At 36.5% G+C, this 926731-nt stretch overlaps 1 long non-coding RNA gene and 1 other non-coding gene across 2 annotated transcripts; one reads left to right on the plus strand and one right to left on the minus strand.

Moving 5' to 3' along the window:
• Nucleotides 1-112230: 112230 nt before the first annotated feature.
• Nucleotides 112231-599156, plus strand: LOC123568777 (uncharacterized). Its single transcript, XR_010581240.2, has 7 exons — nucleotides 112231-112327; nucleotides 283651-283702; nucleotides 397857-397981; nucleotides 524454-524595; nucleotides 573622-573692; nucleotides 597237-597278; nucleotides 598669-599156. It is a non-coding gene; the product is annotated as an uncharacterized lncRNA (long non-coding RNA).
• A 230555-nt stretch (nucleotides 599157-829711) lies between these two features.
• LOC123568896 (U6 spliceosomal RNA) lies at nucleotides 829712-829814 on the minus strand. Its single transcript, XR_006692453.2, has one exon. It is a non-coding gene; the product is annotated as a U6 spliceosomal RNA (small nuclear RNA).
• Nucleotides 829815-926731: the final 96917 nt, after the last annotated feature.

Raw genomic sequence — 926731 nt, forward strand, 5'->3', positions numbered from 1 at the left:
TCTCTCGAATCCCTAAATTATATGTCCCTTTTAATTATAAATTTCATCTTTACTTCATCTTTAAATCATCTTTTTCTCCTCTCATTTTACTGTGTGTAGTTAAAAGAAGTACAAACCACCCAGAAGGCCTTGCTGCTTAGCTATTTCCTCTATCAGATATCCTCATTCATCACTCTTAAATTCTGCCTTCCACAAAGCCATCAGACGTGGACAGAATTCAGCCAAATTCTTCACCATTTTATAACAAGGATGTCCTTCACTCAAGTTTCCAATACCTTGTTCCTCATCTGCGGCTCAGACCTTATCAGAATTGCCTTTACTGTCCATATTTTAATAAATATTTTGATTACAACCACTTAAGTAATCTCTAAGAAGTTTCAGACTTTCCCTACAGCTTTTCTCTTCTTCTAAGCCCTACCAGAATCTCCCATAATCCTACATTTGTGGTAATCTTGGCCTTTCCTAGCTTGCTTTTCTAAATTTTTCTGTCCTCTGCCCATTACCCAATTCCAAAGCTGCTCCCACATTTTCAGTTATTTGTTATAGGACAGCCCCACTTTTCAGTACCAGTTTTCTCCTTTCTCTATTTTGTGCTGCTGTACCTGAGACTGGGAGTTTATAAAGAGCAGAAATTTATTGGCTCACAGTTCTGGAGACTGAGAAGTCTAAGATAGTGGTACCAGCATCTGGCAAGAGCTTTCTTGCTTTGTCATTGAGTGTTGGAAGGGCAGACAGGATGAGAGATAGAAAGGCAAAGAGGGCCAAACTCATCCTTTCATAAGAAACCTACTCCTAAAATAATGGCATAAATTCATTTATTTTGCCCTCATGCCTAATCACCTCTCATTAGGCCCCATCTCCCAAAGATGTTGCATTGAAGATTGAATTTTCAACACAGTTTTGTGGGAGACATATCCAAACTAGAGCAGTGGTCATCAGAAATGTTTATCAAATATGTTTTATTTTGCTTTTGGCATGTGGTGGACTTGCATTTTTCCTGCACCCATGGCCCTGTTGTTTGCTTTGGCCAATGATGTGTTAGAAAAGATGTTTTGTATTATTCCTTGAAGGAAGATTTCTTACTCTCTGCCAAAGAGATGGTAGTTACTAAATCAACCTGAGTCTCTAAGAGCAGGAAACATGAAAAGAGCTGATCTGCAACAGTCATATAAGATGGGTAAGAAATTAATCCTTGATGTTTTATACCTCTGAAGCTTGGTGGGTAGATTGTTACTGTATCATGGCCTTAGTTCTGCAAGATGAATCAATTTTTAGCCTGTGGAGCAGTTTTCTCCCCAACAAAGGGAAGAAAAATATTGATGGAAGTTCCAATTTTATGGAACACTAAGGACTTTTCAAGAAAAAAGTTTTCCCCACAAGAAAATAATAATACATAATAATAATGTTAACATCACTGGCAGCTAACATCTATAAAGTGTCTATTATGTATCAGTAATTCAGACACATATGCATTATCTCTTTTAATTACCTCAAGAATGTTATGAGGTATTGTTATTTATCCATTTCATGAATGAATAACTGAAGATTAATGGTGTCAGTTCTTTCACCCGTGGACTCTGATAATAAGAGGTCAATCCTGAATTTAAATCCAGTTCTATCTGACTGCACTGCCTAAGTTTTTATCCAGTATGCTATACATTTGAAAATATATATAGGTTTGGAGTGAAACATATGTGGTATTAATATCTGGGTATTTAATTTTTGTTTAAAAATATCTTTAAAAATTATAACTGATATGGTTTGGCTGTTTCCCCACCCAAATCTCATCTTGAATTGTAGTTCCCATAATCTTCATGTGTCATGGGACGGACCTAGTGTGAGGTAACTGAATCATGGAGGCGATTTCCTCCATGCTATTCTCGTGATAGTGAGTACTCATGAGATCTGATGGTTTTATAAAGGGCTTCCCCTGTTTTGCTCAGCACTTCTCCTTCCTGCCACCATGTAAAGAGGGGCATGTTTGCTTCCTATTCCACCATGATTGTAAGTTTCTTGAGGCCTCCCAGCCATGCTGAACTATGAGTCAATTAAACCTCTTTGCTTTATAAATTACCCAGTCTTGGGGTATGTCTTCATTAGCAGCGTGAGAACGGACTAATACAGTAACCAACAAATATTATCTAGCAAAATACATTGTAATTTTTTTGTCAAAAATAGGATTTAAAAAATATTATAATATGGTATGTTCAGAAATCAGATTATCTCCCTTTTTCTGGGTTTTGGTTGCTACTTGTTGTGGCTTGTAGTTTGTTTTATAAGCTTATTTTGTAAAGACTGTCTTTTTTGGTGCATTTCCATTGAAATGACTGTTCCATTAGCTTAGCAGTGACTTGCAGAGATTTCCTTATGCCTTTGCTCCTCCCCCTCCCCACACTCCTCCCAAATCAATGTCCCATTCTTCTAAAACTAAAAATAATAATAAAATAAAAACAAAAGTAAGAAAAAACATCTTAAAATAGTAATTTCCTATGATTTTTTTTTTTTTTTTTTTTTTGTTTGTTTGTTTTTTGTTTGTTTGAGACGGAGTCTCGCTCTGTCGCCCAGGCTGGAGTGGCCAGATCTCAGCTCACTGCAAGCTCCGCCTCCCGGGTTCCCGCCATTCTCCTGCCTCAGCCTCCGGAGTAGCTGGGACTACAGGCGCCCGCCACCTCGCCCGGCTAGTTTTTTGTATTTTTAGTAGAGACGGGGTTTCACCATGTTAGCCAGGATGGTCTCGATCTCCTGACCTTGTGATCCGCCCGTCTCGGCCTCCCAAAGTGCTGGGATTACAGGCTTGAGCCACCGCGCCCGGCTGATGTTGTTTTTTTAAAACATTAAGTAGTGTACTATTTTTGTTATTGTTGGTGGGCTGCTGTAACAGATTACCACAAACTGGGTGGCTTAAAACACGAGGAATTTGCTCTTTTACATTTCTGGAGCCTGGAAGTCTAAAATCAAGCTGTCTGCAGCATGTTGCCTGAGGGTCCTAGGGAATCATCTTTCTTTGATTCTTCCTAGTTCCTGCTGGTTTCTGGCAATCCTTGGCATTCCTTGGTTTATACTTGCATTTCTTCAATCTCTGCCTCCATTACATGACCTCCTTTTTTCTGTGTGCTTTGGTGTGCCTTCTGTTTTTCTTATAAACATACCAACCATTGGATTTAAAGCCCACCGAAAACAATATTAACAGCTTCACTATTCCTGTTTCTGCATTTGAGATACTCTTGCCAAGCATCTATCAGAGGCTAATTTAGGAAAAAGTAGCCCATGGAAAAAAAAAAATTATATTACTTGTCATGACTTCAATAGTTTCTCCTAAATCTTAGGTCCACCCAGAATTTCAGAATGTGACTTTAATTGGAAATAAAATTTTTTCAGGCGTAAAAGAGATATTATAGAATTTTCTTCTCTCAGAAAGAGTCCATGTTTGTAGATTTTAGATGTTTGAATGAAGTAGATTGCTTTGTAATATTTCATTTTGTATTTTATTTATTTTTCTTTGAGACGGAGTCTTGCTCAGTCATCCAGGGTGGAGTACAGTGGGATGATCTCGGCTCACTGCAACCTCTGCCTCACAAGTTAAAGCGATTATCCTGCCTCAACCTCCCGAGTAGCTGGGATTACAGGTGCCTACCAGCATGACCAGCTACTTTTTGTATTTTTAATAGAGACAGGGTTTCACCATGTTGTCCAGGCTGATCTCGAACTCCTGACCTCAGGTGATCCACTCACCTTGGCCTTTCAAAGTGCTAGGATTACAGGCATGAGCCACCGTGCCTGGCCTCTTTTATTTTATATCTTGAGATGGTGTCTCGCTCTGTCACCCAGGCTGGAGTGCAGTTGTGCGATCTTGGCTCACTGCAACCTCCACTGCCTGGTCTCAAGTGATTCCCCTGCCTCAGCTTCCTGAGTAGCTGGAATTACAGGTGCCTGCCACCATGCCCAGTTAGTGTGGTCTCTCAAACTCCTGACTTCAAGTGATCTGCCTGCCTTGGCCTCCCAAAGTGCTGGGATTACGAGCGTGAGCCACCATGCCTGGTCTGCTTTGTGATATTTTAGAGTGACTCAGGAGGACTTGGAAGTTATTGAAAACAATGTTAATATCCTTTAAAATATTTTATAAAATTTGCTTTAAAACAACTATGTTATATGCAAATGCTATAACAGAGATGCAACTGCAGTATTAGGTGATTGAGAAGATAAAGCTTCTGGTTAAAAGATCTAAGATCGAAAGTTCTCAAAAATAGAGAAAGGGGTTCATGAACTTGGATGGAAAGTTTATATCCTTATTTTCATTAACTTCTAACTGAAACTTAGTATTTAATATTTTTTGGTTGTCAGTGGAAGTCACAAACCTACTGTTTATAATCTATAAATGTAGGTGACAAATTACAACAGTATTAGAAGAACCTGTATTTGTCAATGGTATAACTAACAGATATTTCCATTCCCACTACTGTAGTTACAGATATCTCACCATCACCTTTATACTTATCACCATTTCAAACTTACAGCCATTAATAGATACATAGCTAGATCTTGTTATTTAATGTGTTCATAAACTCATTTAATTGTTTTCTGTGTCACAAATTTGTTTTGCTATTCAACTAATTTTAATAATTTCAGCCTTCTTTGTTACATATATATATATTTTACAGAATTCTCAGAATGGTGTTAAACAGATACTGAAAACAAAATTTTAAAAGACTGTAAACCACAAATAACTGACTTTTAGAAGCTGTTAGTAATATCCTCGCTTACATTTCTGGTTTTAGCTTACTTGTTTCCATATGCATGTAACAAGTGCTTACTATATATGGTTCACTGTGTAAGGTACAAGAAACAAAAATGGTTGAAGCATAGTCCTTATCCTGATTTGGAAAAAGGCAAGAATATAAGACAAACAGGAAGGAAGAACAAAGAATGTTTAGCACAAGTAGGATGCAACATTTTAAGGAAAATAGAAATGTGTTAACAAAGAGATTCACCTGTGAGATTAATGGATAGGTAAGGGGATTTTGGCCACAGTTGGACTCTTCTTGGCAGCACCTTGTAGATACTGTTGGGAAGGTAGTTCAATAATATCTTGGAATCCTTGAATATAAACACAAGAAATTCATCCCTAATTTGGTAGATATTGAAGAGCTGGTAAGTGTGTGAGCAGGTTATTGTCAGAGCTATAATTTAGGAAGATTAATCTGGTTGCAGGATGTTGCCTTGGAGAGAAAGAAAGCAGTAGACCAGTGAGAAGGCTATTACAATGACAAAGTAGAAGTGTTCTAAAGACCTGTATTAGGGTAATGTGGGCGAGAATGAACAACATGTGAAGGGCACAGAGAATATAGAATCTATGTGATTTGGGTAACTGATTTAGATAAGGTAAGTGAAGAATGAATTAAATCTGTGAGACTGGTGTTATTAGCAGTCATTTTAAAAGACATGTGACAAATACTATTTTGGATATGTCGGGTTTATGGTATTAGTGGCCTTTGGGCAAGATATCCGGATGGAGAAATCAAGCGGTCAGAAATGCAGGACTGAGATTTCCAAAAAGAGCTAATATCAAGAAAGAGAGATTCGAAAGTCTGGAGGAGCATACTTTGAATTAATAAATAGCTCACATTCAAGTAATCAGGCTTTCAATTTTATTGAAAGCTTGGTTTCTTTCAATTGGCTGTGATTTCTAGTTATATCTTTGTGGTCTCTTCACAGCTTGTATCTGATTTAATAAAGACCAGCATTTCATTATTTGCAGTTTGACCAGGGTAGGATATATATATTTAGCAGAAAACCTGTTCTTGGGCAATTTCCCAGTCCAATTTGCAAACCCAAGAAGTTCTGATCTGCTTTCTAAACTTTAGGTGCTCATCCTAGCAAACAGGAATAGATATACTGCCCGTTAATCTTCATACTCAACTCAGCTGTTCTTTCTTCCTTAGAGCAAAATGATTTAGGGTAGTAATATGAAAGGAAATGAACTAACATGATATAAAAAATGGTGCATAACTTGGAACCTTAACTAAGTTCGGAGTTGCTGCTGATTACTTTCCGATCTCATTCTTTATTTGCAAATGCCACTGCCTCATGGCCACTGAGTTCTTATTATATTATTGCATCATTAATCATTATAGGAATCCCAGTACAGCTCTAGGATAAACACAAGCATGCTTTATCTTTCACTCGTGTCTTGCAATGTCTCTCCTTTTCTTTATTATCATATTGGAGCTTGCATTTAAATAGCCACTTGTTTTCTGAAGTATTTTCAAAGTGCTTTATGACCACTGATGTGCAAGTCTCTGGGGAGAAAAGCAACAGAAATTTGGAACTGCACTGGAAGGTGGGTTTAGAGATATAAATATACAACCTTATCTCCCTTAGAGTGGAAGACAATTCATTAGGTTAATCAAAATGATGTTTTTGTTGAACAAGGAACTAAAAGTGCAATACCTCAATGAAAAATGAAATTTAATACTAAGCAAAGTCTTCTGGTCACTTTTGCACTTTAAGTGTAAGTAAATTAATGCTTTATAATTTGGGCCTAATGAAAAATAAGATACCATGGGCAATATTTAGTCAACAAGTATTTATTGACAATGTGCTATGTACCAGGTATGATATTAGGGATCTGTGATATATTAGCAAACAAAATAGTCAAAAATCATTTTTTATTAGGGAAAGATAGGCATTAAATTATAGGTAAAATAAATAAACATGCTATATTTCATAAGGTAATAGCTAGGGAGAAAAAATTAGAGCAGTGTAAAGGGGATTGGTCAGGCAATGATGGTGGAAAAGTAATTTTAAGTGAGTGGATAAGGGCAGATCTCATTCAGAAGACTTGATAGAAGGTAAGAAGAGCAGGAAATTTGCTGTGTAGATATAAGAATTGGAGTAAGCATTTTAAGAAGGGACTAGCCAATAAAAAATCACTAGTATAAAAACCACAATTCTTTATGAATTATACCTTCCAGGAATAGTCTTTGCCTATGCACAGGAGATTACCTTCATTCAGCTAAAGAATTTCACAGAAGAATTCTCTACATTTAAGCTCTTTTCTCCTAGAGAAGTAGTTGATAAGCTATGCCCATCAGCTAATTCTGGCCTACCACCTATTCTTCTCAATAAAATTTTATTGGAAAATAGCCATCCTCTTTGATTTACATAGCTTCTCCAGCTGCTTTCATGTTATGACAAAATTGAGTGCTGCAACACAGAACATTTGGCCTAGAAAGCCTCAAATATTCACTGTTACTACTTTTAGAAAAGTTTGCCAACTCCAACATAATATTCAAAAAATGATAAAATTAATAACTCAGGCTTCCCACGGTGGCTCTATAATCCCAGCACTTTGGGAGGCCGAGGCAGGTGGAACACTTCAGACCAGGAGTTTGAGACCAGCCTGGCCAATATGGTGAAACCCTGTCTCTACTAAAAAAAGAAAAAGCCAGGTGTGGTAGTGGGCATCTTTAGTTCCAGCTACTCAGGAGGCTGAGGTGTGAGGATTGCTTGAACCCAGGAGGCAGAGGTTGCAGTGAGCTGAGATCGTGCCACTGCACTCCACCCTGGGCAACAGAGTAAGACTCTATCTCAAAAAAAAAAATAAAATAAGTTAGAATCCACTAACATCCTTGAAGACAAGGACTAGGTTTTAAATAGTTAACCGTAGACTTTTACACAATATTTGTATATTTTCTCCACCAATTTGTGACATATAGCAAGTTACTTCCTTAATCCTGGGTTTTCTTCAATACCCACTTCATAGAGTCAAGAGAATTAAATGAGATGGGGTATTTAGTGTGCTAGCACAGAGATGATTTGAATTGTATAGCAAATACTTGAATCTATAATTAATATAATTGAATATAAAATTATATTAATTTCCTATTTCTGCTATAACAAATTAGCACAAACGTAGTGATTTAAAACAGTACACATTTATTTCCCTACGGTTCTGGAGTTTAGAAGTTCAAAAGGTGTCTCACTGGGCTAAAATCAAGGTGTTGGCAGAGCTGCTTTGCTTTCTGGAGGCTCTAGAGGAGAACATGCTTCCTTGCATTTTTCAGCTCTTAGAGGTCTCCTGCATTTCTTGGCTTGTGGTCCCTTCCTCTGTCTTCAAAGCCAGCAGTGTAGCATCTTCATCGTCTTTTTGACTCTGAGTCTTCTGCTTTCCTTTTTCTCTTGTAAGGATGCCTGTGACTACATTAGGCTCACCTAACAATACAATATAATCTCACCATCTCATGGTCAGCCTGAATTCCATCTGCAGCCTTAAGTGGTCTTTGCCGTATAACCTAACATATTCACACGTTCTGGTGATTAAGACCTAATATATTCAGAAGGTCTTTATTCAACCTACAACACTAAGGCCCACAAACTATCTTGCTAAAGCCCATGACTATGTAGCTAGTTATTTGTAGAGTCAAGAGTTCCCTAATATTTGTTGAATGTTGAATGCCCTTTCAATTTTTTTTATTTTTTATTTTATTTATTTATTTATTTTGCTGCTTTCAATAGTAAAATACATTTGCTTAATTTCACAGAAGGCATTGAAGCAATACTAGATCAATATGACATATCTTTCTAAAAAAATCTGATGATTTTTTTAAGCCTCTCATCTATCAGGACTTCATTAGCATCTGGAGAGATGACACAAAGAAGAAATGTTGGCCAATGCTTTTGGATTTGTATTCTAAGCTTTGACTTGAATAGGTTTTCTTTCTGAAATTCTAACTAGAGATTAGATAGGTCAAGTGTTAGCATGAAGGTGGAAACAAATTGATCTGTATCAATTCTGAATACAATAAATATTTACCATCAAAACGATGGGGATCTTCAAGATGGTGGCAGAGGCTGAAAATTGCCTCCCCTGTCATAGCCACTCCATTCTTATATATAAGTCCTAGCCTAGCACGTGGCTGCATATCCAGGTTCATATTGCACAATCTCCCATGTACCTAGATGTGGCTATGCGACTAGGTTCTATTCATTGGTATATGAGCAAAAATGATGTAAGCAACTTGTGGGTCATGGCCTTAAAAAAGAGAGGTGCACACCCTTTTTCTTTTGACATTGGCCTGTCTGCAAGTCTCGGTAAGCAGAATCCTTAAACCATAATCTGCACACTGAATGTCAAGGAAGGTAAAGACCAAAAGTTAGAAGGAGCTAAGGAGATTCTTGATCTCTTTAGCCCTCTGTAATAGGTCTGAAGGGCCAAGTAAGCTGTGAATAAACCTCTGTATTGTATAAGCCACTTCATTTTTGAGTCTCTCGTTACAGAAGCCTGATCAGTATCTTTATGAACATAAGGCTAATTAATCCCCTTGGTGACTATAACTAATCTCTCAAATATTATTCCAAGTTCATATCATCTCCAGACCTGTGTTTATCTCTGGTGAGTCAGTTAAAATGGAAGCCAGTAAATCAAGATTGAAAAGCAGTACTTGGAAGCATTGGATTCTTATGGTGATAAGTAGCTTTCTAGATGGAAAGGGGCCTTTACTGTTTTATGTCTAAATATCAGACAAACAAAAAGATGCAAAGGTTTTGTGAACATTTCATTGTTTTTAACGTTTTGTAGCTGTGTAATGTGTATGTAATTTTTAAAGCTAGAAATATGTTGGCACTATAAATAGAACAGAAAGAGGAATTATAAGGAATCTACCCATCGTTTCAGATGGATTTGCAGTTTGGAGCGTATTTCTACCTATTGCTCAAAATACAAAGAAGATGTACTCAAATGACTTTAGTTGTTATGGGACTACTGAATTCCACAGCCAATAAATTAGAAGAGTTTATTCACAGTATTTTTAAAGGGGCTGTATATTGTACTGGTTAAGATTGCTGGACTAGATTAGGAGTCAAGGAGACCTGGAGTTCAGTACTAACTACCACCACTCACTCTTGTCAGTTTGGATGAGTTGCTTCATTTTGTGCCAGTGTTTCTCAATCTGTCAAATGGGATTGATCTTTCTTTCTAAAATGGTGAAATGGTTTGCCTGTGTCCTCACCCAAATCTCATCTGGAATTATAGCTCCCATAATTGCCATGTGTTGTGGGAGGGACCCGGTGGAAGATAATTAAATCATGTGGGTGGTTTTCCCCATACTGTTCTCCTGGTAGTGAATAAGTCTGATGAGATCTGGTGGTTTTATGAGAGGTTTCCCCTTTTGCTTGGCTCTCATTCTGTCTTGCCTGCCACCATGTAATATGGCCTTTCGCCTTCCACCATGATTGTGAGGCCTCCCCAGACAGGTGGAACTGTGAGTTCGTTAAACCTCTTTCCTTTATAAATCACCCAGTCTCAGGTATGTCTTTATCAGGAGCATGAAAACGAACTAATACAAATGGTTAACATTTTTTCTTTCTAAAATAGCATTAATCTTTCTTTCTAAGGTTTTTATGAGACTATGGCATATGTTGTGCCTAGTAAATTGCCAGACACACTATAAACAAAGTAAAAAATCGTGATTAAAATTGGTTTTGATATCAGCAGGTTCTTTCTTTTAAAAAAAAATTAGGTTCAAGGGGTACGTGTGCGGGTTTGTTATAGGGTAAATTGCATGTTGCTAAGATTTCGTATACATGATCTTGTCACTCAGGTAGTGCACATAGTACCCAATAGGTAGTTTTTTAGTTCACACCCCCTTCCTGCCCTCCCCTCTCTACTAGTCCTCAGTGTCTATTGTTGCTATCTTTAAGTCCATGATTACTCAGTGTTTATCTCCCACTTATAAGTGAGAATACGCAGTATTTGATTTTCTTTTCCTGCATTAATTTGCTTAGAGTAATGGCCTCCAGTTCCATCCATCTTGCTGCAAAGGACATGATTTTGTTCTTTTTATGGCTGTGTAGTATTCCACAGTGTATATGTACCATATTTTCTCTATTCGGTCCACCTTTGATGGGCATCTAGGTTAATTCCATGTCTTTACTATTGTGAATAGTGCTGTGATGAACATATGAGTGCATACGATTTTTATATAATGATTTTTTTCTTTGAGTTTATACTCAGGTGGTGGAATTGCTGGGTCTGATGGTAGCTCAGTTGTTTAAAATTCTTTGAAAATTCTCTATGCTGCTTTCCACTGTGGCTGAACTAATTTACATTCCTACCAGTAGTAGTTGTGTTCTCTTGTCTTCATAACCTTGTCAACATCTGTTATTTTTTGAATTTTTAGTAATAGCCATTCTGACTGGTGTGAGATGGTATCTCACTTGGTTTTGATTTGCATTTCTCTAATGATTCGTGATGCTGAGCATTTTTTTCATATATTTGTTGACCACATGTATGTCTTCATTTAAGAAATATCTGTTCATGTCTTTGCCCATTTTATAATGGGGTTGTTTGGTTATTGCTGGTTGAATTATTTACGTTCCTTCTAAATTCTGGATATTAGACCTTTGTTGGATGCACAGTTTGCAAGTATTTTCTCCCATTCTATAGGTTGTCTTCTTATTCCATTGATAGTTTCTTTCACTGTGCAGAAGCTCTTTAATTAGGTGCCACTTGTCTGTTTCTTTTGTTTGCTGCAATTGCTTTTGGGCACTTGGTCATAAATTCTTTACCAAAGCCAATGTCCAGAATGACGTTTCCTATGTTTTATTCTAGGTTTTATTTGTTTGTTTTTGTTTTTCTTTGTTTGTTTTTGTAGTTTGAGGTCTTTCATTTAAGTCTCTAATGCATCTTGAGTTAATTTTTGTATACAGTGAAAGGAAGGGGTCTAGTTTCAATCCTCTGCACATGGCTAGCCAGTTATTCCAGCATTATTTATTTAATAGGGAGTCCTTTCTTCATTGCTTATTATTGGTTACTTTGTCAAAGATCAGATGGTTGTAGGTGTATGGTTTTACTTCTGTGTTCTCTATTCTGTTCCATTGGCCTGTGTGTCTTTTTTTGTGCCAATACCATACTGTTTTGGTTAGTGTGGTCTTGTAGTATAGTTTAAAGTCTGGTGATGCCTCTGGCTTTGTTCTTTTTGCTTAGGATTGCTTTGACTATCTGGGCTCTTTTTTGGTTCCATATGGATTTAGAATAGATTTTCTAATTGTATGATGAATGCCATTGGCAGTTTGATAGGAATAACACTGAATCTGTAAACTACTTTGGGTAGTATGGCCATTTTAAAAATATTGATTCTTCCTATCCACAAACATAATATTTTTTCACTTGTTTGTATTGACTTTTATTTCTTTCAGCAGTGTTTTGTAATTATTGTTATAAGAATCTTTCACCTCCTTCCTGAGCTGTATTTCTAGGCATTTTATTATTTTCATAACTATTGGAAATTGAATCGTGTCCTTGATTTGACTCTCAGTTTGGACATTATTGGTGTATAGAAATGCTACTAATTTTTGTACACTGACGTTGTATCCTGAAATGTTATTGAAGTAATTTATCATTTCCAAGAACCTTTTGGTGATGTCCATGGGGTTTTCTAGGTATAGAATCATATCAGTGAAGAGAGGTAATTTGACTTCTTCTCTTCCTATTTGGATGTTTTTTATTTCTTTCTCTTGCCTGAATATCAGCAATTTTAATGCTTTTATTCACCAAAATCCAAATTTGGCTATCTATCAGAATTGCCTGAATCACTTTAAAATAAATTCAGATTCTCAGGTGTTCTCCACAGAAGTTTTAATTCAGTAGGTCTGGGTTAGGTCTGGGTTCAGTAAGTCTGAATTTATATTTTTCTACATTAAATAATTGAATTTTCTACAGCTATCCTGAGTCCATCTAACATTCAGTAGTCTCTTGTTTAAACACCAACCCAGAGAGAGCTTCATATTAGTTTGCATTGCATTTTACGCAACACGTAAGGTTAAAAACATTTTTAACCTTCTCACCCACACTTTGAAATAAGTTAATGTCATATTCATTCATTTTACAGATAAGATAATTGGAAGTATTGTTTATTCGTATAGCTTATAAACTGTATCTTTTGTATTTACTACCATTCTGACAGATACTTATAATATCTCATATAGCTCTAAATAAGGAGAACTAAGCCAATTTAAGAACTTTTAATACCTCTTTTTTTCAAATTCTTCTTTACACTGGTACAAATCTTGAGCTTTTAGGAAACTAAATATTGTGTTTACTACTCATCAGGAATCCTCAATTCAGTATAAATTTCCTTCTAATATCCAAGCTGAGCATGAAAAAATGAAGATGAAAGCAAGCAATCAGTGTGACTTAGAAATGTGGAGGCAACCAGAGATCTTTCTGAACCCAGATCAGGAAAGAAGCAGAGGATTGGCTGTGCCACAGCGAGTCTGTTTTGGGGAATTCTTACCATTTCTATTTTGAAGGGAGAGTCAAATTCTAAAGAGGCATTTACAAGAAACGGAATGAGAAAGCCTTTTCAGGCTAATTTGGAAGTTTGTGGGTTGAATCAGAGAAGAGCAGCATCTTGTTCTTAAGGTTTCAGGACCAGAGAATATATATTCCAAGTGGAAAACATCTTTTTAGAAAAATTGCCATAGATTTTGCAATATATATAGTGATGAAAACCCTATTATTGCACGTCAAAAAGTGAAAATTATTAATAATTATTTTAAATGGTGTACCATAAATCACTGTGGTATTACATATTAAACCCAATCATGACTACCCACAGCCTTTAATCTAGCTTAGCCTAGGACCTGTAGTGGTCAGCCCATTAGTTTTCTTGTTTATTGCTGCCAGGAACAGCCTGGGGCATCTAGTACTTTAAAAGACTGAGACCTAGTGGTCATTCTAACACTTCTAAAGCCCCCTGCCCCAGCCAGAATACCTCAGGGCTCCTTCACTCTAGGACAAACTTTCCCAAGCTTGGTAGCCCTAGCCAATTAATACATGTTTGGATGCTACTGCCCTGCCTCTCTTGACTTCTCTGAAGAAGTTCTTCCTTCTTTAGCCACTAACCCCATCCTCACCGTACCCTCCCCCATGTTCTAATGTGTACTTCTCAGTTTATATTTGGCCTTGACTATACACTTGATTAATCTGATCTGGGATCTCTAAGTCATCTGACTCTCTTAAGAAGTCAATACTGAATATGGCTTGACCAGGGAGAAAACTTATGCATCCTGCTTGCTTCTGCCCTGTGGTTTTGCTGGACTCTGTAGTCAGTATAGTTAAGACTTTAGCCCCTATCTTTGTCTATCTCTTCTCCTGCCTAATTTTGATCAAATTAGGTAATATGATCTTTTCTCCTTCTGCCTCCCTTCTTTATTAAGTTGCAAGGTTTTAATGCAAAATCTTGGAAAATGTGTTTGACTAAAGGAAAGCTCAAATCTAGCTTTACACTGCGTGAATTTTTCCTGAACACTTGGAATGACGGTATCTGATTGAAGGTCATTTTAAAACCATTTATGTAGAGTTAAAGCCATGGAGAAAAATTCGCTACTACCCAAGGCAGTAAGACACAAAGAAAATCCACATTGTTATGAATTCTTTGGGTCATATAACTTTAGACTTACCTTAAAAACCAATTTAGCTAGCACATTAAATTGCAAGGCTGCTGGTTCCACCTTCAGTTTTCTTCTGAAAATTAAATAACTCTAACCTAGCCAACCCTAAGTTTAATTTTTCTTCAATGTATGGAACAGGTTTAATCTGACACTGAATGGGCCCAAGGGTAAAATTAAATGAACAGTAAAGGGGAGATACAATTACGTGTTCTTCCTTGACACTTAGCAACTTGTGTTCTTGACTAAGTCCTCTCAGTTGCTTCTTCTATTCAATGAGCACATTGAAATTTTAAATGTTTCTTAGGTTAAAAAAAAGGGATATTTTCATTAGGAAAATTAACATGTGAAAAGATAAACCTGAAAAAATTTAAAAAACTATCTCTAGAAATGTGTTTTTAAAGTATCTCACTTTGCAATAAGGGACATGTCACTGAAACATAAATAGCATAAAATCCAACTAAACAATGATAACAGGCCGGGCGCGGTGGCTCAAGCCTGTAATCCCAGCACTTTGGGAGGCCGAGGCGGGTGGATCACGAGGTCAGGAGATTGAGACTATCCTGGCTAACATGGTGAAACCCCGTCTCTACTAAAAATACAAAAAAACTAGCCGGGCGTGGTGGCGGGCGCCTGTAGTCTCAGCTACTTGGGAGGCTGAGGCGGGAGAATGGCGTGAACCTGGGAGGCGGAGCTTGCAGTGAGCCGAGATCACGCCACTGCACTCCAGCCTGGGAGACACAGCGAGACTCCGTCTCAAAAAAAAAAAAAAGACAATGATAACAAAGGGAGCTAGATGATTCTCCAAGAGTCAAAGTCATTGGTAATTATAATCTTATATTCAGAATTAGAATTTATGATTGTCCCTGTAGTTGGTGCCAATGAAGTGGTCTTCTTGGACCACATGAACTGCTTTTTAAGGTATTTTTTTTTGATCCCCCTTAATATACATATTCTGTAAAATATAAACGAGTCTTTTGGTGAGTTTTAGTTACTGAAGTGGTATCTGATATATACTGAATCAGATTTCCCTTCCTACTACAAAAAGATTAATTGCTCTGTGAGTTGCTGAATATATAACATTAAATGGAGAACTTACTAGGGAACACGCTTTCTACCATATATAGGCAAAATGGAGAACAGTTTCTAGAGATGAAGAGAGAAATGCACATACTTAGAAAACTGAGAGACTGGAAAAAAATACCTTGACAACATTCAAATTACTGTTTTGTTTATTCTGGAAGCCCAGCGAAATACCCCATACAGAGTTTCAGGAGGCCCCAGGTGTGCTGAGGAGTAGAAAATAAAAGAAAACCTGTAAAACTGTAAAAGTTTGCAAACTTTCCGCTTTTTATCCCTCTATTGAGATAGATTTCTCTCTTTTTTCCTCTTTTTGTTCCCTTTCTAAAATGTATTCTCTTTTTGGTACGTTAGTTCCTTGGTTTTGTGCTCCTGATTTTAGCTTATGGGTAGATAGAGCTAAACATTAGGAAGAAGAGACTTTTACATTACATTGGAAGAAAGGTTTTAACCTCTTTTTAAAGAGACAAAATTATGAGCATGTTAAAAAGAGAAGGAGGGGAAAAATAAGGAGGATCAGCATAGGGTGGGTTTTGGGATACTGTTTGGTTATGAGTTGACACTAAAGGAGTTGAAAGAAGGGCTATAAGATGGTTTCAGTATATAAGAACTCTTGAGAATAGAAAGATTGAAATGGAGAATTTTATGAACCACTTCTATTGCTTATATTGTGACCTCTTTGAATTTGTTTGAGAGACTTCAGTAAAGATTTGAATTGTTTTTATTAATAATTAAATTTAATTGCAAGGCTGTTTCTTTGTGCTTGATGGACCTACCTGATATTTCAGATTTTACTCAGGTCACACTTATGAAAGAACTAATTTAAGACATATTTTGTTGTCTCCAACCAGAAGAATACAAATTAATACAAGTTCTGTCAATGCTCGGGTTATATACTTGCCTAGGTAAACAAATAACATTCTATACAGGTAAAATAAAGGGAGAATATTACATTTATTTGTTTATGTATTTATGAGACAGGGTCTAGCACTGTCACCCAGGGCTGCAGTGCAGTAGCACGATCACACCTCACTATAGCCTTGACCTCCCAGACTCAAAAGATCCTCCCACCTCAGCCTCCTGAGAAACTGAAACTATAGGCACATGCCACCAACACTGGCTAATTTTTAAAAAATTTTTTGTAAAGACAGAGTTTCACTATGTTGCCCAGGTTGGTCTTGAATTCCTAGGCTCAAGTGATTCTCCTGCCTTGACCTCCCAAAGTGTTGGTGATACAGGCATCAGCCAACATGCCTGGGCCTGCAGGGCCTACATTCATTAACAATATCTTGTTATGATGGTAATGGTCAGGACAGAATAGAGGGATATGCAGCCTCCTCTTATTCTGTAATACTAGAATGGGTAAAGCTGAGGGAGCCTATAAACATTATAGATCAGTCCCAGAGACGTAGAGACTTATTTCAACGTTGTTTAATAGCTTGGATTAGAAACCAAGGTGATGAGTGCCTACCCTATGTCTTTTTCCAATATGCCATACTGAAACGTTAAACTTTGGTTTCCTTGGTTTTCGGAAAAAACATTTGCTTAGGAATGTTGGAAAGATACAGTTACCCTTTTGAGAAACATTCCAGGAATTTTTCAGAAGTATATTCATGCCATTATATCACGGAGGAAATTTCACTTGCTACCTGGCAGTAGGATGTGGCATTATTTTCAGAAATCACCACTAAGTATGGCTACTTCATGCCTTCCAAGAGCCCTAAGTTTGCTACCGGCTAGGTACTATTGATTACAGTTCTGAAAACTTCCAAGAAAATTTAGAAATTGTGATAAATATAAACATTGAAACCTTTTACACAATTGGTTAATTATGTTCCCAGTAATTATTTTGTTAGTTAATAACTTAAAGGTGAAAAGTGCACTACTTTTTCAGAATAGTAAAAAAAAAAAAAAAAAAATCTTTGAACTTTCTATGGCTAGGTTGAAATCTTGGAGCCTATACAGTGAATTCTAAGCTGAAATGAGTAAGGCATAAAAAGTGTCATGTCTTTGGCCACTATTCCAGATTTTTCAACAGTCTCAATTGCAAATATTAGCTCAGCAGACCACTTCAAGATTTTTGGACTTTACAGTCATTGTCAGTGTATCCTTCCTTCATTTCAAACCAGTAAATCCTTTGGTTTTGAAGGAGAGAATAAGTGATGTAACTTTTAGAAATGTGTTCTCCCTCATTTCATTTCTCCCCAAACCTGAAATAGTTTCTTGCCCAAAGATCCTCACTGGAAATGTTGAATATAAAAAGCACGTACTTTTTCTCACTTTAGAAAGGTTTGTAGTGAGTACAAAATATGGGTTTTGAATTCTTCCCAGATTCATTACACTCAGCAACCATTATAAAAATACTCAGTTTCTGAACAAACTATATGTGGCTACAATACTGGCTGAGTCAAATGTCTTTGTGTGACAAATATGAAATCTCTGGTAAATACATTAGGCATAATGACTCAGGCTTGAAAGGAAATATTTAGCACATTCTGTGCATAAAACACTACATTTTGCCCTAGGTGGGCTGCAAAGGAAGCTTCTTCAAGACTATTTGATCTACTTGGGGAGCATCAAACTACATCAAGATTTTAAAATATTGTTGGATGATATAATCTGGTGTTTCTGACTGGGGAGGTAATCAGTATAGAATTGGGTTCATCTGTGAAGGCTTTGTGAAGGTGGCCAGCTAGAAGGGTGTGTGGACAAAGCCTTTGCACACAAGAGTATCTTGATATGATTACTGACTTCATCAGGTGGTCTTCAACACATTTGGCCAGAACAACACAGAAACTTTGTTTTTTTCCTGCCTTGTTTAATCAAGGTATTAGTAGATTATGTCCTCTCAGTTTATACTCTTTTTTTTTTTTTAAATTACAATATGAGTAAAGATTTGGCAGGCGTAAAATTTAGGGAGACACTTGAAATGTTGTTTTTAATCTTTCCCTTTCAATATGTTTACAATAGCATGGTAAACTGAACCTCTTTCCTTTAGAAATGCTGATATCCTGAGGGCTTAGTCAGTTTCAAGGCTCTTGCAGGGAATTGCATTACTCGGGTTTCTTTGAAATGAATGCAGTTATTAAAATAGCAATGACTGTAGCTCCGTGGTATATGGGCATTAAAAACTGGCACAACTTGGGAGCTTGTTTTTAAAACAAGCTCATATAAACATCTCTATGTAAAGATGTCAATAAGTTGGGGTTGCAACAGATGAAAGTTGCTCAGTTTACTCAATTCTAATGTAGCTTTAACTTGGTTTGATATTGTCTTTTAAAACATACATACATACACACATGCACACATACACACACACACACACAAATAACAAGCTGCTTTTGCAGTAGTGCTTGTCAAAATTGTCAAAGTAATAATGAAGTTCTCAAAATGTAATATCGCTTCTGAATTTAGGGCAAAAAACATAAATTTTATAAGAACAGGGTGCTTTATGATGATTCCAATTCTTTGTTTCTTCAGGGTAGGATTTTAACTCTGAATAAAGATTGTTATCTTACACTGGAAATGATACTTCTTCCATAGAAAGCCAGGGAGTGGTATCTTAAGAATAATCTTATTATTTCCAACACTTCCTACACACCAGGACAAAAATATGATTAGAATAGAGTTCCAAACTCAATTCTCATCCTTCTACTTTTGGCTGCAGCTACAAAAGTGGGTGGGAGGAAGACAACAGAAAGTGTTCACATCCAGCCCATTTGTCTGTTTAGATAATTGTGAATCCCTCATGCAGGGGTCTTCATGCTTATGAGCTACATATCCTCAGCTAACTACCTCTCCACGGGTACATAGTTTTAGTGTTGATCCTTTTGCTCTCTTTTTCTACTTCTGATTCTGTCACTTCCTATCTCTAGTTTCTTTTTTTGTTCTCACTTTTCTCCGTGTCTCAATCTACATTTTCCCTTCTGGTCAATGTTTCTGCCTTATGGCTTCCCAAATGTGGTTTTCTCTTTTTTCTTAAACTTTTACTAAACTGTTGGTTATATTCTTCAAGTTCCTTTTCTTTTTCTTTGTAATAAAACACTATTAATATACCTAAGAAGAATTCAGAGCATGCTTTCTTTTAGAAAATTTTCCCACTATCAACAATAGTCCCACGTTGTCAGCATAATACTCCCACACTCTCAGCATAACCTGTCTACTTGGTTTTGCTCTCATCAGATCGTAATCATATTTTTATGGTATACGTATCATTTGTCTTGACCAACATATTATAAGGCAAGGATTCTATCTCTTTCAGTTATATGCTAAGTTTCCAATTCATTACTTTATACCCAATAGACACTCATTAATACTAATAGTCCATAAGTGGTCAATTAATTTTGTGAAATATGAAAATAAGAGGTATGCACTGTGAATACAGAAGAGTTTGATCTTTATGTGACATGTACGGACTATCCGCTTGTATCTGTTCATATATTTGATTATAATACTTCCATTACATGATATTATACTTTTAGTGTTTGAAATTAATATTTCTAAATATTTTACTTCTCAAAAATTTTATCTAGATCCATGCTTCTCAATCTTGAATCAGGCTACAAATCACCTGGAAACCTTGTTTAAAAAAAACAGATGCCTGGGCCTAACCCTTATATATTCTGATTTTATGTATCTGCATGGGATCCATGATTTTATGTTTTAAACCAGGTCCCAGTAATGGCAATGCTTTTGGTCTGAGGGCTATGCTCTGAACAGAGCAGACATACACAATTATACAACATGCATAACTACCTTTTCTTGAGCCATGAACTAGTTTTATTTGCTAGGTATGGTACTACATGCATCAGTAGTGAATAAAACAGCCTCAGTCCCTGATTTTGTGAAGCTCAGATCAGCAGTGCATAAACATTGTTGATGGAGGACTGTGACTATGAGTTTAGCATACGATTAAGGAAATGTGACTTCATAACGTGCAGGGCTATAAACAGAATGTGTGAGGAGACAGAAAGCCCTGGCATTCCTGGAAAACATACCATTTTCTAGTTTTTGGTCTGATCAGAAACCTACAGCAATATGAACAGATAGAACTGCACATGTTAACACCTAATGAAACCAAAGGAGGTTACATTTTCTTTTGAAGATCAAAGAAAGAAATTCATTGAAAAGCCAAAAAAAAAAAAAAAAAAAAAAAAAAAGTCACCCTTTGCCAAAAGTTCATGATAAAATGAAAACTGCTGTAACTTCTGTCTCTTCCTGATTACCTTGAGTATAAGAGTGAGTCCTTCATTACTAGTAACAAGGGAGTAAGCTTTTGAGCTGCCAGACACTAAATACGAATGAATATCCTAATGAAAAAGCAATCATTTTGAGACCATAAATGTTGATCAGGTATTCTGTGTCAGTGATACTTTATATCAGCTAATTTTTTTGGACCTTGTGATGATTTCTACTTAAATAACACAACTCTATGAAGTTTATGGGAATATATCCATTGTTGTTACTTTATATATAGACACAGCAACTGAACTTAAGAAAGTTTAATTGAATTGCTAAATGTCACAATGGCAATAATTGAGAGATTGTTTTAAGTTAGAAAGGCTAACTCTTCAACCACTTCAACACTTTCCACTTCATACCAAGCCTCCCATAGGATTGGCATGTAGATAAAAGCCAAGACCGTGGACTCCACCTTACATTCTTCACTTCTAAAAAAAATCAGCATTTAAATATGCTAAACAACAAAATAGATTATGTACTATTGCTGCTTTAATGCTTATACAGTAAAGTAGAATTACTGGGACTCCCCTTTAATCGTGATGTGTGGCATTCTTATACGTATGCTCCCATTAAGCATACAAAAAGCTGGATTTGCTTTGGGTTAATTAGTATAAATTGGGTTAATCTTTTTGAGCAGAGATTATGTGGCTCTCAGGCAATGGAGGACTTAATTAATTTTGTGAAGCAAGACGGCATTCTGTCATTAAGGTTATTTCTTTATTTTTCTCATCTTTGTTTCCAGCCTTACTCCCAATTTTGCTGTTGTGCTGCGCCCAAGTGTAACAGAGAGCATGTGTTTTCAAACATATTTCTCTATTGTATGATGCTAAAATCAGTGAATTTTTGTATTAATTTTCAGTAAGGTGCTTTATATTTTACCTGATTGCCTGTTTTACCCCTTTGGAGAATTCAGTCAAAAAACTAGTCTTGTCTCCACTATTTATTGCAGAGAAGAATCACTGACCGCTTGCGGTCAAAGAAACTGTTTCAGAGTTAGGGTATGGCTCAAGCCTCAGGATGTATATGTTCTGCCCTGACCCTCTCATTCAACATAGTAATATGATTCTGACAGTTACATATATATGCTCTTCTCCCTAGAGGAATGGGAGGGGAGCCTGGTCAAGATGCTTTAATTTAAATGGCTTAGGTAGTGATTTCTTAAGAGTTCCATCATGTAATATCAAGCCTTAATATCCCAAAGACCTTGACTTTGGTATACATTCTTTGCAGAGCCTTGACTTGGTTCATACGTTCACTTCTTTCTTCATGACTCATAAGAGCTAATTTACCTTTAGTCTCAGATGACAATCCTGATTTATTTAAGACAATGAGCGTTCCCAATCTCTTTGCCATTGATGGTTTAGGGATAGGTATATGTATTCAGTTCCGTCAAATGAGACAAGTGGAAAGATGGTGGAGGTATTCGAGGGAAATGAGATGACCATGATGTGAAATGTGTTTCTGTCACACCTATCAGATGAATATAAGGGGGAACCAGCATGAAGGTGAAGCTGAAACGCTGAGGAACAAGAAGAAGAGACATCTAAGAAAAGATACCCTTTGGTCACATCATTGATCTACATAACTAACCAGTCGTGAAACCTGTCCAACCTTTGCTCTTCCTGTTATGTGAGATGATGCATTTCCATATTGTTGAGCCCAGTCTGACTCTGGGTTTTCTCATACTGCTCACAGCAACCCAACTGATGCAGGGTATTAGCACGGGAATGCTAGGCTATGCTGCAGTGAGAAATTAACTCCTATATCTCAGTCTCTGAACATAATAAAGAATAAATTCTTGCTTACTCTGGTTTCATATAGGTCTGACATCCTTTCTTTATCATGTTTGTATGCCACCTAGAATACATGACTTTCAAGGCTGCTTTGTAACAGAGAGTTGAAGGGTTTGGCAAGATGCTTTTAAGGGCTAGGCTTGAAAGTAACTTGTGTTACGTCCGCTGTTGCTTTTCCAGTGGCCAGAATCCAGTCACATAGGTCCAACATAACTGTAAGAGAGGTTAGAAGATGGGGTCCTCCTGTGTTCCCAGGAAAAGGGTATGGTATGACGAGCCTACAGCATTGTATCTTCCATATATAGGGATAAGAGAGAATTGGTAAATAGCTTGAAACATGGCCGAACACAAAACATGATGCATTAGTCAGGGATTTGAAAGAGATAAAGATTTTTTAAAATTAGCTCACAGTTGTAGAGACTGTCAAGTCTGAATTTGCAGGACAAGCTGGCAGGCTGAATACCCAGGGAAGAGCTGACATTGCACTGGAGTCTGAAGAGGATCCTCAGTCTTTTTGTCCTAACGCCTTCAACTGATTGGATGAAGCCACCCACATTTGGAGGGTAATCTGCTTTACTCCAGGTCTACTGACACAAATATTCGTCTCATTAAAAAACAAACAAACAAACAAAAACCTCTTTACAGTGACAAACTGACATTTGATCAAATATCTAGCCAAGCTAATACATAAAATTAACCATCACACACAATAACATTTGAAATCAGCTACACACACTTTGAAACAGAAATCACCAATTCATTTATTTTCAGGAAAGTTACCACTAGCATATCCAGTCATAACCATCTGACTCTTATCTCTCACCTTATGAAGTGGTAGAGAGACAGTCCTCTGATATACATTAATACTGATATGTTACTGATTCAGGTTCTCAGTTTCCCAGGTGTGGAAACTCAGTGGCTAGGTTCTGCAGCACAGAACAGAGTATCTTCCTAGTAAAACTCAGAAGAGACAGCTTTATAAGTTAATGCCAGTGTCATCATCTTAACGATTATCAGACCTAAACAAAACATGATCATTCACTAGTCTGTGACTTACACTATTTTTTCACTGATAAATTTTAATCATATCTATTTCAGGGGTATAGAATGATGTTGTAACGTGTATATAGTGTGGAATGATTGAATCAAATTATCATATCCATCACTGCAAATACTGATTGTTTTTCCTAACTGAAACTTTGTATCCCTTGACAAACATCTTCTCATTACCCCCATCCGCCAGTCTCTGGTAACCATCATTCTGCTTCTGTGAGCTAGATTATTTTACATTCCACACATGGCAGTTTTCTTTATTTGCTTTTCTTATTTTACTTAGAATTAATGTCCTCCAGGTTATTCCATGTTATAGCAAATGACAGATTTTTAAGGTTAAATAGTATGTCATTATCTATTCATCTGTATAAAGATACCACATTTTCTTTACCATTTCATCCAGTGATGGACACTCAGGTTGATTCTGTAACTTAACTCTTCTAAATACTTTGAATAAACGTGAGAGTACAAATATCTCTTCAATATACTGACTTCAGATCTTTAAGATATATACCCAGAAGTGAGCTTGCTAGATTATATGGTAGTTCTCTTATTCATTTTTTAAGGAACTTCCCTACTGTTTTTCATAATGGCTATATTAATTTACACTCCCACCAACAGCGCGCAAGTTTTCCCTTTTCTCCACAGGCTTACTCTGCTTTAAACGTGGAAGCCTGCTTTGTGAACTCAGCTAAGTTTAGTAATGTGATTGGTAGAGTATGAATCAGGCAAAAGAATGCAATAATAATAAAAAGTTACAGTAGTCTGGTAAACCATGCTGATCCAAACATCTGGACATTTTGGTATTTGGTGTTCCTGCACCCCTTTCCCTTGGCTCTGCTGACAGATGTTCTAGACACATTTCATCATTACTTCCTCTTTTCCATAATTTCCAGTAATCAAATGCCAGTAGCTTTTCTTGGATTCTATCCTTATGTCAACTTTTCTAATTTCAAAACATTTTCACAGCACAATATGGTTTCCAAGTTTGTGCCCTTAAATTCTTTTTCCTGTGTGGGTATCATAGAAATACACATATGCTGGAATTTTATGCAAAGGCAGCACATGATTGGGGAGCAATTACTGTGCATATGCATAGGAAAAAATGAAAAATAGATTATTTGAATACATAAAAATTTAAAATGTTTGCACAAACACAATTTTATACATATTCTAACAAAGCTTTTTCATTATTTTTTCAATAAATAGATTTTTTGTTCATTGTAATCATAAAAATGTATACCCTGCAATATATTCTAAATATTTTCATAAATATTTTCCATTTTATCATTTTTATATATTAAAAATAACTTTGGTAAAGAAAGAAAAGAAAATATCAATTGAGAGTTTTGGAAAGAGTTTGAAAAGGTTGAAGGATCTATCACTAAAAAAAATCTGCCAATGTATACAAATAATTATAACAGAAAGGTTTTATATTTTTATCCACTTTTAATTAAAAATGAATGTTAATTTGCACTTATATTTCTATATGTGTGTCTGTAAACTTCATAACCAGGAGTTCAAGACAAGCCTGGCCAGCATGGTGAAACCCCATCTCTACTGAAAAATACAAAAGTTAGGCAGGCGTGGTGGCGGGTGCCTGTAATCTCAGCTACTTGGGAGGCTGAGACAGGGATAATTGTTTGGACCACGGAGGCAGAGGTTGCAGTGAGCCAAGATTATGCCATTGCACTCCAGCCTGGGTGACAGAGCAAAACCCTGTCTCAAAAACAAAAACAAATAACAACAAAAACAAAAACTGCCTGATATGCTAAAGTTGATGCTGTCAATGAGATTAACCAGTTTTGTATTGTTGATCATTCGGTCACTTGACTTTTAACAAAAAAATACCACAATCAATTGTGAGATGACAAAATTTTCACTTATTTTCACATATTGTACGTGTTATTATATTATTTATTTGATTATAGTCATAGAAAATGTATCAGTTGATCAATGACTATAGCATTTTAAAGATTGTTAACCCATTTTTGTCAAGTTATGGGTTATCCAGTGGACTTTTCAAGTGTATGCTCTCATCAAAATATATGTCAGTGTTGGTGGTAGGCTGATTTCAGAAAAGGTGCCAATTCTCCACAATCCCCTTGCAATGTGACTTTGCAGAGTAGAGTTTGTATTGCCATTCCTTGAAACTGGGCTGGTCTTGTGACTTCCATGGCCAATAGAATGTTGAAAAAATGAAAGTATGTTTGTTCTAAAACTGGGCTTCAAGAGGTCCTTGTCACCTCTGCTCTTTCTCTTAAAGTCTTATCTCCACCATGATAATAAGCTTGGGATTGGCTGAGGGAGGCTGAGAGACGAAGTAGACTGAATTTTCCCCACTGAGTTAATCATAGACCAGTGCAGAGCCAGCCCAGCCTAGCCCTGCAGAACTGCCCATCTGACTCACAGTTCAATCAAAGAGCTAAGCTCTTGTCAGAGGAACTGCTCAGATAGCCCGTAGAGTGTGAGCAAAAAAAAAAAAAAAAAATGATTCTTTTTGCATTCCACTGAAGTTTTGTGGGTGTTTTCTTTGGCAGCATTATTGCAGCATTAGATAGTGTCCAATTTACTACATTCTCACCAGTATCAGATATTTTATATATTAAATTGTTAGGCAAAAATAGAACCTTATTCTTTAAAAATGTAAGTGTCTAATAGGTCAAATTTCTGGTAATTCAAGTCCTCAGATGTGATTACGTGTTTGGAACAACTGAACAAAGACATAGACTATAGAGGCTAGCATTGGTATGTTTAAAAATTTTTATTGCATGGGACCCATATCAGACTTTCATATATCATTAATCTAAAAAATATAAGTATAACCAACCATTAATTTTTCGCTTAGATTTAAAAAAAAAAATGTTATTTCAGATAAGATTGTGACAAAATATTAAAACACATACACATTAGCTAACATTTGACAAAATCTCAATTTAACATGTTTTGGATGATTCTGGATTTGGGTAAGATTTTGATACTTCCATTTCAAAACATTTGTATGGTAGAATAGCAAATAGATTTTGAGTTTTAAAAAATGAAGTTATGTATTAAAACAAGATAAAAAATAGAGAATTTTTTCTTCTGAATTTTTGTGTTATGAGAATGCAGAATGCTGCAGCACCAAATGTGAACACAAGATGTGTCACTGTCTATGCTCAGGGAAGCAACTAAAATAATGCCTTATGTTTATTAATAGAATGCCAGCTGTGTTTAAAACAGAGAGGTAGAGGTAGCAGAGTACAAGCCCATTTTTGTCAGGATGTATATTTTAAATGTATCTTCCATTTTAGCACTGGGGAATGAAAATTGAGTCAGGTTTGTGCTACATGTAAGTTAGGTCGGTATATTGGAAAACCAGTGAGAAAAGAAGAAAAAATAGTCATGGAAGGTGACTAGCCATTAATTAAGAGCAATGATGGGAGGATTGCAAAAACCAGGGCATGAATAGTAAGTAATATCCAGAAGAGGGTTCCAAAAATAACTGTTAGAAAAATAGAAGTCCATAAATATGTAGACTTTAGAGAAAAGGAGATAAGAAATGAGAGTTTAGCTCATGTGCCAAACACACCATTAGAGTTCCCAACCTATTTCCAGCATAATCTCCTTTATTTATTCCACTGACCCCCACCATTCCCTGTATTGTTAGAGTACTCCTCACATGACTCTATCATACCACTGTCACACTACCTTACGTAGTGTAATAATCCCCTTTATTTATTCCACCGACCCCCACCATTCCCTGTATTGCTAGAGTACTCCTCACATGACTCTATCATACCACTGTCACACTACCTTACGTAGTGTAAACTAATTGCATACTAATGTGACTGTCTCCTTCACTAGATTATGAAAATCTCTGGGGGGCAATAATCTTCTATGAACCAATGCTATATTCTCAATTACTTACAAGGTGCTTTACACATGACAAGGTACTCAAAACTGTGTTTTTGAATAGATGAAGGAATGTCTAGGCAGAAAAACAGAAGTACTACAATCTAGGATCTAAGATGCCACAATACAACAGTGAGAAAGGAAGTCAAGACAGTGTTTGAGATGACTCTTGTTACTGAAGTTTGAGATAAGGTGGGTTAGGTATCCAGGCATGGCAGGAAAAAAAATATGAGACAGCAGCCTCCAGGAAATACTAAGTCCCAATTTTGACATAGTCATTAATTCCTGGTTAAGAAGTGCATGGCCCTAAAGCATTAACCATCTGGAAGTCAGAAAGTAGATGGGGTAAATGACTGCATGTGATTCTGCAATATAGTCAAACAGTTTAATACTTTGATGTATTGATCTCCCTCTGTCCAATTAAAAGTTTCATAAGGACTATCACTTTTTTTTAGTAAAGGCATTTTAGTAATCATCATTGCAATCATATTCCTTTGATAAGAATATAAAACTGCATGCCAATTTAGCTTCTTAAGCTTAGAACAATGCCACATTCCCCATAGAGCTTATTTTGACTCCATGTAGGATGACAATGAGTCATTAGAAACACAATCTCCCATCTAGTTCTGAGGTCTCCTTCTGTTATTAGCAAAACAACTTGGACGTGTAGCATAGAGATCTGCAGTCATCAGAAGGATGCTGGGCACCTTCTCTGAGCACCTTCAGATAAACTGCTTTCTCTGGCCCAATCTTCCTACTTACCCTGGGATTTAGTTATAAAAATGAGTTTGGCTTCAACTTCAAGTCCTGTTAGAGGGGAAGTTTGAGCTTGAGAGAAGAAGACAGCCTTCAAAGGCTGGGGATAGAGTTTGCCCATCCCTGCTAAGATGCTGTAGAGTCTATGCTGTCCTAAAAGCATAGGAGAGCGAAGTGTGAAGAACCTTAGGGTAAGGCCATCCGGGTAGAGAGTAACTTCACAGTTGTAGATTTCTAAGAATCAGTCTGCATTGGTTTATGCTGAGTTGGTAATGAAACCTAGCATATGGTCACAATGAATTGCTTCAGCAAAGGGCTGTTTTACATTTTTGTTTTAAACCATGTTTCTGTAGTGCCATTGCTTTGGATCTCCCATTGTTCAGGAGTTTGGGGAACATATAAATAGTAATTTCCTTGAAGAACAGAGAGAAAATGCATTTAAGGAAATTAGAAAACAGTATATGAAATTATGTAATTTAGAGCTTGAGTAGTGCTGGGGTAGGCTAAAAGTAATCAGGACAGGCTTCCCAGTGGGGTGGTATTTTATCTCTTTCAAACAATGAGACATGTGTTTAAGCAAGAAGAAAAAAATAATTTCTGAGGATATAGGCACAGAAATAAGCAGAACAAAAAACAAAACCCAAAAAACCCTAGAAAAATGTTGACATATTTGAAAAAAATATATAATATTCTTACTATATAAAGAATGCTTAGATATTAGTAGGCAAAAGATTAATAAATCAATAGAAAAATCAACTAAGATCATATATAGCAAATTGTCAGACGAAGTAATATAAATAACTCTTTTTTTGTTTTGTTTTTGAGACAGAGTCTCACTCTGTCGCCCAGGCTGGAGTGCAGTGGCGTGATCTCGGCTCACTGCAAGCTCCGCCTCCCGGGTTCACGCCATTCTCCTGCCTCAGCTCCCTGAGTAGCTGGGACTACAGGCACCCGCCACCACACCCAGCAAATTTTTTGTATTTTTAGTAGAGACGGGGTTTCACTGTGTTAGCCAGGATGGTCTCCATCTCCTGACCTCGTGGTTCGCCCATCTCCGCCTCCCAAAGTGATGGGATTACAGGCGTGAGCCACTGCATCCGGCATACTCTTAAATGTATAAAAGATGCTCATTGAATTTTAAAAATTGACATTTAAAAGTGAGTAGGGTATCGATGTTTTACATATAATATTGAAAAGATTGGTAACACCCCATATTGACAAATACTTGAAGATATAGACACTCTTATCCTATATGTGAATTGATAGAATTGTTCAAGTATTTGCTAATGACAATTTCTCAGTCCTACCCTGACTATCCTGTTTAAAATTGCACCCAGTCAACACCCCATCAACTTTCAACTTGGGGCTATTTAGTTTTGTCAATTCACTATTATTAAATATGTAGTATATTTATTTATTTATTATAGTTGTTTTTCTCCCCTCATTATAATAATGTGCTCCATGAGCACAGACAGATTTTAAGGTGTTTGGTTCACTAATCTATCTGAAGCATCTAAAATCATGCCTGGTACACAGAACTTAACAATGTTTGCTGAATGCATAAAAAGTGAATGAATAGAAGAATGGATTAATGTGTACAAGATCTATAAATGTTCATTTTTTTAATTTTTAATTTTTTGAGACAGTCTCGCTCTGTCACCCAGGCTGGAGGGCAGTGATCCTATCTTGGTTCACTGAAACCTCCACCTCCCGGGTTCAAGTGATTCTCACGCCTCAGACTCCCGAGCAGCTGGGATTGCAGGCCCCTGCTACCACATCTGGTTAATTTTCTTATTTTTAGTAGAGAATAAGGTTTCACTACATTTGCCAGGCTAGTCTCAAACTCCTGATCTCAAGTGATCTGCCTGCCTCAGCCCTCCAAAGTGCTGGGATTATAGGCTTGAGCCACAGTTCCAGGCCAAATGTTCTTATGTTTTGACCCACTAATCTTAGCAAGCTGTGCATAGAAAAGATAAGATAAATGGGCAAGAGTATTCACAGGAATGTTTATTACAGTGTTACTTATAATAACAAAAAACAAAATCTTAAATGTCCATTAATACAGAATTAGTTTAATAAATTGGCATTTCATGCTAAGAATCAAAATATGGCTGTGAATAACACCTACATATACTAAAACAGAAAGACATAACTAATAAATTGTTAAAATTTATTAAAAGTAAATGACAAATTAACAGGCACAATATACAAATAGCTGTTAAAAGGTCTAGAATAATATGAATATGGCTGTTAAAAGTGACTATATTTTTTGTAAATATGGATGTAATTTACATTTTTCTAGCCGGGTGCAGTGGCTCACCCTATAATCCCAGCACTTTGGGAGGCCAGGGTGGGCAGATCACCTGAGATCCGGAGTTTGAGACCAGCCTGACCAACATGGAGAAACCCCATCTCCACTAAAAATACAACATTAGTTGGGCGTGGTGGCACATGCCTGTAATCCCAGCTACTTGGGAGGCTGAGGCAGGAGAATATCTTGAACTCAGGATATGGAGGTTGTGGTGAGCTGAAATCATACCGTTGTACTCCAGTCTGGGCAACAAGAGCAAAACTCCAACTCAAGAAAAAAAAAAAAAAAAAAAAAAAAGAGAGATAAAAAATTTATGTTTTTCTTTATCCAACTTTGTATATTTTTTTTTTAATTAAGCCTGAATAATATTAAGGAAAACTATGTGAAGGCATAACATTTTGACACATCTTAAAATACAAAAAAAAAAAATATTAACATTTTATAATGAAGAAAATGTTCTTTTTGGTGTTTTAGACATAAAAGTACATTGCTCCTACAGGCGTAACTTACCTTTCATTTAATTTTGCAAATATCTAATCACACCAGTTTTAGAATTACAAAACAAGCCAACAAAACTCTTTAGGATAACATTTTTATGAGTTAGCAAAACAGTAAATTTTGGCCACTCTGAACTATAAATCAGTCGTTTATAAAATGAAAATAATCTTCTATTAGAGGTTATGAGAATAAAAGGAAAGCTTATTAAGAAAGATTACAAAGTACCTGCTGTGTGGTATGCACTAGGGAAGATCAGTTCCCTTTCCACATGCATTCCCTTCCTTCTCTGTACAGTCTTCCGGCTGAAGGGAAAAAAAGGTTAGTGTTGAAATTGTTACCTGAAAAACTCTCCTACACAACAACTGATCATATTAGGTGGCTAAGAAAAGCATCCTGGTTCACTATACAGTCAAGTTGTGACTCTGTTAATAAGCATTTATGCATCCTCGTATGTGTCATTGGTGTGTGACGTCATCAGGAATCATAATATCTGACTACTCTAAACGTTGATAGTGAGGATAAACTTTAAAAGACATTCAATGTGAAACATAGAAAAATATTTAATAGCATGATGCTGCTCTTGAAATAATTAAGTAGAAGTCAGTTAGCAAGTGAAACCTGAAAACAGAGCAGGAATCATGAAGTTAGCTTGCAGGAACCCTGAATCCATTGGCATACACTTGCTGCTTTTATCCACTGTCAGCTCAATACACTCTCACACCGACTGCAGGGAGGTAAAAGGCTGAATATCTTATTACCAACTCCCTTGAGCCCCATGGCCAAATCTTTTTGTGATTTGAGCTTAATTACCTTGAAAAAGGTGCATCAGTTTTATGAAGTTACAACTAAAACTATTTAAATCTTCCCTTGTATGAAACGTGCCGAGACCAGCTCGTTTGTGGAGACCCTAACCCAGCTCAGTGGCACTAGAGGAATTAAAGACACACACACAGAAATATAGATTGTGGAGTGGGAAATCAGGAGTCTCAGAGCCTTCAGAGCTGAGAGCCTCAAACAGAGATTTACTCACATATTTATTGACAGCAAGCCAGTCATAAGATTTACTAACAGTATTCCTTATGAGAAACAAAGGGATGGGCAGAAATAAAGGGATGGGCTCTGGCTAGTTATCTGCAGCATGAACATGTCCTTAAGGCACAGATCGCTCATGCTATTGTTTGTGATTTAAGAACACCTTAAGCAGTTGTCTGCCCTGGGTAGGCCAGGTGTTCCTTGCCCTCATTCTGGTAAACCCACAACCTTCCAGCATGGGCGTCAAGGCCATCATGAGCATGTCACAGTGGTGTAGAGATTTTGTTTATGGCCAGTTTTGGGGTCAGTTTATGATCAGATTTGGGGGCCTGTTCCCAACAAAATGGGTCTATAGGTTGAATTCTAAACCATTATTATTGCTCCAGCTTTGTAAAAATCAAGTGGTTCATTTCTTTAAGGAAACACAAAATGCCGAGCAAAATTGTCATTCCCAAGCCCATATTTGGTGTCTAATAATAATAATAATAATAATAATAATAAAAGAAAAATAATTGCATTTTTTATTGATGGAACCCTAAAGAGAAACTGCTTAGCAGGGCATGTGATTCCTAAGGTCCTTAAAACTTCTATTAAGTAGAAAATCTTTTTGTTCATATTGACCTCAGTGATTTTAACAGATGAAGCCACTAAAATTTTAGTTTTAAATTGTAGTAATATTATATTTCAACATGAAATTTGACCATAGTGCTTAAATATTTTTAGGACATTGAGTGTACTATAGTTCTTGAGATCAATGCTACTCTCTCTAGAGCAAATGTAAGAGTTAGAAAATACATCGTATTCAGTGTGTTTAACTGTGAATTACAGTGGAGTAATGGATGTTATCCTCCTAGCCTTAGGCCACCAACTGGGTGAATTGCCTGTGTAGACGAGGGGTTTTCTTAACACTCTTTTCACCTCCACAAAAAGCAATTACAATTTCCCTTTTCTCATTACAAAAGCAGTCAAATGAATTGCCTGATTATTAGGTTTACATGAATGACTCTTTAAGATATTTAGCAGTTAACTGTCCCTCAAAAAATGGAAATGATTTACTAGAGAGATGTGAGAGTTTGCCATTTGAGTTAGGAGAATAATGGCATTAGTAATACTGTGCACAGAATCTCTCTGTTGATTTCTGTGTTGTCTAAAACAGGTGACCCATAGACCAAAATTTGATTCTGCACTGAACTAGCTACTGAAGCAAAATAAACTTCTTTCTACAATAATATTTCGGTTACATAAATGTTGTAAAATAAGAAGATTAATAGGATTTTCTCTGTATTCCGTTAACTCACCTATGCTGTGGGACTGCTGAGACAAAGAGGATCTTGTAAAGAACAGACATATGGAGCTTTTCATCTTAACTGAATTCTTTGCTTGCAGGTCTGTTTTTGATCCTACGTATCCTTGTAACATTTTTTTCCAGCTGATTTTATAAGTATCTGTCATAAAATTTGGCACTTTATTGTGTATGCTTTTTCTCTATAATATTTTAGGAACTCATATATGTATCCTTTTTAAAAAGCATATTCCTCATCCTTACAATGTGAAAAGTAAAAAATATAGAAACAAATATAGAAAAATATTCCAAAAACATATTAATAATCTAGATTCATTAAATTTTATCAAAATTCAAATAATTTGAATTTTGATTTGATTCATTTCAAATTAAATTTGATTCATTAAATTCAAATATCCCTCTGAAATCACATGACCCTGTCCTTCAACACAAAATACAGTATAGTATCTCTCACTTTTTATTAAGGTTCTGTTAAACATACGTGAGTTCATCCCCCACAAGCTTATCAGTTTTTTGAAAAGAGGGATATTAGACATAGGCATACCTCATGTGATTGAGCTTTACTCTGTTGTGCTTCACAGATATTGTAATTTTTGGTGCATTTTTGTTTGTTTACAAATTGAAGGTTATGGCAACCCTTCACTGAGCAAGTCTATCAGTGCCATTTTTCTAAAAGCACGTGCTTACTACTTGTCTCTGTATCACATTTTGGTAATTCTCACCATATTTCCATTTTTAAAAATTGTATCTGTGTTTAGAATGATCTGTGATCATTTGATGTTACTAATGTAATTGTTTTGGGGCATCATGAACTATGTCCATATAAGACTGAAAACTTGGCTGGGCACATTGGCTCACGCCTGTAATCCCAGCACCTTGGGACACTGTGGTGGGCAGATCACCTGAGGTCAGGAGTTTGAGACCAGCCTCGCCAACATGGTGAAATCCTGTCTCTACTAAAAGTACAAAAAAATTAGCTGGATATGGTGGTGTGTGCCTGTAATCCCAGCTACTCAGGAGGCTGAGGCAGGAGAATCACTTGAACCTGGGAGGTGGAGGTTGCATTGATCCGAGATCGTGCCACTGCACTCCAGCCTGGGAGACAGAGCGGGACTCCAACTCAAAACCAAACCAAACCAACAAACAAACAAAACTGCAAACTTAATAAATATGGTGTGTTTACTGCACCAGCCAGCTCTTCCCCCATCTCTCTTCCTCTCTTAGGGCCTCCCTATTCCTTGAGACACAACAAAATGGAAATTATGGCAATTAATAACCCTACAATGGCCTCTAAATGTTCACATGAAAGGAAGAGTCACAATTATCTCATTTTAAGTCAAAAGCTAGGAATGAGGTCGGGCGCAGTGGTTCATGCCTATAATCCCAGCACTTTGGAAGGCCGAGACAGGAGGATCACGTGAGGCCAGGAGTTTGAGAACATCCTGGCCAACATGGTGTAACCCCATCTCTACTGGAAAAAAAAAATAATAATACCTGGGCATGGTGGTGCACTTCTGTAGTCCTAGCTACTCGGGAAGCTGAGGCATGAGAATTGCTTGAAACTGGGAGGTGGAGGTTGCAGCGAGTGAAGATTGTGCCACTGCATGTCAGCCTGGATGACAGTGTGAGAGTCTCTCTCTCTCAAAAAAAAAAAAAAAAAAAAAAAAAGCTAGAAATGATTAAGCTTGGCGAGGAAGTCATGCTAAAATTTGCGATAGACTGAAAGCTAGATTTCTTATGCCAAACAGCCAAGTACTGAATGCAAAGGAAAAGTTTTCTAAGGGAATTAAAAGTGCTATTCCAATGAACACATGGATGGTAAGAAAGTTAAACAGCTTATTGCTGATGAGGAGAAAGTTCGAGTGTTCTGGATCAAACCTGCCACAACACTCCCTTAAGCCAGTGCCTAATCCGGAGTAAGGCCCAATTCTCTTCAATTTTATGAAGGCTGTGAGAGGTGAGGAAGCTGCAGAAGAAAAGTTGTAAGCTAGCAGAGGTTGATACAGAGATTTAAGGACATAAAAATTCAAGGTAAAGCAATAAGCGCTAATGTAGAAGCTGCAGAAAGTTATCTAAAAGATCTAGTTAAGATAACTGATAAAGATGGCTACACTGAAAGAAAATTTCAATGTAGGTGAAATAGCATTTTATTGGAAGAAGATGCCATCTAGGACTTTCATAGGTAGAGAGGAGAAGTCAATGCCTGGTTTCAAAGCTTCTAAGAAGAGTCTGACTCTCTTGTTACGGGTTAATACAGTTGGTGACCTTAAGTAGCAGCCCAAACTCATTTACCATTCTGAAAATTTTAGGGCCCTTAAAAATTATGGTAAATCTACTCTGTTTTATAAGGGGAATGATAAAACTTGGATGACAGCGCATCTGTTTACAGCATAGTTTACTATTTTAAGGCCACTATTGAGAACTGGCACTTAGAAAAAATTTCTTTCAAAATATTACTGCTTATGGAAACTGCACCTAGTTACTGAAGAGCTCTGATGGAAATGTAAAAGGAGATTAATGTTATTTTCATGACTGCTAAAACAACATCCATTCTGCAACTCATGACTCAAGGAGTCATTTTGACTTTAAATCTTCCTATTTAAGTTATGCATTTCATAAAGCTACAGCTGCCATCGATAGTGATTCCTCTAATGGATCTGAGCAAAAAAAATTGAAAACCGTCTGGAAGAATTCTCTATTCTAGATGCCATTCAGAACATCTGTGACTGATGGGAGGAGGTCAAAATATCAACCTTAACAGGAGTTTGGAAGAAGTTGATTCCAACCTTCATGCATGATTTTAGAGTTAAGATTTCAGTGGAGGAAGTCACTGCAGATTTGGTGAAAATAGCAAGAGAACTAAAACTAAAGTGAAACCCGAAGATTTGACTGAATTGTTAGAATCTCATGATACAACTGAACAGATGAAGAGTTCCTTCTTCGGGATGACCAAAGAAAGTGATTTCTTGAGATGGAATCTACTCCTGGTAAAGATGCTACGAGTATTGTTGAAATGACAACCAAGGCTTTAGAATATTATGTAAACTTAGTTGAAAAAAATAGTGGCAGGGTTTGAGAGGGTTGAGTGAAAATTTGAAAAAAGGCTCTGTGTGTAAAATGCTATCAAACAGCAAATGCTACAGAGAAATCTTTTGTGAAAGGAAGAGTCATCAACACAGCAAATTTCATTGCTGTCTTAGTTTAAGAAATTGTCATACCTACTTCAGACTTTAGTAACCACTGCACTGATCAGTCCGCAGCCATCAACAGTGAGATGAGACCGTCCACCAGCAAACAGTTATGACTTGTTGAAGGCCCAGATTATAGTATTTATTTAACAATAAAGTATTTTAAATGTGGTATGTACTTTATACTTTTTTAAAACACAATGCTATTGCACACTTAATAGTCTAATGGCAAACATAACTTCTAAGTGCACTAGGAAACCAAATAATTGACATGACTTACTTTATTGCAGAATTCACTTTCTTGTGGTGATCTAGAACTAAACCCACAGTATCTCCAAGGTATGACTGTACATTATCAAAAAATTTAGAATGAAGTTCTTTAATATTTTTACATTTACTAGAATAACATAGGAGAGAAACCTAAATCTGTGCCCTTCCAATCAAATTCAGAGCAGTGCCTGAAAAACATGACAGTGTCCTTAGAATAAACCTAACTAACAAAAGAAGCTGTGAAAACCAATGAAGAATATGTATGTGTATATATATATATATTTTTATTATTCTTTAAACTCTAGGGTATGTGTGCACAACGTGCAGGTTTGTTACATATGTATACATGTGCCATGTTGGTGTGCTGCACCCATTAACTCATTTACATTAGGTATATCTCCTAATGCTATCCCTCCCCCCACCCCCTACCCCACAACAGGCCCCAGTGTGTGATATTCTCCTTCCTGTGTCCAAGTGTTCTCATTGTTCATTTCCCACCTATGAGTGAGAACATGCGGTGTTTGGTTTTCTGTCCTTGCGGTAGTTTGCTCAGAATGATGGTTTCTAGCTTCATCCATGTCCCCACAAAGGACATGAACTCATCCTTTTTTATGGCTGCATAGTATTCCATGGTGTATATGTGCCACATTTTCTTAATCCAGTCTATCACTGATGGACATTTGGGTTGGTTCCAAGTCTTTCCTATTGGAAATAGTGTCGCAATAAACATACGTGTGCATGTGTCTTTATAGCAGCATGATTTAAAATTCTTTGGATATATACCCAGTAATGGGATGGCTGGGTCAAATGATATTTCTAGTTCTAGATCCTTGAGGAATCGCCACACTGTCTTCCACAATGGTTGAATAGTTTACGGTCCCACCAATAGTGTAAAAGTGTTCATATTTCTCCACGTCCTCTCCAGCATCTGTTGTTTCCTGACTTTTTAATGATTGCCATTCTAACTGGTGTGAGATGGTATCTCATTGTGGTTTTGATTTGCATTTCTCTGATAGCCAGTGATGATGAGCATTTTTTCATGTGTCTGTTGGATGCAAAAATGTTTTCTTTTGAGAAGTATCTGTTCATATCCTTAGCCCACTTTTTGATAGGGTTGTTTGATTTTTTTTCTGGTAAATTTAAGTTCTTTGTAGATTCTGGATATTAGCCCTTTGTCAGATGAGTAGACTGTAAAAATTTTCTCCCATTCTGTAGGTTAGCTGTTCACTCTGATGGTAGTTTCTTTTGCTGTGCAGAAGATCTTTAGTTAAATTAGATCTCATTTGTCAATTTTGACTTTTGTTGTCATTGCTTTTGGTGTTTTAGTCATGAAGTCCTTGCCCATGCCTATGGCCTGAATGGTATTGCCTAGGTTTTCTTCTAGGGTTTTTATGGTTTTTAGGTCTAACATTTAAGTCTTTAATCCATCTTGAATTAATTTTTGTATAAGCTGTAAGGAAGGGATCCAGTTTCAGCTTTCTACATATGGCTAGCCAATTTTCCCAGCACCATTTATTAAGTAGGGAATCCTTTCCCCATTTCTTGTTTTTTGTCAAGTTTGTCAAAGATCAGATGGTTGTAGACGTGTGGTATTTCTGAGGGCTCTGTTCTGTTCCGTTGACCTGTATCTCTGTTTTGGTACCAGTACCATGCTGTTTTGGTTATTGTAGCCGTGTAGTATAGTTTGAAGTCAGGTAGCGTGATGCCTGCAACTTTGTTCTTTTGACTTAGGATTGTCTTGGCAATGCAGGCTCTTTTTTGGTTCCATGTTAAGTTTAAAGTAGTTTTTTTCCAATTCTGTGAAGGAAGTCATTGGTAGCTTGACGGGGATGGCATTGAATCTATAAATTATCTTGGGCAGCATGGCCATTTTCAAGATACAGATTCTTCCTATTCATGAACATGGAATGTTTTTTGATTTGTTTGTGTCCTCTTTTATTTCATTGAGCAGTGGTTTGTAGTTCTCCTTGAAGAGGTCCTTCACATCCCTTGTAAGTTGGATTCCTTGGTATTTTATTCTCTTTGAAGCAATTGTGAATGGGAGTTCACTCATGATTTGGCTCTCTGTTTTTCTGTTATTGGTGTATAGGAATGCTTGTGATTTTTGCACATTGATTTTGTATCCTGAGACTTTGCTGAAGTTGTTTATCAGCTTAAGGAGATTTTGGGCTGAGATGATGGAGTTTTCTAAATATACAATCTTATCATCTGCAAACAGGGGCAATTTGACTTCCTCTTTTCCTAATTAAATACCCTTTATTTCTTTCTCTTGCCTGATTGCCCTGGCCAGAACTTTCAACACCGTGTTGAATAGGAGTGGTGAGAGAGGGCATCCCTGTCTTGTGCCAGTTTTCAAAGGGAATGCTTCCAGTTTTTGCCCGTTCATTATGATATTGACTGTGGGTTTGTCATAAACAGCTCTTATTACTTTGATATACGTTCCATCAATACCTAGTTTATTGAGAGTTTTTAGCATGAAGGGCTGTTGAATTTTTTGAAGGCCTTTTCTGCATCTTTTGAGATAATCGTGTGGTTTTTGTCTTTGGTTCCATTTATATGATGGATTATGTTTATTGATTTGCATACATTGAAGCAACCTTGCATCCCAGGGATGAAGCGAACTTGATCATGGTGGTGGATTTGGTTTCCCAGTATTTTATTGAGAATTTTTGCATCGATGTTCACCAGGGATATTGATATAAAATTCTCTTTTTTTTTTGTTGTGTCTCTGCCAGGCTTTAGTATCAGGATAATGTTCACCTCGTAAAATGAGTTAGGGAGGATTCCTTCTTTTTGTATTGATTGGAATAGTTTCAGAAGGAATGATACCAGTTCCTCTTTGTACCTCTGGTAGAATTCAGCTGTGAATCCGTCTGGTCCTCCGTTGGTAGGCTATTAATTATTGCCTCAATTTCAGAGCCCATTATTGGTCTATTCAGGGATTCAACTTCTTCCTGGTTTAGTCTTGAGAGGGTGAGCGTGTCTAGGAATTTATCCCTTTCTTCTAGATTTTCTAGTTTATTTGCGTAGAGGTGTTTATAGTATTTTTTGATGGTAGTTTGTATTTCTGTGGGGTCGGTGGTATCCCCTTTATCATTTTTTATTGCATCTATCTGATTCTTCTCTCTTTTCTTCTTTATTAGTCTTGCTAGTGGTCTATCAATTTTGTTGATCTTTTCAAAAAACCAACTCCTGGATTCATTGATTTTTTGAATTTTTTTTATGTCTCTATCTCCTTCAGTTCTCCTCTGAGCTTACTTATTTCTTGCCTTCTCTTAGCTTTTGAATGCATTTGCTCTTGCTTCTCTAGTTCTTTTAGTTGTGATGTTAGGGTGTCAATTTTAGATCTTTTCTGCTTTCTCTTGTGGGCATTTAGTGCTATAAATTTCCCTGTACACATGGCTTTAAATATGTCCCAGAGATTCTGGTATGTTGTGTCTTTGTTCTCATTGATTTCAAAGAAAATCTTTATTTCTGCCTTCGTTTTGTTAGGTACCCAGTAGTCATTCAAGAGCAGGTTGTTCAGTTTCCATGTAGTTGAGCAGTTTTGATTGAGTTTCTTAATCCTGAGGTCTAGTTTGATTGCACTGTGGTCTGAGAGACAGTTTATCATTTCTATTATTTTACATTTGTTAAGGAGTGCTTTACTTTCAACTGTGTGGTCAGTTTTGGAATAAGTGCAATGTGGTGCTGAGAAGAATGTATGTTCTGTTGCTTTGGGGTGGAGAGTTCTGTAGATGTCTGTTAGGCCGGCTTGGTGCAGAACTGAGTTCAGTTCCTGGATATCCTTGTTAACTTTCTGTCTGCTTGATCTGTCTAATGTTGACAGTGGGGTGTTAAAGTCTGCCATTATTATTGTGTGAGAGTCTAAGTCTCTTTGTATGTCTCTAAGGACTTGCTTTATGAATCTAGGTGCTCCTGTATTGGGTGCATATATCTTTATGATAGCTCTTCTTGTTGAATTGATCCTTTTACCATTATGTAATGACCTTCTTTGTCTCTTTTGATCTTTGTTGGTTTAAAGTCTGTTTTACAAATTTACAAGAAAAGACCCCATCAAAATGTGGGCAAAGCACATGAACAGACATTTCTCAAAAGACGATATTGTCACAGCCAACGGACACATCAAAAAATGCTCATCATCACTGGCTATCAGAGAAATGCAAATGAAAACCACAATAAGATACCATCTCACACCAGTTAGAGTGGCAATCATTAAAAAGTTAGAAAACAACAGATGCTGGAGAGGATGTGGAGAAACAGGAACACTTTTACACTGTTGGTGGGACTGTAAACTAGGTCAACCATTTTAGAAGACAGTGTGGTGATTCCTCAAGGATCTAGAACTAGAAATACCATTTGACCCAGCCATCCCATTACTGGGTATATACCCAAATAATTATAAATCATGCTGCTATAAAGACATATGGACACGTATGTTTATTGCGACACTATTTCCAATAGGAAAGACTTGGAACCAACCCAAATGTCCATCAGTGATAGACTGGATTAAGAAAATGTGGCACATATACACCATGGAATACTATGCAGCCATAAAAAAGGATGAGTTCATGTCCTTTGTGGGGATATGGATGTAGCTGGAAACCATCATTCTGAGCAAACTATCATAAGGACAGAAAACCAAACACCGCATGTTTTCACTCATAGGTGGGAAATGAACAATGAGAACACTTGGACACAGGGTGGGGAACATCATACACTGGGATCTGTCATGGGGTTGGGGGAGTGGGGAGAGATAGCATTAGGAAGTATACCTAATGTAAATAATGAGTTAATGGGTGCAGCACACCAACATGGCACATGTATACATGTGTAAGAAACCCGCATGTTGTGCACATGTACCCTAGAACTTAAAGTATAATTTTAAAAAGGGAAAAATAAATAAATAAGTAAAATAAAGTCTGTTTTATCAGAGACTAGGATTGCAACCCATACGTTTTTTTGTTTTCCATTTGCTTGATTGATCTTCTTCCATCCCTTTATTTTGAGCCTATGTGTGTCTGGGTGCATGTGAGATGGGTCTCCTGAATACAGCACACTGATAGATCTTGACTCTTTATCCAATTTGCCAGTCTGTGTCTTTTAATTGGAGCTTTTAGCCCATTTACATTTAAGATTAGTATTGTTATGTGTGGATTTGATCCTGTCATTATAATGTTAACTGGTTATTTTGCTCGTTATTGATGCAGTTTCTTCCTGGCATCGATGGTCTTTACAATTTGGCATGTTTTTGCAATGGCTGGTACTGGTTATTCCTTTCCCTGTTTAATGCTTCCTTCAGGAGCTCTTGTAAGGCAGTCTTGGTGGTGACAAAATCTCTTAGCATTTGCTTATCTGTAAAGGATTTTATTTCTCCTTGAATTGTGAAGTTTACTTTGGCTGTATATCAAATTCTGGCTGAAAATTCGTTTCTTTAAGAATGTTGAATATCGGCCCCCACTCTCTTCTGGCTTGTATAGTTTCTGCCGAGAGATCTGCTGTTAGTCTGATGGAATTCCCTTTGTGGGTAACCCAATGTTTGTCTCTGCCTGCCCTTAATATTTTTTCCTTCATTTCAACTTTGGTTAATGTGACAATTGTGTGTTTTGGAGTTGTTCTTCTCGAGGAGTATCTTTGTGGTGTTCTATTTCCTAAATTTGAATGTTGGCATGCCTTGCTAGGTTGGGGAAGTTCTCCTGGATAATATCCTGAAAATTGTTTTCCAACATGGATCCATTCTCCCCGTCAGTTTCAGGTATACCAGTCAGATGTAGATTTGGTCTTTTCACGTAGTCTCATATTTTCAGAGGCTTTGTTCATTTCTTTTTGCTCTTTTTCCTCTAAACTTCTCAGTTTATTTCACTCATTTGATCTTCAGTCAGTGATACCCTTTCTTCCACTTGATTGAACTGGCTACTGAAGCTTGTGCATACGTCACGTAGCTCTCATGCCATGGTTTTCAGTTCCATCAGGTCATTTAAGGTCTCTACGCTGTTTATTCTAGTTAGCCATTCATCTAATCTTTTTTCAAGGTTTTTAGCTCTTTGCGATGGGTTCGAACATCCTCCTTTGGCTCGGAGAGGTTTGTTATTAGGATTGTCTGAAGCCTTCTTCTCTCAACTCGTCAAAGTCATTCTCCATTCAGCTTTGTTCTGTTGCTGATGAGGAGCTGCCTTCCTTTGGAGGTGAAGAGGCACTCTGATTTTTAGAATTTTCAGCTTTTCTGCTCTGGTTTCTCCCCATCTTTGTGGTTTTATCTACCTTTGGTCTTTGATGAAAATGACATACAGATGAGGTTTTGGTATGGATGTCTTTTCTGTTTGTTAGTTTTCCTTCTAACATTCAGGACCCTCAGTTGCAGGTCTGTTGGAGTTTGCTGGAGGTCCACTCCAGACCATGTTCGCCTGGGTATCACCAGTGGAAGCTGCAGAACAGCAAATATTGCAGAACGGCAAATGTTGCTGCCTGATCCTTCTTTCGTAAGCTTCATCTCAGAGGGGCATCCGGCCACATGTGGTGTCAGTCAGCCCCTACTGGGAGGTGTCTCCCAGTTAGACTACTTGAGGGTCAGGGACCCACTTGAGGAGGCAGTTTGTCCGTTCTCAGATCTGAAACTCTGTCCTGGGAGAATCACTACTATCCTCAAAGGTCTCAGACAGGTACGTTTAAGTCTGCACAATTTTCTGCTGCCTTTTGTTCAGCTATGCCCTATCCCCAGAGGTGGAGTCTACAGAGGCAGGCAGGCCTCCTTGAGTTTTGGTGGGCTCCACCCAGTTTGAGATTCCTGGCCACTTTGTTTACCTACTCAAGCCTCAGCAATGGTGGATGCCCCTCCCCCAGCCTTGCTGCCTTCTTGCAGTTTGATCTCAGTCAGCTGTGCTTGCAGAGAGGGAGGCTCCGTGGGTGTGGGACCCTCCGAGTCAGTTGTGGGATATAATCTCCTGGTGTGACGTTTGCTAAGACCATTAGAAAAGCACAGTATTAGTGTGGGAGTGAACCGAGTTTCCAGGTGCTATCTGTCATGGCTTCCCTTGGATAGGAAATGGAATTCCCTGACCCCTTGCACTTTCCAGGTGAGACAGTGCCCCACCCTGCTTTGGCTCACACTCTGTGGGCTCCACCCACTGTCCTACAAGCCCCAGTGAGATGAATCTGGTACCTCAGTCGGAAATGCAGAAATCACCCATCTTCTGCGCCACTCACACTGGGAACTGCAGACTGGAGCTGTTCCTATTTGGCCATCTTGGAACCAGAAGCTATGTATATATTTTTAAAAATCCCAGTTAAGGTAATCAGTGATGAAAAAGTAAGACTCACATTATTTCTCATTTAACAGTGTAAATATTAAAGGAAGAGAGGTGGAATTTCAGTGAAGAATGCCCCAGCAGACAGTTTCTGATTTTGCCAGTTTATCAAAATGCAGAAACTAGAAAGTGAAGGTTTGGCCAGATGTGTTGGCTTATGCCTGTAATCCCAGCACTTTGGGAGGCTGAGGCTGTGGATTATGGGGTCAGGAGTTCAACACCAACCTGGCCAAGATGGTGAAACCCTGTCTGTACTAAAAATACAAAAATTAGCTGGGCATGGTGGCAGGCGCATATAATCCCAGCTACTTGGGAGACTGAGGCAGAGAATTGCTTGAAGTTGGGAGGTGGAGGTTGCAGTGAAGTGACATCACACCACTGCACTGCAGCCTGGGCAACAGAGCAAGACTCCATATATAAAAAAAGTAGAGGTTATGACAAGTTTATTTCTTTATTTAACAAATATTTATGGAGTATCTCTTTAGGTGCAGAAGATAAAGCACTGAGTAAAATAAATATGATCCTGTTTATATTATGGAGTAAAAAATGCAGTAGGAAGACAAACATTAGAAAGATAGAACTACAGAAATAATTGTGTAATTACAATTCTCATAAAGTAAAAGTTCAGAAAGCTAAGCATGACTATAAGGTAGTGAGCTAGTTTAGAATTCCTCTTTGGTCAGAAAGTACCTTTCATGCTAGGTAACTTTTGAAAGCTCATACATGATGTGGCAAAGAAAGTACTACCTGGGGAGAGCACATGCTGATGTAGAAGTAAGCCAGCTATGTTTGAGGAATAGGAAAGAAAGGACAATTTAATCTAGGTGCCGAAAATAATTGGTATGACACTGATGTAAGAAGTAAACCAAGCTCATATCATATAAAGCCTTAAAATATATTATATATTTAAATATCTGTATTATAATTTGACAGGGAGCCAATGAAGATTTTTTTCTGGGTAATTGATATCCAACTTATTTTAAAATAATTACTTCAGTTGCTGTGTATATAATGTATTAGAGAGGGACAAGAGTTAGAGATTCCAGTTAGAAAAGCATTACGATCGCTCAGTCAAGAGACAACTCTAGCTTGGACCAATGGCATTGCTAGTGTAGAGGAAGTGTTGAATTTAAACCTTTTTTCCAAAAGGTAGAATTGATATGACTTGCTGGTATATTGAACTTGGATTTGGGGAAAAGTAAAGAATGTAGCACACATGCCAGGTTTTTGCCCTACTAACAGGGTTTTTATAATTATCATTCTGTAAGCCTTAGGAGATTGACCATTAATTTAGTTGGAGACAGAGGCAATCCCAAACCCAGTCTAAAAATTTTGAGAGAAGCCTGTGAGAACACCAAAGTCAGTGGGTTTGATACTCAGAAGAAGTGTCTGGGATAAAAATAGGAATTTAGGACCCATAGGTGTATAGATAGCATTTAACCTCGTTGGAACTAATAATATCTAGGAGGCCTGTGTAAAACAGTCTATTTCAAAAATTTGAATCCATGGACAGCAAAATGGGTATTCACTGAACATGCAGACAACTAATATTTGGTAAAACTTTATGAAAAAATTATCAGTTTAAAATAATGAAACAATATTATGAAATAGACTAATAATGTAAAATAATTGTATTTGTGGTAGTAACAATATTTCATTTTTTTAAAAGAGAGATTGTATTGTTTACAATTACTGTAGAATCTACAACATTAGTTAAGAGTTGCTTAACTGTTCAAGCAATCAGTGATGGATTGCTTGAGTCATACAACTGATTTTACAGCCAGATTTTTTTTTTTTTTTTTTTTTGGAGACAGAGTCTCGCTCTGTTGCCCAGGCTGTAGTGCAGTAGCATGATCTTGGCTCACTGCAACCTTCACCTTCTGGGTTCAAGCAGTTCTCCTGCCTCAGCCTCCTAAGTAGTTGGGATTACAGGTGTGAACCACCACACCTGGCTAATTTTTGTATTTTTAGTAGAGACAGGGTTTCACCATGTTGGCCAGGCTGACCTTGAACTCCTGACCTCAAGTGATCAGCCCACCTCAGTTGGTCTCCCAAAGTGCTGGAATTACAGGTGTGAGCCACTGCACCAGACCCAGATTTTTTTTTTTCTTGGTTTTTAGTTCTGATTAGAATATTCAATTTCAGAATAACAAATCATGAGAAATAACCAGATGGCTCTGCTAGGTCGTTCTGGAAAGTTATGTCAACATAGACTAAGAAATTATGAAGAGAGTCCTCCTGAAGTCTAATGATATCATTCTTTCAGTTACTCCATCAGCTACTATATATCACTTAAAAATCTGGAAATGTACCTCTTTCATCTGATGAAATAGAAGTGAATGAACTCCTAATATTCTCTAGTTGGATTAAGCTCTAAAGGTTGTATATTCAGTGTTTAATTAATACAAAAGTCAGTATAACTTTATGTTAGACACCTTCCATTTTCGTACCACAGACCTTATCATTATCAATCACTTCAATCTTACTATATTCTCAGTCTAAATTTTATGCATTCTCTGACCACACCTTTTAGCTTTCCAACTCACTAATATAGCCTAAGTCCTAGGATCCTTTTCACTACTCTTCAATCATTTATCTATTGAATCAATAACGTCAACTTCTTACCCAATTGATGTTCCTTTTTTTCTCCTTACTTGTTTAATATTCCATGGTCAAGAACTATGTTCTTTCCCTTGCCTACACACTCAATGCCCTTGTTCCTCTCTTGTTTTTGTAATTTTTACTTAACAGAGCTACAGCCGTAGTTAAGTTCACATCTCTTATTACTGCACCTGTTCATCTGATTTTGTTGAGGAAAAACACATAATCATGATATTTGGCCTCATTTTACGTTGATGTCCTCAAACTTCACTTGATCCATTAATTCTATCAGATAATTGTATTGTATTTCCCTAGACCAGCCATTCTTTCATTGTCCTATATATCTTTCACACTTTCTCCTCAAACTCCCAACAACTTCCCTCCCATCCTCATTCTAAGCTGAAAACCATACTTCCTAATTCTAGAAGAAGGAAAAGGAGAAGAAGAAAAACAGCAACAACAGCAAGAACAAGCAGCAGCAGCAATACTAAGAGAACTTGCACAGCCTCACACCATCTAGTATACCATCAGTATCTGTGGATTCATACTCTGCCTGTCAAACTGTTATGGTAAATGAATGACCTATACTTCTAAGTAAAACCATCCCTTTCTACCACATACATATCCCATTCTCTCTCTCTGTTACTCAAGGATATAGTTCCATCAACTTTCCCTTTTCCCTTCTAGATCATTCCAGTCAGCAGGCAAACATGCTGTAATTCTCCTTACCGAAAGTAAATAATGAATGTTGGTCAATGAATAAATAAAGAACATATTAATGATCCCACTTGATTTGCTAGCTGTTACCTTTTTTGTTTTTTTCCTTTTCTGCAGCAAAACATCTCAGAGGAATTTATTCAGCTTGCTGTCTCCAATTCTCTAGTTCATTTTCTCTTAAATCCACTTCAGTAAGGGTTTTGCATAACCAAAATGGGTCTTATAGATGTCTTTAGTAATCTCTAACTGGTTAAATCCAATGGTCAGCACCCAGTTTCCATCTTGTCTGAGCAGCTTTGCACACAGTTGATGACTAAGCTCCTCTTCATTCTCTTTCTTCAGTTGACTTCTATGATGCTACTCTACCTTCCTGGTTTTCCTTCTGGTCATATCCTTTACTCTTGATTGTTTCGTATCAGAAACATTTGCGAAATCCTCCTTTATTCTTGTGATCTTAGTGTTGGGGGTTCTATGATCACTTCTTGGCTTCTTTTCTACACTCATTTCTTTGTTGATTTCATCCAGTGTCATGGTTATAAATTTATTAAACTTGTATCTTCAAATTGCTCTAGCAAACTCCAGGCTCATATATCAACTGTAAACTATTATCTCCACTGAGATAATTCATAGTGATCTTAAGCTTATCATATCTAAACCCAGACTCTTATTTGTCCCCTCACTTAGGGTTGCCACATAAAATACATATTACCCAGTTAAATGTGAATTTCAAAAAAAAATTTATTGAAGTACAAGTATGTTACACATATTATCCGAAATTAAAATTTACCAAGTGCCTTCTATTTGTATTTGCTAAATATAACAGTCCTAAAAATCTGTGCCGCTCACAGCCTTTCACAACTGAACTCGTGACTTGATCCTTCCACTTGATTAGACCAAAAATCTTGGTGTGACATTTTACTTCTGCTTTTGTCACCCCACACCCAATCTAGTAGGAATGACCAAATGTATTCAGTATGACTGCTTTTCACCATCGATTTACCACCATCCTTGTCCAAGTTCCAAGTTACCATCATTGCTCACTGAATTATTACAATAAGGTCCTAATTGGCATTCCCCCTTTGACATCTCTTCCTATACCATTCCAAATAATTATCAACATAGAGCCAAAGTAACTATTTTAAGATGTAAGGCTAATCATATTTCTTTGTACAAAACTCTGTAATAGCTCCCTATTTCATGCAGAGTAAAAGCCTAAGTAATCACCCACAAGTCCTATATGATCCATCACCAGCATGTCACCTCTCCTTTCTTAATCATCTACTCTTCCTTTACTTCCTATGCTTTGTCCTTCTTGGTCATTCTTAAACATAATAGAAAAGTCACCTTAGAGCCTTTGTCTTTGCTGTTCCTTCATCCTGGAGTATTCTTCCCCAGATAGCTACGTGGCTAAATCTTTTATGTAATTGTTGTTTCTCAAATGTCAACTTTTCAACAAGTCTGCTCTGACAAATTTATTTAAAATTGCACATATTTCCAATCCCTTATATTAAATCACTATCAACTTTCTTTACCTTTTCTTCTCTCAGCTCTTATCTTTTTAATTGGGCATGTATATTTTTATTGTATTTATTCCAAACATTAGAGCAGTTATGGCATATAACAAGTCCTCAAGTAATATTTGTGGAATAAATAAAACAAGTTTTGTAGAGCCTTGATTATTATCTTAACCCCAAAAGCATTTTCTATTATATACTTTTAGGAAACATTAGGGTGAAGCTTTCGAATGTAGGTATATTTTTTAAACAAAACATAGTGCACATTGATCAAGATTTTATACAAAACTTAAAAATACGTACATTTTTTAAACATTTTTTTAAACAACCAAGAGGTTGTGTTATATTAACAATGAAGATAAAAGACCAACCATTCAATTTATAACGCTCATGAAAAACAAAATATTGAATCCACATTTGATGTGAATTAGTGCTGTGATCGAAGAGACCAAAATAAACACCCCTTTATCAACTAAGGCCTTATGGAAACAAAAAATTGCCTACAGGTCTAGGGTTCTGGGCCTGCTGGCAGGGCAAATTTCTAAATTCCTATGACTATAAGAAAATACTCCCTAACAATAGAAGCTATCAGGCTGACTCACAACCCAGACCACTACAACTCTGATTGGACAGAGGACCAGACTTGCAAATATGCTTTCCTGATAAGCAATTGCAGACCTTAAGCCAGTTTCATCTAGCTTGTAGAGGTTGTGCACAAACTGTCTTTGTTCACCTTTTCATGTAAAGAGCCCAATTCTAACGCATTTTAATGCTAATACCCTGCCCCAAAGTGAACATGGGATTTATGTTACATACGTGTTTACCCATGCTGCATGCATTTGGCTCCCCTCATAAATATGTATAGCTTTCCCCCAAAACCTGCTGGATTGGATAATACCAGCCCTGTGTAGCAAAACACACAAACTGTCTGATATGGTTTGGTTCTGTGTTCCTTCTGAAATCTCATGTTGAATTGTAATCCCCTGTGTTGAAGGAAGAGCCTGGTGGGGATGATTGAATTCTAGGGATGGGCTTCCCCCTTGCTATTCTTGTGATAAGAGTTCTCAGGAGAGCTGGTGGTTTGAAAGTGTGTAGCATTTCCTCCTTCACGATCTTTCTCTCCTGCTATGCCACAGTAAGGTATGTTTGCTTCCCCTTCTCCTTCCGCCATGATTGTAAGTTCCCGAGGCCTCCCAACCATGCTTCCTGTACAGCCTAAGGAACAGTGAATTGAATTGAACAGTTGAATTGAACAGTCAATTAAACCTCTTTTTTTTTTTTTTTTTTTCATAAATTGCCCAGTCTCAGGTAGTTCTTTGTAGCACTGCGCAAGAATGAAATAATACACTGTCATTTTCCCTCTTCGAAGAGAGGGGGCCTTTGGATCATACTGGAGACTTTCTTTTCCTGGCTTGCAAACTGATATCACCAATAAAACTCTCCTTTCTACTGTGTAGCCATTCTGGTGGTCTTTTGTATGATAGTGCAGAGAGATATGTAAAGTAAATTGAAATATGAAGGAAAAGATGAGGTAAAAATTTATTAACACAGTTTATACTCTTTTAAATTCATCTCAGGTAAGATGACCTAACTAGTACAGTGTTTTATATAAATAGCATTTAAAAGCTTAACAGTCATGAAAATGGGAATGAGACTTCTGAGAAAAATCATTTTAAAAATCTTGCATTTCATATGTGTGAAATTATTGGAAAATTATGAATCTAGTATGCAAATAAAATTGTATATAATGTAATACATGTACATACATATGTATGTAATGTAAGATAATGTATATAATGTAATACATGTACATACATGTGTATACACATATATATACACACACACACGAAGTATGTAATAGTAGTCTGCAAGTTATTTGGTATATATGTCAACAAAAGGAGTCAAACTCTGTAAAATATTTAAAGAGATTTTTTCTGAGCCAAGTATGAGTAACCATGGCCCATGACACAGCCCTCAAGAGGTCCTGAGAACATGTGCCCAAAGTGGTCGGGGTGAAGCTTGGTTTTATGTATTTTAAGGAGGCATGAGACATCAATCAAATACATTTAAGAAATACATTGGTTTGGTCCAGAAAGGCAGGGCAACTCAAAGCAGGAGGAGGGGAAGAAGGAGGCTTTCAGGCTATAGGTAAATTCAGACATTTTCTGGTTGACAATTGGTTGAGTTTGTCTAAAGACCTGGGCATTATAGAAAGAAAAAGTTCAGATTACGATAAAAGATTGTGGAGACTGAGGTTCCTTTAAAGTCTTACAGTGGCTGCCCTTAGAGAAAATAGATGAAAATTGTTTCCTATTCAGATATTTAAAAGGAGCTAGACTTTTAGTTAATCTCTTTAGGATTGGGAGGCACTTGGAAGGAAAAGGTCTAGCTATGTTAATAGGGATTATTTACCGATGTGAGTTTTCCCCCACAAAGGACGGCTTGCAGAGCCATTTCAAAATGTGACAAAAATATGTTTTGGGGGTAAAATAGTTTGATTTTCTTCCTTGTCTCATACTGTTATGTCAGAGTCATGTCGGAAAATAAGTCATGATATATAGGATTAAATAGAACTCATTTGATGAGAATGTATGGTTTGTAGGGCATGGCTCCACAGACTCCTTAGAAAGGAATTTGGGCAAGATAAAAAGATAAGAAAATCAGAATTTAGTATCTCTCTCTCTATATAGAGGGCTATCTACATTCTGCAGCTCACTTTATGACCCTTCAAGAACCATGAGTGTTTTATAAACTACACCCTAAGGAACACTTTTTTTCTCACTAGAACCCAGGGCAGACAGCTTAGGAACATTCCACAGGTAGAAGCTTAGATTTGGTCTTTGCTATGAGCACCCGAAAAAGGGGCCTGAACCTTCCCGTTACTTGGTTTTAAACTCAGAAATGGGAAAGGATGGTTAATGCAATCTCACATAAATTTGGGACAGCCAGAACAGGAGAAAAGTACATGCCACTTTCTGACTGGAAACTTGTGACGGACACAGCAACCAGAGGCGAGAGAGGGGCTATAGGCTTCAGCAGTACACATACTCCTAACCTCGGTGTACGTAGCACGTAGCAAGGCCTCACCTTGGTGAGCACATCTTAATAGATGCCAGGAAAGGGTGTTTCTGAAGCAAACACACCTCATCCTTCAATTTCTGGACTGTGTGTAAAAATCCCTTTTGTAAATTGTGTTTTATCCAATATGTACATTGGAGTAAAATGCAGTGGAAATAAACAGACCAAACTTAAGAAAATTTGACCATGCTTTGCTACATATTAGAACCATGTTATGTATCCACGTCAATTTTACATCTAAATTTTAGGTAATATTTGCATTTAGCCTCTCTCTGCTTTTTTTCCTCACCACCACAAAATCCATAAAAAATGTTACCAATTTAAGGACCATCTGCAAAAGAAAACCAGACTAGAAACAGAATGTTTGATGCATAAACTATCCTTTAGATCACCTTTAAGACAATATTCCATCAGGCAATACAAACTTCCAGTTCAATTTCCTTTAATAGAACTAAGATTTCCCCTGAATAAAATTCTCTTTGTTTGCTGATTGGGAAAGACAGCTAATTTTAATAGCGATTGTCCCTCCAAGATTATCCTATGTTTTCAGGTTGCTTAGGAAATATGAATTTCAGGATGAAAAAAGTCATTAGCAATAGAGGTATTTAGAAGCCATAAAAGGGTAAAATGTACATTTAGCACAAAGCAGCAATCTCTTTACTCATAGCTCCAGGGTTATCAGGATGTCATTAACGGCTTTTTACTATGTAAATGTTTTCAAACAAAATAAGCTAAATGAGTAGCAAGGTGAATGTGGTTCATTCCAAAACACTTATTTAGAGTTGCTTGAAAATTGAAGATGAAAAAATGGTAAAATGTCAACTTCTTTCCAAACAAAGTAAACGCCAAATCTTTCCATTGCTCCAAATCAATTTGTGTTGTAATGTAATTTAGTTTCATAGTATTTAGGTCAAACACTCTTTCTAGAACCCTGCAGAGTAACAAATGTTGTCACATATTTCTGTTTTATTTTATTTCTTACTAGCATGCTACAGAGGTGTACCTGTGAATTTTTACTTTGATGTAGCCTAAAAGTCTCCCTTTTCACACCTAAAGAGATGAGCTGTTTCCCTCCACCACCCCCATCCCCCACAAAAAAAAGGTAAAAAATTTGATGACAAAGTACCTAGGAATCAGGCAAGATGAATCTTTCTTATTTCAAAAGAGTAACAAGAACGTTTTCAATATATGTGCCCACTTCTATAATGCACATTTACTAAGCACCTGTCAGAGGTAGATTCTCAAGGAGATTTTTGAATAAGACTTAAATGCTGTCTTTAAAATGCTCCTACTCTAGTAGGTAGAACTGCAATTTAACAGTGAGTTCACCCTGCTGATTTAGAAAATAAATTTTAGCAAACACCAATTACCTATAACACATATGCACTTAATGTCAATATGCTTATGTATATTTTTCCATAATATTTCTATGCAAGTATATAGATATATTTTCTCCAAATGGGAATATACTCTCCACAATTCTTTATTTTAAACTTACAATTCATGTATTAAATAGGGTATTTCCAGGGTTACAGTTTTAATGGCACTCACATATATGGTTGTATTAAATGTATTTGACTATTCTTGAAGTGTTGAATGATTTTATGCTACCAAAGTTTTGCTATTATAAAAATAAAAATGCTGGGCAGAGTATGACTATAGACAGGTTTTTGCGTGGTACTCAAATAGCGTTTGCAAAAATTATGACAGTGATAAAAATCTGACATAGGAACATTTTAACAGTAAAGAAATCTGACCTAACCAACTCCATCTTGCTTCTAACTCCCAAGCTGCCCTTGTTCATTCCTGGATATAGGCCAAGCTAATTATGGGAAGAATTTAGTCTATAGTTTAACTTTGACACAAAGATAACAACAGCCCCTTCCCCAAACGAACTCCCTCTTAGGGATCAGATCACCTTTGTAAAATGAACAAATTAGTTACAATTTTAGAAATTATGCCTCAAGAGTTATGCTGCCACAAACTACAAGACTCCCAACTTATCCAATTGTTTCTGTAGATAACATCACTACTGTAAAATCTAAGATTGATGATTCAGGTATTTTTTGGACTCTCCATTCTGATGGCCCAGCTAGCACCATCCAGACCAATAAACTGGCTCATCTGGTCTTGCAGCCCCACCCACGAACTGATTCAGCACAATAAGATAAGCTTCCTATGGTTTCTTCCGGGAGGCAACCAATCAGCATTCCTCATTTCCTAGTTCCCTTGTCCTCCAGACTATCCTTAAAAACACCCTAGCCTCTGAACTTTGGGGAATGCTGATTTGAATGAAAAAGAACTCCTGTACTTAACCAGCTCTGCATTTTTAAAACTCTGTTGCAAAAACCTGCTGTTCTCAATACCTCGGCTTTCCTGGGCAGTGGGCAATTACAATATTTAACCATTTTCTTAGGATAAGTAACTACAGATAACATTTCTGGAGCAAATGTGAGGCGCAATTTTAAGACCTAAGAAATATACAGCCAAATCAATCTTTTATGTGGTCTTTTGTTGATACAAAAACAAATTACGCTGTTTTCTTTTTCTTTCTTCTTATTAATAAATCCTAAGATATTTTTCCTATTTATAGTTTTTTTAAGTTTTTAATTTGTGAATACTTTTCTATTGGGCATGCGTTTTAGTTTATTGTGTGTAAGAGTTTTTTTTATAATAAAAATATACCCCCGGGCCGGGAATGGTGGCTCAAGCCTGTAATCCCAGCACTTTGGGAGGCCGAGATGGGTGGATCACGAGGTGAGGAGATCGAGACCATCCTGACTAACATGGTGAAACCCCGTCTCTACTAAGAAATACAAAAAACTAGCCGGGCGTGGTGGTGGTGGGCGCCTGTAGTCCCAGCTACTCAGGAGGCTGAGGCAGGAGAATGGCGTAAACCCGGGAGGCGGAGCTTGCAGTGAGCCGAGATCCGGCCACTGCACTCCAGCCTGGGCGACAGAGCCAGACTCCTTCTCAAAAAAAAAAAAAAAAAAAAAAAAAAAAAAATACCCCCACACATGCAAGGGGCAGAGAACATCCCTTTGTTGACATCTAGTAAGGAGCTAGGGATCTCAGTCCTACAACCTCAAGGAACTGAAGGCTGCTCATTATCTAAATAAATTTGGAAGCAGGATCTTTTCTAAACTCTTCAGATAATAACCAGTCATGTTGACACCTTGAGTTTAATCTTGTGAGACTTTAATCAGAGAAGCTAGTCAAACCACCCAGATTTAACCTTATTATATTCAGAAATTCTCCATTGTTCCTAGATTAGTTAGGGCTCTTAATTTAAATATATATGTATTACTATATATATATATTTAAGCATCTTTTATAAAGTTTTATTTTCTTGTGATTATCTATGCAGTGAATTAAATAAAATATTTTCCAATTTGGCATTTATAAAATGAAACTTTCTTGAGCCTCATACATTTTTCTTTTCAGTTATGTTATTTAAGATTGTATATATTTAGACTTATGTGCATATATACAGACATATAGGGAGCATAGATATGTAATATGTTCCTTTCTTTTATTTTCTGCTATAATTTTTTTTTAAATTTAACTTTTAGGATTATGCCAGAGTCATGAGTTGAAAAACTTTCCATCATTGTTACGTATCATGTAAATTATTTGTTCTTAAATATTTGAAAAAAATAATGTGCCTGTAAAATCATTTTGGACAGAAAACAGGCAGTTGTGGGCTCAGAAAATGATACCCCAAAGTATGGAACTTTGACATACTAAATACTTTGAACTAAAAAAGCAATCTCAGAACCAAGATCTCTCTGACCTTCCCCTGCTCCTCGGTCTCTCCATTTTCTTTCTCTACTGAAGCACAGGGAGGGGCTTTCTCTGAAGTTTCCCTTGTCTGACTTAGGGAAGTTCCCCAGGAAGATTCCCATTGTCATGAACCCTGCTCCCTGGAGTTAACATTAACCAGAGAAGATTAAGTCCTATTGTAGGGGAAGGGGAGGAAACTGAAGGTCTCCATGCCTAGGAGTTTATGCCCAGACAGACTTTTCACTCAGTCTTCTGAGGGCTGCTACCTGAGAGACTTTATCTGCATAATAAGACAATCTTTGTTTCCAGTGTATTTCCTCTCCTCACATTCCCATAGCTTGTAAAATGTCACAACTGTAAAGATAGCCAAGAGGGTTGAAAATACATGTGAACAGAACTGATTTTGTTGATTCACATCTTCTGTATTATAATAATATTGATTGTTATAGGATATTAACTCCATTAGATTTATATTGATACTTCTATTTGTTAAGAAATTTCATAATATTTTTTACTCAATTGTCTCAATAAATATGTGAGCTAATTAACTTTATTCCTACTCTCTATGTAAATAAACTAAGGAACATAGTGACCAAGATGGACTTAACATTACCTTCAGCCTGACTAAACTTTATATAGGCTTCTTCCTGACTATAGGGTCCCAACCTCTCTTTTCTTTGAGTACTTTAGAAAATGTGAAATTGTAAATTCTTTCTCTGACTCTTTGAGATGTCAGTCTTCTACAACTCAGGAATGTCTTTCTCAAGGACCTAGTAATCATTCCTTTGAATCGTAATAATCGAGAAAGATAGGTCTCTTGTCTCTCAGGCTCTATGAGATTGTAGGATCGTAACTTCCAGAAGGGACAATTTGCAAACACAGAGATGGCCTGATTGCATTGACCAAGCTTCTCCTTACCATTCTCCAAGACTTTTCCCTTGACTCATCCCAGAATTTAAAAATTCTCTCTTCTTTTTTTCCTGTGTAATTGAGTTCAATTTCTCTCTCTCTCTCTCCCCCTCCCCCTTCCCTCCCTCCCTCTCCCTCTCTCTTTCTCCCCGCTTCCCCTATCACATAGTCTTAAATAGAATCTTCCTTCTCATTTTTAACAAGTATCCAGAGCAATATTTATTTTTTAATAGCTGTTAAATAATTTGCCTTGGTTCAGGTAGTTATTTAGTAGCTCAGCTGAGATTATAACTTTTCTACTACATCAAAATTGCTTGGAATGCTTATGTGTAGGCATTGTATCACATTTAAAATACTTAAGTAGAGACACATAAATAGAATAATTGGGTTTCCTTTTTTTTTTTTTTTTTTTTTTTTTGAGACTGAGTCTCGTTTTGTCGCCCAGGCTGGAGTGCAGTGGCCGGATCTCAGCTCACTGCAAGCTCCGCCTCCCGGGTTTACGCCATTCTCCTGCCTCAGCCTCCCGAATAGCTGGGACTACAGGCGCCCACCACCTCGCCCGGCTAGTTTTTTGTATTTTTTTTAGTAGAGACGGGGTTTCACCATATTAGCCAGGATGGTCTCGATCTCCTGACCTCGTGATCCGCCCGTCTCAGCCTCCCAAAGTGCTAGGATTACAGGCTTGAGCCACCGCGCCCGGCCGAGTTTCCTTTTATTTCAAAATGTAGTTCTATTCAGCAAGCATTGATAACTTGAAATGACTTGTGTACCAGTTTTTCAGCTTTGGTTAAAATGCACAACAGGTGATATGAATGACAGGTAATCTGAGCCTCAATATATATCATTCGAAGGTTTTTTTTTTTTTTTTTTTTTTTTTTTTTTTTTTTTTTTTGAGACGGAGTTTCGCTCTTCTTTCCCAAGCAGGAGAGCAATGGCGTGATCTGGGCTTACGCAACTTCGACCTCCCAGTGTAATACCTAAGATTCTTGCCTAGCCCGCCAAAGAATTGGTGCGGCTCCTGAACATGGCAAGTGATAGAGACACAGACCAAGAGAGAGAAAAAGTTGTAGGCTTTACTGGGCAGAGTGAAAGTACAAAGCTTCCACAGCATGCCTAGCCAGAGTTAGAGTATATGATTGCCTTTTAAACTCTTTAAGGCGGAAAATACGTGCAGTGTGCAGCGGGAAGATGTTACCAAAGCCAGAAACAAAGACAATTAACCATTTGTGACATGTCTTAGATCTTGAGGAAAACTGGAATTGCAACTTAGGTTTTATCTACTTTAAGACTTTGCAGCGGCATGGCAAAGGAGACGGGATCTTACAGGACTTTACAAAGTATGTTTACAAGGAATTGGAATTGGGAGTGTAGATAAGGTCCACTGGTCACAGAAAAATGGGCAGTTAACATTCCTTTTACTTTACTTTCAGAGGAGGGGGAAAGGAGAGAAGGAGAGAAGACACAGGGAAACTTATAGCAAAATTTTCTCTGTTTATAGCTTTCTTGTGGAAGAAAACACTTGTACAAATCCTGGTGTCAGGAATATTTTAAGCATATATCTGCAATATTATTCATCCAGGACCCAAGTAAGTCCTGATGCAGGAAATGAGTGAGTGTCGCAGCTTTCTGAGCCCCTACTTGACCCAGGAAGCCCATCTGGCACCTCCGCTCACCGGGTTCAAGCGATTCTCCTGCCTCAGCCTCCCGAGTAGCTGGGATTACAAGCATGCGCCACCAGGCACAGCTAATTTTGTATTTTTAGTAGAGAAGGGGTTTTGCCATGTTGGTCAGCCTGGTCTCGAACTCCCAACCTCAGGTGATCCGCCCGCCTCAGCCTCCCAAAGTGCTGGGATTACAGGCATGAGCCACTGCGCCTGGCCTTCAAATCTTTTATACCTGTCAGTGCAGTTGCTTTGAGTACTCTAGCTGGTTAGCATCTACATAACAAGTGACCCTTTATATTCCATACTTCGGGACAATTGTGGTGAACGCTCAACTTTGAAATATAGACCTGCGTGTTATATTTTGCACAGCCACTTATCGGCTTTATGTCCTTGCACAAGTCTGTTCTCAGTATAGTAAAAATTGCAATGGTGATATATGCTTCCTGGCCTTTTGGTGAAGCTAAACAAATTATATTTTAAAGCACTTTGATATAACATTGCTACATAAAAGGAAGTGTCTATAATTACTTGGTCAGTGGAAATCTGTAGGATTTTGCAATTGCCCCCATAGTAGCTTAGGTCAAATTTGAAGTCAGAGTTCCAAGAGGGTATTGATGTTTCATGTCAAAAATAATACATTTAACTTTCTTAAACAAGAATAACCTTATCGTCACAGATCCATTTAACACCATAGCTTCAAACAATTTATTTCAAGTTCCAGCTATTTTTTGTCTTCTATTCCATGAAGATTACTTGTCTTAGGTTTTTTGTGGAACTGATATTTAAGAGATTGGACAATGGGAAAGTTTGCACAACTACATTCTACCACAGGCTTAGAAAAGTCAATGAAAACAGCGTTTTTTGAAACAAAGACTGTTGAACATGCAAATTTTGTAAATTTATAATAGCTTTGGGATATACATGTAATGTGTTAGGACTCATTCTGAGCCAAGTTACAGAGAACTAGTTCAATTAGCTAAAAGTGGAAAGGGTACATGAAGCAAACTTCAAAAAGAGATGAGGTGGAAGTGGTTTCGTAATGACTGGATGCAAGAATGCCAAAGTCATCAGGCCGCTTGTTTTCACATTGGATCGGGTCTCATTCTATTTTCTCTTTCGTTGTCTTTCATCTCCACTTCTCTGTTATGACTTCATTCTCTTAGACCAGCTGTACCAACAAAGCTAAGATCATAACCAAATGCTGTTTCTGGCTTTTATACAATATAGCCTCATGAGCGGAAAGAGAGTATTTTTCCGCCAGTTTCCATTATATAAAATCCAAGGGAAGAACTCTGATTGATCTAGTTTGGGTCACATGTCTATCTATCTCTGGAAAAGGAAAGAGAGCAGAGGGAAGTGTCATTTTGACCATCGCCTCCAATATGAAGGGAATAGGAGGAATGTACTGGGGCTTCCGCCACAGCAGAATGGGAAGGAAGAGTTGGACAGACCAACCACTGTTATGAACTACAGATTATCAATAATGCATTTGTTAATTTGAAATAATCAGGCCATGTACAGTGGCTCACACCTGTGATCCTGGCATGTTGGGAGACCGAGGTAAGAGGATCACTTGAGGCCAGGAGTTAAAGACCAGCCTAGGCAACAAAGAGATACCTCTCTGCAAAGAGAGATCTCATCTCTACAAAAATTAAAAAGAAAAAGAAAAAGAAAATTAGCCAGCCCCGGCGGTGCAAGCCTGTAGTTCCAGCTATTCAGGAGCCTGAGGTGGGAGGATAGCTTGAGCCCGAGAGGTCAAGGCTGCAGTAAGCCATGATTGTACCACTACACTCCAGCTTGGGTAACAGAGTGAAATCCTGTCTCAAAAAAAAAAAAAAAGAGAGAAAGAAAGAATCATATATCAATAAGCCAGAAACAATTCTGTAAATGTGGATTTTCTAGGTTTATGGTAACATTTTCAGACTAGATTTATTTTATTGTATAATTACCTAAGGAGTGTGTTCCCTTGGAAGAGCAGTAACTGAGTGTGGATCATAAAAATGGATTATTCAAACCAAATACACATTCTATTTTCAGACCTGCCATTTGCTTTATATTAGTATAATTCAAGACAGGAATCTATAGCACCAGACATATGTGTATGTGCTTATTTCCTATTGGTAAATTTCTTATTCTGCTATGAAATGAAAACTCTTGTGTCCGGGAATACTTTTGAAATAACGATTAGTATTCATTTTTGTTTATGCTAAAATTTTTTTTAAGTGCCATAGACATTTTTAGCATAGTCTATTCATTAAATGTTTGAGAAGTCCTAGCAGTGTGTATACCTGACAACACCATGAGCTTATTAAAAATCAGGGCCAATGTCTTATTCATCTTTGTTTTCTAGTCCCTGTCAGAGTACTTCACACAATAGCAGGCTTTCTATCCATGTTTGTGGAAATGAATTAGCCGTTGAGCATCAATACGTTGTTTGGTGATAAATACATACACAGGTTCTCAACTCAGAGAAATCACCGAAGACCTGATGTTCGGAGAACTTTGTTTTCTAAAAATACAAGTGGTGAATAGCCATATACAACTAAAGATATGTTCCTGTGTGCTTTTCTTTTTTTCTTTTTCCCTCATTCTTGCCCTCATTTTCTTTCTTTTTTTTTTTTTTTTTAAACATAGTCCATGTTTTGCTGTTTCTTGACACCAGTGGCTATTGTGGGAAACCCATGCCCTGCCAACAACGTCTCAGTTATTTTGGGAAGCCAATATATGTATCTCATGTATCCTCAAGAATAAGTTCAGGCAGCCATCCTCATTTTCTTCCTCCTCTGGCTACTTCCCTGCCTACAGACAGTCCTGTGAAGCTCGCTGCTGTTACCTTGATTGGAGCAAGTAAATTGCTTCCATAGCTGAATTTTATTTGGCATGGCTTCTTCCCAGGTATCCCCACAGCTTTTACTCATTATGCATTATCTAGTTGCCATGGCTGATCTGGTACAGTGCTGACTGCCACACTTGTTCTGAAGTCCTCCCAGTCCCAGAGTAGCACTGTGTCATGTGAAGCCTATTTTGCTGAAGGGTTTGTGCGTTTCAGGCAAATGTAAAAGATACCTCCTTCCTTGCCCTTTGTAGTACTGTATTATCTAGCATCAACATTGCTTTGTTCCCAGGTTCTTACAATATTTCTAGTGAAACTGTTAAGATTTTTTAAAAATTGGGATGGACTCTCCCTATATTCCCTAGGCTAGTCTCGAGCTCTTGCGTTCAAGTGATCCTCCCACCTCAGCCTCCCAATGTGCTGGGATGACAGGTGTGAGCCAATATACCTGGCCTGTGTCAGATTTGAATTTAGCACTCACATACTCCAAGCCAATTTAGATGACTCACTGTGAACTCAAAGTTTGAAAATCAGAAAAATAAGGATAAGGACAATATCATGGTCAGAGTTGCTAAGGGTTCTGGACTTTCTGCTGTGCAAACCTGAGTATTTCTTTAGTCATAAGAATATAATCAAAGCCATACTAATCTGTCATTTTTGTCTACATTTTGATAATTCTTGCAATAGTAAGTGACTTCTCTTCTACCACACTGACTCCTGATTATCTTCCTTCCTCCCACATTGAAGCCTTCTCTGGTTTCCTTCTATTTCGTCTTAAAATGTTGGTTTGGGGAATGTTATGGACTGAATTTTGTGTCCTCAAAATTCATAAGATGAAGGCCTCACTCCTAGTACTCAGAATGGAACTCTATTTGGATATAGAGTCTTTAAACTGGTAATTAAGTTACCATGATGTCATTTTGGTGAGTCCTAATTCAATGTGACTGGTGTCCTTATAATAAGAAGAAATTAGGACACAGACATGTATAGAAAGAAGATCATGTGAAAAGAAAATACCCATCTACAAGCGAAGGGAAGAAACCCCCGAGGAAATCAACCCTATTGACACCTTGATCTTAAACTTCTAGCCTGTGAAATTGTAAGAAAATAAATGTCTGTTGTTTAAGTGACCTACTCTGTAAGACTTTGGTATGGCAAGACTTGCAAGCTAATACAGGGGTCCTCTCTCTTCTCTAATTAATCTCTCATTAGGGGAATTTATCTAATCCTATGGCTTTAATATTATTTCTGGGATAAAATAAAATATATTTTTTATAATTTATTTGAAGAGTTAAGTATAGTTTGAAAAATCTAATAGAGAATGATTGTTGTTCGCATGGAAATAACAAAATATTAAAGCAGCTAAATAAAGTAATCTTGTCATATTTATTAGTGTAGTCTCCCAGCCACCAGCAGTAGCATCACAATTCAACTTTGTAGAAATATGAAATCTGGGATCCTACCCCAGGCCTACAAAATCAGAAACTCCGAAAATGAGGCCCAACATTCCGTGTTTTAACAAGCTTTCTAGGAGCTCCTGATGTGTGCTCAAGTTTGAGGAGCATGGATTATTATGAGCTAGAAATGGAAAACAGCATAAATATGCCCTCCTGTTGAGGATATAAAATGGCATCCTGGTAAAGTTAGTAATTTTCCCAAAAGTCCCTAATCTCCATGTTCTGATTCTTCTCTCTTTGCTCTGTACTTTTATGACTTTTCAAGTTAGTTCAGGATAATCCAGCACTTGGTACAATTGTGATTTGCATTGCTCTTTATTTCATTTGAGAATTCTTTCTCCAATAGATCGACAAATCCTATGCCATCTCTTCTCCTCCCATTATTCCCACATTACCAAGTGCATACTTCATAATGACCTTTTTAAAAAAACCAAAAAAACAAAAACAACTTCTATACAGAAATATTTCAAAACTAGCTTTTGTCCTTGTGTCTTGATATGCTACTAAAATTGAATTCAACTGAATAGTTCCACTGATTTGATACAGACTAAAATATACTCAGGATCTTATATATGAGTTACTGAGGGGGATAGTAATGGTTTGATGCTATTAAATATGTTTAATTTTTTTGATGAAATTAAAAACAACAATTGGGTTATTGGCTATAACATATCAGTGCCTTATAATTTTTCCCAAATTCTACCAACAAATTCTTCAGAATTTGTAGTATTTTACGTATGTGTATATACTTCTTTTTTTTTTTTTTTTTTTTTTTTTTTGAGACGGAGTCTCGCTCTGTCGCCCAGCCCAGGCTGGAGTGCAGTGGCGCGATCTCGGCTCACTGCAAGCTCCGCCTCCCGGGTTCACGCCATTCTCCTGCCTCAGCCTCCCGAGTAGCTGGGACTACAGGCGCCCACAACCGCGCCCGGCTAATTTTTTGTAATTTTTAGTAGAGACGGGGTTTCACCGTGGTCTCGATCTCCTGACCTTGTGATCCGCCCGCCTCGGCCTCCCAAAGTGCTGGGATTACAGGCGTGAGCCACCGCGCCCGGCCAATATGTGTATATACTTCTATTTGCCTTCTGAAGCTTGACTAATCTTTAAAACACTCGAGCAACTTGATACATACACATTTTTGTGTGTGTGCACTCCCAAATAGTTCGTACGCAGGTTAAGTGGCTTACTCAATGAAATATCCACATGTGCCTATTTATAAACCCTAAGTTGTCATAGGTACAATGAACCTAACAGTCACTTTTTGATTTAAATTAAATTGACATTTTGAGTTGAGACTACAGCGTGTCTCAGTTTGTTTCTTTATGACTCCCTAAGCAGGGCAGTGTCTTCTGCACGTGGTGGGGTTATCAACTGCAGACTGGGCTATTTGGATCAGTGATGCCCTTAATTAACACACAGAAGGTCATGTGAGTGCCCAGGAGCTGCCCATGGCAGATGCTTTAGCTAATCATTGTTGGATCCAATCACTATTAATTACTAAAGTTTCATTGGGGTTTGCAAGTGGTGAGAGGAAACAGCAGGTTTTTCTACACAGCCCATTGAAGTCATTCTTCTTGTCCATTAACTCTTATGAGGTCATGATGCTAATGCTTTCCCACGAGGACCATGTATCTTTCTTCCCACGCACTGTGTGCTTCTGGAGTTTGCAGAGTCTAGTCTGGATCACAGCCACGTTGGTATATCGCATTCTTAACTAACAGAGACATTTCCATTTAGTGTGGCAGAAAATACCTGGCAATCTCAGGAACAGGGAGATTAGTATTGAGTTCCATTTGATCACCACGACCAAAAGACGTTATTATAAAGAGCTCTTTTGTATGTGACCCAGGACTAAGCTGTCTGCTTGTCTTTACAGTAAAACTTTAAAAAATTATTGCCATAATTTTTGAATTTGGATCGAGGTTTAAAGATTTTCTCCCTTGCTCTTCTATAAACTTGACAAAAGAGCTATTTAAAACCATGCCTATAATTTTGATATTACTTAAGATTATTAATTTATTCCCATAAAATACATAAGAAAGAATCTGTAATCAGAGGTTGGAGAATTGTGGCCATTTTCCCTACTGGCCCAGATCCAAAAATGGTGCATGATTGAAGAGAAGCAACGTGTGAGTCTCAATTTGTCTTTGCTGGATATTGAATAAGATGAATGTCACCAAACAATTATACAATAACTGTACTGACCTCATTTTTCCTTTGTATGTACATCCTAAGCAAGCTAATAGTCAATAGATTATTACTTTGCTACCAACTTCCAAACCAACATTTTTATTCTTTTTATTTTCTACTTTGACTGTGCAGGTCAATTCAATTGAGCAAATATTTTATGACCTCCACTAAGTGAAATGCCCATACTGAGGCTAGAGATGATACAAAATAAACAGAAGGAAATTCAAATATTTTGCTTTTGAGAATATTGAAAATAATAGAGTAGATAAAACTTGAATACTAACAAATATTGGCAAAATACAGTAATATGGTAAGGTGAGTTACAAGCAAATTGATTAGAAGTGTGAGGCAGTCCCTTTGCACATCGAACAGAAGCCTAACTCTTTAGCTGACCATTTGAGGCCACGGTCATATGCAACTCAGCACACTTGGGCTTGAGCTTACTTTTCAATTTTTCTTTCTGTTTCTTTTTACCTGACACCCTGCACTTTGGGAGGCTGAAGCAGGTGGACCACCTGAGGTCAGGAGTTCGAGACCAGCCTGGCCAACATGGTGAAACCCCCGTCTCTACTAAAAATACAAAACTGGGTGCGGTGGCACGCGCCTGTAATCCCAGATACTTGGGAGGCTGAAGCAGGAGAATCACTTGAACCTGGAAGGTAGAAGTTTGCCATGAGCTGAGATCATGCCACAGCACTGCAGCCTGGGTGACAGAGACTCCATCTCAAAAAAAAAAAAAAAAAAAAAAAGAAAAAGAGAATACATCTTTGAAGATCAGTTAGAATGACAACATACTGATGGAATTTTGGGAGAGGAGTGTCGACTATCACTTTAATGATATCATTAATAAAAAATGATAAGACAAAACTAGGAGAGGATGAGAATATTAGTCCAATGAGTTGGGGGATAGGAAAGGTAATAAAAGTACTTATTTGATACTTTTTTTTTTTGAGATGGAGTTTCACTCTTGTTGCCCAGGCTGGAGTGCAATGGCATGATCTCGATTCACTGCAAACTCTGCCTCCCGGGTTCAAGCGATTCTCCTGCCTCAGCCTCTGAGTAGCTGGGATTACAGGCATGCGCCACCACGCCCAGCTAATTTTGTATTTTTAGAAGAGATGGGGTTTCTCCATGTTGGTCAAGCTGGTCGAACTCTTGACTTCAGGTGATCCTCCCGACTTCAGGTGATCCATCCACTCATAATATGTTAACATTGAGCTATTATCTTGTCATCACGTAAAAATATTGAGGTGCAAATTGAAAAGGTATATCTGGGGCCAAAAACAAAATATTAGTCCTGAAGAATTAGATTTAAAAGCCATCACTGCAGAAATTCTATTTGAAATCAAAAGTAATGGAGGCATACAAGGAGAAGCACAGGAAGATGTGCTCGAGCTTAGGTGTTCCTACAATTAATTGGCAACTGGAAGAATAGAAAGGTGTGGAGAACCCAAACAAGCTCTCATCTGGACACCTTGAGAAAGAAGGAGAGTAATGTAAGAGAGACTTTAAAGAAGCAAGGGCTTTTTACTGCCATCCACAGCTGGAGAAAACTCAAAGAGCTGATTTTCATTCAAACTGAAAAAAAATGGCTTTGAATGGACAGTGAAACTGGTCAGCACCCTTTATAAAAGAGTTTCAATAGAAAGTGCGAGCAAAAATTTCCAAGGCGTTGGTATTAAGTGGCTGGCAAAATAAGGTAGAATTTTTTTTAAGAGAATCAACATAAAATTGGAGAAATTTGTCAATAACAAGTCATTTACCCTAAATTTCTTATCTGTAAACGGAGGTTATTGTAACATACATTTAAAAATCATTGCAAAGATAGAGATTCTAGTACCATACTAACAACATAAGCATTTGCTAAGCATTATTATCTATTACGATTTTAAGTGCTATACAATTCAAGCTCTCTTTTATATATTTGGTCACCAACAATTCCTTTTTTTTTTTTTTTTCCTTACTCAGCTTCCCTTTTTCTAGCTAAGTGCCACCTTAGCTAGTTTCTACTGAGTCTGCTAGACCAGGAGGCTTCAGCTGGCCTCCCCCATTCCTGCTAGTGACAATTTGTATTTGAAACCCTGGTTCCTCAGATGGATGCTACTGGCATGACTAATGGGTACATCTGCATCTTTCAAGAAATTTATTTTGGCTGAGTACTGGCACTCCTTTCTGCCACATTTTTATACCGGCCTACTTCTTCTTGAGTACTGTTAACTGAATTCTTTTGTTGTTGTTTTTTGGAGATGGAGTTTTGCTCTTGTTGCCCAGGCTGGAGTGCAATGGTGCAATCTTGGCTCACTGCAACCTCCACCTCCCGGGTTCAAGCGAATCTCCTGCCTCAGCCTCCTGAGTAACTGGGATTACAGGCACCCGCCACCATGCCCGGCTAATTTTTTGTATTTTTAGTAGAGATGGGGTTTCTCCATGTTGGTCAGGCTGGTCTTGAGCTCCCAACCTCGGGTGATCCGCCCACCTTGGCCTCACAAAGTGCTGGGATTACAGGCGTGAGCCACTGTGCCCCACCTGAGTTCATTAACTATCAAAGCTAAGCCATGATTTATGGTGAGGTTGCAGAAAGAAGGCCTCCTTATATTTTCATGGACCACTTTGTTAGGAATAAAAGCAGAACTGCCTTGAAAACTAATATTCAAATCCGGAGGTTTTCATTCCAGTTCATGAGTTCCTGGGAGGTAGACCAGTGACACTTCTGGGTGACACCTTACTGTGCTCAGAATGATATGCCTTTTTTCCTTTATGATGGACTTTTAAAAAAAGTTGGAGGTTGCTCACTCCCTCAGGTGAACTGGATAAAGTAGGCCTTCCATGCCAGCTTATCAGAAATGGTCAAATAATCTGAATTTCAGGCAAACTTAGAACCAAATTGTACCCCTCTCCTACGTAAGTAAAGCTCTGTTGCCTGCTGTTAGAAGATTGTTCTTCGTGGTGGTTTTTTTGTTTGTTTGTTTTTGTTTTTTGATTATGTACATGATTCTATAACAAATGTGGGAAAAATCATATAATTTATTTTCTGAACATCATTAATCACCTACACTCTTTTATTATCTAAGCAGTATGATGGTGAGAAACCATTAGATGATCCATTTCCCCTGTAGTAACCGTATGGCGTTTGTCATCCAAGTGTAGGTTGAAAAGAATGGGGAGGAAAAAATGTTACTTTTTTCATCTAACCTACACAGAAGCTGATAAAATATTTCTCTCCTTTACTGTGCTAGTCTGCCTTGGATGTCTCTAATGCATGGTGATCTTGAACAATACTTAAAGTTGCAGCAGTATAGCTAATGATGTGATATAGAAAAAGTGGCAACAAGATTGCCTTCTATTTCAGTTATCACTGTGTTTGCTAGGGCCAGAGATTTATTATAAGCAAGGTGGAGGGATAAAATTGTTCAGTGAGCTGAACTGAAGCAAGCTCTTCAAATTACTTTAATCTCTTTTCCTGAGGAATATGTACATTTTAACATGTGATGAAAGAAACTTTTTTATTATCTTCTATCAACAATCACCGAAGATTAGAAATAAGAAAAAATAAATCCTTTTATCTGCATCTCACCTGCATCTTTGACATGCATTATGTATTTTCAAAACTATAAATTATCATTGTTAGTATCTGTGCTATTATTTATAAATCAGAGAAAAATGGAAGCAGTAGAAGTGATGGTAAATTGGATAATAAAAATAAATTTTGTAAGTTAGTGCAGAATTTCTGAAACTTAGCACTATTGATATCCGAACCAGATTAATTCTTTGTTGTGAGGAGCTATGTTGTTCATTATAGGATTTTAGTAACATCCTTGTCTATTCACCAGATGTCAGTAGAAACCTCTTCTACTAGTGGTGACTATCAAAAATAAAAACTATCAGCCTCTAAACAAACGATTCTCAGCTGTAGGGATTTTACTCTCCAAAGAACATGTAGTATTTCCCTATGCTTTATTTCTTTCTAATGTCACATGAACCATATATAATAGGTAATGTATTTTGCAAATGGAGAAAATGTGTCTTAGGAAAGTGAAGTAAATTTCTCAAAGTAACACAGCTGTTTAGTGGCACAATGAAGATTGAAATTTTATATTTTATCTTCAAAATAGTGCTTTTGACTAGGGTTTTTCTTTTTCACCAGTGGTTTTCAAACTTTGGTGTGAAGTAGATCCAACACAAATTGTTAGGCTCCATCCCCAGAGTATCTAGATTAGAACCAACAATCTGCATTTTTAACAAGCTCCCAAAGGACGCCGATGCTGCTGTTCCGAGGAAAACACTTTGAGACTTACGGGCCTAGACTCTATTGAAATGTAGCTTGCTTCACATTTTGCAGTGTGTTCAACGACTTCAAAACAGCACAACCTTTCCCCTGGTCATGAATAATTTGTGTAATTGTAGTTCCTCTAAAGGTTGAGGATTGTGACAATAAACAATGAATTTGTGACAATAGGTGTTGAGACTGACTCTGTAAGGTATTACTGTTCATGCTCCATTAGAATGCCTTCCTTGAGATATCTTTTTACAAAATAAAGTTGAATCAGATCATATATTACTTCATTTTCATGCTCCTGATAAAGACATACCCCAGACTGGGCAATTTACAAAAGAAAGAGGTTTATCGGACTTATTTTTCAACGTGACTGAGGAGACTTCACAATCATGGTGAAAGGTGAAAGGCACGTCTCACATGGCAGCAGAGGAGACACGAGAGCTTGTGCAGGGAAACCCCTCCTTAAAAACGTCAGATCTCTTGAGACTCATTCACTGTCACAAGAACAGGACGGGAAAGACCTGCCCCCATGATTCAATCACCTCCTGCCAGGTCCCTCCCACAACACGTGGGAATTCAAGATAAGATTTGGGTGGGGATACAGTCAAACCATATCAGATCACTACTGGTTCTGTAGCTCATTCATGGTATAACTTTGGGAAAGTTTCAGCTCCCTTATTGCATTTTTAACTACCTTATCTATAACATAAGGGTTCTTAAAAATAGATGATCAGCTCCAGCAGCTCTATATTCCATTATTGCTGTAACATTATTAATGCATTTAAATTAAGATGAAAAAGTCAAAGACATTTCTTATAATGCTCTTCAGGGATACCTGGGTAGCCATGAATTTATACAATATACTCTCATTAGTAAACTTTGGGTGCTGCCAATAGGATCTCAAGCTCTTGTTTTTCCTCAGTGTCCAGCTGATAAATGTTATTGCTCATTACCTTGAGAATAATCTGTGTTATTGTTATATCCCCACTACCCTCTTCTTCGGTAAAAAGTGTCTTCAAATCCTGTTTTCAAGTTCTTAATACTATATTTCAGAACTTACACTGCTTTTCATATTTATGTGTCAATCCAAAAATCTAAATTTTAATTCTGTAGTAATTTGATAAAGTCAGGAGATTTTTCTTTCTTTCCTCAGTTGATATAAATGTGCAGTCTGGCTGAAGAAAATCGGTTCATCCTTTGGCAACATAAAAACATTATTCCCTCTCTGATCAGCTGGAGAACTTTTCTGTCGCCTGTGTATAACATTAGAAACAATCCTATTGGTCATGTGAATTCCTATCAGCTTTTGTGAGTCACTTACCTGTAGCAAGAAGAGATCAAATCCTTTAGATACAGAATTACACAATGGCAACAAAAGGAAGAGATACTTACGGCTTTGTGTTTGCTTTTTCTGTGATTCTTAGTTTGTATATTTTTTGTTCAGCAAAGACTGTGTCTGTGTCTAAACAAGGGGGTCTCGAGCGACGAGGTGACGGAAACCTCATGGAGACCATTGCTATAAGTTTCCCAAACATAAATGCAAATTGTAAGCAACTTGTCTAAATCATCTGGAATCTCTTTAATGCAGAGACTGCTACTGTTAGCCACAACACATCTCAATTTCAGAAAAAAACATTACCCAGGAAATGGCAGATTGTAGAAGTGAGAAAATAGAAAATTATGACGAATTCTCCATTGTAATTTCTATACTCATTGGAACTGTTTTCCAGAAAAAGTTGTTCATATTAGTGCTGAAATAAAAACAATATAATAACATTAGAGAAGGGTAGAAATGTAGTACTAATTACAAGAATGACCCTAGATTAGAGCCCTGGCTTTGTCACCCACAAGTTTCATAACCATTAAATGTTATTTGACTTCTTAGTCCTTTAATTTTCTCAACCGCAAAATGTAGGTAAGAGTAGCCCCTATATTATAACAATTGTGTTATATCTGAGGAAGCTTTAAGGTAGCTTGTACAACACATCAATATTCTCAATACATGTTATTGCTGAAACATCAGTCTTTGTCAAATTTGTCTTATCCTGTATCCTGTTTGTACAGGATTCATAAAACATTAAGGGTAAAAATAATTTGGATTAAAAAATATATCACCCTTTCAGAAATATTTTTCTTTACTTTGATTAAATTGATTTCAACATGTCGTTTCTTGATGTATGTTATTTTCCTATCACAAGTGATAAGGGTTAGAAAAAAAAAAAGATGAGACCATGATGTCAAAATCATTAAATGTGTTTAGGTTTAAAGAAATATTCTCATCCATACAGTGGTAATCATAAAACTTGCTTTATCTATACTTACAGTCATATTGTGGACAACAATAAAAGGTTTTTGCCCTATTCATTCAAGGTCGGATTTCCAGTGACTAAATAATGGATACTAATATACATAATCATATAATTTAAAGAACAGAACCAAAGACTCAAAAGAATAGGTTTGAACGTGAAATTATCTCAAAACCTACTCAGAAAAAGATGTTTAATTTTGTGACATAATATTTGGATATGACTTCAAGCTTAGCCAAAGTTGAGCAACACTTTTCAATAAAAGACTGGAAGCTTTGAACATGTATGCCATAAGGTATTTTGATGGCAGGTACTATTAATAATTGACAAGAGGTATTGGAAAGAAATAAATCATAGTAAGAATGTGCCAATAGGTCTGCAGTATCACTCAGGGACATGAGATTCTGATTTTAGTAACCGAAGTCGATTTTCTAACAGGGGTCTCAAATTCAAGTGCTTTCATTAGTCACTTTTGTGGAGTTAAAGAGAAACTGTAAAAAGTAAATGAGATTAGAATTGAGAAAGAGATTAATTTCCTCTCTCTAAGTATTCACATTTAAAATCCTCCATACCATGTGGGACCAAACAAAATGTTTTCAATGGCCAGATTATATCCCTGAGTGAAAAAGATTATAGGCAGAAAGATTAAAATCCCAGACATTCCTAGAGTAGGGAAGGACATAAACATTTAGACCCACAGGTCACATAAGATCCTAATGAATTTCTTGTCTGTTGTCACTACTGATGGCTTACAAACAAAAACTAAATTATGTAGATTTCATATACTAAAGAGGGAAAATGTGCAATTTCACTTTTTCTATTCTGTAGCTAATTACAAAGTGGTTGAAACTAGCCAAAGCCACTAAGGGATCACCATCTCAAGAAGTAGATAAATGCTGAATATGTATAAAATCTTTGCTATCATTAAAAATATAAATGAAAAGAACAAATGAGAAAATAATACACTTTGGCCAGGTGCAGTGGCTCATGCCTATCATCCCAGCACTTTGGGAGGCCAAGGTTGGGGGATCACCTGAGGTCAGGAGCTCAAGACCAGCCTGGCCAACATGGTAAAACTCTGTCTCAACTAAAAATGCAAAAGTTAGCTGGATGTGGTGGCAGGTGCCTGTAATCCCAGCTACTCAGGAGGCTGAAGCAGAGAATTGCTTGAACCCGGTGGGAGGTGGAGGTTGCAGTGAGCTGAGATCACGTCATTGCACTCCTGCCTGGGTGACAGGAGCAAAACTCCATCTCAAAAAAAAAAAAAAAAAAAAAAAAAGAATACACTTACAGAAATCTTTCCAGCTAATACACATCACTCTAACTGATTCGCTTTTTAAATTCTCCCCAATGATTTTGCAAAAACAAGTAACCTAACCAAAACTATTAACGACCTGCCTACTTATTTGGCACTGTCCATTAATTTTGGATTTCAGCTTCTAGTTTTAGATGCAAATAAATGTATTTACTTAGTTCCCCAAAAAACCTGTAATTTGATATCTTGCTACAAATTCTCATAGTATATCAAAGTCTGAATGTCAAGGCATACTCTATTAGTAAAAATGATAATAGTAATTATGATTTATTGAGCACTTAACTATATGCCTAACATTTATATATATATTATTTCATTTTATTCTTCCACCAAGTTTGTGACATAGATTCTATTTTACAGAAGACAAAACAGACTGAAATATTTTGATTTGGGTACCAAAGGAAATAAGAACCAATATTAAAATACAGGTATGACTGACTCCAAAACCTGTATTTCCTGGAGACACAGGGACTATGTAGAGGTGACTCAGCATCCCCTACAATGGGATAGGTAGAGAAAAGGGGAGGCCAACAGCTGGGCCTCCTATCTCAGCTTCTACCAGAGCCGCTAATTTATTATTGGTTTATATATTGAATTGTATATTGTTTGAATAAGTATTTGGCTGCTAGAATATTTTTAAAACCACTTTTTTTGTTTGTTTGTTTTTTTGAGATGGAGTCTCGCTCTGTCGCCCAGGCTGGAGTGCAGTAGTGTGATCTTGGCTCACTGCAACCTCCGCCTCCTGGGTTCAAGCAGTTCTCCTGCCTCAGCCTCCCAAGTAGCTGGGACTACAGGCGTGTGCCATTATGACTGGCTAATTTTTGTATTTTTAGTAGAGACAGGGTTTCACCATGTTGGTTAGGCTGGTCTTGAACTCCTGACCTCATGATCTGCCCACCTCAGCCTCCCAAAGTGCTGGGATTACAGGCGTGAAAAGCAAACGTGTTTTAGGATAAAAATGGGTATCATTATTCTTTTATTACTCCTTTAATAGACTCACTTTTTTTTTTCTTTAACAGATTAAATGCTACTTTAAGAAGTAATCTGAAAATTACCTTGCTATAAAAAACTTTCCCTCACCTTCTCCTGACTGCTCTTATCTTTAGGCTAGGTTATGATCAAAGGCCTTCCTCCAAGTTCACTTAGGGCACATTATTCAAGGTCATTATTTCTGTGATTGCCATTTTAATAGCTTGATTCTGAAGTATTTAAATTCTTCCCATCTATTTAATACAGAACTTTCTTTTATGTTTTAGAAAAGGAACATGTAAGAGAAGACAAACTATGTTTCCTGAGATTATAGGTCCATCCCAGTCACCTATTTTTTTTTTTTTTTTTCTGGAGAATGGGACTTAGGGACAGAGTGTGAGGAATGGAACTGTTACGGTCATTTGCTGGGCTGATGCTGCTACCTTAGACTAATATATGATTCATTCCCTGTCATGGTTTATTCCCATTAATACTTTTAGATACAAACTCCTTCAAAGTTTCTACTATAGATAAGTCAACGTTCTGAGACACTTGTAAGTTCCCTGAAGTAACAGACTTTGCTTCATTTTTGCATTGCCTTCTCTTCTCCCTGTTACCTAAGACTTTCAAAATTAAGACATTCATCAAGTATTTAGTGGAGAGAATGCAGAAAAAAGAGTATAATAGAAGGATCAAACAATATTAGATTTATTCAAATTTATTTGTGATTACAAATAATATAATAGAAATTACTTTGTATTGGCCAGGCGCAGTGGCTCACACCTGTAATCCCGGCACTTTGGGAGGCTGAGGTGGGCGGATCACGAGGTTCGGAGATCGAGACCATCCGTGCTAACACGGTGAAACCCCGTCTCTACTAAAAATACAAAAAATTAGCCGGGCGTGGTGGCGGGTGCCTGTAGTCCCAGCTACTCGGGAGGTTGAGGCAGGAGAATGGCGTGAACCTGGGAGGCGGAGCTTGCAGTGAGCCAAGATTGCCCCACTGTACTCCAGCCTGGAAGACAGAGCGAGACTCCGTCTCAAAAAACAAACAAACAAAAAGAAGTTACTTTGTATTTATGTGTAGTGTATGTGTGTATGTATATGATTTTTAAATAATGCCTTCTGTTTACACATCTGCAGATATACATGCATATACATACTACATAAGGGCAAAGTAATCTTTCTTACCACGGTGGTCTCTGCATTTGGGGTGAATGCTGTAAGTTCTAAATATTTATATGTTAAATGAATAAACTAATTTAAACTACTTTCAATTTTTGTATTAGAATATGTATAAGGTTATAAGGCAGTAACTGTGTCTACTACAAAGTAACTCATCTACTTTTACTGTACTGCACACTTGTAGTTATTTGACTATAAACTAAATTTGACACTAAATTTCTGTACATATTTATGAATTAAGACATGAGAGAAGTTCAGAGTGGGGGCAGAAAAGGGCACTTACGATTTGGGACTCATAAAATAATGTTTTTATGAAGACAACAATACCTTGAATGGGTTTTGTACAAATGTATCACATTATCTTCATGGAAGAGCTTAATGTAAGAGTTGTAAAAGAAGCCCAAATGTAGGACCATCACTCATTTGAGGAAAGAAGATTGAATGGACAAATAAAATGGTCAGTCATTTGTTTTATGTCTATAGTAGCTTAACCACAACCTTTATAATATATCAAGACAAATATATTTATGAAGAGTCATTAATATCTCAGCACATACTTCTATGGCAATGCTGAAATGTCTGTAATATTTTCAAGGTATTTTTATTTGGTAGTAAAACAATTATTGGGTAACATTTGTAGCCAAATCTACTGCATCTTGAAATAAAAACGAGTTTTAAGATAATATTATCAACTTTGATTAAGAAACATATTTTTAAATGACTGTCATTGATGATAACTATATTCACAAATTGTTAAACCCTAAGAAACAAGGAAACATCATTGTTCTCCCAGATGACTAACTAGTTCAGTTTTTTTTTTTTTTTTTTTGAGACGGAGTTTTGCTCTTGTTGCCTGGGCTGCAGTGCAATGGCGTGATCTACGCTCGCCGCAATCTCCGCCTCCCAGGTTCAAGCGATTCTCCTCCCTCAACCTCCCTAGTAGCTGGGATTACAGGCATGTGCCACCACACCCGGCTAATTTTGTATTTTTTTAGTAGAGACGGGGTTTCTCCATGTTGGTCAGGCTGGTCTCTAACTCCCAACCTTAGATGATCCGCCCGCCTCGGCCTCCCAAAGTGCTGGGATTACAGGCATGAGCCACTGCGCCTGGCCACTAGTTCAGTTTTTTTAAAAAAAACATAATTGAAATGCAGCCGTTATAATACTTAGGGGTCATGACTGCTTAAATTGTAACTGATTCCATTTAATTTCTCAGCTGATCTAAGTTTTAGAAACATTTAGTTTCATGAAATGCTTTTTATAGTGCCTTGTAGGGAGTCCTGGCATATGTTATTTTTGCATATGTCACCAAACAACTGGGTTATCGGTTTTATTTTTTTCGTATTTCCTTTTAACACCATTTAAAAATATACACAACAGCAGATAGAGACTATGTTTTACATTGCATAATTTGAGATTTTTTTTTTCAGTAGTGATAAAATTTCTCTAATACTGTCTTGAAAAAAATCCTTCACTTTTCTCTAAAACAGCTACATGAAGAGAAATGAACTTAACCCTGTTTTCTTTCTTATGCTGTTATGTCTGATGTCAAAGTCAAAAAACGATGCTAAGGAAGTTGTGCTATGTGAAATTTCTAATATACTTTGTGACTATATTATTGAACACTAAAGAAACTTAAGCAACTCTACTTACCACCAAGGTGACTGGGAATGGAAAATCAGATACTATTATTGAATAGTTGAATCATATAGCTATTACTTTGTCTTTATTTTGTTCATCTCTTTATTTTCCCTGTCCTATATAGGTAGACATCAAAATAAGCCTTTATAGGTGAATGAGTTGTTAGCACTATGTAAATACTATAATTATTCTAGGAAAATAGGATAATTGTATATAAAGAGTAGTTAACATGTTTATGACATTTGCCAAAATATCTGTTTTTCTAATGCCTTATTAGATGAGGAACATTTTCTTTAATCATCATAAAAAAATTCTTTCTTGCCATGGTTTTATGAGTCTGCTAGCACAGTCCCCATTTGAAAGATAATAAAATAAGTGGCATGCGATCTAGCTTTTTCCTCAAGGATATGTGACTTAAAAAGCCTTGACTTCAATTTAGTTTTCCTGATGCTCCCTGATGCCTATTATTCTAAATTATGGTTGACAAAGTGATAAAGAAATTCCTTGTACTTAGCAACACATTTATTATAATATTTCCAAGCAATGTATATAATTATACTACTGCTATATTGTCTGATAAGGAAAGTAAAGCAGTTTCTATCTTATTCTGGAATCCATCACAAACTCAAAAGATCTGAAACCAGTCATGAATTTAAAATGGTACTCACATTAAGCTGCATTATTATTATTGTTTAATTGTCTGTTTCCTTTAGAATATTAGCTACATGAAGGTAAGAGCTTTGCCTGGTTTATTCACAATTATATTCTAAATGTTTCACTAGAATAAGCACATGGTAAATGCTCAATAAGAATTTGTTAATCAGATGAATAAAGACATTAACTCTAGGGGAGAAGAATATACTCCACACAGAATTTTATTAAACCAAGGTGTTTCAGAAGGTAAGAAGAAATCAAGGGGGAAAATAATCTGATTGTCCCCAAATGGTCCTTGTTTGACTTCATTCATTAGTTATTTTTGTTATTTTGGCAATGTTCTAAAGATTCCTGTAAAATGAAACAACTCAGTAATTGAACTCAGTGAACTGTTGGGCAAAATGAAATTGGCAAATATATGAACAGACTCATTTTGGCATAGAACATTGTAATAACAAAGTTGCTCTGCTCATTTGAGCATTTGGTTATTAATAAAGTTCTCCAAGCAATTATGCAGTTCTCTTACTGTGCATTTCTACTAAAGTACAAATTCTAATTTTATGTCTGGAATCAAGATCCTACAGCTTAACTTTTAAGATCTGTTCCCTGTCTCCGTTAATATAGGTGATAACTGATAAATATGAGTCATTGACAAGTGCATACTGCTATTGTATCTCACTAAATGTGCAAGATCCAAATCTCTTGGCTATTAAATTTAGTACAGACATCAGCAGATAATTAGAATTTAGAAGCCAACTCTTTGAAAGGAATTGGAGTGGCCTAGAGCTAATATCCTGTAGTTTATCAATCGTACAGGATAATTTATCTCCAAATTTTTGCATTGTAATTCAAATTTAAAAGCTTACATGACTCGGAGTATCAACAAATTGGTGAAATAGTTCTCCAGCCTACATTTTCCAGTCTCATTTAACTTCAGGTGGATTTAAACTTTTAACTTTATATAATATATAAATATTACTTTATATATTTTCTATCACAACTGTACAGCTGTAATTTAAACATTAACTGGTGAGAAAGTAACTTGAAATCTTGCATATTTTTAAATTATTTAGAATTTGTTTGTAGTTGTAAAGGCTTAAACAGTGTTCCATAAAATAATACTGGAAATATTTTATTTACATCTCTCTTAACATGAGTTTTAGAAATTTATCTTGAAAGTCGAGGTACAGCTGATGATGCAGTCTGAGGCCTATGATAGCTGAAGAATTTGGATGATCACCTAAGGGTCCCCATAGATGAGGTTTATTAGACACTTTCCTCAAAAATTTTGAGAGCTCTCTTGGCTGCCTTATTGGAGAATTAACTCAGTGTCTTAGGCCTCTTACGTCGTATAAATTGAGGTAGATAAGCCCATTTCCTCCTTAACAGAGGAACATGTACATTCTGATTTTCATTTTGAGATAGATAACTCAGTTTTTAAGCATTTTTGTGTGTGTGCCTGCACGTGTGCCTGTGTGTGTTGTATGCTGTCAGCCTAAGACCACTTGACTACTTTTTATAAAGTTGTTTCCTATTTGTTGAACAAATTCAATTTGTACCATGGCTCAAATGCAGTACATATTTATTTCTTGCTGTGTAATATCCAAGATGTATGATCCTGGCAGGCTGACTGGTATCATTTCAAGGGTGATTCAAGATCCTCAGTTATCTTCTGTCTTGTAGTGTTGCAGCTTTAGCTGGTGGCTTCCATAGTTATTGTGCTTATTTTTCTCAAGATGGTAGAAAAACGTAAGAGCCTGGACGTTTACACCTACATCAGGAAGGTTTTTAATGGGCCAGATGTAAAGATCATTTATACAACTTCTCTCTCCCTATAATTCATTATCCAGACTTCATTCACTTGATATTATAAGTTGAATTCTCTGCCACCACCTACCCCAAACTCCATAATTTATATGTCGAAATCTGAGCTCCTAGTATCTCAGAATGTGACTTTCATGCAGGTAATCAAAGTGAGGTCATTAGGGTGGGCTCTAACCCAATATAACTGGTGTTCTTATTAAAAAAAAAAAAAAAAAAAAAACAATTTGAACACAGAGACACATATAGAAGGAAGACAATGTGAAGAGACAGAGAGAAGATGGCCCTCCATGAGCCAAGTAAGAGAAGCTTGGAATAGATCCTACCCTACAAGCCCTTGGGAGGAACCAACTGTGCCAGCACCTTGATTTTGAACTTCTAGCCTTTAGAACTGTGTCAATATATTTCTGTTAAGTCACCCAGTTTGTGGTACTTTCTTGTGGCTGCCCTAGCAGCCAAATACACCTAAAAAAAAACTAACTGCAAAAAAGAAGTTTGGAAATATAGTCTAAAATATAAGTTCTTTTAAAAACCCAGCATGGCTGGGCGTGGTGGCTCATGCTTGAAATGCCAGCACTTTGGGAGGCTGAGGCGGGTGGATCACGAGGTCAGGAGATCGAGACCATCCTGGCTAACACAGTGAAACCCCGTCTCTACCAAAAATACAAAAAATTAGCCGAGCGTGGTGGCAGGCACCTGTAGTCCCAGCTACTTGGGAAGCTGGGGCAGGAGAATGGTGTGAACCCAGAAGGTGGAGCTTGCAGTGAGCCAAGATGCACCACTGCACTCCAGCCTGGGCGACAAAGCAAGACTCCATCTCAATAAATAAATAAATGAATAAATAAATAAATAAATAAATAAAAATCCAGCCACAATTTACTAGGTTCTTGTTTTCTACCTTGAATTCTGTAATTCATAAAGGCTGGAATTTTTCTTCTCTAAATACCCTTCTTCTTGCCTTTGCATTAGTTATTCTTTCTAAGGCATTTCCTAAAATGATCTTGAGGGTTCGTCCTATTCATCAGTCAAGATTTAGCTCAAATGCAATTAGGTATTGTGGGCAGAGTCATAAATCTTTTTTCTCGGGGCTTATACATTGTCTTTACCTGTCTTCGGTACTGAATATGCTTTTTCCCTTTAGACTATGCCTTGGCTGAGGTCAGGGACTAGATTGAGTCCTCTCTCATTCCCAAGTGCCTAGCACATTGACTGATGTGCAGTTGGCATTCAATAACTATTTGTTGAACGGATGTTGAGTGAATACAAGATGATGTCAACCCCCCAAAATCTGGAGGGGATGTTAGGAATGAGTAAAGAAATTGCTTGTAAACTTTGGATATTTTTTTCCTGGGTTATTCAAGGTTCTTTGTTTCTTCCACAGTAACTAACCAGATTATGTATTTTAATTAACTATCAGCCCTCCCAACCCCCGTGGTTATTCAGAAGTGAGCAATTACTTTAGTAAATACCATCAATATGAAGCGTCGGTTCCCTAGGGTTTAAGTCCCACATTTAATTCCTATGTGGTTGTTCAGTCTAGACACAGGCAATGTAAAGGGAGATTTGGTCTCAAGAATGCCTCCTGTTGCTTTGCATTTGCATGCCCGCCCAGACAGAGGCCTTTCATTAGACTTTAAATAACACTCCTCAAATCCACCTGAACAGTCCTGGACAGTGTGTCCTTGCTATTACCTGTTTTCTTGGTCGTCCCATTAGAATACTTGGTGCCTGCAGACAGCTGAGACTACTTCTTGAAACAGGAGCAAGAATATGAAGAATCCAGTGTCATTCAGTAGTATTTACTGTCCCAGAAAAGCCCAGAAATCATCAAAGGTTAGAACCAAAGCTGACAGCGATAACAGATTATCCTGCCTGGAGAGGTAAAGGCACCAAGGTCATAAAGAAAACGAGAGGCGAAAATATTTTTATTTGAGATAAAATAGAGCTGGAAATGTGGTGGAGAGGAATGAAGATATGAATCTTCATATCTTCATGAATGAGGAATTATATATATGTAATTTTTTTTTTTTTCAAGACTGCAGTAGGGTTGTATGAGATATTAATGTCCCTCAACCGTACAAGATTCTTGAGTAGCTCTGGGAATTGGGAAGTCTGCAATTTAACAACCTCTCTTCTCTGTTCTTATTAGCATTTTAACCAAGCCCCTGTTAGCAAGAGACAGTAAAGCAACAAAAATCCTAGAGGAGATTTTTAAGCCCATAGTAAAGATAACACAATTCTCCTGCATAAAAACAAAGGATTATTAATGCTGTGCTGTTGGTAAAGTCTAATTTTATAACTGATGTAACTTTCTGTATTAAACCAGCCCTACCAACACTGGAATGAGCCAAGCTCGGGCATCGTTTATCACTAACCATTGTGGGTGCACCAACCATAGAGCCAGCCCTCAGTTTGACCCTTTCAAAGGTTTGCCCCCTGTGTGAGTGGAGGTTTGTATCTGTAGACATTCCCATCTTTTTCAGGCTTTAAATTTATTTTCTTCACATGGTTTATGGCTCCTGTCTCTAGGTCCTTGTTCTCTGAAGTAAGAGCCTGCCCCTGCTATGCACCTCCCGTAGCAGATCCTATCCCTTTGACTGTTTGTAGCACCGGCTCCTTTACAACTCTTAAATCTCAGTTTATGACCCATTGACCTGAAAAAGTCATAATTACTTGAATTGTTAATTTTGCCTTTCGCTGACTCACCCAGGGAGGTGTGTCATGAGAAGATGGTATTGCATTGCCGAATGATCCATTGATTGATACATTTTTGTTTTGGGTTTTTATTTTGTTTTGTTTTGTTTTTATAGGTTGCTTTTACAGATTTGAAGACACAACACCACTCTTTTCCTTTTCAAGATAAAAGCCTACATTGAAATGGGCAACATTATTTTTTTCTTTTTTCCTTTTTCTTTCTCTCCTATCCTCCCCATTTTTTTTTCTTTTTAAAAAATAAATCAGCTTGTAGAAAGCAGTGGAATCATGATTTCAGAGAAGCAAGTTCTTCCCTCACATCCAGAATGAATGGTTAATCAGAGTTTTCTCCCACAGTTGTAGTTCTCTATTCTTGAGGTACGAGATCAGTGGTAGATTACAGTCATATATATGAGTCCATGTCAATGCAGCTGTAAATGCCAGCTTAGATTTATTAAATTCCTTTATTCCTTCAACAAATATTTATTGAGTGCCTACTATGTCCTTGTAGACACCTACTTGGAGGTGTGAGAATACAGAGTAAAAGAGAAAGACTATCTCTGCTCATCTTAAGCTTGCTTTTTATATTCCTTGAACTCCATTATGGTAGGATAGAGTCACTGAAAGTTTGCAGACTTTAAAATCAATAAAACTGAACTTAAGTTTTGCCAGATATTAGCAGCATGATCTTACAACATAGTTGGAAAAATAATAACATAGTAGTTTTTATGTGTCTTTTGGAATCAGATCAGCTTTTATTTATGGCTTTGTGACCTTAGCCAAATTAGTTAACCTCTCTTAGTCTCAGGTTTTCTCACTTGTATAGAGGTGACATTAATATCTCATCCCATTCCAGACAATTGCTGGCCAAAATCAAGAACATACATGAAGTAGATCATACCATATGTCTCAATATATAAAAGGTATAAGGCAAGCTAACATACTGTTCAATAAAATATGTTTTTTTATTCTTAATATCTTCATAATGACCTGAAAGTTCAATTTAAGATTTAAAAATCTTGAACTCCTTAAAGTTCTGAACAAGCAGAGGTAGCTGGTTCCTAGTCTGCTGCCTTTGGCCCATAGGCGTTTCTTTCCACTGCCAGCCCATTTGGTTAGCACAAGAGACCTCAGATATACACGGGTGAAAATCAGAGTCCATGCATACTCCATCTATAACCCCAAAACAACTGTTCCCTGACTACTTCCTGGCTAAAGGGTTCATCCAGCAAGGAAATAATCTACCCTTGGGAGATGAACCTCAGGAAGATGCACTTGCATGCTCTGAAAGTGGGTAATAAAAAATCCTTAGCTCTGTGCTGGAATCATAGTAAATAACTATATGAGTGGGGACTCATTTATATCAATCATAGAATAATAATTTTGTCTAATGCAAAAGTGTAATAACGTATTTATAGCTGCTACCTTGGTGCCTGAGATTTAGAATTTTTTTTTTTTTTTTTTTTTTTTTTTTTGAGACGGAGTTTCGCTCTTGTTGCCCAAGCTGGACTGCAATGGAGCAATGTTGGCTCACTGCAACCCCTGCCTCCCGGGTTCAAGCGATTCTCCTGCCTCAGCCTCCTGAGTAGCTGGGATTACAGGCATATGCCACCACACCTACCTAATTTTGAATGTTTAGAAGAGGCAGGGTTTCTCCATGTTGGTCAGGCTGGTCTTGAACTCCCGACCTCAGGTGATCTGCCCACCTTGGCCTCCCAAAGTGTTGGGATTACAGGGGTGAGCTACCATGCCTGGCTGAGATTTAGAAATGTTTTTAAAGATGTTTTGGTTCACAGTTGATGCCAATGCCAGAAGAACCAGTGGACTTAGCCTCAAGGATATATCCTTCAGCTCTGGGACCATGCCAAGGTCTACAGACATTTGAAGGCAGTTTTTCATTTTTGCAATATATTTTGGGGATGGGGACAGAGAACTTTGCCCTGAGAACAAGGAGGAAACCATCACTGTATTTATATCAAATACCAAGTTTCCATGAAATTGCTCATCCTTTAATTTTAATTTATGCCCTCACAGGGGTACACTCATAGGAAAGCTAGCTTATTCCACTTATCAAAATGAGATGAATGGGTGAGATTTAACAGCAGTCTGATGAATGAATGAACATATTTTTGTGACTTTAACGTAGTTAAAATTCACTATTTCTCCCCACAAACACCCACATTTCCTGATAGCTTGTGGTATATTAAGAGGCACACTTCAATCCTTAGAACAACCATGCCAAAAAGTAAATACATTTAAAGTGTATACTGTATACTATCTATTTAACAAGCATACACAACAAGTAAAAGAGGAAAACAAAAAAAAGCATGAGATATGTAGAAAACAAATAGAAAAATGCTAAACATATGGTGAATGACTGAATGAATCTCCTCTAAAATCAGGACAAATCAAAGGGGTCTGTTTGTGTCATTACTGTTTACTATTGTGCTGCTAGTGAAGTAAGGGAAAGAGGAAAAAAGTCATCAGATTGACAAAAAGAAGCAACACTGTCTTTAATCTCCAAGAATATAATGCTCTATGTCTAAAATCCTAAGAACTACCATAGAAAACACACACGCGCGCGCACACACACACACACACACACACACACACACACACACACACACACCCCTAGTTCAAATGTAATAAAGAAGTCCAGCAAAGTCACAGGATGAAAATCCAGTGTTTCTGTATATTAACAACACACACATCAAACATGAAATTATGAAAATTATTCCAATCATAATAGTTAAAAATAGATGCTTTACAATAATTTTTAAAAAATTCCAAGAACTGCACTGAAACCTACACAACATTGCTAAAGGAAATGAAATATATAAATTAGTAAAGAGGCATTCTATCTTGATGGAGTTGAATATTCAATATTATTAAAGTGGTATTTCTCTCCAAATTGATACACAGATTCAATGTAATTCCTATAAAAATTTCAGCAGATTTTTTCTTTGCAGGAATCAACAAACAGATCTAAAAATTTACATATAAAGGATTGAGAGTAGTCAAAAGAATTTTGAGGAAAAAACAAAAGTTGGATGACCTATACCTCCTAATGTCAGAACTTAGTATAAAGTACAGTGTTGTCTTAGTTAACAAAACAACATTGTACTGAGAATAGTCATATATGTAGAAATGGAACAGAATTAAAAATAAAAAATGGACCAGGCGCAGTGGCTCATACCTATAATCCCAGCACTTTGGGAGGCTGAGGTGGGCAGATCATGAGGTCAGGAGTTTAAGACCAGCCTAACCAGAATGGTGAAACACTGTATCTACTAAAAAAATTTTAAAAAATTGGCTGGGCATGGTGGCACGTGCCTGTAATCCCAGCTACTTGGGAGGCTGAGACAGGAGAATTGCTTAAACCCAGGAGGCGGAGGTTGCAGTGGCTGAGATCTCAGTACTGCACTCCAGCCTGGGTGACAGAGTGAGACTCCGTCTCAAAAAAAAATAATAATAAAAATAAATAAATAAATAAATAATTAAATAATGAAGCCTCATGCTTAAGGTCAATTGATTTTTGATGACAGTGACAGATCAACTTAATCGGAAAAGTACATACTTTTTAACAAATTGTGCGGAGGAAATTGGATATAAAAAATAAATTTAGAGCTACTGCACACTATTCACAAATATTAATTAAAATGAAGTACATATGTAAATCTAAGTGTTAAAACTGTAAGTCTTGTGGAATAAAACAGGAAATCTCCATGATCTTGTATTAAGAAAAAAGTTTGCACATATGACATCAAAAGCATGATCCATAAAATGTACACAGTAAATATTTGGACTTCCATCAACTTCAAAAACCTTTGGCACTGGAAAACTAAATATTAAAACAACAAAAAGACAAGCCACAGGCTGGTAGGAAATATTTGTGTTATATCTCTGATAAATGACTTGTATCCTGAATGTATAAACACCTCTTACAGCCCAATAATGAGAAAACAAACCAGTAAAAAATAAACAAAGATTTTTGTCTTAGTTTAGGAAACTGTAACAAAGTAACCATAGGCTGGGGGGTTTATACACAACAGAAATGTATTTCTTGCAATACCGAAGTTTAGAAGTCTGAGATTAGGGTGCCAACATGGTTGAGTTCTTGTGAGGGTCCTTCTTCCAAACTCACTGGTTGCTGAAATATTTAATTACCTTGCAGCTGATAGTCACTTTCTTGCTGGCTGTTGGTAGGGACTGCTCTTGGCTTCTGTAGGCTGCCCCTTGAAATTTTAGAACATGTTTATTTGATTTCTTCCACAAAGACAATGGATATGCATATCTCTCTGGCTTTTTCTGCCTTCAGCAAAAGAAAATTCTGCGTGTAAAGATGTCACTTCATTGCATCAGTGTCTTAGTCCATTTTTTTTTGCCCCTATAACAGAGTACCTGAGGCTGGTTAATTCATAAACAATAGATGTTTATTTGACTCAGTTTTGGAGTCTGAGAAGCCTAAGAACATGGTAGCGGTGTCTGGCGTGGTCCTTTGTGCTTTATTATGCCATGGAGGAAGGTGGAAGGGCAAGGGAGGGCAAGAGTGAGAGACAGAGAGAGCTGAACTTGTTTTTATAACATTCCACTTCCATGACAACCACATTAATTCATTCATGAGGATGGGATCTTGCTTAATCACCTCTTAATAGTCCCACTTTCTAATACAATCATAATGGCAATTAAATTTCAATGTAAGTTTTGGAGGGAACATTCAAACCGTAGCAGCCAGCCATATTCAAATAAAGTTTGAATGTTCAGAGATGTTCTGCTAAGATTTGAATGTTCAGAGAGACATGGACTTCCACTGTCCTTGAGGAAGAAATCAAATCTGTTCTGAACTTCCAAAGGCACTCCTCTTATTGAAATTATATACATCCTTGTATATGTGTACATATGTGTATATATATATATATCATTGTATATAGTTTTTTAAAGAAAATATTTATCAATATGTCTTAATGTGTTTATATGTTTGTGGGTGTATATGACACCCTCCAACTACATACCCACAAGTACAAGCACACATATACACAGGTACTCACTTAATTTTTATTTTAATATCACTGAATGTATAAAACAACTTTGTTCAATGTCGTGTTGTTTTTCTTTTGTTTGTTTGTTTTTTGTTGTTGTTGTTTTTGAGATGAGTCTCACTCTGTTGCTCAGGCTAGAGTGCAGTAGCACAATCTTGGCTCACTGCAGCCTCCGCCTCCCAGGTTCAAGTGATTCTTCGGCCTCAGCTTCCCAAGTAGCTGGGACTACAGGCACACACCACCACGCCCAGCTAATTTTTGTATTTTTAATAGAGACAGAGTTTCACCATGTTGGCCAGGGTGGTCTCGATATCCTGACCTCATGATCCGCCTGCCTCAGCCTCCCAAAGTGCTGCGATTACAGTTGTGAGTCACCACACCCAGCTGTTCCAAAGTCTTTTTTGCATAAAACATATGCTGTGACAATTATATGTTAATCATCTTGTTAGGAATAATTCACAGTGTATATAATATTGTTAGACTTAAAGGAAACTGTGCTAACCTTTTCTTGAGATGGAAAAGGATATCTGAACTACTACTTAGGCTGAAAGTTCATTGTAATTTGCCCTAATCCACAAACAACAGAATTTAGAGAAGCCCCATTATAGGATGCTAATGAAGCTAAATTGTGAACTAAGTTGGATTGCAGACAAGCAGGCAGCACTTTCCAATGATCTTCCTCCCAATATTGCCGGAGAATTTTAGTGTAAATCAAGAAGCATTTTACTTAGTAAGCACACCTTCAGAGAATGTGCATTTAAGAAATTATCTTCTGAAGAAGTTGAGAGGTCGGTCCCATGCTCATTTTTACTTATCCTTCAATTAGACTGGAAGGCTAGTGCATGTACAAATTATTTCCTCATTTTGGAGGGGATAACACTTAGGATAAAAAAAATCAATAGAGAATTCTATTTCTGTATTTTGGAGCAGTGAAATATATCAGCTACTTGTTATGCCCATATCAGTAGAATATTGAAGCTGAAACAAATTTCCTTTCAGAGTGAAGGCAAACATATTTTCTTTTCTTTCTTTCTTTTTTTGTTGTTTTTTGAGACCAAGTCTCACTCTTGTTACGCAGGCTGGAGTGCAATGGTGCAATCTCAGCTCATTGCAACCTGTGCCTCCTGGGTTAAAGCAATTCTTCTGCCTCAGCCTCCTGAGTAGCTGGGATTACGGGCACCCACCACCACGCCCGGGTAATTTTTGTTGTTGCTGTTTTTTTAGTAAAGATGGGGTTTTACCATGTTGGCCAGGCTGGTCTCGAACTCCTGACTTCAGGTGATCCACCCACCTTGGTCCTCCAAAGTGCTGGGATTACTGGCATGAGCCACCATGCCCGGCCAGCAAACATATTTTCTAAGACTGTCAATGGATTGCATAATGACAACAACTAAGATTTAATGTTAGATGGAGAATATGTTTTTATACGTGGGTATTATTAACCATACACTTACACAAGTTTCCAAATATTTAAACAATGTTCTGATTTTTTTCTTTAAGAAGACCAAATTATTTCATTGCAGCTCTGCTTACGATGGCATAATTTCTGGCATTAAACTGCATATATTAAAGTAAATGGTAATGAATTAAAAGCACAGTAGAATTTTTGGTGGGTGTGAACTGATGAGTAATCTTAATTAGAGGTAAATGTACCCATTATTTTGTGCTATAAATGGACTTTCATCCTATGAATTACAGAGATAAAGATGTGAAATACAGTGACACATTAGTCAAAAACTTAGTATAAGTGAACTACATAGAGTTTTTTTTTTGGGGGGGGAAGGACAGCCCAAATTGTTAGCATTTGATTTACATCAATTTTCCTAAGTATTATTTATATATTTATTAGATAATTACATTCTATAGTTCATGACCTGTATTTGTACTGTGGTTTTGCTGTAGCTAAAATTCAATTATAAATTACTATTTACTTTGCTATTCAATTTAAGTTAAAGTATCAGGAAACTGTACATACTAGCCCAATAATAGTTCAAAAGTAAATCAGGAACACTGGTAGCTTCTCCACTGAGTGTTGCATATTAGCCAATTATTGGAAAATAAATTCACCAAATATCTTGGGGTTAAGCAGCTATTAGTTTAATGAGGTAGATGTAGGAAGATAAGTCTTGATAATTTGTTATACCATATGTGAATGGTTCATTCTCGGGATATATTTTACTTTATGTATGATTCCATTTTATATTGCTATAAGAAATATCTGAGACTGGTGATTTATAAGAGAGGAGGTTTAATTGGCTCATGTTTCTGTACACTTTTCAGGAAGCACAGTGGCATCTGCTTCTGGGGAGGCCTAAGGAAGTTTCTAGTCACGGCAGGGGGCAAGGGAAAAGCAGGCACTTCACATGGTAAAAGCAGGAACAAGAATGAGAGATTGCAGGGGCAGATGCCGTATATTCTTAAATGACCAGATTTCATGTAAACTCAGAACGAGAGCTCACTTATCACCAAGGGGATGGCCCAAGCCGTTCATGGGGGATCTGCTCCCATGATTTAAACCCTTCCCACCAGGACCCACCTCCAACATTGGGAGTTACATTTCAATATGACATTTGAGACAAATATTCAAATTATGTCATTCTGCCCCGGTCCCTCCCAAATCTCATTTCCTTCTCACATGGCAAAATACAGTCCTGTCTTCCCAATACTCTCCAAAGTCTTAACTCATTCTAGTGTTAACTCAAAAGTCCAAAGTCTAAAGTCTCATCTGAGACAAGGCAAGTCCTTTCTACCTATGCCCCGTTAAAATCAAAAACAAGTTGGTTACTTACAAGATACAATGGAAGGTATAGGTAGCAGGTAAGCATTCCCATTTCAAAAGGGAGAGGTTGGCCAAAGAAAGGGGTTACAGGCCCCATTCACTAACAGGGCAGTCATTGAATATTAAAGCTCAAAACCAGTCTCATTTGACTCTCTTTCCCACATCCAGGGCACACTGGTATGAGGGTTGGCCTCCCTAGACCTTGGGTAGAACTGTCTTTGTGGCTTTGCAGGGTTCAGCTCCCAAGGCTGATCTCACAGGTTGTTGAGTGTCTGCTGCTTTTCCAGGCACTGGGTGCAAGCTGCTGGTGAATGCACCATTCTCAGATCTGGAAGGTGGTGACCCCCTTCTTACAGCTCCACTAGGCAGTGCCCCAATGAATTCTCTGTGTGGGGACTCCAACGCCACATTTCCCCTTGGCAGTGCCCTGGTTGGGGTTCTCTGTGGTGGCTCCGTCCCTGAAGCAGGTTTCTGTCTGGGCATCCAGCCTTTTGCAAACATCTTCTGAAATCTAGGCAGTGGCCAAGGTTCCTAACTTTTGCACTCTGTACCCACAGGCTTTGCACCATGTAGAGACCACCAAGGCTTATGGCTTGTATTCTCCAAAGTGGCAGCTCAAGCTGTACCTGGGCCCCATTTGAGCCCTAGCTGGAGCTGGAGTGACCGGAATATGGGAAGCCCTGCCCTGAGGCTGCACAGGGCAGCAGGACCCTAGGCCTGGCCTCAAGATCATTCTTTTCTCTGGGTCTGTGATAGGAGGGGCTGCCACAAAGTTCTCTGAAATGCCTTGAAGGCCTTTTCCCCAGTGTCTTTGATATTTAGCACTTAGTTCTCTTTTAGCCATGCAAATATCTCTGGGAAGTGGTTGCACTACAATCTACTTTAATTCCTCTCCCAAAAAAGCTTTTTCTTTCTTTCTTCACATGGCTAGGCTAGAAATTTTTCAAACTTTCATATTCTGTTTCCCTTTTCTATTTTATTTTTGAGATGGAGTCTTGCTCTGGTGCCCAGGCTGGAGTGCAGTGGTGTGATCTCAGCTCACTGCAACCCCCATCTCCTGGGTTCAAGGAATCCTCCTGCCTCAGCCGTCCAAGTAGCTGGAATGACAGACATGTACCACCACACTGGCTAATTTTTGTATTTTTAGTAGAGATGGGGTTTCACCATGTTGACCAGGCTGATCTCGAACTCCTGACTTCAGGCGATCCACCCGCCTCAGAGTTCCAAAATGGTAGGATTACAGGTGTGAACCACTGCGCCCAGCCATTCTGTTTCCCTTAAGTCCCAACTAGTTTCTTTTCTCCTGCATCCGAGTGTGGGCTGTTAGAAGCAGCCATGTTACTTCTTGAACACTTTATTGCTCAGACATTTTTTTCTGCCAGATACCTAAATAAACACTCTCAAGTTCAAACTTCCACAGATCCTTAGGGCATGGACACAATGCATCCAAGTTCTTTGTTAAGGCATGATAGGTCTATCCTTTACACCAGTTCCCAATAAGTTCCTCATTTCTATCTGAGACCTCAGCAGTCTGGACTTCATTGTTCATATAACTATCAACATTTTGGTCACAACCATTTCAAAGGTGATTTTTGAAACCCTGGTGAATTTTTGTGATTTTTGAATTCTTAGAATTTGTGACTTTTGAATTTCTTAGAAATTACAAACTTTCCCTCATCTGCCTGTTTGCTTCTGAGTCCTTCAAACTCTTCCAATTTCTGCCCATTATTCAGTTCCAAGCTTGGTTCTATAACGCCTAGCATTCTTGCCTAGCTACGCCAAAGAATTGGTGTGGCAGCTGACCACACCAATAGTGTGAGTGATAGAGACATGGACCGAGAGAGAGAAAAAATTGTAGGCTTTATTGAGTAGAGTGAAAGTACAAAGCTTCCATAGCATGGAAGGGGTCCCGAATGGGTAGCCAGAGTTAGATTATACGATTGTCTTTTAAACTCTTTAAGGCTGGAAATATGTGTCGCAGGAAGACGTTACCAGAGTGAGAAACAAAGGCAGTAAATTATTTTGTGACATGTCCCAGATTTTGAGGAAAACCGGAATTGCAACTTAGGTCTTATCTACTTTATGACCTTGCAGCGGCATGGCAAAGGAGACAGGATCTTACAGGACTTTACAAAGTATGTTTACAAGGAGTTAGAATTGGAAGTATAGACAAGGTCCGCTGGTCACAGAAAAATGGGCAGTTAACATTCCTTTTACTTTAGTTTCAGGGGAGGGGGAAAGGAGAGAGGGAGAGAAGACACAGGGAAACTTAAGCCAAATTTTTGCTGTTTATAGCTTTCTTGGGGAAGAAAACACATGCACAAATCCTGATGTTAGGAATATTTTAAGCATATATCTTCAATATTATTCATCCAGGACCAAAGTAAGTCCTGATGCCGGAAATGAGTGCGTTTCACAGCTTTCTGAGCCCCTACTTGACACAGGAAGCCCATTGGCACCTCCTCTCAGTTCCACATTTGCAGGTATCTTTATGGCATTACTCCATTCGGGGGACTATTTTTTTTTGTTAGGCCATTCTTACGCTGCTTTGAAGAAATGCCTGATAGCGGGCACGGTGGCTCATGCCTGTAATCCCAGCACTTTGGTAGGCTGAGGCGGGCAGATTATGAGGTCAGGAGTTCAAGACTGGCCTGGTCAACACAGTGCGACCCCTTCTCTACTAAAAATAGAAAAATTAGCTGGGCATGGTGGCAGGTGCCTGTAATTCCAGCTACTCAGGAGGCTAAGGCGGGAGAATTGTTTGAACTCAGGAGGTGGAGGTTGCAGTGAGCTGAGATCATGCCACTGCACTCCAGCATGGGTGACAGAACTAGACTTCATCTCAAAACTAAAGAAAAAGAAAAATACCTGAGATTGGGTAATTTTTAAGGAACCTGGTTCTGAAGTTTTACAGGAAGCATGGCACCAGAATCTACTTCTGGGAAGCCCTCAGGAAGATTTTACTTATGGCAGAAGGTGAAGCATGAGCAGGCACTTCACATGGCAAAAGCAGGAGTGAGAGAGAGTGAGGAGAGAGGTGGGAAGGTGCTACACACTTTTAAATGACCAGATTTCATGTGAACTCACTATCATTAAGATAGCATCAACCCATGAGGGATCCACCCATGATCCAAACACCTTCCACCAGGCCTCACCTCCAGGATTAGGGATTACAATTCAACATGAGATTTGGGCGAAGACAGCCAAACTACATCACTGTATAACTGATTGTTTGACATAAAGTACCTGCTTGACAACTGAGTCAGCATAGGACGTGAAGACATAGTTTAGGGGGAAAAAAGAGGCCATTTATAATAAGTTCTGTCTGACTTGAACATCCTGTGGAAAGAGCATGCTCATTAGGTACTCTGTATTCATACAAGTATGGAATATATTATACTGAAAAATTAAAAAATGTAGCATCAACAACTTGGATTACCTAGGAGAAATAGATACATTTATTGATAAGATTAAATTATGAAGAAAAAGAAAACCTGAACAGGCCAATAATTAGTGAGGAGATTGAATCAGTAATTAAATCTCCCATCGAAGAAAAATGCAAGGCCAGATAGCTTCACTGCTGAGTTTTACCAAACATTTCAGGAAGATCTAATACCAATTCTTCTAAAAAACTTTCACAAAATTGAGGAGGACAGATTAATCCCAACCTCATTTTATGAGGCCAGTATTATACTTACATCAAAGCCAGAAAAGAACAGTACCACACACACAAAAATGAAGTAAAAACACAAAAATCTACAGACCAATATGCCTGATGAGCAGAGGTGTAAAAATCTTCAACAAAATGTAGCAGATCAAATTAAACAGCACATTAAAAAAAGATCATTCACCACGATAAAGTGAGATTCATATCACGAATGTGTAAAGATGGTACAACATATGTAGATCAATAATTGAGATACATCACAATTACAGAGTGAAGGAAAAAATCTATATGATCATCTCAAGACATTCAGGAAAGATCATTCAGTAAGATCTAACATTCTTTCATGATAAAAACTCTCTACAAATTTGGTAGATGAATATCCCTCAACAACATAAAAGCCATATATATGACAAACCCACCGCTAATATCATATTCAAGAAGAAAAAGTTGAAAAACTTCCCTGTAAATTCAGAACAAGCAAAGATGCATACTCCTGCCATTTCTATTCAACATAGTACTGAAAGTTCTAGCCGAAGCAATCAGGCAAGAGAAAGAAAATTGGAAAGGAAGAAGTTAAATTGCTTGTTTGCAGACAATATGGCCTTATATGTAGAAAACCCCAAAGACTCTATCAAAAATCAGAACTACTGAACAAATTCAGTAAAGTTGCAAAATACAAAATCAGCATACAAAAGTCGATAGCATTTCCATACACTAACAGTGAACTATCTAAAAAAAAAAAAAAAAAAAAAAAAAAAAATCAAGAAAATAATACTATTTAAAATTGCTACAAAACAAATAAAATACTTCAGAATAAATTTAACCACTAAGGTAAAAGATCTCTACACTGGAATCTATAAATCATTGATGAAATAAATTGAAGAAGGCACAAATAAATGGAAAGGCATCTCACACTAGTGAATTGGAAGAACTAGTATTGTTACAATATCCATACTACTCAAAATAACCTACAGATTTAATAGCAACCATATAAAAATACCAATGACATTCTTCACAGCAATGGAAAAACAAAAACTCCCCAAATTTGTGTGGTACCACAAAAGATCCCAAATATTCAAAGTAATCTTGACCAAAATGAACAAAGCTCACATAAATATATAAACCTACCCACAAAAATTTTTAAAAAAGCTTGAAGAATTTCACTGCCTGACCAGAATATACTACAAAGTTATAATAATCAAAACTACATGACACTGGTATAAATATAGACACATAACACAATGTAAGAGAAGAGAGAGAGCAGAAATAAATTCAAGCATTGATTCCCAAGTAATTTTCAACAAAGGTGACAACAACAAGCAAAGGAGAATGAATACTCTCTTCAATAGATAGTTCTGGGCTATCCACAATAGCAAAGACATGAAATCAACCTAGATGCTTATCAACAGTGGATTGGATAAAGAAACTGTGGTACATATACCCCATGGAATACTATGCAGCCATGAAAAACAAATTGTGTTCTTTGTGGCAACATGAATGGACCTGGAAGCCATTACCCTAAGTAAACTAACGTAGGAACAGAAAACCAAATACCAAATGTTCTCAGTTGTAAGTGGGAGCTGAACATTAGTACACAAGGATATAAAGAAGGGAACAATGGACATAGAGGCCAACCTGAGGTTGGAGTCTGGAGGAGAGTGAGGATTGAAAAACTACCTATTCGGTACTATTCTGATTACCTGAATGATAAAATTACCTGTATGTCAAATCCCCACAACACACAATGTGCTCATGTAACAAACCTACATATATACCCACTGAACCTAAAATAAAGTTGGAAAGAAGAAAAAAAAAATAAGTAAATAGTGCTAAGAAACCTGAATATCCACATGTGGAAGAATGAAATTAGGCCCTTATCTTTCATCATATACAAAAAAAAAAAAAAAAAAAAAAAACTGAAAATGGATTTAAAGCTTAAATATAAAATCCAAAACTATAAAACCACTAGAAGAAAACAGTGGGGAAAAGCCATTAAATTGGTCTGGATAATGATTTTGGATATGATCTCAAAAGTACAGGTAACACATGAAAAAGTAGGCAAATGGGATTATATCAAACAAAAAAGCTTCCGTACAGCAAAGTAAACAGTGAAGAGACAGCCTACAGAAAGGGAATAAATAAATGTACACTATCCATCTGATAAAAGGTTAGTATCTAAAGTCTATAAAACAATGGCACAAAAACCAAATAACTGGATTAAAAATGGACAAATAACCTGAATAAACATTTCTCAAAAGAAGATACACAGATGCCCAACAGATAAATGGAAAAATGCCTAACATCACTAAATATCAGGGAAGTTAAAATTGAAATCACAGTGAGATAACTGCTCATACCTGTTAGAATGGCCATTATAAATATAAAGAAAAAGATAAGTGTTGGTATAGATGTGGAGAAAAGGGAACTCTTGTACACTGTTTGTGGCAATGTGAGTTAGTTCAGTCATTATGGAAAACAGTATAGAGGTGTCTTAAGATCTTAAAAATAAAACTATCATATTTCCCAGCAATCCCACATTTATCTCTCTCTCTATATATATATCTCCAGATATATATATATATATATATATATATCTCCAAAGGAAACAAAATCAGTATGTTGAGACATATGCACGCTCATTGTTATTGCTGTATTATTTACAAAAATTAGGATATGGAATCAACATAAGTGTCCATCAGTATCAATGGATGAATGGATAAAGAAAACATATATATACACACAGACAAAGAATACTATTCAGACATAAAAGGAATGAAGTCTTTCTTTCGTGATAACGTAAGTGAACCTGTAGAACAGTATGTGAAGTGGAATAAGCCAGACACAAAAAGACAAATATCGCATGATCTCACTCATAGGTGGAATCTAAAAATGTTGATCTCATAAAAGAAGAGAGTAGAATGGTGGTTACCAGACTAGAATGGTTGGAGTTTTGGGTTAAGGAGATGTTCAAAGGATTAAAATTTCAGTTATACAAGAGGAATAAGTTCAGGAGATCTATTGTACAATATGGAGGCTGTTGTCAATGGCAGTATGTTGTATTCTTGAAAAATGCTGAGAATGGATATTAAGTATCTCACCACAAAAATTATAGCTATGTGAAATAATATTTTAAATAGCTAGATTTAGTCATTCTACAATGTATATATACTTCAAAGCATCATGTTATATAGTACAAATGCATATTTTATGTCATATTAAAAAAATTTTAATATAACAAGTTTTGCTTCAAGTATTACATTTACCAACGCATGTAATGCTTCCAACAGAGCCAACACAATTTGACAAAGAAGAAAGCAAAACTCAATTAAGAACTTAAATCTGCAAATACTAAATAGGTAATAAAAGGCTCATTCTAGTCCTTAGATTCCAAAAAGCTCTTCCTTTTCAACATGTCATTAAGGAGACTTTAAAAAAAGATGAGGAGCATCTTCCCATTTTGAAGCTTCAGTTATGCAAGGTGAATAAATTCTAGAGATTTGCTGTTCAGCATTGTGTCTATAGTTAACAATACTCCATTGTAGACTTAAAATCTGTTAAGAGGATAGGTAGCAAGTTAAGCGTTCTCACCACTAAGTAAATAAATGAACACGCGAATCTGATGATAAACCATGGAGATGCTTGGCTTCCTCTTTTACATTCTTGGTAAACTAAGAAAATAGTATTTTTAATCAAAGGACTTCATTTTCTTTGGTACCTAAATTAACTTTGAGGCACCTGAAACACTTTTTTAGGATAATTCCTGGAGACATTGGTAACTGCACACATTTGGGGAAACAAAATTATCTGTATCAAAATTTCATGGTATACACTCTTTTAACTGATCTTTATATACGACAGCAGGTCACATTTCTAATAACTAACTTGTATTGGGCCTCCCACTAGTAGAAGTAGTCTTTGCTTAGCACGCAGAGGTATTTCTGAAGATTTTTAAAATTACACTTGGAAAAGAAAAAAGAGTCTGGCTATGCAATCATGAAAGAAAATTATGAAAAAAATTTTCCCTGTGTGGTCATTAGAGCTGTTGCCTCTCCTAAGGTAATGGTGAGCTTGTCATTCTTTGACCAAAGTGTATACCTTTATGTCACTGATATATACCTCAAGCCTTTCTTGAATTGGATATTTTGCCTAATATATGACAAATTGTAGTTCTCAACATGGGCTATGAATGACTCAGACGGCACAGTTTGACAGAAATCTGGAGATGGACATTTTTAGTTGTAACCAGATGCTAAATTATTTTTAGGTAGATTACATTATTACTTTGGGATTTTCTTTTAATATATTCTGGAAAGAGTGTCCTCAGGAAATGAATATCTCTAATATCTACTGAATTTAACATCCCAAAATCTTGTTTATCTTAAGCAGTTTTGTTTAAACAGAGACAAGTGTATCAAAGATAAGAAAATGTTCCTACAACATTAAGAACTTTATTAAGTTCATATTAAGAACTTGACTCATAATAAGCTGCCTCGTTATTTCTTTTCTTTCAGTTTAGAGAAACAGCACCTCAGGTTAAACATACTAAGAGAATCGAAAGACAAATATGTAAATAGAATATAAATAACAATCATTTTAGCAACTATTTTAAGATAAGTCAAAAACAGCATGGAATTTGAAATTAAACAAACTATTTCTAATTACTGTGTGAATTTGTAAAAATTTACTAATTTTTCTTGGCATCAATTTCTTTGTCAATAAAATATAATTCACAATATCTAAGTCACCTCATTATTATAAGTAATAAATGAATATATGTATATGTTTATTTAGAACTGTATATAGCATTTATTAGGTATTCAGTAAATGATGCCTTAATTTTTCTTAGTATAAATATGGAACGTTATAACTTACAAATATTACCTTTATATACATTAACATTTTTCCACACTTCATTGCCCAGAACTTGAGGCTCTGAGAGGTTAGATGACTTTCTCAAGTTTTTGCATGTAGCAACTTTCTAATTTATGGCTTCATGTATTTGTTCTACAAATGCTCTGTGATTTTCATGTGTTATTTAGTTTTCATGACAAGTAAAGAAACAAGCACAGAGAGATTAAATCATTTACTCAGTATCACACAGCTAAAGAGTAATGGGACAGAATTCCTAACCTCAGCCAAATCTCATGCTCTTTATATTACCCCACACTGAGCCCCCATATTCTTAAAGATACCGTGCTACATGACCAATTTAATCTCGATTCCCTAGTTCACTGTATATACATACATATAAATATGCTTAATTCTCTAGCTGTACCAGACCACATAGTGTTCCTCAAGCATATTGTGTACTTTACATGATATACATTGTTATATTCACTTCCTGAAATAATATCTTCACTTTTAACTAATTTCTTCCAATCTTCTGTATCTTTTACCTTTCCTTTGAATTCCTTTGGTAAACTACCAGGTGAAATTAATCACATTATCTTTTGTGTTCTTATACTTCTTTGCATATCTCTTCTTATAATATTTATAACTGTATTATAGCTAATAATAAAAATACCTAACCCTTTTTTAGAACTATGGATCTGACCTAAGCATTTAAAATGTTTACTCATTTTAGTTTCCCCACAGCCTATGGGTTAGATATTATTATTATTATCCCAATTTTATAGTCACAAAAAAAGGCATAGGTTAGCTAAGACACCTTGTCTAATTTCAGCCAGCTCATTCTTTGCATATTTTGCATGAGTATCTTTTCCACCCATTTACTTTCAACATCTTTGTGTTTTGTCTTTAATGTTTCTCACTTGTAGACAGTTATGCTGAGTTTTGCTTATTGATCCATTCTATCTCTTTTAATTGAAATTGTCATTAAAAAAAATGTTCTTGCTGTGATAGTTGTGTTTTATGGAACAAACTGAGGTCAGCACAGAAACTAGAGAATCAGGGAGGGCTTAACAGGGGGAGAGGACACGTGATTTCACCTTTAACGTATGAATTTAAAAAGGTTATAAGTACGTAATGGGAGTAGCAACCCTGACAAAGAATGCACAGAAACACAAAGGCTAGACAATATCAAAGGTGAAGTGTAGAAGAGATCTTGCCACACTTACCTTTTATACACTCTTCTTTAGAAATACTTTACCCCTTCAAGTGAGGGACTAAGCAAAGTTGCCATGTCAGACTAAATTAGTTTCATGTACCATATGTCTCCTGGCAGAGCCATCATTAATTGGGCCAGCTCTGAACATGTTAGTTAAGGTAGATTTATTTGTCTCCCTTTTGAAGATTTCAACTAGGAAACATGGGCATCAGTACTGGAAAATTGTGACATGCCAAAATACATAGCGTTGATGAGAAAAAAGAAGTACAGGTTTATGTAGTCATTTTCTCTTTGTTTACAGAGAACAGTATATTCCTTTCAATATCATCTCGATTTAGTAACATGGCACTATTTATTCCAGCCATATAGATCTATTAGGTTCACTGCAGAGATGTTTTCAAGATTCTTATGGCGCCTCTTTTGGCTACCCTAGGAGAACAGTGAAAATTACAGCTTATACAATCATGGCAAAAATAGTGTGTGTGAATAATAATAATAAAAAGGCAACTCAGTCCTTTCTATTTTCTGTGCACTATCTTAGTGTCATGCCATGAATGTATAATGCCTCACCCATATAGGGAAAGAGCAGGGTGATATAAGCTGAGATGGAAATGGATACTAACATGATGTCAGATGGATTATGTTTTTATGTGTTCTATAAAGTACCATATACAGTTATGAAATTCCATAAACAATGTCAATACCAGCTTAATATATTCAGTAGCTGCTGTTCGATTTAAGGTTGGGATTGACCATATTTTTGTATTACAGAGAAATAATACTAATCCAAAACAGTTTATCAGGAATAAAACACCCTACAAATCAAAGTAGTGAAGAAATGATAGGCAATTTTCCTTATATTAAGAAAAAATGTAAAAAGTGTTGAATTGTGGCAGAGACTTGAATGGACCATAACGAATCTCAGTGGCTGAAAGCTGATTCAAAATAAATCGAGGTAATTAACAGATTGGAGATCTGCAAGCAACAGGTAATTGGATTATCAATGGATAATTTGTTTCCATGGATTTTTTTTTTTTTTTTTTTACTATCCGTACATCTGCAGTATTTCATTCTTGTCATTTTGTTCTCTAAAAGAATGTCCTCAAAACTCAGTTAATCCCCCATGTGATCTCCATAATTAAGTTATTTTGAAAAGATAGGTACTGCTTTTTTATCCTCAAACAACAGCCAAAGCCCTCATTTTAATTACAAATGACACTTTATTTCTGCTGCTTTCATACTGGCTCTTTGAGAAGAAAACAGTTTTTTCATCCTCCAGGTAGCAACAACCCAAGTCTAATAACTTTAATATTTAAAATATTGACCACTTATTTGTATCTTTTTGCTAGTAATAGCAATTAGACATTACAAATTTCAAATATCTTTTCATCAGATTTCTAACTTTGCTGTGACTTTGAAAGTTGCAATTGTGAAATGAGAGCCTACATTTACCTGTTTTGCTTTCTTTGTAGTCATCTCAGAGTCACATTTCTCCACCTCTAAGGGATATGGAAAACCACTTCCCTTTGTTGGTGGGAAGAAAAGTTGGCAGTTTTCAAGGCGGTTGTAAAAACTTTGACCAGTCCATCTAAAATATGCATCAAAATTTCAAACACAGAAAAAGCGTATAATGAAATCAATAACCCCACAGAAATGGAAAAGAATTTTGTGAGGCGGCTGTTAGATAGAGCACTGTTTTAGGCTCACGAAATTTGCTTTCAAAAGCGTTCAAAATGTTATTTTTCATAATAGCTCCTTAGACAATTGAAATACTTAAAAAGAAAATTGAATATACTAAACTTACTTAAAAACTTGAGTCATTTAAAATCTTTAAGAATATTTAACTAATTAAGTAGAAAAAGTTTCCTCAAATGTAGTTGTCAAAATTTTCTATGCTGTTATAAAATAAGATTGGTAAACTAAAATAAGAACCAGTTTTAAAATTGTATAAAAAGAGTTGTAATACTTAAAACTAAAGAGACTTCTGGATAATCTTTTTGAAGGGAAAAATCTTCAAGGGAATTATTTTGTGTGTGTGTGTATTTAACAATCATTTTTATCAATAATTTGAATCATTTATTATCACTGGTTTCTTTCTATTATTTTATTTAAACTGCTGATTTTTTCTAAAAATTTAAATTCTTGTGAAGATCCTTTGGGGTTAATTGCACTATATTTGGAAATTATGAATTGCATGATTAAAAAGTTCAGTTTGAGGACGTTTTGGGAAAGAGATAATATAAACACTTGGAGTACCTTCTGCAGTGTAAGAAGATAAGTATTATAGTTGAGGTCAAGAGTATCACTGATGACTGGAACCTTCTTGCCTGGGCAGAGACCTTGGCATACAGGAAGCCAGATGAGGATAAAGTATACTACGTATGTAGGGGAAAAATTGTTCCATAAGAATGAGGAAATTTGGATCCTGCTAAACTTTCTACTGTATTTCTTAAGCTTTTCAGTATGAAAGGCATTTCCTTTTTTTTTTTTTTTTTTTTTTTTTTTTTTTTTTTTTTGAGATGGGGTCTTGCTCTGTCACCCAGGCTGGAGTGCAATGGTGCCATCTTGGCTCACTGCAACCTCTGCCTCCCGAGTTCAAGTAGTTATCCTGCCTCAGCCTCCTGTGTAGCTAAGATTACAGGCATGTGCCACCACGCCCGGCTAATTCTTGTATTTTTAGTAGAGATGGGGTTTCACCATGTTGGTCAGGCTGGTCTTGAACTCCTGACCTCGTGATCCGCCTGCCTTGGCCTCCCAAAGTGCTAGGATTACAGACATGAGCCACCTCGCCTGGCCCGAAAGGCATTTCTTAAGGAAATGGGGCGTTTCTACATTATATATACTTTGGTCATTATTTCATCTTTGTTCTCTGGACTGTAGTAAAGTGGCTTTGTAATCGGGATTTTAAGGACTTCTGGCCTCTTATTACCAAAGGTGAGATGTGTTTGCATATTGGGAATAATTTGTAGGTGGTTAGTGACTCCAGGAAATGAGAAGAGGAGAAAAGGGAAGAGGCAGGGAGCTAATGTTTACTGAGCATATAGCAGGTGCTTTTCTTTCATCATTTTGTGATTCCTCAGTAGTTTATCTTGTTATAATTATCCCTGTCTTGCAGATTAAAAATTAAACAACTAAGAATCAGAGATTGTAACTGAGGTCACACAGTTGGTAAGTAGCAGGCAGTGTGGGTAACCTAGGTCTGATGCCAAAGTGAGGCAAGAGAATAGGGCATGGAGGTAGGAAACCCAAGGACTTCCTAGAATGGAAACACTTCAAGTAGGACAGGAAATACCCTCTTTATTTACGTAGAGTTTATACGAAGTAAATGACTTTGTAACTTTACTTCATCCTCTTCATTTACGTAGGGTGTACCCAAGTAAATAACCATGTAACTTCACTTTAGTCTCTTCCTTTACATAGGGCGTAGGCCAAGTAACCAATGGAAACCTCTAGAGGGTATTTGAACCCCTGTGGAGTGTGCTTCCATTTTCAATAAATCTCTGCTTTTGTTGCTTCATTCTTTCTTTGCTTTGTTTGTGCATTTTGTCCAATTATTTGTCCAAAATGCCAAGAACCTGAACACCCTGCACCGGTAACGGAAGTCCTTGTTCTTTCTAAAAACAGCAAAGGGAAATGAAACCTGGTGATAAAAAAAGATTGTTTCTCACCAAAAGACTTATTTCAAACTTCTTTGATCCATTCTTTTTAAAGGAATATCTTTATATGATCTTTATAATTGAATCTATCATAAGAAATCTGTTTGCTTATCTTTGAAATGTATACTATTATGTTCTGTGTTTATGAGATTGAATATCTCATTTACATAAGCCATTTTTATTCTTATGCGTGCATGTTATTTTCCATGTCGTTTTTGCCATGTGGTATTACATAGTATAAGAAACTTTGTTGCCGAGTCCAAGCTTGTACAGCTCACTGCACAACAGTCGGTAAGTCAAGAGATGGGATGCTGGGGAGAAGGAAAGCAACTATTTGTAGAGCCAGCAAACTGACAAGATGGCAGACCAGTGTCCTAAAAAACCCCTTGAATTGATAGGGATTTTACAATCTGTTACAAGATGTATGTATACGTATGTTAATTGCGGCACTATTCACAATAGCAAAGGCATGGAATCAACCCAAATGCCCATAAATGAGAGACTGGATAAAGAAAATATGGTACATATACACCATGGAATGCTATGAAGCCATAAAAATGAACAAGACCGTGTCCTTTGCAGGGACATGGATGGAGCTGGAAGCCATTATCCTCAGCGAACTAATGCAGGAACAGAAAACCTAACACCACATGTTCTCACTTATAAGTGGCAGCTGAACTATGAGAAAACATGGACACAGGGAAGGGGACAACACACACTGAGGCTGTGGGGAGACTGGGTGGGGCAGGGAGAGCATTAAGCAAAATAGCGAATGCATGCTGGGCTTAATACCTTGGTGATGGGTTGATAGGTACAGGACACCACCATGGCACACGTTTACCTATGTAATAAACCTGCACATCTTGAACATGTACCCCAGAACTTGAAAAAAAAATACGGATTGTAGGCTCCTTTCGTGTTAGGAGAGGGGAAAGATGGAAAGGATTGAAGTCAAGAGGTGGCTGAGGACCACAGACCTCTAGGTGTAAGCAAGAGCTTGAGGAGGTTGTGAAACTTCTTTGTCCTTGGTGAGGCCACAAGGCACCCATAAATCTTTAACATAACGTTGTTTTTTTGTATACCTTCGTTAACTCATCAGGAGTTACTTATGGGAAGGAACTATTGTCATTCTTGCTTTAAACTATGAACTAAATTCCTGCCATAGTTAGCTTGGCCTACATGAAGAGAAAAGCAAAAGCAGTCAACCTACAAGATATCACCAAGGAGTAGGGAGTTAGGTGTAAAGTAGAGTTTGTCATGCTAGGCCTCCTTTTATGTTACACCTTCCCTAATATAATAATTTTCAGAAATAAATAGAATCAATGCTCATGGACAAATTTATTTGCTTTCACTGACAGAGTAATTGTTAGTATCATGTATATGTGTTCTTCCCATTAGGATCTCTTTTAATGACCCCATCTTTAGGTAATCCATGACTTTTGAATGCAAACCAAAAGGAATTGCTTTTCCCCCACCATTGTAACAATCTATTCAGCAAAAGAGGCCAACAGGAAACCCTAAATTAATGATGTTTGTATTGATTGTATGTGAGTCTAATTATTATAATGGAAATGTCTCGACTTTCTCAGATACTTTTCCTAGTGGCATTTAAGAAGTAACATAACTGTTTTTTCAATATATCACCAATTGATTTGGGGAGGAGAAGTGGTAATAGCTACCTGTTTCCATTGCTTACTTGGAACCACACATTTTACTAAATATATTACATTCATTTTGCTCAATGAGATATGTGTTTTAATTAGTTTTTGGATATTTGTTTGCTTATTTGTGTTTCTTTTTAAGAAAAACTTTTACCCTAAGGCTAGTAAGGAGTTTCTTAAAGCAAAAAAGAGGGGTGGAATGTTGGTTCTCTTAAAAAAGCCATGTTATTCCCACTATTACTGCTTCTGTAAGGTTCCTGAGAATAAATGGAGATGAAATTAGAGAGGTAGTAGGGGCTTTCGCTAAGAGGAAGACTTGAGTAGTCCTTGTGTCTTTCAGGTAAAACTTTCTGATTGAAAAATTTCCAGTGGAGTTGCCACTTCTTGGAGGTCACTTTCTTGAAAGACTTTTATGGGTGTAGGAAGAGATCTGAGGGTGGTTCAAGTTTTGCTGCAAGGGTGGAATGCTAAAAACCTTGACAGGGAACAACTATTAATTGAACACAAAGTTGACCAAGGACCTCTTAGGGTAACTAGACAATTTGTATAATCTTTCCTCTCCTTCTTAGCCTTGGTTGTGGTTATGATGTGGAGCACCATGCCACGTAATGCAGTTGATTCTCCTCAAGCTGTATGGACCTACTCTACTTGCTATTTCTGCATTCTGACTCTCCCTCTGGCATTTATGAAATAAAGGAGTGAAGATGTTCCTGGAAAGAGGCCCCGATCCAGGCCCCATGAGAGGGTTCTTGAATCTTGCCTAAGTAAGAATTTGGGGCAAGTTCATAAAGTGAAAGCAAGTTTATTAGGGAAGAAACACAGGAATGGCTACTCCATAGATGAAGCAGCCCCAAAGGCTGCTTGCTGGCTATTTTTATGGTTATTTCTTGATCATTTGCTGAACAAGGGGTGGATTATTCTTGAGTTTTATGGGAAAGGGGTGAGGCATTCCCAGAACTGAGGATTCCTCCCCTTTTTAGATTACATATGGTAGATTTTGGATGTTGCCATGGCATTTGTAAACTGCCATGGCACTGTTGGGGGTGTCTTTTGGCAGCCTAATGTATTATTATTAGTGTATAATGAGCAGCGGGAATGACTAGAGGTCAATTTCATCACCATCTTGGTTTTGGTGGGTTTGGTGGGCTTCTTTACTATATCCTGTTTTACCAGTAGGGTCATTATGACCTGTTTCTTGTGCCAACCTCCCGTCTCATCCTGTGACTAAGAATGCCTAACCTACAGGGAATGCAGCTCAGTACATCTCGGCCTTATTTTACCCAGCCCCTATTGAAGAGAGAGTTTACCCCGGTTTGGATGCCTCCGACACAGAGAATTTCACACCAGATTATGGCTTCCAGTTATAATGAGTATTTTGACTTAAAAACACTTAGAGATTAATAGGCCTTAGAAGAGACTTATCCCCATCTACATAAAGACTGGAGAGATCCGCCAAGAAGAACAATTGTTCTTCCTTCTGTTTCCTGTTATCTCATTATCTATTGCAGGAAAGCAGAGGAACAATGTTACCAGACCTGGCCCAGCTCTTTTACCAAAAAATGCCTGCCTCTCAGGTTCATTCAGCTTTTAAGGAGAACCATTTACAAGTCACTCTCTGTTCCCCCATCCATTCATTCTCTTGAGTATCCATTTATTCTCTTCAGCAATCATTTAATGCCCATTCATAGAATTATGTATACTTTCCATCTGCTCCCTACACTCTGAAAAGAGCTTATATAAGTGCTTGGGCCCCTTGGGATATTAGGTAATCACTCTATGATTCTCCCCATGCACATGTTTAAATAATTTTTTTGACTTTTATTTATCTGCCTTGTTGAAAATTGATTTTTCAGTGAGCGTCCTGAAAGCAAGGGGGAAGCCTTCTCTTCACCCCAACATAAACAATTAACTTATTCACTACTATATCTTGAGCCCACTAACACCTTCATAGACAGTTTTCATCTTACTATCGATAATTTCTTCATATGTTACTGAGATTGGATTGTTCCCTTGACCTTGATCCCCTTCTTGGGCAGGAGCTGGAGTGGTTCTTTTCAATCAGCCCACTGCTGGCCACTCCTCACAAGAGGGAGCCAGGTGAGCAAGCTAGTGTGGGAACCGGAAGAAACGAACATTGGAACCAGCTGATCACACCTCTCTGGTGGGAGCATGCTCTGTGTGGGCCCCACAGCAGCATCCAAGCCCCTACTCTCTCAGCACCCAGGTTCTTGTCCAGGTTCCAAGGACCAATCAGTTCATGGGAATGGATTGAAGGGTAGTATATGCAGAGGATTTTATGGCCGATAAAAGTGATTCTTACTGGGATGGGGAATTGGAAAGGGGACGTGTGGGAAGAAGGTGATCTTTCCTTGAAGCCACACTGTCTGACGTTAGCTGCATCTATCCATAGTCTCCAACGCTCAGTTGCTGCTTCTCTGTTCACTACTCAGCAGCTTATATGCCCAACACTCAGCTTGTATCCCCGATGCTCAGCCATTTGTGTTGCTCTGCCAGCTGAAGTCCTTTTATGGGCACAGGATAAGGGGTGGCAGGCCAAAAAGGCAACATTTGGGCAGGAAAAACAGAGTCATCTGTTTTCACTTCAGGCTGTGGTTCCAGGCTTAAAAGTTGCGGGGGAGGGGCGCGGTATTCGGGAGCCCAGCTGTTCTGTATTATTTCCCCCTCTGAAGAGGCACATCTAACTGCCATTAGAATATAGATGATGACTGGTCTTAGCTCCTTGCTGCTAAAAGGGGATGTTGTTTGGGGAAAGTTGCAGTCAGATTCCTCCAAGAGGTCTACCCAAGGGTCCCTGGCAAAAGGGAGCCATCGTCCGAGCCTCTCTCTGGCTGCCTGCACATTTGAAGTCTTGATGGCCTCTAGGCAAGAGAAAAAACAAGCTTTACAAGATTAAGTATGTACGGATCAAACATGTGTATTATACAAGGAAATAATCTAGTGACAAAAATTACAGAAATAAGAAGTGAAATATACTGATAACATTGTATTCTGAGTTGTCTCACCCTCGGGGAAAAATTAAGCCTTGTATGGGAGTGGTTAAACGTTATGAGAGAGAAAACTGTTCTTGCCACATCTGTAGCAGTTAACAGGTGAACCTTAGGAATTCTGGGGTTTGTGGGCTTAGGCTATTAAAGCTTCTGCATCTTTATTGTGTCTAAAAGACTAAGGTGGTCACATTCAGGAGGTCCTCTAAAGTACTATCTTGTTCTAAGGTCCATTTCTCAGTATAAATTGGAGGTGGTAAAGTTTGTTGGTTGTCCATTCTGAAAGACAGGGAATTCGACATTCCTCATTTCCTTCCTTCCTTCAGCAAAAACTCAGGGTGTGAGGGAGAAAGTGGGCATCCCCCCTTTCTCTTCTGCCTTTTCTTTTCTTTTCTTTTCTTTCTTTTTTTTTTTTTGAGACAGAGTCTCGTTCTGTCGCCCAGGCTGGAGTGCAGCGGTGTGATCTTGGCTCACTGCAAGCTCCGCCTCCCAGGTTCATGCCATTCTCCTACCTCAGCCTCTGGAGTAGCTGGGATTACAGGCACCCACCACCACGCCCAGCTAATTTTTTGCATTTTTAGTAGAGACGGGGTTTCACCGTGTTAGCCAGGATGGAGTCAATCTTCTGACCTCATGATCCACCTGCCTCGGCCTCCCAAAGTGCTGGGATTACAGGCGTGAGCCACCGTACCCAGCCTCTCTCCTGTCTTTTCATCCCTGAGTCCTGGTGACCTTGGCAGGTGTCACCCATTGGTACTAATGCGGTTTTTCACCCGTGATGCACGGAGGACCTAGAGAATAGGAATTATCCACACTCACCTTTGCCTCTACTTCTCCCATAGTTGACAACCTTTGAGTTCCCTGGGCCTCTTTTATGCCATAGAGCATGGCCTCCTTCTATGAAGTGGGGGTTTAATTGGCAAGAATTTGTCCTGCCCATTTACACTGTGCCTGTTGCCTGGCTTTGGATCCCTTAGATCTGGTTTTCCTTTCTAGGGCCTCAACCTGAAGCTTGAAATTGAGTTTGAGACAAAAAGGCGTTTCATGGGATACATAGATTCATTTAGATTATGTCCCAAATGGGCTTTGCCAAGTTTACACCTAACAGCCAGCTTGGGTCGCTCCTCTGACGTTTCCCTATCACAAGCAGAATGCTGAGGTAGGAAGAGAACTCTCTTGCTTACAAGAGAAGAAAAACAACTTAAAGTGCATAAGATGGAGGGGTCTTGGGGAAGAACCTCTTGCTCTGTGGAAATGGGTTCCTTTAATCACCTATCCCTCCCCTGGTTCAGACTGGCTAGACCTCCTTGAAGGGAAACAGAGCCAACATTCCATTTACCTGAAGGAAAGAGAGAGGTGGCAGGGTCTTGGAAAAGAGATCTGACAGTTCCACATTTTTAAGTCACCCTGTTTCGTATCCTGGATGGGCCCCCAGATAACATGGGATTGTTCCCTTGACATCGACCCTCATAGTGGGCGGAAACTGGAGTAGCTAATTTCAGTCAGGCCACTGGTGGCCACTTCTCATGAGAGGGAGTGTGCAAGCGAGTGTGGGAACCAGAGAGAACGAATGCTGGAACCAGCAGGTTCCAGCACCTATGATGCAGGGAAGGCCTAGAGAATGGGAATTATCCATATTCCTCTCTGCCAGAGCACACTCTGTATGGGCTCTGCAGCAGTGTCTAAGCCCTTACCCTTTTGGCACCCGGGTTCTTGTCCAGCATCCAGGAAGAATCAGGTCACACGAATGAATTGATGGGTAGTGTATGTGAAGGATTTTATTGAGCAGTAAAAGTGGCTCTCAGTGGGATGGGGACTTGGAAAGGGGCTAGTGTGGGAAGAAGGTGATTTTTCTCTGAAGCCACACTGTCTGAAGTTAGCTGTGTCTACCTGTAGTCTTTGATGCTCATTTGCTGTTTCTCTACTCACTGCACAGCCACTTGTGTCCGTGATGTTCAGCCACTTGTGTTGCTCTGACAGCTGAAGTCTTCTTAAGGGCACAGGATAGGGTGGTGGCAGGTCAAAAAGGCAACATTTGGGCCAAAAAATGGGGTGAGCTGTTTTCACTTAAGGCTGCAGGTCCTGGCTTAAGAGTGGGGTTTAGCCAGGAGCCCAGCTGTTCTGTATCATTACTGTTGTCAACTGAAGAATGATGAAGTCTGTAAATTTGGAAAGGGGACCTTTATTTCTCATGAAGTGTTGTAGCCTGCAGAGTGGCCATTCTGACAGGCTGGGAAGCATAGCCTTCTGCCAGAAGCCAAAAACAGACACTTTGAGAGAGGGGCAAAGGGAATAGGAATTTACGCTGGGCAGGGGGGCTAAATAGACATGTTGAGTAAGCTGTAGGAAAAACAGCATATTCATGAAAGGAGAAATTTGCACATGCGCAGTTGTGCTTCATGACCCTATATGGGTCTTATGTACAAAAAAATGACTGTGTTAGCATAATCCAAGGGTGGAGTTTTTGGCCCTCTGATTTCAAAAGGTAAAGCAAAGGACAAAAAAACCCTTACCATGCACCCTCCATAGACAAGCCAGAACCACTCCACGGTCTTGGTCTCTTATCAGGAAGAAATGCTGGTCAGTTGTTTTATTGAAACTGCGAAAGGGAGGAGCAGCGTCAGGTGGTTGGTTAAAATCAGAGGGGCAGTGAGTCTTTTGAAAGGGATGATTTCTGTTTAGCTCTTAGGGAAGAAAGCCTAATGGCCCTTAGCACAGTTAGCAGTAGAGCAGGTATAATGAGGTGTGGCCCATCGTGGCCAAGGACTTGGTTTTCAAGGTTACTCTGGGGTTCCCTTGGCCAACAGGTGGTCCATTCAATCAGTTTCAGGGGCTTAGGATTTCATTTTTATTTCTCACCATAGACACAAATGTCAAATTTAAAACTTTTACTTCTAAGTCTGTGCTGTGGAGGCAGAATGTTTTGTTAGGATTCTTTCTTTCTTTTTTCTCTTTTTTTGAGACAGAGTCTTGCTCTGTCACCCAGGCTGGAATGCCGTGGCGCGATCTCAGCTCACTGCAACCTCTGCCTCCTAGGTTCAAGCCATTCTTCTGCCTCAGTCTCCCTAGTAGCTGAGAGTACAGGCGCCCACCACCATGCCTGGCTAATTTTTGTGTTTTTAGTTGAGATGGGATTTTGCCATGTTGGCCAGGCTGGTCTCGAACCCTTGACCTCAAGTGATCCACCTGCCTCGACCTCCCAAAGTGCTGGGATTACAGGCATGAGCCACTGCACCTGGCCTTGTTAGGATTATTTCTAAGAGCAGTTTCTGTTTAAAAATGCAAATTTAAAAACGTTTAAGAAGTTAACCTAGATTTTGAATGGAGACGGGGCTCAGTGAATAGAAATGTACTCTTTTATAGATGAAGAAATTGATATGGTGAGTTAAAGGTCTTTCCTGAGATGATACCACAGCTAAGTGTTAGGGATGAAAAGAGATGTCAGGCCTATCAGATATCCGGTCTCTTAATAACTATGATATTAAAGTTCAGAGAGAGAGAGAGAGATAATGCAAATGATTTGATTTCTAAGATGATTTCAGTTTTTCTAGGCTTTAAGCCCTATGAACGCTGATGTCTTAAGGTTTTGGAGATTTCTATTATTTTCAGTGGCTTACATACAGTTTTTAATGAGGGTTGCTAAACTCATTGATACAAAGTATTATTCTGGTAGTAAGAGATATAATTTTTTTCTCAAGGGACACAATTTTCAACACCCAAATGACTTTTCTTTGGGCTAACTCAAGCTTTTCCTCTCACATGGGTAACAGATATTCTTTAGCAAATGAGTAATAAAACAATGGAATAACTATTTATATCCTTTACAGTGTGTCTGTGTGTTTTTGTGACATATACCAAACCATAGTTTGTAAGCTGGTAAAGATTAAGCTTAAAATACATTATGAATGTATTTATATCCATCTTTATATATATAGTTTACTGATTTGTTAGAAAATGAGTCATTTCAATTTACAGAGTAGCCAATTGGTTGAACGAGAAAAACACCTAGATTGTGAGAATCAGTTGAACTATTTATATACACAGAAAAAGGTAACCAATTGATAATTTCAGTCTTGATTTGCCAAAGGAATGAGTATATGATGACACAAAGGGGGTGATCTGCTGTTTCCTTGATACTCTTGCTCAGTATTTTCTACACAACTCCAGGAAGCCCCATTTACATAGACTGCACTTATTTTTCCTCTCCCTCTTTTACTGTGTGTTCTTTGCTTGCTCAGTTGCTTTGATTTAGGCCTTCCAGAAGCATCTGCTAGAATGTTTAATGATTTTTGATGGCACTAACAAGTTACTTGAGTTCCTGCATAGGGTTAAGATGTCAACTTGAAAGTTTAAAGAATGTCCTCAAACTCCTAAATAATAACTCAAGGTTTGATAGACAGAGAGATTTTGTAAGAGGAAAATAAACCAATTTGTTGTAATTTTCTGTATCACAGGATATTGTTTCTGCAGGAAGAAAGGAATGAAAATACTGCTAGAGGTATTGGAAACAGTTATTAAATAGATGAGTACTAAAAAGAAAAATTTCCTTCCTCTGTCAAAGCCCTCTGGTGTTGCCAAGTCATTTTGTATCTGACGTTCAAGAGAGACAGGGCTGCTCTCTTCAAAGGCTCATGAGAAAAAAATCAACGTGGCAACATCTAAAGAACAGAGAGAGAAGGTAATGATGAGAAAAATATTTGTGTTATTTCTTAAAGAGAAATTTGAAACTATTAATAAAAAGTCTCCCTGGGAAACTAAATCTTGTTAATACTAACAAATTGACAGTATGAATTAGTGTTCTTATTTCATTTTATTTGAAAATGTGGAAGGATAATATCTTAATAGTTAAAGTGATGCAGTTTATGCTTCTGTAATCGTGTGTGTGTGTGTGTGTGTGTGTGTGTGTGTGTGTGTGTGTGTGTGTTTTCAAATCCAACTCATGAAAGAGATGTGAGATGTATCAGTTCTCTTCTCACTGATATATATTTGCAGACCATTAGAATATGTGTAGCCTGACTGAATGAGTCATGGGGAGAGATGACTGATGCATTTGTTTACAGAAAAGCATGTCTTTTATCTTCATAATATAGTTTTAAAAATTGAGTCTGCAAGCGTATATATATATATATATATATATATATATATATAGCCATCTCTCTTCTACAAAACCAGAGAAAATAATTTGTCCCTTTGTAATCTCTTGAAACCAGGCTAGAATGTTTATATTACATTCGTTGAAGGATAATTTTAAGAAAAAGGTATAATCAAATCATACATCTTATATAGAAATAAAATAAGCATATGATAAAAATAGAATGAACTCATTATTAATGAATAAACTGTTAAGATGTTACAACTAGTTCAAAAGACAATGCCAGGCATGGTTACATTTTTAAATCAGAAATATTATGGTGAATGTGCAAGTGGAGGGAAACTGGCTTCTTACACAGTGAGGGAGAGAGGTCAGTTAAAACTGTACCAGAAAAAATTCTTTTCACATCTATACAAAATAATCATTTTGTTTTACCATGATCCATGCCTTCAAGAGTTTTTTGTAACTTGTGAACAGTTCAAAGTCAGTGAAATACTAGAATCAGATAATCAGGAAGAATATGTGCTAAAAAAAAAATACATGATTTAACACATACTTGGGATACCCAGTAATATTTTTATTTATTTCAACTTTCCTTACACATTGTACTGCTCTGGTTGACATATTTCCTACGTCTTTGATTATCTCTGCATATTTGTATATCTGCTTTGCCTAGTGAGGTGCTGAGCTTCTCTGGGGCAAGAACTGTGCCTTGAATTATTATTATCTCTCCATTATTCCAAATATAGTAATGGATTTTAAAAAACCCTACTTATTAAATAGTTGGTGAAATGAAATGATCAATATTGAGTATTATTGGTCAGCCTCAATGAATATTTGATCTTTAGGGCATATTGTCTAATAATACCCAAAAATATCATTGGAGGCCTAGGGAAAAGTGGTGCTTGTTTTGTTAGGCTAAATCACTTGGTTAACATCTACACTCATGTCCTTAGGTGATGTTCTTATAGGATTTTATTAGTGAGCAGATAGATCTTTTGGCCCCAGCTTGCCCTAACAATCTAAACAACATGGGTGGAACTCTTCAGACAGACAAACCTAGATTTAAATACTACTCCATTACCTTGCCCCTCAGGGACTGTGTGACCATAGGTAAAAAATATTTAACTTTTCTGAAATTTAGTTTTCCTCAATTCTCAGTTCTTTAAATTCAGATACTACTATAACCCAGTATTGTTACAAAGATTATATAACATACATAAAAATTTAGTCTAGCGAGGATTGCAACAAATACTATTTTTCTTCTTTTTCTTCGTATTTAAAACAAACAGAAAATCAATATGAAGTCTCAACCTCTGCTGAATACAATTTTGGATTAAGATTAGCATGAATACTCATAAAATATTTTTTTTTAAAGTTTGAATACTTTTAGTTTATAAGATTACTATGTAATGCCACTTTTAAAAGCTAAAAATGTTTTAAAGTTAGGACAACTTATAAAACATTTACTTTGCTCCCTCATAATTAGAAAAATTCTAGTTTCTTAAAGGTCTTTCTCCATTTCCACCTGTTAGAAAACAAACATGTCAGGATGTTTCTAGAATACACATATTTAGTATCTGATCTCTGTGTTTTTCTTTTTTTTTTTTTTTTAATTAAGGGAATTTCAGTCATCCAATTCAGAAAACAGATTATCCATTGTATTCATATTCTAGAACAGAAAATATCAGCATTCAGGCAGAACGCTCAGTATACACACAGAGTTGGTCTAACAGACTCATATTGCTTTCATGAAAATAGAATCCAAAAATCAGCCTCTTGAAAGGTCTAACTGCATGGAAAGAGATGGTATATGATATTTTCATGGCCAATCCAAAACGGGTACATTTTCTTCTTTTATATGCTGTTTCTTAATTTACAGTTTAGAGCAGGCTTTTCAGCTAAACCAGCAAAAAGACAGCATGGGAGCTGCCTACTTTAATGTGATTTTAAGCCATACTTACTCTTCCAGAAACACAGAAAAACAGAAATGAAGTTTACCCTCTTTGTTTGCTGATATTTTTATGGCAATTCCACAATTATTTTTATTCCTCGAAAAATTACATCTGTTGAGGAGTAAGAGCATTTGGAACAACTTAAATTAATGTTTCATTTATTTGTCAATTATTTGTCAGAACAGTTTTGTCAATGTATTGTCTCTTAAACATTGCCTACTATTTAAAAACAAAAACAACATAAACAAAATAAATGGGTATGTCATGTCCTCTGGAAAGCATCTGGGTAATAAGAAATTAAATGCTGATATCCCCGTCGATATGTTTAGAGATTCCTGGGCTTCCATGGAGATTTTAAGACACATGTGAGGTCACTGTCCATGCAATTCTTCCGTAGATAATTTTTCAGAGACTCAAAAATTCCCTCTAAGATCATTTACAGGAGGGAAAAAAAATCTTCCAATTTTACCGCAGCCAATTCTAATCTTTTGGGATTTGGAGCTCAGAATTTAGTAGACTGTATCACGAGCACTTGAGCATTTAGAAACCTCTCTGAAAAAAGCTGAAATAACAACTAGATTGAGGTTTCATACTGGAGAGAGCTGGCTGGCATTCACATGACCAGCATTCCGCATGATTTTGATTTACGAGCTGATCAGATATAAAGCAAATCCTACTTCCCTTTCATTAGTGATAATTAACAATTAATAGAGCAGTAGAGAAGTCAATCTACAAGATTCTTTTCTTTTCTCGTAGATCTGATTATAGGTCATGTTTTCCCTTCAGAAAATTTACCCACACTAAAATTATGTTTCAAGTAGAAAAAAAGTGACTACATTTCCAAATTGGTTGTATCACAAATCAGTAAAACCTCAGAAATACTGAGAATAATTTCAGCGAAAGGACTATTTAGAATGGAGAAAGCTTTGCCTTAGCCACTTTTTAAAGAAAGAAATGTAGTCTAGACATGTAATGATAAAGAACAAAAAGTCCTGGCAAGAGATGATCATGTATTTGAACTTGGAGTCCAGCTGTGGGCTCTAACTTGTCCAAAATTGAATTCTTCACGCTGCCTCCTACTTGGTGCCTACTCCAATGTTATTAATACTAAAGGTTATTACCATAATCACCCCCAGTTGCTTAAGCCAGCTATTTTGAAGTTTTTCTTAATATCTTCTTCATTACATGCCACCAAACAACCACTTGGGCTATTGGTCCTACTGCCTAATTGTCTTATTTTTTTTTTAATTTATTTTATTTTATTTTATTTTTTGAGACGGAGTCTCGCTCTGCCGCCCAGGCTGGAGCGCTGTGGCCGTATCTCAGCTCACTGCAAGCTCCGCCTCCCGGGTTCACGCCATTCTCCTGCCTCAGCCTCCCGAGTAGCTGGGACTGCAGGCGCCCGCCACCACGCCCGGCTAGGTTTTTGTATTTTTTAGTAGAGACGGGGTTTCACTGTGTTAGCCAGGATGGTCTTGATCTCCTGACCTCGTGATCCACCCATCTCGGCCTCCCAAAGTGCTGGGATTGCAGGCTTGAGCCACCGTGCCCGGCCTCCTCATTGTCTAGAATTTATTCATTTCTTTTTTTCCCTCCTGCCTCTTTGCTTTGGTCTAATCTGGAAGCATCTCTAGTATGCCCTACAGAAACAGCTGGTAACTGGTCCCTCTGCCTCAGGGCTTTGTTGTTCTTTTAATTAATACTCAATCATATAGCCAGAGTGTTCCTCAAAATTTGACCAGGTTAATCCAGCTTACTGCCCTACCCTGCCACATGCACAACACAAGAACAGGCACGTGTACTTCAACTTTTTTTTTTTGAGACGGAGTCTTGCTCTATTGCCCAGGCTAGAGTGCTTTGGTGCAATCCTAGCTCACTGCAACCTCCACCTCCCAGGTTCAAGTGATTCTCCTGTCTCAGCCTCCTGAGTAGCTGGGATTACAGGCGCTTGCCACCATGCCTGGCTAATTTTTTTTGCATTTTTAGTAGAGATGAGGATTTCACTATGCTGGTCAGGCTGGTATCGAACTCCTGACCTCAGGTGATCCACCTGTTTCATCCTCCCAAAGTTCTGAGATTACAGACATGAGCCACCGTGATTGGCCTACTTACTCACTCTTAAAACAGATTCCTCTTAGGATAAATTCTCAAAAGTCTACAATGGCTTATTGTTCTCCAAAGAATATGACTTCTCTCTATTTCTCCCACCACTGGAATCACCATATCTAAGCCCACATATCCATCTTTTAACCAACTGGCCCAGAAGGTATCGAATTTTCATATGAAAAATTCCCAGAAAAATTCCAGAGGCTCACTATGATGTAATGTATGGACAAGTTTCGTGGGTATCGTGTAGTTAGAAATGGATTTACGTCTGCTGGAACTGTATAGCTTTCTATGACAAAATTATGAACATTCTGAGAAAGGATGAAATGAATGCTAAGAAGGCAACCCGCCAGTGTGTACTACAGTAGTATTAATTACATTTTAATGTGATAAAAATTACCTGGGATGCAGAGACTCATTCATCCAATACTGGGTGAAATCTGAAATTTGGTGTTTCTAGCAAGTTTCCAGGTGATACTGATGCTGCAAGCCCACAGATCTCTGAGTAATAAGGCGTTAGAACGCCTTATTTGTATGTAATACAAAGTAGAGTACAGCCATTAGAGCCTGAATTTTGGGGACATAGAATCTGGGATTCAATTTCTGAATATTATTCTTAAGTTTTGGGTGACTTTGGGAAGCTAATTAAATACTTTAAACCTCAGCTTTCACATCTGTTAAATAGCATTACCCATCTCATAAGGGTCTTGTGAGTATTAAAGGAGATTATATATGCACAGTGTTTTATATAGACTTTAAAGTCATTAATATGACTTTCACATTCTAAGTGTTCAATATTATTAGAATAACATTGACCTATGAAATAAAATATAACAACACAATGGTAAAAATCACTACTCTTAAAGAAATTACTGTTTTTAGAGAAAGAACAAACAGCTGTACAAATATCTGTGAGATTTCATTCAACTCAAAAGTTTTATTACCAATGACATGAAAATATAATTATTAGTAAAATCAATAAAAATATAATTCATAGTAGTAGGGACTGAATTAATGAAGTTTTCTCTAGGATACTTTTTAAAGTCTATTAAGAGAAGAAAATTTGAAATAAAATTCCAATTCTTTCCTAAAGATCAAAAAATATTGAGTCCCAATTTATTTATCTGCTTACAGAATTTACATTTAATTTGAGGAGAAAACTAAAATTTAGATATTGGCCAGCTGAAAGAAGTATTTTTATTTCGGCCGGGCGCGGTGGCTCACGCCTGTAATCCCAGCACTTTGGGAGGCTGAGATGGGTGAATCATGAGGTCAGGAGATCGAGATCATCCTGGCTAACACGGTGAAACCCCGTATCTACTAAAAATACAAAAAAATTAGTGAGGCATGGTGGCGGGTGCCTGTAGTCCCGGCAACTGGGGAGGCTGAGGTAGGAGAATGGCCTGAACCCGGGAGGCGGAGCTTGCGGTGAGCTGAGATCGTGCCACTGCACTCCAGCCTGGGCTACTGAGCCAGACTGCGTCTCACCAAAAAAAAAAAAAAAAAAAAAAGTCTTTTTTTTTCAAATATGATTAGAATTCACTGAAATAAGGTACATGTACATAACTATAAATTGTACTTTGATTACAAATTATAACTACTTTGGGAAAGTATTTCTTTTTTGAATTTCATAAGAGAAACTGGCTAGGTTAGCTTTGCCTCATTCATCCAGATAAAGGAGATACTGACAAAAAGATTAGAATGCAAATGTTTTCTTATTTCCTACAATTACTATTTCTGCTTGAAAGAAAAGGATGTGTGTATTCACTATGAAATCATTTGCATTTGGCTGCAAATTGACAATGAAATCTGGGGGCAGGAAGGAGAGTGCTTCTTGCCAAATTTTAGATGAGTTGGAGAAAGAGAGTGGCTGTAGCTTTATAGATGATGTCAGGAGACTTTCTGTTTTCTTTGCAGTTAAATTAGAGGCATATGCTTCAATATTAAAGTCATTGAAAATGATAATATTTTTCATTTAAGTCCTTGTGCAACATGAAATAAAGTCCGTGTTTATATTAAAATGTAGTGCTAAATTCACAAAACATACAAAGCAGTGGGAGACATAAATAGATCATAAATTGTTATAAATATTATTAAAATAAACTGTCTGGAACAGTATTTTTTAATTTTCCCTGAAAGATTAATACTTTATGCAAAGTGAATATAGTAAACCTGACTTGAAATTCAACCCCACTCTTAGTTTAAAAAAAAAACAAAAAACAAAAACAGTATGTACTTACTGACAGTCTGATGGTCTTTGCCACTAGAATTTTATTTAAGTTTGATTTTCATAAAGTTTAATTTGGGGAGAATGTAGGAGAATACTTGAAGACAGCAAGATGTTTCTGGACCAATCCTGTTGCTCTCACTTGGTGCCATCAACTGAATAGACAGAGAGATTCAAAAACAAAAATAGAACTCCAGCCTGGGCGACAAGAGCGAAACTCCATCTCAAAAACAAAACAAAACAAAACAAAATGGTATCAAAAATAGAAATATTGGGTTGGAATTGCAGATGAGGGATGAGAGGAAGAGTAGTGTGTGTGTCGTGTGGAGTGGGGGAATCATTTTGTGTCATAGGAGAAACAAAGATACATGAGATCTACAGTTGTATCTCCAAGAACAGCTATTTAAAATCAGATATCCTGTTTCAAACATTGCTTCTTTATTATGTTGCTTATCTATATAGCATATGTGAAATGTTTTTATAAAGAAAACTATGATAAGGTAAGGTCAGATTGCTTTTCTTTAGGACAGCGACTTTACCCCCAGGGGACACTTGGCAATGTCCTAGAGATGCTTTTGCTTGTCATAACTGGGAGGGAGAGTGCCAGCGGCATCTAATGAGTAGAGGCCAGGGATGCTGCTAGACATCCTACAATGCACAGGGCAGTCGCCTACAACAAGGAAGTATTCCACCCAAAATGTTAATAGTGCTGAGGTTGAGAAATCCTGCTTTAGGATTGGGAAGCACACTGCTTCTTTGTTCTTATTCATTTTTTTAAACAAGACTAAATGGTAACCTTACAAACTGTAGGTATTCCACTCATGTTTGGATGTCTTTTTAATTCCCAACATTCAGGACCCTTTTTTTTTTTTAACCTTTTAATTGTCTTTTAAAAGGTCCATTTGCTCATTATAAATAGCACAAATTGAGAAAATAAGTTGAATTTTCCTACAAACTATTTGAAACAGGTGTTTGATTTGATGTTTTGTAGCGAAAATAGATATATCATTGGCTCTAGGGTTAGAATGCCTGAGTGTTAAACCTGGCTTTAAATTTCTCATCTGTGAGTTGGGCTTGTACTTGGAACTACAGTTGGCCCTGGAATAGGTTCCAGGACCCCCGTGGATACCAAAATTCACGTATAATCATGTTTAGTTGTCATCCTGGTGCAACCCAAGGAAAAAGTCCAGTGTTCTGTATATGGGGGTTTCACATCAGGAGAATACTGTATTATCAATCCCTGTTTGGTTTCAGATGTGGGGGTTGCGGAGCCTGACCATATTTACTGAAAAATATAAATATAGTCTATAAGTGGACTCACATAGTTTAAACCCAAGTTCTTCAAGTTTCAATTCTACTTCATAGGGTTACTATAAAGATTAATTAAACTAATTCATGTAAAGCAGTTAGAATAGAACCTAGCAGAAGCAAGTGCTAAATAAGTAAGTGTTAGCTCTTTCTATAAAACAAACAAAAATCAACCAACCTTCCTAGCCTTAATCCTGGGTTCTATTTGTGTTCATCCTCCCTGGCATCTGTTATTATATGCATGTAAGTGCCAGTAAGATGAAATCTTTTAGCCTCTCCTAGGGGAGACAATTGGGGATCATACAGCAATTGTAGATTTTGTTAGTATGAATACAATAAACAACTTTGCTAGATTAGATGGAATTTTATGTAACTGGGTATTATTGGAAATTCTTTGCCAGATTATAATAGACATTAGAATATGTTCTACGTAATTTCCCGTACTGGACTAGCTTTTTTTGGTGCTATTGTGAAATACGTTTAATTCTTCAACTGCTTAGAGGTCTTTTTAGATATTTTGCTGGGTGCAATAGCATACTTTATATCTATATTGTAGAGTACTTAAATACATTAAAATACAAATCAATGCTGCTTGTATACGAAGATCGTCATTTATCCAACTACAAATGGCATTGTGCTAGGTGCTGGGAATATAAAGCCGAGTAAGAAAAGTTTGACCTTTAGGCATACATACTCTAATTTGGGAGACAGACACATATAGAGAAGTTGTAGTACAGTATGTTAAGGAGTGTGCTAGACACGTGGACAGAGTGCTGCTGTTGAAATGCACAATTTGTAAACGATATTAAAGGAAATGGATATAACAGGAAATAATTTTTTCTTTTTCTTCTTCTTTTTTCCAGAAACAGGGTCTTGCTCTGTCACTCAGGTTGGGTGAGGGGAGTGATTCAGTCATACAACCTGGAACCCCTGAATTCAAGGGATCCTCCCATCTCAGTCTCCCAAGTTGCCTGGACTACAGGCACAGGCCTCCAGGCTCTGCTAACTTTTAAAAATTTCTTTGTAGAGATGGGGTCTCGCTATGTTGACAAGGCTGGTCTCAAACTACTTGTCTAAAGTAATCCTTTCACCTTGGCCTCCCAAAGTGTTGATTACAGGCATGAGTCACCACACCTAGCCAGGATAAAATTTTAAGCCTTAAAAAAGTTACAGAGGAAGGAGAAACTCCTGCAGCACTTCTGTTTAATTATCTGAAAAATTAGACAATTGTGGTCAGAGGCAGTAGAGGTGGAAGTTGATTTACTTAAGTCTATACATTTTATATTTTAATTTCCATATTGGAAGTATCAAAGACTAAAGTAAAAAGTGTTCAGTTATAGAAATTTCTGTAACATCACCCAAAATTGGATTTTTAAAAAGCCATTTATCTTGCATATAAGAAAGTATAAACACCTACATCAGAAGAGTGAATCTCTGTTTTTTGTTTTGTTTTGTTTTTGAAATGGAGTCTTGCTCTGTGGCCCAGGCTGGAGTGCAGTGGCACAATCTCAGCTTACTGCAAGCTCCACCTCCTGGGTGAATGCCATTCTCCTGCCTCAGCCCCCCGAGTAGCTGGGACTACAGGCGCCCACCACCACATCCGGCTAATTTCTTTTTGTATTTTTAGTAGAGATGGAGTTTCACTGTGTTAGCCAGGATGGTGTCGATCTCCTGACCTCGTGATCTGCCCACCTTGACCTCCCAAAGTGCTGGGATTACAGGTGTGAGCCACCATGCCCGGCCAAATCTCTGTGTGTTTCTCTGCCAAGTAGACACAATGCTGAAGATATTACATTCAGTTCTTGGTGTCTCACCTTAAGGACTATAGACACGTTGAAGGAAAAAGGAGTAGTCAAGATAATAGAGTGAACACAAATAATGCAATAGGGAAATTGGTTGAGAAAACTGAGCATCAATAGCCCAGATACAAGCAGGTAATAAAGGGTTGAAAGGGGGCCCAATTTTATAAGGGGTATTAGGCCACAGATTGTAATATATGGTAGAAGTGATAGAATTGTTGTACCATAGTGTTCGTTTCAGCCTACAAAGTAATGATAAAGTTAAAAAAAAAAACAAACATGAAATGAGCCATCTTAGGAAACAGAGTGTTCTTACCCTTTGGAGATGTCAGTGTACAGGACTGAACACATTTGGTGGGGTTATTGTTAAGGGATTTAAACGTCCTGTGGGTAATGAAGAAACAATGTTTTTTTCCAACAGTGAGAAATTTTGACATTAAAAAGAAAAACTGGATTAATTTGTACTTGAATAAAGATACTAATAAAAGTTAAGAAAGGATTCAATGTTGAATGCTATTCTGGGCTGCATTCAAGTATAGAGAAATAAAATTATACCACTGGTGACCCTCGGTTCTGTAACAGAAACGAGATGTCTATCTCATGAGGCTATTACAGTCAGCAAAAAATTTAAATAATGACAATTAAAGGGCGGCTGACTTCCCAAACTAATGAAAGTTCAATATCTTGTAATTATATTGGTGGCACGGAATGGTTGCAAAATATGACTTCGTAGCTCTAATGCAATACTGTAATGAGTGTTTCATTTCAGCTCTATGCTGTATGCTTTCAGATCTCTTGGGTATATGAAATATGCCATTTCCAAAGGAAAAGGAAGTCACTGTTTTTGACATAGTAAAGGAAAGTGGCTGCTAAGGGAACAAAACAATTTAAAATTTCAATTTATTTCAGTAATCATTTATTACTCTTGACTTTATACCATTTTCTGTCCTAGATACTGGAAATAATACTATGATTAATAAGGTATAAAACTTGCCCTCAGGGTGCATAGTGTCTAGTAGAAGAGTACGACACATTAAAATTATCAGTTACATGCTTGTGCACTGTTGGTGGGGATGTAGATTCATGTAGCCTTTATGGGAAACAGTGTGAAGATTTCTCAAAAACTAAAAATAGAGCTACCATTCAACCAGCAATTCCACTAGTGACTGTCTACCCAAAGGAAAATAAATAATTTCATAAAAATGACACTTGCACTTATATGTTTATCATAGCACTATTTGCTATCACAAAATCGTGGAATCAACCTAAGTGCCCCAAATGGATGATTGGAAAAAGAAAATGTGTTACATATACAACATGGACTACTGTGCGTCCACAAAAAATAATGAAATTGTGTTTGTTTTTTTTTGTTGTTTGTTTTTTGTTTTTTGTTTTTTATTTTGAGATGGAGTCTCACTCTCTCTGTTGCCCAGGCTGCAGTGCAGTGGCGCAATCTTGGCTCACTGCAAGCTCCGCCTCCCTGGTTCCTACCATTCTCCTGTCTCAGCCTCCCAAGCAGCTGGGACTACAGGTGCCAGCCACCACGCCTGGCTAATTTTTGGTATTTTTAGTAGAGACGGGGTTTCACCGTGTTAGCCAGGATGCTCTCGATCTCCTGACCTTGTGATCCATCTGCCTTGGCCTCCCAAAGTGCTGGGATTACAGGTGTCAGCCACCTTGCCCAGCCGAAATTATGCCTTTTATATCGACGTAGATGGAGCTGGAAGCCATTATCCTAGGTGAAATAACTCAGAAAATCACTTACAAGTGGGAGTTAAACACTAGGTATGTATGGACAAAAAGATAACAATAGACACTGGGAACTCCAAAAGTGGGGAGGGTAAGAGAGGGGTGAGTGTTGAAAAATTATCTATTGGGTACAGTGTTCACTATTTGGGTGATGGGCACACTATAACCTTACCCAAATCTTACCATTACACCATTTACGCATGTAACAAACATGCATATATAAGTAAAAACATATTCTAATTAAAAAAAATGTTACAAAATGGAGAAAGTATACTAATGAAACTATGCCCAAAATGCCATGAGAATGCATGGAAGATAACTATCAGATTTGCTGGTGGATGGTGATGATAGTGAAGAGAATGAGAAATATGAGAAGAGTAAGAGTAAGTTTAGGAACCCTTTCACAGCTGGGTTCTAAAATCATATATAATTTTTCAGGTAGAGACTTATGAACACCATAGAGTAAGCATTACCAAACCATACCTAACTATGAGTGAAAGCATATAAAAAACTGATACTGTTGGTGTGATTAAGCATTGGTTATTTTTGTAGTCTAAGTGTTTCTGTCCCTCTCTCCCAAATTTATATGTTGAAACATAATTTGCAAATGTGGTATTATTAAGAGGTAGGGTTTTGGGGATGTGATTAGATTATGAAGGCTCCACCCTCTGAATGGAATTATGCCCTTATAAGAGAGGCCTGAGGGAGATGTTCACTCATTCCACCATGCAAGAACACAGTGAACAGGCCTAGCATCTATAACCAGAGAGCAAGCTCACACCAGATACCAAATCTGCTGGTGCTTTGATCTTGGAATTCCCAGCCTCCAAAACTGTGAGCAATAAATTTTGTTATTTATGAATTACCCAGTCTAAAGTATTTTGTGTTTTGTTATCGCAGGCCAAACAGACTAAGACAGATGTCTATGTTGGTAAAGACTTTGATGTGAAGATGTAAAGTTGGGTGGAACAGCCACCAAAGGAAACTGACTCCATCAAAGATTTTAAATTTAAAACATTTAAATTTAAATTCTTTTTTTCTTAATATGCTTTTCCCGAGAGATTACCTACTTTTCAGTAAATTATGATTTTCTACTACTGTTGCTTCTGAGCTGTTAATGCTCTACCCAGATATATATATATATATTTTATACTTTAAGTTCTAGGGTACATGTGCAAAACATGCAGGTTTGTTACATATGTATATATGTGCCATGTTGGTGTGCTGCACCCATTAACTCATCATTTACATTAGGTATATCTCCTAATGCTATCCCTCCCCTCTCCCCCCTCCCCACAATAGGACCCAGTGTGATGTTCCCCTTCCTGTGTCCAAGTGATCTCATCGTTCAATTCCCACCTATGAGTGAGAACATGCGGTATTTGGTTTTCTGTTCTTGTGATAGTTTGCTGAGAATGATGGTTTCCAGCTGCATCCATGTCCCTACAAAGGACACGAACTCATCCTTTTTTATGGCTGCATAGTATTCCATGGTTCTACCTAGATATATTAACAACAAATGTACTCCTTTCAGATGGTTGCCATTCTGTAACATTTAATTCTCTACCATCGCTGTTTGGTTATACTCACCTTCTGTTTTCTAGAACTTAATCTCCATAATTTATCAGGAAGTTTATCAATTGCTTATGGTTTTCTATTAAAGCACATGTCATTTTGATTAGTTTTATGTTTATAAACATAATCCTCCTGACATTTGGCCAGTTAGTTTTCTTTATGACCCCAAAGATTTACTCTCTTCACTCACTCATCTTCAACATTTAATTTGTTCCCCATTTTAAATTTTACTCCCCCAAACATATTACTTCATGCATTCTAAACTCTGACTACAAATTTCTCTTTTCCCAGACTGAAAATATGGTTATGCCCAATAAAACCCTTCATTACCTCCTTTCCACCAGTAGGTCCTTTTGATTTCTTCTTTCAACTCTGTCAAATTGTTTCCTTTCTCAGTCTATCCAGTACGTATTTTTTTGTCCATCATTTAAAAAACATAACTGATAATTCTCTCACATTTTTCTACACAGACTCTGACAGTCACTGTAACTGAATTAATTAAAGCAACTGAATATTTGAATTATCCAGTCTTTTCTCACTGTCAGAATATGCCAGCCTGTTGTCTACCATTACTTTGAGAAGATGGAATGTATTAGTGCTTTCTTGCACTGTTATAAAAGAATACCTGTAACTGGGTAATTTATAAAGAAAAGAGCTTTAATCTGCTCACTGTTCTCTGGGTTATATAGGCTTCTGCTTCTGGGGAGGCCTCAGGAAACTTACGATCTTGGTAGAAGATTGTACTACAAAGGGGAAGCAAGCATGTTCTCACATGGCCAGCAGGAGAGAGAGAGAGAGCAAAGGGGGAAGTGCTACACACTTTCAAATAACCAGATTTTGTGAGAATTCACAAACTTTGAGGAGAACAGCAAGGGGGAAGTCTGCCCCCATGATCCAATCACTGCCCACCAGGTACCTCTTCCAACACTTGGGATCACAATTCAACATGAAGTTTGGGTAGGGACACAGGGGCCAACCATTTTATAGAGATTTTTATAAACCCTTTTATAAAAAGTATTGTCCAGAGGCTCAAGCCTGTAATCCCAGCACTTTGGGAGGCTGAGACAGGCGGATCACGAGGTCAGGAGATCGAGACCATCCTGGCTAACACGGTGAAACCCCATCTCTACTAAAAAATACAAAAAAACTAGCCGGGCAAGGTGGCAGGCGCCTGTAGTTCCAGCTACTCGGGAGGCTGAGGCAGGAGAATGGCATAAACCCCGGAGGCAGAGCTTGCAGTGAGCCGAGATCACGCCACTGCACTCCAGCCTGGGCGACAGAGCAAGACTCCGTCTCAAAAAAAAAAGTATTGTCTGTACTATAAGCTAGTACAGTGAACTGACCTGAAATTATTATAGTAGATTGGGTACTTATATTTCAATATAGTCTATTAGAAGAATAAAGGTGAACTGAAACTTGTGAGGGTCATGTTTGAATATGAAAACTTAAAGATTTATTTTTATACACAGATGGACTTTATAAATAATATATACTATAGAACTTAAAGGGTAACTTGTTTCTAGCTATGTCTTGATAAATTTCTGGCTATTATTTTTACTATATAAACTCACATATTATAAATTGTATCTTTAATTATCTTTCAAATTCAAATATTTCTATCTCCACTGCAACCATTCTAAACCAAATTGTCATTTTGATGAGATTACTGGGCTCCTGTCTAATCTCCCTGCTTCTACCATTTCCACCTTTCTCTCTTACAACTTATGTAAAAAAATATAACTGAAGATAAATTTCCTGAATGTAAATCTTTCTGTTTTATCATGTAAATACTCTGCTTACCAATTACTCTCCATGCCCTGGTCTCTAACTTTCTTTTTATCTTCAACTCCTTAATACCCTTCTTTACTCTCTCTAATCCTTCTCTAGACCCTTTCCCAGACTTAGAATGCATCATTTTCTCTTCTGTCACCTTCACATTTTCTGTTTTGCTCCAGAAGGGCCAGAAAATGATCACATTTTACTTCTGACTACGTGTCCTTTGTTTATCACAGTGCTTGGCACATAACAATAGTTCAATAAACATTAATTTATTTAATTGAAGACCAAAGAAACTCTGTCAACAAAATATATATATATATATATGTGTGTGTGTGTGTATATATATATATATTTCACAAACTGTTTACATCAGTTTCAGTATTTCTGTTCTTGTGAATCTGTAGATAATGTTCATAGCCCAGTCACATAAAGACGTGTGGTTTCATCTTTATTTTCCCCTATTTTTGTGGTTTCTGATGATGTTCTCTCTTTTGTTTTACTTTTATTTTAAGTTCAGAGGTACAAGTGCAGATTTGTTACATAGGTAAACATGTGTCATGGTGGTTTGCCGTAAATTTTTTTTTTTATTACCCAGGTATTAAGACTAGTACCCATTAGCTGTTTTTCCTGATCCTCTCTCTCCTCACATCCTCCACCCCTTGAAAGTCCCCAGTGTGCATTCTTCCCCTCTATGTGTTCATGAGTTCTCATCATGTAGTTTATAAGTGAGAACATGCAGTACTTAGTTTTCTGTTCCTGTGTTAGTTTGCTAGGGACAGTGGCCTCTAGTTCCATTCATGTCCCTGAAAAAAGCATAATCTTGATCCTTTGTGTGACTACATAGTATTCTATGGGGTTTATGTACGACACTTTATTTATCCAGCGTATTATTGATGGGCATTTAGGTTGATTCCGTGTCTTTACTATTGTGAATAGTGCAGCAATGAACACACATATGCATGTATGTTTATAATAGAATGATTTCTATTCCTTTGGGTATATACCCAGTAATGGGATTTCTGGGTCAAATGGCATTTCTGGTTCTAAATCTTGGAGGAATCACTACACCATCTGCCACAATGATTGAACTAATTTACATTCCCACCCACAGTGTAAAATGTTCATATTGCTCTGCAACCTCTCTAGCATCTGTTGTTTCTTCATTTTTTTTTTTATAATTGCCATTCTGACTGGAGTGAGATGGTATCTCACTGTGGTTTTGATTATCATTTCTCTAATCATCAGTGATGTTGCATCTTTGTTCTCATTAGGTTCAAATAACTTCTTGATTCCTGGCTTAATTTCATTATTTACCCCAAAGTCATTCAGGAGCAGGTTGTTCAATGTTTATGTAGTCATATGGTTTTGAGTGAATTTGTTAGTCTTGAGTTCTAATTTGATTGTGCTGTGGTCTGAGAGACTGTTGTTATTTCAATTCTTTTGCATTCGCTGAGGAGTGTTTCACTTCTGATTATGTGATCAATTTTAGGGTAAGTGCCATGCGGCAATGAGAAGAATGTATATCCTGTTGTTTTGGGGTGGGAAGTTCTGTAGATATGTATTAGGTTTATTGGATTCAGGGCTGACTTTAGGTCCTGAATATCTTTATTCTTAATTTTCTGTCTTGATATCTGTCAAATATTGTCAGTGGGGTGTTAAAGTCTCCCACTATTATTGTGTGGGAGTCTAAGTCTCTTGGACGGTCTCTAAGAACTTGCTTTATGAATCTGGGTGCTCCTTTGTTGGTTGCACATGTATTTAGGGTAGTTAGCTCTTCTTGTTGAAATGAACTCTTTACCATTATGTAATGCCATTCTTTGTCTTTTTTGATCTTTATTAGTTTAAAGTCGTTTTGTGAGAAGCTAGTATTACAACTCCTGCTTTTTCTGTTTTGCATTTATTTGGTAGATTTCTTTCCATCCTTTTATTTTGAGCCTGTGTGTCATGTGAGATGGGTGTCATGCAGACATCATACCAATGGGTCTTGGTTCTTTATCCAGCTTGTCACTCTGTGTCTTTTAACTGGAGCATTTAGCCAATTTACATTTAAGGTTACTACTGATTGTTTGAATTTGATCCTGTCTTGATCTTAGCTGGTTATTTTGTAGACCTGTTTATGTGGTTGCTTTATAGAATTACTGGTTTGTGTATTTCAATGTATTTTTGTAGTAGTTGGGAACAGTCTTTCCTTTCCATATTTAGTGCTTCCTTCAGGAGCTCTTGTAAGGCAGGTCTGCTGGTAATGAATTCCCTTAGCATTTGCTTCTCTGAAAAGGGTCTAATTTCTCCTTTGCTTATGAAGCTTAACTTGGCCAGGTATGAAATTCTGGGTTGGAAATTCTTTTCTTTAAGAATGTTGAATATTGCCCCCAATCTCTTCTGGCTTGTAGGGTTTCCACTGAGAGGTCCACTGTTAGTCTAATGAGCTTCCGTTTTTAGGTGACCTGGCATTTCTCTGTAGCTGCTCTTAACATTTTTTTTTTTTTCATTTCAACTTTAGAGAATCTGATGATTATGCATCTTGAGGATGATCTACTCATAGAGTATCTTACTGGGGTTCTCTGCATTTCCTGCACTTGAATGTTGGCCCACCTACCTGGTTCTCATGGATGATATCCTGAAATATGTTTTCCAAATTGGTTCCATCCTCCCCATCTCTTTCAGGTGCACCAATCAGTCATAGATTCAAGCTTTTAATATAATCTCATATTTCTTGAAGATTTCCTTCATCCTTTTTTTTCCTTTTATCTCTCTTCTTGTTTGCCTGTCTTATTTCTCAGTCTTTAAGCTCAGATTCTTTCCTCCACTTGTTCTATGCTCCTATTAATACTTGTGATTGCATTATGAAACTTTTGAATTGGTTTTTCAGCTCTATTAAGTTTGCTATGTTCTTCTCTATACTGACTGTTTTGTTTGTCAGCTCCTGCAATGTTTTATGATGATTTTTAGCTTCATTGCATTGGGCTAGAATGTGCTCCTTTAGCTCAGTGAACTCTGTTCCTATTCATATTCTGAATTCCACTTCTGTCATTTCAGCCATCTCAGCCTCAGCCCAGTTCTGAACCTCTGATGAGGAGGTGATGTGATCATTTGGAGGAAAGAGGGTACTCTGGCTTTTGAGTTTTCAGCATTCTTGTGCTGATTCTTTCTCATCTTTGTTTGTGGGCTTATCTACCTTCATTCTTTGAGGTTGCTGACCTTTAGATTTTTTTTTTTTTTTTCTTTTAACAGACTTGTCAGTATTCCATAGGGTTGCTGAGATTTGCTGGTGGTCTGCTCCAGACCTTTGTCACCTCAGATTTTTCAGTACCTGGAGGTGTCACCAGTGAAGGCTGTGAAACAGCAGATATGCCAGCCTGCCTCTTCCTTTAGGAGCTTTATTCCATGGGGCTATGGACCTGTTGCTGGCCTCAACACACCTATAGGATGTGGCCAGAGATCCTGGTTGGGAGGTCTCATCCATTCAGGAGGAATGGGATTATGACTCACTTAAAGAAAGAGTCTGGCCATGCTTTTGTAGAGCACCTGTTGCTGTGCAGGAGTACTGCTTCCGACCCTGGTCAGCTTGGGCTCTTCAAAGCCTGGAAGCTGGAATGGCTAAGTTGCCCAAACAGCAAAGATGGTGACCCACTTCTCCCCCTGGAAACTCTGTCCCAGGTAGGCGGATCATTATCGTGAATACCTGGCTGGAATTCCAAGCCAGTGGGCTTTATCCAGTGAGGTGTTGTAGAAGTGGGGCCAGCAGATTATTGCTGCTCAGCCCCATAGATTCATTCTCTTTCTTAGGAGTATGTAAAGAGCTCTAACCTCCCGCTTTGCCAAAGTTGTAGTTACTTTTGTGGGGAAGCCCAGAGCCAGAGTATGTAAAGCTCCTGGGTCTCCATGCATGCCTGAGTGGCTGCTCTGCTGATCTACATAGCTCTGTGTGTCAGACTAAAGTCCTTAGTGGAGTGGGTTCATGAAGGTATCTCCTGAACTGAGGGTTGCAAAGATCCTTGGGAGAAGTGTAGTTTCCTAGGTCACACATTTACTCATTGCTTCCCTGGGTTGGGGAAGTTCTCTTAGCTCCATGTTGTTCCCAGTTGAGCTGTTGTTTTGCCTTTTGTTTTTCTCCATTCTCCATGGGTCAAGTTGTTTCCTTGGTTAGTCCCAGTGTGAATACCTGGATGTTTCAGTTGAAGGTGCTGTATTTACTGGCCTGTTTTCTTTCTCTCTGTGAGTGCCACATACCCTAGCTGCTTCTAGTTAGCCATCTTGACCACACATCCCCTGAAACTAATAGTTATTGTATTATATATTATATTTCATTGTTCCAAGATGCCTTCCCACACATTTTAATATGTTATAAATCATATGTATCTTACAATTGATTATGTCATATAGTCACTTTCTATAAGGTGGCTTTCATATCATAGCTGTCAAGTCAAGCACTGTATAAAATTGTTTTTGCAGATTGTATGACAGTACAACTGTAATCACTTGATTATTCAGTTAACAAACACTTCATGGGCCATTTGAAGAAGGAATAGATGTCCTGGTTCTTGTCTCAAAACTTTCTTTTGAAAGCATCTGTACTAAAGTTACAGTATGTACATCAATGGCTTGAGAAGACTTCTAAGAGATAAGACTGGAGCACTCTTTAAGAAATGCCACATTATGCCAAGCGCAGTAGCTCACGCCTGTAATTCCAGAACTTTGGGAGGTCGAGGTGGGTGGATCACAAGGTCAGGAGATCAAGACCATCCTGGCTAACCCAGTGAAACCCTGTCTCTACTAAAAAATACAAAAAAATTTAGCTGGGCGTGGTGGTGGGCACCTGTAGTCTCAGCTACTCAGGGAGCTGAGGCAGGAGCATGGTGTGAACCTGGGAGGTGGAGCTTGCAGTGAGCTGAGATCGCACCACTGTACTCCAGCCTGGGTGACAGAGCGAGACTCCGTCTCAAAAACAAACAAACAAACAACAAAACAAAACAAAACAAAAACACACAAGAAATGCCACATTATTAAAGCTTTTCTTAGCACAAAAGAGGTTGCCATTTGTAATAGCATGAACCACAACAGTTCTGAGTTGAAAATTGATTCAAGTGTAGATCTCAGAGAGGCAGAGCAAGGTAGTGGGGGTAGGACTCTCCAGCCATCATCTCACCCATAGAAATACCAATTTGAATAACTATTCACACATGTAAACACCTTCCTAAAAGCTAATTAAAGTAGGTGAAAGATCTCAATACCAGGATGTATCATTGAACGGGGTAGGAAGATGTATTGAATAGGATAGGAAGGGCAGTTTTACCTTACCCACACTCACCCTATACCAACGCTACAAAATATAGTACTGGAAGAGATACCATCTGCTTGGGAGAAAGAGAAATGTGAGTACAGGACTTTCAGACTTGATCTCTAAACAGCACAACCACTGGGTCAACTTAAGCAGCCCCAGGTTCTGGACAATTGGCAGCAGCAGGTGATCCTCAGTGGTCATGGGCTTCTGGTATGCCACGTTTTTAAAGTTTTTTCAAATATTCAAAGCTTTACTTTTAAAAATAGCATTCACTACAATTTAAAAGCCTAGAGAAGCTCCATTTTACCCCACCCAAAGAGTTGATAAACATATAAAGCAAAGCTAGTTCGTTTTTAAAACAACATTATTTAAAAGGTGAAAGATAACATCCATAGGTCTTAGTCCAACTTCTGAAAGGTAGTGCAGTTCTCAGATAATCAGGCTTCTGGCATGCATCAGCACTGCACCTCTTACAGCAAGCCCTGAATTTCTGTTAGTTCCATGATAGCTACAGCTGCCTCAGGCTTCTGGCCTGCCCCAGGACTGTGGCTGCTGCAGGGCTTTCTCAGACAAAACTAGTCTGCAAAGACTGTAATAAGTATCTATTAATATTTCTTCCAATGAACAGACATTGACACACCGCTACAAGGATCAAGAGCAAGCAAAGAAACATGACAGCACCAAATAAACAAAAGTGCCAGTGATTGACTCTAAAGGATTATAGCTGTATTAATTGCCTGACAGAGAATTCATAATAACTGTTTTAAAGAAGCTCAATAAACTTCAAGAAAATATGGAAAAATAATTCAATGAAACAAGAAAAACAATGTGTCAAGAAGAAATTTAACAGGAATTGAAACAATTTAAAAAATTCAACCGAAATCCTGAGGATGAAAAATTGACAAATAAAAAAATAAAATTTAAAAATACAACGTTAACAAGAGAATTGACCAAGTATAAAAAAGCTATCAATTCAGACAAGTTATTTGAAAATACACAAAGCAGAAAAAAGAAAAAAAACAAGGTAAAAGAAATCGTAAAACTTATAGGATTTTTGGGACAGCACCAAAGTCACAGGAGTCATAGAAGTTAAAGAAGGAAAAGAGAAAGATAAAGGAGTAAAAAGCACATTAAAGAAATGGTAGCAGGAAACTTCCCAATTCTGGAGGAATATGTAAATATCCAGGCACAGGAAGGGTCAAAGTTCTCCAATCAGATTCAATCCAAGTAAGATTACCCCAAGAAATATAATCAAATGGTCAAAAATCAAAGACAGAGAAGATCATGAAAGCACCAAAGAAGCAGATGTCACATAAGTGAGTTCCAATAAAACTAGCAGCAGACTTTCAGCAGAAGCCTTACAAGACAGGAGACATTGGGATGATATAGTCAAAGTGCTTAAGGAAAAACATTTTAAACCAAGAATACTGTAACCAGAAAAGTTGTTTTTTAAAAAATGAATGGGAGGGCTGGGAGCGGTGGCTCACACCTGTAATCCCAGCACTTTGGGAGGCTGAGGCCAGCAGATCATGAGGTCAGGAGATCAGGACCATCCTGGCTAACACAGTGAAACTCTACTAAAAGTCCAAAAATAGCCGGGTGTGGTGGCACGCACCTGTAGTTCCAGCTACTTGGGAGGCTGAAGCACGAGAATTGCTTGAACCCAGGAGGCAGAGGTTGCAGTGAGGTGAGATAGCACCACTGCACTCCAGCCAGGGTGACAGAGAGAAACTCCGTCTCAAAAAAAAAAAAGGTGGAAGACTTTCCTAGACAAACAAAAGTTCATCACAACCAGACTTACCTTACAAGAAATGCTATAGAGAGTTCTTTAAATTTAAAGAGTTACTAATGAGTAACACAAAACCTCTGAAAATATAAAACTCACTGGTAATAGTAAGTACACAGTCAAATTCAGAATACTCTAATACTGTAATGGCAATGTGTAAATTACTTATATCTTTAGCATAAAGGTTAAAAGAAAAAACTAGATATAATAACTATAATAATTTGTTAAAAGGGATATGCAATATATGAGATACAAATCATGACAGAAAAATCAACATACAGAGTGGAGAGAGTAAAAGAGTAGTTTTTTTTCTTTTTTGGGGGGATAAAATTTTTTATTAGCTTAAAATAATCTGTTATGACTACAAGGTTTTTTTTGGGGTTTTTTTTGGTTTTTTTTTTTGTTTTTTTGTTTTTTGTTTTTTGTTTTTTTGTAGGCATCATGGTAACTGCAAAGCAAAAACCTAGAGTAGATACAAAAATAAAAATCAAGGAGTCAGCACATACTATTCAAGAGAATAACAGCCACAAAGGAAGACAAGCAAGAGAGAAAGAAAGGAACAAAAGCTCTATAAAACAACCAGAAAACAGTTAACAAAATGACAGCAGTAAGTCCTTGAATTTAAATGGATTAATATCCAATCAAAAGACATAGAGTGTCTGAATGGATTTAAAAAAGCAAAAAGACCCAATTATATGCTGCCTGTAACAGACTCATTTCACCTAAAAAGGACACACATAGATTGAAAGTAAAAAGATCAAAAAACTTAGTCTATGCAAATGGAAGCCAAAAGAAAGCAGGAGTAGCTGTACTTGCATCTGATGAAATAGACTTTAAGATAAAAATTATGAAAAAATAGACAGCAAAATTCATTATATAATGATAAATGAGTCAAATCATCAAGAGAATGTAATAGTTGTAAATATATATGTACCTAATATTGGAGCACATAAAGATAGAAAGCAAATATAACAATATCTGAAGGGAGATATAGACTGCAACACAATAATAACAGGAGATATCAATATCCAACTATTAGCTGTGGACAGATCATACAGACAGAAAATCAATAAAGAAACATTGGACTTAAACTACACTAAATTAAATGGACATAACAGACATATGCAGAACATTCTATCCAACAGCTACAGAATGCTTACTCTTTTCAACTACACATGGGACATTTTCCAATATGGAGCATATGTTAGGCCACAAACAAGTCTTAACACATTTAAGAAGATAGAAATTATATCAAGCATCTTTCTGACCACAATGATGTAGCTAGAAATCAACAACAGAAGAAACTTGAGAATATTTACAAATACATGGAAATTAAACAACATGCTCCTAAACAACCAATGGGTTAATAAAACAATTAAAAATAATATTTAAAAATGTCTTGAAACTAACAAAAATGGACAAACGACATATCAAACCCTGTGAAATACAGCAAAAGCAGCCCTAAGAGGGATGTTCATAGCAATAAATGCTTTCATCAAAAAATGAGAAAAATTTCAAATAACCTAATGTTTCACCTCAAAAAACTAAGAAAACAATAATAAAGTATCTCAAAGTTAGTGAAAAGTAGGAAATAATAAATATCAAAGCAAAGATAAACAAAACAAAGTATAGAAAGACCATAGAAAAGATCCACAAAACTGAATTGCTTTTCAAAAGGTAAACAAAATCAGCAAAACTTTAAGTACATTATCTAAGAAAAGAATATTTTTTAAAAATCAGAAATGAAAGAGGATACCTTACAACTGATGCTACAGAAATACAAAGGATCATAAGAGACTACTACAAATAATTATGCATCAATAAATTGGACAATCAAGAAAAAATGAAATTCCTTGAGACACAAAGCCAGCTAAGACTAAATTATGAAGAAATAGAAAATGCTAACAGACCAACCATGAATAAGTAGATCAAATCATTAACAAAAAGTCTTCCATCAAAGAAAAGCTCAGGACTTAATAGCTTCATACTAAATTCTACCAAACATTTAAACAAAATCTAATACCAATTCTTCTCAAACTCTTACAAAAAAATTAAAGAGGAAAGAATACCTCCAAACAACTTTTACAAAGCCAGCATCCTGATACCAAAGCCAAACAGGAGTTACAATAAAGGAAAATTATAGGCCAATATCCCTGAAGAACATAGATGCATAAATCCTCAGCAAAATACTTATAAACCAAATTCAATAGCATGATGAAAAGATTATCTACCACGATAAAGTGAGATTCATCACAGAGATGCAAGGATGACTCAATAAATATAAATCAATATATGTGTTAAAACCCATTAACAAGCATGAAGGATAAAAACAATGTGACCATTTCAATAGATGCACAAAAACCATTTAACGAAGTTCAACATTCTTTTGTGATAAAAACACTCACGAAATTAGGTATACAAGGAATGTACTGCAATGAAATAAAGGCCATACATGATAAACCCAAAACCAATATTATATCCAGTGGCGAAAATTTTGAAAGGTTTTTCTCTAAGATCCAGGATAAGACAAGGTAACCCATTCTTGCCACTTCTATTCAATATTGTACTGGAGGCCACAGCCATAGCAATTAGAAAAAAATAAAGAAATAAAACGTACCTTGATTGGAAAAGAAGAAATTAAAATGACTGTGTTTGCAGGTTGCGTGATTTTATATATACAACCCTAAAAATTCCACCTAAAAATGTTAGAATTGCTAAACTAATTTAGTAAAGTTGCAGGCTACAAAATTAGCATAAAAAGTTAGTAGTGAGACTGGGCACGATGGCTGACACCTGTAATCCTAGCACTTGGGAGGCTGAGGTGGAGGGAATCATTTGAGGCCAGGAGTTCAAGACCAACCTGGGAAGTTTAGCAATACCTCACCTCTGAAGAAAAAAAAAAAAAAAAAAAAATTAGTAACATTTCTATACATTGACAGCAAACAATCTGAAAAAGAAACTAAAAAGATAATCTCATTTATAATTGTTACAAAAATAAATGCTTATGAATAAATTTAAAGAGATGAAAGATCTCTACATGGAAAAGTATAAAATTATTGATGCAATTATGTGAAGAAGAACACAAATAAATGGTGGAACTATATCTTGGGTACATGGAATGGGAAAATTAAGATTGTTAAAATATCCATACTGCCCAAAGTGATCTTCTGACTCAACACCATCCCTTCAGAATACCAATAACATTCTTCACAGAACTAGAAAACAAATTCTAATATCTTATGGGCCTCCATAAAGGTCCTGAATGGCCAAAGGAATCTTGAGCAAAAAGAACAAAGCTGGAGGAAATCACACTATGTGCCTTCAAAATATACTACAAAGCTATAGTAACCAAAGCATCATGGCATTGGCATAAGAACAGACACATAGACCAAGAGAGCAGAATAGGGAGCCCAGAAATAAATCCAAGTATTTACAGCCAGCTGATATTTGACAAAGGTACCAAGAACGTACAGTAGGGAAAGAGTACTGTCTTCAATGAATGATGTTGGGAATACTGGATATCCACATGCAAAAGAATGACATTAGACCCTTACTCATATCATAGACAAAAATCAACTTGAAATGAATTAAAAACATACGTGAGACCCCAATTTATGAAACTACTAAAAAAAGGTGAAAAGCTGTGTGACTTTGGTTTAGGTAATGCATTTGTATATGACCCATAAAGCACAGGCAACATATGCAAAAGTAGTCATACAGGATTACATCAAACTAAAAAGCTTCTGGACAGTAAACAAAACTAATAAAAAGAGTGAAGAGACAACCTAGGGAAGAGGAGAAAATATTCACAAACTGTACATCTGATAAGAGGTTAATATTTAAAATATACAAGGAACTTAACCAACAAAACCAAATAATTGAATTTAAAAATGAGCAAATGATCTGAATAGGCATTTCTCAAAAGAAGACATGCAAATCATCAACAGGTATATAAAAAATCATCACTAATCTCTAATCATAAGGGAGATATAAATTAAACCATGATGAGACATCTCCTCACACCTGTTAAAAATGGGTTTTATCAAAAAGACAATAGATAACAAATATTGGCAAACATGTAGAGAAAAGGGAACTCTAACACACTGTTGGTGGGAATGCAAGTAGTACAGCCATTAGAGAAAACAGTATATGAAGTTTTCTCAATTTATTAAAAATAGAACTACCATATAATCCCACAATTCCACTCCTAGATATGTATCCAGAGAAGATAAAATCAGTAAGTCAAAGATATATCAGCACTCCCTCTTTACTGCATCATTATTCACGATAGCCAAAATACAGACTCAACCTAAGTATCTATCAATGGATGAATGAATAAAGAAAATATGGTACATATACACAATGGAATACTATTCCAGTATAAAAGTGGAAGGACACCCTGTCGTTGGTGACAACATGGATGAACCTGAAGGGCATTATAAGTGGAACAAGCCAGGCACAGAAAGACAAATACAACATGATCTCACTCATAAGTAGAATCTGAAAAATTTGATCTCATAGAAGTAGAGAGTAAAATAGTGGTTACCAGGGAATGAGGTATTTGGTAGTAGGGGTGTTAGGAAGATGTTGGTCAAAGGATAGAAAATTTTAGTTTAATAAGAGAAATAGTTTAAAGAAATCTAGTGTACAATATGGTGACTATACTTAACAATATACTATACTAAAAAATGCTGAGACTCTGGATATAAAGTCATCTCACCACAAAAATAATAACTATGGCAGAAATCTATATGTGAATTAGCAAGATTTATTTGTTATAAATGTATGTGTACATCAAAATAATATCTTGTACATTTTAAGTCTGTACTTTTTTTCTGCCAATTAAAAAAAAATTAGTAAGACCTTGAATGAGGTAATTTTTCAGAAAAATCATATTCATTTTTTTTCTGTTTCTAAGTTTCTTTTTATGTTCATATGAGAGGAATATATAACAAGATTTATTTTAAAAGTTTAAATTGAAAAGCCTAAGTGATAAAATCTTATGGTTTATGTGACAGCATTTAGATTTCCTTAATGATTAATAAAATATTGACATATTTGACAAACAGAATCTTATATTTAATGAAACATATAAAAATTCACTCTTTTATAAAATCCTGGGTCGTTTCATAAATTTTTTAAGTAAAATAATAGAATCATAATTAAAAATAGGGCATTAGAAATCATGTACTCTAATTTTCTCACATTAAATATACAAATATTATAATATAAATAAAGTTACCTATTTTCAAGGATATAGTTACTGATCTGACATATTCAGTATGTCAGAATGTTTTTTTCTTGTCTGTTGGATCCATGTTGAGTAATTCATTTCTCTCTTGATATTACATGGAAGAACTGTATTGCCGCAATCTCGTTTTATACTAGAAAGAGCTGGCGTCATAAACATAAGGTTCTAAAAGTGTTTCAAGATGCTAAGAAATTCCTGAAGCCTATTTTATCCTTTGTTCCTGATAACTTGCCTTCCTGCCATGTGCTATGAGGCCTATGATTCAAATGAGCTTTCTGCAAAATATGGATAACAAAAATATGCCTTGCTTCTGAAAAACCTCCCTACCCACCCCCCACCACCAACAGAAGGAAAACATAGTCATGATTAACAGCCTTCCTACAAGGAATATGTTATACTTTATATTAATTCACTCTTAGCTTCTCATAAATAATAGGAACCACCAATGCACTAAGGTTTTGATTTTCCAGCATTAAATTTAGAGTCAACTTTTAGCAAGTGAGACAAACCTATTAACTTAGCTGTATTATAGTCATTTAACAGAAATTTAAATTTAGGTTGGCAAGTTGAGAAGTATTCAGGGAAACGTACAGGCATACATTAGAGGTATTGCTGTTTTAGTACCAGTCAGTTGAAATAAATATCTCAATAAAGAAAAACAAGTTTTTTGGCTTCCTAGAACATATAAAAGTTATGTTTATACTACACCACACTCTATTAAGTGTAAGATAGCTTTGTGTCTAAAAAACCAAACTATATACCTTAATTTAAATATACTTTCTTGCTAAAATATATTAACAATTATCCCAGTCTTCAGTAGATTGTAAATTTTGTTGATGGACGGTTTTGCCTTGATGTTGATGGCTGTTCATTGAACGGGGTGGTATTTGTTGAAGACTGGGGTGACTGTGGCAATTTCTGAAAATAAGACAACAATGAAATTTGCCACATCAGTTGACTATCCTTTTACAAAAGATTTCTCTGTAGCATGTGATGCCCTTTTACAGCATTTTACCCACAGTAGAACTTCTTTCAGAATTTAAAGTCAACCTTTTCACATGCTGTTGCTGCCTTATCAACTAAGTTTATATAATATTCTAAAGCCCTAGATGTCATTTCAACAATGTTCACAGCATCTTCACCAGGAGTAGATTTCATCTCAAGAAACCACTTCTGTTGCTTATCCCTAGCAAGGAATTCCTCATCTGTTCAAATTTTATCATGAGATTGCCACAATTCAGTCACATCTTTAGGCTTCACTTCTAAATCTGGTTCTCCAGCTGTTTCCACCACACCTGCCATGACTTCCTCCACTGATATCTTGAACTCCTCAAAGTCATCCAAGAAGGTCAAAATCAACTTCTAAATTCCTGTTAATGTTGGTATTTTTACTTCTTTTTATGCATCACAGATGTTCTTAATGACATTTAGAATGGCAATCCTTTCCAGAAGGATTTCGATTACTTTGCCCAGATCTGTTAGAGCAGTGTTTCCCAACTCCTGTGAGGAACTGGGCTGTATCGCAGGAGGTGTGTGGTGGGTGAGTGAGCAAAGCTTCATCTGTGTTTACAGCCGCTCCTCATTGCTTACATTATCTCCTGAGCTCCACCTTCTGTCAGATCAGTGACAGCATTAGATTATCCTAGCTGCACAAGCCCTGTTGTGAGCTGTTCATGTGAGGGATCTAGGTTGCATTCTCCTTATGAGAATCTAATGCCTGGTGATCTGTCACTGTCTCCCATCACCCCCAGATAGGAACATCTAGTTGCAGGAAAACAAACTCAGGGCTCCTACTGATTCTACATTATGGTGAGTTTGTATTTGTTTTGTTATATATTATAATGATAATAATAATAATATAAAGTGCACAATAAATGAATATAATGTGCTTGAATCATCTCAAAACCGTCCCTCCCACCTTGTCCATGGAAAAATTGCCTTCCATGAAACTAGTCTCTGGTGCCAAAAAGGTTAAGGACTGCTGCGTTAGAGGAATTACTATTTATGGGAGCTATGGCCTTATGAAGTGTATCTACTTAAATAATATTTAAAAGTAAAAATGACTCTGATCCATGGGCTGAAGAATGGATGCTGTGTTAGCAGCCATGAAAACAACATTAATCTCTTTGTTCGTCTCTATCAGAGCTCTTCAGTGACTACGTACATTGTCAACGAGCAGTAAAATTTTGAAGAGAATCTTGTTTTCTGAGCAGTAGGTCTCAATAGTGGTATAAAAATATTCTATAAGCCATGCTATAAACAGATGTATCATCATACAGGCTTTGTTGTTTTTTTAATAGAGCCCAGGCAGAGTAGGTTTAGCAGAATTCTAAAGTGCCCTAAGATTTTGGAAATGGCTGCTGAGTCCTGGCTTTAACTTAATGTCACCAGCTACATAAGTCTCTAATAAGAGAGTCAACCTTTCTTTCCAATATTTTAAGCCAGACATTGACTTCTCCTCATTATCTATAAAAGTCTTAGATGACGTGCTTCAATAGAAAGCTATTTTGTGTACATCAGAAATCTGTTGTGTAATAGAACAGCCTTTATCAATGATCTTAGCTAGATTTTCTGGATAACTTGCTGCAGCTTTTACATCAGCACCTGCTGCTTCACCTTGCATTTTTATGTATGTAAATGGCTTCTTTTCTTAAATATCATGAACCAACCTCTACTAGCTTCAAACTTGTTTCCTGCAGCTTCCTCACCTGTCTCAGCCTTCACAGAGTTAAAGAGAGCTAGCAACTTGCTCTGGATTATGTTTTGGCTTAAGAAAATGTCATGGTTAGGTTGATTTCCTATTCAGACAACTTAGCTAATGGATGCAGGAGAGCTAGCTGTTGGTCTGTCTCAACTCTTGACTTGCCTTCCTCATGAGCCTTAATCATGTCTAACTTTTCTTTTAAAACGGTAGGTGGCCTTTCACTTCAACACTTGGAGGACATTGTAGCATTATTAATCAGGCCAATTTCAATATTTTTGAAAAATCAATATTGTTTTATTTCAGGGAATAGGAAGCCTGAAAAGAAGGAGAGATAGTGGCCAGTCAGTGGAGCAGTCAAAACATAAACATTTATTAATGAAGTCTATGGTCACAATTTGTGGCATTCCAAAACAATGACAATAAAAATATCAAATATCACTGATCTCAGATCACCATGACAGGCAAAATAATAATGAAAAAATTTGAAATATTGTGACACAGAGACACAAAGTGAACACATACTGTTGGAAAACTTTTGTTGATAAACTTGCTCAACAGGGATTTCACATTCCTTCAATTTTTAGAAAACACAATATCTGCAAAGCACCATAAAGGAAAGCACAGTAAAATGAGATATGCCTATACTATTTTTCTATTCTCTATTGGCTCCATCTTTAGAATTAAATCATAAAGTTGGCAAGCCTGTTGCCTGGTTAATAGTGAACAAATGTCTGCTAAAATGAAAATAAAATGAAAAAAAAAAATGCCAGGGTTATATCCTTTGGTTCTAAGACTGAAAGTAAGTGTATAGTCCTTGCAGAGCCAAACATTAGCACCAAAGTGGGTTTTTGCAAAAGGTCTTTGCTGGGGACACTGTTTCTGCTGGTCGATTTCTTTAATAGCACTACTCTGCCTCATCCACCACTGACTCAGTAGGTGTGACAGGAGAAAAAACTCACTGTGGCAAGGAGCTAAGAAAGGTTGACTTCTGCACCTGCATTTTCTCATAAAAAACAAATATGGACAGTAACACAGAGCCATTTCTATGGTCCCATTTTTGTCTCTCCTTTTTTTTTTTCTTCATACAAAAAATATCAAGTAAAATATCTCAGTTTAAATTTGCATTTCTATTTCAAATAACACTAGAACTCCTGCTATGAGTTTCAAAATAAAATTAAATGCCTTTCTTTATTATTGTGATTGTGTATAGCTAACCTAGCACATCTGGCTATGGTAGAAAAGTGATAGCCTTGGGACCTATAAATGGTCTGAAAAGGAGGGTATAGAGATTCAGAGTGTGAACGGACTCACAGTATCTTAAATCACCCCCTTAATAGAATTAACTTTGCCCTGGAGTCTTGTTCTCAGTGATACAAATTATTCAAGAAAAATCTGATGCTTTATCTTAAAGTAGAGAAACAACTCAATTTTTTTTTTTTTTCTTTTTTTTTTGAGATGGAGTCTCACTCTGTCACACAGACTGGAGTGGAGTGGCGTGATCTTGGCTCACTGCAACTTCTGCCTCCCGGGTTCAGGCAATTCTCCCTTCTTGGCCTCCCTAGTAGCTGGGATTACAGTTGTGAGCCACTACATTCAGCTAATTTTTTATAATTTTGGTAGAGATAAGGTTTCACCATGTTGGCCAGGCTGGGCTCGAACTCCTGACCTCAAGTGATCTGCCCACCTTGACCTCCCAATGTGCTCGACTTACAGGCGTGAGCCACAGCACCTGGCCAAGAACAGCTCAACCTTAATTTGGATGGAGGAAATATAGGCAAGAACCCAAAAGGAAGAGAGTTGTTAGATTTTATTTTTAGTCTTTCAGGCTGTAGTATAATGAAAACACCTGGAAAGTTGAGTGCTGAACACACAGTCATTTTTTTGATGAGTCAATCAGTCTAAGGTGGGTTTATTAGAATGAAGCAATATGTTGTCAATTGCTAATAATCACATGACCTGTGTTTCAGAATTGTTTTGTGAAAGTGTAATCAGCACAACCACTATCCTTCATCCAATATTGTTTGTGGAATAGAATGATATTTGTTATGTTCCGCTACTGACCTGCTTGTTTGTTTTTGTTTGTTTGCTTGCTTTGTGAGACGGAGTGTCACTCCGTCACCCTGGCTGAAGTGCAGTGGAGTGATCTCGGCTCACTGCAAGCTCCGCCTCCCGGGTTCACGCCATTCTCCTGCCTCAGCCTCCCGAGTAGCTGGGACTGCAGGCGCCCACCACCACGCTTGGCTAATTTTTTGTATTTTTTAGTAGAGACAGGGTTTCATCATGTTAGCCAGGATGGTCTCAATCTCCAGACCTCGTGATCTGCCTGCCTCGGCCTCGCAAAGTGCTTGGATTACAGGTGTGAGCCACCGCGCCCAGCCTGCTTGGTTGTTAAACAGACATTATGTTTTACATTCCAGTTTCAACTTCTTCTTCTTTTGGCTATAACTTCGCTTTTCTTCAGATGTCCACATCTCCACTGACTAGTCTCTATGCTTTAAGAAAAGTGATTTCCCCTTTGGCTTACTGTGTGAATCGTGTGGATGAGGAATGGCTAGTCACTGAAATGCATATTCAGTATTATTGGTTCAAAGATAGTCAGGTACTTTAGTAGAGACTAATGGGATACAAGACATTTGCTGAAAGATTTCTTAGAAGAAATATTCCCCACTCTTCAATCTCTGCCTCTTCCTATGCATGTAGAGAAGGATCCAGGATCCAGGGGTTATCGATAGTCATCTTGTGACCCAAGGGAATGCTTTTCTAAGAATGACACTCACACCCTAGATGGCAGAGTAAAAGGGTTGAAATATTTTAGAAAATGAATACTGGTTCAATGAATCAAACATGTCCTGACATCTGACCCTGGTTCTGGCCGTTGAAATTATAGGGGACAATAAATCCTCTTTATTAAGCAGGCTTGAGTTGAGTTTTCTGTTATGTGCATCATAAAGTCCTAACTGCTAGAATATATATTTAACATATGTGACATGACTAAATACAAATGAGGCTTTTTAACAGAGCATTCTTCCAAAGGTATTGCTGAGCTGTTTTCATGAATTTCAGAATCGTAATCTGAGCTTCATTGTTCAGTTTACATCTTCCAAATCTATACATCTATTTAGAATAAACAAAAAACTTCTTCAACTTTAGAAAAATATTCATCAAGAGTGATGATCCACAATAAAGAATAAAGCACCTACACATTGTACTGTATCCTTAGGCATCATATACTGATATGAGTATTAATCAAATTTATAGTATACAACTTCAAAACTCAACAAATAAGAAATTGGCCCCTTGGCTTTCAAGCATCAATCCAGGTGCAGTGGCTCACACCTGTAATCCCAGATATTCAGGAGGCTGAGGCAGAAATATCCCTTGAGGCCAGGAGTTCAAGGCTGCAGCAAGCTATGATCATGTCACTGCACTCCAGCCTGGGTGACAGAGTGAGACCCCCATCTCTAAAACAAAAATCAAACAAAACATGAAGACACCAGCCACTTTTTGATTGTTATGACAGAGAAGGGTTCTCTTTTTCATGATGTAACTGATTTTTATCTCTTCTTATTCTCTGCTGTAATGTTGTGACATAGAAGCCTCCCAAACCGTTTTTTTTTTTTTTTTTTTTTTTTAAATACAGGATGTTGCTCTGTTGGCCAGGCTGGAGGGCAGTGGTATAATTACAGCTCACTGCAACTTCAGACTTCTAGACTCAAATAGTCCGTTCACCTCAGCCTCTCGAGTAGCTGAGACCACAGGAGCATGCCACCACACCCAGCTAATTAAAAAAACAAAAAACAAAAAACAAAAAACTGTAGAGGTGGGGTCTCACTGTGGTACCTAGGCAGGTCTCGAACTCCTAGTTTCAAGCTATCCTCCTGCCTCGGCCTTGCAAAGTGATAGGATTACAGATGTCAGCCAATGCACTTGGCCTCAAACTTCTTTTAGCAGGAAGATAACTCAAATTAGGATTTGAGTTATTTTCATAAGAACATGATGCAGACTTGGCCTTCCCATGGCGTGGGTCCTAATGGAAGGACAGTAGCAGGCACTGCTTAGAGACAGCTTGTCCTGTATGTGCTACAGATGTACTTTCAATATCCCTAGATAGCCTGCTTAAGGATGCTCTCCAGAGTGACACCTGTGATAGATGCCAGCTAATCCATTTGTTCCAAAATGAAAACCAACCAAGATTCATCGTTCCCAGATTACCCGAACTTTCCCCATCCCTTCTCTACCTTCTCTTTCATCAATCCTGCTTCTTCTTTTGCTCCATAAAATAGTTCATGGAACAAAAGGTGGCAGGGCACAGTGGCTCATGCCTGTAATTCCAGTACTTCGGAAGGCTGAGGCGGGTAGATCGACTGAGGTCAGGATTTCAAGGCCAGCCTGGCCAACATGGTGAAACCCCGTCTCTACTAAAAATACAAAAATTAGCCAGGCACAGTTAGCGGGTGCCTGTAATCCCAGCTACCAGGGAGGCTGAAGCAGGAGAATCACTTCAACCCAGGAGATGGAGACTGCAGTGAGCCGAGATCATGCCATCACACTCCGTTGGGTGACAGAGCAAGGCTGTGTCTCAAAGAAAGAAAGAAGGAAGAAGGAAGGGAGGGAGGGAGGGAGGGAGCGAGGAAGGAAGGAAGGAAGGAAGGAAGGAAGGAAGGAAGGAAGGAAAGAAAGAAGGAAGGCAATTTGGAGAAAGTTCAAAGGCAATTTGGAAGGAAGGAGGGAGGGAAGGAAAGGAAAGGGAAGGGGAAGGAAAGGAAGAAGGAAGGAAGGGAAATAGTTCAAAGGCAATTTCCCACATACGGATATAAACTTTCTGAAACGTTCAAATGATATATCTGATGAATATATCTAAGTTATTCTTTTTTTGTTGTTGTTGAGATGGGGTCTCACGCTGTCACCCAGGCTGGGGTGCAGTGGCATGATCATTGCTCACTGGAATCTTAACCTCCTGGGCTGAAGTGATCCTCCCACTTCAGTTTTTGGAGTAGCTGTGACTACAAATGCTCACCACGATGCTTGGCTAATTTTTGTATTTTTTGTAAAGATACAGTTTCACCATGTTGCCCAGACAGGTCTTGAGCTCCTAGGCTCAAGTGATCTGCCCACCTTGGCCTTCCAAAGTGCTAGAATTACAAGTGTGACCCACCTTACCCAGCCGAGTTATTCTTTAATGACTGAATAGTTCTGAGTTATTCTCTGACAGGTCCAAGCTCCATTTCTTTGCTGACTTTGCTCACAAATATAAATTACTATGGGACTTCTATATACCATTAGACTTCAGTATTGAGGACTCTTGTTTAAAATAATTGTCCACCTCCTTATTTCCAAGAAATAAGGAAATTTTCATGCCTCATATTGCTGCGTCTCACTCCCTTATAGAAGGTCGGTCCTTTTAGGCTATATAATACCATGGAGAATTTCATGTTCATGCTGCTCTGTCTAGGCCATATGCTACTTTGATTCAGGCCTGCACACTGCACCCCTCTGCCACAATGATTCTTCCAAACCCTTTTCTGTGCCCATGAGAAATCTTTTAAGAGTTCCTTTTCTTTGTGTTTAAAAAAAAATCTCTTTTTTTTTTTTTTGAGATGGAGTCTCTCCCAGGCTGGAGTGCAGTGGCGCAATCTCAGCTCACCGCAAGCTCCGCCTCCCAGGTTCACGCCATTCTCCCGCCTCAGCCTCCGGGAGTAGCTGGGACTAGAGGCGCCTGCCACCAAGCCCGGCTAATTTTTTGAATTTTTTAATAAAGACGGGGTTTCACCGTGTTAGCCAGGATGGTCTCAATCTTCCGACCTAGTGATCCACCCGCCTCGGCCTCCCAAAGTGCTGGGATTATAGGCGTGAGCCCCCGCGCCCAGCCAAATATCTCTGTTTCTGAACTGAAACCTTGCTATTTACCAAACACACCATCTTCCTGAAGTCCTCTCAAGTGGAAGGGGGTTTTCCTCCCTCTTTCCAACTTCTATAAGGTGAATTGTGGCAAATATCCCACTGCTTGTTATTGAAGACTCCTGTCTTAGTCCTTTCTGGCTGCCACAACAAAGGATCATAAACGGAGTGACTTCTAAACAACACAGTCTTATTTCAGACAATACTAGAGGCTGAGTGACAGCATGGTTGGGTTACGTTGAGGACTCTTTTCTGAGTTTCAGACTGCAGTGTTTTCCTTGTATCCTCACATGATAAAAGAGTGAGAATGTTATCTGCAGTCCCATTTTAAAGGTACTAATCTCATTTATGAGGGCTCTTATAAAGATATCTCCTAATTATCTCCCAAAGGACCCACCTTCTAATTCCATCATATTGGGGGTCAGGAATTCAACATATGAATTTGGGGTGGACATTCATTCATTTCCCAGTTCATTTCATTTTTCAATCATTTCTTTTCCTTCCTTCTTAAAAAAAACAATAAACAAAATACGAACTCCTGTGAATTTCATGACATCCTGTGTCACTTCATTTGTGAGCTAACATCTGCAGAATTATCAGTCCCTCTTTTTCATTTGCTATAGGATTTAGCTTTTGGCTAACATAACTCTGCATAAAATTCTGGCATTTTCTCCTAGAAATTTAATATATTGAACATATTTATATTCATTACCTCTAATACACTGACTTCTTAATATTTCAGCTTTCTAACCTCTTATGATCTTTACTCATACTACTTCAACTACCCACTTAGTCACCTCTAGGCTGTGATATCACATGGAACGTTCATCTTTCAAAATCTTAGCTGCAAACCACTACTTCCTATTCCTCTGGCTTAGTTTTTCTAGTGTCCAAACTACAATAATTTTTGACTTTTATGAGACCCTCAATTATTGGCACCTCAATTTTGTAGGACTTTTTTGCTTTTTTTTTTTTTTTTCCCACAATCATGATATGGTACCATCCTCTCATCTCTCTTCTATTTTAAACCATTTTTGATTCTATGATCTTGATTGTTATCCTAGGGGTCCTCTTGGCTCTTGTCTTTCTCTTACATTTCCTGTGAATTCTATTAGGATATGCTTTCAATTTTATTTTCAGAATATTTCTAAAATATTACTACTTCTCACCACCTCCTCTGCTATAGTCCTATTCCAAGACTGCCTCATTTTATACCTGAGTTATTTTAATGGCCTCTAAAATGACATTTCCATTTCCACTCTTTTGTTATCCTCCCCCAAAAGTCAATTCTACACATAACCACCTGTGTGTGTTTTAATTAAAAAATACCATCTAATTGTTTCCTTCTCACTCTCGGTAAATTTCAGTCCCATCTATGGCCTACAAATCTTTACATGATTTGATGTGTAGTTGCTTCTTGGCTGTTATGGTACTACTCTCCTCTCCAACCATACTTTTTTTTTTATTTTTTTCTGTTTCCAATTTCTCCAGACAGACTTGCTCCTCGGGGCATTTGCACTTCCTGTTCCCTGTACTGGGTCTGTTCCTCTTCCAGACAGTGTCTAAAGTTTCTTGCATGCCTCTTTTGGGTTTTGGCTGAAAGTTCACTGGTACAATGAGATTTATCTTTAAATTGGTAGTTTCTTCCCAAAGGCACAATTCTGTCTAGCCTGCTGTATTAGTCTGTTCTGGCTGCCATACCAAAAGACAACAGACTGGGTTTATCTTCTCACAGTTCTGGAGTCTGGAAGGCTAAGATTAAGATTCTTTCTGATTTGGTTTGTGACAAAGACTCGCCTGGCTCTCTTCACACAGCCTTTCCTCAGTGCCTGCAGGCCGAGAGAAAGAGAGAGAGCATGCTCTCCGTTGTCTTTTATTATAAGACGTCTCACTCAACCTATAGAAACAGAGTCTTATCTTTCTGACCGCATTTGACCTTATTTCCTTGCTTAGAGCCCCCATCTCCAAAAAACAAGACACATTAGGAGTTAGGAATTAAATGTGACTCTCAGAGGACAGAAACGTTCAGTCCATAATGTGTACTTTATTTCCCTCTACAGTACTCATCCATTTCTGGCCTACTTACATTTTTTCTCTGACTCCTTCCCTCTCATGACTCCTGTCACTGGAATATCAGCTCTGATTTTTGTTTTGTTCACTGATCAGTCTCCAGAGCCTATAGGCATGCTTGGCCTAAAGAAAACACTCAAAAATTTGCTCAATGAATAGATAAACTCTTCTTTTCAAACATCCTTACCTCTCTCTTCCTTTGGCATGCTTGCCTGTGGAAAAGCACCCTTGTTGAATATATTTTGAAAAAAAAAAAAAAGATTTTATTTAAAGAAGTCAAGATAAGCCAGTAGAAGGGAAGCTTTACGTGATCTTATTCTACTCAGATGTCCCATTTTAAAAAGGATCTTCTGGTTATCTTTGTCTAGTTTTTGTGTCTCTTGATGCTTCTAGAAAAACTTAACCAAGGAAAGAAAAGTAAAATAGACTTTAGATAAAGCCTAAAACCATGAATCATTACAGTGTTGCATGCTTTGACTTCTAAAAGACTTTCTGCAAAGTTTTTTGTATTTTTCAAAATAGAAGTTTTAAGCATTAATTGTAAGGAATAAATATGCCTAGCACTATTTTATTAAAGCAACTTAGGCATGATAACTTATGGAAATATTTTACTTGTTACTGATATGCATTTTATTTATTACAACAGAGATTTTACAAATTGATTTTCTGTTCAATATTTGAACAAGTTTGTTTTAATTATATTTGGAAGAAAACTAGTCTAATCAGTGTCATTTTGTTCTACTCATTTTCTTTCATTGTGCTATATATTTTCAGAGAAAAAATATTCTTACTCAGAAATTTAAGAATCAGAATTAACATTATTTATTTTGTACCTCATATGACTAAAATAAATTGGCATAAAAATAATTTGCAAAACCAAAGTATAGTTAGTTGGCTGTTTACTCAGTGGCTTTCTCAGGAAAGTATGACATGAATCTTTTGCGTGGGTAAAATGTGGTAAATATACATTGAGTTACTACAAGGTGATGTTGGATAGTAGGTTAAGGAAGATAATTTTGGAGGCAAATAGAATTGCATTCAAATCCAGGCTTTCACTAATGGCACTTGTGTGACCTGGTACTAATTCCTTAATATTATTCTAATTTTTTAATCTGTGAATTAAAGCTGTTATTAATGCCCAGCTCATGATGTTGCTTTCACTCAAAATTGTTTACTATAACAATATATTTCAGGCTCTTTTAGGAATTTGGATAGAGAAATGTTGTGAAGATTGAATGTTTGTGAAAAACTTGCATAGTGTTTCATAAATGTGAGCTATTCCATTTTTTACCCAAAAACTAGATGTGGGAAGTAATAATTTACAGAAACTTACGTTTATGTAATAATTTATTTTTCCTCTCATTAAAATATATTTTTCAAAAACTTACATTTGATCCTTTGCCATTTCTAACCTACTTCCATTTGTATTATTTATGTGGTCCATGGCCATTTTATAATTTAAGTAAACTGATGCTTTCTAGTTAGATGCTTAAAAATTTATAATGTACTGCAAAAGAAAAGTATCTTCTGAGTGACTGTTATGGAAAACATCTAAATTATAGGCGGTCATTCTATATTTGCTTAACATTTTCAGGACTATAAAAGTATAAAGACTGGCTTCATTTGAGAAAAAATAAAAAGTTATTTAGAAATATTATAATCAATATTGTAGAGAAGCCAATAGTTTTGTTTTCTTTTAGCTCCAAATACACATTTCAGACCATAATATCAATGTTTAGGCTACAGTACTAGAATTTCTGTTATTTTTCACTGTTAAACAAGCCTGAATATTAGACCAAGTTTATAACAGCATCATGTCAGGGTATTTTTTTGTTCTTTTTTTTTTTTTTTTTTTTTAAGATTTTGACTTAGGTCACACTGAAGAAAATGAAATAAGATTAGAAGATCACTAGGGATGGATAGTGCCTTGTCTAGAGAAAAATCTAATCAATGATCCCTGCCTCACAGGATAGACTTCATTATTCATTACCTGCTGTTAATAGATGGCTGCCATGGTTCTCAACTGGGAAATGGGGGATGTATCTCAGTTCACTACCCTGAGGCCGCAATATCTTCTCAGGCAAAACTATTGTTGTATTTGGCACCAATCCATCTTAGTGCAGGATCAGTGAAGATGGATATCTAGGGATCAGAATTTAGGAGCATTGTTAGTAAATCCAAAGAAAATGCATGTTTGGAGATCTGGAAGTAGCAGTTACAATTCTTCCTGCTTACAAAACCCAAAGGGAAAAATTAAGTTACTGAAAGTAAATCACTACACTGAGGATAATTTGTTAAGAATACTTTTTCAAAGGTAATTTTATAACTAACAGATACTACAGCAGTGTATTAGAAAAAAGAGACTTACAAAGAATACAGTTTGTATAAGAGCATGCAATATTATTAATTTCAATGAAAGGGTGATTTTCAAAAATATTTCTTGGTATTATTTAAGAATTGGCCTAGGTAATCCTGTTAAAATTAGGCTATGCATATACATATAGGCTTACAAATGTGAGAGGGTAGATAATATCTGGATTAACTTCATGCAACTAATCTTAGTAGAGGGATGAGAATGACAATGATGTACATTAACAGTAGAGTTTTCAGGGCATTTTTACAATAATTATTTCACTTAATCCTTAATCCTTAGGGCATCCTTTGTCATAGTTACTTCAATCCTCAATTTTTAGATGAGAGATAATACACTTTTTGTTTGTTTGTTTTTTGAGATGGAGTCTCACTCTGTCAGCAGGCTGGAGTGCAGTGGTGCAATCTTGGCTCACTGCAACCCGCACCATCTGGATTCAAGTGATTCTCCTGCCTCAGTCTTCTGAGTAGCTGGGACTACAGGTGCCCACCACGATGCCTGGCTAATTTTTGTATTTTTAGTAGGGGCGGGCTTTCACCATGTTGGCCAGGATGGTCTCAATCTCTTGACCTCAGGATCCAACTGCCTTGGCCTCCCAAAGTGCTGGGATTACAGGTGTGAGCCACCACGCTCGGCCAAGATTGTACAAATTTTTAAGGTCACAAATTGTGACTAAAACTTTCATCTTTGGTCACTTGAGCCCTGATCTCTTTTCACTAAATTTCAGAATCAAAATTTACTTTTTTTTCCCCACTGGAATGATATTTTACTTTTCCTTAGAAGAGTGCCTGTCATATTTGACTATCTCTTCCACAACTAAATTCAAGGGAATTTATTCTGAAAAAGGAGCAGTATAGAAATTCATGACAACCAGAGAGATTTTCTTATGATAAAAGAAATACATATTCTTTACACTGGAGATAAATCCTAAAAGGTTGTAGAAAAGGAAACCAGGGAAGCCACAAATAGCCTTTCCACAAGCATTTACCTGTTGAAATCCTTGCTTTTCCACTTTTACTTCTTTCACCTGTTTGAGGTTTTCTTGCTGTCTGAGGAGGAAAAACATCATTCGATTTCTGCAGTTAACACAAAGTTATTAGTGATCCAATAAATAATCCTGATGATGCGGAACATCTGTAAAGAAGAAAATAAAACTATATAAAATGCATTATATCTTTTAAAAAGAAAACCACAGAAAAGAAGCCAAATTTATACACTTGGGAAGGAGGGAGGGAATCTGAATTGAAAGAGAGTTAAAAGATAATACTGATAGATTTTTATTTTTTTTTTTCATTTGGAAGTTTGGCAATTGTATGATTAAACATGTAAATTATTTTATTCTTTTTCATTATTTAAGTTTGTTTTCCTGATGGGTTGGTCCATTTACTAAAGAAAACTAATAATCTCGCTCAAAAAGACTAGGTGGAAAGGGAATAACTTAGTTCTCCTTATGCCTGGGACATCATAGGGCACCCTAAGAAAAAAAAAATCTATTTTCATTTGCTTCTTTTGTATTAATACCTAGAAGTAAAAAAAAAAGTGATATTGATTTTTTTTTAAAGTTAAGAGTTATGCCTACTTGAATATTGCCAAAAGCCACCTATTTTTCATCATTTTCTCTTTTCTGAGCACAGAACACAAGTTTAAAATCAAATCATAAGACCTTACTACAGGAAACATAGGTTGACTTTATTTTTTAAAATATAAAGGAAGGTATTCTAACTTTGGAGGGCTTTTTCTCTGTAAACACTGCAAAGTAAGGTTTTAAAATACAAAATAATTATGCAAATAAGACTCAATGAGAAGAGTCATTTATAAAATGTGCTCAAACAGAATCAAATCAATATTACTGAATCTCCTGTGAACACCATTTTAAATAGTACTTTCTCTTCCTTCTAGGGTTGGGTTATTGATTATAAAAATTGCTCCCAAACCTGTATTCTGAATAACTGCACTCTTACTTGCTTGTCTTTTTCCCTCCAGTGCTATGAAAATTACAGCATTCTGATCAATAAGGATATAAAATCAGAGGAACAGAAACAGTGATTTCTGCCTTTTAGGCAATTCATATTTTTGTGAACACAAATACTTTGCTGTAATCACTTTTCTCTGAGGAGTATATGTTTTTGAAAGCTTTTTAAAATGAGAAACACTGAATACATTTTTATTTTGGTTTATTTTCCTTATCATGTCTCATTGGGTTGTTAGTGACATATGCTGGGTTTTCTCTTTCAGATGCCTTCCTGAAATAAGAAAGCAAATTTTTCCTATAGTTAGGAAATGCTAAGAAAACCCATTTGATTAAATTGCCATTTAAAGTCAAGACAAACACTTAAAATCAGTAAGCATTTATAGTATTGACTTCAAATTGGTTGAGTTTTGTTTTAATTTTATTATTGCAAATGTCCTAGATAGATCTTAATTGTTTTGGGTGGTAGAAGGCTAAAGATAAATTGAGCCACATTTTTAAGCTAAATGTAAAACTCACATCGTGTTATTAATCTTCAAAGACAACATAGAAGAAACTCAGCTCTACTTCCTCGATGTGGAGAGAGAGGCAGAACTGAATAGAAAACAGTTAAAATTTTGTTTCTGTTTGAGTTTCTTTAAATTTTTAAACAAAACAAAACAAAATAAGATGTATTAACTTGTCCCAGAATAGGTCCATTAAAAACAAAACCATCTACTAGAACTTTTTGTTGGTTAGAATACTATCAAGAACTGCTCAAGACTGGGTAATTTATAACAGAAAGAGTTTTAATTCACTCACAGTTCAGCATGACTGGAGAAGCCTCATGAAATGTACAATAATGGTGGAAGGGGAAGCAAACACATTCTTCACATGGTGGCAGGAAGGAGAAGTGTAGAGTGAATAGGAGGAAAAGCCACTTATAAAACCATCAGATCTTGTGAGAACTCACTCACTATCAGAAGAACAACATGGAGGTAATCGCCCCCATGATTCAATTATCTCCCATCAGCTCACTCCGATAAGACACGGGGATTATGGAAACTATAAGTGAAGATGAGATTTGGGTGGAGACACAGCCAAACCATATCAAATACCCTCCTTACTGTGCAACTTTTCTTTTTATTACAAAGGTGTAGTTTACTTTGAGGCAGAGATGAAGAATCTGGTATTTAGGAAATTCTAATAATTCAAGAAAGTAGCATATAGGCCGTACTATAACATTTCTTGTTCTATACCCTTGTCCCCTTTTTACCTTCAGGACATCTTTTATAAGTTTCTGACATAATTCAGTGATCTTTCAGTTGTTTTATTTTTGAATAACAAAGTTTTGTTTGGGAAAAATGTATTTATGGGAAATTACTTCAATCAATGTGTCAGAAAGCCACCTGATACAATCAAGGTAGCAACATTAAAAAAAAGGAAATAAAGGTATGTCACATTTAGTGATTATTCCCTGTGACTCTGTGATTGATCTCACAGTTGCAAGAATAGACAGAAATTTTAAGTAAGTGTTTTAAAGATACCTTATCAATAACAATAAAGTGGTTTCATTGTAGAACTCACAAGTGTAATCTCACATGATAAGAAAAAGATATACCTATTCTACCATGCGTACTTGTGGCTTGGAATAGAAGTTGAGGTGATGGAAACATGTAACATTCAAAATTTCTTTCTTTTTTTTTTTTTTGATGCGGAATCTCGCTCTGTCACTCAGGCTGGACTGCAGTGTGCAGTGGCGCGATCTCAGCTCACTGCAAGCTCCACCTCCTGGATGAATGCCATTCTCCTGCCTCAGCCTCCCGAGTAGCTGGGACTACAGGCGCCCGCTACCATGCCTGGCTAATTTTTTGTATTTTTAGTAGAGACGGGGTTTCACCGTGGTAGCCAGGATGGTCTTGATCTCCTGACCTCATGATTCGCCTGCCTCGGCCTCCCAAAGTAATATGCAAAATTTCATACAACTTTAATGAAAGTAAAAATGGTATGTTTTAAAAACCTAGGTTACTGAAAAAGTAGACCCAGTAATTACTCATGTGCTAATGTTGAAAAACTAGAAGGAGAGTTCCAATAAATTTTAGAAATAAAATTGTTTAAAAATGGTGATATTTGTAAACTACTCTCCTACTTTATATGATATATACTTTTGTGTATTATATATAATGAAACTATTTTAAATATAGTTTGTCATACTTTTCAAAAAGGTATTGTAACAAACATGTCAATCAATTAAAGATTAAATATTCTCACTAGTTATAGGGGGATATTGCATTATATCCAGGTTTACATTACATTCAGGTATGTAGAGAAATTCATTTTTATTATTAGCTGCATCTTTTAGCTTTCTGCAGAGTGGCCCAGTCTCTTTACTGTGTGTGTGTGTGTGTGTGTGTGTGTGTGTGTGTGTGTGTGTGTGTGTGTGTTTAGTGGGGAAAAATCTAGGGGTTGAGAGGATGTCAAAAATACCTATGACAAAAAAAGTGATCATATCTTTTCAGATAAATCATGGATTCCTTCCCATTTTTTTTTCTATTCCTTTCTTTGGTAGCTCACTTTACTCGAAATTGAAGCTCCAACCATGCCTTACCCAACAGAACTTATAATGCAGAAATAATTGTGTGTCTGTGTGTGTGTATTAGTCTATTTTCACATTGCTGATAAAGACATATCCAAGACCAGAAGAAAAAGAGATTTAATTGGACTTAGAGTTTCACATGGTTAGGGAGGCCTCGGCATCATGGCAGGAGGTGAAAGGCACTTCTTACAAGGCAGTGGCAAGAGAAAATCAGGAAGACACAAAAGTGGAAACCCCTGATAAAACCATCAGATCTTGTGAGACTTATTCACTGCCACAAGAACAGTATGGGAGAAACAGTCCCCATGATTCAAATTATCTCCCACTGGGTCCCTCCCACAACACATGGGAATTATGGGGGTATAATTCAAGATGAGATTTGGGTGGGGACACAGAACCAAACCATATCGTTCTGCCCCTGGCCCCTGCAAATCTTATGTCCTCACATTTCAAAGCCAATCATGCCTTCCTAACAGTCCCCCAAAGTCCCAACTCATTTTCATTAATCCAAAAGTCCACAGTCCAAAGCCTCATCTAAGACAAGACAAGCCCCTTCCACCTATGAGCCTGTAAATCAAAAGCAAGCTAATTACTTCCTAGATACAATGGGGGTACAGGTATTAGGTAAATACAGCCATTCCACATGAGAGAAATTAGCCAACACAAAGGGGTTACAGGGCCCATGTAAGTCTGAAATCTAGCTGGGCCATCATATTTTAAAGCTCCATAATGATCTCCTTTGACTCCAGGTCTCACATCCAGGTCACACCAGTGCAAGAGGTGGGTTCCCATGGTCTTGGGCAGTTCCATCCCTGTGGCTTTGCAGGGTACAGCCTCCCTGTTGGCTGCTTTCATGGGCTGGTGTTGAGTGTCTGTGGCTTTTGCAGGCATAACCATGCAAGCTGTCAGTGGATCTACCATTCTGGGGTCTAGAGGATGGATGGTGGCACTCCTCTCACAGCTCTACTAGGTGGTGCCCCAGTAGGGACTCTGTGTGAGGGCTCTGACCCTACATTTTCCTTCTGCGCTGTCCTAGCAGAGGTTCTCCATAAGGACCCACCTCCTGCAGCAAACTTCTGCCTGGGCATCCAGGGGTTTCTATACATATTCTGAAATCTAGGTGGAGGTTCCCAAACCCTAGTTCTTGACTTCTGTGCACTCACAGGCTCAACCCAATGTGGAAGCTTCCAAAGCTTGGGGCTTGCACCCTCTGAAGCCATGGTCCAAGCTCTACATTGGCCCCTTTCAGCCATGGCTGGAGCAACTGGGATGCACAGCACCAATTCCCTAGGCTGCATACGGCACGGGGACCCTGGACTCAGCCCATGAAAGCATTTTCTTGCTGGCCTTTGGGTCTGTGATGGGAAGGGCTGCCGTGAAGACCTCTAACATTCCCTGGAGATATGTTCCCTATTGTCTCAGGAATTAACATTCAGCTCCTGGTTACTTATGCAAATTATTGCAGCCAGCTTGGATTTTGCCTCAGAAAATGGGGTTTTCTTTTCTATCACATTGTCAGGCTGCAAATTTTCTAAACTTTTATGCTCTGCTTCTATTATAAAACTGAATGCCTTTACAGTACCCAAGTCACCTCTTCAATGCTTTGCTGCTTAGAAATTTATTCAACCAGATACCCTAAGTCATCTTTCTCAAGTTGAAAGTTATACAAATCCTCATGGCAGGGGCAAAATGCCACCAGTCTCTTCGCTAAAACATAACAAGAGTCACCTTTGCTCCAGTTCCCAACAAGTTCCTCATATTCATCTGATACCACCTCATCCTGGACTGTTTTGTCCATATCACTATCAGCATTTTGGTCAAAGCCATTGAGCAAGTCTCTAGGAAGTTTGAAGCTTTCCCACATTTTTCTGTCTTCTGAGCCCTCCAAACTGTTCCAACCTCTGCCTGTTACCCACTTCCAAAGTTGCTTCCACACTTTCAGGTATCTTTTCCACAACACCCCACTTCTGGTACCAATTTACTGTATTAGTCCATTTTCATGCTGCTGATAAAGACATACCCAAGACTGGGAAGAAAAAGAGGTTTAATTGGGCTTACAGTTCCACATGGCTGGGGGGGGCCTCAGTATCATGGCAGGAGGTGAAAGGCACTTTTTATCTGACAGTGGTAAGAGAAAATGAGGATACAAAAGTGGACAGCCTGATAAAACCATCAGATCTCATGACACTTATTCACTATGATAAGAACAGTGTGGGGGAAACTGTCCCCATGATTTGAATTATCTCCCACCAGGTCCCTCCCACAACATGCGGGAATTATGGGAGTACAATTCAAAATGATATTTGGGTGAGGAAACAGCCAAACTATATCAGTGTGCTTGTGAATTTTGGGGTGGCAGAAGACTGTAAATATCTAATAATCCATATCTATTTTTTTCTTGCTTTTATATATTTCAAGAAGGCAAGGAAAGTGTAAAATGAAGGAAATATAGTTGTTTCTGCAAATATAAAAATGAGATAAATAAATACCTTCTTTAAACAATAATCTAAATGTTCAGAACTAAAAAACAACTTCTGTGAACAGCTGTAAATTACTGCTCACTGGTGAAGGGCCATGGCAAATTTAGGTATTTAATGTAGTCTTCAGCAAGTCTTTTAAAATAAAATACTTTTATTTTTGGTTTTGAGGAAAAAAATGCTTTTGGAAAATTTTGCACCTGTCTAGGTCCTAAAGCTGCAATTCTGAACCATGTTTATTTTAATAATGAGAAAACTTCAGGAAGTGATTCATTACATTTTTAATGGATTAGTCAAATGGGATTTCTGGCACTGTATAGTCTCCATATATGAAAAAAATATTCTTAGTTATCTTTGAAATAATTGGTAATCATAAAGGATCATATTTGGATCCTGTCTGAATCAAAAGATAAAAGAATTGGCTCTACAAATAATCCAATTATACTTGAGCCATTTTGCGAACTTTGTTCTGACTCTCAACAGATGCCTGAATCAATAGCTGTTTACATTGGATATTAAAGTACAGAATTATTTCCATGGAATCTTCTTAATCATTATTTTAGACAGAAAAATAAAAAGTATGCTTCCAACCTCATTTTAATTATATTTCTGATGTGAAGAACTTTTAACATAGAATTCAATTTGCATGTGTGTGAAGTAGAAAGTGTGACTTTATTCTTTGTTCTTCTAAAACTCATTAAATCTTGAGTCCATTAATAAAGGGTATTTTTTTTTTGTAAAATCAGTTTGAAATTTAAAATGAAGTTGGCATTTTCAGTGTCTATCTTAGAAAGGAACATTGACAATTAGAATAGCAAATGAGTTAATTTTCGATAGCCTAAGTTTATAAAAATAAAATACATGATATATTCATAAGAGAATTTGGGACAGATAATCTAGATTGAATATTTCCATTCGGAGGAAAAAGTATATACTTTTACTTTAGGCATTTGGAAACAAAAGAAAATAATCAATGTACGATTCTAACATTCTAATACCATCTTTGATTATGTGTATTTGATTTTACATGCAGAAATTTTTATGTTATCACATAATGAAAAAGTTAGGAAGTAGGACATATAATTTTGAAAAAACAAGGTAATGATGGTAGATATAAATGTCTGAAGTATTTAATTGTTTGGAAAGTATAAATAATTTTACATTTACTTTGTTTACAATTTACTTTTAAATTGACGTACTTTCATCTTTGTTTTATCCTTCTGTACACCTTCCTTCTATTTATCATCCTATTAATCATTCTCTCACTCTTTTTTCTCTACAAACACATATTTACTATTCCTGATTGAGGAAAACCATGTCTGTTCATTTTATACTGTTTATGGATACTCACATAAAGGAATACATTCTAGTGAAGGGAGAGAGGAAATAAACCAGATAAATAAAACATATAGCAAGTGAGATAGCGACAGAGATTTATTATAAGGTATTGGCTCACATGATTTCAGAGGCCAAAAATGTCCTAATATCTGCAGTTGAGAAGCTGGAAACCCAGGAGAGCTGACGATATAGTTCTAATCCAAAGATCAGCACACTCAAGACTCAAGAAGAGCCAGTGTTTCACTTTGAGTTTGAAGGAAGAAAAAGTCTCACGTCTCAGTTTGAAGACAGGCAGGAGTTGCCTCTTATTTGGGGAAGGGTCAGTTTTATATTCTATTCAGGTTTTCCTGGGATTGGATGAGACTCACCGACTTTAGAAATAGCAATCTCTTTTACTCAGTCTGTAGATTTAAATGTTAAACTCATCCAAAAACATTCTTATACAAACACCCAGAATAATGCTTGACAAAATATTAGGGGAGCCCCTGTCCCTTTCAAGCTGACAGGTAAAATTATCCATCACAACCCTAGTGAGTATATTAAAGAACGCCACTTCTCCTATCCAAAATCAAAGACTTTGGGAAATTTTGGGGCCAGTAGTGATATATTTTACTGTCTCATTTCTGTGTTCAGAGTAGGCTGAAACAATACAAGGAAAGAGGCCAGTAAGAAGGAAGTAAATTTTATGGCAGATGATTGTGACTTAGACAAGTATGATACTAGTACAAGTGGTGAGAAGAGATCAAATTTAGATATTTTTTGACCATAGAACAGATAGGATGTGTTGATGACTTTGACGTGGAGCATAAAAGTAAAACTGTAGTCAAGTATTTCTTTAATATTTTTGCCTCAGAAATGCGAAAGATTTGAGATACTCTTAACTGAAATTGGGAAGAATGTGAAATGAGCTGAATTGAGCTCATTCTATGTTGGGCATATTAGAATCTTAGTTGTCAATATTTTGAGGCAAGGATGTCTATTAGACATCCAAGTGGAGAGGCTAAGTACGCAACTGAATTTATGAGTCAGCAGTTGGAATCCTCAGCAAATAAATGGTAATTATGTACGCTATCTTTCTCTGTCTGTTTTGCCTTTACTATGTTAAAGAACCAAAGATCAAGATTAGGGGGTAGGCATTAGCTTAGGGTGTAGCATGATGTCAACTTGGGCATAAAAGTTATGCTTTATTTAATCTGTAGATAGTGATCACATGTACAACCTCAGCCCATGTTCAAAGATTTGTTTTTCTTATTTTAATGAAAGATTGCAATATTGACAATTGTAAAATAAATATAACAACAGTTATGTATCTTTTCAACATTTCCTCTAAAGTTCTAGCAGTTAGCACTTACAGGTATGGAGCTTGGAGAAAACAATGACTAAGTAAGTTACCTGGTTTGATTTTCGTTGAGACTTTTAGCTAGAAATGTAACAGCAGATGTTCATTCACGGCAAGTTCACCAAGACATTATCCTGAAATTTGGATCAAGACTCTGGTTAGGAATAATTTTCTCCACACTTAATCTCTCTCAGGGGCAACTAATAGCAAGAACACGATTTAGACTTTCTAATCCTGTCTACATTCTGACACCATTAAATGTGGTTAGTAGGGTAATACTCAGCAGATTTATTTTCCCTCTTCTGTAAAACAGCTCATTCTATGAGAGTCACAAAGTCAGATACATGAGGCAATTATTTAAATTCTTTATACCCTAGGGATGGTTCCTGCCTACACTTGGCCTACATTTGGCACCAGAAGAATCATCATTTTCTCCTATGATGGAATTTTCTTGTTAATTGGCACAAGTGCTCTCCATGGGGATAGAAAAGTGTTGTGTTAGCATTATTTGAAATAATTATTACACTCCAATCTACTAGCTGTCAGTTCTATGAAAATTAAAAGATATATGAATATTATGCAAATAAATACTCTGGGGGATATTTAGATGTCATACACTTTAATTTTTAATTGGAAGGATTAGAGTGTGGGCAAAGTATGACCTAAAGTAGAGAGTGAGGACACACAACAAAATAATTTTTTTTTCCATCCCGGGTTATGCAACAGGCTTTGCAATCAGAATCTGTCATTTGTTGTGGCCAGGTTTCAAGGATTTAATCTCAGTAGCTCCAAACCTGGTGAGAAATGCTGCAGGAATGACCTTTTCAAGGTGATAGTTTGTTAATTGAGAATACTGGCAGTTTTGAATTCTTACGTTCTGTATAGATATTTCTTGTGCCTTTGCAGAGATGGTTCTGCTGAAAATATTTCTGTTTGCGAGAACAAGGACAACAGACCCTTGACATTGAGAAGGGAGTCTGAGCAGTTCTTATTGAGATGCAAATACTGGGTGGCCCCTGACTCACTGTCAAGCTACTTGATTCTGCCTGCTTAGGGGGCAGCGAATAGCATATGCAATTCAAAATCATGCTTGACATGTATTGTTTTATTTTTTCGTAACTACTATGAGATGTAGAAAGTGTATTTTCATCACAAATAACAACATGTCATGGGTGTTGATGTCTCCTTCAAAAGCGCAAACCCTCCGTTGCTAAGCATATAAATGTAAGTTGTTTATTGTGTGTGTGTATATTTGTATGACGAAGGCACAGGAGTTATGGTGTTTTACTTCGTTGTATATTTTTCGTAAGTTTTTTTGTTGTTGTTGTTGTTTTTTTTTTTTAAGGTATCTGTCTCTAGCTCTTTTTTTTTTTGGAAGACTCAGTGATACTTTGGAATTCTTCTATTCTTGATGGTTGCTGACCCATTTGTTCAAAGTGATAGATTTTGTCAAAAATTTCTACAGGGAACTCAGAGTGCTAGAATCTTCCTTGTTTTTATTGTTGAATTTTCCAAAGGATGAAATAAGTAGTTCTTTTTTTTTTTTTTGGCATTCTTAAGCCACATATTTATTCTGTAGCCATTTGGAAATTGAGAGCAGATCCTTGCCTGCTTGCTCAAATAGCTAGACTTAGACACTTTGCACTGAGCTTTTAATTCTGTAACATAAAATTTTTAATTTCTGAACATTGGCTAATACAGGTATACCAACATTCTTTTTAAAAAAGTAAAGTCATTCTTTAGTATTATTTGAGATTAGTTATAAAACCTCTTCAGTTTCTCTAGTGTTAGAGACCTTCTTGACTTGTAAATATTAGCTGAGAATACTTAGTTGTAACTGCAGATCAGATTTTAAAAAATACAATGTTTGTCAATATTAAAAATTGATAAAACACAAGTAAACTGAAAAAGGATAATATAGTAACATAAGTTCCTCTGCTCATCGTTTAGTAGTTTCATTCAATCTCTCATGGATTTCTTATATTGCTATTGCCTTAGAACATTTTGCCAATTATTTTATGAAAATGATTTCCAGAAATTTTGCAACTTCATTTAAGGGAAGAAAGAATTTGTTTGACATTCATTGACTCCAACTATTTTATTAATTTTTTTTTTTTTATTTTTCAAGGGTTTGATATGGCAAAAAAAAGAGAACTGTCAAGAACTATCAATGTTTTTAATTGTTTTTGCTGAAGATAAATAAGATTAAACTTAAATAGTTCTTATGTATTTTTGAAACATAAAGTTTTAAAAATTTACCAAAGCTAAAAACATTAATCTTCTCAATGTAAAGAAATTATCCAACTATTTAAAATGTTGTAAATCAGAGGAAGTCATATATCATATAAAAAATCATGAAATAAGGGAGTAAAATGAGTTTGTTTAAAAAAATGGTGGCCAGGCACCATGGCTCATGCATGTAATCCTAGCACTCTGGGAGGCCGAGGCTGGCAGATCACTTGAGTTTGGGAATTCAAGACCAGCCTGGCCAATGCGGTGAAACCCCGTAAAAATACAAAAATTATCCAGCGGTGGTGGCACTTGCCTGGAATCCCATCTACTTGGTAGGCGGAGGCAGGAGAATCGCTTCAACACAGGAGACAGAGGTTGCAGTGAGCCAAGATTGCACCACTGCTCTCCAGCCTGGGCGACAGAGCGAGACTACATCTCAAAAAAAAAAAAGTAAAATGAAAAGTGAATTCCGGTTGGTCCTAGGATAGATGACAGTGCGAGAATAACCTTTCTCAGTTTGATTTTTGCTTCTGCCAAGAGTAATACATTTAATAAAATTTATGAATACTCAAGCACTTAGAAGATGAACTCAATTAAGGCAATATGAGGTTTGTACATATTAATAGCTAAAAGCACTAAACAAATTTTCCTAAAAAATTTTTGAAGTTACTCTTTATATAGACATGTAGCCACCATCCTTCTTGACATGTTCTCTGGGGTGTCTAACAGATATTCTAAAGACATCTGTTGCTATGTTTGGAAAATATATTTCCAAAACTAAGCTTATAATTTTTCCCATCTCATGGCCCCCCCAAACTGAAGTATTTCCCAGTAGATGGTCAGTATTTTCTTCTAGTTCTTCAGGATAGAAACTTTGGCACTACCCTTGCCTTTTTGACTTTTCTTTATCCTATTATTATACCAATTCTTAAGCAAATCGTCTTGGTTTACTTTCAGATTCTACTCAAAATTCAAACATTTTCTTCCATATATACTGTGATCTGTTCAAGACACAATCATTCTTTGCCTGGCTTATTGCAATAGCTTCCTAAATAGTCTACCTTCTCCCATTATCATCCCACTTTTAGTCTATTCTTATTCAAATAATTAGAGTAATTCTGTTAAAACAGAAATCAGGTCATATTATCCCTTGGCTCAAAATCAACTACTGGTTTCTTATTTCAGAGTGGAAGCAGAAATTCTTGCTGCAATCTATGACTCTGTACCTGATGTTCATTGCCCATCGCTGTGCTGGTATTACCTTCCTCTGCTTGGATTCGCTCCACCCCAGTTACACTCACACCCTTGCTACTCCTGCACCACATTAGGCATCCTTGTGGAACATTTCCTGTGTGACCTTTTCCTTCTGTCTGAAGCACTCTTTCCCAAACTGATTGCACAGCCAGCTGCCTCATATATATACTGTGACTTTTTACCTAAATGTCTTACCTTCTTAGTGAGGATTTTCTTGCCAACTTAATTTTTTATTTTCCTTACCCCACCCATCACTACCATGTTAACAATCTCATATCTTCTTTCTCTGCTTTTTTTCCCCTAAGTACTCATCCTATTTATCTTTTTTTTTTTTTTTTGAGATGGAGTCTCACTCTGTTGCCCAGGCTGGAGTGCAGTGGCGATCTCGACTTACTGCAAGCTCCGCCTCCTGGGTTCATGCCATTCTCCTGCCTCAGCCTCCCAAGTAGCTGGGACTACAGGTGTCCGCCACCATGCCCACCTAATTTTTTTTTTTTATATATTTTTAGTAGAGATGGGGTTTCACCATGTTAGCCAGGATGGTCTCAATCACCTGACCTTGTGATCTGCCCACCTCGGCCTCCCAAAGTTCTGGGATTACAGTCTTGAGCCACTGCTCCCGGCCTCATGTTATTTATCTTTTGGATAATTTTGTTTGTAGTTTTTATTTATCAGGTTTATTGTTTGTTTCTCTAGACATAATTTAATCTCTGTGAACATAGGACTCTTTTTGGCTCTTTAATATTTCTCAGCAATAAGAACAATACTTAGAATGTAATGAGTATTCAATAAATGTTGAATAAATGGCAAATATCCATTGGTTATAAATTTATGACTTGTATAACAGCTAAAGTTATGTCTTGCTTTCAATATAAAAAACATTTTAAAGAAGGTTTGCTAGGGTTATTTTGTGGGCTTTTTAGATGTATTGTATAGCCTCACTTTCTCTTTAGATTGCCAAATTAGAACATATATTGGAAATGTGGAAAGTCTGATGACAATAGATGAGAAAAGTAAGAATTTCGTTTGTTTTTTCAGTGTAAGCATGCAGACGATAAACATATTTTTTGTTTCTTATAATATCTTTTGTGTGAGAGGGGAAAAAATATTACTTTCTGGGAACTGTGAGAATGGTATTTTCAAACGTTTAAAGTTGAATTTAATCTTATATTTGAATTTCTTAAAATACCCAGAAAAAAGCAGATGAACAAAGAGTAATAGACTAGATAAGGGAGGATCCTTATGTTTTTATTCCTGGACAGTTGATAGTGGCTCTCTTAGGCTAGATTACCTTATATCGGATCATGAGACAAAAGTTTTTGTGCAAATAATTTACTTGGGAACATAATCTGGGGGAGCAGGAATGAGCAACTGAATAGAATAATGGGAAGGAGGGAGACCGGTAGCCAATTTTCAGAAAACTGATTGCTCTGTTCTACAGGACCTTTAGAGAAGTCTTATTAAAGAGTGCTATGGTTTCAATGTGTCCCCTTAAAATTTGAAGTGTTTCCAATGTGACAGTAATAAGAGGTGGGATTTTGTTTTTGTTTTTGTTTGCTTTTTGAGACGCAATCTTGCTCTGTTGCCCAGGCTGGAGTGCGGTGGCATGATCTCGGCTCACTGCAAGCTCTGCCTCCTGGGTTCATGCCATTCTCCTGCCTCAACCTCCCAAGTAGTTGGGACTACAGGCGCCCATCACCACACCCAGCTAATTTTTTGTATTTTTAGTATAGATGAGGTTTCACTGTGTTCTGACCTCGTGATCTGCAAGAGGTGGGATTTTTAAGAGGTGGTGAGGCCATGATGGGTCCTCCTTCATGAATCAAATGAAGGCCTTTATAAAAGAGGCTTCATGCAGCATCCTTCTCTACCTCCTCTCTGCCTTACACCTTGTAAGGACACAGCATTCTTCCCCTCTAGAGGATGCAACATCAAAGTACCATCTTGGAAATGGAGAGCCGCCCTCGCCCGACAACCAAACCTACTGACCCCTTAGCATTGGACTTCCTGGCCTCCAAAACTGAGAAAATACATTTCTGATTTTTATAAGTTACCTCCTTTCTGGTATTCTGTTATAGCAGCACAAAGGAACTAAAACAAAGACATAGCTCAGGACCTTCTGCCTTGAAAAAAAGGAGTACTCATTTATCCCTGATTCCCCCACACCTTTTGGCTAGGCATTGCTCTACAGGGTGGTAACTCTCCTGTGCTTCCTGTGGTTAGGTGGGAAGTGAGGAGTGTGCAGTACTTTCAGAAAAGGCCATGTCAAAAGGCAGCTGTGTGAAACTGGTTGAAGTCTGCGTGCAGTTGGATACTGCATCAATGGCAGGATTAAAATATGAATCTAAGGGGATTTGAACTGTTAGCAATGAACAGACATTGCTAATATGACTTATTATATGTATACCTTGAACATGATAGTCATATGAAGGACATTTTTTTTTTCCTTCAGTTTCATTGCCTAGATACACAATTAGCTCTGTTTTGTATAAAACTATTGAGAATTATGTTGTCAACAGGCCTGACGTGGTGGCTCACACCTGTAATCCCAGCACTATGGGAGGCTGAGGCGGGCACATCACGAGGTCAGGAGATCGAGACCATCCTCGCTAACACAGTGAAACCCTGTCTCTACTAAAAATACAAAAAATTAGCTGGGCATGGTGGTGGGTACCTCTAGTCCCAGCTATTCAGGAGGCTGAGGCAGGAGAATGGCGTGAACCCGGGAGGCAGAGCTTGCAGTGAGCTGAGATCGTGCCACCGCACTACAGCCAGGGCGACAGAGTGAGATTCCCTCTCAAAAAAAAAAAAAAAAAAAAAAAAAAAAAAAAGAAGGGGAATAATGTGAGGAGAAAGAAAGAGAAAAAGAATGGAGAAGAATGAGAGAGGAAGAGATGAAAGATGAAAGATAAAAGGAAAAGAATAGGAAGTTGGAAAGTAGATGCAAAAGACTGAAAGGCATTGAATGAAAAGAAGAAAGGAAGAGCATGAAGGAAAATATGTAGGAAGGCAGGCAGTCCTCAAGTAAGTCTGCTATAGATGTATGTTCTGATTGTGCAGCTGCAATGACATGACAATATTTTGAGTATACCCAGATTAAGGATTTTCTTCCAGAATGTAAATCAACTTACTGCTTTCTTTACCGATCAAGTTTTGCAATGGAAAAAAAAGAAAAATCTGCAGATCTAACTCATGTACTTAGTAATATGTAAAATTTATGAATTATAAAAAGACTAATGTATTAAATAGTATTTTTTTTATTCTAAGAGATAAACCAATTAACAGAAACAAAAACTCAAGTAGTGCTTATTCATATGGTAATATAAATGCTGATTATTAAGAATTGCATTTATGTATGATGTTTACTGTGAGGAAATTTTCTGCCCTTAATGTTTGAACTGTGCAACAAATTCTTAATGTTTCTACATAAAAGAAAACAGATGAGACCCAACTTTCAATGTGAATAAATAGTGAACCTGCTTATTTTTCACATATTTTTGGTTTGTTTTCATTGATCTTAAAGCTGCAAGGTAAGGAAGCTAGGTCTTTTTTTTTCCCCAATTAAAGATGATGTCACAGGGGGAAAAAATCTTAATGTTTGGAAGATGAGAGGATGTACAAATCATTATGACTCATAATTTAAGAACAATAATCCAGTGAAGTAATGTCATTTATATCATGCATTTTAAAAAGATGTCACTGAATATTTTACACATTTGATAGAATGATTTGAATTTTATTTTTCACCAAAAGAAGATTGAAGCATAGAAAATTCATGGATCTGATACTTATTTCTATCATGAAAATGTAAGTTAAATTTGACTATGTCTTTATAGGATCAGTTGTTCAAATTGGCTATTTATGAATTACTAAATTTAAACTTTGAATGTGTAGTATTACTTCATTTTGGATTAAGTAAAATAAATGCCCTGAGATTGATAAAACTGCTTTAACATTTTTTCTTCCATTCCTGTCAATATGCCTCCTTTACTTGGTTTTTCTACTATGAGTGTTATTAAAACGAATCATTTAAACAGTTAAGATAGATGTTACATTGTCTGTATGTCGTTTTGAAAGGATATTTGGATGGTTTTGGAAGAGAATAGGCAAATTTTAATCAATTTCTTTTCTACGTTTTAGATTTTTTTTTATTTTTTTTATTTTTGAGGTGGGTCTTACTCTGTCTCCCAGTCTGCAGTGCAGTGTTGTGACCTTGGCTCACTGCAGCCTCAACCTCCCGGGCCCAGGTGATCCTCTTACCTCAGCTTCTCCAGTAGCTGGGACCACAGATGCATGTCACCATACCCAGCTAACTTTTTGTATTTTTAGTAGACATGGGGTTTCACTATGTTATCCAGGCTGGTCTGATACTCCTGGGTTCAAGAAATTCACCTTTCTCGGCCTCCGAAAGTATGGGGGTTACAAGCGCGAGTCAGCACGTCCGGTCTGATTACTTCTTAAATTCTATCCACATTTGGCTTTCCTGTACTTTCTGGTGGCTTTGCACAATAGTCTCATATCCCATGATAGTTATAAGAATAAAGCCTTAATTTAAGAACTTTCCAGATGATATCACCATAAGATTGTAGGAGCAGGGTGAAGCCCTGCCCTCAAATCTTTTTTTAACTGAGAACTGTAGTACTTTTCCTCTAATTTAAGCTTGATTAAACATTCCTGGGCTTCAGTTCTTACAAGGAAGTGAACATTTTCCAATATACTTAGGGGTAGTAAAATTGGATAATTATGTGCCATTTTCCACTCACTCCCAGTATCTATTTCCCTTTTTTGTGACTTCATATACTTCCTTTTGAGTGAGTGGATCATATTTTCCTCTCTCACTGATGTTGACTTGATCCATGATATTTGAATGATGGAAAAGATGTCAGTGGATATGATGTGACTAGAAGCTTGAAAGACACTCATATATTGTGAGTAGCTCACATTTACCCTTGTGATTTGTCACAAGAAGAACATGTTCCCATTAGCTGCTGATCCAAAGAGAATGTGGAGATATTTGGAGTATACCTGACCACAGCCCAAAGCCTGGAGCCAAGTTCAGCTGAACCCAGGAGAGTTATAGACAACACACAGAACAGTGTTTTGAAATCCACAGATACGTATAAAGTCACAAATACTTTGCTATGTATGCACATAATATTGTTGCAGCAATAGATAACTAATATAGTATGTTTCTGAATTTCTGGCATTTCTTGGTTTCCTATGATTATCATTATAAATATTTCTTTCAGAAGTCCTCTGTCAGCAGGGTAACATGCAGATATCATTATAGATCTTCCACATGAGTTCACATTACCGTGTTCTAATGCATTTGCTTCTTCAGGAACAGCAGTGGCTGGTTTTCTATCATTCAACACCCCTAGCATCAAAGATGAGAAGCAAAAGTTGCAATGGTGACTTTGTAGAAAGGTGTGTTTAGACGTTTTAGCAGTAGTAACTTAAGTATATTATTGGACATCATAGGCATTCTGTGGACCCTAATATCCCTTGCAAAGGCCTAGGCTGCTTAAAGTAGCCAGAGTAGATTCTATTGTTTATAGCTAACAACCCTGGCTGATCTCTCTCTCTCTCCCTCTTCTCTTCCTGTTCTCCTCCTCCTCCTCCTTCTCCTCTTACAGATTCTTCATGGGATAATATAGTCTTGCCTCATAATTGACCCTTCTAGGTAGCTATTATTTTGTCCAATTATCAGTGGGCTTGCTTCTCTTAACGCAAAGTGCCATCTGCGAATACATGTGACTTCTTCAATACCTACTATAACTTCAGGTTTTGACATCGGCACCACTTCCTATGTTTCACATGCCTCTTTCTCTTTGGTACACTGCCCTTATCATAAAATATTTTTGAAAGCCACAGTTATATTGGTCTGTAGGCCTAGAAGGCAGTTGAGGGATCGTTGAAAACATTTTTTCTACTTCAGTATGACGTTTTGCAAAATATGGTAAGAATGAATAGAAAAAATCTAATAAAAAGCACAGACATCAGAAGCGTATATATTTTTATTATTAGATTCAATAGAAATATAATTGGATTTCTGTATATATAAGAGCAAATTGGATCAAAGACAATAATTTAAAAACTGTATACATTGTATGTTGAAGGTGTGCGTTAAAGTGGGTAATTGAGTATTTTTAGTACATGTAAATCTGTATGTTATAGAATGTCAAGTAAATAAGTTAAAAGTAGAATAGGATTTTTTTTTTACATCAAATGCCTTCTGACATACTGCATGAACACTATGTTTATCAATATTTAAAATTTGCGACAAATGAGTTTGCTGCTTCTTGTTAATTTATACAGTCTCAGGTGGATCTGGATCATAAGTGATATGCTGCTTCTAGTAACCTATGGCATATCAGTTTATTAATCTGATAGTATAAGTGACTTCAGTGAGGCTTGGTGCCAGACTGTGGTTTGGTTTGAGGGTTTCCCCACATTCCCACATGTTCTCCTTAGACTTACTGGGGCATGCTCCTCTTACAGTGGGTCACAGGAGCACAGCAGAGAGATACAAATGAAACAAAATTTAAGCCTCTTCTTAAATTAGAGCCACTCATAATCATTGTTCTAAGCAAGTCACATGAGCAACCTCAATACCAATAAAATATGGAAGTATATTTCACTTAAGAGAAACAATTGCAAAATTAAGAGTTTTGATGCCAGAAGTCATAGAGAACAATTATCCTGATTACCACATCTACTTCCATAAGTATCCATTTCCCTCCATGTTAGTGCTGAAACATGATCATTGCTTAAATTAGCACAAATTAGTATATAAGCACAATGATTCTTGGTCCACATCATAGTCATGGTGGCAGGACTTCACATTCCAACTTCCCTCTGGTATCTATGTTGAAATTAAATGGAAATTTTCCATATTTTCATTCTGCTCTTATATATTCTGCAAAATGGATAGGATAATATAGACAAAGCCATTAGAAGGCATATAATAACAGAATATAAATAGAATTCAAGATGAAGTGAAGGTAACAGGTGGAAATAACCTTGGAGAAAAGTGATCAGTCTCCCTTAAGGTCATGATGGCATCACTGGCTGTGAAAAAAAATATATATACTAGCCCTCTTTATAAATCTCACAAGAGAAAAATGTGAGAGCACATTTTATTTTAAAAGGACACATTATTTTTGTCTATTTAAAAAAATGCATAATCACTTCCATACCACTGTTATCATGAGCTACAGTAGAACTAGTGCATTTTTATTTATAGTACCTGAACCTTTTTGTGGTAATGTATCAGTGTTACTTTCTTGAGTTTGATGATTATGTTTTTCTTGTATAGAATTTCCTAGTTTGTGGAAAATACATAACAATAAATTTGAGGATATGGGACATCATGTTGGCAACTTAGTCTCAACAAAGCTCAGGAAAAAATATTCTTGAACAGTTCTTGCAATCTTTCCATAAATTTGAGAATTGTTTAAAAAAAAAACAAAAAAGTTATACAAAAAACAAAATGTAATGTACTTAGGAATAAATGTAATGAAAATTATTAAGACTTTTTATGTACAAATAATAAAACTTTATTAATATACTTTCTTTAAAAATACTAAATAGATATACCATGTTCATGAATAGGAATTTATAATATTTAAAACTGTAAATTATCCTGATATTATTATATTTCTTAAATATATTCTAATATACATAGTAACTATATTTTAATTAAACTTGACATATTGATTCAAAACTTCACATGGAAAAGCAAAGGGTTGAAAATAGCCAAAATAAAAAAAAATTATAAGACTTTTTACATAGCAAATCGTATTGTAATACTTCAGTAATTATCCCAGTCATTTTTGTGTGTGTTTGTGGGGAGAGGGTATGTATTGTCGTTTGTTTTTGCCAACAATAGATAAATATATCAATGAAACAAAATTAAAACTTGAAAAATAAACTAATGCACATATGGAAACATAGGTTAAAGAAGATTTGTCTCTAAGTTCAATGAAGAAAAATACATTTTTTCAAAACAATATTTCGATAACTGGTTATGTAATTGGTTGTCTCACTGGAAGTTTTAATGTCTTTTCAAAGCCTTCATTTACATGAAAATTATGGTGATGTTTATTAATACCGATTTCATTCATTGCGCTGAAACCATGGTAAACATATTGTAGATTGAAAAAACAACACTTCATTCAGTCTAGACAAATTTCTTGAATTCATATATGTCAATTTCTTATAATTTTTTTCTGCCAGTCACTTCTACTTTTCAGATAATTGGTTCTTTTGTAGTGATCCGCTAATTTTCTTTTTTGTTTCTCCTTTTAATCTATTTTTCTTTTATTATATTTATTGGGAGATTTCCACAACTTTATTTTGCAGCCTTTGTATTGAGTTTTAATTTTTTCTACTATATATTTAAATTTCCAAGGGCTGCTTTTGTTCTCTAAATATTACGTTTTGCAGCGTGCCTATTTTCATACGTACAATGTGTTCTTTCTTTTATCTGTAAAAATTAATTATAGCTCCTTTTTGCACTTCGTCTCATTGCATTGTTCTCACTTACTCCAAAACTCTTTTAGAAATGTGTTTTGTTTTCTATTAGTCTTGATAGAAAATGTTCTTAAATATCTATTGGTATTTGTCATTTAATTATTAAATTCTAAAAAGCTGTGAGTGGAAGTTCCATAAGTTAGTGAGATCAGTTCACTCATGGGCTTTACTCTAGATTTATCTGGTTCGGAAATTGTATTTGGGGACCAAAACTGTCAGGAACTTTTTGTGTATGTATATTAAATATATAATTATGTATATATACATACGCATATTTTCCCCTCTGGGAAAAATCTCCCATCTCTGGCCATAGATTATATAAACTTCTCTGTCATTATTCTGTGACCCAAGTAGAATGTAAAAATAATAGTTAGCACATATATAGTGCTTATTTGCCAAGCACTGGAATATTTATTTTATATACATTTACTCATACATTCTTTACATTAATCAAATAATTATGATTATATTGGGTTTTTTAGATGAATAAATTGAGGCACAGAGAAGAAAACTAACTTGCCTAAGAGACTGTTGGGTATGAAGCTGAGATTCTAATTCAAGAGTATTCTTCCAAATGTGATACACCTGGTTTTTTTTTTTTTTCTAAGTATTCATGCTTTATTTGGATGACATTGCTCTCAGCTGTGCCTCATGTTTGACCGGTTCAAAGTACTTACTGATTATTGACTCTGTCTAGATAAAATACATTCATTTCTCTTTTCATCCAGCGAAAGGGCCATTATAGTTCTGAGTCAAGCGGGTGAAGATCAAAGTGCTAAACATTTTTAAACAGACTTTCAAACTATTCTGTAGGTTTTTGTCCCCTACACTCCCATTTGCGGAGGTCTGTAGTTCAGCAAATTCTTGCACATTTCTAGGATAATCCAATGCAGAGCAGGTGGTTGTTTGTCTTTCTCTCTGGCTATCTTAAGTTGCAGCCTTCTCTGGTCTTCTAAATTTGTTACCACTATCCATCTGTTTTACATTTCCATATTTTTTCCTTGCCACTTTATTTGTCCTGATATGATAATTCTTTTTTTTTTTTTTTTTTTTTTAAATCACTTTACTTTTATTTCTGTGAGATTTAGAAGGAAACTGCAGTGGACATGTGTGTTTATTCTCTCATCTTTAACAAGAACCCATCTTTATTTTTCTTGATAAAGATTATTTGTGACTCATATCATATTTGTAGATGGTGGATTCTGTAGCTGAGAACCATGTTGTGGATAAAGACAGTTCCCTTTTTTCAGCCTAAAATGTTCTGATCCCAATTTGTTGAGGAGCATAACATATCAGAGTCTGGATTTTAGAGATTACCTGGAAACAATGAATCTGTTACATCGTCAGTGAGTGGCTTTCTATTGTGCAGATGCGCAAGTCCTGAATCTAAGTTGAAGATAAAGATGACTCCTCTAGGTTCTACTGAAATGTCCAGGAACTAGAAGATGAGCATTGATACAATGTCTCTGTTTGCTTACTTAAAGCTCCTTCATCTTTAAGCTTCTGTTGTATTAAGGCTTCACATAGGAAGCCTTTGTTTCCTTCAATGAGCTTTTGAAAAGCTGTTTGAAAACCAGATAAAATAACTTTTTTTTTTTAATAAAAAAACTATCAAGAAATTTATGTAGTGCATTGGTTCTTAGCCTCTGTTGCACATAAAAATTAACCAGGGAGTTTTCAAAGTCCCAATTTAAAGACTTTCCTCAAGAATAATTAAATCTGAATCTCCAGGGATAGGACGTAAGTACAGTAATTTTTTTTTAAGGCTGGTCAAGAGATTTTCAATATGCAGCCTGGTGCATTGATCTTGTGCATTGTTTGAGCATTCCTCGACCAAACAGTGAATCTGCCAAACAGATCTAGTTATCAGGCTGTTTCCCAACATTTCTGGACATTTTGGTGTGAGACTAATTTAGTTATAGAGCAAAACTGAAGATAATTGTTCTGTGATTAAGTCTTTCGCAGTTCCTCTTGGTATGTGTCTCAGAACTCGTTCACTTCAAGCATTTCTTATCTGAGAAGATGCTTTTCTAAGACCTGCTATGGGCCTGTGAATATAGATGTATGTGTGTGTATGAATTTTTTCTTTCTAGCAAACTTTTAGCAATTGGAGACAACTCATATCAAGGTGACTTGGAAAGCTGAATTTAAATAACTAGATCCTGAGCTGCTGCATTAATTGGTAAAGTGGGGAAGTGAATTTCAGTCCTATTAGATTTTGTTATAAAGCAAACTCTCTCCCTAACAGACATCTTAATTTAATTATCACATTCTCCATTACTGGCTGAATTTGTGACAATGACAGCTTCATATCTCTCTCTCTCTCTCTCTTTCTGTCTGTCTATTATACTTTAAGTTCTGGGATACATGTGCAGAACGTGCAGGTTTGTTACATAGGTATACATGTGCCATGGCGGTTTGCTGCACCCATCAACTCATCATATACATTAGGTATTTCTCCTAATGCTCTCTATCCCCTAGCCCCCCACCTTCCGACAGGTCCCAGTGTGTGATGTTCTCCTCCCTGTGTCTATGTGTTCTCACTGTTGAAATCCCCCTTATGAGTGAGAACATATGGTGTTTGGTTTTCTGTTCCTGTGTTAGTTTGCTGAGAATGATGGTTTCCAGCTTCATCCATGTCCCTGCAAAGGACATGAACTCATCCTTTTTTATGGCAGCTTAATATTTCATGGTGTATACATGCCACATTTTCTTTATCCAGTCTATCATTGGTGGGAATTTGGGTTGGTTCCAAATCTTTACTATTGTGAACAGTGCCACAATAAATATACCTGTACATGTGTCTTCATCGTACAATGATCTATAATCCTTTGGGTATATACCCAGTAATGGGTTCGCTGGGTCAAATGATATTTCTGGTTCTAGATCCTTGAAGAATCGCCACACTGTCTTCCACAATGGTTGAAATAATTTACACTCCCACCAACAGTATAAAAACATTCCTATTTGTTCACATCCTCTCCAGCATCTGTTGTCTCCTGACTTTTTAATGATCGCCATTCTAAGTGGTGTGAGATGGTGTCTCATTGTGGTTTTGATTTGCATTTCTCTAATGACCAGTGATGATGAGCTTTTTTTCATGTTTCTTGGACACATAAATGTCTTCTTTTGAGAAGCGTCTCTTCTTATCCATCGCCCACTTTTTGATGGGGTTGTTTGTTATGTGCCTCTCTTAATAGGAACCGATTCGAGGTCCCTCTTGAAGCATTAGGGTCAGAAGAGCAGTGGCTGAAGTGGCTCAGTATATCACTTGACTGGAAGAGCTTTCCATTTAATATACTTATGGGAAGGATGAAGTGTTCCACTCCCTCCCCTCCACCTTTTTGAAACAGCATCCTGCTGGCTCATAACTATGTTGAGAAATACAAAAGCTCATTTAAGGAAGCACTTGGTAGGGTATATGAAAAAAGAGGAAGGGCATGGAGTTTTGAATATTTTGAAGAAGAGAACAAATGTTAAGCTTTTTGCAATACATAAGGCACCCATTCAATCAAAAATAGAAAAATAGTCATGAGGGGAATAAACACAATGAAAAGGATAATGTCTGTTTTGAAATAAATGGAAACACCACAGTGCAAGCACATGCTTATGTTCATTTTAGGTCTAGGGAAGTGGCCTAAGCGAGGAATATAAATGCCAAGAACTCTTCCTTATTTTTATCCCCTGTCATTACTACAGATTTACATGAGATTTATCTTCAGCCAGTGTGGGATCTGAAAGCAGTTTCAACAGAGCCGGTTCTACAGTCAAAAGACTCCTTTGACCATGTGGGGTCTTACCTGTTCTTCATTTCAACCCTAACTCGTGACCCTAAAATTCTTCCACAGGATAGCTAGAAAGAATCATATTTTTGTAATGCTCGCTTTTCATAAAATATAAGGACTTTTTCATTGATGCTTGAAATAAAACTACTGACGTGATTTAGCAATAAATAAAAACATGGCATGAATAGAACTACAGACCCGTAACAGATTCCAATTGGCCAGTCCAGGATATGAAGTAGAGTGAGTTATAGGGTGAAGAATTATGAAGAGAGACTAGGGTGCAGGAAACAAAAAGCAAACGTAATATAATTATGCTTGCAAAAGCTTTGTCAACCACATTCCCAAAACATTTAATGGAGTAGCTGATGTCATTATGAAATTATGTTTATTATGACAGTCAAAGAAAAAGAGCAGATGAAAGTATATTAAAATATATAACTGCACAATAATGTAGCTTGTTTTATTTTAGAGTAGTGGATGATCTCATTTTTTTGAACCTACGTATTAGTAACTTTGGAAACTAATATGTAAAAATTAGCATGGTGTCTACCACATCATAGTTACTTTTATTGGTCAGAATTTGTTTGGCTGTAATTGATATCCCAAGAAGTCTTAAGAAAAAAAGCAATAAATGTATTGCCTCATATAATTAGAAATTTCATCGTTGATCCATGAGCAATTTGGAATTACATACGTTGACTAGGAGAAATAAAAAGGTGCTTATTGGAGAGGTGTAATCTAGCACTCAGTAGTGAAAGAAGGAGGTGGGTCTAGGCCTTCAAATCACTATTTCGAAAATTTAAAAAGGGATGAATTTCCCAAAGGAATATCAAGATGGTGTCACCAACATAAGAGGAAATAGTAAACAGCCAAGGAGAAACATCTGTGGTTACCAGCAGCAAGTGAGAAATGCCAATTGAATGAATGACTGTGTTACTAATAGGATTAAGAGGGAATGGTGAAAACAAGCGCATGGACAATGTTCGGAACTTGTGGCAAAATTAGTACTGTGATGCATGAAAGGTGTATTACAGTGTCCCCTTTGTTTTTATTTCTTGGGTTATAAAGATTTTATATTTGCAATGTGAAATAACTTCTGACTTTATTTCATATAAAGATATAATATAATGTTCTCTGTGAACTATTCCTGCTTAGGTCTGGGACTCTCAAAATTAAACAGTTCTGAATCAAACCAGGGTCTTGTTTTGTTAGGTTGTTTGTTTGCTTTTATTTTGCTCTGTTAAAATATTGTTTTCCATGTAACCGAATCTCTGTATCTATACACATAATTTTTAATAGAGTAGAGCATTGGTGTAAAGAAATGACAAAATAAAATCAAATCTTGTACCAAGAATACTAAACACTGATATGGTGTTCTCTGTCATACCTTGGATGAGTAGGGGAACAGTGAAATCATCCAAGTTCAATGATAACCTGAGATTGTCATTTTTTACTAGACTTCATTTTTTACTAGATTCCCTTAGGGAGCAGCCATGTAGAATTTTAGTAACAGTTGTATTTCCATTATTTCCTAGGGCCACATAGAAAAATTATACTCATTCTGAGTGGATTTTGTAAAATCTAAATAAAACAAATTAAAATAAAATAATACCAAGAGCCTCTGAGAAAATGAAGTTATCTCAAAAAGAGGGTACTTACATGTATAGTTGATCCTCCATAGCCGCGGGTTCTACATGTACAGATTTAACTAACCTTGGATGAAAAATATTCATACCCAGATATGATAAAATAGTAAAAAAAATTAAAGTATAGTATAACAACTATTAGCATAAGATTTAGATTGTATGACATGTTTAGACATATTTAAGCAATCCAGAGATGATTTAAAGTATTTGAGAGGATGTGCATAGGCCATATTCAGATACCACACCATTTATATAAGATACTTGAGCATTTGCAGATCTTGGTAAGGAGCATAATCCTGGAACCAATTTCTGTTGAATACTGAGGGTAGACTATATGAACAATAATTCTCGATCCTAGAAAACTGATTTCATGAAACAAAGTATTTTAAAGATTTTAAACAAAGACAACCTGATATGTCCTAATGAAACATGGAGGCTTTAAAAACGTAATTGTGTATTTTAATTTCCTGTAGCACTGGCAAGAGAATCCAAACAGAGCATACAGGGAAACTACTCAAGGAATGGTGCAGTGAAAGTTAGGAATTTTGTTAATTATTTTATTCATTTACTTATATATTATATTGATATAACAATATAATACATATTTCTCTAGACTTTGAGCTTCTCATCTGCAGAGACCTTGCCTCTTTTGTTCATTTCTGTATTCTTAGCATCTGAGACGATAGTAGGCATATACAGAGCATTTCGAATAGTACTTGAAATGAATAAATAAATACTTGGGTAAAGACTTTTGAAAGAGGCCGGGCGCGGTGGCTCAAGCCTGTAATCCCAGCACTTTGGGAGGCTGAGGCGGGTGGATCACGAGGTCAGGAGATCGAGACCATCCTGGCTAACATGGTGAAACCCTGTCTCTACTAAAAATACAAAAAACTAGCTGGGCGTGGTGGCGGGCGCCTGTAGTCCCAGCTACTCGGAGGCTGAGGCAGGAGAATGGCGTGAACCCAGGAGGCGGAGCTTGCAATGAGCCGAGATCGCACCACTGCACTCCAGCCTGGGCAACACAGCAAGACTCCGTCTCAAAAAAAAAAAAAAAAGACTTTTGAAAGAGTGTGAAAACCAAATTGGAACACACAAAAAAATTATTGTAAATAATGTGATTTTTGTATTCTTCATTCAACCAGTTGATCTATCAGAAATGGAGACTGTAATAGGATGAATTTAAAAGCAAAAAGCAGAAATGACATGTAAACATTCAGGAGTCCAATCTGAATGATTTAATTGGATTGATAGCTTAATTTTGGAATGCAAGGACATTTCAGATTCTGCTACGTGCTCTGCTCTTCAACATTTAGGCTGAGATGGAAGGTATTGACAAGGTTTTGATGAGAACAATTTATCTTTATTAAGTTCATGCTGTGTTATACTTATCTAGAAACCAAACAAATGTCAACCATAGTCAGCTACTTTGGAATGGTACCTTAACTCTTAGGCTAAGAATTGCGTAAACTCTTTAGTAAAGAAAGCCTTTCTGGGGTTTGGGGAATGCACTAAATTCATCCTACCCTTGGAATAAGATTTAGGTTGCATACACACACATAATACATACATGCACAGGTATTTAGATACATATTCATACTTGCTTTTCCTTCATACAAGTCCAAGAGTGAGGTTTTGGAGTGCTGTAATTTCTAGATTCTTTCTTAGTAGGTAAAGAATGGACTCTATCAGGCAAACTTACAAGAATTTCATTAAATCCTCACTAAAGTCTTCTCCAGCTATAAAATATCATATGTATTTATGGCAGAGTAATGTTACCAAATATTTAATCCTCTTGAAGTTTGATAAGTTCATGTGCTTCATGTCTTATCTTTCTTTCTCTGCCTGTGCAACCCAAAAGACTGAATGTCCTGCAAGATGTGGCAAGACAGCAGAACTTCCATCACCCTGAATCCCACAATTGCCACATGAGCATTACTGGTTATTCAGTGTAAGTGGGCAACAAATTTTATTGGATTAATCCACTGAGATTTTTATGGTTTGTTTTATTATTACTTTAAATATTTGTCTTTTGTGGCTTTATAAATATAGTATGTAAAATCATAGGCTTTAGTATAATGACTACGAATACATCAAATGCATCTTGGATTGATTTTTTTTTTGCTTGGTTCTGTGATCTTTGTCTAAAACTTAGCTTACCACAATGTTATCATTTTTCTTTTTTGTTTGTTTTTTTGTTTACTGAGATGGAGTCTCACTCTGTTGCCCAGGCTGGAGTGCAGTGGCAGGATCTGGGCTCACTGCAACCTCTGCCTCCCGGGTTCAAGCAATTCCCTGTCTCAGCCTCCCAAGTAGCTGAGATTACAAGCACCCGCCACCACGCCTGGCTAATTTTTTTGTATTTTTAGTAGAGACGGGGTTTCACCATCTTGGCCAGGTTGGTTTTGAACTCCTGACCTCGTGATCCACCTGCCTCAGCCTCCCAAAGTGCTGGGATTACAGGTGTGAGCCACCATGCACGGCCCAATGTTGTCATTTTTCTGACTAATTCTAAGAAAAGTTTTGAGGATTAATCTAGAAAAAGCAATTAGCAATTTACATGGAACCTAATAGGTGCAAAAAAAACAAAGTTTCTTTGTCTTTTAGCTAACTTATCAACCAGTCTTAGATTTCTGGAACCTTATCAAATTGATCTGTTTTCTGGAATATGAATACTTTGCCATATAAAATAATGAGGTAAATAGTATTTCCTATTTAATTTTTTTTTAACAAAATGCAAGGTTCAGTTTAAATGTATCTTCATTGTAAACTTTTTTTTTTTTTTTTTAACAAATAAATGCATATTTACAATTGGGAAGTATCAATTTTTGAACCTGCAACATTTTGCCTAATACTTGCTTCAGAAGGAACTAATTTATATATGCTATTTTATCTAGAAAGTGAGCTAGACGTTTAATAGGGCATAATCTAAATCTCACTCTGACAAAGCTCAGGTTTCTATTTTTCCATCATTTTATTATAAATATTTCTAAACACAAAGCAAAGTTGTAGTATATCCACCATCAACCATCTTATATTTTGATGCATTTCTAAGTAAACCTTGGACATCAGTATACTTCCCTTCTAATCATTTAAGCATGTATATTATTAATTAGAAATCTATATGTGTTTACATTTTTTTATATGACTTTTATTATAAAAGTAGTATGTGTTCATTTTAGAAATTGGAAATTACAGATAAAAATATTAACAGATCTAACAGTTAGTATTTATTTGTATCAACCATCTCATTTAATCCATTATCACACCCTATGAAATAGTATTATCCCCATTTTACAGATGAAGAATCTATGAACAAGTTGCCCCAGTTCCCACAGTGGCAGAGTTAGGGAATGCACCCAAGTATGTTTCATAACCTTACTTTTTTTTTTTTATTGGTACATGTGATAGTTTAATACAAGCATGCCATGTGTAATGATCAAGTCTGGGTAATTGGGATATTCAACATCTCAAACTTTTATCATTTATTTGTGTTGGGAGCATTCCACATCTATTCGTCTAGTTATTTTGAAATATCCAATATTTATTGTTAACAATAGTCACCCTATTGTTACCAAACACTAGATCTTATTTCTTCTAACTGTATTTTTATACCCATAAATCAACCCCTCTTTCTCCTGCCTCTACTCTACTTTTCCCAGGCTCCAGTAGCCACCAATGTAAAACTCAGGTTTAGCAAAACAAGCATTTGCATACTTGAGAGAAAATGTTAACTTTAGGCAACAATAAGGAAAACTGAAGTAAAATATTTCAATGCTTTCAGTGTTCTGCAAGGAAAAACAGAAAAATTTAAACAAGTATGACCACAACACAGACCTAAATTATATATTTTTTTTCTGCTAGTAATTGTGACAGTCTCAAAAATGATGAAAGACTTCATCTTTCTGTTAAAATTCGTTTAATGATAGCATCTTAACTTGGATGAGTTATTGTTATTATTACACCTTTTTGAGGCTTTATTGTAAATTGTGTGGGTGTGTTGGGGTGGGGTAGTCAGAAAAAATATATTGCTACATACATTTTCTCTATATCTTTATGTGTAAAAATGGCAGTATTTTGCCCTTATTCATTGTTACATTATTTCTACAATATTTACTACACACTTATTTTAGTATTTATTATAATTTTCAGAGCATTGAATAATTTTAAATTTTATCTAAGAATTTTAACTTCTGGTATAGCTTTACCTATTAAAGGTTAAAAAATAATCATTTAATCTTTACTCATTAAATACTACTGAATTAAAGTGCAAAAGCTGGTATTAACAATGCAAGATATTTTTGGTGAGTACAGAAATATATTCTACAATACGTATTTGCTTGTTCAAGAAAATACAATTCTGATGCATAAGGATATACTTTCTTATAATCAGCATCTAAGATCCAACTCCAAAGCAGCATTTGCTGTGAATGAAAAATAGCTGTTACCCTATGACTCATTCACACTTTGCCCTTCTAATCAGAAACATCAGAAAAGATGGTAATTCATGTAAAAATATGACACTTCTCGGATATGTCAGGTTCTTCTTGGCTCCTTGAAAAAATGGAACCCATTGGTGGCTACAGTCAGTCGACAACTGACTTTCATACATACTTTGCATATATAAGTTACTTTTTAAGTGAGCACAATAACATCTTATAAAATATATGAAAACATTGATTCCTAGGGAGTTTACTGTCTAGCTCGAAATGCCACTGACATACACACAAAAAATTCTAGTAGTTATCTGGATTATATTTTAATTTATCTATATTGATCCTAAATACAAAGGGAAGAACTGAACTGGGTATGGGCTTTCATTCTGTCACGTACCAGTTTTATAATTTCTGAACCTAGGTTCCTTCATCTGCCTGGTTACATTAATAAAACATAGGGTTGCTGTGGATAAAAGTACACCTATACAGTATAACATAATTATCCATATCTGTTTCTCTCTTTCCTTTTTAAAAATCTTCCTTTGAATATGGCCTGGCACAGCCATGTGTGGTGGCTTAAGCCTATAATCTCAGAGACTTGGGAGGCCAAGGCAGGAGGATTGCTTGAGGCTAGGATTTCAAGACTAGCCTGGGCAAAGTAGGAAGACCTATCTCAAATAAAATATGATATAATATAAAATAAAATATTTAAATTATAAATAAAATAGAATACTTCCCGACATACAATAATTTCCATAAAAATGTTTTATTTATCTTAAACCACATACTTATTTTGTTTTTTTATTGGCTATTTTTATGATTGTTTCCTCTACTGAACTTTAAATTATTTGCATATACTTCCCTGGGTCATAGTCAAATTTATACCACTCCTACCTTACTGATACAAGTACCGAAAGTGTAAGCTTATGGATGTTGAATTGAATTGCTAGAAATCAGGTTGAGACTGAGAGAGGCAGGTTTCAGATACAGTTAGAAACTGAATGATGAATAAAGGATGAAATATAAGCAACTATAGATAATCTCCTTTAGAGTATTAACTTATATCCAAATTGCTTGAAGCCAGTGTCTTGACAACCATGTTGTTTATACATTCTTTGGGGCTTTTGTGTGTGTTTGTTTGTTTGGGGCTGGAGGACAAATTCTGTGTGTTATTTCATCTTTGGCAAAATATTCATTGTTTCTTAATAAAATACTTGTGATAACTTGTTAAGTAAAATTATTCTCAAATGTGAAACTATAGTTTTGATGTTGGTTGCAAAATAAATTTGTAAAGTAGTTTCTTCCCAAATCTGAAGAGTTATGAGGAGCAAAGTTCATTAAAAATGGTTAATTTCAGTTTTGAAAATCATAGCAAAATGACAACAGGATTCTTTCGGTGCTACTTTGCCAGCTGAAAATCTCTGCAGCTGGTGGAACCTCTGCCTGGGCTTCACTCAGGCTCGCTGGGCAGCTGTACCCCCTTGGCCTGTTGGCTGTGCTTGGCTCACACTACCAACCCGGATCAGATCCTGCACCTGCCATGTCTCCATGCTCAGATCGTGGCTGGTCTGGGCATGCGGCAACTGGCTTCCACCTTGGCCTCCAGCATCTAAACAACAGGAGGTGTAGTGGTGCCCAAAAGGTTGAAAATGCTGGCAACTCAGAGTCCCAAGGTGCATTGCAACTTTTGCTCAGGGATTACGCAGGTCTCATATCCCAGAAAGTGTAACTCTTGTTTGTTCCCATTGCCTGCATGCAGCTTTGGCAAGTGGGGGTATGTCACAACTTGTTCTGTTCCACTGCCTGCAGCTCAGCGAATGGGGTCATGTGGTGCCCAGCAGCTTTTTCTCCCATGTTATTTGGCAAATAGGAGGAAGGCTTACGGTGTTATCGCTCTTTTCACACCTACCGTTTGGCAGGTTCTGGGTTTTTGTCCTGTGACCAAGAAGAATGAGGTACTCAGATACTGGAGAGTTAGCAAGGCAGAGAAGAATTTTATTGAGTGACAGAAAGGTTCTTGACAATGAGAGGGGACCCAAAGTGGGTATCCTTCTGTGTGAGAGAGGGCCCAAGAGCAGGTAGCCACTTGTGTGACTGAGTCCAGGGTTTTTATGGGCTCAGAATCAGGGAATGCATGCTGATTGATCCATGGGTGGGCCTGGAAAAAGCACCATTCGATTGGCTAAAAGGCATAGAGGAAGTTCTCATTCCAGTCGTGGACTCTACCTAAAAGTGGCAGCTAAGTTTTCAAGCTTTAGGATGTCTTTGGCTTGAACATCGGGTTTCAATGGGGACCTGTCCCTGTCTGTCAAGGAATCTGCCTGCCTCCTTTCCCAATCACTACTATATTAAGAGTTAAAAGGCCTTCGTCGTGTGTGTGTGTCTGTGTGTATAATTAGAGCAATAAGATAATACCAGCAGTAGTTTAAACAAATAACCACAATTACCACTATTTCATTCAGTCATTTATAGTTTTTGCAACTATGGATCCTAGGTAAGCAATTTGCTTTCATGAAGTAGATCTGCCTCCAGGCAGTGAAGAGTCCTGGAAATACTGACTCAGTCAACTGATACTGTATGAATATTTTCTAAGCATTGTCAGCCTGGAACCTCTTCTAAATATCTATTCATTGAAGCGCCAATAATTTAGAATATCTGATGCAGTTTGTTCCACAGGCATTGTGATGGCTGTTTTTGGTGTGTACATGGCATAAATTCTAACTTGTACTTTGTAGCAAGTCTTTCTGGCAAACATCAGTGGAAAGCAGAAACCTATTTAGTTTGTTGTTAAATGATTAGCGTGGACTAGAATATTAGAAAGGGAGAAATCAGATTCTCTATTGTAATTCAGAATACAGCTATTTCAGGAGTTTGATCAGGGTTTCTCCTTAGGGTAAAATATATATAACAGTGAAAGGATTGAGAAATCCCCATTAAGTGTAAAATTTTGAAATATTTATTTTGATAATATTTTGCCTGTATAGTTTTCACTATAGAAAAACTGTTTCTTCTGCTTTGACAATTCTTCCCACATGGATTTTACAATAATGTTGGGCTGATGAACTATGAAACACAGCAAACAATCCTAACTGTTCCTCTCATCTTTTTCCACAAGGTGAAGTAACAAATTTTGGGGTTTGTCTAGGAAATCTATGGGTGGGGACAAGGCTCCTGAATATATTATTTAATTTTTTTCTAAATTTGGAATCTGCTACTTTAGGCAACCATCTCCCTCCCCTACAAAATAAAGCAGATTTTATGTTTCAAGATAGGCTCAAGCATCCTGAGAAAAAACACTTGGTTATTGTTTTAATCAAAATGATGGCATGCTTTAAATAAACATAAAAGATAGTAACAGTTTTGTAAGAAACTTTAGGTTTTTCATAAGTAAGGAATTTTTTAAAAAATTAGCTAGTTGCATAATAAAAGGAAAACTAAGCAAAGAAGGTTTTTCAAAGAGTTATAGACTCTTTACTATGTGGAAGATGTACCTAAAAGATTAAACAATGATATTTTATTAGCCCTTTAGAGTTTCTAAGGTTTACTTATCAACTGAACAGAAAAAGCCACATTTCGGTTTCATATTGATAAATATTTGGCATGACCACCCACCCGCACCGCCGACTCCCTTAAATTATCTGGTGAATAAATTCATCAAAACTCAATGAACTTTGCCAAAAATATAAATTATCTCAGCTTTTTTTCAGGCTTAGGTATTTTAAACCAAGCTAAACAAAATTAACATCCCTCATACCTTCTGCTACTTGCTACACACACTAAACTTTCCTCCTTTTATGCGTTTTGTTTTTCTTTTTTTGGATCAAAGTTATATTTCATTTTAAGATAAAACTACTCTCTTTTTTCCTTGAAAAACAAAACTTCAGATTTACATACACAGTGCTTTCCTCAATCATCATTGCTTTTCATATAGTCTCAATAACCCATGTTAGTTATAACTCTTAACTAAAATAACTATCTTTATTGCAAAGAAAACAACTGGAAAATAGTACTGAGAATTGTCTGTCATATATAATCATGGTTATAGAAGACAATCAAGCTCATAAATACACATAAGTATAGCCATATATATCCCTTTTTCATCCCATCAGAATGATAAGAATGAACAGGTTCATTAACATTACCCAAAGAGATGGGCACTTCATACCACATGCAAATAAGAGACAAACTGTAAAATTAAAGTTATGTTTATAAGCCATCTTTCACTCTTTAATATCACTTAGAAATTCACTAGGAATCCAAAGATTATCCATTAACATTTTAATATTAGTTCGTGAATTTTAGTTATCTAAAGATCTTAGAAATAATATTTATTATAATATACTACAAAACATTTATACTTTATAAGCTTGTCAGAATTATGATTCAATTTAATTAAATCTACATTTACATTTTTATGATCTTGAACATTATATAAGTCTTATATTGGTAATCCAGTACATGTTTAGAAATTTCAGATTAATTTACCTCTTAGTGAGAAAAGAAATCCAAATTTCACATAAAACAAAACTTTAGAAATCATGCAAATATATCTTGTATGTAATCTTATAAAATGTTTATATTTTACTCCATATTGAAATTCAAACAATAGACATATAGCTATCATTAATATTGTAAATACAAAATTATTGATAATATAATTTGCAAAATTCATCTTAATTCTGGATTCTTAAAATGCTTCTATAATATCAGTGTCTGCAATAAAGATTTGTCTCAGTAATTTTAACGTGTTGCGAGTCCATTCTACTTATTTTCTGGGAAGTTTTGAAATACTTAACTTTTTATCTATGCTTATTTATATTTATAAAATAATCAGAAGACAACTAATTTATTAAGAAATACTGTAATCAAACTTTTAACCTCTGAAGGTAGGAAGGTATTTCACACTTATAATGAAATGTAAAAGGCTTATTCAACTACAGATGCACAGGTACATACACAACTTATATTTTCTTTTTTTTTAAATTATACTTTAAGTTCTGGGATACATGTGCAGAATGTGCAGGTTTGTTACATAGGTATACATATGCCATGGTGGTTTGCTGCACCCATTAACCCATCATCTACGTTAGGTATTTCTCTTAATGCTATCCCTCCCATAGCCCCACATTCCTTGACAGGCCCCAGGGTGTGATGTTCCCCTCCCTGTGTCTATATGTTCTCATTGTTCAACTCCCACTAATGAGTAAGAATACGCGGTGTTTGGTTTTCTTTCCCAGTGTTACTTTGCTAAAAATGATGGTTTCCAGCTTCATCCATGTCCCTGCAAAGGACATAAACTCACCTTTTTTAATGGCTGCATAGTATTCCATGGTGTACATATGCCACATTTTCTTTATCCAGTCTATCATTGATGGGCATTTGGGTTGGTTCCAAGTCTTTGCTATTGTGAAAAGTGCTGCAATAAACATATGTGTGCATGTGTCTTTCTGGTAGAATGATTTATATTCCTTGGGGTATATTGCCAGTAATGGGATTACTGGGACAAATGGTATTTCTGGTTCTAGAGCTTTGAGGAATCACCACACTGTCTTCCACAATGGTTGAACTAATTTACACTCCCACCAACAGTGTAAAAGCGTTCCTATTTGTTCACATCCTCTCCAGCATCTGTTGTCTCCTGACTTTTTAATGATCGCCATTCTAACTGGCATGAGATGGTATCTCATTGTTGTTTTGATTTGCATTTCTCTAGGGACCAGTGATGATGAACTTTTTTCATATATTTGTTGGCTGCATAAATGTCTTCTTTTGAGAAGTATCTGTTCATATCCTTTGCCCACTTTTTGATGGGGTTGTTTTTTTCTTGTAAATTTCATAAAGTTCTTTGTAAATTCTAGATATTAGCCCTTTATCAGATGGATGGATTGCAAAAATTTTCTCCCATTCTGTAGGTTGCCTGTTCACTCTGATGGTAGTTTCTTTTGCTGTTTAGAAGCTCTTTAGTTTAATTAGACCCCACTTCTGAATTTTGGCTTTTGTTGCCATTGCTTTTGGTGTTTTAGTCATGAAGTCCTTGCCCATGCCTATGTCCTGAATGGTATTGCCTAGTTTGTCTTCTAGGGTTTTTATGGTTTTAGGTCTTACATTTAAGTCTTTAATCCATCTTGAGTTAATTTTTATATAAGGTTTAAGGAAGGGGTCCAGTTTCATTTTTCTGCATACGACTAGCCAGTTTTCCAACACCATTTGTTAAATAGGGAATCTTTTCCCCATTGCTTATTTTGGTCTGATTTTTCAAAGATCAGGTGGTTGTAGATGTGTGGCATTATTTCTGAGGCCTCTGTTCTGTTCCATTGGTCTATATATCTGTTTTGGTACCAGTACCATGACGTTTTGGTTACTGTAGCCTTCAGTCTGGTAGCATAATACCTCTAGCTTTGTTCTTTTTGCTTAGGATTATCTTGGCTATACGGGCTCTTTTTTGATACCATATGAAATTTAAAGTAGTTTTTTAAAAAATCTATGATAAAAGTCAATGGTAGCCTGATGGGGATAGCACTGAATCTATAAATTACTTTGGGCAATATGGCTGTTTTCATGATATGAATTCTTCCTATCCATGAGCATGGAATGTTTTTCCATTTGTTTGTGTCCTCTCTTATTTCCTTGAGCAGTGGTTTGTAGTTCTCCTTGAACAGATCCTTCACATCCCTTGTAAGTTGTATTCCTAGATATTTTATTCTCTTTGTAGCAATTGTGAATGGGAGTTCATTCATGATTTGGCTCTCTGTTTGTCTATTATTGGTGTGTAGAAATGCTTGTGATTTTTGCACACTGATTTTGTATCCTGAGACTTTGTGGAAGTTGCTTTTCAGCTTAAGGAGACTTTGGGCTGAGATGATGGGGTATTCTAAATAAACAATCACGTCATCTGCAAACAGAGAGAATTTTACTTTCACTTTTCTTATTTGAATACCCTTTATTTCTTTCTCTTGCCTGATTGTCCTGGCCAGAACTTCGAATACTATGTTGAATAGAAGTGATGAGAGAGGGCATCCTTGACTTGTGTTGGTTTTCTTTTTTTTTTTTTGAGACGAATTCTCACTCTGTCGCCCAGGCTGGAGTGCAGTGATGGGATCTCATCTCACTGCAAGCTCTGCCTCCCGGGTTTACACCATTCTCCTTCCTCAGCCTCCTGAGTAGCTGGGACTACAGGTGCCCGCCACCTCACTCGGCTAGTTTTTTGTATTTTTTAGTAAAGACGGGGTTTCACCGTGTTAGCCAGGATGGTCTCGATCTCCTGACCTCGTGATCTACCCGTCTCGGCCTCCCAAAGTTCTGGGATTACAGGCTTGAGCCACCGCTCCCGGCCTTGTGCTGGTTTTCAAAGGGAATGCTTCTAGCTTTTGCCCATTCAGTATGATATTGGCTGTGGGTTTGTCATAAATAGCTCTTATTACTTTGATATACATTCCATCAATACCTAGTTTATTGAGAGTTTTTGGCATGAAGAGATGTTGAATTATGATTGCAGGCCTTTTCTGCATCTATTGAGATCGTGTGGTTTTGTCATTGGTTCTGTTTATGTGATAGATTACACTTATTGATTTGCATATGTTGAACCAGCCTTACATCCCAGGGATGAAGCCAACTTCTTCGTGCGATATAAACTTTTTGACGTGTTGCTGAATTTGGTTTGCCAGTATTTTATTGAGGATTTTTGCATCGATGTTCATCAGGGATATTGTCCTGAAATTTTATTTTTTTGTTGTATCTCTGTCAGGTTTTGGTATCAGGATGATGCTGGCCTTATAAAATGAGTTAGGGAGGATTCCCTCTTTTTCTATTGTTTGGCATAGTTTCAGAAGGAATGGTAGGCACCAGCTCCTCTTTGTACCCCTAGTAGAATTCAGCTGTGAATCCGCCTGGTCCTGGGTTTTTTTGGTTGGTAGGCTATTAATTACTGCCTTCGTTTCTGAACTTGTTATTGGTCTATTCAGGAATTTGACTTCTTCTTGGTTTAGTCTTGGGGGGATATATGTTTCCAGGAAGTTATCGATTTCTTCTGGATTTTCCAGTTTATTCATTGGAGGTGTTTATAATACTCTCTGATGGTGGTTTGTATTTCTGTGGGATCAGTGGTGATATCCCCTTTATCATTTTCTATTGTGTCTATTTGATTTTCTCTCTTTTATCAGTCTTGCTAGTGGTCTATTTTGTCAATCTTTTCAAAAAAACCAGCTCTTGGATTCATTTAATTTTTAAAGAGTTTTTCATGTTTCTATCTCCTTCAGTTCTGCTCTGATCTTACTTATTTCTTGTCTTCTGCAAGCTTTTGAATTTGCTTGCTCTTACTTCTCTAGTTCTTTTAACTGTGATGGTAGGATGTCAATTTTAGATCTTTTTTGCTTTCTTCTGTGGGCATTTAGTGCTATAAATTTCCCTTTAAAGACTGCTTTAGCTATTTCCCAAAGATTCTGCTACATTGTAGACAACTTATATGTTCAGTTCTACAACTTATACCACAAGCCAAAAGTACACACAGTTTTTTTTTTTTTTTAATTACCTTTTTAGATTCCAAAGCGCTGTTCTCTTCTTAATGGGTATTCAATTCTTAATTGATGTAAACTGACAAATAAGCAAACAAGTTAAAAAACAAGCACTAATAGCTGGGCACTGTGGCTCATGCCTGTAATCCCAGCAATTTGGGAAGCCAAGACAGGTGGATCTTGAGGTCAGGAGTTCAAGACCAGCCTGGTCAAGATGGTGAAACCCCATCTCTACTAAAAATACAAAAATTAGCCGGGTGTGGTGGCAGGCACCTGTAATCCTAGCTACTCGGGAGGTTGAGGCAGGGAATTGCTTGAACCCGGAAGGCAGAGTTTGCAGTGAGCCAAGATCACACCACTGCACTCCAGCCTTGGCGACACAGCAAGACTCCATCTCAAAACAACAACAACAACAAAGCGCTAATAAAACTGTACATTCTTTTTTCCCTCAACTGAAAAATAATAGATCCCTATAATTTGTTTGATAGAGATTATCAAATGTTTTGACCATAAAATCAAATGTCTAATTTTTATTATTACCAAAGTAACATAACTTATCTGTGAACAAAGTAGAAAAAAAATCAAATCGTAAAATCAGTAGAAAAGAACAAACAAAAAATAGAATCAGCAATCATCTTAACTCTGTGGTAACTTGGAATTAACTGTTAGAACCAGAAAATATATATGTGGGCTTAAACATCCCACTGGATACCCTTCTCAGCCTTGCTAGTTTACTTGCTTGGCTTCAACAGGTGTGTCCACTGGCATCTATGATTGGCCTTCAATTTTATTTTTCCACTGACTTACACTTTTATTTTTCTGTGCCACAACAATACAGAGATTTAATATCGAACTTTTTTCTTATTTTACAAGAACATTACAAAAATAATTACAATGTAAATAATTGTGGACTACTGTCAATTTGTAAGTCATTAAGAAAATGAAAACAGCTGATATAATATTCCAGGGATAGTCAAGAGGAATGGAAAAGCAGCATCTATATATTCTTCATATTATAAGCATTATGTCACTTAATGCATAGACTAATTTAATGAGGTGAGGATCCTATTTCACAAATGAGAACCCTGAGCCCAAGGTGTCCTTAAAAAGGCATTGCATTTGAACTGTGTTTGGTCTTAACCCTAAAGCCAGAGTATGTTCTCCATGACTAACCACTCCAAGGTTTTTACTGAAAAAATGTTAAATTCATATGATTAGGAGTTATCCTTATTTTAGATTCCTTAAATGTCGATCTTTAATTTTCATCAAGCTCCAACACTACTTTCATGCACTCATTTGAATTTCAACCTTTCTATTAGTTATATACAACTTTTACTATTATTTACTATTTTATATGTATTCATTTTTAACTTAAATTTCTTGAAATAGGAAAATTTGTATCACTATTATAAATGTAAAAACGGTTTTTGCTAGAAATAGAAAAAGAGAAATAATTATTAAAAGATGTGAGTTTATACAGGTCTTAAGAGGCTCTCAGGCACCATCAACTGCTCATGGCGGGAAGGGGGCAGGAGGGAGAACCCTCCCGTGTGATAATGGGAAGTCAGGAAGCTCCTTGGGTGTCAGGAAGTGGTCTTCATCAGGAGTTTCTTGAGGGTTACATCAGGTCTCCTTGCTGTTACCACTTCCTTTACTCTTCTGCTTGTAGACATCAGAGATTCTTGGCATTGTGGCAGAGGCTCAGCCCATTGTATAATTCCTTCTCATTTAAATATTAGAAAATTGTAGTAAGGGTGGCCCATATGTTACTGGAGCGGGAGCTTTGAAATTCCAGATGTAATAATCCAAGTAAATTTAGTTTCTGGTGTGTACTTATTTTGGTGTTCCTGATATAAAAAACTTGAACTGAATGCGAATCTGCATAACACGCAATGATGTGTGATCCCAGGTCCTAAAATGAACCTTTAAATATGCTATACCTTCAATACAAAGCCAGTCCAGTGGCTGTTTCTCATGACTCTTGGCTCCAAAAGTTATAGTTCCAGAACAAGTAATTTCCATTGATTTGGAAACTTTTGGCTAATAATTTAGATCAGTAGCATCTTCTTTCACTATAGTTTGAGGTGAGTAAAACTAACTTTGCATTCCAAATGTGCAACTGGACTCTTTTTATTGTAACAAGTTACATGAACTTCACAGAAATCAAAATGCTTATGCTTCCATGAAGTTTTAAATAAATTTCTATTTTTAATTGTGCTTTTTACTTTTCCTTCCTTACAAACCTAATATTGGTGGGAAAAGGATCTGGGAAGTGTAGCATCATTAAGTTGAATGACTCTAAAGATGCAGTGAATGGGAATTTATAAGGTTCACTAACTGCAGAATCATCTACTGCATCAAGACAACTGGAAATCAAAATGGCATAGTTAGAAGTCACACAAAGATAAACCAGAATATCTTGAAGTCAGGATCCACTGGTAGGGAATGGCATTTTTAGTGCTTTTTTTCACTTACTTAAACATTTTGACTACATTTTCATGACAGGATAACAAGGGAACAGATCCTTAATCAAATCACTGTGACTCAGCCCTCACCCTCCAAACCTCCAAAAAGATTGGGATGATAAAAGGTGATAAGGATCCAAATAAAGACGAAGGGACTTTCTACCACCAAAGGACTAAGTGTGGAAACTCGAACTCTGTTAACATTAGAACCTAAATCCAGCTTTATGTTATGAACACAGCTGTAAGGAAGGGACAGATTGCCATAGCTACTTAGGAAGATGAAGGATGAATACTGAAGAACTGGAGGTAGGCAGTGACCCAGCTACAAATACTTGCTGGAGGAAGAGCTCATGCCCTGAAATGTGTTGCTGGTAAATTTGGTATCACCAGCTGAGCTGCTTGAGAACTTTCAATAATTAGCAGAGTGCAGGCAATGACCATTATGCAAAAGAGAAATAAGACTTTGGGTGATGATCAAGAATGAATTGGTTGCAGCTCCAATGCCAGTCAGCATAACAACTGCAGACAAAGGTGAAAAGCAATGGTGAGGGGTTAGGTTAGCAAAAAGGTAAGCACATCCACAAAATACCTGTCTTGGAACTCTCCAAGAGAAGAGCAGAATGAGAAGGGATTTTGGTCTTGCTGTTTGAAATATGTGAAAATGAGCCAGTGAACTCCAAGGTCTATTGGGAAAGCAAATTTCCATGGAGAGTGTAAGTAGGTGCTGACTGTGGGTTATTAAGATTATAAATAATACCATTTAAGGGGGGGGGTGAAAGCAATACATTCTAAAATGTAAAGTTACTAGATAGATAAATGATTTATATCATTTGTCATCAAATCGACAGAATAAATTTTTCCTGTACTTTAAAAAATTAATTTACTTTTCTTCAAGTGGGAAGCCCTGATTATCCTTCTAAACCTTTTGCAACATACCCGTAGCAGGTTAATCTAATTTGGAATACTCTGATTAAGAGAAACAAGGAATATGGAGCTTGGCATGAGGAAATTTTTGTGAGTAGAGGGGATTAGTGAAATAACAGAGGTCAGATCAATTTTTGGAGGAAGGAAAACTATGAAGGAAAGAAAATAGGTTTTTTCTATAAATTGACCTTCTCCCCACATCCCTCCTTCTCCTCACATACCTCCTTAAAACTTAACCACTTGAATGCATCCCCTCAGAAAATCATATGGTACATTTCTCTTTTCTACTCCTACAGTGTAATTACTTGTCATTTTCTCAAGCCTTTAATTAAGTCTTACATACCTGTCTATTTCATATAATGGGGTCATGGAAAACAAAAATATAAGACAATAAAATAAATAGCATCCTTCACTATAGTAACCTCTCCAGTGGCAGTGGTCAGAAGAGTTCTGAATCCTTGTGAAGACACAATAACCAGGAATTTCAGACAGCCCCTGATCCTAAGGGTACCCCAATTCAAGACTTTGGAAACAGTAGCAATAAGTAGAACACCTCAAAGAATACTGAAAAATAGACAATGCAAAAAGAAATTAAAGTGCAACTCACATTACCCTCTCTTTACGCTAGAGGACTGACTCTTGAGGTGAGTGGGGTAGAAGTTTGAAGACATTTTCTCAGAAATGAGGAAGTTGAACATTTTACTGTGTGTGACCATAGAAGCACTGCTAGTCAGTAGCAATGCCAGATAGGGCCTGAGAGCTTCCAAATCCAAGTACAATATTATTTTTACTGGACTTATTATCCTGGAAAAGACTTGACAAGGATAGAGCCCAGATAGATTTTATTTAAGCAGTTGTGAAGACTCACCGCCTTTCACAGTAGAGAACAAAAGATGATGCCCCAACCTGGGTACAAGGTCCCATTTGATCTCTAGGCTAGACAATTACCTATCTTAAGCCTCACTCATCTATGAAATGGTTATTTTAATATCTGTTTGGAACGTGGTTGCGGGGTAAGATAATGTTCTGTAAATCTAAGATACAATATGAGCAAAAGAAATAAACATCGATTATTTCCAAATCTTTTTTCACAAACCTGATTTTCTTCCCCTTCTCTCTTTGAATTTACAAGTTGGTACCCTTATTTATTCAGCAAAAACTTTCCTCATCACGGGATCTTCCCCTTTTCTTTTCCAGCACTCAATCTGGGAGCAAAGCTCACGCCACCCCATACCCTTCCCAGGCCTTTTCGCTGACAGGTTCCTTTGCCCTTTGTTCGACAGAGTCAGCTTTTCTGTTTCCAGCCCCTCTCCATGTCTTTAGCTCCTTCCATATGGCAAGCCTGAGGGGGGACTTGGGAATGGGTTTCAGTCCCCAAGAGGAGAGCCTTGAGTATTATCTATTTTTCTAGCAACTTGCCTTGTCATTTATCAGCTTTTGTCCTCTGCTTTGATGGCCTAGGTGAACTCATGTTCTTTGGAAAAAAGAAAGGTGGGTTGTGTTGCAGAAATAAAATGTCTATTTGCTTAAAAAAAAATGATTCCTTTCTCTGTATCTCCTCTCATTCCCCACATTCAGAAGGTTTGCCATAGGAGAATGTAATATTTGTTAAATGAATAAACTATGACACCAGTGACTGAATTATTTAGTGACCATGTTTCTCCTGGTTCTTTGCTTTATGCTTAGAATAAGATGAATAAGAAGTGGCCCTTGTCCCAGAAGACTTTATTTTTTGTCTTGATGATGGGAACTTTTACTCAACTATTTTGTCAAGGTTCTTTGAAGTGTTCTGTTCATCACCACTGTTTCCAAACTCCCCGTTTACCACCAAATGAGGTTATTTGAAAAGAGGAAATGCACTTACATGGAACAGTGTAGGTTTTATGTGCATTTAACCAGCCCAGTAAATAGTCATCTGTATTTATGTTCCTGCTACCTTGTGGCACCATGGTAGATGATGTCTTAGTCCCCTGCACACTATAAGGAAATACCACAGACGGTAACTTAAACAACAGAAATTTATGTCTCTTGCTTCTGGAAGCCGTGTCTGAGGTCCAAGATTAAGGGGCTGGCTGATTCAGTTCCATTGAGGGCCCTCTTTCTGATTTGCAAATGTCTGCCTTGTTGCTATCTCCTCACATTGCTGAGAGGGAGTTTGTCTCTTGTGTCTCTTCTTATGTTTAAGTGTACTATTGCCAATCATGAAGGCTCTACCCTCTTGACCTAATTACTCCCTAGAGGCTCCACCTGAAAATACCATCCCCTTGGGGATTAGGGCTTCAATATATAAACATTAGATAAGCACAGTCCATAGCAGATACTTACAACTTAGTGTGATTATCAAGCTTAGTGTCATTATCAAGCTCAGTTTTAAATAATGTATGTATTTTGGCTGGGCGTGGTGGCTCACGCCTGTAATCCTAGCACTTTGGGACGCCAAGGAGAGCAGATCACGAGGTCAGGAGATCAAGACCATCCTGGCTAACACGGTGAAAACCCCATCTCTACTAAAAAAATACAAAAAATTAGTCAGGTGTGGTGGCGGGCGCCTGTAGTCCCAGCTACTCGGGAGGCTGAGGCAGGAGAATGGTGTGAACCCGGGAAGCTGAGCTTGCAGTGAGCCAAGATTATGCCACTGTAACTCCAGCCTGGGTGACACAGTGAGACTCTGTGTAAAATAATAATAATAATAATAATAATAATAATAATAATGTATGTATTTAATCATAATTGAACTAGTCTTTGTTTTAAACGTGGCCACAGGCTGGGTATGGTGGCTCATGCCTGTAATCTCAGCACCTTGAGAGACTGAGGTGGGTGGGTCACGAAGTCAAGAGATCAAGACCATCCTGGCCAACATGGTGAAACCCCATCTATACTAAAAATACAAAAATTAGCCGGGTGTCATGGCATACACCTGTAGTCCCAGCTCCTCGGGAGGCTGAGGCAGGAGAATCACTCCGGCAGGTGGAGGTTGCAGTGAGCCAAGATTGCGCCACTGCACTCCAACCTGATGACAGAGTAAGACTCCGTCTCCAGAAAAAAAAAAAAAAAAAAAGTGACCACAGAAAAAAGAATGTTAGTAAATTTAAGTATATCTTTTTTCTGCTTCGACTCTGGTAATATTATAAAGCGATGTGAATTTAGTGATTGTCCTTCAGTGATCCTTCTATATCTGCCCACAGAGGACACATGGCTACTGCAAACCTTGCCCAGCATATTCACACTCCCACTACTACATGTGTGAGGGTGGTGAGGAGTGAAGGTAAAATAAGTAATAAAGAATAAAAAGTGCTTCTCATCTTCAGATGATGTCTTAAACTTCAATGGGTTTCTAAAGGCCACTCCTCTGAGAGCAAACGAGCCACAGTACAGCAAAAGCCTGAATTTTAAAAGTCTTTCTGAGGCTGGTTAAACCATGATTAATTTTACCTTCTCACCTCATTTCTCACAACCTCTCATTTTTTCTTTATCTCCTTACACACTTCCACTCACCTCGTGTTGCCTTTCTCCCCCTATCGTGCCCACCACTTCAAATGAAGATTTATTTTAAGAAGGCAACAATTTCTCTCTTTGGAATTTTGTGACTTTATTTTTGTTTCTGTATATAAAAATTAAATGCAAACTCTTTAATGTCAAAACTAAATATTAGTATCTATTTTTTCAATTTTATAGCAACTTTCTTAACATCTTCAAACTCATTTCGTCCCTCATAGATCAGTTTACTATTTGTTTGTTCATAGTTAGTTTTTCTTTTCTTCCCCCCCCCCCTTTTTTTTTTCTTTTTTGAGATAGGGTCTCTGTCACTGAAGCTAAAGTGCAGTGGCATGATCATGATTCACTACAACCTCACAACCTCGACCTCCCCAGGCTCAGGTAATCCTCCCACTTTGGCCGCCAGAGTAGCTGGGACTACAAGCACATGCCACCATGCCCAACTAACTTTTGTAGGTTTTTGTAGAGGTAAGGCTTCGCTGAGAAGATGGGAAGAGTCACTCTGTACCCTGGTCATAAAGAAAGGGTGTTGTTCCAAGAGAAGTGAGCCACAGTCCTTGCCGAAAACTCCTGAAAAGTGAACCATAGAGTTTGCCCTCAGGGAGAGGTAAGCCATAAGAAGAGAGTGCTCTGAGGCTCTTCCTACAGGAATAACTTTATTTGAGCCAGGATATGAAGGAAGTTCAAGACTAAAGATACTCTTTAAAATGACAATTTTGTTGTTAGCAATTAAGAGGAGACTGATAGTTTCTCGAGAGCGAAGTGGTAAACCATAAGTCAGTTAGTCTGCTAGAGAGAACGGAGAAAAGAGGCGGCGAGGAAAAATCTTCCAGATGTTCAGGAAAAACAAAACTCCTCAAGCTGCCCTCAAAAACTGCCCTCACAAAGGGGCTCGAACTTAATAGGCTCAAGCCCGTGGGGTAATTTATAACCCTAGCGATTGTTAAAAATATAGATCAATTGACTATCAATCAGTGGAGCCCCAAAATTGGGTGTGATAATAATAGAAGCAGACAGCTTAACTGAAATATTAGAAAAGAGACAAAGAGAGTACTATTCAAACTGCTGTTATCTCATGAGGACTCTGCACATGCCCATAATGCCCACTAAACAAGAAATCAAATGATGGCAAAAACAAACCAAGGGTAGGATCAGTATCAAGAGCTGCTATAATATAGTATCTAAAATGTACAATTTTCAACAAAAATATTAGATTGCATACAAAGAAAAAGGAGGACTTAGTTCATGCGTATTATTAAAAAGAGAGGCCGGGCGTGGTGGCTCACACCTGTAACCTCAGCACTTTGGGAGGTCGAGGTGGGCAGATCATGAGGTCAGGAGATCGAGATCCTCCTGACTAATGTGGTGAAACCTGGTCTGTACTAAAAATACAAAAAATTGGCCAGGTGTGGTGACAGGTGCCTGTAGTCCCAGCTACTTGGGAGGCTGAGGCAGGAGAATGGCGTGAACCTGGGAAGCAAAGTTTGCAGCGAGCTGAGATCATGCCATTGCACTCCAGCCTGGGCGACAAAGTGAGACTCCAGTCTCAAAAAAAAAAAAAAAAAAAGACAAAACTGCCAGTGAGAAGTCCAAGTATGGGATTTAAAACTACTTCAAAACTCCATTTAAAATATATTTAAAGAAAGGATGAAAAGAAGATATGATATTTCATTAAATAGAATATCAATAAAACCAAATTATTTTAAAATGAAAAGTCTGGAGTTGAAAGATATAATAACTGAAATTAAATATATGCTAGAGGGGGTCAACAGCAAATTTAAATTGACAGAATCAGGAAATTAGTAGACTGAAGCAATTTTGCAATCTGAAGAACAGAGAGAAATAAAGAATAAAGGTAAATGAACAGAGCTTCAGAGAAATATAAAAGTGTATCAAAAGATAGGTAATAGGAGTAACAAAAGGAGAGGAGAGAGGAAAAGGAACAGAAAGACTATTTTAATAAACAAATAATAGCGAAATATCCCAAATTTGATGAAAAACTTAATGTACACATGCAAGAAGCTCAAAAACTTTAAGTAGGATTAATGCGAAAGACTACATTATAATAAAAATTCTGAAAGCCAAATCAAAAGGAAAGTTGTATGCAGCAAGAGAAAAATGATACATAATATGCAAGGAAGTCTCAATGATATTAACAGCCAACTCCTCATGAGAAACAACAGAAGGCAAAAGATAGTAGGATACCATATTCAAAGTGAAGAAACAAGAATACAAAAAGACAAATAAGACATTAGTAAACAGAAAATCTATCTTTCAATAATAAACATAAAGACATTGCCAAACAAATAAAAAATGATGCTGATTTGTTGCTAACACACTGCTTTGGAAGAAATTTCAACTCAAGGGAAGTTCTTTATTAATAATTAATAATTACAACAATGCATTTTTAGTTTTTTAGCATGTATCAGTGTAATACAAATAACAATAGCATAAAATGCAAAAGAAGAAATAGAGATATACAGGTGTTACAGCTATTCTCACTAGCAGTATGTATATATATGAATTAGATAATGGTAAACTAAGATGTATTTGGTAAGTCCTAGAGCAACCAATATAAATATAAAAATAAAGTTTAAAAGCCATTTAAGTATGAAAATATTTTACTAGAAAATACTTTATGCTAAAGAAAAAAATAAGAAATAGAAAAACAAACAAGATATAAGACATACAGGACACTAAAATGCCAGACATAAATCCACCTATCTCGATAATTATATCAAAAGTATGTAGACTGAACAATCTAATCAAAAGGTATAGATTGCCATTCTGGATAAAAACAAAAAACATAAACATTAAACATACTCCAGTTCTACGCTGTCTACAGGAGGTACATCTTACTTTCAAATATATGAAAAGTTTCAGAATACATGAATGGAAAAAGCAAACAGTAAGCTTGTGTAGCTGTGTTAGTACCTGACAAAGTAGACTTTAAAATAAGAAATCTAACTAAGAGAAAGAGTAGATTTTATACTGATGAATGCATTAATCCATCAGAAGCATGTAACAATTACAAACATACATAAAAACAGACTGCAATACATGAAGGCATCTTTGACAGAACTGAAGGGAGAATAGAATTTGAACAACAGTAAAGACTTCCATATTCCTTTTTTAATAATGAGTATAACTAAGCAGAGAATAAAGAAAGAAATAGAAGACTTGAATAACACTATAAAGCAAATAATTCTAAGAGACAACCAGTAGAATGCATTATTCTATTTTTGCCTCCCTAACAACAGTGGGACACGTTATTCTCAAGGGCACGAAGAATTTTCCTTGATAGGCCAATGCTACTCACACAACAATCCTTGATAAACTTACAAGGGTTGAAATCTTATGTTTTCTGACTACAGTGAAATAGATTTAGAAGTTAATCGTGAAAGAAGTACTGGAAATTCACAAACCTATGGAAACTAAACAACATGCACCTAAATAACCAAAGGGTCAAATGACTAATCTAAAACAAATATGAAATAGGCTCTCCTGACAACTGGAGGGCAGATTTTAGACATCTGTCCTCCAGAACTGTGAGATAATAAATGTCTGCTGTTTTGAGCCACCAACTTTATGGTAATCTATTATGACAGCTTTAAGGAACAAATGAAAACTGTATGACAGCAAATTAGATATTTTGATGAAACAGACAAATTTGTAGAAAAACCCAATTGACTAAAAGTGACTCAAAAAGAAATAGAAAATCTGAAGTGGTCCATAACAAGTAAAACAATTGAAATAGTAATCAAAACACTATACACACACATAGAAAAAGGCCATATCTAGTCAACTTCACTGTTGAATTCTGCCAAACATTTAAATCAGAATTAATGCCATGTTTTCAAAATCTTGCAAAAATTAAAAGAGAAGGGAACACTTCTCAACTCATTCTATGAGGCCAATATTATCCTCCTATCAGAACCAGACAAAGATAAACATGGAAAGAAAACTAAAGACCAGTATCTTTATGATTATAGATGTTGGAATCTTCAATGAAATATTAGCAAATAAAATGCAGGAGCGTATGAGAGAAGTATACATCATGGTTAAATAGGACTAATTCTGGGAATGCAAGATTTGATGCAACATATGATAAGCAATGATGGTAATATGATATCAAAAGAATAAAGCCAAAAAGTACACGATAATCTCAGTATGTGCATACAAAAGTCAATACTTCTTCATGATAAAAACACTTAACAATGGGTAATAGAAGGAAGTTTCCTCAGCCTGATAAAAAGCATCAATTAAAAAGGAATAACAACATATTTAATAATAAAACCTGAAAGTATTCTCTAAAATCAGGAACAGAAGAAGGATGATCACTCTTATCAGCTCTCTTCAATATCATCCTATTTGTTCTATCTAAGATAATTAAGCAAGGAGAAGAAATACTGTGAAACTAGATAGAAAAGAGGAAGAGTAAAGCTATACTTTTAGATGATATAATCTTGTACATGAAAAAATCCAACAAAATCCATTAAAAAAGATGGGACTTATTGAGCAAGTTAAACACATTCTCGAGACATAGGAATAATAATAGATTAAAAGATTGTTTTCTATATTTTTTTATTATACTTTAAGTTCTAGGGTACATGTGCACAACGTGCAAGTTTGTTACATATGTATACATGTGCCATGTTGGTGTGCTGCACCCATTAACTCGTCATTTACATTAGGTATATCTCCTAATGCTATCCCTCCCCCCTACCCCCTCCCCACAATAGGACCCGGTGTGTGATGTTCCCCTTCCTGTGTCCAAGTGATGTCACTGTTCAATTCCCACCTATGAGTGAGAACATGCGGTATTTGGTTTTCTGTTCCTGTGATAGTTTGCTGAGAATGATGGTTTCCAGCTGCATCCATGTCCCTACAAAGGACAGGAACGCATCCTTTTTTATGGCTGCATAGTATTCCATGGTGTATATGTGCCACATTTTCTTAATCCAATCTGTCACTGATGGACATTTGGGTTGATTCCAAGTCTTTTCTATTGTGAATAGTGCCACAATAAACATATGTGTGCATGTGTCTTTATAGCAACATGACTTATAATCCTTTGAGTATATCCCAAGAAATGGGATGGTTGGGTCAAATGGTATTTCTAGTTCTAGATCCTTGAGGAATCGCCATACTGTTTTCCACAATGGTTGAACTAGTTTACAGTTCCACCAACAGTGTAAAAGTGTTCCTATTTCTCCACATCCTCTCCAGCACCTGTTGTTTCCTGATTTTTTAATGATTGCCATTTTAACTGGTGTGAGATGGTATCTCATTGTGGTTTTGATTTGCATTTCTCTGATGGCCAGTGATGATGAGCATTTTTTCATGTGTCTGTTGGCTGTATGAATGTCTTCTTTTGAGAACTGTCTGTTCATATCCTTTGCCCAATTTTTGATGGGGTTGTTTGTTTCTTTCTTGTCAATTTGTTTGAATTCTTTGTAGGTTCTGGATATTAGCCCTTTGTCAGATGAGTAGATTGCAAAATTTTTCTCCCATTCTGTAGGTTGCCTGTTCACTCTGATGGTAGTTTCCTTTGCTGTGCAGAAGCTCTTTAGTTTAATTAGATCCCATTGGTCAATTTTGGCTTTTGTTGCCGTTGCTTTTGGTGTTTTAGACATGAAGTCCTTGCCCATGCCTATGTCCTGAATGATATTACCTAGGTTTCTTCTAGGGGTTTTATGGTTTTAGGTCTAACATTTAAGTCTCTAATCCATCTTGAATTAATTTTCGTATACGGAGTAAGGAAAGGATCCAGTTGCAGCTTTCTACTTATGGCTAGCCAATTTTCCCAGCACCATTTATTAAATAGGAAATCCTTTCGCCATTTCTTGTTTTTGTCAGATTTGTCAAAGATCAGATGGCTGTATATACGTGGTATTATTTCTGAGGATTCTGTTCTGTTCCATTGGTCTATATCTCTGTTTTGGTACCAGTACCGTGCTGTTTTGGTTACTGTAGCCTTGTAGTATAGATTGAAGTCAGGTAGCATGATGCCTCCAGCTTTGTGCTTTTGACTTAGGATTGTCTTGGCAATGCAAGGTGTTTTTTGGTTCCATATGAACTTTAAAGCAGTTTTTTCCAATTCTGTGAAAAAGTCATTGGTAGCTTGAATATTATTTGGAATAAGTGTGATGGCATTGAATCTATAAATTACCTTGGGCAGTGTGGCCATTTTCACAATATTGATTCTTCCTATCCGTGAGCATGGTATATTCTTCCATTTGTTTGTGTCCTCTTTTATTTCCCTGAGCAGTGGTTTGTAGTTCTCCTTGAAGAGGTTCTTTACATCCCTTGTAAGTTGGATTCCTAGGAATTTTATTCTCTTTGAAGCTATTGTGAATGGGAGTTCATTCATGATTTGGCTCTCTGTTTGTCTGTTACTGGTGTATAAGAATGCTTGTGATTTTTGCACATTGATTTTGTGTCCTGAGACTTTGCTGAAGTTGCTTGTCAGCTTAAGGAGATTTTGGGCTGAGATGATAGAATTTTCTAAATATACAATCATGTCATCTGCAAACAAGGACAATTTGACTTCTTCTTTTCCTAACTGAATACCCTTGATTTCTTTCTCTTGCCTGATGGCCCTAGCCAGAACTTCCAACACCGTGTTGAATAGGAGTGGTGAGAGAGGGCATCCCTGTCTTGTGCCAGTTTTCAAAGGGAATGCTTCCAGTTTTTGCCCATTCAGTATGATATTGGCTGTGGGTTTGTCATAAATAGCTCTTATTACTTTGATATACGTTCCATCAATACCTAGTTTATTGAGACTTTTTAGCTAAAGGGCTGTTGAATTTTGTCAAAGGTCTTTTCTGCATCTATTGAGATAATCATGTGGTTTTTGTCTTTGGTTCTGTTTATATGTTGGATTATGTTTATTGATTTGCGTATATTGAACCAACCTTGCATCCCAGGGATGATGCCCAATTGATCATGGTGGATAAGATTTTGATGTGCTGCTGGATTTGGTTTGCCAGTATTTTATTGAGGATTTTGGCATCGATGTTCATCAGGGATATTGGTCTAAAATTCTCTTTTTTTGTTGTGTCTCTGCCAGGCTTTGGTATCAGGATGACGTTGACCTCGTGAAATGAGTAGGGAGGATTCCCTCTTTTTCTGTTGATTGGAAAAGTTTCAGAAGGAATGGTACCAACTCCTTGTACCTCTGGTAGAATTCGGCTGTGAATCTGTCTGGTCCTGGACTTTTTTTGGTTGGTAGGCTATTAATTATTGCCTCAGTTTCAGAGCTTGCTATTGGCCTATTCAGGGATTCAACTTCTTCCTGGTTTAGTCTTGGGAGAGTGTAAGTGTCCAGGAAATTATCCATTTCTTCTAGGTTTTCTAGTTTATTTGCATAGAGGTGTTTATAGTATTTTCTGATGGGAGTTTGTATTTCTGTGGGGTCGGTGGTGATATCCCCTTTATCATTTTTATTGTGTCTATTTGATTCTTCTCTCTTTTCTTCTTTATTAGTCTTGCTAGCGGTCTATCGATTTTGTTGATCTTTTCAAAAAACTTGACTCCTGGATTCGTTGATTTTTGGAGGGTTTTTTGTGTCTCTATCTCCTTCAGTTCTGCTCTGATCTTAGTTATTTTTTGCCTTCTGCTAGCTTTTGAATGTGTTTGCTCTTGCTTCTCTAATTCTTTTAATTGTGATGTTACGGTGTCAATTTTAAATCTTTCCTGCTTTCACTTGTGGGCATTTAGTGCTATAAATTTCCCTCACACACTGCTTTAAATGTGTCCCAGAGATTCTGGTATGTTGTATATTTGTTCTCATTGGTTTCAAAGAACATCTTTATTTCTGCCTTCATTTCATTATGTACCCAGTAGTCATTCAGAAGCAGGTTGTTCAGTTTCCATGTAGTTGAGTAGTTTTGATTGAGTTTCTTAGTCCTGAGTTCTAGTTTGATTGCACTGTGCTCTGAGAGACAGTTTGTTATAATTTCTGTTCTTGTATATTTACTGAGGAATGCTTTACTTCCAATGATGTCGTCAATTTTGGAATAAGTGTGATGTGGTGCTGAGAAGAATGTATATTCTGTTGATTTGGGGTGGAGAGTTCTATAGATGTCTATTAGGTCTGCTTGGTGCAGAGTAGGGTTCAGTTCCTGGATATCCTTGTTAACTTTCTGTGTCATTGATCTGTCTAATGTTGACAGTAGGGTGTTAAAGTCTCCCATTATTATTGTATGGGAGTCTACGTCTCTTTGTAAGTCTCTAGGGACATGTTTTATGAACATTGGGTGCATATATATTTAGGATAGTTAGCTCCTCCTGATGAATTGATCGCTTTACCATTATGTAATGGCCTTCTTTGTCTCTTTTGATCTTTGATGGTTTAAAGTCTGTTTTATCAGAGACTAGGATTGCAACCCCTGCTTTTGTTTTGTTTTCTATTTGCTTGGTAGATCTTCCTCTATCCCTTTATTTTGAGCCTGTGTGTGTCTCTGCATGTGAGATGGGTCTCCTGAATACAGCAAACTGATGGGTCTTGACTCTTTATCCAATTTGCCAGTCTATGTCTTTTAATTGGACAATTTAGTCCATTTACACTTAAGGTTAATATTGTTATGTGTGAACTTGATCCTGCCATTATTGATATTAACTGGTTATTTTGCTCGTTAGTTGATGCAGTTTCTTCCTATCCTCGATGGTCTTTACATTTTGGCATGTTTTTGCAATGGCTGGTATCGGTTGTTCCTTTCCATGTTTTGTGCTTCCTTCAGGATCTCTTGTTGGGCAGGCCTGGTGGTGACAAAATCTCTAAGCATTTGTATGTCTGTAAAGGATTTTATTTCTCCTTCACTTATGAAACTTAATTTGGCTGGATATGAAATTCTGGGTTTAAAATTATTTTCTTTAAGAGTGTTGAATATTGACCCCTACTCTCTTTTGGCTTGTAGAGTTTCTGCCGAGAGATCTGCTGTTAGTCTGATGGGCTTCCCTTTGTGGGTAACCCGACCTTTCTCTCTGGCTGCCCTTAACATTTTTTCCTCCATTTCAACTTTGATGAATCTGACAATTATGTGTCTTAGAGTTGCTCTTCTCGAGGAGTATCTTTGTGGTGGTCTCTGTATTTCCTGAATTTGAATGTTGGCCTGCCTTACTAGGTTGGGGAAGTTCTCCTGGATGATATCCTGCAGAGTGTTTTCCAACTTGGTACCATTTTTCCCATCACTTTCAGGCACACCAATCAGACATAAATTTGGTCTTTTAACATAATCCCATATTTCTTGGAGGCTTTGTTCATTTCTTTTTCCTCTTTTTTCTCTACACTTCTCTTCTCACTTCATTTCATTCATTTGATCTTCAATCGCTGATACTCTTTCTTCCAGTTATCGAGTCAGTTACTGAAGCTTCTGCATTTGTCATGTAGTTCTCATGTTATGGTTTTCATCTCTATCAGTTCTTTTAAGGACATCTCTACATTGGTTATTCTAGTTAGTCATTCGTCAAATCTTTTTTTTTTTAGTTTCTTTGCGTTAGTTACATAGTTCCTCCTTTAGCTCCGAGAAGTTTGATCAGCTGAAGACTCCTTCTCTCAACTCGTCAAAGTCATTCTCCGTCCAGCTTTTTTCCGTTGCTGGCGATGAGCTGTATTCCTTTGGAGGGAGAGATACAGTCTGATTTTTTGAATTTCAAGCTTTTCTGCCCTGCTTTTTCCCCATCTTTGTGGTTTTATCTGCCTTTGGTCTTTGATACTGGTGACATACTGATGGGGTTTTGGTGTGGGTGTCCTTTCTGTTTGTTAGTTTTCCTTCCAACAGTCAGGACCCTCAGCTTCAGGTCTGTTGGAGTTTGCTTAAGGTCCACTCCAGACCCTGTTTGCCTGGGTATCAGCAGCAGAGGCTGCAGAAGATAGAATATTGCTGAACAGCGAGCGTTGCTGTCTGATTCTTGCTCTGGAAGCTTCGTCTCAGGGGTGTACCCCTCCGTGTGAGGTATGAGATGTCGGTCTGCACCTAGTGGGAGATGTCTCCCAGTTAGGCTACTCAGGGGTCAGGGACCCACTTGAGCAGGCCGTCTGTCTGTTCTCAGATCTCAGCCTCCGTGCTGGGAGATCCACTGCTCTCTTCAAAGCTGTCAGACAGGGATATTTACCTCTGCCGAGTTTTCTGATGCTTTTTGTTTAGCTATGCCCTGTCCCCAGAGGTGGAGTCTACAGAGGCAGGTAGGCCTCCTTGATGTGTTGGGCTCCACCTAATTCAAGCTTCCTGGTGGCTTTGTTTAAGCCCCTGCAATGGCGGGTGCCTCTCCCTCAGCCTCGCTGCCACCTTGCAGTTAGATCTCAGACTGCTGTGCTAGCAATGAGGGAGGCTCTGTGGGCGTGGGACCCTCTGGGTCAGGTGTGGAATATAATCTCCTGGTGTGCCATTTGCTACGACCCTTGGTAAAGCGCAGTATTAGGGTGGGAGTTACCTGATTTTCCAGGTGTTGTGTGTCTCAATTTACTTTGGCTGGGAAAAGGAATTCCCTTCCCCTTTTTGCTTCCCAGGTGAGGCGATTCCTTGCCCTGCTTCAGCTCTCACTGGTCAGGCTTCACCCGCGGACCAGCACCAACTGTCCGACATGCCTCAGTGAGATGAACCTGGTACCTCAGTTGAAAATGCAGAAATCACCCATCTTCTGTGTCACTCACGCTGGGAGCTGGAGGCTGGAGCTGTTCCTATTCGGCCATCTTGGCCACGCCTAAGTGTGTTTCTTTTTAGGTGGCAGAGTATAGGATAGGAAATCTAATTTTAGATTGTATATCAATAAGTAAGTTGGCCAAATTCACATATTGTTTATATATGTTTTATTGCATGTCACCTCAGCTTCTGTGAGAATGTAGGGAAGCTCTTAATTACTAAATTTCATGTCATATTTCATAAAATGCTTCCATTTGGTAAGTTAATTTTTAAGTGAAAATATTGAGTGCATTTATGATAAGTTATTACTAATAGATGGATGAAAATCATATATTTTTTATCTAGAGTACATCGTTGGTGTGTCAGGAATTAATTTCTTAATCCCTCTACAACCTAAGACATTTTAGCATCTCTTTTTCTCACCATTAATTTCAGTATGCTTTGAGAATGCAAATGTTCTTATTCTTATGAACAAAACATAACATCAACAAAAATTGAAAAACATCTGTGCTGTTTTTTAAAATGACCTACAGAAGCCAAGCATGGTATTTTGGTGCCAAATATTATAATGTATAATTGTTACTTGATTGTATATTCATGTGCAGTGTTAGTGACCTAGATAGATAATTTGTTTCCTGTTATAAGTATCTTGTCAAGCTTCTTAAAAAATTTCATACTACTTGGTATACCATTTGTTTTATCAAAGTAGTAATTTAGTGCATTGTAATAATGCATTTGTACCTGTTCTTTGCCTCATTGTATGGAATCATTGATATATTCCCTTGGCTTACCCCTGTATTCTTGCCATATTGTGTTAGCCATAAACCTTATTAAACTAGAATCATGCTTTTTTATAACTAAGAGAGAAAAAGACATACAATTAGACCCTCTAATTTTGTAAATGAGGAAACTGAGGTCGAAATTACTGAAGTGGCTGTCCTAAGCTATATTGAATGTTAGCAGTGGGGACTATGAGGATTTCAGTTTCTTGACTGCCACCTTTTTCTGTGTCTATTTCAGTCTATAACAAATGTGAGAAATTGCTTAATCTTCGGATAAGACCACCATTATACACTGATGTAATCTGTTTCAGAAGCTATTTATTTACAAATTTTATCTCTGTCGGTTTCTACTTTTTAATAATATCACTTATTCTTTTTACTTAACAAAAATTCATGGTCTTTCATCTTAACCCTTTCTTCTCTTGTTCTGTTAGCTTATAAAAGTGACAAATTGATTGACTGTAATCCTTTTTCTTTGTGTAAGTTAAGTGATACTGATTTCTTTCAGTCTTATCTTGGAAACTTTGAAATGTGTCTATGCCTGCCCTTAAAAGTTTTTATTTCTTTCTAAATTGTGAGCCCAGAAATGTAAACTGTCTTCCAGTTTACATCTGGAACCTTCAAATCTGCAGCCCCTGTGGGAGTACCCAGGCCAACTGGGGACTGTAATCTTAGTGAGAGTAAAAATATTTAAACAGCTAATACAGCATGGACCCAAAGCAATTAAACGGATACTAGTTATACAGATCTCATTAACCCATATTGGTGTGTCTTAGCTGAATATTATCCATGGATAAAATGCTGTTTAAGATGTCTTGAATAATAGGTCTGTAATGCTGTGGTGAGCCTGCAACTCCCTCCCTTTCATAGTAAATAATTAGAATTACATGTCATGCTGCAAATATCCCGTCTTATCTTTTTATTCTGTTCCCTCAATAAATGAACAAAAGTGTCTGTTGAGAGAACAAACAGATCAGCTGCTGTGGATGAGGAACCTTCTCAAGAAAGTTAATGTATTTAAGTTGAAATTAATGGAAATTAATAAAAATTCTCATAATCTCAGGAATATGTCATCGTTCATATGAAATTTAATAATTTTAAAAGGCCAAAATTTGATAAACCCTGACACTAATTATATTGAGCCCCACTACACAGAATAAAATGTTTTATGAGTTTAACATCAGTGTTACTAGGTCCTAAGAGTATTCTTTTATTGCTTTATTCTTTAGCAAATAAGCATCAGCTTTTAAATGTTCATTTTAAAATGGCAAATTTAAGCCCAGCTGTGGTGGGCATTTTTTTCTGCATGTGGAGCTGGAGGCTGGAGCTGTTCCTATTTGGCCATCTTCTGTTTTCTATATGTTTGCTGTGAACAGTCTAAATAGAAAATTAAGAAAATATTTCACTGAAAATAGCATCAAAAATTAAATTGTCAAAAATAAATTTGACAAAGAAGTTGAAAGCTTATATTGTGAAGCTGTAAAACATTTTTCATGGATCAGAAGCATAATGTAGTTAAGATGTAAAGATTTTTTAAAATCAATGTGTAGGTTCAATGCAATCCCCAGCAAAGTTTCACTTGGTTTCTTGTAGAAATTGACAAGCTGATCCTAAAAGTAATATGGACCTTCTAGAGATCCAGAATACCCAAAACAATTTTGAAAACAAAGAAAGTTGGAGGACTTGCAAGTCCTGAATTCAAAGTACGGTACAAACCTACAGTAATTAAAACATGTTGTGCTGAAACAAGGGTAGACATGCAGATCAATGGAATGTAATTGACAAGTGTTCTAAGACCATTTTATGACAAAAGAGTAGTCTTTTCAACAGTGGTGCTGGGACAACTGGATATCCACAGGGTAAAAATGAAGTTGGACTCGTACCTAACACCATAAATAAAAAATAACTCAAAAAGTATCTAAGACCTAGATGTAAGGGCAAAATATAAAAACCTATTTGTAGAAAACATAAATGTTAATCTTCAGATTTTTGGACTTGACAAGGACTTATTAGATATAACACCAAAAGCTCAAGTAGCAAAAGTAAAAATACATACATTTGATGTCTAAATTCTAAATTTTATGTTCAAAGAACAGCACCAAGAAAGTGAAAAGATGAACCATATAATAGGAGAAAATATTTGCAAAATCATATATTTGATAAAGAACTTTTATCTGGAATATATAATTCACTCTTAACACTCAATAATAAAAAGGCACATAGCATTAAAAATGGGCAAATGATCTCAATAGATTGTTCAAAGAACATGTACAGATAGCCAATAAGCACATGGAAAGGAAAGAGAGACATAAAAATCAGGTCTGTAGTTGAATTGGGAAGAAATACAATGCTTAGTTCAAGGGAAAGGATGTTTACATGTGTACAAAATGGTATTAGGTTGGTGCAAAAAAAGAATTGCGATTTTGCCTTTAAAACTAATGGCAAAAACCACAATTCTTTTTGCACCAACCTAATAGCTTGTGAGGTGTTTTTTGTAAGATGAAATGTTTACTATGCAGAAATGAAGATAAAGGACTCAACAGAGGGAACATTTTGAAAAATACGCTAAAGGTCACATAGATAGAAATGACAATGCAGATAAGTGAGTCCAGCTGAGTATCTCTGCAAACTCCATTCAGGTTCTTCTGAGTTTACTTGCAGTAAGAAATGGAGTTGTTTGGAACGTTCTTAAACGATATACAGATTCTGACAATTATCTATGTGATAGAAGAGTTTTCAGGTTGACCCCTGATTTGAGGATCTAAGCAGATTCTGGAGATATTTTCGTCTGTTTCTTTTTTAGTGCTATTTACAGAAAGGAAACATTGGCAGAAATACTCGATCCTGGTGTACATCCAATTTTATTCCGTTTTGATTGGCTAGGCTTCAGGAAATGATTTTCACATAAACAAAGGATATTAAAAGGCTGATCTCGGATCCTGTGTCCTTTTCTGATGCTGATTTTGAAGACTAGATGGTAAAGTTCATGAAGCCAATATGCACAGAACCTACTGATTTATAGAAAAAAATGATGATTTGTTTAAAATCATTGGTTATGTTACAGTAAAATAGACTTTATTTTTGACTTGTAGGAAGAAACAAGAAAAGGGTCAGATTCCACTTAAATTTCTAGAATAAAAGTATGCTAAAAAGTTTCAATATGTATAATTTTCACAAGTTGTTAAAAATTACTTATTAGAGGTAATTTGTTCATGTGTGATAAATTTTGTCAGCTATTTGCAGATATATGAGGTCACGTGTAATTCAGTTCTGTTAGGTTTGAAGATCTTGGTAACAGAAATCTTCATAAAACCATTTATTGAGAAACATCAGTGACAGAGAGACTCGGAAAAAGTAAAGACTCTTTTGATGAACTTTCAGACATTTGAATAAATAAATATTTGTGGACTATAATTGAGGGATAGCCCCTACATAATCTAGAAAGTCGATTGATTGAATAACATAAAAATTGACCTTCATACGGTATTAATCTGTGCATTAATTCTAGGCTACATTGTACAAACACATACGAACAAATCTAACACGATTTTTTAAAAAGCAAAAGTGAAAAAAATTGAGGTTCAAGTTGGTTTGTTTTCATTATAATTATCTAACATTTGATTTCTGATTTTAAAGGAGATAAATGCCAAGATAAACACTGGACAATAAATGGGTATAAAAAGAAGATTAAATCACTAATAATTTCACCACCCAGAGATTAAGATTTTTATGTTGAAAACGTTTTCAGTAGACAAATGGAATAAATAGATAGATGCATAGATTATATGTAGATAGAAATAAAGATAAATGCCTTAATATCTCTTACATTTATTTATAAAATTGGCATAAACTTGTCCTCTGCAAATTCATTATTGTTGCATCTTTTATTGAAAATTACTTGCTTAAGCATTAGTCTACATTAAATACTCTTCAAAAGTATAGTGCAATTGATGGATAACATTCAATGACATATGGGCAACATAAACTACTGGATAATCTCTCCTATTATTTTATACATTGGGTCCTTTTTTATTCCTTAGCACAATTCTATAATGCCTATTCTCTACCTAAGTCACTATAACTCTGTTTTTAACTCAAAATGAATTTTTGAGAAGTTTAGTTCTAAGACAGAAGGTAGAATATATTTTGTTCTCTTTGCAAAGAGTCGCCAAATGATTTCCAGGCTTGCAGCAAAATTTCATCTTCCATCAGCAGTGAAAAGTTCCGATCTTGCTATATCTTCTATTGAAATGAGTATTACTGTTAATTTTTTTGGCAGAAACTAGTATTTCATTGCATTAAATTAAGTAACTAGATAAGTATTAAAGCAAAATATTTTTAAATGCTCATTTTCACATCTATTTTTGATTTATTACTGTACATTTTAATGATTTTAGTTTTATAACATTTTTATATTATTAAAAATTTAATTATTGGTCATATGTATTATATAATTTGTAGCTTAGTTTTTAATCTCTTAATGTATTTGTAACCATTCTGAAGTCTGAATTTTGTTTGTTTGTTTATTTATTTATTTATTTATTTATTTATTTATTTATTTTGAGACAGAGTCTCACTCTGTTTACAGGCTAAAGTGCAGTGTTTCTGCTTACTACAATTCAATCTCTGCTTACTACAACCTCCACTTCCCAGGTCCAAGCGATTCTCCTGCCTCAGCCTCCCAAGTAGCTGGGACTACAGGGATGCAACACCGTGCCCAGCTAATTTTTTTGATTTTAGTAGATACAGGGTTTCACCATGTTGGCCAGGATAGCCTTGATCTCCTGACCTTGCGATCCACCTACCTCGGCCTCCCAACGTGCTGAGATTACAGGTGTGAGCTACCACATCTGGCTGAGGTCTCAAGTTTTTAAAATTTCATTTAGTATTTTTGAGACAGGGACTCACACTGTCACCCAGGCTGGAGTGCATCTGTGTGATCATGGCTCACTGCAACCTCACCCTCCTCGGCTCCAGCAATCCTCCTGCCTAAGCCTCCCAAGTAACTGGGATTACAGGTGTGTACCATCATGCCTGGCTAATTATTTGTATTTTTTTGTGGAGACAAGGTTTCCCCATGTTTCCCAGGCTGGTTTTGACCTCCTAAACTCTATTGGGCTGCCTTGGTCTCCCAAACTGCTGGGATTACAGTTGTGAGCCACCACGCCAGGCCTAATATTTTGTAAGTGTGCACTTAAATATATGAGGCTATTCAGCTCTAATTTTCTTTCCTCATTGAGTTACATTTTGTTTATATTGGTTTTGGTGTTTTAAGGTTACTATTTTTTAAATTTAACTTTAAATTTAGTTGGAATAAATATAGCTTTATTGGTTTATAAAATAACTATCTGACTTTTTTCAGCTAATTTCTAAGAACTATATTTAAAAATATTTTGCCTTTAGTTTGTAATATTCCCTTTTAAATAAATTTAATTTTTATATATCAAATAATCTATGTCCCCTGGGTGGATTTTTCCTGGCTAGAGAGAGCATGGATATTCTGTGGGTTCCTCTTCAATGATAGATCAGGGAGCCGTGTTACGATGATAAAGGTAGTGTTGATAAATATGGGCATGTACAAGGGGCTCAGGTGTGCACTGCATTGCCCAATTATTTCCATCTTGTGTTAGTGAAAAACTAAAACCCCTTGAGCTTCTGTGAACTTTTTGTATTATCTTAATAATCAAGCATAAATGGTATTCTTTTTTTTTTGCAGTGGAGGGTATCACAGTAAGGAGACATGATATTACAATTATATCTCTGGATATAGTCTTTTAAAACCAAATAAAGCTAAGGAAGTTTAAAATTGTTTTGCATAATAATAATTTTTTAAAAAATTTTAAGGTATATGATATTTCTACAGGTTATTTTCTTTAGCAAAATAACCATTCTTTATTAATGTTATTTAGACATCAGGGAGTCTAGGCATAATTGTATTTCCTTAGAGGATGTATGTGAATGTGTGTGTGTGTGTGTGTGTGTGTGCATGTATGCTTGTCTGGCAATTAATATAAAAGAACCTGAAGTTTTAAGCAGGAGGTTATATAGTTTAACCTCAAACAGGCAAAGGACGTCTAAATCTGGTGGGGGTGGGGGGGGAGCATAGCCCAATCTGAATAAAGGATTTTGCTGAAATTAATCTCACCTGTCAACACACCAATCAGGAAATAGGGTTATTCCCAGATCAAATATTGCAATTTTAAGAAATGTGTTGTGGAAGATTTTTGAAAAATATTGAAGATTCTTTTTTCTCCATTTTGACATTTTTTTTGTTGAAGTGTACCATGTGTACAGAAAAGTACACAAATCCTAAATGCATAGATAGTTCAATTTCTTACACTTTTAACCAGCACTGCCATAAGGGACAGAACACCAGCAGCACCGCAGAAAACTCTATTGTGCGGCCATCCATTCATTTCTACCCAAGAGCAGTCTTTGTGATTTTTAACACTATAGACAAGTTTTGCCTGTTTTAAAAGCGTACTTAAATTTTAGGATCAACTTTTTATTTACATACACATCACAAACACACACACGTCTCCCACAAGCACACCTTTCCAGGATTGAACTAAAGCTATCTATCAACAGTTTAGGAAAGGACTGAAAGTTTTACAATTTTGAGTCTTTCAAATTGTAAACAGGAACATAAACTTTCTTTTACCAGGGAATGAAAAAATCTAGAGAGACAAAAGCAACAGAAGTCCGAAGGAAAATTTATTAGTTTAAATAATCAGTGTTATTTCTATTGCATAAGTAAAAATAGAAACTGGTCAATGAATTTAAGAAAATATAGGATAAAGATGAAGAAAGAACAAAGTATTTGTATTATTGTGACAAGCGGAAAAAAAATGAGCCAAAACATAGTAGAGATAACCAAAAGGAGTAGAAAGACTAGTTGAGAGGAAAAGACTAGTTGCCAAACAAGTGATCTCTGTAAACTCCGTTCTTATTTACCCAAATAATGAGGCTTTCTCTCATATCAATGACAACAATGTATTAAAATTTACTTAAAAATGGTATAATCATTAAATCATCAGAATTAGAACAAAATATGATGCAACTGATTTTCACTAGATGAAAAGACTAGACAGAATCTTTGGATGATTTTATTGAATATATAAAGGATTAAATCTTCAGGGATGAAATTTGGTTAAAAGCAGAAAGTATATTGATCTCTGAGCTCCGGACTCTCTTTAGTATGGCAGAGCACTTGTGCATTTCATTGATGTGGTCAGAGCCAGAATGAATGAACTGAACATTTGAGCAATAAACAGTTTTTCTCAAGTTGGTACTCATTTAAAAGTTTGATTCATAGGAAGTCTGTAAAATGCTGAAGTTTCTTATTTACCTGGTGTAACAGGTTTGGTAAATAGGCCTGGCTTGGGCGCGGTGGCTCAAGCCTGTAATCCCAGCACTTTGGGAGGCCGAGACGGGCAGATCACGAAGTCAGGAGATCGAGACCATCCTGGCCTACACGGTGAAACCCCGTCTCTACTAAAAAATACAAAAAACTAGCCAGGCGAAGTGGCGGGCGCCTATAGTCCCAGCTACTCAGGAGGCTGAGGCAGGAGAATGGCGTGAACCTGGGAGGCAGAGCTTGCAGTGAGTTGAGATCGGGCCACTGCACTCCAACCTGGGCGGCAGAGCGAGACTCCGTCTCAAAAAAAAAAAACAAAAAAACAAAAAAAACAAAAAAACTTGGCCTGGCTTATTAACAATGGTGACAAAGTAACGCTGTGATTGTTCCCCCAGCCAGGTACAATCACAAAGGCTTTGCTGTTGCGAAACCTAGCTTTACTCTAACCAATGTAATTTTGTTCTAGTTTATTCTGCAAATGGGAATGAGGGATGGGGAAAGGTTGATAGAAATTTTAGACCCAAACCAGACCTAAGAAGAGATTTTTTTTTTTTTTTCCCTAGAAGGGCTGGATATATACACTGTGGGTCTTTTAATAAAGTTCTGTTTCCTAAATCATAAAAGGAACACACTTCAAGTCAGTTGCAACTTTGGAATGGGCTGAGCATGTGATGAGCTTATTTAAACAGGTTTACTTTTTTCTTCTACCTTCAACATTGTTTTTCCGATTTCTAGACATAACTTCCTTTAGTTTTTCTCCAAATAATCTATAACGTTTGGTAAATACAATTTATGTCCTTGAGTTCAACTGAGGCCAATTTAGAGACAAGGCTGTGAAAGAAAGGTTGATTTTCTGCTGGTGTTCTGTGTTAAACTGCAATTGTACAGCTGCAAAGGAACTAGAGATAATTTTCTGCCGTCGAACTCAGAATAAGATGAAATAAGGAATTTAAGACAAAGGGCCAGCCTTTAAATCTGCAGGTTATACTCAGGATTTGAGGAATTACTGGTCAAATGTCTTATTGATTATTATAAAGTGACAAGATACTATAAGCTTGATTGCAGAATATTCCATGTTGAAATAATAGATGGAGCTCTCTGAAGGACTTTTATTTTAGCTTCAAAGCTGATTAAAACCAACATTAATTGTATTTATGGTGCTGGAATGGAATCACTTCAACATACTGACTTCATTTTCTTCTTATGTCAATAACTAAATTTTTCATTGCCTGGATTTATACCAATTACAAAAGAAAACTGGAACACTCATCATTTATCCTGAAACATTTATAATAAAACATTTGTCATAAATCATTTACCACTCAAACAAATACAGTTGGATATTTCTTTCTATAGCTGTGTTAAGCTTTAATTATTCATCCAATTGAATCTCGGGTTATAAATCCTTAAATTCCTCATTCTAATGATTTTTGAACTTCTGTGTATGACTTCAAGAAATGATAGAAAAATAGGTGCATTTTTATTACTTTAGTTTTAAGCTCTCTCATTTGGTACCCAGCATTTACAATATTATTCTATTTTTTTCAAAAGATTTTAAGATTTTTGTTTTGTTATTAAATCACAGGGGTAGTTGGTCTGAGCTCAATATTCCCACTAGTTCTGAGATGAAAACTGTACTTGAATCAGTTTTGTAAGGTCCAAAGGAAATAAAGATTGAGTATATTACAATTTAAACACTTTCCAGCCTAAAATGACCTAAAATATTAGGAAAACATTTTTCATTTCCTAGCAGTTGTTTGAGTGGGTACATAAATGATGTTTTAGACATGTTATTTTTATTTTTTAATCACAAAATATTTATTACAAATTGTAAAATATTATAAATTATTTAAATTTTAGAAATAAGATAAAGAGTGAGTAGCATGACTTTTAAATATCTCACTGAGTAATGGTTTAAATCATCCAAGAAATATTTAGTTTTTAGGACAATTTACCTTTGTTTGATTTTACTATTTGCTATTAACTAAGAGCTTATATTACTAAAATAACACGTTAACTTGCAGACCTTTGTAATAGGAATGCAAATAATCACTTTTATGCAGAAAATGTAGCCACAAAGATCAAACTTTTATAGCCCTGTGGGTTATTAAAGTGTTTTGTTCCTAACTCAGTCCATGCTTTTCAGAATGCTTTTTCAAGTAAGCTATCAAAACTTTGTTCCCCAAAATGTTCTTTGGACAGACTTAGTAGTTAATAAGTTTTGTAAGTTTGACTTAAATTTAATCACATGTTAAAGTGTTTGAAAATTGTGATTGACAGTTTTGGAGAGCCACCAAAAGTTCCATGGACTCACCTGCCCAGAATCAATTAAATTTTCTTCACCGAGAAGTGCACCTTATGGGCTGTTTAAGCCCGGGCAAATCTTTTCATAGCCTCTGAAATGATTCTCAAGCTACACAATAGCACTTTATTTTTGCTGAGTTTCTATTTGCCTACAGTTGTTTTCTGTCTTTTAATATTTGTGTTTTAATTTTTAAATCAAGTATATTATTATATTTGTGTGTTACGGCCATATCCCTTTCCATAACACAGCCCAGGGACCTGTGTTTCTCTCTACGTTATGTTGGAGAACTAGACTCTCACATGCATAACGGAGAGAGCACCCTGTACATACATAAAGCTGATTTACCAGATGATCGTTTATTTTATGTTGGTGGGAGCAGAGGTTGTAATCTAGTTTATGTGACCATTTGGTGTTCTCAGTCAGGGGGATGATAGAATCTATACTTTGTTGGGTAAGAGATGGCAAATAATCAAGTTTTTAGTCTATGTTATTTTAGCCTGTGATATTTGCCGTGCTTTAGAAAGGAGAACTGCTCCTTGAGATTTGAACCTGTGATTTTTTTGTGTTTCTGTCTACTTGAACTTTGCTTAAATCTCTAAGATCTCTATAGGTCTGTGATCGATAAATAGAATGGACTTCATGTCTTATTTTATGAGTGTAAAATATTTTTTTTACTTTCAGAAAGTATGAATAAATTACATTACAGTTTCACTTAAGAAAACTCTATTAATTCGGATATAGAGTTATACAAGAATATATATGTCACATATTCCCAATATTTCCAGAAATTAAACTAAATTTCTGATACTTTATTTGTCCTGATTCAGTATTTCTCAAAAATGTGGTTTATGTCAACTAGAGGTTCTTTTTATGTGTTTCTATGAGGTCGAAACTATTTTCATAGTAGTAAGAACTGATGCGATCTTTTTCACTCTCACTTTTTACGGGCATACAATAGATTTGCCTAGAGGATGCATGACACACGATGACAGGAATTTTTTTTTTTTGAGACGGAGTCTCACTCTGTCACCCAGGCTGGAGTGCGGTGGTGTGATCTTGGCTCACTGCAAGCTCCACCTCCCAGGTTCACGCCATTCTCCTGCCTCAGCCTCCTGAGTATCTGGGACTACAGGCGCCCACCACCAGGCCCAGCTAATTTTTTGTATTTTTAGTAGAGATGGGGTTTCACCGTGTTAGCCAGGATGGTCTTGGTCTCCTGACCTCCCGATCCTCCCGCCACGGCCTCCCAAAGTGCTGGGATTACAGGCGTGAGCCACCGCACCTGGCCCATGATCACAGTATTTCTTAGACAACCAATGGAAGGTGTTCTCATGTTTTCTAGGATTTTCTAAGGTAAATACGTTTTGTATATGAAGGTGTACCTATTCAGAGATTAACTCAGTGTATTTTCAGTAGTATCTTTATGCTCTTGCTAGCTATTTTGCATTCATCTCTATAACCTCACTATTGTCCATTTTTATTTGGCAGAATGACAAATAGCAAACTATGGTTATTCAGATAAATATTTACCAAATATTTTCTTTAAATGAATAAATGAGTCTATAAAATCAAGGAAAGACTGGCAGTGTTTTTTGCTGTTGATAGAATTTAAACTTTCAAGTGAAAAAAATATATTTTGGGCTGGGTGCCGTGGGCTGAGATCGCAACACTGCACTCCAGCCTGGTGACAGAGTGACACTCTATCTCAAAAAAAAAAGAAAAAAGAAAGAAAAATATAATTTTGGTTAACATGTACCTGTTACCATGATCCTAACTGCTTCCCAATAGCAAAAGACTTTCCTGATGCCATCACTGGTGATATTAACCAATAGGATTTTAAATATTTTGTCATGAATTATGTTTACATTTGAAGAGTTATAGAATTCCATGAATTAGTATTTTTGAATTGACTACTGAAAGATTTTATTAACAGCATGCATCTATAAAATATACATCCTAAAGATAGAATACATCAATGAATTTTAAAGAAACAGAAAAGTTTATTGATATGCTTTCATATTCTACATTGCAAATAACTTTTCAAAAATAATACATCATGTTTTGGTTGTCGTTTCAAGGAAGAAAATCTACAATGATATAAAAAGGCTATTGAAATACGCTTTGTTTTCCCCATTGCATATCTGTTGAGAGTAGATATTCTACATAAACTTCAACAATCAACAATTTGAGTGTGAAAGCAAATATTTTATTATGGAAGATAATGAGAGATATAAAAATATTACAGTGACAGAATTTTTCCAAATTTTTTTATTTTGAAAAAATAATTATTTTTTATAAAACATATACATGTTATAGGTTTAGTATTGCTTTATAAATTGAATTAATGAATAAATCTTAAAAATTATAATTTAAAAATGCCTAATAAAGTAAATTTTTAAAGATAACCCCCCACCATAAAAACCCTTTGGGGTGTTCACAAAATTTTAGTAGTGTAAAGAGCTCTTGAGACTTAAGTTTGAGAATTGTTGCTGTGTTAATCTTTATGGAAAGACAGAGAGAGAGAGAGACTCTCATAAACTGGTAGGTCAGAAACCTTTTCATATAAGGTTGCAATTTTATATTATTAAGGATAATCCTTGGACAAATTAGAGTAGTATGGTAATTTAAGTTGAAAACAGAAGAAAGGAATTCACTGAAGCTGAAAAGCACTATGGGAGAAATGAGTGAAGAGACCGTCATTGCTTGATTAGCCTCAAGATGGAGAATATAACAACACAGGCTTTTACAATATCAAATCTGAGGTTTTTAAAATAAAATTTGAAAGAGAAGTTAGCTTTTTGCTTTATAATGTGCTCAATACTGTATCCTCAAGGAAGTCTATATGGTTAATTAATAATTCTTGTAGCAGCTATATAAATAAGCCAAGCATGTTGGGGCTATCAATTTTGTGATCAAGATAAACTTTGGAGGTTATTTATTATCAAATTGGTAGGGTCATTAAGAAAAATTATTTATAGCTTGAAAATAATGCAAAGTGTCACCAGTATATTCTTTCTAATGTATACTGAAACCTCCACAATAGATGATTAAATGATCTGTAGAAATGTACCTGTTTTGATGTTACTATTAAATAAAAGCTCTTGCACTCATAAATTACAGGTTAATGTGTGGATTATATCCAAGAAAATTGCAAATAATTTCTATCTAGTGCAGAAATAAACACGAGTTTGAGTTTTTGCTCATCTAGGTAATTTTCCAGCAACATTTATTCAAAAGGCTGTTATTTCCCCATTATGCTGTAGGGAGACATTCAAGGGTCAATACATATGTCATTTTGTGGAATTCAACCTCTTAATTCAAAAATGAGGCAACTGATGCCCAGAAGTATGAGTTTACCAACAACAAAAAGTCTATGACTAATATTTTAAGAATATATTGAGCCTATTTATGATGCCTTGAAACTATTTCTAAAGGTCCAAAATATCAACATGTGGGCATGAGAAGAAGGAGATTCCAGGAAAAGAGGACAGTAATAACAAATGTTTGAAGGTAAAATATTACAGGAGCATATCTATAAGAAAATGGAATCATTCAGCTTGAATAGAATAAATGTAACATAGAAAAGTGGAGAAAATTAGTGTAGGTTGAACAGATCATGAAAAACCTTGAATACAAAGCTAAAGAATACTCACTGCACCTGGTAGTTTATTTTTGAAATAGAGCTTGTTTTCTATTAATAGGCAGTGGAGGGGGTAATGCAGCAATAAAAGAAATAGGTACTGACAAGGCACCTCCAATTAGATGAATAGAAAATAAGCTCAAATGGAAAATATCGGTTTTAACATGGAGGAGCCCTGAGAAAGTATGGGTTTAAAGAGCCTCAGTTTGAATGAGACCACTGTCTCTCTCATAAGCATGCAGTGGGTTTTGTTTTTATCTTTTTGCTCCAAAAACTTGACACCTAGTGTAGGCCAGTGACTTCCCTGGAGAGAATGATTCAAACAATTGAAAACTAGGGACAAGACTATTCAAATCCTGGCTCAGGAGCATCTATTATTCTCATATTCATAAGAAACATATCCAACTTCTGGAAGCATTAATTTCCTGTCTCCTTTCTAAGAGGATTCTGCTTCGAAACTCAAAAGGAAAACAAGAAGCTAAACTATTTGTTAAAAAGTCTGTAGATCCATTGGAGATGAGTGCAATCACAGGATGATATGCAAGAAAATGGCTTAGGAGGTATTGAGTATTCAAAGAGGACCTTGCAGTCCTATGAGATACAGTAAAGCTAAGATCTGAATAACATGAACGAGCCGCCATGAAATGATCTAGAGGCAGAACATTCCAGGAACAGGAAAGGTCTAATACGAAGACCACAGTATAGAAACAGGGTTGCTATGTTTGAGGCCCAGAATGAAGGACAATAAAGCTAGAATGTAAGGAACAAGTGAGATAGTGGTATAACATGGGGCCAGATTTTACAAAGCCTTGTAGGAAAGGGTTAGGGATTTGGGTTTTGTTCTAAGTTATATAGGACCCAATTGGAGATTATCAGCTAGCATCCTCGAATGTATTTTTTATAAAGATCACTCTCAATGCTGTTTTAGGACTGGCTTGTGGGGTAGTAAAATTAGAAGGAGAGTCTACTTACTATGCTGTTTTCAAAGTGTCCTTTGGAGGTTAAGTCAGTAGAACTTGAATGTGTATTGGATATGAGAAGTGATTTAAAAAAAGAATCAAGAAAAACTAACATAGTTTTCACTTAAGGAACTAGGTTGATTGGTATTTGCTCTTTACTCTTATTTTTAAGATGAGAAAGACTAGGAGTGAATGTTTTAAAGGAAATGTTTGAGTTACTTCTTGTACATGAAGCTTGTATAATGCATTAAAAAGAAGTTTTCAAGTAGCTTGAAGCTCAGATAAGTCTTGGCAAGATGTGAATTTGGAAGTTGTTGACGTATAGATGATATTTCAGTCCATGAACATGCATGATATTGCTGAAATTAAACATGATTTTCATCAGTCCATTCCTGCATTTCCTCACCTCATTGTCAGTATTTCTCCACAGTTAATGTACCTATCACTCACTAATACTCAACTCAGTTCATCTAGGTGCCTAATAGTTAATTACCACTGAATTTAATAAAATGGCTAGGGGACAGCTACAAAATAAGCTCAGTTAAAAGGTATTTGCTGAAATCTCTGAGCTGTAATAAACATTACATGCTTACTGGTATACAAATAAAGGTCTAGTTTTACTAAAATAATTTAATTTACTTTCCCAGAAAGAGTTTAATAAGCATTTGGATTAAATTGTTAGCTTAAAATACTCAATAAAATCAAGGCTGCAATAGGAAATGTAGTTGTGACTCCCAGTAGTGAAAGTGAATAGTGATCAGTGACCAGGAAGAACAGAGAATATGTATGCAGAACACAATCCCTGGTGTTGCATGAACAGCCCCCTTAAGGTCAGGAGTCAGTATTCTAAAAAAATCAAAATTTATAGCACTTTAGTGTCGAGGTCATTTTGCTTCTCTTACTTTGCTCAGATGCAGCGGTGAAATGAATAGAAAGCAAGCAAATGGTGCTGATGATTTTCTTCTCATTCTTTTGGGGGAAAAAATTTGTAAATGCCATTACTCAAATTCAATTCTGTGTTGAACTAAATTTTAACTGATACTGTATGAGTTTTTATAGACAACTGTTCTATTAGTGAATGATATATTCTGACACTAAAGATTTAGCACAATTAAGACACCTTAACGTGGACAATTGAAATATGGAGCTTTTGAATGAGTTTGTCAACTTATACATGCAGCTTGTTACAAGTAACATAGGCTGTGTACAGATGTGTAGGGTTGCATTTGACTTCTTACCATTCTTGAAACGTCCTGGAGATGGGCATTCATTGAAATACTTAAGGTATTTTTGTTATGTGTGATTCAGAACAGAAGGATTTTAAAGAGAGGAACAAGTTAACTGCAGGATCGGGTGGAACATACTAGTGGTTGCTGAATAAATACTGTTTATGTTTGCAAGACTCTAAGTCATGTGAGAATCATTTAGTGCCTTCTATATGTTAATTGTTGTATTAGTCGCCATGCTTTCTTTCACATAATCAATTCAACAACCTTATGATAGGTAATATCACTGCGCTCATTTTAGAGATAAAAAAAGAGGCCATAAAATCACACAATTAATAAACAATTGAGCTTGAACTTGAACCTAGGTCTAGTTGACCCGAAAGCTTAGATTTTTAACCCTCATATAGTCTAGTGAAATACATATTTGGACATCTCTAGGGTAGAAAGTGTGCAGAAAATTTGGTTGCACAATATCTGTCTAATGTTTTTTATCTATTGTCTTCTAAATTGGACAATAAATAATTCTATTATGTCTATTTATAAAATAGACGTAATTCTTAGCTTAAAATACTTTAGATATTTTGAGGATCTATATTAAATTATGGAGATTTGGGCAAAAATCATTCAATTTTTACAATTCAATATTCAGTATAGTTTGTCCCTAAATTGGAAAACTGCCCAGTTTTACTAATATGGCAAAAGGGAGATTATATAAGTGGATCTAATATAATCACACCATCCCTTAAAAACAAAATCAGAAGGGGAAATCAGGGAAATTTCAACTTGCTGTGCCATTGCTGGTTTTTAATATAATGACAGCAATGTTAGAAGAAATAGAGTTCGCCTTAAGGGGCAGAGCAGAGGCAATATCCTCTCCCTTCACATGCCAGCTGATACTGAGTAATAAATAGGGACTTTAGTCCAAGAGATGCAATGAACTGGATCTTGCCAACCACATAAAGTGGGAAGCAGATTCTTCCTCAGAGCCTCTGGAGAGGAATAGTTCTGCTGATTCTTTGATGTTGGCCTTGGGCCATCCTGAGCAGAGGTTTCTGTTGCTCCTGTCTGGATTTCAGACCTATAGAACCTGTGAGATAATAAATAAGTGTTGTCCTAAGCTGCTAAGTCTGTGATTATTTGTACTCAAGTATAGAAATACTAACGTAGTGAGAGAACAGTCAATGCACAGGACCCTTATTGTCTTGTTTCTGATTAGAAAGGCAATTGTAAGACCTTCTCTTTCCAGGAATAAGATGGGTTCTCAGGAGACTCTGGGTGCCCTATGAGAAATATGGGAACATAAAGTTCTATTTTTAGTGTTTTTCATGATTCTAAGTATCTACACCAAATAAAAATCCTGTTTTTAACGTCTAACCAAACCTCATTTGATTATTGTGACATTGTAATTGAATTAGGCCAGTGTTGTCAAAGGGGAGGGAGGGAACAAAGACAACACAATGAAACTCAATTTTAAAATCAATTGACAAGCTATAGACATGCCTGGAAAAATCGTAAGAAATCTCCCCCTTTGAACGTCATCACTGTGTATTAAACTAGACTCTCAGTATCAAGAGATATTGCCATGAAAGGAATACATTGAACAGTTTTCCAATTTAGGAACGAAGTATATGGAATACTGGATTTTAAAAATTGAATGATTTTTCCCCAAATCTTCATAATTTAATATAGATGTTTAAAAAAAAACCCCAAAAGTATTTTAAGATAACTATCCTTTTTATAAGTATGTATATGTTGTTCACCTTGATATGTTCTTAGTAAAGTACCAGTTTTTTAAAAAAAGTGATTTGCCTGAGTGGCTTACCTCAATAAAAATAAAAAGAATTTCATATTGATACTAGCATAGCCATTTTGTCCTCAACATCATTGTCACTACATCAGAGATGCTTCAGAAATAGGTAATGACAAGGGACCTCCAATTAGATGAGTAGAAAATAAGCTCACATGGAAAATACTGGTTTTAACATGCATGAGCCCTGAGAAACTATGGCTTTAAAAAGCTTCAGTTTTAATGAGATCACTGTCTCTCTCATAAGCATGCATTAGCAATGGGTTTTGTTTTTATCTTTTTTGCTCCAAAAACTTGACACCTAGTGTAGGCCAGTGACTTCCCTGGACAGAATGATTCAAGCAATTGAAAACTGGGGACAAGACAATTCAAATCCTAGCCCCAGAGCGTCTATTATTCTCATATTCATAAGAAACACATCCAACTTCTGGAAGCACTAATTTCCTCTGTCTCCTTTCTAAGAGGATTCTGTTTTGAAACTCAAAAGGAAAACAAGAAGATAAACTATTTGTTAAAAAAATCTGTAGATGTGGGAGAAAGCTGAGAACATTTTCAGCAAGTTAGTCTAAAAGTCTTTCACATTGACGTAGCCCTTACTCCCCTGGTTATCCACTAGGTATTAAGGACTACTTTGATCTCTGTGTCTTCAACACAAAACACATGGATGGTAAATAATAATAACCAATAACATTTTTAATTGTTAGTATATTTCAGGGCATAGATAGAACATTGCATTTAATCTTGACTATAGCTTTGTGTAATGGATGCTAGTTTTAAATGTAAGATGTTGAGTTTTAGAGAGGATAAGTATTTTGCCTAGGTTAGAAAGCATATTTCAGAGCCCAGAGCTTGATAACGTTTGATGAATAAATGAATGTTGGTTTGATCTCTGTAGGATTTCTCTACTCAACTTCATTATGACTAAAATATCACTAGAATTGGTGAAATATATATATATATATATATATATATATATATATATATTTTCTAAGTGACTTTTTTTGTTTTTTTTTTTTTTGAGATGGAGTCTTACTCTGTCACCTAAGCTGGAGTGCGGTGGTGTGATCTTGGCTCACTGCAACCTCCACCTCTCGGGTTCAAGTGATTTTCCTGCCTCAGCCTCCCGAGTAGCTGGGATTACAGGTGCCCACCACCACTCCCAGCTAATTTTTGTATTTTTAGTAGAGACGGGGTGTCATCATGTTGGCCAGGCTGGTCTTGAAATCCTGACCTCAGGTGATCCACCTGCCTCAGCCTCCCAAAGTCTAAGTGACATTTCTAAAAAATGTCACTAATTAAATTTTTGTTATATTTTGTTTTGTATGTTTATCCCATTTTTAAGGTCCAAGAGATTGTTTTATACACTTTTATATAGACTTCACAATTTTTTTATTATATTCAATTTTTGCTTGCTTAACACTTGACTAATGATTAAAATATGTTTGTACTACTTTTACCTATATTGCCATTCTGTTTTTCTGTATTTATAACTCCTCAATTCTGTGTATACTATGTGGAAATCTCATCTGATTTAAATTCTTTATCAAGTGGGAATAGAATGTAATTATCAAGATTATTTGTATGGTATGAGAAATATAACATATGGTCTCCAAAATGAGACAGTGTATATTTTATTCTAGGGTATTTTTATATTCCTAATTTCCTTTTATGTATATATTCATAATTTTGCAAATATTCAATATGATAGAACATTAAATTGTGAAATGCAAGAATTTCTTTTAATTCTTTCCATGAGTATTTAAAGCGATTGAAACTAATCTACCTGAGGAAACTTAATTGACATAACAAGGACTAGTTAATGCCAAGTTATTGCCTTAAATTATATATATCATGTTGAATAAAAATTACATATACTGTGCATGATCTACATGAGTATATTTCTATGTGTATAAATACAGTATATATCTATGGGTACATGTATGTGTGCATATATATATATAGTGTTTGTTTTGAAAATATGTATTTTGTCAAATAAATTTAAAATTTGGGGGCATGCACAGCATTAAATCATTATCCTTGTTAAACAATTTATCACAGTACTTAGTACATATTAGGAACTTATTACATAAAGGAACCATTAGATGTGCATATATATTACTGTAGAAGTTACCAATTTTTAGCTATATCTTTTTTATCAATATAATTTTTTGAAATATACAATTTGAAATTATTTACAAGTAGAATACATATTACAGGTCAACCCAAGGTTAAATATACACAGCTTTTCAGAAGGCAACCATGAGTGTGATTTTATATTTACTTACTTTGACAGCTTCTAAAAATATTATGGTTAATTCCAAAGTACTGCTGATATATAAATTATATGATTTAACTTAATTTTAGCTTGACACATCCAACTCACAGAAAATATCAGGAGCGTAACAATGTTCACCATAGGTTACCTCAATTTGTATTATTAGCAGTTTTGTATGAGATCGCTCTAGGGCCATTAAAAAATCTTTTTTATAAATGAAATTTTTGAAAGTAGAAATAATATAATAAGACACTCTTACACTGCATTCAGTTTCAACAAGTATCAGCTTTCTGTCAGTTTGTTTCACGTATTTTCCCTTCCTCTTTTTTTTCCAACTTTTATTTTTGGTTCAGGGGATACAAGTGCAGGTTTGATATGTGGTTAAATTATACGTCGCTGAGGTTTGCTGTATGAATGATCCCATCACCCAAGGAGTGGGCATAGTACCCAACAGGTAGTTTTTCAACCCTTATCCCCCTCCCAAGATTCCCTCTCTAGCAGTCCCAGTGTGAATTGTTCTCATTTTCATGTCTGTGTACTCAGTGACTCAATGTTTACCTCCCACCTGTAAGAGAAAACTTGCTGTATTTGGTTTTCTGTTCTTGCATGAATTCATTTAGAATAATGGCCTTCTGCTGCATCCATGTTGCTGCAAAGGACATGATTTCATTCTTTTTTATGGCTGTGTAGTATTCTATAGTGTTACATGTACTATGTTTTCTTTATCCAGTTCACTGTTGATAGCCATCTAGCTTGATTCTGTCTTTGCTATTCTGAATAGTGCTGTAATGAACATACAAGTGCCTGATATGTGTGTGTGTGTGTGTGTGTTTAATGATGGAGTATTTTCAAGCAATCCCAGATAGTATTTTATTTTATATTTTTAGACATGTTCTTCTTTCATAAAGACTCATATACTGATATGGAGCTCTTTCCTTTTCTTTAGTTAACCAACATGATATTATTGATCTTTAAAAACTAACACAAGTTCTTTAATATCAGCTGATACATAAGTTTCCCTAATTGACTCACAGAGTTTATTGTACACTTGTTTGGTTCAAATCAGTCTGCAAACAAGGTGAAAATATTACCTTTAATTATTATGTTTCGTAAGTCTCTTTTATTCTATCCTGTAATAGTGCTGTTCCTCCTATCTTTTAAGTTACTTGTTGAAGAAATACATTTATTTGTTGTTTAGAATCTCTCACGTTCTCTGTTTGAGTGATTGCTTCTTCATTACATGTCTTAGCTTGTTCTTCTATCCCATCAAATTCTGGTAGATTGACAGTTAGATCCAGAGGCTTGGATACATTCAAATTACGAGTTTTAGACTAGGTAAATTCATTTATGGCTTTTGCGTAACTCTCTTACCTCACTTTATGGAGCACATCCTCTCCAGTTATCCACATTTGTGATGCTGAGATTGAACTGTGTTGGAGAGGTGTCACCCTGCTCTACCCACACTGTAGCATTTCATGTAGGGTTCTAATGCCACTAAGGACAATCAATATGGCCATTCTAAGGCATCTTCTAAAGTCGTGAATTCTGGTTCTTAAAAATTGGGTAAGTTATTTCTATGTGCTTCACTTTTTTTTCTAGTGAAGAATGGAGATAAATATAGTCTTCCATCAGCTTTATAGGGCTGCTGTGTGGTGTTATATGCAAAACAGTGAGACAGTAATTGGCATATGGCACATGGAAAATATTTTTTTGAGACGAGGTCTTGCGCTGTCACCCATGCTAGAGCAGTGATGCCATGGAACACTGCATTCTCAAACTCCCGGGTTCAAATGATCCTCCTGCCTCGGCCTCCTGAGATGAAGGGGTTTCCAGGTACACACAACTGTGCCCAGCTAATTAGTGTATTATTTGTAGAGACAGGGTCTGGCTATGTTTCCCAGGATGGTCTCAAAGCTGGACTCAAGCTATCCTCCCATCTCGGCCTCCCAAAGTACTCGGATTACAGGTGTGAGCCACTGCACCTGGTAGAAAGCCTTTATAAATGTTTACCTTTCTTATTATCATCATTATTATAATCCAATGTTGAGTCATTTCCAATAACTCACATCTTTGTTGTTGTTTGTTTTTTGGAATTTTTTTTAACTTGTATTTTAAGTTCAGGGGTACACGTGCAGATTTGTTATAGAGGCAAACTCGTGTCAGTGGGTGTTTGTTGTACAGATTATTTCACCACCCAGGTATTAAGCCAAGTATCCATTAGTTATTTTTCCTGATCCTCTCCCTCCTCCAACCCTCCCCACTCCAATAGGCTCCAGTGTGTGTTGTTCCCCTCTCTCTATGTGTCCATGTGTTCTCATCATTCAGCTCCCACTTAAAAGTGAGAACATGTGGTATTTGGTTTTCTGTTCCTGTGTTAGTATACTAAGAATAATGGCCTTCCAGTTGCATCCATGTTCCTGCAAAGGACATAATCTCATTCTTTTTATGACTGCCTAGTATTCCATCATGTATACATACCGCATTTTCTCGATCCAGTCTTCCATTCATGGGCATTCAGGTTGATTTCATGTCCTGCTATTCACTATGTGAATAGTGCTGCATGATCACATGTATGCATATGTCTTTATGATAGAATAATTTATTTTCCTTTGGGGAGATACCCAGTAATGGAATTGCTGCATAACATGGTAGTTCTCTTTTTAGGTCTTTGAGGAATTGTCATACTGTTTTCCATAATGGCTGAACTGATTTATACTCCCACCAACAGTGTATAAGTGTTTCTGTTTCTCTGCAATGTTGCCAGCACCTGTTATTTTTTAGTAATACTCATCTGGCTGGTATGAGATGGTATCTCATTGTGGTTTTGATTTGCATTTCTCTAGTGATCAGTGATGTTCAGCTTTTGTATATATGCTTGTTGCTCATATGTGTGTCTTCTTTTGAAAACTGTTCATGTCCCTTGTATACTTTTTAATGGGTTTATTTTTCTTGTAGATTTATGTTCCTTATAGATGTTGGATACTAGATCTTTGTCAGTTGCATAGTTTGAGAATTTTTTCCCATTCTGTATGTTGTCTGTTTACTCTCTTGGTAGTTTCTTTTACTATGAAAAAGATCTTTAATTTAATTAGATCCCATTTGCAAATGTTTGCTTTGGTTGCAATTGCTTTTGGCACTTTCATCATGAAATATTTTCATGTTCCTATGTCCAGAATAATATTGCCTAGGTTATCTTCCAGGGTTTATAGTTTTGGGTTTTACATTTAAGTCTTTGATTCATCTTGAATTGATTTTTGTATATGGTGTAAGGAAGGGGTCCAGTTTCAGTCTTCTGCATGGGAGTCCACATTTTAATATGCATAATATTACTTTTCTCCAACTCATTCCTGCCAACTCTGTTATTAAGTACTATTTTGGTAAAGACTGCCAAAGTATATATTAGAGATCTTGGAATTTTGGGGAAGATTGGATTTAGATCAACGCCTGAGATGTGTGATTGCAGAAATGGATCAATACACATAAGAAACAAATGCAGAATGATTTCCTCAATGCAATAGAAGCAGAAAAGAAAAGCTAAAAATAATTAGGAGCTGTCTAAGACCCCAATAATTCCTATAAATACTGGGACCAACTGCACTCCCTATCACATATAGGGTTAGAGTTTGAATGGTTCAATCCTAAATCTGAAAAACAAGTTGTGTCTGGAGAAATCCAGCCACTAATGTGTGCACAGAAAAATTATTTTAAATGGTTGTTACCCAGTTAAACAGTGTGAATTTTTTTTAACAAGACAATTGGAATTTTTAAACTTAAAATTATGCAACATTTCTGATGAAAATAGTTTTATATTATTACACATAAACCAGAGTACAAGTGAAAATGCTTCAAAGGAACTATTTATACTTTCAGGAGTTCTCAGTTTTGCAAGAGGAAGAAAAGGATTTAGTGTTGGGTTTGTTTGAGGGTTTCTTCTTAAATTAGATCTACTGTTTGATAAAATATGTTACTCTTCTTCTGTTTAAACTTCAAAAGATTAGAGAGAATTAAACACTGGTAGAGTATGTATTTGTTGTAATACTGCTTTGTAAATGAGAATATATGGCTTTATGCAAATTTTCAGACATGTTTACATCCATTACTTCATTAAATCTTGAGAACAATATTGTGAGGCTAACAGAGGAAGTAACTGCTCAGTGGGGAGAAAAGTTTGCCAAGGTCTCAGTACATGATCTTGTTACCACAGAGCTGATTTTGAAACAAAGATACCTGACTTTCCAGTGCTTCCACTGTGAACTTTCACTGGGTACTGTGGAAAATAGTGGGAAATAACTTATCAGAAGAAATTGAAAGTGTTCATAATATAAGTAAAGAAGCAACAGATTAAAGCATAAAGTATTAAAATATGTGTTAAAATAACGTTACTTTAAAATATTTCTTACATGAATATAACTACTAACTATAATCTTCACATCTGTTAAAAAAATACAGGCTTGAAACCATAAATTAACTTCAATATTTTTAGTTATTGAGATTTTTCTTTTGTGCAAGTTGCAAAAAAGTGTTATAAAATATGCCATAATATTCCTTATATTTTACTAATAATTAAAATAATTTTTGTTAATTATATTTTTTAAATACTCCTTAAATAAATGACATACAAATTTTAAGAACCAGTTGAATCCCATGTAATATACTTATAATTCATAAAATGTAAGAAAGTGTCTATATCTTTGTTTTGATTGCATTTCCAAAAGTTTTCATCACTTCATGTGTAACTCTTTTGTATTATTAAGGAGCATCTGTCAATTGTAATCTAAGTTAAAGAAGTTGGAGTACATGTGGGCTGGGTGCTGTGGCTCACGCCTGTAATCCCAGCAAGTTGGGAGGCCAAGGCGGGTGGATCACCTGATGCCAGGAGTTCAAGACCAGCCTAACATGGAGAAACCCCGTCTCTACTAAAAATACAAAATTAGCCGGGTGTGGTGGCACATGCCTGTAATTTCAGTTACTTGGGAGGCTGAGGCAGGAGAATCACTTGAACCTGGGAGGCAGAGGTGGCGGTGAGCCGAGATCGCACCATTGCACTCCAGCCTGGGCAACAAGAGCGAAACTCTGTCTCAAAAAAAAAAAAAAAAAAATAGGTTGGAGTATATGGTACATGCTTTCTCTTTTGTTACATTCCAAAGAAGTAGACTTAATTGCATTTGAGTGATAATTTGAAACCAGGCCATGAATAACACTTTTTTTACTTACATTATAATTTTTCAAAAATTCAGCTAAAACTGTCCAAGAGAATAAATGATAAATTCTCTGGTTTGTCAATTTTAGATAGAATTAGTAAGAGGACTGTGGTAAATTATCAACAATCTTTCTACATACAACATGGTATTCTTAGTATTGTGAAAAGTTTAAAGAATGATAAGACAGAGTCCTTGGCCTTAAAAGTTTACATTTTATGGGAGAATATAGGTGTTTAATTATATACATTGATATACTAAATAAATATAATGTGAATTAAACTACAGCTCTCCTATAATGTGTGTCATGATGATTTGCCCAGTGGATGGAAGAAATAATAAAGCTTATATTCAGAGAAATATTGTGGTTTTTCCCATTACTTTCAATGGTAATTACTTTTGCACCAATCTAACACCTAAGGTGTAAAGCATCTTTTATTTAATATTACATTACTGCCCTCCAACAGAAAAAAAAAATAACTTTTTTTTATCCAGGTGAAACCTGAAAAACCACTTTCTAGTCCCTACTAGGGTGACTTGCAATTAGAAAGTATTTGATAAATATCTTATGAATCAAATAATAAATATAGACAAATGCACAACATGCACGTTGAAGAAACTAAACTGCTCCTACTGGCTGGAACCTGGGCTGTGCTTTAGATTTGCATCATATCATCAAGTCTTCACAACATCTCTGAAATTAGTGGTATTAACTCTAGTGCATTGATGGAATAATTAGAGGTGCAAAAACCTTGTTGTTTCTTCACATTTTCACAGACAAGCTAGAATGAGAACCCAGAGAATTCAGCCGTGAACGCTTATGCTCATTCTACTGAACTATTCAGTATTGTTATCACCTTTTTATTTAGATGTCATTTTTAATTCACATGTTATTCAGATATTTTCAAAACCTTTGATAACACCTATACTAAATGTCTTTTTATAGCTCTTGATAGAGATGTTTTAAAGAAAAGTAATTCAAGATTATTATCTCTCTGATTTTTAAGAAGGAAAGAGAGGAACTGTAGAGCCTAGGGAGCTTTTTTTTTTCTATTTGAGGTCAATCTTTTTTTTTCCTGTATTAAAACACTTCCTAGAGAAATGTGATTGTATTAGTGGGTTCTTACACTACTATGAAGAAATACCCAAGACTGAAAAATTTAGAAAAGAAAGAGGTTTAATTGATTCACAGTTCTGCATGGCTGGGGAGGACTCAGGAAACTCACAATCATGGTGGAAGGGGAAGCAAACATATCCTTCTTCACATGGCAGCAGGAGAGAGAAGTACCAGTAAGGGAAGTGTCCTGTGTTCATAAAACTATCTCAGATATGGTGAGAACTCATATCTGAGGGACCTCAGACTCATACTCATGAGGGACCTCCCACCAGGTCCCTCCCATGAATGTAGGGATTATGGGATTACAATTCAAGATGAGATTTGGGTGAGGACTCAGAGCCAGACCATATCAGATATGTAACTTAGTTTAATGTTTTCTGTGTGTGTGTGTGTGTGTGTTGTTTTTTTTTTTTTTTTGAGATAGGATCTTGCTTTGTTGCCCAGGCTACAGTGCAGTGGCACAATCATGACTCACTGCATCCTTGAAATCCTGAGTTCAAGCGATCTTCTCATCTCAGCCTCCCAAGTAGCTGGGACTACAGGCATGTGACACTACACCCAGTTATTTATTTATTTATTTATTTATTTATTTATTTATTCGTAGGGACAAAGAGTCTCACTATGTTGCCCAGGCTGGTGTGAAACTCCTGGCCTCGAGGAATCCTCAACCTCTCAAATTGCTGGGATTACAGGCATGAGCCACCACACCCAGCCTGATGTTTTTGCAATAAGAAATAGGCAAAAGATCTGAATATTGACATAGGTCTGACTTCTTTCTCTCTCTCCTGACTACCTGCCTTCCTTCATATTTTCCTGCATTCTCTTCCTTTCTTCTTTTCGGTCAATGTCTTTCAATCTTTTTCGTCTGCTTTCCAACTTCCTAGCTTATTCTTTTCTTTATTTTCTTTTTCATAAGAAAAAGAAATTATATCTTTCATCTCTTCATCTCTTCCCCTCTCATTCTTTATCCCTGTCTCCATTGTCTTCTTCATTCTTTTTCCCTTTCTTTCTCCTCACGTTATTCCCGTTCCCTTTTTTTTTTTTTTTTTTGGAGACAGAGTCTCGCTCTGTCGCCCAGGCTGGAGTGCAGTGGCGCGATCTCGGCTCACTGCAAGCTCTGCCTCCCGGGTTCACACCGTTCTCCTGCCTCAGCCTCCCCAGGTGCCCGCCACCACACCCGGCTAATTTTTTTTTTTTTTTCAGTAGAGACGGGGTTTCACCATGTTAGCCAGGATGGTCTCGATCTCCTGACCTCGTGATCCACCCATGTCAGCCTCCCAAAGTGCTGGGATTATAGGCGTGAGCCACCGCGTCCGGCCGTTATTCCCCTTCTTAAGTGAAAGCATCTTTTATTAAAAAAATTCTATATACTAAGAACTATTTTTCCCAAGCTATTTGCTCCTCTGTGATTCTTATTGTTGCTTGGGTCAATTTTCAAACGTGCCTGTGGTAGTTAATGGAAACAGCTGCATTCACGAGAGAAGTTTCTGATGAGACAGATATGAAAAAAACTTACCAGCAATCACTTTCTCAACTCTGGTTAAGCCAAAATTTGTTTTATGTTGCTGATTGTTCTATAGTAAAAACTGCCACCAAAGAACAATACTTTCCATTCTGAGCGCATTTAGAAATTATGTAAATTAAAAGAGGAGACAAGAATATTCTGATGCGCTTGAGTATATCTCTGTGTAATGACCACAGTTGTTCTATTTATCTCTTCGAACTGTCAGTATCAGAGGCTTCCAATGGAGAGCCCAGATTAAAAAGGCAAATGAATCATAAACTTGCTCATCCTTTCTGCAGATGACTGTCTAGCGTTGTGCTTCAGCTTTATTTAAAGTATGCACGTCTGGTGAAAGCTAATATGAGACTTGGAAGGGATAATGACTAGGGAATGCATCCATTCATAATGGTAAGAGAGGCTTTAAGTGTTGAGGCTTTTCAATTGTATTTGGGATCTGACACATAGGATTATCTATATTTGGATTTAGAGCTATCAAAATATCCATGAAAAAGGCACAGATAAAAGACAGTGACTTGAAATGTGAATACATTATTCAAGTCAAGAAGTAAATACTTTTTGTGTTGACATCAAATTTTATCTGTTGTAAATAAAGGTATATTTTCGATATTAGTTTAATCTTGCCAAATTCATATAATTAAATAGACACTAAACAGATAAATATGGTGAGAACTTCTGTGGCAGACAATATTGACTGCCTACACAACAGCTAATCCACTTCTCTAATATTTCTTTCTTCTTTCAATGTCTGCATGCAAAGCCTGAGATGCTGCAGCCATCTTGTGATCATGAGGAGTCATCAATGACATGTTTAAGGTGGCAGAGTGAAAAGACAGAAAGCTCTAGGAACCCTGATGAGTGTCTACATTAACTCTGGAACTGTTTAATCTCTGAATTTTAGTTTGACAAGATCACAGTCTGAAAGACCCTCATTAGAGATGATGATATTTTTTCTAGTTTACTATGAATCTATTGTATTCTGCGATCCCAGAGTATAATTTTATTTTTATACCCTTTGCAGCAGAAGAGTAATGTAAGTGGTTAGATTTTTACTTAACTAGTGTAATAATGACTTTTGATGACCCATGTCATATCTCCTTGAATAAATGTCTTAGTCCTTTGTTGTTGTGAAGAAAATCTTAGACCAATGCTAGCTTCTCTGAGTACTGGCAGAATCAAGACCCTTTAGCCTGCACCAGTGGCTTTCATAACACATTTTGTTTTCTTCTGAGACAGGATTTGGCTTTGTCACACAGGCCACAGTGCCGTGGTGCAATCTCAAATCACAGCCACCTTGGCCTCCTGGATTCAAGCCATCCTCCCACTTCAGCCTCCAAATAACTGGGACTACAGGCACATGCCACCATGTCTGACTAATTTTTGTGTTTTTTGTGAAGACAAGGTTTCACTATGTTGCCCAGGCCAGGCTCGAACTCCTGGGCTCAAGTGATTCTTCCCCCTCAGCCTCCCAAAGTGCTGAGACTTTAGGCATGGGCCACGATGCCTGGCCCCATAAAACATTTTAATATAAACTTTTCCTTTTTTTCTGGCTTGCCTTTACAGATTCTTCAATCCTAATTTCTAAGGGAACTTTTCAAACAATTTACCTGCACCAAGGTCCTTACATCAGGCTTTGTACTTCAGTAGACTCAAACTAATACACCTGCTGTCAAATATACCTAGTATCATAATTTCAGGAATTTCAATTGCATAATGTTCACAAAAACTAGAAACACCCACAAATAGTTAACCTAGAAAATAGGTTAAAACTGATTATGCTCAGTTAAACTAGTTGATTATAGATGAACTAATGTTAAGGTATACAAATTTCCACCCATCAGGTGATGGAGGGTAGATAAGAATAGCATGGAAACCAGTGATAAAAAGCTGATGCTTAGATAAAGATCACCATTAAAAGTAAAATTATATCTAAGATAAACAGATCTCCTTAAGTGTAGTTAATTGAAAACCTAAACTTCTTTGTAATGATTGGCTGGGTGCAGTGGCTCATGCCTGTAATCCCAGCCCTTTGGAAGACTTGAGATGGGAGGACCACTTGAGCCCAGGAGTTCGAGACCAGTCTGGGAAACATAATAAAACTTTGTCTCTACAAAACATGAATTATTAGCTGGGCACAGCAGCACGCACCTGTGGTTCCAGCTACTCAGGAGGCTGAGATGGGAGGATTGCTTGAGCATGGGCGGTTGAGCCTGCAATGAGCTGTGATTATGCTACTGCACTCCAGCCTGGGTGACAGAGCAGGATCCTGTCTCAAATAAATAAGTACATAAATAAAATAAAAGTTAAATTTAGTTTCAGTTTAAAAACTGTGATTTAGGAGTTTGAAAATGTTTCCTACACTCAACTCACTGTAGTCTCACCACCAACCTTCCCACTTACCAATGACCTCCCACACCATATAGACAATTTTCTGTGTAAAGTATGATATCCTGTTAGGTTAGTCTAATTAGCTGTCTTCAGAGAATATGTGTAATTACTATATAGTGACATTTAAAGATTCTCAAAAGCCAGAGACAAAATTTCAGTGTGAAAGAGTTTAAATGATTGTATATTTTAAATGTACTTTTCTAACCAATAATGGATGGACAAACAAGGTATGTTGTATAAAAACAAATGAATAGAAATTAAGTGAAAGTATTGCATATTTTAATGAACTCTTTTTTATGAATTTATTTCAGATACTGAACGTATAAGAGACATGTAAGCAATTCCAAAGAAATCCCTGTGGTCTTAATATACTCTTCTCCCTTTTCGTAACTTTTAGTAGAATCATCAGTGCTGTACTTTATGTACATTCTCCACTAAAGTTAAAGGCTTATTGGAGGCAGATATAATTTATCTTTGCTGCTCTCCTAGTACATTAACATAATATTTTACATACACAGTTTATATTTTACTGTGCTACATATACAATCTTCTCAATTTTAGATTCATATTTCCAACTGTCTATTTTACAACTGACTTACTTGGATGTCTACAGGCAAGTCAAGCTATCCATGCCCATATCCAAACTCTTGATTGTGCCCTAAATTAAATGTGTTCTTCCTGTTGTCTGCTCATCTTAGTAAATGCAAATGTCTCAGGTTGGTTGTTTAGGCTAAAGACTTGAGCCTTCATCCTTGACAACTCTGCTTTCTTCACAACATATACCTAATCCATTAAAAAAATGTAAAAATCTATTACCTTTACTTTCAAGATTAATCAAAAATTTGACCACGTCTAACCACCTCCACCCATAATATCTTATCCAAGACATCTTCGTATCTCATTGACTTACTGTAGTTGCCTCCTCATTGATCTCTTTCTTCCCACTCTTTCTCCTGTAATGGGCATTCTCAACTCAGGTGTCAGGACTTTCTGGCTCTCAGGGTCACCACTTGCATGGCTATTTATGATCTGGGCTTCATTACCTCTGTACCTTATCTGTTGATAGTTTCTCCTTGTTTACTCTGCTAAAGGGACATTGTGTTGGTACTGTTCCTTGAACCTGTCAAGGATACTCCTGCTTCAGGGCTGTTAGTTTACTTGCCATTTCTTTTACTTCATATAGTCTCACTTTAAATAACTCATGGTTTGTTCCCCATATTGTTATGCTAGGGGTGCTGTAACATAATACCACTGACTGGGTGGCTTAAGCAAGAGAAATTTATTTACTCACAATTCTGGAGGCTAAAGTCTAAGACCAAGATGTCAGCAGGATGGGTTTCTCTGAAGCCTCACTCCTCACTGTGTTCTCATAAGGCCTTTCCTCTGCTCATGCACACTCCTGGTATTTCTTCCTCTTCTTATAAGGACAACAGTCTTAGTGGATTAGGACCTCGCCCTTATGACCTCTTTTAACCTTAATTTTCTCTTTAAAATTCTCATTTTCACATAGTCACGTTGGGGTTAGTACATCAATCTGTGAATTTAGGGAGGACACATTCAGTTTATGACATTTCTTTATTCTTTTTATACTTTACTACTAGTCTTTGAAAACCGTACTCTCCTTAGGATCAAATTTTATGCCCCATCCCTTTTTTATTCTTTATATAAATTATTTCATGTAAGAATAATATATTTATTATTTATTGTCTGTCTTCCCTGTAAAATAGAAACTCCATGAGATAAAGAACTTTCTTTTTTTCTCAGTTTTTTTTTTTAATTATTTTTAAATTTTACATTCAGGCATCCATGTGCAGGTTAGTTGCATGGGTATATTGGATAATGCTGAGGTTTGGTCTTCTAATGATCTCATTGCCCAAGTTGCAAACATAGTTACTGATTAGTAGTTTTTTAACCCCTGCTCTCTCTGTCCCTCTCCTGTTTTGGAACCTTCAGTGTCTCTTTTCATCTTTGTGTTTGCATGTACCCAATGTTTAACTGCTGCTTATAAGTGAGAACATGTTGTATTTGGTTTTCTGTTTGTGTGTTAATTCACTTAGGATAATGGCTTCCAGCTGCATCCATTTTGTTGCAAAGGACATGATTTCATTCCTTTTTATGACTGCATGGTATTCCATGGTGTATAGGTACCACATTTTCTTTAGACACTCCACAGTTGGCAGGTACCTGTATTGATTCCAATTCCTTTGCTGTTGCAAACAGTGCTGTGATTTTGTCGGAGTGGGAAGAAACCCCGGAGGGGTTATTTAATCCTGTTTCATGGAGGAATAGCAGGTGTAGTGTTGTAAAGGCTGTAAAAATGAAGGGTAAGATAAAGTGAAGGGTGAAGAATCGTGTAAGAGTGGGACTGTCAATTGTGTACCCGCCTCAGACTCATTGAACAAGGTCAGTTACGATATATGGGATGGCTGATAGGAGGTTTGTGATTACTGTGGTGCCTCAGAATGACATTTGGCCTCATGGAAGTATGTAGCCTATGAAGGCTGTCGGTTGTGAGTAAGAGAATAATACCAATATTTCAGGTTTCTAGGAGGAGGAATGAGCCATAGTATAGGCCTCGGTCAATGTGTAGGAAAAGGCAGATGAAGAATATAGAGGTGCTGTTAGCATGGAGATAACAGATTATTCAGCCGTAGTTTAAGTCTTGAATGATGTGGGCAGTTGAGGAGAAGGGCATATTAAGGCAGGTATCTTTTTGGTAGAACAATTTATTTTCCTTTGGGTATATACCCAGTAATGGGATTGCTGGATTAAATGGTAATTCCACTTTTATTTTTTTGAGAAATTTCCAAACAGCTTTCCATAGTGACTGAACTAATTTTCCTTCTCACAAACACTGTATAAGCATTCGTTTTCTCTGCAACCTTGCCAGCATCTGTTACTTTTTGATTTGTTAATATAGCTATTCTGAATTGTGTAGGTTGGCATCTCATTGTGGTTTTGATTTGCATCTCTTTACTGATTCATGATGTCGAACATTTTTTCATGCTTGTTGGCCACATGTATATCTTCTTTTGAAAGTGTCTGTTCATGTCTTTTGCCCATTTTCTAATGGGGCTATTTGTTTTTCTCTTGTTGATTTCATTAAGTTCCTTATAGATTCTGGATATTAGTTCTTTGACAGATGCACAGTTTGCAAATATTTTCTCCCATTCTGAAGATTGTTTGTTTACTCTGTTGATAGTTTATTTTGCTGTGCAGAAGCTCTTTAGTTTAATTAGATCCCAATTGTCAACATTTGTTTTGTTAAATTTACTTTTGATTACTTAGTCATAAATTCTTTGCCAAGGCCAATGTCTAGAAGAGTATATCCTAGGTTTTTTTCTAGAATTCTTATAGGTGAGGTCTTACATTTAAGTCATAATCTATCATGAGTTAATTATTATATATGTGAGAAGCAGGGTTTCAGTTTCATCTATCTGCATATGGTTAGCCAGTTTTCTCAGCATCATTTATTGAATATGGTATTTTTTCATCATTTAAAATTTTTTTTGACTTTGTTGAAGATTGATTGGTTGTAGGCATGGAGTTTTATTTCATGGATTTCCATTCTGTCCTTTTGGTCTGTGTGTCTATTTTTGTACCAGTACTGATATAGTTTGGATGTTTGTCCCTCTACATCTCATGTTGAAATGTAATCCTCGTTGTTGGTATTTCCCATTGGCCTAAAGGAATCACATAGTGGAGAGCAAAAGAGCGTGAATGAAGCAGTCTGTGGAGGTCTGTCATCCGAGGCTGGCAAGTAGGGCAGCAAAGTAGAAAAAACGGATCTTCTTGGAGAGAGTAAGAGGAAAAGTGGAAATTAACCAACACAAGGGGGAATTTTTTTGTAGTTATTAATGTGTCTTTCTGTTTTTTATTTTGTCTACATGTCCTTCTCCTTAGTCATCTTGAGAAACCTTTCTACTACCAGGGGTGGTCCAGGTAGGGAAAGAGTGAGGAATGTTCAGAATTGTTACCGGTAAAATGCAGAGTAATAAAGGGCTGCTCTTCACTTATCAGAATTCACAGAAATAACTTTGCAACAAGACAGAAGAGTTTGTAATCCAGGATTTGCGAAGAGATTGAGAATTTTCTAAATTCTCTCAGTTCATCAAGAACCAATTCTGGATACAGGTCATAGGACTTACAAAATATAGAGAAGAAGCCTCCTCTGCCTATTACTCAGCCATGAGGCTAGCAACCTAAATGGTAACATGAAAGAGCAAGGGATTAGAATCCCATACCAGAGAAAATGATTTGTGCTTCTTAAGTGGAGGGAACATTGAAGGTGAGGAGTTTTTCTCTTTATCCAACAAAGAACTCGAGCAGATAATATCATTGCATCAAGGAGGCTAGTGGTGAGTCATCTTTTAATGTAAACTCATGGTTCAGCATTGTTAAGTCAAAAGAGAAACTGAGTTTACCTTGCCCCCATTCCTATATAATGTGGATATGTCTGTTTTCTTCTAGAAGTGTGATGTGGTTTGACTGTGTCTCCACCCCCAATCTCATGTAGTGGGAGAGATCTGGTGGGAGGTAATTGAATCATGGGAGCAAGTTTTTTCTGTGCTGTTCTCATGATAGTGAATAATCCTCAGAAGATCTGATGGTTTTGTAAAGGGCAGTTCCCCTGCACACGCCCTCTTGTCTTCCACCATATAAGACATGCCTTTGCTCCTCCTTTGCCTTCCGCCATGATTGTGAGGCCTCCCAAGCCATGTGGAACTGAGTCCATTAAACTTCTTTTTCTTTATAAATTACCCACTCTTGGGTATTTTTTTTAAAGCAGTATGAAAATGGACTAATACAGTAAATTGGTACTGGTAGAGTGAGGTACTGCTGTTAAAATACCCAAAAATGTTGAAGTAACTTTGGAACTGGGTAACAGGCAGAGGTTGGAATCCTTTGGACAGCCCAGAAGAAGACAGGAAAATGTGGGAAAGTTTGGAACTTGAACTTCCTGGAGTTGTGGAGGGCTCAGAGGACAGGAAGATGTGGGAAAGTTTGGAACTTCCTAGAGACTTGTTGAATGGCTTTGACCAAAATGCTGATGGTGATACGAACAATGGATTGCAGGCTCAGGTGGTTTCAGAAGATGGAGATGAAGAACTTGTTCGGAACTGGAGTAAAGGTTACTCTTGCTATGCAAAGTGACTGGAAGCATTTTTTCCCTGCCCTAGAGATCTGTGGAACATTGAACTTCAGAGAGATGATTTAGGGTATATGGTGGTAGAAATTTCTAAGCAGAAAATTGTTCAAGAAGTGACTTGGGTGCTATTAAAAACATTCAGTTTTGTTTATTCACAAAGATATGGTTTGGAATTGGAAATTATGTTTAAAAGGGAAGCAGAGCATAAAAGTTTGGAAAATTTGCAGCCTGATGATGTGATAGAAAAGAAAAACCCATTTTGTGAGGAGAAATTCAAGCTGGCTGTAGAAATTTGCATAAGTAATGAGGAGCCAAATGTTAATCATCAAGACAATGGGGAAAATGTCTCCAGGGCATATCAGAGACTTTCACAGCAGCTCCTCCCACCACAGGCCCAGAGGTCTGGTGGACCAGGGAATGGCCTTCTGAGCCTGGTCTAGGGTCTCACTGATATGTACAGCCTCGGGATGTGATGCCCTGCATCCTAGTTGCTTCAGCTGCAGCCATGTCTAAGAGGGGCCAAGGTATAGCTTGTGTCATTGCTTTAGAGGGTGCAAGCCCCAGCCTTGGCGGCTTACATGTGGTGTTGGGCCTGTGAGTACACTGAAGTCAAGAATTGAGGTTTGAGAACCTCCACTTAGATTTCAGAGGTTGTATGGAAATGCCTGTATGTCCAGGAAGAAGTTTACTGTAGAGGTGAGGCCCTCTTGGAGAACCTCTGCTAGGGCAATGTGAAAAGGAAATGTTGGGTTGGTGCCCCCACACAGAGTCCCCACTGGGGCACTTCCTCATGAAGCTATGAGAAGAGGGCCACCATCCTCCAGACCCCAGAATAGTGTATCAGGAAATTTTACCATCTGCCTGGAAAAGCCACAGGTACTCAACGCTAGCCTGTGAAACCAGCTGGGAGGGCTGTACCCTGCAAAGCCACAAAGGCAGAGCTGCCCAAGGCCTTGGGAATCCACCTCTTGCATCAGCATGACCAGGATGTGAAACATGGAGTCAAAGGAGATTATTTTGGAACTTTAAAGTTTAATGACTGTCCTTTTACATTTTGGACTTGCATGGGTCCTGAAGCCCTTTCGTTTTGGCCAATTTCTCCCATTTGAAATAGGTGTATTTATCCAACTCCTGTACCCCCATTGAATTTAGGCAGTAACTAACTTGCTTTTGATGTTACAGGTTCATAGGTGGAAGGGATTGGCCTTGTCTCAGATTAGACTTTGGACTGTAGACTTTTGAGTTAATGCTGAAATGAGATAAGACTTTAAGGGTACTGTTGGGAAGGCGTGATTGGTTTTGAAATGTGAGGACCTAAGATCTGGGAGGGGTCAGGGGTGGAATGATATGGTTTGGCTGTGTCACCACCAAAATCTCATTTTGAATTGTAGCTCTTATAATCCCTATATGTCATGGCAGGGACCCAGTGGGAGGCAATTAAATCATGGGGGGTGGGTTTTTCCTGTGCTTGGGAGAGTGAATAAGCTTCACAAGATCTGATGGTTTTATAAAAGGGAGTTCCCCTGCGCACACACACTCTTGACTGCCATGATGTAAGATGTGCCTCTGCTCCTCCTTTGCCTTCCACCATGAGTGTGAGGCCTCCTCAGCCATGTGGAACTGAGAGTCCATTAAATCTCTTTTTCTTTATAGTTTTCCAGTCTTGGGTATTTCTTCATAGCTGTGTGAAAATGGACTAATGCCACCAGGCACGGTGGTTCACACCTGTAATCCCAACACTTTGGGAGGCTGAGGTGGGTGGATCACGAGATCAGAAGTTCAAGACCAACCTGGCCAAGATGGTGAAACCCTGTCTATACTAAAAATACAAAAATTAGCCTGGTGTGGTGGTGGGTGCCTGTAATACCAGCTAATTGGGAGGCTGAGGCTGAGAATTGCTTGAACTTGGGAGGCAGAGGTTGCAGTGAGCCGAGATCACACCACTGCACTCCAGCCTGGGTGACAGAGTGAGACTTCATCTCAAAAAAAAAAAAAAAAAAAGAAAGAAAATGGACTAATACCGAGTGACAGTAGCATGGGAGTTAGCTGAATGTCTCTAGATTCAGACTTGGACAAAGAGTAGGATCACAAGAGATCACGGGAGGGCCAAAAGGCTTGAAGAATAGTCAGCCTGCACTGGAAGTATGCACACCACTGCCAGACCTAGAGCCAAGGGAGAGCAGTAGAAAGAGCTTATGTGAAGTCCTGTCAGCAGAGATGCCTACCCTGACCAAACTGATGGAAGCAAAATTACAAGTCACATCAGTAATGAATAGCAACAAGTACCCGGGGATCACCAGTCACACTCCAGGAGTTATTAGCCTACACAATGGCAAACCACACCTAAAGCAGTTTTGAGTCCCTCTTCATCTGATTGCATGTGCATAATAAGCCCCCTTATACTAGCACAAACTATCCTGAAGTGAAGAAGGGACAAAGAAAGAGATCTGAAAATTTGTATATTTATCCCAAAGAAACAAATCTCAAAGTGTTTGCTCAAAATATGAAATTTAACTGAAATAACTAGGTCCAACCGCCTCACAAATTAGCTTTCATATTTTTCCTTCTTCGTATCCAATACTGGCATGAGAGGCAGGAGTTACCTAGGAGGACAGTATATCATTTTTGGGGATTAAATAACTATTTTTCTGCAAACATCAATGTACCATGCATAATTTTGTAATTTCAGAACATCAGACATCTCATTTAAAGCTACATATCATATATTTACTTTAAAGTATATGCATATTTAAACTTGTCCAGACTCAGCCTTGTATTAAATTTACTCTTGGTTCTGTCAGCTTATAAACTTGACATTGATCTGATTTGATTATATTTAGATAGATGATATCAGCTCTAATATTGAGGAAGTAGACAATGCAAAGTAATTAGTCACAAAGCTCTTTTGTAAGCCTCCAATATAATGAACTCTGGGCAAATTAGCTTGTAAGCATAATATCTCCCATTTTAATTTGATTTCTGAGCTCCAGAATTAGGAAGGCCATCAGTAAGATCCGTTGTTATTCTGCCCAATATAATTAGAGGGTCAGCAATTTGATCTTGCCTTGATGACAAAACAGTTATCTATGGCATCCCCTTTCCCATTTAGGAAAAATGAAAGCCTGTGCTTACTTAGGTTTCTTTTCTAATTAAGTAGAGTGAGTCCTGGTTTCACAGGGATAGAACGAGCAAAGCATAAATGTGAGTACTGAAGCTCAGTGTGAGTATAAAGAATATCCAAGGCAGGAGGAATCACAACCATAGCAATCGAGATTCTCCTGCTCTCAAGTTATTACCCTTTGTTCTTTGTGTACACTGTCGGGCTTTTATCTCCAGCCGGTGTGGCTGCTGCTCTCTCCTCCCATGTGGCCTGTGTTTGCACTCTGAACTCCCCAGCTCTCTTGGTATCTGTCTGGCTATTTCACAATTTTCCAATCCCTCAGTTGCCCAAGTTGGGAGTTTCTCAATGGAACTTTTCTAGAAAAATCTGAAACAAAAACAAAATTAATGTAAAAGGTTATAGCAATTTATAAACAAACAGATTTTTGGAGCACAGAATTCTTAACCTAAAGCAGATTGAAGTTCAATCAAGCTCTGTTTCCATGGTACAATTTGCCAAGTACATGAATCGCTATTTTCTCTTTTGTTCTTAACCTTATGTGCCTCAGTTACAGGACAACCCCTTCTTCAAAATAAAGTCATCTTATGCCTTTTTTAGAACAGATGAATTTATCAGTTCTAACCAGTTCAAAACCAATTTATTAAAATCAGAGTGTTGGAAAAACAGAAGTGCAGATGTTTGTTGTGGCTTGTTGTGGCAAATTTAGCTGTGTGACTTTGAGCAAATTGCTTAACCTTGCTAATGTATTATAATCTATATAATGGGAATCACCATAACAACTTTATAAAATAGTTCTGAGGAATAGTAAAATAATAAAATAGGGTAAGCATTAGTATGGTGCCTAACAACTAATACAATTTCAACAAATGATAACTGTTTTGATTACTTTTAGTGTTATTCTTAATCTTCTGCACAATAAATTCTCTTCAGGATTTTGATTTTTTCTGAAGATCGTCTGATGCATATTTGCAGCTATAAATCAGGCCAGGCATGGTGGCTCATGTCTGTAATCCCAGCACTTTGGGAGGCCGAGGCGGGCGGATCACGAGGTCAAAAGATCGATACCATCCTGGCCACCACAGTGAAATCCCATCTCTACTAAAAATACAAAAATTAGCTGGGCATGTTGGCACACGCCTGTAGTCCCAGCTAACTCAGGAAACTGTGGCATGAGAATCACTTGAATCTGGGAGGCAGAGGTTGCAGTGAGCCCAAATTGTGCCACTGCACTCCAGCCTGGAGACAGAGTGAGACTCCATCTCCAAACGAACGAAACAAAACACCAGTTTCACTATTGTTTTAGATAAATATGTATGTCTAGTAAGCCCTCTAATGGTCGTGTGTCCTTCTGGGTCACTAGGTTACTAGAAAGACTCACTGGTCTTACCAACTGATCAATACATCTCTTATTTACACATTGCATTGGCCCTCCCATAAAGTTTCTTCTTTGAACGTTCAGAATGGAGTACAAAATGATTAGTCATCTTTTTATCTACTAAGTTTTCTGACCCTGAGATGATTTTTAAAGTAGTTGAAAATTATTTGACGCTCCTTTCATTGAGAGATAAGCTTTATGTCTTTTCCTTTTTAATCTGTACAGACTTGTTTTTGCTTCTATCCATAGAGTAAAACAAAAAAATTCTTTGTGACTTCTGAGGCTAGCAGATATAAAGCCATGCAGCTTTTGTTCTGTCTCATGGAGCCCTGAGCTTTCATAATGGAATTTCAACTACTGTGAGGCAGCCATGCTGTGGGGAAGCCTAAACCATATACAAAGACCATTTATAGATTTAGAAGACTGTCTTAGGTAAGCTCAGCCTAGGAATCATCCCAGCCTAGGTGTCAGATCTGTGAATGAGTCAGCCTCCAGATGAGTTAAGTGTCCAGCCATTCAGTCATATCCAGCTATTTGAGTCTTCTCAGCTGAGTCTCCAGTCAATGGAGAACAGAGTCAAGCCATAATCCTGTGCCTTGTCCAAACTCCTGAACTACAGAATCTGTGGATGTAATACAATGGTTGCTATTTTATGCCACTAAGTAATGAGTAGTTTGTTATGCAGTAATTTATATCTAGAACAGTCTTAGAATTTAAGCAGATTTCCTGGGGCAAGAGACATAGTTGAGCAGTTTTTAGGTAAGGATTTTTCAAGGAAATCTATTCAGATGGAGCAAAGGTGGGCTGGTAGTGAACAGTGAGGCCAAATGAACTGCTTCACAGGAACTTGATGTATTAGTCTGTTCTCACATTGCTATAAAGAACTACCTGATATTGGGTAATTTATGAAGAAAAGAGGTTTAATTGACTCACAGTTCTGCAGGTTGTGTAGTAAGCATGACTGGGGAGGTCTCAGGATATTTACAATCACGTTGAAAGTTGAAGGGGAAGCAAGCAAATATTCACATGGCCAGAAGGTGAGAGAGCAAATGAGGGAGTGCTACATGCTTTTAAACAACCAGATCTCATGAGAACTCAGTCACTGTCATGAGAATAGCAAGGGAGAAATCTTCCCCCCATGATCCAATCATCTCCCACCAGGTCCCTCCCCCAACATTGGGGATTATAATTCAACATGAGATTTGAATGGGGACACAGAGCCAAACAGTATTATTCCTCCCAGGACCCCTCCCAAATCTCATGTCCTTCTCACATTTCAAAGTCAATCATGCCTTTCCAACAGTTCCCCAAAGTCTACAGTCCCCCCAAAGTCTTAACTTATTCCAACATCAACTGAAAAATCTAAGTCCAAAGTGTCCTCTGAGGCAAGGCAAGTCCTTTCTTCCTATGAGACTGCAAAATAAAAAAAAAAAAAAGTTAGTTACTTCCAAGATACAATGAGGGTTCAGGCATTGGAATATGATCCTATTCCACAAGGGAGAAATTGGCCAAAAAGAAGGGGCTAAGCCCCATTTACATCTGAAACCCAACAGGGCAGTTATTAAATCTTAAAGCTCCAAAATAATGTTTTTTAACTCCATGTCTTACATGATATCATGCTGTTTCGGTTACTCTAGCCTTGTAGTATAGTTTGAAACCAGGGAGCGTGAAGCCTCCAGCTTTGTTCTTTTTGCTTAGGATTATCTTGGCTGTATGTGCTCTTTTTTGGTTCCATGTAAAATTTAAAGTAGTTTTTTTTTTTTTTTTTTTTTTTTTTTTTTTTAGGTCTATGAAGAAAGTGAATGGTAGTTTGATGGGAATAGCATTGAATCTATAAATTACTTTGGGCAGTATGGCCATTTTCACAAAATTGATTCTTCCTATCCATAAGCAAGGAGTGTTTTTCCATTTGTTTGTGTCTTCCCGTATTTCCTTGAGCAGTGGTTTGTGGTTCTCTTTGAAGAGATCCTTCACATCCCTTGTAAGCTGTATTTCTAGGTATTTTATTCTCCTTGTAGCAATTGTGAATGGGAGTTCATTCATGATTTGGCCCTCTCTTTGTCTATCGTTGGTTGGTAGAAATGCTTGGGATTGTTGCACATTGATTTTGTAAACTGAGACTTTGCTGAAGTTGCTTATCAGCTAAAGGAGTTTTGGGACTGAGACACTGGGGTTTTCTAAGGATAGAATAATGTCATCTGCAAACAAACAATTTGACTTCCACTCTTCCTGTTTGAATACCTTTCATTTCTCTCTCTTGCCTGATTGCCCTGGTCAGAACTAATACTATGTTGAATAGGAGTAGTGAGAGAGGGCATCCTTGTCTTGTGCCGGTTTTCAAAGGAAATGCTTCCAGCTTTTGCCCATTCAGTATGATATTGGCTGTGGGCTTGTCATAAATAGCTCTTATTATTTTGAGATACACTCCATCAGTACCTCATTTATTGAGTTTTTAGCATGAAGGGATGTTGAATTTTATTGAAGGCCTTTTCTGCACCTATTGAGATCATGTGGTTTTGTCATTGGTTCTGTTTATGTGATGGATTACACTTATTGATTTGCGTATGTTGAACCCACCTTGCATCCCAGGAATGAAACCGACTTGTTCGTGGGGGATAAGCTTTTTGATGTGCTGCTGGATTCAGTTTGCCAGTATTTTATTAAAGATTTTTGCATTGATGTCATCAGGGATATTGGCCTGAAGTTTTCTTTTTTGTTGTTGTTGTGTCTCTGCCAGGTTTTGGTATCAGGATGATGCTGGCCTCATAAAATGACTCAGGGAGGAGTCCCTCTTTTTCTGTTGTTTGGAATAGTTTCAGAAGAAATGGTACCACCTCCTCTTTGTACCTCTGGTAGAATTCAGCTGGGAATCATCCATCTGGTCCTGGGTTTTTTTTGTTGTTGTTTGGTAGGCTACTAATTACTGCCTCAATTTCAGAACTTGTTATTGATCTATTCAGGGATTCAGCTTCTTCCTGGTTTAGTCTTGGGAGGGTGTATGTGTCTAGGAATTCATCCGTTTTTTTCTAGATTTTCTAGTTTATTTGCATGGAGGTATTTACAGTATTCTCTGATAGTATTTTTATTTCTGTAGGATCAGTGGTGATATCCCCTTTATCATTTTTTTAATTGAGTCTATTTGATTCTTCTCTCTGTTTTTCTTTATTTGTCTAGCTAGTGGTCTATTTTGTTAATTTTTTCAAAGAACTAGCTCCTGAATTTATTGATTTTTGAAGGGTTCTTCAGACCTCTATCTCCTTCAGTTCTGCTCTGATCTCAGTTATTTCTTGTCTTCTGCTAGCTTTTGAATTTGTTTGCTCTTGCTTCTCTAGTTCTTTTAATTGTGATATCAGGGTGTTGATTTTAGATCTTTCCAGCTTTCTCATGGGCATTTAGTGCTATAAATTTCCCTCTTCACACTGCTTTAGCTGTGTCCTATAGATTCTGGTACATTGTCTACGTGTTCTCATTGGTTTCAAAGAATTTCTTGATTTCTGCCTTAATGTCATTATTTATGCAGGAGTCCTTCAGGACCAGGTTGTTTAATTTCCATATAGTTGTGTGGTTCTGAGTGAGTTTCTTAATCTTGAGTTCTAATTTGATTGTACTGTGGTCTGAGAGACAGTTTGTTATGATTTCTGTTCTTTTGCATTTGATGAATGTTTTATTTCCAATTATGTGGTCAATTTTTAAAAAGTGCCATGTGGCACTGAGAAGAATGTATATTCTATTGACTTGGGGTGGAGAGTTACGTAGATGTCTATTAGATCCACTTGATCCAGAGCTGAGTTCAAGTCCTGAATACACTTGTTGGTTTTCTGTCTCACTGATCTGTCAAATATTGACAATGGGGTGTTAAAATCTCCCACTATTATTGTGTGGGAGTCTAAGTATATTTGTAGGTCTCTGAGAACTTGTTTTATGAATCTGGGTGCTCCTGTATTGGGCAGATAAATATTTCAGATGGTTAGCTCTTCTTATTGTATTGATCCCTTTACCATTATGTAATGCCCTTCTTTGTCTTTTTTGATCTTCATTGGTTTAATGTCTGTTTTATCAGAGATTAGGATTTCAACCCCTGCTTTTTTATTTTTCTTTCTATTTGCTTGGTAAATATTCCTCTTTTCATTTGTTCCTTTATTTTGAGCCTATATGTGTCTTTGCACATGAGATGAGTCTCCTGAATACAGCACACTGATGGGTCTTGACTCTTTATCCTATTTGCCAGGCTGTGTTTTTTAATTGGGGCATTTAGTCCCTTTACATTTAAGGTTAATTGTTATGTGTGAATTTGATCCTGTCATCATGATGCTAGCTTGTTATTTTGCACATTAGTTGATGCAGTTTCTTCATAGCATCATTGGTCTTTATATTTTGGTGTATTTTTGCAGTGGCTGGTACCAATTTTTCCTTTCCATATGTAGTGCTTCCTTCAGGAGCTCTTGCAAGGGAGGCCTGGTGGTGACAAAATCCCTCAGCATTTGCTTGTCTGGAAAGGATTTTATTTCTCCTTCACTTATGAAGCTTAGTTTGGCTGGATATGACATTCTGGGTTGAAAATTCTTTTCTATAAGAATGTTGAGTATTGGCCCCCAGTCTCTTCTGGCTTGAAGGGTTTCTACCGAGATGTCTGCTGTTAGTGCAATGGGCTTCCCAGTGTAGGTGACTTGGCCTTTCTCTCTGGTTGCCCCTAACATTTTTTCCTTCATTTAAACCTTGGAAAATCTGATGTTTATGTGTGCTGGAGTTGCTTTTCTCATTGAGTATCTTAGTGACATTCTCTGTATTTTCTATATTTGAATGTTGTCCTGTCTTTCTGGGTTGGGAAAGTTCTCCTGGATAATATCCTGAAGTGTGTTTTCCAACTTGCTTCCAGTCTCCCTGTTACTGTCAGGTACACCAATCAATCATAGGTTTGTTTTTTTTACATATACATATTTATATATACATATGTACATTTACATATACATAATATGTACATTTACATATACAAAATATGCATACATATTTACATATACATAGTATATACATGTTTCTTGGAGGCTTTGTTCAATCCTTTTCATTTTTTTTCCCTAATCTTGTTTGAGAACCTTATTTCAGCAAGGTAGTCTTTAATTTCTGATATCCTTTCTTTTGTTTGATTGATTCAGCTATTGATACTTGTGTATGCTTCATGAAGTTCTTATGCTGTGTTTTTCAGCCCCATCAGGTCATTTATGTTCCTCTCTAAACTGATTATTCTACTTAGCAGTTCCTGTAACCTTTTATCAAGTTCTCAGTTTCCTTGCATTGGGTTAGAACATGCTCCTTTAGCTCAGAGGAGTTTGTTATTACCCACCTTCTGAGGCCTACTTCTGTCAATTCATCAACCTCATACTCCATTCAGTTTTGTGCCCTTGCTGGATAGGAGTTGTGATTATTTGGAGGAGAAGAGGCATTCTTGCTTTTGGAATTTTCAGCGTTTTCCCACTGTTTTTCCTCATCTTTGGGAATTTATCTACCTTTGAACTTTGAGGCTGATGGTATTTGTGGGGGATCTTTTTGTTGATGTTGTTGTTGCTTTCTGTTTGTTTGTTTTTCTTCTAACGCTCAGGTCCCTCTTCTGCAGGTCTGCTGCAGTTTGCTGGAGATCCAGTCCAGACCCTGTTCACCTGGGTATCACCAGTGTAGGCTGTAGAATAGCAAAGAGTGCTGCCTGCCCCTTCCTCTGGGAGCTTCATCCCAGAGGGGCACCAGCCTGATTCAAACTGGAGCTCTCCTGTATGAAGTGTCTGTCACTATCTGTTGGGAGGTCTCTCGCAGTCAAGAGGCACAGGGGTCTGGGGACCCACTTGAGGAGGCAGTCTGTCCCTTAGCAGACCTGGTGCACTGTGCTGGAAGAATCCCCCTTGTCAGGGTCTGCCACTGTCTTCAGAACCGGCAGGCAGGAAAGATTAAGTCTGCTGAAGCTGCGACTGTAGCTGCCCTTCTCACCAGGTGCTCTGTCCCAGGTTGATGAGAGTTTTATCTGTAAGCCCCTGACTAGGACTGCTGCATTTCCTGTATAAATGCCCTGCCAAGTAAGGAGGAATCTAGAGAAGCAATCTGGCCACAGACACTTTGCTGTGCTGTGGTGATTTCCACCCAGTTCAAACCTCCCAGTCTCCTTAGCATTATCAGGGGAAAACTGCCTACTAAAGCCTCAGTAATGGGGGATGCTCCTACTCTCACCAATCTCGATTGTCCCAGATCACCTCCAGACTGCTGTGCTGAGAGTGAGAATTTCAAGCCAGTGGTTCTTAGCTTGCTGGGGTCCATGGGAGTGAGACTCTCTGTGTGAAACTGCTGGCTCCCTGGCCCTTTTCCAGGTAAGCGGACAGTTCTCCTGTCTTGCTGGAGTTCCAGGCACCACTGGAGTCTGAGAAAACTCCTGCAGCTAGCTCCGTGCCTGCCCAAACAGCTGCCCAGTTTTGTGCTTGAAACCCAGAGCCCTGGTGGTGTGGACTCATGAGGGAATCTCCTTATCTGCAGATTGCAAAAATATGTGGGAACAGTGTAGTACGTAGGACAGGTAGCACAGTCCCTCACTGCTTGCCTTGCCTGGGGGAGGGAGGTCCCCTGGCTCCTTGCACTTCCCAGGTGAAGCGACGCCCCACCCTGCTTCTGCTTGTTCTCCGTGGGTTGCACCCACTGCCTAATGAGTCCCATTGAGATGAACCAGGCACCTCAGTTGGAAATGCAGAAATCACGCACCTTCTGCATTGGTCTCACTGGGAGCTGCAGAACGGAGCTGTTTCTATTCTCTTCTTTACTCCTGAAGAACAGCTTTGCCCAGTGTAGTATCTTGGGTGCAGCTTTTTTTTTTTTTTTCCATTCAGCCCTTTGAATATATCATTTTATTCTCTGCTGGCTTTCAAGGTTTCTGCTAATAAATACACTGATAACCGTATAAAGACTACCTTATATGTGATGAATCTCTTTTCTATTACTGCTTTCAAGATTTCCTCTTTGTCTTTGACTTTGGACAATTTGATTATGTGTCTCTGGGTATTCTGCTATTGCTTGATCTTCCTTGGAATTCTCTGAGCTTCTTGAATTCCTTCTAATATTTGGAAAGTTTTCAGCCAGTGTTTATTTAAATAAGCTTTCTGTTCCTTCTTCTCTCTTCTTTTACTAGAATACTCATAATGCCTGTATTTGCATGCATGATGGTGTTTCATATGTCCTCAATCCTTCCTTTACTCTTTTTCATCCTTTCCCTCTTTTTGTTCCTCGAATTATTTAGTTTCAAATGACCTGTCTTTGAGATCACTAATTCTTTCTTTTGTATATTTAAGGTTGTTCTTCAAGGTTTGTATTGAATTTTTTCATTTCTGCCATTTTCTTCTTCAGCTCCAGAATTTCTATTTGATTTTTTAAAATTATTTTTATTTACTTATTAAATTTTCATTTGGTTCATGCATTGTTTTCTTAATTTTTGTTAATTGTTCTCTTGAATCTCATTGAGCTTCAAGATGGTTATCTTGAATTTCTTTTCGAGAAATTCATAGATCTCTATCACTTAGGAGTTGATTGCTGGAGTATTAGTTTCCTTTGGTAGTATCAAGATGGCCTGATACTTTGTTATCGGTAAAACTCACATTGGTATTATTTGTGTATATGAAAGATATGACATATGTACATTTGCATATGTCTTTCTGCAAACATGTATCTGCAAACGTTTCTTCCCATCTTTATGGACTAGTTTTGGTTGGTAAAGACCTTCTTCTGTTAGGTACCCAAATTGTTATTGTGTTCGCAGTTGCAGTGGAGTGGGGTTGAAGCTGGGTCACATGGTTGCTGCCGGGTCCTCAGTGGGATCTGCTGGTGGCAGGCCTATTACCAAGGTCTCAAGTGAACATTGTTCCTGTCTAATCCCTAAGTAGATTGAATTACCTTCAGTAAGTTGGTCAGTAGGGCATTCAGTGGGTAAGTGTCAACTTCAGGGTCTTCAGGACTTCAGGGTCCGCAAATGACATTTCTATTACCAGGTGCATGAACAGGTACGGCTTCTTCTACATCCCTGAAAGAACTCCCATTGGGTTATTGTGTGGATTTCTGGGTGGGTATTACTAGTCCCAGACTGCAGATGAGAGGGGCTGGAACTGAGTCAAAAGCTGGCTTCAGTCACAGCTTATATTTGGATCTGCAGACTTCCTCTGGGGGCATGGACTAGCGTATTTCTCTCTAGGTGCCTGGGCCAGGAAAACTTGTCTCAGACCATAGATGAGAGGGGCTGGAGCTAAGTTATCCAACTGTTTCATGATCTACTGTGGGACTAAGGTTGTTGGGAATGTGTGCAGGGATACAGATTGACATATCTCCCTTCAGGTCCCTGATGTGTGGAACTATTCTCAGAGGGCAGCTGAGAAAGGCCATGGTTGAATAACAGAAATGTTTCACCATCTGCTGGGATCAAGGTCAGCAAATCTGTTTCAGCAGCACAGACAAGTGTATCTCTCAGAAGGTCCCTGTGTGTTCAGAACTACTAAGTGGGGCTAGAGCCAAGTTACTGAACCATTTCGGGGTTCTCCTCAGTCAGGACTGAGATAGGCAGGCATGACGTTTGAGGCACAAGTGGGCCTGACTTATTTTGGGTCTCTTAGTAGATAGTTCTGTTAGTAGGGCCAATGCCAAATGTGACTATAGCCAAATCCACAGGGGAACAGGATCATTTTTCGTTCTGGAGCCAGGACTGTGATTGGCATGCATGCCACCTGGGTAATGATATGCTCTATTAAAATGGCCATTCTAGACCTTGGGCTTCATCAGAGTTTCACCACCTTATACCTGAATCCCAAATCTCCTATAAAGATATTTTTTGTCACGGATGGCTGCAAATCATTGTTGCTGTGGAGAGATACGTGGAGAGATCTCCTATTCTGCCATCTAGCTGACATCACTGTCCCCAGAAAGACTTTTATTGAACTTCCTTGTTTAATTCATAGTCTTCTATAGATACTTTGGAAACCAGAATTCTGCATAAGGGCTTATAAACTTGCAAACTATTCACTTGTGTGTGTCTGTGCTCTCTGTTTAGCCTAAATTTGAAAACCTAGGGTTGGGAGTCAGTATGAGTGCTAGAATTATTATTAACATCTAAACAAAGGTCTGAGAACATTTCATAAACTGTTTGAAGAAGGTTTTTTCTCACATCCAAAATGAAGGAAAGATAAAAGCTAAAACTCATTGGATTATCAGGCCTTGAAGCTTTCTTGTCTCATAAAAGTAAGGAACTTGGTTCCTGATTCTGGCAGTTTTCAGAAGAAAGTTCATAGGTAACACTTTGAAGTATTGTTACAGGCAATATTTGTATTTGATGGTTGCGTCAAAACATAATTTCTGAGTACATATCTGACGTGCTACAGAACATCACCCCCATGGTGTTTTGGGTTCTTTTTGTTGCATAAGTGTATAAAAGAAGGCATAGAATTCCTCTTACTATATGCCTGTATTACTTTCTTAGATCTGGCATTACACAATTCTACAAACTAGGTGACATAAAACATCAGAAATTTATGGTTTCACAGTTGTGGAGGCTAGAAGTAAAGAAGTCAAGGTGTTGACAGGGAAGTGCTGTCACTAAAACAGATAAGAGGAAACAGTTTTTTGCTTATTCCTAGCTGCTGGTGGTTTTCCGGCAATTCTTGGCTTGGCTCACAGCTACCAGTCTCGGCCTCCATTGTCATATGACACCCTCTTGTGCGTCTGTGTCTCTGTGTCTCCTCTTCTCTTATTATAGAGACAATAGTTATATTGCATTGGAGACCTTCCTTACTCCCATATTACCTCATCTCAACATGACTTCAATAAACTGTTACTAAATAAGAGCACATTCTCCAGTACTAGATGTTAGGACTTCAAGAGAACTTTTCAGAGACACAATTGAACCAATAATAGTCCCCTAAACATAATTTTAAATTTCACCTTTAGCATTCAATTTTAGGTGATTTCCTTCACATTTCCCAAATTGAAATGGTTAGAAGAAATTATAGATATGTACATTTATGTACTGCCTAGTATTTCCAGCAGATAACAATGATTTTAACATCTAGGTATCTCAGAAGCTCTTTTCTAGCATCCCTCCTAATTTATATATATTTTTGTCTTTCTCTGTCCTTCATAAAAGGACAAACAATGCAAGAATACATTCCCAAATTATTGAATTTATCTGCAAATTGCTTCCAGGTGCTCCTATCACTTTCCATCTTCAAACTAAAGGAAAACAAAATTCAGTGTCACTGAAGAGCAAAATCATAAGGAACTCAAATGTTTTGTGTTTTTTCTCATTATCTGTCTGATGTGTTGCTTGTTTATAATTCTCCAGTTTGTATTTACTTATGCTTACCAGTTTATACGAATAGTTTAGTGTAAAACTCTTGTCCATTTTTAAATTTTCCAGTTGACAACATACTACCTGGATCACAATGTGCACTAAATAAGTGCTGATTAACTTCACCAAGAAATTACCAAGTATTTAAATTAACTTCAGGGTACCTAAAGTACCACATGACTGTCAGGATATATCAGTAAGGAACACATCAGAAGCATTTGTCATAAATACATAAAAGAAGCAGTTTAAAATCAGAGGGCTTCTGCTTATATTCTGTTTTCTTATTGTACATGTAGATGGTAATTCTAAGAAGTATGAAACTTACTTTTTTTGTAAAATCAATGTATGATGTTTAATTTACTTGACATTCCCTCACCTCATTCATTTTAAGAAATGCAAAGATAAATTTGACAGCAGCTAAAGCATCATCTAGACACATAAAGCAAATTGTTTCTTTTCCTGGTGTTCCACATTTCATGAGATCACAACAAGAACAAAGACAAAAATAAACTGGCTAGAAATAAATCCATATAACTCCAATGTCCTGTAATTTAAATATGGGCCATAAAATGTATTATAAATGGTATATCCATGCGTGGGTTTGTGTTGTCTATGTTTGGAGCCTCCAATAGTAGATAGTGTTACTTAGCTTTAGTGAAAATTAAAAAAAAATCAATTTAATGGGATCTGAATTAATAAAATTATATTATTACTTCCCTATTTTAATAAAGAGTTTTTCAGTTCATCGGATGAATATTTAGCATGTTGGATGAGGTAATGAAACTACATGAATAATATTCACTGCTTTCAATTGTGTGTTATGATTGTTTTTAGTTGTACATAATTGAAACTCAATTCAAGTAGCTTTTACCGAGAAAAGAATTTTCAGAAAACTGTACAATCAGGGAATGGCACTGGCCAATGGAATGGAGCAAAAAAAGGCCGAATAATGTCATTAGGCCTTGTTGTCTCTGTTTCTCTGTCTACCTGTATTTCTCAGGCTCGCTGGCTGTCTTTGTTTCTTGCTCTTTGTTCTTGTGATCTTCAGGAATATGGAAAATCAGCAAAATAAACAAAGTGATCTATGTGGCCCGATAATGCTTTAGCTGCTGTCAAATTCATCTTTACTTTCATTATAAGGAGCTTAATTGGCTATATTAAACATAGGTGTAATGTTAAACATTATATATTGAGTCTATAAAGAAGTAATATTTATTTCATACTCCTTAGAAGTACCATCCATATCTATAATAGGAACATGGAATAGAGGCAGAGGTCCTCTGAATTTAAACTGCTTTTTATAATATATTTATGATGAATGCTTTTGATTTGTTCTTTGCCACTATGTTTTTATATAGTTATGTGATACTTAAGGTATCCTTAAGTATTTTGGGAATCTAAAAGTGTTAATGAGATAATATCCAGAGAATGTATGTATCTTTACAAGATAGGAATGCTTGAGGAAAAAATATTATCTCAATCTGATGCTTCATATAAGATCTTAAAGAAGTACTCTGATTTGTTTAGCTTTATAGGCTTGTCACTTTACTGATCACTATGGTCTGTAGGAATATTGAATATAATGTCACTTGACCGATCACTATGGTCTGTAGGAATATTGAATATAACAGTTTTTCCATCTTGAATCAAGTGTGAACTCTTGTATCAGTGTATTTCAGAACTGTGATTGGTAATAAACCAGAACTTCATGGAGTAAAGGTTTCAGGAAGTGTCCTAAAGGGGGAAGTAGTAGGTAAAAGAAATAATGTGTCCAAAAATACAGCATATGTTCTTTACAGAGAACTAGTTAAACTGATGAATACATCACAGATCTAAAAACTTTAATTTAACTTTAAAATTACAAAGAATGAGAATTGTCGAAGTGCCGTCAGTTTGCATGTGATCAAATACTGTTGTGACAGCTGAGATACAGCTGAAGTAATTTTGCACTTCATATATTTATCTCTTCATTCAGGCATAGTTTATTTGCTTCTACAAGGTAGGTAAGAGTGGTCCTAATCTCAGCTTAGCTTATTTATTTTACACCAGTTTTTTATTTAAAAAACATTTGAACCTATAGAGTAGTGAAAAGAATGTTACAGCTAACACTTACTGATATGGTTTGACTGTGTCCCCACCCAAATCTCATGTTGAACTGTAATCCCCATAGTGCCCACATGGCTTATGGAGAGAAACCTGATGGGAAGTAATTGAATCTTGGGTGGGGGGGCGCAGTTTCCCCCATGCTGTTCTCATGATAGTGAGTCAATTTTCATGAGATCTGGTGGTTTTATAAGGGGGCTCCTCCCCCTTTGCTCAGCACTTCTCCTTCCTGCCACCTTGCGAAGAAGGTGCTTTGCTTCCCCTTTGCCTTCCACCATGATTGTAACTTTCCTGAAGCCTCCCCAGCCAGGCAGAAATGTGAGTCAATTAAACCTCTTTCCTTTGTAAATTACCCAGTCTCAGCCAGTTCTTTATAGCCGTATGAAAATGGACTGATACACCTACATACATGGGTAAACAACTGTTAACATTCACTCTCTTTTTCTCTCTCCTTAACCTTTCAAAAATAAACTGAGATATTATGATGTTTTATTGCAAAACACTTTAGTGAGAATTTCATAAGAATAAGGACATTTGTCTCTATGATCACAGCACCACTTTTTCATCTAGTAAAAAGTAACATTATATTCTCATAGAAGTAGAGAGTAGAATAGTGGTTACCAGATGCTGGGGAGAGGAGAGGAAGGAGGGATGGGCAGAAATTGGTCAATAGGCACAAAGTTATAGTTAGACTGGAGGAATACGTTATGGAGTTCTATAACACAGTAGAGTAACTATAACTAAAAACAATCTATTGTATATTTTAAGATATCTGGAAAATATGATCTTGAAACTTATCACAACAAGGAAATAAAAAAGGTTTGAGATGTTGGGCATGCTAACTACACTGATGTGAACATTATATACTGTATACCTGTATGGGAATATCACACTCTATGCGGTTAACATGTACAATTAATATATGTCTATTATAAGCAAAAAAGAAAAAAGGAACATTAACTCAATAATACAATTTAATACACAGTCTATATTATTTCCAAAACATTTACTTATTATTTTAAAATCTGAAATCCAATCAAAGTTAATGCATTTGATTTGTATGTTTTATTAGTTATTTTAAATCTGGATAGCTCCCTTATTTTTTTGGTTTTACTACCTGTAATTTTTTTTGGAGTTAATGCCAGTTATCTTGCAGGACATCCTACATTCTCTATTTATTAATTTGTTTCATTATTACTAGATTCAGCTAAAAACTTTTTTAAAAGAATATTACAAGAATGTTTTAGTCCATTCGTGATGCTACAACAAAAACCCACAGCTGAGCAGTGTATTTTAAAGAAGCAGACACTTATTTCTTAGAGTTCTGGAGGCTGGGAATTCCAAGATCAAGGCGTAGGCATTTGTTGTTTTGTGAAAACTCAGTCTCTGCTTCCAAGATGGTACCGTGTTGCTACATCCTCTGGAGGACAAAAATGCTGTGTTCTCACATGGTGGAAGGGATGGGATGGGAAAAAAAGGGACAAACTGTCTCTGAAACCTCTTTTATAAGGATATGAACCCATTCATAAGGGCAGAACCCTCATGATTTCATTGCTTCACAAAGAACCCAACTCTTAATGCAACCACAGCAGGGATTAAGTTTCAACATGAATTTTGGAGAGAGTATGTTCAAACCATAGCAGAGGGTAACGCTTGTATATTTTATTGCATCAATTCTGGACACATGTAATATCTAGCCTCCCAATATTCATGATGTCAAGTTTGATCACTTAATTAGGATGATGGCCAATAGATATTGTCAAAGTAGTCTTTTTTTTTTTCTCCTCCTTTTTGGAAAGTAGTTCTGTGAAGCTTGAGTTCTTCAATATGATTTTCTATTATGTCTTTTTTTTTCCTTTTTCTTTTCTTTCTTTCTTTTTTTTTTTTTTTTTTTGAGACACAGTCTCGCACCGTCACCTAGGCTAGAGTGCAGTGGTGCAATCTCGGCTCACTGTAACCTCTGCCTCCGAGATTCACATGATTCTCCTGCTTCAGCCTCTTGAGTTGCTGGGATTACAGGTGCACACCACCACACCTGGACATTTTTTTGTATTTTTAGTACAGATGGGGTTTCACTATGTTTACCAGACTGGTCTCGAACTCCTGACCTCATGATCCACCTACCTTGGCCTCCCAAAATGCTGGGAGTATAGGCGTGAGCCACCATGCCTGGCCAATTTTTTAAAAATTTCTTCTACATTTATTAGCTAAACTTTTTTGTAAATGAGATGTTTCTATTTTAATCTCTCTCTGTCCCTCTCTATTATTATTATTAATAATATTATCACTATTAATCTGTGGAATTTTTTATTTCCTGTGTTATGACTTATTTTCCTTATTTATTTTTATGCTCAAATTGTCTCATATTTGGTTTATAAAAGTTTCGTCTCATTAGCTGCTGGTTTCTTATTTTCAGGTACAAGGTATTCTAAACTCAATTTATATTTTCTCTGCCTAATCTAGAATTATCCACTTTGCCAAAGAGCTTGGTTTCTTTATTCTAATTTTTTTAATGAAACGATATTTAGAAATCACAATCTGGGGACTAGATATGTTTATTGATACTAAAGTGTGTCATTGTTTCCAAAACGTTTTAGTGAATAGATATAGAAAATACATTTTTACTAACTATAAACCCATATTGATATGTTGACGCACATTTGATTTTGCAGCATTTTTTCTTACCTCCATTCCACATTTGTGTTTACCTTCTTAATCAGTAAAAAGTGTTGTTTCCAAAAATATTAGTATATTTACTCATCGACTTTATTCTGCAAAACATAAAACATAATTTTGAATCACACCACAAATATTACAAATAAAAAAACTAGAAATCAATCTCAATATTTCTTTTAGACCTTTCTGAAGTTAGAACATATTTCTTGAGGTGTAAAGTGTTGAACAGTTATATAGAATAATAATTTGATCTTTGTTTTCATACTTTCAATTTGCTATAAAATTAAGTTTTATAATTTCTATTTGTAATCAATTTGGGGATTTCATTTTTCTTCCTACTTTTTTCATTTTCTACTTTGAATATACAAAGTATTTAAATTAATCAAAATTTAAAGCATTTAAAAAAGTATACCCAAAAAGTTACACTCTAATACCTATTCCCTCCATTCTATGTCCACCTACTCTCTCTAAGTAACATATTTCATTAATTTCTGGTTTATCTTTTCTATTTCTTTTTGCAAAAATAAGCATAAACATCACACATACACATACATGAATGTACTTATGTTATTTTCTCTTCTAGTTCACTAAAAAGTGCGCTGCTAAATGCATTCTTTCATTCGTTTCTTTTCTTATTTAACAATATACACTGAAAAACACTAATGTCAGTCTGTAGTGATCTTTATTTAGATTAAGTTTCACAGGACCCCTTTATGGGAATGCACCATACCTTTTTCAGCTCAATCTCTTACAAATGGCATGCCTGTGGTTTCCAATCATTTGCTTTTCCAAATAATTCCACAAGAAATAGTCTTGTGCATATATTGTTTCATATTTTTGGAAGTGTAGCTTCATAATAATTTCTTATAAGTACAATGTATTATAAGTTCTCGTAATTGCAATTCTTATAAGGTAAATACATTTGTAGTTTTGCTAGAAATCCATCAACTTCACTTAATAGTGGTTGTACTATTTTGCTCTCTAAAAAACAAAGATAGATTTTCAAAGATTTACATGTTTTCCAGAAATTTACCTAAAAATTTATTATTTAAAAATTTTTGCCAAACTGTTGCCAAAGGTAAAATAGCATCCATCTGAAGGTTTAATTTAAGTATCCTTCTATGAGTAAACTTGATTATCTTTTGACATATTTAAGTGGCATTTGCCTACTTTTTGCTGCAAAATCACATCCTTGGTAGATATTCTGGTCCTTTTTCCCCTTTATTTTTTTTCTGCAAAATCACATCCTTGGTAGATATTCTGGTCCTTTTTCCCCTTTATTTTTTTTCTTTTTAATTTTTATTAATTTTAGTATTACAGAAAAGTTATACAAATAACACAAAGTATTGCGGTATACCTTTCATCCACCTTTCCCCTAATATTAATGTCTCATATAACCATAGGACAACTGTTAAAACCAGTAAGAATGCTTTATCATACTATATATCATATTCGAATTTCATCAGTTTTTCCATTAATATCTTATTTTTGACAGGATTTTGTATGGATCACTTTGATTTTCAAAGCAGTTTAAATATCAGGGATCTTGATTGTTTTCCTGGAGTATGAATTTCCAATACATTCTCCCAATTTGTCATTTGTCTGTGACTTCTCTCTTTGGAACATAGTTCTTCCTTTAACTCCACTTTTCTTCTTTATGCCTGGCTCTGTGTCAGCTAGTTATGATGCTTTAATTCTCTATCATTGAACTCTCAGATGTTTTATTCGTAGCATTTATCAGCAGTTTGACTTTTACATTTACTTGCATTTTTGTTTTTTTGTTTCTTGCTGTCTTCCTCTCCCCTCAATTCTATAAGCCATGGATGGAGGAGCTGTGTTTATTTACCCCTATATAGCCAACTCCTGGAAGAGTACCTGCCACATTCTAAGTTTATCTATTCAGTTCATTGAATAGATAATCAAGAAACCATGTCAATGAAGGAAGCTTTGAAGAAGTAATAATATTGATTTAGAACAGAGAAAAGGAAACTGGAACATGCTAGGCATTTCCAAATATTAAAAAAGTGATCATGTAGAAAAATATAGATTTCCTGTATCTCACTCCAGAAACTAGCAAGGATAGAAAAATTCAGCTATTACTTTGAAAATTAAAAAAGGTTTTTCTAATTCCTTTTCTAAAATTAGAAAAAAGGCTATCTGACATTGGAAGTATCTTCTTAACCATGCAGTAGGTTCAAAGAGAGAATAGATTTTAGTCTGACAGAAAGGTTGAAGAAGAGTTTCATGCATAAAATTGGTTTGACTAAGTACATCCTACTAAGTTTATTTCCAGAGCTAGGATTGTATGAAATCATAAAAAGGAACTTTAAGAGTGAATGTCAATATAACCATTATTTTAGAACAAAGAAGTAATTCAGTATAAGCACAAATTAGTGAACTAATAATGGTGACATTTTAGCAACTTAACGGTTAAGTGGGACATATTTTGGGTAGAAAATATTTCTGGTTACCAAAAACTAACACTATATTTGTAATGTTTGTTTATTGCTACAGATGATGCTGAGTTGCATGAATCATACCCCAATCTAATGCACTTATTTAAAAGTTAAAGTATTTGCATCGGTCTTTTGTTTTTTGCAGATAAATCATATTCAATAAACATATTACTCTTGAATAGAGATTTTTATCTGTGAATTAATGAAATAAAGGTAAAGATTAAGTCCCAATGTCTAAAATGCACATTTCTACATTGAACATACCTCTAGGAACATGAGCAGGACCTGGAGTAAGTGAACTCACGTGCACTCTTAAAGAATGAGAAATTTATTTTAATGTTTAGTCTCAAGTTTCATGGAAGAGACTTTTAGGAAATAACATGGCTCACTAATTGTGCTGATTTTGCCACAGCATCCCAAGATATATTCCAAGATGTTTCATTCACGGACCAACCCATCCTGAACTCATATTTAACCATTAATCATGAGAAATCTAGCAACTATCTCTAATTAAGTGCTTATTTGAAGGATATAAGTACATTAAACCTAATATTAAAGTAAAGCACATATGGCGGGATGAACTGAAGTCTGGGGAGAGGCATGGAGGTGAATTATTAAATGGTCAAATATTGAAACCTAAAGGCTCTTTTGCATAAGGCTGGTTACCAGATTGGAAGGCCCAGACACACTTCAGGCTTTTTTAGAGCAGACATTCTGCATATCACCATATGCTCAAAGAAATTTTGCAGTTTTGTAATCTGTTCTACATTTCTTTCGTTCATTGTGTCTACAGCAGAGTGGGAGTTTTCAAATGCACCTGCACAGTTTGATGTTTACGAAAATGGCAATTACGATGATGTACCATTGAAATAAAGCTTTGCTGGATAGAAATTAAAAAGTGAAAACAATGATCTGGTAAAAACTATTATTTGTCAGGCATTCCATTCATCAAAATTGCAATTAATTTCTTCCTTTCCATCATCATTGTGGTTGAAACAAAGGCCGGTAATGTCACATCTGGTTACAGATTTAGAAAGAGAACACTTTCTTCTTTCACCAAGCTCTGTAAGTATGCTGTTTACATTGTTAGATGAGATAGTTAAAATTCCCTGGTGCTCAATGTTTTATATTTATTGTGATTAGACTCTAGAGAATTTGCAACCTAAGTATGGAAGGAGTGTTTGATTAAGAACGAATGCTTTAAAACAGCCTCTCTTGCTTTGAAATGTCTGTGTTATCACTATAACTTGAAAAAATAATGTCAGTGCATTGTTAGCATTCACGTTACACTTAATATGAAATCATGACTACCTTTTTGTACATGAACTGCAAAGTTTGCTAGGGTTAGTACTCGTCTCATCATCTTACTGGCCACTCAACATTTTGTTCAGCATGCATCACCTTCCTGTGTAAGTTCTTTCATGTTCCCTTCCCTTTCTTGCCTTTCTACCCTTTACTTTTTCCTCCTTCTTTTCCTCCAGACACTACCACTAGTGTCAGTTTACAAGGAATATGGCTTTAAATACGGTCCTTCTGTCCTAGCTTACTGTTAGATTTTATGTTCATGGTGACTCCTTCACTCTCTGTTTCCTCTTGATAATTTTTTCAAATAGGCAACTGTGTTTATTTGATAGGACTGCCATAAAAAAGTACCACAGACTGTGGGCTTATCAAGAGAACTTCATTTCCTTACAGTTCTGGAGGTTAGACATCTGAGATCTAGGTGTCAGCAGGATTGGTTTCCTCTGAGACTTTTCGCCCTGGTTTATAGATGGCCTTCTTCTCTTTGTGTCTTCACATGGTCTTCCCTCTGTGCAAGTCTGTGTCTTAATTCTTTCCTCTTGTAGGGACACTAGTCATAGTGGGTTAGGACCTGTCCGAATGGCCTTACTTTAACTTAATTACCTCTTTAAAGATTACATTTCCAAATGCAGTGTTATTCTGAAATACTGGGGGCTAGGACTTCAACACATGAATTTGGGGTGAAGAGAGGGTGACACAAATATCTGTTAGCAACACTATTCAGATGCCTCAGCATCATTCCACTTGATCCTCACCTTTCACTGTAGGATCTTTCTTTGAATTTACCATTCAGCATATTCTTGGTATGTTGCTTTCATTATTCCTCAAATACTGCTCAGCCAAGTCTTATGTCAAGTGTAGACCTCAGACCCAAAATACATGGTCTTGATTATTATGGATTTCAAGAACTTATTAAGTACATTTTGTCTACCAAGTTATGTTCTAGGTAATGGGGATGCAACAGTAAAGAGTGTTTACAGTGATCCCAGACAGACAGTGTTCCTACCGATATGAACTTATAGTCATTTCAGCAGGAGACAGAAACTAAAGGAATACATAAAAACAGTATTTGTCAAATTGTACAAAATAATTATGAAGGCAATAAATGGTATTTTATAAATATAACTTTGGTTAGGGAGAGGCGATGTGAAAACTTTAAATAGTTTCTTGGAAAGGCATTTCTGAAGATTGACCTTTGAGCTAAAATATGAAAGATGAAAGTGAGCTAGCAAAATTTTGGGAAAAGAAATTCACCAGAGGAGAGAGTAGCAAGAGCAAAGGTCCAAATGCACCAAAAGGTTGGTGTGTTCCAAGAACAGAAAGCAGGTCAGTGTGGCCAGAACGCACACAAAGGAGTAATGAATGAGATGTTGGAGAGAGGTAACAGTCCTGGATTCTGCAGAACCTTATAAGCTTTGATGAGGAGTGTGGCTTCTGATCAAAAGCCTCTCTACCACCTTGGTTTCTACACACAACTTTTAGCATCCTCCTAGGTTGATACTTTTCTTAGAATTACTTTCGTTCAGTCTCTCTTAGAAATGCATCATTGGAAATAATTCCACAACAAAAACAGAATGTGGTAACCCTTTTTTATTTCTGTATTGCTGATGAAACTCATGCTTTCAAGATTAATACCATCATTATATTAAACTTTCTCAGTTCACTATTTAGCTTTATCTGTCCATGTCACTTGCAACATCCCATACACTTCTCTGTATGGTGCTAGTTTTACATAACTGTCAAAAGCCTTTTTTTCATAAATGAATCAAGTAATCTCGACATTTACTAATTGCCCACAATATGTTAGACACATTTATAGGAAATTAGAATGCAAAGTTGGACATAAGATGATTTCTCCATCAAGGAGTTTACAGTAGCAAGGGAACAGCCAGACATTAAAGCAAAAACAAACACAAAAAATTTAAGGTGATAAGTGTGACAAAATATTCTATTACCACAGAGGATTACCCTAAACAGGCAAGGGGTTCAGAATAGCAGTCAAAGAGTGGAGGTAGAGATGCCCAAGGTTTTTAAAAATTATTATTAAAATACTGTTAATTAGCCAATTAAGAGAAAACACAATTTTGGGGGATAAAGCAGAATTGGCCACATAATGTGTCTGAGTTATTTTCTTTAGATAAATGTATGATTAAAAATACCAGATTTAGGGTGCCACATTGCATTGGCTGTCATTGGCTGTTAGATTGTTCACCTCAGTCAGTTTCATGAAACTACTGCACAGATCTCAACAATCTATTGCATCCTATTGTGTACCAAAAGGCAGTTTTGTTATTTATAACACAGACCTACATCTCCAAGAAAGATTAAAAATAGTGGTATAGGCTGGGCGCAGTGGCTTACACCTGTAATCCTAGCACTTTGGGAGGCCAAGGTGGGCAGATTACTTGAGGTCAGGAGTTTGAGACCAGCCTGGTCAACATGGTGAAACGCTGTCTCTACTAAAAATACAAAAAAAAATTAGCCAGGCGTGGTGGTGGGCACCGGAAATCTCAGCTACTCAGGTGGCTAAGGCAGAAAAATTGCTTTAACCCTGGGAGGTGGAGGTTGCAGTGAGCCAAGATCATACCACTGCACTCCAGCCTGGGCGACAGAACGAGACTGTGTCAAAAAAAAAAAAAAAAAAGGTGGTACAATAAGGCTGCGACATACTTTTCTCAAGTCCTGTGTTAAGCAATTTGGGTCTAATCTGGTGGCAATACAGGGTGGAGAACTAGACTCCCCTATCTTGTGGCTGGGTCATCACTAGAGTGCTGTCCAATCCACATTTTTCAACGTAGCTTGCCACCTTATCAGTATTCTGCCAGCTGGAAAGGGAAAAGGCGATAGAGTGTGTGTCTTCTCTGTCAGGTTAGTAAACAGAAGTTGCAAACCTCACTTCCACTCATTTCGCTGGCCAAATTTTAGTCCTATAACTAACTACAAATGCTAGGGAAGCTGTGAAATATAATCTCTATTCAGGCTGGCCAAGTGTTAAATGAAGTGGTTGAAGATGAGTATTGAAATTGAGCTGACTCTACCATTGTAGCAGAGTGTAAGGGTATTTTAGAAAGCTAGGTCTGAATTTCTGATCTTTTGACAATGGACAAGATGTTATTCATTTTAGGTCTTTGATATTGTATTAGTCTGTTCTCAGACTAATAAAGATATATCCGAGACTGGGTAATTGACAAAGAAAAAGAGGTTTCATGGATTCACAGTCCCACATGGCTGGGGAGGCATTACAATCATGGCAGAAGGTGAAAGGCACGTCTTACATGGCAGCAGGCAAGAGAAAGACTGAGAGTCCAGTGAAGGGTGTTTCCCCTTATAAAACCATCAGATCTCGTGAGACTTATTCACTCCCATGAGAATAGGATGGGGGAAACCACCCCCATGATTCAGTTATCTCTCACTGGGTCTCTCCCACGACACATGGGAATTATTGGAGCTACAATTCACAGTGAGATTTGGGTAGGGGCATAGAGCCAAACCATATCAGATATTATCTCCAAATTACATATTATAATATCACCTTTTATGATTGCTCTAAGACATCAAAAACATAACAGAGATTTTGTCACATGAAAAGCCCTCAGGAAATATTACTCTGATTTTTAAAAATTAAACTATTAATATTAATTCCACAGAGCATACATCCATCTTTTTTGGACTTGAATTCCCCTTCCTTATTGCATTGGCTGTCAATAGTTTACAAATATACACATATTAGAAAAATCACTTTATCCTTTTATGATTTTGTTTCTTCCTCTGTAAAAATAAAGGACCCATATTAGAATGTTAATAAATACCCTTTTAACTTCAAAAATCAATTGCTCTATCATACACTTATTTTAGAAGAGTAGCAAATATTTAATGGCTATTACAATTTCTTGTTACCTGACAAGCCCATTTTGAAGTGAATACTTAAATTTCTTCTATTAGGAAGTATAGTAAGCCTCCTTACTATATGTTATACACACAAGTTTCACTACAGCAAAATAATCCTACTATTTCTACTTTTTTATGTGTTTGCCACAGAGCACGTACAGTTGGTTATGCACACAGTGAATTCTCTGAGCTTCCAGAACGTGTAAAATTAATATTTTACATTTTGCAATAGTGGAAAGAGCAGTTTGGAGTCTAAAGAGCTTAGCTTGAGTCCCTCAAATATATTACTTGCATCCGTATGCTATTAAGAAAGTTATTTTGACTTTCTGTGTATTCATTTATGTAATTGGAATATGGATATAAAAATTTTGCCTGCCTGATTTTGAAATTTAAGGGAAATAATCTATGGGAATGACTGTAAATCATAGAGAACTGAAGAAAATAAGGGATAGTTATAATCTGAAATTTCAATGAGTAGTCAGCCTATGACAACTTTGCTTGAGATTTCTAGTGAGATTTGAGACACTGAATTGTCATGCCATCTCCCTTGCCTTTTTTCTTGCAGGGTAATAAGGATACTGCTGTATTAGTAATTGTTTTCTTCATATGTTCTTTTAAACACCTACATATTGGTACCTCTTTTTTCTACATATATGAGTTTTTCTCACAATTACTGAAACATATTTTCTCTAATCACTGAGGTTGTTTCCATAAACAATGACCAAAACATTGAAGTCCCAGTGAGATCAGGGAGTCTGGAATTCTATGGCTGTTACTGGTGCTGATGCTAGTCTGTGCTCTCCTTCCTGATGTGGAAAATGTTGTGCTTGTAGATGATGATGCTGGCTTACACTTCACGCAGCTTAAATCTAACTTAGGAGATGTAGCCTTAGTTGCAGAATTAAATTCATGTAATTAGGTCATAATTTAAGTCAGTTTGTTTCTCCTTTTCTGCTTCCTTGGTTGTAAACTTTGATTAAGAATCAATGCTGCCTGGCCAGGCACGGTGGCTCATGCCTGTAATCCAAGCACTTTGGGAGGCCGAGGCGGGTGGATCATGGGGTCAGGAGTCCAAGACTAACCTGGCCAAGATGGTGAAGCCCCATCTCTACTAAAAATACAAAAATTAGCTGGACATGGTGGTGGGTGCCTGTGATCCCAGCTACTAGGGAGGCTGAGGCAGAGAACTGGTTGAACCTGGAGGTGGAGGTTGCACAGTGAGCTGAGATCGCGCCACAGCACTCCAGTCTAGGCCACAAAGGGAGAATTGGTCTCACAAAAAAAAAAAAAAAAAAAAAAAGAATCACTGCTGCCTGTCTACAAAACTCTGAATCAATCCTGTGTTGCTTTAAGAAGGTAAGAGTGGTCTTTAGAAATAAATTACTGCTGGTAGATAATGCAATCATGAGTGTACATGGACTTTTAGAGTTCACTGATTCCCTAAACATAGAAAATTTGTATAAAGAAGCACAGATATAACATTTTTACTTTTTTTATTTATGCTTTTGCTGGTTCTATTTAATATCTCTTTTTTGCTTGTATTATATTGGATTTTAAAACTGAGCCATCACTCTCTAAAATTCAAATTTAAAAAATACATTTTTACAAGAGGAAAACTCACTTGAAATTTTATGTTATTAGCTAGGTTGAGAGACTTTGCCACGCGCCTTATTTAGGTATTTCTGAAGGTAGTGTTTCCCCACAAAAGAAATTCTTTAGGTATCAGTTGGAGCGTTTTAATCTCTCTTTTTCCCCATTAGAAGTAAGCCGATGACATATGTACAAGTGTAAGTTGACCCTTCTCCAAGGCTCATTATTTCTTTCTTAATGCTTGGAAATTATGATCTTAATGGCTTTCTTGCTGCACTTAAATGATTCTTCATATCCTACCTGCTTCTGTCCAATTCTTTATAAAGAGAAAAAGTATTTTAGGACATTCATAGATATGCACGCAGTGATTCTCCATTAGTAGAGACTGCTAGTGTGAAGAACTGTAGTTTAAGAATATTATGCCGATCAGCCAAAGAGCACCACTCAAGCTAATGGAGTCTTTATTTCCTGTAATCACTATTCTACCCTTTGCATATGAGCAAAGGACAAAGTGGCAAAGAACTACTTTAGAAAAAAAAAGAATAGGTAAGAAGAAACGAAAAGAAAAATAATTTTCTCAGAGATTTCTTGGTATGTGAGACTTCTGATATTGTGATATCCTGTCAAAATTTCCTCTTGCAGTAGTGTTGTTCTGTTTTACACTGGGATGCTTATACACTGAAGAAATTTAATGTCAGCATTAGAAGCTTTTTTTCATATAACCCCAAAAGTACACAAATAAAAAGAAGCCTCAATAAAATGGAATAAAAGTGTTTCTGTTTGTTTGTTTGTTTGCTCTGTTTCAGAAATCAGAAGGCTTCACAAAAATACATAAAAGTGGGCTGGGTACGGTGGCTCACGCCTGTAATCCCAGCACTTTGGGAGGCCGAGGCGGGCAGATCACGAGGTCAGGAGACCATCCTGGCTAACACGGTGAAACCCCGTCTCTACTAAAAATATAAAAAATTAGCCGGGCATGGTGGCAGGTGCCTGTAGTCCCAGCTACTTGGGAGGCTGAGGCAGGAGAATGGCGTGAACCCAGGAGGTGGAGCTGGCAGTGAGCTGAGACCGCGCCACTGCACTCCAGTATGGGCAACAGAGTGAGACTCCGTCTCAAAAAAAAAAAAAAAAAAAAAAAAACATACATATATATATATATGAATTTAGGAAAAGGAAACAATAATATACTAAACATATTTTTGCATGAGAGAAGTCTATTTTAAATGTAATAAAACTGCCAGTTAAGCAATTTCATAAGTCATTCAAAAACTTGCCTCAGAGAAATGCAACCAATTTTATGTATGTGTATATATGTAATTTTTAGTTTCATAATAGTTATGTTGCAATTATAGTTTATAAATAACCATCAAATATAGTATCAATTGATGTTAATTTAATCCATTTTACAACTGAGAAAATGCAGCTTTAGAAAAGTTCAATCTTTTTAAAGTTACATGCCAATAGGTATGGGCTGGGAGATCTGAATCTAATAACTTTCCTTTGCAAAACTTAATAATTTAAATATAGTTTAAAATTTTTCAAATATTTATCCTTGTTCATTAATAATCTTCCACATTAATTTAGAATTTTTGTTTCATTTTCCATGTAAAATATTTGTTCTATAAATACTTTTTGATTAAAAAATCTGTTCAGAAAATAGTTTTAGAATATTCTTTTGCCGAAGCAATTTTTTAAAAGTTGCAGCTTGGGCAAGGAGTCTTTACCAATCAAAGCTACCGATGGCAGTGGCAGCCCATCTAAAGTGGCTGCTGTTGTGGCGCCAGCTGCAGTGGGGTACAGCGGCAGGCCGTGGGTCCTCAGGTGCAGATGCCTAGGCAGGCAGGCCCTGGAACTTACCCCTGGGAGCCACCGCTATGGGGCCAGGGGGGCATCACAGTTGGGTGTGAGGGAGAGGATAGAGAGGGGCTCCGAGGCAGCGTAGGGCCCAGTGCTTTCACACAGAGTGCTAGGGCTGGGCAGAGATGTGGAGCTGAGGCTTTGCTTGAGGTGCCTGCAGGGAGAAGTAGGAGTGGCGCTTCGAGGACCTGACCAGCGATGCAGCCACCGCACCCACCCGGCTGATGGCACCAAGTTCCTGAGCCTTGAAAAGAGTCTCTCTGTGTGGCCATCTGAGGTCGTATCCTCAGGATCCACCCCGCATCACGGTGACCACCAAGTCTGACATTCTCAAGAGCTGGGCCTGGAGCCCACGATCGACGCCAGAGAGGTGCGTGAGCCAGGCCAGGGTGAGCCCTAGACCTCTCCTGAGTGCTGGGGCCACAGAAAAAACTTGCAGTGGCCTCACTCCTGCCCAGGGTGCCATCCAGGACCAGTGAAGACCTGGAGCACCTGCCCCATGCTACAAGGAGGCAGCAGCCAAGGCTGGTGCTCCACGGAGACAGCGGAAGCTGGAGACAAGCAAGAGCCCCGCCCCTTCCAAGCCGGCCAGGCAGGAGCTCCCACTCAGCTGCTGCTGTGGACCCAGACATCCCTGCACTCTCGGGGCCCAGGAAGGTGCCCCTTTCCCCTGCAGGTTTGAAAGTGCCTGCTCCTAATACCTGGCTTCTCCCCACTGTTGGTGCCTGCTCCGATCTTGAAGCAAAGTTAGGGCTGAGCCTGGGTGATGTTGCAGCCTGACTGTCTGTGCACATGCTAAGGGCAGCACTGACACACCAGCCCCCTGCCACTTCGGCCCCCTCTGGACTTGGGGACAAACAAGCACAGGAGGGAGGCCAAGGGGGTGCTGAGGACAGCCCAGTGCTGGCCTGCAGGTACCCTTTGGCATGAACAGCCTGTGCACCGTGAACAGCCACAGGAGGCAGATCAGCTCCTGGGCTGAAGAGAGTGGGTCCCCGGTGAAGTCCTGCCTTCGAGCTGGGAAAGGCCTGAAGCCTGGGTGCTGGGCCACTAGTCCAGCTGACCAGAGGGGGAACTTGTGGTGCTTTCCTTGGGCCTGCCCTTTGGCAGCCCATGGACCAATCAGCACACACTTCCTCCCCTCTGAGGCCCATAAAAATCCTGGAGTCAGCCAGATTGAGGAGAGGGTAGAGAGACAACAGGATCACCAGCTGCAGAGAGGAGCTACCCTCTTTGCTGAGAGCTGAACACTCATCCAGACAACCTGCCTAGCAGAAAGGAACTATACTCTCTGCTAAAAATTGAGCTACCCTCTCTGCTAAGAGCTGAACATTCACTGGGACACCCTGTCTAGGGAGAGGAGCTACCCACTGTGGGTCTCCTCTGAGCTCTTCTATCACTCAAGAAAACTCTTTGTCTTGCTCACCCTCCACTCATCTGTGTATGCATTCTCCCTGGATGTAGGACAAGAACTCAGGACCTGCAGAATAGCGAGGCTACATGTGCTGTAACACAGAGTTAAAACATGCCACTTGCTCACCACGTTGTGGATAAAGAGGAGAGAAGAGCTTCCACCTTTCTGGGAGGAGCCCAGACCTGGGAGCTCCATGAGCCAGGGCTGTGACTCCCTCTTTGGGGTTGTGTGGTTCCTGGAGTCCCCAAGTTTCCAGGCATCACCACACTCCCTGGTGCCAGCTGTGGAAGCTTCTTGCTTCCTGACTATGCCTGGTCCAGCTGTGGCCTCACAGGAGCTGGTGCCCATGCTGGCATCTGGAGCTGCCCCCCCAATGGCAGCAGCTGGCATGCCTGGCTTTGTTCAGTGGCCGGACCCCACACTCGCTCACACACTGCTCACCACTCCGCACCTGGCTCGCCCTTGGCAGTGTGAGATCCAGGCTGGTAGGGCAAGCCAACCAAAGCCTGCCAGGCAGAGTGGACAGAATGAGCCCAGCAGGCCAGGGCAAAACTTGGGCAAAGGCATCACTGGTCACAGAGGTTTCCAGCTGGTGAAGTGACACTCCAAGGATCCCATAACACTACTTGTGAAATTTTCCACGGGGATGAGGAAGAGAGGGTTGTTTGATTTTCTTTTGAATCAAGGGAATAGTTATTGGCTATTGGTTAGTTTTCATAGGAAGAAAAATTACTCCATATGCTTATTTTTTTTTTATCCTTTTTGCCTTGTTTTTCCCATAGCACACTAGGAAATAGAGATGATCTAAGATGGCTGATACAAAGTAAATTATTCAGCAGAAGAAACTACCCTCAAGGTCAGACAGAGGGTATTATCTTGTCAAACCTATACAATGAACAGTGAGAGAAAGAAACTTAGAAAGTTTGAATTACTGGCTGGGCAGCGGGAGCTCATGCCTGTAATCCCAGAACTGGGAGGCCGAGGCGGGTGGATCACAAGGTCAGTAGATAAGATCATCCTGTCTCTACTAAAAAAAATCCAAAAAAAAAAAAAAAACAACAATTAGCTGAGCGTGGTGGCGGGTACCTGTAGTCCCAGCTACTGGGGAGGCTGAAGCAGGGGAATGGCAGGAACCCGGGAGGCGGAGCTTGCAGTGAGCCGATCGTGCCACTGCACTCCACCCTGGGCGACAGAGTGAGACTCTGTCTAAAAAAAAAAAGGAAGTTTGAATTGCTTCCTTAATTCCCTAGTGACTCAACCCCAGCACTTTGCAGGCTACTTACATATAGAGTTGTAAGAAGGAGATTGCTCTTTTCACATATGTATACATGTATCTGTATGCATATAAATAGGCCTTCATTCATTTGTAACTCGATATCCTAAAGGTTGAGTATTGCTAGGAATTACATGACACTAAATTTTTGAAAGTCACTTATCCGTTTCAGAAGATATATAATAGAAGTCTGTTTTCAAGATGTATAAAAATATTTCACTGAAATTCTTCTGTATGGACAAATTGGTAGATACCAGAGCTCTGTTAAAAATATTAAAATTATACACATTGTACTTTAAAATATTTTCTGTAATTTTTTTTCAGTCATGTTATATGTTCAAGCAATTTAATTGCTCCTTTTTATAAACATTTGTGCTTTTTGTCTTTACAAAAAAGGAAAGCTCAGGAACAGCCATAGTTGAATGTCACATCCAATAATCATATTCCTTATAAATGAGACAATGAATCTTTGAGAACTGAGGTAACTACTCTCACTTATTGACAGATTTACTTAAATGCCGAGATTCCTAAGGAGAAATATCAAAGGGTGATCAGACTGGCCTTAGAAAACATTACCATGTGTTTTGTAGAAGAAATAGTTTTGTGGTTTTAATGAGTACCATACAGGCTAAGGGTAGATTTGCCTTATTCTTCTTCCTAAAATCTTAAGGGTGAGTTGAATTATAATGAATCACCTGCTGTATATCATAACTGGTGGCTGCTGATGTGTAATTTATACAGCCATACTTTTGGTTTAAGCTGCATTATTACCTTATTTGTCCTTGTCTAAATTTATATTTCAAGTATTTGATTGAAACTGAAGATGATATATATTGTGCCATTAAGTTCCATGCTTAGCTGACAAGTCATTTCACATAGCACTACAAGGCAAAGAAAATGTACTTTAGTAGAGATATCATTGGCTTTTTATGGAGACAAAACAGGTAAAAATTTAAGCTCTAATATTTCGTACATGTAAATTTGTGAGCAACTTATTTAACCTCTATAATCTCAGTTTTCTCATCTATACATATGAAAACAATATTTTCTTCACTCAGTACTAAATCAAATACTATATTAAAAATTTTTGATTCATACACTTTTAACCCAGAATAAGTAATATAAAGATTGGCTTTTATTTTCCTTCTATTATATTCCCTTCAGCTCCTCCTTTTGACTTATTTACGTGATGTGATTGTCATTTGTTCTTGGGAATACACTGTTCTTTTGGTTGTTTCTTGTATACATATATATGCAAAAGTCCAATCTCTCTTTGGTCTCTGCCATTGTCAAATAAATAAGAGAGTTTGTTCTTTCCTGCAATTGTGAACTGAGCAGATAGAAATTGACCATTTGGTAGATCCCAGTAATGTGACCCAAGGCACCTGAGGATCAGGGTCGGGCTCATATATATGACTGAATTTATGTTTCGCTTGGACAAATACAGTGGGAGGAGACAGGCAGCATTCAAATCACTTCCTAGCTCCAGTTTTAGGAAGAGTTACCTGAGTAAAATGTGCCTGACTCATTAAAACATGGCCATTCAACAATGGCCACATGATTTGAATAGAAATCCGAATAACAGGATTTCTTCTAACTCATAGGTGTTACAGTAATAGCATACACCACATGTCTGATTTCCTTATTTAATAATGGATATTATTCTCAGTTCATAGGAAAGCAAACTGGGACTCAAAGAGGTTTAACAGTGTTTTATTTAAAATCAAATGAATGGTAGAACTGAAATTTAAATGAGTAGCTGTCCACAACGCCTATTGTCTTAGTCCATCTGGGCTGTGATAGCACATTATCATGGACTAGATGGCTTATAAACAACAGAAATTTATTTTTCATAGTTGTGGAGCCTGAGGAGTCCAAGATCATGATGCTGTTAGATTCAGTGTCTGGTCAGGGCCCACGTTCTTGTTCATAGATGGCACCTTCTAGCTGTGTCCTCACGTGGTGGAAGGGTCAAGGCAGCACTTTGGGGCCTCTTTTACAAGCGCACTAATCCAATTCATGAGGACTCTCCCCTCATGACCTAGTCACTTCCCAAAGGCTCTACCTCCTAGTGCCATCGTACTAGTGATTAGGTTTCATCGATGATTTTGCAAGGCACAATCATTCAGACTGAAATACTTCTAGTAATCATCACAAGTTAGTGGTGACCACAGGTCTTTGAATGAAAGAATCTCTGTCACTTTTCACTGGCTTTAGAAGTAAAGAACATGGCAGATTTGAGAATTCCTTCAAAATTCGCAATTCCTAGAAGCTCTGTTGTTTTCCGAACTATCGAAATTATTTTCTGTCTTTTTTGCTTTAGTTCAAATACTATTTTTCACTGAATGATGTATGAATGTGTAGCAACTTAATCAAATTGCCTAGAATTGGAGAAGAAAAAATATCCCCATCATATTTTGTTCTTCTATGAATAACATTTGACAAGTAAAAATGCTATATAAACAATAGTTAATGGAGAGTGTTTGGCTTTCACACTTCATTCTCCTTCTGGAGATATAAATCCTCACAGGAGGAAACACGGCATTTTATTTATTATGATCCTGAAGAAAATGAAATAAATAAAAAATAGTATTGGGGCTGGGGGTAAGATTGATAGGAAATTACACTGAAATGTTAAATATTCTGTTAATGATGGATGGATTTGTCTTCTCTACTGTCAAAATTGTTGAAGCTGCAAGGCTTTTAGAGGCAAGAGGTAAAGAGGATATAAATGCATTAGAATTTAGAGTATGGCTTACTAGATGGATTTATGTGCAACACAGGTGAAGTCATATTTTCAGAAATAAAACTATATAGATATGCGATCAATGTAAATGGTATTATATCTTATTTTCTTTTCTATCACTACAAAGCTCTTTTGTCACTCGAGTTTGACATGTAGTTTTCAATAATTTAATTTCCAACCAGTATCCAGATTAATTAAAATGTAAGTTAGATGCTGTTACTTTATCGTTATCTCTTTACAGTCTCCTAAAATAAAGATTCTAAACCGCAATAATATTGACTTTTTAGTCCAGATAATTCTTTGTTGTGAAGAACGATCCCGTGTCTTGTAAAATATTTAGCAGCATCCCTGGCTTCTATTCACTAGATGCCAGTAACACCTTTCCCTCCTAGTTGTAGCAACTAAAAATGTGTCCGCACTGCCAAATTTCCCTGGGGAGGCAAAATTGTTACCCAGCTGAGAACCATTGCACCAAAGACACTATATTGAATTCAAAAGAACCTTCACACTCTTTATCTGAGTCTACAAAACCCCACAATAATCTACCCATATTCAACTTTCCATACATTGTATCAGATAATATTCTTCTATTCTTAATATTTTTCATGCATACTTACCTTCTTTCTGTGCTTCCAAATTTCCAAGTTTATTCCCAACTTACCAGCCTTTAAATAGGCTCTTCTCTTAACTTGCATGGCTCTTAAGATTTTCATGCAACTAGCTGTTCATGCTTGGTATCAGCTGCCACTTCCTCAGGACCTTCCTTATTTCCTCCACTTAAAATAGCCACTTTCTTTTTCTATTGCATCACCTTGTGTTATACTTTTCACAGAGCTTATTACTGTGTTTTGCAATTTATGTACTTTCAAAAAACTCCTCTTCCACTGGAATTTAAGGTATACAGTGATTTGATTTGTTCAACACATTTTTATTAAACAAAGTATTATTCTAAACATGAAGACTATAGTATGAAAATATCAGACACATGCATTTCAATGAATTCATGAGCTATAAAATCAATTACAATTTAATCAGAAAAAAGCTTGATTTGATTAGGACTGATATAAGAGGTAGGATAAAGATTTATCAACCTGTGTCAAAGGTGATGCTTATTAAAATTATTTAATTACTATTAAGATAATTAGCTTAAATGTTATCTATTGGAATAATATGACAATGAATGGAATAGGACTTGATAATAAAAGAGAATGAACCGTATGAAAACGAGTAAATAAAACACTCTCTACATTCTCCAGGTAGCTCTACGTAGCTCCTAACTTCTCCAGAGATAGCTGCTTTCCCCTCACTCTTTCCATTGCAGTACTACAGCTCTACTGTAAGAATTTACATGTTTACTCCACTTAGTTACATGTTTCTTGGGGAAAGAATCATGGTTTTTCATCGGAATATCTCCAGTATTTTTCACAGTCTTGGTACAAACAGGCCACCAACACATATTTCCCTGTTGACTCTCTGGTGAATGCATACTATATGTGCATTGATTGCTTTGTTTACAAATCTTAGTTTACTTATTTGACCATTATTTACAGGTTATTTGATAATCATCAAGCACTGTTCCAAGAATGAAGACTTCAGAATTAGGTATGTTTTGCCTTTCCTTTCTTCTGTCTTCTTTTTCATTTTCATGAAAAAAAAAAATGCTCAAAGAATTTTTTAAAAGATAAGAATACTTAACTGACTGGGCTTCACTGTTTAAGCTTTGCTTTTTTTAATTTCAAAGCCTGCTACTCAGTCAATGAAATTAATGATGAGGAAATTGAGAATCAATGAAAGGAAATACATTCTCTGCTTTATGTGTAGTCAGGCAATAGAGTACTCTGACACAGATGAGGTCAAGTCACATAATGTGGTTGGATATGAAAATAGAAGAGATAGCTTTATCTTCATTCATAGCACTTGTAGTTATTACTCTATTGATCAAACATAGGGAAAATTTATCTTTTGCTTCTAGGCATATTGATATGTTGATTGTCTGCAAAGATAAATGTGCCATATTTTGATCTTCTGGGAATTTATGTTTCATTGTGAAAACACAGGAGGGCTCATGTGTAGGATTTATTCTGGTGCTTCCAGAAAACGTTTAAATCAGACACTTAAACTGAACTTGTATGGCAAATAAAATTATTCAAATCTCATTCTCTGAGACTTTAAAAAATAAGCAATGAAACAATTATTAAAGTAAAAATGAACAGAGAGTTAAACTTATAGTAAATATCCCTTACATAAAATACCAATGGATTGATAGAAAAAGAGAGAAGAGTGCTTACTAAGTATTAATTCTGCATTAGACACAGTTTAAGGGGTCTTATCTAGTTATCCTAATGATTCTAGGAAATGATAAACAAAAATATTAATTGAAATAAAATTATGTGTTAACAAATACTACATGTTCTGTGTATTGGTATATAATTTGATATTCAAAATAATGCAAGAAATCATTATTTTTATTAAAGATTAATAATGGTGACTTGTATGAGACCAGTGAAAAACCTTATAGCTCTCTGATAACTAAGCATATGTTTAAGCCCCTTACCACCATATTGCCAAAGAGAAAATTGAAGCTCATAAAAGACAAACAATTTAGTTACGGTGTGTCACAGTAAAACAGGAGGAGAGAAAATTTTGCGAATCTCTGGAATATGCTCCTTAGAGTAAAATGACTATTGCTTTCTTATCTTTTATTTAGAAGCTGCCCTGGGCAATTGCTTTACCACAAAAATGATTTTATTTGAACATTTCAGGTGTGCTTTTAACAGAAAAAGGTTTACTTGGAAAAATGAAATAATTTGAGAGTAAATTTGAATTTAAATATTATCCTGCAAATACTCTAATATTTGCAGAATAATTAGAGCAGAATTCTGCAAAAAGATTCATCTGTATTTCATCTCTGTATTCATTCTAGTGTCCCAAAGGCTTTATTTAAGGTAGTCCTAAGCATCAGGAAACAGGATTGTGTATTGAGAAACAGTAGCATGTTGGGTAACAGGCACATGTACAGCATTGAATGGGAGAAGTATTTAATGGGAATTATCAGTAAATCACTTTTCTAATTTCAAGTTTACACAATGAATGGAAGCAAATTAGTAATATGCTCGAGAAAAATATCCAGACATAAGTAATTACATAGAATGTGAGGCTTAAATTTATTTATATAACTTGTTAACATGTATTTGTTCAGATAAATATTTATTGAACTTCTTCTAGGTGCGGAACACTGTTTCAAATGCTGAGTTTAAGACAGAATTCCTGCTCTCATATAGTTTACAGTGTAGTTGGAGAGACCAATATTTATCAAATAATTGAATAACTTAAAATATACAAATATAAATTGGGTTTAGTTTTAAGAAAATATAAGGAACAGGATGAAATATAACAGGAAAAAAACCCTAACCCAGAGGATCAGGAAGGGCTTTCCTGAGAAAGTGGGTTTTGACTTGAGTGGTGAAAAATCTGTATGGAAAGCGGATGTGGGATAAGAATATGGGCAGTACATTCAGGGAAGAAAGAAAACACATTCAAAGTGACTGAGAAGGAAAGAGATAAAATTTGAGAGGCTGGTGAAAGAATAGGGATTGGAGAGAGAAGTTGTAAATGAAACTCCCTTTCTGGCCACAAGCACCCGCAATCTCAATCTCTTACAATAATACATATTTACTTATCTATCTGACCTGAGTGCTACAGATTGGCTGTAGCTTTACTGGCTCTTGCTTGGTTCTCCTGGGCCATTCTAGGATTAAGCTTGCCTTCGGTTTGCTCTACTTGGCTTTTTTATTTTGGTACATAGTTACCCTGGCTGTTCTTATGGTCCAGGACAGAAGTTTAAAAAAGGACAGAGTCATGACATGCAAGAGCATTTAAGGGTTCTGCTAGGGAAAGGTGCGTCCCATTATTGATCAAATTCTTCTGGCCAAAACAAGTCCCATGACCAAATCCAGTCAAATAATCCGTGACCAAATAACAGCATGGTAAGGTGGAAAAATAAATAGATGATTATGAACAAATAATATACTCTACCCCTGGCTTCTTTTTTATCTCAAATATTTGTTTTCCTCCTGTGAACAAAATACACTTGTATCTTCTCCAAGAAACCCAGGAAGTTCAATCACATATTAGACTCAGAGTCCCAGATCTCATGATCATTCTGAGGTTGGTATTTAACACCTTTTGATCAAGGAATCTATCTACTGAAAATACAAGTTATCCACAGATAGGTAAGTTAAAAATACTCAAAATACAGACATACAGTAGTAGAAAGGGAGCAACATTACTCATGAATACCCACATTCAGAAAAGGGAAGAAGCAGGAGAGGGGAGAAGAGTCACTGGTCCTAATTGTTTCTGAAATCCTGTAGGAAAACGTTGTAATTTACCTTACTTTATAATAGGAAAATTTTCTCCCCCAAGTTGTTTGAGCTCCCTCAAAAAACTCAAACTACTTGATGCCAGTCAGTTCTATATGCCAATTGCAACACCAATTCTTTTTGCTATATGCCTCTGTCTAGACTTAATTAAGGGTACTTTGAGCTTATCAGACTTCCATCTAACCATATGCTGGATCTCTTTTTCTGAGCCATTTTGTCTAACAGATAGGATTTACTGTATTGGGGCCCAACTTAATGCAATGATACCATATTTGTTCTTTGCCCAGAGGCAGAGTCTTAACTCATGAGTCTTTTATAAACGAGAATGCAAAAAGTTGCCTCTTTCAACTCTGAAAACCATGGAATTTCTTATCTTTGTCTTCTCTTTCATCTCTGATTATGAAAAGACCAAATCATTTTCTAAACTTACTTAATTCAGAGCACCTAATAAACCACAATTCAACCTATCTAAATTCTGCTTTGAACCCTCTTCAGCCAAAGCCACAGACATATTAGGTACTTTTTCTTGCCTTCCATTTTGATATTTTTCACTTACATGAGAATTTTAAACTAAATATGTGTTTGGGATCTCAGAAAACTCCTGGCCAATCCCTTTCAGAGTTGGAAATGCTCAGTTACAGAAACAAGGCGACAGTCTCCGTGATCTACCCACAGAAAGAAAATGATCTCCAAAGCAGGAATTCATTTATTGAAAATAAATGAATCAGTGATTATATCTGCAAATATAGCTAAGATTTTAATTAAAAACCTAATACCAACCATCTTTAACATTAAAGCAAAAACAACAACAACAACAACTCATCAAATCAATGTCGGAGGATTCTTTTCACAATTCTGTAGGAAAATAATATTTGCTGGTTTAAAGATCTTAAATTTTAATTACAAATTCTATTTCCATAACACAACATTTACTGATTTATTGATTTATACAATTTGTTCCATTTACACACTGTATTAGTTATCTTCTGTGACACAAAGCTACGTAAGAAACAACAGCAGAATCTCTGTAAATTATAACCACAAGTTTTTTTTTTGTTTTTTTTTTTCTCACCTTACATTTTGATTTCAGGCTCCACTCTACTTCTTTTTATATCTAGTTTTGAGGATGGATTAGCAGAAGAGGGAAAAGGGAAGGTGGCCAACAATTCAATGACAATGAATCATTGTGCTTGGAGCTGGCGTAAGTCACATCCACTCACATTGCATTAAACACAGCAAGTGACATGTACTAGTCCCTTCTCACATTCTTATAAAGAAAGATATGAGACTAGATAATATATAAAAGAAAGAGGTTTAATTGACTCACAGTTCTGCATGGCTAGGAAGGCCTCAGGAAACTTACAATCATGGTAGAAGGGGAAGCAAACACTTTCTTCTTCACAAGGTGTCAGGAGAGAGAATGAGTGCCCAGCAAAGGGGGAAGACTCCAAACGATCAGATATCTGGAGAACGCACTTACTATCATAAGAACAGCATGGGGGAAACTGCCTCCATGATTCAATTATCTCCATCTGTTCCCTCCCATGACATGTGGGGATTATGGGAACTATTATTCAAGATGAGATTTGGGTGGGTACAGAGCCAAACCATATCATCATATAACCAACCCCAAAATGAAAGGAGTTGGGATGTAAAACCATCTCATCATATAACCAACCCAAAAATAAAAGGAGTACAGATATAAAATCCTTCTGATGTGGAGGGGGAGAGGAGTACATAATAAAGAGACCAAGTGAATTTTTTATAAATAATATAATTTTTCTGTGATTTTATATTTTTACTATATATTGCATATAATTGAGTGTATATTCATATGTGTTGACAAAGTGTTTTAGAGAAGAGGAAAATAAATATTTCAGTGAAAAGGTTAGAATGATTCAAGATGTCACCATGGTGTAATGTGATGTGAAACTATACTGACAGACTGACTGCTTTATGTTCTGTTTGTATTTAGAGAGAAATAAACCAATAAGCCTTCAGAGTCTTGTGATTTGGAGAACAAGTTTACATTAATTAGTGTTCCCCTCAGGCTCCAGTTGGCTAATATGTAATGAAGTGCAAAATGAGACATTTGACTGTGCCAGTGAGCCATTTAGCTGAAAGATACTACATAATTGGTTTGATGTGCTTCCACTCACTCATTTCATGTATGGGGGTCTGGAGTGGTATTATTATGGATTACAAGGTTATAGGATGGTGAACTAGACAAGAAAGCGTAGGCTCTGGCAATCCCTAAATATTTAACAGCTTTTTGGGAGCATCTCTCCAATTTTATTTTATGATCACAATAGCCTAAAGTAACACAGAAACCAAAGTAACCAAAAGGTCTACTCAGTTCCTGTTTGCCACAGTTGCCCATTTTATTATAAGATATCCTCACTCTGATCATCTTTGATATTTCAGAGCTTCTCTACTATATATTCCATTGTGTATTTATGTTAAAAATCTTATGAGGTTTTATTTGCCTATGGATTTATTAAACAATTTAAAATATTATTAGAAGCAGGTAATATAGCAACATTTGAGCATGCATTATTTCAACACATAGATTCTTACACATAAATTCAAACATAGGAAATTCTGTGTAGGTTATATGTTGTCTGTGGAAATATAAAAGAGTTAAAACCATGTTATAAAAAAAACCTGGCAAAACATTTTTGAGACAATACAAGCAACATCTTTGAATTGTAAAATTTTAAAGTAGGAAAGGCACTAAGAAATCTAATACCAAATGCCTTTATTTCTATAGGAGGAATCTTGAGAGAAATGAATCTTGAAAAATTTGTATGCTTGATATAAAAAGTTAGTGGCAAAAGTAAGATTATTTATTCATTCATAAATGTGTTCATTTATGTAAGCATTTACATATATTTAATAGTTAACATATATTGACTAAATATAATGTGCCTGGTACAGGTCTAGGTGGTAGGAATGCAACAGTGAAAAAGAGACAGGATTTCTGCTATTTGGAGATTAAAATCTAAACAGAAAAACAAATATCAAAAATTACCTAGACATTGGTTACCATGACAAAAGAAACGTAAAGAATATTATGGGGAAAAAAAGAAAGAATAAATTAGAACACAGAAATGATTATTCTAGGCCTAGTGCTTATAACACTCAGCATGTTTTGCAACTCATTGTTATGGCACTCAACCTGGTCTTCATCCAGTGAAAATATTTACTGATTCTAATTATATGTATGTGTATCTATCATCTCTTATTTAGCCAAACTCCTTTTAATGAACCTTTAAGCTAGTTTCATTTGTTTTTGTGTGTGTGCTATGAAATAATACTTCAGTGAATGTTCTACACATGACTCCTTCTCACGTGTGCAAATGCATCCATTGGTTATACCATGATATAGAATTGCTGGGTATAAGAAAATACACATTTAAAATTTTTTTTTAATTTTTTTATATTTTATTATTATTATACTTTAAGTTCTAGGGTACATGTGCATAACGTGCAGGTTTGTTACATATGTATACATGTGCCATGTTGGTGTGCTGCACCCATCAACTCGTCAGCACCCATCAACTCGTCATTTACATCAGGTATAACTTCCAATGCAATCCCTCCCCCCTCCCCCCTCCCCATGATAGGCCCCGGTGTGTGATGTTCCCCTTCCCGAGTCCAAGTGATCTCATTGTTCAGTTCCCACCTATGAGTGAGAATATGCGGTGTTTGGTTTTCTGTTCTTGTGATAGTTTGCTAAGAATGATGGTTTCCAGCTGCATCCATGTCCCTACAAAGGACACAAACTCCTCCTTTTTTATGGCTGCATAGTATTCCATGGTGTATATGTGCCACATTTTCTTAATCCAGTCTGTCACTGATGGACATTTGGGTTGATTCCAAGTCTTTGCTATTGTGAATAGTGCTGCAATAAACATACGTGTGCATGTGTCTTTATAGCAGCATGATTTATCATCCTTTGGGTATATACCCAGTAATGGGATTGCTGGGTCATATGGTATATCTAGTTCTAGATCCTTGAGGAATCGCCATACTGTTTTCCATAATGGTTGAACTAGTTTACAATCCCATCAACAGTGTAAAAGTGTTCCTATTTCTCCACATCCTCTCCAGCACCTGTTGTTTCCTGACTTTTTAATGATCGCCATTCTAACTGGTGTGAGATGGTATCTCATTGTGGTTTTGATTTGCATTTCTCTGATGGCCAGTGATGATGAGCATTTTTTCATGTGTCTGTTGGCTGTATGAATGTCTTCTTTTTGAGAAATGTCTGTTCATATCCTTTGCCCACTTTTTGATGGGGTTGTTTGTTTTTTTGTTGTCAATTTGTTTGAGTTCTTTGTAGGTTCTGGATATTAGCCCTTTGTCAGATGAGTAGATTGCAAAAATTTTTTCCCATTCTGTAGGTTGCCTGTTCACTCTGCTGGTAGTTTCTTTTGCTGTGCAGAAGCTCTTTAGTTTAATGAGATCCCATTTGTCAATTTTGACTTTTGCTGCCGTTGCTTTTGGTGTTTTAGACATGAAGTCTTTGCCCATGCCTATGTCCTGAATGGTACTACCTAGGTTTTCCTCTAGGGTTTTTATGGTATTAGGTCTAACATTTAAGTCTCTAATCCATCTTGAATTAATTTTCGTATAAGGAGTAAGGAAAGGATCCAGTTTCAGCTTTGTACTTAACACACATTTAAAATTTTAACTGATACTTTCAAATTGCTCTCTACATGCATGTGTACTGATTTATATTCTCACTCAGCATGTCAGATACTTGCCAATAGCTGATATTGAACATTTAATGTTTGCCAATCTTATATTTGAAAATGGTTTCTCATTATTTTAAAGTACATATCTCTTATTTCTAATTATTTAGAGCTTTTGATTGAATATTTTGTCTGTGATTCTTATTGTATTGTTTTGTGCTTTTGTTGATCTTAACAGTCAAATATCCTTCAGCTTTGCCTGGATCATTTTATCTCCCCCATTGTCATTCCAGAAAAGCGCCTGTGTTTTCTCACATGGATTACTGTAGTTTCCTAACTGGTTCTATGCTCACTCTACCTAACACACCCCTCAATCTATTTACCACATGCCCTGTTTCAAAATTCTAATCTGACTACATCGTACCTCTTCCTCAGCTTACATCATTTCTGTGGTTTCACACTGCTTTTAAGGTAAAGATCATCACCACCATGAACATGAACTGAAGACACTATATGAGCTTGTGCAGGAGGGCAGGTTTCCAAGATGACCTTGGCTGACCTGGCTCAGCCTCACTCCTACTTGTTTCTCAGAATAACTGTAGGATACTACATCATGAAATAAGGAGGAAATGTCTAAAACAACTCAGGCTGTGTCCTTATTTCTGCCAGAAGGGGATGTCTTGCAATGCTGTGTTCAGCAACCCATGTATAAAACTGAGAGTAGAATGCTTTCAGAGTCCCTCAGCTGCAGCGTGATGTGCAGTGTTACCAGATGGGACTTCCTCTTTCCTGGGGATCTTTCCTGAGCCTTGGGGGATCCACTCACCATGAATCCCAGGCTTCTGTTTGTCCTTGCTGCCTTTCTGTGAGTAATAAATTTGCTTTGCATGACTTGATGTGTCAGTGTTTGGTCTCATTGGATTAGACCTAAGAATGTAAATGATAGAGTTATATCTGATGTGGAAGCTGAGTCTTCTTGGATCCCCTGTCAGAGTCAAGAATCCTTGTAATTTGTCTTTAACTTTCTCTAAATCTTCTCCTTAGGCCATTTTGTCTTCTAGCAACACAGGCCTTCCTTTAGTTCCTGCAATGTGTCACATCGCTCCACAACCCAGCGCCTTTGGACTTACTCCTCCTTTCTTCCTGCGTTCCTGTCCTTTCAACTTCCCTTCGTTAACACCTACACGCGTTTCAGATGTTAGACTGGTCATATAGAAAAATCTTTCCTCTACTAAGTGAAACTCTCCCATGGCATGTTCTTTGTGATTATGTGTTTTGTTTTATTATTTATTTACTTGTTTATTTTTGTTTGTTACTTTAGTATCTGTTTTCCTTAATCAACTCTAAGCTGACTGAGGTCACAAATAGTATCTGGTTTTGGTAGCTGTTGTATTTTGCCAGTATTTTTTAGTGTCTGGCAGATGTTATATGTTCAATGGTTGAATGAGTTAAATAAATGAATATCCCATTTAATAGCATTCTTCTACATCTCTTGCTCTTATTCTGTGATCTTGACTGTATACATAATTTAAAGTCTTTCTATATCCTAATGTATGCATATAATTTTCCTAGGTGTTCTGATTTGGACACATTTCGTAGTTCTTATGCAGTGTTCTCATTTTAGCTTGTTTTAAAGTAGTTTTTAGTTACTGTTTACTTTCCTCTGATAAAGATAGTAATTTATGTACACATTCGAAGTTCTAAGTGTTTGGATATTTTGAGCTCTCTTTTAATTGTTCATTTCCTAATTAATTGCATTCTAGTCAGATAACATGGAATGTGTGACTCATGCAGTTGATATTTTCTGGTTCTAATTTGTGACATGGTGGTATTTGGGAAGTGATCCAAAAGTGTTGGAAAAAATGAACTCCCTATTTTTTGGATAGAAACGAATTGCCTAATAATTAACAAGAGTTAATTGGAATATTCAAACATCTTATACTCATTAAACTTGTTAATATTCCTCAGAAGATTTTACGTCCTTTCTTTGTTCTGAGAGGTCTTTTGGGGTTCAGTAGGACATTTTCCCTTCTGATAGTACTTGGAGATGAATGGTAGAATTTTTTTTTAACTTTTCTTTCTACATTCCATCCCTTTGTATTAATGTTACATATGTTCATTCAGTAAATATTTATATTTATTGAATAATTTACTAAGTGTCAGCTCTGGGATTACAAGTGAGCAAAACAATAAAAATAATTACTTTTATAGAATTTACATTCTAATGGGGAGCTTACATTTTAGAATAGATTGCATTTTGCATTCTTTCATAACCTTTGACTTGGACGTTTACATGGCTAGTTCAACATTAAGTGCTTTGTTCTATTAAACCTGCTTCTTCAGGTGTTATGTCTTCTGTTTGTTACACTGATCACCGAAATTCAATACCCATGTTTTCATACTATTTGTCCTAGTTATGTATTGCTAGGTCTTGACTACTTGATGTAGAGAGAGGCCAGGACAGATAAAGCAAGCCTATCATTTGTCTTCCGGGTATGCAACATCCTAACGGATTATGATAGAGAAATTGCCCAGTTTTTCTCACTCTAGTGTGTAACAATACTCTCAGCAAGAGACAAAGCAGCAGAATACAGTTGCATTAATTCTCAATGCAATTTTTCAAGTAATCGCCCTGACATTGACTCCAGGGACCTCTGCAACTCATTATACAACTATTAATTAACTTTAAGCTGAAGTATCTATGTCTTTGCCATTGACTTCTGCATTCTCTATTGCAAATAATTTAGGATATCATTTAATTATTTTTCCTCTAGAACTGATTCCTCTTTGATGATCTCTTCAATATTATGAGTCTTTCTTATTTTTTAGTACTATTATGTATTTATATATTTTAAAACATAATATTTTAAAGTAACACTGTGGGGAATGAATATGCTTAGCAAATGCTTAGTATACTATGTTGAGTTAATCTTTTATAATTGTTTTATGGAACAATTTGTCAAAATGTGTAAAGTTCAAAATTCCCACTACCTCTTACCAGATAGTGTTTTTAGGAATTAATCTAGATAGACAGATAGATAGATAGATAGATAGATAGATAGATAGATAGATGAGATATATACAGATGTATATAAAATATATATATATATGTATTTATCCCTTTATATATATAAAGATAGCTACAGATGATTTTGTACTTTAGTTGACTTGGTTGTAACTGTCTCATATATTGGTCCCAGGTAAGTTTTTGAAATGTTGAAAAAGGATTCTCCTTTATAATCTATCAATTATAGGAATTAAAAAGAAGGATGATCCTAATCTATCAAGTAAATCATTTTATGTTATATTATTGAATTGCAAAGTTCACTGTAGGTTATGCATTTAAACATTGTCCCAAATTAAATTAGCAAAACAATTTATTTCCTGTTATGTTTTTCAAGGAGAAGGGATGATAGTCTTTCCACTCTCTGTATCTGCAGTTACAGCTAACTCTGTCACATCCAACTGCCAATATTTACAGAGGTGTTCCAAATTAATTTAAAATAAAATTGAATGATTTATTTCAATCTGTTTATAAAGCAGAGTCATGCATACATCGATTTTTGATAACTGGATACTTTATCTGATTGTTAGCTAAGGAAAGTTCTATTCTTTTATATATTGCTTTCTTTGAGAATCTCTATAGATTTATGTAAAACAAACAAACAAACAAAAAAAACACAAGCTTTTTACTTTTACAATGTCCAGACGCAAAGTTTATAAGCTATCTCCTGTTTGCTGTGTTCCTGTAATACTCATGGTTGACTATAAGAATGATCTGACATATCAGCAACTAACTGATGTTGTAATAATGAGCTTGCATTCTCTCTCCTTTAAGTGAGTGTTTTATGAAGTTAAAATAGATGAAGAAAACCTTAATATTTTACTCTTGGTAGGACTGAGAAAAGAGAAGTCTTTCAAAAATCTGGCAATGTTAAACAAACAAGATGAGGCACACTGAGGAAAAGCCATTAAAATAATACTGTGAAAATAAACTCCAAAAATCAAAGACTCTGTTTAGTATTAGCATGTTTACAAATGTTATTGTTTGTTGTTGTACACATTGTACATAGAACTTTTTGTTTAAATAAAACAAGTTTTAAAACCCACACAATTCTATTAACATCTGAGTTAGATTTGGGATATCACACATGAATCTAAAGCTCTTACTCAGTGTAGCTTCAGTTTCACCTAAGTCATTGTTGTTGTAACATGAGGTGTTTTTGTCTTTCATTTAACCATATGATTGAAATATGATTTTTCCTTTGCTCTTTATTCACTTTTTGTTTATAATAATAGTTCTAATGATATTGGACATTTATAGGGTGAGTCTATTTAGAAAGCAATAGATGGAACCAAATATGTAAAAAACATCAGGACAACAAAATTGAATTCAAGACCTAATTTGTCTGTACCATCTTTTGAATCTGAGAAAATTCAGATGTTATATATTCATTTATTTTTATTTTATGAAAGAAAATATAATGTTTAAACTGTAAAATTGTTTGATCAATGTCATACTTACTAACCAACAGTGTGGATGAGGTCAATAAAGCTTCATTCTCAGGATTGAAGAGGCAATTATTTATTTAGGACAGTGTCCAACACATGCTAGAAACTTAATTACATAGTAAAGTTTTTTTTTCCATTTGTGATTCGACTCTCCTGAATGGAAAAGTGGAGCTCAAATAGTGAATCCCAAAAGGAATTATAAGTATAACATCATAGATTTCTCATATATTGTGAAGAGAAATATTCAGAGAATGTATCCAAAGCATAGCAAATAGATCTAAACTCACATATCAAAACAGAGTGATTGGTCTTTGCTGGTGGTGGTCTGGCTGATATTTGAACTCACAAGAAAAATTGCTAAAACTGGTGAATGATGAATAATATTTGGTTTGTGTATATAAGTGTTGGTTCATTACTATATCCATGCAGATTATTTTCTATTCTTTTTTTTTTTTTTTTTTGAGACAGAGTCTTGCTCTGTCGCCCAGGCTGGAGTGCAGTGGAGCCATCTCGACTCACTACAAGCTCTGCCTCCTGGGTTCATGCCGTTCTCCTGCCTCATCCTTCTGAGTAGCTGGGACTACAGGTGCATGCCACCACACCCGGCTAATTCTTTTGTATTTTTAGTAAAGACGGGGTTTCACCATGTTAGCCAGGATGGTCTTGATCTGCTGACCTTGTGATCCACCTGCTTTGGCCTCCCAAAGTGCTGGGATTACAAAGGCGAGCCACCGTGCCCGGCCTATTTTCTATTCTTATATTAACATTTTGTATAAGCAGGCTTGTTTCTTAACATATGCTCCTCTGAAATTGAAGCTGAACGTTTTATGACTGGTTCCTCTTTAATGAAGGTACCTTTAAGTCTGAAATGGCCAGATGGTTTTTTTAGGTTTAGCATGTTGAATATAAATACATAGAGATAGGATGAAGATGGTGGATAGGAGACATGGTGGATAGGAGGCAGGGCCAAAATGCAGCTCTCACATGGATGGACTGAACAGCATGTCGAGACTCACACCATGATCTTTTGCTCCAAGAACCACCCCAGGAACATACCAGGAAAACCTAGAGAATTCACAGGTACTTTGAAAAAAGTGGCACACCACTGCAAATTTTGTGAAACAGAAGAAAAACCATGAGGTCCCAAAGTATGAGAGGGGGAAAACCTACCTCCAAACACACATCCCCACTGGGGAATGTGAAAATCCACATCACATGACTGTATCTCAATTAAAATTGAGATAATTCGAGGTAAAATAGTTCAGAGAGTCTCGATTTCTTAGGCCTCTATGGTGCTAGTATGAGTTAATTTTGTTGTGAGTATTAGGGAAACAATGTATAGGACCAGGGAACTAATTAGGAAAATAATTATGAGAGCTTGGTCACGGAAAGTGAGTAGTTCTTCTATAATAGGGGATGTGGCGTCTTGAGGTCCTTATTTAACTGGATGAGCCATTAAGACATACAGGATTTAACCTATATATTAACTTTGACAAAGTCATGTAATAATTTTCCTAATATCTTATCGAGAGAGTCATAGAGGGTATGAGACTGGCTTGAAACCAGTGTCTGAAGGTTCGATTTCTTCCTTTCTTGTTTAGGTTTTCACGTAGGTTGGTTGTTTGAATGTGTGGTAAGGTGGTGAACAGCCATAAAGTCACTGTAAATTAGTAGATGGTTGTTCAATTGTTAACATTTTCATTTTGAAGCAAAGGCTTCTCAGATTATAAAGATTATTAGTATAATTGCTCTTAGTGAGATAAATGAGCCTACAGATGAGATAATATTTCATGCGGTTGTATGAATCAGGATAAGGAGTAACGTCAGGTCATACCGGATAGGCCAAGGAAGTGCTGTGGTAAAAAGTTTAAATTAACACCTTTGAATATAATGGTGAAGTGGATTTTAATATAGGTCTGATTAAGTGTATAACCTGAAAATAGGGAGAATCAGTGAACAAAGCCTCCTATAATGGCGAATACCACTCCTATTGATAGGACGTAGTGGAAATGGGCTACAACATAATATGTGTCATGCAGGACAATATCTAGTGATGAATTAGCTAGTACAATGCTGGTTAAGCCTCCTACCTTGGAAAGGAAAATGAATCCTAGGGCTCAGAATATTGCGGGAGATCATTTGATGTTACCACAGTACAGTGTAACTAATCAGCTAAAGACCTTGACGTCAGTAGGGATAGCAGTAATGATGGTAGCGGAGGTGAAGTATGCCACTGCTACCACATCATTAGACCAATTTCAGTTAAATTGGATTCCTGTGGTGGCAAGACTCCATTTAATGCATGTCTTTTGTATGCCAGAAACTATACTATGTTGTAGACTATATGCTTATTTAATTTTCACAAAAACGCTGTGAATGCAGATTTTAATATTACTGTTTAACACTTTCACTTTTTGTCAAAATGAAAAGACATGTTAAAAATCAGACTATTAGTAAAGTTTTAAAGTCATCTCAGTGTGGCTTTTTCTACCATGCAATGAAAGTCAGTAGGGAAGCTCATATGGAACACTGAGTGTTCCTTTTTACTTTGTTTCAAATATTTTCACTCACATTTTCTCTTGCCTGCATAAAGCTATAGAAAGCACTCAGTGATAACTTATCTTGCTGATGAGAGTAATATTAAAAATAGATTTTGCAGCATATTAATATAAATAATTCTTTAAATTAATCTTGGGTGATTTTCAAAACAAAAGTTAAGAGCAAAGAATTCTTCTAGGTAGAAGATATTGGCCTGAAATTAAAAATGCACTGAAAAATCTAAAGTGAATGTTACTGTTTTGAGGAAGTCACTCTAGCTTCTAAATAATTTTGATAAAAATGAATTAATGGTTGATTTTGATCTATGATTTGAGCTAAAATTCCCACACTCTATTCCCTTCTTCTAAGTGCTTTAAACTAATTTTATTAAACAAAAACCACTTTCTCAGATAAAAAGGTCAAAAATTTATTTCTCTGTAGAGATAAACTTTTCCATCAGCTATTCTTAATTACATGTAAAGACCTAAGTTTGCATCCTATAAAGTTTGAATTTTCTATATCTATGTAAAACTATGCCAAGTGTACATTTTTGTTTTTAACATTTTTATGTTTTAAAACATTCATGTATTTTAGATTATATTTTGTTATAACATGAAAATAAGCATTTTGACCCACAATTTTAATACATTTACTTCAAAAAGATACTTTCCTTTTAAAAATTTTGTCAAATTTTATCTGCTTTTGTACTTATTTACATGATTGTAATAACAGTACTATTTGTTATTCTACTTTTAAATTAATTTCATTTGCTGCATATTATATAATAGATTCACAATTATTGAGGATTTTACCATGTGACTCCCAGTTACCCTTTATATTAATTTTCTGTCATCACAATAAATGATTTTTACAATCTAGTGGATATGATAGCTAATAAAACAGACTTGAAAATTTTTTATCTACATAACACCGGTGCCTCCTCTTCACCATACACTAGATATTGGAAGTGGTACAGATATATTGTCAAAGGTGGAGAGGATGGAGAAGTGAGCAGTTGTAATTGCAAATAGTCTTTAAATTCAGCCATTCCCTAGTCAAGCTGCTACCTGACCACAGATCAGGAGAAAACCCTGCTGAGATCAGGCAGCCCCAGCTGAAATCAGCAGAATCCCTCAGCCAACCCATTGTCTAAGAGAAGAAATAACCGATTGTTGAATTTAGCCTAACATCTTTTGACCAGTAGAATTTTATTCATGATAGTATTGTGGAATTAAATCACAGGTGCTTCATACTACCTTAAACTTAATTGTTCTAAACTTGAACTTATCATTTACTCTATTGATCCTTCACCTTGTAAATCTGAAATTTTCTCCTGAGTTACTCATTTTGGTGAATAGCAGGAGAGCCTATGCAATTTCCCAAGTCCAAAACATGTGTGTGTTTGTTTCTTTCTTCCCTTTCATTAACCTCCAGCTTATACATTTTTACCAATTCTAGTTCGTTTTACCCTGTACTTATCTTCAAATTTTATTAACCTGTCTGTACTGAAAATTCCTTAGTGTGGTCCCTTTTTATATCTTGCATAAACTTTTTTTTTTTTTAATTAGGCTTAGACTCATCTTTACTTCATCAGTATGTTTTCTCTTCAAAAAAAAAAAAGTTACCTCACTTTGATACCACATTCATTTTTCTGAAATGCTAATTTGCTTAGGCTACTTTCCTGCTTTTGTCCCTTCATAAGATTTTGGAAAGAGAGTTGATGGCTTTGATGGTAGAAAAGGTCCTTTGATGTATGGCCCTCATCTTTCTATCTGTCCCCAGTCAGATCAGTTCTAGAAATCACGCTCTTGTGCTTTTGTATACGTCTGGCTTGACTTTTAAGCCATTATCTACAAAGCCAACTCTTTCTTATGCTTCAAGATATACACCAAGCCTCACTATCACTTAAAATGAGGTAGGTTTCTATAGCTTGTGTTACCTATAATGCTCTAAACGCACCTGCATTTTAGGATTTATTAATTGTTTCAACAAAGATTTAGCATATTTTAATTTGTGTTGTACTCTAGAAGGCAGGAGACATCGTATAGGACATAATCTGATTTACTCCATACATTATAAAATAATGTTTTTTTACTCTCTTGAGTTATTTACTTGGGAGATATTACTGAGTGGTGTTATAATGTTATGAATCAATTGTACATAAAAGTGACAATAACAAAAAAATTTAAAGTGTTTTTATTTAAAACTTTCTGCTTTTCTATTAATTACTAGAAAAACCTTATAAGTATTAAATGTTTTAATCTTTATAAATCTTAGAACTTTATTTAAAATAATTGGAAATGGGAATCTCTAAAGTTCCCCTAAGTTAAAATATACTGCAGAAGTTTACTTGCAGTAAAGAATGTCATACCTTATCTCTCTAAAGTCTGAGATTCATGAACTTGGGTATTTCTTGGAATATTTTTTGATAACAGTGTAATACAAGTCAAGAAGCCTACCGAAATACATAAAATTCTAGACGAATATTTCTAATAATTTATAGAAGTCATAAACTTTTGATTCGAATGAGTATTTATTGATGATCCATGTTCTAAGACATTGAGAATGTCTTAGTGTCAAAATTTTTCTCAATCTTTATTAGTAATATGGGCATATATGTATAAGATGAATATTATAGCATTGTATTCTTGCTGCGGGGACATTGGCTTTTTAGTTTATTTGTTTGATTGGTTTGCCTATATATTCCATAAAATTTTATTTGATGAGTAGAGCTGCATAAGAGAAGAAGCCAACAGTGTTTTAATGAACCTAAGGAATGATTAACAAATTGTTACTTACTGAAGAACACTAATATGTTGACAGAAACTTCAAAAAGATACTGAATTGCATTTATTTTTGGCCATTTACTATTTGAACTCACTTCACATTGATTTTTATTCTTTTGGGGTCTGATGAGTCTTTTTTACTTTTTTTCCCCTTTGTTTGCCGCTTTTTAAAAAAAGGTATCTTAGCAGCATTTTTTATGTATATTTTCAGATAATCTTATAAAGTCTCATATAACCATTATTTTGAATTTGTAAATATATATTTGTACTTGATCAGTCTAAGGTATAAACTCACTAAATGATTGTAATTTAAAAACTACTATGAGCTGTGTTTTATATTAGATATACTCAATAAGCACTTGTCATTACCCACTTTAATTTATTTATCCACTTAGCAGATACTAATTGAGTGGATATGAATGCAGGAATAATTATTTTATTGTACTTTGCTTTATTGTGCTTTGCAAAGGTTGCGTTTTACAAGTTGAAGGCTTGTGGCAACCCTGTGTCAAGCAAGTCTATCAGTGCCATTTTTCCAACAGCATGTGCACTCTTTGTGTCTTCATGCCACATTTTGGTAATTCTCACTACATTTCAAACATTAAAATTATTATTATATCTGTTATAGTGATCTGTGACCAGTGATCTTTGATGTTACTATTGTAATTGTTTGGGGCACGGCAAACAGAGCCCATATAAGACTTCAGACTTAATCAATCGATGTCAATGTGTTCAGACTACTCCAGTGACTGGCCTTTCCCTTATTTCCCTCCCTCTCTTTGATCCTCTCTTTTCCCTAAGACACAACAGTATGGAAATCAGGCCAATTAATAATCCTTTGAGGGCTTCTAAGGGTTCAGGTGAATGGGAGAGTTGCACATCTTTCGCTTTAAATCAAAAGCTAGAAATAATTAAGCTTGGTGAGGAGGACATATGGAAAGTTGAGATAGGTTGAAAAGTAGGCCTCTTGTGCCAAACAGTTTGCCAAGTTATGAATATATGTAAAAACAAAAAAAGGTTCTTGAAGAAACAAAAGTGCTACTCCAATGAACACACAAATGGTAAGAAAGTGAAACAGGCTTATTGTGATAGGGAGAAAACTTTAGTGGTCTGGATAAAAGATCAATCCAGCCACAATATTCCCTTAAGCCAATCCTAATCCAGAACAAGACTTAGCTGTTGTGTGAAACCATATGAAGGCTGAAAATGATGAGAAAGCTACAGAAGAAAAGTTTGAAACTACCAGAAGTTGGTTCATGAGGTTTCATGAAAAATATACAAGTTCAAGGTGAAGCAGCAAGTGCTGATGGAGAAGTTGCAGTGAGTTATTCAGATATAGCTAAGACAATTAATGAAGCTTGCTACATTGGATAACAGATTTTCAATTTAGATGAAAAAGTCTTTTATTGAAAGAAAATGACATTTAGGACCTTTATAACTAGGGAGGAGAAGTCAATGCTTGGCTCCAAATCTTCAAAAAATAGGCAGATTCTCTTTTTAGAGGCTAATGCAGCGGGTGACTTCAAGTTGAAACCAGTATTCATTTATCTTTCTAAAAATTCTTAGCCCTCAAGAGTTATGTTAAATCTACTCTGCCTGTGTTTTATTAATAAAAGAACAAAGCCTGGATGACAGCACATTGGTTTATAGTATAGTTTACTAAGTATTTTAAGCACACTGTTGAGACCTTCTGCTCAGAAAAAGAAAAAAAAAATGCTTTCAAAATATTGCTGCTCATTGATAATGCACTTGGTCTCCCAAGAACTCTGATGGAGATGTCTAAGATTAATGTTGTTGTCATGCCTACTAACACCATATCCATTCTGAAGCCCATAAATCAATGTCATTTTGTCTTTCAAGTCTTATCGTTTAAGAAATACATTTTGTAAGGCTTTCACTACCATAGATACAGTCCTCTGAGGAATCTGGGCACAGTAAATTGAATTCTGGAAAGAATTCACCGTTCTAGATGCCATTAGGAACATTCGTTATTCATGGGAGAAGGTCAAAATATCAATATTAACAAAAGTTTGGAAGACATTGATTCCAACCCTCATAAATGACTTTGAGAGGTTCAAGACTTCAGTGGAAGAAGTCACTGCACATGTGGGGAAAATAGCAAGAGACCTAGACTTAGAAGTGGATCCTGAAGATGTGAATGGATTGCTGCAGTCTCGTGATAGAACTGTAATGGATGAGGTGTTGCTTCTTAGAGATGAGCAAAGAAAGTGGTTTCTTGAGGTGGAATCTACTCCTGCTGAAGATGCTGTGTAAATTGTTGAAATTACAAAAAAAAGACTTTAGGATATTACATATACTTAGTTAATGAAGCAACAACAGAGTCTGCAAGGATTAACTCAACATTTTGAAAGAAGTTAATACCGAGGGTAAAATGCTATCAAATAGCATTGCATGCTACAGAGGCATCTTTCATGAAAGAAAGAATAAATCCATGCCACAATCTTCATTGTTATTTTAAGAAATTGCCACAGCCACAAAACCTTCAGTCACTACCACTCTGATCAGTCAGCAACTGTCAACATAGAGGCAAAACCCTCTACCCACAAAAAGATTACAACTCATCGAAGGCTCAGGTGACTGTTAGCATTTTTTTAGCAATAAAGTATCTTTCAATTAAGAGATGTACATTAAAAAATAACTATGGAACACTTAATAGACTATAGCATAAACATAGCTCTTGTATACACTGAGAAACCAAACAATTTGTGTGACTCCCTTTGTTGGATTGGTCTGGAACTGAACCTGCAATATCTCTGAGGGATGCCTGCACTAAGACAATGTGCTAGGTGTTCTTGTTATTATAAACAAAGAGACACAACAAGGTGTAACCTCTAGTATTGACATACGTATTTGAGGTTGGAAGATGGGCTCACTACATAAGTAAAACCCTATCCTATACGATTAGCATCTTTCAATGAATAACAGAAAAAGAAGCATAACAATAATAAGATATGAAAAGTAACATCTTCTGAAATAAGGCTTCATTATATTTTTCATACCATCTGTGGTGGAGAGAACAAAGCTAGTTTTTCTAACTACTTAAGGTTTTTACTGACTTTGCTTTTATTATATCAGTTCCCTCTGTGATGTGTTGTTTCTCTTACGGTCTGGCCAATGAAAGATGTTGCTTTCTTCTGAAGATGTCCTTTGTCTTTAATTAATTGACAACACAATTACAGCATGTAAAGGAAAATCTATCATCTAAAATGCATATATAAGGGACAAGAGAAATATTGTATGGCAATGAGAGCAACTGAATTTAGAATTTAAAATATAAAGGTTGTACTTAACATGAGACAGGCAACTGACTGCTGTCTGCTCTCCACTTCTCACCTACCATGATAAAATGGTAATAATCTTTTTTAAAATGATGAGTGCATAAATGGATCAAAATATGTTTTTTCATAGAAGTGTGAAATTTCTAATTTTCAATCTATAAATCAGAGAAACAATATAGCCTTTGTAGAAACTAATAATGCCTTAGTTTTCTTTTCATTTTATCTCAATAGAATTAAGTTCTGCTGTATCAGAAACTGAAGTAAAGCAAATTTCTTGTGGGGTCTTTCGAACGGGAAGAAAAAAATGTTATTTTCCTCAGTTTGATCAGATAGAGCTCCATAAAGGAAATTGGATTTATTTTGAAAGAGTGCAATGGGTTGACTTTTTAGGAAAGAGGCTTTTAGTCAAAGGTACCTTGTGAGAAGCAAAAAAGCTATAGGATTTAAAAAAAAAAAGAAAAGAAACGGAAAGAGAGAGAGAGAGAAGAGGATAAGCTATGAGCAGGTAAAAAGAGCATATGGCAAAACTTAAAACCCTCTATGGGAAAAGAGAAGAAAAGGATTCGTTGCATATGGTTTCGGGGTGAAAAAGACCAACTTTGATAAAGTCTGTTAGTCTAAGAGTTGCCTTTTTTCAATTAAATATAAAGTTTTCTTGGCAGGTACTATTTTGATTTTGTAATTATTTGCATCATAAGACTTAGTATCTTTTGGAAGCTAAGAGACTAAATGATATGTATTTAACCTCTGATATTTGAATTTGACATTTATGTGACTGTGTATTACATATACTAAATTTCATAAATTCTTAACAATATTATTCTTCAGTTATTCATATCATATCACAATTAATATGGTATACTTACAACCTCACATGGGCTGAGTAATCTTTTTCCATATCCATATTAATACCACACCAAAATAATAAGAAATTCACTTTTGCCACTAATTTAGATTTAACATTAGTAAAAATTACACATCGTTTATAGAGTCATGGACAATACAAAAAAAAAGGAAAAAACACTTAATTTTGATCGTCATGCTTAGAAATCAATATAGTTGTTTACTGTGAACTTGGTCTTTTATAGATAAATTGAAAAGTGCACAATAATTTTTGAATCACCAAAATGGAGTCATGAAAAAGTGAAAAAAACACCTGTTATAATGAATCAGTGGAGGTCCTGTTTTTATTTCATTTTGCCTTCTTATTGCATCCACTTACCATTTACAGTAATAAGGTATCAGCAGAGACATAAACTATCATGGTTGACATGAGAAATGAATTTTTAGAGATATTATGTTGGGACATGGTGCTCATGCTAGCCTTTCCACTCTTTCAGTAATTTTATGCGTTTCAAAGTTTGATGCGCTTACAAATGTCATATGACAGCCAGAAACCAAACACTTCCTCGTATCTTATTTTCCTTTTATTTTCACCAAAAATTTGTCAAACTTTTACTTAGTTCTAGCAGAAGACACAAAGATGAATAATGACTAATACTAGAGAATACTCCTTAAGGATCTAATCTTAATACTTTTGCACTTTATGTATTTTTATAGAAATATCTTTCAACTACAAGCAGTTCACATAGAGAATTTACATATTTAATGTTTTTTATCTCATTAAAACATATGACCCACTAATATTGATAATGGCAGGGGTGACTTGGTAGAGAAAAAATGTGTTAAAGTCTTGAAATAATTGAACCAGAAAGGAATCAATATAGCCTGTCCCAGTCATTTATAGATGAATACACCTTAGTATACAAAGGAGTGCTGTGAAAACAAGGTTAGCATTTTTTGAGGAAGACTTTTCCTTCCTACTTTGCAAATTACCTCAAAGTGGAATTTACCCTAACTACTCCAAGTCTCTGAGAATCTCACTGATTCCCACAGACATGGCGAGTCTATCTGACTGATGGATTGGAAATAAGGATCTGGGACTAAGGTTCACCATCCCTTACCCTTTTCCCAAGCTAGGTTGCTTGTACCACCAGAAATATTCGCAAAATAATTTTAGCCTTATGCATTTAGCACTAAACAAAAATCACACATTTTAGACATGTGCCTTAACATTGCCATGTAGAATAATCTCTGACTGATCAGGGCTGCTTATGATAGTTTTTGTAAATCTGAGGTTCCCTACTGAAAAAGTCACTATTGTTGTCCTACTAAACCACATTCCCCAGTGTCGGTTGTATCACTAATAAAGATGATATATTGTTGTCAATTGTTTATTTATGTCCAAATCATTTAGGCCTCAGGTCTTCTTCAACTACCAACCGGATTTATTTTATTAATATTGGGGTGGGTGTGTGTGTGTGTGTCTGTTTCTATTTAGGAGACTAAACGTATATCTGTATGAAAAAGAGTATACTGGCCAGGTGAGCACACTAAAAAGAGTAAAGAAGTACGCTTATTATGTTTGCAGCAATTTATAATTAAGTTTGCCAAATAAAATAAACATACTCAGTTAACTTTGAATTTTAGAAAATCAATAACAACATCCCAATGTGTTTATAAGTGTATTTCATTTGTTGTTTACCTGAAATTCAAACTTTTTTGCTAACTATGGCAGAACTACCTATCATAATTTTGTTTTCAATAATAATAAAATGCTATTAAAAATAATAACCAGTAAATAATATGTGGTGAGAATTCACTTCCTGGATATTAACCTTCATGTTTTTAAAAGACAACCTTATTTAAATTGGCTTTTTTGGAGCATGCAGAGGAGACAGAATACTAACTGATATCTTTAGATACATAATTGAGGAATTTATTTTACTGTAAAATTAACAGGCAAGAAATCCTTGAAAATAAGCATGGAAATCATTTCACTAAGAAACATCTATCACTCTCATCTTTGCTTCACTAAGGAGCAGAATCTTTGGTGAATTGATGATACCATCAAATTGTTCAAGAAAATTTCTTTCATTCCTGTCAGTCACTGTTTAATCTTAAATGTCAGAAAATCTCGGTTATCAAAAGCAAGTAATAAACAAGTTCTCTAAATGCACAAATACAAAATAAACTCAATATCGAGTGGCCCCACATTTCTTCAAAATGAAGTTGCAAACAAGAGGTTTCCTATTTTTACTAACTTGTAAATTTGGATGTTTAATAATGCACATGAGATAATCAAAACAAATACATGCTATATTCAATTAGTTATACATATGTGTTTAATTCAATATTTCATTACATATTAATTTAGGGATGGCTTTTTCCGAGTTACATTTAGTGAAAATAATTTTATTCAAACTCATATATCTATTAATGCTATCATTATCATTAGGGAACATTTCTAAACCACCCAACAGTATTTTTCAAAGGGGCTTTCTTCGTTTTGTTGTTTGAGATTTCCTGATACAAAACAGATTTCCCGATACAAAACAATTTCAAATGAGTTCTATTTGGTCATTAATTATTGCTAGAGTTTATCTGCTAATTCCAAAAATTTCCAGAGATTTTAGTTTTTTTTTAACTTTTTATAAATTTATTTCATAAATTTGTTCACAGTATTAGCTCTTTTTAAGGTCTGTTCCATTTGGTATTTATGTATACCTTTCCTCTTTAATAATATTTATCAGCATCTTTTATTCTCTTTTATCAACAAGCTTATCAGTCTTAGTCATTGGCTTTTTTGCTCCTTTTTTCTGTGTTTTGTTAGTTTGGTTACCTTTTTCTCTATTTTTCTTCACCTCTTTGGTTCTCATTCTGCTAATTTAAAACTGTAGATTATATCTCTATTCCTTAGGTGGCTCTCTCGCTGTCTTTTCACATGTACACACACACACTGTTATATTTTTACATATATAATGTATATTCAACACTATATATTATATATTTATATACATTTGTATTTAGTATTCATAATTGACCATATCTTATTTTAAAGGTCTAAAATTATTTTTATATATTTTTCTGTATATCACCACATTTTAAATAAAAAAATGAAAATTTTTCTGTTTTCATTTATTTATTTATTTATTTTGAGATGGAGTCTTGCTCTGTTGCTCAGGCTGCAGTTCAGTGGTGCAATCTCGGCTCACTGCAACCTTCTCCTCCTAGGTTCAAGCAATTCTCCTGTCTCAGCCTCCTGTGTGGCTGAGATTACAGGAGTTTGCCACCACACCCAGCTAATTTTATACTGTTTTTCGTAGAGGTAGGATTTCACTATGTTGGTCAGGCTTATCTCAGACTCCTGGCCTTAAATGATCCTCCCATCTCATCCTCCCAAAGTGCTGGGATTACTGGTGTGAGCCACCACATCCAGCCTATAAAAACAGGCTTTAGGAAAAAATAAAAATTTTTGTTTAAATTAAAAAAATAAAAACTTTTTTTAAAGTTTAGTTTTATTATTTTCTGGACACACAAAAAAATAGTTATTTTACAGTCTATAGTTAATTTACATTTGTCAGTATATTCTATGTTCACAATTTTTGTTGACATTTTTCCTCTTCTCTCTGTGTTCACATTTTCTGAAGAATTAGTTTTGGGTGTTCATTTAGTCGTTAAGTGTGAACTTTCTTAGCATTTGTATGTCTGAAAATATCTTCATTTTGCCCTCACACCTGGATAATTGTTTCAGTTGGTATCAAATACTAGATTCTAAGAGATATAAGCATTCTGAAGATATTTTCAGTAGCTTTTAAAATATATTATGGTTTAAAAAAGAGCCTAGTACCAGGCCAGTTGTCACAACTTCAGGTGCAATTTGATTTTTTCTCAAGTTGTTTTAAGATTTTATTTCGATCTTTGATGTACTGAAGTTTGTCTATGATACATATGAGTATAAATAAATATTTTTCAAGCTCAGTATTCAGTGTTCACTTTCAGTTTGAAGACTCATGGATAATTCTTTTGTTTATTTCTTCAAGATTATTTTAACAACACTTTTTTCATTTTATTAATCCATATACATGAGTCTGGTCCATCTTTCATTGATGTCTAATCTTCTTCTGTATTTTTTATTTTTCTCCATAACGCATTCTTGGTGAATCAGTGCTACAACAGCTTTACTATTTTTCTGTGAAATAGCATCTAAGGTGTATTCCTTTAATTTAAAGAAGTTTTTGTTACTATACTTTTTAACTCCAAAGAACTGTTTTCACCTGCACTTTTCTTGAATCATTTATGCCTATTTTGATTTCATAATTGCTTAGTCTTTTTGTTTTTCCAGTTGTGTGTAAGTAAATAGTCATGTAGCAACAGCAAAATAGTAAAACAGGTCTTTAATTGATTCTTAATGAGGAGATAAGTCTTCTCACTGGTTATAATATGGAATGAAATACTCATTTGGCAAATAACAGATGTCATTATAACTTTCTAGTATGAGTTCTGGATCAGGGATAAAATAAAGCACTGGGAAAACTTTCTCACCTTTACCTTTAGCATGAGCCCAAGTAGACTCATCTTCCTCCTTGCTCTTCATCTCTCTGAGAAGAGTAACCACTTTTCAAGCTGTTGCTGGACTTTGATGATGATAAACTGGGGGCCTGGAAAAGATGCAGGAATAAAATGGAATCGGGAAGAGAATGAGTTAAAGCACTAGAAAACGGAAAAAGCTTTCTCTAGAAATTAAAATTATGCATGAAACAAGAAACTTAGGCAAAGAAAGAAACCAAAAAGCTCCGAGGCTAGTTGTGTGAGGGAGTTTTGAGAGTTTTGTTTGTGAGATGCTCAGAACAGAATATTGAAGAGGAAAAGAATAAGGCTTTAAAGATGTTTGTTAAATCCTATTTAAACATTTTAAAATGTAGGTAATTAATGGAGTTATGATCCATTTACTGTTAGATTTTAAATGTACCCCACAGATAGAGGGCCACAGGAGTCCTGGATATTATTAGGGATGTATTTACTAAACACTATTTGTCACTATGGTAGTTTAGGGTATTATGGTTTAATTGTTTTTTGTTCAACATTATGCTAGTTTCTGGTGCTACAAGTGAAAATATAAAATACCAAAACTGCTGAAGATTTTCATCTGAGGTTATCTAAGCAGTATTCTCTCCTCCCCCAACTCATGTGTGTGTGTGTATACACACATACACACATATATACACATATATACATATGTACACACATATATACACTTATGTAAACATATATACACACAAGTACATATATGTTTTTATTTAAATTTACTTCAGACTTATAAAATTACAAAGAATTTATCCTGAGTGATACATAAACATTTGTGCCTTAAACAGAATTTGTTTAGCTTCAGTCAACTTCTCTACTCATGGTAAGTTCTTCCTTCATAATGGTTAAATTGGCAGGGTGGATATATGCAACTTACTTTGTTGGAATGTGTGTTAAAATTGTGACAAAATAGTGAAAGAAACAAAAGTAATAAAATGGTAGAGCATGAGAGACGGAGGAATCCACTGAGCTTGGATGGTCTAGACATAGCTTCTCTGAAGAGGTAACATTCAAACTATGAATGATGAGAGAGAGGCAACATTAAGACCCTGAGGAGAAATGTGTTTCAAAAACAAAGAGACAATATATTCAAAGAAAAGAGTTTGTCATATTTGAGGAATTAGAAGAGCCTAATGTATCTGGACCATAATAGTAATCATGTAGAGAGGCATGCAACAAATGTGAGGAAGTGGAAAGTGATTGATTATGCAGCAGCTCTGTGATTGAGAGTTTAAAAAAAAGGTATTTCTGGCCAGGCACAGTGGCTGACGCCTGTTAATCCCAGCACTTTAGGAGGCCGGGGCAGGGGGATCACCTGAGGTCAGGAGTTCCAGACCAGCCTGGCCAACATGGTGAAACACCATTTCTACTAAAAGTACAAAATTTAGCTGGGCGTGGTGGCAGGCGTCTGTAATCCCAGTTACTCGGGAGACCGAGGCTGAAGAATCACTTGAACCCGGGAGGCCGAGGTTGCAATGAGCCGAGATCCTGCCATTGCACTCCAGCCTGGGCGACAGGAGTGAGACTTCATCTCAAAAACAAAACAAAAGGAAACAAAATGTATTGCTATCATGATTTAATTTTAAGGATACCAAGAAGAGGTTAAAGAGTTTTTTATAGATAGAAGTTACCGTATAAAAATTCAAGGTAATTGATAAAGTCTTTCAGTGTGATTAAAAACACCAAATGATTTCAAATTCAAGATTTCAGGATAAAAATTCTGCCTTTACCTGAATGACTAAGTCACTCAAATGTGATATTACTTATTTTCTTTATTTTGAAAGTGAGGGGTTATATTATGTGGTACCTAATTTCTTTTGATAGGAGAGTATGGTAAAATCAGTCAGTAATTTGCTGTGTGGTGAAATGGTCAACTTTTGAATAATCTGAGCAGGTATGAAAGAATCACTTATTCTTTTTGAGGAGTCATTTCCTGGGGCTGCTCTTTGTGAAGCTGTCACTTCAAATGGTGCTTATTATTTATATTAACTTTTAAATAAGCAACTGCATACTTCATTTAAAACAAAATATTTACAGGGTTTAAAACAAAATATGTACACTGCTTTCTATAAAGTAAATATCTATTACAGATGAGGTAAGGGAAATCAAGGTGAGATTATATGGAGTGGTAGATTATTCTTAAGCTTTCTTTGAATTCTGAGTTTCTTTGTTATAAAGACATTTCTTCCAATCATTCTCTCTGCTATATCCAGATATGGTACCAACATTTGGATATTGCATCTTGTATTTAGCATCTTAAAAATGTTAATTGAAGTTTTAAATTAGCACAGGTGCTGGGGAAAGCAAGTGTCTGGTTATTTTCCAGCCGTGCCGGAATCTAATGAAAGCTATGAAGCCATACTGAGAAATATGCAAATATAGTTTTATAAAGTTTCAGGGGTTCATGAACTCTTTGAAGCCTTTCATAGGCCCTCCATATGCAACCCCTGTGGGGTGAATAAGAGCCCAGCATAAGTACACAGCAAGATACAATCTGTGATTCTCAAGACTAGCTTCTGCCCTAAATTTAATATTTTTAATTAAAAATACATTCTGTTAATTTTTTATTCCTACTGTAACTGAAAATATTAAAAGTGCTACTACAAGGAAATAAGAGTGAACCATTAATTGAGAATTCAAATAGAGGAGTTTTGTGAGAATCCAGAAGTGTTAGCAAAGCTCATTTTAAACATGAGTTCAATTGTTTTCTCTCACACCATATTGACTAAAAGAACCTTGTCTCGTATCTAGTTAAAATTGATTGAAATAGACATAAATTGACATAAATCTGTCTTTTTTTGACTTAGTGATGTTTTTATGCATTTCTTTAAAATTGATGTTATCAACATGCAAAACTCAAAAAGATGGCCACCATTTTTTCTCCCAAGGTCAATTACTGTATTTACAACTGTACTTGTTTTCCATATTTATCACTGCTATCTTTTATGTGCAAGTAAGTCAACATATTTTTAGGTTTATAATTATATTTGAAAGATACAGTGTTGAAGGTATTTAGATTTGCAGTGAAGCATGGTCACATAGCAATAGACTGTTGTCAGCCTTTCTAGTTTCTTCAGAAAAGGGAAGTAAAGGTACAAAGTACTGCAGTTTACACTTATAGATTTGTTAACATATTATAATTCTTTGAACAATCCACTGTGGTAGTCGTTGTTGTCCATTGGCCTTGAGTATGAAATGTAAACTCTCTGAGTTTCAGTATTCTCATTTGAAAATTGAGTACAATCACACCTCGGTGGGGTGTTCACAAGATTATAATGAGATAACACATCTGTTGCTGACTAACCAGTGCCTCTGTCCATTATTGCTTCTTGTGATTACCGTGCAGGCAGTAGCCACAGAGAAATTTGAACTATTGGACTGAAAGTTGGGTGACTCATCTGTGGAAAGCAAGCTGAGATTATTTGAGAGCATATGAATGATAGACCACATGTGAACAGCCAACAGAAGCAGGTGATAGTGAAGTCAAAGCAGACAGCATCACCCACTCTTATGGGCACCTGTCTAAAATGTTACCAGAGATTTATGGGCAGTCCGCAAGCAGTGCTCTCATGTTGACAGCTCTCATGCGTCTTCAGTGAATGAAATATAAATATAGAAGAAAATCAGGTTCGAAGTAAAAGCTCTGACAAAATAAACAGCAATCACTAAAATGGTCTACTAAACCATCTGAAATTGTCTAATTTAGAGTTAGAGGTCTGGATTGTCTAAACATCAGTTATTTAAGAGATTTCATTTAATTCATTAATCATATATAACTTACATCTTAGAATTTGGAGATTGTCAGCTATAGAGTAATATAGGGACATAATCTGCAAAGAGATCAGAGTATTTTCTTCCACAAATTTCAGATATATTTTTACGTCAAAATTATATTATTCTCTTTCACCATATTCCAAATATTAAAAAATATGTTTGGTGACTTTTCAGGAATTGAAATTAATGGTGAATGAATAAAAGACATCTTTTTTTTTTTTTTTTTTTTTTTTTTTGAGATGGAGTCTCACTCTGTCACCCAGGCTGGAATGCAGTAGTGCGATCTTGGCTCACTGCAACCTCCACCTCCCAGGTTCAAGCAATTCTCCTCCCTCAGCCTCCCGAGTAGCTGGGACTACAGGCACACCCCACTGCACCCACCTAATTTATTTTATTTTATTATTTTGTTTTGTTTTGTTTTGTTTTATTTTATTTTATTTTTTAGCAGAGACCAGGTTTAACCATGTTGATCAGGCTGGTCTCAAACTCCTGACTTCAGGTGATCCACCCACCTCGGCCTCCCAAAGTGCTGGGATTACAGGTGTCAGCCACTACCCCCGGCCCTGAGTAATGGACATCGTAATTATAAAATGGCATACTTATTGTATTAGTCCATTTCCACACTGCTCTAAAAATATGTCTGAGACTGGGTAATTTATAACGGAAGGAGGTTTAATTGATTCACAATTCTGCATGGCTGGGGAGGCCTCAGAAAACTTACAATGCTGGTAGAAGATAAAGGAGAGGCAAGTGTCTTCCTCACAAGGTGGCAGGAGTGAGAGAGAGCAGGGGGAAACTGCCACTGATAAAAACATCAGATCTTATGAGGGTTCACTCACTATCATGAGAACAACGTGGGGGAAAACCACCCACATAATCCAGTCACCTCCCATCAGGTTCCTCCATCAACACCTGGGGATTACAATTCAGATTACAATTCAAGATAAGATTTGGGTGAAGACAAGGAGCCAAACCATATTATTCCTCCCCTATTCTCAAATTTCATATACTCACATTTCAAAACCCAATCAGTCCTTCTCAACAGTCCCCAAAAGTCTTAACTCATTCCATCATTAACTAAAAAGTCCAAGTCTAAGGTGTCATCTGAGGCAAGTATCTTCCATCGATTAGTTCATAAAATCAAAAACAAGTTATTTACATTCAAGATGTGATGGAGATATAGGCATTGGGTAAATTCTCCCATCCCAAATAGAAGAAATTGCCCCAAACCAAAGGGGTCACAGGCCTCATGCAAGTCTAAAACCTGGTGGGACAGTCATTAAATCTTAAAGCTCTGAAATGATCTGCTTTGACTCCATGTCTCACATCCAGGGCATTATGATGCAAAACGTAGGCTCCCCTGGTCTTGGGCAGCTAAGCCTCTGTGGCTCTGCAGGGTACAGCCCCCATGGCTGCTTTCACAGGTTGGTGTTGAGTGCCTGTGGCTTTTCTGTGTGCATGGTGCAAGCTGTCGGTGGATCTAACGTTCTGGGGTCTGGAGGATGGTGGCCATCTTCTCACACCTCCAATAGGAAGTGCCTCAGTGGGGACTCAGTGTAGGGGCTCCAACACCATATTTCCCCTCTGCATTGCCCTAGTAGAGGTTCTGCATGAAGGGTCTGCCCCTGCAGCAGACTTCTGCCTGTACATCCTGGCATTTTTATACATCCTCTGAAATCTAGGCAGAGGTTCCTAAAGCTCAACTTTTGTCTTGTGCACACCTGCAGGCCCAACACCAAATCCAAGCTACCAAAGCTTGGCTCAAGCTGTACCTTGGCCCCTTTTAGCTACACCTGGAGCTGAAGCAGCTGGGATGCAGGGCACCAAGTCACTAAGTCCTGAGGCTGCATAGAACAGCACCCCCCACTGACCCCTGCTGCCACAAAATCATTTTTCCTTCCTAGGCCTCTGGACGTGTGATAGGAGGGGCTGCTGCCAAGATCTCTGATGTGCCCTGGAGACATTTTCCCCATTGTCTTGGTTATTAACATTTAGCTCCTCATTACATATGCAAATTTCTGCAGCCTACTTGAATTCCTCTCCGGAAAATGGGTTTTTCTTTTCTATAACATGGTCAGGCTGCAAATTTTTCAAATTTTTATGTTTCGCTTCCCTTTTAAAGATAAGTTCCAATATCAGATCGTTCTCTCAAGTTCAAAGTTCCATAGATGTCTAGGGTGAGGGAAAATGCCACCAGTCTCTTTGCTAAAGCATAGCAAGAGTGACCTCTACTTCAGCTCCCAATAAGTTCCTCATCTCCATCACAGACCACGTCAGCCTGGACGTCATCATTCATGTGGCTATCAGCATTTTCTTTAAAACCATTCACGAAGTCTCTAGGAAGCTCCAAACATTCGCACAGCTTCCTGTCTTCTTCTGAGCCCTCCAAAGTATTCCAACCTTTGCCTGTTACCTAGTTTCAAAGTCTCCTTCACATTTTCTGGTTATCTTTAGCAGTACCCCTCTCTACTGGTACCGATTCTCTGTATTATTTCATTTTTACACTGCTATAAAGAAATACCTGAGACTGGGTGATTTATAAAGGAAAAAGGCTTAATTGACTCACAATTTTACGTGGCTGGAGAGGCCTCAGGAAACTTACAATCATGGCAGAAAGCGAAGGAGAAGCAAGTACCTTCCTCACATTGTGGCAGAAGAGAGAGAGAGTGGAAACTGCCATTGATAAAACCATAAGATCTCATGAGAATTCACTCTCTATCACGAGAACACCATGGGGTAAACTGTCCCCATGATCTAATCACCTCTCTCCTGGGGTTACTTCCTTGACACCGGGTGTTACAATTCAGATTATATTTCAAGATGAGATTTGGGGAGCTGGTTGCAGTGGCTTATGCCTGTAATCCCAGCACATTGGGAGGCTGAGGTGGGCGGATCATTTGAGGTCAGGAGTTCGTGTCCAACCTGACCAACATGTTGAAACTCCATCTCTACTAAAAATAAAAAAAATAAAAAAAATAAAAAAAATTTTAAAAAAGCCAGGTATGGTGGTGCATGCCTGTGGTCTCAGTTACTTGGGAGGCTGAGGCAGGTGAATCGTTTGAACTCAGGAGGCAGAGGTTTCAGTGAGCTGAGATCGTGCCACTGCACTCCAGGCTGGTGACAGAGGGAGACTCTACCTCAAAAAAAAAAAAAATTTTTTTGGGATGGGAACACAGAGCCAAACATTATCACTTATGCTTTGCTAAAAGTAACAAAAACATACTAAGAAGAAAAATGTTTTTGTATACTTATGGCTCTAATCATGCAGCACACTCATTGAGACACTTCAGTTTCTCTTCCAGAGCATATGTACATGTTCACATCAAGGTACAGATCAAGAAATGCTAGTGCCACTGTATATAAGAGGCTTTGGATTCAGGATTAGATTCAGCTCAATCCTTTACTGCCTTTAACTTAGTGCAAGTAACTTGAACTCCATAAACCCCAGTTTACTCTGGGTTGAGTGTAAGAGGGAGGAAAATACCTCCTTTGAAGGGTTTTGATATAGATTTAAGGTAATGTAGGTAAAGTGATTAGCATAATCATCCAGTAAATCATCCCTATTATTGCTGATATTACTCTTTCTTATTGGTAGTACACAAAAATATCAATGAACTATCTCTCAACTAAGGATGAGAATTTGAAGTATATAAAGCATATCATGTAAATGCTAATTTATGAAGAGAGATGATATGTCTAGCTTAAAGCTGCAGCAGGAATAAATAAAATGTTTTATTTTAAAAAAGTGTATACACACAGAGGACAGAGAAAGCATTGACATTATCCTGGGGAACTTCAGTTCATTGGCATAGTCTGTGGTCCCTACTTCCTGTATTTAGAGTTCCTTCTCACCTCTTGAATGTTGGCTTTTATGAAGAAAGGAAGCCAAGTGACTTCTTTTCAACAATGGAAAGAAGCTAAGGGTACTTGCACAGAATCTTTTATAGTCATTTTATATTTCTGTTACCTTTTGCTTCTGCCACCTGCTTTAAGAATGGACATGCCTCATTTGATATTGCTCCTTCACGTTTTGGTCCCAAAATGCAAAGACATGGAACAAAGCTGCAGCCTATCCACAGCCTAGTACACAGCCACAGTTAGAATTTAATGGCGCTAAAACAAAGAGGCAGCCCATATATAATGTGAGGTAGAAATGATCTTTTGTTTTTAAAAACCACTATGTTTTCAGGGGTTGTTATTACAGCAAAGCTGATAAATGTACCTTCACAGTTATTAAGTCTACTGAGCCCACTTATCATACATTTACATATAAATGTAGTCTCCGCTTTCCTTGTAATCACCTTTCCATCATCTGTACCCAGTCAGCTTGATGGATGGATGGATTGATTGATTGATTGATTGATTGATTGATTGATTTAGAGACAGGTTCTTGCTCTGTCACCCAGATTGGAGTGCAGTGGCCCAATCATGGCTCACTGTGGTCTTGACCACCAAAGCTCAATCAATTCCCCTACCTCAGCCTTCTAAGTAGTCAGGTCCACAGGTGCATGTCACCATGTCTGGCTAATTTTTTTAATTATTGTTTTTGGAGATCAAGTTTTACTTTGTTGCCCAGGATGGTCTTAAACTCCTGGGCTCAATCAGTCCTCTTATCTTGTTCTCCCAAAATGTGGGGAATATGGATATGAGCCCATACTCCTACACAATACTTTTTATGTACTGTAGGTTTTTATGTACATTATCACATTATGTTTAATGCACATTAATTCATTAATTATCACATTGTTTAATGCACATTAATTCATTAATTAAATTAATTTAATGCACATTATCACATTATGTTTGTTCTCTTTGTAAATCCCTCCAATGGCTTCCAAGTACACTTAAAATAACAATATGTTTTATAACCCCCACACATACTCAAGAAGGGACTCCACAATCAAGTACTGTCTACCTCTCTAGATTCATTGCATGACTTCCTACACAATCATTATTTCGGTCCAGCTACACTAGCTTCTTTTTAATCCCTACAATATTATACTCTCAGCCTGGCATGGTGGCTCACTCTTGAATCCCATAACTTTGGGAGGTCAAAGCAGGAGGATCGCTTGAGCTCAGGAGTTTCAGACTGGCCTGGACAACATAGCAAGACCCTATCTCTACAAAAAATTTAAAAACTAGTCAGGCATAGTAGTGCAGGCCTATAGTCCCAGCTACTCAGGAGACCAAGGTGGGAGGATCACTTGAGCCCAGGAGGTCAGTGCTGTGGTGAGTTGTGATTGCACAACTGTACTCCAGCCTGGGCGATAGAGGGAGACCTTGCTTCCAAATAAACAAATAAATACATAATTACGCTCCCTTACTTTTTTAAAATATATAATCTCTTTGTCCCTGGAACATATTTCTCATTGTTTCAATGCTGCCTCCTCTCATCACTCATAATTTAAATATCACCTTTTCAGAGAAACAATTTCAGACCACCCTAGCCCAGTAGATTCACCCAACTCCCCTCTTCCCCTGCCATTATTCTCTAAAATTTCATTGCTATTCTTTCCCTCATCACTTTCATTACAATTTAATACTTTTAGCACTATAAGTAATAACAGTCAATATATATTGAATACTTACCATGTGCCAAACACCATTTTAAGTGAATGCCTTAGAGTAACCCATAATGTAGATATTATTATTAAGAAGAGGAAAATAGGGTATAATGTATATGTATTAATTTGTTTTCTTCTCTATATTATAAGACACATGAGGGCAGTGGCCATGACTATTTTACCACTTATGCTGACATCTATTTTAAAGTCTGGTATGGATAGGAACTCAAATGTATTTTTGAATCTTCTCAAATATTGAGTATCTCAGTTGTTATTCTCATAGAACTCTCCTTATACTCCTGTGCCTAAGATCCTTGGTAGTTTTATTTTGTATTTTAAATCAATGCATTAAAGCACTATTGTGAAGTCTCTAAACTTTTTAATAGGTCTTTATTTGATAACAAATATTTGGTGCTGTCCAATACAGTAGCCATTAGCCACGTGTGGGATAGCTTTCAGTACACGAAATGTGACTAGGGCAACTAACAAATTGATATTTAAATTTTACTTGATTGTACTTAATTAAAATATAAATTAAAATATAAAATATAATTAAAATATAAATAGTCATATGTAGCTAGTGGCTACCACATTAGGCAGCATCATTCTAGAAACTGTGTTTTGAAAGCTAGTTAATATAGTGAAGGGATTAGTCAATGTCAAGCTATAAGTGTCTTGAACTACAGTGAGGAATGTCTACCAAAAAGTTAATTGGGTTTTCTCCTAAATAACTACATCATATTGATGAAACATTGAATTATTCACTAATCAAATATTTACTATCTGTTCATACTATGCCAGGCCCTATAGTAGGCAATGATGATACAATAATGCATAAAAACAGACATATAATTTGTTCTCAAGAAATGTATAGCTGGGAGGAAAACGGAAACATTCAATATGTATAAAAGAAGAGCCGTACATGCAGTAAGTGTTATGAAGGAAACACACATGGGACTGGGCTAAAGAACATGGAGCCATTGGGTGGAACCTCTTTGTATACCTCGGATGCAGGCGAGAGATTCTTGATTGAGGTGACATAAAAAAGAGACTAGAGGGTGAAAGGAGCTACCCTGGTGCACGGATGCAAAGCAGAATTTCTCCAAAATGAAAGAATAGTATATGCAAAAAGTCCAGTGGTGGGAAAGAGAATGACAAGTGAAGAAAGATCAGCTAACCATCGCGGAATTTTAAGCAGGGTTGTGACACAATCTGTTTGTTTTTAGTAAATGACTCTCGTTTCTATTTGGAGAGAGAATCATAGGGTGGAATGATGAAAATGGGAGACCAATTAGGAGAGTGGAAATATGGCAGTAAAAGATGTTGGCAGCTTGGTTTTAAGTTGCAGTAGTAGAGATGAGATAATAGGTAGATTTAAAATTCACAACTGATACAACTTGTAGGGCCAAAGAAGGTTTATTTTTAAATTTCCGTTTAGAAATTGTTCTTAGAGGAAAATATAAATAAAGTAAAATATGTAAATAAATAAATGAACACATAAGCCATTTTGTATTAAGGGGTGGCAGAAATTTCCTTGGGTGCATTTACAAGTATCACTATGGGGAAACAGTACTTATTTATTTAACATTATTAGTCCAAAAAAATCTACTAACTTAAAATCACATTGAATTTTACAAATTATCCCTAAGATAGAATTTTATGTAAGGGCTACATTTTTAAGAATTGTTTCATTTTAAAACAAATCCAAATTTCTGACGATAAAAAAATAAACTCCCTGATTTCTTAGGGGTGAGTAATTTTCCACGGTCAAGGTATTTTTCTCCGAACCCTCTCTTACAGAGACTTTCGCAGTTTCAAAATCAATCAGTTCTATCTGGGCATCTGTTTTACGATATGAAAATGAAGATATTGGATTAGATAGTCTCCAAAATATTTTCTGTGTCACATCTCTATAAATGCTTCAAATAGCTCTATGTTAAACAGAACCCCAAAAGTTCTTGTCCAAATTTTACAAGAAAGGAAGCCATTTGTTTCTTTCTGGGGGTCGATCTTTAAATCTGACTAGAATAGTATATTAGTGCATAAGGCCAAGGTATTTGAATTAAAAAGCCCAACTTTGACACAAATACATCAAATATTAAAGAAAAAAAAATCCATCTATCATCCTGGGACACTGTGCTGCCCTGTCTGCTAAGGTAATTTATATAGGGAACAATAAATAGTATCACTGAATCAGTACTATGGAATTTTCATTTTACATTATCAGATATATCTTAGCATACATTTTTAAAAATTAAGAAGCATAGTTCTTATGAGCATGTCCAATGTCTTATAAGTATATACACATAATTTTATCGTGTTATGTATTTATACAGAAAAATTATTAGACACTATGTGCCAAGCACTGTTCTGAGAATGAAGTGGTAAGCAGGGCAGATTTAATCCCTAAATAGAGCAGAGCTTAGATTCTTAAAAATATCACTTAAATGTAAAATAAATATACCTTCATAAGAAAAGCTAAATGTTTTATGCTAGCCACTAATAATTACAAATAATTTAGGCATTCAGTTTTTAAAAAGTCATTTAATTTTTCAGAGAATAAATATGATACAGTGAAGGTAAGTGAGACTTAAAGTCAAAACTAGAAAATTACTCCCGACATTGGTATTATTTCTATTTATTTACTTTATTACGTCACTATAGCATACACATGTCATTACCTAATTAAAATTTCCCCTCTTTATTAGTAAAAATTAGTTGTGTTTCCTGACAACACACCAAAAGAAATCTATAAATTATTTATAATGTGATGAAAGAGTTCTAATATGATGCTGATGTGGAAACATTTGTCTGAAATTGCACAAGTGCAATAAAATACACTGATCTCATTGTAGAATATGCTCTTAAATCACTCTAAAGCTGACTATCTCTAAAAACCATATTTTCTAATGAGTAATAAAATATGATTAAATAATCAAATATGGTGTGTTTAAATAACCAGTGGATATATATTTTAAACCACTGTATCTAAAATGTGAATTCTTCATATCATTTTAGCAGGCCATTTTACTGAATGCTGTTTGCTTTATCTGGAACTTCTTACTGATCTTTGGTTACACTTAGGCTTACAAACCACCTCCATTCTTTAGAAACGCATGAGGGTTGACAACATAAGGACACTGCTCTTGGAGAACTGACAAATACCTGGTAGCACTTTGGGTAGGTGCCCTTAAGAGCAGTTGACACTGTCTGTTTTGACTTCACTATAATCTGCTTTTGTTGGCTGTCCACAAGTGACCCATTTACATGCTAGCTGTCCAAAGAAAAACGTAATTTTGAGTTCAATTGTCTAGCTTTCTCAATGGCCCAGTAGCTTTATGGTGATCACAAAGAATAATGGACAAAGACAACTGTTGGTCAACAAGTGGTTTGAAATTAGTTTTCATTAGTCATACTTTAATATTTTAGACACCATTTGTTAGGTTAGTGGCATGCTGTTTGGGTAAAATATAAGAAATATTTTGGGTAACTGGTTGTTATAAGATGAATGATATTGCTAACTCCCTTGGAAAGAATTGAAAATACAGCAAGCGATTAAGTTAAATATACTTGTGAACAGATGAATGACAAAACTACTGGCAAACAAACTAAGTGGTGTACTATGTACTAGCTGGAATATCTTTACCTACAGGATGCTTTAAAAAGATGTACTGGCCAGGCGCGGTGGCTCATGCCTGTAATCTCAGCACTTTGGGAGGCCAAGACGGGCAGATCATGAGGTCAGGAGATCGAGACCATCCTGGCCAACACGGTGAAACCCAGTATCTACTAAAAAAAATACAAAAAAAAAAATTAGCTGGACGTGGTGGCAGGTGCCTGTAGTCCCAGCTACTCGGGAGGCTGAGGCAGGAGAATGGCGTGAACCCAGGAGGTGGAGCTTGCAGTGAGCAGAGATCGTGCCACTGCACTCCAGCCTGGGCAACAGGGAGGGGGGGAGGGAGGGAGGGAGGGAAGGAAGGAAGGAAGGAAGGAAGGAAGGAAGGAAGGAAGGAAGGAAGGAAGGAAGGAACTGTGTCTAACTTTGTAAACAGAAAACAAATATAGAATCTATGAATTTATGGGACAAGGTTCCTTGGCAAATGTCCCCTAAATAATGTAACTATCTGGGGATACAAGAGAAGTTTTATGACCTAAATGGCTTTCTTCTTTGTAATTCATGTAATTGCAAACATTTCTTGGAGACCTCCCATGCTAATTTGACACAGAATGCATTTTGATATAGTAAAAAAGAGCCTGGGGTGTTACAGGTGCACTAGTTGATTGAATCTTCCCCCTGCTTTGTCTGTACCTCAAAATTACTTGTATCTTTGAAATTATTAGTAACTCTTGATAGAGGATAAGATATCTAATTCTTGTGAGTCTGATTTGAAAATGTGATTTATTGTGTTATCTCAGATGGGTTCTGTGTGCAAGAGTATCTTTCGATTTCACATGTCATGATGACTAAAGTGCTTTTGGGTAACAAAAAGAGGAGGATTGAAAAAAATCTCGGCTGTGCACGGTGGCTTATGCCTGTAATCCCAGCACTTTGGGAGGTCGAGGTGGGCAGATCACCTGAAGCTGAGAGTTTGAGACCAGCCTGACCAACATGGAGAAACCCCGTCTCTACTAAAAATACAAATTTAGCCAGGTGTGGTGGCACATGCCTGTAATCCCAGCTACTTGGGAAGCTGAGGCAGGAGAATCGCTTGAACCCAGGAGGTGGAGGTTGCAGTGAACCAAGATGGCGCCATTGCACTCCAGCCTGGGCAACAGGAGCGAAACTCTCGAAAAAAAAAAAAGAAAAAAATCTCATGAGGACTTGATGCCAGTTTACAGCCTATCCATTTGAGGTACTAGGTGGTGAAAAGTTAAAGCAAATATTGGAAGATATGTGTTACCATGAGAATTTGGAAGAAATAAACCGAGACTCATGAACTCAGCCTAAACGAATAGACAGAAAGTACAACTCAGATGAGAAATTATCAAGACAATCTGATTGCATGCCTATGGACATATTTTTTTTTTTTATTTTAGCAATTCAAAAAAGGGCATAAAAGGAAAGAATTGACATGTGAGGGGATGGGGAAACAACTAGCTCAACTGAGTGAAGGTTTTGTATGACTGCTTTGAAGTGTAGGGTCAGAAAGATGTGATCCCTTTCCTTACCCATCATAAGGGTCGTCACCAAAATTCCTATAACAAAGGACAGATTAACAGGTACAAATCATGAGGAATTGATTTAATCAAAGTTTTGTATGACATCAATGCTTTCAGAATGAAGATCCACGGCTACAGAAAACTGTCCATTTTTATGCTTAGGTTTTATGAAGCATGAGCAACCATGTGGAAATCTGATTGGACAAAAAGAGAGTGATCTAATACCAGTAGACTGTGGTGAGGAAACCCCACAAGGCTTGTCTGTTCAAATTCTTTTTGGCTTTTCTGTATAACATTTCTTCTTCCTGGGTATGGGCAGGACCCTTTTGAATTGAGGGTCTTATTGAGAGGGAAGCCAGCTAGACTTCTGGGTCCAGTGGGGACTTGGAAAATTTTCTGTCTGGCCAGAGGATTGTAAACACACTAATCAGTGCTCTGTGTCTAGCTAAAGGTTTGTAAACGCACCAATCAGCACTCTGTAAAAACAGACCAATCAGCACTTTGTAAAATGGACCAATCAGTGCTCTGTAAAATGGACCAATCATCAGGACATAGGCGGGGCCAAATAAGGGAATGAAAGCAGGCTGCCCCAGGGAGCAGTGGTGACCCGGGTCCCCATCCACGTTGTGGAAGCTTTGTACTTTCCTGCTTCACAGTAAATCTTGCTGCTGCTGACTCTTTGGGTCAGCACTGCCTTTATGAACCCTAACACTCACTGTGATCACTCCTGAAGTCAGCGAGACTGCGAACTCACCGGAAGGAAGAAACTCTGGACACATCTGAACATCTGAAGGAACAAACTCTGGACACACCATGTTTAAGAACTGTAACACTCACTATGAGGGTCCGTGGCTTCATTCTTGAAGTCAGCAAGACCAAGAACCCACCAGAAGGAACCAATTCAGGACACATTATAACATATCATCAGAAAAGATAGGGAAAATAATTTTTTAATGACCAGCGCCTATGGAGAAAAACAGGAAAGAAGGCTTAAAGTAATATTTCTAGGTTTTGTAGCTGGCTTTGGCGAAGAGAGATTCTAGTTTCTTTTTTTTTTTTTTTTTTTTTTGAGACTGAGTCTCGCTCTGTCGCCCAGGCTGGAGTGCTGTGGCTGGATCTCAGCTCACTGCAAGCTCCACCTCCCGGGTTCACGCCATTCTCCTGCCTCAGCCTCCCGAGTAGCTGGGACCACAGGCGCCCGCCACCTCACCCGGCTAGTTTTTTTTTTTTTGTATTTTTTTTTTTTTTAGTAGAGACGGGGTTTCACCGTGTTAGCCAGGATGGTCTCGATCTCCTGACCTTGTGATCCGCCCGTCTGGGCCTCCCAAAGTGCTGGGATTACAGGCTTGAGCCACCGCGCCCGGCCGATTCTAGTTTCTATTACTCATTTTGTGGAAGATGAACTGTAGTTTCTATGGCTTGGCTTGGAAAAGAAAGTGAAGCAGGAGAAAGGAGGGCAGGAAAAGACCCCAAAGACTTTGCTTCTGAGACTGCGTTCCTCCGGTTCAAAATACTCAGCATGCCCAAACACCAAATTTTGGGATGACATCTTCTGAGCCCCCATGGAAGAAATGTGTGAAAACACAGAAGTTGGTGGATTTTCACGAAGAAGTTGATAGCAGACAGTAACATTTTGAGTGAACTGAACCTGATTCACTCCCCACCCTGTTTTAAAAAATTGCTTTAGCAAGTTTGTTCTCTCTTCCATCAAGACCTACTTATGAGAGCTGCAATTTAGAATAGAAAGTGTATAAATAGAAAGATGAATGTGTTCTTTCCATTAAATAGTCTGTTTGTGAAACCCTTGGAAGGAGATCTTAGGTTATATGCAATGATTTGGCCCAAAGAAATGGCCCAAAGAAGATATACAAAACTTCTTAGTATCCATAGATATGGATGTTGAATGTGCTTTAATGCATATGAAAGGTATATCATGCTATCATAGACCAGAAGGCAAAACAGTGTAGATGTGGAGATATCATGGTAGAGGAAATAAAGGCAGGCGTGCGGTTAGGAATTAGAAAGTATGACTGAAGAGCTTATTCGGTTCTCTTCTTATGTGCACAGTTCTCATCTGGGTGCATAATTGAGATGGATATTATGCTGAAATAGGCATGTGGTCTTTATCCTTTCCATCAGGAATATAAGCCAACTCCACCCTTTGTACAGTTTAACTGGCTATGCTAAATGAGAAGTTTTGGAATTGCCCAAGCCATCTTTATATTAAACATAAGCAACAGAAAATTCCAGGGAAACACTAATGAATCATTGTTCTGATTGACAAAAAGGTTGAGCCTGAAGTTTATAATTCCACTAACTTCCTCTTTAAAACTCTTCTCTAAACACCAAAGGCAATTGCAACAAAAGCAAAAACTTCTGCACAGCAAAATAACCTATCAACAGCGTAAACAGACAGCCTACAATATGGAAGAAATTTTTTGCAAACTCAGCATCTAAGAAATGTCTAATTTCCAGCATCTATTGGGAATTTAAATCTACAAGAAAAAAAAACAAACAACTCACTTAAAAAGTGGGCAAAGGACATGCCCACTTTCTTTATTTGCAAAAGAAAACATATGTGTGGCCAGTGAGCACATGAAGAAAAGCTTAATATCACTGCTTATTAGAGAAATGCAAATCAAAGTCACAGTGTGATACAATCTCACAACAATCAGAATGGCTATTATTAAAAAGTCAGAAAATAACAGGTGCTGGCGAGGTTGTAGAGAAACAGAAATGTTTATCCACTGTTGATGGTAGTGTAAATTAGTTTAACCATTGTGGAAAACAGTGTGGTGATTCTTCAGAGACCTACAAACAGAACTGCCATGAGATCTAGGAATCCCACTACTAGGTATATAACCAAAGAAATATAAATCACTCTATCATAAATATTTGTTCATTGTGGCACTATTCACAGTAGCAAAGACATGGAATCAACCTAGATGCCCAACAATGATACACTAGATAGAGAAAATGTGGTACATATACACCATGGAATACTATGCAGCCATAAAAAAGAATGAGATTGTGTCTTTTCCAGGAACGTGGATGGAGCTGGAGGCCATTATCCCTAACAAACACAGGAACAGAAAACCAAATGCGACATGTTCTCACTTTTAAGTGGGAGCTAAATAATGAGAACCATGGACACATAGAAGGGAACAACAGACATGGGCACCTCCTGGAGGGTGGAGGGAGGGAGGAGGAACAGGATCAGGAAAAACAACTAATGAGTGTTAGGCTTAATACCTGGGTAATGATATAATCTGTACAACAAATCCCCATGACACAAATTTACATATATAACAAACCTGCACATGAAGCCTTGAACTTAAAAGTAAAAAAAAAAAAAAAAAGTCTTCTGTAGCCAACACATAAAACAAATTCTTTTTGGAGTCAATTAAAAATGATCAAGGATGAAACAAAGTGATTCCTCCAAATGTCTTAGCTGTATTTGAAATGTAAAAGAATAACAGTGCAGGAGACCAAGGGAGGTTTGTAGGGTAACTAATGTCTGCTTTCCAGTTCAAATCTGAGAGTCCAGCTAGGCACAATTTACATTTTTGTGGAATGAAACACAGTATGCCTTTATCATTTGCCACAGTGCTCTTTTCTTAAGGAAACTGCCTTATCTAGTGAGGTGGGACTTGAACTTTCTACACATTAAGTGCATGTTAGTGCACTACATAAATGAGAACATGATTTTTACTTTTTCAGAGGGAGGTAAGACTATAATTATCAACGTGGCTAATAGAGAGTAGTTGATAAGTCTATGCAAAATTTTGGAACTAGTCAGTTTATTGAAACTCACAGTCGGGAACAACCAAAAAGCATACCTCATCACTGTAAAAAAAAATAGCTAAAATTTCTTACAGAATCTGCTAATAAGCAAGTAACTTAGAGATGAAGAAGGCTGTTTGAGCTTTGGCAAAATGACACTTTAGGGGAGAGAAGTAACATGTTTTTGAGCTTTGGCAAAATGACACTTTAGGGGAGAGAAGTAACATGTTTTTCTTATCCATCATGAACGCTATGGCTGACACCCATATAACAAAAGACAGATTAACAAGAGAAAAGCCTAATAAGTGTATTTAGCAAAGTTTTATGTGACATGGAAGACTTCATAATTGAAGACCCAACATCACATGGAAAACTGTCTCTGTTTAGGCTTACGTTAGATGAATAGTGAACAGTCATGTAGAAGTTGTAGAAATTAATTGGACAACAAAGGGGGTATGACCTAATGGTAATAAACTGATGGTAACTCGGCAAGACCTGTTTGTTGGGATTTTTCTTATCCTCCCTATGTAGAATTCCTTCCTTGCAAGTATGGGGCAAAACCCCACTGGAATGAGGGTCTTATTTCCTGCATTCAGGTGAGGTATATCAGAGAAGGATTCTCTATGACTATGCTTCACACAGAAGAGTCAGGGAAGGTCAAAGTGGCCTTCCTGCTTCTGTAGCTTTTTCAATTGCTAACGTGCCATATTTTGTGTATTACAATCTGAGCCCTGACAATATTCTTAATGTAGGAATCCTGTTGAACCCTCTTCATCAAATATTGTTTTTTTTTTTACTTGTTTATTTTTATTTTTAAATTTTTTTGTGGGCACATAGCAGGTGTATATATTTGTGGGGTACATGAGATGTTTTGATACAGGCATGCAATGTGAAACAATCACATCATGAAGAATGGAGTATCCCTCACCTCATTTATCCTTTGCTTTAGAAACAATCCAATTCTACTAGTTTACTTATTTTTAAATGAACAATTAAGTTACTATATATATATATTTTTTGAGACAGAGTTTTGTTCTTGTTGCCCAGGCTGGAGTGCAATGACACAATCTTGGCTCACCGCAACCTCTGCCTTCTGAGTTCAAGCAGTACTCCTGCCTCAGCCTCCCGAGTAGCTAGGATTACAGGCATGTGCCACTGTGCCTGGCTTATTTTGTATTTTTAGTAGAGATGGGGTTTCACCATGTTGACCAGGCTGGTCTCGAACTCCCGACCTCATGTGATCCTCCTGCCTCGGCCTCACAAAGTGCTGGGATTACAGGTGTGAGCCACTGCGCCCAGCCAACAATTAAGTTATTAATGACTATAGTCTTCCTTTTGTGTGGATCAAATAGTATGTATTCTTCACTCTTTCTAATTTTTTTTTGTACCCGTTAATCATCCCCACCTTCCTGTCAGCCCCCTACTTCCCGTCCAGCCTCTGGTAACCATCCTTTTACACTCTATGTTCATGAGTTCAACTGTTTTGATTTTTAGATCCCACAAATAAGTGGGAACATGCAATGTTTGTCTTCCTATGTCTGGGTTATTTCATTTAACGTAATGATTTCCAGTTTCATTGGTGTTGTTGCAAATGACTGGATCTCATTCTCTTTTTTTATGGCTGAATAGTTCTGTATTGTTTATATGGACCAGATTTTCTTTATTCATTCATCTTCTGATGGACACTTAGGTTGCTTCCAAATCTTAGCGGTTGTAAACAGTGCCGAAACAAACATAGGAGTGCAGATATCTCTTTGATACACTGATTTCCTATCTACTGGATATATACCCAGCAGTGGGATCGTTATATTACATGGTAGCTTCATTTTTAGGTTTCTGAGAGGCCTCCAAAGTGTTCACCACAGTGATTGCACTAATTTCTATTCCCACCAACTGTGTATGAGGGTTTCCTTTTCTTCACATCCTCACCAGCATTGTCTTTCCTAATAAACAGAAAACATCTGAAGCTGGTAATAAGCAGCTTTCCAGTAAGATCTCAGGAGTTGGGCAAGTGGACTCAAGCACGCACACTAACAGGAAACAATGTGGAGTTTTAACTGGTATATGACCTTCCTCTAGGAATGTTTGACTCATAAGAGAAAAATGACTCAAATATGCATGCACACAACTTCAGTGAACACATTGTGCATGAGGCCCCTCCCAGGTGCTGGCAGGTCACTGTGCATGTGGATAGCCCTCCTCAAGAAAAAATCAAGGGAGGAGAGATGCAAGACCCCAGAAGCATGCCAACCAGTAAAACCCCAAGTCAAAGGTCAAACCAGGCATTTGAGTCTCTCCAGTTACCCACTTGTCCCTCTTCCAAATGTATTTTATTTCCTTTCATTTCTGCTCTAAAACTTTTGAATAAACCTTCACTACTGCTCTAAAACTTGCCTTGGTCTCTCTGCCTTATGCCCCTTGGATGAATTCCTTCCTCTGAGGAGGCAAGAATCAAGTTGCTGCAGACTTGTAAATATTTACCACTGCTAACAGACTTGTGGAGTGGCTTGAGCCTGTGTGCCTGTGCCTGTGTCTCTGACTACTGAGTGAATTGGAAGCACTAAGGAGACTTGCCTCTTTAAGAACTCCCTGTACCTTATGACTTTTTTGATTGAAATAGCATCAGTAAAAGCCTGACATTGTGGAAGTACACAAACATGTGTGGACCCAGTTATCTTTAATCTTGCACCACTCATGACAGTTTCATATGCAAAAAATTCCCTAATTACCACCCAGTCTCTCAGAATATGTGATACCTGCAAAGAGCCATTTCTGTTGGGAAGAAATGGAGAGTTTTACTGTAATTCTAATTGATATGCAGTAGAACAAACATTATTATCTCTACCACAGTTATGTAATGCAACAAAGGTCTTGTGTGTTTACCTTTGTGGCTACAAAATATTGTGAGTCTTAATTTCCCAATTAATATCATATCTAGGAAACCTGCTTTGCTTATGCCTCATGATTACTTGTATCCTGGTAATTATTAGTAAAGCCTGGGTAAGATCCCTGATTTGCATGAATCTCATTTGATGAACTAATCCTCCTTTTGTTTTAGTGCCAGACTTTGCATTGATCACTGTGGCCAACTTGTATCATGATTCCAGTGTAGATTCATATTTTACCTATAAATATAACTTAACAAATTGGTTAGGGTGATTCAAATACAAGTAAGTTATGAAAATGTCATTAGTTTTTTACTATTTTTTCACATATCTACATTCACGTGTGTCTGCATGCACAAACACACACACCATGGAGTATACTTTAAATCTTTTAAAGAATTGTGGGGGTCATGGCCATTGGCCCCCTAAATGTTCACTGAAAATTCACTGACATGAGGCAGATTGACTGATAGAACAAAAACCATACAAATTTATTTAATGTGTATACATGTATAATGTAACGTGTATACAGACTTTTTTTCAGCCTTTAGAATGAAGACCCAACTTAACAATGAGTTATACGGACTTAGACATCATTTTGTAGTTACAGAAAGAATGCGGGCTTGGATTCTGCTAAAACAGATTATGGGAGGGAGGAGAAGAAGAATTCTATTGAGGAGAAATAAATTATTGCTAGGTAGAATGATTGGATAGGGAACAGTGATTAACTTGTAAATGGTTTTCTTTGGAATTTAAGTGGTCCTTCCAGAAGGACATTATATTTGTAAAAGGTCTACTCAGGTATGGTCACATCTTGGTCTTTCTCTGCAATTGATATCAAAAAGGGGAAGAGAGAACAATTGTTTTCCTATGTGGGTCTAGATCTTAGGCAGATAAAAGAACTTTGGCCTCTTTGGGAGAGATGATGGATGTGGTAGAGGCGGGAGAAGTCAGAGAGATCTTGAGACTTCTTTAGATCAGCATGCCAGAATGCCATATTTTGGGGGTATTGGTTTTTGAGCCCCAACAGAGTAGTGCAGTTACTCTGTGTCCATTATAGTTCTCTTGTGTCCTTGCACTGAAACTTTCTCTAATCTTTAGACTGTAAGTAATAGTCTCACTTTATTCTGCCTCTCTTCCTTCCTGCATTTCTTCCTTTCTTTGGTTCATCTGTCCTTCTATCCTCACTGGCTGCCTGCATTTTTTTTCTTCCTTCCTCACTAGTCAACTTGTTTTCTTTCTTGCTTTCATTTAAATATTTATTGAGTTCTTCCTGCAGGCCATTCTCTTTGTCAGGTGCTTGTAATGTCGTATTTAACAAGACAAACAGGGGCCCTCTGGTCAGGAAACTTACATTCAGGCAGGAAGTGAAAGTCAATAAACATGTTTACAACTAAGTAAATAAGATGATTTCAAACAGTGATAAGTGTTGTATAGAAAGTAAAACAGGATGAGGTAAATTACATGTGAGCCTAGAGGTGGGCAGAGTCCTCTTAGATAGAGATAAAAAAATATGACTCTGTGGAGGAAATATTTCATATGATACTAAATCTCAGTTAAATTAATTCATTAATAAAACCAGCTGCTCCAGGAAAAATCTGGAGGCCAAATTAAATATATTACCACCATCAAAATCTGCTTTCAATCTCTACCTAAACAATATTATTTCCAAAATATTTCTCAAATCTATTAATCATCTTAATTTCACTACCACTACCCTAGACTTCGCCACTGTATTTGTTACAGGTAGTTAGACAGCATAAGTAGGGCAGGAGAGGGCTCTCCCCCATCCACTAGGAATGTTGTGTGATGGTTTGACCATTCCCTCATGGTCCACACCTGGTGCACTGAAGTGTTAATTGAATGCAGATGCCAGAGAGAGGGAACTTTCTGGGCATGCACATTAAGAGTCAAAATGGTAGAGTATGACCTTCTGGGGGCACACCACTGGAAAAGGGAAGAATGCTTTCGATGGGCATGTGTGCAATGTCCTAAACACACTGTTCGTGCTCACCTCTCAAGGGCAAGGAGGGCAATGTGCATGTGAACAGCCCACCCTAGGGGAAGGATCATGGGAAAGGGGCCAGCCTATAAAGTCCTAGGATCAAGGTTAAATACCGCACTTGACCTTCACATACGCCTTCTTTCAAGTGTACTTTCCTTTCTTCCCTGTTCTAAAGCCTTTCTAAATAAACTTCCACTCCTCCTCTGAAATTTGCCTTGGTTTCTTTTTCTACCTTATGCCCCTCAATGAAATCCTTTCTTCTGAGGAGGCAAGAATTGAGGTGGCTGCAGGCTTGTACTGATTCGCCACCAGTAACTCGAACACCTTCCGCCGGTCACATATTCACTCAGATATACTTTTTATTTCTAATATTATCATCCCCAAACCGTTCTCATGGCTACAGGAATGTTCTTGTATATATTTAAATTGTTTATTACGTATAATATATTACATACATTATATGCATATATGTGTGTGTATATATATGTATAGATTCATATATATGCATTTGTGTACCTATGTATAGATACATATATATGCATTTGTGTGTGTCCGTGTGTGTATATAAATATGTCTATATATATGTGTATGTGTGTGTGTATATATATAGTGTGTGTATATATACATTTGAAATAACATTTGAAATATACAAATGAAATCATATTTATATACAAACACACACACACACACACACACACACACACACACACACACATATATCTGGGTACCAACCTTCAAATCTAAGAACTGAAATATCCTGGTAATATTGAATACACCACTGTGCTCCTCCCTAATCTCACCTCATTGCCTGCCTAACCCTCAAAGGTAACTACTATTCTACATTTTATATTTAATTCCATTGTTTTCTAAAATATGTAACACACACACACAAACATACACACATATTTTCATCATAAATATTGTTTATTTCATTAATTTTGTTTGAGCATTATAAAGTTACTATCATAATATTCAGTCTTCTATGACTTTTTGTCAGTGACACTATGTTCATCAGATTCATCCACATTGTTGAATATAACTGTGGTTTATTTTATTGCTGTATAATGCTATGTTGTGTAAATATTTGAATATTTAATGTATGTATTATCCTGTTGATTGGCATCTGGGTTACTTGTACTTTTGTGGGTTTATTTGCTTTTGTTATTACAAACAATGCTCCTATGAATAATCTTGCATATTTATATTTGGATATATGTGCAAGAGTTTTTTTCATTATATATCTTAGAGTATATTTCCTTTTTGGTTGGCATACCATGGTCAACTTTACAAAACACTGTTAATTTCTTTTTCAAAGTGAATGTATAAGATTGTGCTCTCACTAGTATAACAAGGTGTTCCTAATGCCCCATATTCTCTAAAATACCTGATATCATCAGGATTCTTCATTTTTGTTTTGAGAGGATAATATATGTGAGTTAAATTTGAATGCTCTTGATTACTACTGTAATCTTGCAAATTTCTTATTTCTATTGGGTGTTTATTTTCTTTTCTCTGAGATACCTGCTCACGGTTTTTGTCCATTTTTTTGTATTGATCCATAGGGATATTTTTATTCTAGATACTAATTCTGTGTCAGTTATTTGCATTGCAAATATCTTCTCCTAGATTGACGTTTGTCATTATTTTCTTCTTTCCCCTGAGTTATAAAGTGATTTTTATACCATCTAAGTTAATTCTTTTATATGGCATCAGGTAGGAGTCTAATTCTGTATTTTGTCTAGCATGGCTTTTTGAATAGTTTATCCTTTTTTCTTTTACAGTGTCCACAGCATTATGTCATGTATTTGCCAGGACTATTGTGGTCTCAAAAATATTGAAAGACAGTTTTAATGTTTTTAATTTGACTGAGACGAGAAAGTAAAATATATAGAACAGTGGTTTCGAAAGATGTTCGTGGTCTAGTCCCTGGAACCTGTGAATAGATCACCTTAATTTAGAAAAGGAAATTTGAAAATGTTATTATTTTAAGGATCTTGAAATGGGAGATTGTCCTGGGTTTTCTGAGTGGACCTAATATAATCACAAGGGTTATTATAAAAATAAAATTATTATTATTAAAAATAAAAGCCAATGTCAGTAAAAGATTTGACTAAGGAAGCAAGTATTAGTGTAATCTTATTTGAAGATGGAGGAAGGGGCCACAAGCCAAAAAATGCAAGTCTCCCTTCTGAGCTAGTATATGCACCAAAGCCCTTGGTCCCCTAAAAGTTCACTGAGGAATCATTGAGATAAGGTAGATCGATTAAATAGGAAAAAAGGCATACAAGCTTATTTGATGTGTATATATGGGAACCTTCCGTGGAAATACAAAGACACAGGAGGAAGTTGTCTACTTTTGTCCTTAGCTTTAACGAAGTACGGACAGCCATGTGAAATAGGATTGGCCCAAAAGGGCATGATCTAATGTTCATAGACTGAGTGGGGAAACCCCGCAAGGCCTGTCTGTCTGCATTTTCCTTGGCCTCTCTGAGCATCCTTCCTTCCTTCTGAGTGTGGGGCATGGTCTTGTCTGAATTGGGGGTCTTATGACCTACAGTGAAACGGAATGTGTCTGATAATTTCTTTATGGGCAGTTTTTACACAGAAAGGCAGAAGGAAAATTAGAGCAGTATTTTTAGTTTTTGTTGGCTTGGTTTGGAGAAAAGAGGTTCTGATTTATATAAGCCATTTTGGGAAGACAGATTCTAATTCCTGTAGCTAGCCATCGGGTAGAACAGAATTGAGGTAGGGGAGACAGGAGAAGGGTAGAGAAAAGACAAGGAAATGTATTCTCCTCTAGCTTCCAGAAGGAGTGCAGTGGTCACCTTGATTTTTTTTCTCCATAAAACATATTTTAGACTTCCAGCCTCCAGAACTCTGAGACTATATAGTACGGTTTGGATTTGTGTTCCCACTCTGTCATGTCAGATTTTCATCCTCAATATTGGAGGAGAGGTGGGAGGTGATTGGATCATGGGGCTGGACTTCCTTCTTGCTGTTCTCATAACAGTGAGTTAATTCTCATGAGATCTGGTTCTTTAAAAGTGTAGCACCTCCCCCTTTGCTCTCTTCCCTCTGCTCCAGCCATACAGGATGTGCCTGCTTCTCCTTCACCTTCTGCCATGATTGTAAATTTCCTGAGGCCTCCCCAGCCATGCTTCCTGTATAGTCTGGGGGAACTATGAGCCAATTAAACTCCATTCTTTATAAATTACCCGGTCTCAGGTAGCTCTTTATAGCAATGTGACAATGGACTAATATACTATAGAACTAATTTGTGTAGCTTTGAGCCATTATGTTTCTGGTGTTATAGCAGCAATAGGAAACTAATACAGAAGGTTATTGCAGAGTTCTGCACAAATAAATTGTGTGATTTAACTTATATTTTAACAAGAACACTCTGGCTGCTATGTTGAAATTGTTGGGGCACAGATAACGATACTCTGAAGTATGGCACTGGCAAGCTGAGTCCTTTGAACTAAAGAAGATTGGAAGGCCTCAGAAGCAAAGTCTTTCTGACCTTTTCCTGCCCTCCTGTCTCCCACCGCTCTTTCTCCCTAGCATGAGTCATAGAAACTAGAATCTGTCTTCCCCAAGGTAGGTCAGAGAAATTATAAGCCCTCTCTCTCAAGCCATAAAGCCTATAAATATTATTCCACCGCTCTACCCTTTCCTGTAGAGGAGCTGAACATAAAGAAATTTTCTGCACTACCTTGTCTCATAGTAGGTCATAAAACCCTCATTCATAGGGGTCCTTCTCTATACCCAGAGGAAGGAATGCTGTACAAAGAGGTCAAGAGGAATTTAAACAAACAGGCTTAGCTAGATTTCCTCCGCTAAGCTCATTACCATTAGGTCAAACCCTTTGTCCAAGCACATGTCTGCATGGCTGCCCATTCTTCATCCAATCTGTGCATAAAAATAGAGTTTTCCCTGCATTTTTTTGGATCTTCATTTCGGAAGCTTCCCATCTCACATAAAACTTTGGCTAAATAAATGTGTTATGCTTTTCTTCTGTTAATCTATCTTTTTCTAATGCAAGTGTCGGCTATGAGTGACCTTTTTGATGGGTGAGGAAAGGTATGACATATTTTCTACCTATTTGCTTCTAAAATAGAATGTAGAAAACTGGAGTAGCAGTGGGAAAACCAGTTAGGAGACACTTGACATAATAGAGGTGACAGGGTTCAGGACACACTACCCTGAAATATATCAACTTGACATTTGAAAAACAGCGGACGCGGGAAAGTCTCTTTGACATTCTCCTGTCATTCTCCCCTGGAGCAGATAATAAAATAATTATTAACTTTCCTCTTAAGTAAGTCATAAAACCCTCATTTCAGAGAGGAAAGAGATAAAGACACAGACACACACACAAAAGAATTTAGCAAACAAACAGGCCTTGCTAATTCCCCAAGTTTATTCCTATTACATTATACCCTCTCCTGTTCAATTATACTTCTATATGATTGGCCACTCTTCATCAAAATTATACTTCTATATGATTGGCCACTCTTCATCAAACTTAATCACAAAAATACACAGTTTCCCCCGTTTGTTTAGGTCTTCAGTTCTGAAGGCACTTGTGTCATATACAATTTATGTTAATCAAATTTTCATGATTTTCTGTTGTTAATCTGTCTTTTATTATAGAAGTCCCAACCATAAACCTTGCAATGAGTGAGAAAAAAACATGACTTTTTCTTCCATACAGAGGAGAGGTATATCAATGACTTGAACTAGGCCACTAATAATACAGGTGGTAAATGGCCTGTCTATTTCTATTCTTTCTCTTAGCAACTAGTTCTGCCTGGCAATCTGCTCTTTTAAATCTTATTTTACTGCCCATTTTGGGTACATACTGCTTTAAACAAGTAGTTTCTTAAAGTCTAACCCTGAAAGAGCTTGTATCCTAGCCTGACATAGGAAAATGCTATGTGTGGTTTGAGTAAGCAAGCATTCATGATGGTTTTGGAAGATACTGGGATGACGGAGTGGCCCATCTTTATCTCCTTCTTCTCACATGGTGTTGAAATATTAGTGGCTGATACAATGATTCTCAGTGTTTGCTACCTCCATGCTGTTTATTCAGACAACAAAATGCAATCAGTAGCATCTCTCCAAGTGATTATCTCACTCATTGTGGGAGAGAGAAGATGAGTGGATGATGTGAGATTGAAGTGGAGGATGTCCCCAGAGAGCAATACTCCCACTCTTCCACAATGAGGATGGAAACTATGTGTTAAACTATCTACAAGCTAGATCTTTTTTGTAAAATAAAAAACTAAAATCAGTTTAGAAACATTTAGAAAAAACAAAGTAAACATGAGTGCCTTTGAGGCAAAAAAGGGAGTTGTATGAAGAAAACTCACATAATTAGATTGCTGAGAGTAGACGATAAACTTTGTCTGCAGTTTCTTGGCCCTTACATCCCAGAAGAAAGCCCCATTTAAAAAAAAAAAAAAAAAGTAAACATAAAGCTAGTGAAATAAGAATGCCACGAAAAACATTGTGATTCTTTCGCAGTACAGCAGGTAGATTTATTTTTATTTTTGAAACAGTCTCGCTCTGTCCCCAGGCTGGAGTGCAATGGCACAATCTCTGCTCACTGCAAGCTCCGCCTCTTGGGTTCACATCATTCTCCTGCCTCAGCCTCCCGAGCAGCTGGGACTACAGGTGCCCGCCATCACGCCTGGCTAATTTTTTTGTAGCTATTTTTTTGTATTTTTAATGGAGATGGGGTTTCACCGTGCTAGCCAGGATGGTCTCGATCTCCTGACCTCGTGATCTGCCCATCTAGGCCTCCCAAAGTGCTGGGATTACAGGCGTGAGCCACCACGCCCGACCTACAGCAGGTAGATATTTTATAGGTAAGAAGCTAAAATAGTATATTTGTTTTTCTTCCTTTAATATAATCATTTCTGTATCCCAATGGAGCAAGAAATGTAACACTGCTATTTACAAGAATCCTTTTGCCTCCCTGTCTCATTTTAAAGCATAAATTAGGACAAGGACTTATAAAACAATATTGTATCAATGCTGCTGTAGAGGTTTCCTGATTCCGTTCAGTCTGCCAGACGCTTCACAGAGAGGTCATTGGTGTAACACATAATTCTGAAATTAAAATGTAGAGTGAGGATAAGTGATCAAGGAATGTAATGTAGGTAAAATTGTAGTATAAAATTACAAAAATTAACATAAATGTATGTAGTGTAAGTTAACATAATTTTATGTAGTATAAATTACCTAAAATTAACTTGCCTGTGTTGTTACAGTACTAAAAAATCTTTTATTAATTTTTAAGTCTCACTTCTGAAACAAATTTCAAGTCTCAACATCATAACATAATGAATGTTTGTTTTTATCACATCATGGACCAAATAAATTAATCGGCATGGAGCTCTATTCTTCAAGTCTTTGAGGAACATAGGCTCCTTCCACTGAGTCACTTGGAGTCTGGAGTGTTAACATTGACTCATTCAGAAAATCATGATTGCTTCTTCTTGTAAGTCTGACACTGATTCTGGATCATTTGCCTCTAACTGGCTGATAAGCATAGAAAGAGCAGAAGAATCATGCTAGAGGTTTTAGAGTCAAACTGGAGATTCTATTGCTTGAACTTAGTCTAATGATCCTGTTACCGATAGAGAGGCTTTATTACCAGGAAACCCAAGAGAAATATGATTATCGATGGGCATAAATGTTTCCTGTTTCAACTGCTTCTCTCACATAAACAAATGCAAGAGTTTTTTTCATCTGTTATCATTTCAGACAAATTTGTAGGCATGCAGTCTTCCAGATTCTGTCTTAGACTATGAGAACATGTAAAGACAATAAATAGCTTTTGTTTTCAAGACAGAGTCTGGTGGGGAAGATAAACATACAAATAGGGAAAGCACACTAACAGAATTTAAGACCGTACCAGGGTGCTATAGAAATGTAAATGTGGTATGCTTTCTCCTCACTGAAGGGCTTGAAAGAAGATTGTTCTGAATGTGTTTACCTTTGGGCAGAGTTGTTATGTGAAATGGAGTTAGCTATGGAAAGGAGTTGATTGGGGAAGGATGCATGTAAAGGCTTAGGGGTATACACATTTTGTTCCTTTCCCAGGGAATGGCTAGCTGTTTGGAATAGCTAAAACATATAGAGACTACCTAGGCAGGACAAGATGTAAGAGCCGTATCACCCAGAGCCTTTTATATCTTTTTTAAGAACATGTAATTTATTCATTAATAAAACAGCCTTTATGGCAGAGAGAACATGATAATCCTGTAATCACATTCAGTCATCTGAAAGCGTACATTCTCCAAAGCGACCTGTAGGTGGGGTGGAGAGGAGTGGCACCTTGGGTCAGTTTCAAAGATTTGTTTTGTCCACTAACCCACTTTTCCCGCTCTGAGTCAAGGGGAATTCAAAATAGGACAAATCAGATAAAAGATTCTGCAAAGCTTTCTTGTTTAGGGAATGATTAATTTTACTTTGTTTATATGTGCATGTATTGTCTCTAATAGTTTTCTACATATTTTCAGTTGAAAAGATTTGTGATACTGTTTAAGCAATTCTGTTGCTTAAGTAAAAGACACTTCCAAAAGCTTTTTAATAAGGATCACAAAATTTGGATGTAAGCATCATATGATCTTTTTGATTAAAAAATAGATGGAGGAATCATTTATTTTCCAAGTATCCAAGTAGAACTCTTTTGTCCAGTTTAGCTTGAGTCCAGTCTCTTGAATAATCCCTCCTTGTCTCCCTCAGAGAAAGAAAAGGTGAGTGAAGAACAAACTAGCAAGTTGCATACCAGCCTAAGGCAAAACTAAACATGTTTGAATGCTCTGGGAAACAGCTGTGACAAGGAACTGTGTTGGGAAGATGCTGCCAGAGAGTCCAGCTGTGGAAATAAAATTGTTTTGTGTAGCCCATGCTTGGTCACTTCATTGTCGTATTGATGGAAATGACAAATGCTTCATTCCCTCCACTTCACGCCCCTCCACTTCACCCCATCCTCATCTTTGACACAAGTTGGAAGTACTTTGGACACTTTATCTGTTTTAGAGCTAAGCCGGTTTCTGCTATAACTATTTCAGGAGCAGGTGGCATTAGAAAGTTTGCAAATAAAAGAAACTCCGGGGTTACTGTCTATAGTGGCTAGCAACGTGCGTGAATTTTGACCCATACGCAGGTAGAACGGTAGAGCAGAGAAAGGATGCGCTTTAGATGTAGTTGCATGGGAAGCGGGATAACTGCATGACCACCAGCCAGCTGGGTGGTAATTTTTACTTAGCTAACCTCTCCAAGGTTTCACATGTACAATTACAGAATAATAATTCTTCCCTTGTGAAGTTTCTGTTGGATTAGGTTGTGTTAACAAACTAAGCATTTAGTTTGTGGAAGTCAGTGGGTATCTGTTTGCCTTTACAAATTGTATTTTGTAATTTCATTTGGCCCAGTTGCCTGATCTACAACTTAAATTTGTTCTATGTTAACATAACAAGTTATGTTGAGAAAATACAATATGTTGTTAAACGTGGTAGAGTAACAGAAACAGCTTCAGCCTGCAGCTTTCGTTCATTTATTTATTTCTGTTTTTCTTTTCAACTTTTATCTTACAATCAGAGGATACATGTGCAGGTTTGTTACAAACATATATTATGTGATGCTGAAGTTCGGGTTAGAATTGAACCCATCACCCACATATTGAGCATAGTGCCCAAAAGTTACTTTTACAGCCATTGCCCCTGTCCCTTTCTCCCCCCTCTAGTAAACCCCAGTTTCTATTGTTCTTATCTTTATATCCACGTGTACCCAAAATTTAGCTCCCACTTATAAGTGAGAATATGCGATATTTGGTTTTATGTTTCTGTGTTAGTTTGCTTTGGATAATGGACTCCAGCTGCATCAATGTTGCTGTAAAGAACATGATTTTAATTGTTTTTTATGGCTGCATAGTATTCTTTAACTTGTTCTATGAAGCCAGCATCATTCTGATACCAAAATCCAGCAGAGACACGAAGAAAAAAGAAAACTTCAAGCCAGTATCTGTAATGAACATAGATGCAAAAGTTCTCAACGAAATAACTAGCAAACTAAATCCAGCAATACATAAAAAAAAGTTAATTCACCATGATCAGTAGGCTTTATTCTGGGATCCAACCATATGCAAATAAATAAATGTGATTCACCACATAAGTAAAATTAACAACAAAATCCACATGATCATCTAATAGACGCAGAAAACACGTTCACTCATTTATAATGTATTTTTTAAAATGAATTTAAAGTGGGGACTACTGGCCAGGCATGGTGGCTCACGCCTGTAATCCCAGCACTTTGGGAGGCCGAGGTGGGCAGAATATTTGAGGTCAGGAGTTTGAGACCAGCCTGGCCAACATGGCGAAACCCGGTCTCTACTAATAAATACAAAAATTAGCCAGGTGTGGCGGCACGCACTGGCAATCCCAGCTACTCAGAAGGCTGAGGCAGGAGAATCGCTTGAACCCAGGAGGCAGAGGTTGTAGTGATCTGAGATGGCACCACTGCACTCTAGGTAAGCTTACCAAAGCAATGTTCTATTTCTTTGTGATATGAAATGGACAAATTGACTTTAAATGAAATGGACATTGATAATTGACTACCAAAAGTTATTTATTAGTTCTGTTCCACTTTTCTTCCAGTCAAAAAACAAAAAATTCATAGAGAAAATAAACCCCTTTCCCCTAGTCACAGAACATAATGCTTGCTCTTAATCATGCATCTTAATCATCCCAATCCCCGCATCTAATGTATGGTTTAGAATGTGTATGGAATCTAGGTTTTGTCAATTGATATAAGAGGGGATCTTTGGTATTCAGCAGTAAGTGGAAATTATGAAAAGTTATTTTTATCTGGATATAAAGAATCTCAGAAAAAAAACCCATTCCCTTCTTTGTATATTGAACATGGTTAATAAGGTTAATGATGCTTGGAGTTTTCCCAGCCATATTCTAACTATGCTCTGACAAGCTCATGGACAACAGCAGCTATGCTAGCACATTGACAATGGCAGAGAGTAAAGAAAGACTGCGGGCATTTGAACACATTTTTGAGGGCTTGCTTAAAACTTATGTCTTCATGACTTTAGCCATTACTATTTGGACATTCTGTTACGTGCGTCTAACTGCACCCTAATTGTTAAAACTACATGCTGAAAGAAGGGAGCTGGCTGCCAATACTTGAGAAGAACAAGACTGCCATGAAAACAACACAAACCTTTTAAACATTTGATTTTTTCCTTTTATTCATTCACTGAGTATTGTTAAAACATCTTTTCTATGGCAAAGCACTGCTATAGGAAATTTTACCAAATTTCAAATTCTTTTATAAAAACACACAAATGTGCAAAACAAACTCTATTTATTTATTCATCATAGATGGATAGATAGATAGATAGATAGATAGATAGATAGATAGATAGATAGATACAGTGTATAGCTCTGTTGCTCAGGCTGGAGTGCAGTGGTGTGATCATGACTCAATGCAACCTTGACCTTCCAGACTCAAGCAATGCTCCCACCTCTGCCTCTTGAATAGCTGGGACTACAAACAGAAGCCACCACCCCTGGCTAATTTTCTTTAAAAAAATTTGTAGAGATGAAGTTTCACTATGTTGCCCAGGATGGTCTTGAACTCCTAGGCTCAGCCTCAGCCTCCTGAGTAGCTGGGATTACAGGTGTGAGCCAACATGCCAAAACTCTATCTAATAAACAACTACTGAGCATCTATTTTACGCAATGCTAAGTGTGAGTATATAATAGGGTGACAAATTTTATGAGGCACATAGGTATTCAAGACAGTAGTATTTATGATCATAGTGTTTACAGAGTATTAAAGGCAGTACATTGTTTACGGTTGTGGTGTTTATGGTCAAATAGGCATAGGTTTAAAATCTGGCTTTGGAATTTGCGAACCACATGACTTTGGACATGTTATTTATCACCTGCAAGCATATACTTCTCTCTGTGGAAATACAAATCATACTTACTTTATTAGATAGCTGTAAGTATCAAATAAAGGTCTGTAAGACATTGTCATTATCCTCTTCATGATCTGAAGAAAGTGGAAAGAGTATTAGGAGGAGTTATCTGCCTTCTTTCTGAGTTTTAATATAATGTATTTCTCATATAGGACCAAAATATACAGGGATTTCACAAAAAAGTACAATGTACAAACCCACAAAATGTTTTATAACTCCATCCACTCTCTTTCTAAGGAAGGAGATAGCAATAAAAACCAATATTCGCTACTTGTATCTAGCATGAATTGCTATTCTTCATGCAACGGGAGTGTTTGCAAAGGTAATTATTCAGTTACTTTTATAGCCAGATTTAACCACTCAGCTCTAGAAAAAGAAACAAATATAATTCACCTTTCAGACATTTTTATAAACCTAAAGAGGAACATATCTCAAAGATTTCCTATTGTTTTCAATAACATATTTTACACTTCATTTGTCCACTATTTATAGTTTTTCATAGTTTGTTAGTAGCCCTGTGGGGTAGAAGCTTCACTGTGACTAGGTTCAATGCAGACCTAGGAGTAGATCCCTTAGACCATGGCAGGATTCCTAGGCACCTCAGTATTTTGCCAATTATAGTTTCCAGCTACCAACATCTGAGGCTGTCCTTGCAGTTGAGTTCAAGTATGGATAAGAAATACAATTTGGTCAGGTAGTTGAGAACATATAGAGAATATATAATTGGGTCTGGCACAAGTTACTATCTCTATTATCTAGAGCATAATGTATGTATACCTAGAGCATTATTTAAATACAATTTACCATTATTTTGATTAGAAGGCAAAATTTTAAAAACGTGATTACCAGGGAAATTGAACAATGAATCACTTTACTGCTATATTTGATTACCTAATAAGCATTTGTAAAACTATGGCAGAATTATATAACCCAAAATAAATGCAGTTAGGTATTTTACTGAATCCATTTTATTGCTCTTGCCAAGAATTTGCTCCAATTATTTAAACTATAATTACCAGACGATAGTATTTTATTGTGAATAGTTTATTTTCGCTCCTATCATGCCTCAAAACCTTGTGTTTTGCATACTTTTTTTTTTTTTTTGAGACGGAATCTCGCTCTGTCGCCCAGGCTGGAGTGCAGTGGCCGCATCTCTGCTCACTGCAAGCTCCGCCTCCCGGGTTCACGCCATTCTCCTGCCTCAGCCTCCCGAGTAGCTGGGACTATAGGCGCCCGCCACCGCACCCGGCTAGTTTTTTGTATTTTTTAGTAGATTCGGGGTTTCACCGTGTTAGCCAGGATGGTCTCCATTTCCTGACCTCATGATCCGCCCACCTCGGCCTCCCAAAGTGCTGGGATTACAGGCTTGAGCCACCGTGCCCGGCCTACTTTTTTCAAGTATATTAGTTGTTTGATGTATTATTTTTAGCATGTATCACCAACTACGTATGACTCATTCTGATTTGCAACACATCTTTTGATAACTGCTACATTTTCTTTCTTAAATTACTTCTTTTTCCATGGGAAAATAATGCAAATAAAAGAGTAAATGAAAATATACTTATTTGGAGTTGAGAAAATAAGAATTGAATTTAAAGAGCTTTTTTTTTTTTTTTTTTTTTTTTTGGTCTCGCTCTCTCGCGGTGGTGCGATCTCCGCTCACTGCAAGCTCCGCCTCCTGGGTTCACACCATTCTCCTGCCTCAGCCTCCCGAGTAGCTGGGACTACAGGCGTCCGCCACCACGCCTGGCTAATTTTTTGTATTTTTAGTAGAGACAGGGTTTCACCGTGTTAGCCAGGATGGTCTCGATCTCCTGACCACCTCGTGATCCGCCCGTCTTGGCCTCCCAAAGTGCTGGGATTACAGGCATGAGCCACCGCGCCCGGCCATTTAAAGAGCTTTTATTCAAATAAAAGAGTGTGATTCCTTTTTGAGTAAGCAGTGATTAAATGAGGTACACACGTAGCATATGTGGCAAATTTGAACTTCCATACACACATACACACACACATACATATATACACAGACATGTGGTCTTGATCTAACTAATTACTTATTAGATGTGTTTTTTTCTGTGTTTAATCAGATATTTAGATTGTTACCTCTTTAAATGACATGTCCATGTCATTTGCTTTCCCTATTGCAAATTTGAAGAATCATGTGCGAGGTTTTTGTTTTTGGTGTTTGGTTTTAAGTTTCAGTATAATTCTCTCCAAATCTCTTATTCTCATTGTAGAAAAGATTTAAGGATTTAGAGGAACTAAAACTCACGTAATCATTTAAGCCAATATGTTTTTTATAATCACGTATTAGTATGTTTTTTTTCTTCTTGAATAATTTTCTTAGAGGATGTATTACATTAGCCTAGGTTATTCCTCTTTCCTTCACCCTGCTACCACCCCTTTGAGGTTTCCTTATCCAAAGGCACTGGTTGATGGGAGTGTATATGACTTTTAGGTGAACACTTTAGATGACGGGTGGAGAGAGATACTGACTGCGTAGTCAAATTTATCAGTTTACCTAATGACCACTGTGTCTGGCACAAGTTAAAGCTTAGGAATTGACTGACAGTTCAAATTGGCTTGGGTTGTACGTGGCATGAGAGGTATATCACTAAAAGGCGACAGCATATAGCAGAAAAAACATCAACTCTAGAGATAAAGAGATCTGCTCTTCTATCTTGCTTCTACTCCTTACCACCTATGAGTACTTGAGAAATTCGTGCAAATTCTCTGAAACACAATTATAATTCATATTTCTTGGGGTTCTAAGTGATAGTTAAGTATGTATTTGAATGTTCCCAGCTTATCACATGGCACATAGAAAGTGATAATACAAGATTCACTTGGCATTATTCATATATGTTCAATGAATCTTAATTCTCATTTTGATTGTGCAGACTTCAAACATCCCATATTTCTTTTTCTTTTATTTTTTTCTCTCTTTTTTATTTTAATTTTAATTTTTTATTTTTTGAGACAGAGTCTTACTCTATCGCCCAGGCTGGAGTTCAGTGGTGCAATCTCAGCTCACTACAACTTCCACTTCCCGGATTCAAGCAATTCTTCTGCCTCAGTCTCCTGAGTAGCTGGGACCTCAGGTGCACCATCACACCTGGCTAATTTTTTTGTATTGTTAGTAGAGTCAGGGTTTCACTGTGTTAGCCAAGATGGTCTTGATCACCTGATCTCATGATCTGCCCACCTCGGCCTCCCAAAGTGCTGGGATTACAGGCGTGACCCACTGCGTCCAGCCCCATATTTGTTTTTAGTCTCAGTTTTGATGAGTTTATTGTACTTTCAAATGCTTCAGAGAATAGATTTTCAAAATGCATCCTTTCTTTAACTTTTTCCCAGTGTATAATTTCTCTTCCCATTCCTGTTTTTCTCCTAATTATTTCTTTTTCTATTTTGTATGAGCTTTTCTGTTTTCCCTCTGGCTTATCACACTTCAAGAACATATCAGGTTTCTCATTATAAGGCAAAATGAACAAGGTAGAGACTCCAAAATTTGTGTTGTTAGACCTACTTAATATTTACCACAATGTAATTATTTGATCTCTTGTCCTTCAAACTCTTTATGCAGAAACACACAAAAACTATACTATTTTCCTTCATGAATAGTTTTCCCATTTAAAAAAAATTTAGGCATATATTTATTGGCACATGCTTTACTGTTCTTAGGGTTAAGATTATAATGGAGATAACCCAAAGAGGAGATTTTGGAAGATTCTAAAAACAAGATAAATCATTGTTGATATTCCACATCCTTCATTTGATATTGAGTGATAAGGCTTTAAACAGTTTTTGAAATTTGGACTGCCAGGACTTGAAGGATCTTTGAGAAGCAGTTTTTTTTTTTTTAATTCCTTTTTTTTTTTTTTATTTCTGCTTGCAATTGAAAGTATCAGTTTTGTTGGCTTTCTGAAAAATGACAGACAGAAAGAAGAGAAACAATGAAATTAATGGAGAGGTACAACATACCTTGTCAATAAAGTAGGTCTGTCACCAAGTCATAATTTTATTGTTCCCAGTACAGTGTGAAATCTGTCCAATAGACAATGAGTTGCAATAATAACTCTGTGTATAAAGAATAATGAATAACTGCAAAGAGAAGTATCTGTTCTCTCTGCTAAGTTGAGTGACTTCGTCTGGATGAAAGAGTCAGAAGCTTGAGAAATAAATTGAGTGGTTGAAGATGAAACATGAGCCTGCTCAGATAATCAAATAATGCACAGTTGAATTATTTATTTCTATTCAGGTTTCAAATCAAATGTTACCTCCTTATAGAAGCTGTATTAGTTTGTTTTCATGCTGCTGCTAAACACATACCTGAAACTCAGAACAAAACGAGGCTTAATTGAACTTACAGTTCTACATGGCTGGGGAGGCCTCAGAATCATAACAGGAGGTGAAAGTCACTTCTTACACGGCAGCGGCAACAGAAAAATGAGGAAGAAGCAAAAGCGGAAACCCCTAATAAATCCATCAGATCTCATGAGACTTACTATCATGAGAATAACATGGGAAAGATGGGCTTCCATGATTAAATTACCTTTCCTTGGGTCCCTCCCATAACATGTGGAAATTCTAAGAGATACAATTCAAGTTGAGATTTGGGTGGAGACACAGCCAAAACATATCATTCCAACCCTGGCCCCTCCAAATTTCATGTCCTCACATTTCAAAACCAATCATGCCTTCCCAACAGTCCCCAAAAGTTTTAACTCATTTCTACATTACAGAAAAGTCCACAGTCTGAAGTTTCATTTGAGACAAGGCAAGTCTCTTCTGCCTATGAGCCTGTAAAATAAAAACCAAGCCAGTTACTTCCTAGATACAATGGGGATACAGGTAGTGGGTAAACACAGCTGTTCCAAATGGGAGCAATTGGTCAAAACAAAGGGGTTACAGGGCCCATGCAAGTCCAAAATCCAGTGGGGCAGTCAAATTTTAAAGCTCCAGAATTATTTCCTTTGACTCCAGGTCTCATATCCGGGTCATGCTGATGCAAAAGGTGAGTTCCCGTGGTGTTGGGCAGCTCCACCCCTGTGGCTTTGCAGGGTACAGCCTCCCTCCCCACTGCTTTACAGGCTGGCATTGAATGTCTGTGGCTTTTCCAGGTGCACGGCGCAAGCTGCCAGTGGATCTACCATTCTGGGGTCTGGAGGATGGTGGCACTCTTCTCACAGCTCCACTAGGCAGTGTCCCAGTAGGGACTCTATCTGGGGGCTCTGACCCCACATTTCCTTTCCCCACTGCCTTTGCAGAGGTTCTCCACGAGGGCCCTACTGCTGTAGCAAACGTTTGCCTGAGCATCCAGGCATTTCCATACATCTTCTGAAATCTAGGCAGGGGTTCCCAAACCTTAATTCTTGACTTCTGTGTACCCACAAGCTCGACACCACATGACGTGGAAGCGGCCAAGGCTTGGAGCTTCCACCCTCTGAAACCACAGCCGGAGCTCTACATAGGCACCTTTCAGCCATGGCTGGAGAGGCTGAAACACAGGGCACCAAGTCCCTAGGCTGCGCACAGCACAGGGACCCTGGGCCCGGCCCACGAAACCACTCTTTCCTCCTGGGCCTCTGTACCTATGATGGGAGGGGCTGCCATGAAAGTCTCTGACATTTTTCCCGTGGTCTTGGGAATTAACATTAGACTCCTTGCTACTTATGCAAACTTCTGCAGCCAGCTTGAATTTCTCCTCAAAAAATAAGTTTTTCTTTTCTACTGCAGCATCAGCCTGCACATTTTCTGAACTTTTGTGCTCTGTTTCCCTTTTAAAATGTAATGCTTTCGACAGCACACAGTTAACCTTTTGAATGCTTTGCTGCTTAGAAATTTTTTCTGCCAGATACCCTAAATCATCTCTCTCAAAGTTCCACAAATCTCTAGGGCATGGGCAAAATGCCACCAGTCTCTTCTAAAATATAACAAGAGTCACCTTTGCTCCATTTCCCAACATGTTCCTCCTCTCCATCTAAGACCACCCCAACCAGGACCTTATTGTTCATATCACTATCAGCATTTTGGTCAAAGCCATTCAACAAGTCTCTAGGAGGTTCCAAACTTTCCCACATTTTTCTTTCTTCCTCTGAGCCCTCCAAACTGTTCCAACCTCTGCCTGTTACCTAGTTCCAAAGATAAACGCTTCCACATTTTCGGGCGTCTTTTTAGCAATGCCCCACTCTACTGGTACCAATTTACTGTATTATTTTGTTTTCATGCTGCTGATAAAGACATACCAAAAACTTGGCACAAAAAGAGGTTTAATTGGACTTACAGTTCCACATGACCAGGGAGGCCTCACAATCATCGCGGGAGGCAAAAGGCACTTCTTACAGGGTAGTGGCCAGAGGAAAATGAGGAAGAAGCAAAAGCAGAAACCCTTGATAAACCGATCAGATCTTGTGAGACTTAATTCACTATCATGAGAATAGTATGGGAAAGACCAGCCCCCATGATTAAATTACCTCCTCCTGGGTCCCTGCCACAACATGTGGGAATACTGGGAGATACAATTCAAGTTGAGATTTGGGTGCGGATAGAGCCAAACTGTATCAGAAGCCTTCTTGAACATCCTAGATAAAGTAAACACACAACTTAAGCACTAACTTTGACATTTGTTCTCATTGCAGCACTAAATATTATATTAATTTATTCTTACTGTTCCCACATAAATATATGAAATACGTGAGTAAGGCTATTCGAACTCTTCCTTGGGTCTTTACAAAAACGTTTAAAAAGCTTGTATAAAGCTATATTTCTTCTTATTATTATTATACTTTAAGTTCTGGGATACATGTGCAGAACATGCAGGTTTGTTACATAGGTATACACATGCCATGGTGGTTTGCTGCACCCATCAACCTGTCATTTACATTAGGTATTTCTCCTAATGCTATCCCTCCCCTAGCCCCCCACCCCGACCAACAGGCCCCCATGTATGATGTTCTCTTCCCTGTGTCCATGTGTTCTCATTGTTCATCTCCCACTTATGGGTGAGAACATGCAATGTTTGGTTTTCTGTGCCCATCAGTGATAGACTGGATAAAGAAAATGTGACACATATACAACATGGAATACTATGCAGCCATAAAAAAGAATGAGTTCATGTCCTTTGCAGGGACATGGATGAAGCTGGAAACCACCATTCTCAGCAAAAATTGTACTTCTAACTATCTTACAGTAAGGTCTCTGTGTCTTTATTCCCAAACCAATGTATTTTAGCATGGATAAAAATTTCCACCATTTAGATAGACAGAGGATACGCAAATTGATTTACACTGGTCATCGAAATGCTCTTATCTTTTCACAGATATTGAGCATTTTGTCTGCAGGAAGCTTGATGTAAAAGAGGAAAGAGACAGTTGTCCCTCCATTAAAACTTTAAAAAGTGTGTGTGTGTGTGTGTGTGTGTGTGTGTGTGTGTGTGTGTGTTTTACAGGGACGGAAAGTTAAACAAGTGATGTAATTGATGGCGATGCTAAAGAAGTAAAGGGTAAAAAAGGAGGATATGCTGATAATGGTGATAATACCTGTAAAACGCAACCTCCTTTTCCCCTTCTGTTCATGTTTCAATAAAAATACAAAATAAAGCATAAACATAAAAGTCAAACTCAGCTCCTTTCACCAGAATTCCTGATTTATAATATCTGATTTTATCAACACAATACTGTCTCCTTTCTTTGCTATCCAGAATGTTTCTTTGCAAGTCTTATCATGTGGAGTTTATCTTATCTATCAGATTAGGAACTCATAAAAGGAAGGGAATATTAGTGTTTGTTTATTTACTTATATGTTCTGCTGCAGCACTTAGTACTATTTTATATGTAAAATAAACTTAATCCTCTTGATTAACAAAAAATCTATATTCCTAAAAAGTAAATGCCGACAAGAGGATTCTAGTTTTTCTAATATTTGCATTCCACTCTATTGCGGGATCTGGCCAGCAGCCTGCAATGCAACGGGGTTCTCTTTCTGTTCCCAGGTGGATCAGCAGGTCGAGAAATAATAGACACACACAAGATAGTGAAAGCTGGGTCCAGGGGGTCACTGCCTTCTGATCCCACGGTGCCAACAATGCCCTGGATATACCAGCATTTATTATTAAGTTTAGTGAGGGCAGGGGTAGGTTAGTGAGGGATTTAGGGTCATTTGATTATGAGGTGAGATGGTCACATGGGGATGAAGTAATTCTTTAACGTAACATCTAAATGCAGAAGTACAGTATACAGAGATAAGAATTTACAATATAGTGTGTGCATCAGTAATTTCTAACAGAGCCTTAAAACAGAAACACAGTCTTTCCATAACCTATGATTAATAAGACATTAATCAGCAGTAACAATTGCAGCAAAAGCTGGTTACAAACAATCCATAGAAACAGGACGTGAAGCCAGACAACCGGTTAGACCAGAAGTTCTCAGAAGGGAGTATGCCTTAACCCTAAAGAGGCCTAGAAGAGCCGTGGCAAGATGAGGGCATTTATAGCCCTATCTTATCCGTATGGACAGGTGCCCCCTCATGCGTCTGTTTATAGGCTCTCCACAGGATCGCATTCCATTCTCAGAGCTATGAACATCTACTTTTCTGGGATAGGAATCTTGGTGATGTGAAACCTCCCTGACTGTACATCCGTTCATAGGCTCTCTGCAGGGGGAAGCACATCACACACGGTTGGCTCATTCTGGCAGTGCAACCTGGCATTGTCTTTACACAACCCTGCTTGCAATTTTGTATTTACAATGATCAGGAGCATTTCATCTTTTATTCCGTAGCAATAGTTTCAGGGGGTCTCCCTGTACCACTGTATATATGGTGAACTATCAAGATATAATTTATGGCCGGACATGGTGGCTTATCCCTATAATCTCAGCACTTTGGGAGGCCAAGGCAGGAGGATCACTTGAGCCTGGGAGTTTGAGCTTACAGTGAGCAAGACCCTGTCTCCAAAAAACAAGATGTAATTTGTTATCTTCTAGGTACTTCACTGGTTATTAGATGTTACTGATCCAGGTGAACAATATCATGTCAATCTCACATATACAATTTCCACAGCCATTGATAATAGGGTTACATTTGTACTTGCTATCAGTAATTTTGAAAAATAAAATTTTCTTCAAGAAAAATAATAATTTTCAGGTAAATACAATATTAAAAATTAGTTAGAAATCCTTTCTTTTAATCCCAGAGAAGAAGGTTTTAAGGAAAATACTGACTTCCAGGTTAAGTTTAGTTTCATAGTTTTTAGTTTCATTATTTTTTCAATATCAAAAATCACTATTTATTCTAACTTCAGTTTTATATCTGACTTTAATAGAGCATTTTTAAAATTTGTCTTGAATCTTTAACTTGCCGCCCAAGCTTACCCGATGTCAGAATAATTTGATTTTAATGTTTTGAAGCTTTAAGCCATATTTTTACTCTTGAATACAGTGAGGAATTTAACAATTAATAAAGCAGCAGGTTTTATTTTACATATTACATACAGTAGTTCCCCCTTATTTGTGGTTTCACTTTCCACGGTTTCACCATAGCCCAAAAATATTAATTGGAAAATGCCAGAAATAAACACTTTTTAAGTTTTAATTGAGTGCTCTTCTGAGCAGTGTGATGAAATCTCACACTGCGTTGCCTCAGACTTGAATCGTCTCTTTGTCCAGTGTGTGCACATTGACTGTACACGTTACTAGCCTTTTAGTCATGGAAGTCCTCTGCTCTGGACATGAAACCAGCTACACGGTCATGTAGTTGTTGTCAGCTACTTTTGGCACCACGTCTAAATAACTAACTTGAGAATGAAGTCAATACAGAGTAAACCTTGGAAAGAGATAGGGACTGATTTCTATTAATATATTTTTGAACACCTGGATTTGAATGAGAATAAAAAGAATAATAATCATTTTAACTGAAGCCAATTGGAAATGAGTTTTGATCGTTTGCAACTAAAACATTTCTGACTATCATAACCTTAATTTATGCAAATTTAAAACATATGAATAATACTATTGTACATTGAGTTGTTCCGGTTTATTTCATAGATATATGAAAATTAAATATATCTATGATGTGTATAAATATATCTGGTTCATTTCATAATATGAAAATTAAAATACAGCATAATAGACCACCTTTTTCAAACTTTGTTAATATAAACTTATAGTAATGCATTATTTCTGTCACATTGACTCTCAATCAGAAATATTTGGTATTGTTTACAACAAATGAATGTTTAAGTGTTTTCTGAAACATAAGGTTTACATCTTGGGTAACATAAGTATACTGATAAATTAATTGAAACAAATAATCTGGGGACAATTTAACTAAAAGCAACAGTAATTTAAAAGTCACTTAAGCATGATGGTAGTAAAATTGGAAAGGAAGTTAGAATAAAATGAAGAGAAAAAGAAAAGAGTAGCAAGGGTCACTGTATGGAATGGCAAAAATATCAATTTAGGAAAAAGATACAGAAACTTGCTTTATTCTGGGAGTTGCACTTCAGGCTGCCAAAAGGCATTATTTGTTTCACTGACATATAGGCCAACATAGCAATTTATTACCAGCACAAGTTAACATATATTACTTCACATTTAATACAAAAATTATGGGAGCTTTTTTCTCATTCTGTTGTTGAAAAAGTCTACAAAATTAATGTGTACAAATTTCCAAAACATAGAGAGAAGAGAAAGCGAATAAAGTGAGTGTCTTAGAGACTAGGATAGAATTTTGCTGAAGTATTTATTATGCTTTCTTTTTGGCTTTAAATCAATTTTTATACAATTAATATTAGTTTTGTATTAGAAACTGCTAGTTCATATGTTAATATACATAAATGTGAATGCTTGAGTGAAATTTTAGAATACTCCATAATTAGAAGTAACCACAGAATTAGAGGACATTAAAATATTTAGAAAAAATGCTTTGTATGATATTCAGTCCCTTGAAATAGAATATGTTGTAGCAATAGAAAACAAACACTCAAGTCTAAGTAGATTAAGGTAATGGAAGTGTTTATTTTCTTGCTTATGCTACATATCCATTTTGAGTCAGTGGAAGAGGGTCATGAGCATCTACATATGATTGCCACAAATGGAGCATGGCTGTGAGTTTGATCTCAACTCATTTTTTCTCAATCACTGAAACAATGGGAAGATATACGTTGATATGCATATTGGTTATGATAAGCTTTGGCCCAGAGTACTATATATTACTACTGCTCATGTTGCATTGGCCAAACTCAGTCACAGGACCTTAGCTAACTTTCAAGGGTACTTGGAAGGAGGGAAGTGAAAAATATTTGTTGAAGAACACTGATGGCTACCAGAGTCCTCTATTCTAATCAACATATATGTGGCTCATTCTCCTTCCCTCAATTTATACTCTGCCCCTTACCAAGACACACAAAACAAAATCCCACCCAATCTCAGAATCAATTAGTCCAAGATCTCTTGGCAGTGCACAGTTGTCACTCTAAATGGGAATGATGTGTAGTACTACTTTCTGCGAATCATCTTGATGTAGAAATTAATGTACTGAAAAAAAAGCAAGTTAATTGAAACTCACACAAACAAAATATACTAATAGATAATGCTTACCATTTATAAAGGAGAATAAAGGGCGACATAGCTTCCATTGGCTTGTAGTAACTTGTAAGTTCTAGGCAGACTTTCCAGGGCATCTTACTCTATAGCAGAAAATAATCCTTTGTTTAGCCCCATTTTCTCTGGAAGAGGCTTACCCATTAATTCTCTGTGGTCTTTGATTGGGACCTCACAGAACTTCTTTTTGTTTGTTTTTGTAAGCCATATGAAAAGTGAGCATTGGAAAAATGACCTATTTGAGGAAGGAGTAATTTTCTTTTTTTTTTTTTTAATTTATTTATTATTATTATACTTTAAGTTGTAGGGTACATGTGCATAACGTGCAGGTTTGTTACATATGTATACTTGTGCCATGTTGCTGTGCTGCACCCATCAACTTGTCATTTACATCAGGTATAACTCCCAATGCAATCCCTCCCCCCTCTTCCCTCCCCATGACAGGCCCCTGTGTGTGATGTTCCCCTTCCTGAGTCCAAGTGATCTCATTGTTCAGTTCCCACCTATGAGTGAGAACATGCGGTGTTTGGTTTTCTGTTCTTGTGATAGATTGCTAAGAATGATGGTTTCCAGCTGCATCCATGTCCCTACAAAGGACACAAACTCATCCTTTTTGATGGCTGCATAGTATTCCATGGTGTATATGTGCCACATTTTCTTAATCCAATCTGTCACTGATGGACATTTGGGTTGATTCCAAGTCTTTGCTATTGTGAATAGTGCTGCAATAAACATACGAGTGCATGTGTCTTTATAGCAGCATAATTTATAATCCTTTGGGTATATACCCAGTAATGGGATGGCTGGGTCATATGGTACATCTAGTTCTAGATCCTTGAGGAATCGCCATACTGTTTTCCATAATGGTTGAACTAGTTTACAATCCCACCAACAGTGTAAAAGTGTTCCTATTTCTCCACATCCTCTCCAGCACCTGTTGTTTCCTGACTTTTTAATGATCGCCATTCTAACTGGTGTGAGATGGTATCTCATTGTGGTTTTGATTTGCATTTCTCTGATGGCCAGTGATGATGAGCATTTTTTCATGTGTCTGTAGGCTGTATGAATGTCTTCTTTTGAGAACTGTCTGTTCATATCCTTTGCCCACTTTTTGATGGGGTTGTTTGTTTTATTCTTGTAAATTTGTTTCAGTTCTTTGTAGGTTCTGGATATTAGCCCTTTGTCAGATGAGTAGATTGCAAAAATTTTCTCCCATTCTGTAGGTTGCCTGTTCACGCTGATGGTAGTTTCTTTTGCTGTGCAGAAGCTCTTTAGTTTAATGAGATCCCATTTGTCAATTTTGGCTTTTGCTGCCGTTGCTTTTGGTGTTTTAGACATGAAGTCTTTGCCCATGCCTATGTCCTGAATTCAGTATTGATGGAACGTACCTCAAAATAATAAGAGCTATCTATGACAAACCCACAGCCAATATCATACTGAATGGGCAAAAATTGGAAAAATTCCCTTTGAAAACTGGCACAAGACAGGGATGCCCTCTCTCACCACTCCTATTCAACATAGTGTTGGAAGTTCTGGCTAGGGCAATCAGGCAAGAGAAAGAAATCAAGGGTATTCAGTTAGGAAAAGAAGAAGTCAAATTGTCCCTCTTTGCAGATGACATGATTGTATATTTAGAAAACCCCATTGTCTCAGCCCAAAATCTCCTTAAGCTGATAAGCAACTTCAGCAAAGTCTCAGGATACAAAATTAATGTGCAAAAACCACAAGCATTCTTATACACCAGTAACAGACAAACAGAGAGCCAAATCAGGAATGAACTTCCATTCACAATTGCTTCAAAGAGAATAAAATACCTAGGAATCCAACTGACAAGGGATGTAAAGGACCTCTTCAAGGAGAACTACAAACCACTGCTCAGTGAAATAAAAGAGGACACAAACAAATGGAAGAACATACCATGCTCATGGATAGGAGGAATCAATATCATGAAAATGGCCATACTGCCCAAGGTAATTTATAGATTCAATGCCATCCCCATCAAGCTACCAATGAGTTTCTTCACAGAATTGGAAAAAACTGCTTTAAAGTTCATATGGAACCAAAAAAGAGCCCGCATCTCCAAGACAATCCTAAGTCAAAAGAACAAAGCTGGAGGCATCACGCTACCTGACTTCAAACTATACTACAAGGCTACAGTAACCAAAACAGCATGGTACTGGTACCAAAACAGAGATATAGATCAATGGAACAGAACAGAGTCCTCAGAAATAATACCACACATCTACAGCCATCTGATCTTTGACAAACCTGAAAGAAACAAGAAATGGGGAAAGGATTCCCTATTTAATAAATGGTGCTGGGAAAATTGGCTAGCCATAAGTAGAAAGCTGAAACTGGATCCTTTCCTTACTCCTTATACGAAAATTAATTCAAGATGGATTAGAGACTTAAATGTTAGACCTAATACCATAAAAATCCTAGAGGAAAACCTAGGAAGGAGCAATTTTCATAGCTCACTTGTAGCATAAGTGTTTGGTGACCAAGCTGTCGTTTTAATTCCTGGACAATCACGTTGTATTTTACTACAGGTTGACAGTACTTTACCAATATAAATTTGTCAGATTTCTGTTATCCTGATGGAATTATAGTCATACCAACAGTTCTTTTAGTATTTTAGATTCTGTGTGTGTGTGTGTGCAATATAGAATATATATGTAATACATAAGTTGTGTTTTACCTCTATTCGTCTTTTCTCTCTCGACTTAAATTTAGGTCTTTTAGCTTTGGTGGAAGAGACAGTCTGAGTTTCTTTTTTTCTTAATTATTTCATCTAGTTGAAGCATTTTAATCTATTTAGAGTTTCTAAAAGAGAGTGTAAAGCCCATAGCCTAGATTGCATCTTTCTTTCCAGGTTGGATTTTTATCAACTTTTTTCACTCAAAGTATTTCTCAATTTTGTCTTTTATTGTTTGGTATTCAGAAGAAGTTTCCTCTTCCACTCTGCAAAATTCTTCTTATTTGTGGACCTTTTCTCTTCTCTTTCATTTCTTCTTGCAAATTGACATATTATTTTCTCAGTACGTTTCAGTCATTTACTACCTTACCTAATGCAGACAGCAGCAGCCCTCACATGCTGTAAAAGTCCTCTTTTCCATTCTCTTATCTTAGTGCTAGAGTTTATAAGTACTGCCTTTAAAATTATTTTGAGTTATGGTTTTACTGTTTCACAATTAGATAACATGAAATTCCATCCTTCAGCTTCCAGTAACCATTTCTTCACTGACTCCTTTCTGCTTCTTAAACTAGTACCTTCTATTTTGGGAGTTTTTTTTTACAGTAGTTCTTCATCTCCAGTACCAATTTCCATACCTGTCAGTGTAGGGTAGGTTACGCAGTAGAAAGCAAACTTAAGTCTCATTGGGTGAAATATCAATGTATTATTTCTCAGAAAAATAGAGTAGTTTAATATTTCCAAAAGAAATCCAGAAATATCTGAATAGCACCCCTAATTCCATATGCAAATAAGTGTGAAAATCTGGACGAAATGCATATTTTTCTAAGAAAGTATATGTTATAAATATGATGTACAAAGAGAGAGAGCCTAGGTATGCAAATAATTATGGAAAAATTAAAAAGTATAATTTTATAAACATAATCATGAGTTTGGAAAGAACTTTCCAATCCTGAATAGCATAAAAATAGAGCCAAATAGAAAAAGATGTACAGTTTAACAAGAAAATTAGTAAAATTTTGTAAGGCAAATATATAATAGCTAAAGTTGGAAGATAAGGAAGAAATTAAACTTCTTTCTAGACATGAAAAATGATATATTAGTATTAAAATGTGAATCATTTTTACCTCATAGCCTAATGATTAAAATAAAATGATTAAAATATTTTTTGTTAAAACAGCTATAGGCATTGTGTTACATAATATAATATATACGAAGAATACAATTTTCTGCAGAGTGATCTGTTTAAGCGACTCTGGTTCTACAAATGTATGATATAAAAGTGATTAGACAGGTATGAAATGTATGTAAAGAATGTCCTTGGAGCAATAAGATTATTTAAAATAATAATAAGTTGGAATAAACAAATGCCTAACAAGTCAAATAAAACTAAATGGATATCAGTAAGAGTTAGTTTCATTAAAAAGCATATGACTATTCAACCTTATTAGATAGAACACATCTTGACTTGGAAAAATGCTGACATGTGAAGATGCTCATGATGACATGGCAGTGAAAAGTAGTTTTATAGAGAAGTATATTACCATTTTTTATCCCTTAAGGATAAGATTAAGGATTCACTTTTATTAACTGTTATATAAATCTCCACATTATTTTTGTCCATGATTTTTTAAAAACAAACATCACCAAAGCCAATACAGAATAGTTCCATTTTAGAAAGAAATGTTTTACTCATAAAAACACTGCCCCAGTGCCTAGTAGGAAATCTGACATAGAATAAAGAATTTTAATTTTATTGACAAATGGAATTTAAATAAACTAATCATAACAAAAAATATATATACAACTAAAGTTTTTGGAAAATACCCGTTTCCCTACCACCAAAGATTTTGTCAAAATTCTAAATGTTTTTCTATTTCGCTTATTTTAGTTTTTGAGTCAACAGTATCTTTTAAAAATCTAGAATATTTGAACAGCTAAGGAATTTACTGAATTTTCTAAATAGCTACATGAACATGTTTTTTATTAAATCACAGCATATACTGTGTGTGCCTCTGTGTGTTGGGCCCTCTTTTCATTTAACTAACCTTGTGTTATTTTCATTGAAAACAAATTACTGTTCATGCATTCAAAGGGCAATGAGCAATTAGAATATAATTGATCCAACTGAGCATCTGATTTCAGCCTTGTGCTGAGAAAATGGTCTTGAAATAATGTCTTTCCCATTAGCAATTTCACCTAATTCAGAAGACAGTTTCTTGAATATGAGAATGGTATTGACTTGAATGAGAGTTAATTACCTTTACCAACATTATAATGCTAAGAACTTCTCAGCTATTTTAAACATGCATTTGCTATTGACTAAAATATTGATAAATAATGATAAATTATGTTTATATTTTTGGTACATTTCAAATGACAGGCATTTGCTATTTTGTACTTTATTGCACTTCTCTGTAGTTTTAAATAATAGGATAGATTTTTTTCATTCCATTAGCTATTTATTGAGTCGCTAAAATTGCTAGCCTCTCTGATAAACTGAGGAAATACAATGATGAATAAGGCAAACATCTTTTGTCAATATAACAGGACAAATAAACGTTTAGCAAGAAATTGCAGTAATTAATTTGAGATAAGTGTAAAGTGGTGGTAGGTACTAGAAGAAAAGGATTAATATGGGTGGGACACAGCTTCAAACATTAAGGAGCGCTTGAGCAAAGTGATGGTATTGAGAGACCATCAATCATTGAATTTCTTCAAGATGGCAGATTCTTTACATAAGTTAATCTTCACGATATTTGGCAGTTAAACATTCGCACAACTGTGCTGATAAGTAAACTAACATGTAAAGAAGTGAAAAAGAAATTTGCTGAAGCTTGCAAAGCTGACCTTTTAGAAAGTTGGAGTTAGAAATCAGGATTCTCTCCAAATTCAAGGTTTCTCAAACCCCATCCCACCACACCATGATGCCTAATTTCTAAGACAAAGAGGAAAAGCTAATGGCAGGATGGCTTTTCAGAGACAGGCAGTAGTGTATACTAAAGTCTGAAACCACAGTAAAGTTGTCTGGAGCATGACATATGACAGGAGAACACTGAAGAAATTGGAGTTGAAAAATTGCATAGGGATAAAAACATGGAGGGAATGGTAAAAGCCAAGGGGTTTGGAATTTTTCAATCAGTAATGACAAAATAACAAAGGTGTTAAACAAGGGAATAAATTTAATTGATCTGAACATTAGAAAGCTGATAGATTAGAGATGAGAACTCCTGGTACAATCTTTGAAGGACTCACTTAATACGCTACTATTAAGAAGGAGGATATGGAATAAAAGGGAGGAATCAGAACTATTAAAAGGATGTATGAGTAAAAGAGGGAGTTAAAGAGGTACAATGAGAAAAATGAGAAGGGAATGAAAGCGTTCTGAAATTTCTCTTTTGCTGATATCTGGTAACCACTAAAGAGTCATTTAGGTAAATTTATATTCAGAAAATCCTCCTTCTTTTTCAATAAAACACAAATTTCTCATCTGTATTAAGTCAGATTTAATAAAATGGAACAATAAACTGTTCTGTGGTTAAATAATACATTGAGCTAAATACTGATAGGAAATTAAAGACGACATATGAGGGTCAATTGTACCATTTTTTCTCCAAGACTCTCTATGTTCTACTGGTGCCAAAAATGTCCTTCCCTTACACATACCTTGACTGGTTGTATTAGATTATTCAGAGCTATCAAACATTTATTGGATAGGCAACATGTGCCAGGGATGGTGATTCAGAGTTGCATTGAAATGTACCCTGCTATGAAAGATTTTACATTCCGATAGAGTATATCCATGCTTAAAAATATAAATTACAATAGAAAACAAGAAGCCAAGTAATAAATGTTTGTATAATAGAGAGGGATGGAACAGTGTAAGAAGTAGTTTGCACTTCCTGGGGGTAACAAGAAAAGTCCAGGAAGGAGAAGATGCTTGTATAAGCTTGTAACGAATGGGTAAAAACCCGGAAAGTAAAGGTTCATGCGTGATGAAGGTGGAAAACAACTTGAGGGAGAAATATCAGTACTACCGTTTGAACGGGAATACAAAGTATGAAAAATGTTTGGTAAAAGGTAGTTGTGAGACATAAAGCTTGAAAGAGAAACAAAGACCAAATTATAAATGTTCTGCTATAGCATTTAATCTTTAATATCGCTAAGGAGAAAAAGACATAATAATAGAATAAATATTGAGCAGAGTAGAAAAATTTCACTCTTAAGCTATAAACCCAGTCCAGCAAAGAGTCTAAGCATTGAACTCTGAGGTTTGGGGGACTACACTCTCTCTCTTCCATTCCAGGAAAGCAAAATGTCTTAGTGTTGGTAATTTGCTGGAGGTATCCTGGCTTGTGGGTTAAGTAAGTGCTAGGCTGACTGGAAGGGGTCTTCTGCACACACGGGTCATCCTCTGTAAGACTGTGGTGCTCTGCTGCCTTTGTTATATAAGTAAAGAGCGTGAGCCAAGGTGATGGCACCCAATCAGGTCTATTGGTTTTATAGCCTAGGTGGTCAGTTCAAGATGTGATAACAGAGTCGATCAATGTATTTAGAAAGATGAGGGAAGTTACCTTTTTAAAAACAGAAATAAATAAATGTCCATCAGTGACGGACTGGATTAAGAAAATGTGGCACATACACATCATGGAATACTATGCAGCCATAAAAAAGGATGAGTTCGTGTCCTTTGTAGGGACATGGATGCAACTGGAAACCATCATTCTCCGCAACTATGGCAAGAACAGAAAACCAAACACCGCATGTTCTCACTCATAGGTGGGAATTGAGCAATGAGATCACCTGGATACGGGAAGGGGAACATCACACACCGGGGCCTATTGTGGGGAGAGGGTAGAGGGGAGTGGGGAGGGATGACACTGGGAGTTACTATACCTGATGTTAATGACGAGTTGATGGGTGCTGACAAGTTGATGGGTGCAGCACACCAACGTAGCCCATGTATACATATGTAACAAACCTGCACGTTGTGCACATGTACCCTAGAACTTAAAGTATAATAATAAAAAAATAAATAAATAACAGGCTTGAAGGACTGATGAGTAAATAGGCAAGACCACAAACTAAGACAGTGGAAACTATGCTAATAAATAGAAGTAGAGATATCGGAGTTTATGTGAGATTCAGGAATTTGGGAATTTAAGGAAGAGGAAAGATTTCGTTTTGCCACTGTGGAGATGCCATTCCCCATAAAAGGGTCCATGGAAGAATGAATCAATAGGAAATGGAAGAGGGGAAAATAATCTGGTTAAGGAATCTTGGGTTAATGTCCTATCAGGGCATCTAAACTGAATAAAACTTGTAGATGGAAGATGCAAAGGTCTGGATATTGGGTGAGGGATAGAGGCTAAGTACTTTGTGATCAGGAATATAGAGAAGTAATTAGAGCTATAAAAGTGATTGGATAAAAATACTCAAGAGAATATAGATTATGAAGATAAAAGAATAATAATAGTTCAAAGATAAACAACAATATTTCTGCAATTAAGATGATAGCTAAGTGGGAAAACAAAGAGTGGCCAGAAAGGTGGAGAAAAATTATAAAGAAAAAAAAAAAAAAAACGAGAGAAAAGAGAGAAGAATCAACAACACAAATGTCAGAGACAGGTGGAAGATTCAAAAAAAAATAGGGGAAGAAAGAAAATATAAAAAAAGGAAAAGGATCGGCCAGGTGCGGTGGCTCACGCCTTTAATCCCAGCACTTTGGGAGGCCGAGGCGGGCGGATTACCTGAGGTCAGGCGTTCGAGACCAGCCTGCCCAACATGGCGAAACCCCGTCTCTACTAAAAATACAAAAAATTAGCCGGGCGTGGTGGCAAGTGTCTGTAATCCCAGCTACTTGGTAGGCTGAAAGCAAGAGAATCGCTTGAACCCGGGAGGCGGAGGTTGCGGTGAGCCGAGATCGCACCACCGCACTCCAGCCTGGGTGACAAGAGTGAAACTCCATCTCAAAAAAAAAAAAAAAAAAGAAAGAAAGAAAAAGAAAAGAAAAGGTTCAATACACTTCCAATCAGGTGATCAGTGGTGACTATATGAAGAAATATTGCAACTCAGAGGTAGATACAGACTCCATGAAGCAGTGACAAGGTTTGTGAATTAAAAGGTTAGGAAAAGGGGATTAAAATATTTTCTTTCACAAAAAGCATGATTAGAAAGGAGTAAAACTCTGAGAGTGCCACTTTTGAAAGACCAGAGATTTCTTGGAGTTTTTTTTTTTTTTTTTTTTTTTTAAAGAATGAAAGAGCCTTTAGTAGTTTCAAAGGCAAAAAGGATGGAGCCCACTGACAGAAGCTGAAGGTGCAGAAGAGAGATGCAGCAGATTCCGTGGTGATGGCCAAGGGCATCGGGAGAGGAAAGGTTTTGCATAGGAGGATGAAGAGCTTACCTAATGCAGAGGCTAAAGTATAAGATTTGTGTAGATGAGATACATTCGTAGGCTTAGGGAAAAAGTAAAGGGTGGTAATGCTTCATACTATTTTTGTTCTAATTTCAATGATAATTGATATGCTATAAAAATGACAAAGTCAGTTTAGTAAAAATTTAGAATATTTATTGAAGGAACTGGGAGATGAAGCTGATTCTCAACCAGTAAAATGATTTCCAGGTGGGACTGAGTAACATCTGATACTACAAGTAGTAAACATCTGGCATCAGTCTGCATACTTTTGCCGTTTTTTGTGTCTGCATTCCACAAACATAGACAGGGTGATGGAGATAGTTGCGTTTAACCAGAGTTGGAGATTTCCAGTGTGGGTATGCTGGAAAGACAATGCCATTCAGTGATTATAGGGCTGGTAAGAAATTAAGGAAATGATAGAAATTAAGATGAAAGCTGGGTAGGTGAAGAAGCAAGATGAAAATAGTGCTGATGAAAAGGAAGAAAAAATGGAGTATCCGTTTGACAACAAGCAGTTTAAAAGAAAGAAAAGGAGAACGAGAGGGAAGGAAGGAAGGAAAGAAAGAAGTGTGTGAGAGAGAGATGGAAGGATTAATAACTAGTTATGATTTTTTAAAAATATGTATTAGAATTTACTTCATAGCTGAATCAATTTCAATATGAGATCATAGGTATATTTTGTTGACAACTAGTAAACTGAAGTAGAGTTTACTTAGACTGTAGTTGTGAATACAAGAAATATTGTATTTAGGGCTGGTCGCAGTGGCTCACACCAGTGACCCCTGAGCTTTGGGAGGCCGAGGCGGGCAGATCACGAGGTCAGGAGTTTGAGACCAGACTGCTCAACTAAAAATACAAAAAAATTAGCCAGGCTTGGTGGTGGGTGCCTGTAGTCCCAGCTACTCAGGAGGCTGAGGCAGAAGAATTGCTTGAACCTGGGAGGCAGAGGTTGCAATGAGTCGAGATCGCGCCATTGTACTCCTGAGTGATAGAGCTAGAATTCGTCTCAAAAAAAAAAAAAAAATTACTGTATTTAGAACTTGGAATGACTCCTAACAGACACAAAAATCATCTAAGTTTGTGAGGAAATTTGAAATGTAAGGAAGCATCACAACTAAGTGTTCACTTAGTCAATGAATGTGAAGACTTGCCATAGGAGATCATGACAATGTGATGTAGAAAGTGAATTTGATGTAGGTTTAAGGGGGAGAGATGTATGTACAAAGGAGAAAGCAATGTCAGCATTGGAAATGAGAAGTCATGATATTGTTTAGCTTTTGTGCCCCTTATTTGTAGACTAGTTTTGGAGAACAGGAAAATAGGCATCTGCCGTTAGAAAAAAAACAAAAGATGTTTTCATTAAGGTAGATTGGAGCAAAGTGCTCTATGAAGAAATAAGAATACCTTAGACACACATGAGAGAAATGCTTTGGGTGGGGTTAGAGTAGGACAATTTATTATGAGTGAGGTGGCGAGGTGGGTGGGGGATGTGGATAGACAGCATATGGGAATGGCTGCAAAAAAACACAGTTAATTTGCAAGATTTGTGTGTTCAGTTGAGTCTGGTGTTAATAGGATGCAAGAAAATGTGTAATTAACTATCCTCAAGGTTCTAAATGTTTATTTTATACAATGTTGTTTTAATGTAGTAGAAATGAGTGAAGGTCCCAACTGGTGTCTGAGCTTGAAATGTCTATATAATTTCTAGTTTATATTTAGTAGACCAAGTCAAATTTAACAGAAGTGTTGCCACTAAAAATGTCTTTGATGTCACTAATTCAGCTTTTACTATGAAGCATTGTTTTGTGGGTTACAGGAAAGATTTAAGAAATGGCTTTTTCTTGAAGAATGACTGACTTCAGGATTGGGGCAGGAATGGGTTATGATGAACTTGGAACTGCTTTGTTATGTTGGAAAGTAATGTTGGTAGATTTGGTGGGGCCATGTCACAAGGACCTGGGAGCCAACATGAAAGGGCTTCTTCTGGACAAATCTTGGACACTTTGAGCATCAAAATAATGAGGGACAATGCAAACCTTCCATAAAATGTAAATCCATTAGTTAAAAACAACTATAAAAAGAAGAGGATGGGGAGGAGAGTTCTTTCTTACAATAGAATGCCAAATAAAAGTCGTATATTTGGAGGGGATCGTGGAGTTGGAAGTCTCATTTTCTTACAATCATTTTATAGACTGCTTCAGTCAAGAATCATCACTGGACGCTGAATTTAGGTAAGGGGTTTTGATAAGAAGCAGAATAGTTTCATGGTTTTAAAGTGTCTTCCTATAGACTCTGTATTAGTATCAAGGAAAGAAATAGCAACAATGCGATAGATAAATCAGACACTTTTGTAATTAAAATTAACATAAAAATGAAATTACCTGAGAAAAATGCAAACTGAGAAGTCTTATGATATAACTGGCTGACACTCCTCAAAACTGTCCAAGTCATGACAAGCAAGGAAAGGCTGAGACACTGACATAAATCAGTGCAGCTTAAGGAGACATGGCTACTAAATGCAGTGTGCTATCCTGGATCGGGTCCTGAAACAGGGAAAAAAAAAAAATTACTAGAAAACCTGGGGAAATCCAAATGTAGTCTGAAGTTTTTTTAATTGTAATGTGCCTATTTTAATGTTTTAGATCTGAGAGAAAGGTATATGGGAGATCTATAAACTTTTCTGTAAATTTAGAATAATTCCAAAATAAACCTTTATTTAAAAGCGGTGGAGGAGGGCAGATAGACCTTGTATACCTTCAGATGTGATACCCTATGAAGGACCCAATATCACATGTAGTAATCCAGTTGAGAATGCGTAACCTGAATCTAACCCTGTAAAAACATCAGACAAACTCAAAATGCAAAGCATTTTGTTAAAACAAAAAATATTTACTGCATTATTCAGAACTGTCTGTCAGATTTGAAACTGTCCATGTTGTATAAGACAAAGAAATGCTGAAGGAATACTCCAGATTGAAGTAGATTAGAAGATATGACAAATAAATACAAGATAAGATCTTAGACCAGTTTCTATACTGGCAGGGAAAAAGTACTATAAAGAACTTCAATGGTTCAATTGAACAAAATTGGAAAATGGATGGTAGACTAGTAAAATGTATCATGTTTAAATTTAAGTTTACATTTGTATTTATGTAAGAGCACATCCTAGTATAAGGAGTTATACACTAAAGTAAAGGTAAAGAGGCATGATATATGACTCAATCTCAAAAGCTCCAGAAAAATAAGTATAATAGGAATATATATACATAAATAAATATTAATAATTATATGTAAACATTTATGTTTATATATATAAAGAAAAATGGGGCAAAATATTAATGATTGTTTTGTCTAAATAAAGAGCACGTGGGTATTCTTTTCATTCTTATTGCAGTTTATCTGTGTATTTGAACTTTCTCGCTATTGCTCCCATTAGAAAGAAACAAATTTATCCTAAGAAAAGCAGTGAGACTAATACTTTAGGTAGAATAATTACAGTACAATAATATAATTTTTAAGCTGGAAGGAGCTCTCTGAGAGGTTGAATTTGGAGACATCTTTCATGAATGTAAGCACAGAATATTGAATAGGAACTGGCAAATAAAAAAGGTTCGAAATTCACATGTTGAAAAAAATGAATGAATGGATGGATGTTGTTAGAACTTGCAATAGCAGCTACTAATAGGTAGCAGATATTTTTCCATCCTCAATTAAATAGTTTGAAGAGGTATTGTCTCTAAATCTATGGGCTAACATAAGCAACATGCGACGTCAAGCAAATATCAGCCTTTGCCATCCATCATCAGGATTAAAGGACACTCAGTGTCCATGAATGTGATTAAGACATCTGGAAAAAAAGTTGTATTTATACTTACATAATGTCAAAGGGCTAGGAATTTCAAGTTGTATATTCTAGGTTTTTCTGACACATTGCTGTAGAAACTTAGGTAAAAACATGTAAGCTTTCATTTTTGTTTCTTTATCAACAGACCAGCCAGGTGTATTTGCTAACAGGCCATACGTGGAAGGCAACAGTGGAAATTAATTTATTTCTTATTTGTAAACATAGCAAAGTAAATGAAAAACTGAAAATGAAATGAAATTTAGGTAATTTAAAGTGAGATGTGTTTACATAGAAAAAAAATAGATGCATCTCTTTGATAAACCCTGAAAATGTGCCAGCAGAGGAACTTCTGTTGTGAGTGCATAGAAAATGTGTATTTCTTGTGTTTTCCTATCTCAGTTTAATGTCTTAAAATCTACTTAACCATAACCATATAAATGGGTTTGACGTGTACTTAATCTCTTACTAAGATTTACAGAGGGTATTAAATAAAAGTCTAGGGTATTAAATAAAAGCTATCTGGATGCTCCGATAGCCAAAACACTAGCTTTTTTTTTTTTTTTTTTTCTCCCCTGCCTTTCCCGAAGAGGATGTATTTCTCTGAGTAATCTAAATGAAAAACATGATTTTATTCTCCTATTTCTCCAAGAAAATTTCTATATAAGCAGTTGGTACATTTTCCATTTCAGTAACTGTTCTGTAATGGAATTTCAAAAAGCTGAAATGGAAATTTAGGCATTTTTTTTAACAGCTCCTTCAGTGCTTAAGGTATCTGCTTATCAAAGTGATTTTCAAAGTGATGAGTTAAATACTAGCTAAGAAATGACTGGTGAAAACAAAGCTTTTAGCATTCACACAGAATGTGGAATTGTGGACTTTGCTGTTGCCTGTGTATTAGTTGGAAGCCAACATTTGAGGCTATGTTTTATAACTCTGAGCAAATCCTTTTACAATGCTATGCATCGATTAATGGGTTGGTGAGTTGAGGTTTTCAATGTGGTCTTAATTAAAATTTCATATTTTGAGGCCTTTGAATGAACATCTCTATAAGAATAAAAAGTCTGTTTTACTTGGGAAAAAAAAGAGACAAAGTTAAGTTCAAGAGAAATTATTCTCTTTTTCTATCGGACAGTTTATCATTATTGTTTAAAACAAAATTTAAGCAAATGGCACCAAGTAATAAAAACTTCATTAGACTAGTTTGGCACATTAGCATTACAATTGCATTGAAGGAATGTAGAAAACTCAGAGTTGATTAAAAAATTATTACAAAGTTAGGTAATGGTGGGAAAAAATGAAAAAGATGAAGCGTAAGAATAAAATGAGTAAAATATAGGAAAATTCAGTAGTACTCAAATATATGGTAGCTTTAAAATTCAGATGGCAGGGACTAGCTAAATTCCGCTACCAATAAAGATAGACAAAGGAAAGATCAGTCAGAACTCTATCACTTAGACTCTGTATTTGACTGTAAGTGAGACCACAACACTGAAATAAATAAATAAATAAAAGACTTAACATGTTTTAACAATAACAGGTTTTATTGTTTTTTCTAACTCCAGAATAAGTCCAGTGCTTCTATGATGGCTCAAAAAGACAAAGCTTCCTTCTGTCTTTCTGTTATAGAAGGCTTTGTGTGCATTTTTCGTATTGAAGTTCCACCTTATGGTGCAAAATAACTGCTACACACATAGCCCTCCAGACTGTCTTTGAAGTCAATAAGAAGAAGAAGGGGAGGGCTGGGTATGGTAGCTCACACCTGTAATCCCAGCACTTTGGGAGGCCAAGGCAGGAGGATCACCTGAGGTCAGGGGTTTAAGACCAGTCTGGCCAATATGGTGAAACCCTGTCTCTACTAAAAATACAAAAATTAGCCAGACATGGTGGTGGGCACCTGTAATCTCAGCTACTTGGGAGGCTGAGGCAGGAGAATTTCCTGAACCCAGGAAGTGGAGGTTGCAATGAGCTGAGATTGTGCCATTGCACTCCAGCCTGGGCGACGAGAGCGAAACTCCGTCTCAAGACAAAAAAAAAAAAAAAAAAGAAGAAGAAGAAGTGGGGAAAGGGCAAAAAAAAATGTACAGTTCTGCAAGTTCCACTGAATTACTTCTGCTTATACTTACCAGATTTCCTTTCGTGCAAGAGAGTTGTACCTATATACATATATGTTAATATATATGTTAAATGTTAATATATATATGAACAATTTCCCTATTTTAGCAGATACGTGTCTTTCTTAGAAATATTGGCTGCATTTTGATTTAAAAGATTCTACTAGACACTGTAGAATTGCAGATTGTAGCATCTGCCACACTAATACCTACATGGGGTGAGTTAAATTCCTTGAACAAATTCTCAGATGGCTTGAGACAGTACAGAAGAATGTATCTAAGATATAAGGGACAAGGAAAATTAGGAAAAGGTTTATCCTTCAATTTTACCTACTTCTGAATATTCTCTAATTTTTCATTATTCTCTCATGTTTGCCTAATCTTCCTGAAGGACATACAAACAATGTGAACTAAAAGATTTCATTTAGCTGTAAGTCAACCAGTCTTTTACTTGTTTTTGTACAATATGAGATTTGAAAATGTTAGGTATTAAGTAGGCATTTAACTCAAACAATCACTATTTTTACTTACCGCTTTTTCTTCCAACATTTCACCATTAGCTATCACAAGAACACAGGTGATATTCCAATTTTTTAGTTAAAATAATCTTCTAAAATGTGGATGCACTTTCATGAACTACTGGCCAGGAAATGATAAAATGTGAGGACTATAAAGGTTCATAAAAGGTGTTCCTTGAACTCAAGGAGTGTGCAGATCAGTGATGGATATAAACAAGAAAAATAAAGGTTATAAATGCTATATTTTAAAGAGCTTCAAAAAATAGACAAATGTGTCTGAGACAGAATTAATAGCTCAAAAAATCTGAGAAATGTTTCCTTGGGAGAAGAAATATCTTAAGCAGCTAATGGTTCTAACTATCTATGGTAATATCATAGGACAGATACTTTTGCAATCCTAGCTGACTGAGCTGAAACACTGATTTGGGATTTTTGTTATAATAGAAAGTGAGAGAGGGAAGTTGAGCTAATGGATAAAATGTAGAACAACTAGACCAAATCAGGAATTTGAGAATTAGTGTTACTTGGTTAAATGTTAAAATATATACATTTGAGAGCTAAAGTTAAGTCTGTAACTTCTCCTTGATTCTTATTAGCTCAGACAAGAACCCCAAAATTTTGATAGTCTTGGCAGTAGTAAACATGAAAAGGAATATTTGCAAAAAGGGAGCATCATTGCCTTAATATACTATCAGCTACTGCAGTCCCTAGAAACAAATTATATCTCTATTTGAAGTGATGATTTCCATGATCACTAAGCAATGCCAACCAAACCTTGAAATTTTCAAGTGTCAGCAAGTGTGCAGTTTCTCCTTATCTCTGCTCGGATTATAGGGCTTTGGTCTTTCAACCCAGAGCTTAATGTGTAGGTGAAGAGAAGGAAAAAAAATGATTATATTAGACACATGGAAGAATTGGAGGAGGGAGTGTTGAAAGTTCATAAACTTCTCCGAACTCTAACTCTGATACCAAGAACACATAATTGTGCAATTAAGTAAAAAGGCTTTCTACATTCAATGTATGTGGAACATCTTGGCAAGATTGCTATGCAGAGTGAATATACTGAGACAAGCAGATGCCACACGTTAAGAGGTAGTTTGCAAACAAGTATATAATGAGTATTCATTTTTAATCCTAGCTTTTAAACCTCCTATTCTGTTAAAATAATTGAGTATGGCTTGCACAATTAAACAAATATAAAGTTATATATAAAAAGATTAGAGACAATGAAAGAAGAATAGTGAGATTAAGCTATTCTACACACCCAAGATAGGATAATGACATCATCTCTTTTTCCCACCCTGAAGGAAACTAGCTTTCATTTTTGTTATTAAAGCACTTGTACTCATTAAAAACTCACATTAGAGCAATATAAAAAACTTTAAAGAAGATAGTGAGAATTACTCCATATAGTAATACTGAAAGATAATTATTCATATTTTTTATATATCCTGCCATACTTTTCTGAACATATAAACATACATAAATGGCTACTATTTTATAGCTTGTGTTTTAAAAACTCAATACTATGTTCTAGATATATTTTCATGTTAATAAATAGACTTTAGTTTCAATTACTGCATTACATTCCATTGTACAGATATATATCTGTATATCTGATCCCCGTTACATAAACTTAATGATTTAAATTATTAAACATTGCAATTAAACTCAATGCATGTCCCAGGCTAGCTGTATAGCCAGTGATTAATTTCAGAAAAGAGAAAGCTCTAGGCTATTATCAAAATTGTTAACATGGCTACAGAAGTGCATTCTAGACTGATCCTGCAGAAATAATTTTGAGACAATATCAGGGAATAGGCCCATTAGGAGAATAGCTATTTATCTCTCAATCTGTAAGGCTAGCTTTCAGGAAGTAATCCTTGTGGCTGTTAATTCCAAGAGGACAGTGCCTTACTTGTGATCCATATGTCAGGAAACAGCCGCCAGTGAAATTTTGTCCTGAGAACTAGAAAACTTTGGCTATGATCTGCAGAGTCAAGAAGGTGCTTCTGCCTCCTCACCTGTGTGTCCCAAGAAAATTTTGCAAAGCTGTCATCTAAGTGTCTGGAAGCTGCTGGGCTTCCATCTAAGTATCTGGAAGCTGCTGGGTCCAGGAACAGTGGACCCAGAGCTTTGCCAGACAGTAAGATTTGCACTGTCAATGACAGGCCATGGGACTTGCCTCTCAGCATCCACGAGACTAGTGATTGGTTCCTGGGGTGCTGCCACTAGAAACCGAATGTTGCTGTACTGTAATCACCTGCAGAACATGGAAGGAACTAATATGTATTACATAGTCTCCAGATCACTCCTGTTTTCCAAATGTCATGGTACTGCACCTGCTTAGATGAACCTGTCATACCCATAATCCTAGCTTCAAGACAGTCTATAATCTATGAGATGTGTCTTTTAGCTTTTCTGATTCCACAGTACAGAAAGTCCCAGAAGAAGGGTGGAATGGAGGCTAAAAGTCAGTTAACTATATTCACTAAAATTACCTGGTTTTAAAGACCTAATAAGGATATAGACAGCCCGATTTAAATGTCACAATTATTGTTACTGAGCAAGTTACTCAATTTCTATCATTTTTAGATTCCTCAGTTATAAAACTGGGATAAATAGATATAGATCACCCAGATTTTTTAATGATTAAATTTGATAATTTATGTATAATTAGATCAAGAAATGTTAGCCATTATTATCATTTTATGAACATCTTTGCAAATTTGTCTAATTATTTCTTTGGAATACATTTCTTTAAGTGGAATTTTATGACTAGTAGGCACACATATTTATGTATTACAGGAAGAAGTAAAATGTAAAAATGGCCAGATTTACACTGCTGTCAGCAAAGTGTGAGGGCGATTATTTACCAGAATAATTTCCTATATAGAGTATTATCAGTCTCGTCTTTGCTTTGTGAGTCTATAATGCTGTTGTTTAAATCTGCAATACTTAATTAATGAGGGCAACCACATTTTAATAAATGCATCGATCATTTGCATATCTGCTAAAAATTGTTATTCCTTTGGTTAATGTTCTATTGAGGGGTTTATATAATTTTCTATTGATTTATGTGACTTTATAAAACACATATTTTAAGCTTTTGCCATATATCTTAAAATATTTTGTTGTACATAAGATATGTGTCATGTCTAAACACAAATAGATGATATGTTTTAGTATTTTAAAAATATTTTAAAATAAAAGAATTTGTATAATATACTTTTTACTTTTTTGGCTACACAGTAGATTCACAATCACAATTTGAGTGGTATTGCATTGAAGTATGTTGGATTGTCAACTGAGAGAAAGAGGTTGAGAAAAATTTATCTAATTTTATAGGTCATTCTGTAGAAAACAATTCTTTATCATGCATAGTCTGCTTATTTCTTACAGACCATTTCTATGTATTTTATGGTCTTTTGTTTCTATTGTAGAGCATGTTATTTAAGCTTATTTTGTTGTTTTTTTTCTGTTTGTTACATAAAATATCTCACTACAAAAATGTTAGTTATAATAGTTATCCATATTAGATTAATTTGGTTAAACAATTTCCTGAGGATTGAGCCTACTATCAGCACAAATGGAATAATATCTTAACACATTTTAAAGCAAAGCAATTTATAGTATTTACTATTGTGGGCAAGTGCTTTAATATAGTGATTACTATACATTCTTTTTCTATTAGACACAGTGAAAATAGTGCTCTCATGTAGATTGCATTGGCATATGAAAGAATGTTCGAAGGTTATAGAATCCTAACTTAAAACTTCCTCATTTTTACACCCTAAGTTAAGAATATTCCTATGCAAATTAGAAATGTATATATTTAATTAACTCTAATTTATACCTTAAAATATCACAAATTATGAATTTTTGCTTTTACTAATAAATTATTTACAATACACACTATAATTTACATTTCTTAACATAATAATTGGCAACTCATTTAAGTTGGCATTTTGTTCCCACAGTCTTCTGTTGTATTCTAGAAAAATGTTGACCAAAATACCATTTCTGTGAAAAGCGTGCCAATCCATGATAAGGCATCTAGTATTTTGCAGTAAAATGAAAGGAACCAAACATTCTTGTAGCCACTAAGGGTGCTGTGGAAAACAAGACAGATGTTATCTTGCCTCTCAGGGTGTTGATATTCAAATGGGAAGGAAATGTGGGGGCAAACAAAAGACTACTAAAAAATCAATTAACAGGGTTGTTCCTGATTTGATAAAGATATAGAAAAAATAAAGCAAGACACTATAGTCAGTGACTTCAATTGGGGATTTATTAAAATTTGGTGGACATGGAAGGATGTTTGGGATGGGTAAAATTCTCTCACAAATTTTCAGAAAGGTGGGAAGGGCAATAGGTTTTGCACAAAACATGGAAAGTCAGTATTTCAGCTAATCGTACCTAGATCTTAAGTGAGAAAAACCATAAATAAGTTCTGAGTTACTTAGGACAAGAAATATATTGAAAACATATTTTTCCCAATCCACTCCTATTAATTTTACTTTTATATTTATTAGGAAAGATTCATAGTCCTGAGAACTGCTACAGAGCATTGGTTCCTGAACATTCATCATTAGTCAGCATAATTACAAAGAAAATTAATGTACCACAATTGATGTATACTTTATTATACATTATATTAATATTTAGTTATCCCTTGAACAACATGAGGATTAGGGACACCAACCCCTTGCACAGTCAAAAGCTTTCATATAAGTTTTAACTCCCCTAAAACTTGTTAATCTTGAAACCCTTCACCCTACCACATCCCAACTTTTTGCCATATCCACAATCTTTTTATTATTTCTTTGACTGGCTCTGTTGTAAATTCTGTGAAGTCATGTGCATCTGAACACAGTTTTCTCCAGCAGGAATGTATTGTTTGAAGCTTAATCAATTTCATGGCTTTTCTATAGCAATGATGACATCTTCAATGGTGTCATTGTTCCAGACTTTCATCATGTTCTCTTGATTGTGGTTCTCTTTCATAGCATTCACAATCCCTTTCACAGACACTGTGTTTAATGGGACTTAAAAGTCCTAATGACCTCCTGTTCTAGAGGCTGAATTCTAGATGTGCTTTAGGACAAGTAAACCACTTCGATGCCTTTGACATTGAACTCAAGAGGGTCTTGGTGGCCAGGGGCACGTTCTGACTTTAGGGACGAGGCATAAATAGAATAAATTTAGAAAAAGGGTTATCTGGCTTTATCCAGGCCTTCTTGTTGTATAACTGAGAGACTGGAAGCTAGTATTTATCTTTTCCCTTCGAGGCTCAGAGGGTAGAAGCTTTACACATAAGGGCGGTAATGATCATAAATCTCCTGCATTGCATTTGCACAAAATGATAGAGTTAGGCTATTTCTCCCTGCTTTAAAATCTGTTGCTCACTTTTCTTCCTTACTAATAAATATATTTTGTGTTTTTTTTTCCTCCGCAGAATAGGGCACTTTTGTTTCCATTAATAATTTGCTCATGAAGGTATTCTTTCTCCTCAATGATTTTCTTAATGGCATCTAGGAACTCATCTGCCGCCTCTTGGGTGGCAGAAACTGTTTCTTCTGTTCTCTTGATATTTTTTTAAGCCAAACCACTATCTAAAACTATCAAACCATCCTTTGCTGGCATTAAATTCTCCATCTTTAGATCTTTCACCTTCCTTTTGTTTTAAGTTATCCTATAATGACTTCACATTTTCTTGAATCATATTAGAGTTTATGGGTATGCTTTTCTTATAGCAATCCTGCATCCACATAAAAACTGCATTTTTAATATGAGTTGAAAGGTATTTTGCGAATGTACAAGGTTTTTCCTCCTGCTGGTGTAACTGTAGCAACAGCTTCAGGAATTTCCTTTCTTTACAGTGGTCCTTACACTGGAGTAATTAATTTTGAAACGTCAGGCAACCCTCATTTAGAGCTCCAACTTACAGTTGGAGCTTAAGTCTCCAACAGCTGCCGACCTCAATCTGTGGTGCATATCAAGCAATTCAATCTTTTCTTGTAATGTCATGACTTTTCTCTGCTTCTGGGGAGCACTCCCAGCATCACTAGTGGCAACTTTCTATAAAATCTCTGGTGTTATTTAAGGTTTACAGTATTGTATTAAAGGCAATAAAAAATGTGTGAGAATCATGAGGGATCACTCTTTACTGAAATATGCAATTTCCCGAAGAGATGAACTGTTCACCTGGAGATAATTGGGATCACATGGTATTTTCAGTGGGTACTCCCAACACTTGAGCTCACTGCAGTAGCAAAAGATGTGGCTACAAAACAATTACAATAATACAGGATGTACTACAGTTAATTTTATACAGTTATGATTTAATGCTGCATCTTTACATTGTTTACATTTCTCTCAACTAAAAATGCTGCCATGTGTACATAAGTTTTGATCAGTTTTAACTTTTTATAATAGATTTGTATATATTTTATGGTAGTAAATCATAAAATAGCAGCCACATTATTTTATGCATTCACGACATACCTAACTTTTTTATTTAAAAAAAATGTCTAGGCTATATGGTTTATCTGCAAGTTTTTTTAACTTGTTACAAATCTCTAAAAACTTTCTAATATATTTATTGAAAAAAGCCATATATAGGCGTACCTGTGCAGTCCAAACATTCAGGGTCAACTATATGATGGCACTAATATAATATCTACAGTCTAAAATGTATTCGAAATAACATATAACCTTGAAATTTAATACATATATAAATAATGCTCTCAATATGTTCTTGCCATAGCACAATAGATCCTGAACACACTCAGAAGCTTTCCATGGTCTACTGAAAATTGTTGTAGGAGTCTTTTCTGTTTTCCATAATATTTTCTTGGAGAAAAAGATAGAAGAAATTATACCAACTTGTATTTTTCTTCCTCTCATGTTACAAGGGATTTTAGATATGTAAAAGTCAACAACAGCCTCGGCTTCAAGATCTACGTTAAAAGAAAGGAGTTAATTCTGATGATAAAAATATATGATATGTTGTTCTCACTATAAGTGGAAGCTGAGCTATGGATACACAAAGGCATGCAGAGTATTACAATGAACACTTGAAGACTCATAAAGGGGAAGGATTGGAGGGAGGTGAGGAATGAAAACTATTGGGTACAACGTACACTACCCAGGTAACAGATGCACTAAAATCCCAAACTTTGCCACTGTACAATTTATCCATGTAACCAAAAACCAACTGTACCCCTAAAGCTACTGACAAAAAAAAATTAAAAAACAAACAAACATGATACTTGCCAATGTACAAAACCAACTCCCTAAAGGATCCCTGCCATTGCAAAGTAAATACCTACAAGGTTGATCATATTTGTCATACAGTTTTGGAGCTCAGAATCATTAGTCAGCTGATGTTAATTCAGGGGCTCTTGGTAGTAACACCGCGATATTATACCCAGCATTGTTTAAATTTTAGGGTTGGCAAAACTCAGTGCTTTGAGTTTCTATGTCTCTGTTAGTAGAGTCTTCTATGTAGTCCCACTGACAAATATCACAATAAACACTGGAAAGAAAATCATAAGCTAGATACTGATTCTTCCACCAAAAATGTATCTTCCAGGGAGTTTTAAAATTTTGTGTTTTTAGTTTTACTCTTTGCAGCACCTAATTTTCATGACAGCTCCTATGTTTAAGTTTGCACAACTTAAATAACTGGGAACTATGAAATGAAAAATAAAATAATAAATACAATTTGCAAATATTCTAGCTGTGCAGTCTAAATTCTCACGGTAATTTTGATGCCTTTTTTTTTTTTTACTGTAGGCAATAAGTTCATATTTTGAATAATAACCTCCGAAAGTGCTTGTTTATTTGTGATTAGCTTAATTCAGCTGTAAGCAAGCATAGTCTATTTAATGCAATTATAGGGAAGTCTGATGAAATACTTGATGAAGGAGAGACCAAGAACAGTTTTTCTTTTGCAGCTTCATTGTTTTTTGAAATTTTGATTCTAACTCTCTTTCTGTAGCCATTTCTTCAGAGCTTCTCCTTTATATTTATCTTTTTTTTCTCTCCATATTACTAATTAAATACATTCTTAGGTATTTGGACAAAAATAGGTCCAGGGATGGTGGTCAAATTATAATCAAAACAAATGAATGCATTGAACAATCTTAGAAAACAGTCAAAATCTCATATTTTAAAATGATAAAATGACATTTGAAAAAATTAAATTTGTTGTGTGTCTGTGTGTGTATGTCTGTGTGTTTTTTCTCCTGCAGTGAGACAAGTAGTAAAAGAATCATGATTAGAGTTAAATGCTTGATTAAAGAATTTTTACAGTATGTCTGCGTGTGTGTATGTTCGTGTAATATAATAGACATAGTATAATATATAACATGTATTACAATATATAATATATATTATAAATTATGGTTAATATGGGTATAATATATGTATAACATTAACATATATAACATACTAGATATAATGTATTATACAATAAATGTACATTAGTAGAAGAAATTGAGGAAGAGACATGAGACAAATATAAAGCCATTATTGGTAATGTTTTTACCTAATTATAGAGATAGTAATATTACAGCACTTGAAAATGTATAGTTATTTCATATAATGTTATTTAATTCTGTGTGTTTTTTTGTTGTTTGTTTTTTATTTGGGGAGGTTTATTTTTGTTTTATTTTTTTCTCCCTCTGTCACCCAGGCTGGAACGCACTAGCATGATCATGACTCACTGTACCCTTGAACTCTTAGACACAAGTGATTTTCCCACCTCAGTCTCGCTGGGACTGCAGGTGAGATCCTCCATGCGTGACTAATTTTTTAAAAAAATTTTGTAGTGATGGAGTCTCGCTTTGTTTCCCAGGCTAATCTTCAACTCCTGACTGCAAGCAGTTCTCCCTCCTCAGCCTGCCAGGTCACTGGGATTACAGGTGTGAGCCACCACACCTGGCTAGTGTTATTTAATTCTGATAATAAAATAGTTAGCTAGAAAATATTGCCCCCTATTTTAGAGATTTGAAAACTGAAGTCTGAAAACACAGGTGACAGGGCTCACATCACAGAGAAAATGTTGAAAGAAGACCAGAAAGGCTGGTTTTTTTTTTTTTTTTTTTTTTTTTTTGAGACGGAGTCTCGCTCTGCCGCCCAGGCTGGAGTGCAGTGGCCGGATCTTAGCTCACTGCAAGCTCCGCCTCCCGGGTTTACGCCATTCTCCTGCCTCAGCCTCCCGAGCAGCTGGGACTACAGGCGCCCGCCACCTCGCCGGGCTAGTTTTTTGTATTTTTAGTAGAGACGGGGTTTCACCGTATTAGCCAGGATAGTCTCGATCTCCTGACCTCATGATCCGCCCGTCTCGGCCTCCCAAAATGTTGGGATTACAGGCTTGAGCCACCGCGCCTGGCCAGAAAGGCTGTTCTTTTCTGCTATGTCACAACTTGCCTAGAAAAGTAATCTAAACTGAAAATCCTTTCTAAGGCCTACTCATTCTGCTTTCCTATTTCAAGATTGGATATTTGGGATGCTAATTTGCCAACTTATAAAATAAATGAATGGCAATTCTTAATTGAATGACAAGGCAAAATTTCTTTTCTAACTTTTCTGCAGCCAAAACCTCAAATCTGAATTATGAGGAACATTGATATGTTACTTGTTTCCAAAGACATTTCAGGATAGACTTTCACAGAGGAGTCAGCTTTATCATTTTATCATGTAAGAAGCTTAGCTAGAAGAGTATGTCCTTTGTGAACAAAGTGCTAAGGCTGCGGACTGCCATTGTTTTAAGGTGAAGAATCTCTCTTTTTCTGTTGCACCTGCGTGTTATAAGAGAATTAGATGTCAAGGCTATTAGTTAAACCATGCTAAGCATTACTAATTTAGTAAGCCTGTTATTTGCAGCACACTAAGACAGGTAATTAGGAACATTTCCATGAGTAATTTTGAAATGTGACAACTCACTTGATAATCGTCAATATATCTTCAGTCTCTGCAGATGGCAAAGAAACTCCTTGAAATGTTCATTGTTATCTATTTCCATAGGCTGAGGACATGGCTTAATTACCTATGATTTAAAATTATACCATGCTCATTCAAAAATGAACACTTGACATATGTATTGGAATCCAGACTGCTCACTATTTCTGGTGATTGCTAGACCCTTAAACTGCTGGAATAACATAGGTCATTAAACCTGTAAGCCTGTTTTGTTTTTCCTTTTTTTTTTTTTTTTTTAAGACGGAGTCTCACTCTATCACCCATGCTGGAGTGCAGTGATGTGACCTTGGCTCGCTGCAACCTCCGCCTCCCGGGTTCAAGTAATTCTCCTCCCTCAGCCTCCCAAGTAGCTGGGACTACAGGCGCCTGCCACCACGCCCAGCTATTTTTGTTGTATTTTTAGTACAGTCGGAGTTTCGCCATGTTGGCCAGGCTGTTTTGCTTTTTCAACAAGTTGAATACTTATTCTATCTATGCCTTACCATTTTCTTTCTTTCCTTAAAAACTTATGTGAATAAATCAAGGCTAGGCCTAAAGAGTGCCATAAAAGATCTATGATCATTTTAAACTGCTTTGCAGGCTTATTCATCACTATTCCCAAATACTGTGATGTTTCAACTTCTATGTCTCATCCCCTTTTCTCCTTTCAGGAAACACAGTTCTTGAGATCTTCAAGACTCTCTGCAGTTCTTACTTTGTCTATAAATCCATGTCTAATCTTCCTCCACCTCACTCCCAGGCCTCATGCCCCTATCCTTCCTAGCAGTCAGTCACTTCTTCCTCTGAGCTCCCAAAGGAGTGATATTTTTGGAGTTATCAGAATGCATTATGGTTTGCTGTTCATCTGTTTATCCTTCCCATTATAATGTTAGGTCTCTGTGACTTGGGAATACCTTAATAATCTTTGTTCCCCAGTATTAGCATAATGCAAGTATATAGTAGATGTTCAATTAATGTTTAATTGAAGCAGCAGTAAGACCCAGTATGCAATAAGTGCATTTTAAAATCTAAGCACTACACGAAGTATTTCATCCTTTCAATGATCCTGTCACTTAAAAGTTATTATTCCTATTTTACAGATATGGAATTGAGATTTAGAGGATTTAAGTAAATACTCTAAATTTACATAGCTAGAAAGTGGTTTGCTTTGAATTCACATGGTCAACATCTTTCCTAAAAAAGACAGTCAAAGTAAGGGTACCTCAGAATTTATAGAGGAGTGGGGAATTAGTGTCAGTTTTTCTAGGACTCAAAGATTACAGAATGAATGTGGGGGAAAAATTTGTTCTTTCGGCAAAGTTAATCTTAGAAGATAATCTATTTCAAGTTATGGCATTTTTGCCATGTTGCAGTGGTATTTTTGTAGAACATAAAAACGTCTATTTCAGTGCCATGTGAGCATAACTTTATATAGAATGTGAAAGTATGGAATGAGGGAAGGAAATGCTTGCTGTTTTAGCACCACATTGGTGATATGCTCTGAATATGATGCCTGTCCTTATAGATTAGAGGTGAAAACAAAACTCTTTTTGCAGTAAGGAGAAAGTACAGTTGATTATCTCTTCAGCCATACCTGACCACACAGGTGGTTGTGTCTCCCACCTGTTGTATTATTTACATCTGTGACCCACTATTGGTGTTTCCTGCAAATGTCTCAGAAGAGCCATAATTACTCTCTTGCCTGGGTTTATCTCACCCAACATAGTTATGAGAGAACTTACACTGACAAAAAGTAGAATAAAAGAGGGATGGAAGTAAATGACACAAAATCAGATTTCTACTTTTCGTACATTGTGGGAGAAGTGTATAGCAATGTGTGAAGTTCAGACTTGGCTTTGGATCCTGGCTCTCTGCCTCTCTAGGTGATTGTGAACATACTATCGAATCTGAGTTACAGCCTCAGTGACTTCTTCTGTCAAATGGGAGAATAATATCTATCTCAGAGGATTCAATGAGAATCTGGAATACACTGATACTCAGAGCATTCAACATATACAGGTTGGGCACAGTGGCTAACGCCTGTAATGCCCACACTTTGGGAGGCCGAGGTGGGGAAATTGCTTTAAGCCCAGGACTTCAAGACCAGCCTGGGCAACATGGCAAGACCCTGTCTCTACAAAAAAGCCAAAAAATAAAAAATAAAAAAAATTAGCCATGCATGGTGGTATGCACCCGTGGTCCCAGCTACCTGGGAGGCTGAAGTGGGACCATTGCTTGAGTCTGGGAGGTCGAGGCTGCAGTGAGCCATAGGCACACCACTGCACTCCAACTTTGTGACAGAGCAAGACCCTGTCTCAAAACAAACAGAGCCTCTCTGTTTAGTATTAAATATATGACTTGATGATCCCTCTTGGTTCCTCAGCAGAAAGATTAGCTATTATTCCAAATGGCCTAGTACTTAAAAAACAGGGATTCTTTTTTTTTTTTTATTCTTCCTTGTGAAGTTACATAGTTGAAATAGCCATATACTTACAGTGCTCGTAATTGGGTACGTTCATTAAAAAGTAATAACCAATATTTTATTTTTCTCTTAAGAGAGTTTCTTTTAGATGTCTTTAACTATATACCAATCAATTATTGGAAACGTTATGCAAATAAAATAGCTGAAACCGTGACGGTACATTTGGTATCACCTAGGATAGAAAATGATAACAGGAGGCTACATTGTGTGGTTTGGAGTCCCTTCTCTACTTCAAACCGGAAAGATAATTTCAAAGACTATTTTACATGCTGAGAGCACTGTGTCATTTGAATAAATAATTCTACCATTTTTAAATATATAAAAATTATAACTTAAAATTTTTGAAATATTTTTACAGACAGTTGAAGTCCACAGAGGAGATGTGACTTAGAGCAAGTTTCCTGATGTTTTCATGTAGAAAGAAAAAGGGATTCTATTTGTTTTCTCATGTTCTCCTTCCTTGTCTTTGTCAATGAGAAACTCAAATAAATGTTGACAAAAATAAATAAAGGAATAAAAAAAGAAGGAAGAAAGAAAAAAAACAGAGAGAGAGAGAGAGGAAGGGAGGGGAAGGGAAGGGAAAGAAAGGGAGGGGAGGGGAGGGAAGGGGAGGTGAGAAGGGAGGGGAGGGAAGGGAAGGGGAGGGGAGGGGAGGGGAGGGGAGGGAAGGGAAGGGAAGGGAAGGGAAGGGAAGGGAAGGGAAGGGAAGGGAAGGGAAGGGAAACAGAAAGGTGAAATCAACAGCTGCATTAGTTTCCTAGGACTACCATAACAAAGTAGCATAAGCTGGGTGATTTGAAATAAAATAAATGTATTGTCTCACAGTTCTAGAAGCCAGAAGTCTAAAAGTCCAGTTATTGTCAGGTTTGTGCTTCCTCTGAAGCCTCTGGGGGATGATCCTTCCTTGCCTCTGTCAGTGTCTGTTATCCCCAGGGGCTCCTTGGCTTGTAGATACATTACTCCAATCTGCCTCAGTCTTCACAGGGTGTCCTTCTGTGCATCTTCATGTCGCATTCCCTCTTCTTATAAGGATATCAATCATATTCGATGAAGGATCCGCCCTACTCTGGTATAACCTTCCCTTAACTAATTTTGTCAGCAATGGCCCCATTTCAAAATAATGTTACATTCTGAGTTACTAGAGGTGAAATTTAAACATGTCTTTTGTGTGTGTTGGAGGTGGAGGGATTGGGGGGGGGTGTGGCAGGGAGACACAATTCAACCCATAGCACTAGTTATTTCCAAAAGATTAAGGTGACGTCTGTAGAAAACATGAAGATTGAATGCCTAACACTCATAGTGCTGGCCACACACATGCTCAGAACTGTCTTTCCTAGAAGACAGAATAGCACACAGGAGAATTGAAATGAGTCACATCCCAAGAGTCTGTATGCAAATTCCCTTTACCAATTTGACATTGCCTGTGAATGCAACATTAGAAATATGCAGTCTGAATGAATTATTGTGATCATTAAAATTTAAATATCCCTTGATAGGATAGTGCTTTGAACTGTTTGTTGTTTATACCCTTAGAAAAAAATGAGTTTATCAGCTTTTTCCTGAAGACAGCTTTTGAATTTCTAAGGAGAACATATCAGGGTACTGGATAACTACCTGTTTAAGCACAAATCAACACTAGCAGAACAGAAACTTGAAAGCAGTTGAATCAGGGATAGGGGAGGAGCAACTCTTCACAAATCTTCACTAGGCCACAAAAGTACTCTGAATAACTGTATGAAAAAATACAGTACTTCTATATTTTCCGTTCTATTTTGAAAACAAACATGACAATGAAAACATCTAAAAGAACATACACATGCCAAATTTATTCAGTGAAGATTAGGAGGGAAGGGAAAACAATGTATTCTTCTTTGACTGAATGCCCCAAATTGTTATGCTGAAAGAATGCTAAGAAATGTCCATTTTAGCATTAACATGCTTCCTAAACATTTGAAGGTTGGTTTTACTCTTTGTCTATACTTTGTTTGTTTCTGATTCTCATGTGTTTCCTGAAAGTTGCACACCTAAAAGAGCAAACAATATAAAAATGTACGTTACAGACAAATTGGGATTGATTGACTAGGTAGTAGAAATATGCTCTTAAACGTGTCTGTTCTTTGTAAGAATGCTTTGTTAAAATTATGTTATTTTTAAAGCCCTAAATGGAATTTGTAAAAATGCATAAAGAACACACATTAATGGAATGAAATTTTATCTTAAAAAGTTCTGACTGATGTTTTGTCAGTACAGATGGATCTTTATTTATTGTTTTGTTTTATTTATGTATGTATGTATGTATTTATTTATTCATTATTTTTTGAGACGGAATTTCGCTCTCGTTGCCCAGGCTGAAGTACAGTGGCACGATCTCGGCTTATCGCAACCTCTGCCTCCCAGGTTCAAGCGATTCTCCTGCCTCAGCCTCCTGAGTAGCTGGGATTACAGGTGCCCACCACCATGCCCCACTAATTTTGTATTTTTAGTAGAGATGGGGTTTTTCCATGTTGGTCAGGGTGGTCTCGAACTCCCGACCTCAGGTGATCCGCCCACCTTGGCCTTCCAAAATGCTGGGATTACAGGTGTGAGCCACTATGTGCAGCTGGATCTTTATTTTTCAAAATGTAAATGGGTCAGTTTATAAATCACCATGCTATAGATGCCAACACCCATTATCATTCTTCTGTTCTTTTCCATAAAATACATAAAAATAGCATGAACCCAGCACTAGAGACTAGGTAGAGGGGAAACATATGGCCCTCTGAATATTGGCCCAATAGAGTTTTTAAATCTGCATTTTAAAACAATTTTGATAAGATAAGAATAGGGAGAAAGAAGACAGACAAGTGTGTTGGGCATATGCACAATCTATTGGTGTGCACAGTCTAGTGTTTTCACAATTGAACAGTAGATGCCAAGCTTCTAAGGCAACACAGTGCTGATCGGATGAGAGGATTTGGTGGTAACGAATGAGCGGATTCTCCAACAGCTACAAAAGCCTTGAAACCAGGTGTGTAATAGTGGAATTGGTTGAGTGTACACCACCAAAAGATTCCACAGGCCAGGGTCAGAAAGGACACTATGCTGTCCTTCTCACTGCTGCAATTTTTTTTTTTTTTCATGCACATTAGACAGTGTCAGTTCTGAGTCTGCATTCTTTTTGAAGTCGGTACACTGAGATTTTGAGTTGGTTGGTTCAGGGCTGTTAATTCTTCATTTCCATATGGATTACATATTCACTACCCAATAGAAAAGATGAAAAACTGGAATTTTACTTCCAAATTTGTCTCTTATAAAAAGTCACAACAGGACAAACGTAGATGTGGAATTTGTGACATTGGCATCTCAGGCAACACATTCTATCACATGAGGTTTTTTGTCACCACTGGAAATGAAAGAGTACAAAGTCTTCCTTGTAGCAAAAATGAATGCTTCTCTGTGGTTTAAAAAAACTATGAAACCCCTTCTTACACAGGTTAAAAAAAAATGGTTCTAGTTGGGTGAAAGCCAGGTGCTGACAGATAAACCAAACTGGAAATAGAATGACCTAGTGGGGAACTCAGTAAGTCACGTTTTCTATTTGACTCAGATAAGGTCGTCTACCGCATAAGCACACCTTTATGAGCTTTAAAACCTTTAGCAATCTAATAATTTCCCCCAGCTTAGTTCTGTCCAATAGCTTTTGCTATTTGTCCCTATCATATTGTTCATTGGTCCTGCACTAATTCTCCATGTGTGTCCTGTGGAGGTGGGGATAGTTATGAGAGAAATAGATATTTTATAAATGTTTCAAATTTTTCATTGTTCTCTGAACTTGTTTGTTACTGGCATTTTTCCTCTGAGGATTCCATGGCATTGCAGATTCCATGTTTTCTAGGCAGAATACTCTTAATATTTAGAACAAACATGTCAATACAGGACACTTACATAACTAAAAAAACAAATAAAAACAAAAAACTTTCTCTGCCAAACTTTCTTCATGTGATTGATTTTGTTATTCCATCCACTGAACCACCCTCAGGAATTTCTGCTAAACTTTGTCACGGTATTACTGTAAAAATTGGGATCAATATTCTAGTTCTGGGCAATTATGCTAAAAACCCTGCTCGATGATGGGGTAAATAGGGTGCCCATAACCCAGAGGTTTCTTTTTGGGGAAAATAAGACCGAAGGAGCTAACCAAAGCCAAGCCCCATGTACCCAAATCTTAGCAGGCACAACTATAGCCACCAGTTATCTGGGCATGTCAGCAACCTCAGAATTTTTAAGCTGTCCTTACCCCTTGTTTCATTTTGATATATGTCTTCTAATAACCTGGTTTCTTTCTTCTTGCCTCCAGTCCATCACATTCTAAACAGTCATGCAATCAGAGCTTCAGATGATGGCTCCCTTTTACCAGGGACCCCTAGATAGGCCTCTGAGAGAGATCTGACTACTGTTTCCCAAAACAGCATGCCCTGTCATCAGAAAGCAGTTCAAGATGGGTCATCGTCCCTATCCTAACAGCTGCTAGATGCACCTCTTCAGAGGGGAGAATGATAGCAGCAGGAGGCAGACAAATCCTAGGCAGACAGGGGTGGTTCCACAGTGAAACCTGACCTTCAAGCTGAAGACAGTTTAAAGTCTAGCTACAAGTCCTTGGTAAAACCATGGACCGAATTAAGACCCTCTCTTCCCATTTGGTGTACTTTCTTCTGATTGATCCACACCCTTCACCTATTTTACATATATCTATACTTCCCTAATTGATTTTTTTCACTGTCGTGCTCACCTTTGAGTGGTGTCTTAGTTTTAGACTTTTTTGCTTATTCACAAACCAATCAGCACACTCTCCCCATTTTGAGCCCCTAAAAGTCCCTGATTCAGCCACACTGAGAGAGAGAGAGACCACCCAACTTCACGTAGGGAACCACTCTCACATCCCCTTTCTACTAAGAAATGTTTCGTAGCTCAATAAAATTATTATCTGACCTCCTCACCCTTCAACTGTTGCATAACCTCATTCTTCTTGGACTTGGGACAAGAACTAGGGACCCACCAATGCAGGTACAGAGGAGGCTGTAACACTGTGGCCCTCCATCCTCTGCAGGTGGAAGGCAGCTGCCCCACATGACGGGAAGCAGCAGTGGCACTTGGAATGGCGGACTGGACCCTGACTTGCTTGCTCACACACCCCTTCCTGGCAGGGGCTGAGTGTGCAGTCACAGTGGCCATGGGATCTGCACCAGAGTGCAAGACAGACATGGCCCAGTGGTCCAAATAGATGGGGCATATACTGTGGCAAGCTTGGGCCCAAGCAAGGCTTGGGAAGGGGCATCACCAGCTGGATGTCTCCACTCTGGCAAAGTGGCTGAGAAAAATCCTATGTCATTATCATATTGTATCACAGTTTAAACATTGTTTAAAAACTCTTTAAGGACTATTGTATTAATTTGTATCCATTCATCTGGTATATAGGATAGTATCTGGCATATCTGACAAACAGGCACTCAAGGAATTGTTATTGAAATGAAATCAGTAGGTGAATGAAGGGTGACGATATAACCCAATGGACAGATCTAAAAATGTTGAAAGCCTGTTATTAAATTCCTGAATGGTGGTACCAGACTGGTTTTCCATCCCACATGGTCATTTGTTCATTTGTTTATTTTTGTTTTATTTATGCATTTGTTTAGTAAACTTTTTTTCAGGATTCACTCTATCCAGAGACTGAAATAGACATTGGCAGCATGTTAATATATAAGACAGCATAGTTGCTCTCAAATTACTGAAAGATAGCCATGCCCATGGCTTGTCTTCATTTGAAGTTTTTCCACTTTTTAATCAGAGAAAATGTAAGTGTACTACAAAAGAGAATACTCAGCATTAAGCCAGTGTTACAGCCTATAAATATCTCTAGCTGAAAGCGTGACTAAGACTCCACAGCTGATATTACCCAGCGGAGCCAAAAAGTGAGCTTCATACCTTCAAAGCCACCTTTGTTATTTACTAATTGCTTTTAACCTGCCAAGCTGTGCATTCCTGTTCCATTACTGCTCTTTGATTTACACTGTTAGTCTGTGTTCCTTTGTTCTAACAATGATGGCTTGCTATAAAGGTGGTTGTGTATTCTGTCCCTTCACTCTTCTATGAAAATGAAATGGTGCATTTTTAGATGCTGTTTTCCCAAGGAGAGTTTTTAAGTGATAACAACAACTGTAAAAACCACCATACAAACACTCATAATCACCAACACAGAATTGTATCTTTAAAACAAGTAACAGTGATTTGTTATATTTTTTGGTATGGATTCACTATTTTTTGATTCTAAAATGGTGATGTCTTGAGAACAGACCTAAGATTGACACTTTGGAAGGAAAAAAACCTATGTGTGAAAATTAGACTTTTAATAGTCCCTCAATGTCACAGTGTCTATTTAGGAAAGAGAACTTTAAGATAGACTTGCAATTACCTGCATATCAATTCTCCTCGCTATTGAATGGATTACATTGGCTGAGAGGGTACATTTCTCTTCTTGGTCCTGGAACATATTTTCATCCTTATTTAAATTACTCATAATATTTTCTAAGATAAATAAAATTTTATAACATTTAATAATAAGAAATAAGTTCTCTCCCTTAAAGATGTAAGATTAGGATATTACCAATATTTCAATTTGTTGTTGTAGCTGTGTCTTCAATTAGAAGTATAAATTTAACTAGCCAGTCCTACTTGTGAATTTACTTTTAAATTTTCTGTGTCTGTCACCAGCTACTGTCTTACCTCCTCCCCATCCGCATCCTGACTGGTATAGCTTTCATATAAAATGTATTCTACAATTGAAGTACATAGGATTTTGTGAAGTGTACATTTGGCATCTCCTGTGAAGACTGTTATGCTGGGACAAGATTGTGGGTGAAGCATTTAAATGATGTAAACTCTTCTATTTTAAAACACCCTGCATGATGATATTTTCTGGGAAGATGATTTTAACTGACATATTAATGAGTTAAAAGATAAATATTGTAAATAGTAAGGATTCTTACTAAATAATAGGTGAAAAGAAGTACTTACGATGACCACAGAGCAAATACAAGTAACATGTAATACAGACACATGAACTTCTTTCTTAGCTAATTTAAAAATATAACTATCTAGAAGTCCCTTAAATTAATACCTACGCAGAATACTTGTCCGTGTTAGTAAAAAGATAAATTCTGCTTTGTGTTTAACCAGAATCCCACAATCTAATAAAAATAAAGAGGTTTTAGCATATTTTTCTTTGGGTAACTTTTTTTTCAGTGAATTGTGATCTTAAATACTTTAAATGTAACGATGGCTTTGATTAGAAAATAAATTAGCAAATATTCATTAAATAGTTGTTACATGTGAAGCAATAGAGATATATTAAATAGTAGACTTTTTTTCTTTTGCTCAAGAACTTTTATGTTAAATTAAGGAGATATTTATTAAAACTACTTAAATGGCTATGGATATGAAAATGTGTAAAATATAGTATAGTCAGACAAGTCTATATTTGAAAAAAAAAACGCGTGTTTATGTAAAATACACTCTACTGAAACACAAAATAAAAGACTATAGAGTCCATGTCTCTCTCTTGTAATCTTTCTGTCTCCCTGTCTTTCTTTTTCTCTGTCTCCTCCTTCCCTCGCTAGGCTCAGGTGACAGCAGAAGCCTCTTTCTTTCAGTGGAAATTGTGGCAGCCTGGAAGATACACAGTGAATGCAAGTTCAAGTTTAGTGCGAAGAGGCAGTTAACAGTAGGATTCCCTCTAACACTTATCAGGGAAGCACAACAGGGGTTGTGGGTTCATTATAAGGCCAGTTCTGCAGTACAGTTTGGGTCATTGTTCTTGGAAGCACAGACTTAGTGCAGTAGGAAGATGCTAGGCCTTCCAATTACTTTGTGAACCTTCCAGTAACCTGTTTAAAAAACATACTTCTGCTCAAACAGCTGAGACAGCCAAAAAAAAAAAAACCGCTTTCTCGCAAAACCTCCCACTGGCCTGCCTCAGTGGGGAATGTGTACTGGGGTGGAACCTTGGAAATTCGTGCCATTTGCAGAGGGTAGAAGCCTGGCCTCTCCTGATCCAGGGGGGTACCTGGGATTCAGTCTGTGAGGCAGGAAGCCTGATGGCAGGACTCTCACTTTTCTGAGAATCTGTTCCCCGCCCCCCTTTTTTTTTTTCTTCTTTTTTTTTTTTTTTTTTTTGTTTCTTTTCACCCAATAAATTCAGTTTTTCTCACCCTTCAAAGATTTTTTTTTCTTTTTATTGAGACGGAGTCTCGCTCTGTCGCTCAGGCTGGAGTGCAGTGGCGCAATCTCAGCTCACCGCAAGCTCCACCTCCCGGGTTTACGCCATTCTCCTGCCTCAGCCTCCCGAGTAGCTGGGACTACAGGCGCCCGCCACCGCGCCCGGCTAATATATATATATATTATATATAGTATTTTTAGTAGAGACAGGGTTTTCACCGTGTTAGCCAGGGTGGTTTCGATCTCCTGACCTCGTGATCTGCCCACCTCGGCCTCCCAAAATGCTGGGATTACAGGCGTGAGCCACGGTGCCTGGCCTCACCCTTCAAAGTTTCTGCAAGCCTAATCTTTCATGGTTGTGTGACAAGCACCCCATTTTCAGCTGAACTGTGGAGAAAGTCCTACAACACAGCCAGAGTCAGCTTCTGTTGTGTTCAGTCAAGAGCCCTTGTTGATAGAAATTGTTTGAGAAAAGAAGAAAGGATAAAGAAAGATGTGCTACCTTAAAATGTATCAACAAAATATACTACACCACATAGCTTAAGACATTCTGAACACATGCACACTGTGTAATAGTCAGAAACCGAAAAAACACATAGTCCCATCAATGGCTATGGATATGAAAATGTCTAAGATATAGTATAGTCACACAACTACGTCTATATTTTTTAAAAAACAAATATTTATATAAAATACACTGTAGCTAAACACAAAATAAAAGGCTATATATCTTTTATATTTTTGTAAATATTTACATATCCACATTCTTTCAAATCTACAGGAAGCAAGGGGCAGAGGAGAAAATGAAAGTGGGTAATGAGCAGTTTAAACTCTGGTTTTATTTATAACGTATTACTTACAGGAAAATTTATTCCTGTCTTTCCAGTGAACTAAAAATAAATGTAAACATCAGTGTCTATATAATTATTTCAATATTTATAAACAGATAAAAATGTATTATAAATAAGTATGTATAAATAAATTTATAAAATTTTCAGCATTAGTGTTTTAATTGAAGTACTATGATGAGATGTACTTCAATTAAATACACAATTATATAAAAGTTCATGTTGTTTGATTCAAGACAATGTCTTCCATAACCCAAAGTCACGCTACCTGATGGGAAGTTTTAAAAGACTTTCAAAAGAAACGAATTCATCTGGACTTAAAAAGGCAAGAAGCACATAGTCTTCATAATTTCAAAATTTATGAAGTGTGCCAACACATGAGATGACCAGTTTAAAGATGTTTGGTAACCAAAATAGCTTCTCCTTTACGGTTGTGTTTCTGTTAGGATCAAGACTAAGAAATATTACTATGCAAAGATGCAACATTTTCTCTGTCCCTGGAAGATGGCACCTACTGCAACAGTCAAGTAGGAGTTAAATTTGCTTTAAATGGAGGTTTTCGAATTATAAAGCAGATCATAACTGTGCCCCAGAGCCATCTTTTTATTGCATTATCCTTACATAGAAGCCATCGTGATTCTGATGGCAGAGATTAGCTTGAGTAGGTGGTACTGAGTTAATTCATATCCCTGTTGCCCTGGGAGACCTAAATTTAAGCTGCCTATTCTTTCTCAGGGCAAGAAATAAAAATGAGTTGAGTACCATTTTCTTGGTGCTGTGCATTTCAAAACCTAGGCTTTGTCTCATTTCTTCTCTTAGAGCTACCATGTATTTGCATTTTTTCTACAGGGGAGATTTTACACTACTAACTTTGGTTGAACATCAGGGAAACCAAAAGGAGTTTGTTGAACATACAGCTTTGGAGTTTAGGCACTAAATGAATGGATCCATGAATAAGTTGAATGATGATTTCTAGTTCATTCATTCACTCATAAATCATTCAGAGGCAGCGCATTTAAAAATCATCAAGCAGGATACAATCAGATTTAGATATTCCTTACCAAGATTGTAAATGCCCTGAAAATAGGAACTGCATATGCATCTAAGTAATCTGTCATTGGGGAAACATTTATGAGGTGACTTGTCTGTGCCAGACATTGTGCCAGGCCCAGGGTATACAACGATGAGTATGTCAGTGTTATTTCTTTTGATCTGGAGTAGTCAAAATTACAAATTGATACTTTAAAAAAATTCAAACAAAGTAGAATACTTTTATGTGTTCTTCATAATTTCTCTCATGGAGCTCTCTCTAGATTAAAAAAAAAAATCTTGAATGAATTGGTGTTTACATATAAAGTTCATTAATAACACAAAAGAATTCATTATCTAACATCCCTCTTTCCCAAGATCTTTGATGTATGCTAACGAACATAAAAGGAGGTCCCTAATTTTATTGTGCCATTCACTGCTGTAATAGGGTTGAGGGGTTAAAGCTGAAAGACACCAATATCGTATTTGATTAAAATCAACACACACTTAATGCCTACAGTATTTTCTGTAGCTATCCAAAGGGAAACCTCTCCAGCTCTTTCACAGCCTCTGATTAAGAAAAGGGAAAAGACAAGAAACACAGTCAAAAGCTGCCTGACCTTTAATATGGAGCTGTTGTCAAGACTGTTACCATTTTGCACTTGTTTGATCAAAAATTGCAGCAGTGCTGCATAAAAGAGAGTCAAATGATGGCTCTGCATGTAAAACAGGGCTCCGAGTGTCTCTTCCTGCACCTTGCTCTTAAAACCTTCTCCCGATGCTTCTGTCTCCACGGTAACAGCATCACCGGGATTGTGTTGAAGTGTGTTTTGAAAGCTGCCTTTACCTGAGAAGTTAGCGTATGACAGAACTGTCCATATCTTCAGTTTGCTCAGATTATTTTTCTAACGAAAAAATTGGCATATACGTATACAGAACCCTATATTCTCGTTTTTCAGAAGTTTGTGAAATATTCCAAATAAATATGATGCCCAAAGTGCATCATATTATTCAAAAGTGTTAGGCGCACCGTTTTAATTAATGAATAAATAGACAAATTGTAGTTGGGTCAAGGCATCTGGATTATGCTTGCAAACTGCAGAAAACACTCATAGTGACAACCCTGGGTAAGGAAGCAGGAGGTGTGTGTTTCTGATCAGGTTTTGCTGCTGAGTAGTTGTGATCTTGGTCAAGATGCCTTTGCTGGGGCTTTGTCTCCTAGAAAGTAAGGCTAAACAAGATGATGCCTAGAGGCTCCCTTTTAACTCTAATGTTCCCTTATTCTCTCTATAGGCTAGAACTCGTTTTAACAAAAGAATGGTTGACTTTGTTGTCTCGTTTTTCACTGATGATTTCTCAATGCCTAATATTTCCTCGGTGATGCTTTTCACTGTTTTAATCAATGCTCTCCCTCTCTAACATTCTATCCAGGTTCCAAAAGAACACTGACACTGACAATAACATCACTGTCTATTTGCCTCCGTGTTAGTTCATTAAGAAGTCAATAAAGCTTAGATTTGTGCTGTATGATTCTGTAGCCACTGGCTACTTGTGACTGTTTAAATTTAAATTGAAGTTAGTTGAAAATAAATTAAATTAAATACTGATGTCCTCAATCTCACTAGCCACATGTGACTAATAGCTATGATACTGAACAACAAAGATTTGAAATACTTTTATCATTGCAGAATATTCTTTTAGACAGCAGTGACGTAAATCGATTCTGATTTCTACCACAGGAATGTCCTAAGTCTTAGGCTAGAAGCAACACCAGTCTTGTGCCTGAGGATTCTGTCCTATCTATGAACTCCTAACTATCTGGCTTTGTGTTTGGGGAGCAAACTAATATTTACAAAGCGATGTTGTAACACTCAGAAGACTACCTAGCAAATGTCTAATACATATAAAAATCTCTAAAAATATTTCCTGAATGAATGACTAAATGAATGAATGAATGAATGAATTCAAAGCTAAATAGGATCATTTATACCAAATCTGGAAAAACCAACTAAAATAAAAATAAGTAACTCTTTTTGTAAGAACTGTTAAAAGAACATACCCATTGGAATAAAAATAATGCCTAATACAACTTTAACAATTTGGAACAGTGGCTATAAACTCAGTCAACTATATAGGAAGGTATGCCATGAATTTTGAGACCGTAAGTAGCAAGGCTGTACCAAACTGAACACAGCATTCTACTCATTTTCATCTAAAAGAAGCCAGAAACCTAGATATTTACCTGAAATATATCTTGAGTTTAAATGTTGCCAAATAATTCTATATCTATCTATCTATCTATCTATCTATCTATCTATCTATCTATCTATCTATCAATCAAATAAACCCTGTCTTGAAGTACACAGAATATTCTGGAGTAAAGAGTAGTTCAATTAATATATTTGTTAAGTTTTTAAAATAATGACATATTGACTTTAAGAGGTTAAGTAAAGTCCAGATTGTCATAACTAAAAAGTGGCAATGTCAGGAAATACACTGCAGTATTCTGGGACTGATTTCTGCTGCCTTTTTCTTGAATGATCTCACAGTAATAGCAATACAAACATTAAAAAGAGATTCAAGAGGGGATGTACATTGGGACTAAAAGAAGGCTATTCCAGTTATTTCTGCATAACAAACTATCCCAAACTTATTATAACAATATTTTGGAAAATATAACCTACTGAAAACCTTTTTTTTTAGTATTTATACAAAGAAGCATTCATTTTTATTATTCATATAGTCATTTCTTATTTAGTCATTAATTAGTTATTAAATTTTTATTGTAATCCAGATGCCATGTTAGCCCCATAGAAGAATAAGACACAATTTAGCTGCTTATGTAACAAAATAATAGGAATAATTATTCAAAGGCTTATTGGAGAGGAAAGTGCTATATGCAAAAAACATATCAGAGAATGAAATAATTTTAGCCTGTCTCATATTATTGTAATTTTGGGAGGTTAACTGGGCTCAACTAAGTGGTTTCTTCTCAGGATTTCTTATGCAGTTGCAGTCGTAAAACAGCTGGGATTGGTGTCATTTCAAAGCTTTCTCATTCCAATATCTGGCAGTTAATGTTGGTTGTTCTCTGAAACCTTAGTGGGGCTATTGCCCAGAACATTTATATATGATCTTTCTGGGTGGCCTTAGCTTTTCTCATAGTTTGGTGGCTGGATACCAAGGATGAATTTTCCAAAAGAAAGAGAAAAATGCCATAACTTCTTTTTATGGCACAACTTAAGAGCTCACATAACATTCACCAGAATCTGTTAGACAAGGCAATCACAAGGACCTGTCCTGGTCCAAGGGGAAGGTACTTAGACTCTGCCTCTTGTGAGGGGCAGGGCACCACGGTAGAAGAGCAAACGAGATATGTAATATCATTGAAGCTGTTTTATTGGAAAATGCAATCCACCATAGAGGCTTAATTTTATTTTTAATATTTTTATAAAGAAGCATTTCCTTTGTTTATTCATTTATTTACTCATTGTTTCAATAGTATTTATTGATTTTCTACTGCATTTCAGGTAAGTTTCTACTATGTTTCTAGAAGAAAATAATACAGTTGCCAAACTTAGGAGCTGATATAAGAAAATACTAGCAATAGTGTGTTCAAAGTCCTATTGGAGGGGCAAGGGTGACACGCAAAGGAAACACAGCAAGGGATGGAAACATGAACTTCTTCAATTTAGTGTGCAGAGGTCACTCCTGCTGTTATTTTTATTTTGTGTTTCTGTAACACAAAAAATCAAACAATATACCATTGCCACTGGTTTGGTTGACACATGGTACTGTTGACTGACTGCTCATTTGCTCTTCATAAAGTGAGCTTAAACAAACAAACAAACAAAACTCTTGACATTAAAATTTTAGTGATCTTGAGATTCCAAAAAAATTCAGTTATACTCTTGATGATGGAACCTTTATTCTAGGTTGTTTTATTTTCTTTTATAAGCATGTTCTAATTGTTTCAAAGTCTGAAATAACAGGCAGTGGGGAAAATGTAAAATAATTGAAGGAAATTTTAATATACATTTATTGTCAACAAAATCATTTTTAATGAATATATAATAAATTTATGATTGTGTTAAGTATCTACTTCTAGTTAACATATTATTTCAAAATGTGTGGCTTAAAATAATCACAGTTGCTCTTATTATCTTTTACAGTTTCAGGAATTCAGGAGCAGTTTGGTTTGACAGTTATGATTCTAGGACTTTCATGAGGTTGGCATCAGATCTCAGCTGGAACTGCAGGCATCTGATGGTTTGAAGTTGGAGGATCCATCCCCAAGGTACCTCACACAAAATATTGTCAAGTTGATATTACAAGTTGTTTCCTCTTCATGTGACACCCCTGTCAGGGTTAATTGAGTATCTTCACAACATGTCAACTGGCCTCTCTCGTAGCAATTAATCCAAGAGACCAAGGCAGAAACTGAAATATTTCTGTGATTTTATCTACCTGGGAAGTAACATACCCTCAGTGCTACCATAATCTATTGTTGTATTAGTCAGGGTTCTCCAGGAAGACAGAACCAATAGTAGATAGATGATAGGTGGATAGATAGATATAAAGATAGATAGATAGATAGATAGATGATGATGATGATATAGATAGATAGATAGATGGATGAGAGGGAATTCATTGGGGGAATTGGCTTATGCAATGTTGGAGGCTGAAACATCCCATAATAGGCTATCTGCAAGCTGGGGAACTAGGGAAGCCCATAGTGTGACTCAGTTCAATCAAGAAGATTTTAGGAAACCAGTGGTATTACTGTCAGTCAGAAGATGAAGGCCCGATAGCCTGGAGAGGAGCTGGGGTTGAAAGTCATTTTGGAGAGTGGCTACTACAGTGATTAACTTGTATATATTGAAATATTATAAGTCACTGGCTGGGTGCAGTGGCTCATGCCTGTAATTCTAGTATTTTAGAAGTTAAGACAGGAGGATTACTTGAGCTAGGATTTTAAGAGCAGCCTCAGCAACATAGTGAGACCCCCAACTCTACAAAACACTTCAAACAAAAATTAATTGGGCAGGGTGGCTGTAGTCCCAGCTACTTGGGAAGCTGAGGCACAAGGACTGTTGCACCCAGGAGTTCAAGGCTGCAGTGAGCTATGATTGCACAACTGCACCATTCTAATGATAGAGTGAGACCCTTCTCTGAAAAAAAAGAAAAAATACGTCACATAATATCATATTTCCATACCTGGACTCTGAAATTATCCTGATGCTGCTTGGGTTTGATTTCTTGCGCTACCGATAGGTATAAGATCTTCAGCAAATTACATAAAATGTTTACACTTTTATTTCCTGATTTTATATTAGTGGTTATAAAAATAGAAATTTACAAATGAAGAAAGAAGCACTCTCTATCATGGATTGTTGTAGGGAAAAATGAACTTGTGTGTGCCTGTATGTGTGTTTATATATCTTATAGGCAACCTGTACTCTTCTCTTTAAGGATTGACTTATTATTAATAGCAATAATCTACCCACTAACTCTTTAACAAATATTCTTTCATTACCCAAACGATGAGGTTTTCCCTATACAATGAAAGACAAAGTTCTACCTCCTAATCTGTTCTACCAAAATATTTTTCTTCCAAACAAGATAATTTTTGGTTTATTTACCCTCCCTCTCATAAATAAATAACTCCTGTCTTTTGCACACTGCTATAATTATATTTACCTATATTTGTAGCCTACCAATATTTCCTTTCATTCCCCCAAGTCCCAGTATTCAAAAAAGCAACTCATTTTGACTGTTTGCGATTACTTTTGAGTAAAAAGATTTAGTAACTGAAATTATCACTTTTTCTAGGTGAGAAGAGTATGGCTTGTGATACAATTCCAGGGAAAATAGTGTAAAAATATTAATGTTGACACAAGGTACTTAGAGACCCAGGAAGAGAAGCTTACTTGGGGGGAATAGCTTTGTACAACCCAGCTTCCTACTGCTATTGGAAAGAGGACTGGAGAAAGGCTTTATGCCAGGGAGCTGAGTCCTAGAGACAAGGTGAATCAAGAGATATGATATAATTGACTGTGCACAAGTAGTGTATGACACATTCTAAAGCACAGGAATGAGCACAGAGCATAGGAGCAATCAACAAACCACAAACTCTACCCAATATAAATACTGCAACTGTTTCCTTTCTGGCTATTTTTTGGGTGGGGTTGAGAATGAGTTACATGGCACTTTACATTTCCTCCGAGATGCATGTACCCACAACACAGGGAACTGACTGGGCTTAAACAATGGTTGCTCTAAACCACGAAAAACTTTCATGAGATTGCTGTGCATGGTGACTAAAATGGGAAGGCTGTGGAATTATTCAGAAGGGAGATTAAATCTCAACTGTCAGTTTTTCATTCTGTACCATTAGTACAGTTAATTAGGCTCTGGTGTCTCGGTTTCCTTATCGGTAAAACAATGGCCATAGACTGTTGACCCCACAAGACTGACGTGAATATTACATGAGTAAGGTGCTTAGGACAAGGCTATACATAGTAGAAGTACTTGATAAGTGTTAATTTTTTTAAATTATTTTTTGCAATTACTCTATATTCTCTTATGACATATAAAACTGAAAGCAGTAGTTGCTCATAATTGGCCTCCACGTTTACCCTGGGCTCCTCTTTGTGCTAAAGTTTGGAAAAGGCTAGTAATTTTTCTTCGGAACAGCCTCAGATGAAAGGTCATTATCTCTTCTTCTCATATTGCCCAGACTGTTGCCTCTTGACTTCAAGACCTTTAAACCATTATGTTAGGTGGGTCCTATCAAGCAAAAGGTCCACTGGAGACATATATGGTAATATAGGCTTTAATATAGAAAGAAATAGAGACGTTACTATGTTTATCAGTAGGTACCGTTGTATTCTTCTCTTTTTTACAACTTGTTTGCCTTTTCCAGAGCGACTGTCCCTATCCAACTGACCTTCTTGGCCTTTTGCAAACTCTGCCTCTCCTTTTATTTCTTTTCTTAATATATTTTCGTCTCTCCAGTGGCTAAAACACAGTAGGTCTCCAGGAAATGTGTATTGAATTTGTCAACAAAAGAGTCAAACTCTGTAAAACATTTGAAGAGATTTATTCAGAGTCAAATATGAGGATAAGTGACCTGTGCCACACCAGCAGGGGTCCTGAGAACATGTGCCCCAGGTGGTCAGGCTACAGCTTGGTTTTATAAATTTCAGGGAGACATAAGACATCAATCAATACTTGTAAAATGTACACTGGTTTGGTCCAGAAAGGTGGGACAACTTGAAGCAAGGTTATAGGGGGCAGGGGGGCTTCGAGGTCATAGGTGGATTCAAAGATTTTCTGATTGGCAATTGGTTGAGAGAGTTATTGTATAAAGACCTGGAATAAAGAGAAGGGAATGTCTGGGTTAAGATAAGGGATTTGGAGAACAAGGTTCTTATTATGGAGACGAAGCCTCCAAGTAGCAGGCTTCAGAGAGAATAGATTATAAATGTTTCCTGTCGAACTTAAAAAGTGCAAGGCTGTTAGTTAATTCTCTCCTGGATCAGGGAAAAGACCTGGAAAGGGAAGGAGATTCTCTAGAGAATGTGGATTTTCTCAGGAAGAGACAGCTTTGCAGGGTCATTTCAAAATATGGCAAATAAATATATTTTAGGGTAAAATACTTCAATTTCTCTCAGGGCCTGCTATCTGTCATGTGACGCTATACTGAAGTCAGGTTGGAATTTGGTGTCTTATTGCTACAAAAACTCTGTTTTGTCAGTCTTAAGATCTGTTTTAATGTTGATGCTGGAATGTCATGCCTGAATTCTAAAGGGAGAAGGGTACAATGAGGCATATCTAATCCCTGCTTCCCATCATGGCCTGAACTAGAATTTCAGGTTTATTTTGGAATGCTCTTGGCTGGGGTGGGGGTCCGTTAGTCATTTGAGGGACTTAAAATTTTATTTTTAATTTACAAATGAGAGGTCTTTCTTTCATAGGTTTATACCTATTTGGGTTATATTATTCTGTTTGAAAATATTTAGAATAATTTCTCATTAATAATCATCAAGTGAGGTCTTTTTTACTCCATTGTTTCTTTGGAACGCCACAATGAAAAGTAAATAAGTAAAACTTTGAGAGATATACAGGACTTTACAAAGCAATGGACGTCCCATAGCTCTAAGCCAGTAACCTTGACGTACCTCTGCCAAATACTGTAATGTCTGTGACAGGGGAGCATGCTGAGACCTTACACTTGGTGTCTTGCATGGCCGGCAGCATACAGATTTCCTGCAAAGTAAGTGTCACTGTCCTGAAAGGCATATTCAATGATGCTTTGATTTAAAGCAGGCAATCTAAGGCTGTGAAGAAGCCACTAGGAAGGTGGGAAATGTCCCCATAGAGACAAAGTTCAATACCACAGAATGTCAGGTGAGAGGTGAGATGACAGTGAAAATGTCCCAACAAGACAATTCTATTGTCTATGTAACTGATCGTCCTAGCTGAAGATTACTTTAGGAGTTAGAGGGGGAGAAAAAAGAAGAGTCTGTGAGAACCACATTGAAATCTATAGCATCTGAAACATGGAGGGCTTTGCCATGACACTGACCTCTTAAAAGGAAAGACTAAAGAGAAATGTGCTCTTTTCTGTGGAGTAAAGAAAATAACATGTTGTGTGAGAGGGTATTTGAGACAACAAATCCAAGTGAAGTTTTCTGACACAGTATTTTTACTCCCTATATTATTCCTTAGCAAACAGCTGGTCCCTCTTATGAATATTAACAAATACTAAGGAACTCATGAGTCCCGTGAATAAAATCTGCAAAAACGTAAACATTTGTCAATGAGAAAAGGAACATAAGCAAAAAACAAGTGAAAGGCACAATCACAATACTATCCATAGTCTCAAAAATTGTAGACAACATGAGCTATCTTTGAAAAGGGCTAAAACATTATCAACATTCAAGAAAAGAATGAAAGAAAAAAAAGGTGAAAAGTGTGGTATCAAAACTCAGAGAACAATAGAATGATACACAAAACTGCTATAAGAATGAAAACCATAGTAAAAGTAAAAATTAAAAAGAAATAACAGACATGTTTTTTTATAAACGTGTGCGTATATATAGATATGTAGCCAAAAGACAACATATACATGAAATTGAAAGGAACACTGATATATGCTAGATAAGTGTGCTACCTGATCATAAAAAAAGACTATTCATCCACATAAACATTGTTCCTGACAAAGATGAAAAAAATAAATAGAAGAGAAAAAAAAAACTAGTATAAAATAAAGCTTTTCTAACACAAAGACCTACATCTTAAGTTGAAAATAATCATTGTGTTCTGGGAGAAACTGATAGAAACAATCACATAAGATATATCTCAGGCTGGGTGCGGTGGCTCACACCTGTAAATCTCAGCACTTTGGGAGGCCAAGGGGGGCGGATCATGAGGTCAGGAGATGGAGACCGTCCTGGCTAACACGGTGAAATCCCATCTCTACTATAAATACAAAAAAATAGCCAGGCATAGTGGCACATGCCTGTAGTCCCAGCTACTCGGGAAGCTGACGCAGGAGAATCTCTTGAACTTGAGAGATGGAGGTTGCAGTGAGCCAGGATCGCGCCACTGCACTCCAGCCTGGGTGACAGAGCGAGCCATTTCAAAAAAAAAAAAAAGGTATATCTCAGTAAGACCGGGCACAGTTGCTCATGCCTGTAATCCCGGCACTTTGGGAGGCTGAGGTGGGCAGATCACCTGACGTCAGGAGTTCCAGACCAGCCTGGCCAACATGGTGAAACCGTGTCTCTACTAAAAATACAAAAATTAGCTGGGCATGGTGGTGGGAGCCTGTAACCCCAGCTACTCAGGGGGTTGAAGCAGGAGAATCGCTTGCATCCAGAAGGCAGAAGTTGCAGTGAGCCAAGATTGTGTCATTGTACTCCAGCCTAGGTGACAGAGTAGGACTCCATCTCAAAAAAAAAAAAAAAAAAAAAAAAGATCTATCTCAGTTAAATTAATAAAACTGAAGAAAAAGTAACATAAGAATATATGAGAAAGAAATTTGAATTTTTTTGAACAGCATAGATGCAGGTGGTTGCTATTCTTCTCTGGAATGCAGAAGATAAAAGAACAAATACAATTCTGAGAGAAAGGGAGTGTAACCCAAGTGTGTGAATCAGGGTTATCCAGAGAAACAGAACCAATAGGATGTATATAGGAAGACATTTATTTTGAGAAATTGGCTAATGTAATTAAGAAGGCTGAGAAGTCCCACGATCTGCCATCTATAAGCTTGAGGCCTAAGGAAGCCAGTGGTATAATTTTAGTTCAAACTCGAAAGCCCGAGAGCGAGGAGAAGCAATGGTATAAGACTGAGTCTAAGTCCAAAGGTTTGAGAACCGGGAGCACCAATGTTCAATGGTTGGAAAAGATGGATGTCCCACATCAAGCAAAGGCCAAATTTGTTCTTCTTTCCCCTTTTTATTTACTCAGCCCCTGAATAGATTGGGTGATGTCCACCCCTATTGCTAACGATAATCTTCTTTACTCAGTTTACTGAATCAAATGCTAATCCCTTCCAGAAACACCTCCACAGACACACTCAGACACAATGTTTTACCAGCTCTCTGGCATCAATTAGCTCACTGAAGTTGGCACATAATATTATCCGTCACACAAATAATTCTATGGACAGCCAAACTGGCTCTGCTCTCTAAGGGCAATGTGACACAGGATTTATTTCGCTGTCACTTCACCAGCCAGAGTCCTCGGTAGCCAGTGATGCGCTGCCCGAGTCTTGCTTGGACCCAGGCTTGCTGCAGGAGGTAGCCCATCCACTCAGCCCTGCAGACTGCATTTGTTTTGCCCTCTGGCCTGGATCCCACGACCAGTCTGCAGCAGGAGGGAGTGTGTGAGTGATAAAGCATGGGGTCTAGCTGGCTGCTCCAAGTGCTAGTGCAGGCACTGGCTCCATGCAGGGCTAGTGGCTGGGCCAGATGTGTTGCAAGTACCTCCTGTGGTGGACTCCAGTGTCCAGATGAGAGGGATGTGGTGGCACCTGAAAACTCAGAGACACCAAGTGAACTGAAATATGTTCACAGCTCTTTTAGTCGTGCTATCCACAGCCAGACAAACGAACATGTGGCGCCCAGCAGCTCCCTCTCCTGTTGCTTGGCAAGTGGGAGGGCAGTGCTACAGAGTTACAGCTCTGTTTGCACTTGACGTTCAGTGGGTCCCAAGTTCTTGTCCCACATCCAAGAAGAATGAGGCTAGGCTGACAGCTGGCGGTTAAGCAAGGCAAAGAGTTTTATTGAGTGACAGAAGAGCTCTCAGTGGAGAAAGGGACCCAAGTTGGGCAGCCCCCTTACCTGAAGTCAGGTAGTCTTCCTCCCAGCCCAAAGTCGGGCAGTCTCTCTCAAGTGTGACTGATTCTGTGGCTTTTATGGGCTCAGAATGGGGGAGTGCATGCTGAGTGGTCTGTGAATATGCACAAAAGGCTAAAAAAAAGGGTCCACTCAAAGATGGGCACAGCATTCCAAAAAAACAATTAGGGAAGGGTATGCCTATGTAAAACAGGTGAAGAGTGGGGATCAATCACAGAAAAGTGCACCAAACTGGAAGAGTGGCTCTCGATCCAGTTTATGGTTTTATCTGAGACTCATAGCCTGATTTTCAGGCTTTAGACTCTCTTTGGTTTGAAGGTCGGGTTTCACCAGGGACCTGCCCCTGTCTGTCTAGGATTTGCCTGCCTCCTGCCACTAGCAAATAGAAAAAAATATCAACTCTGTCAAGCCTCAGGGATTATAGCACCCATGTGTTCATCTTCAGAAAACTACTTGATAAGAAAATGTAGCCAATGATGAAGAAAATGCATTCAAAATAAAGAGATCATAAAGGGGAAACTGGTGAAGAGCCAGAGAAAAACACTACAGTAATTTAAATTCAAAATTAAATTTCCAAAAAATGTTTGCATTAAAAATGTAAAAATTATATAGTGGATGCAAAAATAATAGAATACAAAGATAGATTAGTAGGAAAATATAGGTATCATCTAATCTTTCAAATAATTCAGATAGTTTTTTTTTTTAATCTTTGGAGGAGTTTCCTAAAAAATAATATGCCTTCTTGTGAAGAATGACTTTTCTGGAGTTCAGTAATGCCTGTACCTTCTGTTCCACTTTGGTTCCTTCTTGTTTGGTTAAATTTATGTAAAACTAAAACCTAAGTGTTATTTAAAAATATATATATATCTCCTGCTACCTTTTCTGTATATGTGTATATAGGCATAGAGAAGTGACTGGCATATTGTTTACCAAATGTCAGTTACTATAGGTGGGATTTTATAAATTTTCTTTTCTGTGTGTTTGTATGCACAAGTTAATTAAAATAGATATCTATAAATATCATTTCTAAATAATAACAAAATTGGTCACTTCCTGAATATTATAATAAGAAAAATATTTAGCTCAAACCAAACTGATTTAAAGAATGCTGTCTCAAAAAGGAAGAGACAGCCAGGTAGAAGAGCCTAAGCTTAATTTAATTTGTCTTTGTAACTGTAAATTAAACTCAGCTCTTCAGGGAACCCTTATCGTGTATATGTGTGTGTGTGTGTGTGTGTGTGTGTGTTTCAATTGCCAGAATATTGTTTAGGATTCTGATGAACAAGCTACATCAGTATCAAGGTTTCCTTCCCAAACACTGAATAAAGCCTGTGTTATTTCTCACACCTATAAGTGTGAGAAAAAGAACAAGGAGTGATGACCAAAGACGGATACTCAGATAATGCCCTTTGAAACTCAAAGTAGGAAGATAGCAGTGAAGGCATGCACCATGGAATCAGGAAGACTTGAAAACCTGAAGCTAGTGCATTTGATGTTCTTATAATAAAGTCAGTCTCAGGGGACAGCAGAGTTGGAAATGAGAGAAAGGCTCATTTGTGATGCAGTCATTCTTGCTGTCAGAGCCTTCATGGCTTTTCAGCAGACCACAAAAGGCCAATCCGCTAGAATATGAATCAGATCTAGTCAAGGCCTCATACAATAAGTAAGAGTCATTAGACCTCCCTGTTTGGATCCTAATAGCTTTTTCCACCTCAGTAACCTCTCACAGTAAACAAAAAGCCAGAACTTTTAAAAATTCTTTCCCTTTGGTTATTATTCTAAGGGCCCGGGATAACTGTCAGAGATTTAATAGCAAAGTGCAAATCCATGAACCAAGTTTTTGAAGTTATTTTTGTTTTCATCAGCTGGCCTATGGGTTTAAAAGATATACCTTGGAAGGATCTGATCACTAGGCTGCAGAAAAGTAAATGTAAAAGTGAAAGCAAAGAGATTTGCATCCCAATTTTATGCTTCAACACATGGCAAAGAAAACACTGTTTTTGGTAATGGGGATAGTGAAGGCTTCCTTAAGTCAAATAAGGTTAATAAAAGTAAGTGTGTTTTCCATTCTCACCCTTAATTTGCTAAATTGATTCTGCTTGCAATCAAATATATTTGTTTAAGGCCACAAGGAAGGCTTCCCATCCTGTTATTGTCAGAGGTTTGTAGAAATGCTCACATGATGGGCTTGTAACTATCACAGGTATAGTGCCACAACTTATACTTTGCAAAACTTTTAAACTCCTACCGTGGATAATTTTAAGCATGCTATTCAAAGAAATCATATTGATTTGCTGCTTTTTGCTCCAATCTTTTTCTTTAGCATATAAGAGACAAAACATTCTGTCCTGCACTGTTGTAGATTTTAGAAACGGTGCTTTACACTTGGAAGTCTTTTATGCTAGACACTCTTCAGTTTCTATACCCCCAGTCCAGTCCCTGATACTTTCTATTGTGTTACAGCTAGACTTGCCATATTTCAGTTGCATGTGTAGGCCCTCACTGTGTTTGAGCTTTTGATCCTTGTCTCTACGATCTTGGTTGTCATGTCCCATGCAATGCAACCCACTCTGGAGACTCAACTCAAATAATAAAGTGTGAACCTCGACTGTAAGCTACCTGATGTCAGGATCCATCTATCTACATATGGCTTATCGTTGTGCCACAGCATCCAGCATAGTGACTGATATTTAGAAAATGATTAATTAATTTTTTTTAATATAAAGAAAAAAGGAAGAAGACTGGGAGCAAGTGAAGAATTCGGAAACATTATGATGTGCTATTTTGTTTGGTATAGAGGTCCGGTAGTGTCAACTTGGCTAAACTAGAAATAAATTCCCCCAACACTCCTTTTCTAGATGAAAATGTTTGGATAACTCCAGGTTGAGAGGCCATGGCTGTCCATGAGCATCTTCATCCACTGTCCATTGAGATCCACAATGGCATCTGGGAATTTGCTGACCACTTTTGACAGTGCTCAGGGGAGGTTATTTAATGACTTTTTTTTTTTGAATGCTCCAGTTTCCTCTTTCTGACCCTTCTTTCTGCAGGTTTTTCAATAATTGTATAACCTCTTACTTCTATAATAAATCCCCCATTGCATAATAATGATAGTAGTTTTCTTTCCTTGATTTAGCCCTGACTGACACAGGTTTATTGTTGCCACATAAATTCTGAAATGCATAAAAAATTTCAAAAGCAAAAGTGTAACTTTCTCTCTCTCTCTCTTTTTTTTTTTTTTTTTTTTTTTTTTTTTTTTTTTTTGAGATGGAGTCTTGCTCTGTCACCCAGGCTGGAGTGCAGTGGCGCCATCTCGGTGTACTGCAAGCTCCACTTCCTAGGTTCACACCATTCTCCTGCCTCAGCCTCCCAAGTAGCTGGGACTACAGGCACCTGCCACCATGCCCGGCTAATTTTTTTGTATTTTTAGTAGAGATGGGGTCTCACCGTGTTAGCCAGGATGGTCTTGATCTCCTGATCTTGTGATCCGCCTGCCTCAGCCTCCCAAAGTGCTGGGATTACAGGCATGAGCCACCGCGCCCGGCGCAAAAGTGTAACTTTCTATAGTGTGTATTCCTTATTCTCTCTCCTTGTATCTCATTCTCTCTCTTACACACGTACCCATTTTAGATGTACTTGGGTCAGGCTTTTCCAGCAAGATTTAGTAAAACCTTATTTGCCAATTTTGATGAAGTAGTAGTTTAATTTTCACAAAAATCCTCTTTCTTGTTTACACAATGTACGATATGTTCATAGCCAGGCACTATTTTCATGCATTATTAGTCAAAAGAGAAATCAAGTAAAAAGCATGTGAATAGCGAACAGTTTACCTCTGTGAGAGCATTCTGGGTTCTGGGTCTTCCACAAAATTATCTTGACCTCTCTATTCTTTTCTGAAGGGCACACTAAGTGGTAAATTTAAAAATATATTCCTAATGACGTCACAGCTTGGAATGTATCTTAAACATGTTAATTTCCCATAATGCATTGAATGGTTTTAATCTGAACTTTGCTGATATTTTGATGGGCCTATGTACATTTTCAAATTCTGAGCCTGTTATAGAATAAAGAATTCGATAAGCATGGTATTTGCATTCTCAGGACATATTTTATTGAACTGAAACATGGCTAAGTGCTCTAGTTTTATTACAGGATTAGATGCAGTATCATTTCATAAATGCTATGACTTTCATGGTATTTGAAATTTTGATTGTCACGTATCTGCCATTGTCATTATAAGTGGGGCAAGTTTCTTTCTGTTTCCCTCCTATATTCCTTTTTACCTGCCTTCTCAAGTTCTGACTTTCCTGACACCCTCCATATCTCTATTCTATTATTTTCTTTTTTCAAGGTTTGTTATTGTTGTTTTTTGATGTGTTCTCTAGTTGAGAGTAACAAAGCATCTTTATATCCTTTTAAGCATCATTTCTTTTCCTCATTAATCTGTGTATATACCATCATGACTTCGTGAATGACAATGTTACAGATGTTTACAGCAATCCTTGTATAACTAAACTATGTTTCTAAATAGAGAACACATTTTATTTTATTTTTTAATTTCCTAATTAGTGATAGCTCATCTTTATTGGGTACATTTGAGTAGCACAATCTCACTAAGAGGGAAAAAAATAAGTAGCAGGGAATTATTTGTATTACTGTATATTATCTATCTGCACATTTTAGCAAGAGAGTTTATTATTCAGATATTTAATAAGCATCCATGTGTTTTGACAAAGGGAATTATGAATTTTACAATTATTTGATAAAATATACCTCATCTATTCAATGGATCTGGGTAATATTCTAATATATTGTAACTGAAGATTGAAATGAAGTTCAGAGAAATACATTTTAGGACCTAAGTAATGTATTACCCTCTTTTTCTTTTCTTTTCTTTTTTTTTTTTTTTTTTTTTTGATACAGAGTCTAGCTCTGTTGCCCAGACTGGAGTGCAGTGGCATGATCTCTGCTTAAAGTAAGCTCTGCCTCCCTCCCGGGCTCACACCATTCTCTTGCCTCAGCCTCTCGAGTAGCTGGGACCACAGGTGCCCACCACTACTCCGGGCTAATTTTTTTGTATTTTTAGTAGAGACAGGGTTTCACCGCGTTAGCCAGGATCGTCTCGATCTCCTGACCTCATGATCTGCCTACCTCGGCCTCCCAAACTGCTGGGATTACAGATATGAGCCATCGCGCCTGGCCTGCCCTCTTTTTTTACAATGGCTATGAACATGATTCTAATGCTGTTAATCCTTTAGTTTTGCTGTCGATAGATGAAACAATAAATATTACTTATTGTGAAAGATTTATTTTCTGCACCATCATAATCGAGTCAATCAATAAAATGTAATGTTTCCCTAGGCATTCTGCTATGCACAACACATTTTATCAATAAGTGCATATTAACAAAACACCTGAATCCCTTGATGGATGACATTACTTTAGAAATTTAAAGTAATGACCATTGCACATAGACTGACAAGTAGCTAAGTCTTTTCTCCTTTACACAAAAATTACTTAGACATTTACAATCTGGATTCTAAATATAAGGTTCCTAAATGTAAAATGGTAGCTAGTATTAAGAATTTTCAAATATAGGCCGGGCACGGTGGCTCACACCTGTGATCCCAGCACTTTGGGATGCCAAGGCGGGTGGATCATCTGAGGTCAGGAGTTCAAGATCAGCCTGATCAACCTGGTGAAACCCCATCTCTACTAAAAATATAAAAAATTAGCTGGATGTGGTGGCACACACCTGTAATCCTAGCTCTTTGGGAGGCTGATGCAGAAGAATTCCTTGAACCCAGGAGTGGAGGTTGCAGTGAGCCAAGATTGCACCACTGCACTCCAGCCTGGGTCACAGAATGAGATTCCATCTCAAAAAAAAAAAAAGATTCAAATGTGGTATTGTTGCTATCAAGTTAATGACAAAAATTTTGCACATTATATACATAGTGCTCTTTTTCCATATAGCGAAATGTTTGTTTTATGTTTGAACTATACCAGAGTATTTAACTTTTGCTATTACATATCCATTTTACTATTCTGTCTTATTGTACTAGTTGTTTTCTCTCCTCTCTCTGTCTTCATTCTTTTACATTGGAATGTGTATAATTAAGTAACCAAAGTGTTTTGTCTTTATATTTATGTAATAAAATATTTTTCCAAATGTCAACTAATATCAAAGATCATGAGGTCACTTTCATCTTTAGTGTAAGTTTGCCCATATTAAATTTTTCATCGTGTAAACTGGATTCATATTGAATTTTAAATTATGTTTCAATATTTTAAAATTCAAAGTATAAACGTTTTGTTAAATATGTTTATTTACAAAAACAAAACAGTAAAAGGAAAAAATTATTCAAGCATATTATATATTAATATAAAGCTAGGAAAATATTGTTTTTTAAAAATATATTTTCTAGTATGGGAGCATAGTCATGATTTATTGAAGATTACACAGCAGGATACATGATTTGATTTTGTTTGTATTGAAAAAGAACTATATACTTAGATTTTGCTAATATTTATCCTTGGGTGGTAGGATTATTTTCAGGGCTCATTGTCTTTATTTATGCTTATTGAAAGAGTATTTATCTATTTATTTATTTTTTGAGATGGAGTCTCGCTCTGTCGCCCAGGCTGGAGTGCAGTGGCACCATCTCGACTCATTGCAAGCTCCGCCTCCTCCCGGGTTCACGCCATTCTCCTGCCTCAGCCTCCCAGTAGCTGGGACTACAGGCACCCGCCACCACGCCTGGCTAATTTTTTTGTATTTTTAGTAGAGACAGGGTTTCACCGTATTAGCCAGGATGATCTCATCTCCTGACCTCGTGATCCGCCTGCCTCGGCCTCCCAAAGTCCTGGGATTAAAGCCGTGAGTCACCGTGCCCGGCCTTGAAATAATATTTTTTAAAATAAAAATCATTTTTATATTCAGAAAGAAGGATTTTTGTTATTTGGATGCATGACCTATTTCTTAATAACCCAGGATTGAAGCTGTAGAGTGAGTATAAGTTAAGTAGGAGAATGGCGTCCACTTAGGACTGTCTAGCTGACTTTCCCTTATTTAAGCTGCCATATTTCAGGACGTGATCCTTGTTAGTGGTTGGGATGCACATTCATTTTCTATTGCTGTCATAAGAAATTACAACAAATTTGGCCCCTTGAAACAACACCCATTTATTAGCTTAGTGCTTCTCCAGGCAAAAAGTTCAAGTGGGCCAGGCTTGGTTCTCTGCCTGGGGTCTCACAAGGTCAAAATTGAGATGTTAACCAGCCTGGTCTCTTATCTGGAGGCACTGGGGAAAATCTACTTCTAGGCTTATTCAGGATTCTAGCAGAATTCATTTCCTTCTCACTCTTTTCTTCTGGCCTCCTCTACCATTAAGTTAACTAAGACAGGTGAACCCCTGCTGTCTGTAGAAACATAACCAGGCATGCATGACTGAACCCCTTTGAGGTTCTATCTTTCAAAGCTAACCTACTGTACAGGGAGTGCATTCTGGACTAGTTTTCACCATCCGAAAAGAAGCCCGAGCCTGCAGTCAGTCTGATGTTATGCTTGTAACTATGCAGAAGAGTCTGTCAAATTCAGATTGATGTAGCAGCAAGCCAAAATACCTGCAGATGTAAAGCCTCATACCTTTAAATGTTTCATAATTAAATGGCATTTTGATCTATATCTGTTTAACTTGTTTGATTCTTACTTGTTGCTGAACTTAGAAATAAGCCCAATACTTCCAAACTTTGCTAGTTCAGTAACTTGAAATTTCAACCCAACCAGGGTTGATTAAACTCTGAGATATCAACTAAAGCAACCAAGAAAAACGAACAGGTGATTAAATAAACCCATGCCAATTCTGGAATTCACAGTAGGGTATGCTTTTCCTCATGAACTGGATGGCATTTCTACTATCTAGGACACCATGTTTTCCAGGATCAGACTGTATGTATGAGCATTTGAATAATTCGGAATGAGTTTTACTGATGTGTCCGGATATTTAACAAAGCAGACTAGATTAATTTGAGAGACATTCCATATAGGTCATGGGAAAATTTGATAAAATGTTTCAGTTCTGTGTTAATTTCCTCTTTACAGTTTAGAATCAGAATTTGGGTTTGAGACCTAGCTTTGTCATTTAATGTATCACCTTAGTTAACTTGAACTTTTCTAAGCCTCAGTGGATTTATGTCTAAAACAGATGAACAGTAATATTGCCTGCTTAATAACGGAGTCAAGAGAATTAAATAAGATGATGCATATAATAGCATTTAACTTAGTTACTGCCAAATAATGATATCTTTGTGTGTATATATGTACATATGTATGTACATATGTGTGTATATGTGTGTGCATATACATATATGTTCACACACATATGTCTCTATATGTGTATATATAGTGTGTGTGTATATATATAGTGTGTACATTCTACCCCATCCAGAGACACAGGGAACATTTTACTCCTTAGTATCAGTTATTGGCACTAGTAACTGTTCTTTTTTCATATTAGTGTATTCTTATTTAATTTTCAGATCTGCTTGTAGAATTTATTCAGTTAGCTCTTATTCCTCAATTATATTTCAGTCACATTATTATAATTTGGTTACCTTATTTGGACATGGGTGACTTGCTTCCCTCTTTTAAAAATTCTGTTTCCTCTCTTACATGATTTCATAGAATGATAAATTTTTTCTCTGTACTTCATCAAACTTGTAATTTTTATTTCTGCATAAGGAACAATGCCCATGTTGTTTACTGCAATATCTAACAACCAGCACAATGCCAAGTGTGTAGTTCGTGTTCAATAAATGTTGAATAAAAAAGAGTAAATGAATGAATTAATGGATCCATTAAAACTTTCGTAATTGGATTATATCTTGCTGCAATCTAAAAACACATTATTTCCAGTTTGGGGGTACTCTTTACTATTTTTCTTCCAGATTCACTGGTAAGTGACCTGAGTGGTATTAGCTTGGGATCATGAATTCAGATGCTTACAAGGTCCAAAAAGTAATATAAAGAATGTATGAGTAAAATGACAAATGACAATTGACATTCTGTCTCCATATCGGGGAGGCAGTAAATTGTGGTAGGAATTGTAGTAAATGGAAAGGCACGCCTTGTGTAAAGATGAGAGACTCTTCTCAGCAACAACTGATCTTTGCTACATAAAACTTCAAGCCTGTAATTATCAAATTGCTCAAGAGAAATCAGAGATTTATCTTTTTGTGAAATATATTTTTTAAATGATGTAAACAAATTAAAACATAAATACTGTGCCATCATTTTGTTAGCTGACCTAGGTTGTAGTGTTAGATGTGACACAGAAACTCCTGGGTTTTGCCTCTGGCTTAGCCTAGCAATCGCACAGTTCTCTCCTTATATTATATAGATCAATGTATTCTGACATAATGTTTAGTGGCACATACCCAATGGGCAGTGCTAACTGGCAAAAATTTTGTGTGAATGAGACAGATCAGTGGGTTGCTTACCCTAACTGTTTAGAATATCCAATTGACTTGATTCCAACCTGATGGGTTTTCAAGTCAGATTGATTTGCTAATTGTTCTTTCATTTTTAAAGCCACAAAATATTTTTTTTAAAAATGTAGCCTTTCCACAACTATTTAAAAAATATTCCTGGCTGGGCGCAGTGGCTCACGCCTGTAATCCCAGCACTTTGGGACCCTGAGCCAGGCGGATCACGAGGTCAGGAGATCAAGACCATTCTGGCTAACACAGTGAAACCCCGTCTCTACTAAAAATACAGACAATTAGCCAGGTGTGGTGGCAGGCACCTGTAGTCTCAGCTACTCGGGAGGCTAAGGAAGGAGAATGGCGTGAACCTGGGAGGTGGAGCTTGCAGGGAGCCAAGATCACACTAGTGCACTCCAGCCTGGGTGACAGAGAGAGACTCCGTCTCATATATATATAACTAAAGCTGTACTGTGAGCATGTGTAGATGCTAACATCAGCATCATTGCTTGTTGTGGTTGTTGATTTGGAAGTTATGCTCCCTTCCTCAGGGGAGAATTTTGTTTGAAAGGCCTGTTTTTCTTCCTCTGCTACACTGCACAAGAAAAAAGTACGAGTCTCTCAGCCCTCAAACAGCTGATCCCTGGAACACTACTTTGGTAGCTCCAGAACCTCCTCAGATTTTCCTCAGGGGTGAGGAATGCAGTAAAAGAAGCATGGTGGTGGGTGATAGTAAAGACTCATCACTTTGGCTTCAAGTAGAACCTCTATTGGTTTATGCTTCCTGATAATTTTTTTTAAGTGAGTGAATATATTGTTTTTTCAGGTATGATTCCTTTGCTGTCACAATTTCTTTCTTTTTTGGTACAAAATAAATGTATTGCCATTTAAATTTTTATTCAATGAAAGACATACTTTTTTATAGCAACTTTAGGTTTACAGCAATACTGAGTAGAAGGTACAGAGATTTCCTGTATATCACCTGCCCTGGAGGTAAACATCTACTACATATGGACATAAAGACAGGAACAAGAGGCCCTAGGGACTGCTAGAGAGAGGAGGTAGGGCGGGGAGTGCAGGCTGAAAAACCACCTACAAAGCGCTATCTTCACTACCGGTGTGATGAGATTACCCATATCCCAAACTCCAGCATCATGCAAAATATCCATGTAACATATCTGCAAATGTACCCACTGAATCTAAAATAAGGGTTGAAATTATTATTTTAAAAAGGGACCAATCCTCCTAAATGTTGATAGTGAAGGTGCCTCATCCATATTCTTGTTATCGTTGATGAAAAGGCTTCAGTAAATAATAAATAAAAACTGTAAGTTAGTGATAGTGGCAGGAAGCAGACAAATTCTAGGCAGACAGGGGTGGGTCTCTGGTGAAACCCCACCTTTAAACCAAAAACAGTCTGAAACCTGCAACCCAGAGTGAGAACTTCTATTCCTGGTTGTCTGCTCTTTCTTGATTGGTTCTTTCTGAATGCTTTTTAGCCAATCAAATGTTACCTTTTCCAAAGCTACCTAGGGCCTGCTCCTCCCCATTCTGTCCCCATAAAAGCCCCGGACCCAGCCACACTAAGAGAGAGAAAAAACAACGACCTTCAAGTGGTTGACCCACCGTCATGTCACTTCTCCACAGAGAGCTGTTTTGTTGCTCAATAAAATTGTTTTCTGCCTTCCTCACTCTTCTGTTGTCAGTGTAATCTCATCCTTCTTGGACGTGGGACAAGAACTTGGCACCCACTGAGCATGGGCACAAAGAAGGTTGTAACCTCGTGGCTCTCTGCCCTCCACTGGTGGGGGCAGCTGACCCACATGATGGATGCAGTGGCGGGGCTGAGCCAGGCCCAGGAGCTGTAGGCCAGAGGGGGACAAGGGCTGACAGAGGTGAGGACACCTGGACTAAAAGAGCTAATTAGTGCTCTGTAACACCCACTCTGGGGTTTCAGGGTCACGGGCACCCCTGCCTGGTCGTCACCGCCTTCCCCTTGTCTGGACACAAGAGTCCACCATGGGAGTGACTTGCAACATGCCTGGTCCAGCCGCAAGCACCGCAGGGACCTGCCTCTGTGAATGCACTTAGAACGGAGGACTAGACCCCACACTCACTTGCTCATATATCCACCCCCAACCCGGGGCTGAGCATGCAGTAGCAGTGGCCCCAGGACCCACGCTGGAGTCCACGCTGGGCAAGGGTGTCACTGGCTGGGGGTCTCTGGCTGATAAGTGACAGAAAAATCCTACATCATTTTAAAAGTGTATCTCTAGTACGTTGTCCTCTCTTTGCTATGAACTACTCCTAAGACACCATTTCTGACCTGTAAAATTTTCTCACAGTGTTGTTTCTCAATTGCCCCAAATTACAGTAAGTCCTTTTTTTTTTTTTTTTTTTCCCCTGAGTCAGGATGTCTTCTACTTCTCTAGTTGTCAGAGAAATGAAAATTAAAAATTCAGATAACATTATCTACACTACTGATTTGCGTAAATTTTCAAAATGACTTCATGTAGCATTTGGAAGGTTTGGGTAGTTGATACACTCAAAATTTTTCTAATGGGAGTATACATTGGAAAAATTCTTTGAGGGTAATTTAGCAAAATGCACTGGGTTCCTTAAAAGGTTTCATAATTTTTGTCTCAGCAAGTCTGCTTTTAGTGATTGATTCTAAAGAAATACATTTTTAAAAAAGAAGAGAATTCTCCACAAGGATGTATATTGAAGAATTGTTAATATATTGAAAAATTGGTAATGATGTAAAAGAAGACTTATTAATAATTATAAAACCATACCATGTAATAGTAATATTTTTTACATGTTAGGAAAAAGTAAAAGAAGAAAAGCATAGAATTATAATGTAATATCAGTTTTGAACTTATCATTTTTCTTATACAAATCAAGTTATATGCAAACAATTTAATTTATAGAAGTTACCTCTAAGAAGAATAATTATCAGTAATGAAAAATTCTTCCTTTTTAGTTTTCTGCTTTTCCTAGGCATTCTACAAGGAACATGTTTTCTGTAGCCTCCTCTAACCTACAAAAAATGGGATGTTGTTACATAAAAGTGATTAAGACCCAATAAAAGGACAAACCAAAAGGAAAATTTTGTATCAAATTATTTTGTGTAGCTTTAATTGCTGATGACCCAGTCAAGTTGTAGAAGATGTAAGTTTTCATGAAATGGACTCTCGCGTCAATGGGTTCTAGAATTGAAGAGGCTGTCTCACTGTGAGGGGCACACACAATGGAGTCACTTTGCCAAACACTACAGGACTGACTAATGTCCTAGTCCAAATTAGTTACTATTGCACCAGCTGTTATTTTACTGCAAGTATTAAATTGTGTATCTTTACCATCAAAGTAGTGTATGCTCTTAAAGGCCGTAGGTCCCAAAACAAGAAACTTTTCAACAAGGCAACTGACTAAACAACACTTTTATCAGAACTTTAAGTAAAAATTGTGCACAAAAATAAATTAGAAAATGTTTGGGAAGACTTCCAAAACTACGACTTCTGTTCAATAACCTTTGATTTTATTTTGTTATTTGATATCTACTAATAACTGACACCATAATGAATTCAGTTAGTTATACAACACATTTAATATGTAATTTAATTGAATTTCCAACGTAGTAGGACATCTATTATTCTGAGGGAGAAAAAAGTCCAAATTCACTGAGGTTGATATATGCATCAGGATATTCTTGAAAGAATAATTCAGAATTCCTTTTTCAAGCCTGACTTCAAAGCACCGCTGTTAGATAAAGCAAGGCAGAGTGTAATTAAAACCAATTAATTTCAAACAAAAGCAAAATTGTTTAAGTATATTCATCATCCAGTTGGAATCGTACTATTAAATTCATTTCTTCCTAGTTTCAATGAACATCAATTTGTTAGTGTAGAATACATCTTATGGTGAGAGGCTGGTGAGAAGGAGATTACGCCATTGCAGAGCTCTATTACTTCTGAAAGCTTAAAATAACGTGGACAATGAAAAGCACAGCTTATTATTAAAACCACAAATGCTAATATGTTTGTAAATTTGTCCCCAGCGACAAAGATCACAAGGTATGTGGCATTTACCATTTTATGTACCGGAACATACCATGTGTACATATTGGCTTACTATAATTGTATTTTGTTTTGTTTTTACCATTTCTCATAACTTTATTCCTAAAATCATTAACCAACTGTAGTGAAGACAATAACATTTTTAAAAGCTTTTGTTTCTCTCTGAATGTGTATTTCACAATTGTATTTTTTAAAATAAATTTTATAGTATATACTTAACATATACAACATCTTATAAGATATGTGCACATACACACATATATGTGTATATATACGTGTATATATGTATACATATACACATATACATATATATATACACACACGTATATATATAGCCAAATGGTTATTATAGTGAAACAAATTCACGCATCCATCATCTCACAGTAACTCATGTCCCTCCATGGCAAGAACAGTCATAATCTACTTATTTAACGAACATCCTGAATACAATACATTATTGTTAAGTATTGTTCACACACTGGACATTACATCTTTACTCTTATTAATCCTACACCTGCTACTTTGCATCCTTTGACCTACATTTCCCCTGTCTCTCACCTACTCCCACAGCCCTGGCAACTACTGTTTTATTCTCTCTTTTATTTTATTTTTAAAATTTCCATATATAAGTCAGATCATGCAGTATCATACAGTATTTTTTCTTTTTGTGTTTGGCTTATTTCATTTAGCATAATGTCTTTTAGGTCCATCCATGTTGTGGCAAATGGCAGGAGCTCCTTTTTTAAGGCTACATACTATTCCATTATATATCTGTACCACAGTTTTCTTATCTCTGTTTGTTGACAGACACTTACATGTTTTAAAGCTGCAATGAATATGTGAGTGTAGCTATATTTATGTGGTGGTATTTTTATATACCTACTTCTGAATCTGGGACTTGGGGTGCAGGTTTACTCTTCGCGGCATGGGTAGGTGTAGGTTGCCCACAGAGCTAAATTCTGTGATACTAAAGGACACCTCAAGAGCTTGGGCCCAGGAGGTTTGGTTGTAGTAGGACTCTAACCCCGGGGGCAGGGCACAGCATTAGCCTGACTTCTGAGAGGGAGGAGTGCTCTTTAGGTTTGGGCCCTGAGGAACAAGGCACAACTGTAATTTGGAAGCCAAAGCCAATAGGGCATAGCAACTCACGCCCTGAGGGATGAAGTAACACACAGTGGTCATTGCGGACCCTGGGATAATCCTAGGCTTCTGTGAAGTGGAGTGCAGCAGTAGCAAAAACTCAGGAATGGTGGAGCACTGCTGTGGCTTGGACTGTGGAGGCCAGGGAACAGCATAGCAATGAATCCACTCTCTGGAAAGGCAAGGTGCCTTAGCACCTCAGCCTCTGGGGGCCTAGTCTAGTTCCAGGGCAGCAGGGTGCCACCTTTTTTGGCCTGGAGGACAAAGTATCCCAGCTCAATGAATGCTCTGTATCCCTGGGACGCAGGGTGCCATGTCAGCTCAGCCATGGCAGGCGTGGCTGCTCAGCTTGTCCAAGACACCAACTCCCCGGGAGGTGGCGAACTGCTTCAGCTCAGGTACCAGGACATAAGACCACATTAGGCAGTCTTGGTAAAGATTCCCTGGGAGTCAGAGCATTGTTTCAACTCAGGCAGCTGGGAGGGTGACTCCTCTGAGTTGCACCAATTTTCCAGTAACTAGGGTACCACTTCTGCTCAGGCTGTAGAGGGTTGTGACTCTAGGCAACTAAGGCAATGATTCCCTTTAAGGTGGGGTGCTGCTTCAGCTCTGGTGCTAGGATGTAGGACTGCTCTGGGTCGCCAAGGCACTATTTCTCCAGAAAGCAGGGTGCCACTATTGTTCAGGGCCTGAAGGGCAGGGCGCAACAGAGACTAGGAGGGGTGGATGGAGCAGCTTCGCTGCAGCTTGGCCCTAGGAGATATAGTGTAGTGGCAACTCAGCTGGGGGATAGCTGACCTCTAGGAGGGTGTGGTGCAGCAGGGACAAAGCCCTGAGGATGAAAAGTGTTCAGCGGCTTCTCATCCCTGGAGCAAGACACACTCCAGCAGTGGCTCTGGTTCCAACATGGTGGAGTGTAGGCAGCGCCGGCCATGGAGGACTGGACAGAGCATTAGCTTCTTCTCTGGGGGAAGCAGAGTCGCGTGAGCCTCAGGCAGCTGCCTCAGTTGGGCTTAGTGCTTACGAGGATGGCGAGAGTCCCCATTGGCAACGACTGTAGGTGACTGCAGTGTTGAAGGAGGTTGTTGGGGTCCTCTTGCTTACTTTTTCCCCACAGGGAAAAGTCCATCCTGGGTCTGAGCTGATACCAATTGGGAAATTGGGTGTTAGAGGTCATGTGTATCTTTCTGTATTTTGTGTGGCCAACCTGGATTTCTGTGAGCTACAGTATTTCTGCTATTCCTTTGATGTACTCTGGAGCTCTCCTTGAGGTATTTTCATCAAACGGTAGCTATTTATTTGTTGCGTTGGCTGCCTTTGTGTGGGGAATGAGCACTAGGGGCTTCTAGTCAGCCATCTTGCTGACATCATTCCTCCATAATTGTATTTTAAAATTAACGCTATAAAGAGCAGTTTCTTTTAGCCAGAGGGAAAACAAAAAAATATCAGTTGGTAGTTATAATAAGTGGCAAGCAGCAGGTTGCACAAATCATCATTTCGAAAAATGAATGCTCTTCTTAGACCACTTTTAATCTCTTGGTCAACAGGTCAAAAATATATTTTAACTTTTGGGGAAAGCCTGCATCCTACAATATCAAGATACAACAGCATCGTACTGAGGGCATGCCAACAAATGTGCATTGTGTATGCAAGATGCATTTTGTTTTTCTCATCTGGGTTTTAAAATAAAGCTGTTTCATTCTTTTCTCAAGTATAGGACATTCTTTTTAAATCAAAGGAGAAAAAAGCTTTTCTTTTTTATTTGAATGTGAAAGAAATAACATATTCCACTTAAAAGAAAGCCAAGGAACGTTCAATGTCAAGAACTGTCCTTGTGGAACAAACAGTAGGGAAGACTGAGTGACCACTGGAATTACAAAACAAAACCACAACAAAAACAAATAAGCAAATATTAAAATAACAGCAACTAGTAGTTTTACTCTTATTAGGAAATCAGTAGTCAGAAAAAAATCACCAAAAAAGACATGTTTCATTGTTATTGTTGTTGTCATTAGACATGTATTCTTTAGCAATTCATGCATTGATGTGTTGTTAAAAAATGTGCAACATATTCTATAGTATGATACATATTGGAGTTTGTGATACTTTAGTTATTAGCTAGACATATGATTGACAAATCCGGTAGAAAAGACTAGTGCTCAAATGCACCATCAACTGGTGATGAGGGGTGGGAAAGAGAGTAACATTCAACATCTCAATTATTTTTAGAGCTAACGTTCTATTAAAAAATCACTCATAACCTGATTCTTGACATTGCTATTCTTTATCACATAATATTTTGGTAGGTCTTTTCTTAGACTACATTAATTTTGCAGAGCAAAGCAGAAAAGTTAAAATACAATTTGCTATTTGTTGATCATAAATGCATAAGCATAGAATGTTAAAAGGACCCTCAGGTACATGCTAGAATCTATTACTTGCCAGGAAAGAAAAATGAAGTCCAGGAAAGACAGTTAATTTGCACCAATTCATGCAGTGTGGTAAGCAGAATATTGGCTCCTCAAAGATGTCTACCTCCTTATCCCTGCAAATATCTTGTCAAAATTCCCTCTACGGGAAAAGGGCTTTGAAGATGTGACCAAATAAAGGATCAGCAGGTGCAGAAATGGTTCTTGGTTACCTCTGTGGGAACCGGGTAACATGTGTCGTTATAAGAAAGAGGCAAGAGGGTCCAATCTGGAGAGTAAGAGCTGTGATTAGGAAAACACATTCTAGAACCTTTAAAATGGGGGGGGGGGGTGGAAAATGGCACCTCCCTCCAGTCTAGGGATTAGAGCCTTACTGACCCATTCTGAATGTCTGATCCTGAGATAACAAAAATTTGCATGGCTTTGGCACACTAAATAGTTTATGGGAACTACTTCTACAGTCATATGAAATTAATACAACCAACTATGAAGTTTTGTAAGCAACAACCCAACAGAGAACAATACCATTTAATATAATGACATGTAACATTGTCTCCCCTTTAAAACCTGTAATAGCCTGATGTGTTTAGTAAGATGTTAGCTCCACAGTTCTCAGTTACATGACCTTTTAAAAATAAACTTGATCTACCCAACCCTAGTCATACTACAAATGACTGCAGGCCACCTCTCTGGTTTTTAGATAAAACAACATATACTTAAGTGAAATAACACATATTAGCCCAAACCATAAGAAATGGTCCATTTCCTAGCATTTGTGACATATAGAAATGGCAATTTTATACGGTTCTATACCGTGAATGCCTGGGGTAGACTCTATAATGTGTTGCCTACCTGTCCCCTGAGTGAAGGATTTGTTGCCCTGGTTCTTGGGAGTGCTGTAAGCACTTGACTGTTAGCTCCTAGTATAAAGTCACACGGCACCTGGATCTAATGACTGACTAATGCAGAACTATAAAGTCTTGGCCATCTTGTCCTAGTTGGGAGCAATTCTAAATGGTCATTCTAGCTCCGAAGATTCTCGTGAGTTTAGCAGATGCTGCTGTGAGAACTACATCATGGTTTAACTCCTATCTCTGCCTAGAGTTGCTTCCTTTTCTACAGGGTTATTCTAAGGGCACTCCTGAATAAACATTACACATTATTACCTCTCAGAGAACCCAACCTGTAGCTATGCAAAACAATATTTAATCTTACACCATATAACATTTCATTAAAAAAAACACACACAAAAGCCTAGTATTGTGTGTTGGCTTATAACATGATGCCATGGCAGAGCCGGGGAATCACCATCAGGGGTCAAAATTCTTTGGGCAGTGTTGTTCCAACAGATCTAAGACATATTGATTACGGAACTGTCAATTGACGGATAACATATAAGAATGTACATGAGAGCATTCATTTTGTTTTGTGGAGTAGTAATAAAAATAATGAAGGTTGTCTAATCTTGCCACCTTTTTTCTCTTTGTGCTTCAGTTTCCTGTCTGTACAATGTGGACAATAATTGTGAATGCTACTTTACCTGCTGTAGTCATCTGAGGGGTTTTCCTACCCACTGCACAGGCAAAATCAATTCTCTCAGATCATCACATTGCAGTAAAGAAAGACTTTAAATGTTGCAAGGTTAGCCATGTGAAGGAGTAGAGTTATTGCTTAAATCGATCTCCCTGAAGGCTTGGAGGTTAGGGGTTTTCAAGGATAGTTTGGTGAGTAGGGGACTAGGGAATGGATGCTGAATGTTGGTCAGGGATGAAATCACAGGAGTGTGTAAAACGGTCCTCAGGCACTGAGTCTGCCTCTCGGTGAGGGGCACAGGATAGATTGAGTCATGAGTCTACATGTGGTCGATTGGTTGCCAGAATGCAAAAATCTAAATAATATTTCAAAAGACCAATCTTAGGTTGTACAATAGTAATGTTATCCATGCAAGTAATTGGTGAAGTTACAAATCTTGTGGAACAATGGCTTGTTATAATTTAACTATGCCTACATCTTAGCAGAATTCGGGTCCCTATCATAATCCTAACCTTGTGTCCTTTCATCAGTTGTATAAAGGCAGTTTAGTTTCGGGAAGGAATAGTACTATCCTTGCTTTAAGGTTAAACTATGAGATAAATTTCTCCCCAAATTAGCTTGGCCTACACCCAAGAAAGACCAATGACAGCTTGGAGAATAGAACAAGATGGAGTCAACTGTGTCAGATTTCTCTTACTGTCATAATTTTGCAAAGGTGACTGTACCACTAATTATGATGTTGTAAGCATTACATGAGTTAGTACATGTAAGGTCTTTAAACGGTTCCTGGTGCTTAGTAACCACTAAACAAATGTTAGGTATTAGCTATTGTTTTTTAGTACAATGTTCAAAAAATTTTTCTTATACACCAGTTCTTGTCCGTGAGGTACAAGAACTTCAGTGGATGCCTGGAACCTCAAAGAGTACTGTACCCCATAGATATATGAATACCTATGATAACGCTTATTTTTTTCTCTATATACATACCTATGATAATGTTTAATTTAATTAAGAATAAGCTAATCTGGCACAGCGTGTTGCCATTAATCACACATGTTTCCTCTTCATGTCTTCCATCTACAATTTTGATGCCTTTTCCATCTTAAGTGCTTACACACTGGCCATAACTTTTGCAGTTTGAGATGTGACAGCAGAACCAGCACAAATTTCCTTTCTCTTCTCACAATTTTGCAGGTAGTAGATTCCTTCTTACTGCAGCTCTTAGCAACTTCGGCATACAATTATTTTTCTTTTATTAACAAGTGGAGGACTTTTACCTTCTCACATAAAGGAGGAACTTCAAGGCTTCTTTTGGGCATATCAGAAGAGTAAGCCAGCATCACTACTTTTGCACTTTCGAGCCATTGTTAAGTAAAATAGAAATTACTTGAACTCAAGCGCTGCAATACAGAAACCATTGATCTGATAACCGAGACCACTGCTAAGTGACTAACATTCAGAAGAGCATGTACAGTATGGATACCCTAGACAAAGAAATGATTTGCTGCCTGAGAGAGACAGAGTGGGATCGCATGAGATTTTATCATGCTGCACATAATGATACGCAATTTAAAACGTATGACATGTTTATTTCTAGAATTTCTACTTAATGTTTTTGAACCATATTTGTGGATAATGAAACAGTAGAAAGTAAAACCATGAAAAAGGGGAAACTATTTTATTGTTGATTTCTTTCCACTGACTTTTTTTTCATCTACAAATATTCCCAGTCTCCTAAATAAACAAACAGGCAAGCAGAATAATAATGTCGTCTTCTGTCTTTTCTTTCCCTTTTTAGTGGCCCCACTTTTTCCTTTTCATCATTTAACAAAATGTTAGTCTCCAGTAACTACTTTACTTCCTTGTGCTCTGTTTGGCCCACAGATTAAAACAATACAGATTCCAACTGTAGCAGGATGATACATTTATTTCCACTATAGCTCAGATAGACAGAATAGTCAATTTCATATATATGTATACACACACACACACAAACAATGAAATGGATCTGTGCCCCAAGTTTAATCATTTGGCCAACGGGAAAACAACACCTGTAATTACAGAATCCAACTATATAGACAACTCTGTTTAAAGCTTTGTCGCACTTAATCATTTAAATACTTCATTTATGGTGCCTTCAGTCTTGGTGATACAAATAATAGTCTCACTCAAAGCCACCCATTCCCCTTCCTAGTTAGAGGGATTCTCCATGAATGGAAGGAAGAGTTTATATTTTCTCTCAATAGCAGGATGCTTGGCATGAGTGCCTTTTTCTTACTCCTGTAATCTTGCAGCTTCACTTCCTGTCCACCTGTGTTACTTATTCTATCTGCATTTGTGGCTGAGTTAAATGGTCAGGTAATCTTTTTTGGTTTGATGGCCCCTCCCTAGCTGACTTTTCCTAGCTTTGCATGACTCCAAGCTCTTGAGTGGCTCCAGGCCTGCAGCTGCTGGCAAAGTTCTGCGTGTAGCTGGCTGGTCTGACAGTCCGCTCTTAAGCCACAGAAGCTAACCACTCGATTCCCAATTCCTTGTTCTTAAGCTTTCATCTCCACTTATTGCCTGACCATATTTAACTAGCAGGTATGCTTATCAAAAACTGCTCCGTACCTTCCAAACATGCTCAGAGAGCAGAAATCTGTAGTTAAGTTTTGATATCTTTGCCTTTGCATTCTTTTTCTGTTTCTGTTAATTGGCCTGAAACTAAAAAGGGGGTGATTTTTCGGTTTTTATCCCTCATAGCATGTACTCTTTCTTCTTTAATTCAGCTAAGACACAGTTTTTCTTCTCAAGCCATGGGAAAATCTCAACCAGCTAAACCCTCTAAGATCAGTTTTTTAATATGCTAATTTGACATGATCTCAGCTAAGTAATGAGATAAGTCTTTCAGGATCTTACAGGTCAAGTATTTCTCTTGAACTGAGTCAACTGTCTTTTTTTTTTTTTTTTCTTTTTTTTGAGACGGAGTCTCGCTCTGTCGCCCAGGCTGGAGTGCAGTGGCCGGATCTCAGCTCACTGCAAGCTCCGCCTCCCGGGTTTACGCCATTCTCCTGCCTCAGCCTCCCGAATAGCTGGGACTACAGGCGCCCGCCACCTCGCCCGGCTAGTTTTTTGTATTTTTTTTAGTAGAGACGGGGTTTCACCGTGTTAGCCAGGATGGTCTCGATCTCCTGACCTCGTGATCCGCCCGCCTCGGCCTCCCAGAGTGCTGGGATTACAGGCTTGAGCCACCGCGCCCGGCCGTCAACTGTCTTTAAGGCGCTACGATTTTTATTTTGTATGTGTAATGGCAGGGGATGGTGGCAATAACTGATAAATTGAATCTAATTTAAATTGAGACTTAAAACTGAATTAGTTTAATGTTATATTGTTATAGACAAATTGAAATGTTCTTAGTTGTTCAAATATCCACTTATATTGCATATTCTGTTTTCTTAGCCAATGAGACACCTATTTCCATATATATATATATGGAAATATATATATATAAATATATATATATATATAAATATATATATATATATATATATATATATATATATATATATATTTTTTTTTTTGGTGAGACGGAGTCTTGCTCTGTGGCCTGGGCTAGAATTCAATGGTGCGATCTTGGCTCACTGCAAGCTCGGCCTCCCAAATTCATGCCATTCTCCTGCCTCAGCCTCCCGAGTAGCTAGGACTACAGGCACCCGCCACCACGCCCAGGTAATTTTTTGTATTTTTAGTAGAGCTGGGGTTTCACCGTGTTAGCCAGGATGGTCTCGATTTCCTGACCTTGTGATCTACCTGCCTCGGCCTCCCAAAGTGCTGGGATTACAGGTGTGAGCCACCATGCCTGGCCTCCTATTTCCATTCTTTAACTGAAAAAGTTTTATTCAGCTCATCAAATTAAAAATCAGTTGTCACCTATTTTGTGAGGTTTCTTTGAATCCCCTTGGATTTCCTTAGCATTTTATATATACCTCTATAAATGACTTATTGCATTAATCTCCTCTGTTTGATTTACTCCTTGGGGAAAGGGTTATTCTTATTTTTTTGTTGTTGTTGTTTGAATCGCTTCTCCTGTTAATATCAAGAAGGGTTCCTGGCACAGCATAGACATTCAATAAGTATATGCTTGACAGGTTTGGTAAATTAAACTTCTCGATGATATTATAATTGGGTTGAATATATAATCAATTATAATTGATACAAAATAACCATGCAAAGTGCAAAATAAAAATCAATTTATTTAATGTAACAGTATAAGAAAGATCACAAGGCAGTACATAAGGGATTTGTAGTCAAGTGAGTAATACAAAGAAAGTTTGGAGGAAGGAGAGATTATTAGAATGTAGAATGGTTTCCAAAATTATGATTTTTGAGTCATTATGGGAAGATTGAATCAAATGGAAAGATGAGGAAAATCTGAACTTGAAACACCAGTGGTTAGTTCAAACTTATCTAGTTTCCACTGATTAAATCATATACAGGTCTTTCTCAGCATTTCTATGTCTTTTCTTAAAATATGCCATAACTAGGGGCGGAGCAAGATGGCCGAATAGGAACAGCTCCAGTCTCCAACTCCCAGCGCGAGCGACACAGAAGACCGGTGATTTCTGCATTTTCAACTGAGGTACTGGGTTCATCTCACTGGGGAGTGCCGGACGATCGGTGCTGGTCAGCTGCTGCAGCCCGACCAGCGAGAGCTGAAGCAGGGCGAGGCATTGCCTCACCTGGGAAGCGCAAGGGGGAAGGGAATCCCTTTTCCTAGCCAGGGGAACTGAGACACACAACACCTGGAAAATCGGGTAACTCCCACCCCAATACTGCGCTTTAAGCAAACAGGCACACCAGGAGATCATATCCCACGCCTGGCCGGGAGGGTCCCACACCCACGGAGCCTCCCTCATTGCTAGCACAGCAGTCTGTGATCTACCGGCAAGGCAGCAGCGAAGCTGGGGGAGGGGCGCCCGCCATTGCCGAGGCTTAAGTAGGTAAACATAGCCTCTGGGAAGCTCGAACTGGGTGGAGCTCACAGCAGCTCAAGGAAACCTGCCTGTCTCTGTAGACTCCACCTCTGGGGACAGGGCACAACTATACAACAACAAAAGCAGCAGAAAACTCTGCAGACGCAAACGACTCTGTCTGACAGCTTTGAAGAGAGCAGTGGATCTCCCAACACGGAGGTTGAGATCTGAGAAGGGACAGACTCCCTGCTCAAGTGGGTCCCTGACGCCTGAGCAGCCTAACTGGGAGACATCCCCCACTAGGGGCAGTCTGATACCCCACACCTCACAGGGTGGAGTACACCCCTGAGAGGAAGCTTCCAAAGCAAGAATCAGACAGGTACACTCGCTGTTCAGAAATATTCTATCTTCTGCAGCCTCTGCTGCTGATACCCAGGCAAACAGGGTCTGGAGTGGACCTCAAGCAATCTCCAACAGACCTACAGCTGAGGGTCCTGACTGTTAGAAGGAAAACTATCAAACAGGAAGGACACCTACACCAAAACCCCATCAGTACATCACCATCATCAAAGACCAGAGGCAGATAAAACCACAAAGATGGGGAAAAAGCAGGGCAGAAAAGCTGGAAATTCAAAAAATAAGAGCGCATCTCCCCCGGCAAAGGAGCGCAGCTCATCGCCAGCAACGGATCAAAGCTGGACGGAGAATGACTTTGACGAGATGAGAGAAGAAGGCTTCAGTCCATCAAATTTCTCAGAGCTAAAGGAGGAATTACGTACCCAGCGCAAAGAAACTAAAAATCTTGAAAAAAAAGTGGAAGAATTGATGGCTAGAGTAATTAATGCAGAGAAGGTCCTAAATGAAATGAAAGAGATGAAAACCATGACACGAGAAATACGTGACAAATGCACAAGCTTCAGTAACCGACTCGATCAACTGGAAGAAAGAGTATCAGCGATTGAGGATCAAATGAATGAAATGAAGCGAGAAGAGAAACCAAAAGAAAAAAGAAGAAAAAGAAATGAACAAAGCCTGCAAGAAGTATGGGATTATGTAAAAAGACCAAATCTACGTCTGATTGGGGTGCCTGAAAGTGAGGGGGAAAATGGAACCAAGTTGGAAAACACTCTTCAGGATATCATCCAGGAGAACTTCCCCAACCTAGTAGGGCAGGCCAACATTCAAATCCAGGAAATACAGAGAACGCCACAAAGATACTCCTCGAGAAGAGCAACTCCAAGACACATAATTGCCAGATTCACCAAAGTTGAAATGAAGGAAAAAATCTTAAGAGCAGCCAGAGAGAAAGGTCGGGTTACCCACAAAGGGAAGCCCATCAGACTAACAGCAGATCTCTCGGCAGAAACTCTCCAAGCCAGAAGAGAGTGGGGGCCAATATTCAACATTCTTAAAGAAAAGAATTTTAAACCCAGAATTTCATATCCAGCCAAACTAAGTTTCATAAGTGAAGGAGAAATAAAATCCTTTACAGATAAGGAAATGCTTAGAGATTTTGTCACCACTAGGCCTGCCTTACAAGAGATCCTGAAGGAAGCACTCAACATGGAAAGGAACAACCGGTACCAGCCATTGCAAAAACATGCCAAAATGTAAAGACCATCGAGGCTAGGAAGAAACTGCATCAACTAACGACCAAAATAACCAGTTAATATCATAATGGCAGGATCAAGTTCACACATAACAATCTTAACCTTAAATGTAAATGGACTAAATGCTCCAATTAAAAGACACAGACTGGCAAACTGGATAAAGAGTCAAGACCCATCAGTCTGCTGTATTCAGGAGACCCATCTCACATGCAGAGACATACATAGGCTCAAAATAAAGGGATGGAGGAAGATTTACCAAGCAAATGGAGAACAAAAAAAAGCGGGGGTTGCTATACTAGTCTCTGATAAAACAGACTTTAAACCATCAAAGATCAAAAGAGACAAAGAAGGCCATTACATAATGGTAAAGGGATCAATTCAACAGGAAGAGCTAACTATCCTAAATATATACGCACCCAATACAGGAGCACCCAGATTCATAAAGCAAGTCCTTAGAGACTTACAAAGAGACTTAGACTCCCATACAATAATAATGGGAGACTTCAACACTCCACTGTCAACATTAGACAGATCAACGAGACAGAAAGTTAACAAGGATATCCAGGAATTGAACTCATCTCTGCAGCAAGCAGACCTAATAGACATCTACAGAACTCTCCACCCCAAATCAACAGAATATACATTCTTCTCAGCACCACATCGTACTTACTCCAAAATTGACCACGTAATTGGAAGTAAAGCACTCCTCAGCAAATGTACAAGAACAGAAATTATAACAAACTGTCTCTCAGACCACAGTGCAATCAAACTAGAACTCAGGACTAAGAAACTCAATCAAAACCGCTCAACTACATGGAAACTGAACAACCTGCTCCTGAATGACTACTGGGTACATAACGAAATGAAGGCAGAAATAAAGATGTTCTTTGAAACCAATGAGAACAAAGATACAACATACCAGAATCTCTGGGACACATTTAAAGCAGTGTGTAGAGGGAAATTTATAGCACTAAATGCCCACAAGAGTAAGCAGGAAAGATCTAAAATTGACACTCTAACATCACAATTAAAAGAGCTAGAGAAGCAAGAGCAAACACATTCGAAAGCTAGCAGAAGGCAAGAAATAACTAAGATCAGAGCAGAACTGAAGGAGATAGAGACACAAAAAACTCTCCAAAAAATCAATGAATCTAGGAGTTGGTTTTTTGAAAAGATCAACAAAATTGACAGACCACTAGCCAGACTAATAAAGAAGAAAAGAGAGAAGAATCAAATCTACGCAATTAAAAATGATAAAGGGGATATCACCACCGACCCCACAGAAATACAAACTACCATCAGAGAATACTATAAACACCTCTACGCAAATAAACTTGAAAATCTAGAAGAAATGGATAATTTCCTGGACACTTACACTCTTCCAAGACTAAACCAGGAAGAAGTTGAATCCCTGAATAGACCAATAGTAGGCTCTGAAATTGAGGCAATAATTAATAGCCTACCAACCAAAAAAAGTCCAGGACCAGATGGATTCACAGCTGAATTCTACCAGAGGTACAAGGAGGAGTTGGTACCATTCCTTCTGAAACTATTCCAATCAATAGAAAAAGAGGGAATCCTCCCTAACTCATTTTATGAGGCCAACATCATTCTGATACCAAAGCCTGGCAGAGACACAACAAAAAAAGAGAATTTTAGACCAATATCCCTGATGAACATCGATGCAAAAATCCTCAATAAAATACTGGCAAACCGGGTTCAGCAACACATCAAAAAGCTTATCCACCATGATCAAGTGGGCTTCATCCCTGGGATGCAAGGCTGGTTCAACATTCGCAAATCAATAAACATAATCCAGCATATAAACAGAACCAAAGACAAGAACCACATGATTATCTCAATAGATGCAGAAAAGGCTTTTGACAAAATTCAACAGCCCTTCATGCTAAAAACGCTCAAGAAATTCGGTATTGATGGAACGTACCTCAAAATAATAAGAGCTATCTATGACAAACCCACAGCCAATATCATACTGAATGGGCAAAAACTGGAAAAATTCCCTTTGAAAACTGGCACAAGACAGGGATGCCCTCTCTCACCACTCCTATTCAACATAGTGTTGGAAGTTCTGGCTAGGGCAATTAGGCAAGAGAAAGAAATCAAGGGTATTCAGTTAGGAAAAGAAGAAGTCAAATTGTCCCTCTTTGCAGATGACATGATTGTATATTTAGAAAACCCCATTGTCTCAGCCCAAAATCTCCTTAAGCTGATAAGCAATTTCAGCAAAGTCTCAGGATACAAAATTAATGTGCAAAAATCACAAGCATTCTTATACACCAGTAACAGACAAACAGAGAGCCAAATCAGGAATGAACTTCCATTCACAATTGCTTCAAAGAGAATAAAATACCTAGGAATCCAACTTACAAGGGATGTAAAGGACCTCTTCAAGGAGAACTACAAACCACTGCTCAGTGAAATCAAAGAGGACACAAACAAATGGAAGAACATACCATGCTCATGGATAGGAAGAATCAATATCGTGAAAATGGCCATACTGCCCAAGGTTATTTATAGATTCAATGCCATCCCCATCAAGCTACCAACGAGTTTCTTCACGGAATTGGAAAAAACTGCTTTAAAGTTCATATGGAACCAAAAAAGAGCCCGCATCTCCAAGACAATCCTAAGTCAAAAGAACAAAGCTGGAGGCATCACGCTACCTGACTTCAAACTATACTACAAAGCTACAGTAACCAAAACAGCATGGTACTGGTACCAAAACAGAGATATAGACCAATGGAACAGAACAGAGTTCTCAGAAATAATACCACACATCTACAGCCATCTGATCTTTGACAAACCTGAGAGAAACAAGAAATGGGGAAAGGATTCCCTATTTAATAAATGCTGCTGGGAAAATTGGCTAGCCGTAAGTAGAAAGCTGAAACTGGATCCTTTCCTTACTCCTTATACGAAAATTAATTCAAGATGGATTAGAGACTTAAATGTTAGACCTAATACCATAAAAATCCTAGAGGAAAACCTAGGTAGTACCATTCAGGACATAGGCATGGGCAAAGACTTCATGTCTAAAACACCAAAAGCAACGGCAGCAAAAGCCAAAATTGACAAATGGGATCTCATTAAACTAAAGAGCTTCTGCACAGCAAAAGAAACTACCATCAGAGTGAACAGGCAACCTACAGAATGGGAGAAAATTTTTGCAATCTACTCATCTGACAAAGGGCTAATATCCAGAACCTACAAAGAACTCAAACAAATTTACAAGAAAAAAACAAACAACCCCATCAAAAAGTGGGCAAAGGATATGAACAGACATTTCTCAAAAGAAGACATTCATACAGCCAACAGACACATGAAAAAATGCTCATCATCACTGGCCATCAGAGAAATGCAAATCAAAACCACAATGAGATACCATCTCACACCAGTTAGAATGGCGATCATTAAAAAGTCAGGAAACAACAGGTGCTGGAGAGGATGTGGAGAAATAGGAACACTTTTACACTGTTGGTGGGATTGTAAACTAGTTCAACCATTATGGAAAACAGTATGGCGATTCCTCAAGGATCTAGAACTAGATGTACCATATGACCCAGCCATCCCATTACTGGGTATATACCCAAAGGATTATAAATTATGCTGCTATAAAGACACATGCACACGTATGTTTATTGCGGCACTATTCACAATAGCAAAGACTTGGAATCAACCCAAATGTCCATCAGTGACAGATTGGATTAAGAAAATGTGGCACATATACACCATGGAATACTATGCAGCCATCAAAAAGGATGAGTTTGTGTCCTTTGTAGGGACATGGATGCAGCTGGAAACCATCATTCTTAGCAAACTATCACAAGAACAGAAAACCAAACACCGCATGTTCTCACTCATAGGTGGGAACTGAACAATGAGATCACTCGGACTCAGGAAGGGGAACATCACACACCGGGGCCTATCATGGGGAGGGGGGAGGGGGGAAGGGGGAGGGGGGAGGGGGGAGGGATTGCATTGGGAGTTATACCTGATGTAAATGACGAGTTGATGGGTGCAGCACAGCAACAAGGCACAAGTATACATATGTAACAAACCTGCACGTTATGCACATGTACCCTATAACTTAAAGTATAATAATAATAAATAAATTAAAAAAAAAAAAAAAAAAAAAAGAAAAAATTTTAAACTAAAAAGCAAAAAAAAAAAAAAAAAAAAAAAAAAAAAAAAAAAAAAAAAAAAAAAAAATAAAATATGCCATAACTGAGAATTTACTTCTGTCATACTGCAAAGATGTCCAATATTATAGCAATTTGATGGGTTAATCCGTATTTACAATAATACAGATGACTACGGAGAATAATATAGAGTCTATGAGGTTTGCAAATTTTATTTAATAATAAATTCAGAATGCCATGTATCAATTCTTCTAGTTAAAATATACCTATTACACATGTACTATGTTAAATGTACTTACTGGGCTGGGGGACAACTAAGATGGCTGATGATCTCTCAAGAGCTTATAGTCTAGTAGATGGAGACAGACATGTAAACAATGCAGTAAAATATTCTATGTATCATTAATAGAAATACACACACAGAATTATTGGGCACAATGGAAGTACTTCACACAAAAATAGTTTGTTTAGAGTGTATTTAGACTAAGCCTTGAACAGTGAATACATGTTTACCAGATGGATTAATACGGTAGAAAGGACACTGGGGGGGGGGGGGGAGGTGTAAAAATGTCGAAAAGCTTGGCTTTTCCAGAAATTTGATGTGGTTGCATCATAGGGGCCACTGGCATGTGGGTATGTGACACAGGGACCGAAGAAGGCATTTCAGGAAGAACAGATCTTTTCTCAGTCTCTTTCTTTGTTGGGAAAATTCCTTTTTTTGCTAATTGTTTTTTGCTTTCATAGTTTTTTGTTTGTTTGTTTGTTTGTTTTTGAGACCGAGTCTCACTCTGTTGCCTAGGCTGGAGTGCAGTGGCACAATCTCGGCTCACTGCAACCTCCGCCTTCTGGGTTCACACCATTCTCTTGCTTCAGCCTCCCCAGGAGCTGGGATTACAGGCATATGCCACCACACCTGGTTAATTTTTTGTATTTTTAGTAGAGATGGGGTTTCACCATGTTAGCCAGATGGTCTCAATCTCCTGACCTCGTGATCTGCCCACCTTGGCCTCCCAAAGTACTGAGATTATAGGCATGAGCCACCGTGCCCGGCCTGCTTTCATTGTATTTTTCAGGACAGGTTTCTTAGCTAGAAGTTCTGTCTCCTTGAAAACTTTAGGTATGCCTCTGAACCTCACATAAATCTGTTATCTTCCATGAGATATACTTCTGAGTTTCATACCCTATTTAGATGTTAATATTCCACAATTCTTACTTGTGTAGCATCACGTTTCTATACCTCTATACATAATTCATAACACGTTAAAACTATTTTTAAATCTTATCACCTGTCACACTACTTCTTCCTGTATCTTCTCAGCTCATTTCCTTTCTTCCTAACTTATGCTCAGTGCCTACTCTAGGCCAGATTCTATTTTAAGTGCTTTATTTTATTAATTTTGATAATTCTCACAATGACCTTATAATATAAATGCAATTACTTTATTCATTTTATGTAAAGGGAGAGACAAATGCATAACATCATATAGTTAGCTAATGACAAATCTGGGATTCAAACTCAGGCAACGTAGCTCTAGAAAGTGTCTTCCTGGCTACTACTCTGGAAATTAATTATCAAGCTTCCAACACCATGTCTATTCACCTATTCCATCTGAGCCTGTAAAATCCATCTTCCCTTCACTACTGTTTCTTCTTTACTACTCCTTTATTGCTTATCTTTTTTGCTTCTATTGAGAAACATGCCCCTGTGATATTCCAACACCTATATCCTTCTCAATATCACTCCATTGATTTTTTTTCTGTCTCTCTGTTTTACATCATCACTTTTCTCTTTTTATGCCATCTTTCTGATGATCATGCAAATATGTTCATCAGTGATTCTCTCATATCTGTATAACCCCTTGAATTTATTTACCTTATCACATCAATCCCATTTATCTCCTGTATTTAGAGTAAAACACAAAAGGCATTGCCATTGCCCTTTGGCTAAGAGCAAGTATAAAAGACTTGCTTATTTGCATTGTCTCAAATTTCTCTCTTCTCATTCTTCTGTGAAGCCTCTCTAGTTGGGCTTTAACCTCCACTCTCCAATCAAACTGCTGTTTTCAAAGGTCTCCAGTGATGTCCATGAGGCTAAATGATCAGTTCTCATGCTTCTTCCTGCTTGGCCTGTCAGCAACATTAGACTTAGTTGATCCCTTAGTATTCACTACACTTCTAAGACAATGCATATCCCAGATTTTCTCTTTAATGGTTTCTCCTTGTCACTTTTTTTTTTAAGTTTATCATCATCTCCAAAATCTCTATAAGTCTCAATCCTTAAACTTTTTGTCTTTTTTAAAACATCAGAATTAATTTCTTTGGCAATTTTGTCTAGTCGCATGCTTTTATATGCCGTCAATACACTTACAAACCCACATTTATATCCCAAGCACTGACCTGTTCCTTAAACTCCAGTACGTATATACATCTGCATACTTAACTGTCCGCTTTGATACATAATATGCATCTTACATTTAACATGTTTGATCTTTCCTCAATTTCTACTAAAATCTGCTTCTCCTATCTTTTTTTCTGTCTCATTCTTACAATTATCCGTACAACATATCTGGGACTTAATTGTTGCTGACTCATCTTTTCCTCGCATATCCTATATTTTATGAATCAGCAAATATTTTAAGTTCTATCTTTAAAATATATTTGACTCCACACCCTTTCATAGCATTCACCACAACAATCATGGTTTAATCTCTATCGTCTCTCATATGGATTATTTTTCGATTTCCTAGAGCAACCGGAGTGCATCCTCTACTATCTGCCAGATGACCTTCTTCTACTCAAAACACTCCATTGTTTTGCATCTGACTCAGAGTGAACTTGAGTAGATGACCTAGGAGATTGTACAAAATCTGCCACCACTGTAATTATCCCTCTGACTCATTCTCTGACCACACACATATTGTTTAGTTTATTTCAAAATGCTCTGTGCTACTTCTCCTTGTTTCTCAGGGCTTCTACAGTTGCAAGTCTTTCTACTTGGCAAAATTACCTCTCAGGTGCCTTCAGCACTTACTCTTCCAACTCTTTCCGGTAATCTTCTATGGTCACCTGATTTTAAATTTAAATTTGCAGCAAACCTTTCTCCTTTCTGGATCACACTATACACCTTTTCTGTCTTAGTGAATTCTGTTAATTTATAGCCATACAACTTACTATATGTTTTTACTTATTTACGTATTTTCTATTTCTGTTTAAAATATAGAACTTAGGAGGGAAAGTTTTTATCTGTTTCATTCACTTATGTATCCCTAGTATCTTGGACATAAAATAAATATTTTTGGGTAAATAAAAAATGAATATACAAGAATACAGTAGAAATCAGTCTTAACTGTTTCCTAGTCATATTAAGAAAAGAAAGATCAAGAAATATGTCTACAACTTTTTGGTTTATATTTTTCTTACATCAAGTATCTGTAGACTATAACAATATAAATTCTTGAAAACCAATTAATATCAAGATGTGAATTTTATAAATGCCTGCTTGTTTCCACATTTTCTCTACCTATACTTGTTTAGGGTTGGCAAACTTTGGTAATTCTTATAGATTACTGTTCCAGATCTGGTCAGAAATCAGTGTTTCTATTACACTGAGATTTATTAGTTCTTGCCTCTGTAGCTTATGAGCAGAATGATTCTCTGCAACTAAGTGTTCACCTTTATCAATTAGAGATAATTGAAATACTTCTTAGTATTATTGTGAAAGTTATATAAGTTAACATATTTACATCTTTAGCCTCTCCCCCAGCACATACACATGCACACACACACACATGCACACAGTCTCACACGTACATGTATTTGTTTTTTTGGTAAATGATGAAATGTCATATTATAGTGGTAAAGGCTTTGGAATCTGCACAATTTAGGTTTTCATCTTAAGGCTGTCACATACTAACTGAATATTTTATGAGTCATATTCTCCTTCCATGACATATTCATATTCCTTGTCTATAAAATGGGCATCAAAATGATCACATCAAATATAAATTATGAAAAAAAGCTTAACATTATAAAAGGTGCATATTAGGTATTCAATAAGTATTATTGCATTTCTCATTCTCTCTCTCTCCCTCTCTCCCTCTCTCCCTCTCTCCCTCTCTCCCTTTCAAAATTAGTTTTACCTCTTCCTCATCCCCAAACATAAATTTTTGGAAACTTTTGTTGAGATTACACAGGATACTGACAATACAAGGCTACAGTAACCAAAACAGCATGGTACTGGTACCAAAACAGAGATATAGACCAATGGAACAGAACAGAGTCCTCAGAAATAATACCACACATCTACAGCCATCTGATCTTTGACAAACCTGACAAAAACAAGAAATGGGGAAAGGATTCCCTATTTAATAAATGGTGCTGGGAAAATTGGCTAGCCATAAGTAGAAAGCTGAAACTGGATCCTTTCCTCACTCCTTATACGAAAATTAATTCAAGATGGATTAGAGACTTAAATGTTAGACCTAATACCATAAAAACCCTAGAGGAAAACCTAGGTAGTACCATTCAGGACATAGGCATGGGCAAAGACTTCATGTCTAAAACACCAAAAGCAACGGCAACAAAAGCCAAAATTGACAAATGGGATCTAATTAAACTAAAAAGCTTCTGCACAGCAAAAGAAACTACCAGCAGAGTGAACAGGCAACCTACAGAATGGGAGAAAATTTTTGCAATCTACTTATCTGACTAAGGGCTAATATCCAGAACCTACAAAGAACTCAAACAAATTTACAAGAAAAAAACAAACAACCCCATCAAAAAGTGGGCAAAGGATATGAACAGACATTTCTCAAAAGAAGACATTCATACAGCCAACATATACATGAAAAAATGCTCATCATCACTGGCCATCAGAGAAATGCAAATCAAAACCACAACGAGATAGCATCTCACACCAGTTAGAACGGCAATCATTAAAAAGTCAGGAAACAACAGGTGCTGGAGAGGATGTGGAGAAATAGGAACACTTTTACACTGTTGGTGGGACTGTAAACTAGTTCAACCATTATGGAAAACAGTATGGCGATTCCTCAAGGATCTAGAACTAGATGTACCATATGACCCAGCCATCCCATTACTGGGTATATACCCAAAGGATGATAAATCATGCTGCTATAAAGATACATGCACACGTATGTTCATTGCGGCACTATTCACAATAGCAAAGACTTGGAATCAACCCAAATGTCCATCAGTGACAGACTGGATTAAGAAAATGTGGCACATATACACCATGGAATACTATGCAGCCATAAAAAAGGATGAGTTTGTGTCCTTTGTAGGGACATGAATGCAGCTGGAAACCATCATTCTTAGCAAACTATCACAAGAACAGAAAACCAAACACCGCATGTTCTCACTCATAGGTGGGAACTGAACAGTGAGATCACCTGGACTTGGGAAGGGGGACATCACACACCGGGGCCTATTATGGGGAGGGGGGAGTGGGGAGGGATTGCATTGGGAGTTATACCTGATGTAAATGACGAGTAGTTGGGTGCTGACGAGTTGATGGGTGCAGCACAGCAACATGGCACAAGTATACATATGTAACAAACCTGCACGTTATGCACATGTACCCTAGAACTTAAAGTATAATAATAATAATAAAAAAAAGACAAAAAAAATAGTTTCCAATAAGTACTAATTTCTAGTCTCAAAATATGTGTTTTTATGTAGTATTTTTGCCTATTGTTAACAATATTCTTCTTCAATAATAATCCTTTTTTCTTTTTTTAAAATTATACTTGAAGTTCTAGGGTACATGTGCATAATGTGCAGGTTTGTTACATATGTATACATGTGCCATGCTGACCCGCTGCACCCATCAACCCATCATTTACATTAGGTATTTCTCCCAGTGCAATCTCTCCTCCCGCCCCCCACCCCATGACAGGCCCCAGTGTGTGATGTTCCCCACTCTGTGTCCAAGTGTTCTCATTGTTCAATTCCCACCTATGAGTGAGAACATGCGGTGTTTGGTTTTCTGTCCTTGTGATAGTTTGCTCAGAATGATGGTTTCCAGCTTCATCCATGTCACCACAAAGAATATGAACTCATTCTTTTTTATGGCTCCATGGTATTCCATGGTGTATATGTGCCACATTTTCTTAATCCAGTCTATCATTGATGGACATTTGGGTTGGTTCCAAGTCATTGCTATTGTGAATAATGCCACAATAAACATACGTGTACATGTGTCTTTATAGTAGCATGATTTATAATCCTTTGGGTATATATCCATAATGGGATTGCTGGGGTCAAATGTTATTTCTAGCTTTAGATCCTTGAGGAATCGCTACACTGTCTTCCACAATGGTTGAACTAGTTTACACTCCCACCAACAGTATAAAAGTGTTCCTATTTCTCCACATCCTCTCCAGCATCTGTTGTTTCTCTGATGACCAGTAATGATGAACATTTTCTCATGTGTCTGTTGGCTGCATAAATGTCTTCTTTTGAGAAGTTTCTGTTCATATCATTTGCCCCCTTTTTGATGGGGTTGTTTATTTTTTTCTTGTAAATTGGTTTAAGATCTTTGTAGATTCTGGATATTAGCCCTTTGTCAGATGGGTAGATTGCAAAAATTTTCTCCTGTAGGTTGCCTGTTCACTCTGATGGTAATTTCTTTTGCTGTGCAGAGCTCTTTAGTTTAATTAGATCCCATTTGTCTATTCTGGCTTTTGTTGCCATTGCTTTTGGTGTTTTAGTCATGAAGTCCTTGCCCATGCCTGTGTCCTGAATGGTATTGCCTAGGTTTTCTTCTAGGGTTTTCATGGTTTTAGGTCTAACATTTAAGTCTTTAATCCATCTTGAATTAATTTTTGTATGAGGTATAAGGAAGGGATCCAGTTTCGGCTTTCTGCTGGATATGTATGGCTAGCCAGTTTTCCCAGCACCATTTATTAAATAGGGAATCCTTTCCCCATTTCATGTTTTGTCAGGTTTGTCAAAGATCAGATGGTTGTAGATGTGTGTTGTTATTTCTGAGGCCTCTGTTCTGTTCCATTTGTCTATATCTCTGTTTTGGTACCAGTACCATGCTGTTTTGGTTACTGTAGCCTTGTAGGATAGTTTGAAGTCAGGTAGCGTGATGCCTCCAGCTTTGTTATTTTTGCTTAGGATTGACTTGGCAATGTGGGCTCTTTTTTGTTCCATATGAACTTTAAAGTATTTTTTTCCAATTCTGTGAAGGAGGTCATTGGTATCTTGATGGGGATGGCATTGAATCTATAAAACACCTTGAGCAGTATGGCCATTTTCACAATATTGATTCTTCCTAACCATAAGCATGGAATGTTCTTCCATTTGTTTGTGTCCTCTTTTATTTCGTTGAGCAGTGGTTTGTAGTTCTCCTTCAAGAAGTCCTTCACATCCCTTGTAATTTTGATTCCTGAATATTTTATTCTCTTTGTAGCAATTGTGAATGGAATTTCACTCATGATTTCACTGTTTGTCTGTTATTGGTGTATATGAATGCTTGTGATTTTTGCATATTGATTTTGTATCCTGAGACTTTGCTGAAGTTGCTTCAGTAATAATAATCTTAATGATGAAATTTAGGTAGACTGCCTCATTGACCCAGGATTAATGGGTTTTCACACATATTGAAGAGATTCTCAATATCTGTCACTGAATCAGCAACGTATCAGGGGTGACTAAGAAATATTGGTACCTACCAAAAGAATTATCACACAACCCCTTTATTAAAGAGGCACAGGAGACTTGAGAGCATATGCTCAAATCATAAAATACTATATGAGACACTGAAGTGACATAAAACACAAGTGCTGGATTTGCAAGAGTATGGGCTCTCTAATAAAAAGTTAAAAAAAAATCCTGGATTTATACACTTTTTAACTGTATGACCCTGGGTCATGCACTTAATTATTTTCCTTCTTAGTCTCAACTTACAAAATCAAACTATGATTTTTTTCAGAATTGTTGTATAGATCAAATAAATTAATCACTAAGATTGTGATTGGTTAAATTCTAAAGGGTTAAATGGGTGTTAATAAAATAACATTAGGTAAGATTTTATGTATGCATGTATGTACATATATATTTGTGCATGTGTGTTTGTATATTTTACCCAATTATAAGTAGTTGAAAATTATTTGAGTGCTGCTCTACTGGTGAAAACAGGGAATCGATGAGCTTATGAATAAGTGTGAAAGAGTACACAGAGGTAGTGACTTTTCCTTTCTGTTTATAATTTCAATTGTTAAGGGTCTTCTAAGTACCCATATACAGGAGCACATCCATAGTCTCATTTTAATTTAACTCATTTGATGTAGCTATTGAAACATATTTTCTGTGTATGGTGGTATTCTTAGAAGATCTTTCCAACAGATAGTCTCCATTTGATTTAGAAAGCATTGACTTGCATTTTGGAGAGTAATGCTTGATCATCATTTGTCTCTTACTATTATTTATAGGTAATGCTTGCTGTCTAACATTAGGATTTGTAATCCTGCAGATATAATTAATTAATTAGGACTAGATAACATATCTTGTATTATTTCAAGCTAATTTACATATTGCAGAGAGTCAGTATTTATTATTGAGGTGAGGACAGCGTAAATGGCATAGAGTGTTAATTTGCTCATATAACAGATCTTTACTGCCTACTATATTTTTTACACTCTTATTGAGCTTTTATTTATGTTTTATAATTTATGTATATATTTATAATGATTGATTAAGATTTTTGACAATGCTAGTTTTCCTGCTTATACTCCAATAAATACATGTCTACATACATATCGAAATCATAGAGCTTTGTCTTTTGTAATGATATAAAACTCATTTAGTCCAAGCTTCCAATCAGTGCATGAATTCTTCTACTACTTGATAAGGTTTCTCTGTTTGTGAATAAACATTTCTTCTGGTGAGATAATTCAATATTCAAATTGTTGATATTAAGTAGAAACATTATAACTTGGAAAATAAAAGCCAAGTGCTTTTGTTTTTTGTTTTGTTCTTTTTGGATAAATCTGATAGAGTCTAGTATTTTTTAATGTTAGTAAAATTTACATTTCCTTAAAATATATATATTTTAAAAATCACACAGTGATTTCAAGTTATCACCATGGCAACTATTTGCATCAGCATACTATTTCTTTCCAAGATCTATTTCTGTATCATTAAATCCTTGATAATACTTTATTATTTGGAATCTGTTAAAGCCACACAAATTTTAGTGTCTAATTTACTTAACAAATTATGTATGACAAAAGATAAAATGTATAAAACAACAAACAACACTATTAATTACCATATGAAGCGGGAAACCACTGTATTTGTCAGTAGCATTATGTCTTCAAAATAATGCCGCCACATAATTATGTGTGAACATATGTACTTCATTATTGGGATATGTATCGCTTTTCAAATTTATTCATTATAGTGAAGCAAAAACCAGAACCTAGGAGTAGTAAAATTACATTTATTAGAGATGCTTTTATTCTATTAAAACAAAGCAAAGAAAATGGAAACGGAAAAAAAAATACTGTCTAACACTAGGTAAGAGAATAAAAAATGTTGCTGTGGCAACCGCATGCCATTTGTTCTATTTTCCTCATTAGACTACTGAAGGTGATTACACAGAGAGGAAAATACTCCTTCGATTTAAGACAATAATTTGATGGGCATACATATTTCTATTTTCCCCTTGAGTACTTATGAAGCATTATTTTTATTGGATAAGTAAGTACCAACAGTCCTTGGAGATTTACAAAGACTTAAAGGAGATGTGAGGATTCCTCAGACCCGAGATCATGGTGGTTGATTTTCACTGTTTTTTTTTTCCCAGTCTGGATACAAAGAGAGGTATAAATAATGAAAGGTTTGCAGGAGAGAGCGATAAAGTGCTGTTTGTTTCCATGGCCTCTAGGGTCTTATATGTTTCATGTTCCATAACTTAGGTGGAGTCATGTCCTCTCTCTCTCTATATATATATATGAGATATATCTCATATATCATATATATCATATATGTCATATATATCATATATATATGACACTTGGTCACTGACGTATACCTGAACAATGGCATAATAGATGCACTATGTAATTGAATGACTCGAATGCTGAACATGATGCAGTTTCACCTTAAATTTACATATCTCATTACCTATACATACCTACTGGGCATTCAAAAGTTGACTTAGTCAATGGAAACAGAAACTTGCCACATAGTTACTATGTCTCAGACTTTTTTTTCTTTTTTCTTTTTTTTTTTTAATTATTATACTTTAAGTTCTAGGGTACATGTGCATAACGTGCAGGTTTGTTACATATGTATACTTGTGCCATGTTGGTGTGCTGCACCCATCAACTCGTCAGCACCCATCAACTCGTCATTTACATCAGGTATAACTCCCAATGCAATCCCTCCCCCCTCCCCCCTCCCCATGATAGGCCCCGGTGTGTGATGTTCCCCTTCCCGAGTCCAAGTGATCTCATTGTTCAGTTCCCACCTATGAGTGAGAACATGCAGTGTTTGGTTTTCTGTTCTTGCAATAGTTTGCTGAGAATGATGGTTTCCAGCTGCATCCATGTCCCTACAAAGGACACAAACTCATCCTTTTTTATGGCTGCGTAGTATTCCATGGTGTATATGTGCCACATTTTCTTAATCCAGTCTGTCACTGATGGACATTTGGGTTGATTCCAAGTCTTTGCTATTGTGAATAGTGCCGCAATAAACATACATGTGCATGTGTCTTTATAGCAGCCTGATTTATAATCCTTTGGGTATATACCCAGTAATGGGATGGCTGGGTCATATGGTACTTCTAGTTCTAGATCCTTGAGGAATCGCCATACTGTTTTCCATAATGGTTGAACTAGTTTACAGTCCCACCAACAGTGTAAAAGTGTTCCTATTTCTCCACATCCTCTCCAGCACCTGTTGTTTCCTGACTTTTTAATGATTGCCGTTCTAACTGGTGTGAGATGCTATCTCGTTGTGGTTTTGATTTGCATTTCTCTGATGGCCAGTGATGATGAGCATTTTTTCATGTATATGTTGGCTGTATGAATGTCTTCTTTTGAGAAATGTCTGTTCATATCCTTTGCCCACTTTTCGATGGGGTTGTTTGTTTTTTCCTTGTAAATTTGTTTGAGTTCTTTGTAGGTTCTGGATATTAGCCCTTAGTCAGATGAGTAGATTGCAAAAATTTTCTCCCATTCTGTAGGTTGCCTGTTCACTCTGCTGGTAGTTTCTTTTGCTGTGCAGAAGCTTTTTAGTTTAATTAGATCCCATTTGTCAATTTTGGCTTTTGTTGCCATTGCTTTTGGTGTTTTAGACATGAAGTCCTTGCCCATGCCTATGTCCTGAATGGTACTACCTAGGTTTTCTTCTAGGGTTTTTATGGTATTAGGTCTAACATTTAAGTCTCTAATCCATCTTGAATTAATTTTCATATAAGGGGTAAGGAAAGGATCCAGTTTCAGCTTTCTACTTATGGCTCAGACTTTCTGAGCCGCTTCTCTCTGTTCCTCTAATAGTTACTGTGTCTTGATAGCTTCATTACCTAATGCTATGGCCTGATGCAGTAGAAATGCATATCAGCTTGGATAAGCCTATAATCCTAATTTACTCTAGATGTTGTCTTCAATTTTAAAAACACTAGTATAATTTAATATAGGGATTTTGGGGAGTTGTCAAATTTCTGGATCTTGAAATAAAATGTTCGACTCTATTTTCCAATTGATTCAACTAATGTTTCAATAAATTCACCTTTCCAAATCACCGCTTCATTTAGGTTCTTGAAAGCATTAGCTTTCATATGTGAAACTTATTTAAAAATCAATAAGATTAATTTAGACATGCAAGTGTGTTCTTTATATATTTGATGTGCTTTTATACTATCTGTAGTAGCTGGAAACAAAATTTATCCCTGTAGATTTTCACATTTTGAGGCAAAATTCAATTGTTTAAACATGTTTAGGGTTACACATTGTTATAAAAGTAGTGCAGGGATAAAAGAGTATTTACCTTTGAGACTGTAATGATATTTCCAATACTATGTAAATACTAAATATCCTTATGTGAGCATGAATTTCCCACTAGAACAAAATTATTTTTCTCTCTGATGTAGTATGTAAGAGTATGTCAGTTAAAATGCAGTGACTTTTCATGGGAGTTGCTAAAACATGTTCAGTTTACACTGGGCTAACTACTGAAGTCATCTTTGTCTCAGTCCAGTGGTTAATAAAATTACAATGTTAAGCAGTATTGAAGGAAATAAGTCTGAAAATACAACTTTTAAATGGAGCTTTACCACTGCCTCTACCTTCATGCCTGACCGGAGATCATCAAAGCTCATCTTGTATTTCTTGAGCTTTCCTGTTTTTGCCTTCTACCTTTGAAGGATTTTTAATTCCTTAGTCCCAGGAGTTTTTTCATAAGTTTATCATTTCCCTTTTTCCCTGGGCCGCTTGAATTTGTGAAGCAATGCATTTTCATACTAAGTACTAAGAACCCATAGGAAACTAGTAAATAATTTCCTGTGAGTTTATGTGCATTCGTGGATTAAGGAAGTAGTTATAATACTTAACATTTTTTTTAACGGTAGTAAGCAGGAACAAAGCCAGCTATAAAAGTTATTGCATATTTTTACCTGCGTCTCATCCTTTCTTCATAAGGAATCTTAAAACATCAATAATATGTAAGCTGAACAAATCTATCGATAGAAAGACATACATATGTGATAGATAGTCGGATAGGTAGATGTGCACATAGATTTGAATATATTGATATAAACCAAAGTTCAGAAAGGGGTTAGTTCTATTTTTCCATTTTATCAGCCCCCAACTTTGTACAAGATGACAACGTGTACTTTTCTTGAAAAAGCAGTGACATTTATTGTTTAGTTAATAATCTAAAATGAAGAACAATAATGTAATATTGTTAAATTACTCATCATGGGATTCAAAACATGATTATAATAATAATATGCTTATTTTTAAAAGGAGAGACAATTAAGCTATTAAAGGAAATAAAGGAGTAAGCTCTGATGTCTAATCAAACCTATATTTCTGTCTAACTTGGAATACTTTCTAGCTGTATAATTTTAGATGTTATTTATATATGATAATAATTTATTCCACATTTTTCTCATTTGTAATGTGGAGATATTAACAGGAACATTGTCAGAAGTCTTTTGTTGGCAATAAATTGGTAAATTTACATTAGCACTAGGAATGCCTGGCATAACTGTTAAAAATTGCCAATATCAGCATGTCTACATCATGCCATCACCACTAACACAGTCTTCATCATCATCATTATCATCATCACCTTACCATTATAATTTTCACTTCTATTACAATTGTAACTTTGACTGAAAAATTAGCTTTGAAAGTCTGTATAGGATAGTAATTAAGTGAGGACTTTGAAGTCAGGTTCTCTGCTTTTAAATCACTCCTCTGTCATAGAGAAGCTGCACGATCTTACCTTTTTCCTTAATCTTCCAAATCTTGGCACTTTTGGTTGTGAAATTAATCTAACCATCAATCCATTTTATAGAATTGTGGTGGACTTTTTTTCCTTTTTATGACTGAGTAGTATTCCATCGTAAATAAATACTAGAATTTCTTTATCAACTCAATTGATGGCATTTCGACTGGTTCCATATTTTTGCAATTGCAAAAAAGGACAAGAGGATGGTGAGGGGTAAAAGACTACAAATTAGGTTCAGTGTATATTGCTCAGGTGATGGGTACACCAATATCTCACAAATCACCATTAAAGTACTTATTCATGTTACCAAATACCACCTCTTCCTCTAAAACCTATGGACATAAAAAATTTAAAAATAAAATAAAATTTAAAAAATTATAGTAGAAATTAACTAATAAAAACTATTCTGAGTTTCCTGGCACACAGTAGAAACTTTTAAGTGTTAGTTTTCATCATCACTCTTATTACTGTTACTAATATTATTGCATGGAATATTATTTTGCGCTATTCTCCCTTTCTGCATTCCGCAGAGAAAGTAGGATATTTTCTGCTAATTGTCTGAAAGAAAATACCAAAGAAAGTCGTTCATTAAAGTTTGAGCTTTAGTTGTATGTTTAAAATTGACTTTATTGAAGTATAATTTACATACAATATCATGTTCTTTTTTAAGTGTGTAGTTCAGTTAGTTTTGACAAATGGGTATTTTCTTGGAACTATCACCAGTAGCTTTTGGGTTTTTGAGTTGACTTAGAAACTAATGAATATGGCAATAGTTTTAAGGGAGAAAAAGTAACTTGTAATGCAAGAATTGGAATGATTGGGTTTCATATTCCTAAATCCTGCAGGATTCAGAATGTTATACTTATGCCCATAATAACAGATAACAAAGAGTGGCTAGGTGACTCATGTTAGATAAAATGTAAGGCTAAAAAGAGTCAGAGAAAATGGACCATGTGCCCTGCCTTCCAGCTGAGGTGGGGTGAGAGATAGAGAAAGAGATGGAAGAAACTCTAAATAGGTTTGGAAACTGTAAGAGACAACCTGAGAGAACCCAAGCGAATGGCCAGTCTCACACTCATGGAGTGCCTACATGCACAGCACGGTTTAGGAGCAGGAGAAGATGAATGGCTGAGTTAGATATCTAAGCAACGGGTCTGTGACACACTTAGTGTTCTCAGAACTTCAGGGCAGTGCAAGAGTACTGTGCTAACCTGAATGCTCGAGAAAAACACCACAGCATCTGAAAGAGTATCAGGGCTGAGAGGCCTGTGGTTAAGTATGTAGAAGCAGACCAAAGATTAAATTCCAAGTGAAATTTAAATTGTCTCAATTATTTATGTAGATGAACAAAATATTGATCAAAGAGAAAGTGCTTATCTCAGTATATTTCAGCTTGAGTAAATGGCAATGACTAATGACCATATAACTACTTCTCTACCCAATGCCTTAGCAATGAAATGGCCCAAGTGGCTCCAGACAAAAATACAGGGTAAGAGGAGGGGAAATTCTCAAATCATTGAGTTCCTGAATTGGCCATGCTTAAAATGTCAAACCCTGCTGGAACTGGGGCTTAAAACAGAATGAATGTTTTATTATGGGGGAAATAATTTTATTTGTATATCTGGTTTGTAGCATGAAACATATACTAGCATATTATTTATCAATATAAATGAACCTTTGAAAAGGATGAGGTGGGAGCAACCATTTATCTCCTCTCTGGGAAGGTTTCTTATATCCTAAAGTCTTGAAAGGAAACTGGAGTGAAAACGGAGTACTTTGCTTTTTGATTACACAGTACTATGTTTTTATACCTATCATCTAGTTATTGATATGTTGATAACATACCTAAAATTACATTCCTTTAGTTCAGCTTTGCTGATTGCACTTTATGTACTCATCACATGACAAGCTTTAATTTGCTGACCGCTATTAACCCTCAATTTCTTTCCTTGTTCCTTTTTATTTTTTTCTTTCTTTTCCAGTTCACATAATTTTCTATTAAGCCAAAATTGGTGATGAAAGAATTTTAAGCAAAGGCATAGAATCATTGTTCCAGAATGTGTCCCTTGAATATCAGTGCTTTGGAAATAAATGCTTAAACTTAAAAGTAAATTACAGCAGAAAAGCATCACTTAGAATAGTAAAATCTCAAGAATACATATTGAAAGACAAAATAAAAAATAGGTGAACAGTAATAAAAAACCTTTATTCAGTGAGTAACGTGGACAATATAAGCCTTCTACTATTCAGTAAATAATAATAGCCTCTTTATTATGTATCAAAAATATTCCTAGAAGTTGTTTTTTAAAAATTTGCTTTTATCTCATACTGCTTAGTCCAGCATTAGCCTTTTAGTTTTTCGATCTTGGAAATAACTTTCTGACTTTGTGTGAAAATTTTGGTCACTGGTTACATATCTCCTTTTCCCAGTTATAGGACTTACCTCTTTTCAGAATTGTATAAAACCATGTTTTAATTTCTTGATTCTACCTGCTATTTTATCTCTTTTATGTGCATTTATCTATATGTCTATTTACATTTTATGTGAATATTCTGAGAGAATTCTTCAGTTTGATTTTGTAAAACAGGACCTTATGGCCTCTGTAGCAGTTACTCAATTGCATCACATAAGCAGCCATAGATGATATGTAAACAAATATGAATGCTGTGTTCCAACAAAACTTTATTTACAAAACAAGAGATAAGCAGAGTTTGGCTTATGTGCTATAGTTTGCCATCATATATTGTAGAGGACTGTTCTATCTTTGTTCAAAGTAGTTTGCAGTTTTCAAAAGATTTGAGTGTTTTATAAATCATTTTAATATCAAATTGGAAAAAATCCAACCATGCAAATAATTACATTGCAAATAGACTAAATATTTCACTCAGATTATCAGAGCAAATATAAGAACATATAAATAAAAGCAAAACTTTGCAAGATCTTCTCTACAAGAGAAATACTTCAGATTTAAAGATGTAAATAGATTGAAACTAAAATAATGAAAGAGATATACTATAAAAATCGTAACTAGAAGAAAGTAGAAGTAGTTGTATTAATATTAGAATAATTAGGTTTTAATGCAAGAAATGTTATAGAAACAGAGAGATAGTTAATTATAATAAAGAGTTCAGTATATTGGGAACACAAAACAATTCTTATGCATTCTACACATTTTCCACCCATCAACATTCTACTTCATATTTGGCTCCTCCCCTTTTTCTGTGTCTCTTCCCTTCCTTCACCCCTTCTTTATCTTCCCAGTCATCTGCTCCCTCCCTCCCCATCTCACATTCCCTGTGGTGGAGTAATAAAAGAGAAAGAAACTCCACTCAATAGTCCTATGAAAAGCAGCTAATGTTAGAGTAAATATTTTTCTGGCTTATGCTATAAAGATTTTTTTTTGCAGTAAATGTTGTATTTCCAGAATAATTTTATAATTTCATGGAATTAAAAGAAGAAATAAATAAATCAGTAATTACAGACAGATATTAAATACCCCTTTCTTAGTAGTTATAGAACAACTAAACACTCAGTAAGGATATAGAAGACTTGTACAACTATCAATCAAACAGTCCTAACATAACTAGAATATTCCATCCACAACAGCAAAATGTGTGTTTTTTTCAAGAATATATAGGATAGGATTATCCTATCCTATGTATATAAAAAAGTCATAAACAAATGATTATACATTTAAATAGATCAAAATAAAATAAAATGTTATTTAAGATCGATGAAGTTAAATTACAGAAAGAGAAAGAAATATGGAAATTCTCGAGGATGCAAAACATGAACAACACATTGTTTAATAACTCATGAGTTAGAGAAAAAATTTACAAAAATGTGGAAATTATTTTCAACTGATTAAAAACAAAAACACAATATATCTAAATTCATGGGATGCAAAATAATGATGAGTAGACATTTATAGTTTTAAACACAAAATTAGAAAGACAGACTTAAAATTAATAATTTGAACATTTACCATAGGGAGCAACAAAACAGAAGAGTCAATCAAATCCAATAAACTTAGAAATAAATAAGTAGTAAATATCAGATAGCAAATCAATGGAAAATAGACAAAGAAAATCAATGAAATGAAAAGTTACTTTTTAAAAAAATCCACAAATGATCAAACTGGATAATTTTAATTACAAAATAAAATATAAATAGAAAATATGATTAAAACAAATGTATTAACAGTAAAACAAAATTGCTTACTGTAGCATCAAAAGAAACAAATACCTAGGAATTGGTCTATCAAAAGATGTACAAGATCTCTGTGTTAAAATCTATGGAATATTGAGGAAAATATTCAAAGAGAAATAGTGAGGTATATCATATTCATAAATAAAAGTTTCAAATTTTTACTATGCAAACTATCCATGAATTGATCTCTAGTTTCAATGTAATGTTAATAAAAATCTCAGCAAGTTTTGAATATTGTTAATGTAATTCTAAATTTTATATAAAAGCAAATTTAATAGAATAGCCAAGATAGTTTTGAAGAAGGAAACAAAATTGGACATCTTACACTACCATGTGTCAATAATTACTACAAAGATATATTAAGATAGTACAGTTATGATACTGTAAAAGACAAAAAACTAATTGGAATAGAACCCAGAAACAGATTCACATATACATGGTCACCTGGTTTACAATAAATATACTTCTGAAATTCAATTAAGAAAGATTAAGTGGTACTGGTTCAAACTGGATATCCATACAGAAAAAAGAAAACCTTGGTACCTAACTTACAACTATTTAAGTATTAATTATAGAAGCATCAGAGACCTAAACAGAAAATATAAAGCAATAAAATTATACAAGAAAACAAAGAAAAATATATTTATGAGATCAGCATAAGCAAAACATTTACAAACTGGTAACAAAACACTAACAAAAACAAAAAATTATAAATAAGACTTCATTACAAGTGAAAACTTATGTTTTTTTAAAAAGCAACACTGTAAACATGAAAAAGCATGTCACAGTAAAGAAGTAGTATTTATTATTACATATATTCAACAAAGGATTTGTTTTCAGAATACATAAGAAACCCTTACAAGTCAATAAGAAACTGACATTTAACCTAATAAAAACATGACAAAAGTTGAACAGATGTAGCACAAGAAAAGTTGCGTAATAATCATATGAAAAGTTCTCTAACATATTTAATCATTATGAAGATATAAAGTAAAACCATAATGAGATAATACTGTATACCCATCAACCATGACGAAAATTAAGAGAACTGAGAATATCTAATAGTGGCAAATATATGGAGTAAATTCATGCACTGCTGCACTGAATGTAAATTTCTATGGCCACTTTGGAAAACTGCCCGTATCTCCTCAAGCTAAGTGTATGCTAATGAATCAGGATTCCACGTGGATATGTATGCAGGAAATACTAGTATTCATATTCACTGAAAGACCTAAACAAAACAAGCTAAAAGGTATCTAATTCATAATAGTTGGTTAATGGACATAACCTTGTTATGATCTGAATGTGTCCCTTCAGAATTTATGTTGAAACCTAACCCCTATTGTGGGGTTATTAAGAGTCAGGGCCTCTTGTGAAATAATTAAGTCATGAGGGCTTTCCCTTCATGAATGGAATTAGTGCTTTTATAAAAGATGTTGAAGGGAAAACCCTTGCCCCCTTCCATCATGTGAGGATACAGCATTCTGCCCTTCCACCATGTGAACACACAACATCAAGATACCATCTTTGAAGCAGAGCCCTTACCAGAAACTAAATCTGCTAGGACCTTGATCTTGGACTTCCCAGACAGCTTTCCAGATCTGTAAGCAATTAATTTCTGTTATTAATAAATGTCCAAGTCTAGGGTATTTTGATATAGCAGCTTGAATAAACTAAGACAAATTCTAATGTTTATGAATATTAAAATGTGTAAATAAAAATTGTATATTTATACAACAGAATAATAATACATAGAAGTTTAAAAGAACAAATTTCTGGGACATGTAAGTTATGCATGAATCTTAGAGACCAAATGTTGAGCAAAAGATGCCAGACATGTAAAAGATACATATTACATGACTATGTATATTGAGTTCAATAAAGGCAAAACCAATCTACCTGCATGGAAGTCAAATGTGTGACTAATTTTGAGGAAATATTTGAATGTGTAAGAGTTAGATAGCAATCTTGTGTGATATGGAAAAATCTGATGTACAGTTACATGGGTAGATATGTATATACAAATTAGTTTAGTTGTTCTCTTACAACTAAACTCTTACAACTAAACTCTGTGCAATTTATTTTTATTATACTTAGCTAAATGGAATATTTGAAAAGAAAATATTTGTGAGGTACATCTATACTTGCTCTTATTGGAAGAAACCCAAAGATAATACACTGCAGAATTTAAAAGTTTCTATGTAGAAATGTGATGCATCAACAAAAGGATACCATGTACATAAATACACACATATGTGTAATTACACAATTTGTGTGTGTGAATGAATGCATTTTACATACCACTGTATTTTTCTTTTGAAAAATAAACAAAAACTTTCATTTATTGGTGACTATTATAGACACAGAAGTTGGGGATGGGGAAGAGGGGAGAATGCATTTGTCTTTTATCTTCTTAGATTTTTCTGAAAGTATTTTTTTAGTAGTCTGAATGTATTCTTTATATTTAAATTTGAAAAATAACCAAAAAACCTGAGAAGTTCCATTTTTGTTTTTGTTTTTGAGACGGAGTCTTGTTCTGTCGCCCAGGCTGGAGTGCAGTGGCGCGATCTTAGCTCACCACAAGCTCCACCTCCTGGGTTCATGCCATTCTTCTGCCTCAGCCTCCCAAGTAGCTGGGACTACAGGCACCCACCACCATGCCTGGCTAATTTTTTGTATTTTTAGTAGAGAAGGGGTTTCACCATGTTAGTCAGGATGGTCTTGATCTCCTGACCTTGTGATCCGGTGCCTAGGCCTCCAAAAGTGCTGGGATTACAGGCACGAGCCACTGTGCCCAGCCGGAAGTTCCGTTTTAGGCCATTTTAAGTTTTTAATATTTTCTCTATTTTAAATAACTAATAAAAATTACAAAATGTAATGTATATTTCCATTTAAAATTTTTATAGTAACCGACACAAAATAATTCTCACGTAAAAGATAGGTACACACTGTTTTAAGCACATATGTTTTTCATATCCATGAAACACTAGTAAAATGTATTTATAAGCATATTTATGAAAAAAATCTAAATGCAGAATTTTCAAAACAATTTACATTGAAACATGTAATAATAATGAATGACATAGTTTTTCAGATTTGTTATTTAAAATTTGTGTGAGTCATAACATTATTTTGCTTCCATTGACTTGGATGTTTATAATGATATTCGTGGTGTGATTATGATGAGGGTTCAATGTTTTAAATTTTATTTAGGGAGAAAAGTTATGTAAAGGCATGATGTAAGATTTTTTTTCAGAAGAAAAAATTTAAAACAATTTTTCTGTCTATCAATAGAAGATTAATTTTTTACCAAATTAAATTATGGGATAGCCACACCTGAAATTTCAAGCAAAAATTCAAAAGAATGAGATAGTTTTATAATGATTTTCATAGACAGATCTGTACAATATGCTTTTAAGTAAAGCAGACAACCTTCCCAATTTTTATTTAAAAATAATTAACATAAAATAACATGTATGTGTGTGTGGGTGTGCATGTGTGGGTGTCTGCTGGGTTTTTTTTCCTCTGTGTATGTGTGTGCATGTGTGCATTTAAATGTTTATGTGAATGTATATAAAAAGGTCTAGAAAGAAACATTAAGTAATAACTACCATTGGAGAGGATAGTAGGATTGGCAGGGGACTTGTGTGGAAGAAAAAAATAGGCTTTAACTCTTAAATCTATGAACTTGCCTCCTGTTTGAATTATCTCACAATAAACAAAGGGTAATGCAGTACATTTCATGTGAAAAAAAGTGAACAAAATTAAATTCTGCAGATGGTACATGATTCCCTAAATCACAAATGCAAAGAAATTAAGAATCTGCCTATATTGAAATAAAACCTCGAACTGACAATGTCTTATCAGTGACATAACTGTCAAGATAGTCACCCACACAGCCACTTTAAAATCCATTTTGAAAACACATTGTGATGTTCTGCTTTTAAAAATAAATAAGTGATCTTCCCCAGTTTTAAAGAAATGATCCAGTGGGCTCAAATCAGAGATGTAGTCAGTGTTTTCCCAGAGTGCTAATTTATCTTTAAAGGCTATCCTTCTTGTATCCAACATAGATCATTCGTACTGAGTATTTTGGCGTTTACTAACTGTGCATGGCTGAAATAGGGATTTTCTGTGAAGTGGCTTAAGAGTAAAATGTGAAACAGTGAAGTGATAAGAATGGCCCTAAATCTAATAACCATCTCCTTGTGCTGGCTGAAAACAGAGGACTTGAGCTTTCTGACAAGAGCTCCCACTCTGCAAAAATAGTCCTTTCAGTCAGTGCAAACTTAACAGCTCCTCTCTTAAATGAACTGACTTTCATTCTCTGAAATACGTCTGAATAAAGCAACAGCAATCAAATGGTTGTTTCTGCGACATTTAACTGAACTGCAACATGGAACCTCACAATGAAAAATTAAATAGAATGTATGAGATCTCCACTCCCAAAAGGTAGGGTCCAATGGAAGAAAGTTGTATAAAGGAAGAAGAAAATCCTTGATATTTATATCAGTTTAGTTTGCTTCTCCTCTAAAGTATTTATTGAAGGTCAATGATAAGTCTAACACTGCTTCTGCACATAGCAGGTATTTGAAATATGTTATTTCTTGTCTCATTTAATGTATTTCTCTAGCCCTAGAGGATACACAATAATTATAAGACTTAGTAATTAATTCACAACCCTGCATCCAGTTTTCATGTAAAGATTAACACTTCATTAAAAGTACCCCTTTATACGTGGTCTGTAAACCTGACTTCTGTTTATTCTTCCTGCATCTCTTCTACCATGTTTTCCTTTCACTTACTTCTAGTCATCCTGGCCTCCTTTCTATTCCTAGAACTTAAGTGCATTCCTCTCAGAATACTTACCATTGTCTTTCCTACCTGTCTGAACTGCTCATCCACTGGATTATACATATCTTTTTCCTGTCGTTCCCATAGTTGCTGATATGGTTCGGCTGTGTCCTCACCCAAATCTCATCTTGAATTGTAACTCCCACAATTCCCACATGTCATGGGAGGAACCCAGTGGGAAGTGATTGAATTATGGGGGTGGGTCTTTCCTGCGCTGTTCTCATGTTAGTGAATGAGTCTTACGAGATATGATGGTTTTAAAAAATAGGAGTTTGCCTGAACAAGCTCTCTTTGCCTCCCGCCCTCCATGTAAGACGTGACTTGTTCCTCATTGCCTTTCACCATGACTATGAGGCCTCCCCAGTCACATGGAACTGTAAGTCCATTAAACCTCTTTTTCTTCCCAGTCTCGGGTATGTCTTTATCAGCAGCATGAAAACGGACTAATATAGTTGCTCACATATTATCTCCCCAGAGGGTTCTGGCTGTCCACCCTATTTAATATTATCTGACACACCTTCTCTTCCATTATCCATTTTTAATTTTCTCATAGCATAGATAATTTTCTGAAAATAAGTGATTTATTTGCATATTGCTTATTTTCTTATTTCTCCAATGTGATGTTAAAACTGGGAAAGCAGGATTCTCTTTCATTAACTACTTTATGTTTAAATCTTAGGACATTTATTAATATATTTTCAAAAATCTGATGAACAAATATAAAATAATTATCATCTGTCATTTAAAATATAATTAAGTGTCATTTAAAAGGAATAAATTGTTTCCTAGACAATAATAGAGAAAATGTAGTTAACAGACAGTAGAGTCTAAGAAATGAGGGTCACCAAAGATATGCTCAATCTTCTTGTTAAAGGATTTCACAGTTGCAAATCTTTCACTTAAAGGAAAGGAGAACTGAAAGTCTTAGCATGGATTGCTGTTTCAGTCAATCTTTTGAGAATCAGGCCCTTTAAAAAAGAAATAGCCTACTTGGGTGTGTTTCCTTTGTCTTTTTTTGTTTTTTTCTTTTAAAAATTGATGTTGGATTTACATAAAACAAAATCAACCATTTCAAGTGTACAACTCAGTGGCATTTTACATATTCACAATTTTGTACAACCACCACCTCTACCTAATTCCAGAAACTTTTCATCACTGCAAAATAATATCTCATGTCTATTAAACAGTTGCTTCACATTTCCTCACTCTTGGCAATACCAATCTGCTTTCTGACTCTATGGGTTTACGTATTTGCTGTTGTCTGAATATTTGTGTACCTGCACAGCTCATATGTTGAAATCCTAACCCACAAAGTGATAGTATTAAGAAGAGCAGCCTTGGGGAGGTGATTAGGTCATTAACGTAAAACTTTCAGGATAGTCATTAAATGCCTTAATGAACGAGACCCCAGAGAACTACCTTCTCCTTGTCATTATGTGAGGACAGAGCAAAAAGTCACTGTCTATGAATCAAGAAACATGTCCTCATCAGACACTGAATCTGCCAGTGCCTTGATCATGGGCTTCCCATTCTCCAGAAAAAATAAATAAATGTCTGTTTTTTATAAGCAATCCAGTTTATGTTGTTTTCTTAAAGCAGCCCAAACAGAATAAGATACTATTCTGGATACTTCATACAAATGAAATCCTACAATATGTGTCTGGCTTATTTTAATTAAAATAATGTTTTCAAGATTCAGCCATGTTGTAGCATGAATCAGTATTCATACCCAAATTTGTTCATCCATTCATCCATTGGTGAACATCTACATTGTTTCTACTTTTTGGCTATTGTAAGTAGCACTACTATGAACTTGAGTATGGTTTTAAAGGGATGATAATTATAGACCATCCCTTACTCAAAAATAAATGTTTAAGCCTAGTGGCAATCAAATTGTGGCAAGAAGTAGTCTATATTTTTATTTTTATTCTTTATATTGTCTGAGATAACAACATATTTTTATACTGGGTTACTTGATTGATAATTGGAGCTGTGTGTTGGGGCTCATATATCAACTCAGAAGGAAAACAGACTGCCAAACAGGACATCTTTGTTACAAAGCTATTTACCATGTTTAATTTTTATTAAGATACCTATTTAGTTGTGTTTTCTCTGAGGCAAGATCTGGGTCACATTCCTGTTTGTCTTCTTAACTTTCATATGTGAGGTTGATACATAAATGTTTAATGAAAAACATGAATTAAATGAATAAATGACACATCCATATAAGAATAATTAAAAAAAAAAACTTGATGGGAGTACAACTCTGAAAGATGAGTCAATTGTAGTCATTTTTAAAGGAGAGAAAAATAGTGAGTATTTGTACATGCCTGGGAGGAAGCTTCAAAATGAGTATATGAATTAAAGGAGTTTTGCAATGGATTAATAATATTATGAAGTATGATTTCTTTGTATTTTTTTCTCATGCCAACTGATTCTCCAATTCCACAGACATTAACTGATTTTCCTATAATTTAATTCAATCCTGACACTACCTGGAGTTAGCATTGTATTCCCCAAGTAAAAGGGCTTAGTCCCACAAGTCTATTTCCACTTCAGATGCCAATTGCAAGTCCTCCTCCTGCCACATTTCTGACCAACTGGCTATAAATGAGGGGTTCCTATAACTCCCTTCTCAGGTTTGCTAACTTTCTAGAGCAGCTCACAGAACTCAGGAAGTCACTTTACTATTTCTAGTTAGTGAACCAGAAAAAAAAAAAAAAAAAAAAAAAAAAAAAAAAAAAAAAAACAACAACAACAACAACTCAGACGCAAGCAAATGGAAGAGATACTAGAATAAGATATGGATGTTGAGCAGAGCTTTCTTCATGCCCTCTCTGGGCATGCCACCTTCCTGGCATGTAGATGCATTAATCAGTGCCAAAGTTCTCTAACCCCTATCATTTAAGGTTTTCCAAGGAGGATTCATTATATAGGCATGACTGATGAAAGTATCAGCCATTGGTGATTATTCCCAGCTCTCCTCAGAGGCCAGGTGAGTACAGCTAAAAGTTCCAACCCTCTAATCATGCCTTGGCCTTTCTGATGACAGCCTTCTTTCTGAAGATTTCTAGGTCACCCAAGCCATCAGTCACCTTAATAGCACCCAAAAGTACTCTACTATCCCTCTAAAGATTCCAAGGACTTCATAGGCCCTTGTGTCAGGGATCCAGGATTAAGATATAATAATATTGCAAAAGATAAATAGTTGTATATGCCTGGCACAACTATCATCCAGATTTTCCCACTCAAGCATATCCACAAAGGGTAATAAAATGGCAAATGTGTAGGCTAGATGTGCCAGTGGCAGGGTCCCCATGATTCCCTACATGGAGTCAAGACCTACATGCATTACTCACTGTATATTTTTGCTTATTCTTTGCTTTCTAAAGTTATTGTTGAAAATGTGAAAAAGGTCTGCAGATAACCTTAAGAGTAACAATGTTAAGAAGAATATAATGCATTTATGCTTATCTACAGCACAGAAATTCAAGCTGTTGGAGAAAATAACAATATAAATGTAAAATGTATTACAGAAGAGTATCATATTGAAATGACCACCATAAATGACCTGAAAAAAGAAAAAGATAAACTAATGAAATTTTACGCTGAAAATGATGAACAGAAATAAGTTAATGAAAAATAGAAAAACACTATGTAAAGTTAAAAACGAAGATCTCAATTGTGTATTGAAAGAGTGGATCTGTCAGCATGGCAGTGAACACCTACCACTCAATGGTGTGCAGGTCATGAAACAAAATTCTATCATTTTGTTTAAAATGATAGAAAACTGATAGAAAAAAACTGATGCAAATTGTGAATATGTAAGCTGATTTCAGAAGTTTTATTATTACATTTTTAAAAAATTTGTGGTGATAGGCTGGGTGCGGTGGCTCACACCTGTAATCCTAGCACTTTGGGAGGCCAAGGTGGGTGGATCACGAGGTCAGAAGATTGAGACCATCCTGGCTAACATGGTGAAACCCTGTCTCTACTAAAAATACAAAAAATTAGCTGGGTGTGGTGGTGCATGCCTGTAGTCCCCGCTACTCGGGAGGCTGAGGCAGGAGAATGGCGTGAACCCAGGAGGCGGAGCTTGCAGTGAGCCAAGATTGCGCCACGGCAGCCTGGGGGACAGACAAAGACTCTGTCTCAAAAAAAAAAAAAAAAATTGTGGTGATACAGCATCTGCTGATCACAAAGCAGTGAATAAATTTATTGGTGAGTTTGCCAAGGCTATTGCTGATAAAAATCTGATGCCAGAACAAATTTATAATGCTGACGAAACATTACTATTTTGGTAATTTTGCTCCAAAAATACACTGAGTACAGTTGATAAAACAGCCCTTGCAGAAAGTAAGGATGTCAAGTGCAGAATAACTAAGCTGAGATATGCTAATGCAGGGGACACATGTAAGTGTAACTTGCTGTGATAGGCAAAAGCTTGCATTCTTTCTGTTTTCAAGGAGTGTCTTTCTTACCAGTCCATTATTACGCAAGCCAAAATCACCAGGGACATCTTTTCTGATTGGTTTTACAAACATTTTGTGCCAGCTCTCATGTTCACTGCATGGAAGCTGGACTGGATGATGACGGAAAGATTTTACTGTTCCTTAACAACTCTTCTGCTCATCCTCCAGTTGAAATTCTCATCAAAAATCATATTAATGCCATGTACTTTATCTCAAATGTGACAATGCCCTCAGTTATGTGATCAGAGTATCGTTACATCAATGAAGAATAAGTATATAAACACTTTCTTGAACATGCTAGCAACAGTGAACCGAAATGTAGGCGTGGAAGATTTTCAAAAACAGTTCAGCGTAAAGGATGCCATCCATGCTATTGCCACTGCTTGGAACACAGTAACTAAAGACACAGCTGTGTGTGTCTGACACAACTTCTGGCCTGTGACTGTTCAATGATGATGATGGACAAAGTCATGACTTTGAAAAATTCTCTATGTCAAGTGAAAAAATAATGTCTGACTTCCTTGCATATGCAAAAAGTATACCTTTAGCGTGCATGAATAAGCTGGAAGAAGTAGATATCAAAGTAGTTTTTAACATACATAGTAAGGCCCTAGTTGTTCATTCATTGACTGATGGTGAAATAACCCAAATGGTTTGGAACCAAGGTGATTGTGATAATCGCGATGACAAAGATGATGCTTTCAACACTGCAGAAAAAGTACCTATAGACGACATGGTGAAAATGTATAATGGGCTTATTGGAGGATTACAGCAGTATGCATGAACAGAATACAAAAAATGTTGGCTTATGAAAACAAAGAGAGACTAAGACAAAAACCATTGTTCATGAGGTAGATGACTCTGGAGAAAACATTTAAGAAACACATCCAGCAGAATGCCTCCTCATCACTAGAGGGCCCACTTTCTGGCATCTCAAATGTTTCTGAGTTTTGTATCATCTAAAAAAAGAAAAAAATAATAAATTACGGTATACAGTAAACCTTTTAATCAAAACACAGCACTGTAGTTAGAAACTGTAAGCCTGCCTTTATTGTTTAACAGCTGATAGAGGTATTCTGGTAATAGTACTGTGCTGCTGCGTTATCCTGAACAGGTTACTTTTCACTGTATTAATGGTATGCCATATTTTTTACTGTTAGGTGCTTAAATGTAAATGAATTTAAGAAAATGGTTGTTTAATCAGTAGCATATATATTCAGAGGTAGGAATAATGATGATGCCAAACAACCACAGATTGTCCACCTGGGTAGCTGAGAGCGCGACACCTTTGCTTTCTGATGACTCCAATGTACACAAACTTTGTCTCAAGCACAAAATTATTAAAAATATTGTATAAAATTCTATTTAGTTTATGGGTATAATAGGTATATGACACAAATTTTTATGTTGAGATCTGCATCTCATTCCCAAGCTATCTCATTTATATATGCAAATACTCCAAAATCCAAAAAAAAAAAAATTCAAAATCTTAAACACTTCGCATTCCATGCATTTAGAGTAAGGGATACTCAAGCTCCTAATCTCTTCTCACATCCATTCCTGTATCCATCCTTTAGTATATTTCTTGATTTCAAAAATAAGGCATCTATTTCTAGTATCTGTATCTGGCAGGGAAAGAAAAAAAAAAAAGACAGATTTCTAACTCTAGAGGAATCAAAATGTCTACTGTCAAATGCTGTTAGGTAACACAGAGCTTCACTTCAAATTAGAAGTAAGAATTCCCTGCTCTTGAAAGCAAGAAAAGAGAATACAATTTGAGAAACTTTGATGAAGCTGTTATGCTCTGAAAGTTATAGACTACCCTGGAGACAAAGGTCATGAGTAAGAATAACTCTTCATTGGCAAAGAAATCATTTATTTTCGTAGACAAGTGCAAATGGTTAAAGAACAAAAGGATAAGAGTTGTTAAAGTGATTTGGTAATCAAACTATCCTAGTAATGGTTCTTGTCACCTTTAATCAGAACCAAAAATGCCTATAAAAGAAGCCTAATTATTATTGCCTAATTGTTACTGAAGGTAAAAAATAATCCTTAGAGTTTTCTGACGTTTACCATATTTTCAGAAAACCCTTTGATGCTGAGTGTATTCATGTCAAGATGACAACACCATCCAGATTTTTCTTCAGAGAATCAGTTTTATAAGAAAAAATACTCTTAGTCGAAACAAAACTATTCCACAATTGAAGAGAGAGTTGATAAAATTATTTTTGGCACAGTATACTCACTTAAAAATGCATTGACTTTCCATAACATGTTCATTCAGATGTTATAGCCACACAAATGTCACGCAGTTACTCAGACATTACTGGTCAGTGCTTTGCATGCATGGGTGCTGCAACTGCTACACTTTATCTTCTTGTGGAGTTGGTTTCCTATTGCAGAAAACTGCTATTTTCCCTTCCTTCTGTGGTTAATAGAAATTGGCTTCTTGTCTTCATGGCAGTGATCTTATTTGTTGTAAGCTTCCGGCATTTCTTTTTCACAAGAGTTTTTTTGTTTTGTTTTGTTTTTGGATAGAAATGTTTTAGGAAGCAAGTTTGAAAAACTGGAAACTGATTTATCTCCCTAAGAAATGGCATGTCTTGGCAATCTTCTTTCAGTACTTGAATGTATTTGGAGGTTCTTTTGGTCTGTAGCATTTTTTTCCCCATCTTCTTTCACCCAATTTATTTTTTCTTTTTCTCCCTCTCACTTTCTCTCTTCCTCTCTTCTGTTTTCTCTCTCTCTTTCATATACATAACACACACACTTTCCTGTTTTATATCTTAAACTTCTTTGAACTATCTAGTCCAAGTCATTACAGCTTAATACATTAAAAGGTAGTAAATTGTAGTTCCCTATTGTATTGCAACAATTCTCATTAACCATAACCTGCATCCGTACTCTCAGCCTTAGTATAAGGAGCTTATTGGAAACACCTATGCACATAACCTGCACATAACATTGACCTTACAAGATTTTTTTTTTGGTGGGAGGGTTATAGATATAAAACACGACTCTATAACTAGGCTTTAAATTTGAACAGTAGGGCTATCCTTCCTCATTGCTACCAATCAAATAACCTTTTTTAGATCCTTAATTAATATTTCTGTAAAATTAGTTATTCTGTATGCAATAATCTTTCACTCTTAACTGTTCAAAAAGTCAGGTTCCAGCATATTGTTTATACCTTCACCATATGTTAGAGTCATTAACAAATAATGTTTCATTCTTAAAAGGCTTTGCAGAAAAGATGCACATACATTTTTACATTTAAAGCGGTTTGACTTGAAACTAGCAATGCCATTTTGTGTAGGAATTGTCATATCTTTTATTTTGTTAACTGTCTTGAATATCTGTGCATTCCCACCAAGTAAATTATATCTCTGAAGTATTGTTCTGACATTTCAGATTGGTCTCTGAAAGGTAGACAGACTTAATCTGTCAGGTTTCACATGGTTGAAAGTCAAGAATTTGGCTCTTTAAATGTTTGAATTGGTCAAAGGTGCTGGTTTATTTTGAAGGTAAGTCTTAGCTCTTCACAATTATTAGTACTCATTTGATTAGGTAAAATAAATATTTTTTGACAAGTGCCATTGAGTTATGTGAGAAGCGTTTGCAGGTTATGTTTGGTTTCAGAGATCCCAAGCCACATGAATGGATCCATTCTAGAATTTGACATTATTGCCTTTTGGGAGATAAACATGCCTTGACAGAAAATGCTGTCTGGGAAATTTATATATTACTCAGAGTCCATTGAAAAGGGGTGAAAACATGACAAATCCAAGAGTTTTTACCTGAATAGTCTTAGTGTAATGGTCAGCCAAATCTAAATAATGGGTTGTGTATGTGTGTATGTATGTAAAATCTGGACCAATTCTGCTACAATAGTCCTATTTTCAATAGAAAAAGTCTAACATTCCATCATTTAGAAGTAAAATACATGGTTCACAAGTGTAGGGATTAGACTCAGCTATCATGAGACATGTTGAGAATAAGGTTTTATTGATATTTTATAGGGATGTCTGTATTAACATTTGCCTGCAACCTATTGATCAGTTATTAGTAGTGTGATAAAGTCAACCAGCTAGTAATGCTTTAAGAGGATCACTGCTTTTCTTCATGAAGGGTCAAATATTATAATCAAACACAGAATAATAGAGGGGAAGCCTAGACCTGTCATCATGAAGCCAGGTGGCACGTGTAAGATGCATATATGTAGCTAGGAGCTAGAAGTTGTAAAAGCCAAAGGAATAATGAAATAAAATGGGAAAAGAACGTTGAGCCAGCAGAGCAACTCCATGCTACATAGGCAATTGCACACTTAGAGGAGTGATTGTGATTGTGTCACTCTTAAGAGCTTTTGATGGCAAGAGAAACAAAGAATCAGCTTCCTCAGATGTGCAGTTTACAGTCAGTTATTTTAACACAAGGGTTTCTCTGATGCTAACATTCTCTAACAAAAGTACTTTCTCCAGATTGAAGAGCCTGGAACAGGTAATTCATTTTATTTTCTCAACTTTGGATAGTATCTAGTCAAAATGGCAACTCTTTAACTCTTGCAACCAACTATTAGTTTTCATTCTAGAGGTGGTAATTTCTACAGAAACAAAATAATACTAGAAGTAAATGTGGTTCCCACTTCAATTTGGATGACTTGGCATAGATTTTATGTTGTTTCTCAATTCTATATCCTATTAATGATAGTAAAAATGTACAAACAGGAATACGACCTTAAGGATATGAATTAGAGGATGGAACATCAGAACATAAGGGATTTTGGTGCCTTCTAAAAACAAAAACATGTGGAATATATCAAAGCTTAAACCAAGAATACTGCTAGCCAGCCAGTATCTACAAATATTTGTTTGAACTGACCTTTAACTGCCCTATTTTCACCATTATCATTGCAAAAGCAGCATTTTGCATCGGTTTAAAATCAGCAATGTACTCTAAAAATTGAATGACATACCTGGACCAGGCTAACAGTTTCTAATATAAATTTTAGTTTCTGAGAATGAAGTCATTTCCACTTTATTAATAATATGACTAAAGTTAAACTCAGTCTTGCCCATCCTTAATTTAAAACTACTTTAATTTTAAAACTTTGACGTGTAAGTTTATCCTTAAAGTTACAAATTAATACTCTTTAGCAAAAGATCTATAGATCAGCAGAAAAAATCCATAGAGAAAACCCAGTGGAGAGCTGTATCAGATTTATATTACTTCTGCAGCATCTTACCACAAACTTAGTAACTTAGAACACAAATTTATTGTCATCCTACAATTTTGGAAATCAGAAGTCCAAAATAGGTCTCAATGGGCTAAAATCAAGATTTTATGTCAGCCATATCAGCATGGCTGCAGTCTTTCTGGAGGCTCTAGGGTAGAATTTCTACCCCTACCACCCAAGTCCCCCAACCTTTACTCTCTAGATAATCAAGGATAATCTCCTTGTTTCAAACTCAATTGATTACCAACCTTAATTCTATATTTTATTTTACTTTCCCTTTGCTATAACATATTCAATGCTCTTTGGATTAACTCATGGGTATCTTCCAGAAGCCAATTTTTTTTCTACCTATATCAAGAGTTAACTGTATAAATCAACCTAATATTTTGTCCATAAATGTGAATAAACAACCAAGATTATTTTGGAAATGAGAACAACAATATTAGCATAAAATCAACAAAGGAAACAATTGATACTTGAGGAAACAATAACTTAGAAAGCAATTTAAAGAAACAGTGTTCTCAGGAGAAATTGTGGTGACATTGCAGACATAAAACAAGAATCGGCTATGATGAAAAAGGAACAATCACAAATTTAAAAGATGTTCTTGATAATTAAAATATGATGATAAAACAGTCATGAAAAAATAGTTAGATGAAAAAGTTGAGAAACTTCCCAAAACATAAAATGAAATGACACAGCTTTGGAAATAACCAAATGCCAAGACAGGTGGTGGTTAATTCAGGAGAAAAAGCATCTGCTATTTAGATTTTGAAAAAGATAACATAGAAAACAGGTAACTTACAGAGAATGAATTATTGAAGAGTAGAAGAAATTTCTCCTGCATTTCCTTTTCCTTTTTACTTGCTCTCCATACCCTTAGTTGTTTTTCTTTGTTTTATAGCACTACCTAATCCCTACCTGCCATTTATGTGGTAATTTATTAATAAATAATAATAAATAAATTATATATTTATTTTTCCTGTGACCAAATTAAAATGTAATTTCTATGAACAAAAAAATTAGTCTATTTTACACTCTAATGTGTGGTACTCAGAATCACGCTTGAGATATAATGGGTGATTGATATTTATCACTTAGATATATTAATTAATTTTGTATTGATAATAAGTTTGTCTTTGAAGAAGAAAGACAACACTTCTATGCCTTTCACATTCCCCAACCCCATTTCAAGAAATTTGCAATTCTATTAGGAAGTCAATACTTAGTCTGGACTTTAGGTCTTCTGTATTCTATAGTGCTATTCTTAATGTTTCATAGACTCAATTTTTTGATTAAAAAAAGTTAAACATTTGGCATATTAGTTTTGAATATTAAATGAGAAATTATTTGTACACTCTAAATTCCTTCATTACCAAATCTTCAATGATGTCCTTGAAGTGAAAATCAAAGTGACATCTAAATCCTTAAGTCTACATTCAGAGTTTCAATAACATGAATATTCCCAAAAGTAGACACTAATTTGACAACATATATAGTGGGAAACCAGGAAGAAAATATAAAACTTCGAAATCCATTAAAATATTTTCTTAAATGCCAGAGTTTTACTTTCTGTCCTACCAAGTCCAAGCATCATTAAATGAGCATAAATGGAAGATACATAACCCCATCAAAATGAAACATTAATCTCAATTTTACCTGTATTTCTCTGATACAAAATTTTGGGCTGATAGAGGGCTTGAAAATGATATAGTAAAATTTCTTTTTTTTTTTTTTCTCACCCTTTATGTTAGCTAAGCCTAATGTATCATAAAAACTGCAGTCGTTCTTCCTTTGGCTGCAATGTAGCATGATTGTTTGGTTCAGCTAAAAACAGATGAGAGACATTATTGCTGTATATGATAATGTTTTTTGTTTATGTACATTTTTAAATCAAAATGAATGAAGAATTTGAGAAGACACTTTTTGGTCATGTTATATTCCTAATCTGTGTAAGAACCATGATATAGTTCTACCAATGGGAATCAAATTTATTTTTGGTACAGAACCTTTTGAAAAATCAATTTTTTTGAACACTAGGCAAGTCAATTTTCCCTTCTCAGATACTAGCCCCTTCTCAGAACAGTGCTAGTATCAAACATCTGTTTACTCTTCAAAACTCACTTCTGACCAGGTGCGGTAGCTCACGCCTGTAATCCCAGTACTTTGGGAGGCCAAGGTGGAGGGATTGCTTGAGGTCAGGAGTTGGAGACCAGCCTGACCAACATGGTGAAACCCTATCTCTACTAAAAATGCAAAAATTAGCCGAGTGTGGTATGGCACACACCTGTAATCCCAGCTACTCGGGAGGCTGAGGCAGGAGAATTGCTAAAACCCAGGAGGCAGAGGTTGCAGAGATGCACTGAGCCAAGATTGCATTGCCCCACTATATTCCAGCCTGGGCAACAGAGTGAGACTCCATTGCAAAACAAAACAAAACAAAACAAAAGTCACTTCTAAATGCTGTTTCATACTTTCCACTAATCGTTAATGTTTATTCACTAATTGCTCAATCCTGATCAAGTTCTTGACTTAAACCAAACCTGGAAACTCTCAAAAGTATTCACCTTTGCCTTCCTTTACCCAAGGCACTACTAGAACAAGGTAGGATCTCAGTTTTGTTTTATCAACCTTTTATTTTTACATTTATTCCAGAGAGCCAAAATTGACAATTAAACAAGTCTACATTATTATTTTAAATGCCAGTGATAAAGAAAATATGATGCCGGTAAACTATAAAAGAAAATTCTATTACCACTTAGAGACAGTGGGGTTTTTTTGGTCTTATAAAAACAGCTATTTTAGCATTACTTAAATTCAGATTTATCATTATTTACTTTTGTAATGAAAGAATAAGATAAGTGAAGTATGTAGGTTAATGTAATCTTTTTAATACACACTTGTCTTTCATTTTTCCAGCTTTATTAAGGTTTGATTGAAAAAAAGGCTATATTTATAGGGTATACAATATGTTTTGATATATGTATACATTGTGAAATGATTACCACAATCAAGCTATTGAAAATATTCATCAAATCAGTTACCATTTTTGTGTTTGTGTGCATGTGATGAGAACACTTGAGATCTATTATCTTAGCAAATTTGAAATATAAAATACATTTTTAGTAACTGTAGTTACTATGCTGTACATTAGGTCTCCAGTACTTATTAATCTTATAACTGAAAGCATGTACCCTTTGATCAATATTTCCCTTTTCTCCACACCCCTTCAGCACCTCTCTGGTGACTAGCATTCTACTCTCTGTTACTATGAATTTGACTTTTTTTTTTTTTAATTCTTACTATAAGCAAGATCACACAGTATTTCTCTCTCTGTATCTAGCGTATTTGACTTAACATGTCCTTAAGTTTCATTCATGTTGTTGCAAATGGCAAGACGCTTTTGCTTTTAAGGCTGAATAATATTCCATTGTGTGTGTGTGCGTATGTGTATGTGTATATACTTACCACATTTTCTTCATCCATTATTTATTGACAGACAATTTGCTTCCACATCTTGGCTCTTGTGAATAATGCTGCAATAAATATGAGAGCACAGATATATCTTCAAAATAGTGATTTTATTTCCTTTGAATATATAAGCAGAAGTGGGATTATTGGTTCCTGTGGTAGTTATATTTTTAATATTTTTGAGGAAACTTCGTATTGTTTCCCATAATGGCAATACCAATATACATTCCCATCAACAGTGAACAGGGGTTCTCTTTTCTCCATATCCTTGGAAATATTTGTTATCAGTTGTTTTTTGACAGTTTCCATCCTAACAGGTGTGAGATAATAGCTCACTGTGGCTTTGATTTGCATTTCCCTGATGATTATATTGAACATCTTTTCATGTATCTGTTGGCCATTTGTAGGTCTCTTTCAGAAAAGTATCCATTTAGGACTTTTGTCTGTTTTTAAATTAGATTTTCCCTTCCTTCCTCTCTCTCTCTTTCTTCTCTTTTCTTTTCTCTTCTCTTCTTTTTTCTTTCTTTCTTTCTTTCTTTCTTTCTTTCTTTCTTTTATCTTTTCTTCTTTCTTTCTCTTTCTTTCTCCTTTCTCTATTTCTTCTTTTATTTTCTATTTAGCTGCTAAATGAGTTCCTTATATATTTCTATATTAGCCCTTTTGTCAGATACAATCATGAAAAAAAAGAAACCCAAATGTCTAAAGAAATCTTATGAAAGAAGAACAAAGCTGGAGACATCACACATCCTGATTTCAAATTATGTTACAAAGCTGTAGTAACAAACAATACGGTACTGGCATAAGAACAGACAGGGAGACCAGTGGAACAGAACATAGAGTTCAGAAATAAGCCCACACATATATGGTCAACTAATTTTTACAAACTTGCCAAGAACACATACTGGGCAAGGAAACACTCTTCAATAAATGTTTCTTTGGAAACTGCATGACAATGGGCAAAAAGAAACAAATGAAATTGTATTCTTCTCTTACACATTTCACAAAATTAAATTCAAAATAGATTGAAAACTAAAATGTAAGATCTAAAGTCATAAAACTCCTAGAAGAAAACACATGGGTAAAGTTCCTTGTCATTGATCTTGCCAGTGATTTTTGTATTTGACACCAAAAGGTAGCAAAAGCAAAAATAAGCAAGTGGGGGACTACATCAAAGTAAAGTTTCTTCACAGCAAAGGAAAAAAGTCAACACAATGGAAAAGTTAATGTAATCTTAAATCTCTTCACATTCATGGATATGGGTCTCAGACCTGTTAAAATGTAAATAATGTGCCTCTTAGATTTGAAGGAAAGTATTCCTGAAACCTTCAGTGACAAGTCTGTCTCTTATTGATAAGACCTCATTAGTTAATCTTCTAAAAGTTCCTAGAAGTGATTCACTTTGCTTCACTAAGAGACTCACGCACATTGACAGAGGATTGAGTGTGGGGTATGACAGTCTTGTCTGATAAATTATTGATGGTGTGGCCTATCTTCTCTAAAGCCTTCCACAAAAGAATCAACTTTTTGGACTCTCAAGATTACATGTTTGTATATCCCCTTATGCTTTGTTTTATTAAGTCCTGGGAGATTAGAGCTGAAATAAAAGTGTGTTGTCCTCTAACCTTCATAGTTCCTTTAAAAGTCAGGGACTGGCCGGGCGCGGTGTCTCACGCCTGTAATCCCAGAACTTTGGGAGGCCGAGGCAGGCAGATCACAAGATCGGGAGATCGAGGCCACCCTGGCTAACACAGTGAAACCCCGTCTATACTAAAAACACAAAACATTAGCCGGACGTGGTGGCGGGCGCCTGTAATCCCAGCTACTCGGGAGGCTGAGGTGGGAGAATGGCGTGAACCCGGGAGGCGGAGCTTGTAGTGAGCTCCACTGCACTCCAGCCTGGGAGACAGTGAGACACCATCTCCAAAAAAAAAAAAAAAAAAAAAAAAAATGTCAGGGACTGAAAGAGGTAGAAGAAGCAATAGTGAGTATATGTGCTTGAATGATGTTTTAAAAATGTAAGTCATTATCTTGTAACATAATAATTAGCCGGAGAAATTTCTTGGAAGATAAGAGAAGACACCCTTGGCAGGAGATCTAAAATCACCAGGTGATTTTTCATCTTTCTGTCTCGCTTCCCTTCCCTAAAAATATTTTAAAATCATGTAGTTTTTTTTTTTTCTCAAGAAATGCATTAAAACTTTTTATAGGTATAGTGTTTCATTATTTGAATAAGTCTGAATGAACTCCTATAGTCAGGATGGTAATAAACAGACTTACATATTAAAAAGACCTCCGTTGAAGAATTAGTAAGATCTGTTCAGTATTTCCAACATGTCTGCTCTAAAATAATAATAGTAATAATAATAAGATTACCTTACAAGTTAGAAATGATCACAAGATGTGATTCCAAAAACATAAAAATGTTACCCATTGAAGAGTGAAAACTTAAGCCCAGAAATAGGCTAAATATCTTTCTCAGAACTGTGTATTTTTGAAAGATATATTCAATATACTTTTGAGCATTTTGTTGAACAGCAATAGCACTTTGACTTTTTAATAAAAGCACTCGGCAGAGAGAGGAAGTTGAAATTTTACTAGCAAGCCTGCGTCCATCTATAGTCACAATCATTCGTCTCACTGAAATAATTAAACTGGAACATTGGAGAAAAGAGAACAGATGTAAATCCATTGGATATTCAGCAAAAAGATCATAAGCATTTGCTGGCTAGGTCTTGAAATAATACCAGATTCCTTTTTTAAAAATACTGTTAGAGCACAATATAAAAATGAGGAAAATAGGAAGTTGTTTTTTTTTTTTAAGATTTTTTTTCCCCACTGTAGGTGATTCCCTTAGATTTGGGTGTGGGAGGTTTTTTTTTTTTTTTCTCTCTCGGAGTACTATAACTGAGAAGTCGGGATTATCATGTTCAAAATGCATAATTTCCTTTGGGAGCACACACACACAAATACTCTTGTGTAAAGATACTTCTCCACTTATCCAAGAAAATAGTTGTACCTCTCCTTAGACACAAATAGTGGAAAGAAAATGTAATAGAGAAGAAGCCAGCAGGAAAGAGGGAACTATAAGGAGAGCATAATAAATATAGCTTCATTGGGATGGAGCCCAAAAAAGGGCAATTATTGAGTGAAAAAAGAAGCAGTAACTATATAATGAAACAAACAAACTAAAAAAAGAAAATAATGAAGGGGAGAAAATACTGTTTAGGAAAACATACCGAGAATTCAAATGATAATGATTTGCAGTTAGGGCAGTAAAGCCTTGATAATATATAGCTGGAATAGAATAAATGCACAATATGTTGCCATGTCCTCTAGTCACTGTAAGAAAGGACAATAAAGGTCATAGACCAAGTTTAAAAGTACATGAGAGCACTATTGAGACAATCAGCTAACCATTCTTTCTAGAATGTTTGAAATAGACACATTGTTGTTTTGCTTTGCTTTGTTTGCTCTGCCAGTGCCTACTTGGAAACTGCTTCTCTCCTCTCTAAAATAAACATATTTTATCCTATTCATTAAGGTTGATGTTGACTTTACTTATCGTAACTCCCAGAAATGGGCACCTGATATATTCCTAATCAATTTTAGCACTCTGTGTTCCCACTACATTCGGGGAAGGGTACATGCCTCAAGGCAGGGAAACCGGAGATTTCTAAAGTTCTTTACCTGACTATTAAAAAGGGCATTTTTGTTCTCCAGGTTCCTCTAGGATAGGAGCATGTTAGACAATTGTCCCCCATACATTGGCCACTTGAGGAAGATGTTGAGTATTGTTAAAAGATACAGGGCACACATTCTCACTCATAGGTGAGAACTGAACAATGAGAACACTTGGACGCAAGGTGGGGAACATCACACACCGGGGGCCTGTGGTGGAGTGGGGGAGAGGGGAGGGAAGGCATTAGGAGATATATCTAATGTAAATGACGAGTTAATGGGTGCAGCACACCAATATGGCACATGTATACATATGTAACAAACCTGCACTTTGTGCACATGTACCCTAGAACTTAAAGTATTAAAAAAATGAGACAGGGATCTGATGACATTATTTGTGACTTTGTGCTCATATTTGAAGCAAGTTCTACTCAAGGCATTCAGTTGTGTGAGCCAGTCTATCCTACTCCTTCAACTTGAGGTAGTACGGATATAGTTCTTGGGCTTGCAGTGGAATGTGTACTGGCTTAATCAAAAATTTTTGGTAATAAAATAAATTGATGAGCAAACTAGGTCTGCTTTACCAAAAGTCCGATATATATTGAAGATTGTATTTTCTCCTTTGGGAATTTACTTCAGAATTCAAACGTTCTGTTTTAATGTCTACATGTAGCAAAAATTCTCCTTCAATTTGATCTCTAGACCCATTTCCAGCCTCCTTTTGTTTGTTTCCATGTGTGCAGACACACACATCTTCTCAACAGAATTGTCTATACATAGTCTCTCCAATTGATAACCTCTTGCATTTTTTTTTAAGATGGAGTTTCACTTTTTTTGCCCAGGCTGGAGTGCAATGGCATGATATTGGCTCAGTACAACCTCCACCTCCCAGGTTCAAGCAATTCTCCTGCCTCAGCCTCCCAAGTAGCTGGGATTACAGGTGCCTGCCACCATGCCCAGCTAATTTTTTGTATTTTTAGTAAAGACAGGGTTTCACCATGTTGGCCAGGATAGTCTCGATCTGTTGACCTTGTGATCCGCCTGCCTCGGCCTCCCGAAGTGCTGGGATTACAGGCGTGAGCCACCGCGCCTGGCCAGTAACCTCTTTTATACTACTTAACCTTCTTCAGTTTGACCCACATTTTAACCACTCCACTGAAACTGCCTCATTAATGCAAGAGAAACTTCCATGTTGATAAAACTGATAGTTTAATCATTGGACCTCTTCTTAACACCTCAGCAACAATTAAAATAGCTTTTCATATTTGCTGTAGAAACAAACTCATATATTATGCTTCCTATGTACCAAACATGTTCTAAGTGCTTTAAGTACGTTTGTTCATTTAATACTCACAGTAACACTCTCAGGTTGGTAATAATATAATCAGAATATTACAGAAGAGGAAATTGAGTGTCACAGAGAGTAAATAACTTTTCCATGACTGTATACCTTGCTGATAGTGAAGATTGACTTAGAACCCAGGTATTTTGGATGTAATCTCTCCTTTTAAACTGTACATTATTCTTTCTTCTCATTTAAGTTATACTTTGTTTCTGAAGACACTTCCTGGTTGGGCACGGTGGCTCACTCTGTAATCCTAGCACTTTGGGAGGCCAAGGAGAGCGGATCACTTGAGGCCAGGAGTTCAAGACCAAAGGAGGCCAGGAGTTCGAGATTAGCCTGACCAACATGGCGAAACACCATCTGTACTAAAAATACAAAAATTGGCTGGGTGTGGTGGTTTGCACCTATAATCCCAGCTAATCGGGAGGCTTAAGCTGGAGAATCCCTTGAATCCGGGTGGCGGTAACCGCAGTGAGCTGAGATTGTACCACCGCACTCCAGCCTGGGTGACACGGCAAGACTCCATCTCAAACAACAGCAACAACAACAACAAAAAAAAAAAAAAGAAAAAAGAAAAGAAAATAAAAGAAAAGAAAAAATAAAGAGAAAGAAAACACTTCCTCTTCCTAACTTCGGGCATATAACAATTTCATCAATTTCATGTCTTTTCTTATTTATTTTATCTTCTTTCTCTGTTACTTTTTGTGTCCTCTTTTTCTTTACTTGATATGTACATTTTGGAATGCTCTAGTCGTAATTACTTTGATCTATTTATGTAGATATACTAATCTCATCTAGTTTAATGATCTAGAATTTTAGCAATTTACTACTGACTCTCAAATGTATGTCACCATTCCTGAGATCTTCCAGCATCCCATATTTAACTTTTCTTTGAAGCATACCATCATAAATATAATGTGTCTATGTTTCCAAATATCCCCCACTCCTCACTAAAATGAAACAGATAAATCAAAAACATATTCCTCCCACTGGTTTCTTCAGTAAATAGCACCACCATTCATCTAGATCCTTAAACTAAAAAACTTGGAGTTATCTTCCTTTTTTTTTCATCTTTTTGCAAGTAATCCATTTATCCCTTTTGGTTCTACCTCCAAGATATAGATTGGTTCCCTTTATTTTCTTGATATCTAGTGCTACTACATGAATGATTACTAAATGACTCCTAACCAGTTGGTCTGCTTCTGTGTTTGTTTCTTAGCAATACATTCTTCTTGTAGTAACCAGTGATTTTCAGAAATTAATATATTTATTTTATTTATTTTATTTTTTTTCTGAGATGGAATTTTGCTCTCATCGCCCAGGCTGGAGTGCAGTGGCATGATCTCGGCTCACTGCAACCTCTGCCTCCCGGGTTCAAGTGATTCTCTTGCCTCAGCCTCCCAGGTAGTTGGGATTACAAGCGCCCGCCACCATGCCTGGCTATTTTGTGTGTGTGTGTGTGTGTTTTTAGTATTTTTAGTAGAGATGGGGTTTCGCCATATTTGCCAGGCTGACCTCAAACTCCTGACCTCAGGTGATCCACCGCCTCGGCCTCCCAAAGTGCTGGGAATACAGGCGTGAGCCACCATGCCTGGCCAACATACTTTATTTTTCAAAACAGTTTTAGGTTCACAGGAAAAGTATAGATAATTCCCACGTACTTCCTGTCCACACAAATTCACAAACTTCCCCACTATTTACATCCTCACCAAATTTAGCAGTGGTAAATTTGATATAACTGATGAACCTACATTGAAATATTATTTTCACCTAAAATCCGTAGTTTACACTGTGATTTATTCTTGCTGGCATACATTTTATGGGTTTTGGGAAAAAATGCACAATGTTTTGTATCTACCGTTATAGTGGCATGCAGAATAGTCTCACTGCCCTAACAATTCTTTGTGCTATTCCCATTCATCTCTCTTTTCCCCACTTGCCCCTAACACTAATCTCTATACTGTCTCCATAGTTTTGCACTGTCCAGAATGTCATAATGACTCATGTAGTATGTAGCCTTTTCAGATTATATTCTTTTCATTTAGTAATATGCACTTACGTTTCCTCCATATCTTTTCTTTAATCATTTTCTTTTATGTTCTGTTCTTTTTTCTCTCTCTCTTTTTTGAGACAGAAAATCTCTGTGCCACTCAGGCTGGAGTGCAGTGGCACAATCATAGCTCATGTCAGCCTTCAATTCCCGAGCTCAAACAATCCTGCTTCAGCTTCCCAGGAGGCTTCATTCCTGGACAATTTTTTTTTTCTGTAGAAAATGGTTTCTCTCTACATTGCCCAGGTTGGTCTCCAACTCCTGGCCTCAAGTGATCCTCCCACCTGTGCCTCCCAGTACTGAGATTATAAGCACGAGCCACTGTACAGAGCCATCCATGTCTTCTCATGGCTTGATAGTTTATTTCTTCTTATTGCTGAATAATATTCTATTTTCTGAATGTACCATGTTTTATTTATCCATTTACTTATTGAAAGACATCTTGGTTGCTTCCAAATTTTGTCAATTATGAATAAAGCTTTTATAAACATCCATGTGAAAGTTTTTGTGCGGACATTAAGTTTCCAGTTCATTTGGATAAATACCAAGGAGCATGACTGCTGAATTATATAGTAAGAAAATGTTTTGTATTTAAGAAACTGCCAAACAGTCTGTTAAAAAGCCTGTATCATTTTGCATTCCTATCAGCAATGAACAAGAGTTTCTGCTGCTCCCCATTCTTGCTAGCATTTGGTGTTATCGGTGTTCTGATTTTGGCCATTGTAACAGGAGTGTAGTGGTATCTCATTGTTGCTTTGATTTGCAAGTAAGTCCCTAATGACATATGATGTTGAACATATTTTTATATACTTACTTTCCATCTGTATATCATCTTTGGTGAGGCGCCTTTTCAGGTGTTGGGTCCATTTTTTGATTGGGATGTTAATTTTCTTATTGTGTTTTAAGAGTTCTTTGTGTATTTGGGGTAACGTTCCTTTATAAGGTGTATCTTTTGCAATTACTTTAAGCCTGTAGATTTTTTTCTCCTCTTGGTATAGCCTTTCACAGAGCAAATGTTTTTAATTTTAATGAAGTCAAGTTTGTTAATATTTGCTTCATGTGTAATACTTTCGGTGTTACATACAAAAAGTCATCACCATACCCATGTTTACCTAGGTTATCTCCTATGTTATTTTCTAGAAATGTAATAGTTTTCTGTTTTACATTTTGAGTTAATTCCTATGAAGGGCGTGGGTCTGTGTATAGATTCATTCATTCATTTGTTTGTGTGTTTTTTGGCTGTGATTTTTCAGGTGTTGCCATGCCGTTTGTTGAAAAGATTGCCTTTGCCCCATTTTATTGCCTTTGCTCCTTTATCAAAGATCAGTTAAACATATTTATGTGGGTGTATTTCTGGACCCTGAGTTTCATTGAACTACTTACCTATTCTATTGCCAATACCACACTATCTTGATTATTGTCGTTTTTCAATAATTATTGAAGTCAGGTAGTTTCAGTCCTTCAGTTTTGTTCTCTTTCACTAATGAGTTGGCTACTTTAGGTCTTTTGCCACTCTATATAAACTTTAGAATCATTTTGCCGATATCCACAAAATAACTTGCATTGAATTTGGAAATCAATGTTGAAAGAACTGACATTTAAATAATATTGGGTCTTCCTATCCATGAACAAGGACTATCTTGCTATTTATTTAGTTCTTCTTTTATATCTTTTATGAGACTTTTGTAACTTTTCTAATATAGATCTGGTACCTATTTTGTTACTTTTTGGGTGCTGACATAATGGTAATGCATTTTAAATTTGAAATTAAACTTATCTATTGTTGGTATACAAGAAAGTGATTGTCTTTTGTGTATTAGTCTTGTTTCCTGCAGCATTGCTATAATTCAGATTTTCTATGTAAATGATCATGTCATCTGCAAAGATGGCTTTGTTTCTTCCCTCTCAGTTTGTATGCCATTTAAATCATTTTCTTTTTTTCTTGTATTAGTTAAGATTTCCCATGTGATGTTGAAAAGCAATGCTGAGAGGGACATTTTACTTTGTTCCTGATCTTGGTAGGAAAACTTTAACTTTCTCATTGTTAACTGATGTTAGCTATAGGTTTTCTGTAGATGTTTTTTATCAGACTGAGGAAGATCCCCCTCTATTTCTAGCTTGTTGAGTGTTTTTTTTTTTTTTTTTTTGAGGGGGATAGATTTTTTTCAAATGCTTTTTTCTTCATCTATTATTAATAGTATGATCATATGATTTTTCTTCTTTATCCTGTTGATGTAGTGGATTATAATAACTGTCTTTCAGATATTGAACCAACCTTGCATAATTAGGATGCATCTCAATTGGTTGTGGTATAAAATTCTTTATATACATTGTTGGATTTAATGTTAGTATTTCCTTGAGGATTTTTCATCCATATTTATGAGAGATATTACACCACTTTCTTCTCTTGTAACATATTTTTCTGGTTTGGGAATAGGGTAACGCTGACCTTATAGAATGAGTTAGAAAGTATTTTCTCTGCTTTTTCATTTAAAAGTGATTGCAATGAACTGGTATTTCCTTTTCAATGTTTAGTAGAATTCATCGCTGAACCCACCGGCCATGGTGTTTTCTATTTTGTAAGATTATTAATTATTGATCTAATTTTTAAAATTTATATAGGCCTATTCAAATTGTCTATTTCTTCTTGTGTATGTTTTGGCAAATTATGTCTTTCAAAAAATTGATATATTTCATCTAAGTTATCAAATGTGTAGGTATAGAGTTCTTCAGAGTATTCCTTTATTATCATTTTAACGTTCATGGAATTTGTATGAATGTCATGTCTTTCATTTACAATATTTGTAATTTCTGTCTCTTCTCTCTTGTATTTTTCTTAGTTTGCTTGACCAGATAGTTACTGATGGTATTGAACTCTTTAAAGAAGTAGCTTTTGGTTTCATTGAATTTTTTTCTGTTGATTTTATGTTTTTAATTCCATTGATTTCTGCTCTAAGTTTTATGATTTCTTCTCTTTTGTTTGGTTGGGATTTAATTTGTTGTTCTTTTTCTAGTTTCCTAAAGTGGAAGCTTAGATTACTGATTTTACATTTTTCTCCTTTTCTAATGAATTCATGCAGTACTATGGATTTTCCTCTAAGTACTTTTTTTGCCTCATTTCACAAATTTTGATGTTACCTTTTCATTGTATGAATTTCAGAATCTTTTCAATATTTTTCTGGATATTTCTTTTTTGATTCATTTGTTATTTAGAAGTGTGTTGTTCAACAGTTTTTTTTTCCTTCAAGAAAACCAAATATCTCACCCACTATGGACCTCCTTAAGCCCTTGAATGCTCTACTTAAACTTAGAATAAATGTCATACTGTATACAGTGCTTCTACATAATCTATCTCTTGTCTCATCTCCCATGATATTCCTTTCTTTTCAGCAGTAATAATTTTTTGTTGTTTTTCCTCAAGTATGTCAAATTCTATATATATATATATATATATATGCTTTGAACTTTGTTTTCTCTGGATGGCATTCATTCATTCTTCACGCCTCAGGTTAAATACCACCTTCTTAAATATGCCTTCTGTGGCTTTCTAGTTACTCTTTATCAGATAAACCTGATTTATTTTCTTCTGCACACCATCACAGTTTGTAATTATATTGCTTATTTATTTTTTTCCTATTGATTCTCCATCTTCTCCACAGTAGAATAAAAGCTCCAAGAGGGTAGACATTGTCTATGTTTTTCATAATTTTATCTCTTGTTTCTAAAACAATGTCCACCATAAAATACTTTTTATGAATAAATGAATATGTAGATAAATGGGATTTTATGAAGTTAATAGTATCAATATTTACAATGAGCTTGTGAAACAGAAACTGAGGTTACTAGAATGTATTTATTTACATATTTATTTATTTATTTATTTTCACAAGGCTTAGTAAAGGTATGGTTACAACTCTGAAATTGTTTCTCTTTTCCATTTTATGTTTTTATTTTCAATCAAGATACATATTTGTAATTCATTTAAATTGAGAATTTGAGAGTTTAGTAGAGGAGAATGGTGATATTTATTGAATGTGTAATATAATCATCTATGTTTTCCAGTTTCCTGTGGTACCCCTTTTGGTAAACATTTTTTAAAAAGATCAAATCCAACATCCTAGGTTATTCAGGGATAAAAATAATAGTATTGATAACAATAAATATTAAAATAGCTGACACATATGTAATGTGTGCCAAACATTATTGCAAGTACTATGTGTGATTAAATGATTATGTAACTTAAATTCAGTCAGCACCCCTCAAATATCTTCTAAGTCTTCATGGAAAATTTTAGTATATCTTATCTGTTACTTATTACCTTTTATGCCAAATGGCTAGTCTATATTCTAGATTTTTTCAGCTATTTGTACTTCTTTCCTCCTTAACATCTTGCCACATATTCCTCTGGCAATTTTTATGTACTTGGCTCTAAAAAGTCCTAGTTTTTTTCCTTCAGTATATAACAAGAAGCTACAAGAATTTATCAAATTTTACAAAGGACCTGGCATGCTTACAAGACAGATAATGAAAGAAAATAGGAGAAAAAGGCTGATTAGATACCACTGCTCCAAACTCTATGGGCTTACTACATAATAGAGACACTGCCTTTGTAAAAGGAGGAAACATAACATGGTGTGTAAACTCAGAAGCCCTGAAGCCATATGTATCTGGGTTCAAATTCCATATCCACAACTTAAATGCTATGAGACTTTAGGTGAGTTACTAAACCATTCTAAGTTTCAGTTCCCTCATCTATGAAATCAATATAATAATGGTATATATAATACAGTGCTGTTAAGTGAATTTAAATGATCCAAAATGTACTAACTTACCATAAATATAATATTTATGAGTATTTCTATTAATAAAAATGGCATAAGGAGTCATAAGGATCTGGGAAAGGAATCTCTTGGAGTTATAGTTTCATTGAAAGTCTAGGCTGACATAAAATGGCTCTCTCAAGAAGATTTCTTGGTGGAGGCCTGGAAAACGTGTTATTTAGCACTTGGGGGAATCTGTACTCTACTTACTATTATCACCTTGATTCATGCCCTTTTGCTTGTTTTCCTTTCCTGCCATTTTGCCATGTCTCATATTTGATGCATCTCGTAGTGCCAATGCACTTGAGTACTCAGCCTTATTAATCAGGGAAGTAATATTTATTACAACTGCTCATTTTTGTTTCAGTACATCTGAAGTCAAAAGTCACCATACACATATCAGCATACTGATAGATATGTATTGAACAAAGAAAGGATTTCAGCAATTCTAGGATACTTTCATACTTAACCTAGATAATTTAAACAAGTTGAAGGTTAAGGATATTTTTCATAAATGCTACCTAGATAATAGCTTGCATAGACTCTAGATTTTGACTTTGCAGATGTAATCTAGGTACCTAATTACATTTCATTTTCTCTAAGAAGAAATTTAATAATTTCCTTTTATTCATTTCTCTGATAAAGCCTAACCTCTAAGTGGCTAATAATAGTTCATGATAAATATTTAATAATAGCCATAGAATTTTTATATTTCAATTATACATTTTTATAGTAAGAATATAATACAAATTAAATTTCTGTATTTCTAACTTCTCTAGTCTTTAAAAATGAGAGCATTTTGTTCAGCTCTATAGAAGAGCAATTATCTAGATGTAGAATATTTGTACACAGTATTTAATAAAGGCTTAATGAATGACTGGTTGATTTGATATACTGATTATCTGATTGGACAAATGATTCTTTCTAAGGTAAGCATATTGACTTAAATTGACTTATCTCTATGTCATTGAAAACCAATATGGACTAGAGAGAACTAAACGCGTCACAATTTTAGACTTTCTTAATAAGCCTCACTTAATTAAGTTTAGGTTCTTAATATGCATATGTTACAGGGCATAAAGAGAATACTACCATCAAGTAATGTTTGTAACAAGTCAGAATAACTACTAACTTATTTAACAAAAAAGAAACAGTTTTGCTAACTCCTTCTATCATTAGTAGAAATACTATAATCACTAGTAATTAGTAAGAAAACATTTAGAAACTTAAAATTAAATGTTAAACTTGAAAGCATTTACTTCAGATATGATCTTCTGTCAAGGTTTTCTTATATGAGTGCAAATCCCCAAAGAAGAGAAGATTATGAAATGAGTAGTCTTAAAATTAGAGTGTCAATAGAAGGATGATAGTTTATTTTCTTGTTTTTTCCTGCCACAGTAGTCAATTGCTTTTTTATCTTTAACATGACACACAAATTATAAAACTTCTTTATTTAGACTTGCAAATATATATCTTAAAGGTAGAATTATAGTCAATTTAATATACAATCCAACTTAGTGTTAGGGAAAGGAAACTACATAGAAATATATTCCTCCACCTACCCCACCTCGAAGAAAAAAAAATAGTAAAAAAAATATTTTTTCTTCTACTCATAAAATATTGTGTAACATACAGACCACAAATTAGGTAACTGATATTAAATATTGATTGATTTATTCATCAATCCAAAGACTTATTTATATTCCTTTTAATATTTTTTAATTTTAAATTTTATATTAATAGATCATTGTTTGTTGTACTTATTTTATTTATATTCTTTTAGGACCATTAATTAAAATTGGCAATAAGCTCCATCAAACAATTGAGGTGTTTTTTCTTAGTTTTTTTACCCCACTCGAAAATCAAAATTAAGTTTGAGCCTAGCAAGATCGAAGCTAGTGTGTCATACAGAAAACTAAATGCCAAGTTATGTATACCAGTTGAGAAGACAATTAGAAGCTTCAAGAATCTACTTTTTTTTAATACCTCAAACCACAAAGCTAATTATCTGTTTAGTGGTTTTATTATACATTGATTACACATCATTTGTGGTTATTAGTAAAAGAGACTGGGTTTATATTTTATAGATATAAATTCATTATATGTGTTTTTTGTGTCCAGCATTGATCAACCTCAGCTTTTTTCTATGTTGCTATTAACTTGTGGTTTGAAGCGAAGAAAGACCCTTGGACAATTTGAAATTCAAGCCAAAAGATACTTCATGATTTGCTTTTCATAATATAATTAATGTTGAAATATCTAATTGTATACAACTTAAAAAGACATTCATTGTTTAACTTGGTTGTTCTTTTTTTCTTAACAGATCCAAGCATTTTACTTTTCTACTTAGTACAGACATTTTAAGATAAATTATGTCTCTAGACACTTATATCCAATTAAACTATTTGTAGCCTCATATCTTTACAACCTCTTAACTGCCATATTCCTATCAATCACTTGTTTTTATCTCTACTGAAGCAATAAAAGCACAAGTACAATAGAGAAAGAATATTAACAAAAATACTAAGCTAAATGTCAACTTCATGTGTATCAATACTCATGACTGTTATATGTCATAATATCAAGATATTATTCAGCAGTTTCAGTGTGTTTACATTATACTGTAGTCTAGAAAATGAAATAGAAAACTAATAAAAGATCTTAAGATTCAGCGAAGCAGTGAATAATCAAATGAATATGCAAAATAGCAATCTTTGAAAACAGCATATTCTCCAACCTTTAATATTTAATAGAATTAAATATTTCCAATGCACTTTTCATTTAATTTGAAGGTGTTCAATTAGATAATCTATAAAAAATACTACAAACATCTTACCACACGATATTCCTATACTAAAGTAATTAAATGAATGGGAACATGTATATAATATGGTTGAAATGGTTACATCTTTGAGAAATCTTTAGAGAGTATATGCACATTTCATGCCTGTTATGTATTTAACTAAACATTGAATTACTTTTACAATACTTCAGCAGTTGGTTCATTTATTCCATCTTGAGATCTTCAATAAGCTCAAGAAATGGCTTCAGAGTCAAGCAGTGACCACATAAATATAAGCTCTGAGACAAACACGCAGATTTCATTCTCTGTAACAGGATTATATATTTTGCCATTGTCAGGCAAAATAGACTTTCTATGTGCCAGTAGACTCTCTTTTTCTAATGGTGAACTTATGTACTTTTGACATTCTCTTTCCATTTGATCAAGAGTGATACTCATGTTTGCTTTGGAAGAAGAAAGCCTCATTAATAATAGATCTTAATAATATCTTAAGATCTAGCATATTGTACTGCAATAATCAGTTCTCCCTGGATTTGCATCTTCTTAATTTTCCTTTGATTTAAAGCAAAGCCAGAGAGAAGACCAGACTCTAGCACAAGTTAATTCATCGTTTTTTGCCTTCCATATGTTCCTTGCATACAGTGACTATTTCTTTGTTATCAACTTTAAAATATTCTCTCATTTTTTTATTAACTGATGCAGATTCAACCAAATTTAACCAGTGTGTTCATTTGTACCATTATCTGTAATACTCTTAAGTAAATATTACAAACCTGATTTTACTGATGAGGAAACTCTAATTCTAAGGTGTATCTTCCTAGGAGCTCTCAGATCTTCTTTTTGGACAACCTGCCATTTTATGTAGTCCCATGGAAAGTAATATGGAGATTCCTTATCTCACATGCCCCAGGTTTGGTAAATTATATGTGCTCTACATCTTCTGCAACTAGTGCAAGAACATGAGAACTGAAATAATTCACTGCTGTGGCAGTGCTGGTAAGGATTGTCCCTGACTTTGGCTGTGGTTCTTGCTGTGCATGTCTTCTAATCACTCTTTTGTCTGCCTCTCATTTACGGCTTAGACTGTGACTTCTTGGACTCATGTCTGTTGAAGGCAAACTAGAGTCGATTTCAGAAACTTGCCAGGAAAATTACTTGGACAAAGATAAGAATCTGAGAGAACTATAATTGTTTCTGACGTGAATGGTTAGTAATGGAAGAACTAAATTATGTATTTAGATTAGTTCTAATTCTGAGACCATTTCTCTTTCCCCTACACCAAATTTTCATTCTGCAGAATATTCAGATTCTGTGTAAAGAGTTTTTAACCCAATTACTTCTTAACAGAGAAGAATTTGTTTCTTCATAAAAAATATTGAGTCCATGTTTTTACTTGGAGATTTTTCAGAAGGAAAACAAATGAAATTTATTTATATGCATGTTTTATTAGTCTTCTATTTTCTCATTTCTGGCCTAAAACCATAACTGATCTTGAGGTCATCAGTTAATGTAAATCTGAGAGAAGCTGTATCACAAAATTAAATAGAATTTTGGTAACGAACTTAAGTGAATTTTAACAATGTGGAGACCAACAAGCTAATTTAATAACATACAAATTAAAGTACATAGCTCTCCTTTATTTACTGCACTTAGTAGGTATAAAGTGATACACCATTTTTATTATCTCATCAAAGAAAATATGAAAATGTTTTCTGTATCCTTGTATTTTTGTTTATATCTTTAGAAGGCATAAATTTAAATTTGACTTAAAAAGTCAAAATATGTATTTTGATCTGAGTAACAGAAAAGAGATCTGTTGTTTGTTTACATAAATGAATAAATATAAAACAATACATATATTGTAGAATTTTAACCATGTAAAATTACACATGAAATGACAGGGTTAGAGGTTTATGTTACTTTCAGATGAGGTCATGTTAACTTGAAATATCCATATGCTAAGCTTCCAGAGCCATCAGCAGTTCTAATACTTTGAGTACATACAAAATTTAGCATGTTAAATGTATTCCATTCCCTTTCCACTAATTATTAATATGATCATATCACAAAATTGTACTTCATGAAAGAATTTTGAACTGATTCAAATTCAGCTAGTTTGTTGTATCTGCACCATATTTTTTATTTAAATAAATTCCTTGAAGGTAAGGATTACCAAGTCTTTGATCTCTCACAAAAAGAAACATGAAGGCTTAATCTAGTACACACTTAGGGAAGATTTTTTTGAATGAATAAATGATTGGAAAAAAAAAACAGTATATACCAGTGCTTCAAAGATAGATAAAAATAAATCAGAATTAATCTTTTACAATGAAAGGATTTATGATTTCAAAAGAAGTTGACTCTCTACATCTGGACTGTATGATCACAAGGAAATCTCTAAATTTAGAAGACTTAAAAATAAATTACATCTAATCTGAAAATTAAACTATACATTGAGAAAAAGACTGGGTATTTTTGAATTTTTATAAAAAGTATTTCTAAAAGTAAGATTATGAATAAAGATAATAAATAAACATATAAATCAGATTTTCATAGCAAGTTTGCATACTTTCCAATTGACATACTAGTCTGTTTAAGAGAACTATTTTTATAATGCTATTAGTAGGAAACATCTTTGTTTAATTTCATCATTTCAAAAATATTACCTCGAATTTTATTTTCATAGTTTCAAAATCTATCTTTATCTGAAGTTTTAATTCTATAAAAAATGACACACTTTCTTCAAACATGAATTCACAAATATTTATTGGAACCAATCTGGGTGGAGGATGACTTGCATCCCATATCAGTCCAGCTGTTGTCCATGGATTGTAGTAACTGTACCCACAGTGGTCAAGAAGAGTTAAATGTCATTACTCTTGTGAAGAATGCAGGAATTCCAAACAGTTACTGAAACTCTTCAGAATATCTTTTATGCTTAATGTGTCTAAACTTTGTTTTCACCCAAGTTAAAGATTTATAAAATCCATTATAATTTGTTAATCAATGTCACATTTTAAATAATCCTGGTTTGACGCTTGGGATTAATGCTTGGTTTGATTCACATAAATCTCCTTATTTCTCTAAACCTTCCTGTCCTTTTCTTTCTTCCTTTCTTTTTAAACAGCTATCTCATATGTTCAATATTGAATAAGTCTATGCAGAATAAAACATCAGGTCACCATAAGATTGATAAATTAGCCCATTTTAATACAAATGAATTATCTATGTTTATTAATTGCTCGAAAATACTTTGCCTTTCCCAGTGTGCAGTTTCTTTATAGGCTTGGGAAATTACATGAAATAGTGTAAGCTGTGAAGCAAAATAACTTGCAGAGGTGTACATTTCTGTTTAATAAGATTATGTACTTTAGGAGGAGTGAACTAGCAATAATCTCTGGTTTCCAAATTGAATCAAGAAACTTTCTTAGATGAAAAATAGAGGAGTGGGAGATCATAAACCTCTGTTTTTTTAATCAAGACTTTTGGTTTATGTTGCTCATCCTTGTACTGTTACATCTAACCCTAAATTTAGTACATGTCATACGTATGACATGTGGCATATTAATAGATGTAAATTTTTCTTAATTTTCATCCAAACCTCTATGATCTCTGAGGTAAGCATGTGTTTGCTGTACAGATGTCCAAATTTTGACCTCACTCCACCACCTAACAAGATCTTCTAATTCATACAATTGAATTTCTTTTCCTACACCCTAAGCAACACATTCCCTGACAAGATTGGAGCTTTCTACTGAATTCAACTGACAGAGCTAGTCAACTTCCTGTATTACAGCTATAATATTATTTTTGTCTTTCTTTTTAAATTAACTGCAGACATGAAGTGAATAATCAGCATAATCTTTATATAATCGCCTGTCAATTCAAGTATTACTTGCATATTAGAGTCCAAAAACTGAAATGGGTAGAGGCACCACATTGCATATATATATATACACTTTTGTTTATTTTGTCCTATTCTGTTGTTGTTACAACGGAATTATTAGTCTAACCACAAGTAAAATTCCTCATCAACATAGTTTTTAAGAAGTTTTATTTTTAGTATTTCCCCAGTGTTTTAAGTGACTGGGGTAAGAAGGTGTTCCGGAATGTCTAGTCTACCTTATCCCTGGAAACAGAAGGCCGTCTCATTCTCTCTGATGTCATGATTATCTGTGTTCTTGCTCACACCAGACCTTCAATAAATGACCAAATCGCACCTAGGATATTGTCTGACATTGGTGCCTTAGAAGTCATAATAGACTGAATATCCACCTTCTTTGAATTCCTGTATATTATTTTGCAAGGGATAAGCCACTACTAATATCCTTTACCACTAGGAAAACTAACCCAAGTAATGACTTGAACTTAGAGATGGCTTATACATGTTTCCAAAATTAACTCCCATCTAATTTTCCAAAGGTAAAAACAAACTATTATCCAGTGAGCTAAATTCTCAGCAGGGGAACAAATTTTTAAGCTGGTTGCCATGGTAATTCCTGTATGCAATTCCCACTCAACTTAGCTTGATGGCATTTGGGCTGAGTAATGAAATGGAAGGAAAATACTGATGATTTTACTTGCCTTTTGAAAATACCCACAATTAGAAGTGTACATATTTTATTCCTTCCGTTTACCCTCCCGTCTTTCATTTTTTAATTTCTCTAAAAACTACTGCTTTCACAGCTATCATAACAATTTATTGAATGTACACATAAATGCCTTTGCATCAAAATTAATAGTTCAGATAATTCTACTGTCAGGGTTAAATTTCTGGACACTGATTATTTATGGTCCACACCTAGTGGGTTGGCAATATCTTTCCACTCTGAGCTAACTATGTTCAATGGGAGTATAGAAAGGGAATATTTCATGGCTTTATTATTTACCTAATCTTCTCAAGCTTAAGTGTTTAGGTTTACAATACTTACAATGGTTATTATTGTCATTTTTCTCCAGAGAATCAGCATGACTTCATGACCTATGAACATATATGTATCTTCATGGGTTATTGCTTTATACCCTTGAGAGGTGAGGTACTGACATACATACACACACACACACACACACACACACACACACACACACATACACATACATATGTCTCTCTCTCTCTCTCTCTCTCTCTATATATATATATATATATGTAAGAAAAATGTGCCACAGATGGTTAGGATATGTATGAAAATATGAGAAAAACAAATGACCACCCAAATACAACTCAAAAGACACTGAAACAAAAATTTAGGCTATCATTTGTGTGTGGCCTTTGGTTAGCTCTTAACCTTCGAACACACATTATTTTCTAAAATAGAAAAGTAATAATTTCACAAATGCTTTGTGATGTTGGTTTAAGGATCAACTGAAACATGTATTTAAAAGGTAAAAACAAGGCCAGGCACGGTGGTTCCCGCTTATAATCCCAGCACTTTGGGAGGCTGTGGTGAGGGGATCGCTTGAACTCAGGAGCTTGAGACTAGTCTGGGCAACATAATGAGACCTCATCTCTTTAAAAAAATAAATAAAATAAAAGGTAAAAACAGGCCAAGTGTGATGCCTCATACCTATAATCCCAGCACTTTGGGAGGCCTAGGTGGGAGGATTACTTGAGCCCAAGAGTTAAAGACCAACCCTGGAAATCAAAAAAAAGGAAAAATTAGCTGGGTGTGGTAGTACATGGCTGAGGAGGAAGGATAGCTTGAGCCTGGGCGGTGGAGGCTGAAGTGAGCTGTGATTGCACCGCTGCATATCAGTCTAAGTGACAGAGCGAGACCCAGTCTCCTCCCAACACCTGCCCCTCCCAAAAAAAACAAAGATAAAATACATCGCAAATGCATTTTCTTATAACAGTAGATGACTAGTCTGATGAGCACAATTATATTTTTTGCGGTTCCTAACACTCAAATTTCTAAGCACTCTTTGTGGAAGAATTCTTTGTGTAATTGAGTAAGTAGGTGAGAAAGAAGGACTATGCCAGTGCAGCATACAGGATACACAGAGAAAAATGATCCTCATTAAGACTATGTGCTGAGAGGGTGCTGCTTATCTGGTTCACACCTTAAGCATGATGTCTTCACCAAAATCGTCAGTTTGGATTCATCCATTTCATTCAGCTATATTTTACTGACTAGCAGGTTTCTTTAATTTACAACTATATAAGGTAACTGAAAGCTTAAATGATGACAAGTAAATCCATACCAAGGTATGAGGACCACAGAAATGTAATTCTAGAATTGATTATAAGTATATTTAACTATTTATAAATACTAAACAACTGTTAACATAAAGTTCTAGTCCCTTTCCTTTAACGAGTCAATAAGAATATAACCAGGGTTGTTAAAGGGAGTTTTTTGTTGTTGTTATGTGATGTTTTTCTGGCTCAGTATTCATATTTTCCAGATTTTACTAATTTGCTGGGTGCATTGTTTTTGTAGCATTTAGTCCACACTGGAAGTGTGTGTTCCCTTTTGTCAGGGCACTAATTCTATTTGAGAAAGGCTCTGACTCTTTTGTTTACTGTGAATTTATATGAAGATCTTCCTTCTTCAATATGTTTCATAAAATATCTGCTGGTTATTTGCTAAATCTGGGAAGACATTTTTCTCTTCTTTCAGTGCTATGTGCTTTAGCTTCATTCCATTTTTGTGCTATGTTGAAATACTGTATATTCTGTTCGTTGTGTATAGGAAAGTCACCTACTTATTTGAGTGTATTTTTTCCTGATACCAAAGTCTTGAATTGACTTTCAGTTTAGTCTTTTAATTCCGCCATGGTATAAGCTACATGAACTCCTAGAAGCATGTGGAGAAATCAAAAGACCCACTATTCAGAGGCTGGGAGTGATGGTGCATACTTGTAATCTCAGCACTTTGGAAGGCTGAGGCAGGAGAATCACTTGAGGCCAGAAGTTCCAGACCGCCCTGGACAGCAAAGTAACACCCTCTCTCTCTCTCTTTCAAAAAAAAAAAAAAAAATTAGCTGGGTGTGATGGCACATGCATGTAGTACTAGTTATTCAGCAGGCTGAGGTGGGAGGATCAATTGAGCTCAGGAGACCAAGCCTGTAGTAGGCCATGATCATGCCACTGCACTCCAGCCTGGACCTGCGAAACAGAGTAAGACGTTGTTTGGAAAAAAGAAAAGAAAAAGACCCACGATTCAGATGATAAAGAGTGATGGATAAGCATAGGTGTCTATCTCAGCATTCTCTTCTCTCCCCATTCCATTTTTAAACTTAACGTTACTTTCCATATTTGGCTCTCTTATTTTCCTATAAATTCTTCCTCCTTAGCAACTCCCAGAGTTATAACTAATACACTAAAGTAAACTATGGTTCATTCATTTCCATTTCTGACTTCAATTTTTTTTTGTTGAGACGGAGTCTCGCTCTGTCGCACAGGCTGGAGTGCAGTGGCGGCTCACTGTAAACCTCCGCTGACCGGGTTCAAGCGATTCTCTTGCCTCAGCCTCCTGAGTAGGTGGGAAGACAGGCGCACGCCACCACTTCCGGCTAATTTTTTTGTATTTTTAGTAGAGAAGGGGTTGAGCCATGTTGGCGAGGCTGTTCTCGAACTCCTGACCTCAGGTGATCCTCCCGCCTCAGCCTCCTAAAGTGCTGGGATTACAGGCGTGAGCCACTGCGCCTGGCCCCAATTTTTCAGTTCAAGTGGAAGTCCACTGGATGTGTCCACTGGATGTGTCCACAGGAGGGTCTGCTAAAAGCTTTAATCACACATACTCAATATCCTTCCGCCCCATATATATCTCTAATTTGGGGTTCCTTGTTTTGTCTGCCATCAGTTAGCTTCTTAGTAACTGAAGTTCTAGGTCTCAGTCAACCTTGATTTTCCTTATGTTGTTATGTATTGGCCATACAGTTCATTGTTGGAACATTTCTTATATCTAGTCCCTTCTTGCATGTCATTGCTACTACCATCTTCCAAATCCTTGTAATATTTTCTTAGTCTTTTTCATTTCTCAGTAACCTGTTACCTTGCTTCTGGAATGTATCTATTTTATCTCATGTAAAATGTTTCTGTTAAATTCTCCAAAATACTATTATAATTTTGTTTTCCTTTTTTTGAAAAATAATCAGTGGTTTACCATTACCTATACCAAAAGCTAGCAGGCAGTCTCTGTAAAGGGCCAGGTGGTAAATATTGTATATTTCTGATATATACTGCCTCTGTTACAGCTGGTCAAATATACCATTGCAGTGAAAAGCTATAACCAATATCTAAACTAATGGGTATGGTTTATATTCCAGTAAAACCTTATTTACAGGCAGGGTTAATCTGTAGGCCCTAGTTTACTGACCAACATGTAGAGTTACTTTTCATATTTGGCTCCTTTTATACCCAGTAAATCTAGGGATCTGTTTTAAGAAAGACTGGTCTGAAGATTAAAGTCTGACTTTTTATGCTACTCTTCAACAGCTCTCATGTTCTTCCTATATAAGCTTTCTAGGTACCTCCTTTTCAGGCCTGGTATGCCTATCTGACCAGGTGACCTCTTTCTTCTGTCCTTATTATCTCTATAATCTCCTTTTCACTGTCTTTAAGTATATCTTTTGCTTCCGTGCACAAGTCCTCTCTGATTTCTCCAACCATAGGTGGATTCACTACTCCTGAAGTCTGTGGACTCTACATGTTTATGTTAAGGAAAAAATCACACACACACACATCCACACACACGCACAAACACACACAAACACACATACATTATATAAATATGTATAATGTATATATTATATATAATATAATGTATATATAATATAATGTATATATAATATGTAATATATAATATATAATGTGTTTGTGTGTGCATGTGTGTGGATATACATTATATAATATAAATATATATTATATATTAATATAATGTGTGTGTTTGTGTGTGTATATAATTTATGCATATTTTAATATATATATCCTGGAAAGGAAGAGATGTTACTAGGAGTTTGATGTCACAAACAGAATGTGCAAGGTAGAGTGTATAATAAGTATGGGCTGGTAGTCTAGTACAACATCAAGTTGAAAATGCAGAAGAGAAGGCAATTTTTCTACTGTAGATAGTTGATAACACTACTAAGAATTTTAGGGGAAGAACTTGATCTTGGAGTCAAATGGCTTTAGCTATAAGGAGAAGTGTAATAGACAGGTGGAATTAGAAAGTGACCTTGTCATGGAGCACGTAGTTTTCTAAAGAAGTGCATTTTTTTCTGAACAGGCACTTAGATTGTTAGTATCAGAGGTTAGTTCAAGAATAAGTCACTCCAGAGTGCCTCCTTATGTATTATACAAACTAGGCCTGTTTCTTCAGATCTTTAGTAGGAGCCAAACCAACTCCTCTAGGGACTACAGGACCTGCTAGTTTTGTTCTGTGTGTTTTCTTCTCCTCTTCATCTTTAATATTGACGATTCAGAGAGATCCTAAAAGCTATCAAAGTTCCCTGTTGGTGTTCAACACACATCAAATAATAATGAGAGGAGACTTGAAGGTGACATCCCTCTAATCCAGTTTACAGGGAAAAGTTTGCTCTTGCAATAGCACACCATGAAACTTTAATAATTTAATAACTTTGCAAAAGAAATAATTTACGTATCTCTAGAGTTCTTTCCTTCTCTTTTCCTGACACCTCCTGTGATATTTTCCAAGAATGCACGCATATTTTAAACTAAAGTGTGTTTTGAGACAACTCTACACAAAGAGTAGTATGGGTGTTTGCTGTGATTCTCTGCAGTGGGGTGGCTTCTGGGAAGGAAATGCGAGGACAGACATCTCAGTAGCCTTTCTTCTCCCAGGAATATATATATGTTTCTTGCTGCTCTTGAGGTCTACACAAAATAAGTAAGGGTAATAAGGAATTTTACTATTATGACTAAGTGGATTGAAGGGAAGGGGAATTATTACCAATACCTCCTACAGGAAAACAGATTTTGTCACAATACTATAACCTCAACTCCTCTGGACTTAGGAGACCTGATTATCTTGGTAGGGAAGAATGTATTTTTCTTGCAATGAAAGTCTATACATGTATAAGGTGGCAGAGCCAAAAAAAAAATCATTTCTGTGTACTTGCTCATGTGGGGCATATTCACTAAAGTTTTTTTCTGTTTGGTTAAAGATATTGAACTTCATAAATGTAAAAAGTTGTTTACTAAAAATTTTGTTCACTGGGCATAGTGGCTCACGCCTGTAATCCCAACAATTTTGGAGGCCAAGGCGGGCGGATCGCTAGTTCAGGAGCTCAAGATCAGCCTGGCCAACATGGTGAAAACCCCTCTCTACTAAAAATACAAAAATTAGCTGGGCATGTGTGTGCACCTGTAATCCAGCTACTCGGGAGGCTGAGGCAGGAGAATTGCCTGAACCCAGGAGGCAGAGGCTGCAGTGAGCCGAGATTGTGCCATTGCACCCCAGCCTGGGTGACGGAGCGAGACTCAGTCTCAAAACAAACAAACAAAAACAAATTTGTTATACTGTTATAAGATCATGAAAGCTCAAATATGTGGTTAGGAAGAGGTCTTTGTATATTCCATAAAGAGAAATTAATGCCCTGGCTTTGTTCTATGGGACACCCATGATTAGACATGGTTAAAGGTAAATAACTACACATATATACATAAATTTTATTACGTCAGTGTTCTATAGTAACAGCAATAAAAGAAATGGAGAAAAGTTTAGTCTATTTGATTTTTTTTTTTCTTACTCAACATTTACTAAGCATTTTAAAGTGAGGAATACTATATTAAAGTATCAAAATTAAAAAAAAAATTCTGCATTGGCTGATCTCATAGTTTAGCAAAATAGAAAGTTTCATCAAAACTATATAAAAAACAAAAGCTATAAGGAATCTCTAAAGGAATAATAAACCTATTGCCACCTGAACCTACAGTGTTTTGCATGTTCGTTGGTTGTTACGGTTTATGCTTTTTGTATCCTATTGAAGAAATATTTGCCTAATCTGAAGTTGCAAGGATTTTCTTCTATTTTTTTTCTAGATGTTATATAGTTTTAGCTCATAAATTTAAGTACACAATATACTTCATTTTTATACGTATATGTAGTGTGAGGAAAAAAAGTTTTTTCGGATATGGATATCTAATTATTTCAATACCATTTATTTACAAAACTACCTTTTCCGCATTAAATTATTTTGATACCTTTTGAAAACTCAATTGCCTATATATTTAGGGACCTCAGAGATTTTTAATACTTCTGTATGTGGCAATATCTAGTCTTTTTCACTGAGTCATACAAGTTTCTATTTTATCTGCCTGCCTATGCCCTAGATGACATTTTTCTCATTTGAGATATGTAATGAAGGTTCCCCCCCTCCTTTTTTTTCATACCTGAGACATGCAGAGGGAGTTTATACTTGTGCAGTGTAGGGTTAGATTATTTATTTTGTCACAGTGGGAAGAAGGTTGGGGACAAAGCAGGTAATTATGCTTTTAAAAAATGATTGACTCTGTCACGATAATATCTTGAATTTCTAGGGTTAAAAGACTTTAAATTATGTTTGATCACCCAGCAAATTGTCACTTGTTCATTGTCATGGGATGCTGATGGTGCTGGGTGGCCATCTGGCTCTTATTTCCAATGCCAGAAAGCAAGCACTTGACAGTATATTTCAGTTATGTTTAGAGGCAAACTGGACATTTTCTTCTCGGTTTGAAGCCATGAATTATATAGTTTAGCTTCAGAACTCAGACTGAGAAAATAAGGAAATGTTTAATCTTTTTACATCAACTTTGACTTATCAGCTGAGGTACTTAAATCACTTTAGAGCTTAAAGACTGAAATGTAAAAAGAATTGGGGTCTGCATTTTGTCTTTATTTCCCTAAATTTTTAAAGTCAGCTCCTTCAAAAGTTGCATATGCATGGTATCAGTTTCACATATGAATGCAAATTAAAATAAGTCCATTATTTAAATATGTACTATTCAATAAGTCTTATTATCTAGGGGCATTCCCTTTGTATCAACTTTTATTAAAATCTTATTTTTTAAAAAGAAATTCTCACAAAAGAGCTATGCAATTCTAGGTCAACTCAATTGTAACTTGGCCAAAAAGTGTTTGTGAAGGCTTAATGATTCTTTTTTTTTTCAGACAAGGTCTCACTCTGTCACCCAGGCTGAAATGCAGTGGCATGATCATGGCTCACTGAAGCCTTGACCTCTTGGGTTCCAGTGATCCTCCTGCCTCAGCGTCCTGGAGTAGCTGGGACTACAGGTGTGTACCACCGCACCCGTCTAATTTTTTGCATTTTTTTTGTAGAGACAGGGTTTCACCATGATGCTGAGGCTGTTCACAAACTCCTGGGCTCAAACAATCCACCAACCTCAGCCTCCCAAAGTGCTAGGGTTATAGGCCTGAGCCACCACACAAGACCAGGCCCTAATGATTCTATCGAAAATGTTGCCATACTGGCATTTTACTTTATATACTAAAGCAGCCCCAGGGCCATCTTAAAAACTCAGAAAGGGACTATATTCATTTTTCAACACTGTATTTTCTACTCTAGAAAACATAGATGTTCTTCTGCTCATAAAACTCTAGGCGCTGTCCACTGTCAATGAAGTAAAACCTAAACTTCTGGGCTTGTCATTCAGGTCTCTTTATGATTTTACTATACCATGTCATCCAATCATCCTAGTCTCTAAATTCAACCTTTACTTATCTCACATACCAAAAGCAACAATGTGTTGGGATCATATTACAGCCAGATGTTTCTTTAATTGTGTACCATCCTTTGTCTAGTAATACCTTTCTTGCATTGGTTCTATGTGTCTAAATTCTAAAAGATTAAATTTTAGAGGACTAAGCTCAAGTGGCAGTTGATCCAAGAATGATTGTTTCATTAATTTTAGCAGCTAGTAGTCCACTTTCCTTATAGTATTTATTTTATTAATATTTGACATAGTCATATAGTTTTATTCAGATTCCTGAGAGCATGGTCCATAACTCATTCAGCTGAGAAATTGTACCTATCTCAGGACAGATCACAGTACCTAACTCAGGGACTTGGTTATAGTAGGCATTCATTTCAAGATTGGTTAGATAATAAAATAAACAAATTATTTGTTTTAGATACTTACACTTGAAAAATCCACACTAGAAATGGTTTAGATACTTCTTCAAACCTAACTGATAAATCTTTTCCATTCTAGACATCAATCACTCTGAAACTGACAGTCTCCCATTTTAATAACTCAGTATTAACTTCCTCTAAATGAAATGTATACATTAATCAGCATCTGATATAAATAACATCTGGCATGGCTTTGTGAGTGATTCAGTTTCAATGTTTCAGGTTCAACACTCTAGAGTCTTTCTACAGTAAAAATTACTCTCGTGAACACTTCAGTGGGTCATGGTTGGTAACAGCATTTCCAGTCAAGTTCTCCTTTCACTGAAATATATAAACTTAAATTTCTGTTATTCTCCCTTCCCAACACCAATGTTAGAATCAAACACAATGTTATAGATATACTTCAAATGGTACTTTTGTACTACTGTTGTCTTCAAAAAAGGTATAAGAATCCAAAATTACATTTTTGCTGTTTTTGTAGACAGAACCTCAGTAATTAACAGCAGTGAGAGATTGATAGCATACATGCCAATTATTGTGAAGTTATCTATGTGCAGTGTGTTTCAATAACTTCACTTGGATTGTTTGTATGATTATTTGCAGCAATTTCTGGGCATTTTGGGAAAATATACATTGTAGTCCAAGAAGTTTTTGTACAAGTATTATTGGAATCAGTTTCTGGAGAACTGAAAATTGGATACTGAACAAAAACAGAAAATTAGTATAGTGGTGATTTTAAGTATATTGCTAGAATTGAAGAGAAGTCCTTTATCACAGAAAATGTATCATAAACATAAAAAATGGAAATTACAGTATTTATGGATAGTTGTAAGTGATAATGTTTTCATCATGAAAAAACCTGTGGTTTGGATTGTAAAAAATAACTTTCTTTTTTGGAGATAAGCAAATCTTATGATTGTGATATTATTGATGATTAATAATTATTTTTGATAATTATTTTTTAAAATAAATAATTATAGATGTTTATAACCCCAAACCTTCTAACATTCAATCACAAATACTCTCCATGAGAAGAAAGGGTGAACTGAGAAGGAGAGATTAGAGTTTATTAGTGAAGTGCTAAACAAGTAAGATGCTTAAGGAAATGGAACAACCTGAATGTTCCATTCCTTATTACAAACATCCTGAAATGGACCCCTGAACGTTACTTGTGTGCTGTAAGACATGAACACCAATGCACTGAAGAGAATACAGAAGTCAAAAGATGTTCAAAGTAAGTGTTTTGTTTTTCTACCAGATCTATAACCCTTGGATCTAGGCTTATTGACAAACATTTCAGAATTTGGAGGTTACCTAATGGGTGACACAAAAAGATCGTTTCTGATGTTTATATATAGCTAAATAACAACTAATTAATATTGTTTCTTGCCTGACTGTATAGTTGTCAATCCCTAAAGAGAGTCTCTACCTTGGTCAGACTCACATAAAAATCGTATTGATTAATTTAAACCAAAAACATTAATTGTTTCCCAGCCACATAATTCTCCTTCATGATATATATATATTTTTTATATACTTTAAGTTCTAGGGTACATGTGCACAACGTGCAGGTTTGTTACATATGTATACATGTGCCATGTTGGTGTGCTGCACCCATTAACTCGTCATTTACATTAGGTATATCTCCTAATGCTATCCCTCCCCGCTACCCCCTCCCCACAATAGGACCCAGTGTGTGATGTTCCCCTTCCTGTGTCCAAGTGATCTCATTGTTCAATTCCCACCTGTGAGTGAGAACATGCGGTATTTGGTTTTCTGTTCTTGCGATAGTTTGCTGAGAATGATGGTTTCCAGCTGCATCCATATCCCTACAAAGGACACGAACGCATCCTTTTATATGGCTGCAGAGTATTCCATGGTGTATATGTGCCACATTTTCTTAATCCAGTCTGTCACTGATGGACATTTGGGTTGATTCCAAGTCTTTGCTGTTGTGAATAGTGCTGCAATAAACATACAAGTGCATGTGTCTTTATAACAGCATGACTTATAATCCTTTGGGTATATACCCAGTAATGGGATGGCTGGGTCAAATGGTACTTCTGGTTCTAGATCCTTGAGGAATCGCCACACTGTTTTCCACAATGGTTGAACTAGTTTACAGTCCCACCAACAGTGTAAAAGTGTTCCTATTTCTCCACACCCTCTCCAGCACCTGTTGTTTCCTGACTTTTTAATGATCGCCATTCTAACTGGTGTGAGATGGTATCTCATTGTGGTTTTGATTTGCATTTCTCTGATGGCCAGTGATGATGAGCATTTTTTCATGTGTCTGTTGGCTGTATGAATGTCTCCTTTGAGAACTGTCTGTTCATATCCTTTGCCCACTTTTTGATGGGGTTGTTTTTTTCTTGTAAATTTGTTTGAGTTCTTTGTAGGTTCTGGATATTAGCCCTGTGTCAGATGAGTAGATTACAAAAATTTTCTCCCATTCTGTAGGTTGCCTGTTCCCTCTGATGGTAGTTTCTTTTGCTGTGCAGCTCTTTAGTTTTATTAGATCCCATTTGTCAATTTTGGCTTTTGCTGCTGTTGCTTTTGGTGTTTTAGACATGAAGTCCTTGCCCATGCCTATGTCCTGAATGGTATTACCTAGGTTTTCTTCTAGGGTTTTTATGGTTTTAGGTCTAAAATTTAAGTCTCTAATCCATCTTGAATTAATTTTCGTATAAGGAGTAAGGAAAGGATCCAGTTTCAGCTTTCTGCTTATGGCTAGCCAATTTTCCCAGCACCATTTATTAAATAGGGAATCCTTTCCCCGTTTCTTGTTTTTCTCAGGTTTGTCAAAGATCAGGTGGCTGTAGATGTGTGGTAGTATTTCTGAGGGCTCTGTTCTGTTCCACTGGTCTATATCTCTGTTTTGGTATCAGTACCATGCTGTTTTGGTTACTGTAGCCTTGTAGCATAGCTCATAAAGGTATTTACATGAAGTATTGCAATCTATGCATGAGAATTTAGATAGTCTATCCTCTAATAAAAAGTCATTTCGAGTAACAACATAGAGTTAACTAAGGGAATTTGAGTTTAAAAATTTGAAACTTTTACTAATCCTGTAAATGAGATACTACACAATCAAGAATATTTAAGAAAATAGTTATATATATGTGTATATATATATATCCCTTTGGTACATACCTTGAAGAGTTTTAATATGAGATGCTACACAGAAATGTTTTAATATAGCCAGTATTTTTAATTTATGATTTAATATTTATATGCTGTTCATTAATCTTTATTTTACTTCTGAAAAAACAAAATATGTGCTTTCAAGGGCTTTCAAATATTCTATGATGAACTCACCTCCTAACATGAATTTTTTCCATAAACTGTTAATTTCTATCACTACTGAATCTTCTCCCATAGAAAATTTTCTGGAACTTTGATTATTGGTTTTAAAGATGATTTTATAATATCATATACCTCTGGATTTGAGAAAAATAATTTTCATCTGTGCTAAATCTAAGTATACTGAGTTTGGACATTTTCATCCTCTATTTGGGATTTTCTTCTGGCAATTTATATTTCTATATACTCTTACTTCCTTTCCAATAGGTCAGAATAAAGAAATTTCCTAGGCAGACTTAAAAATGTTATTTTAGTCATTTCATCACATACACAGTATAATGCTAATGAGTGTATCATGTAATAATAATAACTTAAAAATATTTACCTTTTATTGAGTGTATGCTATAGGCTAGATACAATACTAGCTACATTTTTATGTTTGATTATTTAATCCTTACAAAACATTGTAAAATAGTTATCAGCATTCCCATGTTGTTAACTGAGATAATCAACTGATATTCAAAATGTTTAAGCCTAGTGTTGGTAAAGAGTAGATGCTCAATAGCTATCATTATCTACACAAGCAATATGAATTATGGGATAGCTATATAAATGAGTGAAGAAATAAATAAACAATGAAAGGATGAATCAATTTGTAACCTTGCTTATGATGACCCAGTTAGTATAAATGGAATTAGGATTTGGAGCTAATCTGTCTGACTATAGAGATGATGGTCTTTCTTCAAAATAAATTTCCTGACTCTCAGCTCTTATCCTATAGTAAAGTTGATTGAAACAGTAGAGTGTTGTAATTAGGAGCATAAATACTGATTGACCTTTCAATTTAAAAACGGCTCTATCACTGTGCAATCTTGAGTGAGTAATTAATCTGAGATTTTTATGTTGTGGGCAATGCTGTAGGGTTTGTGGAATAATTTAATGAAGTCCCGTAAGCAAATCAATACAAAACAATTGTTATTATGTTAATGACTTTGATATAGATTACAAGTTTTCCAAGAGCACGAGATCCTCAACTTTAATCCAATAGAAGTTCTAAAATTTCCAGATCATCTAGAGATGTATATAAACTGCAGATTATCCTGGCTGCAGAAAGCAAGAGTTGTATTTGTGTAGTTTCTAACTTTCTACAGTAACACTAGGGACCGCCTGGGTGACACCAGCAAGCGCTTGCATTTTATGGCTTCTTTCAGTAGATTAAATTAGAGCTAATGCCTAGATGCAAAAATTCGCAAGGGACTTTTGTTCATTCTCTTAATTTCATAGATTAGATACTATGACAAGGGTAGAACAAAACAAAAAGTAAATTAAGAATTCTATCTTTATACCCAGAAAAATATGTTTTTATCTTTCCCCCATTCCATGCACATGCAGAAACACTGACACATACTCACTTTTGCAACTGCAGTGACAGCCATCTCTATGGTTACTCTGCTTTTTAAATCTCACATTGTTCTTCACACCTTCCCATAAAGAGAAGAACTATTTTGTCTACAATAGTTCAAAATCTTAAATATCTCAGTAAACTTCAATTAACCAGTTCCAGTTACTTCAAATCATTATCTCTCCTCCTCTTTCACTTATTTTACTATCCATTCTTGGTCAAGGATTGCAGAAAATGAAAAACAACCTTACTTCTTCCTTAAAATTCTCAATTTACTTGACACTCTGTTTCTTTCTTTACAATGCTCTGATCTTAAGCCCTGAGTGTTACTGAGGAAATTAATGCTATTACTTTAGTAGGCTTTCATTATTGTTCATTACAAAATATAGTTGTTCTAGAAATGACTGGCATATTTTTAAGAGTGATTCTTCCAAGCTTATTCTGCTCTCTTAAAACTCTCTACCCTTAGAATCCTAACAGTCTTCATTATTTTTATTATGCAATGATGTTTGTTTTTAAAAAATTTAATATAAAATACATGCTTAAACACTGCTTCTCTAAGATAAACATATAAACTACCCATACTTCCCCCCATCTCATACTCTCTCTTACAATGAGTTGGATTAAGGAATAAATTAAACAAAGAGAGGAAATCCATTTTTCAGATGTGCCAAAGCAGGGGTTAGGGCTGGTGGGATTCAATTACAAGCAAGTAGTCTTTTGTATGTAATGACTGCTATTGAAGAAAGATATTCAAGAAAGAACTAAATCCTCATCACAAATGTGATCTGCCTTCACTAGTGTGTGGCTTGCTGAAATAGTGCTTGAAACCTGATCATTTTTAGCATGCTCTAGAAGAAGAACCTGCAGCATGTATCCAGAAAGAGTCAGTCTAAAACTTAAGGAACTATAGCGACTTGTCACAATAATTATATTTATTTCTAGATGCATTTGTTTTGAGGGAAGAAACTAAGATTACGAGAATCTCTTGGTCCAAATATTGAGGAAAGGAGGAATCTAAACTTGTGTTATTTTTTTTTCTTCAATTTGTTACAAATATAAAAGTTTTGGTTTTAGGAAGCTAACAACTATTCTAATCATTCACTGTGGTGGAGGAAATGAACTGATTATAATACTAAAACTGATCATGTTTTCTGTTGGTGGTGGTATCAAATTCAGAGTTTAAAGAATACTGAGTCCTAAAAAGGACGAGAGTGCATTGTATAACCAAGACTAAATTAAAGCATATGGTCATAAGGGAAACTTGAGATGATAGAGACAGCGTGATGAGTGATTAAAGAACTAGGATTAAATATTGGAAACAGTAGTATGAGAAAGAATATTTTGTGAGATAGCCAGGCATGGTAGTGCACGCCTGTATTCCGAGCTACTCAGGAGGCTGAGGCAGGAGAATCGCTTGAATCCAGGAGGTGGAGGTTGCAGTAAGCCGAGATCGTGCCACTGCTATCTGCCTGGGTGACAAAGCAAGGCTCTGTCTTAAAAAAAAAATAATAATATCTTGTGTAGGAGTATTGAAATCTCTTAGGGAGTGGCCTGTATCAGATCTTGAATGAACCACAATTTGCCTAAGCCAGGGATTTTCTTACTGACTCCCTTGATCAAAGTAGAACTATCTGAAATACTGCTATAAAACCATTATAAAATTATTTTTATGTCTATGTCTATGTGTAAATTCTTCACTTTCCCTAAGGTAAATAATTTGTAATTATACGATTAGGTTATGAGTTTGCACAACGTAGACCTACTCTCACTTTTACTTTGATGAATTTCTGTTTTTAGGTCATTTAGAAGCTACAAAGCATCTAAGATGAATTTCTTCTACCTTTCTATCTCAGGACCTGTGAAAATTCTTTTAGTTTTCCCTATTTCCAAGCTAACAAATTAGCCTCACAATAACATGGATGCTGGCAGAAGATGTGAAACTCCTGGATCAGAGACCATGAGCTTTATTATTCATAGTGAAGCAGGAAGCATGAGCTTCGTGCTCAAATGAATTCCCTTTGGCCCTCAAGTCCCATGGGAATGATGTGGAGCGACCCAGAGGGATTATGTATATACAGTAGGTTATTGTCACAACTGTGGAACACTGAAAAAATAATAATCACCTAGAAATAATATATATTAACACTTAACACCTTCTTGCTAAAGATTCTTCGATAACTAGGCTATTTTTTATTCCCTTCTCCCCACCTATATGTCTAGCACACAGTGGATAATCAATAAATAATAGGCACAAAAGTAACTTAAGAAAATAATAACAAACCAGTGTGGATTAGAATTTTACATATGTACTGCTTTATTAAGGAAGTAATAAAATCTAGTATGGTCTATAATATACTTGTCCTTATGGACCAGAGCAGGGAAAAAATTAAAATTAACCCAGAAAATTTACTTAATATATTTTATTTTTCAAGCACTAATTTCATATGTGAATTCCATTTTTTAGGAAACTCCTCAGTAACCAGGAATGTTAGTTTCAGTTTGTGCTGTTGCCAGTAATCTATCGCATTTTTGGCTTACAACTTCATAACTTTAATCTCTGCTTCTGTCATCACATGGCATTCTACCACTGCCTTTAAAACATCTTCTTATAAAGGCAACAGTCATATTGAATTAAACATGCTAGTCAGTGGCTGGGCTCTTATAAACTATCCCTGTTTTAGAAAACGTAGCTCTCTTAATCCCTCTCTCTCTCTCTCTGTATACATATGTGTGTGTGTGTGTGTGTGTATCATATATATGTGGGATTCATATATATATGAATCTATAGATAGTCATACCTATATATATATGAATCTATCTACATACACACACACAGAATTGGAATTAACTGCATTCTTCTGACTTAAAGATATAGAAATCTTAAGCCAGACTGATATGATTCTCCTGCACCCTTCAGTTTTATTAGTCAAAGGCTACCAGAATACATTTTTTTTTCAAATTGAATTATCTACTTAAAAACAAATGTAATATGGATATATTTTGTGTTCATTATTGCTTTCTAACCCCCTTTGGAATTAATAAAGGATGGTACAAACACAGTCTTTACTTTTCCATTCTTTGTCATGTAGGATTTATGTATCTCAATTGCTAGGATTCAGAGAACTCAAGAATTCACCTATATGTGTTCATACAGGGCTAATATAGGGCTAATCTTCCTCCTTTAGGAAACTAAATATGGTGGTGAGACTTCTAAAGAAAAGTGTGCTCTTTCTCCCTCCCCCTGATTCCAGGGAGTTCTCATTGTTTGGTGTAAGGTCTTGGTTGTTATGGTGACTGTAGTGGGCTGAATTTGAAGTGAATTAGAGAAAATATTTCACAGATGAAGAGAAGTCTTGGCCTATGCATCATTCAGTGAGAAGTGTAAGTGTATAAAATAGGCTTGGAAACATTCTAATGATCGTGTTCACCATGACAGTAGATTAGAATAAAATTGGTTTATTTGTTGCGATAACAAAGGAATCAAACTCTCCATGCCTAAGAATAACATTATATATTTTCTCATATAATGTTTAGCTCTGTTTACTATAGTTTCTTGAAGGCACAGACATATAGAGCCTCCATTGACTTATTATATTGCTGTGTCTCCAGTAAGTTTCAGTATTTATAATGGTAGGGGAAAGGACATAGAGAAGCACACACCAGATCTCACATAATTCACCTTAGAAATGGTACAAATCATTACTGCTAGTATTTCATTGGCCAAAAAATTACATAATCAAGAAAATATAATCTCCTTATGGATCTGGCTAAAGAAAATAACTGAAAATAGTGGAGGGTACTATATACCTACTACAGTGTTAGGAAAATAAATATGTTTGCCTTCAAGTTCCCCACCATATTACATATTTTCTCTTAGTTTTATTTTATTTTATTTTGAGATGGAGCCTGGCTCTGTCGCCCAGACTGGAGTGCAGTCGCACAATCTCAGCTCACTGCAAGCTCCGCCTCCTGGGTTCATACCATTCTCCTGCTTCAGTCTACCGAGTAGCTGGGACTACAGTCACCCGCCACCATGCCCGGTTAATTTTTTGTATTTTTAGTAGAGATGGGGTTTCACCGTGTTAGCCAGGATGGTCTTAATCTCCTGACGTCATGATCCGCCTGCCTCGGCCTCTAAAAGTGCTGCGATTACAGGCATGAGCCACCACGCCCGGCCAAGAGTGGTATCTTTTTAAATTTTATTTATTTTTTTAGAGGGACAGGGTCTCACTCTGTTGTCCAAGAATTTCTTGGGATCTGACCTCATATCGAGAGAAGGCTTACTGTAATTTGATTTGATTCATCATTTTATATCCTTCCTTTCTGTTTCTCTTCATTTTAGGAATGGCCCAAGTATTAGGAAGCATCTTTGTCATGTTCCTAATTTTGAATGTAATTATTTGTGAAATATCAAAATAATTTTGAATGTAATTATTTTGATATTTCACAAATAATTACATTTACTGAGATATTCATCATGACTCTAGCTAGATTGTTTGAGTTTTTTACATTTATTCCACTTATTTCTATGTATTAGAAATTTTATTTCTACCAAACTATTTTGCACTTATTTTGTTCTTTTTTTTTTTGCTTTTTAGGGGGATGCTAATTAGGATGTTTCTTTTACTTCTTTGAGTGTTCTTTCTACTCCAACCTTTTTGGCTGAAAATCATAAATGTTGATTTGCTCAAAATTCTGTTGGTTGGTAATTTGGACTGATCTCAGCTCCATGTGGTATCAGTTAAGCTCACTTCTATAAATTAGATTTTTTCTGTCATTTGCAAGCAATAATTTCTATCTTCTAGAAGAATAGTGAGACTGCAATATTATAGTTGCAAGAGGATAAAATCCTATCCCATATTAGTTTTTCAACCTGGTATAGGAACTATGAAAACAGCAAAAATCTGTTATAAAAGAATAGACATAGGTTGACTCTCAAATATAAATGTAAGCAGTTGTTTATTTAACTATTCTGTTGGATCAAAAGTTCCTAATAGCCTGTACTACACTTCTTGTAATGTCTACTGCTTTGTTCAGTAACTTTCATCAGTTTTTGAACAGATGAGTCTAACCACAGTCCAAGCCTATGCACTCCAGATTTTGCCTGACTGATCCACTTTAAGATCCAGTCTTCATGAACACATTGCATCTAAAGCGGGCATCGTCTCTAAGTGAATTTTAGAAAACAAAAATATGTGAAGATGGAGACTGTCTTAAAATAAAACATGCTGGTGAAAATAGTAACTAAGGCAACAGCAGTAATGGGAGAACTGTTCAGTACAATCTACAGATGGCCATCTTAAATAAATATTCCAATTATTCTGCAACTGATTTGGCTAGAGCACATCCAGTGCAAATGAGTTGGCTGGTAAGGAGCTATTACACTGTTTCTACCATAATCCAGGTTGTTTTTTTTTTCATTATATCAACTCAAATCTAACAACTCTCCTATATATATATATACACACACACACACACACACATATATATATATACATATATACATACACACACACACACACATAAAATTCTGAATGGATTTCTAATTATATATATCTCTTATATATCTAATATCTAATATATATCTAATATATAATATATAATAATGTATCTAATATATATCTATTATATATATTATATATATAATTCTGAATGGATTTATTACACATAGCAGTTTACTGATATTCTTTGTGTATATGTTCTTCTTTTCATCTGGATTTTGATGTCTATAAAGGCAAACAAAACATTTTATTCAACCTTAATATCTTTGCAGATAATAATAGCTGTTGGCAGAAAATTTATTGTAGCAAAAATCAAGAGATTAGGGATTAATGTGATCCCTGCTAAATTGCATGGGCATAGTCACCATATTTTCACTGGGTCTCAGATTCTAATATAAAATTAGTATTAGTGATTTTACAATGATTAGGAAACATTCCTAATAATTTTCATATTATTCTTTAAAAAGTCATTTCACTTCAGCTGATGAATTAAATTATATAATATATCCCTTAGGTGTGGTCAGTTACCAGCTGGAATCTATTAAATACAACTCAGGGTTTTTAATTGATGGCAATTAGGATGTGTGTTGAACTGAAGAGATAGTATGGTTTAGGGATTAAGAAACTATGTTCAAGAGCCAGACTGACTGTTTAGCAAGTTAATGAATAATGTGTTGCCTCACTTTATTCATCTGTAAAAGGACAAAATAATATTTATTTCATCGTATTATTATGAAGATTAACCAAGAGTACTTCAAATGTGTCTGGCATATTAAAGGGCTCATTGCCTAGTGTTATCATTTGCCATTGTATGTTGTTGTGATTTGGGAAGACTTTTGGATGCTCGCTCAGATACATTTTCATTTATCTCAAAGCCAGGAAGAACTAGCAGCCTGCATCATCATGAGCTGACTCACAAAGTAATTGTTATTGAGAAAATTGTGGACTATCTAAGGAGAAAACATCAAATACAGGGTATAGCGCCATATTTAAGAGAAACTATTTCACATGTGGGGTGCTTCTTTGTTTTGTGTTGTGTTTTTATTAACTTTAAGATAAAATACAATATTTTAGAAATGACATTATCCATGGAGTCGTCATTAAGAAGTTCTACAAAATAACTATTTGAAACAATTTAGTAAAATTAAACTTTCATTTTTACTCAGTGAAAGCAACCTAACCTGGAAGATTCAAGATGAATTGTGTCTTTCCTGAGTTTATGAGCTTGATTCTTGATTTTAATTGAGTCAATTCAGTGTTTGCTGCTTCCTTTTGACTTTTACTTGTACACCAAATAAAAGTAGAGGAAGGCAATGCTTGCGTTGTCCATAAATTGGGGAAAGGACATCCTGTATCACCTGGTGTTACCTGTTCATCCTGGACTCTTTTGAGATGTTACTCAGAAGGTTGTTACCATTGTTCAGTGTTGTCCTTGACTGATGTCAGTGGTCTAAGCGTCTTCTGCGTTTCAAATGCACATATTCTTTATATCAGATATAAACTATATTTAAACACAGCTCCTCGACGGGGGTAGAGGTAGGAAATAGGAGTAGAAGTACGCATAGGACACTTTCTCAGAAATCCAGACAGTTTTTAATCTAAACACATGCCTACTATTTCTCACTCTAGCAAGCAGCAGTGTAAGGTTTTTGAGTTGGAATTAGCTCTGTAACTCTTAACCTATAAATACTGGACCCTTTTTTCTTCCTATAGATTCTACAAAGTCTACAAAAGCCTGAAACTGAACTCTGTTATTTCTCTTTTTCATACTCTTAAACCTAGGCAGAAATAAAATAGTTCCTGCTGCTTAACTAATGATGGGAGATCTTGGAGTTAAAAAGAAGAATTGTCAAAATAAGAAGTTTGATCTAAAACAATTACTGCCTATAATATTCATAACTGCAAAATATTAGGCAAAATGTAAGTCTAGAAATGAAATATGTAGGTGAATTAAATGAGATTTTTTGATGAAATTTCTAACCATGTAGTTGAAGAAAATAGACCAGGTCAATTTCAGACAAAAGGGCAAAAGGTGAAGGTCCATGTGCATTGGATGTAATGGGGTCTGCTGGTCATCAGCAGATAGTATTTTTGTTTTGTTTTGTTTTGCTTTTTTACTATTCTGTTATTCTTGATTGTTTGAAAATACATTTATTACTTTTTTAAGATTTAGGGGAAAAATTACCTTAATTTAGCAAGCCAATAATTAAATTGCACCAACATTGCCATTTATCTGCTTTTCCCCTACCCATTTACTACTAAGCCTGTAATATTAATTCAAAACTAGATCAATAGAGTCAGCACCATCATTTAATGCAGCTTTCCAGATGGTTTCCAAGACGTCTCTGGTTTGAATAATTCTTCTCTTCTCCTCATCCTTTTGGGCCTAAAATTATCATCAGATTGATTATAATACCACCTATGTGACTGTTAGACATTTTGAAAAATATAAATATCCTGATAGTGTTTTCATTTTTTCCTTTCAAGGAAAAAGGGGGATAAAATGATCACAGGGAGATTAAGCTTTGTTACTGTACTGTAAGGCCTAAAACTAAGGCTCAATAGTGTATGTTCCTTTTCCATCTGGAGAAATAAGGATGACCTCAAATTGCCTACCCTGAAAATTCTCTCTTCATTCTGTTCCTGTAAATAAGGTACCCTAGCCAAACAACCCTTTTTCTCAAATGGAGGAGGTATAGTTCCTGCTCATCCCTGAAAGGGTTCCCTTCCAGCCTGAGAAATTATTCAAATATGACAATAATACACTCTCATAAAAACCAGGGACACCTCAGTCTCTTAATACTACATAGCCTGTTTCCTACAGCCCATGGTTGCTCACATTGTTCCCTAGTGCAAGCCTTGTATATGCCTGGCCTATGGTGTCTTCCTCCTCCTGGCTGTGAAAATGTATAATCAGTGAACTTCCCTATTAGTCTGTTTCACGCTACTGATAAAGACATACCAGAGAATGGGAAGAAAAAGAGGTTTAATTGGACTTATATTTCCAAATGCCTGGGGAGACCTCAGAATCATGGCGGGAGTTGAAAGGCACTTCGTACATGGTGGTGGCAAGAAAAGATGAGGGATATGCAAAAGCAGAAACCCCTGATAAAACCATCAGATCTTGTGGAACTTATTCACTACCACGAGAACCATATAGGGGAAACTACCCTCATGATTCAAATTATCTCCCACTGGGTTCCCCTCCCCACAACACATGGGAATTATGGGAGTACAATTCAAGATGAGATTTGGGTGGGGACACAGAGCCAACCCACATCAACTTCTGTGAATCTTTATCTGTCCACTCAGGTGTTACGTGTTTGTCTATCTTCATAAACCTAAGGAAAGAGGTTCTCACCAAAAATGTAAATAGAAGGTGATTAAAATAATTTATTAATTTACTCAAAAATCTATTGGTTCAGTGGTTCCAATTGGTCGGGGATTGAGCCAGGATTTTCGCTGATGTTAATATTTAATCATCCTAACAACCCTCCAGTATTGCTGTTATCTTCATTTTACAAGTAAGGAAACCTCTCTGTGATTCAGAGAGATTAAGCCATTGCCCAAATTTACAGAGAAAGTAATATTTGAACCCAGGTCTTATTCTAAATCTCACACTATTGTCACCACCTTCCATTGTTTTGTTAAAGGTGAATCTATTCTGTGTAAATATACAAGACAACATGCTATAAAAAATTTTTTTCAGGAAATAGGAAAATATTCATAAAATGGACAAGCAACTTTTTCCCTAGTTTATCATTTTTCATTGACAATGTTAAATAAAAAATGCCCTAAATCACATATTAAGGTTAATAATAGGCCGGGCGCGGTGGCTCAAGCCTGTAATCCCAGCACTTTGGGAGGCCGAGATGGGCGGATCACGAGGTCAGGAGATCGGACCATGCTGGCTAACACGGTGAAACCCCGTCTCTACTAAAAAATACAAAAAATTAGCCGGGTAAGGTGGTGGGCACCTGTAGTCCCAGCTACTTGGGAGGCTGAGGCAGGAGAATGGCATGAACTCAGGAGGCGGAGCTTGCAGTGAGCTGAGATCCAGCCACTGCACTCCAGCCTGGGCGACAGAGCAAGACTCTGTCTCAAAAAAAAAAAAAAAAGGTTAATAATAAAAGTGGAATGAAGCTGGAACAATATTTGAAATGTGTGAAATCCATTAGTGTGGTTGTTTTGTGCTAGAAAGGGTTCAAAAATGGGCCTAAAACACTGGGACTTCACTTTTGGTCTTGGGCTTTCTTTCACCAAACTTCTTGAGCTTCTCTGTAATAAACTTATTTAAGTTGTCCTCATTTATGTTCTTTTAAACATGACTACTCCCCAGAAAGTCTGAGTGGATGCACCAGAGGATGGATCCTAAAGAGACTTGGGAGTCTGCCTGAGGTTTACAAACTAATTGATCTGAAGGTCCAAATACTTTATCCTAATGATTCTGTTTTTCATATAAATGCTGTGAGCTCATTCTATTCTCTTCTATCAGTTTATTTTAAATACCTCATATAAATGGATTCATGCAGTATTTTCCTTCTGTGACTGATTCACTTCATTTAGCGTAGTGTTCTGCAGGTTCATTCCTGTTGTCACAAATGGGAGGATTTTTCTCTTTTATAAGGTTGAATAATATTCCATTGTATTTACACACACCAGGTTTTCTTTCTCCCTTTATATGAAGATGGGCATTTGGGCTGTTTTCATATCTTGAATATTGTGAATAATGCTCAATGAACATAGGGGGTAAATATCTCTTCAATATCCTGATTCCAATTATTTTAGATTTATACCCCAAAGTAGTATTGGACCATATGATATTTCTATGTTCAATTATTTGAGGCACATTTGTACTGTCTTCCATAGCGCCTACACCATTCTACATTCCCCTCAACAGTGTATATCAAGGTTTTGATTTCTCCACATGCTCACCAACACTTATCTCTTATCTTCTTGGTAATAGTCACGCTAACAGGTAGGAGGTGATATCTCATTGTGGCTTTAATTTGCATTTCACTGATGGATAATGATGTTGAACAGCCTCTCATATACTTGTTGGACATTTGTATGTCTTTTCTTGGGATGGAGTTTCATTCTTGTTGCCCAGGCTGGAGTGTAATGGCACGGTCTCAGCTCACTGCAACCTCCGCCTCCCAGGTTCATGATTCTCCTAACTCAGCCTCCAGAGTAGCTGGTATTACAGGTGCCTGCCACCATGCCTAGCTAATTTTCATATTTTTAGTAGAGACAGGGTTTCACCATGTTGGCCAGGCTGGTCTTGAACTCCTTGCCTCAGGTGATCCTCCTGCCTCGACCTCCCAAAGTGCTGCAATTACAGGCATGAGTCACCATGCCCAACCTTATGTGTCTTTTTTAGAGAAATTTCTATTCACATCCTTTGCCCCGTTTTTAAAAAGCAGAGGTTCTTGGTTTTACGGTTTTTTGTTTGTTTGTTTTGCTATTGAGTCATGGGAGTTTATTATATATTTTAAATAATAACCCCTTATCAAATAGATGGTTTGCAAATATGTTTTCCCATTCTGTAGATTGCTTTTTCAATGTATTGATTGCTGTGCAGGAGCTTTTTAGTTGGGTGTAGTCGTACTTGTCTATTTTTGGTTTTTTTGCCTGTGCTTTTGGTGTAAAATCTAAGAAATCATTGCCAAGACCAATGTCAACAAGCCTTTCCACTTTTATGAGGTACTTAAAATAGTCAAACTCATAGAGGGAGCAAATAAAATGGTGGTTGCCAAGAGCTGGGGAGAGAAGAAAATAGGAAATTGCTACATAGTGGGTATAAAGTTTCAGTTATGCAAGATGAATAAGTTCTAGAAATCTGCTACACAACATCATACCTATAGCTAGTATGGTGTTGTGTGCTTTAAAATATAAGAGGATAGACCTCATGTTAGGTGTTCTAACCACAAAAGCAAAATTCAAGAAAAGTACACACACACACACGCGCGCGTGCGAACACAGGGAAATTTTTGGAGGTGATGCATAGGTTTAGTACCTTGATTATGGTGTTCATAGCGCAAATGTAGACATAAGTACAAACTTATAAAAATGTATACATTAAATATAAGCATTTGTGAACATCAGTTCTATTTCAGTAAAGTAATAAAAATATCACAGGAATCTATATCTATCTCCAATACTCTTTCCTCACAAAAAGAAAACTAAATGGGGACATGATCTGGGAAGATTCTATTTACACAGACACTTCTAATTAAGGATGTACTTAACACCACAATTCACTTCCTAATTTCAACTTCTCTCATGACTCATGATCGCAGTTATAATGTATTGAGAGTATGTGTGACAGACACTTGCTATACATTACTTGCTATACATACATCACTGTGTTTCTGCATGTAATTATGTTCTCACAATAATTATTTCCACTTATCAATGAATTTGTCAATGCTTAGACATACAAAATATATTTATGTCATGTGATTAATAAATGGAAAAAGTCAGGAGTCAAAATCAGGTCCAATTCTGCAACCTATACTTGACTCACTTGGCTGGACTGAATGATTTGGAATCACCACAATTTGCTTTGAAGGCAAAACCTGCTCGCGCACAAATTTTTTGGTGGAGGCAGGTCTTTTCACTGGCTTGCCTGCTATTGCTTCCTAAAAATATACTGTTGATTGTTCGTAGCTTCAGAGAAAATCATTTTTCCATAAAATGCCCATTATACTGTGTCAATGAACATGATAACGTACATAATTTACCTTGGGCGAGTATGTAATTAGAAAATTAACCTTTTACTCTTCTCCCGTTAATCAGTTACAGAAAATGATAGAAGAATAACACATTAACAACCATGTCCACTGTGCTATTGTGCTTTCAATTTCTAAGTTACTAGATAGAAAGAAAATGCTTAAAGACAAGAGCCTAAATATGTTAAGGAGAGATGGCATTTTGCACATATATGGTGACTTATTCCCCGTGTTTTCCATATTCCTTCAAATTTTAATAGTTTCTTTAATTGGAGGCAGCATTTTACTCAAATGAGATAGGAAATTCAGGATTCTATTCTTTACCTTTAAAATAATCCTTACTTTTCAGAAAGCATGACATTTGTATAAGGTTTATGTGTGCTTTCATGAAAGGGTCGGAAACATGTAAAGTGAGTGTGCTGTGTCCTGAGAAATAGGAACCAGCAGCTCCACTGTCAAATCCTATCCTCCCTCTACAGGTGTGGACTTGCTTTCTTACCTTTGAGAAAAGCTTAATTATCTAAACGACAGAATGTGGAGTCATTCTCATGAAATTGAAAGATTTGAATGCCTCTAACTCTGGAACTCACAGATGATCGGCAGCATTCTCTTTGTGTTTTGAAATCACAGGGTTACGGCTTTGATTTTAGGCAGATCATTTGTGATACTTCATTTCTCAGAGACCCGACAATGTGTGAGAAGGTAGAAAAATCTGAGATATATTAAAATTGTATATGCTAGAGGGGGAGGCATTGAATCAGTGGACTTGGCCAAGTTTTACTGGCTGACTGGTTTTTAGCACATTAGTTAAGTTCTGAGAGCCTTATTTGTTCTCTTTGCAAAATGGGGCTTTTATTTTTCTTGGTTCCTCAAAGAATTTCTAAACAGAAGAATTTGGATTAAAAAATATATGCCAAACATTATAAGTGTATGAAATACGAAATGTTATTTCTATCTGCTGATAACTTTAAGTGGATAAATTTTTATTTCTATAGCAAACCCAAGGTAAAGGCAGGATTCTATGTGTCCTTAGTCTCAAATTCTCCATGAATATAACTTCCATACTCTAAAAATGTCCTGTATTTCCTTAGTACAGGGGTCATTCATGTATCACCTGTGACCTTGAAACCTTTACCTTTCAACCTCTTGCCTTATCCCCATCTGTGGTAGGCTAGTTAATTCCCCTTAAAAGATCTGTTATCTCCTAATGCCCTTGAATTATACATTTCACCCCATATTTATTTATTTATTTATTTTGAGACAGAGTTTCGCTCTGTTGCCCAGGCTGGAGTACAGTGGCCGGATCTCGGCTCACTGCAAGCTCCACCTCCCGGGTTCACACCATTCTCCTGCCTCAGCCTCCCCAGTAGCTGGGACTACAGGCGCCCGCCACCACGCCCAGCTAATTTTTTTGTGTTGTTAGTAGAGAGGGGGTTTCACTGTGTTAGCCAGGATGGTCTCGATCTCCTGACCTCGTGATCCACGTGCCTCGGCCTCCCAAAGTGCTGGGATTACACGCGTGAGCCACCGCGCCTGGCCATTTCACCCTATATTTAGAAAAGGTCTTTGCAGATGTGATTTAAGAATCTTGAGATGGGGCAATTCTGCGTTATCAAGTAGGGCCTTAATGCAATCATAAGGTCCTTGTAAGGGAATTTGATGCAGGCAGAAGTGAAGAAGCAATGTGACCACTTAGACAGGGGAGGGAATTACAGGGCCACAAGTCAAGGAACGATGGCAGCCACCAGCTGCTGGGAAAAGCAGGGATCAGATTCTTCCCTAAAGGATTCAAGAGGCGTGTGGTACTGTGTATATCTTGATATCTGCACAGTGTAACGATTTTACATTCTGGCCTTTAGAGTGTTAAGAGAATAAATGTGTGATTTATTAAGTCACCAAGTTTGCCATAATTTGTACCGGCAGCCATAGGAAATGACGACAGTGCCCCTACCATCAGAACAAAGAAAATTCTAGCCCAAATCCGGAATGACTGTGCAGCCTCTTTCCAAATACCTAACTTACTCCTCACCCATCTTCTTTACTGCCCCTTTCTAGCTCTTGAGCATTCATCTTAAGACTTTGCAAAATTCAATATTACCTTCCCAATGAGAAACTGTGGGATGCATTATCTTCTCTCATGAATGCTTATTTGCTTGCATCCTAGGTCATTTATGACACAAAAGGAACACTTTTAGATGATAAAGATTGTTGGAGTTAAATGAGTTGTAAAATATGAAGTGGAGTCTCCCAAGTGGAATGATTTAGCTAAATTTCTCTTTGATGGTTTGAGGATAGATCTGAAATTTTTTTATTGAGATTCTTTCATTTTCCTTTCTACAGTGAATTGTCATACATTATGTGTCTTAGCAGATTCTCGTAAGACATGTTGAATGGAAAGATGAAGTTTTCTATCTACTCAGATTTTCCTTTCCACTCCTTTCAACCCATGCTGTTGGCTTAAAAACACTTTCACTGGAAATTTAGTGCCTCTGTTTTTACTCTGAAACAAAACAAAACAACTTTAAACTAAAAGAAACTCTTAATGCTATAGTGTTAAGAAAATCAATGAGACTTCTTGAAAGGTGACATATATATTTTATACATATTATATATTTGTATATATTTTATACATTATATATGTAAATTTATATATTTATACACACGTATGTGTGTGCGCATGACCTAAAAAACAGAAATTTATTTTCTTATACTTCTGGAGGCTAGAAGTCTAAGGTCAAGGTGTCCATAGGATTGGTGTCTGGTGAGGTCTCTCTCCTTGGCTTATAGTTGGCTGCCATCTCACTGTGTCATAATATATATTCTTCAATAGATTTTAATAGAAGTATGGTAAGAAAAAATAATTTTGTTCACATTTCTAAATTTTTCACTGTTGTCTGCAAGATTTTTCTTTTCTATATATAGGCTAATATGCTGCTATTTCTGCCACTTTTTAGGATTAATTAACCACAATTGATAGGAGTGAATTTACCCAGTTGGCAATGTCTTAAAAACTATAGCGAAAAAGGCTATTTTCAATTAGTATATATTGAATTAAAGAGCTGTTCATCAGAGATCGTCAGTGAATGAGAAACATCTGTATGTGCAACTAGGTCGTTGAGCTATCCCCTAATATCCAGTGTCTAAGAGAGAAATATTTCTTTATGGCTTTAATGTATTGTGTACTAAGTACAAATAAATACTCAGAGTTTTATGTCTAAGACCACAAAATGATTTTAAAAATAATGCCACTAAACATAATGCAAAATAAATTGCTAAAACAGGTAACAGGGAAAAAATTATCAATTAAGTGAAAAGAAGAATTATTTATGGCTTTAACTAGCACATTAATACAGATCTCTATCATACTGGTATATTTCTTTTTCTTTCTCTTTTTTTTTGAGACGGAGTCTTGGTCTGTTGCCCAGGCTGGAGTGCAGTGGTGTAATCTCGGCTCAGTGCAACCTCCGCCACCCAGATTCAAGCAATTCTCCTGTGTCAGTAGCTGGGACTCGCAGGTACATGCCACCATGCCTGGCTAATTTTTATATTTTTAGTAAAGATGGGATTTCACCATATTGGTCAGGCTGGTCTCGAACTCCTGACCTCAGGTGATCCACCCGCCTCAGCCTCCCAAAGTGCTGGGATTATAGGCATGAGCCACCGAGCCCAGCCCACATACTGGTATATTTCTAATGCTTATCTCTACAGCCATTTATCTTTTAGCCTTTGCCCCCATTCTTTTACGTATTTACTATATTACTGTGCATGCTTGTATGTGAGTGTGTGTTTTAATTAGTAAGTCAAATGAAGGAGTAAGTTAGAAAATTCTAGACTGGGGATAATATAGGCAAAAATAAGAAAAACAGATGGCCTAGCAAAAAATTAAAGGAGGTTGCACAAAGAAAGACTAACACATTCAATATTAAGCTATTTCAGTGAATGAAATGAAAGATTTTGAAGCCTGTTTTTGATCTGGGTACTGATGATAAATGTATACTCCTTAAAAAAATACATTATCTGGTATCCCTGTAACTAGTGCACTTTACTGAACATGATGCAAATTTTAAAATTTCACTTAGAAGTGTGAAATAAAGTGCCCAAGACATTGATGAAGAAAGAGGGAAAAACTTAAAAATAAGAGTATTGGGAAATATTGAAATCCTATTTTTCTCATATTTTTGAGAACTTGCCCTTTTTAAAGAAAAACATTTTACATTTCATTTAACTCAGCTGCTAATATAGTTCGGTTTGTTAGACATATGTTATTGCTTTGGGTCAGTTACAGTTAATATACCGTTCTATGAACAATGAGTTTACATGTCACTATATTCATATTTTTAAATTCTGAACAAATGTTAAAGTTTAGAAGTTTAAACTGTCAAGAGTTCATTTCAAAAGCACCCTTCAATTATGTAGGCAACAAAAGATGCATTTTATACTTTCCTTATATAAAAAGTTTGGAACAACAAAGGCATTATTTTCCTAGCATTAAGTAACTTTAAGTAAAGCCAAGGTCTTTCATTAAAATTTTTTAAAAAAAAAAAAAAAAAAAAAAAGGATTGAGGGCTTACGGTAGGGTTTCCAAAGAACAGTTTCCAGAAAAATGTTGAGAAATTTTGTATTGAGAAGAAGTAGTATTTTATTAGTGTTGGTATACTCCTGCATTCACATTTCCACTTGGTTTTACATATTTAAAAATGTGAACACTTCCCTAAATAACAGAGGTCAAATTATAAAGTATATATTCTGCTTAATGTTCACAATCTTGAGAATGCACATTTTATATGGAAATTTGGAGTTAGGAGTTTCTAGTCCTACAGGGAGTTAAGGCAAAGAATATTCAAAGACACAGAAATATTCAAAGGTATGGTAAGATTTTTCAAGATCTTTTTCTTAAGAAAAAAATTTCAGTATTGCACCTGATGTCTTAGTGTTAGCTGTCAGTCATTGCGGAGATATTTAAGGTCAAATATTGAATAATGGGATGTGGGAGAGGGTGGATAACTTATGTCTTGGATGAAAGTAGAAAAAAATAAATGGAAAAATGGGAGTATGCTTCCATTAGAAAAAATAGATGAAAGCATTTCCATGAATAGGTTAGTATAATAATCATCATTGGAGAGCTGCAAGTACATAATGGGAAGGATGTGGAGAAAATGAGAACATCCTCATTTTTGGAGAAATGTTGGTGGACAAATTAGAAAAAAAATATAGACCTAAATTGGGGCTCTAGTACTTGAGGTTTTCTTCCTTTGGGAAGAACTCAGGTTCATATCAGCCTTTGTATTACTGTAAAAGAAAATAATAAATCAGTTACACCACAGATATTGGTTCAGAAGTTTCTAGACTTACTAGGTATACAGATTTCCCTCCCATTCAGTGGCTGTTAAATTTAACTGGTAATTTACATGAAAAAATATTGTAGCAACTCTCAACCTTATTTTATTTTATTTCAGTAGCTTTTGGGGAACAGGAGGTTTTTGGTTGCATGAATATGTTCTTTAGTGATGATTCCTGAATTTGGTGCACCCATCACCTGAGCAGTGTACACTGTAACCAATGTGTAGTCTTTTATCCCTAACCCCACTCCTACCCTTCCTCCCGGTACCCCAGAGTACATTATATCATTTTTATGCCTTTGCATCCTTATAGCTCCCACTTATAAATGAGAACATGCAATGTTTAATTTTCCATTCTTGAGTTACTTCACTTAGAATAACGGTCTCCAACTCCAACCAGGTTACTTCACATGCCATTATTTCAGTCCTTTTATTGCTGAGTAGTATTCCATGGTGAAGATATATGTATATATACACATACACACATATATATATACACACATATATATGATATATATACATATATATCACATTTTCTTTAGCCACTCATTGGTCACTGGGCATTTAGGCTACTTCCATATTTTTGCAACTGTGAATTGTGCTGCTATGAACATGCATGTGGAAGTGTCCTTTTTATATAATGACTTATTTTCCTCTGGGTAGATACCCAGTATTTTGATTGCTTGATTGAATGGTAGTTCTACTTTTAGTTCTTTAAGGAATCTCCATACTGTTTTCCATTGTGGTTGTGCTAGTTTACATTGCCAGCAGTAGTAAAAAAGTGTTCCCTTTTCACCACACCCACATCTATTTTTTTTGATATTATTTTAATCATAGACATTCTTGGAGGAGACGGTGGTATCTCACTGAGATTTTAATTTGCATTTCCCCAGTCATTAGTGATCTTGAGCATTTATTCATATGTTTGTTGGGCATTTGTATATCTTCTTTTGAGGAATGTCTATTCACGTCCTGTGCCCATTTTTATATGGGGTTATTGTTTTCTTCTTGCTTATTTGAGTTTCTTGAAGATTCTGATATTAGTGTTTTGTCAGATGCTTAGTTTGTTACTATTTTCTCTCACTTTGTGGGTTGTCTGTTTAGTCTGTTGATTATTATTATTTTTCTTCCTATGCAGAAGCTTTTTTTTTTTTTTTTGCTTCCCTTTTAAAACATAAATTCCAATTTCAGATCTCTCTCTCAAGTACAGAGTTCCACAGATCTTGAGCTCCTAGGTCAATGCCACCAGTCTCTTTGCTGAAGCATAGCAAGAGTGACCTTTGCTCCATTTCCCAATAAATTCTTCATCTCCATCTGAGTGTACCTCAGCCTGGACTTTATTGCTCACATTATTATCAGTATTTTGGTTAAAACCATTCAAAAAGTCTACAGGAATTTCCAAACTTTCTTACATCTTCCTGTCTTCATCTGAGCCCTCCAAACTGTTTCAACCTCTACCTGTTACCTAGTTCCAAAGTTGCATCCATATTTTTAGATTGTCTTTATAGCAGTGCCCCACTCTCTACAGCACAACTTTCTTGTATTAGTTTTGTTTTCACACTGCTATAAAGAAATACCCTAGACTGGGTAATTTGAGGAGGAAAAATGTTTAATTGGCTCACAGTTCCACATAACTGAGGAAGCCTCAGGAAACTTACAATCATGACAGAAGCCTAAGGGGAAGCAAGGTATATCTTACATGGTGGCAGGTGAGATTCAGACATTGAGAAAGAGCGAGAGAGAGACAGAGCGAGAAAGCACGGAAAACTGCCACTTATAAAACCATCAGATCTCATAAGAGCTCATTCACAATCATGAGAACAGTATGGGGGAAACTGCTTCCATGATCCAATCACTTCCCACTAGGTTCCTCCTTCAATACATGAGGATTACAGTTTGAGATGAGATTTGGGTGGGGACACAGAGCCAAACTCTATCAGATGGCTTTTTTTTCATTGAGGTATATCCCTTCTATGCCAATTTTGCTGAGGGTTTTTTTTTTTTTTTTTTTTTTTAATCATAAAGGGATGCTGGATTTTGTCAAATGTTTTTTCTGTGTCTACTGAGATGATCATATGTTTTCTGTCTAACTTATTTTTAATCATAGGCCTTTACTCAATAAGATTAATTTTGTCAGAATTAGCTCAGACACTATGAAAGTAGATAGTCTCAAAGCACACAGCGAAGGATTTAACTAGTCTGGGAAGTGAGAACATGGCAGAAGTCACAGTTAAGCAGAGCCTTGAGGAATGATGTACTACCAAGTAAAACTGAGTGTGCTTTAGAGGAGGGTGAATAGTGCTCCACCCAGAGGCAAAAGCACATGAAAAGGTTGACTAGGTGTATCAGCATATTAGTGCATTAGAAAAAGAGTGACACATTTGGGAGAAACTGAAGGAAACACAGTGGTGCCGGGAAGCAGGTGGCAGCACCATTTGATGTAAAAGCAGAGAATCAGAAAATAAAGTCTTATATTTTTTCTTAAAAAAAAAAAAAGGCTTTATTCTAAATACAATAGAAAGGCTTTGGAGTAAACAGATGATAATGTCTGTGTTTTTGAATTTTTACTGGCTGCAATAAAAAGAGTGGGTTGGAAGGTGATTCATGCAAAGCTATTGAGTAGTCCAGATGAGAGATGATAGTGGTTTGGCCTGCAACGGGGAAACTTGGATGAATAAAATTTAGTACATTCGAGAGGGACTCAGTAAAGTTTTAATACTGTATTATATAACTTGAGTGAGAAAGTAGTTGAATAGCTCATAGCTTTCTGGTTTCTGTATCTGATTATATAATTCAACCGTACAAGAGATGCTGACGTTGGAATAATATCACATTTGATATGTAAGCCTATTGATTAAGTTTGAGGATAATGACATCAACATATCTTTGAAATATCTAAGTATAGATGAAAAATGAGTGGAATAGAGGAGAGGTTTTGTTTACCATACACCATAAAATGAATGATATTTAAAGCCAACAATGTATGACGTTGCTTACAGTGTGAGAAGAAGAGAGAGGCTAGGCCTGAGCTTTGAGGAATTTTAACCAGAAAAAATAGCAGAGAGGAAAAAAAAACCAGTATTGGTCATTGATTGCAAACTATGAGTCTTTCTAAAATAGTTTACAATCTTGAATGCTACTGAGAACTCCAAAAGCTAAGGATTGAAAAATGTTTAACTACATTTAGAGAGGACCCTTTGTACAGATTAACTGAGTCCACAGAGCTTGGTCTTCTACCCGAGATGGAGATGAGATAACAAAGACGGTGCAGATAATGTTTCACAAAGGTTAACTAGAAACGGAGAGAGAAGTGTAGTAGTGATTGAGCAGAAAGTGGGGCGAAGGGATCCTTTATGAGAAAGGATAAACGTTGAGAAAGGTTAAACATGTAAAGAAGCATGAATAATCAATGCTGTAGGCCGGGCGCGGTGGCTCAAGCCTGTAATCCCAGCACTTTGGGAGGCCGAGACAGGCGGATCACGAGGTCAGGAGATCGAGACCATCCTGGCTAACACGGTGAAACCCTGTCTCTACTAAAAAATACAAAAAACTAGCCGGGCGAGGTGGCGGCGCCTGTAGTCCCAGCTACACAGGAGGCTGAGGCAGGAGAATGGCGTGAACCCGGGAGGCGGAGCTTGCAGTGAGCTGAGATCGGGCCACTGCACTCCAGCCTGGGCGACAGAGCGAGACTCCGTCTCAAAAAAAAAAAAAAAAAAAAAATCAATGCTGTAAAGGTCATGAAGAGGTAGAGAATGGAATCCAAGCAACAGAGATGAATCTTAGATAGGAAAAGATAACCTACTGAAATAAACTAGGCAATTGGAGAAGTCAAGATTTTTAAAAGAGTTGTAAAAGTCTGAAATACCTGTGGAATGTGATAGAGCAAACAGATCAGAGAAATATAGATCAAATTTTGGGTCATGTTGAGATTGCATTTGTGCTTGGTAATCATAAATCTAAAGTGGAACCAATCTGTACTTTTGTGTGACCTTTTCCAGTAGGGCACAGTTATCTTAGTTCTGAATGTAATAGATGGGAAATGCAATAGATAGATTTATCTAGTTTGAGAGTTTTGCTAGATATGAAAAATAAAAAGAGAAGTAGGTGTGATAAACTATGCTACTGACAAGTATAAAATTGAAATTATGGACTGTGGACTTTCTTTTGAATAAGGAGTAAAATAATGTCTCAAATAAGTGCGGCTGTTTCTACCTTTGTGCAGGTAAAGTTTCCAAAGACCTAAAAACTATGGTCAAATAAGTACAAAATCTCCCAACAAAAAGAGAAGTAAAGAATACCGAGGCGGTATCTACCATTGTGTTTACCTGAAAGATCTACACTGAGCTATCTCGAGGTTGCAGTGGGTAAGTAGGCTTACTTTCTCTGTTACTCTACTAATTTACTCTGTGTTCATTTTTCCAGTTGTTTGTTTATAAGAGCTCACAGAACCCTCAATTTGTCCGAGTTATTTCTGTCAAGCATTCGTAACAACACCTTTATAAGCATTAAAATTAAAAATAAAACCAAGGAAATTAAGAAAGCTATAACTTGGCTGGGTGAGGTGGCTCACGCCTGTAATCCCAGCACTTTGGGAGGCCGAGGCGGGTGGATCACGAGGTCAGGAGATCCTGGCTAACATGGTGGAACCCTGTCTCTACTAAAAATACAAAAAAATTAGCCAGGCATGGTGGCGGGCGCTGCGTCTGTAGTCCCAGCTACTCGGGAGGCTGAGGCAGGAGAATGGTGTGATCCCGGGAGGCGGAGCTTACAGTGAGCTGAGATCGCGCCACTGCACTCCAGCCTGGGCGAAAGAGCGAGACTCTGTGTCAAAAAAAAAAAAAAAAAGCTAGAACTTATGCTCAAATATCTTGACCCTTAACATGGGTAATCATTCATAGCCTTAGTTGTCAATGACATAATATGTTGCAGATTCATGTATTGCAGAAGATGAGCCAGACAAAGCACATCTAAATAAATTAATATTTAATATTACTTTAGGGGCTGTTATGCCTTGAGGTACAGTGTAGTTATTTGAAAATTAATTGTGGCATTCTAAATATTCTTCACATTTTTCTACCAAAAATACATTGCTAAATGCTATATAATTTAACTGTTTGTCCCTTTTGAAAATTCATGTTAAAACTGAATCGCCATTTTAATAGTATCAAGAGGGTGGGAAATCTGACTACAGTAATTAAAGCTGGGGACTTTGGGAGGGAATTAGAATTAAATAAGTTTATGAGGGTGGGACATTAGTAGCTTTGTAAGAGGAGAATAAGACCGTGAACTATCACACTAAGTTCCCTAACCATGTGATGCCTATACTGCCTTGAGACTGAAGAGATGCCTTACTAGCAAAAGGTCCTTCACCAGGCATAACCCCTATACCATGTATTTTCCAGCCTTCAGAAAAGTAAGAAATACGTTTCTTTACTTTAAATATTACCCAGTCCTAGTATTTAGTTATAGCAACAGACAACAGCATATGACATTAACAGACAAAATATTTCACATAATTTTAGGGAACCATTTATGAGATACTAAAAAGTCTTACATGAGGAATTACCAAGAATGATATCCTGAAATTTGGCAAATGAAATACATTAAACAAACATGACCACAGGGCACATTTCAAAATGATAATAAAGTTATCATTGGTACATTTAGATCACATTTTGATCTCATCTGAAAAGACAGAAAGAAGAAGAAATATTAAATAAAAATACATACGCAAAGTTTTATAATGATTATTCCTGGTATTTCATTGCTCTTGAGGGATACTAGTCAAATTTTAGTACTTTCAGTAAATAAGCAAGCCAAGAAACAAATAAATAAAATTTAAAGGAAGAAATTGTGAATAGCAGACCAATGCTTTGTTCAAACCCATACTTTTTCAAATATACACTATGGTGATATATATGTACAATGACAGTTCCACCAAGTAGGAAAAATGGGCCTTGAATTCAGTAAAAAAAACTACTTCTAGCAGAATGCTTATGTTCATTAAAACAAAATTAATATGTTTTTAGTTTCTATAGGACTTATAAGCAAAAGATGGTGAAAAAGTGAAATTAATCGGTATAAAGGTAAACTTGATGGCATTTTTGGCCATAAGCAGTTGTATTGATTCCTAAGAGATGTAAACATTAATTGACAAAATTAAGAGAAAGGTCAAGGAAGACAATAAAAAAGTCTGAATAGTAAATAAAATGTAGAATATCATCGCACTCACACATGAGAAGAAAATGCACTTCTCACTCTTATAGAGTATTTTAGAATGTCATTTACTCTTCTATCTTTCTTCTTATCCTGTATAATTTATTATGTTTTGTTTGAGCTTTAGTCTAACATTTATCTAAATTTGAACTATCTTTTCATTGTAAAGAAAATAGTTCTACAATTAAAATCTCATAGGCATGAGATTAAAGAGTACCTTCCAAAAGGGTGGAAAAAAGGTATAAGCAGGAGTGTTTTTTTACAAAAGATATTTTAAATGGCAGTCAACTCCAACTCTGTCTACTTAATCAAATTTTTTTCTTAGACAAATTCAATATAGAGTTAAAATAGAAAGAAGAGCTAATTTATTCTCAGCTTAATAATCTCAGTTGACTTTTCATTAAAATTTAAAATTGAGTATCACATCAGAAAAGTCAGCTACAGTATGCATTTAGAGAAAGGTAACAGTCGCAAGATCAAGGTACCCATTGCCTACACATAACATGAATCCTATGTGAAGTATGAATACTCATCCACCAATGGTTTCATGTAATGTGCTTGTGTAAATAAAATCACTTCTTCTATGGGAATGCCATCAGCAAGATTTTAGAGTGAGAAGTCTTGGGCCCAACTAAGAAAGTTCAACTAGTAACTATCCATAAAATAGAACATCCTTTTAAAAACTCCAACCTCTGGAAATAATCCTGAGATACTCATATGGCATGCAGAATGAAACACAATCTGAATTTAGAAGGGTAGGAGGAATGGTTCTCTCTCCAAACAAGCAACTTCCTGCCCCAAGTCAACATAGTGCCAGACAGAGAGAGTTTCCTTAACTCAGTTTTTTTTCAGAGAGAAAGAAAAACAAAAACTGAATCCAGCTTCCCTAGCATTATCAGATAGCCCAGTCAGGACTGACTTCACAGGGAATAGTGGTAAAATCAATATGGCTTGACTGCCTGATGAGTCAGGCAAAAACAAAGAGGACTAGCACACAGATCTTCGTGGCACCTCTGCTTTCCTGCCAGCTACAGTACTTGATCAGAAATATCAGCCAATCTCATAACACACCTGCAAAGCTGAGATGGTGGCATTTTCGCATTTAGAAGTAGGATGGGAAGCACAATCTAGCTTAAGCTCCTAGACGGCTTTCCTCCCAACCCAGCCTCAGAACCGCCCCCCACCTCCCTTCCCAATGATCTCATCCAGGAAGAGAGACTTCTACCCTGTGGGTCTCAGATAAGTAAAGGGGCTATACTGACTTGACCCATGAAGGCGAGCAGCGGCCCCATACACCCAAAATGCCTGCTTAATGATCCTGCTTAGGAAGGAAGACTGCCGCCTCTGTGCATTTTGGAAAAATGGAGTTGCTAGTACTACTTCAACCAGGAAATCAAGCAGCCATTTGTCTCAGCCAAAGGCCAACCCCACAGCTCAACCCAGACAGGGGAGCAATCTCTAATTTCATACTTACAAAGGAGCATAGCCTCAGTTCATTTCCCTGCCTAACCTCAGAGCCCAATCTGCAGCCCTTGCCAAACTGCAGATAACAAAGAGTGAGATTATCCAGCCAGGGAATAAATCCTGTGACTGGCCTGACCAGAACCCTATGCAGTACTTAGCCAGCAACTCCACCTGAAAGCAGAGCCAGCCAGTGGTCTCACCAGTCAACAGACCTCAGCTAGTAGCCCCCGACAACATGAAAGCAATGGCAGCACCCCCAGCTCACTAGATAACTCACAGCAAGCACTGCCTCCATAATGTCATCATTAGCTGGCCCTTACATAATCATAGGCTAGATAAATAATGAAGCTCTATACCTGCCAAAGAATATCTGTAAAGGCCAGAAGAAGGAGATGTCTCCTTAAATGCATAGACAACAACATAATGACACAGGATTGCAAAGAATCAGGTAGTCATGATGCCCCCAAAGAAAACTAATAAACCTACAATAACAGACCCTCCAAAATGAAGATCTATGAAATGACTGATAAAGAATTCAGAATAATATTCATTAAAAAGTTAGGTAAATTAAAAAAAAATACCTATAGAAAATGTAATGAAATTTGAAAAACAATAAACACAAAGGTCAGATGAACAAAGGAACAGACAAAATAAAAGAACCAGAGAGATAAATAATACAAAGACTGAAATGAAAAACTTAATAGAAAGCTTCAATAGCAAACTCATGTAGTAGAAAGAATCAGTGAGTTAAAAAACAAAACATTTGAAATTATCCAGTCAGAACAGCAAAAAGACAAAACAATAAAAAAGAATAAAGGAAGCCTAATGAATTATGAGACACCATCAAGAGACAGAACATTTACCAAATAGGATTTGCAGAAGAAATAGTATAAAAATCAGATCTGTTCATCAGAAAAAAAAAAAAAAAAAGAGTGATAAAGATTTTTCAAGAAAAACAAAAGCTAAGGGAATTTATTAGCACCAGACCTATCTTACAAGAAATACTAAAGGGAGTTTCTCAAGCTTACTTAAAGAAAAGGATATTAGTAACACAAAAACATCTGAAAGTTAAAAACAAAACAAAAACAGCAACTCACTGGTAGAAGTAAGCACACAGTCAAATTCAGAATATCCTAACAGTGTAATAGTAGTGTATAAATCACATATATCTTTAATATAAAGGTTAAAAGGCAAAATTATTAAAATAATAATATTTACATAAATTCCTAAGGTATATACAATATAAAAATGTGTATTATGACATCAAAAACTCAGAATGTACAGAGGAGAGTTGGGGTTAATATGTAGAGACTTTTCTAAAATATTGCAATTAAAGTTAATTTGTATCAGCTTAAAATAATCTGTTATGTGTAATAGATGTCTTTTGTAAGCCTCATGGTAATCACAAAGCTAAAATCTATGATATATACATTAAAGATAAAAAAGCAAAGAATCAAAACTTACTATTAAGGAAAGTCACTTAAAAAGAAAGTAAAATAGGAAGAAACAAACTACAAAACAACCAGAAAACAATTAACAAACCGGCGATCATAAAATTTATCTATCAATAATCACATTGAATACGATGGACCTCAAATATGTCTGGCAGTAGACTTTTCAGTGGAAACCTTACAGACTAGGAGAAATTGGCATGACATATTTAAAGTGCTGAAGATTTAAAAAAAAAAAAAAAAAAAAAAAAAAAAAGGCCGGGTGCGGTGGCTCAAGCCTGTAATCCCAGCACTTTGGGAGGCCGAGACGGGCGGATCACAAGGTCAGGATATCAAGACCATCCTGGCTAACACGGTGAAACCCCGTCTCTATTAAGAAATACAAAAAACTAGCCGGGCGAGGTGGCGGGCGCCTGTAGTCCCAGCTACTCAGGAGGCTGAGGCCGGAAAATGGCGTGAACCTGGGAGGCGGAGCTTGTAGTGAGCTGAGATCCGGCCACTGCACTCCAGCCTGGGCGACAGAGCGAGACTCCGTCTCAAAAAATAAATAAATAAATAAATAAAAATAAAATAAAATAAAAATAAAATAAAATAAAAAAACCCAGAATATCCTTCAAACACGAAGAAAAAATAAAGACTTTCCAAGATAAAAGCTGAGGGATTTCTCAATATCAGACCTAACCTACAAGAAATACTCAAGGGATTATTTGAATCATAAAGAAAAGAACATTATGAGCAATAAATAATCACCAGAAGGTAGAAAATTAGGTGATAATAGTAAGTTCATATAAAATCACAGAATATTATAACACTGTAAATGTATTTGTAAATGACTCTTATCCAAATTAAAAAGACTAAATATGAGCCAATCAAAAATAATAAGTACAGGACAGGTGGGTTGGCTCACGCCTATAATCCCAGCACTTTGGGAGGCCAAGGCGAGCAGATCACGAGGTCAGGAGTCCCAGGTACTCCAGAAGCTGAGGCAGCAGGATGGCGTGAACCCAGGAGGCGAAGGTTGCAGTGAATCGAGATCGCACCACTGCACTCCAGCCTGGGCAAAAGAGCAAGACTCCATCTCAAAAAAACAACAAAAACAAAACAAAAAACAAAAAAAAAAAACAGTTCAACAACATTTAAGGACACAGTACAATAAAATATAAATAGAAACAAGAAAAAGTTTTGAAGTGGGGGGATGACGTTAAAGTGAGATTTTATGAATTTTCTTTTTGTTTGTTTATGCAATAGTGTTATTAGTTTAAAATAATGAATTATAAGATATTATCTGTAAGCCTCATGGTAACCTCGAATCAAAAAACATACAATGGCTACACTAAAAAGTAAAAAGAAACTAAATCATATCTCCACAGAAAATCACCTTCACTAGAGGAAGTCAGAAAGGGAAAAAAGAAGGAAGACTGAAAAACAACCAGGAAACAAATAACAAAATGTCAGGTTTAGTTCTTACTATCAGTGATAACATTGAATATAAATGGACTAAACTCTCCAGTCAAAAGACATAGACTGGCTGAATGGCAGAAAACAAAATGCATTGATCTGTTTCTTATAAGTAACACACTCCACCTATAGAAACACATAAACTGAAAATAAAGGGATGGAAAAAGATATTCTATGCCAATGGAAATAAAAAAGAAAAAAAAGCAGGAGTTGCTATACTTAACCGACTTCAAGACAAAAACCGTAAGGAGAGAGATAAAATAGATTTCAAGACAAAAGCTACAAGAAGAGACAAAGAAGGTCACTATATAATGATAAAGGGGTCAATTCAGCAAGAGGATATAACAGTTTTAAATATACATGCACCGATTACTGGACCACTCAGATATATAAAGGAAATATTAGAGCTAAAATGAGAGATAGGCCCCAATACAATAATAGCTGGATACTTCAACACTTCACTTTCAGCTTTGGACAGATCTCCATACAGAAAATCAACAAAGAAACATCAGACTTAAGCTGCACTATAGACCAAATGGATCTAATAGATATTTATAGAACATTTCATTCAACAGCTGCAGAATGCACAGTCTTTTCCTCAGCACATTGATCATTCTCAAGGATAGACTATATGTAAATCACAAAATAAGTCTTAAAACATTCAAAACATTGAAATAATATCAAGCATCTTCTCTGACAACAATGGAATACAACTAGAAATTAATAACAGAGGAATTTTGGAAACTCTAAAAATATATGGAAATTAAACAATATGCTTCTGAATGACAGATGGACCAATGAAGAAATTAAGAAGGAAACTGAAAAATTTCTTGAAACAAATGATAATGGAAACACAACATATCCAGACCTATGAGATAAAGCAAAAGGAGTACTAAAAGGGAATTTTATAGCCATAAAGGATCAGAAAAGAGTAAAAACTTAAGATAACAATATAACAATGTTACAAAGAGTAAAACTTAAAATAAACAATGTAACAATGCATGTTAAAGAACTGGAAAAGCAAGAGCTAACCAAACCCAAAATTAGTAGAAAATAGAAATAATAAACATCAGAGTAGTAATAAATGAAATTGAAATAAATACAAAAGATCAATGTAACAAAAGTTGTTTTTTTTAAATGTAATTAAAATTGACAAAACTTTATCTCAACTAAGTAAAAAAAAAGACAAGATACAAATAAATAAAATCAGAAGTGTAAAAAGAGACATTACAAATGATACTGAAAAAATTTAAAATATCATTAGTGACTACTATGAGCAACTATATCCCAGTAAATTGGAAAATCTGGAAGAAATGAAGAAATTCCTAGTCACAGACAACCTACCAAGATTGAACCAGAAAGAAATCCAAAACCTGAACAGACAAGTAATAACTATAGAGATTGAAGTATAAAGATTGAAAGTACTAAAATGTCTCCCAGTAAAGAAAAGCCCAGAACAAGTGGTTTCAGTGATTGTCACAAGTGCAGGCTATGTTCTGTTTACACTTTCCCTTGTTATAGTTGACAATGTACAGTAAAACCTTTAGGCCAAGCATAAAATATTTAAGGAGGCAGCTTTAGGCTAAATTTGATTTAATAGTACCTAGTCTTCTAGTTCCTACTACTCCTTTACACCTATTGAAATTGCCTTGTTCTCTCACATTCTATAATTTTTATTCTTGGTAACTGTGCTTCCTCCACAGACTGTTAATCCTCATTATTTGTTTTCTTTATTAACAGGCTGACCAAATTGTGAGGAGAAATCCTAACACAGTGATTTTTTAGTTTACTAAAAATCCATTTGCAGTTCTAAGAGGATATTCTGTAAATCTTAGAGTGAAAACCAATTAAGTGTATCCATGAGAAAAGTAATAAACATTATATAATAAAATGATATGAACTTGATTCCACTGTTTGGATTCTAAAAATTATTTATATAGGCTGGGCGAGCTGGCTCACATCTGTAGTCCCAGCACTTTGGGAGGCCGAGGCAGGCGGATCACGAAATCAGGAGATGGAGACCATCCTGGCTAACACAGTGAAACCCCGTCTCTACTAAAAATACAAAAAATTAGCGAGACGTGGTGGTGGGCGCCTGTAAGTCCCAGCTACTTGGGAGGCTGAAGCAGGAGAATGGCATAAACCCAGGAGGCAGAGCTTGCAGTGAGCCGAGATCGCGCCACTGCACTGCAGCCTGGGCGACAGAGCGAGACTCCATCTCAAAAAAAAAAAATTAGCATTTCTGTATGACAACAGTGAATAATGAGAAAAAGAAATTTAAAAAGTAATTCCGGCTGAGCGCAGTGTCTCACGCCTGTAATCCTGGCACTTTGGGAGGCCCAGGCAGGTGGATTATGAGGTCAGGCTACCAAGACCATCCTGGCCAACGTGGTGAAACCCTGTCTCTACTAAAGATACAAAAACTAGCCAGGTGTGGCTATGTGCAAGTATAGTACCAGCTACTCAGGAGGCTGAGGCAGGAGAATGGCTTGAACCCAGGAGGCAAAGGCTGCAGTGAGCTGATATCACACCACTGCACTCCAGCCTGGGTGACAGAGTGAGACTCTATCTCAAAAAAAATAAAAAGAAAAAAAAAGTTATTTACTATAGCCACACATAAAATTAAACACAGCAATCTACAGGTTTATTGCTATTCCTATCAAAATACCAATGACATTCTTCACAGAAGTAGAAAAAACAATTCTAAATTTTATATGGAACCACAAAAGACCCAGAATAACCAAAGCTATCCTAAGCAAATGAACAAAACTGGAAGAATTACATTAACTGACTTCAAATTATACTACAGAGCTATAGTAAACAAAATAGCATTGTACTAGCATATAAACAGACATATAGACCAATGGAACAGAATGGAGAACCCAGAAATAAATTCACACACCTACAGTGAATTCATTTTTAACAAAGTTGCCAAGCACATACACCAGGGAAAAGACAGTTTCTTCAATAAATGGTGCTGGGAAAAACTGTATATTCATATGCCAAGGAATAAAACTAGACCCCTATCTCTTGCCATATACAACAATCAAATAAAAATGTATTAAAACTTAAATTTAGGACCTCAAACTATGAAAATGCTACAATAAAACATTAGGAAAAGTCTTCAGGACATTGGTCTGAGCAAAGGCTTTTGAGTAATACCCCCACAAACACAGGCAACCAAATAAAAAAATTGACAAATGGAATCACATCAAGCTAAAAAGCTCCTACAGGGTATAGAAAGATGGCCAAATAGGAATAGCTCCTGTCCGCAGCTCCCAGTGTGATCAACACAGAACACAGATGATTTCTGCATTTCCAACTAAGGTACCTGGTTCATCCCACTGCGACTGGTTGGACAGTGGGTCCAGCCCACAGAAGGCAAGCCAAAGCAGGGCGGGTCTTCACCTCACCCAGGAAGCGCAAGGGGTGAGGGTATTTCCCTTTCCTAGCCAAGGGAAGCCATGACAGACTGTACCAGGGAAAAATGGGACACTCCCACCCAAATACAGCACTTTTCCAATGGTCTTAGCAAATGGCAGACCAGGAGATACTACCCCACACCTGGCTCAGCAGGTCCCATGCCCACAGAACCTTGCTCACTGCTAGCGCAGGATTCAGAGATTGATCTGCAAGGTAACAGCCTGGCAGGGGGAGGGGCGTCCGCCATTGCTGAGGCTTGAGTAGGTAAACAAAGTGGCCTGGAAGCTCAAACTGGGCGGAGCACACTGCAGCTTAGCCAGGCATGCTGCCTCTGTAGACCCCACCACTGGGGGCAGGGCGTAGCTGAACAAAAGGCAGCAGAAACTTTTGCAGATTTAAATGTCCCTGTCTGACAGCTCTGAAGAGAGCAGTGGTTCTCCCAGCACACAGTTTGAACTCTGAGAACAGATGGACTGCCTCCTCAAGTGGGTCCCTCAACCCTGTGTAGCCCAACTGGGAGACACCTCCCAGTCCGGGATGACTTACACCTCATACAGGCACATGCCCCTCTGGGACAAAGGTTCCAGAGGAAGGATCAGGAAGCAATATTTGCTGTTCTGAAATATTTGCTGTTCTGCCACCTCTGCTGGTGATACCCAGGCAAACAGGATCTGGTGTGCACCTCCAGCAAACTCCAACAGACCTGCAGCTGAGAGACCTGACTGTTAGAAGGAAAACTAACAAACAGAAAGGAATAGCATCAACATCAACAAAAAGGACATCCACACCAAAACCCCATCTGTAGGTCACCAACATCAAAGATCAAAGGTAGATAAAACCACAAAGAAGGGGAGAAACTAGAGAAGAAAAGCTGAAAATTCTAAAAACCAGAGCACCTCTTCTGCTCCAAAGGATTGCAGCTCCTCGCCAGCAATGGAACAAAATTGGACAGAGAATGACTTTGAGGAGCTGACAGAAGTAGGCTTCAGAGGGTCAGTAATAACAAACTCCTCCAAGCTAAAGGAGGATATTCAAACCCATAGCAAGGAAGCTAAAACCTTGAAAAAAGATTAGAGGAATGGCTAACTAGCATAAACAATGTAGAGAAGACCTTAAATGACCTGATGGAGCTGAAAACCATGGCATGAGAACTTCCTGATGCATGCAGAAGCTATAATAACCAATGCGGTCAAGTGGAAGAAAGGGCATCAGTGACTGAAAGATCAACTTAATGAAATTAAGTGAGAAGTTTCGAGTAAAAAGAAATGAACAAAGCCTCCAAGAAATATAGCACTATGTGAAAAGACCAAATCTACGTTTGATTGGTGCACCTGAAAGTGACGGGGAGAATGGAACCAAGTTGGAAAACACTCTTCAAGATATTATCCAGGAGAACTTCCCCAACCTAGCAAGGCAGGCCAACATTCAAATTCAGGAAATACAGAGAACACCACAAAGATACTCCTCAAGAAGAGCAACTCCAAGGCACATAACTGTAATATTCACCAAGGTGGAAATGAAGGAAAAAATGTGAAGGGTAGCCAGAGAGAAAGTTCGGGTTACCCACAAAGAGAAGCCCATCAGACTCGCAGCAGATCTCTTGGCAGAAACTTTACAAGCCAGAAGAGAGTGGGGGCCAATATTCATTTTTAAAGAAAATAATTTTCAACCCAGAATTTCAATATCTAGCCAAGCTAAGCTTCACAAGTGAAAGAGAAGTAAAATTCTTTAGAGACAAGCAAATGCTGAGAGATCTACCAGGCCTGCCTTACAAGAGCTCCTGAAGGAAGCACTAAACATGGAAAGGAACAACCAGTACCAACCACTGCAAAAACATGCCAAATTGTAAAGACCATCGATGCTATGAAGAAACTGCATCAATTCACAGGCAAAATAACCAGTTAACATCATAATGGATGTTATTCACATATCAACTTCACATATAACACTATTAACCTTAAATGTAAACGGGATAAATTCCCCAATTTAAAGACACAGACTGGCAAATTGGATAAAGAGTCAAGACCCATCAATGTGCTGTATTCAGGAGACCCGTCTTACGTGCAGAGATACAGATAAGCTCAAAATAAAGGGATGTTGCAAGATCTACTAAGCAAATGAAAAGCAAAAGAACAAACAAACAACAACAACAACAACAAAAAAACAGGTTGCAATCCTAGTCTCTGATTAAACAGACTTTAAAACAACACAGATCAAAAGAGACAAAGGCGGCCATTACATAATGGTAAAGGGATCAATTCAACAAGAAGAGCTGACTATCCTAAATATCTATGCACCCAATACAGGAGCACCCAGATTCATAAAGCAAGTTCTTAGAGACCTACAAAGAGACTTAGACTCCCACACAATAATAGTGGGAGACATTAACACCCCACTGTCAATATTAGATCAATGAGACAGAATGTTAACAACGATATCCAGGACTTGAACTCATCTCTGCACCAAGCAGACCTAATAGACATCCATGGAACTCTCCACTCCAAAACAACAGAATATACATTCTTTCCAGCACCACATTGCACTTATTCTAAAACTGACCACATAGTTGGAATTAAAGCACTCCTCACCAAATGTAAAAGAACAGAAATCACAACAAATTATCTCTCAGACCACAGTGCAATCAAATTAGAACTGAGGATTAAGAAACTCATTCAAAACCGCACAACTATGTGGAAATTGAACAACCTGTTCCTGAATGACTACTGGGTACACAACGAAATGAAGGCAGAAATAAAGATGTTCTTTGAAACCGATGAGAACAAAGACACAACATACCAGAATCTGTGGGACATACTTAAAGCAGTGTGTCAAGCAAATTTATAGCACTAAATGCCCAAAAGAGAAAGCAGGAAAGATCTAAAATCGACACCTTAACATCACAATTGAATGAACTAGAGAAACAAGAGCAAACAAATTCAAAAGCTAGTAGAAGACAAGAAAAAACTAAGATAAGAGCAGAACTGAAGGAGTTAGAGACACACACACACACACACACACACACACACACAAAAAAAAAAAACCTTCAAAAAATCAATGAATCCAGGAGCTGGTTTTTTGAAGGGATCAACAAAATTGATAGACAACTAACAAGACTAATAAGAAAAGAGAGAGGAACCAAATAGACACAATAAAAAATGATAAAGGGGATATCACCACTGATCCCACAGAAATACAAACTACCATCAGAAAATACTATAAATACCTCTACACAAATAAACTAGAAAATCTAGAAGAAATGGATAAATTCCTGGACACATACAACCTCCCAAGACTAAACCAGGAAGACATTGAATCTCTGAATATACCAATAACAGGCTCTGAAATAGTGGCAATAATTAATAGCCTACCAACCAAAAAAGTTCCAGGACCAGATGGATTTACAGCTGAATTCTACCAGAGGTACAAAGAGGAGCTGGTAGCATTCCTTCTGAAACTATTCCAATCAATAGAAAAAGAGGGAATCCTCCCTAACTGATTTTATGAGGCCAGCATCATCCTGATACCAAAGCCTGGGATACACACAACAAAAAAGGAGAATTTTAGACCAATTTCCCTAATGTACATCGATGTGAAAATCTTCAGTAAAATACTGGAAAACTGAATCCAGCAGCACAACAAAAAGCTCATCCACCATAATCAAGTCACCTTCATCTCTGGGATTCAGGCTGGTTCAACATATGCAAATCAATAAACGTAATCCATCATGTAAAAAGAACCAAGGATAAAAACCACGATTATCTCAATAGATGCGGAAAAGGCCTTCCACAAAATTCAACAGCCCTTCATGCTAAAAACTCTCAATAAACTAGGTATTAATGGAACGTATCTCAAAATAATAAGAGCTCTTTATGATAAACCCACAGCCAATAACATATTAAATGGGCAAAATCTGGAAGCATTTCCTTTGAAAACCGGCACAAGACAGGGATGCCCTCTCTAACCACTTCGATTCAACATAGTGTTGAAATTTCTGGCCTAGGCAATCATGCAAGAGAAAGAAATAAAGGGTATTCAATTAGGAAAAGAGGAAGTCAAATTGTCCCTGTTTGCAGATGACATGATTGTATATATAGAAAACCCCATCATCTCAGCCCAAAATCTCCTTAAGCTAATAAGCAACTTCAGCAAAGTCTCAGGATACAAAGTCAATGTGCAAAAATCACAAGCATTCCTCCACACCAATAACAGACAGAGAGCCAAATCATGAGTTAACTCTCATTCACAACTGCTACAAAGAGAATAAAATACCTAGGAATCCAATTTACAATGGATATGAAGGACCTCTTCAAGGAGCACTACAAACCACTGCTCAAGGAAATAAAAGAGGACACAAACAAATGGAAGAACATTCCATGCTCATGGATAGGAAGAATCAATAGTGTTAAAATGGCCATACTGCCCAAGGTAATTTATAGATTCAATGCTATTCCCATTAAGCTACCAATGTCTTTCTTCACAGAATTGGAAACAACTACTTCCAAGTTTATATGGAACAAAAAGAGAACCCACATTGCCAAGGCAATACTAGGCAAAAAGAACAAAGCTGGATGCATCATGCTACCTGACTTCAAACTACACTACAAGGCTACAGTAACTAAAACAGCATGGTACTGGTACCAAAACAGAGATATAGACCAATGGAACAGAACAGAGGCCTCAGAAATAACAACACACATCTACAACCATCTGATCTTTGACAAACCTGACAAAAACAAGAAATGGGGAAAGGATTCTCTAATTAATAAATGGTGCTGGGAAAACTGGCTAGTCATATGTAGAAAGCTGAAACTGGATCCCTTCCTTACACCTTATACAAAAATTAATTCAAGATGGATTAAAGACTTAAATATTAAACCTAAAACCATAAAAACCATAGCAGAAAACCTAGACAATACCATTCAAGACATAGGCATGGGCAAGGACTTCATGACTACAACACCAAAAGCAATGGCAACAAAATCCAAAATAGACAAATGGGATCTAATTAAACTAAAGAACTTCTGCACAGCAAAAGAAACTACCATCAGAGTGAACAGGCAACCTACAGAATGGGAGAAAATTTTTGCAATCTACCCATCTGACAAAGGGCTAATATCCAGAATCTACGAAGAACTTAAACAAATTTACAAGAAAAAAACAACCCCATCAAAAAGTGGGCAAAGGATATGAACAGACACTTCTCAAAAGAAGACATTTATGTGGCCAACCAGACACACATGAATAAATGCTCATTATCACTGGTCATCAGAGAAATGCAAATCAAAACCACAATGAGATACCATCTCACACCGGTTAGAATGGTGATCATTAAAAAGCCAGGAAACAACAGGTGCTGGAGAGGATGTGGAGAAATAGGAACACTTTTACACTGTTGGTGGGACTGTAAACTAGTTCAACCATTGTGGAAGACAGTGTGATGATTCCTCAAGGATCTAGAACTGGAAATACCATTTGACCCATCCATTCTATTACTGGGAATATACCCTAAGGATTATAAATCATGTTACTATGAAGACACATGTACACATATGCTTTTTGCAGCACTATTCACAATTGCAAAGACTTGGAACCAACCCGAATGTCCATCAGTGATAGACTGGATTAAGAAAATGTGGCACATATTTACAATGGAATACTATACATCCATAAAAAAGGATGAGTTCATGTCCTTTGCAGCTACATGGATGAAACAGGAAACCATCATTCTCAGCAAACTATCACAAGAATAGAAAACCAAACACTGCATGTTCTCACTCATAGGTGGGAATTGAATAATGAGAACACTTGGACACAGGGTGGGGAACATCACACACCAGGACCTACTGTGGGGTGGCTGGGAGGGGGAGGGATAGCATTAGGAGAAATACCTAATGTAAATGACAAGCTGATGCATGCAGCAAACCAACATGGCACATGTATACCTATGTAACAAACCTGCACATTGTGCACATGTACCCTAGAACTTAAAGTATAATTTTGAAAAATAGAAATTAAAACTCCATGAAATGATATTTAAAAGTTGATATGAGGGTAGAGAGGGGGATGAATAGGCAGAGTACAAGGAATTTTCGGGCAGTAAAGTCTTCCGTGTGGTGGATACATGACATACCAAACCCACAGAATGTACAATACCAAAAGTGAACTCTGAAGTAAACTATCGACGTTGGGTGATAATGATGTGTCAATAGGCCCATCTAACGTAACAAATGTGCCATGCAGGTAGGTGATGTTGATTGCATCTCACCAGGGAGAGGTTGTGGAGGGGGTCATGGTGAGGGGTAAATGATAACTGTACATATCGCTCAATTCTGCTGTGAACCTGAAACTGCTTTCAAAAATAAAGTCTACTAAAAAAATAAAATAAATAAAATAAAATAAAAAGCTTCTACACAGTAAAGGATACAACAACAAAGTGAAGAGACAACCCACAGAATGGGAGAAAATATTTGCAAATTACCCACCTGATGAGGGATTAATAAACAGAATATATGAGTTCAAGCAACTCTATAGGAATAAATCTAATAATCTAATCAAAAAATTGGCAAAAGATTTGAATAGACATTTTTCAATAGAAGACATACAAATGGCAAAGAGGCATATGAAGAGGTGCTCCACATTACTGATCATCAGAGAAATGCAAATTAAAATTACAATGAGGTATTTTCTCACCCCAGTTTAAATAGCTTATATCCAAAAGACAGGCAATAACAAATGCTGGCGAGGGTATGGAGAAAGGGAACCCTTGTACTCTGTTGGTGGGAAAGTAAATTATTACAACCACTATGGAGAACACAATGAGGAACAGTTTGAGGAACCATTTGGAGGTTCCTCAAAAAATTGAGCTACGATATGATCCAGCAATCACACTGCTGGGCATATACCCAAAGGAAAGGAAATCAGTATATTGAAGAGATAGCTGTACTTCTATGCTGCAGCACTGTTTACAGCAGCTAAGGTTTGGAAGCAGCCTAATTGTTATCAACAGATGAGTGGACAAAGAAAATGTGGTACGTGTAAACAATGGAGTACTATTCAGCCATAAAAGGGAATGCTATCCAGTCATTTGCAACAACATGGACAGAACTGGAAATCATTAAGTTAAGTGAAATAAGCCAGGCACAGAAGGACAATGCATATTCTCACATTTTTGTGGGATCTAAAAATCAAAACAACTGAATTCATGGACATAGAAAGTAGAAGGATGGTTACCAAAGGCTGGAAAGGGTATTGCAGGTTTAGTGGGAGGTGGGCTAATGGGTTAAAAAGTAGAAATAATACCTACTATTAGATAGCAAAATAAGGTGACTATAGTCAATAATAACTTAATCGTACCTTTTAAAATAATTTTAAAAATGTAATTGGATTGTTTGTAACTCCAAAGTTAAATGCTTGAGCAGATGAATACCCCGTTCTCCATTATGTGCTTATTTCACATTGCATTCCTGCATCAAAACATCTCATGTACCCCATGAAAATGTGTACTATGTACCCACAAAAATTTAAAAAATTAAAAATAAAACATTAAAATTAAAAAATAATCACCTTGAATTTAAATGTATTAAATTCTACGATTTAAATATAAAAAGTAACTGAATGTATAGAAAAGAAAACAAAGCTGAACTATATGTTGACAACAAGCTACTCACTTCAATGGTAAGGACACATATAGACTAAAAGTGAAGTGATGGAAAAAATATTCCACGTAAATGGTAACCAAAAGGGAGGAGTAGCAGCAATACTTACATTGGATAAAATAGACTTCAAGATAACATAGTAAAACAGAGACAAGGAAGGTTATTAAGTAATGGCAAAGTGGTTAATTCAGTAAGCGTATATAACAATCACGTATATTAACCCACCATCCAATCACACACACACACACATACACACATACACATGACTGGTCTTTTTGCATTTAGATCTATAATGCATGCATTTTCTCTAACAATAAATTGATTGCAATACACTAACAGTAAGGAACTTTAACACTCCTCCCCCTACTTATAGCAACAGACAGGTCATCCAGACAGAAAATTGTAAAAGAAACACTAAATTTAAACTGCATCCTAGACCAAATAAACCTAATAAATGTTTGCATATTTCATCCAAGAGGTGAAGAGAATACATTCTTCTCAACTGCACATGGACATTCTCCAGAACAGATTATATACTAAGCTAGAAAACAGATCTTACCAAATTTAAGAAGGTTGAAATTATATCGAGTGTCTTTTTTGACCACAATGGTATTAAACTAGAAATTAGTAATAGAAAAAAAAAATCAGACACTTTACAAATACATGAAAATTGAACTACATACTCCTGAAAAACCAAGGAATCAATAAAATAATTCAAAGGGAAACTTAAAAATTTATTGAGACAAATGAAAATGGAAACACTTCAAATCCAAACCAATGAGATACAACAAAAGCAACACGAGGAGGGGAGTTTACAGCAATAAATGCCTACATCAAAAAAGAAGATCTCAAGTAAACAACCTATCATTGCACTTCGAGGAGCTAAAAACATAAGAAAAGCACAAACCAAAAATTAATTGAAGGAAGGAAATAATAAAGTTCAGAGCTGATATAAAATAGATATAAAAATACAAAAGATCAACAAACTAAGAGTTTCTCTTTTGAAAAGATAAACAAAATTTGCAAATCTCTAGTCAGACCGAGAAAAAAAGAGAAGATTCATGAAAATAAAGGTAGAGATTAAAAAGAAGACATTACAACTGATACCACAGAAATACAAAGGATCATGAGAAATTATTATGAATAATTATATGCCAAAAATCAGATAAATTCCCTGACATATACCACCTATCAAGATTGAATTATAAAGAAATAGAAAACCTGAACAGACCAATAATGAGAAATGAAATTAAATTAGTAATAAAATGTTTCCCGTCAAAAGAAGTTCAGAACTTGATAGTGAATGCGAAGATGGCCGAATAGGAACAGCTCCAGTCTCCAACTCCCAGCGCGAGCGACACAGAAGACCGGTGATTTCTGCATTTTCAACTGAGGTACTGGGTTCATCTCACTGGGGAGTGCCGGACGATCGGTGCTGGTCAGCTACTGCAGCCCGACCAGCGAGAGCTGAAGCAGGGCGAGGCATTGCCTCACCTGGGAAGCACAAGGGGGAAGGGAATCCCTTTTCCTAGCCAGGGGAACTGAGACACACAACACCTGGAAAATTGGGTAACTCCCACCCCAATACTGCGCTTTAAGCAAACAGGCACACCAGGAGATCATATCCCACACCTGGCCGGGAGGGTCCCACACCCACGGAGCCTCCCTCATTGCTAGCACAGCAGTCTGTGATCTACCGGCAAGGCAGCAGCGAGGCTGGGGGAGGGGCGCCCGCCATTGCTGAGGCTTAAGTAGGTAAACAAAGCTGCTGGGACGCTCGAACTGGGTGGAGCTCACAGCAGCTCAAGGAAACCTGCCTGTCTCTGTAGACTCCACCTCTGGGGACAGGGCAATAACAAACCCAGCCGAAACCTCTGCAGACGCAAACGACTCTGTCTGACAGCTTTGAAGAGAGCAGTGGATCTCCCAACACGGAGGTTGAGATCTGAGAAGGGACAGACTCCCTGCTCAAGTGGGTCCCTGACCCCTGAGCAGCCTAACTGGGAGACATCCCCCACTAGGGGCAGTCTGACACCCCACACCTCACAGGGTGGAGTACACCCCTGAGAGGAAGCTTCCAAAGCAAGAATCAGACAGGGACACTCGCTGTTCAGAAATATTCTATCTTCTGCAGCCTCTGCTGCTGATACCCAGGCAAACAGGGTCTGGAGTGGACCTCAAGCAATCTCCAACAGACCTACAGCTGAGGGTCCTGACTATTAGAAGGAAAACTATCAAACAGGAAGGACACCTACACCAAAACCCCATCAGTACATCACCATCATCAAAGACCAGAGGCAGATAAAACCACAAAGATGGGGAAAAAGCAGGGCAGAAAAGCTGGAAATTCAAAAAATAAGAGCGCATCTCCCCCGGCAAAGGAGCGCAGCTCATCGCCAGCAACGGATCAAAGCTGGACGGAGAATGACTTTGACGAGATGAGAGAAGAAGGCTTCAGTCCATCAAATTTCTCAGAGCTAAAGGAGGAATTACGTACCCAGCGCAAAGAAACTAAAAATCTTGAAAAAAAAGTGGAAGAATTGATGGCTAGAGTAATTAATGCAGAGAAGGTCATAAATGAAATGAAAGAGATGAAAACCAAGACACGAGAAATACGTGACAAATGCGCAAGCTTCAGTAACCGACTCGATCAACTGGAAGAAAGAGTATCAGCGATTGAGGATCAAATGAATGAAATGAAGCGAGAAGAGAAACCAAAAGAACAAAGAAGAAAAAGAAATGAACAAAGCCTGCAAGAAGTATGGGATTATGTAAAAAGACCAAATCTACGTCTGATTGGGGTGCCTGAAAGTGAGGGGGAAAATGGAACCAAGTTGGAAAACACTCTTCAGGATATCATCCAGGAGAACTTCCCCAACCTAGTAGGGCAGGCCAACATTCAAATCCAGGAAATACAGAGAACGCCACAAAGATACTCCTCGAGAAGAGCAACTCCAAGACACATAATTGCCACATTCACCAAAGTTGAAATGAAGGAAAAAATCTTAAGGGCAGCCAGAGAGAAAGGTCGGGTTACCCACAAAGGGAAGCCCATCAGACTAACAGCAGATCTCTCGGCAGAAACTCTCCAAGCCAGAAGAGAGTGGGGGCCAATATTCAACATTCTGAAAGAAAAGAATTTTCAACCCAGAATTTCATATCCAGCCAAACTAAGTTTCATAAGTGAAGGAGAAATAAAATCCTTTACAGATAAGCAAATGCTTAGAGATTTTGTCACCACTAGGCCTGCCTTACAAGAGACCCTGAAGGAAGCACTCAACATGGAAAGGAACAACCGGTACCAGCCATTGCAAAAACATGCCAAAATGTAAAGACCATCGAGGCTAGGAAGAAACTGCATCAACTAACGAGCAAAATAACCAGTTAATATCATAATGGCAGGATCAAGTTCACACATAACAATCTTAACCTTAAATGTAAATGGACTAAATGCTCCAATTAAAAGACACAGACTGGCAAACTGGATAAAGAGTCAAGACCCATCAGTCTGCTGTATTCAGGAGACCCATCTCACACGCAGAGACATACATAGGCTCAAAATAAAGGGATGGAGGAAGATTTACCAAGCAAATGGAGAACAAAAAAAAGCGGGGGTTGCAATACCAGTCTCTGATAAAACAGACTTTAAACCATCAAAGATCAAAAGAGACAAAGAAGGCCATTACATAATGGTAAAGGGATCAATTCAACAGGAAGAGCTAACTATCCTAAATATATATGCACCCAATACAGGAGCACCCAGATTCATAAAGCAAGTCCTTAGAGACTTACAAAGAGACTTAGACTCCCATACAATAATAATGGGAGACTTCAACACTCTACTGTCAACATTAGACAGATCAACGAGACAGAAAGTTAACAAGGATATCCAGGAATTGAACTCATCTCTGCAGCAAGCAGACCTAATAGACATCTATAGAACTCTCCACCCCAAATCAACAGAATATACATTCTTCTCAGCACCACATCGTACTTACTCCAAAATCGACCACGTAATTGGAAGTAAAGCACTCCTCAGCAAATGTACAAGAACAGAAATTATAACAAACTGTCTCTCAGACCACAGTGCAATCAAACTAGAACTCAGGACTAAGAAACTCAATCAAAACCGCTCAACTACATGGAAACTGAACAACCTGCTCCTGAATGACTACTGGGTACATAACGAAATGAAGGCAGAAATAAAGATGTTCTTTGAAACCAATGAGAACAAAGATACAACATACCAGAATCTCTGGGACACATTTAAAGCAGTGTGTAGAGGGAAATTTATAGCACTAAATGCCCACAAGAGAAAGCAGGAAAGATCTAAAATTGACACTCTAATATTGCAATTAAAAGAACTAGAGAAGCAAGAGCAAACACATTCGAAAGCTAGCAGAAGGCAAGAAATAACTAAGATCAGAGCAGAACTGAAGGAGATAGAGACACAAAAAACTCTCCAAAAAATCAATGAATCCAGGAGTTGGTTTTTTGAAAAGATCAACAAAATTGACAGACCACTAGCAAGACTAATAAAGAAGAAAAGAGAGAAGAATCAAATCGACGCAATTAAAAATGATAAAGGGGATATCACCACCGACCCCACAGAAATACAAACTACCATCAGAGAATACTATAAACACCTCTACGCAAATAAACTGGAAAATCTAGAAGAAATGGATAATTTCCTGGACACTTACACTCTTCCAAGACTAAACCAGGAAGAAGTTGAATCCCTGAATAGACCAATAGCAGGCTCTGAAATTGAGGCAATAATTAATAGCCTACCAACCAAAAAAAGTCCAGGACCAGTTGGATTCACAGCTGAATTCTACCAGAGGTACAAGGAGGAGTTGGTACCATTCCTTCTGAAACTATTCCAATCAATAGAAAAAGAGGGAATCCTCCCTAACTCATTTTATGAGGCCAACATCATCCTGATACCAAAGCCTGGCAGAGACACAACAAAAAAAGAGAATTTTAGACCAATATCCCTGATGAACATCGATGCAAAAATCCTCAATAAAATACTGGCAAACCGGATTCAGCAACACATCAAAAAGCTTATCCACCATGATCAAGTGGGCTTCATCCCTGGGATGCAAGGCTGGTTCAACATTCGCAAATCAATAAACATAATCCAGCATATAAACAGAACCAAAGACAAGAACCACATGATTATCTCAATAGATGCAGAAAAGGCTTTTGACAAAATTCAACAGCCCTTCATGCTAAAAACGCTCAATAAATTCGGTATTGATGGAACGTACCTCAAAATAATAAGAGCTATTTATGACAAACCCACAGCCAATATCATACTGAATGGGCAAAAACTGGAAACATTCCCTTTGAAAACTGGCACAAGACAGGGATGCCCTCTCTCACCACTCCTATTCAACATAGTGTTGGAAGTTCTGGCTAGGGCAATTAGGCAAGAGAAAGAAATCAAGGGTATTCAGTGAGGAAAAGAAGAAGTCAAACTGTCCCTGTTTGCAGATGACATGATTGTATATTTAGAAAACCCCATTGTCTCAGCCCAAAATCTCCTTAAGCTGATAAGCAACTTCAGCAAAGTCTCAGGATACAAAATTAATGTGCAAAAATCACAAGCATTCTCATACACCAGTAACAGACAAACAGAGAGCCAAATCAGGAATGAACTTCCATTCACAATTGCTTCAAAGAGAATCAAATACCTAAGAATCCAACTTACAAGGGATGTAAAGGACCTCTTCAAGGAGAACTACAAACCACTGCTCAGTGCAATAAAAGAGGACACAAACAAATGGAAGAACATACCATGCTCATGGATAGGAAGAATCAATATCGTGAAAATGGCCATACTGCCCAAGGTAATTTATAGATTCAATGCCATCCCCATCAAGCTACCAATGAGTTTCTTCACAGAATTGGAAAAAACTGCTTTAAAGTTCATATGGAACCAAAAAAGAGCCCGCATCTCCAAGACAATCCTAAGTAAAAAGAACAAAGCTGGAGGCATCACGCTACCTGACTTCAAACTACACTACAAGGCTACAGTAACCAAAACAGCATGGTACTGGTACCAAAACAGAGATATAGACCAATGGAATAGAACAGAGTCCCCAGAAATAATACCACACATCTACAGCCATCTGATCTTTGACAAACCTGAGAGAAACAAGAAATGGGGAAAGGATTCCCTATTTAATAAATGGTGCTGGGAAAATTGGCTAGCCATAAGTAGAAAGCTGAAACTGGATCCTTTCCTTACTCCTTATATGAAAATTAATTCAAAATGGATTAGAGACTTAAATGTTAGACCTAATACCATAAAAATTCTAGAGGAAAACCTAGGTAGTACCATTCAGGACATAGGCATGGGCAAAGACCTCATGTCTAAAACACCAAAAGCAACGGCAGCAAAAGCCAAAATTGACAAATGGGATCTCATTAAACTAAAGAGCTTCTGCACAGCAAAAGAAACTACCATCAGAGTGAACAGGCAACCTACAGAATGGGAGAAAATGTTTGCAATCTACTCATCTGACAAAGGGCTAATATCCAGAACCTACAAAGAACTCAAACAAATTTACAAGAAAAAAACAAACAACCCCATCAAAAAGTGGGCAAAGGATATGAACAGACATTTCTCAAAAGAAAACATTCATACAGCCAACAGACACATGAAAAAATGCTCATCATCACTGGCCATCAGAGAAATGCAAATCAAAACCACAATGAGATACCATCTCACACCAGTTAGAATGGCGATCATTAAAAAGTCAGGAAACAACAGGTGCTGGAGAGGATGTGGAGAAATAGGAACACTTTTACACTGTTGGTGGGACTCTAAACTAGTTCAACCATTGTGGAAAACAGTATGGCGATTCCTCGAGGATCTAGAACTAGATGTACCATATGACCCAGCCATCCCATTACTGGGTATATACCCAAAGGATTATAAATTATGCTGCTATAAAGACACATGCACTCGTATGTTTATTGCAGCACTATTCACAATAGCAAAGACTTGGAATCAACCCAAATGTCCATCAGTGACAGATTGGATTAAGAAAATGTGGCACATATACACCATGGAATACTATGCAGCCATCAAAAAGGATGAGTTTGTGTCCTTTGTAGGGACATGGATGCAGCTGGAAACCATCATTCTTAGCAATCTATCACAAGAACAGAAAACCAAACACCGCATGTTCTCACTCATAGGTGGGAACTGAACAATGAGATCACTTGGACTCAGGAAGGGGAACATCACACACAGGGGCCTGTCATGGGGAGGGGGGAGGGGGGAGGGATTGCATTGGGAGTTATACCTGATGTAAATGACGAGTTGATGGGTGCAGCACAGCAACATGGCACAAGTATACATATGTAACAAACCTGCACGTTATGCACATGTACCCTACAACTTAAAGTATAATAATAATAAATTAATTAAAAAAAAAAAAAAGAAGTTCAGAACTTGATGGCTTCACTGAGGAATTCTACCAAACATTGAAAGATCTAACAGTAATTTTACTAAAACTATTACCAAAAATTAAAGAGAAAGAAATACTTCCAAACTCGACAAGGCCAACTACCCTGATACCAAAACCAGACAAGAACAAAACAAAACTATAGTCCAATATCCTTGATGAAAATAGATGAAAAAATCCTCAACAAAATACTATCACATTGAGTTTAATGTCATATTAAAAAGACCATTCACCATGATCAAGTTGGATTTGTATAAGGGATGCAAGAATAGTTCAATAGCATGTGAATCATATGCAAATCAATAATGGTAATACATTACAATAACAAAATGAAGAATGAAAAAAACATGTAATTATTTCAATAGATATAGAAAAAAATAAATTAATATCACTCTCTGGTTTAAAAAAAAGTCTCAATAAATTGAGTATAGAATAGAATGAATGCACATCAACACAATAAAGCCATATATGACAAACCCACAGCTAATATCATACTGAAGTTTTTCTTTAATATGTGGAACAAGACAAGGATGTCCAGACATTTGCCTTTTTTTTTTTTTTTTCCAGCATGGCACTGGATGTCCTAGTCAGAGCTATCAGGCATGAAAATAAAAGACATTCAGATTGGAAAGGAAGATGTTAAATTGTTTGTTTGCAGATGAAACAATCTTATATTTAGGAAACTCTAAAGATTCCACTAAAAATTATTAGAATTTATTTTTAAAATTCAGTCAAGTTGCAGGATACAAAATCAACTTATAAAAATCAGCAGCACTTCTATGCAATAGCAGCAAACTATCTTAAGTAATCAAGAAAACAATTTCATTTATAAGAGGTATGAAAAATTAAATACTTTTTATTTTGAGATGGAGTCTTGCTCTGTTGCCCATGCTGGAGTGCAGTGGCACAATCTTGGCTCAATGCTGTCTCTGCCTCCCAAGTTCAGTGATCCTCTCACCTCAGCCTCCCAAGTAGCTGGGATTACAAGCATGTGCACCACACCAGCTAATTTTTGTATTTTTAGTAGAGAGGGGGTTTCGCCATGTTGGCCAGGCTGGTTTCGAACTCCTGACTTCGAGTAATCCACCGGCCTTGGCTTCCCAAAATGCTGTGATTACGGTGTGAGCCACCACACTTGGCCTGAACTAAATATTTTAGAATAAATGTAACAAAGGAGTTGGCAGATCCCTGCACTGAAAACTATATATAAAAACATTGATTAAAAAATTAAATTAAAGACAAATAAATGCTATTACACACTCATGAATTGGAAGAATGAATATTGTTAAAATTTCCATACTACTGAAAACAGTCTGTAGATAAAATGCAATTTCTATCAAAGACCTTGAGTAACCAAAGCAATCTTGAGCAAAAAGAACAAAGCTGGAGACATCACACTACCTGACTTCAAAATATACTACAAAGCTATAGTAACCAAACAACATGGTGCTGGCCTAAAGTGAGACATATAGACCAATGGAACAAAATAGAGAACACAAAACTCAGCACCTGTACTTAAAGCCAAGTGGTTTTTGACAAAGATGCCAAGAACACACAATGGAGAAAGCACAGTCTCTTCAGTAATTGGTGCTGAGAAAACTGTGTATCCACATGTGAAAAAATGAATCTAGGCCTCTATCTTTCACCACATACAAAAATCAAATCAAAATGGATTAGAAATGTAAAGGTAAGGCCTGAAAGAGTTACATTCCTGGAAGAAAACATTTGGGAAATGTTTCATGAGATTGGTCTTGGCAAGAATTTTCTGGATAAAACCCCAGAAGCACTGGCAACGAAAGCAAAAATATACAAATGGGATTGAATCAAACTAGAAGTTTTCTGCACAGCAAAGAAAATAGTCAACAGAATAAAAATAACGTACAAAATCAGAGAAAATATTAGCAAACCATGCATCTGACTAGCAGTTAATATCCGGAGTATATACAGAACTCAGAAAATAGCAAAAACAAAACAACCCACCCCCCCCAAAAAAAACCTCAAATAATGTGACTAAAAAATAGGCAAAACGTATGAATCGACATATCTAAAGAAAAGACATACAAACAGCCAACAGGTATTAAAAATTATCGGTATCATAATAATCATCAGGGAAATTCAAATCAAACCAAAAACATACTGAGACATCATTAGGATGACTATTACTACAAAGGAAAAAGAATAACAAGTGCTAGTATGGATATGAAGAAGGGGAAACTCTTCTACACTGGACCTAAGTGTCTATCATGGCCAATAAATAAAGAAAATGTGAAATATATATGCCATGAAATAGTATTCAACCATATAAAAAGAATAAAATCCCATCATTGTGGTAATATGAATGAACCTAGATGACAGTATGTTAAGTGAAATAAGCCAGGCACAGAAGGACAAATAATGCATGATTTCATTCATATGTGGAATCCAAAGAAGTTGATCTAGAAGTAGAGAGTAGAATAGTAGTTACCAGGGGCTGGGGAAAGGAGATGTGGGGAGATAGAGAGAGATTAGTTAATGGGTACAAAGTTACAGTTAGACAGGATGATTAAGTTTTGGTTCCCTGTTGCAGCATAGAGTGACTCTGGTTAGTAACATTATATTCTATATTTCAAAATATATAATTTTTAGAATTCTAGAAGAGATTTTGATTGTTCTCACCACAAAGAAATGATAAATTTGTTAGTTTATGTATATGCTAATTATCCTGATTAGATTTTTATAAAATGTATATATGTATTAAAACATCACACTGTACCTCCAAAAATATGTATAATTATTACATGTCAATTTCAAAGAAAATTTAAAAACACTTCTTTTGAATCTATAATTTTTCAGAATACTGTGGTTTTCTCTTAAAACCTGCTGTACCAGAAACATTGGCTTGATATTCATTATTCATAAAGTTAATTTCATTGGCACCAATACCATATCATTTACGAATGCTCTACTGTCCATATATTAAAGGGTTGATTGTTGGCAGTGTAAATATTTGTCTTATGTAAGATCAATTCCTCTTGACCACACTCATATGCTCAGGTCATAAATGATATTATTTTAATAGTTGACTGAGTTAATGTGCCAATACTGAAAAAATAAATATACATTACTAACTCTCCTCCCTGTTACACTATAATAGTATGACTCTTTTCATAGATTTACACAGTTCAGATACTGCATACTAATCTATATGCATGGGTAGAGAATAATCTTATAATGATAAGAAAATTGTTAAGTCATATCAACTCTTCTAAAAGTGAGAGAGAGAGAGAGAGAGAGAGAGAGAGAAACTGCTGCTCCTGTTTCTGATATGAGGGGAACAACTTCCCTAAACTTAACGTTTTTGACTGCAATGTTCACTAAGCTTGTAATATAATTTACTATTGGTTTCGTTCATTGAAGTATCTCAAGTACCTAGGATGGTAAATGGCTCATGTTAGGTGTTCAGTAAATTATTGTTGAATAAATAAGATATATGTTGGCATTGGAGAGGCTAGATCACTGTCATAGTTGGGATTGCATAAAACAGACATAAAAAGCAAAACATTAAGAATCATTGTCAAAGTAAGAAAACAGAAAGCACAAAACAATTCTATGTTGTCTGAAACCTTATCATTTACTGCTTCTAAAGAATCTCTTTATACATTTTTGTTAATATTTGAAATTGACATTAGAAATCTAATGTAAATTACATTGACATTAGAAATATTGTATTAGTGTCTAGTAGCTAAGAAATAAAAGTTCAATGCAAAGATATGTAACATAGCTGGGTGTTGTAAGTGGATTTCACTATAGTTTGACAGTCTGATCATTTATTTCCCTTTGGGAAATGTCTGTTTTATTATACTCTATGCTGGGGGTTATAATTATTTCCAGAGTTGAAAGTCAAACAAAGGTGTAAAGGTCAATTCATGAATTATTGAATCAGAAAGCTGCTGAAAATGGTCACTTGCTAGTGTTCAACTTTATGAAATCCCAAACCATACCCAGGGGTGATCCAGTTAGAACAATACTGGAGCAGCAGCTATATTTCCTAGAAGTTGAAAGCAACTTGTAAATAGTAAATTGTGATGCCAGGGGCAAACATCAGTTTTAGATATTCTAATTCTCTAACACATTTTTGGCAAAGGATACACAGTAACAGATAAGCCACAGATTTTGTTCAGAGTATGATGAAGAAATGAAATTGAGAGATGGAGCGGAGATTCCAGGTTGAGTGGGCATTTACACAATTGTATCGTTAGCTCATTATGTACTAAAATGGGTACTTTACCAAGAATAGCAACAAAGTAATATTATGAATTAATATTGTAAGTTACTACTTTGACTCGATAGTAGTCAAAGTAGTCAAAGTAGTAACTTACAATAAACTCCATAAACTTAGAATATGGAATAATTGTCACCATGAATTGAGAAATGTTTTGTAATAATGATTAAAGTACCAAAATTAATCCGTGAGTAGTTGACTTTTAGTTTTATGTTCAAGTCTGTTTAAAGATATTCCCAATTTAGCATCATTCTCTCTTGAATTCTCATATATTCTTTATGAAGGAAAATAACAAAAAGATACAGAAACTCTAGTGAGCTGGGTTTCCTGCACAGTCTACTGGCTATCTTATTGTTATACAGAAGTGGTGAGTGATCATTTCTGTTTGGTTAGTGATTGTAGCAATTCCAACTTATTACAGCTCTTGAATTATACTTAATTTATCTAGTTAATGTCATCATAATCTAGATTGTCCTAGCATGTGTTTCAACCTTATCTATCATATTTCTCATGTATTATTCAACATATTGTTTAGTACCTACCATACATATTTCACTGTTCTAGCATATGGGGATTAATCTCTGGCCGTGTGAAGCTTGTAATCTAAGGTATCAATCAAAAGAAACAATACAAAAGATATATTACAAATATGTTAAAAAACCATCAACTCTAAAGAGAAAGAGAAAAATGTGCCAGATAATGCTACAGCGTGATGCTGAGTGATAAGAAGTTGCTCTTTTAGACAGGTAATCCAAAGATAGTCTTCTTTGAGAAAGAGATATTTTAGGAGATACTTGGAAATACAGGAGGAAACTTCTGGGAAGAAAAAAGATTCATGTACAGAGAAGAGCCAGTGAAAAAGCCCCAGGAGGGAAATTATGCCTGGCATGATCAAGGAACAAGAAAAGAAGTAGGTCTGAAAATTTGGGGAATTTCAGAATTAATTTGCTAATTTATCTTAAAATTATTTTTGGAAAAGGACTCATAAATATAGACAAAGTCATGAAGTCAAAACAAAAAATTATACTTCAAACAAAGAGAAATCGGCATTATAACGTCAAAAGGTTAATTATTGGAGTAAAAAGTAGAGAAATAAAAAACAGCACCTGATTACAATAAAAGACTAAAAATATCAGCTAAATAGATGAAATATCTGAAATATTTTAGCATCAAAACTTACAGTAGATATTTAAGAAAAGAACAATATTTTGTTGTATAATAGGAGACTACATATTTTTTATTCCAGCTCAGAAGAGACTGAGGGAGAAAATTATTTAAAAATATAGAAGTTATTTAAAAATACAGAAATCTATAAAAACCTATTAGAAAAAATAAAACAGATACAAATTATATGCATCAAATCATACAATGCAAAAACAGTGAATATACATTATTTTAAAATACCTATGAAACAGTAACTGCAACAACTACAAAATACACAAAAGCACAAATAATATTACAATAAGTTGCCAAAAAAAATAGAAATGTAGCAGGGATCGTTACCTAATCACAATGCAGTCAAACAGGAAATTAGTTGTAAATCAAATAATCCATCCAGAAATTAAGTAAACAAAGGAAACTTTTAGCATTTGATACAAAGGGGAAACCAAACCAAGATAGAATATTATAAAATGAAGACAATGAAAATAGATCAGAACCTGTGACTGAAGTGTTACTCAAAGAAATATTTATATCTGCCTATCCCTATATTACTAAAATGAAGGTAAAATAAATGTAATAGTCATGAATGATAAGAAAACAAAAAAATTAATAACCTAATAAAAAGAAAGGAATGTAAGTGAATTGGTAAAGATTAAGAATAGAATGTACCAAATTAGCAGAAAATTATAGAACTTATAATTAAATCCAGTGTGGATAATTTTTGAAAATTTTAAGTAATTTGGATGAATTTTTACTAAATTTTATATACAAAATAATGATGAAGAGAAAAACTTTAGTACAGATACAATAAAAAGAAATAATTTTTCTGAACTTCTGCAGAAATAAATAAATACAAGAAACACTAATGTATGATTCTCTAGAAGGCTAATAATTGCCAGACTAACCTGTGAAGATATTTCTATCACCACTATTGTTCAACATAATTTTTTTCAGAGATTATATTAACAAAGCAATATGAAAAGAAAATTAAATAGTTTGTAAGGGGAGAAAAATACTATTTATAGATCATATATTAATTTAAATAGTGGAATTAAGAAAATCCTAACGAATTAACGACTTAACACCAAGGAGAGAAAAAGATTCCTTAAATAAGATCTTCCAGTATCACAAAATATAAATCCAAAATATACATATATCTCATATATATCATATAAATATCTTATATATTTATAGATATATAACTTATATATAAATATATGTATCATATTTAAATATATGTAACTATATTAAAATTAAGTACTTTTATCAAGAATATGACAAGCTAAGATTAAGAATGATTATAGGATTAGAAGAAAATATCTGCAATGTATTTAATTTTTAAATAATAGGTATCTAGAGTACCAAAAAAAAAAAAAAGATATATTAACAAGGAAAAAAGAAAACCAAAGTGACCCATAACACTTTTTTTTAAGTTTCAAAATTTGCATTTAAATAGAGCTTGCAGTTTAAAATATTGAAAATTTAAAAAATACATATCTGACATTATAAGATGATTTACTACAAAACTTTTACATACCAACATGTACAAAAACAAGTTATTACTACTGCAAGAAAAACCTATTAGAAAAAATAAACTGGGCGCAGTGGCTCACGCCTGTAATCCCAACATTTTGGGAGGCTGAGGCGAGTGGATGACCTGAGGTCAGGAGTTCGAAACCAGCCTGGCCACCATGGTGAAACCCTGTCTCTACTAAAAATACATAAAGTATCTGGGTGTGGTGGTGGGTGCCTGTAATCCCAGCTACTCAGGAGGCTGAGGCAAGAGAATCACTTGAACCCGGGAGGCGGAGGTTGCAGTGAGCTGAAATCACGCCACTGCACCCCAGCCTGGACGACAAGAGCAAGACTCCATGTTAAAAAAAGACAACAACAACAACAACAAAGAAGAAAATCTTCAAATATCTATTATATATCTTTTTTTAAATTATACTTTAAGTTCTGGGATACATGTGCAGAACATGCAGTTTTGTTACATAGGTATACACATGCCATGATGGTTTGCTGCACCCATCAACCCATCATCTACATTAGGTATTTATCTTAATGCTATCTCTCCTATAGCCCCCTAACCCCCAACAGGCCCCAGTGTGTAATGTTCCCCTCCCTGTGTCCATGTGTTCTCATTGTTCAGCTCCCACCTATGAGTGAAAACATGCGGTGTTTGGTTTTCTGTTCCTGTATTACTCTGCTGAGAATGTTGGTTTCTAGCTTCATCCATGTCCCTCCAAAGGACATGAACTTATCCTTTTTTATGGCTGCATAGTATTCCATGGTGGATATGTGCCACATTTTCTTTATCCAGTGTATCATCGATGGACATTTGGGTTGGTTCCAAGCCTTTGCTATTGTGCATAGTGCTGCAATAAACGTATAAGAACATGTATTTTTGTAGTAGAATGATTTATAATCCTTTGGGTATATACTCAATAATGGTATTGCTGGCTCAAATAGTATTTTTGGTTCTAGATCTTTGAGGAATTGCCCCACTGTCTTCCACAATGGTTGAACTAATTTACACTTTCACCAACAGTGTAAAGGAGTTCCTATTTCTCCACATCCTCTCCAGCATTTGTTGTTTCCTGACTTTTTAATGATCACCATTCAAATTAGCATGAGATGGCATCTCATTGTGTTTTGATTTGCATTTCTCTAATCATCAGTGACGATGAGATTTTTTTCTCATGTTTTTGTTGGCTGCATAAATGTCTTCTTTTAAGAAGTGTCTGTTCATGTCCTTTGCCCACTTTTTGATGGTTTTTTTTTTCTTGTACATTTGTTTAAGTTCCTTGTAGATTCTGGATATTAGCCCTTTGTCACATGGATAGATTGCAGAAATTTTCTCCCATTCGGTAGGTTGCCTATTCACTCTGATGATAATTTCTTTTGCTGTGCAGAAGCTCTTTAGTTTAATTAGATCCCATTTGTCAATTTTGGCTTTTGTTGCCATTATTTTTAGTGTTTTTGACATGAAGCTTTTGTCCATGTCTATGTCCTGAATGGTATTGCGTAGGTTTTCTTCTAGGGTTTTCATGATTTTAGGTCTTATGTTTCAGTCTTTAATCCATCTTGAGTTAATTTTTGTATAATGTGTAAGGAAGGGGTTCAGTTTCAATTTTCTGCCTATGACTAGCCAGTTTTCCCAACACCCATTTATCAAACAGGGAATCCTTTCCCCATTGCCTGTTTTTGTCAGGTTTGTCAAAGATCAGATGATCGTAGATAAGTGGCATTATTTCTGAGGCCTCTGTGCTGTTCCATTGGTCTATATCTCTGTTTTGGTACCAGTACCATGCTGTTTTGGTTACGGTAGCCTTGTAGGATGGTTTGAAGTCAGGTAGCATGATGACTCCAGCTTTTTTCTTTTTGCTTAGGATTCTCTTGGCTGTATGGGTTCTTTTTTGGTTCCATATGAAATTTAAAGTAGTTTTTTTCTAATTCTCTGAAGAAAGCCAATGGTAATTTGATGGGGATAACATTAAATCTATAAATTACTTTTGGCAGCATGGCCATTTTCACAATATTGATTCTTTCTATCCATTAGCATGGAATATTTTTCCATTTGTTTGTGTCCTCTCTTATGGTTTGTAGGTCTCCTTGATTATCTTAAGATATGTATGAGCTTACTATTGAAGTAAAATACCTTCTTGTATTTATTATTTAAAGAAAACTAGAAAATTATGTAATATCGAGGTACTCTCCTTATGCTGCTATTGAGATGTTAATTTGTGAAGCCCGCTTTGAAACTAACCAAACAGTACTGATTGTATTTAATATGGACATTCTCTGTAATCTTGCAATTTTGATTCCAAGGAAAACCTTTGAATACATTTACAGGTATATATTTAAGAAGAAGTTCATAGTAATGTTACTTTTTCTAACAGCGTTGAAGGCAATGTAGGTGTCCATCACAAAGGGGAATAGATAAGGTATGAGCTAAATCTACTGTTGCAATATGACTAGATCACTGAAACATAATGTTTAGAACAAATTGGTATTACTCTACCCTAGGTGTTTTTCCCTGAGAAACAAATACAACTGTCCATCTTTCTTCTTTTGGATATTTTCTTAAATATCATCTTTTCAGTTAGGGCTTCCTAGACATCATATTTAAAATATTACGTTAACCAGAACCATTCCTTCTTCCAGCTTTATCTTCCTTCATAGTACTGTCACCTACTGTATTGCATGTTTAAATTATGTATTTTTTGTCTCTTCTCAGAATCTGTATTGAACAATGGTTTGTTCCTTGTGTTTAATGTTTGTTGATTATGTTTTTCCTAAAATCTATTTGATCTGACATTAATATTGCTGCATCACTTATCTGTTAATTTTTTAAATTGGCCTTAACTTAGTATATTTTGTTTATTTATGAGTTTTCAAATTTTCTGTGTTATCAATTAAAATATGCATTTTCTAATTCAGATATAGTTTGTTTTTATCGTAATTCAATCAGGTTCATGACATTCATTGGTTTAATATTTATTTTGCTTACTATATGATAAGAAACTTTAGAGAGGTAGGTGATACATATCATGTTTAGTCCAGTGACTAGTATCATTTCTGGTATATGAATAACGTGTTAGTTGAATGAAGTTGATAAATGAAAACTTGTTTTTCAAAATATAGAACTAGATAACAACTGGCAGTGAAGAGAGTGTAAGGAGTGAATTTAAAATATCATGAGCTGAATCATTTTACAGCTGAACATGTTTTAAAGTTTGCTAGTTATATATATGTATATTTATAAGTTTATATATATATACACACATATATAGACAGAGAGATTGAGAGAGAGAGAGAATACTCAATGGGAGTGAAAACACAATTGAAGTTAAATAACCTTTGTGACTTCAGGACTGAAAATATACATAGTTTCCACAGTATCAAACATGTTTGTTTATGTAATGTTACTTCCACTAAAAAGAATTATTTTTTTTTTAATATTGAGGTTATAAAGATGCTCAACCCATTTTTATTTTATTGTTACAGGAATGTAATCCCTCTCATGAAGTGATTTACTGTATTATGGTAACACATTAGTCACTACAGGTTAGCAATTTTTCTCCAAAAATAGGTAATGTTATTAAGTAAAAGCATGTTAGATGTTGGACATTCCCTAAGGCTTCTGTGAAAAATACCATGCTACTTTCTTTTTAAAATTAAATTTTGCTAGCTTAAAAGCACTAATGGCTAAAATCCCACTTAATCATTTTTTTCTACTTTTACCTGTTCTACTTTAAATGATCTTTCTACATGGAAACAGATTGCATGCATAGATCATGATTCGCATTTTGACAAACAGAATTAGATGGCAAAAGAATTCTGGGAAATATATCAGGGATATTATAATATAAATCACCAAAAAGGCTGATAAAACATAAGCAGCTAAAATCATGAAGAAAATCTCTCTCCTCATGAATCCTTGTGGCTTTACTACTACAGTAGATAATCACCATGGTAAAAGCTTTGGATACGGAATAAGGATAGAGTAAGTCTTGGAAGATAAATTAAGAAAGTAAAATCCCATTATTATGGATAATACTGTTCAGATTACCATGTCAGAAGGGCTGAATAAATTAAAGAAGTTCCATCTAACTGAGACTTAAAATAATGATTTACAAAACATTGCATGATAGTACTGAATCTTTGGATTTCTTCAAAGAAAATTCGAATTTAAAGATCTATAAATGCTTCTAAATAGGTGACCAAGACAAAAACAACACAATATTGCTGATTTTCTTTTTAAACTCCTGTTCCTTGCTTCTATTATTTTGATCTTATATTCTTAGTAAGCAAGGTATCTGAACATTTTCCCAGAAATGAAAAAAAATCTTATTTTATTATTGTTTCTCTCTCTCTCTCTCTCTCTCTCTCTCTCTCTCTCTCTCTCTCTCTCTTCAAAAATTATAGTAGTTCTGATTTAGGTTCGGTGTGTGTTAAAGGAATTTCCAGTTTAAGGAAAATAGGAATTTCCACAACAGGCTATACTGTGGGCTGATAATGGCTCCTTATCTAGTTTAGAATCTATCTAGTATTACTCTACTTTCTTCACATAAGAAGCACATAACTTTTCTAAGCATCATGTGCCTTCTGTTCAAGGAAGCTCATCAGCATGTTAACTGTGGTTTTGGTGATACCAGAAGTGATATATTTTAGAGGCAAATGTATTTCTGATTAGGGCAATGGCTAGAAAGCTGAGCTGTTAATTATAGAGACTTGTGTCCTGGGAATCTCTCCTTTCTCAGATATTAGAACCTAAAGGATATCATAGATACTTATTTCTGGAGAAAAGATCTTAGGAGAGAATGTTGATATATATTATATAAGTATTAAATACATAAGGAAATCTACATATTTGCAAAATATTTCTCTCTCTGTTCCTCTTCATTTTTCCCCTCATTCTCTCTTTTATTCAGTCATCTGCGTACTCCATTCTTATAGGTTAAGCACAGAAAATTCAAGAAGCAAGTGGTAGGAGATTTTTCCTTGGTGTCTTTCCACAAGATTTTCAGACCACATACCCTCCCTAAGAGCTTTAATCCACTCTCCTGCTGGCATACCTTCTCTGTACTTTTGTAGTTAGATATGAGAGCTTATAATATTGGGATGTCTATGTTGCTTGTGATTTAGTGGATATTTTAGAAGACATATGCTAATACTATGAAATACAATACAATGGACAAAAAATAAGGAATAACTATATGAACAAGCATGAATGATATTCTAAGGTATGTCTTTAAATTAAAAACACATAAATCATTTACAGCAAAATATCTACAATATGAAATAATGTATTAACAACTCCCAACACACCCCTAAATACATTACAACTTCCCTCACTATACAAACACACATATTTCTTGCTGGTACATATGTGTATATAAATACTAGAAAAAAACAGTGATTAGTTGGTGATGGAAAGGATAGACTTGGAGAAAAGCATGCTAAAAAGGGATGTTAGTCCTATCTGCAAAGTTTATTATTGTATTTTTACATGCAAAATATATCTGTGCCTTATATAATTCTTTTTTTTTTTTTTTTTTTTTTCCTTGAGATAGAGTCTTGCTCTGTGTGCCCAGACTGGAGTGCAGTGGCACGATCTTGGCTCGCTGCAACTTTTCCCTCCCAGGTACAAGCGATTCTCCTGCCTCAGCCTCCCTCATAGCTGGGATTACAGGCTCATGCCACCTCACCCAGCTAATGTTTGTATTTTTAATAGAGATGGGGTTTCGCCATGTTAACCAGGCTGGTCTTGAACTCATGACCTCAAGTTATCTGCCTGCCTCAGCCTTCTAAAGTGTTGGGATTACAGGCATGAGCCACTGCGCCCGGATGCCTTATATAATTCTTGAAATAAATAGAGGAAAGTGAGAAAGAGAGCAAGTGGTAGAAGAACAAAGGAAAGATTACGCTGTAACAGATCCATTAAAAATATTTTTTAAAACGTGCAACTATTTGCTATCTAATAGATGTTCAGTAAATTTTTGCTGAATTAAAAAATTAAGTCTTATAACAATGGGAGTATTAGCAATTTAATGAAGCAGAATAACTTTCAAAATTAACTGTCTCATTTCTGTTCTGTAGGTTTCTTATAAGCAATAAAATATGTGTTGCATCTACATTCAAAGAGGATATATAAAACTTTGAGTCGTTGAGCCTCCTTTGTAACTAAAAGTTTCTTGATTTTTAACACTATCAGAGCCATGATATCCTTAAAAATATGTTTATGCCCCCTGTTCTATCCTGAATTGAAATTCATGGATAATACAGACCATCAAAACATGTACTTAAGTCAATTAATAATAATTGAAATAAATGGAATAAAAATAAATATATTTCTTATAAATCAGAGTGTAATTTAACATGTGTATATTTTCTTTACCTTATTAAAAGATGTCATGGATTAACCAGAGATTAAAACTATACATACAAATGCAGACTAATACAAGTGTGCTGCATTGGTCACACAAATAACTCAGGAATTGCTACCTTTAGAGATACAGCTTTTAGAAAAGTTCTAAACCAAATAAAATCCAGTCTTCCATAGATACAGATACAAGAAGATTGCATACAGAAAAAATTCGTTTTACATGAAAATCTTGAAAAATCAGCTTATGAGAATAGGGAAAATGGGATTAGATTGTATGATCATATAACTACATTAGTGTTTCTATGAATATCTGTCATGTGATTTCAAAGTCATAAAGCATGCAAAGGATCTCGTATCATGTGGAATTGTTCAAATGTCTGGTATACTCCTGCCCTACAAAATGTTGTTTACTTTCTCATTAGTGTGGCAATATATAAAACATTAAAAATGTTTTCTAGGTGTATCATACTTACTAATAACTATTGTCTTAGATGCTTGGAAGTGAACAGACCAGATTTTTCTAGATGGAAAATGATCTGATAAGAGTGGCTTCTTAGAGGCAAGAAAGGTTAAGGGAGCTAGGATACACAGGATCAGTGGAAGAGGAAAGATGTACACACACACAAACACACACACACACATGCACGCACACATACACACACATTTGGGAACTCCATGCACAAGTTTGATACAGAATGGATGGATGCTACTTGTGGTGCAATTTGGCTTTTAGTAGACCTTGTCAGCCTAGGCAAGAATCCTGAGAGCAGCAGATATGATGGCTGCAGACCAGATTTGAACATTTTCCCTAGATTAAGTCAAAGTTTTGTTTACATACTAAGAAAATAGATTCTCTCCACTCACTATTTTACTCTCAAAATGAGGCGCAAGTCATGTTTAATTTCATTTAAAAAATGAATAAAATAGGAACGTTCTGGTTAGAAATCTTAAATTGAACACATGCATTTAGCTCTATTGTCTTTTGAAACCCCACCATCACCACAACAAAAAATATAACTCAAGAAGTAAATACACATACAAGCAAAGAAAAAATTAGAGGGGAAAACAACAGCATTTCATGTTTGAAAGTATGAAACAGACAAGTATCTAACCTAATAAGCATAGTTCTAACCTACGAGTAGGGAAAGCAAAAAAGCAATTCTACTTAAATCACAGAAGTTTCAAAAATCTCAAAGTCACCCCCAACACATAGTTTTTTTTCCTGAAAAGGAGAATGATTACTGCCCCTCCCCCCACCAAAAAAAGTTTGCTTCAAGTGTGCTCAGGCTGCCATAACAAAATACCATAGACTGGGTGGATTAAACAACCAAAATTTATTTTCTCCTAGTTTTGAAGACTGGAAGTCCAAGATCAAGATGCGAATAGAACTGGTGTCTGGGGAGAGCTCTCCCATTGGGTTGCAGATGACCACCTTCTCACTGGCAGAGTGTGACAAGGAGCGCTGTGGTATCTCTTCTCATGAGAACACTAATTCCATTAGGTCAGGGCCCCACTCTTAAAAACGTTATTTGATCTTAATTACCTCCTAAATGTCCTATCTCTAAATATAGTCAATTAGGGGTTAGAGCTTTAACAAATTAATTTTGAGAGGGACACAATTTAGTACGTAGCATTCTGACCCTGGCCTCCCAAAATTCATTTCCTTCTTGCATGCAAAATACATTCAATCCATCTTGATAACCCCAAAATACTTCCTTGATTCCAGCATCAACTCTGAAGTCAAAAATCCAAAGTCTCATCTAAATATGTAAATTAGATATGAGTGAGATGCAAAGTACAATTCATCCTGAGGCTACATTCAGCTTGAGCTGTGAGCCTGTGAAGCTAAATAAGTCTGAACTTCTAAAATAAGATGGTGGAACTGGCACAGGATAGAAATTCTCATTCCAAAAGGGAAAAATCAGAAAGAAGAAGGTTATCAGTTCCTAGCAAGTACAAGACCTAATAAAGCAAATTCCATTTGATGCTAAGCCTGGAGAAGAATCCTCTTTGGCTTGATGTCCTGGCCCTTCAGGTGCAGTGGAGTAACTGCTCTGTTGGATGGATCTACATCCATATCACTGGGCCATGGCCTTGCCCCGGAAGAACTGGTTGAAAGCATCATGGTCCCCAAAAATGAAAGAGTCCCCACCCTTTAAAACTGAGAAAGAACTAGCCCTGGGCCCTGGGCCTGTGATGGGAGTGACAGTCCTACTGATACCTGAATTGCCTTTGAAGTAATTCTTTCATTTTCTTTAAGGTTTGCTGTGCTGTGAAGGTTTATGCTGCATGTTTGCAGCAAGAGGGTTCTGTTGGTACTATGTAACACAAGAAATCCAAGTCTTCTTTCATTTCATTCCATCTCTTTCCCTTTCAGTTCAAATTGGCAGTGTTTCTTCTCATATAATCCCATACTCCTTTTATAAAAGATAGTCCAGCTACGTATTTTTGGTGTTCTCTTCTGAATATGATTTCTCATTTTTACAATATGGATAAACTGATAATTTTTCAAATAGTTAAGTTCGGATTATTTTTGCTTAATGGTATCTTCATCAATTTATCTCTCTCTTTTACATTTTGCTGTAAGTAGTCAGGAGGACCCAAGCTACACTCTCAATATTTTGCTTAAAAATAACCTCAGGTATTCTTCTAGGGTTTTTATGGTTTTAGGTCTAACATTTAAGTCTCTAATCCATCTTGAATTAATTTTCGTATAAGGTGTAAGGAAGGGATCCAGATCTAATTAAACTAAAGAGCTTCTGCACAGCAAAAGAAACCTACAGAATGGGAGAACATTTTTGCAATCTACTCATCTGACAAAGGGCTAATATCCAAAACCTACAAAGAACTCAAACAAATGTATAAGAAAAAAACAAATGACAAGTTAATGGGTGCAGCACACCAACATGGCAAATGTATGCATATGTAACAAACATGCATGTTGTGTACATGTACCCTACAACTTAAAGTATACTAAACAATAAATAAATAACCTCGGGTAAACACCCAATTTTATCACTTGCAGGTTTTACCTTTCACAGAGTACTAGAATACAATTCAATACAATTCAAGTCCTTTGCCACTTTATAACAAGGATTGCTACTACTATCTGAATGTTTTTGTCCATACCCCTTACCCCAAATTCCTATGTTAAAACCTATCACCAATGTGGTTATATTAGGAGGTGGGGCCTTTGAGGTGTGATTAGATCATTGGGTTGTAGCCCTTGTAAATGGGATTTGTGTCCTTATAAATACGTTTCCAGAGACCTACCTTAAGCCTTCTGCCTTGTGAGGACACAAGAAAGAAGGTGCTATCTGTGAACCAGCAAATGGGCTCTCACTGTTCGTTGAATCTCCTGTCACTTTGATCTTGGCCTTCTGAGTTCCCAAACCTGTGAGAAAGAAATTTCTGTTGTTTGTAAGCTACCCAGTTTATAGTATTTTGCTAGTATCCCAAATTAACTAAGACAAAATTGGTACTGTGAAGTGAGAGTGCTGCTGTATCAAGACCTAAAACGTGGATGTGACTTTGGAACAGGTTAATGGGTAGAAACTGGAATAATTTTGAGGTGCATGCTAGAAATAACCTTCATTATTGGGAATGGACTGTTAAGGGTGATTCTGGTGAAGGCTCAGAAGGAGAAGAGAGCTTTTACATGGCCGTGATCAGAATGCTGATAAAAGTGTATATGGTAAAGGTTATTCTCAGGAAGTTTCAGACAGAAATATGAAACATATTATTGGAAACTGGAAAGAAGGCAACCCTTGTTATAAAATGGCAAAGAACTTGGCTGAATTCTGTTCATGTCCTAGTCTTTTTTGGAAAGTAGAACTTGTGAGCTATGAAATTGTATATTCTGCTGAAGATATTTAGAAGCAAAGTGTTGGAGGTACAGCTTGGCTTTTCTTAAATGCTTATAGTAAAAGGCAAGAAAGGAAAAATGATTTAAAAACAGAATATTCAATAAAACAGGAAGCAGACATTTTTATATGGAAATTTATCCATATATTCATATTGAAAGTAATACAAAAGCACATTTGGGAGAGAACAAGGCTATGTCCAAGCTGATGTTTAATAAGGAGATTAACAAGGATCTTCCATTTTTATGGAAGCCAGAGGCTATTTATCAAGGCAATGGAAAAATGACCCAGAAGGTATTTCAGAGATCATCAAAGGTGCACCTTCCATCACAGGCCAAGAATCTGAATGAAGTAAGACAATTGCCTTTCCTATAGTTTCTAATAATATTTTCCTCATTTCTGTTGAAGACTCCACCAGAATGACCTTTCAAAGGTTCATATTCCTACCAGCATTCTGTACATCACTATTTATGTATTCTCTAGGAAGATACAGTTTTATCTCTAGCTCTCTTTTCTTTCCGAGCTCGCATCAGAATTGATTTTAATGTCCATATTTCTGCCAACACTCTCTTTGCAACAATCTAGATTTTTCTAGCATGAACCTAAAAAATTTTCCAACCTCTAACCATGACCTAGTTCCAGAGCCATTTCTACCTTTTTTTTTTTTTTAACAGTATCAGGCTATCGCTTCTTGGTTCCAAAATCTGTTTTAGTTGGCTTGAGCTGCCATAAAAAGATACTATAGATGTGTTGGGTTAAACAGTCAAAATTACTTTTTTACATAATTGGAGACTGGAGGTCTAAGATTAAGTTACTTGCAGGGTGTCTGAAGAGGTCTCTCTCCTTGGGTCGCAGATGACTACTTTTTGCTATGTCCTCATAGGGAAGAGTAGGGGATTGGAGTAAGCTCTCTGATGTCTCTTCTTTTAAAGACACTAATTCTGTAGAATCAGGGCCTGGCTCTTATGATCTCATTTAAATTTTATCACCTCCTAAAGGCCTTTCTTGAAATACAGACACACTGGGGATTAAGATTTCAAAATATGGATTTTGGAGTGATACAGTTTAGTCTACAGCAGTCATTTAAGAAGCGGACTCACCCAAATCTTTCATCTATTGTGAAAAACCAAGAGGATGGTTCTTAGTCATTCTGGCAGACGACAGGAGATTTATTCTTAAGGGAAGGTAAAAACAGAGAGTCCCTGAACTGAGGAATTTGAAATCTAGCTAACTGTGGGGGATAAGTTTTGGAGACATTTAACCTTAGTCCCTTACTCAGTTCCTAGACCACTTAGTATTTAGTCCCTTACTCAGTTGTTAGACAACTGGTCAGGTATATTTATTCTAGAAAGAAAAAAAAATGAAAACAAAACAAAACCAAAACATATCAAAACATGGAAGTATATTTTCTGGGGAAAAATAACTAAGCAAAAATGTTTTCTTCTAATGATATCAGGGACTGTCTAATAAAATGTTACAACCAGATTGCCTTACAGACTAGAGCACAGTTGTCATGTTTTACCCACAGGCTTGGAACTTCCAACCAGATTTAAATGCCATGTTTTAAAATGTGAAGAGATAGCCATGGATCACTGCACATTTAGACATTTGTTTATATTATGAAAAATAGAAACAAAAAGCAAACACAGAAAGGACAACTTGGAAGAAACCATTATTGAAAGGAGAATTAAACTTCAATAGACATGAAATAACCAAAAAGACCAAAAGGAGATATTTTCTATAAACAATAAACATAAACAAAATATTATCATTTAAAAGTCAAGAAATTAAAGAAAAAATATGGTTGTTAACATAAATTATGACAGCAATATGAAAAACCACCCAGTTTGAAATTAATATTGTAGAAATTTCCTAGAAACTAGAAAAAGAGAACAAAGAAATAAAAATAGTTTAAAATATTAAAAAGAAAAGTTTAGGGGAAAAATCCGTAAAATAAAACATCCTGATAAAAGTAGTTCAAAAGTGAACAGAGATAATGGAAATAATTATCAAATAAATAAATTAGGAAAATATTCCAGAACAAAGACATGAGTATCCAGATTGAAAGAACTGCCTAATGTATGAATATAGACATTCATGGAGGCACATCATTATAAATTTTAGAATGCTGGGGGCAAAAAGATGAACATAAAACTTTCTGATCAGGAAATCTGTCTCCTATAAGATAATATTCTTAATGTTGCCATATTTTTCAAAAGCAATACTTGAAGCTAGAAGTCAATGGAGTACAACCATAAAAGTCAGACTTTTTTTCAAATCTAGAATTCTATTCCCTGTCACATTAGCAATAAACTTTATAGCTAGATTTAATACTTTTTCAGTCATGCAGGCATCAACAAATTGACTTCACCTTTCCCAGCAGCTAATGAAATAAGTGTTCCCATGGCCTTTCCCCCTGCTCTACCCCTAAACTATGAAAGATAAGACAAGCAAAAAAAAGATAGAAGATCTAAGCATAGGAATGCTACATAAGAGAGAGTCTAAGACAATGCCTAAGATTATGTGGATTAAGATCCCACATGAGTACATAGAATCCATAGAGAGCAATAAATCCAGTTAAAGGAAGTCAGAAACCTCTACAAAATATTTAAATATATGGAAAAGATTTTAAAACTTTAGGAGTATATAGAAATATGTTAGTGATATATATATATATATATCTCAGTAGTGATTTTGCTTGATATATATATACACATACATAAAGCAAATATATATCAAACAAAATCATTACTTTTAAAAATTATTTTAATCATTTATATATTTATTCAATAAGTATAGTGAATGCCCATTAGAGTTTTGCATACTACAAGGAAAATCATTTTTAGAGCAGTTAAGTTATAATCAATTCTCATTAAAACTTATTGTCAGAATCAAAATACTTCTAATTACTAGCTATATGAGATGGGCCAGTTACATTCTGAGCACCTTTAAAACAAAATTATGAAATGAGGATAATTTCTTTGCTCAGACTATTGTGAAAATTAAAGTAGACCATTTGTTTCCTATTACTTTGATATTCCTATTAGTCACACACCCAGACATGCTATTTAAAGTGAATTTAGTGTATTTTAACTGGTTCTAGGTACAGACGCTCCTTGACTTTTAATGGGGTTCCATTTCCATAAACCCAACATAGTTTGAAAATATCATAAGTCAAAAATGCCTTTAATATACCTAACCAACCGAGCATCATAGCTTAAGTCTTGTCTTCCTTAAATGTGCTCAGAATACTTACATAAGCCTACAGTTGTGCAAAATAATCTAACGCAAAGTTTATTTCGTAATAAGGTGCTGAATAGCTCATGTAATTTTTTTTTTTTTTTTTTTTTTTTTTTTTTGAGACGGAGTTTCACTCTTGTTGCCCAGGCTGGAGGTCAGTGGTGCGATCCCAGCTCACTGCAACCTCCGCCTTCAATCTCCAAAGTAGCTGGGATTACAGGCACCCACCACCATATCTGGCTACACACACACACACACACACACACACACACACACACACACACATATATATATATTTTGTATTTTTAGTAGAGACGGGTTTTCACTGTGTTAACCAGTCTGGCTCAAACTCCTGACCTCGTTATCCGCCCTCCTTGGCCTCCCAAAGTGCTGGGATTACAGGCGTGAGCCACCGCGCCCAGCCCTCATGTAATTTTATGGAATACTGTACTGAAAGTGAAAAAAAGAATGGTCATAGGGTACCTGAAGTATGGTTTCTATTGAACACATTTTGCTTTTGTACTATCATAAAGTCAAAAAATCACTAAGTTGAACCATCTGAAGTTGGGGACCATATGTGTAAACATTAAAATTGCTAGCATTATTAAAAACTACAATATTATTGAATTTGCGACATTAAGACATGGACTAAAAAAATACATAATAAAGTTTTTTTAGGCATTTTAAATGTAATTATATTTTAGGCAAATTTTTATGCAATCTTTTTGCTACACACATTTTAAGTAAAGCATATCTTCATACAAGTTTAGAACTTAATTAGAAATTTGAATTGCTTATGAATGTATCATATCTGTAAATTAAATAATATGTATAAAGTTTCTATTGAGAAGAAATAGTGGTGCTTTGCAAATGTTAAAAAAATTACAATCTCATATTGAGCAATCTGGTTCTGAAAAACAATTGAGATGAGATTAAAATCAAGGTTGAAACCACTTGTATTAATTAAACAATTCCTGGAAGGCTTGGGGTCAAATGTTGGTTTTGATCTCTGTTAATCTGAGTAAACACCAGACCATATAATAAATGTGACCTACTTGATTTTGCAAACATTAGAGTTCCAACTCTTCATTGCTGAAGATATCATGATTTTTGTTGCGTTTGTTTGATGCTTCTACTCAGTTAAACTTGTAAATAAAAGCTGTGTTACATATTAACAATGAAAGAGAAAGAAAAATATTTGTGTAATTTAACTTAGTTCCTGGGACAATCATCAATTTATCAATTACATCTAAAAATAATCTTAAAATGTTTAAAGACTAGAAATCTTGACCAATAAGTACCTTCTTAGATCCTATGATGACGTTAACAGCATTCATAAAAGCTAACTGCAGGCACACTTTATGCAGAACTGTATTTCCAACAAGCTATATATAAGTCATACTCTATTTTCTCATTGACTACAAAATGAATTCCAAGAGGCTTTATCATCACATGCAATTTATTCTTAGAAGGCTGTCGTTCTTAAGACTCATTTTTGAGTTCTTCTTAAGAACCAGGCAGAGGTCAAGGCCACAAACATTAAAAAAAAAACAAAATTCTAAGTTATGTAAGCAGAAAAAAGAACTTATTAAAAGGAAATTCGTTAGTGCCCAGAAATGTGGAGGGCTGAAAAACCAAGCACAGAATATGAGCAAGAATGACCAGACACGGTGGTTCACTCCTGTAATTCCAGTATTTTGGGAGGCTGAGGTGGGTGGATCACCTGAGGTCAAGAGTTCGAGACCAGCCTGGTCAAATGGTGAAACCCCGTCTCTGTTAGAAATATAAAAATTAGCTGGGCGTGGCGGCTGGTGCCTGTTATCCTAGCTACTCAGGAGGCTGAGGTAGGAGAATCACTTGAACCCAGGAGGCAGAGGTTGACAGTGAGCCAAGATCACACCACTGCACTCCAGCCTGTGCAACAAGGGCAAAACTCTGTCTCAAAGATAAAATAAAATAGAATATGAGCAAGAGTAAAGAAATTAAGCAGCGAGGCTCTAAACTACTAGCAGAGCTCAGAACTGTTTCATCAAGGGTGACAATGTCACAGCTTCCCCGATGACCTACAAACTGGTTGTTTCTGTTTCTATTGCAAGCTGCCACTACTTCCTTGGTTCAATAGTTTGTGATTCAGTCTAGGGTATTTCAAGAATTAGGTAAATGTACGTTCATAGGGACAAAAAACAAAAAAAGCTATGAAAAAGAACGTCTAGCATTTAGGTCTTCTGTAGTAGAAGACTGTTCTGCATCCCCTCAAGATATTTACAATGGGGTAAAACCAAATTTACTAAAGGAGTTCAGGTACTGGCAAACAAAGGATGACAACTGTTTATGCCATCTTGTTTCTAGCACCTGAGATCAGTAAAGAATGATTTTCAAATTAGCACATACCCAAGAGAGCATAAGAGAACCTTCCATTGCTATCCACTGTAAACTTATTGTCATGTGTATAACCTCATTTTTGTTTATTGCCTTGATTTCTTCAAATTTTTATTTGTTTAATGATAGATATACCTATACACTAACATCAATGCTACAAGACAGGGAGTTTTGTTTCTACCCTTTGTTGATCTTTCAAGCTGACCACTTACACATGTATATCCCCTCGTAACTAAAACACACATGATATTGACTGCACTACAATTTCTGCCTCTACTCAACCATGTGGTTTCAGTGATAGTGATATTGTTTGGTTCTGTGTACCCACCCCAATTTCATCTCAAATTGTCATCTCCACATGTCGAGGGAGGGACCTAGTGGGAGGTGATTGGATTATGGGGGTGGTTCCCCCCATGCTGTTCTCATGACAGTGAGTTTTCATGAGATCTGATGGTCTAAAAATGTTCCACTTGCTCCTTACTCTCTCCTGCTGCCATGTGAGATGTGCCTTTCTTCCATGATTGTAAATTTCCTGAGGCGTCCCCAGCCATTCTTTCTGTACAGCCAGTGGAACTGTGGGTCAATTAAACCTCTTTTATTTGTAAACTACCCAGTCTCGGGTAGTTCTTTATAGCAATGTGAAAATGGACTAATACAGATAGCTTTAGTCTAGTTAATTTACATGATCTTCTCTCCTTACCCAGTGAATTGCTCTCAACAGTTGATCAAAGCCGGGCCAATGATAATTATTGCACAAGATTTGTTTTCTAATAGCATTGCAGGAGAAAAAGTATTTCATTTAAATCTGAGACTCAGGCTCCATCAATGATGACTGTGGATTCTTCCAGTGAAACAGAAACATGCATGCATGAGGTGTGCCCTCCAGAGAAATAGAAAAGTCTTGAGGGCATCCTAATCAATTTGTTCCTCCTCTTCTTACTATTTAGTTTTTAATCATTTCTTCAATTACATGTGATACGCTGATATCTTTCAATGAATTATCTTTCTTGCCAAAACAAGTTCTATCAATTTTTCTGTCATTTGCAATTCAAATTGCTATGGCTAACTTACATTGAATGACACCTCAAAGTACCTGCTTCACTGAAGGATTTGAGGTGGAAAAATCTTACTTCTCCATCTTCCTTTTTCTGTTTGGTGCAAACCTTCTGTTCTACTCCCCAGGTCGGGGTAGTGTTGAGAAAATTCTCCTTCTCTATTTGAGCTATTCAAAGAAAAGAAAAGTAATCTGGTAGGAACATGACAACTTGAACAAGCAATATTAACTGTGGTTATGTCTACTGTTCCTAGAAACATAAAAAAAAAAAATCTTTTTCATTCTCTTGGGATCAGTGTCTTGAATATATAGAAGAATAAAAGGCTCACTCTCCTCTTTCCATATTGGTAGTTGCACAGCAGGTTTAAAACCTATTTTTCTCTTGTTTTCCAGTAGTGACGTGTGTGAGGTTGGCTGAGTTATGGCTCATGGAATCTGTTTTGTGGAATTCACTCTTCTCACAGGTAGGTCAAAAAGAAAAAAAAAATGGTATGGATAAAGAGAACTTCTCCAATTGCATCTGATTGCAGTTGTATTCTCTAATTCAGATTTAAAAGAAAGTCTTCAGATGTGTGAGGACATTAAACCCTCAGTGACAAAGTTTACAGCATGATCCTCATTAAGTTCCCTGAATTTTATCTCTAAAGGCTAATGTTTAAGGCCAGGTAGAGAGAGGATTAATTGGCATTTCTGGCAACACAACAATATTAAAAGAGTTATCTATATTATCAGTTTAATATACACTCACAGATATTCAGGATTTTGTCCATGTTTTGATACTTTCTTCTCCTTCAATAGGAATCAAATATTTTTTAATTAATAAGAAAAGAAAAACACTATCTTTTTCCATGTTTTATATGGAAAAAGCAAACATCATCTATTTTCTATCACTCATCACAGAATCAGCAAATGTTTTCTGATCAGCCACTGTAATGTCAGGTTCTGTGTGCAGTGCTAGGAAAGAGATAAAACATATATGCCTGCCCTCAATGTGTTTAGCCTATTAACATAAGCCTATTAACTTTGATCAGAGATTTTTCTCTTTTATCAGAGATTTCTTTTAGGATACAGGGAAAATGTATTATACTTAATTGCTATAAAAATGTCTACTTATAATAGCAAGTATCTTACTATGGGTATAAAACACTGAAATGTCTTTTATGATATATTGATATTATAAAACATATGAGAGCACAGACTGGGCATTTGGCTGATACCTTTTCTCTAGAATATACTGGATAAGTGTCATTGCATGAATTATTTAATCTTTGAAGGCTTTGATCTTCTCATCTATAAAATGGGAGTAGATTTTGTTGTACAGATTAAATAGGCAAGCATATGTCCTGTAAATGTCAATGCAGACACTTATGCTAAGTGAGATCAGATGGAATGTTGGTGATTTTCCACTTAGGCCATGCATTCTGTGAAGTAATAGGATCCTCAAGTGAGTTAAAAATGGTTATTAAGAGCAAAAGCATCTTCCTATTTTGATGGGTAATGCACGAATATGCATATAGTATATAAAAAGATACACAGTTTATCTGTAGTACTCAAATTTCATAGGGGAGGTGATTGAGAAAACAATATTTAAAAAGGCTATTTATGTGGGGTGAATTTAAAATGTTGAGAAGCTGACCTAGGGAATAATCTAGTTTCTTCCTCGAATACTTATAAGACCGTGTGAATATTACTTCTTCTAGGTTCCATTTCTAAGATTTATGAGGGAATTCTTAATCAAGCTTTTCTTATCTACCTTATAGGGTTGTGGTGAAGATCAAATGATAATGTCTATGCAAATATTTTGAAGTATAAAAAGTCCTACACATTATCAGACATCATTATTGACTTTCTCCCTTATTGGGCAAAAATAAAATACAGTTCTTAAACAGAAAATACAATATCTCACTATTTGAGACAACTCATATTCCCAGCTTCTTTACAAACATAGGTGATGCTGGTGACCATTTTGAAATGTGGTTGTTCTACTTGACAGATTTAGGTATGTTATTAAATACACTTTAAAAGAAGACTGCCTATTTCTCAACTTAGGAAAATAGTGTAGGAAGCAACTCTCTTTTCCTTCAAGTACATCAGTTTTTACTTTTCAGGTCCTGTGTCCCATCCTACACTCCTCAAATCACACATATTATCCTTGAATGTCTAATGTAGTCTAGAACTGCTTGATCACCCAGATCATTTTTCTCTATTTCAGTATTATTTCTACTTTTATCTAGTTTGTTTATTCTCCAATCAAAAAAAAGTATTGAAGACCATTATTCGGACTCTGTCCTAGACATTGGATATACAATAGTGACTAGAACAGACAATATTCCTAGCCATATGATGCTAACAATGGTAAATTTTACATTAGTTAGGTGCTCCTGGAAAACAATAAAAATTAAGAAATCCTCTCATCCTTTCGTGTTTTCAGATAGGGCTACTACTATAAGGCACAATCCTGCCCCATATGAACTATGTGTATAAGATTCATGGATGCCCCATTGTTTACCTATGACAGGGCTAGACGCAGGCCCTCCAAATTTCCTTTCGTTCATAAATATTAGCTGAACTGCTTGCCTCCGTTGACCAATCTGGACAAAATAACTGCTATTTTGACTTGACCAAATTTTAGCTAGGTTTCTCTCCTTCTTCAAGACCCTGAACTTGAATCCACCTTCAGTCAGAGGCAGCCTACAACCCATCCTTTAGGACCTTCTTGAGAATAGCTGATCTTAGCATAAAAGAGTCTGTCATCTACCATCCTACCAAACAACTCTTTCATCCCACCCTCTGGCATCCATTGAGACTTCTTTACTGTTCCCTGTAAATGGAAAGCCCTTTTCTGACAAACCTTTCAGATCCTTCCAGTTCTCATGGTCAGAGTATTCCCTTCAATGAAATCATTCCCCCAATCTATTGCAGTAGTCTTCTTCTCTCCTATTGCTAATATATGTTTGAGTCTTTCCTACCCTCACTCTGGATTTTCTTTTGACAGTGGATGTGAATTATTGTGCATAATATTAAGTTATCCAATATCTAATCCTGAGCATAAAGTTTATAATGTTCTTTTGAAATTTAAGGAAGTTTGTGAGTATCCTCTAGTTTCATTTCTGCTCTCCGTTTCTAACAGGTGACACATGGGCATTTGACCTAGATGGAAAACAATGTAAATTTATTTCAAGGACAATATTATCAGATTGTGATGGCTATTGGGAATCCAGTATTAAGGGTTCCAACCCAAAATGCATTCTCTGGAAGAAATGATGATCTGACTACCAGTGGTTTTTTTGTTGTTGTTGTTTTAGTTTTTTTGTTTTTTTTTTTTTTGGTTTGGTTGGTTGGTATAGACTCACATGTGATTCATTTATACCATCCTCTATAAACCTCAATCCAGGTTTTTCCCAAATTATTGTATTAATTTCCATGACACGTTCATCTTATTTTTTAATTCCCATTGCCAAAACATATGGACGCTTTCCCCTATTTGACCTATTAGTTGCCTGGAAGCCTACCAGTAAGAATAAATCTCTCTCTCTCTCTCTCTCTCTCTTTCTCTCTCTCTTTCTCTCTCTGTCTCTCTCTCTCTCTCTTTCTCTCTCTCACACACACACACACACACACACACACATACACACACAGTTATTCCTCCTAGATTATCTGGATTCTTAGTCTTTGTTTATATGTTTCCTTCATGGTCTTGTTTTTTTGCAAATATAATAGATAAATTTGGCCTATTCTTCTCGGGTCAGGTAAACCCATTAAAGCCAAAAACAAAAACAACTTTTTGACCCACAACACATAACTTTTACTTCCAAGCAGCTATGTTGAAGATCACTTTAATTATCATCAGCTACTAACAACTATGTTATTCTTTTGACCTGAAATTTATAGCTGCTCAAAAACCTTAAGGTGATAACATAAAATGAAAGCAAGTGCCGATTTGAAATATGGAGGTTACAAATTGGGAATTTACAGCTGAAATCCACGTCTGTGCTGAAGCCAGTGGAAGTGAAGAAGGGAAATTGTTGTGGTAAAAATGAAAAAGTACAGAAGGGTGATATTTTTACTAATTAGTAAAAGAGCTTAAGTTTGCGTCTGCTTCTTAGTTTTTCCTTTTGCAATTATTTGGAATTTTTCTTTTTTTCAAAGAAAATGAATAACTTAAATATGAAGCAACATTTACAAAAGAGACAGAATGCTTTCATATTCTTGCAACTGTCTGTATGTAAAGATAACCAGGATTCAATAAGTTATAAATACAGATTAAATGAAGGACATGTGAAGATTACCTGGTATCCACTACCTTTTCACTTAATAAAGGTAAGGATTAGTGTTTTACAGCTTTGCACTGAAGTACACTTGGCTTTCCCTGAACCTCTTTTTCATTCTGAATATCACATTCCTTCAACATGAAAAATGGAATGACAGCAATAAAACTTTTTCTTTCTGTTTCTGCGATTTGCAGAACATCTGAGAATAGGGAGCCATCTGCTACTATCATGTAAACAGGCCAAAAGGACTGGGCAGAGGAGCACAAGTCTGGTATTGCAGCCACATCTGCTGGCCCAGATCTCAGCTGGGCTCCTGCCCCAGAGGTATGGAGGACCCAGGGACACCAATTCTGGCAAGTATTTTGGGGTCATGCTGGTGTTCTGCAGAACAAGGAACAGCTGTAAGGAGTAGGGGTGATACAGCAGGTTGTGAAATGAGATATGGGCTTATGTCAGAGTCATTAAGCATTTCTGATAAATGGGCTGCAAATTAATTGCTGGTTCTACTAATTAATTCATTTGAGTTGCTGAAATCCTCAGGCCTGGCTGTGGTTGTTAGCAGAGCAGAGTGATACTTCAGCATGGAGGGAATTTCTTTCTCCTTCAGCTAAAGAATTTGGATTTGGGCTTAGTCGTTGATGCAGCTTTCCAAAACATATCAACAATAAAAATATTAAATAATTCAAAAATACTTTTAATGCCTAGAAATATTTGAGTAGTGATTTTTGGAATCAGAAGAGTAATCAGAGTGCACATTCTCATAAATTGCTATTGGATGGCCTGTGGAATGTACCAAATGCAAGCAACAGGCCTACATAGAATTATCATAGTTTTAATTGGCTACGTATACACTTCTGCCCTAAAAGGGAAGCTAAGCCATCTAAAATGGCAAGATTAGGAGACTGTAACCATATGTTCCCACATACTTCAGAAATAAATTCTGAGGTTTTCGTATATATATGCACACACAAATATGTAGATATATATATCTATATATAAAAATACATACATGTGTATATATGTGCATTATGGATTTGTATATATATATACACATACATACATACACATAACTTTTTTCTTATTTTAAATGAGAATTCTTTCGTAAGAGGAAAAAATATTTTTCTCCAATATGTGTCAATGTATCTCAATGGCTTGGTATTATATAAAGGAAATTTAAAGCATATATTTTATATACATAATCAAAAATCCCTTATACTTATTTAAAAATAACTATAAAAGCATCTATTTTTAAATAGATGCTTTAAAATATACTTAAATTTTAAAATGTATTTTCTACATTAATTTAAATTTTAATAATTTAATTTAAAATATATTGTCTACTTTTTTCTTTTTAATTTGATTAGACAAATAATATATGTACATTTTTGTGACGGGTCTCACTCTTCTGTCACCCAGGCTATAGTGCAGTGAAGCAATATAACTCACTGTTTTTCTCTAAAAATCGAGTGCAGAAATAGATTCGAAATTGAGAGTCCCTGAACCCTCACCTTTTCATAGAGATAAGCATAGAGATAACCGTAAATTATAGAGATAACCATAAATTATGCTTTCATAGAGATAACCGTAAATTATTATGCTTTATTAAACAAATGTGGAATTAAAATTTATATAGTTTTGGAATATGTGTATACTATGTACATGTATACAGCACAAATATATTTATATGTGTTACATACTATGCTTTTCCTTGTGCTCATTTAATAGTATTTTTAATCATCTTCCCATGTCCATTGATTTAGCTATCTTTTTAATGGCTTTAAAATACTTTTATAGATAACCATGATATTTTAAATTAAAACCCGTAAATGGGCATTCAGATATTTTCCAACTTTTTATTGTCACAAACAATTGTTTCAGCTGGGAGTGGTGGTTCACACCTGTAATCCCACCACTTTGGGAGGCCAAAGTGGGCAGATTGCTTGAACTCAGGAGTTCAAGACCAGACTAAGCAACATAGGGAGACCTCGTCTCTACAAAAAGTATAAAAATTAGCCAAACGCAGTGGTAGGCCCCTGTAGTCCCAGTTACTTGGGAGGCTGAGGTGGGAGGATTGCTTGACCCCAGGGGGTGAAGGTTGTGGTTGTGATAAGCAGAGGTCATGCCACGGGACTCTAGCTTGGGCAATAGAGTCAGACACTGTCTGAAAACAAAAAACAATTCTTTGTTGATAATCTTAATACATAACATCTGTATAAATGTGTATGCTATTTCTTTTGAATAAATTGCTGAAAGTAGAATGTTCTGCAAACATACATGCACGTAATTTTAATATTCAGTCACCAACTGATATTGTTTTGTTTAACGAGTTAGAACAAAAAGGTGACAGAAGTGATAAAGTGAAAGCAGTTAAAATAGGAAGTAATGATATTTTGTAACAAAATATGCTTGCCATCCATTTTTAATGCTCTTTATTAATTGTGATTAACTTTATCTGAATACTGACTTCCCTTAAAAGTGTGTGTTAATTATTACCTATTGAATAGGCACCATCATTTAAAGGTGGATGTGTGGTATGTAACATAGAGGACCAAAAGGGTGAGCTCAATGTAAAAGTTTTGAATAGTTATTAGGCACATAAATGCAAAGATTGGGAAAATTAAGATATCCTGGCCGGGCTCAGTGGCTCATGCCTGTAACCCCAGCACTTTGTGAGGCCTAGATGGGTGGATCACGAGGTCAGGAGATCAAGACCATCCTGGCTAATATGGTGAAACCCCGTCTCTATTAAAAATACAAAAAAAATTATCTGGGCATGCTGGCGGGCACCTGTAGTACCAGCTACTAGGTAGGCTGAGGCAGGAGAATGGTGTGAGCCTGGGAGGCAGAGCTTGCAGTGAGCCTAGATTGTGCCACTGCACTCCAGCCTGGGCGACAGAGTGGGACTCCATCTCAAAAGAAAAAAAAAAAGATACCCTTCCAACACCTAAATTATTGACCATATTTCCATTGGATTTTAGCTAACAAGAAATAATTGGTTTTTTTGTTTGTTTTTTCTTTTTTGAGACAGAGTTTTGCTCTTGTCGCCCAGGCTAGAGTGCAATGGCGTGGTCTCAGCTCACTGTAACCTCCATCTCCTAGGTTCAAGCGATTCTCCTGCCTCAGCCTCCTGAGTAGCTGGGATTACAGGTTTGGCTATGTTGGCCAGGCTGGTCTGGAACTCCTGACCTCAAGTGATCTGCCAGCCTCGACCTCCCAAAGTTCTGGGATTATAGGCGTGAATTGCTATGCCTGGCCAAAATGAGTTATTTTAAACAAAAAGTAAATCTAGCTAAACTCACTTCAAAAAACAAACAAAAAACTTTAAAAAGTCTACACTGGCAGATAATTGGTACTGAAATAAGGTGATAGCCTTGCAGGAGAACTAACAATTGTTCTGGGAGAAATGGATACAAACAAGAGTATTTCTGCTTTATTTTATTTTATTTTTTTTGAGACAGAGTCTCGCTCTGTCACCCAGGCTGGAGTGCAGTGGTGTGATCTTAGCTCACTGCAAGCTCCACCTCCCAGGTTCACACCATTCTCCTGCCTCAGCCTCCGGAGTAGCTAGGAATACAGGCACATGCCACCACACCCAGCTAATTTTTTGTATTTTTAGTAGAGACGGGGTTTCACCGTGTTAGCCAGGATGGTCTCGATCTCCTGACCTCGTTATCCGCCTGCCTCGGCCTCCCAAAGTGCTGGGATTACAGGCGTGAGACACCGCGCCCGGCCTCTGCTTTATTTCTTAACCTGAGTAGTCAATCCATCACTCTCTTATATGTGCATGAAAATGTACCTTTCTGGCTCTTCTCAACTTTGCATAAAATATTTAAAGTATTCACAAGTCATATCAATAAAATGTAGCTTATGGAAATGTTTTATAATTATGTGTAAGATCAGTACAACCAGACATTTATTTAAGGACATGTATTTAACAGAGGAAAAGGACATCTTTCTGTCTAGCATATCTATGTTTTTTGTCCTTCTTTTGTTCTCCATAGCTAGTTACTGGACACTAGCCATCAAAAAACCAATTGACTAATTATTCACAACTCAGGAGGCATGAATGCTTTTTAGATTTTCAAGATTACTATTCCATTTCCTAATCAAAAGCAGCTGGATGAAATTTTCCCAGGGGACATTAACTCCTAAATTTTCCAAAGTAGCACCTGGAGACTTAAACTAGCCTCAGTATTTTTCAAGCACTGTATTGTTTTGATCTCATCTGTTATTTAAATGATCTAAAACTTTATGCTCTTGTGTTGCAAGTTGATAAATATGCAAGAATATTCAAAAAAAAATAAAAATAAAAAAATGTTGTCCAAAGATCAAATTACTGAAATTCCAGTATATGGTCCCCAGGAAAAGATATTCTTTTCCTAGTGACTCTGCTTATACAACTAAAAGTTTTATTTACCTAATATGTCTCTTGAATTGGGTGCTTAAAAATCTCTTGATGTCACACAAAGTACAATAATTTAGCTACTTTGAAATAATACAAAGCCAGGTTCAAATTTCAGCCCTGTGAATTATTAGTTATATGGCTTTGGGCAAGTTATCATAACCTCTTTGTACCTCAGTTTTGTTCTTTATTATGTTTGGGCCTGTGAAATAAGTTGAAGACAAAAACACTTTTTTTCAATTTAACATGAAAATAATATTCTTAGTTTGGAAATTAACAAATTTGCTTAATGTATCCATTCTATTAAGAAATAGGATTCATCTGGGTCCTAATTTATTTGCAGCATATATAATATATCTCTAGATAAATGATTTTGATGACACATCAAAATCTTCAGTTTTAGTATATTAGAAGAAATATCCAATTTTAAAAACTAGTTTATTTAACATACAGCCTTTCTGAATTCAACTGTTGAATTTGTATTGCCAGGGTTTCCTATTTATAGAGCTAAATATAATGCTTTTACATATAATAATAAAATCCTCAACATTTATTATGCAATTTTATTATCAGACATTCTGTGAGTTTCATATTTTACTAACTCACCTTGTGAGGTTAGCTATCATCATGATTCCTGGTTTCCAGATGAGAAAATTGAGAAACAGAAACTTTTTGAAACTTACCCAAGTTTATAGTTAGTGCATGTCAAAGTCATGTTTCATTCTCAGGTGTACTGTTTCCTTAGCATAAGCCTTAGTCATTAGGCTTCTTTGCTCACTTTTACTGAGACTAAAGGAGTTGTATTTTTAGCAAGTTTAAACGTACATCATTGATTATTGGAATCATATTTTCCACTGACTTTTACCTGTCTATTTTTTTTTTAGAAATGTCTACTTACGTGTGCTATTTATTCAAATTGAGACACAAATTAAACATTCCCAATTGAGTTACATTATCATAAATTTTTTAACTGGGTAAACAATTCCTTTAAAAGCCTATAGAAAGAACTTTAAAACCCATCAATTTTGACAAAAGCAATGTTTCACAAAATGTATTCCATGAAACACTAATACCACGTAAGTATCTGTTTGGGATTTCCAGGTCGAATAACTTTGGCCATTTCCGCCCTTTGACTGAAGTTCATAATGCAAATGTTTTAATTATCAAATTAAAGATATTAAAAGTCTTAAAGCAGAGAAGTTTAATCCAACATTTTCTAAACTTGGTTGACCAGAAAACCTTTAATAAATGAGTATCCTGCTTCTAAGCATTCTGTAGCATATATTCAGGGAAATGCTAATTTATGCAACCCATTATGACAGGGGAATTTGAATTCTTTGACACATGCTTTGCATTCTGTTTTGAAGACCCCAAAACTCAGAAACATTTTCTGTTTCCACTTTCCAGCCCATATTTGAAATCAACAGTTCCACTAATAATCACGAGTCCTTGAGATAATCACACATAGGCTATTATTTGCTGATGACTGTGCCCCATCAGATATGTAAACACACATGGCCCAATGCAAGCAACATGAAGACAGTCTTATGGCATCATGATGCACACTGGCAAATCGATAAAGAAAGGTTTATAAAATAAGAATACTGAAAATTGAAAAATAAAAAATACACCTTGGATATGCAACAGTTCCCAATCCTGTATATAGTCATAGGCAAAATCAAGTAAAAAAAACCCCACCTCCGCAGCCCTCCAAAAACATGTGATAATATTTTCGAAAGAACGGTGATCAACCTATAGCTTGTGCACATAAGACATTCAATAAATATTTGCTGAGTGAATGAAAGTAAGAATGAAACAGGCTTTGAAACTCTAATACAATATACTGAGCAGCTACAAAGTCCACAAACAACAGGGCTGTTTTTATATTCTCTAAGTATGGAACAGCCTATTAATCTCTTCATTGTTACCTACCTGTGGAGTTTTAATCGTTATCAGTAACATCATCTCATTACAGGAAGCCCATTGGTATATAAAGCCTGGAGGAAAACTTATACTTGTTCTTGTTTTATAAAAATATTTTATAAAACGCCATACCTGTCAAGGTATTTTTTTCCATAGCATATGACTGCCCTTACATTTCTCAGTGCTGATAATCTGCTTTTTGAAATTATCTTTACTTTTGAATTATCTCTACAATTTTTTCTACTTTTTAGACTTTTACTCTGTTCTCTTCAGACACGTCACCACAGGGAATCAGATTCCTTTTCCTCTCTTCGTTTTCTTATACTCTTCCTCTCACTCTCTCCTGTTCCTTTTCAATGTGGTAATCCCAATTATTTACAAAAGAAAATGGTTTGCAAATGTTTCTCTTGAGTTAGACATGACTTTAACAAAATGTTGCATCAGACATTTTTAACGCCTGCAGATTTTTGGGTTTTTTTCTATTTAAATAGCCCACTGACAATTGAAAAAGAAAATCCAAAAAACACTTGTAGTCCATTCTAAAGCCAGTTCCGCTTCCACCCTGTCTCTGGAACTCTGTTGGCTCTTTCCAAAGAACTGCTCTTATTACATTCTAGAACCTGGTGTTATTTTCAATTACAAGTCACAGTTCTAGGAATTGAATTGTCCCATTCTCAATTTTCTCACGTGAACTAGTCATCTACAGAAGTAGAGTCAATATAAGCTCTAGCGGACCCATTTTGAGAGAGCTAAGCACTAGCACTTACCTACTGTCCTTCGGCAGGCAACTAGTGGGATTAATTATATTGAAAAATCTGTGTCCCAATAAGAGATGCCTTGCAGCCCTTTTATGCTTCTGCTTAACATATTAGTAACTCTAGTCAATGATATTTTCAAAGACCTAAATTGCACTTCCTTTTACTTAACCTAACCTCTTGATTATTTCTCTTCTATCTCTGCATTCCAGAATTTCTGGAGTCTCCATGTACTTTCAAAATTCCTGGACTCCTTAAAACACAGGGTCCCCTAAAGGATAATACTTCCACTACATTTCTCTTGAATATATGCTGTTCATTATCCTACAACTCATGGGCTTGAAGGAGTATCGGCAAGTACCCAGATATACTTAAGGGTCTATCACTACTCCTTCTATATGTGAAAAACAAGAGAAAGAAAAGAAAAATTAATGTCTATGAGTATCTTTCTATATATATAGACAATCTTTGTGGTTCTCATTTGTGTCATTGACTGTTAATTTGAACACCATTTCTTACACTTGGAAAACTTTGTGACCTATCTCACAATTCTCTTCCTATAGCAAGTCCTACCATTGTATCTTCCCAGACATTAAAACCTGGACCTACTTGAAGCCAACTTGGTAGCATGTTGCCAGGTTAAGATGTCAAAAACTGAACATCTTTCACTTGGTATTCTATTATTATTGAGACGAAGTTTTGCTCTTGTCACCCAGGCTGGAGTACAGTGGCACGATCTCGGCTCACTGCAACCTCTGCCTCCCGGGTTCAAGCAATTCTCCTGCCTCAGCCTCCCAAGTAGCTGGGATTACAGGTGCCTACAACCATGCCCGGCTAATTTTTTTTTTTTTTTTTGTATTTTCAGTAGAGATGGGATTTTGCCATGTTGGCCAGGCTTTTCTTGAACTCCTGACCTCAGGTGATCCACCTACCTCAGCCTCCCAAAGTGCTGGGATTACAGGCGTGAGGCACCACACCCAGCCAGGTATTCCATTATTATCATAACTTGAAATTTCTTTATTACCCTATTTTTCTATGGCAAGCCTATTTAATTTTTACTTCATTTTTTCCACTTGAGAATTCACTCTGCACTTCTTCAACTACCTTGTCAATATCCTTACTTTCTTTTATTGTTTTCTGACACACCCCGCTCACAAAATTTCAATCCATGATCAAATGTCATCTTAATCTTTTCTAGATCTCATTATTCTCCAAAACTATTAGATTTAAGCATAGATTCTTACATCTTTAAAAGAAAAAGTCTTATGTTCACAACCTCCTCATATATCTAGTAACTGCGTTAACTTTCTTCCTTCCTTTAATAGCCACACTTTCTATCTCTACGTGTTTATTTGGTATAATACACATTGCAAAAGATAGAAGATAGATAGATAGTAGGTATCTATGCCATATATATATATATATATATATATATATATGCTTGTGTCTATATGTGTGTATGTGAATATATGTGTGTGTATATATATGTGTGTGTATGTATACTTGCAGATTTTTTATAATTAGCTATTTACTCTTCCAAGGCAACAATGAAGACTTACTTAAGTTTGCTTCTTCAACATCTAAAATAATGCTTGAAACATAGAAAGTACCTAATAAACATTGTTGCATGAGTTAATACCTGATTTAATAAATATGTGTTGATGCAATACAATCAGTTTGTGGCTATTGTTTTTCATCATTTTATATGTAGAATTATATTTTTTAATACTTTTTTCTATTACTTATCTTTCTTTGAGTTTAATATTGAAGTACTGAGATAACTAAAATGTTCCTTAAGGACTCTATTAATTTGACATAGTTTGAATGATCATCTGTTGTTCTTTTTTTTAATGGTCTCTAGAGACTTGACAAATCCATCTTGTTCAAGTGTAATTGTGGTATCACTGGCTTTACTTCAGGCATTCTCACTCAGCACTATACTACTACTATGAAAAGCATAAGAAAAGTCCAAGGGCCGGGCACGGTGGCTCACGCCTGTAATCCCAGCACTTTGGGAGGCCGAGGCGGGCGGATCACGAGATCAGGAGACGGAGACCATCCTGGCTAACACGGTGAAACCCCGACTATACTAAAAACACAAAAAATTAGTCGGGCATGGTGGTGGGCACCTGTAGTCCCAGCTACTCCAGAAGCTGAGGCAGGAGAATGGTGTGAACCCAGGAGTTGGAGCTTGCAGTGAGCCGAGATAGCACCATTGCCCTTCAGCCTGGGTAACAGAGCACGACTCCGTCTCAAAAAAAAAAAAAAAAAAAAAAAAAAAGAAAAGTCCAATTAGGGTTCACGTATCCTAGAGGGAAACAAAGCCTTTTTAATTCCAAATGTTCTGCTTCTAGGACTAAAAAGTAGAAACCAGTTATTATTTTCAACAGTTACCAGTATTAATCATTTTCCCTTAAAATGATTCTCCTTTACCTACCCATGAAGCCAAAATACTACTGTAATGTTCATAGAATTTCAGTGGTCCACCCTCTCCTCTATTTGAATGAAGCTCTATTTGTATGGCCCTATGTGAGAAATACCCCTGTGAATAGAATAACATATTTCCTTCAGGATCTCATGGATTTATGAAGACTCAAAAATAAAACAGTAATTCCCTAATGCACTTTCAGCCAAGCCAAACTGTTCTGAGCAACCTGTGCTCTTTCACACCTGGTTATGTTTACACTTGGTATTGTTCCTCCTTGAAATATTTCCAAGGAGTTCCCCTGCACTACTCAGTTATTTCCACCTGTCCTTCACAGTTCAACTGAGATATTAACTCTTCAGAGCAACCTTTACTGCTACTCCGCCTAACAGAGTTTAGTCTTTTTTATCTGAACATCACTGACACTTTGTTCTACATTTACAACATCATCGTGGTATAAGTATTAGTAAATTAGTGTTTTATTTTTGAGTCATCATGAATCTGTGAGATCCTGAAGGATATATGTTATTCTATTCACAGTTGTATTTTTTGCATAGGGCCACACAAATAGGAACCCTACTGAGAAATGAAACCATTAGTCTATACTCAGCCTGGACACCAGTATTTAAAATCTTACTGCCTAAATCAACCTGACTTTGCTATTACACTGTCATTATTAACATGACTTTATTTTCCTGAAAGCCTCCTGCCCAGGCAAATGGCTTGATTGTTCATTATAGGAACATGCTGAAAAGTACATACATTCTTCAATAGAAAACATTAACAGTTTGTGCCCTAAAATTGTTTTTGAAGCAAAAATCTTCTACCTTGAAATCTTGCTCTTGTTTCCACCAAGAGAAGCTATCATGATCCTTTCCAATCCCAATCAAGTCTTTATATTAAAATACTTGCCTTAAACCAAATGTCCAATTCTCAATAAATTTCTGCCTTTCCATGCAACCTTGAGGAAATTGTCAAAGTTATGCAGAGGTGGTGATCTCTTTCTCTAGTGATAATAGACTCAGATTTATCTTATCAACAGATTGTTACTTAGTTGAATTAAACTGAATATCACATTTGTTGCCTAAAAATGTGGGTTAAGTAAAACTCCAGATTCTTTGTAATATAGCGTATTAAAATTTAGGTTGATAAAATTTTATGTTTCAGGTCCATAGATTTAGATCATTTGTAAACAAGATCTAATCAATGATATTGTATACATAACTAGTATTCGTTGGCAGAAGCTCTGATATGGCCACAAGTTAATAGTAGGAAAACAATTATTAGATACCAACTGAGTGTCAGGTGGCCTTGTGCTTTGTACAAGCTAACTGCTTTTGCTTAGATTTTGAAGATTTCTGTTTATTTAAATCAAACTTTTAAATCATTTTAGACTCTTTCTCTATAGTGTTTCCAATTTGGGTTAAATGGTTAACATGCATTTTAAATGTGATCAGACTCAACACTGATTCATTATCTGGCTCAATGGTTCATTGGTTCACTCACTCACTATATAGCCAGAAGCATTATCACAGATCCAGCCTGCATTTGTCACCAGGAGCAAACTACCATACAAAGGTAATGTCCACATCAGCCTCATATCTTTAAGCCAGGATGATTCCCCCATGTATCAAGCACCTGATATTAGAAATGAGCCATCAGAACACACCATTATTTGTCATATGAACACTCTCACACACCCTCTTTTTATCTCTATTTGTCCAAGTCTGCATGTATCTTTCACTTCTGATCAGCAAACAAGATAAAAAAGGATTATGTAAAAAGCAATTTCTTCTGAAGGAGCTATCTGGGAAAATTCATGGAAGAGGTGGAGTTTGAACTGACCCATGAATATGAAATTCTCTAATTTCTACCTTTATGTACCTTTGCTTTGCTTGTATCTTGTCTCTCCGCTTCTGGCTTTGTACTTATCTGTTCAAGCTTGAGTTTGACCTGTCAGCTTTCTCTATACAGAATGTTAGTCACTTTGACCTAAACCTGGTGATTTAATTCTTAGCTCTTGCCTACCTGCACATGTTGGATTGTCTTTTAGTTAGAAAAAGAAATAGGAAATCATACACTCATGTAAACTATGTAATTGAGCATATGCAATGCTATAGAGTAAGGAGGGGGAGGACAGTGGCATTTTCTCCTCATTTTCTGTTCCTAGTCCCTACAACAAATGATCTCTTGATACAGGTCTTCTACTCCTTAAGATAGACAAGATTGATGAAAGACTGGAAATGACTTTGCCTGGACTATGATTCAGCGACAGTGTCCCTCTGGCAAGACTATTGGCCAGGTACTGCCAAAGGTCTTGAAGAGGATTGGGTTTTAGGGCATCATCCACATAGGATATATTAAGCCAACAAGGTAGCCTTGTGGCTTAATCAGACCTCGGCTCTCTTATGGTGCTCTTCATTCTATTATTCAGGATCAAACGCAGTGGCTGATCCTCACTTACTCCTCTTCTTAAGGTTGTTATGCTAGGAGCATCACCTAACACTACAACGGCACAATTCAGTGACAAAATCAGAGAAGGTGGGTCTACTCCTAATTGTTATAAGCTCAAATGTTTTACCTTGTTTAAGAAGTGCAAATATAATAATAAGAAATATTAGCCAAGTGTCAGCCATATTATAAATAGCAATAAGGAATAATTTTTAGGTTGGGGGTGGTGACTCACACCTGTAATCCTAGCAATTTGGGAAGCCAAGGTGGGCCAATTGCCTGAGCTCAGGAGTTCTTAACTAGCCTGGGCAACACAGTAAAACCCCATCTCTACTAAAAATACAAAAAAATTAGCTGGGTGGGTGGCATGCAACTGTAGTCCCAGCTACTTAGGAGGCTGAGACAGGAGAATCGCTTGAGCCGATCATGGCCACTGCATTCCAGCCTGGGTGACAGAGTGAGACTCCATCTCCAAAAGTAATAGTAAAAATAATTTTTAATTTACTTATCCATAGGAGTGCATATAAAGCACTCAGTATGGTTTTTATCCTACATTATTTTTCAAAATTACTATATTTTGTTGCACTTCAGTCACATTTAATAAATCAGGAATTTAAATTCTAAGATAATATGTGACTTTTACAAGTTCAAACAGAAAACCATAACAGAAATTTGATTCAGGGTTTTGGCCAGGCACGGTGGCTCACACCTGTAATCCCAGCACTTTGGTAGGCCAAGGTGGGCAGATCACGAGGTCAGGAGATCGAGACCATCCTGGCTAACACAGTGAAACCCTGTCTCTACTAAAAATACAAAAAATTTGCCAGGTGTGGTGGTGGGCACCTGTATTTCCAGCTACTCGGGAGGCTGAGGCAGGAGAATGGCATGAACCTGGGAGGCGGAGCTTGCAGTGAGCCAAGATAGGGCCACTGCAGTCCAGCCTGGGGGACAGAGTGACACTCCCATCTCAAAAAAAAAAAAAAGAAAAGAAAAGAAAAAAGAAATTTGAATTAGGTTTTTAAAACCCCTGGGTACTTCTAGAGCCCTGGAGGCATTATTAAAATATGGACTATTTGTGCTCAAAGATCAACATCTGCATTCATGCCTTGTCTTTCATTTAATATACTTAAAAATGTAATGTTCAAAGTTCTCAAAAGCATTTATAATTTCATCTGAAATTGCTAGACATCTCATAAAACAAAACCCGAAAAGCATTAATATGCTCAGTATATTCATTCTTTGCCTTTAAGGGATCTGGTCTGTATTTAAAGGCTGAATTATTTATTATAGCTTTGCTGTTTAGAATCAGTATTTTTTTTTTCAAAATCACTCTTATAAGCTGTTCTTGGTTAGATGTGGAAATATTCAGGGCTACACTATACCTTTCACTATTAACCACCCTGATTGACAGATCAAAGGATTTAGATGGTCTTGAACTAACAATAAGTTTATTTAGGCAAACGTCGAAAGTCCAAATGGTTAGAAAATGCGTATATGTTCCTTGAATAGATTTTTACAAAATAAATCAGATAAGTGCCAAGTCTGTCACCTGTAGGAACATAATGTTATTTCTCTCTCTGAATTAAATTATGGTAAAAATCCTAAGAGACAAAACAAAATCTGCATGATTTTGCAGAAACATCCCCAATAATAGAATTAATGGGATCCAGGTGCATAATCTTCATATAAATTAAGGACTGGGTCTGTGGCTTTTGAAGGAAAAAAAAAAAAAAGAAGAAAAAGAAGTAAAAGTTTGCCATCAGAATGGCCTGGCCTTCGATCACCCTGAATGCATCAAAAGTGTATTGCCTGTTCACACAACGTCCACTGTGAGATGGAGTGACTTCCTGGAGCAACTCCCCTCCATGCAGAAACTCATTGCTCCAGGTTCGTATGCTCTGGTTTTGTAGCTGTACTCTTTGGAATGTGGTGGCTCCTATGTGAAACTTAGCAAGGAAAGAGAACATTGAAATTTCTCACGTCTACATTTAAATCAAAAAGTGACCCACATCAGTCACTTCTGTTCACAACACAGAAATAATAACATGACCCTACCTAACTGCAAAAGACGTGGAGAATGGTAATCTCCCATGTACCTGAAGAGAGAGAAGCCAGTAGGGTCTCTCCAGCCCCAGTTTTATGGCCAAGGAGCACTTATATAACCTCTAAGAGCCTCTGTTTACTCATTTATAAAATGGGAATTTTAGAAACTACTCCATTAGTTTGTTGTGAGTTTGAATTAAATGAATATATGCAAATATCTAGCCTGTGGCCTAGCACACAGCAAAAATTTTTTAAATGATTCTCTTCTTCCTGTTTTTCTTCCCCTCAACAACTCTGTAACAATTCATTAATTTATATATTTCAAAACGATGTTCCCACTGTGCTGTTCCTATGACTTTATCTCATTTTTTCTCATTTGTATTTTTAAATTTTTAAAGCATTTTGAAAAGTGCTTTCAAATTAAAACAACCTATATTTTTCCAAGGAAAACACAAATAAAATTACTAAATAATTTAATAAGACATTTTAAAATACTGTTTCAATGAGTCGTATATTTTATTTTTGGATTACAAATATAAATATTGTATTTTCATAAAACTGTAGATTCAGCTGGAGACTTTGGTTATTCCTCTTTGGTCTAGCTGAGTTCTTGGGTAAAATATTAAGGCAAGTGGCATTTACTTTGTGATTATTCTGTCTTCCTAAACACTAATAAATCACTACCAGGAGAGTTTATTTTCTTGTATTTCCCCCTTAATAGCTTGTTTTTTGTGGGGTTTTTTTTCCTAATACTTGGTATATCCCATTATCTGTGGTGATAGAAGGCCCTTCTCAAGGATTCTCTAAACTGCTCACGAATTTAACAAGAACTAAAGAGAAGTGTTATCTGTTAAACCCTTACCGCATGCCAAATTATGCTTATAATTTTACATAAGCTAAGTTATTAGCCATCATATAAATAGGGTATTAGTGTCATTTTAGAAATGAAAAAATGGACATAAAAGGAAGTTTAAATAACATGGTTGTATTATATGGCCCATGAATGCAGATAGAACGTTTGATTTCAGGATAAATTCTATGCTGTGTATACCATACCACAGTTTGTGTTTGCTAATTGGCCTTGCCCAAAGGAAAAATAAACTTTCTTCCGTCTTCATGGCAGGAGATAGTTTTACAACTGGGAGAGAGACTTTCACCCAAATTATGTTTTTACCTTCCCACAGAGACTGGGAGATAGAGCCGCTATCTGCCTTGATAATTACCTTTCAAAGGGATTGCTCTTATGTCCTTGCAAAAGACATTACTGGGTTGTAAAACTAGCAAGAGGTTTTTATAAAAGATTCACACCTCAAGGGGCAAAGAATTTACAAGTTTCCTAAAGTAAATGGTCTAAGAAAAGGGAGAAGAGGGTCCTTGTTGGCTAGGTCATCTGTATTCTGTAAGAGTCGGGGTAAGAGGAAAACCTGCGGAATGGAGACAGAAAAAACCCCTCTAAAAATCAGTAAGCTGAAGGAAATGTGAAGGCCGTCCTGGTCAACACCATGCTAAGAATTTTACTACAGCTCTTGCTTAAAAGTAGAAAAGATAGCGAATCACAGCCCCCAAACAAGCCCTATTATCCCAAGAAAACTTTCTCCATTTCTGTGTAGTAGCTAACACCTAAATTCCTGGATTTAGCAGCAGTGACCATTTGGGTTATCAACAAGCAGCAGAGAATAATGGAGTCGGAACAGGCTGTTTAGGGAAAGCTTTTCCCTGGGAAATCTTAGTGAAGAAAGCACCAGTTAAAATCTGGGATGCCAGTTTGTATGGTGCAGGGGCTTATTGGACTACAAAGAGGAAATAATGGATTCAAAATCTAAAGTCAAATCAAGCTGATAGCCGTTCTTGTTCCTTTCTCTAGCAATTTTGCAACCACCACAAATTTTGTGACATCAAGCAACATGTTTTATTTTCCTCATGGGTTAGAAATTCAGACAGGACAGAGCAGGAATGGCTTACTTCTGCCCCATGAGACTAGGGTCTGAGCTGGAAAGACAATGAATTGGACTCAAGAACCCACTTCCGAAATGACTTCTTTGCTTACATGTCTGTACCCTGATGGGAAAGCTAGAAGGCTGGTCTCAGCCAAAATTGTCAGTAAGAATACCTCTATGTGGCCTCTCTGGTGTAGTATCTACAGGGTAGTTGAACCCTTTTACATGGCAGCTAAGTGCTCCTATGAGCTTACTCAAGGGAAGTTGTATCCTCTTTTGTGATCTAGCATTTGCATTCCCACATAGTGACATTTCCAATATTCTTCATTGGCTCACTCAATGAGAGGCTCAACCAGAATCAAGAGGAGGAGACATAGATCTTCCACACATAGAGTGTGCAAGAATTTGCAGTTGTGTTTTAAGCTATCCCAATTCTTAAAGAAGTAAAACTGAGAAGTAAAAAAATTTTAGGCCGGGCGCGGTGGCTCAAGCCTGTAATCCCAGCACTTTGGGAGGCCGAGATGGGCGGATCACGAGGTCAGGAGATCGAGACCATCCTGGCTAACACGGTGAAACCCCGTCTCTACTAAAAATACAAAAAACTAGCCGGGCGAGGTGGCGGGCGCCTGTAGTCCCAGCTACTCAGGAGGCTGAGGCAGGACAATGGCGTAAACCCGGGGGGCGGAGCTTGCAGTGAGCTGAGATCCGGCCACTGCACTGCAGCCTGGGCAACAGAGCGAGACTCCGTCTCAAAAAAAAAAAAAAAATTTTTTTAAACTGAAGAAACTCTAAAATTGAAGAGCAGGAGATACTTCATTGAAAATGTTGATATGTATTATGTCACAAAGTAGAGTCTAAAAGGGGCTTAAGAATGGGATAAGAGGCCGGGCGCGGTGGCTCAAGCCTGTAATCCCAGCACTTTGGGAGGCCGAGATGGGCGGATCACGAGGTCAGGATATCAAGACCATCCTGGCTAACATGGTGAAACCCCATCTCTACTAAAAAATACGAAAAACTAGCCAGGCAAGGTGGCGGGCACCTGTAGTCCCAGCTACTCGGGAGGCTGAGGCAGGAGAATGGCGTAAACCCGGGAGGCGGAGCTTGCAGTGAGCCGAGATTGCGCCACTGCACTCCAGCCTGGGCAACAGAGAGAGACTCATCTCAAAAAAAAAAAAAAAAAAAAGAATGGGATAAGAAACCATGAAGCCCACTAGTGTTTCTTTGTTTCTTTGCTGCAGCAAAAACCTTTGGAGGTCTTAAACCTTGATCTCTAGGCATTGGGAGCTCTTGTTTTTATATAGTGGTGACATTGGTGATATCCTTTGGAAAGGTTTCGGAGAACAAAGGTTTTAATCTTGGCCTTGGGCAAGATATTTAACCTTTCGGAGATGTTATTTCCTCATCTTTTAAAAGGGCATGAGGAAATCTCCCTGAAAGTGTTGCTGTACATTTAAAATAACATCTTTATGTAAGACTGAGCACTGTGCTGGATGCATAATACACCAAAAACAGAAGAATTCCCTCATGGCATATATATATATATATCCGGGTTTGTCTTATGTCAGTTGACAAAATGAACATAGGCTTAGAAATAAGAGAAGATAATACCTTTCCATGGGGGGATGGTACAGATTTTCTAGGTTTGGTGGGGTGGATGGGAAATCATTTAATGGTTTTGAATTATGAAGGTGAATTAGAATTTCCTGGAAAATTTGTAAAATAATATTCATAAAGCTTCATCTTAGACCTACTGAATCTAAAAGTCATCTTGACTTGCCAATACTCTGTATTTTTAATTAGCTCCTCAGCTGATAATAATACAACCAGGCTGTTTGGCAGCAGTCTGAGGATGACCACGAAATACGTTACACGATGTTATAAAAGCTCATCTGGGCTCCAGTCACACACGAACTCTTTTTTTCCCACAAAGTATCATTGTGATCAATCCTTAAACGAAGTGTTAAATAACATTAGTCAACTCATGATAAATAAATAATGTAAATAATTTTCACCATTCTGATTTTGTTTTTAGTTAACAAGAAAATCTAAAACAACTTTTGTTTATGTTTGATAAATATCCTGGCAATTTGCCTGCCTACACTCAATATTTCAAATATGCATATGTAGGAATTTAAAAATTATTCCACAGCATTTTAACAGTTGAATTATTTTAAATATGCTCATAAAAGCCATTGAGATGTGCTCTTAATACATACTATTGACTTAGAGGTTGCCCTTGTTCAAACGATTATTGTTATTTTTTTCCTGAAAATTTCCGATTGTCTGGTCAATTATTTAACCACATTGGCATTCCTCCAATTTTCTTACATTGCAGAACACATGTCCAGTTTTGGTTTCTTTGGAAATCCTCAACAAAAATAGTTTTTCTGCCAAGTCTACCTGTCAATAGTAAAAATTATCCCCTATTCTTACAAAGTCAACAAGCCATAAATTATAGAGAATTATCAGATCTCTGAAAATGTGTTGAATGTTTGTCTTCCCCAAATTCATACACTGAAACCTAATTCCAATGTATTAGGTGGGGCTTTTGGGGGGTGATTAGGTAATGAGAGCTGTGACCTTGTGAATGGGATTAGTGTCTGTGTAGTATGTTTTGCATTGCTATGAAGGAATACCTGAGGCTGGGTAATTTATAAAGAAAAGAGGTTTATCTTGTCTCACAGCTCTACAGACTGTACAAGAAACATGGAACCAGCATCTGTGTCTGATGAAGGCCTTAGGAATCTTCCACTCATGGAGAAAGGTGAAGGGGAGGCAGGTGTGTCACATAGTGAGAGAGGGAGCAAGAGAAAAGGAGCAAGAGAGAAGGGAGATACCAGACTCTTTTAACAATGAGATCTCATGCTATTTCATTACCATGAAGAGGCACTAAGCCACTCATGAGGGATCTGCCCCCATGACCCAAACACTTCCCACCAGGTCCCACCTCCACCATTGGGGATCACATTTCAACGTGAGATTTGGAGGGACTAAACATCCAAACTATATCAGTGCCCTTGTAAAAGAGACGCTTGAGAGCTAACGAGCTCCATCTATTATATAAGAACTCAATGAGAAGATGAGTTTTATAAACCAAAAGATGACCCTCATCCAACACTGAATCTGATCTTTTGATCTTGGACTTTCCAGCCTCCAGAACTGTGAGAAAAAAAAATTCCTATTGTTTAGAAGCCACCCAGTGTATGATAATTTTTGTTATAGAAGCTTTAACAGATTATGACAATATGCCTCTCCATATCAACATAAAGAAAATCTGAGAATGGAAATTATTGTCAATACTTGGGAAGGCAAACAATTAAATAAGATTTTTCCCATAAATCTAAAACTTCTAAAGACACAAGATTAAAGAATTTTTTAATGCAAATATGTGTACATACAGAAGAAAATGCTTTTTGCAGACTTTCACATGACCATAGAGTCTATTTTGGAAAATAAAAGTGTATTGAGTCATTCAGGCTTATATTATTTTTTCAAAAGCCTTATACTAGAAGAAAATTTCCTAAATTTTTAATCAAAGCACTTTTTGTAACAGTAGTTTAGAACTATTACACCCCAAGATACTGGATAGACAGATAAATGTGCACTCACATATCAAATTAAATAAAATAGATTACATAAAGCCCCTAGTGCCAGATATCAATGGGAACAGATATTTAGCTAGTCATTATTACTCTATTAATCTACTTGTTCATTTAGGTAAACTGCTAGATACATGCGGCATCAGGCTTGTTTTAGAAATAAAATCAATCTTGAATTCACTTGCTTTACCTTCTTTTACAGGAAGACAAAACAAAACTTCTGGAATGCCTCTTCATCTGTCCTGTATCCTTGACAGAATTCCTGTTTAGTGGTTTTCACATTTAAGAACAGATCCAATTTTGTCAAATAAATTCTTACATGGAACTCCAATCCATGAATTAGAACCAAAGTTAGTATAAGTCATTTCAAGTTTAATAGGTTTAGTTGTTATTTCTTAATTTTGTCTTTCATGGCACAGTGTTGAGAAATCCTTCATTTACACAGACAAAAAATTGCTTTTTTTTTTTTTTTTTTTTTTTTTTTTTTTTTTTTTTTTTGAGATGGAGTCTCACTCTGTCGCCCAGGCTGGAGTGCAGTGCCGCTATCTCGGCTCAATGCAAGCTCCGCCTCCCGGGTTCACGCCATTCTCCGGCCTCAGCCTCCTGAGTAGCTGGGACTACAGGTGCCCACCACCATGCCCGGTTAATTTTTTGTATTTTTAGTAGAGACAGGGTTTCACCGTGTTAGCCAGGATGGTCTCGATCTCCTGACCTCGTGATCCGCCCGCCTCGGCCTCCCAAAGTGCTGGGATTACAGGCCTGAGTCACCGCGTCTGGCCCCAACTGATTTTTAACTATTTCTGTGTGCTATCTTCCTACATTTTCCAATTAAATTCTGATAGCTTGACAAGTAGTGATTTCTAGTTTTCAAAATTATATCACTAACTTACCGATATATTCAACTAGTGCTTGCTTTCAATGATTGGTTAATATGGGATCTGAAAAGGTTCCTATGCCAACATAAATGTTCATTAAGAATTTTTCAAAAATGTCAAAAAAAAAAAAACCCCCATCTCGGTTTCAACTATGAAATAACAATTTAATATTTCAAAACGTCATATTTATTTTTCCTTGCCATTAAAATCAAACTTTGGCTTCAATTTTAAGGCTGGCATTCTATATACACTTAAAAGTAGGTAATTTTGTGAGTGTGAATTGGACTTACTTAGATTACTAACATTAGCAGCGAAATATACAACCTGTTTCCACATCTGGAGTTTAAGTATTAACACTGTAAAATATTATCTGAAATTCTCATATTTTAAACTGTCATATGGACAATACAACAGATTCCACTATAAAAATAATTTTTAAATCACTGCAAGTAGGATTACATGTAACGCTGAATGAAATGCAGTTAAAACATAAAACAAAATTATAACTAGTGTAGTGTTTGCTGACAGTATTTGCCTAGCAAATTTCCTTAATCAGGGATCTTTTTAATGAAACACAATGATGGTTCATACATAATAAAAGTCTCATACGTGCTTTTTTACTTCCATTGTTTTCAAATTTTTAATACAGCTTTCATTACACTTTTGACACCTTACTTGATAGAATATTTTTAAACACAAATGCTTAAACATTGTAAATATTTATCTTAATTTTTATGAATACCTGAAAAATGAGAACAGTAACATCTGAAGCCTCTTCCACCTGAATTATGAAGATGTCAAGCATTCTCAGCCTCAAATTAATGTATCAAGTACATTGCATTTGTATCTTTGTGTTCTTTCCTAGCTTCTTAAAAAACTGTGCTAATTATGTTTTCAAAAATTGTTGTTTTTCTAACATATTGGTTACAATATCAATATATGTGACTTAATAAAATAGTCTCTGAGAACATGTGCTTTTCTGTATGTATTAGGTATCGGCTTGCTTTTAACAGTATTGTAAGTTTTTATAATCATATTTAAATTGTGTTTATCTAAAATATTTATGAACATTGAATTTATGGTGAACAAAGAATTCTTTCAAATTGCATGTGGTTATGTTTCAAATATGTGAAATTTTTGAATACTTTATTAAAATTTTACTGTAATAGAACACATTAAATATCTGAGTAATTTTTATCTTCATAGAATGTAAAACCCAATAAAAATAAGTTGTGTCACATTCTCAATTTCAAGTGATCTATGTATGAGTTAACACTTTTTTTATTTCATTGACTTTTATCATTGTGGTTGGTATCAGGGAATTGCCTGGTACTAATATTTGACATTTCATTTTTGAGCCTGATCAAATCTCTTCATATACAGGGTATCTTGTCTGTTGGCTTGATTTCCTGTCTTTTATTATGGAACGATTACTAATTTCAAGGGTAGTTATTTTATCTCACTAGAAATGATCATAGGTTTTGCATGTGTGTGTAGGTGTATGTGTGTGCATAGAGCAAAAAAAGCACTACAAAACCTTAAAGGGCTGAATTTTAAAAATATATTGTTATTGGCACAAACAATCTGCATTTTCCCTGTTATGTTATTTTCATTCTAAAACTGTTTTTCTATGTTGAGAACTTACTCCAGCAGAAACAACTGAATATTTCCTGAGACGTTTTATGCATAGTGACATTAAGATTTGAATGAAAATCTAAAGAATGGATCTCCTTTGTAAATACAGAGAGAATTAGAGTAAGTAATTAAAATAAGGAAAATAATTCACATAACTATTTAGAGGAAGAATGGAGTGCATTGTGTTGGGTCAGAGGTGTCAGATGTTGCAGGTGTGGTGAAGAGAAGACTAGCCTGAAGAGAAGACTATAATGAAAACTTTGGTGGAACAGTGACAGAGGAAAACGGTGGAGCTGGATTACTGAGAACTCTGCCTTCTTGGAGGAGTTTGGATTTTAACGTCCTGTTAGGACATTGGCAGCTGAGGGCCCTTGAAGGATTTGTGGTACAGAGTTGATAAGCATAAATTAAGGCCTTAAAAATATTAGTTTGGTTTAGAAGAAATAATTCATTTTGGGTAGCAATGTGGATTCTGGAAGAAAAACAAAGTCAGAGGTAGGACAACAATATCTTGACTAGACTAGGGTGTTGGCACAGGGAAAATAAAGAAGCAAAATAGTGAGAGTTGTTTTTGTTTGTTTTCAGAGAGTCTCCCTCTGTCACCCAGGCTGGAGTGCAGTGGCCGTGGTCTCTGCTCACTGCAACCTCCGCCTTCCAGGTTCAAGTGATTCTTCTGCCTTGGCCTCCCGAGTAGCTGGGAGTACAGGCGTGCACCACCACACCTGGCTAATTTTTGTATTTTTAGTACAGACGGAGTTTCACCATATTAGCCAGGCTAGTCTTGAACTCCTGACCTCGTGATCTGCCGGCTTCAGCCTCCCAAAGTGCTGGGATTATAGGCATGAGCCACCGAGCCAGGCCGAGAGGCATTTTCTTAGATTTGCCTTATTAAAAACATTTCAGCCTATTTTCACATGACATTTCAATGCCTTTCAGGATTAAGGACATTTTCGTTTCTGTAAACAACAAGAAGAATTTTTTTTTTTTTTAGTGTGCAATACAGACAATGGGGACATATGCACCGGTTTCATCAACGTGGGCAAATACACTGCTCACAATCCGTGTGATCAACAAAGATACCAGGAAACGGTCATCACCAGTGTCTATGTCTCAGTTCATACTTGCACAGGATGCGTTCAAAACCTACCTTCTTCCTTCCCTACCTGAAAGGAACACCATTAAAACTTTGGGTCAGAAGGAAACAATGAGCTATCAACTTACCACAGGCAGCTTTTGACAGCTTTTCCATTTGTATATGCATTTCAATCAATTTTAAATCAGAGAGACAAAGCAAATCTCCTTCAGCTTTCAATTTGCCTCTGCAGTGATGGGTGCCCTGTCTGATGTTTACAGTTCACAGTCTCTTAATAATGGATGATTTTAGCACCTTGCTTCTTTCTGTATATTTTTATAATGCTTTCAGCAATTTCATTAGTGCTGCTTTTTAAGATGACAATTTGACTAAAATGAAAGGCTCACGAAGCAGTTTGAAGCATAAGAAAAAAGGAAATTAACTTTGGGAAAAACTGATTTTTTTAAAAATTCTACTTCTTTCTGACATCTTCATTTATTTTCACCTAAAATGTCAGGTAATTTATCCAGGCCTTTTCAGTTTTCTGCAGTCATTCTATAGAAGTTACATTCTCTGGCACATTTGCCATGAGTAAAGCTATTCCTCTTCAACCTGTACATGCCCATTCACAAAACGCCACTTGATCAAATAACTCTACCCTTTTGGTTTACCCCAAATGACTTTTACTTGGATTTATCTATTTCACTATCCTAATATTACTGCTATTCTATAAAATTAATTAAAAGTGCATCTGAGCCCTATTGCCATGTTTTTGTTTGTTTCATTTAGGTTGACATTGTCAAGTATCTTATCAAGGCTACTTTGTCAGTAAAAAAAAAAAAAAAAAAAAAAAAAAAATGTATTTAAAGTAGTCTCCTTCTACACCCCATGAGACATAGTAAGGTATAACGGGTTAATTTTTTTTTTCAAGTGAAGAATCATTTCTTATTTTAAAAATATATGTTGGGCCAGGTACAGTGGCTCACTCCTGTAATCCCAGTATTTTGGGAGGCCGAGGTGGGTGGATTGCCTGAGCTTAGGCGTTTGAGACCAGCCTGGGCAACATGGTAAAACCCCATCTCCACTAAAATACAGAAAGCTAGCCAGGTGTGGCGGTGTATGCCTGTAATCCCAGCTACTTGGGAAGCTGAGGCAGGAGAATTTCTTGAACCCGGGAGGCGGAGGTTGCAGTTAGCCAAGATTGCACCACTGAACTCCAGCCTGGGTGACAGAGCAAGACGCCGTCTCAAAAAAATATATCTCTATCTCTATCTATCTATCTATCTATCTATCTATCTATCTATCTATCTATCTATCTATCTATCCATCCATCCATCCATCCATCCATCCATCCATCCATCCATCCATCCATCTATCTATCCATCCATCTATCTATCTATCTATGTTAAAGGTGTATCTCTCTGCTCCTCAACCAAAGCTTTGGCACTTGCCAAATATTCAGCCTGGAAAATAAATGAGATTATGGAGGGAAAAAAAAAAACTTAAAAGAAACATCAGTTAGGCCGGGCGCGGTGGCTCAAGCCTGTAATCCCAGCACTTTGGGAGGCCGAGACGGGTGGATCACGAGGTCAGGAGATCGAGACCATCCTGGATAACACGGTGAAACCCCGTCTCTACTAAGAAATAAAAAAAAAAAAAAAAACTAGCCGGGCGAGGTGGCGGGCGCCTGTAGTCCCAGCTACTCGGGAGGCTGAGGCCGGAGAATGGCGTGAACCCGGGAGGCGGAGCTTGCAGTGAGCTGAGATCCGGCCACTGCACTCCAGCCTGGGCTACAGAGCGAGGCTCCGTCTCAAAAAAAAAAAAAAAAAAAAGAAACATCAGTTAACCAATTGGCTTGTCATCTCTTAAAAATATCTCCTATCGAAATAGGAACACTTTTACACTGTTGGTGGGACTGTAAACTAGTTCAACCAGTGTGGAAGACAGTGTGGCAATTCCTCAAGGATCTAGAACTAGAAATACCATTTGACCCAACCATCCCATTACTGGGTATATACCCAAAGGATTATAAATCATGCTGCTATAAAGACACATGCACACGTATGTTTATTGCGGCACTATTCACAATACCAAAGACTTGGAACCAACCCAAATGTCCATAAATGACAGACTGGATTAAGAAAATGTGGCACATATACACCATGGAATACTATGCAGCTATAAAAAAGGATGAGTTCATGTCCTTTGTAGGGACATGGATGAAGCTGGAAACCATCATTCTTAGCAAACTATCGCAAGGACAGAAAACCAAACACCGCATGTTCTCATTCACAGGTGGGAACTGAACAATGAGATCACTTGGATACAGGGTGGGGAACATCACACCCCGGGGTCCTATTGTGGGGAGGGGGTAGAGGGGAGGGATAGCATTAGGAGATATACCTAATGTAAATGACGAGTTAATGGGTGTAGCACACCAACATGGCACATGTATACATATGTAACAAACCTGCACATTGTGCACATGTACCCTAGAACTTAAAGAATAATTACAAAAAAAGTAAAACAAACAAAAAATCTCTCCTGTCAGTGTCGTTGGTAACATGGTGACCAAAATGGAAAGAGGCAGATGACTATGAATCAGTAAATAATAACATAACATTTGGATACATAAGTAGTCACAAGCATATATTGGGAAAATTATAATGGTAAGAAAAGCACTTATTATTTATTTACTTTTTTAAAAATCTAATTAGAACTCCTTTGCAGAGATGAGACCACACTTAGAAGTGGTGTGCCATTCTTGCAGTGAGCCAAGATCATGCCACTTCACTCCAGTCTGGGCGCAGAGCGACACTCTGTCTCAAAAAAGAAAATAAATAAATAAATAAATAAATAAATAAATAAAAATAAATAAATAAAGTGGTGTACCATTTTTGGGTGTCAACTTTAGTTAAATCATTTTTTAATTTCACATAATGAAATATCTTTGAAATATAAGTTGGGAAAACAAAGGAATTTATTGGCTCTTATATGAGCCCCCAGGGCTTAAACTGATTTAAATGCAGTTCTGCCTAGGAGGTCAACAATATCACATGGTATCTTTCTCTCTAGGAGTTGACTCCATGAATCTCTCTTTATCCTTATTTTTTACACAGTTTGTCTTCATGTGGCAGTGAGGCAGAAAAATAGGGTCTGAAGGCAGGGAACATAAGGCTGATCCACACTTCAGGTATGAGAAGAAATATCCTCTCCATAGGGCATACACCGAGTAAATGACTTTGCACCTTTACTTCGTCCTCTTCATTTACGTAGGGCATATACCAAGTAGTAGAGTATTTAAACTCACAAGAACTCTATAACAGGGTCCTTGAGCCTCTATGCTCGGGGCTGCTCCCACACTGTGGAGTGTACTTTCATTTTCAAAAAATCACTTCATTATTTTCTTGCTTTGTTTGTGCATTTTGTTCAATTTCTTTCTTTTTTTTTTTTTTTTTGTGATGGAGTCTCACTCTGTCGCCCAGGCTGGAGTGCAATGGCATGATCTTGGCTCGCTGCAACTTCCGCCTCTCAGGTTCAAGCAATTCTCCTGCCTCAGCCTCCCAAGTAGCTGGCATTACAGGCACCCGCCAGCATGCCTGGCTAATTTTTGTATTTTTAAGAGAGATGGGGTTTCACCATATTAGCCAGGCTGGTCTCGAACTCCTGACATTGTGATCTGCCTGCCTCGGCCTCCCAAAGTGCTGAGATAACAGGCGTGAGCCGCTGCACCTGGCCACATTTTGTTCAATTCTTTGTCCAAGACATCAAGAACCTGGACACCCTCTACCATTAACAGCAGGACAGTTACCAGATATTCATATTCTTCTAGCTTAGCTATTCCAGGGAAACCTCAATGGCCCTGCTTGGATGGATTACCATAGACAGTGAAGAGGATCCTCTTTTTGAGGCAGCTTGCACCTTCAAAATTTTATGATAACTTCCTAGATTGGTTACTCCTCCAGAGCCTGAAGAAGATAAGGAAAATATGATGGTCAAATAAAACTAGAGCTTCTACAGTCTGCAGGACTCTGACAAACACACAGTATATGCATGGGTGTGCATTTTTGGTAATGTGAGAGAACTGATAAGACCACATACAGAAATAACCCAGGGAAAGAACAAAATTTAAATGAATATAATGGCTGTCTTCAAATATGCAACCATTGAATACGTATTTATAAACTGTAACACAACAGACTCAACGCCAGATGCAAAGAATATAATTCCACAAAAAGAAAAAGAAATAATCATTGCCATTTTGAAGGACCTACGACATGAAGTATTACACTTATTTTTCATAGTTCTCATGGTACAATTAAAAAGCAATGACTGTAAGAGATAGGGAGATAGATTTATTGGGAAATATATTCCAACAGTAACAGTTCTCCCCAGTCATATAATATATGACATTTTTCTGGTCCTCCTTCAAAAGCTATTAATTACTTGTTTATTATTCTATTTTGTGACTTCTCCCTAAGGCTCAATATGCATTCACCAGAAAACCTACATTCATGTTTTTCTTTTTTTTTTTACTTGTTAACCTTATACTGTCTTACAGTTTAAAACTTACCTGAATGTTGACTTAAATTTAGACTCCATGTTTCCCAGTTACCTATAGAATGTCTCCATTCAGATACTTTTACCTAAGTGCCATTGTGAAGGAATTAAAGTGTGCTTTCTTCTCTGCTTCTGTCTCCTAACATTCTTCTTTCATCAATGGCACCATATTAACTCACATTCAAAACACTTATGATCATTTTAATCATGTCTAAAATTTGTTATTTCTCAATAAGTAGAGAAAAACCACGGATAATTTACACAGTTGTGATCCCTACACTTAGCAAAGCTCCAGAACCAATGGAAGGCTTCCTAAATGACTGCCTTCTCTTTCATGTACCAGACTCTCAATTAAATGTGTTAATTTCAGCCTAAATGACAGATTTTTATAATAATAAGTTATGGTTATTTAAATAATTGCTTATTTTTCTAATACTATATCTCATGGAAGGAGGCTTTGAATAAACATCAGTGAATACATTATTCTAAATTAATTTATTTATTTATGAGACGGAGTCTTGCTCTGTTGCCCAGACTGGAGTTCAGTGGCGCGATCTCAGCTCACTGCAAGCTCTGCCTCCTGGGTTCACGCCATTCTCCTGCCTCAGCCTCCCGAGTAGCTGGGACTACAGGCACCCGCCACCATGCCCGGATAATATTTTTGTATTTTTTGTAGAGACAGGCTTTCACCATGTTAGCCAGGATGGTCTCGATCTCCTGACCTCGTGATCCACCCACCTTAGCCTCCCCAAGTGCTGGGATTACAGACGTGAGCCACCGCGCCCAGCCGATTCTAAATTTATAAGAATTAATAACACATACATAATCATTCTGGAACAACTACCCTATCTTAAGGCTGCCTCTTTAGCTTGATTGGCGTTGAATTGATGACAAATGGTCAAATCCCTAGATTAACTCATGGTGGAACTTTACAGAATACCAGGTGGCTTATTCTGATGGAGAGCTTTCCCCAACATCCTCATCTTCATTGATGCATCTTGGCATATGTCTCAGATTCGCTGTAATGGTGGTCTTGAATTGTTATCCTACCTTGAAGATTAATGTGAACTTATATCGTATTTGGTCTACATGCAAAGGTTGTTCTTTTTTTTTTTTTTTTTGAAAAGCTTTGTTTCCAGTGGCTTCAGCATTGACCTTGAATCTCTCAGATACTCACTTGTTAATTATATGGACTCTAAATTCTAAATAGTTCTGATTCATTTTATTGAATGAAATGAAATGAATGTACCTCCTTCCTTATTATTTTCTTATTACAAACCATAGGCATTGTATGCATGCAAATTACAAATAGCTTACTCATCTTTTTAAAAATTAAAACATATAATACTTTTTCTGGAATCAAACTTAAATCTAGGGTTTGTCAACCTTGGCAGCACCTGAGAATTGTTGAGAAATCCCTTTAATAACAGTATAATAGAAATGATGTTGATGATGATGACAATTATGATAGTTAATTCTCACTGAGGGCTTTGTATGTGCCAGGCCAGGCTAGATGCTTTGTATGAATTAAATCATTGACTCTTTACAAGGACTCTATTGGATAGGTTATTATCTCATTATAAAGATGAGGAGACTGATATAGGAAAGAGATTAATTAAGCTGTTCAATGTCACAAAACTAATAAGTAGAAGAATTGAGATTGAAACCCAGGCAATTCACCTCCAGATTCAATCCATTGTCTCAAATACTCAGTAGTAACTCTGCAAAGGATACGTAAAACTTTTATATTTGGACAAGAATCTTAGATTGCCGTGGCAACACAGAAATTACGAGAAGGAGATGGGCTTCAAAGTTTGTTTTGTCTGAATCTAAAGTCTGGGGTCTTACTCACTACATGATATTTTAAATGAATGTAGTAGTAACATTCTGGGCAATTCAGAAAAATACAAAAATCACAATTGAGGAAGGTTAAAAATATAACTTAAAAAATGAATGCATAGTAGTTTGGAAATTGTTAAATTACTTTTTCTATACTATTTTTTCCAAAACAACAATGCATTATTGATTTTTTTTATTGTTCCCATTAATATTATCTTATTATGAGAAGTTTTAGTGTACTGAATCTGTTATTTCTTTATATACATATATATGATTAAAAGTACTGTAAAAGGGCCAGGCACGGTGGCTCACGCCTGTAATTCCAGCACTTTGGGAGGCCAAGGCTGTTGGATCACGAGGTCAGGAGATCGAGACCACGAGACCATCCTGGCTGACACGGTGAAACCCCATCTGTACTGAAAATATCAAAAAATTAGTCAGGCGTGGTAGTGGGCACCTGTAGTCCCAGCTACTCAGGAGGCTGAGGCAGGAGAATGGTGTGAACTCGAGAAAAAGAGCTTGCAGTGAGCTGAGATCACGCCACTGCACTCCAGCTGGGGCAACAGAGCAAGACTCCATTTCAAAAAAAAAAAAAAGTACTGAATGTAAAAATTACTAGTGATGTGGGATAGAAAAGACTCCCAAGTCATGCCAAATGCTCTAAGAATGACAATCTGGAGGAGTGCGCCAACAAGGCAACATTCGCATTTGGTATCATCTTCCCCCATGTACTTCTACTAAGGGCTTCCTCCATAATTCCCTAATTGCTATGTGTTTTTAGGTTAAGAAAAAATAAAACATTTTATAGGGACAAATCACATTGATATTTTGTGCCTACATATTATCTCTTAACCATGGCTTAAAGTTTTAGTAAAAAATGGCCACCCAAAGATGTCAAGTCCTAGTTTCTGGAATGTGTCAATGTTATGTGGATAAATGGACTTTGCAGGTATAAGTTAATGAAGAATCTTGAGATGAGGAGAATACTCTGGATTATTTAGAAAAAGGTGGTTTGAAGAAGCAGGAAAAAGATGTAGTGATGTGATCTTAAGCTAAGAAACGCCAGAAACCACCAAAAGCTGAAAGAGGTAGGAAGAGAATGTCTCCTGAAGCGTCACTAGGGAGTATGGTTGTATGGACACCTGGATTTTGAATCACTAGCCTCCACAACTGTGACAGACAAATTTCTGTTATTTTAAGCCACCAAGTTTGTGATAATTTGTTACAGTAGCCTCAAGGACTAATGTTGTGGGTTAGATATCACTTAAACGGCTGAAGGGAGTGGGAGAAAGGAAGAAAAGCAGAGGGCAGCAAAGGTGAATAGTCAAATTGATGTTCAAATGGAACTCTGTATAACTAGTTTGATTAGGACCCAAAATAACAGGTGAAAATTTCCCCCACATCCATATGAAGTGCTATTCACCAGTAATACTTGACAAGGATGGGGTTGAAAACCAAAAGATAGAAGGGGAAATGAATTCTGATGATTGAAACAAAAACTTTATAAATGGCATGGAAGATGTAGGGCATACATTTATTGTATAGAATAGATATGTGTATTAGTCCGTTTTCATGCTACTGATGAAGATATACCTGAGAATGGGAATTTACAAAAGAGAGAAGTTTATTGGACTTACAGTTCCACATGGTTGGGGAGGCCTCACAATCGTGGTGGAAGGCCAGGAGGAGCAAGTCACATCTTACGTGGATGTCAGCAGGCAAAGAGAGCTTGTGCAGGGAGACTCCAGTTTTTAAAACCATATCTCATGAGACCCATTTACTATCACAAGAACAGCATGGAAAAGATGCCCCCCCTTGATTCAGTTATCTCCCATGGGGTCCCTCCCACAACACATGGGAATTATGGGAGCTACAGGATAAGATTTGGGTGGAGACACAGAGCCAAGCCACATCAGTATGGATGGACAGTGGCAAAAATTATCAAGGTTTGATGTTTTTTTTCTTTTAACACCAGCATATCCCACTTGTTTCACATGTTAATTACAATGATAGTAAGTGGGGGATATTAACCCACCATCTTGCCAGCAATGCTCAGTGTAATCGTTCTGTCAATAAGTGATTGCTCCAAGAAAGGTGATATTTGTATGACACTGAGGTTCTGTGTGAGGTCTTTCTGCTATCCTCTCATGAGCTGATGTAGACCAGAGCTGTGAAATTCTGCAGCAGTGGAGGGCACTGGCTTATAAGAATCCAAACTAAATTCTTTCTACCCTTCCCTTCTACTCTTTCATAATCCTTAGGCTCGAGGTAGGTATCTTTCTGTTACTTTCTAACTCACTCCCTATACATCTAGCTCTCTTCCCTTTCTTCCCTCTTTCTTTAATACTGTATACAAAGAAAAACTGTAGCAGTTCACCAAGAAGGCCTTAACATTCCCCTCAGCTCAACTACATTTTAGAGAGGCTTCTTTCTAAATTTAGGCCCCTACTACCATTTCCTAGTGTATTTTCTTTAGAAAAGTTTAAATTGCAAATTCTTTCTCTACCATGTTAAGATGAAAATCTTTTTTTTTTTTTTTTTTTTTTTTTTTGAGACGGAGTCTCACTCTGTAGCCCAGGCTGAGTGCAGTGGCATGATCTCGGCTCACTGTGACCTCCGCCTCTCGGGTTCTTGCCATTCTCCTGCCTCAGCCTCCAGAGTAACTGGGACTACAGGCACCCGCCACCACGCCTGGCTAATTTTTTGTATTTTCAGTAGAGATGGGGTTTCACCGTGTTAGCCAGGATAGTGTCAATCTCCTGACCTCGTGATCTGCCTGCCTCAGCTTCCCAAAGTGCTGGGATTACAGGCGTGAGCCACCGCTCGCAGCCAAGATGGAAATCTTTTTAAAAGCCTCTTGCCAGTTTTACAAGCCAAAACTGTGTTCTAAAGACCTGGGAATGTAATTTTAAAGACCCTTTAAAATGTAATCATCAAGGCAGATAGCACTCCTATTTCCAGTTTCAGGGGAGGAAGGAAAGGTAGGACCCTAACCTGGGTATATGCTTCTTTCCCCAGTTTAAAACTACCTCCTGCAATGAAGATAAGGGAAGTTTTACTTTTCATCTAGGGAAGGCCAATTAGATGGCATAAGATTCCCCAACCCCCAAAGAGTTTTAAGCTCTTTAAAACTCTCCAGATGTTTGTTTTAGGAGAAGGGAATTCAGACTGAATTCTGTTTTTTCTCCCCTATTGCAGTAACTTTGAATAAAGAGTCCCTTCCCTTTTGAACATAGTCTGTTAAATGTTTTACTTTGATATAATAAAGAAAAAAGCCAAGTAATTGACCCTGTTTGTTTTTTTTGTAAGTGGAATTATTTTATAATGATCAGGAAGGAAAATAGAAGAAGCTGGAGGTATCATTAATAATTTTAAAAGTTACTGAGCATAAATATTGTCATATTTTCTTCACAGTTCCAATTAGGGTTTTATTCATATATTGGCTTTTAAAAGATAGTTTTTATTTTTGGTAGGGACACAATTTCTATTTATATAATTTTTTGCTTATTTATTTTTAAAAAAGCCAACTCAGAGTAGTTGCTATAAAATGTCCGTTAATCATTCAACATTAACCACACTTTTTATTTCTCAATGGCAGCCCTGCTTAGTAGGGAACAGTGATAGATTTTTAAAAAGCTGGAGGCCGGGAGTGGTAGTCACGCCTGTAATCCCAGCACTTTGGGAGGCTGAGGCGGGCGGATCACAAGGTCAGGAGTTCGAGACCAGCCTGGCCAATATGGTGAAACGCCATCTCTACTGAAAGTACAAAAATGAGCCGGGTGTGGTGGCAGGCACCTGTAATCCCAGCTACTTGGGAGGTTGAAACAGGAGAATCACTTGAGAATCGCTTCCGGGTGTGGTGGCAGGCACCTGTAATCCCAGCTACTTGGGAGGTTGAAACAGGAGAATCACTTGAGAATCGCTTGACCCGGGAGGCGGAGGTTGCAGTGAGCTGAGATTGCACCACTGCACTCCAGCCTGGGTGACAGAGCAAGACTCCATCTCAAAAAAAAAAAAAAAAAAACAAGCTGGAGATGACTTTATCATCTTTTAAGAATAGCAGAGAATGCCAAATATATGAATTAATATTTCACATAATAAAGTGTATACATTTTTCAGGTTTGGTGGAGGCACTGTTTGTATCTATTGATCTTTGTCCCATTTTAGCATTTTTTAAAAGAAGTACATTTAAAAGTATATGCATAGATAGAATAAGTGAACTGTATTCATGGAAAAGACATTAGAGATAATGTAGTCTCAGTATCTTCCTGGGTGAGAAAGTTGAGGTTTGTAATGTCGAGGTGACTTTTCCAGGCTCACATGGCTGATGGAGTCCTATAGTTATCTGACTGGATTCTATTATATTTCAGGTCTGCCTCTGAGTCCATTTCATTTTAATTTTAACCTCTGTCTGTATGTCAGTTTGCTAATTCATTACTTTACTACTTTTTAATCTTCTTTTGGATTATCTCTAATATATTTACACTGTTTTGACTTTAGTGCAACTATAACTGAATGCTGCATTTGAGAGTCAGATCATTTCTCACGTTGTCCTGCACTATTGAAGAATATAGTATTTTGTGATTAAACAGCTGCCATGTTTCAGCCCAGAGGCAGCTAAACTTCTGTGATGATTAAGATGATCCCTGTTTATGTGACTTGTAATCAATTTGTAATTTTGCTTGAGCACAATGAGACATTTGCATGAAAGCGCCAGATAGGACACTACAGTGCCTGGAGGCTGGGATTTGCAGGCAGTGCTCTACAAGCTTTTGCCTGCAGGAAATACAAATGAGGGTGTTTCCCTTCAGCAGCAGAAATTAAACTGCAGGAAATCTTGTTGACGCAGTTATATTTTAAGACAACAGCATTCAAAATGTCAGTCATGATTAATCATTATTATTATGATTGTCATTTTCAATCTATGGTTCGGTCTTTACTACTCTGAAAAATAGTTCTAAAAAAGGAGAGGATACATATATTTAATTCTGAAAAAGCGGATTTAATATTCTTAGTTCTCAAGTGGAATAAGACCAAAGGTTAATGTGCATCTTCATTCTTGTATAATTATAACTTTGTATAGTGTCACCCAAAATCTCTAAGCCTCAGTTTTCTCATCTGTAAAATGGAGATAATTTTAAAAAGCACCATCGAGATCACTGGACTTGTGACTACCAAGTGACATAGTATAGCTGAAACAATATAAACTGTGCAAATAATACAGATAGTGGTAACGTTATGAACACAAGTCTCTGAAACGTCTAGATTATGACAAAGTTTTAGAAATGAAAATATAATCATCTTTTAAGCTAGGGAGTACTGACACCAGTATCAAAGGTATAGATTGTAATTTATATCTGAAATTATTTAATGTCAGCATTCAGATTATTTTTATCCTTTGTAGCCTGGAAGATCTACTTCAATACGGGTTGGATAACTTGGGACTATAGGATAAAATTTTTTAGATGTGTGGCTAAAATACACTGGTCTGTTGAACTCTAATAATTTCTTTAGACATATTAATATATGTATCCATGCATGTGTATGCATGTGTATTGGTATATGTATCTTAATATGGGAGTGTTAAGTATACCATTAATTTATCAAAGGCCCGTAGATCTTGAAAACCTTAACAGTTATATAGTATGCCTTTCTAATCAAGGTAAGCATAAGAAATCTCAGCATCCATTTATAATACTTATTAGTCATTTACTATATATTAGGCATTATTTTAACAAATTGTATTCTGACCTCTACTTGCATTTTTCCAGTGACTAAATTTTATTATTTTCATAGTAGTATTATTACTACTCTTCATTTCCAGTGCCTATAATAAAAAAGTCAGAGGAAATACTTATTTCTGCAAGCCAACATAGACTCCAATCCATGGTTTATACTAATTGAATGAATCAACTGTGGATCCAGAAAAATTTAAACAAAATAAGAAAAAGATGTATTTGGATTTAAAGGAGAATAGATATCTGAACATATCTACAAATCTAAATGAGTCAGAGCTAGAGAGTCATAATTAACATATTTTCCTTTTTGAAACTAACAGGAAAGCATACATCACATTTTTAATTCCAGATACACAAAGGTACCTTTTCCAGGCAGTTAGGCTTCCTATAATACTATCTACTACATCTCAGTAACTTATGCTATTTCCTGTATCATCATACTATGACTCACCAAAATCCATAATTCGTTCATACATCATATGAGAGCTAAGAGGGTCTCACAAAACCAGGTAGTTGGCAGTACAGTGTGTCATTTAGGCCTCACTCAGTAGTAGATTGTTCCAGAAAGAATTCAAAGTACTCTTTGGAATCAAATCACTAGACTGATTTTGAATTCCTATCTTATTTGGATTGCAAAAATGAAATGCTCTCTTTCTTCTGCCATAAAAGCCACATTATGGTACTGAAACCCAGGATTCCACAAGCTGCCCATGAATATAATGAGATTCTTCTGTGGCTGATGGAGGAGTTCCTTTGATCCCATTAGAACCTGAGATGTTTAGCTTCTCTGCAGAGGCCCAAGACAGAATTCCTTTCCCTTGCTTGACTGAGAACTTGACTGAGGCTGGCATATCACTTCCCTGTAGTTAGCAGTACAGCTTTCTTGGACTTTCCTTAGATTTCACCTTTTTTAGCTTTAGTCACCAGACATCTGCATGTTTTATGAGGACAGAATTATATGTACCTTGCTCAGCATTCTATCTCTAGGATCTAACATAATGCTCAGCACTGGAGATATGTGGAACATTGGAATGAGTGAATAAATAATGTATCCAGTATAATTAATTGGATATTAATGCGAGAAAAGAAATGAAGACATTCTCAGTTTTAGGCTATATTGAACTGAAAAGTTTGAAGTATATTAGAGGAAAAAGGCATTAACTATGTAAATATGGTAGTCTTAGATTAGATGACCTAATAATTTATGATCCAAAATGGAACACTTTTTAGAGTGAAAGGAGTTGATGTGTGGATCAGACACTGGGGTAACACACATAAAAACATGACAGTTCTGGGTAAATCAAAAATTATGGGTACTCTAGATATAGAATAATTTACTTATGTTCGAAAGAAAGGATAGAATCAGTACATTTTTATTGAGTACTTTTTCTATACAAGGCTGCATTGGATATTGTTTCAGATAATTTATTAAATTCCAATAAAATCAAAAGGGCTTAACCATAAACTTTCTTCACTGGCAAACTATGAACCACAAATTAGGCAATGAAAGCTTGTCTTCTACAAAGAAAAATTATCAAGTAGGTAAGAAGTGGGAGAATTAATTGCAGACATATTTAAGTTCTCATTCTCTAGACATGCAGGTCAATAAGATCATTCCAGGAAGCATTACGAGTTAATTTGGGGCTCGAACTTTCTTTTTTTTTTTTTTTTTTTTTTTTTTTTTTTTTTTGAGATGGAGTCTCGCTTTGTTGCCCAGGCTGGAGTGCAGTGGCCGGATCTCAGCTCACTGCAAGCTCCGCCTCCCGGGTTCACACCATTCTCCTGCCTCAGCCTCCCGAGTAGCTGGGACCACAGGCGCCGCCACCTCGCCCGGCTAATTTTTTGTGTTTTTAGTGAGACGGGGTTTCGCCGTGTTAGCCAGGATGGTCTCGATCTCCTGACCTTGTGATCCGCCCGTCTCGGCCTCCCAAAGTGCTGGGATTACAGGCTTGAGCCACCGCGCCCGGCGGGGCTCGAACTTTCTAATTAAACACAAAATGTGTCTTTATATACCTAAAATTCTGAAACCAACTATGTTCATTTCTTAACTTTTCTTCTGAAAACACATTTCAAAATAAAGCCCAAGAACAGTTTTCTTGTTCACTACACTATTGATGATTTGTGAATAGGAAGACCCTCACTGTTGAAGGAAGACCCTCATTGTTGAATTTCTATCTATTCTCTTCGAATACTAAATGGGACCATTTATACAGTTCTTATTGAGGCCTTAGTGCTTAAGACAAAAGAGCCATCGAGAACATTTAAAGCATTTAATAAATGTTGAATGAACAAACCTGAAGGCAGACATGCGAAACATTTCCAAATGTGGCCCTAGTACCATTTTTCTGCATCCTTGATGGAAAGGGTTACATCAGATTCAACCTTGCATGCTCTAACTCCTTCAGTTTGACTTGATAAAGTGGGACTACTATATTCAAGGCTCTACCATTAGAGCCTTGAATGGTTTTTTCTCTGGATTTGTCATAGACAATACTGCGTATGCCTGTTCTCCTGGCTCATTTCTCAATACTGTAATCTTTTAATGACAGATTGTATGGTCACCATACCAGAACGTAGCAAATAGTAAATAGACAATAAATTAATTCATTCAGGATTTATTTATATTATACATTTACTACTTGTACATTTTACTGTTCGTCTATTTACTATTTAACATTAATAAATACATGTTAAATAGAGGCTCTGTTCTATGTTGATATTCCTCAAGTAGTATCCTTTTATTATTGATGTTAGAAATGAGTCCACGCTGTTGGGCTGGTGCTCATATGTCAGACATAGTACCTTGAATAACCTATTTTGTATATACTTGATGGTAGCTTTCTATTAAATTATAATGTTTCCTTAATCAGTAAGAAGTAGTCCTCTTATTAATCCAATGAGAAATATACAAATACAAAAACTATACCAATTCTGCTAATTTGGCCAAATTAAAAATAAGAGTTCTGAAACTGATGAGTAAGAAGGCAATGGAAATGATTCTTGTGGGGGTTAGAAAAAGAAAAGTTGGGGCCGGGCACGGTGGCTCATACCTGTAATCCCAGCACTTTTGGAGGCCGAGGTGGGTGGATCGCCTGCGGTCAGGAGTTCGAGACCAGCCTGGCCAACATAGTGAAACCCCGTCTTGACTAAAAATACAAAAATTAGCTGGGCATGGTGGAGGGTGCCTGTAATCCCAGCTACTCAGGAGGCTGAGGCATTGCTTGAACCCAGGAGGAGGAGGTTGCAGTGAGCCGAGATCACGCCATTGTACTCCAGCCTGGGTAACAAGAGCAAAACTGTCTCAAAAAAAAAAAAAAATTGGAAAATACAAATTTGTCAGTTTGACATCTAGACCGAGACTGTCTAGGCTTTCTGATCATATGAAGAAAAAAAATATTTTCATCAATTTAACAAGTTTATGTCTCTAGAAGATGTGCATGCATTTAGACTGAGATTGATGACAAATATTTATTTTTCTCATCTTCCAGTCCTCTTTACCAAATATTTTGTCTATCTTTCAACTCTCATTTTGTGTCTCTCATTGCTTTCTCTTCTTAAGAAAGGCAGTGCTGGTGCACCGGCTGACATAGCATTTTAGTCCAACTGGCTAATTTCCAAGTGAAAATGAATCAATTGCTATTCTAGTGGAAAACAGTCTTTTGAGATTAGTTAGTGCAAATCATTATGCCAAAGTTTAATCCTGCCCCAAATAAAAATCCACAAACTGCCAAGAGCAAAACTAGATCTAAATCATTGAAGACGTATCAAAGAGTAGACTCTTGGGATCTTAGGTCTAAAACTGATTTTGGCCTCCATTAGCTTGTCCACAACAAGAGTGAAAAGAAAGAGGAAAAGCAAATGAGGCAATTAGGCACTGCATAATTGAGAGTTGCTCTAAATAGTTTTCCTAGTGGCCTAAAAAAAAGTGCAGATTTTGCATCCTGAAAATAACCACCTCTGTGGTGCAACTGGGCCCTTAGCACATTAGTGAAAAAAAAAAATTTGTACAGACTTGCTTTTTGTGCCTTGCAAGTCTTTCCATTGTAGGTATGAGGTATTATTACCCATTTGCTCTCTTATCCAAATGAGACAAGAAGAATACAATCTCAGACTCAAGATTTTTATTTTCTTAACTTTCTATTTTTATATAAAAAAATATGTGATTTCTGTGGAATCCTTAGGTCTTCTGATATCCAGTGACAAATATGTATACATTTTGATACAGTAGTTGGTCTTTGTCTGCAGTTTTACTTTTTGCAGTTTTAGTTTACCCATGCTCTACTGTAGCCAGAAAATAAATTAGGGTAGTACAATAAGATATTGAGAGGCAGAGAGAAAGAGATCACATTTACATATTACATATATTATTACTTTCACATATTATACATATATTCACATATTATTTCCTTTATTATAGCATATTGTGATAATGTTCTACTTTATTGTTTGTTATTATTGTTAATTTCTTATTGTGCCTACTTTAGAAATTATACTTTACCATAGGCATGTATGTACAGGAAAAAAAATACTATATATAAGGTTGACTAACATTTGCAGTTGCAGGCATCCACTTGGGATCTTGGAACACATTTCTGTGGATAAAGTGGGACTACTATATTGTGTATTTCAATCACAATGATTGAAAATGTAGGGCATGAAGTATGTGAAATTTATGTTTTCTTCCTTAGGCTAATCTCATCAGTAGACTTGTCCTGAAACTAGTTTAAAAAAAAATCCAGGGATTTAAACACTGAAGAATATATATTTTTTATGAAGCTCATTTTTAAAAACAAGAGTATATCTGAGAATCTCTCTTGTTGAGGCATTGTATAAAAGTTTTTGGGTTCTGGGCCTGGGTCTAGGTTGGGTATTGTTAGCAAGGAAGCCACAGGCAGGGAACACTTGTACTCTAATCCCAGGCTTGATGTGTGGGTATAAATTATGTAACTGCTATCTGTTCTCTGGGCATGACCAGCTCTCCTCTCCCAGGCAAAGGCACAACATTGGGTAAAGAATCCAAGGCTCTTTCTTATTCCCTGGTCTAACTGACCTCACTTTTCTTCCAGGGTTACACTGTGCTCATTCCAGCCTTTAGGATTTTACAGTTGCTATCTGCTCTCTGTGGAAAGTTCTGTCTCCAAAACATTGCAAGTCGGTAACATCTTACTATCCAGTTGTCATCTCAGATATCACCTCTTCTGAATTTTATTTTCTTCATATATTAATCTCTCTGCAAAATTATCTGAATGATTTATTTATCATTAAGTAAATACAAGTTTAGTGACTACTATGCAACAGGTATTGGTTCATGTTTCCAGAATACATTATTTTAAAAAATCATGTATTTTTAAATCCCTGTATTCTGGAAACATGACATAATATCTTATGCATTGTTTCATGCATAGGTATTACATGAAATAGTTACCGTATCATGTTTCCAGAATACAGGGATTCAAAAATAATGGTGTCCCTGAAAGTAAGGAATTCAAATTGCATGCACATGATAAACAAGTAAACAAATAAATCATTTTAGGGCTAGATAAAATGTATGAAAAATAGACACCAAAATGCAAACTGAAGCCCTAGAGAACATAGAAATTGAGAAGCTCATTTGATTAGGTAAGGGTTAAACTCTCTTTTTTTATTTTTATTTTTTTTGTGATGGAGTCTCGCTCTGTAGCCAGGCTAGAGGGCAGTGGCGCGATCTCGGCTCACTGCAACCTCTGACTCCCTGGTTCCAGCGATTCTCCTGCCTCAGCCTCCCGAATAGCTGGAATTACAGGCACGCACCACCACACCGAGCTAATTTTTGTAAAGAAAATCTTTAGTAAAGAGAGAGTTCCACCATGTTGGCCAGGATGGTCTCGATCTCCTGACCTCGTGATCCACCTGCCTCAGCCTCCCAAAGTGCTGGGATTACAGGTGTGAGCCACCATGCCCGGCCAAGGGTTACATTTTTGAGAAGATTGTGTTTTAACTTATTCTTAATTTGTAAAGATCTTACAAATCAGCACTGGAAGCAAAAGGCACAGGAAGTACAAAGCATGGACAGAACTTAAGATGAGCATGAAAGAGAATGAGTGAGCAGAGAGAGGTGAGTTCTGAGAATTTGACAGAGGTCAGATAGTGTGAGCCTTATAGGATATAGTAAAGGATTTGAATGCTATACAAAGTTTAATTTAAAAAATGAATATTTTAAAGAAAGGGCATAATAATATGCTATGCACATTTTTTAGTGTTCTGGCTGGCTGCTGTTGTGGAGAACCAATGGAGAATGTTACGTTAGGATAATTTGCTGTACCCTAGATTTGTTGTAGTAACAAATACATGATATAATTTCAGTGGCTTCATACCAACAATGTTTATTTGTCATTCAAGCACAGAGGCAAGTGGGGAAATATCTTGATTTGAAGAATCGTCAAAGGTATGAGCTTACCGGCTTCTCATCACATGGCTGTAAGTTTGCCATAATGGAGAATAAGGACTCAGTAATGCATCAGATGTGAAGTGATGTATAATACATGCCCTCAGTTCTGTTTGCTACACCCTCGTCACATATTCAAATGAATTACAACAGCGAACAGAAAATATAGGGGAGCAACTGATATTCCATGAGCACTAACTTGACATGTCAAAGAAGGAAAAAATAAGTGGAGAATAAGACATTAGGGTGCAGTTCTGTAATTAGAATAAGTGAGCGAGAAGAAAAGAAGATCATGATAAAAGAGTGCTGTATTTGGGCCAGGCGCAGTGGCTCACCGTGTAATCCTAGCACTTTGGGAAGCCAAGTGGGTGGATCACCTGTGGTCAGGAGTTCAAGATCAGCCTGGCCAACATGGTGAAACCCTGTCTCTTCTAATAATACAAAAATTAGCCAGGCATGGTGGCACATGCCCTTAATCCTAGCCACTCAAGAGGCTGAAGCAAGACAATTGCTTGAACCCAGGAGGTGGAGGTTGCAGTGAGCCAGATCGTGCCATTGCACTCTAGCCTGGGTGACAAGAGTAAAACTGAGTGAAACTCTGTCTCCAGAAAAAAAGATTGCTATATTTAAAACTGAGGGGGGCGTGTGTGTCTGCGCGTGTGCATGTGCGTGTGTGTGGGAAGTATTACTATAGTGGATTCCTAAGAAGGAAAAGATCATCATTACTAAGGAAATTAAATACTTAAAAGTCATTTATGTGAATGTTGAAGTTTTCTCTGCTTATGAAAAGTAATATATATTTCCTAAATCGTTATTTTTTATACTTTTATTTCTACTTTAAGATGAACATTTAAAATGTTTTTACTTTTTTGGATTAGAAATACACCCCCTTTCCAGTTTGACTAAGTTAAATTTTATAAGGGAGAATCCTGTTTTATCCTAACCTCTCTGTTGACTCTTCGGTTTTCTCTGTAACTTTAATGAACAATCATCGTTTGCCACTTTTACCCAGTTATTTCTGTGTTGACATTTCACATTAGTCTAATATTTATGGAAAGCTAATTTCCTTCCTTCCTTCCTTTCTTCCTTCCCTCCCTCCTTCCTTCCTTTCTCTCTTTTCTTTCTACATTTACTCATTCATTTGTTTATTTATTGCTTATTATGAGCCTATTACATGATGTAAGAAAAGAACTCTGGACTGAGTATCAGGAAGCCTACATTCTTGTTCTAGTTCGGCCTGTTATTCTCTATGTCCATTCATTCAACACTATTCAGGATATATTTTTTGCATTCTATGTGCAAGTTTCTGAGAGAAGAGTTTACAAGAGTGCCTCCATTGAGCTTAAATTCCATTGGAAAGGAAAGGGATGGAAAACAACAAAATCACAACATTATTCATGGCCATTTGTTTAAAAGAATGTAGAGTTATAAAAAGAATAAATTAAATATTTGATTATAAAACTATTTACAAATGTATTTTTTTTTAGCTTTCTGTGCCTTGCATTTTGTTTTCTCCATATATTCCTGTGATTTTTGAGGATTATTGTAAGCAGTATGAGTTGGTCCAGTCAGCTTGTAGTTGTTCTTTTTTTTTTTTTTTTTTTTTTTTTGAGATAGAGTCTTGCTCTGTTGCCCAGGCTGGAGTGCAGTAGTGCAATCTTGGCTCACTGCAACCTCTGCTTCCCGGGTTCAGGCCATTCTCCTGCCTCAGCCTCCCAAGAAGCTGGGACTACAGGTGCCTGCCACCACTTCCAGCTAATTTTTTTGTATTTTTAGTGGAGATGGGGTTTCACCATGTTAGCCAGGATGGTCTCGATCTCCTGACCTCGTGATCTGACCACCTCGGCCTCCCAAAGTGCTGGGATTACAGGTGTGAGCCACCGCACCCGGCCAGTAGTTATTCTTTTTTCAGTTCTCCTTAACCCATGATTGGGGTAGCCTTACTGCCTATAGCAGTAGACTGACCTCATTTTTCTTAGATCAAATGTAACTCCGACCCAGGGCTCCTTCATATTCAGCAAGTCTGACTTTCTGGGTTTCAAACTCTCTGTTAGGAAAATGTGGTGACTTGCTACTTGGATTCCTCTTAGGTAAATCTAGTGTTTGTAATTTCTGAGACCTGTGGATGCCACACGGTACAAAAATACCAGGAGTTATTAACAAAGTGTGAGTGTTCACAATGAGGTCACTGAGAAATGATAGGAGGAAAGGAATTAATTATTCTTATCATGTCTCTGGCAGTGGGACCTTAAAGTTATAAAATCTTTTGATATTTATAACTATTCGTTTCTACTTATTTTGTCAAATATTTTGGTTTCTTTCACTTTCTGTATATGTGCTCTAAAATGTAAGATAGTAAAACATCAAATTTTATTTTTACATAAGCAGGGCATTAAAATAATTTTTATTAGAAAAATATACTACTTTTTCTATGTGAAACAAGTATTTCTGGTGAGTTTCATTGCCTTTTCATCCCCGTAACAATTTTATATTTAGTCAGAAAAGGTAAACCCAAAATCATCACCACCAACGATTGCCACAATCTGTTTACCAATAGTCAAACGTGATTTTATTTAATCCCAGTGATTGTCCCCCAGTTACAATTGGTTTACATGCATAGAAAAAGTCAAACTCCTGGTCTGATTTTGCTTTCTTTTTGTTCTCTTTCCAAGACCTTGAACAGAGTTCAGGTCTCCAGCTTCTTTTCCTTTACTAAAATGTTCTTAAAAGCAGCTTTTAACTAATTCAGTTTTCATAAAGGTTTTCTGGTTGCCATTATTGTTGCTGCTTCTGCTATTTACTAATAGCTTTTCATTATGAAATGATATATATTATATTGTTATAATTTTCTATCATCTATATCATTAATATACTTATACGAAATATATATGTCCTATGTATTAAGACTACCTGTGTGTCTATTTTTAATTAATCTGTATTACTTTACTCGATTTTATTTAACATCCTTATTTCTATTATATTTCCTTCATAATAGTCTAATCATAATCAGCACAAGAATCACTCAGGTAAGTTCTTCTATTTTTTTTTTTCTTTTCTGAGACAGAGTTTTGCTTTTGTTGCTCAGGCTGGAGTGAAAAGGCGCAGTCTCGGCTCACTGCAAACTCTGCCTGCTGGGTTCAAGCGATTCTCCTGCCTCAGCCTCCCGAGTAGCTGGGATTACAGGCATGCACAACCACACCCAGCTAATTTGGCATTTTTAGTAGAGAGAGGGTTTCATCATGTTGGCCAGGCTGGTCTCGAACTCCTGACCTCAGGTGATCCACCTGCCTTGGCCTCCCAAAGTGTTGGGATTACAGGCGTGAGCCACCACACCTGGTCAGTAAGTTCTTACTCAAAAAAGAGGAATTAAGATTTTTTTTTTTTTTTTTTTTTTTTTTTTGAGATGGAGTCTTGCTCTGTCAATCAGGCTGGAGTGCAGTGGCCCGGTCTCAGCTCACTGCAAGCTCTGCTTCCTAGGTTCACACCATTCTCCTGCCTCAGCCTCCAGAGTAGCTGGGACTACAGGCGCCCATCACTACACCTGGATAATTTTTTTTTTCTTTTTTGTATTTTTAGTAGAGACAGGGTTTCGCCATGTTAGCCAGGATGGTCTCAATCTCCTACTCGTGATCCGCCCGCCTCCGCCTCCCTAAGTGCTGAGATTACAGGCGTGAGCCACCATGCCCGGCTGAAGATATAATTATTTTATTTTTTCCCCATTGGTATGCAACATATCTCCAACAAAAAAGCTACTAAATTTTATTAATTAAAGGAGAAGAGCAACAGGGCAAATCTAAGTTTGTAGGTAGCCAGTTGAATTACAAGTGAAATGATTCTTCCAAGAATCATTCTTCCAAGAAAATTCTGTCCAAATTTTTAGCTCAAGGAAGCTATTAGAATAATGATAGTGCCACCATAACATAAAAGAGTTTTAAAGTTCAGATTTTGGAAAGTTTTGTAGAATGATGTTTTCTTCTTTTAAGATTGGTTCATTCCTTACATGAGAGCACTTATGAAGTTATACACTTTAAATGTTTGCTCAGTGATGAAAAATTTTGCCTCTGTTCAGTAAAAATCTAAGAGCAGGCTTTAAGAGGCATAGATGCAAATAGAGTCTCCATGTAAATAGTTGGTCAAATTAATTGATATTAATTTAGATACTATAAATAAATCAGACAGCATTGTAGAACAAAAATATTACTAACAGACTTGAGTATAGAAATAAGTAAATGGCTTTCTGAGAACCCTTTCTGCGTTTTGAAATATAGGTTTGATGAATTTGAAGAGATTCGGCAGAGTAACAAAAAGTTTAACATTGCTAACACTAGATTCAGGTAATGAAAATACATATTTCTGGTGTAATTCTCTTTAAAATAACGAAAAATAATTTAAGGCATTTGTGCCAGGCGTTCCCATTCCATTAGACTTCAGAACAAAGCTTTTAAGCAGTATAATTAGCCTTGTTTTGTGGATTCAGAAATTAAGCAAAGGTAGGTGAATTAACTTGCCAAAGGTTATACAGAAATGAGTACAATTAAATAGTAAAATTTTTTCTGTCCCAAAATGCATTCTGTTGATAAATTTAAACTTTACAAATGTGAGCTATTTGACTTTCTCAAATAAATAGCTTGGCAATTCTCACAAGTCAAGTTTTATTTATGAGGAAGGACTGTGTTAATATTGCAGTTTTATATTGTGTTATTAAAGAAATATTAAATGAAGTACCTTCATTTAGGAAAATATTTTTAAAATATAGATGTTATTTTATTTCTAATTACAAAAATTATTGTTTGCTCATTGGAAGGAAATTGAAAATCATGAGAAAAAATATATTTTCCACTAATTCTAGCACTTACCAATAATTACCGTAAAGGCCTTAATGTTTGTAATGTCAGTATTGTTCCAGTTTTAATCAACAAAAAAGCCATAACATATATACTACATTTTTTAAAAATTAGCACTACATATTTACGTATTATTCTAAAATATTTAATTCCAGCTTATGGATAGATAATAATGTAAATAGATTATGTTCGCAATTTTAAATAAAATTTGTATAATTGTTCCCATGGAAAAAACCATGAGAATATAAACTCCTTGATGGTGGGGACTTTATTCTCTTACTTGTTGCTGTAACTCAGTGTCTGGTACCTAACACATAATGCCCAGTGATTATTTTTAAAAGAATAAATGGATGAAAGAATACATTAATTTTTCTCATGAATTCTTTAAGATAAATAACTTGAAGTGAAATCGCTAAATCAAAGCATGTGCATATTTATATATTTTTTATTTATATTGAACATTTGCTTTCTAGAAAGATTTTTACCCAGACTAGCAAAATACAGGATAAGTCTTTAATACTCATCATATTGTATATTATTTTATCTCAACTTTGTAAATATAGTCTGAACAAAAAATAATTTTAAAAAAGATTATTTCATACTTTGTGAGGTTCACACTTTCTCTTATTTATATAGGACATTTATGTCTATATATTTATATCTGGTTTTTTCATTATGTTGATTAGTCTTATCCAAATTATTTATTTCCAAAATATATAAATGCATATGAAATACATTAAAGCAAACCAGACATGAGATTTTATTAATACTTCCATGTGTATTAGTTGAGATAATATTAAAATATCACTCTTATACATTGATCAAACTCAATATATTAATGGTATTCTAATATCACCTGATATCTAGCCCATGATCAACTTGTATTGATGCTCCCTAGAAATCTCCAAAGGGGTTCCGGGGATTTGTTTTACTTTTGTAGTATCAGAATGGACACACAAATTTTTATATATTTGATGCTTTTCAATTCATTATTGTTTTTGATGCCCAACTTAGATTGTTTTGACCAGTGGTTTGGCTCCTTGTCCTTTTCTTATGACCTCAGAAGTCTTTGATAGCTTCTTCGCTTTAAATTAAGAAAAACCAGATGTCCAGATTCATTTTGTACATTTCCTTACCTCACATCTTGAATCAAAAATATCTCCAGGATGTCTTACTGGTTATCGTGATCTATATTTTTTTTTGAGACAGTATCACTCTGTCACCAGGTTGGAGTGCAGCCACGTGATCTCAGCTCACTGCAACCTGCAACCTCTGCCTCCCAGGTTCAAGCAATTCTCCTGCCTCAGCCTCTAGAGTAGCTGGGAGTACAAGCGCGTGCCACCACGCCCAGCTAATTTTTTTGTATTTTTAGTAGAGACGGGGTTTCACCATGGTAGCCAGGATGGTCTTGATCTCATGACCTCGTGATTCACTCGCCTCAGGCTTCCAAAATGCTGGGATTACAGGCGTGAACCCGCGCCTGGCTGATCTATATGATTTTTTGAAATTCTCTCTCTATGTTAAGAATACAGCCTTTAATTTACTACAGTTTATAACCCTTTTGCATTTCTTTTACATTTCCATTTTATATCTTTTATATACTAAAATTTAAAGTACTTTACCAAATCTTTTCAAATGATTTATGCTTTCCATAGAATACTTAGAAATATTTTTCTTTACTATAATTGTTAAATATGAACACATCTTTTTTTTTTTTTTTTTTTTTTTTTTTTTGAGACGGAGTCTCGCACTGTCGCCCAGGCTGGAGTGCAGTGGCGCGATCTCGGCTCACTGCAAGCTCCGCCTCCCGGGTTCACGCCATTCTCCTGCCTCAGCCTCCTGAGTAGCTGGGACTACAGGCGCCCACCACCGCGCCCGGCTAATTTTTTGTATTTTTAGTAGAGACGGGGTTTCACTGTGGTCTCGATCTCCTGACCTTGTGATCCGCCCGCCTCGGCCTCCCAAAGTGCTGGGATTACAGGCGTGAGCCACCGCGCCCGGCCGAACACATCTTTTCTTAAAGTTACTTTTTAAAATTTATGTTTCCCTTCCATGGAGCAGAACAGATCAGCTGAGAAATGTAAAATGTATTTGAGGGAGACATGCATTCAGTTGACTCAATGGAAACACAATATATTAATTCACTGAATCCAGGGAGACATTGGAAGAAATACACAAAATAATTAGACAAAAGTTATTATTTACCTTCTTTTGACCATAATAGTAATATAAGCCAAGAAGATAGTTTACTTTTCTTTCTTCTAAGGCCATTCTTAAGACATCTGACTGCATAGGAGCTACTCTTGCGGCTCTCGTTTGTGGGTCAATTTTGGGCAAATTGACTCTGGGCTCATCTGGGAGGCGGCTCTGCCAATTGAACCTGAAGTCACTCATGCTTCTAAGGGACATATTGGGGTCAATGATATAGACTGGTCTGAGTTTGGATCTGCTATGTATATCTCTTTTCCTCCTCCAGGGAATGGTATGCTAGCCAGGGCATGTTTTCTCATGCTAATGCCAGAAGACACAGAGAAAAGTCCATTTATGCATGTATTTTTAAACTACTTGGTCATATTATTCAAACATTCCACTGGTCAATGCAAATGATGGATAAGGAAATATATTTTCCTTGTCTTACTGCAAATCACAAAATGAATGGATGGGGGATATAAAAATAACTGGGGCCGTTAATGCATTTTATCACAAATGGTACCCTTTTAAATTTAATTAGATGAGGAGAGACACATGTCTTACTAGTTCCACCTGGGAGAAAGATCGATAGTGGAAATCAGAAAGTATTTGTGCAGTAGATAAAAGAGTGAGAAAATAAAGATTTGAATTTTATAGTGACATAAAAGATATTGCACTGAGACTGTGTGATTTGAAAGTTCTTGAGTCCTGAATGTATTTTTCTTTCAACCTGATGGGATATTAGGTAATGCAGAAAAGGAAAAGGTCTTTCATGGATGACTTGACCTATGGAATGACATTATTACATGGAAGGAGGTCCTAAGAATGGGACAGCATAAAATTTATAGCTGTGGAATGAGGACTTCGATAAATTTCCTAAGGTTATCAGTAGTTGTGAAAGGTATTGATTTAATGGCCCTCTCTGCTTCTTGCTGTCATAAGGGAATGTGAGGTCACCTGAGAAGATCATGATAAGTAGCACATGATGGATATCTTGCTTTGCCACTCTGAATCTGCACCACTATGCTATCTTCCCCAGGAAACTGACACATGCAGATTATACAGATACCTTCCCATACTGATTCCTTGTGAGTTCAACCAAACAAAATGAGAGAGAGAAGGGAGCTTAGAGTATTTCCTTGCTTCCTTTTTTGCAGGGTGATCTATTATTCTCTCAGCTGAAGTAATTGCTCCTCTGATGGCAGCTCTCTCTAAAAGATTTTCTTTCTTGGAGGTCTGTGTAGAAAAAAAGCAAGTCAACCTTGCCCCTAAAGAAGTCTGGCCTTTGCTCTTGATTTCTGGGAGGTCTTCCCTAAACCGGTTGGCATGCCTTGCCTGATAGGAATGTCTTTGTTTGCCTGGAGTCCTTAGGCCAGCCAGATAGTAAAATGTGATTTAGGAGAGATATTTGGGTAATATTGATATGGTTCAGCTGTGTCCTCACCCAAATCTTTTTTTTTTTTTTGAGACAGTCTCACTCTGTCAACTGGGATGGAGTGCAATGGCACAATTTCAGCCCACTGCATCCTCCACCTCCTGGATTCAAGCGATTCTCCTCAGCCTCCTGAGTAACTGGGACTACAGGCACCTGCCACCACACCTGCCTAGTTTTTGTAGTTTTAGAGACGGGATTTCACCGTATTGGTCAGACTGGTCTTGAACTGCTGACCTCGTGATCCGCTCACCTCAGCCTCCCAAAGTGCTGGGATTACAGGTGTGAGCCACCACACCTGCTCCAAATCTCATCTCGAATTGCAGTTCCCATAATTCCCAGGTATTGTGGGAGAGACCTGCTGAGAGGTAATTTAATTATGGGGATGGTTATCCTCATGCTGTTCTCGAGACAGTAAGTGCATTCTCACAAGTTCAGATGGATTTATAAGAGGCCTTTCTCCCTTTTGCTTGGCACTTCTCCTTGCTGCCACCATGTGAAGAAGGACATGTTTGCATCCCCTTTCACCATGGTTGTAAGTTTCCTGAGGCTTTTCCCCAGCCATGCTGAACTGCAAGTCAATTAAACCTCTTTCCTTTATAAATTACCCAGTCTTGGATATGTCTTTATTAGCAGTGTAAGAATGGACTAATACAGTAAATTGGTACCAGTAGAGTGCATGCTGCCATAAGGATATCAAAAAATATGGGCATGACATTGGAACTGGGTAAGAGGCAGAGGTTGGAACAGTTTGGAGGGTTCAGAAGAAGACAGGAAAACGTGGGAAAGTTTGGAACTTCCTAGAGATTTGTTGAATGGCTTTGACCAAAATGTTGATAGTGATATGGAAAATGAAGTCCAGGCTGAGGTGGTCTCAGATGGAGATGAAGAACTTGTTGAGAACTGGAGTAAAGGTCACTCTTGCTGTGAAAAGTGGCTGGCAGCATTTTGCCCTGGCCCTAGAGATCTGTGGAACTTTGAACTTTAGAGAGATGATTTAGGGTATCTGGTGGAAGAAATTTGTAAGTGGCAAAGCATTCAACAGGAAGCAGAGCATAAAAGTATGGAAAATTTGCAGCCTGATGATGTGACAGAAAAGCAAACCCCATTATTTCTAGGAAGAAATTCAAGCCAGCTACAGAAATTTGCATAAGTAATGAGGAGTCAAATGTTAATTAACAAGACAGTGGGGAAGATGTCTCCAGGGCATATTAGAGACCATGAGAGCAGGCCCTTCCATCACAGGCCAGGAGGCCTTGGAGGAAAAAATGGTTGTTTGGGCCGGATCCAGGGCCTCCCAGCTATGTGCAGCTTCAGAACTTAGTGCCCTGTGTCCTAGCCACTCTAGCTATGGCTAAAAGGGGCCAATGCACAGCTCAAGCCTTTGCTTCAGAGGGTGCAAGCCCCAACTTTTGGCAGCTTCCATGTGGTTTTGCACCTGCAGGTGCACAGAAATCAAGAATTGAGGTTTGGGAATCTCCACCTTGATTTCAGAGGATTTATGGAAATGTCTGGATCTCCAGGAAGAAGTTGTTGCAGGGGCAGAGTCTTCATGGAGAACCTCTGCTAAGACAGTGCAGAAGGGAAATGTGGGGTCAGAGCCCCTACACAGAGTCCCCACTGGGGCACTGCCTAGTGGAGCTGTGAGAAGAAGGCCATGGACCTCCAGACCCCAGAATGGTAGATCCACTGACGGTTTGACCATGAGCCTGAAAAAGCCATAGACACTCAATGCCAGCTCGTGAAAACAGCCAGGAGGTTGACTTTACTCTGCAAAGCCACAAGGGCAGAGCTACCCACAGCCATTGGAACCTACCTTGTGTGTCAGCATGCCCTAGATGTGAGACAGAGTCAAAGGAGATTATTTGGTAACATTAAGGTTTAATGATTGCCCTATTGGATTGCGGACATTCATGGAGCCCATAGCCCCTTTGTTTTCACCAATTTCCCCATTTAGAATGGGTGTATTTACCCACTGCCTGTACCATTATATCTGGGAAGTAACTAACTTGCTTTTGATTTTTTGGGCTCATAGGTGGAAGGGACTTGCCTTGTCTCAGATGGGACTTTGGACTTGGACTTTTGAATTAATGCTGGAATGAGTTAAGATGTTGGGAGAGTGTTGGAAGAGTATGATTGTGTTTTGAAATGTGAGGACATGAGATTCAGAAGGGGCCAGGGATGGAATAATATGATTTGGCTGTGTCCCCACCCAAATATCATCTTGAATTGCAATTCCCATTATTTCCACATGTCATGGGAGGGACCTGATGGGAGTTAATTCAATCATGGGGCGGTTACCCTCATGCTGTTCTCATGATAATGAATACATTTTCAAAAGATTTGTTGTTGTTGTTGTTGTTTTCAGATGGAGTCTTGCTCTGTCACCAGGCTGGAGTGCAGTGGTGTGATCTCAGCTCACTGCAACCTCTGCCTACCGGGTTCAAGTGATTCTCCTGCCTCAGCCTCATGAGTAGCTGGTATTACAGGTGCATGTCACCACGCCCAGCTAATTTTTGTATTTTTAGTAGAGATGGGGTTTCACCATGTTGACCAGGATGATCTTGATCTCTTGACCTCGCAATCCACCCACCTCGGCCTCCCAAAGTGCTGGCATTACAGCCATGAGCCACTGTGCCCAGCCAATTTGTTTTATCAGGGGCTTTTCCCCCTTTGCTCAGCACTTCTCCTGGCTGCTGCCACGTGAAGAAGGACGAGTTTTCTTCCCCCTCCACCATGATTGTAAGTATCCTGAGGTCTATCCAGCCATGCTGTACCGTGAGTCAATTAAACCTCTTTCCTTCATAAATTATCCAGTCTTGGGCATGTCTTTATTAGCAGTGTGAGAATAGAGTAATACAAATGCAGTGTCAGATCAAATTCCTCTAGGGCTGGAAATTGAGATCGGCCATGTGGGCAGTCAGTCATGCATATATAATGGAGCCCTAGTGAAGACACTGGACACCAAAACTTGGATGAGCTTCCATAGTTGGCAATACTCCTTGCATATTATCATATGCCATTTCCAGGAGGAATTAATGCTGCTCTTGTCTCCATGGGGAGAGGACAACTGAAAGCTCCTGTTTAGCATTCTCTTAGACTGGGCCCCATACATTTTGTTCTCATGATTGATTTTAATTTGCATTCTTTCATTTTTTGAATTGTATTTTTTTCCAACCATAAATGTTAATATAACAGCTTCTAGAATGTTACTGAAACTGACGGTGGTTTTGGGAACCTCTAAACTTGTAATAGCTGTTAAAAGTGAGGCTGTGTGAACTGTTCTCTAATTTTCAGTTGGCTACTTGTGCAGTTGGCATCCAAAGTGTGACTCAATAGAAAATTCTTGAGTCACTGAAACATGTGGTTTGGGAAAAGGAAGAATGATAAATCTTTGAGTTGTTTCTTGCCCTATTTTGCTTCATTCAGCAATAAATTGGCTAATTTTAATTGATTATTTAGCTGTAATAAATGGTCAACTGTGAGTATGACAATTTGTAGTGAATCTGTGAATCTCATAAACGAATTTTCAAACCTAAGGTTGGTTTGGGAACCCTTTAACTTTGCAGTATGTACCAGAAGTGATGAGTGATGGCACACTTGTGGACTGTTCACCCTCTGAACTTCACAGGGTATCTGTAATTTATGTATCCTCTTGTCACTTATTAGCTCCTCTTGTCACTTATTCGTTCCAATGATACATTATTAACCCTTAGAATATCTGTATGCTTATCCCAAATCTTTGTAAAAACGTACTTCTGTTAAAACCTCATCAAATTGTCCTAAGCGGTGGACGCATTTCTTTTCTGCTGACACCCTAGCAACTGTATATTTCAGGCTTTCTTTTTAAATTCAATACATATAATTAAGAATTAATTTTGGTGTGTTATATATAACAGTTATGTTATTCATATCTTTTAAAAGTTAAGTGGCATTTTCTGTATGCACACCCATACATGTAGGGATGTGTGCATCCCTCAAAACCTGTTCAGGTGAATACTCCCAACATGCTTCTTGATTTTGTCAGGGATTACTTTATAAATTATAACTGTATTTATATTTTTCAAATGTATATAATGTAAGACTTTCCTTATGAATACTAATTGGAAAATATCTCACAAATTCATGGGGATTTATCTTGATAAGTTTAACAAATTTATATGTAATAATTTTTAAAAGATATAAAAGGCCGAGCACAGTGGCTCATGCCGGTAATCCCAGCAATTTGGGAGGCCGAGGCAAATGGGATCTCTTGAGGTCAGGAGTTTGAGACCAGCCTGGCCAACGTGGCAAAACCCCATCTCTACTAAAAATACAAAAATTAGCTGGGTGTGGTGGCGCATGCCTGTAGTCCCAGTTACTTGGTAGGCTGAGGCAGGAGAACCGCTTGAACCCAGGAGGCAGAGGTTGCAGTTAGCTGAGATCACACCACTGCACTCTAGCCTTGGTGACAGAGCAAGACTCCATCTCAAAATAAACAAATAAATAAAAAAATATATATATATGTATGTATAAAATAAAAAATTAAATATATATATTAAAAATGGAATTTTGAGGCAATTGACAGCTTACACTATTTGAATATTCTACCAGAAGAAGTATAAATCACAATTTTCCCCAAATTTACTTATAATTTTCAATAATATTTAGCATAAATCTTCATAGAAGTCTTAAATGTTTGCAATTAAATTAATGTATACACATTTATGTTTTAACTGTTTTTGTGAATATTCCTTCAAAATATCTGGAATATAAAAATAATTTTTGCGTATTTTAGTCAAATATCTTATTAAACTTCCACATTGTAACTCTTTAAGAAAAATAGATCTCCTTCTTTAAAACAGAACTATTTTCTCCATTTAAATTTTACTGATACATCTCTCAGGCCATGGTTAAATAACAGTGGTGTTGGTTGGCATTCTTGTCTTATCCTGGTTTTAAAAGAATTGTCTCATGTTTTGATATTATCATGTTTATGACTGATTTAAAATAGTTATAACATAGTGTTTAAAAATTACCTGAAAGTGGCCGGGTGCGGTGGCTCACGCCTGTAATCCCAGCACTTCGGGAGGCCGAGGTGGGCGGATCACGAGGTCAGGAGATCGAGACCATCCTGGCTAACACAGTGAAACCCCATCTCTACTAAAAATATAAAAAATTAGTCAGGCATGGTGGCGGGCACCTGTAGTCCCAGGTACTCTGGAGACTGAGGCAGGAGAATGGCGTGAACCCGGGAGGCGGAGACTGCAGTGAGCCGAGATTGTGCCACTGCACTCCAGTCTGGGCAACAGAGCAAGACTCAGTTTCAAAACAAAAAAAAATTACCTGAAAGCTTTTACAAAGTAATATGGGGTTCTCTGAGGATTCTTCTTAGTATTTAGTGAGATAATCCTGTAAATTTTCTTTTTTGATATATTTACCTGATATAGTATATTCAGAAACAAAAATAACATGGGTCAGGTGCGGTGCCTCACACCTGAAATCTCAGCACTTTGGGAGTCTGAGGCGGGAGGATCATTAAAAGTCAGGAGTTCAAAACCAGCCTGGCCAACATGGAGAAACCCTGTCTCTACTAAAAAATACAAATTAGCTGGGCATGGTGGCATGTGCCTATAATCCCAGCTACTCAGGAGGATGAGGCAGGAGAATCACTTGAACCTGGGAGTCGGAGGTTGCAGTGAGCCAAGATAGTGCCACTGCACTCCAGCCTAGATGACACAGTGAAATTCCATCTCAATAAATAAATAAATAAATAAATAAATAAATAACCTGAATGAAAACTCAGTATGTTTTGAGTGCTTAATATGAGCTACACATTGCATAAGCATCAATTCACTAATATTAAGTTTTTCTGGCATTTCTGGAGCAATGTTAATTGTGTTCAGTTTCAATATCTGGGTGTGTTTAGTACTTATTCTACTTAGGATTATTTTTATTTTGACCCTGAGTAGGAAGTTAGATATTTAATATTTTTTAAAAGTAATTCAAAAGTAGAAAAATATTTTATTAAATATTGACTTTAAAAATGGTTTTTACATGTTTACCGGAGTCTTAATAGTCTCTGTCTTTTCCACTGACTGCTTTCATCTATAACCCATTTATTTGTATTTCAGACTCAACACTAATTATTTTTAACTAAGGAAATGTGTTAGACATGAGAAACCAATGTAGCAAAGATGCTTAGAAGTGTCAGTATGGAGACCAGGGGGCCTTTTGGAGACAAATTTCTAAGGAAATTGAGCTTAACCAGTTCAATTCAACTATCTGCCTCTAGGTTGTCCCTATACAACAACCCTAATGGCCTAAAGTCTTTCACATATGAAAATGTTACCAATGGAGGGTGTCCACAGTTCTTGGCACTTTGAACAAAGAATTGAACAAAACGCACAAACGAGGCAAGGAAAGAATGAAGTTAAAAAAAAACAACAAAAAACAGACTTATTTAAAATGAAAGCACACTGCACAGGGTGGGAACAGGCCTGAGCAAGTGGCTCAACAACCTTGTTACAGAATTTTCTTGGATTTAAATACCTTCTAGAAGCTTCCATTGGTTACTTGGCATACGCCCTATGTAAGTGAAGATGCTAAAATGAAGTTATGAAGTGATTTACTTGGTGTACACCCTATGTAAATAAAGAATATGAAGTAAAGTTACAAAATCATTTACTTGGTATACGTCCTATGTAAATAAAGACAGTATTTCCTGTCATAGCTGAAGTGTTTCCCTTTTAGTTCTAGGAAGTCCTTAGGTTCCCTGCCTCCAGGCCCTATTCTCCTGCCTCAAATGGTTAATAAAATCCTACATAAAACCCTGTAATTAAAAAAAAAAAGTTTCATTTCATGAATTTTCCTATTTTCAGTGTGTGACCACCATTGTTTTATCACAACAGTGTCTGTGGCATCAGAGATGCTCCTGTTAATGGTAGTGGCAGCCCATTAAAAAAAATAATAGAGTGGAAGCACGGGCATCTGTGTTACCACTAATGCCGGCAGTGGCAGTGCATCCCCAGTGTCCTCATGTGCCCCCAGGGCAGAGGTCACTGCACTTAATCTCAGACACTGTTCCACTGGGGAAGTCAGTGCCTTTATTGGACATTGGTAGTAACTACATCCTACATTATCTTGGCAGACAATAAAGGACTCATGAACATGAGTAACCTGAGAAAATAAGGAAGAACAGGCAACAACCCAAATAATGAGTTTTCAACAAACTCTGAGGGAGCCTTTAAATACTGACTCCTTAAAATATTTGAGAGAGTAGGGAGAGATGTAGCTGCATGGATGCTCTCGAGTGGCTGGAATGCTACACTTATTTTCCCTAGGATTCAGTGTTCTGAGAAAAGAAGGTTGCAGATTGAAACTTCTGCACCTTGGCTTGGGGCTCTACCCTCTCGACAAAAGACCCAAGAGGGACATATTTAATGAGAAGAACTCTGGATTGTACAAATATAAATATTTAAAATTACTTTTAAGATATTGACTAAATAGTATTCATAGGTGCATGTACCTACCTGCATACACACATATGCATACAAAAATATGCACACACAGAGACTAGAATTTCTAAGTATTTACAGTATTTAGAATCGAAGAGAAATGATGATACAAAATATCCTGTTAAGGTCTACTATAAAGCTCAAGTTCTTTTTATCATGATATTTGGAAGTAAGTATTCATAGTAAGGAAACAATTTAAAGAAGATTGAATGTAATAAATAAAGGTTTCCCTTAGGCATTTTTGCATGAACCAAATTGTAGAGAAGGGACACAACACAGACAAGTTTAGGTTGTGTCTCTGAATTTTAAAAACTAAAAAATCTCAGCACCTCATTCGTATGATATTGCTACTGAAAAACCAGGGGTCCGGTCTAGGTCTTGCTGCTCGCCCACACAGAAAACCAAAGACAGAAAGTGAGTATTGTCAAGTAAGAAGGCTTTAAGGAGGTGCTGCAGCTGAGAAGACGGGAGCTCAGTCTCAAATCCATCTTCATGACCCACTAAAACCAGGGGTTTACATAGCAGGAAAAAAATGTAACAATGTGTAAAAAAACAGGAACTAGGGAACTGCAAGGAAGCAATCATGATGAATGAGGGATTCTGACATCTCATAGGTGCTCTGATATGGTGAGTTTCAGTTCTTTGATGCTTTTTTTTTTTTTTTTTTTTTTTTGAGAGGCCTGAAGGTTGTTCCCTGAGGAAGAAACTCAGAAAAAACAAATACAAGCTTCAAGTTTTATGACCAGAAGGATCAATTTATATGTTTATCACAATCAATGGGGCTACTGAATCAGTTTCAATATGATGAAGATGAGCCTCTAAAATTATCTGATTCAATGATTTAAAAATATCTAAGAATCAGTTAAAATATGATGAGAACGAGAACAGCAATTTCTCAATAAAATAGATAGCTGGATAGATCAATTGGTAGATAGGTGGGTGGGTCCTTATATGTGAAAGAAGCAAGGAAGCAAGGGGGAAGGGAAGTGAAGAAAAGGAAGGGAAGAGATAGGGAGACGAGGGGAGGGCACGGGCTTTCCTATCTACCACTCAAGTATTAAAAGAACCATTTTCTTTCAATTCAATTCAATTCTGTCTGATATGAGTTGAGTCTATTGAACTTGATTTATTCAACAAATATTTTTGTGAAGGCAAGAGGGAGTAGAAAGTCTTGGCTTTCATATGTTCATTTTAAATGCCACTAAGATCAGATCATAAGAATCTGAAATACTAGAAATGGTAAACAGCCAAGTGGCAATTGAATGAATCTTTCTACGTGCAGAAGTTTCTAACACTTGTATAAAGGTTAGAGAGGTACAGTTAGGAGGCTTAGGACATCTAATTCTGCTAATGATGGGATTGAAAGGATCTTAGCTTTGGTGTCATATTGTGTATGTTATCAGTATTTGTAGAAACTTGGGCAAATTAACTAATTTCTTAAACCTCAACTTTCTAATCTGATTAATGAGGATAATAATTTCAGGGTTTTTGTGAGAGTCAATTCAGGTAATGTGAGGAAAACCCTTAGACAAAGGCATTAAGGAATATAATAAACACTCTACAAAGTGTAGCAGATAAAACAAACAGAAACAAGGAGTTATGAGAGATATGCTATATTTTATCCTTTCTCACTATAAATTTCATTTTATAAAATTTAGAGATCAAACTAGGGCTCTGAGAATACTAACTGAAGTTCCTTCTCACTGCTAAAATGCTATTTATTGTATTTTTGTCAACAGGCTATTGTGGTATCTATCTCTCTATCTTCTATCTATATATGTGTGTGTGTGTGTGTGTGTGTGTGTGTGTGTGTGCGCCTCTGTGTGTGTGTGTGTGTCTTTCAAGTGAGCAAAAGTGAGTGGGAAAGGGAGCCTGGCTTTTGGAAAGACATCTGTACAAAAAAGCTGAGCAAATATTATTTACTTTATTGATCCACACGTACTACTCTTTATAATTGTGATTGGGCTTATTTTCACTCTGTTGTTGCAAGTTAAAATTTATAAATGAAAGTCGGACCAGAATAAACAATGTATTAATGATGTCTGTGGCATGCGGATTCTATTGTTTTGCTTTGATTTACAAGTAAACCAAGATGATATATCATGAAATCTTTGAATTTCAAAGCATTTGAACAACCTTTTTAAATCCAACTATCTGATTATTTTCTATTTAAAATGTCTTTCCAAATATTCCTTGCCCCCATGATGGCCAGGTATTAAGTAGTGATGAATGTACTAAATGGTGGCGTGCTTCAGTCGATTACAGAAGAAAGAATGGCATTGTCTGTAAGCTAAATAGAGGAAGAAAACATTCAAAATAAGGCTTTATTGCTAGAATGAGGATTGCTAAAATCCATGGTACAGGAAATGTATAGTTTTGTCATTTAAAAAAAAATAGTGAGCAGCTTTATTTTGGGATTTCCAAAAAATTGATACATATTAAACATAAGCTGGGATTTTCAATATCCAATTAACTTTAAATACAAGTTGGCCTATTAAAAACAGAGTCTATTTAGCTTAGCTTTAAATATATTCTATTTTTTAGTATAAAGAATTCTGCTGTCATTTAATCAAAGATGACACTCACTTGACAGTTATTATCTGTACATGAATGTGGCTAAGCCTGAATCATCTCAGACTTTCCTACTGATTATGTGTAATATTCTGTGCAGCTCATCTATTAGAGATACATATTGTGAGGTAATCTGAAAAATATACAGAGAAATAAATTGTTTTCCCCATTGCCTATCTAGTGCTCAAGTATTAAAAGAACCATTTTATTTCAATTCAATTCAATTCTGTTTGATATGAGTTGAGTCTATTCAACAAATATTTTTATGAAGGCATGAAAGAGTAGAAAGTTTCGGCTTTCATGTGTTCAGTTTAAATACCACTGAGATCAGGATAATGGGTTTCACTCCATTCTAAGACAATTTGAGAAGACCTCTTAGAATAGGTGTCATTTAAACTGTGGTTTGAAGAAAGGGTAGTGCTGACAATAGCAAATTTGGGAGACAGATCATTGTTGGCAGATTATCAGTTCAAACAAAGCCCTGATCCTAGCTAGGGAGAGCTGGAATGCTCTGAAATGGAACTTAGACCTGTAGATATAAGAAAGAGATGACTGGGTGCAGTGGCTCACTCCTGTAACCTCAGCACTTTGGGAGGCCGAGGTGGGTAGATTATGAAGTCAGGAGATCGAGACCACCCTGGCCAACATGGTGAAACTCCGTCTGTACTAAAAATACAAAAAATTAGCTGGGTTTGCTGACACACACCTGTAATCCCAGCTACTCGGTAGGCTGAAACAGGCGAATCGCTTGAACCCGGGAGGCGGAGGCTGCAGTGAGCCGAGATCGCACCACTGCACTCCAGCCTGGCAACAGAGTGAAACTCTATTTCAAAATAAATAAAAATAATAATAATAAAAATAAAAAAGAAAGAGAAGATATGATCTCAGGGGAGAAAATGTGTGAGACTCCTATTTTGGTGGGTCAAGTGCCAGACAAGTAGTTGTACTTAGTGCTGGAGACCATCAGGAAACAAAGAGGGACATGGACGGATTGTTCTGGAAGAAAATAATGCCAGACATATAGGCATAATTAAGTATGAAGAGTCTACAGAACAAGATATAAACTTTAATGCACTGCCATTGGTTCAAGTCAGAAGTCTAAGGGTCTGGAATTAACTGTTAGCTGACTTTGGCATACTGGATCTCTGAAGTGTATTTGCTTCCAAGCAATCATTCATTCATACTGCTGCTCCATTCTTTGAGATCTAAGTCAAACAGTCTTTCAAATCCCAATATTTTCCACCTGCTCCATATTTCCTCCTGTAATTGCAACCTTGCTTGGCACATAGTTATACATTAGCTGTTCAAGAAATAACTTTTGATTAGATAATGTAAATTGTTCCCTCTCAAAATGTTTCACCATCCACAGCTTGTGCTGCTCAGTTTCTAATGCATTTTTTTAATCATTTTATATGTGCTAGTTTTGTATCTCAGGAAGGTGTCCAAATTTAAGGTGATACTATGGACCGAACTGTGTCCCCCAAAAGTTCATAGGTTGAAGCCCTAACCCTTGGTATGATGATAATGGAGCCTTTTGGAGGTTACTGGGTTTAAATGAGGGTGCAGTTCTCATGATGAGATTAGTGTCGTTATAAGAGACTAGAGAGTTTTCTCTAGCTCTCTTCTGTGTCTTCCTCTACAGGTATGAAGATATAGATAGAAGGTAGCCTCCTGTGAGAAAGAGGGTCCTCCCCAGAGCCTGGCCGTGCTGGCACCATGATCTCAGATTCCCTAGCCTCTAAAACTGTGAGAAATAAATGCTGCTTAGGCTGCTATGTCTATAGTATTTTATTATAGGAGCCTGAACTGAGAAAGATGGAGATTATGTCTCCTATCTTTGTCTAAGTATTGCTGGAAAGGAAATTCATTATATGCTAGGGCAATTAGCTCATAGAATATGTATATGATACTAAACAATATTTTTTAGAGATTGGTTTGAATTGATAATATGATACAGCAACTCTAAAGAAAATTTTAAACCATGAAAAATCTAAAAACAAATAGAATATTGTTACAAATAGGCCGGGTGTGGTGGCTCACACCCGTAATCCCAGCACTTTGGGAGGCCGAGGCAGGCAGATCATTTGAGGTCAGGAGTCCGAGACCAGCCTGGCCAACATGGTGAAACCTTGTCTCTACCAAAAATACAAAAAAAATGTGCCAGGTGTGGTGGTGCATGTCTGTAATCCTAGTTACTCACTCGAACCCAGGAGGTAGAGTTGCAGTGAGCCAAGATTGGGCCACTGCATGCCAGCCTGGGTGACAGAGTGTGAACCCGTCTCAAAAAAAAAAAAAAAAAAAAAACATATATATAGTTACAAATTAATGTCCTTTTTTTTTTTTTTTTTTTTTTTTTTTTGAGAAGGAGTTTCACTCTTGTTGCCCAGGCTGGAGTGCAATGGCGTGATCTTGGCTCACTGCAATCTCTGCCTCCCAGGTTCTAGCGATTCGCCTGCCTCAGCCTCCCAGGTAGCTGGGATTACAGGCACGTGCCACAATGCCCGGCTAATTTTTTTTTTGTATTTTTAGTAGAGATGGGGTTTCACCATGTTGGTCAGGCTGGTCTCAAACTCTTGACCTCAGGTGATCCACCCGCCTCGGCCTCCCAAAGTGCTGGGATTACAGGCATGAGCCACTATGCCTGGCTGCTTTAATTAATTTCCATTGCTAAATAGTATTTCATGACAATAGATATATAATATTTATTGATTCATTTCAGTATTGATGAACCTTTAATATTTTTCTAGTATAATTTCTTTTCTATTATTAACAACATTGCTATAAAGAATCTTAAACATTTCTACTGTAGAATACATGTGAAGCTTTCCTCAGGTGTATTTTTTAAAATAAAATTATTGTGTCATTAAATATATCTCTTCAACTTTACTAGATAACATCACTTTTTCCTATTGTTGTTTTTCCCATTTATAATCCCTAAAACAGTGAATAGATATTCTAGTTGTTCTAATCAACACTTGTATTATTAAACTAATTTTGACAAACTGCTGAGTGTAAAATAATCTCTCATTGTGGTTTTAATTTGCAATTCCCTAATAGATGATATTGGCAGCATTTATAAGTACATAAATAAATATAGAGATATAAATATAGAAGCTGTTTAGGTTTTTCCCTCTGTGAATTGTTTTTCCTTTTTCCATTAAGAATACTCTTTGTATTTGTCTTAATGCTTTAAAGGAATTATTTTTATATTTGAGTTTGATTTCTTTTTCAACCATGTGTGTCTGAATACCTGATTCCAAATCATGAGTTGGCTTTTTACACTGTCTTTGGAATGTTTGGATACCCAGAATTTTTTGTTATTTTAAGTTGAAGAATTTGTGAAATTTGTTGGTTCATATTTGTGTTTTAGCATAAATACCCTAAAATTATAAAGATAATCCCTTCACTTATTATCTGAAGACGTTAGAATTTTTCTTAGTGTGCTGGATTATTTGCTGTTAACCTGTTATCATTGTCTCATCCTTCCAATGTCTCTTTTACAACTAGAAACTGCATTTGCCGGAATTCCCTTTCCTGTGTAGATTTAGGATACTTAGAGAGATGCAGAAAGATTTCTAAATAAGGGGTTGAGAACCATTTGATTTGACAGTCGTTAGGAACTTTTTCAGAGATTCCTGAGACTTGCAGCTGTTCTTGGATAAGCTTTTGAGAACCAGAAACTTTGATGCTTTAGGCTGAAGTCTCCAATGTCTGCTTTTCAGACCTTCAAGTTGTTGCTTCCATAACCTTCCTTGGCACCTGCCATGACTTTCACTCTTCTTTCTCTTCCAACATTTCTGCCAGGCATAATTAAACTCTTTATTACCATAATAGTTAGAGTGCCTCTTTGATGTGTCTAGATGTGGAATCCTAATTTATGTATTCTGTTTGGGACTCACTGGGTTTCCCGAAGCTGAATATTATTGTCTTTTATCTCTCCTGGAAAATTCTCAACCATTACCTTCCCAAATATTAACTCTGTGCTTTTCTCTCTCTTCCTTTACATTTCGAATTAGTTTTAGTTAGAATTTATTTAGTTTTCAGTCATTTTCTCTCTTTCCTTTACTTTGGAAAATTTCATTAGGGATACCTTCCAGTTCATTATTTTTCCTTAGTTTGGTTTTATTGACTATTGACCCCATCTATATCTTTTTTTTAAAAGAAAAGCGAAAACAATATCATGTACTGGAGTGTCACACACATGTAGAACAATGAGTAAAGCATACATGTCAACTTGATGAAAAATACCACCCAGAATGAAAAAGCGAAAAAAAAAAAAAAAAAAAAGGGGGGGGGATGTGTAAACTCCACAGCACCCTAGAACCCATCCCCAGGGTTCTCCCTAAAGACAAAAACTCTCTTGAACTTTAACAGAGTTGCTATAGATTAGTTTTGTCCACATCTGAACTCTGTATAAATTAAATTGCAATCTCTGTATTCTTTAGTATCTCGCTCCTTTCATTTCATCTGGCTTCTGTCATTTAAAATTACATGCTTTTTAATGAATATATTGAAAAAATTTATTTTTTTAACATTTCATTTATTTATTTATTTATTTATTTATTTGAGACAGAGTCTCGTTCTGCCGCCCAGGCTGGAGTCTGGTGACACGATCTCCGCTCACTGCTAGCTCCGCCTCCCAGGTTCACACCATTCTGCCTCAGCCTCCTGAGTAGCTGGGACTACAGGTGCCCACCACCACACCTAGATGATTTTTTTGTATTTTCAGTAGAGATGGGGTTTCACCATGTTAGCCAGGATGGTCTTGATCTCCTGACCTCATGACCTGCCCTCCTCGACCTCCCAAAGTGCTGGGATTACAGGCATGAGCCAATGCACCTGGCCTATTTTTTCTTTCTACTACTGATAACCATTTGGATTATTTCTAGTTTTGGACTGTTTTAAATAACACTGTTTGGAATATTCTTGAATATGTCTTCCATGAATAAATCTATACAACCAGCTTTCTTGCTCTTTCTAACTTTACTTTGTTTGTTTATTTATTTGTATCTGGTCATAGTTTCATTTAAAATACATCTTTACTACTTTATCCAAATATCAAATATTATTTACCTAGATTACTTACATAGAGAAAATCAATCAGGCATGTGGGGCATGTGTCTTATGATACTCTTAGAAATATTCATAGAAGTTGTCCAGGAAGTCTTTGTTTGTTTAAATGAGACAGAGTCTCGCTCTGTCACCCAGGCTAGAGTGCAATGCCACAATCTTGGCCTACTGCAACCTCTGCCTCCTGGGTTCAAGCATTTCTTGTGCCTCAGCTTCCTGAGTAGCTGGGATCACAGGCTTGTGCCACCACGCCCGGCTAATTTTTGTTATTTTTAGTAGACACAGGGTTTCACCAAGTTGCCCAGGCTGGCCTTGAACTACTGACCTCAGGTTATCCGCCCATCTCGGCCTCCAAAATTCTAGTATTACAGGTATGAGCCACTGTGCCCACCCAGAAAGTCTTTAATAAAAGGCCACCTAAGCATTTTTTGTCCATGAACACTTTGAGTATCTGATGACAATGATGTACATTCTCCCTTGAAAAATGCACAGTCATCCGCCCACACTCAGTTTCTCATGAATACATAAGGATGTAATTCTGCACACAATTTTAGGAAGTTTATGGACAACCTGAAGTTTAGTTGTAGACTAAATAGACATTCTTCACCCTGGTTAAGAATCCTGCTTAAGTGATTTATTTATCCCATCTTTCTTGTGCTTGTCTTCAGTGAAGACTTTTATTTTGAATCGATCCAATCAACACCAGCAATTTCCACCCTTCCAGTATACCAAGCATTATATCCGTGTAGTGTATAATACGGTTACTTTCTATTTCATATATTTATTGCTCTCATCTAAACATGTGGAATATGTATTTTTAATATTAAATCTAAATTAAAATTAAGGGAGCTGAGGCTCATTGAGGTTTGACTGTGGCCATGGAATCTTACAGTTAATTAATGATTATGCCAGTACTTTTTTCTTTCTAGCTTTAGACCCACAGAATTAGAAATCTGCCATCACTTTCACAACCTAAATGAGGAAAGGAGTCTCCTTGAAAGAAGTAAAAATAATAGTCTGTATGTGATTAGTCCCAAATGATTAAGTAATATAATACACCCAGATAGAAATCTGTGGAAGAAGCTACTTCTATGAAAGATGGGAGTGGTGTTTGAAACAGGACTAGTTAGTACTGATTTTCTATTCCTTAAGAACACATCGAGGTCAGGCAAATATAGAGAGAGATGTACACACATTTATATTCATAAATATACATGCACTCACATATATAAATATATATGCATACATTATTCATAAATATGTACACTTATTTAACATAAGTGACATACAGTTAATTTTATGACTATATATCAGTAAATAAAACATAAAATTAAAAAATGAAAATATAAGTAAAGTCTAGAAGTATCTGAATATTTTTCTGCCTGTCAGTGATATTTCCAAACAGAGCTAAATAAAGTAAAAGCATAAAAGAATACATAACTGTATTAGTGGTTCTGCTCTATTCAATGACCACAGATGTAGAGCTACAGTAAACCTAGCATATTAGTTATCTACTGCTGCAGAGTACATCACCATGAAATTTAGGGACTTAGAACAAGAAACATTTATTATCTCACAGTTTCTCTGAGTCAGGAATTGGCATGGCGTAGCCGGGTGCTTCTGGCGGAAGGTCTCCTAAGAAGTTTCAGTTAAGCTGTCAGCTGGGGTAGTACTTTTTATCTGAAGACTCATGGAGTAAGGATCTGCTTGTAAGCTTTCTTAGGAGTTTGTTGGTAAGATATAACTTTTCCCTGGTGCTTTCACTGAGAGACTGTGTTCCTCTGTGGCTGTGGGCTGAAGGCTTCCCTCAGTTCCTCACCATATAGGCCTTTCCATAGAGAAATTCACAGTATGGCAGTTGGTTTACCCAAAGCAAGCAAGTATGTGAGAGGAGGCATCCAAAGGGAAATCCTGTCTTTTTTTTCCAAACTAATTTCAGAAATAGCATTCCATTGCTTTTGCAGTATTACACTTGTTAGCAGTGAGTCACTAGACCCAACCCATGCTCAAGGGGAGGAGAATACAGAAAGGCATAAAAGCCAAAATGCAGAGATCACTGGGCACCATCTCAGAGGCTGTCTACAACCCCCGGCTTGGACCAGACAGCTTATTTTTGGACCTAATCACGAGCCTTATTCTACTAAATTTGAATCTGAATTTTGTGTTGCATATATTCCGTGTGGTCACATGTTACAATAAATCAAAACAATAATGTTAGTTATTGGATCAAATTGAGCCAGCACCATGGAAGAAGAATTTCATTTTTTTTTTTTTAAGGTAGAGAGTACCTGTATATCTTTTAACAAAGTGGTTCTTTCTACTAGTAAAAATGATCCATTGAATCCAATTAGTTGAACTCAATTACTTAACTCCCTCTTTAGTAGGAAGAAGGCTTGAAGAGGATTGGAAAAGAGGAACAGTGCCATGTAAGTGGTCTCTCCTGTACGAGTTAGCATTTCCCAACAGAAATTCTATGAAACCTCCCACTAACATAAGTGGATAAGGGTGAATGGGGAAGATGATTTTAGTGTTGCCTAAATAATATGTTTTCATAAATACAGAAACTACTTTTTAGATATATCTTACTCTCCAAGCTCAAACTAGCTGAATGCCTATTATTTGAATATCTATTCTTCCATCCTACCCTTTGCAAAAAAACCAAAAATATTATGTTTATATTGAGCTTCATGGAAAGATTTCCACATTAGTGGACACACGTGTCAGATGACTTTAACTTGGAAAGCAAGACGAAACAGAATTTTTAAAATAAAAAAGTACATAAAGAGTTACGATAGACTGTTATGGCTGTGACTAGAGATGAAAAAAATGAGATGTTAAAAATGTATGATTGTGGACAAAATATTTTTCCTATGGTAGTATATTACAAATAATGATAATATTTATGTATTCCTATGTGCATGTCCCTGTCCCTTTACAATGTAATTTTCTAGCTCCTCAAATAAACAGTGAAGTATATTTATTTATCCCTTGAGTTTGGGCTGGCCTTATTTTAACCAATAGAATGCAGAGGAAGTGAAAGTGGGTCAGTTTTGGCCCAGATTTCAAGAGTCCTTACAGCATCTGTTTATGTTCCCTTCACAGCTGCTGATTCTATGTGAAAAAAGTCTGGTTTGGCCTGCTGTATAAAGAGAGACACATGGGCTAGCCAATTTTTTGACCCCTGCCAACAGCCTTCCAACTGCCAGATGAGTGAGCAAGATCTTGCTACACCAACCAATCACCAGTGTTCTACCAGCAACCAGCAAACACACGAACAAGCCCAGTAGAGACTGGTTCAATCATTCCAGACTTTAAAAGAAAAACACACAAACAAAAAAAAATTTAGCTGACCTACTGAATGATGAGATATATAAAAGGATGATGTTTTAGGATACTCGATTTTGGTATGGTTTCTATAGTATAAAAATTAATTGAATATCTATCGGACTAACAAATTGTTGTAATATAGGCTGGTTTTAGTTCTGTGTCATCTTAAAATAGTCTTTCTTGTAGATTCCATGTACATACTCCAAGTATTATAGAAATAACCTATGTAAGACCATTCACAGTTTTATAAACCTCACTTCCTTATGAAGTAAGGGAAATGGAATAGGCCACTTTTTGTTTCTCTATTTTAGACTCACATAACGTTGAGTTCCTTTTTAAGCCAACTTACCTATACTGACACTTGCCAAAATACGAGGTTCCCAGAATGTTAATATCTTCCAAAGTCTTAGTGGCATAAGCATCACCTATCCTCTGATTAACTTTACGTTTCTAATGAGCTATTATTTTTATTTCCAGGCATCTGTAATTCTATGGATCCTAATGAATAGATACCCAGGGGAGTTACCATGCTTACTCAAATGCTCACATTTACCTTGGTGGGTGCTAAGTGTTACAGTACATTGGAATCAACTGGGGATCTTTACAAAGTCCCTGCTTCCAACCCCCAGACATTCTGATATAAATGGCTTGGAGCTCAATATGGGCATTGGGATTCTTAAAATTTCCTTAATGTAATTTTAATGTGCAGCAAGGCTTAAAATCTACTGTGTTTAACTCAGTCTTTGCCTCTGCAACCCCGCTCCACCACTAGACTGTTAGCCAAGGCAGGGAGCTCCCTCAAAGTATGGCAGGTGTGTATGTATGTATGTGTGAGTTCCTCTCCAGATAAATTAACCCATGTGTTTTACAAACTTTGTTTTTTTAATTATCCTTTAAATTCTGGGATACATGTGCAGAATGTGCAGGTTTGTTACATAGGTATACATATATGTGCCATGGTGGTTTGCTCCTCTCATCAACCCATCATCTACATTAGGTATTTCTCCTAATGCTATCCCTCCCATTGCCCCCCAGCCCCCAACAGACCCTGGTTTGTGCTGTTCCCCTTCCTGTGCCCATATGTTCTCATTGTTCAACACCCACTTATGAGTGAGAACATGAGATGTTGTTTGGTTTTCTTTTCCTGTGTTAGTTTGCCAAGAATGATGGTTTCTAGCTTCATCCATGTCCCTGCAAAGGAAAAGAACTCATCCTTTTTTGTGGCTGCATAGTATTCCATGGTGAAAATATGCCACATTTTCTTTATTCAGTCTATCACTGATGGGCATTTGGGTTGGTTCCAAGTCTTTGCTATTGTGAACAGTGCTGCAAGAAACAAATGTGTGCACGTGTCTTTATAGTAGAATGATTTGTAATCCTTTGGGTATATACCCAGTAATAGAATGGATGGGTCAAATGGTATTTCTAGTTCTAGACCCTTGAGGAATCACCACATTGTCTTCCACAATGGTTGAACCAATTTACACTCCCACTAACAGTGTAAAAGTGTTCCTATTTCTCCACATCCTCTCCAGCATCTGTTGTTTCCCGGCTTTTTAATGATCGCCATTTTAACAGGTGTGAGATGGTATCTCATTGTGGATTTGATTTGCATTTCTCTAATGACCGGTGATGATGAGCTTTTCTTCATACCTTTGTTGGCTGCATAAATGTCTTATTTTGAGAAGTGTCTGTTCATATCCTTCCCCCACTTTTTGATGTTTTTCTTTTTTCTTGTAAATTTAAGTTCCTTCTAGATTGTGGATATTAGCGCTTTGTCAGACGGATAGATTGCAAAAATGTTCCCCCATTCTGTAGGTTGCCTGCTCACTCTGATGATAGTTTCTTTTACTGTGCAGAAGCTATTTAATTAGATCCCATTTGTCAATTGTGGCTTTTGTTGTTCCCCCATTCTGTAGGTTGCCTGCTCACTCTGATGATAGTTTCTTTTACTGTGCAGAAGCTATTTAATTAGATCCCATTTGTCAATTGTGGCTTTTGTTGCCATTGATGTGGTGTTTTAGTCATGAAGTCTTTGCCCATGCCTATGTCCTGAATGGTATTGCCTAAGTTTTCCTCTAGGGTTTTTGTGGTTTTAGGTCTTATATTTAAGTCTTTGATCCATCTTGAGTTAATTTTTGTATAAGGTGTAAGGAAGGGGTCTGTTTCAGTTTTCTGCATATAGCTAGCCAGTTTTCCCAACACCATTTATTAAATAGAGAATCCTTTCCCTATTGCTTGTTTTTGTCAGGTTTGTCAAAGACCACACGGTTATAGATGTGTGGTGTTATTTTTGAGGACTCTGTTCTGTTCCATTGGTCTATATATCTATTTTGATACCAGTGCCATGCTGTTTTGGTTACTGTAGCCTTGTAATATAGTTTGAAGTCAGGTAGCATGATGCCTCCATGTTTGTTCTTTTTGCTTAGGATTGTTTTGGCTATACAGGCTCTTTTTTATTACCTAATCTGAATACTCTTGAATATTTAGATTATAATAGGCCAAAGAGAAAGTAGCTATCTACTTTATAACGCTCTCTCTTCCATAAAACATTTAATTAATGACTACCCTCTTTATCTACCACTGAATGCTACATTTTAACCCACATGGGTAGGTGGGGGGTCATCTCTATTGACCATCAGAACTTGACACCGTACTCATAATTAACAGCAGCAAAGACTGTAAAGGAGATACATCTTTCTGCTTAATAAAGAACACCTGCTGTTATATCCATTTGGGTGCCTGAATATTGTTCAGTCCAAAACCATATCTAGCAGTAAAACTGCAGCTGACATCCAGCATCTCAACAACAATTACTGCTGGGTTTTTGATGCTTTTTAATTCACACAACTCTGTTAAAAATTAAATGAAGATATTTTTCATTTCACTATTTTTAATTTCTGAAAGCTATTTTTATCTCTCTGTCTTTAAATTGAAGACTTTTTGCTGAAAAGTTTATTTCACAGCACAAAAAAATGTTAAGTATTATTAAGAAACTAATGTTCAACAGCTATAAGCACAGATACTATCCCCTAGGAATATCTGTGTACCACACCTCCCTACATGCCTGTAAATGAAAGGGCATAGGTGTTTTCTTTTCTGCTATCTGTCACTCATTTTATAGCAATGGTAATGTGCCCAATTATCATACAATATGAATTACTCTTGTTTTCATGGGATCTGGTTGAAGAATAAAATTTAGCTTTTTACTTCTCTAATCTAAACTTCAGTTTGCTTATACTGTATTAATCAGAGATGACCCAAGGAGCAAATGGAGGATTTTTTTTTTTTTTTTTTTTTTTGAGACAGTCTCACTGTATTGCCCAGGCTGGAGTGCAATGGCATGACCTCGGCTCGCTGCAACCTCCGTCTCCCAGGTTCAAGCAATTCCCCTGCCTCAGCCTTCCGAGTAACTGGGATTACAGGTATGCACTACCGTGCCCGGCTAACAAATGGAGGATTTTATTGCACCAGGAAATGATCACATTATAGATAAGGGCAAATATTTTATTTTAAAACTACTAAAGAAGTTAATAATAATGTTGTGTAATTTCTTTCTTCAGAGATGTTTGCAAACTGAACAGGTTATTCCTTACTTTCCAAATTGTTTGAGAAGCTTTAATATGTTGAGTTAATAAGACAAAAACATAGCAAAATTACATGGCTGGTGAAGACACAGCCCCTTTATAGATTTTTTTTGCTTTTCATTGCTGGCTTCTCACAATGCCTGGGAAACTTCAGGACATTTTGCTCCTTCAATTTGAAGTATATGGCAATTTCTAGTACTTTGCTCACTAAATTTTGCAGAAGATGGCTCCTTGCTGTCTTTTGCTGAAAACATGAATTGTCTTCTTATTGCTTCAGCTCCTGGATTCCATTGTTAGAGTCTGCTCTCATCTTCTGATATGACAGAGCCTCTTTCATTCTCAGAATCCTCTGTGCTCCCATAGAACCACGTCCAATTCCCTTCTACAGATTGCATTTGACCCCTAACAAGTGTGTGGTAGGCAGAATTTTAATCCTATTCCTATGAATATGTATGTTACATAAAAAGGACTTTGCAGACATAACTAAGCTTATAGTCATTAAGATCTGGAGATTGTCCTCAATTTTCTGGTTAGGTCTCTAATCACGAGTCCTTAAAGGCAGAGAACTTTCTCTGGATTCAGGGAGTTTTGGCTGATCGGAAATCAGAGAGTCAAGTATCAAAATTACTCAGTGCTCCATTAATTGTTTAAAGATTGAAGAGGAAGCAGGACAGGGAATGAAGGTAGCTGAAGGGTTTAGAGGTCTTCCAGCTAACAGCCAGCAAGGAAATAAGGTCCTTAGTCCTGCAATCACAAGAACTGAATTTTGTCAATAACCTGAATGATCGTAGAAGTAGAATCTCCTATAGAGCCACTAGGTAAGAGCACAAGGCTGCCAGCACCTTGATTTTGGCTTCATGAGAGACTCTAAGCAGGGTACCCACAGTCAAGCCCACCTGGACGTCTGATAGACAGAATTGTTAGCAAATGTGCGTGTTGTTTTAAGGTCCGAAGACTGTGCTAATTTACTATGGCAAAATGGAAAACTAATACAGAATGATATGTGACTTTATGTGGAGCCTAGTAAATTGGTCACCTTTCATTTACAACTTTGTAACAATTAACTACATTACCCCTGTATACAGTGCAAGCTCTATGTTATTACTAATGCTTTCTTAAAAGAATCTTTTGTTATTGCTATGTTTTAATGCTTTCATATCTATTTACTGATTGAGATCCAGATCCAAGCCCTTCGTTTGACTTCTGTGGTCAGAATCTTTCCCTCTTTTATGAGCATGAGAGACTTCCTGCTGACTTATGTAAAATGGAAAGGGAACTGATGCCGTACCACAGGGTTGAAAGTAATGACAGATTAACACAAAGGAAAGAAGAGACAAAGAGGCAAAGTTTCAGGTAACGGAGTTTCAGCTGATGGATGCAGCCACGCCAAAGTTGGTCTTTCATTTTCAAGATCATTGCGTTAGTTTTTCTGTCACATACAACACAATGTTTTAACTGATACATAAACATCTCTAAATTTGTTTATAAGTGGTATTAGCTAAACTAAACACCAAATTCTAAACCACTCTTACATCACATATTGTTTTAGTCACAGGTATGTGTTATACTGATTACAACTTAGCTTTTCTGGTATGTCACAAGTACTGTGATGCCAGAAACAGCTTCTTATGCACATCATCAATGCTTTTGAAATAGTGCTGAATTTGCATTGACTAAGCAGGTAAGGACAATTAGAGAAGAAAAACAAAATAATAATAATTTAAGGGTTTTTTTTAATGAAGACCTTAATACACTTTATAAACACTGACAGTCACTTTCAGTTAGCTTCCAGTGTTAGAAAATGAGACCTAATGAGTCATACATATTTCATTATACAGATATAATAGAAACAAAAGGGAAAAAAGGGTGTAAGTTTTACTTCACTTTTTGATAATGTTTAGTGTATTCAAATTGATGAATTAAATTCTACTTGGTTGGTAGAAAAACATTTTGCATGTCAAACAAAATATCACATTACTCACGATGGCTATTTCAATATATGTAACTGGACGCCAAATAATTTTGCGGTAAAACTATTTCAAGGCATAAAAACACCCGTCTTAAAAACAAAAGTCAGTGCTGCCTTTGACTTGAATGCAAACTAGATAAGTATTTGGCCCCAAACCGATTGAAGGACATACTTATTTTTAAAATAATTTAAATTGTCATGTAATTGTACATATTTATGGGATACAATTTTATGTTTTGATACCTATCTATGTTATATAATAATCCAACCAGGGTAGTTAGTATATTCAACACCTCATGCATTTACCATTTCTTTGTGGTGGGAAACATCAAGAGCTTCTCTTCTAGCTATTTTTTAAATATACACTATTTTACTGTTAACTATAGTCACCCTACTGTGCAATAGAACATCAGAATTTAATTCTCCTATCTAATTGTAGCTTTGTATCCATTGACCAGCCTCTCCTCATCCCTGCCTTTCCTCTCCACCTCTGTTTCTCTCTGGTAACCACTGTTCCACTCTCTGCTTCTATAATATCAGCTTTTCTGTTGTTGGTGTTTTGGGTTATCTTTTTTTCAGGTTCCACGTGAGTGAGGTCCTGTGGTATGTCTTTCGGTGTCTGGTTCATTCTACTTAACATGATGTCCCTTGGTTCATCTATGTTATGCAAATGACAGGATTTCATTCCTGTTTATGGCTGTACAATGAATATTTCATTATGTGTATGCCATATTTTCTTTATCCATTCATCCATTGATACACATTGAGGTTGATTCCATATCTTGGCTATTGTGAATAGTGCTGCAGTGAAAATGGGAGCACAGATATCTATTTGACATACTAACTTCATTTTATTTGGATATATACCCAGCAGTGGGATTGCTAAGTCACAAGAGAGTTCTACTATTAATTTTTAAGGGAACTTCCATACCGTCTTTCATCATGGCTATTCTAGTTTACAATCCCACCGGCCGTTTGTGTTCCTTTTTCTCCACATCCTCAAACTGACACTTGTTTTCTTTTGCCTTTTTGATAATAGCCATTCTAACTGGAGTGAAGTGTATCTCATTGTGGCTCTGATTTGCATTTTTCTGATAATTAGTGATGTGGGATATATTTAAATAATTTAATTAATGCAGAATAGGGATCTAGATTCACAATTATATTTGCACTTTGAAATATTATAATTTGCATGAATATAGGTCTGTGAATTTATTATTTGCAGGAATCTAGGATTTGAAAACCAAATTATCCAGCTTGTGTTTACATACTGCCCACATTTGCCATTTAAGTCTCCATTTTAGCTGTTGCTTGGTTATAGAGCACTGAGCCTACCTACTATATGCTATAGTGAAGTGGTAAGGATACACTAATATCTTCTTATTGAAATGATTACAGGTATATTATGATTTTACATACAGCTCTATTGATAACCAATCAGAGAAAAACACTAAGGGGTATACTGTAGAGTGTTAGATATTCTATCCCTACAAAGGAATGGAATGCATCACTAATATCTTGGTGGTGATATATTAATTTTTGTAATGAGATAAAGAAATTATTGCCAGATGATACATCAAGTAACTGTCAGTTTATTTTCTAAAAAATGTCTAAGTTCATATTTTTAAATATACAGTGGAATATATTCCAGTCTTTTACGACTATAACAAACAGGAATTTTAAACATTCAGATAAAGCCAATTTATGTTGCCAGTACTGTTGAGCACTTTCCATGTCTGGGCAGATGCTCTTATTTGAAAGGACGCTTTTATTTTAGGCATAGTTTCTTTTCTCTCTGAATTCTACCAGTCTGCCAATGAGTCTTTGTTTAAAACATCACAGCTCATGCCTGTAGCCATGGCTGTCACAGATAGAGGTCTGTAACCAATTGGATTTTACTAAACCATAGACTTAATGATTCAATTCTATCTTTTGAGGCTGTGATTCCTTTGAATATATTGATAATGTCTAATATTTTTGAATTGTAGAGCTAAAAGCTATCAATTTAATTTGCCTCCTTCTGCTTTTAGACAGATAACATTCTAAACTGTTTGGAAGAGATTCTTTAAAATATTTTAAAGACAAAGGCCTCACAACTTTGGATGTATATGTTTAATTATTCTTGACTAGTGGTGATCCTGAAGAGAAGTCCTTTTATGTATACAACCAAAATGTCTTCTATGCCTTTTTATATTTCTGACATAGTGGAAATAAAAATAAACAAACCAAAACAAGCATTTGCTTCAAGTCACCATTCAGAGCTTTACACTTTAGTTAAAATCCCATTTTATTTTATATTTCTGGTGATACACCATATTTGTCAATGCTTACGAACTTGTTCTACTGGTTTTACAGAAATTTAACATAGAAGTGTCAGCAGAAAACATGCTAGACTGATGATATGATTCTGTCTATAAGACATATATTATTGTAAATAAAAATAAATTATTGTATTATACTGACTTAAAGTCCAAAAAGGGATTTATATTCAAATGAGTTCATATACACACTCTCTCTGATTCTCTCACAGTTCTTATTAATACTATTTTTTTAGCTAGGAAAGAATAATAAAATAGCAGATGCAATAGATGAATTAAGAAAGATTTGAAGGCCTTAGAAGTGAATTTAAGAGTACACCTAATCTAACCACTCACTAACATAAGGAATTAGTCCTGAGGGAGAAAAATTGAGTATTTATTTTATTTTTATTAAGCAGAAAATAGCTTATGAAAAATGGGGTGCAGCTGAATAGGGACATCTTGTTCTGGTTTAGTTTTAATCATATGGAAGAGAGAGAGAGAGAGAGAGAAACCTTTTCTTATTTATGACTAGAGTTGATGCAGTAGTTCTGATTGGAGTCGTGTTTGTTTCCCTTCCTATGTCTCGGTTACATTTGCTTCCTTCTAGAAGCTGTGACCAGGTAAAAGAAAATGACTACACAGGAAAAAATATATATACATATACATATATACACACACACATATATATATTTTATGTATATATATGTAAAAATCTTACACATATAAGACTTTTCTGAGTGATTACATCTGTAATCCCAGCATATTGGGAGGCCAAGGTGGGAGAATTGCTTTAGTCTAAGAGTTCAAGACCAGCCTGGGCAACATGGTGAGACTCCCGTCTCTAAAACACAAAAATAAAAAAATAAATGCACAAAGGAGCCTTTTCCTATTGAATATTAGAATTTCCTTCCATTATTTGCTCTTATGCCTTAACAATGTCACTATATGACTGATTCATTTATCTGAAAGTCAATCTGATTTCCTTTCTTCTATAGCTTCTCCCAGTTCTTATTACAGGAAAGCCTGTTTTTATATCTTTGATAACATTTTTTTTTTTTAATTAGAAAGGGTACTGCTTTCAATCTACCCATTTAAATTTCAGTCTCTTTTATTTTCCAATTTGTCAGGACTATCTTGTCTTCGGTTACCAATCATAAAAGATCAAGAAGCGAACATCAGGTGCACAATGAACTAGGAGGATAGAAGCTTACCCTAGTTTGGCAAACTCAGAAATATATGTTGGTCAGGTGGGCAGAGATTTAGCATGGCAAAAGCTATTATTCTTATTTCATTGTCGCTATCATGTTTATTATTTTAAAGGACATCATTTATAAAATATCACTCACTGATATTTAATGCAGGGCCATCAAGGGGAAGCATGCTGTGACTAATCTGCACATGAGGAAAACATAGTTTAAAAAGTTTCAAAGGGACACAGGTTAATTCAAGAATTTAGCCTAGTACAGAGCAAGGCATAGAGTTGGTGTTCTATATTTAATTTATGCATTTACTTAAATAATCCAGATCTCCTGGTAGAAGAGAATAGTATAGGTAAGAAATTAAGAGTTGATCCTAGCTATGTTCTTGAAGGCAGATCTTCATCCATCTAATTCCTGTGGAACGATCATCTTATTTTCCTATGTTGCTGATATGACTGTAATTTGGAAAGCTATCAAAGGCCTTTTTCCAATTGAGATTGATTACATCTCTCATCTTTTTCTGTCTCTTGTTCATTTCTTTATCTCAAAAGATGCTAACATAGATTACTGCTCTACAGCTGAGTCGAAGGTTCTCAAACTTTTGTGTGCATCAAACTCCTGAGAGTTTGTAAAAACACATATTTCTAGGTTCTACCTTACATTTCCAATTTAGCAGGTAGAGGCTGAAAATGTGCATTTCTAACTATTTCGAAGTGATAGTGATGCTACTGATTTGAGGCTACACTTTGAGAATCATTGCTCTAAGCCACTACTATCAAGTCAGTGGAATTTATATTATATGAATACAGTACTTTAATGTAAAAGCAATGGTGTTTACATTCGTTATACGGCTTTGAATACTGTAATGCACAAGGCAAGTGGAACATGTCTGTAATTTTACTGAAACCAGCTTTGCTAGAAGGGATATTCTAGCTAGTCACTAAATACATTCACTTGGAAATATGACAAAAGATTAAGCTCTAACAAATGAAAAACTACATTTTCCAATTATTTCATGGCTCAGCTGTTGACAACTTATTTGCCAATGCTTAATAATTCAGTTGTTGGAATATTAATGAGAGTCATACTTTTCCAAAGAATAATGGTGATTATTATTCAGAGGCATTATAGTAATGAATAATATCCTGTAGAAGTCAATTATATAAGAAGTCAAAGAATGTTGGTGATTCATATGAGGGCATAGATTTCATGTCCCTTAAACTATCTTACTAATTATCATTCTTCTCAGCTGGGCATTTGATAAGAACTGAGGAGTACGTAATTGGAGATTAAGTTTTGTCAAGGATCTGAAGAACTGATATTCTGTATTGCTGATTAAACATAAAACACTCTATTTTAAAAACTGGCAGTAGGGGTTGGCAGTCTCTTGCCAAACCTAAGAAATTATACTAACAGAATTCAGAAATATCTAATAATATATTTTTAAAAGTCTACCTACACTCTCTTGTGCTTTAATGATGGAGAAAGAAAATGAATAAAAATGTTATTCTCTGGACAGACAGCAACCTGAATCTGTAATTCTATGACGTGCTTGGCACACTTTAAAAGAAAAATCCTGTTTGCATGATTCTTCTCAATTAGATTCAAGATGGAACTTCTTTTTTTTTTTTTTTGAGGGAGAGTCTCACTCTGTTGCCCAGGATGGAATATAGTGGAGCAATCTTGGCTCACTGCAACCTCTGCCTCCCGGGTTCAAGTGATTCTCCTGCCTCAGCCTCCTGAGTAGCTAGGATTACAGGTGCCCGCCACCACGCCCAGCTAACTTTTTTTGTATTTTTAGTAGAGACGGGGTTTCACCATGTTGGTCAGGCTGGTCTCGAACTCCTGACCTGATGATCTGTCCACATTGGCCTACCAAAGTGCTGGAAGTACAGGCATGAGCCACCACGCCTGACCCCGAAACTTCTACTTTTTATATTTTTTTCTCTAGTGTGCGGTTCCTAGTAGATATTCAATAAGTGTTTGTTGAACTGCTGACCAGAAAGCTTCACTGAAGCTATATAAATGAACCTTAGAAGATGTGATTTTAATTTTCATGGTTATCAGTTAATTTCATCTCTGAGTATATGCTGAGACCATAAAACAAAATGATCCATTTCCATGAGGCAGTCATATCGCTTTGTAGTCACTTCACGTTGATTTCTCAGTCTGACTTCCCAGCTATGATTTTGCACACAGCTTTCCTATGGAAATACACTGGTTAAATACAATCTTCCAGTAGCACAAGCTGTATGATTTCAGGTCATATGACAGATTTCGAAAGCATTAATTATTATTTTCTAATTGCAAAGGATTAATATCTAGGTAGCTGAGTTATAAAGTATGCTGAATGAGAGGCAACCTACTCAAATAAGACTCTGTGGCTCTCAGTGGGGACTGCCTGACACATCTCACAACAACGGCATCATCAGCTGTAATCACATCACCCAGATGATTTAAATGATGCCAAACTTTAAGTCAGGGACAAGGAGCCGCACTCAGCATGCCTCTGGAAATTGCTATCCTTTTAATCAAAGGAAATTATAACACAATAGAGACTTTTATCTCTGGAATTAAATGTGCTGAAGTTTTACGTCTCTGTAATACAGTGAAGGAATATTCTTTCCATCTTATTGATAGACTTGCAAAAGCTAAGTCAGATTTACAAGTAGAAACTGGTCCCAAATATATGTGTGTCCTATGTAAGTCAGATCCCTTAAACCTTAACTAGTCAAACTACTCAGAAAAGGCAAAAACAAAACAAAACAAAACAAAAACAAAAAATAAAAATTAAAAAAAACCTCACACAATTAGACATCTGCTTGTCTCTCTAATCACATATTTTATTAATCTTCACCTTGATTATGCTTCTGAAGACACACTGGACATGGCTCACACAAATCACTTTATCATCTGGGCTAGGCAGGCCTAGCTGATCTTGGCTAGGATTTTTTCTGCATCAGCTGGTGTGTTGGATGGAGAGCTGGCTAGTTAGTCTAGGATGACTTCCCTCAATATCTAGTGGTTAGCTGGTTGTTGCATGGGATAATGCTGGTGTCTGGGCCATATGTTTATCATTATCCAGCAGATTAATCTGGGCTGGTCCCAGAAGAGCTACTGGAAGCACATAAGAGCTTTCAAGATTCAGCTGCAGAACTGGCAGTCATGTCTGCCATATTCTTCTACCAAAACAAATCTCAAAGCAACCCAGAGTCCAAAGATGGGCAAATAAACCTGGCCTATTGACGGAAGGAACTCATAGTTATATTGCAAAGGACATTCATATAGAGAGAGAGCTTAAGAATCGAGGCAATGTTTGTGTAAAATCCACTATATCACCTTATTTTTTCAGAGTATTTATCACTTCCTGGAGTGATAGCTTTTGTTCTTAATTTGATAAGTATCCGCTTTTTGCTCACGTGACTATAAACTCCATGAAAAGAGGAATCCTGTCTGACTTTTTATAATCTGTGTTTCTACAGGGTCTAAAGCTTTGTTTGCCAGATACTTATTAAAATTTGTAATGACTGAATAGATGAATGAGGTCACTGGTATCACAATATGCACCATATATATAGTCCTAATTCTTTTAAATCTATATTTTTTTGATAAATACACAAAGGATACTCATTTTTGCCTCAAAAATGAAATTATCTATACAGTAGAGTCCTGTAGGAGCTGATAATCTATGAAAAGAAATGCAAATACATGTATGTTTGTCATTAGACTCCTAAGTCCATTGCACCTGGTCATATTCCTTGTTTTTTTTTTTTTTCTTTTTAAGTCTATGAGCAAAAATCTATTTCCATGCCTCATATAACTGCTGCCTCTCAGAATTCAGGGAGCTAAGGGAAAAAGAAAACCTTAATGAATAAAAACAGTCCTTAGGTCATGAACAATCATGTACAACCAGACATGGCAGCCAGAAAAGAGCTGAAGCTTCAAAAGCAGCAGCAGTTCAGGGCTAACCAGCAGTATTAGACACTGAGACATGTTATTTTTTGGTACGCATCAATGTGGAACAAGGGAAAGGGCACTGCTATATTTGAGTGACAACTGCATACAACATGTTTTTCTGGACCTTTACACACTTCATTTCCTCCTCACAACAAAATGTATTATTATGCCAACTTTGAAGATATGGCACTAAGACAGGTTAAGTAATTTGCCAAGTACTATTTAGCTTGAAAGCAGTAAAACAGGGAATTAATCCCAAGGTTTCCTCTTTCACTATGTTCCAGGAACTAGGAAGTTAAAAATAAGAGTGGTAAGCTATATAAGAAGCATGCTAATTTATTGTCAGTGAAGGATAATCTTTTAGTGATATTAACTCAAAAGGGTAGACAGATATAGATAAACAGCCTATCCTAAGATACATAGAATCAAATGAGTTTGAAGAGTATAGCAATCTGGATCAATAGAATCAGGATGGCACCTACAATTAGTAACAGAATTGACCCAAATGTCTGGTCATCTTAAAAGAGGGTCTTAGAAACCTGAAACTTCAACATTATAAGGTGCTACTGTTATAATAATGATAATCAGTAATCATAGTGTAATGGTGACAAAACAAAATAAACAAGCAACGCAGGGGATCACTGAGAACCTCAGTATCATAGTCTAAAGGAAGCTCAGACAGGACAATACATTATAAATTGGTTCAAAATGTGAGGCAATGAGAAAGGCAATGATAAAAACAATGACTTTGACTCCCAGTACAATAGTTGGAGCAATGCTTTAAAGCAGTACTCCTCAAAATAATGATGGGCACAAAAATCACCTAGGGATTCTGTTTAAATGTAGCTTTTCATTCAATACTTTTGGGTCAGACCCCAAAACACTGCCTTCCTAACAAGTTCCATTTGAAGCCACTGCTGCTGCTCCAAGAACCACACTTTGAGTGTCAAGAGTCTATTTGTCAACAGAAGCACTTCCATATAATTATAGGGCATCTAACAAATGAAAAACAAATGTTCATGACTGAAAACCTCTTCCTCTGACACACACACACACACATATACAAATATACACAATTACACACATACACACAACTCTCATACTCACACATACCTTTTCTCTCACACACATACAACTACCTGCATGTATTTTATCAAAATATATGATAAAAACATGCAATTGGATCAGGAAAAGAATTAAAATACTACCCCATCCACCCAGTGAACTGAAATTGGTAATTTATACCAGAATGAGACCTGACCTGTTTGGAAAATATGCAGGTTAAATGGTTAACTTTCACTGTTGGTAGCAGTATATATTATATTTTTATTTTTATTAGTAACAGAAATGCTTTGTTTCTGGTGTACTTCTATTTGGATGGTGGATACACAATATTTTTAGTTAGAGGAGAGAACACATAACTTTTGACCTGTTACCCAAATGGCTTCCCAAAAATACTTTTATATAACAGCTCCAGACTGAATATAGCTTGCAAGGTTGATATCTACAAAAAATTCTGCCTTTTTTCTACCAGTTAAAATAAATAATTTAAACTTAAGTTTTCTCCTGTGTTTAGGATCTAGAAGGAAAATAATCAAGCTGAGATGAATAAAGATAAATTAAACGTGGTTTAGAGAAATAAGATATCCTATCTAAAAGGCTTGGAAATGAGTTATACAATACTAAAAGAACATTTTTGGCCAGGCATGGTGGCTCATGTCTGTAATCACAGCACTTTGGGAGGCTGAAGCGGGCTGATCACAAGGTCAGGAGATTGAGACCATCCTGGCTTACACAGTGAAACCCTGTCTCTACTAAAAATACAACAAAGAAAAAAAGATTATCTGGGTGTGGTGGTGGGTGCCTGTAGTCCCAGCTCCTTGGGAGGCTGAGGCAGGAGAATGGCGTGAACCCAGGAGGCGGAGCTTGCAGTGAGCCAAGATTGTGCCACTGCACTCCAGCCTGGATGACAGTGAGACTCTGTCTCAAAAAAAAAAAAAAAAAAAAAAAAAAAATTGATTGAACTTTGAGTAGAAAGTATTAACTTAATTAATGTACACCAATTATTGTTTTCAGAAGCATCCAAAACACATTTTGAGCTCTACATGAAGTGCAAAAATATATGTAGTAAGCTTGGTGGTATTTAGAATTAAAGAGTTGACTGCTTAAACATTAGAGTCCTTCAACAGTGAAACAGGCTATGCATGGCACTCATGTTTTCTCCAGTTATAAAAAATAAACTATATCAAGTTTATCTTGGAAATAACATTTTACGATAAAGATTCAAGGGGACAGAAGAAAAATTGGGATTGCTAAACAGGTAGGATTCCCATAAGAAAAGTTCCCATAAAATCTAGGCAAAATTTATTATTAGGAAGTAACTCTAACAGCCAACACAGACTCTAGCAGCTGCCATCACAGAAGCAAGCTTCCATGGAACCCTGTTCTCCCCTGTGACGTTATAGACATTTCACTATTTTCTACTCCTGCATCTGTTATTGCTTCAGTCCTTGACAATCTAAACCTTCCTGTGCATAATTTTTCAAGAAACTTTTTGCAGGAATATAGTCTCATTGATTTATTTGATGAATGATGCCATCCTGCTCAAGGATAGCTGGTCACCAGTTAGGCAGCCTAATAACTAGTCGTTCTTGGGGCAGACACCCACCATTGACCAAATAAGCTAAGCCAAGTTGAGGAGCACAGATGGTCAACTTTCCTCAGAAGAGACTGTGGGCATAACAGTCACTCAAAGCATAATAAGTTGTTCTGCAGCTTTTAGAGGACTATCCTTTGAGACTGTCAAAAATAAGTCTGCCAGTACATATCCTGAGATAAACTGGAGGAGCTTCACAGAGAAGAAACAGTATGACACTATTGAAATCTCTCTCAACACCGTATCAATGATTGTGAGAAGGAGGAAGACATCCATATAATAAAAGAAAATGTACTGAAAGGATCCCACTGAAAGTTGTCGTTTTAATTAAGGCATAAACTTACTTCAGTGTTATAAAGAGATGCATGCCTTGTAGGGGGCACAATCAAGCTTAACTGAAGATAACTTTTGAAGTTACTCAGAACAATCTTTTACCTTGCAAATGAAATACATTAAGGTGCAGAAGTTCTAATACATGCAAGCAAGCGTTCATGCTAAAGCCAGTTGTTTATTCATTCAAAAAAAGTTTATTCAGAACTTACTGTGCACAAGGAACTATGGAAAAAATACAGCCCCTGCTTTCAAGTGGGCTTAGCGTTTACCATCACAATCACACCAGAGTATGGGCGTCCCAGACACATGATGTGGGTTGGAGTCTTGGCTCTGCCATTCATTAGCACTGACATTGAAAAAGTTATCTAACCTCTCTAGTTCCTGGTCTTCTCACGTGTAAAGACAATGTTATATACTTCATCATTCTTGTGAAATTAGTGATTGAAGTGCTTTGTAGAGTCTGTAACAGAGGAGGTGTTTGGTCAATGTAAGCTATTAATCATGTAGTTCACTGGGTATTCTCCTGTATGTGCTATCAATGTTAAAAGTTTATTCAACTTTAATAGAGATAAGTAATAACAATAACAGTGGTGACAACAATATAATATTTGATACATATTCACTCATTATATGAAAAAGGAAAGGTAGGAAGATTGAATGCACACTAATGTCTGGTGTTTAGGTGATATACAGTTTCCTCAAAATGCAGAGCTTATAAGGCAAAACACCTTGAAGACATAAAGATTAGGAGATACAGTCAAAAAGACAGCATTAGCACACAAAGAAGGGACAATGCCTAATCTAAGAATTAAAGACACATTTTCTATACTCATAAAAAAAAGTATGATTTTAGAGCAAAGGGCAATCTTTGGACTGATTTAGGTAGTGGACGGTCCTGGGTAGAGATCACACTTATTGACTGCTTGAACCTTAGAAGTTATATATAACTCTTTAAGCCTCAGTTGCCATATTTATAAAATCGAAATAATAAAAATATATATCTTATCTGGGCTTTTGGATGACTTAAATATGTGTAAAATACTTAGCACAATATCTAGCACAATTGAGCCACTCGACATCATTTAATCAACTCTTCCTGCTCTACCTTGCCCTGAGAAAGAGAGAAGTACAGCTTATTAAGAATATCTTTTGGAAATTCTTAATGGCTTTGCACAACTGTTGCAAGTGATAAGAATCTGGCCATCTCTTTATCTAGAGATATCTAGTATTAGGATTTCCTGATTTGGCCACATTCTCCTCTGTGTTAGGTGGGCTGCATACACACAAAAAGCCATTGTATATGATTTAACAGTTTAGAAAAGTATTTCCTTCCTACAATAAAATGAGTTGTCTACATTGTCTGCTAGGTGCCTTGCCTAATGACAGGGTTCAGTGATATTCTTTATTCTTTTAAGTGTCAGCAAAATTAAAAAAAAAAAAATTTAAAAAAGGAAAAAAAAAGACGAAACCTGCAGAAAACCCAAAATGTTAAAGTGAGAAATTTACTGAAACAGAATTGCTCCAAATTTAACAAATGAAGAGGCTAATTATGAAGGTAGAATTCTACGAGGGTAGGAGTCCTATAAATTCAATGTTACTGTGTCTTAGGTTTTCAGAAATGCAAATTACCACCCACAGTTTATTGCCCACAGAAAGGATGTTAACTAGCATATTTTATCCTGAGTGCAGGTTTTAAACTTCTCATAAGAGGATTTTAAAACAACATATTCTGAACTAAATGATAAAAATTAGATAATTATGAAATTTCAAGGGCATCTAGCAGAATCGTGAATGTAGGATTTCCAAGAACTTTTAGCTCTCCAACTTGTCTATTAAATCATTCTTTGTTTTCTTCTAAGTGATTGAGTATATCTATACATACATATGTTAGAATACAAACATATTAGGGTTTATTTTAGCCAAAAGAAGAGATAAAAATTAAGTAACCCATCTTGATAATTTGAGATGGTTAGATGTGGTACAAAACATTAGAATTACTGAGACAGCATATATGAAGTCGCTAGATTTCCTGTTTGGTCCATAATACATTAAACATTTCTTGAAAAAAACTGAATTAAAAATTATAGGCTGCTTGGAGAAAATAGAAGTCTTCTGTTGCAACTTTCAACAAGAACAAATGGAAACATTTAGTTATGAGCATCAGTATCAATGAAACTGAGATCTCGTTTTGATTCAGAAGTATACTCAGAGCTTAGTTGAGAGAGAGGAACATGAGTTAAAAAGAGAATAACGTGATTTCTCTTAACTTTAACCCTTACAAATACCTATGAAGGAGGAATATATGTACATACACACTAACTCTCTCTCATACATGCACACATATTTCAACTATAGACCTGCTACAGTCCCAGGGACCTAGCAGAAACTCAGAAAACTTTGTGTTTGAGACAATAAGTGTTACATTTGAGGACAGAGTGGGGTCAAGATTTTGAACAGGAGCAAGTAGACTTCTTGTTAGGCTATGTACAGTTTTAAAACAATGTGACCTCGGGGGACTGCATAGTTTTGTTGCACTGCTTTGCTTTCATAGGGTGGTTAGAAATGAGACCCGCCTCCAGAAACCCTAGGAGTGAACACTTGAGGAAAACAACTCAGGATAAGATCTAAGTCTATTCCTTAAGTTTCAATGCTAAGAGAGTCCCAGAGATTAATTATAAATCTTTCATAGAAATAGAATTTCTATTTGAAGATTTACAGTGTTCACTAGTGATCACAAATAGACTTTTATATATACTTTGAGTTCTGGGATACATGTACAGAACGTGCAGGTTTGTAACATAGGTATACACATGCCATGGTGGTTTGCTACACCCATCAACCTATCATCTACATTAGGTATTTCTCCTAACGCTATCCCTCCCCTGATCCCCCACCTCCTGACCGGCCCCAGTGTGTGATATTCCCCTCCCTGTGTCATGTTCCCCTCCCTGTGTCATTGTATTCTCATTGTTCAACTCCCACTTATGAGTGAGAACATGTGGTGTTTGGTTTTCTGTTCCAGTGTTAGTTTGCTGAGAATGATGGTTTCCAGCTTCATCCCATGTCCCTGCAAAGGACATGAGCCCATCCTTTTTTATGGCTGTATAGTATTCCATGGTATAGATGTGCCACAGTTTTTTTATCCACTCTATCGTTGATGGGCATTTGGGTTGGTTCCAGGTCTTTGGTATTGTGAACAGTACTGCAGTAAACATATGTGTGCGTGTGTCTTTATAGAATGATTTATAATCCTTTGGATATATACCCAGTAATGGGATTGCTGGGTCAAATGCTATTTCTGTTTCTAGATCCTTGAGGAATTGCCACACTGTCTTCTACAACGGTTGTTATTTTTATTGCTCTTTGATCATTTATGTTGGCATCGTGCAGCTTATTTGTGTGTTAAAGATCTGGACATTTCTTTGTCTAAAGGTACTATCAAATTTCCTGACAAGTAAAGATGTTCCTCTCTCTTATCGTGGTGTCAATCCTAGTTGGGTGGTATACATGAGGAAGTGTCCATCACTTTAAACTCATAGTAGAAACCAGCTACAATTTAGTGACTAGAAAATCTAGAAACAAATGGCCAGGCACGGTGGCTCATGCCTATAATCCCAGCACTTTGGGAGAACAAGCCTGGTGGATCACGAAGTCAGGAGATCAAGACCATCCTGGCTAACATGGTGAAACCTGGTCTCTACTAAAAATACAAAAAATTAGCTAGGCATGGTGGCACATGACTGTAGTCCCAGCTACTCGGGAGGCTGAGGCAGGAGAATGGTGTGAACCCAGGAGGCAGAGGTTTCAGAGCTGAGATCGTGCCATTGCACTCCAGCCTGGGCGAGAGAGCAAAACTCCGTCTCAAAGAAAAAAAAAAAAAAAAAAAGAAAAAAAAAGAAAAGAAAATATAGAAACAAACACAATGTTATCTTGTGAAGGTAGCCTGCATTAATAGAGAAGCACTATTCTTTTCTCTTTCAAGATATTTGATAGAAAAACAATGGCCATCAGAAATTTGTTGCCGAATTATGAAGTGCTTAATATAAATGTAGAGATTCCAGGGGATTCTGGACACATTAATGGCTAATTTTTAAGACTATTCTTTCAAAACAGTTTCAAGTTCACAACAACATTAAGAGCAAGGTACAAAGATTTCCAATGCACTCCCTGCCCCCACCTAGGCATAGCATCCACCATTATCAACATCCTCAAAGTTCATAGTTTGACTTAGGATTCACTCGATGTTTTACCTTCTATGGGTTGGCACAAATGTATCATGAAATGTACCCATCATCATAGCATCAAACAGAGTCACTGCCCTCTAAATCTGTGCTCAACCTACCCATCCTTTTCCACCCTTTAACCTCTGGCAACTACTTATCTTTTCACCATCTCCATAGTTTTGCCTTTTCTAGAATGTTATATTATTGGTATCATACAGTATGTAGTCTTTTTATATTAGCTTATTTCACCCAGTAATATCCATTTAAGTTTCTTTCATGTATTTTCACAGCTTGATAGGTCGTTGCTTTTAGCACTGAATACTATTTCATTGTGTGGATGTATGACAGTTTATGTATCCATTCACCTCCTGAAGGATGTCTTAGTGGATGCCAAGTTTAGTCAATTATAAGTAAAGCGCCTACAAACGTCTATGTTCAGGTTTTTTGTGGATACAAGTTTTCTACTTCTTTGGGTAAGTACAAATGAGTGTGATTGCTAGATTTTATGGTAAAAGTATGTTTAGTTTTGTAAGAAGTCACCAAACTATCTTCTAAAGTGGCAGTGCCACTTTGTATTCCCACCAGCAATGAATGAGAGCTTCTGTTGCTACACATTCTCACCAGCATTTGGTGGTGTTAATGTTCCAGAGTTTGGCCATCTGAGGAGTGAAGGAGTGTGGGAGTGTAGTGGTAACTCATCTTAATTTGCATTTTCCTGATAACGTATGAGGTGCAGCATCTTTTCACATGCTTATTTGCCATCTGTATATCTTCCTTGGCATGGTGTCTGTTCAGGTCTTTACCCTATTTTAAATCGGACTTTTTGTGTTCTTGTTTACTTTTAAGAATTCTTTGCATATTTTTGATAACAGTCTGTTATTAGAGGTGTATTTTGCAAATATTTTCTACGAGTGTGTGGCTTATATTCTTACTCTGTTGACATGGTCTTTCACAGAGCAGAGTTTTGAATTTTAACGAAGGATAGCTTATCAATTATTTATGTCATGAATCTTGCCTTTGGTGTTGTATCTAAACAGTTACTAACATACCTAAGTTTATCTATGTTTTCTTTATGTTATCTGATAGGACACCTAAGTTTATCTATGTTTTCTTTATGTTATCTGATAGGACAATTATAGATTTTCATTTTACATTTAGGTCTATGGTCCATTTTGAGTTAGTTTTTGTTAAGAATGTGAAATCTGTTTATAAATTTACCTCTTCCTTTCTCTCTTCCCTTCCCCTTCCCTCCCTTCCTTTCCTTCCTTCTTTTCTTCCTTCCATCCTCCTCCTTCCTTCTCTTCTTTTTCTTCCTCTGTCTCTCCCTCCCTCCCTTCCTCTCCCTCTTTCTATTTCTTATTTTTTCCAAATGAACAAGTCCAGTTGTTCCAGTACTGTTTGCTGAATAAAGACTCTTTTGCTCCATTGTATTGCTTTGGCTTCTACGACTTACTTATTTGAGTCTATCTCTGAGCTCTCTATTCTGGTCCATTGAGCTATTTGTCTATTCCTTCAGCAAACCACATTGTCTTGAGTACTTAACTTTATGGTAAGACTATAGTAAATCTAGTAAGTTGGATACTTTCAGTCCTCTCACTTTGTTCTTTTTAAATATTGAGTTGACTATTTTGGGTCTTTTGGGTCTCTATATAAGCTTTGGAATCCATGTGTCCACATCCACAAAATAACATGCTGGGATTTTAATTGAGATTACATTAAATCTGTAGATCACGTTGGGAAGAATGACATCTTAACAATATTCAGTCTTCTTAGAGATAAAATAGTTCATTTATTTAGTTCTTTGATTTTATTCATTAGAATTGATGAGTCTCATCAATTTTTCTCATATAGATGTTTCACGTATTTTGTTAGATGTATACCTAAGTATTTCATTTTGAAGGGTGCTAACATAAACACTATTTTTAAAATTTCAAATGTCACTTCCTCATTATTATATAGAAAAGTGATTTTTGTGTATTAACCTTGTATATTGCAATCCTGCTATAATTGCTTCTTAGTTCCGCGTGTTTTTAATCAATAATTTCAGATTCTTAGAAAATCATGTGAGATTTACAAATAAAGATAGTTTTATTTATTCCCTTTCAACCTACATGCTTTTTCTTTTTTTTTTCTTTTGTTTGTATTCTTGTATTTGCTCTGATTCCAGCAAAATGTTGAGAGGGAGTTTTGAGAAATCATACTCTTGTCCTTGATCTTACCGGAAAAGTTTTCAGTTTATCAAGATTAAATGTGATTTTAGCTCTAGGTTTTTTGGTAGATGTTCTTTATTAAGTTGAGAAAGTTCTCAATCTATTCCTAGCTTACTGAGAGAATTTATCATGAATGGCTGTCGGGTTTTGTCAAATGCCTTTTTAACACTTATTGATATGATAATATAATTTTTTTTTAGCTTGTTGATGTGGTAGATTACATTAGTCACTGCTTAAATTTGAATGAGGCTTGCATATTTGAGATAAATCCCACTTGGTTATGTTGTAGATTTATTTTTTAATTTTCATGGATAGATAATAGTTCTTCATATTTATGGGGTATATGTGATATTTTGATACTAGCATTCAGGTATAATAATAGAACCTGGAAATTGGGATATCCATCACCTGAAATATTTATTGTGTGTGTGTGTGTTGGAAATATTTCAAATCTTCTTTCTGAGCTATTTTAAAATATATAATAAATTAGTATTGTTAGCTATAGTGATCCTATTGTGCTATTGAGCACTAGAACTTATTTTTTTATCTAACTGCATGTTTGTAACCATTAATCAACCTTTTATTTTTTTTTTTCAAGATGAAGTTTTTGCTCCTGTTGCCCAGACTGGAGTACAAAGGCACAATCTCAGCTCACTGCAACCTCCACCTCCCGGGTTCAGGCGATTTTCCTGCCTCAGCCTCTTGAGTAGCTGGGATTACAGGTATGTGCCACCATGACTGGCTAATTTTTGCATTTTTAGTACACAGGATTTCACCACGTTGGTCAGGTCCGCCTCAAACTCCTGACATCAGGTGATCCACCTGCCCCGGCCTCCCAAAGTGCTGGGATTACAGGTATGAGCCACCACGTCCTGACTAATCAATCTTTCTTAATCCCTCCAACACACACTTCTCTTCCCAGCCTCTGGTAACTACCTTTCTATTTTTTACCTCCATGAGATCAATTTATTTAGCTCTGATGTATGAGAGAATATGTGATACTTGTCTTCCTGTGCCTGGTTTATTTCACTTAACAAGATGTCTTTCAGATCCATCCATGTTACTGCAAATAACAAGATTTCATTCTCTTTTAATGGCTGAATACTATTCCATTATGTATATTTATCACATTTTCTTTATTCATGTTTTGATGGACACTTTGAATGGTTCCATGTCTTGGTTATTGTGAACACTGCTCAGTAAATGTGGGAATGCAAATATCGCTTTGATATATGATATATGTTTTGTTTTTTCTTTTTTAAATGCAGCAGTGAGATTGCTGGATCATATACTAGATCCAGTTCTAGCTTTTTGATGAATCTCCATACTGTTTTCCATAGTGGCAGCACTAATTTACATTCCCCCAAAACGTGTGCGAGTGTTCTTATTTCTCCGCATCTTCACTAGCATCTATTATTTTCTGTCTTTTTGATAGTAGACATTTTGGCTAGAGTGAGATTATGTTCCACTGAACTTTTAACTTGTATTTCCCTGATGGTTAGTAATGCTAGGCATTTTCTCATATACCTGTTGGCCATTTGTATGTCCACTTTTGTGAAATGTCTTTTCAGACAATTTGCCCATTTTAAAATCAGACGGATTTTTTTTTGCAATTGAGTTGAGTTCCTTATATACTTTGATTATTAATTCCTTGTTAGATGGTTAGTTTGCAAATATTTTATTTCATTCTGTAACTTGTCTCTTCACTTTGTTGATTGTTTTCTTTGCTGTCCAGAAGCTTTTTAGCTTGATGTAATTCCATTTGTCAATTTTGCTTTGGTTGGCTGTGCTTTTAAGATCTTATTCAAGAAATCTTTGCCCAGACCAGTGTTCTGAAGTGTTTGCCCAATGTATGTTTTCTTGTACTAGTTTTATACTTTCAGAACTTACACATAAATGTTTAATCCACTTTGAGTTGCTTTTGGTGTAGATGGTGAGAGATAGGGTTTTAATTTTTTTCCACGTATGAATATCCAGTTTTGCCTGCAGCATTTATTGAAGAGACTGTCCCTTTTTCAGCGTATGTTCTTCATGCTTTTGCTGAAAATGAGTTGGTTATGAATGCATGGATTTATTTCTCAGTTCTCTATTCTGTTTTACTGGCCTATGGTTTTGGTTTTCTTTCTTTTTTTTTTTTTTTTGTGAGACAAAGGCTCACACTCTCACCCAGGCTGGAGTGCAGTGGCACAATCTTGGCTCACTGAAAGCTCCGCCTCCCAGGTTCACACCATTCTCCTGCCTCAGCCTCCTGAGTAGCTGGGACTACAGGTGCCCACCACCACGCCTGGCTAATTTTTTGTATTTTTAGTAGAGACAGGGTTTCACCATGTTAGCAGGGATGGTCTTGAACTCCTCACCTCGTGATCCGCCCACCTCGGGCTCCCAAGTGCTGGGATTACAGGGGTGAGCCACCACACCCAGCCTATGTTTCTGTTTTCATGCCAGTACCATCCTGTTTAGTTTACTATAAATTTATAGTATATTTTGTCAGATATATATATGTCAGGTAATGTGATGCCTCCAGCTGTTTTCTTTGTGCTCAGGATTGCTTTGGCTATTTGTGGTCTTTTTGGTCCTATACAAATTTTAGAATTTTGTTTCCTATTTCTATGAAGAATATCATTGCTATGTTGATAGATATTGCATTGAATCTGTTAATTGCTTCAAGTGATATCGACATTTTTAACAATAATTCTTCCAATCCACAAACCTGGAAAAACTTTTCATCTTTTTGCATATTCTGTTTGTTTCATCCGTGTTTTATAGTTTTTTTTTCTTTTTTTTTTTTAATTTTAAGTTCAGGGTACATGTTTAGGTTTGTTACCTAGGTAAACTTGTGTCATGGGGATTTGTTGTACAGATTATTTCATCACCTAGGTATTATGCCTAGTACTTATTCGTTATTTTTCCTGATTCTTTCCCTACTCCTACCCTCCATCCTCCAATAAGTGAGTGTTTTTCTCCTCTATGTGTCCATGTGTTCTCATCATTTATCTCCTACTTATAATTGAGAACACTCAGTATTTGGTTTACTGTTCCTGCATTAATTTGCTTAGGATAATGACTTCTAGCTCCACCCATCTGCAAGGGACATGATGGCATTCTTTTGTATGGTTGCATAGTATTCCAAGGTGTACATGTGCCATATTTTCTCTCTCTGGTCTATCATTAATAGGTATTTAAGTTGATTCCATGTCTTTGCTATTGTGAATAGAGCTGCAATGAACACACACATTCTCTCTTTATAATAGAATGATTTATATTCCTTTGGGTATATACCCAGTAATGGGATTGCTAGCTTGAATGGTATTTCTGTCTGTCTTCTAATATGGTTGGACTGATTTACACTTCTACCAACAGTGTATATGTGTTTCTTTTTCTCCACAACCTCATTAGCATCTGTTATTTTTTGACTTTTTAATAGTAGCCATTCTGACTGGTGTAAGAGGGTATCTCATTGTAGTTTTGATTTGCATTTCTCTAATAATCAGTAATGTTGAGCTGTTTTTCATATGATTCGTGGCCACATGTATGTCTTCTTTTGAAAAGTATCTGTTCTTGTCCTTTGCCCACTTTTTAATGGGGTTGTTTTTCTTGTAAACTCGTTTAAGCTCCTTATAGGTGCTGGATATTAGACTTTATAGTTTTCATTATAGGGATCTTTCACTTCTTTGGCTAAGTTTATTCTTAGTGGTTTTTGTTTTTGTTTTTGTTTTTTTGGTAATTACTGTAAACAGAATTGCTTTCTTGATTTCTTATGTAGATTGGTCACTCTTGGCATATGGAAATACAAATGATTTTTGTATGTTGATTTTGTATCCTGAAATTTTACTGAATTTGTTTATCTTGTATAACAGTTTTATTGGTGGAATCTTTAGGTTTAGGTGATAAGATATGGTGGGAGGAGAAGCATTTTGTAATCTTGTGATTATATCTCAGTTTTTTAGTAAGCCTAACCTTTTGGACTATGAAGTTCCCATGTGTTTCTCAATTTTTTCTACCCTAACAGGTGGGAAAGGAGAGTTAGAGTCGGCTGGAGTTGGGTATTTTTCTTTCTCCCAGTCAGTTAGGTTCCGACAGTACTCTAGCAGTTAGGCTGTGTTTAACTAGTTTCTCGTGAATGCAGACCTGTTAATAACAACTGAGTGCTCTGGCATATTTTAAAATGGTTCCTTTTCCTCTCGCCCATCAGAAGCGTGTGGACATTTTTCCCCAATATTTACTGTGAGAACCTGGTAGAGCTGTTTGAGATAAATCTCATTAAATTGTCCCCCACCACCACCATATGCCCACCATAAATTTATTTCTTCTGGAGTATTTAACTCTCATTTTTGTTGACACTGATACTCCAGCAATTCATCAATTACAGTTCAGGTTTTCCTACCCTGGCACTGGTTCCTGCACTGGTAAGCCTCTGCCCTATTTAAGCGGAGACTCCCTGTATTCACCTGCCTATCTGGCTAATCTTGAGAGCAGTATTTTTTGCGTGTCCTCACTTCTCTTATAAATTGTAGAAGATTGTTAATTTTTCAGTCTTTTCAGTTTTCTTAGGATGTATGGACACAGTGGTGACTTTCAAGCTTCTTCCATTTGAACTGGAAACCAGAAACTTGGTTAATTTATGGAGAGAAAAAAATATTGCATCATGGAGAAAACGTGAAGTTAGGAAAAATTATTTTTAAGTTAAAAATTATCAAATATTTTGTAGTGTCAGTTTAGATTTAAAAAATACAAAGAGAGGGCAGGGAAGAGAGAGAGGGGGAGAGAGAGAGAGAGAGAATGAATTATCTTTTTCTGTCCTTGAAGCAGAAGAGTTAGGCAGGACGATGAATGAATGTCAGCTGTCAGTATACTTCTACCTTGCCACTTAAGAACTAAATAAATATTCAGTACTGCTTTTCTCGTTTTCTTATTAAAGTTATGTAGTATAATTCTTGTGGTCCCAAGTCTTGGTAAAATTAGATACAAATATTTTCTGGGATAACTTAAGAGGAGATGTGTTTCACTTCTTTCTACAGAGAAGGGAAAGAAAATAGCCATTATGAGATGAGAGATGCTTAGGTGGCTGAGATTTTAGGTTCAACAAGAACTTTAAGCAATGAAGTGGACATAAGAATTTAGGTTCCCTAATATTTTGAAAATCTTGCTAGGTAATTTTTCCCTTTTCATCAGAATTGAGACAGAGAGTTTGAGACAATTTATATAAATTACAAAAGACAAGACAGTATGAGTAACATCTAGGTATATATATATAGAATGAATTTTTGTGGCTTTTTTTTTTTTTTTTTTTTTTTTAAATTTATTTATTATTATTATACTTTAAGTTGTAGGGTACATGTGCATAACGTGCAGGTTTGTTACATATGTATACTTGTGCCATGTTGCTGTGCTGCACCCATCAACTCGTCATTTACATCAGGTATAACTCCCAATGCAATCCCTCCCCCCTCCCCCCTCCCCATGATAGGCCCCGGTGTGTGATGTTCCCCTTCCTGAGTCCGAGTGATCTCATTGTTCAGTTCCCACCTATGAGTGAGAACATGCGGTGTTTGGTTTTCTGTTCTTGTGATAGTTTGCTAAGAATGATGGATTCCAGCTGCATCCAAGTCCCTACAAAGGACTCAAACTCATCCTTTTTTATGGCTGCATAGTATTCCATGGTGTATATGTGCCACATTTTCTTAATCCAATCTGTCACTGATGGACATTTGGGTTGATTCCAAGTCTTTGCTATTGTGAATAGTGCTGCAATAAACATACGTGTGCATGTGTCTTTATAGCAGCATAATTTATAATCCTTTGGGTATATACCCAGTAATGGGATGGCTGGGTCATATGGTACATCTAGTTCTAGATCCTTGAGGAATCGCCATACTGTTTTCCATAATGGTTGAACTAGTTTACAATCCCACCAACAGTGTAAAAGTGTTCCTATTTCTCCACATCCTCTCCAGCACCTGTTGTTTCCTGACTTTTTAATGATCGCCATTCTAACTGGTGTGAGATGGTATCTCATTGTGGTTTTGATTTGCATTTCTCTGATGGCCAGTGATGATGAGCATTTTTTCATGTGTCTGATGGCTGTATGAATGTCTTCTTTTGAGAAATGTCTGTTCATGTCCTTTGCCCACTTTTTGATGGGGTTGTTTGTTTTTTTCTTGTAAATTTGTTTGAGTTCTTTGTAGGTTCTGGATATTAGCCCTTTGTCAGATGAGTAGATTGCAAAAATTTTCTCCCATTCTGTAGGTTGCCTGTTCACTCTGATGGTAGTGTCTTTTGCTGTGCAGAAGCTCTTTAGTTTAATGAGATCCCATTTGTCAATTTTGGCTTTTGCTGCCGTTGCTTTTGGTGTTTTAGACATGAAATCTTTGCCCATGCCTATGTCCTGAATGGTACTACCTAGGTTTTCCTCTAGGATTTTTATGGTATTAGGTCTAACATTTAAGTCTCTAATCCATTTTGAATTAATTTTCGTATAAGGAGTAAGGAAAGGATCCAGTTTCAGCTTTCTACTTATGGCTAGCCAATTTTCCCAGCACCATTTATTAAATAGGGAATCCTTTCCCCATTTCTTGTTTCTCTCAGGTTTGTCAAAGATCAAATGGCTGTAGATGTGTGGTATTATTTCTGAGGACTCTGTTCTGTTCCATTGGTCTATATCTCTGTTTTGGTACCAGTACCATGCTGTTTTGGTTACTGTAGCCTTGTAGTATAGTTTGAAGTCAGGTAGCGTGATGCCTCCAGCTTTGTTCTTTTGACTTAGGATTGTCTTGGAGATGCGGGCTCTTTTTTGGTTCCATATGAACTTTAAAGCAGTTTTTTCCAATTCTGTGAAGAAACTCATTGGTAGCTTGATGGGGATGGCATTGAATCTATAAATTACCTTGGGCAGTATGGCCATTTTCACAATATTGATTCTTCCTATCCATGAGCATGGTATGTTCTTCCATTTGTTTGTGTCCTCTTTTATTTCACTGAGCAGTGGTTTGTAGTTCTCCTTGAAGAGGTCCTTTACATCCCTTGTAAGTTGGATTCCTAGGTATTTGATTCTCTTTGAAGCAATTGTGAATGGAAGTTCATTCCTGATTTGGCTCTCTGTTTGTCTGTTACTGGTGTATAAGAATGCTTGTGATTTTTGCACATTAATTTTGTATCCTGAGACTTTGCTGAAGTTGCTTATCAGCTTAAGGAGATTTTGGGCTGAGACAATGGGGTTTTCTAAATATACAATCATGTCATCTGCAAACAGGGACAGTTTGACTTCTTCTTTTCCTAACTGAATACCCTTGATTTCTTTCTCTTGCCTGATTGCCCTAGCCAGAACTTCCAACACTATGTTGAATAGGAGTGGTGAGAGAGGGCATCCCTGTCTTGTGCCAGTTTTCAAAGGGAATTTTTCCAGTTTTTGCCCATTCACTATGATATTGGCTGTGGGTTTGTCATAAATACCTCTTATTATTTTGAGGTACGTTCCATCAATACCGAATTTATTGAGCGTTTTTAGCATGAAGGGCTGTTGAATTTTGTCAAAAGCCTTTTCTGCATCAATTGAGATGATCATGTGGTTCTTGTCTTTGGTTCTGTTTATATGCTGGATTATGTTTATTGATTTGCGAATGTTGAACCAGCCTTGCATCCCAGGGATGAAGCCCACTTGATCATGGTGGATAAGCTTTTTGATGTGTTGCTGAATCCGGTTTGCCAGTATTTTATTGAGGATTTTTGCATCGATGTTCATCAGGGATATTGGTCTAAAATTCTCTTTTTTTGTTGTGTCTCTGCCAGGCTTTGGTATCAGGATGATGTTGGCCTCATAAAATGAGTTAGGGAGGATTCCCTCTTTTTCTATTGATTGGAATAGTTTCAGAAGGAATGGTACCAACTCCTCTTTGTACCTCTGGTAGAATTCAGCTGTGAATCCATCTGGTCCTGGACTTTTTTTGGTTGGTAGGCTATTAATTGTTGCCTCAATTTCAGAGCCTGCTATTGGTCTATTCAGGGATTCAACTTCTTCCTGGTTTAGTCTTGGAAGAGTGTAAGTGTCCAGGAAATTATCCATTTCTTCTAGATTTTCCAGTTTATTTGCGTAGAGGTGTTTATAGTATTCTCTGATGGTAGTTTGTATTTCTGTGGGGTCGGTGGTGATATCCCCTTGATCATTTTTAATTGCGTCGATTTGATTCTTCTCTCTTTTCTTCTTTATTAGTCTGGCTAGTGGTCTGTCAATTTTGTTGATCTTTTCAAAAAACCAACTCCTGGATTCATTGATTTTTTGGAGGGTTTTTTGTGTCTCTATCTCCTTCAGTTCTGCTCTGATCTTAGTTATTTCTTGCCTTCTGCTAGCTTTCGAATGTGTTTGCTCTTGCTTCTCTAGTTCTTTTAATTGCGATGTTAGAGTGTCAATTTTACATCTTTCCTGCTTTCTCTTGTGGGCATTTAGTGCTATAAATTTCCCTCTACACACTGCTTTAAATGTGTCCCAGAGATTCTGGTATGTTGTTTCTTTGTTCTCATTGGTTTCAAAGAACATCTTTATTTCTGCCTTCATTTCGTTATGTACCCAGTAGTCATTCAGGAGCAGGTTGTTCAGTTTCCATGTAGTTGAGCGGTTTTGAGTGAGTTTCTTAGTCCTGAGTTCTAGTTTGATTGCACTGTGGTCTGAGAGACAGTTTGTTATAATTTCTGTTCTTGTACATTTGCTGAGGAGTGCTTTACTTCCAATTACGTGGTCAATTTTGGAGTAAGTATGATGTGATGCTGAGAAGAATGTATATTCTGTTGATTTGGGGTGGAGAGTTCTATAGATGTCTATTAGGTCTGCTTGCTGCAGAGATGAGTTCAATTCCTGGATATCCTTGTTAACTTTCTGTCTCGTTGATCTGTCTAATGTTGACAGTGGAGTGTTGAAGTCTCCCATTATTATTGTATGGGAGTCTAAGTCTCTTTGTAAGTCTCTAAGGACTTGCTTTATGAATCTGGGTGCTCCTGTATTGGGTGCATATATATTTAGGATAGTTAGCTCTTCCTGTTGAATTGATCCCTTTACCATTATGTAATGGCCTTCTTTGTCTCTTTTGATCTTTGATGGTTTAAAGTCTGTTTTATCAGAGACTAGTATTGCAACCCCTGCTTTTTTTTGTTCTCCATTTGCTTGGTAAATCTTCCTCCATCCCTTTATTTTCAGCCTATGTATGTCTCTGCGTGTGAGATGGGTCTCCTGAATACAGCAGACTGATGGGTCTTGACTCTTTATCCAGTTTGCCAGTCTGTGTCTTTTAATTGGAGCATTTAGTCCATTTACATTTAAGGTTAATATTGTTATGTGTGAACTTGATCCTGCCATTATGATATTAACTGGTTATTTTGCTCATTAGTTGATGCAGTTTCTTCCTAGCCTCAATGGTCTTTACATTTTGGCATGTTTTTGCAATGGCTGGTACCGGTTGTTTCTTTCCATGTTTAGTGCTTCCTTCAGGATCTCTTGTAAGGCAGGCCTAGTGGTGACAAAATCTCTAAGCATTTGCTTATCTGTAAAGGATTTTATTTCTCCTTCACTTATGAAACTTAGTTTGGCTGGATATGAAATTCTGGGTTTAAAATTCTTTTCTTTAAGAATGTTGAATATTGGCCCCCACTCTCTTCTGGCTTGGAGAGTTTCTGCTGAAAGATCTGCTGTTAGTCTGATGGGCTTCCCTTTGTGGGTAACCCGACCTTTCTCTCTGGCTGCCCTTAAGATTTTTTCCTTCATTTCAACTTTGGTGAATCTGGCAATTATGTGTCTTGGAGTTGCTCTTCTCGAGGAGTATCTTTGTGGCGTTCTCTGTATTTCCTGGATTTGAATGTTGGCCTGCCCTACTAGGTTGGGGAAGTTCTCCTGGATGATATCCTGAAGAGTGTTTTCCAACTTGGTTCCATTTTCCCCCTCACTTTCAGGCACCCCAATCAGACGTAGATTTGGTCTTTTTACATAATCCCATACTTCTTGCAGGCTTTGTTCGCTTCTTTTTCTTCTTTTTTCTTTTGGTTTCTCTTCTCGCTTCATTTCATTCATTTGATCCTCAATCGCTGATACTCTTTCTTCCAGTTGATCGAGTCGGTTACTGAAGCTTGTGCATTTGTCACGTATTTCTCGTGTCATGGTTTTCATCTCTTTCATTTCGTTTAGGACCTTCTCTGCATTAATTACTCTAGCCATCAATTCTTCCACTTTTTTTTCAAGATTTTTAGTTTCTTTGCGCTGGGTACGTAATTCCTCCTTTAGCTCTGAGAAATTTGATGGACTGAAGCCTTCTTCTCTCATCTCATCAAAGTCATTCTCCGTCCAGCTTTGATCCGTTGCTGGCGATGAGCTGCGCTCCTTTGCCGGGGGAGATGCGCTCTTATTTTTTGAATTTCCAGCTTTTCTGCCCTGCTTTTTCCCCATCTTTGTGGTTTTATCTGCCTCTGGTCTTTGATGATGGTGATGTACTGATGGGGTTTTGGTGTAGGTGTCCTTCCTGTTTGATAGTTTTCCTTCTAACAGTCAGGACCCTCAGCTGTAGGTCTGTTGGAGATTGCTTGAGGTCCACTCCGGACCCTGTTTGCCTGGGTATCAGCAGCAGAGGCTGCAGAAGATAGAATATTTCTGAACAGCGAGTGTACCTGTCTGATTCTTGCTTTGGAAGCTTCCTCTCAGGGGTGTACTCCTCCCTGTGAGGTGTGGGGTGTCAGACTGCCCCTAGTGGGGGATGTCTCCCAGTTAGGCTACTCAGGGGTCAGGGACCCACTTGAGCAGGGAGTCTGTCCCTTCTCAGATCTCAACCTCCGTGTTGGGAGATCCACTGCTCTCTTCAAAGCTGTCAGACAGAGTCCTTTGCGTCTGTGCAGAGGTGTCTGTGTGTCTTAGTTTACTGTGCCCTGTCCCCAGAGGTGGAGTCTACAGAGACAGGCAGGTTTCCTTGAGCTGCTGTGAGCTCCACCCAGTTCGAGCTTCCCAGCAGCTTTGTTTACCTACTTAAGCCTCAGCAATGGCGGGCGCCCCTCCCCCAGCCTCGCTGCTGCCTTGCTGGTAGATCACAGACTGCTGCGCTAGCAACGAGGGAGGCTCCGTGGGTGTGGGACCCTCCCGGCCAGGTGTGGGATACGATCTCCTGGTGTGCCTGTTTCCTAAAGCGCAGTATTGGGGTGGGAGTTACCCGATTTTCCAGGTGTTGTGTGTCTCAGTTCCCCTGGCTAGGAAAAGGGACTCCCTTCCCCCTTGCGCTTCCCAGGTGAGGCAATGCCTCGCCCTGCTTCAGCTCTCGCTGGTCGGGCTGCAGCAGCTGACCAGCTCCGATCGTCCGGCACTCCCCAGTGAGATGAACCCAGTACCTCAGTTGAAAATGCAGAAATCACCGGTCTTCTGTGTCGCTCGCGCTGGGAGTTGGAGACTGGAGCTGCTCCTATTCGGCCATCTTGCTCCGCCCCCCATTTTTGTGGCTTTTTATGATTAGCTGAACATTTTCTAATGTCACTATTTCTTTAAAGCTATGTGGAATTTTAGATACAAGGTCCTTCAATGATAAAGGTTTTATTAATGTGTGATAACACCAAGGTGGCATCAATTCTTTAGTAGATATACAAACTGTCACAATTTAATTTAGAGACGGAAGGCTTGATAGTTGACTTTTACTTTCTGCCAATTCTGATATGAGAGAAATGGTCAATTCTGCAAACAAAATAATTCAACATCAAGTAAGCCTCTGCATATTAATCCCCTACACGATGGCAGGCCATTTTCTATTCTTTTCTTTCTTTTCTTTTTTTCATTTTTATTTTTTATTTATATTTTTTCCGAGATTGAGTCTCACACTGTCGCCAGGCTGGAGTGCAGTGGCACGATCTCAGCTCATTGCAACCTCTGCCTTCCGGGTTCAAGGGATTCTCCTGCCTCAGCCTCCCGAGTAGCTGGGACTACAGGCACGCGCCACCACACCCAGCTAATTTTTGTATTTTTAGTAGAGATGGGATTTCAACATGTTGGTCAGGATGTTCTCGTGATCCGCCCACCTTGGCCTCCCAAAGTGCTGGGATTACAAGTGTGAGCCACCATGCCCAGCCGCCATTTTCTAATTCTAGCATTTAAGTGGTAAATCAAACAGAGCTCTTGCCTTGATGAGCCTGCAAATTAGTTAGTGAGGAAGAATGAATCAACTACATTCACTTTAAGTTTCAGGAAAAAATATAGTGTGAACTTAGCACATGTGAGATAAATCCAACCTAGGATGGGATGGTGTTTATTTTGGCTCAGGAATGCTGAGATATGTAGATGAAATTGAGGTGTAGTGGATGCCTTGATTCTCTGCCTAAATTCCCCTTAAGAATGAAGAAAATATTGAACCTGCTGCAAGTGCTGTCAGAAGTCAGATCTCAGTTCTCAGCCCTTTGTGGAGATGTCTGCTACTGAAAAACATGACTTCATTCAAGTTTATGCCTTTTTCTGGGGGAAGCACACTGAATGAAGTATAAAGACACAGCTGTCCAAGCAAACCTAGGACACACTGGAAGGGCCATTCTAGCTCTAGATTTTCCGCAAGGGTCTACTGAGGCCTTTGTTGGATGGCATTGCAACTTCTTTTCTCCTAACCACTCCTGCTCCCTTCTCTACCTTTTCATGGGTGTTGATTTAAATAAATCTCTGAGGCAGAGTCTGTTTTAGTGGGACAAACAGCATTATTGGAAGACTGTTAGATTTATTAAAGTATTCCAATCATAGGGATAGAAGTATGTATCAAGATCTGGAGATGAAGGGAAATTTTTATATTAAATAAACTGGGAATGAAGGATGTCGTGGTCAGTATGGCTGGAGTAATAAGGAGAATGTTTGACGCTAGGATATGAGATCCTTGAGGGAAGGTATTTTTGTCACTGAGGTTTACAGACATGAACTTCAATGCATAATTAGTACCTGGAGGAAAAAAATGTGAGCATAGAGGGGTGACTTGTGGAAATCAAGGGCAACAATGCAACTAATTCACAAGTTGTGACTAGAAAGACAAACAACACCAGGACTGTTTCATTCTCTTCTCATTGTGTAGAATGCGTTTTCCTCTGCTTTTCAGTTCCATATGTTTGGATTTGCCTACTTCAGACTTTTATGAATATTATATCAGTCTTGACTCTAAATTCCTAGGAAATAAACTAATACTATGTGGCTCTACTCCTAGGCCATTTAGCAGTGGCCTTGAGGAAAATGTCACATGGTGTATCATGGTTCTTACCCTTCCTATTTCAGATGAAAGGGCTTTGGAGTTCCTGGGAAACAGAAATAATTGTGGGATTTGCCCATCTTTAAAAAATAAAATACTTTTTAAGAAAATGTCTAATTTATGGAGAAACTTATAAGATAGCATCAATAATTCCCATATGCTCTATACCAAATTTCTCTTGTAATTAACATTTTACATTAGTATGGTATGTTTGTAACAATAAATGAACCATGATTAATAACCATTACTACCTAGAGTTCGTAGTTTATTCCTATTTGCATGGTTTCTACCTATTGCTCTTTTTTTGTTCCAGGATCCCTCATGACATTTAGAAGTCATGTCTCCTTAGGCAATTCTTAATTGTGATAGTTTCTCAGACTTTTCTTGTTTTTGTTGACCTTTACGGTTTTGAGGATGACTGCTTAGGCATTTTGTAGGATGTCCTCTATTTTAATTTGTCTGTTTTTCTCATGAGTACAATGGAGTTATGTTTTTATGACTATAAGCTGAAAGTTTAATTTTCATCCCATCTTATCAAGGGTACATATTGTCAACATGATTTTTTACTGTTGATGTTGGCCTGATGTCCTGAGAATGTGTTTATCAGATTTACTCACTATAATATTATTCTCCTTCCCCCAACCCCCTTAATTCTTTCAATAGTGTAGTCTTTATCATTATATATATCCCACACTTAATGTAGTGAGTTATTTTGCCCCTTGTCTTAGAAGGTAGGGTAGCTACATAAAAAACTATTTGGAATTTCCTTGCACAGGGGATTTGAGTCATCTCACCAATTTATTAATGTATTCAATAATGTATTGACATCAATATAGAGAGATTTATTTTATGCTTTGGGTTATAATCCAAAGCTACTTATATATTTTTGCACCAATTGTTTCAGCTTTGGCTTTTGGGAGCTCTTATCTGTTTGAGTAATTTTAAAATTTCTGGAACACCAAGGTATCCAAGGCTTATCTTACATACTTCCCACACAACTCTTGGTATCAGTTATTTCTCTGGGGAAACCTGGTTCCTTTTGTGGGAGAATGGCAAGGTAATCAAGATATGGGTGCTAAATGAAGATGTTATTGGTATTCTTTCTTTTAGGCCTTCTCAGTTGATGGGGTAATGAAATGTTTGTGTGGATATGGACCAATATATGAATAAGGAAAGAAGGAAGGAAGGAAGGAAGGAAGGAAGGAAGGAAGGAAGGAAGGAAGGAAGGAAGGAGGGAGGGAGGGAGGGAGGGAGGGAGGGAGGGAGGGAGGGAGGGAGGGAGGGAGGCAGGCAGGCAGGCAGGCAGGCAGGAAGGCAGATTTCTCTATGTAATCATTTGGATCTATATAAGCTAAACATGAGTTTATACTGAGGTCACCAACTCTAATTCATTACCACATATACTGTTCTAGACGCTTCCTTTTGCTTATCTATAAAATCTCACTACAACTTGAGAAACCTCACTCTTGTCAGATGTCAATCATTTCCTTAGTTGTTTGGTTTCAATATATATGTGTAACAATATCAGAATTGTTAACCACTACACCTATAGGAAATGTTGTCAATTAGAGTACAGTGCTTATAAGCACCTTGTTTTGCTTTCAGTCTTTCCCATTTCCAAAGTTACTTAGATCAGTACTTTTCCCCACACATCATTTAGTGAGATTGTTTCATATAATGTAAGAGTTTTGATTATCAGTGTCTCCATTCTTTCTTATAATCTCCTTTTCTGTTGAGCTCCTAATAATTTCACTGTACATATTAAAATTGACTTTCCTTTTTGAGACTGGGTCTTGCTTTGTTGTCCAGGCTGGAGTGCAGTGACATGATCATGGCTCTGTGCAGCCTCAACCTCCCAAGTTCAAGCAATCTTCCTACCTCTCAGCCTCCTGAGTAGTTGTGACCAAAGGGGTGCACTGCCACATCTGCCTAATTTTTTGGTATTTTCTGTAAAGACAAGATTTTGCTATGTTGCCCAGGCTGGTTGTGAACTCCTGGGCTCAAGCAACCCTCTTGCCTTGGCGTCCCAAAGTGCTAGGATTACAGGCATCAAACATAAGTGGCCAAGGCTCACTATTTGCATTGAATAGTTTTATGAGTTTTTACTAATATATATTGTCATGTACTCACCATTACATTATTATACATTCTACTTTTACTGTATTAGAATATCCCATATGCTTCATCTAGTCCACCCTCACCCTTTCTTCTATAAACTCCTGGAAAGCACTGATCTTTTTAATGTCTCCATAATTTGGCCTTTTCTGGAATGTCACATATAGTTGGAATCCTGTAGTAAGCAGGCTGTTGAGGATAGCTCATTTTGTTTAGCAATAAATATTTAAAGTTTATCCATATATTTCCATAGCTTGGTTATTCATTTTATTAAACTGGCATGTAATAATTGTACATATTTAGAGAATACATAGTAATATTTAAATTATATAATGTATAGTAATCAGATCAGGGTAATTGGCATATCCATCATCTTGAACACATTTCTTTTTGTTGGAAACATTTAATATCCTCTTTCTAGCTGTTTGAAACTGTACAATATATTTTTGCCAGCTCTAGTCATCCTACAATTACATAGAACACTAGAACTTATTCTATCTAGCTGTAAGTCTGCATGTTTAAACAAATCTCTCCCTATTTCCTCCTCTTTCCCTTACCCTTCCCTGCCTCTAGTATCCTCTGTTCTACTTTCTATATCTATGAGATCAACTTTTTTTAGCTTCTGCATATGAGTGAGAACATGCGGTGTTTAACTTTCTGTTCCTGGCTTATTTCACTTAACATAATGTCCTCCATGCATAGATGTACCACAGTTTGTGTAGCCATTTCCTATAGAAGGACATATTGGTTGTTTCCAGTTTTTGCCAATAATGAACAAAGCTGACATAAACATTCACATGCACACTATGTGTGGATAAAAGTTTCTAAATCAGTTGGCTAAATAACTAGAAGAATGATTGCTGGATCATATGGTATGGCAATGTTTAGCTTTGTAAGAAACTGCCCAATTGTCTTCCAAAAGGATTATATCATTTAAACTTTCCTACCAGCAATGCATGAGAGTTTATATTTTTCCTTATATTCACCAGCATTTGATATTGTTAGATTTTTCAGTTTTACGCAGTTTAATAGGTATGCATTGATATATCATTGTCATTTTAGTTTGCATTTCCCTAATGACAAATGATACTGAGCATGCTTTTGTATGCCTACTTGCCATCTATATGTATATATACACACACACATATATTTATATAATATATATATGCAAATCATATATATAATTTTTTGGTGAGGTATCTGCTCAGATCTTTTGCCCATATTTAACTGGGCTGTTTTCTAGTTATTTGTATGCCTAAAATACAATTTCTCTATCAGATTTGTGCTTTACTAATATTTTCTCCCAGCTTATTTTTCATTCTCTTAATGTTGCCTGTTGCAGAGAAATTTTTTTAATTAAAAAAATTAGTTTTGTAAACTTTTTTAGGTTAAAATATTGAGCAGAAAGTATTCCCTCTGTACCCCTACACAGCTTTCCCCATTATTAACCTATTACATTAGTGTGGCATATGTTTACCATTGATAAACCAATATTGATAAATTATTATTAACATTGCTAGTCCACATTATGGTGCTATTCTGTTGGTTTTGACAATTGCATAAATCATGTATCCACCATTTCAGGGTTATAATGAATATTTTCACTAAACTACAAACGCCCTGTTCTTCACATATTCATCCCTCTTACCTCCCCACCATCAGTCACTGAACCTCTGGAAACTAATGTTTTGTAAAAATTGTTTCTATAGTGTTGCCTTGTCTGAAACATCATATAGTGAGACTCTTACAGTATGTAACTTTTTCAGACTGGCTTCTTTCATTTTAGGTTCCTCCATATCTTCTCACAATTTGATGCTTGCACTCATTCTCTCTCCTGCCACCCTGTGAAGAGATGCCTTCCGCTATGATTGTAAGTTTCCTGAGGCCTCCCCAGCTATGCAGAACTGTGAGTAAATTAAACCTATTTTCTTTAAAATTACTCAGTCTCAGGTATTCCTTCATAGCAGTGTGAGGAATTTGTTACCACCAGACAAGCCTCACAAGAGCTAATGAGGAGGCACTAAATATGGAAAGGAAAGACTGTTACCAGCCTCTACAAAAGCACACTGAAATACACATAACAGTGACACTAGAAAGCAATGACATAAATAATTCTGCAAAATAACCAGTTAACTTCAGGATGACAGGATCAAATCTACATATATCGATACTAACCATAAATGTAAATGGGTGAAATGCTCCAATTAAAAGTCATAAAATGGCAAGCTGAATAAAGAACTAAGACTCATTGGTATGCACACTTCAAGAGATCCATCCCACATGCAATGACACACATAGGCCCAAAATAAAGGAATGAAGAAAAATATTAAGCAAATGGAAAACAGAAAAAAGCAGAGGTTCCAATCCTAATCCCTGACAAATGTATTTAAACCAACAAAGATCAGAAAAGACAAAGAAGGGCATTACACAATGGTAAAGGGTTCAAGTAAATTAGATCTAATTATCCTAAAAATATATGTACACACAAGACAGGAGCAATCAGATTCATAAAGCAAGTTCTTAGAGATCTTCGAAGAGACTTAGATTCCCACAAAATAATAGGGGTAGACTTTAACATCCCACTGACAATATTAGACAGATCATTGAGACAGAAAATTAACAAAGGTAATCAGGACCAGAACTTATTACTGGAGCAAATGGGCCTGATAGATATCTACTGAATTTTGCATCCCAAAACAACAGAATACACATTCTTCTCATTGCTGCATGGCATATACACTAAAATCAATCACATTATCAGAAGTAAAACACTCCTCAGCAAATGCAAAATAACTGAAATCATAACAATCTCTTGGATCACAGCGCAATCAAATTAGAAATCAAGACTAGAAATTCACTCAAAACCATACAAATAACCTGCCCTTGAGTGACCTTTGGGTAAATACTAAAATTAAAGCAGAAATCAAGAAGTTCTTTGAAACTAATGAGAATACACAAAATACCACAATCTCTGGGGCAGAGCTGAGGCAGTGTTAAGAGGGAAATTTATAGCACTAAATACCCACATCAAAAAGTTAGAAAGATCTTAAGCTAACAACTTAACATCACAACTTAAAAATCTAGAGAACCTGGAGCAAACAAATCTCAAAGCTAGGAGAAGACAAGAAATAACCAAAACCAGAGCCGAGCTTGGGGAGATGGAGACAAAAAAAATTCAAAAGGTCAACAAATCCAACAGCTGTTTTTTGCAAAAGTTAATAAAATACATAGACCACCAGCTAGACTAATAAAGAAGAAAAGAGTGATTTAAATCAGTGCAATCAGAAATAACAAGGATATGACCACTGACCCCTCAGAAAACAATCATCAGAAAGTATTCTGAACATTTCTATGCATATAAACTAGAAAATCTAGAAGAAATGGATAAATTCTTGGACACATACAACCTCCTAAGACTGAACAAGGAAGAAATAGAATCCTTGAACAGACCAATAGTCAGCTCTGAAATTGAGGCAGTAATAAGTAGCCTACCAACCAAAAAAAAGCCCAGGACCAGAGAGATACACAGCTGAATTCTACCAGATGTACGAAAAAATAGAAGAAAAAAAAAAGCCTGTACCATTTCTACAGAAATAATTCCAAAAAATTGAGGAGGAGACCCTCCTACAAGGACAACATCATCCTGACACCAAAACTTGGTAGAGATACCACAAAAAGAAAACTTTAGGCCAGTATCCTTGATGAACATCAATGCAAAAATCCTCAACAAAATACATGCAAACCGAATGCAGCAGCATATCAAAAAGCTTATCTACCATAATCAAGTAGGGTTTATCCCTGGGATGCAAGGTTGGTTCAACATATGCAAATCAATAAATGTGAGTCATCACTTAAACAGAACTAAAAACCACATGATTATCCCAGTAGATGCAGAAGAGGCTTTGGATAAAATTCAATATCCATTTATGAAAAAGCTCTCAATAAACTAGGTATTGGAGGAACATACCTCAAAATAATAAAAGCCATCTATGACAAACCCACAGCCAACATCATACTGAATGGGCACAATCTAGAAGCATTCCCCTTGAAAACTGGCACAAGACAAGAATTCCCTCTCTCACCACTCCTATTCAACATAGTACCTGGAAGTCCTAGACAGGGCAATCAGACAAGAGAAAGAAATAAGGGGCATCCAAATATGGAGAGGGAAAGTCAAACTATCCCTCTTTGCAGATGACATAATTATATATCTAGAAAAACCCATTGTCTCATCCCAAAAGCTTCTTAAGCTGATAAACAACTTTAGCAAACTTTCAGGATACAAAATCAATGTTCAAAAATCACCACCGTTCTATACCAGTAAGAGTCAAACCAAGAGCCAAATCACGAACAAACTTCCATTCACAATTGTCACAAAAAGAATAAAATACCAAGGAATATAGCTAACTAGGGAGGTTAAAGATCTCTACAAGGAGGACTACAAATCACTGTTTAAAGAAATCAGCAATGACATAAACAAATGGAAAAAACACTCTATGCTTATGGATAGGAATAATAAACGTTGTTAAAATGGCCATACTGCCCAAAGCAATTCATAGAATTAATGCTTTCCTATTAAACTACCACTGAGATTCTTCATAGAACTAGAAAAAAACTATTTTAAAACTCAAATGTAACCAAAAAAGAGTCCAAATAACCAAGGCAATTCTAAGCAAAAATAACAAGGCTGGAAACATCACATTACCCAACTTCAAACTATATTATAGGCCTATAGTAACCAAACAGCATGGTACTGGTACAAAAACAGACACATAGACCAATGGAACAGAATAGAGAATCCAGAGATAAGGCCACACTCCTACCACTATCTTATATTTGACAAGAAAAAGATTCCTTATTCAATAAATGGTGCTGGGATAACTGGCTAGCCATATGCAGAAAATTGAAACTGGACCCCCTCCTTACATCACATACAGAAATTAACTCAAGATGAATTAAAGACTTAAATGTAAAACCCCAAACTATAAAAACCCTGGAAGACAACCAAGGCAATACCATTCAGGACGTAGGCATGGGCAAAGATTTCATGATGAAGATGCCCACAGCAACTGCAACAAAATCAAAAACTGACACATGGGATCTAACTGAAGAGTTTCTGCACAGCAACAAACAAACACAAACTATCAACACAGCAAACAGACAACCTACAGAATGGGAGATCATGTTTGCAAATTAGGCATCCAACAAAGTTCTAATATCCAGCATCTATAAAGAACTTAAATTTACAAGAAAACCAACCCCACTAAAAAGTGGGCAAAGGACATGAACAGACATTCCTCAACAGAAGTCATACATGTGGCGAACATGCATATGAAAACAAGCTAAACATTATGATCATTACAGAAATGCAAATCAAAACTAAAGTGAGAGACCATCTCACACCAATCAAAATGTCTCTTATTAAAAGGTCAAAAAATAACAGATGCTGGCAAGGTTGTGGAGGAAAAGGAATGCTTATACATTGTTGGTGGGAGTATAAACTAGTTTAACCATTGTGGAAGACAGTGTGGCAATTCCTCAAAGACCTAAAGACAGAAAAACCATTCAACCCAGCAATCCCAATACTGGGTATACACCCAAAGGAATATAAATCATCACATTATAAAGATACATGCATGTGTATGTTCATTGCAGCACTATTCAAAATAGCAAAGACATGGAATCAACCTAAATGCCCATCAATAATAGACTGGATGAATATAATGTGGTACATATACCCTGTGGGATACTATGTGGCCACAAAAATGAGATCACATTATTGTAGGGACACGGATGGATCTAGAGGCCATTATCCTTAGCAAACTAATGCAAGAACAGAAAACCAAATACCACATGTTGTCACTTACAAGAAAGAGGTAAATAATCAGAACACATGGACATATAGAGGGGAACAACACACACTGGGCCTAATGGAGAGTGGAGGGTTGGAGGAGGAAGAGGATCAGAAAAAAAATAACTAATGAGTATTAGGCTTAATACCTGTATGACGAAATAATCTGTACAACAAATCTGCATGACACAAGATTACCTATGTAACGAACCTGCACATGTACCCCTGAAACTAAAAGTCAAAAAAAAAAAAAAAGTATTAGTTAGAAAAAATCCTTCAGTAAAAAGGAAGAATCAAGTTAATTGTATTAGTAATGAAGAAGACACTAACGTGTTATGAGAACTCTTGCTTCTAACCTATCCGAATCTTCTAAAACTTATCTATGTATACTGTGTTTACCTCTTTGGTTCCATATTAAGCTGTATCTGAGTCTTGACTATAATGAATCCAAACGGAAATGTGCTCTTGCATCATGCTTCTCAAAGATTTAGCATGAAAAGAGAAAGTAGGCAGGGCCCCGTGGCTCACGCCTGTAATCCCAGAACTTTGCGAGGCCGAGGTGGGCAGATCACGAGGTCAGGAGATCGAGACCATCCTTACTAACACGGTGAAACCCCGTTTCTACTAAAAATACAAAAAAATTCGCTGGGCATGGTGGCGGGCGCCTGTAGTTCCTACTCGGGAGGCTGAGGCAGGAGAATGGCGTGAACCTGGGAGGCAGAGCTTGCAGTGAGCCGAGATCGCGCCACTGCACTCCAGCCTGGGCAACAGAGCAAGACTCTGTCTCAGAAAAAAAAAAAAAAAAGAGAGAAAGTAAAATATTTCAATAACTTTTCTATGGTTTACATGTTGAAATTATAATATTTTGGATATACTCAACTAAAATATATTGTTAATTTTTAATTTTATGTTTCTTCTTTTACTTTAAAAATGTGTCATTAAAAATCTAAATTTATATATGTTGTTTGTGTTGTATTTCTAATGAAGAGCAAGAGCCGGTTCATACCAAAATTTGATTTTAATGTCTTGAAGTTAGAGAATCTAAAGAATTTGAGGAATAATCAAAAGCAGTTGGTAAGTGGTTTGAAACTGTGATTTCATAGAAGGTCTACCAAATCAAATGTTTGAAAATTAACACAAGTTACTGAGACAGATTCAGTAAAAAGGTAACTGGAAATGAGGGAGGTCAATGAATGAGAATGTTGGATGATTTATTTATTTGAAATATGAAGACTTGAAAAATTATTATAGGAGTTTGAGGAAACATAGGAGCCAGGATATAAAGCTTTTATTTTATTTTATTTATTTATTTATTTTGAGACGGAGTCTCGCTCTGTCGCCCAGACTGGAGTGCAGTGGCGCGATCTCAGTGCACTGCAAGCTCTGCCTCCCAGGTTCAGCCATTCTCCTGCCTCAGCCTCCCAAGTAGCTGGGACTATAGGCGCCCACCACCATGCCCAGCTAACGTTTTGTATTCTTAGAGACGGGGTTTCACCGTGTTAGCCAGGGTGGTCTGGATCTCCTGACCTTGTGATCCCCCCCACCCCTCAGCCTCCCAAAGTGCTGGAATTACAGCTTTTATAAATGTGGGGAGTGATCAAATATCAATGAAGGAAAGCAACAAATAGAATGATTCTATGTATATGTTTGTGTTCAATAACATTTAGCCTGAGCAAGGTGGCTCAAGTCTGTAATCCCAGCACTTTGGGAGGCCAAAGCAAGAGGATCACTTGACTCCAGGACTTCAAGACCAGCGTAAGCAACAGAGTGACATCACATCTTAAAAAAATTTTTTTTTTAATTAGGTGTGCATGGTGATGTTCACCTGTAGTCCCAGATATTCAGGAGGCTGAGGTTGGACAATTGCTTGAGCCCCGGAGGTTGAGACAGCAGGGAGCCATGATCATGTTACTGTACCGGGTGCCTGGGTGACAGAGCAAGACCCTGCCTCAAAAAATTAAATATTTATAGATAGATATAGGTATGTATATATCAAAGTGTGTATAGACAGATTTATCTATCTATAATCTATCTATATAGAGAGAGAGCCAGTATCATGAGGCTCAAAGTGACAAAGATTATGAGAAGAGGAATGATGTTTTGAAAATGACACAAATCCTATCTTCAACCCTCTGTGGTACACAGTGTTTGATGAAATACAAACAAGTGTTATCTTGAAAGAACAAGGGGAAATTAGTGTCCTAGGGTACCAACCCTATTTCAGTTTACAAAATAAAGGGGTAAGGGGCACACATTCTAAGAAGATATTGAGAAAATTGCTAACAATAGTGTAAATGATCACAAAGTTTCAGTGGAAGAGAAAGGAACTGGATCTAAGTGGAAGATGTATAGAAAGTTATAGAAGTGAGTAACTGAATCTTGTTTGACAATGGGAAGAATCTGACTTCTGGCAGTGACTGAGGTAAGCAGCAAAATAGGAATGCAACTAATATAGAGTGTCTTGAAAAAGTTACGAATATACTACTGCAAGCTATGCTGCTCTAGCATATTGATAATATTGAGTTAAAGGCACTGGAGAAACAGCAGGTGCAATAGGATCACTATAACTTTCATTCCATTTCTTAAAAGTAGGAGATGGAATTTTGGTGTGAAAGATGCCCTTACTATACTAGAAAAATAGTATCATTGTTATCAAAAAGAATGAAGAGTTGATGTGAGGGAAATCTGTAGAAACATTGTTAAGACTAACCCTTATCTTTTTAGCCACTTCTTTACCCAATTAACTACTCTAGTCCAAACCCCTTTGCCTTATCACATTTTCACAAGTTACTACTCTTTGTCTAATTCAGGACGTAAGTGCTCAACTCTAAGTGTGCCTTGGGGTCCTTGCTTTTAAATGAAAACTATGTGACATATAAAGCATGTATCAAATACATTTGTATGTTTTTTTCTCTTGATTTGTCTTATGCTAATTCAATTCTATGGCCAAGCCCCAAAAAACCCTAAAACAGGTACAGGTATAATTTTCCTCATTTGCTGTCTTTATGTAAAAAGTAAGCCATAAGACCTTGTGGTTCAATAAACTTTCCTTAGTGGCGTAATGTACTATGGGGCAGTGTATCTCAAGATTGTAGGTTTTAAGAAGGCAACCTTTTGAGTTTGGGTCTCAGATGAAAACACTGACTTACATGTAATATATTTTTAGTCAGTTACTACTCTCAAGACTGATTCCTCAAGAAGGGGATATTGCATAGTGTTTATACTACTGGTTGTGGACTCAGACACATGTGTTTTTAAATCATGATTTTGTTGTCTTGTTTTTTGTTGTTGTTGTTTACTAGCTATACAGCCTTGAAGAAGTTGCTTGAGCTCTCCAAGTCTCGTTTTTCTCCTTAAAAAGAATGAAGGTATTACTGTAGGATGGCTACAGCTAAAAATAATATGTTAATATGTTACATAGTTTCAAAAAGTTAGAAAGAGGATAGTGACTATTTCAAACAAAAAGTAATGATAAATTTCTGAGATGATGGATATGGGAAATACCCTGATCTGATTACTACACATTATATGTGTCATAGCATCACTATGTACCCTATGAATATGCACAATCATTTGTCAATTAATAAATTAAATTTTTAAAAAAGAGAAAATAGCCTACAAAAATGGAGGTATTAATAGTATGTCTTTCATAGGGTCCTTGTGAAAATTAAGTTAATTCATAAAAAGTAGTACTTAGCAAAGTGTCTGGCACATTACAAGGAAACAGTAGAATGAGGACTATTATTATTACTGTCTCTTTAAACTCAAATGAGCTGATTCTGAATTATCTTATCCATTTTCAACCTTTGTCATTCCAGACTTTAAAAGTGCATTGATTTTCCTTTCTTTTCTTTCTTTTTTCTTCTTTTTTCTATTAAGGAAGAATATTATGGAGAAAGTAATTTAGTCTCTCTATTAGCCCCCAGGAGGCCTATAATTAATATGTATCTTTCTGCCAACAGGAAAATTATTCATTCTGAATCTATCACATATCATCTTTCCCACAATTTGCCAATTTGCCTGACTGTATCTTCCTATTTTTTTTGGAAAACTGTGTGAAGACTTGTGGCTCCTTTCTTCATTATCATATGTTTTAGCTGAAAGTAAATTCAGGATAATCTGTACACTGGAAATGATTTAAGAATTTTAGAAATGAACATTATCTATTGGTGACTCAATTATAAATCAAATATTTAGAGAGAAAAAACATATCTAATGAAACTAAGATATCTGCTGCTTTAAGCTAGCAAGCATTTAAGTCAATTTTTCAGCTACAAGTTTCTTTGTAAAAAAATCAGTGGCTTCATGTCAACCTTCCCTAGATTAAATTTGATATTACTAAAAATGATTGATGATATTTAAATATTCTACATCTCTATAGCTCATGGTTGGTTTCATTTGATTATAGCATATTATAACAAAACACCTTTAATTATAGCTTGCGTTTCTACCCCTTTTTGCTATTTGAATTTTATTTTTCAAGTGATTTGCTTAAATTCTTGGTAACACTAATAAAGTTGCCTTGGTGTGTCATTTTCTTATAGGCTGAACAAAGTGCTTAAAACTTTAATTATCTAGCTTTTATTTTCTTTGAAGACCTTATGTCTAGCAGTACAAATCTGTTGTATGTTAATTACTGTATACTTGTTGAAATGTTTTCAAAATCTGTTTTTATTTTTTTTTTTTTTTGAGACGGAGTCTCGCTCTGTCGCCCAGGCTGGAGTGCAGTGGCGGGATCTCAGCTCACTGCAAGCTCCACCTCCCGGGTTCACGCCATTCTCCTGCCTCAGCCTCCCAAGTAGCTGGGACTACAGGCGCCCGCCGCCTCGCCCGGCTAGTTTTTTGTATTTTTTAGTAGAGACGGGGTTTCACCGGGTTAGCCAGGATGGTCTCGATCTCCTGACCTCGTGATCCGCCCGTCTCGGCCTCCCAAAGTGCTGGGATTACAGGCTTGAGCCACCGCGCCCGGCTCAAAATCTGTTTTTAAAGAACTGGATTTACTACTACGAAAATGCGGTATGTAGTTGAAAAAGTAACATTAGACTCAAAGCCATTTCTGATAACACTGTTAGAATTGAAGTAAACGATCTGAAGCTAGTGAAAGTTTAGTTCTAGCTTCATCTTTTCATTTCAACTTCTGTTAATACTCTCTTTGCCATTTTACTGGAGTTTTAGGGTGTTGCGAATTCCTCTTTCCCTTTTACTCAGAAGTACAGAGTTTTCCGTAAAGCTGTTTAGTGAACTAACTAAATAACTTAACGAGATATAAGCTTGGCAGGTAAGATAGCCTGGGATAAGTATAGGACCTAAGGGAGAAAATACCTGGGTTTTTGCTCTTTGCCAGCCATATAATCTTGAGTAATTTGCATAACCTGTTTTGAGCCCATGAGTTTTGTTCATTTGTTTAATACACTAGATGGAATTATAAATCAAACTTCAAATAATTCTTGTGAGAGACAAAAATAAGTCAAATGTGAGGCACAATCGCTCATAAGAAATAGATGTCCAGTACACTACAGAACCTTTTTCATTAACCCATTTGTCCTATATAGTGCCTAATTTTAGATTTTATCTTCATGAAAGATGTCTATGGTACTGAATTATATTGATAAGTTTATAAGAGGTTAAAACATACACTACAAGCTGCTGAAAATAATCCCACATTTCATCACTGTAACAGACCAGAGACATATATAAATCACTGGGTCATTGAAAATCTTAAAACTTTAATATACCTGGAGTCGTTAGGAATTGTATTGCCTAAAACTCTAGTTGTGGATTTGGGAAGATTATTGTGGCATTTCTGAATGGTTTTCTGAGCAAAGGTCTCTTATAGTGTCTCCATCTGGGTCAGAAAAATGTATTTACATTTCAGAATGGTAAAGTTTCCCTCCTTTCTCTAGAGATTTGCTTACATCCCAGAGTAATAAATAATGTATTCTTCCAGGCAAACATAAAGAAGGTGTGTCAGCAGTTCCTTCCAAAGCTGAGTGTTCCTCAGCTGTGAAGCAGAAACAGTGCAGCATCCCTTTAGGTACTCTCTGTATCACCTCTTAATGACACTTGAGGAGCAAGGGGAACCATGCAACAAGAAGCTTTTGCTTTATGTTGTGCTATAGGTAATAAGTTATCTAAATCAATTTAGGCTGATTGTATTTTTCCAACAGAAGTTAGAGAAGTGTGGCAAGTCAGTCTAGTGGTTACTGTGATGCTTGGCTATTACTTGACTGCTTGATTTTTTTTTTTTTTTTTTTTTTTTTGAGACAGAGTTTTGCTCTGTCACCCAGGCTGGAGTGCAGTGGCATGATCTCAGCTCACTGCAACCTCCACCTCCCGGGTTCAAGTGATTTTTCTGCCTCAGCCTCCTGAGTTGTTGGGATGACAAGCACATGCCACCAGGACCGGCTAAAATTTTTAGTATTTGTAGTAGAGACGGGATTTCACCACGTTGGTCAGGCTGGTCTCAAACTACTAATCTTATGATCTGCCCACCTCGGTCTCCCAAAGTGCTGGGATTACAGATGTGAGCCACCGCGCCTGGCCTGACTGCTTGGTTTGACATGAATTAGATGATTTCTCAGCAGCTTTTTGAGTATTCTCAGTGTGAGACATTTCCTCCAAAGATTGGGGCTGAACACCAATTTGTGATTTTAGAATTTTTGTTCCAAATTATCCTTGTCACAACACATCTAAGTTATGTTTTGGCATATGGGTAGTTTACCTTAAAGACAAAAATCCACAAATGTATAAAATGGGCCCAATTGTCCTAGAGAACTGATGTTTATGTTTCCTTTTAAATAAACATTCAAATTGACCTTCCCAGTTTCAAAACTTGAAAAAGTTACACTTGTATTATCTGAGTTCCTTTCTCAGGAAATGGACTCTCAGGCCTCCCAGAGAATATCAGGGATCTCAAACTAACCAGATCACTGCATCTGGACAATGGGATACTGAACCCTTCACCCATCATGATGGCCTAACGAACCACTAACTTCCTGTTGACTAACTGCTTTTTCTTACCCCTCACCAATTACTATTTCATACCTACATACATTTCTGCTATATAAACCTTTAATTTTAGTTGGTTGAAAATATGTATTGAAACTAATCTCCCATCTCCTTGACTGCAGCACCCAAATAAAGCCTTCTTTCCTGGCACTACACATTGTCTCAGCTATGGGCTTTCTGTGCTATGAGTAAAGGAAACTATATAGAATCCCTAGTGTTTCAGTTACAAGTGTACAGATAAATTCACATTCCAACAGTGGAAGAGAGATAAAACAATTCAGATTGCAATTCCAGTTCTGCCTTTTTCGATCTTGGGCCTCACTTACTGTCTATATGTTGAAGAGATAAGTGTTTGAAAGTGCTTTAAATAAAGTTTAATGGAAATAAAAAGTGGTTTTGTTGTTATTAACATATTATTATTATGTATGCTCTTGAATTCTGGATAGTTTTGAAATTTTAGCAAACTTGAAAAAAAGTGGGTGATTATGGATATTCAAAATTAAGTCTTTCTTATTAAGTCTATAACATTATTAACTCAAAGAAAAGTAGAATTTGTGATGCAGAAGAACCATAACCATGAACCTGTAAGTATTCCCAAAATGTTTAGTGGTTGTCTAGTCGGTGTTAGATATTCATTTTCACCCTCACAGATCTTCAGTCTATGAGACACAATTTAACTAGGTCAATAATCATTGAGGACTAACCACCTATAATCTTCTGGATTGGACTCTGTAAGGGAATTTGAAATAAGTAATTCATAGTTCCTCAGGGAGCTCATTATTTTGTAGAATGTAGCATCAAAAATATCAAGCACCAAAAGACAAAGAAGATCTAAGGAAATCAAAACCCTGAATAGCAGTGGAGCTGTGAATATTTATTTGCTAATAAATATTGAGCATCTACTATATATCAGATTATATAATAGGTTATTTTATGTTATTAATATCAAATCTAACTTTAATAAAACTTAATTTTACAATCCATTTCATAAATAAGGAAACTGAAGGTTACACAGTAAGACATTAAGAGGCAGTCAGTCATTTTAAATCCATGATTTTCTGGTTCAGATCTACATTGTATTCTTGCATTACATGTCTGTTTAGAGTTACGGATGAAGTTCATGAGAAATGTTGGTTCTGCTTGGATAAACCATGGAGATTAAGCAAGTCAATGCAAATAGTTTAAAATACTTGAGTATATAGTAGCATTTTAGGTATGTACCAAGAAAGAATGCAAGACTGGTATTACCTTTGAAAATCCTAAAACCTAATTTAGCAATGATAGTGACAACAGGCAGAGAAATTCTAGGCAGACAGGGGCAAGTCCCTGGCAAAGCCCCACCCTCAAGCCAAAAAGTCTGAGATTGTGGCCCAAAGTGAGAACTTATATTCTTGGTTTTTTGCTCAAATGTTACTTTTTTCTAAACCACGTATGGCCCTACCCCACTCCATCCTGTGCCTATAAAGACCTCAGACTCAGCTGGCAGAGAGGAGAAGCAGCTGGACATTGAGGACTATGGTCAGATGTCAAAGAGAAGCAGTTTGACTTCAGATGGACAGCTTGATGATGTAACTTCAAAGAATCCAGTTAGAGACAGCCAGACTTCAGGGGAAGATTACCTACCCCTGACCCAGTCCACTTTTCAGTTCCTATTACTGCTGACAGCCACTTTCATCATCAATAAAATCCCCGACATTTACCATCCTTCAATTCATTCATGTGACCTCATTTTTCCTGGATACCAGACAAGAGCTTGGGAGCCTTGAGTATAGATGCAAAGTGCTGTCACACTGGGCCTTTGCCCTCAGTGGTGGAGAGCAGCCATGAGCCCACTGAGCTGTTAACACTTAAGTCATTCATGGATGGCAGAGCTAAATTAGCACTGTAACGTGCCCTCTGGGGCTTCAGGAGTTGCAGGCATGTCACCTGGATGCTGCTCCAGGGCCCACAGAGTTCACTCCTGCCAGAGCCCAAAAGCACTCACTCTGGCTTCCGCACCTGTTCACCTGCATGCTCCCTCCCATGAGGGATGGAATGCAGCAGGTCCCAGTGAGTGGAGTTTGATGCTATAGGTGCCAAAATAGCCAGCTGGTTCCAATGCTCTTGCACTCCAGTTCCTGCCTTGTTTGCTCATGTGCTTCCTCCTGCGAGGAATTGAGAGCGGCTGGTTAAGTCAACGAGGCACCCTTGTTGTGAGTCCCACAAAGCGATCAGGGAAATATCCTGCTTCAGCAGCACTCATTGTTTACCACTGAAGCTACAGATCGATTAATCTATCATATCAATTTACGAAAAATTCAGTTAAAAATACCTATATCAGGTGATGTCAGGTTTATCAGAAACATTTGTGTATTTGTCAATGTTTCTTTTGTACCTTTCATTTTACTCACTGTTTTTGTATATACCCTAGATTTTCAGTGATCATCTTGTAATGCAAGGATATTTGTTGATATTTGCTAAAACATATACTCTTAAAACTAGCAATTGGAATTTATATTTACAACAATAAAAAACAAATGACTAAATACTATCAAATTTGCATATTACTAAAATATGCTTTTCTTCATTTTGTAAATTTATAAGTACAACTATTTTTATTTTTAAAAATGTTCATTATATTACCTTTAATTTCTTGCTTGGAGTGGTGCTTAACAAGACATGTAATATCTTCAATTCTCACCATGCTTATCCATTTATAAAATGGGTATAAAATGTGGTCAATAAGCAACATAAAAGGATGTTCAACATCAGTAATCATTAAAAAAAATGCAAATCAAAACTACAGTGATATCCACCTCATTCCCATTGGATGGCTATTATTAAAAACAAAAACAAAAACAAAACACAGTAGGCAAGGATGTAGAGAAAATGGATCTTGTGTGTAATGTAGGTGGGACTATAAAATGTTACAGTCACTGTGGAAAACAATATGGCAGTTCCTCAAAAAATGTCAAAATTATCATATGATCCACCCGTTCCACTTCTAGATATTTACTCAAAAGGATTGAAAGAAGAGTCTTGAAGAGATATTTGTACACCTATGTTTATAGCAGTTTTACTCACATTAGCTAAAACATTGAAGCAACCCACGTATCTATTAATATGCAAATAGCTAAGCAAAATATGGTATATACTTACAATGGAATATTACTCATCTTTTAAAAGGAAGACAAATCTGGCATATGCTAAAATATGAGTAAACCTTGAGGACATTATGCTAAATGAAGCAAGCCAGCCACACAAAGATAAATATCACTTATGTAAGTATGATACCACTTATATGAGATATTTAAGAGTAGTCAAAATGATAGAGACACAAAGTAGAATGGTGATTTCCAGGGACTGGGAGGAAGGAATAATGCCATTTAGGGTTTAAGTCTTGTAAGATGAAAAGACTTCCGGTAAAGGATTGTAGTGATGGTTGCACAATATAAATGTTGTGCCACTGTCCCGTACACTGAAACATAGTTAAGACAGAAAAATTTGTTATATATATTTTTCCTACAATAAAAAATGGAAAGAAAAGGGTACAAAATAGCCTATGTGGCCTAACTCTTTAGATAATAAAACATTCAAATCCTTTTTTGATCGAGATTCGACCATGACATGTAATGCTCAAAAAATGGTCTTTAGAAATTAATTTCAAGATTTTTAAAAAACTTTATAGTTATGCAAATTATTTTATTTCCTTGATTTAGTTCTCTGTTGAATTGCAATGCTTCATTGTTGCATATTTCATATGTATTTTTTGATTTAGAAAGCCATTTTTCTAAATATTTGTATATCAGATTAAAAGCGATAGTCATTTTATATCTATTTGAGTTTTTATGTTAAGCATTTGTCAACCTTTCTGATAGCAAAAAAGTAGTTCTGTGTATAGGAAAAATTCAAAATTATATTTTATTACTAACCATAATTTTCTCTTTGGGAATTTTTGTTTTTCTGCACTTTTCTAGCACATCATATATTTTATCTAAATATAATTGCTTAAAATAGTCAGCATTCTTATGTCAAATATAAAATATGCTTCATCAATATGTTCCATCTTTAGAGAGATTAAGAAGATCTCATAGATAATCTTTGAATTACTCCAAAGATGTCATTATTTGGCACAGTTGAGGTTCTGTCTCCCAGTAAATATTCAAATTCTGGTCACTCAGAGCCAGAATGCTTCTGGATTTTGGCCAAAATTCTGTCATTATACCTTTATTTATATCAACCAAGTTATCATTATCATATGTTTGACTCCAATAATCTTTTAAAGAAGACTAAAGTGCTTTTTAAAATGTAATTAAGTATTTTTATACAAAATAATTCTATCATTCAATTACCATCTGAAAGCCAATGTAAGAAACTGGTATCATACCTCATGCATATCATGTTTAGACATACGTATATACACAACTTATGAATGGTTTAATTTTGCAAAAGATTCCTTAGGCACTGTGAGTAAAGATAGTGCTCAAAGTTGTATAACTATATAACCACAAATCATAACCCAAATAGAAATAACAAAGTGGGTGTTCTGCCATGTTGAGAATTGTTATTTCATTTTAAATAACCTATTATAGTCCCCTATCTGGGCTGACAAGTTTTTGTGATTTGTGAGACTCTCAAAAGTACAGGGCTTTTGCCTGTTCAGTATCTGTTTCAATATTTACCATGTTCAAAACCCTAAATAAGGCTGGGCGTGATAGCTCACACCTGTAATTCCAGCCCTTTTGGAGATTGAGGTGGGCAGATCACTTGGGGTCAGGAGTTCAAGACCAGCCTGGCCAATGTGGTGAAACCCCATCTCTACTAAAAATACAAAATATTATCTGGGCGTGGTGGCGCATGCCTGTAGTTCCAGCTACTTGGGAGGCTAAGGCATGAGAATCGCTTGAGCCAGGGAGCCAGAGGTTGTAAAGAGCCGAAATTGTGCCACTGCACTCCAATCTGGGCAGTGGGAGTGAGATCCTGTCTCAAAAAAACAAACAAAAAAACACAACCCAAAAACTCTAAATAGGATGGGCCAATGAATAATTTGGCTTCTGTATATGATTAGCTATTCTGGAAAAGGACAATCTGGATTCAGATTCAAGCTGTATCCAGACTCCAGAAACATCCAGAGTTTGCAGCCGTGCAACCTTGGTTGAGGTGGTCCAAAGTGATTAGTGCTTTATCCTGTTTTCAGTTCCAATCTCCTTAGGACATTGCCAAGATAACATTAAGGTAGCCTCAATATAATATCACATAATTATCCCACTTGGCTTTCAAGTAGAATAAATTCTGTAAGTTGGATAAATATTAATTAATATCCACCTTGAACGGAAGTAGAAAGTGAGGCTCAAAATTCAGTGATTTGACCAAGGTTACATGGCTACTAACTGCCATCCTGGTTAAAATTGAGGACAATTAAAACTGAGGCATTAAAAAAAATGCATTTAGTATGTCATGCCATATCCATGCTTTATGGCAAATAAACTCAGTTCGGAAATCAGGAGTTAAGACATTTAGTATTTATTTTGAATCTTGCAAAAAAGGATTTCCATCAATGGCGATAATTGAGATATGTATCAAAAATAGAGTCACTAATGTAAGCAAAGCCACTCTAAGGAAAAACCAAGGAGTACATGTGGCACAAAAGGAGAAGTCTAGGTGTATAGGGCAGGAAGGTAGAATATGAGGTTTTATGGAACAGGTTGGGGAAAAGTTGTAGAGAGCCTTAAATGCCAAGATATGAATTTGACATATGATATAATTGACATTATTTAAGTATTGGAATTGTTGGTATGTGAACAAGAGAAGTTAGGATAAGATTTATACTTTAGCAAGAATTGGATAGCAGCAATATATAAAATTTCTTGGAAGACAGATAATGTCATTTGGTAGGCCAGTTTGGGTGCTGTTACAAACCAGCCCAGGTAGGCAATGAGGATTGAAATTGGTGGCACAAAAAGATTGCAAACAAAGGAAAGAAGTAATACACATTTAAGTATCATTTTTATGAAATTTTACTTCTATTTAGATAAGGAATATAAAAAAAAAAAAAGATTCTGGCCAGGTGCAGTGGTTCACACCTGTAATCCCAACACTTTGGGAGGCTGAGGTGAGCAGATCACGAGGTCAAGAGATTGAGACCATCCTGGTCAACATGGTAAAACCCCATCTCAACTAAAAATACAAAAATTAGCTGGGTGTGGTGGCACGCCCCTGTAGTCCCAGCTACTCGGGAGACTGAGGCAGGATAATCACCTGAATCTGGGAGGTGGAGGTTGCAATGAGCCGACATTGCACCACTGCACTCCAACCTGGTAACAGAGCAAGATTCTGTCTCAAAAAAAAAAAAAAAAGGGGGGGGGGGAGCAAGATGGCCGAATAGGAACAGCTCCAGTCTCCAACTCCCAGCGCGAGCGACACAGAAGACCGGTGATTTCTGCATTTTCAACTGAGGTACTGGGTTCATCTCACTGGGGAGTGCCGGACGATCGGTGCTGGTCAGCTGCTGCAGCCCGACCAGCGAGAGCTGAAGCAGGGCAAGGCATTGCCTCACCTGGGAAGCGCAAGGGGGAAGGGAATCCCTTTTCCTAGCCAGGGGAACTGAGACACACAACACCTGGAAAATCGGGTAACTCCCACCCCAATACTGCGCTTTAAGCAAACAGGCACACCAGGAGATCATATCCCACACCTGGCCGGGAGGGTCCCACACCCACGGAGCCTCCCTCATTGCTAGCACAGCAGTCTGTGATCTACCGGCAAGGCAGCAGCGAGGCTGGGGGAGGGGCGCCCGCCATTGCTGAGGCTTAAGTAGGTAAACAAAGCTGCTGGGAAGCTCGAACTGGGTGGAGCTCACAGCAGCTCAAGGAAACCTGCCTGTCTCTGTAGACTCCACCTCTGGGGACGGGGCACAGTAAACAATAACAAAACGCAGCTGAAACCTCTGCAGATGCAAATGACTCTGTCTGACAGCTTTGAAGAGAGCAGTGGATCTCCCAACACGGAGGTTGAGATCTGAGAAGGGACAGACTCCCTGCTCAAGTGGGTCCCTGACCCCTGAGTAGCCTAACTGGGAGACATCCCCCACTAGGGGCAGTCTGACACCCCACACCTCACAGGGTGGAGTACACCCCTGAGAGGAAGCTTCCAAAGCAAGAATCAGACAGGGACACTCGCTGTTCAGAAATATTCTATCTTCTGCAGCCTCTGCTGCTGATACCCAGGCAAACAGGGTCTGGAGTGGACCTCAAGCAATCTCCAACAGACCTACAGCTGAGGGTCCTGACTGTTAGAAGGAAAACTATCAAACAGGAAGGACACCTACACCAAAACCCCATCAGTACATCACCATCATCAAAGACCAGAGGCAGATAAAACCACAAAGATGGGGAAAAAGCAGGGCAGAAAAGCTGGAAATTCAAAAAATAAGAGCGCATCTCCCCCGGCAAAGGAGCGCAGCTCATCGCCAGCAACGGATCAAAGCTGGACGGAGAATGACTTTGACGAGATGAGAGAAGAAGGCGTCAGTCCATCAAATTTCTCAGAGCTAAAGGAGGAATTACATACCCAGCGCAAAGAAACTAAAAATCTTGAAAAAAAAGTGGAAGAATTGATGGCTAGAGTAATTAATGCAGAGAAGGTCCTAAACGAAATGAAAGAGATGAAAACCATGACACGAGAAATACGTGACAAATGCACAAGCTTCAGTAACCGACTCGATCAACTGGAAGAAAGAGTATCTGCGATTGAGGATCAAATGAATGAAATGAAGCGAGAAGAGAAACCAAAAGAAAAAAGAAGAAAAAGAAATGAACAAAGCCTGCAAGAAGTATGGGATTATGTAAAAAGACCAAATCTACGTCTGATTGGGGTGCCTGAAAGTGAGGGGGAAAATGGAACCAAGTTGGAAAACACTCTTCAGGATATCATCCAGGAGAACTTCCCCAACCTAGTAGGGCAGGCCAACATTCAAATCCAGGAAATACAGAGAACGCCACAAAGATACTCCTCGAGAAGAGCAACTCCAAGACACATAATTGCCACATTCACCAAAGTTGAAATGAAGGAAAAAATCTTAAGGGCAGCCAGAGAGAAAGGTCGGGTTACCCACAAAGGGAAGCCCATCAGACTAACAGCAGATCTCTCGGCAGAAACTCTCCAAGCCAGAAGAGAGTGGGGGCCAATATTCAACATTCTTAAAGAAAAGAATTTTCAACCCAGAATTTCATATCCAGCCAAACTAAGTTTCATAAGTGAAGGAGAAATAAAATCCTTTACAGATAAGCAAATGCTTAGAGATTTTGTCACCACTAGGCCTGCCTTACAAGAGACCCTGAAGGAAGCACTAAACATGGAAAGGAACAACCGGTACCAGCCATTGCAAAAACATGCCAAAATGTAAAGACCATCGAGGCTAGGAAGAAACTGCATCAACTAACGAGCAAAATAACCAGTTAATATCATAATGGCAGGATCAAGTTCACACATAACAATCTTAACCTTAAATGTAAATGGACTAAATGCTCCAATTAAAAGACACAGACTGGCAAACTGGATAAAGAGTCAAGACCCATCAGTCTGCTGTATTCAGGAGACCCATCTCACACACAGAGACATACATAGGCTCAAAATAAAGGGATGGAGGAAGATTTACCAAGCAAATGGAGAACAAAAAAAAGCGGGGGTTGCAATACTAGTCTCTGATAAAACAGACTTTAAACCATCAAAGATCAAAAGAGACAAAGAAGGCCATTACATAATGGTAAAGGGATCAATTCAACAGGAAGAGCTAACTATCCTAAATATATATGCACCCAATACAGGAGCACCCAGATTCATAAAGCAAGTCCTTAGAGACTTACAAAGACACTTAGACTCCCATACAATAATAATGGGAGACTTCAACACTCCACTGTCAACATTTGACAGATCAACGAGACAGAAAGTTAACAAGGATATCCAGGAATTGAACTCATCTCTGCAGCAAGCAGACCTAATAGACATCTATAGAACTCTCCACCCCAAATCAACAGAATATACATTCTTCTCAGCACCACATCGTACTTACTCCAAAATCGACCACGTAATTGGAAGTAAAACACTCCTCAGCAAATGTACAAGAATAGAAATTATAACAAACTGTCTCTCAGACCACAGTGCAATCAAACTAGAACTCAGGACTACGAAACTCAATCAAAACCGCTCAACTACATGGAAACTGAACAACCTGCTCCTGAATGACTACTGGGTACATAACGAAATGAAGGCAGAGATAAAGATGTTCTTTGAAACCAATGAGAACAAAGATACAACATACCAGAATCTCTGGGACACATTTAAAGCAGTGTGTAGAGGGAAATTGATAGCACTAAATGCCCACAAGAGAAAGCAGGAAAGATCTAAAATTGACACTCTAACATCGCAATTAAAAGAACTAGAGAAGCAAGAGCAAACACATTCAAAAGCTAGCAGAAGGCAAGAAATAACTAAGATCAGAGCAGAACTGAAGGAGATAGAGACACAAAAAACCCTCCAAAAAATCAATGAATCCAGGAGTTGGTTTTTTGAAAAGATCAACAAAATTGACAGACCATTAGCAAGACTAATAAAGAAGAAAAGAGAGAAGAATCAAATCGACGCAATTAAAAATGATAAAGGGGATATCACCACCGACCCCACAGAAATACAAACTACCATCAGAGAATACTATAAACACCTCTACGCAAATAAACTGGAAAATCTAGAAGAAATGGATAATTTCCTGGACACTTACACTCTTCCAAGACTAAACCAGGAAGAAGTTGAATCCCTGAATAGACCAATAGCAGGCTCTGAAATTGAGGCAATAATTAATAGCCTACCAACCAAAAAAAGTCCAGGACCAGATGGATTCACAGCTGAATTCTACCAGAGGTACAAGGAGGAGTTGGTACCATTCCTTCTGAAACTATTCCAATCAATAGAAAAAGAGGGAATCCTCCCTAACTCATTTTATGAGGCCAACATCATCCTGATACCAAAGCCTGGCAGAGACACAACAAAAAAAGAGAATTTTAGACCAATATCCCTGATGAACATCGATGCAAAAATCCTCAATAAAATACTGGCAAACCGGATTCAGCAACACATCAAAAAGCTTATCCACCATGATCAAGTGGGCTTCATCCCTGGGATGCAAGTCTGGTTCAACATTCGCAAATCAATAAACATAATCCAGCATATAAACAGAACCAAAGACAAGAACCACATGATTATCTCAATAGATGCAGAAAAGGCTTTTGACAAAATTCAACAGCCCTTCATGCTAAAAACGCTCAATAAATTTGGTATTGATGGAACATACCTCAAAACAATAAGAGCTATTTATAACAAACCCACAGCCAATATCATACTGAATGGGCAAAAACTGGAAAAATTCCCTTTGAAAACTGGCACAAGACAGGGATGCCCTCTCTCACCACTCCTATTCAACATAGTGTTGGAAGTTCTGGCTAGGGCAATTAGGCAAGAGAAAGAAATCAAGGGTATTCAGTTAGGAAAAGAAGAAGTCAAAATGTCCCTGTTTGCAGATGACATGATTGTATATTTAGAAAACCCCATTGTCTCAGCCCAAAATCTCCTTAAGCTGATAAGCAACTTCAGCAAAGTCTCAGGATACAAAATTAATGTGCAAAAATCACAAGCATTCTTATACACCAGTAACAGACAAACAGAGAGCCAAATCAGGAATGAAGTTCCATTCACAATTGCTTCAAAGAGAATCAAATACCTAGGAATCCAACTTACAAGGGATGTAAAGGACCTCTTCAGGGAGAACTACAAACCACTGCTCAGTGAAATAAAAGAGGACACAAACAAATGGAAGAACATACCACGCTCATGGATAGGAAGAATCAATATCGTGAAAATGGCCATACTGCCCAAGGTAATTTATAGATTCAATGCCATCCCCATCAAGCTACCAATGAGTTTCTTCACAGAATTGGAAAAAACTGCTTTAAAGTTCATATGGAACCAAAAAAGAGCCCGCATCTCCAACACAATCCTAAGTCAAAAGAACAAAGCTGGAGGCATCACACTACCTGACTTCAAACTATACTACAAGGCTACAGTAACCAAAACAGCATGGTACTGGTACCAAAACAGAGATATAGACCAATGGAACAGAACAGAGTCCCCAGAAATAATACCACACATCTACAGCCATCTGATCTTTGACAAACCTGAGAGAAACAAGAAATGGGGAAAGGATTCCCTATTTAATAAATGGTGCTGGGAAAATTGGCTAGCCATAAGTAGAAAGCTGAAACTGGATCCTTTCCTTACTCCTTATACGAAAATTAATTCAAGATGGATTAGAGACTTAAATGTTAGACCTAATACCATAAAAATCCTAGAGGAAAACCTAGGTAGTACCATTCAGGACATAGGCATGGGCAAAGACTTCATGTCTAAAACACCAAAAGCAATGGCAGCAAAAGCCAAAATTGACAAATGGGATCTCATTAAACTAAAGAGCTTCTGCACAGCAAAAGAAACTACCATCAGAGTGAACAGGCAACCTACAGAATGGGAGAAAATTTTTGCAATCTACTCATCTGACACAGGGCTAATATCCAGAACCTATAAAGAACTCAAACAAATTTACAAGAAAAAAACAAACAACCCCATCGAAAAGTGGGCAAAGGATATGAACAGACATTTCTCAAAAGAAGACATTCATACAGCCAACAGACACATGAAAAAATGCTCATCATCACTGGCCATCAGAGAAATGCAAATCAAAACCACAATGAGATACCATCTCACACCAGTTAGAATGGCGATCATTAAAAAGTCAGGAAACAACAGGTGCTGGAGAGGATGTGGAGAAATAGGAACACTTTTACACTGTTGGTGGGATTGTAAACTAGTTCAACCATTATGGAAAACAGTATGGCGATTCCTCAAGGATCTAGAACTAGATGTACCATATGACCCAGCCATCCCATTACTGGGTATATACCCAAAGGATTATAAATTATGCTGCTATAAAGACACATGCACACGTATGTTTATTGCAGCACTATTCACAATAGCAAAGACTTGGAATCAACCCAAATGTCCATCAGTGACAGATTGGATTAAGAAAATGTGGCACATATACACCATGGAATACTATGCAGCCATCAAAAAGGATGAGTTTGTGTCCTTTGTAGGGACATGGATGCAGCTGGAAACCATCATTCTTAGCAAACTATCACAAGAACAGAAAACCAAACACCACATGTTCTCACTCATAGGTGGGAACTGAACAATGAGATCACTTGGACTCAGGAAGGGGAACATCACACACCGGGGCCTATCATGGGGAGGGGGGAGGGGGGAGGGATTGCATTGGGAGTTATACCTGATGTAAATGACGAGTTGATGGGTGCAGCACACCAACATGGCACAAGTATACATATGTAACAAACCTGCATGTTATGCACATGTACCCTACAACTTAAAGTATAATAATAATAAATAAATTAAAAAAAAAAAAAAACAACAACAACAAAAAAAACTAAGACAATTCTAACTCCATGAGATCTGAAAAGCTATGAACCGAAATAACATAGCAGGAGGTGCTCGTTTTAAGTTCTTTTAAGACTACTACCTTTGACAAATCAATTAACCCATTGTTTTTAACTCAGAGCTTAAATATTATAAGACTAATAGCTCATACTCATTTTGACTACCGTTTTGCACATTATTTTAGTTCTTAAAATAATCCTATCAGTTTTTATGCACCTGAGAAAATTGAAGTTCAAGGATCTAAAACAACCTTTCCAGAATCATAAAGCTCCAAACAAATAAAGACAGAATTTTAATTTAAACCCTCAATCTTTGGAGTTTGTGCTTTTCATCTAATATCTCATCTCTGTTTTATAAATACAGTGAGAAGTAAGACTATCATAGGACTTCTCTAAACTTGGAGATTTTTTTAACCAGTTTATTATATGTAACATTTATTTTCCTGCAAATTTTGAAACAAATTTTTGATATTTATTATACTTTCTGGCAGGGCACTGGAAATTTCTGAAGAGGGGTCAGACTGCTTACTGGGAATTTTATTATCTATGGGAAGGAGAGTTAAGCCTTAAAATATACAAGTATCTCTTTTATAACATTTAATGGAAACGGAAGAGACATAATACATAAACACATATTTCATATCTTTTGTACACTTTATAATATGATACCAACTGCAGATGTGAGGATGTCTTGAGAAAAAAAGTGATCACTATGATTTGTTACAAAGGCATAATTTGGATCGGAAGAGTTGAAGTGATGACCACAAGATAGTGGAGCAGTAAGTTCCAGGCTAGCCCTTAGTCCTGCCTAACTGAGCATATTATTTATTCTATTTATAATCATTGATGGTAGAAGTAAAAGAGTAAAAGCTACTATCCATTTATTGATATAGTGTGTGTGTTAGGTTTACTGTTGCTGCCATTTTTGTAAGGATATTGAAGTATCACTCAAATATTAATATAAGCATAAGTAAAAATAAACAAATTTTAAAATAAAAATGATTGACTCTACTCTAAGCCAGAGTCCTTTACCTACAAAAGTGAAAAACACCAAATGGTTTCAGAAACTCGTAGAGAAGTCACTGCAAAGTCTAAAATTAAGTTGATATTTGTGTGAATTCATTAAAATTCTCAATAATTCATGAAACTTACTCAGCAGCCTTCTTAAAAATATGATTAAAACAAACTAGTCACTTAGGTATAACAAAATGAAATACACAGTTTCCTTGAAGGCTATGAATTCATATCCCTCATCGGATGTGTAGTTGATGTACATTGAAATCTTTGCAGAAGTGTTCTGATTCAGTAAAAAGAACAGATTTGTATTTAAAATCACAACTTTTCTAACGATTACATAATATATTGAATAAAAGTAGCATTTAATCCCTTTAAGCCTCAGTTTCTTCTTCTGTAAAACAAGGATTAGCTACACTGCAATGTCACAACTTAGGATAAAATGAGGATGCTTATCATGTACATCCCTTACTCTTTGTGATGCATGATACTCGGATGTATACTTCACTTAACTTTGATTTGTGTCTCTACTTTACATCTTCTAGTGTCCCACAGGGCACATTTTAGGATGAATTAACACAGCTCACGATATGGATTTCCACCAATAGGTGGCACTAGTGATTTCTTTAATTTTCATTTTCAAATAAAATGAGACCATTTATATTTAAAGTAAACAAAATATAGTCCTTTAATACAAGAAAGACTAAGAAAAAAAGAAAATTCTGATTACTTCAACTTTCTGCTGAGAAACAGTAAGAATTCATGCAGACCATCTTTCACAAAATTTTATGACGTAAAATACATAGATGTTGTAAAATACATTGGTGTCTTTTCTTGGAGAATATGACCTAAGATGGAAAAAAAAATTATATGTGTATATGCGTTATCTCATACGACTAGAGAAATACTCAAATATTTATGCACCCAAAGTCTTTAAAGAAGCTGTCTGTAGACAATCTTCTGTCACTTTCTTCATTTTGTATTCCTTACTACAATGATATCTATCTTAATATGGTGAATTATTTTTAATGTCAACAGACTATTTCTTTTGCCTGATAACATGGCAAGCTAATGGATTTTGCAAGAAAAAAAAATCACCATAAAATGTCAACAATTGATAAATATTATAAATATTCAAAGAAACTGTCTCACTGAAGTTCTGATACACATCTGTTAATATCTCACTCTGGATATGACAGGCTGGGTTTTTTCTTTCAGAAATCAGGTTACATGTAAATTGAGTTGACAATATCACCTAATAATTTTCATGTTGCTGTGCATAAAAGCCAGTGTTTTCTATTACAATAGTAAAACGCATATCTCTATTATGAATAAGGTACACCTAGCTCCAGGCAGGGTTAATATAACTGGAGCAATTTCCATTCATCATCACATGAAATTATTTTACTGAACACAAATAGAAATTAATTCGGTTATTCAGTAGAAAGATATTTGGTGCCTGTTTTGTGCCAAGCACCAAGATAGACACTGGAACAACAACTTGAATTAAATAACCTGTTAGTCATTCATTTGATTCTACCTGTTGTATAGGTTTTACAATAATATGTCTGAAAATTAATCAAAATACATGTTGCATGCCTTGCCAATTTCTATTAAAAATGGGATCACGACGATCTGGAATATTATGGGCATGGATTATTCTAAGTTCTATTACCATTGTGTGAAGAACAGGGTTGGTAGAGAAAAATACTTCCCTTACTGGTTCTCTCCTGGAATTCTTGAGGTTTCTCTATATATTCACTACAGTAAGACCTTGGAGAGACCAGTTTTATGCCTTCAATTTGTTTCTTTTTCCTTGTTCCTAATGATAGAGTAATATAACTCCTGTCCTGTTTCTCTCTCTCCTTTTTTTTCTTTTTTTTCTGGAGAAGACAACAGCCTGTATCTTATGCATCTTATTTCTTTTTCCTCTGCAAAATTCATACTCAATATGATAACTCAAGAATTGGTGTTATGAAAGCACCAGAGGTTCAGTCTAGGTCCTACTGCTTGCCACACAGAAAGTCAAAAACTGAGGCAATAATTATTGCCAAGGAAGGCTATAACTGGGTGCTACAGCTGAGGAGATGGGAGCTCAGTCTCAAATCCATCTCCCTGAATTACTAAAACTAGAGGTTTATATAAAAAGAAAGAAATTTAACAATGTGGCTGGGTGCCTGTAATCCCAGCACTTTGGGAGGCCGAGACAGGTGGATTACCTGAGGTCAGGAGTTCAATACCAACCTGGCCAACATGGTTAAACCCCATGTCTACTAAAAAAACACAGAAAATTAGCTAGGTGCAGTGGCATGCACCTGTAATTCCAGCTACTAGGGAGGCTGAGGCAGGAGAATCCCTTGAACCAGGTAGGCAGAGAGCAGTGAGCTGAGATCACACCACTGCACTCTAGCCTGGGCTACAAAGTGAGACTTCCTCACCAAACAAGAAAAAAAAAAAAAAAAAAGAAAGAAAGAAAGAAGGAAAAGAAATGTAACAATGTGTAAGAAAACAGGAACTAGAGAGGGGCAAGGAAACAGTCATAATGAATTTAGGGTTTGACATCTGGATTGGATCATCTAGATGTGGTGGTCTGGTGAGTTTCAGTTCTTTGATACTTTATTTTTGAGAGACCTCAAGGTCATTTCCTGAGGAAAGAATTCAGATAACACAAATTTCAAAAAGTTTCAAGTTTTAAGACCAAAAGGGTCAATTTGTTTATATATTAAAAACAAAAATTATTTTTGGGACTCTTGTGAATCCACTCAGTCTATTTATCAATTTCTCAATCATGCGAAATCTGGTCATTGATCTTTCTGGATGCTTTATGCTGAGGAAGGGCATCATGGGCAGTAACAAGGGTGACAATGTGGCCACCCAGGAATCAAAGATTAATCTAATTCCATAGTTTTCTTCTGAAACACAATCTATCTCTAGTCCCCAGTTTCCACCAAAGACAAATCACAGCAAGACCAATATACCCACAAAATTAGCTTCAGTCTCACATACTTGGCCTGGGACCATGAGGTTGGTTTGATTGGTATTATATTTGCCATGGTTGTTCGGGAATGGATTGCTCATCCCTTGAAGGCATTGGCTTAGTTATCCTCTATTACAACAAATCCTACTGCTTTCATCCCGGTTTGCTTCATTCTGTCGTATAACTTTATATTAATCTATCTCTACAAGCTGTTTAAGGGTATCGTTAAGACTTTTAATGTATATTAAGAGGCATATAAAATATCATATTTCACCTTGCACAGGCACAAAATTCTATAAAAATTTATTTATTAAGGACTAACTCCAAGGGGTCAAGGAAATCTTAAACAAACAGCAACAACTGGCTTTAAGTTAATTTGTATGTCTCAATAACTAAGTCATATTATCTCAGAAAGCATTAATTTAAAACCACTGGGCCAGGCGCAATGGCTCACACCTGTAATCCCAGCACTTTGGGATGCTGGGGTGGGCAAATCACGAGGTCAGGAGATTGAGACCATCCTGGCTAACATGGTGAAACCCCATCTCTACTAAAAAAAAAAAAAAAAATACAAAAAATTAGCCAGGCGTGCTGGCAGTTGCCTGTGGTCCCAGCTACTCGGGAGGCTGAGGCTGGAGAATGGCGTGAACCTGGGAGGCAGAGCTTGCAGTGAGCCGAGATTGTGCCTCTGCACTCCAGCCTGGGTTCACAGCAAGACTCCGTCTCAAAAAAAAAAAAAAACACTAAGTTTTTACACTTTTACACTGTTACATAATTTGGTCAAGGTAAGTATGAAAAACTCTGAAGCTAATTTGCAAACTAACAAGTTAGCTTGCCATAGGTTTATGGATATATGAGAAGACACTCCCGAGGGCTGTTTTACAATAAAAGAATTCTGAATTTAGGGGACCTGAATCTTTTATAACAGATAGTGAGCATGTCTGTTTTTTGTTCTGAAAAAGAAAACGTTATCTTTATTATCCTAACAGTAAGCATGCCTGGTCTTTTTCTGAAAGTAAATACTAACTCTGTTTTCTAAGTTATTTGCTATACAAAAATTCTTGGAAAGAAGCTGGTTAAAAGGTGTCTCACTGGTAAAATAGACAGAAATGTGAAGGACCAAACAGTAGTGTAATCAAATCTTAAAGTATTAGAATGAAACTACTTTAAAAGTGTTTTCGCTATACCTGAAACAATATTTCTACATATATTATCCCTATCAGATCATAAGCTCCACTCTTGAAATCTTCAATGGAAGATCATTCATCATTTCGTTAGACAGTTAATTACATTTATTCACAGTAAATCTTTATTCAAACCCATTTTACAAAGATTTAACCTCCTGTCTAGAATAATACTTGCATTTTTAAAAGAGCTTTACCGTAGTTTTGACTCATGGAAACTTATAATCAAATATATTATTCAACGAATTTTTTTTCTTAATGTCAACTGCAGTTAAAGGCCATTTTTTTTTTTTTTAAGTTTTTCGGAAAGATTAAAGCGAAAGTGAAAGCAAAATGAAAGTGAAAGTAAAGCTTTCACAAAGTGGAAGGGGACCCAGAAGGGTTCACATTTCTGGCTTGGGTGTCTTATGCTTATATCCCCTTGTGACCCCTCCCCTCTTTTCCTTCTTCTGTCCTATAGAATTCGCTTATATTCTATCAGCTTGTGGGTTGGTGGGCCTGATTGGTTAAAAACATCAGGCCGAAGCTAGAGCTTAAACTCCCTATATGATTGGTTGAAGTTTCAATCCCTTAGCTTGCAGCTGTGACTCTTTTTTTTTTTTTTAAGCTAGATACAAGATTTGATATCAATCTCTGTTTATTTTATCTCAGAAGGCCAATTTATTGATCACTAATTTTGGTCCTGTGAAGTTAAAAAATGTCTTTATGAATTTATCAGGAGATAATGCTAGTTACTGCAATAATGAAAACTTCATCAAATTTAAATGGGAAGTTAAGAGGAATCATGGCTCCAAAAAAGAAAATAGAAAAAAGAAGTTCTGTTTCTTTTGACTATGTGCATTGATTACATTACTGGATAAAAATGAATATGTGACTCAGAAAATGTTTTCTTCTAAACTGTAGGCAAATAATTGCCTTTACAACGCCATTATGAGTATCAACCATGTTCCCATTTATACTCACAAGCACTTTTTTCATATAGAAAAAGTATTATGTTCTTTAAAATGCAGGTGGGACATGAAAATCCTTGCTTACATTTTTTTAAGAGAAGATTAGAAACTTTCTAACCAAATTTACAATTAAATTATTTCAGTTCACAAACATTGGCTATATTATTTTCAGAATATTTTATACAAATAATTCATTTTTTGAAATTTGTTTTAGTCTGATGACATCTACATCTCCATTAATTTCTTGTAACTTTTTTCTTCTGTCTTCCTAATTTAATTGGGTAGAAATGTGAAAGGATGGTGAAAAGAAGGATAATTATGTCTTTGATTTTTAAAATACTTTCAATATTCAAACGTTTTAATTTTTGTGTCCATCTAGAGTGATAGTGATAATGATGAAAACTATGAATTTACTCTCAATCTGCATTCAAGACGTGAAAGAAGGTTGGGTCCACATTACCTTTAGAAAATCAGTAACACCAAAATATGTATGAAGCAATGTAATTCATTGGTGTCTATGATGGCTAATTTCATGTGTCAACTTGACTGGGCCGTGGGGTGCCCAGATATTTGGTCAAACATTAGTCTAGTTGTTTCTGTGAGGATGTTTTGGATGAGATAAACATTTTAATTGGTAGACTGAGTAAAGTAGATTGCCCTTCCTAACATGAGTGGGCTTCATCCAATCAATTGAGGACTTGAATGAGACAAAAAGGTTGACTTTTTTCTGAAATAGGGTAAGATTTATCTTGCATACACACACACACACACACACACACACACACACACACACACACGTATTCTACTGGTTCTAGTTCTTTGGAGAACCCTAGCAAATACAGTGTCCTTCATGGATTCCTATATAGAATGTTATTGAATTTTATTTATAAAGATATTCTAGAATTTCATTTAACGATCTCTCTGATCTTGTTTTTTCCCCTTGTTTATAAAAGGCCTAAAAGTATATGTAAAGATAATATGATAGTATATTATAATATTAATAAAGAATATAAATCATTGTGATATTAATAGATTATAATAGAAAATTTCCATAGACCACTAAAACCTGTTTAACTGTTTCTACAAAGATGAGTTTCTTTTCTTTATGAACACACAAAAGGATTACATTTAGTATGCTCCTTCAGAGTTATGTGTAGCCATTTGATTGAATTCTAGTCAAGGAATTGTGAATGGGAATTATATGTGTTGCTTTCAGGCCTAACTCATACAAACCTCCCACCGAGTTCCTCACTGTCCTTTCCTCTTCTAGCTAAGGTGGAATGTGCCACTTACTCAGGTATGTAATGAAAATACTTGATTTCCAAAGGTACATGGAGCAGAAACATCTACACTACCCTTTATCCTCTGCTTACGCTAAGAATATCTATCTTGGAATGTTACATGAGTGAAGAATAAAATTCATCTGAGTTTGAAGTGTTATATTTGGTGTTCATGTTGCCAAAACATAGCTTACCATAATAAATATCTTGATTATGAGTAAGACTAAAATTAGTCTATCCGACATGAGAACTGTTGGAATTACCACACATTATTCTGCAAAGTTTCACACATTCAGATTTCAAAATCAAAAGAAATTTTTTTAAAATTTTACATAAATATTTGCTGTTTAATGTGTTCAAAGTTTTGTGCTAAAAATTATATTGAACGTCTACTACAGAAACCAATTAATGCCCTCCAGATGCTGAGAACAAACTACAGTTCACACAAATTTTATTTGCATGTTTTAAGAACCTGTTACCTATGGGAGTTACATTATCATTATTTTTGAGTCAATGACTAAAGGGATGTAAGCAAGAAAGAACAGAAATACCCATGATAAATGCTATGGTTGTTTAGAAAAGACGGTGCCTTCGATAGGGTTGTAAAAAAGGATTCACAGAGGAGATACAACTTGTATCAGCACTTAATACATAGGTAGTTACATGATAAATAGGTAGACAGATAAATAATTGTAGCACAGGCCCATGTAATTAGAAAGATATGGAGGAATACCATTTTGGATAGTCCAAGAGAAGCATAAATAAGAGTGAATGTAAAAGACAGTGAAGACACCATCCTGATCAGACTTGTGACTTCATATAGATAAGTCACTAGAAACCATGATAAACTGATGCTCCCTGTTTGTCAGATAGTGGAGTTGCTTATGTAGTTTGCTAAGGCTTTTAGCATTTACCATGTAGGCAATAAGAAGCCCATTAAGATAATGTACGTATATCACCATTTTGAAGTAACTTTTTCAAAGCACCTATTTTCAATTAAATATTTAGGTTAAAAAAAAAAAGATGTTCTTGAGTCTTCTGAATTGGCAATGATGATTTAATTTTGGGAATCACCATCAAAGTGTATTCTGTAGACAAGCTTTGAAAATCGGTAGAATAAAGACCTCAGAATCAAGTGTTCAAGTGCTTTCATAAAGAAGTAGCATAGACTAGATACAATGGCTCACACCTATAATCCTAACACCCTGGGAGGCTGAGGTGGGAGGACTGCTTGAGGACAGGAGTTTGAGAACAACCTGGGCCACGTAATGAGACAAAACTAAAAAATGAACTGGGTGTGGTGGCATGCACCTGCAGTTTCAGCTATTTGGAAGACTGAGGCAAGAGGATCACTTAAGCCCAGGGGTCTGAGGCTTCAGTGAGTTGCAATGTGGCACTGCACTCCATCCTGAGGCACAGAGCGAGGTCCTATCAGAAAAAGAAAAGAAGGAAGGAAGGAAGGAAGGAAGGAAGGAAGGAAGGAAGGAAGGAAGGAAGGAAGGAAGGAAGGAAGGAAGGAAAGATGGAAGGAAGGAAGGAGGGAGGGAGGGAGGGATAAAGAGAAAGAAAAGAAGGAAAAAACAAAGGAAAGACAGAAAGATAAAGAAAGAGAAGAAAGAAAAGAACAGGTCCGTAAGAATGCCACACTCCTGAAAACATAATCTACTGGCTGTTACCTTTAATGTTTTCAGAGCAATGCGAAACAAGTTCATTTTTCATTAAAAGAGGCTTTGAGAAGACATTATGCTTAACTTTGCAGATGTATCTTTTTGTTTAGGAGGCTGCTTTAAACTGTCCAGCAGAAATCTGTTCACAACAGTGGCAAATTGATTAGAGCTGTGTTTTGGCTTTTCACCTCATTACATTTTTCCTGTACGTATTCATCCGTCAGAATGTCTAATCCCATCCCAAATCTACCAGCTTTACTACTTTATAATAGTAACTAGTACGACTACCTCTATGATAACAATAGCATTAATAATAATGCCAGCTTAAGTTTGTTTTTTGAATTCACACACAATATGTGTTATTGTCATGGCAGAAGATTAACACTTGTGAAAGAATGAGAGGCAAGAACAACGTCTGATGTTTCTGATTATAGTGACAAAATTCTGTCTCTTTCTTTCTCTAAATATCTTAGAAAAATAATTTAAAGTACTATAAAAAGCAACCTACCTTTCAAAGTGATTCACGGGAACAAACTCAAAATGACTTTGTAATGATATCAAGCATAAGTGAAATCTACAAGAGATGTATGATGTCTCCAGCAGGTTTAAAAGTTCAACCCTGAGTCGGCTTACAAAATAAGCAGGCACTTTAAAAAATACCAACTTTTTCTGTGAAGACAAATTTTTGTGCCACTATCAAAAAAAAAAGAAAGAAAGAAAGAAAGGAAGGAAAAAGATATATAACTGTCTATTGATGTGAAAGCTTGGGGAGTTTTTCAACTGTGGTATACTTATAAAGTGAGAGTTTGCAAAACAGCCACATAAATATAGGCCATAAAGAATGGCCATAAGTAAAGCACCTACCTTTAGTTAACAAAATGCTAGACTCTTAGGCTTTTAGGACATTGGGAAGATCAGACTACTTGCAAAGTGAAATTTTAGAAAGGCTATAGCATGCAGTAGCAGAGATTCAATAGATGGCACTCTTCCCTCTGCTTTGAGCTCATTCCTCAAGATGACTCAGATTCCCAGGTCTCCAGACAATATGCTGGGCCCTCCTTCCTACCTCTTCAGCTTTTGTCTCCAATCACTCAACTATATTTAATTTGGTGCTTCAGCCACAGTAAGCTACTTATGGATGCCTTAATATGTCATTCTCTCTTAGGTCCCTATTCCTTTTCAAAATGTGCTCTCTCAGGCTGGGAAGTCCCTCCTCTATCTTCTCATCAACTTGAGCAGTATGTCTACTGCTAGCCCTTTCTTCTAACCTCTCCCCTCATCATCATGCATCTTGCCTGTGCTTTTTCTTTGCCATTTCCGTAATATCATACATATACCAGAGCTCTCACCTGTGACTACAAAATATACCACTAATTGTGTCTTTATCTTTCATATAAAGATGAGCTCCTTAGAGAAGGAAACATTGTATTCTCATGTTCTAATTCCTAATAGAGCTGTCATATCATAAAAACTTTGTATTTTCTTAAAGAATAAAATGAGTGAGTGAACCTAACCATCAGAGGTTTTTCCAACCTCTTTTTATATATTAATCCCTCCATAAAAAGATCACGCTTTTTCATAATTTTTCTTTAACTCTCATTTCCATTCCCAGTTTTATTGTATTTGCTTGTTTTTTTTTGTGTCAAAGACAGACGTTTTTAATTCCTCTTTCCCTTTTGGAATGTTTGTTTTTGTTTTTATTTCTTTGCAATTTTTTGCTGCCATTTTAGTTTTGAAATTTTGTTAAGAATTGGTTGTGTATTCTTATAATCATTACTTTTAAGGATAAAACATTAAAAATAATAAATATTAAGATATGATATTGGCCAGGTGCAGTGGCTCATGCCTGTAATCCCAGCACTTTGGGAGGCCAAGGTGGGCGGATCATGGGTCAGGAGATCGAGACTATCCTGGCTAACACGGTGAAACCCCGTCTCTACTAAAAATACAAAAAATTAGCCGGGCGCGGTGGCGGACACCTGCAGGCCCAGCTACTGGGGAGTCTGAGGCAGGAGAATGGCGTGAACCTGGGAGGTGGACCTTGCAGTGAGCCGAGATCTCGCCACTGCACTCCAGCCTGGGCGACAGAGCAAGACTGCATCCCCCACCCCCAATTAAAAAAAATATATATATATATGATATTAAGATTTTTCTTTGAGACAAAGCCTTACTCTCTCACCCATCCTGGAATGCAGTGGCACGATCTCGGCTCACTGCAACCCCCACCTCCCGGGTTCAAGCAATTCTTGTGCCTCAGCCTCCTGAGTAGCTAGGATTACAGGCTCCCGCCACCACACATGGCAAATTTTTGTATTTTTATATTTATATATATAAATTGATTAGAGCTGTGTTTTGGCTCTAATCAATATATATATTATATATAATATATATATAATATATATTATATATAATATATATATAATATATATATTATATATAATATATATATAATATATATATTATATATATTATATATATTATATATATAAAATATATATATTTTTTTTCCCAGTAGAGACGAGGTTTCACCATGTTGGTCAGGCTGGTCTCAAACTCCTGACCTCAGGTGACCCACCCACCTGGGCCTCCCAAAGTGTTGGGGTTTCAGGCGTGAGCCACTGCACCCGACCAAGATGTGATGTTACAATTTATAGGTGGCCGGGCACAGTGGCTCATGCCTGTAATCCCAGCACTTTGGGAGGCCGAGGTGGGCAGATCACCTGAGGTCGGGAGTTTGAGACCATCCTGACCCACATGGAGAAACCCCGTCTCTACTAAAAAATACAAAATTAGTCGGGCGTGGTGACGCATAGCTGTAATCCTACCTACTCGGGAGGCTGAGGCAAGGAGAATCACTTGAACCCAGGAGGCAGAGGTTGTGCGGTGAGCCAAGATCGTGCCACTGCACTCCAGCCTGTGGCGATAAGAACAGAACTCTGCCTCAAAAAAAAAAAAAAAAAAAAAAAAAAAAAAAAATATATATATATATATATATATATATATGCAATTCAGCTTGACTTTTACATTCAGACACTTAAGTTTGAATTTTGACTACATCTCATACCTAGTTTGTGACTTGAACATGCTCTATTAATTCAATTTGAAACAACTTACATTTATTGAGTCATTATTGTGAAAAAACCTTTTTACTAATTAAAAGAAGTAAGGCTCTGAACAAGAGACTCAGGTCCCTCCCTTACTGCTTTGTTAGTCTCACAGGGAGTGCTCTTCAACTCACACTTGAGGGAATCTACTCTCTCCTCTAAAGAGATGGAGACCACAAAACTCACCTCACTGGGAAAAAATAGATGGTGTGTATGAAATCTAGTAGAATAGTACATGGCAAACTCGAGGTGTTTTAATGACTGGTAAGTTTCTTTTTCAGGTTTTAACTAATCACATATAAAAAGCTAATACAAAGTAGCAGGATAGAAATATCCTGCTGAACTGAGCTGAACTACTCGACACTTCGTTGATCCTTTCGACTAAATATTTGTATACAACCCCAAAACATAAATTGATTACAACACTTGTATTTTTTTTTTTTTTTTTTTTTGAGACAGAGTCTTGCTCTGTCGCCCAGGTTGGAGTGCAGTGGCGCCATCTCCGTCCACTGCAAGCTCCACCCCGCCCCGCCCCACCCCCCCCCCCCCCCCGGCCCCGGGTTCAAGCCCGGCTAGTTTTTTGTATTTTTTAGTAGAGACAGGGTTTCACGGTGTTAGCCAGGATGGTCTTGATCTCCTGACCTCGTGATCTGCCCGCCTCGGCCTCCCAAAGTGCTGGGATTACAGGCTTGAGCCACCACGCCTGGCCAACACTTGTATTTTTAAAAGGCACACATCTATGCAATTATCATTTATATAAATTTATAGCAATTATAATTTGGGTGAAAGTACTCTAGAAAAATGGTTCAAAGATTGATTTCACACATCAAAATCTAATTTTATTACTGAATAGCTAGAAATTTGGATAGAATATATGACTGGTTTTCTTACTACCATTTGTCTGTAAGTCACATAATTGTTTACATTATACATTACATTATAAGGGGTTTACATGAGAGACTTGAGTAGAATGCCTGATTCTGCCATATATTCTTGAATGAATCTGCTAGACTTTCTCACCCTGTTTTCTTATCTGTAAAAAAGGGATAAAATATTTCTATTTCTTCTGTAGACATTATTATTTTAATTAATATTTTAACACCATTAAATAGTGTCCATAAAAGAAAAAAAGCATAGTGTTTGCATCTAGACAGTGCTCAAAAATATTATGTTGAGGCTCAGAAAATGATACCTCAAAGTATGAGGCTTTGGATGGTAAGCACTTCAAACTGAAGGAAATGGAAAAGGCTTTAGAAACAGGCTCAGGACCAAGGACTTGCTGACTTTCTCCTGTTTCTCCTAAGAACAGCCGGGAAGGAACTGAAGTTTCCTTATCTGGAGCTCCTTCAGAAGGAACACAATTGCCTTTGATGCCATCTGTGGGATTTCATTAATCAGGGAAAATTAAACTCATCTCAGGATGACTGAGGAATGTCACCACACCCAGACAGACGTTGTCACAAGCTATAGTCTGTTCTTAGGTTCCACTCAGTTTCGAAGAGAATCATTTGCAAACTACAGTTTCTTCTTTGGGCCGAATCAACAGTTCTGAAAATCATTTACTAGCTCTTAAATTGCTTATTCCCCCATCTCTTTTACTCGTACAAAGGAAGTACTATTTATAAATCTTTTTCTTGAGATTTATATTTTTCTGTGTCTCCATGCACCTAAATAAATCTGTGTACATTTTGGCCCATTAATCTGTCTATTGACAGTTAATTTCAGCAGAATTAAGACTCAAATCTTCAGAACAGTATAAACAAATTATTTATGTCCCTATAATTATTAGCTGTTACTATTGTCATTACTCTTATTTTGTATAGTGTTAATCAGGGATAAACATAAAATAACATTGAGAAATCTAATCTATATGTATATATATGTATGTGTATATGTGTGTATATGTGTGTGTATATATGTGTGTATGTATATATATGCATGTGTGTGTGTATATATATGAGATTCTACTTTCAACATGAGTGCAAGAGGAGAGGAGCTCCTCAGAACCCTCTTTAGCAAAACCAATATTATATATATACATATATATTTATATAGTTATTCATTATACATGAAGGTATATGTATGCATGTGTATATATCTGTATGTATATAGAATATATGTGTATATAGTTTTACATATATAAAACTAGCTCTGTAAATGGCACTAAGTGCATACGGTGAAAGAAGAAACATTTATTCAGGAAATTATTAAATTTTCAAAAGATCTGTGAAGGTTTGCAGTATTTAGACCAAGACTCACACCCATAATCCTCTCTCCCATCTCAACAAGGCTCAACAAGGCAAAACTCCAATCCAGACTGTTATAACCAATAACAAAGGACTTTCTGTATTAGTTGGAGGACTATATACTCTAGAGGGGCAGGATGTTAACATCACTTATCCTGCCTCCAGCTACCTGTTGCAGAGGCTAAATTCCACATGAATATAGCCAAGAAGGGAGGGCATCCTTCTCCTCTACCCCTACTCATGAGATGAAGGATCTATCCGCGGTGATGCACTGTTGGAGAATCCAAAAAGATTACTAGCTAAATTATTCATTAGCAACAACAGAGACAAGAAGGAGTGGAATAATATATTTAAAGTACACAAAGAAAAAGACAACTATTGACCAAGTATCTAAAAAATAAATGTAGGCACCAGTCTTACACACTTTCACCAAATTAACTCAAAATAGATCGTAGACCTAAATATATAATGCAAAACTCTGAAACTCTTAGATGATAACACAGGAAAAAACCTAGATGACCTTGGATATGACAATGACTTTTTAGATACAACATCAGAGATAGATCCATGAAAAAGATCATTGGTAAGCTAGGCTTCATTAAAATTGAAAATATGTGCTTTGAAAAAGACAACTTGAAGAGAGTAACAAGACAAGCTATGGTTTGGGAGAAAATATTTGCAGAAGACACATGGTAAATGTTACCCAAAATACACAAATAACTTTTTTTGTTTGTTTGTTTGTTTGTTTTTTTGAGATGGACTCTTGCTATGTCGCCAGACTGGAGTACAGTGGCATGATCTCAGCTCACTGCAACCTCTGCATCCCAGGTTCAAGAGATTCTCCTGCCTCAGCCTCCCAAGTAGCTGGGACTACAAATGTGCACCACCACGCCCAGCTAATTTTTTGTATTTTTAGTAGACACGGGGTTTCACCATGTTGGCCAGGGTGGTCTTCATCTTTTGACTTTGTGACCTGCCTGCTGTGGCCTCCCAAAGTGCTGGGATTACAGGCATGAGCCATTGTGCCTGGCCTCAAAGAACTCTTCAAACTGAGCAATAAGGAAAAAAAATTAAAACTGTGCCAAAGTCTTAAGTAGAAACCAAACCAAAGAATATATACAGATGGTAGTAAACAAATGAAAACATGCTCCTTATCATATGTCATCAGGGTGCAATTTAAAACAACAATGGCATACCACTATGCTCTTCTTAGAAGGGCTTCAATCTAGAAAATGGACAGCACCACATGCTGGCGAGGATGTGTAGCAACAGGAACTCTCATTCATTGCTGGTTGGAATGTAAACTGGTACAGAACTTTGAACGATAGTTTGGAGGTTTCTTAGAATACTAAACATATACTTAAGCATAATCCATAGTCACACTCCTTGGTGTTTACATAAATGAGTTGAAAACTTATATCCCTCAAAAACCTGCACATAGATGTTTATAGTAGCTTTATTCACAATTGCCAAAATGTTGAATCAACCAAGATATTCTTCAGTAAGCGAATAGAGAGCCTGTAGTATATTCAGGCAATAGTATTCAACAACAAACATAAATAAGCTATCAAACCATAAAAGGACATGGAGGAATCTTAAATTGATAATAGTAAGGGAAAGAAGTCAATTTGGAAAGGCTACACTGTTTGATTTTAAGTATATAACATGCTGAAAAAGGCAAAACTGTAGAGACAGTAAAACCATAGGTGGTTGCCAGGGTTTGGGGGTGGGGAAAGAGATAGAGGGAGCACAGATAATTTTTAGGGCAGTGATATGCTCTGTGTTCTATAATGGGGAAAACATGTCATTATACATTTCTGTAAACCCATAAAATGTACAATGCTAAGAGTGAACTTTAGTGTAAACTATGGACATTGGTGTTATTATGTGTTGATGTAGGTTTATTTGTACCAAATGTACCACTTTGGTAAGGATGTTGATGGTAAGAGAGACTATGCACATGTAGAGGCAGGGGCAATATGAGAAATCTTAAAACCTTCTTTTAAATTTTACTGGAAATCCAAAACTGCCCTAAAAATGTAAACTTTTAAAAAAGGAAAACTAGAATCCCAATTAATATAAAGTAAAAACTAACAGAATTGAAGGCAGAAGTAAATCATTCAAAAATAACAGATGAAGACTTCAATACCCCATTTCCAATAATGGATAGGACAGCTAGGCAGAGCATCAACAAAGAAACAGAAGACCTGAACAATATTACAACCAACTGTAACTAACAGACATCTACAGAATACTCACCCAACAACAGAACATATATTCTTTAGTATACATGGAAAACTCTCTGAAATGGAACATATAGTAGGCTTAGGACAAACCTCAATAAATTTAAATTAAGATAATACAAAGTATGTTCTCCAACCACAATGGAATGAGACAATAAAAATCAATAAGAAATTTGGGAAATTCAAAATAGGTGGAAATTCAACAACACACTCTTAAATGATTAAATCCATCAAGGAAAAAATAGAAGAAAAATTAGAAAATACTTTGAGGTGAATGAAAGTGAAGACTTGGCATATTAAATATATGGGATCCAATTAAAGCAATGCTTAGATGAAAAATCTTACCTAATACCTATATTAATACAGAAGAAAGATCGTAACTAAACCTTCCACCTCATGGAGAAAGATTAAACTAAAATTAAAGAAGCCAAATGAAGGAAATAATAAAAATTCAAAAATAAATAAAAATTGAAAAATCAATTTAAAAAATCAAGTGAAAAAAAATTTTTTTTATTATTATGATTATATTTTGAGATGGAGTCTCAGTCTGTTGCCCAGGCTGGAGTACAGTGGCACAATCTCTGCTCACTGCAAGCTCCGCCTCCCAAGTTCAAGCGATTCCCCTGCCTCAGTCTCCCTAGTAGCTGGGACTACAGGCACATGCCACCATGCCCGGCTAACTTTTTGTATTTTTTTTAGTAGAGATGGGGTTTCACCGTTTTAGCCAGGATGGTCTCGATCTCCTGACCTCATGATCCACCCGCCTCAGCTCCCAAAGTACTGGGATTACAGGCGTGAGCCACCACGCCCAGCCGAAAAAAACTAGTTAAGAAAATCAAGGTAATTGAAAAAAACTTAGCAACAGTGAACAAGAAAAAAGAGAACCCAAATTACTAGAGTCAAAATGAAAGATAGTACTATCAACTTTACAGATATAAAAAGTGATTAAAAGATTAATATTAACAGTTCTATGACAATAAATTAGATAATAGGGATGACATTGAAGAATTCATCTACCAACTACCAAAACTGATGCAGGAAGAAATAACCTAATTGGACCTGTAACAAGTAAAGGAACTGAACTAGTAAAAAACTGCCCCAAAAGTGAAGCTCAGGTCAGATGGTTTCACAGCTGAATTCTATCAAACATTTAAAAAATAATTACTATCAATTTTCTCAGACAATTCAGAAAAATAAAAGAGGAAATACTTTCCGAATAATCTTATGAGCCCAGAATTACCCTGACAGAAAGCCAAATAAAGAGATAAGATGAACTAAAAATGAATACCTGTTATGAATTTGGATATAAATACTAAACAAAATATTAGCAGACTGAATCAAGCAACATGTTAAAATGTCATACACCAGGACCAAGTGGAATTTATCTCATGGGTGCAAGGTTTGTTATCCAAAAATTCTGTTAATGTAAGAAAAATTTAAAAGAAAATGAAAATGTGTGATCATCTCAAAAGATTTGTAAAAACATCAATACCTTTTCACAATAAAATACTAAAAAGCTATATATTTAAAGGAACTTTCTCAATTTGATAAAAGTTCACTATGAAAAACCCACCAACATCATATTTAATAATGAAAGACTGGATTTTTCCCCCTAAGATCAGGAAGAAGATAAAAATATGTACTTTTGCCACTTCTGTTCCATATTGTATTAAAGGCCTTATGGATGCCAATAGGTAAGAAAAAGAAAAGTCACCCAAGATTGAAAATGTGAAGTAATTATATACCTATTCATAGATGACTTGATCATGTATATATAAAATCCTAAGGAATCCAGAAAAATACATTGAGAACTGATAAACAAGTAATGTTTCAGGATACAAGATAAATATACAAAAAGAAAAAATATTTTTACACATTTATAATGAAAAATCCAAAAATAAAGACAATGTTTTAGTAAAGTCAAACAGAAGACAATTTAATACATTTAATAAATGAGAAACTTGTACTCTGACAACCACAAAACATTGCTGAAATGAATATCTAAAGAAGTAGAAAAACATCCTATTTTAACAGATTTGAATATTGTTAAAATGGTAGTAATTTTAAAGTCGATCTGCAGATTTCAGCATATCCTTATCAGTATCTTAAATGACTTATTTGTAGAAATAGACAAACTGATTCTAAATTTATATGGAATTGCAAGGGACCCAGAATAGTCAAAGCAATCTTGAAAAGCAAAAAGTAATTTGTGAGGACTCATCTTTCCTGATTTCCAAACTTACTGCAAGAATACGGTAATCAAGGAAGTATGGGTTTTGCATGAAAATAGACTATAGGTTAATGAGATAGAATTGAAAGTCCAGAAAAGGGCCTATGTGTCTATGGTCAACTGATTTTCAACAAGGGTGACAAGATGATTCCACAGGGAAAGAATAATCTATTCAACAAGTGGTGCTGGGACAACTAAACAGTCATATGAAGAAGAATGAAATTGTATACTTATCTCACTCCATAAATAAAATATACTCAAAATGAATCACCAATCTATATGTAAAAAATAAAACTGTTAAGAGACATTGGGGTAAATCTACATGACCTCAGATTTGGCAGTGGATGCTTAGATAGGATACCAAGACATGAGCAACAAAAGGGAAAAAAAGTTGAATTGTATCTCATGAAAATTAAATCCTTCTATGATCCAAAAAACACTGTCACGAAAGTGAAAAAAGAATCCAAATAATGAGAAAAATATTGGCACATAGTGTATCTGATAAGGGATTCCTATGTAGAATATATAAAAACAGTGACAACTCAACAATAAAAGACAACTAACTCCATTAAAAATGGACAAAACAATCTGAATACATATTTTCCAAAGAAGATATACACATTACCAACTAGAACATCAAAAACTGCTGAACATCCTTAGTCTTCAGATAAATGTAAATAAAAACCACAATTAGTTACCACTTTATATTCGTTAGGTTATCTATAATTTAAAAAGTCAAATAATGACAAGTATTAATATCAGAAAATGAAAACTTTTCTACACCACAGGTAAAAATGCAAATGGTACAGTCACTCTGAAAATAGTCTAGTAGTTCCTGAAATAATAATTTAACACAGTTCCAATTTGACTCAGCAATTTCAATCTTAGATACATATCTTCCTAAAATGAAAACATATTCAGCTATAAACTTGTACATAAATTTTTATAGCAACATCATTCATAATAGCCGAGAAGATAGCAGCAACTATCTACTGATGAATTGATAAATACAATATAGTACCTCCAATGTAATATTATTCTGTCATAAGAAGAAATAAAGTACTGATACACTCTCCAACATGAATGTTTCTTAAAATACATTTTACTGGGAGGCGCTAAAATTGACTTTTGAAGTTTGTACTTATCGACGAATATATTAAAACCACTGAATTATAGAATTTAAATGGAAAATTATATCATACAAGTTATATTTAGATAAAGCTACTATTAATGCAATTTATATATATACATTAGACTATGTCTGCACATCACCTTTGCAGTTTTTAACTAGTTTAAAAAATCTAAAACCACTTTTCCAAATCCTTATTTATTAAGTGTTCAGTCCCTTTCATCCCCTTGCTCTGTATTTAACTTTTATTCAAGTAACTTGGAAATATGATTATTTTAAATTATACTTTTTGTATGTAAAACATTATCAGAAGATAAATGAACATCTATCACCTAATCACAAACTTTTGATTCTCAGTACTAAATTATGTTAAGACCTCTCTATTGCAATGACCCATTTTACAGACAAGAAAAATTACGTTCAGACACTTTAAGAGATTGGCTTCTACCTTTGGATGAAATAAGTACTTGAAATCACTTCGGTAACTTGATACACTGGCTATTTTTTCTTGCATGATTGCAGTTATTAGTTTCTTCTGAAAGTAGAATTTTAATATTAACTATGAATAGTTGTATAGAAAATAAGTTCACTTAAAGCTGTTTTAATCCCTAGGTAGTATATATGTGTACTTTAAAATTCTCTGTTATAGGCTAAGTTATGAACCCCCAAATTCATGTGTTGAGGCCCTAACCCCCATACATCAGAAAATGACTGCCTTTGGCGATAGGGTCAGATGAGGTAATTGAGTCAAAATGAGCCTGTTATGTATGCCCTAATGCAGCCTGAGTGATGTCTTTAGAAGAGACACATGAGGACACCATGAGAAATTGCCCATCCACAAGCCAAGGGAAGAGGCCGCAGGAGAAATCAATTCTACAGATACCTTGATGATCTTGCAATTCTAGTCTTCAGAACTATGAGAAAATAAACTTACATTATTTATATGGTATTTTCTTATGGCAACCATAGCAACTAATAGTCTCTGAATTGAATTTGCTTCTAATTTTTGCAGTTATTTGAATTAATATATTCAAAAGACAGACACTCACAGGATTTCAATTGTTTTGTATTTCTTGATATCCTTTTTAAGCACAGCTTTCAAATAGCACCTGGGTGGGTTTTCTTGACAAATTTAATCCTGGTGAATTCTTCATAGCAAGTATCAAGACAGAATATTATTCTTTTCTCTACTTTCCTCTTTTTGTAAGGTTTACAGTTTTATCGAGAGGTTTAATAATTATTGTTACACATAGATCTAGGCACAACTGTCTCTGGCCATGGGAATAATAGATTTGGCAATAACTTCTTTTTCTTTCTTCAAGGCAGGATGCCTCAAATCCAGATTATTTATTTCAAGTAACACGTGAACTGAGGCATAAATGCTTTTGATACTCTCTCCTGGCCCCTAGAGAGCTAACTTGTATTAAATAAGCCTTCATTAGACAAGCCAGAGGCTCATGCCTGAAACAGCCAGAAATTTCTCATACTGGCCCAATTCACTTCCTCCCGACGTTTATAAATGCAGATGACCTTAATAAAGCTGTGGTAGAGAGAGAGCAGTTTTTGTAAAATAACCAGATATGTTTGTTTTTAATCATCTATCATGATTGGCAAATTTGGCTTTGAGTAGAGTATTACACAAAGTGAATACGGCTGCTACTCAGAATTGATTTTTATCTGTATCTTTCCAGTGGAGTGCAGTTCTTTTTTAAAAGAAGGTTGCCTTTTGCTTTTTGTGAGTGTTGATTGCTGTCTGCCCCGGTTCCATTTTTTTGAAGTAAGTGTATGGCTGGCCAAAGCTTTAAAGGAAAACACCGTCATCTTTCTTCTTTTGCTGCCCGCATTATGTTTGCTGTAGTGGGCTTTCTGATAAAAGGAAAGAATGATGGGAAACAGATGTGGTGCCGTCGTGTGCCTACCCTGATTAAATGGCTGCTTTCTACTCCTTTGAAAATATTATTTTATGCATTGCTTCTTGGTAGTGTAATTGAAACCTTTTCTCATTTTCCTAGACAGTTAGTGTCGACTGGACCTAAACCCTGAAAATATTTACCAATTTGAACACATGTATCTGCCTCTCTGAATACCTCCATTTAAATGTCTCTTAGCATCTTATCAGAAGCTCTTGAAAATAATTAGCAAATTCAGTAGATGCATGACATCATAATTTCTGAACTCACCTCAGAACAACAAAAGTCTACTATGAATTCAATAGTGAATTTTAATGATTTTTGCACTGTATTCATTACATCTATATACATTTCAAAAACATATCTGTGACTGGGCATGGTGGCTCACTCCTGTAATCCTAGCACTTTGGGTGGCCGAGGTGGGCGGATCACAAGGTTAGGAATTTGAGACCAGCGTGGCCACTATGGTGAAACCCCGTCTCTACTAAAAAAAAACAAAAACAAACAAAAAACTACAAAAATTAGCCGGGCGTGGTGGCGAGCGCCTGTAGTTGAACCTGGGAGGCGGAGGTTGCAGTGAGCTGAGATCACGCCACCTCATTCCCGCCTGGGAGACAGAGCCTGACTCAGTCTCAGAAAAAAAAAAAGAAAAGAAAAGAAAAGAAAAAAAAATCTGTAACACATAATCTCTGACCTAGAGGTGTTTACTGCACACACAAATTCACTGTTCTCAAAGCAATTCTGTCATTTTTATCTCCGCTGTTTGGAAACTACTGCTTTGGGCCATTTGATAATGGGGCATAGCTAATATAAATACAACGTTATTAAAAAGATATATTCTTCTGTCTTTTTAGATTTATGTGTCTATATTGTCTGTGCCAGGCTGGGTTTTTGAAGACTTCTATTTGCTTGGGGTACAAATAATTTGTGGGGTTTGGACTGACACATTTTATTGGTCCTGTGGTCCTTGTAGATGTAGTGCCTGAGGATAGAGCAGAGCTATGTTTCTTGCAGTCAAATCTAGGTTGATCTACATGTTTGGGCTGGTTCTCCATGACCCTGAGTCATGGAGTAAGGTAGCAAAATTTAAATAATACAAATAGAGGATACCAGATTAAGTCTGAATTTTATGATAAACAACAAATAAACCAATTTTTAGTATATGTATTTTTATACAATATTTGGGATACACTTACACCTGGCTTGACTTTCTTTCCAAGAATTGGCAACATGGGTTGCTGAGAACTTGGAGGCATAAGGCACAGTTTAATGATAAAGAGGAAGTGCAAATACCAAGTAGGCTGTTATCAATATACCACGTTCAAAAGCAAGGGATAGGGTCAAAGTTGAAGGTTGAAGGGCAATTAATTTAAAATTAGTATAGATATAGATAAAGATGTGAACTGGAAGGAAATAAATTCTATGTAGGTTTAATAGGCTTCCTTATTTTTACTTTTATTTTTTGATGTGATAGACGTTTAAATCCTGGGTGAATCAAACTGTTTAAATGGTCAGATGTAGTTCGACTATTAGGATGGCATTTTCTACTACAATAATTTTAGTACAAAGACAGATTTAAAAATTTCTCATTTTCTGACAAGTTCCAGCAAAAATTAGAATAATATTGAACATTTTGGCCACATGATCTTTGTTTATAAGCCTCCTAATTTGTTTAATATATTAATCTACAGTGTCTAAGAGTTGCAATTGAAGTTCAGAAAATACTTTGCCAAGGGGCACCCTGGTAGACAGTAGGGAGCTGGGACCAAGATAAAGAAATCCCAACTTCTCTGCTTAGTTTTCTAACTACGGCTTTGGCAGATGTCACATGGAAACCATTTCTTAGTTGAAGAGAAATTTGAGATGATGCAAGCAGAGGAGTACTGTGAGTGCAAACTTCAAAGACCAAATTGGTTCCAGAACTTTGTTTAGCTGCCACATATTTTCCAAGATTAAAATGGATGGGAATTCACTGAGAAATGTTTAGTAAGAGGTAGCATCAAGGGCAAATTGTTGCAAAATAAAAAGTGATGGTGAGACATACAAATATCATTACATCCTCAATACTGTCAGTGAACTAATGGAATGAACCCTTATGAAACTTACTGTACGTTTATTGTCTGTGTTGAGAAGACTAAGTTGCAAGAACAGATTCAAGAGAACTTAAACAGAGGTGGGTAAATAGATTAGAACTGAAATGTGAAAGCCCTGGAGATTCGCAGAAGCAGATAGCTCTCGTGGACTATGTCCCTGCTCATCAAAATTTGGTCTTCGGAGAAACCACACTGACTTTGCTTGGAATTGTGATATAGATGCAGACTCTCAGACCCCACCCTCATCCTACTAAATCAGAATCTTCATTTTAAATGTTCCACAGGTGATATCATGATACTATTAGAAAAGCTTTAGACTAGATGTTCACTTTCATAGCATCTGTTTTTGTTTCTTTTCCTTCTCTCCTTAATCATGAATACATTTCTGAGATTCTAGATAAATATGATTAGCTAGTTAAAATAACTTTATTGCATAAAGTGTTTTGTAGCAAATTTATTCATGCATCATTTTTCTAGGTTTGCACAAATAATCCTTGAGCCAGAGTACATTGGTGTTCCAAAAACCAGTCACCTAAAATAAATTTTAAAATAAATAAATAAATACAAGGATTTGTGGGTTTTCTTAAAAGACAACTGTTAACATGGTGTTAGCTAGAAATAAAGTTGAGTGTAGTAGGTGCCATAATTACTTATCTAATATACTATTATAATGGAATTTGTTTTCTTTCCAGAAAATTCTCCCAATTCTTGGCTCACGTAGTTGTTCTGAATGCTGCTGATAAAAATCCTGACATCTTTTTGGCAAGATTTCTTGAGCCAATACATTTTAATCAACCCATCTATCTCATGTATCTGTAATTATTTTATAGCTGAATTGTATTACATTTATGAATACCACAACTATTTGTTCACTTTTCTCGAGGGACATTTGGTTTTGTTTGTTTTTCCTCATTTTGGGGAGTTTGTAAAAATCAAGACACTGAACATTTTTGCCCAATTTGTGCATGTGCAAGCACCCGCATTTATTTTCCTTGTGTAAATACCTAGGAATGAAATTACCAGATTCTTTTATAAGTGTATATTTAACTTATAACTGTTATTAGTTATCTATTGCTGTGTAACTAATACTTAGTGCTGTGTACACTAATACTTAGTGGTTTAAAAACATCAAACATTTGGCCAGGTGTGGTAGCTCATGCCTATAATCCCAGCACTTTGGGAGGCAGAGGTGGGTGAATCACAAGTTCAGGAGATCCAGACCATCCTGGCTAACACGGTGAAACCCCATCTCTACTAAAAATACCAAAAAAAAAAAAAAAAAAAAATTAGCTGGGCATGGTGATATGCACCCGTGTCCCAGCTACTCGGGAGGCCGAGGCAGGACAGTCACTTGAACCCTAGAGGCAGAGGTTGCAGTGAGCCAAGATAGCGCCTCTGCACTCCAAGTTGGGCGATAGAGTGAGACTCCATCTCAAAAAAAAAAAAAAAAAAAAAAAAATTGTGGGCAGTGAATTTAGGGAATTTAGGCATGAATTAGATATATGCGTCTGACCTAAGCTTTCACACAAAGCTGAAATCAAGGGGTTGGCTAGAACTGTCCTCATCTGAAGGCCCAAAAGGGGCAGTATCTGCTCACACCTAGGTCTTTGCTGGCTGTTGGTTGGAGATATCAGTTTCTTGACACATGGGTATCTCCACAGGGAGCTTGGTTTCCTCAGAGTGACAATTCCAAGAGAAAGGCAGAGATGGAACATCTTTTTGTAACTTAACTTTAGAATTGCCTTCCCATTATTTTTCCTCTATCATATTAATTAGAAGTAAGTCCCTAGGTGCAGCCCACACTCAAGGTGAAAGGATCACACAAGGGCATGAATTCAAAGATGTGGATGGAGATCACTGAGGATTATCTTAGAGGCTGCCACCCACCATGAGGCACAGCCCAACAGCTTTCCAAATGTTTTAGCTATTTTACACTCTTAACACATGCATGAGGGTTCTACTTGCTCCATGTATTTACCAATGCATATCTTTGCTTATATTTGTTGTCAATTTTTAAAAATTTTCAGCCATTCCAGTAATTGTAAATGTCATCTTTTCATAGTTATTTTTATTTCTCTAATGAATGATTTTGTTCAATTTTTTTGTGCTTAATGGCAGTTTATATCTCTTGTTTTCTGAAGTACTTGTTTAAAGTTTTACCCGTTTAAAAAAATGAGGTTAATTTTTAAGATTGATTTCTAAGAGTATTTAAATATTCTGGATCCAATCCTTCATCAGGAATAGATATAATAATTAATTTATCTCAGGCTATAGCTTGCCTTTTCATATTTTTAATGGTTCACTTGAATAATAGTTTTATATACATAAAGTATATTTTTAATTATTTCATCATTAGCTTAGTGATTTTTTGTATCCCAAGAATTATTTGCCTAACCTAAGGTCACAAGATCCTATTTATTTTCTTCTAGAAGTTTTATAGTTTTAGCTGTGTAATTACATCTCATCTAATTCAAATACATATTTACGTATTATATAATCAAAACTTATTTCATAAATGTTTATCAAATTAATTCAATATCATTTCTTGAAAAGATTTATTTTCTTTTTATACCTTTATCAAACTCAATTTTCTTTAAATATGTGGTTTTATTTCTGGACTCTTTATTCTAAACATCTATATATTTATCCTCACACAATTATTACATTGTCATATTTATGATAGTTAAAAATCAGGTAGCATAAATACTCAATATTTGTCTTTAAGAATTTCATTAACTATTTTAAGTTATTTTTCAATGTAGAGTTTAGAATTAGCTTGCACATTTCTACCAATAAAACTAACTTATTAATTAGTACTGCATTGAATTTATTCATCAATTCGGTAGTGATTAATATCTAAAAGGTGCTAATTTTTTTAGTCCATATACATTTTCTCTCTATTTATTTAAATTATCTTTAATTTCTACGAGCAATGTTTTATAGTTCTGTGTGCCAATCTTGCATTGTTTTTTGTTAAAATAATTCCTAGGCTTTTATGAATATATATGCTATTTCACATGTCATTCTTAGAAATTTTATTTTCTAATAGTTCATGAGAAAATACAAAATAGATCTTTTTATATTGACTATATTCTCATACCTTGCTAAATATCTTTATTCTAGTAATTCCTGTGGAAATAATTTATTTTTGCTTTTTTCTTTCCAAACTTTATACCTATTTTGCATTATTGAAAATTGTTTTATTGTTCCATTATTTTCATTGGAATCCTGAGAAAATCATATTTTGAATCCTTTTGCTATGAATAACCTTTTAAGGAGCTACCATAAGGCTGACTCCGTTACCTTTTTTGTCTTCACGTGCCCTCTAGCTGAGTGCTAATTACCCACATGCCTGTAGCAAATCTAACTCTCAGACTTAAATTTCTTCTCTCTACCGCTCAAGGTGTAAGAACCCACAAATTTCTGACCTCCTCTGGCCATCACAATTTCCTGATGCCATTTTCAGCATTTTTTTCTGAAATTAGCATATATTAGCTTTGTAAAGCGCTGAAAGTGCAATCTTCCAAAAGACTCTGAAGTGCCAACTCCCAATGACAGCATCGTGTCCTCTCCTTCATGCTGCTATTCACATTCTAACCATTATTATTTTTTTAACCGAGGAAAGAAATCCTAAGGTATCCTTTGATATGTCACTTGACCCGATGAACCTGACATTTTAAAATTACTCATTTTGGACTAATGAATCCATCTGCTTATTTAGAAAGATTAAAAACAAAAACAAAAAACCACATGGTTCTTTTAAGTTTGCCCCCTTTGGTATCTATACACAAGTAACAGGGGTGAGAACAATTGTGTACCTGCGTCATTCATTCCGTCATTATTAAATATTAACTGATAATCATCATTTATCCATGAGTCAGGCTGTATATGTGATAGATATAATAAGTAATACATCAAATCTGCAGGCTTTTTAATATATGAATTATTTATCTATTTTTATGTAACCATATATCCACTAACTTAGCCACTTAAATGGCATCCATTTATTATCTCTGCAGGGGTCAGGAATCTGGACATGGCTTTGCTTGGGTTTCTGCTTTGGGGTCTTAACTGAAAATTGAAGCCAAGGTTGTGATTACGATCTTTCTTTGGTCTGCCATGGTGAGGGATCCACTTTCAAGCTGATGTGGATGTTGGCAGAATTCAGTTGCTATGAAGCTATAGACTTGAGGGCTTGAGTTTCTTGGCTATTGACAGGACTCACCCACAGTTCCTGAATAGTCTCTACATACAGCAACTTGAAATACAGCACCTTATTTTATCAAACACAGCAAGGACAGAAACTTCTGGAAAGAAACTATTTAGTTTACTAGTGATATTCTACCATGATGCAGCTGGCATTCCATATCTTTCATGTATAGATTAATTGTGGCAAAGCAAACCATTTACATGGCATGGCCCTGGTCTGTTCCTGCATACTGTCTAGTTCTGAGAAGAATTAGGAAAAAGTAAGGGGATAATTATCACTGAGTCATAATAACGATTTCTCTGACTGGAGTATTCACGTATCAGATATCAAAGAACGGATTACTCTATTTGTCCTCTTTTATGAAGAGGTTTACTAACATTCTCTACAATGTTTAAATGATGATGCACCTGTTGAAAGCAAGCTAATTCTGACTCTATTTTAAGGAATTTATTCTTATTTATTAACTTCATCTACATGCAAGCAATTTTAGATTTTGATGATTAAAACAAATTATCTAGAAGACTATAATTTTGCAAATTTCATTTAAGTCTATAATTTTTTTGAATTGATTTTGTGTAAGTCCAGGCCAAGGTTCATTTTTTCTGATAGATGTCCCACTGCTTTAATACCATTTATGGAAAATTTCTTCTTCCTCCACTGAAATGCTTTTGCTCCTTTGTCAAAAACTAATTTGGTATATTTGTGTGAATTTATTTCTGGGTTCCTATTCTATTATCTCGGTTTGTGTAACTATCCTCCAACCAGTACCATACTATCTTGATTACTGCACCTACGTAGTATATCTTAACATTGGGAAGAATGATTCCTAATGCTTTGTTTTTTAAAAAACATATTTTGGGTAATTTTGGAACATTCTCTTTCCATATAAATTTTGGAAGAAGCTTATATATGCCTATAAAATACTTGCTGAGATTTGACAAGAATTGCGTTAAACTGGCTAGGTGCGCTGGTTCACACCTGTAATCCCAGCACTTTGGGAGGCCGAAGATGATGGATCATGAGGTGAGGAGATCGAGAACATCCTGGCTAACACAGTGAAACTCTGTCTCTACTAAAAATACAAAAAAATTAGCCGGGCACAGTGGCATGCACCCGAAAAGACAAAAACAAACAAAAAAAAAATACTTCCACAAAAAACAAAGAAGCAAAAAAAACACAACATACTTTTTACCCCAATAAGAAACAAATTCCAAACCATTTAAACCAATTTACAAAACTCTAAAATGCAGAGCTTATAAGTTTTTTTTTTCCTTTTTTTTTTTTGAGATGGAGTCACTCTGTTGCCCAGGCTGGAGTGCAGTGGCCTGATCTCCACTCACTGCAAACTCTGCCTCCCAGGTTCACGCCATTCTCCTGCCTCAGCCTCCTGAGTAGCTGGGACTACAGGCACCCGCCACCATGCCCAGCTAATTTTGTGTATTTTTAGTAGAGACAGGGTTTCACCATGTTAGCTAGGATGGTCTCGATCTCCCGACCTCATGATCTGCCCACCTCGGCCTCCCAAAGTGCTGGGATTACAGGCATGAGGCACCGCTCCTGGCCCTTTTTTTTTTTTTTTTTTTTTTTTTTGAGACAGACTCCCTCAGGCTGGAGTACCCTGGGGTGATCTGATCTGGGCCCACTGCAAGCTCTGCCTCCAGGGTTCACGCCATTCTCCTGCCTCAGCCTCCCAAGAAGCTGGGACTACAGGCGCCCGCCACCACGCCCGGTTAATTTTTTTTTTTTTTTTTTTTTGGTACTTTTAGTAGAGATGGGGTTTCACGGTGTTAGCCAGATAGTCTCGATCTCCTGACCTGATGATCCACCCACCTCGGCCTCCCAAAGTGCTGGGATTTCAGGTGTGAGCCACCGTGCCCAGCCAGAGCTTACAAGTTTTTAAAAGATAATTTGAGGTATGAATATGAATTCTGGATAACTTATCTCTGCTCCTTGTGAGAATGTTTGCTCTTCTACCCAGTAGAGGCCAAAATATGACCTTCAATCCCCTGATCATATATTTAAAAGTGCAGGTATACTCTTGCTTCAAATCACATCAATTCAATACCCTTAGAAATTTGAAAGGGTGTCACAGAAACTCTCGTTGGTTCATATCAGGCAAATCTGTGATCATGGAGTTCTAGGCCATGGGTATTAGATATAGCACCCCAACACGGGGACAGAAGAGCCCTCAAAAAGAGAATGAATACAGTGAAATACAGGATTGCAGAAGACCTGAGATAGTGAAAGTAATTTTGACCTTTGCTTCTTCAATTAAATTTTTTTGTTTTTCTTTCTTTCTTTTTTTGTTTTGAGACAGAGTCTTGCTCTGTCACCCAGGCCAGAGTACAGTGGCATGATCTCAGCTCACCGCAACCTCCGCCTCCCAGGTTCAAGGAATTCTCCTGCCCTCAGCCTCCCGAGTAGCTGGGACTACAGGCATGCACCACCATGCCTGGCTAATTTTTGTATTTTTAGTAGAAACGGGGTTTCACCATGTTGGCCAGGATGGTCTCAATCTCTTCACCTCATGATCTGCCCGCTTCAGCCTCCCAAAGTGCTAGGATTACAGGCGTGAGCCACCGCGCCTGGCCCAGCCTGTGTTTTTATGTGAAGCTTGAGGTCCTCCTTCAACCTCCCTGGTAGTTGGCAGAATTCAGTTTCTTGCAATTGTAGGAGTGAGACCCTGAGCTCCCAGAGGCTACCCATCATTCCCTGCCAATGGGTCCTCTCTATATTATGGTACACTGTTTCTCCAAGGTCAACAGGACAATGTCATACTGCATATGTTAGGCCCATCCAGCATATCCTTCCTTTTGACTAACTCAGAAAAAACTGATTGGGATTACTGGTTATACTTACAAGATCCCTTTGCCTTTGCTATCTAAAGTAACCTAATTAAAGTAAGCTAATTACAGAAATCTCATATTTCTTCCTACACTTAAGAGAAAGGAATTATGAAGATGGTATGAGTTATTGAGGATTATTTTAGAAGACTGCCTACCAAATACCCTAATGTTTGTTTATTTGCAAAATTGAGCTAATAGTGTTTCTAACTTAATAGGGTTTATATAACAATTAAATAAGATAAATGATATAACATCTAAATTTGGTATCAAATATATAATCTTTGTGTTATATTCTTTATAATCAGCAGTATTTGTGGTATTGACACTGGAAGAAGGTACTTACACAATGTACAAAATGCAACATACTTAAATTTTACAATGACTATCTCTGGTTAGAATAGGATCAAGGATAATTTTTTATTTTCGATTATGTATATTATTCTGTTAATATTTGTATAGTCTTTTGTATTTTATGCAATAATCACTGACACTTAAATAGCATTTATCATGTGCCAGTGCACTGTTATAAATTCTTTTTATAAATTGACTCATTTAATTCTCATGCAATACGATGAGTTAGATATGATTAATATCCTTATTTCACTGCTGAAGAAACTGAGGCCAAGAAATATTAAATTATATGCTCAAGGTCACCTAGGCATTAAGTACAATAGTGGAAGTAGTAATTTAGGCAGACTGGCTTTGGGCACCACTCTATTTTGCCTTTCTATGAATATGCATTGTTTCAGTAATAAAAGAATAAAAGTTATATGATTTAAATAAAAGGTGAAGCTATGGCCAAACAAGGGCAGCCAGAGTTTATTAAAACTGAGAGAGAGGGAGAGAAACTAGGCTTGGAGTTTCTAAATCTCCTTCTAGTCTCACTTTTTATGAAAAATATAGTCTTTTATAGTCGAGCTTCAAACAGTTAGTGAACCACTACAGTGGACTGAGAATCTGCTGGAGACTGAACATTTTGCAGACGGAGAGAGGGACAGGCTATTCCTGGGAGAAAATGTGCACTTTCCAGCAGCTCAGTGCTTGAGGTTGAAACAGCCTTATCTTTGTTCTGAATTAGTCTGCTCCTCTCCAAGGGCTATCCTTTTCTTTGCTAGTTTTTTTTACTCCTTTGCAAGATCGTGTTACACAGAACTCCCACATAGATGCGTTTTGGCTAAAAACCTGTTCCTGTAGCGAAGGTTTCCCACCCAATCAAGAACAGGAATCACTGAATTTCTTTAACTTCCTGCATCATTTTCTGGGTGGTTTTCAGAGTTTGTCTGACTCAGGCAGCACCTGATGGCACATTATAGGACTCCTGCAATGAGGCATAATTTACTCTCATCCCTTTCTGTGCATGTTTAATGTGTTAAGCAACAAAACAGCTTTGGTACGCTCCTGCAACTTGTGGTTCAAATGAATCCCCTTGACAACAGCTGCTCAGCATTTGTTCATCCTTATTCACTCCTGTCAGAGAGAGCTCTGCTTTCCCTTATAATTTTTTTTTTCAACTCCTTCCTGCATTGTTTGCTTTCCGACCTTTCTTTTGTCCTTTGCAAGTACACGTATTAAAATAAAAATACCAAGGCCAAATGCTTCATTCTTGTTCCTGCACAGCATGCTCTGATTTAGAATTTTTTGGATTGGGTTTGAACTGTGTGTGGGTGTTGGGGTGAGTGGAGACAGAGAAAGAGATGAGGAGGCAGGAAAGGAACAGAGATGGCTGTCTCCTTTTTTCTGTTTTATTATCTCGTCTTTCTTCTGCCTGTGCCAGGGAATAGTCAGAAAAACAGAATGGAATATTTACTAGCTAACTTATTTGTTCATTCAATCACTAGATATTTAGTATTATAAGCTGTGGAACTAACACAATGTGCAAATGATAAAAAAATAAATAAATAAAGCTCTAGATTTAGAATCAGAGGCATTGGTTCTCCCTGGCACTTAAACTTCGTATTGTAAAAGCTGCTGAACATTCATCAAATATGTTTTGATGATCGACTACCTGCTAGCTGTTGTGCTAATTGCTGGGAATATATTAATGAACAATTCCAAGGCAGTCTCAATCATCAGGGAGATTGTAGTTCAGGGAGCCATTTCACCTCTTTGATCCTTACTCAGATCAGTACACTTTTAGGTTATACTTTATTCTTCTAAGTTCTTCTTTATGGCTCCTTTTTTAGTAGGCTATATTCAAAAGTATTGCTTATCTCAGCCCCTTGCCTGCAAATAATTCCCTGTGCTGATACTTTTTATTCCTCTTTCCAATTATCTTTTTCTAAAAAAAAAAAAAAAAAAAAAGGAAAACTTTACAACACCAAAGTTCATAGAATAAGGGTGACTCAGATAAAGTAATCTGATGCAAACTTCACGTGAAATATGTAACTGTTCACCTGTACTTTAAATCAAGAACAAAACAAATCTTAAATTTGTCAATTTTTAGAGTACCTCAAATTCTAAGTAGAAAATATATAGGCAGCTAAAAGAGAGGTGACTCAGTGTAGACTGCTAACGTATTTACAACTGTTCTAGATCAAAAAATCTTTGGCTTGTCCGGAAATATTAGAAGTCGTCTAGGACCGACAGTCAACAAAATAGAAGAGGAACCCAGCTCTTGTTTTTCCACAGAAACACCAGTTTCACAATAATATGTAGATCAAAATAATTTTATCAGAAGCTGATCCCAGTTAAAATGTTGTACGCCAAATGAGCACAAAATCAGGAGCAGCCTATTTAATAAGAATAAGCGGCCGGGCGTGGTGGCTCATGCCTGTAATCCCAGCACTTTGGGAGGCCGAAGCGAGCGGATCACAAGGTCAGGAGATCGAGATCATCCTGGCTAACACGGTGAAACTCCATCTCTACTAAAAGTACAAAAAATTAGCCGTGCGTGGTGGCACACACCTGTAGTCCCAGCTACTTGGTAGACTGAAGCAGGAGAATGGCATGAACCCAGGAGGCTGTGTTGCCGCAGGGCTATGTGCATAGCCCCACTATATATCATGGTCTAGTTGCCACAGATTTAGCCCCCTGGCAATATCCAGGAGGGGTCCTCCTATTTCATTATACTGATGATATTATGTATACCTCTGATTCTCTTGCAGATTTAGAAGTGACAGTGCCCCTCCTGGGGCAACATTTGGCAGCATGCAGTTGGGGCATCAACAAATCCAAGGTCAAAGGGCCTGGATTATCTGCCAAATTCTTGGGAGTTATTTGGTCAGATAAGACAAAGGCCATCCCAGAGGCTATCACTGATAAAACTCAGGCATATCTCCAGCCCCCTATGGTGAAGCAGTTACAAACTTTGTGGGCCTCTTAGGATACTGGCGGGCATTTGTTCCCCATTTAGCTCAAATGATAAAACCGTTGCATTGGTGAAAAAGTAGGGAGCTACCTGGAATTAGGATGATGTGGCTGAGACAGACTTTCTGGCAGCCAAGCAGGCTATTCAGCAGGCACAAGCCCTATGGGTAGTTGACCAGGGGCACCTGTTTGAGCTGGATCTGCATGTGACTACAGATGATTTTCACTGGGGCCTATGGCAGCACACAGAGTGCTTGAGAACATCAGTGGACTTTTGGTCCCAACTATGGAAGGGAGCTGAGCTCCAGTATTCATTGATAGAGAAACAGCTTGCAGTTGTACATGCTGCCCTTCAGCCTTGTGAGAGTGTGACAGGATAGACTACAGTCTTCATGTGGACGACTTACCCAATAGCGGGATGGGTGTGTTCATGGGTAACGACCTCCCGGACTGGCACAGCGCAGGCATCCACATTTATAAAGTGGGGTGCCTACTTGAAGCAGCAGAGTACGCTGAGTATAAGCCCCTTAGCAGTAGAGTTGGGACCTGTAATCCTAATGCAAGATAAGGCCATGAGATAAGGCCATGGGGCCTGAGGCACTCCTAGACCCTGAGCCTTCACTGTTTAAAGAAGGGCATTCACCCATTCCTGGTGGGGCATAGTACACAGATGGGTGTAGGCGAGGTGCTGCTGCTGCCTAGACTGCTGTTACAGTCCAACCTGGTATTGATACCATGTGACTTGAAACTGTGTGTGGACAAAGTAGCTAATGGTCTGAACTTAGAGCAGTATGGATAGTGATCACCACAGTGATACCTATGGTAATCTGTAACACTAGCTGGGCTGTCTATCGAGGCTCAACCTTGTGGTTAATTACCTGGAACATACAGAAGTGGCTTTTCAGCCACCGACTCATTTGGGGCCAAGCCATGTGGCAAGACCTCTGGAAAGGGGCTCATCACAAAGAGGTAAATATTTACCATGTGTCAGTCCATATGCCTTTGGCCACCCCCGCCAATGATGAGACAGTTGCGTTGGCCAAGGTCTGATGGCTAGAGTTGGCACCTACACAAGAGGTGGCCTTGTGGCTACACCAGAAACTGGGATTTACGAGGGGTAAACTGATGCAACAGGTAAGTATTGGGGTCTGTCCCTGCCCACCCAAGACATTTGAGAGGCTTGTCAATGCCCAGCATGTCCTCAGGCATAACATAAATGGAGGCAGCTGCCCAGTGTTATACAACAAGTAATGATAGGTCATGTGCCTTTGACCAGGTGACAAGTAGACTATATCAGGCCACTCCCAAAGTCATAAGGGTATATGTGTGTGCTAAGAGCTGTGGACATAGCCACAGGCCTGTTGTTCACCTTCCCTTGCAGGGTGGCCAACCAACAGCATACCATCCAGGCCCTGCAACACTTATGTGCCCTGTGTGGTCACCCTCTGGCCATTGAGAGTGATAGGGGAACACATTTCACTGGACAACAGGTATAACAATGGACACAACAAATGGACATAAAGTGGGGATTCCAGGTACCAGACAACCCGCAAGCTATGGGTATGATTGAACGATAAAATGGGTTCTTAGAGAATGCATGTCATATCCCATCTTTGCAGGGCTGGAGTTCCAGGTGCTCCAAACCTTGAATGAATGGCCACGGAAAGGGGGCCTGGCCCTGGTGGAGGCTTTGTTACACCGGGCTTCTGCCCCCATTCAGTTGCAGACACATACCAATGATGACCTCCTCCAACCAGGTATGAGGATGAATGGTAACCTGTTTTTGCCTGCCCCAACACCCCTGAAGGAAAGGGAACAGAAAACTTGGTTGTGGCCATGGACCCTTCAAGCACCCCACTGCTGATGGCTGGCCATCATAGCTCCCTGGGAGAAGGGCCTACAGTATGACTGTTCAATACGTGGCCCCTGCACTTGACTGTTTGTAGGGGAATGGCCAGGGAAGGAACCCTCCTCCAGGGGACATATGTACTGTCTGTGTGGCCTATTAGGAGCTCCCCCATGACTTTGGTATGGATACAGGACTCAAAGGGACCGTGGGGAGCTGAGAAGGTTTGGTATCATTGACAAGGCAAGAGCCTTTGGCAGGTTCATTGTTATCCAGGGATGAAAGGTTAACCGGTATTTTGCCTGAGGGACATGATTTACCTATTAGTACCTATGCCTGCTCTGTCATTTCGATCATAGTTTAACATGCTCCAACTGTATTTTGGACTGGACACATACCTATGCTTATGTGACCAATGTTTCCTTCTGTTGGATCTGCACCACCCTTCCAGCAGCAGCTGCAGATGGCTTGCCTTGGCACATACATTCAGCATCTGCAGAGAACTGGACATGGCTGGAGACCTGCAGCCCAGTGGCCAACACATGGAACACGATGCAGCAAGCTTTGGACAAAGGACGTTGCAAGACTCATGGCATGCCAGCCCCCTGGCTGACCCATAGTGTTTATAATGGGTGAGGCTGGTGAATGGGGGAGCATGTAGCACCCCCAGCCAAGGCACCAGGGTGAATAGAGAAACACTAGGGTAACACCACTGTAGGATGGGTACCCATCATGGACTGTGTAAACGTAACACATGTCACCACACCGAAGGTATGGTGGAATAAGTCACCTCACCAAGGTCAGACCCCAGTAGAGTTTGTGCCCCTTGGGAGTTCATGGGTTTGTGGGGACTCAGGGTGGCCTTACCTACCAGCGGACTGGACTGGATGTTGTAGCTAGGGGTGGCCTTCTGTACCTGCCACTGTTATCCCCATGTTGCCTAGATGCCTGCATAACTGGAAGGTAGTATGCTCTCAGATTTGCAAGTGCAGTGAGCACCCTGGTGGTTCTACCCCTTGGCAATGACTATCCCTGGAGTGGGTGTCATAACTGTAGAAGCACAAGTACTGCTTTTACAGAGTACACCACCCGGGTTCTGAAATACACCCAAGTGGCCCTCCTCCTGTTAATAGATGAGGTTGATCAGATCAGAAATGCGGTGTTGCAAAACTGAATGGCCTTAGGCATAATAACTGCTGCCTAAGGTGGCACTTGTACCCTTTTAGGAACACAATGTTACAGTTTTATCCCGGATAATTGGCAGAACATAACAACAGTCCTGCAAGGGGTGTCGTAGGAGATTAAGGCATTTGAGAGCCTTATTGGTGACCCTTGCAGAGGTGATGGGCATCCATATGCTCTGGCCTACGCTGGGCCCTAATAGTCGTAAGTACCATAGCTGGGATCCTAGCAGTGAGCTGTTGCTGTGTTATTGTTGTGGGTAATGGATTCAGGGCTCTGCCCTATGGGCACATGTCCCTTCCCAGAGGACACCCTTGGCCTAGGGGGTAGAGTACAAGGGAAATGGCTACACTTTATCAGGAGTAGGTAGAGGCAGCTTTCCAGTACAACTCAGCAGGTTTGGAGTGCAGGCACGCATCCCCACACATTATGTGTGTACACAATGTGAGGCACATTAGGTGATCACCCATGTGAGCTTGTACTTGGCTCAGGGCCACTATTGTCTGTAAAAGATATAATTACCCTGCTAACACAACACATATGGTTTACTTGGGCCCAGAGAGAGTAAAGCCATGTCAAAACTGTCAACTCTTCTTCAAGTGTTTCTTCAGCTACCCACCACTCATCCACTGACTCTCCTGGGACCTCAGTTAGAACCTAACAAACTCCACTTTAAATAATGAATAGACATCCCAACACAAAAAATTAAGCAGCAGACTTGAACCACACTATAGACCAAATGGACCAAATAGGCATATATGGAACTTTCCCCCAACAGCAGCAGAATACATGTTTTTCACAAGCGCACACAGAACATTCTCCAGGATAGATCACATGTTAGATCATAAAACAAGTACTACCAAATGTAATAAGATTAATAACATACAAAGTATGTTTTCCAACCACAATGGAATGAAACTAAAAGTCAATAACAGAAAGAAAAACAGAAAATTCAAAAACATGGGGGCACTAAATAACACACTCTTGAGTAACCAGTCAAACTGGAGATAAAAATGGCAATCAGAAAATACATGGAGACGAATAAAAACACAGCATAGCTAAATTTGTAGAATGCAGCAAAAGTAGGATTAAGAGACACATTTATAGCAATCAATTCCTACATTTAAAAAGAAACATTTCAAAAAAAACAATTTAATGTTTCACCTGAAGGAACTGTAAAAGGGGGAACAAATTCAGGTCAAAGTCAGTGAAAGGCAAGTAATATATATGTTAGAGTAGAAATAAATGAAATAGAGAATAGAAAAATAGTATAAACAGAAATATTTTGCTAGAATTTAAAAAGGGAGAGCAATGATTCAAATAAATAAGATCAGCAATGAAACAAGAGACAACTGATTCCACAGAAATTGAAAGGATCATAAGAGACTACTGTGAACAATCATACGCCAACAAATTGAATAATGTAGAAAAAACGAATAAATTCCCAGAAACAAAACCCTACCAAGACGGATCATAAGGAAGTAGAAAATCGGAATGGACAAATAATGAGTAAAGGGATTAAATTAGTCATTAAAACCTCTCGACAAAACAAAACCCAAGACAGGATGGTTTCACTGGCATGGTCTGCTAAATACTTAAAGGCTAATTAACACCAATTATTCTCAAACTCTTCCAAAAGACTGAACAAGAGGGAAAATTTTCAAACTAATTTTATGAGTGTAGTGTTACCATAGCCAGACAAATACACTACAAGAAAAGAAAAGCACAATCCAATAATCCTGATAAATGTGGATAAAAAATCCTTAAGAGTTCTAGTAAACCAATTTAGCAACAAATGAAAAGGATCATATACAATGACAAAGTGGGATTTTTCCCTGGGATACAAAAATGACACAACATATGCAAATCAACGAATGTAATACACCATGTTAATAAAGGATAGTCACATGATCATCTCAATAAATGCTGAAAAAACATTTGACAAAATGCAACACTCTTTCACGTTAACAAGTCCCGATGCAACACTCTTTCTGTGTTAACAATCTCAACAAACTTGACACAGGAAAAATTTAGCTCGAAATACTACAGACCGTATATAAAAAACTCACAGCTAACATTGTTCACAAGAGTGAAAAATTAAAAGCTTTTCCTTTAAGTTCAGGAAAAAAAGCAAAGATGCTAACTCTTGCCATTTTTATGCAACACAATACTGGAATTCCTTCCCATCCAGAGGAGTTAAGAAAAAACAAAAGGAATAAAAACCAAACAAATTAGAAAAAAAAAATGTAATCACTTCCCTCTGCAGACGACATAATCTTGTATGTGGAAAACCGTAAATACTCCACAAAACACCATTAAAACTAAAGTAAGCAAATTCAGTAAAGTAGCAGCATATAAAACTCACATACAAAATTATAAAATAATTAAGAATAAGACTAACCGAGGAGATGAAAAGTATGCACAATGAAAACTATAAAGCATTGATGAAAGAAATTAGAGACAACAAAAATATATGAAAATGTTACCTGCAGTGAGTCCACATCCGTTAAGTGTCAGCAGCAACCTCCATTTTTGCCCCCCTCAGAAAGAATTCAACTGAGGGGCGTAAGGCAGAAGGAGAGAGAGGGGCAAGTTTTAGAGCAGGAGTGAAAGTTTATGAAAAAGCTTTAGAGAAGGAATGAAAGGAAGTAAAGTAAACTTGAAAGACGGCCAAGCAGGCGACTTGAGAAATCTAGTATGCAGCTTGACCCTTTGACCTGGGGTTTTAAATGTGGGCTTACCTCTGGAGTTTTGCTTTACTTCTACCTATATGCCCAACTCCTGAGATTTATTGGGTATCACTGATAACCAGTTTCAGGTGTTTTCTTTTAAGAGCCGGCCTTTCCCTGGTGCCAGCTGTGACCAATTATTACTTTAGCTAGACAATTAACAACTGCCTGACCATCACCTGGTCACCCAACACTCCTGGTTTGTGTGTAGGAGGGAGGGAGCCCTCTCCTGCCATGTTCATACACGACTAGCTACCCACTGTGACAGAAAGACATTCCATACTCATAGACTGGGAAACAATATTATTAAAATATCCATATTACCCATAGCAACCTACAGATTTAATGCTATCCTTATCAAAATCTCACTGGCATTTTTACAGAAAAAGAGAAAAAAAACTCTAACATTTATATGGACCCACAAAATACATTGAATAGCCAAGAACAAAGCTGAAGGGATCATAGTTCTTGATTTCCAAATCTACCATAATGAAAGCAATAGTATGGCAGAAGAACAGATACATAGAAAAATTGAACAGAACGGAGAGCACAGGAATAAATCCACACACAGTTGGTTAAATGCTCCTGCACAAGAGTGCCAAGAAAACAAAATGGAGAAAATAGTTTCTTCAACGAATGGTGTTGAGAAACCTGGAAGTATGGAGAAATTGGATGCTTTTCACAATGTTAATGGGAATGCAAAGTGGTACAGCCACTAGATAAAATAGTACAGAGGTTTCTTAAAAAGTTAAAAATAGAACCACCATATAATCTAGCAATCACCTGTCTTAGTAGACACTCAAAAGTACTGAAATAAGGATCCTGAAGAGAAATCTACTCTCCCACATTTATAGCAGCATTCTTTATAATAGACACCAAAATATGGAAACAGCCCAAAGACCCATCAACAGATGAATGAATTTTTTTAAATGTGGTATATCTACACAATGGAATATTATTCAGCCTTTAAAAAGAATGAAAGACTGCCATATGTAAAAATGTGGAAGAATCTGAAGGACATTTTGCTTACTAAAATGAGCTAGTCACAGAAGGATTCCACTTATTTATCTAAAATATTTAAACACAAAAAAAGAAAGTAGAAGTAGTAGGAGCTGGGAAAAGGGAGAAATGGAAGTTGCTGTCCAATGGGTATAAAGTTTTATTGATGTGAGATGAATAAATTCCAGAGATCTTCCATACCACATTGTGTCTATCTATTGTTAATAATACTGTTTTGTATGTTTAAAAATTTGTCGATAAGCTATCCTCATGTTAAGTGTTTCTACCACAGTAAAAAAAGCAAAAGAGACTCATCTATTCCCAACCTCATTAAATAAGGAAACTGATGCACAGACTCTGGTTACTAATAGAAGACAATGTATTGGTGATTATGAGAATAGATATGGCCTGAATTTATTGGGCATTTTACTACATGACTGGATTAAAATGTTCTGTGGAGAAATATGTCATTGAATTATCATATAATTGTGTGAGGTGAGTAATCATGTAACCTTCATTTTATAAATGACAAATGAGAATTAGAAACATTATGTGCATGCCTAGGAAAGAAAAACAGACAGAAAGTTGCCCAGTGAGCTTTCAAACCTGGGTGTCAATTTTTATTTCTGCAAAAATAGACAAATCCACCTGTGAATTTTTGTTGTGTCTTCCTTCTTTTTTATCAGTGTGTTTATCCACTATCCCACATAGCTCATGAGCTGATCCTCATTTGTTCAGGATTTTTTTATTTCTTCTATGTGAGTTCCTGCATTTCTCATGTCCAGTTTTTTAAAGTTATTGAGACCCTTTCCATAACAGTGTAGGGTATATCAACAGTAATAAGGCAAAAGTAGCCATTGCAATTCTAGATATTTGTGGTCTACAAATGTAAGTATCAAAATTAAACTGGGCTGAGGTTTCATGTCAGAGGCTTAAACAGGATAAAATTTTATTTATTTCACAAGCAAGAGAAGTCTAGATGTAGGCAGTCTGATGCCGGTATGAGGTGTGTCTGATTCACTATTAACAGGTCCTGGTCTCCTTCTATCTGCTGCTTGTTCCTTAGTCTATGCCACTAATCTTCAAAGTCACTTCGTGTCCCAAGATGACCCCTGCATTGCTGACCATTGCTTCCACTTCACATCAGCAAGGACAAGACTTAGAGTTGAGTAAAACAGTAATAACTCTTTTTTTTTTTTTTTGGACAGGGTCTTGTTTTGTCACCTAGTTTAGAGTGCAGTGGTGCAATCATGGCTCATTGCAGCTTCAGCCTTCTGGGCTCAGGTGATCCTCCCACCCTGTTGAGTAGCTGGAACTATAGGTACAAGCCACTGTTCCCAGCTAATTTTGTTAAAAAATGTTTATAGAGACAGGGTCTCACTATGCTGCCCAGGCTGGTCTCAAATTCCTGAGCTCAATCCTTCCACATTTGCCTCCAAAAGTGCTGCGATTACAGACATGAACCGCTGCACCTGGCCTAAATAAGGACTCCAAAGAGCTTTCCTGGGGTTAAACATGACCTCTCTTCACATCTCACTGCTAGCTGTATCTAAAAAGGAGCAAAGAATATGCAGAATTGATCGGAACAGAGTCCATATACCACCCCTGTTCCAATGTAGGGGTCAGTTAATAAGAAGGAAAGAATATATTTATATACCACATTTTGATTTGTACATTATTTCCATCACTATCTAGTATCTTCTAATGTGTGAATCAAAAATGTGGTATATGAATAAACATCCAGATACAATATCAGATAGACAAATATCTCGGCCAGGTGTGGTGGCTTACACCTGTAATCCCAGCACGTTGGGAGGCTGAGCCCAGGACTTTGAGACCAGCCTGGACAACATGGCAAAACCCCATCTTGACCAAAAAAAAAAATATATATATATATACACACACACACACACACACACACACACACACACACACACACATACATATACACACATATATATATAATTAGCAGGGTGTGGTGGTGCACGCCAGTTGTCCCAGCTACTTGGGAGCCTGAGGTAGAAGGATAACCTGGGTCCGGGAGATTGAGGCTACAGTGAGCCGAGGTCATACCACTGCACTCCAGACTGGATGACAGAGTTAGACACTGTCTCAAAAACAAAAAACAGAGACAAATATTTTAGGTTAAACATTCAAATAATAATTAAAATTAGATGTAGAAAATATTTTAGACGTTGACAGTGGTTTTCACAAAATAATTTTAATGTATAGGAACCCATGGATTCGCCACAGGTGATACTTTAAGATGAGTTGTGAAGTCTTTTGGAGGAGTAGAAGATAAGGTCAAAGGAAAACAAGCAGGTTACTCATCCCTGGATCTTCTTCCAAAGATCCTGATTCATATAACAGAGATTTGTTTCATTTCCTTAGAGAAAAAATGAAGAGATACTGTTGCATAAAAAATGAATGGAAACTATTTATATATAACTGCTTTTATTCCTATTTTATTTGAAAGTGACTTGCTAAATAAGTCCATGACAGGTGTTAATCTAAAAAATTCAAGTCCCCTGACTCTCAGTTTAGTGCAGTGCTCTTTCTAATAAATTATGTTAGAATTTACCAGTAAGATTTATATGCACAACCCTAAGCTTTAGAATTTTTGCTCTTTTCCTGGCTCATGCTCTATGGTCGTAACTGATTTATTGATTCATTTAATAAAGCAGATGCTGAACCTAATCAGCAGTAACTATAAACTCAAATGAATTCAGCAGAGGTAAAGGAGAAATTCTGCTCTGAATAAATGCATTATATATATGTTCATGTATTTAAAATTATTAGTCTAGGCCAGGCACGGTGGCTCACGCCTGTAATTCCAGCACTTTGGGAGGCCGAGGCGGATGGATCACGAGGTCAGGAGATCGAGACCATCCTGGTTAACATGGTAAAATCCCATCTCTACTAAAAAATAAAAAAATTAGCCAGGCGTGGTGGCAGGCGCCTGTAGTCCCAGTTACTCGGGATGCTGAGGCAGAATGGTGTGAACCCCGGAGGCGGAGCATGGAGTGAGCCGGGATCATGCCACTGCACTCCAGTCTGAGCCACAGAGCCAGACTCCATCTCAAAAAATAAACAAATTTACAGATGGCCACATACTTCATTGCTAGAAAACAGTGGAATGAGGATAAAGTGACCACTGATGTCTACACAAGATCTCAATCTGATGGCACACATGCTTCAGGAAACATCAGCAGTGTTTTTAAAACAGTTTAAAAACAGGTAGTCCTCTCCTCTTGACTATTATGGTCTGCCATGCTATTTCCAGAAACCCGAAACATCTTTATTGTCACACACCAAAACATGGAAAGGGTTTCAGTTTCCCTCTTCTTACATGGGATAATGGACTCTCTCGGAGTATTTGGCTACTCTTCCCTGGCCAGCTTTTGCAGTAGGTAACATGTACGCACTTTGCCCAAAAGTTCTTTTTCTGTCTCAGCCGCTGCTCATGGTTTAAACTTTTCAGAGCTGAGCTCAGTGTAATTTATATAGCGAGGCATCATGCTGAACAAACTGGCACATGTTCTTTCTTGAAGAAAATTGAAGATCTCGTGGTGTTTTAATGATGTTTTAACACAGTGGGGCAAAAAACAAACAAAAAAACACAAAACCAGGCATCAAAAAATAAGCCTGTTACTTATCTGATACTATCACTTAATTGTAGAAAAAAATTTCCACCTCACTTAACTCTTTTATTCCCCTCTAGTTTGGGCCTATTTTCTAGATTTTTTTTTTTTTTTTTTTTTTTGCTTGGCATCAAGTTGTAACTGCTGACCATCTGTATTAGAAATGCCATATTCTGGGCTGGGCATGGTGGCTCACGCCCATAATCCCAGCACTTTGGGAGGCTGAGGCGGGCAGATCATGAGGTCAGGAGATCAAGACCATCCTGGCCAACATGGTGAAACCCCGTCTCTACTTAAAAAAAATACAAAAAATTAGATGGGTGTGGTGGTGGGTGCCTGTAGTCCCAGCTACTTGGGAAGTTGAGGCAGGAGAATGTGTGAACCTGGGAGGCGGAGCTTGCAGTGAGTGGAGATCATGACACTGCACTCCAGCCTGGGTGACAGTGTGAGACTCTGTCTCAAAAGAAAAAAAAAAGAAAAGAAATGCCGTATTCTAAATCTGGAGGCCCAAGAATCTGGATATTCCACATTTTCCACATATTTATGATGCAAATTAAAGTTGAAAAGCCCTAGTGGAAAGATCTAGTTATTTTGCACAAGAATTATGTTGGAGGTTATTGAATAAACCAAGTGGGTTTTGCGTGTGTGTGTTTGTGTATGTATGTGTGTGCAACCCATTCTGCTTGCATATCTGCAGGTGTGAAAGATATTCTTGATCACTGTAGGTTGGTTTCATATCCTGGGAGAAAAGGTACTGTATGAATAAAATATAGCTGAAATAGTGATGTATTCAATGTTTCAGAGTAAATTTTGGTCGACGAGCTGGTGGCTTCTCCTTTTGTTACCTTTAGAAGTTAGTCATAAATGTATTATTTATTGTTTGTGGGACAAAATAGCAATAAAATGATCCTTTCCATTAAGAATTAGTTTACTGTGGGATTGACGGCTCAAAAAACAAAAAAAGATAATAAAATGACACAAAACCAGTTGATGTAATAACAGAAACAAGCAGACCAAGTATACCTACATAAGGAGCAGAAAGATGATTCATGAAAATGTATGTATGAATATTTGGGTATGTTTTGCTAAGTACAACTATTTATACTATTTCTCCTAAGGCTTCCACTTTCTAGAAAGGACAGAAACTTTCCGATCTCCAGGAAGCTTGGTTCAGAGTTTTAATCATCCTTATCAAGTCATCCTTGGTTCAAAACTAAACCAGCTAACTATCAGTAGTTGGTCACTATCGCTCTCATATGAGATCAATCGTTTTAGTAATGTTTAAATGTTCTTAACACTTTGTGGCTCCCCCAAATACAAGGATTATAAAAGCATTTAGCATGTTTTGCAACATGTTCCTCTTTTTGTTGTTAAATATGCACAAGCAAAGGAAAAACAACTAAGACTCATGACTAGAGTTTCTATTTTTAAACTTATTTTCCTTCAAAATTTTTCCAGATGAAAATATACAATGAAAACAGACTTAACTCTCTTTAAGAATTTGTTCTTGCTTCATATTCAAAAGTAGGTTACTTATATAAAGTCAAACAACTTCACTGTTAACCATAGATGTATAGGCTTTGGCTATTTCCAGACGTAATGTTCTACTACAGTAGATGAAAGTGGAGGAGTGTGGGTGTGTTGCACTTGTGAAGGTTTTGAGTGTATTGGTGCTTCATTGCTGGCACAATTTACGACAAATTGGCTGAATTAAATAATGCAACTTTATTCTTTTATGTTCTGTAGGTGAGAAGTCTGACAGGAATCTCACTGGACTAAAATCAAGACATCAACAAGCCTATGTTCCTTTCGGGAGGCACTATGTCAAAAATCTGTTTTTTTGCCTTGTCCAGCTTCTAGAGGTCTCTTGCACTGCTTAACTCAGGGCTCTATCCTCCATCTCCGAAGACAGCAATGGTGTGATGAATCCTCCTCATGCTGCCATTTCTCTGACTGCCTGCAGCTGGAAAGGTTATCGGCCTTTGAAGACTTGTGCGATTAAAATGAGCCCACCTGAATAACACAAAATACTCTCCTCATTTCAAGGGTTCATAAGCTTAATTCCATCTGCCAAGTCTCTTTTGCCTACTCAGGCAATATTTTCACAGGTTCGTAGGAGGATTGGCCTGTAGACCTCTTTGAATTCCATTATCATGCCTACCACTCGGGTTAGATATTAAGAGGACAAATCATGAATGAACTCCCAGTCACAATTGTTACAAAGAGAATAAAATGCCTATGAATACAACTAACAAGGGATGTGAAGGAACTCTTCAAGGAGAACTTCAAACCACTGCTCAAGGAAATAAGAGAGGACACAAACAAATGGAAAAACATTCCATGCTCATGGATAGGAAGAATCAATATCGTGAAAATGGCCATATTGCCCAAAAAAGTAAGTTACAGATTCAATGCTATCCTCATCAAGCTAAATTAGAAAAAACTACTTTAAATTTCATATGGAACCAAAAAAGAGCCCGTATAGCCAAGACAATCCTAAGCAAAAAAACATACCTGGAGGCATCACGCTACCTGACTTCAAACTATACTACAAGGCTACAGTTACCAAAACAGCAAGGTACTGATTCCAAACAGATATATAGACCAATGGAACTGAATAGAGGCCTCAGATATAACACCACACGTCTACAACCACCTGATCTTTGACAAACCTAATAAAAACAAGCAATGGGGAAAGGATTCCCTATTTAATAAATGGTGTGGGAAAACTGGCTATCCATATGCAGAAAACTGAAACTGGATGATTTCCTTACACCTTACACAAAAATTAACTCAAGATGGATTAAAAACTTAAATGTAAGATCTAAAACCATAAAAACCCTAGAAGAAAACATAGGCAATACCATTCAGGACATAAGCATGGGCAAAGACTTCATGACTAAAACACCAAAAGCAATGGCAACAAAAGCCAAAATTGACAAATGGGATCTAACTAAAGTAAGATCTTCTACACAGCAAAAGAAACTATCATCAGAGTGAACAGGCAACCTACAGAATGGGAGAACATTTTTGCCATCTATCCATCTAAGGGCTAATATCCAGAATCTACAAAGAACTTAAACAAATTTACAAGAAAACAACAACCCCATCGAAAAGTGGGCAAAATATATGAACAGACACTTTTCAAAAGAAGACATTTATTCAGCCAAAAAAAGTATGAAAAAAAGCTCCTCATCACTGGTCATTAGACAAATGCAAATCAAAACCACAATGAGATGCCATCTCATGCCTGTTAGAATGGCGATCATTAAGAATTCAGGAAATGGCTGGGCATGTGACTCATGCATGTAATCCCAGCAGTTTGGGAGGCCGAGGTGGGCGGATCATGAGGTCAGGAGATGGAGACCATCCTGGCTAACACGGTGAAACCCTGTATCTACTAAAAATACAAAAAAATTAGCCAAGCGTGCCAGTGTGCACCTGTAGTCCCAGCTACTTGGGGGGCTGAGGCAGGAGAATGACATGAACCCAGGAGGCGGAGCTTGCAGTGAGCTAAGATTGCACCACTGCACTCCAGCCTGGGCAACAGAGTGAGATTCTGTCTCAAAAAAAAAAAAGTCAGGAAACCACTGATGCTGGGGAGGATGTGGAGAAATAGGAACGCTTTTACACTGTTGGTGGGAACGTAAATTAGTTCCAGCATTGTGGAAGACAGTGTGGCGATTCCTCAAGGATCTAAAACCAGAAATACCATTTGACCCAGCAATCCTATTACTGGGTATATACCGAAAGGATTATAAATCATTCTACTGTAAAGACATATGCACACATATCTTTATTGCAGCACTATTCACAATAGCAAAGACTTGGAACCAATCCAAATGCCCATCAATGATAGACTGGATAAGGAAAATGTGGCACATATACACTCTGGAATACTGTGAAGCTAGAAAAAAGATGAGTTCATGTCCTTTGCAGAGACGTGGATGAAGCTGGACACCATCATTCTCAGCAAACTAACACAGGAACAGAAAACCAAATACTGTTTATTCTCACTCATAAGTGGGAGTTGAACAATGAGAACACATGGACACAGGGAGGGGAACGTCACATATCGGGGCCTGTCATGGGGTGGGGAGCTAGGGGAGGGATAGCATTAGGAGAAATACCTAATGTAGATGACGGGTTGATGGGTGCAGCAAACCACCATGGCACGTATATACCTATGTAACAAACCTACACATACTGCACCTATATCCCAGAACTTAAAGTGTAATAATTCTAAAAATACAAAAATAAAAAATAATAAAAAAGGACAAAAGGAATCTGCAGAATTTTTCCTTTGATGCTCTGTTTTTTTTTTTTATTTAAACAAGTGCAAATATATAATTGAAAAGTTTCTCTTAAAATAGAGTGATGAACAACATCTAATTTGATGGTAGCGGATGTTCTAGGGAAGAAATTTTGCATGTTAAAGAAATCATTTAGACACTCTGAAAGACTTCAGCCTCAAGGATTTCTGTATTTCAGTGTTTCTCCTAGAAATGATAAGCTGTGAGCTCTCACTTATAACTCAGGAATTATACCCAGAAGCCATTCGATGATTTTCCCTGGAGACACTGGCCCGATTTTACATGTTAGTCAAAAAAGCAAGCAAGAAACAAAGCAAAACATGAGAGTGTCCTGGAAATTATAGGTAAAATACCATCCCAGCTTTATCTAAAACTGAGTGCCTTCATATCTTCAATTATTTGGACAGATGTGGTATTTTAATTTGAGAAAACAATTCAAGAAAATAGATTGAAGATAAGAGAAGAATAATTAAACAGTTAAGGGAAATATTGATCTTCCAGGTGATAGATCTTATAATTTAGCATTGAAGGAATTCTCACCAAAAAATAATCAAAACTCTTTATACTACATTTGAGAAATCTGGTATGGCCTGATTTTCTTTAAAGGATTTTGTGCAGCCATTGTGATACTTCATTGTTCGATCACTAAAGTACCTGAACAGTTGATCAACAGCAACTTACCTCTTTGTTTGCTTTAAGAAATACAAAAGCTACAATTTTCAGAGGGAGAGCACCTCCAGCCTGACCAACACTTCCTTGATTCTATATCTCCTATCCACCTCACCTGTTCTTCATCGTACAGTATCCTGCCAGTTCTATAAACATACTGATAAAAACTGCCACCTTATAAACATACCGATCAAAGAAAACTGCTGCCTTATAAACATACTGATAAAAGAAAAACTTCAGCTGAATTAAAGTTAAAAGAGTTTAATTAAGCAAAGAACGACTGGCCAATTGGGCAGCCACCGGGAGACAGCCTAGGCTCAGAGACTCCAGCGCAACCACGTGGTGGAAGATTTATGGACAGAAAAAGGAAAGTGACACAGGGAAAGCGGAAGTGAGGTACAGAAAATGGAAATGAGGTACAGAAATAACTGGATTGGTTACAGATGGAGTTTGCCTTATTCGAATAGTTGGCTATATTTGATTGGCCAAAACTCGGTGATTGGCACAAGTTCAGGCTATGTTCTGTTTACACTTTCACTTGTTATAGTTCACAATGCACAGTAAAACGTTTAGGCCCAGCCTAAAATATGTAAGGAGGCAGCTTTAGGCTAAATTTGATTTAATAGTACCCAGTCTTCTAGTTCCCACTACTCCTCTGCACCCATTGAAATTGCCTTGTTCTCTTACATTCTATAATTTTTATTCGTGGTGACTGTGGTTCCTCCACAGACTGTTAATCCTCATTATTTGTTTTCTTTATTAACAGGCTGACCAAATTGTAAGGGAAAATCTTAACACAGGGATTTTTTAGTTTACTAAAAATGCATTTGCAGTTCTAAGAGGATATTCTGTAAATCTACTCAATATAGAGTGAAAACCAATTAAGTGTATCGATGAGAAAAGTAAACATTATATAATAAAATGATATGAACTTGATTCCACTGTTTGGATGCTAAAAATTATTTATATAGGCTGGGCACGGTGGCTCACGCCTGTAATCCCAGCACTTTGGGAGGCCGAGGCGGGCGGATCACGAGGTCAGGAGATGGAGACCATCCTGGCTAACACAGTGAAACCCCATCTCTACTAAAAAATAGAAAAAATTAGCTGGGCATAGTGGCAGGCGCCTGTAGTCCCAGCTACTCCGGAGGCTGAAGCAGGAGAATGGCGTAAATCCGGGAGGGGGAGCTTGCAGTGAGCCGAGATCACGCCACTGCACTCCAGCCCGGGGGACAGAGCGAGCCTCCGTCTCAAAAAAAAAAAAAATTATTATAATAAATAACTGTGTACCTTTACACAACATACAATAATTTTAAAGGAACCATACTATAACGAGTAGAATTGACTGAAAATACGAATGTGTTTGATTTAGTTTGGCTCTGTTCCCCCACCGAAATCTCATTGTGAATTTTAATCCCTAGTGTTAGGGTAGGAAACTAGTAGAAGGTTACTGGATCATGTGAGCAGATTTCCCCCTTGCTGTTCTTAGGATAGTGAGTGAGTTCTCATGAGATCTGATGGTTTAAAAGCGTGTTCTCTCTCTTTCTCTCTCCTGCTCTGCCATAGTAAGACACGCCTGCTTCGCGTTCACCTTGACTGTAAGTTTCCTGAGGCCTCCCCGCAGTGCTTCCTGTGCAGCTTGCAGAACTCTGAGTCAATTAAACCTGTTTTTTTGTTTGTTTTGTTTTGTTTTTTGTTTTGTTGTTGTTGTTGTTGTTGTTGTTGAGACGGAGTCTCGCTCTGTCGCCCAGGCTGGAGTGCTGTGGCTGAATCTCAGCTCACTGCAAGCTCCGCCTCCCGGGTTTACGCCATTCTCCTGCCTCAGCCTCCCGAGTAGCTGGGACTACAGGCGCCTGCAACCTCGCCCGGCTAGTTTTTTGTATTTTTTTTTTAGTAGAGACGGGGTTTCACTGTGTTTGCCAGGATGGTCTCGATCTCCTGACCTCGTGATCCACCCGTCTTGGCCTCCCAATAAACCTGTTTTTTTTTTTTTTTTCCATGAATTACCCGGTCTCAGGAATTCTTTATAGCAAGTGAGAAAGTACTAATACAATATTCAAAAAGGATTTAGAAAATATTTGTAAGAATCTGTTTAATACTATAATAATTCTCACATAGTTTTTCAGCAATTAGATAATTCTTAGAATAATGAAAACTATTTATCTTTCCAAGTTGGATGGAGCCCACTGCTATATCAAAGATCAAATAAAGCTTGTAATAACAATCCTACTTATTTAGAGTCATTTAATCTAGCATCTATCATTTTATATTTTTTAAATCATGAAGTTTTTAAAATATATTTTATCTGTTAATAAGAGCGCATTAGGAAGAACTCTGGGCTGAATATATTAATGAGCAATGCATTTTTAAATATGACTTTTATAGGATAAAATGTATTACTCCAAAAGTCGGTCTTCAAAAATACATTTGTATTCTAATAGAATTTGACCCATTGTATATAATGAAAATTTAGAAATTGTATTAGTATACATTATAAAAGAATACCAATATATTGTGAAATGATAAGCCTAACCTCATTAACTTTTCACAATCTGTTTTGTGAAGAATTATTTTAAGTTTGCTTCTCTGAGCATTCACCAGAGAGTAAGATTCCTCAGCATATGTGAAATTGTACAGCTTTTTGGGTAGCATGTTTGACTTTTATGCTCATATTGCCACAAGAATGCAACTTGTAGGTTCCCTTTGGATAAAATATGAAAGATAAAGTAATTCTAATTATAGGAATGCGACATATTAGCATGGTCTAAAGAGATAAACAATTGGATTTCCATGTTGCTTGTGGTAAGGGACAATCCCCATGCTTGACACCAATTCATGCAGCTGTCACAGGCGAAACATGCAAGCTGTTACAGGAATCTATGTCTTCCATGAGCACAGTTTTGGAAGTCATATTTACTCATTTGTGTGTTTGTTTGTTTTGTTTTCATAAATATGCTTACAGGTATTAATACAAATTTTAGGAGCAATTCTTACTTAAATGATACCTGTGTTTTGAGTCATGCTATCTAAATTTATCAGACAATTTAACATTAATTTGCTTGAAATGTAATAAATGGCAAGAAAATTGTGAAGGCTAATAACCATGTATAATTTTTTATAGGCCAAATATCTACTGGTTTGTGAGACCTCATCTAGAAAGAGGCAGAGTCACCATCACTCCCCAGCCAAAAATGTTTTCTGCAATTTCCAAAATAAATGCTGTATTGTGTTCACATACGAGTCTGCCAGTTCCAATTATCCCTTGGTAAAAGCCATAATAAAACTCCTGCTCCAACTCATACATATCCACCAATTCTCTAGAAAGCTATTTAAAGAAGCTTAAGATAGTGCAAGTATCAAAGCGTTTGTTTAGGCTCCTATTCCTAGAGTTCTGAAGTTCTCAATCTTTGGGCTACTAGAAGTGTGTTGGCATCTGTGAAGATGTGCATGTGTACATATTGGGATTTTTGCTTGAGGAGTGAGTGTGATTCTGTAGCTTGTGCTTCAGTTTGTTACCAGGACTCCCAAAGCAGTTCTGCTTGTGCCTAGGGTCCCATAAAAGTCCTCTGGAATTTTTCCACTGTTTTTACGCCAATCACCTTTCTCTGTGATTCTCAAAAATTGCTTAAGAGACCTACTGTAAGACAGGCACTTTATGCTGATTCTGGCCTCTGTTTCTTCCTTTGGCACCTCTTCTCTTGAAACTGTCTAATTCCACTTACAAACAAAATATGCAATGGATGAACAGAGAAAAGCAGAAAATAGATACTACGTTTTGTATGTCATTAATGCTAAAATCAAAGAGATGAGAAAAAGAGGCCAGCCATGCTAATAGAATATAATAATGTGTGTGTGTGTGTGTCTGTGTGTGTGTGCGCGCATGTGTCGGGGGAGAGAGAGAGAGAGAGAGAGAGATGAAGAATTAGGGACAGTTGAGGAGGAATAATCCAGGCCAAGAGTGTATAAAGAACTGAAGGAAACCCAGGAACTATAGCATAATGAACTAAAAGAAAATAAACAGTGGATGAGGTTAAAGGATTAGATGAAAGCTGTGATCATAAAGAATCATGTAGTTTATGGTAGCGACTGAAATTTTATGAATAAGTTTTACTGAAAACCTATGAAATATTTTAAATTCATAAGGACATTTTATTGTAGTAGTTGAGAACTATAATGTTATTTGATGTCTTGCCTTAAAAACCTGAAGTCAATCAACTCAGTTTATAGATCGCTGATTATGACTAAATTAATTTTCTGGTGAAGGAAGCTGATTCCTTCAATCAGAGATGTGTATTTATCACTTATATTATCACAAGAGGTCTCAATGTATAGTCTAATTTAAATAAGCACCCTGAGTATTCTGTTGTTATATAATCCTTATCTAAATGCTCTGAATATTTTACATTGAAAAATAAACTGCACATATCAAAAACTGTCAATTTTATGAAGGATACATATTTTCCTAATAGGTTAGTTCAAAATTATACTTTTTCTTTCCAAGGCACAGTGAAAGGCTAACATATCTGTGTTACAATAATATTTAGAGAGACATATTTTAAGGACATACTTATACTGTTAATCTTTCCATATGTTTGGGTGTTTGATTATATTTTAGCTTGAAACTTATTACAGAATTGTATTCAAACAGTATGTTTATTTATATTCATACTGCTTTTCAATCTGAAGTCAGTTTTCATCTCTTTCTTGATAATTCCTTGTGGAAAATGACAAGAAAGTTTTGGGATTTTCAGGGGTGCTTATATCCTTAGCCTCCTTCTTTTAGGTAGCATAATAAGCTGTAGAGAGAAATAGAATTTGAATATTAAAATAATTTCTATGGCTCTTTCTTAATTTTTTTCTTGTTTTACATGTATTTTGTCCTTTTCTCATTTTCTGTGTTTCAGATCTTCATTCCCCAGAATCATTTTATATAATGCAAAGAAATCTGTTAAGAGGAAATTCAAGTTGGGGCATATTTGGGCAACTGGTATAAAGTTCTCAATGAATAAATTATTATAATGGGGTTAAACATTGACAGAGAACCTAAAGCTACTACTAGAAAAACAAATTTGATGGGTATCTATTTCTAGCATAAGTCACAAGATTTTATACAAAAGTGCAAGAAAGCCTTCACTAGAGGCCTCATCTCTTTTTAGTTTTACCAAATTATTTCCTTTCTCTGTTTTTTTCTCCTTCCAACTTCCTTTTGTTTTTACCAATGAAAAAAAATAAAAATAAAAAAATAAAAAAGCAGATGTTGTTCTATTTAAAATAGAAAGGCATATTTGAAATTACCATGGAAATGGCAAGGTGTATGCTTCTAAAACTGAATATTTATGTTAGTAGTGAGTTCCAAGTCTTTGAAGAAAATATTTGCTTTTAATGAATCTATCCTAACCAAGCTAGCTGCTGGAATAATGAATAAGGATTTGGAAAAATACTAAGACAAACTGTTCAATAATTTCTGTTTCTTTTACTGATTTCAAATTTCCCTTCTTAGCAAAGTACTTTCTTACCAAAACCTCAGACGTTCAAATACTATTAAAATTTGTAAAATTTTTGATAACTTCTCTGTGAAAATTTGACAATCACCTCATGTTGCTTGGTTGAGCTGTATCATTTTTTTTTTCCCAAAAATAGAAATGCTAAACATTTGAAGTGACTTTAGTTGTATTGATCAAGTGGATTTATCCAATCCAGGAATCCCAGGTTTCTATAAAACCTTGACTCAGCTGTCAGTTGGTAGATAAAGTACAATGCAACAAGAAATAATAATAATAATAATAATAATAATTGCGTTGAATTTCCCTGCTCCACTGGATTCTTTTGCTGCTTTCCATTTACTCTAGCAATGAAAGTTTGTAGAATGTTTCCTGGAATTCTTTCTGAAAACACTAAGTTAAAATTATTTGAAGGAAAAATTTTTTAAGTACTTTAATTTTTTAAAGTGCATAAGCTTTTTGCTCGTATTAGGGATGTACCAAAAATGGCACACTGCTTGGAATACACAAACTCTAACAGAAACCACAAAAAAAAGCAATTTTCTAAAGAAATTATTCACCTTTTAAATTTCATCTGAGTCTTCTTTTTAAAAATAATTATAAATAATGACACACCAGGAGAAATTTATACATTTTTATGAAAGTAATAATGACAGCGGTAGAGAGAAAACGAATACTTACCCTTAAAACTCAGTGATTAGCCTTAAACAACGGAAAATTGTTCTGTCATTGAAAATCATTTCATTGCACATAATGTTATTATCAAGAAACTTCTACATATAATGTATAATTTTCCTAAACTAAATCCACTGTTTTGATAAAGCAATTCTGACTCCTCAAGTTAATTGTAGAGCACATCTATTAAACCTGTTCCAATGCAGAAATTAAGCTGGTCACCAACCCATTAGCTATAGACAGCTGATGACAACATTTAAGTAAACCCTTTTGTTGAAAGTAGTTTGTCGAAATTTTTTCTGTAACATTGATTTTAATAATCATAAAGCAACCCAATAAACTAGCACAATTTAGGTTATGTGCCCTGAATTGAATGTGCTTTAGAAACACCTGAAAGCACTTGGTAACAATGGAATGTACTGCCTTAGATAATAGCAAGTGTCCACTAAGTTATCTAACTGAACACAATACTAGGGGTTGGTAAACTAGTCCACCTAGTAAAGACTGTTTCAGACAATATACAATAATTAAATAAATAACAGTATTTTCTTCTTTAAACTCAACATTTATTCATGGAATATAAACTACTTAAGAAATATTTATAGGAAGAGTGTTTCCCTTGAGAGAATTGTAAATTATAAGGCATACATAAAATTGTGCTTTTTATGCATTATTGCTGATAACAATATGATGAGAATCATTTGGGGACATTTGGTCAAAACCACACAGCAGATTTTGCAGATCGGGATAATCTTGCCTTGCAAGGAGAATGAGTAGAAATAATTTAACATCTTGAAAAGGTGACTTTCTTTATCAGGTATTCTCAGCTAAATAATACCGGAATTGCAGCTTTATAGAATGAAAAGAAATACATCATTTTGACATAAGACATAAAAGGTAAAATTTTATAGAACATTCTGCTGTAATGCATTGCTAAAATTATTAGCAGAATTAAGAGTGTGATAATAGTCTCAGTTCCCATCAAGGCATCAATGTGGTTGGATTTGATAACATTTAATAGATATTATGCTTTCCTTAAAATCACAGGGATAAGAAAAGAAAGGTTGTTATGAAGCTTTGTATCAGGCTAGGAAATAATTTTTATATTGTGCTCCCAGAGGCTGCAGGTGGATTATTACTCACACTAGGTTGCTCAGGGTCAGCTGATGCAGGAAGGTGAGGAGCAGGAGTTATGGCAGGAGAAGGCCTTTAGGAGGCAAACTGTCCTCCATATTTGGATTCAATAAAAATTTTTCTGTTACTAAAACTGCCTAAAGTAGATGGGGTATGCATCCTTAACTCTTTGCTAGTATAATTAAAACAATTATTTCATGTAGATGGTGCAAATTCACTATTTCTTTTTAAGAAATACATGCGTAAGGATTTCTTGGAAAAACATGCATAAGGATCTGTACATACCAAAACCAAGTATAAGGAGATTCTGAAATATGAAGTCTCTGATAAAACCTGTGCTAATAAAACTAATATCTAAAATCTGTTAGACTACTGTGAAAGTGTACAGAACTGTTTTCTTAAGATGCACCCCTCCAGAAAGTGTGGCACCTATGAAATGGCAGTCATTGAAAGCCTAGCTTTGCGTATAGAAACCAAGAAAAGCTGTCATAGCTAAGACCAGCCCTGGCTACCTTCTAAACCCATAGGCAAAGGAGATCCAATAATCAGCTACTTAAAAAGTGTCTCTAGCCTTTTAACTACCTTTTTCACCCATAAGAAATATGATTAGGATTCACTAGTTTGCACACTTGGTTCTTTCATTTCAGATTTTACCACTGTTAAACAAAAATTATAAAAGTCCATTGTTTCAGATTGAGCTTCTGCCTTAAGCCTCAACAGACCAGAGAGAACTAAAATGGAGTCAGTCATTCCAAATGCCACATAACACAAACTGCAACTTTAAGGAAACAGATGAATCTCAAAATAGACCAGTTCTGGCTGAGCGCATTGGCTCACGCCTGTAATCCCAGCACTTTGGGAGACCAACATGGGTGGATCACCTGAGGTCAGGAGTTCAAGACCAGCCTGGCCAACATGGTGAAAACCCATCTCTACCAAAAATGCAAAAGTTAGCTGGGTGCGGTGGTGGGCGACTGTAATCCCAGCTACTTGAGAGGCTGAGGCAGGAGAATTGCTTGAACCCAGCGGCAGAGTTTGCAATGAGTTGAGATAGCATCATTGCACTCCAGCCTGGGCAACAGAGTGAGACTCCATCTCAAAAAAAACAAAAAACAAAAAAACAAACAGACCAGTTCCTTCCTCAACCCAGGAAATTCCATTCTACCTGAGTCAGTATAATAAGGAAGTCCCTTTTGCTTTAACCCTTGCAAAAAAACTAACCTAAAGTAGCCTGATGTTAACAAATACATTTTTTTCTATAGTTTCCTTGATTTCACCTTATGAAACCCACTATTCTGCCACTGTCCAGAGAGAGCTTTCATTCTGTTTCGTAGAATGGAGGTTGCCCCAGCAATAAAGGCTGGTTAGATCCATGACTATATTTGTTAATAATTTTGTCTCTCAACATCATAATCATTGCCTTCCCAAAGAGACTTTCTCAGGTTGTGTTATTAAAAATGATTTCTTCCCAGAATTTCATCTCATCACCATGTATATTTCTGCCATTACCTAGTTGTAATCTGTAACTATCTTATTGGTGGGCTGGTTGGGTGGCTGCTTTATTTGTTCATCTAGCTTGTTAATTGCCTACAAGTCTCCATAAAATGCAAGCACATGGAGCACCTTCATTGATTGTCTTACCAGCCTCTTCCACAGAATGCAACTCATAACAAGCACTTTATAAATAATGTTTGACTAACCAACTGAATGAGCATCTTTTAAGACACATTCAGTAATCTAGTATGTGGAGGATCCACTGTATCCTGTCCAAAATAACAATATGGTTTTTACCTTCAATTGCTTGAGAAGACATCTTTGGCCTGTGCTTCTTAAACTAGGTCATTATTTGGCATCCCAGGAGAATGCGTGCAACCAAATGGCATACAATGGTACATTTTGGGGTAATTATTTTTTTCCTCAAAGATTAGAGAAAAAAATAAACTAAGTTATTTAGTGCATAGTTTTAAAATATTAAATGTGAATTCCGCTAAATAATAGAATGAAAATTTATTTGAAATTTTAAATTTAAAGGCTATTTTTTTCTTTTTTTTTTCTTTTTTTTTTTTTTTTTTGCGTAGAGTAGTGAATCATTTAAGGTTACTTGGCCAGATCCTGGGAGAGTTATATATTCTTTTACTTCTCATAGGAATAATAGTGGGTAAACATTTCATGAAGTATTTTTAGGGTATTTTGTTCTCTCTGATACATCAGTTAAACTTCTTGTAACATAAAGTTTTATTCCCTTGCAAATCCAATTCCAACAGTCTTTTTTTTTTTTTCTTGAGACAGAGTTTCGCTCTGTCACCCAGGCTGGAATGCATTGGTGCGATCTCGGCTCACTGTAACCTGCATCTCCTGAGTTCAAGCAATTATCCTGCCTCACCCTCCCAAGTAGCTAGAACTGTAGGTGCCTGCCACCATGCCCCACTAATTTTTGTGTTTTTAGTAGAGACGGGGTTCACCATATTGGCCAGGCTGGTCTTGAACTCCTGGCCATGTGATCCACCCACCTCAGTCTCCCAAAGTGCTGGGATTACAGGTGTGAGCCACCACACCCAGCCACAATACTCTATTTTTAAGACAGTTTATTATATTGCACAGGAATTTCAAATGACACAAGCTATATTATTTCTGTTTATAAAAATAGAAAAATCTTAAAGGAAATTGATGAATGCAAACCAACATGTTATTCACGTATGCTGTCTTAAAAGGGCTCGGTTTTTTATTGTTAACCTGCACTTTAAGTGGCCTTTGCTAGAAATGCAGGAATTGCCCCCAGAGTGTTATCAATATAAAAGCATCATAGTGTTTACCACTGCAGGAAATCTTTTTGTTCATGTCTGTTTCCAGCTCTCATTTTGCAGCTGCTTGGCCAATTTGAAATGTTTTACTCAGAGATGATTAGGGTAAGACTGTGAATGCAGTTTTTTCCTCAGGAGAAATCATCAAACACCACTGAAGACAAATTTTCCTGAATAGGAAATCCTTATTAAGTCATTTTTACTATATTTCAGTCCTGTTTGTGCAGCTTAGTAATCACACAAGAGAGTAAGAGCAGAGACAGTTAAGAGTAAAACAAGAGAACAATATATTCATCCTACATAAAGAAGTGAGGTGGGAATATAGAGAAAGAGGAGCAGATGAGAATCAAAGAAAAGAAAAAATCAGGTAATTGAGGTAGACACATTGAATGAGGACTGGCAAATGAATACGAAGCCCTCTTCTTTAACTTTTTTATGGACTGACGATTTTTGAGAAAGGGGCGTGTTTAATATTTCATATTCTGATAAATACTTTCTCGTGATGAAAACACACTTCTGAAATTCTTTTAAAAGTGCTTTACATTCAGACTTTTACAAGACAACTTAGTTTTATAAAAGTTATTTTAAAGAAAAGAACAAGAAACCAGTATTACATTTTGAATTAGCGACCTTGGTCTTTATTAGAAGTTTGGCCAAGCGCAGGGGATGCCTGATCTCATAAAATTCATTCTTTTCGTGGTTTATTGAGAGTACAAAATGATCCTCTACAGAAACTTTACCTGCACATTAAAGTCATGTGTAGGCAATACGGATTGACAATATCTGAGTCTCTAGGAAGACTCAGGAATACTCTCTTCCCACCCATAGCATTAAAATTCTATTATAGAAGTATTCTCCATGTTACACAAAAAGAAATAATAGACTAGATAACTTCAATCATAGTAATCAAGACTTACAGATTATCTGTTCGAGAAGATAGATTAAATAAAGTACAGTGTTATCAGGAGAACCCACCCGATGTTTAACGTGGGTTCTTTTCTACTTCCTAAGTGTCCGGGCTGGTTTGAGAAATAAAGGGAAAGAGCACAAGAGAGAGAAATTTAAAGCTGGGTGTCAGGGGGGAGTCATCACATGTCGGCAGGATCCCTGATGTTCCCCTAGCTGTAAAACCAGCAAGTTTTTATTAGCGGTTTTCAAAAGGGGAGGGAGTGCACGGATAGGGTGTGGGTCACAGAGATCACATACTTCACAAGGTAATAAAATATCGCAAGGCAAATGGAGGCAGGGCGAGATCATAGGACCAAGATCACAGGACCACCGGATGAAGCAAAATTAAAATTGCTAATGAAGTTTCGGGCACGCATTGTCCTTGATAACATTTTATCAGGAAACAAGGTTTGAGAGCAGACAACCTGTCTGACCAAAATTTATTAGGTGGGAATTTCCTCCTCCTAATAAGCCTGGGAGCACTACAGGAGACGGGGGCTTATTTCATCCCTTCGGCTTCCACCATAAAAGACAGCACGCCTTGAGGGGGCAGTTCATAGGCCTACCCTCAGGGCACATTCTCTTTCTCAGGGATGTTCCTTGCTGAGAAAAAGAATTCAGCAATATTTCTCCTATTTGCTTTTGAAAGAGGAGAATTATGGCTCTGTTCCATCGGGCTCACCGGGGCAAGTTCAAAGTTACCTCCCTTGTTCCCTGAACATCGCTGTTATCCTGTTCTTTTTTTAAGATGCCCAGATTTGATATTGTTCAAACGCACATGCTCTACAAACAATTTGTGCAGTTGACACAATCATCACAAGGTCCTGAGGCGACATTCATCCTCCTCAGTTTAGGAAGAAGATGACGGGATTAAGAGAGTAAAGAAAAGACAGGCATAGGAAACCACAAGGGTATTGACTGGGGAAGTGATAAGTGTCCATGAAATCTTCACAATTTATGTTCTTCTGCCGCGGCTTCAGCCGGTCCCTCGGTTCAAGGTCCCTGACTTCCCGCAACACAATGTGAATGCCTTTTTGTCCTTGAATTATATCCAGGTGTGCATAGGTAGCAACAGCTACTCTCCACATTGATAGTGGGTTGAAGTCACCATTATTGTTGAATTCCATACACCTCTTTCTGGATGTTAACTTCTCTTAAAATTAAAATTCCCAGAGGAGAAACTGATTGATTTTTCTAGGTCCTGTGCCCACAACATGGCTAGAGCAGGGCAGGAAGTTCAAAGTGAGCCACCACGCAGGGTGTCCGCAAAGGTGCAGTTGGAATTTGTGAAATCATGCTACCCTTTCATTTTCCCCATTACATTAATTTGAAATATTTCTCTTGCAACGTTGGTGTGAAGAGCAAATAAGAAATCTTGCTCCCATTCATTCTACACATATTTAATGAGGTTTGATATGATTTGGCTCAGTGTCTCCACCCAAATCTCATCTCGAATTACAGTCTCCACATGTTGAGGGAGGGACCTGGTGGGACGTGATTGGATCATGGGGGCAGTCTTCCCTACGCTGTTCTTGTGAGTTCTAACAAGATCTGATGGTTTAAAAGTGTGTCGCTTCCTCTCTCGCTCTCTCTCTCTCTCTCTCTCTCTCTCCTGCCATCATGTAAGACATACCTTGCTTCCCCTTCACCTTCTGCCATGATTGTAAGTTCCCGAGGCCTCTCAGCCATGCAAAACTACCAGTCCATTAAACCTCTATTCTTTATAAAAGACCCAGTCTCAGGTAGTTCTTTATAGTAGTGTGAAAACAGACTAATACAAGGTTCTATATGTTCAAGACTCATTTTTGCATGAAAGTAGATTGCTCCTATCAATGTTGTAGAAGATTTTATATTTCTGTAAGTATTAAGCAAATATTTTTCCTGATTTTAGATGCTATCATGCACAGGCAAGAAAATGTACTTTGAAATCATAATAACCCTTTTTTGGTGCTACACTGTGATACAGCACTGTAGGTGAAAACTTGGTATAAAAACTGACTTCTGGCAGTTAAACCTGAAGAAGAAAGTTATAGTACCAAATTTTAGCATAAAATCATTTGAATTATTATCATTATCTAAATATTCTTGTGTGATGAAGTTATTTGTATCTAAATATTACACATGACGTAGGTTAATATATATTCCAAAATTTGACAGCAAAAGTGAGAGTTAACATGTACTGGGGGTCTAGGTGTGGTGGCTCATGCCTGCAATCACAGCACTTTGGGAGGCCAAGGCAGGAGGATTACTTGAGCCTATGAGTTCGAGACCAGCCTGGGTAACATGGTGAGACCCCCATCTCTACAAAAAATGCAAAAATTTGCCAAGTGTGGTGCTGTGAGTTTGTAGTCCTAGCTACTCAGGAGGCTGAGGTACATGAATGGCTTGAGTCCTAGAGGTGGAGGCTGCAGTGAACCATGTTTGTGTCACTGCATAACGGCCTGAACAACCTGCCTGTCTCAAAATAAAAACAAAAACTGAGAGTTTACTATGTGCCAGAAGCTAATTGCTTTATTCATATTAACTCACTTAATCATTTCCTAGAACTCAACAATTTAGATATTATTATTTGCATTATTTTCAATTGAGAAGTCTGTGGTCAATTAACTTTTCCAAGGCTACATGGTTAATATTTAGATTCCTTTTTCTCTTTCACAAATAAGTATATGAAGGCACTGTGAAACCAATTTAATTTTCACAAGGTTACATGGCTAATATCAAGCAGAGATGGAATCTGAATCTAGGCTGCAAGGTAAAAAGAAAATATGCTTAGCTATTAGGCTATTCTGTCAGTATCATACTCAAATGAGCCACCCGCAGAGGTGGGGGTAAATAAATAATACAATAAAGCATATAAGTTTTTTCTATTTAAAACTTTTTTCAATTAAATGTTTAGTTAGAAAGGAAAGAATGATGTTACCAGAAATTTGGAAAAAAAAAAAATCAGAGTTAATAGCTATACATAGTAGGCCAGTCACAGTGGCTCACGCATGTAATCCCAGCACATTTGGAAGTCAAGGCTGGAATATTGCTTGAGGCCAGGAGTTCAAGACCAGATTGGGCAACACAGTGAGATCTCATCTGTATAAAATATCTAAAAATTAGCCAAGCCTGGTGGCCCACTTTTGTAGTCCTATTTACTCATGAGGCTGAGGTGGGAGGATTACTTGAGCCCAGGAGTTTGTGGTTGCAGTGAGCTATGATCATGACTACTCTATCCTTAGTGACAGAGCAAGACTATGTGTTTTTAAGAAAATAAAAATACAAAAGGGTTATATATAACAATTTCAGAAATACCATGGTTAACACTTTGGTGTATTTATACTGTTTTTACACTTTCATTAAATAGATATTTCATAAAATATTTAGTAGTAGATACATGAATTTGTATTTTGCTTTTTATTAATATAATGTTCTATATATGTACATATAAATACAAACATATACATACACATACATATATATATCTCAGATATTCTTTATTCTACTATCGTAATTACCCAGCCCTTTATCTTCAGTAATCAGAGGTGTTTGTTATATGACTGAAGCCAAAATAATGGTATAAATTAGATATTTCTAATTCATTTTTATTTTTAAAAAGTGATCATTTTCCAGTTTGTATTTTGTGAAAATTGTAGTCAGCCTCTCTCTTTTTCTCATACATAAATCTATTTCTTCCTAATAAGGTCAATTTCAGAAGAGGAATTACTGGGTCAAGTAGGCCTCCTAATTTCGAATAATTTTGTATGGTTTAGCATTTATATTATAATCCTTTTATTCTTCTGTTTTATTAATCCTTTTAAAAGAAACCAAGGCAGACTCTCAGAATTTGAACTAGTGAGTATCTTTTTAAATTTGATGCTCAGGCCATTACGTAGTATATTCTGGGCTCAGAGTCAGAAAGACCTAAAACAATGTAGGGGTTCCTCTTTTCTTGGCATCCCATGAAAAGGCATGCTTAGGCTTGCTGAATCTATCATAGAGATGGATCCCAGTAGAAGATGCTGCTCTACCTCCCACTTTCTCTGCTTTTTGTAGACTAACAGTGAGACACACCATGCAAGGGTTTGGGAGTCACAGACACAATTTGAGTCCAGTAGCCAGGTAACCTGATATTTGCTTCCAGAGGTTTACGGGATTAAATATAGAAACCAGTGGTCTAGCTTCTGGAGAACTTGAAGGCCCCTGAACAAATGGGACATTGAATGTGCCTCCTCTTATTGAGGAGAAAGGAAAGCCTTAGGTAATGTGGGAAGTTTCAGACTCTCCTGCTGGAAGTGAGAAAGCCATATTTCCCAACTACCTCCTTATAGGGCAATTCAAAGAGAACTCCCAGGATTAATCCTGACTGGTGGTCTTCAAAATAGTCCTCTGTATCTGAAATTCTGAAATCATGTCTTCTTCCAGAGTTTTTCTGGCTGGGTGGAGTGGCTCACTCCTGTAATCCCAGCACTTTGGGAAGTTGAGGCGGGGGGATCACTCGAGGTCAGGAGTTTGAGACCAGCCTGGCCAACATGGTGAAACCCCCTCTCTACTAAAAATACACAAATTAGCTTGGCATTGTGCCATATGCCTGTAATTTTCACTACTTGGGAGACTGAGACAGGAGAATCACTTGAACCCAGGAGGTGAAGTGAGCCGAGATGGTGCCACTGCACTCTAGCCTGTGTGACAGAGCAAGACTCTGTCTCAAAACACAAATAAACAAACAAAAATATTCTACTATCTCTAGGAACCAGAATGAGATCTTAAACTATTCAAAGAGTAATTTCTCCCTCTAAACACTGCTTTAGCTGTGTCCCAGAGATTCTGGTACATTGTATCTTTGTTCTCATTGGTTTTGAAGAACTTATTTATTTCTGCCTTAATTTTGTTATTTACCCAGTAGTCATTCAGGAACAGGTTGCTCAGTTTCCATGTAGTTGTGTGGTTTTGAGTGAGTTTCTTAATCCTGGGTTCTAATTTGATTGTACTGTGATCTGAGAGACTGTTATGATTTCCTTTTTTTTTTTTTTTTTTTTTTGGCATTTGCTGAGAAGTGTTTTATTTTCAATTATGTGGTCAGCTTTAGAATAAGTGTGATGTGATGCTAAGAAGAATGTATATTCTGTTGATTTGGGGTGGAGAGTTCTGTGGATGTCTATTAGGTCCGCTTGGTTCAGAGCTGAGTTTGAGTCCTGAATATCCTTGCTAATTTTCTGTCTCGTTGATCTGTCTAATATTGACAGTGGGCGTTAAAGTCTCCCACTATTATTGGGTGGGAGTCTAAATCTCTTGGTAGGTCTCAAATAACTTGCTTTATGAATCTGGGTGCTCCTGTATTGGGTGCATATGTATTTAGGATAGTTAGCTCTTCTCGTTGCATTGATCCCTTTAACATTATGTAATGCCCTCCTTTGTCTTTTTTGATCTTTGTTGTTTTAAAGTCTGTTTTATCGTGGACTAGAAATATAACCCTTGCTTTTATTTATTTGTTTATTTATTTATTTATTTATTTGCTTTCCATTTGCTTGGTAAATATTTCTCTATCCCTTTATTTTGAGCCTATGTGTATCTTTGCATGTGAGATGGGTCTCCTGAATAAAGCACACAGACGGGTCTTGACTCTTTATCCAATTTGTCAGTCTGTGTCTTTTAGTTGGGGCCTTCAGCCCATTTACATTTAAGGTTAATATTGTTATGTGTGAATTTGATCCTTTCATTATGATGCTAGCTGTTTATTTTGTCCATTAGTTGATGCAGTTTCTTCATAGTGTCGATGGTTTGTACAGAAATTGATAGCACTGAATGCCCACAGGAGAAAGCCAGAAAGATCTAAAATAAGCACCCCAACATCACAAATAAAAGAACTAGAGAAGCAAGAGTAAACAAATCCAAAAGCTACCAGACGGCAAGAAATAAGTATGATCAGAGCAGAATTGAAGGAGATAGAGACATGAAAAACTCTTAAAAAAAATCAATGAATCCACAAGCTGTTTTTTTGAAAAGATTAACAAAATAGATAGATTGCTAGCCAAAATAATAAAGAAGAAAAGAAAGAAGACTCAAATAGACACCATAGAAAATGATAAAGGAGATATCTCCACCGATCCCACAGAAATACAAACTACCATAAGAGAACACTATGAACCCACTACACATATAAACTGGAAAAGCTAGAAGAAATGGATAAATTCCTGGACACATACACCCTCCCAAGACTAAACCAGGGAGAAGGCAAATCCCTGAATAGAACAATAACAAGTTTTGCAATTGAGGCAGTAATTAATAGCCTACCAATCAAAAAATACCCAGGATCAGATGGATTCACAGCTGAATTCTACAGGAGGTACAAAGAGGAGCTGTTACCACTCCTTCTCAAATTATTCCAAACAATAGAAAAAGAGGGACTCCTCCCTAACTCATTTTATGAGGCCAGCATCATCCTGATACCAAAACCTGGCAGAGACACAGCAAAAAAAGAAAACTTCAGGCCAACATCCCTGATGAATATCTATGCGAAAATCCTCAATAAAATACTGGCAAATCAAATCCAACAGTACATCAAAAAGCTTATCCACCATGATCAAGTCAGCTTCATCCCTGGGATGCAAGGCTGGTTCAACACATGCAAATCAATAAACATAATCCATCACATAAACAAAGCCATTGGCAAAAACCAAATGATTATCTCAATAGATGCAGAAAAGACCTTCAATAAAATTCAACACCCCTTCATGCTATAAACTCTCAATGAACTAGGTATTGATGGAACATATCTTGACATTTGACATATCAAGTCAAATTGTCTCTGTTTGCAGATGACATCATGGAATATTTAGAAAACCACATTGCCTTAGTCCAAAATCTTCTTATAAGCTGATAAGCAACTTCAGCAAAGTCTCAGGATATAAAATCAATGTGCAAAAATCACGAGCATTCCTATACACCAATAATAGACAAACAGAGAGCCAAATCGTGAGTGAACTCCCATTCACAATTGCTACAAAGAAAATAAAATACCTAGGAATACAACTAATAAGGGATGTGAAGGACCTCTTCAAAGAGAATTACAAACCACTGCTTAAGGAAATAAGAGAAAACACAAACAAATATGAAAACATTCCATTCTCATGGATAGCAAGAATCAATATTGTGAAAATGGCTATATGACCCAAAGTAATTTGTAGATTCAATGCTATGCCCATTAAGCTGCTATTGACTTTCTTTACAGAATTAGAACTAAATTACTTCAAATTTCATATGGAACCAAAAAAGAGCACATATAGCCAAGACAATCCTAAGCAAAAAGAACAAAGATGGAGGCATCACACAACCTGACTTTAAACTATACTACAAGGCTACAGTAACCAAAACAGCATGGTACTTGTGCCAAAACAAAGATATAGACCAATGGAACAGAACAGAGGCTTCAGAAATAACACCACACATCTACAACCATCTGATCTTTCACAAACCTGACAAAAACAAGCAATGGGGAAAGGATTCCCTATTTAATAAATGGTGTGGGAAAACTGGCTAGCCTTATGCAGAAAGCTGGAACTGGACCCCTTCCTTACACCTTATGCAAAAATTAACTCAAGATGGATTAAAGACTTAAACGTAAGACCTAAAACTATAAAAACCCTTGAAGAAAACCTAGGCAATACCATTCAGGACATAGGCATGGGCAAAAACTTCATGACTAAAACACCAAAAGCCAAAATTGGCAAATGAGATCTATTTAAACTTAAAAGCTTCTGCACAGTAAAAGAAACTATCATCGGAGGGAACAGGCAACCTACAGAATGGGAGAACATTTTTGCAATCTATCCATCTGACAAAGGGCTAATATCCAGAATCTACAAAGAACTTAAATAAATTTATAAGAGAAAAACAAACAACCACATCAAAAAGTGGGTGAAGGATATGAAGAGATACTTCTCAAAAGAATACATTTATGCAGCCAACAAGCATGAAAAAAAACTCATCATCACTGGTCATTAGAGAAATGCAAATCAAAACCACAATGAGATCCCATCTCATTCCAGTTAGAATGGCAATCATTAAAAAGTCAGGAAACAACAGGTGCTGGAGAGGATGTGGAGAAATAGAAACGCTTTTACCCCATTGGTGGGAGTGTAAATTAGTTCAACCATTGTGGGAGACAGTGTGGTGGTTCCTCAAGGATCTGGAACCAGAAATAACATTTGACCCAGGAATCTCATTACTAGGCATATACCCAAAGGATTATAAATCATTCCACTATAAAGACACATGCACATATACATTTATTGCAACATTATTCCCCATAACAAAGAGTTGGAACCAACCAAAATGCCCATCAGTGATAGACTGGATAAAGAAAATGTGGCACATATACAATATGGAATACTATGCAGCAATAAAAAGGGATGATTTCATGTCCTTTGCAGGGACATGGATGAAACTGGAAACCATCATTCTCAACAAACTAACGCAAGAACAGGAAACCAAACACTGCATGTTCTCACTCATAAGAGGGAGTTGAAAATGAGAATACATGGACAGAGGGAGAGAAACATCACACACCTTGTCCTGTTGGTGGGTGTGGGGCAAGGGGGGAGATAGCATTAGGAGAAATAGCTAATGTAGATGACTGGTTGATGGGTGCAGCAAGCCACTATGGCACATCTATACCTACGTAACAAACATGCACATTCTGCATATGTATCTCAGAACTTAAAGTATAATAATAAAAAAAGAAGTATTTTTTCCAGGACATTGAGGCATCTACATACTACATGGAAAAGTGAGGAACTGAAAGAAAATTCTAAATAAGGAGGTAACAGAAGGGACAAGGAGCTTTGTCTGAAGCTCCCACAACTTAAGTTGGTAAGAATTTCAGGGAATTTCCTCAGTAAATCAACCTGCAAATTTCAGTTCAGCTCCATGTTGAATTCTAAGAAATTCAGTAATCATTCTAAGCTCCAGATGCCAGGGGGTTTGATAATCACTCTGCGAACAATTGCATGGAGGTAACGCTCCCCTTGGGCCCTTTTCCATTCTGTTGATTTGTGTGGTGTTCAGAGGCCTATTATCTCTTCAGTCTTTTTCTTCCAGGAACTAATCTTGAACTTCTCTTCCTCTTCACCTCTGGAGTAGCTATTACCACTTGGAATTATAGCAAACTTTATGTAAAATCAATCCACACAGGCAAACTAGAAAGTAAACTTCTGCCAGTTGGATTTATGCATGACAGGACCTATCTTAAGTTTTTTATTGTAGGATGATGGAATCCCTCACTCTATATTTCTAAAGGAGTCAAAACACCTGGCTATTCCTGTTTCTATGAAGCAAACTGTTTTCTGCCATTTGTCAGAAGATGCAATTGCGTACCAGAGAAGAATGGGAACCATGAGAGGTGTTAATGCAGAGAATGTTCTAGTAGATGTTCTGATCACTCACGTCTAGCTAAGGAGCATATCCCTACAAAACCAGGAGATTACATCACTTATGATCAAGATCCTTGAAAGTTATTTAGGATAGTCCACTTATAATCAATTCTCATTAATATTATGATATAAATATCATATTTATAGTTATATCAGCCCTTCATTCCTAACATCATCTGTTTTGTATTATATCCCACTATGTTTTTGTGTAAAGTTAGAATTGACTTGTGATATCAAGCTGCATCCTATTTATATTCAGAGATTAGACATTTAATTCTATTTCTGAAGGTGAAAATCCTTTAAAGGGAAATCCTGCAGTTGTTAAAGAAGTGAAACCACCTACGGCTTTTTCATCCTATTTTGGAGTACTTTGGGAAAGTAGCCAAAATTTCTATTTTCCGTTGTTCTATAAAATAACCATCACCATGACAATGTTCTCATGTCTCTTACAAAAGATCCACAATCGTTTGACAATTAAATATATTAACATATTAAATCTGAGTCACCAACTCAATTTAGACATTAGTTGAATTGGAGACATGAGCTGAATTCAGAACGCCACTAATCTTCTTTTTAAATACTAGAACTAATATAATCCCTTATTGGGGATATATTAGGATTTGGTATCTTTACTTCATTTATCTAAACTTGACTTTTTTTAGTAGACTAAAAATATGGTCATTTTATTGAGGTTATTGCATCCCATGTAAAAAGTGAAATATGGAGGTGCTAGACCACTGACTCATGAGTAAAAAGGACTTTGGTGGAGTGTAAATGAAAAAGACACCATCATTCAATTAGAAATTCCTATATTAGGAATAGTTAAATTATAATTTGTTATAAATTATCCAATCTAATTTTCTATTTTTTGGCAAATTTTCTTTTCTCTGGTTGTTAACTGCAATTGCTCAAATGTGCTAGATAAATATTTACTAAAAGATATTCATGCTAAGGTTTCAGAGATGAAACCCATGAACTCATATAGCATGACTTACGCTCTTTAAATCTAGGATAACTTGAAAGAAGGAGACTTCTGAGAGGCTGGCCACGTTTTATTATGAAACATCTGTTCTCCCCACCTCCCACCCCCATCTTTAGACTTTGTTAAGCCAGATGGTATATAAAGCTGACCCAATATAATTTTAATACACCTAAATCTCTAAGCTTTACTAGTGACTCCGTGGGATTTTTGTGTACCCAAACATGATCAATCTCTCCACGTGCCCAAGATTGACAACAATCCTGGGCTAATCTTGATGTTCTGTATCTGATTGGTGTATAAATGTTAAGATGCTAGAGGCTGTATCTCAGCTTGGCTAAGTTATTTAATCGAATTAAGTGATACCACATGTAAAACTTAAAAGACTCATACAAAAGTAAGAAATGTAATGAAACACTGCTGTTTCCCCGTTTTATTAGTTGTTATTTGCTTTTCATTTCCTGCATCAGGAAAAACTATTTTATTATTCTCTATATCATTACTGTGCTTTTGAAAGATATAGAATTGACAACCTCAGGAAAGAAAATGTCTTTATTCATGAAGAAAACAATTATATGAACAGCAGCAGTTTCTGCTTTGCTTTCATAGCTCCCAGCAAATATTGCTTAAAACTCCTGGAAGAAAGGTCTATAAGGCATTACAGGAAGAAACAGATATGAACCTTATTTCATTTCGTATTCACCATGAAGTCCTACAACCCCAGGGTAGCAGAGACTTTGGAAATCTCGGTTGAATAATTCGTGCCAGATCAGTGACCTAATATCCATTGAGAGGTGGTGCTTTTTCATTGCTATTTACTAAGGCCGTCTCCCACAAAGAGAACTTGAGTACGGTGACTCCTCTCTCATCAAAAATCTCCCTCTAAATCCCCCTTGACATTAAAAATGCTGTGTCCTATCTTTGGTGAGTTTTTGAAACTGCAGACCTGGCACCTCCTGGTGAGTAGCTATGCTCCTATTTGCAGTTAAAAAAAACAAACAAACAAAAAACACTAACTGTATTTCACAATGTGTAAAGTTTGGAATTTAGGGGGTCTGGGGATATGAATCATATTTTATAAATACAGTTTACATAGTCTTGTTGATCTTTTCCTTGCCACTGAATACCTGAACCTACTGTAATAGCCTTCTAAGTGTTTTGCTTCTTAGCAGAAAATGATTTATTGAGTAATGTTACAGCCATTCCCAGGGTAAGTGAGGATGGTATTGAAGTGACTTATGTGAGAGTCTCGATTTTGCAGCACCAGTGCCCTGATTAGAGTTCTTCATGGACAAATCAAAAATCTAAAAGTAATCTGCTTTCATCTGTTAAAGATTCTTCTCCCCACAAACACACTTCTGTGATGATAGAACACTTTCCCCCCCCCAAAGGGATGGATGTGAATGATATGGCTACGACCTAATCTATGCAATATCCTTCTAGAAGATAATATAAAGTCTGAAGAGTGTTCCAAATACTCACAGAAAGCCTAACTTACAGATTCTTCTCCCTCCTTTCAAACCACTGCTGTACACAAACTTACTGTGCTATCAGCAGTCTTATATTTTAGATGTTGTTGCTGCTTTTTCTTATTCTTCTTTGCATCCAGGCAACCCATCTCTATTCTTAACTTGTGTCCTGGAAGGCTTATCTCAAGTAAATAGGACACAGCAGAACACCGAGCAAAGCAATTTTACTATCAATCCTATCTCGTTTCAAAGGTTTTCTCTGTTCTCACTAAGGTTTTAATTGACATACATCTTTGGAAATCCAAATTTATTGATTTCTATCAGTCATCACTTAGTAACGAATATCCACTTTACCCTTCTTAAAATTAAAATTCAAAAGGAATAGTTTTTATTTATTTTACAAATATAACACAGTATGTATTACTGATAATAATAGTTGGTTAAGTATGACTGTCACTGCATCTTTTTATTGGGTAAGCTTATAAAGGACAGAGAGTTTCTTGCTAACCACAGAAATTCTGTAAATAGAATCTTTCTGGAACAACTGTTATGTATAAAATTAGCTTTGTTTAAAATTCACATCCAAATACAATGTGAGTCTATTCATCATATCATCTTCCTTTTTCACATCTAAAAATCATAAAACACTCTGAAATAGTCATTCTCTTTATCTTCATTTTATAAGCAACTGCTTAATTTGCATTAGCAGCCTAAACAATCATCATTTTATAGAAATGGGAGCACTTATAATTAAAATATCTGCAGGTCAATTATTTGCAACTGGAGAATTTAAGAAGATAGCTAGCCTCCTGAGTAGCTGAGAATACAGGCATGTGCCACCACACTCAGCTAATTTTTTTATATTTTGAGGTTTCACTATATTGTCAAGGCTGGTCTTGAACTTTAGCCTCAAGAAATCCTCCACCTCAGCCTCCCAAAATGCTGAAATTATAGGTGTGAGCCACTTAGCCCAGCCAAGCACCAAGATATTGTGGGTGATAGGTACCCCAGCAGTGCCCTGTGGAGATTTTTTTTTTTTTCAGACGGAGCCTCACTCTGTCACCCAGGCTGGAGTGCAGTGGCGTGATCTCGGTCAGGAGTTCAAGACCAGGCTGTCCAACATGGTGAAACTGTGTCTACTAAAAATACAAAAATTAGCTGGGTGTGGTGGTATATGCCTGTAATCCCAGCTACTCAGGAGGCTGAAGCATGAGAATTTCTTGAACCTGGGAGGTGGAAGTTGCAGTGAGCCGAGATCATGCCAATGCACTCCAGCCTGAGCAGCAGGAGTGAAAAAAAAAAAAAAAAAACTGTGGATATTTAAGGGAAAAAAAGTGACAAGTAGTATTTTTCTGTAATTGCTCCCTAATTATTTCATTTTTCATTTATATAAGTTTATGGGGTACGAGTCCAGTTTCATTACATGCATAGTGGTCAAGTCAAAGTTTTGGGTGTATCCTTCACCTGAATACTGTACATTGTATCCATTAAGTAATTTCTCCCCATCCCTCCTTACCACCCCTGCCCCCTTCCAAGCCTAAGTGTCCATCATTCCATACTCTATGTCGATGTGTCACATTATTTACCTCCCACTTATAAGTGAGAACCTGTGGCGTTTGTCTTCATATGTCTGGCATGTTTGACTTAAGACAGTTAGTTCCAGTTTCATCCATGTTGCTGCATGTAACATGACTCTATTCATTTTTATAGCTGAATAGTATTTCATTTTGTACATATACATTTTGTAATCTAATCATCTGTTGATAAACATTAGGTTAATTCTATCCATTTAGCAATGCAGTGTACACTTTTATATGAGACACGTATCAACCTAGCAACATTTTGCATAGCGAATTCCCAACTATTGCCCTCTCCTCAATCAAACTGATTCTTAAATATCAACTTCTAGAATGTCTTTAATAGCCACTGTTACGTAAACCTGACATGTTCTAATGGCACTATTGCAAATGTAGCAGTAACTACATTACTTCTATACTGCAAATTCTGAAATAGTTAAGTAAGAGGAAGGTCTAGGCAGATGTTTCTGTTAAGAACTCTCATGATTTATATATTATAACTGTAGAGGCAACTTTTTCGTAGCCATGACATAGCTTTGGCATAGACTTTGTCATTATGAGCTTTGGAAGCTTTTGATACAGACCATTCTTCATGTTAACAATTGGAAAAGGAGACTGAAAACATCATCTTCCTACAATTCATCAGATATCATTTAGAATCATTCTATGAAAGACTAGCATGAGAATTCTCTTACTGTGGGAGATTGATGATTGCCATAAATTGTTGATATTTGTCTCTTTGAGAGTTGGGGCCTGACTCTCTACCCCTTGGTCTCTGTAAAGCTTTCTGCTGTTTTCACAAAGTAAGTTACACGGTAACATTGCACCGGTTTTCAAGTATGAGCCATAAAGGTTTGACAGCTTCCACTTTCTGTTTTTTGGAACACTTGCTCTTAGAAGCCGGTCGTCTGGTAAGAAATACAACTGCTCTGGGACCTCTGGACTGTGATAAGAGATGATCAGGCCATGTAGATTCTCTGGAGGATAAGATGTCTTCCGGAGAACTGGAGAGGCAAAGGAGGCTAAATATTCAGATGTGGTGAAGAAGCAGTGCACTTTCAATATAGATTCTCTATTTCATTTTTGTTTTGTTTTGTTTTGTTTGTTTGAGATGGAGTCTCGCGCTGTTGCCCAGGCTGGAGTGCAGTGGCGGGATCTCAGCTCACTGCAACCTGCGCCTCCCAGATTCACGCCGTTCTCTTGCTTCTGCCTCCCAAGTAGCTGGGACTACCGGCGCCCGCCACCTCGCCTGGCTAGTTTTTTGTATTTTTAGTAGAGACGGGGTTTTATCGTGTTAGTCAGGATGGTCTCGATCTCCTGACCTCGTGATCCGCCCGCCTCAGCCTCCCAAAGTGCTGAGATTACAGGCATGAGCCACCGCGTCCGGCCATAGATTCTCTAATTCTAATCACTCTAGCTGACGCTGCTTAAGTCAAACCGCCTTAGACGAGTTATTCTGCATTTCTTTACCATTAAAATTATGAAGAAAAATCAAAGTGATTGTTTTAAGCCACTAAGAATTGAGGTAGTTTCTTACTAAGCAATAGATAACAAAATAATTATAAAACAACCTAAAGATAACTTCAGAGAGTGACAACTTTTCTCACTCTCAGATTTATTTTGTCCTATAGCTATCTTTTTCTTAATTTTATTTTTATTTTTATTTTTTTAGTGAGCTATGTGTTTAAACCTCATGACTTAGAGACAGACCTGTGCTTTCAGATGACTGTTAAAATTTCTAGAACCACAAGGGCATAGCTGGACAGCAGTGCTCATGTCACCTTCGCTCTTTAACAAGGAAGTGACTTTTTTTTTTTTGCAATAGAAAGGAATAACAATTAGTGGTGGGTTTAAAGTTGCAAATTAACAGAGGATTATAGAAAGCTTACTTAGCTGTGAAGGCAGAGCATACTTGGGTAATAATTTGACATAAATATTTTCAGTTAAAAATCTCCGCTGAGCACAGTGGCTCACACCTGTAATCCCAGCACTTTGGGAGGCCTAGGTGGGTGGATCACGAGGTCAGGAGATAGAGACCATCCTGGCTAACATGGCGAAACCCGGTCTCTACTAAAAAAAAAAAAAAAAAAAAAAATTAGCCGGGCGTGGTGGTGGGCGCCTGTAGTCCCAGCTACTCGGGAGGCTGAGGCAGGAGAATGACGTGAACCGGGAGGCAGAGCTTGCAGTGAGCTGAGATGGCGCCACTGCACTGCAGCCTGGGAAACAGCACGAGACTCTTTCTCAAAAGAAAAGAAAATATTTGCTGCCCCATGATCTCAGAGCATCTTGGCATATCCCACAGTATTCCATTCATTTTCAGATATAAAATGGTGTAATTTTACAGTATAATTTATGTATCATATATTTTATACCTATAGTACATATTCTATGTATACATAGTATAATAGTGTATACATTTTATACTGAAAGTATATGTTTGATACAATTATTATTATTTTTGAGAAAGTCTTGCTCTGTTGCCCAGGCTGAAGTGCAGTGGTGTGATCTCTGCTCACTGCAGCCTCTGCCTCCCAGGTTCAAGTGATTCTCATCCCTCAACCTCCTGAGTAGCTGGGATTACAGGCACACATCATCATGCCCGGCTAATTGTTGTATTTTTAGTAGAGACGGTGTTTCACCATGTTGGTCAGGCTGGTCTCAAACCCACAACTTCATGATCCACCCTCCTTGGCCACCCAAAGTGACGGGATTACAGGTGTGAGCCACCACGCCTGGCCTATACAATTATTTTTAACAAAAATTTTAATTTTGAATTTTTTCTTGGTACATAATAGATGCATATATTTATGGGGTATGTGATATATTTTGATACAGGCATACGATGCATAATAATCACACCAGAGTAAATGGGGTATTCATCACTTCAAGCATTTATTCTTTCTCCATGTTATAAACATTTCAATTATACTCTTTTATAAAATGATTGTTGACTACAGTCACCCTGTTGTACTATGACATACTAGATCTTATTCATTCTATCTATGTTTTTGTACCCATTAACTATCCCCACTTACACCCCCAGCCTAACCCACTATCTTTCCCAGGTTCTGGTAACCATTCTTCTACTCTCTATTACCATGAGTTCAATTGTTTTAATTTTTGACTCCCACAAATAAGTGAAAACATGTAAAGTTTATTTTTCTGTTCAAAGCTTATTTCATTTAATGTAATGAGCTTCAGTTTTATCCATGTTGTTGCAAATGACAGGATCTCATTCTTTCTTAAAGCTGAATGGTACTCGGTTGTGTATGTGTGCCACATTTTCTTTATCCATTCATCTATTGATGAACACAGGTTGCTTCCAAATGTCGGCTATTGTGAATAGTGCTGCAATGAAAGGAATGCAGATCTCTTCAATCTACTGATACATAAATATAAATATAAAGTGGGATTACTTTTTTATTTCTTTTTCAGATTGTTAGCTGTTAGTACATAGAAATACTATTGTTTTTCTATGTTTATTTTGTATCCTGCAACTTTACTGAATTTATCAGTTCTCATAAGTTTCTTTTTGGGTGGAGTCTTTGGGATTTTCCAGATATAAGATCACATCTTCTGCAAACAAGGATAATTTGACTTTATCTTTTACAGTTTGGATGTCCTTTATTTTATTCTCTTGTCTGATTGCTCTAGCTAAGACTTCCAGTACTATATTGGATAACGGTGGTGAAAATGGGTGTCCTTGTCATATTCCAGATCTTAGAGAAAAGGCTTTCAGTTTTCCTCATTCAGTATGGTACTAGCTATGGATCTGTCATATATGGCTATTATTATGTTATGTTTCTTCTATTCCCCACTTTTTGAGGGTTTTTAATTATGAAGCATTTTTGAATTTTATCAACTGCTTTTTCTGCATCAACTGAAATTATTGTATGGTTTTCGTCTTTCATTTTGTTGACATTATGTATCACCCTGATTAATTTGTGGATATTGAACTATCCTTGCATCCCTGAGATAAGTCCTATTTGGTCATGATGAATGATCTTTTTAAGTTATTGTTGAATTTGGTTTGTTTGTATTTTGTGGAGGATTTTTACATCAGTGTTCATCAGGGATATTGGCTGGTAGTTTTCTTTTTTTAATGTGTCTTTGTCTGTTTTTTTAATCAGAGTAATACTGGCCTCATAGAATGAGTTTCATGCCTCTCTTTTTCAGAATAGTTTTGAGTAGGATTGGTTTTAGTTTTTCTTTACTTTAAATGTTCACTAAAATTCAGCAGTGAAACCATCAGGTTCTGCATGTCACTCTCCTGGGAGACTTGTTTTTAATGGCTTAGATTGTATTACTTTTTACTGGTCTGTTCAGGTTTTGGATAGCATCATGGTTCCATCTTGGTAGATTGCATATGCCTAGGAATGTATCCATCTCTACTAGATTTTCTAATTTGTTGGTTTATAGTTGCTCATAGTAGCCTCTGATGATGCTTTGAATTTCTACAGTATTGGGTGTAATGTCTCCTTTTCCATCTCTGATTTTATTTATTTGGATCTTCTCTCTTTTTTCTTACTTGGTCAGGCTAAGGGCTTGTCAGTTTTGATTATGTTCCCAAAAAAACAACTTTTTGTTCCATTGATGTTTTGTATCATGTCCTTTGTGTCAACTTTGCTTATTTCTGCTTTGATCTTTATTTATTTATTTATTTATTTATTTATTTATTATGTGATCTGCTAATTTTTGGTTTGGTTTGCTCATGCTGTTCTAGAAGATAAATTTTTATGTTGCTTATTTAAAGTTGGTCTACTTTTTTTATGTATGTGCTTGTAACTATAAACTTCTCTTTTACTATTGCTTTCACTGTATCCCTTAGGATTTGGGATATTTTGGGGTATATTTTGCTTCCATTATCATTTGTTTCAAAAAGTTTTTCAATTTCCTTCTTAATGTCTTCATTGACTTAGTGGTAATCCAGGAGCATATGGTTTAATTTCCATGTGTTTGTATAGGTTCCACTATTCCTCTTATTATTGATTTCTAGTTTTAGTCCATTGTGGTCAGAGAAGATACTTGATGTTATTTCATTTTTTTAAGCTTCTTAAGACTTTTTTGTGACCTAACATATGGTATATCTTTGAGAATTTCATGTGCTGAGGAGAAGAATGTATATTCTGCAACCGTTGATATTATTTCACTTTTTTGAAAATTTAAGGCTTTTTTGTGACCTAACTTATGGTATAAATTTAAGAATTACCCATGTGCTGAGGAGAAGAATGTGTATTCCACAACCATTGGATGAAATTTTCTGTAAATATCTATTATGACCATTTGGGCTATAGCGCAGATTAAGTCCAATATTTCTTTCTTACTGTTATGTCTGGATGATCTGTCCAGTGCTGAAAATGGGATGTTGAAATCTCCAACTATTATTGCATTGGGGTCTATCTTTCTGTTTAGCTCTGATAATATTTACTTTGTATATCTGGGTGCTCCAATGTTGAGTGCATACATATGTACAGTTATATCCTCTCCATGAATTGACCCCTTTATCATTATATAATGACCTTCTTTGTCTCCCTTTATAGTTTTTTTCTTAATATCTGTTTTTCTGTATTTTTCTGATATAAATATAGCTATTCCAGCTATTTTTTGCTTTCGATTTATATGCAATATCTTTTTCCATCTCTTTATGTTTCCAGTCTGTATTTGTCTTGATAGGTGTAGTGTTTCTTGTAAACACTAGATTGTTGGGTCTCACATTTTGTCCATTCAGCCACTTTATGTTTTTGGATTGGAGAATTTAGTCCATTTAAATTCAGTGTAATTATTGACAATTAAGGACTTACTCCTGTCATTTGTTATTTGTTTTCTGATCTTCTCTTCTTTCCTTCCTTCTTATCTTCATTATAGTTAAGGTGATTTTCTTTGGTGGTATATTAATTTCTAGCTTTTGATTTTTTGTCTATTCATTGTATGTTTTTAGATTTGAGATTACCATGAGGCTTGCAAATCATATCTTACACCCATCTTTTTAAACTGATGACAACTTAATACTGATTACTTAAACAAACAACAAAGCAAAGAGAAAATGACTAAAAACCCTATACTTTAACTTTGTCCCCTGCTTTTTAACTTCTTGTTGCTTCTGTTTATATCTGTTTGTACTGTCTATATCTTGAAAAGTTGTTGTAGCTATTATTTTTGATAATTCATCTTTTAGTGTTTCTAATTAAGATATGGGTAGTTTATACACCACAATTACAGTGGTTTAATATTCTATGATATTCTGTGTACTTACTGTACCAATGAGTTTTTTACCTTTAGGTGATTTCTTCTTGCTCATTAATGTCATTTTCTTTCAGATTGAAGGACTCCCTTTAGCATTTCTTGCTAGACAGGTCTGGTGTTAATAAAATCCCTCAGCTTTTGTTTGATCTGAGAAAGTGTTTATTTCTGCTTCATATTTGAAGAATATTTTCACCATAGATCATTTTTTTTCCTTCAGCACTTTAGGTCATGCCAGTCTTTTATACTATTATTAGTATAATGTATATTTCTTATCATATACTTCAAAAATATGTTGTTATAATTAACCAAGACTAACTATAAATTATGATTAAATACAAATTAAATCTATTATAATTATATAAATTTTATATTAAATTATTTGATTCACAATTAATAAATAATAAAATAAATATAATTAATTAATTATAAAAGTCCACAAAGTCAAAAAAGGTTTATCTCTTCCGTTCAAAGCATCTACTCTTCTCAAGCTCAGGTTTCATCCAAAGTGGGGAAGGAGGATGTGGTGATTTTTTTCTCCCCTTATTACTTCCCCCTATTTTTGCAGGATTCTCTAGGATTAGATCAAGGAAAGAGGCAATTAGAAAAAAAAAAAGGAAACTAAGTTTCACATTGACCTGTGCTATTGTAATGTCATCATCAGTAACTTCTGTCTAGCTGACACTCAAAGTCTGTTTTTTTTCCCTAAGACAGGTATGGGAAGTTTTGTGGGGTTGGAGGGGAATGGGAGGATATGGCCTATAGGATCGATAAACTGTATTTTCTTGATGGTGATATACTTTGCACTTCCTACTATTGTCATTCAACCTAAAGTTTCTGTTTATTAAAAATTTCTATTGTTTGCCCCAACAGCTATTTTCTTGTGAAAGTTTCTTTAAATATGGTTTAAATTTGCCCCATCCATGTGCCTCATGAAAAACTAACTCAACTTCATTACTCCAAAAAGTGAACGGCCAGCTTGCCAACTTCTGGACTCTGTATTTGCCCTGCTGTCTTGCTCTCATGTTTTTTCTTTTTACTTTCTTAATAATAGCTTCTAAGAGAAGCAGTCTCCAATTCTATGTTCACATATATCTCCAAACTCAACAGGATCCATAGTCACCTCTTTCAAGAGCGCCTTACTACTATGATGGCAATGATTCCTCATTATGTCATAGTTTAGCAAACATACAGCCCAGACAGCCATGTCAGCCTCTCCTTTTGACAAATGCTTGTTATGAAGAGGGAGAAATTATTTCATCATGGAAGAGAGGGGAAGTTTTGACATTCTTCTCTTGCGACTGCAATTCATAACTGAGTCTTTCCTTTTTCAATGAATCATTCTATTAAATACTAGTTAATAGTATTTAATCTATTAAATATAGTATATTAGTAAATACTACATATGTACTATACTAATATAGTAATTAGTATAGCATCTATTAAATAGTCTGGCATTATGTAATGAAATCTGTGGTTGCAAAATGTTATCTAGCATACCTCTGATATACAGAGATAATTGTTGTCTATTTTTCTTAAATTTGGGGCTTCAGGGAAATTCTGAAACAGTATTCTGTTACATCAACTTGGAGCTCAGAGGAGTTTGATTTAAATGTTCAGACCATATGGAGAATGAATATAAGGGCATAGTAAAGGCCAAAATAACCTACAAAAACAATGATTTTCCTATAGGAAAAAGAAAAACCACAGAAACATCATGAGGAGTTCTAGCATTTATAGTTCTGGTGAGGGAGAAGAAAGAGATTTGGAAGGAGACCAAACATGACTATAGTTACAAGAAAGCACTCAGGAGAGTGTAGCATCTTGAAAACTTTGATAATAAGGGCTCTCAGTTGAACACAAGTAAATTTTCTCTAGTTAGTTTAAGCCAAAAGATATTTATTTTAAAACATTATGTAGCTGACTGTGTCTTTGGGAAGATAACAGAATTGAGCTTGGTTGTGTAACATCCCTAAAGAGATTAGCCAGATAAAATGCCCAGACTCATCTTGAAATACCATAGCTGTCACCTCACTCAATTTGGTGTCTATGACATTAGGGTATGGAAAGTAAGAACTTCGTTTCATTCACTTAGAAGAACCAGATAGGTCTGCCACCATACTTGCTTATGCACCCAATATTCCTGCCTCACTACCTGACCTTGAAAACCTAGAAGTCATTGGTAAAATGAAGAGCTATTTCATTCTATTTGTGGGAGTCTAAGCTTCCCCACAGCTTGTCAAAAAGTAAATGGGGTATGGGATTTTGTATAGAGTATGCGTAAAACTCTTGAAAACTTTGACACTAAAGGAGAGTAGAAAACTTGGATAGTAACTGGAAGCAAGTGTTTACCAAATAATGATTTTCTTTCATTGTTTTGCTTTTAGAGTGGTAGACATTAACATATATTTCTGTGCTGATTAAAATATTTTAAAGGATAGAGAGACTAATAGCTATTAATAAATTTAAGATTCAACTGTGCATGGTGGCTCACGCCTGTAATCTCAGCATTTTTGGAGGCTGAAGCAAGTGGATCACCTGAGGTCAAGAGTTCGAGACCAGCCTGACTAACAAGGAGAAACCCAATCTCTACTAAAAATACAAAATTATCCAGGCATGATGGCACATACCTGTAGCTACTCAGGAGACTGAGGCTGGAGAATTTCTTGAACCCCGTAGGCAGAGGTTGCAGTGAGCCAAGATTGCGTGACCACACTCCAGCCTGGGCAACAGAGCAAGACTACATCTCAAAACAAAAGCAAAAACAAACAAACAAAAAAATTAAGATTAAAAAATATTTCAAAAGGCAAGAGGAAATGAGATAAAGACTGTAGATTGAGCAAGTGGTCTTTGATTGAAGAAATGCATCCTTAGATATGAAAGGAGGCTATGTTAGTCCATTCTCACACTGCATACAGAACTACCTGATACTGGGCAATATGTGAAGAAAGGAGGTTTAATTGACTCACGGTTCCACAGGCTATACAGGAAGCATGGCTGAGAGGCCTCAGGAAACTTAAAATCAGGGCAGAAGGCAAAGTGGAAGAAAGTACATCTTACTGTGGCAGAGCAGGAGAGACAGAGAGTGAAGGAAGAAGTACTTCACACTTTTAAACCATCAGATCTCCTGAGAATTCACTCACCGTCATAAGAACAGCAAGGGGGAAATCCACCCCCATGATTCGGTTACCTCCCACCAGGTCCTTCCACCAACACTGGGACTTAAAATTCACCATGAGATTTGGTGGGAATACAGAGCCAAACCATATCAGATGGTATTAAAGGTAAAGATTGGCAAAGTCCATACTTAATTAATTAAGAAAGGAAAGCTAATGATGTGTCTGTCATCTATTTTAATCTAATCAAAATATACATTAATATCATCATTTCATATAAAGATGGAGAGTAGAAATTGGGAGAGTCTGGTAGGAAATGTAAACTTTCTTAAGAAACATGACACTGGGATTGCCAAGTTGTGTTGAGTGTTTGTTTGAAACATGGAATTATAATTTTAAAGTAAACCCAGTCTGCCTGGTTATGTTATTTGGTTGTGGTCAAAATGATGAATCACAGATTAACCTGTATAATATGAAAAGTGAAGATAGGCATTTCTTGATAGATAGAAATCAATAACATAATGTGAAGGTCATTATATGTTCAAAAATATTTAAGCGGAGTTACCTGAGTAAGTAGAGAGGAAAGACAGGGAATTATGGTGCCAGAATAGAAGGCATACATTCAATAATTTGACAATACTTAGAATTTGGTGGTAATAAATTGTAAAAAGTGTCATTGGAATTGATGTTTTGGGAAGAGGAGGAGAGAAGGTCATTGATGATTAATGATAAAGAGGTTAATAACCTGAGACCAGAGTATCGGTGAGATAATTTACAACGATGTTGCTGTGGTTTGAAGGTTTGTCTCTGCCAAACCTCATGTTCAAATTTTATATCTACTGTGGGAGGTGAGGCTTAATGGGAGCTGTCTGGGTCATGGAGGTGGATCCCTCCTGAGTATAGTAATGCCTTCCATGGGGGGTATTGAGTGAGTTCTACTATATTCGTTCCTGCCAAGAGCTGGTTTTTATAAAGCCTGATAATCTTGCTCTTCCCTCTCTCTTGCTTTCTCTCCATGTGATCTCCGTACAAGCCAGTTCCCCTTCATGTTTCCCAATGAGTAGATGAAGCCTGAGGCCCTCACCAGATCCAGAGTCCCAATCTGGAACTTTATAGCCATCAGAATCATGAATAAAATAAGCCCTTTCTTCCTTAGAATTAACTCAGCCTCAGGTATTCCCTTATAGTGATACAAAATCGACTGAGACACATAACTATGGCTTCACTGATAATTATGGGAGTCCACAGAGAAAGAAAAACTGTGAACCAGTTTAAAAACTGAAGTTTCTTTGAATCAGTAGGGTTATTCATTGAAGCCAAAGGATGAGACCAGGAAGTCTGTAGGGAAGGAAGAGAGAAGTTGGTTATCTCTGATTGTTGCAAATATCAGGCAAGTAGGATTTTTTCAAGGGGGTAGAAAGTTGGTGTTCTAAAATTTAGATGGTGAACAAGATATATAATTGCCCTATCAATTTATGTAAAAAAAATTAGCCAGCACTTCAGGTGCCAGTAGAGAAAGCAGTGCTATCTGGCAGCAGCTGCATTTCATTAAAAGAGATGATATAAATATTTGAGAAGCACTTGCAATGTAGGAAAATTGTATCATCACCTTTTAGGGAATCCAGAGGACACAGTGGAAGGGCTTGGAAGAAAGGGAATGTGCGGGGGAATTATTTGAATTATTTGGTCACATTAAGAGGAAAGAATGAGAGTAAATGTCTGAAAGACAGTTGAATATAGGAGAAGCTTACCCTTCTAGCAATGATTTGAGTAAGCATATCTGGGAGGTATGGTAGTCTAAATTGTGATAGGCTTTTAGAAGATACCTGTATCAGTCTGAGTTCTCCTATCTTTCACACGGCAGGATAGAATTTGATGTGAAAGATAACTTTTATAAGGAATTTTATGTGAAAGATAAATGAAGACAAGCAGTTAGTAGTCAGAGAGAAACTTTAGGCCTCAGTGCAGGGTTGACACCTGTTAAAGAAATGATGGAAAGACAGAAGTTTATATAAAAAGAGCTTCAGAATGTAATCTAGCTCTGAGAACATTTGGGGCAAAATGACAGGGAATACTCAAAGAAAGATTTCCCAAGTCTTTTGCTAAGCAAAAACAGTAAAGTCCTAGACCCTGCTGATGATTAGTTAATGGCTGAGGAACATGACCTCAGTGTCTGGGAAATACTTGTCTCAGCCTGCAGGCTGATTCCTTACAGAGAGATCTCATGAAGAGATTTGAGTAGCATACCTTTGTGACTGTCACAAGCAAACATTCAGTTCTAGACTATCAGAAGGAATAACTCAGTTTTAAGGAAGCTTCCTTTGAAGATGTTCCCGAGATGGTACATTTCTCCCCCAGAATTAGTTAAATCATAAACTTTAAAAAATGTTTATTAGATTCACATCTTAGTAAATAAGACATAAAAGGGTATTAAAATAAATTAACGTAATTATACAATGTGGTAAAATCCATCAATTGTCCTTACGATGTCTTTGAAAAAGAGGTGAAAGGAAGTGACTTTGTTGTAGTATAAATTGATGAATTTTCAATTTTTTGAATGGCCTCGCCAAAAAATTATTCAATTATTGATCTGTGTTAGTACACTGGAAACTTTAAAGTGACATCCCTAGAACTTTTCCTTAAAAATATCTCATTCAACTTTTTTTTTGTAACCCATGATTTAAAATGTCAATGAGAAACATAAGCAGGTAGTAAGAAGCTGATGGGAGAAACTGCAGGTAGTAAGAAGCTGATGGGAGAAACTGACTGGGTTTCAAAAAAAAAAAAAAGAATCAGAATCCAAAATTATCTTAAGTATCTACTATGGCAAACTACAAACAGTTAAATAGGAAAAGATTTATCTCACAATTTCAACATTGTAAATGTAAGATGGTGAGAATCACATTCTGTGTTGCTATGCCCAGAAAAAACCTGGCAGTACTGCTCTGATATTTGGAATGTTACATTTAAAAAAAAAGATCATTGACAATTCAAGAGCTTTTATAGGATAAAGACAGGGCAGGCAGGTGATTTAAAGCTGTGTCACATACTTAGCACCCATCAATAGTGGTTGGCATCCTACTGGTCTTAGAATTAAATTCTAAATTGTGAACATGTGCCACAATGCCTTTTCTCTGGTTTTCAAGCACAACAAGTACCTCTGTGTCTCAGAAAATTTAAACTTGCTCCTTTCTCTCCCTGAACTTTCCATCCCTTCTCACCCTTTAATCAGTTCAAGCAGCTACCTCAGTGTTTCTGAAGAGATGCAAAAGAGGATCTAAGTGTAACCTAACCCAGGTTTGGCTGCTTGCCACTTGAAAGTCAAACACAAGAGATGAGAGTTGGTGAAAGGAAAAGCAGGTTTATTCAGCAAGCCATAAAATCGTGGACTAGTGTCCTAACACAGCTTCTTAAGTCAGTACATATTTCAGGCTCATTTTTTGTTAAGGGGAGGGGGAAGAGAAAGAGGTTGTAATCAAGACGTGATCAATGACCACACACATCTGAGCATCCGTGAGTATCTGAGATTAGGAACTTCTTTGTCCTTGGTCAGGTTACAGTGCTCCTGTAAATCTTTAAAAAAACACAGTGAGTTGCTTACATACTTTCTCTTTAATCCCAGAGTTCATTTTAAAAACTACATGACTGCTGTTTTTGCATATTATCTCAATGTTCTGAAATTATACTAGCCTATGTGCAGGAATGGGCAAGGGACCCTTAAAAATTGAGTTAGTTATGCTACTTCCTTCACAAGTTCACTGTTATAATTCCCCATTGTCTAAAGGCTCATTTCACTATCTTGTGGTACCTTGGAAATGGGATGTCATCTTTCATCTGCCTGCTTCCTGCTTCAAAAAATCAGTGAGGGGGCAACTATGGAATGAAATCAAAGACCTGAATACCAACTGAATGCTAGATTCTTGGTTTTTTTCTAAATGTTTATAAAGACTCAATTTCCCAGTCCAAAAGGATGTAGGGCCACATCTGTGGGATGAGTGAGTGGTCTTGCAAGAAGCAAACACGAACAGAAGTTAGTATGGTGCCCTGTGTCTTAACATATTTGGCAATTGTTAACTTTCTTAACACATCAGTTGGTTTTCCCACCAGGGTAGAATCCTGGCATGATCTACCATATAATATTTCAAAGAGACTCAATTTGAGCCTATTTTGGAGAGCTATCTAATACACAACAGAGCAATTGGAAACATCCCAAGTCAGATTAGTTTCTTGACATATTTTGGCAATACCTTTTTTTAGGACATGACTTATCAGTTTTTTTCATCAACTGTGTTATCCAAAATGACAATCTAAAGATTGTGGAAAGAAGTGACAGTTTTCCCTGGCATTTCTGTATCTATTACAGTCTTTATCAAATCAGGGTATAGACAGGCATTAACTACAGAATACATAGCACCTATGTCAATAAGAAAGTCAATAAGTTTGTTTCCCACTGATATGGTTTGGCTGTGTCCCCACTCAAATCTCACCTTGAATTATAGTAATCCCCACATGTCAAGGGTGGGGCCAGGTGGAGATAATTGAATCATAGGAGAAGTTCCCCCATGCTGTTCTTATGGTAGTGAATAAGTCTCATGAGATTTGATGGCTTTATAAATGTGTGTTTCCCTGCACAAGCTCTTGCCTGCTACTATGTAAGATGTGCCTTTGCTTCTCCTTTGTCTTCTGCCATGATTGCGAGGCCTCCCCAGCCATGTGGAACTTTGACTCCATGAAATCTCTTTCCTGTATACATTATCCAGTCTCAGGTATGTCTTTATTAGCAGCATCAGAACAGACTAATACAGTAAATTAGTACCAGTAGAGTGGAATGCTGCTATAAGGATACCCAAAAATGTGGAAGGGACTTTTAAACTGAGTAAAGGGCAGAGGTTGGAACAGTTTGAAGGGTTCAGAAGAAGACAGGAAGATGTGGGAAAGTTTGAAACTTCTTAGAGACTCTTTGAATGGTTTTGACCAAAATGCTGAGAAAGATATGGACAATAAAATCCAGGCTGAGGTGGTCTCAGATGGAGATGAGGAACTTGTTGGGAACTGGAGTAAAGGTAACTCTTGCATGTTTTATTAAAGAAACTGGCAGCATTTTGCCCTGCCCTAGAGATTTATGGAACATCAAACTTGAGGGAGATAATTTAGGGCATCTGGCAGAAGAAATTTCTAATCAGCAAAGCATTCAAGAGGTGACTTAGGTGCTGTTAAGAGCATTCAGTTTTATGTATTCACAAAGATATGCATGGGAATTGGAACTTATGTTTAAAAAGGAAGCAGAGCATAAAAGTTCAGAAAATTTGTAGCCTGGTGATGTGATAGAAAAGAAAAACCTACTTTCTGAGGAGAAATTCAAGCTGGCTATAGAAATTTGCATAAATAGTGAGAAGTAAACTGGTAATATCCAAGAAAATGGGGAAAATGTCTCTGGGTCATGTCAGAGGTCTTCATGGCAGTCTCTCCCATCACAGGCCTGGAGGCCTAGGAGAAAAAATAGTTTTGTGGACTGGGCCCAGGGCCCTGCTGCTTTGTGCCATCTTGGGACTCGGTACCCTGTATGTCAGGGGTAGTTAAAAGGGGCCAATGTAGACTTCAGGCTATTGCTTCAGAGGATGTAAGTCTCAAGCCTTGGAGGCTTACACGTGGTGTTGGGCCTGTGATGCAGGTGCACAGAAGTAAAGATTTGAGGTTTGGGAACCTCTGCCTGGATTTCAGAGGATGTGCGGAAACACCTGGATGTCAAGGCAGAAGTCTGCTACAGAGGTGGAGCCCTCATGGAGAACCTCTGGTAGGGCAGTGCAGAAGGGAAATGTGGGGTCAGAGCCCCTACATATAGCCCCACTGGGGCACTGCCTAGTGGAGCAGTGAGAAGAGGGCCACCATCCTCCAGACCCCAGAATGTGGATCCACTGACAGCTTGCACTGTGCACCTGGAAAAGCCACAGATGCTCAACACCAGCCCATGAAAGCATCTGAGAGGGTGGCTGTACCCTGTAAAGCCATAGGAGTGGAGCTGCCCAAGGCTATGGGAGTCCCCCTCTTGCATCAGAATCACCTGGATATGAAACATGGAGTCAAAGGAAATCATTTTGGAGCCTTAAGATTTGACTGCCCCGGCTGTGTGCAGTGGCTTACACCTGTAATCCCAGCACTTTGAGAGGCCAAGGCGGGTGGATCATGAGGTCAGGAGATTGAGACCATCCTCGTTAACATGGTGAAACTCCATCTTTATTAAAAATACAAAAAATTAGCCAGATGTGGTGGCGAGCGCCTATAGTCCCAGCTACTCGGGAGGCTGAGGCAGGAGAATGGTGTGAACCTGGGAGATGGGGCTTGCAGTGAGTCGAGTTCACACCACTGCACTCCAGTCTGGGCAACAGAGCAAGACTCTGTCTAAAAAAAAAAAAATGTGACTGCCCAATTGGATTGCAGACTTGCATGGGGCCTGTAGTTTCTTTGCTTTGGCCAATTTATCCCACTTGGAATGTGTGTATTTACCCAATACCTGTATCCCCATTGTATGTAGGAAGTGAATAACTTGCTTTTCATTTTACAGGCAGAAAGGACTTCCATTGTCTCAGATGAGACTTCAGACTGTGGACTTTTTGGGTTAATGCTGGAATGACTTAAGACTTGGGGGGCTGTTGAGAAGGCATGATTGGTTTTGAAATGTGAGGACATGATATTTAAGAGGACCCAGGGTCAAATGGTATGGTTTGGATATGTCTGCAGCCAGATCTCACCTTTAATTATAATAATCCCCACAAGTCAAGGGTGGAGCCAGGTGGAGATAACTGAATCATGGGGAGTCTGCCCCATACTGTCCTCATGGTAGTGAATAGGTCTCATGAGATCTGATGGTTTTATAAACGGGAATTTCCCTGAACAAGTTATTGCCTGCTGTCATGTAAGACATGCCTTAGCTCCTCCTTTGCCTTCTGCAATGATTTTGAGGCCTCCCCAGCTATTTGGAACTATGGGCCTATTAACCCTCATTTTCTTTATAAATTACCAGTCTCAGGTATGTCCTTATTAGCAGTGTGAGAACAGACTAATATACTCACTGTCAATTATACACCAAGGGCTCTTGTGGGAATATCATGACAGGTTGACTAAACATATATAGTGAATAGTTTATAGGAGAAGCTGTGAATATTTGTAAAAGTGGTCTTGACACATACATACTGAACAAGCATGTATGTAATATGCAAATCATATTCACCTTGGAGTGGAGACTTAACATTTATATGTATTACAATTCAGCCATATATATAAGACACAAAGGCACACACATGCACAATTTCTGTAAGCCACTCTGAACTGGTTTATGGTCAGTGGTCTTTATATTAAGAGAAGATTACTGTAATCAGTCTCTTATTTAATAAAAGCTGTACTCTTTTGCTGCTGGAACAGGGAGGGACTTGGAGTCAGTTAGTCAGGATCTCGTGAAGCTGAAAATTGTTTTAATGTTGCTTAGTATGAAGCCAGTGCTTATTTACCTGCTAGAGAAAAAAGAAAAACCACCTGGCTGTTAGAACATGGTTTATTGTTTAAGTGTAGGGGTGTGTGACTTAACCCTTGCCTGGCTGGACTTAAGTTTTGTTTATAATTTGCTATCTTATTATCATAAAAAGCCTGTTCCATCAGTCTTATAATCTTTATTTTAACAATAATGCTGGTCAGTTGTTGTGCCTAAACCATAGAAGGGCACGAGTAGAATAAGGCGTGTCTGACCTCCCATCCCATCATGGATGGGATCAAAGTTTGTTTGTTTGTTTTGTTTTGTTGTTGTTTTTGTTTTAGTTTTTGAGACAATATCGCTCTCTGTTTCCTAGGCTAGAGTGCAGTGTTGTGATCTCAGCTCACTACAACCTCTGCCTCCTGGCTTCAAACAATTCTTGGGCCTCAGTCTCCCAAGTAGCTGGGACCACAGGCATGTGCCACCAACGCTCAGCAAAGTTTTGTATTTTTAGTAGAGACAGGATCTCATCATGTTGGCCAGGCTTGTCTCAAACTCCTGGCCTCAAGTGATCCGCCCACCTCAGTCTCCCAAAATGTTGGGATTACAAGTGTGAGCCACCATGCCTCCATAACTCGGAACTAAGTTTTTAAGGTTCCATTTTTCTTTGGAAAAGTGACGGACCCATTTCATCTGTGGGGTCTTAGAATTTTATTTTTTTAGTTTACATCCTCCTTTTTTTTTTTTTGTCAGGATATGCCAGAGGCAGTATCAATGACCAATCTTTAATTTGTCCCATATCATTGCCCCGGTCCATCACATCCACTGTTGGAACTCCTATTGCTAACTGACTTAGAGTCAAAAGACTGATAGACAATGAATCATTCTAAGCGAAATGGGAATGGACGTGGCCAGGTGCTCATTAATCCTTAGAATGTTTTAAACTAACGTAAGAGCCAAAAACCAAATGCCAAAAAGCAAGGTTATAAAGTTGACTTGGTTCTATGTGTTGAATCATCAGCTATTTAGGCACCTGTGTGTCCGTATTTGATTTGGAGTGTCTGAACTAATTTCATCCCACAAAACTGGCCCTTACAGTCTCATGCACCCATCTCTTCTGAGATCGTCCCTGGGCTTAAAAGGAGGGTAATTAATATTGTATAGCTTTAACAGCAGCATGTCGGCAATACAAAACAGATTAGCCCAGCAGAATTGAACAGTTTCAAAATTCTGAAGACGTTAGGTAGAAAGAGAAAGGCAATCTGTGTTGTTTTATTCAATTTCTGTAAGCTATAAATAGTTCAAAAAGAAAAAAAGCTGTTTTCTTGATTGTACAATGCAAAAACCATAAAGAATTGGCAACATTTTAAACAAAAAGGTCATAAGCCCTGCCTTATTTTGATAAGATAGGAAAAGGAAGATCACAGGTAGCTAAACATTTCATTTTTTAGCATAAAGAATTTAGATAGAAGTAAAATTATTAAACAAAGTTTCATGTTTTTACATACAGTTCTGTCCCTGTGTCTCATTAAAGCAATTTATTTTGATTGTCGCTCTTTCCTGGGCTTGAAGATGTTGCTTTGGTTAATTTTGGTGGCAACATTCAAGATTGAGCAGCAGTCTGTGCCTATTTGGATGAGATGGATATACCCAGAAGTCAAAACCCTGTAACTTAACAGCACAGGATTCACTAATAGCACCTGATAAAGACCCTTTCCAGGGGCTGGAGGTGGTGATACTGGAGTCCATGTCCTGACTGGAAGTTGTAAAAACAGTCTACAACCTTGCAGTGATTAATTTTTATAGCTTTGTAATAAGTCAAAGGCTTAGTTTAGAATTTTGTTTTTGAAGATGTTAATCGAAGATATTTTTTAAAAAGCTGAAAACGTTTAATTAAAACAGAATCATAGGTTATTGTAAAATAATAGTCATTCATTTAGCTGAGTTATAGTTAAAAGATCTTAAAGGCCATGCAGAAAGTTACATGCATGTAAAAACCATAAACATTTTAAATCTCAGTTTTCCTAAGTAATCAAAAACCTAATAAAGACAATGTAGTAATTACCTTGGCAAAATGTAAAATCTTGTTTTTTAAGCTGGTTATGAAAAAGGCAATAGAAAACTTTCTGCAGTGTGAGTGCTTCTACTTATGAGAAGTCTATTTAGACAACATAGAAGTCAAAGCTGATGAAACGAGTACTCAAATGTAATCAGGTATAGGAAAAGTGTGTTTAAGGTTATAAGTATCGCAGGGAAATACGTGACTCTTTGTAACTGCATGAGTTTTCTGATTAGATTGAAAACTTTAGACATACTAACAACAGCAAGAGTATAGAATCAAGTTATAATGGAGGAAAACATTGATTTTTCTAGTCCTTTAGGATAAAATATTTCAGCCTCAGGCCACAACAATAGTTAGGACCAGAGGAAAAAAGTTGCAGGAACTGACAAAAACAATGAAGAAAATAGTTAAAATCTTAGGTTTTCTGAAGGGGCGAAAAAGCTGAAAGCAAAGAGACACACAAAAGTTGAACTTCTGAGATATGAATCTGAGAAGTTTTCAAAAGAATTAAGTTACAAAATTAAAAATTAAAATTTCTTATAATTTTGTTAAGAGTAAGTTGATACCTTGAGAAACCTTGTTTTAACATATTACAATATAATAATACTATTATAAATAATTCCCCTTTAATTATAAGCAGCTTAATCATATACAACATTTCTTTCATAAAATACCTTCCACGAACCATAATATGACTTATAAAGACCAACTACAACTTGGTTGGATGTTTTTGATTCATCCAATATTTACTCTTTTTAAAATAGTCATTTTATTTAGCAGAAAAATTTACCATGCAAGATTCCCTTTCACACCAAATTATTCTCTTTTCTTTATAACCTTTCTTACCAAAACTACATCTTTATTGCTACAGCTCTTTTCACATCTCACTTTCCTACTTTCTGGTTCCCTTTTACCTTATTTTTCAAATAACTTTTATATAACTTTCAAATTATATACCATTATTCTTTTTCTCAATAAGAACATAACTTACAGAATTATATATTAACTAGAATTATTATTCTTAGTAACCTTAACTTTGATAAAAACCTAGGAAGTAAGAAATTCTGAAGCATTTATGAGATGGTAGCATTTTCTAGATAAAACATTGCCACAATTTTTGAAAACATGTTTCTCAACTTTACAACCCTTTTTTAATTGGAAATGACCCAGACATACAATGAGTATTTATTATTCAATTCAAAAGAATTTTAAGATCTTGAATTATACAAAAAGTTACCTACAAGCATTAATCTCATTTACATGTACTCAATTTTTTGAATAGTTTCCCTAGAGTTTCTCTGAAAACAGATATTAGACAAAATTAGCCAATATTTAAAGTTATTTCTCTGTTAACCATTTTAAAAGCCTATGATCATTAGTTGTTTCCCTACGAACCTTAAAGTTAAACACATAGGCATTTTGCCAGCAACTCAGAAGATTCTGTTGATTTCATTGAACCACAATTCTAAGTTATTCTTACTTGTCAAAAAGATCACACAAAGATTATTCTGGTTTTGGCTAGGTTTATAATCTTGTAATCTTTGTGCCAAACCTTGACTCCTTGAAATATCTAGCACAGGCAAATATAAAATACTTAACACAGACAAAAATGTATGCTAACAATTTTGAATATATTTTCTAAATTTTTATTTTACCAATAATTTTAAAACCATCTTATTTATTAAAGATTCATTAAAGTTTTGTGAATTTGAAAAGCATTTGGACTTATTTACTTAATTTATATGTGCTTTTTTTATTTGTATGTCAATTTGTTACTATGTAGATACAGCAAATAAAATAATACATATATATATAATATAAACACATATAAATGCATATATATACACCCAAATAAGGACTTTAATTTTTTTTTTCCCTTGGAACTCTAGCCATGAGATAGCAACTCACAGGTTTACATGAGATATCTGGATCCAAATGGTGTTTCTGACAAAATTGGGGCCTGTTTATATGTCTAAATTTGATTTGCCATTATAGCTAATCAAGTGAAGACTGTGGACTAAAATTTTGGGTAAAATAGTTTCTACGGAAGTTTGATTTTAAAATCTCTTTTACCTTTTTTTTTTTTTTTTTTGGTTTTAGTTTTTAATGTTTATATATTAGCTAGAACTGGATGAACTATATAAGAAAAACAACATTTTCAAGTAACATTGAATTACTGAGTTTTATCTCAACACTAGTAGCTTAATAAAGTAGGCAGAAAAGAGAAGTATAGATATTTGGAAGACTCTGCTTAACTATAATTGCAGATTAACTATTTGAGCTCTGAATTTTTCTTACTATAATTTGTCCGTTAGTTTTTAAATGTGTATAAAAGTAGACCATCATATGTAACCAGCTGGAGTCCCAGAAAACCTGACATGCCTTGGAACTTGCCCATGTTTTTAAACATGTAAGTCCAGGTCCCACAAAAACAACCGACATAATTGCAAACGACCAATTCTCAAATTAGGTAATAGTCCAACAACTATTCCTTTCTGCAACAGGGTACCCCAATCAAATACACAGAGTAGTTTATTCTAAGGAAAAGCCTAAGTGGAAGGAAAGACACTTGTCAGTTGTGCATACTAGAGTGATTTACCCAGTCTTGGAGCCTGTGGACTCCACCAGACACTGCATTTCCTTATACCAACAAGGCACTGCAGGCAGCTGATGACAGGAAGGTGAAGGAAGGGAGAATTCCTAAGGCAAAATGTTCTTAACGGCTGCTGATATGTCACTAGTCATGAGCAGCAGGCCCTCGTGAATGGTTTTCGATTTGCCCCATAGCATGAATGGTTAAGCCCTGGCATGCTGCTGTGGTCAATTGCTTGGTCCATCGGAAACACAGCAGGCTGGAAAACTCAAGCCACACAGTCCCACGTTGTATGCCATTAAATTGTAATTGAACCTAGGTTCTGTGATTTGCCACTTCAAAGCCAAGCACAAGAGATAAGAGTTGGTGGGAAGACAAGCAGGTTTATTCAGAGAGCCTGAAAAATGAGAAGATGGTGAACTAGCATCCTACAATATCATCTTAGGTCGGTACACATTTCAGCCTCTTTTTATGTTAAGGGCAGGAGGAAGAAGAGAGAGTTGCAGTCAAGACATGACCAACAACTGCCACATCCGGGCACCAGCAAGGGTCTGAAAAGATTGGGAAATCATTTGTCCTTGGTCAGATCACGATGCTCCTATAAATCTTTAACAAAAACATAGTTAGTTGCTTACCTAATTTCCCTTTAAGCCCAGAGGGAGTTTTAAAAACTACATGATTGCTGATTTTGTGTATCATCTCAGTGCTCTAAAACTACCCTAGCCTACATGCATGAATAGGTAAAGGCCGATTAACCAAAATGGAGGTAACATAACAGTTCTTTCACTGTTTCACTGTTACAGAGCTTTTACAGGATAAAAACAGGACAGGCAGTTGATTTAAAGTTATGTCACATACTTAACACCTATCAATAGTGGCTGGCATCCTATTGGTCTCAGAATTAAATAATTTGTGAGAATGTGCTATAGGCATTCTATCTGATTTTCTAGAACACCAAACATTTTCATGTCTTAGGACATTTAAACTTGGTCCTCTCTCTTCCTGAACTTTCCATCCCTTCTAATCCTATCATCAGTATAACTAGCCATCTCAGTTCTTCCAAAGAGATGCAAAGGTGCATGTAAGCACTTACTTGCATGCTTGTATGCATGTGCACACACTGGCACACTTGTGTCAAGACTTGCTTCACCATTGTTTAAAATGGTACCTGTAATGTATGACCCATTCAGTAAGTACTTGTTCAATAAATGACATAATGAATATTTTTGAATAAGTGGGTATGCTTAAGCAGCGAGAAGACTCTTGGGAGTAGAAGGTAGACATTGAGTACATTGTTTAAAACATTTGGAGGGCTTTATCTTAGAAAATCTATTAAGTGGCTTTGGTGAGATAGCAAGCTGCAGAATTAGAAAAAAATAAAATAAAACTACCAGGTCAGAGTTTAGGTAAGTAGTTGGGAAAGTTTCTAAGTGGAATAATTACCTGAATAATATATTACTGCCCGAAATACTGATTTTTTTTTTTGGTCACTATATATGTTAATAAACCTAATTTCTTTGTTTCATAGGAAAGCTTTTATTTTCACTTTCTAAGGTCTCTGAAATTGGAATGCCTCCTTCATGTGATGGTGTCTTAAAATTGCTATTGTAATTGTTACTTTCCATTAATTCCTGACCATCAGACAGTGTCAGCATTAAACTTAAGAATACTTGTCACTGGATTGAGAGATAATTGTGGAGTCACCCCAGGCATTAAATGGGGCTGTGGAAATAGGAGGGGAGGTGGTGATCCGATGTACAGTAGCAGTCCTGAAATAGGCCGGTGATGCTGTCTTGCCAATACTTTTGATAATCAGAGAATTATTTTCTATGGAAAAAAAATGTAAAAAATAAGCATTTGAATCTTCAGTTAATTCAAATAAATAAGATGCTGGGAGTATAGACGTTTCAGAATTGTGTAACCAATTATTTTGCTTTTATTTTCCTTTGATGTTTCTCAAAGGTAACGTATAAAAAATTATGACCACTTAAGTCTAGATAAAGGCTTCAATAAATGTAGAACTTAAATTCTGGGAAAATACTGTATCAAAGTTTAATTGGCAGTGTCTTTTTTTTGTTGTTTTCTTTTTTTTTTTTTTTCTGAGACGGAGTCTCGTTCTGTCGCCCAGGCTGGAGTGCAGTGGCGCGATCTCAGCTCACTACAAGCTCCGCCTCCTGGGTTTACGCCATTCTCCTGGCTCAGCCTCCCGAGTAGCTGGGACTACAGGTGCCCGCCACCACGCCTGGCTAGTTTTTTGTTTTTTTTTTTTTTTTTTGTATTTGCAGTAGAGACAGGATTTTACCATGTTAGCCAGGATGGTCTCGATCTCCTGACCTCGTGATCCACCCACCTCCACCTCCCAAAGTGCTGGGATTACAGGCGTGACCCACAGAGCCCGTCTGGCAGTGTCTCTTTTTTATCTTTCAAATGGTAAATAAACTAATGCTTCAATAGCAATCAATTTAATCTTATATTTTATGAAGTATGATTTAGGTTCTATAACTTGCTACCATTTAAAGAAGGTGGTGAAAAGCATACACTAAAATTAGATGGATAATTAAAAGTTAACATATTAAAGTTCTATTTTAACCTTACCTTTTTTTGCTTATGTGTTATGGATTGAATTTTGGCCCACAAAAATATATATTAAACTCCTACCCTAGGAACCCATGAATGTGAGCTTCCCTGCAAGTAATCTTTGTAGATAGAATTAAATTATAATAAGCTTATATTCAACTAAGGTGTGGCCTAAACTAATGTAACTGGTGTCCTTATATGAGAAGAGACACAGGGGGAACACCATGTAAAGACACAAAGACAAAGAGGAAAGATAACCATAACCATGTGAAGATGGAGGCAGAGATTGGAGTTAAGATGCCAAAACCCAAGAAATGTCTGGGCTACCAGAAGCTGGAAGGGGAAAAAAAGGACCCTTTCCTAAAGGCTTTGGAGGAAGGAGGACCCCATCGAGACCTTGATTTTGCAATTCTAATCTCAAGAACAAATGTCTGTTGCTTTAAAATCTGCATTAGGCCCGGCGTGATGGCTCATGCCTGTAATCCCAGCACTGCGGGAGGCCGAGGTGGGGTGGATTACAAGGTGAAGAGATTGAGCCCATCCTGGCCAACATTGTGAAGCCCCGTCACTACTAAAAATACAATTAGCCAGGCGTGGTGGCGTGTGCCGGTAGTCCCAGCTACTGGGGAGGCTGAGGCAGGAGAATCACTTGAACCCGGGAGGCAGAGGTTGCAGTGAGCCAAGAGTGTGCCACTGTACTCCAGCCTGGCAACAGAGCAAGACTCCGTCTAAAAATAAATAAATAAATAAATACACACACACACACACACACACACACACACACAGACAGACATACACAAATGCATTAGTTTCCTAGGGCTGCCATAACAAAGTACGACAAACTGTGGCAAGAGCCATACTCTATTGCAGGCTCTAGGAAAGACTTTGTTTCCTGCCTTTCTCCTAGTTCTGGTGTAGCCAACAACCCAAGAAGTTCATCAGCTTGTAGCTTTAAAACTCCAATCTCTGTCTTCACATTCTCCCCCTAGGTCTTCATGTTGTCTTATAAGGAGACAATTCATATTGTATTAAGGGCTCATCCTGCTCCAGTATGACCTCACCTTAACTAATTACATCAGAAACCACCCTATTTACAAATACGATTATATTCTGAGGCACTAGATATTAGGACATCAATATGCCTGTTTGAAGGACATTATTCAACTCATAACACTAAGTTCACAATAAAAGTTATTTTCCGTTTTAGTTAGCTAAAAATCACAGTAGTGTAACTTTAATTTCATCATACTGAAAACAGTTTCTTGTAAACACCTTTTAGTTCATGTTATTAGACAAAATGCTGATTTGTGGTTGCAAAGTGTCTAAATTGTGTATTCTGAGTCTTAAGCACTCACAAATGTAAAGAATGTTATTTCATCAGGAGTCTGACACATTAATTTCATTATGATATATATTTCACTGTTCCTATTAGGAAGAAATAATAAAGACCATTTTTAGGACTCTGGAACTTTAATATCTGTTTTAATTATTCATTCAATAAAGATAGTCATAACCCTACCTAGTCTTTTAAAAACTAATATTTTAAAATAGACAATAGAAAAATTAAAGCTATATACTTTTTAAAAACAGTCATATTCTAATCTAATTACGATAAACTGCCAACTCAATGCCGTTAACAGCCTATTCTGAGTTGAACTAACAATTTTTAAAAGTTAAGTTGTCCTCTTGGTGTCCATTTATATTTCCAATGATGATAGTTTAGACACCTAGAACTCACTTTTGTCCTTTTATTTCCTTCCCTGATAAGTTATTAAATGATTTAATTTTTCAATGTTGTTCTCTGTAAATACCATGTTTGCTATAATGGAATACATGAATCTTTTCAATGATGAGTTAGTAATTTAATTAAAAGTATGGGTCGGGCGTGGCGACTCACGCCTGTAATCCCAGCACTTTGGGAGGCTGATATGGGCCGATCACGAGGTCAGGAGATCGAGACCATCCTGGCTAATACGGTGAAACTGTCTCTACGAAAAATACGAAAACAAAATTAGCTGGGCGTGGTGGCGGGTGCCTGTAGTCCCAGCTCCTCGGGAGGCTGAGGCAGGAGAATGGCACGAATCCAGGAGGTGGAGCTTGCAGTGAGCCGAGATGGTGCCAGTGCACTCCAGCCCGGGCGACAGAGTAAGACTCCGTCTCAAAAAAAAAAGTATGCAGTTTGTGTGTATAAATATGAGTGCATGTGTTTGTGTGTGTGCAAGGACAGGTTTGATCACTAGTTATACCCATAGTAGGAATAAAAAAGGGCATTTCATTAAAAAAAAAAAAAAGAACATACAGTAGTTTTTTTTATGGTTGAGGCACCACAGATTTTCCTTCCAGTAGGCCTATCACAATTCAAAATGTTCTAACATCTAATTGGAACATGCCATCTGTTAACCAGGAAGGAAATTCTTTGTGACACATCTATCAATTCATTTGTCAAGTTTGGGATGAAGAAAAATCACTAGTGTAATTCTAAATACTTTGCTGGGGTTAACAACCAATGTAATTAATAGCAACATTCTAAGAAGCCCCCTCAGTTTTAGCTCTGCTTCTTGCTTCCTTTAAGATCAATTCCTCTTCTACCATAGAAAAGGAAAACATAGTTTCTTTCCATGAATAATGAGACAGAACCTCGTGTGAGAAACGCACAGCCCTTTTAAGAGAATGATTAAAATGTGCTAAAGGAATCTAAAAAGATTAACCCCAATGGAATGCCATTTTGCCATCCTAGAAAGAGGCAAGGATCTAGTTAACATCTCTAAACTCTTGCAGAGTGGAAAGGCCTTTCAATAAATTGAAAAGAGAACTGACAACACTTTCTCTGACTGCCTATTGTGAAAAACTAAGGCCTAAGATGATTGTACTCAAGGTTCAAGTACTTAATCTGCTACAATGAGCCTCTATTAATCTGGCATTAAATAAGCAAAACTCTGCTTTTCCCAATCTAGAAATAAAGGTGCTAGTCACATTATAATCTGTCCCATAAGCTAGATAATACTGAATGCATTTTGATGAATATTTATTTCGTAAGTACCCTCTTTCTGTGTATGTCAAGATAGGACCTCATAAATCGCTAGTTTTCCTTGGAAATAAGGACATAAGTAGGATAGTCATATGGCATTTATTTTCCTTGGTTATTCTTATTTAAGTGCACCAAATATACATGATGTTAAGTCTTTACTATTCTAGGGAGGTTTATTCATAAAGTAAAACTATGAGAGTAAGATATCCTATTAGTAAATTACAGCTACTGTGGTGTAAATATCTGTGCCCCCTCAAAATTCACATGCTAAAATGAGATAATGGTATTAGAATTGGGGCTTTGGGGAGGTAATTAGGTCATGTGGGTAAAATCCTCATGACTGGGATTAATCCCCTGATAAAGGAAACTCCAGGGAGCTAGCTACCCCTTCCAACGTTTGAGGTCACAATGAGAAGGCACTATCTTTGAGGAATGGGTCCCTCACCAGACAGATTAAGACACCAGACCTGTTCTATGGTATTTTATTATAGTAGCTTAAATGGTCTAATCCATCAGTCATACTCAGTGTATACCAAGGTTTTAACTTGTTCCATGGATTTGCAAAGACAAAACATGAACTAATGAGTGGAATCCGTGGGCAAACAAATTTAAGAAGAGAAGAACTTTATATGAGGCTGCTTAAAAGAGAAAGACTTTCGTTCGGAGAGACTGAGTTCTTAAGAGTGTACTTTTCTGTTCATATTCCCAGCACTGACTTTCTTTTTCTTTTTCCAATAGCTTCTAAGTTTTGGAGGTCTATGTGGTTACCAGGATGTCAGCTTACTCCTCCAGGTATAAACATGTAATCAAGATTAAGCAATCGGCTGGGCGTGGTGGCTCACGCCCATAATCCCAGCACTTTTGGAGGCCGAGGCTGGGGGATCACCTGAGGTCAGGAGTTCGAGACCAACCTGACCAATATGGTGAAACTCCGTCTCTACCAAAAATATAAAATTAGCCAGGCGTGGTGACAGATACCTGTAGTCCCAGCTACTCAGAAGGCTGAGACAGGAGAAATGCTTGAACCCACGAGGCAAAGGTTACAGTGAGCCACTGCACTCCAGCCTGGGCAACAGTGTGAGACTCTGTCACAAAAAAAAAAAAGAAAAAAAACAAGATTAAGCAATCAATGCATTCCATTCATGTGTATAATTATTGGCTTATGTTTGGCAAGTAACAGAATCAGTCTCAGGATCTGTTCTGGAACTTTTGTGACAAATGTACTCTACTTTTTCATCAATATGACAATATGATCAATATGTATGATAGTAGTTGTCTGAAACTATTGAAAAATATGCTTGCTACAGAGTGCGAGGAGAAAGCAATATGAGGATGAGGGTAGAAGAAAGAGGAAAGACAGGAAAGAATAACAAAAAAGAAACCAGAGACCTGATGCCATGGTGCACCTCTGGATCAAATAATACCTGAAATAAGCTGTATCTCTGAACTTAGTGACTACATCAGCAAGTAAATTTCCAAATTGTTTCTATGTGAGTTTGAGTGAAGCTTTGTGTCACTTGGAACCAAAAGCAAACTAATATAACCTGACACTTGACTTGCAGACATGTAGGCTGGGACAGAGATTCTTAAAATTAGCATCATAACAGACTGTTGTGTTGGAGGGAAATTGCTACAATTATAGTTTGAATCACTAAAATTCAGAAGACTTTCTTTTTAAAATAAATAAAATATAGGGTTTTTATATAAAGATATAGCTATCACTTAGATGTAAAAGGAGTATTTTAATAATCTTGGCAAGAATTGCATGTAACTCATAACTTTTTCTTTTCATTGCCTGAGCTCTTGAGTCTATGTGTGTTTATTATGCCTGTGAATATCTTATCATGTATGGTGGAGAGAAAGATAGCAACTGAAAATGAGTGATCTAGAAGCCTATTTCTGGGGAATGTCTCAAAGGTGACGGAGCTATGAGCTGAAAACATGAGGCACCGGACAAGTAACTTCTAAAGGCCATGCAACCCCTGGGACTTGTGATTTTACAATAACTACATTTCAAATTAAATATCAGAAACTGGAATTCTCTTTTTGTTTATTTGTTTGCATGTTTTACATCAAATAAATCATTTTTATTTTTATTTTTTGTTTCTAAAGTGTCTTATTTCTGAAGATAGTCATTGCCACACATAAAAGATTTACTTCCTTTTACCTAGCTGTCAAAGTACTTCAACATCTTAGTGTATATAAAAAAGGACCGGGTGCTGTGGCTCACGCTTGTAATCCCAGTACTTTAGGAGGCCGAGGCGGGCGGATCATGAGATCAGGAGATCGAGACCATCCTGGCTAACACAGTGAAACCCCATCTCTACTAAAAATCCAAAAAGAAAATTAGCCAAGCATGGTGGCAGGCGCCTGTAGCCCCAGCTACTTGGGAGGCTGAGTCAGGAGAATGGTGTGAACCTGGAAGGCGGAGCTTGCAGTGAGCCGAGATTGCCCCACTGCACTTCAGCCAGGGTGACAGAGTGAGACTCTGTTTAAAAAAAAAAAAAAGGTTCAATTTATTTTAATATGTTAGTTCAACATTTGGGTGAATTAATTAAGTTTCCTGTGACTTAATATAAATGGAATTATGATAATACTTTTCTTAAAGGTTTTTAATGAGTTTTGACTAAGATAATCCATGTAAACTATTTAGCTTGATGTGTGGCACATACGGAGCACTCAGTGATTACTTCTATTGGCCTGAAATAAATCTGATACAATGTATGACTTAAATGACCTTGATTTATTCTAAAATTTTCCAATATACGCTGAGACTGGAGAATACAATCAATAGTAATATCTTATATTTATATATTACAAAGTCCAAAGCATTTTGACATATATTTTTTTTCTGCATAAAAATGAGTTTAGCATCATTATTTACAACAAACAAACAAGAAAATTGAGGCTCAGGTAAGTAAAGTGATCACCCTCATCACCATTTATTCACACACACAGAAAATGAAAAGTTTTGGACCTAAATCTAGGCCTTCTGACACTGAGCACACTATTCTTTCTGCTATAACTTTATTATATTTGGTCATCATTTCTTTTACCTGAAAAAGTTCAGAATGTATCTGCACCATCATGTCACATGCATACTGATAAAGAAAAGGAATACTGAACTGTCTTGGAAGTTGGTAGGAAACACACGCCTAATAAATAAGAATAAATATGAATGACTACAAGTAGGGTCCAATGAATTTAATGTACATATTCTTTTTTAAAAGTGTTAAAAACATGGTGCCTTTAAATGTTGGGCAGTTTTCCCTTGCATGGGACTAGATTAAAGAATTACATAAGGGTTAGGTAAAATAAAATTATAATTATCATATTTTACATTAGAATAAGGCTTTACATATTGATGGCCGCTTTTTTTTGAGATAGGGTCTCACTCTTCTTTGCCCAGGCAAAATTACAGCTCACTGCAGCCTCAACCACTTGGCCTTAAGTGGTCCTCCCACCTCAGCTTCCCAAGTAGCTGGGTCCACAGGTGTACACCACCACATCAAGCTAAATTTTGTTGCTGTTGTTATATTTTTTGTAGAGACAAGGTTTCACCATGTTGTCCAGGCTGGTCTGGAACTCCTGGGTTCGAGCAATCTGCCCACCTTGGCCTCTCAAAGTGCTGGGATTACAGGTATGAGCCACCACACGTGGCCTTTTATGGCTATTTTATATTTCTCTCATATTTTTAATTTGTAGATTGGCTCTACAGTATGCTCAGAGAAAATCTACAAATGTAAAAATTGTCATTTTTAGATTAAGCAGTATGAACAGTTTTATTTAACATTTCTTATAATTTGTATTTTACTGAGAAATTTCCAGACTTGCAGCAGACTGTATTTTGGTGTAAGGAAATGTCGAGTAGCTAATAATACACTGTAGAGATGTATTTTGGGGCGGTCTGGATTTGATGTGTAGGAATGGGTATGTTTTACTGAGTACAAGTCCAGTTTAAGGTAAAATATTTGGAAAGGTAATCCAACCTCTACCACAATGATAAGCTTTTAATCTCTCACAAGACAAATCAAAGAGGACGTTGATGATATTATTATTCACCTGCTCATTTGCTCATTTATACAACTCACTTATTAGTATCATAGAAAAGTATAGTCACTCAGGATGTACTCATTATAATACAGCCAGTGGTAGTGTCTCTGCCAGTTGCCACTGTGCACACAGTTTCATGCAACCAGATTCTGTGACTAAGAAATCAATACGGTGAATTGCTAGGGAGCTAGGACTCCAGCTAGAAAGGGGACAATTTACAGTTCTGGGTTAGTGAGTAAATGTAGTTTGAAACCAGTAAGGTGCTGGTTCAAATTTTCGCCTTTCATCATTACGGGTGATGCATTTTCTAATAATGATTTTAGGATTTTTCTGAAATAATTTAGGGAACAATGGAAGTATGTATGCATCGAGGATGTCAATTAAGGCATATGTTCACTAATCTGACTTAATTCTAATACATTTTACAATGTCTTTATGAATCAATAGCTGAGCCTATAGAATTTAATGGAAGGATTTCCTGGTATCTCTGACAACATCTATTAAACTTTATTCATGGGGCTATAAATGGCTATTGAAAATCATTCTGAAATAAATGCTGCTGCTTTTCTTTTTCTTAATTTTCTGCTAATTTTGTTGTGCACACAGGCTTCCCAAAAGACTAGTCAAGGAGACATCAGTAGCAAACTTTCATTAAATCCCTCCAATATTTAAAGTATCTGAAGGCTCTTTTCTTCACTCACTAGAAGCTGCTGTGCAACATTGGCAGCACAGGTGTTTTTCCTCTCCAAGTTGTCATAATTAGAAAACTTCGGCCCTGCTGTAAGGAACCAGAAGTGATAAGGAATCCTTCAGTCAGTAAATTATTATGAGGTATAAGTGTGTCCGTATAATAGGGAATTATGCCAACGAGAGTGCCATTCAAAACAAAAGGTTTGAAAAAAAGAAAAAGAAAACACAAAATTGACAGTTAAATAGTAAACTTTGTGGTGCTTAACACAAGAAAAAAAAAAAAGAATTTCTCTGTAAAACCAAAAGATTTTTTAGCATTTGCCTCCTGCTTCTAAATATATTGAAAGTATCATATGGGTCATTGCACAAACTGTTGCAAACTGCCTTAAGGCAACTTGAGTGTGTAGTTCTATGAAGTTATTTTCAAGAGATAATTAGTAGGCAGCAACAATATTTTAGGTGAATGAAGTGTACCCATGCTCCCCACACCTCCAGGTTAAAAGTGTAAGCCTAAAGAATAAATTGTCTGATTAAAGCAAACATTTGTGAAATAAATATTATTAACAAACTGCTGGGTGAAGTCTCATCATTTTGTCCTTTCGGGTGCTCTGCTCTTGTGGCAGATGGAACAAATCTCCATAGACAACGTTCTGTGATGTATAGTTAGCAACGAGCATGCAGTAATCTTCCACAGGTGAACAATACGTTTAGTTAGGAATCAAACATTGTGATACATCCCTGAGAGTAAAAGTATGGAGGTTTACTGAATTCTTATCCTATGTTAGGAGACACAAACTAGGAGACACCTTCAAAATATTTTCAGCCAATTTACAATAACCTGAATACTTTTACCAGAAGTATTCCATTTCTAATACTCTCATCATAACAAAAAACTAAATATTATTTTTACTGTTTAAAATCCATTTTTGAGCATTCATTACAATAATTAGCAAAACATTGGATTTTCATTGATAAATGGATGACAGATTGCCTGTGCATACTGCTTTCTTTATAGCATATTAGTTGCTCTGGATTATCGCTTAACCTAAATTGCCCACAGAAAACTTGAATAAGTAGTAAGGCATATATTTCAAAATAAATTGTAGACACTACAAAAATCTTCCCCAGTTTTAAACTGAGAAATGTAATTATGGTGACACGGCCAAGAAAGAGGGCTAATAATTAGTTGAAACATATGAAAGACTAAGAAGCTTGAATCCTAAATAATAAAACTCTAAGCTAATTCATGATCTCCTCTGCTGATTCAAAAAATAATGTAATATTGTTAAAAGCATAAGAACTAGGAAATCGACCAGGCTCCGTGGCTCACGCCTGTAATCCCAGCACTTTGGGAGGCCCAGGCAGGCAAATTACCTGAGGTCGGGAGTTCCAGACCAGCCTGACCAACATGCAGAAACCCCATCTCTACTAAAAATACAAAATTAGCCAGGTGTGGTGGCGCATGCCTGTAATCCCAGCGACTCAGGAGGCTGAGGCAGGAGAATCGCTTGAAATCGGGAGGCGGAGGTTGGGGTGAGCTGAGATCACGCCATTGTACTCCAGCCTGGGCAACAAAAGCAAAAACTCCGTCTCAAAAAAAAAAAAAAAACCTATGAAATCACGATAATAGAATGGATTCCAATTTTAGCACTAGCTAAATGAACTTTAGCAACTCACTACCCCCAGACTCAGTTTCCTCACTGGTGAAATGGGTTGAAATTTCACCTTTCAAGATTGCTGTGAGGATTAGATATCAACAGAATGACCTTTAAGACAGCGGTTGGTCCCACAGGCTCGATAGACATACTTCCCTTCCTTTGGAGTAGACACAACTGGTATCACAACTGATAATTCAGAACGCACAAAAATTATTGCTAAGTACCAACAGAATAAGAAGTGGTTCCAAGAAACTTGATAGGTGAACATAAGAAAACACCACCTTAGAAATTGTATTCAGTTGGATAAAAATCATAACCTTTTCCATTTTAGGTTATCATAAGAATTAGAGCAAGATAGACACGAGAGCTGTGTAATTCAATGAACTCTAATGGGGGAGGTAATGCACTTAATTCTGGAGGACTTTGAACCACAATGAATCAATGTGGCTCTCCATTGTAAATGGCTTAAATTTTGCTTGCTGACAATTTTATTATTAATAAATCGGTTTTAAACATGAGAGTACAGATATCTCTGACATACTAATTTTCTTTTGATATATATTAGTAAATGTGATTGTTGGATCATAAAAAAGTTCTACTTTTAATTATTTGAAGTACTTCTGTATCTTTTTCTATAATGGCCTTACTAAGAGGTGACAACATGCTAGCAGCCCTCGCTCACTCTGGGCGCCTCCTTGGCCTCGGAGTCTGCTCTGGCCTCGCTGGAAGAGCCTTTCATCCCGCTGCTGCGCTGTGGGGGCGGGCCCCTCTCTGAGGCTGGCCAAGGCAGAGCCACGAGGTGTGGAGGGAGAGGCACGGTCGGGTTCCGGGTGGTCGTGGGCTTCGCGGGTCCTGCACTTGGCGCAGCCTGATGGCGCCTGCTGGGCTTGATCTGAGGCTGGGTCCCCTGCGTGGACCCACTTCCCTCTTCGTCCAGCTGTTGGCCACAATGGCTGGTCTCCCTCTTTTTTGCTTCCCCTCTTTGTTGTTGGGAGGAGCTCCCTCTGGGCTGCTGGAGTGCCTGGGCTAGATGCCTCAAAGTCCTGCAATCAGTGCCAGTGAAAGGTGAAGCTGGCTGGGCTTCTGGGACAGGTGGGGACTTGGATAACTTTTCTGTCTAGCTAAAGGATTGTAAATGCACCAATCAGAGCTCTGTGTCTAGCTAAAGGTTTGTAAATGCACCAATCAGTGCTGTGTGTCTAGCTAATCGGGTGGGGACTTGGAGAACTTTTGTCCAGGCCAAGGATTGTAAATGCACCAGTCAGCACTCTGTCAAAACGGACCAATCAGCTCTCTGTAAAATGGACCAATCAGCAGGATGTGGGTGGGGCCAGATAAGGGAATAAAAGCAGGCTAGGAACCAGCAGAGGCAACCGGCTTGGGTCCTCTTTGAAACTGCGGAAGGTATGTTGATTCCCTCTTCACAATAAATCTTGCTGCTGCTCACTCTTTGGGTCTCCACCGCCTTTATGAGGTGTAACACTCACTGGGAAGGTCTGCAGTTTCACTCCTGAAGTTAGGGAGACCAAGAACCCACCAGAAGGAAGAAACTCTGGACACATCTAAATATCTGAAGGAACAAACACCGGACACAACATCTTTAAAAACTCACCCGGAGGGTCTGCGGCTTCATTGTTGAAGTCAGCGACACCAAGAACCCACCAATTTCAGACACGTTACTAATGAACATTCCCACCAACAGTGTATAAGAGTTCCACTTTGTCCACACCTATGCCAGCATTTATTTTTTCTTTTTTATTCATAATCATTCTAAGTGAGATGATATCTCATTGTGGTTTTGATTTGCGTTTCCCTGGTGATTACTACTGAGGATGTTTTCACATCCCTATTGGTCATTTGTTTGTTTTCTTTTGAAAAAATGTCTATTCAGGTCTTTTGCCTATTTTTAATTCAGATTATTTGTTTTTCTGCTATTGAGTCAATTATATTCTGAATATTAATTCCTTGTCAGATGGATAGTTTGCAAATATTTTCTCCCATTCTGTAGGTTTTCTCTTTACTCCGTGTGTATATATATATATTGCAGAAGCTTTGTAGTTTGATGTGATCCCATTTGTCTATTTTTGCTTTTGTTGCCTTTCTAGTGGAGGCCTTATCCAAAAGATCCTTGCCCAGACCAGTGTCATAAAGTGTTTCCCCCGTTTTCTTCCATCATTATTCACAATAGCCAAGATATGGAACCAACATCTTTTCATCAATGGTTAAACAAAGACAATGTGGTGTACATACACAAAGGAATACTATTCATCCATAAAAATGAATGAAATCCTATCATTTCTGGCAACATGGAGAACCTGGAGGGCATTATGTTTACTAAAATAAGCCAGGTGCAGAAATACAAATGCCACATGATCTCACATATAGAATCTAAAATATAATAATTTCATAGACAGTAGAATAGTGGTTATTGGAGACTGGCAAAGGTAGTGGGGTAACTGTCAGTGGAGAGAGATTGGTCAATGTGTACAATGTTGCAGCCAGATGGGAGGAATAAGATCTGGTGTTCTAGTACAGACTGTGGTGACCATGGTTAATAGTATTTTATTGTATATTTCAAAATAGGTAGAAGAGTGCATTTTGAATGTCCTTACCACAAATAAATGATAACTGTATCAGATGATAATATGCTTAATAACCTGATTTGATCATTATACAATGTAAACATGTATTGAAAAATCACACTGTACCCCATAAATATATGTAATTTATTACATGGTAATTAAAAATAAAATTTAAAAATAAAAAATTATATTCTCTCATGTATTTCACTCTCCTGTAATTACAAAACAAATAATAATTTCACTTTGGTGTCTTCTTTCTCTTTCCATTTTTCAAATTCTCTAAGAAAATGAGGCTTGAAGAACCCTCTCACCGGTTATTGATAATTGATAAGCAAGTGTTTGCACCTGTTTCTTTGAATGGATACATACAAAATGTGAATGATGCTGCTGAAAATAACAGTCATTAAAATACCTGCATAATTTGTATCTATAAAGATATTCCTTTAACTACATGGAAAAAATAAACACTAGTCCTATCAAGAAACACTCTCTTAGAATAAAAATTATTTTATTTCCTTAAAGAAGTCTGTAAAATTCAAGGAGGAATTTCTATTAGAGATATGTAGGAAGCCACTTAGTCTTGCTCACATGTTTTAGTAATTTCTTCTTCAAAATTATCACTAAAATTACTCTGGAAATTTATGTTTATTTAAGAATAGCAATTTCATTCTCTATATTATGTAATTTTGAAATAAAATCACATAATTTCTATTACAAATTATATAAGAATCTTCCTTTATTCTTATAACTCTAAGATTTTTGAGAAAAATGTAGAGCATTAAAATATACATTTCAGGTTATGAGTATTTAGAGTATTGTTTCACTCGCAGATTATTGCCTGGAATTTATTCAGGCTGAAATATATTCTGCCTTGGTTTGTCACAGTCTGAAAAACCTCTGAACTAGATCATAAAAAATAATAATATTCAACAATTATTAAGTACTTACTAGATGTCAGGCACTCTTCTGAGCAGTTTGCTTTGGGGTTACCTCATTCAATCTTAATATCAGAGTTAGCCAAAGAATATCATGAATAATTGGGGCTTTTTTACTATACCCTATTATTTTTAATTGAAACTATGATTTGAAAACCTGTAGCTTAAGCTTCTTTACATTGTCCTTCATGGTCTTCAATCTTAGAGGGCACAGTGTCCCACTTCTTTTTAAAACAAATTTGAGTTTCCTAAAATATTCTTCAAACTCTATTTCTGCTTTCAGCTCTATTTCATTTCACTCTCTTTAAATTTCTCTCTTCTTCTCTGATTTCTTTTTCACTATGTTCTCTGCCTCTTTTTCTTCCTTTATATTTTCTGTCTTTTCTTAATCTTATTCTCTTTGTTCCTTCTTTCTTCTCTTTTTACTATATTTCTAAATTGTGTTCTCCCTATTTTATTTTCCATCCCTGCTTGTTTATCTTGTTTTTCCTTCCTCCAGCAAATCTTGGTCATCAGCAGGTATCCAATTCACTGATATGTCTCAGTCATTTTAAGATAGGTGGTTTGTCTTATAATGATATCTTCTCTCTTTCTGGGAACATCTCACCCAGTTTAAGGATAGATGATAGCAATCTCAATCCCATGCTGTTCATAACACATTTGTCATAGGGAAGCAACATGCATTTTCAGTGTGGGAAAATTTATTCAAAATTGGCACTGGTTTCTGTTTCTCTGAAGCAGTATGTCACAAAATAATCCAGATGGACCCCCACAACTTAAGAAATAAAATTTCCTTTTAACTCAATCAACCTGTGACCATAACAAAAACTCTTACAGTAGGATTTCCGTTTCTTTTTTTTAAAATTTTTTATTTGAGATGGAGTCTTGCTCTGTCACACAGGCTCTAGTGCGGTGGTATGATCTTGGCTCAGTGCAACCTCCACCTCCCAGGTTTAAACAATTCTCCTGCCTCAGTTTCCTGAGCAGCTGAGATTACAGTTATGTGCCACCGTGCCCAGCTAATTTTTGTATTTTTAGGAGAGATAGTGTTTCACCATGTTGGCCAGGCTGGCCTTTAACTCCTGATCTCCAGTGATCCACCTGCCTTGGCCTCCCAAAGTGCTGGGATTATAGGCATGAGTCATCGTACCTGGGCACCCACCACACCCAGCCTCATTTGGTTGTTTTGATTGTATAAAATTTGAGAATAAAAATTAGAGAAGGAGATGAATTTTATATGTTATTTTACATGCGTCTATTAATTTATTTGACCTCATGCTGCCATGCTTTAAGAAACCTGCTTGATTAACCTGATCACCATATCTGGGAACACTATGTAGATTCAAATCCCATAGGCTGAAAGATTTTTTTTCTCTTGAGACAGAGTCTCACTCTGTCGCCCATACTGGAGTGTAGTGGCACAATCTCAGCTCAGTGCAACCTCTGCCTGCCGGATTCAAGTAATTCTCCTGCCTCAGCCTCCTGAGTAGTTGGTATTACAGATGTGTGCCACCATGCCCGGCTAATTTTGTATTTTTAGCAGAGATGGGGTTTCACCATGTTGATCAGGCTGGTCTTGAACTCCCGACCTCAGGTGATCCGCCTGTCTCGGCCTCCCAAAGTGCTGAGATTACAGGTGTGAGCCACCATGCCTGGCCAGGCTGAAAGATTTAAACCAATTAATCTTTCTGAGGCTTCCTTTCCTCAATATAAAATGGGAAGATTAATATCTTACCTGTTTGAAGGCCACTGGCTGTCTCTTGATGAATGGCATACACATTATCTACTTTATTCAATAGTAACCTGATAAAGAGATGGTTAAAGCCTGACATAATTCAATAATTTAGTTAGCTGGATTTCTACACCTAATAATTTAATAATAGCAATGATTTGTGATTTGTTTTAACAAAAATGTTATTAGATCAATATTGAGGTTGTAGTGGAAGTGTGCATGAATCACAGGTAGAGTTCAGCTAAGTCTCAATGGCAAACATTTCTTACATAGTATATTTCAATTTTTAAGAATGACTTTCTTACCTCAGTTCTTGCATTGGTTTTTATTAATCAAATATTCTTGCATGCATTTCACTTAATCTACATAGTCCCTAGAAAACAACATGAATTAGGTTTCAATAAAACCTTTACATGAGGTTAATATAACCCTGATAATAAAACCCTGTGTTAGTCCATTGTGCATTGCGATAAAGGACTACCTTAGTAATTTATAAAGAAAACAGGTTTATTTGGCTCATGGATCTGTAGGCTGTACAAGCAAGGCACCAGCATCTGTTTGGCTTCTGGTGAAGCCTCAGGAAGCTTGTACTCATGGCAGAAGAGAAAGAGGGAGCAGGTATATCACACAGTGAGAAAAGAATCAAGAGAGAGAAAAGGTTCCAAGCTCTTTAAACAACTAATTCTTGCATGAACAAATAGAGAACTTATTCATTACCATGAGGCCAGAATCAAGATATTCATGAGGGATCTCCCCCATTGATTTAAACACTTCCTACTGTCATGGGATATTTAGGGTGTTGATTTTCTGGTCAGAAACCTCTGTTGCTGGTGGTGTCTTTGCTCAAGTTCTGTTCTGTGTCCAGGAAGAATGAGGTATGCAGACAAATGGAGGGTGAAAAAGATGAAGGGGAGCTTTACTGAGTGTTAGAAAAGCTCAGAGGAGACCTGCAGTGGGCAGCTCCTCTCTGTAGGCGGGTGGTCCTCTTGAGTGTTCAGCTCTCAGCAGAGAGGAGACCCTGGAATAGGTTCTCCTCTCTGCAGCTGGTTGTCCCGAAGTTGAAGTCTCTGCAGGTCTCTGAAGCTCTCAGCAAAGGGTAGCTCGTCTCTGCAAGTCTCTGAATCTCTCAGTGGAGACGGTAGCTCCTCTCTGCAGCTGGTCATCCCATCATCTTCTGCTATTAGTAGAGAGGGTAGCTCCTCTCTGCAGCTGATAGTCCTATCATCTCTCTGTCCTCTGTCCTGCTCTGGCTGAGTCCAGGGCTTTTATGGACCTTAGAGGGGAGGAAGGGCACGCCAATTTGCCCATGGGTGGCATTGGGACAGTCTGGAAATGGCACCACAAGTCTCCACTCAAGTAGCCAGGACTGGCAGCCAGGCCACCAGCCTTCAGTCCCTCCCTGGCATGAAGGTGAGGCATTACTGGGGACCTGCCCCCTTCTGTCCAGGAGCCTGTCTGCCTCGGGGCTGTCCATGGGCCCAGAGTGCTGGCACTAAGGGGCACCTGCAGGCTAGCACTGAGCCGCCCTCAGCCCCCTCTCAGTTTCCCCTCTCATGCTCATGGGCACCTCAATTCTGGAGGGGGAAAGGTAGCAGGGCAGTGCCCCAAGCACATGCATACCCAGCCAGGCAGTGACAGTGCCTGGGCTCAGCCCCAGTCAGAGCCAGTATCTGGAGTGGAGAGAGACCAGGCAGTAGGAGCAGACAAATCTGAGCCTGCTGGGAGTGTTGAGGGGGCTTCCTGGGCCTCTGAGGGTGCAGAGATGCCCAAGTCCTGTGCCTGAAAGAGCAGCTGCAGTTGCACCTGCAGAGCTCCCTCCCCACCAAGTTGAAAGGGTGGGACTCCTGCTTGTCCCCAGATCCTGCCTGCTCCATGGAATGGGAGGCCCAGGTCTGCAGCCATGGATCTGCTGGCTGCAGCTGCATCTGGGAGGGCAGGGATCCTTCCTGCTCCAGGCCCCACCAAGAGCACAGGGAGAGCTGCCCACAATTTGGGTAGCTGCAGCCCCGCCCAGAGGGTGGAGCTCCTGCCTGCTTCATAGACCAGGAAGCCTTGGTCTACAGCTGTGGTTTGGGTAGCTAGAGAGGCAGCTGGAGACCTCCCGCCCCAGCTCAGGAGGGATGGGGCTCCCACTTGCCCTTGGCTCCTGTGGGCCTTATGGAGCAAGCAGCCCCTGGAAGCCTCCCCGCTGCAGCCATCTGATGGCAGTGGCTGCTGCCATTGCCACTACATCTGCCTCCAAATTGGAGGTCACGTTTCAACTTTAGATTGTAGGGGGCACACATCCAAATCATATCAAGCCCTTTTCCTTTATTAAACTGTATATAAATCCTGACACCAATTATCACCTTGTTATTAGTATCACATAGAACTTTCCTCTAAAGAACATATAGTATTATTTGATACAGATATCATTAATTCAAAAAGAATTTTTAAATTGTACTGTTTTTACTTAAATATATAAAGTTAATAAACAGAAATATTTCTAGCAACTTTTAACCAATTTCAAAAAGCTTCAAATATTTTTGGAATTGATTAGAAGATATTTTCTTAGACATATTTTCCATATTATACCTCTTCTGTTTCTGCTTCATCATGGTCTTTGTACCATCAAGCTCATCTCATATATATATACCTACTTATCAGCAAAATCAAACCAGTTGACCAAAACTGATTATCAGCTTTTCAGCAATCATACATTTATAGAAGTAATGTGTACATTGTCTTCATTAACAGATTTTTTAACCTTTTTTGAAATTTTTAATTCTAATATGATATATGTGCTTGATCTCACCTGCATACTTCAACTATTGAGGGTATCCTTTTTTTCTCTCTTTAAAAGAGTATTAATTGGATTTATGCCACTCATTTTACTCTATCCTTCTTGGTCCTGCTTTATCTTCCTTGACTCTGGACAGGTATTGGTCTTAACTGTTGCTCCCTGTACATTCTGTAGGGTTTGACCATTTCCTCTTAAGCATGTGAGTTTACTACTCAATGTTCTAGTAATCTACTTCTAGAATATTAGCTTAGATCTATTATGCTTTTGTTCTTAAGCAGGGAATTGGATTAATACATAGTGGTTTAACAAATAAACCAACATCATTCTGCCTATTTATTGTTTTATCCAAATGCAAGCTTTTATCTACTTGTTCCTTATGTCTGGACACAGCATTATCCATTGCCCTGAAACTGGCAGAAATAAATGGTTAGTAATTCTTTCTTACCATATTAAGAAAAGCAGATTTATAGTTATTAAAATTAGCTTTTGATTCACATTCTTTAATGTACCAAATCAACTTGTATTTATATTGTTATGCTCCTATATTTCCTTCTGTTCTCTAACTCTTTTCTATTTATATTTCAGAAGGGAAAATAACAGTTCTACTGAAAGCTGCTGTAGCAGGTTATGATTTGCAATAGACACAGATGCCATAAAGCATAACTTTGGGCAGTGCAGTCCACTGGTAGAGCTGTAGAAGGTTGGACTTTTTAAAAACTAGAGGCAAGTGACTGTGACTCAACCTTACTTTATGAGCATCTGAACCATTTGATATTTGGTTCAAAAGGGGAAATTATCAAGACTAGGAAAAGATATGTTAAACAGCTGTTTACACAGAAGTTTCAATGAGTTTAATACTTTTAAGTATCTTAGATTCCTTTCAGATAAAAATTAACAAATATAGCTCTACAAGAATCTCATGCAAGTTTACCATGGTGCAAAAAGATTTCTTTAGCTGATATCAACTAGTCGCTTTCTGTGTAGGGTTCTAAGTGCTTTAGATGATTTATGCTCTTTAATTTTATTCTAAAACTTTTTTTAAAAAAATGCAATTTTGTTAATCTTAGTTCTCAGGTTGTACATTAAATTTCTAGATTTGGTCATTGATATGGTTTGACTTTGTATACCCACCCGAATCTCATCTTGTGGCTTCCATAATTCCTACATATTGTGGGAGGGACTTGGTGGAGGATTATTGAATCATGGGGGTGGGTTTTTCTCATGCTGTTCTCATGGTAATGAATGGGTCTCATGAGATATGGTGATGTTAAAAGAGCGAGGTTCTCTGCATAGCTCTCTTTTTGCCTGCAGACATCCACGTAAGATGTGACTTGCTCCTCCTCGCCTTCCACCCTGATTGTGAGGCCTCCCCATCCACATGTAACTGTGAGTCCAATTAAACCTCTTTCTTTTGTAAATTGCCTAGTCTTATGTATGTCTTTATAAGTAGTGTGAAAACAGACTAATACAGTAAATTGGTGTCAGGAGAGTGGGCATTGCTGAAAAGATACCTGAAAATGTGGAATTGCCTTTGGAATTGGGTAACAGGCAGAGGGTGGAACAGTTTGGAGGGCTCAGAAGAAGACAAGGAAATGTAGGAAAGTTTGGAACTTCCTAGAGACTTGTTGAATGTCTTTGACAAAAATGCTGATAGTGATATGAATAATAAGGTCCAGGCTGAGGTGATCTCAGATGGAGATGAGAAACTTGTTGGGAGCTGGGGCAAAAGTGACTCTTGTTATGTTGTAGCAAAGAGACTAGTGGCATTTTGTGCCTGCCCTAGAGATTTGTGGAACTTTGAACTTCAGAGAGATGATTTAGAGTATCTGGTGGAAGAAATTTCTAAGCAGCAAAGCATTCAAGAAGTGACTTGGGTGCTGTTAAAGGCATTCAGTTTTAAAAGTGAAACACAACATAAAAGTTTGGAAAATTTGTGGCCTGACAATGCAATAGAAAAGAAAATACCATTTTCTGAGGAGAAATTCATGCCAGCTACAGAAATCTGAGTAAGTAACAAGGAACTGAATGTTAATTCCCAAGACAATGGGGAAAATTTCTCCAGAGCATGTCATTGGTCTTCACAGAAGTCTCTCCCATCACAGGCCCAAAGGCCTACAAGAATAAATGTGGTTTTGTGGGTCAGGCCCAGGGTCCCCGTGTTGTGTGCAACTTAGGAACTTGGTGCCCTGCATCTCAGCCATTCCAGCTATGGCTGAAAGGGGCCAATGTAGAGTTTAGGCCATGGCTTAAGAGGGTGCAAGTCTCAAGCCTTGGCATTTCCACATGGTGCTGAGCCTGCAGGTGCAGAGAAGTCAAGAATTCTGGTTTGTGAATCTCTGTTTCAATTTCAGAAGACGTATGGAAATGCCTGGATGCCCAGGCAGATGTTTGCTGTAGGGACAGGGCCCTAATGGAGAACCTCTGCTAGGGCAGTACAGAAGGAAAATGTGGGGTGGGAGCCCCCACACAGAGTTCCTACTGGAGGACCACCTAATGGAGCTGTGAGAAAAGGACCACTGTCTTCCAGACCCCAGAATGGTAGATCCACCAACAGCTTGCACCATGAGCCTAGAAAAGCCACCGACACTCAATGCCAGCCCGTGAAGGCAACCGGTAGGGAGGCTGTACCCTGCAAAGTCACAGAGGTGGAGCTGCCGAAAACCATGAGAACTCACCTGTTGCTTCAGTGTGATCCGTATGTGAGACATGGAGTCAAAGGAGATCACTTTGGAGCTTCAAGATTGTACTGCCTTTTTGGATTCTGGAGTTGCATGGGGCCTGCAGCCCCTTTGTTTTGGTCAATTTCTTCCATTTGGAATGGCTGTATTTATCCAATTCCTGTAACCCCATTGTATCTAGGAAGTAACTGACTTGTTTTTTATTTTACAGGCTCATAGGTGGAAGGGACTTGTCTTTTCCCAGATGAGACTATAAACTGTAGACTTTTGAGTTAATGCTGAAAATGAGTTGAGACTTTGGGGGACTGCTGGAAAGGCATGATTGGTTTTGAAATGTGAAGATGTGAGATTTGGGAAGGGCTGGGGTGGAATGATATAGTTTGACTCTGTGTCCCACCCAAATCTCATCTTGTAGTTCCTATAATTTCCACATGTTGTGGGAGGGATTTGGTGGAGAATTACTGAATTATGGGAGTGGGTCTTTCCTGGGCTGTTCTCGTGATAGTGAATGGATCTCACGAGATCTGATGGTGTGAAAAATGGGTTTCTCTGCACAAGCCCTCTTTTTACCTGCCACCATCAATGTAAGCTGTGACTTGCTCCTCCTTGCCTTCTGCCATGATTGTGAGGCCTCCCCATTCACATGGAACTGTGAGTCCAATGAAATATTTTTCTTTTGTAAATTGCCCAGTCTCGAGTATGTCTTTATCAGCAGCATGAAAACAGGCTACTACTCTACATTTCCTATACATCTGTTACTCTGTGTTATTTGACATATATCTCCCTATTTCCTTCCTATCCCCTTCACTTGTGGTAACCACTGCTTCATCATCCTTGCATATTTGAGCTCTTTTTATTTAAAAAAAAAAAAATTCTCATGTAAGTAAGATTATGCAATGATTTTCTTCCTCTGTCTGGCTTATTTCACTTAGCATAATGTCTTCTATGGTAGTTCCATTCATATCGTGGACCTTCTTTTTAGGGGTGATTATTTCTGTGTGTGTGTGTGTGTTGTGTGTGTGTGTTTATGTGTGTGTCTGTGACATTTCTTTACCCATTTGTGTGTCTATGGGTATTTATATTGTTTACATGTCTTGCTATTGTAAATAATCCTGCAATCAACATGAGAGTACAGATATATTTGCAAGGTGTCTATCTTATCTCTTATTTGTATGTATTCAGAAAAGGAATTGCCAGGTCATATAGTAGTTTTATTTTCAACTTCTTTAGGAACCTTCATACTGCTTTCCATCATGGCTATAGGAAACTACATTCCCATCAACAGTGTACCAGGGTTCCCTTATCTCCACACCCTTGCCAACATTTACCTTTTTTGTTTTTAATTAATAGCCATCTTTATGGGTATGAGATGATGTCTCATAATGGTTTAATGTGCATTTTCCTGGTGATTACTTATGTTGAGAACATTTTACATCTTTTTATATTTTGTATTTTAAAACTTATTGTAGCTATAGTTATTTTTGACTATAACTGTAGCTGTAGGTATATTATTTTGACTTTTAACCTTTGTACTGGAGATTTAAAAAATTAACACATCATCGTTAGAGTAATAGAGTATTTTGAATTTGATTATGAATTTGCCTCAACTAATTGGTTTATACTTTTTTATGTTTTAATGATAGTAATTATCCCTTTTTTTCAGTTGAACCTTTACCTTAAGCATTTATTGTAAGTCCAGTCTAATGATGATAAATTACGTCAGCCTTTGTTTCTCTGGGACAGGGTTTCTCTTTTATTTCTGAATGCATTGCTGGGTATAGTATTTAGGGTTGATATGAGTTTTATGCATTTATTTTTTCCCAATACTTTGAATATATCAACCCATTCCCCATGGTCTGTGATTTTTTTTTCTGCAAAATCCTCTCATAGTCTAATAGAGGTTCCCTCACAGGTGACTTGAAGCTTTTATCTTGCTCTTTTTAGAATTCTCTCCTTGTCTCTGCCTTTTTTCAATTTGCAAAACATAGAATATTTCATAAATTTGTGTGTTGTTATTGCATAGGGATGATGCAAATCTTCTCTGTATTACCACAATTTTAGTATATGTGCTACTAAAGTAAGTAATAACTCTAACACTCTATAAGGCAGTGATTTGTATCTGGATTTACATATCAGAGATTTAATGCTTACAGAGGATAACTGACCCTAGACCACTCAGATAATAAATTATAGAGCCAGAATTTTGACTCATGCGTTCCTGATATCAAAACTTATACTCTTACTTGCATTACTAGACTGCCTATTAAAGAACTCTTTCCCTTCATGATTCAATATCCATTGCCTCATATAAGTGTACTTGTTGTTAAGTTTGTTTTATATGTATATTTTTAGGGTGAATTCCTTACACATTCTTTGTCACTATGGTAGAGAAAACAGTCCCTGGAACTGTTTAATAATCTGACATGAATTTACAGCATTAGGAAATAGATAACTAGAGAATGTAAAATTTACCCTGAATATACTGATGAGTCTTCACAGGCTGAGGTATCAGTACAATATTGCATAATTTTTGAAGATATTACTTTCTATAACTCAAACAACAAACTGAAATTTCTGGTGTTTCAGTTACTTGTACTGGCAGACGCAGACATAGATTTGTAACCTTGGCTGGGCACAGTGGCTCATTCCTGTAATCCCAGCACTTTGGGAGGCTGAGGTGGGAGGATCACGAGGTCAGGAGATTGGGACTGTCCTGGCTGAGACGGTGAAACCTCATCTCTACTAAAAATACAAAAAAAAAAAAAATTAGCCGGGCATGGTAGTGGGCGCCTGTAGTCCCAGCTACTCAGGAGGCTGAGGCAGGAGAATAGCGTGAACCCGGGAGGCAGAGCAAGCAGTGAGCCAAGATTGTGCCACTGCGCTCCAGTCTGGGTGACAGAGCGAGACTCCACCTAAAAAAATTTAAAAAAAGATTTGTGACCTTGCCAAATATTGCATGGCAGCCAATCTTCCTTGTAGAACATGGAATTAAAGCCATCAGGACATGATAATAATGTGAAAGTATTAGCTTATTAATAGCAAATTTTATAATCCTTAATCACTCAATACATTACTAGCAAATATTCTGAAGTTCAGAATTCAATACTAAAATCTAAGTAATTGGTTGTTAGCAAAAACTAAAGTCACTGGGGGCTCAAATTTCAGCCCACGGTGATGTCCACCACCCTATACTTCCATGGGGTCACAGGTCATGTATATTAATTTGACCAAAACTTGAGGTGATACCAATTTTAAACATTTCAAAATTGTTAAAAAGTATAGTAATTTCCTCAAATTTGCTTTGTATTGACTGACTACTTTATTCTTTTTCTTTTTTTTTTTTTTTTTTTTTTGAGACCGAGTTTCACTTTGTCACCCAGGCCGGAGTGCAATGGTGCAATCTCAGCTCACTGCAACTTTTGCCCCCCGTCCCCCTGCCCCCAATTCAAGCAATTTTCCTGCCTCAGCCTCCCGAGTAGCTGAGACTACAGGCATGCACCACCACAGCTGGCTAATTTTGTATTTTTAGTAGAGATGGGGTTTCCTCCATGTTGGTCAGGCTGGTCTTGACCTCTTGACCTCAGGTGATCTGCCTGCCTTGGTTCCCAATATTTTACTTATTTATTTATTTGAGAGGAGTCTTGGTTGCCCAGGCTGGAGTGCAGTGGCACGATCTCGGCTCACTGCAAACTCCGCCTCCTGGGTTCACGCCATTCTCCTGCCTCAGCCTCCCGAGTAGCTGGGACTACAGTCGCCCGCCACCATGCCCGGCTTATTTTTTGTATTTTCAATAGAGACAGGGTTTCACCAAGTTAACCAGAATGGTCTCAATCTCCTGACCTCATGATCCTCCCATCTCAACCTCCCAAAGTGCTGGGATTACAGGCGTGAGCCACTGCAATATTTTATTCCTTTTTGTGTTTAACACTATTCACCATTCTTCCACCCCTCTGATTCCAGTCTAACTGGAGGAAAATCACGCTGTTGACACACATCTCAGAAATATTGTGGTTAAAGCTATACAGAGTACCTTGAATTAGGAAAAGCTTTCAATAACCAACAAGTCTATAAATGCTAGAAAAAAAATCCATACTGGTGCAAATATATATTCCAAGCTCTCTACAAGCCTCTGGATTATACAGCCATTATTAATTAAAAGAATTCTAGTCAGACCTAAATAGAATCAAGCAGGACATTTTGTCTTGTATCTACTAAGCCCCTGCATTTTTATTTTCTTCATTAGGACTCTTTTACCAAGTCTTGGGAAATTTTGTCTGGTTTACTCTGCTTATCTGTATGTAGAATGAAATCACACTTGAGTATATTGCCACCCTCTTCTTTTTCATGAGTTCAATTAAACAGTAAGAAAGATCAACATGGGTTTGAAGGCCAGCTATATCACCTTGAGTAACTATTCAAGTTTTTAAAAACTTCGTTGTTTCATTTGTTAAATTAGGCTAATGCTCTCAGGGTGGTTGTCATTGTCTTATACAAAATGTTTCTTTCAAACGATTATCCCAAATTTTCCTGGAAAAGATATATTTTAGAACAGTTTGGAACACTCTATATACTATGTTATCATCATTAAATATCAAAATTGTATTATTATATTAATGACTCTGAGCAGTACTAAAGAAAACCTGTTTATATTACTTCAACATTTCTAAAGATATTGATTAACTGAGCTGTGTGTTTAGTATTATTAACCTGCTGCAGAAACAGACACTTGCAGAATATACTTTGGAAAATGCTATTTTGAGGATTAAACATTGTTTCCAGCCTAGATCACATTGCTAAATTCTAGTCTACAACTACGTATTTTATATCCACACTTAGATATCTATCAGAAAAGTAAAAGGTTAGGAAATGAAATTCGAATTTTTCTCTTTCAATCTGCATTTTATGTACTCATTCTAAACTCAGTAAATATCAGATCAATTCTTTGGCTTATACCAAAGATGTTATGATTATTCTTGATTCCTCTCTTTGTCTCCTACTCCAGATCATGCTCATAAAAAAATCTTATTTAAAAGTACAAAAATTTAGGCTAATTCTTACCAACTCTACCATTATCATGCTAGCCCAATTCTCTCTCTTGCTTAATTATAGCATTAATTTTTGGCTTGGTTTCCATGATCTTTTCCTGCTCCTCTACAGTCTTCTTTCAACATAGCAGTTGAAAGTTGTGTTTTTAAATGGAAGTCTCACTGTGTTATTCCTGCTCAAAAATGTCCAATATTTTTTAAATTGTGCAAATTAAAAGCCAATATCCATATAAATGACCCCAAAAGTTCTTCAGGATTTGCCTCAGCCTTTTAATTCTCAGACTTGATTTCCTGCTACTGCCTTCCTTGTCCTCTTTCTTTGAGCTAAAGTAGAATTTTAGTAATTTTAAAGCACAAAGCATGTGTATTAGTCCATTTTCATGCTGCTGATAAAGACATACCTGAGACTGGCAATTTACAAAAGAATGAGGTTAAATGGACTTACAGTTCCACATGATTGTGAGGCAAGGGAGGCCTCACAGAAGGTGAAAGGCACGTCTCACATGGTGGCAGACTAGAGAAGAAGAGCTTGTGCAGGGAAACTCCCCATTTTAAAACCATCAGATCTTGTGAGACTTATTCACTATCCTGAGAACAGCACAGGAAAGACCTGCCCCCATGATTCAATTACCTCCCACTGGGCCCCTCACACAACACATGGGAATTGAAGATGAGATTTGGGTGGAGACACAGTCAAACCATATCATTCTGCCCCTGGCCACTCTCAAATCTCATGTCCTCACATTTCAAAACCAATCATGCCTTTCTTCCAAAGTCTTAACTCAAAAATTTCAGCATTACCTCAAAAATCCACAGTCCAAAGTCTCCTCCAAGACAAGGCAAGTCCTTTCTACCTATGAGCCTGTAAAATCAAAAGCAAGTTGGTTACTTCCTAGATATATTGGGGGTACAGGCATTGGGTAAATACAGCCATTCCAAATGGAAGAAATTGGCCAAAACAAAGGGCTACAGGTCCCATGCAAGTCTGAAATCCAGGTAGGCAGTCAAATCTTTTTTTTCTTTTTTTCTTTTGATGGAGTCTTGCTCTGTCACCCAGCCTGGAGTGCAGTGGCTCGATCTCGACTCACTGTAAGCTCCACCTCCCAGGTTCACGCCATTCTCCTGCCTCAGCCTCCCGAGTAGCTAGGACTGCAGGTGCCCGCCACCATGTCTGGCTAAATTTTTTGTATTTTTAGTAGAGACAAGGGTTTCTCCATGTTAGCCAGGATAGTCTCAATCTCCTGACCTTGTGATCCGCCCACCTCAGCCTCTCAAGGTGCTGGGATTACAGGCATGAGCCACCATGCCCAGCCCCGGGCAGTCAAATCTTAAAGCTCCAAAATGATCTCCTTTGACTCCATGACTCATATCCAGGTCATACTGAAGAAAGAGGTGGGATAGGAACTGGAGCAACAGTGACTCCTGTTATGTTCTAGCCTACAGACTGGCAGCATTTTGCTTCTGTCCTAGAGATTTGTGGTATTTTGAACTTGAGAGAAATGATTAAGGGCAACTGGTGGAAGAAATTTATAAGCAGCAAAGCATACAAGAAGTGACTTGGGTGCTGTTAAAGGCATTCATTTTTTAGAAAGGAAGCAGAACATAAAAGTTAGGAAAATTTGCAGCCTGATAATGTGACAGAAAAAGAAATCCCATTTTCTGAGGAGACATTCAAGCCAGCTGCAGAAATTTGCATAAGTAATGAGGAGCTGACTGTTAATCCCTAAGACAATGGGGAGAATATATCCAGGGCATCTCAGACGTCTTCACAGCAGTCCTTCCCATCGCAGGCCTGACCTAGGAGGAAAAAGTGGTTACATGGGTTGGGCCCAGGGTCCCTGTACTGTGTGCAGCCTAGGAACTTGGTGCCCTGTGTCCCAGCCACTCCCGCTATTGCTAAAAAGGGCCAAGGCACAGCTTGGCCCATGGCTTCCAAGGGTGCAAGTCCCCAACCTTGGTAACTTTCATGTGGTGTTGAGCCTGTGAGTGCACAGAAGTCAAGAACTGAGGTTTGGGAGCCTTTGCCTAGATTTTAGAGGACGTATGGAAATGCCTGTGTATCTAGGCAGAAGTTTGCTGCAGGGGTGGGGCTCTTATCCAGTACCTACCTCTGCGAGGGTAGTACAGAAGGGAAATGTGGGATATGAGTCACCACACAGACTCCACACTAGGGCACCACCTAGTGGTCTGTGAGAAGAAGTCCACCGTCCTCCAGGTTTAATTGAACTGTAAATCAATTAAATCTCTTTTCATAATAAATTACTTAGTCTCATGTAGTTCTTTATAGCAGAGTGGTTGGAACAGTTTGCAGGGCTCAGAAAAAGACAGGAAGATTTGGGCAAGTTTGGAATTTCCTAGAGACCAGTTGAATGGTTTTGACCAAAATGTTGATAATGATAGGGATAATGAAGTCCAGACTGAGGGGGTCTCAGATGGGTATGAGGAACTTATTGGGAACTGGAGCAAAGGTCATGGTTGCCATGCTTTAGCAAAGAGACTGATGGCATTTAGCTCCTGACCTAGAGCTCTGTGAAACTCTGAACTTGAGAGAGATAATTTAGGGTATCTGGCAGAATAAATTTCTAAGCAGCAAAGCATTCAAGATGTGACCTGGCTGTTTCTGGATGCATACCGTCATATGTGTTCACAAAGATATGATCTGGAAATGGAACCTACGTTTAAAAGGGAAGTGGAACATAAAAGTTTGGAAAATTCAAAGCCTGATTATGTGATAGAAAATAAAAACACATTTCCTGGGGAGAAATTGAAGCTGGCTGCATAAATATGCACAAAGTAATGAGGAACCAGTTGTTATTAGCCAAGACATTGGGAAAATGTCTCCAGGGCATTTCAGCAATCTTAATGGAAGCCCCTCCCATCATAAGCCCAGAGGCCTAAGAGGGAAAAATGGTTTTGTGGGCTGAGATCAGGGCCCCCGCTGTTCTGTGAAACTTTGGGATGTAGAGCCCTGTGTCCCCAATGCTCCAGCTCTACCCGTGGCTAAAATGGTACAAGGTACAGCTCAGGCTGTGGCTTCAGAGGGTGCAAATCTCAAGACTTGGAAACTTCCACATGTTATTGGGCATGTGGATGCACAGATGGCAAAAACTGAGGTTTGGAAACCTGTGTCTACATATCAGAGGATGTATGGAAACAACTGAATGTTCAGGCACAAGTCAGTTGCAGTAGCAGTGCCCTCATGGAGAACCTCTGCTAGGGCAGTGCAGGATGGAAATGTGGGACTGGAGCCCCCACACAGACTCCCAACTGGGGCACTGCCTAGTAAAGCTGTGAGAAGAGGGCCAGCATCCTCCAGACCCCAGAATGGTAGATCCATTGACAGCTTGCACTGTGTGCCTGGGAAAGCTCCAGGCATTCAACAGCAGCCTGTGAAAGCAGTTTCAGGGACTGTACCCTGCAGAGCTACAGCAGCAGAGCTGCCCAAGAGCTTGGGAGCCCACCTATTGCATCAGCATGACCTGGATGTGAGACATGGAGTCAAAGGAGATTATTTCAGAGACTTAAGTTTTAAGGTCTGCCCTGCTGGGTTTCTGACTTGCATGGGGCCTGTTGCCCTTTGTTTTGGTCAATTTCTTCCTTTTGCAATGGTAACATTTACCCACTGTCTGTACCCCCATTGTGTCTTGTAAATAACTAACTTATTTTTAATTTTAGACTTATAAGTGGAAGGGACTTCCCTTGTCTCAGATGAGACTTTGGAGTTAGACTTTTCAGTTAATGCTGGAATGAGTTAGGATTGGAGAGACTGTTTGGAAGGCATGATTGATTTTGAAATGTGAAAAGGATATGAGGTTTTGGAGAGGTCAGGGGTGAAATGATACGGTTTGGCTCATCTCCCCATCCAAATTTCATCTCAAATTGTAATCCCCATTTTTGAGGGTAGGACCTGTTGGGAGGTGATTGGATCATGGAGGTAGATTTTCTTTCTTCTTGTTCTAGTGAGTTCTTATGAGATCTGATGGCTTACAAGTTTGTCTCTCTTCTCTCTCTCTCTCTCTGCCTCTCCCTTTTAGTCCAATCTGGCAGTGCTTCTGCTGGTATAACACTCCCCAATTCCCCCAGACCTTTATAGTTTCCTGCATATATGCCACTGGGATTTCTCATTAAATAAGAGATTTCTTCACAGATTTTTTTTTTTTTATAATCCAATCTATATTCCCAGATTAGGCTGAGGAGGTTGAGGAAAACCCTGAGTCAATCTCTTGCTTTTGTCACTACTCTCACTCCCTTCATGTCTCTCTAACATGACATGTTGTGATTATATTAGAGTCACCCAGATAATCCAAAATAATTACCTCATACTGCCTAATCACATCTACAACATTCCTTTGTCGTATTAGATAACATAATTACAGGTTTCAGTGATTAAACATGGATTTTTGAAGATGTCTCAAATAATTATTACACATTTTATTTTCTGGAGAAACTCAGCAATTAGCATTGATATATTGTCTCTCCTCCACTTGACTTTAGCCAGAAGGCCAAGAAGCAGTTGCCTCTCCTCTGTTCTATGCATGCATTCAGAATTCAGCCAAAGAATAAAAAGGAAACAAGTTTCCAGAAAAAACAATGAAAATTACCAATCCTATTCGGAAAAATAATTAAAACTGAATGGCTATATAACTCTTTTAAAACTAATTCATAGTGCAGTTATCTAGCCAAAAATATCCCCAGGCCAATAATATATTTTTATTCAGGGATCTAAAATATTTAAGATGGTCCATTTTTTTTTCGGACTTGTACAGGATGTACCAGAACACGACCCATCAGAAAAGAAAAACTCTCCTTTATGACTCTCTTTTATGAGGTGATTATAGCTTTAATATCAAAATTAGGTAACGGCAGTATAAAAAGGAAAATTATAGATCTACTTCATTTATAAAATATAAGCAAAATTCTAAATAAATATTAAAAAGCTATCTAGTAAGGTTATAAAAGTAATGCATCATGATTATGCTGTGTTTAAATAAGAAAATTTGGCCAGGCGCGGTGGCTTGCACCTGTAATTTCAGCACTTTAGGAGGCTGAGGCGGGTGGATCACCAGGTCAGAAGCTCAAGACCAGCCTGGCCAAGATGGTGAAACCCTGTTCCTACTAAAAATAGAAAAAATTAGCCGGGCGTGGTGGCAGGCACCTGTAATTCCAGCTACTCAGAAGGCTGAGGCAGGGAACTGCTTAAAGCCCGGAGGTGGAGGTTGCAGTGAGCCAAGATCGCACCACTGCACTGGGTGACAGAGTGAGACTCTGCCAAAAAAAAAAAAAAAAAAGTGTTAAAGTTTTTCATCAAAATGGGAGAACAATGAGGAATAAATAGTTATTTTATTAAAGTATTTGATGACATTGAATTCGTAACGAATTTTAAAATCTTAACCATATTATATAAAACAGAAATATTTTTATTCTAATAAAAATTATTTTCAAAATCTACATAATATATTAAATATAGTTATGAATGTTAAAAACTTTCCACTTAAAATCTAGAACAAATCAAAGATGCACACCATTTCAGTTTCTATGTAAAAATTCCCTGGATACCTAGTCATTATAATAATAAAAATAAAATAAGTAGAAGTTACAAAGTTAAAGAAATTATTATTTTTCATAGATGATATAACTGTCAAAGTGAAAAACTCCAGACAGTATGCAATATATTTAAATTATTAAGACAGTTTAACATGTTTGCTAAATGTACAATAAACATTAGTATATCAAATGCATTCCTCTGCACTAGCAGCAAATATTTTAAAAATACGGTTTTAAAATGTGACACATTTTGTTGTTATAATAACAGAAAATATAAAGTGTCAATTATTAATAAATATAAAAAATCATAAAGCCTATAATATTATGGATTTTAATTAAAATATAGATATTAATAAAATAATTAAGAAAATGAATAAAATAATTAGGAAAGGAATAAAATAATTAGGAAAATTCCTTCAATAGAAGAAATTTGCTACACTTATAAGATTAAAAAAATTAGAAAAGCTTTTATTCTCCTTAACTTTATCTGCCAATGAAATCAGTTTATCAGATCTTTCTACTACTGATCTGCATGGGCAAAGGACTGAATATAACAAAGGCAATTTTTAAGATGCACAGGATGGAGGAACTTGTTCCACAACATGATAAAACTTACTATACAATCATATTAATTACCAGCCTGTCAAAATCCTGGAGGGGTATAGAAATTTCCCAATTAAACAGAACTGAAATCCAAGAAAGAAATATCCAAATTTCTATGGAAACTTCATACATGACAGAAATGCACTTGCAGATCAGAATGGAAGGAAAAGAGACATTAATACTGATGGAAAAATTGATTATCTCTTTTGAGAATGTACTGGGTCTATAACTCTCATCAATAGCAAACACCAATTTCATGTAGTTTAATAAACAGAGAGAGCAAAACTAGGATAATATTTTGTCACATCAGTATAGGCAACTTTTTCTAAAGAAACACAAGTAAAGTAAACATTAAAAAAGAATAGAATTTCTAAGGCATGGAGTATGGAGAGGTAAAATGTTGACTTTAAGGTAGAGATGCCTAACAAACTCTACTTTCACTAAATGATCAAAGTTTCTAAGTCATAAATATCACATACCCCTGGTTTGATGCAATGAGTAGGACAGTTTTCTCAAAATGCACATACTCAGTCTCACTGTGAGAAAACTTCAGACAAACCCAAATTGAAAAATATTCTACAAAATCTTAATAATTACTCTTCAAAAGTGTTAAGGTTACAAATAATATGAATAGGATGAGAAAATGTCACAGATTGAAGAAGACTATGACAAGATAACTTAATGCAACATGGTATCCTGGCAAAGAAAAACAGAATTGGTAAAAAAAAAAATGGTGGAATCAAGTCTGTAGGTTAGTTAACGGCATTTGACCAATATTAATTTCTTAGTTTTGAAAAATGTACCCTAGTTAGTTAAGATATTTACAGTAAAGAAAGCTGAGTGAAGATCTATAGGAACTCTACAATGTCTTTACAATTCTTGTGAAAATCTAAAATTACTTCACAATAAAACTTTTAAAAAGATTCCTGATTTGAATACATTCAAACAATATCAAGAAAAAAGAACTTTGTCATAAGACTTCATAATTTAGCTTTAGAGGCGAATTTAGAAGAAAATATTGCAATGCCTATAACTGAACATAGATTAGTATTCAGAACAGATCGAAAGTGCTACAAAACATAAAACATCATATAAGTAAAAGAGAAACAAACTTTTTAGCAAACATCACCTGAAATGAAAAATAAAAAAACCCAGTATGCTCATCCATTGACTGAAGCTAAGTAAATTGGCTTAAATACACTGGGGAGAAATACAGGCAGAGCAATATCTAATCAACTTGTATATTCAAATAATCTTCAATTCAGCCATTTCACTTTGTTTATTCACTAACTTTCCACATATGTGAACAAGGAGACATGCAAAAGAATGACATTTACATTATTATCAAACTAGAAAAAGTTTAAATGTTTATTTAAGAGAACAACTTAACAATACAGGAATGTTTTTGCAGTCATATACTATACAAAAATTAAAGTAAATCAATTCAATGTAAATGCTTAAATTCATTGCTGAAAATTGCTCAAAAATTGTTGCTGAAAAGAACAGTGAGTTAATTTTTATAGATATGAATATATATGTGTAAAATAATGCCATTAAAATATTATCAAAACATTCAAAACAATGGATATGTAGGACAATTATAAAGATATGTTGGTAATGATAAAAACAGTTTCAAGATTGTGAATTTCTCTGAAAGGTGTGAAGAGAAAATGCTGAGGAAGGAGGACATGCACAGTGAGGCTTCAACTGTTTTAGAGAAGTTATACAGATGCATATTGCACAAATTATTTTTTAAATTCATAGGTGTCACCTAGATAAAAAGGAGCAGGATTGAATGAAAGACAATTTTATAGGTTTATGTCACATTGAAGAAAAAATCCAAGGCTCTAACTGGAGTGGAGCATATTAAAAAATACTGGCGACCTCATTATGTTAAATCTCCCCCAGATTCAAGGATCATAGTGCCAGAGAAATGGCTGAGCTTCTGTCAGGCTGCTCTTTACAAACTGCTCTGTAAGTAGTTGTGAAAATTATTAGTATGCTTCTCTCATTCTATTGGAATTGATCCTTTATTTCTGGCATTTTGTAAGATGCATATTTACGTGTTGCACTTACACTCTAGGGGCTAATTTTTGAGTTTCGGAACAAAATTAAATATGTTGAAAGATTACGTAAACTAAAATGTTATATTTAAATGATTGAGAGGTACTAAGGCAAAATGTCAGCAGAATTCAAAATAGTTTACTAGGAAACTAGTTCCACATGATGGAAAATGTAGCCCCCGACCCATATCTCATTAAAATGTAAACAGACATCCCAATATGTTTCTTCCAAACTTGTTTATAAAAATTGAGCTGTATTTTATGCATGAGGCTGTAGCTAAAATTGTTTTGTTGCGCATCTGCATTGGGATTACTGGAGGTGTTAGTATTTGATGCCAAAAGACATGAAACTTATACCCAGAAATCCATCTAGAGAAAAGCGAGGTTAAGTTACTATTCCTCATATTGGGTGTGCATTGTGGATTACTGGATCAGATCCAGAAAGTTCACATTAGTTTGAACCAACTTGGAAAACCTATAAAAAGATAGGAGTAGATTACTGTAAGATTCTTTAGAGCAGGCAGCTCTCACATATTCTAGTTTCTTTATACCTGAAAGATCACTATATTAACGCATCTATGTACTTAGAAACATTTTTTTTTCTCTAGTCAGTTATGCCTATACTTTCCAAGAGTAGGAGAATGTGGTGTTTCAGAACAGCAGCTTGGGAGAAATATAGATGAATATAAAATCTGTACCCACTCATCCACATGTTACATGAATGACCAAGAGGTAAGTTTCCTAATCTTTCAGAGTTACTTTTCATAATCTGAAGTGGGAGTTATAGGAAATACCTACCTCATAATGGTTTTGTACAGTTTGAATTACATAAAGTATCTAGGATGATACTGTAGACATACGAGGGAATGAAAAGTGATAATTATTTTTATTTATGGCATTATTATTATAAAGTGGACTTAAAATGTAAAGAAATGAATTTTATCAAATCTTAGATCTTAATTCTATGTATGTATTTGCTATTATTGATGTTTGTAGGAAATAACGTCTTTTTAAAGGAATATTTATAGGGTGATCATTTCCTATTCCATTGAAACTATCTCACTGCTTCCTCTCCTTAATTCTCTGAAGAAATTGTCTTTCCTATTTCAGAGAAATGCTACCAAGGGTACTTGAATGATCATCACATTTCCCCAAGTGATCCTTTCCCATCTCTGAATCCTCATATTTTTGACTCTTTAAACATTTAATACTTTCTTCTTTATGTCATAATTATCTGCATTCATTTAGTTTGCACCACAGCTACAGCTTTCAAACTTTTTGACTAGCACTTTCAGTAAGGAATACACTTTATAAGGTGATACAGAGTTTGCATTCTTATTCTCACCTTTACCATTCAGGCTACTCTAGTCTACTGTTTTCTAGTCTTACAACAGTATACTTGTTATTACAGAGCACCATAAACATTGTGACATTTTAGAATTAAGAAACTGCATGGAATGCGAGTAAGTTCTATTAAAATGTCAGCAAAATAACTGGCTATTGCAAAATACACATATCCCATGGGTCTTCTCTCCTCTCCTCCCTTCTCCTATCCTCTCCTCATCTTTTCTCTTGCCATCTCTTCTCACTATCTTGTCCTATCCAAATCTCTTTTTATCCATCTGTCTTATCTCATAATCTGATATCCTAACATATCCTATTTTACTCTAGTTAATATTTTAAAATTCTAGACAGAAACTCTAAATCGATTACATAGCCAATAAAGCGTGATCACTGTCTTTAAACCATCTCCCTCATCTTCTTTATGTTAGTATGCATGTTAGATTCTTCTTGTGCCTTTAATAGTGTAGAATGGGCTGGGCTCGGTGGCTCAGCCTGTAATCCCAACACTTTGGGAGGCCCAGGTGAGTGGATCACCTGAGGTCAGGAGTTCGAGAATAGTCTGGCCAACATGGCAAAACCCCTTCTCTATTAAAAGTACAAAAATTCCTGTAATCCTAGCACTTTGGGAGGCCAAGGCAGGCAGATCACGAGGTCAGAAGATCGAGACCATCCTGGTTAACACGGTGAAACCCCGTCCCTATTAAAAAACACAAAAAATTAGCCAGGCATGGTGGCGGGCACCTATAGTCCCAGCTACTCCGGAGCTGAGGCAGGAGAATAGCGTGAACCCTGGAGGTGGAGCTTGCAGTGAGCCGAGATGGCGCCACTGCACTCCAGCCTGGGCGACAGAATGAGACTCCATCTCAAAAAAAAAAAAAAGAAAATGAAAAAAAAGTACAAAAATTAGCCAGGCATGGTAGTGGGTGCCTGTAATCCTAGCTACTCAGGAGACTGAGGCAGGAGAATTGAACCTGGAGGCGGAGGTTGCAGTGAGCCGAGATTGTGCCACTGCACTCCAGCCTGGGCTACAATAGCGAGACTCTGTCTCAAACAAAACAAAACAAAACAAAACAGTGTAGAATGGTGCTTTCCATAGTATAAATGTGTGCAAATATTTATAAATGGACGAATTAATGAAGGGTCTGTTTCAATTCAAAATGACTCAAATTTTGAAGCTCACAGAATTTTTGCTGTTGTTAATAACACTGGTCTATATAGAAAGAGGACTGTCAAATCCAAACTTATTAGATACAGAAGCATGAGGTTTAAAAATCATGATAAAATGGTACAGACTTGAAATATAATTCTTAATTGTTTGAAACTTTAATCTTTTTCATTTGTGCCAATGATTTATGTTGATGGATTCTGAGTCACCAACATTTTTTTCAACTCTTTTTTTCCTCATAAGTTATTAAACAATAGATTTTTTCAGATGTCATTTTAATATATTTACACATGGATTAGGTAACAGATTATCATAATATTTAGTTACCTAAAACAACATTCTTTTATTATCTATCACAGAATGCATGGTTGACAATGGAGATTACAGTGATTACAAAATATTTTGGTATCATATGAAAATATTTTTCTTTACAGTGCTAGAAAACCCTTGCTCTAGAACTATGGAGAATACAAACTTTGAAATCAAACTTTAAAAAAAAAAAAAGGCATATTCTCCATGAAATTTTAGAATTAAGAAACTGCATGGAATGAAATTTTTATGTCAACAAGGGCAATTGCCTGTATCAAATATACACATCTCCCATGTGTAGGTCTCCCACTACCCAGTGCATTATGGGACAGAACACAGGGCTAGACGTTAGACACCATGAGAGACTTCCCCTTTGTTGTGTGTGACTGGGGAAGAGACATTCCCTCCTTCGATGTGGGCAGTGACTGGAATCCATAATCAGAAGAGTTGAGCATAATACTGGTCTTCAGCCCTATTCCATCAACTTACTGTTCAATGTTTATGAGAGTGTAGGTTCCAGACTTGGTGTAATCAGCTGGGATGCAAGCACTGTCGTTGTTTCCAGTATTGATATTCCATATCAGAACTCTATAGGATTAATTACTTTAAAAACTATTCTATAGTGGGTTTCCCTGATGTTTTGTAAGAGGCTATCTCTTTCAGAATCCAGCCTCTGGGGAATGGCTTTGGATAAACTGAACCCCACCTCAGAGTGATAGTTTTGAGCAAGTGTTATTCCTCACTGAAAGTTGCCATGGTTTGAATGTGTCCCCCAAAGTTCTGACACTGACCCAATAGTCGCATAGTTTTTTGAATAAACATTGAAATTGACCCTTCTTGTCTTAAAGCTTGAACCTTACATTTGTTTCATCTGAGTTCCTTCCTCAGGAAACCACCTTAGGGCCTCTCACAAAAAGAATCAAAGAATTGAAACTCACCAGATCACTGTATTCAGACAATGAGATGCAGAAACCCTCATTCATCATGACTGCCTTTTCCCCCTCCCTAGTTCCTCTTTTACAAAACATTGTTATATTTCTTCCCTGCTATATAAATCCCTGCTTTTAGTTGGTCAGGGAGATGGATTTGAGACTGATCTCTCATCTCTTCAGCTGTAGCACATGATTAAAGCCTTCTTCCTTGGCTATACTTGTCTCTGTGATTTGCTTTTTGTGCAGCGAGCAGCAGGACCTAGACAAAATGCCAGCTGTTTCCGTAACAAATTTATGTACTGGAAACTTGATTCCCAATGTAATGGCATTAGGGGATGGGAACTGATGGGAGACATTTGGGTCATGGGGGCACCACCTGCATGAATACAATAATGCCATTATTATGGGAATGGTTTTCTTATTTTAAAAAATGGGTTTGGCCACCTCTTGCTCTTTGTCTCATTCTTTTTTCCCCTCCCCCTTCTGCCAGGGGATGAGGCAGCAGGACAGCCCTTGTGAGATGCCAGCTTCTTGATCTCAGTCTCCCCACCCTCCAAAACTTTGACAAAATAAAATTATGTTCTTTATAAATCACTCGGTCTGTGGTATTCTGTAATAGCAGCACAAGATGAGCCAAGACAGAAGTTTTATTAAGCTGCTTTGTAAATTTTTTCATCATTAAAAATCTTTCTTAAATGTGTAGGAGTTGTAATGGAGAAAATAACTTGAAAGGAAAAATTAACAGAACCCATTTTCATTCATAATATATTTGTATATCATCTAATTTAAATTTAGTAAAGGAACTTACTTTTCTAATTAGTAAATGCAGTGTATTTCTTTTTATTAGCCAATATTTTGAATACTTCTACTTTATTCAAATTTGGGGGGAAATGGTGGAAATTAGGAAGCATAGCATATAATGAAGATATATGAGAAGGGGCAATTTATTCATAATAGACTCCAAAATTGTATCAACAAAATTGACCTTTTTAAAAAACTTCTGGTACTAGTATTTGAAACAGTACTCACATCACATTTACTTCTTTTTATTTGAAAAAGGAAAATATGCATATATTATCCAAAGAGGTTGTATATATGGATTCAGTAGTCAAATTTCAGCAGAATGTCATGCAACAATATTCCAGAATTCCAATTACATTTTAGAATTGGACTGTCCACAAAGATGGTTTTAGGAGGGAAACACACATACGTGGCACACAGGCAAACTAAAATTGTCCTGAGTTTATTTCTCTAGGACTTATTTAAAAGGTAAATGAAAGGTACGATATATCCAATAGAATAATTTTCTAGAAGCCAGTTAAGTATTGTTTGTTTGAATTTGTTTAAAAAAATCATTAAGTAAAAACCACTTCGAACATAATGGAGTCTATTTGCAAAACTTCTAAATTTCTGTTATATAACAACCAAGAAATCTAAAAGAATGTACCGTGAATCATGTAATTGTTAATATTACAATGAAAGTGTTTAGGATCTGAGTCTGAAAAGAAGGGAAAAAAGAAAGAAAAATAACCTTTGAATAAGCTCTTTTATATACTTCAATTATTTGTAAAAGTTTTCTATGACTGAGTTCATATTTGTTGAAGGTAAGAGGTTGTTTTCTTAGCTTCCATCCATCTGGTCAAAGCTGTGGCTATGAGAGAGGATATTCAATGAAATATGAGCTTTGATACTAATTTGGGTCTCACCCATGCCAAGGTCAGCTCCTCTGGGTTATAGTAACAGACTATTCATCATGCTTTGTCTCCATGTGTGGCCTTGTTCTGAACTGATGAGAATCTGCAGTTCACTGGGCATTGCTTGTGACTGAAGGGCTAAAATTAAATCAAATGACAGAGATCAGCTGGATTCATCTCTATAGATAAAAGATATTTTCTTAGGATAAAGAAGAGTCAAGAAGTAAAGAAACTCTTAGAAAATCTTCCTTAATTCTAGTAAGTTCCAGACATGACATGCTATTTATTCACAAAATTTATTCTCAGCAAGGGGAACTTGAGTAGACAAGTAAAAAATTTGTTTTCAAAGACTTCTTTTTGAATCATTAATCCATTATCTTCTGCGTTTCTAAACTAGCTTTCTTCTAGAAAAAAATTTGTTCATTATGGTGCTTTGGAAAGAAAGTTTTTGATCGCTCTGAAAAAAGTACACTAAAATGTGAAAGTAGTGCTAACAAATTATGCCCTGACTACAAAATGAAGAAAATTAAAACATATCTCTGAACATATACTTTTTAAGAAAATTTTCCATCTTAAGAAGATAGGAAGAATCAACCTTAAAATTTTAGTTGAATTTTTACAAAGGTTTTTTCATTTCTCACATTCAACATTTTACAGTACAAACTAGAATGAGCTAACATTTTGTTTCAATGTTCATATATACAATGCCAAGAGGCAGCTATATTAAATTTGGAATAAAATGATTTTGTTTCAAAGCTAAAATTGATTATCTTGCTGTTGTTTAACTTTGAATAAGTCATTTAAATATTTGAGACCTTAGTGTCTAATCTCTTTATAAACTCTAAAATGAATATAATGCTGTTAAACCCACAAAGTGATTGTCATTCTCAGTTTTTTTCCAATTCTGCTTTACCCACCATCCATAACAGATGCCTACTTCAGTTAATACTCTCCAGTCAATCAAGCAATGGGTCTAAGGCTGGTGATTGTACATCCAGTGACAATTTTCCACTAACTGATTGGGTCTGGAAATTGTCTGGGAAAGAGTTTTCTTACATCAGATATCACAGAAACAAGAACTTTTTAATATAATAATGTTTGAGTAATTCTCACCCAAAAATCTTTCATAAAATTCATTCAAATTATTTAATATAAATTGATTGTACATATTGGAATAATATATCCTTTGGGAATATCTATATTCTAAGTCAAGGAAGCTGGACTCCTACTATATAATTCCATGTATAGTTTCAAATGACATTGAAAATATTGTTATAATAGATAAATAGGATGGAATTTAATTTCAAATACTAATAATCAAAAATGTATGATAAACGGATTTACTCTGAATCTATGAAAATTTTGACCTTATATTCTTTTCCATGAATGGTGTATTTACATATTCCAGGAATTATAATAATATATGGAATACATATTTATTGATAAGCCCTCCACATATGATAATTTATAAAATACTATCATTAACTTTTACCTCAGTACAGATTAATCTATCTAATTCCAGCTTTTAGTTTCTCCAATATAATTGTAGGATTATGGAATTGTAACAAATTTACTGTCAAGAATTAGAGGTGAAGACTTTACTATCCTCCTAAATTTTCTCATTAAATTTTTGGCAACACTATCCTGTATTTTTAACTGGTTTATGTATAACAATAACTAAAACACTTAATTTAAACTTAAAATCTTCTTCCAAATTATAGTTTACATGAAGATTGAGTTCCATGGCTAAATAGCTTTCGAATTCTTATCTATGTGTTCTACTAACTTTTAACAATAGCCCCTAGATTTCATATTTACAAATATGTGTATAAATGATGGATGAACCCCTAACTGTGCAACATAGTTCCAGTAGTCTCATAGTATCTTTCGATTTTCTTATGGCCTGCTCTATGATTTATTAAATTTAGCACCTATGAAATATATTGAAATGTTAAGCCTGCGCAAACCTTTCTACCTAGGTTAAATATTTAGATCTCTGAATCATAAAAAGGTACTTTCCAGGCCTTTCCTGTCTACCATACTTCTAATCTCTTTTGACAAATGTAGAGTGACTTTCTCAGCAGTATCACTGCAAATGTTGGTGAACTCTTTATGCTAGAAATTCCTTCCAGAAAAATAACTGCCCAGCAGGACTACCGTGAATATTAAATGAGATAATACGTATGATAGAAATGCAGTGATTGGTACTGTGTACTATCAGTATTAGTTTGCTTCTTTTCCTGGCTAAAAGGAAACAAAAAGAACACCTCATCACTAAGCAGGAGCCGAGAGACATTGATTAAATTTAGGCCATATTTCAAAGAGGTTATTCCATTACAATGCTTTAACTACGACACTAATTAGAAAATGGCAGAGATAGTGCTTAATTTTGGTTGCTGTTATAATTTCTGGCATAGAATAACTATGCTTATTTCACTCAGAGACTGTAGAATTACACTGAATCCACTTTAAAACATGCCTCCACTTATAAGTTGATTCCATCTGAAAAGAGGAATGTTTGATTAATTGTATTTGTGTTGTTTTATTTTATTTAAAGATAAATGCAAAAACTTATAGATGCTTATTTAAAATAAGTGTGATTTTTGAAGTACTTTGTGACATTACCATAGACAAGGAAATACTTGAAGTAAAAGTGATAGATTGCATATACTAAGCATGCATTGACTAAATATAGGAAAAGGGTTTTCAGAGAGAATAATTTACATAAGAAAAAACATTTTTAGGCAGAGTAGAGCCAAGCTCTTTTACATATCTCCAAAACAATATTAGGCTGTTTTTCAGGGCTCTATTTCTGTTGAATATTGAATGTGAATATTTTACACCCCTCCAACCCTCAGCTCAGTGAGTTTGTCTAAAGACATGCTTACCTTCTTATTCTTTCAGTCAAAATTGGTAGACACCTCTAGGGAACGTGTCTTTCAATGCTGGGCTTTTGTCTCTGAAGTTTCACCATTTTAATACATTACCTCCACAAGTCCTATTGCCTTGTTAAAACTCTTACATGTTAAGTTTGATTTTTTTTTTTCTTTTTAAAATAATTTAAAGTTATTCTCAGTGGAAGCATTACTCCAAAATATATCATGTGTCATTTTTGGTATGGAACTACTTGGTACTCTTCTTAAATTTAATTATTAGGAAGAGGTAAAAGGTAAAATTAAAAAAAAAAAATCAGTTTCATATACTCTAGTATTGTGCTGCTGGTCGTAGAAGAGGCTAAAAATTTGGCATTAAGCTTTCGCTAAAAAAGTAGAACCCTGGCTGGGCGCGGTGGCTCACACCTGTAATCCTAGCACTTTGGGAGGCCGAGGTGGGCGGATAACGAAGTCAGGAGATCGAGACCATCCTGGCTAACAAGGTGAAACCCTGTCTCTACTAAAAAATACAAAAAATTAGCCGGGCCTGATGGTGGGCGCCTGTAGTCCCAGCTACTCAGGCGGCTGAGGCAGTAGAAAGACCAGAACCCAAGAGGCGGAGCTTGCAGTGAGCCGAGATCGCCCCACTGCGCTCCAGCCTGGGCGACAGAGTGACACTCGGTCTCAAAAACAAAACAAAACAAAACAAAAAGTAGAGCCCTGAAAAATAACCCAAGCATTAGTTTGGCACCCTGAACTGTTATTATACTAAGTAAAAATTTAATATACCGAGTAAAAAACAGCTAGTCACAGAATACCACATGTTTTTTGATTACATTTATAAGAAATGTCCAGAATAGGCAAATTTATAAAGCCTGGAAGGACAGTAGAATTTTTCTAGTGTCAGCCATCTTGGAGGAAATGGGGAGTGACTCCTCTTGAGTATGAGATTTCTTTTTGGGGTAATGAAAATAATCTAATATTTATTGTGATAATAGTTGTACACCTCTGTGAATATATACAGTTTGAATTTTATATCTTTAACTGGTGCATCACATGTCATGTGAATCATATCTCAACCTATAATTTTAAAAATGAAAGCAAAATAAAGACATTTCCAGAGAGAGAAAACCAACCCATCTTCAGACCTAATTGAAATAAAAAGTCAAAGATATTTCTATGGCTAAATAGAAGACAAAATAAAATAAACAGATGAAAGCTTGGATATTTAGAACGAAAAGATGGAAACATATGTACAGAAAAACACTAAATAAATTTTAAATCTATAAATTAATGATAATTTATATATATTTAAAATTTATAAAATAAAATGCATGAAAAAATAAAATAAAAGAAGGATACTAATAAGTGTTAAATTGTTCTAAGCTTTTTTACTTGGAAGTACAAACGTAGTAATTTTCCGGCACTATTTGTTGAAAAGACTACTCTTTTCTCCATTATATTGTCTTTAAATCCTTTTCAAAAATCATTTGAGCATAAATGTGAAAGTTTATTTCTAGACTTCCAGTTTTATTCCATGGATCTCTGTGTCTGTCCTAATGCCACTACCACACAGACTTGATTACTGTAGTTTTGCAGTTAGGAAATCAGAAGTGTGAGTCATCTATTTTTGTACATTTTCAAAATTGTCTTGACTATTCATGGTCCCTTGAGATTTAATAATCAGCTTGTCAGTTTCTCCAAAGAAGCCCTTTAGGATTATGAGCGGGATAGTGTCTAACTTGAAGACTGATTTTAAAATGATTGCTATTTTTACATTAATAACTTCTAATTTATGAACATAAGATGTTGGTCCATTTATTTAGATCCTTTTAAAATTCTTTCAGAAATGTGTAGTTTTCAGTGTATATATCTTGCATTTTTTTTTGCTAAGTTGATCTGTATTTTATTGTTTCTGAAACTATTATAAATGACAGTAATTTACAATAAACTTAGTCAAAAACATATATGTTATATTTATATTTTTAAAATAAGATAAAAAATCGGAATATAACCACAGCCCTACCTGAGATGTGAATCATCCCTTTGTCGAGTGTATCCACACTGTCTACGCTACCTGCCTGCCTGTTAATGACTCAATAATCATCTCCCTTATCAGATCAAGTATTAAATATCACAGTGCTTATGCTCCACTAACCCTATTTGAGGTAGTAATGGTCCCAAAGTGCAAGAGTAGTGATACTGGCAAGTTAGATATTCCAAAGAGAAGTTGTAAAATGCTTTAAGTGAAAATGTAAACATTTTTGACTTAACAAAAAACAAAAAGAAGTCGTATGTTGAGGTTGCTAAGATATATAGTAAGAAATGCATCTTCTATCTGTGAAACTGTGAAGAAGGTAAAAGAAATTTGTGCTAGTATTGCTGTCACACCTCAAACTGCAAAAGTTATGGCAACAGTGCATAAGTGCTTAGTTAAGATGGAAAAGGCATTAAATTTGTGGATGGAAGACATAAACAGAAAAGTGTTTCAATTGACAATGATGTGTTATGTCAGAATGCATTGAGCCTATATGACAACCTCAGCAGGAAGTCCCTGAAACAAGAAACACAACGCCATTTACTTCATTTTATTTTTTATTTTATTTTATTTTTATTATTATACTTTAAGTTCTAGAGTACATGTGCACGGGAGGGATAGCATTAGGAGATATACCTAATGTAAATGACGAGTTAATGAGTAAAGCCGTTTACTTCAAATTAGAGACAGTACACAGATTCAGGAATGGGTTTGAACTAAAAAATATAAAAATTACTGGGTAGGTTGCATCTGCTGATTAAACTTAACAAGAGGTATGTATATTTATGGAAAAAAAATGGTATATATAGGCTTTCATGCTATCTGTGGTTTTAGGCAACCACTGAGCGTCTTAGAATATATCCCCCAAAATAAGAGGGAATTACTGGACTTTTGTTTGAAGAAAAGCAGAGAGAAAACTTTAATAGCTGGAGCTAGAGGTATATGAAAAAAAATTGTTTCTGTTAGGATAACATGATTATATACTAATCAGAATGGTAATAGAGAAAGTAGGTTGAACTAATGAACTGAAGTCCTTAATACAGTGAAAGGTGAGTTTATCCACAACAAAAGGGGAAATGGCCTTTTCTTGGAAATAATTAGGAAAGGTTGAATGGAGGAAGAACAAGAAGTTTGAGTGGCTCTTGAAGGGGGGAAGCAATATGAAAATGAGTTTAAAATATTATAAGTTGAATTATTCCTAATGAGACCTTTTGTGGCAGAATAACCTAATGGGTACTTAGGTTACAAGATTCAGTGTATTGTCATATTTCAAGGATTGGGTGTGGTAGGAATTAATTTAAATAGAAGAAAGAGAAGGACAGGAAGAATTTGAGATCTCTAGAAAACCCTGAAGAGGGAGAAAAGAGGTAGGGTATAAGATATGTGAGAAATGAGATGAAGACATCCATAAAAGGAGAGACACTAAGGAAATGGTGTCAAGAGAAACATATGAAATTGCATTTATAAATTATTTTTTTATGGATGTCACTTAATAAACACATTTTCTCAGTCTTCCCTGTGAATTTTTAAATTATATACACATTACTCACTAACGTTCATATTTACCCAGGGATAGAAGAATGATTTAAAAAGCATTGATTTCATGTCTGAGAAGCCCTATGGAGTACACAAATAGCATTTGTGCACACAGCAGTGCCCAGAAAGGGACACTTTGAATTCTGGAGGTCATTGGCTGTAACTGTTTCTGATAGGATTCTTGCCTGTCCTCACGAAGCCATCCTATCATCAACCTGGGCATGTATTTGACTTTAAATTTTGCCTCTTGAGCACTTGAAAACTTATGTCTTCCCTGTTTCTAATAATCAATGATGTACTGTGTAGCTGATGTCACTACAACATCTATTTGGAGATGCTCTGTGTGGTAGACCAAAAAAGCCTGATGTTACTTATTGCCACCACAAACATATGAGATTGTGTTCAGACCCCTAATGTGCCCTGACCATACTTTCAAATTCCAAGAGCTGAATGAATCAATAACTCAGGTTGGGAAGCCCTTAAGAAAATATACTGAGGTTTTAGAAAGGTGGTGTGATAAGAGCTGCAGTGGCTGAATCCATAAGGCATTTCAGAAATAGTATTAAATAATGTTGGTATTCAAATTTTAATGTAACACTTCAGAAAAATTCAAGCAAAGATACAATTCAAGATGGCTAGGATTCTTATTTCCAACAATTGACTGTAAAGTTATTTCATCATCTGAGACCAGAAGGCAGAAGGAGAAGCAAACTTTTGGAGTGGAAGACAATGAGTTTGTTTCTGACAAATAGGTTTTAGAGTGATTACAGCACAGACATTATAAATAAAATTCAAGCAGGAAGTTGGTTATAAAATATAGATCAGTTATTTCTCTAATGTTCACCACTTTTTTGAGATTGCACAATCTTGAAGATAAGGAATTAATTTATTTTTTAAAATATTAGGAAAGATAAAAAACACTGCTAAAAACAAAATGGCTACTAGTGTACTTAGATGCAGTTTCTCATTAAAGTGATGTGAGACAGACCTGGCTGCAGGATTGATGCCATTTTGGAACATAAACACACAAAATAATGATCAGCTTATGATTAAATATTTGATAAATGTATTAACCAAAGTGAGAAAAAAATAATCACAGTCTTTAGAGACTCATCAGACTCTGGAAGGCATTGCTTTGCCTCCTTCGGATTGTCAACGAAGCAGTTAGATCTGTGTACATCTTCCCTTAGTCCTCTAGGAGAGCTACCAGCCACTGGCTTCTCTTTGATAAATAGAAAGCAGCTGGTGTCTCAAGGATGGCTATTAATCTCCTCACAAGTAAAAGGAACTGGGAAAAGCTGAGGAATGCTTTGTAATCAGTGATTCATGCATTCCTTTGTGAAGAATAATAAAAGATCTTTGAAGTAGTTTCTGTTTAGAAGATGGATGCATTTTAATTTATACATGGTCACTTTAAGAAGTCAGGGTGTACCAAATGAAGTCGAAATTTTAAACACTTTTTTTTTTTTTAATTAAACTTTAAGTTCTGGGATACATGTGCAGAACGTGCAGGTTTGTTAAATAGGTATACATGTGCCATGGTGGTTTCCTGCACCCATCAACCTGTCATCTAAGTTTTAAGCCCCACATGCATTATGTATTTGTCCTAATGCTCACCCTCCTTGGCCCACACCCCTTGACAGGCCCTGCTGTGTGATGTTCCCCTCCCTGTGTCCATGTGTTCTGATTGTTGAACTCCCACTTATGAGTGAGAACATGAGGTGTTTGGTTTTCTGTTCCTGTGTTAAGTTTGCTGAGAATGATGGTTTCCATCTTCATCCATGTCCCTGCAAAGGACATGAACTCATTCTTCTTTATGGTTGCATAGTATTCCGTGGTGTATATGTGCCACATTTTCTTTATCCAGTCTATTATTGATGGGCATTTGGGTTGGTTCCAAGTCTTTGCTATTGTGAATAGCACTGCAGTAAACATAGGTGTACATGTGTCTTTATAGTAGAATGATTTATAAATCTTTGGGTATATAACCACTAATGGGATTGCTGGGTCAAATGGTATTTCTAGTTCTAGATACTTGAGGAGTTGCCACACTGTCTTCCAGAATGGTTGAACTAATTCACACTCACACCAACAGTATAAAAGCATTCCTATTTCTCCACATCCTCTCAGCATCTGTTGTTTCCTGACTTTTTAATGATAGCCATTCTAACTGGCATAAGATGGTATCTCACCGTGCTTTTGCTTTGCATTTCTCTAGTGACCAGTGATGAGGGGCTTTTTTTCATGTTCGCTGGCCGCATAAATGTCTTCTTTTGTGATGTGTCTGTTCATATCCTTTGCCCACTTTATGATGGGGTTGTTTGTTTTTTCTTGTAAATTTGTTTAAGTTCCTTGTAGATTCTGGATATTAGACCTTTGTCAGATGGATAGATCACAAAAATTTTCTCTCATTCTGTAGGTTGCCTGTTCACTCTGATGATAGTTTCTTTTGCCTTGAAGAAGCTCTTTACTTTAGTTAGAACCCATTTGTCAATTTTGGCTTTCGTTCCCATTGCCTTTGGTGTTTTAGTCATGAAGCCCTTGCCCATGCCTAGTCCTGAATGGTATTGCCTGGGTTTTCTTCTAGGGTTTATAGTTTTAGGTTTAAGCCTTTAATCCATCTTGAATTAATTTTTGTATAAGATGTAAGGAAGGTGTTCAGTTTCAGGTTTCTGCATATGGCTAGTCAGTTTTCCCAGCACCATTTATTAAATAGGGAATTCTTTCCCCATTTCTTGTTTTTGTCAGGTTTGTCAAAGATCAGATGGTTGTAGATGTGTGGTGTTATTTCTGCAGCCTCTGTTCTGCTCAGTTGGTCTATATATCTGTTTTGGTACCAGTATCAGCTATTAATTTCTGCCTCTATTTCAGAACTTATTATTCGTCTATTTAGGGATTCGACTTCTTCCTGGTTTACCCTTGGGTAAATGGGTATATGTCCAGGAATTTATCCATTTCTTCTAGATTTTCTAGTTTATTTGCATAGAGGTGTTCTCTCTCTATATATGTCTATATAATATTCTCTGATGGTAGTTTGTATTTCTGTGGGAAAATTGGTGATACCCCCTTTATCATTTTTTATTATGTACATTTGATTCTTCTTTCTTATCTTCTTTATTAGTCTGGCTAACTGTCTATATTGTTAATCTTTTCAAAACACCAGCTCCTGGATTCATTGATTTTTAGAGGGTTTTTCATGTCTCTATCTCCTGCAGTTCTGCTCTGATCTTAGTTATTTCTTGTCTTCTACTAGCTTTTGAAAGTGTTTGCTCTTGCTTTTCGAGTTCTTTTAATTGTGATGTTAGGTTGTCAATTTTAGATCTTTCCCGCTTTCTGCTGTGGAGAGTTGGTGCTATAAATATCCCTCTAAACACTACTTTAGCTGTGTTTTTTAGCTGTGTCCCAGAGATCCTGATATGTTGTGTCTTTGTTCTCATTGGTTTCAAAGAATTTATTTATTTCTTCCTTAATTTCATTATTTGCCCAACAGTCATTTAGGTGTAGGTTGTTCAGTTTTCCTGTAGTTGTGCAGTTTTGAGTGAGTTTCTTAATCTTGAGTTCTAATTTGATTGCACTGTGGTCTCAGAGACTGTTTTTGATTTCCATTTGCTGAGGAGTGTTTTACTTTCAATCATGTGGTTGATTTTATAATAAGTGCTATGTGGTGCTAAGATGTATATTCTGTTGATTTGGGGTGGAGAGTTCTGTAGATGTCTATTAGGTCTGCTTGGTCCAGAGCTGAGTTCAAGTCCTGAATATCCTTCTTAATTTTCTGTCTCATTGATCTGTCTAATATTTACAGTGGGGTGTTAAAGTCTCCCACTATTATTGTGTGGGAGTCTAAGTCTCTTGGTAGGTCTGTAAGAACTTGCTTTGAGAATCTGGATGCTCCTGTATTGGGTGCTTATATATTTAGAATAGTTAGTTCTTCCTGTTGCATTGATCCCTTTACCATTATGTAATGCCTTTTTGTCTTTATCTTTGTTGTTTTAAAATCTGTTTTATCAGAGACTAGGATTGCAACCCCTGCTTATTTTTGCTTTCCCATTGTTTGGTAAATATTCCTTCATCCTTTTATTTTGAGCCTATGTGTGTCTTTGCACATGAGATGATTCTCCTGAATACAGCACACTGATGGGTCTTAACTCTTTATCCAATTTCCCAGCCTGTTTCTTTTAATTGGGACATTTAGCTCATTTACGTTTAAGGCAAATATTGTTATGTGTACATTTCATCTTGTCAACATGATGCTAGCTGTTTATTTTGTACATTAGTTGATGCAGCTTCTTCGTAGTGTCATTGGTCTTTATACTTCAGTATGTTTTTGCGGTGGCTGGTACTGGCTTTTCCTTTCCATATTTAGTGGTTCCTTCAGGGGCTCTTGTGAGGCAGGCCCGGTGGTAACAAAATCCCTTAGCATGTGCTTAACAAATCCCTTAGCATGTGCTTGTAAAGGACTTTATTTCTTCTTTGCTTGTGACGCTTAGTTTGACTGGATATGAAATTCTGGGTTGAAAATTCTTTTCTTTATGAATGTTGAAAATTGGCCCATACTCTCTTCTGGCTTATAGGGTTTCTGCAGAGACATCCACTGTTTGTTGGATGGCCTTCCCTTTGTAGGTAACCTGACTTTTCTCTCTGGCTGCTCTCAACATTTTTTCTTTCATTCCAACCTTGGAGAATCTGATGATTATATCTTGGGGTTGTTCTTCTTGAGGAGTATCTTAGTAGTGTTCTCTTATTTCCTGAATTTGAATGTTGGCCTATCTTGCTAGGTTGGGGAAGTTCTGGATAATATCCTGAAGCATGTTTTCCAACTTGGTTCCATTCTCCCTGTCACTTTCAGGTACACCAATCAATTGTACATTTGGCCTTTTCACATAGTTTCATATTTCTTGGAGGCTTTATTCACTCCTTTTCATTCTTTTTTCTGTAATCTTGTCTTCATGGTTTATTTTATTAAGCTGATCTTCAATCTCTGATATCCTTTCTTCCCCTTGATCAATTTGGCTACTGATACTTGTGTATGCTACACGAAGTTCTCATACTGTGTTTTTCAGCTCCATCAGGTTATTTATGTTCTTCTCTGAAGTGGTTAATCTAGTTAGCAGTTCCTGTAACCTTTTATCAAGGTTCTTAGCTTCCTTGTGTGGGGTTACAACATGCTCCTTTAGCTCAGAGGAGTTTATTATTACTCACCTTCTTAAGCCTATTTCTGTCAATTCGTCAGTCATTCTCTGTCCAGTTTTGTGCCCTTGCTGGAGAGGAGTTGTGATCATTCGGAGGGGAAGAGGGATTCCGGTTTTTGGAATTTTCAGCATTTTTGCATTCATTTTTCCTCATCTTTGTGGATTTATCTACCTTTGATCTTTGATGCTGATGGCCTTTGGATGGGGTTTTTCTGTGGGCATCCTTTTGGTTGAGATTGATGTTATTGCTATGTGTTTTCTAGTTTTCCTTCTAACAGTCAGGGCCCTCTTCTGCAGCTCTGCTGGTATTTGCTGGAGGTCCACTCCAAACCCTGTTTGCCTGGGTATCACCAGCAGAGGCTGTAGAACAGCAAAGATTAATGCATGTTCCTTCCTCTGGAAGCTTCATCCCAGAGGGGCACCCTCCTGATGCCAGCTGGAACTTTCCTGTATGAGGTGTCTATTGATCCCTGCTGAGAGGTGTCTCCCAGTTAAGAGGTACAGAGGTCAGGGACCCACTTGAGGAGATAGTCTGTCCCTTAGCAGAGCTCAAGAGCTGTGCTGGGAGATCTGCTGCTCTCTTCAGAGTGGGCATGCAGGATCATTTAAATCCCTGCTGAAGCTGTGCCCATGGTCGCCCCTTCCCCCAGGTGCTCTGCACCAGGGAGAAGGGAATTTTTTCTGTAAGTCCTTTAATGGGGCTGCTGCCTTTCTGTCAGAGATGCCCTGCCCAGTGAGGAGGAATCTAGAGAGGCAGTCAGGCCTCAGATGGTTGGCCACACTGTGGTGAGTTCTGCACAATCAGAGTTAACACTGTGAGGGGAAAACCACCTACTAAAGCCTCAATAATGGCAGACACCCCTCCTCCCACCAAGCTCGATTGTCCCAGATCAACTTCAGATTGCTGTGCTGTCAGCGAGAATTTCAAGCCAGTGGTCCTTAGCTTTCTGGGCTCTGTGGGAGTGGGACCCTCTGAGCAAGACCTGTTGGCTCCCTGGCTTCAGCCCCCTTTCCAGGGGAGTGAATGGTTCTGTCTCGCTGGGCTTCCAGGTACCACTGGGGTGCAAAAAAGAAAAAAAAAAACCTCCCGCAGCTAGCTCAGTGTCTGCCCAAACAGCTGCCCAGTTTTTTGCTTGAAGCCCAGGGCCCTGGTGGTGCAGGCATAAGAGGGAATCTCCTGGTCTGTGGGTTGCAAAAACCATGGGAAAAGCATGGTATCTGGGCTGTATAGCACAGTCCCTCATGGCACAGTCCCTCACAGCTTCCCTTGGGTAGGGGAGGGAGTTCCCTGACCCCTTGCACTTCCTAGGTGAGGCAATGGCCCAACCTGCTTCTGCTCACCCTACGTGGGCTGCACCCACTGTCTAACCAGTCCCAATGAGATGAACTGGCTACCTCAGTTGGAAATGCAGAAATCACCCACCTTCTGTGTTGGTTTTGCTGGGAGCTGCAGACTGGAGCTGTTCCTATTCAGCCATCTTGCCACAAAGTCTAAACAAAGTTTCTTACTTAGAGCAAACTATTACCGAAAGATGTATATTGTATGGGGTTTCTTAGTGTTGTTCATTATAGAGTAGAATCACAAACCTGGTCAATTCTAGGAGGAGTCAACTAAGTTCTTCTTCTTGGTCTTAACATAGTTTCTACCATCTACTCAACTGTGTTTTGGGGCTAAAAACTGAAACATAGTGATTTCGGTTTTAGAACAATATATTTATTTAAAAGAATAGTATATGGACCTCAAAATGAATAGTAGCCATTGGAATGTCTTTGTAGCTTTAATTTTTTCAAATATAAGAATTACTTATTATTATAATGAACATTATTCAATATAATTTACTTTATTACAATATTCATCAACTGAAAGAGATCCAAAATTTCTTTGAAAATACAGTTAAAAGAAAATTTATTTTCTTAAACAGAATATTTTATATAAATGAAATTAAATTACTTAATCATACAACCATGTAATATTGCATATTACATATATGTTGCAAATATTGCTTATTACATATGTATATTATAAATTTAAAATGTAATTTTAAAATATTTTATACTTAAAAATAGTAATGTGGTAAAATCATATTCAGTCCAGAGCTTTTTTAATATGAGTCCAACAATAATTAGTATTAATTCAGTAGCTTCCTTATCAAATCCATAATCAGATACCCAAGGCCTTATATAGCAGAAATTGTGATGGACAAATATGCAAATGTATAAATGAAGAAAACCTTCCCTCTGAGAATTCCAGAGTACTTTATTAATCCCTGTTTATAAGAATCATTTGGCGTTAACTCAGGATGGAATTTGGAATGCCTGTCTACTATATCTAGATAGATGGAGGATATAGTTGACACAAATAAGGCTGAAATTCTTATTATGAATAAATACAAAATAGAATGCAAGGGAAGGGAAGATTAATTCATAGCAGTTTTTATGAACTGGTTATAGTTCATATTTTTCTATTATTCAGTAAGTAAGTGATCATTAATTTTATGGATTTTGATGGCCAGATATTATTTGAATATATATAACTTCCCACAACCTTTAAACCAAAAATTAGGAGAGAAAAAACCCTAATAAGTACAACAAAAGCCCTAGAAATCTGAATTTTTTTTGCCCATTTAAAAAAGCTTAATAAAATACTATGTCATTAATCCTAAAAATAAATGCATTTTGAAATATATACAGATTAACTTCTTTCTTCAGGAAACTATTTCACTTGGAGTTAGAAATATTTACTTCTAAACTAAAAATAAATGTAACGTTGCTAATAATTTTTTTAAATTATATATTCAGTTGTTGTTCTTAGGTGATTTTAAAATTGTTTTTAAAGCCCTAAACAAGTTTCTATCTAAGATATTGAAAGTGTTTGCAGTATTTCTGATAAAAACTATGTCCCAAAATACATTAAGAAGTCCCACTTTAAACTTCCTTATAAGCCAAAGTATAAGCCAAAGTATAATATTAGGTAAGTGTTTTGAAGGTATGAATATCTTTGTTTCCTCTCTTAGTGACACATAGAGTCCTATATTTTGGTTTGTGAAGTTATATATTTTTATTAGTTGTTCCAGTGTATGTGTGTGCATATATTGATGTATTAGCTCATTAATAATATAAGTCACTTTTTCTTCAATTTCTGAAAGGTTGATGAGTTATTAATATTAATAAAATTAATACTGATATGTAAAGAGACAGTAGTGCCTCAGCACTAACATTTATAATGTCTCTTGCAGAACCACTTTCATTTACTCTAGTTACAAAAGCTGCCAGAAACTGTATTCATTACTTTGGGATTCTAAGTATCAATATATTGATTAAACATATTTTTGCTTTGAATAAACTTGTATGTCACTCTCATAAGTGCTCTAACATTTCATATCTATCTTAATAATATGATTTTTTTTATAGTACAGATTTACTTCAAACTTGCTGTGGTCTACATGTTGTTGTCCCCCAAAATTCGTATGTTAGAACCGAATATCCAATGTAGTAATATTAAGAGTTAGGGACTTTGGGGAAGTGACTAGGTTATGAGGGCTTCACCCTTATGAATGGGATTAGTGACCTAATAAAAAAGGCTTGAGGGAGGCTGCATCCTTCTACCATGCCAGGAGCAACAAGAGGTGCAATCTATGAAGCAAAGAGCAACTTCACTAGACACTGAATTTGATGGAGCCTTTATCTTGGACTCCCCATTCTCTGGAATGGTAAGCAATACATTTCTATGATTTATAAATTACCATTCTAAGGTATTTTGTTATAGCAGCCAGAATGAACTAAGGCAAAGTTTATTCTAATTATGTAGGAGGTTTTTTTTTTTTTTTTTTTTTTTGACATGGAGTCTTGCTCTGTTGCCCAGGCTGGAGTGCAGTGGCATGATCTGGGCTTACTGCAACCTCTGCCTCTGAAGTTCAGCAATTCTCCTGCCTCAGCCTCCGGAGTAGCTGGGACTACAGGTGCAAGCCGCTGCCACATCTGGCTAATTTATTTATTTATTTATTTTTTAATGTTTCAGTAGAGACAGGGTCTCACCATGTTGCGTGACCTGGTCTCGAATTCCTGAGCTCAGGCAATCTGCCCGCCTTGGCCTCCCAAAGTGCTAGGATTACAGGTGTGAGCCACTGCACTTGGCCCCGTTTTGCACTTTCTAAATAAAAAATTACTAAAACGTCTATGTACTCATTTGCAAAATTGTGAATGTTTTATTATGTAAACAACTGCTTAACTATAAAAACCGTGAGGGAACTGTCCTAGTTTTGTTTTGTTTTGTTTTCCTTAATACCTTTTCCCAAAGCTTTTATGATGTTTCTCTATGGTGGGAAAAGAATAAAGAGAGCCTCATTCTTCATTCACTAGAATGTACTGATCAAATCCTAGCTGCCAAAACTGAAACATAAATGAAATCCCTCTTATAGGCAATGAACATCGATTTAATATGAAGCTACCGATGCTATTGACAGGCTTGTCAGAAAGCTACATTTTACTACTAGTAAAATTTACAAACTGAGAGTTATGTTGTCTAATGCTTTTGGAGGTCATGGAAGATGGATTCTAGATCTTCTGATCAGGACTACTCTTAATTTTTAAACTATGCATTTTTTACAACATATATAAATACTAGATGTCCTATGACATTGTCAGGATTGCAGCAATTAAGCCACTTGCTGCAGTAAGGAGACGGAGTTAGAGTATTAGATGACAATTGTCATTCAATTGTTCTTACTTTTTGTCATGCAGCTTGGTTGCACAGATTGAATTAATCATAGCTTAACACATTATCACTATTGGAACATTCATGATGCATTTTTACCATTAATTTATCCAGTTATTCAGTTAAATAAAGATAATTTTTCATATCCACCACTTAAACTGCCAGCTAGAATACTCCAAAAAACTTAAATATACCTGTTGGAACTGCACCTGTCCAATTTTACTGTCCACCCTAAAATGAGCTGTTAATGTAACTTTTGTGTTTTTATTTAGTTTTTCTTATTTCAAGTTTTATAACAGGTAGTCCTCTGGTGTTATTTCCAGCTTTATGTGTTAAGCAGTCCCTTATGTTGCCAGTGACTGGCCATACTATCTCTACCATGAGCCAATGTTCTATATGGCACAAGTGTATTTGAGATCCTTTGAAGCACTTTATTCTGTTCTATTGGTCACTTAGTTTGTCCCTTTATAAATATACACTGTCTTAGTAAGTTAAATATAGACTTTTTGCTTAGATTCATTCTAGAAAATACTCCAATCCCCTCATCTAATTATATTCATGAAGAAAAAAAAATGGAGTTGCAGATAAGTGTCTCAATGAAAAGAAATAATGTATTATTGTTAAAAATGAAAAAAAAAACTCATCTTAAGGCACTACATAATCGAACATCATTTGATAGAAAATCGGGGAGAAATATTGCGTTCTTATAATGATGCTGTATTCTGAATACTTAAATTGATTTTTATAAAATTATATAAAGAGAAATTTCTTCAATTTAATATAAAGAGTCTCAAAATTTCCTCTTTTAGTTATGTTGGTATGTCTTTTCTTTGGGCAGTGCTGTTGTTGTAAACAAGGAAATTTGAAGAAAGATAAAACAAAATTTAAAATAAAAAAAAATTAACATGCATATGAAGGTTTCAAGGGCTCCTGTGGCATCTAAGACAAGAGAGTCCATAACCCCAGAAAGATGGGAAACTTACTGAGAACAGACCAATAACCTGCACCTTACTTTTCCTCTTGGGACCTTTTCCAAGTCTTAAGTGGCATCTAGTGAGAGACTAAATAGCCCAGCAGAGCACATCTACTCTGATGTTGAGAAACCAGTAGAGCTTTCTGCAAATTCTTAAAAACATGGAGAAAAGAAAATGGGATTTGGGCATGGTTTTATTAGCAGTCACGACTTCTGCAGCCAAGATTCTGCAGAGAAGAGATGCATAGAGGTTAAATATGACTCTCTACCTGGACTTTTCCTCAGATTATTTCAAAACTCTTAGTGTAAACTGTGACAAATACTAAGAAACCTAGTAAAAAGTAGCTGAAATGCTTAATGGATCTTTTGACAATCTTACAATGCTGAATATTTAGTGGGTCTGACAATAAATTGGAGTTCAGGACCTGGTGAGACCTGGCAAGTTGGTGTGGGGTAGACGCAAAATATATGAAGCATTGAATATAAATGCAACTTCTACTTAGCTTCATCCATTATGGATTAAGGTGATCCTTTTTTTTTCTTTACTCTAGAAGCCTGAAAGAGAATGGGTGAATGTTTCCTGGGGAAAGATATCATCCAAAGCATCTATAATAGTTCAGAACATGATGCCTGACACACAGTGAAATATTATCAGACATTCTAAGAGTAAAAAAACAAAAGATTTGAAAAACAGATAACATGGTTTAGAAGCAACTCAGATATTGAAATTTTCAAATATAGACTTTAATATAATTGTGATTAATATGGCAAGAATATGAATGATGACATGGAGAAATGTACCAGATTGCTGGGGAAAATATATACATATATAACAATATATATAAAACTCTGTGTGTATTTCAATAATCTGGTCAATATAATGTAAATTTTAGAACAAAATACATGAATGCTATTAAATTAAAAAATAATAGGTTTAGAAGTGTATTAGAAAAAAATGAAGAGATTACCCACGCATTGGAAAACTGTCTAGACTGAAATACAGAAAGAGAGCTGATAGATATGCAAAAAGAAAGGCAAGAGACATATGGGATGCATAAAATAACACAAAAGTAGATAAGAAAAAAATAGAAACAATTCATATTCAAAAAGATAATCACTAAGAATATTCCTAAGTTGATGAAAGACATTAAGCCACACATTCAAGAAGCGCAACAAACTTCATGTAGGATACAGATAAAACTTAATGCACATTGTAGTAAAAGTGTTAAAACTCTAAGACAAAAATAAAATCTTTAAGAATGAGAAAAAAGATCATCTTAAGGTGAACAAAAGCATTATGATCAACTTACTGATCACTGAAGAAGAAAAAATAATACATCTTTTCAAAATTGACATAAAAATCTACCAGTCTAGAAATCTATACTCAGTAAAAATGTTATTACAAGTAAAGACAAATAGAAATATCTCTAGTCAACAAAAATGAAAAGAAAATTCATCATTAACAATCCCACACAAAAAGTAATATTGAACAGTGTTCTTCAGACAGAAGAAAAATTATGCCAAATAGAAAGGATAGAACGTAATAGTAACTATGGTAATGATATGAGTAAATCTAAATAAATATTGACAGTAGGAAACAATAATTGTAGTTTGTTATGTAGGTCAAAATCAATGTAGAAATGAATATATGAACAAAGAATACCCAAGGCAGGAGGAAGTAAAATAAGTTAATATATTATAAGGCCAGACAATTGTCTGGGATGGGATATATTAGTTATTTATATTGGATGCTACTAAGTTAAGATGCATTTGGCCGGGGGTGGTGGCTCACACCTGTAATCCCAGCACTTTGGGAGGCTGAGGTGGGTGGATCATGAGGTCAGGAGATCGAGAGATCGAGACCATCCTGGTTAACACGATGAAACTCCATATCTACTAAAACTACAAAAAATTAGCCGGGTGTGGTGGCGGGTGCCTGTATTCCCAGCTACTCAGGAGGCTGAGGCAAGAGAATGGTGTGAACCTGGGAGGCAAAGCTTGCAGTGAGCCAAGATCATGCCACTGCACTCCAACCTTGGGCAACAGAGCAAGACTCCATCTCAAACAAACAAACAAAACATGCATTTGTTCATGAAACCATTAAACAAATAATAAAAATATTTTATAATAAATAACCCTATAGATGAGAAAATGAAACCCTACTGAAACTTGACTGATAAAAAGAAAAAGAACATACAACATGTAGAAAACAAATTGGATCAATTTATATCAAATGTAAATAAAGTAAAACTTCCATTATAAAGTCACAGATTATCAGAATGAATTTGTTTTGTTTTGTTTTTGAGACAGAGTCTTGCTCTGTCACCCAGGCAGGAGTGCAGTGGTGCGACTTGGCTCACTGTAACCTCTGCCTCCCGGGTTCAAGCAATTCTTCTGCCTCAGCCTCCCGAGTAGCTGAGATTACAGCCATGTGCCACCATGCCTAGCTAATTTTGTATTTTAGTAGAGATGGGGTTTCACCACATTGGCCAGGCTGGTCTCTAACTCCTGACCTCGTGATCCGCCCACCTTGGCCTCCCAAAGTGCTGGGATTACAGGACTGAGCAACTGTGTCTGGCCATCAGAATTAATTTTTATGAAGAAAAATTATATTCTGTGTGGAAGGAAGACATTTTAATTTAACGGAAAAGGAACATGGAAAATGAAAGTATAGAACATTTGTCATGCAAAGAATTTTTTAAAAAAGAAATACAGAGGAGCTATATATATATCAAACAAAATAAACCATAGGACATGAATTATTCCTGGAGATGAAGAGGAGTACTTCAAAATAATATGGAGGCTGATAAACCAGGAAAATGTAACAATCACAAATATTATGCAACTAATTAACATAGTATTATCATTGTAAAGCAAGAATTAACAGAAGTAGCAAATCTACAAATCTCTCATCAAAACGGGAGATTATCACACCTCAGTCAGTAAGTGAATGAGCAACCAAAAAAAGTAGAAAGAATTCATAAGATCTGAAAAACCCGATTTTCTCAATTAACTTCATTAACATATACAGAACATAGCACACAACTGCAGAATACACATTTATTTTAACTTCATAAAAACCTTTGCTAAATATACATCAAGTCTGAGGGATGTAGCTATTCCTTGAATATCAAACAATGTGTTATCTTAAATGCATATGGTTTAGTTATTTATTGCTGCATGATAGACTATCTTAAAACTTCACGGACTTACAAAACAAATAATTCATTTATTTTCAAGAGTCTCTGGATTGTCTGAAATCATCTAGCCGTTTTTTTCTTAGGGTTTTATTCTTTCTTTCTTTCCTGTTTTTTTTTTTTTTTTAAGACAGAGTCTCGTTCTGTCACCCAGGCTGGAGTGCAGTGGCGCAGTCTCGGCTCACTGCAACCTCCGCCTGCGGGGTTCATGCCATTCTCCTGCCTCAGCCTCCCGAGTAGCTGGGACTATAGGACTACAGCCGCCCACCACCACACCCGGCTGTGTGTGTGTGTGTGTGTGTGTGTGTGTGTTTGTATTTTTAGTAGGACGGGGTTTCACTGTGTTGGCCAGGATGGTCTCGATCTCCTGACCTCATGATCCGCTCGCCTCAGCCTCCCAAAGTGCTGGGAATACAGGCATGAGTCACTGTGCCCGGCCTTTTCTTGGGGTTTCTGTTCAGCACTGTATAGTCACTGTTGTCTAAGGTTGCAGTCCCATTGGGCTCTAAGCGAATGGTTTAATAACATGGCTATTGGTGAATACAGATGGTTGTTTAAAAACTCACATTGGCTCATATGAGAACAGATTTTAGTTCTCCTTTATATTATCCCCTTTATATTATCTCCCATTATCAAGCTTGTGGCTTGAGCTTCTTGTACTACAGTAGCTGGATTTCAAAAGCAAAGTTTCCAAGAATAATTTTGGTAGCAATTCTTACAGTAACTTTTCAGCTATCTTTGTGGATAATAATGCAATTCTTATTGATGAGTTTGGTACTTCTCAACAAATCCATTTTTATTTTTACTTTATGATATTCTGAAACTAAGATTTCAGATAATAATAAGATAATATAATGATATTCTGAAACTATTATTTATAAATAAATAATAGAACTAATGGAGTCCATGAAATAAAGGAGAGTAAACCAGATAATCTGTATGGTGTTTATGTTCAGATGTGAATGTCAAAAGTACACCTCTTCTCAAAGAGGGAAGAGGGAAAGCATCCCTGTTGGAAGGGGCTTTCTTAAGTTTCAGCAAAAATAGTGCATATAAATCTATATAATTAATCATATATCTTCACCTAATATATCCAAATTCTTTACTATGCCACTTTACCCAGAGCCAGATTTTAGGGACATTCAAAAAACAAAATTAGCTTGAGTGACTTGAAGCTTGATATGCCTTAAAAGCAGAATGCCCCTTATTGCGTGGGTGTTGAAGGGTGTAAAGCAGGTTGTGGTGTATAGTATAAGACAAAGTACTGTAGAAGTGGGAATTTTAATTTTCTTTTAAATGAGAATACTAAACAAATAATTTATATTTTATGTCTTCCACATAATTTGACTGAGAAGAGAGTTAAGTTTTACCATGACAAAAAAGGGGGAAACAGTTTTTCTCTTAATGAATGTAACCTAATATAGTGCTTAAATTTATATGAAATCTCCCATTGTACTATCTTGAATGCCTTTTCTATCTCTAATGTTAATAAACTTCCTCAATTTGTTTTTCCTACAAGAAATTTGCAGAGAAGAGGAGTTAACCATACCAAGTTAATTACACAAATGTTTGGAAATTAGTATTGTTATACTAAAAATTAAGATAAAAACTTGTGTTTATTGAACTCTGGCCATCCAAACTTCACTTACAATCTTAAGGTTTAACCTTTAGGTTTTCTCCAGTTACTGCATATCACATATTTAAAGTCATTCTGAACTATCATCAGAGACATTTAGCTTCCAGTGACACTGCGCTGTATTTTATTCAATATGATGTCTATTCTAAATGAAATAAAAGACTAAAGGAACAGTGTTCCTTCCTTTGAAATCAGATTTTCATTATAGAGTTGACCTTTAAATGTCCCATTTTGTTAGGCAAACAACATTATTTGAAATTAGTCACAGGTTTCTTGTTTTGTGCAAGCAAAGCTTGATTGCAAGCCTTTCCGTAAAGCTTCTATTTGGTTTAATAATTCATACTTCTCTGCTTATCAGCTTTAAAATTCTAAAGGAGGCATTTGCCTATAAATCTTTCCTACTGCTACATTTTATTTTAATGCACAGCAACAGAACACTAACATAATTGGTGCAATCTGTTATTTACAGATATGCGGTGAGACGCAGGTGGCAAAGTCTTTTTTAGTGTTGTAAGGAAAAGTAAGACCTTCTTTCACAACTTGAGTTATGTGAATAAAAATTGTTCCTGGGTTAGGATAGCAGCCATTGTCACTACAGGTGTTCTCTAATTTCTGCAGTAAATCTTTTCCATATGGAATCCTTTTCAATTCCACTCTGCACCAGGATGTGTATTTTGTGTTAAGAACATTTATTCTTAAAAAAGTGGCCCCATAAAGAAATGTTATTGGGTTTTGCATTTATAATTATCAACAAATATCCAGAATTGGTTCATGACTTTGTTCTAATGAAAGTATCTATAAATGCTTTCTAAAATCTAAAACACAAATCATGCTTTTTTGCCCCATCATAAATTCTAGATTTAAATTTTCCAAAATCAAAGCTCAGTTGCTTCATTTGTTACACAGACCTTTGCTGCATTTCCATGGTTTGTTTAAATGAACATCCCAATAAACATTTTTTAAAATGGTAACTCTGTAACGACTCAGTTGAAAGTTGTATCATATCATACAAGTCCACATTCAATTAGCTACAATCTTTGGGGCCAGATATAATTTGGACATCAGAACTTCTTACATGTTATAAAGGCAATATAGGTGTATATTGCATGTTGTACAGAACTTCAGCACCCTGTAATTGTGGGATAAAGAGCCTCATTTTAATTTCATCAGGGTTTGCCCCAATCTTCTATTTGGCATTTGGAAATTGTGGGTAAGTGATTACCTCTTTTAATATTTTCTTTTTCTTTCTTTCTTTCTTTTTTTCTTTTTTCTTTCTCTCTCTCTCTCTTTTCTTTCTTTCATTCTTTTCTTCTTCGTCTTCTTCTTTCTTTCTTCTTTTTCTTTTTCCTTTCTTGCTTCTATTCAGCATATGGAAATTGTGGTTAAGTGATTACGTTCTTTAATATTCTCTCTTTCTTTCTTTCTTTTTCTTTCTTTCTTTCCTTCTTTCTTTTCTTTCTCTCCTTCCTTCCTTCCCTCCCTCCCTCCCTCCTTTCTTTTCTTTCTTTCTCTCTCTCTTTCTTTCTTTCTTTCTTTTTCTTTCTTTCTTTCTCCTTTCTTTCTTTCTCTCTCTCTCTTTCTTTCCCTTTCTTTCTTTCTTTCTTTCTTTCTTTCTTTCTTTCTTTCTTTCTTTCTTTCTTTCTTTCTTTCTTTCTTTCTTTCTTTCTTTCTTTCTTTCTTTTTTTCCTTTCTTTCTCTGTTGCTTTCTGTCTTCTTAAATTGCTGATACTCTAGCAAAGTCACAGGGGGATTTTGTTGTTGTTGTTATTTTTGTTGGTGGTGTTGTTGCTCACTGATGTTTACAAAGTGTTTACAACAGTGAATGAAAGATATAAACACCCAAAAGATAACTGTTGAATGAATTGTATGAATGAACATGTGGGTAAATTTTATATCCATTTAACTGTCATTTTTTTTTTTTTTTTTTTTTTGAGACGGAGTCTCGCTCTGTCGCCCAGGCTGGAGTTCAGTGGCCAGATCTCAGCTCACTGCAAGCTCCGCCTCCTGGGTTCACGCCATTCTCCTGCCTCAGCCTCCCAAGTAGCTGGGACTACAGGCGCCCGCCACCTCGCCCGGCTAGTTTTTTGTACTTTTTAGTAGAGACGGGGTTTCACCGTATTAACCAGGATGGTCTCGATCTCCTGACCTCGCGATCCGCCCATCTCGACCTCCCAAAGTGCTGGGATTACAGGCTTGAGCCACCGCGCCCGGCCAACTGTCATTTGTTAAGCACAAAGCATTATCCAGTTACCGGGGAACTAAGAATTTATAATAACGTAAGGAAGTGAATATATAAAATAGTAAAAATAGCACTTATTGAAATTTACATTATGCCAGTAGTTTTCACAGTGTCTTGTGAAATTCTCAAAATAAGTTTGGGATATGCTTCCTATTATTTTCCTTAAATTGTGTATGTAAAACTGAGACTTGGAAAGGATAAAAGACTTGTCAAAGATGTCACAAATGGTAGTATCAGAACGAGACTTTGAACACAGGCAATTTGACTTTGAAGTCCACAGCATTAAGGATCTAGATATAGTGAACATGTCAGCAAGTAGATGATAATACAATTCAGTATGTTAATAAGGATAAAAAAAGATTTTTAAAAGTATAAAATGTTTTCACATAATAGTATGGTTGTAATGGCCAGAATATTGAAAGAGAGCTTCACTGAGGTGGCAGGCAGGAAAATATAATTATTGATAGATATATGTAGGCTTTAGAGAAGTGTGATGTTGAGAAAAACTACCACATAGACTCAAGGTCCAGAGTGAGGAATTTCTAAAGATGCTTACATATGTACTCATGGTACTGAAGGAAGAAAATCTAATCTTGAGAAAATCCAAAATTTTTAGAAATAAGGTAATTCCAAAAACACAACACCATAAAGCATCTTGTGTGGCTCCATGTCTTTTCACAACTGCAGTTTTATTTCTACATTTATCTTCATATAAAACTTATGAACAGAATATTCAATAGTTTCAGTATCAGTTTATCACCTCATGCTTGGTTCTACTCCAAAAAGATTGTCACTGTAATTCACTATTGTAATAATCATCAATAATAACTATTCATCAAATCTAATGATCAATTCTCAGTCTCAAGATATCTTATGACTCAGTAGTATTTGAAAATTTTCTAGCAACCTTATTGAAATTTTATTTCGTTGACTTATTATATGTATCATTATATGTATTTTTCTCCTCCTTCCCTTGTTACTACTACTTTATGTTTTTTGCTGGAGTATCTCTTCATATTTCTAAATGCTCAGCAGCTCATGCTCAGTTCTCCAATAACCTTTCTTTTCTCTCTTTCTCCTCTCTCTCTTTCTCCCTTTCTTTCTCCTTCCTTCCTTCCTCCCTCCCTCCTTTCTTTCCTTCCTTCCTTCCTTCCTTCCTTCCTTCCTTCCTTCCTTCCTTCCTTCCTTCCTTCCTTCCTTCTTTTTCCTTCTTTCCCTCCCTCCCTCCCTCCCTTCCTTCCTTCCATTTTTCTTTCTCTTTCTTTTTCTTATTTATGATTCCATATAGATTTAGCTATAAATAGTTGATCGCCAAATTTATAGCCTGGGCTGGGTGTGGTAGTTCACACCTGTAATCTCAGCACTTTGGGAGGATGAGGCAGGCCGATTGCTTGAGCTCAGGAGTTTGAGACCAGCCTGGGCAACGTGGTGAAACCCTGTCTCTACAAAAACACAAAAATTATCCGGGCAAAGTTGCACACATCTGTCGTCCCAGCTACTTGGGAAGCTGAAGATCACTTGAGCCCAAGAAGTTGAGGATGCAGTGATCCATGATCATGCCACAGCACTCCAGCCTGAGTGACAGAGTGAGAACTTCACACACACACACACATACACACACAAACACAAACACACATACGTACACACACGTAAATTATAGACTGATATATATAATAATCCCTGAACTCAAGAAGCTCACAACTAAATACCTGCCAACATTTCCTCTATAGGGTCTTAACATAGCCAAAACATTACTTTTCTCTGTAAACAAATTTCTGCTCCAGTTTTTTCTATCTTACCATTCACCATTTATCCAATTGCTCAAACATGGAAGTCACCCTTCATTCTTTTTTTTCCACTTTTATCCTGAGCCCAATTAATACGTTTTGACAAATTAACTTTTTAAAAATGTATTTTTAACTGACAAATAATAATTGTACATATTTCTGGTTTACATCATGATGTTCTGAAATATGTATATAGCATGGAATGGCTAAATCAAGCTAATTAATATATACATTATCTCACATATTAATGTAATCTTTTTTTGTAATGAAGACACTGAAAATTTACTCTCAGCAATTTTCGAGTATAAATTACATTGTTATTAACTATAATTATCATGTTGTAAAAAAGGTCTCTTGAACTTACTCCTTTTGTCTTACTAAAATTTTGTATCTCTTGACAAATATCTCCCCATTTCCTCCTTCCCCAATCCCTGGTAAGCCCCATTCTACTTTCTGCTTCTATGAGTTTGACTTTTAGATTCCACGTATAAATAATATCATGCTATACAGTTGACCCTTGAATAACATGGGTGTGAAATGTGCAGGTCCATTTATATGCAGACTTTTTTCAACCAAACTCAGATACAGTAATCGAGGGATGTAAAACTTGCACATAAGGAGGGCTGACTTTTGGCATACGTGGGTTCCTCAGGGCCAACATTGAACTTGAGTATGCATGGATTTGGTTGTACGCCACAGGGTGAGAAGGTGGTCTTGGAATCAATCCCCTAAAGACACTGTGTTTGTCTTTCTGTGGTTGGCTTATTTCACTTAATATAATATCCTCCAGGTTCATCTATGTTGTTGCAAATGATAGGATTTCTTTCTTGTTTAAGACACAATAGCAATCCATTGTTTGTTCATACCACATTTTCTTTATCCATTCATTCACTGATGCACACCTAGGTATATATCTTGCCTATTGTGAATTATGCTGCAATAGACATGGGAGTGCAGATATCTCTTTGACCTGCTAATTCTACATTTTGGATATATAGATGAATCAACTTTCAAAGCATATCTGGAATCTAACTCTTTTCCTTCATTGTTGCCACTATCATCCTTGTCTGAGCTGCCATCATGTCTTCCATCAGCTACATCAATGCCAACATTAGTAGTTTAATTCTAGTCTAGTCCAGTCTCCATGGTGCCATTAAAGTAGTCTTTTAAAATCTTAAATAATATCACTTCACTACCAACTTTTTGATGGTTTTATTATCACATTTAAAACAATGTCTAAATTCCTAATGCAGGCAACAAGGCCTCATACTATTTAACTTTTAACCTAAACTTCTTCCTGCTTTAGCTATTCTAACTGTCTGGGTCACACTGTCCTTCCTAAAATTTCTTAAATTTGTTAAGAAATTAGAGTAATTTCCTGCCCCAGAGAGTTGAACTTCTGTTTCCTTCACCAGAATGATCTCCCTTTTCACATGTCACCCTGCTGTTCATGTCTTCATTTAGGGTTCTACTTAAATATTTCTTCCTCGTAGAGGCTTTCCCTGACCACCTTATTAAAAAGAGAAAACCCACTACAATTCTACCCACTCTCTATTCCCTTTCTTTGTTTCACTCATTCTTCATATAACTCATCACTACTTTAAATTAGCTGCATAGGCCTCCTGGTGTATTGATTCACCCAGAAGTGCCTGTTATTTATAAGACAGGCTACCCAGGCCTTAAGGGACACAGATGTTTTGTAATATTTATCATAAAAGCTATCATATTAGTGACATGAAGAACCAGCTGTGCCTTTACCAAAGTATAGGATCCAGTAAGCTTCCTGAACATTCCTACGTTTTGTACAATTAAGATGTTGTTTAAATAAAAAATATATATGAATTAGTATAATGAACAATGTTTAGTATTTTTAATAAGTATCTCAATTTTTCTCAACACTCATAAATTTACTATTAAGCTTAAATTACCTGTGACATTATTGATTTTATTTCAATTAATATTGCACATCTCAAATGTGCCAAACAAGGGAATAGATCTTAGAAGAACAAAGCAAGTTCCCTTCCCTGAGGTGCTTTTAGAGCAGTAGGAATAGAATATTTGAATACAACTAACAACTAATAATATGAATGTAGTGCAAAGAAACATATATATTTATATACAAATTTTAAAAGACTGTGATGTTGGAGACATCAATGATTAGGTATAATGAGAGCCTTTAATTTTAGGCTTAAGTTGACTTACAATTTTCGATAATTCAGTCACAATTTAAAGTATAGATTTAAATTAGAACATCCATTTATATAAAAGTCTATCAGCAAAGTATATGTGAACTCATATTTCTAAAACATATTAATTATGGCACAATTTCACAATTGTAGCCCAGGAATTATTATAATAATCTTTATGTCATAAGAAATTGTACATTTGTGCAGATCACATTCAGAACATCTTGGAATAATTGCCTTTCTACTCCAAATCAGAAAGTATCTTGAACTATTTGCTTCAGGTTGACATCTTTGCTGATGTCTATACTGTAAAGGGAAATGATCAAAGTGGTAACAACAGAGAAATAAATATTCTCTTGTTCTGTATAATTCTCAGGAGAAAATGTATTATTTCTGTCTTAAGCCATTTTTGTAAAACATGTCACTTAAAGTGCCTTTGTAAGAACAGACATAACCATAGCAAATAACATTGTAGGGCTTTGCTATTATTCTCACACAAAGATTTCTTAGAATAATCTGATTCATATTTTCTAGCTCCTACAAAAGCAAACTCTGTTTGAACAGTATAGGTATGTATTTATTCTGTTATTACACTTGTGTCCACAATAGTTGAATAGAATCCCTATTTCTCTAAATAATTATACAATCAATTGATTCATAGCAGTTAGCTCCAAAGAACTAACACCTACATTCTTAATTATCAAACTATTTTATAACTAGTTTAAATGGGTAACCTTTAAAATAAACATGTATCATAAATGTAATTTAATCCTTTCACCTTGCCTGTAAGTAAACAAAATATGAAAATAATAAATATGAGCATAGTAAAATCAAGAGCAAGTAAAATGAGAATTGTGGCTGTTTTAAAACATGTACTATGCACCAGGCACTGTATAAATGTTTTGTCTTTTTTTTCTTTTAAAACCTATAGCAACCTATAACATACATGACATATATTATGTTTATCCTTTTTTGAAAGGTATGGAAACAAGAACAGTAAAATTACATCATTTTTCATAATCATTTAACTAACAAGGGAGTTGTTATTCAAATCCAGACAGGTTGACATAAGGGCTCAAGTCTTAACATTCACACTCTTGTTAAACGTTCATTTATTTATTCATTCATTCATATTTTTTCCTGTAAACAATGTATAAGACTATGCTGTTGTTATATGCAGATTGCCAACTTGTGATTCCCCACACCTACCTATTTTAGCTGTGTCATCCTGACAGACATCTTGTTGTCAAGAGAGATTACACACACTCTCTCTTTGCCTTAATTTCTTCATCAACAAGATGGAAATTGCAAAAAGAACAAACTATATAAGACAGTTAAATGAGATATAGATGTTCAACTGTTCACAGAATGGGTAATTATTCAAGAAGTGTTAGATGTCATTTTAAATTGAAGACGTATTTATTGAGCACCATCAATAAGCCAGGCTCTTTGCTTGTCACTAGGCAGGATGGAATTCTCTTGGCTCTGCTACTAAAATCACTAGTGTTAATGACATATTAGTGTATTGGTGACATACACTCTTTCTATACCTATTTATGCCTTCTGCATATCTGTACCTATCACTTATTCGGCATACATATTCTGAGCATTTAATATATGCTAGCTGCTGGGTGCTGGAAGAATCAGTGATATATGTGTCCAAACCTACTGTTTAGACATATCTAGGCATGTCTTGGAAACTGATGAGGTAAATCTAATTCACATCAATTTGCATGCAGTGAGAACACATCCTAAAGGAAAACTAATAACTAAAACTCATTGAGTGTTTAATAATGCCATTTTGATTTAAATGCTGCCCATGTACATAGGCAAGCAAATTTAATCCCATAGATCTCTGCAGGTGGTACCACTTTTTATTGGAGTACACATTTTAGGTGGCTGAATTTTTTACCAGTTTTATTGAAGTACAATTGATATGCAAATAACTGTATATATTTCATGTACACAATGTGATATGTTTGATAATATTATAATATTGATATTATACATATGAGATATGAGGCACAAGGAGGTTAAGTAATTTGCCAAAGATCACTCAACAACTATGTAGTAAAGTCCATGTCCAAACACAGTCATAAGGCTTAGAACCTACACTTTTTTTTTTTTGAGATGGAGTCTCGCTGTGTCCCCCGGGCTGGAGTGCAGTGGCGTGATCTCGGCTCACTGCAAGCTCCACCTCTCGGGTTCATGCCATTCTCCTGCCTCAGCCTCCCAAGTAGCTGGGACTACAGGTGCCCACCACCACGCCTGGCTAATTTTGTTTTTCTTTTTGTATTTTTAGTAGAGACCAGGTTTCACCGTGTTAGCCAGGATGGTCTCAATCTCCTAACCTTGTGATCTGCCCGCCTCAGCCTCCCAAAGTGCTGGGATTATAGGCGTGAGCCACGGGGTCTGGCCAGAATCTACACTATTAACCGTAATACCATACAATCAATTTTGGACCCAGAACAAGGTGTCATAATACAGAGTTGAAAAAGATTCCTTGTATAGCATGGTGTTTGACAATTAGTTGCTCACTGTAAATTCCCCATAGATTTCTGGTACAAGAGAATGAGTAAAAGCAGGGATTTTTTTTTTTTTCCTGAAATCTTTATAAGACTGTGGTTTAAGAGGTGATTTTCTATTAAAGTAATTATAAAATACACGAGAAGGGGATTCTATTCCACGTCATCACAACCACACAACTTTGACACACAGAAGTTTCTTATGGATAGGGTGTCTGGCTAGAGAGAGCAGTACCTGAAAAACAGAGCAATGGTGTTGAACAGAGGGAGTAGCAGAGTCAGTCATTCCACCAATTTGTCAACAGTGCTACGAGTGGAGATGATGCTGCCCAAGCAAAGCGACACAGTGTCGGTAACCAGCAGAATCAGCAGTGATGTGTGAAAATGATACAGTGTCAGTAGACATGGTGGTACACATGGAGAAAGGATCAAAGCCAAAGAAGCAACAATGAACAAATTAGGTCTGGTGGTAAATCTAATGAGCCAGAAGTGTCCGTGAGCTCACGTGTAATATCCTCCAGGATTCCCAGAATAATTGTGGGAATATTTTAGGTGGCAGAAGAAGAGTCATTGAAATATGAATAATGACTAGATTTTGATGATGATTTTACTTACATCTTGATGTGGCCTTGCAGAAACTCAAATGTCATAAGGCATAGTCTTTGCCCTTAAGAAACGTATGGTCTTTGAGGTGAGACAATCAAGCAAATACTTACTTGAAACATGGCTCTTGAGTTACACACAACATTCAGTTGTAACACAATCAGTGAGGAGGAGGATAACTCCCTAGTCTCAACATTTCTTACACCTTGTTCTGCAACATTCCTCCCAAAGGTTTTTATTTTATTGTTCTGATTGTTGCTGGAGTGTTTGTGTTGCATGAATTAAGCCTGAATCTTACTTCACGAAGGTATATTTCTTCTACATTTTATGTATTCGCTCCTTCTCTCATTTCATGCCAGGCAGGAACACAAAGTAGAGGAGGAGAAATAAGAGCAGTCAGTTGTTTTTATTCCTGGTAGTTAAGTTCTAAAAAGCAACTGCGAACCATGAATTAGCAAATTCTGAGCTATGGCTGCTAGCGGAAATACAGAATTGGGTCCCTGTGAACCTCTGGTCATAATATTTTCATCATCTGACCAACATATAACCTTGTTTTAGACATATTTCTTTTTAAAGACCTTTATTTAATATTTATATATATTGTTGATTCATTATGTTTGAACCCACAGCCGGCAATACTGTAACTCATGCCAGAATGAATATTATCTAACATGTGTTTTCTCTGTAAGTTACGTCCCAGCCTTTCTGAGCTAAGGAACTCTAAGAGGCACTTCAGGACAATGCAAGTAGTCTACTTTAAAAAGTAGAATTGTCAACAAAAAGCACAAAAATGTGAATAACTTGACAACAGCAAAAAAGGACACAGTATGAGGGCAGAAACCAGAAGTCAGAGTGCCTGAATATCTCTTTTTTGATCTCAACTGGCAAGGTGTGTGCACGACCACATATAATTTCTCACTCTGTTTGCAAATGACTGTGAAAGCACAATATATTTTATTTTTGGAGTTACAAACAAATTTTGGTAAATAGGTAAATCTGCAAATATAGAATTTATGAATAATGAGAATTGACTGTATTTGGCGAATAGCATCATGTCATTAATTTCCTTAAAATCTTATTTTTACTTAAGAACTGACTAACTGGGACCCTAGTAATAAATAAAACTGAATACATTTTAATCAGCTAAATGAGATATCTTTGATCACAGCTTATAAAGCATTAGAAAATACACAAAATTATTTCAAATCAATTCTTGATAATGATATAACTATCACTCACATTTTACCTGATATTTTATAATTAATAAGTGTTTGTGCATCCAGTGCATATACATCTTAATCTTCCTGGCAAAGTTTTGACTTTGGCATTTTAATCTCCGTGTTTGAAGAAGAAAACATATACAGTCCTCTTCTGAAGAAATTGCTCCATGTTCTTTTTTGAACAAAGTACATTGAACAAATAAAATGACATAGCATTGATGTTTAATTATTTTTCTATTTATCTCTTAGCCACATCATAGTAGTTTTGAAACTCAGCAACCTGAGTTATTATAAAACTGCTAACACAGATTCCTATACAGTGATTTTTCCCCACAGATCCTAGTAATAAACTCCTATCATCAAAGATAAACTGTGTTTGTATACTACTGGCTTCAGGAACATGGTTAATTATGGCCAAGGCAATTGACGCTCTAAGAGTTTGAATGAATTGGCTAGGGTCACACAGGCAGAATTGACACTAGCCACAGACCCAACATACCCAGCTTGAAAACTTCTGCTCATGCATATTAAACAACAGCTTCTCTGTTTTGTTTATACTGGCACCTTATAAGGGCCCAGAATTGGCACATGTTCCTCATTTCTTCGGTGAAAAATAAAATTTACTCCATGCTAAAAACCCACTATAAAAGAGGAAATCAATTTTACCCCCAGGCATGTATACTCACTGTAAATTTCTACCTTCATTTAAAATTTCATTATGTTTTTCTTGTTTATCTCCTCCCTTTTCATCAACAATTTTTAAATCAAAAGAGATTTAGCACACTAAACTTCACTTGTGGGGAAAACTCCCTTTTCATCAACAACTTTTAAATCAAGAGATTTGGCATACTAAACTTCACTTGTGGGGAAAAAACTATCTATAAGTGGAAGATAAAATGTTCACAGATAAGCAGAAAACTTATCTTTAACCTCAGGCTTACTAAGTAAAACCTTACAAGGACAAAACACTTGATATTAATTATGAACCAGCCTTCCAAGGCAAGAGAGACCTGAACAGGTTGGACTCATGAAGTGATGCTTGTGAAGTGTCTCGAAATATTGTCACCCCTGCTGAGACTCCTGATGCTGCCACTTCTAATGCCAAACTCGCTGTCTCTCCATGTTGTCCTCTCGTTCAAGCCACTTTACGGCCCTATCCAATAAGCCAAGAAACACTCTAAAAATCTGACTGTTCCAAGTAAAATAAAAGCATTTTTAGAAACCAAATTATGAACTGCAGGGGCTAAAGATCAGTAATCATGATTGATTATACTCTAGAACACAGTTCTGGAAAAAGAGATCTGAAAAAAAATCAGACCAGAAAGCTGTGAATATGATGAATATGGAGTTAAAGAAAAGTCATTCTCCAAATCATTAGGATTGAAAACAAAAAAATTAAGGTATCTATGTAATAGTGAATATTGGCACAATATTTTAATGGTGATCATCATTACAGTTGCCTAAATATTAGTATCGTAAATAAGTAAGATTGAAATAGTTAGACTAGATTATAGTAATTTATACAAATTAGGTCATGTCTACAAATTAGGTTATATGAGCTATAGAAAAGTACTTTATAGTTTAGATCCAGGTAGTTAGGTAAATATGTATTTAACTGGGTTTTACAACCCATTTGTACATGTAGACATTGTTTACAATTGTTACAATTAATTTTTTTACACCTCATTTTCTTGATATAAAATACACATAATAAAAGAACCTATGCCATGGATTTATTGCAAAGGTAAAATTGAAAAAATCTGATCAAAATGTTAAAAATTCCATATTCAGAAACAGAATTATACTAGGATAACACCTAGTTGTCAGTTTTAGACCATAGCCAGAATATTTTTAAGCTAGATATCAGATCACATAACTGCATGATTTTAAAATTGTTAAAAGGCTGGGCGTGGTGGCTCAAGCCTATAATCCCAGCACTTCGGGAGGCCGAGGTCAGGAGTTCTAGACCAGCCTGACCAACATGGTGAAACCCCATCTCTATTAAAAATACAAAAATTAGCCTGGTGTTGTGGTGGTGAGGCAGGAGAATCACTTAAATCTGGGAGGCAGAAATTGCAGTGAGCTGAGATGGCGCCACTGCATTGCAGCCTGGGTGACAGAGTGAGACTCTGTCTCAAAGGAATAAAAAAATAATAATAAAATAAAATTGTTAAAAAGTCATCATTAGGATGGAAATGAGAATAAGGTCTCAAATCCTTAGCATTGTGAAAAGTCTTTCCTAACTCTATCTACATCTTCATCTCCCAACACTGTACTTGTTGCTCTGTTCCAGGATCCCTGCCACCTCAGGTTTCTTTCAGTCTTTAAAATATAACATAATTCCTAACATTCATGAGTCCTAGGCCCTTTACTGGAATTTTAACATTCCATTTTTAAGTTTTTTTTTTCATCCTTTAGATCCTTCAACTTTTCCATTTTTAAAATGTTTATTTAATGCTTACTATATGCTAAAAATTTTCAGTTCTTTTCCTGTATTACCTTACTTAATATTTATAAAACTGTATGTTACATGAATAATTACTACTTCCATTTTAATGATGAGGACACTAAGGCAGAGAACGCAAGTAAATTGTTCAATGGTATGCTCATTGTAAAGGAGAGAGTAGAGATTGTGAGTCCTTGGTATTTACTAGGATGCTATCTAACATAAGGAAAAATTTCTTCCTGTTCCCAGCGGACCACATCACACTGGAATGTGTTCTCATATTTTCCTATTCTATTTCTTCCTAGCACTGAGTATAGTTCATATTAATACTTTCATTTGGGAGTTGGTCCACAATAGTAGTTTATCAAATGAACCCTGGAGTCAGACAACCTAGGTTTGAAATATGACCCCACTACCTACTGAATGAGTTGGGTAAGTTATTGTATGATCAGATTGTTATTTGTAAAGTATTGATGATAATATCACCTGAGGCATAGTGTTATTGTTAGAGCTAAGATAATATATGTGTAACAGTCCAGCTATAAGGACCAAGATCCTAACCACTGTGTGATATGCCAATCTAAGCCAACAGATAGAGAAGACCATTGTCAAACTAATGAAGAAATGTATAAACCAGAAAAAGCTAGATGACAGTGTGAAGAGAAACAGGATGTTTGCATAGTCTCAAAGTATTTTTCCTGGACATTTATTAATAATAATAAAGAACACAATACAAGGTTAATAATGGAGGAACCTGGAAAACAAAACATTAACCAAATGATGAAGTTTAATATTATTGGTAGAAATGTCGTCATGTATTCTCTCAAATAATGTACTGATATATGTACCATGTCTTTGATATTTTTGTCTAAATTTGTGACATTAGTCTAATCATGAGAAGACATCACACAAATACAAATTAGGGAACATTCTACAATTTAATTGACCACTACTCTTCAAAAGCATCAAGGTTGTGAAAGACAAGAAAAGTTAAGAAATTGTCAAAGATTGAAGTAAACTGAGACATAAAAATTAAATGCAATTTATGATCCTGGAACAGAAAAAAATGCTAATAGAGGCAAAAAACAGTAAATTTTGAATAAGGTCTGTAGTTTTGTAATGAATGGTATTGCACCAAAACCAATTTTCTAGTTTTCATAACTGCAATAAGGTATTTACATTAGTGCAAACTAGGTAAAGGGTTTGTTTTTCATTTTTGCAAATTTTTTATTATCTATAATTATTTGAAAATTAAAAAGGTGAAAGACAGAGAGGAAGATAAAGAGAAAGAGACGAGGGGAGAGGGAGAGACCTAGACACCACAAGTCAAAAGAGAAGCACAACTGGAAATTAAAGCATTTTGAATTTGACTCATAGATGTAGCTGAAACATAATTTTAGTCTTAGAGGGCTGGGGTCATTTTCAGGTCTGTAGTTGAGACTATGGGCTCACTGACCATAGTCTCACCTGGGCATGGGCCTACCTTCTTAAAATGTTCCTCTTCCTTTAGATACTCCAGATTTTTGTTAGACAACCTCCTACCTAGATCCCAAAGCTACCTCAAAGCCATTTTTCTTCATGAAAATGAAGAAAATTATTGCTGCTGTGGGGAGACATGAGAGAGGAACCTCCTATTTTGCCACCCTGCTGATGTCACTCCCAAACGACCTCTGTGTCTGCTATTTTGCTGTCAGTTTTCTTTGTTGGAGTTGTCAATGTGCTTGTCATCAAAGAAACAGTATTATTTATTTTTGTATCAGCCACAGCACGTGGGAGCACTCAAGAATTTGTCAAGTGACTAAATGAATGAAGCAGCATATAAATAAATTAATTGATGTATCTAATATACCATGGATTGTGACACTAATATGAGGAAAAGCCAAAGTTCAGTGAGGCATTGAAAAATATTTGAAATTATGCCCTTTAGTGGCCTTCTGTGCTTACTTGTGGGCCCTTTATTTTGTATCAGAAAACTGTCTTTGCAGGATAAGAAATCACTATGATAATTAACAAACATATTAATTTTTTAAAATTAGCCTTTGACATTATATTAAACATTTAATTACAATTGTTACGTCCTTGCATCTCCTTAATTTCTAAAATATATATGGATAAATTATTGATCTACAATCAACTGACATAATTAAGTTTTGCAAATATATTTTCATGCTACAAAAACTATAATGATGTACAAGTATTTCTCTCTCTCATACATATGAACTTAGAAACTAGCCGAGCAGATTTATAGCTACAATACAAGTCATCTAGTCAATGATTTCTTTCATTCATCGTCTTTCATAACTTCCAGGATGTTGAAAGGTGGTAATTTGACTGATTTTTACTACGTAGCTCTTACCTTACTCCTGCTTTGAAATGAGCCATCAGCTGACTGCTCCCACCTCCCATGCAAAACCTGAATTCTGAGGTTCTTAGGCAGAGTTGGATCAGCATCTTCTGGGAATATGTAGAACAGTTCATTTGAAGGGAAGAGACAGGAAGTAGCTATGACCAAGACCAACGCCAGGGCAGCTTTTCCTCTTTGCCTTTACCACTGCCCATCTCTTTGGTCCACTTAAGAGTACCTCAGCATTTGGTACAGCTTTACAGTTCAGAGAGCCAAGGACCTGAAAGTGGTTTGTTTGTGTGGTCCATTCCTCTCTGAAGTCTTAACCTGCTGTTTTCTTGGTTCAGAGCACAATTCCTTGGCAGTGACTTTTGCTTGTAAAAACACTGAAATGTAATATTCTAAAATCAATATATTTTATTGTGTTTATTCAACTTCCTCCCCCTTTTTTTGTTCTCACTTATCGTCATTTTTTTGGAGCGCTGCTTTTCCAGACTGAATACCAGATGTCTTCTACATTATATAGTAATAGTTTTTGTTTTATTGAAAAACCACTGCTATAGTCTGGCTACCAAGAGTGCCATTTTTGGTTGTTTCTACAATTTAACATTTGGATTGGCAGATGGGGTGGAAAAGACTGCCAGGGGCAGGATGGTGTAATATATTGATCCCTTTAACTCCCAGTGCAAGACTGTAAAATAGAAGAAATGATTATGATATATGTTGCATTCATCATATCAAACCCCAATATTACATAATATTTTAAAGCATCTTTTATAATTAACTATGTCCAAGCTGATGTCATGTGATTTATATCTTAAGTAGGCTATAAGATGCATGTAAAATGCAAAAGAGTTAGGGAATGTATCTTTTTCCATGAGCCATTGGAGTAAAGTGTAAGTACATGTGAGATTCCCTAGATTCATGTTTGTATGATACCAGCCTATTGCCATGGTGATGGCTGTAAATAAGCCCATTACAACTCTCTAAGGCTAAATAAGGTAGCATATAAGATAAATAAACTGGGTTGTTGGAACAAGCTCCTACCTTGTGCTCTTTTAAAAGCCAACAGAATAATCTTTCCAAAATGCAAATCTAATTATGTCATTCTTTACTTAAAACTAGTCAACAGCATCACATATAGGATTCAGCTGCCTAAGTGTGGCAGAGATACTTAGTCTACCTTTCTAGTTTTCCGATTCAATTCTCAAAAGACGGTCGGTGGTTTCTACTCCTGAGGTCTACCAGATCACAAGGAAAATAATTTGCATTACCTAGAAACACTGAGGTATTTCATGTATCTGTCAATTCAGTTAAGCAAAACATGTGCTTTTCTGTCCCCTTGGTCAAATACCACAGCCCTCAAAACCAACTCTTTAAGTTTAATGACTCAAACTTTCATTGAGTCATTTCTGCAGAAAAAGTTTGCAACATCCAAATTCATTAACCTGGGATTGTAACTGTTTTTATCATTGGAGTGATTACATTGTATTTAAAACTTAAATTTATTTTAAATTTGTAATATGTAAGCATATTAATTTAAATATTTTTTCTTCTATTACATAGGAGAAGTCTATTTTTGGCAATGATTATGTCTTATATTCCTGTTTCTAGGACTTATTACAAGCCCAGCACATACTGATTTCTTAATAAAATATTTTGCTTTAAGGTATATTGAGATAGTGATTAGTAACAATAATTAACATTCACCGTTCAATTATTTTGTAATGATAATCTTCCAGACTCTCTTATTCTCTTTATTATACATTTTCACACTTATGTATTACATTTCTCCCTGTCATCTAGATCATGTCTTTTTTTTTTTTTTTTTTTTTGAGATGGAGTCTTGCTCAGTTACCCAGTCTGGAGTGCAGTGGGGAGATCTCGGCTCACTGCAAGCCCCACCTCCTGGGTTCATGCCATTCTCCTGCCTCAGCCTCCGGAGTAGCAGGGACTATAGGCGCCCACCACCATGCCCGGCTAATTTTTTGTATTTTTAGTAAAGATGGGGTTTCACCATGTTAGCCAGGATGGTCTCAATCTCCTGACCTCATGGTCCACAGGCCTCGGCCTCCCAAAGTGCTGGGATTACAGGCATGAGCCACTGCGCCTGGCCATATAAATGCAAATTTATGTCTATGGCCCGTATTTTCTTCTCTGAATGAGTCCTGAATATCTTCTCTTGTTTATCACAATGATAACAGAAAAGTGTTTCAGAGCATAGGCTTTGAGCTGTGATCTTGTCTCTGCTTCCAACTAGCTGTGAGAGCTTGAGCAAGCTGTATAACCATTCAATATTATGATTTTCTTGTTTGTAAAAATTGAAATAATGAAATTAATACCGTTCCATGAGTTCTTGTAAGGCTTCCATGAGACACATGTAAAGTGCTTAGAAAAGTGTTTGGCACATAGTAGGTGCGCAATAAATGTTATCTATAACTACTATCAGGACATTCCCTCATAAGGCTTTCATGATACTATATATGTTCTTTTTTAAAAAATGAAGCACACTGAAATTTTATATATATATATATTTTTTTTTGAGACAGATCTCGTTCTGTCACCCAGGCTGGAGTGCAGTGGCATGATCTCAGCTCACTGCAACCTCCGCATCCCGGGTTCATGCCATTCTCCTGCCTCAGCCTCCCGAGTAGCTGGGACTACAGGCACCTGCCACCACGCCCAGCTAACTTTTTGTATTTTTAGTAGAGACAGGGTTTCACCGTGTTAGCCAGGCTGCTCTCGATCTCCTGACCTCGTGACCTGCCTGCCTCAGCCTCCCAAAGTGCTGGGATTACAGGTGTGAGCCACCGTGTCCAGCCAATTTTAGATTTAACTTCTTCTTCTTATTATTATTATTTGAGACAGAATGGAATCTCACTCTCTCACCCTGTCTGGAGTGCAGTGGCATGATCTCGGCTCACTGCAACCTCCGCCTCCCGGGTTCTAGCGATTCTCCTGCCTCAGCCTCCTGAGTAGCTAGGATTACAGGTGCATGCTACCACGCCTGGCTAATTTTTAGTAGAGAGTGTAGTTTTAGTAGAGACGGGGGTTTCACCATGTTGGTCAGGCTGGTCTCGAACTCCTGACCTTGTGATCCACCTCCCCATCACCCTAGCCTCCCAAAGTGCTGGGATTACAGGCATGAGTCACCATGCCCGGCCAGAATTTTTTAGATAATGTATATATAAATGATGGAGTGACTGTGTAATTCCACTGATTTGGATCACCACTTCACTACTATTTAACATCATAGTATAGGTCTATATGTATTTTTCTAAAAAGTGATGTTTATAAAAATACACATTTTTATTTAAAAAATTCTTCACTAGTTATTGTGAGATACTAACACATAGGTATATCTTTATAGGTCTCTTCATTCTGACCAATAAAAATGAATGTCTCTATTTCATCCAATATATAAGATAAAAAGGTTACATTCAATCCGTGTGTCAATTTTCCCAAATGGCTTTCACGCATGTTAAAATACAGGAATTCTAGTGATGTGTGATGACCACACTTTATAAAAACTACATATCTCTCATTTTGAGTCAAAACAAAGCAAGATTCACCAAATGTTCTCCTATGACCTAAATTTTGTCTTAAAATATAATTTAGAAAGTGACCTACAAGAAGGCATCTATGTTTATAAAGATGGTCCCTGAATTAGGAAGATTCTACTTAGTACCTTTTTACTTTAAGGTGGTGGGAAAGTGATATGCACTCAATAAACTCCTCAACTTAAGATGGAGTTACAACTTAAGATGGGGTTTCAATTTACATTGTACGTTGAAAATTGTAAGTTGAAAACACACATTCAACTTACAATATTTTCAAATTGTGATGGGTTTATCAGAATATAACCTCATTGTAAGTGGAGAAGAATCTGTATATTCATTTTAAGTCCTTTGTCTTGTCCCTAACCAAGAATTCTCATTTTAGTTGCAAACAGTTCTAGTATTTTTTTATATCCAAAATGTCTATGTGTGATTTTAAAATATCATTACAGAGAATTCACAAGATTTAGCAAAGTTTAGACTCATGTGAATCTTCTCAAATATGAAATCCATATCTAAAACAAGTAAACACGTATATTCTACGTTTTTGGAGTGACTGCTGAGGCTTACTACAGATTTGTCTCTGGTGGATATAATCATCGTCATTGTCAGTTTCACTGTCTAAAGCCTCAGGGACAATTTCATGCCTGTCAAAATTCTGATGGTTTCAGGTTGCTTTAAATTTTTACCACGTATATGGTTATATATAAAATATGTCTAAACACACTAATACTATATGATATATACTATACTACATATATATAAAACTGTAGCTATATATAAAATTATAATAATATAGCACTATATATAAGTATATATATAGGCTTCAAATGTATACTACCTTTTTTGTTTTCCCTTCATCTTTCAATGTTTCTTACTGAAATTATAATCTAAACATGAGTAGGCTATAAATGGTTAAAGAATGTTACAAAAGTAAAACATAAAGTGTTCTCCAGAATTTACATTATTTTTGTGTTATCAAGGAATTCACAGTGTTGAGAGACAGGACTATAGCTAGTCACATCTTTGCAAACCAAAGCTCAATCAAGCATTAGTTCAGCATGGAAATAAATTGGTTTCTGAGGAGTAGTAAATTTTGTGTAATGAAAAATTAATAACTCATAGGTTAGTAAGGTAGCAAGCTAGATGAGCCTCTGACATTTGTTGAGAAGCATAATCTCTGTGGGACATTAGCCCCACCTCCAAAACATAAAACTATCAACATTTGCCATTACCAGCAGTATTTACACACAATGCCCCTGAAATACCACCAATAACAAAAAGAAAGAGAGAAAGAGAGAAATTTGGCTAATTTCACCTTCTGATTTAATTTTAGGAGCACAGAATATACAGATGTCCAAACTTCCACTCAAGAATCATTGAGAATTCAATGTTCCTAGATAATACTCCCTATTGCAATTGAATGTACCTTCTAGCGACGTTGCCCCAGTTTGAGGAGGATGGCATTAAATGGTTGTTAATGTCTGTTAACAACCAACCAAACAAAAATGTCTGTTAACGTTCATAATATTTGGATGAGAATTGAAAAGTGCCATGCTGAATTGCTAGTAATAAATAATTTTTGTTACTTTTGTTTGATATTTCCATTTGCACTTTCTTTCACATTTCAGCTATCGGGATTTGTAATTGGGGTGTCTTTTATAATTATAGTAACTTAAGAATCAAACAGTTTTTGCCGGGCGCGGTGGCTCACGCCTGTAATCCCAGCACTTTGGGAGGCCGAGGCGGGCAGATCACGAGGTCAGGAGATTGAGACCATCCTGGCTAACACTGTGAAACCCCGTCTCTACTAAAAACGCAAAAAATTAGCCGGGCATGGCGGCGGGCACCTGTAGTCCCAGCTACTGGGGAGGCTGAGGCAGGAGAATGGCGTGAACCCGGGAGGCGGAGCTTGCAGTGAGCCGAGATCGTGCCACTGCACTCCAGCCTGGGCGACTGAGCGAGACTCCGTCTCAAAAACAACAACAACAACAAAAAAATCAAACAGTTTTGGTAAAAGGAAAAGCAGCTTGTGGCAGCAATGTCACAACTGTGAAAACACCACAATACTGATGTTAGTTTCTCCTCAGACTGAGCTAGTCAGTTAGCTTGACTTTTTTCCCCCTACCTGACACATCTTCTGTGAATTCGTAGTGTCTTGGAAGCATTGATCTGCAATAAACAAAGATCATTTAGTTCACTTCCCTCAGGTTGCAGATGAGGAAATTTACCTGTGAAGAGAGAAAATTAAAAGCTATTTGCCCAAAGGCTTAGACTGTCACATACAGGTACAGCCAGGTCTAAAAACAAACCTCCAAGATAATCTAATTACAATCTCACAAAATATGGGTTATATTGTTAGTAATATAAGCAGTTGTATTTTTAAAAGAAAGCCTCTATACTTCGAAATAATTTGTTGAAAAATTAGAAATTCAAACCTTAAACTTGTTTTTGTTTCTAATTTTGGCAAGTCAAATCACCTATATATCTCATTTATTGCTTCTCAGTAGAAAAATAATCCAGATGACAATTGGAGATAAACATACATGAATTATTTAATAATTATACTATTAGTGAACATAAGCTCATATATTTATACAAAATCTGCAACATAAATATTAAAATAGCTTGCTAATTTTATTAAACTTATGGTTATAAGTTAATGTAATTCTGTTTTATAGTGTGTTGTACGTTATCTAAAAGTGAAAATAATCATAAGTATTAATTGAAAATTTCAGCTTAAGAGTATTGTATTTTAGCAACCATTAACTTGTTAGTTCACCAGTACATAGATATGTGTAATATGAGGAACAAATAGCTTTGGAATTACATGTAAATTGCTGGTAAGAATGGAAGCGATATATCTTTATTTACTCAGTTGGTAGTTATCAGGAGGACACTTGAAGTCCACCTATCATATTTTATATCACTTTGAAAGCAGCTTTTGTACAGGATTTCAAACTACTCATTTTGTTTTCCTTTTAATGTCACTTTTCTCACTAATTTATCCAAAATTTTAATGAAATTGATGCACAAATTACAGATCCAGCCTGTGGAAAATTATAGGGGTGAAAGTGAATTTTTTATTACTGTAAAATATTTTACTGATTGATGGGGATACACATATTTGTTTCATGCATAGAATGTGTAGTGATCAAGTCATGGTATTTGAAGTATCCATCACCTTGACCATTTATCATTTCTCTGTTTTCCTAACATTTCAAGTCCTCTCTTCTACCTACTTTGAAATGCACAATACATTGTAGCTAACTCTAGTCCTACTCTTCTGTGGAATATTGGGGCTTATTTCTTCTATCTAATTGTATGCTTCTACTCACTAATCATCTTCTCTTTATTCCCCACAAAAGCCAATTTTAAAAATTATTTTTATATCCCCATGATTACATAGAAATAAACTACTCTATACAGACACAAAAGCAGTGAGTTACTCTACATAAAGGATTTTCCACATCCATTTAATTATTCACAATATTTTTTTTCTGGGAATTATATTTATGTCAATTCAATCCCCTAGCAGGGAATTCTAAGACCATTTTTGTTTTCATTTTCACTTTAAATGCTAGGAAACTCAAGAGTAAAAGTGAGATGAATATTCTACAAAATGAAAATTTGTAATCTCTTCTCGGAGTTATCAGATTCCATCATAATTGTTTCGCATTAGCAAACAATAAGTTTTTGGAATAGGAATGAGGAGCTAGTTGGAGGTAGACAGGATTTATAATATAATCATTAGTAGATATATCATAATGCCAACTGCTAATTGAGAACCACTTTTGAAAGATTTTTAATTTTTTTCTATATTGTTAAATGTTCAATGTTTGCAAATATGTGGAACATGAATTTCATTAAGATTTTATACATAAAATCCAGTTTACAAGAAACACTAGGGGTGGATGAATAGGTTAGCAAAAGAAAGGAGGAATGTTTCAAACATTGTATTTTTAGGTATTAAAAAATAAATGAACTCAAGAAGGCTACATGTCTCTTATGAGTCTAAAATAATCAGATAGAATTGCCTTACTTGACTTTCTTGACTATGTGGATTAAAATTTCTGTATTTTAATACCTCTTACATAATAGTATTATCCATTTTAATACTACGAATATATTTTATCCTGTTTTTTTTCCCTCCAATTGCACATATAATTGTCACAAAAGGTACCAATAAAAGCAATGAGTTTCCTTTATCAGACAGGCTACGTAAGGACACTGGTCAGGAGTATGTGCTCTAACATCTTGGATCTAGGTTAGGTAGAATGATTATTCCAAAGTGACTAAAAACAAAGAGAATTAGACGGTGGTTAAAGTAGGGAAGAGAGTGCATAGTTAGGCATTAAAAAGTTACCCTAATGATCAATTCTGAGTCGAGGAGCGGAGCCAGGTACCAAATACAAGGTCGAGCAGTTGATTGACAGAGTAATACTTGAAAGAGCAGAGAGGAAGGATGGAATCAAATACACCTGTTCTAAATATGGCTATAGGCTTTCAGCTCATTTCTTCCATTGTCTTTTGATATGTTTCAAGTGTTTGAATTAAATAGACTATGTTTTGTTGTGCTTTCTTTGGTGTGTTTATTTTTTATTGGAAGCACTATAGCATAGTTTCATGGTACCAGAATGTCATCTTATTTAGAACCACTTGAGGAGTCTTTTAAAAGGTAGATGCCTGAATTTCATTTCCAGAGATTCTGATTTAGCAGATATAGAATCTGCTTTGTATTTAATAACTCTTCAAAATTCTTGGTGCAGTTTTTTCCATGAACTGAGAAAATACGGTATCATGAGTAAAAGTATAAACTGAGATTAGACTAGTTTTGAATGTTAACTTCAACACATATTAAATGTGAAACTAACCCTGGTTTTCATCAGCTATGAAATGGACTAAATAATAATTGCATCACACTTTTTAATGATTAAGTCTGGTGATGTATGTAAAACACATACTACAGAGTATCAAGCTAATATTTTATAAATAGCTATGAACATAGATGAATCAATATCTTTTAATAAAGAAAAAAGAGGACAAATTCAGGATTTAAATCCTCAATTGTCCTAAACCCATCTCCTAAATTTGCCTGATTCCTTCTCTTTGCCTGATTAAAGTATTACTCTGTCATTCAACTGTTTGACCTTGTCTTTGGTACCTGGCTCTGCTCCCTGACTCAGAATTGATCATGAGGGTAACCTTTTTAATGCCTAACTATGCACTGTCTCCCCTACTTTAACCATCCTCTTATTCTTTTTGTTTTCAGTCACTTTGGAATAACCATTCTACCTAACCTAGATCCAAGATGTTAGAGCACAAACTCCTGACCAATGTCCTGACCTAGCTTGTCTGATAAAGGAAACTCATTGCTTTTATTGGTACCTTCTATGACAATTATATGTGCCATTGGAGAAAAAAAAAAAACAGGATAAAATATACTCATAGTATTAAAATGGATAACACTACTATGTAAGAAGTATTAAAATACACCAGAATTTTTTTTTTTTTTTTGAGATGGAGTCTCTCTCTGTCGCCCAGGCTGGAGTGCAGTGGCCAGATCTCAGCTCACTGCAAGCTCCGCCTCCCGGGTTTATGTCATTCTCCTGCCTCAGCCTCCCAAGCAGCTGGGACTACAGGCGCCCGCCACCTCGCCCAGGTAGTTTTTTGTATTTTTTTAGTAGAGACCAGGTTTCACCATGTCAGCCAGGATGGTCTCGATCTCCTGACCTCGTGATCCGCCCGCCTCGGCCTCCCAAAGTGCTGGGATTACAGGCTTGAGCCACCGCCCCCGGCCAATACATCAGAAATTTTAATCCACATATTCAAGAAAGTCAAGTAGGGCAATGCTATCTGATTATTTCAGACTCATAAGAGACATGTAGCCTTCTTGAGTTCATTTATTTTTTAATACCTAAAAATATAATGTTCAGAACATTCTTCCTTTCTTTTGCTAATAGCCTTCTTATATGAACCCCTTCATTAATTTCTACTTTAGCCCATGCAGAAAGGAGCTAGAATCATTGTCAGCATCTTCTGTGATATGTAGAAGCTTCTGTATGCTGGCCTTGCTGCATGTCACTTGGTTCTCACTGTTAGGTGTTTATCAGGGAAGAAAACCAGTGCTTAAATACTGTCCTATAGCATTAGTAAGCCCAGATAAGAAAGTGAAGGAGGACATCCTCCTTCCACTCCCCCATTTTATTTTCCTGAAACATGATATTTCTCTTTTGTATTTTTCCCCGGACATGCTTCTTACACTTAATTTTTTTCTCATAATTATTAAGTAATAAGGTTATCTGACACATTTAATACATTCTTAAGTTACAAATAAATTATACATTTAGGAAAACATAAAGGCATCATTTCCCCGTTCTCACCTTTACATTGTCACTGTATGCATATGCAAATATTTGATTACCAAAAATAAATGGCCATTTCTGAACACAGAAAACAAAGGTTTAAATAAAAATTATGACTAATATATTATTTAGTTTATGCAATTACTTCCACTTTTGTCTTCAACCAGCACTCCACTTGAATGGATGAAAGAATAACTTAGTCAACCACACTGGTTTGAGGTCACCCTCTATGATTGTACAATACTAGTGACAGTGCAGGTGATCATTTTGCTATAGGATGGAGAAGCTGACACATCATTGTTAAGTAGAGAGAAAATGTCAATTTTGGTAAGAAGATCCGAACACAGAGTTTATTATTCCACCATGACTATATAGAAGACTTGCCACATTCTTTATGCCAAGATTTGACATATAAAGAGAAAGGAAAAAATATTCTCAATAGCTTCTCGCAATGAAGAAAAACATATTATTAAAGAACTGTGATGTGTCATTTAAAGAACATGGGGCTTTTGTTTTTATTTTGTCATTTTTCAAAAAAAAATTACATAGATAAACACAAAACACTAAAACATAAAAGTAAAAGTGTTTTTGTGGACACCATAATTTAGAAGAGAAATTGACAATTTTATGGCTCCATCTCAGAAAATACTAGGATTGTTTAGATATCATCACATACAATGTTTCTATCCCATGAGAGTTATACCTATACCTTATTTCTTTTCATATGAATGAACCTGTCTTAACTTGTAAATCACAATACAAGCAAAATATATTAGATACCTCATTTTATTTTAATTTTAATGCACCACTATGTCTCTCTAGTGAAAAGTTCATTATTCTTTGAAAAAATTAATAATTATTTATATTTTTCCAAACAGAAGAGCTGTTGCTATTGATATAAGGATCAAAATGCCTTCCTTTAAAAATGCTCATTTGGATAACTCTCAACACTAAGCATTTACATTCTATTATTTAATCTTTATTCAAATTTTGATTTAATTTCTGGAGGTCTGATACAGTTGTGATATATTTTTATTTGAAATCTTTACGTTCAACAAGATGGCATACTATTTCAAAATATTTAAAGATGTTTGTTGGATAGTAAATATTGTCAAAGAGTTCAATATTATATAGAAAATATGGAAAACAGAAACCACAGTTTAAGAATGTAATGTAATGAAATGGAATGATCATGGACCTGATAGACGGAAGGTGTAAGTTTTTGATCCTAGCTTTGAGCAAGTATTTTTTCAACTCTTAGTTCCCTGTGCTGTAAAGCAAGGGAACTTGCTTTCAACAGTATGATGTTGAAAGTAATTCAACATCAATGTAATTTTTAAAAATTATGATTAATTATAAAAAATTAAGTTCAATGTAATTATTTTTTAAAGTGTCTAAATGCCTGATTAGTTTTCTAGTCTTTAATTTACCTATTCTATCTATATCCTAACATCCCAATTAGAAAAACATAAATAATAATTGATTTTTACTTAGAGGAGATTAATATTTACTAAATAAAAGTGTCAAATAGTCTTATCACTATATTTTTAATTTTTTTTTTTTTTTTTTTTTTTTTGAGACAGAGTCTCGCTTAGTCGCCCAGGCTGGAGTGCAGTGGCGCGATCTCGGCTCACTGCAAGCTCCGCCTCCCGGGTTCACGCCATTCTCCTGCCTCAGCCTCCCGAGTAGCTGGGACTACAGGCGCCCGCCGCCTCGCCCGGCTAATTTTTTGCATTTTTAGTAGAGACGGGGTTTCACAGTGTTAGCCAGGATGGTCTCGATCTCCTGACCTTGTGATCCGCCCGCCTCGGCCTCCCAAAGTGCTGGGATTACAGGCGTGAGCCACCGCGCCCGGCCTATTTTTAAATTTTTAAATTAATTAGTAACTTATCGTGTCAGGTTTTGTGCCAAAACAAACCACTCTAATACTTAGTGTCTTAAAAACAACTCCCTTTCTTGAGGTTACAGTACTGTGAGTCAGCAAGTGGGGCTGGCCTCAACTGGGTGGTTCTTTTGCTAGTTTCTTTGAAAGGCTCACTTTGGCTGGCTGGAAGCAACTGCCATGTCAGGTATCAGCTGATTGGTCAAGGAGGAACTCATTTGAGATGATCTCTCTGCTCCTCAAGGTCTCTCAGACAACAATCAACAGTCTATTCAACATATGTATTTGAGAATCTGGGTGCTCATGAACTCTTATCAAGAGCAAAAGCTATAAGGCTTAAAAGTGTCAGACTGTCTTTGTGCAAGCTCAGAGCTTGTCAAAGCAAGGCATAGGCTAGTCAGATACAGAAATGGGGGGAAGAACACCTCCTAATGGAAATATTTACAAAGCGTTCCAGCTGGTTTACACATTCCCCCAACAGTTAGTAAGGTAGTATTATGTATGCCAAATGTCATCATGACTCAATGTTGGTTATGTGGGTTGAGAAGATCCTGTTTTTTGTGTTTCCTGTATTTTGCAGAGAATTTAGAGAGAATCCAGTTCCAGCTAATGTAGCTTTGCCATAATAAATGTGCTCCTTTAAAAACTTGTCATGCCTTTTCTAGCTACTCCCAAATAATAATAAGCTTCAACTTCTTTCATATATTCTATTCTATATATAATAAAGTTAAACTTAACTTTATTATTTTATTATTGTTCATTGTTTAGAAGGCTTCAAAATGCTTATTTTAATTAATTTTGATCACGTAGCAAAGGATACTATAAAACCATAAAGGGTAAAAATTATAGGTAATGACAAGAAAATTAAAGTTTTGAGGAAAAAACATTAGTATTACTTCTTTTTTTGAGACGGAGTCTCACTCTGTTTTCCAGGCTGGAGCGCAGTGGCTCAATCTCAGCTCACTGAAACCTCTGCCTCCCTGGTTCACACAATTATCCTGCCTCAAATTCCAAAGTAGCTAGAATTACAGGACTGTGCCACCATGTATGGCTAATTTTTGTATTTTTTTAGTAGGGATGGGGTTTCATTATGTTGGCCGGGCTGGTCTTGAGCTCCTGACCTCAAATGATCTGCCTGCCTCAGCTTCCCAAAGTGTTGGGATTAGAGGTGTTGGCCACTGAGCCTGGCCCAGTATTACTTTCAACTCAGTAAAGATGGTTATCTCCAAATTATAAAGTATATTTAGGAACTAATGAACACAATAAAAAAATTTGACATCGTTCCAATAATCTCTTGTTGTATAACAAACTACCCAAAACTTGGTGGCTAAAAACAACAAAAAAATAGTATTACTTTTCTTTTTTTTGTGAGACGGAGTCTTGCTCTGTCACCCAGGCTGGAGTGCAGTGGCGCAATCTTGGCTCACTGCAAGCTCCACCTCCCGGGTTCACACCATCCTCCTGCCTCAGCCTTCCGAGTAGCTGGGACTACAGGCGCCCACCACCACGCCCCACTTATTTTTTTGTATTTTTAGTAGAGGCCGGTTTTCACTGTGTTAGCCAGGATGGTCTCGATCTGACCTCGTGATCCACCCGCCTTGGCCTCCCAAAGTGCTGGGATTACAGGCATGAGCCATTGCGCCTGGCTAACAGTATTACTTTTCATGCTTTCATGGTTTGACTGGACTCAGACGGATAGTTCTTTCCTTAGATCTTGCATTTGGCTGTAATGGGAAAGCAACTGTGGCCGAGATCATCTGAAGGTTCAATTCCGCCTTCACAGTTTTGTGAGTAATTCTAGATGTTCTCTTCATTCTCCTGACACATTGCCCCTCCTTAGCCACTCTCCCTCTTCATGCAAAATATCATGTTATCCGCATGAATTGCTTGTTTCCCAAGCAAGAGAGACCCAAGGTAGTCACAATTTTTACAGTTGTTGACTCCCAAAAGTCAAGAAGTAAACTATCAGGCCAAATGAGGTGCCACACAGAGCTGGCTGTTGGACAAAGCAGTTACAAGGCCTATCTACAATCAAGGGGGTGAAGATTCTGCTCCTCAACAAGAACGTGGCAGGATAACATTGCAAAGAGCATGCAGGATAGGAGACACTGTTGCAGCTATGTTTAGAAAATAAAACGTGGCAGAATAATGAACACCATTTTACTGATAAGAAAAATCAGTCTCAGAGAGATTAGATACACTGTACATTATATCATTGCTATTGGGTGGCAGATTTGTGACTCAAACCCAGGTCCATCTGGTTTTAAGACCTGACATTTTTTATCAAAAACAATGAAATTGATGACTGTTATTTAAAACACCTACACACATATCACACATGCATATTGGATAAGCACCTTTCTTTATGATATGGCTGTCAGAAATCTATCAGACAAATTTCATCCATATATATTTTTATTTAAATGTTTAAAAAAATCCCATAAGGATTTAACTCCCATTGTGCACAACACAATCAGGATTTAAAATGTAAGGTGTTATTTTGATCATAAGTAGATGATATTATCCTGTACCTTGATAAGATGGTATTCTGTCTTTAAAAAATGAGAAAGAGGGCTGGGCGCAGTGGCTCATGCTGTAATCCCAGCATTTTGGGAGGCTGAGGCAGGCGGATCACGAGGTCAGGAGATCAAGACCATCCTGGCTAACATGGTGAAACCCCATCTGTACTAAAAATACAAAGAATTAGCTGGGCGTGGTGCCACACGCCTGTTGTCCCAACTACTTGGGAGGCTGAGGCAGGAGAATTGCTTGAACCCAGGAGGCAGAGGTTGCAGTGAGCCGAGATTGTTCCACTGTACTCCAGCCTGGGCAACAGAGCAAGACTCCATCTGAAAAAAAAAAAAAAAAAAAGAGAGAGAGAAAGAACAGAAACATATTATAGTCATTTGTCTTAGCCTATTAACATGTACTCGATTTTATATCACACATTCCTAATTAACACACACACAGACAGAAAAATGCTTTGGTAAAAGAGAGATAACTTTATCAAATATTTTACATATATTTTGGAAGACATTGGCCTTTCGTATTGACAACCAAATATAATTTGTATCTTGTCACCAAGAGGACTTAAATGTTCCCCGCAGCTTGACTAAGCTTTAGATTGGTTTCTTCCTGACCAGAGGTACCTTACCTCCCTTTTCTTAGTGCTTTTAGTTTAGAAAACGTGCAATTGTAAATTCTTTCTCTCCCCTTAGACATGGAAATTGTCTACCACCCAGGAATGTCTTTCTCAGGGAGCTAGGAACAATCCTTTGAAATGTAATCAAGAAATAGACCACCCCTATCTTTCTTGATTACATTCAAGTTTCTTTGGGAAGGCTGAAGCCTATCTTTGATAAATGCCAATTAGCAAACACAGATGGAATAATCACATTGACGGATCTTCTCCCTGAAGTCCTCCAGGGTTTTTCCATTAGCTCAACCCAGCATTTAAAACCCCTCTTAACTTGTATTTCGCAGTAGTTGAGTTCAACCTCTTTTCTCTATTGCAATAGTTTTGAATACTATTGAAATGGTGTGAAACGTAAGTTTTTCTTGCCTGTTTCATTGTGCCTGGTGGAATTTTTCTTTGACAACTGAATTAAGTTTGCTCTTTGCTAGACATAAATTTTATTACCAAACCATTTTCACTGGTTTCTCTTTGACATCTACAATTGGAGTCCCAAGAACCTGATGTTACTGTTCTTCTCTGATTCCAAAAACAAGCAAGTTTTTATACACGAAATGAAGTTTGTTACTTATACAGTAAACTGCAAAAGTATTTTCCAAGGTGAGAGGTTTAGGTTCTGTAAGAAGAAAGCAAGAGCAAAACAGGAAGAGTGTATTGGGGGTGTTACGGTGGCTGGGGGCTGGAGATGAAGAATCCTAATGTAGATGGGAATTTCCCACCAGCCTCAAAGGATAAATGGCACAAAGTGACTCTCTCATCTTGGTGGCCCATTGAGGGGGTCAAAGAAGAGAGGTGGGAATGGAGTCCCCCTGCTTCTTACAAAAATAAGTGTAAAAGTAGTAATGCATTTTTTTTTTTTTTTTTTTTTTTTAGCAGTTATGGTCAAAGGCAGAAAACATAAACAAAACAGGGCTTGAGTTAGACAGTGATGCTTGTACATGTCTTTTGGGTGCAAGAAAATTCTCTCTAAGCCTGAGAACTTTGGCAATGTTTGAGCACTATCTCAGGGAGATACTTTTGTGGTGTCCTTGTAGTGGCTAGCAGCTGGGCTGCACTAAATTAAGAAGTCTTTGTGAAGAACAGATTTTAATGATGAAGGACAAGTTTCACTTAACTGCTCATACTTAGAATGATAAGAATAATTGTTAAAGTGCTTTGCAAAAATGAGAAACATGATTTAAGCATTTTGATAGTGATGATGAGTATGATATTAGATAAAAACATACTAAGAATATTTATTTAAATCTAAAATTACAAAATGAAAACACAAATATGTTTAAAGCACAAATGTCCAATAGCTCACATTATCTATACTGGTGTTTCCAAGTAGTAACAAGAAATTATGTATATTATAAATAAGGTTGAAATACTGGCAAATTGTTAGTCTTATATCAATGTATTAATATAATAAAAAAGATCATGGTAGTTCTATTTATCAAAAGTGTTTTTTTAAATGCATAAAAGTCTTAGTAGAAGCTATATTATTAAACAAAATTGGAGAAAAATACTTATATTCAAAAGATTTATACATTTTGGAGATGATCCCAGTTATGATGTGATTGACAAAGGACTTTATGTTTTTTTATTTTTGTTTAATAAAAATTGATTGCACTTATTGTAGCATCATGCATCACTCTACTACTGGAGCTGAGGAGACATTTCTTCCTTATTCCTATTTGCAGCCACTTTTAGCCTTCAGAAATACACTGGCATGAAATTCATCATCATTGTTCTCCTGATTCATAAATGAGAATTTTCATTGAAAATTTGGTGAAATTCCATTCTCCATTTTTTGAGTTACTGAAGCAATAAAATTAGATATTTTTCACCTGCATGTTGTTTTAGGTACAATCTGGAGTACTTTTCTGGTGAAGGTCATTGGAGAAAACTTTGGAGTGAGCATATTTCTGAAAGTAGAAAACTATTTTGACAAATTTTATATAAAATTTTGGTATTTACTTTGGATATTATAGTGGAAACAAAATTTAAAAAACACTCTCAAACTATAATTTGTTTATTCTTAATTTACAGTATTTATTCAATTCTCTTTTTTTTCTAATTCTTATCATTGTATTCACATCTTTTTTGGGACACTGACATGTCTTTTCTTATGTAAGATTCAGTACAAAAAAACACAGTATTTTCATTATAATCTAAAAGAGTAAGTGTTTCCACATTGTAATGGATATCAAGGTATTCTAAAGATTATATTCTATGTTAAAAATAAATGTGTGTGTAATTTTTTCGTAACTTTTATCATGACTTAATCCCTTGCAAAAAATAAAAATAATGATTTCATCTGGATTTCATACCTAGTTATATGACCCAGTAGATTTGACTCAAGAAAATAAAAAAATGCTTGAAGGTAAAAATGCTTATTATTATTTTAATTTTTTTTTTTTTTTTTTTTTGAGACGGAGTATCACTCTGTTGCCCAGGCTGGAGTGCAGTGGCACGATCTCCGCTCACTGCAAGCTCCGCCTCCTGGGTTCATGCCATTCTCCTGCCTCAGTCTCCGAGTGGCTGGGACTACAGGTGCCTGCCACCATGCCTGGCTAATTTTTTTTTTGTTTTGTATTTTTAGTAGAGACGGTTCCACCATGTTAGCCAGGCTGGTCTCAATCTCCTGACCTCGTGATCTGCCCGCCTTGGCCTCCCAAAGTGCTGGGATTACAGGCGTGAGCCACCGCGCCCAGACTGTTATTTTAATTTTAAAATTAGCATCTATTAAGTAAAATTGGGAAAATAACAAAAGTAAAATATAAAAATTAAATTCCCCTAAATCCTCACCCCCAAACATAACAAAATCATTTTCTAGTATTTCCTACAGATATTTTAAACATACACACACACACGCACACATATATGTGTGTGTGTTCATGTGTGTATGTATATGTGTGTGTATGTATATATGTGATTATATATACAATAGTATCTATATATATACACACAAGTCATTATATATATGTATAAAATCACTTGTAAGCTGAAGAAAGACTTGCCAAAAATATTTACATCCTTATCTCTGATATTTTTGAATGTTACCTTCTACGGCTAAAGAAGGACTTTTTGAACACACTTATATTAAGTATCTCTCTTTTTTTCTTTTCTTTTTTTTTTTTTTTTTGAGACTGAATTTCACTCTGTTGTCCAGAGTAGAGTGCAGGGGTACAATCTCAGGTCACTGCAACCTCCACCTCCCAGGTTCAAGCGATTCTCCTGCCTCAGCCTCCTGAGTAGCTGCCTCACCACATCTGGCTAATTTTTGTATTTTTAGTGGAGACCAGATTTCTCCATGTTACCCAGGCTGGTCTTGACCTCTTGGCCTCAAGTGATCCACCCACTTCGGCCTTCCAAAGTGCTGGGATTACAGATGTGAACCACCATGCCTGGCCATATGTTAAATATCTGGAGATAAAATTATCCTCAATTACCCAGATAGACCTTAAATGCAATCACATGTATCCTTAACAGAGGGAGGAAGAGGGAGACAGCACAGACACCAAAGGAGAATGACATGTTAAGATTGAGGCAGAGATCAGAGTGATGTGTCCACAAGCTAAATAATTCTGACAATCACTAGGAGCTGTAAATGGATGAAAAGATAAAGAAAATAGGGTACATATACACAATGGCATATTATTCAGCCATAAAAAAAATGAAATCCTATCATTCACAAAAAGACGTGTAGATTGAAGTTGAGGATATTGTATTAAGTGAAATAAGCCAAACACAGAAAGACAAACATTGTATGATCTCACTCTTATGTGGGGGCTAAAAAGAAATTCAACTCATGGAGATAGAGAGGAGACTGATGGTTACCAGAGTTTGAGAAGGGTAGTGAGGAGGCGAGCTTAGAGAGAGGATGGTTAATGGCTAAAGAAATACAGTTAGCTAGAAGGAACAAGGTCAAGTATTTGATGGCACAGTAGGGCAACTGTAGTTACCAATAATGTGTTGGATATTTCAAGACAACTAAAAGAATGGAATTATACTCTTCCTAACACAAAGAATTAATAATAAATTCTTGAGGTGTTGGATATCTTAATCACCCTGATTTGATCACTACACATTGTACACTTGTATCAAAATAACCCATGCACCACATGAATATATACTGTTGTTATGTATCCATTATATTGGCCTCCTTCTCAAGAGGCTCTGATAGAGAATTTGGTCCTTATCTTTAACATTTTTATTTTTAATAATAACTATAATTTATTTAAAAAACAAAAATATTAAAGGCAAGGAATACATTCTCTATCAGAGCCTCTTAAGAAAGTGTAGCCCTGTAACATCTTGACTTTGACCCAATGACACTGATTTTGAAGTTCTGGCCACCTGAACCCTGAGAAAATAAATTTCTACCGTTTTAAGCTATCAGTCTGTAGTAATTATACCAATCCCAGGAAACTCATTAACCACATAATTATAAACATAAGATTGTTGTATAATTTTATTTTCCAGTGTTGTCACTTTATTTATTAGTTTATACCATTCTTGGCATGTCTTTATCTTTTTCCATCAGTTACATAGGTAAAATTTGACATGCTGGCTGTTGCTTCCAAAGGGAAGTAAAATAAGGATATAACCTTCATCACTTAACAAGTTTTCTTTTTATTCTCTCCACAGCTATATGTGCTGGTATTTAATATTGACTCAGAAAGACATAGCATGACAGTTTCTTCTCTCCTTTGTCTCTGGCTGTGAATTCTGCCAATTCACCCATTGGTGACTTTTCATCAATCCTTGATTGAAAGTGATGTGAAAGTGGTTGCTTTGTGGTCAAGCCTTGGAATCCAGGTATTATATTGATTTTTTTAAAAAAGTACATTGTTTTTACACAATCCAGCATCATCACAAGAACAAATCTGGTATTGAATCTTGCAAAAATGGCCTAATCTCTTGAGCAGAGAATGATGCTATGGAAATACCAATAATAAATTTAAAATATTATTGAGATGAATGAAAAGGTTTCAATTGCCTTTGGGCCATTGCAATTATGAATGGACTGTGTTTAGGGAGACCCCCTGAAACTACTGCTACTGAATAAAAGATGAAATGCTCCTAATTATTGTAAATACAAAATTGCATGCAGGATTGTGTAGACAATGCCAGGTTGGACTGCCAGAATGAGTCAACAGTGTGTGATGTGCTTCCCCCTGCAGAGAGCCTATGAACGGATGTGCAGTCAGGGAGGTATCACATCACCAAGATTCCTACCCCAGAAAAGCAGATGTGCATAGCTCTGGGAATGGAATGCGTCCCTTGTGGAGAGCCTACAAATGGATGCATGAGGGGCACCTGTCCATATGGATAAGATAGGGCTATAAATGCCCTCATCTTGCCATGGCTCTTCTAGGCCTCTTTAGGGTTAAAGCGTACTCCCTTCTGAGAATTTCTGGTCTAACCAGTTGTCTAGCTTCATGTCCTGTTTCTATGGATTGTTTGTGACCAGCTTTTGCTGCAACTGTTAGTACTGATTACTATCTTGCTAATCATAGGTTATGGAAAGACTTTTGTTTCTGTTTTAAGGCTCTGTTAGAAATTACTGATGCACACACTATATTGTAAATTCTTATCTCTGTATACTGTACTTCTGCATTTAGATGTTACGTTAAAGAATTACTTCATCCCCATGTGACCATCTCACCTCATAATCAAATGACCCTAAATCCCTCACTAACCTACCCCTGCCCTCACTAAACTTAATAATAAATGCTGGTATATCCAGCGCATTGGTGGCACCACAGGACTAGAAGGCAATGACCCCCTTGGACCCAGCTTTCACTGTCTTGTCTGTGTCTATTACAATTTCTCGACCTGCAGATCCACCTGGGAACAAAGAGAGAGCCCTGTTGCATTGTGGGCTGCTGGCCAGATCCCGCAATAACTGTAGATCTATGTTTTGAGGAAAATAAAATATTAAGAAGTATTTATATCATTTTCTTTTGTCTTACATAGAATCAATACATACAACATAGAGATGATAAATTATTCCAGTAGAAGAGGCAATAAATGATTCTCCTCTATACCTTGGGTAATATAATATTTTCTTTCATTTATGAGTGAACTGCACTTTTAGCCATATAAAAGCTCTCTGCTTGTCTCATTTTATAGCTATAATTTGTTTTCTTATAATTACATATGTTAAGCAATGAAACTACAACGTCCAGCAACCGTTGCCACTTAATGGATTACTAGAAGACTCAGCTTAGTATTGTATAACGCTTGCAGCCTTGCAGACCTGTGCTTTGGTTTGGTTTGTTAGCTTTTGTGATTTTGTGCCTGGGATAGAGTTCACTTCATCCTGTGTAAGAAGCAGCACAACTCTGAAATTAACTGTTTTATTTCTTGTATAAAATTATTTTGTGTATGTGTGTGTGTGTGTGTGAATGCTACAGAGCTAGAAAGAGAAGAGAGAAAGACCACAAATATCAATGTCTAGGTGGCAACAAGAGCTAGCTATTACTGAGTCTTCTCTAAAGAGTATGATATTCAATACTAGCATTTCACATGGCATTGTTTTTGCTACACCAATGAAGTTACATTTAACCTTCATATTGGAGCAACAATGAATTATAGTTACTATTGTGATGAAATCACAATTTTATCTGGACTCTGGGACTTTAAGCCCAAGAAATAAATAGGGAACGAAAAGGTGATTAGTTTCCTGGGCTGCTTTAACAAAGTACCACTGAGTGGCTTACATAACAAAAATATATTTTCTCACAATTCTAGAGGGTGGAAGTCCAAAATCAAGGTTTCACCAGAACTGGTTACTTCTGAGGGCTTTAGGAGATAACCTGTTTCATCCCCCTTTCAGAGATTCTTGTGGTTTGCTGGCAATCTTTGGCATTCCTTACATTGTATCTCTGCCTTCATCTTTAAATAGCATTCATCTTGTGAATGCATCTAACTACCAATTTTCTCCTTTCATAATGACATTAATCATATTGGATTGGGGATCCACTCTACTCTAATATGACCTCTCCTTAAGTAATCACATCTGCCACAACCTTGTTTCCAAATAAGAACATATTCTAAGGTACTGGGGGTTAGGACTTCAACCTTTAAATTTTGTAGAAACACAATTAAATCCTTTCCAGGGAATATTCTGCCTGGCTTTTCTTTTGTTTTTGTTTTTTGAAGCTTCAGCGTGGGGTGACATCATCGAGACACAGCAATAGAAAATATTCATGATAGAAAAGGAGATCTCTCTTTGGGAGGCTGAGGTGAGCGGATCATGAGGTTAGGAGATCTAGACCATCTTGGCTAACACGGTGAAACCCCATCTCTACTAAAAATACAAAAAACTAGCTGGGCGTGGTGGCCAGCACCTGTGGTCCCAGTTACTCGGGAGGCTGAGGCAGGAGAATGGCGTGAACCTAGGAGGCTGAGCTTGCAGTGAGCTGAGATTGCGCCACTGCACTCCAACCTGGGCGACAGAGCGAGACTCCGTCTCAAAAAAAAAAAAAAAGAAAGAAAAGGAGATATCTATGGGAAGTTGATATAGTTTGGCTGTATATCCCCACACAAATCTCATGTTGAATTGTAATTCCCAATGTTGGGAAAGGGACCTGATGAGAGGTGATTGGATCATTGGGGTAGATTCTGCCCTTGCTGTCTTCATGATAGTGAGTTCTCACCAGATTTGAGGGTTTAAAAGTATGTAGCACTTCCCCCTTCACTCTCTCTCCTGCTCCACTGTGGTTAAGATGTGCTTCCTTTCCTTTAGCCTTCCACCATGATTGAGCTTCCCAAGGCCTCCCAGTCATGCTTCCTGTTAAGACTCCTGAACTGTGAGTTAATTAAGCCTCTTTCCAGTCTCAGGTAGTTCTTTATAGCAGTGTGAGATAGGACTAATACAGAAGCGGTAATTAACAACATTTTGAAAGGCTAAAAAGACTTTAGGACCAAATGGTATGCATCTTCCCATTAGGTTGGCTAATTTTTTTGATACATCTGTAATACTTTGGTCGTTTTGGGGAAATTTTATATTTTAATTGTTAAGGCTTCACTGGGGGAAAAATTATTGTTAACATACATATCTTGGTTTAGAAAAGACAAACAGAGAAGTTTAATTTATTTTGACTATTTTTAATAAAACAGTTTGTAAATAGATATGGATTCAGTTGTTAAGTCATTTTGGGTTCTAGTTTATTAATTGATTTATATAAATGTCAACATGCTCATTTTATGGGCATGATACTCATTGGAGTGCTATTTGATGAATGCAATTAATAATTGTAATCATTCTGAATTAAATGGTAGTGGAAAGAAGAGAGAAGTTAATACAAAAAAGAAAAAACAGAAAATCAAGGAAATGGAAGGAAGTCAAAAGAGTTAGGAGAATGAGAATGAAAGAAAAACACGTGAAAATAAGACTTATCACCAGACCTCGAACCCTTTTTTTTAAGCATCATATGGTTCATGTTCTAAATAGGATAGGAATATCTTCTTATAAAGTACTTCACATTCATCTTTTTTTCATTTAGATCCCCCATACTCACAGAAAATAGATGTTTTAATTACACCCATTATGAAATGATGTCAAAATTCATTTTAAATTTCAGCAAACACAAAATCTTTCTGTAGTTATGTGGGAGTAAAAATAAGAATTATTTTGTTAGCTGTGGTTTTCATGTATTTGCATTCTACACTTATTTCCCCTGTTAATTAGTATCACGGAATGTCTCTCAGTTGGTATATTATCTCTCCTCAGTACTCCAGGTAATAATTGAAATTCAGGACAGGTACTGTATTACAAAGCTCATTGATAAAGTTAATTAATATAATTCAAGTTAACTCTAGACTGGTATATGAAACAGGAAGTTCTTATTTCCACGTTATTATCCCAGATCATGTGTGTGTGTCTGTGTATGTGTGTGTCTGTGTATGTGTGTGTCTGTGTATGTGTGTGTCTGTGTATGTATGTGTCTGTGTATGTGTGTGTCTGCGTCTGTGTGTGTGGCTTTTGATGGCTGAATTCCTTGTATTTTGTATTTCTTTGACTATAATACAATTTATTTTGCTATTGTTAGGACTTTTATTATTATTATTATTTTTACATTTCTGTGACCAATTACCTAATTACATATCTGGCTTCCTCCAAAAATCTGGACTCTCTCATTCAGCAAAATCCTTCAAAAAGAAGCACTGTATTTTATTTTGTAGATAATAACAGTATTTTTGATGCTGCTTTCTGAATTTCTCTGAGTCTATGCCTTTACCACTTGTTTATGTAACAGTTCTTGAAGTTTTAAGTCCTTACCATGTTTTGAAACCCTTAAATTTTTGAACCCTGCTTGCAAAGATTAAAATGCACAAGGAAGGATCACACTAGTATGTGGTAGTTCTTTGCCCTTTTGTCTTTCTTTGGCTTTGAAGGATAAACTTCCAGATGTAAGGACTCAGGAGTAAAGGCTTTCGTGCATTCCATAAACACATTTTTTTTTGTTTTTATTTTTCACATTAAGCCCTCTCGTCCTGACTTACCTCTTCATCTGACATGACCATTTAATCTTAATATTTCATGCAAATATGTTCAGCAGAATAATAAATGACCTCATTTGTAATAAAAATTATCATTAAATAAATTAGACTGCACTAGTGAAGAATTTTTTCTAAGCAATCTGCAAAAGCATTTTCTGCAATGTGTAAACATTGATTTTCTTTAGGTTTCTTTTCCAGTAAATTTCCTCTTGCCCTTAAACTGAAAGCCATACTGCTATAGTAATTCTCAACACTGCTATATGATACAATATACCAGCATAAATTTCATTAACTTAGCTTTCTTTGGGGTTCATTGTACAATATTCGACTAGGGAATAGAGAAAATTCTAAGAAACAGAAGTAAATAGTGAAAAGTAAATAGTTTGTTCAAAATTTTTCTCACTTTTTATGCAGCTATTACTGTCTTCCTAAGAAACATGAGATTAAATATTTTGAATTATTACCTTACAAAATTTCAATCTCTTTCTTCAGGTAGCCAGTGTAAATATCAATAAAGTTTCTAATAAAGTATTTTTTAGTTAGGTTTTATATCCCCCAGTTAAATAAAATCTAATAGCAACATAGCACAGCAGCCTTGCTTCTTATGTCATTATTTATATTGTCATTCAAATTTCTCCGTGGCTTCTGGAGGTTAAAATGGTTAAGTTCTAGAACTGGGAGTTTATTTAGAAGACAAATCTAGTGCTAATTTCTTCCAGGCTTTGATAAAGTCTTACGCACTGGAAATATCTGTATAAATTCCCCTGGGCCCTATTCTAAAGAGTTGTTTTTTTCGGTTTGTTTGTTTATTTTGTTGTTGTTTTTGTTTTCAATACATGAAGATTGTGGTATATTTTTTGAAAGGTACTTTTTCTATACATAGTTAAGGTTTTTCTCTTCCTTCCTCAAATAGCAGCTATTGTGATTACGTCAAATTGTTATTTCAATTCAATTCCATTTCACATCTCTTCCCCAGTCTGTAAAATTATTACTTGTGACACCCCTTATATCGGGAAAGGTATTTCTACAGATATGAAAGTGAGCAAGCCAGAGCATGATTTAGTTTTTTTATTTGGGGTAGGGAAGAGGTAAGTAGTCAACTTTAAAATTCACATTTCATCATATTCTGAGAAGTGTTTATATCTAAAATTTTATTTGTGAATGTAAAACCTTTAGTATTAGAAATAAAATAAAAATACTTTGCATAACTTAAAAATTTGTTTTCCAAGGTTGAATCGATTATATCTTTAAAGTACCTGGGGGGGGGGGAACACTTAACTTCTAATTTAAAGTAGATAAAAACTGCTTTATCTCATGACTATTGGTCATCCTAGCATCCACCTCCCTTTTTCTAAATAACCTTTAACATACATCATCCTTAAAACACTCCATTGATTACTTCTAGTCTTTCACTGCCTTAATTTCTGAACTCTTAAAAACCATTTTCCATCAATCACTATATTCTTAAACTCTGGGAAACAGTCTTTCTCACTTTTTGTTTTTCATAACATATTTTGTAGAAAATTTTTTGAGGTCCCAAGATGTGGTAGATGTTTTCGAGTGGTGACTTCATATATACAGTTAGATAACCCAGAGAGCAGAGAATCATATTATTGTCATTGGGTATAGTGCACTCCTGTTTTTTATTTCTTCTTTACAATTATAATATTCTAAAGTATAACTGAAGCATGGAACAGAGACAAAAAAAAAATACAAAAAAAAAAAAAAAAAGAGGGAACAAAGACACGTTTGCCCTGAAGAACACAATCACAATTACGTGTATTAATTCATGTTATTATACTTAGTTTCCTAAAAGAGTTCCAGAATACTCACCTGTTTTAAAAGAAAATTATATGAATCCAAGTGACAAGAACATTAGTCAGAACCAAATATGAAATACTAGTTTCTACCGGCAGGTATTCAGAAAATAGATGCCAATGTTTCTCAACCTTGCTTGTAGTGAAAAAGATAAATAATCACGCAAAAAATTCTAACAGAAGGAGTAGCATATTGTATCTGCCCAATCCTAATGACATAAGCTATAATTATTTGCCAAAACCATCAACTTTGAAGATCAGGTTTGTACGGTACAAGATATTATTAGTGAACTTCCTGTAATACATTTATGACACAAACCTCTCCATATAGAATGGCATACGTGCTCACAAATAAAAAGGTGCTCCTGAGGGTAAAACATAATAACGCTGACTGGAAATGTTACCTAAAAATTAAGAGAATTTTTAGGTAACATTTAGAAAAATTAATAGAATTTTTTTCTCTATTAGTCATACTCCCAATTCTTCTGGAAAACACAGAAAAGGATAAAAAAAAGGAAAAAAACATGTATAATAATTCCACGTTTCCTAGATAACCATGTTAACATTTTCCTACAATCCTGGAGCTTCATTTCATCACACTCTATTTAAAATTCTAAGTCCCATTTTATTTTTAAAAACATTATACAGTAGTCCTCTCTTAGCCATGGGGAACACGCTCTGAGAACCGCAGTGGATGCCTGAAACTGCTGATAGTGCCAAACCCTATATATACTATGTTCTTTTGGTAGAACAGAGGATACTAGAGGCTGAGAAGAGTAGGGGGAAGAAATGACAGCTAGATAGGAGAAATAAATTCTAGTGTCAATACCAGTGTAGGATGGCTATAACTAACAATAAGACATTATGTAGTTTCAAATGGCTAGAAGGAGCATTGTGAATTTTCCCAACAGAAAAAAAAAAAAATGTTTAGGATGATGGATATGCTGATTACCGATTACCCCAATCTGAATACTATAGATTATATGTGTCAAAATGTCACTATATATCCTGTTAATAGGTACATACAGTTATTATTGTATGCCAATTTGAAACTTAAATTTAAAAGAAGAGGAGAAGCACAGATTATAATGTTTTAATTATAAAAGGTCATTCTGCCACTGACTGAAGAAGGAATAGAGGTACTATAAAGAGGAATAATGACCACTATGGCTGAATTTGTAAAAAGTGTATTTCTTCATTATGTACACTTAGAATTGAATATCTTTCAAATAATAAGACACTCTTCAAATTATCAAGAGTAAATTTAAGTTTTTTCATTACAAAAAAATACAAACATACCAATGATGAAGTTTAATTCATAAGTTAAGCACAATAAAGATTGAATAATAACAATAAAACAATTATAACAATTCTCAGAAGAACGCACAATTGTACACATGAATTTTTTATATATGGGATTTTTTCGTTAATATTTTCAGGCTGTGTTGACCATGAGTAACTGAAAAAGAGAAAAGGGAAACTTCAGATAAAGGGGGACAACTGTAAACACATTTATTCCTTAGAAATTATGGTGTGTGGGTCAATTATGTTTAAGTATATTCCTATACGATAATTTACTTATGGAGTTTTCTTTTTTATTATAAATTAGTCTTTAAAACACAAATTGGGTGATTTATTTTTAGAGATACACTATTTTCTTAATTTATTGTTTATGTAACACAGTCAATAGGTCAAATCTCTAAGTTGTATGTAGCCCAATTGTTTTGCCAATTAGTTATAATAATTTTCCTTTCCACAATGATTCAGGAGTTAGCATATTGACATTAAATATTTTGCTTTTTTCTTTGCTAATTTGTAAGCATAAAACTGTACATGGTTGTTTTATTTTAGTATATATTGCATTATTGTTAAAATGTCTTTTATTCTACCTTTTAAATCTTTTAAAATAATGATTATTGCTTTTTTGACATACACATGTCTTCAAACTTTTTTCATAATTTATTTCATTGCTTTTAAATTTTACCATGCTTCCTCCAGAGACATAATTGCTCAAATATTTTTATATTTTAATAGTGCTATTTTTATGTTTCATCATTTTATCAAATGAGAATTTTTGATAAGGCAGATTTCTTCAATAATCATGTATTAAAGAACTGTCTTTAAAATATATAGGAAATATTTATTGTATACCAAATTAAATTATTTTATGTAATGCTATTTGTCTAAAGTCTATTCATTTAGTTCTCATGATCTTCATATTCACTTTATGGCAGTATCACTTCTTTTAAGTTATTCTAGTTTTTAATATGTAATATTAATCCTGTATCCCTATTTGCAGTCAAAATAAATAACATTTCTTCCTTTTAATTTTTTTCTTCTGGTTATTATATCACATTTATATTGTTAGTATTAATGAATTTCATAATTAATTTTTCATGTTTCTCCTATAATGATTGTCCCAAAAATATGATTTTTGAAATTAAGATTACATTAAAACATTGTAAGTTGAAAAGTACCTTTATGTTTTTCAGTCTTTTTATTCATGAAAGTTTATAATTTTTAATTTATACTGTACATTACTAAGAATAAATGGGATACTAGAAATAGAATATTTTGATGCTCTTTTTTATAGCTACATAATAGTTCATATAATTTATTCAACTGTGATCCATTTGATTATTATTTACTTTATTTACATTTCTTTTAAATTTTAAGATTTTACAAATTACAAATATAATTTTTATGATACATAGCTTATATATATATTTATACTCTTTTATCTTAATTATTGTAGAAAGTTTCTTACAAAGAACGATGATTAGGTCAAAGGTTATACATATACAGACATTTCTAATTTGTACTTTCTCATTATTTTTACAATAACAGTTCCAGCAATCTACATTTCCAGCAAAGTATAAGATTTCCTGCATTTTCTATAGTTGCATACATTGAAAGCTATCAGTTTTAAAAATTAGCGTTATAGTACTGAGTAAAAATCTATGTTTGTTGGTTTTGCCTTCCTACACCTCCCTCCCTCCCTCCCTCTTTCTCTTTCTCTCTCTCTCCCCTCCCTCCCTCCCTTCTTCCCTTCTCTTCTTTCTTCCTTCTCTCCCTCCCTCCTTTCTTTCATTCTTTCATTCTCTTTCTCTCTCTCCCTTTCTTCTTTCCTTTTCCTTTCTTTCCTGATTAAACATAAAACATTTATTTCTTACAGTTCTGGAAGCTGGGAAGTCCAAAATCAAGGTGCAGGTAGATCTGTTGTCTGGTTAGGGCATTCTTTTTGGCTTGAAGATAGACATCTTTTTGCTGGATCCTCACAAAGTGGAGAGAAAGAGACGAGAACTCTTTCTCATGAGGGTTCCACTCTCAAGACCTCACCTAAATCTAATGACCTTTCAAATGCTACACTCCCTAATACCACCCTTTTTGGGGCTAGAGTTTTCACATATGAATTTGGGGAGAAAACAAACATCTACATGTCCTTTCTTTTTACTGATTTCACAAATATTTATTGAATGACTCTCATTTGCTGCTGATTGGTAATAAAGACATAAACAGTGAACTAACAGATGTCATTATTTTGGAGCTTACGTTTAGTTCAGGAAGACAAATAATGAGTAAACAATTCATAAATAAGATATTTTAGTTAGACAAAAAGTGTTACAAATGAAATATACTTAACAAAACTCAGGGAGGGTGGATTACTTGGGTTCTTTATATGTCAGGGGCTGAAGTGATGACTTTGATGCTAGTCTTTAAAAAGCCAGGTAAAGTACTTATCAAGCCATGGGAAGAGTAAGATAAAAGACACTATTACAATTGTATTTTTGTAACACATCAAGTGTTATAAATATCAAATCAATATAAAAATCAAATCAATTTTTCACACTCAAGTTCCAATCCAGATACTTATTAATTGAATATTTGTGTCAGTGATTAATAGTCTTGGGCTCTGAAACGTAATAGCCATGGATTTAATTTTTAACTTCTCTAACCCTAAATTTCCTATCTTTCAAATGTAGTTAATGTTACGTATTTTATCAAGCCACTATAGAAATTACATACATAATATATAAAATGTCTATTAAAATATTTGTTTTCATTAACTATTGATGTTATTATTATTACTGTTAAGTAGGGACAGCTGATACAAATGATTCTGACCTGGGATTTACAGTTACAATATATAGATTGACATCCACATTCTGTCTCATAATAGCTGCATAGCCAACTTAACTTACTAATTAATTTATGAAACCAATTGGTTTTGTCTTATCTTTGTTTATTCCTGGAGCCCTGTTTGGCCCAGTTTCTTCCTACACTAAGATCCCCCCTTTCATCATTATGATACATTAGTTAATCCACAAAATTACTCAGTCATTGAGTACCTATGCTTGGTCAGAGATCTCCAACATCAGAAATGTCTAGTAACCCTCCTAAACGCTTGTCTATCTCTTACCAGTATAATATTCCCTTTCTTCTTCTCTTTGACAGTGTCTCACAGAGCAACCAGAATTTCTGCCAGCTGGCTATTCGTTGATAGTCCATTTTTATAGAAATCGGTCTTATCGGCGGGGTACAGTGGCTCATGCCTGTAATCCCAACACTTTTGGAGGCCAAGGCAGGTGGATCATGAGGTCAGGAGATCGAGACCATCCTGGCTAACACGGGGAAACCCTATCTCTACTAAAAATGCAAAAAATTAGCCCGGTGTGGTGGTGGGTGCCTGTAGTTCCAGCTACTCGGGAGGCTGAGGCAGGAGAATGGCATGAACCCATGAAGCAGAGCTTGCAGTGAGCCAAGATCGCCCCACTGCACTCCAGCCTGGGAGACAGAGCGAGATAGGCTCTGACTATCTCTAGACTTGCCCCTTTGCCCCAGTGAAGACAAAAATCTTAAGAGTAAATATTTTATCTACAATAATGCAAATTAGATTACAATTGTTTGTATTTTTGGTAGACCCAGAAGTTACACACAGAAGTTATACCAGTATGAGTTATTGTTTTTGAAAAAGCTAGACTTAAAAAACAAAACAAAAAAAACAACTACAACAAAATCATTTAAAAAGCTCCAACTAAATTTTAGGTGAAAGATCTTATTTGCAAGATTATTTATAAAATTATATATTTGCAATTATTTTCTCAGAGAAAATTGGAAAAAGCAAATATGATTTTCAGAAACAATATTATGCTCTAAGGCAACTTAATAATAATAACAGAATATGATTGTAACAAGTCACATATTGATTGCTAGGAAGAAACTTATTCCAGGAAATAGTAAGTAGGATATGATATAATCATATCAACACCCAGAAATAAAATAAAGCTAACTGCCACAGCTGACTTCATTTCAACTGAAAATATAGTAATTAAAAAGACTGAAAAGAGAAATCTGTGTCTAGAATATTAAACTATTTCAATAAATTATAAAAACAACATTTGACGGGCCGTTATGCTTAAAGTTAACATTACCTTTTATCTAAAGTGAAATCGGCCACATTGGTATGAAAATTTCTTTGAGTATGCTGTTTAGCTTCTAGTTTGTGGTAAACGGCTTTTGAAAATATGCTTCTTAGATGTTAAAACTAGAGAAATCTTGATAGGATTATATTCAATATAAACAGAAGAACTTGAGAGAAAAAAAGATACACACACACACACAAACTTTACCAGATTTGCCCAGTTTTTCAAAGCCCTTAGTAATTCCTGCTTGTTCAGTGCAAGTCAACTATTTCTCAGTTTTAAAGGCACAGTAACCATCTTTCTTTACATCCACATTTTAATTATGACTTCTCACAAATCCGTATTTTAGCTTAATATCTACATAAAAGGCAAACTTCCTGTCTTTGACACTCCTTGACTATGAGATTGATTGTGTTAGAAGCCACATGTAATTTTTGTTAGTTTACATTTGCATCATATTTTCTTTCATTTTCCTGGAATTGTGATTACGTTCCAAACTCAGGATCTGGTCATAAGCTTTAATTGTTGGTGCTTTTCTAGGAGGTAAGAATGCATTTATTTTCTCATCATATTCTTTAGGCTCTAGTAACTTTTAATCTTAGAACGATCTGGAGTCATTATAATGGCTAATCATATTTTTTGAAAATGTAAAATTCAATTCTGAAATTAATGTAGTGTTGTTTGGATCACTTTATATCAGTGCAGGAAACTCATAGTTCCTTAAGAATCAAAGAGAGAGAAAATGGGCAAAAGGGCACAGGCTCTAGTCACATAGAGTTTATCTCATTTGAGAAGGGAGCTATCAGATAAATATATAATAAAAAAATATATAAATATATAATAAAAAAGATCACACACACACACACTGAAGTTGGAATTGTGAGAGAGAACCCTGTCCAAGGATCCCCAGTGTATCTTAAGCAGTATCCAAGGACATTCTAAGGGTATATGGTTCTACTGCCAAGTTTTACTCTGGAGCCTCAGGTTAAAATTCCCATGACTAGGCTACAGCTATTTAGAAATCCACAGCTGGACAATTTACTAGCAAAGAGACATATATATTATTTGAAAAGGCAGAAAAGACTGAAAATCATTAGGTAAACACCAGCTGGCAGACAAGATTGAAGAGCAAAAAAGAAAAAGACAGGTGATAGAGACCGATGGAAAAACCAGGATGGAGAAAAGGTATTGATATAAGTGTGTCAGGGGTACAAATTCTATAACTGTTATTATGCGCAGGGCCTGCAAGTTAGGCATGGTAAATATTAAAATTATGACCATGCAATAAAGATTATTGAGCTAAGTAACTGACAGGAAAGAAACGTGCAGATATTCACAAATATACGAAATGAAGATAAAAAATTTATGGAGAGGCCGGGCACGGTGGCTCACGCCTGTAATCCCAGCACTTTGAGAGGCCGAGGCAGGTGGATCACAGGGTCAGGAGATTGAGACTAGCCTGGCTAACATGGTGAAAACCCATCTCTACTAAAAACACAAAAAATTAGCCAGGCGTGGTGGCACATGCCTATAGTCCCAACTACTCAGGAAGCTGAGGCAGGTGAATGGTGTGAACCCGGGAGGCGGAGCTTGCAGTGAGCCGAGATCACACCACTGCATTCCAGCCTGGGTGACAGAGCAAGACTCCGTCTCAAAAAAAAAAAAAAAAAAATTATGGAGAAAAAAAGGATAAAATGAGAAAGAAAATGATGCATACACTTTATGTTTTCTTGCTACAAAGACTATATCTGAAACATGATAAATAAAACATGATGCATGGAGATTGTCCTCTATATAACAACATTTAGATAGATAGCCCTATTCCATTTAGATAGGCCTACTATTTTCCATTACTTAGAAAGGAACTGAGATTGAATGAGTTTTAAACCTACGATGAAATGGTTCTGTTCTGCTTATTCCTGAGCTGAAATTTCACAGTGTGATCCTCTCATTATGAAAGTCAATTTGAAAATCCCGACATTTGAGTGGAGTACTGAATATGACATTGTCTATAAACCACAAGAAACTGCCCATTCAAAATTAAATAAATAAATAATTAAATGCATTGATTATTATGTTCCTGACATGGGCTAGGCACTGAAGATTCCATTAGAAACAAAGGGAAAAAATGTGGTCTTTACTCTTACGCAGCTACAGTTTAGAGACGAAGACAGACAGAAACAATTTCACAAATTAGTGTAATAAATACAAGTTGTGATAAAAATAAATGAAGGAATAATGCAAAGTATTGAGCAAGTATATAGCAAGTGAAGGTGGGGAGAGGCGGAAGTGCTGGGGTTTGGGATGAAAAAGAAGGCTACCCTGACAAATAGCTGGATTCCTGATTGAAATAGAACTAGAAATCCACATAGGAGTGGAGAAGATCACAACAGAGGATGATGGTTGGTGGAGTACATTTAAAGCAAAGTAAGGACCAGAGGTAAAACACCTGCCTGGGAGGATTATCAAGAAACCAATGGTTGTTATTTGTTAGAATGAATGGGTGTACAGTGTAGGAGGAGGTATGAGGAGCATGCAGGGATAGATTACGATGGCTTTTGACATTTCGACCACGTTTTGACAGTATAGGTGATGATATGTGCATAAATTATAAAACAAATTTAAATAGAATATTCATAGAGGCCTTAGTAGAGTTCTATGGAAGGACAGTACAAGGAGGGATAATTCTTACTGATGGGTTAGCGAAAGCTTCATGGAGGGGGATATATGTATGTAGGGCCTTGACAGAGAGGTGATGTTTTAATTGGAGACTTGAGATGAGATGCCTAGGTCAAAAGAATAGTTGTTGCAAAAGCACACAGAAAGATGTGACTTGGATTGTAAATAATGAGTCTATGTGAATGGAGACAGTTGGAGATAAGGCTGAAATTATAGACTGGAGGCAGATTGCAGAGAATTGTGAATGCCTGACAACGCTGCTTGCATGAGAACTTTTTATTTGATTATACCTTACTTTGTAAGCAAGGAGAAAATGCACTATTTAGAGCATGAGATTTGGGTTTCAGTCCCAACCCTTTACTTACCAGCTGTGTAATTTGACAATTTACTTAATATTTATGTATTTTCTTCATTGAAAATACAGAAAATAACATCATTGGGATGATACAAGGACTAAATGAATATTCAATAAGATGAAGAATAAAAGTATTTAGCTTAGAGATTGGCATATAAAACCTTAATAAATATTATTAGTATTAATAAGTTTACATCAGCATGTGAAATATTTATGTATACAGTACAGAGGGCTTAAAATCAGCAATTGAGGCCATTGTAGAAAATAAGAAATGATGAGAACTTGAGCAATGGCTATTGGAGTATAAAGAAGGGCAGTAATATTCCATAGACAATATGAAGGAAAACCAAATGCTACTTTGTACATTTTATCACTACAAGGACACTAAGCTCTGATAAGTAAACAATGCCTGTGTTTAAGTAACTGAGGCTTAGGAACATGGTGTTTTGCCATTAATTGAAATCAGAGCACAGAGGAAAGGAGCCTTGTTGAGGAGGCAGGAGTTGATGAGCATGAACAGCATTCTCTGGGTAGTGAAAAGAAACATGTCTGATAAGAGAGGATGTGCATTATCGATGACTCTAATTCAATTTGTTCATTCACCCTTTAAAAGCTATCAGAAAGGCCAGGCGCCGTGGCTTACACCTGCAATCCCAGCACTTTGGGAGGCCGAGGTGGGTCAATCATCTGAGGTCAGGAGTTCAAGACCAGCCTGGCCAACATGGCGAAACCCCGTCTCTATTAAAAATACAAAAATTAGCTGGGCGTGGTGGTGGGCGCCTGTAATCCCAGCTACTCGGGCGGCTGAGGCAGCAGAATCGCTTGAAACCGGGAGGCGGAGGTTGCAGTTAGCCAAGATCGTGCCACTGGACTCCAGCCTGGGTGACAGAGTGAGACTCCGTTTCAAAATAATAATAATAATAATAATTAAAGCTATCAGAAATAAAACCATTGTGGTTGAAATTTATCTCATGATGTATTTTAATTTATTTATTGATTTATTTATTCAACCTACTACCTGCGACAGCTTGAAACATACCACAGACACAAACACAATTGATGTGTAATTGTAGAACGTGTAATTTTTTTATTAATCTTTATTTTTTATAAACTATGATGAATGCAAACTATATAAAATATAAATGTACAGCTTAACAAATTATGATAAAGAAAATACTTGTGTCACTACACAGAAGAAAAAGAGAAGGAACATTGAAGGCTCAGAAGCCTCCCTCCATGCTCCTACTCAGTCACCTCTCATTTCTCCATTTCCCCAAGTTTTACACTAATTAATCTGTATCATTTCATCTATTCATCTCTAAAACCTAACTATTCATCCTCAAAACCATTCTTTTTGTCTTTCTTACCTTTAAATTTAACGTGTATGAAATCAAACACTATAAATTCCCTTCTGCCTGGTTTCTTTACTTCAAACTTTTATGTTCCATCTGTTGGGTTGTTTGTATTTGTAGTTGTTCATTTTATACCTGTGCAGTATTGCAATGGATGAATATACAACGATTTATTCATTACTTATATCTTTTATGGGCATTAGAGTTGTTTCTATTTTGGTGACTATTATAAATAGTATGTGTAGACTATATTTGTTTATGTTTGATGGTATAAAAATACATTCATTTCTGTTGGGTTAACATATTGCAATTGAGTTGGAACAGCATCACTTAAGTGTATCTTCAGTTTTACCAGACAATGACAAACTATTTTCCAAAATAATTAGGACCATTAGCCATGAATGTTATGGATGAGTGTTATACATCACAGTCCACATTTGGCATCATAATTTATTTTATTTTTATTTTTATTTATTTATTTATTTTTGAGACAGGAGTCTCGCTCTGTCACCCAGGCTGGAGTGCAGTGGTGTGATCTGGGCTCACTGCAAGCTCTGCCTCCCAGGTTCACGCCATTCTCCTGCCTCAACCTCCCAAGTAGCTGGGACGACAGGCATGAGCTACCACGCCTCACTAATTTTTTGTATTTTAAGTAGAGACCGGGTTTGACCGTGTTAGCCAGGATTGTCTTGATCGCCTGACCTCGTGATCTGCCCGCCTTGGTCTCCCAAAGTGTTGGGATTACAGGCGTGAGCCACCACGCCCGGCCTGTTTCATTTATTTTAATAGGTGTGAAATGTTCTATCACTGTGATTTTGAATTCTTTGAGAACTTTTTGCCTGTATTTATTGGTTTTCTACTATTTCTAGATTTCTGAATGTTTTTATTTTGAAAGGATTTAGACTTATTTTAATACTTATATTATTTCTTGTGTCTGTTTTGGTAAGTTTTACTTTTCTATAATTTGTCTATTATGCATATGTTTTCACCTTATTTAAATAATATTGTTCATATTATATTCTAATTAACATTTGAATGTGTCAAGTATATGTAGCAGTATTCTCTTTTCATTTCTGAATTGGTTATTTGTAACTTTTCTCATTTTATCTGATCATTCATAATAGATATTTACAAATCATATCAAGCTTTCAAAAATAATTTTCACTTATTTTTATGATCATCTAAAATTGTAATTCTTTAATTATATTAATTTATGTTTTTCACATTCTTATTTCTACTTAATTTACATTACATTTCTTTTTCTAACTACACACTAATTTTCAGCAATTCTTTCGTCTTATACGTGCATGCATCACTTTGAGATCCTGATTTCAGTTCTTTTGAATAAATACCTAGAAGTGGGGTTGCTGGATCATAGGGTAGCTCCATTTTTAATTTTTGAGGAACACCCATGCTGTTTTCCATAGTGGCTGCAGCATTTTGCATTCCCACCAATAGTGTACAAGGGTTCCGATTTCTCCACATCTTTCCCAACACATACTGCATTTTTTGAAATTGTTAATAGCCATCCCCACAGATTGAGAAGATATCTCATTGTAGTTTTGGTTCACATTTCTCTGACGATTAATATCATTGAATATTTTCTCATATGTGTTATCCATTTTCATGTCTTCTTTGGAGAAATGTATTTCCAAGTTGATAGCTCATTTTTAAAATCAGAGTATTAGCTTTGTTACTGATGAGTTATAAGAGTTCTTTATATATTTTGGGTATTAGCCACTTATCAGATGTGTGGTTTGCAAAAAAAAAAAAAAAAGTATCCCATTCTATATCTTATACAGAAAAATCAACTCAAATTAGACTAAAACAAAAAGGTAAGACTTACACAAAGGAAAGACCCAAAACTATGACATTCCTAAAAAAATAAGAAAAAACTTAATGACCTGATGTTGGCAATGATTTTATGAATATGATACCAAAAGTACACAGGTAATAAAGCCAAAAATAAACAAGTGGAACTAAATTAAGCTAAAAATCAGGACAGCAGAGGAAGCAATTAACAGAGTAAAAAATCTACCTATGGAATGAGATAAATATTTTAAAATCCTATTATCAACAACTCACAGTATTATCATACAATTATTTATTAAGTTATGGGCCTATATTTGATACATTGTTATTAGCTGAAGTCCATAGTTCAGATTCTTTATGTAATTTATTGTTGTTCCAGGACCTCATCCAGAATACCATGTTACATTTAGCTTTCATCTCCCTTTAGGTTCCTCTTGCCTGTGACAGTTTCTCAGAATTTCCTTGTTTCTGATGACCTTGGCAGATATTTTGTAGGATACCCCTCTCTAAAAAATTCACCTGATGTTTTTCTCATGATTAGACAGTGGTTATGAATTGGAGGAAAGAAGATCCCAGAGGTAAAGTGCCATTTTCACCTACATAATATATGACTCTTGATAATGACCCTCATCACCTTGCTGAGATACTGCTTGTTATCTTTCTACACTCTGAAGTGACACTCCCCCCTCCTTTTCTACACTTTATTCTTTGGAAGAAAGTCACCGTGCACAGTTCACATTTACGAAGCATATATTCATATTACCTCTCCTAAAGAGGTAATTACTTTAGCATATTTTCAAATATTGACTTATCTGTTTATAATTGGATAAATGCTACTAGGTTGTACTTTATTTTTACATTTTGTTTGATTTGATATGCTAACATTTATGGAGGATTTTGCATCTACACTCATGAGAGATAAGGTCTGTTGTTTTCCTTTCTTGTAATGTCTTTATCTGTTGTGGTATTAGAATAATTCTATCCTTGAGGATATGTAGGAAATGTTTCCTCCATCTCTGTTTTCTGGAAGAGATTGTAGAAAATTTGTATCTTTTCTTTCTTAAATGTTTGGTAGAATTCACTAATAAATTTTCTGGGCTTGTTGCTTTCTTTTTTGGAAGGTTATTACTTTTTGACTCAATTTCTTTAATAGATATAAGCCTATTCAGGCAATCTCTTCACCTTTCTGTAAGTTTTAGAAATTTGTGTCTTTCAAGGAATTGGTCATTCTTGTCTAAGTTATCAAATTTGTGAAAAAAGAGTTGTTCATAATATTCCTTTATTTTTTAAAAGTCCATAGCATCAGTAATTATACCCCTTTTTAATTTATGTTATTAGCAATTTTGTCTTCTCTCTTTTGTCCTTGGTTAACTTGGCTAGAAGTTTGTCATCATTAATGATCTTTACAAAGAACTACCTCTTAATTTTACTGATTATCTCTATTGTTACACTTTTTCAGTTTTATTGATTTCACTTTTATTTTTACCACTTCTTTACTTCTGCATGCTTTAGGCTAAAGTTGCTCTTTCTCTAGTTTTCTGAGACGCAGGCTTAGATCACGGTTTTCAGATATTTATTCACTTTAATAACATTGACTTAATATTATGAAAATATTACTAAAGACTTTGTTATATCAACTTGATATGTTGTATTTCATTTTCATTTACTTCAAAATATTTGTGAAATTTGTTTTTGACACATTTTATTTGATTCATGTGTCATTTAAAAGTGTGTTGTTTAATTTCCACGTACTTTAGGATTTTCTAGTTATCTTTCTAGTATTGATTTCTAGCTTATTTCCATTGTGGTCTGAGAACATATTGTATAAGATTTTTATTAACTTACATTTATTACAATATGTTTTATGGTCCAAAATGTAATGTTTTGGTTAACATCCCATATGAGCTTTGAAAATCATGTATATTCTAATAATGTTGAATGGAGTATTCTGTAAATGTCAATGAGGTAAAGCTGATTGATAATGCTATTCAGGTAGATGATATTTCATTCTAAAAGTTTTGAGTATAACAACTTCTTAAACTTAATAGCTATTTTGAAAATGAAAACAAAAATTCAAATTATCAAAGCCTAATATTGATATTTTGAAATTGTTCAAGGAAAATAAAGCATTTAGAGTATATAATTCTAAATATACCTAATAATTTATAATATTTTTTCTGCATTATTAGTAGTATTTTGTAAAGTCAGTGTTTACTTAAATTCATCCCACTATTTACGTTTTCATTATATTTTATTCTTTACACACTTCCAAAATCCATTTGGCATAATTTTCCTTTATTTTCAAGAATATTCCTAAGAAGCCCTCTTATTTTACTTCTACTGATAGTAAATTATTTGTTTTTGTTTTCCTAAAAATGTCTTTATTTCAACATCATATCTTCAATTACAATTTACTTTGGCATAGAATTCTGAATTGGCAGTTATTTTCTTTTTCACAAATGATGATATCATGTCACTATATTTTGGCTTCCATCACTGTTGAGAAATCATTTGTAAATGTCACTATTACTAACTTGAAAATAAGAGGGTTGGGCGCGGTGGCTCATGCCTGTAATCCCAGCACTTTGGGAGGCAGAGGCGGGTGGATCATGAGGTCAGGAGATCGAGACCATCCTGGCTGACATGGTGAAACCCCATCTCTACTAAAAATATAAAACATTAGCCAGGCGTGGTGGCGGGCGCCTGTAGTCCCAGCTACTCGGGAGGCTGAGGCAGGAGAATGGCGTGAACCCGGGAGGCGGAGCTTGCAGTGAGCGCAGATTGCACCACTGCACTCCAGCCTGGGTGACAGAGCTAGACTTCATCTCAAAAAAAGAAAAAAAAAAAAAAAGAAAGTAAGAGCTCTTTTCTATTTTTACTTGACCAGTTTTCTTTAGTTTTATTTTGATGGTTGATGTGTAGACTGTCTTTTGTATCCACTCTACTTAGTAGCAAAAAAAATCTTGAAAAAATGGGCTAGTCATATTCATGCATTTTAGAAAATTTTCATAAGCTACCTTTTGTATTACTTCTGTCTCATCAATATACTCCTCACTTCTGGGACTCGAATTAATCATATGTTAGAGATTCACCAATATGCTATTTGTTTCTTTTTTCCTATATAAAAATTTCTGAACTTTTATCTCTAATTGTTGCATTCTGTTTTGTTTGTTTTGGCCAATCATCAAATGTATTGTTTCTCATTTGCTTTGCATAATATGCTTTTGAGTATGTTCATTGAGTCTTTGTTTTAGATTGTTATGTTATCCACTGCAATAATCTATATATTTTTCAATGTGCTAAGTCTCTTTTTATTATATTTGGTACTCTATCCAATTGTTGAATCTTAGTTTTTATCTCCTTGAATGTAGAAATAAATTTTTTTATTTTATTTTTTTTTAGACGTAGTTTGGCTCTTGTTGCCTAGGCTGGAGTGTAATGGTGTGATCTCAGCTCACGGCAACCTCCACCTCCTGGGTTCAAGTGATTCTCCTTCCTCAACTTCCCAAGTAGCTGCGATTACAGCCGCCCTCCACCACGCCCAGCTAATTTTTGTATTTTTAGTAGAGATGGGGTTTCACCATGTTGATCAGGCAGGTCTCATCCCTGACCTCAGGTGATCCACCTGCCTTGGCCTCCCAAAATGTTGGGATTACAGGCGTGAGCCAAAGAGCCTGGCCAAAATAAATAATGTTATCTTCAGTCTCTATCTGATAGTTCCAACATTTGTAATTTTTTTTGAGCTGTCTCTTTATTCTTATTTTTGAAATTCCTGCTCATATCATTTTGCCACCTTCTTTTCCTGGTTACATTTGATTGTGTTTGTAGTATATTGTCACTGAAAAAGTACTTGCAGAGGTAAATTTGAGGATGATGATTATGTCATCTGTAATGGATTTCTTACTCGAGAAATTGCTTGTAATTTACTTCTGCCTATTATCTGTAGACTTTAGCAATAATTAATTACCTTAATTCAATTGCATGGTTTGGAATTGTCTTGACTATTCATATTATTTTATGATAGAATCCACTATGTAGGGATGCCAATTTTATTACATTCAGCTTTACTCTTAGATTGGAATTATTTGTGTTGCAGGAAGGGAGTGTTACCAAAGTCTACTGCATTTACTTTTGTTTTCTTAGCAACATAGGCTGTCTAAAGTGCAATCCAACCTTTCAGTCACTTCTGTGGATTGGCAAATACCCAGAACAAATTTAATCCTAAATGTACCTTCGTGACCCTTCTTCTATTCCTAGCAGACCAATGCCTCACTATATTTTTAACTCTTCACTTTATCTTATATAAAAAAGAGTTAATTATTTAGTAAGAAGTAATTAGTAGTGGAAATTCTATGTTTTAAAATTTAGTAGATCTTTGATCCGTTTTCTATATCAATAACTATATCTTCATACACCTTTCAAGTCTTATCCTTCAATAAGGGTAAATAGAACATTACCATAATTATTTTACTTCTAATTAAAATCTTTCCTATATATTTTGCTTGCAAGTTCCATTCAGTTAAATACAAACTGGTGTATTCCAGATTAATAGAAATATACAGGAGGTTTTTTTTTTTTTTTCCAGAAAATAAGAAACACAAATGTTATTTTTGAGGTTTAAAGACTATATAAATATGGAATATTTAAAAATATATTGTTCATTACTTTTTACATTGGAAAACATAGTTTGTAATATTTTATAAAAGAATATTATATTATAATCATCATCATATTTGTGATCATTGCCCCTTCTGTGATAGGTGCTGTGCAGAATATTTTCTTTAATTACCTGTATCTCATAACTAAAATTTAGATTTTAAGGATTTGGTACCCCTAACTCTACAAGTTAGAATGATTTTTTTT

Source organism: Macaca fascicularis, chromosome 14, assembly GCF_037993035.2.
Source record: "Macaca fascicularis isolate 582-1 chromosome 14, T2T-MFA8v1.1".
In the NCBI taxonomy this organism is placed as follows: Eukaryota; Metazoa; Chordata; class Mammalia; order Primates; family Cercopithecidae; genus Macaca; species Macaca fascicularis.